This window comes from Epinephelus fuscoguttatus, linkage group LG20 (assembly GCF_011397635.1).
Source record: "Epinephelus fuscoguttatus linkage group LG20, E.fuscoguttatus.final_Chr_v1".
In the NCBI taxonomy this organism is placed as follows: Eukaryota; Metazoa; Chordata; class Actinopteri; order Perciformes; family Serranidae; genus Epinephelus; species Epinephelus fuscoguttatus.
Genome location: NC_064771.1, coordinates 5347657 through 6161133, shown reverse-complemented (window position 1 = coordinate 6161133; position 813477 = coordinate 5347657). Strand labels below are relative to the sequence as shown.

Sequence of the window (813477 nt, the reverse complement as noted above, 5' to 3'; positions counted from 1 at the left end):
ACACCAACATCGTCATCATCATCATCACCATCATCATTACCATCGCCATCATCATTATCTCATCATCATCATCATTGTCATCACCATCATCATCATCATCATCATCAACACCAACATTGTCATCATCATCATCATCACCATCATCATTACCATCGCATCATCATCATCATCAACACCAACATTGTCATCACCATCACCATCATCATCATCATCATCATCAGTGTCATCACCATCATCATCATCATCATCATCATCATCAGTGTCATCAACATCATCATCATTATCATCATCATCACACTGTAGTCCTGTGAACACTGATGTTTTGTAAGGGTGTTTTACAATCCCAGGGAACAGGCCACAGGATTGAAGGATTATTTTATGAAGAAAAAAAATTAAAAGGGAAAACAGAAAATTTAATGTGAAGATGGCCAATAAGCTTGTTATTTCAGTACTCAGGATTTTAAGGCCACAATTAAATGATCAAAAAGAAAAATGCCACTGAAAAAGGAAATCGGATATTGAAATGATGTGCAATGGAAGCTTGAAATATGGAAAGTGAAATAAAAAAAACCCTCAAATGTAAAATAGAAACATTTATAAGAACATTTAAAAAGAAAATGAATTAGTAAGATATAAAGGTGTTTTCTATTTAATTTTTCTCACTTTCTTTTTTAATAATGGCTTGATAATTCTGCGCTTAAATATAATAATATATTTGCCATTTTGTCCTCCATTTGAGTCAGTTCATTTTGTGTGCTACACTGATTATATATGAGGAGCTTCATGACCATGATTTGTTAAGTTGTTGTTTGAATTTTTTTTTTTAAAAAAATACAAAAAATATTCACAAAATATGCAGATAGCACCATGTTGAAATTAGTTGCATTTCAAACCAATGCTCAATAACAATACCTTAATAAACACACAATATGTAACAATAAAACCTTGTCCCAGATTACAGCTGATGCAGCAAACACTGTCAGTTTGGAATGGCACTTGATGTAGGAACCTGTGCTATTCAGAGACCTGTTTACAAATATATAAAGAATTCATGGTAATATACAGACAGATTTTTTTTTCCATTTGTGGTTCAATTTGAAGATTATGTAGATGGCCTTATAATCTGTGAGCAACATAATCCTGTCCATTAATACTGTGGTTCTAGGGGGAGGGACCCTTGGTACTGGTGACGGGTGTATGTTGGTGTTGTCATCAGGAGCAGTGGTGCAGCTAAATGGACCGATAAAGCAGATGGTGATTAGTTACTGGCTGCTGTGTGGGAATGTCAGAGAAGTGGCAGCTTTGGGCTCACTTCACTGGATGGACCATTTTAAACCAATCAGTTAATAGAGGAAGGCAGAAAAAAGAAAGATTTTAAACCTCAAGTATAAAACAACTAAATTATGCAGGACAAAAATAAAAATGTGACACTTTTGTTTTTATAAGTTTAAATAAAAAATCTTCCTTTTCATGCTCTTCAATAGGTTCAGTTGTCTCAAATCTTGGTCACAAGTTTGTTAAAGTCTGTGAGCACTTTTCCAAGGCAACCCATCGGCAGTACATCGGCATTGGCAGTACATACAACCAGCCTCACAATAGTAGATTACATTTAACTACGCTAGCCCAGGACCATTAACAAAATTTGGGGAAAAAAGTCAAAGACTTAATTTAAACTCTTGAAAAATGAAAGCAAAAAAGTGTTCCATTTATATTTCTGTTCAATATAGATACAGGCAACAGTGAGATTAAAGAACAAACAACATCTGAAGACCGTGATCCCAACCTGAGAGTTTGAGGACGAACAAAGTGAAACCTGATGCAGGCTGGATGAAACTTTTAATCAACAGAATGAGGGGACGTTTTTTAATTATTGAATCTGCCAAGTCACAGAATGTTAATACTGAACCTGCAAGATGTTTCATTTCCCCTCCTGCAATATTCACTGGTTGCAACTAAAGAATAATATTGTTGCTGTGGTTGTGGGATGTGCTTCTCAGTCTGTATCTGCAAACACAATGGGAGCTGCACATCAAAACATCACTCCATGGCGCTACTAGTGTTAAATTACTACACAGCTTAACACTTAAGCAAAACAACAATCTTTAGCTATACTTAATAACCAGTACTTTTCTGTTGCCTTACCCTAACCACATGCAGGAGTCAAAATGCAAACCCTGGTGTTTGACATCAAAGTCCTGCACTTTTTTCAGCTACTATCTACCCTGACCACCTCCCTATGCCCTACATACCCCCTATGGGGTACAAAAACATGTACATAACATAACATAAATCCACTTTTTGCCCCACTTAATTTTAGTGACCATTAAGTCTCTTCCGTGGTGGAATTATCATATTATACATGCATACTCTTAAAATGATGGCCCACCAGCTGATGGAGACATGAAAAACAATACTATTCAGTGTATGTAATATTCATTCATTGTGCAAAATAACAAAAGCGCACCAACTGAGGTCGCTGATATAAGCAGCCAAAATTAGCTTCCTCAGGAGGGTGGCTGGGCTCAGCCTTAGAGATCGGGTCAGGAGCTTGGACATCCAGAGGGAGCTTGGAGTACAGCCGTCGCTCTTTCGCGTTAAAAGGGGTTGAGTGTCTGTGCTCTTTGATGGATTCCCTTTGTGTTCCTCGATTACTAGTGTGGTTTTCTGTTTTTTCATTGATGTTTAGTTTCTCTTCTACCTGCTCCCTCAGTTTTGTTGCCTGCTAGAATATTTTTCTTTTTGTGTCAGGTTTATGTTATTAAGGCTTGTTTTTATGTTTTCAAATCCTGCTTGCTTGGTGTTCTGCATTTGAGTCTAACCAAAACCATTTTTACCAGGCTATAATCATGTTTTTTCTGCTGCAAAATTGGGCATTTTAAAGCCACAATGTGTAGGAATTTCTTCCATCTAATGTTGAAATCATATATTGCATTCAAACAGATGGCGCACTCTAGCACCTAACTGTTTCAAACATGTATTGCAACAACTGTAGCCGCTGTGTACCAAAAAGCTATGAAAACACTGATGAAACCATGTCATCCGATACTACATGGAATATTCATTCAGGCTCCTGCACAGACACATGTGACAAACAGATCATGTCTTGTCCTTTGACAACTGACAAGTGGCTCAACCTCACACACCTCATCCCTCTCCTCGCATTACTGCTAGTGGCCAGCGGCACTACTGCCGCATAACAAAGTCCCACTCTTTGAGCATAATGCAGGATCATGTATTATGCAGCATCACTGGAGACGGAATCCTCGTTGCCAAGAAAGTGCAAAAGGGAATCAAAAAGGCAGCGTGACCGGCGAATTAAAAAAACAAGGGTCAGCATTGGGGTTGCCTTTCCCAGGTGGAGAGAGCTGCTGAAGGAGAAAGGTAATACAATCACAGGCCAGCGCTAACAGCGGCTAACAGCTAATAGTGGCGCAGTGATGCGAGGAGAGGGATGAGGCTGTTAGCGACTGGCTGCTAACAGCGGCTAACAGCCAACAGCGGCGCTGGCCTGTGATTGCATTACCATTCTCCCTCAGCAGCTCTTTCCATCTGGGAAAGGCTACTCCGATGTGGGCCTTCGTTTTTTTAATTTGCCAGTCACGCTGCCTTTTCTATTCCCATTTGTGCTTTCTTGGTGACAAGGATTCCGCCTCCCATGATGCTGCATATGCATGATCCTGCATTATGCTCAAAGAGTGGGACTTTGTTTCAAATTTGCCGGGGTAGTAGCGAAGCGCCTCTTGCTCCTCTCCTTCGGCTCCTCAGTCACTCAGCGCTGGCCTGGCTCTCAATGAAAACGCCGAAGGCGGTGCTGTATGTCCCTTGCTGGCGGGTGTATTCTCAAGATGGCGAAATGTAATGGAACCCTACAGACGACTTACCCGCACAATGTACTAACAAATCCGAAATTCTCCTTTTACGAGAATAAGTCATATTATTGGTGGAGGTAATAGTACACCAGTGATGACATATTTATGAATGCAGACATCAATTTTTGCCAATAAACAACTGAAAATGTTACATAATGTCCCTTTAACACTGGGGTCTGTGGGGATTGACTCACTCTTGGGGCCAGCCTCCAGTGGTCATTAGAGGAACTGCAGTTTTGGGCACTTCCACTTTTGCATCATTTTTTAGCCCTGGTGGTTGTTGTTTGGACGTACATGGTGGCAGTTTTCATCACCAACCAACCTCCCCCCATCCCCCCTTCTTTCCCTCCCCCCCGCAGCACAAAGAAACAAGTGTCTTAGCTACCCCTCATAGCCCCTGCCCATGTTGATACTTTTTTCACATTCTAGAGCCAGTATTTGAATTTCCAGTGTAGAGGCAATTAGGCCAAAACTCTGGAGTCAGTTCTGTTAGACTAGTAGAGTTGTTAACAGTAAATTTCTCCTATGATTTTTAACATATGAGCAAGTATTGTCAACAACAGCTCATGTCACAGTGTGACAGTGCGCTTGCTTTGGTTCACCCAGTCCATGAATGGTGGGTGACTTGCATGACTGACTCTTCTCTGCAGACACTGGACCTCATTAAAGTTTGAAGCTTTTCATTCTCAAAAGGTGCTCCGACAGTCACAGGTGGTTTGTGATGGGTCTACGGCACACACAAACAGCATCAATTATTTAGTTGTCTTCTGTATGTTCATATGCGACAGACTTAAGTGTGTTTCTAAAGCTTTGCAGGTGCAGCTGTGTGAAAATGTGATGGAATTCTTTAGTGGGATTTGGGATAACAGCTTCTTGTTTTGGGGAAAAATGGGAGTGACAGATTTGTCAGCGTGTGGTGAGTATTTTGGGCATTGGAGTGGCTATGTGCCTGTACAAGGTCATGTGAGGCATGATGAGAAATAGTTGGTGTGCGAAAGCCATTTTAGCCGACAAGAAAATATCTGTGGACGATACTTGTTCAGTGTTCAGGGTCTAGGCATGGAGAGTCGTTTGCTTTACAGATTGTAAAGCCCCTCAAGGCAAGTTTATGATATTGGGCTGTATGTATATAAAATTGACTTGACTTGACATTCCTTTAAATAATGAATTCATAAAAGTCTGTGTTTCATTAGGGGGCTTTTGCCTTTTTGAATCCAGACAGCACTAGTTATGCAGCAACACAGTCAGAGGCAGTGGACTGTGTGGGCTCATCATAACCTCAATCCCAAAACAATGCATGTTATATTACAGTAATGATTCTCAGCAATGTAATGATCCCCTCAGGGCAGGGGAAGGCTGCAGAGATATACGGGCTTCATAAAAGTGCATGTGGCTAAAAATGACATGTTTTCATCTCTGTCAGTGAACTCTGGAAGCTGGTGTAACTCTGCACCCTGAGGAGTGGAGTGATCGATAAGGCTGGCAGGTGTGGGGATGTGCTTTTAGGTGCTGGCAGGTGTGTGCAGCTTCATCCATACACCCATCCTCAGGTTGCAGGGAGGATTTAGAGGAACACTGGCTGTCTGCCACTAAAAACCTCCAAATATGACACCTGAAATCACTCATTTGCCTCTGTGTAGGAGCAATTTGAGGTAATAAACCAACCTTTTTGCCTGCGAGTAATTTTTGTCAACACCATTTTACATCCAAAGCAATTCTGCAAAACAGCTTCACACTCTCACAAGCTGGGAGAGCTGCCTCTAAAAGCAAAATAATGACTCTGTATTACAATCCATTACAGCGCAAACAGCTTCCTGCTTCAAATTTTCCATGAGCAATGTGCCCTGCCCTCTGTATTACAGTTTTTCCACAATTGCCAAGAAACATTTCTTGAAACCTTCCACCCTTTTCTCAAAGCTGTAAACACAAAACCTAATCTTCAAACGACACCCACAAAACCTCTGACTCTTCTGGCAAAATCAAACAATACCATTTTATCTGTGCTCAGTATCAAACAATGCTTTCAGATCATACACACAGACATAAACACCACTGAGCATCCATTTCACACTAAATCAAAGATGGAAAGCACAGTGTTCAGGGCATGTTGCTACAGAAAAAAATATTCATTATGTAGAAAAACACATTTTGAATTATTAAAAAAAATAGAATTACTACCTCACAGTTGTATGGCTCCATGAACCAGTTAAGTTGCAGTTGTATTTTAAATCCATATCTGTCCAGACCCATATGTAACCATGACAGTTGACAAGATGGATGGATGTACAGACAACCTGAAAACATAATCAAACAAACACAGGAGTTTGACTTTGGAGGGTGTTTGTGTCCTGTGTGAAACAGTGAGTTTTTTTTAAAAAATTATGTTATCTGTCACATCCTTTACGTCTTTTGCTTCACATACATTGCTTGTTAACTTACCCAGATCATGACCTTTTTTTTTTTTTTTTTTTACAGTTTTTCTCAACTGTTTACACACAAATACTGGTACTTGAGACACAATGACCACAACATGTAACTCATGCACCAACCCCCTGAACCAAGCACAAGCACAATTCCTGCTTTACACTCACATTGCAGTTCTAAAACACATTTTTTTTCAAAACACTACACACAATTCTCTGCATTTGGCACAATTTTCATGAAGAAAAGCTCTTGTTTTCACAAAGAACACACTGTCATTCAAAATTCTAAAGTTAATTGCCCTACTATCAATCAATTCAATCAATTTTATTTAGAAAGCCCAATATCACAAATCACAATTTGCCTCACAGGGCTTTACAGCATACGACATCCCTCTGTCCTTATGACCCTTGCAGCGGATAAGGAAAAACTCCCCAAAAATGCACACCGAGTCATCACATGGGCAAACACCTGTCACACAGTTTTACAATTAGCAATCAGAGCTTTAGCATAAAAGGGCAACAGGTGAGCTTTTCTGTTTTGGAGCAATGGATGCCAACATTGGAAACAGAGGCAGAGCCAGAGCCAGAGGAGTGAGAGTACAATTTTTTACAGTCGTTTACGCACTAAAATGAAAATTTTCACACAATTAACAGCTCTTTACATTCAAGAAGCAAAACACCTGTCCATAGTTGCACAACAATAAGCACAGACTCAGCTTCACACTTTTTGCAAAACATTACACACACTGATTTGCAAAACTCTACACGCATTATCACACCTTAGACACAGATAAGGATTGTGAGGTTACTTCCTTCTCATTACAAAGTCCCTGTTTGCCAACGACCACACTAATGAACGAATTGGATAATCACATCCACCTGATGTAGAAGCACACAGGTGCTTACTGTAAACCAAGTGGACCACATGCAGTACATTGTCGGTTGGGACAATGTATCTTTCCATCGATCTGCTCTGGTCCACAATTGGTTCCATGAGCACCCTGAATTTGCAGTCTTATACCTTCCACTATACTCCCCATTCCTAAACCCAATAGAGGAATTTTATTTGTCTACACTTTACAGTAGTAAGAAAAACTACTATTTTGTTCTGATTTTCATTGTTGATCTCTTACTGTAACTGAGTATGGTAAGAAATAAATATTTTCCGTCTGCAGCAGTCTGCAGTCAGTGTTGTGTTTGTTTGTTGTATTTGTGTACTTTCTCTGTATACCTCAAAGTAATCATGAAGAATCTTGTGGGTTTGACAATATCTTTTTGTCATCTAAATTATCCCTTACATAAAAATGTCTGGCAAAAAAAGTCTAGCACTAGACCAGCTATTTCCTAAAATAGGGGTTTTTACAAATGTATTTTGTATTGATCACTGTAGTGTGTAACTGACTGCAATAGTGTCTGATCATTTGAAGACTGTGTTAGTGAGATGAAAACAAAACAGCATTTTTATAAATATGTGTATATGTTTTGACTGAAGTGTATATGTTTTGACTGAAGTGTGTCATTTTGCAAACAATCTAGGAGTTATGCAAATTGAGTGTGGTGTTTGGATAATTGTGTGAATATTTTGAAAAAAGGAGCCCTGTTTTCAAAACTGCGCGTAAACAATTGAGAAAAACTGTAAGAGGAGGAGGATGGGGAGGACGAGGACGAGGAAGGCCAAGGACCGTAATCTCTAATGAGATCCGAGCCACTTTTTCTGCCTGGAGATGGAAAGTGCATGACCGAAATCCACAAACGCGTATACCCCTTCTCCAAGCTATGGAAGACGCATGTGGAGATACAGCAGTTGATGCTTTTCATGGCTGGATTCGCCATGCTAGGCGATATTTCCCCCGCTGCTTGGCCAGGGAAAACATTGCTTGTGATGTGGATGAGGTGCTGTGGCCAGACCGAAACAGAAGAGAGGATGCAGCATAGTTTTTGTTTTTTGGTTTTTTTTACTGTAACTGTATACAGTAAATTCTTTTGTTGTTTTGAATGTAGACCACTGTATGCACAACTTTGTGTTGGTTGTTTTTGTGGGAAAAATAAAATATATTTGTTACCGTGTATTTGCGTGTTCTAAGTATAAAAACAATATTCTAAAATATTTTACAACACACTTATGTATGTACTGTCTGTAGTAAGTGTAACACTGAACAAAAAAAGGCCTAAGTTATTATGATGAATGGAGAAGAAGTGTTTTCCATTCATCATAGTGTTTTACATTGAGCACATCAATGTTCAACTGGTTCTTATAAATGTCCATTCATATGATGGTTTGTGTGTGTCATTTGAAAACAAAATACCATTTTGAGAAGAAATAACATTGTTTGGAATGTAAAGTTTCATTTTGCAGGAGAATTGAGGGGTTTTGCCCATTGTGTGTGTGTTTTTTGATTTGTGTGTAGAGTTCTGAGAGTATGAGGCATGCTTTCAGAAAATGTGTGTAAACAATCGAGAAAAACTGTAAACCTAAAAAGTAGTTTTGTAACCGAAACCTGAAGTAGTTTTGTTGACAAAACCTACACTTCCTGTGCACATGGAAGTTTATTTTGAAAGGCGCTATATGTGTGACAGGGTTAATTTCGTTGATGAAAACTATGACAAAAATTTTTCATCACCGACTTTTATTCCATGATGAAAAAGAGACAACGAGCTAAAAATAGATCTTGATAATAACAACTAAGATGAGTTCTATGTTTCATTTTCATCAATGAGACGAGACATGACAAAAATGTTGTTCAAATGCTGCATGAGTGACAGGCCGGTAAACTCCAGTGGCTACAGAGACTCTGCTTATATTGGATTGTACTCTATGTCCCGCTTCCCTCATTGTCATTCCATAAACAAGAAGATGGTCTATCATAGTTGTTCAGATTTAATCTGAAATCACTCTTCTTGTTTTTGCTTTTCCTCGTCCACCATCTCTTACATCTACTCCTCCTCCTCCTCTGCCTCTCAAATATTTTCCATCCATTGTTGGTATCAACGCTCAGCTCCCCTGTGCCACCTGCGTACTCTGAACTGCCTCATATTGTATTCAGTTGGTTTAATCACATCGTTACAAAAAGTGTGAATAATTTTGTGCTGTTGTGTGTGTTGTTGTTGTGTTTAACCTCTGCTGCCCATTTTGCAGCACAAGTGCACCACAGTGCAAATGTAAGCGACACTGTTAAGAGTTTTTCAAAAGGAGTGAATGAGATCTGCAAACTGCATGAGCATTGTTTAAGGTTTTGCCAGAGGAGTGATTGATTGGATAAATGGACTTAGGCCACTGAATATTCGGTTCAGAGAATGGGGTTCAGTGTTTTAGCAATTCAGAAAAACTTTAAGCACAAGAAAGAGAACATCACAAAGCATTGGGGCGATGCCAATTATGCCACATCCTCGCTGTGCTGTGCCTGCTCGCCTCAGAAGGCGTTCATAGTAAGACAAGAACAGCAGCACAACACTCCTCTACAACTCACACACACACACACACACACACACACACACACACACACACACACACAGGCCTGGCTAACAAGCTTTGTGGAGTGGTGTGAACAGCACTTAACTGTCAATAGTTTCATCCTCCTGAAAAACACAGTGAGAGAGGGAAAGTAAAAAGGCGGTTTAATCCTGGCCTTAAGCCCTGGTAAAAATAGGACTGGGAGTAGAACGCAGGAGATTAGGCCAAGGGATTAACTCTCCATTTGTTTTCTAAGAGCATCCGCTGCTGGAGGTGTAAGAGGTGAGCAAGGAAGAGGAGGAGAGGATAGGAGCCAAAAACAGAGGAAACAATAGGAGAGGAGAGGAGAAGAGAGGAGAGAAAGATAGAGCAGAAAGTAAAGGAGCAGAGACAAGAGGAGCTACAGGAAGTGAGGAGAGAGGAGAGGAAAAGTAAGAAAAGGACAAGTGAAATTATTTTTATGCAAATATAAAATGTATATGAGTCAACGTTTTTCATAATACCCTGGGAATGAACAGGTGATAGATAGGCTAGGTGTATGTGTGTATATGCGGATGCGTGTGTGTGTGTGCAGTGCTGTATATTTCACTTAAGGAGTTCTGTATGCAACAGAAGTGGTGTCAACTAAAGGCTTTAAGTAACTCCACATTGTGTCTTCCACCCATCTAATAACCAGAGTTAATCACAGACAGCAGAGTCTGTGAGAGATACACAGTGTGGAAGATACACTTTCTCTGGGTCACACTCACTGCTGCTGCCTCAGCATTCATTAAAGCCAGTGGCAGACAGCCAAGGAAGCAAAGGGTGAGACGTAATGTTTCAAAGCACATTCAATCTCACAGGGAGATTTGGCTTGAGCCAACATACCTAATATTTTCATACTGCTAGGAAGTCAGGCTCAGAAAAACTCCATTAATCCACACTGAGTGAAGTGAGTGAGGTGGGAATACTGGCGCTTTATGTAAGAGAAACAGTTTGTAGCCTCTTTATCACAGGCTACATTAACGTTGTTTCCATTAATGTCATGCAGTGCCCAGTGACTTTATGACGCGTATGTAGCTCCTATCATAAAAGCCATGAGCTGCAGATTGGAACCTATAAGTCTTCTTAAAGCTGCCTTTATAGACTATAAGCCTGTAAATATGGGAGTGTACTTAAAGTGCATGTGTACATGCATTTTTTCGTGTGTGTGTGTGTGTGTGTGTGTGTGTGTGTGTGTGTGTGTGTGTGTGTGTGTGTGCAAACCACCAAGGCATCATCTTATCAAGATAGCAATGGTGGGTAGCTTTTATGTAACAGCAGCAGTGAAAATCACAGTGACATGTCCGGTGATGTAGTGAAGGCTATACGTGGGTACACAGGGCATACCCACCTCTTTTTCTGGTTGTTTACAGTATACCCACCTATCAGTCAAAAACTAACTGGAATATATAGGAGAGTATCCACACTTCCTACTTAGTAACCTACCTGTCCACCTAGTAGTACATCCACCTCATCAACTATAACTATACTTCAATTTAGGTGAATTTAAGTGATGTCACTTTGGATACAGTGGTGTTTGTTTTTAATTGTGTCTTGTAAGGTGTCCTCGAGTGCTTTGAAAGGCACCTATGAATAAAATGCACATCACTTCACACAGCTCCTGCTGAAGGCTTTAAACTACTATAACGCATATGTAGTAGTTTTTTCAACCCCTGGAAACACACTTTGGTGTGGAGTTCCCCTTTAAGTGAACGTCCTTCACTTTACTAGCTGTGAAAGGGTCTTTCAAAACGTTTTTTTTTTTCTCTTTTTTAATGAGTTAATGAAATAAAGGAAATTCTGTTGACCTCCAGTGGGGTTGTATGTTAGTGTATCAAATACACTAGATGTCAGTTGGCACACTCCAACTTTGGAGAAACAAGTGGGAGTATTGCCACAGAAGCTAAGCAATGTACTGCTGTAGATAGGGGTTAGCAGTGAAACATATTTTAGCTACCAAGAAAAAGTGTTGCCAAAAAAATAACCACTGAAGTGTACACTATATTGAGAGTATTTTCATGGCTTTGCCTTTCTGTCAAAAAGCCCATTCCGCCAGAGAAGCCTTTAACGGCTTCAGTTCCCATCTATGCTCTTGTCAAAGCCACCAGACTCCCTCTCCCTCTCACTCTCACTGAACACAGGAGCTGCTGGTCTACTGCTGCTTTGATCATTGAATTAGTTTGTGTTGTTATGTGACTTTAATGAATCCAAACTAACCCTTTTAAACTCCAAAGTCACACATTAACACAAACAAACTAATATATCGAGGCAGTGGAAGATCAGCAGCTTCTGTGTTCAGCGCCTTTAATCACTGTTTTTCACAATGGAGTCTGACTTTGGAGAGAGCAATGTAGCAGCTTCAATTTCCCATCAGAAATTGCCGTTTGACAGCAGAAAGTATCTGAAATATGACGTACAGTTAAACTGATGTTGATTTGTTTTGTTGTCTAAAATAAATATGATTGCTCACCCCTCCACACCAGTTCACTGCCCAGCCTCTGTAGCGGACTTCAGCCTGCGTGTCTATACTGGGACAGCTGACATCTACTGTATGCAGTACACTGACTATGGATAAATACCTCATACAACCTCACTTCACAATGTCAGAACTATCCCTTTAAATACTTCACTAGAGTATTTCCATGCTTTTACATTTCTGGAAACTGTAGTTATAGCTAGAATAAAAGAATAAAAACATTTTCAGACTTAAGCATATGATAAGATTATACAATACAACACATTATTTAAAAAAACAAACAAAAAAAACAGCAATTTTGATCTTTTTTGCCTTGTGATCCCTTATTAAAAAAAAAAATCAGTGTTATTGTGTCTTCACATCATATTTCAGATGTCTGTTCAAGAGACATTTCCTCTCTCAACTTGGTTTCATTTAAATACGTAACTGTTTGAGACTCATCCATAGAGGTGAAAGAAAGAAAGAAAGAAAGAAAGAAAGAAAGAAAGAGGAAAACTATTTTTTGTAGCAGTACAGATAGTCTCGCGATACCAGACTGACTACTATGCAAACTACTTTTCATTTTTGGCTCCTGTGACTTGCCGTCGCGCCAGTCTCCGCCTTCAGGGATAAAAAGCGGCTGCGCGCCCCTCGCCGGTCTTCTCCCACGTCAACCGGAGCTGCTTGTTCCTTCCACCCAACCGGAGCTTCATTGTCAAGGTAATGTGAGCATGTTATTCATCTTTTACTTGTACAAGCTGCGTCCTTATTAGTATAAATAGTCATATTTTGTTAACACGCCAGAGTTTGAATGTAATGTTCAGTAGTTTTTTTTAAAGAAGTCTGTTTTGTGGCAGGCGTGGTCTATGGGTAACGTGCTTTTAGCACATTTAAACTTCACTGTGCGCTACAGTGATTCCACGAGTCTCTTAATAATCGAAGCTGTGACAGAGATAATGGTATTTCGTCATGGAGCCGTCCTGACGCAGTGAGGCCGCGAGCCGCTGCAGCGCGAACAAAAGACCATGTGGCAGTGTGTGAAGGCCCCTGGGCCTGACGACTCCCCACAGAAGTGCATGTTCACGCGCTCTGTTATCAAATTAATTAGCTGTTTGGGCATGTAGACAGTTTACAGGAATGATGCGATTGCTCAGGAGGATGAAGCTCGCTTCTCTGGCTAGAGTTGATGGTGACGGGGATTAAGACTGGACACCGGCTGTCTAGTGCAGCCGGCGGACCAAACGTCACTGACACTAGTGAGCTGACTGTGCTAAAGTACATTTGCGGTTCTTGTGCGTTGCGTGCGTGCAGTCAAACGCTTAGAAAGCCAGTAAAGCTGCCTTGTATTTGCTTATCATTTTGCGCACACCTGAACAGAACATTATGATCTTGCAGCCTATCAGGGGCGTTTCTAGAATTTGAGATACTTCTGTTGGGGGGGGGGGGGTTAGGGTGGATCAGGGTGGATCCTACCCCTGAATTGTGTGTATGAATTGTGTTGTCAAAAATATTAGTAGAAACAGAACACTTTGTTTGCAGCTGAGCTGCTATTACTAAAATTTTGGGGTACTTGAATATTTCCGTTTTATGCAACTTTATATGCCACTACATCTCAAAAGGGGAAATATTTGTACTTTTTACTCCACGACGTGACTTAGTTACTTTGAAGACTCGGATTATTAATCCAACACATAATCAACTCATAAATGATTATGTATTATAGATTAAACTACCCAGCTCACCCTAGCAGTCCAAGTTATAAGTAACTATAGGTTACTCTTAACACATTCTCATTCAGTCATTCACAAGTTAAGTTAATGCTAGTGATGCATGTTGTTTTATTAAGTTTGCAGTTTTTTTTCCTGTAAAGGAAAAACAGGAACAAGGGAGGAAAAGAGCCACAGGCGTAGTGAGTGGTTAAAGGGAAGTTGAGTTGGATAACGGCAGTAAGTGAAGAGTAGGCAGGAACAGGCAGTCATTTTTAATTTATGTAAATATGGTTCTGCAAATATGTCATTATATGATGTGTATTTGAATAAATCTGTTTCCCTTTTATTTTATGGAAAGTAGTACGTATCAGCCTTAAAAAAAATATGGGACAGGTCTGAAAGTGCAAGTTCATAAAAGTCAGTATATTAGTGTTTTGTAGGGCGTGGTTTTGCACATCTGCATGCTTCAGTTCTGAATGCAGTTTGGAACCCAAGTCTGTCTGCAATAGCTGGGGAGAAACAGGAAGTGATGATTTTATCTGATAATGGAAAGCCAGATTTGTAAGAAACCCAACCCTAATTATTGTCTATCCAATCTGTCTGGTTTGTCATATTCAGGCTGCTTTGGTTTATAATGCAGTCTTCAGGGATGATGGTACCCCCTTCAGTAGATTTCATTCTCCATGGGCTGTTTCCATGTTAATTATTTTTTTTACCCCCTACGTTAGCTAATGCTGCTGACATGGTGAGCTTGCCTTGGGAAGTCAGCTATTGTGTAATTGAGCTTCTAGCTGCACAGAAACATGACAGACTCCAACTTGTTTTTTCCATTAATTAATTTGGGGCTGCAGCTTACATTGTCATGACCAACCGCTTTTTTTTCCCCTACCAATTTCCTGGAAGAACTATAGAATGTGGTTGTCATTATAGCAAAACAAGCAACAACTATTCTGGAAACCAGATTCTTAAATTGCATGCACGCTTGCTGGTAGACCGGTTTTCATACTTGCAAGCTCAGTTTACAGCGATATTGATAAATGACATCATTGATTAATCTACGAGTTATGTTGTTAAATTGACTTGACTTGTTAAATGACTTGAAATTGCACGTTTGGTTTGACCAGTAGTCAAAAATAAATTAAGATTTTGTTAAGCATCGTATGACAAGGAATCTGAAATCCTCACATTTGTGCAGCTGGAACCAATGAGTGTTTTGACTTTTGTCCCTCTTATAGTGAAATGATTATTAAAATACCTTGTTAAGTTTCTGTCAACAAACTAACAGAACAAATAACCAACAATTGATTGGAAAAAATTGTAAGTGTACAATTTTACAAGAAGCAAAAGTGAAATGTAGTTGTCACAGACAAAAAATTCTTGGTGTGACTGGTGAAACTATAACAGTTTATTCCCTGTCTAGTGTGCTGCAGAAGCCGTGCGAGGATAAAGGTCTTTACTCTGTGGGCGTGGCTTAAAGTCAAAGTCACATTAGTTCAGTATAGGTGATCACACTGTCAGAGCCATACCAACCTGAGTCGTGTGTCGTCCTATGTGTTCGTTGTGCAATGGGGTCGTGCCCCTCCGGCCCCACCGCTGACAGTGCCAAATGCAACAAAGTGGTGTGAGTGACTTTCCAGAACTTGTTTCTCCTGCAGATTGCTCTTTATTTTCTAATCCCTCTTTTTCTGCTTTGTTTCAGAATCATGGCCGAGCTGAAGGAGCGCACCTTCATTGCCATCAAGCCCGATGGTGTGCAGAGGGGCATCATTGGAGAGGTCATCAAGAGGTTCGAGATGAAAGGCTTCAAACTCGTGGGCATGAAGATGCTCCATGTAAGTAAATGTTGTTTTAATCTGTGAGACCTGGGCTCATATGTACCTTCGAGTGTGAAATTAACTGCTTTCATAAGTCAGTGGTATTATTTTTAACCATCTCCAGTGTATGCACATGATCTTTGAAGTGTGCAAAGTGACAGTTAAGACCTCCGGTGAGCTGGATTAGTCTGCTTTACTATTCCTGACTGTAGCATAGATTAGCACTGAGAGTCGAGGTCTCCTGATCCTCTAACATATCATCTGTGACAGAGTGGGATGCTGCTTCACTTTTCGATGAAGTGTGGTGTATTTATAAACCTGCATTATGCAAGAATGAATGTAAACTAACACAAGCAAAAAAATTCACATTGAGGTGAAGTAGATTAACCCTAATTGCTCCATTAAATCCTGGTGTCAGTGGGGTAAGTATTGCAGTCGGAAGCCAACTTAAAATGGAGCAAAGTAAAGTCTGATAGAGGAGCACGCAAGGTCCTGTCCAGAATTGGTAACACTTTATAATAACCATCATTAATGAATGGTAAATTGAAATTAGTTATTTTTTTACTATTAACAATGAAATAATAATTATTGATTGTGATTATAAGTAATGCTATAATTGTAACAGTTGCAAACATAACTTTTTATGTATCCTGTTAAGTTTGTCACTGGTTTGTAAATGGTCTGAACATTATTTGGGTGGCCAGTTGCAAATTTTGTATGTGCACTACACGGTATCTATCAGCCATTTAACACAGTATTATCATTAGCTGCAAAATGATTATGGCCATCCAATGTTTATAGTATATAAAGTTGTGTTTGCAACAAACTGTTCAAATACCATACATTTCAGCATTACTAATAATTAGTAAACATTATTTAATTGTGTCTTCATGATAGCAAACCTAATTAAATACTTTAAGTTTAATTACCTATCAATTACCATTTATCAATGATGATTATTATAAAGTGTCACAGACTGGGATACGGAATGCTAGTTGCAAGTCATTTTTAATCTGGATTGTTACTCAGATGTTGAAGGCAAATGTCAGTCTTTAGTTACCAGAGCCCAAAATGTCTTCTCACTTATTGCCTTACATCAGAACAGAGAGAATTTTACCAAATGACCTTGCTCACTGAATTGGTCAGGTTTTACTTCCTTTACTAGTGTTGCAGATATTTCTGCAGTAGTTGGGTTTTTGCAGATATGCCTGCGGTAGTTGGGTGTTGGTCCTTTTTGTTCTGCAGTGTCAGACTGGCTGATATCTGCTTACAGAATTTCTGGTTATTCAACATGTGTGACCGGAGCCTTATTATTAGAGTGGGATGTACCGACCATGTGACTGCAGTTGTCATGCCAGCTGTAAACAAACACAATGTGGTTCTTTGATCTGCTTCAGAGGCTTTTTGTTCAGTGTGTCACACTGCAAGGTTACTGAGCACTTCATAATGGGGACATCACTGTAGTCGGTAAAGGCCTCAGAGCTATCATGACTCTATCTAGGGCATGGCTGTGGGTTTAACTGTGCTGGGAGCACTCAACTCTAATGGTAGAGACGAGGATGAACCCATTAACCTGTCACTTGGTAAATTTCGTTTTTATCAGATTTCATAGTGATGATAGTGTTTTGCTGATACAAACTTTAAGAAGAGGCCAAGCAAAATGTGAAGCACATTGTTTTGATATATTGAACATCTCATAACCACAGCCTCAGCATGTTGGTGAGTTCCCTCTGGTAAGCAGTGATGCAGTGTACAAGTCTAGGGCTTATATTGTGTAATGTAAGAATACACGTCTGTAGTGCGTTTGTGTGTCAAACTCCAACAATGATGCTAAAACACGATAGACTCTCTGTTTTTTATTACACAACTATTTTGGTATTAACATTGACCTGCCAGTGTGGTGGATAGCCCTCCAAGATTAACTCGCCAAATGGAAAAATCTACCAGCATTTTGTGCTAGGCAGGTGTTTCTTTTAGATTTTGGCTGAGATTGTCACTACAATGAGAATAGCTGGTCCACCTTAACAGTCCACCTTTACTGAGGATGGTCAGGTTCCAATGGGGAAGCTCACTTTGCTCGCTAACTTCGGGGCTAACCCCCGTCACTGTCAGGTGCCTGGAAAATGAAGTCAAGTTCCAAAAACTGCAGTTCTGCTAATGGCCACTTGAGGCTGGCTCCAAGAACGAGTCAGTATCTATAGACCCCCATGTTAAAATGCACAACTTTGCAGCAGAAATTAACAGGTGAATTGGGTGAAATTTTTTTTATTTTTTATTTTTTTATTTTTTTTCTTCTATACTTCACACGTTTTATGTTCTAAGGCTTAATGTTGAGTGCAGGCCTTTTTGAGTGACAGGCTCAGTGTCACTGCAGTCTGAGTCAGACCCACACCAGATCCTCAGACTCCACCCTCTCATCCAAATACGGTCACTTTTGGCTTCAACAGTCTAAGATGGTGCTGGCCGATAATGCGTCAAGTGGCATTCAAAGCGGCTTCAAACCACTGCAGCCTCACTGTCACACATTAGTCTCAGACGCACACACTTTCTCTTTCACTTTCCCTCCATCTCTAGCTCGCTCTCTCAACTGCACTCAATCTGGCACCAAAATGAAGCACTGAAATCTGAGGTTAACCTTGAGGTTAGTTGTCTGTTCACTCAGCCCAAAGACTTAAAAAACAATTTCCTTCAACCCCATCACAGTCGGAATCAGCAGATTGAGTTTGCTCAGTTGTCATGGAACATAGGATGTTTGAGCAATGTGCCAACGATGTGCTTTTGCCGATCTACAATGTTTTTAAAAAAAAAACAAAAAAACAAAAAAAAAACAGTACGAAGAATTAAGCAGTCTGACCTGCTGAAGCAGATGAAATTAAGTTTTGGTCAGTGAATATGTCCAATACCTAACACTTGTCTCTCTTGTCTTCCTTCTGCAGGCCTCTGAGAAACTCCTGAACGAGCACTACATCGACCTCAAGGACAGGCCATTCTTCCCTACCCTCATCAAGTACATGAGCTCTGGTCCAGTGGTTGCCATGGTAAGAAGAGACAACAGATTGTATAAGACTGTATGGTGTGTGTCTGTTGAACCAGTATGTATTAAACCCAGAGTTATGGAACCAGCTCTGCTGCCTGGCTGTTATGGAAAATACTACCCACAGTCTGTCCGCTGTTAAGAGGAGCGTGTTAATTGGAAGGACTATTCCAGAAGAGCTATGAAGCAGCTGGCTTCATCTCCCATAATCCCTCTGTTGTGATGTATTCCAGGTGTGGGAAGGCAAAGGTGTTGTGAAGACGGGTAGAGTGATGCTGGGTGAGACAAACCCTGCTGATTCAAAGCCCGGAACCATCAGAGGAGACTTCTGCATCGACGTCAGCAAGTGAGTAATTTATTTGACCTCCGAGGAGCCCGAAACTCAACACAGTCTGCCAACAGCAGTCAGTGACCCTGACAGAACTCCTTGCTATATAAAGTTTATTTACACTGACCTGTCTCTGATTCTTTACATTGCTCTTTTTCTCACTTTTGCTCTTGTCCTTTTCACAGGAACATCATCCATGGCAGTGACTCAGTGGAGAGTGCCAACAAGGAGATTTCCCTGTGGTTTACAGACGACGAGCTGGTCACCTACACCAGCTGTGCCTACGAATGGCTCTACTGAGCAGTCTGTCCTGCAGCAGTCCTCACGCTGGTGACCCAGTGAAACTTTTGCCTCAGATTTCCTGTTTTTGTCCATCGATAGCCTGAAGAGTAGAAGAACTGATGTGAAGTTCTTCACATCTTTCAGTCGTCACATTCCCTCTTGACCTCTACCCATCATCATACTGTTCTTGGACCTGGTTTTTGCTGAGGTCTTTGTCTAGTCTGAATCCATTCCTTTAGGAACATTCCATTCATTCCTTGATTGTACAGTTAATGACTTGAAACTGTCTTTGACTGTCTGTTTTGTTAAAGGTGATCTGCTTTCCAATAAAATTCACACAATACCAATCTGCTCTTCATTCATTGGTCAGATTACACACAGCACTGATGTACATATGATCCTTTGGTGACCTGCTGAACTCCAAGGGAGGGGGATTAGTTAATGATACATTCATAATGTGTTCATATCAGCTCCCAGGCAAGATTGAAGGGAGCCTTAATCTGAGATTAGGTGATTTGCTTTCAGGTCTGCTTTGTGATGTGATGACATCAGCTGGCTGGCAAATGACCATGACTACAGGTTTTATTTTTTAAGCCTGTGCATCAGCGATAGCCATGGCTGGAGCCATTATGTTTTCAAGTTGTCCATACAGCCACCCATCGTATTCTCATGATCGCAGCAGGGTATATCTTCAAATTTCTTCAAACCTTCTTTAACAAAGTGATGACCAGATTTGATTTTGATGATCAAAGGTCAATGTTACTGTGACCCTCATGTCATTCTTGAACACAGTATCTCCAGAATATGTTGCGGTAATATGTTCAAATGTGGCACAAATGTCCACTTTGACCCAAGAATGACCTGAGCACAATTTGGTGATTGAAGGTCAAAGTCACTGTGACCTTCCAAAACATGTTTTTGTGTGACAAACAGTCTCACAAATGACCAGGATGCCGTGATGAGATGATTTTTTTATATCCAAAGGGTCATAGGTCATCTTCACTGTAACATGTTCTGCATTTAACACTTTTCTGGCCATTACTTAATGTCATAACTCAGGAACAGAAGAGGAGACATTTGGTCAGATACTGAATTGGTGACACTAATTTTGGGTGTCCACCTTAAAGCTGTGCTGACTATAGATCCTATGTGCTGCTGGGGGGAAGATGTGAGTGATACATCCATGTTTTTACAGACATGAATGTCAACTAAGTGCAACATGACTGGTGTGTAAAGGTATACAAAGGCAAGGTGGTAATTTTAGTTAATAGCGTACAATGCTATGATGTTTACTACATTTTAATGATTTTTTTATGACATGCCATACTATGACTTTATGGCAGACTATGCTAAGACTTCATGACATACTATACTTGTACACATTATATGACATACTAAACTATTACATTTTTCATGACATATTTTATGGCATACTATGCTAAGATTTTATAACAGTTTTTTAATGGCACACTATGCTTAGACTCATGATTGATTTATGAAGATTTTTCATGGCATACTATACCATAATAATTTATGATATTACTATTACATTTGTTATGGCATACTATACTTTTTTTAAATGACTTTTTTATGACACACTTAACTATTACTCTTTTTATGATATATTTTATGGCATACTATACCATTACATATTTTATGGCATATTCAGTGACATACAATACCAAGACATTTTCTATGGCATTTTTCAGGACTTTGTATACTATGATTTGTTTGTATGGCATACTATGCTATGATAATTTTATGGCATAGTATACTATTATATTTTTATGGCATATGATACTAAGACTTTTTCAGGACATATTTTACCATTGCACTCTTTATGGTATATTTTATGGCATACCATGTTTTTATGACATACTAAACGATTACATTTTTTATTACCTTTTTTCGGGTGATATGTTTTGTTTTTGTTTTGTTTTGTCTTGGGGTTTTTTGTTAACATCAAACTATATAAAGACTTTTTTAATTACATACTATATGATATTTTTATGGCATACTATAGTATGATTTTTTAGGACATACTATACTATGATTTTTTTTTAAATATCATACTATGCTATGACATTTTTTTAGGACATACGATACTATGATCATTTTTTCATGGCATTAAACTATTAATTTTTTTTGTGCTATACTATATTATGACTTTTTATGGCACACTACACTATCCATCTATCCCCTTTCTTTTGTGAGTCAACGTGGGGATTTCTGATATATCGGCTGAAGCCTCACATTGGCCTCATTTGACCTCTCCTGAGGATTTACACAAAATGAAGACGAGAGTTTGTCCCTCAATCTCATTGTGGTCTTGGAGAGTCCAGTTCTACAGTCCTCACTGTAGTCCAGGAGACTAGAAAAGCATCTTTTCATAGCCAGCATGAAGAATGACTGCAATCAGTAACTTTAGTTTACTTTACTTTAGTTTTGTACTTTTAGTACATAAAAAACAGAAAAAGAAAAAAAAAAAACCCAAAACGCGTAAACTTTGGGGTTGGGGGAAGGTATCAAGTATTTTCAAATTAAAAGGTTGTAGTGAAGTCATGATTCATTGGTGTTAAAGTCCAAGTTAAGTTGCAAGTCTTTTTATTTGGTCAAGTTGAGTCTAAATCATCCAGTGTGTGGCTTGAGCTTGATTTAAGCACATTAACAACAAAATGCAATGTTGAAAGACAAGAGCATGTTTACTGTGCTGAAACTCATATGATCTGTTCTTAAGTCTAACTGATCTAACATGAGATCAGAGCAGCTATAACTGACCATGATATCATGATCATGTCATAAAACATAGTCTATAAATGAGAGAGGTTGGTCTGAGAGTGCAGCCAAATCCACTCAGCAGTAATATTGTCAAAGATTTCCAGCAAACCAGTAACATGTGACTTCTTCTGCAAGAGCATCTGGCTCAACTGCAGATCAGTTCAGTGGTACTACGAAGTGAGCATCTGTGCGTTATTGTGCTTCAGGACCCAACGGTTACTCTGGGGCGAGAGGAAGTCAGTGGTATGGTCATAACCAACAAAGCCATCAAACTCAGAGAAATGTGTTAGCACACAACACTTGGAAATGTCAAAGTGTGAGCATTATGACTGGAGGACTGAAAAAGCTTCAAATCAGGATGAAGCAAGTGTACACTGCCCCTGATCCAGGAAGTCTGATCGTGGGAAGGAGCTCAGGTTAACGCCTTTGCCACGTACCGCCTGGATTAGAGCCAGGCTGCCTGTGCTCAAAGGACGACGTGCCCTTGAAAAACTCAAGTGCTGAAACTCTGACAAAGGATTTGCACAGCGTTTGAAGTCATAAGCCTTTTTTTTTTATTCAGTGTAAAAGTCAGATCTTACAAAAATCACCAGATAAACTTTCACAGCCATGCGGAAACAGTTTGCAATGCTTGTAAACAAAGAAGCCATCCATTACAACCAATATTATGATCCAAACATTTGGCTTTATTTACAAAGTCTATCAAAGCTTGATCACAGCACAAATTTACCATATGAAAGGAAAATGGTATACACTATCAAAAAGATGTACAAACTTTAAACTGCAATCTAATAATGTACCTCAGGGGTCAGTGTTAATATCAATAGATTTATAATTATTAACATAGATTTTTTTTTTTCATTTGTATCCAAAATAAATTTTGCACCATAACCCTCTCAACGCACAATTATTTTCAGACAATAGTAATCCCAATACATTAAGTCATTTTTATCAAATATATATAGCACCACAATATAATGGTTTAATATAATCGGGGAGGGGGGGAAGGGGGGGCTATCACATACAAAAGACCCGTGTTAGTATCCAAGAAAACAACAAATATCCAACTCCAGCCTGCTCCTCACCACTGCCCACATCTGGCAGAACCAGTTCAGGTGCAGGAAGAACTCTGCAACCACAACAGAGTCCTTTCTATGGAAGCCCATTACTGCCAGGGGAAAATATACTCATGGAAAGTAACTGTATGCCAAAATAATGACAGTGGTTCAACAATATGAAATACTCCATCAAAACTATGAGACAGTTGAGCCTAAATGAAAATACGCAACAACATTAAACTTTGGTCAAAACTGAGAAAAAAGAACATTTTAAAATTTAAGTAAGTTTAAGTCCAAATTTTGAATTAATATCACGCCCAACTTTAAATGTATTATTTTTCTTTTCTTGGCAGAAATAGGCTTCCATACATTTTCTGATCGCAGCGGAAGAGGAAAAACACAGACAGACTGAGGAACAACCAATGACGGTTACAACAAAATAAAAACAAGCTCAGCACGACATCGGCACAACGTGTTCTGTTCTACATGCATTCTGTTGATCAGTGCACCCCATTCCCAAATCAACTCATTGCTTCCATCTCCAGCTACTGATGCCCACACACTTTAAATACACAGCTACCCATGGATGGAGGTCAAACTTGTTTCATTTTTAGATTTGGGGATCAAGGTGAAATAAGAAAGTTTAATATCTACAAGGAAAGGTGAGAAACAGAAGATCCAAAACAGTGTTGATTGTGCATTTTAATTATTTAGGGTTAATCTAGAGAAGGGTAGCAGCAGTTAGTCCATAGAACAGTCTTTTTTTTGTACTAAGATATTAATGCAGTTTGGTCATGAAGTACTTTAATGCGTCTTTCAGCCTCCAACGTTAGAGGAAAATAACTCCTATCTGTTTCAAATGATTGTGAGACATTGTCTTTTATTGCTCATTTGGTCTTCGAAGCTTCGCCTTTCAGCTGAGCTTTGTATCCAATCTGATCAGGAGACAAATTAAAAAAGGAAACTGGTAGAAAACAAATCTCACATCCCGTAAAGAAATAAAAGGAGAACAGGAAGCCATGAAAAGCAAATCAGACTACAAAAAAGCAACACACGTGTTTGTGTCACCACTCAAATACAGAATTTACCATGAAGACAAAAGCTACAAAAATAGACAAAAACACATGAAATGCTTAGTGAGATAAGACCTTTGTTGTTTGAATGGTATGGAAGCAAAAAAGGCCCCTAATAATTCCATTAAAAATAAATGAATACCTGAATGTAAAATTCAACCATTACTGAATACCTGATGTGGAAATTTAAATACTACTGAATTTACTCTTTATTTAAGGTTAATTTTGAATGGTCCAAAATTTAGAAAATTTAGATTTTACAATAGAAATTCAAGTGTCAAAAATTCTAAAGGAAAAATATATTTTTAAGTTGCTCAAAATTCCCCTTGCAAGATGCTGTAGTGCAAGTGATGCATTATTTGGGCTTCACTAAAACAAGGAAGAAGTAACCTTAATAAAAACCTTTATTCATCTTGAATTCTGGCGTCTGGATTTCACCAAGCCCTGACATATGAAAAGATTGCATTTTTTTTTATCTTTTAGGGAAAAAATATTAACTTTTATTCAAAAGTGATGTTAAACCAGATTAATTATCTTGTTAAACATAATTATTTGTGTGCACAAATTAATTAAGATGACAATAAATGTCCATTTTGGATTATAAAGAACTAGAATATAAGTATTCTTAAACTGGAGAGATTTTTTTAATCTGTATTCAGGAACCTTAAAAGGCATTCAACAATTAAAAAAAAAAAAATTCTCATAAAAAATAAAGAAATAAAACACTTGAAATTACCTTCAACTATGGGACTAAAACCACATCAGGTAAATTAGCTGTAATCCACATTTCAGCATCATGTATTCTGTTTGGGTTAAATTCTTTAGTACTTTTTCAGTTGCTTAAAAGTTTTCTGGTTATTACGGCACTTATTTGCTTCCACAGAAGAGATGCACATAATGAAGATGCCTCTGAGCTGTTTAAACCCAGCTGATTCAGACTTGTATTAACGACCCTTACAACCAAAAAAAGAAACACAAACTTCCTGAGAATCTAATCATGAACCTTACTGGTAGAAAGAGAAATTGTGGATCTTTTACCGTCACTGAGAAGTTTAAATCTGCTCTGCATTTCAATACAGCCTTTGGCCATACAGTGAGTATTCTGTATGTGAACCCTTGCTCACAAAAATCACAGTTATACAATAGCATTTTTGTTAAATTATCTCATGTTAATTATATTAATGTAGTGATCATGACATTTGAGGGTGCTATAAGTTTTATTTAACATAGCAAAATAATATGGGATCTATTATTATTGCATATCATTCAAATTAGAAGACTACCTCATGTGCTGTGATAAAATTCTTCCATGTTTGGTGTCTAGTCTTCAAGTGGATCGCTTTTAGGTAATCATTTTCATTTGCATATGCTAACACACTGCCATAGTCTATTTCACACTCTTGTTTTAGCTAAACGTGGCTAGCATCAGGAGGTAGTAGATAAACAGCTGCAAAAATCTAGCTCTAAGAAGAATGAAAGGAGGAGTCTTGTCTTTTCCACGGCCAAGCATGGATTTCTGACGAAATAGGATTTGTAACTCCATACCATCATAGTCATGAAGAATATATATATAGAATCTATGTCTTTATGCCACTTTTAGATTCTGTCGTGTTCTGTGAATGCTGCCCTCAGAGACTATTGGAAAAGCAGTGCATTGTTCATGTTTCATTATTAACAACAAACCTGTTATTCTGTGGCTCAGGTGAATCATAAACTAGCTTGCATACATATGGCTCTGACATGAGAACAACCTAAGCAATAATAATAATTAATTAAAAAAAAAAAAAAAAAACATGAATGCTTTGCATATTACCCTAGTGAAATATTTAACTTTTTTTTCCTTATTTGGACAATAAAACTGCTTGATAATGAGTCTGACCTCTGACAGAAACCAAAGTTTGATGCTACAATTGCTGAAATATGGAGTCTGGAGTGTGCCACATTTTCAGTGTTTCATTATATAAAATGAATACATTCCAAATTTTTGAAAATCAATTATACATTAATTAAGTTTTAATTGTTTTAATTTTACTTTGACTTTAAAGATAGAATAAAGTCATAGAAATCTTTACCATGTAGTTTCTATGCATTACCTAAATAAACTATCTGAACTGTATTAATGGACTATAATTTAATGCTGTCTATAAATCTGATGGCATACTTAAGACTCCATACAGGTGAGGAGGATAAGTTCCAGATGGAACTGCGTCCTCCTCTGGGTATAAATACAGCAGACATGGTCCAAAAGACAACATAAACACCTGCATCTGCAATCTGAATAACTCTTGTAGTGCGACCTTAGTGCGACCTTTGACGGTATGTAAGTGATGCGTCTGCCAGCATCTGTAATATTTTAATATACTGTACAGTGTGGCTGATACAGTACACAAGGCCAGCGTTGGTCAGCTGTGTTGTCTGTCTCTCCGGTAAGACTGAGGTTCGTCCCTGACAGCAGCTACATCCAAACTGTGAAGGTTCAAAGTATATATTGTAGGGCTGGACAGCGAGAAGAACATGTCAGAGTGTACCCTATCATACCAGTAAGGTTTCTCTTTTGTACAATATACCCTGCAGCTCACTTATACTCATGCTATGCTAATTTGTTTAGAATTTCTTTAAAACTAAGTTGGAAAAAAAGCTTATCGTCTCCACAGCTTTGTCATTTCTGTTCAACATTTCAGCACAAGGACAACGAAATATTCACAAAGATAACTCAAACATTCCTGAAAGAGCTTTTTTTTAAACTACTATAAGAAAACTGATCTTCCTAGGCTCATTAGCACTACTGAATTCTTACTACAGCAACTTTGTGGTATAGTGGGAGCTGTGATTACTGTGAAGGTCCCTACTAAAACTCCACATTATGCCATCAAAGACCTGACACTGTTACCTCATCAGATAAGCACTCTTGATAAATCTCATCCTTAAAACGTCATCTCTAGTAATTTACATGCAGGTTTACCAGCTAGACAGTAAATGCAAAAGGTTGTGTAAAGAGTTTTTTCAGTTTTGGGAAGTGATTTAGCTAAAAATGCGGATATAAAAGTAGTTGTATCAAAAACCTCACAATGCCCACGTCACACAGCTGAAGGATATTAATATGTAGCCAACAAATATACAGTGGTAGTGGAAGCCTAATGGAATGTGTGAGAGCATTTCTAATATGTATCTACAACAGCAAAGTTTTGCTATATGAGAAAGAAATACAGTTGTTAAATGCCACATTAAAGCTGTCTGAAAAAATGCCCATAACAATTAATACAAATCAAAGTGTTAAAGGGCCAGTTTACCCAAAACAAAAATACATATCTTTACTCTTACCTGTAGTGCTATTTATGGAGATATAGTGGAACTAGATGGCGCTTGGCTTGTGGTGCTCAGAGTGCCAAAAAATACATTTGAAAAACTGAACAGCAGTGTGTCTTTTGATTGGTTACTCTAGATAATCCACAGACCTTGTTGTGAGCAGTTAAATGTAGGAACTTTTTTCTTTGTACCAAACTACACCCGCACATCTGTGTCACTGTTCAGAAGGAAGCATGCATCTACTGCTAGCTCACCTAGCACCACTGCGCTAGCTCAGGGCCAGGACATTTGCCGTGTCTATTCCTGTGCCAACTCTTTGCCAACTTTCAAGAGCGCAGAGGCAGTTTACGTCTGAGGTTGCTAAGTGACTGTAACCAGCAGCGTATCATAGCCTACTCATACCTGAGTGCATAGCTGATTTTCTTCCAGGCATCATTTTGTAGTGTGTATTAGGTCTAAAATATTGTCCATGGGACAGATGTAAAGCTCTGGCAGACCTGCACTAAAAATGATCAACTTCTTCTCAATATTTATCACAGGCTGAAATTGACAGAAGAGGGTAAAGATACCTGCTGGCTGATTAAGTCTGTTGCTTGTCTCACAACATGTGGTTCACGCTGCTGCATTACAAAAGTTGAACTCTGTTTATGTTGAGGCGCAGCTGAAAAACAGGCGCTTGGGAACACTTGCGCGTCACAATGTTTTTGCTCAAGCATTTGAGCGCCCCTTCCGTGCATCTACATTGTAAATAGTGGATTTGAGGGCTCAAAAAATATGTCACGTGTACGGGCCCCAGCGTTACAGCTCAGCAGAACAGGACGCCAATAATGTTTAAATCTCGTGTCACAAGCACAAACCTCTCGTCCATGAGTAGATGTACACTTCCTTTAGCGCAGTGATATGGTTGATGGGTGTAGTTTGGTAGAAAGAAAATAGTTCCTATATGAAACTGCTCACAACAAGGTCTGTGGATTATCTTGAGTGACCGGATCATGATTTCTGGACAGAGACACTGCTGTTGAGTTATTCAAATGTATTTCTTTTGAAACTGAACACCAAAAACTGAGTTCCATCTAGTTCCATTATATGAAGAGAAGGCAGACATCTCTACAGCCGATATCTCCAACACTCTGCAACTCACACCAAAACAATCTAGACTGATAAACAGCACTACAGGTAAGAGGGGAAAGATATCGTTTTGATTTTGGGGTGAACTGTCCCTTTAATCAAAAAATAATCAGTTGCAGCCCTAGACATTTTACAGCATCTATTTCATGTTGGTGACTTGAATGAAGCTGAGGTGATGACAGAGCCCTAATATGAATAATATTATTAAACTTGAACAGATCTGGGTTCTGTAATGTTAAAATCAGAAATGACAGCAGCTGTGGAAATCTTCTGGACAATATTGGAATAAACTCAATAACAAAGACCAATATCAGTAATGCTGAGCAGCAGCACTGTACTACGATCTCTCTTTAAATCCCAATCCTTTATATCTATACTCTGTATTTCTATTTGAATAGGTCTCCACATACTATATGTATATAATCACTTTTATGAAACAATGCACATTAAGTTTCCCCACACAGCCACCAAAAATGTAAATGCAAAAAAGTACATTAAGACAAAAACAACTCCAAAATCATTACAAAAGAAAAGAAAAAAAAACTTCAAGTACTATTAACAAAGTATAAGTCCACCTGGCAATATTGTTCAGAAGAAAATAATCAAAATATACACAACTCTGCTCCTCTTACTGCCAGCCTCTCTTTTCCTCTCAGGCCGTTCAGTGGCTGACTCTCTAACCTGAAAACAGAAACACACACAAAAAAAAAAAACTAAAAAAAAAAAACTGAAGACCTGGCTCAATAAATGGTTCTCACAGTTTCTACAGGTCTCTGTACGCGGCCCAGATTGTGGCAGAGGCAGGGTGGGCTGGTGTCAACTTGCAGGACTCCCATTTCTGTGGAAAAAGCGTTGTTCTTGATCCATCCAAATATCTCTTGTCTGATTGGATGTTTCAGATTGGAGAGGAGAGAATGATGTTCTGTAGGTGGTACGAGAGAGAATGCCCAAACATGTGACCCAGGTTTGGTGAGTGATTATGTGCACACGCAGCTACAAGGTAAGAAAACTGTTCAGAGGGATGTTCCAGAAGCATGAAAGCGACCCTCTTCTCCTTGTCAGCGGCATCTCCTGTACTGACTCCATAGAAGGCCTGTGGCATTGGTCTGAGTGTGATTCCAGGCCAGTTTGACTCTCCATGTTCCTGATCCCTTGCTGGGGTTTTTCCAGAGGCGCGTCCTGTCCCGGTTGGTGCCGCTCCATCCTGACCTCAGGGCTCCTGTTTGATGTAGTAGCTGCCCGAGCCGTTGCTCTCCTGGTCAGAGGTGCCCTGTGAGAAGGTAAACTCGTCCACCTCGGCCGTCTCCTCCTTCATTCGCAGGAGAGACTCTACAGACGGGGGCAGAGACAGATGAGAGAGAGAACAGCAGTGCAGATGAGCCAGTTGTGTTCATGAACTTTGAGTGAAATGCTGGAGGAGCCTTTGTCTCTGTTCCAGGTGTTAATGTTAACTTCACATGCAAGATGGGCATCAAGATAACTACTTCAAAAAATATATCAAATGAAACAAACATGCCTTGTGACTGCTTCGCAGTGGAAATAAATGTACAGACCTTCACTGACATGAGGGAATATTCATGTGAGAACAATGACAGTGAGGTTGATTTAAGAGTAGGACATGCAGCATCAGCAGCATCCAGCTCCACAGCGAGGCCCTGTGAGTGGGACTCAGAGGACTGTCTTCTGTTAAAAATGCCGTCGAGCCTCAGGAGGCTCGGTGCCGTGCTGGAGTTTTATCATTAGTGTGACGTTACCTGATTTGTGGGTTTGGTGGAGGTGGGTTCGGGGTCGGGGCCGAGAGGGCCCCTGGGCAGGGTAAGGGGGCGGACTCTGCTCTTCGTCCCCCGAGAAGCTGCTCCTCCTCCTGCCTGCCTGACTGAAGGGCCGTCGACCAACCGGAATCTTCCTCTCTAAACACCAAGCCAGACTCGGGTAAGCTACCAGGGGCTTATTACACACAGGGGTTCAATTCAACCAGAACGCGTTCTTGATGTTCAGATGATGTATTGTGAAGCAAAGTCAAAAAGGTTACAGCTTAGGGTGACATTTTAATTTAACCTCACACTGTTGTCACTGATATGCCCATCTGAATAAGCCCCTGGTAAGCTGTAATCAGACTGCCAGACCCAAGGAAGCAGATACACTGAACCATGAACAAGGCTACAGCAACTGAACCTAACGGATGTGGCTGCCAATATTTCAATTATTTAACATTACTAAAATTTTCATTTTCCATTTGCATGCCAATGGTATGACAAAATTAAAACAAAAGTAAAAATCCAATTTTCATTTTTATGTCTAAAAATCATCATCAAAAGGAGAATAATAAAACTTTCCACCTTACACCTAAGCATAACATTGCCATAAGAAAAAATTTACTGAACAAGATTTCTTTTTTTGCAAATTGGAAGACAATGTGCAACAGTGACCTTGTTTAAATTACACTTTTGAATAATCTCCTGGTTTTTGCTAATTTGTAGTAAAAGTAAAATGGAAATGGTCTTTTCAGTGGTTATTTTTTTAATCATGGTCAACTTATAATGTTGGACTTTGACCAAGCGGCAACCCCCAGAGCTGAAAAATTAAGCCAACGCACCTCAAAGGTCGACCTCACCTGAGCACTGTGGGGTCACACGACTATAAATGCTCCGAATACAGAAAATAAGAAGAATAGAGGCAGAGGGCAGAGTCTCTGCAGAAAAAAACATCACCACACACTGAGAGTGGGTAAGTGATGATAGAGGGATTACTGCTGTATGAGGCTATACGTTGTTTTTAGAAAGCTAGCAGCTAGCGTTAGAGTTAGCTCCACCCCCTCATCAAAATATCATCACTTCTGGCTCCAAAAATCCAAGACGGCAACGACCAAAATGCCAAACTGAAGGCTTCAAATTGGGAATCCACACACAAATGGGTGATGTCATGGTGGCTACGTCCATTATTTCATTCAGTCAATGACTTAGACAGATTTGACAAAAGATCCTTCTATTACAGGAATTTTCATTAGAAAAAAACTAAAATTAAGACATAAGTCATAATCGTATGTAAAAGTTAGTTCATTTTCAAGTTTAAATAAGGATGAGAAAATGAAACTTTTATGTGGTGGTTGTTCTCTGAAGCCTCTTCATAAAAAATACAAACATTGCCATGAAAGGTCAGTTTCCATTCGATTAGAAATGAGCTGGTATTATAATTCAAATTCAAAACATCACTTTGCAATAATATTTTCCAGTTTTGGTTGCACAAGTCCATTACACATTCAATTTCATGATCATTATGGCAATGTTATATTTATGAGTACGCAGAAAACTTAGTGATTTAAACCTTTCATTTTAATTTGCAATTATGCATTTTTGACCATGAAAGTGCAAATTGGATTTTACTCATTTTATTTGGATTTTGTCAAACACACCATGCACACAAATAAAAAAATGACATTTCATTTTGAATAAATGACTTCATTTTCGTATTGGCAGCCATTCTGCTCTCAAACCCCTGAAGTAGCTCAAACACTTTGCACCCAAGTGTGCAGGCTATGTGTTAATAACCATCCCACTGAAAAGGGAAAGGGCAGAACGTTCGTCTTTCTACAACATCCAGCAGTGTGACACATCAAGTCCGGTGAAAATATTCTTGACACACCGAGCAGATGATCTGACAGCAGCAGAGTTTCCACCACAAGTGTAGCCAGTGACAATAAGAAGAAGAGGAAAGGAGAAGGCGGAGGAGGGAGTGGAGCGAAACAAATCCACAGTGAAAGAAGGATTACTCACTTTTCTTTTGGCCTTTGTACTGCTGGGCCTTTTTCTTCTGCTTGGGCACAGATTGAGGCATTTCTCTGTTACCTGAGGGAAGACCATAAGACAGGAAGCTATGAGACATTTGCAGACAGACATTATAAAATGCTACATACAAGTAGCATGCCTGGGGAAGTCTGTGGGTTAGAACTCTGCTAATGCATTCCATTGAGCTGCCTGTGTGCACCCCTTGTTCATGTGTAAGACTCCAGTTGTATGCTCAGTGCTTCACAAACATGCATCTTCATTAAACAAGTTTAGCACTTCTGCATAAAACACAAACACAGGTGTGTGTACACCGGCAACTCAACAGAAATGCATTAGCAGAATTCAAATGCACACACTTCCATGTGCAGGTGTTTTAAATCATAATGTAGTAAAAATGGATGTATTTGGAAAGTGCCGAGCACACAACTGGATGAATGAGACTTCAGTAATACTGCACTGAGTTGTGTGAGAGTTTGTAAACACAATTTTGATATAGTTTTCTGTTGTTAAACACGGAACCCTTTTACTGCTATTCATCTAGAATATTTTTCCGTTTTCAGATTCTTTGTCCACTGTGGAGACAAGCCAGAAAAACAAAGTTTTCTTCACACAACACACACAGGGGGAGTATTTAATATAAAAATGGTCATTTTGTGGGTGAGTGTTCTGTTAAAGTAATGTATTTTGTTCTGTAATGGCTCTATTAAAACATGACAGAACCATTATGACTAAAGCTGCTGCGTGTATGATATCTGGCACCTTGTTTATGAGAGGGAGCCCCATTTTTTTCTCACCATGATGGCAGCACACTGTTGGAGAACAGCAGCAAGTTAGAAAATAATGATATCTATTTGTAATGATATTTACCTCTGGGGCTTGATTAATGGCTACCGTGAGCATGAGGGGCGCTCGACCCCTCTTCTCATTCGTCAAATCAACCCTGTGGACCCCCTAATGCATTTACTCACCAGTGTCATCCTTAATTGGACCGTCTATTTTTATAGCTTACAAGCAGGTTGTGACTCTAATTTAATTCCTTTGTGCTTGTTCCTTTGTTTAGTGTTATGCTGGATAGTTGATCTGAATGTAAGCTACAATTATACTGTAGGGAAGACATGTCCAAAGTCTAGTCATCTGACTGTATATAAAGATGGACAACGGGTCTCCACTTACCCCCACTATACTAAAAAGGAAGACAAAATACCCCGGACAGGGCCGCTGCCTTCTTGCACTGGTGATGTCATTTGGAGCCAGTTTGAGTTCTGACCCATATACCCTTCCAGCTCATCGCGAGCAGCACCATTAATAGTGAAGACACTGCCTGGCACACAGAGCTGTCAGTCATGACCTTAATCTACCCCCTTTTTTATCATCAAGTTTCTAGTTATAACCAAACTTATCAGAAAAACAAACACTTGAACATCAGCATGATAAGAACTACCTAACATGACAGAATCCATCTTTGGGAAAGATTTATTTGATGTGTACTTTGAGTTTCTAGTTTGGCCCATGTCCCATCCTCTAAAATAGAGGGGGTGGGGTTTATGACTAATACTGCAGCCAGTCTTCAGGGCGCCATCGAGATGTTTTGTCTTAACTTTTTGGGAGCTGTCATGTCCTCCATCTTTATACAGTCTATGGGCATGACTATCATACAGGTGGAGCTAATGACTTTTCCTAAACAGATGGTAAACAAGCACATGAACGGTCCCTAACAGTAGACATTTTCTGGTAGGTAGTAAACATGGCCATAGCAAAGAAGCATTAAATCATCAGTGAGGGCTACTGCTTTCAGGAACTGTGGAAAGTTGAATGCTTTTCACTGATAGTTGAATAGTTGTGTTCGTCTTATTTGTATGTGATTTTTTTAACAACCCATAAGATGTGAGAGGGAGTTGGCCACCAGTTATTTTTTGCAGTATCTCATCTGGCCCCCAATCAAAAAAGTTTAGACAATCACTGCGATGAAATGCATCATGGTCTTACTCTGTGAGGCGGGGGGTTGGAGCTGGTAGCCCGTCAGCTGACACCAGCCCACAGGGTAGAGGTCAGGTGACTCGCAGTCCACCCACTGGTCATACTCATCCTCCCAGCCGTCAAAGTGGATCCTCAGTAGCCGGTGCACAATTCTTGTCACCGTGGCAACACACACCAGCCGCGGCTCCATTAGATCAACAGCCTCCAGCTTCATGCCTTGCCGGAAACCGTGATTGGGAACCTCCTACAGGATGCAGGAGAGTTAAGAAAATAATTTAACTAATTTACATAAATTAAAAGCACACACATTAGCAAATAGTCAGCTAGCTATCAAAATGACTTGAAACTTGCCCACCATCAGTGCAATCCATAGTATACAGAGGAGGAAATGATACTGAGGCAAGAAGAGCAAGACAGAGAAGAAAAGTGGATACTGCTACATCATGGAATCAACCTGCTGCATCAGCTGCTGGTGTCGTTATACCACACACCAAACTCTGCTTTCATCATATATGTGAATAGGACATTTTGTAGCCACCAGTAGGGGAGTCAAAACAGGGCAGTGATGCACTGGATAAACCTACACGTATGACAAGCTATCCTGATTCTATGGGACAGCTGGCAGTTCGGGATCATGGGCAGTTCCGGTGTGACATAATAACGACGTGTTACGCGCGAAACTCTGCAGAACATTCAAAAAGTAGCTGCTAAATCAAAGGAAGAACAGTGCAAAACTGTCCAGAAATTGGGCAAACAATGAAGTACATGTTACACTAGAGGCATATGCTGTTGTGTTACATGTCACGCCTCTTTTGCTTCTGCAATGCTGGCATCCTGTCTAAAAGCAGCGAGCAGCAGCAGCAACCCACTGTCCCAACACTGGCGCACCATGAAGGCGTAAACAGAGGGCTCGGCTGGAAGGAGCACCTGCTGCAGCAAGCGAACGTAACATCTGTGGTCATTTTGACTTGACCAGCAAACTTCACTACAAGCTGATTGGCTGTAGAAACAGGTGGTGTTCTTTACATTATAAAACCAGCCTCCAGCGATTTGACCAGCTGAGTTGCAGGTGACACCATCAGCCGGCTTGAGTCGAGCTCAGACAGCCAGTTCGCACCGCTGCAACTTTTCTCTGCAACGTTCTAAAGTGGTTTTGTCTCGTCGCGAATCATTGGTCTGAACTGGGCTTTACAGGGACACAGTTAAGTAGACAAAGGTGTACACCAGTTTTTTCATTACAGGTAAAATCGGGTTTTGGTGACCAATAACAGTAACAAGTGTTTGCATAAAAACTTGAGTAAAGCCAGATTTGTCACAAACATATTGTTGGTGTTACTGCAAAAGTGAAAGCAACAGGAACACCTCCCACACAACTAAACATGATGGTGCTCTGTTTACCTGCTGCTTTCTGTTTTGAGATGTGGTAGTATGGAACCCTGTTGCTGTTATCAGTAACCATAAAAGTAATACCAGCAGACTTTTGAACTCAGAATGAGAAAATCTTATCACACACAAAGAGGAGAAACCAGTCATAAAGCCTACCTTGTTAAAGAGCTTGACGGGAGCAGCTATTGAACCTGATTCTCTGAGGTAGTCAAACCATTTAAATGGCAGTTTAGTGTACCCTGGGGATCAGAGTCAGTGTTGAGACCAGAACATTATGAAACCATAAACAAGAAGATGTTATCAGACTACTTCTTACCAACAAATTCACCTAAAGAGAAATGACATTCAAGTATAATGTGGTATAGCATAGTATAGAGGCTCTGTATGGAAGATCTAAAGTGCCAAAATAAAAATGCAAAGCACATTCATAAGTGTTCATCAGGATGTGCAAGGGAACAGGTTCTTTTTTGAGATAGAGACACATAGACCCTTTTATAGCATCATTAAAATATCTGCGTTTTGCCCCAGCCATCCAGAGGAGTTAGTAAGCTTTAAACATTTAATTAAAACTGTTATCAGATTCAAAATGTCTGGTATGCATGTTCAGTTGTCAGAATTGATATTCAAATAGTAGACTCAGTTTTTACAGAATGCCAGCACGATCACAACTGTTTCGGAGCAACAGGTGTTTCTGTTTAACACGAGAGTGTGTTAACTGGTGACTGCTGAATGCATCATGGTTACTTGTAGCGACAGCAGCTGTTACAAACACAGACAGACCATGCAGGTGTCCTTGAAGAAGCCTTCAGTTTTACTTATATCTATTTTAAATACATACTTGTCTCAGCGTGAATTATCTAACGCCAATCATTTACATAAGTTACTACGAGCAACCACAAACACATTCAGCCCAAAGTCACCAGGTAATGTGGTCACTTGATAAAGCCAAAAACCACCAGTGTCTATGGCTGCAATCTATTAAACGTGTTGACTCTTACTGGACTGTGGACACAATCAGGGATTATCGTGTAACAATAAAACACAGACAGGATTCCTGTTTGCGTAACAACTGTATCATCAAGCTCTGAACTATGCCACCTAGCAAGCCAGCAGGTACAAGTCTCTCTTAGGAACATAGCCTTTTGGTTTAATAATTATAGCCAAAGCCTCATAGATGGTGGTCTTGTGTATTTGTCTTTGGCTGGGGAAGATTTCTGATTTCAAGACACAAAACTCTGCATCCACAGATAACATAGTCTGAACCATCTAGTGACTTGTATGCTAGTAATTTCTCTTCGGTGCACACACTAGGTTTCTCTATCAAAAACATGTATGTATTTGGCCACCTAATATTGGGCCTATTGCTATTGTCATCTACCCACTTACTACAAGTACACATATATCTGGAAGTCAGTCACTGTTCGTCAGAGTCAATTTATTTAGATAGCATTGGGATCTTTGGTGGTTAATGCTCTTGCGTAGCTTAACAAGCTGTTATACATCATCATACAGTGCCTGGCCAAAAAAAAAGTCACCACCAAAAGAAAAGGTCATACACTCTAATATTTCGTTGGACCGCCTTTAGCTTTGATTACGGCACGCATTCGCTGTGGCATTGTTTCGATAAGCTTCTGCAATGTCACAAGATTTATTTCCATCCAGTGTTGCATTAATTTTTCACCAAGATCTTGCATTGATGATGGTAGAGTCTGACCGCTGCACAAGGTACACAAGGCACTGTCTCATGCTCCCTGAACCAGTCTTTCACAATTTGAGCCCGATGAATCCTGGCACTGTCATCTTGGAATATGCCCGTGCCATCAGGGAAGAAAAAATCCATTGATGGAATAACCTGGTCATTCAGTATATTCAGGTAGTCAGCTGACCTCATTCTTTGAGCACATACTGTTGCTGAACCTAGACCTGACCAACTGCAGCAACCCCAGATCATAACACTGCCCCCACAGGCTTGTACAGTAGGCACTAGGCATGATGGGTGCATCACTTCATCTGCCTCTCTTCTTACCCTGATGCGCCCATCACTCTGGAACAGGGTAAATCTGGACTCATCAGACCACATGACCTTCCATTGCTCCAGAGTCCAATCTTTATGCTCCCTAGCAAATTGAAGCCTTTTTTTGCGGTTAGCCTCACTGATTAGTGGTTTTCTTAAGGCTACACAGCTGTTCAGTCCCAATCCCTTGAGTTCCCTTCGCATTGTGCGTGTGGAAATGCTCTTACTTTCACTATTAAACATAGCCCTGAGTTGTACTGTTGTTTTTCTTCGATTTGATCTCACCAAACATTTAAGTGATCGCCGATCATGATCATTGAGGATTTTTTTCCGGCCACATTTCTTCCTCGAAGACGATGGGTCCCCTCTATCCTTCCAGTTTTTAATAATGCGTTGGACAGTTCTTAACCCAATTTTAGTAGTTTCTGCAATCTCCTTAGATGTTTTCTCTGCTTGATGCATGTCAATGATTTGACCCTTCTCAAACAGACTAACATCTTTTCCACGACCACGGGATGTGTCTTTCGACATGGTTGTTTAGGAAATGAGAAGCAACTCATTGCACCAGTTGGGGTTAAATAACTTGTTGCCAGCTGAAAGATAATCGCCCATGCAGTAATTATCCAATAGGAGGCTCGTACCTATTTGCTTAGTTAAATCCAGGTGGCGACTTTTTTTTGGCCAGGCAGTGTACTTCCACTGCTATTTTGTCTGTGCAGCCCTATGTACACCATCACTGTTCACAAACTCTAGAAGGGTCTATTGGCCATGTGCCAAAATGAAAAACTATTTCTAATCACAGCTTGGGGGCAGGTCGATAGGCAGAGCTTTTCATCACTGTCACAAGCTGGTTTCAGCAATGACAGACAGCCTTTTATATTCAAACAACTTCCTGTGGCTAACCAGCCGGAGGTACATTACTATCGACTGTACATTTAGTTATATTTCTGATTACTGTTTTAAGGGATATCAATACAGCTGTTGTGTGAGTATACTGTGGGAACAAAGCTCCCCTGCCTCTCTAACTAATGCTGGTGCTTTGTATGTACCATTGGCAGGTCTGAGCCCCTCTGGGGGGAAACTGAAGCCAATGCCAATGAGCCAAAATTCTGCTGTTCCTAAAATGGCCATTCTAGGCTGGCTGCAAAAGCAAGTCAGCCACCACAGACACCCATGTTAAAATGCCCAACTTTGCAGAAATAAACATGGTGAGAGCCTCGTACAAAAAAGGTTTAGATCTCTGAAGTTTATTTTCCTGTTCATAACAACTGTTTGTGGGGTGAATTTTTATATAACCCTGATTTCACAAAAGTTGGGACCCTGTGTAAAATGTAAATAACAAAATGTAATAATTTGCAAATCCTTTTGACCTATATTCAGTTGAATACAGTAGAGAGACGAGATATTTAATGTTCAAACTGATAAACTTTATTTCTTTATGTTAATGTACTCTCATTCTGAATTTGATGCCTGCAACACGTTCTGAAAGTTGGAACAGGGGCAACAAAAGCAATAAAAGTTGTGGAATGTTCAAAAAGACCATGTGTCACAGTCCAACCATTTAAGAACGTTTGTCAACGCACAGTTGCAAGGAATTAAGGATTTTACCATCTACAATCCATAACATCATCAAAACATTCAGAGAATCCGAAGAAATCTCTGCATGTAGGATGTAAGGCTGAACACTAATAATGAACGCCCATGACCTTTGACCCCTCAGATAGCACTGCATTAAAAGCCAACATGATTATATAAAGGATATTAGCACATGGGCTTAGGAATACTTCGACAAACCACTATCAGAAAACACTGTTTGTCGCTGCATCTACAAATCCAAGTTAAGACTCCATGCAAAGTGAAAGACATATATCAACAACATCCAGAGATACTGCAGACTTCTCTGGGCCTATTTCCAATTGTTTTTGGAAATCGTGGACGGTGTGTCCTCCAGGCTAAAGAGGAGAAGGACCATCCAGATTGTTACCAGCTCAAAGTTATAAGCCAGCGTCTGTGATGGATGTCATGGGTAACTTGCACATCTCCGTAAATGCTGAAAAGTACATACAGGTTTTGGAGCAACATATGCCGCCATCCAGGTGACGTCTTTTTCAGCGATGTCCCTGCTTATTCCAGCAAGACAATGAGACACATTCTGCATGTGTTCCAACAGTGTGGCTTCAAAGTAAAAGAATGCGGGTACTAGATTGGCCTGTCTACAGTCCAGACCTGTCTTGCTATGGAAATGTGTGACACGTTATGTAGCGCAAAATACAACAACAGGACCTCGGACCGTTTAGCAACTGAAGTTGTATATCAAGAAATAATGGAAAAGAATTTCACTTTCAAAACTTTGAAAATAAGTGTCCTTGATTCCTGAAAACTTACTGTGTTTTTTTTTTTAAAGAAACGTTGATGTCACAAAGTGGTAAACATGCCCTTGCTCTACTTTATTGGAACATGTTACAGGCATCAAATTCAGAGAGTGTGTTTTTACAAAAAAACAATAGTTTATCAGCTTGAATATTAAATATCTTGTCAGTACTGAGTTCAGTTAATTAAATGTCCAAAAGGATTCAGAATCTTGTTCGTGTCCTAACTTTTCTTGGAATCGGGGTTGTGTAACTCACCCATTTACATTTTATCAGGACTTAAGATTACACATATTTAAGGGTGGGCTGTCATTTAAGTGTCATAACAATCCATGAGTCAGCTCCACCCTCCACCCATTCTATGGTCACTACTGGCTCAAAAAGAAAAAAGAAATGCAAAACTTGAGGGTTCAAAAACTTTTCAAACTCTTGGTTGACATCATGGTGGCTATGTCCATTATTTTTATACAGTCTGCGGTTTTCATTTCATAATGACAAAGTAAATGCATATATAAAAAGGAAATATATATATACATATATATATATATATATATATATATATATATATATATATATATATATATATATATATGTATATATCACAATGTGAACCGTATTTGACTAAATTTCTTTGTTTGATTGGTTTTATTTTGGCATTTTAAATCTTCCATAACTCTGTGGTCCTCTCAATGGGATCAAATGCCGGTTTACATTTATTAAGAGCTCAAAGAAACAATGATCAGAGTGTACAGTACCTCTAGGGGGCGTGAGTTCAATGTTGTTGATTTCACAGAAGCCGACAGGGTAGATGGAGGGGGAGGTGCCATGGTAGCAGAACCAGTCTGATCCATCCACTGCCTCCGAACCGTCGATCCCGATCATGAGGTACCCGTCTGCCAACACCTACAGAAAACCACAATAGCTGGAGTCAGTCTGAAGCGGCTGAGTCAAAGGCATTTGGGCATAAACAACAAGAACTAATCCTTTTATTCCGCATTAATGTCAGTGTGATGAAATGTTTGCAGAGTCCAGAAACGCACTGACCTTTCTTACAGTGGCTACACATATAGCTGAGAGGTTGAGGGGGTCGATGGCTTCTAACTTCATCCCGTCTTTGAACCATTCCCCACTCTGGTCCACATCTCTCACCTGATACACATTCAGACACAAAAAGACAAATAGAGGATTATTATTTGAATGAGGATCGAAAATGTCATAATAATGACATCATTTAGACACGTATAAAACTGCTACTCTACCCAGCAAGCATTTTTTGGTTTAAAAAACGTCTAATAGTCGTCTACATGAAGACCTGACGTCTAGGCTAAATCACGGCTGAATTTGGGCTGTCAGTGAGAATTTGGTAGACGTCTAACTACAGCCAAAGTGTAGATGTGATCAATTATACAGCTATGTAGAGACCATGTCCAAAAAATGGAGATAAACATATTTTAACGACTGTTGACTCTCCATATGTGATTGAATATCATACGTCACGCCATCTGTAATGGCGAAAATTACATTTAATCAGTTTCAAAATTAAATCGGCTAGATTTGGGTTACATGTAGCTAGACTAAATCGGAGCTAAATATAGCCAATGCGTTTAAATCACGACTACTGCTTGCTGGGTAGGGAAGTCTCACATTTTTAAAGGGCTGTGGAAAACAGTCAAATAGATTAGATCTAAATGTCTACCAGTTTTTTTACTCATACAGAAGAAGTTAAATACCAGGGCCCTGTTAGCCTAACTGTGGTTTAACATTCCGTTATCAGGCGAAACTAATCCTGTCAATTCTCATCCATTGTGTGTGGTTCCTTGAAAACAGTTTGATGAATGATTTGTTAATCATGGATGACGTTATTGTGAGTAACAGTGTGCTCTTAATTTGAAATAAAGGCAACATTAGAGTTCAAGACAAGGTAGGTGTGTTGGGAGCCCTCCTAGCAAGCACTGGGACAACAGATTGAGGAACACAAGTCTCATTTTGTGTGTGTGTGTTCCTGTGTTGTTACAGGCATTATTTTGTTTTGGCTTTTCTTTTAGCTTTTAGTTTGTTCTAGCTTCCATGATTGGTGAGGTTCTCCTCGATGGACATACAAGATATTTCAGTGATATTTATGAGCCTGTGATGGAAATGAAACTTAACTAAAATCTCTCAAAAGGCAGTTTTAATCGTGCAGAAAATAATTAATATCTTAATAAGATTTAGTGTTCCAGTGATAAATTTCCATTCTGATGGCAAATTAAATACCATACGCTTTTGCTTTAAGCTTTGAAGAACCAAAAAATCCAGGCTACAGCTGGATACTGATTGCTTTTATTGTCAATTTATCTGTTGATTATTGTGTCAGTTAACTGAATAGTTGTTTGGTCTATGAAATATCAGAAAATGGTAAAAAAAATATCAATCAGTCAGATCACTCTCAAAACCAAAGACGAAATCCTAAAATGTCTTGTTTTGTCCACAACTCAAAGATATTCACTTTACTGACAAAGAGGGGTAAAGAAACAAGAAAATATTCACGTTTGAGAAACTAGGATCAGAGAATTTTGGCTTCTTTTCATAGAAAATTACTCAAACCTTTTAATTGATCATCAAATTAGTTGACTGTTTATTTTATAGTTGACAATCAAATGATCTTTGCAGCTCTAATCCAGACTTGTCAAATCATCATCTATTTAGAATAACATGGTTATCCATGTATGAACCACAGTGCCCAGCTATGCAATGTCTGATAATGACATACCTGCATACCAATGCACAGTTGTAAGACTCTTTCTTAAAAGAGGAATTTAGGGTAGAAAAAACAAATAAAAAAAATAATAAAACACAGTTGCTCTGTACTACCTTCTGGAAGAACGGTGCAGGAGCATCAACTTGACCCTCAGTTTTCTTCGTAGCATCTGAAAAATACACAGGACAGATCAAAGTTACTTGCCTGGGCTAAAGATGCTTCAGCAACATACATGCTTTAGAGCATAAAACCGCACTGAGCATTAATACCAAGCGTCAGGGGTGAAATATGAAGCCAACACCCAAAGACTGCAGTTCCTTGAATGGCCAATCTCTATGGACCCCTATGAACATGTTTACAGCCTGGTACGAAAAAACAGTTTCAGTCTCTGTAGCTAATTCCCCCTTCATGACAGCTTTACAGGGGTAAATTTTTATGTAACTCATCTGTTCATAGTCAAGTCCTAAAGTTACACATAAATAAGTGCAAGCCACTTTGAGTGACGGGCTGTCTGCTGACAGTGTCCTCTGATTTTCAGTCACATCTACCCCTAACTCCTCCACAACTCCAACTTTTTGCCCCAGTATGGTCACTTCTGGCTCCAAAAAGCCAGAATGGCAGCGCCCGAAACCTCGAAGTTGAGGCTTCAAAACAGTAGTCCGCAAACCAGTGGGTGATGTCACAGTAGCTAAGTCCATTATCTTTACAGTCTATGAGTGATACTCAACTTGGCCCAGAACGGGGTTGCAGGTGGCCTGCAGACCATTTTCTACTTCACAATTAAAATAAATCCATTCACACTAGGAATTTTTATTTTGTATTTTGAATGCAAATAAGGTGCCAGATTGCAATAAAAATAGTATAAAATTATTATTATAAAATATATATCAATAATTGTTTATTAACTGGCCCCATGCCTTCTGTCATTTTACAAAAGTGGCTCCCAGTCAAAGCAAGTCCAGCATCCCTGAATTAGAGCCTACAGACAGTAGAAGCTGAGAATGAGCTGAGTTTCAGGGAACACGGTGTAACGAGAAAAGAAATTGACTGGATCCGATATGAGCAGAAGAGTAATTGTCATTAACAGACAGCAGCTACAATGCTTTTAGTTACAGCACTTGAACGTCAGTGCAGATTTTAAACTGCAGCCTAAAATAAAGTTTTTCTAGAGCTAGTATCAATTTTCTCGTCAGTACTACTCAACATGTGAAATCAGTTGTAAATGTCTTCTGTGTCCCTGACAAAGCATTTTCACATCAGAGAAAACCACGATGATATCAATATGGATATGTTGGCTTTGGCTTAGACACTGCAGGGTGAGCATGAGCCCTGTATTTATTAAGAATCAACTGAATGTCAAGCATCCTTCTGCCATGAAGCAGTCCCCAACAAATGCATCATTTCACTAAAAACCAGGTCATCAAGTGACCAGCTGTTTTGAGAAATAACTAACCTGTTGTGAAAAATGAAACTACATTAGTTCTGAGTTATTTTAAAGAGGTTTACATCACTGTACATTTCTGTTGTGTCAGAGAGCCACAGGGTGGGGAAGGGAAAAAGCATTGACAGACAGAATTTGTTGACATTAACAAAAATATAGAATCTCACCAGCATTATCCTTTAAAGCTTTTTCTTATTGTTAAACTTGTTACATGCTGAGTGATCAATACATTATAATCCCGCTAATAGCAAAAACAGAAACAAATTAAATATGCCAAAAACAATACATATCTTTAAATACAGTATTCAACATCTTCACTGTTTTGCACCCTCTGTGTTTGTCACACTCTGCTTACTCTGCAACATTCTACACAAGCCCCAGTGTATTTCCTGTTGACATGTTTGTTAATGCCGAAGCTGACAGGAAGTAAACAGACGCCAAAGCTGTTGCCGTCCTAAAACCCTAGACACAAACACTGCTTATACGTAAGTGTTACTGGCTCCGATCAAACTCACCAGATCGTTTGAAGCGGTGTCCAATGCTGCGCGACCAGCCTATATTATGGATGAGGGGGCTGTACATGTGGCACCAGAAGTCGTCTGACCCGTCCTCGCTCTCCTCATAGACCAGCCTGAGGCGGCCTCCGATTACCTGCTCCACCAGCGCCACCCGTGTCCGGCACAGGTAGTTCTTATCCACCACCTCTACCCGCATCAGCTTCTTAAAGGGGAACTGCATGTTCTCATGTACCTATGGTGACATATCATGCATGAATATAACAAAGACAAAGGATTGAATAATATCATAGTGGGTGCTTCTGGGATGAATTTAAGTCCAACATGAACAAATATTTAAAGTCAACGTAAAATACGTTTTTCAGATCCTTTCTGAAATCTTTTAAATCATCACATATGGAAATGATTATGTTAAAAATATAAGCTACTGTCTTACTCAGATTTAAAAAAATTGGAACTGGCTATCAAAAACAGTATCGTTAAAATTTTGATGCATTTGTGGGTCTCACCTTGGCATTAAAGTCAGGTGGCAGTGTTTTAGCTCCAGTGAGACGCTTCACAAGAAAGACTTTCCAGTTAGAGTACTTATGCTGTATGCCTGCAAGAAAAAAATAACAGCAACAACAATTACCACCAACCACCCAAGTACAAAACTGTCAAGACATTTGGCACATGACTCACTTTTTGGAGGTACAAGAGGTTTGCCACTTGAGGCGCACCATCCCACTGGGTGCACCTCAGGGATGCAGAGATTACACCAAAAGTCCTTACTGGTGTCGTTGTCAAAGCCCTCATACCGCAGGAGAGCCTTGAACCCTACACAACAACAAAAAACATGGTTGTTCTGACTGCTCATTCTTGACACTGGATGCAGTCAAACCAATGTCCACTCAAGGTCCAACTGCTTGCCTTAATAGACGTATATTTACCCTATCACATGGTCATCATCCGATGCAGTATGCTCGGTTGCTCAGTATTCATACCAGTGTGTATTCAATCAGTGTGGATTATGTGCGAGTCAGTGTCCAGGGCTCGAAATTAATGCACATCAGTGCATTCGAGCTGTGGACAAATTCTCAGCCCTACATACATCAATCCACATGACATGGTACAGAAAATACATTGTACAACACACTGCTACCACTAGATCATCATTGGGTATAATAAACTGTGACTTAAAGGGTTTCATCGTGTTTATTTTACATAAAATTTGGGTAAAAATGTTGGACGCTTAATTTATTGAAACCTGAAAAAGGCCACAGTCATGCCATAACATGATTGAACTGGCTGGTTCTTGCTCCCTGTTGAGACAGATGCTGGATATCTTTAGGTCTGACCAGCTGTGGCCGTTGCGGAAGTGCCAGGAAAAACGGACAAAATTCCTATTCACACTGCCTTTTCAAGGCAGGAATTTCATGCCGTTATGCCAACTCGCCAATCGTGGAATGGGGGTACAAAGTTGTCTCGCCTTTAAACCTGCATTGGAGTTAATGACAGCGCCGAAACAGCATCTGCACAAACTCCTTTGACAGAAACTGTAATTTCACCTCAAAGAACACAGTGAGTTGCTGGTCAACTGCTGTTTCTGATCGATTAGTTAGTTCCTGTTATTATGTGACTTTCGGAACCAGACTAACGTGGTGTCCACAGCAGCAGGCTAAAGTGCTTAGCTTATTTGCCCCAGTGTGTGCTTCTCCAAACTAGGAGCATGCTGATCATCGTCCACTGTAGATAATACACTGGCTATGGACCTATAAATTAGTTTTTTCAGTACAAATGCAGAATTATATTTGAATCTCAATATGTACCTGGTTAAATAAAGGTTTAATAATAAAAAAATAGCCCCATCTTCCACCTCCAAGCTCAAATCTTCCAAGCTAACACTTTTCCTCTTTCTCCATGCTTACACTGTCAGTTATGGGGTTAAGTGAGGGGAGGACATCAGCACTCTACCAATTTCACAGCTTTTTGGAAAACATGGAAAAGAAGGAAGATGAACCTGCCCTTAAGTTATCTAAAGAAGCAGCCTTACCTGCTAGCTTAATGATTTCTGCTATCCAGTACACTTTAGTGGAGAGGTTGGTGTCAGAGTTGGGCACTTCGATCCTCACTCCTTCTTCTATGTCTCCCCAGCATGTCCCCATAGGGACCTGAAGCAGAGAGGAAGTCATGATTTTATTCATTCAAGAAGCCAACAGATGTAGTCTCTACCTATTTAACTCCAGTCTTTACTTACATGCTTGAAACAGCTGACTGGAGCTCCGATTGTGTTATTGCTACAGATATAGCGACCCCAGTCAAAGCTCTCTGCAGGGACCACTGTCAGGCACAGGAAACAGTGTAAAACTGTATTATATCTTAACAGAGCAGCATTGTTACCCTATTAATACTGTTTTTTGTTAACATACCTGCTTTTGATTTGGCCTGGTTCTGCTGACTTGCTTGGTACTGGGCGTAAGCAGCCAGCTTCGCCATGAGAGGCTGTTTTTGTAAGACTTTTGCCTTTTTTGTTGGTGGTTTGCCCTTGCAAAATTGACACAGACATCAATATTTGTGTAATAATATGGGTTTAATCTTAAAACATTTGTTGTAGTGGTCTTACAGTGCAGTTACCTGGAGTCTTGCCAAGATGCTAGCTTTTTTGGAATTCGAGGAATAACTCCTAGAACAGGACACGCTGCAGAAGCGCTTGGTTTTTGAGTAAAAAGCATCTCGTACTCCAACCATCCCACACATCTCACAAGTGGCTGAGAAACAGAGACCACGAAACAGACACATATAATCCGTTAAAATCATCAACGTGCTGACGAATTCTCACACGCAGGATTATATTCCACAGGACCACAAAAAGCATGTTTCAGAAACATTCCCATGTACTGACCCATTCCAGCCTTGCCATCAGGGTAAGTGTAGACTTGACCATTGTTCTTGATGATGGGCAGACTAGCAGGGATGGAAGGCACCACCTCATCCTCGCTGTCCTCTGAGCTGGAGCTGCTGGTAGACTCCTCGCTGCAGCTGTCATAGCCATCAAACATCCCGAACGAGTCTCTCCGCTTCCGCTCTGAACGTGGGGTGCGTTCAGCCTGTGCAATCAAGGAAATGACAAAAAGACAATCTGAATGAAATTAATACTTTAAGGCAGCAACTACCAATTATGAATTTTTCACACACAGCTTCCCAAAATTGAAGGCGATATCTTTAAATTTCTTGTTTGTCTCGAAGTTAAAGGCATCAATTGTGTAAATAGATTTTACATTATTTTATTTTTATTTTATCTAATTTGTATTTTTGTAATATTTTTTTATCCTTTTTTAACACTCAATCACTTTCCCTCCTTTTTTCTTTAACTTGCTTCTGACTCTTGAGCTGCTGTAACGTGTGAACTTCCTGGATGTGGGATGAATTAAGTTTTGTAAAGTCAATAAAGTCTTAAAGTTGTCTCTGACAACCACCCAGAGCCCAAATATATCTTTGTAGCTTCATACACGTGGGTCGAACAAGTGTAATATGTAGTTGAGAACAGCTAAATATGAAGCAGCTTTAAGAAATGAAAACATGGATCATGCTAATGAAAGACATAGGTATTTAGAGAGTCACTCCTAACCCTAAGGGTGTCGCTATCATAAATCAGTTATTGTAAAGGGAAGCATATTGGATATATACTCTCAACTCCTTGGAGCCACGTGTTCAATGAGGCATTAGATTTTAGTCATTTTTTGTGAGTTGTACTTGAACCTACATTGTTTCTGTGCAAGTGACCTCTAATATAGGTAAAGTTGAGGCACTTAACTCCTCTTGGAACAAGCCCTTTCCCTCCGCTTCCTTACTGACACAGGTTTATTTTATATCTACTCACTACTCTACTGTTTTCTACTAGTTTTTGATCATGAGAATATTCACATATTTTGTACTTGACATTTGTAGTATCTTTATGCAGTCTGAATCAACTCATCATCTGTTGTACTCTTATATTAACTGTATCTCATTATCTTATGAAATGTAGTATTTATGAGATGAATGTTGGGTGGTAGAATTACACTTGCTATTGACTTTATTGTTAGGCTATGTTATGTGTTGTGTTATGTTATTGTTAGGTCATCGTTCTTAGATACTCTTAGAACAGGCAATGGTTTTTAAAATAGTTAATTATTCTAATTATTTTTATGTTTTTATTAGTAACTACTGTGCATTCGCAGTTTTTCTCTTAACAATATTTTTTCAGTCCCTTTGACATGTCATCTGATTTGTAATGTGACCATTAATTGTTCAGGCTACAATCTTTGATCACATATACACATACAAACATGTGCACGCCCATTAAGCACAATGAATGGACATACATGTGTGGGCATGAACACACACACACACACACACACACACCTCAAACATATATAACACAGTCAATGGTAAATGTAGTCTGTTCTTATTTTGGTCTTCACTTTCACAAAGTCTTTGCCCCTATTTGACTGTGTGTTGAATTGTATTATTGTATAGTATTACTCCAAGCACAGTAACCCTACACTTCCTGTTTTGATTTTAACAGCCTAACCAGAGACAGAAGTTACAAATTAGCCGCGTCTACAAACCTGTATGCATTGCATTGACTTTGCATTTTACATATGAAGCAATAGTTAATGCATTTGTACTTGACAAATAAATAAGTAATTAAACGTGACCTGTGAAGCTGGCTGGAGAACCCAGTAACAAATTCTTAAAATAAATAAATAATAACGATGTTTAGAGCAAACCCCTGTAAAATCATACTATAATTATTGCCGTGGATATCTGAAAATTCAATACATAATACAACACTTGCTAATAAGGCGTACAAGATCCGGAACAATATTAAAATATTTACTGTTGACATAGTCTGTCTACTTCCTCTTCTGAGCATCACAGGTGACATCCCAACTAGCTGCGCTAAAATAAATAATTCAACTTGCAATGCTAAAAGAAAAGACAGTGCACCTGCCAGTGAAAACATACTAAGCTGAATGTAACATGTACAAAATAAGAAAGCAAGCCAATGCATAGGCTTAAATAAGGGGTGGCCTAATAAAAATAGCTCTTAATGCTAACTAGCGTTAGCACGGCTAGCTAGCGGAAACCTGTTTTTCCAGTGTGTGTCCACAAATGCATACCACACTTTTCACGAACGTGGCAAACTTAAACCGTCACACATGTAGTTAAAATAAGTGAGCGGTTAATTTATTTCTTAACTTGTTATTTCTGGAGAGCTTGCTAATATTTAACGCTGGCTGTAGCTGAGCCACTAGCTAGCTACCATAAACAGATAACAACAAAGGAGCAGCGCTAGCTTCAGCGAATCCTCTGGAAATCGAAAGGCTCGCGGCCCTAAAATGTTTCAAATTCACTCACCAAATCCCGTGTGTCTTCCATCAGCCCTTCATATAGATAACGTTCTTGTTAACTGTGCTGCCCAATGCAAATTAAACCCCTATGCTGGGGATAAATTTGGCTTTGAAATACCAAAGTTTAAAATGAATACTACCAGACAGGATATCAACAAATTACTCTGATGCCTCTGCGCATGTGCGAGCGTAACCTACTTTCATGCGATTGGTCAATACAGAATGGAGGTCATCGACCCACACAGAAACAAAACAGTGGACTCAGAGATGGAAATGAATGAATGGCTTCCTCAGTGTAAGACACAATTATAACAAAATAGAATAAAACTTCTCCATATAACTCCTGTGTCAAATCAACAACAATATAAACAGAAGGAATATTTGTTGTGACGTTTTGTATTAACGTCACTTTTATCAGATGCATACTGTGACTTCAGCGACTGTACTCTATTTATCAGTAAGAGGTTGGCTGGGGTGTGACTTTTTTTTCTTTTTGCATGACCATCCCACCACCATAAAAAAAGCAAGATTTCAGAGTTGAGACTATAATAAATGGTATGATCTAGGAAGATTTTTAAAGAAAACATTGCATTCCGGTGGCATGGGCTTGCAGGTTTGGAGGTTCTGAGGGTATTTAGAATAAATCCAAAATACGACCGTTTAAAGTGTGTACACACACACACACACACTCATATATATATATATATATATATATGAGTGTGTGTGTGTGTGTATATATATATATATATATATATATGAGTGTGTGTGTGTGAAGTGCCACCCCCTACCCCCTCATAAGTAATAAACAAACCCTAAAGCAATTAAGATTTTTGCTAAAGGTGGGACGGCTTGAGAATTTACTCTTTACTCTTGTAATTTAACTACCTGCTAAAGGCAGCATTGGGGGAAAATGGTCATAATTTTGAACCCATTGCTCTTCTTTATCCATTTTTATCTTGAAATCTGTATTTATAGTATGAACAGCATTTCCAAGTAAAAGTCACAGACCAACCGTGTGACATAAAATAAATCCTTTATTATATATAGTGCAGTCTGTAACACTTCTGAAGAAAAACAACAACTTTCCTCTGTCCTTAGTTAATAGTACAGTAGATTCCATATTTTTATACTGAACACAATCTGTGGACCATATTCAATAACACTGTAAGCCTTCATTTCCAAAATATAGTAACTTGTAAAGCCCAATATGTAGGCCATTAAATCTTAATATACATACAAGTAGAGAAAAAAATAGACGATATTAGCTAACCAGCTGCCTTCTAGTTCCAGTAGCTCATCACAGTGCTTTTCAAAAATAATACTGGCATTCTGTTTTTGTTCCTCTTTTCTTGAACACAAAATATAGTAACAACACTTATACACAAAGCAGCATCAGGTGCAACAGAACAGCATAAAGGCAAAACATATGAATTGTACTGAAGTAACAACAATAAAGTGAAGTATGGCTGAAGAACTGTTGGTAAGGCTTCACAATGAGGATTTATGTGGTTGAGTTTGGGTCAGACAAGGAAATGTCTCCATCTCATCTGAGCTGATGCCGAGGAGTGGATGGTCAGTGCTGGAGGATGAGAAGTTGTTACTTTCACAAAACATAATGGTTCATAAATCCATTCTTTAGAAAACTCATTCGTTCATCAGGAAGCAATACCTTGATATTTGTCTACGTCTTTGGGCTCAGAGCAGATCGTCTTCTATGACATCATCGACGCTTCCTGAGATTGAAGCAGCTTCTGAGATATAAAATAAAACACTATTGTTGATGGTCTTCAACAATCATTCTACCAACAACATTACAAACAGACTTTGATTTTTCTATCCGCCACAGTGAAGATGGTTGACAGAGAATCACGATGTAATGACCTACAGATGTGTAATAACTTGTGACACTAAGGCCCTCTGATTTCACTGGAAATGCAATCAATAATTAGTTTATTAACTACTTACAGGACTGGACATTGAACTTGATTACATTTCCACCAACAGAAATGTGTCTGTGGCTTATTTGGGTTTTTCATCACATGGTGTAGAACTTATGAGCTCATTCCACCTATTTAAAACACAAAATGCTAAAAATCCTACATTTGACAAAAACATGGCCTTTCAAAGTTGATATGTCTCATGTATTACCATGTTTATATAACCAGCAGATGCAGACAAACATTAGCATTAATTTAAGTTCAATAGTCACTTTCCTTTTAGCTCTGGTTTTGGTCTCCACCAACTCCTGAGGGAAATATGGCTGTTAAGCTGCTAAAGGCTCCACTATGTTCGCCAGCTAGTCTTTTCCTTTGTCTATATAGACAAACACAAGAGACATAAGTATTTCAATTTCATCAGCCACTGAATACTCAATAATGAACATCACTGATTGCATAGCATTGAAATATTGCTGAAAATCATACATTCCTGATTTGCAATTCTGAAAGCTGAATTTGAATGTTTTTCCTCAGTGTTAAAATTCTAGTTTTATTATTTAAAAAATAAATTTGATTTGATTCAGATTAAAAATTCAAGTTGAAAACACTCAAATAAAACATCAGTCAAATTTGCCTGGCCAAATTCAAATCTAAAAATTTATGTTGAAAATATTCAGAACAACTAAATTCAGATACATCATTTTCAAAGTAAAACAGCAATGCTATAAATTCAGTGGCGTATAAATTTTAATATAAAGTGGTCAGTGGCTGTTAAAATTAAAATACTCATGTCTCTTTATTGCATCCATGTGTCTGTCTCGTGGATGTGTAAAGAGAATCTGATGCAGTGCTGGAGGACCCCATTCACTCCAATGAAACCTGCTCAGTGGTGCTTGAAGCCAAAAAAGGTTAGACTTAGCTGTATCTTCTGCTCTGGTTCCAAGAGGCTAACTTCCATCTTTAGCACTCCGCTAAGTTGAATGGGTATAAAATCATTTAATCAAGCAGCTCTTCTAGACTTTTTGAAACATCATCAGACCGAGAAGATCAAAACAAGACAGAAATCAGTCATTTTGTTGGGGTTTTGATGTTTAAAAAAAATGTATTCACTGATATACAGACATCTCTTTCCCAAAGTAAGTCTATGGGAAAATTGTTTTTGTGCCCCATGGCATCACATGAAACACCAAGAAGCTGTAATACCATGGTTTGGCCACTATGTCATTACTGGCTTCAACTCCCGATGCTGTTCCTGGGGGCCTGGTCTGTCTGCTGTTTGCTGCTGAGCAGGTAGTGTACAGTGGGTTTCTCAGAGCTTTTTCCCTGAAAACAGCTGCCTGCTGCTAGAAACCAGGTTGTTGAGAGCAGAGAGACTGAACCAAAACGGCAGAGTTGAGTTGTTTCAAATAATCAATCAATCAACTTTATTTATATAGCACTTTTCATACAAATAGAATGCAACAGAAAGTGCTTTACACAATAAAAGCAATCAAAGAATCAAAGATAACTCCAAGACTTTTCACTTGTTGACAGGGTTTTAGTGCCAGCTCTTGGAGTTTTGTGTTGAGTTTCTCTCTCTGAGCTTCAGAACCAATAGCTAAGACCTCGGTTTTGTCCTGGTTGAGTTAAAGAAAGTTTATAATAATAATAACAATGACATAAAATAAACAACTGTAACTTCAACCTTGCAATCACTTGGAAGTCAAGTGGCAGGTTGGCCTTATTTCAGTGTATTGAGAAGGAGATATTTCTGCCAAGTTCCTCCATTATCCAGCTTACCTCTCTGCCCTTCCACATGCAAATGAGGAAAGCCTGAGGCAAAGAGGCAAACAGCCTTACCCTTCAAGGCATGGAAAGCCTAAGGCAGGGAGAGTAACAGTGAAGACCCCCCGGAAACAGAACAGAGCAGCATCAATGACAAACAGAAATGACATCGATAAGTCAGACACAACATGAAAAGGAGGAGCTGGGGTGAAAGCGGATTGCAGAGCGGCTTGTAGGGGAAGCAGCAACAGTGGGCAGGCCAAAGCAGTTTAAATAGGGCACCCTGAATGAGATTCGCCAGTAGTTGCATTAGAAAGGAATCGTGATCTATCAGCTGACTCCCTTTCTTCAATCAGTTGATCCATCAGTGGATTGGGCTGCTTGAGATCAACTGATGTAGCTGGGATGTGAGCTGAGCTTGACATCGTGTCCTGCCTGAACTAATGCTATGCTCAATTAACATTTCTGTTGCACTTCTACATGAAGAGTCTTGGCTGGACGTCACATCATGCTCAGGTGAGTGGTTTATTTTCTCTTCTGCTTCTGTATGAAATGTTTTACCTGCTGTGTCAGAACAGGTACCAACTCCATGTTTTTCCCTGAAATGTTTTTTCAGCGTGTTATGTCTCTCCTAGGCTCAGTGAGTGCCATGTAATTAATATCTCAATAGTCCTTAGGGACAACAGCAGCTGCACAATCATGCAAGACAATTCCTTTGTTATCTCTGCTGTCATCTCTTCTTTTATCCTCTTCATCTCCTTGTTAACAAATATTCTTCCCATACTCATCACTTTGACTGGTGTCCCAGCTTGTGTGGGAGTGGGCAGATGTGGGGGATGTGTTGATTCAGCTCTTCACCAGACCTACCTCCTCCATGCTTGAGACCTGACAGGAGTAAAAACTCTCTGCCTTTCTATCTGGACTCAACATTTCATTCTCGGTGATTCCTTCTATAAGGGTGTTGTCCCCAGTAATCATATCACTGGTTAACTCCCGAAGGCATGAACTCAATTATTAAAGGGGTAGCTTGGATTTTTTTGAAGTGGGGTTGTATCAGGTACTTATCCATAGTTAATGTATTGCCTACAGTAGATGTAAGTCAGCAGGACCTTCATTTGGAGAAGCAGGCACAAGTACAGACACGGAAGCTAAGCAATGTACTGCTGTGGACAGGGGCAGGTGCAAAATGTATTTTAGCCAACTTAAAAAATCCTTATCACTTTTAAGGGCAGGCTATTGAGAATATTTTTTTGAAGCCGTTAATGGCTTCTGTTGGAAACAGACTGTCTGCGGCAATGTAAAGCAGTGAAAATATTCACTATATAGCATACACTTAAACTAATACTGATTATTTTAGGTGGTGCTGACCGCCATCTACTGTAGGGAATACACTGACTATAGGTAAGTACCTCATACAACTCCACTTCAAAAGATCAAACTATCCTTTAAGGAAAGAAACGAAAGTTGTGAGTTTGTGTTGTGCAGCATTGGTGCAGCAACATCGTAGTAACGGCAGCTGGTGGTGTGGGTTATTGTGGGTGATGACTCAACAATGTGAATCATTTTGGCTACGCTTGAGTGGGCAAAGCTTAGTGACTAGAGAAGAGGGACTGTGTTTGATGCCGACAATATGTTGCTCCACAGATCTCAGGATATGGTTATAACATGTAGTTGACACTGATGATGCCTGCTAAGACGACCCATCTTCACTTCGCTGCATTTAATCAACACCACCAAAAAAGAACACTAATACATGGAAAGAAAAAATGCATTGATTCAGTCACTTCTTGACCAATTTCCCTTAGATAGATAGATAGATAGATAGATAGATAGATAGATTTATTGTGCTTTTCAAGAGAATTATTTTCACATTCCGTACAGCCACGAGAATAGGCATACATTACACAGGCAACTTCACAAGTTACAAAGACAACATCAATACCACAGACGTATACCCGCCACCATACACATATCCATTCCACACAGTTACAATCTTTTCATTCTCTACTCACCTGATAAGCTGATGCAGGAGAGACTTAGCTCTGATGATGCTCCTATCACGTCATTCTATAGGAGGACAAGAAAGAAGATAGAGGAGTGTTTAGAAATGTTTAAAAAAGCCCGTTGTAGTGAAGGTATTGAGTAGGCAACATTGTGTTTGGTTAAAAAAATAGACACACGAGTTACTTTCCATTTCTAAATTTTAACTGCAGAGGTCAGTACAAGAGGATCTGTTAGCTGGAGTTTGGTTGATCTGCTTTAAGATGTTATGAATACCTAAAAGGGTCACAAAGCTGCCCTAAAAACTGCAGAGAAGGCTACACCCTCTGATTTTTAACATTAACCTCCAAATTCCCTAATTTCTTCTAGCTCATGGTTGACTTTGTTAGCATCATTGGTGAAAACAGTTTAGACAAAGCAGTTAATGGTCTTCACATTGACAGATGTTCGATGACTCTGCAGCCATCTAGTGACTCTAGCTATACTTTTTAAAAACAGAATTTTCTGATAATCGCCTTACTTTAGAAGGTGAAGGATTAAAGTTTTGCTTAAAGGGACAGTTCATCCCAAAGTTAAAAATACATATTTTTCCTCTTACCTATAGTGCTAATTATCAATCTAGACCTTCACCCACCAACTGCATCACAGCACAGAAATAAGTGTGCGTCTACAATTTGCTCACCTAGCACCACTGAGCTAGCTTACATTACAGCCCAGCCAAGGAGCACACAGTAGTGTTTACATCTCACGCTGTCACAAGCATGAGCCACTCATCCATGAGTACATGCACACTTCCTTCTGTGCAGTGATACTGTTGGCAGGTGTAGTTTGGTAGAAAGAAAATAGTTCCTACATGAAACTGCTCACAACAAGGTCTGTGGATTACCTTGAGTAACCAGGTCATGAATTCTGAAAAGAGACACTGCTGTCGAGTTTTTCAGATGTATCTTTTTGACAATTTCAGCTCAACAAGCAGAGTGCCATCTAGTTCTATCATACTGGAGAGAAGGCAGACATCTTTACTTTACCCAGCCACCAGCTTGATGTCCTTCCTAGGCATCCTTGCAAGTTGAATTAGACGTTAACACGAATAAGCCTTTACAGCTACTCTGCTAAAGTTTATTCACACAGTTTGCATTCAGCAGCTCACACAAGACACAAACCCAGTCTCCTGGGTGAAAGTTCTGCACTCATTCATCCAACATGAATGCAGACTTTGCCAGTCTTTACACCATGTCAGCTGACTTTCTTGCTGTACATTTGTGAGTTTTTTCTCGTAAATTTACCACTTTAATCTTGGAAATGCTGAGTTTTTTTCTTGGATTATTAGTCCCCTCCCTCGGCTCTGTGCTTTTTTATTTTTTTATTTTTTTACCAACAATACGAAATACACTAATGCAGATTCTGCACAAATATTCAAGTAAAGGAACATTCTTGTTTCTATTATTCTTGGTTTCCATAGAAACGTTAAGTGACCCTTTAGTGTCAACTAACTCCAGTTAACAGTTTTTCGCCCCCAGTGTTAATGAGGCCAATAAGAATTTCAGTGTGTTCAGTGACTCACCAGCATCCTCTGTAGACAGCCAAGATTGTCACCCTCAGTCCTCCCGTTCACCGCCTCCTGGAAGCTGACAGCATGGCCCAGCCGTACGAGCTCCTCACCAATATCTATGGTCTAGGATGGAGAGGAAACAGCAGACAGGATGAGAAACAAAGCAAACAGAATAACATAGATAGATAACAGATGAAGCACTGGCTGACCTTGCCCTCACTGTTGTCGTAGAGCTTGACACTGGGCCAGGAGGAGATGTCAGAGTGAGAGTAGCTGCAGAGTTTGGCCTGCAGAGGTCTCCAGGAGGCACAGTATGTTAGCTGCTCAAACATATCCAGGGCTGCCTCAGTCCAAATCTCTCCTTAGGAATGGGAAGACAATTTAGTAATTTACATTTGAGATTTTTGACTTTCAACAGTTTCTCTGTTATATGCCTGAATGATGCAGTTTTTAAGACAGGAGCTTTACCTTTTGGTCTCACTCCTGCTAAGTTGCACTCAATAGCTTGGAATGGTAAGCTGAGGAAGTCACTCCTGTAATATTAATGCAGCAAAAGCAAAAGCTGTTAAGAACTGTGCCATTTTTTTCACTGCGGCCACATACAATAACATGCACTCTGCAGCTGCTTTATGGCACATCAGAACACCTGGTTCCTGCCAAAGCTCCTTCAGGTGTGAACAAACAAGAGCACGTGTGCTTTTCAGGTGCAGAATCTGTCCCAGACACATGACAAACGCATCTCATGAACATGTTTCAAAACACGAGGGGGTGAAGACTTGTATGAGACAGACAATCAGGTCAAAAGTTGTGGGGTCTGCACTTGACCACTCATTTCTAAATTGCAATTATTACCGTCAGGTAACTGTGTGTGGTAATTCTGCGATCAAAGGCTAATCATACAGGGGTGGGGACACAATGTCAAAAATCAATCTCTTTCTGACCACACCCCTTTTGATTTATGTTTTTTTTTCATACATGCTCACCCATATGAGGAAGTGTGTGGTTTGATGACCAACCATTCAAGAGACAGGGGCCCTAAATACTGAGCCGTATTAGACACCCACCCCTCCTAAGGACACAGATATCCTTTTTAAAAATAAACATGACAGTACTGTTCTCTGATTGTTGGAAATCTTAAAAGCAAGGTTATCCACTATTTCAATACTTTCTGTAAGGGCTGCATGATGAGATGAAGATATGTTGCTGAATATTGCAATTGTTATATTACTTGCTAGATATTAAAGTTTACCAAGTTCTTGCACAGTACCTGTGGTACCACATCATCTCTCCTGTATCCAAAATTTTACCAGACGGCTGACGTGCGTTTTTTAGGCTGTTGTCTTCACTCATCACACTTTCCTTCTTTAACTATGCAGATCAGCACAGCAGCACTAGACAAACAAGCCTCACTCTAATGCATGAAAATTCTGACCAATAAGACAATGCCTGATGAAGAGGGCTCTATCTGATTTGCTACAGCATGACATGTATTATATAAAATAAGCGTCTACAAACAGAATGTAATTCATACCCTTCTCTCTGCTAAGACACAATTAGAAAGGACGGATGCTAAAAACCATTGATTACTCTTTCAGTGAAGATATGAACACTGTAGTAAGACAGGCTTGAAAAAATACTAACATATTCCTTAAACCCACAATAACAGATTTTTTTGACCGCCTGAGGGCAGCAGAAACAAGTTGTGAACACAACAGTGACACGGGCTGAACTTAAATGTCCGGATGTCACCGCACTTGCAGACTGGCGGACTTTGCAGGCGTTTACTCACAAAACATGAATGAATTATCTTTTATTAGGAGTTGTGTTTGGGTCCACCTGATCAATTTAAGTCTAATGTTCACTCTCTTTTAGCTTTTTTTTGGTCTCTACGAACCCCTGAGGAAAATATCTGTCGCTTTAGCTGCTAAATACACCACTGTGTTTACCAGCTGGTCTCTGTCTACTGTTTGCTGCTGAGCAGGTAATGTACAATGGGTTTTATAAACTGCCTACTGTAGTGTGATGCTGCAGATCTTCTATTGAAAACAGACTTTCTTTGACTGGATCTTCATTCTATACATTTACAATTAAGAGTAACATTAATTAAAAGAAAATGCAGTGGAGGTATTACTCCTATGCATAGACATTTGTCTCTTACCTCATACGGCAGAGGCTGTCTCTGGGCAGCTCTCCGTTGTCCCCAAAGTCAACATAGTAAAGGTCCACCAGTCCAGAGCTCAGGACTCCCAGCACCCTGGCCCTGTTCCATGAGCCGTGGTCTTTGTATGGAGCAGCCACAATGTCCCCCACCACTATGGTCTCCACCCTCTGCTCCTACAGAGAAGGAAGTGACTTGTTATTTCTATTACTTTGCCATCATCGAGCAGGGGCTTTTAAAGTGACACTCAATAACGGACGCTACGTCAACAATTATAAATGAAAGTTTTGACAGCATTTTGGGTGCAGGAGGCTCATCTCGCTACATAGCATGCAGACCCATTTGCAGAAAGAGCGAGCTCAAATCCATGAGAAGAGCAAAATCTCAAAAGATGATGAACTGGATGACATGTGAAACTTTGTGGCAGAACCAGTAATATTCATTTAACCCACATTCAAAAAAGAAAGGAGAAAAAAATGAGGGTAACACTGTAAATCTCTGCTACTGGTGTTCCTGTGTCGTGCAGAGCAGAGTTACAAGTGACTGTGGACATTATAAGAGCAGCATGGTGGTGCGGTTGTTAGCACTGTCCCCTCAAAGCGAGAGGGTTCTTGTGTGGGAACGCGCAGCAGAAAACACAGACATGGGGGGTAATTTCTAAATCACATGAGGTCCCCTGGTAAGAGAGTGTACTAATTTTGATACAAATTGCAGCAATCATGCACTAAGGGTTTTAAATTACTTTAATTGCCTCTGTAGAGGCCATTTATCCATTTGTTTGCCTTTCTGTTTTTTTTTGGTGTAATATACTTTCTGTACACTGGGTGGCAGTAACCTGTAATGAGACTGCACTTATACATGAAGAGTAATGCAGCCAGGTGGGTTGTATGCCAGGAGAAACACAGCTTTTAGACTGTGGCCATAGCATCTGCAGGTACTGTGGCAGTAACTTACATTAGGTTAAGCTATTAAACTGTGGGACTGATGATGTTCTACCTGGCTGCAAAAAGCATAGTAAGTATTTGAAAGTAATTAATGAAGTGGCAGAGAGCAGAGGTAAATGTTTGTTGACATTTTGGTTTGAACAGCTGATGCCTGCATCATGTGTCAATTCAGTCTGCCATCATTGCAGCCCCAGTGACTTAATGGAGAGCCACTGTAGCTTCTATGAGCTGCGTGTCACAGCCATTCCTGCAGCTGCTACTGCTGACTGAGTCCCCTGGGGATTTTTGTTAGTTACTCAGTTTTTAGTAAAGAAAGTAGGATTAGTCCTTACAGTGGGGTTGCAACTGTTGTAAAAGCGGTTCATCTCCTCTGTCAGTTTGTCCAGCTGAAGGGAACGAACCCCCAGGATCTGGATCCAGAAGTGGTTTGGGTTCTCCGATGCAGAGACATAGACTTCTAGATGTTCATCAGGCTGGAAGCTCAGGTCTGGACTGGGAACTGCATGACATAGGTAAAATAGAATTACCACATCGCGGTTGTATGTCTCTGCGAATCAGTCAAGTTGCACTTACAGTTAACATCCATGTCTGTGAAAACACGGATGCTTTATACACATCTTCCCCACGGCAGCAACAGAAGATCTATACTGTACGTTAGCACAATTTCAAGGTGAACAACAAAGCTTAGTGTCACTAATTCAGTATCTGACTAATGTCTCCCCTTCTGTTCCTGAGTTATGGCATTGAATAATGGACAAAAAAGTGTCACAGTGAAGTTGACCTTTGACCTTTTGGATATGTAATATCATCCTTGTATCATAGTGACCTGTTAGACATTGGTGTGTAATTTTATCAAAATTAGCACATCATCTCTTTAGCTATGGCCAAAAACATGTTCTGATAGGCCACAGTGAACTTTGACCTTCAACCACCAAATTCTAATTGATTCATTCTTGAATCCAAGTAGACATTTGTGCCAAATTTAAGGAAAGTTCCTCAAGGCAATCTTGAGACTGTGTTCATGAGAATGAGATGGATAAAGGCCACAGTGACCTTCATCTTTGGCAACCAATTTCTAGTTAGTTCATCGCTGATTCCAAGATGATGTTTGTGTCAAATTTCAAGAAATTCCCTCAAAGTGTACTTGAGATATTGTGTTTACAAAAATTTGATGGATGCAAGGTCACAGTGGCCTTGACCTTTGACTGCAAAATTTAATCAGTTGAATTCAAGTGGACATTTGTGCCAAATTAAGGAAAGCCCCTCAAGGCATTCTTGAGATATCGTGCTCGCGGGACTGACAGACAATGGAAGGACAACCTGAAAACATACTGCTTCCAGTCACGGCTACATCCCGAGCGAAGGCATGAAAATCTTTGATTGGCATAACCGAGTTCAACGACAGATTACAGTTGCAGTGTGGAGTCTTTTCAAGACTCAATTACAGAGAGGCTGAACTCACTTTCAAACTTGGAAATTTCAGATAGAGAGTCAGCAGAGACACTCTCCTCCTCTTCTTCCTGGTTGTTGTCTGTGCTGGTGATTTTCAGCTCCTTGAACTTGTCAAAAATAGTTTCTGGTTCTCCTGTGGTTCCATTGGCATGGATAAGCCCATTCTTCTCTGTCTGGGCGTATGGACCATTGTTGTTCAGGCCCACTGGTGCTTCAGTCTCTTTACTGTCTTGCCTCTGATTCGCTGCAGTATTGCCACGTTTCTGCCGCTGGGCAGATGACTGTGTGATCTTTGTCCTCACCATCGTGTCCTCTTTGACTTTTTCTAGAATCAGCTCCTGCAAACACATCACCAAAGCAGGAGTTACATTTATTTCAATCAGATGTCAAAAAAAGTGGACTGACAAAACATAGGTAGTCCAGATGAGTGAATCCTTCTCACCTTGGCCTGTTGCACCTCTTGCCTGGTCCCTGTGATTGTCACACTGCCCTTGGCCCCAGGACCGTGTATCTTCTCTTTGGAACAAGCTACTCTGGCTCCTGTGGTCCTGGTGATTAGTTTCAAACTCTCTCCACCACGGCCTGCAACACACATGCACACAGAAGTATGGACACTTGGTTTAGGCAAACAGTACACAGGGCAAAAAAACAATTTTAGGTTTTTCTTACTGTGAACTAATCCCATATGCAGAGACAACCAAGCAATGAATGTATCCTGCTGACATGTGTTGTGTGTGTATCTAAAGCTTCATATATCTCCTTCCTCTGTACCATAGAGCTCCACTGTTGTTAAAAAAAAAAAAAAAACACTATTAAAAACTCATCAGCATTTAGATTTAAACTTTAGTACAACTTGAATCCTGAAGCTGCATGAACACTTCGAACAAGCGGTATACACAACATCTGACATGCTGTCACCTGATATAGTTAATACGGCTAACATGTTAGCAAACAACTGCTTATTTACACATCCAGCAGACACAGAGCAAACTTATCATTCATTTGGAGTTATGTTTGTGACAATATGACGAATCTAAGTCCAACACTCAATCTCCTTTTATTTCTGATTTAGTTTCCAGTGACCCTGAGGGAAAAATATCTGGCTCTTAAACTGCTGAATGCTCCACTATATTCACCATCCAGTAGTGATCCAACATATTTAAATCTCTCCAGTCATAATGTCCAGTGATGATCATGCTGGAGAATATGTAGGCCTAACACCGTGTCCTAACAGCATGCGAGTGTCACTTTCTGTCAGCACTGAAACCAATGCACTGCTGTTACATCATGTAAACAAACCTTTAATCTGTGCGTGTTTAAGATCATACTGACGTTACCACTTAAAAGATGGGTGAGTACTTGCTACCTTCTCACGTCCGTACTTTTTAAACAGAAACCACTCGTTTTATATTGAGACATTTACTGGATATGAAATACAATATAGCCAACAGCAGCTAGGTTGTTATTAGTGACAGGCATTTACCAGAAACTTTCAGCTCCCTGTTGAATTCCCTCCAGCCAGCTGCCACCTTATTTAGGTTTTTGCAGCAAATTTTGGAGGTTTACAGAAAAAGTTTTATTTTAACTTCATGAAACACCTGTACCTTATCCTTTGAAGGGCTTTCAAAGCAAGCGACAGGAATACATAATGACAAGGCAAATTTAGCTCAAACAGCATGCTGCGCAGCACTACATTGCTTGGGCCAGTTAGGATATTACAAATGCTGTATAACTGTTCTTGTCTCAGTTCTCACCATTGTGCTACTATAGTGCATAAAGTTGCCGCTTCGCTGGTCGAGTTCAGGTGGTTGATTAACACATACATTTGCAGGTCGGGTAGAGAGGACTGGCTCTCATAAAGGACCAGGTTGGTGAAGTTTTTGATAAACCCTGAGCTGTGCATCACTACCAGCTAGTGTATAACTGTGTCCGTCTGGTGTTTGGTGCTGGACAGGTGGTGTACAGTTGGTTTATCATAATGTTTTTACTGAAAACAGCTGCCTGCAGAGTTGGGTGATAATTCTTTGATGGATCTTTACTACATGTCTAAGTAACACGCAGGCAAATGGAGATCTTAAGATTCCTGAGAGCAAATGAAAAAAGCTTGGGAATCAATCTGATCATCCTCAAAATTTGAAAGCTACTGTACCTATTATACGTCCAAAGGCGGTCTGAGGAACCTCCAAAGCCTCAGTTACTGGTTCACAGTCAGTGACCAGGTTCTCCAGGACACAGCGGGCCAGCAACACCTGCTCCTTAGAGCCCTGCAGCAGGAAACATACAGCCGTCTTACTTCCAGGCTCCCCTGAATCTGACAGAACCCTCACATGAGCTCCAGACTTCTGGGTCACCTATGAGACAAAGAGACAGCAGGAGAGCAGAGTCAGACTGCCTGGAATCACCAGCTGGATTTGAGAAACACACGTTTTTAAGGTTTTGATATGGTTAGATTTGAGAGGTGGGGTGGGGGTGGGTTGATTTGTAAAATCTGCATTTCAAAGCAGGACAATGATTCTGTTTGTTATTCCTCATCTTCTGGGGAGATGCAGGTCATCATATCCTACGACACTCTGCCAGCCAATTCATTCAATCACTCAGAGTATTTACCACACTATTTTGAAATGAAAATGCTTTGCTGAAATATGTATAAAAAAGCTCTTGATGAGACAACATCAAATCTCTTTGGTGATAAAATTAGATTGAACTTCATGATTTTCAATGCTGTAGGAAATAGAATGCAAATGAGAATAAGACAATGGAGTAAATAGGACAGTTCTAGTGAAGATAAAATAATTGCACAAATCAAATTAGAACTGAAATGAGGGTGTAAGGTGAGGTTCTCAAGGTTATGCAAATAAATTTACTCCAGTGACTGCTTCATTAATCGATTAGTCAATGTCTGTTTATACCCGTTTTATAATGCCATTAGAATACTGCTCCCTAATTTAACTACACTGCTCAAAATAATTAAGGGAACAGTTAAATCATACTTCAAATCTTTATGAAGGAAGCATTCAAGTTGAAGATCTTTACTAATGTATCTTGTAGAAATTGTTGAGAACAAAATGATGTTACAATGGTCGATAGAAACCAAAATCATCAACCCACTGAGGGCTGGATTCAAATCACACTGAAAATCAAAGTAAAAATTGAAATCACAGGCTGATTCAACTTATGTGAATTTTATCACAACAACTCGTGATGTGACTCAGTGGTGTGTTTGGCCCCCGCGTGCCTGTATGCCCTCTTTGACAATGTCAGGGCATGTTCCTGACAAATCAGCAGATGGTGTCCTGGGGATCTCTTTCCAGACCTGGATCAGGGCATCAGTGAGCTCCTGGACAGTCTGTGGTGGTACTTGGCAGCGTCACATGCACCTATACATAACATCCCATATGTGCTCAATTGGATTTAGCTCAGGGGAGCGAGAGGGCCAGTCAATGGCATCCGTCATCCAGGAACTGCCTATACATTCTGGTGACATGAGGCCCAGGCATTGTCCTGCACCAGGAGGAACCTGATGCCCCGAGCTGCACGGTGCTGGGCTGTGAGTACAGGTCCCACAGAGGATGTCAGACCCTCATGCCGCCCACATGAAGTCTGTTTCTGACAGTTTGGTCAGAAACATGCACACCAGTAGCCTGCTGGAGGTCATTTTGTAGGGGTCTGGCAGTGCTCCTCCTGTTCCTCCTCACAAAAAGGAACAGATGTCTGTCCTGCTGCTGGGTTGATGCCCTTCTATGCACATGTCCAGCTCTCAACGTCTAACAGCTGGCATCCTGGTATCTCCTCCATGCTCTTGAGACTGTGTTGGGAGACACAGCAATCTGTCTTGCCACTGTACGTATGGATGTGCCATCCTGGAAGAGCTGGACTACCTTTGCAACCTGATTGGGCTGCAGGTACCGCCTCATGCTACCAGTAGTGACAAGGACACTAGCAGAACACAAAACTAGAGCAGAATCAGTCAGGAAGGATAAGGAGAGAGCAACTGTCTGTGGCCACCACATGTAAAACCATTCCCTTTTTGGAGGTTGTCTTGCTTTTGCCTCTCCATTGCACCTGTTGTCACTTTCATTTGCACCAAAGCAGGTGAAACTGATTCACAACCACTTGTACTTCCTAAATGGACACATTGATATCCTTGAAGTTTAACGGACTTGGTGTTTTACTGTGACATTTAACTGTTCCCTTCATTTTTTTGAGCAATGTTCTTTGAGTATATGACAAGACATTATTTGGTATTGAACTACTTACCATGTCCAAAAACTTGGCTTGGTATCTGGATATGTTCCTATAAACTTCTACTGGAAGTGTCATCTTGGACACCTCAGTGTTGGGCCCCTGACCTGTTAATGACAGAAAGGACACAACAGTCACAGGGTCAACGCAAACATAAACGCAAACTGTTACAATTTGTCACGTATATTCAGATATTTACAAATTCAGCTGGTGTAACAATAACTTTTCAACAGCAGATACTCACTGTTGTTGGTGCTGCTTATATGGCGATAAACGATATAGCCCACTGTGGCCCCAACAGAGAGCCCCGCAGCCAGAGCCACCATTTTGCCCGAGCTCAGGGGGCTTTTGTGCCCCTCCTTCACTGCATCCATAACACGCCGTGCACCCAGAGGGATGCTCCACCTAAACACAAACATCACACAGATCTCCTTCCAAATTGTTCTGCAAGTCAGTGCTCATTTTCTTCCAATGTCCGGTCCTGTCAATGAAATGTCTTTATGACAAATCAAGCCTCAGTTATATCTATGCAAAATATGAAATGCAATCAGAATGTATGAGCCGGTGTCATGTACAATCCTCAGGGTTTTGTTGGCTTGCTAGGCAAACTGTACAGTCATGCAGCACAAAGCTTAAAGCATTAGCCAGCCTGAATTCAAACAGTAGACCAGGTGTTCTCAAACATATCCACATTGCAGACCACCTATAAATTTGACTTCTCTGTGGAACCCCAGCTGATTAGATTCTGTCCCACTGACATATATGAGGGTATGGTGATTAGCACTAATGATTTATGTAACTGTCTTGGTAACAGTGTAATGTAGATGACAGTTTACAGAAAAGTTCAACAACAGTAATTTGACAAAAAAACTATATTTATATATTTTGATTCAAGGTCCACTTATCCATTTTCCCCATGGAGAATTCTACCATAAGTGGAACTTGGGATTTTTTTTTTGTCAAACTAGAGGATAAACTTTAAGGTTCATTCCTGACTTTAAAAACAGCAGCTGACAAAACAATTTCACCTATCAGTCCATTGAGTAGCTGTTCTGAGGCTTTATTGTATTTTGCCAAGTTCTTGGGCTCTTTAAGGACTTAACATCCATGTTGCTGAGGGACAAAATTACTTCTTAATCTTACAAATAGAAGTGGAGAAACTATCTACAACAAAAACATCATCTGATTATTAAGTTCATGCGAAATGACTGAAAGCCACACAACAGTTACTAAATGGACTTTGTTAAGGCCCAACAGTCCTTGGCACTGACAGTGGAAGGAACCTATTGATTTGATAGAAGTTTTTTTTTCTGCTGCGCAGTCGCATTTTTTAAGGTTGCTCAGAATCTCCAGAAAATTGGTACGAGCACAAGAACTGGTGCAAACTGCAAAGTTCTGCAGTGATGGGGCTCAGGCATGATCTGCGGGTTTCAAAGCGCTTCCAAACACACACCGTTCCCTTAATATTCCTGAATTTTGAGTGGATCATTGCTCTCATCTTTGAGAACATGTAAAAAATGTTGATTTTTTTTTTTGTCTGACATTTTGGATTTTATGTAAGTGGTATAAAATCTGCAATATAGCATTTCCAGCATCACGCACCCAATGCAGAAAATTACGTCTATGCTCAACGTGAGATATGGAGATGGAGATGAACGGAGTGCACGTTTTCTGAAAGCTTACAGATACAGACGAAACAGAGCAGTACCGTAGATCATGGAGGCAGTGTAGCGTAGTTCTAGCGAGGTACAACTATAGGAGACACTGAAGAAATGAAAATAATGGCGGAACTGAACAAATCGGTAATATATAATAACATAAAGTGAAAAAAGTGAAAAGATTGCTCCGTACACACGTCAACATGTCTATGATGGCTGCACTGAAGTTGTGCATGCAGTGTCTGACGGTTGCAGAAATACATGGTTGCAGCACCCAGGGGTCGGGAAAGCACTCTTGGTGGAAGATGTGAGGGCCAATTGTTTGCTGCTTGCAGCTTTAATGAGGAGATTGTTTTCTCAACTGCATGATAGTTGCTGAGAGTAAAATTCATTGTTCTACTTAAATGTTTCTCATTTTTGCTAGGGACCATCCTGGGAGTACTCATAGGACCCCTGGAGGTCCCAAAACCCCACTTTGAGAACCACTGCAAGGGATTCTTACAATGTAGCCTTTCAAAGACTACATCACCTGCCAAAACAATTAGCCTGCAAAAACGTGCACAAGCAGTCACATACACACAGTGTAGTCGCCTAAATGATTAAACATTTAGTGTATAGTATCCATACACAAACAGCACTGCGCACTTCTTTTAAATGCACCAAGCCAAACTGCAGCGGCCGTGACCCTAACTGCAGGACGCACTGCACTGAAAGCTGCAACTCCTGCTGCATACCATTTACTGAAGTTGGCAACCTCCAGCCATTCCATTAATCACCCAACACTTGCAGCCAATTCTTTCTGTCACACTGCTAAAACTACAACTCACAAACAGACACAGAATGCACTGGAGGTAGGCCAACAGTGAAGAGTATTGAGAGGACGGAGGACCGAGGAGCACACAGCACCACCATGCAGATGCGTGTCTCACTGGGAGAAGAGGGCTCTGGGGCTGTAGTTGAGAAACACATGGGACTTGGACACTCCAACGTCCATCTCGGAAGAATCGTGACTATAAGACACAAATCTTCTCCAATCCCCCGGCTCTGTTTTTTGTATACATCCAAGATCAAGACTACTGACAGACAGGTAGAGGGAGAAGAAAGTTTCAGCATTTCAAGTCACTACATGACAGCAACTTGTCACTCAGACACATTGCACTTTGAGGTCATTTTGTGGAGGACAGAAAATCATCATCATTTCATCAGAAATCATCGTTGGCTTACTTACTTGCTGGTAAAATATGCAAACCGACAATAGGTACAGGTCGATTTTTCTAAAGCGAACCGATCCTAATTTGAAAATGAGTAATTTCACATGGTGTGACTGTCTGAAACACGTAAGAAATATCAGGAAACACGACTTTAAACTTTTCTGAAATTGTTAATGTGTTAAGATAATTTCGGCATTCAAAAGAGTCATCAAAGGGCAATCTGTGTCGATAAAATAGGCCAAATGTCATAAATGTTATGCTGCTTGTATGCGAGACTATGCTGCTTGGTACCGCCGCCAACATGTTGTGTTTTGGTAGGAATAACGGGATAGTTGATAGCATTTTAGCCGAACCGAAATGACACAGAAAGGACTAGTTTTCCCATACATTACCACCATGCCGTCAGTCATATTATATTTCCTGCAGCATCGAGTATAAGCAAAGCATCTTTAGCGTAAATGTTGACATTTTTAAACTGAGTTTGGCGTCACGTCTCTCGACACCACGAAAACAATCTACGCGGCTGGCTGGATAACCTTGGCTTTTATGAACTCCTTAATGCATATTATAGTAGACCACTTATTTGTCAACACGTAGCCGCGAGCAAGTATAACTTAACCTCAAAATGTCCTCAATGTATTTCCTTATTCTGACGAGCTGTCAAAACGACCGCAAACACACTTTCTCCTCTGAGCTAGCCAGGCTAACATAAGCTAGCTGCTGGTTGACACATGCAAGCAAGTCAAACATTTAGAAAAGGTTATCAAATGTCTTAGCACGCGGACATACTCTTACAATACAGCCTTTGTATGACTTTAAGGCCTGACGTTAAATAAAACGAACAGTAAATGCATGTTAAAATGTTTGACACTTACAGACAGACAGACCCTCGCTCTCTTTGAATCGACCCTGCTCCCTGTCCCTGCCCGCATTCGCTGTCAAGCTCGCAGGAGGAAGCGGTAAGTACACCGGAAACTGTATTTACATTTCGGGTATACAGTCTATGGGTTAAAGACATATGTGTGTAAGAATGATAATAATATAAAGTATCAATGCGGATATTTTCGCTGAATAGACTCCTCCCGTTGATTTATCTATGAAGCGTAACTACAACTTAGATAATGACAATTACGCTGAAAGGTCAACCGGAAGTCTTCTTCTTTATTCTAGTTACGTTGACAGCGTGCCCATGCTCGTGCCAGCCAGTAGCCAGTCGATGCTGCTCTCGGAGCACTTTCGTCGACCGTGATTGGTTGAAGCGTACACTGCCCGTTACCCGTGCGGTTTTGTCTGAGTCATCTATGAATATTTTATGCAGTGGCGGTTCCAGCACATTTAGAGCATAGGCGACTTTTTATTGCATGTTTTACATCTTCTTCGTGGCCGAGGCACTTCAGGGGTCGGTCCCTGATTTAAATGTCTTCCAGGAAAGGTAATTGTCAAATAATCAATTTGTTGTTTTTTTTTGTTTTGTTTTGTTTTTTTGTTTTTTTTTTTATCAAAACAGCATCTAAAATCAAAATAGAGTTTATTTATAACCTGGGTATGTAATATAGCTTGTGCTTCCTTTTTATCATTTCATGTGTTTTTTATGGATGATATTAAATCCTAAATGTAATGTTTCTGTGTTAATTTAATATGCCAGGCTGAACACCAGTGTGCCAGTCTGCTTTGTTTACCTTTTTTTAAAAGAAAGAAAAATGCTTCCAGCTTTCCCCTCAGGCAAAGTCTGCAGGAATGTAAACGTATGGAAATTGTGTATAAAGGGCTCAAAAAGTCTGAGGGGGAGCCCTCATGGACTTGACGATTTGACAGTAGGGCAACCCTAAAAGTCCTCATGCACTTTGTGGAAACAGGCCTGAAATCCATGAGTCACTCTGTGCATTCCTATACCATACTACATTATATAGGATGCCATAAACTGAATTAGTATGTTCCAATACATAGTATGTGAAACGCAGTGTACCAAAAATACCAGGATGTTCCACTACAAATGCAAACAAATGACAGCTGATTGACAGCTGTCAGAAGTCGCAATGACAGATTACAGCGCATTCAAGTAAATGATGACCAGTCAAACAGTAATAATAGGAATGCTTATTGTTTAAGTGAACAAAATAATCCTAAATATTACAAACCAAAAAAAGTCCATAACTATAAAAATTAACGACGACAGAGAAGTGCAGGTGTAATTTCACTGTCACAAATATGTTAGAATCCACAATCTGTGCAGTTATAACATACACACTGCACAGCAACAACAGCAGAGCTCTCCAGGTTGATCTCCATCTATGGTGAGCTTGGTGAACAGTGTTTGTTTTATCTCCAAGGTGACAGATACAAAAGCAGGAGGGTCAAAGTGCAGGGCGTAATGTTACCAGAAAGTATTATGTCCCATTCGTGTGCTTGGTGCATGCAACAGTGTGTACTTTTTAAGGGCAGCTGCAGTAACTACTAAAAGTAAAAGAAAATGTATGTTGGAACGCATCCCTTGAGTGTGGGGATTGGGTTTGGGCCTTGAAAATTTCCTCACAAGTCACACGTTGTTTTCACAGACAGAGCAGTATTTCTCATGACGAGTAAACTGCACTTTGAGTGAGGTTGAAACGTCTCTTTAAAAACAATTATTTGTGTGCTGTATCATGAAAACACATTTGTTTCTGGTGTTACAACTCTCTCCATACAAAATTAAGAAAGTGAGTTTTACCCAGTGGATAAATGTATATTTCATACTCATCCTCTTGTTACTTTATGTAGTGCATAGTAATGTGCAACAAGATTTCAATAAAACAATAGCATAAATAAAAGAGCGTATTTATTAACATGACAATCAATACACAAGCAAATTTGTCAAAAGTCCTGAACATAGACACTTTAAAAAATACAAAATATACATTTATGTATCTTGTGAACAACTATACCGTAGTCCATCACCCCCCATCCCACCCTACAAATCCACTGACAGAGGCTTAGGCTCCAAGCATGTGCGTGATAATGTTATCAAAATGCCAAGCATCAACTCTGCAGGTTGCACTGGAGGCCTGCTTACATATAGTATGAAGTCCATGCTTGACTGAGTCCATTTGTGTCGTGAACAAAACAGTAGAACTATAGATAACATGTACATCGATCAAGACAGGGCATTCACTGGATCTTAGTCATGCAGCATTGTCCACGTGTTTGTCATGAGATAAAACACAAGTATGAAACAGGGCCAATAAAAAATAAAATCTCATGTTTTCTTGCATTGTGATAGTTGTCTGAAAACCTTCAGTAGTTTCATGCCGACTATTGACTGTCTTGCAGAAAGTGATCGCCAGTAGTGCCATAGACCACTTCTTCACCTCTTCATGTACACCCGAACTTTAAATGTGGAACTCAAAGGAGCATTTGTAGCAATGGAATAACTAAAACAGGCACATGTATAAAAGCGATTAGAGGTTAAACAGGGCTGTAGCCATGATATGAAAGATACTGATGTCATAAGTCCCCCATCACCACCACAAAAAATTAAATAAATAAAATGTTGGCATTATTTAAATTTTCCCTGTTTTATCTATTCTGGTTATCTATTCTGGTTCTGGTGTGAAAAATGCTGGATCAACCTCTAACATGACCTCATGACCTCAGTGTTGTTAATGGTGGCTACAGACCAGAAGCTCAACCCCAGATTTAATGTTTGATGCTATCTTTAAATAAAAACTACAAGAGGACAAAAATCAAGGCCGGATAACTAACCAACATATCTCAGAACTTCAGGATCCCCACAAGCCCCAGTTTCACTGTGTCCATCAGTTTGTGGTCAATTGACTGACTGCAAACTTGTTTAGAATAGGGGTGAGTGATATGGATACAATCCTCTACCACAACTGTTTGTTCCAGAGGAAAATATTCTAAAAATGGAATAAAAACTATAAGTTCTGACTTGATTCCCACATAAATAAAATCTGAAAAGAGTATCAGCTAAATCCTATATTACAGTATATATCAATATTAGGGTATAATACATTTTCTGGAAATGAAATTGGCTCATTTTTTGCCCCAAGACCTCCTAGTGATTAATCCAGCACTGACAAGAATTACCTTCATTGTTTCATTTGTATCAATAAAGTTTTTAGGAGTGACATAAAGCATGTTATTTTGTTCTTAACTAATGTATTACCAATAAATTCCATCAGCCCACTTGTCTACAGTAGCAATATCAAAATCATGTCCTTCTTAAATCATTACCATAAATAAGGTTGGTTTGACTGAAAATGAACGTCAGTGATACAGACGTCTGCTGCCAATGCTGCACATGAACTGAAGTAATTGAACACAGTAGACTAATGGGGACACTTGAAGGTGATCAGGAAATAAATCTCTGGTATATGAAGGTCAGCAGATCAAATATAAAAATGTGGGATAATCAATGACATCTGCTTAACTTTTCATTTCTACACTTTAAAACAACATTATCCTGAGCTCCTGTCAGTCGAGGCGTTGAGAACTGAAACAGCCAGACAGGCTGAGAAGAAAGGCAACTTAATGATATGAAGCACCTTTCAGAAGACTCTGGTATGTTAGCATACCAGAATAAACGTCATTATATATTCAGTGAATCCACTGCTTCGGGAGGGACTTGCTAAGATCACTGCACAGCTAACTGCGTGGTTTCAAAGTAGCATGCTGGCACATTCTTCAGTTGGATAAATGTGTATACAGTATACGTCAAATGTAGGTATGCATGTAAAAAAACGTGACTGATCCAATTTATTCCACAATCTTCAGTCCTTAATGTGTTACAGCAGGCTTGGCTTAGCTCAGGAATTTAGTAACAGCAACGTTGTTGTTCTAAAACACAATAAGATAATAGAGAACTTTGTCTTGCAGGCGATCACAGTGAAGAAAATGTGGCTCAAAGGCTCAATGACTGAATGTAACTTTCTTTGTCACATTTTTTTCAGAGGTAGTGTTACACTCTATTCTGTAGTTGCCAAGCAATAAACAAGGTGTTTACCTTGTTACATATGGAGCCCCAAAGTTGTCAATATTAAATACATTAAAAAAAAATAAATAAAATTATATATTTATATCATTATCTATATATGTATATGTATATATGTATCTATATATATATATATATATATATATATAAATATATATACATACATACATACATACACACACACACAAACACACACATACACATATGTAAATGAACAATCAATTTGTTAATTAATAAAATGTTTTAGTAGTAACTAACAATGTAGTAATTGAGTTTGGAAATAATTTTAGCTGGTGCCGCTAACACTGTCTCTTCACTTTGATGCTCAGTAATAAACAAAGCTCACAACACCGCCTAGCTAGTTAGCCAGCTAGGTAAGTAGCATGTGCAGCCTTGTTAAGCTACATAATTAAAAGGACATGCTGAGTTTTGTGTCTGCGTACTGTGTCTAATAAGAGCAGCCGCTACATAGCTGATTCAGAATTACTTTGATATTGTTGCTTTAGCTAACAGTAGCTACCTGGCTAAATTTGGTAGCAGTTGTTGAGCTTGCTAGCAATTTTAAAATATAATCTTGCAAATCAAGGAAGTAGCAGTCTGGCATAGCACCATTTAGTTTTGTGTAAAACTGCTCAGTGAACTACATCTCTCGTCTCGCACGATATATGTCATCAACAATAGCTAGCTAGCTAGCTAAATAATTGAGCTGTGTTCCACACACAAATGTAGCATTATCTTACCTGAAACCAGCAACACCTGGTCTTTCTATCAGTCGGGAAGTGAAATAATAAGAGAGAACCGTCATTTGTCTCAGTACATATTTGTACTAAACACACAACGCATCAGAGCTTCAGCGATAGAGAAAGCTATAACGTCACTTACGCCACCTGAGTAATTTTTCTAATGAAGTATTTTCACAGTCTTATACTTTAACAGCTTTGGGACCAACTGTGACTTGTAAAATATATTTTTATATTGACAAACATTTGTGTAATTTTTCAAACAGGATCAAAAAATTATGCCCCCCCCATGGTGGCCCACCAGTAGGGGAGGGGCATTGCCTCTCTGTCATCAAATAAAAACAGATTTACTCTGGATTAAATTACTGTTGTTTATGTGATTATCTTTTTTTTTTTAACATGATTAATTAATATTGAACACTCTGGGGCTCCGTAGATACTTTTCTTTTCAGCCCTATGTGTTTTTCTGTGTTTGATATTATATTATTATATTATTCGTGATATTAAAATTAACTTTACTAAAACATCCTTTGTTTGGGCTTGGGGGGCATTTCTGAAAACGAGAGTAACCATGCACAAGTCTCTCAGAGGTGGAGAACAGTTTGTGATAGTGAGAAAGCATAAACCTCTTCAGAAAACATTCTTCATGCTGTTAAAACTAACTAAAACCAGACAATAAATAGTTGCCTTTTTTGGCTCTTCTCTATTAAATGGAAATGAATGCTTTGGAATTTTCCCTGCCCTTCAGATAACTGATTAAACATCAACTCTCTTAAGAAAAACAGACCCAGGAGCTTCAACATTCGTGTCATAAAGCCCCCACTGTGACATTTGGTTGATATCTGCTCCACCTGATAGTTGCAGTGCTGTTGGGCTGAAGTGTTAACGGAGGGTTCTGCAGTGTTTGCACCCAGCCCTTCCCTGGTTTCCAGAACTTATAGTTCCCAGTATTGCCACAACACCAATTTCCTCACAGCAAACACATCAGAATGGAGAATTCATCCCCAGCTTTGTTTCAAACTGCAGCTTCTGTCTCTTCTGGTAGCGAACTCGCACCCTGAAATGAACAGAGGGGACAAATCAGAGCTCATGATTACGACAGGGATACAATCTGCTGTATTTTTCCTGCTTCACAAAACGTCCCTGCTCTGCATCACATGACAGAAAATCAAACACTGATCTGATTACTAAATAATCCTAAATAATCCACACTGATCCTGCTGCCCCCTCCCAGCTTCTTTCTGCCATGTGTTGCTCAAGAATCTACCATGAGTCCAAATCACTGAGTCAGTGGGTTCAACACATTTACACTATTCCTCTTTAATTCCTTTCTCCATCACTACTTATCCATCTAGAACAGATCTGTCCTACTTCCCTCTGTGTCTGGTTTCATACCGTATCTCGTGTAGCTTCACCACTTCGTTGACCACCACCACCAGCAGCGGGGACAGAGAGGCCAGCAGCCAGGCCAACAGGGGTATGTCACTCAGGTTAAAGGTCAGGAGGCTGCCCTGGTCCCGCCATAACTGGTAATCCACTGTGGCCTGAACAACCTGGCTGAGCAGACTGGAGGAGAGAACAGTGTGAGGGTTGATAGGGAAATGTATACAGAAAGGCTCAAGAAAGTAAAGCTATTTGATTTGGTGCATTTCACTAAAATAAATACTGCAACACATAACAAAAAATAGCAACTACTACGCTGCTCTGAATTGCTTTTCGGCCTGTTCGTGAAGTTGAGCATTACACAACAGTAAAAATAACAACAGAAGGGCATACTCATCTGCTGCAGAGCCATGTACACAGCTCTTCTCTACAGCCATTGGGATAGGAGTGTATATTCTATTTTTAGCGGGTTTTCCCATGTTTAAAAAACCTGTTTGCACATGCTTATTCTGCTCAGAGGTAAATCAGGATCTTTTATATACTCTATGTATGTGCAATTTTATGGCACTATAAGTCGGTGGAAGTAGCAGATCGTTAAAGATCAAGTCAATAAGTCTTAAGATGTCGTGTACAGAATGTATAAAACCAGCTTTTTGTGAGTGCAGACTTGGCAATTAAAAGATGTGCAACACAGTACAGCTGTAGAAGCTGGGTTTTTCTTTCATACGCAGTTGGGAGATGTTTAAAACAGGTTTAGGCTCCTTGAATGAGCTGAGAAATGTGAAAGGGAAATTTAAGAAAGGAATTGAGAAAGCTGTAGTAATCTAAATTATATGAAACATAAGCACAACCAAACTTTTATTCTGTGGAGCAGAAGTATAACTTAGCAACTATCCAAAGGAGCTGAAGACTTACACCACAGGTACAGTGAGACACCACCAGGTGTTGCTGATGGGATTCTTTCTCCACAGAGGCTGAGATCTGTGGACGTAGCTGAGGGAGATCACCACTAAAAATATGAAATCGAAGACAAACAGAAGAAAGGGGTTGATGTGAATAATGATAAAAACACAGGCGACTTTGAATATTACTGATTGTGCAGATGGTAGAGTGAGGTTCCACCTGTGTGTAAGACCAGGAACCCTGCCATGACCTTCTGAGTCAGCAGCAGGCCATTGGACAGTTCACTGAACCAGTGAGGAGCGTCAGCTGAAGAGCTGCAGTCACACACACAAACTATTGATTAAATAGATGAATAAAATCTGTATTTTCCATCAGATGTGACTTTCAGTTAGCTGTAAGAAATCATTCATTTTCAGCATCAAATCATTCTAAAATTAACAGTGATACCTTCAAACAAGCTGTCAACAAACAAACCTATGAATAAACAGTTGGTGGCTTCTGACAGGGGGACTGCAGACTTTCTCCTACCTGGCTGTGAGTATATGAAGGCAGTTGACAGTGGTGTTGTCAGCTAAGGTGGAGTTGCTGCTTCTGAGGCAGAGCTCCTGCAGGGTGAACCCAAAGGCCAGCAGGTAGGCACACACTGTCAGGCCAAACTTCAACAGGAAACAGCCAAGGAAGTAGTTCTGGGTCTGGTCAAAGAGGACAGATAACATGATGATGATTTACAGCCTTCAGTCTGTTTAGTAAAAGATGCAGATCAGTGGCAGGAACTTCTTATTCATTAATATTAGGGCAGAACAGAATGTCATGTTTTACACTGAACAAAAATATAAACGCACCACTTTTGTTTTTGCTCCCATTTTTCATGAGCTGAACTCAAAGATCTAAAACATTTTCTATCCACACTAAAGACCATTTCCTCACAAATACTGTTCACAAATCTGTCTAAATCTGTGTTAGTGAGCACTTCTCCTTTGCCGAGATAATCCATCCCACCTCACAGGTGTGGCATATCAAGATGCTGATTAGACAGCATGATTATTGCACAGGTGTGCCTTAGGCTGGCCACAATAAAAGGTCACTCTGAAATGTTCAGTTTTATCACACAGCACAATGCCACAGATGTCACAAGTTTTGAGGGAGCGTGCAATTGGCATGCTGACTGCAGGAATGTCCACCAGAGCTGTTGCCTGTGAATTGAATGTTCATTTCTCTACCATAAACCGTCTCCAAAGGCGTTTCAAACAAATTGGCAGTACATCCAACCGGCCTCACAACCGCAGACTACGTGTAACCATACCAGCCCAGGACCTCCACATCCAGCATGTTCACCGACTCTTGTTTGGTTGAAATAAACCCTTAATTTACAAAGACAGAAGTGAAGATATGCTGGCTCTATACACGCTAAAATTGCTGTTAATTTAAATGGAGTCTGGTAGAATTGGTGTTTCTGGTTAAACAAAAAGGATGTCACTCTTTAACAAGCAGGCTGACCTCTGTAGGGATCCTTTCCATAAGTTGTCACAGGCTTAAAATAATAACCTGAGCCTGTCAATGGCAAAAACAAGCACTTAAAGTTGACATGCCTTGACGTGGTTACATGGCAGCAGTTTCGCTGCTGTTGGTTGACCATACTGGGATATCACCTTCACTAAAATGGGACGTACAGATGGAGGGGCAGACAAGCAGAAAACACAATGCCTCTGGCAACAGCTGTTGCTAGTGCAGAGGCATAAAAATGTGGCGGTTATTAACAACCATATTAAGAGACATAAACAGAATGTATTTGGGAATATAACAACAATGATAGATAATGCATTCATTATTATATTGTAAGAAATCAAAATAATTTACTAGCAATAGAAACTAATTTTTCAAAAGCAAATAACTTGTAGAGTAGATAAAGAAAAGATAATTAACAGCATTCAAAAGAAGGCAACTGAGGTAGAATAGATGTGGAAGTGCAGGCATACATTATTTATCTTTATCAAAAGCCTCAAAAGAGCAGAAAGAGCAACTGTTTGTTGTCTGTGCTATTGTTCATTACTTAAATTATTACTAGTAAAGTGTTATTTTGAAATATTTTTGGTTTAAAGAAGTTTCCAGTATCACGATACAGTGTGTACAGTGTAATACACTGGTTACCATGTGTTACAGATGAGCAGTAGATGTGAAAGGTTTGACTGATTTGTGATCCTACCTTCCTTGGAATTGCATCTAGGTTCTTCCCTGTGGCAACTGTCATCACTGAACTATCTGGTGGCTTCCCCAAAAAAGACACACTATGAACACAACACAAACACACCATTAGTATGACACCCTGTATGGCACAGCAAAATAACACTGTTATTAGTTTGTAGATTTATAGTATGCACAGTGTGTGTGTGTGTGTGTGTGTGTGTGTACCTTAGCAGTGGGCAGCTGAAGCAGGACAGCCAGAGGATGTCAGTGGTGTTCATGGGAGGAGGGAGCTGAGCTAGACAGGCAAAGAACTGCAGACATACACCAGGGCTTTTCATTTATATATTCATTATCATAAATGTATGTAAATGACACAAGTATTTTTACATCAACATCTAGGCGAGGGCAGCGTCAACATCAATATGACCTCTCCTCTCTCACCTGGATGATGACCAGACTGAGCTGACACTGCAGCAGGAAAAGGAAGCACTTGCGGATGCCGTACACTGTGTGTCGTGCCTGGAACAGATTCACCCAAAGACAGATTCATTAATACATTTGATTACCTGCTCTGACTCATTGAGTGTGTGTGAGTGAGTGTGTGTCTTACCTGCTCTATGAGCTTGACCATGCTGACACTCTCTCCCTGGTGGAAGGTGGCAGAGCAGCCCAGACTGTTGAGCTGTCCGGAGAGCCTCAGAGGTGACAGACCTTCAGCGTCTCTGTCGTTAAAACCTCCTCCGGTGGCATAGCCGAACGTCTCCCACGAACACTGAGAGGGGTACAGAGGGTCCAGAGCGATGCTGTGGAGGGAAGAAGTGGATAATTCACAAGTGGACAAATCAGGATTATACTCGCCTGCCCTTCAAGGGTTAGTACACCCAAGTTACAAGAATACATTCTTTCACTTACCTCTTGCAGAAAAAAAACATGCAAAACTTTTTTTTTTTTTGTCTCCACAGTCGTACAATTTGTTTTTGTATTAAAAGATGACACTTAAAGTTTCAACAACATCTCTAACAAATTATATAAAGCGATGCCACTAAATGCAAAAACTGCAAAGTGGAAGTGAGACTGCAGCTACAAGCCTGAGAAACTCAGCATACTTGTTCTTGGCATTTCAATCTGTAAAAAAAAAAAATTCACACTGAATGGGATCCAGGAATCTTGCTAGAGGGAGTGTGGATCTGCACTGGACATTTTTAACATTTTGCCATTTCTCTTCATTCCTTTTTTTTCCCCAATAAGGCAACTGCATTTAAATTCCTCTGACAGACTGCAGACTGGGAAAACAAGATTCTTAAAAAAAAACACAGTCCACTGTATTGGGTAGGTAAAAATCTCAGAGACAGATATATCAAAAACCTGAATAAGAATTACCCAAACTATCTGCATGGCTAGATACCACTAAAAATAATTAAGGAAATATAGCTTTCAGTTGGATTCCAAAAATTTATTTAGGAACATTAATATCATCATGAGTTTTAATTGATAGGATGTACTATATTACTGTGTGTATACCTGAGGTCACTCTGTAGGAACAGGCGGCTGTTGCGGAAATTGGCGGAGCTTCCCAGACAGCATGTAACCTCCCTGTTCTCCTGCATGATCTTTATCATCTCACACATGGCTGTGAAAAAAACACCCATTAATGTCAATATCACTATGAAGCAAACGGTGAGTTTATCTGGGAAAGAGACGTTCAGACATTCAGATCATTTCTCTCCAATGAATAGGCCTCATTAATTGACACTGCTATCATGACTTTTCCTCATGAGAATTTACTTCAGTCTTGAGGGGCAGATGGAGACAACAGAGGGAAACATGGTGTATAAACAGAGAGGAGACTCACTGTCAGGGGTGCAGTCAGTGAAGAGTGGCACCAAAAGAGGCACATTATCAATGTTCTTCAAATGAGGACGAACCTGGTGGATACCACGAGGTAGCTTGGCCTGAGGAAGAGCAGGGACAGAAAAACAGGAACTCAGGAATAATGTTACTTACTGTGTTTAAGAGAGATGTGAGCAGAAGCTTTGCTGGTTTCAATAAAGATACTGTTACCCTGTTGCAGTCCTCCAGAAAGCTGGGCACATCGCTGTCTGTGGGCTGGAAACTGGCCAGGTCAGAGTGGGCTTCCTCCTCTGGTAGCAGCGGACCTTCTGCTTCATCCCGAGAATCTGTGGCAAACATGAGGAGAGCGGTGTGAAGTTTGAGATATTCTCAAAAACCCTTATTTTAGAACTAGCTTTCACAGAGATTACTTGTTGAGGCTGGAAAGTCAAAATTGATACAGAACAAGAGATGTTTTTTATTCCACGCATTCTTCTTCCTTGTCAAAACCTGCTGCCAACATAACCCACAATGCAATTCAACTGTCGAAAGCTGGTTCTGCGATTCAGGTGTGTTATGTTTTCAAACTTGTAGTCTTTTTCACATATAGCGAACTCCCTGAAGCCCAGTGTACACTGTGTGATTTTGGGGTTTCCCAGATGAAAGATGACCAATGTCTTACGCTGCACAGTGAGAGGTTCAAGGATCGCTGTTGTCACAGCAATCAAAGACAGCCTGGGATAAAATTCTGACAGTGTCAGAAATTTGGGATGACCATCTCACCGTGTGACTGCTTTTCTGACCTACATCTGCTAACCAACCAATAGAAGTGCAGTTTGAAATGACACACTGGCACTACACCCAAACAAACATATGGATAGCAACTTGCCATGGAGAGGGCACTGTCTTCGTACAGTCTACATATATCAAACTTGATGTCATACCGAAGTTTATCAGATCCATGTCGCACAATGTAGCTTAGACTAAACTTATAAGATTGCTAAAATCTCTAAGTCTGTAGGATGCTTAACACCTATAAATGATCTAATGTGTTCAATCAGTAGAGCTTCCCTTTAAGCATTTAAGTCCTGAGACAAACTATAAACAGCTTCTTTGAAAATCCACGCTGAAGGGCAAACTGAACCTGCAGTCAGTAGAAGAGTCATGTAGTGCATCCCTGTTGTAAATGGAATAAAATGAAGTTTTTACAAACACGTCTGGTACCTTGGTTCAGGTCTTCATGCAGGGAGCCCTGACTGGGGCTGGATGGAGCTCCATCACAGGGACTGTCTCCATTTGGGGTCAGAGAGATGTGACAGTTCCAGCCTGTCTCTAAACCCATCTTCTCTGCAAAAACCTGCACAGACACAGAAGGAGCCACATAAACAAGTTCTCTCACTCTTTCTGATGCACTGTATCCTGCTGCTTGGGACATTTTGTACAGATTTTCCAAAGCATGTATCTTATTGTTTGTATACACTTTCTACATGTACATATTTTCATTCCCTTGTGTCTTAATATGTACTACCAATGATTCTTGCACTGCGTCTGTGGAGCAGCTTAGCCGATCTAAGTTTCTCACCTAAAACTGTTTTGTTTTTTCATTTTTAATGATGGGATCTTAGCATTTTTACTAAGATACATAGTACTACTGCTAACAATTGACTGATCCTAAGTCCCGCACCCCCTGAGTTACTGTTGCTAGGTTGAACAAGCTTGACAAAGAGAAACATGGTGATGCCAGTTCTGTTCAGCCGGGTGCCGCAGTGTTTATTAGTTTCTGGGCCTCAGGCAATATGCTTCAAGAAGCTGACAGCCAGGACTACAGTGTGTGATGGAAGGATGAATTCATGATCTTAACTTTTATGTACAAGGCAAAACAACATTGAGGCTAGAAGCAGGGACCGAGGATGACGAGAATATCGGTAAACATTTCTCCTGCAATGCCGGGTATGTGTCCCCTCTTCTTCTGAGGTAAATAACGTAATCTATATATTTATTAATGACTACAGACTGTGGTGCCGACCTAACATTCGTCTCTCTTTACTGTAGAAATTTACTTAAAAATATGTCAGCAGCCAACCTATCTGTCCTTTTCCAAATCTCTTCTGTGTCTTTAACCGCCTAAAATACACAAGGTCAAGCACTGGGTGATACATTTCATGCCCTGAGGCCAGTGTGTCATACTGAGATCACTGTGGCCAAACTAAGCACCTAGATACTATCCAAAGTTCATATGAGCTCATGTGTGTTTACCTTGCTGCGGAGCTCATCCTCCATGGAAAAGTAAACAAACCGGATACAAGCTGTGACGAGGGCATCTATGAGCCGGACTGTGTCCAGCCTCGCCTGGAACTGGGAGGACACCATGCCCATGAAGATCTGCCCACTGAGGGCCTGAACACAGTCCTCGCGCTCCACACCCTCACCTATACCCTCTGGAGACATGACGGGGACAGGCAATGACAGGAAAAGATGAATGTAAATTATGTAAGTTACATCATCACTGTAACTATACGTCGCTCTGTCAGAAACTCATACCGTCAGAGCTCCAGCTGTTCCTGCACGAGTTGTGTTTGATGGGGGTGGTGGAGGGCAGCTCCACTCCAGAGAAGAGGCAGGGACCAGGGGCCAGCTCCACACACTTCCCATTCAGCTGGCTGGACAGAGATACTTGCATTGGCTTGTAGGCAAATGCTGAGCAGTAACCTGACAGACAGGCACGCTGGTAGAAGTCCAGAACCTTCTTTCTGTAACAGGAGAAGAGACGGGTGAAACAAAAAAAAAGAGTTACAAATGGACAGAATGCTAGTAACATGGATGATATCGACAAGAAGTTCATTTCTTTGACACTTCATGTTTGAGTGAAGATTTAAAGCAGTGAAAGTGAAAATGATGAGTGTGAGACATTGCACCTGTCTGAGCCCGAGAGGGGATAGATGTCAGTTCCATCCCAGAAGTCAGTGCAGGCCTCCAGGATGAGGTCGGCCGAGCCGTGCGACAGCATCTGGACGTTATCTGCAACAGAAAGGTCAGTGTGAATAAGACTGGCTTTAAAACAAGTCAGAAGAAAAAGGGACATTCTTTCATGACGATTACACTATCGACTTATTGTATGATATATGGACACGATCAATTTCCTGACCTTGACACTGCCCGTTGTTTTTATATGCGTGTTTTCATAAGAGTGTCATCAATGTTTAAGCCATCATGAAGCCAGAATAAATAGCAGGATTTTAACGACCATTGTAAGACTTGGCTGCAGCCATTCTAAAGATTTTCATCTTTCAAACTGACACTTAAAAGATGACACAGCGTAGCTTACTGGTAGCCTGCAGCTGCACCTTTGGACTGGAAGAAGTACAATTCTTCAGCATGACATGTGTAGACTGAAGTGTGTGTGGACTCACTGGAGGAAGAGTCTCGTACGAACAGGGAGATGAGGTGGGAGATGGGAGGCTGGCGTTTGGTGAAGTAATGAAGGCGGCGGGAAGTGAACTCCTTAGTCTTCTCTCCTGATGGCAGCTGGTACAGAGCCAAGTGGTTCTCCTGTTTAAACAGCTCCCTCGCACCAGGAGTGAACCCTGATACACACACACAGAAAAGACAAGAGCTGTTATCTGTATATCTATCTAAATAATTTGATCCAGTACTGAAAAATCATGTTTCTGCACACAAACCATCAAATTTAAAGAGAGAAAAAGAGTTTTTCCTGCATAGAGAATTACAAGGCAGCTGCCTCTATCAATTTCCATCCCACCTTCAGCTCTCAACAAAGCCCTGGCTCTCTAATTGATAACTTTGATTACTCTGATTTTATGTCATCATCTGGAGTTTGCAAATGGCAGGTGCCTGTGAACTAGGGCTGCACCTAACGATTAGTTTTTCATCAATTAATCTAACTTTTATTTTTTCAATTAGTTGACTAATCATTATTTTATATTGTTCTAAACATTATTTTGTTATTACTTAATTAATATAACAATTCATTTACCCTAAAATAAATATTAAAAAAACTTGCCTCATAAATATTTACATATTTTATTCAATCATCTTTCTTAAAAACAATGACAATAGCTGCATATTTTAAATTTGTCAAATTCCCACGTCACTGTTGTGTTATGATAATATTGATAGTAATAATAGGCCCTCTGTGTCAGATACCCGATCAGAAAGTCATGGACCTCAATTTCAGTAGGATTGCTGTGGCACATTAATTAATTTAATCACTATGTCATAGCAATCTTCAACCTGAACTGTGGAATCAGTATTTTTTTTTAAGTACGACTTTAAACTTAAATGATCATGACATGGATTTATTTCATCACTGGAGTCATATGCAGTGTAGATAATTACTGGAAAATGTATTTTTGCATCAGTATGGGGCGAGGAATGTAACTGGAACAATTTACAGAATGTAACAGAAGTGACAGACTGTAACATCGGTCTGTACAGTTAGCTCAAGCTGTTTTCTCACTCGTGTGCCTCTTAAAAGTAAAGAGAAAACAGAAAACACCTAAATAACGACAGAAGACTGTGCATGCTGTAACATTAGCTGCGGTGCCAAATATAGGCTACTGATAAAAGCAAATAATTTAAATTAGGAAGTAAATTAATCAAAATGAAATATGAAAATAGGACATAAAACTGTCTTATATTACAATTGCTTTAATTTTTTCCGTACTTCCAAAACAGGAGGAGATCTACATTTGCCGGCAGAATCAAATTGTTTTACAAGATATTCAGTATATCAGTATTTGTCATGTTCTCAGTCTCAAACATACTGTAGCTTAACCAGGTTATGTGATCTGCTACTTCAGGACACGTTAATAAGAAACATTAGTGGGATCACTACAGAAAATTGCAGATAAACCTATAATATCTGTGGATTCACACAATCAACACAACTGTAACAGTAACAGTTTGGACCAGCGAAGGAAATTTCTGCTCCAAAGTGACTCACAGTTCTGTCAGGTGAAATACCCCCATTCCAGTACAATAATGCAACACTGCAGCAAGTTGTGGCTTTACTTTATCATTAAAGCCATGCGAGTGATAGATCTTTGTTCACAGTGCTCAGACATTTACTCTAGGGATGGGACTTTCTTCTCAGATGAAACTTATCCATAATTCATGCTGCGTGGGTTGACACTCAGATTAGATTTTCCTGCTGAAGAAAACTTCAGAGCTGAAATCACAGTGCCAGACCGTCTGAATAACATCAGCCTGATTGCTGTGTCCTCGTAGGACCTAAGAAAAATTCAAACTATGGGGCAAACCAGGCCATGGTATAAAAAAAAACTTGCTTTAAACTGGCTAGATGTGAAAGCAGCACTGAAAGCAGCATCATTCCACACTCACCTATGAGTCTGGAGAGCTCGCAGAGCCCCCAGGGGACGTAGACGGGCAGCACGGTGCCGTGGCTCTCCTGCAGAGCCAGGTTGGACAAGTGGTCAGAGAAGCGGCAGAGCTGCTGGGTGACACTGGCGTTGCAGAGGTTCAGCATGATGTTGAGGCCCAGCGGCTTGAGGGACGGCAGGTGGCATTGCCAGGAGAGGTCGTCAAACTGGATGCTGGCGGGGTTCTGCTGGTCCTGCGACAGGCTCAGCATCTCCAGGTGGTAGTCACACACAAAGTCATCAGCCTCCGCCTCTGGGCAGCCCATTGCAAAGTCCTGGAGACATATGAGACAGAAATGATAGGACCTAAAACATCACAGCACAGCAGAAATCATGACTTCAAACAAAACTGTCACTTGTTTCTTAACTATCTGATACAGTCAAGACGTTTCATTTCTAGGTATTACCTGGACCTGGTCATCCTCGCCTCCCTCGGTGTCATGGCTGAAGCTCACGTTGGATCCAGAGTGGTGTTTGGTGCGAGTGTGTGCAGGCTGGCAGGCGCGCCGCGCCCGAAATGTGTCAGATGAGCGAGCAGTGTCATGTGATGTCTCACTGGGTTCAGGCCCATCCCCCACCTGGGGCTCTGCTGGTAGACAGAGCAGAGCCTCCGCCTCCTGGGCCTGTCAGGGATGGATACAATGTTGTGTATTATCAGCTGATCAATTCCTGATGCCTATAGTCAGTTTCTACTTAAAATAACAGATCACATGCCATACCGCTCTCTGTATTTTTTAAAATTAATTTACAATCCCCACCGCCAGGCTGCTACTAAGGCTAAAAGCAGCCTGAGAAAACACACACGCACACACACGCACACACCTCATCCCTGTCATCATCTGTCTCCACCCGGCAGTAGGAGCTGACTGACAGGTCGTCTCTGAGATCATCCTGGCTGTTGTGAGGTGGCTCCACCCGTCCACTGAAGAACAGCACAGTCTCTGGACTGGGGTTAGGCCACGACAGGATCCCCTGCTTGTCCACACAACACAGCACCTAAAATACATACACACAGAAGATTTACAACCTACACACATAATATAGTTCCTAAGTGCATGTATGTAAGTATATTAATTGTTTGTCATTGAACAGCTACTGCAGTCAGACAGACATTGTTTTAAGTCAGTCAAAAATAACTGCAACCTCCACCCGATTTCACGCTGCACGCTGTGTGTAGTTCTCCCCACAGGGTGCAGCAGTTAACAACACAGCTCAGTAAAAGGAGATGGTTTGTTTGATGAAGAGTTGGGAGGTGTGCAGTATCCAACAGCTCACTGTGGCTCCTCCTCACTGACCCCATTACTCCATTACTGCAATATTTAATGGACGCATTTTTGTTCAACAATCACAACAATGGTCAACACTAACACTTGTGACAAAAACATCACATTTCCTGTGACTGCTTCACAATAAAAGACACCCCAATGTTGAGCCAGTTGAAAACTTAATGTCAACTAGCAGCAGTAAATGTTTTGAGTGCATTAACAGTACTGATACCACTGTAGGAGAGTCAACAGTTAACAGTGAGGCTGATATCAGTAACATAAATTATAAACAGTAATGTTGGATTACATGCTGCATTGTTTCCTGTTTATTCCTTGTGTGTGTGATTGCAATTTGAATCCTGCGCTGGAATGGCGGACTCCGCCACTAACAATGCTAACTTTTATAGTGAGAGGTAATTTCTTAATGTCAATATACTTGTTTAAAATAGTATTTATTAGGGATGTCATTTTCAGTTGATTTCACTTTCAAAATCTTGACAATCTTTGACTGGTAACTAACCAGTAATTTTTTAAGAAAAACACACAAAATGAGGTCAAATATAAGAGGCCTTTTTTTTTGTATGGTGCTCCACTGACTCAGTGAACTTTAGCGCCACACCATTACAAGGTAGTGAAATTTTAATGTTTTGTGTGGTAATGTGTTGCCTTAATTTTATTTTCTGTTGGCTTTGCTGACAGACAGCTAGTTAGCAGTGTTAGGGGACATAGTGCCCACTGCCTACCCTCTGGTCTCCTCTGGTTAGTTAACATTAGTCTCTGCCACTCTGCACTGCACCAGCTGGGTCGGGTGGGAGCCGGCTAGCAGTGTCACTTATTCGCAATTCCAGCTGGTAACGCTGTCCCGGTGGCTAGACAATGTTGCTGAAGACACATGGTGGCCACGCTCTCCAGTTGCCCCAGTGAGTAAGCAGCTTTATTTTGAGCCACAAAACCCCTTTGCATCATTTTCAGATTGTCTTCACGTGAAAACAACATCTGTTTTCTGTTGCTGTGAAAGGTGCTATGTAGATATTCAGTGTGGACCTGGATTTAAAATTACAGGACATAATCACAATTAAAAATTGCAATAAGATCTCTTCCCTATATCTTCGCCATAATACTCACAGTGACAGATCCCAGAGTGTGTAAAAGGCTGGAAGTATAACAGAGTGTCTGAGACTCTCCCTTCAGGACGCCAACCAGGTGTCTCCACACACAACGCAGCAACTCCTGCACACAAATGTTGAATTAAGTTAGAAAACTGCATTCTACTGCATACTAGAGTACAAAAATGTGAGCACATATAGCTTATTGAAATGAAATTCAAAGTATATGAGTAAAATGATTGTCATAAATATAGTGATTCAGTTATTAAAATGGACAATTTAAAAAAGTAGGACAGAAGCAAACTGAGTTAACAGCTCAGTCTAAAAGCCCCAAACCAGCTATACAAGCCTTAATCAGCTGTGTGATTGGGCTGCACAGAAAGATATAGGACAAAGATTCTATACTACAGTGCTAGCAGCACAAGGCGAGGAGGTGAAGCCTAGTGCAAGCTGCAGCATTCTGTGAGTGCTCCAACACATCCATGCAGATTTTCAGTCTTTTAGATGGAATCCATGATGACTGCTTGAGCGAGGGATAAACTGGAAACAATCACAACCTGCCCTTCCTTGCCTCCTCTCTTTATCACGCTGCATCCAGAATGAATTTTTCCACTCTCTAGCCGAGGGCTGGTAAACTAAAGTAACATGTACATTAGGTATGTAACACAAAGCTTCTACCTGTATCGAATGGTTCCTGTTTGTACATTTAACACAGATATAAAATCAACAATCACCTTGATTGCTTTGGTATTGAAAATTGTCTGATTATGATGACTATGACCCAGTTTACACCTGGTGTTAACATGCCTCTATGGTTATCCAACCACAATTGGACAGCACTGACTACAAGTGTAAACAACCACCAAGATCCAACCACTTGCTGAGGTGGCCTAGGACATATCTGACAACGAATCTTTTGTAGTGTACGCTAATGTGTCCTCATACGTGCCCAACAAGAACCGCGTCATCAATGCAGGATGTAGTGATTGTTTTGAGAGACATTTAGAGCTGCAGGTGCATTCCGTTTGAAGCCTACACGACACGCCCTGCTACAACTTATTATAATATAGTAAGTATTATAATATAATAAGTTGTATATAAGATTATTAACAAATATTAAGCTAAACATAGCAATAATCCATTTCATAATTCATAATACACGAAGACGGGATTCACCTTATAAGTAACGAGATGTAACCCGTACCTTAACCCTAACTTTAACCACCTCTCTTTTAATCTAAAACTTCATAGCTAGCTAAATGCTATCTAAGCATTTTATTTAGGGCTTCCGCTTTCAGATCAAGAGGCTAAGGGGGCTGATCGTGGACTGACGTGTGGATATGGTGGATGGTCACGTAGCTGCTCCAGCCACAGCTATAGCCACTCTGGCTTTGGTGACAGGTAACGCTCTGTAACTTGCCCATTTTACAACACGTGAGACGAAGTGTTGCGTGACCGTCCATCAATTCACCCTATGGAGGGAGACATGTTGACAGCACTGTCTCTATATCAACACAACTGCTAACATGACTAGCGAGAATGGTAACAAGCAGCTCACAAGAGTGTGGACGTAATAATTGTGTGTGGGGCCCTTGGACTTTCTCGCAAAAGTGACGTAGACACGTATCATGTGTGATTAACACAGGTGTGAACAGTGATGAATGTCAGCTTTCCACTTGTGTTCTGATCACCAAAACGCACATTAGTACCAGGTGTACAGGCTCAATGAGTTGAGATTTGAAGTTATAATTTCTAGACAACTGATTTATATTTACCCTGGATGGCCATTAAATATAGCGTTAAACCTAAGCACACGTTAACCACAATGTTGTTTAATGTTAAATTTCTGTATCTGCCACATAATAACGTCCAAATGTATCCATGGCTTGCACAAACAGTACATTGTCAACATTTCTGTTATTTCTTCTAGTAATGGTCTTGACTAAACATCCAGACTTTGGAGAAAAATGTTGCACACTCATGTGTAGAGTATATGCAACAGGCACCAATAAGGAGCATGTTGGATGTGACTGTCTCAGTCCAGTCAGTGTCCAGCAGGGACAACAGAGTTCAAACCAATTGCATTCACAATACTAGCATCTTCAAAGGCTAACAGCCAGAGCAGTGACGTATTATGAACTAATCTGCCAAATACAGATTTCAATCAGCATTTGATGCTCTGACCAAGTCAATAATATTTTCATTATGATTCCAAAGCAGATAAGGAAGGGACACAAGAAGAGGAAACCCTGAAATTTTACCAGCACAGGGCCATACTGGGGCTGATTTCCAGTCATGCAGTGCAGGCAGACAAGCAGAGGTGGAAGATCAGGCACGGATTCAAGTGAAAGTCCCTCTCAGGATCATCTCTCCCCTATAACTAACACTTGCTATGTATTTTGGAGTAGTGCCAAAGCAAGAGACAAAACACTGATCTGCTGATTTGCTTGTTCCCCTTTGAGCACTAAGCCCTGCAACGATGGAAGACGATGATTGGGTTTGGTCAGGAACTGTGAGAGGACGTGAGAATAGAACTTGTATCCATGAGGTGAGAAAATGATCTTAAAATACACAGGATTGACTGTTGAGATAACAAGTCAAAGATGACTGGAGCATAAACTTACATCCAGAGGTGCTCGGTCAAGACGTGTTGACTGATAATCCACAGATGAAGAGTGACCAAAACCAAAGAGTCAGAGGAGAGAAAATAACATGTCGTGCCAGATGAATAAAAAACAGAACGCAAAGCAAAATGCTCATAGTAAGCCAAAAAAAAAAAAAAAAGACAGAAAAGAAAAGAAAAAAGTAGAGAATGTATGGAGAATCAGAGAGGTGATCTGATCAGAAGATGTCCATGAAGATTTCCATGGTAAAGAAATCAAAGATGTGATGGAGATTGAGGGTGAGGGAGTGGAGGTGGAGGGTAGCGAGAGCTGTGTACGGGGGGTTCCAGAGAGGGAGTTGCAAAAAGCAAGCGAGTGAATGCAGGCGGGTTCAGGTGGAGTTGGGAGCCAAGCGAGTGGAAGAGGGGAGAGCGAGACAGCGAGAGATTATACCTGGGAGGAAACCACTTCGGTGTAGCTGCTTAGTGTGTCCTCAGAGAACTTAGCAAGCTGGGGTAAGAGAAGAGTCTAGTTAAAACACAGAGGGAGGCCTTTGCTGTGTCTCCTCTGTGTGTGAGTGTGTGTGTTAGGGTTAGACTGATACTGGTTTTAAGATCACTTTCACTATTTCTTAATAGCAGATGGCAAAAGCTAACATGTAAAAACCTCTGAAACAGCATAAAGTGAAGTCAGTAAACATTTAGATGACATCAAAGAAATTTTGTTCTAGTGTCTCTGTGCTTGAGCATCCCATTCTGACATCCCAAAGACAAAGTGTTACTTTTCGTGTGTCAGGGCTTTAACAGTGCTCACATCCATATTGACTGAACAGTATGGGAACTGTAGCCCATTTAATACATAATAGGAATGGGGGGAAAAAATCGATACAGTATAGTATCACAATATTTTGCTTTGCAATATTGTATCAATACACAGATGCCAAGTATTGATTTTTTATTGTATAAGTTATTATAATTGCAAATACAAATAATATGGTGCAGCAGGATTTTAAATAACCTAAAAATTAATCATTCAGCTTCCATCTTTTATAAGATAAGTGCTTACACATTATATGGCAACAGTGAGAACCTCAGGCTTATCTGGCAGAGGGATTCAAATTTGAACATTCATAGGGATTATTGGGAGAAAACATTATACACCTTAAAATACTTCATCAATATCATTTTACACCTGTCTGTCTTCATAAAATGGATTTACTAGAAAATAATCTACACTGGAAATGTAAAAGGCAGGAATGCAATGTGGGCCTGTCCTCTAGTTCCACTTTTCTGTAGAGAGATAATCTAAACAATACAAGAGTGGCTAGGTATCCCTGTGCCTGAGTCAGTTAAACTGCGCCTCTTAGGGCTCGCGCCCTAACAGGCTTTATCGCAGCTGCTAGGGTCATCCTCCACAACTGGAAAACTCAAGTTAAACCTGAATATAGAGAGTGGATCTTTATTAATAATAAAGAATGCACCATTTTAATCAATGACAGACAATCTGCATAACCGTAGAGAATCATATTTGCTTGTCTGGAATCAGTTTTTGTCTTTTATAAAAGGACTAAATATGTCATAGGAGCTATACACTGTACTGAATTTATTTGCTTTTCGGATGCTTAACTATTATTATTACGAATATTAATATAATATATAATATATGCGTTATGGGAAGTGTAGGTACCAGCCCTTGACTCATACTAAGACAAGACACCTCAGCCTCTGCTGCTCTGATTTTGAATATTGCTTAAAGGCTGTGTTAAGAAATGCAAGATTAAACTCTGGACTACCTTGTTGGTATTTGGGTAGAAATGCTTTGAATTTAATGATTTACTTTCAGAAACAAGTATTATCTTCCTTAGTGATGCTCTACACGGCCTGGACTGCACAAAACATCAATATATACCTGTTTTGGGGGCTTTGGAGGCAGTCTGGTCCTGGAATGGATGCTGAATTGAAATGAAGTCAAGTGACAGAATTGGGCTGTCTGGTTTGCTCCTAAATACATCTTCGCTGCTTTGTCCATATGTCTAGGATCATTGTTTTGCATTCTTAGAATTAGGGGACTGTATACAAAAAAATATACAAAAAAAGGGTCCATCTCTGGTCACCAAACATGGATATAAACACCTTAAAGCACCCTTAAATTTGACACTGAACATTGTATCAGCACAAAAATCAATGTGCAGGAATACAGAACAAACTATAATTCTGTCCAAATATTTCCAGAGCACACTATATATGGAATCTAATCACTCTTTTGGTCCACATGGTCTGCATGTGGTAAAGCATAATGTGTTTCAATGTCCACTGGCCATGTGAGCTTGAGTATTGATATTATTGTTTGACTCGTGTATGTCATGGAAACGTAGTATTATGTAGTTGTACTTGTTCTATCACACTGATGTTTCTGTTATAATACACTCGCAGTCTGTTTGAGTATTTAATGCTGAGTGAGATTATATACAAACACTGGATTTGGTTGAAGAATGAACTATTGGTTAAGCATCACTTGTAATGGCAGTACAACTACTGTTTAAATATATATAGTCAAATTATCTCCACTGATTTCTGCCCTTCCTATTCACAATAAGAGAAATAAAGCTTCAAACGCAAGACAACAAACCAGGCAAAAGCTAGCTACTGCAAAGGCTCCACTATTAATACAGCTCTGAGTCTGAGCCTAGATGCTGCTCAAACACAGCCAGTGGACATGCTGTGCAGATTTAAGGCCTTTCCATAGACTGCCTGTATAAGATTTATAAATTCATTGTTTAATATGTAATTCATTATCATGCTGTTTAGCAGCATATCACAGGCAGGAGTACTCTACTATTGATACTGACCTTGTAAAATTAAACCAAGATAAGAGTCTAACCCGTGAGTGTGTGTGTGTGTGTGTGTGTGTGTGTGTATTAGTTAAAACATTATCATTAGTTAGAACACACAATCCTCCATGTTAGTAACTTAAGCAGTCTTTTCTGCCAGCGCACATTAGAAATGTACAACTGTGTGTGTTTGAGAGTGTGCGTCCCTCACCAGACCAGCTGGCGACGCGCGGCTAAACTCAGCAAGGACCCTGGCCTCTCCGAAGGCATTCAACAGCACCCACATAACAGGGAAGAGCAAAGGCAAGATGGGCAGGACACCCATCACCTGCAAACACAATTTCACACACTTGACATCTCTGTCCAGTCATCTTGATTTCATTTATCATCTCTCTGAACCATATCAGTTAATGTGTAATTCAGTATGTGTATTATCAACATATAGTGAAAGAGTTTGACTTAGAAATGAAAATTAAGTATTTTGTGTGCTTCTCAACTGATTACGCTTCAAATATCAGCTGGTGATGGCAAAATACTGTACACACTGCAGTTTTTGTTAGTTACACATTTATAGTTTCGCATGACTGTACCTGAAGTTGAAAGAAATTGTAGCAGGTAGGGGTGAGGCTGGGTGCATCACAAAAATAGCGGATTGTGTTTACTAGCAGGAATGCCACCTATAGGGAGAGATCATTAAGACACTGGTGAGGAAAAGATCATCCGGGCTGTTTAAAGCACAGAATAAGTGTTTTTGAATATACTGAGGAGACAATTTAGAAACTCGATGTTAACTACTCACCAGAACGATAGGACAGACTAGCTTGGTGATAACGGACTGTACTGTAAACCTCTCATTATCTAAAACCGTGACTGGTCGAGCCAACGCCATCTCCAAACTGTTCCTGTTGGGGAAAAAAGAAGGGACAAAAACATTATCTTTATTTAGGTTAAATACCAGGGGTGTAACGATCCATCAGTCTAGGTCGATGTACTGATTCAATGATCACTCAGTATGTTTAAGGCCTTGTTTACACGGACACCAATACAAATAAAAACAGATTTTTATTTATCCAGTAAAAAAAAAAAAATTCCGGGTTTACATAATCAGTTGTGAAAACGATATCCCTGTTTACATGAAAATGCAAAAACAGCAGCTTTTTGCTGCAATTAGCATGCCAGGCCAGTAGGTGGCGATACGCCATATGTCAAACACCATAGGAGAATGTTCTGAGCATGCACAGTGATTTGTTTTCCTCTTGGCGCTAGTGATAAAAACAATGACATACTACATTTTAACTTCATGTAGCATAGTTAGCTGCTATACACTTACTAATATTGGGCACCACAGACGTCTTTGTTCGCCGATGTAGCAGTGATGTTGATGCAGCAGTGCTAGGTTCATTTGTAAGCTTGTAAGTAGTCCCAAAAGTGCTAACAAAACGTAAACAACCCGGCACATATATTGTTGTGGCTACCGGGCGCCTAATGGGCATGCACGAACTGGGTCGCAACGTCATCGTTTTCCAAAATCTCCATCTATCCTGTTAACACGTCTTCACAGAAGGGGATATTTTAATAAACTTTCACTTTGGAAGCTGTTTTTGAAAATCTCCACTTTCGCCGAGAAAAACGCTGGTTACGTGTAAATGATAGGTGCAAACGCAAAGATAAATGCCCGTTTTCAGAAATATACAGAACCATACAAACAGGCCCTAAATGACATAATAAAGAAATCGATTTATTGTGTTAGTCCGACTAAAAGTGGACTTTTTTTTTTTTTTTTTAAGTTTATTTTTTGGGGCTTTTTGCCTTTAATAGACATATTTTTGCTTTCCACCACTTAAATGGCTACAGTTATTTACAGCTATTTATGTGTTGTTGCTTTTCTGTGGCCTAATGCAAAAAAAGAAAAAAAAAATTGTAACTGTAGCTGATAGTGTCTAATGGGCATATGACATCATCTCATATCAATGATAGGCCCCTGACTAGAATCACATCAATTCAAATTACAGACTCTGAGACATAAGCAAATATCTTATATTTTTTCCCTACCTGACAATGTCCAGGACTGGAGTCCGTACCACTCTGAAGAGACGGTGCTGCTGGGGGCTCTGGGGTCCTCTCTTCTCATTGGCCCGTGGCGAAGGAGGAGGCGAGAAAGGGGGGAATAAATCTCCTGGCTCCAACACAATGTGCTCATCATCCTGAGGAGACAAAAATAGATAAAGCTGGTCACACAATTTGGTTTTAAAGGGTCACTCTGTACCAACTGACCAACTGTCTTGTTTGGCTGTTGATTGGCGACAATCAGCCGTTGCTGCTGTTCGATGCAGTGTTAAAGGACCGTCCACGTGACAGGTTCTCCTCCTGCTGCTCTCTCTGCCAATGGCGGTTTTAGGGGAGGGCCAGCAGGCCCCCCCTGCCAAAGAGTCGGAGGGGCAACCTGGAACGCGGAACTAAATCGTCTCAACCAGTTGCTGGTCGGACCACTTAAAGCGGCGCACCCATTGAAAACATCAGTAGAGAATTGTGTGGCTGTATCTAAGACAACTCTTAACCTGCATGGCAACACACAGCACCATTGAAGTAAGCTCTGAAAACTTTATCGTTCTCATTTGGCTCATGGTAGTTGCATGTCACATCATGTTGATGTAGCCATGTGAAATACAATCTGGAGTTTTCATGGGTGTTTTATTGTGAAAACTGACCGGATACTCTCGTCTTTTCTGCATCGGACTTCCTGTTTGACTCATCTGGTCTGTGCAAATTGACGTGCCGTCGCGCGGCGTCCATCAGAAATAGACCTGACGCCTGTTTTTAGCGGAGCAGAGCACCGAGCCGATTCTAGGCCGCAGGTGGTGGACCTTACAGCTTACATGGTCTTGAATGGCCGCTATTAGCTCCAGCACCCGCGCCTCGGCCGGATCGCACACACCATGGATCCAGTGGGTTGCCATAAATGGGCCTGTCCCAGAAACACTGATATACATATATATGTGTACATATATATCTTATTGTTCAGACTGAGAATTTGACCCTACTTGTATGTGCCTCTGTATCAAAAGGACTGGCCCTAGCTTGGCCCCCCGATTGAAACTGGCCTAGAACCACCACTGCTTTCTGCCCTGTTAGCATGAGCTAACATAGCATAACGTCATCTCATCACCACTCATCATATTTTGTTGCTTGGGCAGAAGGCCCGCAGCAGCAGTTAACATCCAACACAGAGCTGTTAATCTCACACCAATACCAAAATGTCTCGACTGTGTGTGTGTGTGTGTGTGTGTGAGACAGAGAGAGCGAGAGACAGAGAGAGACAGAGAGAGGCGGTGGGGTGCGGGTGTGGGTTGGGGGGGGGCTGAGCAGATCAAAACGCTGCCCGCAGCTCCACAATGAAATGTGATTTTAAAAGTTTTAAATTGTCACATTTGCGGGAAAGTTGCAGTAATCTGACAAAATTGCAAGGTCATGCAGAACTGACGGGGACTGGCTGAATTTGCATTAACTGTGGTGATCACAACATCGCAAAATCCCTAAGGGACTGAGATATGGATTGGAGAAGCATGTGTTGTAATACCCTTAAAAGGCCACAAAATGGCCAAAGTGTATAGGCAGTAAGCGACACTTTGTACAAGGACATACTGAGATCAATAAATCTAAACTAGATTGGTGTGGTGGATGTGCGAGTCATGGAAAAATGAACAAATAAAGAGTTAAATGATCAAGTTGTTTTTCATGTTATTTAATAAAGCGATAAAACAGAATAATAAGGGTTATAACAGAGTCAATCTTATTTCAGCCGAAACATCAGAGCTTTGACACCTGGAATGTCCTCCATACGTCTGACAAAGAAGAACAGATTCAGTCATAATATAATTAAAAGCTAGAAGAGAAGGAGTAAAAGGAAGGCCTCACCTCTGCTGATAACTGTTACTGAAAAGGAAATTTTTTCACACAAATAAAACCTCTTCAAGGACACAGTTAACTTCAAGTACAATGCAGCCTTACACACAGACAGGAAGCAGAGTATTACATGTCTATATATAGTAATGATGCATTTTGTTCCTACAAATGGTTAGTTTTAATCAATAACCTGTTTATCAACACTGGTGTGTGGAATGAGGATAACACAGATATAGCCACATGTCATATAAACTTGCTGCAAGTGGCAAAGTCACTGAAGTGAGGTTTAACAGTAACAGGCAGACAACCAGTAGAGTAGTAATGTTATATTAATATAAGTAATCCATTTCTTTTAAATATCACCCTTACTGTTACTTCCATTTCTTATGTTGCCATTAATGTAATGTTTGCTGAAAAATGACGTAGCGTTACTGTAGCTGCCTCCAAAGAATGAGCGAGAGCAGCCGCTCAGTGTACGGCTGAGAGGCAGAAGCTGCAGAGATGATCAGCATGCAGATCAACATATCTGACATCTTAAGGCCAGTTCAGACCAAAGATTCCAGACGCAACGAAATGGTTTCAGGACATGACAGAGAAAAGTTGCAGTGGTCTGAATGACTCAGCTGCATATCTGCTCAGGTCAGCTCATGCCGTTGCAAAGGATTCAACCTGTTGAAAAATGTCAGGAGATGAGTTGTTTGCGTGTGTGTGGCATCTAAACACCAGAATAGTTGAGTGCTCTGCTGATGCATCCATGTGCTCTCTAGGGTTTGTTGTGCTGTTCAGCTTTACGTTCTGTCGTGACGTACCCATTGCTGTAGAAATGTGGGCACATGCGTCGTCTTTAAGCACCTGGAAAACGCAAGATCGGGCACTGACTGCGACTTTTGTGCCTATTCTGCACCAACTTTTGAGAGTGCAGAGGCAGGTTGCGTTTGAAGTTGCTAAGCAACCTCAACAAGCACCATATCGTGGCCTATTTATCCAAAATCCCGAGTGCAGAGCTGATCTTCTTCCAGGCACTGTTTGTGTGTAGGCCTATTATCAGTGAGACAGATATAAAGCTCAGTCATGTGATGAGTGACAACCAATCACAGCCAACAGATTTTTCCCTTCATCCGTAAATATCAGTCTGTGATAAATATGGAGAAGTTGACCTTTTAATACAGGGCAACACGTAGCTTAATATCTGTCCCTTGGACAATAGGCCTACACACAAACAGCACCTGGAAGTGCTCAGGATTTCATATAAATAGGCTATGATACAGTTCTGGTTATGGTCGCTTAGCACCCTCAGGCACAACCTGCCTCTGTGTGTTATCACTGTAACTAATGACAATTGCCATTTTCTTCTGTACTAGTCAAATGACCAATGCAAACAGTTCAAGGTCCTCTCTATTCATTCTATTTCCATGGGTGACGCACAGAGACAGCAAGAAGAAGAGAAAGAGAGACTGAATGTTGCACAAAATTCATAACAGGCGTCGCATAACTGAGTATCATTCTGTTATCATTGACATGTGATGGCCATTATCATAGCCAACAAATATCATTTTGAAAGATCATCTCTACACACTAATCACTCATCTAAGATGTAAAGGGCTAACGTCGGTGCAGCTACACAGCAAAAACCACATCCTGCTGCAGGCTTCAGATGAACATAACATGACTTAAGTGACAAAGACAGAGGTCAAACATGCTGTACAGCATTGCAAATTGCACTTGAAGAGATTTCTGTGATGGTGACGTAGACCATCTTGTGTGAAATAAACCTTAACTGATTCTGGCTCAGAGGAAATATTCTTTGACACAATTCAGCTATCTCATATGTTACTCTTTACCTCAGCAGTAAGTATTAATGCATTTATGTATAGCATTATGAATAGCATGCTTTCTGCTTTTAGTGTGGCAGCTGTTAGAACACAGGGTTGTGTTGGCCACATAATACTGGCTTTCTGTACCAATACCAGTTCTCTATTTGGTACCTTGATATCAATTCCAAAAAAATATCTAGGGCAAATAACTGATAACTCTGAATTTCCTAACTCCCAAAAGATAGATTTAGTGAGAAACATGCTGTCTTCACTTAGAGACTATTTTTTACAAAGGAGTACAGAATCTAATCTAATTCAGTCAGCTTCTGAAAGAGAACAATAGAGAGACAAAGCTTGAAATATAGACGTTGCTGCAAAGCTACAAATTCTAAAGCTGTTAAAGGATGCTTCACACACAGCTGTACTCCCACAAAACAGAAGATCTATACAACCAGCACAGTTTCAAGGTGGACACCTAAGATTAGTGTCACCAATTCAGTACCTGACCAAATGTCTGCCCTTCTGTTCCTCAGATATGACGTTGAATAATGGCCCAAGAAGTGTTTTTGGATTACATTATGATGTCACAGTGGCTTTTGGGACGTAAAATGTTATCAGTTCCTTATTTTATCCTATTAGATATTTGTGTGGCATTTTTAATTAGCATATGAATTCTTGCATTATGGCCAAAACTATGTTTTGTGAGGTTACACTGATCCTAACCTTTGACCTTCGACAATAAAATTCTAAAAAGTTTATTCTTCAGTCCAAGTGACATTTGTGTCAAATTTGAAGAAATTCCCTCAAGGTGTTCTTGAAATATCATGTTCACAAGAATTAAATGGATGCACAGTCACAGTGGCCTTGACCTTTGACCACTAAAATCAAATCAGTTCATTTTCGACTCCAAGTTAACGTTTGTGCCAAATTTAAAGGAATTCCCTCAGTGTTCTTGAGATATTGCGTTCACAAGAATGAGACAAACAAGGTCACAGTGCCCTTGACCTTTGACCTAGGGATGTTCCTGGCAGCTAATTTCCCTGTTGACCACTATGCTGTTTTAAAACTCCAGTCTACTCGAGCATTACCGCGGGGAGGGGGACTGCTGTCTGATGGCTCTGTAGCACCCACTAGTGACAGGCAGCTGCATTACAGTTAAGCGGCCTTGTACATGAATAAAACACTAATTGGTTTAACCGACTAATATATCTGGTGCCGACCAGCAAGGGGACGGACGTTTCATCGTTAATATGTTCAATCGCATGCATCCCTACTTTGACCTATGACCACCAAATTCTAATCAAGTCATTCTTGAGTCCAGGTGGATGCTTTTGTGCCAAATCTAAAAAAAAAACACACGCAAGGCATTCATGAGATATCACGTTTGTGGGAATGTAGGGCTGGGAATCAGTACTAGATACCTTTAAGGTATTGACCAAACTAACCCAGTACCAAGTATCAAAACTTCCCCATCAAACCATACTTGTATTCAGTCATTTTTAAACCCAGATTAAGAAAACAAAAAGACTTTGTGTATGGTTTTAATCACTGTCCATCACCCCAAGTGTTTAATGCAACTAAATGCTTCCATTCACATGATGGGTATCGAATGAAGTAGAAAAAAAGTATTAAAGGTATTAAATGAGGTACTCTATTGGAACCAGTATCACTTTAAGGGTACTGGTATTGGAACTGGTGTCATAATTTTTTAAACAATACCCTGCCCTACAAGAATGGCACAGATGGTCAGACAGACAAATGGACATCCTGAAAACACAACGCCTCCAGCCACAGCTAGTGCCGGCACGACGGCATAAAAACAGTGTACAATACTGCAATTACAACAAAGTTACCTGAACAGATCAGTAAGGTTTTTAGGTATTTTATTTATAGGCTTTATATCTCATAAATCAAAATTCAACTCACTCCAAAAAAGGGTCATGTCGGTATACATTTTGGGATTGAGAAAATCTTTAAGTGCCATTAAAATCAATGTGTATCAAATTTCAATGTACTCACTATGACCAGAGGTGTATTAACATTCTGCCAGAGGAGGGAGCTTGTGAGCGGCTGTAGTAGAATCAAATTCAGTTAATCCAATACAAATCTCTCTGCACATTTTCCTCATGTACTAAATTTTACTTCCTTTCTCTTTCTCAAAGCATGTGTGCATGTATGTGTGACTAAACACAGACTTACCTTAATGCCTCTGAGGGATGCAAATGCCTCCTGGCCAGGTCTCAGAGCAATGACGTCTCCTTCCACCAGCAGACTGACAGGCAGGTTAACCAACTGGGAGTCACGGTAAGTCCAGTGAAGGGACCACGATGGGGACGAGGGTGTGTACAGATCAGGGTACAGAGATGGAGACCATCGCACGTCACCCACACACCCTGACAGGTAGTCTGGAGTAACAGTAGCAGTCAGAGAGAGGAAGAGGGGAGCATTACAAGTATGAATATGGTGTCACTGAATGTCATGTAATTATTACCTATAAATGAAGAAAGAAGAAATATGTTGTATGGAAAATTGCAGAGCCCTCCTTGACCTGATTCGCGTCAGTTTGGAAATGTTTAACATTGTAATGAGATCCATCATCTCTTAAGAGATCATCGTGTAGGATTTAGGGGGATATATTGGCAGAAATTAAATATAATATAGTAATTATTTTCTTTAGTGTATAATAACTTGAACGTTTGAATTGTTGTGTTCTCCCTAACTTACAATGAACTGTTTATATCTACATAGGGAGCGGGTCTTCATTGGATTTATAACATGAAACTGCATGTTTTGACGTTTTACCAGTTAAAATCGCCGGGTCTGGAGAGGAAGAGACCTCTGTGGTTATTTCAGCTCCCGATAAAAACTTCCTGAAGAATGAACACTGAAGGAATTCTAGCCGGCAGAAATTTTTAGCTGGTTGCAATCTGCAGTTCCCTGCTAGATACCACTGAATCCCTCTAAATCTTACACACTTCACCTTTAAATTCCTGTCAGTATGTGATCAGTGCTCTAGATACAACATGTGAGAGTTATGTGACACTGTCCAAACATTTAGTGCTAAAGACTGGAAACTGAAAAATCTATTTGTTCATGCTGCATTGTTAACTTGCTTGCAACGCTGTTCATGTACAAAAAAGTTCAAGAGTTCAAACAAAGAGAAGTGAAGCATTTTGAATCCATCCTTGTAGCCAGAGCTGTGTTACACCTAGCATTGGCTTTCACTGATGCCGATCAATCAAAAAATGCCTTGATCAGCCCTGATACCACCATCACATATCAACCCCAGACATCCCTAAAGTTGATATTGCATTATGCAGTCAACCATTTCACCAAATGGACAAGCTCAGATTCATTTCAAAATCCCTTGCAGAACACACATAGAGGAGGACTAGGGCTGGATATCAAAATTCACTACTGCAGAAGATACAACTTTGCATCCAAAAAGGACTGTGATAGTGTGCTTTCAGGCAGTCTTAGGATGCAAAATAAGATACATGGTAGACGTTGTAAGGCCCAGATGTGCCGATCACCTGCATCTCTCTATAACAACAACAGTTCCAGTGTGTCAGATTTAGGAGGATTTAGTGGCATCTAGTGGTGAAGACTGCAGATTGCAACCAGCTGAAACTTCTCCTGGTTAGAATTCCTTCAGTGTACATTGTTTAGGAGGTTTTTACTGTGAGCTGAATTGTCTGCAGAGGTCTCCTCTCCCCCAGAGCAAACTAACCAGCTGATTTAAACCAGTAAAAACACTTGATAAAGCACTTTCATGTTACAAATCAGTGTTTTTTCAATGCTGCACATTGTGTAGGGGCTTCTAATTTAAGCAGCGTAAATGCCCCTGTCTAGCGCCAGTGTTTGGTTTGTCCATTCTGGGCTACTGTAGAAACATGGCTGCAAACATGGCAATCTCCATAAACAACGACTCACTCTATATGTACATATAAACATTTCATTCAAAGGTAATGAAAAAACGACCCTTATTTTCAGGTGATAATACACTAAATAAATATACTTATATTCCATTTCTCCCAATATATCCCCCTTAATCCTACACACTGGACCTTTAAGTAAAGAACAGATGCAGGAATTATCCTTTACAGGAAGTACAAATTCCATAATTCCTCTATATTTCCAGTATTGAGTCAACAAGCCTGACTCACCGCTGAGCTGTGTGATGATGCCCTTGAGACGGCGGACCATCTCACTCCTCTTCAGCTGCTCCTGACGTCTGACCAGCAGCAGGTTTAGCAAGAAGAGAAGAAGGAGGGCTGCAGCGTTCACCAGCTCTATACCAGAACTGTGGAGATGCAGGGAGGACAGCAGAGTCAAACGTGATTAATTTAATGGAAATCCAACATTTCAGTCTTCAACAGGTCCAGCACAATTAGAGACACATTTCTAAATTACCTTGCATTGCTTATTTAAAAAAAAAAAGTTATGTGAAGTTAAACCAAATAGTGTAAAACAGGGGTTTAAATTGATTCCCTCTAAGAAACCATCTCCTTTACACATAAAGCAAATGTATCCAAACTCAAACCAAGTTAGTGTTTTAATAGCTCAGTCACTGCTGGTCACTAAGTATACATATTTAAAAAAATGGTATTTGACAGAAAAGAGAGCAGTCCAGACAAGTGTAAGATTGCTTTGGCACACAGCAAGAACAACGACAGCTGGTGTTTGCGTAGCTGGTGATTCATTACAGTTTCTCACTTCTGTTCATCCTGGACATGCTGATTATTTATCATGGGAATAATAAAGTTAAGTGGTAAAGTAGAGGAGCAGTGATGCCCAGACTGAGAAAGAGAGGGAGAGGGAGAGAGAGAGAGAGAGAGAGACAGAGACCTCCTGCGCTTGTTCTTTCTATCTGACAGCAGAATTTAATATGTGGCATTTCACAAATTTCAACATTTTCACATTTTGTCTGAGCCTAGTTTACCCTGAAAAGAATCTACTTTTATAACAATGGTGATGTAACTGTTGGATAACGTAGGCTCAGACACAATGGTGGTGTAACTGTTGTATAATGTAGCTTTAGACATGATGGTGTGAGGAAACTGTGCACAGTGCAACGCCTTCTCAACACGCTGATAGTTGTCTTAGCATAGACTACAGATCTTACAGAAGCTTTAGGAAGAAAAAAATCATGTCCGAAAGTGAAATAAGAGCAAATCCAGAACAGTTCTCTCCTGACATAAATAATAAATGACTGCACAAAGATTTTTATTGATGCTACACGTACAGTATTATTAATGTTCCAGAACAGGACGGTTCAGCTAAAAGAGGGCACCTACCTGCCCTTTGGCTGGCTGCCATGGCAACAGAAGAGTCCCAGCACCACCAGTAGAGTGAGGGCAGCTCCCGGCCAATGGAGGCAGGAGTGACGGTTGCTATGGTAAAGGAAGCTATTCACCCACTGCTCCTATGAAAACATGACAAAACAACAAGGCATAAGCCAAACAATATGCAGTGTGTTATGTAAGGCATTAGACATGTGACGGATATATTTAGAAGAATGATCAAGGATGTGTAGCTATTAGTGGATGGGATCAGGGCCATGTGGAACACACTGCTTTCTGGGTGTCTTGTGTTCTTGTGTTTTCACACTCTGGAGGACAAGAAATCCTCACAAGGTTGTAATGATGCAAAACTCTTATTTTGCTCCTTAAGCTAATGAGGGTGTAGGGTTAGATTTAATAATAATAAATATTATGTTTGGGTCAGGGCTCAACACTAACCAGGCTGGCAAGCAAGGGCTAGTTTTTAGTTGCCGAACCAGAAAATACAGTTGCCGTTTTTTTTCTGAACCATTTTTCTACTGTATTCTTTGAGTAATTACGATACCATTCTTGCACTTAATAATGAAAATGTGACATAAAAGAATGTCTGTAATGAACATGACTAAATGACAGGGCTGGATGAACCTGCAGGCAGCAGGCATCATCAGAAAATTGATACTCATGTTGGATGTGATCCATACAAAATGAAGAAAAGTAATTTTTTCCACAACTTGAAAGATTTGCCAAGATCATCGTTACAAATGACCTCGTCCTCCAGATCTCCCAACAGTAGTGATGTTACATGGTGAGCCAATGAAAGCATAAAAGAGTCTAGTGCACTATAATAATTTTGTGCGCAGCTTGGTCCATGACTGCAACAACCACGTGAGTAAACGTATTTGTGTATAACTGTCTTTTAAGCCCAGTTCAGACCAATGATTTGCAATAAGATGAGTTGAAACAAGCAACTACTTGCAATGCGCCATTCTGCAATGTTCTAAAAACCTGCTGATTCACACCAATGCAACTACATTAGACAGAGTATCCTCTTTATGCTACAACTCTCTGTACTTCTGTTCTCATTTCCAGCTTTTCAGGCTATTTTGTGGCTGAATATATTTTGTAGCTTCTCAAAATGTGTATGAGGATAGTGATAGTGAGATACTGGCTGTAGTTGCCTTTCTGGTAGTGATGAAACAAAACGAGCATCAGATGGATTATTTTTATAACAAATACGGCACAATAATATAAATAACCAGCGTCAATTCATAAGTCGATGAGAATGTGTGTGTGTGTGTGTGTGGGAGATGAATGAACACATCCAGCGAGAAGCAGCGACCCACTGTAAGGACAGAAACAGAGCGCTCGGCGGGGACGGAGAACTTGCCGCAGCAAGTGAACGTACCGTCTGTGGTCATTTTTAATTGAACAGTGGACTTCACTACCAGCCGACTGGCTGTAGAAACAGGTGACGTGCTTTACATTCTAAAACTAGCTGCCGGCGATTTGACCAGCAGAGTTGCAGCCGGCTTAAGTCGAGCTCAGACCGACCTGTTCACAATGCTGCAACTTTTCTCTGCAACGTTCTAAAATGGTTTCATCTCGTAACAAATCTTTGGTTTGAACTGGACTTCATATTTCAACTCTGTCAGGCTAAAAGGTATCTAATTTAGATAACATTTGCCTACTAGGTGAACCATTCCCAGAGGTCTGGTAAAAGGGTATTAAAAATCTGAGTCGTGGCTAAAAACAGTGAGTAGTAATTGCATCCAACTTGAGACGTGTTTAAAACAACACTTTTACGTTAATGCATGACATTAGTTTACTCCGATCCTCCAGACTGAAAATGGAGGTTTTGAATCCACACCTCCTACTGTTTCTTAGTACCTTTTTCTTAGCTTCTCTAATACGTCCTACTATTTTAGGGACTTAAGGTGGACCTTGTTATTGCCAATTTGATTGATTGGAACAGCTGTAAAAAGCGCAAATCATAGTCATTTCTGAAGTGTTGGTAGCCCTTGCCCTCCATCTGCACAGTGTGCCAATACATAAAGTCGTATGCAAAGAAGCTATATGCTTTGCCACTGTCTCCAAAAGAGATGCCTTTGCTCACATCAGTAAGCAGCACTGTCTGGTTCTGACTCTAACAGCAAGACTTAAATATCACTAATGCAACAAACACTAGAACTTTTTTTTGGGGGGTGCATGTTTTGCTGTCCCTATTTCTATATGTTAAAAAGTGGCTGACACTGATGGCAACCAAAGGCCAAGTACTGGTTTGCCAATGTGTAAAAATGGTTGTCAATGGCATCTGGCAACTTGTTACTGTTTTGAGCCCTGAAGAGATTTAAGTTTAGGGAGTGACTGTATTTAACTGAAAACCAATGATATGAATGTGTATGTAGAAATGTGTGTGTGTACCTGTGCAGAGGCTCGTCTGCGTGCAGCCCTCTGGTGCTGCTCCAGCAGGCTGCTGAGCTGGTCCCGTAGCTTCACCAGAGCCTGGCCGGTCGACAGGCCCAGAGCCACAGCATCCTCCTCCTGCAGCAACACATACAACAACCCTTTATCCTCCCCACAAAAATGAGGTATGAACAATTTGGCTGACAAGATAAGCCCAGGTACTTTGCTCAATACAATGATCATGATTTGCACGAAATAACTTGATATTAGATGATTTCTTTGAATAATTTACAATAGCAATTTTCATAAAATTTTAACAGCACTGTTCTATGACCTGAGCCAATGACACAGCCATTCTTGCATAACTGAGGTGAGAGCTGTGTGTGTGTACTCAGGTTTTCTGCAGAGTTCACCAAGTTAAATGTAAGACTTATTAAGACCTTTAATACCATGTTGAATGCAATTTAAGGGCCCTGACACACCAAGCCAAGGTTCAGCAGTTTGTCAATGTCGGGCTGTCGGTGAGCTTATGTGGCCCTAGTTTCTGCGGTGTGTCCCGCCCTGTTGTCACCAGTTGGCCCTTGATGCCTGTGTTTGATGCCTGATTCAGTGTGGTGGATCAGCATCTGAGGCATCAGAGCCCATCAGTGAGAGAAATCACTCACACTAACAACGAAAGTCAAGAGGGCGTGAAACATGTCATATTAGGTAAGATTATTCTTTTTAGCTGTTGAGGTCAGCAGAAATGGTTCATAACTGTTAGGTTTTTTTGTTAACTGGCGCACACTAAATATTCTTCTTTCTTTCAACATCAGCTTGTGTTGTTTATGTGCTAACCGGCTAATTAACGTTTTGAAGCTGTCCTGTCGGTCTTCCAGTTCCCCTTCTTGAGTGACGAATACAGACTACCGCTGTCTGTAGGTTAGGTATGAAGAGTTATTTCCTTTCATGGAGGCACATAAAGTACTTGCTGGTTGGCTGTTTGCTGTAGTCTTTGTGGTGTGCTTAGTTCAACTTTTTTGCCGAGACACAGGCGTCGTTTGGCAACACAACAGTGAGCGCTAGCTTTTTGATGTCAGTTTGGTGTGTTTGGGCCTTAATTGCTGTTCCACTGTATGAAAGTCTGAAAAAACAGTAGGGATGATACAAACCTAAAGTATTCGTTATTATATCACATTTTTTCACTACATCCCAGCTGTATAGAAAAATAATTTCCAAAAGTATAAATAAACACAACCTGGATGTAAACAGTACAAAATGGATATATTAACCAATTAGAAGCTATAAATAGTTAATTAGTTAGTTAGTAAGTTAATTTAGGTTTTTCCTATGTTTTACACTTGACCTTTAAGGGCTGATAAGCTTCCTGGATACAGTAGCTAGCAGTGTATCTTACAGGTCTGATGTTACCTTCCCTAACTTCGCAATAAACGATTACAAGCTTCTTGCAGCACAATCAACTGTCACAACTTAGGTTGTCAAAAGCAACAAAACGTCAACACTTTTTGTGATAACAATTTTTAAAATGATACAATCTCCATAAATTATACATTTGGTAGTATCAAAAGTACCAAAGCTATAAGGCAAACAGATCCACCAACAGATTTTCGACCCAGAGGTATTGTATTAACCCTATGGGCTCGAACGATGCACAGTGCATCCAAATTCACGCCTGTTCTTTATTGATTTTCTCCGCAACCGTGCGTCATAGCCACGCATATCACGTGAAACAGTGGAGTCGTAGCTTTCCGACAAGCACTTGTCAGTAGTCCAATGTCTTCACAGCGAAAAACAATGATAACATTACACTAAAATTATGTATAACAAAGCTTTCATGCAGCTTTGCACACACATTATTCTTGGATGGATTTCCAGTGATACCAAACACTTCATTGTGCTGTCACGCTATAAATCCAGATCAATTGGCGACAAAATAAAAACCTGACGAATTTCTTTACAATCCATTATACAGATCTTGTTATCAGTCACTTCATATAGTGAGGAATAATATTATTACTATTTTTCTATTCTATTCTATTCTATTATCTTAGATGTAATTATTGCATGTTTCCTTCAGGGCCGGAAGGGTTGAAACGTGTTGGTATGTGTTCAGTGTTTCCCACAGAATTAGAATCTATACCCCCCCAAAATCTAATTTGGGAGGTTTTTGTGGCTCCGTGAATGCAGCACACTCGGAACTCCTCAGCAGCAGTTTGTGGAGTTTTAATCGCGTAGTGGATAACAGATCGGTCGATCCAATCAGATCAGATCCATGGAGGAGCAGCTGCTGCAGAAGCAAACTTGAAGACCCAGTGCAATTAACAATCGAGTTTCACTCATCTTTGTTGGTCTGTGCCCGGAGTATGCCCCGCACTGCAAGCCTAAATGGGCACTTTTGTCAAGTCATGTTGACAAACCACATAGGCCTATCAGCTGTGTGCTTGAGATCAGACTAGAGACGTAACATCTGAAAAGATGGGGAAGTACTTCCTGAATTTGTAATGTTACTTTCTAAAACAGAAAACACACGTTTTACATTGTGATATTTACTGGAAATGACATAAAATATAGACAACAGCAAGTAATCTAGCTTGTTATTATCGATGGTCATTTCCAGCTTTCCAGAAACTTTCAGCTCCCTGGCAAACTCCCTAAAGTGCTGTTGGCTATATTTTAGGTTATTTCCAGTAAATATCACAATATAAAATGTGTGTTTTCTGTTTCAAAAAGTAGCGTTACAAATGTAGGAAGAAAGCAAGTACTCACCCATCTTTTAAATAGTTACACCTCTAGTCTGATCTCAAGTACACAGCTGATAAGCCTTCATGGTTTGGTGACATGACGTGACATATTCAACGTATTCAGTGTGGACAGAGAGCTCTGAGGTTATGTGATGCAACGTTATAATCGTCAACCGCTCATTTACTGTCAGGACATTATGTTCCAACTCAGGAGCGACTGCTGAGTCATGTGCGTAAAATTCAGTATACCTGTCCGGGTCTAATATCAGACCAGTTGTAAAAATTTTACACTGGCTCAAACCTTGCACTTGTCACTGTCTCTTTTTACCCAGTCGTCCAATAACGGTGGAGGAGGGGTGGGACAAATAGCCTGCCACACACAACTAATGCAACAACAATGGAGGAGAAATGTTAATATGCTGTAGGCCATGTGAAAATATATCAAAATCATTAACTCACACAAACCAGTACTTTGTGTTCCAGGCGGATCATCATAAAAATTTAATTTAATGAACAAATTTCTGACATTGCGACATGCCTACATCCTACTACATAAGAAAAGAAAAGAATGTGATTATAATAGAGAGGGAAACAGTGTCATGTGTAATGTTAGTGGGAAAGCAACCTTTCCCACTCTCCATGTCACTGTGAGGATGTGTGTGTCTGCAAAGGACTGCACATACGCAAACAGAAAGACTTACACAAATATGAAAACTCACACGAACACACACACACAGGGTTCAGCTTTCAGGCTCTACATCCCACACAGGCAAGCTATAAATAACTTCCCATTTCCCCAGAGTAACAAAGCCTCAACAAAAATCCTCCAGACAGACGTAAGCACGCAGAGACAGCCTTAGTAAAGCAGAGCATGCCTACAACCTGGGAAGGATCTAGATTGACCATGGATGCCCACTAACAAATCAAGAGCATTACATCAACGTGCAAACACTAGTACTGACAGTAAAAGCTTTGCCATATCTGACAGACACTGTCACTCACCCAAACAAGCAACTGACAGGATTGTTACATTTGTTTAGCCTTCACTGAGGAGACTGTGTTCCACTACAGACAGACAGACAGACAGACAGACAGACAGAAACGAGCAAGACAACTTACACTGCTCTTCTTCCTGAGGAAGATCCCCTCTCTTATCTTCAACACCATGACGGCCCTGCTCTGCCTGCTCTGCTTCACTAAAATCTGTATCACTGCTGCTGAGCTACAAGGGCAATATCCAACGACAGCCGAGCTACGTGATGAGAATCATTACGTTTCAGAAACTAGTTGTCAAGATGTGAATGAAGTCCTAACCGGAGCCTGCTCATGTCTACAGTCAGGAGAGAACTGGAGATGCTGCAAAACCTCACCCAAATTTCCCTCGTCACTGAGCTGCAGACAACAGAGCCCAGCATCAGAACACGCTGCCAGCTGGACTTTCATTCAAAAACACCAAGTCTGGGTGCCTTTCTGGCATGAACCGAGCCTCATTCAGTTCAATTCAGTTCAGCAGCTGGCTGGGAAACTAAGCAACAAAACCCCGACTACAGAGAGGGAAAGGGTGGGCTGAGAGAGGCCAGACATAGTGGGGAGGGGGGGCTCTTTTGATGTGAGGAACAATGCCGGTCAGCCCTGTATAACCCTGGTTACCCTATTTTTCACTCTTGCCGGCTGTGCATATTTTGCAATGATGCAGGGATGCACACAGAGAAGCTATAGAGAGAAATGGTAGAGAAGGAACAACAAAAAAAATCCCAACCACAATTAGAATTGGAATTAAGCCAACATGGACAGGAAGTCTTTTGAGTGTTCATAAAAGTACTAATCATAACATCTACAGCTTCATGGCAACAGGGCAACGCTGCACAAACTGCAGCCTTTAAAATGATCAACAATGAATCCATAACTCTCTCAACAAAAACAAAACATTCTAAACCTCATGAAGGGAGGATTTATTATAAAACTGTTGTATTAGACAACGTTAGTTTTAGCTAGGCATAGTTTTAAAAAAGCATAGCCAGCATTTATTCGGTCACAATTTAATTATAATAAATCCTTTTTTCCCCCTCATATTGACACCTCCAGTAGTTTTTTCCAGGAGGGATAAAATGTGTGTACTGGGTGATGCTGTGATTTGATTAGGGCAAAATCTGTGTGAACGGCAGGCACTTAAAATAAAAACTTACTAATAAATAAGAACTTAAAATGATGAAAAATATACATTAGAGGCCTGTTTTTTCTGACCAACATACTTAAACCCAAAGATATTCAATTTACTATAACATAAGGCAAAGACAAAAAGCCAGTTGAAACTTTTGAGAAGCTGGAACCAATTAAGGTCAGTATTTTTGAGCCTGAACCCTGTTTCCCATGTTTTTGTGTCGAAGCGACTAACTTCTTTGTTAAAGTATAAGATCTTTTTTCCAGCACCAGAACCAGCCTCAAAATCTCTACTGCCAGACTGTATTTAAATAAACAGTCATTAGATCATTGTAAAATACGCTTGATTTAAAGTTGACGGAAAAAAGTAACCCTCCATCTTGGCCCGTCCTTCCACTGTTTCAACCACAGACTGTAATAAAGATGGCCAACATATCAACTCCCAAAACATGAAGCCAAAACTTGTCGTTCGCCCCTGGTGGCCGGCTGCAGCACAGGTCATAAACCCCACCCGCTCCACGTTCGCAGACGGGACATGGGCAAAACTAAAACGCCAATAAATTTTTAGGTAGTTCTTATCACACTGATGATTGTTCAAGTGTTCGTTTTTCTAATAAGTTTGGGTTTAATCAGTAATTTGATGCTATAAAAAAGGGGGTTTAGTTGACAGGGACCATGTACAGAAAAGGTTCTATGCCAGAGTTAGCTGAATAGCTAATTTGCATCTGTGGTTTAATGTCATGATTGACAGGTGTGTTTGCCAAACAGTGCTTCACGATCAATGGCACTGCTCCCGATTGTTTGGTGGCAGCAGATGGGACATGGATCAAACTAAAAACTCAATGTACACATCAAATAATTTTTTTCCAAAGATAGCTTCTATCATTTTAGGTAGTTCTTTTCACTCTGATGTTGGTGTTTATTTTTCTGATAAGTCTGCTTATAACTAGAATGTTGATGTTAAAAAGCAAGGGGGATTAGGCTCATGACTAGTATAGTGATAGTTAAGTGTGCCAATCAGTGTGCTTGCTATCAATGGCGCTGTTCACGATTGGCAGGGCAGGTAAATGTGCAGGAACTAGATACCAGCAGAGATTGCTACTGCGTAGACACTGGCTCTAGATGACTTCATCAGCGAAAGATGGCAGCAGCCATATCCAGGAGATTTTGTCTCCATTTTTGTGCAGAGGGAGTGAGTGAAGAGGCTTCATCTTTTTTTATACCTATATACATTCTGTGGTTTGAACAATTACCAACTCTGGTTTGGTTGAAATAAACTCTTAACGGGCACAGTATCGCAAAATTTTACATGACAGTATTGTACTGATACACCACGCCGAGTACAGATATTTTTATCATATAAATGATTGACATCATGATGACTTAAATATGGTGATAGTATAATAAAATTTGGCCTCTGGTGATTTCCACCCCAACTATACATGTTGAAGTTTAAATAACTTAAGTCTGGCAGGTTTCACAATGGTGATTTTGGGGCTGTTTCTAACAAAATGGATCTTTCTCTTTAAAAATGGTCTCTCTATGAAGGGGTCCTTTCCATAATGTTATCAGACACTTAGAATAACAACATGAGTCTGTCAGTGACAAGAACACTTTTAGTGTACTAAACTGACGGTGCGAACATGCCACGAGTGGTTAAACTGCAGCCTGTTTCATTGCTACAAGCTGCAGCACTCTCCCTCAGTACTGAAAAAATTGTTTTAAATTGTTCCCATTAGACACTTAGACAAAACATGGGAAAATACCAACTTATCCTTTAATAATTGGCTATAACAGATTATATAGGAATATAGTATATATTGCCTGACACATAATGAGAGTAGAAATCAAATTTCAGTTCAACAAGAAGAAAGAGGTAATAAACAGATGCTTCTCCAGAACTTGCCTGAGTATATACTGAAAGCAACTCTCAAACAATCACCATGCAATCAATAGACGATCTTTTAAAACTATTAGTGTGTATCACAGCTTGTCAGTTTGGGGTTATCAGAAAAGTAGTAAATCATGATACAGTGTCAGAGTCTTCTCTCTAACCCAGCAAACAAGAACCACTTGAAGGCATCGTTAGTCCAATGCTTTTCCAATTAAATTACAAGAACAGTTGTTCTTCACGCTTCAATTACAAACTATTCAAAATGTATCACTTATCCATCTCACCATAAATACAAATATGAATTCAAACTGGTACATTCACTGTGTCAATCAACACCATGTTATGTACATCATATGTGTAAAAAGAAAGGTCGACTCTACCTCTAAGACTTCTAGGACATTCATGTGTCCTTTAAAGGGAGGGCAGCTACATGCTTCTGACTGTACCCTTATGAGGTAATGATTATATAACACAACACAGCACACATAGGTGGGAACACTGAGATAGAAGAGGTAGAAAGCGTTTCTTTGAGCCTCTTGAGCAATAGGTCAGCAGCGGGCACGTTTTTGTTCCCACTGCTCAGTTGTGAAATGCCTCTCCTACACATCTATGTTTAACTTAACAGGTTTGATCATTTGACCCTTCAGATGGCTTTAACTGCAATGACTGAAAGTGATCAACGACAGTGAGAATTCAAGTGGGAAAGTCGATATGAAAGAATGTGAAGTGATGCTGTTTTTCACAATGTGGGCCAAAAAAAGTAGGGCTGTCAGGGTTAGCGCGTTAATCGCACTGCAATTAAGGTCCATACTTAACAGGTTTTGGTTTTTTTTAAGTCATGTTAATCGCATGCTTTTATGTTGTCCCTTTGACACACCCCAGTCAAGCCCCTGCAGCAGCCTCCTGCTTCCTGTGCAACAGTGACAGGAAATAATGACACCACTGCGTTTTTGAATGGCTCCTTTTTTTGGAAAACTCCCAGACAGCTCAGTTGACCAGTCAAAAGTAATATACACTTTATGTTAAACCAAATTAAAATATCACAGATGTACTTAAAGTTTGAGCTACCACTTACAAGCTAAGTACACAGCTGCAGCTGATCAAACCGATGTCAACAGGCAACCCCATCGCCAAAGCCCGCAATTCACTATTTTCTAAATCAGAGAAGGTAACTACAGCATTTGCTCAATGGGTGGGAAATGAGTGCAGGCCAGTCAACATCGTGGAAGATGTCGGCAACCCAACAACCATCACATCGACCCTGCCTGGCTGTGCTCTCTCAGTCTCTGCCCGCTGCCTTGACACTGCCCTCTCTCTCTTGTGCTGCGTGTGTGAGACAGAGTCACTTGTATGTTTGAGGTGAGTGTTAATGAGTGAGGTGAATCAATGGTGCATTGCTGGTCTTCATGGTAGTCGTAGGCTTGTCTATCGTGGGACTGTGAGGCAGCACCTGGATGTGTTTATAGAAATGCAGCCTGACGGTATAGACATTACATTCATCAGATGTATAAAACGCAGACAAATTCATCTGTGGTGTAGGTTATATGTGGGCCGGGGCATTGAGGGTAGGCTAATTTTCAATACCACAGAAAATCTTCCTCTTTTTTACAGCCCAGTGTTGGCAGGTATGAAGATCACACTGTTATAGCTAACAGAAGTGAACTGTAAAGGAAGTTACATTGCAAAATTTGGTCCATAATCAGTGACACTGACAGGACATTTGAAAGGACATTTCCCCGACTTTCAACTAGCTTTGTATCATAACAATGTGGGTGATGTGTGTAAATTAACTGTGGTAAACTTCCCTCCGTCTAGTACCTAGATCTCCTCACCCCAGCCACTCTTCGGCTGTTGCTTGAACGACAGGCTGTACTTCCTCATTTTCATATAGCTCACCACCCATGCTGCCACCACTGACAGAGACCTGCCTCTCTCTTCCCCTCTCAAACTCAGACGAAACTCTGATCAAACCCTAAAACTAGGCAATGCTAATAAAATATAAACAAAGATTCTGTTACTGCACTGCCCCTTTCTCGCCTAAAATGTTCTTTAGAAACATATTTTAGTGCCCTCTTTTGTGAACAGGAAGTACGCACCATACTGTTTCCTGCACAGTGAAAACGGCAGCTGAAAATAATGAGCTCAAACAGTAAACCTAGACAACACTGATCAAATAGAAACCAAGACTCTGTTACTGCATTGTCTATTTCTCGCCTAAAATGTTTTCAGAAACATGTTTTAGCTGACTGTATTATGAGATTGTTTGTTGCCAGTCAGCAGCCATTGTGTCAAACAGACATGTTCACATAATGTCACCCACCAGTGGAAGCCTTTATTGGTCCATTGTAATGATGTCTTTCTACTTCATAAACAGCTCAGTTTTATGAAAAGACCATCTTTCCAGTGGTGAGATACTTCTCAAACAATGCAGGTCTTTGGTGTCCATCAGTGTATGTGTCTCACAGTGGAATCTAAGACCATTTCCGGTGGACAATTAGGTTTTTCTCTCACGTGGGTCAAACTGTATAACCTATGAAATGGTCAATAGTCTTGTTTTGTCCAACTAACAGATCAAAGCCTTTGGGACTGGGAAAACACACTTTAGTGGACACAGGGTCTGACAATATTCAATTTAATGCCACATATGACAAAAACAGCTGAAAAAAAAATATAAAAAACAACTCATCAATTATTAGAATAGTTTTCAATTCATATTCTCTTTATGAACCGACTTATTTTTGCAGCTCTACTTTCATGATTGTCAGCGCTCAATGCCAGTGTCCCAAATCACAATGTAAAGGGGCCTTTAGGCAATATTCCTGTTTACACAACTGCTCTTTCAGAAATTAAGCTAATGTTTCCCTGAAGAGTACCACAAAAAACTCGGGCATGAACCTCTGCTAGGAGACACCGCAGCATAGCTAAGCACTTCCCTCAGAGCAGTCTAAATCCCAGGGGTCCTATCTGCTCAGTAAACAGCTCTCCACCTCAGGGACAGTTAGATAGCATAGGCAGATGCTGAGCTAAGCCACCAAACTCACCTGCTTCTTATCCTGCTGCTCCATGGCAACCACAGCCACTCAACATGCTCCGCTCCTCAACCAGCCAACGGCACCCAGCAGAGCCTTGTCAGTGCTGCTCTGCAATGTCCGAATGTGGACGCCGCACACCGAAGGTTCTCGGCCGGATTGTTCTCAGCCCGCTGGCTGCGGAAGCTGCAGATGAAGTAATTCAAATTTGGACGGAGGAAGATGTAGAAGGCAGGCAGGTGTAGCCTTGGTCCCCCACCTGGCAACACCTCCTGCCCCGCCTCTTCTGCCAGTGTGGCAGGAGGCACGCCCACACCTGCAGGGACCAGCAGAGAGAAGCGGGTAACTGTGGGATTTGGGGTTTTGTATGGAGATTTAATTGCTGCTCAGGTGCAGCACAGGGATCCTCTTCTTAACATTCATGTAGAGGTCTGTAGATGAATGACAAAGTACAAGAATCAGTTAAAAAGCAAGTCAAACTGGAATGACACATAGTTGACCTACACTGCACAAATGTAGACCAGGTTAAATTCAGACATTAGTTTTTAAAAACCATCATGGTTGGCAGGCTTTGCTATTTCCACATTAGTTCAAGCTGCGTGGTTAGCTTCAATGCTCATGTTGTATGGTGTTGGGGCTACAGCAAAGGCACCCAGATGTTAGCATAATAGCTCTATTGAAAAGCAGACCAAGGCCCTGAATCTACTGACACCAGGCTCACCACTCACTCTGACCACATAAGCAGCTTCCTCTGGCACAAAAACCCAAATGAACTCCAGAGTCAGCAGTCTCCATTGGCAAACAGTTGACAGCGCTCAGCCAAACAGAAGAGAAAAGAGCCAGACAAACTGAAAGGTGAGAGGGGGTACTGACTATAAAGTAAGACTGTTCGAGTAAGATTAAACCCAATACACACAGAAGTGGAGGTAGTGCAAAGTCAAACAGGATTCAAGTGTCTGAGTAGGTCATGACAGTGTGATAGCAGGACTCTCAAACTGAAGCAGATAAATAGAACTCAGCTGTGATTCATTTTGTTAATGAGGCCTGTGCTTTTCCTACTGTGACATGTCAAAATGTTTTCAGTAAAAGGGCCAATCAAGGTTTTAAAGTCACCTGAAGTGACATGCTCACTGACAGGAAATGGCATAACTTTCAGTTCGGGATGCTTCTTATCTTCAGCTTAATTCTCCCTTTACCTGGAATACCTGAACCTGGAATAACTATGTGGTGCCAAAGCAGGTGTTTCCAGTTCTGACAACAAATGTTACCGCTACTACTATCCCTGTTTAGAACTGCCACCCAATTACTGCGTGGGTGAGATACAATCCCAAATAAGTCTACTACTAGCTAAGTAAATATAGCGAGTTAATCCTCGTCAGACGAGCTGAACGACTTTAAATTGATTTCTACACTTTCACCCTGCAGGCCGCAGTGCTGGGAGAAAGTGTAGAAGTTGCCTTTAGCTGATGTCAGAAATGTGATACATCATTTAAAATTGTGGCATTGAAGTTTAAGGGGAGCTATGCCTTTTTTCAAAATTCATACATGTTTTTCCCCTGGTCTATGACAATAGACAGGGTTTTTTGTACTTTTAAGTAAGTAAAATGTATTTATATTGGTTAGCGTTTTTCACAGACAAAGGTAACAAAGTGCTTTTAAAGGGCAGGTAACAATATCAAAGAATAAAACACAGAAGATAAAGTGACTATCCGGAACACGTAATTAAAAGTGCAAAACTGTTTGGACAATACATAATTTAAAAAAACAGTACATAACAAGAATACCCAAAATAATGAAAATACAGAGCAAATGCATACAGTTTACCCAAATGCCTTTCTAAACAGGTGTGACTTAAGCTGGCTTTTAAAAGAAACCATAGACTCAGCAGACTGTCAGAGTGCAGGCTGAGCATTTTAATTTAAATATGGTTGCAGAGTGCACAAGAGTGCATAAAAAAGTAGGGATGCCTGATAATGGATTTTTGTCGATATCCGATATGCAGATATTTTCAAACTCATTTTGGCCAATTGCCGATGCTGATACCAATAAATGCACATATGTTTTCCACCCAATTGCAGAGAGCATCAAGTCTGTCCTGTAGTGGCACTGACATGTCATTATGCCTACTCTTATTGTGATAGCCCTTGTAGCAGATGCAGACATAAAATACATTACTTTTCAAATTGTACACTGGGCAAAAAAACTACTTAAACTCAGGTCACTCATGCCATACTTATTTTTATGAAACATTTTCAATGAAAATCTTTAACGGGCTTGGATGATGGTCTTTCTAAGACAGTCCTGACAATAGCCAAAACCAGGGCAAATCTGACCTATTAAAACTAACTGAAGTTGCATAATTAAAACGTCATCTCACTGGCCTGTGAGATCAGCAAAAATGTTAATTTTAGGCTGATTCTGATATTTCTTTCTAAAGCTGTAATCTGCCAATTCCTATTAAAAAAAAACTTAAATAGAGCTTGTTGATCAAAATAGGTGCCAGGGGAGGGCCCTGATCTCGGTGGCACCGCTGCCTTTGGCCCCTGGCCTCCTGTCATTTTTCAAAAGTCACCCATGGGCAAAGTAAGTTGAGTATCCCTGTCATAGTGTATAAAATCTGGAGCAGCTCCATAGACAATGAATGGTGAAAGATGTTCTACATGACACTGACAGCACCCAGGGTAATGTTCTGAGTTAATGGGTACATTTTCTGTTTCAGAGCTGAGAACACTACCATAAGAATAAAGCTCATTTAGATAACAAAGAAAACAACATTCGGTCTCCCATTCATCTGTATCATCTATAGAGCAGCTCCAGACTTTATATTTGATGACATCACAGGTTTGAACCTCGCCTCTGGTTTCTGGCTTTGAGAGAGAGTAGCTCATGTTGACCAATATTGATTGAACTTTACTGGGCCAGAGAAATAACATATTTAATTCTGAATTTAGGTGGTGTTCCCCTTTAGTTGATAATGTTCATGCACTGACGTTAGGCTAAAATTACAAGATTTCAACTGCTCACACTGACTAAACAGCCCACTAATTAACGTTACGTTGTTACTGTGTATGAAATTACAAGTGGAGCAAAACATCAACGCTGAAGTTGCCTCAAAGGTCTGAAACGACAGCTCTTGCCGCCTGGGTGTGACGTCTTTAAGTCTGTATCCATAATTTGACAACATATCGTAAAACATGTTTGCTATGAGTGGAACCTCAATGCTAAAAACATTTAGCGTTAAAGAGTTTGTTAGCGTCCTCTCCATACAGAATGCCTGGCACGCCGGCTAACGTTAGACGTCCTCTTTCCTTGATGTGAAAGGCATATGCTAACACAACAGAGGATTCGACCTAACTTGACTTTACGCTGTTGCAGTATTTTCTGTAACAACCCAGCCAGTAAATGTACAGTATTGGTCTGCAAACTCACCCCGTAATTTTAAGGTCGTCGTTGTTATCCTTTTAAAATTACGATTTTCTCTCAGATACAAATGCACTTCTGAGCCTTTACAGTACCGCAGCAGCCATGTTGGGGAGCGTTTTGCATGGAAGAAGGAATGATGTGTTGTAATTGGTCGGTGCCAGAGCAGTCTATCCTCTGATTTGCTGAGACCAAAACATAGTTAATGTTCTATTTTGAAATAGGAAACCTCAAAGCTTTACCTCGGAGACGCTACCAATTCATGACACTCAAAGTCGTATTGAGTTAAAAACAGATATTACGACAATAACCAAATGATGATATAATGAAATAAAATAATAATTATGAGCACTACCATAACAAATAATTACAGGTTAGAACTTTAAACCTGTCATATACAGCAAAGTAGGTGTCAGGTTGTCACAGTCTGTTAATCTCCCACATTTTGTCACGTCACCGTACAACATTTCACCAACGTTTTATAGCATGAACAATTAAAACTGTTACCATGAACAGAAAGTATGCGATGATGTTATGTTTAGTATGTGATGAGCGTTTAATGCTAGTAATCTTGTTCAACCTGTTTTGTTTTTTTATTGTCCCATTTCACCTGAATGCAGCACTACAAGTAAAAAGTGTATGAGTCAAGATAAGAAAATATACTGTTTCTAGTCACTGTCACATTTGTACTTTTACTGAATATATTGATTCCAGGACTTTTGCTTCTATTTGAGTACTTTAACACAACTGTATTGCTATTTTGATTCAAGTAAAAGGTCTGAATATGTCTTCCAACATTACTTATTGTGGAATACTGCCCAAATCTGCAGGGAGGAAAGGTAAAGAGCACGAGTTAATGTATTCTAGACTGACAAAATCCGGTTTTTAACCAGCTTCCTTACTTTTTAACAGCAAGTTAAAATGTACGGGAGTAAATCCTATTCAAAGGAAATGAAAATAAACTGCAGCTTTGAAGTCTCTGTGTTTGACAGGGACTGCAGGCAGTTGATACTGTCAGCCTCTATGTGGCACAACTCCAGAGAGCACTCACTGCTGCTGCATAGAAAACTGGAGGGGGAGGCAGTAGTTCCCAGGAGGGTGCAAACAAACTGCTGACACTGTGATGCCCTTGAGACTCACAATTTGAAAATATTTGAATACCTACTCATATTTGACTATTACAACAAATGTGTTGCATTAAACAGGCGCGATATACAACACGTACAATATGCATTATATTTGAATATGAAATTCCCATCTATTTTGTCCTGGGTCTGTTTTTCATGGTTTGGACTAGGGGACTATTATTTCGCTACAACATGCAATTTGTGTGCTGTCAACAGTTTGTATTTGTGGTTCAGCATGACAATGCCCCATGTACAAAGCCAGCTTGATGTTAAAGAAATTGACCTGGCCTGTACAGAGCCTTTATCAATCAGTCAATCAATCAAACTTTATTTGTATAGCACTTTTCATACATCGCAAAGTAACACAAAGTGCTTCACATATTCAGAACAAAAAAGCATTAAGCGTTGAAGTCATTAAAAACGGGAACACGGGGAACGCAGGGAACTCAGGAAACGCCATCATAACTCTTAAAAATCTGCGAAGAGGAAACACCAGAGGTAAAATTAAAATTTAAAAATACATAAAAGAATAGAGTAAAAATATAAAAATATATAAAAGGAAAGAGTACTATAGAATAAAGTGAGTAAAACCAGAGATATTAGGAGTAAAAGAGTTAAAGTAATGAAGTAAAACAGACATAAAATGTGGGTTATGAAGAAGAGACAATAAAATAGGCTAAGATAGAAGATAAAAGGCAGATTAATAAACAAGTAAAATTCAGTTGAAAGCCAAATTAAAAAGGTAGGTTTTAAGTTTGCCTTTAAAAATATCAACACTCTCTGCTGCCTTCAGGTCCTCAGGAAGGCTGTTCCAGAAACGAGGACCATAATAATAAAAAGATGCCTCTCCGTAGGTTTTTATCCAGGCTTAGGGAATAATTAAAAGGCCACTACCAGACGACCTGAGGGTTCTAGAGGGTTCATAGGATATAAAAGCAAATCAGATAAATAGGAAGGACTAAGACCATTAAGAGCTTTGTAAACCAATAAAAAGATCTTAAAATCAATTCTAAAACAAACGGGTAGCCAGTGCAGAGACTTTAAAATGGGAGTAATGTGTGTTCTCTTTCTGGTCTTCATCAGCACACCTGCGGCTGAGTTCTGAATTAACTGTAACTGAGATATATTCTTTTTTGGGAGACCAGAGAGCAGGGCATTGCAGTAGTAATAAGAGTGTGAATTATCTTCTCTGTACTGGCTTGAGAGAGAAACAACGGTCCTCTTGAGGGTCGCGGGGGGGCTGGAGCCTATCCCAGCTGACATTGGGCGAGAGGCAGGGTACACCCTGGATAGGTCGCCAGACTATCGCAGGGCTGACACATAGAGACAAACAACCATTCACGCTCACATTCACACCTACGGACAATTTAGAGTTATCAGTTAACCTAGTCCCCAGTCTGCATGTCTTTGGACTGTGGGAGGAAGCCGAAGTGCCCGGAGAGAACCCACGCTGACACGGGGAGAACATGCAAACACCGCACAGAAGGGCTCCCACGCCTGGGATTGAACCGGCAACCCTCTTGCTGTGAGGCAACAGTGCTAACCACCACACCACCATGCCACCATGCTGCCCTTCTGGCAGTATTTTTTAAATGATAAAATGCAGTCTTGGTGACATTTCTAAGGTGGGGTTCAAAACTTAGATTTGAATCAAAGATGACTCCCAAGTTTTTCACCTGTTGACAGTGCCAGTGCATGCAATCTCTCGTTGAGTTTCTCTCTCTGGGCTTCAGTACCAATGACCAAAATTTCAGATTTGTCCTGGTTGAGCTGTAGAAAATTCTTAGCCATTCATGATTTAATATCTAAGATACAGTTAAAAAGGGCATCTATTGGCCCTGGGGTTATCAGGAGACACGGCAATACAAAGCTGTGTGTCATCTGCATAGCTGTGGAAATTGATGCCGTGCCTCCTGATGATGATTCCCAGTGGCAAAATATAAAGATTAAAAAGAGTAGGACCTAAAATGGAACCTTGAGGAACCCCACAGTTCATTTTGTAGCTTTTGGACATGTAGCTTTTACAAAAAATACTCTGTCGCTAAGATAAGATTTAACAGTACCAGAGATGCCAATGACACTGTGGAGTCTGTCTAGAAGGACTGAGTGGTCTACCGCATCGAATGCTGCACTTATGTCAAGTAGTAATAATATGGAAGGACTTTTCATATCCATATTGCACCTGAGGTCATTAACAATTTTAACCAGTGCCATCTCTGTACTGTGATTAGTCCAGAAACCGGATTGATATTTTTCGTAAATATTGTGAGTGCTCATAAAATCATGTAACTGGTTAAAAATTAGTTTCTCTAAAATTTTGCTTAAAAAGGTAAATTGGATATTGGTCTGTAGTTATTAAGTACAGAAGCATCCAGATTTTTTCTCTTCAAAAGTGGTTTAATTATAGCAGTCTTAAGAGCTGTTGGAAAGACACCCATCTGAAGTGAATAATTTACCATGTTCAGCAAGTTTTCTTTTAAAAAGCTATAAAATGATTTAAAAGGATGTGGGGATTGGATCTAAAATACAGGTTGCTGGTTTTAATTGAGAAACAACCTTTGCAAGCATCTCAGCATCAACCAGGACAAATCTCTCTACTGTTTCGTCATGTAAAAACAAAGGTTCTTGGATATTAAAACTCACAGAATGAGACTGAGGTAGATTTGATCTGAAAGAGTCTATTTTACTTCTGAAGTGGACTGCAAATTCTTCACACTTTGAGTTTGTAGACATACTGCCAGGCTTTGTAAAAACAGGGTTAATTAGATGGCCAATGGTTGAAAAGAGGATCTTGGGGTTGTTTTTTACCTCAACCCCATTCAATACTTCATCTGGAACACAACTGATTACCCAACATCAGTGTTTGACCTCCCTGATGCTTGTCTTGATGGGAGTAAATCCCTGCAGCAGGTTCAACACCTGGTGGAAAGCCTGAAATCATACATATTATATTACAAACTTCCCACCCACCCCTTATCATGATTACAGTTATTACTGTGCACATCCTGTGAAATATATACAAACCACACAAAAATACAACACACCAGCAACACCCTTTTTTACTTTCTTTTGTCATTTTTACATTGTATTTAAAAATATTAGTCCCACCCTCCTCATTTTACCTTCACCTCATTATGTATCAGTACTATAATTTTGAGTACATGTATAGCCCCTGGATCGCCAACTATTTTGATCTATTGCACTCCCCTGTACTGTTCCTCCACACACTCACACCTACACACACACTTGAAATCCTACGCAACAGCTTGCACTGCATTCTCTCTAATACACCCCCATTTACAACTACAAACGTGAATGGTTGTTGTAGAACCTTATATCGATGACGCACTAACTTTTAATGTTGGTTTAGTAAAAGTGAGAAACCTGTGATCCTTTTATCATTTCCATTTCTATCAGCAGATAGTTTATTAAAGATGTGGAACCCTTGCCTTTATATAATGACTTACTAATATTTAAAACTGCTTTATTAATAAATAGTATCACACAACTATACTATTATAACATGGTAATAAGGGACAGTTCACCCCCAAATCAAAACTACATATTTTTCCTCAAAGCTGTAGTGCTATTTATCAATCTAGATTGTTTTGTTGTGAGTTGCAGAGTGTTGGAGATATTGGTCGTAGAGATGTCTGTCTTCTCTCCAATGTAATGGAACTAGATGACACTCAGCTTGTGGTGCTCAAAGTGCCAAAGAATACATATGAAAAACTGAACATCAATATCCCTTTCCAGTAATCATGACCCAGTTACTCAAGATAATCCACAGACCTTGTTGTCAGGGGCGTAAATATAGACAGTGCAGGCAGTGCGGTTGCACTGGGGCCCATGGGGTGGAGGGGCCCGACTGCCACCTGGAAATACGCCCGTATTCAAAGAAGAACTTACATTAAAACAAAAATGGTGCTATTTTCCATACATGCCCTAAATAAGGCAAACCCATCTCCATCATGGTTTTCTGGTTTTGTAAAACAGTGTCAATCTATAACAAATTATAAACTCATTTTACATAAACTATTAAAAAACTATAATTTACCGATAAAAAACTATCAAGTTAAACTAATAATTTCCTATTTTCTTTTGTAGATTTGTCTTATACAGATATGTAATGATGATTGCTGTGTAATATGTATGTTAATGTGTCCAGTATCAAGTCTGCAAGTGGATGTAACGTAAAAGTGGCAGTATGACACACTGTTACTAAAATATACACCTAAAACTGTGTGTGTGTGTGTGTGTGTGTGTGTGTGTGTGTGCTAACTTGTAACTAGGGCATAATAGGTCCCCTCATAATAGCGTGCACTGGGGCCCATTGTAACTACCTTACGCCACTGCTTGTTGTGAACAGTTTCATGAGGGAACTATTTTCTTTTCTACCGAACCACACCTGCCAGCCATATCACCTTGCAGAAGGAATCACACATCTACTCACTGGTGAGAGGCTCATGCTCATGACAGCGCGAGATGTGAACATTAATGGCGTCCTCTGCTGCTTTGAGCACCACGAGCCCAGTGCCATCTAGTTCTATTACATTGGAGAGAAGGCAGACATCTCTATGGTGGATATCTCCAACACTTGGCAACTCACACCAAATAGATATAGCATGCAAGTAAGAGAAAAAATATGTAGTTTTGATTTGGGGTGAGTTTTCCCTTTCATGTATAGGCTATGGACATTTAATAATAGACTCATTAACCTTTACCTAAGCCATTGGTTACAACTTAAACTAGTAGTCTTGCACTTGATTTTGACTGTGGTAGTCTTGACTCTAAATACCCACAAACACACACAGGCAATCACTGTTCTGTAACCTTCAGGCTGCGTCCCTGCAGTCACTATATGCGTCAGTAGAAAGTGAGGTCAGGTTGCCTGGCTGCCTCCACTGTGTAATTTCACTCGCTGTATAAATCAATACCTGTCAGCCCTGGCTGGACCTGCTTTCCAACTATGATGAATGTTCTTCATAGTGGGCTTTAATATGAGTCCTGTTTTTGGGATCCAGTGACAGATGGGGTCTGGCCCACACAGAATAACATGGGTAGAATTTTAATCGGTGTGAAATATTATATTCTATATAATCAACTTGAGGTTTGCTCTGTGTTCTTGAAAGTTAAATATTAAATGTGTACCAAAGTGATTTGAATCTCAAGTTACCTTAATATTACATTGTGTCTTACAATCCACATCATGGATTCATTGTGTCATTAGTGTCCTGACTACATCTACCCAAATAATAACAGTTAAATAAAAATAAATAGAATCAATCAAGGTCAAATTGAACATATTAATTACTTGATTTTTGATCAGTGAGTCCTAACCTGATTTAAAGCCATCTCTTGAAACGTTCTTTAACAAGCTTTATTAGTTAATATATGGTCAGAAAAGTTACATAATGAAATGGAATTATGGATAACAGATCACATAATGTTTTATTTTAGTAACAAGTGGTCACCCCAAGGCCCTTAGATTACAAGTTCACTTTTTTTTTTTTTTAAGTCTGCGTAAAAACAAGTAGCCACAAGCAAGCATAACAGGCAGACGGTGCTGGGAACTGATGGACAGCAGGCAGAGGAAGTGGCTTAGGGGAGTAAATTAAATTGTCCGCATGAACGTGGATGGAGCTGCAGGAATCAGAGTTGAGGATGAGGGTTATCTTTAAATTTTTGGAAAATAATCTTCTGAGAACCTCCAAGGAATGTACCCCAGAGGTTGTGTAAAGGCGTTTAAAAGGAAAACTTTCTAAAAACCTTCAGGGACATACTCAGATGTTCTATTAAGTTTTGTTTTTTTTATTCAAACCTATTATTCTAAGAACCTTTAGGTAATGTACCCAGGGGTTCTCAAAGGGTTTATTTTCATTTTTTTTCCCAAACATAGCCTTCTAATAACCTTCAGGAAACCTCCAGAAGATTGGATTAGTATTTACTTTCTTCTGTGACAAACCTCTATTGGCCCAAACAAAGGGGCAGCAAGCTCATTTTCTACCCATATTATTTCCATTATTCCAATGTTTAGCCAGTCAGTCATACTATTTGGTAACATCAGCCCTCCTAAATTCCTGGCAGTGTATAATTTGTGTATGTTTATTCTGGGTTTCTCCCCATTCCACAGAAAATCCCTAATTAACTGATTAAACTGTTTGAAATGGAGGAATGCTGACTGGCTGCAGCTGACCATTTATGGATTCAAGCATTGAGTCACCATCTTGAACTTTAGGCTCAGTGCTTCTTTTAAGTTGTGAGAGAGGAGCTCATAATCTATTTAATATTGAAACCTTTCTTGTACTTGTGGAAGTGTCCTTGTGTAAAAATATATAAAAAATAACTCATCAGATTAAATAATCAACATATTTTTTAATGCTTATAAATTATTCACTTATATAACATGACATCATCAAAACATAAACTTCCAATACTGATTAACAAACTTTACATTTCAGCGATTATGTCATAGAATTTTAATGCACAAAAAGAATCACTTTAAGGCATTGGTTTATTCACATAATAATAATGATGAGTAAATGACTTGAATCTTTCCTGCATTCATTTCTGTTCTTTGATCAGATGAGTAATTATGTCAGCTCATTTCCTCTCAGATAACATAACACCGCAGAGACGTTCAGCAATGTGTGTGCATATGCATGTTTCTATTCAGTCTATTTTATCGGTGACACACGATCCATGAAGTTACACAGAGAAAAAGATAAATTAACAAAAAATGGTAAACACAAAGTTGGTTAAAGAAGACAGTGATCAGCAAAAAACGTCAATATTGTGTGTGTGTGTGTGTGTGTGTGTGTGTGTCTGTCTGTCTGTCTGTCTGTCTACTGGCGACTTGAAATGGAGCTGGTGACTGATGGCCGGATCAGCTCTTCTATTATCAGAGCAAGGATGTGGCACAACTCCTTAGCCTGAAAGAGAGATCAACAGATTCAATCAGACATGGCTGCATAAATCTCCAGGACTATTTCCAAAACATGTTTGACAAGAGCATTTAAGATTCTACGATACACCAGAATTCACAGTATCGAACTGTAATAACCCAACCCTGGTGTCTTGTTAACAGCACCTCACTTTAACATGGATTGGGGTCCACCAGGCCTCACTGCTGTTTGTGTAAAAATCATAATAAATGCAAAATTCAGTTTAAAAACTGGGATTGCACGTTTGAGAAAGAAGACAAAATGATCAGGAAATGACCATAAAGCCCAGACAATTAACCAGATAAGGTTATCTTTCATGTTTTATGAGCTTTACATGAACAGCAGTCAACATTTCACCTACAGTTGTAAGGAACATTCATGTCACAGGAATTTGGGAATCTCAGTTATTTCTGTTCTTTTTCTATGATAGCTTGATTGGGAAATGTACTTTGTTAAAAACACTGGTTGCATTAAAGAATTTGTCGTGGGTCTTTTTGCAAGTATGACTGGATGTCACAGGTGAAAAATATAGCCTACATACAAGTCTGTGTTACAAGTATTTCAGTTCAGTTTCAGTTCAGTTCTGTTGGGACAAAAACTTTTAGCCTGGCTTTTATTTCATCACTAATGTTTTTCTCACTCATATTTTCTGTTTGTTGTCATTGGCTTCTATCTATTTTCATCTGATGAATTTTATTGGTTATTGGTTTTATTATTACATGTTCATTGTATTTTATTTCTGATGTGCATTTACCTAAAATTGTTTCATTTTACACACATTTTTATATTGTCCGAAGAGTGGTTTAAGATCCAGTCTAAATTCTACCTGAAGCTTGTTGAGGACCACAAAAAGCAAATGATTATGGCGAAGGGCTAAGATATATGTAACAAAAGTCTAGCAGTGCTTTATGTTTTTTCTTTTACTTATCTAATTTTGTTTTATTGGCATTCATTCATTTTCCATAACTGCTTATCCTGTTGGGGGTCGCAGGGGGCTGGAGCCTATCCCAGCTGACATTGGGTGAGAGGTGGGGTACACCCTGGACAGGTTGCCAGACTATCACCTGGCTGACACATAGATACGGACAATTCATGCTTACATTCACAATCTAAAGTCATCAGTTAACCTAACCTGCATGTCTATGGACTGTGGGAGGAAGCCGGAGTACACGTAGAAAACCCACACTAACACAAGGAGAACATGCAAACTCCGCACAGAGGGGCTCCCCACCCTGGGGTTCAAACCCCCCACCCCGGGTTTGAACCAGGAACCATCTTGCTGTGAAGCGACAATGCTAACCACTGCACCTCTGGGCCACCCTTTTATTATAAAAGTATAATAAAGACGTATAATTAATTTGTTGTTAAAGAAACCATATTTATGAATGTATTTTTGTGAAAAAGAAAGTGTGTTTCAAATTATTCTGTTGCAAAAGTTGAACAAACAGCTATATACAGTATAGAGATACTGGATGGATGGATGGATGGATGGATGGATAGATAGATAGATAGATAGATAGATAGATAGATAGAAAAACAAAAAGAACTTGATGTCGCCAATATGTAATGTACCAATAACCAGTGCAAGAACTGGTGGATCACACCATATCTAATTCATAAATTCATTTTTCAACTGCTCATCATGGATTTCATTTGTTCTTGTTTTTGTAAAATATTCATTTTGAGTGACTGAAACTTTGTTGTACAACGCTACAGAGAAATTAGGATCAGCATTAAGATTTGGATCATATCATTATGAGAGTTTCTCTCATGTCTTGACCACATTACTTTAACAGAGTGAATCCAGTACAAAAAGCAGACCCAGATTGTTAAAAAAAAAAAAACAAAACAAAAAACCCCCCCCTGAATTTTCCTGTCAGTGCTACACAACATAAATATCTTTGGTACCTCTTTGAGATGAATGGTGACTTTTTTGGGTCGGCTTGGATTGCCATAGTCGATATCCATAGATGGCACTTTGCTTTGTTTCTTGGGGCGGATGGTGCGCATGGACTGCACATCTGCCAGAGGAATCAGAAACACTCGCTCCTGCAGGAGAAAGAAACATAAATCTTCAGATGGCTGACACTGGCTTTTATTAACAACTGCTGCTTCTGCTTCATTTCAGCTGCTGCAGTGTTTTTAGTATTAGCGGAGAGATTTGGGTCCAAACTCAGGCCAAATGCTGCTTCAGACTGTAGCTTTGCCAACCTGACAAGAGGGGGTTTCTGCAGGACTGACTGACTGGCTAAAGAAAAGATTAAAGTCCCTGAATATTTTAAAGGGACAGTATAAGAAAAAGGACAAAATATATTACTCCTAAACCTATTCTGGATTCATCCTACATAGGAAATACAGTGCAAGAAAATATGACTGCATGCATGGTGAAAATGTCTGATTTTATTCTGCACTAATATTCATTAATGATACATATGTTTAAACAAGGTTAAATTTGAATATTATGACAAACAAACAAAAATGGCAAACACCATAGTTCTCGTTAAAAAAAAATTAACTGGATCAAACCCGAGTATACTCAGTAAAACAGGCACACAGATTTGAACTTGGACCAGCACAAATAAAAAAGACAGGACTCTTTAATACTGATAAAATAACGTCTTTATCCCCATACAATTTGCTCAGACACACGCGGTGATATACAACATAATGATTCTTAAAGGAGTGTTTTAGTACTGTGGCTGCTCAAAGTACCTGTGTTTTGGGGTGAAGGAACAGCACCCCCTCCTGGCTAATGTTGACCATGCATGGGGAGGGACAGCCGCGTTGACTGACCTTCTTGGCCAAGAAAGTGCTGGAGCCAAACAGAGGCAGGGTGCTCAGGAACTCTGAAAGATAGTGTTCAGACAATATGATTATTATCAGGAGAGGAGAGGAGAGGAGAGGAGAGGAGAGGAGAGGAGAGGAGAGGAGATACTACCCCCTCACCAATGAATTGTATTTTGGCGTCTTGAGGGCTGAGGGAGTGCATGGCAGCTATCTGGCCCAGACAGAAGGAGTGGATCTCTTCGACTTTACTGCTGAGCCCGTCCTGTGGGGGCAGGTACTCCTTAATCTCTGGCCTTGGAGAGAAATACAATACACAGACTTACAATTAGAGGACACTGAGAGTTAAGCCTACTAGTCAACTTTGGTGTTTAGTGATGACAACATAGAGACCAAAATAATGCATATGTAACCAAATGACTGTTGGTGATGGTAGTTAAAGGAGATGATCAGGATACTGTGATATGAGTGCACACTGAAAAGAATTGGCCAGTCAGTGCTGCCAGGTACAATGGAGTTAATCTATGCAATGCTATGCACTGAACAATTTTGGGGACTAACTAGTTACATGTTACAGTTACGTAATCATATTACAAAATAAATGTAATTGTAATGAGTCACAGTTACTGAGAAGAAAAAAAATGTAATTAAATTACAGTTACTAATCAAAAGACCCAACTTGTCCCTCTAACCTCTAACCGTAACCCCACTCCTCTAACCCTTAACCCCAATCCCTCATACCCACCACCCCTTTGGCCTAGCTGTAAAAGGATATTCCAACAATTTATAACTGGACTTCATAATCCATACTCACAGTATGTGAAGGAGAGATACTGCAGGTCCCTCCTTCCTGCTGCTGTCAGACTATATAACCAACACTGCTCCCAGTAGACCACACACACTAAAACCATGGACAATCAATCATATGTATATGCCAACTGTGAAATATCTACACAATACGTGCAATAATTCAAATTCTGCCATTCAGCCCATCTATTTATTATCTTGCTTTTATTTTTTACTGCTTGCAAGCAATCACTCAGGTGCAATCTCAGTACATGCTAAACTGTGTGATATCGGTACTTCAATCAGTCAATAATGTGAAATCAGCCATTCAGCCTGACTGTATGACTGTACCTGATTGTATTTTGCGTCTTTTTGCTGCTTGCTTATTATATTGCTTTGTGTTTTTATATTGTTTGCTTATTATATTGCTCTTTGTTTTGTTTCTTTTTATTGATACATACTTGTATATTGCTAATCTTTTGTTTTCTACTGATGCTTCCTGTTTGCACTATCCCTCTGCTGCTGTAATGTTACAAATTTACCTGCTGTGGGAAGAATAAAGCATAATCCATCATAATCCATTTTATTGTATCGTATCGTATTGTATCGCATCATATCGTATTGCACTGCATTGCACCGGATCACGTCATATAGTACCGTACCGTATTGTAAAAAAAACACCCCTACCAATACCTCTAAAACTGAGTAATTAAGATTTATCTCATTTGTTTAATTCATACACAAACACAAATGTAAACAATAGTTTTAGCGGTTTAACTAATTGACTAAGTTATCAGTTGACTTCACGTTGGCACTTGCCCTCAGGGGGAATCCCCACCGCCATCATAAGAGTTGCTCCATATGTCTTAAAAACTGAACCTTGAGAAACGTGAGATTGACCCTCGGAGGTCTGTTACCCACGGTGCATTGCAGTTGTGCATATAATGCAATAAAATACATCAATGGTTAGGTAGTTTTCATGGATTCTACATAAAATTCCAGTTATTTACTACTGAAAAATTAAATAATAAATAAAAATAAAACTCAACAAATTCACTATCTGGCATACTTTTCAGTTCACTTTTAAAATGTATCTTATAGATCTGTAAAGGTAGATTAATATATGTATAGGTTCACTAGTTAGCATATAGTTTCTTAAGAAAACCTTGTTGATAACTTTTACTAGATAAAGTCATATAAACTGCTGCAGTTTATTTTATTCCTAACATTATTTGTAAACATATAGAAAATGTGTTGTTTTGCAAGATATCATAAGCCTATGGTTATAATAGTTATGCTAATCATGGTACACTTTCTGTCTGCTCTCCATGTGGCCTCCGTGAGATCTATGCTTTTGCATAATACCAAAGGCTGAGGGGAAGTGACTGAGGGGAAGTGGAAGTCTTGATGTTGGATGAGGTTGCCAGGTTGGATACAATTGTACCTGAATGGAGACCAAACCCTGTGCTTAACACCTGTACCTGGCAACCCACACCATAGCCAGAAATGCTGCTGTTCATTAAGAAATAGTTTCAGTGTGTCTCCTCCTAATATTACTGTTGTTTTGTGTATCTTATATCTCAGTGGTATGTTTGTGTGAGATTATTTTCTGTTGAGCTGTCCAGTCTCCGTAAATATTACATTCCTGATGAGTACTGTTTTATTGTGACAGTCAGTGTGGGATGTGACACTCACAGTGAGGGCTGATCGTTCAGTCCCTGAGCCAGATGCTGCAGGGCTGACAGCTCTGCTATCTGCTGGACTGATGAGGAACCACCCGGAGCTGGAGCAAAAATCAGCCGCCCACTCAGGTAGTCACCCAGGAGCTACACACACACATACACGCACAAATTATACAATTATAGATAACAATAAGATGGACACTGGACCAGTGGCTAGAAATGTCCTACTGCTGCTCCTGATGTTGTGAACTGATGCTCTCACCTGCTGGTAGTGGAACTCCACATAGAGGTCACTGTTAAAGGACAGAGGGCTTCTCCATATCACTCTTCGCAGGGAAAAGGAGATGGAGCCATCATCCAGCAGGAAGTCGAACAGATACTCCTCACTATGGAGTGGACGCACCATCCCATCTGATAGAGAAGGAGTAGAGGAGTAAGGAGGAAGTGAAGGAGGCTGATCTGTTAATCGGTCACTTTAAATGGACTCTGGTGGGGTAAGTGATCGCGATTTTGGGGCTGTTTCTGGGCATACAAAAAAAAGATCTCACTCTTTAACAAAAAGGTCTATGTCTGTAGGGATCCTTTCTATGATGTTGTCAGACACTTAGAATAACAATCTGAGCCTGTCAGTGGCAAAAACAAGAACCCTTAGCGGACTAAACCGCTAAGGGCTCCTGTAAAACAAACTATACAAGGAAAAATAGTAGAAAAGGCAGATGAGGCAGAAGACATGTAAATTCAAAACTTATTATTGTATTTAACTCAGGGTATTAGCTTCTTACAACTAGCTGAACAAAGCTGTTTTGAACTAAAACCCAAAGACTGACTCACATCTGCAAGTTAATGTGCAAGTCTAGCTGTAAATTCTGTATCAATTAGGAACTGTAGCAGTGATTTACCGTGACTTCGGATGGCAAAGATGGAGAACTCTCTGATTTCTGTGAGATCTGAGATTCCCATTTCTTTACAGAGCTCTGTTACCACCTCTGCTGCCAACTAGAGGATACAAAATGGACCCACAGAGTTATTGATAGGACTCCTGTTTTGTTCATAGATAAGTAGGTATAAATAAATCTTACACTGGAGCTGCGTATCTTGATGGGGAAATCCACCCCTCCTGGCAACTTGATAGGAATACGGCGAGAAGTTTTGCCGGCCTGCAGAAAGAATTCAGATAATGATGGAATGTAACAGTTGAAATACACCATGACAGATATACTTTGATTTGTTTAAGTGTGTAGGTGAACTTGCCAGAATGGCCTCCATCTCTACTTGTGAGGGGATGTTACGGCGACCACCAAAACTGACAGATCGCTGAAGGTTATCCTGACACACACACGCCAGCTCTGAGGACACATACAGTATGTTATGTCAAAGATTGTGTGCACTGAAAGAGCCATTGTCTATCTGGATATCAAGCTGGTGTTTTTACCACTCATTACAATGACTTATAAGATTGGTGTAATTGTGGTTTTTGTGTATTATTGTTTCCTCTACCTTGGTATGGGTGTTCGTAGTCCTGAGAGATGTCGTGTAGGTGACGTGTGACATAGGGCTGCAGAGTACCAGAGCAAGGGAAGAACCCGGTCACCAGGTTGAGCAGCCGCCAGCCGAGAGTACAGCTAGATCTGTGAAGGCAACACAACAGGGCAAATAATGTTTAGCATTTTTAAAATGCAAAATTACAGTGGGCAAAACAGCTCTGGAGTGAGTGGCTTGGTTCACTTTGTAACTCTTTAACTGTATATGTTATACATTTTCCACAAATAAAGACCTTAGCAAACTAGAACTACTGCCTCGCTGTTGTATGCCTCTGCGAACCAGTCAAGTTGCAGTTATTAACATGACAGTTGACATTGCTTCAAATAAGGATGTTGCTGCAAATAAGCTGCGTATTCTAAAATGTGGATGCTTCACACATCTTAAATCCGGCAGCACTGAAGATGTATACAATCAGCTTGGTTTCAAGGTGTACATCCAAGATTAGTGTCACCAATTCAGTATCTGTCCAAATGTATCCCCTTCTGTTCCTGAGTAACAGAGTTGTAAATTGTTCAGGAAAGTGTTTTTGCAGAACATTATGATGTCACAGTGAAGTTGACCTTTGACATTTTGGGTATAAAATGTCATCATTTTACCCGTTTAGACATTTGTGTGAAATTTTGTTGTAATAATATGAATTATTGACTAATGGCCAAATTGACTAATGGCCGGATTCTTAAGGTCACAGTGACCTTTGACCCCCAAAATCTAATCTGTTAATCATTGAGTCCAAGTGGACATTTGTGGCCAATTTGAAGAAATTCTGTTGAGCCATTCCTGAGATGTTGCGTCCACTTGACTCATTTAAGTTCAATATTCAGTTCTTTCCCAGCTGGTCAACAAACATCATTAGATGTTGATATTTGGTTGACTTTAGGCTATAATCTCAGGTGACCAAAACTCAAAGTCAGGACAACGTCTAATGCCAATGTCAATTTGACATAGAGTATTGAAGAATGATGATGTTGATATTTTGTTGGTTTTAAGCTGTGTCATTAAGTAAACAAAATATGCCTCCCAAGTGTCTCAAGCCAATGTCATCTTGATGTAGAATAAGGACATTTAGTCGTACAGTATGGAGAACAAAAACCAACATCTGCAAGACATAATACTATTAACGTTCACACAACGTGAAATTCTAGCGCCTAGACATTTAAAATGTTGCCAAACAAAATTTAACGTTTGTCCGACGTAAGAATCCAATGTTTTCCTGACGTCATGTTGACATCTGGAGCCAGCTGGAGTTTATCTCTATTTTGGTCTCAACCAACTCCAGAGAAAAATGTGTGTGTCTTTAGCTGCTAAATACTCCACTATTGTAAATATACTTTCATTTATATAGCACCTATCTAATTTTCTGAAAAATAGATGCGCTTTTATAGTATATGCTATATTCACCCATTCACACAGTCATATGCTGGTAATTTTGGAGTTCAGCACACAGGCAAATCCAAGCAGATAAATATATCCAATGACATATTTCAAACCTATTTAATTTGTTTTAGCATAAAAATTAAATCACAAATCCCCCCCACCCCCGAAATTCTCTGTATTACCATGTATTGTAATGTTATCAAAACTTTAATAAATGACAGACTAACTTTGTTGGGTTGTTGGTGGTTTGCTTGATGACCTGGCAGTAGATTTCATCTCTCAGCAGCTCCTTCTCATTCCCTAACTGAAGAGAACATAACAGAACAAAGACACTCTTCATTAAATCCGATCAAAGTCTTTTTGAAGTCTGTGACACTCAGAGGCTCACGGAAGCTCTAACTCTAACCACAATAGCAATGCAGTTCATTAGATCTGCTGTTTGAAAGTTAACTGACCAGTAAGATGTCACTCAGGCAGTCTGACTGGGTGTTATTCTTCTTCATTGGCATGTCACCCATGAACTGCATCATGTCTGGAGGGACAGATAAACAGGAGGATGATGGTAGAACAGAGTAACAGAGGTCTCAGTGTGTATTAGTATGGTTAGTGTGGATGTACTCACTCATGAAGCACTGGACAGATAAATCATTGATTTCAGGATCATTGTAGAGAATTAGGGACTCCTGTATGAGACTCTGGATGAGCAAAATACAATGCAGTTAGCTGAGTTGTATTTATTCAGGAAATCCCATTGACATCAAGATCTATATTACAATAGACCTGAGAACAAATTATATGTTTTTCTACCCAATCAAGACAACTGACTCATCTGTGGACATAGTTGTTCACTTAAATCTTAACCAATTATGTTAAAGTTTATAAGTTTAAGTTTAGTCCCCCGCTACCAAAAATTATGCAGTCGAGATTCCCATATTTGGGGAATTCGCAGGGGTCAGCTCAATCGGAGTGCAATGACCGAGCCTCGCCCTGGGTGAACCACCTTCTTGATCATGGTATCTCCCCTGCCAGGTAAGTTAAAGGTTCAGAATGCAATTCTGAAGAAGAGCAAGTTGATTGTTAAGTCTCATTCCCAGATCATCAAATATCGCAAACCTTAGGTTGGTAGTCGGACTGAACCACCAACCCAAAGTGTCAGTATTTAGCCACCTGGGAATGAGACTTAACAATCAACTATCACAAGAATTACACACTGTACCTTTAAATATCTTGACAACTTCCTTGTGGGTAACATAGCCTTGTAAACAAAACATAGGAATACTGATGCCTTCTCAATGTAATGACCTCTGCCCTTTCATAAAACTTATTTCAACGTAGGTTTTGTGGGACAATCTACAATTTAAAGGAGCTGTATGCGACATTCAGAGCATATCTACGATTCACACTCTGTGGCAGGATTGTCTGCACACAGTTCTCAACATGGAACCAGTGGCTGGCTGTTAACGGCACTAACAACAGAAACAGTGCTAATAGCAGAAACAGTGCTGACAGAGCTAAAAATGTTAACCTGGAGGGAGACCAGACGGTGGGCACTGCGTTTCTGCAATGATGCAATCCCGATATCAGTTGTATCCACAACAGCAGTTGCAGCACTTATTATACAATGAGCAGGTCTTAAGTTTGACTGCTGTGTTGCAGGACATTATTATTATTTAACATGTAGTTGTGAGTTGACCAGGGATTTTACAATATAGAGGCTTATTGTACATGGATACAGGTGTTTCTATGTTCAATAACTATAGTATAATGAAAAACAAACCATGAGATATGATGTCAGAGGGATTGTAAAGTCTTACCTCTGTGTGTTGAACTGCCTCTGAAAAATTCCTTCCACTTGCTGGCAGACCTGTGGTCCCCACTCTTAAATAAACAAATAAAGGAAGCACAGTGCATTATGAGCCCAAATCATCTGAACATAGTCAACAATAATAGTCATCATTTTGCTATCATACCTGAAGTACTTGATGGCAAACTCGGTCATACCCGACAGGATCTCCAACTCATGGACTGAGCTCTGAATTGAGGCTTGGCCTGACCTCTGGCCTGATCCAGGGACTGTGGCCTCTTTGCTGATGGGACCTGGAGACGGGCCCTTGGGTGCACTGACAGATGTAGCACCCCTCATGCTTTTCCTCCTGTCATCTCTTCGGTCAAGGTGTAGACAGTGGTAGTCTGGGGCAGCAGACGGCTGGGTGAAGTCCTCTGGGAAAAGACCAGAACGCCCTCCCAAGGTGCCAAAACACCAGCCTGGTGGAACACACACAAAAGTGTTTGTTCTTTTTAGATATGCATTAAACACATTTTTCCTCTTACCTATAGTGCTGTTTATCAGTCTAGGTTGTTTTGGTGTGAGTTGCTGAGTGTTGGAGATATCGGCTGTAGAGATGTCAGCCTTCTTTTCAACATAAAGGAACTAGATGACACTCGCCTTGTGGTGCTCAAAGCACCAAAAAAAAGAAAGAAAATAATTTAAAAAATAATTATAATAGTAATTAAATAAAATAAAATAGAGATAAATAAAAGGAGACATTGCTGTTGAGTTTTTCAAATGTATTTTTGGTGCTTTGAGCACCACAAGCTGAGTGTCTAGCTAGCATCTAGTTCCGTTATATTGGAGAGAAGGCAAACATCTCTAGAGCTGATATCTCAAACACTCAGCGACTCACACCAAAACAATCTAGATTGATATGTAGCACCACAGGTAAGAGGAAAAATATGTACTTTGATATTTGGTTGACATTCCCTTCAAGGGTTTGAGATAGGCATGTCTGGCATCCAAATAATGACCTTACCTGCCTGTTGTCCTTCCATTGGCAGCAGTTTGATGACATCACCCTTACTGAAGCTGAGTAGACTTTTGTCATCTGTCATGTAACTCTTCAGGGCAACCACATGGCCTGAGTCCTAGAGAGCAGGAAGAAAGATGTCCAGAATTGTGACATGTGGGCTAAAAGTTTTAGGGCTCATATGGTCAAACAATGCTACAAATAGTGCCATTGTGGAGGGCATACACAGGTTAACTCCTCTTTTTCTGGCTGTTTACAGAAAAGCCATTGGAGTGTACAGGAGAGTAAACACACTTCCTCCTTGGTAACCTACCCATCTACCTAGTAGTACACCCACCTTATCAACTACCACTACACCACTGGCTACAAAACATCAAAAAGAAAGATGATGAAATAAATGATGAGGATTAAAATGTGAGTAAGTACCCTGATGAGCTCCTGGAGGAAGAATCGGATCATGGCAGTCATCTGAGGAGCTCTGGAAGACTGCAGCACCAACTTCTCATTCTTCAGCTCCAGCTCCACTTTGTCTGCACCCTGGAGCTCAACTGACAGCAACTCTGCAAAACTACATTCATGCAGACCTGATTTAACAATCGGTGTGAGAAACTGCTGGGAGTGATTCAGATAGCACTTTTAAACCACATGTCACATTCATGCCACCTGCTACTCAGTTTAAATAATCACATGCACTCAAACACCAACGACACAGCCACTGGAAGCGGTTCGGGGTTTAGTATCTTGCCCAAGGAAGATTCAACATGGACTTTGCACAGATGCGTCAGTATAGTTAAGGTCAGATATTTGAGGGCACAGAAATAGAAGAAAACACATTTTTAAGTGGATGGGACTTATATAATATAATATGGGGATAATGGTGCACATTTTCAGACAGTCTGTCCTGGAAGAGATTCATAGTGTTACACAATTATTTCTGTCACTTTTTATATGAGTGCAACATATAAAAAGAGAGCTTGAGAGATTACTTCAAATACTGTGAACTTTCTGTCCTCCACACAGCCAACTTCACTGTGTGACTCTGGCATGACTTTTGGATTGAAAGTTACAGATATTGTTGAACACTGCCATCCTCTAAACTCGACGTTGCAAATGTGTGTGGGTTTTTTTTTTTAAAGCCATTTGACTGTCTGGCCAGCAGCTCTGATGGAACATACTGGCACCTTAACACTTGAGCTTTCAGGGACCCTTGAGTTCTGGGGCCTTGGGGGACACTTGGGGCCCACTTCATAATCCAGGCTCATGTTTTTTAATTGCATTGAGGATGGGCCCAATATTTAGCATAACACAGAAATAAAAACTAGCTAGCTAACTTCCTGTCTTGGAGATAAGACTTGAGACACTTGATGTGGAAACATGGATGAAACAGAGAAGTGACTGGACGTAGTTTCGGCTGTGTTTGTCTATGCAGGCTGCATATTTACCTGTAGCTTCTGAGTGGACGCAGGTGTTTGGGGTTGATGCCTGATGCTCTGACCATCTTCAGGAGACGAATGCCACGATGACACACACCCAAGACCTGAGAATCCCCAGTGTCTGGCTGCAACACACACACACAGAGGAGATGCTTGTAAATAATAATAAGTGTTTAGTGGTTCACCATCAACTTATGCCCTTAATGCTAGACTTCTGGTATACCCCTGAAAATACTGTATGTTCTGCAGCACCATGCAATTTAATTTCAACCCTGTGAGCATTTGTTTTTATTACATAAAGACACTGTGAGGTTCATTGTTAACTTAAATGAGATGAACCTTCACTTTTAGAATTTACATAATAAGGAATTGTTCTCACAAACATCTAGAGGAACCCATGAGACACAGTATCCTCCTGAGACCCGAACTGTTGTTTGGTATACATTTTTAATTTCTCTTAGCTATTTGGGATCAGAGGACCTATTAAGTATAAAAACCTTAATGTTGTCAACGATTTTAAAGTCCCAATATCCTCAAATGAGACGATGATAAAGTCCCCATGTCTTCAAACGACTTCTTTCTAATAAATGTCTTAGCTTGTTACTTTTGCTAAAATTGGTCAAATTTGTTGCCATATCAAACTGCAATTGTTCATAAATCATAAATAAACAAGTCTCAACCATAGAATGAGATCAGGTTTTGGACCTTTTGTGTCAAGACCAGCTGCAGACTGACTTGGCAGAGATGGCTGCCATCTTGTTTTTACATGGATTAGTATATTGTGGTTTTGCTGCCACTGGATGGCACAGAAAAGTGGCCACAAACAAGGACAACAGGTCTAAGTTAAGAAGGATGAAGTTTAAGGTCCAGTAAAGCCAAAATGTAATGTCCTCAAATGAGGACACATGGTCTCAGGAGGATATGTGAGTAAGTTGTTGTTTTTTTTAAAGATATTTTTTGGGAGCATAGGAAAGTGAAGTGTGAAGTGGGGAGAGAGAGAGAGAGGGAGCGACATGCAGCAAAGGGCCACAGGCTGGAATTGAACCTGGGCCACTGCGGCAACAGCCTTGTACATGGGGCGGCTGCTCTATCTACTAAGCCACTGACGCCCCGATGTGTGAGTACATAATTTTTGCCTCAAGTGTATCTTTAAAGGGTAGCTTCTGTATTACTCAACCTGGACCAAATTTTCACATGTTTTTGTGTCTAGATGATTAATGGGAACAACAATTTCAGAATGCCTGATGGTCTCAATTGCGCCCCAACTCGAACCACTTTCTGAATGAAAAACTGCTGTTCTCCTTTTCCTTGGCTGTGTTTCATTTATTTTTTCTAAGTCTCATTTAATACCATCATAATTAATGTCAATCTGGTTTTCATTGCTCACTGTTTTTGACTGTTGTTTTAATGCTTTTCTTTTCCTGTAAAAAGCACTATGAATTGTCACTGTGTTTGACACCACGTTTACACATAGCCGGGTATTTAGAGAAACGAGTATGTCCCCCCCTCCGTTTTCAATAATAACATCGTGCACACAACATCATTTTCAAAAATGTTGTCATTTACATGAACCTGGATAAATACGCCATCGAGCGCCGTCATAAATATGCCAAACCTATGGGCGGCAGTGTAGGGAGAAGGATGAAGCCATGCAAGCCAATCAGAATCCTCAGAATCGACAACAACAACAACAACAAATAAGACGCGCGACTTCCTGTTCCTTTCAAAACAGTAAACATGGCGAGAGGTTCGTTTGTGTGGACTGACAGTGAAGTGGAGCTACTCCTAAATGTCACTTAAACCGTTTGCACAAACGTAAAAATGAGTACCACCTTAACAGCATCCATGATCAGTAGCCAAACAAAGTGTAAACATAGGTCGCTCTCATGACGTTTCAGAACCTAAAACCCTGTTTCACCCAGTTTAGACGGCAACGCATAACGGCGTTTTCAGAAATCTCCACTTTGGCCGGAGTTTTTACAAATGATCGTTTTCCGTGAAAAAAACTCTGTTTGCATGTAAACAAGAGGCCAAACCGCATGAAAATATGTGCGTTTTTCCTACGTGTAAACGGGGTATGAATTTGTCACAGTTCATCTCTGCCTCAGCACTCTGCACCTGCCTGCTTCAATCTGCCAATCAGACACACCCCTCTCATCAAGCCAACTCCTCTCATCTGTGCTCTCTGCTCTGCTCTGGCTGCATTTACACTGCATCTCCACACTCATTCATTGCCAGATTGTTCTCGATGCTTGCACCAGACTCTCCAGCGTTTCTCTGCCTGATCTCCCGGTTTCGACCCTGCTTGCCTCTGACTATCCTGCCTCACCGATCTCCTGGAAATCACCTCAGCCTTCCATCCCCGACCACGATCCTTACCTGTCCCTTTCTGGATTCTGCCTGTCTGCTCCTTTGGCTATCCGGTGATTACCTGATTCAGCTCTACAGAGTGAGTGTTACTCATCTCCTCTGTGGCTTCCTGCAGTTCTGTGACTCTGATTATTCCTTCACTGGGTGAGTACAAGACTGAGTTTTACGGACATTACTCACCAGTGTCCTGGTTTGGTTTGGCTGAGCCTAATCTCCAATCCCCACTAAAGACTGCTAAAGGCCAGCGGCCAGAAGACAGACTGTTTTGCCTACTGCCACTGTTTCCTGGACGTGTGCTAATAAAGTTTGTTACCAACGATACCTGCCTGTCTTTGTGCTGCTATTGGGTCCAAACCAAACCCTTTACGGAATTTAGTTTTATAAATAAAACCGCCTTACCTTGCTCTACCATTCGGGCAGTGTATCAGTACTTGATACCCTTAAAGTAATACTTTACCCCCAGATGACCACTTGTACACATCTTGGGTTTTTTTTTTTTTTTTGTTTGTTTTTTTGGGAGTCAGAATTGACCCTATTTAGGCAACAGGCTGGAACTGTGGAGGAGCGAGGGGTGGATCTGACTAACAAGCTGTCTATAACTATAAGCCTTAATAAAATGAAAACTGGTGAGTTATCAAAAAATTCACCCCTGTCCACTTGTCATGAATTTTGAAACTAGCTATAGAGACCAAAACTGTTTTTTTGCTGTAAAGTTGGGCATTTAACATGGGGGTTTATGGGGATTGACTGGCTTCTGAAGCCAGTCCCAAGTGGCCATTTGAGGAACTGCAGTTTTTAGCACTTCTGTGTTAGGTTCGTTTTTCAGCCTGAAGAAGTTGCTGCTTGGCTAGCCAGTCATATCGCTCTGAATGGGGTGAGGTAGATTACTTCACAGGGAACAATAATGAGGGACTCCCAGGTTCATTTCCTGGTGAACAGGTTAGTTCAAAATAGCCACACTCAAGTCAGAGTGAAAAGCCCACCAGTCAGAGGATGGTGAGACATGATATTGTTTAAAGTCCCCCTCCAGACACATTTTAAAGTATGTACTAATATTTAATTTAACATGGTTTTCCCACATAGTAGTTTAAAAACTCCGAAAAGGGACTGGAAGCAGATGTACTCTTTCTGCTTGAGAAAGCCATACATGTCTATGTCTGAGCCTCAGTCAGATTCAGATAGATCCAGTTGTATGCTCAGTGCTTCCCAAACTGACAGTCCTTTCCAATGGTGAGCTGAACTGAAAGGGAGAGTTTGTGTTTTTGTGTGACGTTGTTGTTTTAAAGGGGTACTTGAGATAGTCACATAACACAAACTAACTAACTGATTGACACAGCGGTGTTGTGAGCATTTTTAAAATGCATTTGTGTCTAAATCATTTGGATGGGGAGGTGTGGTAGTGGCAATTTTTGCAACTGAATGCTTCCATTCATGTGATGGGTATCAAATTAGGTACTCTGTTGGTATTGGTATCGCTTTAAGGCTACTGGTGTTGGTACTGGTATCATCATTTTATTAATGATAACTAGCTCTACCTGTCATGTAACGTCATAAAACAATGGACGCTCATGCTTTACACTCAACATTATCTCCAACTTTGCCATGACTCTTTTTGTCATGCTTACCTTCACAGGGAACAGGCGGGTAAAGTAGTTTTCCCAGTTGTCTCGAGCGGCAATGACAATCCTCTTCTTCATATTGTCATTCTGGATGGTGCTTATAGTCATTCCCACATTGAAATTAGCTAAAGCACAAATGAGAAGAATGTGATAACGGTCAGCAAACTAATGCAGAAATAAATGATGCAGTTTAAATTCAGTGAGTGCGATAAAACTTCAATTAATAGCCTGGGCTGTTTTGTTTATATTTGGAACAGGCCTTTAATTGCTTTCTCACAAAACTGTTAATCAACAAAGATTGGAAATATAATAAAATTGTTAGTATAAACAAGTATGACTATTACTTGTATAGAAATTAGGCTTCAGATAAATTATAAATCATTGATCTAGTCCCAACAGACAGCACATCAGTGAGATTTACAGCACTTGAGCATTACAGCTCCTGGCATACTGACACAACACTACTTTATCCTGTTAAAACAATACTCACAACTTGGATTAGTTTCCTTTTTTTGAAAAACACTTTTGATTCTTTTGATCTGAGGACTCTTATATGGACTAAAGGAATGTGAATAACTTGCAGGGTAATTGAGAAATGTACACATAATTTGAGGTCGCCAACAACCTGATTTTATACATACAAAGAACCTCTATAAAAATGAACTGTTTGGCAACCAGACCAGGCCATTCATTTGTCAAAATGTGCAGCCACACCAGGCTAATAAAAGGGACTGGCTGTTTAACTGGGACTAGGCTTTTAACTGAAGTTTTATGGTATTTATCCTGATCGTTTCTGACTGACTTTAGCTTTTGACAAAAACATTTGAATCAACACTGTAAAAAAAAAACAAAAAACAAAAAAACCCAAGAGCTTCAAACACTCACCCAGCAGGTCCTTCATCTTCCTCCTTTCCTCTCTGCTAATCCTCACACAGCTGTCAGAGTAGGTGTCCCTCATAATCTGAAACACATTACATAGTGACATGGTGACTGCCTCTGAAGTAAGTGGGAGATAATGAGCAATGTATCAGAAGGCTTTACATAAATAGAATAGGATCCCTCAGTAAAGTACAGTACATCAGGTTAAACATGATGACTACTGTAAATATACTAACCTGCTCACATAACAGATTGAGGATGTAGGGCCGGTTGAACATCTCTCTGGGGTAAAACACCTGCACACACACAAATGGTACTTAAGGGTAGTGACGGGGGCTTATAACAACAAGATTTTCTCTTCAAATCTCCTGTTTAGTTGAAGGCATCATTGATGAATCTAATGCACCTGTGTCAGCCTGAACACTTCTGTATTTCTACTGGGTTAGTGATGGATGAAGATTTGTCAGTAAATATTCATTCATTCATTCATTTTTCTTCCCAATCACTTCAGCACACACTGCCAACATAAGCAATATATATAGTGGAGCCATAACATCCACATTTCCATGAAATGGAAAGCAGACTTAAGAAAGCAAAACTAAGTAAATTAAGATTCCTCTATATTTGCCTCTTTGAATTTTATGAATGTGAATTTTCCTTTGTTTTCTATGAGTAAACCTATACAAACCAACACAAAAGAGCTGAAATCAACCCAACCATCTTTGCTCGACTCTCCTTTTGTTTCACAGGTACTTAATGATAACCCTGTAGTTGTTGTCTTGACCGGTTGTGAAATAAAATCCCGAGTCCTCCCTGTCCAAGACAAGACCGAGTAAACTAAGTCAGAGACGAGACTGAGAATTTGAAAAGGTGGTCTAAGATTAATCTCAAGAACTACAACACTGTCATTTGGACTAATTCAACTCGTCGTGAGACTGGTTCGAAACAGAGACTAAGGGCCTGTCCCAATATCCTACCCCTTGGCCCTACCCCTAGATTTGCGTGTTCCTGCGAGGGGTAGGAGTGTCCCAATTCCTTTTTGCGTGTAGGGGTAGGGGGCATAAGGGGTAGTGGGTATGAAACTAGCCCTTGGAGCGAGGGATTTCAGATGCTGACTTGCCAGTGAGGGGTAGACGTCGCCATGGCTACCACCAAGCAAGAGATGGGGAAAAAAGTTCATGTATGTATGTATAATTTCGCAAATAAACATGGAACTTTTGTAAAAACGTTTTCGAATAACTGTGTATTTGTGTAGAGAATGGTATAACATTTTTTTATTGCTATTCACAATATATGACAGAAAGCTAGCCAGCTAGCTAACGTTACCGTCGTCAGGTTGCTTGTTAGCTAGCTAGTTAGCTCGCACTATCTGGCGTCTGTCATCTGTCCTGTTTTGCAAAATTGTCGGATTTTTCACATTACGATAACACGCCAGCTAGTATAACTATGCTGCCTCACAATGTTAGCTGGTTAGCTAGCTAGTTAGCAGAAGTCCCCTTTGGTACATATCATTTCGTCACCTGTAGTTCATCAAACGAAGCATAATAAATACAGCAAACGCGATCGGTAGGATGAACTCAACTGGAGACTCCATTGTACTGTAGATGCCGGTTGGAAATGTAGATGGCCCACGGCTTCCTGTTTAAAATAGTTACGTATGCATGAATGTAACAGACACGGTGACGTAGGGAGTGGTGTCCCAAAGATTTCAACCCCTACCCCTCCTTGCTTCATTTCGAGGGCCAAAGGTTGGGCAAGGGCTAGAGGTAGGGCCAAGGGCTAAGGAGTAGTGGACAAGGGGGCTTTTTGGGATTGGGCCTAAAACAAATACACATGTACCACATACAAGTACTAAAAAAAACAGCCAAAGAATGATAATTTCAGTTTAAATTGTGAATGTCAAGAGGCCTGCTACCAGTGATAACTTGGCAGGATACTCCAGTGCCCAATTTCTCCATGATGATGCACATCAACTCCCCAGAAAAGCAGCCATTTTACTACATTTCCTCGATGGATCAGCATATCCAAGCTATGACTACAAATTTCTTCTTCATTATGTCCTACTGTACATGCCTCAAGTGATCTGATGCTCTGCATGTTTTATACTTTGTCCCCAGCCATTGCTGTATGCAAAGACTATAAAGGGCCAAAGGCAAAAATAATAGCTGGGCCCCTCTACCACTTGCAGGCTAAAGGAAACATTTTTTTTAATGACTGGACTCCAGTTTTGTGTATGAGGACTCACAACCATGCAAGCTGACGAATCAGTACACGTTCCTGCCAATGGTTTTATCATATTGTACTACAGGCGGCAGTAATGTGCTGAAGCAATGTGCCAACAAAGGCATTGAAGAAGAAGACTGCAAGCTAGTAAACATGGATGTTAACAATGTTGGTTTCAAACTTTTAAGAAAAATTGATTTTGTAAATGTTTTATTATGGGTGGGGATAAATTCAACACATTCTTTTTAATGACTGGACCTCACATGGTGTGTTTTGATGAGTAGCATTGATTGTAAACAAAACTTTTGGCTGTAGCGCACCTTAAGGTTAATATTTAACCCACAATTAACTTTGTTTAACTATTAAACCTGTATTTATTGCTGTTTGGCCACTTGGGTGGTGCAGTGGAACAAGCTGTAAACAGGATAATAGCATGTTATCAACTTTAAGTTGTCATGGCAAAAATGTTAGCAAACAGCGGCTAATTACACATCCAGCATACACATGAAGCATCATGGGCATTTATTTGGTGCTGTGTTTGTGTCCACCTGATCAATGAAAGCCCAATATTCACTCTCTTTAAGCTCTGTTTGTGGTCTCTACCAACTCATGAGGGAAATATCTGTCTCTTTAGCTGCTAAATGCTTCACTGTGATCACCAGTCTCTAACTGTGTCTGTCTGCCGTTTTCTGCTGCAGCTGATAGTGTATAGTGGGTTTATCAGAGCATTTTCATGGTAAACAGTTTAATGGAGCTACGAGTTTGAGCCAAAACAGTAAAGCTGTGGGCCACAAAACCAAAACAATGAACTGAAAGACACTAAAATGTGGCATAGAGCTGAGGGTAACTGCAACATTAGTTGTAATTGTCTGTGGGTTCAACACTTTGAAAGGGGAATTGCCCATTGGTCCGACAGCCCATTGTTCCGACCATATTAAACCCATTGTTCAGAAATCCGTTCCGAAATCATCATGATGCCCTGTGGTTAAGGTCTGGTTAGGTTTAGGCACAAAAACCACTTGGTTAGGGTCAGAAAAAGATCATGGTGTGGGTTAAAATGAAAAAGAAAGTGACAAACACATAAGCCATGAGCCTGCTCCGCCTCAAGTCTTTCCCAGCTGACCCAGAGCCAGTTGCGGCACACCATCAAGGTAGAAATATGCCCCCGGGAGCCGTTCAGCACCACGGACCATCGGACTAATGGGATGTCGGACCAATGGGCTGTCGGACCAATGACATGGACCCCTTTGAAAGACACCTTTCTCATTACATAGTCATTTTATCTCTTATTTATATGAAAACATTGATTAGCGCAGCTTTAAATGAATAACAGGTCCTCTGATAAATGTCATATGTGTGTCTCACTTCTTTCCTCAGGAACAGTTTTCCCGGCATGTTGGAGTAAGAGAAGTAAACCCCAGCAGAGAAGCGGAGGAGCTGGGAGTGAATACCATCCACATCTAGCATCACAGCTAAAGGAAACAAACAGCAGCTTCAGTTACTGACTGATATGAACCTCCTCACATTCGATAACACCAAGTTAAAATGCTGGTTAGCAGCTAATTGTTAGCTTAAACACATCATATAAGTTCTTTTAATACACATAAACATAATGAGAGCAATACCCACCGAGAGATGGGGCAGCCATGGATGGTGGGTCTGGGATGTCCTGAAGGATGGGTGTTGGTTGCAGAGGTGGTGGTGGGGAGTCTGGGGGTGGAGGCGGATGGTTCATGGAGCGCTGCGAGCCAAACAGGTCCTCCAGGGAGCGCTGTTTCTGCCTCATGCTGTTGGAGATGACCCGGGGCCCCCTGGTGGAGGGAGGAGAGGGCTGTGGGGATGGAGTCCTGGGAGGAGGTTGCTGCCTCTTAGGTTTTACTGGTGGAGGCACCCACTGTTTCTGCAAGCAGGAGGAAGTGGAAGATGTGAGGATGTAGCACACAGTATATTCCAGACAGACATACTCAATGAGACAGAATAATAAACCTAACAATAAAATAACTTTTAATTTCTAAAGAAATGTAGATACATTTTCTTTTGATATGCAGTTGGACTTCCCAGACCATCCTGACCTGTTGTTGTGGCACTGGAGCTTTGTTTCTGAGTTTGGCCAGAGCTTCCTCTTTGGGATCATTCTTCTTTATAAAATTCCGTGGCGGAGGTCTGTGAAAAGTATAAAAAAAGTACATTACAAACATTACAGAACTTATTGTTTCTATTGGATGAGGCCATTGTAAAATCCATTTACTGTCTGGGTTGCTAGAATAAGGGGAAAACACATTTGCCATTCATTTAAAACCCTCAAAGTAAAACTAGAGCATTTAAAAAAAGCAGAAATGAATTGTTATGAACGTTCTGGTTGTCAAAGGTTCCCAACCTTTTCTTTAAGACCTACCCCTATCTGCTGAACTCAAGTACCCCTTCATCAACACCACCCATCAGGTTCCAAATATGTTTATTCAAATGTATCATTAACTAGATATTACTTACCAAAGTTCACATTTTTTTAAAATACAATTTATACAATATTCAACTAATTGTTACTTTTTTTTATCATAAAATTATAAAATTACAATTTTGTTTACGTAATTTTGGTCAAGTTTGTATTTGTACTATAGTGGCAGAAGCTAGATGTTCAGCTATTTCAACCATTTAGCCATTGCTTGTAATGATCATTACTTTTAGCTAACTATTTTAGCCACTCATTCATTTTAGTTAACTCTTTAAGCCATTTATTTTTTTCTTTTAGTTAGTAAATAGGGTTGCCGTGCTATACTGGTGTCAGTGTATACTGTGGTATCATATTAATGGTTGTTATACTGTGTACATTTGCTTATCTACAGTATTTTTTTAAAAGTGCAACCAGAAGGAAAATCTTTCATTATTTTCAAAACTCCTCTGTTTCATTCCTTAAATGATACTGTTTACTGTGATACTGTGAAACTTCAAAATTTTCTGAGACAGTTACCTTACCATGGAAATCTGATACATCTGCAGCCATATTAGCACATTATTTGTGATGTATATTCATCATTTTTGGCTACTTTTTAAGCATTTACGCATTGCCTTCAGCCAACTGTTTAGACTTCTCTGCTCACTTTTGCTAACAACTTTGTTTTTTGGAACATTGACTGTAACTTAAGCCGACTCATGTATATGTATATTTTTATTTTCTAACTAAACTGATTGTTTTTTTCCAGAAATTGGTTGAGCTACACCAAAAATTTCCCATACACCCCCTGGTAACTGTACAAGTACCCCTGGATGGGAATCATTGGCCTATGGGACAAATACCCATACCATGTACTCACAACGTCTCCAATTCAAATCTGACCAGGGAAGCTTCTTGAATGTCATTCTCTTTCTTCCTATATTTCCCAGTGAGTATTTTGGAAATAAGAATTTTAAAGTTTAAAACTAAGGATTCTTTCATGCATAACCTGTTTGGTATTTGACTGGTGTGATAATCAAATTCTGGGAGATTACAGACTACACAACCAGACCAAGACCGCCTGAAAAGGTGGGTCTTGATCCGGTTCCAAGTGGACTCTGGTGCAGAGAAACTACAGGATTGTATGATAGTAGATTTGATTTTAGAGCCCGTCCGTCAAATTATGACCATGTAGGTCATTTGTACAAGCAGAAATTACAGCCCATATTTACGACCTCTAGTGGCCATTGTATTTATGATGGAAGCAAAGGAGGAAGCCAGGCAACGTCTATATGCAGTGGGAGGGAGGGAAGGTGGACAGATCTCTTTCAGCTTTGCGTGCTGGGATCTCCAAGCACGCAAAGCGTTTTAATAGGGTCAACTCTTTGCTTTATTTCTCCTTCATTTCTTTGAAGGTAAATGTTTGTATTGACTGACATCTCTTTGAGCGGTATGATCAATTTCTGCAAAGTGTGTTTAGAAATTCTGAGTATAAAGCTCTGTAATATTGAAAATGTTCCACAGCAAATGTAATTCAGACATTCAACTTTCATTTTCATCTCTTTCACCTTTCAAACTATAGTTAGAGGAATACTTAATGCCAAAATGATCATTTGTTTATAATTTAGTTAGCCTGTGCTAGGTTAAATTTTTGCAGAAAACTGTTTTTCCCACACACCTCCATGGTAAACGAAGAATCCAAAAACAATGAACAGTGTTGATGAATTGAAGTAAACAAGGGCTGTGTTTAACAACAGCAAAAATATCAAAACGTCATACAAACAAATGCATTTTCATTAAAACCTTACTTTTTAAAACACTCCAGCATACATATCGCACATGGGCAAGCATGTTTGTTTGAGCTCTGCTGGTTCATTAAATTGCAGAAGCGTGCCACGTGTCATGTGTGAAATTGTATATGCTGAAGTTTTCAAATAGCAGATTTTTTGCGAAAATGCACGTGAGTTTGCAAATGAATATTTTGATTTCGTTTTGCTGTTGTTTAGTCTCTATATACAGACTGTACATTCAGTGAATGTAGAGTCTGTAGACAAATCCCGGAGATCTTGCCTCCGGAAGAAGAGCGGAAGAGCCCTGGTTTCCGGTTGTAGGCTGTTTGTAGTCTGCGTGATATTGATCAATCACGTTTGAGCCGGCTGCAGTTGTTGCCAGGTTAAATGCTCCGTGCAGTGAACTAACGAGGCGGAACATAATTTGGCGTCACTGCAAACTCTGAATCCATCGCAATGGTTCAGCATATTTACTTATATATAAACGGAAATCGGAAACGGAAATTCGCCTCCTCCGCCCAAATCAAACCAGAATGCCAAAAAATCGGGGGTCTGCCCCCAGAGTCTGTATCGCCATCTGCCGGAAGTCAGACACCAGATACAGCCGATGGGTTCCGAGAATGGCTGTTGTTACATCTGGTCCCCTTTTACTTCAGTTGATCATGAATTGTCTCTGTTTTTGGATTCTTTGCTCAACATGGAAGCATGTGAGAAAAACAAATGTTCCTTCACAAATTCAACATAACACAGGGTGAGAAACTGATATAGAAGTGGTCATTTTGTGGGTTAAGTAGTCCTTTAAAACTCATTTTTAATGTCATGAATTATGAGCTTGATATACCCTCATACCAGCTACACAATAACACGACAACATAGTTCAAAAGGTCAGAGATATTACACCCTTCCAGTGTTTCTTTAACCACAGCATGATGTTGGCTCCCATTCAGTATTTTGAATTCATACAGTTGTGAGGGAAACAGTGTCCAAGCAGGATCTAGCAGATTTTAAGATTAGATGAAACTCTGTTAAAATTTAGAGAAGTGTGCATAGACCTACTAGGAAGCAGCGCTGAAACTGACCTGACAGGCTCAAAGGGTTTGGCTTCTGGTTGGGGTCGGCTGTTAAACTGTTTGATGATATCCCGAATGCTGGAGGTGGGTTCAGGCTTAGGCTCAGTGAGAGGAGTTGGAGTAGGTATTGGTTTTGGGGGCTCCACTTTTCTGGCAGGAGGGGTGTTGAGACGCTTCACTGTGGAAGATGAGAGACAGAAACTACATCTCAAGTTCTTCATTCAATTCATGTTCTAACCAATTTGTGTCTCTCACACCTGAATCACACCTGTAAAAACTAATTTTGTGGGTTCTTATGAATGCTTGTATACCCCTGCAGAACATTTTTGTAGGGGAAAAAATATTCGAACAGACCTTAACTTCAGCAGATTTTTCCCTGCGGAAATGTATGTTTTACAAATAAATTTTTTTTGTTCCAACTGATGTCATACCTCCAGGTCATAGCTAACTTGCTGACAAAACGGGGGAACATCCTATCAATTTGGTTTCTCAACACCCAATATTATACTACAAACACAGCAACAGTGTTGATTACGTTGATGAAAACTATGATGAAAATTTTTCCATGAAAGAAACGAGATAATGACGAGCTAAAAGTAAGTTTTGATAATAAAAACTAAGATGAAATCTATGTTTAATTTTCGTTGACGGGACGAGACGTGATGAAAATGTTAGTGGTAAACTATCAGACATTGAAAGCCACGAAAGGCTGTGCCTGTAATTATCTTCAAATGCTGGTAAACTTCAGTAAATATTTTGCACCAGGATGTTTTGTTAGCCTGCAAAAACACTCACACCAGAGCAGCATAAGCTGTTGATTTGAGTAGTGAGCTGTAATTCAGCAGTAGGTATTAGCCATGTGTGTCTGAATATGGATGGTGGAGCTTTTGAATGGATTTGTGGAGTTTGTTAGTTGCAGCGGTGGCTGTTAGCAGCTAGGTCTGCTTGTTAGCTGCTGAATGGCAGCAGAGCAAACAGCCACCAGCTTTTGGACTTCACAGCTGATCCCCACAGAACTCCACTCATATGCGGACAGGAGAAGGTTTCTAGGTTGATGCTGTTTGACAGGCAGGTAGGAGGCTCAGTTATCTGTGAGTGTAGCTGTGCTGCAAATAGACAGTCTGTACTCAGAGCAGTTTTGTCTGACAGAGATGGAAGTTTGATTTTAATCACCAACTCTGTGAAAAGACACAAGTTTAATCCTCCAGACTAACATGTTGCAGATTAAGAAAGAATTCAGGCTTTAATTAAGTTATTTTCTGCTTCTTAACAGTGAGATGGATATGTCAGAGTTCACAATGAACCTGGGCACAAATCGTAGTTGTCTCTGATTAGTTATTTCTGGTGTCAAAGTTTTTGAGACCATAAATAGAGAGATTTTGAGCTTTTCAAATGATGTTCAGTAAGTGTGTGGTCATAGATTCCCACTTAAACCTGTTAAACACTGCTGGAGAAATGACAGTTTGTAATTGTGTAGAAATCATTGGTAGTTGTTGAAAAAATTGTCTAAATGAAAGTCTTATACAACCTGTCACCTTGATTCTAATTTCTGATACGTGAATTAGCCTAACTGGATTAGTTTAAAGATGAAAAACATAAAGAAAATATAATTACTTAAGTTACTTAAAAGTTGACAAAAATGTTGTGGAATTTCATCGACTAGAAGGTTTTGAATTTCCGTGGTATAAAACTAGACTCACACTATGAAGGATAAAAATGACTAAAATGTGACTAAAACTAATGAGCATTTTTGTCTCCAGACTAAGACTAAATCTAAAATAGCTGTCAAAATTAACACTGCACCTAACGCTAACAGCTAATGGCGTTATGCCTAGTGTAACCATCAAATCTGGGGTCTGATTACTTTATGTATTGTGTAGGTAATGTTAGACATTCTTTGTCTGTGCATAGTTGACAAATGTAAAATTCTAAATATTTTCCCACAGTTCCCATGCCGCATTTTCGTATCACGCCGGTGAGAGATGGCTTTAGCAGCTCTTTAGCAGCTCTTCAGATTCCACAAAATATAATCTAGTCCATTGAACTTGTTATATGTTCTTACCAGGAGGCTTAGGTGCTGTAGGTGGGGGTAATGGCGGGGAGCGTTGCTGCTGTCTAGGTGGGCTGGAGGGGGCTGGATGAGGCATTTGGGGTTTTGATCCACCTTGGGGCTGAAAGCCTGGAGGACAGTCAGGCAGAGAGATGGTGTGGAATGAAGAAACCCATGACTTGGAAAATAATTATTAACATGATGATTTAAAGTGCTTAACATTTAAACGTCAGTGAGCCATTACAGTATTAATTTGAACACATTCACGAGAGAAAGCTTATAGCCCAATCTCTGCTGCATTTATATTCTATACTAAGTTAGATATAGTGGAACAAAGTACCATAGTACTAGCCTAGATCTACAGTTGCATGCAAAAGTTTGGGCATCCCTGGTCAAAATTTTGTTTGCTGTGAGTAGTTTTGTAAATAGAAGATGAATTGATTTCCAAAAGGCATGAAGATGAAGATGAAGATGACACATTGTCAATATTTTAAGCAAACTTACTTTTTAATTTCAATCTTTTACAGTTTCAAAATAACAAAAAAGGAAAAGGTCCTGAAGCAAAAGTTTGGGCACCCTGCATGGTCAGTATGTAGTAGAGCCCCCTTTGGCAAGTATCACAGCTTCTAAACACTTTTTGAAACCAGCTAAGAGCCTATCAGTTCTTGTTTGGGGGATTTTCACCTGTTCTTCCTGCAAAAGGCTTCTAGTTCTGTGAGATTCTTGGGCCGTCATGCATGCACTGCTCTTTTGAGGTCTATCCACAGATTTTCAATGATGTTTAGGTCAGGGGACTGTGAGGGCCATGGCAAAACCTTCAGCGTGCACCTCTTGAGGTAGCCTATTGTGGACTTCAAGGTGTGTTTAGGATCATTGTCCTGTTGTAGAAGCCATCCTCTCCTCATTTTCAGCTTTTTTACAGACAGGGTGATGTTTGCTTCTAGAATTTGCTGAAATTTAACTGAATCCATTCTTCCCTCTACCAGTGAAATGTTCCCCGTGCCACTGGCTGCAACACAAGCCCAAAGCATGATTGATCCCCCCCCCGTGTTTAACAGTTGGACAGGTGTTCTTTTCATGAATTTCTGTGTCCTTTTTTCTGCAAACATACCTTTGCTCACTGTGTCCAAAAAGTTATATTTTGACTTCATCAGTCCACAGGACTTGTTTCCAAAAAGCATCAGGCTTGTTGGATGTTCCTTTGAAAACTTCTGACACTGAATTTTGTGGTTACATTTAAACTAAGGAAACAACTACCAACTGAGTAGCAGGTGGCACCTTGAATGTGTGTGTGAATGGGTGAATGTGACTCGTAGTGTAAAAAGCACTTTGAGTGGTCGAATGACAAGAAAGGCGCTATACCATTACCATTTACCATTCCTGCTTTGTGGGCATCAGTTATTTTAGTTTTCAAAGTGCTAGGCAGCTGTTTAGAGGAGCCCATGGTTGCTGATTGTTGGGACGAGGTCTCAGGAGTTAGAACATTTATAAAGCTTTGAAATTTGCATCACCTGTATGGAGCTTTTTTCCTATCTTTATTCAAGAGAGTGGTATATCGTCAAAGTCAAGGACCTCAAGTAAGTTTTTTTTAAATTTTTTTTATTCTAATGGTGTTATTACTTCCTTCAGATCAAGGGAAGAACTTAAAGCCCTGGAGGGCGGGAGTGGATGACCGGTTAAAGAGTACCTGCCCAGACGGGACGCACTAAAACTAAAGCAAGCGCGCCCGCAAGGAGGCAGGAATCATTTCATTGGTCAACAATAAACCTGGCGTTCTATTGGTTGGGGGATTTTGACAGAAAGAGCAGAAATTCCACAAACGCACAGAAGCAGCTTGAGCAGTAGGAGAAGAGCGGAAGCTCGAGCAGGAAATCTGTGTAAGCAACATTGTATCTGAGTGCGAGCACACAGTTTGAGCAGAAACAGAGTAGATCTAAGTGCAAGCAGAGGCTATTTGAGTGCGAGGGCAGGGTTTTGAGGGACAATATTACAAAATCTGAACTTGAAATCAATAAATAATGCACTCAAATTGATATACCACTCTCTTGAATAAAGACAGAAAAAAAGCTCCATACGCCTGGCCTTTCCTAATGATGACTGTGAGCAAGCCATAATCCTAACAAGCTAATCATGCCAATCAGTCTGAGACCCTGGTAACAGTTGTCTGGGAGCTCAAATGTCTTGGGGTGTCCAAACGTTTGCATGGTGCTCCTTTCATTTTTTAATCTAAAATTGTACAAAACAAAAATAATACTCAAATCTTGCTTAAAATGTTGAAAAGCATGTTTCATCTTTCATCTTAATGCATTTTGGAGATCAGCTCATCTTCTACTCACTTAACTATTCACAGTAAACAAAATTTTGACCGGGTGCCCAAACTTTTGCATGCCACTGTAGTTGAAGGTCTCCTGGATAACTACATGAAACACAATATGTGTTCAAAGTTTTAAGCAATGGGTGGATGGCATACAGTGTTCTTCAGTTTTCATCAAAGTCAAAGACACAAGAAAGGGATGAATCAGTGGGGTTTGTGGAAATATGAGAGACAGTTTAAAAGATAATTCATTTTAAAAAAGAAGAAACTAAATATATTAGTTGTTTGCCAGTGCCACTCACCAATCTTTCTGAAGTATTCCTGCTTGTCTCTGAAAGACTGAAGGTCATCTGGATCTGGTAAGTCCACTTCTCTTTCTGGCTGTAAAAGAAATGGATATGGGCACACATGTGACCACATGAGGAGGAACCAGACCCAGTGATACCAGTGCTCCAAATTTAGGGAATTAAAGGATAAAGGTGCAGTATTCTACATCTTTCTGTATTGTCGACAAATCTCATATTCAGAGCCAAAAACAACAGAGCATTCATAAGGGTGATAAAATGTTTGGACAGTCAGTTTCTCAACACCCAATAGACCCTTTTGGGGCCGACGCCACAACAACGTCATTTTATTAGCTGGAGGCAAAACAGGACTCGCCACCACAGGGCTGTAGGCTACACAGGAGGTTTAAAATGTTGTCTTGTTGCAGCAGGTGCAACACTCTCCCTGTATGTCTCCCCGAACAGGTCACACATCGCGGACAGCGCAGTGGGTGGTGTTGGTGCAGTGGGCTCCTCCGTTGGCGCCTCTCCATCCACCCGAACAGGATTCGCCATGATACACAACATTATTTTTTTTTTAAAGATTATTTTTTGGGCTTTTTTGCTTTTAATGAACAGGACAGAGTGAAATGGGGTGAGAGAGAGAGTAGGGGTTGACATGCAGCAAAGGGTTTGCAAGCCGGAGTCCAACCTGCAACCGCTGCAGCGAGGCATCACCTCTGTACATGGGGCGCCGGCACTATCTACTACACTATCAACGCCCCGATAAGCAACATTATTGATAGTATTAATTAATTATTAATGATGTTGGAATTATCAAATTTAGGTTCGAACTTATAAAAAATATTCGAATATATTTCAAACTTAGAATTTTTTTGACAGCCCTAGTAATCAGCCATAAAGCCGGCCATCCCACCTTCAACAATCCTGTCAAATCATCCATCCACTGAGTGAGAGCGTACGGGTCGGCCAGTCTGGTCCCGTTGGTCAGTGTTTACTTATTCAAGTAACACTCATGGTCCCAGAGAGTGAGTGACCTGACACGGTGCGTTTATAAGTTCAGGCTGAGATTACATGAAAATGAGAGCCCTGTTGGTCCAAGAAAAGGAGCATTTTATTTCTACAGGAATTAACAAAGGTTAAGTTAATCACACATTCACTCCCCTCGGTGCTCTGCTGCTCCGTCTGCCCAGACAGAGTGATGAGAGCTGCCACTGACAGTGCGGTGCTCTGGAGAACTGAACGGTACATTCCAACAGCGCTCTGAATTTACAAACAGTCCAGTTTGTGCCAGAGTGCGCTCTGGCACTCAGAATGAGTATATCTGAATGCACCACTCGCATCATCTTCCTCCATTGTCTAAAACAAGCCAACAGAACTTGTCAGTGGAGAACTATTTTGCCTCCAGCTAAGCCCCGCCCACCAAAAACGTCATACTGTTTACTAACAGTAAAAGGGTCTCTATTGTACGAAAAACATTGTAACAACTACCTCAACAATGGGATAGGATGTAGATGGTAATGTCGCAGATATGCACTTGCTAACATTATACAGTACAGGCCAAAAGTTTGGACACACCTTCTCATTCAATGCGTTTTCTTTATTTTCATGACTATTTACATTGTAGATTCTCACTGAAGGCATCAAAACTATGAATGAACACATGTGGAGTTATGTACTTAACAAAAAAAGGTGAAATAACTGAAAACATGTTTTATATTCTAGTTTCTTCAAAATAGCCACCATTTGCTCTGATTACTGCTTTGCACACTCTTGGCATTCTCTTCATGAGCTTCAAGAGGTAGTCACCTGAAATGGTTTTCCAACAGTCTTGAAGGAGTTCCCAGAGGTGTTTAGCACTTGTTGGCCCCTTTGCCTTCACTCTGCGGTCCAGCTCACCCCAAACCATCTCGATTGGGTTCAGGTCCGGTGACTGTGGAGGCCAGGTCATCTGCTGCAACACTCCATCACTCTCCTTCTTGGTCAAATAGCCCTTACACAGCCTGGAGGTGTGTTTGGGGTCATTGTCCTGTTGAAAAATAAATGATCGTCCAACTAAACGCAAACCGGATGGGATGGCATGTTGCTGCAGGATGCTGTGGTAGCCATGCTGGTTCAGTGTGCCTTCAATTTTGAATAAATCCCCAACAGTGTCACCAGTAAAACACCCCCACACCATCACACCTCCTCCTCCATGCTTCACAGTGGGAACCAGGCATGTGGAATCCATCCGTTCACCTTTTCTGCGTCTCACAAAGACACAGCGGTTGGAACCAAAGATCTCAAATTTGGACTCATCAGACCAAAGCACAGATTTCCACTGGTCTAATGTCCATTCCCTGTGTTTCTTGGCCCAAACAAATCTCTTCTGCTTGTTGCCTCTCCTTAGCAGTGGTTTCCTAGCAGCTATTTGACCATGAAGGCCTGATTCGCGCAGTCTCCTCTTAACAGTTGTTCTAGAGATGGGTCTGCTGCTAGAACTCTGTGTGGCATTCATCTGGTCTCTGATCTGAGCTGCTGTTAACTTGCGATTTCTGAGGCTGGTGACTCGGATAAACTTATCCTCAGAAGCAGAGGTGACTCTTGGTCTTCCTTTCCTGGGTCGGTCCTCATGTGTGCCAGTTTCGTTGTAGCGCTTGATGGTTTTTGCGACTCCACTTGGGGACACATTTAAAGTTTTTGCAATTTTCCGGACTGACTGACCTTCCTTTCTTAAAGTAATGATGGCCACTCGTTTTTCTTTAGTTAGCTGATTGGTTCTTGCCATAATATGAATTTTAACAGTTGTCCAATGGGGCTGTTGGCTGTGTATTAACCTGACTTCTGCACAACACAGCTGATGGTCCCAAAGCAAGAAATTCCACTAATTAACCCTGATAAGGCACACCTGTGAAGTGGAAACCATTTCAGGTGACTACCTCTTGAAGCTCATGGAGAGAATGCCAAGAATGTGCAAAGCAGTAATCAGAGCAAAGGGTGGCTATTTTGAAGAAACTAGAATATAAAACATGTTTTCAGTTATTTCACCTTTTTTTGTTAAGTACATAACTCCACATGTGTTCATTCATAGTTTTGATGCCTTCAGTGAGAATCTACAATGTAAATAGTCATGAAAATAAAGAAAACGCATTGAATGAGAAGGTGTGTCCAAACTTTTGGCCTGTACTGTATATTGGTCACAGATTGAGGCTAGCCACAACAGCTAGCATTAGCATCAGATTTGGGGTCCGATTAGTTTATATATTGTGGAGTGGGCACTATTTTATTTTATCTTATTTATTTATTTGATGAAAATGAAACACAGCTATGCATATAATTCACAATGAATCCTGTGTGCATCACATGCTGACTTTGTGTATTCTGCACCACATTTTCATATTGCACTGGTGAGAAAAAAACTTAAGCAAATCACTACTTTTGGTCTTTTTAATGGGATTTGATGACAATAAGAAAAATAATTTGTTGATGAAGACAGTGGGAAAAGTTCTGGGAAAAAGCACTTGAGATTTTCTTTTGTCAAGAAAATAGGTAACATCATCAGCATACAACTTGAGGTTACATCCACTGATACTGCAGTATCAGGTTAAACAGAGGAGATGTTAAAGGGTACAACCAGAAGAAAACGAAAAACAAATGTGAGGGTGTGGACTTGAGCATGAATAGGGACGTATTGTAGAAATGTATGAAAGAAAGAAGTGAAAAATAATCAGGCATAGTTAGATAAGAATATGTAAAAAAAATCAGCAACAGAATGCATTGCAAAAATATATAAAGTAAGCCCTGCGATAGTCTGGCGACCTGTCCAGGGTGGACCCTGCCTCTTGCCCGATGTCAGCTGGGATAGGCTCCAGCCCCCCCGCGAGCCTCAAGAGGATGAAGCGGTTAGAAGATGAATGAAGATAAAGTACTGAAAACAGAAATACCTCTGGCTCAGGCTGTCTGCGGCTGGAGGTGCGTTTAGGTGCCAATGCTTTGGGACGAGCAGGTGGGGGTGAGGGAGATCGAGGGGAAGGGGAAGGGGAGGGTGAGCGTTCCTTGGGCCGTGGCTCGAAACGACGTCTCCGCTGCCTATCCTCTTCCTGCTTTTTCTCCTGCTCCTGCAGCTTCCTCTGCTGCTCCTGCGTCTGCTGCTGGGACAAACTCATCGCCTGCAGGGTCATCTGCTGGGCCTGAAGAGGAGGAAGAGAGAGGACAGGAAAATACAGAGTTGGAGAGGAGGTGGGAGAGGGAGTTCGAAAAGTGAAATATGGGTGGAGGGGCAAATACAGGATGAATAAACTGACCATTGTACTATAACAGAAGTGCGCTAAGAGTGCTAGTCCTTACCATGAGAAAGGCCTGTTGGTTGATGAGGGCCTGCTGTGATGCTGCCATCTGCATGGGGTCAGCCATGGGAGTCTGAGGCATCATCATGGCTGTGTAAGGATAAATATGACAAACTGTTTTTCACATAGAAGTCAGCTACATCTAAATCAGTAATGAAGGAACTGACACAACATAACAATCAACACACACAATCCACATACTGTCAGAGAAATTTTGGGGCATATAAAAAAACTGGCTGAGTGGCGAGTGCTAACAGGGGTGGGAATCACAGATCAACAATATAATATTATCACAATACACAAGTACAATACTGATGCGATTTTAAATATGTCGTCATATGCTGATTATTGCGGTAAAATATATTATGATGTATTACCTTTTTCAACTGTTCCCCAGAGGAAAACTTTGTCAACAGCTGTTTCATCTAATACGATAAAGTTTTTAGTCTGTTCATCTCACTTCAGCCATTTTTTTTGCACCTGCAAAAAAAATGGCTGAAGTGTACTAAAAAAGAAATTGATTATAATTCTAGTTGGCTACCTAAAGTTTAATTTGTATTTGTCATATTAATAATTTATATAATAAAAAAAGCACTGTGTGATGATACGATATTGCCACACAAAAATATTATGATAATTATCCCCCACCCCTACTAATTAATGAACCATCACTGTAACCTGTCAATGCTAAGTTTCCTGCAGTTCCTGCATAATTTGCACAAGAATTCCAGTAGCCTTGTACACTTGTACATGAGTAAATAAAAGTTTTGAATCTTGAACAATGGTGCTCAAAGGCATATTCAGCTAACATTTATGTCTTTACTATGTTATATTTGTCAGATAGCCCACTAAGGTGTCAATCATTGACGTTGCTGTACTTGCTTATGATAGAAAAGATGATATAACTGGATGGGGCCTCCAGACCTCCTGGCAGATTTGACTCCATGGCTTGGATTACAAAATAATCATTGATAATTTTAATAATCAAACCTTTTCAAGTTTTTGGTTTTATTTAGTTGTCAATTGAATATCTCTCTGATGCAGACTCAAGATGCCCAATATATTATTGGCTGGTAAGAAAATTAGATTATTGTTGTTGTTTCAGTGATGCAACTTCAAATCACAACTCAATCAAACTGCATCAAATCCTCCTAAATTGTGTATGGTATTATTTCACACTGATCTCTATAGTTTTTGTATCAAGTGCGTAAAAAATCAGTGTGACCCTTAGCACACACAGGGTCATATTTATGGTTTTAGAAATTCTGAGATCCAAATTCTCCCATCAAAACTTCCCTCATAAATGTTAAACTGGCCACTAAAAACGTCACTGAATCATCAATTCAAAAGACCACCTGTGTTAGAAAATATCCTGTTCTTTGATAGAGATAAATTAAAAAAAACAGTTGTACAAGACTCCCAAAGTGTATTTCAGCAAGAAACATCTAATCACAGCTTCAAATTCAGTTACGTGAGCGGCAAAGTTGCTCAACAGCAGGTTGCAGCCAAAGAGGGCGCTGTTTAAGAAAAAGATTCTACAATCTGCAACTTCAAGTAATTCACTTTTAGTTTCAGTTGTGGATGAATTCAGTAACTACGGTGTCTTGTTTTGTTCTCAACCTCAGCAATGAAGCATTTTGAATTTATTTTTGCTGCAATCTCAGAACCCATCAGCTATAGGTGTGGAGACGATAAAGGCTCTGGGGGCAACGGCCAATATTTCGAGCTACAGCCTTGGAATACCTGGCATTGTTGGCATGGCTGGCATGGCTGGCATGGTTGGCATCATGGGAGTTGCACCAAAGCTGGGCATTGCAGGATTTACTGGCATTCCTGAGCAGAGGCAACGGAGTAAAGATTAGACACTGAACAATAGTCTCTTTTTCTGCCAACTGATATGAAAAGGATTACGGATATTAACAGGACACAAAAAGTTTTATTCCTTGTGACACAAACTTCCGCACTCACCCATAGGATAGCTTGGCATTGTCATGGGCATACCTGAAAAACAGAATGATCAGTTGTTACTACAATTTACAGAGACTGAATTACTTCATTCAAAAATGAGATTAAAAAAAAAAGTAAAAGAAGGTTACTTACTTACTTTACTGTTACTTTACACTTCTTAATGTTATTACTAATCCTAATACTAATTTGTAGCAATGCTAATTTGTGGTTCTTGGTTGTAAACTGTGCAACTGGTTTTCTAAATTGGCATTTATTAAGGTAAGGTTTCTGCAAGGTTCCCCAGATTGAATTTATGATGTTTTAAGAGCTGTTTAATACCACATAGAATGAACAGAATGTCATACCTGTTCCAAAATCATACTGACCAAAGTATGAAAGTATTATAAAAACCAGTAGGAACAATATGGCCTAGAATTATTCATTATCACATTACATATAGTACTTCCCAAAAGTATATAGATAATTAAATCAATGCGACTTTGCAAAGTGGATGGATTAAAGTTCTAAGTTTTTAAGTTCATTTAGGTCTGTATTGTTAAAATCATCACTTACCCAATATAAGGCAATGAGCTTCCAGGCTACTGTAGCTAGCAGTAGTGATAGTGTTTGCTACAGGTCTGATGGCTCTGGCTGAAACTCCCCCCTGCTCCTCTGAGCAATCTACTATTACAACTGTTTGTCTTTTAGTTTAAACACGTCCTGACAGACATCAAAAATGTTGTATAACCAACATAACTGCCCACATCAGGCAGGAGAGGATATGTAAGACTTAAAATTAAATTAAACTGAAGACTTGTTAATGGCTTCTGGTGCCTTTTTTGTGTAAACTAATGCTAGATACCCTGTTTTACTACTGCTACTTCTGTCTATTCTGTATACACAACACCCAGTGTATGTCTGTCTGGTCTGAAAGTGGGAATATGCATAGCTTTTAATATGGAGTGATGTTATGGCCTTAGTTTTTAAGTTTTAATCACTGCTTTTTACATTATTTTCATCTCTAGGTTTTATCGTATTTTATTTTATAGATTGATTTTTAATATGTTAGTGTCATTTTTACTCTTTGATATTTTTTTTTTTATTCTTTTATTTATTTTTAATGTTATGTTGTTTCAGTGTTGCTATGTGAAACATTTTGGGCCACATGGTTGCATGAAATGTATTACATAAATAAATTTGCTTTTCCTGATTTCTCACACAATAATTGATGTGCTTGAAAACGTTTTTTTTTTTCTGTGCTCAGATTCCCATCATATGCTCACAAATGGGACACAATTTAGTCTTCCATCGACCTCACTTACTCAAAATTCTGAGCCCTTACTGATTAAAGAATGGCTGTTTATGAATGTTTTATAATGCATTGTACAGTATACTAAGGCACTGATCACACAGGAAGCGTTTTTGCAGCTGGAGGCAGCTTTTTTTTAACAAACATGAAGCTTTTTGCTTGTTGTTTTTGCATTGCTATGCACCCCACGTTTCTGCACTCTAGGTGCCTGGCATTTTTGCCGGAGTGCTCTGAGCTCCTCAAGCTGAAAAACTTCAACTCAGAATGGAAAAGCACGCCACATCATCTCTGCTTGGATGATTTGAAAGGCGGGCCTTCTGTGGTGGTCATGACAACAAGTTTACAGTTGTCAAACAATGGAGGCGAAACTGCTCAGTCACTCAGTAGGACTAATGGACTCCCTGCAGTATTCATTTTTGTTATGCTAGGCCCGACGATAGATAGTCATCTTGAAATAAGCCTGGAAACGGTCATCATCAAGGCGAGGCTCCTGGACCAGTACTGCCCATAATCCACCCTCTTTTTTAGGGTGTAATGTACCCACACAGATCTCTGTTCCCCTGTGCCCAACAAACTATTTGTTGACAGCCTCTCACCCTTAACCAGAGCTAGAACAAGTACCCTCAAGTAGCCACTAATTACTGTGAAATAAATAAAATAAATAAAGAAGTAGATAAAAGTAGATTAATGACATGGGAAGGTTAGGGTAAAGAGGTGATAGGGTGGTTGCCTAGCAATGATAAAAAGGTGCAGCAAGCGTTTTTCTACTAGTGGCATTAAATGTAAACAAACAAAAAGAAAAGGCAGTGCAAACTGCAAAACACTTTCTGTGTGATCAGGACCTTAGTGATTTTAATCTACATGGTGTGGACTGTATTGTGGAAATCTAGTTGTCCTACCAGTTCCATACATGGGTCCAATCCCTCCTCCTCCTTTCATCCTGCTGTTTAGCATGGCTACTCTTTCCATGTCCTACACACACACACACACACACACACAGACAGCAAGAAACACAACCCAGTGACACATGCAGTAATAGGATACAACCAGAGATACACAATCCAGCAGAGAGCAATGAGCATGCTCAATCTGTCCTGTGGTATAAAACTTTAACACTTTACATGGACAGACAAATATAGCCTTGACATTTCTTAAGGTTACGGTGTAAATAATAAAATATATCTGGTGACATCACTGACCGGAGGTCCTTGGTCCAGTACAGGGTCAAACAAGTCATCAACATATGCATCGATCTGTCGACCACGGCCTGCAAACAGGTGGAGAAGAGAGATGAGAACGTGTAGTATGTAAGGCTGTAGCTGGGCATGATCAGAACTGCTCCTCAGGGTCCTGTGACAAAAAAATAAAAAATACTACTGTGTGTACAAATTAAATAGACATATTAAGAATATGTACTGCATGAACACACTATAAACTTCACAATGAAAAGGTATTAAATTAGTTTTTGATACATTAGCATAATGATCAGTCTGAATAGTCATTTTCAGTTTATTGATTCAGCCTGACATCATGTTCATGTTAACCAATTTCTGACACTCATCATTGTATCAGGCAGCTGCTCTCAGCAAACACACTCTGATTAACACACAGAACTCTACTGTACCTGTCCAGCACTAAATGGCACACAGGTAAAGTTAGCACCTAGCTAGTGTTCATTGTGGATGAGCAGCTAAGAAGCCAGATATTTTCCTCAGATGCTGGTGAACACTGACCACAACTAGAGTACAAACTGGACTTCTATTTGCAGCTGTGACGACCTCATTTACACTTGCCATTTCTCTGATGCCATTTTTCATGGATGTAGCTAGGAAGCTAGCTATGTAGCTAAGATAATATACTCATTTGTAATTCCATAATTCAGACTGTTTAGCCAGCTGAAAAAGCCAACAATGTGCACAATACCAGACCTGTTTGAACTGCTGAACAACTGGTCTGGAACAATGTTAGACTGAGCCTCAGGATTAAATTATAATGACCCCAGTAAAAAAACCCTTGTCATTTGAGTTGTTTTTTAATCTAGTGGTATATATTGTCAAACACTTTTACAATGCATCAAATTACCATAAAGCAAACACATTTTAAGCCTGTGGCCTTCAGGTCACTCTGAGGGTCCAGGACAGTGATACTCAACTTAGGACCTGCATGCCAAATCTGACCCATAATAGGGTGCCTGGTGGCCCACGCACAGTTCTCTAATTGACAATGAAAATAAATTCACACTCGAATTTTTTTGTAATTTGAGCACCTGAGCTGTGCTGGGTGGCTGCGACTGGATTTTTGGTTTGGCAAAGATGAGCGAGGACAGCAAACATCAAAATGTTGAAAGGTTGCAATTAATTTATAATATATATTAACAAATATTATTACGTTGGTTTATTAACTAGCCCCTGACCTCTTGTCATTTTGAAAAAGTGGCCATTGGGAAAAGCAAGTTAAGAATCCCTAGTGTAGGACCTGTTGGTGCAGTTGTCTGCTTTGCCCAGTTAGTAATTGAGCCTTGAGCTTGGACAATGCAAAGTCACTTGATTACATTTGTGCCTGAGTTCAAAACATTTGCAGTTACATGATCCTGAAGGTCAGCGGTGTGTGCACAGTCACTTGCAACACAATCGAGTGAAAGTAAATCCAGAGTCACTGATAGACCAAGAGAGCCAGAATGAAAGAATGAAAGAGGTGAGAGTTTTGCTGTTAATAGTCTGTTAGTTTGGAAGATAAGGATGTGTGTAGGAAGAGATCAGGGGATCAGTGCTGACTTCAGGCATGTGTGGGACACATCTGATTCAACATTTGCCATTGGTGACAAACACCAGAGAGATCCCAGCAGAGCATTAGAATCTATGGGGTTCAATATGATTCAAACACCTAGTTTGTACTATGTTATCTGAACACCTCTAAAGGCAGAAGAACAGACTCTGTTTGATGATCCAGTAAGCATTTTATCTGAAGCACACTGATGCCTTAACGTTTCACACCCACCTTCCTGTGGATAAGCTTTTCCCCAGGGGTTTCCCTCAAAAGGAGGCAGCCCAGGAGCTTGCATGGGAGGTGCTGGTGGAATGAAGTCATCCAGATCTGTAAATGTCATCCTGAAGAGAGAGAGAGAGAGAGAGAGAGAGGCACAAATGTGCTCATTGTGTAAACAAATTCTTTAAACCAATCCTGGACTGGCCCCTAAAAGCAGTCTCTTGTTCCGTGCTCTACCTGTCTCCCTGGCTGCCGAACAGGTAGTCAGAGTTTGTAGAGGAGGGGGTTCCTGGTGGTGGCAGCACTTCAGCTTCAGCTCCAGCTAGAAGATCCATGACAAAGTCCGAGCCAGCCAGATCTGACCAGCCGTCATCGGTCAGAAGAGACACCGACCAGCCCTGCACAGCCTCTGACACACCTCTATGACATAGCAGTGCACAGGAGAGGAGTGGAAACCAGCACATGTGTAAGGATGGACATATAGAGACATTAACAAGGAAATGGAGGTAAATATATGCATGTTCAGAAGTACCTGAAATGAAGAAGCCATGAGGCCAGCTGTTCTCCTGTGGTCCATGACTCCACTTCAGTTGTCAGCTTCTCATCTGAATAAAAAGTAAGAAATTAATCAATAACAGCAGATATTTTTACACTGCTGGTGTTGCCAATCACAAGATTCACTCAGTTTGTTGCTGTGTTTCTAAAGAGTAAGTCAGTCTCACCGTTGAAGGTGTGTACGTCCAGCAGCATGGTGCCCTTTCTCTGGTTGCTGGTCCACTCCAGCTGGGTGGGGGGGTAGATGCGGGCAGTGGGCGCTGGGAGCTGCAGAGATGTCAGCAGTTTATGTTGGCACAGTGAGCGGTATTCCCCTGGACCTTGGTCAGACACATACCTGCACAGGAAGCACTGGAGACTGAGTCACGTCAGACAGATAAAGTGGTTTTAAAGTGGTTTTAAGGAAGAATGTAATTAAAAAATAAAGAAAAGAAAAAGGAAATCACACTATAGGCTTTCTTGTGGCAGTGTATGTGCACAAGCCCACCCTTGCACATCTGCGCCTTCCACACTGTGTTTACCATTTTTTTTCGTAAAAAGCCAGTGCACAAGTGGGACTAACCATGGAGGAGATTAAACCCAGGTTTAAAAAAGTACAATTAACTATACTTTATCTAAGTAAACTTAATATACTTATTAGCAATGTACTGAAAGTATGCTGTTTTTTGAGATGTACCAACATTGCACACACGTGAGCAAGGCCTACAGAGAGGCAGTTAGAGCTACAGGCTACAAAGAGGCTAAAAACAGAGTTTAAATGACGTTTTTCCAAACAACTTTTTATGTCGGGGCTTCAGGACACTTGGATCACTACGGACAAGCAGTATGAAGATATTCTATGGTTTCAATTATGTGTTTTTTGGACGTTTTAATCTGGGGTGCCCAGCCTCCATTAGGTGAAGTTGTGCTGCTACCTCCTCTCCCCTTGGATCTTTACAAGGGATGTGAGGACTCTAAAACTTCATCTGAGCCTCCCTCGGCATGAGGGTGAGTAGATAATGGCTGAATTTTCATTTTGGGATGCACGTTCCCTTTAATGTCAGACAGTGATTTCAAACTAGAAATGAAGCTTTTACATTGCTCTCTTCAAAGCCAGACTCCATCGAGAAAAATAGCACTTAACATGGCTGAATATGGGAGTTATGGGTCTACCGCATTATTTTGTTTGTGTTATTGTATGACTTTGCTACTCGAAAGGGTAAGGTCAGATTTACTAATGTCACACAATAAAACAAACTAACCATGTGATTGAGGCAGTGGTAGATCAGCAGTTCCCTTGGAGTCTGGTGGCTTTGATGAGAGCTTAGATGGGGAACTCAGGCTGTCAGTGGCTACCCTGTCAGAATGGGCTGTCTGACTCTCAATGTAGTGTACACTTAAACTAGGTACTAGGCAGTACCCCTGCCTGCTTCTCTAAACTGTAGGCGTGCCATCTGACATGTAGGTAATACACTGACCATCAATAAACACCTTATACAACCGTATTTCAAAAATTCCTAAATATCCCTCTAATAATGTCTCAAAACAGTACAGTCAAGTTTGCTTAATTGTATTTCAGTCTGTCATTAACAACAATGATATATTATTAGTATATTAGGTACATTATTAGCACACTTTTAGTACATTATTCATGTACTGTACACATGGAAGTATACTAAGTATACTTAAATTAAGTGTACTTCAGTACACCTTTTCTTTTACCTGGGTATTCAAAGCTTCATCAGTTTGTCTTTCATCACTTTAGGACCACAACAAGCAAACCCACTGCCTGTTTACAAATCAGATATGGAGCAATATTAGCAATCACTGGTGCCATATTTCTGGCAACCTGACAAAGTCAAATATTTTCTCTTCTTCAAATGTTGTTTTGGGTGTCCATCAACTCCTGAGAAAAATATCTGGCTGTTTAGCTGCTAAATGCTCCACAGTGTTCATGAGCAAGTTACTCGCTTTGTCTGTCTGTTGCTTGGTGCTGGGCAGGTCATGTACAGTGGGTCTGTCAGAGCTTTTTCAAAAAACAAAACCATAGAACTTTCCACTTGTGTGGCTGAACTATTTCACCTTTATTCATCAGCTCACTCTCTTTGGTGAAATATGCTAAATTTGCTGTCCGTCTAACGCCCCCGCCTTAAGACCTGTGGTGCTTGAGCTTTTGAGGCTGTATCACCTCAACTGTGTTCTGCCCACAGCCTTACAGTCTGCTGATTCTGTGATTTCTTTAAAGGCTGCTAATGACGTACTTGTTTAGACAGGCATTTGGGTAACCTTTATGTATATATTTTGTATTCTTACTGTGCATTGTCTGTTTTTTTTCTGCATTGTGTATTGCGTTTTGCATTTGTAATGTACTACAGACTGACTTCAAACCATTATGATTTAGGTTAGCCTATACAGGTGCACAGTATATCCTCCACCTACTCCTGTTGGTATAAGCAGACTAACCAAAGCATATCACCTACTTGAGTAGGGGTTTGTCCAGTGTTGGTGAAGGGGTGAATGCACTGAGGCAGCAGGCCAGCAGGAGCCAACCCCTCAGACTGTGCTGCTCCTCCTGCAGGCCCCATGTGTGATAAACCAGCTGGGCAAGGATCTCGTCCCTCAAAGCCGGGCGGCTCTGACCCCTCTCCACTATATAGTTACCCAGCATCTGCTCCTGCCAGCCACTGAGGTCTGACTCACCTGTAAACCGCATGATCTGAGGAGAAAAGAAAATCATGAAAATCATAAATGTACAGATGAAAATAAAAGTGATGGAATGCAATTGATTGAAGAATCTAATCTAATCGCTCCCATATATACCAATTTGTAAATCTCTAGGGCAGTTCTGGCATCTTCAGGCTCCAGAGGGGTGAGGGATCTCTGGAGGGGGTATTCCTGAGGCTGGCACCATGTGTCCTGAGGACGACACAACATGAGGAAACTCACAAAGACAGGAAATATAATCCATCTTCCTTCATCCATTCAGCTCTGTTAGACGTCTACGAGTATTGTAGAGAATAATGCACCTTTTCAAGGTGCTGTCACACAGTGAAGTGGATGTGTTGTCTAGTGAAATTGGTTATCTGCGAGACTGCACCTAGACTCTTCCCAAAATGACCTGCGGACAGAAGGGTAAGTCCTGGCCCATATATCTGCTGGCTACACCACATTTTTCCCAAGGATGTCAAAGGCAATACCCCTCCAACTATCACTCTGATTGGCTAGAGCTTGGGCTTTATCAACTGGGTCAGTTAGGTGAGGCATGAGGACTGAGATTGATTAGGGTTAAGGTGAAATTGTCAGGGTAAGCCAGTGAGGCAGAGTAGTGTCATGCCTTCGCCATCCTGAAATTTTTTATTGCCAAATTCCCAAAATATCAGTCATTACCCCTAGACGCTCATCATCGTCAGACTGATAGCTGATAGGTTTTGCAGTTGATTTTCTGTTAACATATAGTTGATATAGTTGACAAAAAGGTAATATATGTCAGTGTTGTGTTTATAGCTTGTTGTACTGCCCTTAAGTGGCCAGATCAGTAATGCTGGTTTAAGAGCAGCTACATAATCATTTGATGGAAAAATTCTGTTGCTTTAAGTAAAGGTGTTTTTCATCGGCCAGCCTCTTTTGCAGTTGGTAATTTCCTTTGCTTCCCTTAGAACTTCATCTGAGACAGGTGTGTAAGTTAAGTGCAGACATCTTTCCATACCATTGTCTCATTTATGAAAGGCTATCTGCCTCCTTACATTCATTGAACTGACATGCTTACATATTGTACTAGCATGAGGCTTCTGGACCTCGGGTTGACCGAGGACACATTTATGTCTTTGGTGTCTGTGTTCTGATCTAGTTCAACTTCATTTACAGTGGAAACAGACAACTTCTTAACTGATTGCTACCAGTGAAAACAAAAGCGCTATCCTCTTCCTGTTTTAGTTGCGCAATGTCTGACGCACTTCCTTTGTGCCATAAATGGAGCCTACATTTTTCCAAGACATTGTACCCAAGTGGCAGGATTACATGTGAAAGCGAGGCTTATAGGGAACCAATCTAAACTCTGATGGTGCCATTACTCTATAGCCATCACACTGTGCAATCAGTATTTACTTCATAATCAGATATGCAAAAAACCTGTCTATTTCCACTTTAACAAGACAACATGCCCAACTGCGGACCACGAGGTCAGTTTCTTAAAAAGTCTGGATTGTAAAATTGGACATGTTTTTGCAGTGTGTGGGCAGCCATATGAAGTGTGAGGTACAACAGGATATACAGTGTAATAAACCAGGACTGGACTATAAATCTGTGCATGTGTGCGCCCAACCTTGCTCACCTTTAAGATGGATTTGGCATAGCGAGAGAATGGGTATCTGTCGATATCCTGAGGCAGGGTGAGCTTGTGTTCTGCCTTCACCTGTGGAGGTGCCATCTCTGTGACCCCTGACCCATGCTGCTGCCCTGGTGGACAGAGACGGAGCAACAATCACAAACTGGCAAAACACAATGGCAGCAGAGTGGCATGTGCGCAGACTTAAATTAAGCTGACCTGCTGCACTGCGGAGTCTGGCTGACAGTTCAGCAGGGATCTCCAACATCCCCACATCCTGATAGGAAAACAACATGAAACAAACATCACCACTGGAGAAACCAGACAGTTGGCTCATCTGGGGCTGATTTCTCGATTTTCTATGGTACAGGATTAGATGTTATTCCCTTACCATTGCTGGAGAGACAGACTTAGTCTTTGTCACTGCCTTCACTTTGTTCTTCTCGTGAAATTCCTGAAATTGACACACACATACGCCGCCAGTTAGTCAGTCATTCTGCTTGTTACACTGTGAGCTGCATTATTTGATCTCATAATCTTTCAGTCTTATTAGCACTTGATTTTCACCTGCAGCTTGTTACTGATTCACTGTAATCCTCATATTATCCACATACATTAAACACACTCAACACTCCTCATCTCTGCCTGAGCAGTGTGTTCAGTCAGACCTATTCTTAGATACACGGTCTGTTATATACTCCTGGAACACCCACGGCCCTGTTGCCCCGCCTCATACAACAGGACACACAGTTCCAAGAGTCCAGAAAGTTTATTTTTTATCAGGAGGTTTACAGCCTACAGAGAGGAGTCACCTCAATACAGCAGGGCAGCGTCACTCACTTATGATTATGATCAAAACCCTCCCATGCACCTCTGTCCTTACAACTATTTATTTGTATTCCATGTCCAGTCATTTATTGTGCTGTTGATCTGAACTGCAAACGTGAAGTTTGCAGGTCAGATTAAACATGGGTGTGCGCATGTATTCATGCAACAAATACTCCTCCTTTATCACAGCCTTACCTCAACAATCACACTTAACTCAACTCGAATAACACAAGCAGCCCAACCCTGCTCTACTTCCACATGGGAGGATTTACAATGACTGACCCTTCCAAACCAAACAAGTACGTCACAAATCATAACCGATCAAAACGTACCCTCCGGCTCACTGGCTCACTACAACCTGACTCCTGACTCTATTTTACTAGATTAATCATTTCTGAGTATTGGCTTCACAGGCCTATATGCTATATATTTTTGTTCAATATCTTTTGTTTGTTTTATTACTGTTGTTTCCTGGAAGTAATAAGTTGAGTTATAAAACAATTTGTTTTACGATTGTATCTGAGGGCAGATGTTTTTACTCAGTACATTTAAAGGAACAGTTCATTCCCTGAGTCAAAAATAAATTTTCTTCCTCTTATCTGTCGTGCTATTTATCAGTCTAGATTTTTTTGGTGTGAGTTGCTGAGTTTTGGAGATATCGGCTGTAGAGATGTCTGCCATCTCTCCAATATAATGGAACTAGATGGCATTCAGCTTGTGGTGCCCAAAGTGCTAAACTAATACATACCAACAACCATCAACTTTCACCTGGGAGGCCAGCGTTCACTTCCCATAAGATTGTGAAGCCAAACCCTGTTTTTTTCTCTTAAAAAATGCCAATTAACAGTGTTATACCAATGTAGTGCATTTATTTTGAAAGAGCCTAAACAAACTGTACACAAGTGTATTTTGAAAACAGATAACGCATGTAACAGGCTGAAGGATGAATCCTCTGATTCTGGTGATCCCCTGACTTTTCATCTGATATGAAAAGTCTAATAAGCAATTAAATTCTTTCAAGGGTACTGCAGAGATTTAGTATTGCACATAAAGTTTGGAGACTCAACCCTGATATCATCACTATGACATCATCAGGGTTATTTCTCAGACTTTTAAAGCTCCTCTAAAGCCACAAACATGTGGCCCTTTAATGATTCATTTAACCCAAGTAAATATTTATGTAAAATTGCTCTACATATTCATATTGCCTGTCTGTTATATCAATGCGTTCTTACCCCCAATTTGTCAAATTTGCTAGCTTGGTCAGTAGACCTTTGCTTCAAACTATAATGTTCTAGGTACCCTCTAGTCTCAGTTTTGGATGCCCAGGGACAGGAAATGTAGGTTTCACCACCAAAACCACTTTAGGTTTAGGCAATAAAACTACTTGATTAGGTTTAGAAAAAAGGTGAAAGTCTTGTGTTTGTTTGACCTGTTCACCACCCTGACCTCCCACCTTTCTCAGACATTCACACAATTTCTACTGCGTGGGAGTTAGTTGAAAGCCTGCTGCATCTCTTACAGACATTTAAGGGTGCCTTGTGCATCAGTATCAGAAGCTGAGGGGCACTGACCAAGATGCTGTATGTGACGCCCTGGGAATGAGAACCAACTGAACACTGTCTCCAGTTCCCCGGTGATTACAAACACATAATCATACAGGAAGCTTCCTAAGAATTAACTGCTACGTATCAGTTCCTCTCTAAGGTCGGGGAAAAGGCCTCTAAAGCTTAAAATAAAAATAGGAGCATACATCTATAGACACTGAGTGGAATTAGACTAAAATGATAATTCAACTCACAGATGCGATACGAGTCTCAGAATCAGTTCTTGTATAAATATGTAAATAGTCTAACTGCATCATTTATATTAAACCTGAGATAGATGACGCAAACTAACTGGTGCTGTCTTTAGCCCTAAATCTATCCGTCAAAGTCCAAATCTTGTTTTTTGTCTTACACGTACTATTCTAAGGTACAGCTTATGATGAGTCCAACAAGGCTAAACAAGCTGACATAGACAGCCTGTCAGCAGGAGCCTGGCAGTTCCACTGTTCATAGTCCAAGCCTCATAAAACAATAACACCAAATAGATTTATACAATGATACAACCAAAGCAGAAGTAGTACCAAGAAGAACAAAATTGTCAGTTTAGTTTACAGCTGAGGCAAGAAAACAAAACAGAGATGAAACACAGGGAGCCCTGGCTGAAAGAAGAAGTGTCTCTCAACTGTTTAGAAACCTGATACAGACAAACAGTCCTATCTTACACTGTATTCTTGGCACTAACTATTTTTTAGATAAAATGAACTTTAAAGCTGAAGACATTTCTGCATCTGCTCTGATGCAGAGGGTAAAAAGAAAGGCAGCCTACCTGTTAGAGCTGTGGAGCTGAAAGTCAGATAGACAGGTTTCAGAAGGCGGAAGGAGAGATGCAGCGCTGCTTCAAATTTCACTCAGAGGGGTTGAAGTCCAAGACAGGAGTGTGGCTGAGGGTGTGTGTGTGTGTATGTGTGTGTGTCCAAGTGACATGATTAATGCAAGATAAGAAGGCTAGTTAAAGGAAAGGGATGAGGTTTTTTAAAGGAAATTATTGCCAGTGCTGAATTATGTACGACAATAAACACACGCCCAGTAGATTATACAGGACAGTCATCAGTCATACATTTACTCTACTTTCATTTTTCACTTGTGTTTTTTTACCCTCACACAAATGAAAATACTTTAGGGAAAAGTCCTGACCTTGATTTCCCTTGGTAATTTAGTTGGAAATCTCCCTTAAATTAAAGACAATCCAAATAAAGAAAAAATAACAACACTGATATGTAAAGTGCTAAGTAGTGAATCCAACACTGACACTCCTCATAGCTCTGTTTTGGTCTCTACCAGCTCTTGAGAAAAATATCTGCACAAAGCACCTCAAGTTTGCTTCTTAAGTATGACACTTAAGGCTTACATGAAATACCTTGCCAATAACTGACTGGAAAAATTTGGTTGCATAAAACCGCAGAGCAGTCATTGTAACAGGGCTGGTAGAGCACAGCTTTGGAAAGGTGAGTGATTCAGCCCCAGACAGTCTCAATCATAAACTGACTTCTGGTAATATTTAAAGTGCAAAATCAGTTGCTCAACATTAAGCGTGTCCACCGGGTTCTCCCAGTCATGGAACACTCTTATTAGGATTCCTTAATTTTTCTCATTTATCTCCATAAACTCAACCATGTTGTGGTTAAGATGGAGTCAGAGGTGCTTTATAAATTTGTCCTTACTTTGTTTACTAAGGTTCTTTGTGCAACTGTTAAACAAACTTTAAGTAATTCCTTAAGTATAAGACCAAGATGAGGAGAAAAACTTATATCCTTAGGTAAAAATTTTAAGGAAACCTTAAGGAGAAGACTTAAAAATAATTTAAGGAAAATCTTATCTTAACATGCTTTGTGCAACCGGCCCTAGTCTCATTAGCTGCTAAGTGCTCCACTATGTCCTCCAGCTCATCTCCAACTGTGTCTGTCTGATGTTTGGTGCTGAGCAAGTCGTGTACTGTGGGTTTATCAAAGCTTGTTATATTCAAAACAGCTGCCTGCTGCTGGTGGGAAGGACAGTGCTGAATGTCAAAAAGACTGCAATGCTCCATTGAGTTTAACTGCAGAGTTAAGGCTTTTACACAACAGGGGTGTAATTAGGACTTCACAATAACTACTTTGGTTAGACGATGAATTATCCTAGAAATAATTGTGATAAATGATATTGTTGTCAGTTTAAACCATTTAATTCCACTGATATGATGATACTATAGTAGCATAATGTATAATAATGCATAATGTGCACAATGTCAGGTGACCTACCAAAAACTTGATTCATGGGTAACATTTAGCCTTAATTTTCTTTCAGAGTTCAGTTCTGGGTGTAAAAAAAAGGACACGTAGTTTGGATTGCTTGTTTTGGTTAATAAATATATCAAAATAAAATTAAAATAATAATAATTTAATTTGATGTCTTGTTATTTTAATCCCCTGACTGCTGAGAGCAATATATACAAGAGAGTATATGTAAAATCATATATCCATAATAGGAGTAGCCCAAAATGACTCAGTTTGAGACTTAATACAAAATTTGGCCAACAAAAACAAAACCAAGTAGTGCCTCTTTCGAATAGACAAGCTTAGCAAAGCTGCAGGAACACCACATAAATCGATAACATAATTATCCTAACAGGTGTAGATGTTACAAATAAACTACAGAAAAATGCAAAATACTACCATGTAAATATTTTGAAGCAAAACTATTCATACAGGCAGCAATGCATATTTGTGACAGTGTTCAATAAAAGGTTTTGATGCAAATAGATTCACAAGCAGCTATATGAAAATTGAAAGGAATAACAAAGCTTGTCTTGTCGTCTTGGTTCAGACGACGAGCCTCTGTGTTATTGTTTTGTAGTCCTCATAAGTATAGGGGCAACGTAGGGGCATAAATATAGATAGTGCAGGTAGTGCAGTTGCACTGGGGCTCATGAGGTGGGGGGCCCCCATAGAGGGAGTGGGCCATCCAACAATGTGCTGGGTGGGGAATAGGTCCTTATGATTGCCACCTTGGTTTCCAAAGAAGAACTCTCATTAAATTAAAAATAGTGCCATATGCTATATATGCACTTGAAAAAGGCAAAGCCATCTATATCATGGTATCTCTTTCTTTTTTGTAAGAAAGTCAAGAGCACCTATAACAAAATCATATGATTATTTCAAATAAACTATGATAAACTATTAAAACTGTTAAATTAAATGAATGTTTTCTCATTTTCTTTGGTATTTTATGTGATGTACAGATATGCAATGATGATTGCTGGCTAATATGTATGTTAATGTTACCCAATGTCAAGTCTCTGATTACGTGACAAGATGAACACGCTGTGCATGATATGTGCACAATAGTGTGCACTATTGGGTACATCATAAAACTGTGCACTGGGGCCTGTCGTAATTACCTTACGCCCCTGGGGCAACGTGATTGGTTGATGCATTTATTAGCGGTATGAAAGCTCAGAAAATTAAGTTTGTTTAAAACAAAAAACAAACAAAAAAACACATCACAGTTTATGTGACAGTACTTAAAAAATATATTGAAGTGAAAATTAATTGCAATAATAATAATAATTTAAAAAAAAAAAACGCCCTTGATGTGTTCAGGCGAGTTTTTGAGTTTGTCGCTACAAGGGGTTTCTTTCACATTACACATTGCCACTTGATTCATTCTTTATGTAAATAAAATTCAGATTACTTAAAATACCAAAATTTAATGTAAAATTTTTAATGTTTCGAGCACCACAAATTCAGTCACATCCATTATGTTGGGTTGGTAGATACAACTAGAGATACTGTAACAAGGTAAAATATATTTTTTAAATACAATTTGGCTGAAGAAACTAATAGCACTCTACATAAAAGGGTAAAAGTGCCAATAATTGGAACTGTGTATAAAGACCATTCACACAATGGCTAGAGTCATTTGAGAGGAAATGAAAAAGAAAGAAATCCTAGTTAGAAAAAAAAAACAAAAAAACAAAACCCTACACTTTGACCCCAAACATGGCTGTCAGGGCGTTATCACTGAAAGAGCGTGGACATATTTCTCCTATTACATGCTCTCATGGTGTAGTGTTAAGCTGCTGGTGTTGTGTAAGAGGCATTACGAGCAGAGATTTATAGCACAACAAAGTGAGCAAACAGAAGGTTGCCAAGGAACACAGCCAATGACTCTGCAGTGGCGATCTCTCTCTCTCTCTCCCTCTCTCATATCTACCTTCCTCCAGTGGCGTCTCTTGATGGTGTCCCTGGTTATCATCATCACTGCCCAGAACTGAGTGAAGGACTGCCTCAGACGCTTGTAGTACTTCCTAGCAAAGACAGAGGGCAGCAACACACAAACACATAGTGCTTCATGTTAGTATATAAATGTCTGACCTCATTTCGGCCTGCAAGTGAAACCTTACTCCCTTTTTTCATGTGAGTTAACTGGGTATGACAACACGTGGAGACTCTGTGTAGCATCCAGAGCCAACATTTGTATGTGGGGCCCATGTGGGTTGTAAATAGATTGAAAAATTGTCCCTATATAGGATTGTCCACAGGTTTCATATTGGCCCAATGGCCCCATGCCCATTGCCCACATGGGTGGGTTTGCCCAAACGGGCCCCACATGGGTTACACTAGGGTTACTTGGGTACCAAGTGGGTACCAAATGGACATCTTATCTGGGGCCAATTTGGGAAATCCCACTCATGTGGGCAGTTGGCATGGAGCCAATATGGAACTTGTGGACAATCCCATATAGGGCCAATTTTTCAGCCTATTTACTATTCACATGGGCCCCACACACAAATGTTGGCTTGGAGGCAACATAGTAGAGTTACTGAGGTATTGTACTTGAGTAAAGTTTTGAGGAATGGTGCTTTATTGGAATTTTCCATTCCTTCAGATGCTCTTCAGCTTGTACTCCAGTTATAATGGACTTAGCCTTACATTTTAACATCCACTTTAAAGGGACAGTTCACCTCAAGATCAAAAATACATATTTTTCCTCTTACCTGTAGTCCTATTTATCAGTCTAGATTGTTTTGGTGTGAGTTGCAGAGTGTTGGACATATTGGCTGTAGAGATGTCAATGTAATGGAACTAGATGTGGACATCTCACACTGTCATGAGCACGAGACTCTTGTCCATGAGTAGATGCACACTTCCTTCTGCGCAGTTGGAAGATCTAGTTTGGTAGAAAGAAAATAGTTCCTACATGAAACTTCTCACAACAAGGTCTGTGGATTATCTTGAGTAGCCAGGGCATGAGTTCTGGAAAGAGACATTGCTGGTGAGTTTTTCAAGTGTTTTTTTTTTGTTTGTTTGTTTGTTTTTTTGGCACATTGAGTTTCACAAGTCAAGAAGGCAGACATCTCTACAGCCGATATCTCCAACGCTCGGCAGCTTGTACACCAAAACAATCAATACTGATAAAAAGCATTACTGGTAAGAGGAAAATATGTAGTTTTGATGTTTGGGATGAATTATCCCTTTAAGACAAAAATAAGATGAGTCTATCATCTTAAAACAAAGCAACACTCAAAGGACGTGGTTTACATCTGTCAGATACCTGGGCCGATGGGATCTTTGCACTGGTTCCCTGTGTGTCAAAGACTTGATTAAAAAACTTCTTCCAGTATTTGAAGCACTGAATTAATGAGGGCCAAAATACATTTCTAATCTGCTGTGTTCTGAGCCATCCAGACCACTCAGATCATCTGGGACAGGTCTGCTTACTGTCCCCAGAGTCCAAACCAAACATGAAGAAGCAGCTTACAGTTTCTATACACCACATATCTGGGACACATTTCACCATATTTGGAACATGCAAGAACCATTTGCAACATGAGAGCATTTCCCTGTTCAAGTGGAAAAGGACAAGCATTTCCAAGTGGTATTATTGTTGGAGCCGCTGTCGCGAAGAAAAATCACTTTCTGTTTTCCTCAGAGCCCAGCAACTACCAACAACACAGGACACACTGCATTTTGTTTTCCACAATTACTTTGGTTGTTCCACCGTCAACCGTGTCCACCACTGGTGACAGCAACTGGAAAAAACTTACATTGATACATTTTGGTAAGTGGGGATAGGTACTGATAGCTACTGGGGGGAAAAAAAGTGTTGTCCTCTCCCTGCTTTGGTTGTGCAAAAGATGACGCACTTCATGTGTGCCGCAATGGAGCCTTCAATTTCTCCAACAGTGGTAAACTGAATTGCTTGGTGAAAGGGAGATGTGTAGGGAACCAATCTAAATGATGATGTTGTCATTATTCTACAGCCATTACACTATGGTATCAACACTTACTTCGTAATGACGAGTGAAAGGAAAAGAATGTCCAAATTTGAGTTTCAGTGACCCAAAAAAAAAAAGTCCCAGTTGCAAACCATGCATGCGTGACATCATGTGACACTGCCACCATTTGTGATCCACATCCACAAAAAGCTTATGTGAATCTGACAATATCATCCCCATGCTGGAGAGCCCCCATTTTAGACATGCGCATACATGAGCTTGTGGCCCATCAGAGGCCCACAATCCCCTGTCAGTCAAAAACATATCAGTTTTTAATTCAGCCAATCACTTCACAGTAGTGGGAGTAGTCAATATTTCAGTTAGCTAGCTATCGTAGTGTAGCATCTGCATATCAACTTCCCGATCATAACAGAATATAGTAACTTCAACTTAAACATACAGTGAATCATAGTTGTTCGTTTCTGGCTGCCAGCATTAGCTAGTGTAGCTTAAAAAAAAAAAAAAAGAGAGAGAGCGAGAAAGCTATTGTAGCTAAGTTAGCTGTAAAGTTGTTTATCTTCACTTCAAAATGTTGATAAAAAAAACAATGACAAAATCCACAGCCCCACGCCCAGGGGTCCCGCCCTCCCTCTGGTTCTTCTAGCGGAGGAGCAGAACACAGCCTGGGTCAGCGGGGTTTGCTGGAGGCTCCTCAGGGGCCTTATTATTTAAATGTGTCGTCTTGTGTTTGTTTTTTAACTTTTCTTAATGCTTTTTTTTTTATTTCTTACAAAAAGCACTTTGGGTTACTTTAGTAATAAGGGTTTATATTATTTTCAAGATAGGCATATAAAATACTGCAGATGTTTGTTAAAAATCTCCACATGTTGTCTTTTCAGAAACTCTGACAAATGGGGAATTTAACTCCCCGGATTAAATCTGAGGTGACGAGTCCTAGTGTGATCCTAGATTCAGATCTAAGCTTCAAGTCCCACATTAACAATGTGACAAAAACATCACTTTTCTACCTCAGAAACATAGCTAAGGTACGACCATTTCTAAAGAAAAGAAGATGCAGAGAAATTGATTCATGCTTTTATTTTAAGATGCCTCTACTACCGCGGTGCATTCTTTACTGGCCTCCTGAAAAACACCACTGAGAGACTTCAGCTCATTCAAAACTCTGCAGCTCGGCTATGAACCTGAACCAAGAGAAGAGTGCACATCAAGCCAGTCTGAGCTGCTCTGCACTGGCTTCCTGTTACATTCCGAACTGATCCTTGTATACAAAGCCCTAAATGGGCTAAGACCATGCTACATTACTAACTCCACTGTTAAATGTTTGTCTCCAAGAACACTGTGATCATCTGCTGCTGGTTTATTGGAGCTTTCCAGCAAGAGCCACAAGGAGATTGGGTATGCAGCCTTTGGAAATTACTCCCCAAAGCTACGAAACACGCTACCTATAGATATCAGGGAAGCCAGCTCACTACATATTTTTTAGCCTTTAACTCGCTCTGACTTTCCTAATATTGTTAAGAAACTCTTTCTTTTTACACTTCACGCTGCTGCAGCTCTTTTAAAATGTATCTTACTTGATTTTATAATGTATGGTTTAACAAGTCTATGATTTTATGACTTTTTTATGATTTTTTTCATGGTTTTAAATCAGTTAATCCTTGTTTTAAACTGTTTTTAAATGTCCTTTTATATTGAATTGCCTTGTTTGTTTTATTTGCCTAATTGTTTTGTGTTCATGTCTATTTTCATGTTAAGCACTCAGTGCTTATAATGGCCTATAATGACATTTCTTGTAAATAAGGTGCTATATAAATAAAGTCTATTATAATTATTATTACTATTATTATTATTAGTATTAGTAGTAGTAGTAGTAATCAAAAGCCTTGCTCATTCTTCCTTTTAAACTTTCTGTCCTTCCTTTCCTTCCTTTCCTTCCTCTGTCTTTATTTCCTTCTCATTTTTTACTTTCTTATTTTTGTCCTTGAAAAACAAATCAAACTGCTCTTTCTTGCAGTAAATATGTATCCTTTGGGAAATTGAGTGCATTTTATTGTGGATGTGATTGTTTCCTTTAACTTAGAAAAATAGTAATTACATTATTATCACAATAATTTTAATTCCAGCTCCTTTAAAGCAGTATTTCCTGTATTTTATTATGTCGTTTTATTGTTACAGAGGTGTATAAAATATAAAGAAAAAGTCTCCTCTCAGGTTTTCCTCCTTTAGTACCTGGCCTGGTGTCCTCTGATGTGGCTCTGGATGATGATGGCTTTCTGTTTGAAGAACCTGAAGTTCCTCCTGCAGAGGAAGCCTCTGATGTTCCTCTGGATGGTGATGGCAGCCCAGGTCTGGGTGCTGCTCCACTTCTCCTCCAGCTGCTGGTACAGAAGCTCCTTGAGGAACAGCTAACACGGATACACACACACTTATATTTAAACACGTTGATATGTACGATAAAAATTCTCATCAGTATCATGAGTAGGCATTTTGGCACCTTGGTGAGTCCCAGCTGGTACTGTCCCTCCTCTGCACCAACCATGTCCAGCAGAGCCACCGACTGCTCTCTGTCTGACACCTCGGGCAGCCGCTGGCTCAGCAGCACCCCGTATCTTTTAAACACAACACATGCTACCTTCAAGCTTTGCTCAGAAGCTTCTAAATCCAAAATCAGATGACGTAAATAATGCATGATTTCTTGGTACATGACACACCTTCTAAACTTCTAAACACTTCCAACAGAGTGTCTCCCTGTACAAAGTCACACTTCTGGTTTTGGAAGGAACATTAAAGGAATACTGTGTTCCCCCAAATGACCATTTGTGTATCAAATACTCAGCCCGGTTAAGCTGAATTCATAAAGAAAACATTGTTTTTCTCAGAGGCCTTTATCTTGAACGAAGAACCAAAAACTTTGAGAAAAATTTTATGAATACAAGTCACAGGGGTCCACATTTAACATCAGCAAAACTATATCAAAACATCGGTGTACAAACTCTCACACAACTCGAGCAGTATCATCCAAGTCTCATTTATGCAGTTGTATGCTCAGCATTTCCCAAACAGACAGCCCTTTCTGATGGGGAACCAAGTTGAAAGTAAAACAAATCTATGCCTCCTTCAAAACCAGACTCGTGTTATTGTTTGCCTTTGGTGAATCCGAACAAACCCTCTAAAACACCAAAGTCATGCAACAACACAAACAAGCTAACTGATCGAGGCAGCAGTAGTCTAACAGCTCTCGTGTTTATCAAGGTAAAATTACCATTTTTGTCAATGGAGTCTGTCTTTGAAGGGAGCATAGATAAGTTCCACTTTAAGTTCAGTTTTAAATCCTTAAGTTTTAGCTAAAATGCATGTGTTTCGGAAGTACTGAGCATAGGACTGGATATATGATACTTTGTGTTAGATTGTTTGTAAACATATGTTTTGACATACTTTTCCTATTGTTAAACATGGACCCCTGTGACTTCAATTTATCAAGAATTTTCTCTGCTTATGGATTTTTGGTTCACCATGGAGGCATTTTTTCTTCGCAAATTCAGTGTGACACAGGGTGAGAAACTGATATACAAATGATGATTTAGGGGGGTGAAGTGTTCCTTTAAGGACGAGGGTATAAAATAACAAGTTAACTGTGGGACACACTCTCCAATCCAAACCAGCTCTAAACATCAGCATGAATACTGATAGACACCTTATTTTCTCAGTGGCTCTGTTATATTATTTGCTGTGTCCTTGTAAATGATTACCCCGAATATTCCCCAGTTAAGCAAATGCTATAGAATATACATTAAAAATTTATTTATGAAAAAACTGGAGCCATGATATAAAATTTCAAGAGGCAATACAATGTCATGAAACATGGTGCAGCTGTATGACAGCGCTCAGGGAAACCATGTAGACTATACTGAAGGGTAAGACACTCTGACCACTGACAGATGGGGGGCAATAAGTTACGTGTGTTTGAATGAATTTGAACTAATTTCGTGTTTACATTTGTTTTTGGATCAAGTAACTGCAGTGCAACACCTCAGTACTGACCATCCTTCAACTATTTAACCACTGATAAGAAGCAGCAGGTACAAGAAAAAGCAAGATGATGAAAAGAAGACAAGGGAAGTAAAAATGAGACACTGGCATTACCTTAAGAAGCATAAGCATAAAAAACATTATAGTTTTTTAGTGCCGTGGAATGTATGTTTGCAGCACCTTTCCATGAAGTAGGAGTACTGTATCCGTACAGGGAAACCCTCTTTCCTGATGTGGATGGTCTCCATCATCCCAGCATGCCTTAGCTGGGCCGACACATAGTCTACATCGAAGATCCCAGGAAGCTGACAGATGACAAAGATGACAGGTGAGATACAATATCACATATTATCTGCTAATGTTTACCAAGTAAGTTAGCATCAGTATAAAGTATTTGTTGTTACCTTGACGTAGTTTGGCTTCAGACAACGAATAAAAGTAGTTTTGCATCTAGGAGTTAAAAGAAATAACATTATTACGTTATTTACCATGGCACATGATTAACCTCCAACCTATATGCATGTAAAGAAATAGAGGTGAAATTTAATATTTAAAGAACACTAACAAGACGCACTGCAAATTTCAGGCATCTGGAACAAGTTTTAACCAGAATGTGTGATTGACATGTGTCCACGAAATGTCCTGATTTGAGCCATTCAGTCCGGTATGATGCCCAATTGTCTGGGGCCAGTGAAAGGAAAGGTCGGACCAGTAAGATCAGGCAAGTGGTAAAACAGAATGAAACACTGTTTTTTTTTTCTGAGCAGATGACGGAAGGAGCTAAGGATGAGCTTTTCTCACTTTCCCCTCATCTCTGTTGAGAGTTGCACATGCCCAGTACCGACCAGGTACTTGGGAGAAAATGGTGATGGGTAAACATTTATAACTCCAACTCAGTTTGCTTCAAGTTTAGGAGCATGGAGGATAAAACAGGGTCAGTTTTCATGACTGTTGACTTTAGTCTTTGTTGTTATTTGATAAACTTTGATAAATACACCAAATTGTGGGGAATGTGAGAAATGACATTGAGCAGGTAGCAAGTGGGTCAGAAATCTTACCTGACCTGGCAAGTTAAAAAAAAAAAAAGAAAAAAAAGAAATTCCCCCTGCAGGCCCGCTTTAAAGAATGTCAAAATAGACCAACTTAACCTATATTAATACAAGTATTTTGTTTAACATTGTTTTCCCGCATAATTTTTAAAATACACCCTCTGTAACAGGGTCTGGAAACAGATTAACTGTTTCTCCCTCATTGAGATATTTGCTTGCTATTGGTTTCGCATTTGTTCCCAATTTTCCGCTTTTCTCTTTCCTCTTTCCACTTCCTGCTTTCCACTTTGTGCTTTTCGCTTTCTGCTTTTCACCAACATGCCAAGCTGACCTGTGAAAGAGCAGTGGCCATCAAGATGGTCAACATTACAATTACATTGGAAAGATTCAGCCATACTTGTTTGAAACTCAGTCAAAAATCAGTGACTAGCAGACGCATCAGAATACTAAGTGTAGTTAGCATCTTTTCTTTGTTTATGCTGTTTTTTTTAGCTTGTTAGTTTGTGGGCTAACTGGCAGTGGCTGACACAGTGTTAATGTTAGCGAAACATACAATAATATCTGCGATGACAGGGTTTTTGGTAGATAGTGGAAGGAAGCTTCAAGTTCTGCTTTACATCCAAAAACGGTTCATTCTGCAAGTTTGTAGTCAACACTTTTACTATGCCAATGCTAACTGCTCTCTGTAGGCCTACTGACATGCCCGCTCCACGCTGGAGGTTTCAGGATTCTTTGTGGGTGTTTTTGTTTCCCTGTTGATATGTGTTTCCCTTCCTCAGGCCCTGATCACTCAGAAAGCATTCTAGCAGCTGGAGGTGGCTTTCTGTAATTGTTTTAAATGAGAATGAAGTTTTTTGCTCGCTGTTTTTGTGTTGCTGCGTGCCTTGTGTTTTTGCACTCTAGGTGCCTGGTGTTTTTGCCGGAGCGCTCTGAACTACTGGAGGTGACAAAACGTCATCTCTGCTTTTTTTTTTTTTTTTTTCATTGTCCAATAGGATGATGTTAGAGGCGGGCCTTCTGTGGTGGTCATGACAACAAGTTTACAGTTGGTTAACAGTGGAGGAGAAACTGGTGGTAGTGGTTGCTGGATACCGAGAGCTATACGACTTTACAAACCAGTTACCACCATCTCAATAGGAAACAGCAGGCGTGGAAGCATATAAAAGTGCAGTACTGAAATAGCCATCATGGAGGTGAAACTCCTTGACCAACTGGTGGTGCTCAGTCATTCTGCAGGATCACCGAACTCCCTGTAGTTAGTATTCATTTTTGTTATGCTAGGCCTGACGATAGCAGGTTGTCAACCCACCCCCAAGTCATCCTAAGACATGCCTGGAAATAGCCATCATCAAGGTGTAACTCTTGGACCAACTAGTTGTACTCCCCATGATCCACCGTCTTTTTTAGGGTCTCATGTACCCACACAGTCCTCTGTTTACCTGTGCCTAACAAACTATTTGCTGACAGTCTCTTACCCTCAACCAGAGCCAGAGCAAGTACCCTCTGCCTGTCCATGCTAGGAACTAGCTACTACAAACTGTGAAATAAATGAAAATTAAAAATAAACGGTAGATTGATTACACAGGAAGGTTAGGGTAAGGAGGTGATGGAGTGGTTGCCTGGCAACAATAAAAAGGCGCAGCAACAGTTTTGCTACTAGTGGCATTCAATTTTTTTTTATTTATTTATTTATTTTTTTAAAGGCTGTGTGGTGCCCCTTGCGTTTTGCAACCTGCAAAATGCTTTCTGTGTGATCAGGGACTTAGAGAGCAAGTAGCTCCTGTTTTGGTGACGTACCTAATCAAGCTAGCCTAAGGTACATTTGAATCTCAGCATTGCACAGACATTGCCCCCTTTAGTAGAGAAATGTGACAACACATCTCTAGTGACAAACTTTGCACATATACAAGTGAGTAAAGTCAAAGTCAGACATTTTAGGAGACAGAAACAGAAGAAAAATACATTTTTAAGTGGAGGGGACTTTAGAGTTTAACCCTGGTATGATGTGTCTAATCATGTGAAGTCTCCTGTAGAAATTCTGTCAGTGATGATTCACACCAAATCGTATTTCTTTCCGTGATATTTACTAAACCCGATTTCTCCACAAACCACAGCTATTTAATTTTAAACACATGCAGTGAAACTGTATCTGTTCAAGTGACACTCAGTTGGCTTTCACACTGATCCACAGCTTTGGTGATGACGGCTCAGTGGCAGTCAGTGTGGTCAGCGTGCTGGTACCTCTCCAGACGGGTGGTGAGTTCAGTCAGGGACTGAAGGAAGTGTGAGGCAGCGGTAGAGGGCTGCTGGCGGAGGCCCCTCCCTCTCCAGCCCAGCTCTCTCTGCTGAATGTAAGCATCCTGAACCTTGCGGAACAGCTCCGACACCATCTGACAAATATGCAAGTTCATAGGTAAACTGACAAAATTCACTTAATGTATGGGTTCACATGTGTAAGTGTGTTTTTAAAAGCCTATAATTATGTTAATTTTATGTTTATATACAGTATCTTCAAACTGATCACTTCTGTATTCAGCTCTGCCCAGAAAATTGTACTCTTATAATTAGAATACCGCTAGTAAAGACACCCCTAATAAAACACTTGTTTATTTCATTGCCTTGTGTGTATTCATTGTTTTGTTTTTTTTGTATTGTGGCAATACATATAGAAGCACAATGCATTCACCAAAGTGAAACAAAAACAGACATTTTCTTGTCATTTTACTTTATTCTATTTTGTATTGATGCAGCCCAGTTGCCAGAATAAAATGTTGGCATTGTAAGTTTCTGCAAACCACAGCTACCATATATTTCATTTGTATGCTTCAGATGTAGTTCGGCTTATATGTATGAGCAGAGTTTCTCATCATAAGAAGGGTAGGGTTGATAGCATGATACCTCGGCAATACCAGTGTTAGGGGCCATACACATGCCGTGTCTTTTGCGCCCACAAGTTCATTGTTTTTATTGTAGACATGCGGCAGGCCGGTCAAAGGCCAGAGCAATGCCATTGCATTGAGTTCCCGAGTGCCTATTTTTTAGGGTTCAACGACTGCGCCCTGAGATAAACAGAGTTCAACTTTTGGAACATCCTACTGCAGCCAGCAGATAGCTTTCCCTTCATCCATAAACATCAGTCTGTGGTAAATACGGAGAAGAAGTTAATCATTTTAGTATAGAGCTTTACAATGGGCCTACACACAAACAGCGCCAGGAGATCAGCCCTGCACCCAGGATTTCAGGTAAATAGGCTACATTATGGTGCTTATTAAGGTTGCCTATCGACCTCAGACACAACCTGACACTGCGCTTTTGAAAACAGCCACAGAAAAGGCACAACAGTAGCACCCAGCACCTTACCTTGCATTTTCCTGGCAGTTAAAGACATGGCATTTGTAAGGCCACATAGAGACCAACCAAAACAAGTGTTTTAGAACAAGACTTGTGGGCAGGGCAGGCCCTCGCAATTTGGCCTTGTGCCCTTGAAAAAAATATCTGCCCTAAGGCCACAGTGGCCTTGATGCCCCGCCCACACTGCCCCAGGTGATTTTGCGGTTCTCTCCTCTGCCTCTTTCCCGTCAACACGGCTTTGACACCTGCATCTTTTGAGAAAAAAAATGCGTCTTTTGATGACATTCTGGATTCTTATTGGGCAACATCAAATGAGACGATGCATACATCACCAGTGGGGGGTTTGATTCGAGCCTGGCATGAACCGCTCGGACGGACTATAACAACAGTTTGACACCAATCTATCACCGGCCAACCCACGGAGGGAGAGGTCTCTTAAAAAAAGCTTTGAAGATGCGGCTAAAAACTGCAATATGTTTTACAGATTTTGAAAAAGCAGAGTAATGGACTTCATAATTTGCAATAGATTTAAATGTACAAAGGTTTCTTCAGTATTGGGGCTACATTTTGGTCAAAGTGGTGAAGCTGTACCACATATGGTTGTTTTGTTATGAATTTTCAAGGTTTTAAACTTTAGATGCTTGCTGTAGCGCCACCATCAGGGCTATTGGCTTGTGTTTGCAGCTGAGACAATCTGGCATAGGACTGGACCTTTGTGCAAATAATTAAATGCATGAATGAATTAAAAGTTAAAAAAATTCTTGTTTGCTTGAGCTTGTTTTATTTATTCATTTCACAGATAGTTATACATCCTTAGTCCTTAAATTAAATACATTATGGATATAGACTTAAGACTTGGCCCTTGTGCCGTCAAAAAAATTGACAACACGAAAGGCCAAGGGCCCTTGGCTCTAAAATGACGAAATTCCAGGCCTCTTTGTGGGCATGTCCAGCTGTGTTTGCTAGCGATCAAACCGGGTATTTTAAGACAAAAAATCATGGACTATCGAATAGAATAATGAACGAAGCCACGGCTGAGATGAAACAATTTGTGGACTCCTGTTTTGAAGCCTGAAGTTTAGCATTTCAGCCCTCACCATCTTGGATGTTTGGAGTCAGATGTGACCTTATATGGATGAGAGGGTGGAACTGTGCAGGGATGGATTTGACTCACAGACTTTGGTGATGCTGGGGTGTCGGTGGCTTAGTGGATAGAGCTGGCGCCCAATGTATAAGGCTGTTGCCGCAGGGGCATGAGGACTGTTTTAGAGTCAGCCTCAAGTGGTCATTTAATAAACTGCAGGTTATGGCACTTCTGCATTGGCTTCATTTTTCAGACATGGAGGTTTTCGCTTGGTAAAAACATGATATTTTCCTAACCTTAACCAAGTGGTTTTTGTGCCTAAACCTTACCACATGATAAGCACGACATTGTCACAACATAAAATTGATAATTGAAATGCAAAGAAATGCATGTATTCACTATAAATTAAACTTACAAATGTAATATACTTGGTCTGCAGAAATGTACAATGCCAACATTTATTCCGGGAGACTGGGACACTGTATGAGTCTAATGCCAGTTTTTTTCACCTTTAAGCGACTCCTGGCAAAAAGCTCCACCACTTCTGTCCTGAACTGGTCGTGGTTCTTATTCAGGAAATTATGAACCTGGAAAAAGAGTATTTTTTCAGCCCAGATGTGTTTGCAGCACAGGCTGCTGTTTGACAGATCTGCTGTTTATAGCAGCATGCTGCACCTGATACCTGATAAGTGACAGCCCCAGCGTAGTGATAGACAGTGAAGACTGGCATTGGGTTCTTGGGTTTGGCATAGTAGGGGCTGTTCCCATGGTGGTAGTGGCACTTCTGGAGGAAGGTGTGGTCAGTGGCCTGATGAAAAAACAAAGAGGAACAATACCAAAATTACACACAGATTTACTTTTCAATATTTTACACTCCATCAAGGTCTAATGTAAAATGAAATGGAAACATTGTTTTTACACTCCTGAATTCCTGCCTGTCCTCCACACCCACCTCATCAAGGCAACTCAGGTCACCTGTTTCTGATGACTCCTTGCCAATATAAATACTCCAGCCTCACAGACTCTACTTGCCAGATTGTTCTTTATCATTCTCATGCAAGACTTTCCAGAGTTTCCTTCTGGACTGCTTCCCTGTTGTTGACCTTGCCTGCCTCTGACTCTCCTGCATTGCCTGCTCCCTGGTAAACAACTCAGACTTCTGTCCTTGACCAAGAGCTCTGCTTTTGCCTTCCTGGTTTCTGTTTGCCTGTTCCACGTGGCTGCCTGAAAGAACTTCTAGTCAGCTCTTCGTCGTTAGTTTACTTGTTCTGCTTGCTGTGTTTTCCTGAGCTGTGGAGTGACTCGCCGTGTGGCTGCATAAACCGCCTTTGTGTGCGCACCATGGAGTCTTCATGTGAGTTTACCTGCTTGTGTTTTCCAGAACTGTGGAGTGATTTGCCATGTGGCGGCATACACGGCCTTTGCATGGTTTGCATGTGAGATTGCTCTCCTTCATTACTGGTGCCTCGACTCCTCTGCTTGCCTGACAATGTCTCCCGTCTGCTTCCTCATGATACCGCTACACACAATTGAACTGTTTGGTGCATGTGTGCATCCAGCAGACACCAGAGATTCTCCTACTCCCTACTTCGGCATGGCTTGCCAAAGCTTTTGAAATAAATCTTTGCCTCGGGAGGCCTCAAGCTGATTAGTTGACAAAGCTCAACTAATCAGCTTGTGAAGTGGTTTATTAAAGACTATTACAAAACATAGACACATAGACTATGGACTATGTGGTTTGAACCCAATAACAGCACCACAGGTGCTGAAACACGCACAGCCCGTGACAGTTTCAGGGTGTGTGTCTGTACCTGCGGGAGGCAGGTCTGATCGTCCAGTATGCGGAGAATGCCGTGTGGTCTGGAGGAGATCAGCTCAAGACAGGAGTGGAAGTTCTTGATTGGCATCGGATACCACTGGATCTGCTCTGCACTATACTCCTCCTGCACACACACACACACACACACACACACACACACACACACACACAGGCTACACTCAGTTTGTGAAGTGTGTGAAGGCATTTATTGAAGATGGTATTGAAAATATAAGTTAGTAATGGCTTATAACCGATCTATAGCGAACTAACCATCATCTACTGATAATGCCATTAGTCTCTGCTTATAAACCGTTTATAAAGGGTGACTTATTAAAAAGTGGTGTGTTGAGGGTCAGTTAATCTTAATCGATCTACAGACCACTGACCTGCTCCTGGGAGATCACTGCCTTGGTGACAAAGTGCTGCAGCTGCTCATTGGCAAAGTTGATACACAGCTGCTCAAAGCTGTTCACTCCCAGGTCCTGCAGAGGAACACGAAAACACTGTGATGTCACATCCATCACCACAAACAAATGCTCAGTTACTTTTCAGTTTCCAGATCTCAATCCAGGCATAATACAAACCTCAAACCCGTAAATGTCAACTATGCCCACTGTGCTGTCCATCTCTGTGGGGCTCAGCCAGTCATTGATCTGCTCTAACAACCAGTCAAACAGCACTGAGTATAAGGCTTTGGCAATGGCATCTCTGCAAGAAAGAATGAGGAGAGATGCCAAACACTGTCCACGTTCTACATTCACATACAGTAAAATCAAATTCTAATTAACTCATGATACTATTGTAATTGAACATTCATGAGCCAAATGATCTATTCCGCAAACACAGTGATAGTCACTTACTTGTGCAGCAACAGCTTTGGTTCATTTAGTTTGTTTTATGTAGTTGACATTTGACATTTGCCACTTATCTGTGCAACCAAGCATGGATGGATGGATGGATGGATGGATGGATGGATGGATTTCTCCAAATGATTACTTTAAATTGTGGTTTGACAGACTTGTCTGCTATTTGTGCTTACCTCCAGTCTACATCAACATTTGAGGACATTTTCTTACCTGTATTCTATGGCACTTTCCACAGACAGAGGGCAGTATATCCTGTCATAGGTTGTCTCCTGTGAATAAAAAAAGCTAATCAATGTGCACATGTGCAGAAAAATGGGTGAAAGGAAAGGCATGACTGGTGCATGGGTCTACTGACCGTGACTCTGTGAGTGATGACAGTCTGCAGGGCCTCAGAGGAAATCTGCAACAAGGAGCCAACCCTCCTGACCTCAGCCTCGCTGAAGATTCGAGCCACCTCAAATGACTCGCTCTGAAGCAAAAGCACCAACTGATGTGTGAAAACAACATCTAATATCTCACTAACTCACACACACACACACACACACACACACACACACACACACACACACCTCATAGGAGCTGAAGCAGACATTGCCGAGCTGCAGGATAGAGGAGAGGATGGCCCAGATGGTGGAGATCTGGTCAGCATGCAGACCAATGGTCTCAAAGCACTGAACCAAAAGCTGGAAGTCCTGCTTGTCCTGCTTCCCCTTCAATTCACAGGCACCACCCTGGAGGAGGACAGATGTGTGATGTATAATGGCTGAAGAGGAATGGGAAACTACAAAAATCAGGGATGAAGAATGGTTCTGTGTTTATTGATGTACTTGGTTAAGGTAGTAATAGGTCTCGGCTCCTTGCAGGTAGAGCTCCTGTTTGTCCCAGTCGTTCATACCTTCCAGCAGCTCATAGAACACATGGTAGTTCCTCTCCTCATTGGCCTACAAGGGAAATGAAACAAGAACTAGACAGTGACATCAACTGAGTTCATTACATGTCGACCCAATCACCAGAAAACTGTTGGCATTGGAAGTTTTTGCATGGATATGTTACATTTGTAAGCCACTATGTGGCAGATATGTTAAAACGTATGTTTCTTTATGTTGCAACAACGCTGTGGTTAACGTGTGGTTAGGTTTAGGCACAAAAACCACTTGGTTATGGTGAAGAAAAGATTATGTTTTGGCTTAAAATACCCAATGTGGGGGCACAATTCCCGCTGGAAACACAGTGACGTCTTGGTAGAAACAACTGTTTTTCATGGCACTATTTCTAGCGGAAACACAGCAATGGGTCACTAAAAAAACAGCCACGTTTGGTGCCTGAAAAGCTGTTGGAAACACTGCAATGACTCGGCGTCCCGTCTAGGTGTTGCCATCCATCATTTCCTCCACCTCCCATTACATGACTTTAGAAATGCTGATTTGATATGTGTGAAACATACAAATGTAACATATCCTTGATTTGCAGAAACATCCAATGGCAGCATTTGCCTCTGGCGATAAACCACAGTGCCAGAAACATCAACATAATGAAACACATACAAATCTGAGGCTGTATTAGCTGTATTGGCTGTATTGTCCACTCAGTTACACTCCACACTGGTAGGAAGGAATGTAGAAATTAAGATCAAAGGTAATCAAGACACAAGATTAACTGATTGTTGATTTGAACTAAAAGCAAACAACAACGTGCTGTCATGCTGACAAAGTCAATGTTAAAATATTTAGCAGCTAATGTTTACCAGTTTAGTAAGTTACTTTGGTAAATTGGCATGTTAACATTTTCTAATAGCAACTGCAGCTGAGGCAGATGGGAAAGTCTTTAGTTTTTCAGGTATTTGGTCATAACCCAATCTATTGGACAAATTACATTTTTGACCTAATGATGGTGCTAGAGGAAAAGTTAGGGGATCATTAAAGTTAGTACAGTTCATCCTATAGGGATCATGAACCTCTGGACCAAGTATTTAATGGCAATCAATCCAAGATTTGTCATGATATTTCACCTGGAACCCAAAAACTGCTAGCTAAAGGGAAAGTCATAAAGATTCATCCTCTGTGAACCATGAATGTCTTTACCAAATGATGTGGCAGTCCTTTCAGTAGATGTTGTGATATTTCATTAGGTAATTTAAAACTCTGACCTGTTGGTGGTGCTTGGTGAAAAGCCAGGGGATCACCAAGTTCACTAGTATTCGGTCTCTGGGGAGCATGAATACATGAACCTCTGTTCCAAATTTCAAGGCTATCACTCAAATGGTTGTCAAGTTAGTCAACCTCATGATGTAGAGATATTTTGCTCAATGACTGAAAACTTTGACCTGCTGATAGTCCTAAAGGAAAAGTCAAGAGATCACCAAAGTTATTGTATTTCAAACTCTGGGGATCAAGATTATCCATATAAAATTTTAAAATGATCGATTTGACATTTGCCAAGATTCAATTTTGGACCAAATTGTTGGACAGACCAACCAACCAACCGACCAGCATTTTTATCCCTCAAGCTGTGCTAACATGGCTAAAAACTGAGGATTGACAAGCTATAGGTATCTTCTATCAAGCTAGGAAAGCTGAGCCTCTAATTCATTTTCCAAGAAGCAAAAGCACTCAACCAGAAAAGGAACTTGAGACTTTTTCCTACAAGTAAACACAAGCAAACCAAATGTGATATATTAGACAAATAGCTGATCACTCAATCATTTACACAGTGACAAATTGTCCAGCACTATTCATGCTGTCGGTGCCAAAGCCAATGTGATGTATTGCTTTTATGTGTCTTATAATCTATTTGAACCTCATTAAAGTAGCTTCTCCAGCAAATGTAACATCATGGTGTCCTCCATGATGTCTATTTGAGCACACAGCACACCTCACTCAATGTCCTCACCTGAAAGACAACTCTGGATTTCTCAAGGAGATATTTGGACAGCGAGGTCCCTACAACAACCCCACTGTCAACCAAGATGAAAGACAGTCGAAAAATAAAACAGCTGCAACAAGTCCTCTCAGGGGCATAACAAAGGAATATATGTTAAAACAACAAAAGATACTTCCAGATATTTGGACTCACTGGAGAATGTGGATATGGAGGTACTTGCCAAAGCGGCTGGAGTTGTTGTTGAGAATGGTCTTGGCATTCCCAAAACTCTCCAGGATGGGAAAGACCTCCATGGGCTGGAAGAGGAAGACATAAACGGGGGTTAGGACTGACAGGTACATCCACCAACAAGTTGCAGTGTTGCTAACTATTAACACTTTACACTAATTAAGGTTTCTTTTAATTACCTGTCGCAGGTTGTCTTTTCTGCCCTGATACATAGAGCTGAGGTAGTGGACTATCAGCTTAGTAGCTTCAGTCTTTCCTGAACCACTCTGGCCACTACACAAGAAATAAAAATCACCCGAAAAATTGGAAACTGAGCAACAAAAGTCCTTGTCTTGATGTGAAACAGGGAAGCTGCTGCCCATGGTTGGCACCTTAACCTTTAGGCCACCAGGGCATCCAATAACTAGACGAGATTATAGATGATGGAAAAGAGCAGGTATTTTGCTTAAAACCTGATTCAGCAAAGACAAAATGCACAAAAACTGCATCGAAATAGACTATATATGATAGCATCGTTGTTCTTGTCAGTACCTTATGATGATGCACTGCTCCTGTGTGGAGGCTTGAGAGTGACTGAAAGCGACATCGGCTATGGCATACACATGGCTAAAGCAGAGAACAACAGAAAGTCAAACATTAGCAATAAAAAACATGAAAAAATTTCAGGTGGACAGATGTACTGAAGGGACTAAAACCTTTGGTGAGACACGCTGACAGTTGTAATTAAAAGTGTAATGAGAGAAGGCAGAATAATGGACAGCAGTGTGAGAATTGTTTGCTCACGGTGGGTTTCTCCACTGCTCTTTGCCCTGGTATTTCTGTCTCAGCTCCTCTGTGTAGATGTTAAGGGGCTTGAAGGGGTTAATGGACAGCAGCATGTTTCCAATGTAAGTCTAGGAATAAAGAAAATGTCTGCAGGCATTCAGAGAATACACACAACAGGTACAACAAGGTGTCTGCAATATTGATGGCTGATAAGTTGTGGTAGTGACTGGTATTTGACTGTGATTTGATATGTTATTGTTGTTTTTCCATTTACCAAGATGATTGCTGAGATTTAACTATCATGTATTCATTTGTGGCCCTCCTTGATAAATTTGTTCAGTCTTATTTTTTTCTCTCACTTTATTACCCCCGCCAAGGAGGTTATGTTTTCGCCAGCATTGGTCTGTTTGTCTGTTTGTCTGCAAAATAACTCAAAAAGTTCTAAACAGATTTTGATGAAATTTTCAGGAAAGGTTGATAATGGGACAAGGAACAGATGATAAAATTTTGGGGGTGATCGGTTGAAGCGAAGTGGATAAAATAATAAAATGGCGGGAAATCTGAGCTGCTTGGCGGAGGTCTGCACTCTCCAAGTGCTCTAGTTCTGCCTTGTTTCAGGTTTTATGTAAGCTGTTTCCAAATCCTCTTTTATCCTAATCCTAGAACAATGACCTAACCCTAACCCTAACACTCCAATGAAATAATAATAGTAATGAAACTTACATAAATACAGTCACGTTGGAACCTCTTCTTCAGATTCAGAAGCACAGAGCTCTCACACACCTCTCTATGAACATTAGACAAACAGGTTGAAATAAGAGCATATTTGTACTGGACTCAAGGTACTGTGTGTGCGTGCATGTGTGGGTAGGTGGGTATGACTTAGGCTACCTTCAGGGACACATTTCAGACCTAAGACCAGTTATTTGTGGATGGCTTGTCCAACTGAGGGCAAAAGCTGTATCCTGAATTTTAAAAAAGCTGATTTTGGGGCCAGTTGTTAAAATTAAATTAGGGCAAAGTTAGGGTTAGACAAGTGAGGTTAGGGTTAGGGGTTACTCTCCAGGAAATGAATGTAAGTCTAGGGTAGTTTCCCCAAAAGTAAGCCAAGTAACATGTGTGAACTCACTCCAGCTGAGACAGATCCTCCACCTCATCCACCTCTACAGTTCTTTTGCTGCCAGGCATCACCATCTGAAAAAGGCAGAGACATAAGCTGCTATGAGGACATAAGTCAACATTAGAGCCCTCCGCCCTGCATTCAAAACATTGTTTCAGTCAAGACCATTAACTTTAGACAGCTTTGCCCTTACCTGCTCTGCTGCTAACATTGAATTGAATTCTTCGAAAAGTCAATGAACCTTCTCCAGAGCCCTTTCTAGTTTAAGATGTGTTTTGTTTCTGCACTTCCCTGCTGCTAATGGTCCACTACACTCATAAACTTTGCACAGCAGGTAACCAATCCACTTGCAGTGGTGGAGCAGTGTGATAGCTGATATACTGCAATCTCATAGCAGCGTGCTGCGGTGTGTTGTATGCTCTATTGTATCTACATAGACCAGGAAATAAATAAACCAGTAAGTCTTTTATTTCCTATTGTCTTGTGTGCACACAGGCTATAAGTGAGGAAGTAGAACTGATATACTGATATTCCAGCCCTTTGACATTAGACAGTGGTAGTTAAACTTTTCTGCATTGGAAGTTATGTTTGTCTCTTTGGTTTGAAGGAAAATGCTGCTTGACAAAGTACAGGGAGAAGTTAGTAACAGGGCAAACACTGAAACTCACCAGTGCTAGAATGTTGTAATAACATAGAGAATGGCCAATGTGCAAGGCAGTCTTTTGCTGCTGACTACAGAGCCAAAGCATAGGGGCATGTGTCAGTCTGTTAGTCAGTCAGATGAACATTCTGTCACTTTGTTCCAGACTGGACAGGCACTGGATATTTTACCATGAAATGTGGTATGAATACTAATGAAGATGACATTTGAGTCTAGTACCACCATCAGGTCAACATTAAGACCTCCTAACCTGATGTGCAGGTTCAATGAAGGGCAGGCACTTTCAAAAAATACTAATAAACCAGGTGTCCTTCCTCACAGAATGTTGACTGGCCAAAATACTAATGGTTCAGAGACAAACAAATTACTTGAAGCCTGACAAGATTTTCACATGATGGTGCGATATTGTGAGAATCCAGAAAAGATCTCGCCTTGACAAGCACTGTGGTTGACTTTCAGACTTTTACACAAGATGTTTCAATTGCCACTGGCTCTGTTTTTGCTCCCCCTGTTCACTGCCTGCTTTGGAGACAAGATCCTGGAGCTATATTTGGGAGCTGATGCTAACTGTGAGTTCCAGGTACTTACAAGGGTCAACGGCAGTGATGTCTATTATGATTGGTAAAGCAGATGTTACTGTCGCATCACAACGAGGTAGAGCACAACAGACACATCTACAGTAACCACCATTTTACTACTGCATCTGTATCAGTTAGCACAACTAATATTTTCAGTGGTCTGCACACCCGTAGTGCACAACACAGGACTTTGGGGGCAAATGCACACTGTGGTTGATTGGTTTCACTGCAACTTTATCAATTGGTTCATCAAGATGCATTGTGATTCAGTCACTCAAACCACTTGCTGAGTTCATCTGGGACGCTTTGACCATGCTAATGCTTCCTGATGCATCCCCAACAAGAACTATATCATCACTGCAGGCCTTGGTGGTTGTTTTGGTGACAGCGTGCCAATGTTCAATAACTTGCACATTTAACATCAAGCTGAACAAAGTGTTCAACATCATTTTGCCCTATGGAATGAGACGTGTTGAATTCTGCCAACAGCGATATCTTCATTTGTACCAACACAATAACTAACATGACTAGTTAGCAGCTAGCAAGAGCGTGAATGAAAGAACTGTGTGCAGGGCCCATTGACCTCCTATTGTAACTAATGTAGTAACAAAATATGAACACAAAAGATCAGTTGGAGATGCACGATAGACCCAGGTGTGCATGGTGATGTGTCTTGACTGTCCTCTTGTGTTCACCAGGTGTAAACGTTCCTATCCGGGTACAGATGACGTCTACACAGTCATTACTCTGGCTGTTTGTGTTGAAAAAAAATATGGACTGCACAGTTAATCCAGTGGCAACAAATGGGGTTTAGTAAAGATAGGCTAAAATTTGCTTTGCATTTAATCTGAATGTGAATCTGAATGTGCCTAAAGCCTGGTATACACTGCAATTTTGGGCAGGACAGGACAGGACTTTCTCTCAATGCAGCATTAATACCTGTGTGCAGACCAGACGACTCTCCAGCATCTCCTGGGTGGGGTCATCTGATTCCCAGGGGCCCCTCCCATTGTGGGCAGGAATGGTCCTGGCCTGGCCCTCATCATCATAGACTGTCCACTTGGTTAGCTTCTCCACTGTCTGGTGGGGCAGCAGGTTCTCAGCACGCAACCAGTCCTGATCCCACACACAGCAAAGACAGATGATTGACATTAAAAAGAATCATTGGATCACACTGATCACAACTAAATTCAACAAATCTTTTTCACACTCCCTCTATTGGCATTTCTTTAAGCTTTGTATAAGTGACAGAATGCAGTTTCTTTGTCATCATTCCATACCAGTATTTTTAATGAAGCATCATCCTCTAAAAATGTATCACCTACCTGAGGGTCTCCACTCATCCTTGGGTTCCCAGCCCAGTGCACTTCTGGTTGGGTGATGGCATACATTCCCCCCTCACCCATCAACTGGGCTACTTCCCTGTCTGCCTCTTCTTCATACAGGGACCGGACACCAGGCATCACAGCATTTGCCTCCCCATTTGGAAAGGGCTGAGTGGTGGACCTGGGAATCCCAGCTGCAGCCTCGCTTTCTGAATCTGGTCCCTTGGCCCGAGTCGGCCCTGACAAGGACATCTTGGTCAGGTTGATCTGGGAGGGGTTCAGTTTCCCTCTTGCAGCCAGTAGCACACTGACTCCATCTTGATTGTTGTGGGCATGTCTCCTGTTTCTATCCTCGGTGCTGGATGGTCCCTCTGGTGTACCACTGGAGCCAGGGCTCCTCTCTGCCACATCTGCACCTGACTGTAACCCTCCAGGCAAGGACTTCTTGATGGACTTCAGGAGGCTGAGATCTGGTTTTACAGGGAGCACAAGCCTGGCACCTGGTTTTGGGGGTTTGGGCTGTGATGTAGTGGGTTCTCCTGATGGTCCAGTGGTACTTGATGGAGTAGAAGATCCAGGAGCTGCTTGGGGCACCTCTGCTGTCTTTGCCTTTCCCAGTTTGTTCATCCTGGGGAGTACCACAGCATATTTGGCCTCTACCTCTTTCTCTCCAACTGGGACTGCTTCCTCCCCTCCCTCCTCTTCCTTTTCCTGAAGGCTGGCATTCTCTTTCCCCATTTTGTCCACAGAGGACCTTCTATTTTTACCAGCCAAGCTGGTTTTACTGGCAACTCTCATGGCCATCCTGTGTTTGAGGATATTGCCCTTAGATTTTCTGGGGCCTTGCTTCTGTTTTATTGATCGAAGGGAAAGCCAGTGGGAGATCCCGATGGCTTTAGTCCAAGCAGAAAGCTTCTTTCTCATATTCAACCCCCGTGGCACATTTTTCTGAATCCAACCGGACACTCGACGAAGAGTGGTCATACCTTTTCTTCGCACTATCAAACATTCCTTGGGTTTGCTGGACGCTCCATCAGTGGCTTCACTCTCTGATGTTTCCTCGTCAGGCTTCGTTAGCATCTTATTTGCTTTGTTTCGGAGAGACGCCATCTTGACCTTCCCCAAGAGCAATCCCTGTGGCCGCCCTTTGACGGTACTTCCAGCGTCCTGCTGCTCCTCAGGCTCCAGAATGGCTTTGAGATCCTTACCTTTGGCTTTGAGAAGCATTATTCGGTTTTGGCCTTTGATGGCTTTGGTCAGTATTGGTTCAGCCTTCTCCTCCTCTACCTCATCTGGATCTGCCTCTACAGGAGCATCTTTCTCATTTATATTTTCATCTTCTTTGTTGGTGGGAGGATCTTTTGTTGGTTGAGTCTCCTCTGTTGTAGAACTTGGTTTGTCCTCTTTTTGTTGTTTCTTTTTGTTCTTTTTTTCTTCCTTGGCTTTTTGTTTGGCTTCCTTTTCTAACCTCTGCTTCTCTGCTTTGGCTCTCTGTTTCTCAGCCTTCTCTGCCTGCTTATCTGCTTTTGTTTTTTTAAACATCTTGTATTTTGGTGCTTGTGCAGGCTTCGAGGGACGGGGAGTTTGTCTGCGTCGTCTGCAGGCTGTATCAGCTGGTGGCTTTTCAGATGTGTCCTGGGTTATCGCCCTGTCTTCAACCACATCCCTGATGACCGCCTCAAATACTTCAACTTCCTTGTGGTTTTCCTCTTCTTCTTCTTCACTGGAAGTGGCCGGTTCACTTCTGGATTTGACTTCCTCTGAAAGCTCTCTGTCCGATCCCTCGCTTGCTGTCTGTCCTGTATCTCTTTGAGTATCCGATGCCTCCTCAGCCTCCTCCTCACTGCTCTCCTCACTCCCATGTGTCTCAGATGGCTCTGTGTTACTGCCCTGCTCCTCCTCTTTCTCATCGTTACTAGTTTCCTCTTCCGTCACCTCCTCTGAGCTTCCTGCATCGCTCTCTGATTCCTCCTCCTCACTCTCTGTCACTTTGTCACTTCTCTTGTTCTCAGGCTTGGTGGGGAGGTTGTTGTTGATCCTCCCTTGTATGGTTGGGGCTGCTTTTAGTGGAGGTTTAAGTTTAGTTGTCTTGTTTATTCCTGTCTTACTATCTTTGTTATGTTGACCCTTTTCACGATTTACAGTTATTCCGTTTCCTACCGTGCTTTCCGCTTGTTTCTGTGGTTCTGGACTTCTCTTTTTACTTGGATCTGCTTTATTCCTTCCACTGCTCTTCACCTTATCTGTCTTTCTGTACTCAGGAATTGGTGAATTCCCTCTAACTTTTTGTTTTCCATTAGGCACTTTAGAGGGAGACTGAGGCGGTCTGGAAAGATTCTGTCTCATTTTTTTCTGTTGATTTCCTGCCCTCTGCTTTGTGGCATTTATTCTACCTTGGGACTTGACTGGTGACATGGCTAACAATTCTTCAGGGTTGAAATTACCTAGAGAACAGAACAAGTCTTTAACATAAACAAATAAAGTTAATAAAAATAAAAATAAATAATGTCTATACAAATATAAATAAATAAATAAATAAGTATCATCAACACACTTTGACAGATAAGTTAGCCACTCAATTAAATGAACAATCTCGAGCTGTAAGTTGAGTAACATGTCTGTCAAACACAGTGTAACCAGGTCCTTGGCTCAATCCATCAGCATCTATACCAGGTTTCACACTTTAAGTCCCTGATCCTTGTTCTGAGGCTAAAGACACTCAGGTCAGACCTCGTTTAGCCACAACTAAGCTGATGTGCTATCTAACAGTCATTGCCAGGTTAAGTTTAAGGGCTGCTGTGCATCACCATCAAAACAAACTTGACAATGAATCAGTAAGACAAGGCAAAAGCACAGCAAAAGGGACTCTTTTCCATGCTGGATGAAAATGACTCCACTTCCTTTTTGTAACAGCAAACTGCTATTATCTGCGGGTTAAATCTAAATGGCAGTGAAAGGCTATCTTTAGATCCGCCTAAATGTAGTTGTATAGCCTGCGCACCCTGGGGGGAAAGCAGTGAGAGCTCATTTCAGTGTAATATAGCTTACCAGGCTTCTCAGGTGAAACCCAGGCATGGCTGGGGGGCTGCAAAGTGCTCCGGTTTGTCCTCGAGAGCTGGTGTCACAGATACAAACACGCACCCATGCTCGGGAGGAGAGCTGAGGGGAAGTTACACACTAGTATCCCACCCACTAACATTATTCAGGAAGGCACACAGCCAAATATGCAATACACACCCACCAAAAGTTTGTGTGTGGTTTATGCTTGCACACAATGGCCCCGTCAACAAAGGTGAGCTGGCGTGCACCAATGCGCGCACACGCAAACACAAGGTGCCTTTTGAATAATACAGCTCTGCCTGGCAGGTCATACAGCTCTGCTGCCGTTCATATGGCCAGCTGGTGAATGCTTGGGAGGAAAGGTGAGAGGTGCTGCTCGGAGTGATCAACAATGGGTGCTGATGGATGAGAGAGGGAGAGAAAGATGGAGGGGAGAGAACATGGGTTCATTACCTGGCTTTTTCCTCTGGGACAGGGAGATTCCATCAGTATGTGCTGGAATGCTGGACAGGCCATTTGTAAATGATCAATATACAGTATGTATATATGCAGGTCATATTTAGAAAGGGACATATTTTCATCTATTGGCTCTGTGTTCCAGCAAATAGCAATTACAAATTTCTTTTTTTATATATATTTCTTCATTGAAGGCAACTCAAAAAATATTTAAATTGTAACATTTTACATTTTAATATTGCCCACAACACCTTCACCCACTCCCCTATCAGCTCTTATCCCTAACCCCGGTCAGTAATTTACAGTACTACAACTACTGCAGGAATATAGTTTGATCCAACATGATGAAGCTGAACAGAACGAACACAGTAAGAGTAGGAAGACACACAAATGTCAGTATAATAATTCCAGATGGGGCATCTCTGAAAAAGAGATCATGGGTTGCCGGTGGAAACAGAACATAGCTGAGGATCTTCTTAATCCAAATTTAAATTCTTCAGGTTTCAGGAATAAAAAATGCTTTTATAGTCAGGAATTAGATAAAAGAGAGCTGAAGATTTGAAAAGGTCTTCCCCCAGTGCTGCTCCCATGTAACCTAATCACCCTAAAGAAAATGTGGTGAATGGCAATGGAGGTGAACTAAATGTAAAATTTCTAACTTGACAGTATCCAAACAGAATGAATTACAGAAGTGAAAGGAGTTATTAATATGGGTAAAGCTGTCAAATATACCACTTATAAACAGATAGCTGAGTGTATAAAAGCCCTGTCTCCATAACGGGGAAGACCCCCTTGTCTTTAAATTAAATTTGTTAAATATTTTGTTGGCACGTATGATGTTGGTCTGCAAACCAAAGGTTAGAGGTATGATGCAGAATTCAGCCTCTAGATGGTACCAACTCTTCTGTGGTTCACCAAACCATAGTGCTGTTTTATGGGGATTGTCTTCCCCGTAGAAACATAATAGATTTCGTTCAATAAAAAAGAAAAGAAAAGTCCATGTAGTCCCTTTCCCTCAGCAACAGTCTCACTAAATCATGGTATTAAACTGCCTCAAATAAATGTTAAAACGATGCATTTGAAAATGATTAGTGGAAGTTAAATGTGTTGCTCCTATATATGGATATTATATATTTTGGCATATATTTGACTCACGCTTCACTTTATATCCTATAGTCCCCAACTTTTAGAGGACCAAATGTGTTTGGATGCCTCTCATGGGTGGACATGTAAGTTAGCATCTATGTGGTGAGATGTCTGGTTAGGGTAAATCTGGTTGAAGACTTTATAGACCTCTGGGTTTCATATAACCATAACTGCTGACTGAATAGTTCTATTCAACGTCTAAAAACTCTCGTCAACCAGATTTTGTGAGGTTTTGAGTCAGACTGCAAGATAATATCGGTATGTCATCGGTATCGGCCGATATCAGCTTTAAGATGAAGTATTAGAATCGGCCAACATGCTTTTTCTTATTTTTCCCAATGAATGAATATTACAGACTTTGAAAAACATTCTCCATCATCCAAGAGTGAATATACTGGTACTGTATCGGTTATGGACCAAACAAGTTGTTGTATTTGACGTATCGGATATCTGCAAGAAATCCAATATCATGCATCCCTAGTTTGAAGCAAGACATCTGATGTCACCAATGACAGCAGAGAGACAGCATAGATGAATGAATACATCTGAGGAATACTTCACCCCCCAAATGACCATTTGTATATCACTTACCCCGTGTTACGCTGAATTGTTAAGAAAACTTTGTTTTTCTTACATTCTTCCACAATGAAGAGAGAATCTTGAAAATTCTTGTCATAGGGGTTCATGTTTAACAGAAACATGAAACATTATCAAAACATCCACTTACAAACTCTCACACAGCTCCTGCAGTATAATCCAAATCTCGTTTATCCCGTCATGTGCTCGGTGCTCCCCAAACACATGACTTTTCACTTAAACTTTACTGTAGAAAACACTTACGCATTCTGTAGTCTCATGTACGCGCGAGTAGTGTGCCTGCGCCGTTTATGTGGAAGTGTTTAAAATAATGAAGTTTTTGTGAAAATGCACGTGTTTGGGAAGCACTGAGCACATGACTGAACAGATACGGCTTGGATTATATTACACCAGTTATTTGAGAATGTGTAAAGGGAAGTTTTGACACGGTTTTGTTATTGTTAGATGTGGACCCTTTTACTTCAGTTCATCAAGAATTTCCTTCATTTTTTGGATTCTTTGTTCACTGTGGAGGCACGTCAGAAAAAGCAGAAAAAAAGGAAGTTTTCTTCCCAAACTCAATGTCCCATGGGGTGAGTGACATAAAAATGATCATTTGGCAATAAAGTTTTCCTTTAAAACCTTGAGGTCAGTGCTTCATTGCTCAGCAGGACAATTATCCTGAATATAAAACCGAAGTCACAAAGCCCTTTTTCAGGCTGAACAACAGACGTTTCACCACTTTTCACCTTAGGTCAGTCGTTTGACCTCGATCTAACTGATCACCTTTCTCTCTGCTAAAGACTAGACTTGAGGCTCCCACTAGCTAGAGGTGATGTCATATGCAGTACAGGGCTGGCAGAGAATCATCAGTGAAGTACCAAGTGTCTGCTGAAGTCAGTGAGTCAGAGACTTCTGTCACTGACTGCAAAGAATTTGGAAGCAAATCTTAAGTATGACTTTAAGCTTTATGCTCAAGGAATAGTTCAACCTTTGGGGACACTTTTTCATGTTCTGTCAGTGAATGAGATGTAAAGGTTGATCTTAATCTCATCTGCATCTGATCAGCTCTCTGCAACGCAGTAAAAATGCATTAATTTAAATACCAAAGTCCCAGGTATCCAGGCACCATTTTATAGCTCATTTAACGTCTTCAGGTTGCAAATGACAATGCCTCATCTTGGAGGGTCATCTTCTAACAGAGCTGCTGCTGTTAGCTGGCCCAGTCTCAGCCAGGTCCTCAGAGAGCTCAGGTTGCAGCGAAGCCACAGTGGCTCGAGGCAATTAGAGGACAAAGCGCCTCATTCTATAATGGATGATCAAAACTCTTGGCTGTGCATGTATGACAACTGATCCCTCTTTTATCCACTTCACCAGAGATGGCCCGGCCGCGGCAGCTCACAAAAACCAAGATTACAGCTGGGCTTTAGGAAGAAAGCAGAAATTGAAAAAGAACACTGAGTTTTGGAATATAATCAGACAGGCCAAAATGATATGTTGGGAATCTAAATGTTATGCTTTTTTTTCAGGTTTCAGTGGAGCATACAAAAATTCTGAAACAGCACTCAGACACCGTCAAAGACTTTTTTGCGGTGCAGCAGACATGAATGATGTGGATAACCATCGGGTTACAGACTTCAGTGTGCTGAGAAAATAAAAACAGACACAATCATTCTTGGGGAAAAAAACATGTAATAATTATCCACAAGAAATCTGTAGTGTGAAGTTACAAATAAAAAACAAATTAGGGTTCTTAATCAGTTCACTACAAAAATATATTCTAGGCTGATGCTAAATACCCAGCATTCTGAGACACAGTACCAAAATATTTCCTTGTGCGATCTAAGTAGCAGCCAACCCCAGTTACAACAGGCCCACAGGTACAGACTGAGTCACATACATACTGTATATATTAAAAACATTTCACTACAATAGCTTACAATTACATTCCTAAATTACATTATTCATTGCTGGCATAAAAATGGTTTACATAAAAATAATAAAAAACCAAACCCCTTAGAAAGCTGCTCCCCCCAAAAAGTACAGCACTGTGAGCTCCGCAGTAGTGGAGAAGTACCTATGGCCGGTATGTAAGTATAGAGTGGACGGTAGGGGAGAGGGCTCTGTTAGCAGTATACAGGGGGGCATTATAGTTTGTAATGCTACCACTAATTTAGTAAATGATGACTGAAAAACAAAAAAGTTAAACACCAGTGTGGTTCAACTTACATACATACAACTTTTGCATCTTTTTTTCTGTGGCATCACTGAAAACATTGATAGTTTATCTGAATAGTATGGAAGCTCATTTGAACCAAAATAAAAGGAGGGAAAATGATGATGCGTAATGATTCACAACAATAAAACCTTTCGTGCAAAGTCAAAGTTTTAACTTACCAAGGTAGGATTATGAAAAAGTAAGGGTTTTTTTTGCATCGATATTATGAAAGTTTCAAGGACAAGTTAGGTCAAAAAAAGTACAAAAAATGCATGTCAATATTATGGGATACTAAGTAACAGTTATGACTTTACAGTCAAAATGATAACAGTAAGTCAAATGTAGTCAAGTTATAAGTATGATATTTTCTAAATATGAATATTTAAAAATGACAATGCATGTAAAAATTACAACATGCTAAGTCAAAACAGTGATTCAAAATCATAATTTTACTTAAAGGGATAGTTCAGATTTTTTTTTAAGTAGGGTTGAATGAGGTACTTATCCATGGACAGTGTATTAGATACAGTGGATGTCAGGTGGCACACAACCAGTTTGGAGAAGCAGGCTGGAGGACTGTACAGAAGCTAAGCAATGTACTGCTGTGGTTGGAGGTCAGCAACAGAACATGTTTTAGTCACCTTAAAAAGTCCCACCTAAAAAAAATCAGTATCAGTTTAAGTGTACACTAAATTTAGAATATTTTCATTTTTTTTACCTTTCTGTCAGACAGCCCTTTCTGATGGGGGAAGCCACTAAGGCTTCAGTTCCCCATCTATGCTCTTGTCAAAGCCACCAGACTCCATTGACAAAAACAGTAATTTTAGCTCTGTCCACAGCAGCCGCGTCTCTAATGCTGCCTCGATCAGTTACTTAATTTGTGTTATTGAGTGACAATGGTGAATCTGAACTAACCATTTTAAATTCCAACGTCAAACAATGAAACAAACAAGTGAACTGATGTAGGCAGTGGTAGACCAGCAGCTTCTGTGTTCAGCAAGATTAAATCAATGTTTTTCTCAATGGAGTCTGGTTTTAAAGAGAGTGATATAATGGCTTCATTTTCCCTTTGAAATCGCTGTATGACGGAAAGGTAAAGCAGTGAAAACACTCTAAATATAGCATACAGTTAAACTGATATTGATTTTTTCAAGGTGGGACTTAAAATACATTTTGTTGCTGACCTCTCCACAGCAGTACAATGCTTAGCTTCCATGTTAGACTCCAGCCTGCTTCTCCAAACTGGAAGCGTGCCAAGAGACATCTACTGTATGTAATATACTGTCTATGGATAAGTATCCCCTAACAATCCCACCTCAATCTGATCAATCCATTGAAGTAAAATTATGGCCCTCAAGTAATGATGATGACACTAGTTAGACTGTCCAGATTCTTGACTTACTGTCTCACTATTTTGATGACAATTATTTGCATAGTATCTCATAATATTGACTTCTCACATAATGTTGATTCACTGCAAGTCATTTATTATCATTCCTATCCTATCTGTTTTTTCTTTTCCTGGCAGAAATGGGCTTCCATAGTATAAATCTGAAAATTCTTCAAATTAAAAAATAAAAATCAGGCACAAATCACATAAAATGTATCCTGTAAAATATTTTCATCAACATTATCCAAACCATCCCCCACGGTCCTTCCAGCTCTATGTCCATTTGGGGAGAGGAAGGCCAGTGAGATTGCACAGCAGAGAGCGTGGTGATTGGACGAACCGTTTCCACTGGCAGAGTCCACATGAAAAGGCTGGTGGCGGTGATAAAGGCTTTCAGAGTGAAGTGGGTATGATTGTGAAGTCAAACAGCTTCAGTAAGTGGCATCTATGGCAGATGTGAGATGCTGGTTTGATGCTGGCGTTGATCTTGATGTGATGAATTATGGCATTGGTCACATGTGAGGAATGTGCTTCATGTAGCTTTGGGTTAAATGGTTGTGACCATGCTGTGATCATGTGTGTACAGCGTGTGGTCTTTAGGCACAGGTGGTGTCTCTTCCTTCAGCCTCCGTCTGCACCGTGAGTGAGCCTTCAAACAGCATTCTTGTGGTGCTCGTGAAGCACGACTGCCAGGAGCCATTTGGTGTCTCTCCACCAGGGGTCCTTGTGAGCTAAGAGTGGGGAGGTCAGTCACTGAGGCGAGGGGTCGGGGGTCAGTAGTGGTTGTGACAGCCGAGCAGGAGGCGAGTGCTGCTACAGGACTGCAGTACGCTTCATACACATCAACATGTCAGTTCACTCTGTGGAGACACAATGAAAGACACTATGTTGTTTCCAGAGGAGTCAATGGCATATCAGTTTTGATACAACAGGTAGGGGTGTGCCATATCATCTCATTCACGATAATACCGTATAAGTTTTAATATAGTAAGAAAAATTCACATCATGATACTGCTCAGAGGGAACTCATTCAGCGGCTCCTCTGGCAGCAGCACAGCATCTCTCCCTCTCCTCTCTTGTTATTAAACCTTTGGTAATGTAAACCCACATGACGCTCGCAGCTCGACAAAACACTATATATATGGGAATGTGCTATAGTTATGGTACCATAGCAGCCTGTCACAGGTTACAGCGTGATGATTAGAGGAGAAATGGCAGAGCATAAAGGTCCAGGTGGAAAAAAACCCAACTCAATCATTTAGGATTTTGCTAAAAGAGAAGGAAATCACCTGTTGACATAGATCCCAGGGTACATTTTTTTGTATTTGGGAGCTGTTTAAATGTGTAATTTGTGGTAGATTTTATTTTGTTAAACTATTAATACTTGTTGTGGCAATTTCTAGCCAATCTGCTAGTGAGTCAGTAAGCAAGACTGAATAGCTTTGTGCATGAGAGTTTATTCTCTATAGAGAAGGTGCAACCTCAGGCTCAGAGCTCAGAGGTTGTGCCTAGAACAGTGAATACAGGGCATCTTTATACCTACGCTCAGACGACAAGATGATGAGAAATCAATTGTAGCCTTCTTGGGCTTTCCAGATTTAATTATGTTCTCGATTATATCATGCACCTGATACAACATGTTAGGTAATCGGCTGTATCTGTTAGACAGTCAATGGACTGTCTTTGAAGGCAAGATTATAGTGAATGTAAATCTCTTGATGATGTCAAGTAACAACAGATGTTTACAAAGAGGGAATGCAAAGGTCACACACTTACAAACACATGGGAAGAATGACACAATATAAGCATATGCATGAAGACAAAATTTCCACCACATATTGTAGACAGAATCTGAATCTCACTCTGAGATTGTTTAAAAACTTAAGATATGAGAGATCATTTTTCTTTAGTTTTTACTGAATATTTGAAGGCAACTGTTAGCATAAATACCCTGAAATATTGTGATATTATTTTAGAGCCATATCGCCCACCCCTAAGCGAAGGTAAAAATATGGCACTACCTTTGTCTCACCTCAACTGTCCAGAGATGTCTCTCAAGCTACAGCACTCTTCACATTGTTCTCCATGAATGACCTGTGGCAAACACACAATAGCTTCCATCAACATGACTTTCTCCAGCTTCAAGGCAGCATGTTTACCTTTACAGTTTGAACAAAACTTTTTTATTTTTTTGTTGTTGCAGTGTTTATGCCGCATTCATATCATATAGGAACTGAATTATGATTTTCAGACTTCTGAATAATGTTCACATGAAAATCTAAGACCTTATTATACCTGACATATGACCACTGGTATATCATTTACCCACCCTGTGTAAGAATGAAAAAAACTTTCCTCGCATGCCTCCTCAGTGAACAACAATTTACGAAAAATCCCAAATTAAAACTTACACATAACATAATTAAACATGTTCTAGTGGGAATATGATCCAAAACAGGGTGAAAATTTACAAGATCATCAACCAAGATTACATGTTTCCCTGATGTTAGCTTGCAGCTGCATGTAGTAGTGTGCCTGCATCCGTGGATTGCCTTTATTGGAGAATAGCAGCACTTTCTAAGATGAAAAATCACTAATAAAAGCTTCAAAACACAACCAGACATGTTCCATCAGTGATATCATCTGAAATTGGGCAGAAATTAACAACAAAAAACAAAATTACATGTTTCCCTGACTTTAGCACGAAGCTTCATGTAGCAGTATAGCTGCAGCTGGGAAACTGCTGTGTATAGCGACATTTTCTCCTGTGCAAACTCATCAATAAAGGGCTCTAAACACAACCAGACACGTTCCAGCAGGAATATGATCCGAAACAACCAAGATTACGTTTCCCTGATGTTAGCATGTAGCTGCATGCAAAAGTGTAGACTACATAATGTAAACACTTGCAGTAGCCTTTCTGAAGCAGATGACCATATAAAGTAATCTGTCACAAGCTGCTGTCAGCTTGTAGCCAAAGTAGAAATAAAAGTTGAAAGAAAGTATTCAGATCTGAAGCTTGATATTTGTGCTCACAGGGATTACTTTTACATACTTAATCTCATTTTCTGATACTTTGCCATGTTTACTATGAACATCTGATGTTGTAACATTATTATATAAGACAGGAAACTCGGCTCTACTGCACGTCACTAACTCGGCTTCTTCTCCGGAGCCTTTGTGCTCCACTGTCTCTCAGGTTAACTCGTATTGCAGCGGTGCCTGGATGGTGTGACGTGTGTGGTTGTGCTGCTGCCGTGGTCCTGCCAGATGCCTCCTGCTGCTGCTCTTATCATTAGTCATACTTCTGTTATTATGCACATATGATTATTGTCACATATGTATACTATCAGATATTAATACCTACAACATATTGTACCACAATAGCCGTAATTATTATTGTAATGTTATTACTTAAATTAATGTTGTTGTAACCTATTAACATTATCGTCTGTCCTGCATCTCTCTCTATCTCTCTCTGTCTCTCTTTCTGTCTCATTGTGACATACGGATTACTGTTAATTTATTATGCTGATCTGTTCTGTACGACATCTATTGCTCGTCTGTCCGTCCTGGAAGAGGGATCCCTCCTCAGTTGCTCTTCCTGAGGTTTCTACCATCATTTTTTTCCCCCATTAAAGGTTTTTTTTTTGGTGGAGTTTTTCCTTATCCGCTGTGAGGGACCAAAGGACAGAGGGATGTCGTATACTGTAAAGCCCTCTGAGGCAAATTGTTATTTGTGATAATGGGCTTTATAAATAAAATTGATTGATTGATTGAAATTGATAATAGGTCCCCGTTTAAAATCAAGAGGAAACCATGCTGATGTCATTCGCTTTAGCATTGACTAAATTAGTGATGGCTGATTACTTACGTCTGGTCTCCTTCTAGTGACTTCTGGATCTCTTGAAGTACTTCTGCAAGACAATAAAACATGACTGTAACTAACCAGTGTTCTTAGCACAACACTCAGTTTATGGCCTGTAGCAGCAGTTCAGTCACATTAGGACACAGCCTACTGGGATCAAAGGGAAGTTAGATGAATCATGCGTTGGGGTGATGTTGGGTAAACACTGCTGTGTGATGCTTCAGGTTTCCACCTGCTGATGAAGGTGTGTCTGATGACAATGGGAGCACAAAGCTGACATACCAGTTAGGAGACGCAGCACATGGTACTATTACAGCTCAAGTCAGACTTTAAGGGTTCAAATACGGTAACAAGAGGGGCTTCCTGTATCATATTTCTACTACATAGCTCTCCGTCTCTCGAGTACTCACTCTCGTCATTCAGCAAAGCATGCTCCATAACACGTCTAGCTGCACTTTCTGGAACACACAGGCAGCAGGCAAAGGACACGTCAGTACAGTCAGCCACAAACAAGTGTGTAAAAACAGACAGCACAAGCACAGAGTTTATCAACATCACACAGAACACTACATCTGGACATGTAGTGTTCCCTCAGCCAGTGGCACATGCACGTTTATGTATGATGCTTTTAGCGTTTACAAGTCTCTGACAGACATTTTACCTGCATCCTCACTGTCCTGTCTGGCATTTCTAGAAAGACAAAGAAGATAAAACTCATGAGTAATGAAATAAATAGTGAGTTAAGAGTCAAATATGGAAACACACAGTTTGCTGTATATACCTATACGCAGAGGAAGCTCCATCAGCATGTGGCCTGTGTTGGGTGGGTGAATGAAGCGGAACCTCCACCAGACAACGAGGCTCCACCAGTTGGCGTGTGGACAGAGAGAAGCGCTCAAACTCGGATGGAGAGATCAAGTAGAAGCCTGAAGGAGAACAAAAGCACACAGAACAATAATTTCGCTAAAAACAACACAGAGGTTCTAATGTGGACCTATTTTAGGGAACTCTAAAAAAGCTGTAGTAGGAAACAGACATGCACACCAGCAACATTACTGTATCATATGGACCTAAAGGTTCAAACACAATGACAGACTTTTTCTTTTGGAAGAACAACTCTTTGAAAACTAGAAGTTGAGCTTTGACCTTTTGGATGTGAAATGTCATCACTTCATCATTTTATTATATTAGAGATATGTGTGAAATTTTGTTAGAGTATGAATTCTTGAGTTATGGCCAAAAACATGTTTTATGAGGTCACAGTAAGCTAGACTTTTGTCCAACAAATTCAGCTTAGTTCATTCTTGAGTCCAAGCGGATGTTTGTGCCAAATCTTAAAGAAATTCCCTAAAGGTATTGTCAAGATAATGCATTCGTGAGAATGGGGTGGACTGACTTGTGGGCACTGAAATAAATTGTGAGTTTACAGAGTAAAGTATGGAAACACAGAATGTACTGTATATACATAGACAAGTACGGTAAACACAATTCCTCTGGTCACAGCTATTCCCGACACAGAGAGATATATAATCTGATTATTGTTTCAAAAGACTGGATTATAGCAACTAGACTATACAGTTTCATTAAAGACACTGTGACCTCTAGTCTAGCAATATGTGCTAGCACAAAGAGCAGCAATGGTATCAAGACTGTGTGATTTGTCCCTCGACCAGCCATTTCAGCGAAAGGCAGACTGATTAATCAGCGCCCACAGGACGTTTTTCAAACTATCGTCACTGCCGAACTTTGCCCCAATAGTTGTCGATGGCTGTGCAGCCTCCACGGGTCACCCGGGGACGTATTCTTGTTTTTTATGTTTTATAAATCAGGGAGAAACTATTTTGAGTATTTCAAAAAATTCAAAATTACTCCACTGTAGGGATCCACTGATTGTGAAATTCTGAGCGGATACTGATAACAATGTTTAAATAACAATTTGGGTTATTTACTCTCCCCTTTGTGCCAGGGAAACACAGAAATCCTCATTATAATAAAATAACTCAACAGTTTTAAAGTCATTCAGCCCCTTATTACACTATATTTGAATGAGCACAAATTCAGCCCTTTAAATTTATGAAACAATCATTAAAATGTCCTTTTTTCACATCAAAAACATTTTCAGATCACTAGCTTCCAGATAAACTGTTATTTACCTCCAGCTGCTGATAGAAATCTGAGGATAAACGCATAAACTGAGAATAATGAAATGCGTCCTGGCATCCAATTTCATTGAGATTTAACCAGTTACGTCTAAATGTCAAATTTGTTGTTAATTGTCATCAATGATACCAAATATATTTCATGAAAGCTGCTGCAGATGTATTACTTTATTTAGCAGGACTGGCCATTATTGTCAGTGCATGTGTATTTTTTGGTAAGTAAATGTTAGGCCTGTAGTTGTGATGGTAACAGCTAAAAGCTAAAGAATGCATTTTTATCCCTGAGGGGCCACTCAGCTATAGAAGTACAAAAGTGTATGTCAGCGTGTGTTTACCCACCCTGGCCATGTTTGGTGAAGACACAGGAAGCGATGCCGCTGACGTCCTCTCGGCGTATGCAGGGGTAGTGAACCTGCATCTTGACTGTCGGCAGAGACACCACATGGATGTCGCCCTGATTGGTCAGAACCAATAGGCCACTCTCACCGTAGTCCTCCGACCGACTGCTGCCAAACCAGGCCACACCAACCCTCCGCACTCTGGAGCCGTCCATGGCTGTCAGCTTCAGTTTCATCTTAGCGCTCACCTTTGGTAGGGTGAAAACCTGAACACACAGGAACATGATCAGCTAAACAACTATCAATGTGCGGTGTGTCCTTTCAGACAGCTGAACACTACTGAATGCCATTGTAATTTGAGAGCGAGAGATTTTTTTCCCAGACACGAACTGTTTTTACATCTTAGTTTTAAATCATCAGAATCTGTGATGTCTTAAATAATTTCTAAATTTAAAGCTTGAATAAATTTAATTCTACCACTGCCAGTTCTACTCAATTCTATTCTATCTTCAACATATACAGATCTTTACCTCTTGCAGGTTGTCTGGAATAGAAAATGTAAATAAACAACTGTTAGTTGAATAAGTCTATACATAATATGTGCCAGTTGCATGGTGCCATAACTTGAAATCAGGATATTAAAAAAAAAAAAGGAATCTATTTCTATTTGTATTGCCTTAAAATTGATCATAAGTGCCTAACAAATCATCTCTATGTAAATAAAGATACATATCCTATAAATATTTTATGTTTTGAGTACTTGCATGTGTGTGTATGTGTGTGTGCGCGTGTGTTTGTGACCGTGTTACATCTCAGTAATGAAGAATAAGAATTCCAATATCGAAAAATCAACTATAAAATAACAAACTAAATATCAAACTTCAATCAAAAATCAGGCCAAAATCAACTTTTTCCCCATTAATTGTATTTCTATCAAGGTGGAAAAGCCTCTGAAACAACACTCAGACCATGAAAAAAATAAAACCCAGAATGGTGTTGATTTGCCTGAACCCCTGAGTGAAATCCATTTGAAATGTTGCATTACAATCAGTTCTGGTTAACAAAAAATACGTATGTATAGTGTTGGGTTCTCTAGTGTTAAGCCAATTACAGCCTGCCACTCAAAACCACCATGTTCTTGCTCTTTCAGCCAATCAAAGATGAGTACAGATTTTTAATAATTAAAAAATTGATTTACTCTCAAATGAACCTGATAAAACTCAATAGTGGATTTCAAGATGATATGATACTAGATTCAATAAAGTGCTATAAAACCCACATCTGTAGCAAATGCATCATAATTGAGGTGAGTGAACATTAAGTGAAACCTTAATCTCAAAAACTGATGGACTGCTACATCTATACAGGTTCTGTGTGTCATATGTATAGCTGTTTACAGGTGTTTGTGTTGTGTGTGAAGGCCTCTGACAGTGTGTGATCCTGACCTTAAACTGCTCCTCAGATATGACCAGGAGGTGGTGTGAGCCATGCATGTCAGGTGAGCGAGCCAGGTCGTGGGCCACCTCAAGGGGCTCAGGTAGAGGAGCCCCGTGACCGTCCAGCACCACGATACCAACAACAGGAGCCCGGTGCATGAGCTGGATCTCCTTAGCTGGAATAAAGGAGGAAGAGAAAGAGAGGTTACAAGAGGACAGAGATGAGAAAGCATTCTACCCCAAACATCACAACCTATGTTTCTCACCCTGATGTGCAGTGACTGGTTCGTCCGCTCTGTGCTCTACGGGAGGAAGGCGGAGCATGTATGCAAACACACAGCCACCATTGGTCCCTGCCCATAGGGAGGGTGTGTTGTGTGAACCTACATGAACATGAGGAGAAATGTTAAAAACCAGAAGTACAATATCAATGTTTACCCTTTACTCACTCATATTCAAAGGCAATAGCAGCCTACAAATCTGTTTTTTTAATGCCAGATATCCAATCCAGTGTTTCCTTCATAAGCATTCTGCAATGGCTGAGTTATTGTGTTTTTAGCTGAGGTTGATTGGCTGTTTTGCACTCAGAGGACTGCAGGAGTGACAATTTTTGTGTGCCAAACCCCAAGTTAGTGTTCGCCTGGTTCCCTCATCAAAAAGCCAATAGGATTTTCCACCTGATTTTGGATTATTGCAGAAAATAAGCTCAGTGTTAAACAAAAGTTTATGATACTTGCATGTTTTATTCAGCAAGATAATCTTCACAGATAAACACCACTTTTATGATTTTTTAAGCATAAATGCAAAGATAAAAAGTACAAGGCTAATATTAAACTACATGTATAAACCAGCTACACCACGGTTGTATGACTTCAACGTTGCCACCACCACAAAGCTGTAAAGCCGTGCTTGGCATGATGAAGTTCTGTAGTCTCATTTCACCACTTGTTAGCAACCGCTTTTTTAAGACTCATAAAAGCTTCAAAATTCACAAGTGGGGTATTCACTGTCGTATTTTATGTCGTAAAACAAATCATAAAAAAGTCTCTTAAGCTTGTGTTAACTACAGATTGCATTTGTAGGCTTCTAACCCAAAAGCCATTCAAAGCATACATTGACTTTGAGACGAGGGAACCACCAGTGGAAAAAAATGCTGTCATTTTTGGTGTTTAAGACTCATTCCTGCACCACTCTACTGTTCTCCTTGAAGTGTGCTGGATGTCATATAACGTGACGTTAACCAGTCATGTGGTAACCTAGTAGGAAATTAGACCTTGTGTGCTCCTGGTATTATTTTGTTTAAATGAAACTCAACTCCAGATGTTTGCTCCTGGTGTTCTTCACCACTGTTTTGGAAGAATGAAATAACGAGAGTAACAGGCAAACCACCATTTTTAAATACAGTGTGGCGGTAGGCGGTAGAATGAGTGGCCCATCTGCTGACCCCAAGCAGTCAACCTAGGGTAAACATCGAGTTCAGAAAATGTAAAAATAATCAGTTACATTCAGAGTTCCATGATGTAACTTACTGTCTGAGAGGAAGGTGTCGGCGAAGTAGATTGTCCGCACAAGACCGGTGAATGAGTCATCGGAGGAGCGAGCCTCGATCTTCCTCTGAACGGGAGCCAGCTCCATCTCTGCAAGTTCAGCCTCCAAACGAGCGTTCGCCTCCTGGAGCTGCTCAGAGAGAAGACAGTGATGAAGATTGAAACAAAAACAAACAAACAAACAAAAAAAAACAGATTAAAAAGATGACAGTACTGTGGGGGTCTCCTCAGTGCCAGTGATGTGCCTCTGATTCCCTCCCTACTATTTATTTTTACTCCCACTTAACAGAAGAGCAGAGAGCTATACAGCTACCTTTGCGGCATTGTTGACGTGGTGTTTCCTCAGCGAGACTCTGCTGCGTCTGATTCTCCTGAAGGACTGTCGGAGGGATTTCTTGATGCTCTTCACCCTGGACAGAGGACCCTCCAATGCCAGCTGATCACTGGGGTTTAGGGTGCATCTACAGTCGGATAAATATTGAGTTAGTACATAAATTAACTGTTGATGTACACATTAACCTGAAATTTCACAAATCCAATTTAAAACCTCCTGTCAGAGTAATTATACAACCACTGCTTTAGTGGTAGTGACAGGGGTGTCCTGTAGCTCAGTGAGTCTCCACTTTGTTGTGTTTGTTTCGAGCAAAAGGTTGAAAGCTACTTATTTAGGCCACTTTGAACTGATTCTTCTTCATTTATGCTTCTTGTACTTCTCATGACAGCTATGTACCTGAAAATCCCATTAGTGTAGCAGTGCAGAAGAAATATTCCCTGAGCAGGAAAACAGCCCTGTATCAAGCAAGCCACTGAATGAGAGAGTGAATGCCCCTTTGCAATCAGTCCATCTTCTGTGTATGTGTATGCTGCATTTTCCTTCATATTTCTTCTTCCTAGTTCAAAACGTCATCTGTTACCCTAAAGCACAGAGTCGTTTTTGGCCATTTTTACCCAGGATTGAATTAAAAAAAAAAACAACATGGTAAAATAATATCAATATTCATTACCCACAATAATGATGGTATCAACATGCTGGTAACACAAGAGCAAATGTAGCAGGTCTGCCAACGTTCATATGTCAATCAGGAATAAACCGAGTAAACTGCAGATATGATGAGCATCACCATGTCACTTTATAATGCTTTATTAAAGGAACCCCCCAAATGCCCATATGTATATTGATTACTCACCCTGTGTTAGGCCAAATTTGTGAAGACTGTTTTTCTTACATGCCTCCACAGTGAACAAAGAATCAAAAAAAATAAATAAATAAAAATAAATAAATAAATAAAAATTCTTGATGATATGAAGTCATAGGGGTCTGCGTTTAATATCAGCAAACCTTTATCTGTTTCAAACTCTCACACAACTTTTGCAGTATAATCTAAGTCTCATTTATCCAGTTATATGCTCAGTACTTCCCAAACAGACAGACCTTTAAGACAGGGAACTAAACAGAAAGTGAAACTTATCTATGCTCTCTTCAAAGCCAGACTCTATTCACAAAACAGTAATTTTAATTACACCTTCCTTCACCGGAGCAGTTGGTCCACACTGCATCAGTCAATTACTTATTATTTACTATTGTGGGACTTTGGTGTTTTAAAGAGTTAGTCGGGATTTACCAAAGTCTCACAATAACATAAACTAACCAACTGTTCCAAGCAGTGGTAGACCATCGGCTCTTGTGTACAAGTACGGTTTTTGTCAGTGGAGTCTGGCTTTAAAGAGGGCATGAATAAGTTACACTTTCCATTCAGGTACTGACCTAAGCACTAGGTATACAACTGGATAAATGAGGCTTTGATTATACTGCACAAGTTGTGTGAGAACTTTTAAATAGGTGTTTTGTTATGGGTTTGCTGTTGTTAAAGACGGACCCCAATGACTTTAATTTGTACAGAATTTTCTCTGTTTTTGGATTCTTTGTTTGTGATGTTTTCTTCACAAATTCATCATGTCCTGGGGTGAATAATTGATATACAAATGGTCACTTAGGGGAGTTAAGTATTCCTTTAACATCTGCATCACAGCTAATGTGTGGTATATTTTGACGTAGTGTTACCTCTCAAGTCCCACTGCATGTGAAAATATGTGTTTATGTGTGCTGTCTCAAGGGGACTGTAACTCGAAGCAGCTTCAAGAGTCTAAGAGCTGAGGAGAAGGCTTGTGACAAAAAGACTGAATCCAAAAACCACCCAAAAAAATGTAGATGAAAAATAGTGACTGTGAAAGCATGCAGCTACACAACTGCTAAAACATGAAGCAGAGAAATCCTGGAGGATGTAAACTTTCTATGTACAATTACAACTTTAATTTTTTTCTCTGCATCTCCTTACTTGACGAAGACGTTGTTCTTCTGTTGGTAATCGTACAGGCCAAAGCCATGGCTGGTGCCAAAAGCTACCAGCTTCCACTCTGAGTGCAGGGTGAGGGCAGTGACCACAGCAGGAGGCTGGCACTGGACCAGAGCAAAGGGCTGGAAGCCTGGAGGAAACAGCACTGGCTCCTCTCGCACGTCCAGCTGAGTGTGACCCTAATTAACAACAAAACCAACAAAACGCTTAAACTCTGTGGTGCTGGCATAGTGCTATTGTCAGGTGGTAAATCATATTCAAAAGTAACTAGTTCAAAACGTGCCTGTTAGGAGAGGGCCAGTTACAAATACTGGCCTGTGGTATTGCTGCTCATACAGACAACTGCACACTCCACCCATCCTTGGGTCCTGAAAGTTACTTTATATGATGTTTGAGATGTTTGAGTTTGCTACAATGTGACATATCTGGTCTCTTTCTTTATTGCATCTTGATTATACTGTAGCAAGCAACAGAGAGCAAGCTGTGCTGGGTATTCTTTAAAAAATTCCAATACCAGTGCATATACATATACAAAGTGATACTGATCCCAACAGAGTAGTGCATTTGATACCTTTTTCCCCCTACTTCATATGACAGTCATATGAATGGAAGAACAAAGTTGTGTAAAATGCCATCAGATGCCACAGACATGTTGTTTAAACATACTTTGAAACCTTTTGTTTCTTGCATCTTGGCACACTGAACTGCCAACTCTGTTAAACACACTGCACTGTATGGGTTGAAGCTGGTAGCAGGCCAATCACTCGTCAGTAAAACTAAACAATGTTTGCAGTGATGAAACCATACAAATAGTATATGGTTTTTTTTTTTATAGATTTGGGCACAAAGTAGAATTACTGCCTCACACCCATGTCTGTCAAAACATAGATGCGTCGCACTCACAAGATCTGAACAATCAGCACAGTTTCAAGGTGGACACCCAAAAATAGTGCCACTAATTAAGTATCTGATTAAATGTCTTTCCTTCTGCTCCTGACATATGACATTGAGTAATGGCCACAAACATTGTTTTATGCCGAATATTATGATGTCACAGTGAAGTTGACCGTTGACCTTTTGGATATGAAATGTCATCACTTCATCATTATATCCTGTCCAACATTTGTGTGAAGTGTTGTCATAGTTAGCATAGAAAAACATGTATTGTGAGGTCACGGTGACTTTGACCGACCAAACTGTAATCAGTTTTTTCTTGAGTCCAAGGGGACATTTGTGCCAAGAAATTCCCTCTAGGTATTGTCAAGATATCGTGTTCCTAAGAATGAGAAAGATAAGGGGACACTGGCCTTGACCTTTGACCACCACCAAGTAGATGTTTGTGCCAAATCTGAAGAAATTCCCTCAGGTGTTCTTGAGATATTGCATTCATGAGAATGAGGTGGATGCAAGGACACACTGACATTGACCTCTGACCACCAAAATTTCATTGTTAAGTACAAGTGAACATTTTTGCCACATTTGAAAAAATTCCTTCAGTGTTCTTGAGATAACGTGTTCACAATTGTGTCTGTCTGAGACAGACAAAGTAACAGTAACCTTGACCTTTGACCACCCTGGCTATTGTGAGCACAAAGGCATAAAAATGATCGAATGCAGGTATTTTTTGCCTGTTTTGACACTACTTGGTACGGGGCCATTTCAGTCAATACCTTAAAGGTATCAAGTACTGATACCCAGCTCTACGCTGTACCTAGCATGCTGTTGGGTGATGTAACAGTAAATATGAGTCGTTGTCAGGAGTTGGCAGAACACTGCACTTCCTGGGGTCCTCAGCAATACAAGCCAAGTGTTCAGTAAATTGGATGAACGGTTGTCAAGACAGACAGACAGACAGACAGAGGCTCCTTCCAGTTTAGTTAGATGATACAAGAGATGTAACAGGAAAGTAATATATTGTAACTAGCACAGAGATATCACAGCTTTCAGAGCATGATGAGTAAAGAACTGAAATGGTCAAGTCCCAAGTAATGTATTTGTTTTTGCAGTAATCTGTCCAACACTGCTCATTACCTTCCAGCGGAAGCCCTCTTGGCCCTGCAGCAAATCCACAACTTTGGCTTCAACCGTCTGCTCTGCTGCCTCATCATTCAGTTCCAGCACCAGGATCTGACGAGACAAACATGAAACACAGTGGAATACAAGAGAGTAAGCTGAACACACCCTATTTAAAAACTGATCGCAAGTTTAAAACGGCTGAAGAAAAGGACTCCAACTCTGTTGAACTCTGGTCTTTACACATTCACCAGTGAACTCTGCATGTCTTTGTGCAGTTATGTGGAGGGTTAGTGAAGTTGACTGACCTCTCATATTCCATTAAAATCCTTAACAGAAGTGCACATCATAGAATTTAAAAACCCTCGACACTTCATCAAATGTTATTATTGTCACGCTACATATCTCTTAAATTGTTGTTTCATGGTGGATTTAGACAATGAGATCTGGCAAAGTGGTGACATGGCTGAAGACAAAGTTAGGCAGGTCAAGACATAAGCGGTCAGGTGATCAGACAGTTTGTAAGCAGAGCACCAGGTAAGCCAAACCCATTTAAAAGACAAAAAGAAGACAAATATCAAAACTTTCCTGTCTGTCTTTAAACTGTCTGATGGTGTGTCTGGTGATTCTTCACCAGTCAGATTTTGATGCCGCTCTGTGAGATCTCAGCAATTAACTTGGTGCAAACTGATACAAATGATGGGTAAAACTATGAAAGACAGGCTCATGTTGTAATAATAATAACCAGAATTATTCTTTAGAATAAAGTAGAGAAAACATCCCTGGATCCCTTGTTTGTTTATACTGTATATGAATGTATCAGTTTTTAAAATATCAAACATGCTTAGTCTTAAGGGATGCATTCAGTTCACAGCATAGTATGTACTTGTTATTTTTTTGTTTCTTATTATTTCCCCTTCCTGTGGAGAACCCTTTACAGCCGTGAGTAGGACTTCATGCAACATTCTTTAATTTGTTACCATGTTAAAAATTACAGTTAATGTTTAACAGTTATCTCACCTGTCCAGCAGTGCCAGCTACAGTCAGATAACCACTGTATTTACAAAGGTGGATCTTCTGAATGCCGAGCCTTGGGTCATCACTGTAGGGGTCAAAACAGCCGACCTGGACAAAAGAACAAAATAATAGGTAAGCCAGCAATTTACTATACTTTTAAAAAAGTTAGGAGACTTATGTGAGTCAGATTTTTTTTTTAAATCAATAGCTAAAAATTAACAAAGTCAAAGCATCATCATCATCATCATCATTTATAAATAAAATTGACTGAATGATTGATTAGGAAATATCGTGACTTTTAGTCCCTAGAATGAGTCAAGCTCCAAAAACAATGGTTCTTACAGTACATTTCCCACGATGCAACTCAACAAAGGCTCTTCATTAAACCCTCCATGACTGATAAACACCCTCTCCTTATAAACTCAACCTCCAGGTTGTAACTAAGACTTTAAGTTATAAATCAATAGTAACCCTGATGACATCATCAGGGTCATTTTCTCAGACTTGAAAAAGCTTCTCCAATCCTCAGAGGACATCATATGACTGATCTCACAGGCTGAGCAGTGCCACTGTGTAGGCCTGTCACAATTATAACATGATAACCTGATCACGATTATGTGAGGCGACTGTGATCATTCGGTCTAATTACACAATCAAGGGAATTTAAAGCCAATGTTACAAATGTGGCGACAATTAAAAAGTGAATTGGGTGTGTTTCCAACAGCTGGGTGAATAAGGTGTGTACCTGAGCACAGAGTTACAAAGTCAGGAAAAATTATTTATCGCAGTTATTTGTATGACAATTAATTATCAAATAAAATTTAATTTGCTCTTCTACTGTGAAGAGTAAACTATTAACTAAAATAATATCTTGGCTAATAGGTGATACCAGCTTTCTTCTGTTTCTGTTTTTGCAGACACACACCTTTCTGAATGGCGGCCACTCTCCTTCAGTGCCTTGGTTCATGTTATCGTTCTGATCAGCGTCTGTGTGGAAGACTCCAGCTGTGCTTAACTTATACATAGGATACAGACAGACTCCTGATGCATCCCAGAAACGCACTGTTCCATCCTCGTGCCTACACACACAAATAAATATGATACTGATAAATGTGTCAAAGAAATGGTGTCGATGGATATTTGCAGAGTTGAGAACTGACCCTGTGAGTAGCAGGTCTCTCTGTGGAGGGTCTGGGGCCAGGTTCTGTCCTCCTGTTATTGGCCATGGCTGCATGGAGAGAGGGGAAATGAAAGTTTAACAATAATACCAACATAATGCTTCTGTTCAACCAGAAATGAAGGAATGTGTCCATATTCAGGATACAGCATACCATGTATGATGAAAGCTTTAGAGTCTATAAAGAGTCACAAGCAGGTTTTGTATCTGGGTAAATGCTACATACAGATGTCTCTCAGCCAGGGTACCATTATACTTCTCTTAGGACCTTTCTTAAGAACAAATTTAGGAAAAGCTTAAGAAAAGATCGGTGAATCAGGCTCAATGTGATTTCATTAGCTAACACTTTAATTATTTTAATTGTGACATCTGCCCAAGGTGTACCTTTTTGGAGTAGTGTGTGTTCTGCAGGTCTCCAGCAGCGAGGACCCTCTCCCACAGTTTGAGGGGAATGGCAGAAACATGGTGGGAACAGGTGATGGCTGAGCTGTGGAGGGGAACCAGGTAAGGTGTCTGAATGACTGGCCAGCCTTCTGTTTGCAGGTCAATCACGACCAGCTCCTCCTCAACCAGGACCACCAGCGCACTGGGATCTCCTGCAAATGGACAGAAATGAACAATCACAGTAGTTATTGTTGTGTGGACACTGACCTGGGATAGGTTGGTGTCTCTTGTCTAGACTTATTTCTACAGTGTTATATAGTGTCAGAGAACATCTGTAAAAGATCTGGGCTTGAAAAAAGCTCTAGTAAAATCATACTAAAAACTAGAATTGCTGCCCTGCTGTTGTATGCCTACACACACCAATCAAGTTTGTCTTACAATTTACATCCATGTCTGTGAAAACATTATAAACATTAAGATGTCACAGTTAAGGTGGCCTTTGTTTGACCTCTTGGACAGTAAATGCCATCACTTAATCATTATATCCTATTAGACATTTGTATGAAGTTTTATCATAATTTTCATTCTTGAGTCCAAGTGGATGTTTGTGTCAAATCTCAAGAATTCCTTTACAGTGTTCTTGAAATGTCACGTTCACAAGAATGAGACGGACAAGGTAACAGTGGACATTTGTGCCAAAATTTAAGAAATTCCCTCCAGGCATTCCTGATGTATTGTGTTCACAAGAATGGGATGGATGTACATACAGACAACCTGAAAACATATTGTCTCCAGCCATGGCTATCGCCAGCGCAGAGGCATTAAAAAAATACCCAGTTCAAACAAATGATTCAAACCACTTTCGTGAAAGCAAAACCAAAAGTGAGCACACCCAATGTCTGTTAGGAGCAAAACTGGTTGAATGGTCCATGTATATCAGAGACGACATATCTTCAGACTGTTTACATCCTTCCCTTGTCCACAGTGGAAGTTTATAATGAGTATATTTATATGTAAACTAGAACCTATATTACAGAGAAAAATCAGATTACAGGAGAAAAACACCATTAGTTTACATTAAAGGTGAAATCTTGGGATAGTACTACCTGCCTGATACAAACTGGCTAAACTTAGTCTAATGTGTAAAATTGGCAGAGTGGTGCTTACGCAGGGCAGATACTGTACGGATTACTGTGGATCAGGGGGAGGATATTTTGAGCAGCCCTGCTGAAACTGAAGTGGACAACAATCAACTGAGCACAAGTGCTAGTGGGTACTAAAGCTGCGCCAATAAGGGTCTCCACTGAACCTGATGAGGGACTGGTCATTGTAGTGTATGAGACTTGTGTAGAAGAGTTAAAATGCAGATATTACTATTACCCCTTTGTACAGCATTGCTGTTGCTGACAACAGTCAACTCTGCAAAATGTTTTGATAAACAATAAACCTGCCTCCTGCGTGAAGTGTCATAGCTGAATAGGGTGGGCCTATGCTACTGTATTTTGCTGTCAGTCATAGTGGTGGTACTAAGAGAGTGTTGAATTTTCAGAGGCGGTCACACATTAAGTTAGCAAAGAAAATAATTAAGCACACATTTGTAGGTGCCTGGCAAGTGAGCTGACTGCAATGTGCCGAATAGGGCAGGAGAAACACTGATTTGTATCATGAAACTGCAAATTTGAGCAAGCCCTCAATGCTTTCTCTTAATAGCAGAGTCAGTGTTTTGGACATATTTCAGTCGATACCAAGTATTAAGACTTGATACCCAGTCCAAAAGTTGCATTTATATCAACATAGTGTGTCACACAGTTTCTTTCTAAATTTAAGTAAAAGGACGAATGCATAAAAAATAGTAAAAAAAACCCCAAACCCCTGACTTCTTTGGAAATAACTTGCTCACGCTTACCTACTAAAATTGTGCAATCTGAATCTAAGCAGTTTAGTCTACAAAACTTTGCCAAACAGCTTCCTTTCCATCACTGTGTGTGGTGTGTATCTGCTGTACATCAGTTAATTGTGTTGGTGTGTGTTGCCTGCCTGTGTGCTGTGGTCCGTCTCTGATGGCGAAGAAATCGATGATCCTGGAGGTGAAGTCCAGAGCCACGTGTGTTTTACCATGAATCACCGTGATACAGTGTCTGTCCCCATAGCTGGCTCTGGGCATACCACCGCTGAAGAGAAGGAACGGAGGCCTACACACACAAACAAAGGTTCAAGTTCAGTTCAGTTTGCACTGAGATTAATGTGTAACAACAGGTCATCTAACACATCTGGGAAATTAAGTTAAACATTAGAACGGTGAGGCTGTTAGAACCACTTTCACTGAGGGAAAAAATGTAACAGATGTCACAAATTAATCACACTGGTGAATAAAGTGAACTCACCCTTCTTCCGTAGGTAGCTGAACTATTTTAGAAATGGCCTTACAGGGGAAATGTCCTGCAGTTACAAAAGACGAGTCATTATCAGTCTCCAGAAAAACACATTTCATGCAGGAAAGAAAAATACACAGCAGACATATCTTCATCCTCACCATAGGGGATGTCTGATTTCTCCTCCTCCTCGTTCACATCGTCGCCATTCACCATCCATCGACAGTAACTTCCATCACTGTGTGAACTGAGAATGTAGGCTCCGTCCTCTGTCCACCACACGCTCTCCAGTTGCTATGGTTACATGGAAAACACGTAAGGCAAATACCAAGGTTAAGTTTGCTGGTTATGACCACAGTTTATCCAGGACTGGCTGGTTATACTGAGTTACAGAGTACTTACCTGTGTGGCGGGGATGTGCTGGATGGCGCGCTGTTTCTCTAGATCCCAGATGACCATGAGACCTCGTCCGTAGCCGATAACTACCTGGTTTGGGTTGACTGGGTTCTCCTGTAAGGCCTCTACATGTTCCAGATTCCTGCGGCCAATGTAGTCGTCTGGGACACTGGAGGAGACAGAAGGAGGATAAACAGAGGAGAGAGGAAAGAATGAGTGAGAGAGACACAACAGAAAGATGGGAGACAGAACATCAACCTCATTATTGATCTGTTGGGACTGAGATGCAGTTTACACAGAGCTGCTTTGTTGAGGACACAGTGATGTATTATATTGTGTATGTGTGTGACAGCAGTTTAGTCTGAACGATCAATACACATTTACGTTGTTTATGGTTCATCTGTTTGAAATACAGGACCTGCTGTGCAGTGCGTTTCCTTGGGAAAAAGAAAAAAAAAAACCCCAGAGAATCTGAAAAAGGCAAAGCTACTAAATATTAGTGTAAGCTTGTGCTATGGTTTTTTTCAAGCCCATGCATTTGTGCTGATCCCTGTCTTGTAAGTCAAACTATTTAAAGTCAGGAAGACACCAAGGTTGGATTAATAAGGGCCCCAGACCCTTACTGGGCTTTGACACCAAACTTTAAGCTCCACACAGATAACAACAACGATCCATCAGTCTGGATCGATGTATAGATTTAGTGATCAATGAGCCAATACCATCATTGCAAACTGAAAACATCAATCCATATCATCATCTTTAGGATACTCCTTTATTTTGAAATTCTGTGTCACCGTCAAACAGCAGCAGACACGGGCGTCCCATGTCCCTGTCACCCCCTTCACGCTTGTTTGTCCTATACATTAAAGGCCAAAATGCTCCAAAAAAAAAATTCTTAAAAAAACAAAACAAACAAACAAAAAAAAACCCAGCAGCAGACAGATTGTGGCAAGCAGCCAAGAAAAGTCGATGAGGATAACATTATTTATTCAGGAATAAATAAGTAGCATTGAAGTATTTTGCATTTCGGAGAAAGTACGGGTCAACCGACAAAATGCTAAAAGCTGTATGTAAACAATAAAGCTATAAAATAAAATACTCAGGAAGCACAACGAACCTGGCCAAGCATCTCACTCCACCAACTTGTACCAACACAGCAACATAAGCTGCTCTGTTTCAAATATGACAACACAACTGTTTTGCCTGTGAACCTTGACATTGAAGAATATTAAAACTTAATAAAGTGACATATTAACAGCCTTAGCCTTACAGTGGAAATTAAAACAGATTTAGCCGTGCAGGATATTTGCGCATGCCGTGCAAATGGAATTTTGTCACTGATATAAGTTTTTTACTGCCAATTACATGATGTAGCCTACATAAAGTGTTGAGTTGAATTGTTTTAGTTCCTACGTTCCCTGAAGGCAACATGAAAGGGGAAGGTCCCTAGTCTTTTTGTTAAGGTGTCTGTCATGATTCTACCACCCTCTCAGTTGATGCCACGCCCCCATGCTAGATCAGAGCCAAAAGTCTGAAACTGAAAAGAAAAGATCTGAAAGTGAAAAAGAAATATCTGAAACTGAAAAAAGATTTGAAACTGTAAAAAAATAAGATCTGAATCTGAAAAGATAAAACATGCAACTGAAAGAAATAGGAACTCAAATATCAAATATATGAAAGTGAAAAATGAAAATAAAGAATCTATTCAAAAGAATTACCAGAATGAATCATAACTATATTTAACCTGAAAAAACTTTTAGTACACTTATTATTGTACTTTATTTTGAATACATTGATGTATTTGTCAAAATTCAAGATCAAAACTTGAATTTTCAGTTTCAAATTTTATCTTTTCAAGTACAAACTTTTGGCCCCAATATAGTTCCACATGATGACCCCTGGAGAGATTTTAGCCAGCACCAAAAGAAAAGAACTGAGAATAAAAAATAGCTATTCAAATCTTCTCAGAATGTGTTTAATAGCTTTTTATCAGACAAATGCTGAACAAGCAGAACGTAAACTTTCATACAACATCTCTGACTTCCAACAATCAACTCCAATATCAACCTACATTCTACACATGCGGCTGGCTCTGGTTAAGCCAGCTAAGCTGCATTGTTTTAATTGGGCCTGAACGCTCTGCTGTGAAGCTAGAGCTAATAGGAGATAAGGCTTCCTGTGATCATAAAATAAAAGCCATTGCATTTCTGGAGAAAAGCTTAAAAATGCCCCCCCCCCCCAAAAAAACCAGTGTTTCCAATAGGCAAAAATGTGCCTAACACGACAATCTCCTGCTGTGCATGTACATGTGTGCAAGGGCAAAACACCGGAGATTGTCCAGACATGATTCTTTGGACATTGTAACATTAATGACACAGATCGTCTTCCCTCAGTAAAACCAGTTTTGTTAATTTGGGGTTCATTAACCTCGCCATGATAGACATTTTAGTTGATCAAATGGTCAGACATGAATGGCGTCGGGGCTCCAAAGGCCCCATGTTGTCTGTATGGAATTACTTTGTGGTAATTTAACTGCAACTTTGTTTGGCAAATACAGGCTGTACGACTAGAGCAGAACAAAAACTGGAAAAGTAAGAACCCTGAGGCAGCTCCTCCATTTTTTTCCTCATCTTTTTGAGGAGCCCTGAGTCAAATTTGATTATATTTAATATTTTGGTTGATATTGTGCTAACATGGAACATTTCACTAAGACATTTCACTAATAGTAAACCAAAATAACATCATTTTTGCTGTCCCAGGTGTTTCTGTTATTTAACTGTTAATCCTACCCATGATACATGCCAACATATGTGCTGCTTTGCTGATTAGACTGAACAAAACACCTAGCTCTAGTTCATATGAATGTAATTTTGTATATTGTTGACTAGACAAAGATCTGAGTGAGATCCTGGACACACTGATAATGGATGTTATAAATGCTGTTGATCTGTAGAGTGTTATCAGCTAGGGACAGCTGCACAGAAATCTCAGCTCCCTGATTAGAAAGATCACGCTCATTGTCATGATAACGTGAAATCAGTGCTATAAATGATGTTCATGGTGTTGGTGTGCTGTTGTTGCCCACCTGCTGGCCACTTGGTCAAGACTAATGTTTCTCTCTTCCAGCTCTCGGAAACCTGGGACTTCAACTATAAAGACATGTCCTCCTTCTGTCCCCAGCAGCAGCAGCTCCCCTGAGGAGTGAGCCAGCACTGCTGTCACTCTGGTCACACTTGGAGGTGCTCTGAGGAGGAGAAGAGGGAGGTGAGATCAGTTGGAGAAATCATGGAGGGTTGCGGTTTGTATAAAGCACAGCTACAGCTAACGATTAGTGTCATTATTTATTAATCAGACAGTTATTTTCCACCATAATCATGTGGTTGACAAAACAGTGAAAAAGGCCAGTTTGAATTTCTTGTAGACTGAGGTGGTATACTCATGTTGCTTGATTCAGCCAAATGGCAAAACCTCAGAGATATTCAGTTTACCATTATAAATGACAACAAAATACATCAAATGCACACATTTGAGAACATGCAATAGAGCTGCACCAAGAAATTGGTGCACCATTTATGGTCAAAAAATGAATGAAATGATTAACTAATTTTAATCGTCTCACTGCTGAAGCTCTACGATACAGCATGTTTATATAGAATTTATAAAACTGGGTAAGTGAGCAGTGCCTGGATGAATAAGCCTTCTTGACCAAATAATTTCAAGAATTTAGGAGCTCTAGGAAGTAAACCAATTACAAAAAAACTCCCATTCCACTCTTAACACTAATACAAGCAACAACCAGTGTTTGCTGCAGCTGATTTGGCCTGAAGGCTTATGTTTGATCATTCAGCTCCACCTTGATAACTTCTGAAGGACAGGAAAGTACCACCTCAGGATCGGGAACTTTTGTGGACCAGACACTACATCCCAGAAACCAAGACTGGAACTTACATCCTTTGGTTGAAATGTAGATGAAATTCAGAAGCTCCTAAAAAAGTTTCCCTGAAAACTACCGGCACTGGAAAGGGTCAAGAAAGAGGAAAACATGTATTTGTGTGTGCGTTTGTGTTACCCAGGCGGTCCAGTGAGTGTGAAGCGTCCTATCTCCAGCAGTTCAGAAAGTCCCTTGTGAGCTCTTAAAGTCCACATGTGCAGACTGTTGTCATCCAGCAGAGTCACCAGCTCAACCTAAACACGAGTCACAATCAATCAGTACTGTCCTAAAACCTAAGGCACTGACTGGTGGCTGGGAGGGAATACAATTCTACACTTAAAACACTGTCTCCTTCATGTTAAACAAAGCAGGCTACTTTAAAAAGCAAAATGTGGCTGGGAGTGTGTTACACTGTACATTTTCTTACCTGGTGGGGAAGGAAGTGCACCTGTGTGACGGCAGCATTCTCATCATGGAGACCCATGAACTCCACACCTGGAGCTCCATACCTGACCACTGGTTAAGGACAGACTGGATTTGTGATAGACACAGTGCTATTTATTTAGTCTTGGCTCATTCAAATAGTGACGTTCAGTGAACATTTTCACGGCAACTTTCAAGGCTGCTGTGAAAACAGAGAGGAAACCTAGGAATATTCAGGCCTGAAGAAAAAAAAGAAGGAATGTCTGATGAGGTTTATCTGACCCAAATGTAGCATTTACACTTAACTGAGCTCATAGACAGTATGTGGATATTTATGTTTAAAAGTGAAAGCAGATATGCTGTTTGTTATGCATCTAAACATTTTCAGTCACCTTTTGTTTCCCTGAGCAGCAGTATTAAAGTAACCTGTCAAGTTTTTGACTGTGGGTAGCAGTATTGAGCATCTCTTTTTGAGCAGGTCCCTGTTTAGCTTGTCTTATATTAGTGCACTATGACACAAGTGCACAGGCATGCACTACAAACTTAGAGAAACTTATGTGCAACTTTTGTTACCATCAGTTCAACTGTACTTTACTATCTATTTGTTAGAAGCCATGTTTTAACCCCCGAGTGGACACATGGCTGTGTAAAAATGGTTCTTTCTTCTCTGACAATTATCATGGAAAGCAAATGCTTTTACTGATTTATCTTTTTTCACCTTATTATGAACACATTACTTTTGTCCATATTGGGATTCCAAAGAAATAATTTCACAGTGAGCTGATTGGTCAGTAGTAAGGCTCATAATGCACTGGGTATGTTTACATGCACACCAATGTTCCACTATTATTCTGAATATGACAATATCCTGAATTTGATACGGACCATGTAAACTGCATATATAGTTAGGATTTCTTGAATTGGGCCTTTTTCCAAATTGAGCATTTTCCAATTAAAACATGTAAGATATGCTGGTATTATTTAGGTTTTAATAGCATTATTTGGATGTATATATGTATGGACACTAAATTCAGAAGACGCATCTCAGCTGGAATTTTTACTACAGTTTGCGACACATGATCTCTTGTTTGTTTACAGTCTGCTCTGTGTGTTGTCATGGAGACATTGTACATAAACCAACTCACCAACAGTTTGTAAACCCAGTTCAGATCAAAGATTCACTAGGAGATGATTTGAAACAGGCAACTACTTGCAATGTGCTGTTATGCAACGCTCTAAAACCTGGGGTCCGTTTCACAAAGCAGGTTTAGTGAAAACTCAGAGTCTGTTAACCCTGAAATGAGGGAAACTCTGAGTTTTCCGTTTCAAAAAGGGAGGTAACTCAAACCAGAGAAAGAGGGGTAACTCTAGCCTGTTTCAGAGAGAGAGGTAACTTAAGCTCTCGGTCAGTTACCGTAGTAACAGACTCTATGAACCTAACCTGGTCGGGACCAGGTTTTTCTCAATGAACCTCGAGTTTCTCTCTGTCTCCGCCCTCTTTCAGAGCCACACACTCCATTTGATTTCCTCATTCATTCAGTCAGCAGGTGAGTTTTGGCGTTGCCTAATTCTGCCGTCTGTCATTTTAAAAAATCATTAAAAAAAAATCAGAGTCAGTATATTAGAAGTCCATCAGGCATAGTAGGTGGCGACTTTTTTCACTAACATGGCATGTCCTTTTGATAACGATCCCGTGGATGAAGGTGCAGCATTACTGCAGAGAATTAAATATTCGTCAGGAGATGGTTATCAGACCGCGCATAGATGTTTTAGCATTTCCAGACAATTATATTTTTGAGCTGAACCTACCGTTTCATGTCACAGTCCATCATCTACATACACAACCTAATCCGTCCTTAGATTTGCAACATTACCAATCGTAGTCATGCTCTCACATCCCAGCAGATATTGTGTGTTGCGCTGCGTTTCTTTGCAAATGGAAGTTTTTTGTACAATGAGATGCTGAGCACTTGAGTAAGGCAACTGTATGCAGGGCGGTCAGAAAAGTGTGCTCGTTTTACAGGCATCTGCCTTCTTTCTGTTGGCTGAGTAGAAGTATGTGTAAGTTTAAATAGGCTTAATTATTTAACAGAACATGATATAGATGAGAAGACATTGATGTGTGTGAAAACAGCATTATGTTGGGGATAAAACAACTGCACAGTCAAACAGCCACTTAATATTTACTTTACAATGTAAAACATGATCAAAATGAGGTTCCCCCATGAGATTATGCCGAGGTCTTACCTGTTTGAACAATGTGTTTACATTTCATCCTGAACTGCTGCCAAGTGCGCTTCTCCCCCGCGGGACTGCACCTAAATGAAATAAATTAATAGGCTACCATTCAAGACCCGAGCAGCAATGTTCTCCCACGCTGTCTCCCTCTCTTTTGCAGCTGTAGTGGTGTTGCACTTCTTTTTGAAATCATGTGCAAACTCGCCATATGAGCGCATTAAGATTTCTAATTCTAGTGGGGTGAAAAACACAGCCCTCTTCCGCGTTGCCAAGGTGACTCGTCGAATCGGGGCTCCATTGATGCTGGCTTTTTATAGTTGTGGTGCATGCGCTTAACTCCAAGTGAAACTACTCCAAGTTGATTAAACTGATTCAAATCAGTTGTTCTGGAACTGGAAACTCAGAGTTTCCTATCTCAAAGTAGATCAACTCAGAGTTCAGGATTAGACTCAGAGTTTGTTAAACCTGCTTTGTGAAACGGACCCCTGCTGGTTCACATCAATGCAAGTAGATAGACAGTGTAGCATCTATGCAACAACTCTATGTACTTCTGTTCTGATTTCCAGCTTTTCAGGCTTATTTTGTGTAGCATCTTAAAATATGAATGAGTATAGTGATGGTGAGATACTTGCTACAGCTGCATTTGTAGTAGTGATGAAACGGTGAAAAACAAACAAAAAAGCGAGCATCGGATAGACTGTATTCGTAATAAATATGCCAAAATGATATAAATATCAGCGCTTATTAATCATTCAGTGAGAATGTGCGTGAGGGAGTATAAGCACATAGCCACCGGCGATTTGACCAGCAGAGTTGCAGGTGACACCATCAGCCGTCTTCAGTCAAGCTCAGACCGGCCAGTTCACACAGCTGCAACTTCTCTCTGAAACTTTCTAAAATGGTTTTGTCTTGTCGCAAATCTTTGGTCTAAACTGGGTGTAAGGCTTAGTAGAAATGCATGCTCAAAAGCCCACATTTCTGCTCAGGAGAAGACACATACATACCTATGTTCAGACATGAAAGGAATGAAAGATGAGGGTTGTATTCATATGGTTGAACAACTCTGCTACAGGCAAGAAAACCGAAAAAATCCTATATCTATGCAAAGAAGCAAAATGACAAGTAGATTCAGCTGTTCCACTTCTCCGTATTTTGACGTGACAACATCTCGGGGCACTTAATTCAGAAATAAAAAATAACTTAATTCATACAAAGCTGCATGTCAACAGGAATGTTATTGGGACATGCATTTTCATTAGACATGTAAACAGCATAGTAGAAATATTGTCATTGTCGGAATATGGTTAAAAATGCATGTAAACACAGTCACCCTTTCTATAACAAAATCGCAATTATAAAGGGCAATTTTTAAATCGCAAGAGCCGTGAATTTAGTTATAAAGTATTAACACTTAATGGCATAATTAACAATGCTCAGTGACACAAGTGAAAGTTTGAAAGTGCACAAATTGTGTGAGTTTTTAAATGGATGTTTTGATACAGTCTTCCTATTGTTAAACGTGGACCCCTATAACTTCAATTCATCCAGAATTTTCTCTGTTTTTGGATTCCTTGTTCATCATGGAGGCATGCCAGAAAAACTAACGTAACACAGGGTGAGTAACTGATGTACAAATGGTTATTTGGGGGGTGAAGTGTTCCTTTCATCTCTCATGCTGCTCACATGTCAATGAGCAAACCATTGCACCAGCTGAGCTGCTGCTGTGTGTCTGACCCTGACCTCAGTGTGGAGAAACATCATCATCCCCATAGAGGAATACCATTATTACATGATACATGTCTGCTATATAAAAAGAACAGAAGCTGCTCTGTACTTTGACTGACAATAATCATTCAAAGATTTTCCTTCATCTGTGCCCTCTTGCATTTTTATCCTGGAACAATCTGCTGCATTGTATGAATGGATTATCCTAATGAGAGAAGGTACCGCAGTTATCAAAACCAGTGTGTGTCTCAGTGTCAATGGGTAGAGTGTACTGACTGGCTCCGCTGCACTCTCAATGAGCATAATTGTGCGAAAGGCGACACAGACTCCACTGTCTGAGAATGCCAGGCGGCGTTGAGCAACAGCGTGGGAAAATGAAGCACCTGAAGCAGGTACCCATGTGAACCGCAGACAAGGATTTAGCAGCGTCACAGCCGCTCATTAGCTCTGCCTGCCTCAAGTTCAAACATGATGCTCCGATTCCTCCCTGACAACTATTAACATACAGGTAGGGTGAAGGATACAGTTTGATGGCCCCGGAGCGGGTGCCGATGGCCAGCAGCTGCAGAGAGGGACTGTAGCCCAGAGCGCTGGGCTGGTGGGGGAATCCATGCTCCACAGTCTGAAGAGAGAGAGAGGAGACAGACAGAGGGAGGGTGAGACCGAGCTGTGACAGTAGAGACAATGTCAGGACAGGATGGAGACAACAGACTGCAGATAACAGCATTTGGACAAGTAGTAAGAAGGACTACAGATAACACAGAAATAAGAATCCTGCTTTCTCAAACCCAGCCTCTGGCACTTCCTGTGTCATATCTGGGAACTGTAAAGTATCTTGCAGGAGGACTTCTTGTTTAGTTAACTGTTGAATAAGCAATCAGGATAAAAATACTTCATGTAAACAGCTCAGTCAGTCTTTTTTGGAACATCTAAAAGTTCTGGATCTTTAGTATTCTCCAGGGACCAGATGTATAAAAGTCTTTGAACACCAAACACTTGAGTCAGACATGAGTCACATATTTGATGACTTTAGACTCAACTTAACAAAATCAAAAAAAGACCTGCAGCTCGACTTTTACTTCAACACCAGTGACTAATGACTTTAATTGGACTTGAGCCTTTTGGTTGGAAAATATTTAACCCCCAAGCCTAAGGATTATAAAGTATATTTTAAACGGTGCCACAAATCAGTCAATTTCCTAAATCATCGAACATTAACACCATTCATTCCCACAAACTTAATTCCTGAGGTGATCTGCTTTGTTTGAACCAATCCAACAGCATCCAGTCCAGTTCCTGGAGAGAACTATAAAGTACCATAAAGCCAATGAAATGCAGCAGCAAGACTGATGAGAAAACATATGTGCATGGGGAAAGAACCTGTGGTTACAGTTTCCTGATTGTCAGGTGGGTCTGCAATGCTGGTCACATAATGTCCCCTTGATGATACAGCTGCACTGTACTTTGAAACGCTTAATTAAATTCAGTGAAGCTGTTTGTTTCATTGCTTTATATCCATGTAAAATATACAAATGTCAAATAGAAGGTAATCTGAACAAGAAAAAGAAAAAAGGTTGTGTTATACTAATCATCCGCTTACAGTGATCAATTTCCAGGACAGACATGATCACCACTGTCCCTGTTAATACAGAGTACGGCAAAGAGGAAGGTCAGTTTCACACTGGCACAGTCCTCTGACAAGACAACATTCATCGTTGTCCACAACACTTACACACAGATATGTGTGCCTGCATTTGGCATCCAAATTATTATTTCATCACATGCATTTTATCAACAGCAGTAATATTGCAGCCATCATCATTAAGGTCAGAGAGGTAATCAATGATTCTGTTACAGGACCTAAAATCCAGACTTTAATGATTCACAATAAATGCCCGATTGAAAAACATGTAAAAATATTATGAAAAATATACTGCTCCTAGTGCAGATAAAAGATAATACTCACAAAATAAATCAAAATTAAATCGATAATATAAATATAAATCGATTTTTGACAAATTAGTTGTGCAAACTACAAAAAATTAGCTCATCAACACGGACGGCTGCTGAAAGCTAACATGGTGACAGACTAACTGCACATGTTAACAGACTGGGGGTGCTTATCATTATGCTAATGTGTCTCCTCACTTACCCTCTTGTCTTCCCTGAGTCCTAGCTCCTCCCTGCAAAGATCTGCCCTTAGCTTTTGAAAATTTTTTGAATATTTAAAAAATATACTGTAATATATAAACTATAATATAATATCTTTTTTTTTTACAGTAGAAATTCAGGTTTTCAATCTCACTTAAGCCCAAAGCTGCTGCCATGGTTTGGGTTCGGCTTGGAGAGAAACTGTGTGGGTTCATGTAGGGTTGCGCGTGATGTTTTGGGCTCATCAGAGCTTTAATGGGAAGACCCTCCATGATGGCAAAGGGGGGACGATTTTCAGGTCACGGGAGGACAGAGAATGTGAGGAAGCATAAGTTAGTATGATGAAAAAGCAGCCAGAAGCTGCGCCAACGAGCGAGCGAGCGGAGCAGTGTGTCGAACATAAGGCAGCAAGATTGCAATTAATGTCACAATCCAATTTGCTTAAGTTGCAGAAACACCCAGAGTTTCTGCTGGTACCGTTCTGCCATAGTGGGCCACCACAGCCAAAAAATACCAAAAAAAGGAAAACTACAGTGTTTATAGTATGACTATGAGCAAATATTATAAGTATGAGAACTGCAAGGAAGGAAGGAGAAGGTGCGACAACACCTAGACGTGGGCAAGTGATACTAAAAATACTGGTGTATGTCTGAGAAATCATGTATGAATGTTTGTGTGTGTGCATCATTTCTACATCTGGCCCCTGGATTTAAATGCTGTGTGCAACTCGCCTTCTTTGCTTTAAAAACAGCAGTAATAGTTTCTGTTTCTGCAGTTAACAAGTATTAGTGCTTAACACTCCAAGAAGCTCCATCTTTGTTAAAAGTCTGCAGAGCCCTCTCTTTTTGACTTGTGACTGGTGAGCATATAAACAGGATACACTGAATGCTGTATATTTAGCATGTTTGTTCTTATTTAGATACTTTCCTGTGAATCATCATTCAAATGATTTTGACTCAGAAAAGAGGATATTAGCTCATGTAACCACAGTCTTTTCCATACTTTGACTTATTAAATAAACCAATGTATAGGTGTAAACACAAAATGACACAACAGTAGCTAATGAACCCTTTTTTAACACCAGCTGACATTTGGCAAATCCTGCTTAGACCCTGTTAAAACTGTGCACCTTTCTGCAGTGCAGAGAGCTCAGGGGTATACAAACATCAGGAAGCAGGTTTGTTTTGCTTAAGTGCACTTTTGATGTGTCCTGTACTGTGTGTTGTGTCAGGGTTCACTTGCCTTGTTGAACTGGAAGAGTTCCTGTTTGAGTCGGTCTCTCTGGGACTCATGGCCGTGTCTCCTGAACCTCTTCATACTGTCTCAGCACCAGCGTGGAGCCTGCGGGCCCACTGACACACGCTGTAGGGAGCAGAGACGCAGGACATTAAGAAAGAAGAGAGGAGAGAAGGACAGAGTGTTAAACTATGAAGTAGGATTTGGATTTAGTGAGATGACTTCGGGGTTACTTCTGGGTTTTCAGTACTATGAAGCTGGTTCACTTTTTACTGGGATAAATCACTGTGGTAACTTACGCTAAACAGCTAAACTTCAGATTACTAAAGAAAGGAGTATCCATGAACAAAAGTCCAGTGACAGGTAAAAAAAGAGTAGCCTATATAATTTAATAGGTCAGCAGTCATTTCACTTTTCCAGGGCTTTATTTCCACTGTGTTTAAAACAGAGCTTCTAACAAATGGAGAGATCCTTCACAACACTGAACTCGTGATTTTAGCAGTATTATAACTTCATTCATTCATTTTCTGTAACCACTTAACCTGTCAGGGGTCACGGGGGGGAGTGGAGCCTATCCCAGCTGGCCTTGGGCGAGAGGCGGGGTACACCCTTGAAAGGCTGACAGACAATGACAGGGCTGACAAATAGAGACAGACAACCATTTACAATCACGTCCACACCTACGGCCCATTTAGAGTCACCAGTTAACCTGCATGTCTTTGGATGGGAGGAAACCTGAGTGCCTGCAGAAAAGCCACGTGGACACGGGGAGAGCACACAAACTCTGCACAGAAGGGCTTGGTCTTGGTCTACGTTTAACAGTTGGAAATAATTTTACTGTGTTTCTGCATCTTCTGTTATAAGTTAATCAGTTATCATTTACATTTCACACTGATTTTTCACTTTTCACTGTCCCTTAGATAAACAGTCCTGCACAAACTAGCCTACTTCATTCATGGTTCTGATGATGTCACCCATAATTATCACCCCTGCCTCTTTCACATGAACGCGCTTGTGGCTGGATAGGAAAACCCAGAGTTGACTGAACTAGTTGATAACCAACTTCGTGATACCGGTTATCCAGACAGCCAATGTTAGGGTTAGTCGAGCCAGGTAATTAAAAAGATTTCCAGTGTAAGTCGAACTGGCTTTGTAGTACATGCCTCAGTTTAGTGTTTACATTTTGGTCTCAGTGCGGACTGGGGATGTTTAACGAAGTGTTGGTAAGATGGTTGTGAGTTCGCATGTGTCTTAGTTAAGACATCCTCAATTAATTTTTCCTTTTACCTGACACAGATTAAGTGTTGTCCTATTTGGCTCCAAGTTAAATCTTAGGACATGAAGTACTTAAACATTATGAGGGAGGGGAAGCAGAAGAGCAAGAAAGAAAACAAAATCAACTAATTTCTTGAGGACTATTTAGGCCCCTTTCAGACACACATTTCATTACATAAATCTTACTAGATTTGACCTGTAACACTTCTGTAACACTTCCAACACAGAGAAAGTCTAAATTGAATTGGGCACACATTTATAGACAGGGGTGTCCCCAGAGTCAGTGGAAAGTGGGACCACAGCCTAGAATCTATGGAGCCTCAGTCTCAGGTAGCTGCCTGTGTGTTTTCTCTAAAGGCCCAGCTATACCAAACCGACTTCAGAGAACCAGCAGTGACAAAAGCCCCCTGCAGCATCTCCTCACATCGCCCTGTCTCGGCCAAAAATTTAAACATAACACACCAAACCAACGGCCAACAAGCATTTATGTTCTGCACCTGCATGAGAGGACATGCCCCTCCATACCAGCAGTCAGCGAACATCTGAAATTGTTATACAAAAAGGGAAACCTGAAGACCATCTTGTCGCTAGTTAGGCAGTTAGCACGATAACAACACAATCCAATGTTGACAGAACAAAGCATATTTATCATGCACTATAACACAAACCATGAGGGAACATTTTTGCTAAGGTGCTCAATGGCTAAAGAAAAATTTTGTTGTTTTGGTCTCACTCCCTCTTGTCTTTTGCTCTTTGTTTACTTTTCTCACTTCCAAATCTCTTCTCGTGCACCAAGCTGAACTGCCAATTCACTGATGGGCCCCTCAGTGAATTGGCCAAATTAAAAAAAAAAAAAAAAAAAGTAACAGACCCCAGGCAGAGTGGGCACCACTATTTCCCCCTCCATCAATGTCAGCACTGGAGCTCCCCAAGGCTGTGTTCTGAGTTGCTTCTTATACACACACTCTACACCAATTACTGTATTAGCCCATCCCCAATCACAAAATACTTTAAATACTCTGATGACCCAGCCATACTCGCCCTCTTCACAGACAGGGACTCAGACACAGCGCCTACTCAGTTAGCTCATATTTGACACCCAGCATTGCAATACACCCACCACCCCGGCATCACTCTGGATAATAGACTGAGCTTCGATCAGCACACTGCAGATATCCATAAACGCCGCCAACAAAGACTCCGCCATCTGCAAACTAAGGGCTCTTTTAGTCAAGCCCCACCTCCTGCTCCTTCTGTATCGAAGCATCATTGATCCCATCTTCATGTACTGCACCATCTGCTATTTTCCCATGCTCACCCTCACCATTAGAAACAAGGTCTTAAAAATCACCACTATTTCTTCTAAAATAACTGGCCTCCCCATCTGTAACCTGCTGGCCTACTGACACTGCTACTACTAGCAGAGCACTGATCAAGGCACACAACCCCAACCACCCCCTCAAACCACGCTCCATCCTCCTCCCCTTCGGCCGCAGATACAGACAACCACTCTGCAAGACATCCTGCTTTGGGAAGAGTTTTGTGCACTCTGCCACTACTTTTTTAAATAGCCTGGGTAGATTATAACAGACTTGTGCTGCGTTTATTGTGTGTTCTTCTGTGTATATCCTATGTGTTACCTGTTCTGAGTGTTCATTTGTACTGCCTGTGAAAGCAAATTTCCTTCAAAAAGAACAGTACAATATGAATCTCAATCTAAACCATCAACCCCATAGTAATACATTTCTGGGAGTTGGAGGCTATGGCTTTGCCAAAACCAATCAGATGAAACGTGATGGACGCAGCCTCCCCCAATTGCTTTACTTTTCATACACACCGCAGTGGAGTTGAGAAGATGGATCTTTTAGTACTTAATGTTAGATGGTGGTACTTCTAATCTAATTAAGACAGTTTTAATTTGCGCTGACAATGGAATAACAAATAGCTTCTTACAACTGGCAATTGACATCAAACATAATGGAACTGTACATACACATTCCTGTATGCTACTTTTGCAAATAAAACTGTTTATTCACAATAAGAAATCTGATATCATGTTACAGCCAAGGTCTAGTTTGTAGGATTTAATGGTACAGTGGCATGAAAAAGTTTGGGCAAAATTTTATTTTATGTAAATAGTTAAGTGTGTTGCCAAAAAAGGCATGGAGTTAAAGATGAAACATGCTTTTCAACATTTTAAGCAAAATTAGTGTATTATTTTTGTTTTGTACAACTTTAGAGTGAAAAAAGGAAAGGAGCACCATGCAAGCATTTGGGACCCGAGATATTTAAGCTCTTAGACAACTTTTAGAACTTAGAACTTAGAAAACTAAAATAACTGATGCCCACAAAGCAGCAGAAGGCTATACGAGCATACCAAAGTGTTTTCAGGTAGCTGTTTCCTTAGTTCGTAATGTAATCAAGAAATGGCAGTTAATAGGAACTGTGGGGGTCAAGCTGAGGTCTGGAAGACCAAGAAAACCTTTATATAGAAAGCTGCTAGTAAGACTGTTAGAAAGGAAAACCAAAACCCCCGTTTGACTGCAAAAGACCTGCAAGAAGAGTTAGTGGACTTTGGAGTGGTGGTGCACTGTTCTACTGTACAGTGACACCTGTACAAAAATATCTGTCATGGAAGTCATCAGAAGAAAACCTTTCCTGTGTCTTCTCCACAAAATTCAGTGTTAAAAGTTATGTACATGTACATATAAAAGTCTCATTCTAAGAAAACACAACTCTTGTTTTCAGGTGGTTATACACTAATGTTTACATAGTTATGAATATTATTTCCGCTTCTGCCAAAAGATGCCCCCAAATACTGCACACTGGGGAATTTAGAGGCAATACACAACAACATACATGCCTTGCATGGTATTACCGTCAGCAGCCAGAATACTATGTTTGCTAAAATGTTAGCTAAGTCACCATCTCGTTTTGTCAACTTAACAAAGCAGAGCATAGCCTTGGCTGTTTTGTTAAAGTTGTCCCCACAAACATACACAGACTGAGTGAGATAATTGAAGCCAAAGTCATTCTACCTACAGTATCACCTCTGGCAGAGCTAACACATTCGCAGTAACGGTAGTGCACATTAGAAAAGCTACAGGATAGACTGGTGACTGCCTCCCTGGCAACCTCAACCAAAGACTGAACACTCTTTGTGGCGTCCCAGCCTGACCTCACAGATAGCTTTGTGACTGATTTGATTGGTTTAGTGTTATCAAAGTGGTAGGTTCAGGAAAAGTCTCAGCACTGAAGTGTATTTGTGTGTGACAGCATATGAGTTCACTCATTCTAAATGCAACTTTCCGAAGCAAATATATAACATATATGACAATGTATGTAACAATATATAACCGAAGCAATGTCCTTCAGAAATCAGATTGTTTCATGCCTGAAACAACATTGAAACCTTTTCAGGATTAATTGTGCAGCCCCAACGCACACACACAGACACATACACACACCAGAGTGAGTTGGGTCCTGCTGCCCCCTCCCAAAACAAAAGATAAGGGCCAGAAGTTAGTCAGGACACAACTAAGAAACCATTGTTCAGCCACTACACACACACACACACACACACACACACACACACACACACACACACACACACACACACACACACACACACACACACACACACACACAGCCAGCCCTACTTAACAGCACATGGTGGCTGATAAAAACACCTGTGACACACACAGGCGGTTTCCACAGAAGCCACTTCAGGAGAAGGAAGGAAAGGGGAAGCAGGAAGACAAAAGAAGGAAAAAATACTATCCTTGCAGTCGTTTTTAAGTAACACATTGGAAGATTGAGAGCTGCAAAGACTACATTTTTCAGTGTAAACTGGTGGCTAAAACCTCTACATTGTACAGAGAGACGGACTCACTAAACTGCATCACGTGAAGGAAAGGTTCAACCACAGAGCAGCAAGAAGGCCTCTAAGCCTCATCGTCTGTGCTGCTTAGCTGTGTGTCTGCTCTCTGAGGCCAGGCCCTTAGCTCACTGGCTCCTTCACTCACTGACACTTAAGTATGCAAAAGAAAGCAGCTGAGAGCAGAATATTTTTGACAGAGGGACAGGAAAACTCATAACTGCACTCAGACATATGATCCACAGTGTCACAAGTCTGTGACAAAGGCCTGCGCCATGACTCACAGTTTTCCGTCTGAACCTCACTTGCCTCGGTCCAAATCGAGACACAGTTCTATTACGTTCATATCAGCAGTGGTGCCTTGACTCACTGCTGCGCTGTGTCACACATTTCCAACTCTAGCCTCCTCAAAGAAAGAGTCAACACTGCTCTGGTACAGCAGGCTGACTGGGTTCACTTACTGTGGCAGATTGAATTTCTCAACCAGGCAAATAGTTGTTCTCTTGTGGTGAATATTTGTTGCATCACTCAACTGTAGTAGTGCTCACTGTTAGATCAACCAACAGACCAAAACCCAAATATAACTAATAAATAGGCCAAAATGTCTAGAGAAGGAACAGCTGGAAATCTTTACATTTGAGCACCAAAAAGTCAGGTCTACTAGAGAACACAGAGGTTGAAATAATTGCAGACAATATACATGACATTTAAACTGTTTTTGGTAATGACAATTTTTACTCAGTTGGCACCAAGTGGCAACCTCTGGGGCTGAAAAATGAGGCCAATGCAGAGGTCAAAAACTGCAGTTCCTCTAATGGCCACTTGAAGCTGGCTCCGATCCCCATAGACTCCCATTTTGAAATGCAATAAGCGAAATCGTTTCACCGCTAGGTTCGCTGTTGTGCACTGCCTGTAGAGCAAAACAAAGTGTGTCATGAGCCACTCCTCCCTCTCCTCTGCTCTCCAACACCCCCCAACCCCAATGCTAATTGCAAATGTTAGCTGGGCTGCCGGGCTACTCACCTAACACAACCGTAACGCCTGACCCATTGCTGGGACAGAGCCGCTAATAACTCAAGCTCCGGACATTAACCCATGCTACGATTGTAACATTAAATTTAATTGAATCGACATAGCAACATGTGCCTAATGTTACTGTAACACTAATTAAAACAGACATTTGACTTCATGTTGTACCTGTCCAGGAGAAGAAGAGCTAGCTCTGAGTCAAATTGTAGCCCCTTTAGCTCTTGCAGTGCTCTCCACCTTGGAAATGCAAGACCAATGTTAATCCGGGTTCTGTCCCTTTCTTTATCCGACAACTTCTTCGCCAACAACCGTTGTTTCTTTAGAGGTAGTGTCAGATCCTGGTCGTCTTCAGGTGGACGTTCCGCTCTCTGCCATTTCATTTCGAAAATACACGCTGCCATTACTCACTGGCTGTAGCCTTTTATAGGGAGGGTAGGGCCAACGCCTCAAATGGGGGGTGGTGATTCACATGAACGTACATGAACGTGCAGCCAGACCGGCTTGTAAACAAGGGGCTGGAGATCAACACAGAGAGAGGGTGTGTGAGGTCATGCTATACTCCAGATGAAATTACACCTCTAGTTCTTCACATAGCAGTTTTTTAATTCCTTCAATCTAGAAATGATGATTTTGGCCTCTGTAGCTAATTTTCCCTGTTCATGACAACTATACAAGGGATGCAATCTTATACAACTCACCTATTTAAATCTTTTTAAAAGGGGCAATAAGCGAAATTCATCATTTCTAGATTGAAGGAATTAAAAAAAATGCTATGTGAAGAACTAGACGTGTAATTTCATCTGGAGTATAGCATGACCTCACACAACTTCTCTCTGTGTTGATCTCCAGCCCCTTGTTTACAACCCGGTCCGGCTGCGCGTTCATCGAATCATCTTCTGTGTGAGCCAGAGTCATGCTCATGGGCTCATGGAGAAGAGTAGGAACGTTAGCGTGGCAGCCGACTAGTGCTAACGCTATCAGGAAAGCAGGGAAATAGCTAAACACAGCAGAGACCGAGAGTGAGTGAAAGACATCACTAACTGCTAAACTAAGCAAAACTAAGCGAAACTAAGTTGGTTGTTTAGGTTTTCTTTCCTCGCCCCTGTAGCAAGTGAATCTGCCTGTAGTGAAACCGGGGCTAACCGGTGCTTCCTCAGGCTCCACTTCACTCAGCTGCCAGCACAGCCAGTTAGCCTCCGCTAGCTTCCCAGCTAGCCCCGGCTCTCCGTTTGGATCCAACCGGAGCACCAAGCCCTGGTTTGTTATTCAGGTTAATGTGGGAAGAAGCAACGGGTATAATCGGGCAGCTGAGTGAAGCTGAGTGAAGCGGAGCCTGCGGAAGAAACACCGGGACAGTCTGGATGTAATAGTCCGTGGATATGCTGCGGTGCTCGGCTGCACAGACAAGGCAAGTGGGGTCGGGGGTGGAGAGCAGAGGTAGAGGGAGGTGTGGCTCATGACACACTTTGTTTCGGTCTACAGGCAGTGCACAACAGCAAACCTAGTGGTGAAACGATTTCGCTTTTTGCCCCTTTAAGGCTTAAAGTTATGCATAATTAAGCGTGTGGCCTCTTTGAGTGACATCTGAGTGCCGTCCGTGGACAAGCTGCTACCACGGTGTCAATGTTAGTTAGGTTAATTAATCAGAGTGTAGGCATAGCCGTAGCTGTTGCTATCTCAGTGTGTTTTCAGTTCATTCAATTTAATCGTAGCATTCTGGTCACCTAAAAAAGTCTTGTTCAGTCTTTGGTTGTACTAAAAGACTCTCTAAGGAGTCAGCTGTTCAGTTTTTCAGGTAAGTACCAGTACATTTTGTTTTAATGGCATTAAACATGCTGTTGCTAGCAACAATTAGCAATCACATTATCACAGTTGGCATTAACCATAACTGTAAATGCATCATACTAACCAAGCTAGCAGTTAGCATTAGGGTTATCTCCACCCTCACTTCCAAATGTGGTCACTTCTGGTTCCATGAATCCAAGATGTCAACAGCTGAAATGTCAAATCTTAAACTTTGAAATGTGAGTCCACAAACCAGTGGGTGATGTAAAGATAGCTACATCCATTTTTTATACAGTCTTTGATCGGCACACAGATCAAACAAACTCCAGAAAGATATACTGATTCTTTAACAAAAAATAGGGCTGTTAGCATTAACCACAATGCTATTTAGGTCTGAACATAACACTTTTTAAACATGTGCTGCTATTTTGTCCCTTTGATGCTCCCTTACTTGTAGTAGATAAATCTAAAAGTCAAGATCATAAAGTTAAATGTCTTTGCATTCATTTGATTTCCAGTCAAGAATTGCTTTACCTTGTTGACATGGACTTTAAAACTGTTTTGAAATGCAAAATAATTTGATTTCAAAAAGATGCGATAAATCATCATTAACTATTCAAACTGAGCAACTACTCAATTTTTAAAAGTGTTCAACCACAATTTAAACTGCTGAGCCTGTGAGTACTGCAACAACTGAGCAGCCAATTACAGCTCTTACTGGTAAAATTGTAAGTTTACACTACACAATAAGAGGTTGATCAATAACTATCATGCTTGTTGTTGCTGCAGGTTACAAGCTTGTAGTCCTTGTAGTAGACTGTGTGTGTGTGTGTGTGTGTGTGTGTGTATGTGTGGGAGACAGTCCCAGGAGAAGCAGTGGAGCAGAAAGAAGGAGCTCAAAGCCATAAGCTCTGCTGACAATGGCAGGGTGGGAGGTCTGCTTCACAAACACTATGGCTTCCAAGGGCTACGGGAAGAATCTGCTGTTGGAAAACGTGGGGAGGAATACAACGCTCACATATGCACACATGTAAACAGTGACGCCGACAACCAGTGTGGAAAGCTTGGGTTCATGCTGTAAAAACAGCCATCAACACATGCTGCATGTCAGCTGTGAGCTTCTCTCTGCAGCCTTCAGACATCCTAATCCCACAATTGGTTCTCTCCAACCAGATTAATTGTGGCCTTTCAACTAACCTGACAGACATTAGAGCACAAATTACCCATTCATTAAAACGCACTCAAGTGTTATTTCTACACCAGCTACTTATCAAGGGCCAAGGCTGGGAATGAACATCACAATTATGTGAACTGCAGTGATGTTTAAGGCTGTCAGCTTAGACAGTTAGATTAACCTCCTCCTCTGCTCTCACAAAGTTGTGGTCCAAAGGAAACAACTCAATATTCAACAAGCTAAGCTAACAAGGCAACACATCTGCACTTTTAAATTACATAGACTAGAGCACTTGATCACAGACAACAATTTGCATGAAATATGTGTCTTTGTCCACACACCAGACAGCACAGTGGTGCAGTGGTTAGCACTGTTGCCTCACAGCAAGACAGTCAACCAGGACCCTTCTATGAGGAGTTAGCATGTTCTCCTCGTGTCAGCGTGGGTTTTCTGTGGGTTCTCCGGCTTCCTCTCACAATCCAAAGATATGCACATTAGGTTCATTGGTGACACTAAATTGTCTCTATGTATCAGCCCTTTGATAGCGGCAACCTGTCCAGGTTGTACCCCACCTCTTGCCCAATGTCAGCTGGGATAGGCTCCAGTATACCCGCAACCCTGTACTAGGATAAGCGGTAATAGAAAATGAATGAATACACATGTATGAATTTTAGCAACGCACAGGTCACAGAGTATTAGTAGCCAGGAGTGGGGCTTCTGACACAGGAAGTAGACCTGTGTTTTGCTAAAGGGCACATAGACAAGGATGGTCTCGATTCCTCTGTAACCTTACTTGCTTTACAAAGTTATCTACTATTCACCTGACCAGAAGTAAGTATCAACCTAACCTCATTAGTCATGGTTCTGACTGAAATTATGCTGTGTGTCTACTACTATCCAGGACCTGAATTTCAGTGTGAAATTGCAGGTACTGCACATAATTTCATCCTTTCCCACAAATCTAGCACTTAGGATGCAGGAAATTCCTGCTCACGTATAGCAATGTTTAATCATGTTCAGGCAACAGACATATATGACAGTGGTATAGATCCTCTCATCCAACTCTCGGCAAGAAAGCAAAAATGCATATTCCCCAAAATGTCCAACTGTTCCTTTAAAGATTCACATCTTTGGTAGAAACCAGTGTGCCTGGGGCTGTGAGCAACAGACAAGGTAGTGAGGTAAAAAAGTACTGAGAGGCAGACTAATACATTGTTGGTTGTTCTCAGGATTTGTTGACAATAAGAACTAGAAATATCGCTTTGCAGCTGTATGCCTCCACCCACCAGTCACGTTGCAGTTACAGTTTACATCCATGTCTGTCCAGACTCATATTGAAGCCATGACAGTTGCTTCAAATATGGATGTTTCTAGAAAGAAGCTACAAATTCTAAAATGCGCATGCTTCAGACACATCTGGAATCCGGCAGCAAATCAGGTCTATACAACCAGCACAGTTTCAAGGTGGACACCCAAGATTAGTGTCACCAATTCAGTATCTGACCAAATGTGTCCCCTTCTGTTCCTGAGTTATGACAATAAATAATGGCCAGAAAAATGTTTATGCAGAACATTATGATGTCACAATGAAGTTGACCTATGACATTTTTGATACAGAATGTTGTCACTTCATCATTTTATCCCTTTAGACACTGTAAAATTTTGTCATAACAAGAATTCACAATTCTTGCGGTATGCCCCAAAACCAGGTGAGGTCACAGTGATCTTTGACCACCAAAATCTAATCACTTCATCTTTAAGTCAAATGGGTGTTTGTGCCAAATTTGAAGAAATTCCCTCAAGACAGACCTAAGATATTGGCTTCAAAAGAATGACACGGATGGGACTGATGACCAGTCACATAGTAATAATAGGAATATTAATTGTTTAATTGAATAAAACAATCATCATAATAACCAACAACAAAAGGGTATGTATGCAGTTATTACTTATTGCAAAATAACAGCAGCAGAGCTGTCTAGGTTGACCACTGTCTCTGACAAGCTTGGTGAACAGCTTTTTTCTTTTATCTCCATGGTAATGGACATATAAGAAAGAGGGTCAGGGCGTTAAGGGTGTAGGTTATGAGGAAGTAGTAAGTCCTGATTGTGTGAATACTGCATGCAACAGTGCGTACTTTTTAAGGGCAACTGCAGTATCTACTTAAAGTAAAAAGAAAAGGTCTGAGATTCAGAATGCACCCAAGGCTTCAGCACATCCCCAAACCAGTGGGTGACGTCACAGTAGCTACATCAAGTATTACAGTCTATGGCTGGTGCTGTGTGTTTTTAAAAGTTCCATCTCATCTTATCTTGAGTTAAAAAAAAGACTTCCTCAAATTATGATAGAATCATTCATGGGCATTATTATTCCGCCATTACTGTACGGAATTTTTTAAGCTTTCCATACTGTCCCGGGGAAAACAGACGGTTTGACAACAATTAACATCTCTAAAGGGAGATTAGTTTAGCAGCAAACAATATGAATCAGTAGCCTATATTTGAAATACACCATAAACAAAAGGTTCATTTACATTAACAGGACTGTAGGCAAGGCTGTTATTGTGACTAGGAAGTACCTGTTGGTTTCAGGTTTATCAGAAGAACAATGGCAGGTCAGAAGTGAGTGACAGAAACACAGCAGATGAGGCCAGTTTCAGCAGAGCACTCCACAGTGACGTGTCCCAGTTCCACCGTCGGGTATGGAATTTAGCTGGAATTTCACTTGGCAGTAGGTAAGCAATGAACTTGTGTTGAGAAACAAGTTAACAGTAAATGACAGTGAACACGGTGTCTTTCGTCACACTGGTAACATTGTTTGATCTACAGTGAGCTCATCTCTCAGCAGGATAAGGAAACACACAGTGTTTACCCCTGATAGCTAATTAAACTGGCATATTGACTCTTCTCACACAGTCACATTCATCTGCACAGTCCGTGCTGTCCAATATGTCCAATATACCATCCCAAACGTCCTTCACTTAAAACTTGTTCACTCTCAGTTAGCAAGATTCCATTTGTTATCTTCCAACCAACAATGCAGTGATGTCATCAAATTCCCAGCATATCAACCAAGGCATCTAAGCAGAGAAGGGAGTCAATGGAGGAAAAAAAAAGTGCATAAACATGCCTGGACACGACAATAACAACCTCAAGAGAAGGTGGCTCGACCAGCAAGGCTGCTACATGGACTGCGTCTGTCAACGACATAGCTAACATTGTGCTTCAGAGTAAGAATGAATGGCCAGGAAATGCCTGGCATCCAAAACATTCTTCTTATGGACTGCAATCAGCAGCTATGCTCACAGTTGCTGCAAGACAGGAAAAAAAGGTGCAAAGATAATCAGCCCCTCTCCGAGTAACAACTGATTGGTCATAAACTTGTAGTTTAGACACTTATACTAGTGTTCATGGTGCCAAAAAACAGATGTGACTATAAGAGAAACCATATCCACACAGGTGGAGCAGAACCTGTTTGGCAGCTGCTGTTGGACTCTACAGCCTGAGAGAACTGGCTTGTACGCGTGGTCTGATCACAAAAAACCCTGCTACTCTCTCTCTCTCTCTCTCTCACACCCTCACACACACACACACACACACACACACACACACACACACACACACACACACACACACACACACACACACAGAGTTGATTAGACACCAAATAAAATGGAAAGAGTACAGCCTGGCACCTCTCTGTGATCTTGAGCTGGACTTCACTGAGCTATTCTTGGTCGTGGTGATAGAAATGAGTCCTCTCAGGTCAGCACTGGCTGGTGTGCAACGGGTTAGGGTGTGATTTGTGTCAGGACTGTGCAGTGAGAAGGGAAGGGAGGGTGCGCATGTGGGCAGTGTGAAACAGAAACCATCAGGTGTGTTACGTTGTCACTTGGCTAAGACCAAGCAGCGCTGGTGAATGCATGTGCTTTCCCGTGCATCGAGACTAGAATGCAGCTAACGAGACAGGGCAAAAGGAGGAGTCCGTCATACAGCAAACATTACAGAAATGCTTCCTTCCACTAAAATGAAACGAGATCTTGTCAGTTTTGGGTGTGGCTGGCAGGATATCATATCCCCCACCAACTCACTCTCTCTTTCCTGTAATCAGAACAAGGGAGACAGAGGAGAGGGAGGTGATCGGGACCTTTACACCAGTCAAGCTCAGATTGTCTCTTACAGTGGGGGATATTAGTCTCACTGCAATCCCCTCACATAATCCTCGTGACAGGGATTTAACATAGAGAATTCAATGGTGCTCAATTTCTGTGCTGCCTTTACCAAAACATGTCCATGTAGGCAAAAATATAACCTACTTTTAGAGTGTTGTGTTAATTGCATCACAGAAAACCGTAGCAACAGCAGAAACAGCACTATTCATATTTCAACCAGATGTGGTATATGTTAGGTCTGACAAATATGGGTGTAACAAAATATTGATACACTTGAGTTATGCAATATTATGTTTCATCATACTGTGTTGATTTTCAAAAACAACATATGGATTTTTAATTGATAATTTACACGCAACGATTCATGGTAGTGATTAATTTTGTGTTGTGTTTAAACCCTCCACTGCTACATAGAAGTGTTGTAATCTATCTTAAGCCATAAGACTTAACAGCAATATATCTTGCTTACAAAATCACAATACCACAATGTATTGAATCGTAACCCCTGCATATCGTGATACATATCATATTACCACATTCTTGCCAATACAAAGCCCTACTGAAAACAATACAAGACATTCTCTGTAGGACAGGACTGATGATGAGGTAAGTGTTAGAGCACTGAAGTTACAGATCAGGCAGTATCCCAATTAACTGGTGACTTATGTCTCAATTTGTTTGTGTTTGCTTACAGTGATCGGAGTGTTGAAAAAATGAGGGTAATATTTTGTCACTTGTGAAAATTGCTGTCGCTTCTAATTAAAATTTCATATTACAGCCATAATTTGAGTATGTCACCTAAAAGACATTTAGTCATCAATCAGTAATCAACAAATTAGCAGTCAAAGTACTAAACATGTTGCTACTGGGGGTGTACCATATGATCTCCTTCGCAATAATACTGGTATGGTTTTTAATTTGAAAAATTCATATCGTAATACTCGCAATATTTCAACTTGTTGACATAATGATGTCATACTGTTGCATCATTATGCAACAACAGGTATGGCTGAAAGTAAAATTATTACAGACTATGCAGCGGCTGCAAAAAGAGATGTAGCGTAAGTAGTGTGGAATAAACTGTGGTGTCCTAAATGTTTTAGTGGCTTACTGCTCACTCAGAGGGAACTCATTCAGCCGCTCCTCTGGCAGCAGCACAGTGTCTCTCCCTCTCCTCTCTCTCTCTCTTTTTTTTTTTTTTTTTTTTTAGTATTTTTTAGGGCATTTTGCCTTTATTGGACAGGACAGGTAAGTGTGAAGGGGGAGAGAGAGGTGGGATGACATGCAGCAAAGGGCCACAGGCTGGATTCGAACCCGGGCCGCTGCGGTATCAGCCTTGTACATGGGGTGCCTAATCTACCACTAAGCCACCGACGCCCTGCTCCCTCTCCTCTCTGATGTCAACTGATTTTCTCATAAACCTTTGGTAATGTAAACCTACTTGACACTCTGGGCTCAACAAAAAACTACACATATGTGAATATGCAATACTTATGGCACCATAACAGCCTTTCACAGGTTACAGCGTGATGATTACAGGAGAAATGGCAGAGCATAAAGGTCCAAGTTGGAAAAAAGAAATAACTCAATCATTTACGATTTTTCTACAAAAGAAGGACACTACCTATATGTCTAGATCCAAAGGTACATTTTTTGTATTTGGGAACTGTTTAAATGTGTAATTTGTGGTAGATTTTATTTTGTTGTACTATTAACATAGTATACAGTATCTGAATCTCACTCTGAGTTACTGCTGTTGTTTAAAAACTAAAGAAATGAGGTCATTTTTCTTTAGTTTTTACTAAAAATTTGAAGGCAAACTGTTAAGTTGACATGTAAAATTATATCACATATTTTGTTGCAATAATAAAATATTTTCTGAGCTAATTTGTCATATGGTCAAGAATACTGTTGTTGCAGACATACCCTGAAATATCATATTATTTTAGGGCCATATCACCCACCCCTAGTTGCTACCAAACTACTTCTGTCTGTAGACTCAACATTAAACCAAGAGAGCTCTGTCTGGTAGAAATAGTGGAAACCTTTAATAATGACCATGTCTGTTGGGTCAAAGCAATCATTATGGGCAGATAATTATTATTACTGACTTTTTTTCCTTTATTTCTCATGCAGATTACTGTCATTTGGATATCTGGGGGCATAACAAGGGGGATATACGTGACCAGGCATCATCAATCTACTTGACAAGGGTGTTCTGTTCTGTCTCTATCACCAGCAGTCATTACTGTGCACAAGGCAGCCTGAAGAACACCAAGTTTTGCTAAGGCCCCTCGTTCACTCTGTTTTGGCAGTTTGTCATAAGCTTCAAGGAGACTATGCATTTCATTTAGAGAAACTCTTTTCCCCATCATAATGTCAGTGTACACGCAGCACCAGCCTCACATGGCCTGCTAAAAGCAGATGGGTTATCTCGAGGAAAACTATCATGGATTTTAATTTTTCAACCGTTTGGTCTATAAATTGATCGATTGTATAAATAAAAGGCACTTTGTCATTTCCTTCAGGCTGAGGTGATGTATTCAGATTACTTCCGCATGTGACAAAGAAGACTAGGAAATGGAACCATCACATTTGGTACAGTCCTCTAACCAGTATGTGTTGAATTTAATTAAAAAAAAAAACAAAACAAAAAACAGTTGCAATTTTAATCACAATTGGCTATTTTCCTCAAATCATATTCAGCCCTACCTCTGGGTTGCCAAATAGCAATATACTGGATATGCACATAATACACATGAGGCCCTCTGCAGACTGTGGGTTTTAATGTGGACTTTGATATGAGACTCATACTACATGCCAACTTGCCCACTGTATTGATTTATCCTCAGTTGTTGTGACCCTTTTGAAAACAACTCATACATTACTTGTCAAAGTAATTTTACACATAACACATTCTCACAATGAGCTCTGTCCTGGCATATCTGTTAGAAAACCTGATGAGCAAGAGGACGTTTCGACTTCCTATGCCATCCCATTAGCAAACCACAGAAAACGCTTCAATTCCTGCCAGATAATGTGTTGCACATTGGGAGAGGTAAAACAGGAATGGAGTTAAAAGTTAACAGCGCTAAACACAGCGTGACAGTCTGAGCCAAGCACTCTGTTTGAAGTTTACAAGCAAGGTACGCCTCTTGGACATCTCGCCCATGTAAGGTTAGACAAATAACTTTCCAGTTTAAAGTTTAAAAAAACAAAACTTTAAAGACAACTCTGTGACAGTCTTGCTTGTATATCTGCAAAGTTTGTACAACTAAGATAGCTGAAAAAAATCCTGCTTTCGCTCAAGCCTACTCCTCTAAAATACTTGCCCTACATTTGGGAGGGGCCGTTTATTTTGCCTCCATAATAGCTACAGGTGGACTTTACCATGCAGGTGTAACAGCACCAAGTCAACCGAGAACAAAGACTTTTTGTTTGGCTAGTTTTGTGCTGATGCAGGTGGAGTTGGAAGGACACAGCCTGTGTCCTTCAGCAGTATCCTGTCCAGATTATGGGACTTTTTTGCAGTTTGTGCTCAACAGTCCATACAACTTCCGTCTGTCAAAGTAAATCATACTATGACTTAAAGAGGCAGGACTCAGTTATATTTATAGAGTTTATTGGATGAGCATGCAGTTGACTCACATGTGTCATAGTTTAGCACTACAACTGGGCAAATCAAGAGTTAGATTTGGCTCAATGGATACCATTTGAGTAGTGCTGTGTAATGTCATATATTTTATTCTAAATCTTGTTATTTTGTTGTGAATCTTATTGAAACTTGCCAAACCGGTGAAACTCTCTCATACACACCCCCTCCCCAAACACACCAGTTACTCATGCTTGAAACCAGACCGTTGACTCAAAGGGCTTACTAACATACCTGCTGGGGAGACACACCTTGTTGAAGTTAGACGTTTCCGTAATTATGCAACACAATCTTCAACTACTACTCACCTGGCTGCACACTGTGGTTAGCAAGAAACGCCACGGTTCCTTCGGTACCACTGATATCATAGGTTGAACGACTAATATAGGTCTTGATAATTTTCAGTTCTGGACTTGATAAATAAACGGCTTCAAGTCACCATCATTACGCCCAGGTGTGTGCTAACGCCTGCTGAAGCTAGTGAGTTGTGCCTGTATGCATTGTTTACTGTTGGTATACAGTTGCCAGTGGTTAGCAAAACAGAGTAACGTTACGAGATTAGTTTAAACTCATCCTTACCAAACCCTGTTCAAAAAATGTCGTTTTACTGTTATAAACAGACCCTCTTCATTCACGCCAAGTACAGTCGTCATGAGAGAAATTAACCAAGCAAACTATTAAAGCACAAGACAAGTTGTAAAAGATAAATTAGTGCTGTTAGTGACCACCCAAGTAACGTTGTGATTTTTTTCCGGTGGAATATGTTAGTGAAGTAAAGCAATTCCTGTTCCTGCCGTTTAGACAACCTTTTGTCGGTTGTTATCGGCAACGTTACAGACAACAATGTGGCTAACTAAGTCTATGAAATGTGCAAATTAGCCAATATGTACGCCAACAACACTAAGCTGCCCAATTTCTGGGTGGAATAAGAGGAGTAACTGTTACTTATTAGCCAGCTAGCCAGTGAGCATTTGGAAGAATGATGTCTGGCTAAACTAGCAACTTTGTTAGCTTGAGTTAGAGCCGTTCAGAAAACCGGTGCCCGGGGTGAACACGGTAACTCAATTCAATTGTTAGCCAACTGGCTCGCAAGCAAACACCTGTGGGCACCAGCTGCCAACCCACCTGATTCAAAACAGCCGTTGCTCAGCCGATGTACACCGTTTACAGCCGCTGGATAAGATTCCTCCTCCGGCCAGTGTCTGCTGATTTAGTTGGCTACGAGCGCTATCCTCATATAAAGTCGGGGGAAATGTGTCCAGACCGTTTGCGAGTACTCCCAGGATCCAAGCGACAGTATTTGCCGAGGAAATATCACGACTGAGCCCCGGGTGAAAAACTAAAACTGGGACCGCTGCTTTCTTTTTCCACCGCTGCGGTGGTAGCCTCGGTGTTTCCTGCTAGGCTAAACTTCACTGTTTGCTAACTCCTCCCTTGTGATGCATTCAAGTGCACCTCGTTAAAAAGTCCCGCCCCACTTCCGCGTTAGCTCCCGTTCAAAAAGCTTTCATATAGGTCAGTGCAGATTTGCACGAAGGGCTTCATCATTCTTTCTGAAACCGTGACACTGTCCATATTCTTAGAAAAATGTATATCTAATTCTACAGGACTTGACAATTTAAATATGTTGGAATTTTAACAAGGATAAAGGAATAATTATTTGGATAATTCCACACCTATAGCTACCATGAGCAGGGGCATAGCACCAGATTCTGAACCCTATGCATAAGCAGTGTCTGTGGACCCCGCATCCTTCCTGTCTTGATACACGTCTCTCACTTTTATTTTTTTTTTACAAAGTTAATTTTCTTTCTTTCTTTCTTTCCTTCCTTCCTTCCTTCCTTCCTTCCTCTTTTGGAAGCCTGATTTCCTTTTTATAGGGAAAGACTTGTAAAGGGCCATGCACACATTGCATCTTTACCGCCTGGAAAACATGAGGTTGGGTGCTGTGTGTGACTCTTGTGCCTATTCTATGCCATCTATCAAGAGTGCATAGACAGTTTGTCTTAAGTTGCTAAGCAACCATAACCAGCACTGTATCATAGACTTCTTATATGAAATCCTGAGTACAGAGTTTATCTTCCTCCATGAGCTATTTTTATAAGTGTGTAGGCCTAAAATATTGTCCATGAGACAGATATAAAGCTCTGGGTAGCCTTGCACTAAAATGATCAACAACTTCTTCATATTTATCACAGACTGATATTTACGAAAGACGGGAAAGACATCTGTCAGTTGTGATTTGTTGTTCCCTGTCAGATGACATGTGGTGTGTGCTGCTGCCTTCCAAAAGCTGAGCTCAGTTTATCTTAGAGTGCCGCCATAGCACCATAAAATATAGGTGCACAGGAACTTGTGTGCATCACTCAGGCATCGCTCTGGTGTTTGAGTGTACCTGCCGTGTGTCTGCATTGAAAACATTTGATTAGAGGGCACAAAAAACATGGCATGTGTACAGCCCCTACATGTACCTTGATGCTCCAGTCTCTCACTCGGCCCTCCCATTTAGAGAAATCCTAGTCCAAGGGCAGACTAACCCATTTTGCACCTTTAAGGGATGAGACAGGCCTCCAAAAGCTTGCGCTATTTGTTAATATAAAGTTCAGCCTTTCAGCCAATTTTAATATGGTCTTGGCACTATAAATACAAAACTGCAAACAAAACAAAACTTTTCATTCCTGGCTTTTAGAGTGCGCCCCTCCCATTGAGGCTCTGGTGATCAGTCCCACCTTTCCCCTCATTACGACACCCCTCACTGTGAGGCTTTAAGCTTGTCCGCTAGGAAATGTGGTTGTTAGATACTAACAAAATTTTACTGTGTGTTAAAATGATGAAGCAGTTAGTTTGTGTAACCTGACAGTATCAACAGTAACAGGCAACATTACACACACACAATTAGAGGTTACCATATTTCAGTAAATCTTAAGTCCATAATTACAAGATACCATACCACTATGGCCGAATGTTGCAGTGTTAAAATGTAGGCACTGAGTGGAAACAAACTTTTGACAAAATGCTATAAAAGCCTCATTAATAAAGCCAATAATTTTATCTGACCTTTCCTTTGAGTCAAATGGAAGGTCTTTGAAAACGTAAACTGGTATGACATTTTCTGTAGAGCATTCTTACAGTGGAAAATAAAAACAAGACAGAAGTTTTTTTTAATCAAGATACCAAAAGTAGAGATTGATTTAAAATATTGTTTATTCTCATAAATCCAAAATACAGTACATCTTGATCATTTGATTTTGAACAAGGGCGGGCTGTGATAACGGAGTATATTGGAAAATAAGACTTCCGGTGTAACTAACTGCAGGAGAAGTGCAAAAGTAGTTATGTTATTTATCTGAAAACAACAGATTCATTGTCATAAACTTCAGTAAAATAATATAAAGCCCCTGCATACCCATGGCTCATCTCACAGGTGTTTTCACTTAACCTGTCTGATTAGGCCTCTTCTTAAGACTGTCTGACTGACGTCTTGCTGACCCTCTTGTCAGTTTTGTTGTCACCTGTCAGGGTGGGGCAAATGTACCTTCAGTATAAGCTGTACTATCATTTTTAATAGTGCATTCTAAATTCTAATGACTTAACTTTACTTTTAAAAAAAAGCATGCAAACTGACTGCCTAAAAAAACAAGGTACTTATTTGATTAAGATGGAATAGGTACCGTAAAATGTACTAAGAAATGCTGGTTTAGTGTAGGACACTTACACTCGAATTTCAGTAATTAAAGAACAGAATGGAGTACTTGATAATTTGCTTTAGATGTACTCTTAACTTAGTATAGAATTCTTAGAATTACAGAATTTCCAACAATTTAGTAATTTCAATTAAAATAAATTGTGTGTGTGTATTCCAAACAACTCATTTATTTAAGTTTGGCTAACTAATGTGACGTTTCCTGCAACTTAGAATTTCTCTGTTGGTTTTACTTGAAATTCAACATATGTTAAATTTTATATATGTTAAATTTACTGACAATATGCAATTCTCAAGCAGGCAGGCAGAGGTTACGTTAGCCAGAATAATTAAAGACCTCTGTGTGCGTGTGCAGGGCCTTTAAAACATACTTCATTTTGGCTACTATTGGGCTGACAAACAGTGTCCTGATATTTTATTGGCTAACAAATTTATTATGGCTAATTCACAGACATTTATACATCCAACAGACACTGAGTGATATTGTCATCACAGGTTTGTGTCCCTGTGATGAATGTTAGAGCAACACCCTTCTAGCTCTGTTTTTGGTCTCCACCAACTCATAAAAAGTGTCTGGTTCATTATAGCTGCTAAATCCCCTACTTTGTTCACCAGCTGATCTCTAACTGTGTCTGTGTGCTGTCTGGTGCTGAGCAGATAGTGTACAGTGTGTTTATGGAGTGCTTTTTTTGTTGTTGCTGAAAACAGTTGCCTGCTGCTGGAAATGAGGTTGATAAAAATGCTGAGACTGAATCATACTCAAAATGTGTTTTGAAATTATAACAAGAAGGTGGAAGACATAAGATGTTCATATTAAAAATATTAAGACTACAGTGTGTAAGATTTAGGGAAATCTAGTGGTGTCTAGTGGTGAGGATTGCAGATTGCAACTAGCTGAAACCTCTGGTTATAGAATTCCTTCACTGTTTATTGTTCAGGAGGTTCTTTAAGGGAGCTGAATTATCCGAAGATGTCTCCTCCTAAATTGATTTAAACTGGTAAAAACACTGAATAAAGTTGTTTCATGTTACAAATTAGTGTTTCTCCAATACTGTTTAGCAGGCTGCAGATCAGCAGCTCACCCACCACATGCTGTGTGCTTACATTTTTCCCTAATAACCTAATGTGTGCTCACTTTAATCTGATCAAGGTATTCAGGTGGTTTTGACCGGGAGCTGAATGATCAGCAGAGGTCTCCTCCTCTCCAAACCAAAAAGAGCCAGTGATTTAAACCAGTAAAAACACTGAATAAAGCAGTTTCATTTAACAAAATCTTTGTTTCTCCAACGCTGTTTGGCATGTCAGAGACAGGCGGCTTGCCCACCACATGCTCATGTGTGCTCGCTTTTTTTCTCTTATGACTTAAGATAAAAGCACTAATGACCCTATCTAGAGCCAGTGTTTGGTTTGTCCATTCTGAGCTACTGTAGAAACATGGCAGTACAACATAGCGATCTTCATAAACAAGGACCTGCTCCCTATGTACATGTAAATGGCTCATTCTAGGGTCATGAACAAAACAAGGATTCTTATTTTCAGGTGATTATACACCAGAGAAAACATACTTATATTCCAGTGCTGCCTACATTTCCCCCTAAATCTTACACACTAGGCCTTTAAGAAAAAATGTAAAGAAAAATGTCATATTAAAGTTTTTCACATTTTAACATGATTTAGTTCATAGGAACCTGTATTTTCACAGTAAATAAGTCGTAATAACACAAACAGCTACTACAAGTTATCTAGATGATGATAAAGTCTTGCATGATTGAAACAAACAAACAAAATCAAATATTATAGAGAAACCAATGTTTTACTGTGAAGGCACTTCATCATAAACAGAGTGATTTTCAATCAGCTGCAGTGTGCATAACGGCATATCATTTTATTTTAATAGTAAAAACTGAAAAGAAAAATCAAACAGAAAAGCCTATGAAGAGGAGCTTATTGGTTACTCAGCACAGATGTGTTGACATGGTCAGGACAGACTGAGTGCCCTAGCTCCCTCTGAAGGAGTGGTGACATAGAAAGTTGGGGTTCCGCTGTATCGCTCCTGTTAAGGAAAAAAAATAAACAAATACAAACTCAGAATGAGTACATTCAACCATGTTAACCCTTAACTAGTCATACATCTGAAACAAATGACTAAATCTAAGCATTTTACTGTAGCTGTATGTGAGCATACTGATGTCTCTTGTGCATAATAAGAATTATATAACCAAACTGTCCATCCAGAAGGGCTGTGGAACCTTTCATGCTCCTCATGTCTCTCACAGTCCCAGGAAGGAAGGAAGTTCAAGAAAGGAGCAAGAGGAAGGAACCATTGGGTTTGTTTTCACAACTAGACACCTTTCCTCTTCAGCCGAGACGCATCCTTCCCTCCTCCAGACTACAAATATGTCCATAACTCATCTGACTGCCCCTGGAAGTCATTTTAAGGGCAAACAGACATAGCTTTCCCATTAAGAAATACAGTCGGTTAAATGAATCATGAAATACTGTGAATGAGCAAAATCTAATGTGTAGGTGCAGACTTTTTTAAGTAGTTGGAAAAAGAGAAAAGAACTCATTCGTCAAGTCTTTCCGTTCATGTCAACTTTGTAGAAAACCCAGCAAAAAAACGTAACCTTCAAAATAAAACCATGTCAGTAAAACAGGAACTAAGACATTGTTCAGACTGCCAGTCTAAATTCATCTTTTGGCTCATCGAGATTATATCCAGATTGATTTTAGAGGCTGGACAGCAAAAGATCACATGAAATACAGTTTTTGCAAGTCACAGCCAAACCACATTTGGAGGTGGTTTGAAATGCGTTTCAGATGAAATTGCTACCAACCCAATTGCCAGAAAAAATACTGGCATTATACGTTTCTGCAAACTTCGGATACTTACTACGGATACTACATTTGCATGTTATTAGTGGATATGTTGAAACTCTACATTTCAACAATGCTTGTGGTTGACATGTGCTCAAGTTTAGGCACAAAAAACACTTGGTTATGGATAGGAAAAGGTCATGTTTTGATTTTAAATACCCGGTTTTGGTGGAAAAATCCCCACTGGACCCCATCCCGAGCAGACTTTGTATAACCCCACTGGAAATTTCAAGTACTCTCTCACTTTTTAATTTGAAATGATGAGCTTGTAAACCCTCTTGGTTCTGATGTACATAGTTTTGTATTGAGTATGTTCACTGTGAGTATGTCAAGTGAGATAATTACATGTTAATGGGGAGAGGGCAATGAAGACTGGGGACAAGCCAACCTTGACCACGCAGAGGAGGATACAAGGCCATGCTCCATGAGGTCTTTGATGGTCTTAAGTTAAGACCTCCATACTCTTAGGACCCTAATTACTACTCAAGTGCATTTCTATTTTTTTAATACAGAAAAACTGGAAAAGGACCCATGTGAATACGAATATCTGAATATTGTATATTGTGAAGTCACCTTTTCTAATAAATAAACAATTTAAAAAAAGAAAGAAAAATCTCACTGGAAATGCAGCAATGCCTTGATGAAAAAGGCTATGTTCAGACTGCAGGCAAATCAGATCTGTTCCTAAAATCAGATCTTGAAAAGAGACTGTCCACACTGTTAAGCAGGGTTTATATTTCAGCACTGAATTGATGCCATACCTACGGTGTAGGCCCTATGTTGTAACTTGATTTTTTTTTGTCATGCACACTTACATGTGCCCAAGCCTCATGGGTTTACAAGGCACCATTACAATGACATTGCAGTAAGGCTAGACTAATGCAATGTAAAATGTCAGGCTAATGCCAATAACGTAAGCATGTTGTATTACTGGGGAAAATGTGCCCGGAAAAAGACATTTGCCTGAGTCATAATGACGTTTTGTTCTTTTGTTTGATATTTTTTTCTATTAAACCATGTTTTATGTGCTTTAGATGTGTTAGTCAAAACAACCAAACTTTACTGCACTTCAAAGAAACTCAATGCAGTGGCATTAAACCCCACTGCTAACTTGCGTTTGAAGGTGTGATTGCAGAGTGATGAAGACACACCATCCTACAACTGTAAATGCTCAACAGCGTACACCACTGGCATAGGCCACTATTGTAGACCACTAACATAGACAACCATCACAGCCTATTAGCGTAGGCCACTAACGTAGACCACTAGCATAGCCCTCTAGTGTAGACGACCATCATAGCCCACAAGCATAGGCCACTAGTGTAGGCCACTAGCGTCGATCACTAGCATAGCCCTCTAGTATAGACCACTGGCATAGGCCACTAGCGTAGACCACTAGCGTAGGCTACTAGCATAGATTGCTAGCATAGCCTACTGGTGTAGACCACTTGCATAGCCTGCCAGCATAGGCCACTAGCGCAAGCCACTAGCATAGCCCACTAGCATAGACTAGCATAACCCTTCAGTGTAAGCCACTAGCGTAGACCACTAGCATAGCCCACTGGTGCAGGCCACTACTGATGGCTACAGTTTATAAATTGGCCTTTATTTGCAAGTGATCTGCAAGTCAGATTGGATATAAAATCTGCATGGGTTACTGTGGTAGAGACATAATTGTCAGTAACTATTTAGCTACGCTGGTGAACCAGCATTCCATAGCAAAAGCATGAGAAATGGTAGTCCATCATTTTGCCCTGGAAACAATCGCATCATCAACTCGCGGTTATTACAACTTATTTTGGCACCGGTCCACAGACTGTTGTTCTCCATATAGTCCTCTATAGTGCATCATGGATTCTACACAGCACTTCCATCACTCTAGATTTGATGTCTTCATGGTGTGTTGTGTTGCGAGTGACTCAAAAGGCACTTGAAAATTTATTTGAGAGGCCAGGGCCTCCTTACTAAGACACATTTGTAGTAACTGTCAAATCAGCAGAAGAAAATGTTAGCATTGTATGTTTCTGAAACCATATGCACATTTCTGGGGATGTCGCCTATGTCACCAATGTTTTTCCAGCTGGGATAGTGCCACCAAAGGTTTTTTTTTTTTTTTTTTTTTTTTTTGAGAGTTCATTGCTTCTCCAGCAGTGACCGTGCCCCCCAAAAACATAACCAAACATTAACCACAGAGTTGTTGAGTTAAAATAAAATTTCAAAGTATCCGCTACATAATAACATGCAAATGTAAAACATCCATGGTTTGCAGGAACGTACAATGCCAAAGTTTTTTCTCGCAACTGGGTTGACTTATCTCAGCTTTGCATAAAGATTGGAGACAGCTAGCCTGGCTAAAATTCAAAGTATAAACAATCAGCAATGACGGTGACTGAACTGTCCACTGGTTGCCTGGCAACCTCATGGTTAAAGAGTCCAGGGAGTAACTGTGTCTGGAGAGAAATAGCTCCAGCTTGTGATAATATACGTCTTTTTCCAAATGATTTATGAGATAGGAAATGCAAGGCATTGTTAGGCCTCAAGGAAAACACACAACAAAAACTGAATATAAACATAACTTTTTTTGTTGTACAAGAAAAGTCCACAGGACACCTTGAATGCACTCAAATGTGTCATCAATCCTCTCATCAAACTCTTGCCTTTTTTTGCAAAAAAAAAAGAAAAAAAAAAGGAATAACCGCATTTCCCAAAATAAGCTATTATTTTAACAGTGTGACTGTGCTCTCAGACACTGGCAACAGGGAACAAAGTTCTACACAGGCAATAATGTAATGAATGAGGAAACTCATGACAGATTTTATTAGTGGATCTTCAAGGTTGTGTGGGAAGTAGAAGCAAGCCCAGAGCTGCCAGTGGCTGCAGTTAAGGTCTGCAGGTAAACATTCATTAAAGTGCAAAGCAAGTTTCACAATCCGTCATCCATGCACCTGTGAGACCTGAAAACATTCTGGTTCCTTGATGAAATTATTTCCAAATCACTGCTCTTCCCTAGTTGTGCTGCCACTGCATCACAGCTGTGTTTATAACTGTCCTGTCAACAGAGTCAGTGTAGAAAATATCCATAATAGACGCCTATGTTTGAAAGCCCAAAAGCAGTCACTTTTAAGAGACAGATGAAGCCAGCAATGTTTTAGATTCCATGTCTAAAAACTTCTGATACATCTAAATGTTACATGTTAAATGTCATGATATGACATGTCAGTGCTAAAAAAAAGTGTTATTAGGCCTTTTCACACCTGGAAATGTGAACCAAGGTCCAAACCAAGGTTCACATTTTTGTTACAGTGTATTAATTTTACGTGGTTAGTTTTGGTTTGACATTGCAATTATGTGAGCTCACTGAAGAAGTACACATGGTATAATTACGGCCTGTCATCATTACCTATGTGAGCTGTGTCTCCTACGTGAGCCGTGTCTTCAATCAATCAATCAATCAATTTTATTTATGAAGCCCAGTAACACAAATCACAATTTGCCTCAGAGGGCTTTACAGCATACGACATCCCTCTGTCCTTAGGACCCTCTCAGCGGATAAGGAAGGAAACCCTTTGTTCTATGTGTGAGCCGTCTCTCCTACGTGATCCGTGTCTCCTACGTGATCCATGTCTCCTACATGAGCTATGTCTTCTACGTGAGCCGTGTCTCCAATGTGACCCATGTCTCCTCTATGAGCTGCATCTCCTACATGAGCTGTGTCTCCTATGTAAGACATGTCTCCTGCATGAGCCATGTCTCCTACATGTGCTGTGTCTCTATGCAAGCTGTGTCTCCTATGTAAGCCCTGTGTCCTATGTGAGCCACATTTTCTACATAAGCCGTATCTCCTACGAGAGCTTTGTCTCTTACGTGACCCATGTCTCCTACATAAGCCAGGTCTCCTATATGAGCTGTGTTGCCTACATAAGCTGTGTCTCCAACATGAGCTGTGTCTTCGACATGAGCTGTGTCTCCTACATGAGCTGTCTCCGACATGAGCTGTGTCTCCTACGTAAGCCGTGTCTCCTATGTAAGCTGTGCCTCCTACATGAGCTGTGTCTCCTACATGAGTTGTGTCTCCTACATGAGCTGTGTCTCCTATGTGAGCCATGTATCCTAAGTGAGCTGTGTCCCCTTCATGAGCTGCGTCTCAATGCAAGATGTGTCTCCTTGAACATTACATTGAGTGGTTTGTAGACGGGTTCTTTCGTCTTTTCGTATCCCCTTGGAAAATACTTGGAAATTGTTGGAGTTTTTGTGACTCTTTATAAAATCGTCTCCAATGACTCGTTTTGTTATATTTCCGTGTTCACGGACAAACTGAGACCTACCCTTTACATTTACTACCACTTGACAACTCTCCTGCTAATTTCTCCTCTGCTTCAACCACCAACGGCTGTCTGCTCTAAGCACAGCCACCGTCACTCTCTCTGTCGCTGAACCACACACACACATTATGCACTGAGGTACTACAAATACTCTTATCGCTTCCAGATAGCCTGCCGAAACTTCCTGTACTTGATCCAAAAGTCCAAACCATCCAAATATGGACCACCAGAACCAAACCATGGTTCAGTTTGGTCCAAGACGACATCTTTGCATCGGACCAAGGTTTAGCTGTTTGGTCTGGACTGTGGTCTGGGCAGATTTCACAACTTTCATTTTGGTTTGGATCAAATTGAAAAGTCCAGACCAAACAATGTAGGTGTGAAAGGGCCCTTAATTAAACACAGCTATATTATTCACTATTTTGGCAAACTTTATAACAGAAGAACACAGAGTTTACAGACAAAAATAATTTTCAAAGATCTCCTAGACATAATCTGTATCCTTCTGATCTCCAGATTAAAAGGTTAACCCTAACTCTAACTGGATAACTGGTTCAGTTGAGACTCGAGAAAGCAAACCATGGTTCATCAGCTACTTTATGTTCTTTACCCAGAGCTCAGCACTTAACAAGCCGAAGTGAGGTGCAGTTGAGAATTTCCGCTGGGTCAGGAGTCACCAGATCGACCTTGAACCCTTCAGCCAAAGACACCTTCAGCAGCTCCTCCACAAACCCCTGCATGTCTGTGATATCACATGGGTTCCGGTGCATGTTCATGATGTCATCTAAGTGTGTGGACTCAGGATTAGAGAGGGTCAGCCCCCGGTAACACTGCTTGTCGTACTGGTCCTGTGGGAGTTCGTCAGGCTTTGGCACCCACTCCAGTTTCAGTCTGTTCTGCCTCGGGTTGCATGGATGGAGGGTAGTGAGACCTTGGGATGTTCTGTAGTAGAAGCGCTCGCAAAGAAGTGCCAGGAAAGCTTTCCAGGTACAAAAGAGGTCAACTGTGAAGGCTCGCACAGAGCATGTGCGAAGCTCATAGTTTTCTGGCCCATGGCGTAAGTTAAAGTGGAGAACGCGGACCTGGAATGAGAGGGCATAATATGCTGACTACACATTCTCTGGGTATACACAAACAAAGAACCGGTTTGTCCATGTCTCTGAACACACATCCTCTGCTCATATACTGCAGATATGGTAAACATAAACTGTCTCTCAAAAGGTGAGTGAAGGTCAGTATTGTCTAAAGTTTTAGAAAACCAGGTTGATAGACACTAAAACTTTCTTATGCTTATTTTTTTTTAACTGAATCCAATTAAAATTTTATTCAGGTTAAAGGAAAATTTCGACATTTTGAGAAATGCACTTGTTGACTTTCTTAACAAGGGTTTGATGAGAAGATTTCTACCACTCTTGTATCTGTACACTAAATATGAAGCTATTGTCAGCAGCTAGCTAACTTCAACAATGCCAAAGACTGGAAACAGGGTAAAAAAGCCAGCCTGGCTCTGTCCAAAAGTAACAAAATTTGCCAACCAATTAACATGCTTTTTAACATGTTAAAAGCTCAGTTATTAACACAGTCTTTCTCGTTTGTTTAATCTGCACCAAAACAAAGGAGTACAATAATCAAATCATTGTTTTACAGGGGGTTACTATATCCATCCATCCATTTTCAACCGCTTATCTGAGACCAGGTTGCAGGGGCAGCAGGTTGAGCAAAATATTCCAGATGCCCCTCTCCCCAGCAAAGCTTTCCAGCTCCTCCTCGGGCACCCTTAGGCGTTCTGAGGCCAGATGCAATGTATAATCCCTCCAGCAAGTTCTGGGTCTTCCCCAGGGCCTCCCACCAGTCGGATGTGCCCAGAACACCACTAGATACCCAGGAGGAATTCTGATCAGATGCCTGAACCACATCAACCGGCCCCTTTCAACATGAAGGAGCAGACCTCTTTACCCTATCTCTGAGGCAGAGCTCAGCCACCCTTTTGAAGAAACTCATTCACTACCCAAAGGTCATAACCATAGGTGAGGGTTGGGACGTAGATGGACCAGGAAATTGAAAGCTTTGCCTGGCTCAGCTCCCTCTTCACCACAACAGTCTGGCTCAGTGCCCACATCACTGCAGACACTGCGCCAAACCGTTGTTCCATCTCACACTCCATTCTACCCTCACTTGTGAACATGACCCCAAGATACTTGAACTTCTTCCCTTGAGGCAGTAACTCTCTCCCAACCTTCGAGGGGGCACTCCACTGTTTTCTGGCAGAGAACCACGGCCTCAGACTTTGAGATGCTAACTCTCATCCTGACCACTTCACACACGTATGCAAACTGCCCCAGTACGTACTAGAGGTCACTGTGTGATGAAGCCAACAGAACCACATCATCTGCAAAAAGCAGAGAAGCAATTCTGAGGTCACCAAATCAGACCCCTTCCTCCCCCAGATGCGCCTTTATGTGCCAGACTATTTCTTCATTTGTCATTTATACACTTGTTTGTGCAGATAAAACAAACAATATTAAGTGTTAAAGTAACACAATGGAGGATTGCGCTTTTTACCTCACGGGGTCCCCCTACAGACGAAAAACGGTATTGTCTGTTACAACTGTCGCAAAAATCTTTCTGCGCGTGCATTTGTTGACAAGCCAACGATACCAGTGAACTTCCTAAAGCTGGTCATGTAATGCACAATCATCATGTCTTCAGAGCAGGTAAAGTAGCCTTATAGCATTTTGCACATACACAATTAGGCCGATTGCTTTATTTATTTATTCATTTTCGAAACTCAGAAATGAGTTGCTCTTTGCATGTTAGGGCTGACCTCCTCACAGCGTGCGCATGCACACACACACAGGCCCCGGTGCAGATGAAGGGAATATAACTTCAAGATTACTCTAGTTGATGACAACTACGCTTGTTACTGTAGTAAATGCGATGAAATCTATAAGCCAAGCCAAGCTACAAGCGAATACATGTGATCAGCATGTAGAAAGACATATTTCAATCTGCTCTGTCCGCAGTCTCTCATTCACTGCTATTATGATTTACGATCGTGGTCGACACAAGCACATCGCGCTCGCAGTGCTAACAGCAAACTGTTAAAGACAAACTAAAATGAAAGCTGTCTGTGTGTAGGCTAACACTTTATCTTAAAATGTACCTGAGGCAGCCGACCTGCAGACAGTGAGTCTCCTAAGTAGAGGGTAACCGCAGTAACAGCGCCAGGTCGCCACCGGTCGGGCATCCCTGCTCCTCTTTCAGCTCTCGCCAGCGTGTGAAAGCCAGGCCAATATTAATCCATGTTCGAGCTCTTGTTTTATTGCGCTCCCGTTTTCTTTTCTTTGTCTCCTCGGACAGCAGCTTCACTTTCTGGCTTTTCTTTGTTGCTACAGCCATGACAACCACATCTAACTTCGTTCACCTCGGTTTGGCTACGCTACTCTAAAGAGAGGAGGGGGATATGACGTATGCCGTAAAGCAGCCAAATTTTGTAGTCCTTTTTGTGTCCAGGTTCCTACCCGAAAAACGAAACTGCATAGTGCCAGCGCAAGTGAAACAGACGCACTCAAGCAATGACGTAGGTGTCATCCAACCTATTGTGAGTTGATTTACCATCACAAGGATCTTGGATATATATTTTGACTCCATTGTGTTGCTTTAATTAGCAAGCTTTAGAGCTGCTAGGAGGTGGACTTTGCTATGTTTCAGCAGAGCCAAGCCTGCCGTATCCCTGTTTCCAGTCTTTGTGTTAAGCTAAATTTGCCAGCTGCTGGCAGTAGCTTTCCATTTCGTGTACTAACACAAAGAGAAAAGGGTCAATCTTCTCATCAAACTCTCAGCATGCAAGCAAATACGCATGTTCTCTCAGAACATGTCTCATGACACCAGACCAAACCTGACTCTTGAAAACAATTTCAGGAGTCAAAACACTGTTCATTTAGCTTAGTTCAGAGCCTCCATATCTCTAACTGACTGTCAGCAATGACTCAAGAAGAAGGTATGATTACTTTAAACAAGCTATATGTATCAGCTTTTCTCGAGTTGCTAAATTTTCTGGAAATTGAATTTAGAAACCCATTAACATACTTCCAGAGAGAGAGCAGTTGCTGCTGCCGCCTCAATTGCTTCAAATAAGCAAGTTCCAGAACCCCACTGACAGTGTTGGAAATTATGGGTTGGACGAGGTTTTCACTCAAGTTCAGTTTGACGCATGTTGCTTTTACTGATTAATTATTGTACTGAATTATTGCACTGAGCAGCACTAGGGGTGTAAATCACAGGTTTCATCATGATATGATATTACATCAATTCTTTAGACAACAATACAATATTTGCTGATATGACAGTTGGCCATGATGTGATTTCAATTTAATTCCAAAATCCATGTGATTGATAGAAGATGATATTAAATAACCTCATTGTCATTTTCTTGGCTGTTTACCATTATCTGCCTGGGGTAGCACTGTATGAATGTTTAGGAAGTTGGTTACTTGAACGGAAATGCTGACACTGACACACCACAGGAATTTCAAAATAAGGGCATATCTTAAAGATGGCAATATGTATTGATGTTTTAAGTTTGCATCGATGAAATTGGATCGTTGATCATTAAAACAACAAATCAATTCAGATCGATGTATTGTTACACCCCTCTGCAACATGTAACAGAGATTTCACATTGATTGTGACTAAATCCACTGTATTGTACCTATAAGCTGTGCGAAAATAACAGCTTATCCTCTACCTAGTGCTGTTGATTATCAGCTGGTAGAGATTCAAACTCCACCTTTAGCTCCCACTACATAACAAAGCAGTATGCAGAGCCATCATGTTGCCATGATGATGGTGAACTTTTTTTTTTCAATTTACGCTGTGGTTCACTGTGTGACCATGGCAACCCCAGAAACCACATGGGAAAACAATGCAGAAAGCATTGTTCCCTTTTGTAGTTCCTTAAAAAGGGCTGGCACAAAATCAGATTTTCACCACACAACTACCATGGCCAAAAGAGTTCATACTACTGATATTATAATGATATTATAATGATATCTAAAGGAAAAAAAGCCTAACAATGATATTAATGATCAGTCAAATTACATTGAGTTGTTTGTTGTTTGGGGGGGGGGGGGGCAAATGACTCTCAAAATACGAATGTTGGGAGGTGGAGAAAGAGTCTGTAACCAAACATATACAAATGTGTACAAAAACAGCAATTACACTATTACACTCTATCAGCCTTTTGCAGGCTGCAAAATGGGAGGCGTTTGAATGCCACTAGTAAAAAAAAAAAAAAACGCTTGCTGCGCCTTTTTATTCTTGCCAAGCAAACACCCCATCACCTCCTTACCCTAGCCTTCCCATGCAATCAAAATGCCATTTATGTATTTATTTATCTATTTATTTAATTTAATTGATTTCACACTGCACTTTTATGCTTCCAAGCCTGCTGTTTTCTATTGAGATTGGTAACTGCATTTTTTTTTAAGTCATATAGCTCTGGCTATCCAGCTACCACCATTTTCTCCTCAATTGTTTACCAGCTGTGAACTTGTTGTCATGACCACCACAGAATTCAATTCAATTCAGTAGTAGTAGTAGTTTTTAATGAGAAATAAACTCTTTGCTTGCTGTTTTTGCGCTGCTACGAGCCTCGCGTTTTCTGCACTTTTGCCAGAGCGCTCTGAACTCCTCTAGTTGAAAAAACATCAACTCAGAGCAGAAAAACACCCCATGTCATCTATGCTTTTCTTCCCATTGTACAGTCAGATGATTTGAGAGGCGGGCCTTCTGTGGTGGTCACGACAAGTTTACAGTTGGTAAACAATGGAGGAGAAACTGGTGGTAGCAGTTGCTGGATACCCATACTGCAGTTACCACAATCTCAACAGAAAGCAGCAGGGATAGAAACATCTAAGTGCAGTACTTGAAACAGCCATCATGGAGGCGAAGCTCCTGGACCAACTGATGGTACTCCCCATAATCCACCCTCTTTTTCAAGGTCTAATATACCCACACAAATCCCCGTTTGGAGGTGATGTGGTGGTTGCCTGGCAGCAATTAATAGGCCCTGCAAGCATTTTTTTTTTTTTTTACTCGTGGCATTCAATTAAAAACAAAAAGTAGCACGGTGCAACTCGCGTTTTGCAACCTACAAAATGCTTTCTGTGTGATCGTGGCTTTAGAACTGAAGAACTTCACTTAAATAGGAGAAATAATCGATGATGATGAGGCACCGGATCATTTTAGATGGTATTGTGTTGTTGTGTGTTAATGTTTCATCTTTAAATATCATGGACATTATTAATACTTGTATACTGCGACAGCCATTCAAGCTGTAAACACATGCATCAATAAATCAAAAGACCTTGAAGCAACATGAGCTTCATACCGTAGTTTGATTATGTGATCTGTACTTAATAATTTGATGCAATTAAGATGCGCTCTATTTGGCTGTGTGGTGAGAACAGGGCCGGTAAATAGCGTCCAGTAGTGTATGGGACAGGTTGGTGGTAGGAGAAGTTGTTGCTGGTTGCTGGTTGCTGCAGTGGTGGAGATGCACCCTGCTGGCAAATACAGATACTGCTCACTGTCTGAAAGTATTTGATGGAAGTAATTGATGAAATAACCAGATAGATCTCCTAATTGTTATATTGCCTATTCCTATGTGGGTGCACTGCTTTTAAACTCACTTTGAAGACATCTGATTACACCAATTACTACTTTCTGCAGACAACCTATTAATTCTACAATAAATGGGAAACTAAATAATAATTACAATTGTGTCCATGGTGGACTGCCTAGTAAATATCTGATCTTAATCAAATAGTGGGCCTCATGCAAGAACATTTTCTCATTCTTATCCTAAAACCTTTTTGATTTTAGGTTTGCCTCGCACAAGTGTTCTAAGTCATGTTCATCAAACTCTGTCTGTCTGTCTGGACAAACATTTGATCATCTGAATAATCAATGCCCCTAAAGGGTAACTTCCGAGACGGCACAATTACTCCTGCTCATAGTCTCAGTATTATGTGCATCAAAGGGTTGTAACATCTAGTCCTAAACTGAACTGGAACAGTGAAAACACTCTTTTGTGAGTTTTCCTTCCTGTAGACTTTGAATGAAGTGTGTTTCACAATGATAAAATTACTGCTTATTTAATTGGGACCTGGTGGGTGATTTTGGGGCTCTGAATAAATAAAAAGGCTCTTACTCTTTAAGAAACAGGTCTATTTCTGTAGGGATCCTTTCCATTATTTTGTCGGACACAAAAGAACAATCTGAGCTTGTCAGTTGCAAAAACAAGCCCTTCTAGTGGACGTAAACTGAAGGTGCGAACATGCCTCAAGTGGTTACATTGCAGCCTGTATTGCGGCTGTCGGCTGCGGCACTCTCCCTCAATACTGGACCAGTTTCAAAAATTGTTGTTCCCAAAAGTTGCAGAAAATAGGTTCCAGTTTGAAAAATAAACAATTTTAAAAGTTGCTATATAAGGCCACCTGTTCCATCCGGTTTCTGGGAAAGTTTAATTCACAAAAATGTTCTAAAGAGTCAAGGGAAGAATTTCACACTTCAGAGCTTCAAAACCTGCTGTCAGAATTCAGCAGATCAAACAGTATAAATTTAGCAGTGTCAGTATTAGAAAATATTAATACAGCTGCCAACTTTGTGTTGTCATAGCAGTGCTTTGCTGTGACAGAAATAAAGAGGGAAGAGAGTATCATACAGTAGGTGATGTCACACCGTCAGCTGTTATAATGGATTCATTATGTCCCCTGACAGCGACCTGCATAAAGAGCTGGAATGAAAGGGTTTTATGTCTGTTCGTGACTCATGTGACTGATCTGAACCACTGAATTTTGTTTGCAACTGCTTGTAGAGACAAGCTGTCTTATATCACTCGTACGCGGCACTCTAGAATAATGTTGTTTGTAAAGCGGTTCTTCCATGAGGCCCACTGACTTGATTTGACCTATTGCTCTAACTTTAAACAAACATACCTTAGAATGAACATTCACCATAATCATGGCTCCGAGCGGTCCTCCTCTCAAGCTGAGAGGCACCGATGCCTCATACCGACAAATCTCGTCCAGCAGGGGGCGTATCTGGAAGAAATCCACCTCTCTCCGCAGCAGTGCCAGCTCCGAGAAGCCATCCGGCAGGTCCAGGGAGCTGGAGCGCAGGTAATTCAGAATGTACCTGAACACTTTCCCGTCACGGTCTATGAAAACATTCCCTCTGTTATCTCTGAGCAGGGGGATTTGTCCGGTGAACATAGCACCCAGCATCGAGTCCCGACAGCGTGTCAGAGTGTCCAGGGTTGTTGTGTAAATTTCTCCACCGACGTTCAATGACACTGGGTCCTGGAGGGAGTTCCTGTTGCTGTTGTCGTCCGGTGAGTTGAGGTTCAGCATCTTGGAGGCAAAGCTGCGGTTTCTATGATCCTGTGAATTCTCTAATGTTGTTATTGGGAGGATAAGGATCCTTGTGCTCTGGTCAGGAATGCTGAGGACTGAGGGATGTGGAAGTTTCAAGTGCTTCTTTTGTTCCCAAGAAAGACTTCTTTCCTTAGACAGTTAGAGCGACACAATAGTAGCCTGGATACGGCCGAGTTAGGAAAGATGCGAGGAAATCTGCCAAGGCTGTTTCCAAAGCTGAAGATTTATAAAACACAAGTTTCAGACATATAAAAGGCTGCTGCTCTTTCCCTTCTCATTGCTGCGTCAAAGCAACGGCATTATAAATGCAGGTGTTTCCGTGATTTTTCTGCGGTTAAATGTGCGTCGTTGTTGATGTATCTCCTGCAGGATTCTGAGTGGTGTCAGCTAACAGCAGGCCTACAGTCTGACTGGGTTAAAGCAGAAAGGCAGAAGGGCCACAGTGACCAGACCAGCATGCTAATAACTGGACACTTCTGGCTCCACGAAGCTCGCTTTTATTCTCAGCTCATACCCCCTGATCTCTCCCTCTCACAAACACACACACACACACACACACACACACACACACACACACACTGGAGCTGTCTGAGCAAGACACGGGGGACTGGGCAATTTGTCTGAAATGCACCCCTTAAAGTGACAGACAGAACACTGAAAGTGCTGTTATCCCCTGTGAACAAATGAACAATGTCCTCAGACACTTTTAATTTCAAATGCCCTTCAGAAAGCAAAGATTTTCCACAAAACAGAAACATAACAAGAGAAAAAGTTCAATTTCCCAACTGTACAACAGTATTATGTTGCAGGATGAGAATAATTAAGATAAACCTGAAACATCTAGTGGCTGTCAGCTGTAATAGTTTGGGTCACAAAAGTGAAAATAATTTCCAAAGTCTTTTTTCAGCAACCTGCAGAATCACACACTGACCTGCTGCTCTACTGTTAACAAGAAACACTTTACATTCAGTAACCTTCTGTCTCTGTCAGTAATGTCATCTGACAGTAGCAGTTCTCAGATTATCGGACTAAATTAATCAACAATCCACTGAGAATAGACAAGAAGCAGCAAAAAAAACAAAAAACAAAAAAAAAAACAGCCCCGACAAACTACAAAAACATGCAAGCAGCATGCTTACATTTCAAAGATAAACCAGCATTATTAAGTGTCCTTGATGTAATGTTAACATTATGTCAGTCATCTATCTTTCTGTTCCAGCAACCAGCTGCTTAGAGGTCCTTAATTTCTCTCCATATGCACTGTTCTCAGTAGTGCAGTGGTAGTTGAGTGGGTACCAGAGAGCTTTCCCCCATTTGTGGCGTCCCCTATGGATGACAGCAATGTAGCATTCGCCTACTGCTTATGCAAGGCTGGCACTGAATTGAACATGCGGCAACCTCCAAGGCTGACAGCTGAACCCAGCCACAAACTGCAGTTCCCCAAATGGCCACTTGAGGCTGGCTCCAGAGGCCAGTTAATTTCCATGGACCTCCATAGTGAAGTGCTCAACTTTACAGCAGAAATACACATTTACAACCTGGTACAAGAAACGGGTTCAGTCTCTACAGCTATGTTATGTTGTGCAAAGCTGCCAAGTCTTACGCGTTTATCGAAAGTCTCACACAACTGACACTTTACACACACTCTCATGCCACACATCCATTTTCTCACACAATGACAAACAAATTCATAACTGATAACACTGATAAAGTGTGAGAAGAGGATACTGACAGCGTACGGACAGACAAGACAGAGCAGCACAGCAACATCAACAACGTAAAACACTACAGTGAAGCCACCCATTGCTTGGATTCTGATACACATTTGTGGTGTTACCGGTACATGGAGCAGTCGAAAAAGGACAAAAAAAACCACATTACAGTAATATTTAATTACACATCATGTATTAAGTAAGTTTTGTTGGATATGTGATGTACCCAAAGAAGGCCCGTTATGAGGAAAAAACTACTGAATTATTGTGCTTCACAATTGATTCATGTCAGCTCAGATTACATAATAACACACTGACAATTTCCTCACATATTTCACAACTAAGAAAACGTTGCAGCAGTTTAATTTGGGCTTGTTGGATTTCTATCAGTCAGATCCAGACGTAGCTGTGGTGGAGGTGCAGGAAGAGGGACAAATACACTGAATGATGTGGTTAAAAAAAAAGTTGGTGCATATAATTTCAAAAACATGCACCAGTGTATATACACAGAAAAAAGTATTTTATGCCCTGCTGCAGGGCAGTCAACCATCTTAATCTTCCTCCACGTGTTCACATAAGAAATATTACCACACAATCCAATGTTTTAGCTTCTCCACCCAAGCCAAACCCCAACAGTGAGCAGTATTTTGGTAAACAAGCGAGTGAATCAGCTTCCGAATGATTCACTGCTCTGCAGCGGAGAGAACAGGAGAGGTTCTGTTCACAAAGACTGGGTTTACAGTGGCGTGCAAAAGTTTGGGCAACCCTGGTCAAAATTTAATTTACTGTGAATAGTTAAGTGAGTAGAAGATGAACTGATCTCAAAAATGCATGAGGTTACAGATGGAACATAGAGAAAAGGTGTGCTTGAAGAAAAAAAGTGCAGACTTTTTATGAACCTGTCCAACTGTTAAACACGGGGGTGGATCGATCATGCTTGGGGCTTGTGTTGCAGCCAGTGGCATGGAGAACATTTCACGGATAGAGGGAAGAATGGATTCAGTTAAATGCCAGTAAATTCTGGAAGCAAATATCATAGCATCTGTAAAAAAAACTGAAGATGTAGAGAGGATGGCTTCTACAACAGGACAATGATCCTAAACACACCTTTAAATCCACAACAGACTACCTCAAGAGGTGCACGCTGAAGGTTTTGCCATTATTGAAAATCTGTGAATAGACCTCAAAAGAGGAGTCCATGCAAGAGGGCCCAAGAATCTCACAAAGCTAGAAGCCTTTTGCAGGAAAAATGGGCGGAAATCTTCCAAACAAGAACTGACAGACTCTTAGCTGGTTACAGAAAGTGTTTAGAAGCTGTGATAACTGCCAAAGGGGGGGACGTACTGACCATGCAGGGTGCCCAAACTTTTGGTTCAAGTCCTTTTCCTTTTTTGTTATTTTGAAACTGTAAAAGACTGAAATTAAAAAGTAATCTTGCTTTAAATATTGAAGAAATGTGTCTTCTTTAACTTCATTCCTTACTGAACCATTCGCAGTAAAAGAAATTTCGACCATGGGTGCCCAAACAAACACAGTCCTAATATGAGAAATAACTAGATAAGATTTGCTGAGAAGCACAATGGATTCAAATCAGCTCAGATCACATTATAACACACTGACAATTTCCTCATTTATTTCACAACTAAGAAAACATTGCAGCAGTCAGATTTGGAGTTGCTGGATTTCTTTCAGTTGGATCTGACCATAACCGTGGTGGAAGTGCAGAAAGAGGAACAAATACACTGAATGTTGCAGTTAAAAAAAAAATTGGTGCATGGAATTTTAAAACTTACATGCACCAGTGTATGTACACAGTGTACCAGTGTATATACACAGAAAAAAGTATTTTGAGCCCTGCTGTAGGGCAGTCAACCATCTAAATCTTCCCCTAGATGTTCACAAAAGAAACATCACCAATATCATCAATGTTTTACCTTCTCCAACTGAGCCAAACCCCAACAGTGAACAGTACTTCAGTGAACAAGTGAGTGAATCAGTTTCTGAATGATTTACTGCTCTGCAGTGGAGAGAACAGGTGGCTGGGATGACGGTAATGCTAATGCTATGAGCAGGAATGACAGAAAGAGAGAGAGAGAGACAGAGAGACAGTGGTTCTGTTCAAACAGACTGAGTTTCTAATGAATGTCTGTTGTATGACTTACACACTGAAGACATTTACTAACCAACAACACCTCAGAAGTCTTGTCCTCATATTGAAGTTGCCAGCTTTGCATAGTTTCACTCAAAAAACAAGCTAAATTTTGCTTGCATTGGCAACTAACTTACGGGATAGAAGACAACATGTAAAAGAGGCAACTTTGATGTTAATGAGAGGTGTATTTTTTATCTATTTTAGTGCAGGCTAGCTAGTTTGTTTATAGTGTGTGTGCTAAACTACACTGAACCAGTCCTGGAAAATTTTACAACTGAATACATGTAGATGACATTTATACTGTTCTTTACCTCTAACTCCCAGTAGGAAAGCCAACAAGCTATTCTGAAAAGTCAACGTGATGTCACAAGACCACTGCCATCTTTGTTTAGGGGAAAGGTGGTGTGTACGCTCTGGCATTCCGACAAAATCAAAATGTTTACTATCACAGTAAGTTCTCAGTCTTGGCTCATGCAAATAGTGAAGTTCAATGAGCATTGTCAACAACCAATAGCTGTGCTCTCTCCAGCACCAAACAGGAAGCAGCAAACCGGGTAGACAGTAAACACGGAGGGGATTCTGTGGAGGCGCAAGAACATGATCAAGTCTCTGTTCTGTTGTACGGTGGAAAAGGAGGAGAAACTAGTGGAGCTGTGGCGTGAACAAGCATCAGTGTTTAATTGGGTATGTATCTGATCCATCCACCATCCAGCACTTACTGTTGTGAGAAATTTTAATTTTTAGTAAAATCCAAAATGTATAATTTGTGTGCAAATACAGTTTATCTTTACGGCTGATACTGATGCTGACTGACAAGAATACTGTCAACATATGATGCCTCTTATTGTGTGTTTCTAGAGTAATGTGTTTGTGGGGACACAGAGGGAATTGTCAAAACCTCATATTTCTTGAGGGGAGCTGGGCATAATATTTATCCAACAGGAGCAGGATGGGGAATAGTCTGAAAAGGAATCCAGTTGTAGTCTTGCAATTAGTGATCCTGCAAGAGCTCCAGTCTTTGCAAAATCTGTGACTGAAACCTCACATTGTCTAAAGATGTGAGAGGGTGTCAGACTTAAGTCTTCTCAGAGTCTGTCCACAGTCTTCTAGTGCAATGGTTCCCAACTGGTCCAGCACTGTAGTCCAGATTTCTCCTTAATCATCAGCTTAAGGTCCACACAGTTTAATATGTTCAGCGTCATACTTGTATCTGGCCATGTCAGCAAGCTAGTCTGCTGTCTCTGTCCAGTAGCTGTCCATTAGTCACTCACTCTACAGCAGGAAACAGCACTTAAAAGCTTTGTGCTGGAAATTCACTATACTTAAGAATAAAGTGTTTTTCACACATTTGACACATTTGCAAGTCACTTGTGAGTCCCTTCTGCATTCGGAATGGACCCATGACCCATTTTGGGCCATGACCCACCAGTTGGGAACCAGTGTTCTAGTGTAAGGTAGCCGTTAGTTGTACAACCAGTCACACAGCAGCTCTTTGGCATGTTGTTGTGTTGATGTCACAAAGGAGTCCATCTTAATTTGCCACTTTTCCAAGCAGTTCTCTGCACTGCTACAAACTGTACTGGAAGTGATCTTTTCCCTAACACCACAGCCCCTTGGAAAAACAGACTGAAAGTTGACTTCAAGATTTTGCTTGTTGAAGTCTACCTTACATAAAGACAGCTTTTGCCTGAAAAAAGCATTTGTGTGTATTTAGCAGATTTCCACATATGAACTTAAAAAACTACTTATTGAAGATAATCCTGGTAGTTTAATTACAGTCCACATGATCTCTAACAGTACGCAATGTAAGGGTGCATGAAATTGTGTGTGTGTGTGTGTGTGTGTGTGTGTGTGTGTGTGTGTTTTAACCTGTATGTGGAGTATAGTCCTGTCAACAGCATGGGCCTGCAGCATAGTCACGGTGCATCCACCGAATCCTCCACCGGTCATCCGACTGCCAAACACCCCCTCCACCTCCATGGCTGCAGACACCAGCTCATCCAGCTCCCTGCAGCTCACCTCATACAGGTCCCTGTCACAAGAACATCAAGTTACCACACACCTCAAACATTCTGCCACCCACAACAGTGATGTGACACTGCTGCTTTAACTGTACCTGAGGGAGTTGTGGCTCTCCACCATCAGCTTGCCAAACTCTTTGTAGGCTCCTCTCTTCAAGGCTTCAGCAGCTTGTGCAGTTCTTTCTATCTCCTCGATTACGTGACGAGCTCTTCGATAGGTTACATCATCCAGTTTGTCCTTTGCCTCTGAAACAACAGAGAAGGTCAATACTACGTCTGGCTTCAGAAGGCTTGAATAGTATTGGACGTTATAGGGTAAGTTCTGTATTTTTCAAAATGGACTTCCAATGAAATTGCCATGTTTCTGTGTCTAAGTGACTTATGGGATCAACAATTTTTGAAGCTGGTCCAGTATTGAGTGTGAAAGCAGCAGCTGGCAGCAGTGAAACAGGCTGCAATGTAACCACTCGATGCACTGGTGCAGGGACAATTCACATCAACTAAATGTGTTTGTTTTTGCCACTGACAGGCTCAGATTATTATTCTACGTGTCTGACAACATTATGGAAAAGATCCACACAGAGAGTGTGAAGAGTAAGAGCCTTTTTGTTTAACCAGAAACAACCCTAAAATTGCCATCGCCAAACACACCAAACTCCATTCAAATAAAGAGCTATTATAGTGTGTGGAGAGCCGGCATATTTAAGTGATTGTTGGAATAGTAAAAAAACATACCAAGGTGGTTTTTGTGAGTTTTATTGTGTTTCTGACAACTTTGAAAAAAATGTGTTTTACAATGATAAAATTAGTGTTCATTTAAATAGAGTCTGGTGTGTTTGGCGATGGCAATGTTGGGGCTGTTTCTGGTTGAACAAAAAGGATCGTACTCTTGAACAGAAAGCTCTATCTCTGTAGGGATCCTTTCCATAATGTTGTCAGACACTTAGAATAACAATCTGAGCCTGTCCGTGGCAAAAACAAGCATGGAACGTTTTTATTGTTGTGGCTGAAAAATGTTGAACTTACCCTTTAAACCTCTGAAATTAAAATTAATGTCGTTTTGTCATCGTCTAAAGATCTGCTCTGTGCATTAAATGCTATTTGACTTTGTGAGAAAAAAAAAACTGAATCCAAAAGGTAGAAACAGCTTCTTTTGCACAGAACCAATCAAAATATTTACTTTAAACTGTATTTCCATAAAGTAATACTCATCACTGTTCTATAACTGATGTGGTCTAACTGACAAGCAGAGAGCAGTCTGTGACACAGACACAAAAGAAACCACAGAAAATATCACTCAAGATTTTAGCAAATTTGGTTAAATCTGACAAAATAAAATGCAAATTATATACCACATGAAATATACTTAACAAGGTGTGGCAAAATCACATAATAAAGTAGGCATCTGTATCCCTTTCGCTGCTTCCCACCTTAGATATCACTGATCTTTTCTCAAAAATGTAACTAGAATTACCGCCTTATGTATGCCTGCGTAATCCCATCAAGCTACAGTTACAGTTAACATCCATTTCTGTGAAAACATGGATGCTTCACACACATTTTAACTTTTGGCAGCACAGAAGATCTATACAATCAGCAAAATTCAAGGTGGACACATCAAATGTGTCCCCCCTTCTGGTCCTGAGTTATGACATTGAGTAATGGTCAGAAAAGTGTTTTTGCAAAACATCATGATGTCACAGTGAGGTTGACCTTTTACCTTTGGGATAAAAAAATGTCATCCCTTCATTATTTTATCCTTTTAGACATTTGTGTGAAATTTTATCAGAATTAGCGTATGATTTCTTAAGTTAGGTCAAGGTCATGGTGACCTTGACCTTTCACCTTTGACCTCAAAAATCTTATCAGTACAATGCCGATTCCAAGTGGACATTTGTGTAAAATCTGAGGAAACTCCCTCCAGGCCTTCTTGAGATATCACATTCATGAGAATGAGATGGACACAACACCACAGTGATCTTGACCTTCCAAATGCTAATCGGTTCATTGTCGAGTCCAAGTAAACATTTGTGCCAAATCTGAAAAAAAAAAACAACAACCCTCAAGCTGTTCTTGAAATATAGTGTTCACAAGAATAAGATAGATGAGGTCACTGTGACTTTGACCCTTCTGTTGTGATCTGGCGCTATATGAAAAATAAAATTAATTGGACCTTCAAGGGGGGGCGGGGTGCTCCCCTAATATAATGGTAGGGGAAGCACTACATAAGGTTAAAAAATTTTAGGAGCAGGGAGCAGAATGTTTAAGAGACCTCAGGGTTTCTTGAGCAGAGGAGAAAATGGCAGAAAGACTAAGAGTGGGGAGAAATATTCTCCAAACACAGGATGAGAGTGAGTCCATTAAATGCCAAAGATTAGACGGTGCAGGGATGTTTGTGGTCGCCTTAATTAGAGATGCACTCACGTCTCTCACTCAATGCAGTAACAATTTAACACCAGAAATAAAGTGATCACAACACTAAGATATATGAAAAACTAGAAAAAAACAACCACAGTGCAGCAGTGATGACTTGGGTCTGTCACAGCCTTTCATCAGCAAACAATTACAGCACTTTCATAGTCTCATTATGTGATATTGTTAATTCCATTTCCACTGGGTGTCCACACCTTACAGTCTCACAAAAGGGCACGTCTGTAACGACCAATCACACCTTTTACAAGAATGCATCACACCTAGCAACTGGGTCAACCACACCTCCTCACATCAGTCCTAAGCTAGGAGTCCTTCCGAGAAAGTTTTAGGCGAAGTTAGGAGCATATCTTGTAGCTTGTCTCGCTAAAAAGCTAAGGAGACATGTATTGGCTAGAGCCACTTTGCAGAATGCAGCACACTTGACCATCTTAAAATGTACCTGGAAATGTCAGTGTAGATGGCGATGGTGATGAGGGATGTTTTTCTGTGTTTCTTTAGTACCATTGCTAACATACCACTGCCTGTCCTGGTATGTTGGCTGCATGATATTCTAGAGATTCAATAGCCTGAAGGCTGAAGGGAAATTTCTGGCTGAACTCTGAACAGATCCAGGGTAGCACTAGATCACTGGGACAGAATAAGCGGTACCAAACACCAGGAGACAGGGCAGGAAAAGACAGAATCACATCAATGAAATGAAAGAAGGCAGGACTCAGAACGGCACGCTAGCCATGAACAGAGCAGGACAGAGAATAATAAAATAAGACAGAGTAGGACAGAATGGATCAGCAGCACAGGATAATAAAAAATGTACTACGCACCCTCCAGGTCCTTCATTGTTGCATCTCTAAGACTGTCCTTTCCCAGGATGGAGGCAGCCTCCTCACACTGTCTGCGTCTCGTGGGGTACTCACTGCCGGTCAGAGAGTGCTTCACATTGGAGTTGGTGATGAGAATGACCAGGCCTGGATCTGAAAGAGGGACAGGGGTGGCCTCCAGGGACCTGCGCCAAACCACAAAGAAGAACATGACTGACAATGATAGATGGAAACATGTCGTATTTCCTGTCTTTGAAAGCGTTTTGCCAAAAAATGCAAAGTAAAGCCTAATAACTAAGAACAGATAAATCTATCATGTCAATCTTACAAGAGACTGTTGGATTCATCTACTCTCATTAGATGTTTACACTACCTGCAGTCAATGAGCAAAGCATGGCCCTCTCTGCCGAGGACAGACACAAACTGATCCATAATGCCACATGGTACACCAGCATGAGTGTGTTCTGCCTTCTGACAGGCCACTGCTTTGGATACCTTGTCTCCGTCATCTGAAAGATAAAGAAGGATGGAGATTAAATACTAAAAATCCAGGCTGATACACCTGAAGATCAAAGAAGATCAAAGGGTTGTAAAAATGAGGTGCTTTATTGAATTTTGAGCATTAGCTGAACTTACGGTTGTAATTAAGCAGTATCAGCGTATGACAACACTAATACATCAGTTTCATGCATCCCTACAAGATTCCATGTCTTTTCCAAAACTTTCATTGATTTTTACTAAATCCATGACTTCCAGGTTTTCCATGACCATGGGAACCTTGCAAAAAAGATCAAATTCCTGGGTATTAAATTCCCCAGGTCTTTTGCATCCTGGGGCCCATACAGCAAGCGCACTAGACTTTCGCGAGCCACACTGCTAACTTCTGGTTTAGTCCTCCAATAACTTGAATGTGGATAAAATGACTTCATCGTGCAGCTTCTCCAGACTTCTAAAATATTATCGGACCGAATTCATCAAATCCCGATAGTGAAACCAGTCAAATGGCAGGGGTTGTGATGCTTAAATTAAGTATCCACTGATTTACAGGCATCTCTTTCACATTGTAAGTCTATGGGAAAAAGTCTTTTTGGGCCCAATGGCATCACGTGATGGACCTGGAAGTTTAAATTCCATGTTTGGCCACTACGAAAATTGGGCTCAAAGCCCAGCATACTACCTTGGGGCCTGGGCAACAATTATAAGCTGAGCTGTGTGTGTGCTACATAACTAGTAACTAGCGCATACTAGGGCCTGTCGCTATTTGCATGCAGGGGGACCCACTGTAACTACCTTACGCCACTGAATATCTGAGTCACACGGGTCTGACTGTCTCTGTATTCAGACTCTGACCTGGCTTCAGTTGCTGCAGGAATGTGTAGAAAGCCACCTCCAGAGAGGCAGAGCTGGACAGACCTCCACCCAGGGGGACACTGCTGGCAATCACCGCCCTGAACCCTGGGACAGGAGGAGCTGAAGCATACCAGACACAGAGAAAGTACACATTCAATAAATATCCTGTGGTGTCCAACCGAGGCAGGATAAAAGATGACATTTGTGAGATTAACAAACCTCTGCTGTGCATCTGTTTTCACTTATTTTGACAAGACTAGATTTATTGTATTAGGTGAAAAATGAAAAATATATAAGAATTCCTGGGGCTGGTTGCACAAACACCTTAAATTAAGATTTTCCTTTAAGTCCTGGCTGTGTTTTCCTCAAAATAAAATCAATTGCCCTAAGAGTTCTCCTTAAGGTTTCCTTAAAATGTTCAAGAAAGTATTTATAGTTTTCTCCTTGTCTTGGTCTTATACTTAAGGAATCCCTACACCGTTGCACAAAAGACCGTAGCAACCAAAGCAAGTTAAAAAAACAAACAAACTTAAGGCACCTCTGACTCTATCTTAACTGAGTTTATGGCAACAAATGAAAAAAACAACACACCCTGAGAAGAGTGTTGGATACGCTTTTCATTTTATACTATAGATCTGACTGAAATAATTTCCATTGCAATTTCTTCTTACAAATTTCCTCCTCTGACCAATATGTTTTTTTTTGTCTTCTTCTACCATTTTTTCACTATCTAACTGTAAGCCAACTTTGTGAGACGATAACAGGCATCACAAGAGTGGGGTCCATGCAAACAAACAATCTCCGAGGAAACTTTTACTGCTGTAAAATCTCATTCAACGCAGTAAATGAGTTAATGTTTTACCTAAACCATTTAAGGGATTCTGTGCAACAGTGTAAGTCCCTCAGCTAAGGAAAAGAAAGAAGAAATTAAGCCTTAAGTGCCATACTTTAGGAGTTTTGTGCAACCAGTCCCTGTAGTATATAATAGTGATATTTATTGAGAATTATAATACCTAATTAGGATAAATTCCAGGTAGTGTTTTTACAGTTGTGGATACAGTCATTGCTCATTTGTTTACCTCTGTAATGCTGTATAACACCCTTCACATAGTTTGCCCAGCTGGGTAACCCTGGAGACAGCGGTGATCCATCACTGGGAAGGCTGAAGTCCACCCTCCGAGGCTCATCAGCATCCTCTGTTGCTGTTACTATGGTAACATCCTGGCCAGAGGTTTGACGACCTACCACTACAGTCACCAGGGGCAGCGCCTGGCACACAAAACACAGACAAACACAGCTGGGTGCATGCTCCATTTAAAAAAATAGGACATATAACATTTCCTGCTTATTAGTGAAACATATGTAAAACTTAAGTTCATGTGTCAAAACCTTCTGGAGATTCTGCTCTTCTGTTTAATTCGGCATGCAAATAATACCAAACAGGATATGACATCAGGATATTTTGAACCACAACGCCACACCGCCGACTACAGAGCAGTGGGTTTCATGAATACACGTCCGCGTTAAAACATTAAAATGAAAGCTTTTTTAACGACACTTTGTGTGACAAACTTCACCCTCACCACATGGGTGCGCTGTTTGTCAACAACAGAATGAGTCATGAGTTTACCATTGGAAGTACAAATCCCTGGTTGTAGTCAGTGTGCTCCCCTATCAGGTTGACTCTTCCAGGAGCACACACCGCCGTCTGAGGAGCCTCTTCACCGAACACCTGCCCGTACAAACGCCGAGCAGCCGCCACCAGCTCGGAAACACTCGGGAATGAAGAGTCCATCTCTACCGCTACTTCAAACACAAATTATATCAATGAAACATGCGCGCGAAATCCACCCAAATGATAAAAGAAGCTTGCAAGCTAACAAAATGCTACGTGGCGGTGATATGAGAGGTTGTATGACATGTTTGACAAGTCACCATGTCATGTGCTCTTCACTTCCTAGAGTGCATGTAGTTCATTGTGATGCTCTGATTGGTGGGAAAAAAGTCACATGACACAGCTTGTTCTGCACGTTAGACTTGTTTAATCGAGAAAGAGGCGTAAGTATGGATCAATATTTTAGACTTAACCCGGAAACACACTCATTCCATTTCTTTATGCTTGTCACTCCAAAGCAGCTACCATCCTTTCCTTACTAAGCTCCTCATTTCCTTTGCATTCCCTTCCAGTGGTAATATAAGCGGTTACCTGCACTGTACACAGAGGGAGAAAGATGGAAGGGGAAAAAACATTAAAAGCTCAGAGATTATGGGTGGAGCTCTCTGACATCCCTGGCATGCAGTTGGTGGGGCACAAGCAGCATCTGCCCTTAGGCTTTAATCTGTGGTTGGAAAAGCAGTTTGATGCTGGCACCTGGTGGCCGATGTGCTCAAACCTCAGAGGTGTGGAGACTCTTCTGCAAACAACAGCAACAGCTTCCCAAATCGTGCAAACACTGAACAGTTCACCTTTGACAAAAGGCATAGCAAACTATGCAGCTGCTGACTGCCCATTGGCCATGATGGGGCCCCCTCAAAGGAGCAAATTAGAAATGTTTTGTCATCATTTCTTTTCTTTTTTTGAAATAATTTATTTGTTTAAGAAGGGATGGTGTACATCAATGAACATTACTTTTAAAGAAAAAAAAATAAAATGTGGATGCACCCAATTGCAGCCAAGGGCTTTACATTGGTAGTCCCCCTGCTAGATGTTTGTCAGCATAGTTCCTTAAAAAAATAAAAAATCAATACAGTACACATAAAATATGCAATTACAATATAAAATACATTAAAACACATAACAATCTTATCATTACAGTATAAAGTCGCCCAGCGACACATAACAGTAACATTGCATACATCATGTTGCCTCCAAAGACTTAAGTATGTGCAAGCTTTACGCCTTGTTTCTGGATGCAACCAAGTAACAAGCAGATGGGGGAGAAGTGGCTGTATGGGGTGTGTGGATAGAGTGTGAGCCTGTAGCAATGCAGAGTCTAGTACATAGTTCTTGTTGTAGTTGTGATCAATTGTGATGGATAACAATAGTAGATTTAAGGACAGCGGGGGTTAAAGTGCTGGAATAATGGAGAACAATAGAAGTTAAAGTGCTGTAGAGCTGATTTCTAAGTGCTGTCAGTTACATTGCAAAGTAAGAATAAGAATAACGTCATTCATCCCCAAGGGGAAATTCAATAAGAATAAACTCTTCTCTTCACAGAAGTATCCATTAGTAGTTGAGAAAAATATAATAAAAATTCAGTAAAACTAAGTAAAATTGCAGAGCTACCAGACTTTGCTGCTACTAGTTGAAGCGCATGTTCTAGAAAAGAGTAAACAAATAAGCCTGTAACAAAAGAGAGATAAATAATAATAAATAAATAGGAGGGGAAAAAAAGAATAAGAAGAGAAATAAATAAATAGGCTAAATAAAGCAGCCAGGGGAAAAGGGACTGTTTAGGGTGTGTAGATGAAGTGTAAAACTGCAGCAATGCAAAGTCCAGTTCATAGTTCTTGTTGTAGTTGTGATTAATTGATTGTAGGAGTCAGTTATATTGTGAAGTGCATGGTAACTAAACACAAAAAGAAAGAAAGATTTAAATATGTAAGTAATATTACAGTATGTTCTATTTCCCTTAAAAGGAAACTGAAGATGAAAAGACATTAACACATTAAGATGTATCAGTTTAAAAGGTTCATCTAATACAAATAGGCCTATCTGTATTTATGAAGCAAGATGAATAATGAGATAAAGTTTCATACACATGTATAAGACAATGTAGAGCTGGGTTGTATATCAATATTATATGGATATGTTTAATATTAGACTAGATGTTGTCTTAGATGTTGGATATCATAGGTAAGTGTTATCTCTTCCTGGTTTTAACCTCCATTTGTTTGGTATGCATTTATAATCTAGTAAGTATTTAAAAAAAAAAAAAAAAAGCAATATCTTTGAACAGTTAGTCGTTTTTGAAAAAAAAAAATTGTCCTCATTTGAGGACAGCAGGTTTTAATAGTCACACATTTAGTGTAAAACTGTTCATGTCAGTGCCTGAAAATAGATGTGCAAAAACAAAATTACAAACAATGCAACATTAGTTTTTTTAACGCTATGGGTTAGGGGTCACTGTTCAAGTCTGAAACTGTTCAAAACTGTTCATTTCAATGCCTGAACATGGCTGTACAAAAGCAAAATGCAAATAATATAACATATCTAAAAGCCTTGTTTTGTTTGTCTTGTAACTCTTTATGGATGTTTTTTTGGTCCTCAAGCTAGAAATGATCTTTTTGTAAGTAGAAACAGTCTGTCACACCTAACTGGCCTGTGGGAAATGTTGCGATTATAGTCCCAGTGTCCTCAAATTAGATCTTACTATATAATGACGAAAACTCTGTCTGTGTGTCTGTGTGTGGGTGTGTCTGTTCCACGTTTTTCTCCTGACTGACTTGGTCAATCCATGTGAAATTTGGCACAGTGGTAGAGGGTCATGGGAGGTTGCAAATGAAGCAATATTACATCAATTGGCCAAAGGGGGGCGCTATAGCAACCAATTGAAATTGCAAACTTTAATGGTCATATCTCATGTCCCGTATGTCGTAAAGACATGAAACTTTGCACAGAGATGCCTCTCCTCATGAGGAACAAATTTGCCTCAAGAACCCATAACTTCCGGTTATATAGATTTTCCGCCATTTTGAATTTTTTGAAAAACACTTCAAATCGATCTCTTCCTAGGAAGTGTGACCGATCTGCATGAAACTTGGTGAACATAATCTAGGGACCAATATCTAAAGTTCCTTCTTAGCAAAAGTTGGAAAACTTACTAAAACTGAGCTTCTATAAGGCAATGAATATTGCGGAGGGCGTGGCTCATCACATAAAGGTGTATAACATCTCAAGGGTTTCACCCATCACCACGCAACTTTGTAGGCATATGACCACACATAATCTGAGGGGACCCCTCCATTATTGACCCCATCAAACAAAATGGGGGCGCTAGAGAGCTAATTTCTTATCTAGGCCTAACCGCCACACTGAGTTTTACTAAACTTGGTAGATATGTAGAACAGGACACCTCAAGGTGACTGGAGAAATTTAACTCTAATTGGCAACTGGGTGGCGCTATAACAACAGAAAAATGGCTAAAATGCGACAGATTGCTGTGGCTGCAATCATACTATCACATTCACAAAAACTCTGTCTGAATACATTGCTCTTAATGGGTTCAGTTGGCTATTTAACCTGCAATTTCCTATGACCTGTATCCCAAACACACACCATGTGAAACTGTACGTGGGCAACTGTGCACTCAATGGGTATGGACTAGTGTTAATAAAGTCCGATTTCCTCTGATGAGTACTTCTTAACAGCATCTTAGCTTGTTACTGTTGCTAAAATTGGTCAAATGTGTATACCATATCAAACTTCAAACATTATTAAATATAAATAAACAAGTTTAAACCAATCAGGTTTTGTACCTTGTCCACTTTTGTGTCAGGATTGGCAGTATACTGAGTTGGCAGATGGCTGCCATCTTATTTCTTTTAAATGGGTTTGTGTATTGTGCTTTTGCTACTGCTAAATGGCACATTAAGTGTCCACAAATGAGGACAACAGGTCTAAGTTAAGAAGAATGAAGTATAAGTTGCAGCAAACCCAAAATGTAATGTCTGCATATGAGGATGCAGGGTTGCAGGTTAAAATTGGATTTAATTCACCAACAAACTAAAAGTGTGTCCATATTCTTAAATTGAAGCTAAATGTAAAGGCTGCATTACTGTTAAGTGATGTAACTTTCTGGTTCTATTTGTTCTATTATTTGCCTTTACCCACTTAGTCAGTATATCCACATTACTGGTAATAATTTATTTTTTTTCTTTTTGTGTAAATACTGAGGTTACAGTTTACACTTTACAGGAAGAGTATGAAAAAGTTTTAATTTGAAAATTAACTAAAGCTGCCAGATCAATATAGTGCAGTAAAAAGTACAATATTTGCCTCAGAGTAGAGGTATGATGTTGCATAGAATAGAAAAACTCAAGTTAAGTACAAGTACCTCAAATTGTAAGTACTTGAGTGAAAGTAATGAGTTACATTCCACCACTTTAAATCATCTCAGAGAGTGTATGTAGTACCGCTTCGCCAACATGTGGAAACATATGGAGTGTGGCGCCTCCTGGTGGCCACTGTCCCACCATGCATCAATTCTTCTGGTGGTCAGTGAGAGATTGTCATACACAAAGGTTGCAGATTCAAGTCCCTGCCCGTTTCCTCTGGCTAATATCACTGATTCACACTGTCAAAGGACAGAAAGTTAAACATATAAAGTGGCCCTTATGGCTCAATACCCTGCATTGTTTTTAAAATGGAATCAAGAAAATATGCTTCATGACTGAGAAAATACAAGCAAGAGCAATATGATGCTGAAATTATACTTTTATTTATTTTTTCACTATTAAAAAACAACAACAAAAGAAAACAATAACATCTCATTTGGACGTGACAGTTAAAGTTTGGTTAAAAGCTGGAGTCAATACTCTCTGGCATTATAAGGTTCTTCATAACTATTTCCAAAATCTTTTATCATATTTCATTTCTATCATCATGTATATATTACCTGTTTAATAAATAACATCAGGTTGATCACTATACAACTGGTGCATGACAAAAGCAAACAGTAAAATACTTCAAATGTAATAAATAAACAACAATGTCAATGCTTAGAATTGTACTGTTACAGCTTTTGTTGTCATTGCTACAGTTACAAAAACATACCTTTGGTCTTTAACCATATATGTAGGTCTTACACTTACAGCTCCCGATACATGTAAATAAGTGCAATATTGTTAGACACAAGGCTGGGATTTGTCTGAAACTGTTAAGTTTTGGCACTGACTCCAAAACTTCACATTTTACTCCAGTTCTGCAAGATCCTTCTGATACTATGTTGTGTCAAACTGACAAAGCAGATAACTATTCATCCCACAAAAATGTTCCCTTACAGGTCCAGTGTGTAGGGCTTAAGGGGGTGTATTGGCAGAAATTGAATATAACTATCATAACCATGTTTTAATTAGTATATCTGAAACTATGAATCATTGTGTTTTTGTTACCTTAGCATGAGCCCTCAATATCTACATTATACATATATAATAATAACCAGATAGCAGACCCCAATGGGGCACCTTTTCCGTCCAATGGAGTTCATGCCTGGTGCATACACCAAAAAAATAAAAAAGTTCAGCTATAGTTGTGTTCCTAAATATAAGCAAGGAAAACCCAATTTTATTTTGAACCAAAATATTCACCATAACTTATTAAAACCCCCTCTCCTGAAAATGGAATGTTTTTTAAATTTTTTTATTTTTTTGCAACCTTTGCAAAAAAAAGAAAGAAAGAAAAACAAAACAAAACATGGACCCGTGAACACGTGCGTTGATATGACTACAGCAGATTTAGTGAGGGCCCATTCACTGGACCCTGTGGGTGAGAAGTTTCAGTTGGTTGCAATCTGCAACCTCACCACTAGATGCTACAAAATCCTACACACTGGACCTTTAACAGCTTTCTCATGATGTCAAACATATTTCAAAGCTGAATATTTCACACATGTTAAGATGCTTGAAGACTAACACTGATCCCAAATAGGCTTTCTTTATCCTCCAAGAATCCAATCCTGGTTAAAAATTTCCTTCATCGTAAAAGATTATCTGTGAGATTACCTTAATATAAAATATCCATAGTTCTTCTTGTCATGTGTACATCAACACAATATTAATGTTTTAAAACCAGCTCCTACAAAATACTTACAAAATAAAAGTTCCCTCTTCAATAAAAACAATACTGTATAAAAGCTTTTTGTTTTTAACATACGCTACAGTAGATAACTTAACAGAGTGATGTCCAACACAGAAATGTGTCAAATAATTCGTTCGACACTGACAACAATAAAGCCTTTTTGTCACAGTGGCCAGGATCATCAGTGAAGCGTGTTCTCCTAGCACAGTACACATCAAAACACAAAGTAAACAAAATAAAACAACGCGAAGAAAACTTATTGGAACTATGTAGCATATGCGTGCATAACTCATCTAACAAGCTAACAATAAGGCAGCAGATTTATCTAGTGCACATCATCATTTTGTTGTTGCATAACTGAGCTAATTCTACCTCTAGTATAAAAACTCTACTTGGCTACTTAATAATACAGGTTTGTCATTCACTGGTAAAAAGGGATGACACATATAAGTCGATTGTGTCAAGCTAAAATACAGTCACTGTGAATCAAATATTTAACAAAGAGTAATCTTTTCAAAGTATGTTTTCCATTTAACATAACACACTAAGCTACATGATGAAAGTACTTGGACGGGATTTAACTGCATTTCATTTGTACAGTACGTATCAGACAGGCAGAACTTTTTTTCATCATGGAGAGCTGCTGTAACATCTTTCAGCAGCTGTCATTGTTCATATGGCTTTGCTTTATAGTACTGAGGACGCTGTCACATATGCACTCACTATCAGATTTACACTGAGAGCTTTTCAGTAAATGGTCACACTGCATGTATGCACAGATTTCAGGTAACCAGGAGCGTGTCTCAAATGGCATACTTCCATTAGTACACTTCAATGTAATACACTATGCACAGTACGGACTTCTTGCGTGGTGCACTAATTTCAAATTGCAAATTGCAGATGGATGGTGGAGTATTATTGCCAACATTTGACTGCAAACTCAACCCACACATAAACCAAACTTACACCACAACTTTAATGCTGAATATAATGTGCTGCTGTAGCTAGGAACATGTTAGCTAGCTAGCGAATGCTAACATTAGCCAGCAAGCTCATATTTGCACTTGCATCATTGTTTGTGGTACTAAATCATTACAGATCAACAAACATTACACTATTGATACTTAGTGCAAACAACATGTATAACTAACAAGGTTGTTGACAAGTCAACAAAGCTGACAAGTTTGCTGTCACAAAGATGGCGCCCGTTGAGGGACAGAAGTGTCCATCATTCCACACTCAGCTTTTGGACTGTTTTAAGTGTGCCAGTAGTACAGTGCATTTTCCTGTACTATGCAGTGTCTCAAATTATGAAGTGTTTAGTACAGAAGTATGCAATTTGAGACACACTGCAGGCCACTTCAGTGCCTGACTGTAAACATGCTCTCAGATTTCTTATGTAACCTGGATTCTCTTAGTAATGTGATTACCAAGATGCATTTAAAAGTACCAAGGATGATACGGTGGAAAGCAGAAGAAGCTTAAAAGTGACTCTTGTAATTAAAATATTAGAATATGCAATCTAGTATATTTTAATACAATACCAGACTGCCATATGTTCAAATGCTGATAGGGTTTTGATTGTTGTTATTCCTACTATTTATACTGGCTGTGAACAGATTCTTCCTAATGTGAGAAGGCTCAAAGGAACAATTCACCCTGATATCAAATATACATATTTTTCCTCTTACCTGTAGTGCTATCTATCAGTCCAGATAAACATTACTTTTAACTTCAACTCCAATGACCGGCTGTTTTTTTTATGTACCCTGCGCAGCAGATTCATGGGATCTCTTGCAAAACAACCTAAAGCTAAAGACTCTAACACTGCTTGGACGCTTTTGGCATTTACTCACTAACCATCCACTATTGGCCTGTAACAGTTTGCACTGACATTGTTGATTGTTTTACATGATTGTATTCAGGGGCGGAGCTAGACTCTCAGCACAGGGGGGCAGAGCTTTCTCATGGGGGCTCTTGTGATCAACTCATTTTAAGATGAGCTTGTTTCGAAGAACACACAGCTTAAAGAAAACAGGTTGCCAGTCAAATTAAAATGTTTCAGCACCAAGGACGGCGCTGTGCTGATCTAACAGCCATCAGCACCATCATCAGACCAGCTGAATTGTAAGTGTAAGTGTAGGTCAATATGCACAAGGTATCAGCTGCTCAGTGATGGTATGCAGTTCAGAGCACACAGGAGCCCCACCAGTTCCTCCTTGGTCGTTAACAGACCACCATTGCGTATAAGAGGAAGGCTGACAGAGGGCCCCTGCCCATTGGGGGGCCTGAGGCAGCCGTACCAATGGCAGCTCTGCTTACAATTGTATTGCTATCTTGATTTGCTTCTGATTGTTTGCTTGATATCTTTGATCAAGCTCGGTAGAGTGTTATTGTTTAAAAGTCATCACTGAAAATCCCTAAATCTATTACCCAAGTCTTAAATTAAGGTTTGAATGAAAAAATTCATGAAGTGGGCATGTTTTTGTTTGGAATGTGTTTCTGTACATAGTGTTGATTGTGGACTCTGTCCCTCATCTTTTACTGTCCAGACACATAAGAAAAGGATCACTTCACATCCAGTATGGAAAGCAGGAATTATAACCAATAGCTCTGTCAATGTACATATTACATCAGAGTAGGGTTTATAGATGATGACTTCATAGACAATCTCTCCTTCAAATACCATTTAGAAAGTCTCCACTTACATGTAGGCTTTCCACCCTACCTAAATAATGTTTGAATCACATACCAGCAGGTATTTCTGGACTGTTCTGATAAAATACACAAAAATAAGATGCTTGTGGTTAAAAAAGAAGTCCTCCCTTCAGAGGGCGTGAGACCTCACAAGATTAAGAGTATAGCTATAAGTCATAAATGTTCAAAATCTAGCACCAACCTTTGGTCATGGTCTCGTAGATTAATATATATGTAGACTTCTGCAGGCTGGTTTAATGGGTTTTCATTAAAGTCTTGAGTCTGCTCTGAAAAATCAAGCCTGCATTAAATGAGGGATTAAAGAAGCACAACACAATCCTCTTCTTCTATAAAATATAGACAGGTTAAGGATATAGCTGCAACATTTGTAGGACAAGATTATTTTTTTTGCCTGGATCCGGGCAGATATGTCCAGGGATCTTTCCACGGTGGCCTCCGTGCTTCATGTTACTATGGGGTCAAGATCAGATTAGGGTTTCTTGGTTGAAGACTTGGCCGTTGACTTAGCTGATGCTTTTGAAGGACTGCTCTGACATGGGGTGACCTTAAGATGGACAAAGAGCGAGGAGGGTGAAAGGCTGGAGCCATCCAGCTTGAGAAGTCGGACATGACGATAACCTGCAGAGATTAAGGAAAGAAGGTCAGGAGGGGAAACTGTGAACCTCAAACAAGTCTTTGATACAACCCCACACGCACCTGTGCGGAGACTCGTAAAAGGCAGGGTGTATTGTCCTAAGAAGTCATTGCTTGAGGTATAGTCATGGTCCTCCACCATGAAGCGAACCAGAGCCAGGTCAGGGACATGGACGGTAAAGTTGAAGGTACAGTCCCATCGTGGGTTAAAGCCTGAAACAAAGAAAAAAAACTTACTTACAGACTTATTCACACCAATTTGTGCAATTTTGCTCAGTTTTTCCGTTGACTACCACTTGGTAGAGTTTGTAACCACATCTCATGGTGTTAAAGGAATACTTTACCCCCTAAAATAACCATTTGTATGTCAACTACTCGTGCCATGTTACGCTGAAATTGTGATGAAAACTTCTCGCATGCCTCCGTTGTGAAGTAAGAATCCAAAAAGTGCAAAAATTCTTGATGAATTAAAGTCATAAGGATCCAAGTTACAACAGCAAAACTATATCAAAACATCTGTTAACAAACTCTCACACAACTCAAGCAGTAAAAGCAAAGTCTCTTTTATCCAGTCGTATGCTCAGTAATTCCCAAACTGACAGCTCTTTCTGACGAGGAACTGAACAGAAACTGAAACTTATCTCTGCTCTCTTCATTGCCAGATTTTGTTGACAAAAACAGTGATTTTACCTTGCAGAACACCGGAGCTGCTGGTCTAACACTGTCTCGATTGGTAGTTTGTTTGTGTATTATGTGACTTTGGTGAATCCAAACCAACCTTTGAAAACAAAAAAATCACACAGGAACACTAACTACCTGATCGAGGCAGTGTTACATCAGCAGCTCATGTGTTCAGTTACTGTATTTGTCAATGGAGTCTGGCAATGAAGAGAGCTTAGATGAGTTTCAGTTTCAGTTCAGTTTTATATAGTAAGGTCTTACCACAAATGCATGTGTTTGTGAGGTACTGAGCATACAACGGGATAAGTGTGACTTGGATGATACTACATGAGTTGTGTGAGTTTGTAAACAGATGTTTGGATTCTGTTTTGCTTTTGTTAAACTCAATTCTTTGTTCACTGTGGGGCATGTGAGAAAGAAAAAAGTTTTACTCATGAATTCAATGTAACACGGGGTGAGTAACTGATATACAAATGGTTGGGGTGTAACAACACAGGTATATGCATTGAACCATTCGGAATGAGGCTTTTGGTTCAGTATGTATTGCAAACAAAAACATACAAAAATATACAATTTAAATTGTATAAAAGATAATGTTCTCCACTGCACTCAACAATGCAGCTCACATAACCTAACAGACAACATTTGTGTGGCCCTACCACCCCAAAATAGAACATTCTACTGCGACACGCTGGGAAGCAGCTACACTAAGCTAGCTTGTTGCAAGATGTTTAGTAACACCATGACCAAATTAGAAACAGAAGATCCTCCGATAACCTGCAGGTCTCATGCCTGTAGCCACTTTGGTTTTGCTTTAAATTATGAGGGTGATGGCGAGAGTGGTGGATAAAAAAACAACGGCATGTTGCAGTTGCTACATGACAGTAGGTTACATCAGTTGGAATACTTTAAACATGTCAATTCATTTACAACGACATCACCTCAGTGTGTCAACTGTTGAAACTAGACAAAATCAAGGAGCAACACATGCTACAAGCTAACGTTATCCCTGTGGCATTTACACAGCCATTTCTGACTGATTCTGACAGAGCAAAGGACATCACAGCGACGATTGGTAACAAGTGGTCACTGGGGGAATAAGTCTCCCTTTAATTAGCTAAAATACTAACTGTCCGACTATCTAAAGCTGTGTACACATTCCTAAATGTTGCTACTGAAGCCATTTAATTTGACAAAGGGTGTTGTGTTAATAGGGTAGGCATTTACCATTGTTGCTGACATGATCAGTTTTCTTCTTATTGTTGTCAATGGGAACACCATGTATTTCCACCCACACCTGAGGGTCCACAATTGAGCTGGGTTTGTCCCATTCTGGTTTAGGCAGCTGCTGAGCTGAAATAACCTGGAATAACAATAAAAGTCAAAGCTATTTTTTAATTGGAAAGAAGATCTTATTGTGTTCAGACGCTGATACACTCTTGTGGCATAGATTTCCGTCATGGGTCATGGTTGGATTCAAGATGCAGCTAATTACAACTCGCGATTCATTAAAATGAAAAACATCCATTCACCAAGCTTAAAATCCTTTTGTAATTCTTTGTTAAGGAAAATCATTATCTTTCCAATGCAAATTGACACTGATGCAAATACTTGTGGACCTGCAGTTTCACCTACAGTATATTTGCTACTTGGAACTAATTTAGGGCTGGTTTACAGCAGCGTCTTACCCGCACTGTGAGTAGGACAGGTCTGTGGCCTGTACCTCCACCAACATTCTCTGGGTTGAAGGTGGTGTCAGGGCGGCACATGAAGGGAGGCTTCAACACGTACCCACACTGATTATTCTGCAGGAACCTGCCTTGGTTTAGGTCCATCTGCTCACCAGGTGTCTGAAAATTTAAAGCAACTGCAGAAAAGCACAACTGTGTTAGCAGATGCATCTACCACGATGTTAAGACCAATGGTTAGTGGAAGTATGGGTCGCACACAATTAGACAAAAGATAGGAAAGTAAGAACTATGAAGAATGTGTGTCTGCAGTCCTGTCACCAGAATAATATGCTAACATTGTAGGTTTCTGCAAACCACAGATATGTTACATTTGTTAGTTTTATATGTATAACATAGTTCAAATTACATTTATATGAGCTGAGTTTCTCATCAGGAGGAAGAGGGGATGGTGGAGGGTGTGACACCTAGGTAAGAAGGCTGCCAAGTAGTATAAATGTGGTTTAGTTTATGCGCAAAAGCCATTTGGTAAGGGTAAGGAAAACATGTGTTTTTGGCTTAAAATACCAGTACAGCTGGAGTTTGGAATATATCCAACCATGAACCATTCTTTGACAAGAATCCGGGACATGTCTAGCTGTGTTTGTGGCAATCTGGAAATTCATCGGTATAAAAAAAAAAAAAAAAATTTTTACAATGTAATGTAAATTGGAGAATCTGTCTTGAGAGATTATGTTTGTGGTGACAAAAGGGTATTTCTTAACAAGAGTTCGGGACATGTCCAGCTGGATTTGTAGCAACAAACTCTTAAATACAGTTTGGGACATGGGGACATGGGAACATGTGTAAAGGATTTGTGGCAATAAAAAAGTGGGGACATGTCCAGCTGGGTTTGTAGCAATGAAATTGTGGTTTGTTTTATAGGAGTTCAGGACATGTTTCACCATGTTAGTAGTGGCAATCGGAGGTATTTTTTTAACCAAGAGTTTGGGACACATCATGCTAATTTGTGGCAACAAAAACATGTTTTTTATTGAGAGTTTGGGATATATTAAGCTGTATTAATAATGACATAAGGAGGTAATTTTTAACAAGGGTTTGGGACATATCTAGCCAGATTTGTAGAGACAAAAGTGTGTGTTTTTAAACAAGAACTGGGGACATGAACAGCTGTGTTTGTAGCAAAAAAACGTGTTTTTTAATGAGTTTTGGACATGTTAAGCTGTGTTTGTAGATTAAAAAAATGGGTAGTTTTTATTGATAGTTTCTGTGTATTTTTTTTACAAGAGTTTGGGAATTGTCCAGCTGGGTTTAAAGCAACAAAAGCTGGTATGTAAGCCAAAACATAATGATTTGTAATGCAATCTTAAACAAATGGCTTTTGTGCCTAAACTTAACCACACATTAACCAAATCATTTTCACAACATAAAATTGAGAATTGAGACGTAAAGTTTAAATTCATTAAACATACAAATGTGACATATCTGTGGTTTGCAGAAATGTGCAGTGCCAACATTTATTCTGGCAATTCACCCTTTGCTAAGGCCCGCCCCCCTTAGTTACTGTTGCTAAGTCTGACAAACTTTCGGTTTCGGAGCTAGACTGGCATGGCGCTCCCACTGTTGCTAACTGCACTCCCTGGAGAAATACTCCCAAATTTTTTGGAAAAACAAAAAAGCGATTTCAGACAGAAGCAGACAGAAGGGTCTACAATATGCATTTTAAGGATAAATTCAGGATGTCGACACAGCAATGAAATCAAGGTAACAAAATAAAGGTTGAAGCTAAAGCCTATAGTTCACAGAGTAAAAGTCTCTGCGCACAATGCGTTGACACGCACACAATATCAGCAAAGTTTCCCTGCTTCCCTTCACTGGTTCCTGCACAGCATGGTCAGTCTTTTTTTCCCTGTTATAATCATTAGAAAGCAAAAGCAGCATGTGTATACATTCAGTGGGCTATATCTTCAGTAGCTAGCTAGCTAACCCTACACTTTTCAGGGTTTGACTTTGGTTTTGGAACAGGAAAGAAACATATATCTCCTTCCAACCTCTCCAGGTAACGAGTATCATTAATACACAACGTGCCCCAGGCACAACATTTAGCTCCAAATCCACAAAACCAGCTCGAAAATGAAGGAAATCGGAAACAATTGCATTACAGTCAATGGAGCACGGGTGTGTTGTTGTCGGACCCTGGTCTGAGCCGGCCCAATGCTACGTTATGATTGGCCAGTCTGCGTCCAGGGGCGGGACTTAGAAAAGGGTCAATTGGGTTGATGTCTGAGTAACAACTCTTGTTTTGTCAGCCTGCATCTCTTGTGAATAGAAGGAAATAAAATAAGCTCTCACCAATTTGACAGCCTCCATTCCACATCTCCTGAGGGTTGTAGTTGGAGGACTGGAGGCGCTGGCCTGAGGGGTAAATCCTGCTGAGCTGGTGGCTGTTGTGACGAACAAAATACATCCCTGTAGGGGACGGACAAGAAAAGTCCAATTAGTCTAGTAAGCTGAAGCAAGGCTCATTTTGCTTTTGTGCTTGTGCTGCCTGAACAAGACAGACTCAATAGCTAACTGTCAGTATACAACCAAATCTAAATGATCTGTGGGCAGCATGCAAACCTTTACTTTTAGAAAGTATGTTTAGTCACATGCACATATCATACCTGAGTCCTTAATGAGCCTGAGTGCTTCACTCTCAGAGAAAGAGGACAGGTCAGTTGCCGGGTGTTTGGCTGCTTGTTCAAAGCTTTTAAAGGGAACACTGCGGGTGTACACCACCAGCTCGGACAGCTCTGGACTCAGTTTAGACACACCTGGCTAAAAGGCACACACAAAAACCCATCACATCACACCAGCAATCAGTAAAAGCCACAGCTGCTAGGATAAAGGTGAGCTGCTGGTGTTGTACCCACCACCTTCTTGTCCTCTTTCTTTCTGCAGGATTTGCTGTCAGTGCAGCTGGCCTCCTCGTCTGAGGAGCTGAGATCTGACGAGCTGGATGAGCACTCCACCACGCGCTCCCTCTTCCCCTTCACCAGGATTTTACCCTTAAGATCCTGCACACACAACCAGCACATTACAAACACTATATATGTACCATACCAACTTTGTTGAAGATGATACTAATAGTTAAACTATTTTTTATGATAAAAATACTCATACTTCATTACTGCCAGGGATGGGTTTACACTGGAGTTAGAAGAAAGCCCAGAAAGAGTGCCTTATGTGTCAGAATCAGATGCTGATGGCCACTGACCAAGCTGTCATATTTGACACCCTCGGAATGAGAATGGGCGGACAAAGCACTATGGTAAAGCACGAGTAACCGTCCTTGCAAGTACCTGGCTCCAGGCATGGTTACCCTAACCTCGTAACCCTCTACCAAGCACTGTGCTCACATCTAAGAAGTAATAACCAATCCCAGAGAAACAGCACCAGGCTTTGAGCGAATTCTACTAAACTGTAGAATTAAAACTTCAGGGTCCATTATGTGATGCCATATGGCCCAAAAAGACTTTTTTTCATAGACTTACATAATTAATGAGACATTTGTAGATCAGTGGATAAATTCTGTTGAGCGACACAACCCCCACAAAATAACTTCACTATCAGGATTTCACAATTGGGATTTGTTTCATCATTTTATCCCCATTCAAGCTAGGGCTAAACCCAAAGTTGGACGCTTGGCCAGCAAAAGTCTTCAGTGTGCCTGCTTTTTGGGCATAAGATCAAATCAAACTTTTTTGGCTTCATGCACCTGTAAGCATCTTTTATAGGAGAAAACAGGGCTCTGCCTCCAATGTTGTATCCAGTTCTCTTTATACATCCACAGTTATAATTCTTACTCTAAAGCCCTGTCTCCACCAAGCAGTCCAGTTCAGTTCAGTTCGGTATACATTTTTTGACCAATGGAACTGTTCCTTACTGTCTCCATTTTTGGTCACCCCTTTGTTGGGGTACCTAGCACACAGACCCAATACTAAAAGGTGGAGCTAGAAACACTGCAGTCTGTTGATTGGTCAATAGTGGGTAGCCACTCTAGCTCAGGGCTGAGTTGAAGCTGGTTTTGGAGCTTATGTAACCACTGTTCATACCAACTGCCGGCAACTTTTAAGGTGGAACATTTATTTGTAATGTTATTAAATGCATTAGTTGACAATGTGAATCCGTCAGCACACCTTAAATTTCAATATGACAACTTTGACCGTTCCATTAGTTTTTATTGTCTGTCTTTGATGACACTTTTTACACTACGAGTCACGTTCACCCATTCACACACACATTCATACACTGGTGGCCGAGGCTACCATACAAGGTGCCACCTGCTACTCAGTTTTAACACACTCACACAGTGATGGAACAGCCATTTGGGGTTCAGTATCTTGTTCAAGGATACTTCAGCCTGGAGGAGCCCAGGATCAAACCGCTGATCTTTCGATTGGTGGACGACCCGCTCCACCTCTGAGCCACAGCCATCAACTGTCTAAAGGGTTACTTTTGGTTCCAAAGGTACCGTACCGAAAGTGTTCAGCAGAAACAGGGCTTAAGATACTGTCCTTTGCCAGGAGTAACCCTAGTCCTAACCCTTAAGGTCTGTGCTTCACTTCAGATCCAGCCACTCCCTCCTGCCCTGCAGTTTCCAGCCTTTTCCACCACCTACCCTGCCCACATACTCACCTACGTCCCATTCCCTAATCAGCCTGGCAGTATATTTACCAGCCCATGTCCAGCTACATTTTGCCAGATTGTCATTGTTTCTTATGCCTTAGCTTCATAGCCCTCTGACTCCTAGCCTGTACCTGAACTTGATCTGTTCTCTGTTTTGACACATTGCCTGTTTCTGACCTGCTCACCTGTCATACCCCTCTTGGATTGGGTTGTTCAGATAAACTCTTGTGCCTCACATTCACACCCATGACACTTGATTGCTACTAATATAATAATGTATGACAACAGTGAGTGTAAAATCCCCAACTCTGCAAATAATAAAATCACCTAAGTGTAATAAAAGGCACCCACATGACAGTGGTCAGAAGGCAACACTATTGTGAAGGCGCCTCAAGGGAGTGTGATTACTGGGGCACAGATCATGAGTGCACACACTAACCGTTCCACACATTATGATTACAAGGAAATGAAGAATAAGTGGGACACAGAGGAGCAGATGGCCCCAGATTTCCCATCTTACACAAACAGTTGTTCTCTCCTTTAATCCTAACAGTCGCTACCAAGACAGAGAAAGTGTTTACAAATCCTGCACAGACATAAATACAGAGAAATAAAAGTCTTGCCATCCAGTTGGAGAGAGTTTAGATATTAAAAAGTGTGCCAGAGTGAAGACCTTGCATAGAAATCTGACTGAGTCACTGGCTATTTTTAACCACATCCACATTCCACTGAAAAGTAGCAACTGCACTCCAAATATCTATCTGGACAAATCATTTAATCATGTCAGGCAACTGCAAAGCCTGCCACAGTGTGGTTCCAGTGCATGCCAGCATGATCTGTGTCTCAATGAAAGATGTGATTAGTTTCACTAAATACAGTAGCTCTTATAGGGATTGATCTTTATCAGAATACGGAACAGTGTTTCCTTGCCTCTGGAGAAGGCAGCTTGTTAGGATCAAAATCATCAAGGGGCTTGGTGAGCAGTTTGTCTCCCAGGATGGATCGCAGGTTTTGAGCCATCACTGTCTGCTGCTCCACGGAGCAGTGGTTCTCCAGGGACAGGATCAGAGGATAAGGAGAGGCCTGCCAGAGAGGGATGATAGTGCACACACAGGAAAAAAAGGATTTATTCTGAAGAGCAGAAAAAGGGAAGTCTGCATAATTGTCAGTGTACACATAACTCTTAAACCATACATATTTTTAGAAGTATATCATCTCTGTCCACATGAATGAATTAAAATAATTTAAGAACTGAACTTATAATTTTCATCTGTAGTGTATATCTCTGCATGATTGTGACCAAGGCAAATATTGTACGCCTTTATTTTTTTCCAGGTGACAAGTCAAATGATTCTGATTCTGGTAAAATACTCACTTTGAAAGCGTAGTCGTTGATAGTCTCAATGACTTCGACAAAGGGCACTTTGGAGGTGAGTGTGTGTCCATGATAGATGACCGGCTCTCCTTTATCTCCATCCCAACAGTCCAGCTCCACACAGCGGCAGCCATGATTCAAGGCTCTGAGAGAAATATCATCATTAGGAATCTCTGCGCCAGACGACTGAGTGAGTAAAGGTGTAATTTAAGAGTTTGTAACTATTCTGTATGCTTTATCTCCTTCTGTTGGCAACTTGTACAGATTGCAACGACATCCAAAGACTAGCTGTACTCCTGTCTATGGCATGCATCCCTGTCAAAATGTATCAAGGCCTAACTGGCATCTTTTGAATATTTTATGATGGATATTTTAGAAGATGTTCTTTCATTGTAGTTTTATATTGGATTGAACTTGTTCCTGTGCACCACGAACTCCATCTTTGGGACATAGACTGACTTCTATCATCTTCGCAGTATTTCTGTCTCATGTCACTCCCTTTGTACCCCCTTGGAAAGGTGTATCTCACAGTTTGAAAACCTGTGCTCTAAAAGCTTCCAGGGGGCATCCTTACTAGATACCAGAACCATCTTAGCTGACTTCTCGCGATGCAAAGAAGACGTGGTTCTGTTCTGAGCTCCTTTTAGATGCACAAGCGCACATCCACACCAATACATTGTCATGAAAAAAAATCTCTGTACACATGAGCATTTAAGCAACATTTTTGTCCATGCTAACAAGCCTGAAAACACATATCACATGACCATTCATGTACACTGAACATGCGCATATTGATATCAACAGGAAGCAGATTGTCTACTCTACCGTTACTTGCTCATTTACAGAAAATGCTATGTAGATGGCGAAAAGTAAGACCACAGATTTATTTAATGACAAGGTGATGCTGTAGCTGAAAATAATACATGAGAATAAGGCATTCAAGTGGCGGAAAACCGATTGGGAGTCTTTGCAAAGCAAATACGTTGACATATCAGAGCAATACTGTGAGCATTATCCATCGCCAGAGGAAGCCATAGCAATGGGAAAGGAGTACCCACACAAGAAGGATAAAATCACAAAAGGTATGTAGACCTAGCTATAATGTTTGACTTGACACGTTGTGACTGATAAGGCCCAATCGGGAAGAACGTGGGTGTCTGCATTATCATTTCCAAAAGCCTATCTTTACATCTGTCCAGAGTAAAACCCAACTTTGATGTTTTCCAACTAAAATGTGGGTTAGAAGTGTTTTCAAAGGTCCTATTATCCTATTAGATTATTATTATATTATTATCCTATTAAACATGTTTTGTGAGGTTACAGTGACCTTTGAACATTGACCACCAAAATAAGATCAGTTCATCCTTGAGTCCAACTGAACCTTTGTGTCAAAGTTCCCTCAAGGTGTTCTTGAGATATTCCATTTACAAGAATGAGACGGAAGGGGTCACAGTGACCTTGACCTTTGACCACCAAAATCTTATCAGTTTATCAGTGAGTTCAACTGGACGTTTGTGCCAAATTTGATGAGACCCCCTCAAGGTGTTCTTAAGATATCGTAATCAGGAAAATGGGACTTACATACAACCCAAAAACATATGCCTCTAGCAACCCCTGTCACCAGCACTGAGGCATAAAAACATATAGTGACCATAGTGTGCACATTGTTTTACTTTTAACAGGAGTGTTAACTACTCTTATGTGACATACCTCCCCTGTAACATATTGCTAGACTGCACTTGTCTGTGATGGTAAAAATAATAATGATGTGACTGAGTCTGCATACATCCCAATTGCATCCTATAAAATCAAACAAAACAAGATGACTGAGCTATCTGGTTTGTTTTAGCCGCTGATAAATTAGCTTTACCTAGCAAATTACAAAGCAAAACATAGCACATTGGCATGTTCATTCAGAAAATGTTTCAAAGGGCTTATATACATGTATTGTATTGTATGTGTGGGGTGCTGTTCATTCTTACCGAATGTACGGCTCTGTGCTGCTGCTCCCAGTCAGCTGGTCCTTAGTGAGGTAGGTGTTGTGGGACGAGGAGATGAAGTAGTGGGCCAGTGGGTGATTCATGTCTTGGTAAACCCTTGCATGGTCCGGGTTAAACACACAGTTCTCCTTAGACAGCATGTACATGGTAAAGCCATTGGGGGTCATGAACTGGTTCTTCTGGGCTGTACTAGGCAAAAGCACCAACACACGTCAATAAAGGAGGGGAATTATTTTATAGTGAGTAAACTGGTAGTCATAGTGTAGTTTGTAAAATACCATTCATTTTTAAAAGTTGAAGCTCTATGATGTGTTTTTGGGACATACAGTGTAAAGCTGATATGATAGCATGTTTTCGAATAAAAAAGATATAAAGCATGTTTTTTCTTATTTTTGGAGGCAGTCATCCCTATCTTGCCTGCAACTAGTTAAAAATGCAGCAGTGAGTATCCGTGGCCTGGAAGAATTGATTTTAAGATTCTTTTAATTGTTTCTAACTCGCTGCTTAGACGGGCACCAGCTTACATCTCTGATCACCTGAAGGCCCACAAACATCAACGCTTGACTGTTGCAACGCTTCACGTCACCTGTGTCTCGTCCAAATAGTTGTACATGAACACACCAGAAAGACAGGCATTACTAACACGTATGTTCAGTGCCTACGTGAGAGGAAATAACTCTCCATACTAGCAGGCAGCAGCGGTTTGTATTTGTCATTCAAAAAGGGAAACTGGAAGCCAGTGAGAACTGATTCAAGACGCTAGTTAGCCAGTTAGCACATTAATAACACAATCTGATGTTGAAAGAACAAAATATATTTGCTGTTTCTGCTGGGGAAACAGATGTCACTGACATTAACTGACGACCAGCTGTTGGCTTGATGCGTCAGGGCTTTTAGTCCCTATGCTATGGCCAGACTCCTCAGATCCTCTACATCAAATTCTAAAGGTGTCCAAACTGTTTTTCATTGTTGACTGTGATACAATTTACCTCTCAGTGTCAGTTTGTCCCCATCTAATCCCATCCTTTCCAACTCATTTGAAATTGATTTTTTGGCAAGTTGATATGGTTATTGTGAGAGCCCAATATTCACTCTCCGTTTAGCTCTATTTTGGTCCTCACCAAATCCTGAGAAAAGCTGAACAGCTGCTGGATGCTGTGTGTGTAACATCTAGTCACTAACTTTGCTGGTCTCCCATTCGGTGCTGGGCAGGTAGCGAAGGGTCTAATGGGTTTATCAGAACCATTTTGCTGAACACACCAAATAAATGTTGGTACTTTGCAAAATATTGTTACTTAGCACCGTACCCCACTCATTAAGTTCATAGGTGAGGATGAGGCTTTGGGCATGGATGAGTGAAGCATCCTCCCCCTGGTCCTTCAAGAAATCCCTCAGGTCCACAGTGGAAAGTACACAGCCATTTGCAGAGTAGCGGATAAACACAGCATCCAGCTCTGGTCTCCGTAACAACTCCCTGCAGAACACTTCAATTTCCCCGTGGTCCAGACGACCGTCGGCAGACTGGTCACATTTCTATCAGAGAAACAGAGTAAAACGCAGATGATCACTCTTTGTTTAGTTTTTCAGGCTGTACTGTCATTGGAGGTCTGTCGTTAGTTATGTCAAATGAGTTTATAAATCATTTTGAATTACTGATGGAAATCCCAGACATGGGGCCAGTGTTTTTAAGTATGTATGGGTGTGCTACCTGAAAGAGGCTCCTGGCATACTGGTCACTCAGGTCAATGTTGATCATCTGCAGCAGTGTCTGGACTTCGTCATAGCTCATCTTATCATCATGGTTCTGGTCAGCCCGACTTAGGTAAGCATGAATCCAGGTGACACACAAACATAGTCAAGGAAGCAGCAAGAGCAGAAATGTACAGTTTTCGGTGGTGTTTGATCAATATGGAGTTTGAAGAACAGAAGTAATAATTATACTAATTCTGCCTATGGATATTTTGTGTTGGTGTCCTGGTGTTTTTTTAAAACATTTCCTTCAAAAAACATGAATTACCGCCTAATGATTGTATGCTTAGAGTTACATCCATGTCTGTGAAAACATGGATGTTTCACACACATCTTCCCCGCAGCAGCTAAGAGGATCTATACAATCAGCACGGTTTCAAGGTGGGCACCCAAGATTAGTGTCACCAATTCAGTGTATTTTTGAATACATGTTATAATGTCATTCTTTTATCCTATTAGACATTTGAGTGAAATGTCATAATTAGCGCATTAATTCTTGAGTTATGGCTCAAAGTATGTTTTGTGAGATCACAGTGATCTATTCTTATCAGTTTGTTCTTGAGTCCAAGTTGACGTTTGTGCCAAATTTGAGGAAACTCCCTCAAAGCCTTCTTGAGACATGGCATTGAAAAGAATGAGACAGAGGAGCTCTTCTGTGTGGAGTATGCATGTTCTTCCCATGTCAGCGTGGGTTTCCTCTGGGTAATCCGGCTTGTGAGCGTGAATGGTTTTCTGTCTCTATGTGTCAGCCATGTGATAGTCTAGTGACCTGTCCAGGGTGTACCCTGCCTCTTGCCCGATGTCAGCTGGGATAGGCTCCAGCCAGTGGTTACAGAAAATGAATCAATAAAGTACTGTATGAGACAGACGAGGTCACAGTGTCCCTGACCTTTGACCACCAAAATCTAATGAGATGTATAAGTAGATATATGATTGTTCTTGACACTGTTGTCTCTGCATGTACAGTGTAGAGAGCTCTACAATTCTAAATGAATGACAATAAGGATATTGATCAAGTTTCTCCTTCTGGGTCATGTTTTCCACCCTCCCCTGCAGGGTTCGGATTCCACGGGCCCAATGCTGAGCCTCCTCCTGACTCTGGCAGAGGAGATCCAGGCTCTTGCGGGGTCCTTTGAAGACCACCGTCAAACACCGCTCCTCGGGTACCGAGCCAGCCATCTGCCGTAACATCTCCGACTGGCAACCCTCGCGAACACACTCCACTTCCATGACAGAGACTGAGGATGTGTGAGGGGAACAGAGAGGAAAAGGTGGAAGAGGAGAAAGAGAGAAGTAAGTAAAGTGTAAGTATTGCCAAATTAATAATCCATCCTGATAGTCATTCCAAGAGGAACTTGTAAGTGCTTTGTTGTTTTATTGATTTCTTTATCAGTTTTCTGAGGTATTGTTTTATATTGGTGAGCTTGGACAGAAAATACTGGACATATAAAGGAGACCACAGCAAGAAACATGGTAATTAAGAAACACTTCTTGTAAGAGCAACCTTTGCAAATGACAAACTATCAAGGATAGAGAGGAGACAAATGTGCCATAGATCTGGAGGGCTGAAAGAGCTAAATGAGATAATGGAGCATAAGTGGACAGGACTGTGTAGAAATAAGGTTTATGGTGCTTTCCTCTATGAGGTCATTGCTGCTTTAGAGAGGTGAGGTCAGAAAACAGGTTCTCACCTGAGTTCCCTAAAAAAATAAGCTTTGAGGAAATAATTGCAATAAAGCGAGTGCACTGAAGAAGTATATATGACATACTTATGTCCTGTCGTCATCACCTAGGGGAGCTGCGTCTCCCTATACTTGACATTGATTGGTTTGTAGATGGACTCATCCACCCTCTTGTATCCCCTCTCTCTCATCCTCTCGGAAAATAATTTAGAAGTGTTGGAGGTTTTTTGACTCTTTATAAAGTTGTCTCGTTCTCTGCATTGTTCATACTGAAACCTACACTGCACATTTTATACCACCTGACAACTTCATTGCTAACAGCCACCGTCACTCCCTCTGCCATTCCACCAAACACACACATTATGCACTGTGGAGCCATGAGTGTGAAGGCAAATGGGACTCCAAAGCACTGCTCATTGGTTTACAATATAATTACAATAACTGACAGAAGACTGACAGGAAATATGATGTTCATGTTACAAAGTCATCTACCAGAAATGTGCGCTTGCATGTATTTGATTGGCCATTGTAGCACCTTGCTGGAAGTCTCATTGTGTTGCAGTAAAAGCTGAGCCAGGTATAACTTGTGCAGTGGCACTCCTACAGTATAAACAGAGTCCCGTTTCCACCAACACTTTCAATATAGTACCTTTGGAACCAAAAGTAACCCTTCTGGCATGGTACCTAGCCCCTAGTTCCGTTTAGTGTTTCCACTGCAAACAGTACTCTTAAATGTGGGCGGGGTTGTTGTCACTCCCTGCTCCGTCCAGCACTCACTGTATTTCCGCTGCACCGCTGACAAACAGGGAAGTCTGCACCTCATTTATCGTCCACAGAATGGGATTGCAAGCCAACATATTCAGTACAAAATAAAACAGGCTGGAGTGAAAGCCTCTCTCAATGGGATATTTAAAAAAAAAGGGTTTGTGCATTTAGTCCTTTTCAGGCAGACGCAGGGGTCTGGTGTTGCCATAGCCCACAGGAACGCTGATCCATGACACTTTTTTTGAGGATTAGAATCTATGCAGTTCACATAATCCGGCCAAAATTAACATATATCTCAAGACACTTGAAGATCCACTCATTACTAAAGGTGTATGTAGTCTAAGAGAGACAATATAAACTAATGGAATGGTCAAAGTTGTCATATTGAATTTTAAGATGTGCTGATGGATTCACATCGTCAAGTCATGCATTGAGTAACATTACAAGTTAATGTTCCACCCTAGAAGTTACCAGCAGTAGGCCCAGTGTATTAAATTATTTTTTTTACAGCTCTGCGAGAGGCAGCGAAACATCATTTCATTTTATAGTTATAGTTTACTAATATATCTAAGACAGTATGAACAGTGGTTACACACCCTTCAAAACCAGCCACAACTCAGCCCTGAGCAAGAGTGATCAACTGCTGTTGATCAATCAAGAGACTGTAGTGTTTCCAGCTCCAACTTTTACTACCTGATCTGTGTGCTAGGTACCCCAACAGAGGGGTGACCAAAATAGGGTCTGTTAGGAATAGTTCCATTGGTACTATCCACAACTTTTCACAGTGGAAACAGAAAAAATACGTACTGAACTGAACTGAACTGAACTGAACTGTTTGGTGGAAACAGGGTTTGTATCTACAGTCTATGGTCACATCCAGCACTACCCACATTCAGCACAAATATCACCTTGGCAGGTGATGGTCACTCACCTGCTTTTGCTTCAGTGTGTCTGTGCCCTCAGGCAGCTGCATTTAACAAAGTCAGCAAACAGCCTCATCTTTGTTAGTCGTTTTGTCATCCACAGCATAGAACCCAAAATACTGCCACACACTGCTTCTCAAGAAGCTTCTGTGTTGTTTTTATCTGATCAGTACAGCTTGGCTCACTCATGTACTTCTCCATTTTTATTGATTATCCTAGGTTAATGATTGGTCAAAAGGTCAAGCTTAAAGTGATTTTTAAGAGCTCTCCCTGCTGGACCACAAGGCAAACTACTTGAAACGGTCAGCTGCATACAGATTTTGAAATTTGACTTCAACTAAAACATATATATATATATATATATATATATAATATTATATATATATATATATAATTTTTTTTTTCCAAAAGTTCAAATTTTGAATAAAAAGTGACAGCCCAAGCTGAGGGAAAAGGAAGAGGAGGGGATCAAGTCAGAGGGCTGGGTTGTGATAAAAAGGACATTACAAGGCAATAGCAAAAGCTGTTTTGAACAGCCACACTATCATGAGAGGCTGGCGGTCATAAGGTGTTGAGACATAATATTGTTTAAATCTGGGGATAATTGTTCACATTTTCAAGCAGCTTTTCCTGAAAAGCATTCATACAGGGTTGTAACTGGTCAAAGCGACAGGAATGGTTTTGTCAAGAATGAAAAAAGAGAACTATAGAGATAAGCTCAAGCCCAGCTTACATTTTATTTTCATACTATTTTTAAATTTTATACATTCAAACCCACGTCATGCCAACTGTGTGGAGAAGAAAAGCATGCAGTGTGTACAACCCTGTACAACATGAAAATTTAAAATTATGAAACATTATGAAAGATGTAGATCAGACATGTTTTTGGATATGAGTAAATATCGCAACGCTGACCTTTCAAAGAAGGTCCAACAACTCCACCACTGGTGGAAAACTGTAAAAAAAAAAAAAAAAAATCCTATTTGGATGCAAAGATGCAAAATGACAATGGCAAATCAGGCTTAACTCTTTCCCTCTCTGAAATGAAATGCGGATCACTTCCTTCCAACACAACTGCCACGGTTTAGCTTACAACCAATACACAAGTGCCAGGATTGTCTTTTACATAAATTTGACATGTTGGCAGTATTCTGTTGATGCTTCTCTGGAAACTAAGACGTGAGGGATATGTGATAGGAATGAAACAAGGGATCAGGAGCACAATGGGAGCATTGACTTCCATTGACTGCTTTGTCCCATTTTATGTGCATAATCATGAAACTCTATCTACAATACTTCTGGTGTTTGATAAATAAATAAATAAATAAATAAATAAATAAATAAATAAACCAAAAAAAAGGAAATTTAAAAATAATGATGAAAATAATAATAATAAAAATGATGAAAAATAATGGTGAAATATTTTGAGAAAAGGGAACCTTTGGACTCTTATAGAGCTCCTTCACTACAGTGCATCTTCATTGAATACATGCATTATGCAATCAGCTGCAGCTTTTGATCTTTCTATTTGTGACATCCACTTTACAGGCTCAGACTCACATTTTGTAACACAAATTCATAGGGCACTTAGATTCCATCTCTCATCCTCTGCATTATCAGTTAACAGTAGTTTAGTAGTTTAAGTAAATGCATCATTATCAGGGCTGTCAACATAATGCATCGATTTTGATTAATTAATCACAGAAAAAATAACACTTTAAAAAAATTATCGCTGATTAATTGCATTCCGTGGTGACCTTTGACCCGCTGCATCATTGAAGGCCACAGTGGCCTTGTCACATGATGGGGGCAGACAAGACGACGCTGCTCGGCCCGGTAAATAAAACATGTTCATTTAAGAAACGCCCAGGTGGAACTGTTGATAGGAGCACCGCTCTCTGCCATTTTTTGCATTAAGAATTTTTGTACTATCGCAGTACTTTAAGAATGAAATATTACATATGGATTTTGCTTTGTGGCACATGTACAGACTACATTCAAGCACCACGGGCAGCTCAGGTCTCACTTTCTTTTTCATGCTTTTATTCTATACCTAGGCATCTGTGTAAAGTGTGTTTAAGGTAATCATTTTGAGCAGCATGCGAGGAGAAGACAAAAATAAATTGTATTTATTCATTTATCAACTTTTGTTTGACTAGTCTTGCCCATTAGCTACAGACTTTCCAGTTTTTCTATGTATATATGTACTGCTTATATTTGTCACGCTACTTTCTACAATAAACTATATTTGCTGTGTTAAAGTTGGATTTCTGTTTAGATTTCATGCAGTATCCACACACACTTCCTCTGCTGCATGTCAACAGGAAATCATGGTTGCAGAGTACAAGGCTCCAAAACATGCTGGGTTGTAATCTGGGTAGCCCTGAATGCTGAAATACCAGCTTATACTTTATTTCTGCGTGACACTAAATGTGTATGGACACAGTGCCAGCGCTGGCTTGGCAACTAATAACACTCATGACAGTGCTGCACTGTTGATTCTAATTCCTACTAAATTTAGACACAACTTCAGTGGAGAGGTGAGCTGTGTGTCACACACAGGTTTCCACAAGTGTTTCCCTCACTAACAGAGCTGTTTGTATTATATATATTCAACCTTGTTTGTTCATCCAGCACACTCTGACGCTCATTTCCATATGACTGCATCATTATGTGTACTTTAATAATAACATCACGCTGTCTAATGGATTTGAATCAACCAAATTAAACATCACTATTGACCAAATGTCAGCTGGTGTTTGTCGATCTCTATTTGGCTGTGGTTTCAATAGAAACCACACACACAGACTAACAGCAAAGCTCTGTGCAGTATGTGTATCTGACAATACATAGACAGCTGTATTTATGACATGTATAAAAGTGTCTAAAAGTCTCTCTCACTTCTGAAACCAAACCTACACTCTTGACAAGAGAGCCTGATTATTAAAGGGATTAGAAACACAAATTTTTGCCCTCAGCTGATGTCCATGTGGAGGCCATAACCTGGGATTCCGTGTATTACGCTTATTTATTTTTAAAGGCTGGCAGCTGCTGCACTAGACCACCCTGTTAGAGCAAACACATTTGATGTAAAATGAGGGGGATGAATTACTCAGTGCAGCTAACGGGCTTCCACTTTCTCATATCCACTTGCCAGGTCCAATTAAATCCATAGCAGTTTTCAGAAGCAGGGATGGATCAGAGATGAGTGCAGACAATTCAGCTGACATGAAGACATAAACAAGCACAGGAATTTTACTTTAGCTTGTGAGTTTTGGATTAAAAGAAGAAATTATTGTCTTATTTGGAATTCAGAGGTTAACTGATATATAGGAGACACACATCTACAATGATCCAGGGTGTTATAAAAGCATGAGATGCAAGACACACACACATACACACACTCAAACCTGCACACCAAACACACACTGTGCCACATCATAAGCAAATCTAGTCTTGTGGCAATTAGAGGCCTTGTACTGTAGTTGGGAAGCTAACCTAGTGGTTGAGTCGTATGCTAACTATATAGCACCAAACCACAGGATCCAGGGCCGACTCCCATCAGCATATAATGTCCTATAATCTCACTGTTTGAACTACGGCAAGATGGGCTGCCATCTTAGGCTGAAAATAGTTGAGCTCTATAATCAAGGCACCGTGTGCGATCCTCAGATAGGGGAAAAGAGGGATGGTAGCTGTTTGAGCAAGTCTATGTCTGCACTGAGCAGTAAGTAGCATTTAAAGTTAACAAAAATAGATGGTGTATATCCATGTTCACCTTACACGCCCAGTGAGAGCACTGAGCTTTTCTGGCAAAGGAAAGGCCTGCTTGTTACCAATTATCATTCAGAGAAGTTCTGGACCTCTGGGTGGGGTCGGGTAGGTTCACTGAAATAGTCCTGTGTATGCGAGTCAGTAGGGCAGGGCATGAACATGGCCAGGGATTACTGCTATATATGCTAAACTCTGCATTCATGACCTTAATTCTGGTGTAACAATAACATGTGTTTCTGTCATGACTCAACTTTTGCATTGGGTTTACATGCTAAGAAGCTTGTAGCTTGAAGCAGCTTTCATTAAACCATTTTAATACTCTTCTGTTAATTTTGATTAACATGTCACCCATTTTTCATAACCTTTAATCTTTAAATCTAATTTAAAACTAGAATTGCTGCCTCACAGTCTACCAACCAGTCAAGCGGCTCTTTAAGTTTAAATCCATGTCTGTGAAAACATGGATGCATAGTATACTGAAGTTGACCTTTGACCTTTTGGATATAAAATGTCATTATATATCCTATTAGACATTTGTGTGAAATTTTGTCATGTTTTGTGAGGTCACAGTGACCTTGACCTTTGACCTTCAACAACCAAATTCTGTTCTGTTCATTCTTGAGTCCAAGTTAAGGGCTTCTTGAGATATTGTGCTCATGAGAATGAGACAGACGTATGGTCACACTGACCTTAACCTTTGACCTTCAAAATCTAATCAAGTTCCTTGTTATGTTCAAATTGATGTTTGGTTAAATCTGAAGAAATTCCCTCGGGGTGTTCTTGAGATAACACATTTACGAGAATGAAATGGATGCAAGGTCACAGTGACCTTTGACCCTTGACCACCATATTGTTATCATTCATCCTTTATTCAAAGTCAATGTTTGTGCCTAATTTTAAAGAATTCCCTCAAAAATGAAATGGATGCAATGCTTACTGTTAATTTTTGCCCAACTTGAAAAAAAAATCCCTCAAGGTGTTCTCAGAACATTCTGTTCATAAGAATCAGATTGATAAGGTCACAGTGACCTTGTCCTTTGTCACACAGAATATAATCAGTTTATTGTTCTGTTGTAAAAAGTTCTTGTTTTGTGATGTCAGAAGTGATTGTGATAAGAACACACTTCTGGAGACAATAAGCTGAAACTGTGACAGGATGGCAGGATTCTGACCAAACCACACATATACTCAGTCAGATTTACTGTACCTATATCATCACAACTGTGAACAGCAGAGCACCTAATGTGTTGCCAGTGGAAGTACCACGTCTACAAATTTTACTGAAGTCTCCCATGGTGACTCATGCGAAGTAATGATAGTTAACCAATACTGTAACCATAGGCTTGTTGTCACAAGAGCAGTGTAAGCATCACTTTCACAGGCAATTTGTTTAGAAATTTCAAAATGTGTTATGGTTGGCTTAGTTATACTAGAATGAGTAATAAGAACTAATTTTAAGTACAAGTAGTGATAAATACATGTTTTAGTTTAACAATGTGAAGCATACATGACAGACAGTGTAATGGTAGACAGGGGGTGGTTGGCTCACAGCTATTATCTGCCCCTTTGAAGGTCACAGAGACAAAAATGTAAGGTCAAGATGTTTGCATTCTTGACCTGCACTACTATGTTTAAACATCTGAAAGCCACTAACGTGCTTGGTGAGGGTAACATTTCAGTTTTATAGTTTGAAAAGTAAAGAAATGACTAAGTGAATTATAGATTGAGATATTGGAAATGTGTTAATTCTAGTTGATAGACAAAGGAGTCAGCTACATTTTGACTTTAAATTCTGTGATGAGTGATTGTAGCTGACTAACATAATTTTGTTACAAAGTTGGGTTAAATGTGGTGAGTTGGTTAGAACACTAATCTTGGGGTTGACTTGCAACTTTCACAGTAACAGCTGTAACTATGATTGTAATTAGAGAGATTAAAACTATTTTGAAAGATTAGAAACAATGTTTATATTGTTACTTAATTATTATTTTGAATAGTCAATGGTTAAAGTATTTGTACTTATAAATTACTTTAAAATGTTTGGTTTTAAAAATGGGCAGATATTAAATTAAATGTTCATGTTTTCTGGTTCTTGATTTCATGAAATGTTTAAATAGTTTTTATTGATTGCTTCGTTTTTGTGAGTATAGCATTTTAACATTGTTCCAACTAGGGCTGCCCATTAACGGTCGACCAAATGTTAGTCAAACAGAAAGGTCATTTCATTGGTTGCTTAGTCGCCGAAAAAACAACAACGCACAAATGGAAAAATTTCTTCAGAGGTGCACCTTGTCAAAATAAATCAAAACCTATATGACTGGACCATGTGGAGATTTAATTTGAAAGGACAGACACAGGAAGTGGCCATGCTCAGCAGTCAGACAGGAGTCACATTTACAGGGCTGGTACCTGTGATTATTACACAGGCTAGTTAATAACACGTCAGGCAGAAAATCCAAAGTGTGGGATCATTTTGAGAAGGTGAATGACAAACCCAAGGTGATATGTAAACTCTGCAGGCAAACTTTTACCTATCGTTCATCAACTACAATCATGATCTATCATCTGAAACATGGAAGTAGCTGCACACCTAGAGGTGGAGCAGGTCGTCCACCAATTGGAAGATCGGCGGTTTGATCCCCGGCTCCTCCAGCCTACATGTTGAAGTATCCTTGAGCAAGATACTGAACCCCAAATTGCTCCAGATGGCTGTTCCATCGATGTACTGAGTAGCAGGTGGCACCTTAATGGTAGCCTCGACTAGTGCCACTAGTGTATGAATGTGTGTGTGAAAGGGTGAATGTGACTCGTAGTGTAAAAAGCGCTTCGAGTGGTCAGATGACTAGAAAGGTGCTGTACGCGTGCAAGTCCATTTACCATTTACCTGAGAACAATCATTACTGCTTTGCCAAGAGTGTAATTAACAGGCGGCTCGCTCAGTGTGTGACGTGCACTTGTAGATAAAATATAGGCCTATATTATACTATATTATATATTAGACTATATTATATTGGTTTTGTATTTCTCTGTAATGTAGCACAGTGTGAAACAACAATGTTACTTATACTATTCTTTGTCAGACCTTGAACTCAAACCATGGTGTTGCCCCGCCCAAAATATGTAATCTAATTATTACATTAATATCGTAAACATGTGGGCGACTAGTCGACTAATGACCCTAAATGTCAGCTAGGACAATTCTTAAGGGACAGCCCTAGCTCCAGCCGACCTCATGATGGGGCTGGTTTATTGAACATAAAGTCCAGTACAAGCTACACAATGATAATACTTCACATTTGTGCATTGTTTTTCTACAGATCTGCTGCGGTAGGAACTGGACAAAACTACGCAAACAAACAGGAGGGAAGTCACAAATGTCAAGTGACAGGAAGCAATCTACGAATGTACAAAACCCTTTTCACGTGTAAAAATGGATCCACAAATGTGTAAATATGACTCCACATGTATTTGCTGCGCTAAAACTTAACATTTGTAAAAACCTGTCACATTTTTATGCGACAGATAAGTTATGTGCAGTTGCAGGTCACGCTTTTTTGGATATGACTTTACACAACACAAATATAAAAAGACATCTTTGTGGATAGTGAAATATTTGTGGATCATGGTACACATTTGTAGATTGTCCTCTGTGGGTTACAACTAATAAAGTCCAATAAAAAGGAGCAGTGGGCTATAGAGATCTGATAATCTCACTTCTTTCTTACTCGACACACCAGATTTGTTTTAATTTTTAACATCACTTAAGGACATTTATCAGTCTTCACACAGCTTGTCCAAGACTAATTTCCTTATGGGGAGTAAATCGTAGCATATCGTATCGCATCGTATCGTATCATAGCATATCATATCACATCACATCGTATCGTATTGAGTCACTAAAGATTTTGCTTTAAGTTCGCCTTTAATGCCAAAACCAAATCCTAATCCCCAAATGACACCTCATAAATATACCAGGTCTATAAAAATCATTTATCTAATAAATGGACACTCTGTCAAATGTTCTCTCTCTCTCTCTCTCTCTCACACACACACACACACACACACACACACACTTACAGGACTGTTGCTCTTTGGCCCGGCTGGAGGTTTTGTGGGACTGACACCAGACAGTGACACCATCTTCCAGCAGCTTTAGAGTTCGTCGCTTCTGCCAGCGAGGCGAGCGGACCTTTACATAAGATAAATGAATCCATTAAATCTCATTGACTTTACTACTTTTATCAGCTACCACGAACAACTTGTAGCAGTTTATAATTAGTAACACCTTTACCTTTACCATACTGGAGCCCTGCAACATCCGCTTCACGTCTTCATCATCCTGCACTCCTGGAAAGCAAACAGACAAAAATAAGATTGAAAGACAGATATGATATCATGAAAACTTTACTTGACTATGTACAGGATGGCAGTATACGCACAGAGTCCTAATAACTCAGGGGCACTGAAGGAAGGTGGGGAGTAAGAAAAGGGAGGATGAAAAGAGAAAATAGAAGAGTAGGGCATAGTCACAATTAGAAGTTAGTGTATATATATATAGTATCTACATCTGTTGGACCACAGGAGTTCATTCGGGAGCTCTGTAATTCTGACATGTTGGTGCTGAACCAGCAGTTGGGTGGGGCTAGAAATAAGAAGGTATGGACGAAGATATGAAGTAAGACATAAGGACTTGATGTTGTGTAGGAAAAAGCAGAGAGAAGATGAGGAGTGAGAGTTATATGAGAGTTGCATGGTGATGAATTGGGACAGTTGAGATGAAATTCCAATTAGCTAAGTGTTTTTGGCCTGTTATGAAAGCCATATCCTGTGACACCTTTTTGTAGGGGTGCCTATATTTCAGCCAGAAGAGATTTTGTAATACACACATTTGCACTGAAGCTTTTTTGCAGCTAAATCTAAGTTGTTCTCCTACATATGAGATATTATCTCCTGCGTAGGGAATGTTATCTGCTACAGTGTGAAAGAATGTGCAGAATCAAGCGCTTACTGCACGATACAAAGGGCACTTAAGTATTGAAAATGCAGCATAAAAAAGCTTTTACTTTCTCAGTCAACTCACTACAAATAGCTATAGTAACATATAGTAACATATATATATATATATATATATATATATATTATATTATATTATACACACACACACACACACACACACACACACACACACACACACACACACAGATTGCAGATAGGTCATTAAAATTAACATTCTGATTAACAGGTGATGGGTTGCAGGTGGGTGAAATAATACATCATTAATGATAATGATGACACCTCTAAACAGCTGCCTAGCACTCAGAAAACTAAAATGGATGATGTACACAAAGCAGGAGAAGGCTATACGAAAAAAGTAAAGTGTTTTCAGGTAGCTGTTTCCTCAGTTTGTAATGTAATCAAGAAATGGCATTTAACAGGAACTGTGGAGGTCAAGTTCTACTGTGCAGTGACACCTGTACAAATATTACCCTCATGAAAGAGTCATCAGAAGAAAATATTTCCTGTGTCCTCACCATAAAAATCAGTGTCAAAGGTTTGCAAAGGAACATCTTAACAAGTCTAATGCTTTTTTGGGAAACAAGTCCTGTGGACTGATACAGTTGAAAAAGAACTATTTGGACACAGTGAGCAATTGTATGTTTGGAAAAAAGGGTGCAGAATTTCATAAAAAGAACGCCTGTCCAAATGTTAAACACGGAGGTGGATCGATCATGCTTTGGGCTTGTGTTGCAACCAGTGGCACGGGGAACATTTCACTGGTAGAGGGAAGAATGGATTCAGTTATATTCCAGCAAATTCTGGAAGCAAACATCACACCATCTGTAAAAAAGCTGAAGATGTAGAGAGGATGGCTTCTATAACAGGACAATGATCCTAACCACACACCAAAATCCACAATGGACTACCTCAAGAGGCACAAGCTGAAGGTTTTGCCATGGCCCTCACAGTCCCCAACCCAAACATCATCAAAAATCTGTGGATAGACCTCAAAAGAGCAGTGGATGCATGATGGCCCAAGAATCTCACAGAACTAGAAGCCTTTTGCAAAGAATGGGCAAAAATCCCTGAAGCAAAAATCGAAAGACTCTCAGCTTGATACAAAGGGCATTTCGAAGCTGTGATACTTGTCAAAGAGGGTGCTACTAAGTACTGACCATGCAGGGTGCCCAAACTTTTCCTTCAGGACGTTTTTCTTTTTTGCTGTTTTAAATCTGTAAAAGATTAAAATCCCAAGAGTAATCTTGCTTAAAATATTATTTTATTTAAAAACTGTGTCATCTTTAACCTCTTACCTTTTGGAGATCAGAGATCATCTCCCTTTTCTTAGCTTTTCACAGTAAACCAAATTTTGGCCAAGGGTGCCCAAACCTTTGCATGCAACTGTATTCTACAAACACAACTAACAACTTTCAATAAACATATTATTGATTGCTAAGGTCATTTATTTCCACCTAAACAATATAGCCATGATTAAACCTTTCCTTAAGAAAAAGAAACGTCATGTAAAGAAACGTCATGTAAAGGACCTCTCCTTAACATGACTAATGCTAAGACTTTGGTTCAACCCTTCATAACAACAAGACTGTTTTGCATTTTTTTGTTTTGTTTTGTTTTAATTCAGTTTAGAACAGCCAATTTCCTATGCACTGTCGTCTTTGTCACACTATCGTTGACCTGGGAAAGAAGTAAAGAGCCATGCACTCCATGACACATGTTCAACATCCAGTTTGATGTTAGATTTTGCCTTGTTTTGTTTGTGGCAAAATGGATGCCACAATGAAAACTCTGAATTGTTTTTCATTCTGCACAAATAAAATTCACTAAAGTTGAACTCTACTTAAAAATACTGCTCAAATTTGTTTTACCTCAGCGAGCAAGTCCAGTGATCACAGCAATTTCATGATACTGAACTGATTTTGGTCTAATAGATTACTGTTTTAAATGCAGGTGTGACTGAGCTCTAATACATGGGTGGTTTACGCTAACCTCCCAGTTCCAGCCTCCCCGTGTAGCCTTATAACTTCTAGACATGAAAAATTTCCTTCTGTCAGAATCTGAAGCTGAATATCAACCACTGATTGTCATCCACTTCAAATGTGATGATTAGCCAATGTGCAGGGCCGTACGCAGGATTTTTGAAATACCAAGGTCATTTAGTCGTGGTGCACGTGGGGAGGTCAGAAATTTTTGTCAGTTATATATCAAAAGCCTTCAATCTGGTATACTTTGACAGCCAAATTAAGAGGTTACATCTATAAAGAACTACACACATCATATTAGATTAATCCCATCTTATCACGTTTCTCTTCCCACTTCATACTATAGCGAAATTGCCTTTCACCAAACTTTGTTTGTGGGTATTTATAATTATGTTTGAACCACTTATTCTTTAGCAGGCAGTACTTCTCTTCATCTGTCAGTTGTCAGTTATATTAATTTTTATATCAATGAAAAAAACAAATCCGTGTGACTAAATTCTTACATTTTTACATGTATCTCACCATAGCAAGTTGGAAGTTGACATATTCTGCCATATATGAAGAGGGGAGACTCTCTGGAATCTGGCAATATAAGAACCATGATGCTGGGACATTCTGTCACTTCACAGCTGTCCAAAACATGTGGTTTGTGCCAGGCGGACATGATTGCCAATATTTTTTCATTATTGCAAGAAATTCCATTGACTCATTCACAAGTCAAAAATGTGTTTTATCTGAAAGAAACATGCAATATTTACATCTAAGATAATAGAAAAATAGTCAACCAAGTGCAATGATGTCCTCCAAGATATTATTTGCCACCTTGCAGTAAAAAAAAATTCTGGATGTTTTCTTGTCGACATGATCTTGACTTACTTCTCTGTGCTCTGTGCTGCTCTTTGGCCTGACCTGAATGTTTTTTGTTGTTGTTTTTCAGTTTCAGGGTTGGTGACTACAGCCCTGTCACGCATGCATAATTAGGCTGCAGTTGTCTGGGTGCGCAAAGGTGAAGTGGCTGGTCTTGTCATATAAAGGAAACACACACAGGCCTAAGACGTAGTAAGATGCGATATTCCTCACTATATGAAGTGACTGACAACAAGATCTGTATAATGGATTGTAAAGAAACTCATCAGGTTTTTATTTTGTAGACAATTGATCTGGATTTATAGCATGATAGGATGACAGCACAGTGATGTGTGTGGTATCCCTGGAAAGCTCTGGTCCTGCGCTTTCATGTGATATGTGTGGCATTTCTGTGCATTCGTGAGTAATCCATCTAAGAATAATGTGTGTGCAAAGCTGTATGAAAGCTGCGTCGATCAAACAAGAGTATCAGAATTTTCTTTTTTAAATAATTGTTATTATAGAGAAGAGAGAGTCACTCAATCACCTTCCATCGGTCCTCCCACGTACTTTCACCGCACAAATGAAATGGTTTATTTTTATTTTCATTTTATTCATTCATTTAGGTCGGGAAAAAATACCGAGGTCATGACCTCGGTGTCCTCAATGGTTGTTAGGGCCTTGCCAATGTGTTTTATGACAGATCTAGAAATATCAGTAGCCTTCTACACTGGTTTGTGGAAAATCATGAATATGAGCTATATATTTAAACAAGAACAAGTGAATATATCATGGATTTCAGCTGAATGTTGGTGTTTAAATGCTGTTTGTGAGGCCCGTGTGGAAAATTTGAAAACATACGATCTTGCAGTTTCTTTAAATGTAGAAATCTAGATTTTGGGACATAGATGTTTCAATTCAGCAGCTTCATTAAGCAGTATTGGCGCTGCTATATGCCTTCAAAACCTCCAAATGGCCAAACCCTGCTTTTATTAGGCAGACAAGCATGTGTTACATTTCTAAACAACTTCTTCCTATACAGCAAGAGACAATCAAGGAAGTGGGGGAATATTTACAGATCTTGGTTGTGGGACAAATATTTACATGAGAGAATAGTGGACAGAGAAAAGAGAAAAGCTCATCTGACAGAAAATCTGAGTTGACATTTGTCTTGAAGACTTTTATAGCTCAACGACCACACGCTGTAATTGCAGATCTATGAAATTACAAGCTTCAGTGTCCTTTGTCTGTTTGAATGAATCCAGCTGCAGTTAAATTGTCCTCTGTATACTCCCAGTCTGACTGGACAACATCTGTTAACCCACATTTAGATGATGACTGCTGATGTTTTATTTCTTCAGAAGCAGTGCATGAGTCAGAGCTGGAATTATCAGCGCAGTGGCTGTCTTGGATTGGATTAGCAAAGGGGAGCTCAGTAGGAGTGAAGGCACAGTACATTACGCAAAAGCTCTTACGATAAATGACCCATTAATCAGTATGAATCTGATATGAATAATAAATATATTTTAAGTACATTCAACAGCTAGTCAGTCAGTAAAAGACATCATCAAATGCAAGTGTGTGAAAGGCTAGCTGTTTTCCCTTGCTGCAAGTTTTTCTTTTTTTTTTTTTTTGCTAAGCTAGGAAAATCTCTCTCCTCTAGCTCTATACATAAAGAACTATTCAGTGCTCAAAAGATGGGTGTTTTCAGAAAACTGAGTTGTCAGTGCGGTAGAAAGACACACAGAAAAACACAGATTCTTGTATGTCAGCCAAACAGTGCAATAAAATTAATTTCTGAGGACATTTTAGGCAAGAAATAGGCAACACAGAAAAAATTTTTTTTATTTATATATTTGATCAGCACTACCTAGTTTTATCATCTGAGCTCTGTTTTTTCAGCTTCCATTTTTACTATACAGGAAACAGTATGGGGCATACGTCTTGTTCACAAATTCTCGATTTACAGTGCAACAGTGCGCTAAAATCTGTTACTGAAAACATTTCAGGAGAGAAGCAGGCAATACAGTAACAGAATCTTGGTTTGTGTTCGATCAGCACTGCGTAGTTTTACAGTGTGATCTGAGTTTTGGTCTTGAGTTTGAGAGAGGTAACAGCACAAGGCCTCAGGACAACCCTCATGAAATCCAGTCAAACCAAATTATAGCTGAAGGAAAAAGAAAACTACATCAACCATTGGACATCTACCACAAAAACCCAAACCAAACTTCAATGCTGTTTGGCTCTAAACAGACAGTACACAATGGCAAACTCTCTGACTGCTGTGACGGATCAGAATCTGAAAGACAGAAAGATACTTACTATGTACGGGAGACAGATGCTTAAAAAAATCCCTGAGCTGTTATGGGATGGTTTCTTTTGTGTGCTGCAGCCCCACTTAAAGCTGGGCAATCTAATCAGTGCCCATTCAGTAATTGTAGTGACCAACAGAATGTGTGGAATGTAACTTATCTCAAGTTCCCTGTGACAGCAAGCTAACGATGGGCTGTGAGGGGACCCCATAGATTTGTTTATCATACAGAGTGTGTGTACATGAGGGGAATAGTAAGTCATAATCTGTTGTTGTTGTTGTATGCTCTAGTGAAAGTGAAACTACTTCAAAAAGGAGCGTATAAAGTGCAGTGACGTTGCCTTTAAACTCTCCTTCACAGATAGTGCTGAGTCCTATGCTGAGTAAGCAGGACTCAGCAACTGAAAACAGAAGTCTCACTGTGGTTTGGAAAGGGCTGGGTCACTCACAAAGGCGTCTTGATACTGGGAAAACACACACAAGCATGCAGACACACACACTCCCCTGTGTACAGCAGTGAACTACTGTAAATAAGGAGAGCAAGGTTGTAGCAGTGGGAGAGATCTAGTGAGTGTGTGGTTGTGTGTGTCAGAAACAGAATGACCTCTTTAAAGTAATTGACCTCAACACGACAGTTTGGCCTCCCCCCACCACGGAAAATGTTTCCCAGCAGGTTAGATGAAACCATGTTGTCTGACCTATAATACAGAATACTGCATGAAAACATACATACATACATACATACATACATACATACCAAATAATAACTGCAACAACCACTTTACTGCATGTCTACAATGTAGTGGTACTTACTCTATCAAGAGAGTTGAGATAAAGGGCAAACACACACACACAACCACACACATAAGTTATTATGCTGCACCAATACACACACAAGAAACAGTAATAATATGGTACATGTGATTTCTCATGTGTATCCAGCTGGACCTGCAGTCAGCTGGATAGGCACTGGCCATTTTGCCAGCAGTGGAAAACTACTGACAAACTGTTACTGAAAATCTTGTCTGACAAGTAACAAGAATGAAATGCTGTACTTGGTGTAGGTTTTAAGCCCTGCAGTACATCACTTTCTAATCACTTTCTATGAACTAATATGTTTGCCATGTGAATCTTTATCTGTAGTCTGCCATTTTTAACTGTAGCTGTGAAATATGTAGTGATGTTATATATATATATATATATATATATATATATATATATATATATATATATATATATATTTATTTATTTTTTTTCTTACCAGTGGGACATTTGTTTTCACATCCAGTCAGTGGTGTAAGGTAGTCACAACGGCCCCAGTCCACACAATATTTTATAACATATTTGGTTACAGATTGCTACTGACTATTTTACCCAAAAAACTCATATTGACAGAACAAGTAGGATTCAGTCATGTTGGGTACAGTCAAAAAAATCACACAACATAAAAACAACTGATTTGTTTATAGAAAACTGAACATACATGTGTTAATAAATCCAGTATAATTGCATTTAAAGAAATACTTCACCCACAAAAATAACTTCTTTTTTTACATCAAATACTCATACTGTGTTAGCTTCAATTTGTGGAAAAAAGCGTGTTTGAACTCATGCAGTCCATTAAGCAGAGTTCAAATGCATACGCTTGCCCCTGCACACTACACATATGCCGAGGTGTTTTAAATACTAAGGTCTTAGTAAAATGCATGTGTTTGGGAAGTACCTAGCATACGACTGTATAAATAAGACTTGGATTATACGGCACGAGTTGTTTATGAATTTGTATACTGATGTTTTGATATAGTTTTGCTGTTGTTAAAAATGGACCCCTATGACTTCAATTCATTAAAAATGTTTGCCATTTTTATATTTGTCATTCACAGAGAGAGCATGTAAGAAAAACAACATTTTAATCCAGAATTCAAGGTAACATGGTGTGAGTAATTGATATACAAATGGTCATGTTCGGGGTGAAGTATTCCTTTAATTAAGACTGCACTGTTTAATAACATGTAGGCGAGTATTAATCAACTGTCTTGCCTTTATTCCACCCCATTTATTCAACCCAGCTTTGTAGGACAGTTTGACATAACTAAATTAAGTGAATGTAACAGGTTTCATTTTACATGAGCACTTGGGAGCCAGACAGACACACACGTATGCACGCACACACACACACACACACACACACACACACACACACACACACACACACACACACACACACAGAGTAAAGGCCTTCACAGTCAGACACAGCTCTGAGAGATAATTAGCGCTCCATCGGTACCTTAATTAAGTGGCTGACTCTAATAACTTCCTTAATAAAGGTCATAGGCTCAGGTAAAGAAAATATTGACATTAATTACTTTTGCATGTTTTGTTACTCAACTACATAAAAAATATTACAATAAAATACAAAAATTTGAGGGTAGATTTGCAAATATTGTTACAAATCCTTCGTTAAAGTGGAAACAGACAACTCTTCAACTTTTCCCTTCTAGCATTTCCAAAGAGTATTATTGTTGGCACCGCTGTCACAAAGACAGCTGGATCGCTCTCTGTTTACCTCAGAGCCCAGCAACTACCACCAACACAGGGCACACTGCATTTTGTTTTCCACTGGTACTTTGGTTGTTCCACCATCCACCATTTCTGCTACTGATGATAGTAACTGCAAAGAACTTACATTGATACTCTTTGGTAACTGGGGATAGCTACTCATAGCTACCAGGGAAAAGAAAAGTGCTATCCTCTTCCTGTTCTAATTGCGCATGTGACATAAATCAAGCCTTCATTTTCCCGGGAGATCATACCCGGCAGCAGACAGAATTACATATTGAGGTAGTAAACAAGGCTTCATCTAAACACCAATGGTGTCACTATTTTACAGCCAATACACTGTGAAATCAACATTTACTCAACAGTTAAACAGGGTTCCCACGGTCATGGAAAACCTGGAAAAGTCATGGAATTTCACATTCACATTTTCTAAGCCTTGAATCTAAATCTGATATGTTTGGAAAAATGCCAGGCAAGTAGGGCAAGACATGAATTTAAAAAATATATATATTATGGATCCTTGAAAAGTCATGGAAAAGTTTTGAAATTTTGTCCACTGAATGTGTGGGAAAAACTCTGTTCCCACTTTAACTTTTACCAAATTGCTACATGCTGTCTTTTCTGTGGCTGTCCCATAGCAGTGTTGTCTTAACCCATAATGTCATGGTTATATTTTCAATCAAAAATGTAACATTTAGAGGAAATTCTCACATACACTTTCTTGTTAGAAGAGAAAATTGATTCACTTTTGAAATCCTGTCAGTCTGAACTTTGCTAAAAACAAACAGATTTAGACGCATAGTTAAATATATTAGATGTACAGACCCAGTGTAGGCTTAACACCTTTAGAGATGGGAAATCACTAAAGCTGTTTTTAACATTTACATTTTGAGGATTAATGCTGTACCCATCCACAGTGGATTACAAGACTTAACAACAGTATTTGATTCACAGATGAGAGTAAACACCCAGAACTAGGCTGAATGAAAGCCACAGTGAACGAGCAAACACATCTGTGTCTGTAGCATACAGCCAGATTAGAGCCCTGTAACAACCCACACATGTTAGTGGAGGCCACGGATAATAGTGAATTATTATTCTAAATAAAGTATCCAGTAATGGTGCAAAATACCCTTACGAATACATTTGGATCATTAGGCTAGGGTTAGGGTTAAGCTTACTTATTATTATTTAAGGTTAGGGTTATTTAAAATGTGTTTTAGCTACCTATGATAGGCATTTGTCATTTTTTGACATCCTATAGGTTTATCAAGGGAAATGACAGATAATGTACGGTATTATCAGCTCAGTTACAGATGGTGTGTAGTTGTAGAAGATGCTGCTCTCCATCTCAATGTAAAATCTGAGTATTTATAGGCTTTTCTCTGATATTCAGAGGCTCAGCGGTGCTGCTAGTGTTGGTTATGTCTCTGCAGGCAGACAAGCCAAACTGTGGAGGGTTTTGAGGCTAAATGACGTATGATATGACAGCTATATTAAAGGATCACAGCTTGGTTGAACACACAGTTTGGCCATTTGAACACAACAGACTGGAGCTACATTATTGCTATAGATCATTATTCTGCTGACTGGTTAGCTGGATGACAATTGACTGGTTAAGATGACAAATTTAACTCCTATGTTACAACTCTGACCCCCTCATATATCGGCATTTGGTCACAGACTTTCCATGTCCACATACAACATGCAAGGTACCCTGGGTGTGTTGGTTGTTGGCGTTCTGGGACACCGTGTCAAGATCTGACTATTAGATGCATTGTCTTCTTTCAAAATACACTTCCGTTTTCCAGGAAATTTACCGCTCTCCCGTGTGAAAGCTGGTGTTCGTTGGACTCATCTGACAACCCTCCCACCCTATTCCATTTTTCATTGCCTTGTCCCACCGTGTTTCCCCCTGATGCACCGGCCATCGTTAAATTATAACCGTGACCGGCCGCATATCATGCAAACATTAAAGAACGCCTTTTTTCGTCTGTGTCTGACACCAGAAGTCACTGCCCAAGCACTGGATTTTGCCAACTTTGGGGTGAGACTGCTTTGAGGGGACAGTTTACCCAAATTACACAAAGACATATTTCCTCATTTTCCCCTGGTAGTATTTAGCCATGGCTAGATTTCTACAAACATCTGACACCAACCCAATACAAAGTTGATGAATGGATTGTCGTTTGCGCAGCTAGAAACACTGCAAAGTTCAAACACACTGTTTTCAATGGAAACAATTACTCTGGGAGAAAATCGTCCCAATCAACCTGCAAATTAAAACTTTAAAGGTCCGGTTAGTGTATAGGATTTAGGGCCATCTGCTAGCAGAAATGGAAGACAACATTCAGAGCTATCTTTTCATTAGTGTATAATCATCTGAAAGTAAGAATTGCTGTGTTGTTACCTTGGAATGAGCCATTTAACTACATACGGAGTGGGTCCTCTTCCACAGAGTCTACCATGTTGTTTCTACAGTAGCCCACAAAGGACAAACCAATCACCAGCTCTTGATGGGGCCATTTGCCTTTTCACATAAGCCACTGGGGTTTCAGTTCTGCAACCTCACCACTAGATTCTACAAAAAAATTTGAAAACATTTTACATTCAAAACCATTCAGTTTGACCAGGGATACACCATAATATTGGCATGTCATATCAGCCAATATTGGCTTTTAAAATTAACTATGAGAATCGTCCAATATGCTTTTTCTTATTTTGCACAATGAATGAAAATTACATACATTCTATTTCATGTCTCCGTCTGGTGGGCCGTCATGATAAGAGTATGCATGCATAATATGATGTTAATTCCACTACAGAAGAGACATGATGATCACTAAAATTAGGTGGGGAAAAAGTGGATATAACGATTTCAGTATCACTTATTGGCCAAATGAGTTGTTATATATCGGAGTGTTGGATATCAACAAAAAATCAATTATCTAGCATCTCTCTCTCTCTAAGTTTAACAGATAACATTACCAAACTGACATATGCTCTCGTCACCACAATATCCATTTTCCTTGACTGGTGTTTTGTGTTAGTTCTCTGAGCATTAACAGATAAAATCAAATGTTTTCTTATTAGTATATTCTGCTCTATTTAGCCTTGGTTTAGGGGAATAACACAACTAACATAATGCTTACTGAACATAAATATCTTAGTAGAAAAAAAACACAAAACTTGCTGCTGCACTGTGTGGCTAACATACTGACCAAACCTCAAAAAGCATGGGGAGGAGGAGGAGAGCAGTGAAAGCCTTGGCCAGCACCTGGAAACCTAAATATGTCTTTGGCTGTGAAAAAACTGTGCTCAACCAGCTGCTAAATGTTTACTTTTTCCAATGTGGGACACCAAAGCTTAAAATCAGTCTGGACAAATACACAGCACGCCCTCACAGAGCAGAAGCTGCACTGTGTCGTCTCTGATGGATTTCAAGACATTCTTATTATCCTACCTGACAAACAAAAGGTTCAGCACTAAGCTGCACTAAGCTGGTTTAAATCTTATTTATCTGATCGTTTTCAATTTGTTGACGTTCGCAATGAACCATCCTTACGTACTAAAGTTTGTTTTGGAGTTCCGCAAGGTTCTGTGCTCGGACCAATCCTGTTTACTCTATATATGCTTCCGTTAGGTAACATCATTAGAAATCACTCTATAAATTTCCATTGTTATGCGGATGATACTCAGTTGTATTTATCAATGAAGCCAGAAGAAAGCAATCAATTAACTAAACTCCATAATTGCCTTAAAGACATAAAAACTTGGATGAGCACCAATTTCCTGATGTTAAATTCAGACAAAACTGAAGTTATTGTTCTTGGCCCCAAACAACTCAGAGACTCTTTATCTGATGACATAGTTTCTCTAGATGGCATTGCTCTGGCCCCTGCCACTACCGTAAGAAACCTCGGAGTAACATTTGATCAAGATTTGTCTTTTAATTCTCATTTAAAGCAAACCTCACGGACTGCATTTTTTCATCTGCGTAATATTGCGAAAATTAGGCCTATCCTGACCCGAAAAGATGCAGAAAAATTGGTCCACGCTTTTGTTACCTCAAGGCTGGATTATTGTAACTCTCTATTATCAGGTAGCTCTAGTAAGTCCTTAAAAACTCTCCAGCTAATTCAGAATGCAGCAGCACGTGTACTAACAGGAACTAATAAACGCGATCATATCTCTCCTGTTTTAGCTTCTCTGCACTGGCTCCTGTAAAATCCAGAATTGAATTTAAAATCCTACTGTTAACTTATAAAGCTCTAAATGGTCAAGCTCCATCATATCTTAGAGAGCTCATAGTGCCATATTATCCCACCAGAACACTGCGCTCTGAGAACGCAGGGTTACTCGTGGTCCCTAAAGTCTCCAAAAGTAGATCAGGAGCCAGAGCCTTTAGCTATCAGGCTCCTCTCCTGTGGAATCATCTTCCTGTTACGGTCCGGGAGGCAGACACCGTCTCCACATTTAAGACTAGACTTAAGACTTTCCTCTTTGATAAAGCTTATAGTTAGGGCTGGCTCAGGCTTGTCCTGTACCAGCCCTTAGTTAGGCTGACTTAGGCCTAGTCTGCCGGAGGACCCCTCTATAATACACCGGGCCCCGTCTCTCTCTCTCTCTCTCGTATCCTATTACTGCATCTAGCTAACCCGGCCATTCTGGATGTCACTAACTCGGCTTCTTCTCCGGAGCCTTTGTGCTCCACTGTCTCTCAGATTAACTCATATCACAGCGGTGCCTGGACAGCGTGATGTGTGTGGTTGTGCTGCTGCCGTGGTCCCGCCAGATGCCTCCTGCTGCTGCTGCCATCATTAGTCATTAGTCATACTTCTTCTGTTATTATACACATATGATTATTGTCACACATGTATACTGCCAGGTATTAATACATACTTTCAACATATTGTACCGCAGTAACCAGAACTATAACTATAATATTATTACTTCCATTAATGTTGTTGTAAGATACTGTCATTACCTGCATATCTCTCTCTCTCTCTCTCTCTCTCTCTCTCTCTCTCTCTCTCTCTCTCTCTCTCTCTCTCTCTCTCTCTCCCTGTGTCATATGGATTACTGTTAATTTATCATGTTGATCTGTTCTGTACGACATCTATTGCACGTCTGTCCGTCCTGGAAGAGGGATCCCTCCTCAGTTGCTCTTCCTGAGGTTTCTACCGTTTTTTTTCCCCCGTTAAAGGGGTTTTTTTGGGGAGTTTTTCCTTATCCGCTGTGAGGGTCTTAAGGACAGAGGGATGTCGTATGCTGTAAAGCCCTGTGAGGCAAATTGTGATTTGTGATATTGGGCTTTATAAATAAAATTGATTGAATTGATTGATTGAAACAACACGAAGGGCTGCTGAATGGAATAAAACACAGCATTGAGAATTTTCAGTCGCATACCATGGACACAGCCAGCCTTACTCATCAAGCAATATAAGCAGTTGCAAAAGGCCCCCTGGTTTCTGGGGCCCAACCAGAAAAACTTTCTAAACAAAAACTGACAACATTTTGGGCTCCTGGCGCAGCGCAGGGTGGCGCAGGGTGGCAAACCCCGCACAGAGCTAGTTTCGAGCAGCGCAACCTGAGGCCCGCTCAGTTTGGTAGTTTGGCAGACCGAGGTGCGCTGAGATGGGTGTGGTGGCGCAGCAGGGGAAGGTGTCGACAGATCCAGCTTGGCGCAGTGACAGTTTCGTGCCAAAAGGCTTCACCGAAGGTGTGCTAAAAGCTCGCCAGCTGAAACCAGGTCTATTGTCAGCGCAGGGGGAGCACAGCCAGTGTAAGCCGAAGTTTGGCTGACCGGCGGACAGTACGCACACGTCACCAAAACCTCACAGGCAGGTTTCCAGAATATCAGGCACATTAACAATGCAATAAATACCTACAAAACCACTATTCAATGCAACTATCTGCAATCAGCACATAAATGTATCTCTATATCAACTGTCCCGTCACATCTGATGTCAGATCAAAGGGGATTGGCACCGTTTGGCACGTTTGGCACGCGTAATGGAAACCCAACCTGATTTGATTAACACATCTGCAAACTAATGAGTTCACATCCCTCTCAGCCAACCACAAACAGCCACAGCATCAGATAGGGAGTATATATTCAGCATCTGTCATCTTAGAAAAGTCAAAAGAAAAGAAACAGAGTGAGACTGTGAGAGAGAAAGAGAGAGCGCGCACGAGAGAAACGCAACATTGATTTACAATTGTGGTGACCTCCTCCCAGGCTACCTTTGCATCATCAGACCGTGGAGGTCTGCTCGCAGTTCCATATATTCGGACACTGTGAGCTTGAACCTCCCAGACCAAAACATCAGTTTCCTCCTGGGAGAAGTTTGGCCATCTGACGCTGCTGCTCTCTTCCGCCATGGTGAATTGAGTAAACTCTCATTACGCCTTCGCGCGGCGCATTTAAGGGCGAGGAGAGGGGCTCATTTGATTGGTCTGATGTGTGTAAAACCCACTCCATGCCTTCTCTCCTCCCTCTTTCCGACTTGCGCCGGTAGGAGGGACGGAGGTGGGAAAGAGGAGTAGCTGCGCCAGGCGCACAGTGTGCCAAACTTGCAAAATCCGCTTGGCCACACCCAGTTGGCGAAGCGCAGGTGCGCTGCGCCTCCGCTGCGCCCGGTCTGCGAAACTAGAGCCCTTCATGTCATTTTTGCCAAAAAAATAAGAGACAAAACTATAAGCTCAGATATGGGCATAATGGAAATTTTGGATAGGCTAGGTAACCCATTTGCTGTCCCCTATGAATGAAGCACTCCCTGGACTCTGTGGTTAACCAAATATCACATTTTGCAGTTGTATTAGATATGTTAAGTTTAACAAAATCAATGACAAAGACAAGAATGAAAGGCAACACAAACTAGGATAAGAACCATTGCAAGCTATTCTTCCACAGTTTGCCAGCACTGCAGCTCCTGATTTAAGATTCAGATTCAGAATACTTTATGAGTCCCAAAAGGAAAATCCATTTCTACAGCCTAATACATAACAGCAGCCATAAAACATCAAAATGCCAGTGACAGCAAGTGCGCAGACGGGCTGCAACAAGAGAAACCATGACTACGCTCTGGCTCTCTCCATTGAGCAACAATATAGACAAGGAGCAACAATATAGACAAGGAAAAAAACAATTCACAAGATGTAGAGGGGTGGCTTAGATATTTGCAAGCTGGCTACTATCGGCATGTAATAGCCTGATAGCAGAGGGAATGAAGGAATTTGCAAATCGATTTGCTTTCTGTCCAGACGTATAATAGCGCCAGCCAAAGAACATGACTGAGGTTTCCCAGAAAAGTGTGCAATTAAGCTGACTTATTATTCCTTCTTTCTTCATTCTTATTCCTGCTTTCTGGGCCACTTGCTTCTTCCAGAGAGCATGTGGATCTTTTTGCCAGACTCCAGTGTTCTCGGAAAAGACTTTAACAATGTTATTTAAATAGTTTTTATCTTTCACAGACAACCCATTGCACCAGCACACAAATGAAAAAGTTAAAAGACTCTCGATAAAAGTTTGATGAAAGTTGCATAGAATGTTCAACAAAGACACCAAAAGAGTTTAGCTTCCTCAGCAAGTCCATTTTTTGATGCCCCTGCTTGACAATACAATCAGTGTCCTCATCAGATTTTGTAGTTGTGAGTCAAACATTGTTCCTAAATACTTAATTTGCCTACCTAATTTGCTTAAGCATGTCTTCTTTCAGACTAATAGACAGAAAACATCCAAAGTACTCTTTTAGGTGTTTATTTTAGTTCATTTCTGTTCTGGGAATTAACTCAAAAAGCACATATTTAATTAGATAATTCCTCGTTTGTTTATTTAAACATGAAATTTCAGAAAACTTTTTATACATATAAATTGTCTTAATGTAAGTAATCAACTGGGGAAGTTTCATGGTGAGTCTATGGTTCAGATTTTTACCCAGATATCTTATCTTTTGTCTAAAAATGCATGGAATTCTGTAATACATATCCTTAATATACCCTTAGCTGGAAATCTCCTCTCCGGTAGTATTTATATATACTAAACTTTGTAGTTTTATTCCTATCTATATTCATAAGGTTTTTTACAGAGAGGTTTGTTCATATATCATTTATAGCTTGATTTACAAATTTTTTATTACTAAAGACATGGCAGAAATTATTTTTTTTATGGCTGTTGACTGTGTTTTCTGATTTAGGCCAGGTGATGCAAATTTTAAGGCTTTATTAATATTCTGACTGCTCCTCTTAACAGCTGCCTAGCACTCTGAAAACTAAAATAACCTGCCTTCTTATAGCCTTCTCCTGCCTACAAAGCAGGAGAAGGCTATAAGAAGATAGCAAAGTGTTTTCAGGTAGCTGTCTCCTCAGTTCGTAGTGTAATCAAGAAATGGCAGTTAACAGGAACTGTGAAGGTCACGCTGAGGTCTGGAAAGCCAAGAAAACTTTCTAAGAGATCTGCTCGCTAAAAAGGTGAATCAAAGCCCCCGTTTGACTGCAGAAGACCTGCAGAAAGATTAGCAGACTCTGGAGTGGTGGTGCACTGTTCTACTGTGCAGCAACACCTGTACATCAGAAGAAAACATTTCCTGTGTCCGCACCACAAAATTCACCGTCAGAAGTTTGCAAAGGAACATCTAAACAAGCCTGATGCTTTTTGGAAACAAGTCCTGTGGACTGATCAAGTTAAAATAGAACTTTTTGGACACAGTGAGCAAAGGTAACTGTGATCTGCCTGAGATTAATTCTGATTAATCCTAAAAATAGATAGAAAGATAATCGTTTGTGGCAGTCGTTAACCTAATTAATCAATCAATCAATTCATTAATTTAGTCTTGTATAATTTTACAGCATGTCCACGGTACTTTAACAAAAGGTATCATATAGTACAAATTTGCAGTAGGCTATACATGATGATTTGTAGCACAGGTTTACACCATAACCCTGGGTAACCCGGTATGAGATTCAATCACAGTTATTTTCTTAAGATGTGTATTAAAAGCTAACAATCTATATGTGGTCTGAGTAGGCTACTTTTATTTATACTGAGGCTGATTTTAACTTGCAGAGTGTCATTCTGAGCTGATGCTACATTTTATTATTATAAAAAATAAAATATATAAATATAAATAAAAAATATATACTTATTGCCTGCTTCATGCTGATTAAATAGCTTACTATTTCTTCTTAACAGCAGTGAGAGCAGGACTGGGGAGATAACGGTACATTCCGTCAGGGCTGCAGTGGGTGCCTCTCAGCATTAGTCTCTGATCACTGAGTGCATCCAGATTGCAGGAGCTGTAACCCAAACACTCACCCAGGTTCCTCAGAGGATCGATGGCCTTTGCCTGGGACGTCCCGGCTCCATTCTTCAGCACGGGGGCTGCTTTCTTCCTGTTGCCCAACATAACGCAAGAAAGCTGCGCTTTATCTCGCTCTGCCTCCCTCCTTCCTCCCTTCGCCCTTCCTGTAGCCGGGTCCTGTGTTGTTCCTCAGGCAGGAGATGAGCGCTTTAGTGGATCAGCTGCTCGGAGCTCCTGCAGGAGGAGGAGAGGAGAGTGTTGAGAGGCTCGTCGCTCCGCAGGCTGCTCCTCATGGTTTTATCCTGGAGGAGGTGGAAAGCAGGAGTCTGGCCAAACCTTCAGCCTGCTGATGTCACAGAAATTGGATTTATAAACACAGAGCTGTATGAATCAGACAGGCGTCAAACGGCACAACAGACAGAGGCTTCCTGTGGTGACTTTCAAAATAAAAGTCGTGGGTATCACATGAGCTTAGGGAAAATTGTACAGGTTCATAATTCAACAAAGGTTTTCCAAAGTAATTTGATTGGACAGATAAACAAAAAAGAGATCAACCGAATTATGTTTTATTATAATCTGCTACTGTAGAGAAACAAGTGGGCTGATGCTGAAAATTCAGGTAAATTTAATAAAGGTAAAAGAACATGTTAATACATGAAAAAGAATTTTCAGTAGAGTGTTGTAAATTAGATTTGGACTTTGAATTTGGCAGCAAGGGATACGTACGTACGTGATACAGCCACTGGCTATAGCCTATAGAAAAAAATCCCGGATAAATGCTAATAAAAAAAATAATTTCAGGGGCAATAGGTAACCAGGTGCTGTATTGAGATTTAGTTAGGCCTATAGTGTGGTTACATGGACATGAATAACCCATTTTTGAGGCTTATCTTGGCGATGATCATATTCAGGATATGGTGTTCACATGAGCACAGAGAAATCAGGTTATTCGTATGCCCCACACTGTATACATCCTGGTTTCTTTCAGTGTATTTCAGCTGCCATATTCAGGTTTCTCATAAACCAAATATGGCGTTTACATGCTCAAACACATAAACTGGATACTTCAAATACCCCATCATAAATGGGTTATGTGACCACACTCATTTGGGTACAAAGACATTTTAGACATAGATGACATTTCTTAGCAATTTTAAACACAAAGGAAGAAAGAATCCTTAAGGTAAAAACAAACCATGCAAATGTTTATTCATGCAAAATAAACTTAAAAACACAGGGAATACAAAGCAATGCATAAATGTTTAAAAGACTCAAAAAGGTTTCCCATAATCCAGGTTATGAATATTGTTTTAACAGGATCAACTGGTGTTGTGTCTGCCATATTAATCCTCAGTGGATGGAGTTTGCTGTTGTCATGGAAGTTGCTCACTTGAAATTACTGTTTCCAAGGAAAGAATGAGCTGAGTTTAAAAAAAAAAAGTCACAATCCTATCAGATGCTGGTCTGTAGCATTTTGTTCTTATTATTTGTGAAACAGATAAAAACCATTCCCTAATTATAACGTCCCTGCTGTAGCATGCCAGGCATATGAATGATGCCATAAGAGAGAGCTGCTTTAAATCCAACTTAAATATTTTGGGTATTTCTTTTTTTTTTTTACTTCATCTTTGCTTTTTATGATACTGCTAAAATTCACACCTTGTCATATGACACCTATCTGAAAATGTATTTCATAGAGATTTCTTTGTCAAATAAGAAAAATTTGCTTACTAAATTAAACCAGAATGTTTTTTTCTCTTTATTTCCACAGTTTGATTTATTTTCTGTTGTTTCAACAAAAAAAGAAACACTTTTCTAATTTTATTTTTTAATTCTTTATTTACAAATATAGATACATTATATACACACAAAACTGTCAATACCTGGGGTACATAGATTATATAAGATGTCCTTTATTATCCTCATGGGAAACTCATTCTGCTCAGGTCAGCATAACATAAAAGACACCACAATAAATATCTCAACATGAATATACAAGATAAATGTTCACATATATGAGAAAGGAAAAGGACAGAAAAGGGAAAATAATAATAATAATAATAATAATAATAATAATAATAATAATAAATATCAACTCATTTATGATCTGGTTATTCATATGTAACCACACTCAGTCAGTTTGTATTACCTTTTTATTCTTAAGGCCACTTACTGTGGTGCCATGTCGGTGTTCTTCTTGATAGACGAAGTTCAAAGTCCTCAACAATTATTTATTACCAATCTGGCAAATGTTATGCTTTTGTTTTGAAGGCAAACTCTTAACATTTCCGGGTTTTGTAGCGTGTGTGTCTCTGGCAGCTTGACAACAAAGGGAATTTAAAGGGATTATAGAGCGAGGAGACGCTCTTGTGTCCAGCGTGAAATAACCTTCCTCCTCTCGGTCTGATAATCTCTAATTTGATCCAAATCACAGTCAGAGTGATGAACTGAGTGATAACTGAAAATAGTTTATCCTTTAATACTGTCCGCTGTAATTGGGGCAAATGGTGCCGTTTAATGATTTATGTTCAAATCAGCCTTTGTGTCCAGTGTCGGCTCTGACAGCCCACGTGCACTGTGGAGGCTCTGTGACGAAGTAACGGCTCAAGTGCAGCGATGCCAAAGCATGCTGGTGTGCCATGATGGCAATGTATGTAGGTGTGCCACAATATTAATGCAACATTCAACCGGGCCTATACAATACGTTAGGAATGAATTTTTAATTGACTGCATGTTTCCTTTTTTTGTGATCAACTGTTTTTTATTCAATTTTTCCACCATTTCATATAACCAAATATGATAACATCACTTTTGATGACTGTTTCAGCATGTTTCCTAATAAAGAGGCAAACTTTAGCTAAATAAATTTAATCCAATTCAATTCCTTAAAAAAGGAACCTATTTGTTGCTTTTTGCGCGTGGGAATTTGAAGTGTGAGACATATTTAAAGACCTGACAGGTAGCCAGTGTGAGGGATGATAACATGAAAGGAAAAAGCCAGAGACAACAGCAGTATTTAATGAAGGTAACGTTGCAAAATTTGTCTCCATTACAACTCATAAGGTTCATGACAAAGCAGCTGTCTTATACTAAACATGTTTTCCAAACAAATACAACATGCTAACATTATTAGCCCAAGCCTATGGCATTTTACATTGTAGCCTATAAATTAGCCTAGCGGCTAGCTGAGATTTCCTCTACTCATATTTGGAGCCAGGATAAATCACACACAAGACTTCAAATGCTATTTTGTGGGGGCTTTATTGTCTTCACAAGTTGTTGTTTCTCATCTGTGAAATAAAAGTAAATAAAAGCTTCCTTTCCACAGAGGGGAATGGTTTCGGCTTACAAAAGTAGACAGGAGCTCTGCATTGCTGTGATGTGTAGTGACATTTCTGGGGAGGTTCACGGTAAGGCATGGATTTGATGCAGAAGTATAAAACTTGCTTAATCACATTTGTGAAGTCATCCAGTTTTAAGTCTGGAGCTGCTCCATAGATGATGAAAGGGAGCCTCATTTTGTGGACCCACAGAATGTTTTATTTTATTTATACACACCAGTATTAGCTTTATTCTATTGTAGTGTTTTCAGTTGCGAAACAGAAATTGCATCAATATACTCAGAACATTCCCTTAGGTGCCCCTATGACTTTGGTTTTAGGGTAACAATGCTACAAACATATGATGATCTTATAGATTATGATACATTGCAGTAGATTTAACTACCCAAAAGTATATGAAAGAGTTACAATTAGCACAATCATCCAGTAGTAAAACACAACATTCACATTAATGCAGCAGTAATAGGCTATGTAATCCAAATTATCATATGTACTAATGGGGACCTTTTTTTGCATAATGAGTACTTTCATGTATTGAATATATTAAGTGAATTTTGCTGATAGTACTTACATATCTGTACTTATGTAAGGTTTTGAAGGTAGGTCTTTATTTTCATTCTTTTCTTAAGTAGTAGTAGTAGTAGTATTGGTACCAATATTAGGGATGTCACTTTAAATTGCCAAGTGGGCGTGGTGTAATACGTGTCATGTGATTCGACACGGAAGTGGTCTGTAGGAACTAGTGGCCGAAGCCGATAGGTCTGTCCCAGCCTAGGTTAGGTCTGTGGGCAGTTTCGCAGTTCAACTCAACCGTCAAAGATAAGCCATAAATAGCCAGAACCATCACTCCCAACCGGTTTAGTGAGTGTTTTGGTATTTGCATAGTCTGTCAGATACAAACTCCATTGTCGCTTTACATGGTTCAGGTGATGGCACGCGGCAGGACACACAGCAAGTAAGGTAAGACAAGTTAACAAGCTAACAACTGCTAAGCTACGCCGGGGCTCCTAACATGGTTAGCTAGCCTATTGGTGAGCTAACGCAGCTAACTCCCATATACTGCACTTTGCAACTGTCGTTTTGTCTTATGAAAACTAGCTTTAGTTCAGTGATACGGTGTTTCTCGGCAGACGTGTGAAGCAGAATATCCTGTGTGATATATGCATGTTAAGCGGTAAATGGTGTTCAGTGTTGTATGAGACATGGATCAAAATGTGTGTCATGTAAAGTTAGTTTTTGATTCCACTGTCCTGACAGACTTCTGCTCTCTCAGCCCCAGTTGCACCCGTCTCTGCAGCGCCATTAAACAGTGTCATGCCAGTCCCAGCTATGGCAGAGCCTGTGGTTGATCACCAGAAACGGTTTCAGGCTGCTGTGGATGTCATCCATAACCTCCCTAAAAATGGTAAAAAATAAAATCCTGACAGCCGTGACATGGTCTCATACACATCTTGTCAGAAAGTTTGTTGCTGGCTAGACCAGGGCTGTAATCACCACTATTAAACACCCTTCTACACTGAGAAATATTTGGAAACTTCACAGCTAAACTGACCATTTGTTCAATTTCCCTTCGGGGATGAATAAAGTTTTTGTATTCTATTCTGTTCTATTAATTTTAGACCATTTTGCCCTCTCTCCACCAACATAAAACCTTTCTGTTCCAGTTTCCGCACCTTATTTTGAACTCATTGGAGCGTGGAACATTGGATCAATTTTTTCAGGTTCTGAACCTATTGATTCTGAGCTGGAGCCAAAAATAGCAGATTTTTCTTGACTTGAAATGCCAACTGTGACAACATCGTGAGCGTGTCATATTTTACTGGAAAGTCAAGTGAGAAATCATTGAGGGAAAAATGTGCATGGGTCTCATTAATACTTGGCCCATGCTTGTTTTTGGATATCTGTACAAACAGAACTAAAATTTGCAGGCTGTCGGTGTCATCTGAGATTTTGCTACTACTGTTCATTTTTGTTGTACACTCTGCAACACCCTTGTTGACACATCCTTGCTTACAATGGTTCTGTGCAAAAGTGTTAGAAATGAGTGAGGGCTGCACAGGAAAAGTGCACACACTATGAGTTTTTTGATGACCTCTTTATGACATACTAACACTTAACAAAAACTATAACATCCCACGGCTTACATAACATTCATATTACATTCTGGTAATAAAAGTAATAAAACTGAGAGACAGTACAGTGTTTGACATTGATTGTACCAAGACACAGCAGATGAACATCAACTTCTGTTGGCGTATGGCAACACCACTTGGACAAACTACACGCAGAATGCAGAACGGAGAAGTAGCAATAATACAGGTAGTAGTACAAGTAGTAGTAATAATATTGGGAATTTGTAATGTGTACTTATGAATATGATTACATTTGCTAACAATAATTTAGTACGCCGGTGTGTGGTTGCCATTTTTTCCCTTTATATTATTTATCCAAATATTGGGGGAGACATTTTGAGCATGTTTGTATATTTGGGTTGGGTGTTGAGGTATATATTAAAATTGCAGTCTAGGGCTGGACAGTAGAAACCATTCATGAATCTGTATCTTTATTGTTGTAGGGTTGAACTGTGTAACTCAGAAGCGCCAGGGCAGCTGACCTGTTAGTGCAGCTGTGATTCATGCTGTGCTGCTTTGTACACACAGAGTGTTAAAGTAAACTTCATTTAAAAACCAGGTGGCTTAGTGTAGCTAAATGTATCAGCCAGCATAATGTCAGAGCTTTTCTCCTGGATATTTTGCCATCTAAACAAGAAGAACTTTGAATGCAATATCACCTCTTCTTATTCTTATTATTGTTATATGCAAGTTAAACTGAAGTCTTGCTCTTCATAATTTGTTATATATTCCATCCAATATGTACTATTGTCAGTAAGACAATCAAACTAAACTGCCATTTTGATTAATGAAGTAATTTGTTTCATCATCAGTTATATTGCTCTAATATGTGAAAAAGAAGAAAATATGAATTCTCAAATATCTACACAGCTCTCAGTTTGCCCTGACCTAAAATGAAAATGAACTTCTATTTTTTCCCAATAGAAGAAGATTTCCCAATAAACAGTTAAACAAACCTGATAAATGTCTGTTATCTTGCAGGTTCCTACCGGCCGTCCTATGACGTCATGCTGCGATTCTATAGTCTGTACAAGCAGGCAGTGTGTGGACCCTGTACGGTGGCTCGGCCTGGCTTCTGGGACCCAGTGGGTCGCTACAAATGGTCTGTATGTGTGTACGGGCTTGTATGTCATTGTAGTCAGAGTCAGGTTAGTTTTCATGAGCAGACACCAGATTTTCTGCTGCTCTCACAAGTGGTCTTCTTTCCTTTACCAACAGAACAACGTGCAGTTTATGGTGTTGGTGTTTTTTTATGACTTTGTCCAGTAGACATTACAACACAAGTTTGCCACATATTTGCATGGTGTTTTATGCGGTGTTCTCTCTGTGGGTTAGTTAGTTTGTCTTGTGTGTGAGGTGTGTGAGTCTCAGATAATTCAGTTAATCTCCTCACGTTGTCAACACACTGTGTCTTTGTGGCAAAGGGCTTTTGTTAAAGATGTGCAGCCAAAGACCATTTAGCTCCTGATAAGGAGCAGCAGTGTGGGTTTTATATTGCACGGCTGCATGCATACACTTATACACTGAAGTCAACAGAGATTGTGCTGCCCAGTAAATTGATGGAGAGAGGATCAGCATCTTGCTTAAGGACATCTTGACTGGTCACATGGCCTAACACTGAGGCTAATGTGGGGTTTAAACGTGATGGACAGTCACTAACATGTCAGTTCAGTTCACTTCTAACAGATTAAGAAGGTGCAAGCAAATCCTTAAAGGTGTGTGCTGCTTCTAAACAAACAGTTTATTGTGTGTGTTTCTTGTATTTGGCCTTCTGTAGAGCATACGGCAAAGGACTGATAAAACATCCTACTATTCAGATTGAATCAGAGTGAATTAAAATGGCAAATTATAATTAAACTCTCTCAGAATTGAGCCAGTGCTGTAATGCCTAGTTGCTTAATCAGTTCAGTTCTCCTTTGACAGAAAATGTCATCAGTTTTCTGGTCCAGCTTATCAAATGTGAAGATCTGGTGTTTCAGTTTTATATCACTAGAAAATTGCCACTTTGTCAAGGATATATCTTTATAGTTCATATCAATAATGCAAAGTGGAATCAGCACAGCTGCAGTCCCACCCAGACCAGCTTATAAATTATGAATGTATTTTTATTAGGGCAGCCCCCAACAAAGAATTTTCCTAGTTGACAAGTAGTAGTCATTTAGGGTCATTAGTGGACTCATCGCCCACATGTTTACGATATTAATTTAATGATTAAATGATATATTTTTGGTGGGGCAACACAGTGGTTTGAGTTCAGGATCTGAAAAATAGAAAAAGTAACAAATTACAGAGAAATACAAAACTGTACTAATAACCCTTAGTTAATATAGGCCTGTATTTCATTTAAAAGTGCACGTCACTCACTGAGCGAGCCGACTGTGTAGTGATTGTGCTAAGTGGCTAATGGGCATGTTTCAGATGATACATTACGTTTGTAGTGGATGAATGATCGGCAAATATTTTACATATCACCTTGGGTTAGCCTTCACCTTCTCAAAGATTGTTTACACACATTTTCTGAAAGCATGCCTCATACTCTCAGAACTCTACACACAAATCAAAAAACACACACACAATGGGCAAAACCCCTCATTTCTCCTGCAAAATGAAACTTTACATTCCAAACAATGTTATTTTGTTTTCAAATGACACACACAAACCATCATATGAATGGACATTTATAAGAACCAATTGAACACTGATGTGCTCAATGGAAAACACTATGATGAATGGAAAACACTTCTTCTCCATTCATCATAATGACTTAGGCCTTTTTTTGTTCAGTGTTACACTTACTACAGACAGTACATACATAAGTGTGTTGTAAAAATATTTTAGAATATTGTTTTTATACTTAGAACACGCAAATACACGGTAACAAATATATTTTATTTTTCCCACAAAAACAATGTACACAGTGTACATTCCAACCCACACAAAGTTGTGCATACAGTGGTCTACATACAGAACAACAGAAGAATTTACTGTATACAGTTACAGTAAAAAAAAAAAAAAAAACTATCCTGCATCCTCTCTTCTGTTTCGGTCTGGCCACAGCACCTCATCCACATCATAAGCAATGTTTTCCCTGGCCAAGCAGCGGGGGAAATATCGCCTAGCATGGCGAATCCAGCCATGAAAAGCATCAACTGCTGTATCTCCACATGCGTCTTCCATAGCTTGGAGAAGGGGTATACGCGTTTGTGGATTTCGGTCATGCACTTTCCATCTCCAGGCAGAAAAAGTGGCTCGGATCTCATCAGAGATTACGGTCCTTGGCCTTCCTCGTCCTCCCCGTCCTCCTCCTCTTACTCTCACTCCTCTGGCTCTGCCTCTGTTTCCAATATTGGCATCCATTGCTCCAAAACAGAAAAGCTCACCTGTTGCCCTTTTATGCTAAAGCTCTGATTGCTAATTGTAAAACTGTGTGACAGGTGTTTGCCCATGTGATGACTCAGTGTGCATAGTAGGGCAATTAACTTTAGAATTTTGAATGACAGTGTGTTCCTTGTGAAAACAGTGTGTTTTAGAACTGCAGTGTGAGTGTAAAGCAGGAATTGTGCTTGTAGTTTAGCAGAATTGGTTCAGGGGGTTGGTGCATGAGTTACATGTTGTGGTCATTGTGTCTCAAGTACCAGTATTTGTGTGTAAACAATTGAGAAAAACTGTAACTAGCCTGTGTAATGAAATTGAAAACTCTAAATTGCCCACAAACAATAGGCTACATCAATTGTGAGTAAAATACATATTTTTTGTATTTCCTGTATCTGCAGCACCTTGTATATGATTGCGATGATTGAGTCCTTTGAAGAGGTTGCAGTCATTTTTGATATTACTTTGACAAAACTAATTGACTCAGGTCAGCTTTAATGGTAGAGATTGCAAATTGTGTTATACATATTTAATTTTACATTTTAAATGAAATGAATTTGAGATATACCCTGTCTGAACAACCACCTAAAATAATGTGTTCATAAGGATGAAGTGGTGATGGAGTAGTAACTGTAGTGGTAGTTGGTGATAAATATACCTTCACCTGTTACTATATTTAGACTAAAGTCATCCAGTGCCCGTTCAAGACATGCCTTTTCAGAAGGGGCCGACTGCTTGGTCGATGCTGTTGCTGCTAGCAGCTTTCTCAAGAACCACTCATACAAACAACTACACATTCAACACTGCACCTTCTTGGGTCCTGAGTAGTACACCTGCACTGGCATAGTTGTGTCCCACACACCCAAGTCAAAGCTACTCTGCATCAGAAACACTGCTGAGATATACTCTGGTTCACAGGGGAAAAGGCACCAGGGCAAGACTTAACCATAAGGCAGGCTAGGCAACTGCCTTGGTTCCCAAACAGCTGTAGATTTACTTTGATGTTTGTTTTGAAAAATATAGACCTATGTCTATATTCTAAGTCATTAACCCCTCACATAACTTACAAAAGGCCCCAAAGCACTTAAAAAATATGTGACTCGTAGTAGTATTGGTATACTACTGTACTGTGTTCTTTTACTTCTTTTACTATAGAGTAAACCATTGTACTACTACATTTACCTGACAGAGACATGTTATTGTTTATATAATATTACATATTCAGATTTTACTTCCAAAATATAACAATTAAAATATAATGCATTATTATTCATATAACTATCCAATGTTAGAATTGAAAACTCCACATTGTACAGACATTAAGTAAATTACAGTCTCAAGTCTCATTTTTGTGGCACTGCCAGAGTTGGCAGAGAATTTACTCAGCATAGCACAGTAGTACAATACACTTTGTGGTCAACAATACTGTAGTTTAATCAGATGTTATGGCAGGGTTGATGTTTTCTGACTAATTGTTCTCATATATATGTGTTAGGGATGCCTGGAGCCGCTTGGGAGAGATGAGCAGTGAGAGTGCCATGGCAGCATATGTGGACGAGATGAAGAAAGTAGCACAGGAGGTACATGACACATTTCTTTCATATATGTCAATATAACATCAGAAGTGTTTATGCAGAATTTCTGGCATGAATGCATCTGCACATTGCAGGTTAAATAGATTATTTACATTTTAATTAATACCCCCAGTAAATGAATGAATATTTTTGATGTGAAGTGCATCAGCTGAAATCTCTGTTAAATGCTTACACCTCAGTCAAATGTCAGGACACATCAAGCTGACATCTGGCCATCAGGTGATGTTCAGCTTTTAACACTATTTGGTTTAGGTCAGGTTCTACGTGTTTCTTTGCTCTCAGATCAAATCAGCTCACAGTAACATACTGAATGTGAGGTGAGGCATTAAAAATAAAAAATGATGAATAAAACTCTGGTCAGATGAACACAGGGACTTGTAATCAGCAGTCCAGTGATCAATAAAGGTTTCCACTGACTCCGCAGGTCATCGACACCATGCCCATGAATGAGAAAACAGCCTCCCTCTTCCATCACTTTGAGCCTCTCTACCTGGTGATTGATGACATGCCGCGGCCTCCAGAGTCACTGCTCACACTCGGAGAAGGTCAGTGACCCTGAGGGTCAGCCTGTAACCAGCATCTGATGGGAGATGATAGTGTTTGATCGGAGATTAGATCTGCTTCCACCAGTGCTCGCAACATCTGATGAATTGACTGATACTAAACAGGGTATCTGTGAGGAGCCTCAATTACTTGTAATACACAGCACATACATCAGTATTTTATTTTGTTAGTATCAGTGTGACATAAAGATTTTTTGAAACACTTACTCCAGCAAGGACATATTTTTGGGCAAGCAGGTTATTGCTTCTTTTGGAACATTTTAAATATATAGGTAGGGCTCAACAATATGGGAAAATAATTTGAATGCATTTAGTCATTCAGCCCAAGTATAGATTCTAGAAAACTACTTGTGGTTGGAAACGTTAGACAAAAATATTTTTTTGGGGGGTGGATGTAAGAGTCTTTTTTCCATTACTGCAGATCTTAAAGGCAGTGAGCATGCCGACAGGCCAGCAGAGATTAAGGATGAGGTCGAGGAGCGGGGCAACCCTACAGAAGATTCTTCTCTGCTACAGGGTGCAGACCATGATCAGGAGTTCAACCTGTCTGAAGTTATAGACCTCACTGCCAACACCATCCCCAACGGTATGTAATGGATGGAGCCTGACTTACACCTCTCTTCCTTTTTTACAACAGACTCTACTCATGCTACACCTACACTACATCTAGTTTTGAAAACGACTTGGGTCCACACTAGCATTTCCAGGTCATTTTGGTAGAGACCTCTGTCCACAGTGAAACATTTGAACCACATTAAAACAGCTTAATCTCTTTTGCTTCGCCCTCCTCTCAGTGGCAAATAACAAAACTGCTTAAAAGCCAACATCTGGTGAGGAGTGGGACAGATGACCAGCAGACCAAATCAGATTTTATGGTCTTGACATCGTCTGACAAAATCATCACAGATGTACAGTTGCATGCAAAAGTTTGGGCACCCCTGCTCAAAATTTTGTTTACTTTGAGTAGTTAATAAGTAAAAGACAAACTGATTTTCGATAGTCATGAAGTTAAACAGACACTCAGGCAGCTGACTGAGCAGCTCCAGATTGTCCAGAGTCAGCCCTTTAAACCTGCGCTAAGCCTCCTCCTGCACTGTCTGACTATCTGTACTGTGTTATATCACAACCCATTTCACAATAAACTGGAGTTGTTCTTATTTATATATTTATATTTCTGTTGTCAGATGAGGAAATGGGTATGAAGTAGTTATTTAATCAGGTGTCATAAATCTTTCATGTTAACCAGCAGCCATTTCCCAGCTGCTGTGCTGATAAAATGATTATTATTGTATTATGGTGATGTCATCTGAAAAAAAAAAGTGTAAATGCAGGTTAAAAGTATATTACGCTGTTTGCAAACATGCTTGCCAGTGCTGTATTTGCCTTTTTACAGCACTTTGTCTCTTGGATGCCTGCTGCTGCTTATGGTCTGGAACCTGGTTGCTGCCTTTTTATACAGCTCAGACCTCACCTGAGTGCTGTGGGGATACACGCCCATAAATGTTCTGCGCACAGAAAATAAGAAAATCCAGACAGAGGATAGAAATACCGCAGATAAATACACTGTCACACACTGAGAGTTAAAGTTATACTAAGTGTTGATTGAGAAACATTACTTTTGTATGAATCTGTACATTTTTGGGGGGAGAAAATCCAGCATAGTTAGTATATCTTTAATGACAACAGCTACGTTGTGTATTTGACTTTACTGACTTTTAAAATGAGAGATCACAGATAAGGTTTAGAGTGACTGGTTGGTCATTGTTTTGCACAAGCTCTGTTTACCCCACACACAGTCTGAGATTTAACATATATACACGCTCAGTTTTGAGGTGATGGAGAAAACCGTACTTTTTTTGATCGAACGATCTTATATTGGACGCACTGTAGCACATGCTCAGGACAGGCGTAGTGGTTTTATTATAGTCCAGCTGTGTATCCAGCAGGAGGGAATGTTCTTGACACATAAGATCCAGAGCAGAGTAACTTCTCCACCTTTGCTCTCAGCCTGATTAAAAGAAAAGATTAGGTTTGTTAACATTTAAAGCCCGCCATGCTGTTATTCTGTGTACAGTAGCACAGTCTGACAAAATAAGATTTGAACTGCGGCTTCTTGACTGGAGCTACTGACCTATTGAGAATGAAACATTCAGTTTCAATTCCTGTAATGATCCCATTTATCATCCACTCATCATTTGTTGTTTTGTCCAACCCTGATATGAAGAGACTAAAAGTTTTCTCCTCATATATCCGAAATGCTTGCTCTCCTTCAGACTCTGGCGTGTGTGAGGGTTTGGTGTTGACCAGCGACTCAGAGAGCGAGATCTTCTGTGACTCTGTGGATTCAGTGGAGCAACTCAGCAACGTCAAGGTACGACTAACATCCTCCAACAGGTGGAGGCAGCAGGCGTGCCAAATTAGATTAGATTAGAAAGCTTTATTGTCATTATATAGAAATATAACAAGTACACAGAGCAAATGAACATTACTGCAGAGTATCAGAGTACAACTTACTACTCCAGTGAGCAGGAACATGAAATTAAAAGGAACTAATGAATGTGTACTAGGGCTGTCAAAAAAAATTCCAAGTTCTAAATATATTCGAATATATATATTTTTTATAAGTTCGAACCTAAATTTGATACTTCGAATATCATCAATAATTAATTAATACTATTAATAATGTTATATATCACGGCAAATCCCGTTTGGGCGGAGATGGCCGGGCCAGAGAGGGACGCAGTGATGGAGCGAGAGGTGCAGACGGAGGAGCCCACTGCGCCAACACCACCCACTGCGCTGTCCGCGATGTGTGACCTGTTAGGGGAGACATACAGGGAGAGTGTTGCACCTGCTGCCTCCCTGCCTACACTTTTTGAAGAAGAGATGAAACGTTACCAGAATGAGACACCACTACGAGCTGACCAGGATCCACTCTTGTGGTGGAAAACTACGCACTGAAGTATCCAAACATTGCTCAGAGAGCGAGGCAGAAGTTAGTCATACCTGGCACTTCAGTGAGGTCAGAATGGGTGTTTTCATCCAAGTGTCATGTTCATATTGCGTCAGCAATAAGCATCTTATTTTTTGTAAAATAAATAAGTAAATAAATAATAATAATAAATTCAAATATTATTTGAACTCTACTCTACTAAATTAATTCGAAAATATTCGAACTCAATTTCATGGTGCTTTTGACAGCCCTAATGTGTACAGAGTTTCATTGTATGCAAGTAAGACCATTTCAAAGATTGATTTCCGTTCACAGGTTCCAGTTGTAAAGACCAATGGCTTTCACAGTGAACAGGAGTCGTCTGCTCAGAGCCTGGAGCTGGAGGGCCGTCTGGGGGTCAGACAGGTGGGAGCAGGTCAAGGAGGAGAGGGGGCAGAGGATGGGAAAGGTCAGGGTCCCAACAGGAGGAGTCGAGACACTGGGCGGGATGGTTCCCACCACAACTGGAGAGAACGTAAGCTGATATGTGGAAGTGTTCAATATTAGATATATATATATCTAATTTACATTTTTGAAATCTGTTCTTGACAGCACTGAGAAGAATAATATTGTTGACACTGTAGAGATAAGTATTAAATATCATATTTTTATCAGAGATTTTGAGAATTATGTTCTGTCCTTAAAAACACTGACAGACAGACACTTGGTAAATACAAAGGGAAATTTAGCAAATGAAATTAAGTCAAGCAACACTCTGATAAACACATGCTTGATATCTAAATGGACACGTACTGTTCCTGTGGCAGTTAACTTTACTGGAAATATGTCAGAGTGGGCACTAGTGAAAAATGCTCTTTGAAACAAGTGTTTTTGGGGGAAATAGCATTGAGTGGAATTTCTAATATGAACTAGAGGTCCTATAAAACAAAGAGTGATTACATAATACTAATAATACTAATAATACTAATTATTATTATTATTATTATTATTATCATCATTATCTTAACTAAATTTATATATTTCCTACAGTTTATTCATGTGGTTAAATAACTTTTTCATTGATTTAATGTTGAGCACTTTGGTGTTCCATGTGGTCTGTAGGAGGTGTTCCTCAGGGCAGTCCGAGGTGGGGGGCCCCGGGCGGTGGTGGAGGGGCCGGGCGAGGAGGAGGGGACGGTTCAGAGGGTGGGGTCGAGAGGCTGCATGATGCCCAGCTACAGCAGCAGATCATTCTGGCCCTGCGGAGGCTTAGAGAGGACATGAGAAGTGTGATGGAGCGGCTGGAGGTGGTGGAGAGACTCGCCGCCACACATGTAAGCATCAAGATGACTGTTGTTGTTTGTTGACAGCATACGTGTTGGATTCTTACAGGAAGACAACAGTCGCTGTTTAATATGTAGAGGGTCAGGTTTAACTTCTTTTTGTTGAAATGTTGATGTCATCATAGAAATTCAAAAAGCTGAGCTCATCTGAACAAAGTCATTAGTATTGTCTTTAAATACAAAAAACGTGCACAAAACCTCATGTCAGTGTTAATGTTTAACTTGCATCAGTTCTAAGCTGCAGAAATTAACTTGCGAAATAATTTTTGGAGCATTGGAATTGACCAGCAGCCCTTTCGTCATCATGCATGTCTATTTTCAGCAGCAGATTGATCCACATTTGGTGCTCTACTGCAGTGGTCCTAAACCAGAGCTCTGAGGAACCCCAGGGATCCTTGAGGGAGTTTCAGGGGGTCACCAACAAAAATGGGGAATAGTTTTTTTCACTATTTAAATAACTAATGTGAGTAAGAGTCTGAAGAGTGACTAATCTGTTCATTGGTTTCACTTTCGTTTTTTTCCTCAACTGTAGATGGCAACTGTAGAATTCAAATAAACAAAAGAAGTTTGTGCTCAATCATATCTAACAACCCACATCTTTTCAGGTGGAGCGCTTAAGTTAAATCCTATCAAATGGGGGTCCATGACCTAATGTGTATCAATTTAGGCACCCTTGACATGAAAGTACTTGGTGCAGTATCACTCTAGATTGCTTTGGTGTGAGTTGCCGATTGTTGGAGATATCAGCCATAAAGATGTCTGCCTTCTCTCCAATATAATGGAACTAGATGGCACTTGGCTTGTGGTGCTCAGAGCGCCACAAAAATACATCTGAAAAACTCAACAGCAACATCTCTTTCCAGAGATCATGACCTGATTAATCAAGACAATTCATAAACCTTGTTGAGAGCAGTTTCATGTTGGAACTATTTTCTTTGTACTGCACTACACCTGCAAACTGTATCACTTCACCTAGCACCACTAAGCTAGTCAAGGTTACAGCTCAGACAAAGAGGACACTATTAATGTTTACATCTCTCACTGTCATGAGTACAAGCCTCTCATCCATGCACACTCCCTTCCTTCTGCCTCCTTCCTGTTGTTTTTATGGTGAACTGTCCCTTAAAGCTGCCTTCAGAGCTCTGAGGCTCACTGCTGTTTTGTGTGTGACAGGCCCAGAGCTCAGAGTGGAGACCATGTCTACAGTGTGCAGCCTCAGCCTCCAAAGAGCAGGTAAGAAGTTAGACACACTTATTGACTGAGTGTGTGACGTGTAATGTTCAGTAAGAGTTATATAGTCCATTCCCTGTTTGAACTGGCAGCTCCTGACTGTGTGTTCTCTGATAAATAATGAGCTGCATGATTTTTGTCTCAGGAGGACAGGTGGTGGCAGTTTGACATGTCCGGTCAGACCGTCCTCCTCTTCCTCTTGTGGCCATTTGTCGCTCAGGGTTTGGTCTACCTACTGAGGAAAGCCCAGAAAAGGAGCCGCATATCTTCATGAAGAAAGCCGATGATGACGTTCAACCAATCACCTGTAGTAATCCATCGGTGCAAGGAGTTTAATCTGTACAGAGGAAAGGATCAAATATGAATTCATGGGACAGCTGCACCTTCCTTCATTCTGTGCACTGAACAGAGGGAGATAGGTTTGTGGACTTGGTGCCTGCTTGGAGAGAGATGTATGTGGTTGGATCCAGAAATCTTCTCACTCACCACAGCACATAAATCTGTATTTAAATGATTCAAGTGGAGTCAGTTGGCTTGTCTTGGGAAGCGGGAAGCAGATAAAGATGATATTATCAAAACTGGATGGGTGGTTATACTGATCATGAGCCTGAGGTACTGAATAAGCCTGAATTAAAGACTTAGATTATATTAATATATTACTTAAGTTAGTGAGACATGATGTACATTCACTGTATTCTATTTACTGTTGGGTTTTGCTACCATAAGATCAAAGTCATTGTAAAATACAGCACACTGCAGCCAAAGTATCTGCTCTGCAATGGAGGAAGTCAGTGTACAGATGTCTTACTAATACGTCATGTAGCTGTAAAAATGTCACTGTCTCTCTGATATGGGGAGGAACCACTCTGTGCTTACACTTGTCATTTCATTGTTATCTCTCACATCTGATTGTTTACCTCAGATTGTTTGTCAGAGTCTCTGCTGACATATATTTAAGTCTTAAGATGAAAGAATCCTTTCGGTGCTCCGTCTCTTGGACTGCTCATGTGCTAGCTGCACATTAATCACATCTACAGTACAACGTCTGATCACAGTGACACTAATGTATCTCATTTTATAGATCAATGTAAACATAATCAGATTGTTTAGTTACCTCCTGAGTCTTCTATTGTGACTCCAGGTGTGATCAGATGATAAAGAACACTGAAGTGGCAAGTGTAATTGAGACTGTCCTCACCAAATGATGGGAGAACTGTTTGATAACTGCCCTGTAATGAACAGTTGTGTATAATACTAATGCATGAGCTCAGATTAAATATCTATATTGAATAGAAGGTTGTGCTGTGTCAAGTCTCAGTGGCAAATACTAACAATGAGGCATCAAGTTTCACAGCAGTAACAAGGTGGCAGTAACAGCTGATGTTGATGGTGCTGGTTAAATGGTGAGTACAGTGGCATGCAAAAGTTTGGGCACCCCTGGTCAAAATTTCATTTACTGTGAATAGTTAAGTGAGTAGACAATGAAGTGATTTCCAAAAGGCATAAAGTTAAAGATGAAACATGCTTTTCAACATTTCAAACAAGATTACTGTATTTGTTTTGTACAATTTAAAAAAAAAAGGAAGATAGCACCATACAAAAGTTTGGGCACCCTGTGACATTTGAGCACTCAGACAATGTTTACCAGGTTAGGCAAGGCCAGGTGATGGAAATTTCAAAGCTTTATAAATACTCTGACTCTTGATAACCTGTCCCATCAATCAGCAGCCATGGGCTCCTCTAAACAGCTGCCTAGCAATCTGAAAACTAAAATAACTGATGTCCACAAAGCAGGAGAAGGCTATAAGAAGATAGCAAAGTGTTTTCAGGTAGCTGTTTCCTCTGTTTGTAATGTAATTAAGAAATGGCAGTTAACAGGAACTGTGGAGGTCAAGTTGAGGTCTGGAAGACCAAGAAAACCTTCCGAGAGAACTGCTCATGGTGATAAAGGGCTTTTTTTGGGGAGTTTTTCCTTATCCGCTGTGAGGGTCCAAAGGACAGAGGGATGTTGCATGCTGTAAAGCCCTCTGAGGCAAATTGTTATTTGTGATATTGGGCTTTATGAATAAAATTGATTGATTGATTGTTATAAAGGCAAACCAAAACCCCCGTTTGACTGCAAAAGACCTGCAGGAATATTTATCAGGCTCTGGAGTGGTGGTGCACTGTTCTACTGTGCAGTGACACCTGTACAAATATGACCTTCATGGAAGAGTCATCAGAAGAAAAGCTTTCCTGTGTCCTCACCACAAAATTCAGTGTCAGAAGTTTGCAAAGGAACATCTTAACAAGCCTGATGCTTTCTGGAAACAAGTGCTGTGGACTGATGAAGTTAAAATAGAACTTTTTGAAAGCAGTGAGTAAAGGTATGTTTGGAGAAAAAAGGGGGCAGAATTTCATAAAAACTGTTAAACATGTAAGTGGATCAATCATGCTTTGGGCTTGTGTTGCAGCCAGTGGCACGGGGCACATTTCACAGGTAGAGGGAAGAATGGATTCAGTTAGATTCCAGCAAATTCTGGAAGCAAACATCACACCATCTGTAAAAAAGCTGAAGAAGAAGAGAGGATGGCCTCTACAACAGGACAATGATCCTAAACACACCTTGAAATCCACAATAGGCTTCCTCGAGAGGCACAAGCTGAAGGTTTTGCCATGGTCTTCACAGTCCCCTGACCTAATCATTAAAAACCTGTGGATAGACCTCAAAAGAGCAGTGCATGCAAGACAGCCCAAGAATCTCAGGGCTAGAAGCCTTTTGCTGATACAATGGGTGAAAATACCCCAAACAAGAATTGAGGCCCTGAAGTTGCCATTGCTGAACCTACCAGACTTCATTGAAAAATACAGTAATTTTGTCATCGGTAAAACACGCTTCACTCAAAGTCGACAGACACAAAATGAAGCTTACACGGCTCAGCTTTCCACTGTCCCAACAATCACTATCCAGGATTTGGTTGAAATAAACCCTTCATTCACCCAGCTAGATGTGACAATATGTTCACTCAAATATACACTAAAATGTTTATTTAAATGAAGTCTGGTGGGTTTGGTGATAGTGATTTCAGGGCTGTTTCTGATTAAACAAAAAGGATCTTACTCTTTAACAAAAAGGTCCATGTCTATAGGGATTCTTTTACATAATGTTGTCCAACACTTAGATTGACAATCTGAGCCTGCCAGTGGCAAAAACAAACATAAATACAAACAGAATCAGATAAAGAAGAGACTCAAGAAATGAGATACTTAAAGGGTGAATCTGATATTTTCTTACTTCAAGGTGGCTATGATATTCTTTCTTTTGATTCCTAGTCTCCAGCCAAGCCTCATAAATGCTCATCTTCCATACCACCCAGTTTAAACATCCAGTGACGGAGGAGACATTACACAGCTGCAGTTGCACTGTTGCAACTGTGACAGGTAAACTCACCTCTGTGTGCCGCATCAGTGGAGGTCTTCTTTACTTCAGGCAGGGGCAGCGAGTGTTTCTCCTCAGATTTCTGTCAGCAGCTGGAGGTAAATATGAGTTTGTCTGTAGGCTGATGGATCTCAGTGGTGAACCGAAATGTTACATACATGCTTCTGTCAGCTAAAGAGTTTATGATATCAGTATCTGAGATGGCTGGTGGAGGGACATTCATTTCAAGTCACTTTATCTTTTCAGTCTCATTACAGCTTTACGCTGTGAAACCAGACGTGTGGAAGTAAATTCACAATTGAATATAAATATAATATAAATTCATATATGAATCAAAAAATAAACACAACCCCACTTCCAAAACAAATAATTTAATATATTATGTATAATAATTATATACACAGGTTAACTTAACAAGGCTTTGTACAACTGTTATAAAATTGGTCCACGCACAGTCACCCACGTACATAAAGTACATGCACAAGGGCACAGATAGAGAGAAGGACAGACTGAGTCTAGATATGATTAAGACAAACATGGAGTCTGGTTGGATGACAGTGGTTGGCAGTACAGTTTGGTTCAGCTCCATTTAATTTTTTTTTCTCTTTCAGACTTTTAATGGGAGCAAAAATAGTGAAAATGTGAAAAGGAAAAATGCAAATATATCACTCAGGTAAGACTCTGTGGTTTTGGATTTAAGGAGGTTATTAACTCACTTTCAACTGCTCCCATGACAATACTCTTAGTAACACTGATATTATGTATTAACTGAGCCTCACTGTTGCACTAAGTGCTGAACATGTCTTGGCTCCATACTGCTGATATTGTACAGTTACCCAAATAGAAAAGAGAAGAATTTTGGCATGACTTCGCATAGCTGCCTTGAACACTTTGCTCCTCTGAAACAGGCATTAACTTCCTCAACGCTCTGGCACTCCTCTCCCCACATGCACAATACACACAGGGAAGCACAATAGGCTTGTGTTGAACACTTAGGGTTTGCATATTTTTATATGTCACTGACCCCATGCATGCATTTTTTTAGTCCATGGAAGCTTTAGCATAATGCCCGAGTCATGTCATCCAGAGAGAGTGAGTTGTTTTGCTCCCACGGATCGATGAAGTTCCCTGTAGATCCACAGGAGGCTTTGGAAGAGCTTCTAAAGGGCTGAGAAGTAAACTGAGGTGAGGTTTCCTCTGAATTAGCGTACTGTGCTGTACTTAGGCCGGCAAGTGAGAGTGCATATGTGATATTTGCCCACGTGGATAAAAAGCAGCGGGGGAAGACACCAGCGTGTACAGCACAGTCGGTTTGCAGTGAAAAACATGTGGCCGATGACTGCTGTGGTCTTTGCTGGTGAGGGTTAGTTGTAACAGCAGCAGCCGGGCTCTGGAGTTGAATTTCAAATGTCTGATATGGCTTTCTCTTGTTTTTAACTCCTATTTTAAATTTACAATTGAAGGGTTTCATTCCAAAACATTATTTCAGTGATACATATTTAAGCCCCTGTGTGTAGGATTTGAAAACTCCTTACTGTGGCACCATCTTGTGGCTGTATGAAGAATAGCATTGTAAAACACTGACTGCACAAGAGTTTCACAGATTGTTTCAAGTCCAACTTAATCAGAATCCTTTAGAGCCCCACTCAGGGCCTTCAACATTGCTCAGCAATCACCCGTACTTCTCTTTTTTGATGGAGCTCTGCATGTCAGTGTATGACCTTCTTTTCACTTCAACATTTTGCATTCTGCCTTATTCACTTCTTCTAAAAAAAATATTTGCCATATAGCTGATGGTGAAGTGTCATGAAAAGTTAATGGATGAAAGCTCTCCAGGTGAAAAGTGTTTCCAGTTATAACGCTCTAAAGGACTAGGTTATTGGCCTGGCATCACCAGATCAATTTGCAAATGCAAATTAGTCTGCAACTTTTCAGTTTATGTTCGATTTCCAGGGGGCGTTATCAATGGCTGTAAATGGTCGTGACGTAAATCGTGATGTAGCACTGAGCAATGAACAGACTACAGTGTGCAGAAACAAGCTGTGATGGTATAGCATCAATATGTCTGTGAACGAGTGTTGCTGTTTTCACCATCAAATATACCACTCCTCTTTACTAAGCTAGGTTGATGCTCACTTTCCTGTGCAAGCCAGAAATAACATCTTTATCTATTTTGCATTAAGCAAAAAGATTCCATAAGTTGTCCGTCACCTTATCAAGGACACCCCATAACAGATTAACAACTGTTTTTCTGTCATCTCTGTCATGTCTGGTGGAAATGTGTTTGAAGTGGAGGGGAGCAAACGCATCTACCAGAGCAAATGAAAACATGAGTTCACGGATTTGTCTGGTTCCCAGACTAACAGTTTTAAAAATGGCAACATTTTATTGCAAAATCTATTCATTTAAGTGGAACTGTTGTGATCAGTGGTTTGTTGGGGTGAAGTAAATCCTTGAATCTTCAATACTTGAAATTGCACCTGTGACCAATAGCAGAGAGATATTGCAGAGTTGGAAAAGTCCAGAACACTGGAAGCTACTGTAGTTCATTAACTGTGTTGCACCATCCACTTAATTCAACCTCTCCTGCTGGAGGAAAATGCTCCACGAACTGTGTGTCTTGTCAACTTTGTGTCCTGTCAATTAGCAAGCTACCTAGCTCAGAGATCCATTGTGACTAACACTAGTGTGCATGTTGCTAGCTGGTTAGCATGTTAGCTTGCAAGCTACAGTAGTTCACCAACCTGCTTCTGCAAGTAAACATCATCTCACCAAGCTTCTAGCACCACCTATTTCATTTTGACTTTGCCCTAATGATAGCAGTTCAAGCTCGGACTATGTGTACAACAGATGTGTAGAAGCGTAGTATGTAAACATGTAAGCGAAAAATCAAAGGATCCCACGGGTATTTTTCCTGAGAAAGGTGATCAGATTTTGGTGAAAATTTCCTGGAAATACCAGGATCTCAATTTGCAGTGCTCAGCCCTAATGTTCTTTTCAAAATATAAAACAACATGGATAATTACATCTACAGTTATTTTGTAAGTAAAGGATTAAAGACAAATAGCTTCAAAAGTAGTTGAATAGTAGAATTTGTGTGTTAATTTCAGAGCGAGTTTCACATTTTTCAAATGGGGGTTTACTCATTTTGGAATGAAACTCTACAACTGCATACAATGTCAAAGCATTCCTTATCCATGAGATCACATCTCTAACTTCAGTGCCATTAAAAAGCCAAGAGGGAACAGTCACAATGAATATCCCTAAAGCAACATGACACTTGGCTTTAGAAGCAGTGACAGGTGATCCACTGTTTGTGAGTAAAGGGCAGGTACTTTGTAACTGCATTAGTAGATGAAAAAGTCTGGTTAAACCACCACTGTGTGGCGACGCCATGCTCTCGTCTTGTCCCGCGGGTCCAGGTTTGATCTTCTCATGACCACAGCTTGAGATCCCGGGGATGTCTGATCTATCCATCCTGAGGAAGAGGAGGAGAGAGGGAGAGGATCCTGGGCAAGATGAGGGAGGGGACCTATTTGCTGAATTGACCCGGGACCTACAATTGATCCCTGAGGAACCCCAACACATCCATGCTGGCCTGGTGCTCCCTCAATGACTCTGATCACCTCCACCCTCTCTGCTCTCCATCCTCTCACTCTGTCCTCACTCCTTCCCAGCTCAAGATCCAAATTCATGGAAACAGCCCTTGTCCTCCCACCTCTGGTCTTCCTGTAGCGGACTGGAGCTGACTGGTTCCAATCTGGCTGTTGGGTCCCATAAAAGCTAGAAGCCTGGTAGAGGTTGGGAAGCCTGGTGGGGCAGATCCAGAAAGGGAGCGTGGGGTGTCCTCTGGCCAGATTGTGAGGCCTGAGATGGGAGGGAGGACTAGCCACGGTTGGGGGTCTTGTGTATGTGGAATGGATCTGATGGTGTGAGCAGACAAAACTTCTTGGACGTTGCGGTGCATTTCCCGGCGAGGTTGTCCTCCGCCTGCTCTCCCTTTCAATTTTTTTTGCACCACTGCCTGTTCCATTCGTCACATCCTTTCCAGCCTCTTCCTTTCCAGCCAAGGACTCTTTTCCCTCTGTGGTCTCTCTAGCATTCATCCTATTTTCCTTTTCATCCCTTTTTTCTTTTTTAGGAATGGTATGTTCTTCCTTGACTGCCTCTTCCTCTCTTCTGTCCTCTTCCTCCTCCCCTTCCCCTTCCTCTCCTCCCCTGAAGTTGCTGGCTTTGACTGGCTCGTGGTCGGAGTCTTCGTCTGTGCTGCTGCCCTGCAGGTGGGTACTGGGGCATTTTTTTCGTTTGCGGGTCACAGCAGAGATGATGGACATGGGCAGGAAGTCCTTGGCATTCAGGTCCTTCTTGGAGAGCGAAGAAATCTGAAAGGTTCAAATTCCAGTCAAATGATGGTCACACCATACTTGATATTCCAGAATCCATTATCCTTTTCCGAGAATATACAAATAAAAATGTCTTGCTTACCTTTGACTTAAGTGAATCGCTGGTGGTGGAATCTATTAGAAAGGAAAGATGAGGATTAGAACCATGTCATCATCAGACAAGTGTTGGTAGTAGTGTTAGGAGTGGTACAAAGGCGTGACATCTGCCTAATCACAGCACACACTACCAGTACTGCAACCTTTCAGGAGAACTCCAGCCATTATCGGAGGATTTGTCTTTACAGTCAACTGCAGTTTTCTCTGATTTATTCTAATTGTCAAAAATGGCTAGAGTTTCCTTTAACGTCATCAAGACAGAGCAGTGATGGTACATTGGTGGCACAACATGACTGATGGAAAGAAAATGAATGGGGAAATAAATGCAAAGGAAACACCAAACACAAACACACAAGGAGAAAGACCTGGTCCTACCGAAGAGGCTGATCCACAGTCTCAGCTAGAACAAGAGTGAAGAAAGGTCAGAAAAAAGAGAAATTGAGAAAAAGTAGGAAACATCATGAGTATACACAGGCAGAAAAATAACAGCTGGAGAAGAACAGAGATGTATTGCGAAGAAAAGACACTGAGCTCAGTGTCTAAAGCCTTGTTTCCACCAAGCAGTCCGGATCAGTTCGTTTCATACGTTTTCTTTTTTGTTTGTTTGTTTTTTTGCGTGTCCATGGTTAAAAGTTGTGGATAGAACCAACAGAACTGTTCACTTCCATCCCGTTTTTTGTTAGCCCTTTTTTGAGGTACAGAGCACACTGACCTGATACTAAAAGGTTGAGCTAGAAACACTCTAGTCCATTGATTGGTCAAGAGAGAGTCATCACTTGTGCTCAACAAGGACTCAATGCACAAACCAAAAACCCACTGTTAAAATATCCTGTTGATTCCAACACAGACTTTAAATACTCTAGCCTTATCTTTTTGTTCCAAAATAGTCACGCAACCCTGTTCTGTGGACAATCAGTGAGGTGCAGATGTTCCTCTGCATCGCTGTTGAAGAGGAAATACAGTGAGAGCTGGATGGAGCAGAAATGTGACTATTACATCAGTTAAAACCCCTCCTACATTCAAGAGTACCATCTGTGGAAGAAACTGGAAGCAACTATTACACAGGGGCAAGTAAAAATTGACTTTGGCCCGACTTTGCCTGACTGGGCAAGTGAAAAAAAAGCTATTAATGTTGAACCCTGCACCTTCATCATACTATCAGTTAATCCAATAAATAAGTTGGATTCTCTCAGAGTGAACAAGTATCTCTATGACAATATGAATATGACAGATTAGATTATGACACTTCCTTACCTGATGCCTCTCCTGGCATGCCTGGCCTACCGATGTTGGACAGTAGATGGTCAATGTTGGGCACAGGCTGCATGTCCCGCTTATCCTCTGGGGCCTACCCATACACACACACACACACACACACACACACACACACATCCAGAAATGCACAACCATACCCAAAATAAAAGTGCAGAGTACAAATGAGGACATCTGAGTGCAAACAATCCCTGTATTCATGACACACTCGGCTCTTTGCACTAATAAAGCCACCGCTGTAGTCATACCTTTTCTTCCTTATCGAGCTCTCCGTTAGTGAAGAACCAGTCATGCTGTTGAAATAAAACAAGTATCCCCGACATCAATTTAAAACACATAACGAGTCAAGAATGGTGCACTATTTTTTGACTTGAAGGAAGCAACTATTGGTTCTTACGTGGAGGATTAGTGTCTCCACTATTTTGTAGCGATCAGGCATGTGGGTGACCATGTCGGTCATATTGTCCTCTGACGTCCTCACCAGAGTGGGACCAAACACCAGAGCCAGGTTTCTTGGCTCCATCTGGAAATTATATCAAAGTTACGTTCATGTCTGGCTCCATGAATAACCAGGACACAAAAATCTAGCTGCCTATTACAAGGGGTTGGATTACCTTATTCTTTTCAGAGTGATCGGCCACCTTCTTGAGGTGACCCACCAGGAACTTTAGGGTGTGATAGTAGTGATCTGGGAGGTCATGGATCTGGATAAAGAAGAGGATAAAAAGGTTGATTGGATTTTAAAGTGAAACAGAGAGAATCTAAGACAAACATATTTATTGTTCTATATTCTGCTGCCTTTGATACACACCAGTTTCTTCATGGTCTTCAGTCTGTCCTCTGCGTCCTCTATCCGGTTGGCATCAATGAAATCATTGTATTTGTCTGTAGACAGAGAAGGCATATCTATATTACTGAAAGACTGTACTGAAAAACATTTGTATGGTCATTTCCACATGCAAACAACAGGCAGAAATAGGGGGAAATAATCCAGTGGCATCCCACCTTTTATATTCTATACTACATACATTCATTGTGAAACATGTTATACTTCACAATAAACAAATGACTGGACGCACCATCAGTAAACAGCGGCTCAGGCAGTTTTCGGAAGAACGATTTGAGCAGGCTGCTGATTACATTCAGGTCCTGCCATCTCTGTGGACACAGAAAAGGTTAAATTAAGAGGGCTTAATATTTCCAGTGCAGCATTAAAAAAATGACACACCTTATCTAAGAAAATGGTTCTTGGTACAAAAATACTGTTAAGTATGACATCAGCTGACATGTTAACAGGTTTAAAAATCTTTAATTCTGTGTGATTAAATATGTAAGCCTTTTGCCACGTATCCTGCACACCTCTTCAGCAGTGTTGATGTCCATGCCTTTGTTGAGATGCTCCTGCAGGTTGGATACCATAGCGTTGTTCCCCGGCACCCGGTAGATGCCAGTGTATTCCAAGCCTGTCTCCTCCACCACACCACAGCACATCTCCACGATCAGAGGGACAAACTGTGAAGAGATGGACAGAGATGGAGGGAGGGAGGTGCAGACAAAAAATAAGGGCAAAATGGTGGAAAACAGAAAGAGGAAAGTAAGTGTGGTGTTTGTAAATTCTACTTAAAGTGAAGCGGCTGGATACCAGTCCAACAAATCAGACACAATTCTACTTAAAGCACTGAGATGATGCTGTATTCTAACATTCAAATGACACCCTTAGGCATGTGACAACATTGCTTCTACAAAGGCCCCTGCTTATCAGGGTCCAAAATTAACACCTGCCAAGTGCCAAATGCGGGTAGATTTTCCTTTTGGCAAGTATTCATACCAAAACAGTCATGTATGAAAAAAACTGTGCTAAGAGTCTCTACCACGTTTTAGTGTTATTTAGGGGTACGCTGCTCTGCTGCTCCTCTCCTGTCAGTGTCGGAGTTTCAAGACACACACAGACTACTGATGTGTATTTATGCGCTTCTAAACATCCCCTACTTAAAGTTTGTATCCAACAAAATACCTTATTATTTTAATGAAATGTACTAAAACAAATGTATATGTGAGATAAAAAGGCAATTTATTATTTTAGCAGATTAAAAAATGAGCTTGGCCAGTGGATTTTTTTCATCTACCAGTCCTCTTGGCCAGTGAGTCAAAAAGTGAATTTTGGACACTGCTGCTTATCTTCCAAGTATGTATGTCACTAGTTAAAAAAGTTAAAGTTAAAAACTAAAAACTAATAATGACACCATGATAAGCTAACAATTAATCTCACAATATTAACTGGAAACCAATGCTAACTTAAGTAAGTAAAGAGTCAGTTCTGACCTCTGTTCCACTTCTTAAAGTTCATCATTCAATATACTAGATGTAAAGTGTCCACTATGTGGTTAGTGTTCTCTTTTTGTCTACATATGACATGACTTTTTTAGACAGAAGTAGAATTCATGCTATTTTTATGCTCTGAATCATGTTGTTGGTGTATTTGTTCATCTTTCATCGGAAACCACTGTAGGCTTACTTTATGGTTGACAGCAGGCTGACAGTCCTCCAGTCGCACACCAAAAGCCTTCGGACTGCCTGTCTTCTTGGCCTTCTTCATGATGTTGATGCCCCACAGTGCCTTGTTGTCATCTGCACGCGTGCGCACACACACACACACACACGCACACATGGTCACACATTCAAACTTGGTATTTATAGCCACATGGAAAAATAACTTTGTACGGACACAAAAAATTGACTGTTTGATAACTGGCCAATGGTGCTAGCTGCTCTATAGCACACCTAAATCAAATACAGGTGTTGGGGAATATTGGTTTTGCTAACTGAATGACGTGTAAGTGTGTAAGATGCCTTGTGTACAAAGCAAGAGGACAGGAGGATTGAAATTTTGACCTCTTGGTGACATTGAATGTAAACTCAGAGTATCCCCAATCTGGACACAGACTGAAACCCTTCACGTATACGAACAACAACATCCCAGTTTTGCCCTTTTATAGTTGTAAGTTCACTTATCAGAAACTAGCAACCCTGTGACTTTGGGACACATTTTTATTGTCCATCAATGGCATTTTTAAAATGTACATTTATTGTACGCTGCAACGTGTAGTTACATTTCTGGAGAGGTGCACGTCAGGCTATGACATAGGTATGGCACTGATTCAGTGCAAAAATAGAAATCCTGCCAAATGTCCTCAAATTCTAGAAACTGGCCCCTGGCTTCCTCTCATTTGCAAAATTGGCCCTCAGGCAAAGCAAGTTGAGTAGTCCTGGTGTAGGAGAACTACAGTGGCCATGGATGGCCATTTCTAGAGCCAGTGTTTGGTTTGTTTTTTGAAACAACATGGCGGACTCCGTGGAACAGGACCCGCTCCATATGTAGCTATAAACCGCTCAGTCTGAGTCTGAATTCTTTGTTACAGGTCATTTGACACTAATAAAAACATAGTGAAGAATATTATATTCCATTTCTGCCAATAGTACATGTATCATATAAAGTATGATGTATAGTATGAAGGGAGTCTATTTAGTTTTGCAGGTATTTGGTCATAAACCAAAGTATCGGACAAAATGAAATCTTGACGTCATTTTCCATTCTTGCTAGCATGGCTAAAGAGTCAGATGCCAATCTCAGTGTGTTTACCTCCCTACAGTTATCATTTGTTGTTTACTGGCAAACGCAGGCCAGAGTCATGTTTGTACCCACCGGTTCTGGGGGCTCGGTTCACTGAGGTGTTGTCAGTCTTGGCCAGCAGGAAGGGAGGCATCATGCGATGGGCTCTAGGAGACGAGTCTGGCTTACTACCTGTCAGACTGTTCCCAGTGAGAGAAACAAAGACAGGTGAAGATAAAACGAATTGTGATTAGAGGTTATTTTTGAAGGTTAGGTTTAGTAAAGATTTCAGTAAATAAAGGGCTCTCTCAGGTCTTAATACCTTTAACAAATCTCTTTATGACCTCAGGTTTATGGTAAAAAAAAAAAAAAAGAGACATACGCTTTTATTCTTAGTTTATTCTAGTTTTTGGAAACTGCCTTCAAAGTTATTGTCTGTGACAGGCTTGGAGCCCAAAGCTATGGTGACTCCTAATTATACAAAGGGTAAGGGACAGTTGTGATCAAGGCTTTCTGCTAAATATAACCCAGCGTGCTGACCTGTGTTTTCTGTAGTCGTTGAGCTTCTTGTTGATGAGAGCTTGTCTTGAGAAACCAATCTCCTAGAGCAAATAGAGGTTACATATTAGTTCAGTATGTGTGTGTTTGTGTAAATGCCATAAGATTATCTGGGTATGACGCTCTAACCTCGTTGTCGGTCTTGCTGTTCTCCCTGATGACCTTGATCCAGGCCAGCATGTCATCCCTGTCCTCGGCCTGCAGCAGGTACTCGCAGAAATCTTGCGTGGTCAGCCTCAGGGTGTGCTTACGCTTGGTTTCACTGTAGGCGATGTCGATCAGGCAGCCGCGGATGCTGATTGGAGGATGCTCGTCTTGGCTGGGCCCCGCCCCTGCCCCGTGAAGGACGGCTTCTCGCTTGTCCTTGTAGAGGAAGAGCGAATGGGAACGGAGTACGGAGAAGACCCGCTTCCATGGTCGCATGCCACCCCCTACTTTCTACAATGACGATATATAGAAACAAGAACACAACATTGAAAAGACCAAATCAATGTGACATCATGCTAAAAACAACAACTTCCGAAATATGTCAAATTGGCGTATTTGTTGATTTCTGTTGTCTTTTTCAACTTTAACTGTAACGTTTCAAGATATATATAATTTATAGTCCTATGTGACATTTCTGCTGTGTTAATTTACATATTGTGTTACCTTGTTACAACTTTAATAAACCCAATCTACCAGCAGAGAAACTCAATATCAGTTTAAGTGTATGCTATCGTTGGAATATTGCTCCACTTTATCTTACACACTAACCAATCGAGACAACAGTAGGCCGGCAACTCTGGTGTTCTCCCAAGTAAGATTACTGTTTTTGTCAGTAGAGTCTTGTGGCTTTATGCTTTCGATCCTCGTCGGAAAGGGCTGTATGACGGCAATGTAAAACAGTGAATATATTCTAAATATAGCATACATTTAAAGGTCTAGTGTGTAGGATATAGTGGCATCTCATGTCAAACTGCAGAAATCAAAATTCTTCTGTGTGCCAACCGTGTAGCAGAACTACTGTAACATCTACCTGGCATCTGTAAACTGTAGCCTTTACTCTGTTTTTGCATCATAAACTGAGCTAACATGATATTATGTAAGTAGGCATCAAATGTATACGTAAGACTATTTTACAAATAATTATAAAATTATTGTGACTGAGTTTTTAATCATCTCACGAAGCTTAATTAGCTAACTTTAGCTAGCTATAGGTGATTAAGTCGCCCTGATAGCTCGGCTAAGAAAATTGACAGCTGTTGAGTAGAAATGAGGAATCTGCTTCTGTCTGAAATCAATGACCCGTGTTTATAAAACTATAATGATTTCCACGTAGTAAATCTGCCACCATTATTATTGTAAAATGCAGCTGTGCTTTAGTAGGATGGAGAGCTTGAGAGGTGTAGTGACAGTGTTTATGGAGGCATCAGTTTTCTCGGAGTGTGTAAAAGCAGTGTGTTGTACCTTTCCCTTCTCTGTGAGGATCTGTTTGTAGTGCAGCCAGCCTTCCTTGCGAACATCACTGAAGGTGATGGTTCCCAGTTCAGAGGTGGAGTGGCGTTTGGAGCGGGCCTCCTCCTGGGCTCGCAGGCTCTCCAGAGACTGAAACACAGTTTATGGGTGTTATGGGCTGCACATTAGATGGTGTTTGCTTGGTTGCTGGAATATGAAAATAATAGAAATATAAAGTACATGGATCGACGGGTCTAATGATTACAACTGTGTTGAACACTCACCCCATCGGTGAAAAAGCTCTTGACCCTTTTTGGTAGTTTGCTGTGGAAGAGGAAGCACACAAGTTAGAGAAGCAGCACTTCTGAAGAGTTTCAAAGGGGTTGCTATGGACAGTTGTTTTTTTTTTCTTTTTACAGAAATCACAGGTGAGCAGCTTTAGAAGAGAAATATATATACTAGAAGTAAATAGTAAATATAAATCAAAACCAAAATACTATATAAAACCGTTAAAATTCCACAAAGTAGAACAGAGATTATACAAATAAATTTTTTAATATGTAGCTTTACTCTTTAATGGGAATAACTTAATAGTACATATCACAGATGAATACTGTAAGTGCCACTCTGATTATTAAAGCTTTCTTTAGTGTAACTGATGTTTGTCAGTTTTGGGGAACTTTCTATATAGACTACTGGAACAAAACAAACTAATTTCTGGGACTTTAATAGGCCTGTTTTAGTAAAGAATGCTGCTGTGAGTTCTTACGAGAATACTCGGCCTTCTTCCCTGAAGGTGTTAAGACCCTCGTCACAGGACTTGGATCTCTCAGTGGTGATGGCCAACAGGTAAGAAGAGCGGCGACCTTTAATACTGCCTGAAGGGAGAGAAGACAAGTAAGACAGGGAAAGAGGAGGAGGAGACACAGAGGGTAAAACAATATGCAATGTATGGTAGTGACATGTGAAATGACAACAAGATAAGTGACTGAAGTGATTTGTTGTGAGAGTAACATTAGCCAGACGGATGAATTAAGGGGTTAAACATGTACATACTGCATATTAAAGGAATACCATGACATTTGGTTTTAGTTCAAATTTTTGGATACATCTTACTCTACAATACTAACAGCATGCACTGTCCCTTTGTTATCAGGCACATTTAAATGAAAATTAAGAGAATGTATTGCCAATGTATTAAGCATACCATGAGGACAACACCTTTAACTCTGAAACTTTTTTATGATTGTAGCATTTTTCAAATCATTTTGATGCCATATAACAAGACAATCAACTATGAGCCAAGACGGGTTTTGGGGGCGAAACATACAATCATAAATAAAATCTTAAAATTCTGTTCTGTTGCATGGCAAACACTAAAGCTACAAGACAAAAACTAAAGACTAGAATTTGCTGAAACTTAATAATACATTTACTTTAAAGGGGACCTATTGTGTTTTGCTTATTTTCTGCCATATGTTATGTTACAATGTCGCATGTTCATATTAAATGTGGCCAAAATTTCAAATGAGGTAATTGTATGTAAAAGTAATCCCTGTGAGCAAAAACCTTAGGCTTCAGATGGTGTTAATACTCTTTTTCTAAACTTTTTTCTACATTTTGAGACAAGCTGACATCAGCTCATAAAGGATTTCTTTATATGGTGATTTGCTCCAGGCATGTCACTGCCAGTGTTTACATTACGTAGCCTACACATGTAACTACATGTTAACGTCAAGGAGACATGTAATCTTGGTTGCCGATATTGTTATTTCTGTCCAATTTTGATTCATATTCCTGTTGCGTTTAGGAGCTTTTAGTGGTGATCTCTAAGGGAGAAAATGCCACTATTCACAGTCATTCCCTGGCTGCAAGCATAATGCTACATGTAGCTACATGCTAATGTCAACCTGTAATCTTGGTTGCTGATGTTAAGATTTTGGTTTAGAAGCTTTTATTGGTGATTTTTCAAGGAAGAAGGTGCTGCTATCCTCTGTACACCCGCTGTGAACGTGCAGAGACATTGAGATGTGGAAGATCCAGAAACGCTGACCAATAAGAGCACACTGGGCTTTTTCAAGAGGGGGGCTTAAAGAGACAGGTGCTAAAACAGACAGAGGGTGAATACACGTGTTCCAACACAGACAGTATGAGGAATATAAACTGTGTTTTGGTCACTAAAGCCTGCAAACATGTTCTACTAAAAGCCCAACCAAAGTATGAACCCAAAATTGAGCATAAGAGGTCCCCTTTTAGTCATTTTCGTTTTGGACAACTGCGGTTACTGTGCTCCCAACTGCAACAACAAAGCATTCTGAATTTTTTCCAGCTCTGATTTGCATTACTGATAGTGTTTACAACCAAATTGATAAAAAAAAACGTGTCTATATTAAAGAGAATGTAGAATCTCATTAAAAGAAAACATTCAGTGGTTTGAATGAGTGGTAACAAATACTTCTGGAGCGATACCAGTAGAAAGTGCCAAAGTCAGAGATTTTCAAATTCTACACACAGTGGCTTTAAGTACTTCCTTATAAATAGATGAATTCTTGGGTTCAGATTTTGTTCTCCTAAAAAACGAGGGGAATTCTTCATTTGCAAATGTCACTGTACTCCTTTAAGATGAGTCTGAGGCTGAGGCTAGACAAATATATCAGTGTGCCAAAATAAAGGCATTACATAACTGCTTGTCATTTTGATTCAAAAACATTGGCCGTGATGTTTGGCAATGTCAGTAACAGCATACTGGAGAACATACTGTATATTGGCCTAGCCTTGTGAAGCCTTCCAGTATTTTGAGTGGGTGAGAGAGACTCACTGCAGTCCTGAGAACGAAGTCGGACAAAGGGGGAGATGGAGGAGAGGGTGGGGGAGACACAGGTGGAAGTAAGGGTGGCCATAGTGGAGGCCTGGGAACTGGACACAACAGAGCGGGCTGGTACATAGCAGGCCTGTAGGTCAATACTAGGGCTGGTAGGTTCATCTGCAAGTCATCATCACGGGTGAGCAACAAGGGATGAGAGATGATTAAACACACTGACAGGACAAGACAAGCTAAGAGTTTCCACAGGTGGTGTTTAGGTTGTTAGAACATCTCTGTGAGGCGAAGCAGCTCTGGAGGCAGAATTAACCTTGATGGAGAACCAGTTTTTCACAGGGAACATAAGCTACCTGACAAACCTGAATGCAGGAACAGACTATGTCAAAGAATTTAATTTGAATTCTAAGGCAAATTGCTCTCTGTATATTACTCTTTGTGAAGTTTATGATGTACTTAACTGGAAAAAATAAATGAACATTTGAAGAACATTTTATTGTGTAAACAATAGTGGTGTCAGTTAGATTTGTTAAGGTCAGAGCTTTGGAATATTAAATCATCCATCTTTGGTCACTGCATCTTAGTCTTTCCTGTCCTCAGGTGTGCATAAACTACAGGTTTAAAACATCTTTTTAAAATACAAAAATGTGACATTATCGGTTCTTTCGTCGGAATCGGATGTTAGAAGCTCGTATTTATCAGATTTTTGTATTGTCTGAAAAAAAAAAAAATCCATATCGTATATACCTAGTATCAACAAGTCTGTATATTTTCAGTTTGTCAGCCTCAACAATTTTCCTCTCATACTCTTTTCCTTTTACACCAAGCTTCAGTCTACAGTTATGTTCTTTGGCCTGCTGAATGAACGTTTAAGATTATTTCTGACCCCAGAGAAGCTCTGTTTCTCCAAAATGTTTTCACAACTTCAACTCCATCTACTGTTGCTTATTTACAGTATACAAACATTGGACATGTAACAACTCAAAAACATTCATCAGCATAGATTTAAACACACAAAAAACTAAGGGCCAGATCCACAAAGAATGGATTGCTCCTGCTAATAGCGCCACAAAAGAATTTGCTCTAATCACATGCCGGCGCTAACACGCCCACAAAGTCTGGCAGCTGAGCGCAATTTGCGGCACATGGCCCTGCTGATGGATGACTGTGAGAGCCCTGAGACGCCTGCAATGGGGTTCTGGAAAGAGCCAGATGCAAGAACCTGTAGTGTAGACACTAGAGGTGCGCGGATGGCTGTAAAACCGCCAGATCGATCAGGTGATAAAAATGAACAATCTGATTAATGACGGATGGGTTATGGGCGGGTGAAAATAATAGCCTAATAATAACTTTTATTTAAATCGCACCCTTTAAAAACAAAGTTTACAAATTGCTTTGACAAACATTAATGAGGGGAAAATGTATTGCATGCTCTAAAATGTGAAATGAGCCTACTTGTGTCGTGTGCAATATAATAGGCCCTCTATATCATCATGCTTATATCCCGCTAATAAATAATGTATGATTGGCTAGGCAAGCGTGCTCTTTAAATGTGTCATGTGGAAGGGTTTATTTAACACAGTGATCCCCGCAGCAGCAGAAATGAGTGTCTCCTCATTAAGAGTGCCAATATGCGCCTTTACGCACGAAGTAACGGCGCCATTTTATTGATTATTTTAATGTCAGTCAGCTGACGGGATCGGTCATCTGATAATATAAACATGCGGGTGCGGGTGGATGCGGGTCTGTAATTACAGAAAATTAATTTGCTCGGATGGGTGGTGGATGGATGATTGATGGATAGATGCGGATTCGGATGCCGTCAGAGCCCATCCGCGCATCACTAGTAGACACTAATTTGACAATGCCAGGTAAAGCATGGGATCTCTGGGTGGCAGGCTCAATGTCATCCTTGATGTCATCTAGTAGCGCAAGGATCATGCGGCCTGGCAACCGGTATCTGCAAATGATTTCATTGTCACAAATCAAAAAGTGATACTCTCTTCCGATAAATCCTTTCTGGTGCGCGCCTGCCATTGCGGTGCCTTCGCCTGGCTACAATCACTGCTGCCATGATTACCGGAGTCCTGGTATGACAGCCCTTATATAGGCTATGCTCCACAGTTACCACCAACTGAGTGAAATTTGCAATCATTTTGCGTGAGAGAGAGAGAGTGAGAGAGGGAGAAAGAGAAATTGCGCGGATTTAATACACGGGTTTCACTGGTGTTAAATAGCACCGCTTTACTGCCTGTGGCAATTAGCGCTGGTCTTTGTGGATTAGGTGGTATTTGCAATGAGGCTTATTTGCATAAGAAGGGGGCAATTTTGCGCAGAATTTATGAATATTCCCTAATTTACATGCATGCAAATTGGACCGGTGCAGCTAGGAGTGGCAGTGCAGTTTGTGTTCAGTTTGAGTGCATTTCACCCTTTGCGTGTGCTTTGTGGATTGCACGCTATTTTTTTCTCTCATTTGCACAGGTTTAGCGGTCGCAAAAGCAGTGCAATCCTTTTGAGGATCTGGCCCTAAATGTACTGAGGGCACAAGCATTATGTTGACATGTATATGACACACACTGACAGGTATAAACACAAAATGTTGAATAGGATAGAAACACACAGACAGAACTTAAGTCTCACATACATCAAGTGAAATATATTTAAGAGCTCTGTAGCAACAGACAACATAATAACAGTTCCAAATATACAAAAATGTGCCTGTTAATGAATTTCATAAATTTCAGCAATTCATAACACTGAGATGGTGTAATGTTATCTCATCTTCTTAAAGACCTTTTTGAATTTTACACCACTTTTAATATTATAACCAATTGATGTAAACTTACATTATATTGCACTGCATTATCAGGACATTTTTGAGGTCAGTTTCTTTACAGTGTTGACAAGATGTGTCATCTTCTGATAGCCAGAGCTGTTGCTACAGAGAAAAGGTCACTAACCTATGAAGGGAATAGAGGACAGGGAGTTGTATGCATGCTGTGCCAGGCTACCATTAGCCCTGCGGTTGGGGCCGGGCCCCCCAGCAACAGGAGAGGGGGTCCCTTGTGTGGGTTCCAAACCAGGGGACTCCGGTGACTCCACAGGTGTGGTGTAGTGGGGATGTCGAACAGCCTGAACAGGGGTTCGGCGGCCAGAGGGTGGCTTCTGCCTAAGGACCACCTCTTGATGCAGGGTGATGGGGGAGATGACCTCCCTGTCCTCACCCAGTCGGGCTCTTTCCTCCTCTGATGCAGACAGGGCGGGGGTAGACTGTGGCCTGGGTACCATCCCCCCCTCACTGTCTGCAGGGCTGCCGCTGCTGCCGGGGCTCCAGTTGAGGTGAGGGCCGCTGTAGCTGGGCTCTCTGAAGGAGTGGGCCTGCTGGAGGAGGTGGCCAGCTTTGCGAGAGAAAGAAGGGCTGTAGCTTTTGTAGCCCACAAGCTCTTCATCTTTTACTCGCCTTGTTTGGGGTTCAGCTACCTGCTGACCTGACTGCCTGCCACTAGGAGGCACTGTGGAGGAGGCTGTGATGGGGGGTATCACTGTGGTTTTGTGCTGATGCCCTGTTGAAACTTTCTGCTCTCTGAATTTTGCCATTTGGGAGGCTTGTGCAGAGTGTTCATAGCGTGGCGACACCAGTGCAGAGGCTTGTGCCAGTGTTTCCACAGAACGCCCATAGTTATGCTCGTACTCTGCGTATGCTGCCAGGAGGCTCTCTGAACATGACCTGCTTCCTGGTCCTGACACACCACCCCAGCCCCCTAGCCAATAGGAATCATGGGAAGCAGCAGCTGCCTGGTGGTGGCACACGAGGGTTTCTCTTCTGCGTTGCTCAGCAGAGGTTGTGGAAGCAGGTGTGGGTCCGGGGCCGAGGGCCAATCCCAGCCCCAGCTCTGCTAAACAATCCTGAGATATACTGCGGTGGCGGGGGGACATGTGCTCTGCAGCTTCAGCTTGGCTGTAGTACCAGTCCGACAGAGCCTGGTGGCAGAGAGCATCGGCGTGAGTGCGGGCAGAGGCCGGCAGGCTGCTCTTCCGTGGTGGAGGCAGCGTTGCAGAGGCGATGGCAGCATTGTGGTTAGCAAAGTGAAAGTCCAGCACACTGATGGCTGAAGAGGAGCGGCCTCTGTGCCGCCCTGATGGGGCAAAGTGACCACTGGAATCCTCAGGACCTCCGGGCCAGCCGGAGGTGGGGGTAGAAGCAGCAGGGGGGCGGTTGTCCAGTGGAGAGGTGGCAGGGCCAGGTCGGCACTGCCAGTTGTCCAGGGGACTGTGGAGGTTGTGGCTGGGCTGTGGGGCAGTGGAGCTGGGCTTGGGAGAAGGGTAACAGAGAGGCGGCGGCGCAGGGAGGTTCTGGGCCTCGCCTGAATATGGCTCATTGCCTTTCAGGTAGGCATCCTGGGAGTACGCCTGAGGACAAGACGGGTTAAGACATAGTGTAAACCATGAGAGAAGAGAGAAAAGAACAAAGATGAAGGGAACAGCTAGAGGGCAGAGTGAGGCAGATGCAACATACCTCATGCAGCAACATTTTTTTCTTTTGTTCTGTAAAACCTAGATCCTTATCAGACAACCAACACTAAAACTATTTTTCCTTTATGGAAATTTGTGGCACTTTATTACTGTATGGAAGCCAATTTCAGCCAGTGTGGTGAAAAAAAGATCCTGTGTTTATACTGAGGACCTGTGTCAAAATAATAAACTTCTCATTATTTTGAGATACTCAGTCTTATTAAAGTATTAGAAGTATTTACAAGTACTGAGTCTTGTTTAAGTATACTTAAGTATTTTAAGACACTAAATTGTTATTTGTGATAATAAGTCATTTGAAATAAAGTTTCTCATTAATTTAAGCAAGGAAAGTTTTTCATTATTTTAAATACTTAGTCCTTCTTTCAGGATACTGTGTCACTATTTTCAGATACCAAGTCATTATTTTAAATAAAGTTTCTCGTTATTTTAACATACTTAGTATTTGAAGATACTAAGTAAATAATTTACGATACTAAGTCATATATTGAGATACTTAGTCAATATTTTAAAATACTTAGTCATGATTTTAAGACACTAAATAATTTATGATAATTTAATTAAAAAAAAAGTTAAATAAAAAATTCTACTAAATAATACTAGGGATCTTTGTTTTATAACATCGGCAGACAGGGGCTTCCACTGTAATGTTGCTGTATTTCTTGTCTATCTAAATAGACAATGTCATTAATTTATTTTATTCTATGTTTTGTCTTCCATTTTACTGTATTTCTAAATGTAATTATGACAATAATAATAATAATCATAAAAATCCATGTTTTTAATTGTTTGTCCTTCTTTCATGCAATCTTTGATACCCATCTGTTTAAACTCATTTTGTTGTATGTCAACTGATAACGGTACAATTCTATCTGCTCATGCACAATAACAAATTTCCGTGGCAATACACAATCCCTGCTATTATGCAAACAACCTAGCTAACTGCTGAGACTTAACACATTGACGAGGCAAAAAGAAGGAAAGAAGAGAAAATAGAAGAAAGTTAATACTCACACTTACCAACTGCAACACATCCTCATCTTTGGGCATAATGGAGAGCTCCAGAATGTTTTCACTATAAAAAAAAAGAAAATATATTAACAAAATAAATAACAGGTCAGGGGGAACATATAATAAGGTTTATCAACACCCACCTGTTTTGGATGAGTGCGATCACCTGAGAGTAGGTTTTCCCCAGGATGCTCTCCCCATTCACCTTCACCAGCCTGTCCCCTGGAGTACACACACACGCACACACACACACACACGCATAGAAGAGGGGGGAATTATGTATGTGTTGCAGGAAAGGCTTTGGCTTTAGAAGCAGGGGGACACAATTGAACCAGAGTGATGCTTTCCACAGAACAACAACATTAAATGCTGTGTTCACTTCTGTATTTTAACGCACTAAATCTTCTTACTTCTATAACAGTACTTTTTCAATAAAAAGCACAAAAGAATGATCAGCGATGTGAAAGAACGTCTTTTTTTATTGCAAAGGCAAGTTTAAACTTGATTATATTACTTGTAACAGTTGAAAGTACACTTAAGCACTATTCGGACGGGACTAAAATCTCTGGTAATTATTACTTTACCCCACGTACCTATGTAAAACTAATCCCGTCCGAATAGCGCTTTAGATATATTAATATGAATGAATACAAAACACTTAAACAGGGGCACCGGGTTTCGGTACCCAACGCTAGTACACAGAGTAGGATACAAGCTCAACACACCACAGTTTTAGTTGCTTTAGACTGTCTGATTGATCAGAAAAAATCCTGTGGTTGGTTGCACCAGTCTGCTCGAAAGCTTTCACACCAGCATAAAAAAACACACTAAATGGGTAAACATACCAGAGTTTGTTTTAACCAAACCAAACAGTTTGGGTGTATAAACACCCTTAGTCTACACACAGTATGGAAGATATTCCTTAAAAAATGATCTATAGACAATAGAATAATCCCTCTCAATCACTTATAATCACTCATGATCCACTAGCGGTGTGTGGCCATGTCTGTTTCTGGAAAAAATCTGCCCTCTGCCAGAATTTTCTTATTTTCTGCTTATTTTGCGTGTTTGGGGCACAAATTTGCTTTTATTAGGATGGCAACAGCATACACGCCATGCCCCTGATTGACTTACCCTGATATTCTTACACTACCCCTAACCATTCTCACACCTCATACCTACACCAAACCAATCCAACCAACGAAGGCAACAAATACTAGCCAACTGGAGGGAGAGTAGGACGGGTCATGCTTTTGCCATCCTGCAAAAAACTAATTTGCATGTGGGACGTTCCTGGGCATAGGTGAGATCAGGACTTGATAAAAAGGTAGCAAGCAGGTGCCCCACCGTAAACAGCACACTTCCAAGAAGAAGCTATGGAGGCGAACTGCAGAGCGGACATAGCATAGAATACCTTTTAAGAGTAACTTTGGCAGTGTTTTGCTGCCCTCTCTGATTGAAACTTTCAAGCCTGTTTTACCTCTAACCACAGCCAGCATCACCCATCTGTGGCTGGATGTGAGCAGAAGTGTGCTCTGTTACACCTGTAACCACAACAGTGATGTCATAAGGTCCCAAAGTGTATATCCCTGCAATTACACCACTGGATTTTCAAGGGTTTTAAATTAGTCTTTAAGCCATTAAAGGGCAGCCTGTATGAAGCGGAGAGAAAAAACCCAGAGCAAAAAACTCTTAACTGCTGCTTGTTAAGTTTATTGCTGTTAGCACTCAGTAATGATTGAAGGTGAAGTGATGTCTGATTTGAATTTCGGCAGCTGGACAGAGAACACTAAATAGATATTTAAACAAGTGTGAGGACCCAGGTTCTGCTGTGTATCTATTGCATGTCTTTCATAGGTTTCCTGAATATGTGTGTGTGTGTGTTTTCTACCTGTACACAATCCAGCTTGTTGTGCGGGGCCATTTTCTTTGACACTCTTCACAAAGATGGTGTCCATTGGCTCCAAACGAGACCGCTGACAACCTGCTTAAAAAACACATACATACAGATGATGTGCACACACATACATTCCCTGTACTGAAAATACCAACCAAACCCACAAAGCTGAATCACCTCCACCTACATATGGAAACATAAAGTTTCCCCCACACATCCCAAACATTCCTACATTATACGTTACAACAATAGATACACTAGATCCTAATGAGTCCCAAAGGCATGTAAAGACAATTATAGAAATATAGTGACTCATCAGAGCTGACTGCCTGAACATTTTAAAAGAGTGCGTGGCTGGTTGCAGAAACACTCACCTTTTCCAGTTGCATTTCCGTTCTCCTCATCCTGTGGGACAAACACAGAACAGGTGTAAAAAGGAAGACGACCACAGGGAGGCGCTGTTCAGCTCATATTCAACCCAACCCACCACTCCTAGCCCAGCTCTGACAGCTGACTGTTGCACGGATTTACTATTTGACAGAATGTCTGACTGTCTCACTGACTGACATATGGACTCTCTGTCAGTTTGGCTGTCTGTCTATCTGTCTGTCTGTCTGTCTGTCTGTCTGTCTGACTGACTGGCAGGCCTGTTGGCTGGTCTATCTGGAGGCTTTGATGCTTCGCTGAGTTAGCTCATTCCTGACCTGGACACACAAAAGGCTCTACACAGAGACTGAGGTATGCTGCTACACAACACCAACCTCTCTCTGGGCCAGAAGGACGTTGCCATACTGTCTACAGTACTACAGTACCCATTACCATACTTTCTACAGTACTACAGTTAGTGTATGTAGCGGTGGAGTCTGGATCACATCAGAAAAATGGTCAGACTGGCTTACAATGTTAAATGCACCTTGACAGTGCACACAAGTACACAATTAAGCCTGTCAGCTTTATGACATCAGCACAGTTTTTTTTGTTTTTGTTTTTTTACCATATGTAGTATACAGACTGATCAAACATGCAAATATTGCCATTACTGGCACAACATTAGTCCAAAATTGCACTTGTTCAGTTTCCTGAGAGTTAGGTAAGGGAAAAGGATAAGAATTGATATTGATTTTCTGTGAGTTTAGTATGGAGCTAGAGCTGAAAAAAAGCATAATGCAAAAATGAAACTAACATGAATGTTAAATTAGCAATTTGTGTTTTTGGATGAGGATGCATGCTAAAACTAGTTCATGATGACCTGGTCCTGCATAAACACCAGTTTATTTTTACAGCATCTCCATCTACAGCACAGCTTGCCACAGTTTAAGGTCAGATTTACCAAATAAAAAATAAGTAGCAAACTAGTCAGTAACATGCATTTAATTAAGCCTCGGAGCAGTAGTCAAGTTAAGATCTGCTGGTTACAACCTTGACATAATAAATATGAAAACTAACAGTTTAATCATTTTGCAAACAAGAGAGTCTCTATCAGACACTTACTTATAACCGAGGAAAGAAGATTATTAATTAGGTACAAATAAGATTATCATCAAGCTTATTACATAGTAAGCTTAGTTTACTGCAAGTAATAAAATAATTGTTTTAAAATGTGACACAGCCCTTTAAGTTGACCACATAGGTTCAACCCTTGAGTGAGAAGTGTTAGTTGAGTGGACAACATGAGACTAGTCTACAGCGTTAGCTGCTCTGGTATCCATTAAAAGACCTTGTGTTGTCATGCTGTGTCAGTGTTGTCAACATGCTATATGATGACAACAATGTAAATTCACATCTGTAATGCATAAATATGTATTATGGTTATTTAAAAAAATATATATGTTCACATGCTTTGACATATTTGTTACTATCTACTATCATAAGATAGGCCTACTGTGATTTAATATGACTCAATATCTGAGTTTGTGTCAGTTTAGGGGGACTGTCAAGAGGGAAATTTTGCGTTAAAGAATAAAACATAAATGTGCACACAGAAACTGGATTTTGTTGATAATTAGCACTAAACATAAAGTGTAACTAAGGCTGATTGAAATGTCATTAGTTTTGCAGGTATTTGGTCACAAATTAAATAAAATTTTTGACCTAATGATTGTGCTAAATAAATCTGTCCTAATCCATCTAATAGATGTGGAAATATTTCACTGGATAAAGTAAAAGTTTGTCCTGCTGATAGTGCCAGATAAAATCTTCCACACGTCACTAAAGTCATTGGGAATCATCCTCTATGGACATTTACAAAGGTAAGGGGACGTGAGTTCAGGGCAAGAGATTGCAGAGCCAGGTCCAGTACTGTATTAAAGTACAAGGTACTACATTGTAGCTAGTAAAATTGAATGTGTTTTTTGCTCTTCACACCTATTACAACTGCTGTTTGGTCAATTAAAGACAGGACTAGATATTAAGTTTACAAACTAATTTTACAACTAGTGCAACTAAAAGAAAAACTGTCACAAGGTCATTTCAATTAAGCTTATGCCATTTTCAGTGAGTTTGGTATTTGCCCCTATGTTGGGCAACATAATTAGGCTAAGTCAAAAGTAACATATGTCTATTTAGCTAATTGTCTATTTTTTCATTTGTATTAGGGATGCACTGACTGTGACATTCTGGGCTGATACCAATACAGATATTTTTTTGTTGTTGTTTCTTTTGTTGTTATCCCCCCTTTTGTTCCAGGTCAAGAAATAAATCTTCATTATAAAAAAAATAACTGAACTGTTTTAAGTCATTCAGCCCTTCATTACACTGCCTTTGAATGAGCACAAATTCAGTCATACACATTCATGAAACTACCTTTATAATAACCTTCTTTCACATGAAAAACATGTTTTTTAATAACTTCTTGAAAAGCCTTGTACTTTATATGATGTATCATAATGCTCTCTCTAATATCTTTTCTTATATTGTTGTTAAGACACAACAGATTTATCTTTAAAGCGGCTGTATTTATTCAAGATTCTTGCCCAAACCCATATTTCACAAGATACATTTGAACACACCATGACAATGTTAAAATTTACCTTCACTCAAAACTCATTTCTACTGAATAGAGCTTGAATGCATCATAATGTAGCTCAATGCAACCTCCATCAGTTAGTTCTCCTCTTGCAGATGTCAACACCAATTCATTGTTCACCATGTAGTATTATTAGAGAGAGTTACTGATCGGCTCTTTTGATCAGCCTTTAAACTACTGACAAGGCATATCTGCCAATAACACTCAGTGGCCAGTCAATCGGAGCACCCATATCTGGGGGTGTTCTATTTATAATCCTCTCTCATCCCCGACTGTGACTGCTTAAAGTGGAGGTAGTGAATTTATTACGTACGAGGAGATTTTATAGTAATGGTGCGAGCGGAAACACTGGCTGGTGTGTGCTAAATCAAAACAGCTCAACCCAACCCAGGCTAATTAACAGTCCCAGCTTGACACATCAAAATATAAGTCAGGTAAAGTTTTCATTATGGTACCTCAAGGCATGCAGGCAGACAAAAACTCATCGGATCTCTGTGAATCTCACAAATGACCTATGTTGTATTAACCTATGTTCCACCCTGTACATTGATCCATGTTACTATCATGCCTAAAAACAATAGGATTAAGTTAAGTCCCTTCACAGCTACAGTAATACTGTAGCTATAAAAGCTAGTGCAGAATTTGTGATTCCCACTATTTGACTGACTGTTCACATCTATTTTTAAAAGCAACCCATGTCAAATATCAGATTGAAATGATCTTCATTGTGAAAGAGAATTTTTACTAAGCCTTTATCAGCCTTATACTGTTAGATGGAATGGAGATGCAAACGCCATTTATGTTTTTGCACTTGTTATCTTCTCTATGGCTGCTTGAGCAGCTGCCTTGGATGGAGATTTTTTTCTAAAGCAGCCAGTTGCCCTAAACATCAGAATGTATCAAGTGATTAAAATTATTCAAATTCAATTAAAATCTACACAGTTGTATCCAGAGAACACCAGAGAGCAGTGTGCTGACCTTGAGGCTGTGGAGGGAGGACTCTGGTGGGTAGACGATGAAGTGGCGAAGAGTAAAGCCGAATCCCTGTGAGTTCTTCTGGACAAAAATGGTCCGTGGGCCCTGCCATGACACGCCCTCCACCTCACCCGATGACAGTGGCCGGCGCCTGTTCTCATTGGACGACACCATGCCATCTCTCCGTCCTTTAGCCTATTGAGAAGAGAAGATAAAGAAAAAAATTTAGATCAATAACGTTTGGCTTTCCTTTCTTTTTGTTAAAAAATGACCACTGACAAAACTTTACCATGTGAATCTTAAAGTACATGTAAAGCGAGTGTGTACTCATCCATAGTTGAATGCATTTAAGGGAAGAGTGAGTGGGTGGATGTGGGCGTATATGGTCCATTCAGTGAGGACTCTGCCCAGATCTGGCCGGGGCACAACTACACTAATGCCAGGAATTTCTCAGAGACTTCCTTTCTCTAAAGAGGAAGCTCTATTTTCAACAACAACCACACCTATAATCACATTTATTACCTCCAGCCAACAATGGAAGAGTTAAAAATATATATTGACTATAAATAAGAGCCATGGAACAACAGGAAATTATTAGGGCTCATAAACATAGATCTGGAAATACAGAGCACCTGACCAATGGACAAAGGGAGCACACACCTTTACATAGAGAGTGATTTAAAACATCCACTGATATTTCTATGGGCTACAGGAGGGGGGAATGGAGCTAGTGTTTCGGATACAGAATCACACAGTGGATTCTCCAACACTGAGCACAATTATTCCACATGATGTTTAATCTTGATAAAGGGATATACTGTAGCTCAAGTATTAGGCACTGAACTCGGTACTTTATAGTACCAGCTGAATTACATTGGTTATTTAGTACCAATTCATGCAGCTTGTTTGAGTCACAGTGAGTCCAAAGCAATGGCAAGTCAAAAGCAAACCCAACTTTGGTTACAGTTTATAAAACATAAACACAAAAGGTACCTAAACAGATAGCCGCATATGTGTGCAGCATCTGTCAGCAACTGGACAAGATTTCTGTTTCAGAAATATCCTGGTGTCTGTTTGTAGTCCAAGTAGAAGTGACCAATCACACTTGAGTGGCAGGTAAACAGTTAGTGTTATTGGCCAAAATGCAATCTCAGAACCCATCAGCTATTGTCTGAAGAGGAGTTAGCTTTATATTAGCCTTTTAAAAATGTATCTGCATTCATGTGGAAATATCTGTTTTTAAGAGATGAGCCAAAATGTATGTGAAAGAGGAAGTCTTGGCTCGGATTTTCACTGGCTGCAGCTACGAGACTCTGTCGTCATCAGATAATGGCAGATGAGTTCCAAGATTGAACCCTCCATGAACACAACACTTCAAGAGAGGCAACAACAACTTCATCAACATCTTCAGCTAATTAGCTAGTTGGATGAGTTGTTGTTGCAAATAACGTCTTTTTTCTTTGTCTTGGTTGACATTAGCTGGCATTTTTACTCGGGTAAATTACTGATAAAAGCTGTTGGGTACTGGTACCTAATTCCAGATACCAGTATCAGTTCAAATGTGAACAGTACCCAACACTATTAAGCACCTGGAAACTATAGTTATCTACATAACAACTTTGATCTTGATCATTAGAGCAGGGAGATCAATCCAAAATAAGTTAAATTCAACAACACTAGAGGCAAACACCTTCATTATACCCCAAAAAACATGCAAACCCAACTCAGCAAAAAACAACAGGAAGCCCGTTTCTTGAGACAGGAAGTGGATGGCTGTGATTTGTGGAATCAAACTCTAAGAATGCTTCCAACAACAGCAGGGAAGAGACCCACACTTTCCACAGAGGGAAGCCAATCAGTTTAAAATTCATATTCCCATTATACGGTCAAACCAGTAACAATAATTTATTAACTCTTTAAAATCAGTGAGTAGCAATGTTAGTCGGTGGTGTTGGCTTGATTTCTAACCACACCCTGTCTTAATATGAGTGAATGGACACAATCTGTTGGTTGACTGAAAGACAAATATAAACCTGCATAACATGCTGAAAACATTCAGTGATCTAATTAAAATAGTTCTAAGGTTTACACTTCAAACTTACTTTCTCAAACTTTTGAAAGGACCCACTCTGAAAGCATTACATAACCTACTGTATATTATTTAAACAGAATGAAATAACCTCAGAGGTTTCCTGCCCACTGACATTTCTGTATGTGTGTTTGTGTGTGTGTGTGTGTGTGTGTGTGTGTGTGTGTGTGTGTGTGTGTGTGTGTGTGTTGGAGAGTCGTGTTGTGTGAAGCCCCAGAGCATGAAGTTATCATATCTGTGTGTGTGTGTATGTGTGTGTGATAGTTGGGTACATTGTTGTGTTAGATTCCTCATCATCCGACATATCTGCAGGTGACATTTCACACATGAGTGAATGCAAACATAGAGGTGAGATGTTGTACATATTTACCTCCCTCTCCCCGTCTCTCACTCACACACACTCACCTTACTCGCCCACCCAGTCACAGTGTGAAATGCCGACATGCCAGAGTGTGTTTTATTGAACATCGTGACTTTTTTCTCCCTGTAAACAGCTCTCTTACACAACTAACACTGACATCCCTTTAATTCAATATGCTGTTGCTTGGTTCATTACATTTCTGTAGTTCTAACTTTTCTCATTAAAAAAAAACAAAAAAACACATGAGAATATAACAGAATAAGTAGTGTGTGGTGTACATTCAGTGCAAGTGGGGCAAAGACGGCAACATGGCCAATGCATAACAAATCATAAATGCAAGACAGTGGCTACGACTGAATCTGAATGCAATAGCATTCACTCAGTAAGGTTAGAGGTTAAGGGTGAGCTGGGTTCAGGTAAAAGAGAAAGGTAAAGGTAAAGTAAATAATGAATAAAAGAGAAAAATTAAGAAAGGCAAAGTGAGTGTCTGGACTAATAAAGCTGGATCAGAAAAACACATTTTAGAAATGTCTGCATATTTTTGAACACTTAAGACTCAATCATAAATAAAAGTATTTTCCTTATTCATCAAAAAAAGGAAGCTGTGGTTTTTGTACAGTGAATTACAATAAGAGCAATAGTTATTATCGTTTGTTTAATTTCCATGAAATCTTGTATCATCACTATATGATCACATTTTGTTATACCATAAAACTTCAATTAATAGCAGGCTATTTGCTTCAATCACTGAAATCAACTGACCTATATTTGGGACAGGCCTTTAATTCCTTTCACACAAAACTGTTGCTCAGCAAAGATCGGGAAATACAATCAAATTATTTATTTAAACCAGTATGAATATTACTATTGTTTAAAAATAAGGCTTCCGATAATATATCAGTTATGAATCATCACCAATAATTAAAAAGTAAAAAAAAAAAAAAAAAAGCTAAATGACTTGAAAAATAAAAAACACGCTTTCCCTTTAGTCTGGCACTCCTTTGAATCGGTGACCTTTATCACTGCATTTTAAAGTGCCATCCATTTAGAGAGGGTGAAATTTTAATGTTTTGTGTTGTAAATGATGTGCCTTTTATATTATTTTATGTTGGCTTTGTTGACAGACAGCCTGCTAGCTGCGTTAAAATGCAGAAACATTGTGCCCACTGCCCACCCTGCATTCTCCACTAGTTAGCTAGCCTTGGCCGCTTTGCACTGTGCACAACTCGGCTCAGGTGAGAGCTAGCTAACAGTGCCACATACTCACGAAACATTGCAGAAACATGGTGCCCGCCCTCTGGTCTCCCCCCAGGCTGTCATGGGAACAATGGGTTGGGCACAATGTTTCCAAAGCAATGCTGTTGGGTCAGGTGTGTTGGTGTTACTTGTGGTAATGGCCAAATGAGCAGCACCACTAGCTAGCTCCCATTAGAACATTGTGGTGCACAGTGCAGTTAACTGAAGAGTAGCAAAATTAGCTTGTTGACAACCCTACTTTCAATACAAAAATAGATGAGACCTTGGCCTCAGTATGACCTCTTGTTAAAATAAGGGTTGAATAAATGTAATTCAAGTTTAGATTTTTCAATTTGTAGTTTAAGATGAACAGTGTTTATATACAACTATGAACACCACACACTAAAAGCAGTTGCAGCACATGATTTGGCTCATACTAGGCTCAGGGCATACTGGCATGTGACTGGAGGAGCAAACATTCGCTACCTTCCTGTCTGTGTTTCAGGAGCAAAGGCAACACCTTCTTCAAGGAGATTTTCCAGCCGAGCATTGAACATTAACAACAGCCAGTTTCCCTTGACTTGGTTAATAGAATTTGATAGTGAGAAAATATTTTATTATGACATAATAAGATAAGATAAACTGTAATAATGTAGTCCTATTTATAAAAGGAACCTAAAAACAAATATAACCAATATTTTTGAATGTATTTCTCCCTCTGACCCTAGATAAGAGTCCTTACGTGATCCTGAACACTCTGCCTGATTGTGCAGCTCTTTCAGGACGAGGGCTTGTTGTGCTGACTCAAATATAGCTCATCATTAACATGGGCCACTCACTCAATTTACTCTGTGGTTTGTCTACTGCACTAGTCATTTCATACTGCTCACTTGGATTTAGCATTTGAATTGCAGCCACTTTATTGTTGGCCACTGAAATGATTTAGTTCATTTGACATTCAGACCAGTGCAGAATGAGCTGAACTGAAAGACAATACAAAAAGACACACATCCACCCTACATACACAGATCAGATAATACAAACTGACAGATAACATACACACTTACACACACTCACAGTGAATACTAGACATGGGATTACTCACTCTACAGCATGCAAACATACAAGGAGTGTGTGTTGGAAATTGTATGATCCTTGATGCATACTTGAACAGATGATGTAAAAGCACGACCACACACCCACATACGCAAACACACACAAGATTTTATATAAAGCTCTGTGCGTAGTGAGGACATCAGCGTCATCTCCCTTCCCCTCTGCTAGTCAACAGGCCCCCTCAGTGCTATATTACATAACACCTAAAGGAGGCGCAGAGATATGGCATAACACACACCCTCGAATGAATCAAACCCCACGTGCTGAATCTTCCTCCAAACTGTGGATGATGACAGCCTGGTAATAGCTAATCTGTTCGACTCCACTGTGCAGCTCCTATCCTGACACAGGTTAAAGTCACCCTTGAGGTTGATAACAATGACATCAACTTTGGCTCCTTGTGATAAAACCAGGACACCCACATAGTGGCAAAGGACAGGGGTGGTCAGTGATGGTGTCTTTTCTCTTGCAGTGATCAGAGCAGACAGGAAAAGGTTAAAACAAGATGGTAGAAAAAGCATCCTGCGGGAAATATACCTGTCCACAGTCATCAGATCAGAAAAGAGATGAGGACCCTTCAGACCGATGACAGCATCAGCTGTTTTTAGAGCTGCAGTCAAACTATTACGTACAAGGATGGACCACAGACAAATTCAAAAGCTAGTCCAGTATACTGGTGATGTACCCAGTAGGAATGTTATCATACATCAGTCTGGATCGATATAAATTATATTATAATATAAATTAAATGAACAACAATTCAATATCATCAATGTGAAGTGGAAACATCAATACTTATCCCTTATCCGCTGCGAGGGTCATAAGGACAGAGGGATGTCGTATGCTGTAAAGCCCTGTGAGGCAAATTGTGATTTGTGATATTGGGCTTTATAAATAAAATTGATTGATTGATTGATTGATGATCCCCATCTTTAAGTTACGCCTTTATTCTGAAATTCCCAGGCACTTCTGTGTCATCATTTCTGCCCAAGCCAGGCTTCCAAGAATGCTGCTCAGCCTTGCAGCCAATTTTTTGTATGTGCTCACGTTATGAAGTGAAAAAATCCTTTGCGGCCCAAAAAGTATTTTCCACATAGGCCACCATTATTAAAGCAACATCTGTAAAATTGTTGACGGTACACCTCAAACTGCAAAAAAGGGTCAAGTATGATTCTTTCTGTTATGAATTTTTGATCCAATGGAGGTCTTATATTTGTATCACTTTCCTCAAGCCAAGAAAAAAAAATCTGATCTTAAAATCTGGGACATCATCACAACGTAAAGTTTATGAGTCAAGCAGTAACTTGCAAGTGGGGTCAGTGGGAGAAACACTACTGCAAATATTCAACGGGCTGCATACCATGGATGTAAACTCGGAGGCTAAAAAATTTATTGGGCGTATGTGCCAGGCAAGCAACTCCACTGGAATAAACAGGCACCATCTTGGCTTCTGGTATCTAGTTCTTATTCAAAGTGCACCCCCTTCCTAAACATTCAAACAAGATGATGATATACTGATATTGTCTAATGTCTTTCATAGGCAACTGAATTTAATTGAATCAAATCCAAATCATAATGTGGCAGACTTTGTGATGATGGTGAATATAGTGGAGCCAGATATTTTCTCCGCAGTTGGTGGAGACCAAAAACAGAGCAAAAAGAAAAGTGAAGATGGACATAAATTATTCAAGTTGCCAGAAACATGACTAAACATGACTAAAGAATTGTAAATAGGCGAATTTCCCTTTGGGATAAATAAAATTATTTCTATTCTATTCTATTCTATTCTAACTGTGTGTTAATGCACTAGCCAGGCCACAACTTATCTATCAACAGCTATGGTATGAAACGGTGTATGATATCTACTGAAGTTTTGCCCCACAAATTGCATCATCATGTTACTCACTTCATATAAAGTTACGTAGCTAATGTAAAGTTATATAGGTCAGCTTTAGGAAAAGAAACATGGTAAAATAATTCATAGTTTACTTGGTTTCACACAAGACACAAACACGGGTCTTTTGAGAGAAAGTCCTGTGACCCATCCACCACCTGCCTTCAACGCAGACTTTCACTCTTAATACTATGTCCCTCTTCACTCTTGTCTGCACATTGGCCATGTGATCACAGCCTCCCCAGTTATGTGGTTTATATACAAATTCTGGTGCTATACTTTATATTGGTATACATACTAACAGCCTGTTCAGCTTTTTGTGGCCTTCTGCTCCACAAAAGTGGACAAAGTAGCTGATTAACACAGCTTTAATAAGTTGGGTAATGAAGAAGTACATGTAGAAGATATACAATACACAATGTTCGCCATTAAGTCCTTGTAGTAAGTCCTGTAGTAAGTCCTCCAAGTAAGTCCTACTTTTTTTGAAGCTGAAGGCGACCTTATACTGCTAATTACCGAAGTGAACTACCTACATGCTTCTACTATTAAGAAAAAATACCCTCATTAATCTTTCCCTGCATTGAAGACCATGAGAGTCATGTGAGTCTTGTAACCAAACCAGTCAGCAATGAGTCGCAGCCAAATATAATAGTTAATGTTACAATTATCAAAGTAAGGAACAAAATTGGGCTCTTTTATCCAGTGTGTTTTGACATGGTGAAGGATTACTGATGCAGTACCTGGGAAATCTCATAAACTACCCTCTTACCCATGACAAGCGATGACGCTGTATGACCCTCCGTGAGCCCCGTCTTCTTGGTGATGCGATGGGGGTTGGGCGGGGTGAGGTGCGAGGTGAAACCCCCCTTAACACTGCCAGCCAGATACAGCGAGGTTCGGCATCGCTACAGTCCACCCCGACAGAACACTGAAACCGCCACTCGTGGCCCAACGGAGCTGGTGCGACACTTGACACCCTCAGCATAGCACCTCCACATTCACATGCACATGTACTGTCTGTGCAGCAAACACACACACACTAACACACGCCAGGGGTCGCAAGGCTTCAGACCCCACAACTGAGATACCCAGTCACCTCTGCACAATGTCTGCTTGATGCATTATGGCCAGAGGTGACAGTCGAGGGTAAATCAATGGAAAACACACTTCTACACATCAGCCACTCAGATGTCACAATCAGCACCGAGGATGCAAAGCACTAAGTCTTGAATGCGTAAATTTGTAATCCTTGACTTGGATTTAGCTTGAGCTTCATTATTCATGTATATCTTTCTTTGGGCAACTCTTCAGACCGTGTTCCATGGGTCTCAAACATTGGTGGTCAAGCCATGACGATCCTGGATTAGACTTCATTTGTCAGATTATGTCCAGTTTTGTACAATGTTGTCTCAAGCTAGTCCTCATTTTTTACCAATCTGGTTTCGACTTGGTCCTTGTCTTTGAAATTTAAGTTGAATTTCTGTCATCAAAACAGCCGTACAACTCTCAACCTCTTCTTGCCTTCTTGCAACTTTCATTTAGTCCAGTTCACAATTCAGGATGAGGAATTCTTAGGCTTTAATAGCATCCTGGCTTTTTCAGTGAGAAACAGCATTAGAAACAGCACTGGTCCCAGAGTTACTACAGATGAAGCATTAACTGAGAGCACTCTCAAATGTCAACTAGTCCTCTTCAGAGCTTTTAGAGTAGTATCGTCCCAATGTCAGAAAAACCACACTCATTTCACTGAAGTAGTGGTTAGTTGCTGCTGTGCCATTTGGCTCTAATTTAGCACTCCTCTGGATTTTAGAGGCGAATCCATCCCAGACCAGTTGAATCTGTTGCTGGACCAGTTAAGCTGAGAAGGCAGTCTGTTGTCAGACCAGATTTTATAATTGGATACAATCCCAAGCTGCTGCTAAGAGATCCAGTGTGTCCCCCTTCATGCTCTATAATACAGCATTGGCTGTGTCTGACTATCTTTATTGCTGTCTAAGTATAGTCCTCCCTGCTCTAAACCCGACATGCCTCTCCCTTTCTCTCTCTTTCATTCTCTCTCTCTCCCTTGGGTATATTTGCTGACATCCCGCACTCTCTCTCTCTCTCTCTCTCTCTGTCTCTCTCTCTCTCACACATAGTCACATTCCTCTCATCCTTTTGCTACATAGTCCAGCCCATTGGTAGAGCAGTGAGCAATGTTTCTCTCACTCTCTCTGTCTCTGCATGTGCTGGGTCTCCCTGTCTCCTCCTTTTAGTCTCACAACCTGCTGGCTGATGATGCTGTTGGTATACAGCGTACACTATAAACTGTGTTTTCAAACGTTCATTCAATCAGTTAGTAGATCAGCAGAACATTAATCAACAATAAATGATAAAGAAGAAATATTTTTCTCTGTTTAATATCAAAGTGACATGTTTGGTTGGGCACAAGGAGAGATCAGAGGATGTCTTCTTGGTCTCTGGGTGGCCAGTGTGCAATCATGTATAATGCCTTAAGTTGATAATGTAGCCCGAGGCTGTTCTTTTTAACAATGGTGCAGTACTGTGGAGCTGCCTTCCATTACACATGAGGTTTACAAAAATAAGAGGTTAGGTCAGTGCTTATTTATGGAGTGGGCCTAGGGGTTATTACAAAAATTTCACTTGAGCTATTCATCTGTTTTTGTTGTATTTAGTCTATTGATGTGGCTATTATTATTTTGCACAATTTTGGTTTCTATTTTAAGGTTCAAGAGCTTTGCAACATATCAATATTATATGGGTATCGTCATATGAGACTAGATATCATCTTATATTTGTAATATCATAATATGGTAATGATTTTCTTTTCCTGGTTTAAAAGGCTACATTGAAATGGTTTAATTTTCTAAACCCACCAGACTGTTCTAGCTGTTCTATTATTTGTCTTTACCCACTTTGTCATTACATTAACATTACTGATGCTTATTTATCAAAAATCTCATTGTGTTAATATTTTGTGAAAGCACCAATGGTCAACCCTACAGTAGTGTCACAATACTGATACAGAAGTATTTGGTCATAATACTTTGATATTTGGTTTTCTCCATATCGCCCAGCTTTGTAAGGTTCTATACTTAAATTATGTTAAATGCTTTATATTGTCCCTTATCTCCATTTCTGTTTGTGATTTTCATGGACAGGATCAAGGCACAGCCAGAGAGAGGAAGGGGTCTGGTTTGGGGACATCAGAATTGCATCTCTGCTTTTTGCAGATGATGTAGTTCTCTTGGCTTCATCACACCATGACCTCCAGCATGCACAAGGGCAGTTTGCAGCTGAGTGTCAAGCGGTCAGGATGAGAGTCAGCAAATCCAAGTCTGAGGCCATGGTTCTCTGCTGGAAAATGGTTGATTGCCCCCTCTGGGTTAGGGGTGAGTTTGTGTACAAAAATCTCGAAACGTTTAGAGTGGGTAATTTTTTTTTGTGTAAACCAGTTTCACCGCTGGGTGGTGCTATTGCATTATACCAGTAAAGCCCCAGTTATCCGAATACCAATCTGGAAATCCATCGGTAATATATAAAAAAAATAAAAAAAAGTAGTACAGGGGCCTCAGCGATCGCTCACGCCCTTCACTTCCAGCGGTGCCCCCAGGGAATCGCCGTGTTGTTTACAAATATTTCGGGTAGAAAACCAGCATCTCTTAGCTATATATCACATTTTTCACATCACTGTATCACTGTTTAGACTAATCTGATGTTTGTAAAGTCTATAAATACAATGATTGAACAAATGTTACTATTTCTGTGTGCACGATTTGTAATTAATAATATGGTTATCGTAGATTAGTTGGGCTAACCGTTAGCTGTTAATGTTAGCCGTTAGCAGTGTCTGTAATAACCATAGACTGTATAAAAATAAGGTAATAACTCAATAAACGGTGCGTGAATAAAATATTTTTTCCAGCAGATATCTTAGTTACAACATGATTGAGCTAGCAAAGCAGTTTTGTGTTGCTATGTGTGGTATTTATTCAGTGATGGGAAATCACAATGTCTAGAAAGCATCAGTGGCTGCAGCTGACAGGGACCGTTAGCAAAGCTAACATCAGGACGTCATCTGTTAAAAGTCTCCTGTTGTCGGATACGACATGAAACTACTCCAGTTAGCTCAATCATGTTGTCAACTCAGACATCCGCTGGAAAAAAAAAAAATTTTTTCACATTGACGAGACGGCGTTTTGGGTGGAGCGGTCGCTATGGACGTGGAGCTTGCTGTTTCTGCAGGTACACATTTCCTGGGGACACCTGCACATCTCGGCCACGCCCCCTCCATTGTGATTGACTAAAGCACAGCATCGTTCAAACTCAAAGCCCCGCCCTCCCCCCCTCTGTAGTTGTCTTTCACACAGGGCTGCCGACAGATTCTACAATGTAAATTGCGGAATCTGTCTTGAGAGATTATCCGAATACCAACTGAATGGCCATTTAACCAACGGTTACAGGCCGCCACTCCGAAATATTGCCATTCCGACGGTCCCCCATCCCAAATTCTGGTCCCTGAGTCCTGACAGTAAGCTATGGCGAGCCTGCAGAAGCCGTATTTCCCACGCATGTCAGCGATTTTCACCAGGGCCGACGCGAGGCAGACTGACTTTACCTGTTTTTCAGCGAACTCCTCTGGTAATTTTATTGAAATGCATGGCATATAGGTCCACAGTAACTTATTATTATTATTATTATTATTATTGGGTCTTATAAGAGTGGGCTACAATGAGTACTGGGCCATCAAATCACAGCATCCACGATGAGAGGACACGGAACTGTGTGCACTTTTACACACGCGGGTCTAGGCGATCAGGGATATTTGATGTGGGAAAGATGTCGCCAGATGTATTACCTGTTTTTATGCGGCACCGAGATATGTAGCTTGTCCGTCTGTAGCACAAGTCATGTGCGCCACTTCACCGCCAACCCGTGCGTAAAAGCGCAAACAATTCCGTGTCCTCTCACCACGGATGCTGTGGTCCCAAAAAAAAGCGTTTTTCGTGTACAAATTTTTCATAACCATTTATGATCTATAACAACGTGTACACGGACTCACCCCTACTCTGGGTTGGGAGTGAGTTAGTGAGAGTGAGTTGAGTATCTCGTGGTCTTGTTCACGAGTGAGGGTAGAATGGAGCATGAGATGGATCAGCAGTTAGGTGCGGCATCTGCAGCGATGCTGGCGCTGTGCCAGACTGTCCTGGTGAAGAGAGAGCTGAGATAGATGACAAAGCTTTCCATTTACTGGTCCATTGGTCATGAGCTTAGCTATAGATAATGACGGAGAGAATGAGGTTGTGGGTACAAGCAGTTAACTCCGTAGGGTGGCTGCGCTCAGCCTTCAAGATACGGTAAGGAGCTCAGACATTCAGAGGGAGCTCAGGGTAGAGCTGCCGCTCCTTCGCGTTGAATGGGGCCAGTTGAGGTGGTTTGGGCATCTGATCAGGATGACCCCTGGGCGCCTCCCGTTAGAGGTGTTCTGGGCACCCAGAACACGCTGGAGGGATTATACATCTTGTCTGGCCTGGGAACACCTCTGGGTGCCCCAGGAGGAGCTGGAAAGCATTGCTGGGGAGAGGGGCATCTAGAATACTTTGCTTAGCCTGTTGCCCCTGCGACCCGGCTCCAGATAAGCAGTTGAAAATGGAATGGAATGCTTTATGTCTGTTGTGCCATGTTGGAAATAGGGGGTCTCACTTAAATGTGTTTTGTACATTCATCAATAAATCAAGTAAAAGATGACCAAATTTCTTTGACCTAATTAGTTAATTGTGAAAATAATGACAAGAGCAAAGGAAAAGTTAAACATTTTTTGTGCATTTTGTTTCATAAGTGACGTGTCTGTGCATTAAATATGTTGCTGGAGATGAGCTAGCTTAGTATAAAGACTGGAGGCGGGGGGAAACAACTAGCCTGGATCTGTCCAAAGTTAAAAAATATTCCTACCTGTACGTCTAAATCTAAATCCAAGGATTAAACAAACAAGATGCAATGTGTTATTAGTGAGCATCACATTTATCAAATGCATCGCATTTAATAGATGTGAAAATCACAGTCATGTAGCATTTCATCTTCCAATGATGATGCAACAATTCTGCTCACTATAAAGTAAACAACTAAAAATCTTTCTGACACAGCTTTCATAGAATGAGGTGCTAGGGACTCACTTTCAGGAACGAGAATGTAAACAATGGCGGTGTGTTTTATGCTGGCTATGTTATGTTTGGAAAAGCCTTAAAAAAGAAAGAAAAAATGACTGACTTTTATTGTTTCACAGCTTTACTTGTATCACCAACCACATTATTCCTCATTTGCTTAACCATATTTACAGTTGTGTGTGGAAGAGCAATCTGTAAAAGATGTGAGAGAACACCTCGAGGAAGGCACAAAAAAAATTATTTTTGAGGGGACATCATGAAGCCAGTGGCATCCCCAATGAGTGGCCACGGTGGCCATAGCCACCCTGATACAAATGGTGCCCTCCTCCCCCATTGGCTGGCCAATGGTGGCCAGCCAACAGATTTTAAATGGCCCTTGTCTTCCAAAATATGTTACTTGTGCCCCCCCCACACACAATATTGGTTAATCAAGCAAAATCTGTACACGCAATGATAACAAGACTATCATAGTTTGAAGACATGCACCAAGTAGGAACAAAGCAGGCTGAACTAGTGTATTTTCATAAGCAGATGGTAAACAAGCAAATAAACAAAGAAAGGACCAAGAAAGGAGCAGTGAAAAGCTGAATACTCTCTATGGAAGATGAGACAATTGTGTTTGTCTCTTTTTATGTGATTTTTTTTTCCAGTAACCTGTGTGATGCGAGAAGCAGCTGGCCCCTGGATATTTTTACATGATCTAATTTGGCACCCATTCAAAAAGGTTTGGACTCTCCTGACTTAATGCATCTATTGGTACCAACCATGTCATGCTAGCTTATCAGGAAGGGGGCTAAATAAGTTAGACTAAATTTTGGCGAAAGAAAAACTGGCATAGATGCTAGCCATTTTCAAAGGACTCAAACCTTAAGATATCTGAATGAAAATGGGTTCTATTGGTAGCCACCAGTCTCCCCTTTACAGACTTCCCATGTTATGCTAGTCCCATGCAGTTTTTGGCAAAAACCATGCAGCTTTTTTGCATGCAGTACAAATATGTTATGTGTGCCTGTTTTGAAAATGGTGTAATTAAATGTTCCTGACAGGATAAAAAAAAACCCCATCAAATTAAAGCAGGACAACCGGCCTATTTGGAGAACCATGAATCCCCTCACACATGCAGACACATATCACATTAAACAGGAATGTTGTGGAGATCAAAATGTTTACTGTACTGGTATTAGTATATGCACATCAGATAATTAGTAAAATTAACAGTAAAATAAGAAACCAAAGTATATCAGTTTGCGATTTTAGTGTCATATTGTTATTGTTTTTGACCAGCATAATCAAATTCCTGAAATTCTGTCAGGGATTTTGTTTTGGTGTGTCACCCCAAGATTTTCAGTAGCACCATCTGCCCACCCCTAAGAAAAATTTATGGAGGCATCACTGCATGCGGTGTCACAGATACAGAATAAAATGATCACTTGTCGACAACTGTTGTCATTCCAAATCTGAGTAAACACTCTGCCAGGCTATAATTGAGCTGATATCGTATAGTCTGAACCCGGCATCAGAAAGAAAGCAACTAAGTGTATTTACTTAAATGTTAAACTGTTTCTTTAATAAATAAGATTAATACTTGTTAGTGGCAGTCCTGTGTGTATAGTAAATGTTAGAGCAAAACTGTGACCCAGTGTACATAGCGTGTCTGAGTATTTGTTGTGTATGTCTGAGTCAGAGTGTGTCTAAGGGAGTAAAAGATTATTACAACCAAACTGTCAACTAGTATAAATGTTTGTGCTTCTTGAATGACTCTAAATGTAAACGCCAGACTATGTGTGTGTGTGTGTGTGTGTGTGTGTGTGTGTGCACGTGTCCATCCTTCTCTAGCCCTCCACAACAGCTCTAGCAGTGCTGTCAGCCCCTCAGTCCTCTTCTCATTGACACCTGAGAGCAGCTACAACGACAGACAGCCAGAGAAAGAGAGAATGAAGATAAAGAGGGAGAAGTGGGATGTAGATGCTAAAAGAGACTGACGTCCATGCAAACATCATCCAGCAGCCTCTGTATCTCTCATCTCCTGTCCTCTTCCATTGCCTTCTCTCTCCTTTACTCTTCTTTCATTTTTTATTACTCTTTTCCAGCACTTTATTCTCCACTTCTCTACTCTTTATTTTCTATTTCTTTCCCTTTCATTCTTAAAGTTACAATCTATACGATCTCTGTTTTGTTCTCTTTGATGGTACCTAATGGCAAGTGTGTTTTTCCATCTGTAGTCATCGCTGCTAGTGGAGACCAGAAAAAACAATGCGCCACTTTAAAAACAGGGGAGCTGAAGTGCAAGTCTGTTGCGTTAGCTCCGCCTACCCTCTCTGGTGGACCAACCACTGCTGGGTGATGTAAAACTTGTCACTAACTGTGCCGCTTGTGACTTTTCCTGGGACTGTGGCCACAGATTTTCAGTTAGTTATAATGCAAATCCAAGATTTTTTATCAGTGGCCATACAGTACACTCAATCACCAATGAAAGTCTTTGAGATACTAGTTTAAACCTAAATGTTAAACAAAACCAGTGGAGCCAAAGTTCTGCTGCGTGAAACCAAACAAACTGTGAACATTATTCTGGCACTATTGTGCATGCATGAGTGTAGTTTTAAGAAAGGCATTGTGACCAATCTGTATACTTATGACTGTTTTCCTGACTGCAAGGACTCATAATCTTGGAGGAGTCAAGCCAGAACAAAAATAACATAATGTGATGTGTGAGTCAGAGGAGAATATGCATCTGTTCTGCCCTGATGCTTTATGCCTTGGCTCTGGAGCTCAAGGCGAGCACTGCTGGTATGAGGGTGACACACCACATGATGTCTGTGAGTAGAAATGCGTATCTCTGGCTGTCTGACTCTCCATTCAGTTCACTTTATGCAAAACAAATACAAAACACCTACTACCAAAGCAAAAACCACACATTTAATCCAATATAGTGATTCAATCTGTCAATGAATAATGTACAATAATGTACAGTGTATGTTCAGAGCTGGCCTTGAAAAGTTCTAAAGTTGAAGCCATTAGAAAATGGCAGACATTCATAAAGACAGCTTTCATGCCATCTTTAGTTTGGCTGTATCCAAAACCGCATACTATACTAGAAGTACGTATTGATATTGCCAAAATGTAGTATATAGTATGCAGTATGCAAACAAAAGCAAAATCTGCAGTATGCAAAAAATACCCGGATGTCGTACTGATTTGGAAAAATTCCACAGTATGCATCAGACCAGTCTACCTCGCCTACTGTTTCCCACAATGCAATGTGCCCTTGACCGGGACCAGTCAATTGTCGTAATGGCGGACAAGAGTGATCAAGCCGGGAATACCGCGGAGATGTTATTATTTTATTAAGCGTCATGCCAAATCTTTGATACCTACCTGACTTAACGTATGTAGAGATGCACTAAATCATGTTGTCTGTAATGTAGCTATAATAAAAACCCAAGCTTGTGTAGCTTAATAAGATAAAACGAAATTCAATATAGACTGATCTGTTCATTTTAATACATTTATATTTAGCCTATTGAAATTGTGATGTCTGTACACAAGAGCCCCAGAGGTAGCGCTGCTGTTCTGTCCAGTAAAAACATGAAGCTTCACTTTATATTCAGACAAACTAATGTGGCAGCTACAATTGTTAGATTTGAAATATGAAACCAACATTTCTCTTCCAAAAGGATTTAAATCAGCCAGCGGTAAATCTCAAAAGAGCAGCAGGTCAGTTCATCGGATTGCTTTCTCCCCGGGATGACGACGGAGGTTGACAGGCGATCATCTCGGTATTCTCCCGGCCAGTGGCGTTATTTGGATAAACTGACCACGTGTTGGGGATCTAAACGGTTACTTTTACGCCTGAAAAAATATTAAAACTTAATAAAGTGACATATTAACAGCGCTAGAGCGGAAATTAAAACAACTTTTAGCCTGCTTTGAACTCTCCACTTTTACTGTCGGCTGGTGCGAAATGCATTCTGGGATACTTGGCTGTATACTGCATACTGCAAACGGTCTGCTGGAATGGCATACTGCACACACATTTTGTATGCAGTATGCAGTACATACTGATGTAGTATGTAGTACGTTAGTATGCGGTTTCGGATATAGCTTTTGAGTCCTGCCAGAGGGCACCAACAGCACAGCCTCCACAACCTCAGTCAAAATCACTTTACCATTATGTTGAATACTGTGGTTCATTCTTTAAGTCTAGATAAGGCTGGTTTATCTATAAAAAACAATATATCCTCACACAACCATTCGTATGATATCTTATGGAAATGCACATATAATGGTTCGTATGATATCTAACAAATTAGTGCCCCACAAATGGCATTGCCATGTTACGTACCTAACATAAAGTTACATACTTTGCCTAATGTTACATACATTAGGATTAGGAAAGCAAAGTTACATGGTTAGATTTAGGAAAGTAAGGTTACACAGGCTAGGTTTAGGAAAGTAAAGTTATATAGGTTAGGTTTGGGAAAGGACACATGGTTGGGAGCTGTCATGTTATGTACTTAACATAAAGTTACATGGTTAGGCATTGTCATGGTTCATACTTACCATAAAGTTACATACTCAACATTATGTTTCCTAGGTTAGGTTTTGGAAAGCAACGTTACATAAATTAGCTTTAGGTATGTAAGTTAAGTTATGTGGGTTAGGTTTGGGAAAGGAAAGGTTGGGCGTTGTCATGTTACGTACTTAACGTAAAGTTACATAGTCAACATTACATTTTGTAGGGTTAGGGTTAGTTTAGTTGAGTAAAGTTATGTAGGTTAGGTTAGGAATAAAAACATGGTTGGTCATTGTCACATTATTTACTTAACATACTTAAAATTATTTAGGTAAGCTTTAGGCAAGTGAAGTTAAGTAGGTTAGGTCTGGAAAATAAAGCTGCTTAGGTTAGGTTTAAGAAGAGAAACATGGTGAAGCCTTAAAATTACCTTAAAATAACTCAAAGGTGACTTAGTTTCACAAGGTCCTGAACAGCGGTCTCCAGAGGTAAAGACTTGTGTTTGTTTGACCAATCCACCACACTAACCTGCCTCCTTACAGAAACTTTTGCTGTTGACACTACTTCCTTCTTTACTCCTGTCAGCACATTGGTCACATAATCACACTGGTGATTATTTGATTATTAGTATTGTCCTCGAACTACTGGCTCTTGATTATGTGGGCTACATATAAATTCTGGTGCATTACTTTCTATCGGTATACATGCAAACAGTGCATTAGAACAGCCTGAGAAATACATATATTCTTAATAGCTGAAACCTAAACTTACAGAAATATTGCAGTTTCAGTTTATATGTCAGCCTAAGTGGCAGTACAGAACCTAAATTGGGTTTGAGGTCATCTCCACATACTGACAACTTGATTTTTACACATGTCCTGCTTCATCCAAGGGTGAGAGATGAAAGATGTCACACTGTCTTTACCTCTGTCTTTAGCAATATAAGGAGCTGAAGTCCTGACATTAGCTCCTGGGGCCTCTGTCACTCGGTGCAGTCTCACTGCAGGTTTTCTCCAACACTTTTTCTGAAAAGTATATAAGTGCTTCTTGTGTTTACTTACCATATTCTCAAGACTTTTTATACAGAAACTCTGCAGTTGGTAAGAACTGCCATTATGCAGGCTTTGCTTTTTAACACTGAACGTAAAAATGCCAGCAAAATGCTGCTTCAGTGTGTAATTTTAAATAGCACACCAGTGTTAAGCCCAGTTCGGACAAAACATTTACAGTGATACAAGACAATTTAGAGCATTGCAGGGAAAAGTTGCAGTGATGTGAACTGGCCCGTCTTAGCTCGACTCAAGCTGGCTGATGGTGTCACCTGCGACGCATTTGCCAGTGGCTGGTTTTAGAACAGAGGCACATCACCTGCTCCAACAGCCAATCAGTTTCTAGCAAAGTCCGCTGCTCAGGTCTTTTACACACTGTCAGCTGTTCCATCAAAGTACCAATGGAGGGCTCCAAACTCCCTCTCTTTTTTATTCTTTCCCCGTTTCGTATCCCACTATCACTATACTCATTCATATTCTTTAAAGATATTTTTTGGGGCATTTTTAGCCTTTATCTGATAGGACAGACAAGCATGAAGGGGGGAGAGAGAGAGTGCCATGCAGCAAAGGGCCACAGGCTGGAGTCGAACCCGGGCCGCCGCAGCAACGGCCTTGTACATGGGGCGCCTGCTCTACCACTAAGCCACCGAAGCCCCTCATTCATATTCTAAGATGCATTTCCGCCTCAAATAAGCTGTATAAAAGGGGTTTAAAAGACAAGATCATCTTTAACTCACAATTTCAAAAAAAAAAAAAAAAAAAGCTAAACAAATGATTTGTCAGCAAAAAGCTACAGCTCCCATCAAAGTTTTACAGCAGTGCAGCATATCAAACATATGCACCCACACACAGATTTCCAACATTTTAGCTGTGCTGTTTTATAAATATTACACCATTTGGCCTATAAAAGGCTTGGGCTTGTGGGAAATGGTGTTTGATCAGGTCTGCAAAAAAAAAAAACCTCACTACAAATACTAAATACAAGACAACAGTGGATAGTTTATAAAGAAATCACCTAAGCAAATTGAACCACATAACACTGTTGAGTAATGTAATGTTCCAAAGATGGATTTTTAGTAACTTGAATTATTACAAACATCAGTGTTTTTACTTCTTGAACAGAACTTGGAAGTTCTTACTGTATATCAAATCAGGTAATTACTTAGGAGACTCTGTTTCTTCAAGCACGACTGCTTATCAGGTAAGACAGCAAAACAATGATATTACAATACTAGAATTTCTAATATTGATATAATACTTTGAAAATATCAATGTTTGATATAATTTTCAGTCAACAGCAGAATGACAGTAGTAGAAGAAAAACTTAAACTGCTGAAATTTTCAAATCACAAAAGCAGGCAATCCTATTTCAGTGGATCAGTAAATGTTCCAGACATGTTCTTAAAACCATGTTAGACAACTTCATGCCAATCAAATTCTGTACAATGACACTGGTAAACTATATTTTCCAAGGAAGATGGAAAACATATTTATCCCATACTGTGTTCTCAAAATACAGAAAATCAATATGCAAAATGAATACACCATATCTTGTTGATATCTGAATGAAACTCATCCACTTTAGTTGAGTAAGTTGTAAACTTTGAGGTCAAGTGAGTACTTCAGTTAAGGGAGAATGAGGAGCGGGAGAGAAAGCAAGAGAACAAGTGGGAAGAAGAACAAAGCAGAAAGCAAGGTAAATAAAGAACTGTCAGCCAGAATCTCAGTCTAAAATGGAGAAGAGGGGAGAGAGAGAGAGAGAGAGAGAGAGAGAGAGAGAGAGAGAGAGAGAGAGAGAGAGAGAGAGAGAGAGAGGAGCCACTCAACTAGACAACAAGGACGATGAGACAGAGGAACATAGAGAGAAAGAGATCATCCCTGTAGGACAGAGAGGGAGGATAAAATCATGTCACTTAGGCTACAGTGAACTGTGAAAACAGCAAACTGTGATTTCAAAACTATAACAGGGAAAAGTCTACCGAGATAAACAATGAATGATGATAAAGAGTTGAATCAATTGACTGAACTTTGACAAGAATAACAACTTTCTGTGTCACGTTTGCATATTATACTGCCTACAGAATGTTGCATCACATCGCAATACTGCATCCAGGATGTTAGCTACACATTTTTGGGCTGCTCCCACACATGCATGTTAGATTAACTGTGACTCTAACTTAACCTGTGAAAAATGGGAGTAAAAACAGAAGTGTTGAGTTTAGGTGTTTAGTATATTAACTCCTACGGCAGTTTAAAGATTTAGGAATTGTTTTATGCAATAGATATATATCTCTCAAATTTTGGTCGCAAATCTGTTAAAATCAGTGTTTGTGAGTTAATCTTCGGTTGTGCAAAATATTTGTCTGGGTGGCTGGCTAATGGCTAATTTATGTTTATTGGATAAACACCCCCTTTTTTAAACATTTCTACAGTAAAAGGAGTGTGATGAAGATCCTGTCTACTAGATGTGTTGGGTCATACAGTAATGAGATGCTGACAGTAAGAAGCATTTCAAGCTGTGTTAATCAGTACTTGGCCATTAAGAGGTACACAAGCTGAGAGGCACTTTCACATTAAACATAGTAATCTGATTAAATTTTAATATAAAAAAAGATTAATGCAGCTTTCACTGAGCCATGTCAGTCTAAATGCTGTTTCAGCCTTTTTCTTCCTGACAAGAGTGGAAAAATACTGAATATTGGAATTAATTTAATATCGCCACTTTTAATGATCTTCTCTCTCATTCGTTCCAAGAAAGCACACATGAATTTAAACTGACAATGGTTTAGGAGAGAGTGACAGAGACAGAGAGAAAGAGAGGCTGGATGAATAGAGGGATAAAGAGGAGGCTGGAGCTGATGACATTACTGAACTCACTAACACAGCAGCAGCACAGGACACTGAATAGAGTCACTGGAGTCCCTCAACAATACCACACATGGGACAGATCAGTGATCCAAGCACACAGCACACGCAAATGCTGCAACACACACACACACACACACACACACACACACACACACACACACACACACACACACACACACACACACAGGCACTCTAACTACTGGTAAAGTCTTCAGATAACATTTCACTGGCTTCACTGAAACATTAGAAACTACATTTTTTGTGTTTTAGAAGTCATAACTGGTTACACAAACCATGGTGTTATTTCCCCCAAAAGTTTGTGGCTGTACCCTCTCTTCCGTCTAAAATCATCCGTTTCCTCTCCTGAGACAGATCAGGAAACCAAACTGTTGACATCCAATGTTTCATTCTATGATACTGGCAATATTTCCACGCAGGGGCAGACAGCCTTTCTAATCAAACTGCAAATATCAGCCTCCAACTCTAAATAACTTTCAACACTGTTTTTGTTTTCTTAAATAAATTACATGTATTACTGTCTGGAATATTTTCAGGTGGGATACATAGAATAAAAAGTCATGGATGAAGAGTCAAATTGGACTCAACATGATCTCTTTTTGAGCGCTCTTCCATATTTCACAATAAATTGCATTATTATCACCTCACTGGCTTTTGCTGTGATACCAACTTCTGAATTTTATTGTGAAATTCATGCAGGTAAGTATAATAATTCTACAGGAGCATACTGCTAAATCACAGTAATCAGATGTACATAAACTGTGACGTTACAGTTTAATTCAGTAATTTACAGGATGGTAATGTTATATCAGTAATACAGGCATAACTACTGTGGGATCACAGTATACATTTCACAACAAATTACTGTAAAAATGAACTGTGATTTACTGTGAAAGTAATGTAACTAGCAGCCAGTAATTTACTGTACATGTACAGTCAAATATTTTTTGTGTACTCAAAGGTTGTTGGTAGGCCAAGGAAAATTGTCCATATGACTTCAGCATTTTACCAACAAAATAGGCTACTTCTTGTAGGTATATTAAATTCTCCCCTTGTTAATGTTTCGACTTTTCTATCATAATTTACACAGGAAAACAGGTTCCTCCTAGTAAGTCATGTTTATTGTGTCATTTTTCATGCACGTTATCACCCCACAGTGGAGAGCACAAGAATATAGTTTCTTAGCAACAAAATCTGACACATTATTTTGAAAAAATGTATCATGTTGACACTCATTCACCAGCAATTTCTAAATTATAGCAGAATATAAACTGCAATGCTGGAGATTATTTCCTTCACACAGATTGAAGATACACACACTCAGCAGAGACGCACAGAAAAGAAGTAAATGAGTTTCCACTTTACAGCCACAAGTGGGCAGCACTGTATTGCATAGAGGCAGTTGCTGGCAGTAAACTGCATACAGATAGTCCTTCTCATACAGGCAGTCTACACAGCACATTTAAAACAATAATGCTGTACACTGTTTTAACTCTAACGGCTTTTTCCCACAAACAAAACATTAATTTGAACTCATGATGCAAAGTATATATGGTACTTTATACAAGCCTGTTCTGTCATGTTATTTGTAAAGGTCTCTAACAGCTTTACATTTTACTTTAGACAGCCAGCTCCTCTCATCAAGACAAACCTACAACTCCAACATCACCAAGTACTGAAGTAAAGTCCCTACAATATTCTTGTATCTACTGATAATATAATAAAGCTGATGTGCTCCACAGTACACATCTTCCTGATGTCTGTCACATCACATATGAGTAACCTGACCTGTAAGTGAAAAATGTATATAGTGCACTGACCGAAATATGCTAACATGAGTAGGCTGAGCTCCGACTGGAGGCAAAAACGAGTGTAAAAGGAGAACACATGCACTCATAATGTGTCTCTGACGAAGGCGGGGAAACGTCTCTAATTGACCTATTTTTAGTCAGCTGTGAAAATTGTTCAGAGCTAAAAATAACTACAAATTCATTTTGATGCATTTCTCTGAATTGTTTTCATTTGAGACACTCTGCTGTCACTAGGCTGGTCTGCACAACCAGCATCTGATCATTTCCACAGTTCACAGAGGGGCACGTCACCCTTACATTGAAATTAAAACAGAAAAAGCACCAAAACTGTAACTGAGGCTTTCATACAACTGTTTATTCTCACAGAACTTAGCTCAGCTTTTAAAGCCCCTGGTGTACCCTGCAAACAAATATATACATAAAAAAATCACACTAATTTTCACTCACATACGACTGAAATGCTTGCACTGTCATCAGTGGTATAGGAGAGCAGTGCTGCAACACTAACAGGCCGACATGGACGAATTACAGTAGAGGACAGGAAAGAAAGAATCTGTATTTGATAAGCTATATTTTAGCCAATGCCCAGTAGGCTTTGAGGTCAAAGAACCCAGTCACTGATGCTAAGAGTGACAATAATGGTAAATGACTTATCATCTGTAGACAAAAATAAAAACACTCCGGTTGGGTTGGCCCAACACGAACAGCAGTCAGTGACACTAGCCTGGGACGTTCTGTAACCCTGGACCTCCAAAGATTCTTTATTGTTGTGCCCTGAGAACAGACCTGCTCTGAGATCAGCTTGGTGTAGTTAGCCTCATCAGAATGTACCTTTACTGTGGACTAGTGCTGACCACAGAGCAGCCAAGGCAGATGTATAAGACTATTGTTCTACATTAGACAGTAGCTCAGTGTGTCTGAGGAGGCAGTGGGACTAAACAGTTTGGGTATTTGTGTTTCAAAGAACACAGCACTAGAAGAAAGGAAGGAAACAAGAGCAGAGGATACCACACTGACACACACATTGATAACAAGGCCTCAGTAACATTATTGTTCTATACCATAAACTAGTCTGACACACTGTAAGGTACTATGTTTCTCAATAAACAATTCTGTGGTTCAAGCCTCCAACAGCATGCAGATGATGTTACATACTTTCAAAGAAAGATTGTCCCAACGTGTGCAGCATTATCCTCTGATTACTGTCTCGCAGGTTTTTATCCCAACATAGCAGTTCAGAAAATGTTTGCCCTCCAACATGTTCAGATGACATTTTAACATTGTATGAACTTGTTTGAGTCAAACACACCTCCGCCTAATCCAAAATTGCCACACAACGGTTCAGAAGATGTCTAATGAATAAGCAACCCACAAATTAGCACCCCTACTAGTTGGGTTAGTTTTAGAAAGAGAATCATGGTTGGGCACTGACATGTTTTATTCTTTCCATGAATTCACATAGGTTAGGTTTAGGTAAGTTAAGGTGCATAGTTTAGGTTTAGAAAAGTAAAGCTATATAGTAGGCCTAGGTGCTATCACGGTATTACTGTATACTGGGATATTTAAAAATCCTGATGGTATGATTTTTAATACCATCAAAAATTCCAACACTTTGGGGAACCTGGTGACGTAGTGGGTATAGCGGGCGTCCCGTATACAAAGGCAGAGTCCTTGCTGCAGCGGCCACGGGCTCAATTTCAGCTTATGGCCTTTATGTTGTTTCGGGAGTTTTTTCGGAACAGATAACAGTGTCCTACAACCAACAGAATGTGATACAGGGGGCACTCAGGGCCAACAGGAGTGGTCACATGCAGCAGCTGTGGGAACACTACATCACTGAAACGGAGAGGACTCTGGACAAGAGACTGAATGAGTCCCATAAACAGACAACATCAGCTGTCTGTGAGCACAGCATCCACTGTGAGTTTTGGTCTGTGTGTTTGGTGCATTCAGGCATAAAGATAAAAAATGAGCCTGTTATGGGTAAATTCCTATTGACAGAATGATGAGCTCTGTAGCCACTTCACTCCCCTTGTTTTGAATCTGGTTATCCGCATTAGTTGCTCTGCCTTCCACTGACCTGGCAAGTTTGACAGGCGCGCTGTCTATTTTAGGATCTGCGTTTTGCTCTGAAACATGTGCAAGTGATGAAATCAGTGGATAGCACACAGCCATCTTTGATGTTACCCATCTTAGAAGCACACATCTTCAACGAGGTTTGGATTCATCAGAGGAGCTGCTTTTCTCTTGCAGTGAAATCACAGTGTTTTACGGTGGATAACAGATATGTAAAGATCCTATCCTATCCTACCTAGATCCAGTAGCCTATCCTATTTTTACAATGGTGAAAGATCATTATTGTTTTAAAAGTGTAGACTATCCCTCTGAGATATTTTTACACATGACTGTCATTCATGGTATTTGATGCATGAAATGGTTTGCTCTCAGTAGAATTTCAGTCTTTTAAGTACACTGCTTTGTGTTTGAAACAAATTTCTGTCCTCACTTATTTTTGAGTGAGGGCTATTGTTTTGGTCTTAAAATGGAAATATTTCCGAAATGAATCTGTATGCTGTCTAATCAGTTTCATCACAATGCATTTGAGTGTCAGGATCACTGTATACCCCCATCCCCACCAAGTGCTTTCTCATTTTCATTTTTTAAGTACTAACTAAAAAGCTAATTATGTCTCTGTTTTCACATGTAAGCTACTTCGTATCACTACTTCTTTTGATGTGAGTATTGCTGAGTCTTAGCTATGACTGTGCCAACCACTAGGCATGAAGCCAGATGGGCTCCTAGTGCCACTTTGACACCTTTGGCCCAGCTCCACCACAATAAAGCCAGCAGTGAACAGCAGATGAGCCACTGCAGGTAAAAGCTTTCAGTGACTGACAGCTAGAAAATACTGTATCTCTGTGCCTTATACTGTACCAATCTTATTCTACTATCTATCATCACAGCTTATTTTTCTTAAGTCTCCTACAGACTGTGAGATTTTGGCAGTCTTATAAGTTTAATGCAAGCTACACTGTGTGCCATGGATCTAATAAACTTGGGTACAAACATCGAGTTTGATGTATGCAGACGTACAATGATGACGCCTTCGAAGTACGACCATCTACGTCAATATGCAAGAACATAACATCATGAGTGTGTATTATCTATGCCGCTGTGGTAGTAAAAGAAAAATGAAAACAAACGTCGAATCAAATCAAGCCCTTGCTTAATGGCTTTTATGTGCAATCAAAAAGTCTGAAGAGGAGGAGGAGGCTGGGGAAAAGAGGCCAACTTGGCACACCAATTTTGCAATGAGAGCTTCAAGTGTATTCATTAGCATACTAGCATTTAGCATGGTCGTGCGTCGTTTCCTGGTGCATTTCTATCAGTTCGTTAGCAGACGTAGGTCATAACAGCAGTCACACAGTGAGATGGTCATCCTAAATTCTGACACTGTCATAATTTTATCCCATGTTGTCTTTGATTGCAAAACCGTGACAACAGCCAAGCTCTCTCACTGTGTGACATAAAACCACTGTTTAAGAGCCACAACCAAAGATATCACCATGTTTCTTCCATGTTGGGCATCTTTCGTCTGAGACAGCCCAAAATCATGCAGTGTACCGGGCTTTAGAGAAAAAGAATCAACAATATCAAGGCAGCAGAGGTCCAGATATCCCGAATTATAGCCCCTACTGTGTGGCAACCTTCAAAAATTCTGGATCCTGTTACAATGCAGCTTAGGCTGCATATTTCTGTCAGAACTAAACGGTAACCTCCAGGGCTTAATGATGAAGCCAACACAGAAATGCCAAAAACTGCAGTTCTTTGAAAAGCCACTTGAGGCTGGCTCCAGAAGCCAGTCAATCCCCACAGACCGCAGTGTTAAAATGACCAACTTTACAGCAGAAATAAACATGTTTACCGCCTGGTAAGAAAAACAGTATTGGTCTCTACAGCTAATTTCAACATTCATGCCAACTGTATGGTGGGTAGTTTTTTTTTTTTAAACTAACCTGTTTATATTTTATTGAGGCTGAAAGTTATGCATAATCAAGGACAGGCTGCCTTGATTGACAGGCTGTCTGTTGATAGAGTCCTCAGCTTCTCAATCAGGTCCACCCCTTGCTTCTCTACAACACCATCCTCTTCCCCAAATATGATCACCTCTGGCTCCAAATCACCAAGATGGCGACAGCCTAAGTGCCAAATATGAGTCTTTAAAACAAGTGTCCACAAACCAATGGGTGAGGTCATGTTAGATACGTCCATTACTTTATACAGTCTATTGTCCAAAACCAACCCGAGTCCGAGTGAGTAGTACCCAAGCCCAACACAAGCCCAACAGGCATTCTGTTTTCTATGTTTGAACTGGCCCGAGCCCAACAGTTAATGTAAGATGAAGAACACAGTTTGTGGTACACTGTCATGCAACTGTTATTACCACAGTTACAGCTTATCTCTATGCGTTCATGCGTTGCCATGTACATAACAAACCCCAGCACTGAATAAGAGAAGCTGCCCAACCCAGACAGTAGATCCAACATTATTTATTTTTACACTATATTTTCCCTAAAAGGAACTTGAAACACTGCGTTAAGTAGGCCAAACCCGACCTAAACCCCAAACATCCTTTGTAAATATTTGCCCAAACTTTGCCCGATCTGGCGGATCCCATTGGGCCCGGTTGGGTATCCACACTCTAGATCCTATGCAGCCAATGGTATTTCTTCATATGACCATTCCAGTGTGGTAAATGGTTCATAGAGTTATATTTGTGTCTAAATTCTGAGAGTGCAATGGGACATTTTGAGCTTCCCTACTCCCATAGTAACAGATAATCCTACTAGCGATCAGATTAGAGGCAAAACAGCCAATCACATTGCCTACCCTAATTCTCTGATTGGCTGAAATTGTGGCAGACTGTAATGCTCTGTCAGGTTAAGAGAGCACACAGGTTAAGTTGAGAGCAGGGATGTTGACAGAGGGCAAATGAGTTCAACTCAGTGAGAGAGGTTATTATCGTTTACAAAAGTGGATAGCAGCAAACATATAAATTATCTGCAAACAGAATAGATTTTTGTTTGCTCAAATAAAATTATTCTTTGTGGAATGATCATTTTTATTCAAAATTAAATTATGTGTGGGCAAAAAAATAATCTGCACTCCCATCACATGCTCAGAATTCTGACGTAATTGTAAGGACACAGTCTACATGCTCCCAGTTTGTAACACAGGCTCTCTGTTACAGATTTATGAATTTATACATTTTGTCCTCAACACAAACACACCTGCAGATTTCAAGCTCGTGAGAGACAAGCAACTGCCTGTCTCTTTATATCTGTATTAGGGATGCATGTTATTTGATTTTTTTTGCCAATATCCAATATGCCGATATGTAACATCTCATTTGACCAATAACCGATACCAACATCAATATCCACACTTTTCTCTAATTTTAGTTTCTTCTGTAGTGGAACTAACATCATATTATGCATGCATGCTGTTATCATGATGGCCCACCAGCAGATGGAGACATTAAATACAATGCTTTTCAATGTATGTAATATTTATTCATTGTGCAAAATGAGAAAAAGTATGTTGGACGATTCTTATGGGTGTCATTTGTAACTGCAACAGTAACAGTAAAGCTGACCTTTGACCTTTTGGATATAAAATGTCATCACTTCATTATTTTATCGCATCAGACGTTTGTGTGAAGTTTTGTCATACTCAGCATAATAATTCTTGAGTAATGGCCAAAAACATATTTTGTGATGTTGCACTGACCTTGACCTTTGACCTTCAACCACAAAATCTGAATCAGTTAATTCTTTGGTCGAAGTGGATGTTTGTGTCAAATTTTTAAAAATTCCCTTATGGTGATCTCGCTCACAGAAATGAAGCAGATGCAAGGTCCCAGTGACCTTAACCTTTAACCTATGACCACCAAAAACTTACCAGTTCATTCTTGAGTCCAAGTGAGCATTCATGCAAAATTTAAAAAGAATTCCTGAAGTCATTCTTGAGATATCGCGTTTACAAGAACGGGACGGACAGACAACCCCAAAACATAATGCCTGTCACCGGCGGGAGGCGTAAAAAATACTAGATTGACAATTTTAAAAATCAAAAAATAATAGCCAGTTAAAGGCATGATAAACATGCACATATGTGCACATAATCAGGATGGTACCACGTCCACCTCATTTTGAGCCAGGAAAACCCTAAATGCATCATGAGACAGTTAATGAGCTCTTTGGGAAGGAGTGGTACCTGATCCTAACAGCACAGGGCAGCAGCTGGCTGCCCAGATGGGGCCAGACCCTCCCCTAGAGATCCAGCTGGAGCGTTCTGGATTGGCAGGGTAAAACGGGGGCATGTAAACAGCCATCCACACACACACACACACACACACACACACAGTTAAAAGCGAACAGCAGCAGTAATTGACTGCACCTGAGCACCACATCCCTCCTGAGAACAGCTAGCCCTCTTTTGCTGTTTCTATCTGTTCATCGATCTGTTTCCATCCAGCTCCAACTGATTAAATTTTCTCGGTTGTACTTTTACCTGCTTTCACCTCTTTTTCACATCTGTGAGTGTTTTACTCTTTCTCTGACGAACACACACTCACACACATACACATCATTCCATTGTTGCAGTGTAATCACCAACACTCTTTCATTGACACATTCCTGAGCAGCCCACCTGTTGGAGGATGAATGGTCCAGTGTGTGTGCAAAGTAACCCCCCTTCTCTATCTTACACATACACACACATACACACACACACACACACACACACACACACACACACACACACACCTTACCTCCATGGGTTTAGGTGGGAACCAACAGCATTAAACAGGGCTGTACTGGCCTCATGTCCAACCTTTCAACCTTGACCCACACTGGATCTACCCACATCATTCCTCTCTTTCACACAAACACACACATACATACACACACAAACATGCACAGTACACACAGCTTAACAGAGCTCCATTGTCACACATTTCACAGCAAGTCTCAGCCTGCCCCCACATACACACCCCACTCACTGGACACCCCCCTCTCTGCCATACAGTACAGAGCCAAGCCTCCCAGTCCGAACAGAAACACAACAATGAGTGTTCCCCATCTGCAGCAGGCAATGTGCTCCTGTCACTCCTGACCAGCCCCTGATGCACACACACACACACACACACACACACGCACACACACACTACCGCTGCCCACTATTAGGAGGGTAAGTGCTCGTTACAGGGACACTCCATCATTGTAAATGGGGAAGTCAATTAGTGATACTGCTTTTTCAGAGCAAATATCTTCACTGTGGATCGTACTGAACTTTCATTAGCAGATACCGGAAGCCAATGCAATCTGTCATCTCTACCTGATTATACTATTGTACCAAGTGGCAAAATGATGGGGACATTCTTAGTGTTTTTAACAAACTGTTCCTGCTGGACAGTAAATCCTTCCATTCACTACACCTGCGTATCCTGTGCAGGATTTCCTTCCCAGCATGCAGCGAGTGAGAGGCAGGGTAGCCAGTTTATCACAGCACCGCTAACGATTAAATAGACAAAACATTCTCACTAACATTAAAGTTTCCAACTGATCTAACCTAGAAGCTGCCTTACAACTGTATTTCCATGTTATACTGACATGATGTTAGAATTTTGTATCATTTGTCATAAGGCACATTTCCATCCACCTGTTTTTTTGTATATTTTTCAAATTGAGTATGAAGAAAACCTGAGTTTAAAAAATAGACTGAATAAAAATAATGGATGTAGCTACCGTGACTTCACAGCGTTGGTTCGTGGACTGCTGAAGCCTCAAGTTTGGCATTTTGGCCATCGCCATCTTGGATTTTTGGAACCAGAAGTGACCATATTTGAACTGGTGTTGGGCTTGCTTACTCTAAAAATGTAACACATTACTCATTGTTTGAAACTCTTTTCAAAAGTAATATATTTACTTTACTTTTTACTCCCTGCCAACAGTAACTTGTTAGACTACTCATTATATTATTCCAATACATCACACAAAACTGGAAAAAAACTGGAAAACTGCACTTTTTCCTAGTAATTACACTTCTCATGTGCACCTCTGTGTGTCAGGGAAATCTCTGATAAGTGCAGCTAAGGCTAGATAGTGTGCAAATGATATTTTTACCTGGGGGTCTTCTGTTGCCTTTGACCACTATTTTCTCAAAGATCTGTCTCACAGATCCAGAGTCAATCATGGAGAAAGGCAACATTTCATCCACCACACAAACCAGCCACAAACTTTACTAGTTCTTTGTCGCTTGTCGCATGCAGCTGTCCACAATTAAAATCCAGTTTTGGTTGTTTAGCCAATGCAGAGCTACCGCCATCCTCTGTGGCAGAGGAGGGCTCACCTTTGGTGGGGTGTGTATCCAGGAGCTCCTGTTTTTGTGCTGTCAGTCGTAGTGAGTGTTTCAGACAGTTTTTCGCAATGGAAGTCCATTAAACATTATTAATGCACAAATATTACATATCATTCCATTTTCAACTGCTTATCTGAGGCCAGGTTGCGGGGGCAGCAGGCTGAGCGAAGTACTCCAGACGTCCCTCTCCCCAGAAACGCTTTCCAGCTCCTCCTGGGGGATCCCGAGGCATTCCCAGGCCAAATGAGATATAATCCATCCAGCATATTCTGGGTGTGCCCCGTGGCCTCCCACCACTTGGATGTGCCTGGAACACCTCCCCGTGGCCTCCCACCACTTGGATGTGCCTGGAACACCTCTAACAGGTAGCACCCAGGAGGCATCCTGATCAGATGCCCGAACCACCACAACTGGCTTGTTTCGATGCAAAGGAGCCATGGCTCTGCTCTGGGATGTCCAAGCTCCTTATCCTATCGCGAAGGCTAAGCCCAGCCACTCTTCAGAGAAAACTCATTTTGGCCATGTCACAATCTCATGTTTCTGGTCATTACCCATAGCTTATGGCCATTGGTGAGGGATGGGACATAGATAAACCAGTAAATCAGAAGCTTTGCCTTTTGGCTCAGCTCTCTCTTCACAGTCCAGTGCAGCAGCCACATCAATGCAGACTCTGCGCCAAACCGCCAGTCCATCTCACACTCCATTCTACCCTCACTTATGAACAAAACCCCAACATATTTGAACTCCTTCACTTGGGGCCGTAACTCACTCCCCACCGAGAGGGACAATCTACCATTTTCCAGCAGAGAACCATGGCTCCAGACTTCGAGGTGCTGAATTTCATCACTATTGTTAATGTTAAAAAGTGGCTGCCACTGTCGGCAGCCAAAGGCAATGAATTAGTTGCAAATTCCTCAAAATGGTTAACAATGGCAACCTGGCAACCATCACTGTTGAGCCCTGAGATAACAATAAAAAATCACTGAAACTATAGTGATCACAGTTTCCCAGTATGCAACCTAACTGAGCAATCAGTCAGAATTAGCCAACTGCTTCAGCCCTCAGTTCTAATGTAACTGTTACAGCCATCAGACTAAATCATCTCATCCTCTCGTTCATTAGAATTTTTCTTTATCAGTGCTAATCAGGCACCATGCATTATGTGTGCTGGTACAGATACTCACTACATCTTTACTATCTTCATGTCTACTGTTACGTGGGTGACAATGAACTAAGACCCTCCTCTGTAGGGGTCAGTAACATTTCCTACAAGCAATCAATCAAGGATCAATGAAGGGAAAGTGCCATACAGGCTGACATTATTGGTAGGCCTACATGATGAGAATATTTGAAACAGCATTACTTAAACAAGTCTTTATAGAACAAACAGGCCTATTCTGAAAGCCAGTAATTGCTGTGAAAGAGAAATGCCACTGTTTTACTCATGTGATCACATGAAGTGAAACCAGCACAAACTAATTACCCCTTACTGCCTGAGCTAAGGGCAACATTTGGCAGCCTGGCACAGGACATATAAGGCAAGAGGAGCCTGCTCCACTGAACACACAGAATCTGATGGGGGGGCCTTAGATAACCCAGACATTTGGAAAAAGGCCTATTGGCAAAGTAGGATGACTATACTAATCATGAATTCATTAAAATTGCAGCTGATGGTCATTAACAGTGTGATGAGAAACTTGTTACATATTTGTTACTTTTTTTCTGCTTTGGCTGAGTCTAGGGCTGTCACTTCTTACAGGCCTTTTTCATGGAAGACATCTCGACATGTCAAAGCAGGAGAAGCACATGTACATGAAATTGTCTAAATTCCATTTAGGTGCTTCAGTTTCAGGGGCCTGATATTGTTCATTGTGACTCACAGTCACACTGTCATGACTTACTGGCATGACATGACACTTGAATAGAACAGAACCATTATCAATGTTGTTAGTACCTGTGCTTTTCCTATAATGACTAGTCAAAATGTCTGCTACAAACTATTAAAAAACAAATTAGCTTTGATTGTGGAAAAGCTCAATGATATGTGTGAATTCAAATTAGAGCTGAAATATTTTGTCAATTAGGCAATTGGTCGATCGACAGAAAATTTATCGACAACTACTTTGATGATCAGCCTCACTGTAGCATCAAATGATGCCTGAAAATAACCATAAGCTTCCACTTGTAACCAGAGAAAACAGTGGATTGCTCCCTCCGGATTAGGAGTAAATTGCTCAGGAGGAAGCTCAGCCAGTCTACAGGTTAATTTTGCTATTCTCCGGGTTTATTAATACTAGCATTACGCTGTACCACAGTAAGAACAAAGCTAATATGGTATTCATGCCACACTGGCTAGCTAGCCGCCACCGACACCATTCCGCACTGCATACCACCAAGATCCGGTGGGACCCAACTCCCAGCGCCACTCATTTCGCGATTATCACTGGTAACATCATCCTGACAGTTTGGAAACATGCCCAAAACCAACAGAAAATAAAAGGCAAGACATTAACATCACAAAACACTAAAATTTTACAACCTCTAAATGGATAGTGCTTCAAAGTGCAGTGTTGAAGCTCACTGAGTAAATGAAGCCTCAAGGTCTCTTTTTGTATTTCACATCATATTGGATTAGGCCTGTGTCTTAAAAATCAAGCGATTAGATTCTGATTAATGGGTGACACGGTGGTGTGGTTAACACTGTCGCCTCACAGCAAGAGGTTCTGTGCAGAGTTTGCATGTTCTCCCCGTGTCAGCGTGGGTTCTCTCCGGGTACTCCGGCTTCCTCCCACAGTCCAAAGACATGCAGACTGGGGACTAGGCTAATTGGTGACTCTAAATTGTCCGTAGGTGTGAGTGTGAGTATGAATGGTTGTCTGTCTCTACATGTCAGCCCTGCGATAGTCTGGCATCCTGTCGAGGGTGTACCCTGCCTCTCGCCCAACTGTCAGCTGGGAAATGGATGGATGGATAGTTTCCGATTAATAGGTGTGGGGCTGATAAAAGCAAAATTAACTGAAACTGACATCACTAATTCCAACCCTCACCTATGGTCATGAGCTTCGGGTACTGGCTAAAAGAGTGTGATCCTTTGGAGAGTTTTTGGATTCATCCAACTGGTAGGGGACCCCAGCTTTGACCCAGAACAAGAGGGATCAATAGTCTATCTCTTCTGGGTTGAGAACACCTCGGGATCCCCAGGAATTGGCCCCAGATAAGTAACAGAAGATGGATGGATGGATGGATAGATGGATGGATGGAAGTAACTAGAGAGGCTACTTTACATTTTTTGGGGAAAAAGGACCCAACATCTGTAAAACTGCTGCCTAATAACACACTAGCTATAAACTGATCTACTTTCTCTGTATTTGTTACATTTAGAGTATTTATTTCGATATGAAAATGTCCCAGATTGTGTCTTTAAATTAAAAATTCCACCACTGATGGCAGTTCTCACTAGTGTATAACCCATGACCCTGATGCTAGCTGGGCCATGACACAATTATCCCACAGTAATAAGCTGTGAACAATATGAAAACCACACAGAGAGTGGAGAGGAAAACTCAAACACTCCAAGAAAAGAACAATGTGCTGTGTGATGGCAGTGATCAAAGTGATGAGAGATGACACGAAAAAAAAAAGTCAGCATCAAGATTAGTAACAACCCTTATTAATATGTATGGTTAAATTCAATTTTCATGCTTGTCCTGATTGTTAAGAAGATATTTCTGAAGTACTGAGTCATACTTGAATGAATATTTCTCAGCTGAGAGACGACTAACGGCTACAATGTGCCTTCTGTCACTGGGTGTGCATATGTGGGCTGGCATATGGAAATACATGCATTCCAGCCCAATTTCTTATTGTCTCTCTGCCCACCCACCCGTATCTCATCTCTGCACTGGGGGGGTTGTAAAACTGTCACAGCAAAAATATGTGCTGCATTCCCTGAAATCATGGAGACATTATTCAGTTACTTGCAGAATGCAGCAGATGACATATGATCCACTGGTAGAGAAAAAAGGGTTGTTTTGGAGACATGAATTTGTTTAACTAACTGCAAGTTATTACATCCTGCAGCTGGATGTTTGCCTCTCTCTGCTTTCCAACAAAACGGTGCACTTGAAGTCATCACTTATTCATGGTTTAACATTATGAGGCTGAATAGCCTGCAGCTTGCACTTTTGTTTCAAGCTGGGGAATCTGACAAGTTGCATAAGACATGGACAAGTGCATGAGAACATCTCCAAAAACACAGTCCCGAGACCTGCAGGGTGTGTTTCTGGGGGAGACGGTGCATGCTGTCGCTGAGTTAAATGAGTACTGGGATGCAATGGGAGTGTGAAAACTTACTTTAATAACTGCCAATTGTCCTATGAGTGTGATGCAAATATGGACCATGACGGTTAAATGAAATAAAAAAATGTAGTGTCCTACTTAAGTTCAGTAAAGGCTTTGTGAAATGCTTTCAGGTTGTTTGCGTTAGGCAGAAATGCTCTCACTCAACACTAACTCGCTTTTGACACGCTAAAACAACACACGCTTTAGCTAAAGTGAAGATTAAGTTAGCACCTTGAAGATACGTTAAGCTTTATGTAGGGTTGTTGGCACTACAGGAAAAATGCAATTTACAAGGGAAACACACACACACACAAAATAAAAACGAAATAAAACGGAAAATATTGTCATTCATGACTGAGAGAGGAGAAAACACAGTCTGTTATATTCAGTAACGTTATATTCAGTTTGGACTTACTTCAGTGTCTGTGTGAGGTGGAATTCCAACAAGGCAAAAAGTAACTCCATTCATTGGGTTCTCAGCGTCTGGTGTGTGTAAAGCCAACAAAGAAATGGTTTCAAACTACTCTGCTGTCAACATTGTGGACAGTCCTGTCGGTGATAGCGGCTTCTGTCCGGACTGAACGGTCCTCCTCTGCCTCTCTCTACAACGTAAACAGTCCCGCTACGAGCAGCGTCATGCGGCCATATTCAGACACAATAGCACCGGAAATAAGCCAAATTGAACTTCAAAATAAAAGCGTAAAAGAGTTCGCATTTAGATTGAAGGAACTCCAGTCCAGCATAACTCCAAACTGACTTTGTCAGACCTAAAAAAGGATCAAGTTTTTAACATTGGGTCCTAAATATAAAATACCTTGAACAAATAAATGACTTGTACTGTAGTCTAAATAAATACCACTTTTCAAGCTGAAGCACAAAGTGTTTTTCAGATGAAAAGATTTACCAAATTAAAAAAAAACACACACATCAGAAAAACGTAATTTTAAATCCCCCCCCCCGGATATTTGTATAACATTATTAACATTATTGCCTCACAGCAAGATGGTTTCGGGGTCAAACCCAGGGTGAGGGGTTCGAAGCCTGGGGTGGGGGTACTCCAGCTTCCTCTCACCATCCAAAGACATGCATGTTAGGTTAACTGGTTACTCTAAATTGGCCATATGTGTGAATGTGAGTGTAAATGGCTGTCTGTCTCTATGTGTCAGCAGTGCCTTAGTCTGGTGACCTGCCTCTTGCCCAATGTCAGCTGGGTAAGCCCTTATGGAAAATGAATGAATGAATTACTCTGCTTGGGAAAAAACATCCAGGGGAGAAGTGGAGGGATGTGTACCTCATAAGAATATTAAAGATAGCTGATGAAGAAATGGAACAACTTACATACAACATTAAAGGAAAGGGGGTATTTGCCAGAAACTGGTGGTCCAAATGGAAGACTAACAATGTGACAGATAATTAGTAGCCAAAAGAGGAAGCACAATGTATGCATAAAACATGAAAGTGAAAGAAAGACAATATTGTCAAAATAATAACAATAATTATTTTGTGTAATTTATTTTTATCAATCAATCAATTAATCAATCAATTTTATTTATAAGCCCAATATCACAAATCACAATTTGCCTCTCAGGGCTTTACAGCATACGACATCCTGTTTTTAAGGCCAATGTCACCATGACGTCAGTTTATTAGCTGGAGGCAAAACACGACTCGCCACCATAGGGCTGTAAGCAAGACAGGCGTCTTAAAATGTGGTCTTGTGTTATTGGGGGCCAGAATAGAAGGAGTCATGGCTCAAAACTTAAATTTTATCACATACCAGTCGCCACTGCCTGTCAACAAAAGCAAGGACAACTATAGTTAAATGCAACAAGCTCAAAGGACTGGATGGAGGCAATCGCATGTGCAGCACACTTCATATTAGGTTAGGGAAAATGTATTTACTGTTGTAGAATAACGTTATGTGTATTAAAGGTTATCATTAAGGGTATTATGTCCACCTAATCAGAAATTGGAGAGGTATTAAGAGGAATATTGGATTTCTCTGTAACTCTAACTTTTCAGTGCATTAGCTAACACTAGCTTCAATAGCAAAATAAATCGGAGGAAACTGTTCAAATGTCGTCACACATTCACTCTGCTTGGTGCTCTGCTGCTTCAACTCCCCAGACAGAGTGACCACAGTGCGCTCTGTCACTCTGAGAGTGCATTTCTCTGGATAACTGAACGGTACGAACACTCCAAATTCACAAATGGTCGAGTTTGTGCCAGAGTGAGTATTTCTGAATGCACCACTCACATCATCTTCCTCCTTTATCTACAACAAGCCAAAAGAATTCGCTAGCTAGCTTTAGCTAATGTCTGGAGAATTGTTTTGCCTCCAGCTATGCTCCGCCCACCAAATAACATCACACTGTGTACTAATGGTAAAAGGGTCTATAGCCTAGTGAGTAGCTTACATGGAACTTGTACAGTAGACAAATAAACTCACCAAAATATGATTTGAGGAATTATAAAGAATATAAAAATCCAGAAAGCATTTTCTTTCAAAACATATTTGCTTTAAATGTTTTGTTGCTGTTGTTGTTGTTGTTGACGATGATGATTTTGGGCAACACATTCTCACTCCAACCTTGTCACATATTGACGTTTGGTCACGGACCCTGGGTGCGTTGGTTGTTGACACTCTGGGACAAGTTCTGCTTGTTACATGCATTGTCTTCATGACGTTAAGCTATAATGGTAGTTGGCTGCATATCATGCTGATGTTTAAGGACTCCTTTTTTTGTTGATTTCTGATGCCGCAAGTCGTAAGTCACTGCCCAAGCACCGGATTTCGATGACTTCAGAGTGAGACAGGGCTCTTTTGGGAGACAGGCTTGTCACTCCATCACACAGAGGCGCAGCATACTGGAGCCTATCAGTTAGTTCTCATTACATGACACCTATGGCATTAATAAACACATCATTGGAGGTGCATAAAGAGTCAGTCTGTTAACATAAACACTTTTCCTCTATTTTAGAAAGTAAGTCTAAGTTATTTAAAATATTTACCATGGAGTTCCTGTCTTGTCTCAGCAAAAACAGAAAGCTTCAGATCTTGTTCATGCTGTTAGTCACCCTCTGCCTCCTGTTTCAGTACAATGCTTTGGAACTGGCAGTTTCATGTATTACAACTCACACTGTGAAATGGCATTATTTTGAAAACTGAGCATGCTAATTTTGCATCTGAGCCATGTGAGTTTGTAAAGTGACCTATCTGGAAAAGGAAATAGATAGTCTTGAAACAGGTAAAAAGGACAGTTATTCTTTTAAAATGGGTGGCATTGCCCTTTACCATGAAGTAGTGGCCTACGTATTCTTTTGAGAACTTTTGAGATCATGAAACCACCCCAAAATCAGTTTACTGAATTGAAGCATGCAGGGTTATTCTTCACATTTGTTTTGATAAAAAAAAAAAAAAAAAAACATTTGCAAGATTTTCTCCATGGCTTTCAGCCCCATCTCATGGCCATCATCACAGGATGGAGGAACTGAGCAAAGTCCTTCTGCTGATGAAGGCCATGAGGTGACTTAAAGTGTGTATGATTTAGGGGGATATATTGGGAGAATATAATGCACATTACTGTGTTTTCATTAGTTTATAATCACCTAAAACTAAGAACTGTTGTCTTTTTCTTATCTTAGAATGATCCCTTTATATTAACATACTGAGTGGGTCCTCTAGCCCTGAACGGACAAACCATCACTGGCTCTAGATAGGGTCATTAGATTTTTGCATCACCCCCCTGTAGTTCTCCTACACGCTTGGCACACAGAGGAAGATGAACTTCTGCAACCTCACCACTAGATGCCACTAAATCCTACACAGTGGACCTTTAAGGCTCTGGGAGACAGTCATTTTTATCAAAAAACGGAGATGTCTTAACAAACCATACTGGGGAATTTTGCATACACTAATGCTGACCATTTATTACATGGGAGAAAAAGACTGTACTCAGAGACAATATCAGGCCATTCACCAAAATGTTGGCATTGTATGTTTTTACAAACCATGGGTATGTTACATTTGTACACTTCATATACATATCATATCAACATTTCTAAAGTGACGTAGTTCAGATTACATGTATACGAGTGGAGTTTATCATCAGAGGGCAGAAGGGGAGGGTGGATGTTGTGACACCTTGATTTAAGGATGGCCAGACAGCAGCAGACCACTGTTTAGACCAACAAAGAACTTGCAGCTGCATCTCAGCCTCTGCTGGATGGAGACATGATCTGTTTGGAGACCAATAACAATGAAAACAAATGTGGATATTTAAATTAAAAAAACATCAGTTAACATCACTTGACGTGTGCATTTTTATCTGGTGGATGGATTTCTCAGTAAAAGTTAAGTTAAAGTGTGATTTGCCACGCACGTCCCATTGACTCCTGCCACCAAAGTCTGACTCCTCAAACACTGTCATCGTGACTGTTCCTTCTTTCATCTTTTACTCGTCCTGTCATAAAGATCTCGACTCCAAACTGAACATAAAGCTCCTGCACACTCATGCTCCAGTCACACATGCATGTCGTGCTTCAAGTCACTGTTGACTTATGCATTCAGTAAACATTCCAAATAAATTCATTTTGTGACTTGGTAGATTTGTGCGTAAAAAAAAAAAAAGCTTTCTTAATTATGTTGATTTACAAAATGTAATTTAGCTGGCATTACATTACTCAAAAATATTATTTGCTATTATAAATTGGTGGTATATAAACATAATTTCTAGGACACAGGTTTGAATGCTTATGTACAAGGTAGGCACACACAACATGGTCAAAGGAAAAGATCATGGTCTGAATGTAGGAAAAGTCTCCAGTAGCTTGAAAGACGGGAGACATTGTGTTTACTATATTAATGTGTCACCAAAACCACATTTTTTTCCAAATATTGCACAATTTGTTGCAAAAAAACAACACTAAATTAAACTAAAACTAAAATTAAACTTAATTTAGTTAGGCTATCATTGTGGTTCTCATACAAATATGAATACAGGTGGTGGGCATGAAATGGGTTAAAATTACGTGCTGGCAACACAAAAACAATACCAGTGCAAAGTCAATGATATCTTCAGATTGTGAATATTTTGTGAATTTGCAGATAACATTATTACAGATGTGTCTTTATTATGTAGGAAAAAACAGCCCAGTCACCAAAAATAAATGCATATATTTTCCTGCAAACCACAGATACAGTGGCATGGTGAAAATTTGGTTTACTGTGAGTAGTTAGGTAAGATAAACTGATCTCCAAAAGGAATGAATTCAAGGATGACACATTTCTTCAATATATTAAGCAAGATTGCTTTTTAATTTCAATCTTTTACAGAAAAGGGCCTGAAGCAAAAGTTTGGGCACCCTGTATGGTCAGTACTTCGTAGCACAGCTTCTAAACACTGTTTGTAATCAGCTGAGAGTCTTTCAATTCATGTCTGGGGGATTTGTAACCATTCTTCCTGCAAAAGGCCTCTAGTTCTGTGAGATTCTTGGGCTTATCTTTGCTCATTGCATCCAAAAAGTTCTACTCTAATTTCATCAGTACATTTTTGTTTCTAAAAACCATCAGGCTTGTTTAGATGTTCCTTTTTTTGCAGTCAGACAGGGAGTTTTGATTTGCCTTTCTAGCTATCCTACCAGCAGCTTTCAGAAAGTTTTCTTGGTCTTCCAGGCCTCAACTTGACCCCCACAGTTCCTGTGAACTGCCATTTCTTAATTACATTACAAACAGAGGAAACAGCTACCTGAAAACACTTTGCTATCTTTTTATAGCCTTCTCCTGCTTTGTGGACATCAGTCATTTTAGTTTTCAGAATGCTAAGCAGCTGTTTAGAGGATCACCTGGCCTTTCCTAATATAATGACAAGATATAGTCCTAACAAGTTAATTATGGTCTGAGACCCTGGTAAAATTTGCCTAAGAGCTCAATGTCCTAGGGTGCCAAAAATTTTGCATGGAGCTCCTTTCATTTTATCAATACACTAATTTTGCTTAAAATGTTGATGTTTCATCTTTAACTTAATGCCTTTTGGAGATCAGTTTATTCTCTATTCACTTAACTATTCACAGTTAATGTAAAGTTTGCTCAGGGGGGCCCAAAGTTTTTCGCGCCACTGTACGTTACGTTGTTTATACGTATCACATCAAAATTTCTAAAGCGATGTAGCTCAGATTAGATGTATAGGAGCGCAGTTTCCCATTAGGAGGAGGAGATAATGAATAGTACAACACCTAGGCAAGATGGTCATGTTTGCCGGCAGAAATGTTTTTATTTCAATTCAAATTATAATCTTTTTCTCAAACTTGCTCTTGACAGCAGATGGCTGTAAAGCAGGCTGCCCAGTAGCACACTATTACTATTACTATTTGAGACCAACAAACAACAAAAGCGAGTGATTGTGGTGACAAAAGCAAATATTTTTATGGTGAACATTAGTAAATTTCTAGCCATATTTCTTGCAACCTATCAGAGTGCTTGTCAGTTGACCTTTCTTTATTATCTGTTGACCTCTCTCTTCAGTACATGTACATATGTCCAATTTGATTGTTTGCTGTATGTATCAACATCTGGTTTATTTTTTTTTATATTTTTTTAACTCAGCTATATTCCATTACATTTTGTCAGTCTGTCTTTCTATCTGACTGTGTGCTGTGTTAGGGAATTTAATGGGAGAATTGTCATGCCTGAAGGAGTGTGTGTGTGTGTGTGTGTGTGTGTGTGTGTGTGTGTGTGTGTGCACGCTCATGGTCAGTGGAGCGAGAGACACAGCCCCAATGCTGATGCTGGCCGACAGTGCCCTCAGGACAGAAAGAAGAGCATGCGCAAACATGTACATATATTCACACACACACACACATGCACGCACGCACGCACACACACACACACACACACACACACACACACACACACACACACACACACACACACTGAGTCATTACGTAATAGTAGGGCATAGACTCATGGGGGAAAAGGGGAGAGAGAGGAGCTGAGAGTAGATGTACACTCTCACACACCCTCTACTGGCCTTGCTCTGCTCTCACAGACACACACATAACACACACATAGAGGCACACACAGTCTTTTCTGGGAATTTTGACTTATCACCATCACCCCATCACGCAGCCTTTCTGTACGCTGATGTGGACAAACCATCCTGTGTGTACTTGATGACAGATGACAGAAGATGATGATTTGCAGAATAAATAAACGAGTGTCACTGAGAACTTAGTGTCACCATTCCTGAAAAAATCACTGCAGATTGTTTTTTTCCAAGATTAATTTCTTTCCTGCTCTCTTACATCACTTTGACATGTACCATGGAACACAGGAGGACAGTTCAATCCGTTATGTAAGCACGGGTCCCTTTTACATGATCTGACATCATGACGTCAGACAGGGACTTTGGATGCTTTTCCTGTTTGCTGCATGCTCGGAGCTGAAGTTTGGTGTAATTCTTTATCGCGCTTTGCAAGAAGTGACTTACTCACAATGTGATATTGTTACAGGAAGAAGCCACTATCATTCAGAGAGTTATATGGGTGACTAATATTGGGGTTTTTAAAGGTAAAATAATATTTTTAAAAATTCAGCTTTCTATAGCCAGTATGTTGGGTTAGTATTGTAGCTGAAGAAACTCTGTTCTCTATCATGGGACCCAAAAACAGATTAAACTATTTGAAGTAGAGGACCTACAACTGTATAACAAAAAATAACACATAACTTCCATTACAAGCTTTATGTTCGAAATCTTATCATTGCACCATTAGTCTGACAGCATACAGGCAATTAATGGACTGTATAGTTTAGGCCTATCATCATTTAAAATTCTATATATTGGGGCTTCATTTCTAACCTTGGTAAATTAGAAACAACAGTACAGGTGACACAGCCCAGTCCAACCCAGTCACCAGAATAAACGTTAACATTGTATGCTTCTGCGAAACATTTGTGCGTTGCAGTTAACGTTATGTTTCAGGCTGTTCTCATGCAATGTTTTTACATTTCCTGAGAAAAGTAACACACCAAAATTTGTACAGATCCCACATAATGTTGAGCCAGTAATTTGTGCATAACCAACGTGATTTGGAAGGCTGCAACGACGTGACAAATGGGCTGATGGGAGTTAAAGAAGGAAGCTGTCCCAGTGGTCCAGTTGTTCAGAACTGCGTGATCTTTAATTCATTTTACAGTACATCTTTACCAGGTTTCTTTTCCTAAACCTAACCACAGTAGCATTACTTGCCTAAACCTAACCTCCGTAACTTAACGTTAATTGTGTAACTTCACATTAAGGGCGTAACGTCATTCATGGGGCACTTATTCATAGCATATCATGTGAACAGTTGTGTGTGCATGTTCCTAGCATATCATACAAACCTTTGTACTGTATGATCATATAGTGCAGGGTTTTGGAGGCACAATCACAGCTGGCAATATGACCAAAATCTCTTTAAAAAAACACCAGTTTTGTTGTTTGTTTGTCTTGAACAGTGGTCTGCAGTTTGGCACCTGCCTCACCAAGGTAATAATAATTTTAATATATATGCATATATTAGCAAATGTAATCATAAATAAACTTAATGAATTGGAGTTATTACTAATAATAATATAGTGTATGAATGTGTCACATGACCCTTGTCTGACAGGAATTTTATGTCAGGTTAACACACATTTTTTGTTGTTTTAGCATTTAATTCTGTCATATGAGCAGAGACAGATGACAGCTCATATAGCTTAATGTGATGGGAGCTACATCTTGGCTTTTAGGTGTCTTCCCCCTGTTTTTACATACTGCCTTTGTTTAGGAGCTCCTGCTGAGTTGGTGCCATGTTTGTCTTTTTTTTAAATTCAGATATAACCCCAGACGAAAGGATTGGGGATTAATTGGAAATACTGTATCTGATCTTCCATCAGAGGAGATTAACAGCAGTTGTTGATGCCAAAACATCACTAAACAAAGGGTTTCCAAAATGTTCTTACACCAAGAATCAGCGATCAGGACGCAGCGACCCTGAGGTCTTTATCCTAACTGTGCTCCAATAAAAACAAGGCTGCTGAGGATTTACTCTAGACATTGTGTTGGAAAGTGATGATTGTCAGGATGTGAAGGGAGGAGGGTGACCTGTGTGTGTGTGTGTGTGTGTGTGTGTGTGTGTGTGTGTGTGTGTGTGTGTGGGTGGGGGGGTTGCTGTGGAGGCACTAATCTGGCCTTGTTCTGAAAAGAGTTTCGTCCTCGCTGCAGGGGGTCTTTGGAAATCCAACATTCACATCCGCCCATCATCCGCCGGTGCTCTCCTCATGTACCCTGTGACCTCCTTGATACCCCCCCCCCCCTTAACCCTCCGTCCTTTTACAAATTACAAAAGTCTTTTCAGTCTATAATTTTGAAAATGTAGCTGCAGTACATATTGTCATCATTACATACTTACATACTTATATATGTTCACTCTTACCTATCCTTATAAATAAATGACAAAACTGTTAGTGACAGAGAGAAATGACCAAGGGGATTACCTGTAAAGTAACATAACATGTAACATGATATAGTATAAACTGTTCATATGGTTTATGAAGTATGATATGATTGCTTTTGCTTTTTGCACTCTAGTCAATTGTAAACCCATAAAGTCCCATTGATGCTTGTTGGAAATGTTTCCATAAAATATGAAGGCTTGTGTTCTCATTCCTATGTTATCAAATTTTGATGCTTGGTCATACCCTTTGGCGTCTGATAGCGATACACAGGGCAGTCTTTTGCGTAAATATGTGTTGCACCCCTGAAACAAATTGCAACATGCATTTTATGTTGTGAAACAGTCACAGTTAGTTTTCAGACAACCAAACTACTGGGTTAGAATTAGAAAAAAGTTAAGTATGTTTATTACGTAACCTATCTTTACATTAAAACAACAGTGACAGGGTGTCCGGCGGCTTGGTGGGTGGAGCAGGCGTCCCATATGCAAAGGTAATGTCCTTGCCACAGTAGCCGCAGGCTCAATTCCAGCTCCTTGTTGCATGTCATGCTCTCTCTCTCTCTCTTTTTCTCTCCCTCTCTCTCTCCCTATTCAAAAAACAGTGACTTTGATTTCATATGGGGCAAGACATGTGTTTTCCTGGGTGAGAGTCCTGTTTTTGTTTGACCCATCCACCTCCTCTCTCTCCCACCCTATGTGAAATTTCTCGCTCCTTACACTATGACAGTTGCTCTTAGTGTCAAGTATTGCCCCAGATGAGTTTATATTGGGGTTAGTTGGAAGTCCAGTGCGTCTTATAAAGACGCAAAAGGGTGCCACTGGCGTTGCTGTCATATGCTGAGGAAGCGAGACAAAGTGTTGGTATTTGATGACCACGGAATGAGAATGGGCTGCCCAAGCTGTAAAACCCTCATGTTGCTAATTAAAAACCACTTTCTATGAATGCAACTCAGTCATCAGAATTATTTGTTGGCATTCTACACTTATGCAAACCATGGATATGTTACATTTATGTTTCACACGTATTAGATCAGATTGCATGTATATGAGCTGAGGACAAACGAAAGCCGGTATTTTTTAATGAGAGCTCAGGACATGTCCAGCTTTGTTTGTAGCAACCAAATTGGGTACTTTTATCCAAAACATGAGACTTTCTTAACTCTAAGCACTGTCCTAACATAAAATTGAAAATTGTCATATAAAGAGATGGAAAGTTTCTACATTATCACCCACATATGAAATGTACAAATGTAACATATCTGTGGTTTGCAGAAACCTACAATGCCGACATTTATTCTGGCAAGTGGGTTGTTGCATGAAAGAAAAGCACTGTAAGTAACAGAAAATAAAAAAATCGGATAAAAATAAGCTTGCAATCTTATTTTGACATTAAAGTCTTTTATGTGGCCTGGCATGGCAACAGAGAGACTGTGTGTGTGTGTGTGTGTGTGTGTGTGTGTGTGTGTGTGTGTGTGTGTGTGTGTGTGTGTGTGTTCGTTAGGCTGGGGTGGGGGAAACACCCATCTGTCTATTTACAGCGGCATGGGGAGATTTCGCTAAATATCTAATCCATCTAATCCTCCTCACTGAAGCCACAGATAGAGGTAGTGGTACACAGTGTGACCACTAGAGGGCGATCTGACTGTTAACTGATGAAATGGAAAGAAGTTTTTACTCACAAAAAGGATGAATTAAGTAAACATGTTGGTAAGACTTGGGATACAAGTGGTGGATGAACAGACAATGCAAAGATATTATAGATTTTATGTAAACATACACATTTATGTACACACACACACACACACACACACGCACACACACACGCACGCACGCATACACACACTGCTCCCCTACATGCATGTGATTGCACATGACATCTACAGCATCAGTGGTCCAGTGATGTAGGAACTTTGCTGCAGAGATGGAATGTCCTGACTTAATCACACATGTATATTGCTGATTGAATTAGAGCTCTGTGGCTTCAGAGAGAGGCTGTACTTTACAGAACTATCACCTTGCATCACTGTCACCCGCCTGCAGCCATAGCATGATCACACACTTAAATCTCGGGACTTCATGTACTCAATAGAGTTGGGCACAGAAGTTTCAACAAAGTTCAAAATGTCAAGTTGTCAAAATACTCTGAATCCGAGTGTCCCATCTCCTACCACACTCTATTAAATCTTTCCTCATGGGAAGTGACACATAATATGTTAAACCAGAATTACCACTTCATGGTTGTATTTCTCCGTGAACAATACAAGTTGCAGTTCACATCCTTGTCTGTAAAAACATGGATGCATCACACATCTTCCCCGGGACAGCACAGAAAATCTATAAAATCAGTACAGTTTCAAGGTGGACACCCAAGATTAGTGTCACCAATTCAGTCTCTGACCAAATGTCTCCCCGTCTGCTCCTGAAATATGATGTTGAATAATGATTTTTGTGATCGTTTCATGTGATTCACATTGGGTTTCTTTGCAAGGAAATGTGCTCTATAAATAAAGTTGCCTTGCCTAATGGCCAGAAAAGGGATTTTGGTAAACATTATGATGTTGCAGTGAGGCTGATCGTTGACCTTTTGAATATAAAATGCAATTACTTTATCGTTGTATCATCTTAGACATATGTGTGAAGTTTTTGTCATATTTAGTATATGAATTCTCGAGTTATGACTAAAAACATATGAGGTCACAGTGACCTTGACCTTTAACCGCCAAATTCTGATCAGTTCGTTCATGTGTCCAAGTGGACTTTTGTACCAAATTTTAGGAAACTCCCTTAAGTCCTTTTAAAGATATTGACTTCACGAGAATGAGACGGATGCAAGGTCACAGTGACCCTGCCCTTTGGCCAGCAAATTATAATCAGTTCAGTTCCACATTGCATGAAGGTGGATGTTTGTGCCAAATTTGAAGAAATTCTCTTAAGGTGTTCTTAAGATATCGCATTCACAAGAATTGGCACAGATGGACAGATAGACAACCCCAAAACATAATGCCTCCATCAATAGCCATCACCAGCACGGAGACATAAAAAGAAACCCAATCTGTCCTTTAACCAACAGTAAGTAAACATTCTGCCTAGTGGTATATTATATTTGACATCCTGCTGAAGGGCATCTGGGTATTTAAAGTTGCACTGATCAACATTTTTATATTAACAATGGATCAATGACTGTGTAATTTGCAATGTGATGCTTATAGTGTTAAACCTACAAAGAATTATCACCAACTCGGGGTTATTCTTCCACATTTCCGGCCCACAACTTTACTGTGTAGTTAACTCTCACTGCTCTTATCACCTCTGATAAAGCCACTGTACACCACCTGCTCAGCACTAATCTTTTACTGATTGCCATATGTTTTTAATGTTTCCTTATTAACTATTTAACTACTGATTGTTGGACTCTATCCATTTAGTTATCCAAGTAGTTGAAACACCCCCAACTCGTCAAATACAGCAGCTTGATCAGCTTACATTCTCTGTGCCTCTCTAGTGTCAGTTTTGGACGCTCTGGGACGGTGTGTCAATTTCCGCTACTTACATGCATAGTGTCTTTTGTATTATTAGATCTGGATACCAGATCCAAAGATGGTGCCTATTCAGTCCAGTAAAAACTGCCTGTCAGGTGCATGCGCCAAAAAAACTTTGAGCCTCTAGGTTTACTTCCGCAATATGTGCAGTAGTGTTCCTTCTGCTGGCGCTGTTCCCGCTTGGCTCACTGTGATGTCATCCCAGACTTTTTAAATTGCTTTTCTCAGCTTGAGAAAAATTTAACAAATATAAAAACTCCATGGATCAAAAATTCATAATAGAAAGAGTCATAATTGATCTTGTTTACTGTTTGAGGTGTTAATAGTTTTACAGGCGTCTCTTTTATAATTGTGGTCTATGAAGAAAATGCTTTTTGGGCCTCAGGATATTTTTTTGCTGAAATACTGCAAGTAGCCACTGGGAAAATTGGAAGCAAGGCCGAGTGGCTTTCTCGAGTCTTTTCAAAATAAACTTCTGTGTCCATATAAAATGTATGTTTTATCACGAAAACTATTTTAGGTTCAGGCAACAAAACGACTTGGTTAGGTTCAGCCAAAAGATCATGGTTTGGGTTAAAATAAGTGTTTGTTACGTAATTTCACTTAGTAAGTTAACAAGTATGTCACGTGATGTATGTGATGTCACGTATGTCACGATGTTAATAAGGTTATGTAGTTAAAAATCTCTCAAAGCTGGCTTTTGGCTTCACAAGGGATACAAACACTCCTGGGTGAAAGTCCTATGTTTGTTTTACCCATTCATCTGCTGACTTAGTCCAACTTCTCACGCTCTATGCAACATCATTGCTACAGATGGGTTGACATTGGAATTAGTTGAAAGCATGGTGCATCTCATAAAAATGCTACAGGTTGCCTTGTGCACCCCTTAAAGTCATCATTCGTTTATGTTACTTACTTTTTTGTGTTCTTTGTTTTTAGTTTTGCATGTAATACTTTGTTTTCTTATTTTTCAGTATTTAGCTTATCTTCAAGCACATTATGCTCAAAAAAATGTAACTTAAATTAAAAAACTAAATTAAAATAAGAGTGTCCTTCTGTATTGTGCATTTTCATTATGCATCTTCCCAGCATGAAACTTTGCTCCTTTGCTTTCTACTCTCTACAGATATTTAAGTGCTAATGGCAATTTGTCTCTTTTGGTAATTCAAATTTAATAGAAAAAGTGTTAAAGACAATGAATGAAAATTTATGAATGAAGTCTTCATCTCAAACAGACACCTGGCCGTCAGAGGAGCAGTGAAGCCCCCTTCATTTCATTCGTAGGAAGAATATATTTAATCCCCACAAAGAGCACATGTCAATCTCACAAAGCACAGGCCCACATACCATTACACAACAGAGTTAATCTGCTGGATTTAAACCCCACCAGTACTTGCCACGCTCGCCAGCTCATACGTACGCCCTCACACCACACAGGCATACACACACAAATAAGTCTTATCTGGCCTGCGCTGCATCCTGTCACACATACAATCTGTGGGAGGGTTTAGGGCACTTTCCTAATTCTATTGCAGAGCAAAAACAGAACTTTGACTGATTACATCATTTTAATTCAAATGAACACAGGAACTGTTTTAGGGTGTTGCATTTACACCACTACACTGTAAATGTAATTAGGATACTCCCACACAGTTTTATATTGGTGCACTGATGCATGTGCATCGCCTGCACACCAACTAAACACACTACCGACACATAGGGTTTCATGGTGCTGTGACAGTAAGTGGTATCAGGATTCATTTACCTTCTGGGCTCCTGCTTGGACTGTAGCTGCCAACTCGGCTTAGTCACCTGAAGTTAACTTGCCGCTAATGCGGACACGCTGCAGGTTTTATGCTGTGCTGGCTGGTGCCAATACTTATTGTCACAATCTATTAAAGACATGCAGCTTTCACTTTTTCAGTCTGTTCATAATGGTTTTCCAAGCTTCTATTTCATCTGGCACTGATATTTGCCGTCTTTTGGGCAACATTAATGAGAAGCTGTGAACTAAAGGGGGTTGCTAATGTTTTGATCTCAGAGCAATCTCTAGTGATATTGGACATGAAGTTGGGGGATTTGTAAGAGACAGAACAAACAACAGCACTGAGGCAGCAGACAGTTCAGATATGCTAATTTTAGTTTTAATTTTAGTTTAATTTTGCAAGCTCCAGACACAATAAATCTTACATTTCCCCATATTTTCATTAGACCCTGCCTGATAAACACTCATGTCTTTCAGATTCCTCACCTCCAGTTTTTAACACAGGCTTTCTGTTATGACTTTGTCATTTCAAGTCCAAGCTAAAATAACCTTGATGACTATGAAACCATCAAAGAAGAGCAATAACAAACAGTAAAGACTAAAGTAGAGACTGATGCTGTGGCTTGTAGTTTGGTAGTGCGGTATTGAGCTCAAAGGAACAGCGCATACGATTTAGTGGCATCTAGCGGTGATGTTGCAGATTGCAACCAGTTGAATACCCTTCCCCTTCCAAGTGTGTAGAAAAAATTATGTTGGCCTCAGGTTCATTCATGCCAAAGTCAAGCTACCACTTACACATACAATATGAAAGAGCCAGTGCTTGGTTCTTTCATTCAGGGCCACAATAGAAACATGCCAGTGCACAGCGTGTTCACTTTCCAAAGCCATCAAATACGGCAGCTTGGTCAGCGGCAGTCTATGTGTGATTCTGACCCTTTAGTGTGTGTATAAGATATAGCAGGCTTCCAACTAACTCCAATTTAACCCCTTCTGCAGCAATGATGTAGTCCAAAGAGCGAGAATGTCCATGTGGCAGCAGGGAGGGATGGTGAATGGGTCAAACAAACACAGGACTTTCACCCAGGAGACTGCTCTTTGTGTCCCCTGTAAAATGTTTTCTTTTTCAACAATATCATCACGTAAATAAAAATAAATATGTGTAACGAGTCTGTCTCACCACAGGGAAATGTGCTCTTAACCACCAAGCCAAATTTGAATGATTAAGAAAATCACAAAGTATTGTGTTGTGGCAGGCTGTTCTCAAAATGTTCATATGTTTTCCTATGAAAACGAATGCACCCAAATTCGTACAGATCCAACATATTTTGAAAGGCTGCGATCACGTGACCAAGGCGCTGACGGCAGTAAACAAGAATTCTGTCCTTGCAAGGATGCAGGTTGGGGTGGTGGATGGGTCACACAAAAATTGACTTTCACCTGGGACTTTCACCTAGAGCCTCCTGCTTGTGAACTTTGAGTGAACTTTAAGTTATTGTAAGGTACATCCTCACCACATTTCTTTTCCTAAACCTAACTTCCATAACTTTGCATTGCGTAACTGTATGTTAAGGACGTAACATCATTCGTGTGGAGCTAATTCTTAGGAAATGTTACGAGCTGTGGTGTATGCAAGTTTCGTAGGATATGATAGGAACCATTCTATTAGAATACGCTGGTTGTGGTATTATTATCAGTCAGGATGAGCCTTAAAGGAATGGAAATGGAAGGGTTATTTTTGGTTGAACAAACGTTTTATTACTATAATTGAAATGTGAAACCATTTTGTTAATGGAACTTTGTGTAAAAAGTCTCCCCTTTGAAAATAACTTAGTTAAAGGTGAGATTCTCTTGCCAGTTGCATTTTTTCCCCAGTATCCTAGATAAGTAAATGTACACAGTGTGATAACCATCAACTTTTATATCGTGGTATACCTAAAAATGGTATTTCCCTACAACCCTTCTCTGTAGATATGAAGGGCTCCTTCTTAACCAATGAAAACATGACTCTTAATTTCAGGTGATTATTCACTAATTAAAGCACATTTCTGCCAATAGAGCCCCATAAATCCTACAATAATGACTATCATTTCCAGACAGTGCAGTTTTTATTGGCTGACCCTGCAGGGTTGAAAAATAAAAACTCTGACCCCTAAGTCCTCCGTCAATTGCAAGCAGGTTGACATAAACCATGAGTAAGATCTAGACATTTGCACTTGGCTGACCCAAAACTGATCAGATCCTAGAAGCTGTAACCCCCGATCTGCAAAATGCAATAATAATTCTGGGCACCAGTAATAATTATAAACTTGAATAATAGACTTAAATGGAACTGGAGACGGGACTGAACATGGAGCATGTGTTAGTGGTCTAATTTCTGAACTACACAGGATTACTTTAATGCACATCAACTGGAAACACATGCACAGAACAGATGACACTTAACACCCCACCATCTGCTCTTATAAAAAATAACACACTAATTAAAACAATAATCCACAACATCTCCATGCTGAATGTCCATGCTGCTTTCCTCTATCGATACGTTCACTCTATTTAGTGAATACAGTTGTGATATGTTGTTAAATTCGACCTCTAACAAGTTCATAACAACTTTTATATGTTCTTCTTTCCAGTTTCTTTCTAGTATTTTCATCTTTTAGCTTGAATTGCTGTAAAGAAACTAGTTAGCAAGCATTAGCAATAATATTTTTTGGGTGTTTTATATCGACAGGAAAGCTGTAGACAGATACCCCTTTTCCACCAAAATTAACACGTGTGTGTCCTGGTTTTTTAAACCTAGGAAAACCCGCTAAAAGAAGGCTTTAGACTCTTTTCCCATTGCCAGTAGAGTAGCAGCAGACGAGTATGTCTTTCTGCATGTGGGTTTTGTTTTTTTGTTTTTTTGGTGTGTCATGTTCAACGTCATGGACAGGCCAGGTCAGTAAACATGGAGGACAAAGGAGCATATAGGCCAGTGAAAGTGTAATAGTGGATACTTCTTTACCTCTTACTTCTTACCCTCTACAAGGTGAGCTAGAGGTTTCCCCTGGATACACTGAAAATTTCTTCACTTTTGAACAGCATTGTGGTTAACATATGGTTAGGTTTAGGCACAAAAGGTGCTTTGTTAGGTATGTTTGGGCCTTAAATACCTACTTCTGGGACCACAATCCCAGCTGCAAATGCAGCAATGTCTCTGTAAAAAAAGCTTTTTACTATCCTCAGTGGATAGTGGGGGTTACATGTAACATACTGTAACGTGTTACAGTAATAGATTACGTTTTAGTAGTAGCAAAGTAATATAATGCATTACTAAGAGGATTTCTGGTAATATTATATTCACAGTGTCACATAACACCTTACCACCATAACTGCTTAATATTTTCATCTTTCATTTATCCACACTGATCCACACCGCTCCACTTCCAGTGTGCCAACAGAAAAAATATTATCCAAAGGTTGTTGTGTGTTGTCATGTCATTATACACTACATTATAGAAGGATGTCGGTTATGTTCCTGTGTAAAGCAGCAGGGATAAAGAGCTGGCACATAAAACATTTTTTCTCGTTGACGCCGTGATTGACACACTGATGTTAGTATATGTTGGATGTGTTTATATCCACATCCTGTACAACTGCAGAGAAATGCTGGCACACAGTCTTATTTTATTTTTTTTTTTTGTATTTTTGCCTTGGCATCAAACTCGTGGCTACTGTGACAAGCCTTTATACATGGGTGCCCACTCTACTAGGTGAGTTAGTGGGTGCTGCATCATCCCTTCCTTATGCATAACTCTCTTTCCACTGCTGCTGCATCTGACTGGCACACCGGGAACCGGTAAGTGGGTCTTCTTGCTCTGGTGTATTAATCTGCTCTTGTCATAGTGACTTAATTGCACGCCATTTCATTTCTTATGCTAACATCAACATTTGTTTATCACAGGCCCACAAATATTTGCCTATATCTCATAATTATCAGACTTTGATCCTCTCCCTGACTCTCCCTGTGTCCAAGGCGATTCATTTATTTTAAAAGGTCTAGGCTGTTTAATTGCTCTGTATCATCACACTATTATTAATATAAGCAGGGGATTTTAATACAAAGTGGTAACCACTGTATGTGAATGAATGAATGAATGAATGAATGAATGAATGACCTTCGCTTCTGTGCTTTGATTACCTGCTGTGAAACAACATTTTCCTCATCCATTTAAAATGAACATTAGTTCTTCTGAGCTCATTTTGGTCAAAGTAACGCAACAGTAGTGTAATAAGTAAATTATTACTCTACACAGAGAGTAATACTGTAAAGTAACTTATTACTTTCAAATGAAGGTAACTAGTAATATGTAATATATTACATTTTGAGAGTAACTTGCCCAACACTGAAAAACACCCAGGTGTGGGGGCTAAAACGCTGCTGGAAACACAGCAGTATGTTGCTAAATCACAACTGGTTTTGTTGTTTGTTTGTCTCAAATAGTGGTCTGCAGTGGTCATGCCATCCACCATTCCCTCCACCTCCCAATGACAACATCAGCTCGTTACTACATCACTTAAGAGACGTTGATTTGGTAGGTATGAAACACATAAATGTAACATATTTATGGTTTGCAGAAACATATAATGCCAACATTTTATTTGCAAGACTGGGCTGAACATTTGACCTTTTTTCCAGGCATTTTCACCCTTGTGTAAATTGAAAATGCACATTAAAATAGATGGATGGTAATTTTTCCTTAATAGGAAAATTAAACCAAAAACTTTACTACAGTCCTCGTTGTAACTCCATGTGCGACCATACACAAACGGAGCGTAAAGCATCATGACAATTAATGATTAAATCCCCAAATGAAGACAAAATAAATAGGGAAATTAAGAATCAAATGTCTACTTTATTGACTAAGTGCTATGGCAAAGTTCAGTGCAGCGACCTATTTCAATGAGTAATCACATTGTCTGCGATAAAAGGTGCATAAGCTTCAACAACAACAACAGCCACTTTAATTCTTTTACCGGACATATTATACACACGTACATACACACGCACACACACACACACACACACACACACACACACACACACACACACACGTAATATGTTCTGTTCAGAGGACCCTCAGGGAGATACACTCTGGAGGAAACCTATTATCAGGTCAGGGGCAAACACACACACACACACACACACACACTACAGAAATAAAGCTTTCATCATTCTATTTTAAGCTATGATACAGCTGAATGAACTAGAGCGTAGCAGCATAACAGGCAAACACACACACACACACACACACACTTACAAACTCTGACTTACTCAAATACACAAGCATCATTACACAACCGCCACACAACCACACAGCCCATCCCCATGGAGTTGTGTGTGTGTGTGTGTGTGTGTGTGTGTGTCACAGCACAGATGGGACAATCAGCCCACTGCAGGTGTGAGCCACGCAGACTGCAGCATGCTGATGATGTCACAAATGAGCCCAGTGGGGCAGCAGCACAAAGATGATGTCAGACCTCAACAAGGACACAGTGATTTATGAGAAACATACCGGATAACTAATGATAAGATATTGACAATGATTAAGACAATACTGCATTCTGTGTGTAGGATTTAGGGGCATCTATTGGCAGCAATTAAATGTAATATTCAGATCTATGTTTCTGTTAGTGTATAATCAGTCACCTGATGCAGCCATTAAGTGTGTTAGCTTCTATAACTTTTCTGATAAAACCATTGAATTTTTTTGCTCTTTTACAGCTAAAACATTTGTGTTTAAATTTTCACTCTAAAACACAGTTTAAAATGAAAACATATTGATGTGGATGTAGCCTAAACTCTGTTAGCATTAGCTTACATTAACCAACAAGCTACCCATCCACTCAAACCAAGTTAGGTTATAGCAGCAAAAACTCTGAGTGTACTTACAGTAATCTGTTATGTCTTCTTTCAAGAGTTGTGTAGTCTCACGTTAATAATTTATTTCCCCAAATTGTAGCCTACAGTCTCTTGTGTTTGTCATTAATTTGCTGCTTAAATGTAATCATTTTGAAGGAAACTTCAAAAAGAGAGGCAAATGAAAATTTTGAACCAGTTGCTGGTGAGGCTCACCACATTCCTCTCTCATTAAATCAGCAGCACAGATTTTAGTCTATTGTTTGGAGAAGTGTGTCCAAATGCATGAATTCATAGGCAAACAATGAAGAGCAGCTGCTTAGACATGGACTACTGTGTGTGTGTGTGTGTGTGTGTGTGTGTGTGTGTGTGTGTGAGAGAGAGAGAGTGTGTACTTCAGGCTATCCTATCTTCTGCTATTAGGGGTTGTTGAAGGGGACAGTGGCTATAACTTCAGTTACATACATTACATAATTGCAATTCCATTTGTGACAGGAGGAGACACACACACACACACACACACACACACACACACACACACACACACACACACACACACACACACACAACCTGCTAATGGCCATCTTGTGCTTACATGAAATTGATTTTTTTTAAGGTGAATTTGCAGCTCCTAACTTTTGAGTATAAATGTATCATCTCATTTCCATCATCTCAGTATTCAAATGTTTTGTGTCTGATCCTCTAAAACACACATTGACTCATCTCCATGTCATGCTAGTGTCTTGCTATTCGTATTTTATACCACCATTCTCGATTTCCTGCTTAAATACTAAAAACAATGCTTAAATACTCATTACCATCAAAACTGCTGTTCTTTTACCAAAAATAAGAAGAACAAATCTATGAGACAGACTAAGAAAAACATAATTTTCCACAAACGTGTAGTTAGGTTTAAATTGTGTGATAAATGGGTGACTGTTCTTTTCTTATATGTTTTCGTCATGTATGATCTTTGTCTATTGTTCTTGCTTTTTATTTGAAGCACACTGAGTTTATACCTGTCACATGAAATATGCTATAGGCTATAAATAAATTTGACTTGACTTGACATGACTCTTGCACACATCCCTCTGTGTGGTGCAAAAAGAAAGATAAGACAAAGGTGAAAGCAGGCACTTTTAATTAGAAAGAATGGTTTGCAGTCAAGCAGCAATGAAATTCAAAGCAGCTGAGCTCTATAAGGCCAAGATGAGCATGCTATTTTTAAAAATGAAAGTGAACAGTGGTCACTGCTGTGACTTGTGTCTTGCAAGGCACTGTACTGGTTTAGGCAAGGCAGCTTTATTTATATAGCACATTTCATACACCAGGGAAAATCAAAGTGCTTTACAGAGCAGTAAAATATAAAACATTATACAAGATATAGATTTACTATAAGAGAGTAAAGAAAAAAGATATAAAATGTCAAATTACTAAATGATTTACAATTTAAAAATTAAAAACAAAATATCTAAATTTGAGTTTAAAATACAAGAATGAAGCTGCGGGGCAGTTAAAAGGAATAAAAGTAATTGAATAATAAAAATTACAGTGCAGTGTGAGAAATTAATAAATATTTGATTTAATAAAAGGCAGCGGCAAACAGGTAAGTCTTCAACTTTAATTTAAAAGATGTGAAAGACAGTGCAAACTTGCAGTTTTCTGGGAGTTTGTGTCAGATATGTGGTGCATAAAACTAAACACTGCTTCTCCATGTTTAGTCTTGACTCTGGGGACACAAAGACCTGTCCCAGAAGACCTGAGGGGTCTGGATGGTTCATAGTGTAACAGAAGGTCAGAAATGTATTTTGGCCATAAACCATTCAGTGCTGTGTAAACCAACAGGAGCATTTTGAAGTTGATTCTCTGACAGACAGGAAGCTCAAGCTCCACTCAGAACTGGAGTGAGTGAGTGATGTGATCCACTTTCTGCAGCAGCTTACTGGATCAGCTGCAGCTGTCTGATCGATTTTTTTAAGGAGACTTGTAAAGACGGTACTACACTGGTCAAGTCTACTGAAGATAAATGCATGGATACGTTTTTCCACATCCTGCTGAGACATCAGTCCTTTTATCCTTGATATGTCCTAAAGGTAATAGTAGGCTGAATTTGTAATTGTCTTAATGTGGCTGTTAGGTCTGAGTCCATGACTACGCCATGATTCCTGGCTTGATCTGTGGTGTTTTAACATTGCCAGTTGAAGCTGAGCACTGACTTTGATTGTTCCTCCTTGGCTCCAAAGCACAAGGAGGAACACTTGTATTGGACCTTAGTCCCCTGGTGACATGGTTATGTAAATTTGAGTGTCATCTGCATAACTATGGTAACATATTTTGTTGGTTTCCACAATCTGAGCCAATGGAAACATGTAGATGTTAAACAGAAGAAGTCCCAGAATGGAGCCTTGGGGAACTCCGCATGTCATTTTTGCATGCTCAGACGCGTAATTACCGATAGACACAAAATAGTCCTTATCCATTAAGTAGGAATTAAACCAGTTTAGTACTGTGCCAGAAAGTCCCACCCAGTGAAGCTTTATTGGATGGATCCAACAACAGTTTTTCTGCTTGAATGAAGAAAGAATTTTGGAACAGATGGAAGCCCAGTGAAAAATACCAGAGGTAAGACTGAATAGTGAAAATTAGTAAGGGTGTGTATTATTTCATAGAATCCTGCAACTAAGCCATATAACTTATTGTCAGACAAGCTGGCTGACCATCTAAGTCCAAAATAACTACAATAGAATATAATTGTATTAAACTTACTCCAAATCCTGCTTTCGCCAACACCTAAAATGAGAATCACTCCAGCCACGATAGAGCAATCCATGACATAAGGTAAAAGTCAGCCAGGTTGGGTGGGGGGAGGGGCAATGGCCCCTTTGCTTCTTTCTAGCCTGTTATTTCTAGTTCCCTTGCTTGAGCCACACTCATCTTGAAACTCAGCCTTCAGTCTGATCTCAACTTCACACCTGCAATGTTTTGTGACTTTTATGTTTCTTAAAAAAGGCGATTGCTAACAAGTGGCTAAATGAGACTACAGAATGTCATCATGCCAAACACAGCTTTACAGCCTTGTTGTGGGGGCAACGTTAAATCATCCGACCATGGTGTAGTTCGTTTATAACCAAATATTAGCTTTTTACTTCTGCAATTGCCTTTAGGCTTCAGAAATCATAATTCAAAAAAACACAAGAAGCAAAATGTGTAAGTATCATAAACAGTTGTTTGCCACAGAGCTTTTCTTCTGCAATAATCCAATGGAAAAATCATATAGGCTTTTTAATGAGGGAACCACGGTGACACTGACTTTTGCATTGACCTTCAGAAAAATATCATCCCTGGAGCACTCTATATGTTCAGGGATGTGATCTAAACAGGTTGAGTTTAAATTTAGCAAGTACTCTGTCATAAAACAAAGTAGCCTATGGGACAAATCAAAATTTCAATCTGATGACAGCACTATGAAAAGTCAGAAAATTATTAAAGTTATCGCAAAGGGAACTCAGACAGTCTCTGAGCCAAATTCCATGACGAAGTGTTGAGCTATGTCAGTCGAAATTAAAACATGGAATCCTGGTGGTGGCGCTAGAGGAGGAGTTAGATCACCAAGGCCACAAGAAAAGATGAATGTCTGTACCAGATTTCATGGTGATTCTGCCAATATCTGTCAAGATATTTCAATTCATGTCAAAGTTATGGAATGACTAACATCCCCATTCCTAGTGCCACGCCTTAACGTTAAGTATAAAGTGGACTACAGGTGATAGAAAGCTGTTAAGTAACAGTAATTAAGTGGTTATCAGCATGTTGTTTTACTGCAGTGGAATTCAGTGGCATTTCTCCAAATCAGAGAATGCGTAAGAATGACTGTAATCATACATTTCACTCTTCACTGTTGCCTGTCACACAGCTACACAAAGACTAAATCTACAGCAGCTGAAATCTTTTCAGATGGGACCTGAGCTAAATGTGATCATACAAATCTGTCTGTGACATGAAAACATGTGAGATGCACGCAGTAATGGGGAATTGTCACTACAATTTGTCACTCTCACCTCCCGCTCGTCTTTCTTTTGTCTCCTCCCCTCCCCCCTTCACTCCCCCCTCCTCCTGTCCTCCTCCCCTCTTCTCTGCACAGTGCTGATAACAGTCAGGTCCAGCACTGGGATGTCGATTACAGGGCCGGATGTATGAATAGCCCACAATGCTTTTGTGTCTCACTTCATAATGATGAAATGAGTGTGTTTGTGCCTCTGTGGTTTGGACTCAATAACAAACATTTAAAAACAAGTATCAGATTACTACAAAGCAGGATATTATTGTATGATTACTGTATATTACAAGAGTGTGTTGGGTATATTTTAAAATGCACACGTGTTGTTGAAAATATTTTTATATCCTTGAAACTATTTAGTACACACAGTTGTATTTCTGCTATTAGAAAAAAACACTAATCCTGACCACTTTAATGACCAGTGTAAACTCTAACCTGAAACAATATATAGACAAACTTAACTTTTCAACCTTTTTGTCTCTAGAAAAATCACAGGTTGTTGTCACAGGTGCACTATAAAGCATGATGACCTGGGAATGAGCCTGGGCTTTGCTTTCACTATGCCACCTGTGTAGACATGGAACAAGCACCCAGTCATGTACTTACAGTATATGTATACATAACTATGGCCTGACTTTCTCTTTATCTTAACTTAGTAGATTTAGTTGCCTAAACATAAACAAACCTTATCCACAGAGGGGGCAGATCAGAAATGCTCATAATCTTTTTGTACTTCTTATTCATAATGGTTTTGGGGGGGTGCTGACAAATAATGTCATTCTCCTGATCAGGTTGACAGATCAGATAATACTCACATGGGTTGTTCTGGAAGACATTTATAAATGACCTGTTTTCTTGTTTAGGGGCTTGTGGTCATTTGATTACAGGAGGTCATTAAGTCAGTATTACATACATATTGTAACACTTTGATGAGATTTAACTCTTTATTTGGTTGTTCGGTGGTAGGGATGGCAGTATTCGTACTGGGAGTAATTAGTTATATGATAGAGTAAATGCTTTCCAGAGAGTTCGCCACCTTCAGATAGATAAAATACAGAAATGCTGGATATCTGAGTTCAGACATATTTATATGACATGTTATTGGTTGGAACCTAACAAAAGTGTCTACCCAAGCTCACAGAACTTCCCTCTGTTCAACTTCCCTCTTATCGCTTTTGTTTCCTTTGTTGTTCTGCCCGTCCCTCGGCTGGCTGAATCTGTAAGGGCGATGTACTGAGTGAAATCCACACGTAAGGACACACACTGGCCATTAGAGCACAAGTGGCCAGTGCGGTGTAATTGAGACAAGATATAAAGGCGAAGTCCCAGGAGAGGCCCCAAGGCTTCAGACAGCAGAGCTGCTGAACTGGACTCAGTGCAGAGGACATGTCAGTTCAGTCTGAGTCACTTCAGTGAGTCACACAATAAAGCTTATATATGTTGACCAAACCTCACAAAGCACTTTCCGCTGTTTCATGTAGAATACAGGATATGTATTTTTATACCTTTATCTAGTTTTTAAAATATGCATGCTCTTTTTCAGCTGTGCACAGTTCACACCACAGTTTGACTCAGCTGATTTTCTGAATGCTGATGTTTCTGGATTGATGGTACCTTTATGTTGGAGCAGTAATTCATATAGTTACATTTTCTTACTAAACAGAGTGCTCAAAGTGCTGCGTTGTGAATGGGAATTTGCTATTTTAATAATTGAAGAGACTTTGGCGAGGTTTTAAGGTCATGCCCATGTTTAAAGGAGCTCTGTATGGAACTAAGAGCATTAATATAGCAGAAAACAACTAGTTGCAGTGTAAAGTTATAGTGGAGATAGGGCACCCAGAGCTTAGAGTAAAGTTTAACTATCTTTGTATGTGTTGTAATCTGAGCTTCTCGGTTCTATGTTGCGGTAGACAGTCCGACCAAAAGTGCATGTCAGTACGTGTGTGTATCCCACTGGTTAGCTAATCAACCACGTTCTGCACTGCGCTCATACAGCTGATACAGCTGATATCCCCAATCCGACCCATGGTGGCAGGATGGTGTGGTAGCCGAAACCCTCAGGGTTGCCAACTTTGGTCAGAGGGCTGGAGTGAGATTTTACCTTGTGATGTAATATCTGCTTGAGCGTGCGTGGTCATGAACATACGTGGACACGGGAGCACTTTTTTTTTTACTTTTAAAGAGTTAATATGCACATGTGGCAAACAGAAGAAAAGAGTGGAGTGTACGTTTACATAGTCATATCTATAGGCCTAAGCCCCAAATATGTCCATAGACGCCCAATATTTGTTTTAAGGCGCAGATCAAGGTCAATTTCATCAGTCTGATGGTAGTATCGATCATCTGCTTAAAAAATCCAGTAATATGTCCTGTTGTGACAAAAAGAAAGATTTCAAGAGCAGTTCAGGGGGTTCTCCCCCGGGAAAATTATTAAAATTCACGCGGCCAAATCCTATTTTCATGAAATTTCATACAGAAATAGATAATAGATAATAGACAAGTGCATTACATTAGCCTACCTCATCATGTTCTTGTGTAGTGGGACACCTATTAGAACTACTCTCTTCTTCTTGCCTTGTTTTTTCTTAAAGAAATTCAGCAGACTCATCTAACAAAACACACATGGTTTCATAACACAGTGAAATGAAAATTTATCAGCAATGTGCTTACTTTGGTACAATTCCGACCAGCAATGTATCGATGTCAAGCGACTTACACGCTATTTACTTTGTAAGCCAATAGGCAACCAGTGTAGGAGACTAGGGGAAGGACGAAGTAGCGTGAAATTAAGGGTAGCCCCAAGAGACCTAAACTTGGTTTCTGAGAATAGTATGCGGTCTGGTCAAGCCACACAGTGGGCTGGACGTAAAAAAAAAAAAAAAAAAAAAAAAGACTTGGCGATGGTGGAATATGCATCGGGTCTATTTTTGACGGCAAGATAGCGTGTCAATTTGCACAGACCAAATGAGTCAAACAGGAAGTGAGGCGCAGAAAAGACGAGAGTATCCGGTCAATTTTCAAAATAAAACACCCATAAAAACTCCGGATCGCATTTCACATCACTACATCAACATGACGTTAAAGTGGGTGGCCCCAGGCCTGAAGTCAAACATGAGGAGGGGCTCAGAGGAGATTTCCACAGAGTATCGCGTGACACTATGATCTCGCAACCCACCAATTCCAGCCGCTCGCATGCGCGCCGCTATAGTTCCCAGTGGATGTTGAGGCCCAGCACAGGACCGAGCGAGTCATCAACTCAGCAACCTCCATGTTCAACACATTCTCGCTCCGACCCTATCACATATTGATGTTTGGTCATGGACATATCGCATCAAGACATGATGTACAAGGTACCCTGAGTGCATTGGTTGTTGACGTTATGGGATGCTGTGTCAATTTTGGCCTGTTATATGCATTAGATGTTTTCAAAATACACTACTGTTTTCACAGAAAATGCACAGTTTGCATACAATCTCTCTCAGAATTAACACACTTTGTCGGTACAACACCTCAAATTGACTTTTTTTTTTCCTTCAACAACAAATGCATATGGTTATGTTTATTTGGGTTGGGTTTGTCTTTTTTCAAAATACACTTCTGTTTTCATAGTAAATGTACTGTTAACATACAGTCTCTTTGAAAATAAATGCACTATTTTGATACAACACTACAAATTTACCTTTTTTTTCCCCTTCAACAACAAACGCACATGGTTGCATTTTGCCAACACACATACGTGGTTGGGTTTGGGCAGCATAAACACACAGTCATGAGAATGAATTGATTTTCTAATCTAAACTATGGAAAAAAGCTAAGAACTGTACTTTCAAAAATGCTAAAGTACTCCTAATACAACTTCTATTCCTATCATTAATGGCAGTCACATTTTGTCTTGTGTATTTAGATGGAATCAGATCAATATATGTCATTAAAAGTTAGGTTCAAGTTAAAGTCTCCCCGAAGTCAGCCAGCAATGAATATTTAATCAGCCAAAAGTGCATTACATGAGTCATATTGTTCTGAAAGTATTTTATTGTGCTATATTAGTCCCATTCAATATAATGATCCATGTTTTTTCAGATGTTGTTGGAAAGTTCATCAGTTTGAACCTGTCTCCTATTTGTTCCAGTAAATGTGTTTGTCTGTCCACAAGAGCAAGAGCAGGATATCCTGACGTTTCCACACACATAAATACACAACCTCCAAAAACACAATGCACCTTTCACACTCTGGCTGACTACATAGTTTCTCCATTATCCTGCCAGGCAGAATGACTTGTTCCACCCTAACACACTCAATGCCTGCTCTATCTGCGAGGATACACTATCCTCTATACTCACACACCATAAAGACCCCACAGACCTGCCATGCCTTGTTTCTCTTACTGTCTGTCTCTGTCATCAACTATGAAAAGACCACACAGTCTGTCTCACAGTCTTCACATAGACACATGCATAACACAGACAGAATAAACTGCATCACTTGAGCTGATTGGCTAAAAATACACAACCTTCCTTTCTCTCGGAGATGCCCTCTCCCTCACAGAGACAAGCCCAAAATACCCCCCTCTTCGTTTCACTGGGTTTTGTTGCACTTGGTACACAGCAGCTCCTGCACTGAAAATGACACAAAAATGCAAGAATATCTCTAAGTACAACTCTACAGTCTTCACAAACAGTAAAAAGTGACTGAGACTGTATCACGTGTGTTCACTGAAAGGAGATCCTCTCAACAAAGGAAATCACAAATCAAAACTGTAGTGTGTAATACAATCTGCTAACGAGCAGCAGGGAACGGTTGCTCCTTTCAAAACAAAGCCGGACTCTACAACAAAATGCTGTTAAACAATCTTCTCAACAATTTTCAGTTACTGAGATGGAAAACTTTAAGTCCAAGCAGGGCTGGATCAACCCCCTTGGGTGGCCCCGGGGCATAAATTATGTGTCGGCCCCTCTATTTGTTCATAGTGACTGTGCCCTTGGCGTTATTTGAGACCCAACTTTTATATGACTGTTGGCTAACCACCTGCCACTTTTTCAGAGAACACAAACTTAAGAGCTCGCAACTGCATGCGAACAACAGCAGCTTCTTAATTTTGAATGTTGTAGACTTACAGTGATAGCCAATTTTATGCTATGTGAATTTGTTAAAATGATTATTTACAGAGTGCTGAGGTTAGATGACCCCTGCAGTGACTTTTGACAGTCTGGTCATAACTAAACCTATAAAGGAAAGCAAGCAAACACTAGCTAGACTCAGCTAATGTTTAAATGAAATAAACAAAAACTCAAATCTAGTAGGAATCAGTGCTAAAATTGGCAGGCTAAGCTAATGTTAGCTTCCACATTTGAGCACAAACTCAAACTCTTAAATAATAAATGTTGTTTAGGAATTCATGATTAATAGCTGATGCTAAGCTAGAAATATAAGGGCCTATGCCTTTTACACTGCCTCTCTTTAAGGCAGGAATTTCATGCCGTAATGCCACCTCAGTGTTCTGTATAAAAGTTATGATCGCGGAATGGGGAGACAGAGTGGTCTCGCCTTTAAGCCAGCATCGGACATAGTAACAGCCCTGAAACAATATCTGTATAAAGGGGACAGCTGGCAAAACAGGATCATGGGTAGCACGGATGTGACATTTCGACGATGTGTTATGTGGGCTACCAATTGTGGAAGATTTAAAAAGTAGATCATAGCAGTTAGCAGCTAACTCAAAGAAACAGAACAGCTGTCATAAATGTCTGTAAATTGGGAAAACAATGAGGCCCAGGAGCTCCTTACACTCCCATTAGAGGATAAAATCAGCCACCGTATTAGAGGGTCGGTAAGTGATTGTTAGAGCCATGTTAATGTCATTGTTATTGCCAATGCATATGTTATATGTCACACTAGAGGCCAATGCTGTTCTGTTACATGCCACGCCTCTTTTGCTTCTGCGATGCCAGCATGCTGTCTAAAATCACAAAGTGGAGCGGAATGATGCCAGCGTTGTTTGATTCTGTATAAAAATTCAAAGGGTGTAAAAAAGGGACTTCTTAGTGGCCCTGTAGTGCGATCTCTGTGTAAGAAAGGGCTTATGTATCAATGGCTATTGTCTGTACACCAGGGGTGCTTGAAGTTTTGATGACCGAGTGCCAATATATGGAGTCAGCATATGATCGAGGGCCACACAGGAAAAGTGCTGTTGCAAGTTGTCCATCGAAATTGCTTACTTCAGTTAACAGCTTCCAGCATTAATGACAAAATGTGATAACCATGACACTCGTGAAGAAACAGTATTGAAATGAACCGCAAATGAAAATATAATGCATGGATTTTCTTTTCACAAAATGTTTTTGAGGGCTGCCACTGGCATTGGGCTCCACTTTGAGCAACAGTTATGTACGGTATGACTTTCTCCAGTTAGTGCCACACCACATACCACAGAAGTTGACAGCATGTCTCCCTGCAACATCAGCTCACAGCTGTCAGTCCACTGATGTGATAGAAAACACTCACGCGGAAGTTCAGGGTTTAGACGGTTTCCACAAATACATAAAAAAAAGGTCATATCCTTTTTTGAAAAATGCAAACACACAATAGTAGCATTATCATTGTACTTCCTAAACAAACAAAAAAAATCAGCACAACTTTACGGCTCTTTCTTCATGGTTTGCCAGAGTGCTAAATCACAATTTTTTTTCCCAAGCACACCACTGTTACATGATCATGGTTGTACAGACATTAAGCCAGCTGCAAAACAGAACTCACTTCTGTCATTTTTGGTGATATAACAACAACAATTCACTTATGGCTTTTCTGCATACGAGTTGCAGATATGCCTCGAATTTCAGGGTAAAGTAACTCATAAGACTTCTGGAGCGTTTGCAGGGTAATAACTTGTGTGCTTCTTGATAGTGTAAGATGAGCAAGAGAAAGACAAGGAAAGTACAATGGTCTTGTCTTGGTTGATATGAACTCTAGGTGATGCATTTTAAATATCCTTGTGTTGGTAAAATGTAGGTTTGCTTGTGCATTCAAATACATATGCACCAACATGCATGCTCTGGATAAACTGTGTATGTGTGTTTGTGTGTGTGAGACAGCCTCTTCTCACCTGGGCCATGGTGTTCAGCAGGACTTCAGCTCGTTCCTGGTCCTCAGCATGGCTTGTAAAACCTCAGGTTGGCTCTCTGTAGACGATGTTGATGATGAGGGGGTGTGGGGGGGGGGTTCACATCATACACACACACACCTTAGTGTTGTGTCACTCCTGTCGCTGATGTGTTGCAAACACACACACTCGCACGCATCACCTCCTCCTCCTCCTCCTCTTCTGTGACAGCACCGTCCTCTGAAACGCTCGTTCTTGGAAATACAGTACTCCTCTTTCCTTTCTTTCCCCTTCTTCTCACTCTTCCTCCCTCTTCCTGAACACAACCTGGGTGTGATTCTTTTTCTTTTGAACTGGCAGAAGGAGAGAATATGTTAGAGGAGCTTATATCCTTTTATTTTTGTCCTCCATGCTCCTGTCTTGTTTCAGTATCTGGTTGGTTGTAATCTGGGCTCACACCACACACTGGCTCTCCTTTTCCTCCTCCTCTCGCTTGCTCTCTCTCCCTCTCCCTCTCTCTCCCTCTCCCTCTCTCTCTCTCTCTCTCTCTGTCTCTCTGTCTCTCTCTCAGCTGCTCCCCCTCCTCCTCCTTCTTCTAAAACCCTCCTGCATTTTCCCTCCCGCACTGTACACAGCATTAGTGAGAGACAGAGGGAAGGGGAGGGGTGGAGGGATCAGAGGGATAGAGTGTGTATGTGTGTACCATGTGACCTGATAGTGTAGTAGGATTCCCCCAGCAGCTGTCGCACTCATTCCTTCATAGAGCTTTACTGTGAGCTTCACACATTTCCATTGATGATCAGTGTTGGTAAACCGACAGTGGAGCAGAGAGACTTTGTCACTATTGTAGGTTTAACAGTTACATCCATCCTTGGACAAAAAGGCTAGTCAAAATTCAACCATCTTGATGAGGTAAAATGTTTCTGAGGGAACAATATTGGGAAATTTGTGGAACAGAATACAAACCCACAAAGAACCAGGCTGTTCTTACAAACTGTTCATAATTTTTCCTATGAAAAGTAATGCACCCAAATTTGTACATATCCCATGTAATCAAGAGCTAGTAATTTGTGGGCATGCCATGTAGTCTGGAAGGTTGTGATCACGTGACCAATGTGCTGAAGGGAGTAAACAAGGAAGCCGTCCCAGAGGTGGTGGATGGGGCACAGTTCTTTGCCACAGAGACATGTGTTCAGAAATTTGTGGGCTTTAAGTTACTTTAAGGTATAACACCACCATGTTTTTCCCCTAAACTTAACCACAGTAACTTAATTACATGATTTTATGTTAAGGACGTATCGTCATTCACACTAATTTGTAGGATATCATATGAACTGTTCTACGAGGATACACTGAAAGAGCTGCACTGTAGAGAGCAAAACGTTTATTGCACGTTAATCCAAAGTGAAAAATAATGTATGTCCGCTCTGTTATTTAAGATGTGGTTCTTCACTGGCCCATGTTACACCCTTCCACCAAATTTCATGCAAATCGGATTAGTAGTTCTCCCATAATCCTGCTGACAAACAAACAGACAAACACACAAACCCAGCCGTAAACATAACCTCCTTGGGGGAGATAATTATCATCCAACTCTGTTTTTCTCTGATTTACAGAACGCTTGTCTTTTAGTTCATTGTTTTGGTTTTTACAGCCGTCAACTTTTTTGACTTGGTTCGCTCTTACCTTGCTCATCCACCTTTCCAAGATAAAACCTCTTGTACGCTGCCCAGCAACAAACAGTAGAAAGACAGCCAAAATAAGTAAAAATTAGCAAATAGCTGCGGAACATGATTTCTGCGAAACACCCAGATATATCATCTTGAAGAATGATTACTGTTTATTACAAAGTTGGTTTTATTTTGCAACTTTTTACACAATTTCTTCAGGTCATAACAGTGTACCCAACAATGTAATTGCTGAGATCTGGAAACATGGCAACATGAGTACACCAGGATGAGATATACAGTCAAGCAGACAATCAGAAAAGGCTGTAAACAAACCAGCAGTTCATCCAGATGATCTAAACACTTCATTTCAAGATAAAACTAAAGGGGAGTGCACCTGAAATGATGGTAAGAACTGCATGTACATATCTTTGGTATGCAGGCTACAGTAGATCAAAGAAGAAGCAGGAAGTGGGTCTTTAGACTGTCATTGATGTGTACAATGACCAGATTGGTTATAATTTCACATTTCAGCTTTCTTTATTCTTCCAAATCTGACTATATGAGGGCTTATTTGTAACCTACCTGGTCGTTTAACTTGTGTTTTTACTGTGGCATAGAACTTAACAACCCTGCCGTGGTGGTGATGTTAATTCTCTGTTACTCAAAAGAGAGGCGTTTTGGATCTACACTCTGGACACTCTGTCCCCAAGAGGGCTGAACGAAGACTTTGATATTAGGCCTTTTCTGTAAAGCTTTCTAGTTCTAGCTGGTTTCCACACGTTTGTGGCATTGATGTGTGTTGTGTCTTCTGTTGTACTTGCCATGTTATTGTTAACTGTCTATGCAGACATTCTTCTCCTGGGTTATGGTCTACTTGATTGACGTGTGCCATGTCTGTGAGATTTCTGTTTGCTTAGTCGTGTCTCCGATGACACTGTTTTTTCATTTTTTTTCAAGCTTTTTTCTCACAGTCTAGTATCGCCTTTTTCAGTGTACTTGAGCTATCTGTACATATGTCTACAAATATATATACTCCTTTTTTAAATGTGTACATAATAACCCAAAAAATTATATGCATTTTCGTACTCTTAAAATGTGTACATGAAACCAAAATATATATTTACTCTTCTATGTACATTTACTTTTCATCACATGACTGATCAGGTGATATGTGATGTGTGTATATATATATATATATATATATATATATATATATATATATATACATATACATATATGGAGGTGTGATTTGTTCACCTGTTTGTCTGAAGAAGGGCAGTGACCCGAAACGTCACATGTTGTGATATTTCATTAAAAACTGGCAGACTGTGTGCAGACTTTATTCCTTTTATTCATTAGACTTTTTTTTGTCTGGCACCCAATACTTAGTTTTTTTGGGATGTGCGTGCTTTTCTCAGTTTTTTTCATGACTTCTTTTTTTTGTAACATTCTTGGTGAGTATATTGGCGTTATTACCAAAAGGAATGACAGCTCAAACTACAAAAATACAAAAATAAAAGTATTCTCACAGAAAACAGCATGTAGTTAACTTCTTGAGTACCTGTGACCTCATACTTTGTCATGGAAAAAAAACTTTGAAGTTGTGTTGTTTTTCAGTTTTTGGGGAGCACTGGTGTTTTAACAATGAAGTTAGTGTCTGTTAAATAACACCAGTGAGATCAACATTAAGATAATAGCATGAGTTTAGTGTCATCCACATCTAATTTCCTGACTTTTATGTATCATCAATAGGATGAGGTCACTTGTAATAACAAAAGCTCAGATAAAGATCAATGACAGGTACAGGAAAGTGTCTTCTTTTCAGACAGTGCACAGTCACTGAAACACCTCATAATCTTAATTGCCTTACCAAGATTTGGTGAGTCATGAAACAAAAAGAACATGAATATGAATCATTGTCATGGACAATTACCTGAAATCTCATCATAAATTTACTTTATAGAGTTCAGTTTAAGGGTCTTCGTTTGGCAGCTAGTGTAGTATTGATCGGTTGTAATCAATCAGACTATATTTCATCAAATATAGACATGGTAGTACTGGCTGGAAGAGCAACTGACAGAAATCAGGGAATATTGATGCATTTAAAACATTCTGTTATTTAATGAAAACACACACGAGAAACACGGTACCACACACACATGAACACAGAGTCATTCCATCCTTGAGGAATGAGGAAAAGGACATCCTGTGGTGCTTCCCCTGAGCTGTATAGCTGGAAACTCCCACCCCACAACAACAGGAACGGGCAGGCTGCCCCGCCACATCGGCCAACTGTTCTCCACTTTACAAATCATTCCTATTACTCCTGTTTGCACAGTAGCTTAGTGCTCACAGGCACATGGTCTGGAAAATAAACATCCACCAGAATTATTTAGTTTGGGGCAGATAATTACATTGACTACATATCACCTGACTTCTATTAATTATTGTTGTTTGACACTATAGCCCTGAAAACAGCCTTAACCTTTGGCCTCACTAACTTTAATTTAAACAGCCTGTAGGTTTAACAGTCCATTGCTATGTGGAACACGGAGTAATCTCAGATGCTTGGGATAGGTGTTAAATTGTTGCTCAGGACAGAAACTTTGGACAGTGGATGCTGCCATCTAGTGTACAACACTGTACTTAACTCCATGGATCAGATGGCCATCATAAATGAGAAATGATAAGATAATGATAGATGGTGGTAACTGTCTGTGCATCATGGTTAAATAATTTATTTTTAAACATTACATTACAAGATTTACATTCTTAATGTGGGTAAATAAGATTTTAATTCTATACACATTAAGGCTGTGGTTCCCAGCCCTGTCCTATTAAATGAACTCAAGAAATAAATGTGAGGAAGTAGGTAAGACAAGATATGTCGGACAGGAAGCTAGGGAGGACAAGTCAGCCAGGAAGCATGAGGAGTATTGCTGGTGTAAAGACCAGATGAAGAATTTGGCCTTTGTGGCAACATTTATTAACTGTACTGCTGAAATTGAAAGGAAATCTGAGAAAACTGAGATGATCATAAATGCAGCAATGAGATTTCTGAATGTTGTGGGTGTTTCTGCAGAAGATGTACAGCAGCATTTGAGAGAAGCTTTTAGGCTCTGTCAAACAACCGAGAAATAGAAAATTTACAATAGAATGGAAAATGGATGGGAAGGGCTTAATATTATTATTATTATTATTAGGAGTAGTAGTAGTAGAATTTTTTTATGGTAAGTGGGGACTTCAGGGTAAATCCAGTAGGTGGCGGTAATGTAACTTTGTGGATGCCAACTGCCATCAAACACCAAAGAAGATGATGGGACAAGTAGCAACCAACGAAGAAGAAGTTGAAGCCTCTGCGAGCTAACGCTATGTTTTTAGCATTATGACCATATCAACGTAGAGCTGGCTCGGCAACTGTGGAGCTAATACCAAGCAAACCGGCTGCACCTTAATAAATGAAAAATAGCCGTCCACAGCCTGTGTTCTCCAGTTAGCAATTTGTTTAGTCTTTTTGTCTTTTTGAACTGGGAGCTGAGCGAACTAACGTTAGCCTTCTTCAGCTAAGGCTCACTCTGCTAATTCAACAGTGGCCGAAAACAAAAACAGTGACACTGTCAGCAGGGTAAGAGTCGAAATGGACCTGTTATTCTGATTCACAGAAGACTGAAACAGCTTAGTATTTGTTCAGGGTATATCATATTGACTATTCGGGGTTGTTAAGTCACTTCCGATATCGGGTGAACAGCTAATTACACCAAACTTCATTAAAAGTTCGTTAATGTTATTGTGTCCCTTGGTTACCACTAAATGTACGTACATACAGTAATATAGCAGACATGTCTACTGGTACCCTGGTTTAAGTGGCACGCATACGGTTAACATACTATAACGTCACTGAATATGAAATAAAAACGAACGCGAATCTTATGTTCACGCACCAAAAAGCTGATCACACAGTAGCAACAATGTTTATTATCTTCTATTTGATGTAACAAGTTTTTTTTATTCATTCTTAACACATTTATACGTATAATACCATTGACCCACAATAGATTTAATTGTCTAGAATCTCTTTTATTATTTGTTGTTCATGTACTTTTGATATTAGTCTATTAAATGTCATTGTCAGTGAAAATGTCTATCTCTGTTGCCCTGACCACAAAACAATGTCTTCCAATAGCATGTTACAGTTGAGTAATTGTTCACAGAAGATTAACAAAACTGAAACAAACAAAAAAGCAAAAGTGTATGCAAATCAATTTAAGCATTTTTGCTTGCTTATCAAATTGTTGCTGATACATTTTCTGCCATCTGTCTGTTTGCAGACATGGCCAGAACAACAGGAGGGATCTGGGATCTGAGGACACAGACAGTTCAGGTAGAGCTGAGGAGTGTTAAGGAGTGACAGGGGGCTCCAGGGCTCATGTCTACTCCACAAACGCTCACACCCTTTGACTCTGGCTGTGGAGAACACCTCAGCATGGTGAAGACAGTAAAGATGGAGCTCCTCAGAGCGCTTGTCAGCGAGTGTTTGTCTGCAGCTGCCGAGGAGATCTTCAAGATTGTAGAAAGAACCATTGTGGAATATGAAAAGGAAATGTCCTGTTCAAAGTGGGTGGTGGACAGCCACCGCAGACTGCTGGATGCTGCCAAGTCCCATAGTGAAGGTCAGTTTATCAGAAGTTTGCTTTCTCTAAAGGAAATCATGAGATGGATGAAAATGTCTGGGGTTTGAAGTTGTCCATAATAGTAGTCATTATCAGTTTAGCAGGAGAAGTATTTTACTTTAGTCAGTGATACTCTTGTGGTGGGTAGGATGCTGGTTTCTGCAAATGGTGTTGTATTCACAAGCTAAGTTTGAAGTAGAGAAGTCTATTTCTCTAGTCTGTGCATTTGACTGGGATGCATCAGTCTGTCAGACTGTCAGACAATCCTCACTTTACTGCATTTTCATGCAGACATTTGAAAAAGGTTTTTGGATGTCAGCTAATTCATTTGGGTGGACTATTCAAATGTGTCATACATTAAGAGAACACTGCAACACAGCGGGGTTTTTTTATATTTACAAATTTCTAGCTTATCCTCCTGATACAGCAAACTTCAAGAGGTTGCATATCTATTCTTACTAAACATGATACACTAGACAGAGTCACACGATGCAGCCAGCAGTAAAATCTGAAATAAGCACGTCTTTTTCTGTGTTTTTTCACTGTTATTCTGGCAGCTTGGGAATTAAGACTATTCCCAGCAAACAGACAGAGCCAGGCAGACTGTTCAGAGAGCTCAAAATCTCAGTAGCCATTGTGCTAATGCTAACACTTTCAAGACCCTTCTTATAAATTGTAGTTATTTTGTGCAAAGAGCCAGTTAAATACACAGACACAGGACATAGCCAATGTGACGTCACCCATTGGTTTGGGGACTCCCGTTTTAAAGCCTCGAGTTAGGCATTTTGTCCATCGCCATCTTGGATTTTTAGAGCCAGAGGTGACCATATTTGGATGAGAAGGTGGAGCTAACCCAAATGCTAGCTGTTAGCTTGGTTAGCACAGTGCATATACAGCTATGGTTAACTATGATATTGCAAATGCTAATTTTGGCTAGCGAAAAATTTAACACCATTGGACCAAAATGAATTCACTGGAAAAACTGAATATCCGACTCCTGAGAGGGTCTTTTAGTACAACAAAATGCTGAGCAATGCTTTTTCTAGAGACTTTTTTGGTGACCAGAATGTTACTAACCAACATTGCTGTGGTAATGACTTATCAGTGGATGGCACTAGGAATGGATATTAAGATTTTAACGACACTGCTGCTCCTCCTGATACTGCTTACCAATCCGGTATTTTAACTGTACCCTTATCGGTTCCTCTGGGAGGGTTTTAAGAGAAAATGAAACAAAATAAGAACTAAATTAACACTGCTTTATTTTCTATGTATGTTAGCACAATATAAAAAATAACATTCTGCTACAAAATTATTTGGATTTTAATTTCAGTTTTCAATTTTATTTATAAAACCCAATATCACAAATCACAATTTGCCTCAGTGGGCTTTACAGCATGCGCCATCTCTCTCTCTCCTTTAGACCTTCACAGCAAATAAGGAAGAACTCCCCCCCAGAAACCCTTTCAAAGGTGAAAAAATGTTGGAAACCTGAGTGAAATACTATCATAGACTTTAACATACCGTCAGTGGATGTGGTAATGGGAGATGAATTACGAGCTAGGCGGTCAAAAATGGTGCCTGTGTGTGTGTGTGTGTGTGTGTGTGTGTGTGTGTGTGTGTGTGTGTGTGTGTGTGTGTGTGTGTGTGTCACAGAGTGGCAGAACTGGCCCCGCCCCATGCACATGCAGCAGGCTGTGGGGCTCCTGCACAGAGAGCTGTCCTCTGGGTTGAATAGCAAAAATGCATTAGTGATGAATGTCTTAATGTTATTGCAAATTAAAAACGCAGTTGGTTACAGATAAAAACTATACAAGGTAACATTTATGTAACCTAAAAAAAAAAGGAGAAATAGCCTATATTTTCTGCATTTCTCCAGTAGCGATAGCAGAAGCATCAACGTTGTAACTTATAAATACTATAGTCTTTAATAATTCAGCCTCGGGGCCCATTAATACCAGGTTTTGGTACCCATTCCTAGACGGCACACACCTGTCACTAACAGCAACTGTGCCCTTAGTTATGGATAATTTTAAGCCTTAATATAATTTACATGGTTGAGTTATATAAAAAGTCACCCCCTGAACACGTACCAAACCTGTTTTTTTGTACCAGGCTGTAAACATGTTTATTTCTGCTTTAAAGTTGGACATTGTAACATGGGGGTCTATGGGGATTGACTTGCTCTTGGAGCCAGCCCTAAGTGGCCATTAGAGGAGCTGCAGTTTATTTGCACTTCTGCATTGGCTTCATTTTTCAACCCCAGAGGTTGTTGCTTGGTTAAATATTATGGAATGCAACTTTTAGTCAAATACAATATACTCAAAGACATTAAGTTTTGGGGTTTGTTGTTGGAATTGGGCAAACATTTGTGTAAGTATGAAAACAAAGAGTTCTGGTGTATCAGTTTACACAATAAAGGGGTATTCCACTGATTTGGTATTGCAGTTCCATAAAGTTGGATACTTATGAGATAATAATAATGATCAATAGCAACAGAGACTGTCTGCCTTTTGAATAAATGTTATTTTCTCCTTTGCTTCAGACTCTCTCCAAGTGTCTGCCACAGATGTGAAGTTGCAGCCTGGTCAGCATCAGCCTGCTGCCAGTGTGAACGTCAGCGTGTGCTGGGAGGAACCAGAAAACACCATGTCAGAGCCAACAGAACCCTGTCCCAGCACGAACAACACTCATCACCCTGCCAGTGAAACTGATCAAAGTGATCAGGAGATACTGGTTGATATTGAAGATGATGATGATGTGAAGCAAGAGTGTGACCTGAACATGCCTTTGAAAATCCTCAAAGTGAAGAAACCGTTCAAATGTCCTGTTTGTTTCAGTGGTTTTTCTTCCAAAAAGACGATGGTACGACACATCAAAAAGCATCCAGAGGACAGTTCGTCACGTTACCAGTGCCAGTTCTGTGAGCTCTACTTCTGCCGCAAGTCTGAATTCATCATTCACACCAGAACACACAAAGGCACCAAACCATACAAGTGTCAGGACTGTGAGAAAAGCTTCGACCAGAGGGATAGTCTACTCATTCACAGACAAAAACACTCTGAGCAGAAATCATATCAGTGTTTTAGTGAAAAGGTGGATGCAGAAACCTGCCTCAGATCAGTGACACTTGGCAGTAAAATTGAAGAAGAGCTGGACTGCAGACAGGATAATTCAGGCATTAAGACATTTCCACTGACTATCACTCCCTTTGATAAAAGTGAGTTTGATCAGGAGTCTCTTCAGCCCCTGTGTCTTTACCAAATCCAGACTGTTGCTGATATAGATAAAGACTCCTCAGCAGTTACAGTTGATCACATTAAAACCGAGCCGGCTGAAGCTGATGGTGGAATATCGGACAGTACCACAGAGGATCAGTTGACCCTTTCAGTGAATTCAGGTGAACAGGCTGAAGGTGAGACAGAGCCAAAACATATCAACGTGAAAAACATCCTGCCAAGACGACCTTCAGGAAAATCCACAGAGCTCGTCATTCAGTTTGAAGCAGGAACAGCACAGAAACCCTACAAGTGTCCTTGTTGCACCAAATGTTTCTCCTTGACTAAAACTTTAATCAGACACGTAAGGATCCACACAGAGGACAAATCGTACCAGTGCCAGTTTTGTGGGAGGAACTTCTGTCAGAAGTCAGACCTGGTAAATCATACGAGGATACACACAGGAGAGAGACCATATCAGTGCAAAGAATGTCACAAATCATTCGCACAGAAAGGCAACCTGGTGGTTCACATGAGGAAACATACAGGAAGTAAACTGTTAACAGTGCCACAAGTGCAGCTGTAGCTTTTGTCAGAGTTCATCTTTTGACTGTCACATGCCAAGCCACAGATAGAGGAGTTTACAGCTTTGTCATAAGGCTGGGATTTACACCTCAATAATTTTTTTTGGTACTGAGTAAAATGTGTCTGTAGCAAGTGAAGCACTGAAAGCTGGAATTGAATGTCTGTTCAGAATCATAATCTTGTTTACTTGTTCTTTGTTCATATAGTTCTGATTTAAATAAAAAGCTTGCCACTTGAAACAAACTCACCATGAGTTCCATTAGTACAGTCCCAGCCATACAAAATGGCTGTTCCTAGCCAGAGGCTCTCTGGCTGTCACCCGGCTGGGATCCAACTTCCAGCCACTGGTAGTCCTCCCCTCTTCCTCTTTCCTGACAAGGTGTGTCTAGATTCCACAGTAAACACGCCCATTCAAGCACCATTCCTTTAACTAGTTTAGGCTATTATTTGTATAGTATGTTTCTTTCTTCTTTCTTCTTGTTGACTTAAGCTAGGTTTATACATGCAGCAGTGTCCCTGGAGTGAGGTTGGCGTGTCAAAAAATTCTGTCTGTTCTCGCACAAACCCATTACTTTCAATGTAGACAGGCGTCATGCGCGCTCACAACCCAAAGCGACGCGCTTGTTTTTTCATCCAGTGCACAGCTCCACGGACCTGCTTCTCCCTCCAATGTTGTGTCAGATCCCAGTTCCCCCTCAGGCTGTGTCACTCCGGCTGTTTCCCATGGAGCTCTGACCCGTTTGAAAGGCGAAGGAAGCCCATACTGTATGTGGAAAGACGTCGCCTCCGAGATGTAGAATGTGTATTATAGAAGAGAAACACGCATTTCAGGACCGCTGACTTGTATCACCAGAACAGACATGTCCTGTGATTTTCAGCCTCCTTTCATATTTAATAGAGGGGGGACAATACCTGACAGTAATATTCTCAGCTGTCAGGATGTGCCTGCTGTAAAGGGTAAATCATAGAAGGCTGAAAATCACAGGACATGTCTGTTCTGATTATAAAAGTCAGCAGTGTAAAGCTCAAGTATGTTGGGGCCTCCTTTCATATTTAATAGAGGGGGGGACTGTATCTAAAAGTACAGCTGTCAAGATGCGCCCCGTCACAGGCCTTTGCCACCTTGGTCTCGAAAAAACATAGGGAAAACCCTGTTACTGCGTGTGCTGCACTTGCAGTTCCACATGGTCAAGGGAATACTGGCCAAGCAGTTCAGCCTGTACAGACATCTGTACAGCTGTTTATTAAGAGACCACAGGAACTAGGCTTGGGCGGTATCTAATATTTCATATCTTCCTGAAATTTCACCACGGTGTTCACTTTATGACTGTATGGGTGTGCGGTGCTAACCCCCTTGACCAGTGAGTTCACTACTTCCCACAAGCTTTCTTAGCCTTTTCAGACTAATAAATACATATAGAAACTCACAAAATTAAAAGTAATATTCTCACACTTATTTTGTTGTTATTTTGTTTCAGAAATACAACTGTATACTTTTTGAAATCAGGTTTCTCTTGGTCACGGAACTAAGACTGGCTTAACTGCCTCATTATCTCATTGTAAAACACACTACATTCAAACTCAACAGAAACAAAAAAAAAACCTCACCCAAACCGTCTTTGTTAGATATCTAGCAAATCCAATGTTGCAGCAATCACCAACTCCAATTTGATAGAAATAAACTCTCAGTTTACCGAGTTACATGTAAAAAACATGCTGTTTTCCACCCTGCAATTGTGAGTAGGTTACTTAAATCAACTTAATACATGTTTTTTTCTACATTTCCGGCATCCTCTTCCCACTTCATTCGATCAGGAGAGAGAATTTCACAAATTTATCTTATGTTTGAGTGGTGAGACTGTGAGACCCATGTTACTGACCAAACACGAAGTTATCAGTGATGGCTGTCAGAATGTACAGTGATTTAACATTCAATATAACATGTACATCACTGTAAATACCTGAGTTTGCTGTTGACTGCTCTAGTGGAGGCAAGTTGTTGTCTTCCCTGACAGAGAGGTCTCTCCGATGATGCAAGCAATGCACTCCTCCTGAGCCTCCTCCTATAGCTGTTGAGCTGTTTTTTTGTGTGTGTGTGTACTGTAAGTTTTATATTGAATCATTATTGTTTAACTTGGATGGTTCTTACAAAAGAGGATACAGAATTAACGGCACCCATTACCTACTTCCAGGCCTTTGATTTACCTGTCCCTGTCACACCACTCATAATAAAATAATAGTAATGATATATGTATGTGTACATACATGTATTGTAGCGAGGCAGTAACTTTTAAAAAGAACATTGAATTGAAGCCATTTTTCAACCACACTCATGCCATAGAACCACAGCAAAACACACCTCAAAGATTTTTTAGATGGGTTTCCAAATGGTGAAAATGAGCTCTATGGCTTATGGAAATAAGAACACTGGACGGCACTCTGTCAGAAGACTCCACTTGCAAATATCCGCTCGACTGAGCTCGAAATGCGACGATGCTGGTGTGTATTTCAAAAGCGCCGTCAGTCACAAAGGGGTTCAGCCTTTTAGACAATTCATCCAATCATCATGCATACACTGAGCGTCCTCTCCCGCCTACCGCTCCATTAGGTCCCAGGGAAGCTGAGGCTCCCTGGAAGTGATGATTTTGTCGCATTTATCCAATCTGGTCTGGTTAACAAGGTACCCCATGCTGAGATTGTTTTATGTTTCAAAGGTTAAGAATCAGTGTTCAATCTGACAATTTACCCACTTAAGAAAGTAATTTATTGAGGCGAAGTTCTTGTACTGCTTAGTCAGTTTGACAACATTCAATGTCTTTGGCTTTCTTTATCAATGAAAAAAAAAGGACGAATGTTGGTTTTGTATCGGCACCATATTTCTAAGCAAACCAAACCAACATTATGTCATTGTGGGTCCTAGTGGTTGTACAGTATGGTTTATGAGACTTTACCACTGGCACTTTCTTCATAATATTCTTAATGTCATTTTATTATTTTCTGATGAACCCAGTGTGTTCACCAAGGCTCACTCTGATCACACACACACGCACACAAACAACACCACAGTGAAGTCCAACATAGGGTGGAAACTGTGATTTTAGATAAAGTAATGGCAGATAATTTAGTGCCAAAAGAAACCAGTGTAGCAGCACCTTGTGTTCAGCTTTGAGATTACTTTTCTGTAAAAGCACTGTCTTTGTAGGGAAAGAGTAGAGAATGGAATTATTGATTTTTGTGCAGCGTGTATTATTATTTTAAGAATTTCACCGAGCTTTAGGAATCTATATTGTATTCAAAAATGTGTATTTATTATAAAGTTGTAAAATTGTCTGTGTATTGGAATAATTTTATTTTGTGAGAATTACGGAATTATGCTTTTTTTTTTTTTACATGAAATATCATAATTACAGTGTAAAAGCAATCTTCTGTCTCAGAGCATTTGTTGAATGTGTTGTAAGGAGAGCTATTGTGTATACAAGCTGATGGCAAAGAATTTGTCACCTGTACTTCATCAGTTAGTAAGTTAATTTGACACTTGATGTTTTGGCTTGTGGTTTATTTTTATTATTATTTTTTACAATCTTGTCACACCTTTTCACATTGATTTTTAGTAGTCATACGAGTTTATGACTTTTATTTGATAATAATGAAAGAAGCATCATACACGTCTGCAGTTAGACACGCATTGGCACTCCTAGACTGTCGTATTTCCAGCCTCGCCACCCCCTGAATTAAATGCCTCCCCTGCCCCCTTATACATACAAGCTCCTGTAGCAGCTCTTCTCTGCTCCTGTGGCAGCTCGACTCCTCTCCTCACCATGGATGCATTAAGAGAATTCTGATGGTGTTGCTGTCTTGTGTGTGAAAAAAAAATTGGATGACAAGAGACTTGCTGACTTACTATACTACTATAGTTACTAGTTACTACTATGTTACTATAACTTCATCAGACTGGTGTGGCTGATTTTTTGATTCATAGCCGACCTGCTCTACCTCCTGAACCACAGCTGCCCATCAATGTCTTCTGTGGAGAAAAGTCTACTGATGTAAAATCTACTTTTTGATGAATTAAAGCTAACAAATTTCAGTTTGAACTTTCTGTGGAACACAAGTCTGAGGTAGTTGCATGAGTTAGCATCAAACTCTGCAAGATGAACCAGTCGAGACTGGAGGGAGGACAGTGGGCACTACGTTTCCAAATGTTAACGCAGCCATGTTAACCTGCAATGCTTTTTTGAATATGAAAAACAAGATGTGTTCTACAACAAGAAATAAATGTTGTAAAAATATCATAGAAAGCATTAAATTAAACTTTCTCGTACATGTAGACTCTCTCTTACAACACTAATTTGATGTTTTTAAACTTATAAGTAAACGAAGCTCCTTGAAAATCATTGCTTCTTTTCATGTTTTGCAAGTCAGAACCTTATAATTCCAAGCAGATAGTGAGTTTTTAGGATTTAATTAGAAGGTCCTATCTGCATTTGACCTGTCCCTAAAACCCCCATTGACAAAGCTGACAGATTTTGATATTTTACATTTGGAATAACTTTAAGATGTCTGTCATTTTCATGTATGAAAGAGACTTGTTCCTTATATCATTTTTGCCATTTGGAATGCAAAAACTTGGAAGCTTAATATCTCAAAAGCCACTCAGAACGCAGACAAAACCCTATAATTCTAAGGTTAGCAGTCTCCTGATCAAAGGTAAGAATCTAACATTTTCTGTTTGTTATGATGTTTTGGTTTTGTTTTCATTGTAATTTCATGTTCTTTACTCTTTACTTTATTTCTTATATCTACTGCACCAAAGAGACAAATAGAAGTACAAAGTACAATTTATTCACAACTACGAACCTGTTAAACACGAGAAGGGAGAAAAAGTGGGGACTCCTTACCTCTGAAATGGTCCTGAGGTCTGAATATGTGTCAATTTCTCCATTATTTATTATCCTTTCGTAGTGATGGGTACTGAAACCTGGTATTAAACGAGCCCCGGGGCTAAATTATCAAAAACCGTAGTATTGATAAGCTCCGACGTTATTGGTTCTTATATCAGTACTTTTAAACATTTTGATTTAATTCATGATCATCCTGCAGCCTCTCACCTGCACTCTGTGCGGAGGCTGAACTGCTCCACATACACACACACACACACACACATCCACACACACTTACACAACACGGAGTAAAGTCAGTGAACAGCAGAGAGGCTGCAGTTGAAACAAAATGATAATAACGTGAAAATGGAAAGAGTCGGTGCCAGCTACGCTCAATATCATAAGTAGGGATGGGTATCATTAAGATTTTAACGGTACTACTACTCTTATCGATACTGCTTATCGATCCGGTATTTTAACAGTACTCTTATCGATACTTTTTGAGGAAGAAAAAAACTAATTAAGAACATAAATTGCTTTATTTTCTCAATTCTCATTATGCAACAAAATAGTTTTTTAACAAAACATTTTACTTTTTACAACTTGAAATGTAAAATACATAAAATAATAGTGTTGTCATGGTACCAAAATTGGGACCCACGGTACGATACCAGTGAAAGTATCACGGTTCTGAGTAGCATCACAATACCACAGCAAAAATGAGGCAGATGTGCCTTTTGTCATTTATAAAAAGATAAATCACTTTTCTATAATACATCAATGATATTTCAGTGGAATAAATGACTTACTGACTTATTCATACTTCAAAAACAGCATCAATAAGTGATTAATATAGGGGGGATCAAAATAAAATAAATAAATAAAATAAAAATCAACCAGCCACCCTCCTCCCCTGACAAGTCCCTTCATAAGTAACGAACAGTCTCTAAAGTGTGGTGAGGTTTGTGGGCCGTTACCTGCCACAAAGAGTAATGTGAACCGCTTGTTTCCCCTCTGACACGTCACATACCTGTGTGCCGCCACGACTCGGCTGTTCAGGTACTTCTGCACAGTCATGACACCAACAAAGAGGAAAATATTGGACCTGGAGCCAGGCAAGCTGTTATCTTGCGCCGCGGAGCACTATGGCTGCCGTATTTGACAGGAATACGTATTCCTGTCTGTGTCTGTGACCCCCGTTCAACCCACAACCGACAGGATTCTGCTGCTGGTTGAAATCTGTACTCGCACAGCGTGCTCCTGAATGATTTCTTTTATTTGCACAAAACTATTTTTAGTCGCAAATGCAGTAAAATGCTTGCACCGTAGAGCTCTGTGGAAAACAAATCACTGTAGCATATATAAACAAATCTAGCCTACAAGTAAAAATATTAGGTATTCTAGGTATGTTAGGTATTCTAGGTATTTTATATGGTGAACATTAATCACTATGGATATATAGACCAGAGGAGGGGAAATCCCACGCACCCAGCCCAGGCTATAATTATGGTTATATTCATGTATTTAGAAGTATCTGAAAAATACACAAATAAAATCCCAAATCTGAAACCCTATTTAGTAAATAGGGTCGCAAAATAGCTAATGGTTATTAACTCCATGTGTTGGCTGCTAGCATAATGTTACACACCTGGACTGGATGTAGATGAACTAGCTGTGCTAGGGCAGTCAAACACTGTACATCTTTCTGTCTGAATATGATGCACTTTCGCAAGGTGTTTTGACAGATTACTAGTGTTGCCGCCCTTACACGCAAAACATTTGTCACACTTGTGACAACGCGCTGTGTCTGCATCAACTCTTGTAATGTAAAGCCACACTTTTGACCGTTTGGCTCTCTCTGCCATCGTCATCTATCTGAAGGTAGGCTACAAGCTTGAGTTGGTGTATGTGCTGTCTTGTGTGTGTGTGTGTGTGTGTGTGTGTGTGTGTGTGTGTGTGTGTGTGTGTGTGTGTGTGTGTGTGTGACTGGAACAACAGCCCCGCCCCCGTGCTCTCCACTCACACACAGCAGGCAGCCAGGGTGAGCGACACAGATCTCTCGTCTTCAGGGAGAATAGCGAAAATTAACCAGCAGGGGGTGAACATCAAACTGCTTAGTGACACAGCAGACTGAGGCCAAAGAACATTGGCGTGGACTAAGACTGCAAGGAAAGTTAGCCTGTCTCGATTTTGTTGATCATTCTACCTCACATTCAATGTACAGAAATGCTGCTATTGGTGAGGATGTCTTAAAATTTACCATCAAAGCAAGATTGCAGGTACTGCCAACTAAGTATAATCTGTCAACCTGGTACTCAAGTATGCATGAACCATTTTGTTTAAACCATGATTCTGAACAACTTGAATCAACTGCACATGTTCTAAATGGGTGTCATGCTTACAAAGCTCTGTATATTGCTCGTCATGATCGCATTGTCGATCTAATATCTGAGGCTGTCCAAAAAGCTTTACCATCAAGCGCTGCAATGTATAAAAACTTGAGAGTGTTGCCAGGTTGGTTTGACCTAGATTATGACATCTTTGCCAACATCCCCAATACACCTGACATTGTTTTTGTTGATAGCCGCCACATGGAGGTCCTGATTTTGAAAGTAGGCTGTGTGTTTGACCTGTACATGGACCAGGCTTTCCATGACAAATATTTAAAATATCAACCATTACTCCAAATCATAACAAGTCTTGGTTGCAAATGCAAATTCTCCGTACTCATATTTGGAAGCCTGGGCCATGTGTATAAATATACCACTAGTGGCCTGAACAGTGCTGGCATATCTAAGTGCAGAGCAAAAAAGCTTGCTAAATTTTGCTCTGTTTCTGCTGTTATAGGCAGCTTGGCTGTATGGAGGAGAAGATGCTATGTATTTCCATGAGTGACCAGTATTGTCTTCTTGACCCCTTTTGTATTTGATTCCCTGCCATATTTAATGTAATTGGTGGAATCAAATAAAGAATTCAAATGTGTGTGACTGGAACAACAGCCCCGCCCCCGTGCTCTCCACTCACACACAGCAGGCAGCCAGGGTGAGCGACACAGATCTCTCATCTTCAGGGAAAATAGCGAAAATTATGATACAATGATGGATAATTGACGGAGTTGGTGAGATAAATGTGCAAGATAACGTTTATCTTGTAAAAAACAAACAAACAAACAAAAAAAAACGCAACTGCTCCAGGACCGATAGGAGAACTATTGAGGTCAGAGCTTATCAGTACTGTGGTCTTGAAGAATGTAGCCCCGGGGCTCATTCAATACTGGAGTTCGGTACCAGCCCAGATGCTCAGACCCTTGCTCCTTGCCCTGAACCATCAAAGGTGGGGTAATTGATCACAGACTCTCTAACCTGAACCAGAAAGCTAGAAGTGCAGGCACAAGGTTTGCAACTAGCTTTCCAGCAACAAGGAACTAAGTGAGTTAGCACCCAGCATCTAACTCTGCAAGGACTCCGAGCGACTGGCTTCCTCGGATCAGAACCTTTGGAACAAGGACACAACAACGACTGCAGCTGGAACCACAGCTTTTCCCAGCCTTCTTCTGTCGGCTAACAAAGCAGCACACCAAGTGACTCTTTCTCCCATCCACTCAAGGATCGGTAATGTAACAACTGGGCATAACTTCATCACAGCTTTACAGGCTAAGCAAGACTGTTTAACTTGTTGTATGTGATTTAATGCTGTCATTGAGTTATTGTTGTGATAGATTGCAGTTAGGTCATTGGTTAGTTGGCTTCGCCAAAGCTAAGTGTTTAGTTTGCTAATACTGTTCACAAACAGATTCTTGCACACAACTAAACAATCTCTGCACTAATCCAGACCGTCTGCAACACAAAGCACATTGACATAGACTCATTAACAAATAGGCTTTTAACAGAGCTACACCCAAACAGGCATCTCAAAGTTCCTGCTTCTTTTCCTTTGTCTTTGTCCTGACCACATGGTCAGACAGACACCTCCCCCTGAAGCAAGCCTTGATTCGGCCATCTTGTAGTTCTCTGTTGTCAGTCATTTTGTTTTGTAGGCCAAACGGCTCTTTGATCATCACACCTGCCTTTATCTTTCTCTCTCTGTCTCGCACACACACATACACACACACACACACACACACACACACACACACACACACACACACACACACCAAGCTTGTATATAGTTAGTTAGAATTTGTGTGTTTTGGTTTGCTTTGCTAGTTTGTGAATAAATATAATTCTTTGGAATCATAATTGTGTTGCACAAGAGTGAATGAATAGTCAACCTCTGCTGCGTCAAGAACTCCGAAATCCTTCAGGCGTTACTGTTAAAATTTGGTTATTTTCATTAATTTAATTATTAATCAAAACTCCAAATTAATAGTTTAGCGTATTTTATGAGACTGATATCTTTAACTGGCTATCATTTCCCTTTACGGGAATGGTGCCCCACAAGGTGATTTAATGTTAATTAAGTCACATTATTTAACATAATAATTAATAATTATTAATAATTATTAATTATTTCTGATAGCCAGTTAAACCCCTACATATTTGGTGCCCCTTGGTGAGACCTAATATGTTGATCCCAACATATTTGGTGCCTCTGTGTGAAACCTAAAATTATGTTCCCAAAATATATATGTTGATCCCAACATATTTGGTGCCCCTTGGTGAGGCCTAATATGTTGACCCCAACCTAGAATTGGCAAATAGTGCCGTAAAAAAGTAAATCTACTGAATATATCAAATTTTCAGTAGATTTACTATTTAAACTATCATGTTATTATTATTATTATTATTATTATTATTATTATTGGTGGGAAATTATAACAGAGGAATATATTTGCCGTTTTAATATCAAGAAATAAGTTCAAAATAAGTCCCTCTTTGCAGTGCAGACTCTGTAATGATGATCTTTAATGTTGGCTTATCAATGGTTAAAGTAAATAATGGACTGGAATACCTGCATGCATGGTCAAAAGTCCCAGCACTGTTATACTGAATATCAGCCCTCATGGAATGCCTCCTGTCCAATCAAATTGCATGGTCAGAACTAACTGTTATGTGAATGACATCAAAACAAGTTGAACCTTGATCCACAAGTGAAATGTCCAAATGAAGAGTATAAACATAACTTAGCAAACGCAGTCTTCTGTTATTGTATTGTGATGGTCAGGTGGCTTCTGCTGACTTGGACTATTTCTTTCTTTTGAGTTAAGATTATGTTATAAAAGTATTTAAAACATCATTCTGCTTCACCCCCCCAATTCCTTATGCTTGTATCCATCCACTGAATTTTTACGCATATGTCAGCATTGCAATTCTGCACTCATCAGGGAAAACCTAGGCTTTGTAATGATGTTCAGTGTTTCTGCAATACATAGCACTGGCCAGAAGAGGGAGGACTTGATCTCACAACTGTTCATATACATACAAACACACCAAGCACATATGAATCCGCTTTCACCCCCTGCATCTCAGATGAAGTCAATAACAAAAACAAAATCAGAGACAAAAGCGGATTTGAGCGAGAGAAAGAAAAAAAGATTTTACTTGTCATAGAGGCAGGGAGCCAACCTCAACTGTGTTGTACTCGAGTTGTACATTAGTCAGAATGACACAGCCCCAGCAGCACTGCATCACATACAGGAATTTCTTACATCACCAAAACATGCCAAATGTAATTTATGGTTTTGATTGCAGCTTTATGATGACTATGAATAAATATAAATAATTTTATTCATATTCTGTGGTGTAATAAAAGCAGTCGCACTGAGGCAACATTACGTTTTGTTCATGTCACATTATTCTGACAGCTGAATAAACTGTAGGCAAGTATAATACTCTAAAACATATCACAAGTCTAAAGAGAAAAAAAAACTAAATAAACCTATCAAGACACATACAATACTACTTCTACTGCTACTGCTACTACTACTACAAATAATTATGTTAATAATAAAATATCAATAATAAGCAGCACTTGTATTTTACATTGGATACATAGATGTGATTTATAGATGCTTTTTTTTAGGCACTCTATGACAGCAGAGCTTCTCTCTCTCTCTCTCTCTCTCACACACACACACACACACACAAACACACACTTCGACAGAGATCATGGGATGGGAGAGGACAATTCGGGGATTAAGTAATATCTTTAAAAATACACACACAAAAAAAGCTACATTACTCATCTTTTCATATGAAAAATTACCCTGGGAATCCAGAGTTCTCGCGAGAGCACAATTTGGATTTGCTTAGCGAGTCACTCTGGCAATCAGTAATGATGCTCATTACCCATGCCGCTGGAGCCAAGCTGCACCAATCACATCGGTGTATCTTATATAGGCGTGCCAGAGGTGAGCTAAACAGATGACGACAGTGCTGTGAAGACAAGTCCGGAATCAGTCAGTAAACACTGCAAGATGACTACGGATGAACACCAGCTGTTTGAAATGGCTTTGGCCGCTACAATGAACGAGTTAGACTTGGCTTTTTCTCTAAAAGAGGAACAGAAGATGGCACTCGAGGCTTTCCTTTGCAAGAAGGACGTTTTTGTTGTTTTGCCGACTGGATACAGCATCTGGATACATCTAATCTACCAGTTAGCTCCACTGGTAGCACTCTGGATACATCACCCCGTGTATTGTTCTGATTGGTCGTAGTGTTATCCAATTGCGCGCAGTGATATTTTCAAATGCATGCTTGGTGCCGCCCCTCGAGTTGGGCCATTTGCATTACTCATAGCCAGACCCTAAATCTTTACTTGGGTCTGGATTTCCAGGCTAATGAAAAATCACATAATCACGTAATTTGAGCTTTTAAGCCTCTCTTAGCTCATAATTTTGGTGTTACAGCCTCGACTGTTTTGGTTCAGTCTCAGCGCTCTCATCAACATTATTACACTGTTTCCAGCAAGAAAGCTCTATAAACCCACTGTAAACCACCTGCTCACCAGCAAACAGCAGCTACAGGCTAGCAGGTGAACTCAGTGGAGCATGTAAAGAGACAGATATCTTTCTCAGGAGTAGGAGGAGACTATACCAGAGCTAAAAAGAGAGTCAATAAGTGTGTTTATATGGACATGGATAACTGGTTATTGAGTATTCCATTTATCTGTTTGAGTGTGTAAACACCACATCTTTTTTACAGAAACTGGAGTAAAATCTTATCCTGTTTATGAGAAACCCAAATGTGCTAGGTGGAGTACTCTAAAAGAAATCAAGATACTGTATGTATATACCTCATTCTGGTGATTGAGGGCCGCTGGCTATCTGCACAGCCTTGGCTGTTACCTTGGTGACCAGTGTTGGAACAAAAAGTTCCAAAAGTAATGTGTTACAGTAATATTTTACATTTTAGCTGTAGCGAAGTAATATAACGCATTGCCAACAGGATTTCGGGTAATATTATTACATTTACAGTGTCATGGAACATGTTACTACCCAAAATAAACTATAGGTTGTTGTGTTGTCAGGTCATTAAACACTAGATTATGGAAGGGTGCCAGTGATCGGCACATAAAGTTCCTGCTGTACTGTGTGTTATCAAGTTCAGTGTGTTTCCATTCATACACTCACAAGGTATACAACATATCCTGTTCTACTTTTGTGCCTGAAGGCTGCCTGAAAGCAGCTGAGGTAAGGAGTTGGCCTCTAGTTTGTTTTTCCCTCGTCCCTGTGATCAGCACAACTAGGTGATGTTAGTATATGTTGAATGTGTTTCCATTCACATCCCCTACAACTGCAGAGCAATGCTGGCACACAGTCCCATTCTTATGCATAACTCCCTGCTGTTGTAAATGACTGGCACAGTGGGAACCAGCAGGTGGATCCTCCAACTCCAGCATGTTAATTTGTGCTCATCACAGTGACTTGATCACATGCCATTATGTTTGTTGTGCTAACCTCAACATTTCTTTACTGTAATTCATATCACAGCTGAAAAAATATTTATCTATATCTCAAAATTATTAAACTTTGATCCTCTGCTTGACCCTGGCTATGTCCAAGGCTATTCATTTATTTCAAAAGGTCTAGGCTAAAATTACTCTATATCATCCCACTATTATTAATATAAGCAAGGAATTTTAATACAATGAACTTGTGCCAGTCTGGTTCTGCGTGTTGCAGATCGCAGCTGCTCCAAATTGTTGAAATAAAGGGTGATGTACAAGCCTTGCACACCAGGGGAATAGCTGCCAAGTTTTCATGTACACAGTCTTGGATATGCTCTTTGCTATGACTTTCAATTGTGCCACTTCACAGGAGCAGCAGAGGGAATGCATCTCAATGCAAGTTCACACATGAATATGGCACATTAATGTACACGTGTGGTTTCTGTAAATAGAGAACGCTTGACTCTCTTGCCGAAAGCCAGGATTGAACTGGGGACCTTTAGATCTTTAGTCTAACGCTCTCCCAGCCGAGCTATTTCGGCCCTGAGTGTGCACAGCGATTGCTGTTGCAACGCATTTTATCTGCCACCTAGGTACTAGCGTCAAAATTTGCGAGTGTTCCAGCAAGTCACCAATAAACTTTGAATGGTTGGAAGAAATGAAAGGCGCCATAACAGTGCAAAACCATTAATTCCATTCGTCAGGCATCTGATGATTGCAAAGAGGCTTTTTCACACTCAATTGTCATGGACATTGCAAGGGAAGCTTTGCAAATTTTCTTAGATGCATGAATAGAAAGAGCTATTCTGCTACTGGTCAAGTGTTGGGTTTGAAGTCAACAGCATTATTGCAAGGTGTCTTCCATTGAGAGAAACTCTTGTGGGAAGTGTTGAAAGTGTCAACAGAACGCCTGAACAGGGACTTGAACCCTGGACCCTCAGATTAAAAGTCTGATGCTCTACCGTCTGAGCTATCCAGGCTCTGAGAGGTGCATCTTTTCTTACAAAAAAACAACCCCCAAAACATGTGTATATTCAGATTGTCAGATTTTGAACATTGTGTAAGACATGTCTTACTAGGGAACACATCTGAAGAGCAGAGGCAGGATTTCCTATTGACTTTGAAGAACCATATGTGTTGGTTATATTACTTTCACACTTGAAAGAGTTGGATAAAAATGCCATCTTGACCAGTTTGAGTGCAACGCTAACTATACCTTCAAGGATCTTTGAATACTCAGCAATTTTTCGTGAACCTCTGTCAGACATGAAGCCAATGAATAGGCACAATCATTTCTACAATCAACTTGTGCCAGTCTGGTTCTGCGTGTTGCAGATCGCAGCTGCTCCAAATTGTTGAAATAAAGGGTGATGTACAAGCCTTGCACACCAGGGGAATAGTTGTCAGGTTTTCATGTACACAGTCTTGGATATGCTCTTTGCTATGACTTTCAATTGTGCCACTTCACAGGAGCAGCAGAGGGAATGCATCCCAATGCAAGTTCACACATGAATATGGCACATTAATGTACACGTGTGGTTTCTGTAAATAGAGAACGCTTGCCTCACTTGCCAAAACCCAGGATTGAGCTGGGGACCTTTAGATCTTCAGTCTAACGCTCTCCCAGCTGAGCTATTTCGGCCCTGCGTATGCACAGTGACTGCTGTTGAAACGCATCTTATCTGCCACCTAGGTACTAGCGTCAAAATTTGCGAGTGTTCCAGCAAGTCACCAATAAACTTTGAATGGTTGGAAGAAATGAAAGGCGCCATAACAGTGCAAAACCATGCATTCCATTCGTCAAGCATCTGATGATTGCAAAGAGGCTTTTTCACACTCAATTGTCATGGACATTGCAAGGAAGCTTTGCAAATTTTCTTAGATGCATGAATAGAAAGAGCTATTCTGCTACTGGTCAAGTGTTGGGTTTGAAGTCAACAGCATTATTACAAGGTGTCTTCCATTGAGAGAAACTCTTGTGGGAAGTGTTGAAAGTGTCAACAGAACGCCTGATCAGGGACTTGAACCCTGGACCCTCAGATTAAAAGTCTGATGCTCTACCGTCTGAGCTATCCAGGCTCTGAGAGGTACATCTTTTCTTACAAAAACAACCCCAAAACATCTGTATATTCAGATTGTCAGATTTTGAACATTGTGTAAGACATGTCTTACTAGGGAACACATCTGAAGAGCAGAGGCAGGATTTCCTATTGACTTTGAAGAACCATATGTGTTGGTTATATTACTTTCACACTTGAAAGAGTTGGATAAAAATGGCATCTTGACCAGTTTGAGTGCAACGCTAACTATACCTTCAAGGATCTTTGAATACTCAGCAATTTTTCGTGAACCTCTGTCAGACATGAAGCCAATGAATAGGCACAATCATTTCTACAATCAACTTGTGCCAGTCTGGTTCTGCGTGTTGCAGATCGCAGCTGCTCCAAATTGTTGAAATAAAGGGTGATGTACAAGCCTTGCACACCAGGGGAATAGCTGCCAAGTTTTCATGTACACAGTCTTGGATATGCTCTTTGCTATGACTTTCAATTGTGCCACTTCACAGGAGCAGCAGAGGGAATGCATCCCAATGCAAGTTCACACATGAATATGGCACATTAATGTACACGTGTGGTTTCTGTAAATAGAGAACGCTTGCCTCACTTGCTGAAACCCAGGATTGAGCTGGGGACCTTTAGATCTTCAGTCTAATGCTCTCCCAGCTGAGCTATTTCGGCCCTGCCTGTGCACAGTGACTGCTGTTGAAACGCATCTTATCTGCCACCTAGGTACTAGTGTCAAAATTTGAGTGTTCCAGCAAGTCACCAATAAACTTTGAATGGTTGGAAGAAATGAAAGGCGCCATAACAGTGCAAAACCATGCATTCCATTCATCAAGCATCTGATGATTGCAAAGAGGCTTTTTCACACTCAATTGTCATGGACATTGCAAGGGAAGCTTTGCAAATTTTCTTAGATGCACGAATGGAAAGAGCTATTTTGCTACTGGTCAAGTGTTGGGTTTGAAGTCAACAGCATTATTGCAAGGTGTCTTCCATTGAGAGAAACTCTTGTGGGAAGTGTTGAAAGTGTCAACAGAACGCCTGATCAGGGACTTGAACCCTGGACCCTCAGATTAAAAGTCTGATGCTCTACCGTCTGAGCTATCCAGGCTCTGAGAGGTACATCTTTTCTTACAAAAAACAACCCCCAAAACATCTGTATATTCAGATTGTCAGATTTTGAACATTGTGTAAGACATGTCTTACTAGGGAACACATCTGAAGAGCAGAGGCAGGATTTCCTATTAACTTTGAAGAACCATATGTGTTGGTTATATTGCTTTCACACTTGAAAGAGTTGGATAAAAATGGAATCTTGACCAGTTTGAGTGCAACGCTAACTATACCTTCAAGGATCTTTGAATACTCAGCAATTTTTCGTGAACCTCTGTCAGACATGAAGCCAATGAATAGGCACAATCATTTCTACAATCAACTTGTGCCAGTCTGGTTCTGCGTGTTGCAGATCGCAGCTGCTCCAAATTGTTGAAATAAAGGGTGATGTACAAGCCTTGCACACCAGGGAATAGCTGCCAAGTTTTCATGTACACAGTCTTGGATATGCTCTTTGCTATGACTTTCAATTGTGCCACTTCACAGGAGCAGCAGAGGGAATGCATCCCAATGCAAGTTCACACATGAATATGGCACATTAATGTACACATGTGGTTTCGGTAAATAGAGAACGCTTGACTCTCTTGCCAAACCCAGGATTGAGCTGGGGACCTTTAGATCTTCAGTGTAACGCTCTCCCAGCTGAGCTATTTCAGCCCTGAGTGTGCACAGCGACTGCTGTTGCAACGCATTTTATCTGCCACCTAGGTACTAGCGTCAAAATTTGCGAGTGTTCCAGCAAGCATCTGATGATTGCAAAGAGGCTTTTTCACACTCAATTGTCATGGACATTGCAAGGGAAGCTTTGCAAATTTTCTTAGATGCACGAATGGAAAGAGCTATTCTGCTACTGGTCAAGTGTTGGGTTTGAAGTCAACAGCATTATTGCAAGGTGTCTTCCATTGAGAGAAACTCTTGTGGGAAGTGTTGAAAGTGTCAACAGAACGCCTGAACAGGGACTTGAACCCTGGACCCTCAGATTAAAAGTCTGATGCTCTACCATCTGAGCTATCCAGGCTCTGAGAGGTACATCTTTTCTTACAAAAACAACCCCAAAACATCTGTATATTCAGATTGTCAGATTTTGAACATTGTGTAAGACATGTCTTACTAGGGAACACATCTGAAGAGCAGAGGCAGGATTTCCTATTGACTTTGAAGAACCATATGTGTTGGTTATATTACTTTCACACTTGAAAGAGTTGGATAAAAATGCCATCTTGACCAGTTTGAGTGCAACGCTAACTATACCTTCAAGGATCTTTGAATACTCAGCAATTTTTCGTGAACCTCTGTCAGATATGAAGCCAATGAATAGGCACAATCATTTCTACAATCAACTTGTGCCAGTCTGGTTCTGCGTGTTGCAGATCGCAGCTGCTCCAAATTGTTGAAATAAAGGGTGATGTACAAGCCTTGCACACCAGGGGAATAGTTGTCAGGTTTTCATGTACACAGTCTTGGATATGCTCTTTGCTATGACTTTCAATTGTGCCACTTCACAGGAGCAGCAGAGGGAATGCATCCCAATGCAAGTTCACACATGAATATGGCACATTAATGTACACGTGTGGTTTCTGTAAATAGAGAACGCTTGACTCACTTGCCGAAACCCAGCATTGAGCTGGGGACCTTTAGATCTTCAGTGTAACGCTCTCCCAGCTGAGCTATTTCAGCCCTGAGTGTGCACAGCGACTGCTGTTGCAACGCATTTTATCTGCCACCTAGGTACTAGCGTCAAAATTTGCGAGTGTTCCAGCAAGCATCTGATGATTGCAAAGAGGCTTTTTGTCATGGACATTGCAAGGGAAGCTTTGCAAATTTTCTTCGATGCACAAATGGAAAGAGCTATTCTGCTACTGGTCAAGTGTTGGGTTTGAAGTCAACAGCATTATTGCAAGGTGTCTTCCATTGAGAGAAACTCTTGTGGGAAGTGTTGAAAGTGTCAACAGAACGCCTGAACAGGGACTTGAACCCTGGACCCTCAGATTAAAAGTCTGATGCTCTACCGTCTGAGCTATCCAGGCTCTGAGGGGTACATCTTTTCTTACAAAAACAACCCCAAAACCATATGTGTTGGTTATATTACTTTCACACTTGAAAGAGTTGGATAAAAATGCCATCTTGACCAGTTTGAGTGCAACGCTAACTATACCTTCAAGGATCTTTGAATACTCAGCAATTTTTCGTGAACCTCTGTCAGACATGAAGCCAATGAATAGGCACAATCATTTCTACAATCAACTTGTGCCAGTCTGGTTCTGCGTGTTGCAGATCGCAGCTGCTCCAAATTGTTGAAATAAAGGGTGATGTACAAGCCTTGCACACCAGGGGAATAGTTGTCAGGTTTTCATGTACACAGTCTTGGATATGCTCTTTGCTATGACTTTCAATTGTGCCACTTCACAGGAGCAGCAGAGGGAATGCATCCCAATGCAAGTTCACACATGAATATGGCACATTAATGTACACGTGTGGTTTCTGTAAATAGAGAACGCTTGCCTCACTTGCCAAAACCCAGGATTGAGCTGGGGACCTTTAGATCTTCAGTCTAACGCTCTCCCAGCTGAGCTATTTCGGCCCTGCGTATGCACAGTGACTGCTGTTGAAACGCATCTTATCTGCCACCTAGGTACTAGCGTCAAAATTTGCGAGTGTTCCAGCAAGTCACCAATAAACTTTGAATGGTTGGAAGAAATGAAAGGCGCCATAACAGTGCAAAACCATGCATTCCATTCGTCAAGCATCTGATGATTGCAAAGAGGCTTTTTCACACTCAATTGTCATGGACATTGCAAGGGAAGCTTTGCAAATTTTCTTAGATGCATGAATAGAAAGAGCTATTCTGCTACTGGTCAAGTGTTGGGTTTGAAGTCAACAGCATTATTACAAGGTGTCTTCCATTGAGAGAAACTCTTGTGGGAAGTGTTGAAAGTGTCAACAGAACGCCTGATCAGGGACTTGAACCCTGGACCCTCAGATTAAAAGTCTGATGCTCTACCGTCTGAGCTATCCAGGCTCTGAGAGGTACATCTTTTCTTACAAAAACAACCCCAAAACATCTGTATATTCAGATTGTCAGATTTTGAACATTGTGTAAGACATGTCTTACTAGGGAACACATCTGAAGAGCAGAGGCAGGATTTCCTATTGACTTTGAAGAACCATATGTGTTGGTTATATTACTTTCACACTTGAAAGAGTTGGATAAAAATGGCATCTTGACCAGTTTGAGTGCAACGCTAACTATACCTTCAAGGATCTTTGAATACTCAGCAATTTTTCGTGAACCTCTGTCAGACATGAAGCCAATGAATAGGCACAATCATTTCTACAATCAACTTGTGCCAGTCTGGTTCTGCGTGTTGCAGATCGCAGCTGCTCCAAATTGTTGAAATAAAGGGTGATGTACAAGCCTTGCACACCAGGGGAATAGCTGCCAAGTTTTCATGTACACAGTCTTGGATATGCTCTTTGCTATGACTTTCAATTGTGCCACTTCACAGGAGCAGCAGAGGGAATGCATCCCAATGCAAGTTCACACATGAATATGGCACATTAATGTACACGTGTGGTTTCTGTAAATAGAGAACGCTTGCCTCACTTGCTGAAACCCAGGATTGAGCTGGGGACCTTTAGATCTTCAGTCTAATGCTCTCCCAGCTGAGCTATTTCGGCCCTGCCTGTGCACAGTGACTGCTGTTGAAACGCATCTTATCTGCCACCTAGGTACTAGCGTCAAAATTTGCGAGTGTTCCAGCAAGTCACCAATAAACTTTGAATGGTTGGAAGAAATGAAAGGCGCCATAACAGTGCAAAACCATGCATTCCATTCATCAAGCATCTGATGATTGCAAAGAGGCTTTTTCACACTCAATTGTCATGGACATTGCAAGGGAAGCTTTGCAAATTTTCTTAGATGCACGAATGGAAAGAGCTATTTTGCTACTGGTCAAGTGTTGGGTTTGAAGTCAACAGCATTATTGCAAGGTGTCTTCCATTGAGAGAAACTCTTGTGGGAAGTGTTGAAAGTGTCAACAGAACGCCTGATCAGGGACTTGAACCCTGGACCCTCAGATTAAAAGTCTGATGCTCTACCGTCTGAGCTATCCAGGCTCTGAGAGGTACATCTTTTCTTACAAAAAAACAACCCCCAAAACATCTGTATATTCAGATTGTCAGATTTTGAACATTGTGTAAGACATGTCTTACTAGGGAACACATCTGAAGAGCAGAGGCAGGATTTCCTATTAACTTTGAAGAACCATATGTGTTGGTTATATTGCTTTCACACTTGAAAGAGTTGGATAAAAATGGAATCTTGACCAGTTTGAGTGCAACGCTAACTATACCTTCAAGGATCTTTGAATACTCAGCAATTTTTGAACCTCTGTCAGACATGAAGCCAATGAATAGGCACAATCATTTCTACAATCAACTTGTGCCAGTCTGGTTCTGCGTGTTGCAGATCGCAGCTGCTCCAAATTGTTGAAATAAAGGGTGATGTACAAGCCTTGCACACCAGGGAATAGCTGCCAAGTTTTCATGTACACAGTCTTGGATATGCTCTTTGCTATGACTTTCAATTGTGCCACTTCACAGGAGCAGCAGAGGGAATGCATCCCAATGCAAGTTCACACATGAATATGGCACATTAATGTACACATGTGGTTTCGGTAAATAGAGAACGCTTGACTCTCTTGCCGAAACCCAGGATTGAGCTGGGGACCTTTAGATCTTCAGTGTAACGCTCTCCCAGCTGAGCTATTTCAGCCCTGAGTGTGCACAGCGACTGCTGTTGCAACGCATTTTATCTGCCACCTAGGTACTAGCGTCAAAATTTGCGAGTGTTCCAGCAAGCATCTGATGATTGCAAAGAGGCTTTTTCACACTCAATTGTCATGGACATTGCAAGGGAAGCTTTGCAAATTTTCTTAGATGCACGAATGGAAAGAGCTATTCTGCTACTGGTCAAGTGTTGGGTTTGAAGTCAACAGCATTATTGCAAGGTGTCTTCCATTGAGAGAAACTCTTGTGGGAAGTGTTGAAAGTGTCAACAGAACGCCTGAACAGGGACTTGAACCCTGGACCCTCAGATTAAAAGTCTGATGCTCTACCATCTGAGCTATCCAGGCTCTGAGAGGTACATCTTTTCTTACAAAAAAACAACCCCCAAAACATCTGTATATTCAGATTGTCAGATTTTGAACATTGTGTAAGACATGTCTTACTAGGGAACACATCTGAAGAGCAGAGGCAGGATTTCCTATTGACTTTGAAGAACCATATGTGTTGGTTATATTACTTTCACACTTGAAAGAGTTGGATAAAAATGCCATCTTGACCAGTTTGAGTGCAACGCTAACTATACCTTCAAGGATCTTTGAATACTCAGCAATTTTTCGTGAACCTCTGTCAGATATGAAGCCAATGAATAGGCACAATCATTTCTACAATCAACTTGTGCCAGTCTGGTTCTGCGTGTTGCAGATCGCAGCTGCTCCAAATTGTTGAAATAAAGGGTGATGTACAAGCCTTGCACACCAGGGGAATAGTTGTCAGGTTTTCATGTACACAGTCTTGGATATGCTCTTTGCTATGACTTTCAATTGTGCCACTTCACAGGAGCAGCAGAGGGAATGCATCCCAATGCAAGTTCACACATGAATATGGCACATTAATGTACACGTGTGGTTTCTGTAAATAGAGAACGCTTGACTCACTTGCGAAACCCAGCATTGAGCTGGGGACCTTTAGATCTTCAGTGTAACGCTCTCCCAGCTGAGCTATTTCAGCCCTGAGTGTGCACAGCGACTGCTGTTGCAACGCATTTTATCTGCCACCTAGGTACTAGCGTCAAAATTTGCGAGTGTTCCAGCAAGCATCTGATGATTGCAAAGAGGCTTTTTCACACTCAATTGTCATGGACATTGCAAGGGAAGCTTTGCAAATTTTCTTCGATGCACAAATGGAAAGAGCTATTCTGCTACTGGTCAAGTGTTGGGTTTGAAGTCAACAGCATTATTGCAAGGTGTCTTCCATTGAGAGAAACTCTTGTGGGAAGTGTTGAAAGTGTCAACAGAACGCCTGAACAGGGACTTGAACCCTGGACCCTCAGATTAAAAGTCTGATGCTCTACCGTCTGAGCTATCCAGGCTCTGAGGGGTACATCTTTTCTTACAAAAACAACCCCAAAACCATATGTGTTGGTTATATTACTTTCACACTTGAAAGAGTTGGATAAAAATGCCATCTTGACCAGTTTGAGTGCAACGCTAACTATACCTTCAAGGATCTTTGAATACTCAGCAATTTTTCGTGAACCTCTGTCAGACATGAAGCCAATGAATAGGCACAATCATTTCTACAATCAACTTGTGCCAGTCTGGTTCTGCGTGTTGCAGATCGCAGCTGCTCCAAATTGTTGAAATAAAGGGTGATGTACAAGCCTTGCACCAGGGGAATAGTTGTCAGGTTTTCATGTACACAGTCTTGGATATGCTCTTTGCTATGACTTTCAATTGTGCCACTTCACAGGAGCAGCAGAGGGAATGCATCCCAATGCAAGTTCACACATGAATATGGCACATTAATGTACACGTGTGGTTTCTGTAAATAGAGAACGCTTGCCTCACTTGCCAAAACCCAGGATTGAGCTGGGGACCTTTAGATCTTCAGTCTAACGCTCTCCCAGCTGAGCTATTTCGGCCCTGCGTATGCACAGTGACTGCTGTTGAAACGCATCTTATCTGCCACCTAGGTACTAGCGTCAAAATTTGCGAGTGTTCCAGCAAGTCACCAATAAACTTTGAATGGTTGGAAGAAATGAAAGGCCATAACAGTGCAAAACCATGCATTCCATTCGTCAAGCATCTGATGATTGCAAAGAGGCTTTTTCACACTCAATTGTCATGGACATTGCAAGGGAAGCTTTGCAAATTTTCTTAGATGCATGAATAGAAAGAGCTATTCTGCTACTGGTCAAGTGTTGGGTTTGAAGTCAACAGCATTATTACAAGGTGTCTTCCATTGAGAGAAACTCTTGTGGGAAGTGTTGAAAGTGTCAACAGAACGCCTGATCAGGGACTTGAACCCTGGACCCTCAGATTAAAAGTCTGATGCTCTACCGTCTGAGCTATCCAGGCTCTGAGAGGTACATCTTTTCTTACAAAAAAACAACCCCCAAAACATCTGTATATTCAGATTGTCAGATTTTGAACATTGTGTAAGACATGTCTTACTAGGGAACACATCTGAAGAGCAGAGGCAGGATTTCCTATTGACTTTGAAGAACCATATGTGTTGGTTATATTACTTTCACACTTGAAAGAGTTGGATAAAAATGGCATCTTGACCAGTTTGAGTGCAACGCTAACTATACCTTCAAGGATCTTTGAATACTCAGCAATTTTTCGTGAACCTCTGTCAGACATGAAGCCAATGAATAGGCACAATCATTTCTACAATCAACTTGTGCCAGTCTGGTTCTGCGTGTTGCAGATCGCAGCTGCTCCAAATTGTTGAAATAAAGGGTGATGTACAAGCCTTGCACACCAGGGGAATAGCTGCCAAGTTTTCATGTACACAGTCTTGGATATGCTCTTTGCTATGACTTTCAATTGTGCCACTTCACAGGAGCAGCAGAGGGAATGCATCCCAATGCAAGTTCACACATGAATATGGCACATTAATGTACACGTGTGGTTTCTGTAAATAGAGAACGCTTGCCTCACTTGCTGAAACCCAGGATTGAGCTGGGGACCTTTAGATCTTCAGTCTAATGCTCTCCCAGCTGAGCTATTTCGCCCTGCCTGTGCACAGTGACTGCTGTTGAAACGCATCTTATCTGCCACCTAGGTACTAGCGTCAAAATTTGCGAGTGTTCCAGCAAGTCACCAATAAACTTTGAATGGTTGGAAGAAATGAAAGGCGCCATAACAGTGCAAAACCATGCATTCCATTCATCAAGCATCTGATGATTGCAAAGAGGCTTTTTCACACTCAATTGTCATGGACATTGCAAGGGAAGCTTTGCAAATTTTCTTAGATGCACGAATGGAAAGAGCTATTTTGCTACTGGTCAAGTGTTGGGTTTGAAGTCAACAGCATTATTGCAAGGTGTCTTCCATTGAGAGAAACTCTTGTGGGAAGTGTTGAAAGTGTCAACAGAACGCCTGATCAGGGACTTGAACCCTGGACCCTCAGATTAAAAGTCTGATGCTCTACCGTCTGAGCTATCCAGGCTCTGAGAGGTACATCTTTTCTTACAAACAAACAACCCCCAAAACATCTGTATATTCAGATTGTCAGATTTTGAACATTGTGTAAGACATGTCTTACTAGGGAACACATCTGAAGAGCAGAGGCAGGATTTCCTATTAACTTTGAAGAACCATATGTGTTGGTTATATTGCTTTCACACTTGAAAGAGTTGGATAAAAATGGAATCTTGACCAGTTTGAGTGCAACGCTAACTATACCTTCAAGGATCTTTGAATACTCAGCAATTTTTCGTGAACCTCTGTCAGACATGAAGCCAATGAATAGGCACAATCATTTCTACAATCAACTTGTGCCAGTCTGGTTCTGCGTGTTGCAGATCGCAGCTGCTCCAAATTGTTGAAATAAAGGGTGATGTACAAGCCTTGCACACCAGGGAATAGCTGCCAAGTTTTCATGTACACAGTCTTGGATATGCTCTTTGCTATGACTTTCAATTGTGCCACTTCACAGGAGCAGCAGAGGGAATGCATCCCAATGTGCAAGTTCACATGAATATGGCACATTAATGTACACGTGTGGTTTCTGTAAATAGAGAACGCTTGACTCTCTTGCCAAACCCAGGATTGAGCTGGGGACCTTTAGATCTTCAGTGGCGCTCTCCCAGCTGAGCTATTTCAGCCCTGAGTGTGCACAGCGACTGCTGTTGCAACGCATTTTATCTGCCACCTAGGTACTAGCGTCAAAATTTGCAGTGTTCCAGCAAGCATCTGATGATTGCAAAGAGGCTTTTTCACACTCAATTGTCATGGACATTGCAAGGGAAGCTTTGCAAATTTTCTTAGATGCACGAATGGAAAGAGCTATTCTGCTACTGGTCAAGTGTTGGGTTTGAAGTCAACAGCATTATTGCAAGGTGTCTTCCATTGAGAGAAACTCTTGTGGGAAGTGTTGAAAGTGTCAACAGAACGCCTGAACAGGGACTTGAACCCTGGACCCTCAGATTAAAAGTCTGATGCTCTACCATCTGAGCTATCCAGGCTCTGAGAGGTACATCTTTTCTTACAAAAAAACAACCCCAAAACATCTGTATATTCAGATTGTCAGATTTTGAACATTGTGTAAGACATGTCTTACTAGGGAACACATCTGAAGAGCAGAGGCAGGATTTCCTATTGACTTTGAAGAACCATATGTGTTGGTTATATTACTTTCACACTTGAAAGAGTTGGATAAAAATGCCATCTTGACCAGTTTGAGTGCAACGCTAACTATACCTTCAAGGATCTTTGAATACTCAGCAATTTTTCGTGAACCTCTGTCAGATATGAAGCCAATGAATAGGCACAATCATTTCTACAATCAACTTGTGCCAGTCTGGTTCTGCGTGTTGCAGATCGCAGCTGCTCCAAATTGTTGAAATAAAGGGTGATGTACAAGCCTTGCACACCAGGGGAATAGTTGTCAGGTTTTCATGTACACAGTCTTGGATATGCTCTTTGCTATGACTTTCAATTGTGCCACTTCACAGGAGCAGCAGAGGGAATGCATCCCAATGCAAGTTCACACATGAATATGGCACATTAATGTACACGTGTGGTTTCTGTAAATAGAGAACGCTTGACTCACTTGCCGAAACCCAGCATTGAGCTGGGGACCTTTAGATCTTCAGTAACGCTCTCCCAGCTGAGCTATTTCAGCCCTGAGTGTGCACAGCGACTGCTGTTGCAACGCATTTTATCTGCCACCTAGGTACTAGCGTCAAAATTTGCGAGTGTTCCAGCAAGCATCTGATGATTGCAAAGAGGCTTTTTCACACTCAATTGTCATGGACATTGCAAGGGAAGCTTTGCAAATTTTCTTCGATGCACAAATGGAAAGAGCTATTCTGCTACTGGTCAAGTGTTGGGTTTGAAGTCAACAGCATTATTGCAAGGTGTCTTCCATTGAGAGAAACTCTTGTGGGAAGTGTTGAAAGTGTCAACAGAACGCCTGAACAGGGACTTGAACCCTGGACCCTCAGATTAAAAGTCTGATGCTCTACCGTCTGAGCTATCCAGGCTCTGAGGGGTACATCTTTTCTTACAAAAACAACCCCAAAACCATATGTGTTGGTTATATTACTTTCACACTTGAAAGAGTTGGATAAAAATGCCATCTTGACCAGTTTGAGTGCAACGCTAACTATACCTTCAAGGATCTTTGAATACTCAGCAATTTTCGTGAACCTCTGTCAGACATGAAGCCAATGAATAGGCACAATCATTTCTACAATCAACTTGTGCCAGTCTGGTTCTGCGTGTTGCAGATCGCAGCTGCTCCAAATTGTTGAAATAAAGGGTGATGTACAAGCCTTGGGAATAGTTGTCAGGTTTTCATGTACACAGTCTTGGATATGCTCTTTGCTATGACTTTCAATTGTGCCACTTCACAGGAGCAGCAGAGGAATGCATCCCAATGCAAGTTCACACATGAATATGGCACATTAATGTACACGTGTGGTTTCTGTAAATAGAGAACGCTTGCCTCACTTGCCAAAACCAGGATTGAGCTGGGGACCTTTAGATCTTCAGTCTAACGCTCTCCCAGCTGAGCTATTTCGGCCCTGCGTATGCACAGTGACTGCTGTTGAAACGCATCTTATCTGCCACCTAGGTACTAGCGTCAAAATTTGCGAGTGTTCCAGCAAGTCACCAATAAACTTTGAATGGTTGGAAGAAATGAAAGGCGCCATAACAGTGCAAAACCATGCATTCCATTCTCAAGCATCTGATGATTGCAAAGAGGCTTTTTCACACTCAATTGTCATGGACATTGCAAGGGAAGCTTTGCAAATTTTCTTAGATGCATGAATAGAAAGAGCTATTCTGCTACTGGTCAAGTGTTGGGTTTGAAGTCAACAGCATTATTACAAGGTGTCTTCCATTGAGAGAAACTCTTGTGGGAAGTGTTGAAAGTGTCAACAGAACGCCTGATCAGGGACTTGAACCCTGGACCCTCAGATTAAAAGTCTGATGCTCTACCGTCTGAGCTATCCAGGCTCTGAGAGGTACATCTTTTCTTACAAAAACAACCCCAAAACATCTGTATATTCAGATTGTCAGATTTTGAACATTGTGTAAGACATGTCTTACTAGGGAACACATCTGAAGAGCAGAGGCAGGATTTCCTATTGACTTTGAAGAACCATATGTGTTGGTTATATTACTTTCACACTTGAAAGAGTTGGATAAAAATGGCATCTTGACCAGTTTGAGTGCAACGCTAACTATACCTTCAAGGATCTTTGAATACTCAGCAATTTTTCGTGAACCTCTGTCAGACATGAAGCCAATGAATAGGCACAATCATTTCTACAATCAACTTGTGCCAGTCTGGTTCTGCGTGTTGCAGATCGCAGCTGCTCCAAATTGTTGAAATAAAGGGTGATGTACAAGCCTTGCACACCAGGGGAATAGCTGCCAAGTTTTCATGTACACAGTCTTGGATATGCTCTTTGCTATGACTTTCAATTGTGCCACTTCACAGGAGCAGCAGAGGGAATGCATCCCAATGCAAGTTCACACATGAATATGGCACATTAATGTACACGTGTGGTTTCTGTAAATAGAGAACGCTTGCCTCACTTGCTGAAACCCAGGATTGAGCTGGGGACCTTTAGATCTTCAGTCTAATGCTCTCCCAGCTGAGCTATTTCGGCCCTGCCTGTGCACAGTGACTGCTGTTGAAACGCATCTTATCTGCCACCTAGGTACTAGCGTCAAAATTTGCAGTGTTCCAGCAAGTCACCAATAAACTTTGAATGGTTGGAAGAAATGAAAGGCGCCATAACAGTGCAAAACCATGCATTCCATTCATCAAGCATCTGATGATTGCAAAGAGGCTTTTTCACACTCAATTGTCATGGACATTGCAAGGGAAGCTTTGCAAATTTTCTTAGATGCACGAATGGAAAGAGCTATTTGCTACTGGTCAAGTGTTGGGTTTGAAGTCAACAGCATTATTGCAAGGTGTCTTCCATTGAGAGAAACTCTTGTGGGAAGTGTTGAAAGTGTCAACAGAACGCCTGATCAGGGACTTGAACCCTGGACCCTCAGATTAAAAGTCTGATGCTCTACCGTCTGAGCTATCCAGGCTCTGAGAGGTACATCTTTTCTTACAAAAACAACCCCCAAAACATCTGTATATTCAGATTGTCAGATTTTGAACATTGTGTAAGACATGTCTTACTAGGGAACACATCTGAAGAGCAGAGGCAGGATTTCCTATTAACTTTGAAGAACCATATGTGTTGGTTATATTGCTTTCACACTTGAAAGAGTTGGATAAAAATGGAATCTTGACCAGTTTGAGTGCAACGCTAACTATACCTTCAAGGATCTTTGAATACTCAGCAATTTTTCGTGAACCTCTGTCAGACATGAAGCCAATGAATAGGCACAATCATTTCTACAATCAACTTGTGCCAGTCTGGTTCTGCGTGTTGCAGATCGCAGCTGCTCCAAATTGTTGAAATAAAGGGTGATGTACTTGCACACCAGGGGAATAGCTGCCAAGTTTTCATGTACACAGTCTTGGATATGCTCTTTGCTATGACTTTCAATTGTGCCACTTCACAGGAGCAGCAGAGGGAATGCATCCCAATGCAAGTTCACACATGAATATGGCACATTAATGTACACATGTGGTTTCGTAAATAGAGAACGCTTGACTCTCTTGCCGAAACCCAGGATTGAGCTGGGGACCTTTAGATCTTCAGTGTAACGCTCTCCCAGCTGAGCTATTTCAGCCCTGAGTGTGCACAGCGACTGCTGTTGCAACGCATTTTATCTGCCACCTAGGTACTAGCGTCAAAATTTTGCGAGTGTTCCAGCAAGCATCTGATGATTGCAAAGAGGCTTTTTCACACTCAATTGTCATGGACATTGCAAGGGAAGCTTTGCAAATTTTCTTAGATGCACGAATGGAAAGAGCTATTCTGCTACTGGTCAAGTGTTGGGTTTGAAGTCAACAGCATTATTGCAAGGTGTCTTCCATTGAGAGAAACTCTTGTGGGAAGTGTTGAAAGTGTCAACAGAACGCCTGAACAGGGACTTGAACCCTGGACCCTCAGATTAAAAGTCTGATGCTCTACCATCTGAGCTATCCAGGCTCTGAGAGGTACATCTTTTCTTACAAAAACAACCCCAAAACATCTGTATATTCAGATTGTCAGATTTTGAACATTGTGTAAGACATGTCTTACTAGGGAACACATCTGAAGAGCAGAGGCAGGATTTCCTATTGACTTTGAAGAACCATATGTGTTGGTTATATTACTTTCACACTTGAAAGAGTTGGATAAAAATGCCATCTTGACCAGTTTGAGTGCAACGCTAACTATACCTTCAAGGATCTTTGAATACTCAGCAATTTTTCGTGAACCTCTGTCAGATATGAAGCCAATGAATAGGCACAATCATTTCTACAATCAACTTGTGCCAGTCTGGTTCTGCGTGTTGCAGATCGCAGCTGCTCCAAATTGTTGAAATAAAGGGTGATGTACAAGCCTTGCACACCAGGGGAATAGTTGTCAGGTTTTCATGTACACAGTCTTGGATATGCTCTTTGCTATGACTTTCAATTGTGCCACTTCACAGGAGCAGCAGAGGGAATGCATCCCAATGCAAGTTCACACATGAATATGGCACATTAATGTACACGTGTGGTTTCTGTAAATAGAGAACGCTTGACTCACTTGTCAAACCCAGCATTGAGCTGGGGACCTTTAGATCTTCAGTGTAACGCTCTCCCAGCTGAGCTATTTCAGCCCTGAGTGTGCACAGCGACTGCTGTTGCAACGCATTTTATCTGCCACCTAGGTACTAGCGTCAAAATTTGCGAGTGTTCCAGCAAGCATCTGATGATTGCAAAGAGGCTTTTTCACACTCAATTGTCATGGACATTGCAAGGGAAGCTTTGCAAATTTTCTTCGATGCACAAATGGAAAGAGCTATTCTGCTACTGGTCAAGTGTTGGGTTTGAAGTCAACAGCATTATTGCAAGGTGTCTTCCATTGAGAGAAACTCTTGTGGGAAGTGTTGAAAGTGTCAACAGAACGCCTGAACAGGGACTTGAACCCTGGACCCTCAGATTAAAAGTCTGATGCTCTACCGTCTGAGCTATCCAGGCTCTGAGGGGTACATCTTTTCTTACAAAAACAACCCCAAAACCATATGTGTTGGTTATATTACTTTCACACTTGAAAGAGTTGGATAAAAATGCCATCTTGACCAGTTTGAGTGCAACGCTAACTATACCTTCAAGGATCTTTGAATACTCAGCAATTTTTCGTGAACCTCTGTCAGACATGAAGCCAATGAATAGGCACAATCATTTCTACAATCAACTTGTGCCAGTCTGGTTCTGCGTGTTGCAGATCGCAGCTGCTCCAAATTGTTGAAATAAAGGGTGATGTACAAGCCTTGCACACCAGGGGAATAGTTGTCAGGTTTTCATGTACACAGTCTTGGATATGCTCTTTGCTATGACTTTCAATTGTGCCACTTCACAGGAGCAGCAGAGGGAATGCATCCCAATGCAAGTTCACACATGAATATGGCACATTAATGTACACGTGTGGTTTCTGTAAATAGAGAACGCTTGCCTCACTTGCCAAAACCCAGGATTGAGCTGGGGACCTTTAGATCTTCAGTCTAACGCTCTCCCAGCTGAGCTATTTCGGCCCTGCAGTGTGCACAGTGACTGCTGTTGAAACGCATCTTATCTGCCACCTAGGTACTAGCGTCAAAATTTGCGAGTGTTCCAGCAAGTCACCAATAAACTTTGAATGGTTGGAAGAAATGAAAGGCGCCATAACAGTGCAAAACCATGCATTCCATTCGTCAAGCATCTGATGATTGCAAAGAGGCTTTTTCACACTCAATTGTCATGGACATTGCAAGGGAAGCTTTGCAAATTTTCTTAGATGCATGAATAGAAAGAGCTATTCTGCTACTGGTCAAGTGTTGGGTTTGAAGTCAACAGCATTATTACAAGGTGTCTTCCATTGAGAGAAACTCTTGTGGGAAGTGTTGAAAGTGTCAACAGAACGCCTGATCAGGGACTTGAACCCTGGACCCTCAGATTAAAAGTCTGATGCTCTACCGTCTGAGCTATCCAGGCTCTGAGAGGTACATCTTTTCTTACAAAAAAACCCCCAAAACATCTGTATATTCAGATTGTCAGATTTTGAACATTGTGTAAGACATGTCTTACTAGGGAACACATCTGAAGAGCAGAGGCAGGATTTCCTATTGACTTTGAAGAACCATATGTGTTGGTTATATTACTTTCACACTTGAAAGAGTTGGATAAAATTGCCATCTTGACCAGTTTGAGTGCAACGCTAACTATACCTTCAAGGATCTTTGAATACTCAGCAATTTTTCGTGAACCTCTGTCAGACATGAAGCCAATGAATAGGCACAATCATTTCTACAATCAACTTGTGCCAGTCTGGTTCTGCGTGTTGCAGATCGCAGCTGCTCCAAATTGTTGAAATAAAGGGTGATGTACAAGCCTTGCACACCAGGGGAATAGCTGCCAAGTTTTCATGTACACAGTCTTGGATATGCTCTTTGCTATGACTTTCAATTGTGCCACTTCACAGGAGCAGCAGAGGGAATGCATCCCAATGCAAGTTCACACATGAATATGGCACATTAATGTACACGTGTGGTTTCTGTAAATAGAGAACGCTTGCCTCACTTGCTGAAACTCCAGGATTGAGCTGGGGACCTTTAGATCTTCAGTCTAATGCTCTCCCAGCTGAGCTATTTCTGCCTGTGCACAGTGACTGCTGTTGAAACGCATCTTATCTGCCACCTAGGTACTAGCGTCAAAATTTGCGAGTGTTCCAGCAAGTCACCAATAAACTTTGAATGGTTGGAAGAAATGAAAGGCGCCATAACAGTGCAAAACCATGCATTCCATTCATCAAGCATCTGATGATTGCAAAGAGGCTTTTTCACACTCAATTGTCATGGACATTGCAAGGGAAGCTTTGCAAATTTTCTTAGATGCACGAATGGAAAGAGCTATTTGCTACTGGTCAAGTGTTGGGTTTGAAGTCAACAGCATTATTGCAAGGTGTCTTCCATTGAGAGAAACTCTTGTGGGAAGTGTTGAAAGTGTCAACAGAACGCCTGATCAGGGACTTGAACCCTGGACCCTCAGATTAAAAGTCTGATGCTCTACCGTCTGAGCTATCCAGGCTCTGAGAGGTACATCTTTTCTTACAAAAACAACCCCAAAACATCTGTATATTCAGATTGTCAGATTTTGAACATTGTGTAAGACATGTCTTACTAGGGAACACATCTGAAGAGCAGAGGCAGGATTTCCTATTAACTTTGAAGAACCATATGTGTTGGTTATATTGCTTTCACACTTGAAAGAGTTGGATAAAAATGGAATCTTGACCAGTTTGAGTGCAACGCTAACTATACCTTCAAGGATCTTTGAATACTCAGCAATTTTTCGTGAACCTCTGTCAGACATGAAGCCAATGAATAGGCACAATCATTTCTACAATCAACTTGTGCCAGTCTGGTTCTGCGTGTTGCAGATCGCAGCTGCTCCAAATTGTTGAAATAAAGGGTGATGTACAAGCCTTGCACACCAGGGGAATAGCTGCCAAGTTTTCATGTACACAGTCTTGGATATGCTCTTTGCTATGACTTTCAATTGTGCCACTTCACAGGAGCAGCAGAGGGAATGCATCCCAATGCAAGTTCACACATGAATATGGCACATTAATGTACACATGTGGTTTCGGTAAATAGAGAACGCTTGACTCTCTTGCTGAAACCCACGATTGAGCTGGGGACCTTTAGATCTTCAGTGTAACGCTCTCCCAGCTGAGCTATTTCAGCCCTGAGTGTGCACAGCGACTGCTGTTGCAACGCATTTTATCTGCCACCTAGGTACTAGCGTCAAAATTTGCGAGTGTTCCAGCAAGCATCTGATGATTGCAAAGAGGCTTTTTCACACTCAATTGTCATGGACATTGCAAGGGAAGCTTTGCAAATTTTCTTAGATGCACGAATGGAAAGAGCTATTCTGCTACTGGTCAAGTGTTGGGTTTGAAGTCAACAGCATTATTGCAAGGTGTCTTCCATTGAGAGAAACTCTTGTGGGAAGTGTTGAAAGTGTCAACAGAACGCCTGAACAGGGACTTGAACCCTGGACCCTCAGATTAAAAGTCTGATGCTCTACCATCTGAGCTATCCAGGCTCTGAGAGGTACATCTTTTCTTACAAAAACAACCCCAAAACATCTGTATATTCAGATTGTCAGATTTTGAACATTGTGTAAGACATGTCTTACTAGGGAACACATCTGAAGAGCAGAGGCAGGATTTCCTATTGACTTTGAAGAACCATATGTGTTGGTTATATTACTTTCACACTTGAAAGAGTTGGATAAAAATGCCATCTTGACCAGTTTGAGTGCAACGCTAACCTTCAAGGATCTTTGAATACTCAGCAATTTTTCGTGAACCTCTGTCAGATATGAAGCCAATGAATAGGCACAATCATTTCTACAATCAACTTGTGCCAGTCTGGTTCTGCGTGTTGCAGATCGCAGCTGCTCCAAATTGTTGAAATAAAGGGTGATGTACAAGCCTTGCACACCAGGGGAATAGTTGTCAGGTTTTCATGTACACAGTCTTGGATATGCTCTTTGCTATGACTTTCAATTGTGCCACTTCACAGGAGCAGCAGAGGGAATGCATCCCAATGCAAGTTCACACATGAATATGGCACATTAATGTACACGTGTGGTTTCTGTAAATAGAGAACGCTTGACTCACTTGCAAACCCAGCATTGAGCTGGGGACCTTTAGATCTTCAGTGTCGCTCTCCCAGCTGAGCTATTTCAGCCCTGAGTGTGCACAGCGACTGCTGTTGCAACGCATTTTATCTGCCACCTAGGTACTAGCGTCAAAATTTGAGTGTTCCAGCAAGCATCTGATGATTGCAAAGAGGCTTTTTCACACTCAATTGTCATGGACATTGCAAGGGAAGCTTTGCAAATTTTCTTCGATGCACAAATGGAAAGAGCTATTCTGCTACTGGTCAAGTGTTGGGTTTGAAGTCAACAGCATTATTGCAAGGTGTCTTCCATTGAGAGAAACTCTTGTGGGAAGTGTTGAAAGTGTCAACAGAACGCCTGAACAGGGACTTGAACCCTGGACCCTCAGATTAAAAGTCTGATGCTCTACCGTCTGAGCTATCCAGGCTCTGAGGGGTACATCTTTTCTTACAAAAAAACAACCCCCAAAACCATATGTGTTGGTTATATTACTTTCACACTTGAAAGAGTTGGATAAAAATGCCATCTTGACCAGTTTGAGTGCAACGCTAACTATACCTTCAAGGATCTTTGAATACTCAGCAATTTTTCGTGAACCTCTGTCAGACATGAAGCCAATGAATAGGCACAATCATTTCTACAATCAACTTGTGCCAGTCTGGTTCTGCGTGTTGCAGATCGCAGCTGCTCCAAATTGTTGAAATAAAGGGTGATGTACAAGCCTTGCACACCAGGGAATAGTTGTCAGGTTTTCATGTACACAGTCTTGGATATGCTCTTTGCTATGACTTTCAATTGTGCCACTTCACAGGAGCAGCAGAGGGAATGCATCCCAATGCAAGTTCACACATGAATATGGCACATTAATGTACACGTGTGGTTTCTGTAAATAGAGAACGCTTGCCTCACTTGCCAAAACCCAGGATTGAGCTGGGGACCTTTAGATCTTCAGTCTAACGCTCTCCCAGCTGAGCTATTTCGGCCCTGCCTGTGCACAGTGACTGCTGTTGAAACGCATCTTATCTGCCACCTAGGTACTAGCGTCAAAATTTGCGAGTGTTCCAGCAAGTCACCAATAAACTTTGAATGGTTGGAAGAAATGAAAGGCGCCATAACAGTGCAAAACCATCAATTCCATTTGTCAAGCATCTGATGATTGCAAAGAGGCTTTTTCACACTCAATTGTCATGGACATTGCAAGGGAAGCTTTGCAAATTTTCTTAGATGCACGAATGGAAAGAGCTATTCTGCTACTGGTCAAGTGTTGGGTTTGAAGTCAACAGCATTATTGCAAGGTGTCTTCCATTGAGAGAAACTCTTGTGGGAAGTGTTGAAAGTGTCAACAGAACGCCTGAACAGGGACTTGAACCCTGGACCCTCAGATTAAAAGTCTGATGCTCTACTGTCTGAGCTATCCAGGCTCTGAGAGGTACATCTTTTCTTACAAAAAAACAACCCCCAAAATATCTGTATATTCAGATTGTCAGATTTTGAACATTGTGTAAGACATGTCTTACTAGGGAACACATCTGAAGAGCAGAGGCAGGATTTCCTGTTGACTTTGAAGAACCATATGTGTTGGTTATATTACTTTCACACTTGAAAGAGTTGGATAAAAATGCCATCTTGACCAGTTTGAGTGCAACGCTAACTATACCTTCAAGGATCTTTGAATACTCAGCAATTTTTCGTGAACCTCTGTCAGATATGAAGCCAATGAATAGGCACAATCATTTCTACAATCAACTTGTGCCAGTCTGGTTCTGCGTGTTGCAGATCGCAGCTGCTCCAAATTGTTGAAATAAAGGGTGATGTACAAGCCTTGCACACCAGGGAATAGCTGCCAAGTTTTCATGTACACAGTCTTGGATATGCTCTTTGCTATGACTTTCAATTGTGCCACTTCACAGGAGCAGCAGAGGGAATGCATCCCAATGCAAGTTCACACATGAATATGGCACATTAATGTACACGTGTGGTTTCTGTAAATAGAGAACGCTTGCCTCACTTGCCGAAACCCAGGATTGAGCTGGGGAACTTTAGATCTTCAGTCTAACGCTCTCCCAGCTGAGCTATTTCGGCCCTGAGTGTGCACAGTGACTGCTGTTGAAACGCATTTTATCTGCCACCTAGGTACTAGCGTCAAAATTTGCGAGTGTTCCAGCAAGTCACCAATAAACTTTGAATGGTTGGAAGAAATGAAAGGCGCCATAAGAGTGCAAAACCATCCATTCCATTCGTCAAGCATCTGATGATTGCAAAGAGGCTTTTTCACACTCAATTGTCATGGACATTGCAAGGGAAGCTTTGCAAATTTTCTTAGATGCATGAATGGAAAGAGCTATTCTGCTACTGGTCAAGTGTTGGGTTTGAAGTCAACAGCATTATTGCAAGGTGTCTTCCATTGAGAGAAACTCTTGTGGGAAGTGTTGAAAGTGTCAACAGAACGCCTGAACAGGGACTTGAACCCTGGACCCTCAGATTAAAAGTCTGATGCTCTACCGTCTGAGCTATCCAGGCTCTGAGAGGTACATCTTTTCTTACAAAAACAACCCCAAAACATCTGTATATTCAGATTGTCAGATTTTGAACATTGTGTAAGACATGTCTTACTAGGGAACACATCTGAAGAGCAGAGGCAGGATTTCCTATTGACTTTGAAGAACCATATGTGTTGGTTATATTACTTTCACACTTGAAAGAGTTGGATAAAAATGCCATCTTGACCAGTTTGAGTGCAACGCTGAATACTCAGCAATTTTTCGTGAACCTTTGTCAGATATGAAGCCAATGAATAGGCACAATCATTTCTACAATCAACTTGTGCCAGTCTGGTTCTGCGTGTTGCAGATTGCAGCTGCTCCAAATTGTTAAAATAAAGGGTGATGTACAAGCCTTGCACACCAGGGAATAGTTGTCAGGTTTTCATGTACACAGTCTTGGATATGCTCTTTGCTATGACTTTCAATTGTGCCACTTCACAGGAGCAGCAGAGGGAATGCATCCCAATGCAAGTTCACACATGAATATGGCACATTAATGTACACGTGTGGTTTCTGTAAATAGAGAACGCTTGACTCACTTGCCGAAACCCAGGATTGAGCTGGGGACCTTTAGATCTTCAGTGTAATGCTCTCCCAGCTGAGCTATTTCAGCCCTGAGTGTGCACAGCGACTGCTGTTGCAACGCATTTTATATGCCACCTAGGTACTAGCGTCAAAATTTGCGAGTGTTCCAGCAAGCATCTGATGATTGCAAAGAGGCTTTTTCACACTCAATTGTCATGGACATTGCAAGGGAAGCTTTGCAAATTTTCTTAGATGCACAAATGGAAAGAGCTATTCTGCTACTGGTCAAGTGTTGGGTTTGAAGTCAACAGCATTATTGCAAGGTGTCTTCCATTGAGAGAAACTCTTGTGGGAAGTGTTGAAAGTGTCAACAGAACGCCTGAACAGGGACTTGAACCCTGGACCCTCAGATTAAAAGTCTGATGCTCTACCGTCTGAGCTATCCAGGCTCTGAGGGGTACATCTTTTCTTACAAAAAAACAACCCCCAAAACCATATGTGTTGGTTATATTACTTTCACACTTGAAAGAGTTGGATAAAAATGCCATCTTGACCAGTTTGAGTGCAACGCTAACTATACCTTCAAGGATCTTTGAATACTCAGCAATTTTTCGTGAACCTCTGTCAGACATGAAGCCAATGAATAGGCACAATCATTTCTACAATCAACTTGTGCCAGTCTGGTTCTGCGTGTTGCAGATCGCAGCTGCTCCAAATTGTTGAAATAGGGTGATGTACAAGCCTTGCACACCAGGGGAATAGTTGTCAGGTTTTCATGTACACAGTCTTGGATATGCTCTTTGCTATGACTTTCAATTGTGCCACTTCACAGGAGCAGCAGAGGGAATGCATCCCAATGCAAGTTCACACATGAATATGGCACATTAATGTACACGTGTGGTTTCTGTAAATAGAGAACGCTTGCCTCACTTGCCAAACCCAGGATTGAGCTGGGGACCTTTAGATCTTCAGTCTAACGCTCTCCCAGCTGAGCTATTTCGCCCTGTGTGCACAGTGACTGCTGTTGAAACGCATCTTATCTGCCACCTAGGTACTAGCGTCAAAATTTGCGAGTGTTCCAGCAAGTCACCAATAAACTTTGAATGGTTGGAAGAAATGAAAGGCGCCATAACAGTGCAAAACCATCAATTCCATTTGTCAAGCATCTGATGATTGCAAAGAGGCTTTTTCACACTCAATTGTCATGGACATTGCAAGGGAAGCTTTGCAAATTTTCTTAGATGCATGAATGGAAAGAGCTATTCTGCTACTGGTCAAGTGTTGGGTTTGAAGTCAACAGCATTATTGCAAGGTGTCTTCCATTGAGAGAAACTCTTGTGGGAAGTGTTGAAAGTGTCAACAGAACGCCTGAACAGGGACTTGAACCCTGGACCCTCAGATTAAAAGTCTGATGCTCTACCATCTGAGCTATCCAGGCTCTGAGAGGTACATCTTTTCTTCCAAAAACAACCCCAAAACATCTGTATATTCAGATTGTCAGATTTTGAACATTGTGTAAGACATGTCTTACTAGGGAACACATCTGAAGAGCAGAGGCAGGATTTCCTATTGACTTTGAAGAACCATATGTGTTGGTTATATTACTTTCACACTTGAAAGAGTTGGATAAAAATGCCATCTTGACCAGTTTGAGTGCAACGCTAACTATACCTTCAAGGATCTTTGAATACTCAGCAATTTTTCGTGAACCTCTGTCAGACATGAAGCCAATGAATAGGCACAATCATTTCTACAATCAACTTGTGCCAGTCTGGTTCTGCGTGTTGCAGATCGCAGCTGCTCCAAATTGTTGAAATAAAGGGTGATGTACAAGCCTTGCACACCAGGGGAATAGTTGTCAGGTTTTCATGTACACAGTCTTGGATATGCTCTTTGCTATGACTTTCAATTGTGCCACTTCACAGGAGCAGCAGAGGGAATGCATCCCAATGCAAGTTCACACATGAATATGGCACATTAATGTACACATGTGGTTTCGGTAAATAGAGAACACTTGACTCTCTTGCTGAAACCAAGGATTGAGCTGGGGACCTTTAGATCTTCAGTGTAACGCTCTCCCAGCTGAGCTATTTCAGCCCTGAGTGTGCACAGCGACTGCTGTTGCAACGCATTTTATCTGCCACCTAGGTACTAGCGTCAAAATTTGCGAGTGTTCCAGCAAGCATCTGATGATTGCAAAGAGGCTTTTTCACACTCAATTGTCATGGACATTGCAAGGGAAGCTTTGCAAATTTTCTTAGATGCACGAATGGAAAGAGCTATTCTGCTACTGGTCAAGTGTTGGGTTTGAAGTCAACAGCATTATTGCAAGGTGTCTTCCATTGAGAGAAACTCTTGTGGGAAGTGTTGAAAGTGTCAACAGAACGCCTGAACAGGGACTTGAACCCTGGACCCTCAGATTAAAAGTCTGATGCTCTACCGTCTGAGCTATCCAGGCTCTGAGGGGTACATCTTTTCTTACAAAAAAACAACCCCCAAAACCATATGTGTTGGTTATATTACTTTCACACTTGAAAGAGTTGGATAAAAATGCCATCTTGACCAGTTTGAGTGCAACGCTAACTATACCTTCAAGGATCTTTGAATACTCAGCAATTTTTCGTGAACCTCTGTCAGACATGAAGCCAATGAATAGGCACAATCATTTCTACAATCAACTTGTGCCAGTCTGGTTCTGCGTGTTGCAGATCGCAGCTGCTCCAAATTGTTGAAATAAAGGGTGATGTACAAGCCTTGCACACCAGGGGAATAGTTGTCAGGTTTTCATGTACACAGTCTTGGATATGCTCTTTGCTATGACTTTCAATTGTGCCACTTCACAGGAGCAGCAGAGGGAATGCATCCCAATGCAAGTTCACACATGAATATGGCACATTAATGTACACGTGTGGTTTCTGTAAATAGAGAACGCTTGCCTCACTTGCCGAAACCCAGGATTGAGCTGGGGACCTTTAGATCTTCAGTGTAACGCTCTCCCAGCTGAGCTATTTCAGCCCTGAGTGTGCACAGCGACTGCTGTTGCAACGCATTTTATCTGCCACCTAGGTACTAGCGTCAAAATTTGCGAGTGTTCCAGCAAGCATCTGATGATTGCAAAGAGGCTTTTTGTCATGGACATTGCAAGGGAAGCTTTGCAAATTTTCTTAGATGCATGAATGGAAAGAGCTATTCTGCTACTGGTCAAGTGTTGGGTTTGAAGTCAACAGCATTATTGCAAGGTGTCTTCCATTGAGAGAAACTCTTGTGGGAAGTGTTGAAAGTGTCAACAGAACGCCTGAACAGGGACTTGAACCCTGGACCCTCAGATTAAAAGTCTGATGCTCTACCATCTGAGCTATCCAGGCTCTGAGAGGTACATCTTTTCTTACAAAAAAACAACCCCCAAAACATCTGTATATTCAGATTGTCAGATTTTGAACATTGTGTAAGACATGTCTTACTAGGGAACACATCTGAAGAGCAGAGGCAGGATTTCCTATTGACTTTGAAGAACCATATGTGTTGGTTATATTACTTTCACACTTGAAAGAGTAAAAATGCCATCTTGACCAGTTTGAGTGCAACGCTAACTATACCTTCAAGGATCTTTGAATACTCAGCAATTTTTCGTGAACCTCTGTCAGATATGAAGCCAATGAATAGGCACAATCATTTCTACAATCAACTTGTGCCAGTCTGGTTCTGCGTGTTGCAGATCGCAGCTGCTCCAAATTGTTGAAATAAAGGGTGATGTACAAGCCTTGCACACCAGGAATAGTTGTCAGGTTTTCATGTACACAGTCTTGGATATGCTCTTTGCTATGACTTTCAATTGTGCCACTTCACAGGAGCAGCAGAGGGAATGCATCCCAATGCAAGTTCACACATGAATATGGCACATTAATGTACACGTGTGGTTTCTGTAAATAGAGAACGCTTGACTCACTTGCCGAAACCCAGCATTGAGCTGGGGACCTTTAGATCTTCAGTGTAACGCTCTCCCAGCTGAGCTATTTCAGCCCTGAGTGTGCACAGCGACTGCTGTTGCAACGCATTTTATCTGCCACCTAGGTACTAGCGTCAAAATTTGCGAGTGTTCCAGCAAGCATCTGATGATTGCAAAGAGGCTTTTTCACACTCAATTGTCATGGACATTGCAAGGGAAGCTTTGCAAATTTTCTTCGATGCACAAATGGAAAGAGCTATTCTGCTACTGGTCAAGTGTTGGGTTTGAAGTCAACAGCATTATTGCAAGGTGTCTTCCATTGAGAGAAACTCTTGTGGGAAGTGTTGAAAGTGTCAACAGAACGCCTGAACAGGGACTTGAACCCTGGACCCTCAGATTAAAAGTCTGATGCTCTACCGTCTGAGCTATCCAGGCTCTGAGGGGTACATCTTTTCTTACAAAAACAACCCCAAAACCATATGTGTTGGTTATATTACTTTCACACTTGAAAGAGTTGGATAAAAATGCCATCTTGACCAGTTTGAGTGCAACGCTAACTATACCTTCAAGGATCTTTGAATACTCAGCAATTTTTCGTGAACCTCTGTCAGACATGAAGCCAATGAATAGGCACAATCATTTCTACAATCAACTTGTGCCAGTCTGGTTCTGCGTGTTGCAGATCGCAGCTGCTCCAAATTGTTGAAATAAAGGGTGATGTACAAGCCTTGCACACCAGGGGAATAGTTGTCAGGTTTTCATGTACACAGTCTTGGATATGCTCTTTGCTATGACTTTCAATTGTGCCACTTCACAGGAGCAGCAGAGGGAATGCATCCCAATGCAAGTTCACACATGAATATGGCACATTAATGTACACGTGTGGTTTCTGTAAATAGAGAACGCTTGCCTCACTTGCCGAAACCCAGGATTGAGCTGGGGACCTTTAGATCTTCAGTCTAACGCTCTCCCAGCTGAGCTATTTCGGCCCTGCCTGTGCACAGTGACTGCTGTTGAAACGCATCTTATCTGCCACCTAGGTACTAGCGTCAAAATTTGCAGTGTTCCAGCAAGTCACCAATAAACTTTGAATGGTTGGAAGAAATGAAAGGCGCCATAACAGTGCAAAACCATCAATTCCATTTGTCAAGCATCTGATGATTGCAAAGAGGCTTTTCACACTCAATTGTCATGGACATTGCAAGGAAGCTTTGCAAATTTTCTTAGATGCACGAATGGAAAGAGCTATTCTGCTACTGGTCAAGTGTTGGGTTTGAAGTCAACAGCATTATTGCAAGGTGTCTTCCATTGAGAGAAACTCTTGTGGGAAGTGTTGAAAGTGTCAACAGAACGCCTGAACAGGGACTTGAACCCTGGACCCTCAGATTAAAAGTCTGATGCTCTACCGTGTCTGAGCTATCCAGGCTCTGAGAGGTACATCTTTTCTTACAAAAACAACCCCCAAAATATCTGTATATTCAGATTGTCAGATTTTGAACATTGTGTAAGACATGTCTTACTAGGGAACACATCTGAAGAGCAGAGGCAGGATTTCCTATTGACTTTGAAGAACCATATGTGTTGGTTATATTACTTTCACACTTGAAAGAGTTGGATAAAAATGCCATCTTGACCAGTTTGAGTGCAACGCTAACTATACCTTCAAGGATCTTTGAATACTCAGCAATTTTTCGTGAACCTCTGTCAGATATGAAGCCAATGAATAGGCACAATCATTTCTACAATCAACTTGTGCCAGTCTGGTTCTGCGTGTTGCAGATCGCAGCTGCTCCAAATTGTTGAAATAAAGGGTGATGTACAAGCCTTGCACACCAGGGGAATAGCTGCCAAGTTTTCATGTACACAGTCTTGGATATGCTCTTTGCTATGACTTTCAATTGTGCCACTTCACAGGAGCAGCAGAGGGAATGCATCCCAATGCAAGTTCACACATGAATATGGCACATTAATGTACACGTGTGGTTTCTGTAAATAGAGAACGCTTGCCTCACTTGCGAAACCCAGGATTGAGCTGGGGACCTTTAGATCTTCAGTCTAACGCTCTCCCAGCTGAGCTATTTCGCCCTGCGTGTGCACAGTGACTGCTGTTGAAACGCATCTTATCTGCCACCTAGGTACTAGCGTCAAAATTTGCGAGTGTTCCAGCAAGTCACCAATAAACTTTGAATGGTTGGAAGAAATGAAAGGCGCCATAAGAGTGCAAAACCATCCATTCCATTCAGCAAGCATCTGATGATTGCAAAGAGGCTTTTTCACACTCAATTGTCATGGACATTGCAAGGGAAGCTTTGCAAATTTTCTTAGATGCATGAATGGAAAGAGCTATTCTGCTACTGGTCAAGTGTTGGGTTTGAAGTCAACAGCATTATTGCAAGGTGTCTTCCATTGAGAGAAACTCTTGTGGGAAGTGTTGAAAGTGTCAACAGAACGCCTGAACAGGGACTTGAACCCTGGACCCTCAGATTAAAAGTCTGATGCTCTACCGTCTGAGCTATCCAGGCTCTGAGAGGTACATCTTTTCTTACAAAAAAAACCCCAAAACATCTGTATATTCAGATTGTCAGATTTTGAACATTGTGTAAGACATGTCTTACTAGGAACACATCTGAAGAGCAGAGGCAGGATTTCCTATTGACTTTGAAGAACCATATGTGTTGGTTATATTACTTTCACACTTGAAAGAGTTGGATAAAAATGCCATCTTGACCAGTTTGAGTGCAACGCTAACTATACCTTCAAGGATCTTTGAATACTCAGCAATTTTTCGTGAACCTCTGTCAGATATGAAGCCAATGAATAGGCACAATCATTTCTACAATCAACTTGTGCCAGTCTGGTTCTGCGTGTTGCAGATCGCAGCTGCTCCAAATTGTTGAAATAAAGGGTGATGTACAAGCCTTGCACACAAGGGAATAGCTGCCAAGTTTTCATGTACACAGTCTTGGATATGCTCTTTGCTATGACTTTCAATTGTGCCACTTCACAGGAGCAGCAGAGGGAATGCATCCCAATGCAAGTTCACACATGAATATGGCACATTAATGTACACGTGTGGTTTCTGTAAATAGAGAACGCTTGACTCTCTTGCCGAAACCCAGGATCGAACTGGGGACCTTTAGATCTTCAGTCTAACGCTCTCCCAGCTGAGCTATTTCGGCCCTGAGTGTGCACAGCGACTGCTGTTGCAACGCATTTTATCTGCCACCTAGGTACTAGCGTCAAAATTTGCGAGTGTTCCAGCAAGCATCTGATGATTGCAAAGAGGCTTTTTCACACTCAATTGTCATGGACATTGCAAGGGAAGCTTTGCAAATTTTCTTAGATGCACGAATGGAAAGAGCTATTCTGCTACTGGTCAAGTGTTGGGTTTGAAGTCAACAGCATTATTGCAAGGTGTCTTCCATTGAGAGAAACTCTTGTGGGAAGTGTTGAAAGTGTCAACAGAACACCTGAACAGGGACTTGAACCCTGGACCCTCAGATTAAAAGTCTGATGCTCTACCGTCTGAGCTATCCAGGCTTTGAGAGGTACATCTTTTCTTACAAAAAAACAACCCCCAAAACATCTGTATATTCAGATTGTCAGATTTTGAACATTGTGTAAGACATGTCTTACTGGGGAACACATCTGAAGAGCAGAGGCAGGATTTCCTATTGACTTTGAAGAACCATATGTGTTGGTTATATTACTTTCACACTTGAAAGAGTTGGATAAAAATGCCATCTTGACCAGTTTGAGTGCAACGCTAACTATACCTTCAAGGATCTTTGAATACTCAGCAATTTTTCGTGAACCTCTGTCAGATATGAAGCCAATGAATAGGCACAATCATTTCTACAATCAACTTGTGCCAGTCTGGTTCTGCGTGTTGCAGATCGCAGCTGCTCCAAATTGTTGAAATAAAGGGTGATGTACAAGCCTTGCACACCAGGGGAATAGCTGCCAAGTTTTCATGTACACAGTCTTGGATATGCTCTTTGCTATGACTTTCAATTGTGCCACTTCACAGGAGCAGCAGAGGGAATGCATCCCAATGCAAGTTCACACATGAATATGGCACATTAATGTACACGTGTGGTTTCTGTAAATAGAGAACGCTTGACTCTCTTGCCGAAACCCAGGATTGAGCTGGGGACCTTTAGATCTTCAGTGTAACGCTCTCCCAGCTGAGCTATTTCAGCCCTGAGTGTGCACAGCGACTGCTGTTGCAACGCATTTTATCTGCCACCTAGGTACTAGCGTCAAAATTTGAGTGTTCCAGCAAGCATCTGATGATTGCAAAGAGGCTTTTTCACACTCAATTGTCATGGACATTGCAAGGAAGCTTTGCAAATTTTCTTAGATGCACGAATGGAAAGAGCTATTCTGCTACTGGTCAAGTGTTGGGTTTGAAGTCAACAGCATTATTGCAAGGTGTCTTCCATTGAGAGAAACTCTTGTGGGAAGTGTTGAAAGTGTCAACAGAACACCTGAACAGGGACTTGAACCCTGGACCTCAGATTAAAAGTCTGATGCTCTACCGTCTGCTGAGCTATCCAGGCTCTGAGAGGTACATCTTTTCTTACAAAAACAACCCCAAAACATCTGTATATTCAGATTGTCAGATTTTGAACATTGTGTAAGACATGTCTTACTGGGGAACACATCTGAAGAGCAGAGGCAGGATTTCCTATTGACTTTGAAGAACCATATGTGTTGGTTATATTACTTTCACACTTGAAAGAGTTGGATAAAAATGCCATCTTGACCAGTTTGAGTGCAACGCTAACTATACCTTCAAGGATCTTTGAATACTCAGCAATTTTTCGTGAACCTCTGTCAGATATGAAGCCAATGAATAGGCACAATCATTTCTACAATCAACTTGTGCCAGTCTGGTTCTGCGTGTTGCAGATCGCAGCTGCTCCAAATTGTTGAAATAAAGGGTGATGTACAAGCCTTGCACACCAGGGGAATAGCTGCCAAGTTTTCATGTACACAGTCTTGGATATGCTCTTTGCTATGACTTTCAATTGTGCCACTTCACAGGAGCAGCAGAGGGAATGCATCCCAATGCAAGTTCACACATGAATATGGCACATTAATGTACACGTGTGGTTTCTGTAAATAGAGAACGCTTGCCTCACTTGCCGAAACCCAGGATTGAACTGGGGACCTTTAGATCTTCAGTCTAACGCTCTCCCAGCTGAGCTATTTCGGCCCTGAGTGTGCACAGTGACTGCTGTTGCAACGCATTTTATCTGCCACCTAGGTACTAGCGTCAAAATTTGCGAGTGTTCCAGCAAGCATCTGATGATGGCAAAGAGGCTTTTTCACACTCAATTGTCATGGACATTGCAAGGGAAGCTTTGCAAATTTTCTTAGATGCACAAATGGAAAGAGCTATTCTGCTACTGGTCAAGTGTTGGGTTTGAAGTCAACAGCATTATTGCAAGGTGTCTTCCATTGAGAGAAACTCTTGTGGGAAGTGTTGAAAGTGTCAACAGAACGCCTGAACAGGGACTTGAACCCTGGACCCTCAGATTAAAAGTCTGATGCTCTACCGTCTGAGCTATCCAGGCTCTGAGAGGTACATCTTTTCTTACAAAAAAACAACCCCCAAAACATCTGTATATTCAGATTGTCAGATTTTGAACATTGTGTAAGACATGTCTTACTGGGGAACACATCTGAAGAGCAGAGGCAGGATTTCCTATTGACTTTGAAGAACCATATGTGTTGGTTATATTACTTTCACACTTGAAAGAGTTGGATAAAAATGCCATCTTGACCAGTTTGAGTGCAACGCTAACTATACCTTCAAGGATCTTTGAATACTCAGCAATTTTTCGTGAACCTCTGTCAGACATGAAGCCAATGAATAGGCACAATCATTTCTACAATCAACTTGTGCCAGTCTGGTTCTGCGTGTTGCAGATCGCAGCTGCTCCAAATTGTTGAAATAAAGGGTGATGTACAAGCCTTGCACACCAGGGGAATAGTTGTCAGGTTTTCATGTACACAGTCTTGGATATGCTCTTTGCTATGACTTTCAATTGTGCCACTTCACAGGAGCAGCAGAGGGAATGCATCCCAATGCAAGTTCACACATGAATATGGCACATTAATGTACACGTGTGGTTTCTGTAAATAGAGAACGCTTACCTCACTTGCCGAAACCCAGGATTGAACTTGGGACCTTTAGATCTTCAGTCTAACGCTCTCCCAGCTGAGCTATTTCGGCCCTGAGTGTGCACAGCGACTGCTGTTGCAACGCATTTTATCTGCCACCTAGGTACTAGCGTCAAAATTTGCGAGTGTTCCAGCAAGCATCTGATGATGGCAAAGAGGCTTTTTCACACTCAATTGTCATGGACATTGCAAGGGAAGCTTTGCAAATTTTCTTAGATGCACAAATGGAAAGAGCTATTCTGCTACTGGTCAAGTGTTGGGTTTGAAGTCAACAGCATTATTGCAAGGTGTCTTCCATTGAGAGAAACTCTTGTGGGAAGTGTTGAAAGTGTCAACAGAACGCCTGAACAGGGACTTGAACCCTGGACCCTCAGATTAAAAGTCTGATGCTCTACCGTCTGAGCTATCCAGGCTCTGAGAGGTACATCTTTTCTTACAAAAAAACAACCCCCAAAACCATATGTGTTGGTTATATTACTTTCACACTTGAAAGAGTTGGATAAAAATGCCATCTTGACCAGTTTGAGTGCAACGCTGAATACTCAGCAATTTTTCGTGAACCTTTGTCAGATATGAAGCCAATGAATAGGCACAATCATTTCTACAATCAACTTGTGCCAGTCTGGTTCTGCGTGTTGCAGATTGCAGCTGCTCCAAATTGTTGAAATAAAGGGTGATGTACAAGCCTTGCACACCAGGGGAATAGCTGCCAAGTTTTCATGTACACAGTCTTGGATATGCTCTTTGCTATGACTTTCAATTGTGCCACTTCACAGGAGCAGCAGAGGGAATGCATCCCAATGCAAGTTCACACATGAATATGGCACATTAATGTACACGTGTGGTTTCTGTAAATAGAGAACGCTTGACTCTTGCGAAACCCAGGATCGAACTGGGGACCTTTAGATCTTCAGTCTAACGCTCTCCCAGCTGAGCTATTTCGGCCCTGAGTGTGCACAGCGACTGCTGTTGCAACGCATTTTATCTGCCACCTAGGTACTAGCGTCAAAATTTGCGAGTGTTCCAGCAAGTCACCAATAAACTTTGAATGGTTGGAAGAAATGAAAGGCACCATAACAGTGCAAAACCATCCCTTCCATTCGTCAAGCATCTGATGATTGCAAAGAGGCTTTTTCACACTCAATTGTCATGGACATTGCAAGGGAAGCTTTGCAAATTTTCTTAGATGCATGAATGGAAAGAGCTATTCTGCTACTGGTCAAGTGTTGGGTTTGAAGTCAACAGCATTATTGCAAGATGTCTTCCATTGAGAGAAACTCTTGTGGGAAGTGTTGAAAGTGTCAAAGTGCCTGAACAGGGACTTGAACCCTGGACCCTCAGATTAAAAGTCTGATGCTCTACCGTCTGAGCTATCCAGGCTCTGAGAGGTACATCTTTTCTTACAAAAAACCCCCAAAAAACATCTGTATATTCAGATTGTCAGATTGTGACCATTGCGTAAGACATGTCTGCCTAGGGAACACATCTGCACTCTTCACAAGAATGTGTCAATATTAACACGTTGAATTTCTACACATCAATGAGTTGAATTTGGGACAACACGTGTTATGTTAATTTTGACACATTCAGTGTGTTCATATATCAACACAGTGACTGTGTCACATAGAGTAACACAGAGATGTGTATAATGTGTAAGTACTAACACATTCATGAGTTGATACATAAAACTTATATTACAGTAGGAGCCACTCAAAAGTTCCACTTCCCAGCCAGCTGTCAGCCGGCTGCCTGTCAAATCCCAGACAAATCCCAGCCAAGTTCCAGCTGGCTGCCAGCCAGCTGCTGTGCTGGTTCTACCCCCCCTCCCTCTCCTATTTTAATTCTAGGCATGCCCACTCCTTTCAATCGCCTCTTTCACAAAAAACACAGCCTGCAGTCATTCATTTATCAAACGTGGAATCGTATCGTTTCTATAGCAACAACTCTTTTCAGGGGTAAATGTCTGCCTTTCCGAAACCTTGCCTCTTCGAACGTTAACTTCCATTATTCGGACTGGCGGTCCTTCACCTTTTTTTCATAAGTCCCACCACTAAGAAAATCCCTGCCTTTATTATTCGAAATGTCGGCCCTTCCTCTTTTTTCTAAGGGATCCGCCATTCCGAAGTTTGGATATTGTGGATTAAGGCACAGCTGCAGTGCTGCAGTGCAGACATTTCAGTCGCACACTGTGCGTGTCAGCAGCGGGCAGCAGTGTAGAACTGGGCTTTTACTGATGCATTTTCTGAAGGCTATTTACTTGATTAGACTTCTCTTTTCATTAGGATATTATTTTTTTCGTTATTGTATAATTGTTTTCAGTTAATCAGTGACATCACATCTTCAAAAAATGTCTGAAAGAAAAGTAACCGAAACGGTGTAATACTGAAGATTTCGTTTGTTTACAAGTTATTTTGAATTTGGAAACCTGTTTTGTTGACCTTTTTGTAATAAATTACGGAGCCCTGCAGTGGCCGTGAGAGGAAAAAATAGACATCGTATGCACGTTTTAATTAATTTGAATCCTCATTCATTCATTCAGTCATTCACTCTGCACTTGCTGCTTTACATGGGATTGTTGTCAGGAAAAGGCAATTAATGAGGATATTGAGAGTTTTGGAGGATATTCTGTGTGTAAAACTGTGTGTAATATCTTATATTATTTGTGTTCTTGTGAAGAAATCCCGCTGGCTCTGCTGCGCCTTCCCAGTTCAATTACGCATGGCACAGGCGCTTGGATGCACGTAAAAAACCCATGAATGAAGCAGCAGTCCTGTCCTTGTGTCCTGTGCACTGATGTCTAACGTTTAACGTTTGTTGAGCCGTCCTTACGTTTAATTGGCACAGCTCTGACAGCCGAAATACACCGGGTACCGGTGCTACATGTCAGTCGGCGGAGTGGTGCGTTTTTTGTTGTTGTTTTTTTAAACTTTTTAATTTTTTCATTTCAACTGAGGGTGCAAAAATAATAAATTGATGGTAGCCTACTGCATGCTTTTGCACAGAACTGGGGAGCTATTCCTCAAACAAATTGGTGAGGTGATCCTCTTTTTTCCTTTCTTTTCTCTCTTCTCTCTGTCCAAAACTGTCATTTCGCCCCACGTGACCAGCTGACTTTGCAGCTAAGGCGACTTGTCTTATGACATAAAACCAGCCACTGGCGACTGCATGAAAGGCATCTGTCAATAAGTCTCTTCAACGTCTTGCATAGAATCTTATACAGTAGCCTAACTGTATAGATCTGGTCAATACACAGTACGTTAAGACTTTACTTGTAGACTGAATAATAAGAGATTATAATCACAACTTTACAGGATTTGACAAGTAGCAAGTAGTAGAAGTTTTCACATATAGTATAAAGACCCTTCTGTTTTGACGGCGGACAGTCTAGTCAAAATAAAAAAAAAAAATTATTAAAGGGGATGCTGAGCAGTAAGATTCGCTGTGTAATTAAAAGGGACAATGCACATTCAGCCCCTTCCCCCTCCAATGCCAGTGATTTAGCATAACTATGCTCTAACCTTTTGTTTGCGTACTGGGTTATTTGGAATGCGGGAAGAGAGAGAAGACATTTCTACACTGTGTCTTTTTAGGCTATATGGAGTTTTTTGATGATTTTGTGATTTTTTGTTTTGTAGCTTTATTAACTTAATTATTCTGATATTGTGAAATAAACACATTTAATTTTTGAAGTGACGTGACGAGAAGTTCTTGAATGTGTGTTGGAGCCAAGTGTCCCTGGCTTTCTTGGATAAAAAGCCGACACACTAACATACAGCAGGAATTCACTGAACTAATTTTTATGTTGGCTCTGACTGGGAAAATCGAGTGTTTGTAGCCATTTTAATTATTCTTTTTTAATTTATTTTATTAATTCCTCCGCCCACCGTAGCGGTGGGCAGCGGTACTGATGCAGGTTATATAGTATCCTACAGTAAAGCCTTAAAAATCAACAGAGAACCAATCCATATTTTTACTGTCATGTCATTATAAGTTGAACTCAGGTTTGATAATGGGTAAAATAAAAAATAAATAAAAATAAAAGGTGGTCTTGCGCACTCCTGGCTCGCTGCTGTCTAACCAGAGCGAGGTTCTGCAGGCATGGACGTCGGAATTATTTTCGGGGGGGGGGATTTTTGTTGGAAGGGGCGGGGGAAGCACACACACTTATCAATGATTAAGGATTTGATTTGAAGTTATTTTATAATGACATGCAGTTATAAGACAACTAGAATGGATGAACACGGTATCTTTATTGTTAAGAAAATGAAACTTTGATAACTAAATTAAGCCATTTAAGGAACATAACAGCATTATTTGTAACCTTGAATGAAAAAAGAAAAGTCTGCGCTCCTGACTGGCTCCTGGCTTTCATGCATTTCCAAAAGTGGACCTTCTCTCCTGTTGACCTACTGATGAAAATTTTAAGCCCTCTCTGCACAGAGATGCATTTATATATAGTAAACACATTTTATAGTGAGCAGCATACATATGTCCCCTACAAATACCAACCGTGTTTACAAAGTTTGAATGCACGAGACGGACGCAATCAGAAAGGAAACGGAGGCTGCGCATTGATCCTTTTGCCCCTGTCTGCAGGGACGAACGGGAAATACAACTCCGCTGCGCATTCCAGCTGTGTAAAATGTCATACAAAAATAAATGGAAATTCCAATAGAATAAGCTTGCCTGATTTACTTAAAATAATTATACAATAACGAAAAAAATAATAGCCTAAATATAAGTCAGTCAAGTGTGTTTGACATCATCATGCACAAAGATCAGTTTGATGCCTTGAACAAATTTAATTCATTTTCAGACATTAAACATGAGAAGATTATTTCAAATGGACATTCTCATTTCGTAGAGGACTCAGCTTAAGCATTAATGAGTGTTACACGCCAGTAATATGAAGTTATTTACGTGTTTTGTGGTTAATTATACTGTGGATCCTTTCGCTCCTCTCATGTAATCTGTGGGTCCTGCATACAGCGGCGCACGGGACCGATGAGCAGCCTTAGTTTCCTGTCAGATTGCGTGTGACTCGTTCATCCAAACCTGGTCAGGATTTGTAGAGGACATGTATATGCTGCTCACTATAAAATGTGGTTACTATAAATAAATGCATTTCTGTGCAGAGAGGGAAATATATGCTGCCTGCATCTGAGCAGGAGGCTACACAGTAGAGATGCGCGTCCTGGCTATCTCGCCATGTGGATCATTTTGGATTTATTTTGAGATATCTGATATTGATGCCTCCACCCGCCAATACAGTGGAACGCATTTCATTTGCGATGCTCACAACACTGGAAACATTTAACAGATTCAAAAGCAACACATCTTTTCAGAAACAGTGACCCAGTGTTATTAGTTTTCCTTGGAAGTGCTTTCAGCTGAAGTCCTTATGACAAAAAATCTTGACAGTGAGGTCTGTGGATTATCCAGAGTACCAGGGACACTCTTTGTACAAAGACAAATTGCTGGTGAACTTATTAAATATCATATTTACCAGCCGTGACACACCGCAACGGCTGGTATTGTTTTCACCTTGTGAGTGAGTGAGTGAGTAGGTCAGTGAGTGAGTGTGTGTGTGTGTGTGTCATCGTGGAAAAGTGTGGTCCACGGCTGCCGTTTACGCAAAGAACACACATAACCATTATGACATGTCTTAGTGGGACTGTCCAGTGATTTCAGGCTTTTAAATTCCTGTATAGTATAGTAACAAATGCCGAAAACTAAGTAGTGAAACAACTGCATGTAGGTACAGGGTGGCAACGCGTCTAGGTCCCTGCTCCAGCTGCAGGTAGCTCGTACAGATCGATGTTATTTATTTCTTGGATCTTCTCCAAATACCTCAGTTTGAATCATGATAACACGGCAAAAAAGTCACGCAAAGCATGGTAAATGAGATGGAGTTTAATTCCACTGGGGTAGCCTAATTAACGGGAAACACAGGGACAAGTAGGTTTTGAAAGATAAAAAGAGAGCGTTATCTTGGCTTTTCACATGGTAATATTATTTTAAAAAACATGGGTTGCATACAGTAGTTGTAATTTGACCTAGTCATAAAATGCTACTAGGCTAAATAGTGACTCCGTGGAGCCATGGACCAGCTGATAAGCCGTCTTTCCCAAATCTGCAGATATTACAGTATTTTGGTGATATTCACTGCTCCTCCCTGTGGACAAATGAAGCATTGCAACTGGTTTTCACACAGGTCTCTAGGGGCGTTACAAGTCAGGGCTGCATTTCTACGTCATCGCGGGGGATTAAATTAACTCCACGGAGCAGGCGGCAGGCTTGCACGGGGCAGTCACGGATCTGCCACGGACTTGCCGAGGTTCAGTCATGGAAACGGGAATTTTTGAGTGGCTCCCACTGTAACACATTCGTGCGCTACTCAAAATTACACAGTGATCGAACACAAGCTTGTGTTACTCTAAACAAATGGCAGAATACAATGAATAAAAAGGAAAATGCCACTTGGAATCATTTTGAAAAATTATTTATTTCAAGAAATGTTTTTTAAACATTTTAAAACACTTAGTCAACATGTCTTGTTTCACTAATGAAACTTCAAAGTTTCTTTAAAAACCTTTTACCTAGCATTAAGACATTTGGTCAACAATTCATTTCATTTTCATTTTTAACATTAAAGTGAAAAGTCATAATCATTAACATCCACACTTGTGTCACAGTCAATGTACTCTTTAAAGTCATTGTTACAGCGAAGAAATCTTTCCAGCTGCACGGGGTGTGAAAACTCTGAGTAACAGGCGTCCAACAGTTGTGAGGCACTGTTAACATGGAACAGTTTCTTGCACATTTCAGTGCCATTTTTATAGATTAAAACAAGGACTGTCTTTGGTGGTGGTCCAGGGTCATTTCCAGAGAGTACCATTTTAGCTGCTACATAAGAAAAAGAAAAACAAATACAAAATTTAAGGACTAACTTCAATTTTCTACAAATGATAAATGATATTTACAAAATAATTTTATTTGGAGCATACAGGGCATAGGCACTTTTTGCGGTGCCCATTTTGACATGTCATTGCAGAAAATAATGAGCAATATTATGGACCTGCATGTGTTTATATTCTATACATAATCATCACTGTTAAAATAATAAAGGCACATGGTCAAAAGCCTTAAATATTTAGCCTGGTTCCAGACCATAGACCCCGCCCACTCAACTGAGTAGGCTTGCATCTCTGGTCTGGCATACTTCAATGAATTTGCGATTTATCTCGTCCAAACGCTGGATGGACCAATGAACGCCGGGGGTCTAGCGATTCGCCAATCAGCGCCACGCTGATGTCAAGCTGTACGCCGATGGGTAACTGGTGAGGATAGCAACAATGGCGACCACTACAGATCCTACAGACCACATTGACGATGCTATCGAGGTATTTCGCCACTACTTGCGTTAATGGAGAACCAAATTAAGGAAGCTGCTAAACTGGATTTAACGGCGATGCAGATGGGCGTGCACGACGACGGAGACATTTTAAACGGGCAATGCTCGCTTGTTTTCGGCACCACCGAGGCATGGATACTAATGACGTCAGATTCTGGGTGAGTCGTTGATCTCTACTGATTGGTTAGGGAAAAAATCAAATTCCCTCCCCCTTGTAAATCGCCTTCAATGGAAGCCATGTCAGACTGAAGGTTCTGGGAGCTTCAGTCTGACACTCAGGCTATTAAATATTAATCATTCCCGTTTTATTTAAGGTAATTATTTCTTTATCTCATTTACTACATAACACACATTAATAATCGTGTCATTAATATTGTAATAAACTTACAAGTCTTTGGCTTGTAAAATCTGTCCAATATTTTGAAATTTAAAAAAATATATAGTCAAAATGTCTGGTGGAAATAATTCCCTCTAAGCACAATCTATCCTGAGTGGAGCACAATGCTTATCTTCGTCTCTAGTGTGTCAGCACTAAACAAGTGGTTTCCAGGCCGAATACACCTTTATTTTGCCCGCTTAAAACTCAAATAACAAGCAAACGTGTCTGTCTAACCATAAAACACAACTGGCAGATGCCCAAATGACGTTACTTGCAGGTCCCGATTCATGTATCATTAAATGAATGTACTAAATAAATGTGATTTAAGAAAAAAACACAAATGAAAACATGAATTAAGTTAACGTTACCATAAGTCTCAACGGTTGCCCCCCCCCTCAACTCTGCAGTGAAACCAGCTAAATGGTGGTGTTGAATTGCTAAATGAATGAATTACTGTGGCACTGACTGCAAACCCTGTTAATTGTTAAAGAAAACTAGATGAGGTTTCTGCGGACTTTATGGAATGAGCGACTGTTTTGCTATACTGTCCTAAACTGCATTTTACTTGGTATAATTTTGGTAGCAAGCACAGTAGGACTTAAGCTAACATTAACAGCTAACGTTAACGTTAGCTTACTGTTCGACAACCCTGCTGCACAAAACGGCAAGTTTACCATATCTGGATTTTCTTAGAGATATGATTTAGCTGGTGGTTTCTACACATGTCGAATTTAACTGACTGATAAACACCTCGATGAGATAGTTCCAATTAAACTGGTAATGGATACTTACCGAAGAGTCCGACAGCACCCCAGGCGAAGCAGCCTCCATCTTCCTCCCCTTTATCTGTCTTAGAGTAAAGCACACATACTGTTGGCAACTCCTCAGTAAGAAAAGTAGCTATTGGCTGTCCTAAAAGTCGCTAGAAGTCGCTAAATGATGTCATCGCCTAATTTGCATAATTGTCCATATGCATGTATGGAATGGCTGCTGTAGGAGAGAGGAATAACGTCGTGGGAGAGACAAAAACTGAGTAAAAAAACACCCTGAATATGTTTAGAACTACAAATGAACCTTCTTTCAGTGATTTATATTAGACAAAGAAAATTTTACATTTACATCCCGCCCTGACTGTAAACCAGGTCGGGATCAGCCAGCGCATACGCGATTCGCTTGCAGTCTGGACGTGGAGGGGTTAACATCCCCTGCTCTGACTGCTGCTGGGAGGGAGGACCGGGCCTTCTGTGAGCGCTTTGGGGCGAGAGAGGAGCCCATGGCAGCATCTGCTGCTCGCTGAGAAGAATAAGAATGATACATGCTCTCACAAGAGTCTCCAGAAGTCTTCAATAACATCAGAAAAAGTCGCTAGATTTGTCGCTAGTCGCTTTTTTGAAAAAGAGTCGCTAGAGGGGTCTGAAAAGTCGCTAAATATAGCCACAATGTCGCTAAGTTGGCAACACTGAGCACACGTAAAGGGTGATCCCTTCCCGCCTCTTAAAGTAACACACACATTGTGTTAAACTGTCCAGCACATTAAATGTGTTAGCTTTCTGTGCATTTTTGTACACAACTTGTGTTGAAATCCACACAAAATGTGTTACACATGTAACAACACATTTTTTGTGTCATTTTTTAACACATCTCTTCTAAAAGTGTGAAGAGCAGAGGCAGGATTTCATATTTACTTTGAAGATGCATATGTGTTGGTTATATTACTTTCACACTTGAAAGAGTTGGGAAAAAAACCCATCTTGACCAGTTAGTGCAACGTACGCTAACTATACCTTTAAGAAACTTTGAATACTCAGCAATTTTCCGTGAACCTCTGTCAGATATGAAGCCAATGAATAGGCACAATCATTTCTACAATCAACTTGTGCCAGTCTGGTTCTGCGTTTTGCAGATCGCAGCTGCTCCAAATTGTTGAAATAAAGGGTGATGTACAAGCCTTGCACACCAGGGGAATAGCTGCCAAGTTTTCATGTACACAGTCTTGGATATGCTATTTGCTATGACTTTCAGGCCTAGTCCACATGAGCATGGGTATTTTAAAAACCAAACTTTTCTGGCCTCCAGTTTTTAAAAAATCTGTGTCCATATGAGCGGTATAATAAAAATACCTCCGTCCACATTCCACCGCAAATTCCACTATCAAGCAATGTAATACACATGCCAAAGCAGTAGGTGTCGATACAACTCCTAACTGTAAGGCCATTGTAGCCAATCAGAAGGCAGTAAAATTACCAGAAAAACAACAATCTCTGAACCCCCCCAGCCACTCAGCAAAAAGAACTCCAGAGTGTCGAAATCAGTCTTATGACAGATTCTGATTCCTCAGCAGCTCCATGAGAATCACTGTGTCATCATGCCGCTGAGTAGCGTTAGTTGTATGCGTTAACCGGATATTCTCGGTCATTGACCGGTTTTTTTACAACAATGACCGGAAAATCTGAAGGCCATCAGTCATTTTGACCGGTTGCAATTACCACCCCTGCCCACTTGGGAACTGCCCATTGGTCCGACAGCCCATTGGTCCGACATCCCATTGTTCCAACCAGATTAAACCCATTGTTCCGATGTCTGTTCCGAAATCATCATGATGCCCTGTGGTTAAGGTCTGGTTAGGTTTAGGCACAAAAACCACTTGGTTAGGGTTAGGAAAAGATCATGGTGTGGGTTAAAATGAAAAAGAAAGTGGCAAACACATAAGCTGTGAGCTTGCTTCGCCTCAAGCCTTTCCCAGCTGACCCAGCTGGTCGCAGAGCACCATCAAGGTAGAAATACGCCTGCCAATGACATGGACCCGCCCACTTGGTGGCGGAGTGCACATTCAGTGGTTTAAGTGGCTGCCATTTTCACATTGCAGAGAAAAAGTCATTCATCTGCTTCACGTAGCGTTGTTGACATAACGCCCTGGACACACCGGACGCGGATCCGAAGCGCAGTGTCCAGCAGCGGAGGCAGTTTTCAATTGGCGCCCATGTTAACCTATCTCACTGTCTACACAGGCCGCTGAGCAGAGCGGAGCGCCCGCAGAGGCAGTGCTTCACTTCGGCATGTGGTGTATTTTTCACGTGAGCTGCAAGCACTTACGTCAAGCTGGATAGAGTGGATCGTACCAAACAGAAAGTCAGACACAGAAAAGACGAGAGAATCCGGCCAATTTTCAAAATAAAATAACAACAGCACGCACTGAGGAACGTGAGGAGAAAATACTGTGTTTATAATTTATAATAACACAACAGTGCATAACTGAACACATTTTTCAATTCCCTAATCACTTCATTACAATTTTAATTTTGTGTCACTGAGCCTTCAGGCATAACTACATAACGCCCTGGACACACCTGACGCGTTAGTGATGCGTTAGTGCCGTCCGGTGTGTCCAGGGCAAAGCATAATGGCACGGGTGTGTGGATGTCTGTTCATCTTTTCGTTCATGTCCTTATTAATGCATACTTTATAACTTGCTTGTTGGATTTATTAAAAACGAACGAATGAAAACAAAATGTCTTTGAATATCTTTATTATCATTTAAAAATTAAAATTAAAATGACCGGTAAAAATAGATTATGACTGGATTTTTATGGCCCTGTCGGTCAAAATGACCAGCGACGAAAAAGTCTAGCGCAACGTCTGGTTGTATGATACAGCCACAAAGTGCTGATATGCTGCTAAATAGCAGCAGTATTTTCTTTAAGTCCATCCTCATATCATGTCTCGCACACACTGGATCGGGTAATAACACAGCTGTTTTCTGTTTACGTCGCAATTAATCATGACAATTACACTGTGATGTCATACAATGGAGACGAGACAAAATAACTGCGGTTATCCTGTCCACACAACTGCTGACACCGGACTTTTCCAAAAAGTTCACCCTGGACTCCGGTTACAAATAACTCCGGTTACAGGGGCCCAAAACTGTGGTTACATGTTGATGAAAGGCCAAACTGTGAGCAAAGAGTCACGGTTTTATAAATACCCGCGTTGGTGTGGACAGCGCCTCAACTGTGCCACTTCACAGGAGCAGCAGAGGGAATGCATCCCAATGCAAGTTCACACATGAATATGGCACATTAACTCACACGTGTGGTTTCTGTAAATAGAGAACGCTTGCCTCTCTTGCCGAAACCCAGGATTGAACTGGGGGCCTTTAGATCTTCAGTCTAACGCTCTCCCAGCTGAGCTATTTCGGCCCTCGGTGTGCACAGTGACTGCTGTTGCAACGCATTTTATCTGCCACCTAGGTACTAGCGTCAAAATTTGCAAGTGTTCCAGTAGGTCACCAATAAACTTTGAATGGTTGGAAGAAATGAAAGGCGCCATAACAGTGCAAAACCATCCATTCCATTCGTCAGGCATCTGATGATTGCAAAGAGGCTTTTTCACACTCAAATGACCCTTCGCTAAGCCCCGCCCTCCTTAGTTACCGTTGCCACGTCCGTCAAGCTTTCGCTCCTTGCATAAGAAATATGGAGTTATCAGCGATATCAGTGAGAGATATTCTAAACGAAGTAACATCAAATTTCTGGAAAAACTGTTCGGAGATATCAGAGAGAAGCCAACAGAAAGGTCGTCAATGTGCATGTGAGAGCTACGTTCACAGTATCATCTGCTGGCAGAGTATAAATCACGAGAACATTAAAATAGAGGGGAAAGCTCACCAATCGCAATGCAAGGATCAGGCACCCCACGTGTTGACACTTCACATGAAGGACAAATACAGGAACAAGGAAGGTTCCTGTACAGCAGGGTAAGTCAATATATGGTTTAAATTTAAGTTAATGTTGAGTTATGTTCCCTCCTTGGGGCAGACAAAGGGAGAGCAGCTAGCACACAAAACTAGCATTAGCTAACGTTAGTTAGTATCTTAACTTGGAACAATCGTAGGTGTTTTTATTGATCTTTGCTGGATTTAGCTATTCGTGTGGTCTTTCACACTGTTTTAGCCATATCTGGCATCTCTCTCCCAGGGTCTTGGGCTTGAGGAAGGGGAAAAACTCAGCACCACCTTCGACACTTTTAGGCTTCGGCATAGTAGCTTCTGCTGAAAGCTTGACGGACCTCTTGGTTGCTAACGTAGGATTGGACAGTGACTGTTTAAGGGAGAGGCTTAGCGAAGGGTCAATTGGACATTGCAAGGGAAGCTATGCATATTTTTTTAGATGCATGAATGGAAAGAGCTGTTTTACTACTGGTCAAGTGTTGGGTTTGAAGTCAACAGCATTATAGCAAGGTGTCTTCCATTGAGAGAAACACTTGTGGGAAGCGTTGAAGGTGTCAACAGAACGTCTGAACAGGGAGTTGAACCCTGGACCCTCAGATTAAAAGTCTGATGTTCTACCGTCTGAGCTATCCAGGCTCTGAGAGGTGCATTTTTTCTTACAAAAAAAAACAAAAACAAAAAACATCTGCACATTCAGATTGTCAGATTGTGACCATTGTGTAAGACATGTCTTACTAGGGAACACATCTGAAGAGCAGAGGCAGGATTTCATATTGACTTTGAAGACCCATATGTGTTGGTTGGGTCATTCCTGGCTATTGACTTTTCAATGTGCTAGCTTCTGTGGAAAAAAGAATACATTTTTCGTGTTTTTATTATTATATCAGGTAAATGACATGTTTAACCTTCAGGAGCTTTTATTGATAGAGCTTAAGCATTTAAATAATAATAATTATGGGTGGATTGTTTAGACATGGACTGTGAGAGAGTTCCACCCTGTTAGGGACATATTCATAGGTACTACAAAGTGTTAATTATGTAAATATAAAAACTAAGTATTGTTAAATATTTACATAATTAACACTTTGTAGTACCTATGAATATGTCCCTAACAGGGTGGAACTCTCTCACAGTCCATGTCTAAACAATCCACCCATAATTATTATTATTTAAATTTATTTAAACAACGAACACATGTTAAGTAGAACGTGTGTTCGTTGTTTAGGACCATCATAATTTTGTACCCAATTTACCCAAAAGGGTAAATAATAGCAAATTTGCTCAAAAAACATATGTATGCTGTTAATCCCTTTCAGCTCTGCAAATAAACATAAAAACATGCAAAATATTTATCAAAGTTGTTATGTTATTTAAAAAAAAAAAAAAGTGACTAACAGGGTGGAAAGGATCCTAACAGGGTGGAATTATCAACAATGACTCAGTGAGTTTCAACAATGATTTTATTAAACATACATTAACATTAACATTAAACACATTAATTCATTCATTTATTATTAATTAATTAATTAATTAATCAATTAATAATTAGAGACTTATAAATAATAATAATAATAATAAAACATTTTATTTATATAGCACTTTTCAAACGAAGTACAAAATGCTTGACAATAAAAGCAGAGTCAAAATTCAAACAAAACAAGGCATATCTGGCTGTAATGTGGCTCCAAGGCTGAATTTGAGGTAAAACACTTAAAATACACTATTGTGGGGCCGACCTATATAAAATTGTTGATAAACAGCATGTCATGGGAACTTTAAAACTGTTGTGTCATCTTTGGGAAAATTCCTCAGTTCCACAGCCAACTTTGAACATATAAAGCAGAACATGTTGGCAGAATGCTCAATTTATACTTAGAAGTCAAGTCTATATTTTCTTTGACATATGAGGTAATCTACCTACTGTGCCATATATTCTTTAACATATCTCCATGTTGCCATGTCCAGTTGCACTGACCTTTTGTTTAGTGCTTGAGGCTCTTCAATCAGGCACAGTACCTGACTGTCAGCATACCAGCTGACATCTTTGCGAGGGCCAGGCCAGAAGAATTTGTTGTTGTTGAATGTTGTTCTCTTCAACAGTCATTATGATGCCAGGGTAGGGGTCATCATCGTACCACACCACCTCCCAACATGGCCACTGGTAATAACCTCTGGACGCCACAGAGGTTCAATGGTAGGGACATCTGATGCCACAACATCTTGCAGAGTTGCTTCTTTGAGATCAAAGCATGGGCAATCCATAACCCCTTTGTCCTTTTGACACTGACAGGTTATGTCTCTGTATTTTATCTTGCCCAGGGAGGTGTTCATGATTTGATGTATCTTCATCGTTCCTTTGATAGCAGTCAAAGGGGGTACCTGAAAACAGTACAAGAACATGGCTTATCATATGTAGGTAAGTAAGCTTAGGTAAATTATGGAATGTTTTGTATTTTGTTTTAGGTGGACATATGGTTATATTTCATTCTATTGTATTAATAATTGTCATGATTAATTGCAGTACTTGTCTACATTTTGGGTAAGTATATAAACACTTCAATCCCTTTAAGGTTTGCTGTGAAATCACTTAAACAATGACTTGAAATAACTTACATCATGTGAAATAATATTTATTTATTTTATGTTTACAGCATATGTTGGCTATGTATACCTGCTGACTGTGTGTGTGTGTGTGTGTGTGTGTGTGTGTGTGTGTGTGTGAGTGAGAGAGAGAGAGAGAGAGAGAAAGAGAGAGAAATGTGCACTTAGAAAGTGAAGTGAATGTGATTTATTTAATATTATCTTTTTATTACTTATTACTTTATGATGAGATCTATTTTACATTGGTGCAATGAAATTTCATTGTATATTTTTACAATGACAATTAAAGACTTTTCATTACATTTTTCTTGGATAGATATAGAACACTTATCAGTACATTGGTGGTCATTTGAGGTTTCCTCTATGACAATAAGAGAGACGAGAGAGAAAAATAAACATCATTGTTTCAACTTACCTCCAGCATTTCCTCCACACTCCTTTCCGTCACAAATGGCAACAATTAAATCGTAGGCAACTGGACATTTGATTTTGTCTAGAAGACGTTTCGCCTCTTATCCAAGCAGCTTCATCAGTTCTCAACGCATCGGTCTGACTAGTCCTCACTAGTCTGACAAACAGTGGAGTAAGACTCAGGTTTTTAACCTCTGTGGAGGTGTACACCCACCACCCTCATAAGACAATACTTCGTTAGTGGAGTTTCACTGGACCATTGTTTGGGTCAGGTGAGTCACACTAGTGAACGACAGTCGTTAGGAGTGAGTGGGGCCACTGGTGAGCAACAGTCGTTAGGCATAATGTGTGGTTACCAGTGAACGACTGTCGTTGTGTTTCTTTGAGCCACTTGAGGTTAGTTTCGGGCAGTCTTTGTTGAAGAAAGAAGAAAAAAGGTTAACCTTTATATAATATTACTTATAAAATTATGATGCTTTGTCAAACAGCTATGTCAGTGTATGTGTTATTCCAAATTGTCAGCTATGTGTTTCATGGCATCAACGTAACATAAAGCAGTATAACGTAATAGTTAATTTGTGGCCTGAATTGTAACTACAAATTATGTGGAACTGCATTTTTCTGACACACTTATTTTGTGTGTAGTTTCCCAAAAAACACAGATAGGAGACGGGCATGGGTAGCAGCAGTGAGGAGAAAGGACTTTGTCCCAAGTGACTCCTCAGTCAGCTGCAGCTGTCACTTCAAACCTGAGGACTACGACAGGACTGGGCAGACTCCTAAAAATAATACTAGTTACTATACACTGTATTTTTTGTAAATATGACCTAATAATGTAAACAGTTCTGTGTCCAGGCTCCCATGAGCACTGTGGTGTTATACATATGAGATTAAAGCAAAATGTTGTGTAAACATGCAGCTCTAAGTCATTTATTTGCACTTGTACAAAACCAACATTTGTTAATCAGAATCTATACTACAGCTCGGCACAACCCTGCTGATACACTATTTTTTTGCACATTGTGTGAAATGTGAATAAACATTTATAATCAAAATTTAAACTAAACTTTCCCCATGTAATAAATATTCTTTTTTCTTACTAGATGCACAATGCCCACCATGATGTCATTTAATTATTAATGTGTTGTAGAACTATTACTGTTACTTTATCTACATAAGATCAAATATTTCGGTATGAAAAACTTTTAACTTTTAAACTTTTTTATTTAACCAAGTATCCTGTATCATAACTACATGTCTGACGATTGTAACAAACCAAACCGCATGAAAATCGGTTGACAATTCAAGAATGCAAGTAATGATGATTTTAATCATAAATAGTCTCCTGGCACCGTTGAATGCAGCATCTACGTATATATATATATCTATCTATGGCCATCTATAGCTAGCTAACTCTGCACACAAACAGTTCTTTAGTATATATATCAAACATGTTAATGATTATTTCGAAATGTTGCTTACTTTCTTCACAATTTAGCATGATATGGTGGAAAGTTAAGAGTAGGACATACAGGTTAACATCATAAAACTTGTAAAAAAAGACAAACAGAAAGCTGGGACTCACCTCTCTTTGTTCTTTTGAATTCCCGCCAAAAGAGTGATCACACTTCCTGAATGTGGCTTCATGGGAATTGTAGGTTCTTTTTGTTTAGAAGGTGAAAAACCACAAACTAACAGGGTGGAACACGATATCGAGGACACACAGTAAATTATAAAAAAGATAAATAATAACAATTGCTTCCACTGATATATATTTATAAGTAGAGAGATTTTAACTTGATTTATACAATAATAAGGCACATTTCTATTTATTTATAATTACATCGCAAATGTGTCTCATTGAAACTGAAAATTTGTTTTGCGGACATTGTAAAAAGGAGTGTATGTTCCCAAAAAAAAGGTATTTAAAATGAAAATAAATATATTTATAATACATTTATTATTTTGTGTTAATCTTATAAAGAAGACCTAATATCTATCCCCAATCTATAATAAAAGCTTTTCATCATAAATATTTTCATTTTTTTTATTTTTCATTTATATATTTATTTCCTGGGGACAGAAAAGTCACCAATATCCAGGAATGACCCGGTTATTCGCGCTAACTATACCTTTAAAGAATGTTGAATAATCAGCAATTTTCCCTGAACCTCTGTCAGAAATGAAGCCAATGAATAGGCACAATCATTTCTACAATAAACTTGTGTCAGGCTGGTTCTGAGTTTTGCAGTCTCTGCTCCAAATTGTTGAAATAAAGGGTGATGTACAAGCCTTGCATACCAGGGGAATAGTTGTCAAGTTTTCATGTACACAGTCTTGGATATGCTCTTTGCTATGACTTTCAATTGTGCCACTTCACAGGAGCAGCAGAGGGAATGCATCCCAATGCAAGTTCACACATGAATATGGCACATTAACGTACACGTGTGGTTTCTGTAAATAGAGAACGCTTGCCTCACTTGCCGAAAGCCAGGATTGAACTGGGGGCCTTTAGATCTTCAGTCTAACGCTCTCTGAGCTGAGCTATTTCGGCCCTCAGTGTGCATGGGGAGTGCTGTTGCAAGGCATTTTATCTGCCACCTAGGTACTAGCGTCAAAATTTACAAGTGTTCCAGCAAGTCACCAATAAATTTTGAATTTAGAAGAAATGAAAGGCGCCATAACAGTGCAAAACCATCCATTCCATTCGTCAAGCATCTGGGCCCAGTATTTCAAAACTTTCAACTAATGAAATCCTCCTTTTCTCAGTCAGGGATCAAGGTGATCCTGCCGACTTTATCTGGGTATTTCAAAACAGTGGCTATGGTTACATGACGACTTTTCATTTGGAATGAATTAACCCGATTGAAATCATTCGGATTTAACTTTTTTCCCTTCGAGTTTAGATGGGATATAGTCATTCCAAATGGGGGTTTACAAGGAAGACGCATTTACGTAAGGTTTGGTGCTGGGAAGGCTTCCGATTGGATAGTGAGTGAGCGGGGCAGATATGTGTGTAACATTACGTGTTTCCATTTGGCCTACTGGAAGAAAAACATTATGTAGTGTTCACACCGGGCGCAAGCGAAGCGAATTACTCACGCGTAACGCGAGTAACGTGTGAGTTTATACGCCTGACCATTTTGTTAATTTGCGTTATCGCGTCAGTCGTGCGAGTAGCGAGCCCGCCCATTTCACTAGATAACAACATCTTGCCCGCCATTCTCTCCTCAACCATGGCTGAGATAACCACCATCGCTGCATTGTACCTGTTCTGGAAGTACCAGATGCATCGGAGGGCCAAACGCCGTCGTTTTTGGGTTCACCCTATTCTGCTGAAGCGGCTATCATCCAGACGGTTGGCGCCAGGATCTCCCGGCAGGACACCAACTACAGGCGCTCCATTTCAGCTGCGGAGCACCTGTCCATCTGTCTCCGGTGTTGTGTCAAAATCAGTAAATATTCACTGTATCTAGCAAGTCATACGTCGGCTTATCTGACACTATAGTGGTATGAACCCACATTTTGCTGTGATTCAATTTCAATAAACGGATGAAAAGTATAATAATGTAATAACGGCATAATATAATGATAATCTTTATTTGTATAGCACCTGTCATACACGAAATGCAGCTCAAAGTGCTTTACAACAAAGAAATTACATGCACTGTGTGCTTCACTTTAAAAATAGACATAAAATGAAGAAAAAAAAGTTAAAAACGTAATGTTACATAAAATTACACACACACACACACACACACACAGAGTATATAAGATAACAGCATGTAAAAGGCTGATGAAATTATTAGTCTACTTCATGATGTTGATTTATGAAAAGTCTGAATTCATGCGCAATTTGTACAATTTATGGGTAAATCCTAGATCTTGACCTGCTTGTCATGCATTTCAATAGAAAATTAGCTCATTTTATCCACTGCAATAATGTAATAGCATAAATACTTGAGTACTTTCACCTTTTCAGCCATATCAATAAAATAGTACAAGTAACAACAGATTTAATATAGACTGCCACCTACATTCACTTCAGGTCAGCTAAATTTAATGTTTTCTTCTATGCTGCAGACACCTGGCCACTGGTGACTCCTTCAGGAACATTGCGAACAGCTTCCGCGTTGGGGTCTCCACTGTTTCCCTGATTGTTCCAGCTGTAGTCACAGCTATTGCCTCGTGGAGGAGTTCATGGCTGTGCCCACCACAGAGAAGTGGAGGTCCATCGCAGAGGGGTTTGAGGAGCGGTGGAATTTTCCTCTCTGCTGTGGTGCTGTGGATGGGAAGCATGTAGTCCTGAAAGCCCCTGCACATTCGGGATTCCAGTACTACAACTACAAGAGGACATTCTCGATAGTCCTCCTTGCTGTTGTGGATTCCCAGTATTGCTTCAGGGTGATCGATGTCGGGGGCTACAGCAGGACCAGTGATGGCGGTATCCTGGCCAACTCAGCCTTTGGTTGAGCGCTTCGCTCCGGTACCCTCCAGCTGCCTGCTGACCCATGGGTGCAGATCTGGTGACAAGTTTGGGGGGGACACAGTCGGTTGTGATTTTTTTTTAATTGCATGCGTGCAAATCGTGCCCACAGAGCGCTTGAGATTGCCAGCATATTTCACAATTTCATAGAGGCTCATCACCATCACCAAGTCATTCAAAAAGCACTACAAAGAGAATCATATGCTTACCTTTACTATTTATTTCTCTTAAACAGCCAGTAGTACATGGAACCAGCCATCACCCTCCTTTTCACTGCTTCACTGTTAGTTAATGCTACTTCTAGTTTCAGGGTCTCAGGCATATTATGTCCACTCACGTTCTCATCTCTCGCCTCTCACGGATTCCCATTTCTCCTCATCATCTTCCCTTTCTCCCAGTATATAGGACTACTGTATACATTTGTTCAATTTCAATCATTTAAGCTATTTAGAATTGGGGGGGACAATTTGTGTTTTTCAGAATTTGGGGGGGACGTGTCCCCCCTGTCCCCCCCGGGATCTGCACCCAGGAGCTGACCACAGGGGACCCCAGCCACATGTGTTTGTCGCGGATGAGGCCTTTCCACTCCGGAGAAGACTCATGAGGCCTTTTCCCGGGCGCACACTTACCAGAGACCGGCGGATCTACAACTACCATCTGTCCCGGGCACGGCTGGTGGTGGAGAACGCCTTTGGGATCCTTGCATCCCAGTGGCGGATGTACCAGCGCATGAGGGGGAGCATCTCCGATGGTGTGGTGGAGCCTCTGCCAGGTCTGGGAAGACCGAGACAACTCGGCAAGAGAGGCCGTCAGGGTTCAGGAGACCTTCGCAGCTTACTTCTCGGCAGAGGGAACAGTCCCATGGCAGGCCAACGTCTAGTGTGCAAGCACTCACAAAACGGCTCTTTTAAGAGCCACCTACACATTACTACTGAGCAAACATCCTGCAATATGTATTTACTTTTGTGTACTTTATGTTAAAAGCTTCTGCACAGCTGGAACCTACAGAATACAGTACACAATGTTCTGTGTGTGCAATAAATATATGAAATCAGATGAGAATTGTTTCTGTAGGAAAGAAAACGAAAGACAGCTGAGGTAGATTATTTTTTATATATATATATATATATATATATATATATATAACTCTTGAAATATAAAACATGTAAAGTGAACATATATACAAATAATGTGTCTACTCTACAGAGAACAAAAAGGAGCAGGCTTGGGTGATGAACAATTTGAAATGGAGACCTCAGGGACACCTATTTTTAAAAAACGGAAAAGCGTGGTTCATTCCCTGCAGAGATTGTTGCGCCATTAGCTAAGAAGCTACTCACTTTGATCAAAATTTAGCACAACAGGGCTGGCTTCAAAAATTAATTTGTGTATGTGAAATTTCACATACTCCTTCTGCTGGGGCGACAGTCTCTGCAAGGAAGGAACCAGGCTGAGAAGGAACATTTCATCCTCCGAGGGAGGATGACAAGGAGGATCAGGTGGACCTGGCTGCGCCTGCCTCTTGAGGGCCTCCAGGAGCAGCTCCTCAATTTGGCTCTGCCTGGTCTCTCCGTCCTCCCTCCTTCTCTTCCTGGCCCTCCTCGTCACTGTGTGAAATGGAAACATATTTTTTGGAAACATAAACTGCTGCGTCCAATCAGTTCAAAAGGTCTAAGTTACACAATATCTAAGTGAATATTTGTTAAAATATTGAAATCAGGCAACAGACAAAAAGATATGAGTCAAACTGAAAGTAACTTTGAAAGGTACTTTTCATAGTGAAAAACACCATGCAAAAATTATACTCATACCGTTGGGTGCTCTCCCTCGTGCAGCAGCAGGGGCAGTGGCAGAGCAAGAGGAAGAGCCAGTAGCAGGGCCATCAGCGGGAGAGGCAGCAGGAGCAGCTTCAGTGTCACTGCTGTTGGGAGAGTCTTGTACTTGGTGGTCTGAATTAGTGACAAAGGTGTCTTTAGTTTTTTTGTTTACATTTTAATTGTCTCGATCATTCTAGCTTTCACTGTCAATTACAGCACAAAAAGCATTTTACAAATGCACCCATATTAATACATCATACAGTTCCAGCCATGGTAATATCTAGCCTCCACAACCCTTTAATGCAGTGAACCCTTCATGTAAAGAAAGAAATGATCCCTGACTTACTTTAATTTCTCTTTTGTATTGTTCATTCTAGCTACTGAGTATTCAAAGGAAGCAGTTTCTCCCATTCAGTGACTTCTGGTGTTTTTGTGTTCTTCCATGGGCTTGTTCCATTCAATATCCAAGTGTTTTAATTTCAGGTTTTGTAGGTGAGAATACATATTAGTTTAGGGTATTTTCAAATTTTCTTTGTCAGTTTTTATAGTACAGGCTGTGAAAAGAAATCTCTATACTGAGACATCTATACAAGTCAGTTATCCATCGATACAGAAATCTCTTCTATAAGTTTGCAATGCTTTATCTGTGTGCATCTTCATCTGTCAACAAACCTCTGGACTCAATCCCTGAGGGGCCTGCTGCCTCTCTTTGGTCCTCGACCGGCCCTGCTTCCAACTCTCTGTACCCTGCAGCCCTATCCTCGACCCCCCGACCCATGTTCCCGCTGGTCTCCCTTGGGATTATGAAGGGGTCGAGGAAAGAAAGGACCGCAGAGTACTTCCACCTCTTCACTGGCCCTGCCGCTGCCCTGCTCTTTTTCTCTGTCTCCTTCCTCTATTCCTTCCTGCTCTTCCATTTCTTTCGACATTGATCCACTGACAAAAAACACAATCGGTAACAGACAAGTCCGTTATGGCGGGGAAGTCGGCTATGCTAACTAGAGCTAAGCTAGTGCTAACGTTAACGTTCATAGTACAACCATTCTGCAAACAAAGACACATATTTACAGAACTTACCAGGTAGACCAGTCTCCTCGGCGACTTTCACCCAAGCCTGCTCCTTTTTGTTGCGGTCTCTGTAGAGTAGACACGTTGTATCGTAGAGCTCCGGGTAGCAGCACACCACAGTAACTATCTTCTCCTCCATCTTGGCATCAACAGCTGGATGTCAGGGCGTCAAGACGTCACTGACGTCATGACACCAGTGACGTTGGGAGAATCTCAACGCTGATTGGCTTTCACGGCACAGCGTCATGCGAATTCACCTCAATAGTTCAATATTTTCAACTCGAGCAATGAGGCATTGGACGCGAATTTTGTGTCTAGCGCGATGCGATGGACGCGATAGAGGCACGCTAGACGCGAAATTCTCGTCCAATGCCTCATTGCTTGAGTTGAAAATATTGAACTTTTGAGGCGAATTCGCGTGACGCTGTGCCGAGATTCTACCACTCTGTAACAGTTCAGTGCGTTCTTTTTTGCCATTACGTAAACTTCACATATTAAACAAAAAATAAAGTAATACAGGCAGCAGTACAAACTTCAAGTACAAAAATATAAAGTGCCTGGCTTTGGAATGTAAACCAACAACAATTGCACTTCCTATCTATAACACTACTGTATATGCAGTAAACTAAACAACAGAGAAATGGGTGGAAAAACACCGGACTTGTCCTTTAACCCTTAGATGCATGACCTACCAATACCTACACTCTTCCATAAGTGGGGTCATAAATGACCCCAATTAGAATCAATGCGTTTTATGTGATAAACTTAAGCAATTTCTTTCATTTTGGTTGATGATGATTTGTATTATATTTTGGTCAACAAAAGAATGATTTTATGTTTGACATGTTCATTTATCACTTTTTGTTAACATTTTAACAACTAATGACATCATTGAATAATCAATAGTATAATAGGCTACCTAACGGGTTAGATTTTATTACAAGGAAGCTATAAATATCATAGTAAGTCTGCTTATCTCTACACAACAAATGCAGTAATGTTACTACACACACACACACACACACACACACACTTACTAATGACATCATTGAACAATCAATGGCATAATAGGCTACCTAATGCGCGCGCGCGCACACCCACACCCACACCCACACACAATAATGGTTAGATTTTATTACAAGGAAGCTATAAATATCATAGTAAGGCTGCTTATCTCTACACAACAAATGCAGTAATGTTAGCTAGCTAACATTACAGTACTAACATTACATAGTAGTTAGCTAACTAGTACCTACATTGTAGTTAGCTAACACTAGCTAGCTTAGTTAGCTAATGTTAGCTAACTACAAAGTAGGCTGATTTTGATGACAATAATACTATACATTATCACACAAACGTCATGGATGTGGAAAATAAGTTCATATTTTATTACATCATATGTGTTCCAAGATAAAAAATGAATATAATACTTAGATGTATGTTGCTGTATAAAAATCCTCCTGGGTGGAAAGACTACACATTAGATGTGTAAGTGCGACGGACTTACACATTAGATGTGTAAGTGCGACGGTAAATGAATACCTGACAGTCACAGTCGTTAAGAATCAAAGATTCCTAGGTCTAACCCTTGATATTCCTAGGTCTAACCCTTGATATTCCTAGGTCTAACCCTTGATATTCCATAGGAAATGCTTGGTCTATATTCCTAGGTCTAACCCTTGATATTCCATAGGAAATGCTTGGGGTCATTTTTGACCCCACTTATGGAAGAGTGGGGTAGTGATATAACAACAACAATTTCTTAAAATGTATATAAAAATGTTTTAATGCAAATGGCCTCATGTCAAAAACATGTTTTATGAGGAATACCTGGAATATGAAATGATAAAAACTTTTAATTCCATAGATATTGAAGAAAAACAACCCCTGGGGTCATTTTTGACCCTACTTATGCATCTAAGGGTTAACAAGATTTCCTTTTTTGTAGTGGTCTGGAACTACAATGTATGAAAAGTGGGCTCAGATTCATCATGTGGGTGGTTGCTTGTGGCCTGGGAATATGGGTCCTGGCGATTGTATGTTGGCTGTGTGGGTAAATATTGGGGTTGAGGGCGGTGTTGCGGGTGTGAATAATTATAGGGATAGGAGGGATACTGGGGAGGTGGACCTGGCTGTGGTAAAAGAGACCTAAGGCCTTCGAACATCATTCCGACTAATCGTTCGGTAGACCTTGAGTTCTGTTCAATTATTCTGGCAACCAGGTTTTCCTCATGTTGGTCACGCTGCTCTTGCAGCATTTGTTGTCTTTGGATTCTGGTCTGTTCTTGCTGCTCTGCCCATTGGTGTTCTCTTTCTTGCATGCTCATAATGATGGCCCTCTGTTCTTCTGACCAGGATCGTACAGTCTTGTCATGACCAGATTTGGATGTCCTCTTTCCTGTAAAAACATTATTTTACTCAGTTGGTAGCACGCTGCTGTTGTATATATAGAACAATACACTTGAAGAAATGAAATCTTGGTAAGATAAATTTCTCCAAATAATAACCCACACCGGCAATATCAGCAACACCACCCTCAACCCCAACAATTTACCACATAGCCAACATACAACCACCAGGACCCATATTCCTAGGCCACAAACAACCACCCACATGATGAGTTTGCCCTTGTCTAATTATTTTTACAGTAGATTCAAGCTGTTCTGACCTTGTTTTAAAGGTAAAATGTCTTTAAATGAGCAGGGCTGCCAGTGCATTTTTTGCATTTTTTTACTTATCTAGTATACTTAACAGTTAACAGGCTTATTTCAAGAGTAATTTCCCTTGAAATAAGACTATTAAATGTACTAGATAAGTAGCTGTTGCAAATAACAGCACCAACAGTAAAAAAAATATATATATAAGTAAAACCATTGAGGAAATATAGTGTATCACCACCTACCTGGCCAGTGGGTGCATCTGCAGCCTGAGGAGATGTAGCGCTGTCGTCTCCATCTGTAACACAAGGAATGCAAAATTTTCTCCCAGGGCTGTAGCTCATCTGCTCCTAAAACGTATGCAAACACACGCACGCACGCACGCACGCACGCACATACATACATACATACATACATGCACTCTCTCACTCTCTCTCTCTCTAGTAATAACTGTGGAAGTAGTGGTAGTAGCAGCAGTAGTAGTGTTTACTACTAGTTAACCGTCTCTGATAGTATTACCAGTAGGCTAGTAGTTGTAGCAGTGGACTAGTGATAGTAGGCTAGTTGTAGTGGTGGTAGAGGTAGGTGTGGTAGTATCAGTAGTAGATTTCAACAGAAGACTAGGGTTACCTTACCTGATATGATGCTGTCGTTATCAAAACCAGCGTCTACACCATATTGGTCAACGGTGGCCAGAGGTCGCCCTCCTAGCACCCTGTCCACCTCCTCGAAAAATTGGAAGTTAGAGGGATCCGAACCGCTCTTGTTGTTTTGAGCCTTCGCTCGGTTGTATTCTTGCTTTAAAGTTTTCCACCGGTTTTGGACTTGTTTTGCATCTCTGCCCACAATACCACCTTCTCTCATTTTGTCAACCACGGCTTGATATATTTCGTTGTTTTTATATTTACGTCCATCCATTCATTCATTCATCTTCTAACCGCTTCATCCTCTTGAGGGTCGCGGGGGGGCTGGAGCCTATCCCAGCTGACATCGGGCGAGAGGCAGGGTACACCCTGGACAGGTCGCCAGACTATCGCAGGGCTGACACATAGAGACAAACAACCATTCACGCTCACATTCACACCTACGGACAATTTAGAGTTATCAATTAACCTAGTCCCCAATCTGCATGTCTTTGGACTGTGGGAGGAAGCCGGAGTGCCCGGAGAGAACCCACGCTGACACGGGGAGAACATGCAAACTCCGCACAGAAGGGCTCCCACGCCCGGGATCGAACCGGCAACCCTCTTGCTGTGAGGCGAGAGTGCTAACCACCGTCCATCCATTCGACTCATTATATTTAAATCTTCTAGCTTTGAAATTAGGGATGCACCGAAATGAAAATTTGTGGCCGAAGCCGAAGCCAACGCTTGGCCGAATACCAAGTACCGAATACCGAATATTGTTGTTTAGTTTTTCAGTAGTTTTTGCAGATGAACTCCCTCCAGATTAGTGTTGTCAGGGTACCAATATTGGGACCCACTGTACGATACCAATGAAAATATCATGGTTCTAAGTAGTATCGCGATACCACAGCGAAAATGAGGCAGATGTGCCTTTTGTCATTTATAAAAAGATAAATCACTTTTCTATAATACATCAATGATATTTCAATGGAATAAATTACTTATTGACTTATTCATACTTCAAAAACAGCATCAATAAGTGATTAACATAGGGGGGATCAAAATAAAATAAATAAATAAAATAAGAATCAACCAGCCACCCTCCTCCCCTGACAAGTCCCTTCATAAGTAAAGAACAGTCCCTAAAGTGCAGTGAGGTTTGTGGGCGGTGAACGGCTCGTTTCTCCTCTGACACGTCACATACCTGTGTTCGGCTGGCTCGGCTGTTCAGGTACTTTTAGGCAGTCATGACGCCAAGAAGAGGATATTATTGGGGCTGACTTCTCCGTCGCCGGTAAGCCGATGGCCGCCATATTTGACAGGAATACATTACTGTCTGTGTCTGTGACCCCCGTTCAACCCACAACTGATGGGATTCACCTTTCGTTTCTGCTGCTGGTTGAAATCTGTAGGCTGCTCGCACAGCGTGCTGAATGATTTAAGCCTGTTTTGCTTGCTCAAAACTATTTTTAGTCGCAAATGCGAGTGCGGTGACAGGCGGATCACCACACTGCCGTCATTTTACTCTGCCGGTCACGCCACGCTGTTTGATTGCGTTATCAAAACACGCCACTATTATTCGGCCTTGCTTTTAACTCATTCCACCGAATACCGAATGTGTGGTTTTTTTGCAATTTTCGGCTGAATATATTCGGTTACCGAATATTTGGTGCATCCCTAGTTGAAATTAAAAAGATAGTTTCTGTTCGGGACCAGTGTTTACTTTTCGCCTTTGCAGCCATCTTGTATCGTGTAGTGTCATGGGTCATCACACCGGAAGGGAAAGGTAGCAAGCATGCGCAGAAAGATCGGAATGAACTTAAAGAGGAATGAGTGTATACATGCACACAAAATTCTTTCATTCGGAATGACAAACAGAATAAACCACCCCCTTTAATCGGATTTAATTTTCAATCGGAATAACCGTTTACATGACCACTTTTAATCGGAATGGCCTTTCATTCCAAATGAAAGTGGAATTAAACTGTCCATGTAAATGTACTGACTGGCAGGGTGGATCATTTTGATCCCAATCTGACTGGATACGGATTTCCAAATCTCACGACTCCGCCCCCAGATCTGAAACGTTTCCCCTTTGGGGGCGTGGCTTATAGATTATGACCCGTTGCGCTCTGTCTCTATGGCGGACTACTTCACGAAAGGAGCAGTTGGTAGCACAACTTTCACAACAAAATGTAAATTTACCGTTACCTAATGTGTAGTGTTTTTAAGACCATATGAAGGCCACCCACCATCTGATATGAGCCAGCTATTTGAATTGTCACCTACTTAAAACGTGGGCGTACCGATCTCTAATTGACCCGGGGTCATGCTAACACGGCTCCATTGACTTGCATGTTAAGTAGCTAGCAGGCTAGTGAGGTAGCTGTCTTTGTTGGTGTATTTTGCGGTCTATGGCTTAATTTAAAAGGGAATTAATCTGAAGTACGTCATACGTGAACTCTTTAAACACCAGCCTGTTCAGAGTTTAACGTTATGTTATTGCCAACACAGCGGACTTTTAAAAAATTTTTTTTTTACATGTGTGCAGAGCAGACTGCTGCAGTATTGGAAAAATACACAGTACTAGTATGAATTATGCAGTTCATTCAGAAGTGTCAGAGGACTGAGTTGTTATCCATGTGCTTATTATGTTAATCACTGTGTTGTTTCTTGCACTCTATGTAAAGAAAATAATGTGCTATACAAATAAATTTGCTTTGCATTACATTTCCTTGCCTTTGTCTGACCACAAACATATGTTGGATGTTTTGGTACAAACAGGTTACAATGTTAGGTGAAACTAGACGTTGAGAAATAGCTCTGTATTTGTTACTCTTATTTACAGCAGTTTCAGGAAGTATGGCCAAACAATATTTTTCTATGATTGAAATTACTAACAACTAAAACACTAATTTAGATTAAGTGCAATGAACATCTTGAGAACATCTTGAGTAACAATATCTTGGAGAAGTGGAGTTGAGGCTTTGTTAAATCCACCTCTGAGGTGGGATCCAAATAATCCTGAAATTTGGTATCAAATTGATCCAGATCTCTGCCTTAACTTTTGAAACAGGCCTACCCAAATGCAGCCTTTATCTGGATTAAAGGGAGGATTGAATTACCAGATCTGAATCCTGATCCTCAGGATCAGGATCCTCTTGATCTGTGCTGAAATACCCAGTTTTCAGATCAGATCAGGATTTAATCTAATCCGGCCAGGATAATCCTATCAGATCACTTTGAAATACTGGGCCCAGATTGCAAAGAGGCTTTTTTACACTCAATTGTCATGGACGTTGCAAGGGATATTTAGTATTTCAAAGTGATCTGATAGGATTATCCTGGCCGGATTGGATTAAATCCTGATCTGATCTGAAAACTGTGTATTTCAACACAGATCAAGAGGATCCTGATCCTGAGGATCAGGATTCAGATCTGGTAATCCAATCCTCCATCTAATCCAGATAAAGGCTGCATTTGGGTATTTCAAAAGTTAAGGCAGAGATCTGGATCAATTTTATACCAAATTTCAGGATTACTTGGATCCCACCTCAGAGGTGGACAAAGCCTCAGCTCCACTTCTCCTAGATATTGTTACTCAAGATGTTCATTACACTTAATCTAAATTAGTGTTTTAGTTGTAAGTAATTTCAAGCATAGCATGTTTGGCCATACTTCCGAATGCTAAATATTTACCTCTGTTACTCTGATTGTTTTTTTTTGTATGACTGATTACCTTATTGATGATCTACATTTTGTTCTATTTTATTTATGTTCGAAATAAAGATTAAAAAAAAAAACTGCTGTAAATTATAGCTGCTGCGCAGCGATGGGTTGGGTCTGGGCATTTTTAGGCAATTCTGAGCAACAAGCAGAAGAATTGGAAGACATTTAGGAATTTAGCAACACAATCTGCCTTTTGCATGAGCTGAGGCTTGAACTCACAACTTCTTTCTATCACATTGAGCTAATTAGTCAGTGACAATTCATGTGTAGCTTCACAAATTGACTAAGCCAGACGTGCAGGTTTAGCAGCCGTCCATGCATGGAAAAGCAGATTGCAAACAACTGTAAAGAATTCAGTTATCGAAACAAAAATCTGAAAATACACATATTGCATCTAGACAGCATGGAGATGTTGGTAATTTATTTTAACAATGATTGATTTGCTGCATAAGTGAAAAACTGATGTTTAAAATTGCCATTTTTACATTGACTCCAATTGTTCACATTAGAGCAAAATTCAAAATGCTGTCAAAAATTCAGTTTGAAGATGCTCTGTAGCAAGTTTGGTGGCAATTGAGCAAAAATTGTGGGAGGAGATAGGTTTAAGAATTTTTACAGTTTTTGAAAAAACAGAGTGATGAACTTAATTTTTAATAGGTTTATGTGTACCAAAGATTCTTCAGTATTGGGGCTACAGTTTGATGAAAGTTGTGAATTTGTAGCATGTATGGTTGATTTGTTATGAATTTTCCCTTCTTTCATTGGAGATGAAAGAAGAAAAAATCCAGATTCTGTCATCGGAGATGAAGGAAGTGATCGTTCACAGCCCCAAGATGTCCCTGACCTGCCACTGCCAGGACTGCATCCAGATGGACCAAATGGATGGCCAATGAGAGAAGCCATAGTCAGCCACTACTTTACTTAGACTCTTTTGATCAATAAAAACAGTTGTGTGGTGACAAAAGCTTTGTGTTCGACTTTTTTCAGTGAGAAAAATACATGACACAAGTGCTTCACATAGAATAAAACAAAATAATTTTAAAGCAATAGTTAGAACAGACTGATGGTTATGACCAACTCAAATCATGCAGTTCTGGCTTTATATGTATTGTGTACCTTATAATATTGTGCAGGGGTGGAAGTAATGAATTACAAATACTCACGTTACTGTAATTAAGTAGATTTTTTGGGTACTTGTACTTTTATGAGTATTTTTTTCAAGTGTGTAATTTTACTCCGACTTGAGTACAATTTACACCATGTAATCTACTTCGCTACTTTTAAAATCATAAGTCGCTACTGAGTACGGCCACAATTTAATAATTCAATTTAATATTCAAACCTTTGATCTGCATCTTTGTAGCCAATAAAGCTGTCAGATTGCGACCGCGCCAATTAATCTATGATGTAGGCTAAGGAAAGGACAACTCCGCTGCAGCAGGCACAGGTGTCTGCCGGTAACATACCTACACAGCGGAGTAGAGACTAATTTATGGACTGAAGATTTAGAGACAAAGAAGCCAAGGGTGAGTGTCCATGCGCGCCGCACAAATCCGTGATCTCCGCGCTGCAACATAACGGCTTACCAGCGAGTCCGACTCCAGGTCCAGTAATTTCCTCTTTCGTTGGCGTCATGACTGCCCAGTAGTACCTGGACAACCGAGGCACACAGGCACACAGGTATGTGGCGTGTCAGAGGAGAAACGAGCAATTCACATTTCTCTCTCTGTGTCAGTAACGGCCCACAAACCTCACCGCACTTTAGGGACTGTTCTTTACTTATGAAGAGACTGTTCTTTACTTGTCAGGGGAGGAGGGTGGCTGGTTGATTTTTATTTTATTTATTTATTTTATTTTGATCCCCCTATGTTAACCACTTATTGATGCTGTTTTTGAAGTATGAATAAGCCAATAAGTAATTTATTCCATTGAAATATCATTGATGTATTATAGAAAAGTGATTTATCTTTTTATAAATGAAAAAAGGCACATCTGCCTCATTTTTTCCTGTGGTATTGTGATACTACTCAGAACAGTAATACTTTCACTGGTATTGTACAGTGGGTCACAATTTTGGTACCGTGACAACACTAGATGTCACAACCATTCCATTCGAGGTTGCGCAGTAAGGCGGCTCAGGTGCCGCTTAAAAAAGTGTTCCCCCACTTTTGGGAGTGGGGGAACACTGCTCTCTCAGAGGCCCAAAGTGTTTCCCAACTTATAATTTTACGAATTAAGCACTGGTTATTAGTTTGGCTAAGATAAGTCTGCAAAGATATTGTCACTGCCATTGGTTTGTCTGATATTAAAATAAGACGGAGCTAGCTAACGTGTGCGTGTGTATGCATGCATAATTGAACTACAATTCTTAGAAATGTTTTAGCTTAATATTTGGACAACCACCGTCATTACAATAAATTAAATCTGTAGTCATTTAATACTCACAGGCCTACATTCAGCGGGCCTATATTTTGTGCTAGAGTGACGCTATGTCATATGAAACATTAACCATGAAAATTAACCATGTCATGTTAGCTTGTCGGTAAGGAGGGTAAATAGTGCTCCAAATTTATTTTTAACGCAAGGGGTCCCTTGTTCTCTTACTTCAAGATACCTGAATGAAAATGTTTTCGTATGATAAGTGTTACCCCTTTACAGACACATCCACTTCACTCTAATCCCTTGCAGTTTTGTGCAAAACTCACGTGGTTATTTGGCGTGCAGTATTTATGTAATTTAATCATCATGGTAGTCAGCCTATATCCAAAGACGTCAAATCCAGATTCTGTAATCCTGATCTTGTGGTATCTGGATCAGAATGATCCTATCTGAAAATTCTTTGAAAAACCAGGACCAAATCTACAAGATCTATTTGATTTGGGATAGCAAAAAGGAGGACTACCAAATCCGGATCATTCTGATCCAGATTAAAAGTTTTGAAATACTGGGCCCTGAAGAGCAGAGACAGGATTTCATATTGACTTTGAAGACCCATATGTGTTGGTTATATTACTTTCACACTTGAAAGAGTTGGGGGGGAAAAAAACATCTTGACCAGTTTGAGTGCAACGCTAACTTTACCTTTAAAGGACGTTGAATAATCAGCAATTTTCCGTGAACCTCTGTCAGATATGAAGCCAATGAATAGGCACAGTCATTTCTACAATCAACTTGTGTCAGGCTGGTTCTGAGTTTTGCAGATCGCAGCTGCTCCAAATTGTTGAAGTCAAGGGTGATGTACAAGCCTTGCACACCAGGGGAATAGCTGCCAAGTTTTCATGTACACAGTCTTGGATATGCTCTTTGCTATGACTTTCAATTGTGCCACTTCACAGGAGCAGCAGAGGGAATGCATCCCAATGCAAGTTCACACATGAATATGGCACATTAACGTACACGTGTGGTTTCTGTAAATAGAGAACGCTTGACTCTTTTGCCGAAACCCAGGACTGAACTGGGGGGCCTTCGGATCTTCAGTCTAATGCTCTCCCAGCTGAGCTATTTCAGCCCTCAGTGTGCACATAGAGTGCTGTTACAAGGCATTTTATCTGCCACCTAGGTACTAGCGTCAAAATTTGCAAGTGTTCCAGCAAGTCACCAATAAACTTTGAATGGTTGGAAGAAATGAAAGGCGCCATAACAGTGCAAAACCATCAATTCCATTCATCAAGCATCTGATGATTGCAAAGAGGCTTTTTCACACTCAATTGTCATGGACATTGCAAGGGAAGCTTTGCAAATTTTCTTAGATGCACAAATGGAAAGAGCTGTTCTGCTACTGGTCAAGTGTTGGGTTTGAAGTCAACAGCATTATTGCAAGGTGTCTTCCACTGAGAGAAACACTTGTGGGAAGCATTGAAAGTGTCAACAGAGGTGTGGTTTCTGTAAATAGAGAACACTGGACGCTCTTGCCAAAACCCCAGATTGAAGGGGGGGTATCTTGGCATGCTACACGTGTGTACCACTGTTTGTGCATGTTGCTGAAATGTGGCTTTGCATGTGGCTGCTCTTGAATCTCATGTCACTTGTTCAGGCCTAGACTGTTAAGCAGGGTGTGACGTTTCAGGCAGATTGAACGAAGTACACTTAAGTTAATGCCAATTGTTGTCTTTTAGCGAAACGTTGGCCTTCGCCCCGCATTCATTGCAATGCCGTCTGATGAAATCTCACAGTTTCTGCAATGAAGCATCACCAAGGTCTTCTGGCTTTTTTGACCAAGTTTGAGGTGTATCTGCTCAACTTTGTAGGAGATGTACATCAAAGAATAAAACATGTAATTTCCTGTTACCTGTCAGGGGCGCTAAAACTATCACTTATTGGCATGTAGATGTGTTTCGGGCAGGATTGTCATCAATCCTGTGAAGTTTGGGGTAGACTAGATCATGTGTGCATAAGTTATTAACTACTTCCTGTTTTGTGGCAACACCTGTAAGTTTGACACCTTGCCACGGTCACATGGTTTGACGAAAACCTCAAGCTTGTAATAACTTCTCTTCTTCAAGGTCTTGCAGTGGGTCAGACCAAGTGGCCAAAAATGCACAAAAATTGCACATTAAATTCAAAATGGCCGACTTCCTGCTTGGTTTAGAGAATGGGACTAAGAGACTTTTTGTATGTCTTGGGATGTTACATGTGCCTACCAAGTTTCGTACATGTCGGTCAAATCAGCTTTGGGGGCACAGCACTTAAAATATAAAATTTTTCGCCTGATGTGATATATGTGCAAAGTTTCATGCGTTTTTGAGTATGTTAAGCCTCCTAAAAAGGCAATTCATTTGGAGGAAGAAGATTGATAAAAGTTCCTTGGATTTTAATAGGGTCCTCGCGCCGCTTGGTGCTCAGGCCCCAGCTGTGGTTTAATGTGAAGACTGGACAGTCATCAAAAATGCTCGCATGTGTAGCATACCATCATATCAGGTAAGGTAACAAGTATTTACTGTTGTAGGGATTAATAACCTTACGTGCATAAGGGTGATCATGTCCACCTAATCAGAAATTGGGGAGGTGTTAAGAGGAATATTGGATTTCTCCGCCATGCTACCTTTTTGATAGCTTTGATAGCAATACAAAACAGAGGAAACAAGTCAAGTGACCCTTTTTGTAAGATTGGCATAGTAATCAACGCCAAAGCTGGCCATCAAACCTTCAGCAATAATGTCAAATCATCTATCCAGTGAGTGAGAGCATATGGGTCGGCCAGTCTGGTCCTGTTGGTCGGTGTTTACTTATTCAAGTAAAACTCGTGGTCCTAGAGAGTGAGTGACCTGGGGTCCTGGAGTCTAATCCTGAACTCTGAGTTGATCTACTCTGAGATAGGAAACTCTGAGTTTCCGGTTCCAGAACAGCTGATTTGAATCAGTTTAATCAACTCGGAGTAGTTTCACCTGGAGTTAAGCGCATGCACCACAACTATAAAAAGCCAGCATCAATGGAGCCCCGATTCGACGAGTCACCATGGCAACGGGGAAGAGGAGGGCTGCGTTTTTTCACCCCACTAGAATTAGAAATCTTAATGCGCTCATATGGCGAGTTTGCACACGTTTTCAAAAAGAAGTGCAACACCGCTACAGCTGCAAAAGAGAGGGAGACAGCGTGGGAGAACATTGCTGCTCGGGTCTTGAATGGTAGCCTATTAATTTATTTCATTTAGGTGCAATCCCGCGGGGGAGAAGCGCACTTGGCAGCAGTTTAGGATGAAATATAAAAACATTGTTCAAACAGGTAAGACCTCGGCATAATCTCATGGGGGTACCTCATTTTGATCATGTTTTACATTGTAAAGTAAATATTAAGTGGCTGTTTGACTGTGCAGTTGTTTTATCCCCAACATAATGCTGTTTTCACACACATCAATGTCTTCTCATCGATATCATGTTTTGTTAAATAATTAAGCCTATTTAAACTAACACAGACTTCTACTCAGCCAACAGAAAGAAGGCAGATGCCCATAAAACGAGCACACTTTTCTGACCGCCCTGCATACAGTTGCCTTACTCAAGTGCTCAGCATCTCATTGTACAAAAAACTTCCATTTGCAAAGAAACGCAGCGCAACACACACTATCTGCTGGGATGTGAGAGCATGACTACGATTGGTAATGTTGCAAATCTAAGGACGGATTGGGTTGTGTATGTAGATGATGGACTGTGACATGAAACGGTAGGTTCAGCTCAAAAAGATAATTGTGTGGAAATGCTAAAACATCTATGCGCGGTCTGATAACCATCTCCTGACGAATATTTAATTCTCTGCGCAGTAATGCTGCACCTTCATCCACGGGATTGTTATCAAAAGGACATGCCATCTTAGTGAAAAAAAGTCACCACCTACTGTGCCTAATGGACTTCTAATATACTGACTCTGATTTTTTTTAATGATTTTTTAAAATGACAGACGGCAGAACTAGGCTACGCCAAAACTCGCCTGCTGACTGAATGAATGAATGAATGAGGAAATCAAATGGAGTGTGTGGCTCTGAAAGAGGGCAGAGACAGAGAGAAACTCGAGGTTCATTGAGAAAACCTAACCTGGTCGGGACCAGGTTAGGTTCATAGAGTCTGTTACTACGGTAACTGACTGAGAGCTTAAGTTACCTCTCTTTCTGAAACAGGCTAGAGTTACCCCTCTTTCTCTGGTTTGAGTTATCTCCCTTTTTGAAATGGAAAACTCAGAGTTTCCCTCATTTCAGGGTTAACAGACACTGAGTTTTCACTAAACCTGCTTTGTGAAACGGACCCCTGATATGGTGTGTTTATAAATTCAGCCTGACATCCTACACTAAAATGAGAGCCCTGTCTGTGAGGAATTGCTTTGCCTCCAACTAAGCCCTACCCACCAAAAATGTCATACTGTTCACTAACGTTAAGGCTAAAGGCTCTGTATTGCCTACCTTGAAACACTGTATTTAAATTCTTTAATGTTTTGACAGTTGTTTTATTTGACAATTTTGTTAAAATAGAATTGATCCAGTGAGTGTAAATTTACCCATAAAATACTTAACTATAGTGTGCTTGTAATAAAAAAAAGGATTCAATAATCATATTTTATTTGTGTATTATGTTTCAGTTTTACAAAAAAGACAAGATTCAACAAACAAGCTGGGCGCACTAGAGTCTAAGTAAAGAATCTAAACTCATCCAAGCCTGAAGTCGCTGTCAGATCACCTATGTTAACTGTCTGTCTGGGGTCAGCCCTATGTTCCCACAGCCCAATGGTCCCACATTTCTAAGATTTTTTTTATCAAAATTAGGCCCTGTTGGGGTCAACACATTAAGCTTCACACGGAGTCACCAAAAATGTTGGGAACATAAATTCGGGCTTCACACGGTGGCACTAAATATGTTGGGATTTAGTTGGCTATTGGAAATAATTAGTAATTATTAGTAATATTTAATAATTATGTTAAATAATGTGACTTAATTAACATTAAATCACCTCGTGGGGCACCATTCCCGTAAAGGGAAATGATATCCAGTTAAAGATATCAGTCTCATAAAATACGCTAAGCTATTAATTTGGAGTTTTGATTAATAATTAAATTAATGACAACAACCAAAATTAACAGTAACACCTGAAGGATTTCGGAGTTCTTGACGCAGCAGAGGTTGACTATTCATTCACTCTTGTGCAACATTAGACAGACAGCAGGTATGATTCCAAAGAATTATATTTATTCACAAATTAGCAAAGCAAACCAAAACACATAAATTCTAACTAACGATATACAAGCTTGGTGTGTGTGTGTGTGTGTGTGTGTGTGTGTGTGTATGTGTGTGTGCGAGAGAGAAAAGAGAAAGACAAAGGCGGGTGTGGTGATCAAAGAGCTGTTTGGCCTACAAAACAAAATGGCTGACAACAGAGAACTACCAAAATGGCCGAATCAAGGCTGGCTTCCGGTTGGGGGAGGTGTTTATCTGACCGTGTGGTCAGGACAAAGACAAAGGAAAAGAAGCGGGAACTTTGAGATGCCTGTTTGGATGTAGCTCTGTTGAAAGCCTTTTTATTAATGAGTCTATGTCAATGTGACGTGTGTTGCAAATGGTCTGAATTAGTGCAGAGATTGTTTGTTGCATGCAAGAATCTGTTTGTGAACAGTATTAGCAAACTAAACACTTAGCTCTGGCGAAGCCAACTAATCAATGACCTAACTGCAATCTATCACAACAATAACTCAGTAAACAGCATCAAATCACATACAACAAGTTAAACAGTCTTGCTTAGCCTGTAAAGCTGTGATAAGCTATGCCCAGTTGTTACATTACCGATCCTTGAGTGGATGGGAGAAAAAGTCACTTGGTGGTGTGCTGCTTTGTTAGCCAACAGAAGAAGGCTGGGGAGATGATTCCAGCTGCAGTCTTTGTTGGGTCCTTTGTTCCAAACTCTGAGGAAACTGGTCGCTCAGGGTTTAGCAGTTAGACGCTGAGTGCTAACTCACTTAGTTCCTTGTTGCTGGAAAGCTAGTTGCAAACCTTGTGTTTGCAACTCTACCTTTCTGTTTCAGGTCAGACAGTCTGTGATCAATTGCCCTCCCCTTCAGTGGTTTGGGCTATGGAGCAAGGGTCTGGGCCTCTGCTGTTCCAGGCCCAGCCGGAAAGAGGTGTGCAGCTGTTGAACAGCTGGAGCAAGAGAGAGTGCTTGAAAGGAGCAGGACTTAGCTTAGAGTTTGGTGACATCACAGAGGGGCATGTCACTGTAACAGTGCTGTCCAATCAAGTTGTGAGACTTGTGTCTCACTGAGGTGCGAGGTTAGACCTCCTGTGGAGATGGGTGTCACCTAGCTGTCTTTATTTGGAGAACAAAGAGCATGCAGAGGAAAAAGCCTTTAAATGCCAGTTTAGATTTTACCAAATGATAAATCATCTGTGGTCCTGTGAAACCCAACAGCCCTATGTTCCCACAGTTCCCATATTTCTAAGATTTTTCTCAAAATTAAACCCTATGTTCCCACATTTCTAGTACATTTTCAAAATTAGGTCTAGGTTGGGTGTAATTGGCTACCAAATTGGGAGAAAGGGGGATAAAATCTGATACAAATTTATGAAAAAGGAAATGTGTGAACATAGAGCTGTGGGAACATAGAGCTATGGGAATATAGAGCTGTGGGAACATAGAGCTGTGGGAACACAGGGCTGTGGGAACACAGGGCTGTGGGAACATAGAGCTGTGGGAACATAGAGCTGTGGGAACATAGAGCTGTGGGAACACAGGGCTGTGGGAACATAGGGCTGTGGGAACATAGGGCTGTGGGAACATAGAGCTGTGGGAACATAGGGAAGTGGGAACATAGGCACGCTCCCATCTGTCTAGTTTGGCAAGACCTCGCCATAACATTTTCACTGGCCTCCATGCTGCTTTCTACTGTTTACTAACCTATTTTCCGGCCTGTCCCTGATGTCAAACACATAACTGTGTACGCTATTCCAGTCAACTAGCACGCTGTAGCCTACGCATGTGTCCTATGCAGTTGCGAGCATTTACCCATGTGCGGTGGTGTGTCTGTGTCACTCCACAGTTACACCTCCAAAACACTAGTCAGCAGTGGGGTTTCTTAGAAGTGCTGTAAAGTTTAGTTTGGTTTCAGAACACACCCAAAACACACATTAAACATGGCTTAATAGTGACAATTTCAAACACAAGTACCCAAATCTGCTTCATTATAACTGGCAGGATTCACAAACAAAGCACTTGTCTTTCACTGGACACAAGCCTACGGCATTTTACATTATATAAGTTAGCCAAGCAGTTAGCGGACATTTCTTCATATGAAGCAAGGGACAATAGCAACATTTAACAAAGGTAACCTTACAAAATTCGGTTCCATTACAGCTTACAAGGTTCACTGACAAAAGAACTGTCTTATGCTAATCATGTTTTCCAAACAAATACAACAGGCTAACGTTAATAGCACAAGCTTAAGGCTTTTCACACTATAAATGCCTAGTGACTAGCAGAGATTTCCTCTTACTTAAAAAGTTTGGTTTTTTTTCGAAGCTTTATTGTCTTCACAGTTTATTGTTTCTTGTCTGTGAAATGAAAGTGAATAAATGCTTAATTTCCACTGAGGGAAATGGTTTTCACTTTACAAAATAGACAGGTCTGCATGTCTATGTCTATGTCTATGTGTAGTTACACTTCTGGGAAGGTGCATTTCAGGCTTCGCTGTAGGTTACAGCATAGGTTCTGCCACTTATTCCACATAATAAAAATTACACATTGAAAACATACTCTAACTCTATGAGCTAAACATATATTCTCCGGTGTTCGCAGCATAGCTCAATACATTTTCTATGTATCACTGTATATTTCCAAATTAAATCGTTACAAACCCACTTATAGTATTCACCCTCTGCTCTCTGCCTGATGCCACATGCTTAGTTAGAGCCTTGGAAAACCCAAATATCCTTCCCACTCGCACAAACAGAGAGCTTTGCCTATCTGAACAGTCTTTCCTCAAAGCAGTTTGAGATTTTGCCTCGATAAAAGCTTTCTAAATAAAACATGTAGTGATTATTATTACCACAGATACTGGAGGAGTGGGAGAGGGGATGCAAACTAGAACAGCACAGGCTAAAAACAGATGTCAAACTGAAATATCTTGCTGAATGGAAGGCTGAAAGCAACCAGGGCACAGAATGGAGTTTCCATTAAAAACACTAGGGACAATAAGTGAAAGTGTACTGTTGACCCATCTGTCTTCAACATTAGAAACGACGCGGCATCAGTCTACAATAACTGGGTCCAATTGTTTTGACCTTGTACTTATATTTTATGATATGTTTTATTTTTCCTCAATTTTATATTCACCATAAACCTCCTTTCAAAGTTGACTACATGCCTACAACATACTACTGAAATGTCTGCATACTGTGGCACACTATGGAATGCAAACACATAAGCTTATACATTATTCACAGGTGTTAAATCCCATCTGAAATTCATGCATTCTTGCCTGCATTATTAATTTATACAGAGTCTGTGGTTGGATTTACAACATGTCTTTGCTATGGTCAAAGATAACATCCAACTTCTTGAGTTACTAGATTTCTTTTCATTATATTTGTACGATATCTCTTTTTGATTTAGGTACTGTTATAAAACCTATATTTATTTTTTATATTTAAGCAAATGACATGCAGTGTGTTAATCAATGAGCCTGAGGTGTTGGTAGGTGTATTTATGAATTTTGGGGGAAGCCAGGCTAACTGTTTGCTCCTGCTTGCAGTCTTCATGCTAAGCTAGGCTAACAGCGTTCTGACTGCAGTTTTGTACTTAACACACAGATGTGAACACTGATCTTCCCATGTCATTCCTAGAAGTGAATAAGATGGATAAGATTCCTAAAAATGACAAAAGCTGAAGTGCCCCAAATCTGCATTCTTTCTAATGACCAGCAGGGGGCGACTGCACTGGTTGCAAACAAAAAAAAAAAAAAAAAAAGTCCAGCTGTACAAGAGTCAGAGAAAATGAGCCTACATCTCACTTGATTTATGACCTCAGAAAACATTTTCCTAATAGGTTTTTGTTCTCAGTCACTGGTCTGAAGTCTTCTTCAATACAGCATGATGTTCATTTTGTTAATTATGGGTCCATTTAAAGTAAAACGAATTAAAGCAGGTTATGTTTTAGGGCGTGGCTATCTTGTGATTGACAAGTTGCTACCACAACAGTGTCACCCATGCTCCTCCACAGCTCCACCCTCTCGTCCAATTATGGTCACTTCTGGTTCAAAAACAAACAAACTAAGGTGACAGCCAAAATGCTAAACTTCAGCCTTCAGTAGTACAGTAGTCCACAAACCAGTGCATGATGTCATGATCTATGACTCCCCTGCTGCTCAGATAGTAATGTTGTTCCGTAGCCGAGTACATTTGCAGCATCATCTACCTGACATTTGTTTATGTTATTGCTACAGTGTTAAAGGGGTGCGAGTTGCAAGATCTCAAGCCCATACAATAGAGTTGACCTTCACATTATGCCTACATTTGTTTATTTATTGGAGACATTCACCAACCGTTCTTAAGAAGAAATTTCTTCTTAAAACCCGCTTACACAGTTTTCAAGAAGATTCTGACATTCACCAACAATTTCTTATCTGAGATTTGTTCTTAGGCAAGAACAGAATCCACACCCACTCAAGAGCGCTCTTACATACATTTTGTGCCGATGCCGACATGTTTGTACAGAATAATTGGTTATTATGTTTTCCTTAATGCTACAGTTGGATAATATTATAGGATTTATATTACAATAAAATTTTTGTAATTTATAATTTTTTAAAATTATTTTTTAATATTTTACAAAAAAAACATTATGGCCTTTTAAAACACTAACTATATATACATATATATATATATATATACATATAGATAGATAGATATAGATGGTGTTTTTTATATACACACATACATATATATATATATATATATATATATATATATATATACATATAGATAGATAGATATAGATATAGATGGTGTTTTTTATATATATATATATATATATACACACACACACACACATATATATATATATATATATATATATATATATATACACACACAACAAAAAAAAGTTTTTTTAAACTAACATAAAATTCCTGTCAGACAAGGGTCATGTGACATTTATTTTGTGTCTGGTGTTCTCAAAACCTTTATGTTATTGTATTATACTGTACTGAGTGTAAGCTGTTTCGAAAACACACAAAAAAATAATTTTAGGGATCAAATGAGGGTTTACAATGTGAAATTCTAAATCTTATTATCATTAACAAATGAAAATTAAAATGACTGGTAATAATAGATGATGAAATTTGTATGACCCTGTCTGTCAAAATGATGGACAATAAGTCTAACGCAGCCTCTGCTTTGGGGTTAGGTATATTAAAATCCAGGCCCGTGTCCCTGCTATGAAAGCCTCCAAAGATCCTTGTACAGGTTCCTTGTCAGTTGTTTCACTGTTATTATGAAACACTGCCTCCCAATTACCCAAAATTAAATCACAAATCACACACAACAGCTAAACCTAAAGGTGATACTATTCATTACAAATTTTGACTCACTATGATTTTTTTGTTTCTACCTAATAAAATGATCTTATATCCAGTTGTTCTTTTACATTTATTCAACATGTTTGTTGCATTTTGGGTTTGGCTATTACGTGATGTTCTATTTTTATCAATCAAATGCTTATTTATGCTGTAAAAATAAAATGTATTCCTCAGTTTCTTTATATTATTATTTAAGAGCTGAATTAGCGGTAATTACTAAGTCTTTCAGGAAAACAAGCCTATGTCCTGTCCTATGTATGCCTGGCACAGTGGGTGGTTTCATATTACAGGACAGTTGGTACGTTTATAAGAAGCAGACAGTCCTCAGCTGTTCTCTTATACAATATGATCTGTCTTTTTGCCTCAAATTGTGCTCTCTCTATTTAAAGATCATCTTTCTTTTTCACCTCTTTCTTTTTGTCTTATTTCTTTCTGCTTTATTAGAAGCCACTCCTGAGACCTCATATGAGGACATCACATTTTGGGTCATTCTACTTAATGTTGACCTGTTGTCCTCATTAATGGACTTTTTTTGTGCCACCTGGTGGTAGTAAAAGCACAATACACTAACAAGCTAAAATGCTGTTAATTAGCAAGTACTCATTGAAGACATAGGGACTTTATTGTCGTCTCATTTGAGGACATTGGGACTTTATTATCTTTGACAGTGTTTAGTTTTTTATACTTATTGGGTCCTACTGATCCCAAATAGCTAGGAGAAATTAAAAATGCATATCAAACAAAAGTTCGGGTCTCAGAAGGATAAGTATATTAAAAATATGGCAATACCAGTTATGCACTGAATAATACATGATCATCCTGTTGAGAAAACCAGCCAGCCAGTTCTACTTTGACAAAAAGCTTCACTGTAAGAAACAGTGGACAAAATACAAATTCCTTGTTCTGTGCAAAAATTCATTCTCCAGTTCAGATTTCAGTGTCCAAAGTCAGACGCATCAAGTGGCCATCAATATTTAAGTTTGCAACAAACTTTAAGGACTACCAAGATGTATCCCTCCACCATGTCTAGGCATTGAAATGCTGCCTGTGGAAACACAAAGGGGGTTTGAGCTCTAAACAGAGTTTTGGAAGATATCTGCTTGATTTGACCGAGACATCAGACTGCTGAAGCCTCATCATTAGCCTCAAAAGACCTTAAGAATGCATTTTTGCATAAAATGAGGACTGTGGATTTTGCCCCTCATTTCTTAAATTGTCTTCTTTTAATGCTCTTCTGTGTAGGTACTGGTTTCTGGCCAATATGGAGAGGAATAATTATATTGACGAATCACTGTTTGAATGAAGAGAAGTATTGTATAAACATACAGTTGAAAAAATCTGAAGCTTTTCTTTAGTAAATAATAAAAAGCAAGTCACTTTTGTTAAAACAAGATTCTACAGTTTAAGGTAAGTTAGATTTAAGACTTTTTTAATGCCACTCAAGATGAAATTAAGACCAATTTTACAATAACCAAAATTAAGAAAAAAAGTGACAGTGACAGCTAGCTAGCAGATGATGGATCCTCCAATCTGAGCATCCCGCAAGAAACAAAATGTGAGTGTTGTTGGTTCTTCTATCCTTATCTGCGTGACATAAATGGCATTTGTTAATTGATTAAAAAAATATATACTGTATGAGAAATTATGTTGAGATTTTACAGTGCAACATTACATCAAAATAATTCACAAAAAATATACTCTCTGGGGCTCCACTTTTGAGCATTTGAACTATTACACCTTCATCAGAGCATACATTAGGCAACAATGGACAGGCTAGCAAAAGTAACCAATCTCAGTCTAATCATTGGCTGTATGCAACACACCTGTGCACAACCCTGATGCTTGAAGCTCCACCTCCTGGTTGGTTGAGCAAGAAGACCTTGACGTATTGAAAAACAAACCCATTCATTCTTTCTCTAATCTCAGTCATGATAAACATTTGGCTAAACAAGAAGACTCTGACATTATTATTAACCTGCCAACAAATGGGGCACTATAGTCATTCAGAAATGTCAGACTACAAAGAGGAGGCCTATCAGCAATTTACTGACGAAAGTTTTTACATTTTACATTAACTTTTTTTTTTACTTCCAAGAAAAGATCTCAGATGTCATAAGCCGAGCTCTTGAACTGAATTGGATTTCTAGCCCAGGAGGTGGCGCTTTTACGACCAGGTTTGTGTACAGGTGTGTTGCATAGTGCCAATGATTAGACTGAGATTGGTTACTTTTACCTGCCTGTCCATTGTTGCCTTATGTATGCTCCGATGAAGGTCTAATAGAAAGAAAGCTCAATGTTAAAGTGAAACACTGCATAGATGTAAGTGTGCGGAAATCTTTTTCTACCACAATGCAACATTAGAAAAAAAAAATTCACACAAAAAAGCATTGTAAGACTTCTGGAAGATTAATTTAAGACGTTTTAATAACAATTAAGGCCTTATTTTTAGATTAATGAAATGAATAAAAACCTGTAATAATAAAAACTATTTTTCATTTTTCTTTTGGATTAAAATGTTGTTGTTGTCACCTCATTCATGTGAGGCAGTCTAATAACATGGATTGTGTGAATGGTACCAAAAAAAAAGCAAATCTGAAGACAAACATGATGTGTGGACTGTTTGTTTACTGTCTGATTCCACAGACATACGATGCCCTACTGTGGACAATGAAGGAAATACAAGTCAGAGCTCACACTGAGGCTGTCCATCCATCCATCTGTCCATCTATCCATCTGTCCATCATCACCTGTTCATTTATCTATTTCAGAGCCATTTACTGGAAGTAGAGGCGAGTGGAAATGTCTTCTGATGATGGAGTGAGAGCATCCTGACAGCTAATCACCTCAATGGCCCTCTGGAAAACAAAATGTTTCAAATATTATTAAAATACATATAGACATGCACACACACACACACACACACACACACACACACACACACACACACACACGCTTCCTCACCTCCATGCCTGTCAGTAGCTCTTCTCTGGATGTGGTGAAGAGAAGCTCATAGAGGCTGTATTTCTGAAACAGACTACAGCCAACAGAATAAACAGAGTCAGCTGTGTCTGTTCAATTATTCAACCGCAATAAAGTCTAGAGAAGCACAGAGCTATTTTACATATCTATCTGAAATAACACAACAAGACCACAATGTACTTGATACAATTTCAGGAAAGCGTGTTTTGGTCCCCTCAGCACATTATTGCGATAGTGTCATCATAAATCCATGTTTAGTTCTTGTCACAAATATAATGTACATGTGTTTGCCGTGGTGGAAGGCAACAGCTGTAAGTGCACTGTACTCAAGTTCTGTACTTGCATTTATTAGGTACTTTACATGATTATTTCCCTTTTCTGCCACTTTATACCCTTTTCTACAGTATTTATTTAATGGCTGCACTTAATAGATACTTTGCATAATAGAGTTTATATATAGTAAAAAAAAAAAACATATGATCAGCTCATAAAATATGGTGCATTATTATAAATCTAGTTACCCAGTAGATATGCATATAAGGCACAAATGAGCCCAACCAGACCAGCTAGAACAATGAAATGCTGCTTACATGGTAATAAATTAATGAACTAGAAATACTGCCTCACGGTTGTATGCCTCCACAAACCAGTGTTGTGTTGAGTAATGGCCAGAAAGTGTTTTTGTAGAATATTATGATGTTACATTATGATGCTACATTATGATGTTACAGTTTTTAGATATAAAATCTCAACACATCATTTTATCGTATTGGACACCTATTGGAATTTAATCAACTTCTCTTGAGGTGTTCTTGAGATATTGCGTTCATGAGAATGGAACTGACGGATGGAGGGAAGGGGGAGGGGGAAGGGGTGGAAATGAGATGCACCCTTAGTTTGGCCCATGTCTCGCTGTTATCGTGGAGGGGGCAGGCTTAATGACCTCTACTGTGTGAAATTTCGCCATAATTAGCATATGAATTCTTGACTTCTGGCTGATAACATGTTTTGTGAGGTCACACTGACCTTGACGTTTGACCTTAGTTCATTCTTGAGTCCAAGGAGACGTTTGTGCCAAATCTTAAGAAATTCTCTCAAGGACTTTTTCATAATCATGAGAATCAAATACATGGAAGGCCACAATTACCTTTGACCACCAAATTCTATTCAGGTCATCCTTGATGAAGTGGATGTTTGTGCTAAATTTGAAATAATTCCCTCAAGGTGTTCCTAAGATATTGCGTTCATGAGAATGAGACAGACGAGGTCACAGTGACCTTGACCTATGACTACCAAAATCAAATCAATTCATTGGTGAGTCCAAATGAACATTTGTGGTGAATTTAATCAACTTCTCTTGAGGTGTTCTTGAGATATCGCGTTCATGAGAATGGAACTGACGGATGGAGGGAAGAGGGAGGGGGAAGGGGTGGAAATGAGATGCACCCTTAGTTTGGCCCATGTCTCGCTGTTATCGTGGAGGGGACAGGCTTAATGACCTGTACTGTAGCCAGGCAATCAAGATGTTTCAGCTTGTCTTTTGGGGAACTGTTATGATGATCTTTATATACAGTCTATAATCTGAATAGCACTATAGGTATGACATTGTTTTTGGGGTGAACTGTCCCTTTAAGTGACATCTGAATACTTCCTCCACCATTACATCCTTGCAGATATTACAATAAGTATTAGTTTACATACATATTCATGAAAAAGGACAATTTAATAATGGAGTCTCATATTATAATCTGGATTTCATTCCTTAATTTCTTGATTTTGAAAGTGACTGAGAAGCCCAAGACATTTCCTGTTTGCTCATCTACTGTGTTTTTACTAAACATGCTGTGACAGCTCTTTGGCATGTGATAGTTTCTCCAGCATGAACCCAGACAACATGTCCTCCCCCCACACGACACAACATAAACATGTCTGTCAGCTCCTTATGCTGTATACCACCTGTGAGCTGAATGTAAGGCCAATGTGTGTTACAGGTGGAGCCCATGCATGCAGAGATCTGCAGGACCTCTTTGTGACCACTTACAGTATGGGGCCATTATGAGGTACAAAAAGGGTCCTTGTGTGCAAAACTGGGACCTGTATATTTGATATGTGTTGTTAACCATGAAGGTTAATGTAGGTGAGATCACACTACCATAACCCACATGGTTCCTGCATAGAGCAAATGGATGGACACGTTTTTATGCCAGCCCATAAAGCCCATGCTGAGCCCACATGGACATGTTGGCAGGGATTTAGAGTGGAAATGCATTTGTAACCTTTCAGGTGTCTCTGATTGAGTCGCACTAAAGAAATCCATATGTAGATTTCACCTGTAAGTACAAAGGGCATTTTAAGGATTCTCTGACCTGTTTCTGATGTAATTTACGAGTTCCATGGCTTCTTCTCTTTCCAGAAGTGGAGTGGTGTCTTCCTCTGAAGGTGAGCACTGGCTGGCAGCACCTAAGGCCTTAGCAAACTCCATTAAGTTCTCCACTAGAGCCATCTGTTTCTCTGGAATATGACCATAAAGCACAAATTAGTGCTGCGGTTCTGACATATTTGATAGGATATTTAGTTAAGTAATGCAGTTACATAACTACCTTTTCAGCACTGTAGCAATGTTATGTAAATTAATTTTTTTAAATATTTTCTCATCTTATATTGAATTATCAAAAAGGCACACCAACACGATCTGCTGAAATCTCACACATTATTCCTGCATTCATGAGCCCCAACCGAGCTCATATCTGTGTGATAATTATAATGTTCTGTCGGCTAAAAGATGTGTGTACCACAATGGTCATTTTTTGAGGCTGTAGTAGTATGAGGGGTGGGGGAAAAATCTATACAGCAGAGTATTGTGATATTTGGCATGGTGATAATGTATCAATACATGGACACCAAGTATCGATCTTTTATTACATACATTATTATTTTTTGTAAATACACATTTTAATACAAGTTTTAGTACTACAACAATACAGCTAGATGGTGCTGAGGTTTTTTTCCTGGGGAGGTCAGCAGCATTTGGCAGGAAGTTCATTAAAACAAAGATGGAGGCACTGAAGAAAGAAATCAGAAATGAGCCGAGAAATCAAACGTCCGGACTAATTTCGGATTTTTTAACACCCAAGGAAGAAAGGACCTGGATATGACGCATGTGATATGCAAGCAGTGTCATATGAGAATAAAATACTCTGGGAGTACTACAAATATTAGGGCTCACATCACACTCAACCATCCAAAGACAGTTAGCCACTGATGGCCAAGCTAACACTAAACCTGCTACGCTGAAAAATCAACCAATAATGGACACACTTAGCTTGACAAAACTACCATCCAACTCTAAGGAAGCTCAGAAAATAACACAGTCCATCACCTACTTAGCGTGCAAAGATCTGTGTCCATACAGTGTAAAAGCTGCACCCAAACTCTACAGACAAGTGAAGCATAAAGTTGAGTAATCTTTGAGTGCAGCAGGAAGGGTGGCATTAACTTGTGACACCTGGACTTAAAAGTCAGTGGATTCATATGTGACTGTAACAGCACATTTTCTCCAAACTGGAGCAGTACATGAAAGTCACACTGGAGCAAACATTGCAGACCTCCTGCAAAATGCAGCACAAGAAGGAAGGATTGCCGACAAAAACCTTGTTGTCATAAGAGACAGCGTTGGTAACATGGGTGTTGCCATTCATTTGGCGGGTTACCTTCATGTGAAGTGTTTCACTCACACGCTTAATCTGGCCTCACGGAGGGCGTTGAATGTGCCTAAAGTTCAGTTTGTCAGGTGTATGCAGCATTTCTGACAGGTTTTATGACAGCGTTGGTCAGTCTGTCTGCTTTGCATCACATTACACTGTAATAAAAATGATTAAAGTCAGACGAACAGACTGAAACCTTTATCTTCTGAGGTAAAACTAATATTGACAAAGCTTCCTTTGGGGAAATAATTTGCTGTTACAAAAAAGGCAAAAAAATCACAAAACATTGCAACATATTTTATTGCAATACTCAGCATATCACAATAAATTTAATATTGCAATAATATCATGCCATGACCTAAGTATCATGATAATATTGTATCATGGGTCCTCTAGTGATTTCCTCTAGGGGTTTAAATCGCAAGTTTTATTACAATACGTTATTTTATCGATTTGTTGGACAACATTATGATATTTGCTGATATCACAGTCTGGTGTGACACCATATTTATATGATATTTTTTTTAAATCAGGGTTGTAAAGTACTTCCATAGTTACACAAAACTACAATAATAAGCATATGAATTAATATTCATGACATAATTTCACAGTCACTTTCTGCATGCCATCCCCTATCTCTGCATGTCCTTCCCACCTCTTATGTTATCCAGCAGCATGTGCAGTAAAGCCATGGTGAAGGAGATCTGTACGGGGGTGAAGTTGGCCTCTTTTGCCCACCAGAAACCACAGACATAGTAATCCAGCAGAGCAGCTTCCTTCATACAGATGTGATGGCTCCTGAAGCCCAGAATCTCTGCTATTTCACTACAGACAACACAGAGCAGATCTGGAGAAATACTATTTCAGAGCAGCATGAATTATGCATGGAAGTAGAGTCACTTAAATGCTGATGAAACATCTGGGCCATATGAGGATACTGAGGTCATGTCCTCAGTATGTCTTTTTTGGTGAATTCTTTGGGATTTAGAGCTCAAGGGGGAGTTGACATTCAACAATAGAAAATTAGACATTGTGGGTAGTTTGCAGTCTATGCTCTCGTCAAAGCCACCAGACTCCATTGACAAAAACAGTAATTTTAGCTCACTGAATATGGGAGCTGCTGGTTTAACACTGCTTCAATCACTTAGCTATTAGTTTGTGTTATTATGTGACGTGGGTGAATCAGAACCAACCCTTCTAAATGCTAAAGGAACACAATAACACAAACAAAATAATGATTGATTGTCAGCACCTGGGGGTACCGGATGCTCAAAACAAGAGTCAATAACAACAGCAAAAAAAAAAAAATTAGTTTTCAATTAAAAGTGGTGGTGATTTGAGATCCTATTAACTGAAACCTCACAAAGTATTTCTCCTGTCTCTTATCACCTTTTAGGCCAACGACATCAGCAACAGTCAGAGCCTATAATCCCCAACGGGCACAGACTCACCTTTTAATTATTGCAGTAAAGGCCTTGAAAAACCATGTAGACCCAGTGTTGAGAAATTGGGACAGTCTCCAGTAAGTAGGCTTATGATTTTGATAGTTAACCGAATTAATAAATAACATTTTTTTAAAAAACAGGAACATAGTTCCAACCAATATGTTTTTAAAATATGAATAAATACAATATAATGAAATAAATAAAGGGGAAAGGGCTGTCTGTTAATGAAATTATGATGCATTCTAATTAAATAGCCATAAAATTAAGATGAAACTACAAAGATCGTGTTAACAACCTGTCACATTACTGCAGCTATTTTTTCAAACCACCAGATCCACAGGCCAAGGATTATGATATCTATAGCACCCAGTCAGGGGCCCAGCCCTACCCCATATATTTTTTTTTAAACATAAAAAAAAAGAGAGAGAGATTAAGTGGTGTGGTGAGCATTAGAGAAAGAGAAAATGAAAAGGCAAGGCTACACAGGGCACAGTTTTAAAAAAAAGAAACAAGAAAATGACAGAATTTGGCATTTGCACATAATGTATTGTCTTATTGTTTGTTATTCATTATTGTTTGTTAGTGTTCTGACAAATGGAGCTACAGTACCCGCTCAGAATGACCTATCAGAATCTATCAGAATGGACTACAAGTTCTATAAATGTAGGTAAAACCAGAGCAGCTCATTCTGTCAGGTAGAAATATCACAATGTGATTAAAAGTAGAGTAGGCCATTATATAGGGTGAATTATCCATCAGAGTATGCTGCTACCTCTATAAATGTGGTTAAAAGTATGGTTGTGTCGCCTGGTATGGTTTTGGTCGGGGTTTTTTCGTCACCATGAATGAGCAGTTTGTGTTAGTAGGTCATTCTGAGTGGTAGCTCTATTTGTCAGAACGCTGTCTGATAAGGTGACAGTCATTCCTTCGATACTTTGTCCAATTTTGGACCGAGGAAAATATAAAAGACGTGACAGACCGTCGCAGCTATTTTGCTTCCGCTTAGCCCACATTTAGCGTAATTTTAGCCAGGTACATTATCGCAGTCTTCACTGAGCTAGCTAGTTACGCAGCAGAGATATGAAATCATACAGAGCTGACGCTACTTAGCCTAACGTTACCTCTGAAGTTCATCCGTACTCTTCCTCTGCAGCTCTTGGATTTGTTGGAGTGGCGAAGCTTCCCACTGGAGGAAGATAGTCGTCTCTTTCTTACAAAAGAAAAGACAAACATGCTGTAGTTATGCCAAATATTCACTAGTCAAACGAGCAAAAATAGTCGGTTACTTTCTTTAGCTCATTTCTTTTATACTTTTGGTTGCTCTTTCTTTTCACGACGAGTTGCTCCACCGGACATGTTGACGCTCTTGTCGTTGCTATGGCAACATCCCATCAAACTGCTGTTCTTGGTCCACGATGATCCCACTGCTTCTACTGAACCCACCCAGTCAAGTAAGTTTGTGTTTTCTTTTGCTTTTTTTAATCAATAGCATGTTTCAGAATCAGGATCAGATATATTTTATTGATCTCCGAGGGGAAATTGTGTTGTGTTGTGTTACAGTCGCTCCGATGTAAAGAATAGGAAAAGAAGTAAGAAAAAGAGTAGGCTATGAAATAAAAGTATGTAGGCTAAATATAAAATAATAATAACAATAATAAAAAATGAAATAGGCCTAGAAATTAAAATGTACATTATGCTATAATGTTTAACACTCAGATATTAAGAATAAAAAGATGTTCACTTTGTTGAGTCTGTAGTGTGTAAAAAATAAAAAATAGGTGTGTAGACTGTGTAAAGCAGTATGTAACATTTAGAAATATAAAATATTCATTATGCTATAATAATCACTACAATATAGCTATACGCCATTGAAATACAAAATAAGAATAAGAAATATACTAATATAGAAATATACAGTTATGTGCATTGCATGTTGAATAAATATACGTTCAAGAGGTGCTGGTGAAAATAAATTTGTATACTGAACAATATTGCACAGTTAATATTCTTCAGCACTTTAATATTCTTCGATGGAGCCTAGTTATGTGTATTTGTCATTAAATTAATTTATTAACGTGATTAATCATCCATTATCTGTTTTACAACCTTTATCCAATGTTTGATTTAATTCCACTAATAGGAGTTTTGTTGTTTTTGTGCAAATAAATCAACTTATACGTCCGCTCGCTGGACACGAAAATGAATTACATCCGACTGTGGAGATCCACTCACCGAGGAGAGAGGGACTGCTGCATCCTTGTGTTCACTGAGACATGGATGAATGTAACATATCAGACTCCGGTGTTGCGCTAACAGGGCAAACACTACATAGAGCAGGCAGGGAGGCTGCATCATCTGGTAAGCTCCGTGGTGGCGGTAATATACACAAACAATTTATGGTGCTGTGATGTGAAGAGGATCTCCCAGCTCTCAGGATGCGGAGTTTCTGACTTTGAAATGTCGGCCCTTTTCATCTTACTATTGCACTATATGTTCTTTCTATATGTTGCACAAATTGTTTTTAAATGTTTTGTTTCTTTTTGCTTGGGTTATGCAAAATGTTATTTCGTTTTTGTGCTGTGCATAAAAATGACAAATAGCCTAAAGAAGTTCAGTTCAGTTCACAACGTTATATATGACGACACAGCATCCAGTTGCTAATGGCTAAGGTTAGCCTAGCGTAGCCTCTGAAACATTAATGTTATCTTCCTTGTGCATTTCCACTTAGTAGTAACGTTAATGCTACTATATAACGTCAGCACTGTAACCTTATTCTAAAACTCATCAGTCATCACGGACTCCAGTTGAGTTTTAAAATTCCAGGGTTGCATTTGTAACGTTACACTTGACCTGTTCTTCCATGTATCTAACGTTACCTTGCCAACGCCTACGCCTATCATAGACGCAATGAGGACGTAATGGTGGAGGGGGAAGAAGGCCTTTGGAGGGAGGTGGAGTTGCAGAATTTTAAAGAATTTTAAACAAATTTTTTAGGTGGTAACAGTATCTATTATAGTTGAGTCTACTTCAAACATAGTAAAAGGAAATACATTTTAAAATCTTGAGCTCCCTGAGGTTCAATGGGGTTAAAATTTTTATCTTTGATATATATCCAGTGTGGGTGTTTTGTAGTGACCCTTTGCTGTGTTTCCAGCAGCTTTCTAGGCAACAAAAGTGAATATTTTTAAGCAAGGGCATATTTTTGATTTGAGCTTTGGTGGGGACATTGAAGGCGAGTGCGCGAAGCGCACGAGCTGAAACATTTTGGCACTTGATTATAAAATCCAAAAAACTGGCTCATGCACACCTTTGAAGAGTCTCCTGAACAGGTGCGTAGGAAAAAACTTCAGCAGGTCAAGAAAGAAAAAAAAGAAAAAGATTCCTGCACACTGTTGCCAAACTTGCAAAATATTTAATGGGACAAGGCAGCTACGTTCCGGTCATTACAACCTTCGTCAGGCAGAGTTGAAGCATTGAGTACAAGGCAGACTTAAATGATAAACAACTCAACAGGAGTAAACAATCACAGGCCAAGTAATCAGCATCACAAGCTGTGTGTGATTGGACACAATCAACAAGGTATACAATCCTTCCAGATGACATGAAAACAATTATCACCATGAACAAAGATAGTTGAAAGAAAGAAAAGATACATCAAAAATACATTTAATACTCAAAATTCATAAAGAACACAACCAAACAGTGTCAACATAAGGACCTCAATAAGAGATAACACTGTATAAAACCTAACTAAGCTACAAAAGAGACCAATACAATGAAAAGTATTAAAGGGAGGAAAAATATTTTAAAGGGAAGAAAAAGTGCAGATCTAAAATCTAAGTCTAGGAGCAAATCTAAATTATGTCAGCAGTAAAATAAAAAGGGTAACTGCTGTCACAACAAATATATCACAAAAGAGCAGTGATTATACAATAGGTAAATATTTAGAAAAATATATAGTAAACATATCTTTATGTCAGCAAGGCCAGTTCCAATCTAATTGAATAATGACAGTGTAAAATTACTTTACTCTAAAGATGTAAAAAAAAAAAAAAAAAACATACCACCATGTAGGCTACTGTATATTAAATATTAGGTCAGTGCATTTCTAAACAGTAATAAAAATGTACCTGTGTGGTATGCAGTGAAATGGAATTACATGCTCTCCGACCTCTTCTCTGAGCAGGGCAATGACACCTCCACGGTGTCCCATGTTCACCGCCGCTCCATCTGCTCCGGTGCCGACCAGCCTGTCCGTCCACCAGGTATCCTCCTGTCCCAGCTTCTGAAAAGCAGTTTTTGTAGCTTGCAGTACTCCTTGAAATAGAGGGATGACAATAATTAGAAGTACAAGGAACATAACTTTCATTCAGCAGCATCCAAAATTTACCAATTTTACCACTGCTCAGCGGGCTAGCCTTGAGGCGAGAGCTGACAAGTTAAGGTCAGTCACTCAGTAAGTCACTACAAAAACAGCTGAAGTGAGCTAGTGTCACTCACCTACAGCATGGCTGTGTCCGAGGTCCTGCTGCCCAACCAGCCTGTTGGTTGGCCTTCCATCTTGGATGATCTGCACATACACCATCTCGCACTCCTTGTTTGATGTGTCCGTGTCCCCATCAATCACGACAGAGACGGAGCAACTTTTTCTGATTTCACCTGCCAGGTTGTCCTTCATTTTCTCCGCTATGGTTGAAATCATTTCAGCGCACCTAACATGGTTGTCGTAAGATGAAGCGATGTCTGCTCCATTCTTGTTACATAGTGATATCAAAGGCCTAGACTTAGTAAAGGGTAGCTCTTCCTTTGCGATACAATACGTCACGTTAGACTTAATTTTTACCTCACGAAGAGCCGACTCATCTGCATGCGCCACACTGGTCCTCATGGAGTGCAAGACACTGCCAGCCCGCTCCGGTTGCTGTTTTGCGGCAAATGCATCTCTTGCTAGCAGGTGGCGGTGAGAATAGTGTGGTGTTTCTTCACGTTGTTTTTTTTAACATCTTGTTTCCCACGGGAACTACCCATTGGTCCGACAGCCCATTGGTCCGACATCCCATTGTTCCGACCATATTAAACCCATTGTTCCGATGTCTGTTCCGAAATCATCATGATGCCCCGTGGTTAAGGTCTGGTTAGGTTTAGGCACAAAAACCACTTGGTTAGGGTTAGGAAAAGATCATGGTGTGGGTTAAAATGAAAAAGAAAGTGACAAACACATAAGCTGTGAGCCTGCTTCGCCTCAAGCCTTTCCCAGCTGACCCAGAGCCGGTCGCGGCGCACCATCAAGGTAGAAATACGCCCGCCGGGAGCCGTTCAGCACTGCGGACCGTCAGACTAATGGGATGTCGGACCAGTGGGCTGTCGGACCAATGACATGGACCCGTTTCCCACTATGTACGGATTATCGAGCTGGATCTTCTTTGGAGCTGACCTACAGTAACAACAAAACAGCATCTGCTTGTCATCGTCGTAGTCTAGCCAAGGGAACTCCTTTTTCCACTCCGCGTGGAATTTGTATGTTTTCTCTTTCAATTTTGTTGGTAGATCTTTATTTTGCAGAATTTTTCTGGGACTTATTTTCAGCCATGCATTTCTGTGTTTTCAGCAGCTTTTTAGGCAACAAGCACGGGTAATTTAAAGCAACTCTGTGCGAAAGTCTGTGTTTTGAAGCGACCTGTTGATGTGTTTTCACTATTGTTTTAGGCAACAAACATGGGTGTTATGTAAAGACCCATTGCTGTATTTCCAGCGGTTTCTAGGTAACAAGTGTGGTTATTTAATGCAACTCATTGCTGTGTTTTCACCAGTTTTTTAGGCAAAAGCATTGGTGTTATGTAGAGACTCATTGCTGTATTTCCAGCAGCTTTTTAAGAAACAGACGTGGGTATTTTAAAGCGACTCAACACTGTGTTTTCTGCAGCTTTTTAGCCAACAAAGGTGTGTTTTGAAGTGACCTGTTGCTGTGTTTCCAGTGGCATTTTAGGCAACAAGGGTATTTTAGAGTGACTCATTGCTGTGATTGCTGTGAGCAGCTTTTTAGACAATAAAAGTATGTATTTTGAAGTGACCTGTTGCTGTGTTTTCAGCTGCTTTTTAGGCAACAAACATGGCTGTTATGTTGCAACTCGTTGCTGTGTTTCCAGTGGCTTTTTAGGCAACCATTGTGGGTATTTTAGAGCAACTTCTTGCTGTGTTTCCAGCAGCTTTTTAAGGCAATAAAAGTGTCTTTTGAAGTTGCTGTGTTTTCACCAGTTTTTTAGGCAACAAACATGGGTGTTGTAGTGAACCTTTGCTATGTTTCCAGCAGCTTTTTAGGCAACAAGCGTGGGTATTTTGAAGTGACTCACTGCTGTGATTCCATTGGCTTTTAGGCAACAAACATGGGTATGTTAAAGCACCTTGTTGCTGTGTTTCCGGTAGCTTTTTAAGGCAATAAAGATGGGTATTTTGTAGCAACTCACTGCTTTTTAACCTGCCGCTTTTTAAGCAACAAACGTGGGTATTTTGAAGCGACCCATTGCTGTGTTTGCAGCAGCTTTTTAGCAACAAATGTGGGTGTTTTGTGGCGACTCTTTTTTTTTCCCAGCAGGGAAGATAGCATAAAAAGCGTTTCTTGAGAGATATTGGTACTTTTCTAGCATGGATTGTGCCACCAAAAGTGGATATTTTAAGCCAAAACATGATTTTTTTTCCAAACATAACCAAGTGGTTTTGTGCCTAAACCTAACGTGTTAACCACAACAATGTTAAAATGTAAAGTTTTGCTGTATTTGCTACCTAATAACGTGCAACTGTAATGTATCTGTGGTTTGCCAAAATGTATAATGACAAAAAAAAATTCTGGTGACAAATGGTGTGTACACCTTCACCTTGCTCTGGGGGCTCATCATTACTAAATGATGATAATGCATATAAATGTATAAAGGTTGTCTCATTTTGAAAAAAATCTCAGTAAGTTCCTGAAACAGCTCGTCACTGTAGTATTTATCAAATAATTACTTAAACAGGAGGAAATAGTGCATTTGTTGGGGACTATTTTGAGCAGTGGATTAAAACACATTTGATGCTTTAGTGAGTACTTGGGTCTGCAAAGTGGTGTATGTGGAACTGAGTCAAAATGAACTACAGTGTGTGTGTTCACAGTAGTGAAGGAACATGTGAGCCAGTGCAATGATGTTTGTTGTTTATATGTAACAGTAAAGCTCTGTGGCACAGATGAAGATGGTTTGGGTCTACACATAAGATTTGTTGAAAATAAGACAAATGTAGAATATCACCAGTCTGATTCTTTAAGAACGTACAGCATTTTACTGATTGCAGCTGCACTGCAAGACCTCAGACTTGTTTATTGTATAAATCCCAACAATTCACAGTCAACAACTGCACGTTTCTGCAGGCATCTGACTCATATTATAATTGGCACAACATTGCAGTTACTGTAAAGAGGAAAAACACTGTGGTCCAGCAGGTAGTTGGAGGCGTGCCCCAGCTCATACGAACTCCTTCAGACCTCTCACATAAAACTCGTCTGTCCCCTGCAGCAGCTGACAAACTCAGAGACTTGAGTCATGTTCTTCAGATTCATTTGTGCTGTGTTGACCAGGTCTCTCTTTATCCTCCTCTCCCTCATAGGAGTGTGGAGAGTGGTGAGGGTGAAGGACAATGGACTTTACTGGCTTCTTACCATACTTTACCTGCCGCTGGTGGTGGAGATGATCCTGACCCTGAAGAGGAGAAGGGGAAAAGAGCACAAATGGTATCAGCTGCTGTGCTTCACTTTATTTTTACAGCAGAATAAATGTAGAATGGTAAGCTAGAATGAAACTGAAAAGACCAGTAAGAGGAGGTAAAGTTCATTATCTTAAGATTATAACAATATTTGTCTTTCCCTTCAGGTTTTCCCCTGCTATCTTTCTCTTCCTCATCAGTATTATTCCATCATTATGGATTTTAGAACTTCACCACCAGGAGAACATATCTGCTGACTCAACGGTATCGTCCATTTATTCTCCTCTATTCTGAGGGGTTTATGCAATAATAATGCACTAATTAAAATGTGCAGTGTTATACTTTGTGTCTCTCATTCTAGTGTGAAAAACTGGACTCCACTGAAAATATCAAGAGTATTCTCAGACTTCAGGTAGGTTTCAGAACTTAACAGACATTTAAATTAGACATTTATTTTTAATATAATTTCAAATCGTTTTCATGAATGTAGCTTTGCTTCAAATGATTTCAAATAAAACAGAGAAGAGTGTACAGTTTAAGGGAGATTATTTAAACCATGCACTTTTATTTTGTGATAATTACATCCATATATTTCAGCAGTTTCCTTTCATTTGGCAGTGGAGGGTTATGGTCTGTAGAGCTTAGAACATAAATGTATTCAAAAAATACACTGGGATTAAATGTGGTTTCCCTAAATGTATATTATCACTTTATGTACATTAACAGACAACTATTTGCAGTTTGAGAAATATGAGAAGTTTTTCAGTTAATGTAGGAGAACAATACTTTGTAGTATTCTCTGCACCTTTGGTTTCCGTACCGTCCAGACAGTGGGGCTCTTTTTCTGTACAGTGTTTGGTAATGCTGATTCACCTCAAAGAGGCTGTTGTAGAGCTGTGGGTGTTTTTTTCCTCTTACAACATGAGCACATTCATAGAACTGGCTGCCTTTAAACAGCCCACCCTTAATAAAAACAATTCTAAGCTGAACATGAAAAGTCTGGTTTACACTATGAAATATAACCATGTTTCTTTTCCTTATTTTCACTATACACTGTAAACCCTAATTCACTCACTCAACTTAATTTTTTTTAAACTCACACTCTCAAAACTTTTCATTTAGTAAAATGCAGTAACATAAAAGTTTTGAGTACACCATACACAAAATAAATGTGTCACATGACCCTTGTTAGACAGGAATTCTATGTTAGTTTAACATAAGTTTTTTTTTTGTTGTTGTTCGAGCTTTTAACTCTATGTCATATGAACACAAAAAACACTGTACACATTTTACAACTTAAAAAAAATGTCATTTAACTATAAAAATATGTCGTGGCAAGGTTAGGTTTCTTGAGTTCTAAAATAAGGGAAAGAGATGAACTCTGAACCAGGAAGTGCTCTTTATGTCACCTCAGCACAACTTTATGTTAGACATGCCACTATCCACACAAGCAGGAGGTCACTAACTGTGACCCGGTCATGGGCAAGAGTTGTATTTAGTCCCTTAATAAATCCTGGTGTCAGTGTGTCATCTCCCATTCCCTTTAACAGCCAGGTGTGTCTTCACCTGGCGCACTGCTTTTTACAGGTGGATTTGGCAAATTGGAGCAGTGAGCAGCTTTCTGTTGAGAGTAATGCAGTAAGTAACAGCAGCTCTGTTCTGCTCTCTGGTATGTTCTCATTTTAGAGAATGTCACTCATATTTTCCTAAATAATGATGTATCATTTTACCAGCCCACATCATGCCCTTGTGTGTGTGTGTAACAAGCAGAGTGTATATGCATTGTGAACCCACCTATGAAGGCACAACTTACAACCTGAATAATGCGCCCTTTAAATAGGAGGAAAAAACTGCACTACACTTCAACTGTGCTGTTTGGGCCAGGTGTAAAATTGGGCCCTCTATGTTACTGTTGATACTCTTAATGCACAATCTATGATAAGTATATGTGGAACTTTGGGAACTTCGTACAACATGGGCGTAGTTGTAAGACTTGTCTTGTAAAACATTTGATCCTGTTGTGCTCTCTGTATGACTTGTTTCCATGTCTGCAGACTACACAGGGGATCCCTCTGTCCTCAGTGTGTGCCAACAACTGGATTCTGGCTTTACACCAAGTCCTGCTCATCCTACTGATTTTGGGGAGGTGGTTGCTGCCAGCCACTGGAGAGCTGACCAGAGACCAGCTTTCCCAGTTACTACTCATCTTTGTGGGCACAGCTGCTGACATACTGGAGTTCACCTCTGAAACACTGTCTGACATCAAGTGAGTAAGAAGAGAACATAAGTGGGAGAGCAGATAGGAAGTTTTCATGGTTAACTGGTTGTCTTAAACAGTGAGGTGAAATCAAATGTTTGTGTGTGTGTGTGTGTGTGTGTGTGTGTGTGTGTGTGTGTGTGTGTGTGTGTGTGACAAAGGGACAGCAGTCCAGCCATGGTCTACATTATTCTGGCTGTGTGGACTTGGAGCATGCTGCAGTTTCCCCTGCATCTCTCAGGTACAGTGCAAAGAATAGAAATAGGGAATCAACTTCTGGTAGCCTGAGAACCGGACGAATCTGCAAGCTCATGCTTCATTTGCTCTGGCAGATGCGTCTGGTCTCTCTCCCGTTCAGACATATTTCCACCTGAAATGGCCTAGGTCAGGCCAGTCAAAATTGTTTATCTAATATGGGGCAGGATTAATACGATGACTGACAGCTTGCTAAACCTTTGTGCTTAACGTAAAATATGTGAGATATTATTTTTGGCTCACTTGCCCTAACACTTGGGATATTATGGCCACCAAAGAGGAGTGCCATGAAGGCATTGGAAGAAAGAAAAAAAACAACAACAACAAAAAAAAAAACAAGATGGCTACAGCTGATGTGGAACTTTAGCTTTATTTAAGTGCTGTTTTCAAATTCAATCAATCAATCATTTATTTGTCACATGGAATTATACAACTCCAGTTGAATGTGATCCCATCAGCTCCTTTAACTTGTGCACTGCAATTTAGTCCCTTTTGTGGCTGCTGCTTTATAATTGTCCCTGTTTCCAGATGGTTCTGGTAATCCATGGTTTCTAGTTTTGGAATGGTTTAACTGTCTGCACATCCCAGCTTCAACAAGATGGCTGCATTGTCGCTCCTCCTGAACATGGGCAGCACTGCACTGCAGCCGTCTCTGAATATAGCAGTGATCCACAGCAGGAACAGGACAGCACCTCACATTTCCATCATCACACCAGTCCTTATTGTATGATGCTGTCCTGGATTTAACTAAGTTTTGGTGAATCAAAGGATTTTACAGTTCCTGATATCCTGTTGGAAACTCATGTGGCATGGAGTTTGCAAGTTTTTTTCCAATGCCTGTGCAATGTTTAGGAGGATTCTAGATCAGCTGGTGCTCATTCTTTATCATCTTTCCAATGATGATGAAGAATGAGCACTTGGGCTCTAGTTTCCCGGCGCAGCGCAGGGTGGTGAACCCCACGCAGAGCTAGTTTCGAGCAGCGCAACCCGAGGCGCGCTCAGTTTGGTAGTTTGGCAGACCGAGGTGCGCTGAGATGGGTGTGGTGGCGCAGCAGGGGGAGGTGTCGACAGATCCAGCTTGGTGCAGTGACAGTTCGTGCCAAAAGGCTTTGCTGAAGGTGCGCTAAAAGCTCGCCAGCTGAAACCAGGTCTACTGTCAGCGCAGGGGGAGAGCAGCCGGTGTAAGCCGAAGTTTGGCTGACCAGCGGACAGTGCGCACACGTCACCAAAACCTCACAGGCAGGTTTCCAGAATATCGGGCACATTAACAATGTAATAAATACCCAAAAAAACACCGTTCAATGCAACTATCTGCAATGAGCACATAAATGTATCTCTATATCGACTGTCCCATCACATCTGATGTCAGATCAAAGGGGATTGGCACCATTTGGCACGTTTGGCACGCGTAATGGAAACCCAACCTGATTTGATTAAACAGCTGCAAACTAATGAGTTCACATCCCTCTCAGCCAACCACAAACAGCCACAGCATCAGATAGGGAGTATATATTCAGCATCTGTCATCTTAGAAAAGGCAAAAGAAAAGAAACAGAGTGAGACTGCGACAGAGAAAGAGAGAGCATGCGCTCACAAGAGAAATGCAACATTGATTTACAATTGTGGTGACCTCCTCCCAGGCTACCTTTGCATCATCAGCCCGTGGAGGTCTGCTCGCAGTTCCGTATATTCGGACACTGTGAGCTTGGACCTCCCGGACTAAAACATCAGTTTCCTCCTGGGTGAAGTTTGGCCATCTGATGCTGCTGCTCTCTTCTGCCATGGCGAATTGAGTAAACTCTCATTACGCCTTCGCGTGGCGCATTTAAGGGCGAGGAGAGGGGCTCATTTGACTGGTGTGATGTGTGTAAAACCCACTCCACGCCTTCTCTCCTCCCTCTTTCCGACTTGGAGGAGGGACGGAGGTGGGATAGAGGAGTAGCTGCACCAGGCGCACAGTGTGCCAAACTTACAAAATCCGCCTGGCCACACCCAGTTGGCGAAGCGCAGGTGCCCAGTCTGCGAAACTAGAGCCCCTTACGTTTACATTTGAAAACCTCAACCTGGCCAGCTAGCAGGTAACTGGCAGAAGTCAGCAGGAGGAGAGTTTACAGACTGGTGAGTTGATTTCCTCACCCTGATGAGTGAACCAAAGCCAGCGCCACCACTGTTCAACACAACCACAAAAAGCATGACAGAGATTTGCAAAATAATGATGGCAAAAACAAGAATCAGTACAAGTTGGTGCTAAACCATCACAGCCTGGACACAATCTGTTTAAACTCCTCCCCTCTGGTAGGCGCTAGAGAGCACTGTCCACCAAAACCACCCGTCACAAAGACAGTTTCTTCCCCCAGGCTGTCATATTTTTTATATTTGATCTCTATTTTTTTCTATATTGTATATTCTGTATATTCCATTTCTTGTTCAATTTGTTGAAAAAGTACTTATGTACCGGAGTCAAATTCCTTGTTTGTACACATGTACTTGGCAAATAAAGCTAATTCTGATTCTGATTCTTATCTCTGCCTGCTGTAGTCTGTATACATTTGTCCATCACTCAGTGCCATCTACCACTGTTGATAACATCCCTTGGAAATCGAGAATGAACTAAGAGGATACCAGGCTAGCTTTCTGGTGTAAACTATTATAATCTAGATATTGTATCGTACAGATTACACTCAGCTCTACAGGGCCTTTTAGCCTTTTTTGAATATTGTCCTGATTTTCCAGCCCACAAACCTTGCTCCCATCAGCCTCGTGTAGCAGGCAGCTGTTTTCAGTGAAAAAGCTACATAAAGCCATGGTACACTACCTGCCCAGCACCAAACCGCATGCAGACATAGTTAGAGACTGGCTGGTGAACATAGTGGAACATGTAGCAGCTGCAGAGACACTTATTTTTCTCAGGGGATAGTGGAGACCAAAAACAGAGCTAAAAGGAGAGTTGGTCTCTCTGCCCGTGCAGGGTTACCCAACACAGGAAAGCTCAACCTGTTAGCAGGTGTTTAGAACAGCAGATGCTTCTAAGAAGTAAGTTACTGTAATGTATCAAAGAGCAGATTACAGCTGAGCTAACAGAGTTTACTTTAACTTATTTTCTCTTTTGTCTCAACAGTAACGGCTGCATCCTCAGGTGACCCCTCTGAGCCTGCCCCCTCCCTCCTCTCTCATCTCAGGACTGATATCTGGAGCACTGTGGGAGCTTTGTTTATCCAGGATGGGCCATTTCTGGTAGTCCGCCTCATTGTTATGATCTACTACAAGGTGGTACACCAGATGCTGATCTTCTTTGCCATTAAAAACTTCCTGGTTGTCATTCTCAGCATCTACCGGCTCTCTGTCCTTATCTGTGACAGGACCTCCTGAGTTTGAGTGAAACCCCAGCGCAGCAAGTTATCATAATTATGTTACTGTAAACGTCATTTTGATTGAATATCATGTTCTAGTGTATCTGAAAATGTTGTTTTTTTAAATTTCAAATTACACACAGGTTCTTTAGGTAATACAGTATGTACTGTGCCTACCAGAATAACTATCCCACTTCTCACTTGATCACTTATGCAGATTGATTAGATTAGAGATCCCAACCAGAAAACAATGAACTCATGTGTTACTCCTCATTTCCTGTTCAAACATTAGAAACTAACTTACTAACTCAATATGTACCAGCTAGTCTGCCCCATTCCTGTTTACCTGTGGATTCTCAAATACTCCTGTCCAAACCTGCCAACAATACCAGTGAGCTGATGTATTTTTTCACATTTTTTTTAATAAATCACTTAACTGTTTCTGTCTGCCAGGATTTGTCTGCATTTGGGTCCTTTCCTTGTTGCCTCACACTCACCTGCCTGGCAGTAGCAGTTACACTGAGCCTGATTTGAACACATGCACATACGCTGCAGAGATATTTCATTTTGTAACAAGTCAGAAAATAGACATATCCATAAACCATGGACTATAAAATAATGGATGTAGCCCATTAGTTTTGTGTTCCTGTTTTGAAGCCTCAGGTCACCATCTTGGAATTTTGGAGACCATATTTGGACAAGAGGGTAGAGTTTACCCTAACGGTTGCTGCCAGGTTGGTTAGCACAGTGCATTCACAGCTATGGTTAACTATGATAATGCTAATGCTAATTTTTACTAGTGAAGTTTCCTGACTCGATAAAGTAAATATCTGACTCTTTAGAGGGTCTCTTAGTAAAATCAAACACTGAAAAAGACTTTTTTAGGCAACCACAGTGTTACAATTGACTGTCATTAGCTGAAAACACACTTAAATAGCGACAGCTACGCCTATAATCTGTGAATCCGGGGCTATGGCATGGTTATGTCACCTAGCCAATGTTATCACTGTGGTAGCGACTTGTCAATGGACGGCATCCACTTGTCACTCCAAGCAGCCACGCATTAATTTATGCCTATCAGTTAACTTTAATAAGATTTTTTTTTTTTATTAATGTTATGTACTTTATTAATCCCCCTGAGGGTAAATTCAATTGTTTCACTCTTTTTTTTTGTCATTAACACATCACTCACCCCCCTACAGTGGTCATGAATGATGAAATTAATTATAGAGACCAAAACAGCTGTTTGTACCAAGCTGTAAACTGGGAGCCTATGGGGATTGACTTGTTTCTGGGGCCAGAAGACATTTCCGTGTTGGTTTTATTTTTCAGCCCTTAGCTGATTGCCACTTAGTTCCATAATAGTGGAGTGAAGGCAGACATCTCTGCAGCCGATAGCTGCTCTAACACTCGGGAACTCACACGTTAACAGTCTAGAATAATAAATAGCACTACAGCATTAATATTCAACTTATGGCCTGCGGGCCAAACCTGGCCCCCCATAGAGTTCTGGGTGGCTCCTCAACCATTTTCTATTTTACAATTATACTTTTAATATAAATACAATACCACATCAGAGAACGTGTTTATCAAAAAAAGTGCCAGGAGAGGATCCCTCGTGCCCTGCGACAGAGGTCTGGTTTATTGCCCAAATATCCTCAGTTCCTTGAAACACACCTGACCTGTGTTGGGCTGCTGCATCTGGTCCCTGACCTCCTGTCATTTTGCAAAAGTGGCCCCAGAGCAAGCTGAATTTCCCTGCACTATGGGTAGGAGGAAATATATGTGTTTTTGATTTTGGGATAAACTGTCCCTTTAATATAGAGTGTTCTATAGGCTATAGATGTGAAATAAACAGTGTAAAGTGCATTTCTATCTGAAATGTGATCACTCACCTTATCTCCAGGGGGCAACAAGCTGTGGAGTAGAGATATAAAATACACTGTAAACCCCAGTTTGCTCACTCAACTTAAAATTAATTTGGAACGAGCTTGCACTGAGAAATTTTAGTTTAATACAATACAGTAACATAAAAGTTTTGAGTACACCTGTCACATGACCTTTGTCTTAACTTTCAAAACTCAGAAATTGCTGACTTAAATAATATGTCAAGATCATATGATGAGTTTTTGTGTGAAGTGAACATAAAGGTTTTATGCCATTGTGACAATCCAGGACATTTGTGTGGACTTTATATTAGAATTTTGTGTCATGGATGGATTGGGGTTTACAGTGTGTCAGAAAACTGAAACATATGAAAGAGTCAGAAAAGGGAAATAATGTGAAGAATCTTAAGATTGTGCTCATCATTAGTAGCTGAGTTCTCTACTGCCACAGTTCACCCCTGAATCTACCTGATGTTGATAGTAGTTAGATCTCACAACACAAAGGCTCGTTACCATAGCTGCCACAACCTGCAGCTGTTTGACTGTCAGATGAAACGTCACAGCTTCCTCCGCCTCATGTGCCGCCTGCACTTTACTTAACCGGGTCTCCCCGCCCTTGCTTACTACGTAACATGCGGCACATCGTTACAGGCAAATGGAGCGCAGCCACTATCTTCACTGACCTGGATTGAAGAGGGTCCGGATTGATTCCACTCAGCTGAGAGGAGAAGACACCACCGCAGGTAGGTCAGCCCTCTGCTCCTCCTAAATATCGCTCTTATGTTCACATGTAGTCTTTGGTATTTGTTTCATTTGCGCAAACTGAAGTGTTCATTTTGTATCCAAAATCACTGTGAGAGCGTTAACGCACAGCCCATACTAAAGAAATGATAAGCGTATAGCTATAGGCATATCGGATAAACCGTGACCATGACAGTTTGATCCCCCTCCTGTCGTCACTATAAAATATTACATCATTTTCAAAGTGTCTCGATGTATCCTGAACGTGATTTCTCATCTCCCCCCACCGCCCACACTGCTGTGTCAGATCTAAGTGTCGGTTAGGTTACAGTGACACAGTGGCTAATGAATCTTGTGCTTCCCTCCCTGATCGGTGCCGCCGTGTAGATGGAGTTGGGACCGGGAGGCCGTGGCTGCACGTCAGCGCTGCTGCTCCCGGAGCCGCCGAGCTGGAGGAAGATCACCGGCCCGCTGGACAAACTGCTGTGATCAGATCATCTTCTGCTGCACCGGGACTGTTGGAGGAAATAACACCAAGTTGATTAAAAATCCTCAGCCTGTGTACATGGAGCCGGAGGGCGCAGGGTAGGGGGGCAGCAGGGGCCTCCGGGAGAGACCAGAGCTTCAAGACTCAAGTGTAACTCCGCTAAAGCTAATGGTAAGATGTTTTAACTATGGTATCGTACCTACTGGTTTGCCTCCAATAGTCATGTGTGTGCCGGTGGTGTGTGAGTGCAGTAGTAAGGACCAGGCAAGTCACAAGTTAAGGGGAAGCTTGATTCTCAATCTGGTTCTACTGTAAATATCACGAGTTTTAAGAGTTTCAGATCAAGAGGCAGATTTGTGAAGCTTTTATACTCTATATCAAACAGAAAAAATGACAGTTGCACATTTCATCCCTTGATCCACTATTCCAGCATGCATTAGGCTACTATCCTAATAGGTAATAAGTAAGTTTTAGTGTAGCTTTTTCCAACCAGCAGCAGTGGAAACATTCTGCTCAGCTCTCTGATAGATCTGCTCATTGACACTAAGATAATATTAACAGAAAATGTTTCCTGCTGTTTGCTCAGTGCTTGCAAAGCTACATGTTAGGAACAGAGGTCTTTAAGCAGGGCTGGATAAATACACAAGGGGGCCCTGGGGCAAAAATGAGCTATAGGCCCCTACTGACCTTAGTGTCTCTCCAACCTCCTGTCCATTAATTATTAATTAGCAACTGGTTGTTATAGTTGTTATGGTAAATTAACTATAAGGGACCGTTTGTTAATTATGAGAGGAAGGGGTGGTGCAAAAAGGGGGAGTTATAGAACCGGGGACAGACTTAGGTTTTTCATTTTGGCTTACAAATTTAGGATACAAATTTAAATGGTTGTAATTTTTATTTATTTTACCTGTTTTTAAAGAAAACGTGCCTTCCAAACCCGTCTATGCATGTTTTCAAAGTTACACCATTTACAATTTTTTCATAGCCAGAAAATGTAAAAACAGAAAAGATTGTTGGATTTTCAAATTTCTGACAGTCCCTGGAAACAACATGTGCTTCCATCAGAAAAAAGCCCAAACCTGAGCTTAAAATAGTGATGTGTCATCAAAATCACTCTATTTGACATTTCACTTAAAATTTGTCAAAAAATTAATATTTTGCACAACAAGAGTAAAAAGGAAGGGCTTTTCCTCTGCAGGATTTTGTCCTCAACTTTAAATTTTAACTTTCAAATATCAAAGGGTAAGCTTTAAAAATCTAATAACTCATTTACGGTTAAGGGAAGGGCCTGCAATTTCTGCCAGTCACTTAGGGAGGCTCAAGGAAAAATATTTGTGGCTTCATGGAGAGTAAAAAACAAACAAACAAAAAACCCAAAACAAAGTCACAGCCCAGCCACCCACTCCTCTGATAAATAAAGAGCACTCCCTAAGCAAAAATGATTTAGTAAAATGCATAAAAACACATTTTTAAAGCATTAAAACAAGTTCTTTACAAAACGGGGCCTCAAGATTAGTGACAGGGGTGTTGCCTTAATTAAAGGGGCACTCCACTGATTTTACTTGTCAAAATCAATTTACCCGTCATGCAGAGTACGTCTCTGCCTGTCAAAATCAACTATGCAGTGTCTTCTGTAAGCTTACACTTTTCCACTTTTTTCCACTGTGACAAAATAACTCATGATGTCAGGAAGAACTTGGAGACTCTATACTTAGAACTGAAAGCCTGGGTTACAGGCTGAAGGTGTGGTGCTGGAAAAGTGCTGACAATTAGCAGGAAGTAAGGGTCTATGGAAAGACAATATGAAGGCACATTATGAAAAGTGTAGAATTGATTGTTTTGGTGCTTGACCTAGACTAGAAACTAAAAGTCAGAATATTTCAGCTTCCATTGTTTCCATTTTGACCATTCTTTTTTTGTCATTCTCCTGGTGTGATGGCAATTTTGGTCTGTCAGTCAGTTTTAAGTAAAATTTCTCGACAGCTACTGGATGGGTGGTCATGAGAGTTTGTACAGATATCCATGGTGCTGCAAGGATGTATCCTGAGTAATTTGGTGCCTACCAAGCTGCATACCACTGTTCAAGACCAACAAACAACAGATCCAGCTGTGTTTTAGTGAGTCATTGATGTGCTTCCAGCGGCTTTATAGCCACCAAGTAGGCTATGGATATCTTTAAGGGACCTATCTGTCTTTCCACTATGAAGAGACATCGCTGCATTTTCTACCAGGATGGTGCTGTTCAGTTGGCATATTGGCCGTCAATTTTATTTATTTTTTCCAGCAGGACGTTGTGTGTGTGACAGTGGCAGTCATGTAATATTGTAAACAAGCTAACAGTGCTAATAACGCGTCAGAGATGTGCAACAATTATTTTTTGCTGACACTAGATATCAGACAAAAGCCAGAGGCTGCGTCTTATTAAGTTGCTGTGAGCTGTAAATTCACTGCTTCTAAGCAGAAGAGAGAAGATAATGTTATCTCAGAGCCTTATGGTGGAAGGTTTCTCCACCTGCATCCTGTCTGTACCAAAGGCTAGTGTTAAAGTCAAGAGCGCTCACTTGGCAGCAAAATGTGGGGATCATAACACCCCCAGAAGTAAACAGCACTGCTAGCTGACTAGTAGGGCTGTAGTCAACCAAACAAAATCTTGGTTGACTAAAGTCGTACATAATCTTCAACTGATCAATTAGTCGTGGGGGGGAAAAAAATCTGCATGTTATTTTTACTTCTGCAGTGGTGTGTCTGTGTCACTCTGCAGTTACACCTCCAAAACACTAGTCGGTGGTGGAGGACTGTGTTAAGTGCTGTAAAGTTTAGTTGATTCAAGACACACATTAAATATGGCTTAATAGAGACAGTTTCAAACACAAGTACACAAATCAGCTTCACTATAAATCGCAGAATTGACAGACAAACACTTGTCTTTATCTGGACACATTTTCCCCACCAACACAACATGCTAATATTATTAGCACAAGTCTGTGGCATTTTACATTGTATAAATTAGCCTACCGTCTAGAGATCTTCCGCTCTTCTCATATAAAGCCAGGGACAACGGTAACATTCAACAAAGGTAAGGGCACACAATTTGGCTCCATTACAGCTCACAAGATTCACCGGCAAGACAACTGTCACACTTAACATGTTTTCCAAACGTTATTAGCGCCAGCCTATGGCATTTTACATTGTATAAATTAGCCTAGCGACGAGCAGAGATTTCCTCTGTTCATATGAAGCCAGGATAAATCCAGAAATAGGCTATAAATCCCTGAAGGATAAATCACACACGACTTAAAATGCTATTTTAGTGGAGGCTTTACTGTCTTCACAATTTATTGTTTCTTATCTGTAAAATACAAGTAAATACAAGCTTCGTTTCCACTGAGGGAAATGGTGTCAGTATACAGAAACAGACAGGAGGTCTGCGTCACTGCTACGCTGAGCATGAGGATGGGCGAGTTCAACTGTCTGTCAGCAACGGGGGTGTTTTGAAAACACTCCCATTTTCACAGGTAACTTAGCCTGTCCCCCCCACCGCAGGAAATAATGGATTAATCCTGGAAAGCTATTGATGTAGCACTTTCCTCCTTATGAAAGTAACACGGCGATTATTCGACCAATGAGAATTTGGTCGGACGAGAACATATCGACCAAATAATCGACTAGTCGACCAGGATACTTTGTTGTTTTTTACTGTGACATCACTGCGTCTTCTGCAGGATAGCACCACAAAGGAAGGACAGTACCTAGTAGTAGTGTTTTTTTTTTTTAACCGAGACGTCGCTACATTTCCAGCCGGGATATTGTCATGAAAAGCAGTTGTTTTTGACAAAGACATTACTGTGTTTCCTGCCATGAAAAGTGGTTGTTTTTTTACCAGGACATTACTGCATTTTCTTCTGGTATAGTGCCCCAAAAAATGCAAAGGGGTTGTTTTTTACCAAGACATTGCTGTGTTTTCTTCTGGGACAGTTCCTTAAAAAAACTACATCGCTGCGTTTTTTTTTTTGTTTTTTTTACCAAGACATTGCTGCGTTTCCTGTTGGAATAGTGCCACATGAAGCAATTGTTTTCCAAGCAAAAACGTGATCTTTTCCTGATCATAAACAAGTGGTTTGTGTGCTTAAACCTAACGCACTTTAACCACAGTGTTGTTGAATCATGAAGAAACATAGCTTCAGCGTATCCACTACATAATAATGTACAAATGTAATGTATCCGCACTAACTCACAATGCCCACATTTTTTCTGCTGATTAGGTTGACGTACCAGTGTTGATATTCTCTTGCTGTATAAGTCATTTTTCATGGGATGTAGTTATGCTTGGTCCCCTTTGGGATAAGGTACTGTTTTCCAGTTATGCATGTTCGGTTTCGGGTATGATTTCCACTGAGCCACTAATCAGTGCCAAAAATGTGGAACCCATGAAGAGCACTCATTAGGAAACAGAGTAAGCTCCATAGTGGTGTTGTGACAGCTGGTATCGCTCAATTTCAAATAAATCTGACTTTAGAGGAGATGATACCAGTCAACCGAAGAATGTCTTGATCAGCCCCAATACATCCAGCATATGGGCTCAGGACATCGCTGATACTAATGAAATATGTCTGATACACTCAAGATCGATAATCCTCAACAGTGCTTGGTTTAGCTCGTACATCCCACAGAAATGATAACAGTAAAAAGACAATACAAGACATGAATGCTTCTGCCTTTAGCCGATCAAATGTATTTAGAAGAAAATGTGATTTTGTATTGTGCAACTTGTATCTGGAGATCCCACTGTAAGCTGGCGAAAAGCTCTGATGCTCTAAAAAAATAGTGTTTACACATAAGCACAGGCTTCCCATTCAGAACACAAGAAGCCTAATTAGCAAATCTTTGCTCGTGATGCTGCTCGTTGTTGGTCATCTAAGATAAGTGGAGCGTAGTGCACACAGATCTCTGCTGCTGTGTGTGCATGCCTGTATTTTTTCATTTTATGGGATCTGCAAAGGATTTAATCAGTCATGCTCTGTCTAATAGATGGGTTGTTCAGTGGAGCGTGATGAGAGAGCATGCTGTCCCGGAGAGAGAGAGAGAGAGAGAGAGAGAGAGAGATGAGAGGAGGAAGACATGACAGTGTCTCTAAAATACAAGGCCTTGGAACACAAAGGAAAAGCGAGTTGACGCTGTCATGAAGACGGAGCCAAGTTAGCTCTTGATTCCTGCCTCCACAGGAATCTTCAGCTTGAATTATGCACATGCAGGAGTGTGTTTTAGTGAAAGAAAGGAGAAGGCCTAACTGTTGTTTGAAGGCACGTTTTGCCTTTTAACACAGAGGGGATGCTAGACCTGTCCAGGAGATGCACATCACTTACTGTATATGAGTCACTTTGTCTCAGCCTCCTCCACACTCCTGCCTCCACAGCTAAGTCATCTGAGCTTAAATAATTGTAAGGCAAATGCAGTGATTCGCACTTCATAAAAGGTATTTGTTGGTAGCCTCATGGCTTTGCTGTCACCCAAAAGGACTAAATGTGTCCTTTAATCAAAAGTGTACATTAAAAGGATACTTTCACATTTTTATAAATAGAGTTTACTAGGGGTGGGTGATATGGCCCTAAAATAATATTGTGATATTTCAGGGTGTTTTTGCGACAACGGTATTCTTGATGATATGACAAAAAAGTAAGTAAAGTAGGAAAAAAAATATTGATTGAAGAAAATAGAATTGCAACAAAATAACTGATATAGTTTTACATGTGAACCTAACAGTTTGCCTTCAACTATTCAGTAAAAACTAATGAAAAATTATTTCTCATTTTAGAATCAAAGGGTACGACGCCCCAGGCCAAGGGGGGGCCCATGAAAAGGAATATGGTTGACCCTATACAACAGTTTACTTACCGACTTATGTCACTGGCAGTACAGGTTATATATAGACATGATAAATAAATGGAAATGTTTTAATTAAAACACATTTCTATGTGCCATCTGTATGTAAACGTGAAGTGAACTGCAGCCTGATTAGCGAAGTCAGAATGCCTCACCAAAAACCACAGGCTCCTCAAGGAACAATCAGGGTACAGAGAGAACAAGAAGATGGTCAGAGTTGTTATGGAATATTCAAGGTGTGTTGATTGAGTCACGTTGTCAGCTCGTGCATTTAGTAACATTACAAAATTATGTTCCACCTTAAAAATCCCGGCAGTTGGCCCAGTGAATGAAGTTACCGTCAGCTACTGACCAATCAACTGCAGTGTTCACAGCTTGACCTTTTAGTACCAGATCTGTGTGCTAGGTAGCCCAATAGAGGGGTTGCCAAAAATGGTAACAGTACCAAAAATGGTAACGGTACGGCATGGTTCCTTTGGTACCATCCACAACTTTTCACAGTGGAAACGGAAAAAAGGCGTACCAAACCGTACCGTACAGTACTGCTTGGTGAAAGGGGCTATATTAAATTAGTGGACCATGTTATGCTATCTTGTTGGAAAGGGCGCCAAATAGTGTACCAAAATTATGCTACATTTTGGCAAGGGAAAAGAGGACCATTGTCATTTTTCAAAATGGTGTATTTAAATATTTCTGTATACTGGGGTCCCTGAACAGTCTTACACAAATTGAGTATGACTGGAAAACAATCAGATGACAGCCACATAGTCCTTATACTATTTCAGTTCTGCACACAATTTGACCAATATTTGATTAAAGTAGCCTCAAGACTGAATGAATAAGAAGAAGAAAGTTGTTCACTCAAGATTTGATTTTATGATTTGATACCTTGCAGTAATTTCTTCAATCAATGTTTGATTTGACTTTTCTCTAATCATTTATGGAGCGCATTTTTTTGGCCCAGGACTCACATGTGACTACCTCTGCTTTTTAAAATAAGAAAATATGGTCTTAACACTATGTACATACAAAATACATGTGGAAATATGATTAACTGGATTGTATTTGCAGTATGTAGGCTATAAAATTTTGATACATATAGTAATCCCTCCACCGCCCCCACAGTGGGTGTGGATGAGGGGCCCACTTTTGAAAATGTTGTCCAACAGTTTATTCCACACTACTGAAGCTGCTCCTCTTTTTAGAACCACCACAGAGTCTGTAATAATTTTGCTTTCAGCCATGCTTGTTGTTGCCGTGGGTAACAGTATGATCTCAATATGTCAACAAGTCGAGCATCACAATATGAACTTTTCATATCAAATTAAAAATCATACCGGTATCGTGAATGAGATGATATGGCACACCCCTAGTGTTTGCGCAGTTTTTTACTGTGAGAGTAGAAGATTGACATCAGTTTCATGTTTCTGGGAGCCTATTTTAATTGACGACCAAAGATTTCAACCATATTTGTTGCACGGTTGTCTGCTTTTAAGTGGGACAGCCCAGAATGGCAAAGTGATAGACTTCGCCAGACATCAAGATAAACTGCAATGGCTTTGTGTTAATGTCACTATTCAGATTGCGCTCAAATGTTTCATATGTTTTCCTACAAAAAGCAGTGCACCTGCGCATACTGTATAAACAAAATTAGGTCGGCGGCATTTTGCCGCACTCCCCGATTTTGTTTTCATACTGCCAATGCTGAACGAAGACTGATTGGGCTTTGCTGCAAATTTGCACAATTCCCATCTAAAAAGGGCTGTAGATACATACATCAGTAAAATGTTATCTTAGTATCTGTACTTGTGATGAATTGTGATCAAAAGCAATCTGAAGCTCAATTCTGAGGTTTTTCTATAAAGTTCTCTAATGAGTAATAAATATAGCAACTTCTGATCAAACCATATTGATATCAAGCTTAAAATAACAACTTCCGGTTAGGTCAGACTCACTTTTTATTTAAACCCAACCCACCTTTGTCATAAACTCCGCCCAATCAAAATACTGTTAAAGATACATTGTGATAATTGTGTTCTCGCTCATCCCTAACCGACAATATGTCATCCAGAGTAGGCTTTTATCACATTGCCTTTTTTGGGAGAAACAATCCAGTGTTTGCATAGACAACAACAGTGAACACAGCAGTGTTAAATTTGACAGCTATTGAAGATTTAGTCTTAGGCTTGAGATGAAAATGCTCATTAGTTTTAGTCACATTTTAGTCATTTTTATCCCTCATAGTTTTTAGTCTAGTTTTAGTCCATGAAAATTCAAAACCTTTCAGTTTACTTTTTGTCATTATGTTTAACTAATCCAGTTAGACTAATTAATGTATCAGAAAGAAGCTGACGGGGTTTATAAAAATTTCATTTACAATTTTTTTTCCCTGCACACTTACAATCTGTCATTTCTCCATAACTAATCTGAGACAACTAGGATTTGTGCCCAGGTTCATTGTAAACTCTGACATATCCATCTCACTGTTAAGAAGCAGAAAAATAACTTAATTAAAGCCTCAATTCTTTCTTAATCTGCAACATGTTAGTCTGGAGGATTAAACTTGTGTCCTCTCACAGAGTTGGTGATTAAAATCAAACTTCCATCTCTGTCAGAGAAAACTGATCTGAGCTCAGACTGTTTGCTTACAGCACAGCTACACTCACAGATACCTCAGCCTCCTACCTTCCTGTAAAAGAGCATCAAACCAGAAACCGCATCTGAGTGGAGTCCTGCGGGGATCAGCTGTGAAGTCTGGTGGCTGGTGGCTGACTGCTCTGCTGCCATTCAGTGGCTAATAAGTGGTGCTAACTGCCAACAACCATGGCTGCAACTCCACAAATCTGTGAAACACCTCCATCATCCACAGTCAGACACACACTGCTGATTATTTACTGCTGAATTACAGCTCACAATTCACGTTAACAGCTGCTGCTGCTCTGGTGTGAGTGTTTTTGCTGCCTAGTGAAACAGCAGACTATTTACTTGAGTTTATAGTTGCTTATGCAGCATTTGAAGATAATTACAGGCACAGCCATTCTCAGCTTCCAATGTCCGATAGTCCACCACTAACATTTTTGTTACGTCTTGTCTCATTAATAAAAATGAAGATATCATCGTAGTTTTTATTATCAAGATCTATTTTTAGCTCATCATTGTCTTGGTTTGTCATGGAAAAAAAGGTCGTGGATGAAGATTTTTTGTCATAATTTTTGACACACACAGAGGTGGTTGGATAACTGTCATTATTGGCAGAACTTGATTCTGATAGTGGCCAAAGGCTGTGCAGCCTCCGCCAGTCCCATGGGGACATACATCATTGCCTGAAACTGAAGAGGGGAGGGTTGGGTTAAATGATCAGTGAGTACAGCTCCAGAGACAGCAGGCCCCTTCTGTTGTGTGGGTGTCTCACTGTATTGTCCTTCATTTAAACATGTATTTACATGGCTGGGGCTGGACCATAACAGCAGGGCAAAGTGTGACAGAGTGAATGCTGCCACTTACTATTTCAAATTGAAAGCCCTCTAGTGTTTCATACTCAATCCAGTTCTTGACATAGTCTTGTTTCCCATGTTAATGTATGATGGCAGATGCTGATTGTCTGTGCGTTTGCCACTCATCTGTGGTCACGGTAATGTGCATAAGTGACGTCATGTGTATACACTGTAATGCAAATGGACAGTTTCATGCTTTTCAGCAGTGCATGTAAAGGTTCACAGAGAATTGGTCAATAAAAATTGCTCCATCACAAAATGTTTGTATGCTACACTGGCTATATTTATTTTAATCAAGTGATTTGTTGCCGATATTGCAGTGAGGCACCATAATGTGACACCGTGTGTATTTTTCATAGTGCTTGGAGGACAGGAGTTTTATAGCATTGCAAAATGAGCAACTGCTCATTAGTAGGATAAGTCCATTTTCAGTTTTGGTGGCTTCAGGGCATGTTGATGAGGTCACCACTCATTTAGTAGACTGGCAGCAACATACATGTCTGTTATATGAAAGGGTTATAACATTGTTGCACAGACATTTTAAAGTAAATGGTGAAATGATTAACAGAAAATAATTTGCAGATTAAAAAATAACGAAAATATTTCTTATTTGCAGCCCTACATTATTAGCAGGAGGATAAGGCCAGCCTTTCATAATGGCCAGAGTGCATTATTATCATGCATTATTACAATGCATTTGGGTTTTCATACAGTTCCGAAACAAGGTCTGATAATGTGCCTTTTGTTAATTTGATTTCATATTTCAGGAGACACTGAAATCCCTGTTACCACGTTTTACATGTTTAATGATGTGCACTGGGTTATTTTAAGACAGTGATGTCAGTGCAGTTAGGCAACACTACAACTACAGTACGCAGCAGTACAATGACTTCTCCTGCCTGAATCTACAGCAAGCCGAGAGGCTTTGCTTTAATAATGCAATCAATATAACTACAATAATTAATATTTACATTACTATAATGCAGGGTTTATTTCTAGTCACTTAGTATATGTTGGTAGATCCTGGTACCGTGTCAGGAGATTTCATTAATGCACTCACACTGAGAGAGGCGTGAGTAACTGTGCAGGGCTTTGCAAACATGCAGCACAGTCCAACCTCCAGCAGCAAGTCTGCAAGCTTCATGTCGTCATTCTGACTAGCATCACTGAGGCTAGACGTTAGCACAGCTGTTAGCATTCACGGAGAGGACATATGATTATTTTCTTTTACGAGCATTCTTAGGCCCCAGTCACACAGGAAGCCTTTTGCAGGTTGCAAAATGTGAGGCAAACCACACTGCCTTTTTTTTTTTTTTTTATTTAATGCCACTTGTAAAAAAAAAAAAAAAGCTTGCTGCAGCTTTTTATTGTTGCCAGGCAACCACCCCATCACCACCTTACCCTAACCTTCCTGTTTAATTAATCTACCATTTATTAATTTATTTGTTTTTTTATTTCATAGTAATTAGTAGCTGGTTCCTAAAATGGACAGGCAGAGGGTACTTGCTCTAGCTCTGGATGAGGGTTAGCGGCTGTCAACAAATAGTATGTTGGGCACAGGGGAACAGAGATCTGTGTGGGTACCACCACAGAAGGCCTGCCTCTCAAATCATCTGATTAGACAGTGGGGAAAAAAGCAGAGATGACATGGGGTGCTTGAAGTTTTGTCAACTCAAGGAGGTAGAGCGCCTTAAAGTGCTTTGCTCAGAACAGCACGTTGCTGGTTCAGCTTTTAAAAGGAGTGGTTCAACATTTTGGGAACTGTGCCTCCTAGTTGAAAGTGCCGTAGTCAGGGCGTTGTTAGCCTAGCTTAGCACAAAGACTGGAAATGAGGTAAAACTATCCAAAGATAAAAAAAAAAACCCTTCCAATACATCTAAAACCAAGCTAATTAACACATTGTGTATTGTTTGCTTTACCTGTACAGAAAGATAAATGTAAAAACAACAATTTCATGGTGAACAACAGCTGGGTTCAATGACCGTATGCAGCTTCCCTGAGTCTTGTGCTGCTTTCATGTCATATATAATGGATGGTAGAGATGGAAAGATTCCCATGTTTGCAGCTCACAAGGGTTCATGTCATTGGACAACTCAAGATGGTTGTACAGTATATTTGCTGAGTGGATGGTGTGGGGATAAAAAATACAATAGCAACATAGCACTATGTCCATTACCGTGGTTTTGATTAGCTTGAAAGACTTGTGCAGTGTGTGCAGTGTCCATGCTTGTTTGGTTGCCAGGTACTTCTGAACAATCAACTGCAAACATTTTTAAAAAAAATGGATGTTGGATGTTGGCATGAGTGCCATTTACAAGTTGAAACCTGGTTAAGTTGGAAATGGAAACTTTTATTTGACACAAATGCAGCATTGTCGTCATAGTGAGGTTGCCAGGTTCGCTACCATTGTGCTTGAACACACCAAATCATGTGCTCCCAACACAGTCGCTCAAAAAATGTTGGCATTTTACATTTCTGCAAAACATATGAAGCAGATATATTCAAACGTTATATTTCTTTATGTTTCAGTTTTCAATTTTATTTTGTTACAATACTGTAGTTAATGTTTGGTTTTGTCACCACAACCACAGATGGAAATGTCCCAAATGTCTCCTTAAAAAAATCCCAGTTTTTGTTGCCTCAAACATGGCTGGTCTTAAACAGTGGTCTAGCAGTGGTCTTTCCAAGGTGTCCCACAATCTGTCCCCCACAGCATCAACAAAATCCATAAAGACAAAACTGATTTGCATGCAAACATTACATTTTGGATGTTATCGTCTCTCCCCAGCCTCCGTTGGTTAGCTGCGCTTTTGTAGTGGGAGGAGACCGTGGGAATGAGAGGGGAACGGTTCCAAATTTTATTTTATTTTTTTAAATAATTGCTGGTTGGTGGATGAGATACACGCCAAATTAAACACCAACTCTTGTTAACTCCACAGCTCCACCAGTTTCTCCTACTGTTCCACAGTACAAGAGAACAGAACGGAGACTTGATCATGTTCATGCAGCCCCCTGGAGTCCTCTCCATGCACTGTCTACCTGATGTACTGCTTCCTGTTTGATGCTGAAGTGCAGCTATTGGTTACTGACAATGTTCACATCATTGAACTTCAGTATTTGCATGCAGGGGCGGATTTTGAGACAATGGGTCACTGAGCATAGATATTCAAAAGGCCCCACCATCTCTTCTACACAGGAGCAAGACGCACAGACTTTGTGAATGTTTTGTGTCCCTTTATAAGATAATTTTTTGTCTTTTTTTTTTGGACATTTTTGTCTCTTTGTAGTCATTTTGTGTGTCCTTGTGGTTATTTTGTGTTTCCTTTAGATCATTTCTTTGCCATTATTTGGAGTCTGTTCCTGGTTAGTATGTGTTAATTTGAGTGACATTTTGCAGGTGAAGGCAAGGGGGGCCCTTGGCACGTTCAGTAATTCATCCATGTTTGCATTAGCCAAGACTAAAACTCATGATAATACTGTTTGATTTTATCAAAATGTCTAGACAAGAAAAAGACACTGAGTTGGTTGGTGTAAGGCCAGCATTATTCCTAAAGAATTAGTTCCAACATAATTCCCCTTAAAACATTTCTATTTGTATACAGAATAAACAAATGAGATGCAACATATTAATCACTGAGCTTTAGAGGTGTTGATTGATGTGTTTTTTTGTTTTTGTTTTTTAACTTTGGACAGAACCAGGCCAATTCCTTTCCCCTGCTTTCACTGGTCTTTATGCTAAGCTAGTCTAACCAAGTCCTGACTTCTGCTCAAGACATGAGATTTAAAGCGATGTGAACACCTTACACTGGAAGAAAAAGCGTATAATTCCCAAAATGCTGAACTATTCCTTTCATAACGTAGGCAGACTCCTGATTAGGTCGTGATTGGCTTCAATCAACAAAGGACCATCTGGACAGTTTTGTAATAACTTTTGGCAACACTGAGCAGTAAAAATCATCCTGTGTAGTTCTTTCATCAAACACGTCTCTGTGTTATTATTCATTCTTGTGAGTCTAATTATTCAGTTCTAATTGTAAACTCCTGTCATTCTGCAGGATCTGAAGAGAGTGTTGTCCTTCCCACCGTACCCTGGGGATTACCTGCATCCAGTGGTGTATGCCTGCACAGCAGTCATGCTGCTCTGTCTGCTCGTCTCCATCATGACCTATATTGTCCACCACAGGTGAGAAGAACTTTATTAAAGGATGGTTTAGGCCTATCTTAATACAATACTCACGTGCCCATATGTTCGTTGAGAGAGCTACTGGTTTCTGTGAAGGCCTCAGTATACTTGAAAATGCTTCTTGGAACATCTAACAGTGGCTACGGTTACATGATGGCTTCTCATTCGGAATGAAATAAATCTGAATGAAATCATTCGGAATTAAAGTCTTTCCAGGTAGTTTACATAGGAAATATTCATTCCGAATGAAGGTGTACTGTACACGGGAGATCAGTTCAATCGCCTTTATTCAGGTCCGTGCAAGGTTTGGGGCAGGAAAGGTTTCTGATTGGATAGGGGGCGGGGCGGATGTTACGTGTTTACGTTTACCGGAAGAAAACACTGTAGTCCTCGCTCCGGATAACAAGATGTTTGACGACGCCGTTCTTAGTGCCTTTTTCGGGCGTGTTTTGCTTATATTCTTGAAGCAACAGTACGACAACAACCTTGTTCTGCTAATGCTTCGTCTGTTGAGGAGGAGAAGGGAGGTAGAAGACCGTGCTGTGGCGAATGGAAACCGGTGAGTGCAACAAGTCCGACTGTTCTATGTCAGCCTGTTGCTATTCAGCCCGTTACTGTGCGCGCTATATACGTCATCGCGCCAGAAGGGCAAGGAAACAAGCATGCGCAGAAAGACCGGAATGAATTTAAAGAGGAATGAGTGTATACATGCACACAAAATTCTTTCATTCGGAATGACAAACGGAATAAACCACCCCCTTTAATCGGATTTAATTTTCAATCGGAATAACCGTTTTTCAGTCGGAATGACCGTTTACATGACCACTTTTAATCGGAATGGCCTTTCATTCCGATTAAAAGTGGAATTAAACTGTGCATGTAAATGTACTGAGTGTCTGAAACCACCTTTTCAATGGTGGAATGAGCAGGGAAGGCATCTGACAATTTTGGTAACCTCTGAAACAGACAATCCAGCAATGGCACCCTCTTTATGCAGGGAATGGCCCGCTATGTGCAGGCTTGAGAGCAGGCAGGATTTGAACTTCCCTCCAAGGCTCTATTTTTTCAGTCTTCACATAACTTGGAAACAGCCAAGTGCAACACCATAAATGTCTTTAAGGGGAGAATGTCATCTCAATGTTTACAGTATAGCAGGCCTTTTGCCCACAACCTTTGAGTGTGGTTATTCTGAACACTGTGGCCTTTAGACGTGGTTGCACAACACATCAATTAGTTTTAAGCATAGTGAGGTCTTAAAGAAACACTTCACCCATAAAATGACCATCTGTATATCATTTATTCACCCACTGTCACCTAAAATTTGTGAGGAAAACTTTGTTTTTCTCACATGCCTTCATTCATGAACTTAAGTAAATAGAGGCCACATTTAACAACAGCAATACAGCATGAGACACCCTCTATCCTTAGACCGTTGCTTTGGATAAAGAAAAACTTCCCCCAAAAAATCCTTAAAGAGAAAGTAAACCCCCAAACCACTTTATCAACTGAAAATCAATATATGTATGGGTATTAAATGATGTTGTTGATTGATTCAGGTCCAAATCTTGACACTTGAGTGCAAAGTGTTTAAACTGTATTTATTGGGTCTCATTCATGAAATGTGAGCAGAATGAATTTGTTTTGTTCTGTTAGCAGAAGTAAATCTATGTGTATTTTGGCATTCATCAATATGTCTTTTCAAAGGTACTAACAAAATCTACACCAGCTTCTGGCTGCTTGTAGGTCTTGTGTAAATAAGGGATGCACATAAATATTGCTTGTCATTATTAGAAATTACAATTTTAATTTGTAATGTGCTCTGTTATGTTCACAATACACAGATACCTTTGAGACACGTTCGTTAAACATGACAAAAGAATAGAAATGTGACACATTTAGCTACATTTTTTGGCAGATTTAAGATTCAGATTAGGTTTCTTAAAATATAAGTAGGTTATTTAAATTGACTTAGTACATGTGTTTTCTACATTTCTGGCATCCCTTTCCAACTCTAATCAATCAGGAGAGCAAACTACACAAATGTATTTTATGTTTGAGTGGTGAGACTGTGAGACCCACATTACTGACCAAACACTAAGCTATCAGTGATGGCTGTCAGAATATATAGTCACTTAACACGTACATCACTGCAGGGGTGTCGACAAGAGTTGAAAACATCCGCGGCTTTAGCCCTGAAGTGGGAACAATTTTTTACCAGTGTGTCCAGGGGTTTCTCCTAAAATTTTGAATAATTCCCTGTTAAACACGTGATTTTAATGTATTTTGACAAAGAATGAGCACTTGTCTTCTATTATTGGGTTGCCAAAATTGTTGGTTAAAGTTAAACCCAAAAGTCCCCCAACTGGGGGACTTTTAGAACGACTTTGCAAACACAGTGTGAAACAATGCACTGATCACGAAGAATATAGTGATGTTGCACATCAAATTAAACAGCAGAACCTGGACTACAAGGCTGTATAACTCCTTTTACATGCCCCAAACACAGCTCAAACAACAACTAAATGAATAACAACAAATCAAACTCCATGCAGCACCAATAAGCCAACCCACTCTGCATATTTTGGGCTCTAACTTGACACCACGTTATGCAAAACACAAGCCATCTCAAATGAAAGCTGAGACTCCGCTGTTTCCACACATATGTGCCAAAGCACTCTACACCAAAGTATCATAGAGCTAGAGGCCAAAGAACAACAACAACAGAAATTATTTCGTCAATAGTTGTAATAATAGTTGTAAAATTTCTCTTACCTTTGTTGTTTTGCCGTGAAAAGTTTATTCTGCCGGTAAAACAAGGTACATCCTGTTAGACGGACATGCACCCGGGGGGAAGCCTAACAATGACCGCATTCAGCAGCTGGCACCTCCCCCACAATGGCGTTCTGCAGATTCTGTGTGGCTGACAGTGCTGTCAATCTCGTTTTGGTGGGTATAGCGTCATTCTATTGGCTCTAATGAATCAAATGAGGTGTCAATCACTCAAATCGACCAATCCGTTGCGGAGATAGAGCCTCCAAAGCACAGAGGAGAAAATCTGTTTCACATTTAGATGGTGTGCTGCCCTTTTGTTTTTTCCAAAAAAATCGTCTAATATCCATACTTACTACAAGACTAAGTAAAACGTGGCGACTCTGTGCTGGCCACCAGTATGCACAATAAATACAATTGTAATACAGAGTAGCCTACTGACTGAAGTTATCATTCTGACTGCCCATATATGGGCATATGCCATGAAGCTGGTGTGACAGTGAGTGTCTTGTGTGCTGCTGTGCTGCGTGCATTGCTGTCTGTTGTGCTCCCGTGCCGTGGATTTTAAGTTGGAAACGAGGTGCTTTATTAGTAAATTTAAAAAAAAAAAAAAAGGCTTAAAAGAACCTGGGCTGAGCCCAAAATATCCGGGGCTATAGCCGGGAATGCCCAGGTCTAACGACGTCCATGCATCACTGTACCCTCTTAGTTTGCTGTTGACTGCTACAGTGGAGGCATGTCGCTGTCTCCCCTGGTAGAGAGGTCAAAATGCACCTATCCATAGTAATTATCACCTCCATATATGGTGGTCACGTGTATTCATGGGGGCATGTATGCTAATTGCTGACTAGCGGGAGCATGCTGTCAATTTACGATTGATTGGTATTTGTGAACACACACACGTGCCTACGACATTCATGAAACTGATGTAGGTTTTTTGTACCAAGGTTTTTTATGTGCATATCTACTAACAAATCTACTAACATTTCATGAATGAGACCAAATGTGTATAAATATGCATAGTGACTGCCTCATATGCATAGTGACTGCCTTATCATCAGTAATGTGGATATCATAACCGAATGGGTAAAGGCAAATAATAGAACAGCTACAACAGTGTGGTAAGTTTAGAAAATGACATCACTTTACTATAATGCAGAATGTTCCAGGTCCCAAAGGTCCAGCACAGAGAAGCCTGAGGGAAAAGACAGGGCAAGGAGAAACATAGGCTATAGTTTGGATTAAAAGGCCCCAGCGGTCTGATTTCAGCAGGAGGGTTATTCTCAGAGGAAGAAGGAGGCCCTGCAGACAACTGACTTCTTTTTGACTCTGGGGACAGACAGCAGCCCATGGGGGCACAGGATGGAATATAAGGTTCAAGGAGATGAAACAGTTATGGAGGGGCGTCTCTTGATTGTATTTCATTATCTCACCATTACCAGAAGCAACAGCACCCTATTGTATTGTTTTTGCATTGTTTTTGTTCAGTATCTCAGACTCTTCAGATGTCATATTAGCCTCAGCTGAACTCCAGGAATTCACAGCGTAGCATGGAAGGAGGACAGCGATTCTCATCTCTCACAGTGGAGTCACATTAGAAAGGGTTCACCTCAGGGACAGGAGGAACAGGAAGAACAGCAAACAATGTTTTTTCAAAGTACACACAGTATGGCATGTAGGCATTGTATTACACCTGCCGTGTCTTTAACGATTGGAAAACGTGAGGTCAAGCGCTGGGCACTACTTATGTACCTTTTTTGAGACAGCTTTCAAAAGCACAGCAACGGGTTGCATCTGAGGTTGCTAAACAACCTTAACAAGTACTATCATAGCCTATTTACTTCAAGTCCTGAGTGCAAAGCTGATCTTCCTTCAGGCGCTGTTTGTAAGTATGTGGGCATACCGTCCATGGGACAGATGTAAAGCTCTGGTAACCCTGCACTAAAATGATCAACTTTTCCATATTTTCCACAGACTGATATTTTCGGAAGGTGGGAAAGATATCTGTTGGCTGTAATTGGTTGTTCCTCGTCGCATGACATGCGGTGCTGTGTTCCAAAAGTTGAACTCAGTTTATCTTGGAGCGCAGCCGTCGCACCTTGAAAAGGCGCTTGGAAGTGCGTGCTGTGACAGCTTTGCTCTGGCATTTGAGTGTGTCAGTGCTAGAATAGCGCTGACAATTGATTCTCCACCACTGGATCAGGCTTTAACTAAATGCACGTGCACGCACATTGGTAGAAAAGCCAATCAAGTCATCTGTCACAGGCTAGATTTTGTAAAGCCTGAAAACAGAGCCAAGAGGAGGTGCAGAAGTCTCACTTTCTCTTAGTCCACTTGAATTACAATATGCTCAAAGTTTATTACCAGATTTTTGCCCAACAACGCCAAATTAAACTGCCTACCCCATTAATACGATTTGTATTCATAATAACAATTTTAGTTAAAGGGGAACTGCATTTATTTATTTATTGTATTCCTACATGTTATTCCTATGATCTAAGACAGTCCAAAAATATTAGAAAACATGAACAACTTCCTTCCTAATCCAAAAGCTGGAGTGCTGAACCTTAAATTTGTGATGTCATCAAGTAAAACATCTGGAGCTGCTCCACAGACAATTAGTGGTGATAAATGCTTAAATGACACTGAGAGACACCCAGGGGAATGTTCTGAGTTTTGGGTTACATTTTCTGTTTCACAACTGAGAACAATGCAATAGAATAAAGTTCATTTGAAAAGAAGAAAGAAAACAAAATCAAGCCCTCATACATTTTCTGTAGAACAGCTCCAGATTTTATACCTTGTGACATCACAAGTTTGAAGCTTACTTCTCTAGTTTCTGGCTTTTAGAGAGAGTAGCTCATATTCACAAATATCGATTGAACTTTCCCAGGCCATGACAATAACATACTGGAGTTCTTCATTTAGTGGGTGTTCCCTTTTAAAGGTCCAGTGTGTAGGATTCCGTGGCAACTAGCAGTTAGGTTGCAGAACTGCAATTTCATGTGCCAAGCATGAGGAAGAACGACAGTGACCAACACAAAAACGCAAAAACACAAAAGGCCCTGTCTGGAGCTAGTGTTTGATTTGTCCATTCTGGGCTACTGTAGAACAACATGGCGGAATCTGTGGAAGAGGACCTACTCTGTATGTAGATATAAACCTCATTTTAGGGTGATGAACACAACAATTCTTGGTTTCAGGTGATTGATTGTACACTAGTGAAAACATGGTTCTGAATATTATATACCATTTCTGCTAATACACGTCCCTAAATTCTACACACTGGACCTTAAAATGAAAGTTTTAGTTTAAAGAATCTGTAGATCTGACTCCAATTTTTCAGTGTGATTAACCAGCACTGGATGCAAAGGTAAAAGGACGTCCATCTTTTTAACTTTAAACTCTTTGTTTGCAGTGTGATCCGCATCAGCAGGAATGGCTGGCACACACTCCTCAACTTCCTCTTTCACACGGGGCTGACGTTTGGAGTTTTTGCCGGGGGCATCAATCAGATCAACTTACCTTTTGTGTGTCAAATTGTAAGTCACTGTTTTCCTACTCCCCTTAGCATGGAGTTATTTCACAGCACTTTTAGAAATCTTATCTGCACAGAATGATGATCCACAGAGAAGTGAAAGCTCCCGCAGTTCTTGGTCAGGCAGTTTTGAGGTCACTGGCAGCTATAGGCGTCACTCAGAGACTGAGAGAGGCAGCAGTGTCCGTGGGAGAGCCAATGTTCAGTGAGTGTTAAGTTAAATCACTACCATGAGCAAAAATAGTTGAGGGTTGCTATATATTATTTTCTGGTTTTCTTTCAGGCTGCTCATGTGTGAAATTTGTTCTGGCTCAAATATAGAGAATAGTGCCTATAGAAGGTATTTGCTTTCATGACTATGATGAAGTATTTTTTTGTTAATCACGTCAAACAAGACTAAGAGTCCACAGCCATGCTAGCAGTTATGCGATTGTCAGCATAATGGTGCTTTGAACTAAATGCCTACAACACCAATGTTAACATGCTGATTGCATACTAACTATAATTGAGTATCTTAGCTCAGTTAGTGGATGACAGTGGCTACAGTAGAACACAGAGGCAACTGGCACCCACATTGTTATTTATGTGGTTCAACATTCATTTTAAAAGGAAATACAAACTATCTGAGTATGTCCTATAAACTTATAGGTTACTAAATTAAAGGAATATTTTGACATCTTGGGAATTGTTCCAGTTTACTGGAAGCTGGAGTCAGTAGACAGTTTAGCTTGGGTTAGCATAAAGACTTCAAGCAAGGGGAGACACTGTGACTCTAAAGGTTAAAAAGAAATAACAGGCCCCAGTGCACGCCACTATGATGCGCCCTGATGCATGCTATTGTGCACGTTGTCTTGTCACAACTGAAACTCAAGACTGGAAAACATCAACATATATTGCGCAGCCATCATTATTGCATTTGTATATGACAAAAATTTCCTTTTATTTAATCCTTTTAGAGTTTATTTATAGTTTATGTAGAATAGGCATATAATTTTCATATAGAAAAAAAATATGAGGATGGGTTTGCGTTTTTCAAAGGCAAATATGACACCTTTTTTTAATTTAATGAGAGTTCTTCTTTGAGCAAAGGCATGTTTCTAAGGTGGCAATCACTCGTAAGGGCCCATTCTTTGGCAATCACATTGTTGGATGGCCCATCCTCTCTATGCCCCCCCCACCTCACGGGCCCCATCATGGCTTATTTCACGTGAGATATATAAAATGACTATATCGCAAACATCGAATATAAACTGTCATGTCATTTTTTTAAGCCACCGGTATGACACTCACTTCGGCGTTTTGGTTGTCTCGCGCTCTCCTGTGGCTCTCTATCTCTGGCAGGCACATATACATAAAGAAAGACTCACAAACATGATTCCTCACATTCAGATCATTCTCTCCTCTGTGTGAGCAGACGAGACGAGGCTTGCTATTATATCACGGCTCCAGACTGCAACTGTTTTGCAATCATGGAGCACCAGTGCGACTTGCGCATGTATTAATATACAAACTGGAGAACTGCTAGTTTATTACCAGCTTACAGTGAATAAATCCTCACAGAGGCGCCTCCATAACAGTTGAACTTTCTGCTGACTGCTTACAACAACTGTTAAAATGCCAAATTTATTACAAATTATGAGGAACATTCACTCAGTGTTGCTGAGATATTTCACACTGGTCTGGCAAACCGACGAATTGACATCACAAGTGTTAGTAGTTAGTCATTCTATAGTCTATGAAACACTTGTATTACATTCTAATTTTCCATTTTTTAATACATTTGAAAGTAATAAAACTGAGAGACAGTACAGTGTTTGACACTGATTGTACCTACCCACAGCAGTTGAGCAACAACTTCTGCTGAGATACGGAAGCTCCACATGGACAAAACACACACAGAATGGCAGTACATTGTAATATTAGAACCATTGGTAATAATGATAAAGGCAATTGGTTAAGTTTATTAATACATATTTAATTACATTTACTAATGATCACTTCAGACTGTTATGGTGGTAGCCTATTGTAGCAAAGCATTTTTTTCCTTTTATCGTCTTTTTTTTTTTTTTAAATCATTTTATTGAGAAGGATGTGCCCTTCCTCTAAATATATTATAATTACTGCCTAGTTATCATCCTTTGTTGCTAAAAATTCTGACTACTAATGACTGAATATGTTTAAGTCCAAAGGGCATTGAATACTGTCTATAAGCACTGTGCAGTTTATGGCTGTGCAGAACCACTATGCACCACTCAATTATAAAGTTATTTTTAGATCCAGTTTCCAGTTTTTGGTGGTCTACCATCAATGTTTTTGAATCTGGACAGATTGGTTTGTGTTCTAACCAAAGTTAATCATGAACTAAATGTAATCACAACATGGGCATAGTTTTGCATGGTAGTGCAAAAAAGAATTTAATAAATGAGAGCAGCACACCCTTTAATGCATTTCTTACTGGATCTGTTAATGTGATGGCCATGCTTATCTATTCAGTCTTCTGTGTCAGTTATGACAGTATGATTGTGTTATAAAAGGCAACTGGTGGTGATGGGTCAAATTCATGTAGGCCTACAAAATATTAATATACACATGCTCATTTGGACAGTGAACTCGCATTGCTTTGAATCATCTTTGATTATCTGTGTTAGGTTGGCATTGTGCTCCACTATGCTTCTTTGTCCACCATGCTGTGGCTGACGTTCACTGCAAGGAACATCTGTAAAGATGTGTCCAAAGACCCACTGCGGGCCCAGAACAGGAATGGGCCAGCCCAGACTCGCACCAAACCAACTGTGCTCAGGTAAGCTGTAAGCACGTGTTTATGTGCATAACAGGGCTTAGTTATTTTTGTCTTTGACAACAGCTGCTGCAAGAGGCAGCAAAACATCCTTTCATTTTATAGTTACAGTCTACTAATACAACTCTTCACAGTATGAACAGTGATACATAAGCCTCAAAACCAGCCACAACTCGGATCTGAGCAAGAGTGACTATCTGCTATTGACCAGTCAATGGACTGCAGTGTTCACAGCTCCACCTTTTAGTACCAGATCTGTGTGCTCGGTACCAAAAATGGGCCGGTACAGGGCAGTTCAATTTGTACCATCCACAACTTTTCACAGAGGAAACGGAAAAAATGTGTACCGAACTGAACTGAACTGGACTGTACTGCTTGCTGGAAACAGAGCTTAAAGTAAACTTAACTGGTAGGTGGTAATTCTATTTTGTGTGTGTGTGTGTGTGTGTGTGTGTGTGTGTGTGTGTGCAGATTTTATCTTGTAAGTGATGGAATCCCTCTCATCATTGTTGGAGTTACAGCAGCATTTGGGATGGATAACTATGGCAGCAGGGATGATGCTTTGTAGTAAGTACTCATTATTTCTTAAGAGTCATGTTGTCATTCATTCCTTTGTAACTGAGATACATGTTTCTATCTCTCTGTGTGCCTTCTTTAGTTGCTGGATGGCATGGGAACCCAGCTTGGGAGGTTTCTATGCCCCCATTGGTCTTCTGGTCTTAGTGATGTCTGTGTACTTCTTGTGCACCTACATCCAGCTGAAGCGCCACCCAGAGAGAAAGTACGAACTGCGAGTTCTGAGTGAGGAGCAGCAGCAGTTATCATCCAGTGAGTCAAACCATCACTGCCACACTGACACTGGGGGAGTTTCTGGGCCTACTGGGGACTGTCCACCGTTTGCAACAGGTGTGTCGGTGCTGGCCAACGAGCACTCATTTAAATCTCAGCTCCGGGCCACAGCCTTCACCCTCTTTCTGTTCCTGGCTACCTGGGCTTTAGGAGCGTTGGCAGTGTCACTGGGACATTTCCTGGATATGATATTCAGCTGCCTGTATGGGGCTTTTTGTGTCACTCTGGGACTCTTCCTTCTCATTCAGCATTGTGCCAAACGGGATGATGTGTGGCACCGCTGGTGGGCCTGTTGCCCGTCCAAGTCCAAATCAGAGGAAGGAAATGGGGACGGACAGAGCCAGAGGCAAGAGGTTCATCAGCCACACTGCCACCTGAGCTCCCCATGCTCAGGCAAGCAGCCTTTACTCTCTCCTCACCTTGTGCAGAGTTCTTACCACAAAATGACACCACCCTCCCAGAGCCCCACACCCAATCACAAAGGTCCGTGCTGCGTGGCTGTCATGAGTCCTGTCACGACAACCCCCATCTCACCTCTTGCTGAGCCAGTGCCCTCACCACGTCCACAGTCGCTCTCTGATGAGCTCCCTCGTCCTGCTCTGCCTCTGCAGAGCTGCCTTAATGACAGAACAAAGTCACGCTCCTTCAACCGCCCACGTCCATGTCTCCAGGACTACCGCTCTCACATGACTTCTACAAGTATGGATGGGAGTGTGCACAGCTCCCACCTGGACAGCCCTCATGCAGTGCACCACCTTGAAGGCTCACCACTGGTTTCCAGCAGCCCACACCCAGACCTCCAGCTTCCCTGCCCCAGCCCTCTCTTGGATAAGCAGCTGGCTTCCTGCCACAGCTTGCAACGCCAGAACTCCTGCCACAGCGTACAAGACTCAATGACTTCCTGTCACAGCCATGCACACAACATGCATGACAGCATTACTTCCTGTCACAGCCTCCTCCTGCCTTCTCATGGGGTCCACACCTGCCAGTGGCACATGTACAGCTCAGCGGATCACTCTTCCACCACAAGCTGCTACGAGAAACCCGAACCCTTCACCTTGCAGTATCAACCAGACCCCGACACATACAGCTGCATGTCAAAGACAACAGAAAAAGAGAAAGATAATCTATCCATAGAGGTGGAGCAGAAAGGTTTCCCAAGAAATACTCTGCCTCGGCAGCATGGCACTGTGAGCCGGAGAGCCACTATCGGCCGCAACAGAAGCCTGCAGGAAGATGGTCTGTTTGGTTCAGACGCTACAGGAAACATTCGGACTGGCCCTTGGAAGAACGAAACCACCGTATAGTTTTCTTGTACTTGCCATATCTTCCAGCAGCCCTGTACTCAAATTGCTCCGTAAGTGTTTGGGTCTCAATGCCTTCAGCTTTGCCCTTAAACCACAGGTTGAGTTTTCAGTGAGGCCTCATACCCTGATGATCTCTCAGAACCCTTTATGACAAAGTTATCTTTAAGTGTGTTACTAATCACTTTCTATAAGGAATATTCAAACACAAGAGTGGTTCAATTAATGTTGAATTAATATTCTGCTCCAAGCCATTTAAAGTTGCAATCAGTATTATGTTGCTCTTTAGGGACACAGTGGCTCAGTGGTGAGCAAGGTCTAAGCAAGAATGTGTTCTAATGTTCTAATGTTGGGTAATTTACCCAAACTCAATGGGCATTATTACAAACGGAGACCTGATCCAGAAGGGACTCAAACAGTCGGTCGCAATCTTAACAGACCCAAAGATTATGCCATCCCCTAAACTTAATGGGTATGAAAGTTGATCACGGCTCATCAATGCTACGTTAACCAGCAATCATGGACGGATTATTAGCCAATAGGCCTCTGAGCACAGATATGCAAAAGGACCCACCACCCCACCTCTCCTAGGTTATGTCTCTTTTTTTTGTAGTTGTTTTGCCACTCTTAAGTTGTACTTGTCATACATCTTTTTGTGGTATTGTCTCCTTTTGTGGTTGTTTTGTTTATGGTCGTTTTGTCTCTTCTTGTAATTGCTTTGTGTCTCTTTGATTTTGATTTTGTGTCTTTTTAATTGCCTGTGTCTCTTTGCAGTCACTTTGACATGATTTTTGACGTCATTTTGTGTCTTTTTGAAGTCATTTTGTGTCTCTTTGGTTATTTTTGTCTCTTTGTAGCCATTTTGGGTCACTTTGAGGTAATTTTGTGTCTTTCCTGGTTGTTTTTGTCCCTGTAGTCAGTTTGTGTCTTTAGGGTCCGGGCAGCTAAGCTGCCAGGACACTATTATAATCCAAGGTATTCTTCTTCTTCTTTCTTCTTTCTTCTTCCGAGGAAATCATACTTCCCATGGGTGAAAACTCACCAAACTTTGCACAAAGGTCCAGTCTCATGCCAGATATCCTCAGCTGTAAACTCAAGCCAATAGTCCTGATGGTGGCGCTAAGCGTCTAAAGTTCAAAACTTTGAAAATTCATAACAAATCAACCATACATGCTACAACTTCACAACTTTCATCAAACTGTACTGTACAATACTGAAGAAACTTTTGTACATTTAAACCTATTAAAAATTATGAAGTTTATCACTCTGTTTTTTTTTTTCAAAAACTGTAAAACTTCTTAAACCTATCTCCTCCCACAATTTTTGCTCAATTGCCACCAAACTTGCGACAGAGCATCTTCAGACTGTCCTACAAAAACTATGTTTCTCAGATTTTTGATTTATCAAAAATTGAGCCTACAGTGTATCAAAATGTAAACGGTACTGTAAACATATACACGCAAATTCTTGCTAAATAAATCTTCAATGTTCATGAAAAAAATGACAAAATTCTAGAGTCATGGTAGATGATGTGTGGCAAATTTCAGAATTTTAGCTCAAAAACTGAATTTTTGACAGCATTTTGAATTTTGCTCTAATGTGAACAATTGGAATCAATGTAAAAATGGCAATTTTAAACATCAGTTTTTCACTTATGGAGCAAATAAATCATTGTTACAAACAGATTACCAACATCTCCATGCTGTCTAGATGCAATATGTGTATTTTCAGATTTTTGTTTCGATAACTGAATTTTTTACAGTGGTTTGAAATCTGCTTTTCCATGCATGGACGGCTGCTAAACCTGCACGTCTGGCTTTGTCAATTTGTGAAGCTACACATGAATTGTCACTGACTAATTAGCTCAATGTGATAGAAATTGATTCTTAGTCTCAGAGGTTGTGAGTTCAAGCCTCAGCTGATGCAAAAGGCAGATTGTGTTGCTAAATTTCTAAATGTCTTCCAATTCTTTTGCTTGTTGCTCAGAACTGCCTAAAAATGCCCGGACCCAACCCATCGCTGCACAGCAGCTATAATCTTGTTTGTTTTGCCCATTTTTGTAGGTAAATTGTGTCTCTTTGCAGTTCCTGTCTTTCACTTTGTGGTCTTCTTATGTTGCTTTGTGGTAATTTTGTGACTTTTTTGATTGTTTTTGTCACTTTGTGGGCTAACACTTTGGGTCATCTGTGCCTGGTGGGCCTGTTTAGTAATCCACCCTTGTCAGCAGTCATTACCAAGCAAGCTGTGACAGCAGCTGTGCTGTGAGATCAGCTATATTGACATTTGAAATGAGTGATGACAGATAAAGATAGGAGCAACAAAAGTTGTCATATTCAAGTACTGCCACAAAGTAGCTGTTATCATCAAACTGAGCAGCAAAAGTATATTCACTGAAGCACGTGTCTTATGTATATTGAAACAGCAGAGCTGTGACTGAGCCGGAGTGCGGATAGATGTGGTGTACACTGGCTCAAAACTTGTTAACTCAGTGTTTTTCACTCATAGGCTAGACTTTAATATTTTATTTATAATTTGTTTATCGTTCATGAAAAACAAAAACAAAATATCTGAATATTGTTTACAGAACTCACAAACTCCTTAACTAGCAAGTGGGAGATTCTGAAGCTCCTGAGTTCACTGAAAAACTACTCTGCAGAGCACATTAAGAGTAGTTTAATGGGTTTGTTTATAGAACTTGAATCTCAGCAGCAATTGAGGAGGATTGACTGGCATTGATAGTTAACATCCGCACACCTCCACTGATATACAGTATTATGCAAAGAAGCATTAAAACATCACTGATTGCACCTTTAAATACTTGGATTAATCGTTTAAAAAAAGATCTTTGTCAATGTTATTATGTTTCTAATGCCATTGCTAGACACCATCATTTTAAATGTGAGTGGTTACACATGTGAAGACACTTTGGAATCAGTGTGAGCATGTGTGTGTTTTCTATGTGTGCAAAAGTGCATGAGTAGGTACATACAATGTGGTGTGTTTTGTGCTATATGTATTTATTATTATGGATTCACCATTGCAGAATTTTACATTCATGAATATCTTGATAAAGAATTATTAATTTATGAAGTCTATGAAGATTTTCTATGGAGACACTTTATGTATGCTGCCAAATAGACTCTTGTCTGACAAATATTGCACTAGTATGTACTATAGTAACTCACCTGGTGAGATATTGATTCCAAAAAAACTGCAATGTGCTACAAAGCACAAACTTTGCATAGTGCCAAAACGATGTGCCAGCTTTCACTGTGATGAGAAACTACACGCAACTCATTCTCAGTGAGTTCGGAGAGATCATATAGTTTGTAGCGCCAAACAAACTTGAACTCAGGTTTTTAAAAGATCATCAGCAACCCTTTCAAGTTGTTCCAGAAACTTCCATATCTTTCTCCAGAGAGGTGTCTCATAATGCAGCATTACCAGTTGAGCCAGGCTAACTGTAGTAAAAATCAGGCTTATTTTCTGTTTCATGAAGCCACTTTAAATAAGTCTACAACCAGCTGAAACTTTGCCCAATAAAAGCTCCTTTGGTGTTTCTACAAACAGCTGAATTACATGCAGAGGTCTCTTTCTCTCCAAAACAAATGGACCAGGTTTCTTAAAAACACTGAATAAAGCAGTTTCATCTTACTAAATGTTTTTCCGATGCTGCTCGCAGATGGGCTTCTAACTAAAATGACTTGCTTGGTTTGTGTTGCCTGTTGTAAAACTGATGTCGGCCACAAGCAGCTCAACTGAAAACTACTGCGTTCTAAGTAAAACCAAAATGTTTTTTTTTTCCAGATGAGTTTTAAGTTCTCTAAAACAAGGTACATATAGTGTGGGTTCGCAAGATTTTTGCCGTCTAGCTGGAGGGCTAATGGCTAACTCTGTATAGCTGACATTAACAGCAGATTAGTGCCAATTAAAATACATTTATAGACATGACAGTAATGTTACATAATTTGCTAACACACAATATATGTACCTTATGTTTAGAGTACATGGAGAAAGTAAAACTCCCCTGGAAGGAAAAAAGAAATGCTTTATGCTGTGGTCACACTACATGATATCAGTCCGATTATAGCCCGACACAGCATCTTACAGTCAGCTTGGATTGTGAAAGACAATGAGTGTCGTACAAGATAATCCATCGTTTCATGTCATGTAGTGTGTCATAATAGATGACAACCGGCGCAGTGTCTGGGATGCCTCACTACGTACCAACAGAAAGTGGTTTTCTTTTTGTCATTCCTTACTTCTCCCGTCACAGCCGTCACTTTGACCAATAGAAACAGAGTGATCTGCTGCAGTGGGCAACTGCACAGCAACAACACCCCAGCATTTTTGATTTTACTACTAGCCATGTCATAGTAGAAAAAGAAAAATTATTGCATAAAACAGCAGAGGCACTTTACCAACCCAGTGAGTACTGCCATTAGCATCAAGCTAGCAAAGATTGTAATTTCTTCATACTGGAGAATATATATAAAAACATAAAAATTAAATAATAGTGGCGGGGCTTTTACTTACAACAACTGCAGAGGGTACCAGCTTCATTTGAAACAGACTACATTAGTAATGGGCCTTTATTTCTCAATACTTCTGCATTTTTCTATTTTTATTTTTAATCTGCACCCGTTTAATGCATCATGCCATCATTTCAAATTTAACACTTCCTGTATCTGTTTAAAATTAAATATATGGTTTTGGTTGACAGAACCCCTTCATTTTCTAAAAAGGCTTTTATTGTGAAACATTTGCAGGAACTTGTTGTGGAGGATTCAGTGACTTGCATAGTCTGCATGTAGTAAATCAAATGTAGCTCTTGCCATGTGGTGGTACTTACTACAGTAACATTTTGTCTGGAACATGAACAGCCATAGTGAATGAAATTATTGTAATAATAATAAAAATAGGATAAGAATAATGGCATAGCGCATGTCGTGAAAGACGACCAGGGACGACTGATCGTGGACCAACGTTTAGTCTGTCAGCCAAGTCATGGCACAATTTTATGACTCCACAAGAGCCCTATCTGTTGTAGTGACTGTTGGAACAGACAAAAATGTTGTGTAGTCTGAACCCTGCATTAGTCCCATTTAGAACATGGGGTGGTGGTGCACTTCAGCTTCTTGTGGTGAAAATGAGTATTACAACAGCAAACACTTAAAAAATAATCCTGACAAAAAAAAAAAAAAAGTCACCTGCCAAACCTTTTTTCTTCCAACTATGTCAGAGATGGATTTTTTTAAGAACTCAGAAAAATTATCCTGGCAAAACCTTTTTTTAATCCATAAACTCAAATCATCATCCAAAAATCATCCAATTTTTTTTCCAAACTCGCCTCTCAGGGCTTCCATAATTCTGTACCATTAGCCATGTACATGCGAAATGATAACCTCTCATGATCACTTTTACCCATTTGCCAAGTTTCCCACACTGTGCACTCTCACAGCTCACGGCAGACACACAAATCTATTATTCTAAGTGTGATAATTTATCTGCAAATTTAATTTCACTGCAAAAAACTGCTCTGTGCTCATGCATTCAGAAACTGAACACAAATGTAATGCTACATAGATGCAGTTCCATAGAGTGCCAGTGAGAGTCACTTTGACATGCTTACTCCTGGTTCCCTAAACTGGCATTACTCAAACCAGGCTTTTCACAGTAAGCCCTGCTTTTCTTAGCCTTCTTTATGAAACACCTCTCTGGTTCATGGTATTTAGCGGCACATTTGGAACAAGTGAAAGTGCAAATCTTGTGAATTTCACTCATCCTTACATTTTATTCTACTTTTAGGTCATAATCAGGCCTCCATGCTGGAACTAGTGTTGATTTAAAGAGTGATGAGTCATATCACTGTTATTTATTGTAGGTTTAACACAGATGTTCACTTATATGTCACCATATCCCAGTTTGATGTAGGCGTAGGTGTGGTCATCAAATGACACTAACTCTCAGCCTGACGTTGATGACCGTGTACATGTGATGTGTTGTTGTGTCCCAGTGTTGCGACAGCTTTAAGCAGGCCCGGGGGAGGGATCACCTGTTAGTGTTGAAATGACACTGACGGAGTCTGTCCAAACATGAAACCATTTAAATGTGGCATTTTTTTTTCACTTCTATTGTGGATTTTCTCAACAGTGTAAAGAAACAAAGTGACACCTTGTGAGACAAAGGGAGTACCAATATGAGCACTGCGTGTTGTCTTCACTAGAAATAAAGATTTACTGTGATCCACTGCATGAGTCATTGTTCTGTGTCTGTACAGGGCCGTAGCTACAATCCAGGATCCTGAGAGCATGTTCTCTGTAGTTTCTTTTCCAAGGAATTTACCCAAAATCAAGAATACATATTGTTCCTCTTATCTGTAGTGCTATTTATCAGTCGAGATTGTTTTGGTGTGAGTTGCCATGTCTTTCGGCCTTTGATATGTCTGCCTTCTCTCCAATATAATGGAACTAGATGGCACTTGGCTTGTGGTGCTCAAAAAATGACAATAATAATGATAATAATAATAATAATAATAATAATAATAATGATAATAAAAATAAAAAACCCAACAGCAATGTCTCATTTCAGAAATCATGATCCGGTCACTCAAGATGATCCACAGACCTTGTTGTGAGCAGTTTCATGTAGGAACTATTTTCTTTCTACTGAACTATCTGCAGATTAGCACAGTGGTGTGGTGGTTAGCACTTTTGCCTCACAGCAAGAGGGCTCCTGATTCAATCCAAGGAGGAAGCCCCCTGTGCAGGGCCCGCATGCTCCCCCAATGCTTGCATGGGTTTTCTCCTTTCTATTCCAGCTTCCTCCCACAGTCCAAAGACATGCAGGTTGGGGATAGGTTAATTAGTGACTCTAATTTGTCCATAGGTGTGAATGGTTGTCTGTCTCTATGTGTTAGCCCTGTGATAGTCTGGCAACCTGTCCAGGGTGTACCCCGCCTCCCGCCCAATGTCAGCTGGGATAGGTTCCAGTCCCCCCGCGACCGCCAAGAGGGGGCAAGTGGCCGCAAAAATGGGTGGATGGATGAACTATCTGCCACCTGCATCACTGTGCAGAAGGAGTGTGCATCCACTGTTAGCTCACCTAGCACCACCAAGCCAATGTTTTTCTTTTTTTAAAGATATTTTTTTGGGCATTTTAGCCTTTAATTGATAGGACAGCTTAAGTGTGAAGGGGGGAGAGAGAGGGAAGGACATGCAGCAAAGGGCCACAGGCTGGAGTTGAACCCGGGCTGCTGCAGCAACAGCCTTGTACATGGGGCGCCTGCTCTGCCACTAAGCCACCGACGCCCCAAACACCAAGCCAATGTTACAACTCCGCTAAGAGGACACCATTAATGTTCTCACAATGTTACAAGCCACTTGCGTCTATTCCTCACGTCTTAGCTCCACCCTCGTAAGACACGGGGGAGAGAGGACGCAAGAGGCTGAAGTGCAAAACTACCATGTTCTAAACAGGACTTGGAGCCCTTGGGTTTTCTTCTTGATGATAATATCTCTAAAATAAGATACATATATTGTGTGTTCAAGTTTTTGTTCTCGGACTCCCACTACCAAGTTCAGGTGAAGTGATGCTGCAAGAAAAAAGTCAGACTCACCAGGGTTGGAGGTTTGGCCCCCATCTAACTATAAAGCATGGAATCTCTATTTGTCTGAGTGTACTTTCATATCTCCAAAACCATCTATCCAATCTGCTTCACACTTGGCACATGTTTTACTGGGGACCCAAAGATGTGCACTGTCAAAGTTGGTGCAGTTTGGGACACACAACACATTCAATATTAATGAACTTAAAGCTATGGTCTACGTTTAGAAAGACAATGAGAAAGACACACACACCCCTCCCTCTGTGCTCCATGATCCATCCCCTCCCCTCGGGGCCTCCTAACGACGAGGGGATTGGACGGAGGGTAAGAGAGAGAGAGTGCAAATTTGAGCAAGGAGTAACTACCATGCGGACCAGATGGCTGTGATTGGTCAATTTCTTTGCAGGCCTGCAGCCGCCAGAGAGAATGGATTTTTTTGGTTCCTTTTGCTCTTCACATTGTGTAGCTAGCACTATTGGGTCATAACCACCATCAATCAATCTTTCTAAACGTAGACCATAGCTTTAATAAACAAGCGAACAGCACTCTGGGGCTCTGTGCAGCAGTGGGGACAGGGTATCGGGGCTCCATGGAGAGTCGTCTCATGGAGTGTATTTCACTGATGTGTTGAGCATAGTCACCTACGTCCATTGTGTAAGTTTGCCACACTAACTCATAACACTAATAATGGTCCTGACGGCAAAATACCTCCTCTAACTAAACCATGCTCGGTGGTAATGTCAAAGCAAGCTAAAAGGACTAATTGGAGATTAATACTGTACATCTGCTAGGTACATTTCACTGTGTTTCGGACAGAGACTAACCACAACAGGTGTGTTTTCAGGGGTGGACATAGTGATTTTGGGGCCCTGGACAAACGCCGTCCTAATTAACTACAAAAACCGTAAATACCACATGGTAAAAGTTCCGCATTTAAATTTTGTACTTAAAATGAGAAATGAAAAAGAGACATAACAGCACAATGTACTTAAATTGACTTATCGTCTGTTCACAGAGCTTCCATTTCTATTATAACGCTGGATAGTTTAATGAATAATAATGCGTCATATTGTGATTGTTATATTTTATAAATAAAGAATAAATATGTGTTGTAAACATTAACATGTCTCTGTAAATATAGTTATACAACGGTTTCTTCTGATGCAGAAGCAGAAGAACACAGTAAGTGGTATACCATTAAATTCAAGTTTTTTAAGTGCTTTGGGGGCCTTTTGATGTTATATCAGGGTACAGTGAGTCACAAAACTAACAGTATGTTGAGAACTATTTTAGATTTTGTCTTGAGACAAAATGGTTATTAGTTTTAATTACATTTTAGTCATTTTTATCCTTCATAGTTTTACAAGTTTAAGTCGATGAAAATTCATGTCATTTTAGTCAACTTTCAGTTATTAAGTATTCTATATAGGTTTTTTTTTTTTAAAGCTTGAAACTAATCCAGTTAGGCTGATTCAGTGGTACGATTGATGCAAATCCAGGTATAATGTGGGATTTTGGGATATCCACACATTATTACTGCATATTCCACTGGGATTATACAAAAAGTTATGAATGAATTTTGAAATGACTATCAGTATGTTGTGTGCACACATTTCCAAAAAAGGCAAACTCTCCCTTATAAATGCAATTTAATTTAATTTAAAAAGCCTTCATGGGGAACCTATTTATCACTGTTTGCGCATGGGAATTTGAAGTGTGAGAAACATCACATTATCTTACATTATTTCCTATTTAAATGGATGTGTTATTGTTGCTTTGATGTCATTTTAAAAAGTTTAAAATTAATTCTTGAGTAATTTTTTTTAAAAATATTTCATGAGTAAAAGTTGTTTTATCAGTTGTTATTTGATATTCGTAAATAAAACAAACTAGCTATTGTGCACAGATAGAAATCCAGGTGTGCCTTGAAATTTTGGCTTGCCCTTTGGTGTGGCATAGGCACAAAGTCTGAATACCACTGGACTAATTCATGTATCAGAAATTAGAATCAAGGTGACAGGTTGTGTAAAAATCCCTAAAACTGCAAATAATTTCTACACACTTATAAACTGTTATTTCCCTAGCAGTTTCTGGCAGGTTATGGGGGGGGGGTTACAAGCGCACACTTACTGATCATCGTTGAATGTCTCTATTTATGCTCTCAAAAAATCTGACCACAAATAACTCATCTGAGACAACTAGGATTTGTACCCAGGTTCACTGTAAACTCTAACAAATCTTTCAGAGACAGTCCGGCTCTGAGTGGAGTCCTGCGGAGATCGGTTGTGAAGTCCTGCGGCTGGTGGCTGCTTGCTCCGCTCCTCTTCAGCAGCTAACAAGCAGAGCTAACTGCTAACAGTCACTGCTGCAACTAACAAGCTATACAAATCCATTCAGTAGCTCCACCATCCACAGTCAGACACACACGGTTGATTATTTACTGCTGAATTATAGCTCTCAATTCAAACCACCAGCTGACGCTGCTCCAGTGTAAGTGTTTTTGCAGGCTTATGAAACATCCTGGCACAGACTATTTACTGGAGTTTACCAGCCTGTCACTCATACAGCATTTGAAGACAATTACAAGCACAGCAGTTCTTGGCTTTCAGTGCCTGGTAGTCCACCACAGACACTTTCGTCATGTCTCATCTTGTCAGCGAAAATGAAACAAAAATTTCATCTTAGTTTCTGCCACGATTTGTTTTTAGCTCGTCATCGTCTTGTTTTTTGTTATGGAAAAATTTTAATCATATTCTTCGTCAATAAACACTGGTTAACAGGTGAGTTAAATTAAATTAACCCCTGTACTGTTGTCATGAATGTTGAAATTATCTATAGAAACTAAAACTGTTTCTTTTTGTACCAGGCTGTAAACGGTTTATTTCCGCTGTAAAGCTGGGTATTTTAACATGGGGGTCTATGGGGACTGACTGGTTCTGGAGCCAGCCTCAAGTGGCCGTTCAAAGAACTGTAGTTTTTGGAACTTCCACGTTGGCTTCATTTTTCAGCCCCGGAGGTTGCTGCTTGCTCAGGACCCAAAGAAGCACAGTGACAATTGTTAAGTTGTTTATAAGGGCGGTTCTTGAGAAAGCTGCAAGTAGCAATACCACAGACTAAGCCATCAGCCCATTCCTAACAGGCATGTTTTCCACTAGTCCTTTCAGTAGCACTCACCATATGTGAGACCTGTTAGTAGTAAGCCTATTGCTGCAAAGTTTAGTGTTGAGTCATTCTCCTTGAGGCCACAACAAATCCTCTGTTTCTCTACTATTGTACCTATACCACAATAATGTCAAGTAGTAGATGAAGCACATTTTAACTGTCTTTTTTGATAACAGTAACATATAGCATGTGACATGAGTAGTCTACAGTCAGAGTTGTATTTATATTGACTCAGTGACACATTATGAGACTAACAATTTAGAAGCGACTTCATGTTTCACATGTACCACCCATGGCCTGTTATCACTGTAATTCCGTCAGTGTGACTGATAAAAAATCATCAGTCGGCTCCTGTGTTTCTGTCTCAGCATCTCTGACAATGATAATTCTTCATGTTCAGGTCTCCTCCATCCATCCATCCCATCCCCCACGCAGTGCTCTCGTCCACAGCCACGGGCCACTGGCCTGAACCACTTCAGCAGCAGAGAAGTCAGAAAAATTATGCAGACGTCCCTGATGTGAACATGACCTATTTTGAAGCCCTACAGAAGCCTGCAGACCTGGCTGTCTTCCCGCTGCGTTGGCCTATTGCCTGCACCTGCCTACATGACGTGACAGGCTGTGCACACATAGTTAAATATTCAAGCTCTTTTCATTTGGCTTCACATAACAAGATCCAAACCTAATTATTGCAAATTTACTGCTTCACTGCCTTTCCTCTGGAACAATTTCTGCAGCTTTCAACACATACATCCTTTTGTTTGAACACATTGAATTCCAATTATTTTCCTTATCGGGATATTTATAACACAGCAAAATATTTTAAATTTAAGTGGACATGATACATCAGTGTATATTTATTTGATTAGATTTTTTATTTCTGTTTATTCATTTAATTTGTAAGAGTAGTTTATTTCATTCCAATTTCAGCCAACTAGGAAGCACTGCATATAATAAAAATGTATGTACTGTATATAAAATGATGCTTGAATATATCAATGCCTGTGTATAAGGCAAGATAATATAAATGCAAAATCTCCAGTGAGAGTATTGACACAACATTCAGTCATCAGATAACACTAAACAAATCACTGATAACAATAGTTAGTATTCTGTGCTTGTGTTACATATTTTTATGCATCACTGTCATTGAACAGTGACTTAAAATTAATTCCAGCTAAAACGATGGATCAAATAGTCAACTGATAAATCATGTTATGATTTATTCATATCGCAAGCCTTCAAGCGCATTTTTTAATCCAGTCTCACACTATATTTGTTATATTTTGCCTTAAAGGAGCAGTATGTAGGATTTACTGGCAGAAATTAAATACTATCCATCATTTTTAAGTTAGCCTTCGCTAATGTATTATCACCTAAAACTAAGAATTGCAGTGTCTTTGTTACCTTAGAACAAGCCATATTATCTACCTCGGTGCTGGTCCACAGGGTCCACCATGTTTCACTGCCATGTTTCTACAGTAGCACTAAATCGCTACCAATCAGCTGTTGCTGTCATTCTATGCTGCTATGACAACCGTCTCCGTAAGCTGCTTGTCTCCTGCTGTCTCTGCCTGGTTAGCACGAGCTAACACACCACAACACGATGTCATCCCAACTATCTCAGCTATTTTCTTTCTACCAAACTCAACTGTATCGCTATGCAGAGGGAAGTGTGCAACACAAACTGAGCACTTTCTAGTTACATTAGAAGGCAGACTTTCATGGCCGATATCTCCAACACTCGACAATTCACACCAAAACAATCTAGGTCAACTTTTTAAACTTAGGGGCAATGTGCAATACTTGGGGATGTTGGGGCGGGGGGTATATATTTGTCTTCTTAATTTATATGTTGTCTGTATATGTGGCGGCTGTGTGACGGTGGACGGTCTCTCGCAGGTCCAAAACAAATTTCTTCTAAGGAAGACAATAAAGATCTTACCTTATCTTATCTTAGACGAATAAATAGCACTACAGGTAAGAGGAAAAAGATGCATTTCTTGATTTTGGGGTGACCTGTCCCTTTAAAGATAAATAAATTATACAACTAATTAGGACAGGTACACAACAAACTGTTTCCAGTGTTTTGCCTGTATTCTATGCATCTTACATTGTCTCAGTTCAGAGATTGTCACAAGAGCTTCTGTTACTCAGTTACCGGAGCCTATTTTTTCAAAGATATTGTTCCATATTGTGAGTTGCCTGATGGCCTAAACACTGCATTTTCAATAAACTTACACTGTGTCCCAATTCCAAACGACCTGGTAATTCTACACAGGTTTTTAGTACAAGTGCTGCTGATGAGTACTCTGAATAAATAAAATAATAAACCTACAATCTACCCTCCAAACTACAAAGTAGGCCCATGCTAAGTTACAATTAGGCCAAGTGCGTTCTCCTCTCAATTTGTTCTCCTCCTCTCCTCATTTCCTCCTTTCTTTTTTAGTCACATGCTTATTATTAGAATTATCTTCTAAATAAGCTTGAAATATTTTGGAGAATCAGAGAACAGACACATGTAGCTCTGCACTCTTCATGCACAGCCTCAAACTGCATGTCATTTTTGTTTACTTATCAGAGACATGACATTGGAGACATAAACATTATTTCAAATTGAGTTTTGGTTTATTAAGACATGTGGAAGTTGGAGAGAAATTCAACGTTGTCTCTGCTCACACTGGGCAGTTGGTGAACCCAAATCTGACATAGAGCTGGAGGGAGACTGTGATTTTACGCCAGACTAGCTTAAGGCAAACACTGTCGTTACCTGGCTTTCCATGACAGCAGGTCAGGGAGATGTGATGCTGCTCGATTTGCCTACATTTACTTTGGTGGCTGTGAAAAGGTAAGTTGAGGAGGGAAGGGCAGGGGCTAGACTCAGATACAGTTGTTGTTGGAATACAACACTTTCTTTTTTTTATTGAGAATTGATGTGGGCCAAATTTAAAAACCAAACTCTAAAATTATTACAAGATATACATATACATATATACATATATATATATACACACACACACACACATATATATATATATATATATATATACATACACATATACATATATACACACACATATATATATATATATATATATATATATATATATATATACATACATATATATATATACATATATATACACATATATACATATACACATATATATATATATATATATATATATATATATATATATATATATCTCGCAAAAAGGGCACTCATCTAGTCGGAGGGGAAAGGGGCAGGTGCTCAAGCACCACCTGGGGTCTGTCTGTGCACGTGCCTGCCTGGGAATGAAAACTGGTTTGGCTCAAACAGTATACTATGATGACTAGCATGTACAGTAGTAGTAGACTGCGTAGGAAGTCACTTGGTTTTAGTACATTTTAAAAAGCTCTCAGGGAAAGTTTACACATGAAAGGACCATAGTCAGAAATTCTAAATCAACACTGCTGAAGCCAGCAAGACACTGACATACAGTTTTTTTTTCTTTTACTGAAATGAAGACATAAAAAGTAAAGTTAACCATGATCAGTAGTTTTCATATCAATAAAAGGCAGAGTATATATGATGGCATCTGTGTGCTCCCCGCATAAGATTTTTAGAAAAGTCCTCTTTAAAGAACAATTTACACTCAGCTGATATTTTAACTAGTAAGGTGTAGCTAATAAACAGGCAACTGAGTGTGTATAAGTGCTAACTCCAGCTACATTATAGTAACTTACAATGGATATAAAAGGTCTACACACCCCTGTTAAAGGACCCGGTTTTTGTTTTGTAAAGAAATGAGATTAAGATAAATCATTTCAAAACTTTTTTTTCACCCTGAAAACTGACAATCACCTGGTTGCAGAAGTGTGCATACCATTAAACTAATACTTGGTTGAAGCCATTTTGAATGTATCTCAGCAATAAGCCATTTTGCGTAGGAGACTATCCGCATGCCACATCTTGACTTCACAATATTTGCCACACTTGCTGGCAAAAGCCCTCAACTCTATCAGATTGCAAGGGCATCTCCTGTGCACATCTCCCTTCAGGGCACCCCCCAGATTTTCATTTGGATTTAGCTCTGTGCTTTGGCTGGACCATTACAAAAATTTCTTCTGGTAAAGCCATTCTTTTGTTGATCTGGATATGTTTTGGGTTAATTGTGCTGAAGCATGAAATTCCCCTTCATCTTCAGCTTTCTAGCAAACACCTGAAGGTTTTGGGCCAAAATTGAACGATATTTGGAACTGTTCATAGTTCCCTCCACCTTGATTAAAACCCCAGCTCCAGCTGAAGAAAAACAACCCCAAAGCATGATGCTGCCATCACTATGCTTCACTGTGGGTATGGTGTTCTTTTGGTGATGCAGTGTTGTTTTGGCACCAGACATACCTTTTGGAATTATGGTCAAAAAAATTGACCTTGGTTTCATCAGACCATAGCACATTTTCTCACATGCTTTTGGGAGATTTAATGGGTTTTTTGTTTGTTTGTTTTTTTGCTAAATTTAGCAGAGCTTGGATTTTTTTCTTTGTAAGAAAGGCTTCCATCTTGCGACCCTACCCCAAGGTCCAAACATACAGAATACAGGAGATTATTGTCACATGTAGTACACAACCAGTACTTGCCAGAAATTCCTGCAGCTCCTTCAGTGTCGCTGTAGGCCTCTTGGCCGCCTCCCTGACCTGTTTCGTCTGTTTTTCATCAATATTGGAGGGATGTCCAGTTCTTGGTAGCGTCATTGTTGTTCAATATTTTTTCTACTTGTTGATGACTGACTTCACTGTGCTCCATGGTATATCCAATGCTGTGGAAATTGTTTTGTACCCTTATCCTGATACCTTTCAACGATGAGATCTCACTGATGCTTTGTAAGCTCTTTATAGACCATGGCTTCTGCTAAAAGATACATGTAAGTCAATGTCAGGACTATCCTACTAGGACAGCTGAACTTTATTTGGGGTTAAGCATTTTAACAGGGGTGTGTAGACTTATACATCCACTCTATAAGAGGCACATAATAACAGAAACTGATCTTACAGTCATCTCTTTTTAGTAAATGATACTAGTATATGGTTTCAAGTCAAGCTTACTCATTACTCCAAAGAGGCCAGTTCACTTTCAATAATGCTTTAGGTTTCTGATTTAGGTTCACCTGAAACTAAAGTTATGGTATAAAGTGAAAGATTTTTCTGCTGGATAAAATTCAGGAATAGCCTGTAACATATTGTTCTGTGCTGCCCTCATGTGGATCTTTTCAGCATCATCACCATCAGACATGCAGTAGAGGGGCAGGCCTCTTCATTATTTCACCATTATTATTATTATTATTATTATTATTATCATCATTATTATTATTTTTCACAGTTTTCAGCATTGATCCAGAGTGTAAATCTGCAGGTGTCGTCAGAACTCAACAGCAACATGAACCCACCACATTGTTTCCATAAGGTATGTACATTTATTAGAGGAGAGTGAACCACTAAATTGAACAAAAGAATACAGTACACATTGTCAACCTGCCAAACGACATTTGAGGCACTTAGCATGAGGAAAGATTCAGTAAGAGTTGAATGGCCTGCTGGACAGGAACAGTTTACTGTACATGATGAGTTCAGCATTTAAGGGTTCAAACCTAATACGTAATTTGTTGTTGAGTAGAGGGCGAGGGGCAGAAGGCTGAACTGTACAAAGTGTCTTTATATAAAACATGGATTTCAATTTCACTTTTTGTTTTGGGCTCATACAACTGACAAAGTATGCTGATCTAGTAGTGTGTCCCAATGTAACAAGTGGTTTGTAATTATCACAGTGGAGAACTCGTGTGTACAGTCAGACATCCCATCAACACTTGCTTTTAAAATGTTCTGATAAAACCAAATGGTTCTTTGGCCTGGAGCAGTGAAGAAGGAGGACTGTTCTCACACTGTGCATTTCCATCATATATATGAAACCGTTAAGAAACAAACATAAAGCCATCTGAAACAAAATGAATGAAGACCTTGAGTTCATTTGGTGTTTGTATCATTTTAGCTGGGATCAGTTCAAGCTGTCTGTCTGAGGGGGACTGGGCTACAAAATCAACAAGAAAAGTGGGCTGTTAAAACATTTTCATCAGCCCCTTTTATAATCCTATCCCAAAACTGAAAATTGTTATGTCAAGATACAGAAATTCCAGTTTAAATATTGAAAGAAAAAAAAATCAACAACTGAACATCCCCCAACATGATTGCAATGAAAAAAAAAACAAAACAAAACATATAACATTACAAACCTCTGTTACATTGTCTCCTGTTATTTTACCTTACAGTACACTACAGTATGTAAGCAGTATTTATATTGTAGCCCAAAAAACGGTTTAACAAGAAAAATGCCAACCACTTGAACACTGAACCTTGTGATGCTGGACATTTTGCAGGCTAAACGTCAAGTCATCATTTTTCCCTCATAAACAAGAACTGTACAGAAATTTGACAATTATTCACTCGCAAATTCACCTTGGATTGTAAAGAAGGGTACATTTTAAATAGCATTTATGTGAGTTGGGATGTTATTACACCTACACCAAACAGGATGGTTTGTCCTGGATAAGGGATATTACAGCATTGTCTCATGGAAATACATGAAATGTTAGAAATGCATTACGTGGTAGTGGGGATGAAATGTGTTAAAATTACGTGCTGGCAACATGACAACAATGCCAATGCAAAGTCAGTGAGGATCTTTTATCATAATGAATGCAAGAATTAAGTATAAAGAGCAAGGAAGTCCCTGTAGGGCAGCTGGGAGTGGTGGTGGATGGGTCAAACAAACTTTCAAGCAGGAGACCACTGCTTGTGTCCCCTGTGGGACGAAAAGTCAACATAGTTATGTGACTTTACCGAAAAATGCAAAGCATTTTATGTAGGTAGTTTATGTAACTACCCAAACTAATTACGTTTTTGTCACTTACATCCCATACGTAGTTACCTAAACCAAAACCATGATCTTTCTCCAAACTTAGCTAAGTATTTTTTGTTCTCTAGACCTAAGTGTTTTTCTTTCATTAAACCTAACGAAACTGCCACCATTTCAGAATTTTAACCATGTTAATATGTGTGAAACTGCGACCATTCATAATAGATTTTACACTGGCATTGTTTTCATGTTGCCTGCACATTTTAACACATTTGTTGCCCACCTCCACATAATGTGTTAAGAGGTTGTTTGCATTTCAAAACAAATTCTGTCAGACTGTGCTGGACATTTTTACCAAGTTGGCTTTCTGTAGTGGGCTAGGCTGGTTTGATAAAGGAATAGTTCAACATTTCATAAAATTATGCTTTCTTTACAAGAGTGAGTTGAGAAGATGGGCATCAATTTTCAGTATGCGTGTTCCGTATGGATCTTGAGTCAGCACGTGGTTAGCCTAGCTTAACATAAAGACTAGAGACAAGGAAAAACAGCTAGCCTGGCTTTGTCTGAAGATAAAGCATGCTGATCAGTGAGGTGCTGGTTGGTGTATTTTTGACTTTGGAGAAGGCCAGGCTAGCTTCAAACCTGTTATGCTAGGCTAACCACATCCTGACTACAGCTCTGTGAAAGTTAACACATACATGTCAATCTCCTGATCTCACTCTCCAGGGGGAAAAAAAGGCAGGGAGCGCATTTCCCAAAAATGCTGACCGAATCCTTAAAGAAGAGCTTGTGAAAATACCCCGTGAAGTGAGTAAAAGTTGAATGCTTGTTTGGTTCCATAGGTAAGTCACAAATATGAGTGGAATGCTGCTACTCATGCCATAGTTTTAGTTTTATGGGAAATGATTTCAAGGAATTGAGCTAGTGTGGAATAAAATGCCCATTGTTGATTTGAGCACTTGATTAAAATGAACTTTTAGCAAATGCTGGTGAAAAGCGGCCCCTGCTGAGGTCAGAACTTCAGTAATTGGAGGCTGGCTGTTTTAGAACCATTTTGAAAGTATAAAAACATTAGCATGGCTTGCATTGTTCAGTCATGTTTGCATATTGAACGGAAGAAAACATTAATTCCACAGTTCCATCATAATGTAATACAATCATTAAAACCCAAGAAGAAAGTAAATGTCTTGTTGTGATGAAAAAAAGCGTCAACTGTAACATTAAAACAAATGTATGTACAACAGACTGGACCTGATGATGCCAGTGAGCAGGTTTACAGTACAACATAAATGCAATAACACGTGAAAGTCCAAACACATGGGTTACGTTCAGGGCTCCTACTACACTTAAATGTCTACAGAGCATAAAAAACAAATGTGACGGTAAAAATCACATCACCTCTGAAAGTATCTGATATTAAGAAACCTTTCATTGAACCAATAACAGTTTAAAGGTATGTAAAGGCCTTTATCTGTGATTTTATCTGGGGTCAGTATGTGCATTTTGTTCTGTGTCAAACTGATGTTGAATCATGCTTTGCACATTTCTATATAAACCCTCATCTATTCCTGTAAAGTTTAAAATTTCTCTGTGATCACATTTTGTACTTCTGGGGTGATCCAGCCAACCCCTGCCATTATAAAAACAACCTTTATCCTTATTTCGATCAGCACTACCAGCAGTAACACAGGTCCAATGTTTCCATTTCCCAAAGTGTGTAGTAGTGTGTGTAGTGTTCCAAGTGTCTAAAAATTAGTTATCGTGTTCAGGATGGTAGTATAGTAACACAGGGCTCAACATTATTGGCTGCCCAGCCAGCTTTACAGTGGCTTAAAGGACATAATTCCTCCCTTTACCAACAGGCTTTTAATGCGAAATATCTGCAGTGACAAGTGTTGAGGTTGATATAGTAGTAGTATCTCAACAATTAAATAACAATAGTGAAAACCAAAAACAATTGGAAACCTGTCATATTATTTTTGGAGACTCATTTTAATATCTGCTTGTATTGAAGAATTTGATTAGTCCACCTGATCGATAATAAAATAATCTGCAACTATTTTGACAATAAATAAATTGTCATTTTTCAAGCATAACTTCCAAACACTACCTCGTTCCAGCTTATAAAATTGATGATTAGCTGCTTTTCCCTGTATTACGTGAAAATAGCCTGATTATCAGACAAAAGAAAGACATCTGATGATGTCACCTTGATCTTTTCGCTGTATTCTGATATTTGATAGACTAAATGATTTAGCCTGGTAAAACCATCCTGATGGTGTGAACTCAACATTCTGTTTCGCTCTCTGTATCAGTCTGGTCTCGCTACCACCTCAAACACTTTCAGTGGGTGGGAGTACTTGCCTTGACAAACAAACTCTTTCAGCCAATCAGCATATTAAAACCCTGGGGAACATCATCATCACCAAGGGAGCCAGTTGATAAATCAAGCTTTTGCTAAATCCAGTTGGAAGAACTGTGAAAACATCTTTTCCTCTGAGAAACTCCACGAGTGCAAACTATTGTCCTTGTTTAAATGTTTCTATTGACTCTATTTCTATAATAATTTCATTTAATACTGTGTTTACTCTACTCATGTTAGAGATGGCTTGTTGCTTCGTGAGCCGCCATTACCGTTCTGCAAGCTGAGGCCAGCACTTTATGTCATCAACTAAAACACAGTCCCTAAATGGCTGTTAATGTTGTCAAGTACAGTGTGGTTCTGTGGTTGGCGCTATTTGGATTTTACACAGAGCAAAACAGAGTGTTGAGCTCAAGTCATCAGGATGGTCTTACCAGGCTACAAATGATTAAGTGATTAATCAAGACGATAAAATAGATTAATCAATAGTAAAAATAGTTGCAGCCCTGCCTTAACCATTGTTGATACTTACTATTGACATATGGGGTATAGTTACTCAATCTTTACAAATCCAAATTTTGCTAATTTTGGCATTTTAAAGTTTTGGAAGCAGATGCCAAATTTTACTGATGAGCCCTGGGATGACAACTGACTGTAACTTGTCTATGTTGTTTCTGACAGATTTTCATATTCAGTCTTTCTTGATGTTACCTTCCTGTACCATGATCTTCTTAAATGAACAAACATTGCAACCCACAAAAAAAAATCTGACAGCAAATTTGTGGGAATTTTGAGATTTTACAGTAAACTCAGAGATCAGTGGATTCAAAACATGAGCACAAGTAAACAGTCTGAGTTGTGGACAGCAAAAATATTGTTGCATGGAAACTGCATAGGGCGTAAAATGGGCTGATAGTACTGATATCTCAAGTCTCAAGTACTGACAGAGAGCTATGTTTAACAGAGAAAAGGATTTCCACTCTCAGCAAAAAAAATAATCGATAAAACCATCTATCTGTTTGCAACACCTGGCAGACTTAAGAGATTACCTTGAAAAATCTCAGTTCTAGTTATGACAAGCGCATGCTGCACATTGACAAAATCCTTGACAGAAACTGTGAACTAATCCTGAAAATAGAATAGAGTAAAATTATACCCCCCTCAATTAAAACATTATACAAAAAAGGAATAATTTGGACCAGAACAGTTTTTTATCACATGCACAAAACAAAGGAATCTGTCTACAAGCGTTAGAGTTAAGCTATACAAATAGTTCCCTGTCCTCATGTGCAGGATAATAAAAGAAGATACAAAAGTCCCTTAATCTAGGCCTCTGCTTATTTGAAATTCATGAGTAAAAATGACAAACCAGATTAATAGGAAATCACCTGAGTAATTTAATCCAACTCTACATACAACCTTTGCTGATATTGTCCCCTTTCTCTAAGCTAGTGCTCCTACCACAACTCCTAATTACAGTGTACCATTTTCACAGTTCAATTTGACCTGTGCATGCATGATATAAATCATGCTTGCAGTACATAATTTATCAGAATATGCACCTATGAAAAGATAAACTATGATTTACTTAAGAATATGTATTTACAGGAACAGAAATTGAACAAACGTATAGTGGAAGGTCATTAAAAAATATACAACTTCAACGATTTGTTTCACCTCAAAAAGGACAGAATATCACCCCATACGAGATGATGGAACATTTTTAGAACAGTTTATTCCAGTCTCTAGTTGCCTCCATGAGGTGGCGCTGACCGTGACCAATCCAATCTTCTTGGCTGTTGAAGAGCCGACCACAGAACCAGCAGTCAAACACCATGGGCTCCTGTCTACCACCTGATCGAGTTTTCACGACCTCATACTTTTTTTTGCTTTTTTTCCTCAACTTCAGTTTCAGGAGGAATCGCTCTCGGACAGAACTCTGTACTGGCCGGGGTCTTGGATCATCGCTGGGAGACAATTGGTCTTTGGTCAAGGAATTCTCCCATAGAGCACCAAGCTCAGAGAGTGCTTGGATTGTTTTCTGAGACAGAGAGACCTTAGTAACAGCACCTTTGTATCTGTTAACTACCTTCATGATATTGGCCACTTCGGGAATGTCAGCATCTGGATGATTGAGCACCACTACAGGTTGGTATCTACGAGGGCATTTGACCTGCTGCAGAGAACTGAATGGGGCAAGCCTTAGTGTCCTTTCAACTTCTTTGGCTACAGGCTTCCATAACACAGTAGTCTCTTTCTCAGTCAGTATTTTATTTGTCAGTCTTCTAGCTTTGTGCATCGTTGCTGGGAGCTCGTCAAACAATGGTTTCCTGCGCCTTTTCCTTTGGCTTGGAGGCCGAATTGGCCTTGGGGCTAGGATAGGTTTCTCTGCTTCACTTGACTGTACCTTTACATTCATTTGAGAGGATGAAATGCAAGATTCCTTGACATCTTTCTGTGCAGTGTTTTGGATGGTGATCAATTTCTTCACTCCACTGGAGGCATTTGCATTTGTTTTGTTCGATGACACCAGAAAACACTGGGTCTGAGGTCTGGTGGCCAAAAACAAAGGTTGACTGCTTGAGGTGGGAGCACCACTTGTAAGAAGGCTACCAGTAGGAGTGACTATTTTAAATATGACTTTGTTTCCAGTACTTTCACTGGATTGGCTACACTGAGTCCCAGTCTTTGCATCTTGGTTGTTTAATAGTAAGCGTGATTTGGGTGGAGAAATGTATCGCAGCAAAAATGCCTGGCGACCGGATTGCAAAGTGTTAGGTTTGTCTGCAGTGCTCACAGGCATGGCCACAACTGGCCGTGAGCTCAGTGGGAGTTGTGTACTTGCCAGTCTGAGGCCAGGAGCACTGGGGCTCTGAACAAATGGAACAGACCTTTGTACCAAGTAGCAAGTCTGCTGTGTCTTTGCCGTTTTGTCTGTAGGTGTATTATGTGGTGTGCTTGAAAGAAGTACAGGACCCTTAAATCCTGGGCTGTTGATAAAGTAGTGATTTGAGGTGGTGCTAACACCTGGTTGAACAGCAGAGAGAAGTGTTTTCCCTTTTTCATCAGCTCCTGGATTTGGTGCTGATACACCTATCCTCCTGCTGTTTGGAGTGAGGGTTACTCCAGTAGGGTTACTTGATCTTTCTGCCCCTGGCTTCATATAAGATACATTGATCTGAGGATTTGCAGAATTTGTTATCAGTTTGAAACCAGGAGTGGCCTTGACCTGCATCGGCACGGCAAAACGATTCTCCGAAGTTCTTAAGAGTACTGACTGCTTGCCCTCTGGCAACTGAAGAATTCGTAGAGTCGTTTTTGTTTGTTTCAAAGAATCATTACTTGCACTTGAAGACCCAACTCTTTCCTTATTAAGTTGTTGGGTAATGATTGCATCTGAATGTTCCTCCACAAAACTGCCCAAGAGAGTTGAACTACTCTTTGTTTCGGACTGTTTGTTAGATATAGGAATGCTGTCCTCCTCAATTTTAATAATATTGAAGTCTTGGAGCACTGAATCAGGATTTTCATCTTCAGTGGCAGGATCGTCAACACTAGCTATGCATCCCTCAACCTCAATGTCACTATCCAATATCTTTTCTTGAGTAGAGTCTTCTCCATTGCCACTTTCTGTGAATGGTTCTGGAGACTCTGCCAATGTCAAGCTAAACTGTGATGATTCACAAATACTTTCTTTGTCTAGCGAATGTTCAGACATATTGTCAAAGTTTTGGGGAGTGTTAGGTGAAGTGCCAAATGTTTCCTTAGAGTAGTTGTGAAAAGTAAATACTCCTTGGTTTGGTGAATTTTGTGTGCAATTTTCTGAGCCCACAGCACTTTCTCTGCAGCTACCTGAAGTGGGTGTGGATGAGTCTGATGGTACTGCATTCATGGAAAGGTGTTTAAGATGCTGGCTGCTTTTCTGTTCAGTCTCTGGTCTAACCCTATCAGTCTTTTCTGGAGTACTCTGAGAAGATTGGTCATTGTTTTCTTTAGTGTTACAGGGAGAGTTCCCTCTGTGTTGGTCAATGAGTTTGCCTGCTTCTGTATCAGTCATTAATAACTCATCTGCAGCCCCACAGTTTTCAATGGTTTCTTTGGAGACTTGTCTGGAAAGCAATGTCTCCTGAGCAACTTTTGAAGGTGAAGATAAACCACTGACCTTACCAGCACACACTGTTGAAGTATTGCTGATTTGAGAACCACTATGGGAGGTTGCATTAGAGTTAAATGTCGCAGAGACTGAATTATGATCAAACTTACTTCTTTGTGAGCAGGTCGTTTGACTTTGGTGACTTTGGTCACCCACATGATCAAACTCATTTGTCACAGGATATAACGTATCTGCACAAGTTGAAGACCCAATTAGTAAAGGATTAGTTTGCTCCCCAACATCATTTCTAGGTGGGGTGGAATCAAGGTTGCAAACAGAAGTTTCTTCCTCCTCAATCTTTACTTTTACTGCCATAATATCATCTTGTTCCATCTGTATGCAAGATCCAGTTCTTGGTGAAAGAGCAAAGCAATGTGATGTTGAATTCTTGCTATCAGAGAACTCCCCATTCTCATTAGAGATTTTGCTTTTATACTGCACAGGATTTGGTGCTGAGGAGCCCACATCTTCAACCAAGGAATGGTTCTGAGTGGATGAATCTTGCTTTGCTGTTGGTATTACTTTGAGAACTAAATGTTTTTTGCCATCAACCATCTTGAATCCCATTACTTTGGTTGTACAGTTGGGGGGAAGAGAGATTTTGTTCTTAACCATCAGAACAGTCAGTCCATTAGGACTGGTGTGACTTGCGACATCAGAACTTGCAGAGTTGTCACATTCCTGTAACATTACTGGCATTGACTGCTCTGTATTATGAGAACCTTTGCTCCAATTTTTGTTGTCCTTTTTTGCTACAGTCCCATCCACAAAGTGGTGGGTCTCCTCAAGGGATTTCTCTGGTTTGATTAGCCTGCCATTTTGGTTTGGTAAACTCCCAGAAAGACAGTTCAGTTTCGATATCCTCTGAGCTTCCTGTGCTTCAGTACTCTTTTTCATGAAAAGTTTTAAGGTTGCAGATGCTGAATTCCCACTGTCCTCTATACTCTTCCATACATTCCTTCTCTCAGCCTCCTCTTTGTGAACAGCTGCCATGTGCTTTTTAAGATACTCGCTTCTTGCTGCACCATATCCACAAAACTGACAAGTGAAGGGGAAAGTACCCGAGTGAGCTTTCATATGCTTCTGGTGATCCTCTTCGTTTGAGCTGATATGTCTGCATTTTGAACACTTCCATGGACTCTCATTATGATGATGGATGTGTTGGACGAATGTACCTGCATCCACAGTTGTAAAGTCACACCAGTCACAGTTAAACTGCCCGTTTAGACTGTGACACATGATGTAGTGTCTGGTAAGCAAAAGCAGAGAGTACTGAACATCATTGTCGCATAGCTCACAGGTAACCAGGGTATTCCTGTGCTCAATCCGATGGCGTTGAAGAGCAGGGAACTCATTTGTGACAAAACCGCACAGGTCACATGGGTATGTAGGAAGGGTTCCTTTATGGGCTGCTCGAAAATGTTTAAGGAGATCATTGGGGCTATATGTGGAATCATCTTTACACACTGAGCATCCAAAACTCAGAATCTTTCCGGAGAAAACAGCCCCCTGCTGATTTTTACAATGGGCTTTATTGAGTGTTTGTTTCTCTTTCTTGGCAGAACTCCCATGTTCCTTAATGGAAGATTCTTCTGCATTATTGAAGAGTGACCCATCTGCCACTTCTCTGAAATGCTTATAAACAAAGTCTTTTACCTTTTCTTTTTCATCCCCTATTACTGAAATGTTGCAGTTTTTGGCAGAATCGTGAGGTATTGTGAGGTCTTCTTCCATAGTTGTAAATCTACAGATATCTGTAAGAGAAGTAAACAAATTGTGTTTTTCATTAGTACAAGCAGAAGGATCCCACTTACTCTAAATGCATTTAACATTGCTGTAAAGCAGAAAAACAACACAATGTGTTACAGTGCACTTTTCCAATGATACATGACAATCCCTTTTTTCAAAGATACTCGGCCATTGGTGATCAGGTTGCTGATGATTTCACGCCCGCTCAAGCAGACCACATGGGTTTTGCTGCAGCATTTAAGTGGTGGTGGGCCACCTTGAAATAAAGACTATCTCTCCTAACATTACAAGAAATAAATAAACCTATATTAAATAAAACATTAACATTCAGGTAAAAAGGATTTGCCTAAGTTGCTCATAATATGAAATACAGCAGGTTTGTATACCATTAAAAAACAACAACAACAAAAAAAACGAGAATGTTACCAACTCAAAGGCTTTGATTTGTACATCTTAGAAGTAGCTCAGTGAAATGGAAAATGTCAGGGTTCTCACACCTTCTTAAACATTTAATTGAAGAACTTTACAAGGATTTCTCTGGCCCATTTCCCATAAATTTCAATGACCCAACATAGCATAATTTGAGACATGGATAAAGGTTAATTACAGTTATACCACTGAGAATATTTTTAATGAGAAGTATACTTCTCATTATAAATATTCTCAGTGGTATAACTGTAACAACTGCTCTCGCTGCTCGTGATGGTCCCTCTCACACACACACACACACACACACAGCCATACACAAATATCCCACAGAAACACACACAGTCTGTCGTATTGTTTTTCTTTTTTTAGAGATATGTTAATGATTTAAAAAGATGTTTTAAAGTGTTTGAAATGTTAAATCAGGCTAACAAATTATTTCAAGTCATTTCAACTTAGTTGTGAGTTGAAATTACCTTAAATAATTTGTTAGCCTGAATCAAAAGTGAGTAGAGATTACCTGAGTTCCATTGTTGATACAACAAAAATATTTGTTTATTTCACTAAAAAAATAAAGTTCACAGAACAAAGCAGTAAGTCATGTCAACTGGGTCTTTTAAGTTGGAGAAACTTAGTTATGAGTTGCAATTATCTGAAATAATTTGCTAGACTTAATCAAAATTTTAAGGCAGCGAGGTTACAAATTATTTTAAGTTTAGTCAACTTGGGATTTTTTACAGTGTAGCAGACTTGATTGAAGCTCACAGACAAGTAAAACTAGAAATACCACCTTGCTGTTTTATGGATGATTCACACACATCTTAAAACTGGCAGCACAAAAATATCTATACAATCAGCACAGTTTCAAGATGGGCACTCAAGAAGAGTGTCATCAATTCAGTATCTGACTAAATGTCTCCCCTTCTGTTCCTGAATTATGGCACTGAATGATGAAACATATTTTTGCAGAACCTTACAAAGCTGACCTTTGACGTTTTAGATATAAAACGTCATCACTTCCTCATTTTATCCTGTTAGGTGTTTTTGTGAAATGTGGTCATAATTAGCGTATGAATTCTTGAGTTATGATCAAAAACATGTTTTGAGGTCACAGTCACTTTTGATCACCAAATTCTAATCAGTTCATTGTGAGCCTAAGTGACGTTTGTGCCAAATTTAATGAAATTCCCTCAAGGCCTTCTTTAGATATTGCATTCATGAGAATAAGATGGGCACAAGGTCACAGTGACCTTGACCTTTGATCTAGTTCATTTATCACTGAGTCCAAGTGGACTTTTATGCCAAATTGTAAAAATGTGTCTTATCACTTTTATATTGTCCTGTGTTACAGTGATGGCAGATAGCATCAAAAGAACTTTAATTACTAATCTTGCACAAAATACATGAATGCAAACACTTTCACTGACCCATGACTGTTTACATAAACTTTCAAGGTCTTTATTTTTCCCCCCTCAAACTCACAAACTTTCAAGATTTCAAGACCTGTGGGGACCCTGAGAAGGCAAACTGTGTTCTGCCACAATGAGACCTCTATCCTACCAGGTTAGTAACAATGTTCAGCCAACAATTATGCACTTACTAACACATTTATGTATGGATAAAACCTAGCATTTAGTTACACATGAATAAAGGGCCAAAGAACAATGTGTTAATAACAGTCGGCCTGTTTGTCGATCTTTTACCATTACTGCTTACTGTGAACATTCACATGGCATACCTTTGTTAGCAGAATCTATAGAATGTGTCATTTTAATCCCTGATTGTCCAACTGCACAAACTAAACAAAATCTGAATTGTCCCCTAAAGACTTTAAATACTGCAGTAAGGACTAGCCTTACACCCCTTTTCCACCAAACTTAGCACACCTTCATGGCTTTTTTTGACATGGGAAAACCTGCTAAAAATAGGTGACGGACTCATTCCATTCCCACTGCCAGTAGAAAAGCATGCTTGTTTTTTTTTCCTGGTGCGTCACATTCAACATCACAGAAAGGCCTGTCGATCTGCATCACAGACAGGCCCGAAAACAGATTAGTAAAAAGAAAGAAGCATGGAGGCCGGAGAAAAATTTTATGGTTGTTACTTTTTATGTACACATATACACACACACACACACACACACACACACACACACACACACACACACACACACACACACACACACACACACACACACACACACACACACACAGCGCTTACTTATTCAGTCTCTCTTTCAAACCTGGTGCAGACTAATTTGAAACAATGTTTGAGTGCTGCTTGGGTGGAGACTGATGGTATTCTGTCATGGCGCGGTACTGTATCTTGCCGGTCAAGGGGCTAAAATTAGCACTTTCACCTGAGTGTTGTATTTCCAATACTGCTGACTGGAGCCAGAGCCAATAAATACCTGTGACTACTGCAGAATCATTTGACCTGGATGTGAATATCGATTGTTACCTTTCCCATTACATACAAAAGACAGATATTAACAGGTGTTAGTGTTTTTTTGTGCAGTAGGAAAGGGGCTATAAACACCTTTTATTTCATGGACATTATATAAGACATCACAGGACAAAATATTAAAGAAAGCTCTGATGCAGGCTACAATTCCTAAATGCAGAGACATTTATTTGTCTCAGTTGGGGGTGAAGGTGGAACCCCCGAAGAAAAAAAAACCATACTGAAATCAAAAGTGTTGTGTACAAATGTATATAATGTAAGGTCAAGGTAATATACAGTCATCAAGTGCTAATGGCTAATGATCTATGTTACTGGTCTGGGAAATGAGGAGGAGCCTGTATTTGCTCCTGTTTGTATCTAAAAGCACTCAAACCCCACGCAGACTTTGTATTTTTTTTTTAAAAAAAAAGTATTATTCTGTACTTTCAGAATCAGTCTAAGGACTGCACACTCCAGAAGGAGGAGTTGATGACTGTCCAGTGTGTTTTGGAGTCAGTTTAACATTAAATATTGAGGAAGTAAATTAGCAAAATTTCAAATGTCCAGTTTATGTGCTAGAGGCCTGACCATCTATCCCCCACAGCAATTACGTGCTTGAGAAAGGTTTTTCTTCACGGCTGGAGAGAGAATGTTTGACAGCATAGTGGAGAAATCCACTTTTTACCCCTTTCTCCCCCATTTTCTTAAGAACACACTCACCAATTTCCGTTTCTACAAGTAATAACATTTGGCTGGTGATACTGGTCAGTAAATCAGTCCACACCTAATTATATGCTACATTTAAACAAACTTAAGCTGTAATAAAGAGGAAGCAGAGGATAAACTATTACCTTAAACACATGCAACATTAAAATACTTCAGTAGGGAATTAACTTCCTATATATAATATACAGAATATAGAACCCACTGTGCCCCCACCAATGACCCTCAGATTTAGAGAAAATGTTGTTATCTGTAGCACCCAAAAAAAAAGCCAAAATAAGATACTGAGAGACATTTAGTCAAAACAGAATCACTCTAGTTTGCATACCAGTACCGTCAGTGCAGACAGAAATGACACACATTGCTTGACAAGTATGCTGCCTGGTCACTGAAGGCTCAATCAGAGTGGTTAGAGGAAACAAATCCTACCAATCAGATTACTCCAGTCTCTCTTCCCTACTTGCATGCAAATTGACTTCTTACAGACTTGTTCTAGCTCTCATGCTAAGCTTTTCAATACAGTGTACACACAGGATACTGCATATGCATTTGCCTCATTAAAGCCTCAAGCTTCTCATGACATTACATTGACAGCTTATTGTTCTCTGTGACCTTCACCCCTTATCTTTCCTCTATTTTGAGCTAGTAGCTTTGCTCGAAATGTGCTCAGCTGCTTCTGAAGGTAAGACATCAAAGTCTTTGTTGTGATTTATCAAATATAAAATAAAAGACAAATAAAAGAAGGAGAAAAAAAGAAAACCCCAACTGTGAAGAACCACCAAGATATGCAAAGCTACGTTTAAAAGAACACTTCACCCACAAAATAATCATTTCAATATCAATAGCCCTTTTTAGACAGGAACTGTGCAAATTTCAAAAATCAGTCTTTTTTCAGCATTGGCAGTATAAAAACAAAATCTGGGAGTGCGGCGAAATGCCACCTACCTAATTTTGTTTATACAGAATGCGCCTTTTTCAGGGCAATGGGGGATGTGAGCAAGCAACAAAACGTGTAGCTCAACGTGTGACGTAACCAGTGACGTCGGAGATAAGCCGCGGCTAGTCAGGCAGCGATAGTCAGGCAGTGATAGTCAGGCGGTGATTCTCTCATAAATCGGCCCGTTCTTCACCGTCCCCGTCATCTGATGATTAATGGCCTCTTCCTTTGCGAGGGCAAGGAGGGCACGCAATGCCTTGTCTCCCCAGGTTTACGTTTCCCTCTTGCTAACTAGCTGCTCTCTAATTCCTACTATCAGCTGTTTCCTGTTTATCCACCGCCAGTGGCTCGTACGTGCGGCGTCATCAACAGCTCCTCCCACAAGTCTTCAACAGCCCTTCCCATTGCAGAAGGCCACCTCGGTCTATTTAAACTAAAAGGGTTCCGCCAATACGACTACACTTCGAGGCGGATAAGTGGGCACCTCGGATCAACTCGCCATTCTGCCTCTGTGTGTATAAACACTCGCAGCTGGCCAGCAAAACGGCCCAACCTTTTGATGAATCTGTGAAGAAAACTTTTAACAATAATTTTATCAAAACATCTGTTGACAAATACTCACACAACTCTTGTAGTGTAGTCCAAGTCTCATTTATCCAGTCATATCCAGCTCAGTACTTTCCAAACACAGGGTTCGCACACAGTTTCATGGCCACAATTTTCAAACTTCTCCATGACTTTTCAAGGACCCATAAGAAAATAATTTTTTTTCCAGCCCAACTTGCCTGGCGTTTTTCAAACATATCAAATTCAAACTCTCTTCAAATATAATACTAGCTAGCTGGCATGCAGGAAGGGGGAGACCAACCCAGGGAGAAAAAAATGAAACGTTCCTGATGGTAGACAAAATGTTGTCATGCAGGTACATATTAAAGGTACGTTAAGAGCTTAAAAAAAAAAAAAAAAAAAGTAATTTGCCGTTTCATTACATAGAGAGTTATACACGGAAGATTACTGTAACAATCTCATAATACAAAATTAAATTCCATGACTTTTCCAAGACTTTCAATAATTTTGACTGATTCCATGATTTTCCAGGCCTGGAAAATTTGATAGTGAAATTCCATGACCTCACGGGTTTTCCATGACCGCGGGAACCCTGCAAACACATACATTTTCGCTACAACTTTACAATACAAAACACTGCCACTGCTTTTATCAGCACGGACATACGATCTGCATTAAACATCTGCAGACACTGCACTCACATGGACGCACACATGGGTCCATTAACAGTACAACTGAGGGGACAAGTCCACACCCAGCACTGCGGTATGGCAGCTTAACTGGCTTGATCACAGTGTTTCAGACTAGATTAGAGTGTAGAACAAGAGATTGGAGTATCCGCTGTCGACGTGTTAGCTATGCGTAAAATCTGCAGGATAATAAAAAATAGGCTACACACATACGTCCGCACAGGGGTTTGTGCACACCCTTGCAGAAAAGGTGGAAGATGACATTCAAGTCACTAGGGACCAAAGCAGACCCTCATAACCATAAGGAAACTATAAATAAAGGTCACAGTTACAGTCATGTCTTTATATTGCACAGTGCTGTGGTACAAGACACCACTGGACATGTACAGCACTAATGGTCATACTAATAACAATAATCAACAATAATCATATGATAATTCTTGAATCAAATTTAAAATTACAGGGTAGTAAATTTTAATAGTGTCTAAGCCAGTAAATAAGTGCCAAAACACCACCCACCTGGTCAACTTTTTTTTCAGATTCTAAGGCCCACACTCAATATATAGTTCTATTGCTGCAGTAAGAATAAATGGTAAAAGTATATTTAATAAGCAGTTATTACCTGTACTTTTTGAGGACAAACTCAAACATTAATGCATGTTGTGTCTGAAGAAGAGGGGTCTGTAGTGTGGCCACTGCGCCTGTAAAACACAACAAGAAAATTACAGGTTTTCAAGCTGCAGAGCTGAACTTTCTGTTTAAATACTATTAACCATGTGCGTGACTTAAATATGGAAAATTGTGCCTGAGAAAAGTATTTGCGGAGAACATCTTGTTGAACAAAAAATGTGAGAATAACATAAAAATCTCTCCTATCGACAGAAAGCAGTCAACACTGCTATTCATGCCACACTGCTGAGACCCATGTTACTAGCTGGACTTTGAATAGGCTACTTAGAATTTTGGTGACATGTTTCACACCCTGAAATATTTCAATCTGAGTAGGGCTCCAGATTTACCCACAGACAATGTGTTCTTTTTACTCTGATCTCAAAAAACAAACAAACAACTTTGAGGCAAAAACTTTGCTATGATGGTGGGATATCTGCTATTGAAACAGCTCAGGCTATCAGGACCTAAAGGAGCTCTGTGGAGTTTTTCACCTCTAGTGATAGGAGCAGACTTTAATGAGTGGGACCCTTTGATATCTGCACGTGGGTGACACAATACACATTCCTGTTTTACACTATTCCACTGATCTACAGGTGGCAGCAACAGCCAAGAAACACAGCAATGCATCAGCAAAGACAGGGAAGAGGAACGCAAGCTCGTAAACATGGATGGAAACAATGCAAGATTTAAAATACTTTGATTACAATTGAAAATTCTCTTTGCAAATAATTAGGAAGGAAATGCATTAACCACATTTGTTAGAGCTCAAACATAACTTAAATATAACTTTTGTTCACAAGAAAACTCCACATACTCCCTTTTGATTCAATGGAATTACCTGAGCACAAATTGCAGGTGGAAAAGTGAAAGACACTGCATAACTCTTTAATATATAATCATCTAAAAAACGATTAGCCTGCCATACTATTAATAACAATGGATTGTCTATTTTACCCTCACTAAGAAACAACATGCTAAATTCATTATCTCCAAGGTAAGAATCAACTTTTCTTCATTTTCATGTCACTGTAAATTTTTGGCCATACACACAAATCTTTTCCTGTTATTTCTATATATATTTTACAGGCTATCTGATTCATCTAATAAAAGAAATTCGGCAACATGTTTTAGTAGGCCATCCTTATTGCAGCCCTTGTCACTTCAAAGATGAACTCTTCTTCTTTAAGTGTAGTATTTTTGTCTGCGTGTGTGTGCTGTGTACATAAAAATACATAAATAAGTTAATTCTAAAATATATGGGTTATAGGCCGGCTTTTCACTGATAGCAAGATCGGTTAAGCCTACTTTGCATCAATCATATTTATAACTGTTGAAGTATTAGAGCATAAACAGGAACACACCCTGTACAAGAGAAGTGTGAGAGGTGTTCTAAGTGTGCAAGAACTGCAGTGCTTTTAGGATCACAATCCTTTTAATGACAGAACTAATGCAGTGTTACATGTGGAGCTGAAACTCTTACTTGATAAGTCAACTGACAGAAAATCATTAAACAACAAACTTGATGAGTGACTACTCATTTAAGAGGGGAACACTGCCTAAGTTGAGAATTCCAATATGTTATTTTCATGGCAAGGTTCTTGGATTTGGGAAACTGTCATTCACATGTACTAATATTTTGAACTGTCTAAGACCATAGGAATAACATGCATGAATTTTGAAAATGGTCATAGTTCCCCTTTAAGTCACTGTTTTCTACAAAACATTCCCAAGCTGAAGCTTCTCAACTGTGAGGACTGGCTGCTTTTCCTTTTTGAATGCAGTGGTTTCCAAACATTTTCCTTCTCTATCACTGAGTAAACTGATGACCCCTGACATATCTTATGAGTATATCATATTATATACAATGAATAACCAAAACAGTAGAGACCAACTGATAAACTGTACAATTAACCCAAACAGTGCATGAAATAACTGCAGGAAGTTTGTGTGTCCGAGCAATTTGGATGAATTTTGAGCAGATTATTTCCTGTCCCTTTTCCTTATCAAAATCTTTCAAACCTACATTACCCACAATGCAACTAACTGCCGACAGTTTGGTCTGAGATTCTGCATAGTATGAAAGCTTGCAGCAAAGATGAGGAACTGCAAGCTAACTCTGGAGGAGCTCTCTCTAGAGACACTTAAGTCTTTACAGTACTTTTTTCCCCACATATGCAGTAGTACTCCTAACACCTGGAAACACACTTTGGTGGAACTGGTGGAGTTCCCCTTTAATATCTTTGGCTTGTGGACTGTTATGCAAAACAAGCAGTGTGATAACATCACACTGTCTTTAGGAAACAAGAACAGGCATTCTTTAAATCTTCTGTCATTTCATTGACCAAACAATAATGGCAGACTAGTTAAATGGCGGTTTTAAAAGTGTAATATTTGTGGAGCAGTCATTTTAGTATTTAAGGTTTTTTTTTATCTGTTTGAACCCAACAGAATAACTTTTACACCTTTATAAATGAATAGGCATAATTCTATTGAACCAACAATGACATAGTGATGGAGGCAGCATCGAGACAACTTAAAATCAACGCATGGAAATTATTATTATTATTATGAAATATTTCCTGTGTGTGCAATTATGTACCTGATATAGAGGTAAAAAAGCCTTAACACCTAGAGCAGGGGTAGGCAACCTGTGGCTCCAGAGCCACATGTGGTACTTCACCCACTCCTCAGTGGCTCCCAGTGGTTTTGACAACAAACTATATTAAAATGAATAATGGTTATTTTTACATTTTTAATTGTCAATCATCAGTGTTGTATTAAGTGACTCTTACATTCTCCACCTGTAAAAATATGTAGCCCATACACAGAATAAAAACCATGTTTAACATTTAATTACAAAACCCAAAACCAGTGAAGTTGGCACGTTATGTAAATCGTAGATAAAAACAGAATACAATGATTTGCAAATCCTTTTAATATTCAAACTGAGAAACTTTTTTTTTTTTTTTGCAAATAATCATTAACTTAGAATTTAAAGGCAGCAACACATTGCAAAAAAGTTGGCACAGGGGCCTTTTTACCACTGTGTTACATCGCCTTTCCTTTTAACGACACTCAGTAAACGTTTGGGAACTGAGGAGACCAATTTTTGAAGCTTTTCAGGTGGAACTCTTTCCCATTCTTGCTTGATGTACAGCTTAAGTTGTTCAACAGTCCGGGGTCTCCGTTGTCGTATTTTACGCTTCATAATGCGCCACACATTTTCAATGGGAGACAGGTCTGGACTACAGGCAGGCCAGTCTAGTACCCACACTCTTTTACTATGGAGCCATGCTGTTGTAACACGTGCAGAATGTGGCTTGGCATTGTCTTGCTGAAATAAGCAGGGGCGTCCATGAAAAAGACGTTGCTTGGATGGCAACATATGTTGCTCCAAAACCTGTATGTACCTTGCAGCATTAATGGTGCCTTCACATATGTGTAAGTTGCCCACGTCTTGGGCACTAATACACCCCCATACCATCACAGATGCTGGCTTTTGAACTTTGCGCCTATAACAGTTCGGATGGTTCTTTTCCTCTTTGGTCCGGAGGACACGACGTCCACAGTTTCCAAAAACAATTTGAAATGTGGACTCGTCAGACCACAGAACACTTTTCCACTTTGCATCAGTCCATCTTAGATGAGCTCGGGCCCAGCGAAGCCGGCGGCGTTTCTGGGTGCTGTTGATAAATGGCTTTGCATTGTAGAGTTTTAACTTGCACTTGCAGATGTAGCGGCGAACTGTAGTTACTGACAGTGGTTTTCTGAAGTGTTCCTGAGCCCATGTGGTGATGTCCTTTACACACTGATGTCGGTTTTGATGCAGTACCGCCTGAGGATCGAAGTTTCACGGGCATTCAATGTTGGTTTTCGGCCTTGTAAACTACGTGCAGTGATTTCTCCAGATTCTCTGAACCTTTTGACGATATTACGGACCGTAGATGATGAAATCCCTAAATTTCTTGCAATAGCTCGTTGAGGAATGTTGTTCTTAAACTGTTCGACAATCAGCTCACGCATTTGTTCACTAAGTGGTGACCCTCGCCCCATCCTTGTTTGTGAATGACTGAGCATTTCAGGGAAGCTGCTTTTATACCCAATCATGGCACCCACCTGTTCCCAATTAGCCCGTTCACCTGTGGGATGTTCCAAATAAGTGTTTGATGAGCATTCTTCCGCTTTCTCAGTCTTTTTTGCCACTTGTGCCAGCTTTTTTGAAACATATTGCAGGCATCAAATTCCAAATGAGCTAATATTTGCAAATAATTACAAAGTTTACCTGTTCGAACATTAAAGTAACTTGTCTTTGCAGTGTATTCAATTGAATATAGGTTGAAAAGGATTTGCAAATCATTGTATTCTGTTTTTATTTACGGTTTACACAACGTGCCAACTTCACTGGTTTTGGGTTTTGTAAGAAAAATGTGCGTCTATGGCCGGGCGCCTTTTACTTTACATTTTGCCAAGCCTCCATGGCGGTGGCTAGTCTTGAATATCCCTAGCAGCCCAGCAACTCATAAGGTTTTCAAGTTGACCACAAATCAAAATAGGATAAAAACTGTACATGAAAGTGGTCTTTGCTTCTATGAAGATTTTACTTTTTTACAAACAAAAACTGTGCTTTCAAACAATGTATTTTAAGTGTTTTAATTAAAAATCGTGACACACCAGAGATGGGATAATGCTAATGAATTTTCAAAATATTATCATATAAAAACTTTTTGAATCAATAATACTTGTCAAACTTAAAGTGAGGCAGCAATTGATATTTAGAGCTCAGGAAATAAAACAATTATTTAAGAAGTGACCCTACCTGTTCAAGTTCTTTACACACATTTAATGGCTGAAAAATGTATAAAAATCTTTTACAGTACTTTGCATCATGCTTTAATGTTTTCTAAGCTCCAAGCTCAAAATCAATTATGTGTTTTAGGTGAAACGCAGTGTTATCCTGCCTGACTGGAAAACACCTTATGTGTTTTCACATGAATTGTCATTTAAATAGAATTGTCTCCTGTCTACACTGTCTCACAGATTTGGCAAGTATCCCATTTCCCAATATTTTTTATGATTTATTATATTTTCAAAGATTCTATGTGCAGACAACTCATATAGGCTACTCTGTATTTCACGTGGAGCCCCTTTAACATGGAGACCCTGTGCTGAATAGGATTGACCAGCACACACTTTCAACTTATGAGGAAAATGGGAATCATCATTATAGGACCACAGATGTGAACAGTTCTGCAGTTAAAGAACACGTCACAAAGCTGCCGCAGACTTTTGTTATGACCTCTCAGAAGAACAAACAAGGCCAAACTGCTTACATTAACTTAACAAGGGCAGCATCTGCACAGCTGACACAGTGAATGTACCTTTAAACTTGGCTTGTGAGCCGCCAATCAACATAGAGAAGAATAACAACAACAACAACTGCAAAACACTGTCTATAGGGCAAAACATGGCGCTGCGTGGACATCTTTCACAGTTCCAGAGGAAGACAACAGGATTGTGCAAAGAGTCTGATCTCCGACTGCCCGACAGAGGTTGGACACGCGTTGAAGGACCGTCTCCAGAGGGTTAGCAAGAGCTAATTAGCAGCAGTGGCTTACATCCAATGGCTCAACTCTGTTGTTAAAATTATTAAAAACCACTAGCCATGTGATGCTACAGTTAGCGATTATTTGTATGGTTACCTCTCTGGCTGCATGTGTGTGTGAGACACAGCCACTTGTTTGTCTGAGTTGAGTGCTAGTGTGTGAGGTGAATCAAAAGCACATCCCTATTCTGCTTGGTAGTTGTAGGCTAGTCTGTCGTGTAACAGTCAGACAGCGCCTGAGTGAGTTTATGAAATTGCAGCTTGACGATATAAACATTTTATACACAAGATGTAACACGGACCTGCTGATGCACATTCAATCCATTCATATGAGTCAGCTGTCACTGTTTGTCTCTTTTAGCAGAGACTCCACTCTGCAGTGTAGTTTATACACTTTACTGATACACCAGGTTACGACACAGTAACACTGGGGTTCATAATTTCCCTCTCTCTTACTGTTAACTATAAATTTAATACTGATCAAAAGTCATTTTACTTTCACATCCTTGTATTTATTATGTTCATCTGTAGTGTATGGTGATATGGGGATAGGGGTGGTGAGGGTAGGCCATTCGACAGTACCCCAGAATATCTCCCCCTTTTTCACAGCCTGATGTTGGCAGGTACAAATGTTCTTTGTTTTTGTTGTGTTAGCAATAGTGATGTCAGTTTGATTTGGTTTAGTCAGAGTTATGGAATAGTACTAAATCATTCATATTTTCTCATTACTTCTTTCTTACCCTCAGGTGTACATAAACTACAGGTTATACACTTCTTTTGAAAATACAACATTTTTGAAAAAAATCAATATCTATGCATACCACTAGAAATGTAACTAAAGAGACATGTGAAGCTTTTTTTTTTACTAAATAAACAATAAAAAACTAAACAATAACTTAGCCTCATAATATAACAATAGTAGTTACACTCAAAGCCATCACTATTGATCACTATTGTGATATTATGTGATATCAACACATAGTAACATAAATATATAATTGGCAACACTCACACAATAAAGCCTGTGACAGAGAGTTGAGGTTTTATTTCATTTATAACACTTTTTGTAGCTTTTTTTTTTTTGCATTTCACTATATGAGGTGTCAAGTGACAGTTATCTGGTATGACACTGTGTGGCTGCAATGTTAAATAATTCTTAGACTTTTTAAAACCCTAAGTACATTTTCATATCACCTGATAAAACAGATGAACAGATTCAATAAATGTGTTTTTTAATGAACTTTTTCCTTATTTTTATTACATAAGAGGCTTTGGACCTAAAAACTGCATGTCACGTCATTGGCCCTAGCCTAGTTATTAAGTCCAAATCCAAAGAGGTACAAGTCTCTAAGGATAATAAGGAATGTAACAGTGCATAGAGAGATATGTTGGCCTTCGCCACCAAAGCACCAAAGTTAAATTACCAAATAATCATAAACAGCTTACTGTAGAGTAGCCACCTGGTAGTTAAACGTATAAATGAATGTGAATTTTAGGCCTAATAGTACTGAAGACTTAGTAGGCTGTGCTTCCTTCATTATAAGGCTAAAATATGTTTTGCAGCTCCAGACAGATTTTGCTCTTTTGATAGTAAAGGTTGCCGACCCCTGACTTAGAGTGCTGATTACAGGTTTTACCACCTTAATTCAACATTACACTTCTAAAGTATTAATGTTTTGACCTTCCAACTTCATATGTCTTAGCTGTCAACCCTGTGGATGTGAGGAAGCCATGTTGGGGGAAAAATGGCTGCCATGATTTTATGACTTAACTGCACTGGCTACTTCAAGACTAGTAAAATGTGATTTGTGCCAACACTGTCTTCACAAACACTCAGGCTGACTTTAAGCAGGTATACCACTAACATACTTGAAAACATGGAATTGATACGATCCAAATCAAACTCAAGTAGTATACAGCTACTACTTAGCTTTTATTACTTCTATTTAAACTGGATATGTGAAACTAATAGTGTAGTTAACCTGGACAGGACTTTTGTGAACACCTGGGCTGCATACAGGTAGGCTACTCCGGCCCACCATCGAGATGGGATAGATAGAAACGAAGCTTAGGGATGAGAGGAAAAGTTGCATCGTCTCCTAACTGCAATTCCACTCTTCGTCAGTAACACAACACAGGCACAAGTACAACATGTTGCAAAAATGTGACTCTCAGCCTTAACCTTCCTACTCGACATCTTTTCAAAAACATTTAATTTGTTCACTTCTTCGAGTGACTTGCTCAATAGTCGCTTAAGTTTAGGGAAACGCGAGGGAACGCTGCATCAGTGGGAGAATTAAAGGCTGTAGACAGACAGCAACAAAAGACTACACAATGTAAGCAGCGATATTTTAATGCACTGTAGCAATTTATGATCGGCACATGGAAAATATGGGAGCCGCTTAAGTTCGCGATGATGTTAGTGTCTGTGGAGTTTAATAACCAGTTATTTTACACCAAAATAAAGTCCACACCCACGCGAAGATATTTAAAGTTGCAGAAAATGTGTTATTTCTTACTATGAACTCGATGGAAGTTCAGGCGGCGTCCCGTCAACGTCCGACATTATGAAAAGAAGGTATGGGTTGAAAAAACACACAGCAGAAACATTTCCCTTCCTCGTCTCCTCTCTATGGATCCACAGCGACGGCGGCCATGACAGTCCATCCGGGTACTGATGTGCTCTTGACACTCATGTAGAAGCGGATGAATATGTATTGCTTGTCAAATACCAAACTAGTGCCGCGAAGGGCATATTTCCCGTAGTAAACACAGTTAAAACAACTTTGAAGTGAAAATGTATTCTGTTTAACCAGACGCCCATAAGGACCTGACGGTGTGTTCGCAGCATGAGCCCTACGTCATTCGTTGCCCGTGTGTGTGTGTGTGTGTGTGTGTGTGTGTGTGTGTGTGTGTAGGCTACTAGGTGGAAGAAGAAGCAATGAGCAGCAATGGCGGATATACGCCATTTCCTATTGAATCCGTTACATGTAGGCTGATATGCCTTTGTTGCTCCCTATAAAGTAGTCATTTATTTTTCTACTCTAAATACCTATATTAATCATGTCTCTCTCTCCTACTGTCCCTGTCTAATACACAGACAGACATACACTCACTCACTCACTCTCACAAATACACACACACACACACACACACACACACACACACACACGCAAACTTACTATAATGGCGGATGTGAAGCTGACACATTGTTACCTCATCATCCTACATTGAAACATTGCAGCATTGTAGCAGCTGTGCACTACCAATGTTTCACACTAGCTATATCAATATTCCTTGGTGGGTAAATGTGTTTTAAAGATGCCCGTTGAATTTTATGTGTCTCTGCTTGATTTCCTCTTTCTCTCTGCCCCTTTATGAGCATTAGGATATGGACAGCCATTAACCATTTCAACTGACACACTGCTATAGAGTTGATAATTCAATTGATTATGACTCTGCTTAACCAAACACACAAAGAGAATGATAGAAACAAATAGAGATCAACTATTTGCCAGTAGACTATAGGCTAGATAAAACTTACATTTTTATCGCAAGCAGTATTGGGAAGGTTACGTTTGAAATGTAATTGGTTACAGATTGGTAGTGACCCCGTTGTAATAATTAATATAACTTTTAATTAATTTATTAAAATAAAGTAAATTATTACGTTTGATCACTCTTTGAATGCTATTCTTCTTTGAGTTAAATGGCAGTTGGTAAACCACTACCTGCTGGACTGGAGTGTGGAGCAGTAGTTTGGCAGGAAACACAACAAAACAAAACAAAACAAAACAGAACAAGCAAACAAAAAAACTGTAAATTTTCTCTATAATTATTGTTACTCTTCAATAATTAAATAGAGGCTTACCTAGGGTCCTTGATGTCTTTCCAAGTAGATTAATGTTATTCTGTGCTAACTCTTGTCTTTCTCCTTCTTACCTGTGGCAATCTATAGTACATGTTTGACTGTTTCCAGTTTATCACAGTGTTTACATAGTCCAGTAGGATGCTTCCCTATTCTATGGAGGTCGTCATTTTGAATTAAAAACTGAGTAGCAGGTGGCACCTTGTATGGTAGCCTCGGCCACCAGTGTATGAATGGGTGTGTGTGAATGGGTGAATGTTACTTGTAATGTAAAAAAGTGCTTTGAATGGTTGGATGACTAGAAAGGTGCTATACAAATGTAGGTCTATTTGCCATTTACCATTTAATCCTGTATCCTCAGGTAGGCAATGACTATCTCTTCCCTTGGACTCCCACTCTGTAATCTACCAACACAGTTGATTACTTGCCTAATTTATTGCTAAAGGAGTAGTGTGTTAAATTTGTGAGGATTTAGTGGCATCTAGTGGTGAGGATTGCAGACTGCAACCAGCTGAAATTTCTCCCATTTAGAATCCTTCAGTGTTCAGGAGGTTTTTAAGAGCCCAGTTATCCACAGGGCTTTCCTCTTCTCCAAAACAAACTGGCTCTCTGATTGTGCCCGTACCTAAAAACAATAAACCTAAGGAACTTAACGACCTGCGCCCTGTTGCCCTAACATCTACAGTAATGAAATGTTTTGAAAAAATAATTCTGAAACAGCTTTTATGTGAGGTCACACCATTTCTAGACCCAAACCAATTTGCATATCGTGCAGAGAGAGGGGTTGAAGATACACTGCTGACCTTGACAAACAACAACATATATGAGCACCTTGAACAGGCAAAGAGTCTTGTCAAGATTGTATTCATAGACTTCAGCAGTGTCTTCAACACAATCCAACCCCACCTGATGGGGGTTTTGTGGATTTATGACTTTTTGACTAACCGCAGTCAACAAGTCAAATTCAATTCATGTGTCTCATTATTAAAAGCCACAAACACAGGGGCACCACAAGGGTGCGCTCTGTCCCCTATTCTATACATCTTATACAATAATAACTGCCATGCAACCTTCCCAGACCACACTTATTTTAAACATGCTGATGATACAGCATTCGTGGGTTTTTTAAAGTCTGACACTGCATCCCTAGAGGGTTTTGAGAGGGAGATGCAGGGTTTTATTAAATGGTGTACAGATAATTTCCTTGTGGTCAATGCGAAGAAAACAAAAGAGATGATTATAGATTTTAATAAAAAGGGAATTATAGTTCCACCCTCAAATATCAATGGTGTAGTGGTAGAGCGGGTCTCAACATACACATATTTGGGTGTTGAGATTGACAACAAACTGACATTCAATGAATGTGCACAAAATGACCAATTGACCAAAAAGTTGCAGAAGAGGATGTTTTTTGGAAACTCAATCATTTTAGAATAGATAGCTGTATTCTTCAGATGTTTTACAAAGCTCTCTTGCAGAGTGTCTTATCCTTTGGCCTTATTTGTGCCTTTGGAAACATGTATATTCAGGATCAGAAGAAACTGCAACGAATAGTCAAAACAGCCAGTAGGATCACTGGAGTTGATCAGGTATCTGTAGCTCAACTGTACAACGACCTCAGTCTAAAAAAGACAGAACAAATTCTAAATGACTTAACCCACCCTCTTCATCTGAAGTTTTTAAGAAGTAACAGGTCAAGTGGCAGAATCCTGCAGAGGAAAATTAGGACCACAAGGTATAGCAAGTCTTTTGTGCCTACAGCAATTAGACTGCACAACAATATACTTAAAAATTCCTAAGCACTTTAAACTATGAGCATATATATGAGCATCCCACTATTTCATTTATTCATACATGCTTGTCATGTTTCCTCAATGTTCTTACTGTTTTGTCTGTCTTGTCCCTGTTTTTCTTTTCTAATGTTTTGTATTTATTGTTTTTAATGCTATACAGTAGGCTGTATAACAATGGAATGTGGAATGGTGACCACATGAATTTCCCACTTGTGGGATAATAAAGTTTACCTTGACCTTGACCTTGACCTTGCTTGTGGCAGAGGGGCTGCTAAATATGGTGGCCAACGTGAAAACGCAAATGGCCATCTCTAGAGCCAGTGTTACATTTGTCTGTTCTGGGCTACTGTAAAAGATGGTGATGCAATATGGTGAACTCTATGGATGAGGATCTGCTTCCTATTTTGATATCAGGTGCCCATTCTAAGGTAACAAAAACACAACAATTCTTATTTTCAAGGGAGAATAAAGGAAACATACTTACATTCCATATCTGCCAATATGCCGCCATAAATCCTACACACTGGACCTTTTAACTAGGCAATAAAGCTAAAAAATGTACGGAAATACAGTATGTTAGGCCGCAAGAAGGAATTCTTGCACGGCAAAAATATCCAAAGCAGCAAAATGAATGTTATGTACTTTTTTACCGAAAAGAATAGATATGAGTAACTGTAATTTCAGAACTTATTTTTCTGTTACTCTAATTGATTACAGTTACATGTATGTTGTCATTTAATTACATGTAACTAGTTACTTCCCAACACTGACCACAAGGTCAATATATTGTAGATGTTCTGGTCTTTCGATCAAGTTCCAGAGTCATCTGAAATTCACGGATGATTCTGTCATTGTGAGTCTGTTGCATGACAGTGAGTGCAGCCATGGCCCAATTATTGATGAGTTTGTCACCTGGTGTGACCAATCTTTCTTGAAGCATAACATATTCAAGACAAAGGATATGATCATTGATTTCAGAACCCATCTTTCAATCTATGACGTAATCATTAAAAACTAGGCTGTTGACCAAGTTGAAACCTACAAGTATCTCAGAACAGTCATAGACTCTAAACTGACGTTTGAAAAAAATTGTGAGGCAGCGCATAAAAAAGCACATCAGCATTTGTTTTGTCTCAGAAAACAGTCTCATTTTCATATCGATAAAACCATAACCATGGTTGACATGGTGAATTTAAGCTTCTTCGCTCTGGCCTTCAGTTTGTGTGCCCTAAGTGCAGAGCAAAGTGATATAGAGATACTTTTGTACCTGCAGCTATTGCACTACTGAACAAAGCATGCACAAGTTGATGCACTTGGCACTTAACCTTTGGAGTGTGAATGTAGCAGCACTTTGTCATGACGTTGGTAGGTGTTCTTATACTTTGTTCTTATACTTTGATGCTGTTTTGATATAGAGTGATACTTGTTTCAATATAATTTATTTTTATGTTCTTTAAATCTGTATTGCTGTGTTGTCTTGTTTTGGAATGCTGAGTTTTAAGTCTGCACCACACATTTACCCTGGGGTACTACAAAGAAAGCTTGAACCTTGATATTCATCAGATGCTAATGTTTGTTATTTCAACCGGGAACCTTTAAAGACTTACAGCCATGTTGACTTGAAAGCTGAGCACTTCAGAAGAAAATTTTCATTTTTGAACATTTCCATGAAACTCCATGTGTCCATGTGTGAGATGATGGAATACTGCAGAACAGTGACTGAGTTGGCCTCGTGGTAATAGTGGTGTTTCCTCAACTGTTTCCAAAGTCAAGAAAAAAAATTTGAACCCCTAAATATGAATGGTTGGAAACACTACTTGTACTTGTTTGCAGATGACTCATCCAGTATGTAGTACATTTAAGGTGTGGTACGTATGATGTAGCCAGAAATGTAGAAATATGGAAGGCATAAGCTCAAGTCCCCCCATCAAGACCAGACACCAAGGTCTTCACTTTTTCTTTAAATTTAGATCTGTGATTCCATGATAGCATATTGTAATAAAGCTGGTTATTATTAATTTTTTGTTTGTAAACAGTGGATATTTCCCGTTTATTTTGTTCCCCAAAAGAAAAGTTAAATTACATGATTCTAATGACAGTTATCATGTATATAGAAAAGTCAAAACTTACAACTAAAACCAAAAGTATCTACATGGTGGCTGAATGCTGAGGTAGACAGAAATTTGGAAAACAGGAAAAAAAACAAAAAGAAACAAAATACCCCTTCCTCCTGCAGCTCTCCCCTCTCTGTTGTGATCCCCTCCCACCAGACGACCACAAGCACACTCTTCAAATAGTGACCCAGTGTTTCCCATACATGGATTTATTTAAACATATTTCATTATGGAGTTCAATCAATCAATCAATCAATTTTATTTATAAAGCCCAATATCACAAATCACAATTTGCCTCACAGGGCTTTACAACATACGACATTCCTCTGTCCTTAGGACCCTCACAGCGGATAAGGAAAAACTCCCCAAAAAAACCCTTTAACGGGGGAAAAAACGATAGAAACCTCAGGAAGAGCAACTGAGGAGGGATCCCTCTTCCAGGACGGACAGACGTGCAATAGATGTCGTACAGAACAGATCAGCATAATAAATGAACAGTAATCCGTATGACACAATGAGACAGAAAGAGAGACAGAGACAGAGACAGAGAGAGATGCAGGACAGACGGCAATGACAGTAGCTTACAACAACATTAATGAAAGTAATAATAGTTGTTGTTGGGTTGTGCTCAGCCCTTTCTTGCCCCGCTCTCTTTCTGTTTATCAGACCACAAATGATAGAAGAATAAGCTACTAGCCACCCCACAGTCCCTCTGACTCGACCCCTGCTGCTGTGGACTGCTTCCCCAGGAGGAGAGCGGGCAGCAGCTCTGGGGATGGATCTTCGGCCACAGGCTGTAGCGACTCAACCCCCCCAGTACCGGGTGTTACAGCAGGCTGGTGGCCAGCGGCAGCGCTGGGTCTAACCTGTGTAATGACAGCAACAGAAAGTTTGCTGATCTGGCAGGGGTTCGGGGCTAACCAGTTCCCTAGAGCTAGGGTTTGCACTGGCTGGATCCAGGTTGCTGTGGTCGCTGATGTGGGGAATGTCTTCAAGACTGCTGACTGCTCTCCACCTGGCAAGGTGTTCTGTAGCAGTGGGAGTGAGGCGGAAGACACACTGAGATTCGAGGCTCTAGCTAACGTTAGCTGTAAACATAAACTTGAACCTGTTGCCAAGAGCCTTTAGCTCAGGCTAGCAGAGGGCTAAACTTTTAGTAACATTTTGTCTTCATCTCTGAAATGCTTCACCAATACTGACACATGTTTTATCTGTTTATTGTCAGACCCTCTTTAAGACTTTTTGGTAAGTCTGTCTTCCTTTTTTGGGTTGCTTTGCAGTTTAGGCAGCTGTTGCAAAAGCTGGTATAGCAACTTTCTTTGCAGAATTCTCCACCATTGAGCCAGTTTTCACTGAAGGGTAGTATTTTATACATGCATCTTCGTGTATAAAATATCAATAGGAATGCCCTCTCTGAAATTACCTTTTCTTTTTCTTGCCAAAATCTCTTGTCACAGATTAGATTTTCTAAAGCCAACAGAACTGAGAGGAGGTGCAGAAGTCTAGTTTTCTCTCAGACCACTTGAATTACAATATGCTTAAGATTCATCATGGGTTTTTTGGCCAAAAAAAGCCAAAATAAACTGCCCACCCCAGCTTTAATTAGTTTAAAAATATGGCTAAAGGTAGTTGGATGCTGGGATTTAAGTAAATTAGCCTGATAATAATGGATCAGATTATTCAGTGTAATACAGCAAGTGTCTCTTGTGATGACAAACCCACAGAGACTTTACAACCAACTTTGCAGTTCCCAGCTTTTCAGAGCTGTTTTGGCTCTTATGGCTCAGTGTTTGGTTGTATGGCCTGCACATTCTACTGTCTTTTCAAAAAAAAAAAAAAAAAAGCTGAGAGAAGCCTCCATACAGTACCTGCTCAGCACAAAAAGCACAGAACAAACAAACAAAGTTAGAAACTAGCTGGTGAAGATAGTGGAGCATTTAAGCAGCTAAGGAGTCAGATGTTTTCTCAGAAGAAAAAATTCTGTCTGGAGATCAAACCGGAGATAATATTGGAGTTGTATCAATCAGGTGAGCAGAAACAGCTCCAGATGAGTGGTAATGATGCTCCGTGTCTGCTGGATGTGTAGCAGTGGCACAACAACTTTTTAAGGAGATATCATGTCGTGGTCGTAGGTGCGTGTTCCTCTGCCCTCAAGCGTCAGATATTCTACTAATGAAGCTTTAACATCTTACCTGACACATCTTTGTTGTCTTGAGAGACTACTACTACTCTCCTACCTCAGGCCTCTGGTCAGACCAGTTTTGGACCCTGCAGTTTGCCTACCAGGAGAACATCAGAGTGGATGATACCATCATTTATCTGCCACACCTGGCTTATTCCTACTTGGAAAAGGTCGGGAGACAAGCTCAGGGCCATGCAGGGGAGCACTCCATGTTTTTCCTGGTTAACACATTCCCTGACCAGCAGGCCACAGTTTGTAAGACTAAGGAACTGCATGTCAGAAACTGTGATGAACAACACGTGGGCCCCCCAGGTGACTGCTCTCTTCCTCTTCCTGTTTAAGCTAAGTTTACACCACATGACTCTCAAATCCGTCAGATGACCGTACAGTTCACACTACACAACTTGCTGTCTTGTCGTTAGGAGTCATGAAGCTCAGCGTAAGTTCAATCAGGAAGACTTTCTGCTACGTTCATTCACAATTCTCTCTCAATCCCACTCCCACTACTTCCTCCAATCAGCTGACTATGGGCATTCCCTCTCCTAGTTAGCCAATCAAACTTTGCCACAGCCTTCTTCAGCCATTCATGTTGCTGCTGCCAAACTATTAATCTGTTCTCCTCTCTGCTCCTGTCAGCTGTCATTTTAGGCGGAACCATCGCACCCTTCTCCACCCCATTTACCTCCAGTCACCTTATCCAGAGCCCAGGACAAGCTCGTCAAAAAGTCCATTCCTCTTCACATCCAGATCCTCAGCTCCATCTTCATCTCATCTCATTACCACCATTACCACCATGAGCATGAAGACTCTGTAAGGGGTGTCCCCTAATCTAATATGTCTGTACCACTCTCCTGGAATACGTGACATCACATTGGGGTCTAATTGCCAAAGATTTTTCACATTTCTCATCCTTATGTGCACATGTAAATAAATATTTTTTTCTCTGAGAACCAGTCTCTCCTGACTGAACTGAAGTCGTTGTGGTTTTCACAATAAATGACAGACCATAGGGTCAGACAGGGGGTCACATACTAAAAGATGTTTTATCAGGAGGAATCCCCGATGAGTATGTCATGTGTTGAACTGCAATCAGGGGTCGGACGGTGATTACTAGAAAATGTTAAAGTTAACAAGTGACAAAGCAGCGTTCAGAGTAAGTTATTAGGCTAATAATTTACAGAAACATTATGTACAATAGTCCACTTTCCATCTTCTCTTCCTCTTTCTCTGTCACTCTCTCTTTCGCTAGGCGCTGTTTCCATGTCACAAAATAGACTACAACTATGAAGAAGAATGGCGACATGCTATGATCCACCTTGTAATTCCTTATAATTTCACCTCACAGACTGATTTAGCATCTGTGCAACATAAAGACTGATGTCGCACTGTAGCCTAATTAACAGACAGATTAAACAGAGGAGCAGCTCTGCATGTCTCTTTGCATTGCTGGAGAACTTGTGAGTGAATGAGTGGGGTGGAGCTGTGCGGAGAGTGTGAGAGAAGAGAGATGCACACTGGTATGCGTTATGTAAAGCAACTTGACCCTATATCGAAATAAACGGCACTGCCTAAATTTATATCTTGCCTGAATTTTATCGATATAGCGTACACAGTCGTTATATCACCCAGCCCTGCCTACCTACCCCTTTCTACCTGTCTATCCTTGCAGCTGTCAGCTCCTCCCCACCACCATCATCGTCATCACTTATCTGTGAACGTATAATCCTTGGGGTTCTCCAGACACCTGCTTATTTATGGTGATATCCCTAATAAGTGTGAATCGAGGCTGGTTGCTATGTTTGTAAAATAAATGCAAGGTTTGTGTTTCTTCTAGTCTCCTACCACTCTACAGACAAAAAGTTGAACTGTTAATATCCAAAGGTACATTAATTACATGTAGCTACTATAATTTAAAACCTAAAGCATTCATGTTATACAGAGGTAAGGGGAAGAGATGGCTTTGCACTGCAAGGTCCAGCAGATTGGGAGCTTCTAGACAAGAGCTAAGTTTTATTTTACAGTTTTCTATTTTAAGATGAGAACTACTTTCTGTTGTGGCCTAAATATTGTTTCTGATGCACCACTACAGCTAAGTCTGTGTTTGGTAGTATTTGCAGTCAGTGAGTTTGACAGATTCTCTGGCTGCTCAAAATTGACCATTTAGGTCAGAAGCCAGAGTTACTATCCTGTCATGCATACAGGGCATCTCACAATCTATTTAAACATTTTTTTTTCACAATGAGTCTGAAGCTCTACCTAATCTGAATCTTTGAGTAGAACAGCAAAGACACTGAGTGAGGCCTGCAAACAAGACGTCCATTACTGGAGCCTGTTTAGGTAGTATTATGCATCATAGGTGATTGGATCACATGTGGACAGCTCTAGCCTGTCTGTTCACACCTGGCATTAGAATGCATCTCCACAAGTGATCTGATCTCACTTCCCTGCTCCATATGCAAATAAACTTGTACATCATTTCCTTTAGCAAAAACCAAACGTTGTTGTTTTTAAACAGAGGGAGGTTCATAGTGCTTTACCCACACTTACAGCCCATAATATTTCAAATGGGTTAAACCTTGTTTTATTGATTTGCACAGCACACTTATTTGCTCAGCCCCTCCTTGCTTTCTTCTCTTTCTCTCTCTCTCTCTGTTTATCATGAGACAAGCACACCCTGCAGTCCCTTTACCTCTGTCTTCACGGCACTAGAATACTACTGCTGCAGGAGTGTGAGCTCTATGCCAAGTTATTTGGCTAGAGCCCGCCCACACACACTGTGACAGCGCTAACTGTTAGCATCACCCGGCTAATGTTACGTAACGATTATTAACAAGTCATTTTGGTGTCGGTGTGACTTTATTGGAACTGTTTAACAGCTAGTGCTGTGTTAGCTCGTGCTCCTGCAGCCTAAGAAGAGAGGTGCTCTGTGCCTTTCAGCACTGTTTCACCTGTATTTGTAACATTCTGGATTTTGTTATATTTCCTGTTTTATTTTGAAGTACTAACCTCTTGTGTCATTGCCGTTGCCTGTGTTATCCCACCTTCTATCAACCACACCTGCTGCCAGTTACTCACTTGCCCCTAATTATCCTCATCACCATCCCTGTGTATATATACCCACCAGCTCCTCAGGTTTCTGCCAGATTGTCTTTGTTTCTTTGTGTCATAGCTTTCTAGCAATCTCTGTGTTTGATTCCCTGGATGTTTTTTTAACCTTGCCTGTTTTGGATTCACAGATTTTTTTTGCTTACACCCCGTCTGTTTTGTTAGCTTCTTGGACTCTGAAGTAAAGACCATGCTTTCTTTTAACCCTACGCTACCTCTAGGGTGTTTCTCTGCATTTGAGTCTGAGTTTTCACCAAAGTCATTACAGTATAATTGCAGAAACAGTTGGATAAGCAAGGATGTCAGCTGAGGAGGCCTTCAGCATGGCCCAGGACACATTCGTGTCACATGGTGGAAGTGATAGTTTTATTATTATATTTATAGTTCATGCTTGTTGTGTTTTTTATATTGGTTGGTTATACTGGTTAATTTATATTGCATGGTTTTACATTTAGTTTTAAAGTATTTATTCTAGAGTTTGTTTTTATTTGCATGCTTTTAGTATGAAATTGCATTTGCTGATTTTTAATATATTTTTACTTCCTGCCGAGAGAAGTGACCTGATTAGCTTAAAGCCTCAGTGTGTAAAAATGGTGAGTAACAGTGACATCAGCAGTCAGATTCTAGATTGCAGGGCTCACTTGCTCACCCCTCCCGTCGGGTAAGTGACGGTGGCCTCGTAGGACAAAAAGCCTTGCGCAGACAGAGATGGCATCATCCACGAGTTTTTCAAGTTTTTCAGGAGTAGGCCTATCTAGTGATGAGGTGAATATTTATTTAGGAATCTAATCCATGTTACGATATTGTAGCAACCCTGCAGTAAATGTTCTGTGAGTTAATGGCATGTTCGGGATTGAATGAGTATAGGTGGGGGGTGGGGTGCGAGTGTGACAGGGATGAGAGCTGTGTGAGTGCACGTGCTGGTGTGTGTATGAGCGAGCTGGAGGAGAGAGCAGGAATGCACAGTTGGAGTTACAGCTAAGTTCTAACTCTTTTGGTGTAGTTACGGCCAACAGTAACCTGTACTGTTCAATAATAAACGGTGGTTTGCCAAATAACTGTGTCATCCTTTCCACACGTCATAGATATGTTATAGCTTACCAGTGAGATACAGGTTATCTGTGAGATATAACGTTATGTTAGGAGTGTTTTATCTCTAATTCTTTTGGTAACACGAGCAAACATTAGAACAGTAATGCTAAAATAACACATTTTATGTGATAGTCACGGCACAGTGCAGCAAATATAGGTTGGTAGGATTATAATATATGCGTTTCCAGAGTGTTCTTCCACAGGAGTTTTTTCCACCTGGAATAAGCAATGTTGATATTCACTCACGTTTTGTCCCGTCCTCGCTTATCTGATCTTTTTCTTTTATTTGGTGGCGTGGTTTCCCTCTTACGGGGCAAAACATATGTGTGGTCCTCCATTTAAGTGCGACAGAATCATAAAAGTACAAAGCAGGTTCACTCAGAAGCGCCCCGGATTGAGCTTCACCTTCTCTGTCTCCAGTGACGACAAGTTCTTGGTAAACGCGAAAGGCGAAGCGCATATATCCCTTTCGGCCACTGTATTCAAATATGGTGACGCGAGAAGGCAGCCTCCAGCATACTGCGCCCTGCCTGTGTATATATAGAGAAATCATTCTAAGCCTATGAGAAAGCTTCCATTTGTATGTGAATTGCATTACACTTTAGGAAATATATATTTATGAAAGCAATAATTGATATTTGCTAATAAACAACCATGTAAATTACACATTGTAATTTTAAGTATCTGCGCCTAGGAGCTTTTACCCTTTTGTGTACACCCCTTGTTTTATCCAGTGACGTCCGAGGAGGCAGGAGGAGCAGAAATGGTGCGCTGGGTGACAAAGACAAAATGGCTGCTACACAGAGACCCCAGGGAAGCCAGGCACACCAGGGCCTCCAGTTTAGGAGCAGCAGAAGAATGGTGCCAAGCAGTGAGGTGACAAGAGCGTGAGGAGGAGTACTCAGAACGGTTCTCTGGCATCAAAAAGAGACAGGCAGAGTTCTTAACTCTGCCCTTAAGTGTGAGTACCAAAGCTGGCTACTATTGAAGGTGCTGTAAAAAAGAAACTAGGTAGGCCCGGTGTCTTAGACTTGTTCCTGCCGCTCCTCTCTCCCGTTTTTGTCTACTAGAGGCTCTGGGGACAGGGGCAGAGGGATGAGGTGATAGGCGAGGCCCTGCCACGAGGACAGCATTCATCCAGCACCAACAAATCTGCTCCTGCTAATTAAGACACTGTAAATTGTCATATGAGACCTTTTTTAAAGGACTGATCCAAATTTGTCCCTCTCAGGACATTTGAACTTCTTTTAAGCGCCTATTGTTTATAGCCTGGGTTTTATTATTCATTAATTAATTATTGTAAACTTGTGACTGATTTTTAAGTCATCATCATTCTTCCTCTGGTTATTCCTGTGATGCTGAATTGCTGTTGCACACACTGCAGGATCTGAGTCTCCTCGGGAAGAACAGTATGTTCTGTCCCTTCCTAAAGAGTGCATCAGTGTTACATGTCCAGTCCAGATTTTTTTTTTAAATTAGATTTGGACCTCAAGTGAGGGAGTCCACTCTCTTCACTTCCTCTCACTATATGATAAGTAGAACAGGGGACCTCCTGTTCAGTCCACCACCAGCTCTTTTGTCTTGGTGATATTGAAATTCAGGAGATTCAAACATTTAAATTCATAAAGTAGTCACACTGAATTTGGTATGGAGATCAAATATGACCTTTATGTGTCCATAGTCCTTCTAGCCCTGAAGCTAGGTGACATAATGTGGTGGCAGCTCTTTCCATACCTAATAACGCCACAAATTCTGCTAACCAACTGTTTAAGTTAAAACAGTTTGGAGTTCTACTCTTCCAATTCAAAACAATCTTCCATTTAGCAACATGACAAGCCAATGTTACACATCTCTTTTTCTATCTATTTTGTCCCCTAGTATACACAGAATACGACTTAAGTCTATCAGTATACCTTGTGAAACGCAGCCATGCCAGCATTTGTCTGAGATCGTCTCCTCCATTTTAATTCATTTTAATGGGGTAGTACATGCCCTGTGCAAAATTTTCATTTGAATGATTCTATATCGGACACATTTTGATAGTGCTGAAAGTTTGCCACTTGGCTGCAGAAACGGGGCCTTTTATGTCTTTCTCCTAGCAAAGTTGTGTAGGTGAGTGCATGTTAGCTGCTAACTGTCTGAGGGTCACAAGTTTATATATAGCTGAGACCAGTCTTTTTTTGGCAACACTGACCCGTAGTGGGGTGTTTATATCCTTCTGAGTTGCCATTGACATAGCTTTATGGATTTTAGATTTCATTAAAGAATCTTTTAGTTGTACTCTCCCTTTAAATTATTATATAAAACTATTTTCTTATCCCTGATTATATTTCCCAGAGTTTATGTTGGAATTCTGCCATCTGGTGTTGACTAATGGTTTGTCTCCTGCTAAAAATAGAGGACTATGCCAGAGAGGACAAGCTGGGAAAGAGATTCCTACAATTGTAAGCCTTTGGATAAATCCATAAAGAAGCCAAAGATATGTTGTTGGTACAATTAGCAATAATTAATCCCACCAGCCATTCCCAACTGCCAGTTATATTAGCATTACCATAACCCCATACTATAGGATATCTAGCTTTGTAAGACAAATAATATTGGTAAATGTCTGGCACAGCCCATCCTTGTGTCTTGGCAATGAAAGTTTCTTTAGGCTTATTTTGGGTTTCGGGTTACACTACAAAAAGGATGAGAACAAAGATTTTAACTCCTTGAACCAATTTGTCGGCATGATGAATGACAATCTTGGATCTTACCTCAGCCCATCACCACAGAGACACTGGCAAAGAAGACCATCTTTTTATGTCATCTGTAATTTTCCTTAATAAACTTGGGGCATTCAATTCATAGATTTTGGACAAAGGTGCTACAATTTTAATTCCCAGATATTTTATTCCAGTTCATTTTATACCCATAGAAAATACTGAGAGTGTTAATAAGGCTTAGCACAAGTGGAAATTCAAGTGATTGTTTTTGCACCATGTGACAAAGCTCTTTATGAGATCTGGGTTTCGATTAGTTACTGATTGCTGGCCACTTCAGTATCTTGGTGTCCAAACAGTTGACTAAAAATGATCTTAAGACTCGAAGGCTGCTGAGAGTCGGGTGAAAACACTGCTTACTCTCCCATGATATGATCCCCTGTCTCCTTCATCTGTTGGTTCACGAGATGAACTTCGGTTGAACGTTCGGCTGGCCAGTCTCTATCTGGAGGCACAGGAGAAGGCACAGGCAGAGACAAAGCCATGAGGCTGCATCAGCTTGAGCTTGATTCCCAAAAAGACACTCTTCTGTCAGAGGCATCTGGCACTCCCCTAATCTCCACTAATTTACAACCTAATCCGGTTGATATCAGTAAACATGTCCCATTGGTGCCAGTTTTCCAAGAAATGAAATGGACTCGTACTTAAGTGCTTCTGAACATATTGCTACAGCTCTTCAGTGGCCGCCAGATATTTGGCCTTTGCTGCTGCAATGCAAGATTCACGGAAAAGCCCTAGAAGTGGTGTCACCGCTTTCCCTGGAGGACAATTTGGATTATGCCACTGTCATGGCCACGATCCTGCATGCCTATCAGTTGGTGCTGGGAGCCTACAGACAAAAGTTTAGAGATTATAAAAAGTCCCGTAATCAAATATGTAGAGTTTGCTAGGCATAAGAGAAATCTCTGTGATAAATGGTGTTCTGCTTGTTGCTGCCCTCCATGAGCTCATGCTCTTAGAGGAGTTCAAAAGATGTCTGCCAGCGCACATAGTGGTATACTTAAATTAACAGAAGGTGAAGTCCTTATCTGCTGTAGCTGTCCTGGCTGATGAGCTTACAGACAAGGTTATATACCCCTCTCCTTCCGGTAAAACCTTATTCAGTTCTAGTCACTCAGACCAGCATTAACAAAGCTCCTGTTGGCCATAAAGTGGAGAGGGAATATTTATATTGCCACGAAGCAGGGCATCTTATTGCAAACTGTTAACTGTTAAAACTTAAAGAGCAGCAGCAGTCATCTCCGAGCGCACAACCAAAAGGCATCGGGTTTATTAAATCAGAGTCAGGTAAGAATCTTGTGGAAATGTATGGTAACAAGACTCCAGACCCATGTTTCAAACCTTTCATTTTTGAAGGTTTAGCATCACTTACTCGCGAAGCTGGCGACCAGCGTCCTGTGCAGATTTCGCGTGATACTGCATGTTCCGAATCTGTTATCTAAGATGAAGTGTTACCATTCTCTGACCAGTCTGCCTGCAGCTTTAGTTCTCTTTTGAGTAGTATCGAAATGGGCTATGTTGCCTGCCCACTGCATCATGTCCATGTGCAGTCAAAATTAATCTGTGGTTTCTTCCCTGTAGCTCTCTGTCCGGTGCTGCCAATCAGTGGCATTGCTATGCTAATGGGGAATGATATAACCAGGGGTAAGATAATTTTTTAGATTCTACACCCACAATCTCTAAGTATGGGACAGTTTGGTGCTTTACCAGTGTGTTTCCCTCGTGCGTAATTACATGCACCCAGACTCAGAAACTTTGTGCAGAGAAAAAGACTCAAAAGTCAAAAGAGGTTGACCAGTCTGACAGTGTGTTAATGAAGGTTTTCACAGGAGAAATTAAACCCAACGCAAAAGTGGCAACAGGGTTGGCCCCAAAAGCTAAAAGTGGACCCATAACGAGTATCAACTTTTCATCTACTGACAGGTTCTGGCTGCTGGTAAGTTGAGATCAGCTCATTGCTGCTCAGAAAGCAAACCAAAACCTACGAAAATGCTTTGCTGCTGTGGTGAGTAGGCTACAGATCAAAGTGATGATGAAACCATAAGCTATTTTGTTAATGGTCACCTAGTTTAGCAGAAGGGTCAGATTGGAATGTTGTTCACCAAATTGTCGTACCCACCATTAATCATAAGCTTGTGTTAACTACTGATAATGTCAGCCACAACTGAACGTGTCGACACGGTGGCTTTGTTAGTGGATGGTGTAAGACACTGATGCACCAAGACACTCTTTGCGTCAGTATGATATGAACCGGGAGGGGGCTATTTCTGACAACTACCACGGTATAAAGAGTCTGTATAGGGAGCACGGGACAAACAAACACCAGACTTTCACCTGGGAGTCCACTGTTAATTTCTCATGTGAAACCAAAAGTCAGTGGAGTTATTTTGTGTGTGTATTTATGTGTACTAGTATTGCTAGCATGCTACAGTAGTAACATATGTCATATGATGGGGCATTACGTTAGTAAGAACCATACTTATTTTAAGCTAAACCATGATGCTGTTTCAGGAGGATAAGGAATAACAATAAAAAAGTGTTTTACCTACCTAGTAAGTTTATTTTGAACAGGCAGAATATGTACATTTCATGTAGAAACGTAAATGTATATTGAAAAGACACAATGCATGTAACAAGCGCCGATTGAGATTCCATCTGTGAGCGACCAAAACCAACACAGGATGCTATGTAGCATGTCATATTTTGATTTTTAAGTCCACTGATGAAGCAGGAGTATTTTAAGAGTTCACTTAAAGTTACAATGTGTGTGTGTGAGGTCCTGCCTCAGGTGGAGGAGTATCTCAGGATCTTGTTCACGAGTGAGGGTAGGATGGAGCGGGAGATTGACAGGCGGATTGGGGCAGCGTCAGCAGTGATGCGAACGCTTAACCAGTCCGTTGTGGTGAAAAGGGAGCTTAGCCAGAAAGCGAAGCTCTCGATTTACCAGTCAAGCTACGTTCCCACCCTCACCTATGGACACAAACTTTGGGTAGTGACCAAAAGAACGAGATCGCGAGTACAAGCGGCCGAAATGAGTTTCCTCCGCAGGGTGGCTGGGCTCAGCCTTAGAGATAGGGTGAGGAGCTCGGACATCCAGGAGGGACTCGGAGTAGAGCCGCTGCTCCTCCACATTGAGAGGAGCCAGTTGAGGTGGTTTGGGCATCTGGTAAGGATGCCTTCTGGACGCCTCCCTTGGGAGGTGTTTCGGGCATGTCCAACCGGGAGGAGACCTCGGGGCCGCCCCAGGACATGCTGGAGGGACTACATCACCCGGCTGGCCTGGGAACGCCTCGGGGTTCCCTCGGAAGAGCTGACGAAGGTGGCTGAGGAGAGGACTGTCTGGGCTTCTTTGCTGAGGCTGCTGCCCCGGCGACCCGGATCCGGATAAGCGGAGGACGACGAGACGAGACGAGAAGCTTTCTCATAGGCTGATTTCTCTATATATACACAGGCAGGGCGCGGTACGCTGGAGGCTGCCTTCTTGCGTCGCCATATTTGAATACAGTGGCCTAAAGGGATATATGCGCTTTGCCTTTCGCATTTACCTAGAACTTGCTGACACTGAAGACAGAGAAGGTGAAGATCAATCCAGGGCGCTTCTGTGTGAACCTGCTTTGTACTTTTATGATTTTGCCACCAAATAAAGGAAAAAGATCAGATAAGTGAGGACAGGACAAAACGTGAGTGAATGTCAGTGTTGCTTATTCCAGGTGGAAAGAACTCCTGAAGGAGAAGGGTTTCACAAGGGATGCGGAGTTTGCCTGCTTTCTGCTAGACAGGTAATTCAATCTGATATTTTAAAATCATTTTGGCTTCATGTTTGCAACTACTTTTCCCTCTCGTCTAAGTTCGAGTGATGGCTACGTTTACGTGCTAACATTATCCTAGCCTTGGTTAACGTTATCCCAGAGCTACAGCTAAATGGTTAGCCTAGCCTACAGCCTAATCTGTTGATTCCTCTCGCACTGCTGCGAAGGCTGCAACCCTCTCCTCCTCCTCTTCCCTCTGGGTAGCCGAGACACACCTCTTCGCCTGGCCGTTCCTGTACCGCCTCTAACGTTACCCCCTCGCCCCCTTCCTCTCCCTGGTCTTCCTCCTCTCCCTCTCCCTCATCCTCATCTCCGTGTCCTGTGGAACAACACTCTGGAAACGCGTTTATTATAATCCTACCAACCTATATTTGCCGCACTGTGCCTTGACTATCACATAAAACGTGTTATTTTAGCATTACTGTGCTAATGCTCGTGTTACCAAAACAATTAGAAATAAAACACTCCTAACATAACGTTATCTCACTGGTAAGCTATAACATATAGTAACATGGTTTAGATTCCTAAATAAATATTCACCTCGTCGCTAGATACTCCTGAAAAACTCGAAAAACTCTGCTGTCTGGGCTTTTTGTCCTAAAAGGCCACCGTCACTTACCCGATGGGAGGGGTGAGTGAGCGCGAGTGAGCGCTGCAATCTAGAATTTGACCACTGATGTCACTGTTACTCACCATTTTTACACACCCAGGCTTTAAGGTGCCCTCACACTGACTGGCCAAATTTTGTCTGGGTCCTAGTGTCCCCCAGTACATACAGTTGCATGCAAACATTTGGGCACCCCTGGTCAAAATTTTGTTTACTGTGAACAGTTAAGTGAGTTGAAGATGAAGTGTTCTCCAAAGGGCATGAAGTTAAAGATGGAACATGCTTTTCAACATTTAAGGAAGATCAGTGTATTATTTTTGTTTCATACAATTTTAGAGTGGAAAAAAAGGAAGGGAGCACCATGCAAATGTTTTGGCCATTTGAGCTCTGAGACAACTTTTACCACAGTCTCAGACCATAATTACCTTGTGAGGGCTATGGCTTGTTCACAATCATTGTTAGGAAAGGTGATGCAAATTTCAAAGCTTTATACTCTTATTCCTGAAACCTTGTCCCAACAGCCATGGGCTCCTCTAAACAGCTGACTAGCACTCTGAAAACTAAAATAACTAATGCTCACAAAACAGGAAAAGGCTATAAGATGATAGCAAACAGGAACTGTGGAGGTTAAGTTGAGGTCTGGAAGACCAAAAATGCAAATCATGTGAGCATGCTTTGGGCTTATGTTGCAGCCAGTGGAAGAGGGAAGATTTCACAGGTAAAGGGGAGAATGGATTCAACTAAATTCCAGTAAATTCTGGACGCAAACATCACAGCATCTGTAAAAAAAAAAAAAAAAAAAAGGAAAAAAAGCTGAAGATGAAGAGAGGATGGCTTCTACAACAAAAGAGTAATCTTGCTTAAAATATTGAAGAAACTTTAAGAAACTTTAACTTCATGGCTTTTGGAGATCAGTTCATCGTCTACTTAATTAACTATTCACAGTGAACAAAGTTTGACCGGGAGTGCCTAAAATTTTGCATGCAACTGTAACTGATCGAGGCAGATGGTAGACCAGCACCTTATATCTGTGATTTTGTATTAACATATTGTCAGTTGTGTCTTTATTGATCTTAGCAAAGTTACTTATATATACAATGCACCTATGATATACATACTCACACACACACACACACACACACACACACACACACACACACACACACACACACCAACCACAACCACAGCCAGAGTTAATCTCCTTACAGCTCACAGTCTGCTTTTTCTTTTATCTATTTATTTTTGTTTTTGTTGTTGTTTGCACACAACACACAAACACATAAAATGTGTTTATAGGTATTTGCTTACTACTTTAATTACTCATTAGTGGTGAGAAATTAATTAAATGCAATAATGCTATAATGAATCCTTTGCAGGTACACCGATTTACTTTATTTATTTCAGCCTTGAGTCACAGCAGAAAAGTGCCACCACAAGCATATTAAAATTGATGGTAAAGATAATGTTTTATCAGACATTATTTTAGGTCAACTGTCACTTTCTAATGTGCTTCAGTCTGGGCATCGGGAGGCCTCTCCTCCTGTACAAATCCCAATATCACTGACTAGATGTCATGTTCATGTTTTCATTTTTGTGTCCCTGGAAATTTTCAGCATTAAGATCAACTGACAGAAGGGCAAGCTCAAAATGCACTAGAAGAGCCAAAGATAATAAAATGGCATGATGCCTAGCATTAGTACAGAGCACAATGTTTTATCTTGCTGAATCACATTCAATATAAACTTCTTGGGGTGATTACTAGCGTATAGTATGATGCCTTTAGATAATTCTTAGCATATATTCTGGAATTCAAGCTTTGCGTTGATGCTCTTATATAAGTGATGGATTAAATGACAGTGTAATTGGAAAGGGGTTATTTGCACTGATAAGTTATCAGTCAGCTCTATGGAGCTTTTTAACCCTTGAGGTGTCCACATGGTGTTTTTTCTTAAGCAGAAGAGCGGTGGCAAGGCTCTGAGGAATGCTTTATCCTTGAGCTTCATAAAGAAGTGATCCAAGCTCTTATTTTCTGCATGGGTAAGTTTCTATGACAATAATATCTACACTAACAACAGAAGTTAGGTAGCTAACATAATACTTTATTAACATAGGGTTTAGAAAGCGAATGATAACAAAACTACACCTCCCCAGCAATATTCAGTGTCCGCTGGCCATTTGATCCCAAAAAAGTCAGCTTTTCTGTCTTTGTTGTGATGGTTGACAGTAGCCTACTTAAAGAAGTGGCAGTGACATCACTGGTTCCTTTCTAAAAAGTTTTAGAGATTTTCACCTGAAAGTGCTTGAAGCAGCTGCACAAAAAAAGACGGAGCACTCTGAAAAAGACTGTCTCCTCATTGGGAACAATTGAAAAACAGATGCCAAGAAAAAAATTCAATGTGGACACAGGCCCTTAGATTATTGCTTTGGTTTTACAGCATTTTTACCTGTAACCCATTTACCAGGAATAATGCTAGTACATTCTGCAAACCACAGTTACATAATATTTGCACATTATTATGAAACTCTGCGTTTCAAAAACACTGTGCTTAACGTGCTTTGGTTTAGGCACAAAAACACTTGATTATGAATAGGAAAAGATACATGTTTGGCTTAAATGACCTGCATTTGATGGCATAATCCCCACTGTTAAGACAGCAAAAAAACACTGCTTTTTGTGGAACTATCCTCAGTGGAAAAACAGTGACAGATTGCTACAAACATCCAGGTTTGGTGGCTGAAAAGCTGCTGGAAACACAGCCACAGGTCACTAAAATGCAACAGTTTTGTTATTTGTTGGTGTCGAACAGTGGTCTGCAGCTTGGCAGGAGTCTGACATGCCATCCATCATCTCCTCTGTTTCCCGATGACAAAGTCAGCTCATATACTACATCCCTTTAGAAAAGTTGATATGATACATATGAAACATGCAAATGTAACACAGCAGTGGTTTGCAGAAACCAAAATTTTCTTTTGGCAACTGGCCTAGAAGTTTGGTTCAGTCTCATCATTCTTATCAATTTGAAATAAACATGGCTCATATGTGGTTTGTTGAAAATGTTGTAGAGCAAGTAATGAGAAGGGAAAGACTTGGAAATGTCCAGCAGTGAGGACATACTGTACTGTGGTCAGTGTTCATTCTTTCAATTATTCTTTCTTTCTGAATTTTCACAGTGGTGCAACTGTTTTTTTTTCTGCTGGAGTTAACAGAGCTAAGGCGTTATATTTCTTTCTGTTTAAAAGGGTCCATGTACACTTAAGACCCAATTGTCAGAAAAAAAATGTTGGCATTGAATGTTTCTGCAAACCATGGATATGTGACATTTGTATGTTATATGGTGGATAAGTTTAAACTTTACATTTCAGCGATGCTATGGTTAACATGTAGTTAAGTTTAGTCACAAAACCACTTGGTTATGGTTCGGAAAGCGTCATGTTTTCGCTTAAAAGGCTCAGCTACCCTGTGGGCCCACCACCTGCAGGGACTGGCATCACGGTCAGATGCATTCTGTGCTGGGTGGCAGGCAAGGGCAGGGCCCATAGGTGTGCTGATTCCCGGTGCCGTGGAATGTCACCTCTCTGGTGGGGAAGGAACCAGAGCTGGTGCGGGAGGCGGAACGGTACCAACTAGATATAGTTGGGCTCACCTCCACGCACAGCACTGGTTCTGGAACCAAACTCCTGGAGAGGGGCTGGACTCTTACTTTTTTCAGAGTTGCCCAGGGTGAGAGGCGACGGGCGGGTGTGGGGATACTCACAAGCCCCTGACGGAGCGCCACCATGTTGGGGATTTCCCCAGAGAACGAGAGGGTTGTCTCAGTGCGACTGTGGGTCGCAAAAAGAAGGTCTCTGACTGTTGTTTGTGCTTACGCGCCAAACAGCAATACAGAATACCCGACCTTCTTGGAGTCTCTTGGCTGTGTCCTGGACACAGGTGCTAAGGAATTGTGGATATAGCCTACCAATATAAACACGCAGAGTCCAAATCAACAAAAAGTCATGCACATTGTGGAATCAGAGGGACCACCAACAACAAACATCTTTGAGCAACACGTTTTTTAATTTTGCTGGGCTCCACAATCAACGAGGCAACCCTGGATATAGCAGCACCTGAGAGAATAAAAAAATAATCCCTGTACTGCGCCTATGGCAGTCTAATATATTGTTACTCACCACTAGACATCTTTACAGAGGAACAATGCTTCTGTTATTGTGAGTGCTGGCAAGGGCATCGATGATTTTATTTGCGTCCAGATCTTTGGACCTCCTGGTGTTTATGGTCAAGAATGGTTACTGTTGCGCGTATTGCCACTGCTGTTCCTCAGGTATGTCTTCAAAGGCAGGACCGACCGTAAATAATGTATTATCGGGCACCCGATAATAGAGCTAGAAACATGGCTGCGCAACATAGTGATCTCTGTAGACATGGACCTGCTCCATACGTAGATATTTATGGCTCATTCTGAGGTAGTGAAAACACAACGATTCTTATATTCAGATTATCATACACCAGAAAAACACACTTATTATATTATGTTCGAGTTCTGCTAATATATCCCCCTAAATCTTACACAGTGAACCTTTAAAACATAAATGTAACAGTTTGATGCACTCTTTGACGTGGCTGCTCAGTCAGCCATATTATTTAAAAGTCTTCATTTGAAATCATGGCAAATTTGTCTTTACATAAGGTGGTAAAAATATAAATATAAAAAAAATATAAAATATAAATGTAGTAGGGGTTGCAGTGGATTGGGGGTGTTGGATATAGCAATATCAGTATTGGTTATTGGTTAAATAAATTGATATATATTGTCATACTGGATATTGACCAAAAAATTCAGTATCATGCATCCCTAATCCCTGATCTTTTCACAATGAAATATTGCATAAAACAAAAATAATGCAGAATTCATTCTCTTTATTTTACATAAATTACACCGCTGCCAGACCCCATGCATTCTCCGCATATACATGTACACACAAACATTTATTGCACATGAAACTGTTCAAACTTCATCATGTTCCTGTTGAGAGTATCATGCTGGCCAGCATAAAAGGACATCAATGAAAGAAACACAAAATGTGTCTCACAGTTATGGTTGTTTTTTTTTTTTAACAATTTATTACCTTACATTGATAAAGTCATTAACTCTGCAACAAAATTCAATAGCTGTAATTTAATGCATCATACACATCCTCCATCACAGCTTTCAACCACAGAGATGTGATCAACCAGTTAATGAGAAAACACACACACACACACACACACACACACACACACACACACACACACACTTCCTATGGTATATCTGGTGTGATATGGCATATCATTGAACATACATTAAAATTACACATGTAAGTTTACAGTGACATTCTTCTCCTGCACATTAACACTGCTATACAAAGACATACTGAGTTTGATTCTCTATTAAGAGGCTAAATCTGATTGGACAATCAGGATGTAGAGTCAAAAACAGCATTGTGGTAGTGTGTAAAAGTCCATGTAGAGGGTGCTGATAATGAGATGAGGTTGATTACTGCGGCATTTAAAAGGACGTTTCCATGGCTGTCGTCTGGGATAATCCAGATTTTCGTCACTTCTCAACAAAGTTTTTTGTAGCTGTCAGTAATATTTGCACAATATAACCAGATATCACCAAGTGTCCACAAGTACTGCTAATTAATGCGTCACTTTCACAGTCTATTTCATCCTCTCTTACTTTAGTTGCTGCTGAGGCCTGGCTCTGTGTATTTGCTGGGATTGCTTCACGTGCCCAGGACAAGTTCAAAGGATAAAACAAAACAAGAAATATTCTACCTTCATACTTTCACCAAAGCTGCAAAATCCCCTAAAATAATTAATTATTAACAATAATTAATAATACAAATGTGTGCAGAAATGTTAAGTTTCTTAAAATGTTTCAATTAAAAAACAGTAATGGACGATCCTGCTGTTATCTGATGGTGATCAAAATCTTAGAGAGTAGCTATTTATTAAGGCTTTGGGCTAAAATGAACTTGAAAATTTAACATGAGTCAGCCATTTGAGCCACTTAAACATATATTATTGTAGTGCCTCCTACATTTGGTTGCAGTGGTCCAGTGTATTCAAGGGTTCAATGTATCCTCATACACTTCATAAGACATCCTACGAATTAGCACCCCACAAATGATGTTACATATTTAACGTAAAGTTACATGGTTAGGTTTTGGCAACTAAAATTGCGTAGGTTAGGTTTAGGCAAGTAAAGTTACAGTCCGTTCTCATTCCAAAGTTGTTGAGTACCACCACATGATCAGTGATTTTGGTGTCAGACACCTGTCACCAAGAGCCATCTTCTGCAGTTCATATATACGATGCTGGCTGGCATCAGTTTATAATGCCACTGGACATAATGTGGACTGTGAGCCAGGAGCCCGATGTTTGCTTCCCTTGTGAATGTAAAGCCAAACCATGATGCTCTTTTCTAAACCTAACCACATGCTTTTGTAGCGTAAACCTAACCATGTGCTTTTGTTGAAGTCCTGACATTAGTAGCCATGTGCTTTTGCTCCCTAAACCTAACCCTACATAACTTTACATGACTTTACTTTCCTAAATCTAACCTGCGTAACCTTACTTGCCTAAGCCTAACCATGTTGAAAGTTACATAGTATGTAACTTTCAACACTTCTCATCCCAAGTTCCGGAATACCAATACAGGAATATCAACAAAAGCTTGGTTAGGTTTAGGCAAGTAAACTAGTTTTACAAAAACAAATCTGGAGACAACATATCTTAAAATAAGTCAAAGTTTACTGAAAGTTCAGTAACAGTGGTCTCCTCAGGAAAGTCCTAACACACCACCCCCACCTGCCTCCTTAAAGGGACCACTTCCGTCTTTACTCCTGTCAGTGCACTGGTCTTGTGATTGCAGCCTTCTCAAATACATCAGTTACACACAAATTACTGGCTCATCATCATGTGGGATATGTACAAATTTTGGTGCATTATTTTTCAACCTGAAGGGTTATAACCATTCAAGATGAATAATGTTGGCCAGTAATCAGTTGCAATAACAACATTACTCCATATAAGAGGAGACTCAAGATTGGATGAAAATAGTAAGAATGGGGGAAAACCCTTTTTTGTTTTTTAAAATGCAAAGTGGTGGAATAACAGGTGTAATCTTAAAAAAACACATCAAGAAAAATGATTTTGCTTGTATTGTACGCCTCAGGGTTGAGGAATTATGAACCAAAATATAAAATGCTTTGTAAATGGCCTCTCTGCACTGCCACCTGCACCAAAAGCATGTTATTTTTTCTTCAGCCAACTGCCCAGCTTTCTACCACATTTAACTGAGTTGAAATTGTTTTGTTAAATGATGTTTCCATGGTCAAGAATGAACCATTAAAGGCACACTATGCAGAAATTTTTAGTTACTGTTTGTAAACAGTATCGCCAACTAAAGTGAAAGCCAACCCAAGAATTACGCTCTTTGGCTATATGTGTGTTTTTTGTGTGCTCTGTCTGTGATTTTTGAAGCTTCCTTTTAGCTTCCTCAATGATGCTTGTGGTTCAAGTTAAATTAAGTATGTAACATAACATACATTAGGCTGACCAAATGTCCACTTTTCACGTCATGCCCGGGGCGTCCGGGTGGTTTTTAAAAACTGATGATAATGTCCGGTTTTCCGTGTGTTTGTGTGTGTGTGTTATAGTGCGGCACGGGCCACATATTTCTGTCCGAACCCGAACCGAGCCCAACATTATTTAATGACCAAAGCACTGAGTTTGTGTCACACAGTTGTTACAGGCTATTTAACAGGGGGACGGGAATGGGAGGTCCGACGCTTCCAGTGAGACGAGAGGGAGAAATATAACAAAATAAGATAAAATAGGAAAAACCTGTCTCCCTCTTTTACTTTATTTTCAGCGTTTAATCAAGGCGGAGGCGGGCGGCTAGAGGTCCGAGACTTCCAGAGAGGAGAGAGGTAGAAGCAAACAGCCAGTGTGTGTCTGTGTGTGTTATGTTCAGGTGTTGTCACGTAAATAACAGTGCCCAAGCAATAAACAGGACACACAATAGGATTTTATTTATTTTTACACTACATTTTCACTGAAAGCTGACCGAATCCGACCCGAGCCCGAATACAATTTATAGCTACATTTTTGACCAACCCTGGCCGACCCATCGGGTACTGTCGGGCTCGGATCGCCACACTCTAGTGTGTGTATGTGTCCCCTATAGGGGCCTATCTGAATTTATGTCTTTGAGAGATATTATTTTGTAATATAACTGAATTTTCTATCCATATATATAAATTTTAAATATATTAAAATTATAAGGCATCTTTGAGTAAACTGCGAGTATCATTTAAGTAGGCTATGTCGTGGCCGGACGAGTGTCCTCTTTTTTGGAAATCAAAATATGGTCACCCTAACATACATAGCCTACGTCACGTGAGTCATGTGAGTCAAATAAGTACGTCACGTCCCTTTACAGCCACAGACTGTCCCGGAGCTCACTGATGCCCTGATCCAGGTCTGGGAGGAGATCCCCCAGAACGCCATCTACAGACTCATCAGGAGCATGCCCAGACATTGTTGGGAGTCTATACAGGCACGCCAGGACCCTACATATTACTGAGTCACATTATGAGTTGCTGTGATAAAATTCACACAAGCTGGCTCAGCCTCGATTTAAATTTTTTACTTTGATTTTCAGTGTGATTTGGAATCCAGCCCTCAGTGCATTGATGATTTTGTTTTCTACTGAGTCCTGTTATGCCAATTTGTTCTCAACAAATTCTACAATGAACATCAGTAAAGATTTTCAACTCGAACAATTCATTCATCAAGATCTGATGTGTCATTTCAGTGTTCCCTTAATTCTTTTGAGCAGTGTATTTCTTTCAGACTGTGTTAAAATTATGTAATGCCACATCAAAACAAGGTTGACCTTTGCTTTCACATGGGAACTACATAACTTGCATAACAGTATGTTAAAAAAATGTTGACTTTTGGTCATTGGAGTTAGCTGAAGGTGCCTTTGCCCTCTGTATCATAGGCTGGGGGGGTGTGACGAAGTGTCAGTATATGACGACCTGGGAATGAGAATGGGCTGGATAAATACACCACCACACACTTCTAGTAGGTCATAAGTGATGAATGAGAGGGAATACCTCTGTATTAGTCTATACGTTGTTTTTTAACAAAATCCTGCATAGTGCATCTTTAAGTTCAGCTTCATTAATCATGTTGCATGCTGATGTAGTATGTGTAACAAACATGTTAAATGTATGTTGAGTAGAAAAGTAAATCAAAAGTGCGCTGTCTTAAGTCATGGAATAACACATCCGAGTGTATATTAGTGCCTGGCTCCTTCAGTCAGTACGTTTTCATGACATTAGAGAAAATCGATTTATTGTGTTAGTTTGACTAAAACTGGACTTTCAAAAGTACATGTAAACATGTTAGTCGGACTGAAATCATACTAAATTAAATTTCTCAAAGTCTGACTAACATACCCAGATAATGTGATAGGGAGTCGAATTACTCCTGCATGTATACCCCCAATCGGACCCAAACTGGCTCCACAGTTTCCATTCCAGGGCTTTGACCCATAAGCGCTGTTCCTGTAGTAGCTGAGGTTTGCCTTGCAGCCTTAAATTCTCCTGTGCTGTTTTCTCCATTATTTCCAAGCTATGTTCACAAAATCTCACTGCAAACAAGCTTTCACATCTGGTGGATCCGATTGCTTAACAGTTTGAAGTTACATTCCTTAATTATTTAAGCTACTGATGTGATTTATGACATGGGTTGTGTTGAACTGTGTTTTCCTTTTCTATTGTGTTGAAAAATCTTAATCAGTAAGACATCTGTTTTTTATACATGTAGGCATACAGGCTGCACAGACAGTATGTTATTATTCCAGCGAATGTTGTTTCTGAGCTGTGGTGATCCCAGCAGCCCATGATTCCTGGTGCCTGGTGGCCCTTCAGCAGCATTCATCCATGATTGTGTTAAATTCAGTTATCAGACAGGAGACCAACATAAGGCCTCAAGCTGACGGAGCACGCAAAACGTATTCAAGTGGAAGAAATAAATCAACAAAACAAGACGTCCAGAGTAGGCTCAGCTGCACATACATCACTTCATTTTCCTCTTCTGTCCACTTCATATTTTTTTTGTCTTTTGAATCACTGCTGGTGCCAAAGTCAGGAAAACAAGCATTCCATGTCCACTAATTCAAATCTTCATGCCAAGCTTGGCTTTCTGTAGAAAAGAGATAGGATCATAGATGTTAAGTGCATTATCTTAAGTCTCTATCATCTGTCAATAAGCAGTGCAAAACTACAGAAACAAGAGTAGGGGATTTAAAATGGAGTTCTGTCTTCAATCTTAAGTAAGAAGGGTTAACATTTAGATAAACAGCAGTTTGATTAGTTGTTTTGTTCTTGACAGAGAGATAGCAGAACACATTTCAATTTTCAAACACTTCGATTAACATTGAAAGTTATGGGTTTGCTACCTTCAATACTGGCAGAAATTTCACATGATGTCTCATGATAGTGGCCAGCACTGACAGCCATCTTTCCCTAACATGCCATTTCTTGTTTTAACCCCTACGCCTCGTTTCCGAGTGCCCCTTTGCCCATCAGAACAGAGCAACAAGGGGTAATAGTTAAGATCTTTACCTATGGAATAGGACAACCCTTGAAGACCCTGGTTCGCTGTCAGTAGTTGTCGATGACGTTTACATAAACAGATGCGACTATCACAATAATGGTAACATACTATCACAACCTCTGCCATTTATCTAATGGAGATAGAAAAGTCTGGATGCTCGGATTTTGTTCATAACTTTAGTTTCATGCTATCAATCGATCCAACAAGTCACCAAATAAAATAGAACTGTGCTTCATTATCAGGCCACTAGTGCTGCTTGGTAGGCTAGCAACTCGTCCTACCCTGCCAGTGTGCACTGATATTAGGGGAGCGGCAACAAGCGCCGCAACATTGAGATACAAATGAGGGACTATCATACATAAATCAGCAATATCAACACAATGTTAGCTAGATGGCTTGCAAGACATCAGCATACTATAAGCAATTTTTTTGTCATAAAGAAATATACCGTAATACATTGAAAGGACATTAAATTAAGATAATACAGTGGTATTGTAATTTTTAAATCTTGATTAACAATAAAAATATATTTGTGGGTGACTTTTGTTGCTTGTGCAGCCATCTTGTATCCCTTACACTTCACTGATCCCTTTATCCACGCAAGGATCAGGACTCCCTACCCCTAGATGTGAAAGTGCAAAATGGAGGGGCGACGGCTAAGTGATAGGGGCAAGGGGTGTATTGTTCAAGAGACAATGCATATGATAGTTGAGTTAATCATGTGACCTTTACCATCTCCCCTTTCTGTCACACACTAGCTGATTTGATTCAAAATTTCCAAATTGATTTATTCAAATGTTATGGAGTGTGATAAACCATTAATTACATGTTTTATACTGCTTCTGATTAAGTGCAACAAATATTTCATAAAGCCTTACTGTCAATTGTACTTTGTATGTTGTGAGACAATAAATATATTTTTTGAGCTTTCTCCTTTAGTCTTAACGGAGTGGTCAAAAAAGTATGGGTGAAAGGTGAACTTACGATGCCAGAGGCATGTTTGGGTTTGACACTGTAGGAAGCCTTCTCCTTGGCCTGCCGGAAACACTCTTCTGCCGCTTTTAACCTGCAGAACACAAAATATTAATGCAATTAATGGTAATTCACCAATACCTCACCCTCTAAATGACCATGTGTATATCAATTACTGCCTGTGTTATGCTGACTTCACGAAGAACATCGTTTTTTCTCACATGCTTCCAGTAAATGAAGAATCCAAAAACAGAGTTCACTCTTGATGAATAAAAGTCATGGGTGATCACGTTGAATAACAGCAAAACTTTATTCCAACATCTGTCTACAAAGTCTCAAACAAGTGGTACAGTATAATAAGTCTTTTTTATGTTGTATGCATCTGCTGTATGTTCAGTACTTCCCAAACAGACAGCCCTTTCCAAAGGGAAACTAATCGGAAAGTGAAGTTTGATCTCTGCTGTCTTTAAAGCCAAACCCTTTTGTCAAAATTGTAATGAACCCTGCTGAACCCGGGTGCTGCTGGTCTACCGTTACCTTGATCAGTTAGTTTGTTTGTGTTATTGTGTGACTTTGGGGTTTTAAAGTAATTGATTGAGGCGATGGTAGACCAGCAGCTCATGTGCTCAGTGAGGTAAGATTACTGTTTTTGTCAATGGAGTCTGGCTTTGAAGAGAGCATAGATAAGTTTCACTTTTAGTTCAGTTCCTCGTCAGAAAGGGCTGTCCGTTTGGAAAGTAATTTAATGTAACATAGGGGTAAGAAGTTAATAAACAAATGGTACTTTGTGGGGTGAAGTAGTATTTCTTCACCTCTTTCACTACATTTGCAGTCAAGATTAATGTCATGGTGTGAATCCATTTGGCTCATCTTAATTTTGCATTAAAAGCAAGTTAACTTTAGCTTTTCTAAAGTAGAAAGCTTAATATGTCTAAGATACACAACATATTTGATTCATATCTTGGTTTTAAAGAAAGAAAGACGGAAAAGAGCAGGTTTTAGAGCAGCATGTGTTAATGTACCTGTCCTTGAGAATGACTTTGTTCTCCTTCTTCCACTGGTCCTTGAAGTCAGAGGAGAACTCATGCCAGATGCTGAAGAAAGTGTGGGGTGAAGTCTCTTTCTCACCTGCCTTGGCCTTCACTGAGAACAACACTGTGAGCTCCAGGAACCTGACAGGACACAATCACAAGTTGACTTGACCTTTTTATCGATGAGTTGAGAGATTAGAGATTAAAAAAACAAACCAAAAAAAAAAAAAAAAACTGTGCAGATGCTCCAGCAACTGCACACTTTGAGTAACTGTGACAACCAGAGGACCTACAGGCATGAAAAACACTAGTGTCATTTCTGTCATGTTCCAACTTCACCTTCAGAGCACGTTTTGGGGCTGAATTTACACTACATATTTGTTACTTACTGGAGCCTAAAAATTGTGCTCTATTTGGAAATTCTTTATTAAGATTAACCCCCTGAGAAGTACCATCTTCAATCATTTTTTAATCAATCAATTTTATTTATAACGCTCAATATCACAAATCACAATTTGCGTCACAGGGCTTTACAGCATACGACATCCCTCTGTCCTTTGGACCCTCGCAGCAGATTAGGAAAAACTCTCCCCAAAAAAACCTTTAATGGGGGAAAAATCTTGTTTTCAAGGGGGTCCTAGTAAAGGGGTGGAACTGATGGGGGGCAAGCAAGCAGCAACCACCACCAAAGATATTCAAAAATATGCTAACAAAAGAGAGTGGATATCTACCAACAATAGTACTTCACCTAAGTACAATTCTGAGGTATCTGTATTTTCATTTGATGCAAAATTATACTTTTTATTACACTTTTTGGCTGGAGCCACTGGGTACTTTTGAAATTAAGATTTTACACAAACAAATATATGTTTAAAATGCAGAGATAAAGGTTCAATTTTATCAGGACACCCTACCTCTAGATATCAACTTTTAGGACTTGTGACCTCTAACAATAAATTAGTTGGTAACGAGTCCACCAAAGAGACACTTCTCCTCTAAACATATTTATCTTCAGTAATTCTTAAATTAAAGGCCTGGAGAGGTTAAAAGTAGAATATTTCACAAAAAAAAACAAGACTGGAGAAAAGTCCAAAATCTGACAAGTATTAGAGCTTTTTTTTTTCTCTCCTCTCCCATGAATCAACTCATGAATGCTCAGATTTATCTTGTGACCCCTTGGAGGGGCCTGACCCCATTGGAAACTGCTGCACATAATTCAAAGTAGCTCTACAGTACCTCGACCTGCTTCAGCAGTAAAATAGCACATATGAATGATGCATCAGTGTTAACAAGTACTCTTTTTATGCTTTAAGTAAATTTTGCTGGTAATACTTATGTATTTTTACTTTAGTGTAGTGTGTACTGAAGTAGAATTTTAATGCAAAACCTTTACATGCAATGGATTCACATCATTAGCCTCTCTGTTGTGTTTTTTTTCCTGCATTATTGGCAGAGATGGAAGAAGTACCACAATGTAAAAATGTTCCAATGACCTTGTACTATTTTTCATAACATAGAGGGAGTTTTTCTGTCGCAGTACCACCAATTAAGGTAAAGCTTATTTATATTTCTGAGGTAATGCACTCTTTTAATTCTAATTTTGCATTGTCACTGTCTTTGTGGCCTTTGGAATAAATGTTACTGACTTACTACCCTAACAAGTAGGGGAAGCTGTTGCTTAGTAACAGCTGAAAGCAGAAGCCTTGTAACAGTGAGGATTCATTTTGACGAGCGATGATAACGCCTATGCACACCCTTTGACCAATTAGAGCTGAGTTTTCTCTGTAGCCATGGCCTAAGATGTTTTTCAACAAAGTTACTGGTTAGGCACAATTCTTTTCAGGTCAAAATACAAAGATACAATCACATTTAGGCCTCTTTAATAGAAAAAAACAAAAAAACAAACATTAACTATTCACTCAGATTCCCACACTTGGTACTTCTCAAAGTCAAGGAAGGATCTTTAATTTCAAGGAGGCTACATCATCTAATCTCACTGAAGGACTGTTCCAATGTCAAAGATCTTTCAAATTCCACCGAGGACTGAGTTCATCCCTCAGATAATTTTCAAGGATGCATGTGTCTATCTATAGCAGCCATTAAGTACCCACAATTCCTTGTGCATGATTTGCCTGAATTGAAGGTGGAGCCTCTACAGTGATACACACCTGGGCACTTGCTAGCCTGTTCCAATGTGTGTACAGCGAAAGCCGGTTGATACAGCATCCCAGAACGTCAACAACCAATGTACCCAGGGTACCTTGCATGTCAAATCTTGATGTGGAAATTCCATGACCAAACATCGATATGTGACGAGGTCGGCGTGATAATGTGTTGTAAAAAGTTTAATTTTACTTTCATCATTTTTAAATACACACTCATCTACTATGAGAAACCACTGACGCATTCTGCTGAAAGTCGCCAGTTTACACAGACGTTAAACTGAAACACTTACTATATTTATAACTATATTTAGTAGGAAGATCTCAACTGAAGAGATTTGGGGCTTTAGTCATCATCTGCGGTGTAATGTTGTAACTGCTAAACATAAGGAATATGGGTCCACTGATTTATGATGCAAATTGACCACAGTGATATGTACACAGACCTTCTCTGGATTCATGGTACAAACACAGTGCTCTCAGTGACTGAGAAAGAGAATGGGAGTTTATATGGTATGGAATGTAATGTGTGTCTCTTACAGTTTGTGAGTGCTGCTGAGTTGAGTTTCCAGGGTCTCCAGTTCACTTTTAGCTAGGAAAGGAGGACAAAAGAAGAAGCAGCAAGCAAGAAATAAATCATGAAAAGGTACATAATGCACTTTGGAGAGGAAAAGTGAATATACACAGAAACAACACAGGGCACTTTAAGTTGATGCAACTAAAACAAGATCATTGTTAGGTCATTGTTAGGTCATTGTTAGGTCATGATTATCCTCACTTTCTTTCAAATGCTAAGGGCAGATTAATTCAATATGAAAGTAGTTCCTCAGGATAATGGAGTGTTGGTCACTCACCTTGTACCAGGAACTCCTCCATCTTGTCTTTAAAAGGCTGCAGGTTGTCTTCGTCTGAGACCTTGCACACCTTTTCCACTTCTGATGTACACGCTGATAAAAATAAAACAGACAGAAATTACAGCCAAAACAAGAGCACATATGGTGTAAATTACATGTAAACAGAAATTCCAGCATGGTTATTATATAGGTGCCAAGGGTGGTTAGGTGCCCTATGCGTGTTTGGCGAAAGCAAACAAGCTTTATGGACAACACTGTGTGTGTGTGTGTGTGTGTGTGTGTGTGTGTGTGTGTGTGTGTGTGTGTTACCTCGCAGGTCCTTCCTGAGTCGAGCCAAGTCTTTCTGAAAGTCTTCAAACTTCATCTGTGAAGACTGGAACAGGTCGTGAGGCTCAGGGAGAGGATACACACACGTCTCTCTGCCAGCATCCTGATGAAGGACAGACAGACAGACAGACAGACAGATACACAAACACATCAACATTATGACATTTAGTCATAAATATCTGAACACTGAAAGCTTGACTGTGGTATGATGCAACAGCAAAGGGATGTGGAAATGTGGTGTGAAAATGTTGTATACAGAATATCATGTGTACATAACACAGACTGTGTTTTGCTATCTCTGGTTTGCTTTGTTGTACCTTGTAGCTCTGAATATGAGAGGAAGACTGATATGAGAGTATACAATTTGGGACAAAATAAACAATGGACAAAAATAAAAGTCTGAAGAAGAAAAAGAGTTACAGTATGGGAGGAAGTATAAAAACCTTACCTCATCAAAGTGTCTGAGGTAGTACGCTACAATGTACGACAGAAGACTTTTCATGCTGTCCTGCATGAAGAGAAAAGAAAAAGATTGTGAATTTTCAAGAGTGGAGATGTAAGGTATTTCTCATGTGTCTTTAGCACTACAAACTTGATAACAATGATTATGACCTTGACTTAACAAAGACGTGTTTTTTTCCCATGTGAACAAACCAAGCAGTTACTCAACACCTCAGCCTCATATAATGTTAAAGGGACAGTTAACTCCTAAATCAAGAATACATATTTTTCCTCTCAACTGTAGTGCTGTTTAACAGTGCAGGTTGTTTTGATGGGAGTTGCTGAGTGTTGGAGATATTGGTCGTAGATATGTCTGCCTTCTCTCCAGTATAATGGAACTAGATGGCACTCGGCTTGTGGTGCTCAAAGCGCCAAAAAATACCATTTGAAAAACTCAACAGCAATGTCTCTTTCCCAAAATCATCACCTGTTTACTCAAGATAATCCATAGATCTTGTTGTGAGCAGTTTCATGCAGGAACTGTTTTCTTTTGACTGCACTACACCCGCCAATCATATCAGAGCACAAATGGAAGTGTGCATCTACTCTGCATGATTTCTGGATAGAGACATCGCTGCTAAGTTTTTCAGGTGTACACTGCTCAAAAAAATGAAGGGAACACTTGATTATCACATTATAAAACCAAATCAGTTAACCTTCAGGGATATCAATGTGCCCATTTAGGAAGTACAAGTGATTGTGAATCAATTTCACCTGCTTTGGTGCAAATGAAAGTGACAACAGGTACAATGGAGAGGCAAAAGCAAGACAACCCCCGAAAAAGGAATGGTTTTACATGTGGTGGCCACAGACAGTTGCTCTCTCCTTATCCTTCCTGACTGATTCTGCTCTAGTTTTGTGTTCTGCTAGTGTCCTTGTCACTACTGGTAGCATGAGGCGGTACCTGCAGCCCAATCAGGTTGCAAAGGTAGTCCAGCTCCTCCAGGATGGCACATCAATATGTGTAGTCACAAGAAGGCTTGCCATGTCTCCCAGCACAGTCTCAAGAGCATGGAGGAGATACCAGGAGACCGGCCATTACACGAGGAGAGCTGGACATGTACATAGAAGGGCATCAGCCCAGCAGCAGGACCAGTATCTGCTCCTTTGTTTGAGGAGAAACAGGAGGAGCGCTGCCAGAGCCCTACAAAATGACCTCCAGCAGGCTACTGGTGTACATGTTTCTGACCAAACTGTCAGGAACAGACTCCATGAGGGTGGCGTGAGGGCCCTACATCCTCTGTGGGACCTGTACTCACAGCCCAGCACAGGGCCCTTTTCTCTTCACAGATGAGAGCAGGTTCACACTGAGCACATGTGACAGGCGTGAAAGAGTCTGGAGACACAGTGGTAAATGTAATGCTGTCTGTAACATCATCCAGCATGACCAGTTTGGTGGTGAGTCAGTGATGGTCTGGGGTGGCATACACTTGGAGAAACACACAGACCTCCATGTCATATCCAGTGTTACCCTGACTGCTGTTAGGTACCAGGATGAAATCCTCAGAGCGATTGTCAGACCGTACGCTGGTGCACTGGGCTCTGGGTTCGTCCTGGTGCAGGACAATGCCTGGCCTCATGCGGCCAGAGTGTGTAGGTAGTTCCTGGATGATGAAGGCACTGATGCCATTGACTGGCCCTCTAGTTCCCCTGACCTGAATCCAATTCAGCACCTATGGGATGTTATGTATCGGTGCATCCGATGTGGCCAAGTACCACCACAGACTGTCCAGGAGCTCACTGATGCCCTGATCCAGGTCTGGGAGGAGATCCCTAAGGACACCATTCTCCAACTTTTATCATGAGTTGCCATGATAAAATTCACGTTGAATCAGCCTGTGATTTCAATTTTTCACATTGATTTTTGGTATAATTTTGGATCCAGCCCCCAGTGGGTTGATGATTTTGATTTCTGTTGACTGTTGTTTTATCATTTTGTTCTTAACAAATTCTACAATGTACATCAGTAAAGATTTTCAACTTGAATAATTTATTCATCACGATCTGATGTGCGTTTTGAGTTTTCCCATAATTTTTTTGAGCACTGTATTTTTTAGGTGGAGTGCCATCTATTTCCACTGTACTGGAGAGAAGGCAGACATCTTTGCAATCGATATCCCCAACACTAGGCAACTCACACCAAAACAATATAGACTGATAAATGGCACAACAGGTAAGAGGACAAATACATATTTGTGATTTGATTTTAGATGAACGGTTCCTTTAAAAATTCACCTATTATTTGATACTGATGGTGCATATGTTACTGTATATTACTATACTGAAAATCTGCTATAAGAGCATGGAATAAAAAAGTGTGACTAAAGACATACACCCTGTTGATTACTAGCACCTCTGTCTTAACCACAGTGTATACAGTTTAAAGCTGAATTTGCAGCTTCTGAAACAGCTTGAGGAGAATCAATATGGATTTATGTTTCTCTGTCTTTCTGTTTTGTTTTTTTACTTTATTTGTTACTCCTTTTTTTTTTTTACTGATACTAGATTTGGCCTGGGTTGAGCACTGCTGAGGTGCCCTTGAGCAAGGCACCAAACCCCTAACAGCTTGGGGCACCTAACCATCACTCTGCTATATTTCCACTACATCTGCATGTCTGCGGGTCTCTATGTGTTTGCATGTGTTTATTTCGGGCCTTTGTGTGTGTGTAAAATAACGATAAGAGTAAAAAATAAGTAAGATTAAATAAGTCATTTATTTTCTCTTTGTATAATCAGAAAAAAATGGCTGTAAGCCCTCAGGTTCAAGGTAATATATTTCAGTGCAGTTTGTTTCAGCGCCTTTACTCACGCTGCTCTTGACGTCTTTGAGTTTGGGCAGGATATCGAGGGTGAAGCCATCAGCTTGACCTCTGGTTCGATTACCACCATTCATGAAGTTTCCAAAAGCCAGAACCAGACCGAGAACCTGCTTCACTGTCTCACTGTCCTGCAACAACTGCAAAGACAGACATGAAACACAAAGTGAAGGTGGGAAGAAATAGGGGGGCAGGCAAAGTGTCTTGGAGACATCTCACCAAATCTGTAGAAATTTTTGTTCATTTTAATATAAAATACACAAACATTTATGGAGAGAGCACTGTGTTCAACATTCAGCTGGAGAGTGAACCCAGAGAAGCTGAGTCAGATTTAGTGCTGAGAGATCAGCTCAGTGCTGATACTTAATATCTGATCCATGTGAAAACGTTATTTAGCAGAGTTTGCCTCACCTTGCATACCCTCTGCAGTGTGTCCAGTTTCCTCATGATGGACGACATGCACTCAGAGAAGCTGGACTGGAAGAGGATGCAGAAGACTCTGCCAGAGAAGTTTGGGATGAGGGAGAGCTGGTGGAGAAATCTGCAACAAAAGAGGAAATGCCAGCTGCTTTGGATTCAACTCTTCCACCATCTCTTATTCTCTCCTGTGTGTTTTACAGTCTTTACAGAATGACACACAGCATTCACCCCTGTCTGCTCATTAGTTTCATAAGGACAACACCAACTCACTGCTCAGGTTTGTCCAGAGGTTTGGCATTCTCCTTGTCTTTTGAGGACTTGATGTGCTTTTCAATCTTGTCCAGCTCCTCCTGTTGGGCCCTCTGAGGGAGAGACACAAGAGAGACTGACTCTATTTGTGCCCACATTCATACAGAACAGTAGAACGTATACAGCAGAGGTGTATATACATCTTATTACAGGTGGTTCCCTTGGACAAAACTGAGACAACATACTGACAATGGGCATCAAAGATAATGATATGTGCAAGTCACACTTGATCAAATATATGTTTATCATGTCCATGTGTTTATATTTAACTGATTCATGCTTTAGAGAAGACTTGCGATTTTTGATGCAACAGTTGAGTGGTAAGGGTTTTCAAGTTTCTCACTGAAGCTGCTGACCGTGTTGACCATCGCCCCAAATCGTTTTTGAAACACCTGCATGCTCTTCTGTCTTTTGCCTAATGTTTCACATCTCTCCCTTTTCCCTTCAACTTGCCTCACAGTTGCCATTGTTGGCAGTGAACAATCTAACAGTTAGTAAACAAGAAATTACTGTCTAACAATCTGTTCTCATGCACTGTTTGCATGGTTTCCTATAAAAAGTAATGCACCAAATTTTCCACATATTCCACCTGATGATAAGCCAGTGATTCGTGCATAACCCATGTATGCTGGATCAAGGCTGTGATCACGGGGCCCATTCGCGAATGGGAGTACAGGCAGATTTATACTTGTGTGTCAGCTCTATGCAGAGTCTATGCCATAGCCTACACATGTGGCCTGCGTTGTGAGCATTTATTCTCGTGCGGTGGCGTGTCTATCTCACTCTGCAGTTACACCTCCAAAAGACTAGTCATTGGTGGGGTTTCTGTGAAGTGCTGTAAAGTTCAGCTTTGTTTCCACTGAGGGAAATGGTTTTCAGCTTACAAAGATAGCCAGGAGCTTTGTGTCCCTGCGACATGTAGTTACATTTCTGGGGAGGTGTATGTCAGGCTACAGCGTAGGATGGGCGTAGTTATGGCATCGATTCAACGCAGAAGTATAGAGTCTGCTTAAAGAAGTAAGTGGTCCCAAGACGTCAAGTTAGGAGGCAGGTTGGAATGGTGGATAGTGTACAAAACACAGAACTTTCCCCAGCAGACCGCTGTTTGGAACTGTGTGAACACTGAGTGAACTTTTTGAGTGATTTTAACGTACGTCCTCACCATGTTGCTTTTCCGCAAACCTAACCTCCGTACCTTTACTTGCCTAAACCTAATCTCCATAACTTTAAGTTAAAGGAGAACTAATGTTTTTTCAACCTGGGCCCTATTTTCCAATCTACTTTTGTCTAAATGAGTGATAGGATGTTCAATTTTTGACATTTCTCCAGTACAAAGCTAGGGCTGACCTGCCTGTAGCCCGTGAGCGTGCGCTATATTAAATAATAGGGCACTCAGACAGCGTCAAACAATGTCAAAATACGTCCACTAAAAGTGCATTTTTTTCACACAGATAGGCTCGGCTCGTTAGTATAATTGTCCGACAACATACCGGAAAGGAGAAATGAACGTCTGTGTTAACCTTTAGCTGGATTCGGACATGTTCCTCTGCCTGTTGCAATTTTAGTATATGTGCTACCAAAGTCACACTGCTCCCTCCCTCTCCTCGTCCGCTTTTCAATTTCAATGAGCTCTGCATCCGTGTACGTCCGCGTTCTCCGTGTTCAAATAAACACGGGCGGTCACCAAATTCAAATGGCTCATCCAGATCCAGTTGGTCGAAATCAGATAAAAATTCGGACATGTTTGTTGTGGCAAGTCAAAAAACTCACGTCCCACGAGATTTGAGTTGTTGCAGGAAGTAACCGCTGGAGTGACTTTACCAAATGCAAGGAGTTACTCTGTTTTGAGTAGTCATGGCTGAATTTTTACCCGATTTTGACAAACTGGATCTGGATCCCTTTAATTACATAACTTTACATTACAGACGTAACGTCATTCATGGGGTGCTAATTCATAGGATATTACACGAACCACTGTATGAGGATACACTGACCATATCTGTACATAGGACTCTCTGAAAAGCAGTATTAATGCTTCTATTATTCTGGTTAAAACTGAATTAACCTTATGTTGGTTAAAATGACAAAAAGTAATACAGAGCGGACAATAGAAGCAGTCACTTACCACTGAAGGAATGTGCTACTACAAACTACCTCTGAAACCTGTAAACCTGATTAAAGCTGACTGAAGCAATACATTTTTACACTACTGACCAAGACAGCAATGTTTGCACCTGCAAAATCTGTTGTTCATTCTTCCTCCAGTGACTTGGATTGATGTAACTGGAGGCAAAGAAGAACTACAAGCCTTGTCAGTTTGGATCGGTAATGTTAGGCAAGGGCTGTGCTCCAGAACTTTGTTGTTTCCTTTGCTTGTACAGCATTTGGTTGACTCAGATATTCAGCTGTATTTATTCGAGCCAGCATACTGCTGAGGAAATGCAGCAGAGAGAAGCTGAAGCTTCAGCTGCGTGAGCTGTGCAAGAAAATCCTGCCAGCGTGGACTCTCCAAAACCTGAGCTGCAGAGAGCAAACACCAGTTGGTGATGCCTTTGCTTGAATTGCCCAACAGAATCATTCTGCTGCAATGAATTTGAGCGTGGGCAGTTTTTGTTGGATGCTTTTATCAGTGACAACTCTGAGAGACTATAGATTCTTTGTGTGTGTGTTTTTTTAAGACTTGCATGAGCAGGTTACAGTAGTTACATGTTTTAACTGGGCATCAGTAACTGGCGCATAATGCGTGCTGGTACATGCAGGAACCACCATGGCTCTGCAAGCAGGAGAACTAAGCTTTCTGTCAATATAGCAGGAATTATTCACACAATTATCAACAACACTGTCTGCATGTCCACATAAGAGGTGGCAAATTTTCCTTTTTAGGGTCCCACACCCCAAAACCCCCAAAGTCTTCTAATAAATTCAAATTATATTATAGTGAGACAAGCAAGATAAACTGACTGTGGAGAGTTTGTGTTGCTCACATTTTCATACAGGGCCTGCAGGGTCTCCAGGTCAACCACTGTGTTGTCCAGGTTCAGGATGGCTTAAAGACAGAGAGAAGGAGAGGTCTATTCAGTGACAGTCAAGGATCAACGTGTACGTCAGTGTTTAGGTCATGGGTCAATTTTAATCTTATTTGAAAACAAAAAAGATATCTAATGCCAACTCGCTGCTAAAATGTGATTAGATACAAAACGAAATATCAGAAAAGGCAGAAAATGATAAACGGAGTCCTCATGGAGGATCACTAAATCCTCTCAGGTAGTGTCTGGGTTTTGTGCAAAGATTAATATTGCAATCAATCTTATGGCAATTTGTACACATGATGTTACAATACCCAGAGTCAGCTATTAATGACCCCTAATGACCATACAGTCCATCAAAGCAAATGTGCACCAGATGTGCTACTGATACCACAACAACTAGTTTGGCAACACAATATCTTTCACTTCCTGACTTTTATTGATTTGGGGATTTTTTTTGTCATGACTAGATGAATATCTATCCACTAAATATTTCAACAGATATATAGGGAAGTATGTAATTATAGTAAGATGTCCCCTGAGAGTTTTCTTATCCTTTCAGCAGAACCATTCTCTCCTTTGGTCAAAAAAAAAAAGGCTGTGACAGCTAAATATGAGACTAAACTTACTTAGTGAGATGAATGTTTTCGTCAGTGCCCCCTGTATGTCTACATTATGATATTTCATCAGGAATAAGACTCCTGTATTTCTGTATGTAAATATCAATCGAATTGATTGACTCACCATGTTGGATATCTTTCATGTCCAGATGCAGGGAGGACATGAGGATTCCTACTGCCTGAGAACGCTTATTGCTTAGGAGCTTAACAACCTGAAAAACACAGACATAAGATATGAGGTCAGATTCAAAAGCTCAGATGTACTAGGCATGTATAAGAAAATATTGATACACTTGAGTATTACAATATTTTGCTAAATGTATTGATTCTTAAAAACACTATCAATTTTTAATGAATAGTTTACATGTACATTTTACATTATGTGCTTTTATGATAATTGAAACTCTGTGTTGCAGCTATTCTTGGCCAGGTGTCCTTTGTAAAAGAGATCATTGATCATGATTGGACAAACATGTTTTAATTAAGGCTAAATCAATAAAACCTGCAAAGAGTCATGACAGTGGTTCATTTTCTGTTGTGTTTAAATCCCCGATTGCTAGATCCTTCAGTGTTTTAATCTAGATTCAGCCATTTGACTCTTCGACTCCCATGTAACAACATATTGCTAGCGTAAACGCAAAGAACACGGGTCTATAAGACAGGCAGAGTCATAAAGGGTGCACAGCGTTGTCAGTTTCCCTAAAATAAGATTTTAAAAAAGGTGAAGGCATGACCCACCCTACTCTCCCTCTGACTGGCTAGAACTATTTGCCTTTGATTGCTGGGTTGGTCAGGTTTAGGCAAAAGATGTGAGACTGGTTAGAGTAAGGATAAGAATGTCAGGATAAGTCAGTCAGAGGCAGAGTAAAGGTCCTGGCACACCAAGTTGGCGGTCAGCCGTTGGTCAAAGTTGGGCCATTTGTGCACAAGAAGAGAGTCGGAAGTAAGGGATGCCAGCGAAGAGCTCGAGTCAAGTAGGGAGTGAGACCAAAAGTTACATGAGGTAAGTTTTAAGAAAGACATGAAAACAAATATGTAAAACATCTATAACTGGTTGTTGACCTTATAAATGTGACAGTAATACTTGTACAGTATGAACAACCCACAGACCTGTTTGGCCTTGGACTTGGTGATGGTGTCAGAGAGCGGCTGCTTCTTCTCCTTCACAGCTGTTTTAGAGAACAATTCTACAAACTCCTCAAAGTCCAACTCAGGCTCCTCAATGGTCTCCCACACCAATGAATTGGAAACATCCCTGAAAAACACAAGAGAAACATTTACAGATGGTAGGTATGTCAACAATTAAGTATTATTAGCCCTTCTGCTCTTACTGGCCTCAATAAGTTTTCACAGTTTTGCTCAGATTTGCATTAAGTGTGAGTGTGATCTGTTCAATACACTGCATGTGTTAAAATCCATTCTGAGCATTTTAGGGCACTGCACAGTTACACAGCTTAAAAATTAGCTCTGTATGTGGAGTTTTACATAACTCTGTGTTCTGCCTCACATTTATTTTGGTACATTTAGAAATCAGTCCTTGTATATCAAGGAAATTAGAATATGGGAGGTCTTTTGTTCTAATATTTAAAGTGGATGTGTTTTAGTCCTGATAGCTCTACCGACTGTGATGTTCGGACACGCTGTCCAACATTTCAGTCTGAGGCATTAGAAACTTTACAACTTAAAGAGGCCAGTGGTGGGTAAAGGCTGTACTGCTCTAAGACACTGATCACTCATAGATCAGGATGTCTCATTATAGCCAGTCATCAGTTATTTTACTTTACTAATTTGTACAAATGTTTGTTCTTTTGGGAATTTGTTCAGTATTATTAGTGTTGGACCCAATGAGAAAACACAGTCCACTCTGCAAAGTCACTTTTGCTCTGTTCTTTATGACTGAACATGGTTTGGAATGTTTTACTCCCTCAAAACACTGATTGCTTACATCACTGCCCAGGCATTTCACACTGTTATAGATCCTTGGATTTCTTAGGAGAGACTTTATTTTTTGCTGCACTCTTTGAGTTAAGGATGCAGAACTTTAAACTAGCCTTCAACTTCCAGAAAAGGACCCAGTGCTAACTGAAAATAGTCTCCAGCAAATGCACTTTTTCCTCCTGTTTGAGTAATGTTTCTTAAAAACAACATTGTTTCTCTGTGTCAGGGACCTACTGAGATTTTTAGGAGAATGAAACTATAAATTAGCTATATATATTATCTTCAGGTTATTGTGTCTACAGGGGTCTTTAGTTAGACACCAATAAAGATTGTAGCAATCATTCAAATGGTATCAGATCTTGGGTCCTATCTTATACCCAGCTCAAAGCAGAACTGTCATTACTAGTTTTAGACTGACCCAGTTGTCATTTTCATAACCAGTGCCCACATTGTGTAACTAGGAAATGTACTTGAGCCCATCTGTGCCCCCCTGGATGTGTAGGTCTATTGTGAGGCACCAGAAAACAACTGTGCCACTGACCAACAAAAATCTGCTCTAAAGTCAGAATGGCGCAGGATTGCCTTCTACTATTTAAAGAGCGTGTTTTTCAGACAGTAAGATGCGCCGTTAATGTACACTCTGATTGTTACACACATAGGGATGTGCACATGGGTTGTGGGTGGGTAAAATAATACATCACTAATGAGGAAAATGATATCGACATTCTCTAAAATGAGAACATAGCAGAGATCAGAGCAGAGCTGCTGTCAGACTGCACATTAAAGCAGCTGTGCGGAACTTTTTACCATTTATAAAACTGTCCCTAGTTCGTATCACCCCCCCTTGAAGGTCTGCATATTTATTTGAACCCAACAGCAACAAAAAAGCCTTTCTCTATATGGCTATTTAGTGTAGCCTCGGTCGGGTCGGACACAGCGGAAGTCAGCAAACCAGAATACGGCACCTGGAGTCGGAAGTAAGTCTGCACACCCACAGCGGCCCACAGCCATTAAACCACAGAAGAAGGAGCTGTGTTTACAGAGAGTGTTCTTCGAGTAAGTGGTACGCAACGGGCATTGCTGAACACCTAACAGTTTTACCACATGTATCTATAAGGACTTGGTTGTACTTTCGATGTCATGGCGGATAAAGAAGGAGCACCATCTAAAAGAAAAAGAACAGAAGAAGGCTAAACAGGACAGTGATAGGGCTCGAGCCCAAACGCGTGTAAACCTCAGTCGGGCATTCACCAAGTGGAGAGAGCTGAGAGATTTGAAAGGTTTTAAAACTGATCCCGAGTTGGCCCTTTTCCTAATCGACAGGTATGTAATTTTTGTTTTTATTTAGAGAATATACCGCAACTTGTTAGATGTTGTTTCACTTCAATATGTGATGACATGGAAGTTATAAGCAAGCTAAATGTAACTGATAGCTGATGTGAACCATTTTTGTCTAGTAATGTTACAACAAACGCCACAAAATTGTGTGACCGTGACCATGAACACAGATATACAGCAGGCAGTTGTCCTCAGTTAATAAGAAATTCAGAGCTACACCAGAACATTTATGATTTTCCTCTCGTTCTCCAAAACAAATGCATGCGGTAATTGCTGGTTGCAGTCAAGATTTTACGACAACAGGCTGTGGGTGACATACCACTTCGACCAAATGGGGCACTCTAATTGAACGAAACGGTAACGAAAACGTAAAGTTCCGCACAGCTGCTTTAAGAGAGACACTGTGCACATTTACACACAAGGAGCAGCATAGCTTCATTGATTAATTCAGAAGCTAAAAGTGTAGTTTTGTTTCCTCTGTCAAGTGCTTAACTAGAGCTTTTAGTTTTGCTGCTTAAATTTCCCACAATATTTGCTGCAGTGACGTCACTGCTCTTAATGCATTACTCTCGACAGAAAACCACTTGCTGCACTAATTTGCCAAATCCACCTGTAAATAGCAGTGTACCAGGTGCAGGCACACCTGGCTTTTAAAGGGAAAGGGAGACTACATTCTGATTGGTTGAATCCATGTTACACCCAAAACACACCTATGATTTAGAGTTTTAATCAACCCCTTTGTCACTTGCACCTTACTTTACGCCCATAATATGTGCCATTTAACCAGCAGAATTCGATTTGGACACACCCTAAATGCACTTGCACCATGCACTTTAGACCATGCACCATACATTGTTTGAATAGTGCCCCTTGTGCTAGAACTGTAATTTCTTTCTGCGTCACGTGTTCACAATCTCCCCCTCTATGTAGAATATATCGTGTCTGGGCTCAAATTGTAAGTAAATTGATACAAACTGATCAAATCATGATCATGTGGAGGCTGTTTTTACTACACCATCTTTACTTTCTGTTGCTGAGCTGGATCCTGGTCCAATAGAGGGGCTTCATTGGTCTGGGAGGCTCCACCACAGCCTTCCTGGGTGGCTTCTCCTGGGTCAGACCCAGAGCGTACAGCCCCAACGGCAAAGGAGGAGGCAGGGAGCCCAGAGCCCCTGGAAGACCAGGGGGTACCGAGATGGCTCCTGGTGGAGGAGGTGGTGGAGGAGGCCCACAGCCTGGAGGTGGTGGCGGAGGAGGTGGACCTCCCATTCCTGGTAATGGAGGAGGAGGTGGAGCAATGCCACCAGGGAGAGGAGGAGGAGGAGGTGGTGGGGGTGGAGCAAGGCCACCAGGAAGTGGAGGAGGAGGAGGTGGTGGGGGTGGAGCAAGGCCACCAGGAAGTGGAGGAGGAGGAGGAGGTGGGGGTGGAGGTGGAGGAACTGCCAAACCAGGGGGTAATGGAGGTGGAGGTGGAGGAGCTGGCACTGAGCCTCCTGGTAATGGTGGAGGAGGAGGTGGTGGAGGAGGTGGTGCCACAATCTGTCCTGGTAGACACTGAGGAGGTACTGCTCCTCCTGGAAGTGGAGGCGGAGGTGGAGGAGGAGGCTGCAGCTGACATGAACACTGGAAGCCGTCCTGCCTGGGTGGAGGCTGCAGGAAGCCGTTGACTCCACCCGGCTCACTACAAGGCACTTTAAACTTAAAGCTGTCGTCCATGGGCGAAGTCTGCACCGACTTGGCCTCCAGGCAGCCTGGAGCCAGAGCTGCTTCAGTCTGCAGGTGAGCGTCACACACCACCCTCAGCAGGCCCTCCTCTCCTCCACACTCCTTGTCTGTGGTGGAGGTGGTGGGCTTCATACTGTCTCTGTCCAGCAGAGGGGGCTGTCGCTCCAGCTCAGCTATCTTAGTCCTGAGATCCTCTATGGTTTGTTCCAGCTGTTGGATGACGTTGACGTGTTTCTCCTTCAGTTTAGCTGAAGGAAGGACACACTCCTCCTGCAGATATGAGAGAAGCAAATGGTAAGATATTTTATATATATATATATATATATAAATATTTGATCAAGATTTGTCTTTTAATTCTCATTTAAAACAAACCTCACGGACTGCATTTTTTCATCTGCGTAATATTGCAAAAATTAGGCCTATCCTGACCCGAAAAGATGCAGAAAAATTGGTCCACGCTTTTGTTACCTCAAGGCTGGATTACTGTAACTCTCTATTATCAGGTAGCTCTAGTAAGTCCTTAAAAACTCTCCAGCTAATTCAGAATGCAGCAGCACGTGTACTAACAGGAACTAAGAAAAGTGATCATATCTCTCCTGTTTCAGCTTCTCTGCACTGGCTCCCTGTAAAATCCAGAACTGAATTTAAAATCCTACTGTTAACTTATAAAGCTCTAAATGGTCAAGCTCCATCATATCTTAGAGAGCTCATAGTGCCATATTATCCCACCAGAACACTGCGCTCTGAGAACGCAGGGTTACTCGTGGTCCCTAAAGTCTCCAAAAGTAGATCAGGAGCCAGAGCCTTTAGCTATCAGGCTCCTGTCCTGTGGAATCATCTTCCTGTTACGGTCCAGGAGGCAGACACCGTCTCCACATTTAAGACTAGACTTAAGACTTTCCTCTTTGATAAAGCTTATAGTTAGGGCCGGCTCAGGCTTGCCTTGTACCAGCCCCTAGTTAGGCTGACTTAGGCCTAGTCTGCCGGAGCACCCCCCCTATAATACACCGGGCACCTTCTCTCCTTCTCTCCCGCTCTCTCTCGTATTCTATTTCTGCATCTTGCTAACTCAGCCATTCTGGATGTCACTAACTCGGCTTCTTCTCCGGAGCCTTTGTGCTCCACTGTCTCTCAGATTAACTCATATCACAGCGGTGCCTGGACAGCGTGATGTGTGTGGTTGTGCTGCTGCCGTGGTCCTGCCAGATGCCTCCTGCTGCTGCCATCATTAGTCATTAGTCATACTTCTACTGTTATTATACACATATGACTGTTGTCACACTTGTATACTGCCAGGTATTAATACATACTTTCAACATATTGTACCACAGTAGCCAGAACTATAACTATAATATTATTACTTTCAATAATGTTGTTGTAAGCTACTGTCATTACCTGCATCTCTCTCTCTCTGTCTTTGTCTCTCTTTCTGTCTCATTGTGTCATGTGGATAACTGTTAATTTATTATGCTGATTTGTTCTGTACGACATCTATTGCACGTCTGTCCGTCCTGGAAGAGGGATCCCTCCTCAGTTGCTCTTCCTGAGGTTTCTACCGTTTTTTTTCCCCCGTTAAAGGGTTTTTTTTGGGGAGTTTTTCCTTATCCGCTGCGAGGGTCATAAGGACAGAGGGATGTCGTATGCTGTAAAGCCCTGTGAGGCAAATTGTGATTTGTGATATTGGGCTTTATAAATAAAATTGAAATTGAAATTAAGACAAAAATCTGAGCTCTCTTCTTAGTTCAATCTGTTTATTGGCAAATGAAGAATCACTCCCTCAGTAAAAAAAAAAACTATAATCTAAAGTTTATTGTCACTGACACAGAGAGCTCTGCTTTTGTTACTTTGCAATGAAGAGAGTTTACTTTGAAGTTATAACTGCATACATAGTATTTTCTAATACATTATATTCATGAAATTACATGTGCATTTCACTGCCATTGTTATTTGGACTATACTATACTTTCAAATTCAACTCAATTCTTTTTTTTTTTTACTCTGTTGTCATATACACACAGGCCTGAAATACACACACGCACAAACAGGACCTATATATGCATTCAATGGAGAGTGAGGGGGCTACCCATGGACAGGCACCCAGAGCAGTTGGGGGTTCAGTGCCTTGCTCAGGGGCACCTTGGCAACACCCAGGAGGCCAACTGACATCACTCCAGCTACCAGTCCACACTCCTTACTTGGTCTGTATGGAGATTGGAGCTGGCGACCCTCCAGTACCAACCCAACTCCCTATGGACTGAGCTACTGCCACCCCATTTTATAGTTATGTCCTTTTGTTGCGAGTAAGCTTTATGAATATTTATTTGATTATATCTTGCCTTTATCTTTTACTGCATATAATCATCACTCGGGTGCAATATCAGTATATGCTAAACAGTACAAAATCTATACTTCCATCAGTCACTAATGTGAAATCAGCCATTCAGCCTGTCTCTTTGTCATATTTTGCTTCTTTTTGCTGCTTACTTATTATATTGCTTTGGGTTTTATTATGCATGCTTATTATACTGCTCATTGTTTTATGTAGTTTACTTTTCATACTGATCTGTGTGTATCTTTTTAGTGATATCTACTTCTATATTGCTTTGTGTTTTTTTCTACAGATGCTTGCTTCTGCTGCTGTAATGTTGCAAATTCCATCTACTGAGGGACGAATAAAGCATTATCTTATCTTATTTTGTTCATGTAAACAATTAATATTTGCATTATTTCTATCTGACTGGTCATCAGTCACTTGAATGCGCTGTCAGTTGCCATTGCAACTTCTGAGAGCTGTCAATCAGCTGTCAAGCTGTCATCTGTTTGACAAAACAAATGATACAAAAAAATAGGAATTATATTATGTACACAAAATCATGGTTTTATGAGAATAAAGCCAGAATATGTTGAGAAAAAGTTTGAAAATAACCCAACAAAATATTGTATGTTATGATTTGATAGGGTATATCATAAAACAAGTTTTTGCACCGACTGTTCACACAGTTAATATTTCTATGTTAATGAACAGTGTTTTGATCACAATTTTCTTATGATGAGTATACAGCACTGGTCTGCATGTCTGTAGATATGTCTTTGTCTTTATTGAATTTGTGGAAAAAATAGCATTAGTGGAACCACTAATTGACATGGTAAAGATTTTACTTTCTTAACATCAACATGTTAGAGTTTATCATTAAAATGCCCCCCAAAAAAAAGAAAAAAAAAAAAAGAAAAAAAGTTTGTCATTAGCAATTAGCTCTAAGTACAGCCTCAGAGAGAGAATAGCATGGCTGTAGACTCTTGTTGGGTTACTCTGCTGGCTTGTGGTTGGTTAGTTTTATCCTGTGCTGCGGCAGTGATGCACTGTACTGTACTGTACTTTACTGTACTGTACTGTACTGTACTTTACTGTACTGTACTGTACTGTAGTACTACCAAGCTACATCATATCTGGGTGTGGTCACTAGTAAAACAGACCACAGCTGACCACATCCAGCTATGATGTTAGGTGCGGTCAGAGGTGCAAAGACAACCCATAGAGGCCAGTGCAGCTGTGTTCTATCACCTCCCCAAATCTCTCTAAGTTGATTCACTCTTTATGGTGAATGTAATTAATATTGCACTTTTGCAAAAACATTAGCGAATAAAGTGCTTTACAGTTATGCCTCTCATTTACTCATTCACACACTCATAGAGTGGCAGAGCTGCAATGCAAGGTGCTGGTTTGTCCATTGGGAGCAATTTAGGATTCAGTTTCTTGCTCAAGGAGCAATCTTTACTTCCATAACAATAATTAAATATAAATTGAAAAAAATCAGCGATCAGTGGCATTTATCTTGTCAGACTGGACTGGCCAAACTTATGTCAAAGTACCCCCATGTATTTTTCAGTAAAGTATTGCTTATTGAAACTGAAAGTGCTGGGCTCTTAAAGGGGTAGTGCACCCAAAAATGAAAATTCAGCCATTATCTACTCACCCATATGCCGACGGAGGCCCTGGTGAAGTTTTAGAGTCCTCACATCCCTTGCGGAGATCAGTGGGTGGAGCGGCTAGCACACCTAATGGCTGACCCCAGACTAACGTCCAAGAACACAAAATTGAATCCACAGAGTACCTCCAACACGCTCATCCATAGTGATCCAAGTGTGCTGCAGTCACGACATCAAAAGTTGTTTCGAAAAACATCATATGAACTCTGTTTTTAGCCTCACTGTAGCCCGTAGCTCTGTCTGCTTCTCTGTGCTCCGCGCTCATGTGTGCGCACTCAGGGTGATCGGTGATGAACGGTCTCTGAAGAGCAGCAGTCTCGTCAGTACTGATGTCCAGATTCTCAAGTGCAGGCATCGCCAATTCCCAGTCTGAGCAGCAAAGACTTTCCTCATCCGTTGGCATTGCTTTGCATTTGAAACAACTACACCACCAGGTTTCCAGTGCTCGACTCCGGTATTCTGCAGCTGGCTGAGGGCTGTGCATTCACACCAAAAGCGTCATGAGCGTCATGAGCATCATGAGTGGCTGGCAGCCATTCATTTTCAATTTACGCTTGCTACGAAGGGCGTCAGGGGCGTCGGCTGCAGCGAGTGGTGCGATGCCAGCGACCAGAGCGTCAAGTAGAAGTTGAGAGAAGCTGAACTTTATGCAAATGAGCAGCGCAGCTGCCGAAGCAGCAGCCAATTGCAGACCGGGATTCAGGTGCAGAGGTCTGGGCTCTCTCGGGGCTGTACGAGCCGGTGAAATTCACTGTGGAGTTGCCGGGTTTGCAGGACTCTGTGGACCCAGACGGCCCGATGGCTCCGGGCCCTGTGTTTCCTCAGCAAATACGCCGATGCAGTGCAAAGGAGGCTTCTGAAAGTGCGATTAATGAGCTCCTGCTTATTTACCACCAATTACATTTCTCAGTGGTCCTACGTGCCAACAGGAGAGTAAAATCATAATTATAAAGGACTCATAAAGGCTATATTGACTGTGTTTATTAGCGTTATTTGAATTGTGTAATGAAAGTCATGGATAATACAAAGTGAAGACATAAATGATATATTTGTTCATCCTTGTAAAGTGAACAGCCGTGTCAGCCTTGATGGACACATCTGCAGCAGCCGGCTCCGCCCCTTTGGCCGTTGCAAAGGCCTGCTGGAGCTGCTGCCAGCCAGCGCAATGCCAGCGACCTGAGCGACCGCTGCCGCTCATGACGCTTTTGGCGTGGATGTACAAGGCTCACGAGCTGCGGCGGCTGCTTCATCCAGCAGCCTGAGTTCCGTGCGTATACTCGGGCTCAAACAAATACGGCTCAACAAAGAAATGCTGTTCCTCCTCAATTTCAAAGTCTTCAGACATGTTGGGCTGTCCTTTGCTAAAAGACCGTAGTGCAAATTATCTTTTAGCGACTGTGGTTACGTTGTCTGTCCCTGCGGTGCACGTGTCACGTGATGTAAACACGGGTGAGCAAAGCTCATGCTTTTGCTGGTCTCGCGCAGGCGCACAGCAGGAGCACAGAGAAGCAATCAGAGCTACAGGCTACAGTGAGGCTAAAAACAGAGTTCATATGACATTTTTCGAAACAACTTTTTTATGTCGCGGCTGCAGCACACTTGGATCACTATGGATGAGCAGTATGGAGGTACTTTGTGGATTCAATTTTGTGTTCTTGGACGTTAGTCTGGGGCGCTGTCTACCATTAGGTGTGCTAGCCGCTCCACCCGCCAATCTCTGCAAGGGATGTGAGGACTCTAAAACTTCACCAGGGCCTCCCTCGACATATGGGTGAGTAGATAATGGCTGAATTTTCATTTTTGGGTGCACTATCCCTTTAAGCCACCTTTATCTGAGCCTTATGTTCGACACTGCAATGTGTTCATGATTTTTAATGCAAATCCATTACACTCCCTATACAGTCCATTAAGACCTTTCTTACTTCAGTGCAACAGAAACTACTGTAGCCTATAAACTAGGATTTCAGAGGTATACCAGTTTTAATATATACCGTGGTATGACAACTGATGATTATCATACCATGTTTATTTGCTTATCTACAGTATTACAAAAATGCAACTGGAAGGAGAATCTCACCTCTATTTTTAGTTATTTTCAAAAGGGATTGTTAACACATACCTCCATTTAAAAGATGGTCATAACTAATAGTAATAATAATTATGTAATACCATGATACAGTGATATTTTCTGAGATGGTTATCGTACCATGAAAATCTCATACTGTTGCAACCCTAGTATGGACATTCACTGCATTTGGCGCAGCCCTCTCATATTTGATTCTGGGGAAAAAGTCTCACAGGAACTTAATTCTGTTTTTGATAAGGGAATACAAATGAATCTTGGTTTGTCTCTGCTGAAGGGCTCTCTTTGACAAGTGTGCACAAACTCTTTTAGCAACAAGCTACATTTTAATTAAATGGATTAATCCCAGACCTCCTACTGTTAACCAGTAGCATGAAGAAATTTATAAAGGTTTCTTGATGGAGTGCTTGAGCACAGTGTTGAAGGGGGACTTAGAGGGGTTTTTGTAAGCTGTGGGCACCTTGTCTAAACTACCTCCCAAACTGAACAGCAGACCCGGTCCACAGGGGGCATTGCACTGTAGACTGGCATCCTTCCAGTGCCCCTGTAAATGCCTAATGCTCACTCCTTCTTTTACTGCCTTGCATTAGTTGTGTACTCCCTGACTCACGTAATGTATCCACACTCTTAGATCTCTGCATAATGTTTTCCCAAGTACTCATTTTAATTACTTTTTATACTGCTGGGTGGCTCGACTTGTGATAATGTATCCTCTCAGCAAATTTAGATTGTTGATGAAAAAAATAAAAAAAACAAATAGAAAAAACTACACTAAGTAACCAGTAACTAAGGCTTTAAAATAAATGTTGTATAGTCAAAAACATAGACTCAAATTTGCCTCTAAGATGTAGAGGAGTAGACGTATGAAGTACCATTACATGTAAATACTATTAAGTAAAGTGTCAAAATTGTATATACAGTACTTGAGTAAATGTACTTTACATTTGACCTCTGAAAATCTGAGTGTCAGTGTACTTCACTGGTTTATGTGTTCTTCTGAAAGAAGTGCAATCTCATGATAACACCCTGCAGTTGAAAGATTGGGCATGTTTACAGTAGAATCAAAGGCTGAATTGGACTTTGAGGGCGCGTTACCGGGAAGTCTGGGAGTGCTTAATCCAAATCCACAATTCAACCAGTCCACAAGGGGCAATGCAGACTTCCCTGTTTTAATTGCCCACAGTTCATTGCAATACGGACATGACGTTGTAGGTTGTAGGACTAAAAAACTTACGAGTATGTAGAACAGTTACTGCAGCCCACTAAAACAATACTCGAATAGTGTAGGCCAGAAATAATATTCAACAACATCATGATACAGAAATATGTAGAAATAAAGGCTGGAGAGGGCAATCAAAATGCATTGTATTATTGCAGCTTATGCTATAGGTTACACAGTGTAATGCCAAATAGAAAATTGGCTGAAATAAGTGGCACCTGACTGTCAGCTGGTTGGCTTTTTCTTTGCTTTTGCTGCCATGAGTTTTTTGAATTATATTTTGTTCTCGAAAATTCAATCAAATATTGTGGTTTAAAAAAGGAAAATTCTGTACAGATCTCAGAGAGAAAATATATCAAATTGTTTTCTGCTGGGATCCTGTTGTAGCACAGCAAACTGTGGGAAATCTCAAGGTTTGTTGAAGCATTTGCACAACACTGTTAACTATTGCACGTTTTGCTGGAAAATTTAAGCCCCAGCTTTCAATAAATTAGAAAAAAATCAAGTGACTGACCTGTTGGCTCTCCTTCTCTTGTTGCATCAAACCCAAGGTGGCTGCATGGTGTTCTGAACAAACAGAAATAGCAGGTCAGCACAATATAGTGCAACAGAGACACTTAGCAGAAGCTCTTCTCTAGGCAAAAGTGAACATATGATAGTATAAAGTTACACACATACATACATAGGTTGACATGTAGTGATTGATTACATGGCCACTTGACTCACAGCAGCATCACTTTTCTACTGTTATCAGATCTTGTGGCTTTGAATGTCCGATTGAGCAAATTAGATGCAGATGGTCTTAACACCACATTAAAAAGCATTGCTGCCCTCTCTGGTGGAAAGTTTCAAGTCACTTTCGGATGTCAAGGAATGGTGCGTCAATATGCTTGTTACATGCATTGTGTCTTTTCAATGTAAAGTTTCTACTAGTCACATGCACACAGCCTAAAAATAACCTTACAAAGTAGGTCAAACACATGTGTTTCCCTAGGTATAGGCAACAAAGCTCCATGGTTAGGTTTAGGGAACAAAAGCACATGATTAGGTTTAGAAAACAACATCATGGTTTGGCTTAAAATTCACACAGGAAATGAACAGCGGGCTGGACTCAAAGTTTGGAGTTTGATGGACCCAGCCATCTCAACGCCTGCCCACCCTACATGGACTTTGTCACTCTTTATGTTACACTAGTTGAGAGTATTTACATTTAATAACCTAAATGAAGTGCATATTTAATTGAGGGCATGCTACAAAAACACATTTGATCGCACACGTCACACCACAAATAAACGTGTGACTCTGATGTGGATAATATAATGAATGCCTGCACTGCCTAAATAACATGATCAGCTGTAAGGTAATAAAGATTCAAGCTGAGGAACAGTATTTTTCCACACTTTTTATGTTCAAATCACAAGCTTGGAATGATTCAGCTGTTATGCTTTCATATTTTCAGTGCTGTCCATACTGTAAAATTCACAACTGGCTGTTGTTGTCACATGACCTATAGGCCAGTTAGCTGCTAGTGGTGAACTGGAATACAAACAATCTGCTACAGTATTTTCTACTTAGAAAGCAAGCAGGGCAGAGTGCAGGGTTCCACTGACAATATCTTTAATTATACTAAGTTCTTATGAGAACATTACTACACGCTATAGGCCTACTGTAGTAGTAGTTTGTAGCATGCTCTACTGATGGCTGATCGGCTGAACAGTTTAACCAGCCCACATCTCAAAATACAAAACATCACAAAATACAAATACATTAGAACAGTGTAGTTGTTTGGGTTAGGTTTTTTTTAGATTTTTATTTTTTGGGCTTTTTGCCTTTAATTGACAGGAGAAAGTGTAATGGGAGAGTGAGAGAGAGTGGGGGGATGACATGCAGCGAGCTGGAGTCGAGCCCGCGACCGCTGCAGTGAGGCATTGCCTCTGTACATGGGGCGCCGGCACTATCCACTACGCTACCGACGCCCCGTTACACACATTATTTGTCTCAGGGACTTTGTGTCTGAACCATCTTTGCTTTACGGAGGGTGACTCATCAATTCTTGTTTAATATGACAAATATAAACTTTAGATGAGACAAAACAAAAATGTAAGATGAACAAATTAGGCTCTGCGGTAGTGAAGCTTGTTGCAAGGGAAAAAGTGTGTGTTATATATGTAGGTGCAACATGAGTATGGCCAATTTATTCAAATATAATCTGAGTATTTAGCACTGCAAATATGCCTATATAATTCTCTTGAATGTTTAAAGGAGACCCTTTATGCTTTTCCTTATTTTCTGTCATATATAATGATGTTTAAACTAAATGTGGCCAAAATTGCAAATAATTAGGTAAACATACGTACAGTTAACCCCTGTGAGTAAAATCCTCAGGCTTCAGACCGTTCAGACCAACACTGTTTTCAGTATTTTTTTCGACTTTGGCTTTAAGCTGACATCAGCTTGTGATGGATTTCTGTATATGTGTATCTCTACTCAAGGCATGCTACTGCAAATGTTTACATTATGTAGCCGACAGTGTTACATGTAGCTACATGCTAGTGACAATACCTGTAATCATGGTTGCTGGTGTTGTTATTTCTCCCCAATTTTGAATCATATTCCTGCTTGAACATTATTGTCCATTGTTTTTACAATCTTTTATAGCTGGTTATTAATGAGAGAAAGTGCCACCATACACAGTCATACCTCAGCTGCAAGTACACTGCTACATGGAGCTACATGCTAATATCAGGAAAACATGTAATCTTGATTCCTGATATTAATTTCTCCTGACTTTGGATCATATATTGTGTTTATAGGCTTTTGTTGTTGATTTTAAAAGATGATGTACACTGCTCAAAAAAATAAAGGGAACACTTAAACAACACAATGTAACTCCAAGTCAATCACACTTCTGTGAAATCAAACTGTCCACTTAAGAAGCAACACTGATTGACAATCAATTTCACATGCTGTTGTGCAAATGGAATAGACAACAGGTGGAAATTATAGGCAATTAGCAAGACACCCCCAATAGAGGAGTGGTTCTGCAGGTGGTGACCACAGACCACTTCTCAGTTCCTATGCTTTCTGGCTGATGTTTTGGTCACTTTTGAATGCTGGCGGTGCTTTCACTCTAGTGGTAGCATGAGACGGAGTCTACAACCCACACAAGTGGCTCAGGTAGTGCAGCTCATCCAGGATGGCACATCAATGCGAGCTGTGGCAAGAAGGTTTGCTGTGTCTGTCAGCATAGTGTCCACAGCATGGAGGCGCTACCAGGAGACAGGCCAGTACATCAGGAGACGTGGAGGAGGCCGTAGGAGGGCAACAACCCAGCAGCAGGACCGCTACCTCCGCCTTTGTGCAAGGAGGAACAGGAGGAGCACTGCCGGAGCTCTGCAAAATGACCTCCAGCAGGCCACAAATGTGCATGTGTCTGCTCAAACGGTCAGAAACAGACTCCATGAGGGTGGTATGAGGGCCCGACGTCCACAGGTTGGGGTTGTGCTTACAGCCTAACACCGTGCAGGACGTTTGGCATTTGCCAGAGAACACCAAGATTGGCAAATTCGCCACTGGCGCCCTGTGCTCTTCACAGATGAAAGCAGGTTCACACTGAGCACATGTGACAGACGTGACAGAGTCTGGAGACGCCATGGAGAACGTTCTGCTGCCTGCAACATCCTCCAGCATGACCGGTTTGGCAGTGGGTCAGTAATGGTGTGGGGTGGCATTTCTTTGGGGGGCCGCACAGCCCTCCATGTGCTCGCCAGAGGTAGCCTGACTGCCATTAGGTACCGAGATGAGATCCTCAGACCCATTGTGAGACCATATGCTGGTGCGGTTGGCCCTGGGTTCCTCTTAATGCAAGACAATGCTAGACCTCATGTGGCTGGAGTGTGTCAGCAGTTCCTGCAAGACGAAGGCATTGATGCTATGGACTGGCCCGCCCGTTCCCCAGACCTGAATCCAATTGAGCACATCTGGGACATCATGTCTCGCTCCATCCACCAACGCCACGTTGCACCACAGACTGTCCAGGAGTTGGCGGATGCTTTAGTCCAGGTCTGGGAGGAGATCCCTCAGGAGACCATCCGCCACCTCATCAAGAGCATGCCCAGGCGTTGTAGGAAGGTCATACGGGCACGTGGAGGCCACACACACTACTGAGCCTCATTTTGACTTGTTTTAAGGACATTACATCAAAGTTGGATCAGCCTGTAGTGTGTTTTTCCACTTTAATTTTGAGTGTGACTCCAAATCCAGACCTCCATGGGTTAATAAATTTGATTTCCATTGATAATTTTTGTGTGATTTTGTTGTCAGCACATTCAACTATGTAAAGAACAAAGTATTTAATAAGAATTTTTCATTCATTCAGATCTGGGATGTGTTATTTTAGTGTTCCCTTTATTTTTTTGAGCAGTGTATTATCTATTTATTATTATTCATTTATTATACCCAGAAACACCGACCAATCAAAGTAGCCATGGCTTTTGTGGGCGGGGAGCTTAAAGAGCAGGCGCTAAAACAAAGTGTCTCAGACAGAGGGTGAATACAGGTGTTCCAGCATAGACAGTATGAGGAAAAAATGAAACATTTACATGACATTAGAGAACATTAATTTATTGTGTCATCTGGACTAAAACCAGACTTTTAAAATACACGTTAGTCTTACTGAAATGATACTAAATTGAATTTCTAAAAGACAGACTAACACACCCAGATAATGCGATTGGGTCTTGAATCACTCCTGTACATATACAGTCAGGACCCAAACTGGCCTAGTCGAGCAATATCCATAGCTTGACTTATCTGTGCATGTAAACATAATTTTTTTGACAATTAAAGCATACAAACACATTTCAGTAGACACACAAAATTGTATGTAAGTATGATGTAAAACTGAGCATAATAAGTCCTCTTTAAGAACTGAAATCCCTTTCACCATGTTGTTACTGTGTAGGTGAGTATTAGGTAAGTAATTAGAAAGTAAAAGAGCCAAAATCAGCCCACATAATGGAGCTTTATATGATATTGGAAAAGCCTATCTTCACCAACCAAATCCACAAAACTATTGAGCTCAGACTGGCTGGACAAAAGTGTGTGCTCAAATATGGGCAAAGTGGATACAAGTATTGTAGCCTACTTTGTGATCAAGTCCGCATTTATACATCACCAGCTGTGACACTACACCCACCATAGAAAGGTAGGCTGACTTTAAGTCATGATATTATCAAACAGGCAGACAAATCTTCGCCTAGGACCTAACAACAATGTCAGTCTGCTAGTGTTTGTTATTTCTCCAGCTTTTAGTCAGCACAAAAATACAGCCTACAACATACAGAAATTATTACTCACCTTGATTGTCTTCTATAATGCCAAAGCGTGAAGATGGAAAAACCCCATTGAGATGAAGATGAGATAAGAAAAAAAGGGAAAAGAAACACAAAGGTCAGGGTCCTTGAATAAAACTGAATGCAGATTAGATCATCAGTGAGTTCTAAACACTTGAATAGCTTTGCTTTGACACTAATGCTCCCCTCTATCTGCTAGGCAGCACCCTGTCTTTGTCATCTCCCCAAGTTCCACTTTCCTTTTTAGATGGTGAGAGACTATTGAAGGCAAGGTAACAACGTCAGAAAAAAACACTGCTGACATATCTCTCCAGAACTATACAACAAAATACAGGTTGTAAATCACACACAGTCCTTACCAAATCTCATAATAATGATATGAATCTAATACATTGATGTCATTTGGAATATTTTGTACAGTATGGTTTTGAGTTTGAAAGGAGTATATGACATTTATTACAGGAAATATTAGAATCATTCGAGTAACATTTTTGTGTGATTTATGATCCACTCGATGACTTATTCAAATATGTCAGGATGTGTATTTGCATAGTAGTCACGATATGTCCATTAGTTCATCTAAGCGTGGTCAATTCATGCTGATCCTTGGAAACGTCTGAACACTGAAGCAAAGGGCTTATCGACTGTTAAAGGAAAAGGTCAAAATGTATTCTTATTCTTACTTATTATATATTCTTATTTACTGTCTCTCCAAGAGTGAGATAAGATGATCAATACCAATCTTTAGTTTGTGTGTGTAGCTCGAGACAGTTGACACGGGTGGATGGATACGTTGTTTATCAAGAAAAAGTTACAGCGCATAACTTATTTTTGAACACTGACAACAAACTGAAGAATGAAGAACAACTCAGTTACCTCCCAGTACATTGGCTGTACAACGGTGAAGCTTTAAAGTAACACAATGGAGGATTGTGCTTTTTACCTCACGGGGTCCCCCTACAGACAAAAAACGGTATTGTCTGTTACAACTGTCGCAAAAATCTTTCTGCGCGAGCATTTTGTACCTACATGATTAGGCCGATTGCTTTATTTATTATTCATTTTCGAAACTCAGAAATGAGTTGCTCACTCTCAGGGCTGACCTCCTCCTCACAGCATGCGAACACTCACACAAACTCATCAGAGTGAAGTCAGACAACAGCAGAGAGGCCGGGGTGCCGAGGAAGGGAATATAACTTCAAGATTACTTTAGCTGACGACAACTACGCTTGTTACTGTGAGTAAGTGCGATAAAACCTCTGCCAACCAAGCCAATGCTTTATCAATACATGTGATCAGCATGTAGAATGACATATTTCAATCTGCTCTGTCCGCAGTCTCTCATTCACTGCTATTATGATTTACGATCGTGGTCAACACAAGCACATCGCGCTCGCAGTGCTAACAGCAAACTAAAATGAAAGCTGTCTGTGTGTAGGCTAACACTTTATCTTAAAATGTACCTGAGGCAGCCGACCTGCAGACAGTGAGTCTCCTAAGTAGAGGGTAACAGCAGTAACAGCGCCAGGTCACCACCGGTCGGGCATCCCGCCTCCTCTTTCAGCTCTCGCCAGCGTGTGCAAGCCGGGCCAATCTTAATCCTTGTTCGAGCTCTTGTTTTATTGCGCTCCCGTTTTCTTTTCTTTGTCTCCTCGGACAGCACCTTCACTTTCTTCCTTTTCTTTGTTGCTACAGCCATGACAACCACATCTAACTTCGTTCACCTCAGTTCAGCTACGCTATTCTAAAGAGAGGAGGGGGATATGACGTATGCCGTAAAGCAGCCAAATTTTGTAGTCCTTTTTGTGTCCAGGTTCTGACCCGAACCCCGAAACTGCATAGTGCCAGCGCAAGTGAAACATACGCTCTCAAGCAATGACGTAGATGTCATCCAACCTATTGTGAGTTGATGTACCATCACAAGGATCTTGGATATATATTTTGAGGGCTCAAAAACTCCATTGAGTTGCTTTAACTAGTCAGAATTGAATTTTAGATATTTAAAATATGGAATTTCCACCAGTCACAATGTCATTGTGGTGTGATGTATGTAAATATCTAAATTTAATATGCCAATTTAAAAGTCGACCAATGGCTTTGTGGTACTTCAGTGATATAATGCCCAAATGTCTGAAATGGTTTGTTGAAATGTTGGACATACCAGAAATGTAATAGTTAGGGTTGGGGTTGGGTTTAGGGTTATATCTGAAATAGGTAATAACATTTCATAGATATTTGTGATTGTTATTCTTACTAGTGAAAAAGGAAATACTGATGTCTATAATTAAATTAAAAATATTTGAAAATCAATTTTGACTGTAGTCGAAATGTAATTGTAACATGTCAAAGTTGTTTTTACAGATACTCAAAAGGACATTTTGACACGTGGAATTTTCATTTCCACTAGTGAAAACACTGTGAGAAGGGCTTGACATATTAATTAATTTTAGGGGTTGAGGACTCTCAAAATTGCAGCACCTTGTCAATTATTTTTGGTCAGCAAAAATAAAAGATGCAATTGAGAAAGTAGCCAGCATGTTATATATATATGTGTATATATATATATATAGGGAGAGAGAGAGAGAGAGAGAGAGAGAGAGAGAGAGAGCACATATACCATGTGTAAGTGTTGACCCTACCTGCCTCTGTGGATTTGAGTCCAGTCCTGTTGTCTCCGCCTGGTTTGGTTGGAGGCCAGGGGCCCTTCAGCTGCCCTGGTAGTATTTTCCCTTCAAGAGGATCCAGGGAGTGAGGCGGCTGGTTAACTGCGGCCCATGTATACAGCTGGTCATGCTGGGGGAAACAAAACTATTTTACTGAAGTAGAATTTGTTTTCAGCACATTTTGGCTGCTACTCCACGAGGACTGCTACAACATTGTGTCATTTAGATAATAATATATGTCTATATATGCTATTCTCTAAACAAATCTAATATAATTGCTTGAATGTTTTTCTGTTGGCCTAATATCCAAATCAGAGTACTGAAGACCACATATATATAGCACTGAGAGCAGCCTAGATTATTATGGTATGGATTCGAATGTAGCAGATTTGTCATCTAAATTTTTCTTCATTCTGTGAACTCTACCTCAACACTGTATAACATAAATAGGTTTTAAGATGAGTAACACTGTTTACGCCACATGCCTCCCCTACCTTTGTTATGTAACTTAAAATTTGTAACATCAGACAGGAGTGAAAATGAGTCATCCTCAACATTTGTTGTGTTATGGTTTCAGAATGATGAAGACAGTTGGAGACCGGTTAGATACAAAACAGGACGTAGGCTCTACAGGATGATTTTTTTCCCCCCTGGTAACTATCAGGTTTTTCCCCAAATGATGTACATATTTTTAGGCAAAGGGCTTGAAAAATAGTGCACAAAGCCGCTGTAAAAAATCTCCCCAGGGGAGCATGCCAACAGACCCCTCCAGGTTTGGGCTGAGCCCCAAATGTTTACAATGTCTGGCCTGCCAACACTAATGTTACATCTTACAGCAGTCGTATGAATATCATTCATATTTTAATGAGGTAGTTAGATAAATGAACATGGAACAGGAACCAGTGCAGCACCCAGGTAACAACTCCAGCTCATCAGAAGAGAAGAACTAATTCAAAACCACAAAGCAACAGGCAGCTAGATGGCTACTTGGCCAGTGCACTTACTACCATGGATGTTCTTTATTGATGCCCTGCAGTGTGTAATTTGTCTCTGAAGGTAAAAACACACTTTTTTGCCTTAGCATCCTGCAAAAAAAAATTTCAGTGCAGCAAGACAGATTTTTTTCCCCAAAATATCCAGACTGGACTCAAAAATCTTTGAAAAATAACTTCCATATTGCATTACAGTATGGGCTCAAGCATCACCATCTACAGTCAGATGCCTAACATCTTAATACAATCAGGTACTAAAAAATAATAGACAAAAAGCCTCATCACTGTCACAAATTAGAGCGATACAATCTTCTTAGCTTTTACAGCTTCATTAACTTTTGTTTCCTGTAATTAGTTTTCAAATGTATCAACAGTCTAGATCCAGAGGCTCTTTCTGGATGATCTCAAAGACAAGCCAATAATGGAGTAACAAGGAGCAGCGTGAATGGCAATTGTAAAATACTATATCGTAAATCTAAATTTGGACATTCAGCTTTTTCCATGAAGGGCTGTCAACTCTAGAACATACTACTAACGGAACTCAAACTGATTACAGATTTGAAATCCTTTACAACAAAGGTTAAGTGTTAGCTAAAACAAATCAGAGCTGTACCCATTCCTTTAGTATATGTGTTGTGGTATGTGTATAGTAGTATGTCTATTATAGTAGATGTATTGTGGTGTAAGTTGTGATGTTTGCATTGTAGTGCAGCGATATGTGTATTGTAGTATGTATGTTGTTGTGTATGTATTGTTGGTGTATGTACTGCGCCACACAGGACCAATAACCGCTCCTGCTCAGTGCAGTTTAACTGTAGGATAACATATGTTTCTAAAAACATTTGAGGCAAAACAGTAACAGCATCTTGGTTCATACTTTATCAGCACTGCCTAGTTATACAATTTGAGCTCAGCTTTTTCAGCATGGAGCCCACTTCTTGTTTACAAAGTCTTGTACTACAGCCATGTAGTACAAACAATGCCGTCAAATATGTTTCTGAGGGATCTGCTTCTACTCTTTTTGTGTCTGTGGTTTGTGATGGAAAATTCTACAGTACAATCTATAGTTTGAGCAACAGACTGAGAGCCAGCAAGTTCATGTGATGCAGTGGATTTGTGCTGAGAGATGAGCATCACATCCACATCTTTCAAAGAGTTGGACCAGGCTGCTTATGTGCCACAATGCTTCTTTGCTAATGCGTAGATGGGTGAGAAAATCCACTTATTTGCTTGTGGTCTTGTAAGGCCACAACCACTACTGGCCAGGCAATGATGGATGCTCCTGGTGGGTAGACTGCAATTAGCAGATCACAACCTGCAAACTTGTGAAACTGGTGTGCGCAAAAGGGTGGACAAAAAATTCACAACAAACTGAACAATTATGATGACAATGATTAATCAAATCATAATACATTATCAACATTGCATTATAATGCAATGTAATAATGCTAATGAAGTTTAAACACAAAATAAAAACAAAAAGGCCTCCATTACAATACATAAAAACACAGCACAACAAACATAACCAAGGTGCACAGGTGGCAAAAGGTGTATGAAGTGTGACTACATACGTCAAATTTGGCTGCTGCTGTGGAGGTGATGTGGGCAGTGCTGCCTCCCAGCTGCTCTCTGAAGCAGTCAGTGAAAGGCAGCAGGAGACCCATGGCCAAGATCCTGGAGCAGAGCCTCTCAGCCTCCTCCGGCTCCTCCTGCTGCTGCTGCAGGAACAGCTTCTCCAGAAGAGTTCGACCTGGACAGCCAGTGAAAACACAACCTATGTGACTATATGTGAGAACCTGACAACAATAACTACTCATGAATAGTATAATCTGTTGCATTTGATAAAGCAGTTCCTCAGACAAGTTTGCATGCACTGTAGTAAGTTGTTTCTTTCAGCCTTTGGAATGACAGCAGAGTAAGAAGACATACATAGAACATACATGTGTCTGTATTTAACAAACAGTCAACTCTTTGTACTTAAAGAACTGAAGGTTACTTTATGTTAATTTCAGTTCAGTCAGGACATTGATAGTCAAAGAAACCTTAATGCCCATTTGCAGTATTATGGCTGATGGTATAGCTGTGTTCTGGGGCATCTCTGCCTTGCCTTGGGCCTACACAGAAAGCCTAAGGCAGAGAGAGCACACCTCTCTGCCCTTTCACATGCCTAAGTGGAATGCCTTAGGGGCTGTACACGTGCCGTATTTCTTGTGCCCTTGAATTCATTGGTTTTAATACAGACACGCGGCATGCAAGCCAGAGCAACGCCATTGCGGTGCTCAAACATTCCCGAGCACAATGGCTGCACCCTGAGATAAAAAGAGTTCAACTTTTGGATTGCAGCAGCACACGCTGTATGTCATGTGACAAGGACCAACCGGTCACAGCTGATGGACTTCTTTCCCTTCTTCCATAAATAGTATTCTGTGATAATATGGAGAAGTTGAGCATTTTAGTGCAGGACTGCCAGAGATTTACATCTCTCCCACGGACAATAGGCCTACACACACACAGCACCTGGAAGAAGATCAGCTCTGCACTCAGGATTTCAGGTGAATGGGTTATGATACAGTGCTTGTTAAGGTTGTTTAGCAACCTCAGCTCTTAAAAGCTGGCGGAAACGGTACAGGAGTAGCATCCAGCGCATGACCTCGCGTTTTCCAGGCAGTTAAAGATGTGGTACATGTTTGGCCCTTTAAGGCAGAGAGAGCACACCTCTCTGCCCTTCCACATGCGTACAAGGAAAGCATGAGGCAGAGAGAGCAAACCTCCCTGCGCTTCCATGCGCCTACACGGAAAGCCTAAGGCAGGGAGAGCAGCAGCAAAGACCCCCTGGAAACAGAACAGAGCCAGCATCAATGACAAAAGAAATGACACTGATAAGTCAGACACTACATAAAAGGAGGGACCGCGGTGGAGGACAGGCTGCGGCAGTAGGCAGGCTTAAACAGTTTAAATAGGGTGCCATGAAAGAGAGTGCCCATTTGAATCATGTGACCTATCAGCTGACTCCCTTCCATCAGTCAGCAGCTCTATCAGTTGATTGGGCTGATTGAGATCAGCTGATGTAGCTGAGATGTGAGCTGAGCTCGACACTGTGTCCTGCCTGAACTAACCCTATGAGCCCTAGGCCTTTTTGGGGTATTTTTACTGCCTTTACTTTTAAGCTCATATCACAGTCATTATAAAGGCTACATACACATGCTATATCTTGTTTTTTTCAGGACAATCTGGGCTAAGCAGATGTGCCATCATTTCATGTTCTTCTATATGCCTGTATTTTATATTAATTTTTATATCAATGAAAAAAACAAATCTGTGTGACTAAATTCTTACATTTTTACATGTATCTCACCATAGCAAGTTGGAAGTTGACATATTCTGCCATATATGAAGAGGGGAGGCTCTCTGGAATCTGGTAATATAAGAACCATGATGGTGGGGCATTCTGTCACTTCACAGCTGTCCAAAACATGTGGTTTGTGCCAGGCGGACATGATTGCCAGTATTTTTTCATTATTGCAAGAAATTCCATTGACTCATTCACAAGTCAAAAATGTGTTTTATCTGAAAGAAACATGAAATATTTACATCTAAGATCATAGAAAAATAGTCAACCAAGTGCAATGATGTCCTCCAAGATAATATTTGCCACTTTGTTTGGTTGCAAGTTGGCATTGGGGGGGGGGGGGGGCACGTGTCCCCCTCAATGTATATAGTGACTACGGCCCTGTCATGCATGCATAATTAGGCTACAGTTGTCTGGGTGCGCAAAGTGGCTGGTCTTGTCATACAAAGTTTGACGAGTGTCAACTGGACAATATGGAGATATTTGCATCTTGAAAGCTGGACTACAAATGTGGATAGACAGGGAGAAACACACGCAAGCCTAAGACGTGGTAAGATATGATATTCCTCACTATATGAAGTGACTGATAACAAGATCTGTATAATAGACTGTAAAGAAATTCGTCAGGTTTTTATTTTGTAGCCAATTGATCTGGATTTATAGCGTGACAGCACAATGAAGTGTTTTGTATCTCTGGAAAGCTCTGCTCCTGCGCTTTCATGTGATATGCATGGCATTTCTGTGCGAGCCTGCATTTGCGAGTAATCCATCCAAGAGTTATGTGTCTGCAGAGCTGTATGAAAGCTCTGTTATACATAATTTTAGTGTAACTTTATCATTTTTTTTTTCGCTGTGAAAACATTGGACTACCGATAAGTGCTTGGTCTTGTCGGAAAGCTACAATTCCACATCGCCACTCCCTCTCGCACCCTCCGATCATCCTCCTCCATTCTGTTGACTGTCCCCTCCGCCCGTCTTACCACCATGGGGAGCAGAGCTTTCACCTGCTCTGCTCCCCAGCTCTGGAACTCTCTTCCACCCGAAATAAGGAACATGAGTACACTATCACAATTCAAGTCCCAACTCAAAACACACCTGTTTAAGATCGCCTTTTCCCTTCACTAACCCCATTTCCTGTCCACATCTAACTGTTTTTACTCGTGTGCACTTTTTGTGATTTTCTTTTGTAATTTTATTTTAAATTATTTTAATTGATTTTATTGTGTACTGTGCATTGTCTTTTATCCGTTGTAAGGTGTCCTTGAGTGACAGAAAGGTGCCTAAGAAATAAAATGTATCATTATTATTATTATTATTATTATTATTATTGTTATATGTGGCATATCACTTGAATCAATAGAGAAAATCAATAGAGAAGAACAGGTATGAATTTGGACACACTATGCGTCGTTCGGGCCCATAGGGCTAAGCTTTGTTCAATTTTTTAAAAAAAAACTTTTAATGAAAGTATTCTGAATACAAGGATATATTGTGTAATCATATTTCCTTCCATCCTGCCCCTGTCTTGCATAAGCTCGTATGTACAACTAAAATGCGTGCGGAGTAGAAACTCTGTTGGATACTTATGGCCAAGAAATCAGTCTTCTGCAGAAATCTAGCTTTGCAAAATCAGGTGTCTTTACTCCCCTTGTCAAGTTCTGGAAATTTAGCTTCTCAGGTATATGTCATCCAAAATACTCCAGTTAGCATTGCACTCCTATATCATTGTCAGATTTACTATGGACAGTTAAAAAGAGGATCAAAATCAGCAGAGCCACAGATATCGTCTCTCTGACAACAACAGTTTGGCATGAACTTTGGGTGTGGTACAGTAGCAAGGAGCATCTAATGTAACCTCGGGTCACTAGCCTCAGGCAGAGATAAAGAGTGTGACATATTGTAGACATTTATCAGATTTCACAAAGCTCCCTCTGGAGACACTAAGCTTTATATACCTTTTATCATATATGCAGTAATAGTGCTGAACACCTAAAAACTTTGATCTAAAAAATCAGTGGAGTTCAGATAACTAAACTACTTAAACTTCTACTGTAATCCTGAAAATGTTGTATGACTGTGGCAGCAGTTTGGTAGAGTGATAAAATGTGACAACTGATCAACTGCATGTAAAGGGGAAGGCTGCGATCATGTGACCAATGCACTGACGAGAGTCAGTATGACAGCTTCTAAATGCTTTTTGTCTTTCAGTTCTTGTTGTTTTTACTTATTCTTCCTGCAAAAGGCTTCTAGTATCTTTGAGATTCTTGGGCTGTCGTGCATACACTGCTCTTTTGAGGTCTATCCACAGATTTTTAATGATGTTTAGGTCGGGGGACTGTGAGGGCCATGGCAAAACCTTCAGCTTGTGCCTCTTGAGAAGTCCATTGTGGATTTCAAGATGTGTTTAGGATCATTGTCCTGTTGTAGAAGCCATCCTCTCTGGATCTTCAGCTTTTATACAGATGTTGTGATGTTTGCTTTAAGAATTTGCTGGAATATAATTGAATCCATTTTTCCCTCTGTCTGTGAAATGACAGGTGTTCTTTTTTTATGAAATTCTGCATCCTTTTTTCTCCAAATATACCTTTGTGTCCAAAAAGTCCTATTTAAAATTTATTGGTCCACAGGACTTGTTTCCGAAAAGCATCAGGCTAGTTCAGATGTTCCTTTGCAAACATCTCACTTGTGGTGAGGATGCAGGAAAGGTTTTCTTCCAGTGACTCTTCCATGAAGGTCATATTTGTACAGGTGTTGCTGCACAGTAGAACAGTGCACCACCACTCCAGAGTCTGCTAAATCTTCCTGCAGGTCTTTTGCAGTCAAACAAGGTTTTGATTTGCATTTCTAGCAATCCCACAAGCACTTCTCTCAGAAAGTTTTCTAGGTCTTTGAGACCTCAACTTGACCTCCACAGTTCCTGTTAACTGCCATTTCTTAATTACATCATGAATTGAGGAAACAGCTACCCGAAAACACTTTGCTATCTTCTTATAGCTTTCTCTTTCTTTCTGTCCATCAGTTATTTTAGTTTTAAGAGTGCTAGGCAGCTGATTGTTGAGACAAGTACTTAGAAAGTTTTGAAATTTGCATCGCCTAGCCTTTCATAACAACATAGTGCTAGTAAGCTAATTAAGGTCTGAGACCTTGGTAAAGTTTGTCTGAGAGCTCAAATGTCTTGGGGTGCCCAAACTTTTGCATGGTGCTCTTTTTTCCTTTTTTCACTCTTAAATTGTACGAAACAAAAATAATACACTAAAACTGCTTATAAATGTTGGAAAACATGTTTCATTTTTAACTTCATGCCTTCTGGAGATCAGTTCATCTTCAACTCACTTAACTATTCACAGTAAACCTTTGCATGCCACTGTATGAACTGTTGTATGAGGGTTCATTGCTTAGTGTGTTGTTTAGAGTTTGTGTCCATTCCATATTTCTATGAGACCAGAGGTTGTTTCAAGAATTCTAACCTAATTATTCACAATACTAGTTTCTTATAAATGCCTGTAGGTGATGACCCTTACCTCTGCACCCTCAAGAGAAAATTGATTACAACCTTGCAGTCCAGATAGAAAAGCCCAGAGCGCCTCAACAGTCATCTTTTTCACTTCATACATTCATGATGTGTATTACAGTAAAATGACCAAATTGCTGACTTCTATTTATCTTTGTTTTTGTGATAAATGTACAAAAGACAAAGGTTATTCTGTGAATTTAAGGAACAGCGCATGCGCAGGCATAGATCAATGAAAAAAGGTTGACCTCGTCTCCAGCTAAAAATACCTTTATGTATTTATTGATAGCAAACCAGTTGACACAAATGCTAACTGCAGTATGCCAAAACTCAACATCTATTTTTAGAGGATTAACTACATGCTTTTAATGCGCCAGAGAGGTTATGCCTGCCATGTATTGATATTTTTATTGAATAATGTTTTCACTGACCTGTAGGTATAGAAACATTGGAGGTACTGTAAGATTCATCTACAGGAGATTAATCAGTTGTTCCAAAACTACTGAGGTGGAACAGCTTGTGTACATCCTGTCAGAGATAATGGTGCTTGGAATCAGCAGTGTCATTGTGGTTGCTGATGTCTAGCTGAAGAAATCCAAAGGCATCCAGTTAACAGCATACAATCAATATTTGTGTGTCCTCAGAGCTGTTAATGCATACTTGTTAAATTAGGTCTCCTTCTTTGTTTTTGCCCTCGGGACACAATAAATATCATCTGATCTGAAACTGAGACCGCTCTGTACTCACCTGTGAAGACGTCCTGAAAGCCGCAGGTAGAAACCTGTCCACAGGAGGATCTTCTGGTAGCACAAATGGGTTGACTGCCTCCTCCTCTGTAGCCCACCAAATATTCTCCTGAACCTCCTCCATCCTCCTCTCTGCTCCTCATCCTCCTCTCAAGCTCCTCCGTCCAGTCAGCCGAGCGACTCAGAGGCCCAGCGAGGCTTCGAGAGCGCTGCCTACGGACCTGATGACCCTCAGCCATCGTCCTGTTAACATTAACATTTCAGGTTAGCTTTACTTTGAAAACAGATCACAGTCATACAGTTAAATAACACAGGCCAAATTACAATGATAAAATCAAAGTAGCTTTCGAAGGACCAAATCAGTCTTCTTGCATTTTGCTATCTATTCAGTATGAATCTTGTGGTTTTAATGCAGACTATTTTTCAGAGTTTGCTGTGGTGTTTCACATTTTTGTTTTCATTACTTTGAAGCAGTCAAAGGTTAGTGTTACTTCAACAATAAAAGCAGGCATCATACTAGCTAGTGAAGGAACGCATATCACCAGGATGTGGCAACTGATAGAAACATTAGTCTAGAGGAGGAAAAGGCAGGTATACTTTAAAGCCCTTTCCAGACGTAACATATGTAACATTGCTGGCTCATCTATCTGTTAAAGTGATGACTATTTGTCATTCAGACAGAGGTGACTTTCACACTAATGTTGCTTACAACTCTGACATGACAGGATATTTATGGAAAGAGCTGTGTGAATGCTGGCACCTGGTGCAGGAGAGTTGAGAATGAGACATCAGATTCATGTAAAGGGGTGTGTGCATGTCTGTAAGGGGCTTAAAGGACAATTCACCCCAAAATCAACAATACATATTTTTCCTCTTACCTGTAATGTTGTTTATCAGTCTAGATAGTTTTGCGATGTTTGCCTTCTCTTGGACTTGGACTCAGTTTGTGGTGCTCAAAACGGCAAAGAAATACATTTGAAAATTGCAACAGCAATGTCTCTGACCAGAAATCATGGCTTGGTTACTCAAGATAATCCTCAGACCTTGCTGTGAGCAGTTTAATTGAGGGAAGGATTTTCTTTCTTACAAACTACACCTGCCAAATGAATCACCGCACAGAAAAAAGTGTGCATCTACTTACTGATGAGAGGCTACTGCTTGCTCACCTGAGGTAGTTACTGTCACAGGTCACAAGCACAGGCCTTTCATCCATGAATATTATGCATGCTGCGCTTTCTTTGGCAGGTGTAATTCCATATAAAGATGATAGTTTCTATAATAAAACTGCTCACAGCAAGGTCTGTGGATTATCTTGAGTAACCAGGTCATGATTTCTTGAAAGAGACAGTGCTGTCGAGTTTTTTTAAAATGTATTTCTTTTGCACTGAGAGCTTCATAAGCAGAGTCATCTAGTTCCATTATACTGGAGAGAAGGCAGACATCGCCATGACCAGTATCTCCAACACTCAGCAACTCATACCAAGACAATCTAGACTGATAAATGGCACAAGAAACATATGTAGTTTTGCTTGTGGGGTGGACTGTCCCTTTAAGTGATTTTGGTGAAAGTGCTAACTTGTGAAAAAACACTTGAATGGTATTTCCATCACTGATGTGAAATATTTAACCTATTTGTGGAAAAAGTATTCTTGATATAATTTTTGATCATTTAAATCCAAAAACTGTAAAACTGTGGTGTAAGTACCTCCAATTTAGAAGCTGTGAACAATATACATCAATTTTAACCACTCCAGCAAGCAGCAATTATCCAATTCCAGCTTAGCAACAATAACTACATATGGCAGGCCTGTCAGTCTTTCACATTCTGAAGTGGTCTGCAGCTGGCTCTATAAAGAGCCATCTACACCCATCTGTTAGTCCTCATCCTTAAAGTATTTTCTGAAGTAAAAGTGAAACACCGTTTGAAAATATTAACAGCATAAATTGTGCCTCTGTGTCAGCCCAGTGCGTTACATTTATATATTTCATACATATCATATCAATGTTTCTAAAGAGACGTGGTATATGAGCTGACTTGGTCACTGGGAGGGGGAGGGATGGTGGACAGCATGTAAGCTAGGCAAGACCCTTGCAAAGCTGCAGACCACTGTTTGAGACCAAAAGAAAAACACTTGTGTTTTAGGGAGTCATTACTTTGTTTCCAGCTGCCTTTTGAGGCACCAAATGTGGATGTTTTGTAACCTCTCATTATTTTCACAGCAGGAACAGTGCCACGAGAACCAGGTGTTTTTTGGGGTTTCCCCCATATCTGGGTGCTGTATTTTCCTAACCATAACCAAGTGGTTTTTCATGCCTAAACACGTTAACCACAGCATTGCTGAAATGTAAATTTTCAAGCAAATGCAATGTAGGATATCCATGGGTTGCAGAAATGTATATGCCAACATTTTTTTCTGGCGACTGGGTCTCTGTTGCTTTTACTTATGTGTTTCTGTGGTTAACCTCTGAACGAGTATGTTTCTTTATAGTACTGCATAATATTAGGGATCACTAGCTCTACCAGCAAAAGAAGAACATTGCTGTCCCATTATCTTCATGACTTCCCCACTGATCAACAGCAAGTGAGGATACTGACTTTTTACATGGGAACTCTTGGTTTTTGCTTCATACACAGTACTTAGTTAACACTAAGTTAACACAATATCATGTATGTAGTTATTAAAATGATATTTAAGATATCTTACCAGGGTTTTGATTTTCTTACGAGTCAGGTTTTCAGCCAACTCAAAGAGCTGACATTAGTTAGCTAGGTAGTTAGGTACAGCTAAACTACATCTAATGAAATCTACCAGAAACAATATAAGTCAGCAAAATAGACAGTCCAAAATGATCATCTGCTTTTGCCTATTTCAATAGTAAATATGCCACTGCTATTGTCGCAGATGTACAGTGTGAAAATAAAATGTTTGACAGGCATTGCAACAGTAACTAATTGGGGGCGGGGCTGAGTGATGGTTCATTTTCACTTTATTACATTGTGGGTTTATTTCTATAGCTCTGGGTATTATTTCAATCAGTTCTGATAACATTATATTCACTAAGGTATTGCTGAGATCTGGGAGCATGGTGACATTAGCCCATTACATGGCAAGACACACAAGCAGTCAATCAGACAGGTTTTTAAAAAGCCAGCAGTTTAGATGTTATGTAAACCACTCTATTTGAAGATAAAATCCCAACCACGCCTGAAATGTTGCTAATAATCCCTCATTGCTCAAAAAGATTGCAGCAAGAACAGTAGATCAGAGTTCAACCAGGTATCATGAAGCTTTCCGTTATAATTTCATAATTTTGCAATTTTGACTTCCAAGTTTGACCAACCTGGGGTTTTGGTCACAACCTGCCTGATTATCAGACTCTTTAGGTTTCTTCTTGCTGTCTGACTTCTTTTTAGCATCAACACATTACCAGACCTCAGCAATTAATTACATTGTTGAGTACCAATAATAAGGGAAGATGCCCAAAATTACTACAATAAGACCCAAATGGTAGTAAACTGTAAATATCCTCCTTATCTAACAAAGGGAATCCATGTTTTCCGCAACGCTGCTTAACATCACCTAATGACTGTTAAAACCATTTATGGCTATGGTATGGACTGTAAATAAAGACGGACGACGCACCTCCACTTACTCTCACTGTACACAAATGAAGCCAAAATATCACAGTTATAGGGGAGGGGCTTCCATTTTGAGCTGTGACGTCGCTTGGACCCAGAATCTACACGGTAGCTATCGGGAAGTGGAGCTGTGATGTCAAGTTCCAGGTGTAAATATGGACAGTGCAAGCAGTGTGGTTGCATTGGGGCCCGTGGGGTAAAGGGCCCTATAGAGAGTTGGGAGAAGAATGGGCACAATTCAGACTGCCTCCTCAAAAATGCAACTGTAATTACATAAGAAGCCATGTTAAACAGAAAGTATGCCATTTGTGGTTTATGCCCTCAAAAAGGTCAAGAAGGCCAAGTCAGTAGCAATCTATGCCAAAATGTTATGCTTATTCTACGAAAACTATAAAAGCTAAAAGTGAACTACATAGTTACTCATACAACTCTACTCTACTTACTTTTTTCTTTGGTATTTTTGCCATATACAGATGATACAAAGATGACTGCTGGTGTGTTATGGTGTTCAGTGTTAATTCCTTAATTGATCATGTGATGAGATGCTGGAATATATGGTAGCTAATTTAGCCACAAATCTGGCACCGGGGCCATCATGACTACCTTACGCCACCGAGTCCCGGCCCTTACACTAGTCCAATCCAATGGCAGGCAGCACCTTTGATCACAAGTGCACCGACTGACTCATGCAAGCTGTCAATCATGATGTCATAATCCCTTTATATAGCATCAAATAACTTTTTAAAACCAAACTTAAATGATAAACTAACACTTGACCATACATCAGTGTGAAAAGAGCCACCTAACCTACCTACGTTTACCTTGAGTTTTTAGTTTGGCCCATGTTCTATCTGCTAACATGGAGGCTGCAGGGCTTATGACCTATACTACAGCCAGCCACAAGGGGTCGATCAATATGTTTTCACTTTTTTTTCTGGGGAGCTGTTGTGCCGTCCATATATAGTCTGGTTAAAACCAAATCCAACTTTATGTTAAAAAGCATCATATGAGCAGTTATATCTTCATGCAAGAAATTAAACAAAATTAAATGTATGTTACAACACCACAGGTACCTGTGGAGGTGATGGTTGGCTCTGCGCGGGGACAGGGGGCTGTGGGAGGGGGACAGGGCTGGGGACTGTCCTGGGGAGCTTAGCTGTCTCGTGGTAGTCTTGATGTAGGAGGGGAAGATGGGAGGGTAGGGTTTCACCACAGGGCTAGAGGAGGTGGATGAGTGGGTGGACCTGAGGAGTCGTTTGGCCAGGGTGGGGCTCTCCTGGGGAGGCAGGAAGGACACGCTGCTCCTCCTGCACTCCTGGTTGGAGGGGGAGGCACTGGTGCTGGCAGCAGCAAAGTGGTGGGATTCGGATCCAGCACTCAGGCAGTCCTCTAGGGACTCTGCACTGGTACCCGAGCCCAACTGACCCTCACCTTCTCCAAACACGGTCCCTGAGCTCAGCACTTCGGTGGGTTCTGGACTTTTGATGTGGCTGTCTGCGGTTGGAGGACTGAGATCCACATCCACCCCGGGCTCCCTCTCCTCCTCTACTTCACCTCCAGTTTCCTCCTCGTCCCCCGAGGTTTTCCCAGCACTGTCAAATGTGAGATCAGGGAAGCTGTTAGCACTGGTTGTCATGGCGACAGGGCTGACTGCTTCCCCCCCTGCAGTAGCCATGGTGATGTCTGTGTGAGGGGGCTGCTGCACCCAAGCATGCTGGTCTTTTGTGCCTGTGGCAACACAAAGAGAGGCTTCTCTCTCCCTCTGCCCCTTCCCATTTAGCTCCGGATGCTCCACCTCCTCCTTTTCCTTCTCCTCCCTCCTCTCATGCACCTCTGTGTACGAAGGGAGGTGTGGTGCTGGAGGCTGGTCCGCGTGCTTGACAGAACCAGACAGAGTCCCTGTCTCTAGGAATGACAGGGCATCAGAGCCCAGCTCTAATTCTGGGGTCAGGTCAAGCACCTCAGGAGGAGTTGATTTAATGACCCCATTACTCTGATTCCTCCTCTCCTCTCCTCCTCCCCAGCTCAAATCCCTTTCGCCCCCTTCCTGTGCTTCCACAATTGAGTTAACCCCCCCATGCTGTTGGTGCTGAAGCCTTATAGCAAGCTGGATGTCTGCAAGCAAATCCTCGTGGTCAGCTGCTGAGTGGAAGCTGTATATATCTGTGTCCGACCCTGAGCTCCCTCCCTTCTGCCCTCCATCCTCTGCGGGAGATGTTGCTGCTGTCGAGGCTTTCCGCTGCACCTCCTGCCTCTGCTCCCGCCCGTTTCCATCCTTTCTCCCCGGCTCTGGTCTCTTTTTCTTCTCGGCCTCAGTGTCTGACTGTCCAAGCTCATCTGCAGACATTTCAGGTGTTTTTGTGCTGTCCAGTTCGTCATGTTGAGATGCTAAAACGTCCTCCTTTGAGCCTGTTACTGATGAACACGCGTCTCCTTTCCCTTTCAGGTTGCCCTTTCTCTTCCGGATGGAGAAAACAGAGGACTTGGACTCTGATTTGTTTTTCTTCTTTCCTGGTCCTGTGCCATGCATCCCCCCTCCTCCTCCTCCTCCTCCACTGCCTGCTCCTTTACCTCCATGCTTACTGTGGAGTTTCTTTCCTCCTTTTTTTGTGATGTCCCCTCCTCCCTCTCTCCATCCTTCATCTAGCGAAGGGTAGCTTCCATTACCCGATGCTGCTGCAGCTTTCTTTTGCTTAGCCTCCTGGTTGCCCATGTTGATGATAAGCGTTTGATGCTTTCCTGCCTCCTCTCAGGTCATGCCTATAGGAGCTCCTCCTGCCTTGGGGAGCTTTAAGATGCCTGTGCCTGGAAAAGGTAGAACCGTCTTGGCCTAATCTGTGGATGCTCGTCTGGTGGAGGAAGAGGAGGAGGAGCTGCTGGTGCTAATGGTGCTTTTTTTCATGTCTCTGTTGTGCGACGATCTTCCTTGTTGTTTTCTGGTGACGAAGGCTGGCGTGGCAGTGATGTTGACGCTGATGCAGGAGAGACATAGAGCTCCCTCCCCCTCTCTTTCTTACCCTCCCCCTCCTCCTCCTCCTCCTCCTCCTCCTCCTCTCCATCTGCTGAAAGGAGTGACGCAGGCACTGCGTGCTCAGTGGAGCTCTGACAAGGAGGCAGACTGGGAGAGATGCAGAGAAACTGGGACTGGGACACAAAGCTAGGCCTGCCAGCAAAAAGAATAAAAAGACCCTGAGAGGAATAAAGATGATGCTGGCGACTGTGACACTGTGCTGGAGCTGACAGGGTAGGGGGAGTGGGTTGAGTTGGAAATGTGCACCCTCCTCTTGGCTGAGCATTCTCATTTGGTCTGTCACTGCAGCTAATCACACAGTTGCTCACTACATCTCCCAAGATTCCCTGATTCCTGCCTACATCACCCATAATGCAAAGTGTGGGTTAGACTCCAGTAAAGGGACCTCTCATGCAGCTCTGTGTCACTGCAGGTTCTTACATCAAATATGGCCTTCATTTTCTTTTTATCAGTTAACATACACAAATAATAATGTTTCTTCTAACAAAAAGTAAGGCTGTGTCTTTTGTTTAATTTCAAAAGTAGTCATTAAACAACAGTTTTAGGTATATAACGCTCACTGTTAATGGCGTTTTCATTGTTATTTTGTTATTTTAATGATCAACATAGTTGAAGAAAAAAAACAGTCTCACCACAAGGTTCTCTCAGTAGCTGTTGTGGAGCTTTTGATGACATCACACGATCCTCCCCAACTAATGGAGCTCTCACGGAAATGTATCCAGCTGGCACCGGACATCAATATGACGTCAGAAAAACACTGGACTCTTACACTGAACAGACATTAAATTTCCCAGCTGGCACACGACGGACCTTCAAGGTTCAATTGTGGTTGAAATTATGTCAGTTGCTGTTTCAACATTAAAACAACTTTGAAACAATGTTTATTTCTTATAGTTGTAAAACGGTTAACAAAATTCTCATAAATCAACATTCTGATGTTTCAACATTGAAACAATGTTGAAAAATTTTTAAGGATTAAAAATTTTCAAACAACATTGCAAAATCAACGTTGATTCATCCCAGAAAATCATAAAACATAATTCAGCAGTGATTTAACCATGGTGTATGACGTTGATTCAACAGTGAAGAAACGGGGCGTCGGTAGAGTAGTGGATAATGCCGGTGCCCCATGTACAGAGGCATTGCCTCGCTGCAGTGGCCGCAGGTTCCAATCCAACTCGCGGCCCTTTGCTGCATGTCAGTCCCCACTCTCTCTGTCTCCCCATTTCACCCTCTGTCCTGTCAATAAAGGCAAAAAAGCCAATAAAAATCACCTTAAAAAAAAAAAAAACAGTGAATAAACATTAGAATGCCATCTGGGTCATGGTAGTGTGGTGGTTAGCACTGTCGGTTCGTGGTTCGATCCCAGGTGTGGGAGCCCTTCTGTGCGGAGTTTGCATGTTCTCCCCATGTCAGCGTGGGTTTTCTCCAAGTACTCCAGCTTCCTCCCACAGTCCAAAGACATGCAGATTGGGGATAGGTTAATTGGTGACTCTAAATTGCCCATAGGTGTGAATGTGAGCGTGAATGGTTGTCTGTCTCTACGTGTCAGCCCTGCGATAGTCTGGCGACCTGTCCAGGGTGTACCCTGCCTCTCGCCCGATGTCAGCTGATAGGCTCCAGCCCCCCTGCGACCCTCAAGAGGATGAAGCGGTTAGAAAATGGATAGATGGATGGATGCCACCTGGGTTCGGCTGGAATGAAAAATTACAATTTTAACTGTCTAACAACGTTAGAATTTCACATTGTGTGAATGTTAACATTATTACTTTTGCAGACATTGGATTTTGGTTACCTAACAACGCAACTATCATCAGTATTCTACGTCATATTGAGGTTGGCATTAGACACTGTCAAGACAATGAATGTTGGCCACCTGATATCACAACCGAAATTTAGCCAAATATCATTGTAGCCTCTGAGTAGCATTCAGATTTAAAAAAAAAAAAAAATCTTAGCACTTTATGGATTTCTTATCCATGTCATCTCTGTTTATTGTTAAGGTAAATAAATCTTGTTTTATTGCTCTCCCGTTTTCTTTTCTTTGTCTCCTTGGACAACACCTTCACCTTCTTTCTTTTCTTTGTCGCTCCAGCCATGACAACCACATCTAACTTGGTTCACCTCGGTTCGGCTACGCTACTCTAAAGGGAAGAGGGGGATATGACGAGGAGCAATGCATGACGGAGGTGTCATCCAACCTATTGTGAGTTGATGTACCATCACAAGGATCTTGGATGTATATTTTGAGGGCTCAAAAACTCCATTGTGTTGCTTTAACTTGATCAGTCCACAGGACTTGTTTCCAGAAAGCATCAGGCTTGTTTAGATGTTCCTTTGCAAACTTCTGATGCTGAATTTTGTGGTGAGGACACAGGAAAGGTTTTCTTCTGATGACTCTTCCATGTAGGTCATATTTGTACAGGTGTTGCTGCACAGTAGAACAGTGCACCACCACTCCAGAGTCTGCTAAATCTAAAGTTTGGATTTGTATTTCTAGCAATCACACAAGCACTTCTCTCAGAAAGTTTTCTAGGTCTTTGAGACCTCAACTTGACCTCCACAGTTCCTGTTTACTGCCATTTCTTACATTATGAACTGAGGAAACAGCTACCTAAAAACATCTTCATCTATCTTCTTATAGCCTTCTCCTGCTTTGTGGGCATCAGTTATTTTAGTTTTCAGAGTCTTTTTAGGGGTCATCCCTATGTTTCCCGGGTTCAATGTTCCCCACTTAACCCTGCAAAAAAGGTTCTCTGTTCCCCGCTTACACAAAAAGGGTTCTGTGTTTCCCGCTTGGCCTTTGACCTTCAACCACAACATTCTAATCAGTTTATTCTTCAATCCAATTGGAAATTTGTGTCAAATTTACAGAAATTCTCTGCAGGTGTTCTTGAGATATTGCATTCACAAAATTGAGAGTGACAGTGACCTTGACCTTTGACCACCAAAATCTGATCAGTTCATTGTTGAGTTCAAGTGGACATTTGTGCCAAATTTGAAGAAATTCCCTTGAGGTGTTCATGAGATATTGTGGTCATAAGAATGGGATGTACGTACATATGTACAGATGGATGGATAACCTGAAAACATTATGCCACAGCTATTGCCAGCGCGGAGGCATAATAAAACACAGGCATTGAAATTTTTATTTTATTTTTATTTATTTTTTGTATTCTGATGTGTTTTCACATCACAATCTCTTTATTTATTTATTTATTTTTTTACTTTTTTCAGTGTTAGTTTTTTCAGATGACAGTTCATTTTTCAATCTCTTTTTCAGTTTCAACTTTCTGTCACTGATTTGGCATAAACATAACAAACAAACCAAAAAACTGACACTGAAAGAGAGTGACATGACAGTAAAAAATCAGAACACTGTCATTGAAAAACACAACAGAATGAAAAAAAACCACAAATAATCCACCATTTCTCTGTCAAGTCAATGCTGTTAGATCCTCAACCAAAGAAAGAGATGTAAAATCTCCACCAAGTTTCACCAAACTGAATCATCATTGATATTACAAACTAGATCAATATATGTAAAAATGCTAATATTGTTCATTATTTAGTATTTACTGCTCTCAGCATTTGGGTACTTCTGGATTTATGTTGGTACACTCTGGTTTATATGGAAAAATCTTCTTCGAATGTCATGTGTACAGCAGCATTAACTTAACTGTGATCCACAAGCCACTTGATGGTGCTATTGCACCAGTATTACAGTGACACATAGCTGCAGAGATGAAGAAGGGGCACACGTCATATCAGAATCTTTGTATCTTTACAAATATTTTAGTATTCATGGGTAAATGTGTCAAAGATTATACATTTGATTTTATTGCTCACACGCTTACACATATATTAATGTGAACATCAATGCAAAATGAAAATTGTGTACACAGTTGAGTTGCACAAATTAACAAAAGGGGCACTGTGAGGTTTTCTTGAAAACAGACAAAAGTTATGTTTACATTCAGTGTTACTTATCAAAACTCAGTCTGTATCTTTGTGCTCTAACACAAGCCCAGAGCTTCTCCTTCCTCAGTTAACATGTGTAAAGCCAATGTCTATAGCATTTTAAATGCAGAATTGTTTACGTACATGTTTACTACTTTGCCATTTTTGTTTTCCCCAACTGTGTCGGCACATCGCAGCTAATCATAGCACTGCTGTTGCCCTCCATATGACACCACCTGTTGGTCAGCAGAATAGAGCAACATTATTGCTAGAACTGTGTCCTTGTTCACATGCACAAGAAAAATAAAACTGACCCGCTCATAGAAAAGCAGCTCCGTAGCACTGTTAGAGGTCAAAAACCCCACAGGGAACCTTTAACACATGAATAAACAAACACACAAGTGCAAATTATTTACTCTTTGTTCTTAAAACCATGTATATATTATCTCACAACAGTATGTAACGCTTAGAAATATTCTCACATTATTGTCACTGTGCAAACAGCTGAGGTGAATCAGAAAGGATGGTGTGCTCTGCATTATTTGATGTCATCTGGTAAAACAAGGCACATGGGTCTAATTAGTGAGTGTGTAAGAGAGTGCTTGGGGCTTTTAATTTAAACGTGTTTAATCATCTACAAAGTAAACCTTAACAGCCTCAAACCTCAAAGCTGAAAGGACTAATTTTCACTCAAAACAATTAAAACCTGTGGATGGATCTGTGAGTGTAAAAAAAAACTCAACTGACTGCAGGCTACTATTACTACTAATCACTCACACTGAACACAGCTTGCACAGAATAAATCTTGTTTATAATTTCCTTGTAAATTTGAAAATGACCAAAATCATGTGCAACACATAATACAAAGTCAATTTTATAGACAAGGTCTAACAGTGTTCTGAGTATATTATACATTCACACAGGACTATATAACAAAATGAATTCATAAAAAAGGCTCTCATGCAGATTTAATCACAGCATTTCTGAATGTGCTGTGTATAAAAAATGAAAATAAAGCAGTATTAATAGCAGGACAATTTCTGACTTGCTTTTTCTGGAGTTTTCAAATTTCAAAGCAACAATGCTCCAAGCATTGCAAGTAGACTAACACACATTTGCATGCATGATGTACATTATGTCATGTATTCCAACCAACAGAACAGGGCACTGTCACTGGTAGTTGTGCCCACATAAGCCCTCCCTCAAAATGTGCTTTGGTGTATCAGTACCATGTTATGAAAACTGATGGTTATCGCACCATGTTCATTTACTTATCTACAGTATAACAAAAAAAATGCAACATGATAGAGAACCTCACCTCTGTCTTATCTCCTTACTATATAATGATGAAAACTCTGTCTGTGTGTGGGTGTGTGTGTGTCTCTGTTCCACGTTTTTCTCCTGACTGACTTGGTCAATCCATGTGAAATTTGGCACAGTGGTAGAGGGTCATGGGAGGATGTGAATGAAGCAATATCACACCACTTGGCCAAAGGGGGGCGCTATAGCAACCGATTGAAATTGCAAATTTTGAAGGGACATATCTTTTGCCCCGTATATTGTAGAGACATGAAACTTTGCACAGAGATGCCTCTCCTCATAAAGAACAAATTTGCCTCAAGAACCCATTCCGGTTACATAGATTTTCCGCCATTTTGAATTTTTTTGAAAAACACTTAAAATCGATCTCTTCCTAGGAAGTTTGACCGATCTGCATGAAACTCGGTGAACATAATCTAGGGACCAATATCTAAAGTTCCCTCTTGGCAAAAGTTGGAAAACTTACTAAAACTGAGCTTCTATAAGGCAATGAATATTGCGGAGGGCGTGGCTCATCACATAAAGGTGTATAACATCTCAAGGGTTTCACCGATCACCACGCAACTTTGTAGGCATATGACCACACATAATCTGAGGGGACCCCTCCATTATTGACCCCATCAAACAAAATGGGGGCGCTAGAGAGCTAATTTCTTATCTAGGCCTAACCGCCATATCGATTTTTACTAAACTTGGTAGATATGTAGAACAGGACGCCTCAAGGTGACTGGAGAAGTTTAACTCTAATTGGCAACTGAGTGGCGCTATAACAACAGAAAAATGCTTAAAAATGGCTAAAATGCGACCGATCGCTGTGGCTCCCCCTGTGGCCAAATGTTTTGGGGCTTTTTTTCTCATTTTTGGTATGACTAAGTCATGGTATGGTATGCTGTACATAACCACAGAAACTGTCAGTGTGTCATTCTGTCAGTCAGTCATTCTGTCTGTCCCACGTTTTTCTACTCACTGACGTGGTCAATCTATGTGAAACTGCACATAGGCATTGAGGATTGGCATAGGTAGAAGGTGACAAAGCTACTAATGGGTATGGACTAGTTTTAGTTATTTTCAAAGGGGAGGCTGTTTACATATACCATAAAACATAGATTAAAAGGCTAGTCCCATTTAAATGCCCATTCCCTTTTACTAGCCTTACTACAAAGTTTTGACAAATAATGGCTTGTCTCCATTAGATGCCTGGTCTGGTTGCCAAGCAGTCAATTTTTATAGACGTTTTTTGGATGTATAAAAACAGATTGTTGACTACACACTTAAAGCTAACATCAGTTAGCTGTTAAGATTGCACGTACATATATAAATGTTTAAACTTTTGTCAATATGGAGATGCTACACTTTGTTAGCTTGATTGATTGGATTTTAATGAAACCATGAACTCCAGAGACCGTAAGTCATTTAGATTTACCAGCATGACGAAAAAAATAAGTGGTAACTCCCTACCTCTGAATTTAGTCAGAATATGTGTCCATTCCTCAATAACCCAGTAAGTTATTCATATTTCTTTAGTCCGTAAGGGTCCACCAATGAAAAGAATCAAAAGTGTTTTTATAAAAATGAATCCAAGTTATGAATATTGTTTTAACAGGATAAAGTGGTGTTGTATTGGTATGCTAGATAGCGTGAAACATGTTATATCATAACACATAATTGATTCGAAGACTAATTTTTATACACATAATATTCATATATATTTATCAGTTTTGTGTAAAAGAAATTAAAGGACTGTCCCATAACATAAGCCTGCACAGTTCAGTGCTATAAGCAAATAATAGCCCGGGCTACTAAGTAAAGTTTTACATTTATAAAAAATAAAAAATAACAAAAAAAGGTCTTACGTTTCATTTGTAGTAATAAGATGTTTGTTCAAACAATGAAAAAAACTTTTTTCATTCTTTAAAGGGTCACTGTCATCTAATACCATCTAAAATCTCATACTGTTGCAACTCTAGCCCATAACACTGATGTTGCACTGAACATTGCCCTCACAATATGTATGGCAATTTAACCAGCAGAGGTGGGATGCTGTTTTTATTTCTAAAAGTTCCCTTAGCATGAATCTGCACATTATTACACCATTCTATAATACTATAGAATGGTGTAATAATGTGCAGATACATGCTTAAGTATAAAGTATGTACAGACAATCAAATGAAATAAGGGTCAGTGCTACACAGTGTTACAGTTTTCGCGTGACAATACATTACTGTTATTCAAACTCTACAAAAACTGAATAATAATCAAGCTGGCCACCTAACTTAACAATGATATCAACAGGAATCGAATGGCTGTCTATAATCCAGTGTATCTATACTTGAAAATTCTATTCTAATACTGATTTTGTTTATTCTATTTCAGTAAGTGTGCAAAGTTTAGTCCCTTAACAGGGTACTGCAAGAGAGATTTCAAAATATTTCTAAACTAAATAATGGCGGTGATACTGAATTAGTGTGTATTTTAAGTAGTTTTGCCAGGTTATCAGGTAGACCCATCTCAACCTACTGCAGTCTAAAACAAAAATGAACGCACTCTTTTTTTTCCCCCAGTGAGAGTTAAAGAAATATTCTTTCAAAATAGCACAATAAATTCAACAGAAGCACAAACTACAGCCTCATAATTGACCATAAAGATAATGAACAAGTCTCTCAATCACTTAAATAAATTAGCAAGGTGTAACAAGTAAACTAGCAACTGACTTTATGTCATAGCTGACATCCAGGGTACCATTTATAGAAAATCATTTTTCATTGTTCATCTTAACTGAAAGCAGATGTGTAAATATCCTAAATACCTGCAAACCTTTAAATTGAAAAAGCCAAAATTTAAATGAAAACTGGCACACACAAACTGGACAACTAATCCTATAAGGTTATCACATCCTTGAACAAGTTCACTATACCTCTCTGCCTAGATCTGAATCTGAAAAGAGGGTCTAAGTCTAAGGCCCTTCTGGTTGCTCAACAAGGCTGCATTCATTCATTATAGCCATGGATGTATAATCACAACTGGATACAGCGTTCGAGGTGGGGCCACATTTATTCCTAAAAAGTTGCTCAGTGGCGCCAGATGCCAAAAAAGTGTGATTTCTGAAGTATGAAATTACCTGAATCTTTTATATCATTGGGCCCATATAAGTGACTTACAGTGGCTGAGCAGCTTAGTTTCGGTTTAGCCCTAAGCTAACTTGAATAGGGATAATATGATTTTGGCACTGCTCTTCTGAACTTAAGGAATGTTATTTGACTGAATGAATCTAATCCCAATTGTGAAACGAGTCATTTCTTTGGGGCTGTGAAGCTCAAAAAATGTATTAACTGACTTAGAGACATCTCTTTTACAGTGTAAGTCTTGGGAGAATAGTCTTCTTGGGGCTACTGGCATCATATGACAGACGCAGAAGTTGTAATTCCACATTTGGCCTATATGTCAAATTGGCATCAAAACCCAGTACTGTTCCTGGGTGCTTCATTATACCCTACAGTGCAAAATGTTAGAACAAAAGCATACTGAAAACTGCTGTTTATTGAGCCTAATTAGCATTTGGTTTATCATGTGGGAGCAGGAATGTGCTTCATAAATTGTGTTGGAAATGTTCCATTTGATATTGATAGCCTGAAAAGTTCACAGCCCCACCAAAAAATGTTGTAATTTATGTTGTAACAGCAAACATCATGAAAATCCAGGATTACTTTTCTGAGTGATGGCCAAAATTGCTGTTGAACATAAAAAAATAGCTGAAGGAATCACCAAATTATGCAATTATTTTCTGGGACCATGAATAGTTCCAAATATGAATGCGCGACCAAACCAGCCTTTGGCCCCACTGGTAGCTTGTCAAGAATTCTTGTAGAATTATTTTTGGTCAGCAGTTTCTACTCAGCATCTTTTCCCTGAAATGGGAGGCTTGTATCCTGCATTCCCAATCTGAGTAGATCAGGAATTACAACTTTTAACACAGATCTACCAATAATGTGCCACTGTTCTCTACATCGGGTCTTTTTTCTTGAAAGCCACGGCCTTCCTATGATTAAAATGTGGCTTCTTCTTTTGATTCCACTGGCACATCAAAATATCCCTAAAGGTTGTCCGGAAGGTCTTGTTACACAGGGCGTAGCACATGGGGTTAACTGTGCTGTTAACATAGCACAACCAGTAGCCCAGTGCCCAAAGAGTTTCTGGAATACAGTCCTGACAGAAAGTGTTGACTAACACCATGATATTGTATGGTAACCACGTTGTGATAAAGGCAAAGAGAATGGCACTGAGTGTCCGTGCTGCTTTCTTCTCATTTGCCTTTTTTTCATTCTTGCGCTTGTTGATCTCTGTCTTGGCCTTAGAGGCGAAGCGTTTGGCCATTGCTGCATCTTTCATGGTGATGGCTGTGGGTGACTGGTCAGCTGGTGATGAGGTGACAGGGCTTGATTGTGACCCTTTTCGACTTTTGTTGGATGATGATTGCTTGTCTTTGTTGTTCTTCCCCTTTCTAGATTTCTTACCATCTAGATAGATAGATAGATATGACATTATGTAAAAATTTTATTTGTATTATTTTTATGTATATCATGCAAACAAGAATACTTAGTGGAGTTTTGTCCAACCTGTTGGAGTCTTTGATGGGTCAGCACCGTCAGCTTCATCCTCTGAACCTGACTGGTCCCCAGTGGCACCAACTTCATTGTTGTTAAAACTGTCACAGCTGCTCTGCTCGGCTTCACCCACTGTAGTTGTTGTGGTGTTGACAGATCTCTTGGATGCATGGCGACCTGGCAGCAGTGCTGAAAACTGGAAGCAGAATGTGCCACACCTCCCTCTGCTTCCTGTTCCTCCTGGTATGCCAGCATTGTCAATGTTGCTCTTCTCTGAACCCTGCTGATTTAATTCATAGCTGCTGCAGCTTTGAGAGCTCATCTGGCGCAGCATGGCTGATGAATCTTTCTGGCTGTTAGCTGCAGCTTCTCCACCACCTTTTCCACCACCACTCCCTTGATTCTGAGCCTGGCTTGGACTGTTGCCTGCCCCAGAACCCTTGAGACCTTGTATATCTTTAGCACGCTTCTCTGTCTCCTGATAGATCTTCCAAAACAGGAATGCCATAATCGTTACTGGTAGGTAGAACGCAGCAATAGCAGTGCAGAATGTAATGATGGGCTCGGACAAGAACTGGATGTAGCACTCAGTGGGCTGGACTGTCCGCTCTCCCACAATGTACTGCCAGAACAAGATGGCTGGGGCCCAGAGAATGAAAGAGATGGACCAGGCTAATCCAATCATGGTCATAGCTCGCTTGGTTGTACGCTTGGCCCGATAGGTCAAAGGTCTGGTAACAGAGAAATACCTAAAAGAACACAGAAAGACAATAGGCAACTTTCCACATACAGAGTAACTGTGACTGTGCCATGCATTACTGTCCACTGCAAAGCCTGTCTTGATAGTATCAGCTAGAGTCACCAGACACAGAAATTTTAAAACTCTACACAAGGGACTTTGAATATGCCCTGTTTCCAACAGCTCTGGGGTCTCATTTATAAAACAGTGGGTAGAATCCATACTAAAGATTTACGTGTGGACAAAAGCAGAAAATGGCATATATTAATATTCTGATTTATAAAACCATGCGTACACCTGACAGTGTGCTATTTCCTTTTATAAATCCCAAATCAACTTGGAAATGTCTATACACGGATCAGCCTCATATCCCACCCTCTACACACCCCCACTCAACTATAAATGGTCAGTGCAAAGCACCTTATGAATGCTGATACATAGAAATGAGCCTGCTGAACAATGGGACTTTATGGGTGAATCAAGGCAACAGCCAATTGTCACCTCAATGTTAATTTTCCAGCATTAAGACTGATTGCTTCACACTTTACCAAAATGATCATGACAGTCAGTGTATTCCTGACCCTGAGATATCATGTGAAGACGAAAGTTTGATATTCATTCATTCATTTTCCATAACCGCTTATTCTGTTAGGAGTCACGGGTGGGGGCTGGAGCCCATCCCATTTGGTGAGACGCAGGGTCCACCCTGGACAGGTCGCCAGACTATTACAGGGCTGATACATGCACAGAGACAACCATTCACGCTCACATTCACACCTACGACCAATTTAGAATCACCAACTAACCTAACCTGTATGTCTTTGGACTGTGGGAGGAAGCCAGAGTACCCAGAGAAGACCCACACTGACATGGGCATAACATGCAAACTCCACACTGAAGGGCTCTCCCACTTCAGGATTCTAACCCCAAACCCCAGATTCAAACCAGGAACCCTCTTGCTGTGAGGCAACAATGCAAACCACTGCACCAGCATGCCACCTAAAAGTTTGATAGGTAAACACAATTTATTTATTTCTTTATCAAAGTTTGTTATGGCGATCATTGCCTGCATTATGATCAGGACTCAAAATGAGATATGGAGTTTAATAATGGAAAAGTGTGTGGCAACCACTGTAATGTCTGTGCGTACACAGTCATGTTCACTGTAGCAATTTTGCACACAAAAACTATCTGAAAACTATCATTAATCAAGCTTAATGATAGGTATGATATGATATGTATTGGAAGATATTATTGGAAACTGTTGATGTTCTGTTTTGCAAATATTTAATGCTATTTGATGTGCACTTCACTGCTGACCATAAGTGTCAGGGGTCCATGTCATTGGTCCAACAGCCCATTGGTTCGACATCCCATTAGTCCGACTGTCCGCAGTGCTGAACGGCTCGCGGCGGGTGTATGGTGCTCTGTGACCGTCTTTAGGCGGAGCAGGCTCATAGCTTATGTGTTTGCTACTTTCTTTTTCATTTTAACCCACACCATGATCTTTTCCTGACCCTAACCAAGTGGTTTTTGTGCCTAAACCTAACCAGACCTTAACCACAGGGCATCATGATGATTTCGGAATGGACTTAGGAACAATGAGTTTAATATGGTTGGAACAATGGGATGTCGAACCAATGGGATGTCGAACCAATGGGCTGTCGAACCAATGGGCAGTTCCCAAGTGTCAGCTGCATCCCTTTCCTCTGCGCTCCCGGGGATGGGAATGTAATGGTGAGATTATACAAATAATCATGTCTGTCACATTTAATTTCTACAAATTGGCTTCAATTCACCACCTCACCAACTGCATTACCAATGTCCCTTGTCTCAAAAATGTTAGTACGCATGGGTCAGAGTAGGACTGTAGTGATATACCACTTTTAAGGTATACCGTGGTATAAAAGTTGATGGTTATCATACCGTGTAACTTTGCTTATCTACGATATTGAGACTTTTGCACAAACTCCCATTAGCCATTGAAATGGTTTCAAGTTTCAGTTAAAGTAATAAAACGTTTGTTCAACGTAAAATAACCATCCCATTTTCATTCCTTTAAGGGTCATTCTGACTGATTATAATGTAAATTCCGTAATACCATGATACCGGATATTTTCCGAGACAGTTATCATACTGTGAAAATCCCATACCGTTGCGAGTTTCCCTACAGGTGCACACATTCTCCTGTCAATTTTGTTTTTATAGATCACAACTTTTGAATGGGAAGTGGCATACGCCTCTTTCAGGCCTCGTTTTGTGCATATGCAATGTTTATAAATGAGACCCCTGCATACTCTAATCCATTCAACAGAAGAACTCTGTACATTCATCAGAAAAAAGGCATCTACTAAGCAATCAGAGTACCCCCTTCTAATCCTCTAGCAGATGTCAGCATCCACAGGTGTCCAGTTTTATCTGAGCTTTTTTAATGAGGGTAGTACGAACAATTTATGAGGTGGCTATGTATTCCATTTGAGTTTATCAGCAAAAAATATAATAAAGTATGTTCCATTACCTGTCAAAGCTGATAACAAGCAGGTTCATGACTGAGGCATTACTGGCCACATAATCTATTGCAAGCCACAAGTCACAGACCACTGGCCCCAGGGCCCACTGGTCCATGATGATGTAGGTGGTATACAGGTTCATTGACAGTGTGCCAATGGTCAGGTCAGCAAATGCTAGGCTAAGCAGGTAGTAGTTGTTCACTGTCTTCAGTGCTTTATTAATCTTGAATGACACCAACACGAGGATGTTGCCAACAACAGTGACAAGAGAAAGGGATCCAGTGAGGAAGACAATTATGATGACCTGCAGATTAAGAGGTAAGAAGAGAAAGAACCAAAGATGGTAGTTATGTGCATTACAATGTGTAAGAAGCTTACTCATTTTGTTACAGTGACTCAGTTTCCCAAAACATATTCAGTGTTAACTGTTCACAAACTCAAGTTTGAACAGTGTTAAGTCTGACAACATCAATGGCAAGCTGAGAAAAAAATTGGAAGTTAGGCAGCTATGAATTACCCTTAATGGCCCCGTTTCCCAGTTAAGATTGATCTTAAGACTTAAGAGCACAGTTAAGAACACCTTAGCCAAGAAGGGTCGCTAAGATAAGAGTGTTTCCCAGATGAGTTCTTAATGCCCTTCTTAGGTTCGCTCTTAAGATTGCTCTTTAAGCTAAGTGCGAATCTGGGAAACAGGTTTTTCTTTCACAGGAGGCTTAAGAGCATTCTTAAGAAGCTCTTAGCGCTAAGATCTTCTTAACTGGATCTGGGAAACGTGGCCAATAACAGTAGTTTCTTGAAGGCGAAAGGCTACTGAGCTGCAAATGGCACTGTATGCAGGTTTTGTCAGATGTATCAGAACCAGGGTTGGAAATTAGCACCAGCCACCAGTCAAGTGCTGGTTAAATATGCTTACATTGTCAACTATGGTGCAGATCCCTGTTTGGCCCCAATTGGATTTTAATTTCTGGATACAGGTGGGGTGGCACCAAATCCAGACTGATATAGAGAGCAAAACAGAATGTTGAGCTCACAACATCAGGATGGTCTCACCAGGCTATAAGTAAAGCCACATATACTGACAAAGCCTTTAGTTAATGCCAGCACCCGCAGCTGTTTGTATTTAATCTAAAAAAGTTAACTGTGGGCTGACACAAATTTCAAAAAGAGTTAAAAGTTATTGTACCACTCACAGTAGATTGGTCTTTTTCTTCCGGTGACGCTGTCTTAGCTATTGATGCATCTCTTTAAATGGCTATTGCAAATCTACAATGAAGTTTTGATGATTGTCATGTTTGTCTCATTAAACATAAGTTTGTTTTATGAGAATGGATGGATTACTAAAATGTATCCAGACTTATGGAACTACTTGTTTATCACAGGAGGACTCAAGTCATTAATTAATGTAGACAAGTCTCATAGCTTTCCATAGTTGCAAAGTTTATCTTGGAACTCCAACTATAATCAACTGGTTCAAATGAGCCATGGAATCCCTGGAGCTTTGGAGCAGCCATGTGAAGAGCACAGCTAAATGTTTGTCTGGTGGTTAGAATTCCTCGCTACTGAAGCCATGGAATTTACACAGTGAGCAACAAAAATACTCTGCTTGCTCTGTTGTGGAGTGCTCTCAACCTGCAGTGTACAAGTCTTATGTTTGCGCATTTAGGTGTTGAAAACCATAGTAGTAAGCCATATTACACATCAATTACTAACATTTATACATAGCAAAAAGTTTTTTAAAAAGTCCATTGATGGTTTGTTGATAGCTTATTTTGTATTACAGTTTCACCAAAGCACTTAAACTGACGGAATGAGAAAAAGTAGAGCTGTGGCGGTTGCACTGACCTTTTGTTCTGGTGTCTTTCTCTTTGACATGTCTGTGGATGCATATGTACACATATATATACATATATACATATGCGCTGTGTGTATGTGTATGTCTTTGTTCATTGTTGGTAAAATCAATAAATATAGTGTTGGGAAAAAAGTAGAAGTGTGGGGTTACAACATCACAGCTGATCATTACCTGCCAGACAGTATGTCCTCCTAATGGGTCAAACTCCTCTGCTGGCGACATTAACGTGCTGTTAACTGGTGAATCAGTGAAGTTTCCTTCATGCCTTGAGACATGACTGACATTGTGCTGCTTCCACCCACCAATACTTTCAGACAATATGGCCAACTCCTGGTAAGAGCCACCTGAAGATGTGGAAAAACATCAATCCAAAAAAAAAAAAAAAAAAAAAAAGCCACAGTTAAAGGCACACACACAGAGAATCTGAAGAAGGCTACAAATCTTTTATCAGCAGATTTGAAGAACATTTGCATGAATCATTAAAAGTCTAAAGTCTGTTTTAGACCCCCCCCCCAAATTTCATTTTATTTACCTGTTTTCTGTTTATTGATTGTATACCATTTTGCTTTATTTACATATTCTTACTGCATATCCTACTGAACTCTTTTTATAATATTATTTAAAAAGTGCAGAAAACTTTATAATATGAATTATTATTAAGATACTAAGTGCTGCAGTGTAGTGCAGTACCTAAGATGGCAGGCTCAGCTATGAAAGTAGTGTCAGGCTGGTCTCTCATACCAGGAGAGCTGTTGGTAAGGAAGTGGATAGAATCAGAGCTGGAGGTCAGGTTCATGATGACCAATGGACATCTTGAAGAAAAGGAAAAAAAAAACTGAGATGCAAAAATGAAGGATGAAGTTGTTCAACTTAACTCTAACATTTCACACAAAAGACTTTGGGCAAAATAGTTATTTAATTCGATAACTGAAATTGTTACATATTTCAATCAGTGGAGATTGCAGTTTTATAGAGAGCAAGTGTTACCATCACTTGGCAGGTTGTGTATTAATTGGAGCAAACAGTGCTGTAGCCACAGGCACTGTACTATAAGAACCAGACTACAGCAATCTGTGTCCATCATCCCAGAGGTGGTGGCAAATCTACTAAGTGTCAAGTCTTTGTACTCAAGTTCCAAGTCTAGACAGGTAAGTCCCAGGTCAAAACAGGCAAGTCTCAAGTCTAGTCTCAAGTCAAGATTTACAAGCCCCAAGCCAAGCCCCAGGTCAAGACAGGCAAGTCCCAAGTCAAGTCCCAAGTCAAGACAGACAAGTCCCACGTCAAGTAATCAAGTATTTTCAAGTCAAAGGGCTCAAGTCCAAGTGAAGTCATTGATAATGAAGTCCAAGTCGAGTTCCATCCATCCATCCATTTTCATCCACTTATCCGGGGCTGGGTCCCGGGGACAGCAGGCCAAGCAAAGCTACCCAGACATCCCTCTCCCCGGCAACGCTTTCCAGCTCCTCCTGGGGGACCCCAAGGCGTTCCCAGGCCAGACGAGATATGTAATCCCTCCAGCATGTTCTGGGTCTGCCCTGGGGCCTCCTACCAGTGGGACGTGCCCAGCACACCTCCAGCAGGAGGCGCCCAGGAGGCATCCTGATCAGATGCCCGAGCCACCTCAACTGACCCCTTTCAACGCGAAGGAGCAGCGGCTCTACTCCGAGCTCCCTCCGAATGTCCGAGCTCCTCACCCTATCAAGTCAAGTTGCTTTTTTGAATACCGTAGAACTTCAATTAATAGCCTGGGCTATTATTTGCTTAAATCACTGAAATCAACAGGCCTATATTTAGGACAGACCTCTATATGGGGCAGGCCTTTAATTCCTTTCACACAAAACTGTTGCTCAGCAAAGATGGGGGAAATACAGTCTAATTGTTTATTTAAACCACTATGAATATTACTTGAAAAAGAGCCTTCAGATAATATATCAACTATGGGTCATTCATTTGATCTTGCTCCAACAGACAGAGCATCAGAGAGAGAGTTAAAACACTCAACAAGATTACAGCACCCAGCACACCGACACAACACCACTTTATCCTGTTAAAACAATACTCAAAACTTAGATTCATTTTTATGAAAAACCCATTTGATCTAAGGACCCTTATGGACTATTGGAATATGAATAACTTAGAGGGTAATCAAGGAATGGAGTTAGAAGAACTTCTATAAAAAAATGAACTGCTTGGCAACCAGACCAGGTGTCTAATTGAGACAGCCCTTTATTTGTCAAAAGGTGTAGCCACATAGGGGCTAATAAAAGGGACTGGCTGTTTAACTGGGACTAGGCTTTTAATTGAAGTTTTACGGTATGTCCACTTGAGTCTAAAGTCATCAAATTTGTGACTCGAGTCTGACTCAAGTCCAAGTCATGTCACTTGACTCCACACCTCTGCATCATCCTGATATCTAACCAGAATTTAAAGAAATACTTCACCCACAAAATGACCATATGGAAACCACTTAGTCATGCTGTATTACCTTGAACTCATGAAGAAAACCTTTTTTTTTTGTATGTCTCCTCAAATAATAGTGAAGATATTATCTTACTGATTGATTGGAAACCACCTTTACCAGCAGCAAACCATTGTCAAAACATCTCTAATCTCTCAAACATCTAATCCAATTTTTATATATTTTTTTCCAAACCTAACCAGAATTTTACATTAATTATGTAACTTTAAGTTAAAGGGCTCTAGTTTCGCAGACCGGGCGAGGCAGGGGTGTGGCCAGGCGGATTTTGCAAGTTTGGCACATTGTGCGCCTGGCGCAACTACTCCTCTTTCCCACCTCCGTCCCTCCTACCTGCACAAGTCAGAAAGAGGGAGGAGAGAAGGCATGGAGTGGGTTTTACACACATCACACCAATCAAATGAGCCCCTCACCTCACCCTTAAATGCGCTGCGTGAAGGTGTAATGAGAGTTTACTCAATTCGCCATGGCGGAAGAGAGCAGCAGCATCAGACAGCCAAACTTCTCCCAGGAGGAAACTGATGTTTTGGTCCGGGAGGTCCAAGCTCGCAGTGTCCGAATATACGGAACTGCGAGCAGACCTCCACGGGTTGATGATGCAAAGGTAGCCTGGGAGGAGGTCACCACAATTGTAAATCAATGTTACATTTCTCTTGTGAGCGCATGCTCTCTCTTTCTCTCTCGCAGTCTCACTCTGTTTCTTTTCTTTTGACTTTTCTAAGATGACAGATGCTGAATATATACTCCCTCTCTGATGCTGTGGCTGTTTGTGGTTGGCTGAGAGGGATGTGAACTCATTAGTTTGCAGCTGTGTTAATCAAATCAGGTTGGGTTTCCATTACGCGTGCCAAACGTGCCAAATGGTGCCAATCCCCTTTGATCTGATCAGATGTGACGGGACAATCGATATAGAGATACATTTATGTGCTGATTGCAGATAGTTGCATTGAATAGTGTTTTTTTGGGTATTTATTACATTGTTAATGTGCCTGATATTCTGGAAACCTGCCTGTGAGGTTTTGGTGACGTGTGCGCACTGTCTGCCCGTCAGCCAAACTTCGGCTTACACCGGCTGCGCTCCGCCTGCGCTGACAGTAGACCTGGTTTCAGCTGGCGAGCTTTTAGCGCACCTTCGGCGAAGCCTTTTGGCACGAAACTGTCACTGCGCCAAGCTGGATCTGTCGACACCTTCCCCTGTTGTGTTGCCACACCCATCTCAGCACACCTCGGTTTGCCAAACTACCAAACTGAGCGCGCCTCGGGTTGCACTGCTCGAAACTAGCTCTGTGCGGGGTTCGCCACCCTGCGCTGCGCCGGGAAACTAGAGCCCAAGGACATAACGTCATTCTTGGGCTGCTAATCATATGAACCACTGAATAAGGATAAGTTGGCACTGGCTAAAAATTCGAGAAGAGTAATCCAAGTCTCATTTATAGGTATAGATTTCGAGGAAACATGGCATGACTTATTGATTTACAAATGTTCATTTTGTGAGTGAAGTATTCATTTAATGACAAAACATGGTATACAATGGATTTATTTACAAATTGATCTGTTATTTGTTCAAATGGATTTCATGTGCCACTTTGCCACACTTGCTCTCACAAAAATGTGGTTAAATTTTTAATTCAATACAATTTAGTATTTATTTACTCAAATGGAGGTATTTGTATCCTCACACATTTAAATCTTTAGTACCAGAGATAGACAAATTTAAGAACTAGTGAGAACTACCATAAAGATTACACTGGTGTCCATATAAAAAGCTAAAAAGACAGCAGAAACAAGCATGTGGAAATGGTGTGTACATCAGGGCTATAAGAACCATGTATCAAGTCAAGGATGACAGACCAAAACATACATGCATAGCTGGAGTTGGCAACTAGCATGCATACAAAGTCTGAGGAAAACAAAACAGAGCTGGGATCAGGTCAAAAAGTCAAAAAAGGCAGACAGGGGTCTGAAAAACAGGCAGGGGGGAAAGGCTGGCACAGTAATGCAGGGAACACAATAGACATCTGGCAGGGAATAAGTGGAATGAGTATATGGACTGCATGGGTAATGGGGGGATGGGGAACAAATGTGGGAGACAGGTGATCTGGGAGATGGTGGGAAGAATGGGGTTACTGCAGGGCAAGTGGGAAGGGCTCTGGAATGAGAGGAGAGTTACGCCTAGTTCACATTACACGAGTTTTTCCTTATCCGCTGCGAGGGTCCTAAGGACAGAGGGATGTCGTATGCTGTAAAGCCCTGCGAGGCAAATTGTGATCTGTGATATTGGGCTTTATAAATAAAATTGATTGATTGATTGATTGATTGAATATCCATGCCTTTACGATGTGTCGTCTCAAAGTTAAAAAATGTATTTTGGTGTCGATGAGGGCTCAGTGGAGAAATTTTGTGGTGTGCACACACAGGTCATAATGCAGTTGGTGAGACTCCCGATGACAGAAACACACGTCGCCGGGTATGAACACTCGCAACGCTAGTCGCTAGTCTCCGCAACGCAAAATCAGGGTGAAAATCATGTAATGTGAACAAGCCTTTAGTGGCAAGGTAAGGAACAGTGAAAATGTTTTTATCAGGTCATCAGATACTGTGACTGAAGGTCTGGGAGTACAGACAATGGCTTCCAAAGAGGTATTCTATGCAGGATTTTCCTAAAATAAAAAAACAATGTGTACAGCCATATGGAAGTAATCTCTCTCAATTAACACTTATGACCCACTCTCCGTGTGTGGCAATGTATTTTTGTGCCTGAATTTTCTTATTTTCTGTGTCTTGAACATTCATGGGTGTGCACCCCCACAGCACTCAGGACAGTATAGGGTTTTATAAAAAGGTAGCAACCAGGTTCTATACCATAAGCTGCAGGCATCCAAAAGATACAGTACCAAAAAAGGGTAAATATAGCAAGGCAAAAGACCAAACAACAGTGAATCTAGGGTTGGCTTTTACTTTCACTTTTGCTGGTGAGCATTTACAAACAGTAACCAACATCCTGTGTTGTATACCTTTAACCAGACAACAGCCAAGTTTTATTTTGGCCTGTCATCAAGTTAATCATGGAATTGATTGGTGACAACTGATATAATCTGCACTGGCAAGCTGTTCTCATGCACAGTTTCTTACAGAAAATCATGCAGCAAAATTCGTATTGAGTGGTCCAGTTAGGAGGCTGGTTGGCAGTGGCAGTTGTAACACATTCGGTGCCCTAGACGAGCCAACCCTCCCCATTTGTGGCGCCCCTATGATGATGAGGGCGCCTAAGCATTCACCTATACTGCCTATGCCAAGGCTGGCACTGCTGGTTGGCCACAAACCCAGGACCTTTCCCGGGAGACCAGTGTTTGGAACCTTGTAAACTTTGAGTGAACTTCGAGTTATTTTAAGGTACATCCTCATCATATATTTTTTTTCCTAAACCTAACCAAAGTAACTTTACTTAGACTTTACCCCACACCTTAGCCAGAAAGCCCATGTTCAGAACCTTGTGAACTGCGAGTGAATTCTGATTTATATTAAGGTGTTGTTACATCCTCACCTTTTTTTTCTAAACCTAACCAGAATAAATCTACTTTACTAAACCTTAAGATGCCCAACCATGATTTTTTTTCCTAAACCTAACCTCTGTAACTTTACATTAATTATGTAACTTTAAGTTACATAATTAATCATTCTTGGGGTGCTAATCATATGAACCATTGTATGCGGATAATTAGACACTGGCTAAAACAATGAGAAGAGCTGCAGATTCTGCTCTTTGATATGTTATGATATAATATGGTATGATATGATATGATATGATATGATGCAATCTGTCAAAATGAAGGGTTCTCCATCCCACCCTGCCCTGTCAACCAATGCAGTGCAGTGCTTTTGCACATGAACAACTACAAACACAAACAGAAGAACTTCAATTTTCCTTCATCATGAAAATGATCTAAACATGCTTATCATTTCAAGTTCAATCCTCTGCTTCCATTGCATTGCTGATTCTGGCATAGATTAGCATAGCCTGTAAAGAATAGATGACATTACTAATACAGGCTGTACTAATTAAAGCCAGAACCATCATATCTCCTCAGAAAATGTCTTCAATCCACACCTTTAACTCTGATGTTTGAAGAAAAAGGTTTGCTGAAAGGCTACATTTCTACACAATTAAATGAACACATGTTAAACAGTGTGGAACCCCAGAGTGTTCAATATTAAATAAATAGAACAGACTTAAAGAAATAATCACGAGTAAATTGTGTAAAATTCCGTTGAATTGTTGACTGATTCGGCATCGCAGCATTGAAGTGCAGTTTCTCGTTTAAAAGATTAGCCAATCAGAGCCACAAGTGGGACGAATGCCATTGTCAAGCTGTTGTCAAGCAGTTGTCAAGTGGTGCGCCGGAAACAATGAAATGTAATCCACTCTTAAAACCTCTGCAAAACAATTATATTAGCAGATCTATGCATAGGTGTAGACTTAAAATTATGTTAGATTCAGGAGGATATATAATTCTCTAGTGATTGGTAAGAGAGAACTGAACCCCCACTTTTTCACACCCACAATCCAGAAAACAAGAACGTCAGCGTAACCATGAGCTTTGACATGACTGGTTTATTACCTTTGTAGGTCGAGTTGTAAACAGATTATTACTCGGTATCCAAGGGAAGAGCTTGTGACAGCAGTGTTGGTTGGCTCCTGCTCCTGACCATATTTGTGTGTCTTTCTCTGATACCTTTTTTCCACTAAAATTAGTGTGCATATGCGGGTTATACCCCTTAAAAATAGGCAATAGATCAACATCCCAGAAAGGTTGTAAATCTCTAACTGTTCAATCTTTCTTTAAAACTCTGTACTGAATAAATTTTAAACAATTTTTGAGCACTGTCGTATTTCCATGACTGATTGTTGTTGGGACTACTGTGGAGTCATTTGTCCCGGAATTGAATGCCAATCGTAAGTTTTCCCATTACATACAAAAGCCAAATGTTAGTGGGTTTTGGTAGGATTTTGGTCCAATGGGACAGGGTCTTGAGGAACATCTTTAGAATCCAAACAAAGCCCAAGTAACTTAACCAGCCAACCTTAGCTGCTGCAGTGCAGTCAAAGGTGGCTCATATGCTGAGTAGGCTAATAAGCCAAGCTCACAACCCTGCTAAGCTACTTAGCCAGCTAACTAGGTGGCATATACCATAGACATATGTACGTAGACGCTCAACATCACCGCCATATTGGATGTGGCAAGGCTGCGTTGTAAACCAATACAAGTAAATGGACTTAATTTCATAAAGCGCCTTTCTACAAAGAAATTTACGTTAATGCCTCTCGTTTATTCATTCACACATGCACTAATATACTTGGGAAACAGTATGATGTAACGATAATTACATCTGTGTGGGATCAATAAAGTTCTTATCTTAGCCATCTGAGAAGATCAAATACATTGTTTTTGGTGCCTGTTTCCCAAGTATGTTAGTGCGTGTGTGAATGAATAAACGAGAGGCATTAATGTAAATTTCTTTGTAGAAAGGCGCTTTATGAAATTAAGTCCATTCACTTGTATTAGTTTTACAACGCAGCCTAACGCAGCCTTGCCGCATCCAATATGGCAGCGATGTTGACGTATCGCAGCAGCGGGCAAACCCACTCGATCAATCAATCAATCAATCAATTTTATTTATAAAGCCCAATATCACAAATCACAATTTGCCTCACAGGGCTTTACAGCATACGACATCCCTCTGTCCTTAAGACCCTCACAGCGGATAAGGAAAAACTCCCCAAAAAAAACCCCTTTAACGGGGGAAAAAAACGGTAGAAACCTCAGGAAGAGCAACTGAGGAGGGATCCCTCTTCCAGGACGGACAGACGTGCAATAGATGTCGTACAGAACAGATCAACATGATAAATTAACAGTAATCCATATGACACAGGGAGAGAGAGAGAGAGAGAGAGAGAGAGCGAGAGAGAGCGAGAGAGAGATATGCAGGTAATGACAGTATCTTACAACAACATTAATGGAAGTAATAATATTATAGTTATAGTTCTGGTTACTGCGGTACAATATGTTGAAAGTATGTATTAATACCTGGCAGTATACATGTGTGACAATAATCATATGTGTATAATAACAGAAGAAGTATGACTAATGACTAATGATGGCAGCAGCAGCAGGAGGCATCTGGCAGGACCACGGCAGCAGCACAACCACACACGTCACGCTGTCCAGGCACCGCTGTGATATGAGTTAATCTGAGAGACAGTGGAGCACAAAGGCTCCGGAGAAGAAGCCGAGTTAGTGACATCCAGAATGGCCGGGTTAGCTAGATGCAGTAATAGGATACGAGAGAGAGAGAGAGAGAGAAGGAGAGAAGGGGCCCGGTGTATTATAGGGGGCAGACTAGGCCTAAGTCAGCCTAACTAAGGGCTGGTACAGGACAAGCCTGAGCCAGCCCTAACTATAAGCTTTATCAAAGAGGAAAGTCTTAAGTCTAGTCTTAAATGTGGAGACGGTGTCTGCCTCCCGGACCGTAACAGGAAGATGATTCCACAGGAGAGGAGCCTGATAGCTAAAGGCTCTGGCTCCTGATCTACTTTTGGAGACTTTAGGGACCACGAGTAACCCTGCGTTCTCAGAGCGCAGTGTTCTGGTGGGATAATATGGCACTATGAGCTCTCTAAGATATGATGGAGCTTGACCAGTTAGAGCTTTATAAGTTAACAGTAGGATTTTAAATTCAATTCTGGATTTTACAGGGAGCCAGTGCAGAGAAGCTAAAACAGGAGAGATATGATCGCGTTTATTAGTTCCTGTTAGTACACGTGCTGCTGCATTCTGAATTAGCTGGAGAGTTTTTAAGGACTTACTAGAGCTACCTGATAATAGAGAGTTACAATAATCCAGCCTTGAGGTAACAAAAGCGTGGACCAATTTTTCTGCATCTTTTCGGGTCAGGATAGGCCTAATTTTCGCAATATTACGCAGATGAAAAAATGCAGTCCGTGAGGTTTGCTTTAAATGAGAATTAAAAGACAAATCTTGATCAAATGTTACTCCGAGGTTTCTTACGGTAGTGGCAGGGGCCAGAGCAATGCCATCTAGAGAAACTATGTCATCAGATAAAGAGTCTCTGAGTTGTTTGGGGCCAAGAACAATAACTTCAGTTTTGTCTGAATTTAACATCAGGAAATTGGTGCTCATCCAAGTTTTTATGTCTTTAAGGCAATTATGGAGTTTAGTTAATTGATTGCTTTCTTCTGGCTTCATTGATAAATACAACTGAGTATCATCCGCATAACAATGGAAATTTATAGAGTGATTTCTAATGATGTTACCTAACGGAAGCATATATAGAGTAAACAGGATTGGTCCGAGCACAGAACCTTGCGGAACTCCAAAACAAACTTTAGTACGTAAGGATGGTTCATTGCGAACGTCAACAAATTGATAACGATCAGATAAATAAGATTTAAACCAGCTTAGTGCTGAACCTTTTAAGCCAATTAAGTGATCCAGTCTCTGCAGCAGAATTTGATGGTCAATTGTGTCAAACGCCGCACTAAGATCTAATAAAACAAGTACAGAGACGAGTCCTTTGTCTGAAGCAATCAGAAGGTCATTTGTAATTTTAACTAGAGCTGTCTCAGTGCTATGATGCACTCTAAATCCTGACTGAAATTCCTCAAATAAATTATTATCCTGGAGAAAATCACACAGCTGGTCTGCGACTACTTTCTCAAGGATCTTTGATAGTAGGCTATAGTTGGCTAACACCTCTGGATCCAGGGTGGGCTTTTTTAGTAGAGGTTTAATTACAGCTACCTTAAAAGACTGTGGTACATAGCCTGTTAATAAGGATATATTGATCATATCTAATATATGAGTGTTAACTATAGGTAAGACCTCCTTAAGTAGCCTAGTTGGGATGGGGTCTAAGAGACACGTTGATGATTTGGATGAAGAAATCACTGCAGTCAATTCTTGAAGAGAAATTGGGGAGAAGCAATCTAAATATATATTAGATTTTACAGCTGTGTTTGAGGTTAGATAGGTACTATCTGAGGGCAGGAGGTCATGAATTTTGCCTCTAATAGTTAGAATTTTGTCATTAAAAAAGCTCATAAAATCATTACTGCTAAGGGCTAAGGGAATACAAGGCTCAATAGAGCTCTGACTCTCAGTCAGCCTGGCTACAGTGCTGAAAAGAAACCTGGGGTTGTTCTTATTGTCTTCTATTAGAGCTGAGTAATAGTTTGCTCTGGCATTGCGGAGGCCCCTCTTATAAGTTTTGAGACTGTCTGTCCAGATTAAACGAGATTCTTCCAGTTTGGTTAATCGCCAATTCCTTTCAAATTTTCGCGATATTTGTTTTAACTTACGGGTTTGACAGTTATACCAAGGAGCGAACTTTCGATGCGGCGTCTACGTATATATGTCTGTGGGGGTCCATGTCATTGGTTCGACAGCCCATTGGTTCGACATCCCATTAGTCCAACTGTCTGTTTGTGTTTTTATAGTTCATAGATAGTTTTAGTCAGTTATAGTTTTGTAAATACTGGAGGAGAAATGTCGAGGAGGTCGACAAGGGACAGGAAAGTCCCGTTGAGATTTGTGGATGAGGAGGATGGACTGGAGGAGACAGTTGGAGTGTAGTCATCTCAACCACAGTAAGTAATACAGTTTGTATGCACTGGATATGTATTCTCAGCTTTATTACAATAATGTTTTTCAATATCTAGTGTAAATTTTGAATCGAATCGTGAGGTGCCTGGGGTTTCCCACCCCTACTGCTTAGGCCTACTATTTACAGCAGCAGCTAGAAAGGTGATACCAAATCACTTTGACATTGTTGTTGCTCTCGCTAGTTGCTCTAGTGATTGGCTGAAAGGTGAGGGGTTGGTGACAACTCCACTGACATGTGAAGTGACACTACAAAATAAAAACAGACTTTGGAAAATTTTGATTGACTATGAGACAAAACAAAATAAAATAATATTATCATTCATTATACTGAGTTGACTTAATAATGGCCTTATTTCACATCATTGCTTCATTTATATATTATACGTGATTTATTATTATGACTGTTTCATAACAACATAATTATTAGAATTAGTATTAAACACTTTGGGTTTCCATTAAACAATGCACAAAGAAATCTACTATAAACATAACAAAACAGTCCACAAAATAAAAAACAACAAAAAACAGATTTAACAAATAAAATTAATCTCAAGCATATTTAAAGCCGATACCTCAGCCGAGAAAAACTTAACATTTCAAATATTTCATTCAAATTATATTGATGTCAAACTCACAGAAACCTGATGTGAAGCAATTGGTACATCACCTTAAAGAAAAGGTGACATTTTTTCAGTTGTGTCTTAAAACAGTTCTCTCATTATATGAAAAGGGTTATTTTTTGCCCTAATTGTTCCTCTTGTCTATACTGGCTGTAAAAAGATCCCTTCCTGTAGGAATGGTAGTGTCGGTGATGGGGGTCAAAATCCAATGCACTCCTTCAGTGCCAAAATGCCTTGTAAAGTTAATGAGACTTCAGCAATATGTGTTCACAAATTTACAAGTGGCTATCTTCCAAAATTCCAATTCCAATTCCAATTAAAGGGCCAGTGTGTAATATTTGGCATGGTTTATTGTCAATCTGAATCTGAATCTGAATATTCTACCCATTAATATGTTTATACAAGTGTATGATCGCTATAAAATAAAATTTGTTTGGTTTTCTTAGCCTTATAATTATGCTTTTATATATATATATATATATATATATATATATATATATATATATATATATATATATATATAGCAAGGGCCTTGCTTTAGAGAGGTCGCCATCTTGCGCCGCCATGTATGTAAGGCAGCCCGAGCGGACAATCCAGCCAGCCAGAGAACGCGTTTCGCGTGTATAAATGAACCAACGAAGACAGCGGAAGGAAGGAAGAAGGAGGAAGAAACAGCAGAGTGTTAGTAGTTCATCGATAGAGAGCAGTGAAAAGTTTTTTTTAGTTATAAAGTTTGCGAATGGACCACACTTACCACGCAACAGGAGAGAATGAATCCGAACTGTCATCTGCGAGGAAAAGAAGACGCAACTTCACTCCTTGTGATGCACTCTCTGCGGCACTTTTCCTCCTGGTGATATATCTCCCGAACGATGGGAGCAGTAGCACCGAATCCCATTCTGTGCATTCAGCCTCTCTTCTCGCCAGCTCAGCATCAAACACATGGAGTTCCTCATCTGTATACTCCGGCTCAAACAGGTATGGCTCTGGGTCTGTGTCCGCTACAAGAAACTCTTCAAAATCGTGTTCAAAGTCGTCCATTGCAGCTACTATAGTCCGGAGATATCGCTAGGCTAAATAAACAGCAGAGCTCTGTTTACCGGCTACACTGTCAGTCAGTGTGCAGGCTGGAGATTGGTGGAGCAGAGAGGGGAGGGGGGTCCCCACTCGGTATGGTAAACGAGTATGTGTGTAAAGTTATGAAGTGTGTCTGTTATGCTAGAAGAGTCAGAGTTTGGGACGGAGTGGAGTGTTACTGGAGTTTCTGGAGTGCTCAAATAAACGGGCCTTTTTCCCAAACGCTCCTCTGGTCTCCTGCTCGTGAGGGATTCATTACAATATCGTAACATGGCTTAGATTTCTAAATAAACATTCACCTCATCGCTAGATAGACCTACTCCTGAAAAAGTCGTGCGCAAGCCTTTTTGTCCCTACGAGGCCACCGTCATTTACGGGAGGGGTGAGCGAGTAAGCCCTGCAATCTAGAATCTGACCACTGATGTCACTGTTTTCAACCCATTTTACACACTGGCCATTTAAGTCTTTTAAGCACAAAATTCCCTCATTTTGCTGTCCCTCCATTACAGTTGAGCAAGACAACACTGAGGAAACAGAGACAGATTTTTGTACTAAGACTGTGACTTTGGAAGCTACCCAGTTAATGTGTGTAATTAACTTTAACAGAACTTGAGAATGCATTTTTGCACAGGAAGAGGGATATAGATTTCCCCCCTATCATTTGTTTTATTGTTTGCTTTCTTTCACACCACATGGTAACTCGCTGCTTCCAGTCATTTCTGTGAGCGGAAGAGACGACCCACGATAACATGCACAGATTTTGCTCTGGCGTGCACAGTTCACGGTGTTGAACTAATACCAGTTGCCATCCAGCATTGGCCAATCAAATTGCAGGAATCGCAGAAGAGGACAAGATGGTGGAGCTGATAATGTTGGTGTCTGAATACCTGGAGTTATGGCACTAGCAACTTAAAAGGACAACAAAAAGAAAAACTGGGCCTGGGATAACATTTCTATCAAACTTCAGATGACAGGTAAATTGTCCAAATACTGTGGTAGTTTAAGTAATTTCCGTTGTTTTGCAGCAGTATGCAGCTACAAGATAGCTTGCACTTCTGCTAGTGTTCACAGGGGCAAACTGCCTGTTATTGCAGCCGTGGACTAAGCGATTGCAGCCGCTTTCATAAACGCTTTGCTTTTTAACCCTCTTGCAGGTAGGTGGTTGTTAGGTGGTTATTAGGCAGTTACTGTGAGGCGGTGTGGAAGCAGTTTAATGGTGTGTTGAACCAAACGCATTGTGAGCATTTTGCAAGGCGAGATTACATACAAAGGAAATGCAAAGATGCAAATAGATATGAATTTGTGCCGGGCATTGTGAATGCTGCAAAGACACGAAATTTGAGCTATTTGTAAGAGAAATTTCTCTGTTGCGACAGCCTTAAGGGTTGAGATCTAGTTGAGATTGGACAAACATTTTAGTCATCTGTGGACAAACTGAGCTCCACCACTTAACATAAGTAAAGCACAGAAAAGACAGACAGATCAGAAAAGGAAAGGGCCCTAAGATTAGTGAGTGAAGCCATATCAGGGCTCCGGACTAACTTTTTCCACTAGGAGCACCAGTGCTCCTTACTCAAAATTTTAGGAGCACCAGCACAAAATTTAGGAGCACTATCTATATCGACACAACATATTCATAATTTTGTCTATATTAACTGCATTACTGATAATTTAGCAATAAACACAGACAACCCTGCCTCTTAAATGATGTGTGCAGCGGCGCTTTTGCTCCATCATTGCATCTGTCCCTGCATAATTTATACCTGATGTTGTTGTTGTGCTTAACCAGGGTTTCATGTTTGAAGTGTGTGGTGGAGTCGGCGAATTTAGTTTTCCCCGCAAATTTCGGACCACACTGAGAGCAGTACATGCAGGACATAACTTTCTTTTCTTTATAATATCTCAACCACATAAATTCAGTGAGCCATTCTTGTCAGAAATGATAGGGCTTTGGCTTTTTCGGTGCTGCGACATCACCTGCTGACTTGTCCTCTATCGTCGTCGGAAGTTTGGGAAACTGGCACAGGACCGACAGGAGTTTCTGGATTATTTTTTCTTGTGAAAAACGAATCTATAGTTTGTTTCATAGCGTCACTTTATGGTCAAACGACACAGCACTTTCTACTCAACACCGGCTCTGTGACCCCGCACACAGTGCACATGTACTAAAACTGCTGCACGTTGCTATGGTTACTGGCGCCCCCCCGCCCCCCGCCTTGCAGTGCGCATCCAGACACACATGACAGGCACACACACACACACACACACACAGAGACACTCACTTCCGCTCCTCCATGAAATGCAATTATAAAAAAAAAAAAAAAGAAAAAGGGGGAGAGGGGTGGATTTGTAAGTCGCACTGGTGCTCCTAGTTAAAAAACTATGTCGCACGGCCTCCAAAAAAGGTCGCAAAATGCGACCAATTAGGCACAGTCTGGAGCCCTGCATATGACTACACAGTAAGTTCTTAAGATATGCTTTTGTGACTTGTGTGATCTATTTTGTTGAGTTGATCCTTAATAAAATGCTTTGATTAATATAAGCTGGTCTTTTATTGTGGAAAGTAAACAACAGAAGGAGTGAGTCGGTGATGCACGGCAGTGAGAGTATGAAAAATAATACAGAGCGTTGCTGTCTTCGTTCACACTGGTTCAGAGCGTGGAGCCTCAGGATTTACAATGTTGTCATCACTTTCTATCAGCTATTGGTTGTACTTTACTGCAGACCAAGTTAGCCATTAGCTGTCTTCCCCAGTTAGTTAGCCCAACTGCTAGCACAGCTGTGAAGGGTGAATATTTGGTGGTTGCAAAATATTAATAGTCCAGAAAACATTCCAGAGGCCGTATATGGGTGACGTGAAAATTTGCTTCATGTTTGGTGTGAACACAACTTAAGAAGAGCTTTGGGAAGGTAATCAGTTTAAGGCCAGTGTAGCTCTAATTTCATAGCTAGCATTAACTTTGAATGTACACGTGAGCATGTTAGTATTGGTAAAGATAGACTTGAAACCAAGGAAATATCCCTCCTAGGCTGTCAAATTAGTATTTCACTTAAGTTGCTTACTGGATCAATTGAAATTGAAACTGATATTTGATGATTGGTTCTGCGTAAGATGTCTTACATTACTAGGCAGATCTGCATGAAAAATTTAAGCAGCATGTACTGTATGTTTGAAACACTATCATTTCACTAAAACATTATGAATGTTTTTGGAGCAACAGTGCACTCATCTTATCATTTTAAGCTTGTTTGATATTTCCATAATCTTATGGAATATAACATGTTACATTATGATGTTAGAATATCAACTATTAAACTTATTCTTATTAAATAAGACGCTAGTGTTGACCAGAGATTGTGGAACAATGCAAGAATTTCTACATGAAGAACCCACAAACATGCCTGGAGATTTCACCGCAAAAAACAGAAGTGACTTTTTTCACGTGTTAAAGAAAAGGGAAATGTATATGGTGTATACATTTCAGCCAGGACTCAGTACTACTACTACTAACAACTAAATGCCTGTGTTAAATCTTACATCTTAGTTTGAATATCCTACTTATCACAAACTAGGTCATCTAAAAGCCTTCATAGAGAAATTTTGGACTACTTGTTCTCATATTTTTCTAATGTTGACTTTTAGAAATAAATTATTTTGTTTTGTCTCTCACTTTAAGTTTGATTTAATCCGACCAGTGATGCAGGTCAAAGTTATACTGTATACTGTTTACTGTACCCTTTTTCAACATAGTGCTTTCAATTGTAAACCAAATATCAGCACAATATTATGCCCCTCGAAATATTTAACATAAAAGACTGAGAAACCCCTGCAAAACTCATAAAATATCACTAGTTACTTGTTGGTCACTTATGCTTCATAGGGCTGTTCTACAATTGGAATTAGTCTCGACTGTAACATTATGTCCTGGATATTATATTTCAAAGAAACCATACTTCATTTGTTTTGCCTGAAATGTGTAAGCATCATGAAATGTGAACATCTATATTTACATTTGTCGGACAAGTGAATACACTTTATGGCTGTACAATAATATATATTTGATACTATTATTAAGTGTTTTTTCTTGTTGTTGTTTCAAAGGATCCCAAAAGATAGGTGAAAAGATAAAAGTCAAGACTTGAGGTTAATGCATTTCATGTATTTTCATAATTAGCTATGGATATTAAAATCCCCCCGACCCTGACTGTCTGTGTCACTCTGTCTGTATAACCATGGTATACAGACATATATTTATACATAATAATTACTTATTATTAAAAAAAAAATAAATAAATAAAAAATAAAAATAAAAAAACGAATGATGAGTTACTGTAATGAAATGTACTTACCAGTCCACTCTGGTTCCCAGTATCCAATATGATATCCTGCTGGGAAGCTCAGCTCTGCTCATGCAGCATGCTTCTCTCTGCTCTGGCTCAGACTGCTCTGTTGGTGTGTGACTGGAACCTCCAGCTCCGCCTTTGACAGCTGCTTTGATATTGTCAGTATTAGAACCTCTCAGATGTGGACTGTTTCATGACAGAGGAGATTATAAGATCTCCTATGAGGTGGGATGTGACAAACCTGACTAACCTGTGACATTGCAGATAATTTGCTCAAAATAACACAGCTGTACAGATAGGCTAACAGTTTACACTGTGTCATATATGTATGTATGTGTTTCAGCTCTGAGTAAAATACTGCAACAAAGTAGCTATGACCAAATCAATCTTGAGGACTGTCAGCAAAAGAACTCCCAACAATGAGGGAAATGTACAGTAGCTCTGTGTCTGAGAGGCTTGCAGTAGATATTTGAACCGAGCACTGTGACAAAGCCTCAGCACAACCTTAACACCACACGGCCATATTGGGCAGGTCTAACGTACTGATGCTGATTTTAAAGAGTTTTGTGGATGATGAAACAAACATGCTGCCAAAACGCATTATCTCCCAAGTTCTCAGGTTAGTTGGAACTTGGAAGGAAAAATTAAAGGCCTTGATCAGATGTTAATGGGCACCATGAAAAACAGTAAGGATATGAGAGGTCAAACAAAATAAATGAGCAGTTGCAGCGTAGTAAAGTAACATTTTTCCAGGTGATCATGAGCAAATTACAGAAGCCCTGAGAGGCAAGTGAGAATGTTTGTTTGTTTGCTTGAGGTGAGTTTGTTTTGTTTTGTTTTGTTTTTACACTTTTTTTTCCACCACCACAATCTTTGAAAACGAGTACATTTTTTCTTTGGATTTTTCCAAAAAAAAAAGAAAAGATTATCCTGGGAAAAAAATAGAATTGCTGCCTCCCTGAAACAGTCAGGTTGCAGTTACTGTACAGTTGACATGCATGTCTGTTCAGACTCATATGTAGCCATAACAGTTGACAGTGCTTCAAATATGGATATTTCTGCAAGAAGCTTCAAATTCGAAAACACGGATGCTTCACACACATCTTCAACCTGGCAGCAAAGAAGATAGAATCAGATAGTGCTGCACAATTAATCTAATCGCAATCACGATGTCAGGCTGTGTGATTACATAACCGCATAAAAGGCTGCGATTTGCAATTTAATGTAAATAAATGTTAACGTGTGTGCCTGTGGACGTGACTACCTCTCCTGTAGTGTGTGGAGTTTGTTGACATTACGCCCACAAGCTATTGTGCTGTGTGCAGCACATACGGTGCAACAGTGACCAACATAGACGCAGAAGAAGAGCATGACCACGACCATGAACGGGCTGAGTTGGTGGCGAAAAAAGTATTACATGGCGATACTTTGGATTCAGGTACGGCGATGTTGAACAGAAAGACGTGCTGTGTAAAAGTTTAAAAGTTAAAGTTGCCACATCCCGCGGCAACACGACCAATCTATATCAACACTTGAGACAGCACAGAGAAAAGTATGCATGTAGGCATGCATGCGAGACAAAGCCAAGCCGTGTAATGTTAAAGACAAAGAGACAACTGAAAGCCGCCAGAGCCTCATAAAACAATATCCGAGCACAGTTACGCAAACATTTGTAAGTGTCACGGGGAAATCACAGACTCCATAACAACTGAAAAACTGAGCAATTTTGCCCAGGCTCGGCCCACTTGACATGCTGCTGTGTTGTGCTACGGCTTGCTGGAATTTGTAATTGACGTGACAACGCCTGAACGCAACACAGGCTCGCTCTGCTGTGTACAGTGCCGTGCTGCTCTGCTGTGCCAGCAGCATGTTTGACTGTGCTCAGTCTGTTGATGGTCATTTACACACTGTCTGTCCATTAACAATAATTATGTCAGGTCAGGTCAGTGCCCCCCCAATCTGGAAATCCATCAGTTAAAAAATAAATAAATAAATAAAAAATTTTTCTTCCTTTACCTCTGGAGGCACAGCCTGGAGTTTTTCGACTAACCGGAAGTGAAGGGGCCTCACGTCCTTCACTTCCGGCGGTGCCCCCAGGGAATCGGTGTGTTGTTTACAAATACTTAGGGTAACCAGCAGAGTTTAGCTATATATCACATTTTTCACGTCACTATATCACCATGTAGACTAATCTGATGTTTGTTAAGTCTATAAACACAATGACTGAACAAACGTTACTATTTCTGTGTGCACGTAATTAATATGGTTATCGTAGATTAGCTGGGCTAACTGTTAGCTGTTAATGTTAGCCATTAGCGTTGTCTATAACCATAGACTGTATAAAAATAAGGTAATAACTCAATAAACGGTCCGTGAATAAAATCTTTTTTCCAGCGAATATCTTAGTTACAACATGATTGAGCTAGCAAAGCAGTTTTGTGTTGCTATGTGTGGTATTTATTCAGTTATGGGAAATCACGATGTCTAGAAAGCATCAGGGGCTGCAGCTGACAGGGACAGTTAGCAAAGCTAACATCAGGACGTCATCTGATAAAAGCCTCCTGTTGCCGGATACGACATGAAACTACTCCAGTTAGCTCAATCATGTTGTAACTCAGACATCCACTGGCAAAAATATTTTTTTTCCACATTGACGAGATGGCATTACTGGAGCGGTCGCTATGGACGCGGAGCTTGCTGTTTCTCTAGGTACACATTTCCTGGGGACACCTGCACGTCTCAGCCGCCCTCCGCCTCAGCATGTTCAGACTCAAAGCCCCGCCCTCCCCCCCTCTCTAGTCGTCTTTCACACAGGGCTGCCGACAGATTCTACAATGTAGATTGCAGAATCTGTCTTGAGAGATTAGTGCCCCCCCTAATATAATGTAGGGGAAACACTGAATCAAGCAAGAAGACTAATGATATCATTTTTTATTATATTGTAATTACAATCGCAAATCGCGATATTGTCCACTCAAATCACAATCGCACATTTTTATCGAATTGTGCAGCACTAGAATCAGAACAGTTTCAAGGTGGGCGCCCAAGATTAGTGTCACCAATTCAGGATCTGACCAAATGTTTCCCCTTCTATTCCTAAATTACAGCAATGAATAATGTCCAGAAAAAGTGTTTTTATAGAACATTGAAATGTCACAGTAAATTTGACCTGATTTGAGAAAATATCATAATTTCATCATTTTATCCTTTTAGATTTATCCTATTTATCCTATTAGATATCGGGGTCACAAGAAAGATGCGGACGCAAGGTTTTGGCAACCAAGATCTAATCTATTCATCATGGAGTCAAAGTGGACATATGCCGAATTTAAAAAAAAAAATCCTGTAAGGCCGTCTTGACATATTGTGTTCATGAGAATGGAATGGACGGACAACTAAAACGCATAATGCCTCTGGCCACCGCTATCGGCATGGAGGTATACAAATTTTCACCTGTTTCCATAGGTGGGGGAAAAATAAAAATCAGAGGAAAATGATCACCAGAGAGAAAAAAAATGAATATGAGTACAAAAGCTGAAATATACAGAGCCCCTAAAAGGAAATGGATGATTTTTTTTTTTTTAAATATCTCGTAACGCACGTGCGAAATAGTAATAGAAATAGTTTTATTAAAACGCATGCGCGTGCCATGGTAAACAGTAATAGTAATGATGCGACACTGAAACGTGACTGCTGTGGTCGCCAAGCTGTGTTGTGCTGGTGTTGTTGTTTTTTTTTGGCACCGAGTTTGTGTGGTCCTGTGCATGGCCTAAGTTTGCTGTTGTTCTGTCACTGCAGAAAAAGCATAAGCAAACAAAAGAAGAAAACAGCAGCAGCAGCCGTGCCCATGCTCCGATCAGACCAGAGAGAGACTGCAGGCAGGAGTGAGCTTTTGACAGAGACACACACTGGGCCCAGGTAGCATGGATACCAAGAGGCGAAGCTCCATTGAATTTTTGCCAACAGCCACTAGGGGCGCTGCCGTCATTTTGGACTGTTGAGCTTGGACTGTTGCCCCCAGACAACATAAGATGTCAAGGAGAGAGGAGGAAAAAAGTAAAAGAAAACAGTGTAGTGTAATTAACTGCGACAACTATCAGTGGAACACCCCGCACCTGGCTTTCCACCGTTTCCCGAAGGATCCCGACAGGTAAGAACTCCTGAGGTGTAAGTTTTAAAGTGTTTTAATATCAATTTAATATGCCAGTTATGGAGGGAAGGTAACACACACATACATACACACATACACACATACATATGGCCTCTTGGACCATTTATATCAGAACTGATTACTGCTTTAGCATTAAAATATATCATATTAAAATAGCTTATGTATTATTATTATTATTATTATTATTATTATTACTGTCCCCTTACTGTACAAACTGTAAATAAATCTTTATTCCTGACTATGTGACATCGCCATTAATGTGTTTCTAGTTAAAATATTGATTTCATTATTTATATATATTTTTTTAATTTTTTGGTAGATTGGCTTATGGGGTGATTTTGAAGGAGTAATTAAGTTAATCTTCTCATAAGTGGTTGTAATATGTAGAGATGCCATCTCGGCTGTTTTTCCTCGTTTTGTTTTGTTTGTTTGTCTATATTTTGCTTTACAAAAACGTGAAAAAGCAGCTGTGACCAAGCTATCACGAGGTGAGTAGCACTGTAAGCATAATTAATAGCAATATACTTCAGTTTGTCTGTGTGTTTTTGTATGCAAGCTGGCTTGCTGCGGTGTGCTGACAGTCCAAAATGGCGGCGGTAGGACGAAACCATGGGCGAGTCTGTTGCTATGGGGCGTTCTATTGAGCTTCGCCTCTTGGTATCCATGCTCTTTGGCTCGATCAGGCTGATGACCCTCCACCCTGCTTCCTGCAAGAGAAAGAACAGCAGCAAAAGGCAGGGACAACTAGTGGAGCGGAGGGGTCGTCACAGCAGTCACGTTTCACTGTCTCATCATTACTATTACTGTTTACCTCGGCACACACATGCGTTTTAATAAAACGCGTGTGCCTTTTACAAAACGTTATGGTATATTTTGTGTTTTCAGGAAAGAGATTAAATCCACTTTCCCTGCCATTGTTTCAGCTTAGCTAAGGCTGATGGTGCGCGTTCAGCTGAGCCAAGGCATGCACCACAGGAAGTGGTGCGCACGAGAAACCTTCTGGCAGTGTGTCTGAAAGTAATATAACCAACACATAGAGGTCTTCAAAGTCAATATGAAATCCTGTCTCTGCTCTTCAGATGTGTTCCCTAGTAAAACATGATGTCTTACGCAATGTTCACAATCTGATCTTTGTAGATCTTTCCTTTTTTTTTTTGAGAAAAACATCAGCCCCTCAGAGCCTGGGTAGCTCAGATGGCACAGCATCAGACTTTTAATCTGAGGGTCCAGGGTTCAAGTCCCTGCTCAGGCATTGGCTTGACACTTTCATTTCTTCCCACAAGTATTTCTCTCAATAGGGTCCAGCTTGCAATAATGCTGTGGGACTTCAAACCCAACACTTGACCAGTAGTAGAACATTAATACATTCCATTAGCCCATCGAAGAAGAAATGTACAGCTTTACATGTGATGTACATGCAAATTGAGTGTGAAAAAGCCTCTTTGGAATCATCAGATGCTTGACAAATTGAATGGATGCCTTGGCACTTTTCTGGCGGCTTTAGTTTCTTCCAGCCATTCAAACTGTGTTGGTGACTTGCTGGAACAGTTGCAACTTCATGAGGGTAGTACCTAGGTGGCTGATGAAATGCAGTGTAACAGCACTCACTGTCCGCACTGGGGGCAGAAATAGTTCAGTTGGGAGAGCGTAAGACTAAGATCTAAAGGCCCCTACTTCAATCCTGGGTTTTGGGAAGAGAGCTCAGCATTCTTTGTTGACAGGAACCACACTTGTGGAATGTAATATGCTATATTCATGTAAAATCTGGCATTGGACACATTCTTCCTACTGCTTCCTGTGAAGTGGCACAATTGAGAGTCATAGCAAAGAGCAAGACTGTACATGAAAACTTGGCAACTATTCCCCTTGTGTGTAACAGTTGTACATCATTGTTTATCTCAACAATTTGGCGCAGCTGCGATTTGCAAAACTCAGAACCACCCTGACACAAGTTAATTGAAGAAATGATTTTGCCTATTCACTGGCTTCATATCTGACAGAGGTTCACAGACAATTGCTGATTATTCAATGTTCTTCAGAGGTATAGTAAGCATTGCACTCCAACTGGTCAAGGTGGGTTTTTCCAACTCTTTCAAGTGTGAAACTAATATCACCAACACATAGAGGTCTTCCAAGTCAATATGAAATCCTGTCTCTGCTCTTCAGATGTATTCCCCAGGAAGACATGATGTCTTGCACAAATGATCACAATCTGATCTTTGTAGATGTTTTCTTTTTTTTTCTTTTTCTTTTTTTTTTTTTGAGAAAAACATTATCCCCTCAGGGCCTGGGTAGCTCAGATGGTAGAGCATCAGACTTTTAATCTGAGGGTCCAGGGTTCAAGTCCCTGTTCAGGCATTCTGTTGATACTTTCATTTCTTCCCACAAGTATCTTTCTCAATAGGGTCCAGCTTGCAATAATGCTGTGGGACTTCAAACCTAACACTTGACCAGTAGTAGAACATTAGCACATTCCATTAGCCCATCGAAGAAGAACTGTACAGCTTTACATGTGATGTACATGAAAATTGAGTGTGCAAAAGCCTCTTTGCAATCATCAGATGCTTGACCAATGGAATGGATGCTTTGGCACTTTTCTGGCAGCTTTGGTTTCTTCCAGCCATTCAACCTGTATTGGTGACTTGCTGGAACAATTGCACCTTCACGAGGGTAGTACTTAGGTGGCTGATGAAATGCAGTGTAACAGCACTCACTGTCCACAGAGGGCCAAAATATCTCAGTTGGGAGAGCGTTAGAATGAAGATCTTAACACCCCCAGTTCCAGCCTAGGTTTTGGGAAGAGAGCTCAGCATTCTCTGTTGATAGGAACCACACTTGTGGAATGTAATATGCCATATTCATATGAAATCTGGCATTGGACGCATTCTTCCTACTGCTTCCTGTGAAGCAGCACAATTGAGAGTCATAGCAAAGAGCAAGACTGTGTACATGAAAACTTGGCAACTATTCACCTTGTGTGCAAGAGTTGTACATCAACATTTATCTCAACAATTTCGCGCAGCTGTGATTTGCAAAACTGAGAACCAGCCTGACACAAGTTAATTGTAGAAATGATTTTGCCTGTTCACTGGCTTCATATCTGACAGAGGTTCACAGACAATTTCTGATTATTCGATGTTCTTTAGAGGTATAGTCAGCATTGCACTCCAACTGGTCAAGGTGGGTTTTTTCCAACTCTTTCAAGTGTGAAACTAATATCACCAACACATAGAGGTCTTCAAAGTCAATATGAAATCCTTTCTCTGCTCTTCAGATGTATTCCCCAGGAAGACATGATGTCTTGCACACATGATCACAATCTGATCTTTGTAGATGTTTTCTTTTGAGAAAAACATTATCCCCCCAGAGCCTGGGTAGCTCAGATGGTAGAGCATCAGACTTTTAATCTGAGGGTCCAGGGTTCAAGTCCCTGCTCAGGCATTGGCTTGACACTTTCATTTCTTCCCACAAGTATCTTTCTCAATAGGGTCCAGCTTGCAATAATGCTGTGGGACTTCAAACCCAACACTTGACCAGTAGTAGAACATTAATACATTCCATTAGCCCGTCGAAGAAGAACTGCAGCTTTACATGTGATGTACATGAAAATTGAGTGTGAAAAAGCCTCTTTGCAATCATCAGATGCTTGACAAATGGAATGGATGCTTTGGTACTTTTCTGGCAGCTTTGGTTTCTTCCAACCATTCAAACTGTATTGGTGACTTGCTGGAACAGTTGCACCTTTATGAGGATAGTACTTAGGTGGCTGATGACATGTAGTGTAACAGCACTCACTGTCCACACTGGGGGCAGAAATAGTTCACTTGGGAGAACGTAAGACTGAAGATCTAAAGGCCCCCACTTCAATCCTGGGTTTTGGGAAGAGAGCTCAGCATTCTCTGTTGACAGGAACCACACTTGTGGAATGTAATATGCTATATTCATGTAAAATCTGGCATTGGACACATTCGTCCTCCTGCTTCCTGTGAAGCGGCACAATTGAGAGTCCTAGCAAAGAGCAAGACTGCGTACATGAAAACTTGGCAACTATTCCCCTTGTGTGCAAGAGTTGTACATCAATGCTTATCTCAACAATTTGGCACAGCTGTGATTAGCAAAACTCAGAACCAGCCTGACACAAGTTAATTGAAGAAATGATTTTGCCTATTCACTGGCTTCATATCTGACAGAGGTTCACAGACAATTGCTGATTATTCGATGTTCTTTAGAGGTATAGTAAGCATTGCACTCCAACTGGTCAAGGTGGGTCTTTTCCAACTCTTTCAAGTGTGAAACTAATATCACCAACACATAGAGGTCTTCAAATTCAATATGAAATCCTATCTCTGCTCTTCAGATGTATTCCCCAGGAAAACATGATGTCTTGCACAAATGATCACAATCTGATCTTTGTAGGTATTTTCTTTTTTTTTTTTTCTTTTTTTTTTTGAGAAAAACATTATCCCCTCAGAGCCTGGGTAGCTCAGACGGTAGAGCATCAGACTTTTAATCTGAGGGTCCAGGGTTCAAGTCCCTGTTCAGGCATTGGCTTGACACTTTCGTTTCTTCCCACAAGTATCTTTCTCAATAGGGTCCAGCTTGCAATAATGCTGTGGGACTTCAAACCCAACACTTGACCAGTAGTAGAACATTAGCACATTCCATTAGCCCATTGAAGAAGAACTGTACAGCTTTACATGTGATGTCCATGAAAATTGAGTGTGTAAAAGCCTCTTTGCAATCATCAGATGCTTGACAAATGGAATGGATGTTTTGGCACTTTTCTGGCAGCTTTGCCCAGATAGCACAAGGCTGGTGGACCTACGGCTGGTCCCCAGCGGACGATTTGGCGGTCCTTTGGCGGAATCCGCTGGCGGGTTCCTCGATATATAATCATTGAGGAGCAAGCGGACTTCTGTAGTGATTAGTAGCGTAGAGGACAGCAGTCCGCCAGTAATCCAAAATGCTTCCACTGGCAGGTTCCCCGCGGACTTCTGGTGGATTAGTAACTTCAGAGACAGTAGTACACTTGTAATCCGAAATGCTCACACTATTGCTCCACCACCATTCCACCAGTATTTTATAGTCTATCCTCGGCCCATAGGCCAAGGCTTATGGCTTGCTTCTTTATACAACCCCCTAATAACCAGACATTTACCCTGATAAATACACACTGTTAGGGAGGAAAGTGGTGGCTATATCTTATTTATACAACATTTACTTCCGACCGAGTAATTTGATTGGACGAGAGGAATTCCACGAGTGCTGATATAGACTATAAAATCACTGGGACATGTAACCAGGGGCGGAAATCCTCGGGGGGGGGGACAACACGACCCCCCCCCCTTCAGTAAAGCTGTACCCCCCTAGAATCATTTGAGACACAATTAATAATTTTTGAACAATGCAGTAGTATTTATTGAAAGCACGATGTGAGCGGTTCTCATTATAATCGCGCAATAATGTGCTATTTAAATCTTAAAAGATTGAGTCCCCCCCTCCCAATCCTAGTAGTGGTAGTGGCATATCCCACACTCTTTCCAACGGGCGGGGCTGCTTGGCAGCAGTAGCAGCGTGTGGCAGGAACCGCTGTCCACATCGCGCATCGCAGGGTAAGATGTTCACTCACACAAACACAGTTTAACTTAAACAAGTTACAACACATCCCAGTTACTGTTACAACAAGCCCCAGGCCCAGGCTAATAATATAAACTGTCTGCAACATTTCTCCTGCATTGTTCAAAAGCCTACTCAATTACGAGTGCTGCTAAGCTAAAAGCTAATGATTAAGCTCAGAGTTTAGTGATAGTCAGAGAGGACAGGAGAGAAAGAAGAGGGAGAGGACAGGACAAGAGCAGTCAGTGGCGGAGCAATGGGTACCTGTCTGTAGGCTCTCCATCTGTCAGTGAGACAAACATGACAGACGTGCAGTCTAACAGACGAGGAGCGGTCATTACGCGACTATTACACACGGTTGTGAGGTGCGCAGCGGCAGATCTCACAGCACACTGTCTATAAACCAGTTTACCAGTTTAATTGCAGGAAATGTTTAGTTGTTAAGCCATTTCTCATAAATATACATTCAGTCTGCCTGTTGGAGAGATAGAGAGAAGATTAAAGCGTCAAATTGCGGTAAAAGATGCTGTATAAAAGACAGGCTACAACTTTTTTTCCTTGTCCCCCCCTGGAATTATTCTCCAAAATTTTACTGTTTATTGTCCCCCCAACTATGAAATGGGATTTTCACCCCTGCTGACACGTCACATACCTGTGTGCCGCCACAGCTCGGCTGTTCAGGTGCTACTGGGCAGTCATGACACCAACTTATTCACCTGGAGCCAGGCTTCTCGGTTGCTGGTAAACTGCACAGTAGTGGTGCCGTGAGGTACCGTAGTACTATGGTACTCCAACATTATGGTATCATATGTACCGTGGTGTTTAAGTACCGTGGTCTACCATTGGTACCAGTATACCGTGCAACACTACACACTATAGCGCTGTACTTGCCTTCAGCAGCATAATCATGGGCTTGGGGGCGCCGGCTGTTGCTGGGTGACACCAGTGTTCAGGGCTGAAGGGAAACTGAGAAGAGAAAAGTTAACCGTGTTGACATAAGAATACAGTAAAACTTGGTAAAAGGACAAGTGAAAATTACTTGAGCAATAACATGAGCTCACACACGCACTCACACACACACACACACACACACACACACACAATCACACAATCATGCACACACTCACACACAGACGCACACACTACACTACCATGAAATGGTTGATTACTCTCTGTTAGTGGAGGAAACCTTTCAGACTTATGGGATTTATCTTTCTACTTGCCCTGACCTGGAAATTCTTAGTGTGACTAGGATCCTTGTTTTTAACGGCGGTTAAGCACTTCGTAATAGTGTTCCTCATTCAACATTGGGTCAACTCCTTGGTATACTGGGTAATCCCTGTATTACCAACTGATCCAAGAACCTTGCTCTGAACCACAAGGAAGTCACTGACAAAACTGGTCTCTGTTGGAATATAGTCATTTCCACTCTGAAACTAAGGAAGGGGTATTAAACCAACTGGCTATTTTCCAAGACCTTGTCGTGCTCCAGCAAATAGTTCTCAAAATCAACATCAATGGTCTTCCCATTCAGAAAAGTTCAAATGTCCAATTCTTGAACTCATCGAATGAACAAATGCTTAAGTCTTGCAGCTGGCCTCCGTCTTAACTCCTCTCTCCTATTCCAGAGCCAGCAAGAGGCTATCTCGGCTTTAGAGCCTTTAGCATAGGTTATGGCGTTGCCTCTCCGAACTATAGTGCTGTACTTGCCTTCAGCTGGATAATCACGGCCTTTAGGGCGCTGGCTGTTGCTGGGCGAAACCAGTGTTCGGAGCTGATAGGAAACTGAGAAGAGAAAAGTTAACTGTGTTGAGATAAGAATATAGTAACACTTGGTAAAATGACAAGTGAAAATTACTTAGATATACAGTATAACATCACTCCCTCTCATTGCTTAAATGAAAATTGCTTGAGCAATAACATGAGGTAACAAGCTCACACGCACACACACACACACACACACACACACACACACACACACACACACAATCTCACGTACACGCTCATACACAAAATGCCCACACACACTATAGTGCTGTACTTGCCTTTAGCTGAAAAATCATGGGCATGGGGGCGCTGGCTGTTGCTGGGGGGATTCTGTGTTTGGGGCTGAAGGGGAACTGAGAATAGAAGTTAACCATGTTGAAGAATGAAGCCATTGACAGTTTTACTGTGATTGAGCACTGTACTTGCCCTGAGCTACCCTTTTTATATTACACAGAGATGACAATTGGTATGAAAGAAACAGCTGATTACTCTATGATAGAGGAGGGAACCATTCATGGGATTTAGCTTTCTACTTGCCCTGACCTTGAAGCTGGTGGTATGACCAGGATTCACCTTTTTTAAGATAGAGATGAGAATTAGAAGAAATCTGCACAGGGCATTTGATGAACACTGAATATAGCCTGGAAGACACAACCCAATTTGCTCCACATTACTGACCTGTCACGCTGTTGCTGGTCAAACCAGGGCTTGGTTGACTCATTTCCTGGGGGGAGAGTGCTGTTACAATGAAAGAAAAGACAAAGATTCACTATGCGTGTGTGAATGAGAAAACTATTGTAACGCAAAGTGCTCATGGGTAAAAAACAACAACAACAAAAAACAAAAACAAAACAAGGATGAAGTCATTGAGAGTCGACTGGGAATTAATACTTACCCATCATGCCGCCAGTCCCAGATCTGCCTGCTGCTGCAGTGTAATCTGTTTCTTTTGCTTCTGTTAAATCATTAAAGTAAATAGCTGATTAGTGGCAGAGCAAATACCTAATGTAACATAGAAAACTAAGTAGTAAGTCATGCAATTACAACAATATCAACTTACTGGATTTATTGTTGTCAATTTTTTTTTTTTTTTACTTTAGGGGCCGCTGGGTGCCTCCCATCATCAGGCCCTTCATCATCATCATCAGTATCATCATCCCCGAAGTATTTAGGATTCTTTCTATGAATAGATTAGAATACATGAGAAGTCAATATTAGAAACATGAGATAAAGAGAATTTTGTCAAGAAATGCCAAAAAACCTTTTAAAGTCTAAATGAAACAGACTTTGGAAACCTACATTTTGATGCATTTCCTACTGAAACAGAAAAGTCCATTCTATTACATCAGGTTGCACAGGTAAATACGAACCAGTGTCACTACATCCATCCGTCAATCAAAAAAAAAAAAACAAACAAAGAAAACCAAGCAACATGGAATCATCAAAATGTTATGTCCCACCCCTAACTTGTGATAGCCCGCCCGCTTGACAATGTTCCAGTGAAATTCGAAACTTATGCCGCTGCCCTGTTTCAGTCGGAAATGTGTCAAATTGTAAGATCCCAACGTCCATTTCATTTTGTCTTTAAATTCAAATTTCATTTAAGCAAATGCCTATATTCTTGCTCTTTTATGCCCCTCCTCTGGTTCTGTGTCCAGGCTTTCACCTTTTTTGGCGCGGACCAAAAATTTTGCATAGCTGTCTAAAATCAATGAAAAAGAAGACGTTTTAATGCCTTCATGTGATGATTGGGTGAAATATGAGGGGGAGATGTGTTATTTACCTTTCTTTTTTAAAACGACAGAAGCATATAGACTCCGTGGTTTGGATCAGGCACTTCCCTGATCTGGGCAGCCTTTTTAGCCCTCGTGTCATTATAGGGAGGCCACTAGCACATGTTGTCCATTACCCACTCCTGGGGAACAATGGCAACAACCTGCTCCTCAGGCTGAAACCTGAGAGAGAGAGAAAAAAAATTAATTCACTTTGATATTTACACACATTACCTTGAAAAATTATTGTCTAGCCAACCAGTTAAAAAGAAAAAAAGAGGCAGGGATGGATAGTATTTTAGAGCAGTACTGGATGTCCCATTTCATACTATTATTGAATGTGTTGTGTCCTGGTCCAGCGCCCCCTGCTGCCTCCCCTCCACCCTACTTCTCTCTCCATGCCCCTCGCTCCTAGTTTCTGGTTTCTTCTGAGTCCCCTCCTACCTGGTTACTTGTTCCTTGCCCCTTTCCTGTTCTTCCATGTTTGTTCCTTCTATGGCTCCTTATTATGGCTCTCTTGTGTATTTCCCTGTGTTCCTTGTCTGTGTTTCAGTCCTGTCTTGTTTGCACACCTCATTCTCATTGTGTCTCCTTAATTCTGTTACTCCTCGAGCCACTGTGTTTCAGTGTCCTTGTCTGTTATTAGTTCAGTGTCCTTGTCTGTTCATTGGTTGGTTTGTTTTCTTCTCGCCTGCATCTTTTAGTCCAGTTAGTGTTTAGTCTGGTTTCCCCTGTCCACGTCTCCTTATCTGTGTGATTGTGGTGCGCAGGAGAATGTAGATAACAGCCTACAAATAAAGAAGAGGCAGGGCAGCAAAACTGTTGTCCTTAACTGGAAGCAGACTGGATGACCTCAAGGGGTACGAGAAGAGATCTCCTTTGTGTCTAAATGCTCTGAAAGCAATGAAAGCATCTCCTCGCTTGTCCACAACTATGTTAACCACCTGGACAACCTCCATGTTGTTGAGCTCAACCATATTGTTTCCCTTTGAAAGCTGCACAGAAAAATGCTCACGGTTCATCTTCTGGTACTGTTGTACCCTGGACAGTACTGGTACAGGGCCATTCTTGTGTGGCATTTCAAAGGTGACTCTGTCGATGTTTGGCACTGCCATGCCTTTCTTCTCAGAGAGGTGACACATGACTTGCTCTAAAGGCTTGCTTGGTTTGCGGACCAACTTCTTCAGCTGACCTAGGAAGTTTTCAAATGGGAAGCAGGAGACATTGTCCAGAACACCATACATTCTTGCATTGTCGGCAAGGTGAAGCAGGCTGTGGATAGACAAGAGAAGCAGGTGGTGAGCATAATCAATCTGAGCTGCACAGAGTGATACACTGAGGAGGATAGTAATGGCAGCAGACAGGAGCATGAAGTTCTGATACATCACCTTGGGGATGCGCCCTTTCAAACACACTGGCCCGGTGTAGAGCAAGAAGGAACGGTACTCTGTGGCTTTCCACCTCTCAAATTCTGACAGGGGTCTTGGCTTCTGGTTAAACTCCGATGGCATTTGAGTTGCATATATGTTCATCTCTGAGGATATTTCCCGTACAGCCGCAGGTCCAATTCGAGTGCCGAGAGGTCCCTTCAGCCACAGAAACACCAACTTCTTCATGACACCCAAGCACACTAGGTGCATGTTAGTCTAAAGGAAACTGGCTGACAAGGCCTACAGAAAGTGATGAGAGTGGTGTGTCTCCATGGTAATGCACTTCTTCTTGATCTTCCGAGAATTTGTCTTGGTCAGACCTTGGAGGGGCTGTAGTTTCGAGGAAGACGACCCGCCCCATGTAACGCACCCCGCGCACCTGGCACTTATGACAGTAATGGAAGCCACTGTGACCTTTGGTATTCCTAACAAATGCAGGGGCAGGTGCATCGCACACTATGGCAGAAATTGTCACAGACAGATGTTTTCCATTGAACTGGATGCCTTCCTCCCATAAAAAATTCCAATTACAAAAGGCGTTTTGTTTGTCTGGATCCCATCTCGATGTTTTTCCAATGAGTCCAAGAATTGGCCAAAATTGGGCATTTGAACTTTTCTGAATGGGAAGGCCATCGATGTTGATTTGGAGAACAATTTGCTGGAGCACACCAAGGTCTTGGGAAGTAGCCAATTGATTTAACACCCCCTCCTTCATTCCAGAGTGGAAATATAATCCACCAGAGACCGGTTTTGTACAAGATTTCCTTGTGGTCCCGAGCAAGGTTCTCGGATCAGCTGGCAATCCAGGGACTATAGGGCCCAGAAGACCAAGGAATTGACCCAAGGTTGAATGAGGAACATTATTACTTTCCTCTTCCTCCTCAACACTTCCCTCTTCCTCCTCAGTATGATCCTCTCCCTCCTCAACATGATCCTCTCCCTCCTCAACACGATCCTCTTCCTCCTGTGCACAGTCCCCACCACTGCTCTGTACACCATCGCATTCAGCTGTGAAATCCAACCCTCCTGCTAACACTTCCTGTCTCTCTTCCTCCCTCTCAAAAGATCCCAATGCTAAATGAAACTGATCCTGATCCAATGCTAAATCAAACAGATCCTGATCCACTTCTTGCTGAATCTTTTGCCGTTTACTCCAGTAACTAGACATTACTACAAGAGAAAAGCACACTACTCACAGGAACATGGGAGAAGATCACCCCAGATAGGGACCACGGTCACATGTGAGAAAAGAAAAGAAACAAATTGAGGGGGGGCTGTGGCTCAGAGGTAGAGTCCAATGACTGAAGGGTCAACAGTTCGAATCCCGACTCCCGACAGACCACATGTTGAAGTGTCCTTGGGAAAGACTAAATGAGCGTGCCACGCCTTGCCAGGCAGCTCGTAGCCATTGGTGTGTGAGTGTGTGTGTGAATGAGAGGATTGTGGACTATACGATGACAGTGGGTAGGTCAGGGTTATGGTTTAGGATCTGTAGATAATTATTTTTATACCATGGTCTGGGTGAATACTCAGTTCTGATTTGTTGCCTGTGCATTAAAACCATCTAATGACCACCTTTTAATGCACACCTCGACATAAGTTGAATCACCGTTCTAAATCAATGCAGCTTTGGGCTCTTTAATGTTCGCTCTGCATTCCAATGTAACAGCCCTTTTAAGGTCGAGTTTAGGGCTGAGCGTCATTTTATCAAGTTTTAATATTTTTTTCACTGCATAAAGTAACCACGTAGATTCCCAATATGTGGTCTGTTTATCAAAATAAAGGCTATTTAAAAATGTGTCAAGCCGGAGTTGGAGTTTGCTGGAAGGCAGGGTGGGTGTACTACTCGCCTGCAGCCGAGTGCGCTGTTAACACAGATGCACTAACATACACCGGCAACTATTTTGCACTTTTAAAGCAAGCATGTATAACATTAGTTATTAGGTTAAGCATCTGTTCTGTAGTAGACAGTGATCTATCTACTATCTGTCTATTATCTAGTAATCACTAGTCGTGATGTTGAGTAGATAATAGTGATCTCTAGTCTAGTAGATAATAGTAATCTGTAGATAATGATCTTTAGTGAATAGTAATGATCTCTAGTAGATTCTAGCCTCTTGCACTCCACCCCCATTTTGTAGCAAAAACACCTAAAATGACATAGCCAAATTAAAATGACTGTAGTGTCTGAACTGCTCTGACTACATGCATGCATGAGGTCTTGCCAGAAAGAAAACACCCTGAGGTTTCTTGTGAAAGTGTCAGAAACATTCTAGGTGATACAAAGACAGAGTAATAGGCCTCTGAAGTCAGTAAAAAATTGAAGATTTTGCCTAAAATAAAATAAAAAAATATTTTCAGGATGGATAACTGTCTGTGGTTTCATCTGAGCAGGTAAATGACACTGTGGGGCTGTAGGCACAGTATCAATGAACATTTGTGTCAAATTTGAAGAAAATTGCTCAAAGTATGACCAGAAATATTGGATAAAGCGAGATACCCCACTCAGCTCACTTCCTGATTCAGTGACGTCAGCGCCATGCCCCCGTAGGAGACTTGCGGCAGCTCTGAATGTATTGTCGTCAATGAGGAAAATGAACGTGATCACAATTTATGGTCAATTCTTTCGCCCTATAGTCACTAAAGTAAATATTGGGTTCATTTTCCACAAGCCACACATCTTACCAACATTCTGACACTAAACCTGCATTTTTCATCCGCACAGATCAAGAGAAAGTTAACTTTGTTTGAACCCTGTCCGTCTCAGAAAACAAGTTCTTGCGAGATCTTGTGATCTTGGTAAACAGGCGGTAAAATCACAGTTAGCTTACAAACAGTTATTTACCGCTAGTAATAAATAAAAAATGCCCAAGCTTTGTGCAGCAATAGGCTGCAATAATATGAAGAATGTATTTTCATTCCACCTGCTTCTCGATCCGCATACACAGACATCCACAGACATCCACAGAGCCTCTGTTCAACACGGTTGAACACCGTTTTCTTAACATTGGATAAACCTACGGTGGGGTAACTCCTTTATCCAATATCTCTGGTATGACTATTCAACAGTGTTTTTTCCATGAAAAGATCCAGGCGGAGCTCCAAATGACAGGAGTGCTCACTCCCCTTCAAAACAGTACTATCGGTGATCAAACAACACTCAGCCAGCTTCAAACATTGTACCTTATTGAAATCAGGTGTGATTATGATAGCTGATGTTGTTTATGACACAGAAACATCATAAAATATCACCAAATAAAGCCATATGAAACGTGAAAGTTATGATCCCACTTTCTAGACGGTATATCTCAGCCAAAAATAGTGGTAGGAGTAAGACTCTTACCTTTTATAAAAGATCTAAGTCTCCACTTGCAGGTCCGCTTAAGATCACGAGTAATCCTTTAACTTTTCCCCTCGAAAAACGGCATGACATGACTTATCATCACTCATCGTGATTTTGGACTTTGTGTGCTTAGGCTGCTCTGGTGCGAAACATAATAATTTTTGAAAAGTCGAGAGCTTCCTGAATCCGGCAATACCAAACATCACATGGTTTGATGACATAGTGTGCCTGGGAGATACCATTTAACAGAGGAGTGAGGGAGCGCGGATACAGTCTTGGACGTGGGCGCCCGAGCGGAGTTAGAGAGGCTAGTAGTGATATTTACTTAAAACAAAAAGTAGTGATCTCAAGTAGACAGCAGTGTGTACTGACCGAGACACAGAGGAGTTTTCTTCTGACAAAAAGAGACTTCCCTGAGACGTCACAAGCGGTCCACAGGGCCAACGCCCTCTCTAATGCCAGGAGGTCCTTTCCTGACACACGCACATGCACGCACAAAAAGACAAGGAGAGAAACATAAGAACACACACAGGCATGAGTCAAAGCAACTGACACACAAAGTCCAGCCTTCATCTTACCTTCACTACATTAGCTTTCCTTAAGCTCAGAGCAGCTGTACTTAAAGGAAATTGTAGTTTTTTGATCCACAAATCTTGTCCAGGGTATCTGAGGGTAACAGCTAGCTGGAATAACAGCTACACTTGAAATGCACGGAACCCACATTTTGAAAATGTAATAAAACTCCGCTAATGCATTTCAAAAACGCCAGAACGGCTCATCTGTTGTAATCCAAGTGCCCTGAAGCCGCGGCATGCAAAACTGACTTGAAAAGACGTAATTTACTCCACTTTTATAGCATCATTTCTCACTGTGGTCAGATAGCCTGCCGTGCAGGCGTGCTGTTTTTACATGGCAACTCGCGCAAGAATCGAGAACTAGCACCACCACTTGCAGTGTTTCCCACAGGATTTTTGGAGACTATGGCGGGGGGTCCGAACCTTCTAGGGGGGTCTGGGGGCGTGCTTTGTTTTTGTATTTTGTATATATTTGATTTAAAGGCATCAATCTGGTGAATTCTGAGAGCCAAGTTATGATGGCAGAACATGCCAACCGTGTTTACAAAGTTTGAATGAACGAGACGGAGGCAAAGTAAACGGAGGCTGCACATTGACCCTTTTGTCCATGTCTGCAGGGACGCAAGATGGAGTCAAAAGGATCATGTGCATAATTAACCACAAAACAAGCAAATACTTCATCTTAATGACATATAACACTCATCATGCTTCAGCTAAATCCTCGATAACCAAATGACCATGTTGAATTGAAATTAGTTTATCACGTTAAATGTCCAAAATTGTATGAAATTACTCCAATGCGTTAACCAATCTTTGTGCATAATCACACAGCCTGGTATGCCCTGGCAAACACGGTTGGACTGCTGTACAGACCGTTGGTCTTTCTTCCCCTAACCCTGGTTATTTTCTGAAAGCACAGAGCAAAGAAATGTCTTCTTTTTTTCTCCCCCGGTCTGCTGTCAGCAGAGAGCGGCGGCTGCAGCGGGGATTTCAGCACCAGACAGCACACGTATAAAAGACTTGACAAGCGTCTCCTTTAAATGTGTTTGCTGCTAAAGAAATTATACATAATAAATGAAGACAGTGACATATTTTCAATAAAAAACAATGAGTTGAACGTTCATTTCAAGCTTTTGTAGTAGCCTACAGCGAATTTCAGAATTGTGCGAGTGCGGCCGGAGAGCGGGTGGCAGTGTTTGATGCAACTCGATATGGACTTGAAATCAATTTCGGAGTGGGGGGGGTTTGGAACGGCGGGGTTTTGGAATGGAGGGCTGTCCCCTGTTGGGACATTGTGCACGCACAGCCCTTCACCACCTGGATCCTAAAATAAACACCTGTTTTATTACATAGCCTAATTATGCTTCCGTGTTGCGCCATTCATTAAGATCCGATATTTCTGTCATTCAAATAACAAGAATTGTGGTTTAATACTCTCAATTATAACAGTCAACTTACTGAAAAATGTCGGGTTTAAATCCCCGTACCCCTAGTTCCGACGTCTATGTGCGTAGCCTACTAACGTACACTGATGGATAAACCACTGATGGATATATGAGAAGTGAATGAGCGCATTGATTTTCTAGCCTTGGTACTCTCTTCCAGGGCACGTAGGGTACAACTGAGATTTATTTTAATTTTGGTAACAGCATAGTGTGTACGTATGGCATATCACCAATCATAGTGGGCCGCCATGGCCAAAATGCCAGTCCAGCCCTGATTTTTACTGATAAAAACACTAGTGGTATGTTATGGTGAAGGGTTACACTTAAAATATGGCTAAGGATTAGTGGTTTAACATTTCAGTAATCCAAAAAAAAATGGCTAACGTACTGATCTGCCTCTGCAGGGCTATTTTATGATTTTAAATCATGTGCAGACAAAATATTCTTTTAAAACTCTCTCTCTCTCTCTCTCTCTCTCTCTCACAAACACAGTTACAGATACGCAAAACAATACAAAATACGCAATACGAAAAGAAAACAAAAGGTAAGACTCAAATTAATTACACACAGACACAAATTACTGCTTCCTTCCCTCACAATTTGCAAGTACGGCACCCTGAATCAGAGCATTTTACACAGCTTCAAAAAGAAGAATTCAAAAGCCCTCTGGTAGTTGAATGCCTCTGGGACAGGTGCATTTATGGCAACCCACTGGATCTGTCGTGTGCGCGAGCTGGCCAAGGCGCGGGTGTTGGAGCTAATCGCAGCCATTCAAGTCAATATAAGCTGCTCCACCAGAAGCGCCGCAGCGCTCCTAGCCACAGCCTAGAAGCGGCTTGGCGCTCCACTCCACTAAAAATACGGGCTGGGTCTATTTTTGACGGCGCTCCAGCTGGTGCACTACAGAGTGTTGTTCATTTACCAGAGGCATTTTATATCTGGCCGATTTTTGGAGACTATGGCGGGGGAAATTAAACTATGGGGGGCCGCCAATGTATGGGAAACACTGACTTGCTATCAGCTAGTCTCGCGCAAGTTGCCATATAAACAGTTAAGCTAACTAACAACTAACTTACGTACCAGAACACTCTGTGGAACAGCACAATGTCCGGCCAGTAAGGCAAAGTAGTCCTCATATGGCTGCGTGGGTCCGAGAGTGTGGAAGATGCGTTGTCCCTCGCTGCCCAGGCTGTGGAGCAGCATGGCTTTTAGCCTAGCATCGTCAGCCTCGGCTAGCCCAATAGCCATTATGAACGTCTGGAAGGACTCACACCAGCAGGACCACGGGATAAGTGGCTCATCAGACAGAGCGAGGAACATAGGCAGAAGTGAGAATGGAAGCTCCATCCTTGTCGCCAATGTTATGTCCAGTGACGTGCGGACAACGACTGTGTGCTCACTGTCTTTATGTACATCAGCTGCCATTCATACCACACTAATCACAACTAACTCCGCTTTATGGCACTGACGTCACGCTGTCGTGACTCCGCTATATTATGGCCTACGACCGTATGCTACAGTTTTGTCAGAATAAGAAGACAAATTGACTATCACGCAGAAATATTATCTTCACAAGATCCGGCCGTGTTTCTGTGTTTGATGACAATAAAGTTTAACTGACCGGTGCTGGTTTGAACCACGACCCAAATACTGTTACACTACTAACGTAAGCTAATGTTAGCTGCAGCAACATTAGCTAACGTTAGCTAACATTAGCTGCGGCAACGTTAACTGCTAGCTAGCTAACATTATATCAGAAATGGTTGACTCTGGTATCAGAAATATATCAGAAATGGTCTAATGTTGAAATGACTGGGTACATATAAACATTTAGTTTGATATAGTTTAGTTATTTGAGAGAGAATTTCATCTTACCTTCACTAGTACGGCTGTCTCCAAGCTCTGAGCAGAGACTGAAGCGGGAATAGGAAAATCTGTGAAATTCCGACAGAAGCCCGACCGAAATGTCAGGTCAAGTGCGTCAGCGCGCACTGGCGTGAGTGAAATTCCACTGGGAGACTGCCACCGACCTGCCAGCAGAAATTCTCCAGAATCAGGGTGCACTGGCGCGAGTGAAATTCTGCTTCGCTTCAGTTGGGAGAGCGTAAGACTAAAGATCTAAAGGCCCCCACTTCAGTCCTGGGTTTTGGGAAGAGAGCTCAGCATTCTCTGTTGACAGGAACCACACTTGTGGAATGTAATATGCTATATTCATGTAAAATCTGGCATTGGACACATTCTTCCTACTGCTTCCTGTGAAGCGGCACAATTGAGAGTCCTAGCAAAGAGCAAGACTGTGTACATGAAAACTTGGCAACTATTCCCCTTGTGTGCAAGAGTTGTACATCAACGCTTATCTCAACAATTTGGCACAGCTGTGATTTGCAAAACTCAGAACCACCCTGACACAAGTTAATTGTAGAAATGATTTTGCCTATTCACTGGCTTCATATCTGACAGAGGTTCACAGACAATTGCTGATTTAGTCAGGTTCACTATATAATTTTGTGGGAATTTTTTGGGGATTTGCTAAACTATACATTTTTGGAAAAGTTATTGTATAAAGAGTCAGAAAATCAATGTTTGCATTTGCCCAGATGTCTATGTGGTGGCCATAGTGAATTTTTAAAAATGGCCGCCGTAAAACTTTAATTTGTTGTTCGGCTTCTGAATAAGCTGAAATGTTGATTTTAAACTGTTAAACCCACATATTCAGGGTCAGGGAATCCAGTGGTGCTAGTTACAAAGCTACAAAACCTTACCACATTAACCCATAGATGCATAAGTGGGTCAAAAATGACCCGGTGTGGTTGTTTTCTTGTAATATCGTAATGAAAAGTTGTTCGCATTTAATATTCCATGTTCCTCAAAAAACATGTTTTTCATCATCATCCCATTGAAATACATCCACAATATGGGTAAAAAAACTACACATCACAAGCATTTGGTCAGATAACTCAGAGTTCCTTTAATTAAAGAATTTTTTCTTTGAGTTTAAAATTAGCTAATGTAAAACTTGGATGTTCCGGAACTATCGACATGCACATTTAGACCACAGTATGATTAAGCAACCTTTTTAATTAGACAGTTTCTATACATCATCATCATAATCATCATCACTTTCATGCATCACAGCTTGGGAATCATCATCATTCTGGCACTGGCTGCTGCACTGACACATGTCAGTACAGGCTAAGTCCTTAGCTCTGCAGGAGCACCTCCCAGAAGAGCAGTCAGATTTACACTTGCATTGGACCAACTCAAGGATGGCCTTTGGGGCTGGGAGGACCTCTGTGGTCACTGGTTTGAGCATGCCATCCGAGTGTTTGAAGTATCCGTTTTGCAGAGGATCAAGCTGTGGATCCTGCAGAGCAATGGCTGCCTGTGCCCATACTCTTGTTTGGACATGGATTCTCAAGATGTGCTGCTTCAGAGCTCCAAGTGTTGGAGGGAGCTTGTCACTTTCTGCCCTATGTTTGCAGAAGAGATGCCATCGCAGTTGAGGGATTGCCTTGATGTTGATCCCCTTGGGTGAGTAAGCTGCACATATAAAGGATTCCAGGGCTGACAGCATTCCTTCTGTCACATCTGCTTCATCCAAAAGCATCTGCAGAGCATTGACAATATCTTCATCTGTTTTGAGGTAGACCTGCAGCCAGGTTGCCTTGCCTATGCGGGAGAACCTTCCTGTGTTGTCGGCCCCAGTGAATGCATGGAAGGCCGGCAAAGCCTTTGCTCTTTCTTTACCTAGAGCTCGCCACAGTGGTTCAATCTGCACAACACCAGAGGCCATAGAAATGGACGTGTTCTTCAACATGAGATCATAGTTTGCTGTGACTAGCACTAAATCATCTGTATCTGGTGAAAAAAACACCAACTGTGCATCATGTGGGTTTCGCTGTGAAGCCAGCACAGTCTGGTGGATCAGCAGTGTGTCTGCTTCTTCGTGGTTGTTTTCTTCAAAGACAAGGTCTTTGTTGCTCCTAGTGAGCCCAGAAGCAGATGTGATGATCAGCTTGGAGGATCCCTTGTTGTACTCCAGAGTTTTGGCAGCAAGATATTCAGTCAGATCACTCTTAGTCTTGTCATGGGAGAGAAACCTGCTCATTGGGATGTGTTTGATGTTGGTGTCATCTCCGACTTGATACTGAATAGAAGCGTTTCCTTGTCTTCGTTTATCTCTAGTTGCACTCTTCAGAGAATCTGCTCTGTATGTGTCAAACACAAGGATGATTTCATCATAATCTCGTGTTAGTTGCATCAGTCTGTCATTGAAGCAGCCACTCAAATCCTTGACTGTCAATACAGTCGCTGTTTTTTTGCTCAGCTTCTGCACAAGCACCATACCATCCACCAGTGCTATCTTCCAACTTGGCTGATCAGTAGATGTGAGGTTTGTGAGTCCTGTATCCATTGCATCTTCGTGGGTAGAACTTCCAACTTGAGGTGGCTGATGGTCTTCATGGGGCATGTCTTCTTTTGTCAGCTTCTCAAGTAGATGGATTAACTTGGACTTGTCATGGCATGGCAGAGTTGTTCCATCAGGAGCGAACAGTGCCCTTGGTGTCAGAGTGAATTCATAATTTCCTATGGCCTCTTTCTGGTTGATGTCTCTGTTTGACCTGGCACGTACCATCAGCCTTGCAAACAGGTCCTTGGTCTCCTTCAGATCCACAGTATTGTCTCTGAGTTTCACTGTAATCTTCTTGTTCCCAGACAGGAACATCTTGTTGTTCTCTGTCTTCACAGGGGCCCAGAGGCTGACATCTCCATTGATACGCTCTGACACATAGTCTTCATACAATTTCTGGCCAGTGACATCAGCATTCAAGATCTGTGGTACATACTCATCCTGGATGTAGGCATGCGTGATCACATTGTACAGGTTGTCACCTTCAGTGGTAAAGGGGTTTCCATGGCTGAGTATGGCTGCCTTGATCTTGTCGATTGTATCATGTGCCCTCTTGACTGCACTTGACCCAAGCTCATGATGCTCTGTGATTCAATTTCAATTCAATTCAATTTTATTTATAAAGCCCAATATCACAAATCACAATTTGCCTCACAGGGCTTTACAGCATACGACATCCCTCTGTCCTTATGATCCTCGCAGCGGATAAGGAAAAACTCCCCAAAAAAACCCTTTAACGGGGAAAAAAAACGGTAGAAACCTCAGGAAGAGCAACTGAGGAGGGATCCCTCTTCCAGGACGGACAGACGTGCAATAGATGTCGTACAGAACAGATCAGCATAACAAATTAACAGTAATCCACATGACACAATGAGACAGAGAAAGAGAGAGAGAGAGATGCAGGTAATGACAGTAGCTTACAACAACATTATTGAAAGTAATAATATTATAGTTATAGTTCTGGCTACTGCGGTACAATATGTTGAAAGTATGTATTAATATCTGGCAGTATACAAGTGTGACAATAGTCATATGTGTATAATAACAGTAGAAGTATGACTAATGACTAATGATGGCAGCAGCAGCAGCAGCAGGAGGCATCTGGCAGGACCACGGCAGCAGCACAACCACACACGTCACGCTGTCCAGGCACCGCTGCGATATGAGTTAATCTGAGAGACAGTGGAGCACAAAGGCTCCGGAGAAGAGGCCGAGTTAGTGACATCCAGAATGGCTGAGTTAGCAAGATGCAGTAATAGAATACGAGAGAGAGAGAGAGAGAGAGAGAGAGAGAGAGAGAGAGAAGGAGAGAAGGTGCCCGGTGTATTATAGGGGGGTCCTCCGGCAGACTAGGCCTAAGTCAGCCTAACTAGGGGCTGGTACAGGGCAAGCCTGAGCCAGCCCTAACTATAAGCTTTATCAAAGAGGAAAGTCTTAAGTCTAGTCTTAAATGTGAAGACGGTGTCTGCCTCCCGGACCGTAACAGGAAGATGATTCCACAGGAGAGGAGCCTGATAGCTAAAGGCTCTGGCTCCTGATCTACTTTTGGAGACTTTAGGGACCACGAGTAACCCTGCGTTTTCAGAGCGCAGTGTTCTGGTGGGATAATATGGCACTATGAGCTCTCTAAGATATGACGGAGCTTGACCATTTAGAGCTTTATAAGTTAACAGTAAGATTTTAAATTCAATTCTGGATTTTACAGGGAGCCAGTGCAGAGAAGCTAAAACAGGAGAAATATGATGTTGTTTCTTAGTTCCTGTTAGTACACGTGCTGCTGCATTCTGAATTAGCTGGAGAGTTTTTAAGGACTTACTAGAGCTACCTGATAATAGAGAGTTACAGTAATCCAGCCTTGAGGTAACAAAAGCGTGGACCAATTTTTCTGCATCTTTTCGGGTCAGGATAGGCCTAATTTTCACAATATTACGCAGATGAAAAAATGCAGTCCGTGAGGTTTGTTTTAAATGAGAATTAAAAGACAAATCTTGATCAAATATTACTCCGAGGTTTCTTACGGTAGTGCTAGAGGCCAGAGCAATGCCATCTAGAGAAACTACGTCATCAGATAAAGAGTCTCTGAGTTGTTTGGGGCCAAGAACAATAACTTCAGTTTTGTCTGAATTTAACATCAGGAAATTGGTGCTCATCCAAGTTTTTATGTCTTTAAGGCAGTTATGGAGTTTAGTTAATTGATTACTTTCTTCTGGCTTCATCGATAAATACAACTGAGTATCATCCGCATAACAATGGAAATTTATAGAGTGATTTCTAATGATGTTACCTAAAGGAAGCATATATAGAGTAAATAGGATTGGTCCGAGCACAGAACCTTGCGGAACTCCAAAACAAACTTTGGTACGTAAGGACGATTCATTATGAACGTGAACAAACTGAAAACGATCAGATAAATAAGATTTAAACCAGCTCAGTACAGAACCTTTTAGGCCAATTAAGTGATCCAGTCTCTGCAGTAGAATTTGATGGTCAATTGTGTCAAACGCCGCACTAAGATCTAATAAAACAAGTACAGAGACAAGTCCTTTGTCTGAAGCAATCAGAAGGTCATTTGTAATTTTAACTAGTGCTGTCTCAGTGCTATGATGCACTCTAAATCCTGACTGAAATTCCTCAAATAAATTATTATCATGGAGAAAATCACATAGCTGGTCTGCGACTACTTTCTCAAGGATCTTTGACATAAAGGGAAGATTAGATATTGGTCTATAGTTGGCTAACACCTCTGGATCCAGGGTGGGCTTTTTTAGTAGAGGTTTAATTACAGCTACCTTAAAAGACTGTGGTACATAGCCTGTTAATAAGGATATATTGATCATATCTAATATATGAGTGTTAACTAAAGGAAAGACCTCCTTAAGTAGCCTAGTTGGGATGGGGTCTAAGAGACACGTTGATGATTTAGATGACGAAATCAGTGCAGTCAATTCTTGAAGAGAGATTGGGGAGAAGCAATCTAAATATATATTAGGTTTTACAGCTGTGTTTGAGGTTAGATAAGTACTATCTGAGGACAGGAGGTCATGAATTTTGCCTCTAATAGTTAGAATTTTGTCATTAAAAAAGCTCATAAAATCATTACTGCTAAGGGCTAAAGGAATACAAGGCTCAATAGAGCTTTGACTCTCAGTCAGCCTGGCTACAGTGCTGAAAAGAAACCTGGGGTTGTTCTTATTGTCTTCTATTAATGCTGAGTAATAGTTTGCTCTGGCATTGCGGAGGCCCCTCTTATAAGTTTTGAGACTGTCTGTCCAGATTAAACGAGATTCTTCCAGTTTGGTTAATCGCCAATTCCTTTCAAATTTTCGCGATATTTGTTTTAACTTACAGGTTTTAACTTTAGGGTTTTCACAGCTTCCATGTCAAACTGACTCTTGAACTCTTTCGACAGACGAGAAAGTTCTGGTGTGACCATGAAAAATCTCTGTCTGGCATTGGCATTGCTGGAGATGCCAATGATCCCAGAGCTAATCTTCATTAGCTTGTTCAGGTGTTCGCATGCATGGTCTGCCCCAACAGACACAAAGGGAGTGACACTCTTGGTGACTGATACATTGCCTGCTCGTAGTTCCTCCCATGCCTGAGGGTGATTGGTCCTCAAGTCATGCATGTCTGCGATGTATCTTGGCCAGAGTCGCTTGTACTTGATGCGGTCCATGGCAAAGAACAGGTTGCTCAGTGCTTCTCCAGCTTGTAGATGGAGTTCCAGGTCAGCATTCCGAGTTGCCGCTATGAAGGACAGGATTGTTTCCATACGATGTAGGTAATTCATCATGGCCTTGAACATTGCATTCTGGGATTTCTGTTCCTTCCATTTCTGGAATGCTGTGATGACCTCAGCTGTAGTCAAGGCTTCCAGGAGGGTGCTGTTTGCTTGCTTCATGGATTCAGCCTTCGTGTCTTTCCCTTCAGAGCAGGCAGCTTCTACTCCCTCTGTAGCCTTCAGGCACACATCTTTCAATCGTGAGTTGTCCTTGAAGAACTCTTCCAGAGCCATTTCAGAGAGTGCTACATAGGAGTAGATAGTGTGTGCATTTCAGGATTTGCCTTATCGTGGCAGGACCATAACATCAGCTTCCACCCAGGCATCATCTATGCCCGAGTTCTCCATGGAGGCACCAAGAGCTCTGAGGGCTGCCATGACGACATGCAACTCACCCAGTCTGGGAACAATCATTTGTTTCAAGTCAGGTCTGGCATCTAGGAGCTTCACCACTTTCTCATAGAGGGCCATGTCAAAGGTAATGACTGTGGGGTGGTCTTCCCCAACTGCCAACTTCCTCAGCTGATTTGCTTGCATGATCACAGTCAGCAGAGTTGACCACTCAACTCTATACTCTATACACTCTGCAGAAGATTCGAGGAAATGGGAGACCGGATGGCAGCGTGAGACCGCGAGACCACTGTGGGATTTTGAGATTCAACATGGCGGCGCTTAGCTGCTAGATTAGATATCAACAAACTAGCCAAATAAATATAATTACCTAACGGGTGACAACTCCAGCCTGCACCATCAGCCAGAGTGGAGGACCTAGAAGAGTTTATCGATCAATACTACTACGAGTGCGTCATGGAGGGTCCTGCCGACAACCCCAATAAGAGGAAGAAGACCGACTCAGCCACCGACACACAAGACTTGTTATCCTCCGAATTTAGCGTCTTGGAATCCATCAACAAGAAGCTAGAAGTGCTCGGTATGCTTCACCAGGAGATAAAAGACTTGAAGGTAAGCTTGGAGTTCACTTACCAGCAGATTAGCGACTTGCAGCAAAACAACGCTGAACTCCGCTCCACCTTAGCGGCGGTCGCTTCAGATGTAGATCTTCTCAAAAAGGAAAATAAACTCCTTAAGGAAACTGTCCTCGGTGCAGTCCAGAAGCATGAGAGACAATTTAATCATTTCTGGCATCCCGGAGAGCACACCAGACAACCCAGAAGTCCAGGTAAAAGTTCATGGTGACGGCCCTCAAGATCCCGGCGGAGACTGTAAACAACATCACCTTTCACCGCGTCCACAGGCTCGGACCCGAGAGGCCAGCGTCCTCGTCCGATCATCGCCAAATTCGAACATTATCAGCAGAAAATGCTCGTCAAGAGTAAAGGCGAGAACTAAAAGGCACTGCCGTTTGGTATGAACGATCAGTTCCCCAGGAAATCAACGAGAGGCGTAAAGTGTTATATCCCATTTTAAAGAGCACAGGCAGAAGGAAATAGGACCTCTCTTGTTGTCGACAAATTATACATAGATGGGCAGCTGTTCCGCCACTCTACCACCACCCCATGGCTCTTCTAAGTGAGATAAGTGCCCCTAAAACCACAAAACAAAGTAGAACCATAGCTTAATTGTATCATAAAAGGAATAAAAAAAAAAAATAAAAAAAAAAAGATGTGTGTATACATGTGTATATATATATATATATTGGGGCTGCACTATTCTTGAAATAAATAAATATATGTATGTATATTTCATTCAAAATGGTACTCTGACACATTTCTCCTGCAATAGATAATTAAGCATTCCTGCGATTGCAATGCAATTAATCATGCGGCCCTGGTATATATGTATGTATATATGTATATATGTAGATGTATATGTATGTATGTGAGAAGGTGTGTATGTGTGTGTGTATATATATATATATATATATATATTTATATGTATGTGTGTATATATATATATATATGTGTGTATATATATATATATATATATATAATGAACACAACACTGACTTATTGAAAAGAAGAAGAAAAAAAAAAATCTCACAGGGTGTGAATGTACACTTCACATACTCCACCCAGCATTCTCCCTTTCCTTCTCTATTTTTTTCCCTCTGTCATGTCCCCCCGCCACCCCCCCCCTCCCCCTATCCCTCTCACTCACTCCCCCTCCCTAACCTCACACACAAATACACTCCATGTAACCCCTTTGTCTTTTCAGGTTTGTAAATACTTCAAGGCACAGGCGCTTCTGGTTGTTGAACATGCTTGTATTCTAATGCTCTGCTCCATAACTCTACGGTGCTTCACCATGACACATCGGTTGACTGTAATACATACACTTAACAATTACACATACTCATGCAAAATCCACACAGATAGAAACTCACTTAGAAACACACACAGATCATTCTCCATACCCACACACAGTATGATCCCCACTTTGTCAATGTCACACCTAAACTTGATTTCCTGGAATGTACATGGCATCCGCTCAGCGAAAAAAAAATTAAAGTGATGGACTTTGTCACAAGATTGAAAACAGATATTTTTCTCCTACAAGAAACCCACTTGCTAAAGTCAGAAGAAAAATCTCTTAAAGATCCAAATTTTAATCAAATTTTTTCATCCTGCTATAACAACAGACAAAGAGGTGTCTCTATCATGGTCCACAAGAGACTACCATTTACTTTAAACAGCACAGTAACAGACCCAGAAGGCCGCTACATCATTATTCAGGCAACAATCTTTAACAAATTATATACAATCGTTAATCTGTATGCCCCTAATAATGATGATCCAGCCTTCTTTCACACAATCTTCTCTTTACTATCTAACCTATCAGACAGCTCGACAACTATAATAGGAGGAGACTTTAACACAGTCCTAAATGGTTCATTAGACCGATCTAGCAACTCAGCACACACAAAGCAATCACAATCGGCTAAGGTAATACAGGAATATATGGATGATTTTGGGCTTGGCGATGGCTGGAGACTCAAATACCCATCGAAGAGGGAATATACTTTCTTCTCTCCTGTGCATCGCTCATTTTCAAGAATTGACTTTTTTCTCTTAAACAACTCCATCTCACAAAAAATTACCACAAAAATACACCCGATCATTATCAGCGACCATGCACCAATATCACTCAATCTGCAAATAGAAACCATCCATAAACGGCCCCCAACATGGCGCTTTAATATCTCTTTACTTAAAGACCCAGACTTTGACAAAATGGTGAGACGGGAGTGGGCAAACTTTCTTGAAGACAATGACTCTCCAACTTTATCTCCATCTTTAATATGGGAAACTGGGAAGGCAGTAATCAGAGGAAAAATTATATCATACTCCTCCTACAAGAAGAAAAAGGAATTGCAAGCAGAAAAACATTGAGGAAAAAATTAAACAACTAACACAGGAATATGCAAACAATCCAAGTGATCAAGTATGGACCCAATTACAGTGTACAAAATCGCAACTGGACAATATTCTATCAAAGAAAACTGAATTTATCATACAGCAACTAAGATATAATAATTTTGAACACAGTAACAAATCAGGAAAATTTTTGGCTAATCAGCTCCAACGCAATAAAGAAAAATCTCTGATACCAACAATCCAGGGGCCGTCCGAAATTATACACAATCTCCTCAGGAGATCAATCAGATTTTCTATTCTTTCTACCATAACTTATATTCAACAGTAAACAATCCAAACCCAGAAGATATTCAGGCTTTTCTCGATAACCTAAATTTACCTCAGTTATCCACGGAACACAGAAATATGTTAGACGCCCCCCTGACTATTAATGACCTGCAGAATGCATTAGACAAAATGCCAACAGGTAAGGCTCCAGGTCCAGACGGCTTTCCTGCCGAATTTATAAAACATTTCTGGACAATATTAGCACCACTTTTCATCAGGACAGTGACAGAGATCAAAAGAACGGAGGTATAAGACCTCACATGAATACAGCAGCAATCAAATTATTACTTAAGCCAAACAAAGACCCCACACTTCCTTCTAGCTACCGTCCTCTATCACTAATTAACAGTGATATCAAAATTATCTCAAAGGCACTCGCTTCTAGACTGGAGAAAATAACCGCATCAATAATTCATAATGATCAAACGGGCTTCATTAATGGCAGACACTCAAGCAATAATGTCAGAAGAGTTCTTAATCTGATAAGTAAAGCACAACGCGTTAATACAAAAGCAATTATTTTGTCACTTGATGCAGAAAAAGCCGACAAGGTCAACTGGTCCTTCCTATTCGCCACCCTGAGTGGATTTGGCTTTGGAGAGTCATTTATCCAGTGGGTTTCAGCCTTATACACCCCTAAGGCCACAGTCACCACCAACGGGATCACATCTAAAAGCTTCATTTTGCAGAGAGGAACCAGACAAGGGTGCCCACTCGCCTCTACTGTTTGCAATATTCATCGAACCATTGGCTATAGCAGTCCGTCAGAACAGCAAGATCATAGGTATCCATTCCACCAATTCAGAACATAAAATTAATCTATATGCCGACGACATTTTACGTTATCTACAAGAACCGAAATCGTCTTTACATGAAGTATTTAATCTCATAACACATTTCACGAAACTTTCGGACTACTCCATCAACTGGTCCAAATCGACAATAATGCCAATAACGGAGAACTCTTGGAATCCTGCAGACCAACAATTTTCTCTCCCTGTGGGCAACATAAGATATCTAGGCATAAATATTTCACCCAAACTATCAGACCTGGTCCACCTGAACTTCAGCCCGCTGCTAGATAAGATCTGTGGTGACCTGAAGCGCTGAAATAATCTTCCCATCTCCCTCCTGGGACGAATAGCCACAGTTAAAATGAAAATTCTACCCCAAATTAACTATCTTTTTTCCATGATTCCATTCACACCCACATCAAAATGGTTCCTGTCATTAGATTCTGCAATTACAAAATTCTACTCAAAGAACAAGACAGCAAAAATTAGCCTAAGCACCCTTCAGAAAAACAAATTGGAAGGGGGATTAGACGCTCCTAACTTTAAACATTACTATTTAGCTAACCAGCTACAATATCTATTGAAATGGTTATATCCTAACGAAGACTACAACTCCTGGCTCGAATTAGAACAGGCGGACTGCAACAATATAAGACTCTCTGACCTCCCGTTTATCACCACTACACTCAGACGTCATAACTGTTTTAAGAACCCAATGATTGCTTCCACCCTATCAGCCTGGTGGAAAACACTAGAAATCACAAACTCTCCGATAGAACCTTGCTTGCTCTCTCCAATTTGGCACAACCCGGATTTTGAAATTGACAAAAGACCTCTCCATTTTAGCACATGGGAGATGAAGGAGTAACTCATCTCCATCACCTTTTCCAAGACAATATACTTATGACATACACAAACTTATTTCAAACTTTTGAAATAAGAAATGGCAATTTTCTACAATATTTACAATTGATAAAAACAATCAAGAGGAGAATTCCAGCGCCTCAGGACACTTTGCAGCCACCAGAATTTGCCAAACATATTACACAGCTTTCTCCGAGCAATAAGAAGAACCTTTCTAAGATTTATAAATTACTGTCAAAGACCAGTTCTATACATTTACCAACTTTAAAATGGGAAAAAGACCTGGGTGTATCACCGGACCCTGACTTCTGGACTCAGATATGCAAAAATACATTTAAGATGACAAGACACACTAATATACAACTTATCCAATTTAAAGTACTCCACAGAACACACATCACCCAACAAAAGATGAATAGAATGGGCTTTAGTCAATCTGACACATGCACTCAGTGTACTCAGAACACTGCAGACACCTACTTTCATGCACTCTGGTTATGTTCACCCGTCCAGCACTTCTGGTCTACAGTCACTCAAAACTCTCCTCCATTTTGGACTGCAGGATCCCATTATCTCCCAACCTGTGCTTAATTGGTGACCTGATGACAATTGACCTCCCAAACAGCCACTGCAACTCTCTTCTTGTAGCTCTCGCCATCGCCAAGAAAACAATCCTAGTCAACTGGAAAGATAAACAGACCCTCAACATCAAACATTGGCTGAATCTCCTTGTAGAACATATTTCGCTGGAGAAAATATCTGCTGGCCACAGAAACCAATTAACATACTTTACAGAAAAATGGTCACCATTTATTCACTCACTAAACGTGTCTGTATAGTGCCACTCAGCCTGTGAGCATATGCCACCTGTACATATAAATATTACAACTCAAGAAAGACTGTTGTGTAATATGTAACGTGTTTTTGTTAATGATGTAACCCCTAATCCCTCTATCTCTCTCACCACAATATACCACAGCGGTTCATCAGAACTCAAGGTCTTAAGCATGTGTTAGATGCACCTTCTTCCCTTTGAATCCGGGCCGTCTCCTAGCTCTGTGGGGATTGCGGGCCGGGCGGTTTCCTGGGAGCGGATGCGTCCTGGACTGCTCGCCCTGTGTGCCTGGGGCGGGGTCTCCGCGTGCGCCCTGGGCCTGGGGCGGCGTGGCCGGCCCCCGTGGGGGGCTGTTTCCGCCCCTGGTGGTGCGGGGTGGGTGGGCTCCTCCTCCCCCCCCCTTCGCTCCGCTCCCGCCCTTCCCTCTCCCTCCTCCCTCCCCACTCACCCCGTCCCTCCCTGCTCCTCCCTCCCGGCCTCGGGTGGGCCCGGGGTCCTCCCCTGGGTTGGGGGGCCTGGCGTGGGGGGTGGGTGCTGCCCGCGGGGGGTGTTCTGGTGCTGCGCAGTGTGGGCCTGCCCGTTGGTGTGCGGCCGCCGGTGGGGGGCGGGTCGGATGGGCTGGGGGTCCGGCCTTGGGTCTGTGGCGGTCTGGGGGGGTACTGGCGGGGTTGCGGGTTGGTCTGTGCTCCTGCGCGTCGGGGTTCGGGGGGGCTGGGGGGTGCCCGGCGTCCGTGCACCCTGGTGGTGCGCCTTGCCCTTCTGTTTGGGGCCGATTTGCTACGGGCGGTGTGGCCCAGGTCAGGACCACTGCGGGGGCCTGCCACTGCAGTTGCCAGTGGGGCGGGGTTAGGTGGGGGCCCGTTGGGTTTCCCTGGGGCCCGCCTGGCCCGCTGTCCATGGGTGCTGGGGGCCTCGCGGCGCCGGGGTCTGGTTGGTGCCACCTGCTAGCCCCTCCCATCCATTCCTCCGGCCCTCGGGCCGGGCCTACACTGGCCTGGCCTCCTAAACCACATTTAGTTCACTCGCCACACATTGCACAGTTTTAATGCACCACATACACTCACTCTTCGAGGTGCGGACCACGGATGGATTGGGGGGCTACATGATGGGGCAGGCTATGGGACAGTGGTGTCCGGTAGCCCTCCATGCTGCCCCCCGGCCCATCCTTATCTGCTCTCCAATTTTAAAGCACCACATACACCTACATTTTGGGGGACAGATGGGAACAGGTTCCAGGTGCCTTATGGCTGCACGGGCTACAGGACAGCAGTGGGCTGTAGCCATCAGCCTTGCCCCCACCTGTCTCCTATGTCCCTCAATTTTAATGCACCACATCACACTTATGGGCACTCACATTCACATTCACGGTGTAGGGTTAATGTTTCTCCGTCAGGGATCGGAGAATCATAGTAAGAGGGGGGGTGGTGGGTTTACACACACTGTAGATACGTATGGCATGGCTAGTGGGGCCCGGCCCTCCTGGGCTGAGGGTTGAAGCCAGGGAGCCCATTTACATCATGGTGGTTTGGCTGGATTCCCGGTGTCCGGGGGGTCCCGCGGCCCCGTGGCAGGTGGGCCGGGTGGCGCCCTGGGGGCTCTGTGGGATCCTGCCGGGGTTCTGCCTCCTGACCGGCTGTGGTTTATGGGCCCTCTGCTAGGGGGTCCCGATGGGGGATTGACTGCTCGTGGCGGTCCGCTCTCTCGTGTGTTGGTGGGGGCCCATCCTGGGGGGTTCGGGCGGGTGGCCCTTCGCGGTCCCCTGGTTCCCGATGCGCCGGGGACATATGCCTTGCAGTACCACCGCCTCCTTGCCTCCCTCGTCCGCCCGGGCCTGGGTGGGCTCTCATTACTGTCCGGTCCGGCGTCTGCTGGTGGCCGGCGCCTGGTGCGGGCCCGTCCGGTGCGGTGCTGGTTCTCTCCCCGGGGGCGGTGCCGGGCCCCCGCGCCTGGCTCCTTGGGTTGGGGTGGTCCTTGGGTGCATCCGTGGGTGGGGTGGGGCGGGGCGGGCGGGTGGTCGGGCGGGTGGTGGTTGGGGTGGTGGGGCGGTCCGCGTGGCGGCGGTGGGTGGCGGGCCCTCCTGCCCCGCCTGTCTGGGGTGTGTCTCTGGCTCTCTGGGGGGGCCGGCCTTCGCCGCCCGGCGTCCGTGGGCCTGCGTGGTGTCCTGCTGCCTCTGCGGCTCCCTGGTCTTGGGGTCTGGGCGCTCCTGCGTTCTTGGGATGCCATACCGCCCCCCTTCCCCCGCAGGGCTGGCCCTGGACCCTGGTGATGGTTTTCATAAACACATTGGGAGGGTTCAAATACATGCATGCATGTTCAATACTTCAGCTCCGTGACGCATCGCAAAGAACCGATGGGATCACTCCAAAGGGGCCCACTTGCGTCTCAGACCTACCACACCGCGCTGGCAACTCTTCTCTGCAATCAGGCTTTCCCCCTCCACCAAGACTCTCACATTTTTGGTGTTCGGTATAGACTTCTCTTTTGTTTTTGTTTTTCAGTACAGTATAGTAGACATGTATATGTTTATTTTTGATAATCTGCATGAAGCACAACCACCTCAAGGCTACAATACATCAGCTACACTGCCTGTTTCTCCCCTGTTTTTTTTCTTTCTTTCGTTTGTTTGTTCATTTGTTTGTTTTTCCTCCTTCTTCTCCGCATGCACTGTCACTATATAACTCAGGACTTAAGCACCTACCCCCTCCCCCTTGCTTGTTTCCTTACTTTCCCCCTGACACACTTTGGTGTATCACGGCCCTCTCTGACTCATATTAGGAAGTTTTTCCAATAAAGGCTGTTAGGCTAGTCTCCAGGGAGGGTGGGTGATGGTCACAACCACGCATTATGGGTATAAAATACTTGACTGCAAGATTAACAGTGCATCAATCTTCACAAGAAGCTTACACCCTTTAGTGGCGCTAAGCTATGAAGACCAATGCAGACAAGTATTAAAAAAAAAAAAAAAAAAAAAAAAAGCAGAGTTGACCACTCGTGTGCCACCTCTGGGAGTAGTGGCAAAGCTCCAACCTGTGTCAAGGAAAGGCTTTCAGACAGCAGTGAGTTGTATCCTGCCCAGCCTGGAATGTTGCTGGAAGTTTCTTCTGCTTTCATTCTTGATATAGCAGATGCAAAAACCCATCCTAGCTGTGTCAGCTGATAGGATTCTGAGATCCCCTGGTTGATGGCAAACTGTTGTGACCTCTTGGTAAGCTGTGGTTTTGGCTTGTCACAGTGACGCATCTCTACATGGTAGGGAGTGACTGATAGACTCTGTGCATCACCTATGATCAGAGGTTCTGCAACAGGTTCTTTAGAAGGATCAACCTTCTGGTACACTGCAGTGATTGTTCCGTGAGTGGTTCCTTTTCCATCAGGAGTGTCCTCTGCAAAGTCTGTGTTATCTGCTGCAAAAAACACGAAGGTCCCCTTCTTCAGGAATGGTGGTACATAGAGGCCTTGGTGCGCTTTGATGTTTTCTACAACAGCACTGGCCAAAGCAGTTTCCATGAGAAGGGCACGGCCATGTGAAACAGAGTAGCCATGAGCATTGAGAAGATTCATCAGCTTCTTATTGCATGTGTCATGGTGGACAGTCAGTGCTAGTCCCAGAACCTGTGGGTTCTCTCGTGCTTGGGGTGACCTGAATGATGCTGATTCACTGCTCGGCATGTACTTTACCTGTGCACAGAATTTGAACCCATACATGATATTCTGGCTCACCGTCAGTGTTGCTCGGTCAACAATTCTGGTTCTCTTTTCAGTTTCCAGCTTTTTAACAGGCCCAACCATTATCCAATGTACCTGTATGACATTTCTCTCCTTGGTCTTGGTAAAGGTTGCAATGCTTTTCCTTATTATCTGTGCTGCTTTGTAGATTGTCTTCATGCTGTTCTCCTCCTCCTTGCCAGCTGTCATTGTGGTAGTAACCATGTCCTCTTCACATGCATCTGGGGAGTAGAGGACTGCTGGCTTCATTCTATTTGGATGAACAGACAGTGTGACAAATCAGTGAGGATTCTTTCTTTCAGCCATTTTCTGCTGAATGCAGGTACATGAGTTTCAAAGACTTCTGAACCAAGCAAATTGAGATAAGTGGTTTCCATGTCATCCATATGAAGGTACGCTTGGTTTCGTGTTTCCACATCAATAAGGTTGACCAGCTCAAGCAGACTCGACCTTTGTAGAAAGGGTTCTTTGGCAGTTTTGCTAGTGGTAGTTTCTCAAAGAGCGTGGAACACATTTTCTCTCCAGCAAGGTTTGTGGTATTTCACATCAATTGCATGTGCATCACCAGGTGAGATGCAGGTGTTCAGCCTTGTCTTCAGTGCAGTGTTATGGGATCTTTCCACAGCATCTTTGAGATCTTTACCAGCATTCTCAGTCCTGATCTGGGACAGTGGTTGGCCATTGTCCTTTTGGCAGAAGAAGCACTCTTCCTTATCCAGTGGACTTGTATGGGATCGTGTGAATGGCAATGAAGAACTAGATGTTGAGGGGTCTGGCACAGCCGTTTCTGTGCGTCCTCTTTTCTGTCCACGCTTTTTGGCAGTGTAGTGTCCTGTAGCTAAAGCATGTGCATTGTGGTCTCTTGTATGTTGTATTTCAACCTTATTAGTTGCACTTGAGTGACAGGAGCGATGCCAGACTGCCTTCTCTGTGCACATTGTTGATGGTGTGCAGTTCTGCAGTCGCCTTTGTACTTGGACATAGTCCCCATCATTCAAACTGGCCCTCTCTTGAACTACCTGAAGAATGAGCCCATAGGACTCTAATCTAGGGTGCTGGACCAGGACTCCTTTCTTTTTATCATCAGACTGGCAGAAAATGCACTGCTTCCAGTTAATGGACTCCTCAGCTTGACATAACCCCTTCTTTACCTTGTGACTTGTCACTCATGCTTGGCACCTGCAAAGACATAAAATATTATCAAGCTAGCTAGTGTTGTTATCTAACTACAACGGGTAATTTGATGATACATATTAGCACATGCTCTCAACATAATAATTATGAATGTAGGCTACATACAGCAGCCTGATGTTAGCTAGCTAGTTAGCTAGCTAGTTAACGAGTGTTAGCTAGCTAGTTAGCGAGTGTTAGCTAGCTAGTCAGCTAGTTAGTGAGTGTTAGCTAGCTAGTTAGCTAGCTAGTTAGCGAGTGTTAGCTAACTATAAAGTAGGCTAATTTTTAGGGGAAAAAAATACTCTTTCAAACAATTATCATTAATGACACTGACACATACTATACAGTAATGTTAGCGACCTGTTAGCTGTAGTCATAAATGTATATGTTGTTGAAATATAACATTTTGGGGTAAAAATTAAGATAATAGGCTACTTACTATACATGTACCAGATGCTCTGTAAAACAATGTTCTTGAGGGATGACACAGCTGATATAGTATGTTGTGTGTTCCACAACAACTATCCCAGTATATCAGAAGTCTGAGGAGCAAAAGTCATATATGACACACACTATACAATAATAGTAGCTAGCTTAGTTAGCTGTAGTCATAAATGTATAAATATGTTGTTGAAATATATAACATTTTCTGAAGTAAAATGAAGATCATACTTACTATACATGTGTTAGATGCTCTGTAAAACAGTGTTCTTAAGGGATGACACTTCTGATATAGCAAGTCTGAGGAAGAGCCATTGGCTCGAAATATCACTGCAAATAAAATCTTTCAACAGGAACTACTTTGTGTGTGGATCACTCTCAGAACCCATTCTAGTAGGTTTGCAACGTGCATGTCCTTGTAATCATTCCCACAATAAATATTAAATGTTTTAATGAGTGATATAAAAAATGTTTATTTTTTGAAGAACAGCTGGAATATGACATGATAACTTTTCATTACAAAGATATTGCAAGAAAACAACCACACCGGGTCATTTTTTACCTACTAATGCATCGAAGGGTTAATATGGTAAAGTGTAACTAGCACCATTGGATTCCCTGACCTGACCTGAAAATGTGGGTTTAGCAGTTAAAATCAACATTCCAGCTTATTTAAAAGTTGAGATATTACAATTGTAAATTTTACGGTGGCCATTTTTTAAACTTCAGTATGGCCGCCATATAAACATCTGAGCAAATGCAAACACTGATTTTCTGACTCCTTATACAATAACCTTTCCAAAAATGTATAGTTTAGCAAATCCCCAAAAAAATCCCACAAAGGTTAAAATCTAAATATAATGAACCTCATTAATTATTCGATGTTCTTTAGAGGTATAGTAAGCATTGCACTCCAACTGGTCAAGGTGGGTTTTTCCAACTCTTTCAAGTGTGAAACTAATATCACCAACACATAGAGGTCTTCCAAGTCAATATGAAATCCTGTCTCTACTCTTCAGATGTATTCCCCAGGAAGACAAGATGTCTTGCGCAAATGATCACAATCTGATCTTTGTAGATATTTTCTCTTTTTTTTTTGAGAAAAACATCATCCCCTCAGAGCCTGGGTAGCTCAGATGGTAGAGCATCAGACTTTTAATCTGAGGGTCCAGGGTTCAAGTCCCTGTTCAGGCGTTGGCTTGACACTTTCATTTCTTCCCACAAGTATCTTTCTCAATAGGGTCCAGCTTGCAATAATGCTGTGGGACTTCAAACCCAACACTTGACCAGTAGTAGAACATTAATACATTCCATTAGCCCATCGAAGAAGAACTGTACAGCTTTACATGTGATGTACATGCAAATTGGGTGTGAAAAAGCCTCTTTGCAATCATCAGATGCTTGACAAATGGAATGGGTGCTTTGGCACTTTTCTGGCAGCTTTGGTTTCTTCCAACCATTCAAACTGTATTGGTGACTTGCTGGAACAGTTGCACCTTTATGAGGGTAGCAGCTCGGTGGCTGATGAAATGCAGTGTAACAGCACTCACTGTCCACACTGGGGGCAGAAATAGTTCACTTGGGAGAGCGTAAGACTGAAGACCTAAAGGCCCCCACTTCAATCCTGGGTTTTGGGAAGAGAGCTCAGCATTCTTTGTTGACAGGAACCACACTTGTGGAATGTAATATGCTATATTCATGTAAAATCTGGCATTGGACACATTCGTCCTACTGCTTCCTATGAAGCGGTACAATTGAGAGTCATAGCAAAGAGCAAGACTGTGTACATGAAACTTGGCAACTATTCCCCTTGTGTGCAAGAGTTGTACATCAACGCTTATCTCAACAATTTGGCACAGCTGTGATTAGCAAAACTCAGAACCACCCTGACACAAGTTAATTGAAGAAATGATTTTGCCTATTCACTGGCTTCATATCTGACAGAGGTTCACAGACAATTGCTGATTATTCGATGTTCTTTAGAGGTATAGTAAGCATTGCACTCCAACTGGTCAAGGTAGGTTTTTTCCAACTCTTTCAAGTGTGAAACTAATATCACCAACACATAGAGGTCTTCCAAGTCAATATGAAATCCTGTCTCTACTCTTCAGATGTATTCCCCAGGAAGACAAGATGTCTTGCGCAAATGATCACAATCTGATCTTTGTAGATGTTTTCTCTTTTTTTTTTTTTTTTTTTTTTTTGAGAAAAACATCATCCCCTCAGAGCCTGGGTAGCTCAGATGGTAGAGCATCAGACTTTTAATTTGAGGGTCCAGGGTTCAAGTCCCTGTTCAGGCGTTGGCTTGACACTTTCATTTCTTCCCACAAGTATCTTTCTCAATAGGGTCCAGCTTGCAATAATGCTGTGGGACTTCAAACCCAACACTTGACCAGTAGTAGAACATTAATACATTCCATTAGCCCATCGAAGAAGAAATGTACAGCTTTACATGTGATGTACATGAAAATTGAGTGTGAAAAAGCCTCTTTGCAATCATCAAATGCTTGACAAATGGAATGGATGCTTTGGCACTTTTCTGGCAGCTTTGGTTTCTTCCAACCATTCAAACTGTATTGGTGACTTGCTGGAACAGTTGCACCTTTATGAGGATAGTACTTAGGTGGCTGATGACATGTAGTGTAACAGCACTCACTGTCCACACTGGGGGCAGAAATAGTTCACTTGGGAGAACGTAAGACTGAAGACCTAAAGGCCCCCACTTCAATCCTGGGTTTTGGGAAGAGAGCTCAGCATTCTCTGTTGACAGGAACCACACTTGTGGAATGTAATATGCTATATTCATGTAAAATCTGGCATTGGACACATTCATCCTACTGCTTCCTGTGAAGCGGCACAATTGAGAGTCCTAGCAAAGAGCAAGACTGCGTACATGAAAACTTGGCAACTATTCCCCTTGTGTGCAAGAGTTGTACATCAACGCTTATCTCAACAATTTGGCACAGCTGTGATTAGCAAAACTCAGAACCAGCCTGACACAAGTTAATTGAAGAAATGATTTTGCCTATTCACTGGCTTCATATCTGACAGAGGTTCACAGACAATTGCTGATTATTCGATGTTCTTTAGAGGTATAGTAAGCATTGCACTCTCCAGCTGGTCAAGGTGGGTTTTTCCAACTCTTTCAAGTGTGAAACTAATATCACCAACACATAGAGGTCTTCCAAGTCAATATGAAATCCTGTCTCTACTCTTCAGATGTATTCCCCAGGAAGACAAGATGTCTTGCGCAAATGATCACAATCTGATCTTTGTAGATGTTTTCTCTTTTTTTTTTTTTTTTTTGAGAAAAACATCATCCCCTCAGAGCCTGGGTAGCTCAGATGGTAGAGCATCAGACTTTTAATCTGAGGGTCCAGGGTTCAAGTCCCTGTTCAGGCGTTGGCTTGACACTTTCATTTCTTCCCACAAGTATCTTTCTCAATAGGGTCCAGCTTGCAATAATGCTGTGGGACTTCAAACCCAACACTTGACCAGTAGTAGAACATTAATACATTCCATTAGCCCATCGAAGAAGAACTGTACAGCTTTACATGTGATGTACATGCAAATTGGGTGTGAAAAAGCCTCTTTGCAATCATCAGATGCTTGACAAATGGAATGGATGCTTTGGCACTTTTCTGGCAGCTTTGGTTTCTTCCAACCATTCAAACTGTATTGGTGACTTGCTGGAACAGTTGCACCTTTATGAGGGTAGCAGCTCGGTGGCTGATGAAATGCAGTGTAACAGCACTCACTGTCCACACTGGGGGCAGAAATAGTTCACTTGGGAGAGCGTAAGACTGAAGACCTAAAGGCCCCCACTTCAATCCTGGGTTTTGGGAAGAGAGCTCAGCATTCTTTGTTGACAAGAACCACACTTGTGGAATGTAATATGCTATATTCATGTAAAATCTGGCATTGGACACATTCGTCCTACTGCTTCCTATGAAGCGGTACAATTGAGAGTCCTAGCAAAGAGCAAGACTGTGTACATGAAACTTGGCAACTATTCCCCTTGTGTGCAAGAGTTGCACATCAACGCTTATCTCAACAATTTGGCACAGCTGTGATTAGCAAAACTCAGAACCAGCCTGACACAAGTTAATTGAAGAAATGATTTTGCCTATTCACTGGCTTCATATCTGACAGAGGTTCACAGACAATTGCTGATTATTCGATGTTCTTTAGAGGTATAGTAAGCATTGCACTCCAACTGGTCAAGGTAGGTTTTTTCCAACTCTTTCAAGTGTGAAACTAATATCACCAACACATAGCGGTCTTCCAAGTCAATATGAAATCCTGTCTCTACTCTTCAGATGTATTCCCCAGGAAGACAAGATGTCTTGCGCAAATGATCACAATCTGATCTTTGTAGATGTTTTCTCTTTTTTTTTTTTTTGCGAAAAACAGCATCCCCTCAGAGCCTGGGTAGCTCAGACGGTAGAGCATCAGACTTTTAATCTGAGGGTCCAGGGTTCAAGTCCCTGTTCAGGCGTTGGCTTGACACTTTCATTTCTTCCCACAAGTATCTTTCTCAATAGGGTCCAGCTTGCAATAATGCTGTGGGACTTCAAACCCAACACTTGACCAGTAGTAGAACATTAATACATTCCATTAGCCCATCGAAGAAGAACTGTACAGCTTTTACATGTGATGTACATGCAAATTGGGTGTGAAAGCCTCTTTGCAATCATCAGATGCTTGACAAATGGAATGGATGCTTTGGTACTTTTCTGGCAGCTTTGGTTTCTTCCAACCATTCAAACTGTATTGGTGACTTGCTGGAACAGTTGCACCTTTATGAGGATAGTACTTAGGTGGCTGATGACATGTAGTGTAACAGCACTCACTGTCCACACTGAGGGCAGAAATAGTTCACTTGGGAGAGCGTAAGACTGAAGATCTAAAGGCCCCACTTCAATCCTGGGTTTTGGGAAGAGAGCTCAGCATTCTCTGTTGACAGGAACCACACTTGTGGAATGTAATATGCTATATTCATGTAAAATCTGGCATTGGACACATTCGTCCTACTGTTTCCTGTGAAGCGGCACAATTGAGAGTCCTAGCAAAGAGCAAGACTGCGTACATGAAAACTTGGCAACTATTCCCCTTGTGTGCAAGAGTTGTACATCAACGCTTATCTCAACAATTTGGCACAGCTGTGATTAGCAAAACTCAGAACCAGCCTGACACAAGTTAATTGAAGAAATGATTTTGCCTATTCACTGGCTTCATATCTGACAGAGGTTCACAGACAATTGCTGATTATTCGATGTTCTTTAGAGGTATAGTAAGCATTGCACTCCAACTGGTCAAGGTGGGTTTTTCCAACTCTTTCAAGTGTGAAACTAATATCACCAACACATAGCGGTCTTCCAAGTCAATATGAAATCCTGTCTCTACTCTTCAGATGTATTCCCCAGGAAGACAAGATGTCTTGCGCAAATGATCACAATCTGATCTTTGTAGATGTTTTCTCTTTTTTTTTTTTTTGCGAAAAACAGCATCCCCTCAGAGCCTGGGTAGCTCAGACGGTAGAGCATCAGACTTTTAATCTGAGGGTCCAGGGTTCAAGTCCCTGTTCAGGTGTTGGCTTGACACTTTCATTTCTTCCCACAAGTATCTTTCTCAATAGGGTCCAGCTTGCAATAATGCTGTGGGACTTCAAACCCAACACTTGACCAGTAGTAGAACATTAATACATTCCATTAGCCCATCGAAGAAGAACTGTACAGCTTTACATGTGATGTACATGCAAATTGGGTGTGAAAAAGCCTCTTTGCAATCATCAGATGCTTGACAAATGGAATGGATGCTTTGGTACTTTTCTGGCAGCTTTGGTTTCTTCCAACCATTCAAACTGTATTGGTGACTTGCTGGAACAGTTGCACCTTTATGAGGATAGTACTTAGGTGGCTGATGACATGTAGTGTAACAGCACTCACTGTCCACACTGAGGGCAGAAATAGTTCACTTGGGAGAGCGTAAGACTGAAGATCTAAAGGCCCCCACTTCAATCCTGGGTTTTGGGAAGAGAGCTCAGCATTCTCTGTTGACAGGAACCACACTTGTGGAATGTAATATGCTATATTCATGTAAAATCTGGCATTGGACACATTCGTCCTCCTGCTTCCTGTGAAGCGGCACAATTGAGAGTCCTAGCAAAGAGCAAGACTGCGTACATGAAAACTTGGCAACTATTCCCCTTGTGTGCAAGAGTTGTACATCAACGCTTATCTCAACAATTTGGCACAGCTGTGATTAGCAAAACTCAGAACCAGCCTGACACAAGTTAATTGAAGAAATGATTTTGCCTATTCACTGGCTTCATATCTGACAGAGGTTCACAGACAATTGCTGATTATTCGATGTTCTTTAGAGGTATAGTAAGCATTGCACTCCAACTGGTCAAGGTGGGTTTTTCCAACTCTTTCAAGTGTGAAACTAATATCACCAACACATAGAGGTCTTCCAAGTCAATATGAAATCCTGTCTCTACTCTTCAGATATATTCCCCAGGAAGACAAGATGTCTTGCGCAAATGATCACAATCTGATCTTTGTAGATGCTTTCTCTTTTTTTTTGAGAAAAACATCATCCCCTCAGAGCCTGGGTAGCTCAGATGGTAGAGCATCAGACTTTTAATCTGAGGGTCCAGAGTTCAAGTCCCTGTTCAGGTGTTGGCTTGATACTTTCATTTCTTCCCACAAGTATCTTTCTCAATAGGGTCCAGCTTGCAATAATGCTGTGGGACTTCAAACCCAACACTTGACCAGTAGTAGAACATTAATACATTCCATTAGCCCATCGAAGAAGAAATGTGCAGCTTTACATGTGAAGAAGCCTGTGAAAAAGCCTCTTTGCAATCATCAGATGCTTGACAAATGGAATGGATGCTTTGGCACTTTTCTGGCAGCTTTGGTTTCTTCCAACCATTCAAACTGTACTGGTGACTTGCTGGAACAGTTGCACCTTTATGAGGGTAGCACCCCGGTGGCTGATGAAATGCAGTGTAACAGCACTCACTGTCCACACTGGGGGCAGAAATAGTTCAGTTACTTGAGTTACTTTTCTCAGGGAGTAACTTTGTAAAGTAACTGGTTACTTTTCAAAAAAGTAACTTAGTAAAGTAATTTGATTATTTTTAAAGTAATCCTTACCCAACTCTGGTTGGAAGAGCATTAGACTGAGATCTAAAGGCCCCCACTTCAATCCTGGGTTTCAGCAAGAGAGCTCAGCATTCTCTGTTTACAGAAACCACACTTGTGGAAGGTAGTATGCCATATTGCATGTGTGATCTGTGATCTTGAAAGTCATAGCAATGAGCATATCCAAGACTGTGTTTTGCAGAAATGATTTTGCGTTGCACTCCAACTGGCCAAGATGTGTTTTCTTTGAACTTTTTCAGTTGTGAAAGTGATATAACCAACACAAATGAGTCTTTAAAGTCAATATAAGAGCTTGTCTCTGATATTCAGATATATTCCCCAGTAAGACATGATGTCTTGTGGAAATGATAAAAGGGTGATCCTTTGAAATCTTTCCTTTTTTAAAATGTTTTATCCAGCATTACAAAGACAGAGACAAAGAGTGCATTGTCTGTAATCTGCAGATGATTTCTTTAAGGAAAAAAACACTTCTTTGTTTGTTTCAGAGTCTGGTTAACAGACAGCAGAGCACAATCAGAGTACAATCAGAGAGTCCAGGGTTTAAGTCTTTGTTCAGGTGCTCTTTCCTCACAACAAGTTTTTCGCTATGTGAACCTTAAACCCAGCAGATGACCAGTGGTGGAACAACCCCCTCCATTAGTGCATTTATGAAACTTTCTCCTGCAGTGGTGAACTGGTTCTGAAGAAAACCTATTTGCAGGCATTGCAGGCATGATATTCTTGATGTTGGCACATGCAAGACACTTTTTTCACATGATTTGGCAAAGTGGAATGGGCCCTTAATTGCCCATAAAATTCTCAGGGAACACTGGGTTTTGATAGACATTGGCCTTGCACAAACTGATGGACCAAACCATTACACCTATTGGCTGACTTCATTTCAGACAGGGGTTCACTGAGAATTGCTCAATAATGAACATCCCTCATATGTATAGTTTGTGTCACATTGCAACATATCCACACCCCAGGTTTACGAACAATTTAATTGAATAAGCAGTAAAAGGTAGTCAATTACATTTTATAAAAAGTATATCCATAAGGGGAACTGATGCCATGAAACTTTTCTGAAAATTCTGAATTTTGACAGTTTTACTTGAACTCTTAAAATGTATTTCACCATGGCTGTGAGACATTTTTCAATGCTGGTATAGGTTTAGTCGTATTCTTTCATTCAACCATTTTGCAGCACTTTGGTGCAATATTTATCATCCTGCTTTTTCTTCATTTTAGACTGCTGACACCATATTTTGATGATGGTATTGCTGCCTTTTGAAAACCTGACAGAATGCATTTGTTGTGGCTCAAACATGTCAAGCAGGTTTACCAGTTGTGTATCAAAAAACAAATGTGGTAAGAACAATAATGAAATGACAACAACTTTCATACTGTCGATGTCCCCACACTGTTGTATGACAAGGGAAAATAGTGTTGGAAAAAATTTCCCCCAAATAGACTGTGATTTAGAATTTGTCTTCCAGACCAGAAAAGCAAAAGTGACCCTTGATCATTATCAAACAACAATAGTGCAACTGGGCTTTAAATAGTTTGGGAAGCCATTCTGCCGTGTGGCCCTTTGAATAGGTTCAAACTGTGATTTTTCAGTCCATATTATGTCCACCTGATATTCCCTGATCAAATTCCAAGAGTGCTACCTTATACAAGACTAACCTTCTATTTCTATTGTGTAGATTAAAGAATCTACACTAAAACAGGGACATGTTCCTGTTTAAATGTGCACATATTTTTAATGCCAAGCTTCCAGTTTCTTTTACCAGCGACTGGTGATTTAATCTATTCTCATTTAACTGTTGCTTATAGATAACTTTTCTTCCTTTTCTCTCAGATGTCCGGTAGGTTGATCCATTGTACAAGGTTTTGTTCTCCATCGACAAAATATTACTGTTTTGTAAAAAAATGTTTGCCTCACAATCACCATGGCAAAAGATAAAATAGTTGTTTTGACGTTGGATAAACCTTCAGATTCATGGATCTGTTACTCAAACTGGACATCCTGGATTGTAAATCATGTTCCCCTGGCACCTGAAGCAACATGGTCCCACCAACACAACCCCGTGCGCTCTTTGGATTTATGGATGATTTTAGTCTGAATGCCCGCTATGAGCAGTCCCAGTTTATATCAATACATTTAGAGGTTTATTAAGAGTACAAAAAATATGAGACAGCGTGTTTTGAGGCCATATTCATTTAACACTTGTGATATCCGTGGTCTTGTAAAGATGAAGTGATCGGATGGTTTGAGGGGGAGGGGGCCCAAGCAAATTAAGGCCAGTCCTGTATGCTTTTGTCTCTGTCTGTGTCTTTCTCTCTCTCTCTCTGCCATTTACTCAAACACACCTTGACACACACAGTTGCTTCATTACATTCAGAGACTGACTGGTAGAAGATGCTTGATGAATTCTTCAGGAGCTCTCCTGACCAAACAAGGCCATATAATTGGCCACTTTTATACAGTGTGTTGAAACAAGGCAATGGCCAGACTCTCATGACCCCAAAACACACACACAGACACACAGACACACACACACTGAACAATGAGTGTCCAACGAGGAAGTGAGTTAAGTAGTTTTTGTACTCTTACAAAGCACAGAGAATAGACTGAGAAATGAAGTGAATGTGAAGTGCTTTGATAAAATCACCAGATATCCCCCTGAGACCCAAACATTTGTTTAGTATGCATTTTTAATTTCTCTTAGCTGTTTGGGATTAATAGGACCTGATAAGTATAAAACATGAAACATTGTCTCGTTTGAGGATAAGTCCCGATATCCTCAAACGAAAGGATAATTAAGGTCCGATATCCTCATACAAGATGATAATAAAGTCCCAATGTCCTCAAACAAGACAATAATAAAACCCCAGTGTCTATCGATGACCTAATGATAAGAGTGTCTTCAAACAGATTCTCTATAATAAACAACACCTCAGCTTGTTACCATTTCTAAAATTGGTAAAATGTGTGTGGCATTTTAGGTAACATCCATCTGTCAATCTTTCCTGGTGAAAACATCATTACGGCTTTGTAAAAGTCGTTCTCACAGGCGGGATAGCAGCACAGTTGTTGACTGATAGCACAGCCACATACAGTATAGTCAATCATTTCTTTGGTACCAGTCCATTTAAAAACATTTTCTGTCCCTTTTGTTGATGTAGCTTGGTTAAAGCTGAGGTTATTCTCCCTCTCACTATAATTTCCTTTTTGCTTTGAGAATCAAATTTTCAAAATAATTCAATTTGGAGATGTCTGCGGCTGCCACCATGATAACATTTATGTTGACTTTCATTGGCTGTTGGCAAATGTAAGTTCTGAGGTTCTTACGTAGTGACGTCCAAATCCAACTGCGCACATTTCCACTCTTGATAATGTGTATTATACTTTAAAGGCATTACTGTCATATTTACGTAAAAAGGCGCAGAAGAGCTGCTTTTTGACATTAATGTTGTAGAATATGGGATTGAAGTGCACAGATGCAACAGGCTTTTTTTGGTATGCATTCACAGTGAAAGGGGATTAAACACACCTTTCTCCCATTTATTTTCATACTCAGTGATGTGCAACTGGTACGTTTCTCTTCATAACGTCTAAACTATTTAATTAATACAAAAATGATAAGATACAAATCATCAGAATAAACAGTAATATTGCAAATAAAACTTTACCTATATCATGTAATATATTATTGGTTAAAGAAAACGGGATTTACAAGGGAGACAGGGTACGCACTGCCTAACTTGCCTACCCTGGCAGCATGGCACTGCACAGCTGGTGTTTAGGTAGTGTCAAAGCTATAATCATAATCTTTTTTTCCCCTGGATAGGTACTTGACAGTCAAAACACACTTCGTAGCACCTGTCAGTGGCTGTTTTAAGTGTTTCTAATGTCACTATATTTAAGTCTAAAAGGACTTAATTGAAGATTGAGCTGCTGTTTTATCCACATTAAAAGTCCAGTGTGTAGGATTAAGGGAGTATATTGGCAGGAATGGTATATAATATAAGAAACATGTTTTACGTTATTGTATAATGGGTTGAAAATTATAATTGTTGTGTTTTTATTTCCTTGGAATGAGCAGTTTATATCTACCTTGAGAGCGAGTCCTTATCTACAGAGATTGCAATGTTTCACCACCATGTTTCTACAGTAGCCCAGAATGGACAAACTAAACACTGGCTCTAGATAGTGCCATTCACATTTTTTCACATGACACTACTTTTTTCAGTGTTTTTACTGGTTTAAAATACCAAGTCTGTTTGTTTAGCAGAGGAGGAGACCAGCTCCTGGTAAAAACCTCCTGAGTGTCTGAATCAAACATAAGGGCCTCTAGGCGGAGGCGCAGCGCACCTGCACTTCGCCAACTGGGTGTGGCCAGGCGGATTTTGCAAGTTTGGCACACCGTGCGCCTGGTGCAGCTACTCCTCCTTCCCACCTTCGTCCCTCCTACCGGCGCAAGTCGGAAAGAGGGAGGAGAGAAGGCATGGAGTGTGTTTTATACACATCACACACCAGTCAAATGAGCCCCTCTCCTCGCCCTTAAATGCGCCGTGCGAAGAGAAAGAAGAGAGCAGCAGCGTCATACGGCCAAACTTCTCCCAGGAGGAAACTGGTGTTTTGGTCCGGGAGGTCCAAGCTCACAGTGTCCGAATATACGGAACTGTGAGCAGACCTCCACGGGCTGATGATGGAAAGGTAGCCTGGGAGGAGGTCACCACAATTGTAAATCAATGTTACATTTCTCTCGTGCGCACGCTCTCTCTTTCTCTCTTTCTCTCTCGCAGTCTCACTCTGTTTCTTTTCTTTTGACTTTTCTAAGATGACAGATGCTGAATATATACTCCCTATCTGATGCTGTGGCTGTTTGTGGTTGGCTGAGAGGGATGTGAACTCATTAGTTTGCAGCTGTGTTAATCAAATCAGGTTGGGTTTCCACTACGCGTGCCAAACATGCCAAACGGTGCCAATCCCCTTTGATCTGACATCAGATGTGATGGGACAGTCGATATAGAGATACATTTATGTGCTGATTGCAGATAGTTGCATTGAATAGTGTGCCGCTGGTCAGCCAAACTTCCACTTACACCGGCTGTGCTCCCCCTGCGCTGACAGTAGACCTGGTTTCAGATGGCGAGCTTTTAGCACACCTTCAGCGAAGCCTTTTGGCACGAAACTGTCACTGCACCAAGCTGGATCTGTCGACACCTCTCCCTGCTGTGCCACCACACCCATCTCAGTGCACCTCGGTCTGCCAAACTACCAAACTGAGCGCGCCTCGGGTTGCGCTGCTCGAAACTAGCTCTGCGTGGGGTTCGCCACCCTGCGTTGTGCCAGGAAACTAGAGCCCATGGTGAGCACACATTAGCAGATGCTGGGCTTGTGGCCCATTGCCGACATGCCAAACAGGGCCAAACAGTGTTTTTACCAGTTTAAATCTCCTGGTTTGTTTGTTTTGGAGGAGCAGAGACCTCTGCAGATAATTTGGCTCACTGTAAAAAAAAAAACCCTCCTGAACCATGAAAACTCAGGAACTCTAACCAGGAGAAGTTTCAGCTGATTGCAGACTGCAATCCTCAATGCTGATGCCACTAAATCCCCCTAAATCTTATACACTGCTCCTCTAAGAGGTAGTGTTGTAATTGTTTTTAAACTTAACTACTTCTCTTTGAGTTGTGTCAGACTTTGAGAAAGAATGGATGAGGCAGCAGACTTCTCTCAGATTGGGAGACCATTATTTGACTCTGCCAGTTTGCCACACCTGAATCCTTAGTAGTCATCAGTGTATCAGTGCACCTGGATTTCATCATGGCGTATTAACATTTCTGTGCAGGCTGAGATCACCACGAGACCACATAGTGGCTTATCTACAGGACAACAGACCACAGGACATCAGGTCACCTGCCAGACAATGCTAAGATAGGCAATTATAAAATCATTAATTATTGAAAATTGTGTGCAGACAAACTCTGAGCTAAAGTCTGCATTGATTGCAGTCAAGTTATTTTGACCCTGTGCCATTTTCAGTATAAAGTATAATAATACAGATACTGTAGTGAATTTGACAGATACAGAGAGTAGCTTTGCCAATTTTAACTAGAAAAAACAAATTGTTAGTGCTGTTTTTTAAATTTATAAAGAAATAAAAAAGAAATATCTGTCCACATGTCAAGATGTGTCAGTAATGGCCATACAGACCACCATCGTCTACAGTGCTGCCTCTGCTTAAAGGTCTTTTATCATAACCTCCTTCACTGTTGTCTCATTTGTTGCTGTGTGAAACTTTTGACTCAGCCCTCCAAGTGCCATCTATTGACTTTATCTATACCAACATAAAGGGCGCATGGAAGTATGAGGGCAGTTACGTTTTTTAAGTTTGAAATGGACATAACCTGAAGATGTCGCTTAGACCCAAGTCTCCTCGATGTTGACTGATCTGCAGTCAGGTGCCTCCCATTTAGCAAGAGCTGTATTTAATTTCTTCGATTTAGTTTCATCCACTGGTCTGTGGGGTTTTACCCACTCCAAAATAGTGCTTTGCCGGCTTTGGTGATGCGATTGCCAGGGAACATCAGTCTGATTAGCTGCACCTGTATGGTCAGCTTGTAGCTCAAACTCAAAGTACACTGCTCAAAAAAAATTAAGGAAACACTTAAATCACACATCAGATCTTGAAGAATGAATTATTTAAATTCAAAATCTTAACTGATATACGTTGTATAATTTGTTGAGAACAAAATGACCAAACTTTCTTGCAACCGTGTGTATAGATGTGCCATCCTGGAGGAGCTGGACTACCTGTGCAACCTGATTGGGCTGCAGGTACCGCCTCATGCTACCAGTAGTGACAAGGACACTAGCAGAACACAAAACTAGAGCAGAATCAGTCAGGAAGGATAAGGAGAGAGCAACTGTCTGTGGCCACCACATGTAAAACCATTCCCTTTTTGGAGGTTGTCTTGCTTTTGCCTCTCCATTGCACCTGTTGTCACTTTCTTTTGCACCAAAGCAGGTGAAACTGATTCACAATCACTTGTACTTCCTAAATGGATACATTGATATCTCTAAAGTTTAACTGACTTGGTGTTACACTGTGAAAAATAAGGCTTCCCTTAATTTTTTTGAGCAGTGTACTTCCGTATTATTTTAATATATTTAATACAAAGTGCATACTACCTTGTCTTGTCAACTGAGCCATATGGGAGTTTTTTTTAAGTGAAATGGGCCATTCAAAAGCACAGTGATGTAGTTATTACCATCACTGTGGCAGCAGGAAGCAGGGTTGGTGCATTGAAGGGAAGCAGCAGATTAATGCAATAAAACAACAACAACAACAACAACAACAAAAATATGTGCGGACCTTAACTGCATTGCGATTAATGCCTAAACACTGACAGCCCTACTACATTTTTTAACATATTTTTGTTAGCATTCATATTTGCGCTGTGAGGGTCCTTAGGACAGAGGGATGCTGTATGCTGTAAAGCCCTCTGAGGCAAATTGTGATTTGTGATATTGGGCTTTATAAATAAAATTGAAATTGAACACAGCTTTTCCACCTTTAAAACATTATTACTCTAAATAACAGCTATTTTTTCTTTCTTTTTTAAATGATTTTTTAAAATCCATTTTATGCTTTATTTTTCAAAATAAAGCATAAAATAATGAGCCTCAAACGTAATCCAAGACAACAGCCATTGAGACATTGTGACATATTGAGACGTTGTCAGTGGTGAGTCATATGTGTATGCCATTGTGTCCACAGCCTGTAAGTTCTATATGAAGAGTAGCTACAAAGCAGGGACAGACTTCCAAAATGTTGAAGCAAGAATATTCTGCTGTTCACAAGTTAATAAATAAAGTTTTATTTTCAAAATCATGCAAATCCATTCATTACTCATAGACTCAGTCCCTCTTTATACATTTATCTCTCAGAAGTAGCAACAGCCTACTCAAAAAGTCTACATGATGCACTACTGTGTGGCAAACTAAACATGCCCCCTCTGTGGTACATATGGAAAATATATATTTTTACATGAGCAAAATACCACTTTGTAATGGCATTATTCGGTCTGATGTGGTATTGCAATGAAAATAAAAAGTAAAAAATAGGTATGACATCAGCATGGCATAATGAGCACACTGCATTTTACATAACACCCACACTGGCTGGTTGCAACTGTAACACTATATTATCATACTTGTATAGTCATGTGTGCTAAATGTAAATCGCACATGCATCCTCACTCAACATTAAAGGTGCAATCAGTAAAGGAGGCTTTTTAGCAGCCTCTAGTTGGCAGCACGTCTTTGTACGCAAATTGTATGATGGAATTTCTCGCAGTCATATCTCATCCATGTTTTTCACAGCAGGAGTACCGCTCTTATTAGCTGTGGTGTGCTGACATTGGTAACGTAGCAAAAGATAAGATGCTACTGGTAACTGCATCATGTAAGTCGCTTATTATGGAGACCCAAAACATTCAATATTTAATAAGAAATTACTATATATAAATAATATAAATGCATACAAATGATATAACCATTAAATGCCCTCACTAAAGTTTGTTTTGTTTCATCATTTTTCACACTTTTTCTCACAAAGGTGGTCAAGACAAACGGGGCAGAAACAGTTGTGTATCAGGCCCTGAATGAGTGATCCGCCAATCATACAAGTGGCCCTGCCTCTGGATTTAATATCACTTCGTAATAATGAGTTTTAAAAACGTTTAGATTATCACACAATTTCAGGGTTAATTATGCATTTTATTTCATCAGTTTCTGGGGATTGAAAAATGAAGCCAACCAACAATTGCCAAAAACAGCAGTTCCTCTTTTGGCCACTTGAGGCTGGCTCCAAGAGTGAGTAAATCCCCATAGACTTCAATGTTAAAATGCCCAACTTTACAGCAGAAATAAATATGTTTACAGCCTGGTGCAAAAAATGTTTTGGTCTTTAAATGTAATTTTAACATTTATGACAACCTTATAGGAGTGAATTTTTATATAACTCATCCGTTAAAATGTTATCATGGTTTAAAGTTCTGGATAATTAAAGGTGCAGTCGCTTTGAGTGACAGGTGGTTGCCGTCCGTTGAAGAGTCGCTATCATGGCAACAACATTGGTCAGGTAACGTAACAATGGCGTAACCCCAGATTTACAGATGATCTAAAAATGTCTTGTTCAGCGATTAGTTGTACTAAAAGACCCTCAAAGGAGTCAAATCTTCAGTTTTCTCAGGTAGGTACCTTTTGTTTTATTGCTTTTAGGCCTGTTTTTGTTCATGAAAATTAGCATTAGCATTATCACAGTTAACCATAGCTGTAAATGAACTGTGCTAACTAAGCTAACAGCTACCACTTCTGTTACATCTGGTTCCAAAAAAAGCAAGATGGTGACGGCCAAAATGCCAGAGTAGAGGCTTTAAAACAGAAGTTCACAGACTACTGCGTGATACCTTGGTGGCTATATCTATTATTTTATACAGTCTATGATTTGATTATATGATTAATTTATCTTGTTTACTTGTTTAATATTAAACACTTTGGGTCTTTATACTGACCTTACTGGTCTAAGAAACATGATCCTAATTCATCACTATTTAAGTATTTCAGAGTCTGAAGCTCAATTCCCCTTTTACAAACTCCACTCATGGTAACTTGGGTTTTAGAAAAACCACACTGAGCACAGAGGGTATGCCATGCCATTCTCAGCAGGTTTAAAAAATAGGACTTCCTGTACCTGTTTTGGAAAGCTGATAGCAGAAACAAAAAAGTGACAGGCGATGTTCAGACAAACCTATATGTAAGTAATGGTGGTTTTGTGCATAGAGCCAACAAAAATATTTTTTATATATATTGCACCTTTAAGATTAAGTGGTAAAACTAATTGAACAGAGCCTCAGCTTTATTCCCTTACCATTATCTGTTAAGTAAATAAAATACATAGATAATAAATGAATAAATAATTTTATTTTTAAATTGAGACAAAGTTAAGCAAGCTTTTATTTGTTTCGCCTTTGTTTGCAATTTACAATGGTTGGTCACCTCCCATACACTCCCTGAAGGGCTATTGCTTGAGCTTAAAACCAAATGATACTTAAAGAAACCTCTGACTCATAGTATATTAAAAGAGAGATGGTTAAGTGAGAGAAAAGCAGCAGCCACTTTTTTTCTTTTTTTTTTTTTCAGAGGGATGCACTCGTGGCAAATGACTTGAAGAGTTACAATGAAGCCCACAACACTTAAATACAATAATACAGAAATCTTAATTCATCTTAAATAATCCTATCAAACAATTTATGGGTGACATAGATTCAGTGTCTTTGTTATACTTGATAATTAAACCCGCATAATAAACATGCAATGGCATTTTTTTTCTGAGATATTCTTTTGGAGAACGTCTATATAAAAAGAGTAACTCTCTTTGCTGTATTGCATAAGATCACCACCAAAAAAACAAAACAAAACAAAAAAAAAAACAACCCAAAAAACATCAAATAAACAATCCTCATTTGAAAATGTTTCCAGGACATTTGCCAGCTCTGAGCATTCATTATAACAACACACATTTCATATCACTGAGGAATGAATCAGTAAGAATATGAAAAATAAACAATACTGCAATAATAATTATGCTTTAAATAGATTATTTTGTTTCTGATACTATAATTTTTTCATTTAATTCATTCGGCCTTTGCGCACCCAAGTCCTACAAGGTCAGACTTCATGAGTCATGAAATGTTTTCTTTGGAAGGTTTTAACACTGTCAGTGAATCTTCCTGCTTTGCAGTGAGGGGTGTAACAATTAAAATAAAAAGGTTGAAAAAAGAAAGAGCGTATAATCCAACATGTTGATATGGATGATGGAATTCTGTCTCTTGATGTTGACTCCCATATTGCATGAGACAGAATGTTTACAGTATGTGTCTGCAGCAGAGTGTGTACTGACACAAAGCTAAAATAACAAGATGAATCCATCTTTAAAGTTGATGGTATGGCAGCCTGATAAATGATTAATACTGTTAAGTGTTATGGAAACTGTTGGAACAGCAATCAAGCACATGGAGCTTGTTCTGGAAGTATTGTGGTATACACACAGTTCCAAGTTTTTTTGGTCC

The 813477-nt window shown here is 40.6% G+C and overlaps 17 protein-coding genes and 60 non-coding genes across 94 annotated transcripts; 13 read left to right on the top strand and 64 right to left on the bottom strand.

Moving 5' to 3' along the window:
* Positions 1–12833: 12833 nt before the first annotated feature.
* Positions 12834–19733, top strand: LOC125880899 (nucleoside diphosphate kinase A2-like). The gene is made up of 5 exons (XM_049563718.1): positions 12834–12939; positions 15628–15760; positions 18679–18780; positions 19010–19122; positions 19290–19733. The coding sequence occupies exons 2-5, from the start codon at positions 15632–15634 to the stop codon at positions 19402–19404; spliced, it is 459 nt and encodes a 152-aa protein (XP_049419675.1). The 5' UTR covers positions 12834–12939; positions 15628–15631; the 3' UTR covers positions 19405–19733.
* Positions 19734–22694: 2961 nt separating this feature from the next.
* Positions 22695–50495, bottom strand: mbtd1 (mbt domain containing 1). 2 transcript variants are annotated; one of them, XM_049563132.1, is made up of 17 exons: positions 50336–50495; positions 47835–48039; positions 47567–47700; positions 47362–47476; positions 47190–47272; positions 46986–47103; positions 45635–45769; positions 45463–45551; positions 44954–45188; positions 43111–43166; positions 41305–41409; positions 41016–41163; positions 36034–36116; positions 34501–34735; positions 32503–32574; positions 30484–30639; positions 22695–30058 (listed from the first exon to the last, which is right to left on the bottom strand). In XM_049563132.1, exons 1-17 carry the CDS (start codon positions 50354–50356, stop codon positions 29940–29942), a joined length of 2109 nt encoding a protein of 702 aa, XP_049419089.1. In that variant the 5' UTR covers positions 50357–50495; the 3' UTR covers positions 22695–29939. The 2 variants fall into 2 exon arrangements, with proteins under 2 accessions (XP_049419089.1, XP_049419090.1); XM_049563133.1 differs by lacking the exon at positions 30484–30639.
* An 861-nt stretch (positions 50496–51356) lies between these two features.
* Positions 51357–70219, bottom strand: tdrkh (tudor and KH domain containing). 2 transcript variants are annotated; one of them, XM_049563652.1, is made up of 14 exons: positions 70123–70219; positions 66623–66783; positions 66394–66485; positions 64286–64487; positions 62579–62718; positions 62147–62474; positions 61017–61183; positions 59741–59916; positions 58051–58115; positions 57792–57943; positions 57595–57705; positions 56042–56096; positions 51998–52079; positions 51357–51907 (listed from the first exon to the last, which is right to left on the bottom strand). In XM_049563652.1, exons 2-13 carry the CDS (start codon positions 66750–66752, stop codon positions 52024–52026), a joined length of 1674 nt encoding a protein of 557 aa, XP_049419609.1. In that variant the 5' UTR covers positions 66753–66783; positions 70123–70219; the 3' UTR covers positions 51357–51907; positions 51998–52023. The 2 variants fall into 2 exon arrangements, with proteins under 2 accessions (XP_049419609.1, XP_049419608.1); XM_049563651.1 differs by lacking the exon at positions 70123–70219 and adding an exon at positions 68966–70071.
* A 1826-nt stretch (positions 70220–72045) lies between these two features.
* Positions 72046–121247, bottom strand: tmem94 (transmembrane protein 94). 5 transcript variants are annotated; one of them, XM_049563048.1, is made up of 33 exons: positions 121133–121247; positions 117716–118134; positions 107898–108017; positions 105492–105619; positions 104361–104497; positions 102394–102599; positions 96530–96681; positions 95277–95379; positions 95068–95154; positions 94689–94805; positions 92101–92157; positions 91669–91698; positions 89064–89168; positions 87496–87669; positions 87081–87296; positions 86636–86948; positions 84685–84858; positions 84190–84292; positions 83816–84024; positions 83531–83712; positions 82499–82631; positions 81506–81621; positions 81297–81396; positions 80966–81074; positions 80055–80247; positions 79886–79963; positions 79670–79755; positions 79464–79545; positions 77789–77952; positions 77480–77574; positions 77273–77366; positions 76370–76540; positions 72046–76031 (listed from the first exon to the last, which is right to left on the bottom strand). In XM_049563048.1, exons 2-33 carry the CDS (start codon positions 117737–117739, stop codon positions 75959–75961), a joined length of 4131 nt encoding a protein of 1376 aa, XP_049419005.1. In that variant the 5' UTR covers positions 117740–118134; positions 121133–121247; the 3' UTR covers positions 72046–75958. The 5 variants fall into 5 exon arrangements, with proteins under 5 accessions (XP_049419005.1, XP_049419006.1, XP_049419008.1 ...); XM_049563049.1 differs by having other exon boundaries at positions 117716–118019; positions 121133–121241; XM_049563051.1 differs by lacking the exon at positions 91669–91698.
* Positions 121248–128600: 7353 nt separating this feature from the next.
* On the bottom strand, positions 128601–205617 carry myo15b (myosin XVB). Its single transcript, XM_049564338.1, has 67 exons — positions 205509–205617; positions 202461–204904; positions 202075–202251; positions 199906–199970; positions 199500–199563; positions 198795–198904; positions 198543–198617; positions 198191–198284; positions 197976–198079; positions 197793–197856; positions 195731–195844; positions 195473–195634; positions 195259–195372; positions 195114–195172; positions 194622–194745; positions 194424–194519; positions 194030–194161; positions 192901–193026; positions 192728–192805; positions 190025–190173; positions 187139–187184; positions 186915–187039; positions 185200–185314; positions 184935–185110; positions 180635–180773; positions 174445–174507; positions 174273–174330; positions 174060–174184; positions 172550–172645; positions 172210–172445; positions 169918–170087; positions 169728–169800; positions 169433–169615; positions 169208–169317; positions 167410–167477; positions 167110–167182; positions 164923–164955; positions 164698–164787; positions 162956–163044; positions 162553–162798; positions 158648–158726; positions 156044–156160; positions 153991–154159; positions 150763–150853; positions 150320–150590; positions 150056–150162; positions 146704–146763; positions 146474–146549; positions 145595–145713; positions 141609–141724; positions 140593–140734; positions 140173–140284; positions 139333–139627; positions 139177–139240; positions 137985–138057; positions 137818–137894; positions 137590–137666; positions 135944–136074; positions 135698–135792; positions 135526–135603; positions 135346–135442; positions 134709–134857; positions 134460–134590; positions 132141–132274; positions 131907–132040; positions 131103–131243; positions 128601–129182 (listed from the first exon to the last, which is right to left on the bottom strand). The coding sequence occupies exons 2-67, from the start codon at positions 204873–204875 to the stop codon at positions 129096–129098; spliced, it is 9858 nt and encodes a 3285-aa protein (XP_049420295.1). The 5' UTR covers positions 204876–204904; positions 205509–205617; the 3' UTR covers positions 128601–129095.
* Positions 138240–138399, bottom strand: LOC125881377 (U1 spliceosomal RNA). The gene has a single exon (XR_007448231.1). It is a non-coding gene; the product is annotated as a U1 spliceosomal RNA (small nuclear RNA).
* Positions 205618–209370: 3753 nt separating the features above from the next.
* Positions 209371–260450, bottom strand: llgl2 (LLGL scribble cell polarity complex component 2). Its single transcript, XM_049563033.1, has 27 exons — positions 260160–260450; positions 242078–242197; positions 239209–239306; positions 234726–234807; positions 234437–234552; positions 233453–233611; positions 230374–230536; positions 230133–230265; positions 229984–230038; positions 229637–229791; positions 227600–227811; positions 227199–227266; positions 226964–227117; positions 226042–226146; positions 225040–225135; positions 222991–223187; positions 220968–221115; positions 220637–220784; positions 219374–219490; positions 219117–219283; positions 217673–217937; positions 215956–216100; positions 215836–215864; positions 215585–215632; positions 215181–215223; positions 213339–213400; positions 209371–212166 (listed from the first exon to the last, which is right to left on the bottom strand). Exons 2-26 carry the CDS (start codon positions 242150–242152, stop codon positions 213361–213363), a joined length of 3018 nt encoding a protein of 1005 aa, XP_049418990.1. The 5' UTR covers positions 242153–242197; positions 260160–260450; the 3' UTR covers positions 209371–212166; positions 213339–213360.
* A 1770-nt stretch (positions 260451–262220) lies between these two features.
* galk1 (galactokinase 1) lies at positions 262221–290827 on the bottom strand. The gene is made up of 8 exons (XM_049563083.1): positions 290491–290827; positions 289940–290129; positions 288861–288980; positions 287884–288019; positions 287514–287695; positions 284355–284505; positions 284108–284270; positions 262221–264790 (listed from the first exon to the last, which is right to left on the bottom strand). Exons 1-8 carry the CDS (start codon positions 290653–290655, stop codon positions 264716–264718), a joined length of 1182 nt encoding a protein of 393 aa, XP_049419040.1. The 5' UTR covers positions 290656–290827; the 3' UTR covers positions 262221–264715.
* A 4469-nt stretch (positions 290828–295296) lies between these two features.
* plcd3b (phospholipase C, delta 3b) lies at positions 295297–341721 on the bottom strand. The gene is made up of 16 exons (XM_049563820.1): positions 341348–341721; positions 323609–323664; positions 323395–323506; positions 313183–313411; positions 312133–312262; positions 311732–311957; positions 310407–310608; positions 308425–308569; positions 307980–308132; positions 305294–305437; positions 305045–305198; positions 304731–304847; positions 302379–302557; positions 301918–302053; positions 300073–300222; positions 295297–299994 (listed from the first exon to the last, which is right to left on the bottom strand). Exons 1-16 carry the CDS (start codon positions 341436–341438, stop codon positions 299846–299848), a joined length of 2373 nt encoding a protein of 790 aa, XP_049419777.1. The 5' UTR covers positions 341439–341721; the 3' UTR covers positions 295297–299845.
* Positions 341722–345330: 3609 nt separating this feature from the next.
* acbd4 (acyl-CoA binding domain containing 4) lies at positions 345331–359906 on the top strand. 2 transcript variants are annotated; one of them, XM_049563825.1, is made up of 11 exons: positions 345331–345634; positions 345932–346079; positions 347788–347908; positions 351674–351758; positions 352198–352318; positions 352758–352922; positions 354610–354707; positions 355605–355803; positions 356391–356602; positions 357785–357844; positions 357987–359906. In XM_049563825.1, the coding sequence occupies exons 2-11, from the start codon at positions 345989–345991 to the stop codon at positions 358113–358115; spliced, it is 1281 nt and encodes a 426-aa protein (XP_049419782.1). In that variant the 5' UTR covers positions 345331–345634; positions 345932–345988; the 3' UTR covers positions 358116–359906. The 2 variants fall into 2 exon arrangements, with proteins under 2 accessions (XP_049419782.1, XP_049419781.1); XM_049563824.1 differs by having other exon boundaries at positions 345334–345634; positions 345948–346079; positions 357987–359898.
* Positions 359907–361614: 1708 nt separating this feature from the next.
* On the bottom strand, positions 361615–455059 carry LOC125880955 (rho GTPase-activating protein 23-like). Of its 11 annotated transcripts, XM_049563817.1 has the most exons (25): positions 394360–394586; positions 386898–387089; positions 383269–383299; positions 382889–382984; positions 381141–381219; positions 381001–381061; positions 378417–379866; positions 375394–375618; positions 373405–373513; positions 372920–372959; positions 372648–372785; positions 371328–371636; positions 371181–371242; positions 370734–370840; positions 369546–369658; positions 368390–368542; positions 368110–368188; positions 367842–367915; positions 367645–367734; positions 367428–367553; positions 367279–367323; positions 367013–367106; positions 366134–366158; positions 365745–365776; positions 365504–365641 (listed from the first exon to the last, which is right to left on the bottom strand). In XM_049563817.1, the coding sequence occupies exons 1-24, from the start codon at positions 394573–394575 to the stop codon at positions 365752–365754; spliced, it is 3939 nt and encodes a 1312-aa protein (XP_049419774.1). In that variant the 5' UTR covers positions 394576–394586; the 3' UTR covers positions 365504–365641; positions 365745–365751. The 11 variants fall into 11 exon arrangements, with proteins under 11 accessions (XP_049419772.1, XP_049419770.1, XP_049419764.1 ...); XM_049563815.1 differs by lacking the exons at positions 366134–366158; positions 394360–394586 and adding an exon at positions 454612–455059 and having other exon boundaries at positions 361615–365641; XM_049563813.1 differs by lacking the exons at positions 366134–366158; positions 394360–394586 and adding an exon at positions 423191–423423 and having other exon boundaries at positions 361615–365641.
* A 4561-nt stretch (positions 455060–459620) lies between these two features.
* LOC125880959 (zinc finger protein 37 homolog) lies at positions 459621–468971 on the top strand. Its single transcript, XM_049563822.1, has 3 exons — positions 459621–459903; positions 460607–460948; positions 463494–468971. Exons 2-3 carry the CDS (start codon positions 460705–460707, stop codon positions 464750–464752), a joined length of 1503 nt encoding a protein of 500 aa, XP_049419779.1. The 5' UTR covers positions 459621–459903; positions 460607–460704; the 3' UTR covers positions 464753–468971.
* A 9016-nt stretch (positions 468972–477987) lies between these two features.
* Positions 477988–478060, bottom strand: trnaf-aaa (transfer RNA phenylalanine (anticodon AAA)). Its single transcript has one exon. It is a non-coding gene; the product is annotated as a tRNA-Phe (tRNA).
* A 365-nt stretch (positions 478061–478425) lies between these two features.
* trnak-uuu (transfer RNA lysine (anticodon UUU)) lies at positions 478426–478498 on the bottom strand. The gene has a single exon. It is a non-coding gene; the product is annotated as a tRNA-Lys (tRNA).
* Positions 478499–479087: 589 nt separating this feature from the next.
* Positions 479088–479160, bottom strand: trnaf-gaa (transfer RNA phenylalanine (anticodon GAA)). The gene has a single exon. It is a non-coding gene; the product is annotated as a tRNA-Phe (tRNA).
* A 364-nt stretch (positions 479161–479524) lies between these two features.
* trnak-uuu (transfer RNA lysine (anticodon UUU)) lies at positions 479525–479597 on the bottom strand. Its single transcript has one exon. It is a non-coding gene; the product is annotated as a tRNA-Lys (tRNA).
* A 586-nt stretch (positions 479598–480183) lies between these two features.
* On the bottom strand, positions 480184–480256 carry trnaf-gaa (transfer RNA phenylalanine (anticodon GAA)). The gene has a single exon. It is a non-coding gene; the product is annotated as a tRNA-Phe (tRNA).
* Positions 480257–480619: 363 nt separating this feature from the next.
* trnak-uuu (transfer RNA lysine (anticodon UUU)) lies at positions 480620–480692 on the bottom strand. The gene has a single exon. It is a non-coding gene; the product is annotated as a tRNA-Lys (tRNA).
* A 947-nt stretch (positions 480693–481639) lies between these two features.
* trnak-uuu (transfer RNA lysine (anticodon UUU)) lies at positions 481640–481712 on the bottom strand. The gene has a single exon. It is a non-coding gene; the product is annotated as a tRNA-Lys (tRNA).
* A 936-nt stretch (positions 481713–482648) lies between these two features.
* trnak-uuu (transfer RNA lysine (anticodon UUU)) lies at positions 482649–482721 on the bottom strand. The gene has a single exon. It is a non-coding gene; the product is annotated as a tRNA-Lys (tRNA).
* Positions 482722–483202: 481 nt separating this feature from the next.
* trnaf-gaa (transfer RNA phenylalanine (anticodon GAA)) lies at positions 483203–483275 on the bottom strand. The gene has a single exon. It is a non-coding gene; the product is annotated as a tRNA-Phe (tRNA).
* A 365-nt stretch (positions 483276–483640) lies between these two features.
* Positions 483641–483713, bottom strand: trnak-uuu (transfer RNA lysine (anticodon UUU)). The gene has a single exon. It is a non-coding gene; the product is annotated as a tRNA-Lys (tRNA).
* A 586-nt stretch (positions 483714–484299) lies between these two features.
* Positions 484300–484372, bottom strand: trnaf-gaa (transfer RNA phenylalanine (anticodon GAA)). Its single transcript has one exon. It is a non-coding gene; the product is annotated as a tRNA-Phe (tRNA).
* A 365-nt stretch (positions 484373–484737) lies between these two features.
* On the bottom strand, positions 484738–484810 carry trnak-uuu (transfer RNA lysine (anticodon UUU)). Its single transcript has one exon. It is a non-coding gene; the product is annotated as a tRNA-Lys (tRNA).
* A 946-nt stretch (positions 484811–485756) lies between these two features.
* Positions 485757–485829, bottom strand: trnak-uuu (transfer RNA lysine (anticodon UUU)). The gene has a single exon. It is a non-coding gene; the product is annotated as a tRNA-Lys (tRNA).
* A 949-nt stretch (positions 485830–486778) lies between these two features.
* On the bottom strand, positions 486779–486851 carry trnak-uuu (transfer RNA lysine (anticodon UUU)). Its single transcript has one exon. It is a non-coding gene; the product is annotated as a tRNA-Lys (tRNA).
* A 479-nt stretch (positions 486852–487330) lies between these two features.
* On the bottom strand, positions 487331–487403 carry trnaf-gaa (transfer RNA phenylalanine (anticodon GAA)). The gene has a single exon. It is a non-coding gene; the product is annotated as a tRNA-Phe (tRNA).
* A 363-nt stretch (positions 487404–487766) lies between these two features.
* Positions 487767–487839, bottom strand: trnak-uuu (transfer RNA lysine (anticodon UUU)). The gene has a single exon. It is a non-coding gene; the product is annotated as a tRNA-Lys (tRNA).
* A 1026-nt stretch (positions 487840–488865) lies between these two features.
* Positions 488866–488938, bottom strand: trnak-uuu (transfer RNA lysine (anticodon UUU)). The gene has a single exon. It is a non-coding gene; the product is annotated as a tRNA-Lys (tRNA).
* Positions 488939–489883: 945 nt separating this feature from the next.
* On the bottom strand, positions 489884–489956 carry trnak-uuu (transfer RNA lysine (anticodon UUU)). The gene has a single exon. It is a non-coding gene; the product is annotated as a tRNA-Lys (tRNA).
* A 947-nt stretch (positions 489957–490903) lies between these two features.
* Positions 490904–490976, bottom strand: trnak-uuu (transfer RNA lysine (anticodon UUU)). The gene has a single exon. It is a non-coding gene; the product is annotated as a tRNA-Lys (tRNA).
* Positions 490977–491882: 906 nt separating this feature from the next.
* On the bottom strand, positions 491883–491955 carry trnak-uuu (transfer RNA lysine (anticodon UUU)). The gene has a single exon. It is a non-coding gene; the product is annotated as a tRNA-Lys (tRNA).
* Positions 491956–492541: 586 nt separating this feature from the next.
* trnaf-gaa (transfer RNA phenylalanine (anticodon GAA)) lies at positions 492542–492614 on the bottom strand. The gene has a single exon. It is a non-coding gene; the product is annotated as a tRNA-Phe (tRNA).
* A 363-nt stretch (positions 492615–492977) lies between these two features.
* On the bottom strand, positions 492978–493050 carry trnak-uuu (transfer RNA lysine (anticodon UUU)). The gene has a single exon. It is a non-coding gene; the product is annotated as a tRNA-Lys (tRNA).
* Positions 493051–493993: 943 nt separating this feature from the next.
* Positions 493994–494066, bottom strand: trnak-uuu (transfer RNA lysine (anticodon UUU)). Its single transcript has one exon. It is a non-coding gene; the product is annotated as a tRNA-Lys (tRNA).
* Positions 494067–495012: 946 nt separating this feature from the next.
* On the bottom strand, positions 495013–495085 carry trnak-uuu (transfer RNA lysine (anticodon UUU)). The gene has a single exon. It is a non-coding gene; the product is annotated as a tRNA-Lys (tRNA).
* A 481-nt stretch (positions 495086–495566) lies between these two features.
* trnaf-gaa (transfer RNA phenylalanine (anticodon GAA)) lies at positions 495567–495639 on the bottom strand. The gene has a single exon. It is a non-coding gene; the product is annotated as a tRNA-Phe (tRNA).
* A 366-nt stretch (positions 495640–496005) lies between these two features.
* On the bottom strand, positions 496006–496078 carry trnak-uuu (transfer RNA lysine (anticodon UUU)). Its single transcript has one exon. It is a non-coding gene; the product is annotated as a tRNA-Lys (tRNA).
* Positions 496079–497097: 1019 nt separating this feature from the next.
* trnak-uuu (transfer RNA lysine (anticodon UUU)) lies at positions 497098–497170 on the bottom strand. The gene has a single exon. It is a non-coding gene; the product is annotated as a tRNA-Lys (tRNA).
* A 947-nt stretch (positions 497171–498117) lies between these two features.
* Positions 498118–498190, bottom strand: trnak-uuu (transfer RNA lysine (anticodon UUU)). The gene has a single exon. It is a non-coding gene; the product is annotated as a tRNA-Lys (tRNA).
* A 936-nt stretch (positions 498191–499126) lies between these two features.
* Positions 499127–499199, bottom strand: trnak-uuu (transfer RNA lysine (anticodon UUU)). Its single transcript has one exon. It is a non-coding gene; the product is annotated as a tRNA-Lys (tRNA).
* A 483-nt stretch (positions 499200–499682) lies between these two features.
* On the bottom strand, positions 499683–499755 carry trnaf-gaa (transfer RNA phenylalanine (anticodon GAA)). Its single transcript has one exon. It is a non-coding gene; the product is annotated as a tRNA-Phe (tRNA).
* A 365-nt stretch (positions 499756–500120) lies between these two features.
* Positions 500121–500193, bottom strand: trnak-uuu (transfer RNA lysine (anticodon UUU)). Its single transcript has one exon. It is a non-coding gene; the product is annotated as a tRNA-Lys (tRNA).
* Positions 500194–500781: 588 nt separating this feature from the next.
* trnaf-gaa (transfer RNA phenylalanine (anticodon GAA)) lies at positions 500782–500854 on the bottom strand. Its single transcript has one exon. It is a non-coding gene; the product is annotated as a tRNA-Phe (tRNA).
* Positions 500855–501219: 365 nt separating this feature from the next.
* trnak-uuu (transfer RNA lysine (anticodon UUU)) lies at positions 501220–501292 on the bottom strand. Its single transcript has one exon. It is a non-coding gene; the product is annotated as a tRNA-Lys (tRNA).
* A 924-nt stretch (positions 501293–502216) lies between these two features.
* Positions 502217–502289, bottom strand: trnak-uuu (transfer RNA lysine (anticodon UUU)). Its single transcript has one exon. It is a non-coding gene; the product is annotated as a tRNA-Lys (tRNA).
* A 916-nt stretch (positions 502290–503205) lies between these two features.
* trnak-uuu (transfer RNA lysine (anticodon UUU)) lies at positions 503206–503278 on the bottom strand. The gene has a single exon. It is a non-coding gene; the product is annotated as a tRNA-Lys (tRNA).
* Positions 503279–504225: 947 nt separating this feature from the next.
* trnak-uuu (transfer RNA lysine (anticodon UUU)) lies at positions 504226–504298 on the bottom strand. The gene has a single exon. It is a non-coding gene; the product is annotated as a tRNA-Lys (tRNA).
* An 834-nt stretch (positions 504299–505132) lies between these two features.
* trnak-uuu (transfer RNA lysine (anticodon UUU)) lies at positions 505133–505205 on the bottom strand. Its single transcript has one exon. It is a non-coding gene; the product is annotated as a tRNA-Lys (tRNA).
* A 943-nt stretch (positions 505206–506148) lies between these two features.
* On the bottom strand, positions 506149–506221 carry trnak-uuu (transfer RNA lysine (anticodon UUU)). The gene has a single exon. It is a non-coding gene; the product is annotated as a tRNA-Lys (tRNA).
* A 481-nt stretch (positions 506222–506702) lies between these two features.
* On the bottom strand, positions 506703–506775 carry trnaf-gaa (transfer RNA phenylalanine (anticodon GAA)). The gene has a single exon. It is a non-coding gene; the product is annotated as a tRNA-Phe (tRNA).
* Positions 506776–507137: 362 nt separating this feature from the next.
* trnak-uuu (transfer RNA lysine (anticodon UUU)) lies at positions 507138–507212 on the bottom strand. Its single transcript has one exon. It is a non-coding gene; the product is annotated as a tRNA-Lys (tRNA).
* A 1023-nt stretch (positions 507213–508235) lies between these two features.
* On the bottom strand, positions 508236–508308 carry trnak-uuu (transfer RNA lysine (anticodon UUU)). Its single transcript has one exon. It is a non-coding gene; the product is annotated as a tRNA-Lys (tRNA).
* A 584-nt stretch (positions 508309–508892) lies between these two features.
* On the bottom strand, positions 508893–508965 carry trnaf-gaa (transfer RNA phenylalanine (anticodon GAA)). Its single transcript has one exon. It is a non-coding gene; the product is annotated as a tRNA-Phe (tRNA).
* Positions 508966–509253: 288 nt separating this feature from the next.
* Positions 509254–509326, bottom strand: trnak-uuu (transfer RNA lysine (anticodon UUU)). The gene has a single exon. It is a non-coding gene; the product is annotated as a tRNA-Lys (tRNA).
* A 1608-nt stretch (positions 509327–510934) lies between these two features.
* Positions 510935–511007, bottom strand: trnaf-gaa (transfer RNA phenylalanine (anticodon GAA)). Its single transcript has one exon. It is a non-coding gene; the product is annotated as a tRNA-Phe (tRNA).
* A 288-nt stretch (positions 511008–511295) lies between these two features.
* trnak-uuu (transfer RNA lysine (anticodon UUU)) lies at positions 511296–511368 on the bottom strand. The gene has a single exon. It is a non-coding gene; the product is annotated as a tRNA-Lys (tRNA).
* Positions 511369–511957: 589 nt separating this feature from the next.
* On the bottom strand, positions 511958–512030 carry trnaf-gaa (transfer RNA phenylalanine (anticodon GAA)). The gene has a single exon. It is a non-coding gene; the product is annotated as a tRNA-Phe (tRNA).
* Positions 512031–512318: 288 nt separating this feature from the next.
* trnak-uuu (transfer RNA lysine (anticodon UUU)) lies at positions 512319–512391 on the bottom strand. Its single transcript has one exon. It is a non-coding gene; the product is annotated as a tRNA-Lys (tRNA).
* Positions 512392–512840: 449 nt separating this feature from the next.
* trnaf-gaa (transfer RNA phenylalanine (anticodon GAA)) lies at positions 512841–512923 on the bottom strand. The gene has a single exon. It is a non-coding gene; the product is annotated as a tRNA-Phe (tRNA).
* Positions 512924–513285: 362 nt separating this feature from the next.
* Positions 513286–513358, bottom strand: trnak-uuu (transfer RNA lysine (anticodon UUU)). The gene has a single exon. It is a non-coding gene; the product is annotated as a tRNA-Lys (tRNA).
* A 10539-nt stretch (positions 513359–523897) lies between these two features.
* trnaf-gaa (transfer RNA phenylalanine (anticodon GAA)) lies at positions 523898–523970 on the bottom strand. Its single transcript has one exon. It is a non-coding gene; the product is annotated as a tRNA-Phe (tRNA).
* A 6023-nt stretch (positions 523971–529993) lies between these two features.
* On the bottom strand, positions 529994–530066 carry trnaf-gaa (transfer RNA phenylalanine (anticodon GAA)). The gene has a single exon. It is a non-coding gene; the product is annotated as a tRNA-Phe (tRNA).
* A 27112-nt stretch (positions 530067–557178) lies between these two features.
* On the bottom strand, positions 557179–564434 carry cabcoco1 (ciliary associated calcium binding coiled-coil 1). Its single transcript, XM_049563828.1, has 6 exons — positions 564380–564434; positions 564190–564278; positions 562279–562448; positions 560286–560430; positions 557902–557974; positions 557179–557795 (listed from the first exon to the last, which is right to left on the bottom strand). Exons 1-6 carry the CDS (start codon positions 564422–564424, stop codon positions 557715–557717), a joined length of 603 nt encoding a protein of 200 aa, XP_049419785.1. The 5' UTR covers positions 564425–564434; the 3' UTR covers positions 557179–557714.
* A 44-nt stretch (positions 564435–564478) lies between these two features.
* Positions 564479–577040, top strand: LOC125880962 (transmembrane protein 26-like). The gene is made up of 8 exons (XM_049563826.1): positions 564479–564519; positions 567255–567333; positions 570704–570827; positions 570967–571063; positions 571161–571211; positions 572854–573065; positions 573218–573297; positions 576430–577040. Exons 1-8 carry the CDS (start codon positions 564484–564486, stop codon positions 576678–576680), a joined length of 930 nt encoding a protein of 309 aa, XP_049419783.1. The 5' UTR covers positions 564479–564483; the 3' UTR covers positions 576681–577040.
* A 2176-nt stretch (positions 577041–579216) lies between these two features.
* Positions 579217–606045, top strand: adgra1a (adhesion G protein-coupled receptor A1a). The gene is made up of 7 exons (XM_049563821.1): positions 579217–579290; positions 579676–579946; positions 593205–593332; positions 599520–599643; positions 602288–602439; positions 602908–603003; positions 603095–606045. The coding sequence occupies exons 2-7, from the start codon at positions 579944–579946 to the stop codon at positions 604590–604592; spliced, it is 2001 nt and encodes a 666-aa protein (XP_049419778.1). The 5' UTR covers positions 579217–579290; positions 579676–579943; the 3' UTR covers positions 604593–606045.
* A 14748-nt stretch (positions 606046–620793) lies between these two features.
* si:ch211-214e3.5 (zinc finger protein 518A) lies at positions 620794–645445 on the bottom strand. The gene is made up of 3 exons (XM_049563819.1): positions 645091–645445; positions 636920–636998; positions 620794–630518 (listed from the first exon to the last, which is right to left on the bottom strand). The coding sequence occupies exon 3, from the start codon at positions 630496–630498 to the stop codon at positions 626335–626337; it is 4164 nt and encodes a 1387-aa protein (XP_049419776.1). The 5' UTR covers positions 630499–630518; positions 636920–636998; positions 645091–645445; the 3' UTR covers positions 620794–626334.
* Positions 645446–673232: 27787 nt separating this feature from the next.
* On the bottom strand, positions 673233–723154 carry fmn2b (formin 2b). The gene is made up of 20 exons (XM_049563829.1): positions 721235–723154; positions 716523–716764; positions 710487–710665; positions 707900–708053; positions 705265–705276; positions 700421–700473; positions 691917–692887; positions 688727–688871; positions 687741–687828; positions 686955–687016; positions 683932–684023; positions 683653–683782; positions 683235–683381; positions 680373–680432; positions 679907–680027; positions 679598–679690; positions 679284–679335; positions 676573–676722; positions 675563–675644; positions 673233–674164 (listed from the first exon to the last, which is right to left on the bottom strand). Exons 1-20 carry the CDS (start codon positions 722872–722874, stop codon positions 674138–674140), a joined length of 4500 nt encoding a protein of 1499 aa, XP_049419786.1. The 5' UTR covers positions 722875–723154; the 3' UTR covers positions 673233–674137.
* Positions 723155–732203: 9049 nt separating this feature from the next.
* On the bottom strand, positions 732204–755406 carry chrm3b (cholinergic receptor, muscarinic 3b). Its single transcript, XM_049564240.1, has 7 exons — positions 755379–755406; positions 738865–738986; positions 738346–738518; positions 736331–736626; positions 733500–733822; positions 733086–733442; positions 732204–732986 (listed from the first exon to the last, which is right to left on the bottom strand). Exons 2-7 carry the CDS (start codon positions 738968–738970, stop codon positions 732472–732474), a joined length of 1770 nt encoding a protein of 589 aa, XP_049420197.1. The 5' UTR covers positions 738971–738986; positions 755379–755406; the 3' UTR covers positions 732204–732471.
* A 6422-nt stretch (positions 755407–761828) lies between these two features.
* On the top strand, positions 761829–761901 carry trnak-uuu (transfer RNA lysine (anticodon UUU)). The gene has a single exon. It is a non-coding gene; the product is annotated as a tRNA-Lys (tRNA).
* A 1010-nt stretch (positions 761902–762911) lies between these two features.
* On the top strand, positions 762912–762984 carry trnak-uuu (transfer RNA lysine (anticodon UUU)). Its single transcript has one exon. It is a non-coding gene; the product is annotated as a tRNA-Lys (tRNA).
* A 1031-nt stretch (positions 762985–764015) lies between these two features.
* On the top strand, positions 764016–764088 carry trnak-uuu (transfer RNA lysine (anticodon UUU)). The gene has a single exon. It is a non-coding gene; the product is annotated as a tRNA-Lys (tRNA).
* Positions 764089–796299: 32211 nt separating this feature from the next.
* trnak-uuu (transfer RNA lysine (anticodon UUU)) lies at positions 796300–796372 on the top strand. Its single transcript has one exon. It is a non-coding gene; the product is annotated as a tRNA-Lys (tRNA).
* A 1033-nt stretch (positions 796373–797405) lies between these two features.
* Positions 797406–797478, top strand: trnak-uuu (transfer RNA lysine (anticodon UUU)). The gene has a single exon. It is a non-coding gene; the product is annotated as a tRNA-Lys (tRNA).
* A 1029-nt stretch (positions 797479–798507) lies between these two features.
* Positions 798508–798580, top strand: trnak-uuu (transfer RNA lysine (anticodon UUU)). The gene has a single exon. It is a non-coding gene; the product is annotated as a tRNA-Lys (tRNA).
* A 1023-nt stretch (positions 798581–799603) lies between these two features.
* trnak-uuu (transfer RNA lysine (anticodon UUU)) lies at positions 799604–799676 on the top strand. Its single transcript has one exon. It is a non-coding gene; the product is annotated as a tRNA-Lys (tRNA).
* A 1021-nt stretch (positions 799677–800697) lies between these two features.
* trnak-uuu (transfer RNA lysine (anticodon UUU)) lies at positions 800698–800770 on the top strand. The gene has a single exon. It is a non-coding gene; the product is annotated as a tRNA-Lys (tRNA).
* The last annotated feature ends 12707 nt before the right edge of the window (positions 800771–813477 follow it).

Coding starts and splice junctions, on each gene's coding strand:
- llgl2 (XM_049563033.1), bottom strand. CDS start 242,152: ATGAAGAGGTTCAGGAGACACGGCCATGAGTCCCAGAGAGACCGACTC. Junction 234,808..239,208: donor CGCTCCGGGGCCATCAAACT/GTATCCTTCACC, acceptor ACCAGTGGTCAG/GTATGGAGCTCCAGGTGTGG. Junction 225,136..226,041: donor TAGCTGGCACTGCTGGACAG/GTGAGATAACTG, acceptor TTGTCTCGTCAG/ATCCTGGTGCTGGAACTGAA.
- myo15b (XM_049564338.1), bottom strand. CDS start 204,875: ATGTCACCAGTCAAGTCCCAAGGTAGAATAAATGCCACAAAGCAGAGG. Junction 193,027..194,029: donor ATCAGACCTGCCTCCCGCAG/GTACAGACACAC, acceptor TTTTTTCATCAG/GCCACTGACCACACCTTCCT. Junction 174,185..174,272: donor CAGACTCCGCAGTGCAGCAG/GTCAGCTTAATT, acceptor TCTGTCCACCAG/GGCAGCAGCATGGGTCAGGG.
- acbd4 (XM_049563825.1), top strand. CDS start 345,989: ATGCCAGTCCCAGCTATGGCAGAGCCTGTGGTTGATCACCAGAAACGG. Junction 354,708..355,604: donor AGCAACTCAGCAACGTCAAG/GTACGACTAACA, acceptor TTCCGTTCACAG/GTTCCAGTTGTAAAGACCAA. Junction 356,603..357,784: donor AGAGACTCGCCGCCACACAT/GTAAGCATCAAG, acceptor TGTGTGTGACAG/GCCCAGAGCTCAGAGTGGAG.
- plcd3b (XM_049563820.1), bottom strand. CDS start 341,438: ATGTTGGGCAACAGGAAGAAAGCAGCCCCCGTGCTGAAGAATGGAGCC. Junction 323,665..341,347: donor CGATCCTCTGAGGAACCTGG/GTGAGTGTTTGG, acceptor TTTGCTTTCCAG/GAGTGCAGGATGATGAAGAC. Junction 310,609..311,731: donor CTATGAACTTAATGAGTGGG/GTACGGTGCTAA, acceptor TGCCTAGTACAG/CCCAGAAGAACCAGTTCATG.
- chrm3b (XM_049564240.1), bottom strand. CDS start 738,970: ATGAACCTGACCTCCAGCTCTGATTCTATCCACTTCCTTACCAACAGC. Junction 738,519..738,864: donor AGCTGAGCCTGCCATCTTAG/GTACTGCACTAC, acceptor CCACATCTTCAG/GTGGCTCTTACCAGGAGTTG. Junction 733,823..736,330: donor CTTGTTATCAGCTTTGACAG/GTAATGGAACAT, acceptor GTGTTCTTTTAG/GTATTTCTCTGTTACCAGAC.
- LOC125880955 (XM_049563807.1), bottom strand. CDS start 394,575: ATGCTGAGGGTGTCAAGTGTCGCACCAGCTCCGTTGGGCCACGAGTGG. Junction 372,786..372,919: donor AGAGCTTTTTCACCGATGGG/GTGAGTGTTCAA, acceptor ACTGTGTTTCAG/TCTCTGGAGAGCCTGCGAGC. Junction 365,777..367,012: donor CATGCCAGGAGAGGCATCAG/GTAAGGAAGTGT, acceptor CCTTTCTAATAG/ATTCCACCACCAGCGATTCA.
- LOC125880959 (XM_049563822.1), top strand. CDS start 460,705: ATGTCTACTCCACAAACGCTCACACCCTTTGACTCTGGCTGTGGAGAA. Junction 460,949..463,493: donor TGCCAAGTCCCATAGTGAAG/GTCAGTTTATCA, acceptor CCTTTGCTTCAG/ACTCTCTCCAAGTGTCTGCC.
- si:ch211-214e3.5 (XM_049563819.1), bottom strand. CDS start 630,498: ATGGAAGAAGACCTCACAATACCTCACGATTCTGCCAAAAACTGCAAC.
- cabcoco1 (XM_049563828.1), bottom strand. CDS start 564,424: ATGTCCGGTGGAGCAACTCGTCGTGAAAAGAAAGAGCAACCAAAA. Junction 562,449..564,189: donor AGTACGGATGAACTTCAGAG/GTAACGTTAGGC, acceptor TGTTGTCTGTAG/TGAAATAGCAGAGATTCTGG. Junction 557,796..557,901: donor AGCTACTGACAGGCATGGAG/GTGAGGAAGCGT, acceptor TTTGTTTTCCAG/AGGGCCATTGAGGTGATTAG.
- LOC125880899 (XM_049563718.1), top strand. CDS start 15,632: ATGGCCGAGCTGAAGGAGCGCACCTTCATTGCCATCAAGCCCGATGGT. Junction 15,761..18,678: donor TGGGCATGAAGATGCTCCAT/GTAAGTAAATGT, acceptor TTCCTTCTGCAG/GCCTCTGAGAAACTCCTGAA. Junction 18,781..19,009: donor CTGGTCCAGTGGTTGCCATG/GTAAGAAGAGAC, acceptor GATGTATTCCAG/GTGTGGGAAGGCAAAGGTGT.
- mbtd1 (XM_049563132.1), bottom strand. CDS start 50,356: ATGGAAGACACACGGGATTTG. Junction 47,104..47,189: donor CAGTCAGCTGTTTCAAGCAT/GTAAGTAAAGAC, acceptor TCTCTGCTTCAG/GTCCCTATGGGGACATGCTG. Junction 43,167..44,953: donor ACACCGCTTCAAACGATCTG/GTGAGTTTGATC, acceptor TGTATTTTTCAG/ATGCTACGAAGAAAACTGAG.
- galk1 (XM_049563083.1), bottom strand. CDS start 290,655: ATGGACTCTTCATTCCCGAGTGTTTCCGAGCTGGTGGCGGCTGCTCGG. Junction 287,696..287,883: donor GCTTTGCTCATTGACTGCAG/GTAGTGTAAACA, acceptor GGTTTGGCGCAG/GTCCCTGGAGGCCACCCCTG. Junction 264,791..284,107: donor GGACTATACTCCACATACAG/GTTAAAACACAC, acceptor TTTCCTTAACAG/GAGCGATACAGCGGAACCCC.
- tdrkh (XM_049563651.1), bottom strand. CDS start 69,030: ATGGACGTTGGAGTGTCCAAGTCCCATGTGTTTCTCAACTACAGCCCC. Junction 59,917..61,016: donor ACAACAGTTGCAACCCCACT/GTAAGGACTAAT, acceptor CCTTCTCTGTAG/GAGCAGAGGGTGGAGACCAT. Junction 52,080..56,041: donor CTCCTGCATCAGCTTATCAG/GTGAGTAGAGAA, acceptor TTTATATCTCAG/AAGCTGCTTCAATCTCAGGA.
- fmn2b (XM_049563829.1), bottom strand. CDS start 722,874: ATGGGCAACCAGGAGGCTAAGCAAAAGAAAGCTGCAGCAGCATCGGGT. Junction 687,829..688,726: donor CCAAGTCCAAGGCCAAACAG/GTCTGTGGGTTG, acceptor TGTGTTTTTCAG/GTTGTTAAGCTCCTAAGCAA. Junction 679,691..679,906: donor ACTCAGGAAGGACCTGCGAG/GTAACACACACA, acceptor TATTTTTATCAG/CGTGTACATCAGAAGTGGAA.
- LOC125880962 (XM_049563826.1), top strand. CDS start 564,484: ATGATCCCACTGCTTCTACTGAACCCACCCAGTCAA. Junction 567,334..570,703: donor CCAGCCTGTCCGTCCACCAG/GTATCCTCCTGT, acceptor TCTCCCTCATAG/GAGTGTGGAGAGTGGTGAGG. Junction 571,064..571,160: donor ACATATCTGCTGACTCAACG/GTATCGTCCATT, acceptor CTCTCATTCTAG/TGTGAAAAACTGGACTCCAC.
- tmem94 (XM_049563048.1), bottom strand. CDS start 117,739: ATGGAGCAGCAGGATAAGAAGCAG. Junction 79,546..79,669: donor TTCAGCTGCCCACTGCTAAG/GTACACACACAC, acceptor TTGTGTTCATAG/TGTGTCTTTTTTGGGGAAGC. Junction 77,575..77,788: donor CTTCATATACTCACAGCCAG/GTAGGAGAAAGT, acceptor GTGTGACTGCAG/CTCTTCAGCTGACGCTCCTC.
- adgra1a (XM_049563821.1), top strand. Junction 593,333..599,519: donor ACCTATATTGTCCACCACAG/GTGAGAAGAACT, acceptor CTTTGTTTGCAG/TGTGATCCGCATCAGCAGGA. Junction 599,644..602,287: donor TACCTTTTGTGTGTCAAATT/GTAAGTCACTGT, acceptor TATCTGTGTTAG/GTTGGCATTGTGCTCCACTA.